Source organism: Rhinatrema bivittatum, chromosome 7 (assembly GCF_901001135.1).
Source record: "Rhinatrema bivittatum chromosome 7, aRhiBiv1.1, whole genome shotgun sequence".
Taxonomy (NCBI): Eukaryota; Metazoa; Chordata; class Amphibia; order Gymnophiona; family Rhinatrematidae; genus Rhinatrema; species Rhinatrema bivittatum.
The window spans coordinates 84,746,515-85,899,947 of NC_042621.1; the positions used below are offsets into that span (position 1 = coordinate 84,746,515).

The window sequence follows — 1,153,433 nt, forward strand, 5'->3', positions numbered from 1 at the left end:
CATGCTAGGAAATGGAGAAATTACTTACCTGATAATTTTGTTTTCCTTAGTGTAGACAGATGGACTCAGCACCCCAGCCACGGCTGCCCCAGAATCCGGGATCCTCGGGTGAGAAACCCCGAGAACAAGACAAGCACAGGTAAGCCTGGTATTACCCCTAGTTCAAGACATTCATAGTTGCCTGGTGTCGGCTTTATCCAGTTGAGTGCACTAGCGGTCTCCAATTGGAAATCAGTTGAACCAGTCCTAGTTAATCAAGTTATTAAAGCACACATATATCCACAATTGCTTTTCAAGGAGAATACTGAAGAGCTAAGCATGCTGCACAGGTATATGTAGGCTGACGTCAGCTTGAAATCTGACTCCGTCTCCCGTCTGCTATCAGGAGAGCACAATACTCATTGGTCCTGAGTCCATCTGTCTACACTAAGGAAAACGAAATTATCAGGTAAGTAATTTCTCCAATTGACTATGGGATGGAGTGGAGCAAGAAGGAAGCCACCGCTGCCCCCACCCTTCCCCAATCACACTCCCAACCCTCTTTTCTGCATCCATTCCTCCAAAACCCCTTTGATAGTTTATTTTAGTTCTTGATCACCTTTCTTTTTGCAAAATCAAAGCAATGTACATGCAAAGTAAACATAAAATATTTATTTAATAATATTTATGAATCACTTTCCAGAAAAAAAAACTTGCTCAAAGCGATTTACAAATCATAACATAAAATTACATTTCATAATTTACTCTCTGCTTCAACGGCAGGGGAGAAAGTCAGATACTTCACTTTCAATGCATATCCAGCATAACTCTCTGCTTCTATGGCAGGGGAGAAAGTCAGATACTTCACTTTCAATGCATATCCAGCATAACTCTCTGCTTCAACAGCAGGGGGAATGAAGAAAAGTAGATCTATATACAGACAACAACCAACAAGGTCTGAATTATTTAGTCTGGGTAAACAAATAAGCATGGGTATAGCTTGCTTATTGTGGCGGTTACTACCCCTAACTAATTAAGCTAGATATTTCACTTAGAGGCAGTTCCAACACTGCTCTCTACATTAATGGTGGGGGTGGAAGGGAAATAGAATCAAAAGGTTAATAAGAGCCAAGAGTAACAGATAAGAATGAGAAAAAAAAAAGTGCAAAACTTGCTGGGCAGACTGGATGGGCCATTTGGTCTTCTTCTGCCGTCATTTCTATGTTTCTATAAAATATACATTACAATTTCTTAAACATATACAACATGAAGTAACTAAAAAAAAACAAATGCAATTATCCAGACAAATTGTATTCTCATCACAAAACCATCAGAAACCAGAAAAACATAAGCTTCTTAAAATATAACAAAAATCTGGTAAGTTTCCTAAAAACATAAATAACTAACTAAAACCACATTAAGAAAAAAATATTTTTAAGATTAATACAAAACCCACACCTTTAAGACAAAGTTCTTGTGAAAAGCAAAGTCAATTTTTTTCTGAATTTCAAGTAATCCTTTTCTAATGTTAAGGGAAGTGAGTTCCATAAAGAGGGTGCCAGGTATGAAAAACTCATTTCCCTTGTTCTTGCTAATCATATTTCTGTAAGAGACGATCCTTTTTAAAGTTCTAACTGTGAAGAATGTAAAACTTGACCAGCCTGGTATGGGACAATAATATTATATAAATAGGGTGGCATTAATGATTATTGAGAAAATGACCTGTTCCTGGCATGAGAAGTTGGATAAATATAAACACATCTGGGGAAATTCTGGGAATATATTCATAAATAGCCTTGACCGCCTCTATTTTATTGTTAAGTTCTCTCATGTAGAAATTGGAAAATTCTGTCCTGTAATTGTGAGGATTATACACTGTCATCTTTCTGGTCTAGAATTTCCTGTGAAGTTTATATGTTTTAGAAGCTGTCAATGTATATAGTTTGTCAAATAAAAAGTTAAAAAAAAAATAAAGTGGCATACTTCTAAGCTTTAAACATCAAGCAAATAATCTTGAATTGTATCCACAAGGTAACTGGCAGCTAGTGCAACTCTCGTAATAGCGGGGTCACATGCTCAAATTTACTTTTGCCAAATATTAACCAGGCAGCTGTATTGTGGATTCATTGCACTTGGTGTTAGGATTCGTGTGTTTCGTGGACCCTTGGCCCGAGGTGAAGGTTGTTACAGCCTGAAGGGTGGAGCCCCACAGGTCCACACCGTTGGGAGGCGAGGTCAGCTGCAGCAGGGAACATGACTGTAGTTCAGTAGAGAGAATGTCCTGCGTCACAGCCGGTGATCGCAGACTAGCCCAGAGCTGTGCCGTGAGGCAGACCCCAGGGAGCGTAAGACAGGGTCTACTGTAGGCGAGAATCGGAGAATGTCCCGAGGGTCGGGGCAGCGTAGTAACAGAGTCTTTGGCAAGATGACGTAGGGGCTGCCCCGAGTAGCGGGGAAGCTCAGAGTCAGTCTCGGCAGTAGTGACGTAGACACTGCCCCGAGGAGTGGGGAAGTGTGGAGCAAGTTGCTGATGAAGAGCTGTAGCACTGCCCCAAGGAGTGGGGAAGTGTGGAGTCAAAGTCTCCGGTGGTAAGGCAGCTACAACCCCGGGGAGCGTAGAGCGGAAGTCTCTGCAAGGCAGTTCTTAAGGCAACCCTGAGGAGCGGGGAGGCCAGCAGGCAGGGCCTCTGGAGAAGTGTGATGAATAGAATAGACTGGTAATCCATGAAGCAAGGCTCTACAATAGTCCAGTCTATTTAGAACTGGTGTGTGGACTAGAGGTTTTAAATCTGCTGTATCTAACAACGGCTTGAGCTGTAGGATAAAATGCAGATAATTTATTTATTTATTGAGTTTTATATACCGCCATTCGTTTCGCCATCACAATGGTATATAATAAAAGTAACACTGCACAAGATAAGAAATATGCAGTACAAAGGTTAAGGAGAATCACCCCTAATATAGTTACACCTTTCTTTCATTCATTAAATTTTCTGTTTTCTCCAATAACTTGTTTATCTCTACAGTTATGAAAACTATAGTTAATTGTTCCTATTGTCTTCATGCCATTAATCTCCTTACCTCCCTTATTCTCCTACTATGTATTCCCCCTGCCCTAAAACTCTGTGAAGTTGTTTAAATCGTTAATATGTAACCTCCTTTCCATGCTTCATATTGTTTTACTGTAAACCAATGTGATGTGCAAATGAATGTCGGTATATAAAAGCGTTAAATAAATAAATAGTCATTCCTGCCATGGCCGGTGAAGGCAAGTCTGGATTTTTATTTCTACAGCACCAAATGGCCTCTGACGTGTCTGGGTTCACTTTTGAGTTTATGAGCTCAGAGCCAGTTAGCAACTTCAGATAAGCATGCATTAAAATCTGATTCAGTCTCTGGGCTTTTTTAATCGTAAAAAGTACAATCTGGATGTCATAGCATTCATAACCTAAACTCTGAATTAAAGTAGTTAACGGTGATAGAAATTAAAGTGGGCGGTAGAATGACCAGGTGATGAATAGTAAATAGCTCCGAATTCCAGTCAACTTGGAACATTCTCGGGGAAAGAAAAGACTTAAACCAGCTTAAAGCAGTATCACTTATGCCAATGCCATCTAAATGTCTAAGTAAAAGATGGGGATTGGCTGTATTTAAGGCGAGAATATATCAAGAAAATCAAGCAGCACACCTTTCCCTTTATCCTGATTTAGACAAATTTACAAGTAGAGCAGTAATACTATTCTTAAGCATCACTTCTTGTTCTTTGGTCTTAGTTTTCCACCATAATGTAACGATAGTGAATCCTTGTGCTGTGATTAATGCAGCCTAACAGGCGAACCTACTAGGCCTAGGCTGACAGCTGGTGGATGGCCCTGGGCTGGGACAGAGCCGGGCCCGTTCCCCACAGGTTGAGCCTATGGGTTATAAGGGCCAGCAGAACTTAGCCAACAGTCCCACAGAGCGGTCAGGAAGAGAGAGTCCAGGACCGGGCAGCAATTAGATGGTTACCAGATTCAGGCCAAGGGTCAGGGCAGACAGCGATCAAGGCGTGGTCGAGGTCCGAGACAGAGGTCAGTGACAGGTGTCAGGCAGGAGAATAGTCAGGGTCCGTAGCAGAGGACAATACCAGACAGACAATTAAAGGACCAGGACAGGGCAAGGATGAAAGTAAGGCAAGATGGCCCAGAAGAGGCAGGACAGGCTGGACAAGGCAAGGCAGGATCAGGAACGCTCCAGGAGAGCAACGCACACTGCTACAGCAGGAGGACCTGTTGGTGATGTGTTGCTGTGGAGCTAGTTCTTAAATAGCCCGGCAGGGCTGACGTCATCAGGAGGCGCTGATTCAGAGTTCCCACTGAATCAGGCTGCGCGATCACACGTGCCTAAGGGAGCCCTTGGGGCACGGCACAGTAGCCGTCGGCAGCGGCCTTGGAGGCCTGAGGACAAGTCGCAGTTGACAGCGTTCCTGCCATGCAGGGCCAGGCAAGGCATCCTGGGGTGTGCTGCCGGACACAGGCTGGTCCCATGACCAGCAAACATTACACATAGTCTCTCACAGCGCCTCGTTTATTGTTTTAAGAGGCAAAGGCCTGCAGGAAACCATCTTTAGTTTGCATAAATCAAATAGATTGATCCCCTCACTTCCAAATACCCACTCCAATCCTCTGATATTCTACACCCCCCCACCAATCTCCTTACTCCATGTGCACCCACAATGATCCCCTCATTCACTGTCCACATCTACTCCAATCTCCGCACTCCTCCATTTCCTCTTACTTTCACAATGGCACCCTCTCCCATCCCCGTGATCCCTCACTCTCCTCCACCCAGCCCCAAGATCCTTTCACTCACTGTCCCATACTTACTTTCACCCCACATACCCTCCATCCTGAAAGGCAGGTGAAGTCAGACATACCAGGCTAGATCTTCTCCATCCAAGCTGAGGAAAGATTCTGGTCAGGGTTGGAACATATTAAGTTTGCTGAATTTCTGCGGGTGTCAGACCAGCATGTGGCACAAATACAGAAACACAGTTCAGCAAGTCTCGAAGAGAACAGCTTTAGCTTGGATGGCCAACTCTGAAAGATCAGGGATTATTGTGTTTTCAGAGAGGAAGTAAGCCTCAGAATTTATTTATTTAAATGTTTTTATATTCCAGAGCTCACAGAGTTCTCATATGCAAGACGATGAGATGGTGGCAAAAATTCATGCTATCTTAGAGTAGAAGTCTGCCTCCACAAAGCCAGTGATGTCTTAATTTGGCCACAGTGGAACAGACAGGTAAAAGATGTGGTGCAGGATTGTGACACATGCAATACGTATCTGCCCAACCTGTGAAAGGAACCTCTCAGGGCCTCCCATAGCCCTGGTCTTATTTTCACTGGCAGGCCAGGACTGACTACTGCTCTGATTTCTGGGAGGTCAATCTGTCTGTAGACTATGCACAGAATATCGTGCGAACTTTAAAAGGCCTGCAGGCGTAAAATCTGGGGGTTTCGCGTGTGACTGGGACCTACGCGCGTGAGCGTACCTTTTCCAAAGAGCCTGGCCAAGCGCGTAATCCCCGATACGCACCGAAATGCCGAGCCAACTAAAAGGGGTGGGGGCCGGCCGGGACAGTGGCCATTAGGCCCTGTCCCGAGGAAGCGCACACCGGGAGCTGGCCAGTGTGCAGAAGATACTTCTCCTCCAGAGGAGCAGTAAGTATGAAAACAAAAAAATAGGGGAGAGTTAGGTTTAGTTTAGGGGTCGGAGAGAGGAAAAGGGAGGAAGGGTAGGTAGGGTTATAGGAATATTGTCTCCCAGTCCGCTCCTTAATTGGAGCGGACTGGGAGGGAACCGGGCAAAGGCCAGATCACGCGCTGACGTGCGCATGTCATAAAATGATCGTGTCCATAAGAGCGCACTGGGAACGGCGCACACACAGACACATGCGTGTTGATTTGAAAATCTACCTTTATATGCACAAAAGTACATGCACAATGGGATGCAGATTTAGGTGCACAAGAAGGCGTGCAGGCTCGTGCCAATGCCACACACAGAAACACGTACAGGAACCACTGTGGCCTACCACATGACCTGGGAAAGAAGCCTGAGAGGCTGCTCAACCTGCCGTGTCTGACCTGCCTCCACACCTCACAAAACTCTCCACGGAACTGAGCAGGAGACGCCGAACACTGAGGAGAAGGACCTGGTAGGAAGTAGCCTTTCTATTAATTTTTCAATTTATTTTTTCTTCTCTCTTTTTTTTTTTTTAAATAAAAACTTTTACCTGAGTTCAGCCTTCCCTGGCTGAGAGCAGGAATGGGTTTTCCCAGCTACGGAGGGGGAGGGGGGGGGGAAGCAAAAGTCTTCACCGCTGAGCCTCTCTCAGCCTGCAACTGCTAATTTTTCTTTTTTTTTTTTAAGTCCACACCAGAACAAGGCTACCGGACTAAAGGCTCTCAAATGAAGGAGGGATCCAATGGTATCACCTCAGGAGGCAAGCGGTGCTATATAATCGTCCCAGTAGGGAAATCTCTGCTGGAGATGTAGAATACTGGCGGGCTGATGTCGGGATAGGACTATATGTCCGTGATGTCAGCTTCTTACTCCGTCTCCATCTGCTGGCAGAGGGGCATAATCCACTGGTGGGGATTGGCCTGCCTGAATACAGAGGAATGCCAAGATCTTTTTTTGCAATCTGAGAGAGAAATCGGCAAGGTTTGAAAATATTACAGTAGACAAGGTAAAACATTCATGTTTATCATCGCTATATGTCTAAAACCAGGAGAGGTCCATTCCACCCCAAATCATGAAGGCTCTACAAATATTACCTCCCAATATTACACATGGTTTATCTGCCTCAACTGCAGATGGTCCCTTGCAATTTGAACACCCAAATATTAAAGCTTCCCCTTAGCCCACTGAAATGGGAAACTTCTCTTAACTGCCACAGTCTGTCCATTGAGATTAATATTAAGAATCTCCAATTTGGTCATATTAATTTTAAATTCCTATACCCCCCCATACCACTCCATCTCCTTAAACAGGTGGGCAAAGTCAACATGGGTTTACCTAATGTAAATATTATGTTTTCTGCGAACATCATTATTTTATGCTCTTCCTGGCCAATCGGCACCCGCACTATATCCATCGCCTCCTGTAACCTCGGGGCAAAAGGCTCCATAACTAATGTAACTGCAGCAGGGACACAGGACATCCCTGCTGAGTCCCTCTACCAAGCCAGAAGGCTTCAGAATAATCTCCATTGAGCCTAATACAGGCTTCAGGTTTTTTTCATATAACTTCTTCAACCACATGGAGAAGTTTCTGTTATGACCGTCGGTCGCAGACGGCTGCGACCACTCTTACTCACTTCATGTGCTGCCTCTCTCTCTTCCTTGGGTGAACTCGCGGCTGTGGCTAGGTGTTTCCGACGCACGTTGCCCTGTTCTGGGACCTCACATAGCGGCAGGGCCGCCGCTGACCACCATGCCTCTGGGCCTTCCTAGGCGCGCACTCGCACTCTATGGCCCTCCTTTAAGAACGCCAGTGCGGGAACCTCAGGGGCGTCTCCTCCTGATGACATCACGTTGCCCTGTTCTGGGACCTCACATGGCGGCAGGGCCGCCGCTGACTGCCATGCCTCCTCTGGGCCTTCCTAGGCGCGCGCTCGCACTCTATGGCCCTCCTTTAAGGACGCCAGTGCGGGAACCTCAGGGGCGTCTCCTCCTGATGACATCACTAGCACCAACGGGGCTCTTAAGCACCAACGGGGCCTGACTCTAATCAACTTGGCAACGAGTTCCTTCATTGCTGATTCCTGCTGATCGCTCCTCGGACCGTGGTTACTGTATCCTGCACCTCCTGGCATGAGACACTCTTCGGGTACCCGCTCCTCGGGGGCTCATTCCTGTCTCTGGCTATCCGCTCCTCGGAAGGCCCTGCGACCCGAAGGCTTTGCCTGCCAGCTTCCCCGCTCCTCGGGATCGCTTCTGGAACTACTCTGCTTCCTGGAGATTCAGGATGGTGTACCTTGCTCTGTGGGCCATTGCCTTTACTTCAGTGACTGTGCCGTGCTTCCCCGCTCCTCGGGGCAGCGCCTTGTGTACTTCAGTGACTGTGCCACGCTTCCCCGCTCCTCAGGGCAGCGCCTTGTGTACTTCAGTGACTACGCCATGCTCCCCGGGGCAGCGCCTTGTGTACGTCAGTGACTATGCTGCGCTTCCCCGCTCCTCGGGATCACTTCTGGGACTACTCTGCTTCCTGGAGATTCAGCGTTGGTATACCTCGTTCTGTGGGCTATTGCCTTTACTTCAGTGACTGTGCCACACTTCCTGCTCCTCGGGGCAGCGCCTTATGTACTTCAGTGACTGTGCCACGCTTCCCCGCTCCTCGGGATCACTTCTGGAACTACTCTGCTTCCTGGAGATTCAGCGTTGGTATACCTCGTTCTGCGGGCTATTGCCTTTACTTCAGTGGCTGTGCCACACTTCCTGCTCCTCGGGGCAGCGCCTTGTGTACTTCAGTGACTGTGCCGCGTTTCCCCGCTCCTCGGGGCAGCGCCTTGTGTACTTCAGTGACTGTGCCGCGTTTCCCCGCTCCTTGGGGCAGCGCCTTGTGTACTTCAGTGACTGTGCCGTGCTTCTCCACTCCTCGGGGTAGCGCCTTGTGTACTTCAGTGACTATGCTGCGCTTCTCCGCACCTTGGAGCTTCGCCTTGTGTACTGCAGTGACTGTGCCGTGCTTCCCCGCTCCTCGGGATCACTTCTGGAACTATTCTGCTTCCTGGAGATTCAGCATTGGTATACCTCGTTCTGCGGGCTATTGCCTTTACTTCAGTGACTGTGCCACACTTCCTGCTCCCCGGGGCAGCGCCTTGTGTACTTCAGTGACTGTGCCGCGCTTCCCCGCTCCTCGGGGTAGCGCCTTGTGTACTTCAGTGACTATGCTGCGCTTCTCCGCACCTTGGAGCTTCGCCTTGTGTACTGCAGTGACTGTGCCGCGCTTCCCCGCTCCTCGGGATCACTTCTGGAACTACTCTGCTTCCTGGAGATTCAGCATTGGTATACCTCGTTCTGCGGGCTATTGCCTTTACTTCAGTGACTGTGCCACACTTCCTGCTCCCCGGGGCAGCGCCTTGTGTACTTCAGTGACTGCCGCGTTTCCCCGCTCCTTGGGGCAGCGCCTTGTGTACTTCAGTGACTGCCGCGTTTCCCCGCTCCTTGGGGCAGCGCCTTGTGTACTTCAGTGACTGTGCCGCGTTTCCCCGCTCCTTGGGGCAGCGCCTTGTGTACTTCAGTGACTGTGCCGTGCTTCTCCACTCCTCGGGGCAGCGCCTTGTGTACTTCAGTGACTGCCGCGCTTCCCCGCTCCTCGGGGCAGCGCCTTGTGTACTTCAGTGACTACGCCATGCTCCCCGGGGCAGCGCCTTGTGTACTTCAGTGACTGTGCCGCGCTTCCCTGCTCCTCGGGGCAGCACCTTGTGTACTTCAGTGACTACGCCATGCTCCCCAGGGCAGCGCCTTGTTTACTTCAGTGACTGTGCCGCGCTTCCCCGCTCCTCGGGGCAGCGCCTTGTGTACTTCAGTGACTGTGCCGCGTTTCCCCGCTCCTCGGGGCAGAGCCTTGTGTACTTCAGTGACTGTGCCGCGCTTCCCCGCTCCTCGGGGCAGCGCCTTGTGTACTTCAGTGACTGTGCCGCGTTTCCCTGCTCCTCGGGGCAGCGCCTTGTGTACTTCAGTGACTGTGCCGCGCTTCCCCGCTCCTCGGGGCAGCGCCTTGTGTACTTCAGTGACTGTGCCGCGCTTCCCCGCTCCTCGGGGCAGCGCCTTGTGTACTTCAGTGACTGTGCCGCGTTTCCCCGCTCCTCGGGGCAGCGCCTTGTGTACTTCAGTGACTGTGCCGCGCTTCCCCGCTCCTCGGGGCAGCGCCTTGTGTACTTCAGTGACTGTGCCGCGCTTCCCCGCTCCTCGGGGCAGCGCCTTGTGTACTTCAGTGACTACGCCATGCTCCCCGGGGCAGCGCCTTGTGTACTTCAGTGACTGTGCCGCGCTTCCCTGCTCCTCGGGGCAGCACCTTGTGTACTTCAGTGACTACGCCATGCTCCCCGGGGCAGCGCCTTGTTTACTTCAGTGACTGTGCCGCGCTTCCCCGCTCCTCGGGGCAGCGCCTTGTGTACTTCAGTGACTGTGCCGCGTTTCCCCGCTCCTCGGGGCAGCGCCTTGTGTACTTCAGTGACTGTGCCGCGCTTCCCCGCTCCTCGGGGCAGCGCCTTGTGTACTTCAGTGACTGTGCCGCGCTTCCCCGCTCCTCGGGGCAGCGCCTTGTGTACTTCAGTGACTGTGCCGCGCTTCCCCGCTCCTCGGGGCAGCACCTTGGGTACTTCAGTGACTGTGCCGCGCTTCCCTGCTCCTCGGGGCAGCACATTGTGTACTTCAGTGACTGTGCCGCGCTTCCCCGCTCCTCGGGGCAGCGCCTTGTGTACTTCAGTGACTGTGCCGCGCTTCCCTGCTCCTCGGGGCAGCGCCTTGTTTACTTCAGTGACTGTGCCACGCTTCCCCGCTCCTCGGGGCAGCGCCTTGTGTACTTCAGTGACTGTGCCGCGTTTCCCCGCTCCTCGGGGCAGCGCCTTGTGTACTTCAGTGACTGTGCCGCGCTTCCCTGCTCCTCGGGGCAGCACCTTGTGTACTTCAGTGACTGTGCCGCGCTTCCCCGCTCCTAGGGGCAGCGCCTTGTGTACTTCAGTGACTACGCCATGCTCCCCGGGGCAGTGCCTTGTGTACTTCAGTGACTGCCGCGTTTCCCCGCTCCTTGGGGCAGCGCCTTGTGTACTTCAGTGACTGTGCCGCGCTTCCCCGCTCCTTGGGGCAGCGCCTTGTGTACTTCAGTGACTGCCGCGCTTCCCCGCTCCTTGGAGCAGCACCTTGTGTACTTCAGTGACTGTGCCGCGTTTCCCTGCTCCTCGGGGCAGCGCCTTGTGTACTTCAGTGACTGTGCCGTGCTTCTCCACTCCTCGAGGTAGCGCCTTGTGTACTCCAGTGACTGCCGCGCTTCCCCGCTCCTTGGGGCAGCGCCTTGTGTACTTCAGTGACTGCCGCGCTTCCCTGCTCCTCGGGGCAGCGCCTTGTGTACTTCAGTGACTACCGCGCTTCCCCGCTCCTTGGGGCAGCGCCTTGTGTACTTCAGTGACTGTGCCGTGCTTCTCCACTCCTCGGGGTAGCATTCTGCTTCAACTTCAGTGACTGTGCCGTGCTTCTCCACTCCTCGGGGTAGCGCCTTGTGTACTTCAGTGACTGCCGCGTTTCCCCGCTCCTTGGGGCAGCGCCTTGTGTACTTCAGTGACTGTGCCGTGTTTCCCCGCTCCTTGGGGCAGCGCCTTGTGTACTTCAGTGACTGCCGCGCTTCTCTGCACCTTGGAGCTTCGCCTTGTGTACTTCAGTGACTGTGCTGCGCTTCCCCGCTCCTCGAGGCAGCGCCTTGTGTACTTCAGTGACTGTGCCGCGTTTCCCCGCTCCTTGGGGCAGCGCCTTGTGTACTTCAGTGACTGCCGCGCTTCTCTGCACCTTGGAGCTTCGCCTTGTGTACTTCAGTGACTGTGCCATGCTCCCCCGCTCCTCGGGGCAGCACCTTGTGTACTTCAGTGACTGTACCGCGTTTCCCCGCTCCTCGGGGCAGCGCCTTGTGTGCTTCAGTGACTGTGCCGCATTTCCCCGCTCCTCGGGGCAGCGCCTTGTGTACTTCAGTGACTGTGCCGTGCTTCTCCACTCCTCGGGGTAGCATTCTGCTTCAACTTCAGAGACTGCGCTCACACTTCCCCGCTCCTCGGGGTAGTGCCCACAAGCATTGCCAGAGACCCCTGGGGCTTCCCCGCTCCTCTGGTAAGCCGTTGTCATTCCTCCCGTGCTGACTTACCCCGTGGCTCTGCCCCTTGCGGTTGTTCCCTCAACACTCCTCCATACCTTGCCTTGCACTCCCCGCCCCTCGGTGCCTGCCCTGCACTCCACCACAGGGAGTTCCTACTCTGACATCTGCATCCACACCCCAGTCTCCCGCTCTCTCTGTACTCCCTGGGCTGTGTCATCTGCTGCTACAGACCTCGCTTCCCGACGGTGAGGCCCAGTGGGGCTCCTCCCCAGGGGAGGTACCAATTCTCACCTCGGGCCAAGGGCCCACTAACTCACGGATTCTAATAGTTTCTCGCAAGTCCCATCTTCTCCAACACTTGAACATAAATTGCCAGTGCACCTGGTTGACTGCTTTTTCCCTGTACGTGCCCAGATCAGTCCAGACTCCTGGGTTTTGCCTCCCCACCAGCAGATGGACACAGAGAAGTATCGACTGACTCTGCCCTCTACCCTGAGGAGCCACCTACAGTCCGTCAGTATTACACTGTCTTTTAAAACCAACATAACCAATAAACTACTTTAATTTGAATTTTATCCCCTTCAACCACATGGAGAAGTTTCTCGTGAGGCCCATCTTCTCCAACACTTGGAATATAAATGGCCAGTGCACCTGGTCGAATGCTTTTTCAGTATCAGTGGCATGCAGCAACCCTGGAATTTGTTCTTTCCAGGCCACCAGCCTTATATTAGCTGCTGCTTGCCTACCCTGGATGAATCTCACCTGATCAGGGTTCACCAAATCCATGATAACTGACGCTAAACTGAACTGCCATTATTTTGGCTAATATATATATTTTTTTTAATAGACATGATTTAATGTGACACAGCCAGCATGGATCTACACAAGGGAAATATTGTCTTACCATTCTTCTACATTTTTCTTTTGTTTATAATATTTTATTAAACATGGATAACAGTCCAGATCATCAAAAGATAATTCTACTTTTTGGTTTCTCCATTGTATGTTTAACACATCCAGTGAAAAATAAGGACTCTCCATTATAACTGGTAAAGCTAAAAACCTTAGCAGTAATAACAACCACAATTTGCTAACTATGCATTATGACCGCCCTGATCATAATATTCCGTAAGAAAACCTCCTCATAGCTTTTTCAATATTCTCCCCCCTTCCTTCCTAACCTGCCTGAGAGTATAAGAAATTGTTTGACAATTTACAAATACAGTCGGGTGATTGGAAAGAGACATCTCAAAAGAATAGGTACAAAATAGGATAGATGCATTAAAACAAATACATTAACACAATAATAATAAAAATAATATAAAAGGCATCATATAATAACACATACTGTGTTCACAATAAGGAGATAGTTCATGGCACACTTCCATAACCTTGTGCTATCTCAAAGCTTCTACATTACTGGAAGCTTCCCCCTAGATCTAGCTGATAGCAGGTCCAGCTCCATCCTTTTACATAGTTCTGCCAGCCTCTCTTCAATCATGGGAGCCTGTGTTTTCCCCCATAAGCGCAGCATCGCTCGCCTCCCAACAGCTATTAATTTCATTTTCCTGGACAACAGAGTGAATACTCTGGAGTCATCCAGCACTTCAACCAAGCACTCTGCCTGGTCTGCTTCCCCCATCTCTTTCCAAAAACCAGCGAGCACAGGACAAAAGTATAAAGTGTGTGCTAAGGTACCTATCTGGCCACAAGCTCTCCTGTTGTGATCCTGCCCGCAAGGAGCGTGGGCAGGCTCTTACCTTCTCACAGACAGCCAGTCGGGCTGCTGACGCTGCTGCTTCCTTTCTCCCTGAATCAGCTGGGGCTGTCCCCGCAGCTGTTCCCATGCGGCCGGCTCCTCTGTTCCTGCCTTCCCCCGAAGTGCTGCTGCGATCCCGGGTCCTTCAGTCAGCAGGCCGTCTCTGCTGGTGCCTGCTACAGCCTGGGTCCTTGCCTGGCTGGGAAGCCGTCCCTGCCAGTGCCTGCAGCCTGCTACAGCTCTCTGCTCTGCCTGCAGTCTTACCTCTCCTCCTGGGGCTGTCTTCACGGCATGGAGCCGTTCCTGCAGTCAGCCCTTCTCCTGCTTCAGTCCTTGCAGCTCTCTGTTCTCTCTGCCGGTGCCTGCAGCCAGCCTTACCTCTCTCTGCTTCTTCCTGCGTCTGTCCTTGCAGCTGGGAGCTGCTCCACTGACCTGCCTTCACCCAGCTCCAGCCCAGGGCTGCTCCACTACTTCCCTGGCCTTCCACGTGGCTGAGGACGCCACCAGCTTCCAGCTCTTCTCTCCAGCTCCCTAGGGCGTGAGCGCGCGTCTCTCTGCTCCTCTTCAAGGGCCAGCCAGGTGTGGCCCCCTGCTGACCCTTCCCTGGGCGTTGTCCACCTCAGCCCTACTAAAGGGCTCAGCTTTCAGTCTGTCTTTGCCTTCGCAAGGAGTTGGTCACTCCTGAGATCCTTCGCTCCAGGAAGTCGTCCGTGTTCCAGCACTTCTGCAAGGTCCTATGTTTCTTGTTACCTGTCGGAGGTCCTCGTCCAGTCCTGATGTCTGCTTGCCGTTCCAGTCCCAAGGTCTGTCTCTTTGTCCAGTACTTGTGTTCCAGTTCTGATGTTCCTGCTGTTCCAGATGTCCATGTTCCAGCCCTGAGGTGTGTCTCCTGTTCCAGTATCCGTGTTCCAGTCCTGATGTTCCTGATGTCCTTGTTCCAGCCCTGAGGTCTGTCTTAATCCTTGTTCCTGATCCTGATGCTTTAACCTGCCTTGAGCTGCCGGGAGTGCAGCGTATCCTTGCCTTGAGATGCCGGAAGTGCAGCAACCTGCTTCTTCCCTGTGCTCTCCTGCTCTCTGCGTGGTCCGCGACCAGCCTTCCAGGGCTGAGTAGGGCGCGCATGGGAAAGGGTGGTCCGCGACTCAGTCCCGCGGGTGGTCTGAGTAGGGCGCCCTGAGGGACAGTGCCCATGTTTTCCTGCACCTCGTTCCTGAGTCCACGGCTTTGCCTGAGTCCACGTCTATGCATCCTGCACCTCGTTCCTGAGTCCACGTCTTTGCCTGAGTCCACGTCTATGCATCCTGCACCTCGTTCCTGAGTCCATGTCTTTGCCTGAGTCCACGTCTATGCATCCTGCACCTCGTTCCTGAGTCCACGTCTTTGCCTGAGTCCAGGTCTATGCATCCTGCACCTCATTCTTGAGTCCACGTCTATGCCTGAGTCTACGTCGTTCCTGAGTCTCGTCTGAATCCATGTTCCAGTCTTCGCTGCCCTGGCCTCCATCTGGCCTGCCGCTTCGTGCCGTACCCTGCGGCAGGTCCGAAAGGGCTGGGAACGGTCGGAGGACTGTTCACAAGACCAACATTGCGTTGTTGGGTCTTCCAAAGCGTGCAGGTCCGGAGGAGGGCCTGTCAGCCAGTCTTCACTCCAGCTTGCTTCCGTCCAGCCCATGCTCGGGCATGCCACTCCTCCCGCGGCAACTCTTCAGACCCCTCTGGCGTCGAGCCGCGGCCCAAGGGCACACACATTTCCCAGGAGTGGGATCGCTTTCCTAGCGCTCCACAACACTCTCCAACATAAATTGGACACATCCCTTCTGATCTTACTTAATCGAGCAGGGACCAAATATGTCCGTAACATAATTCTGTATTGTTGCTCTACGAGATCTAAGGACCAAGAGCATCTCCATAAGCTCAACCAAATTTGATCCCACTCTTCCAAGCCCCAAGCCAATAATCTATGTACATTTTTATCAGTACCGACCCTTTGTAATGCTTTATCTATTTATTTATTTTTAGTATTTATATACCATCATTCTGAAGTCAGTCACAACAGTTTACAAAATAAAGATAAATAACATAACAGGTACATAAATTTCATATAAAACAATATTAAATAATATTAAATATAAAAGAACAGACAAAACAGGAGTAAAATATAGTTAAAAAATACAAGAAAAGAAAATAAAAGAAAATACCTCGCTCAAAATCTAAAATCAGAAAAACATCCTGCAGACCAGATAAAATAAGAAAAACTTGCTACCCAACTTTTACTCTCTTTATTTAGAAAACTTGCTGTCTCTAATAATGCAGGGTCCTGGGATACATCTGGGCTACATGCTACATCGTGCAATTGCAGGAAGGCAAGGAAAGGACAAGCATCCAAATTAAACTTATCCTTAAATTTTGCCCAAGTATAGAAGACCCCCTGATCCAACAACTGACAGAAGAATCTCAATGGTGAGTCATGGATCGTAGCACATACTCTGAGAGGCCATAACTTCACTAACTCCCCTTACCCTAACATTGGAGTCACTCCCAAGATACGTTTTTTCCCTCTCATATTAAAGAACTCCCACCACCTCTTGGTAGCCACCCCCAACCCCAAATGAAAATCCCCCTTACACATGCCCCCCCCCCCCTCCCATGGAGAGCATCCCCCTCTCGGCCCTAACTCCCTAAAACCACTCTCTAACCAATGCTAACAAGGAGAAGGATTCTGCCACTGCGCCAGAACACTACATAGCGCTGCCTTGGAAATCAGGAAACCTAATCCCACCTTCAGACTCGTCACACTGTAAGCAAGCCAAGTTTACTCTCACTATCTGGTCTCTCCATATAAATCTACTAATGATCCTGTTCAGCTCTTGAAAAAAAAAAATACCAAGTAGAGAAATAGGCAACATAATGAATAAATACAGAATCCTAGGGAGCCAGTTCATATCCACATTATTAGCCCTACTTAACCAACTGATTTGCAGGTATCTCGATCTACAAGTATCCCCTTTTAATTTACCCAAAAGCAGCTTGCAATTAAGCATAAACACATCCTTTACATTAGCAGACTTCTCTCATTTCCCAGCGCCTCTTCAACGTAGAGGGGGACAAATCATTATAAAGCTCCAAAGGGTGAGACTCCCACTTTACTGTGTCCACCGCTCGGGCCTTGGACATAATTTTATCTTTGACTGAGAAGCCTCGAAAGCACACCACAGTATCTCTTGGCAAATCTGTCTCTGTGGACCAAGGGATCTATGTGTCCTCTCAATAGCAATGTTGACAGCACAACACTCTTCAACTTTCCCAGCGCATTAAATCGCCTGCACGATTCATTGGACCACCATGACGCAGTCAAATTACTCACTGCTCTCAGGGACGCCTCAGACCTGAATATTACTCCTCAGCAGCCATTTTTCCAAGTCTTCAACCTTATGTTGCAAGTCCACACCACTTTCTTGTAGGCCCTTAGCAATTTTGACAAGGCTAGACAATTGCTCGGCCTGTTCGTCTGACCTTTGTTCCATCTCATCAATGCGGCCTCCCACGTCAGCAAGCTTATTGCGCAGCTCAGCGATAGTAGCATGGTTAAAAGGGGAGGTGAAAGAAGCTATTTTAGCCAAAAGATCTTCATTCAAAAATTGGAAGAAGGATCCAACAGAAGAAAATAGGATAAAGCATAAACATTGGCAAGTTAAATGTAAGACATTGATAAGACAGGCTAAGAGAGAATTTGAAAAGAAGTTGGCTGTAGAGGCAAAAACTCACAGTAAAAACTTTTTTAAATATATCCGAAGCAGAAAGCCTGTGAGGGAGTCAGTTGGACCGTTAGATGATCGAGGGGTTAAAGGGGCACTTAGAGAAGATAAGGCCATCGCGGAAAGATTAAATGATTTCTTTGCTTCGGTGTTTACTGAAGAGGATGTTGGGGAGGGTACCCGTAATGGAGAAGGTTTTCATGGGTAATGATTCAGATGGACTGAATCAAATCACGGTGAACCTAGAAGATGTGGTAGGCCTGATTGACAAACTGAAGAGTAGTAAATCACCTGGACCGGATGGTATACACCCCAGAGTTCTGAAGGAACTAAAAAATGAAATTTCAGACCTATTAGTAAAAATTTGTAACTTATCATTAAAATCATCCATTGTACCTGAAGACTGGAGGATAGCAAATGTAACCCCAATATTTAAAAAGGGCTCCAGGGGCGATCCGGGAAACTACAGACCGGTTAGCCTGACTTCAGTGCCAGGAAAAATAGTGGAAAGTGTTATAAACATCAAAATCACAGAACATATAGAAAGACATGGTTAATGGAACAAAGTCAGCATGGCTTTACCCAGGGCAAGTCTTGCCTCACAAATCTGCTTCACTTTTTTGAAGGAGTTAATAAACATGTGGATAAAGGTGAACCGGTAGATATAGTATACTTGGATTTTCAGAAGGCGTTTGACAAAGTTCCTCATGAGAGGCTTCTAGGAAAAGTAAAAAGTCATGGGATAGGTGGCGATGTCCTTTCGTGGATTGCAAACTGGCTAAAAGACAGGAAACAGAGAGTAGGATTAAATGGGCAATTTTCTCAGTGGAAGGGAGTGGACAGTGGAGTACCTCAGGGTTCTGTGTTGGGACCCTTACTATTCAATATATTTATAAATGATCTGGAAAGAAATACGACGAGTGAGATAATCAAATTTGCAGATGACACAAAATTGTGCAGAGTAGTTAAATCACAAGCAGATTGTGATAAATTGCAGGAAGACCTTGTGAGACTGGAAAATTGGGCATCCAAATGGCAGATGAAATTTAATGTGGATAAGTGCAAGGTGATGCATATAGGGAAAAATAACCCATGCTATAATTACACGATGTTGGGTTCCATATTAGGTGCTACAACCCAAGAAAGAGATCTAGGTGTCATAGTGGATAACACATTGAAATCGTCGGTTCAGTGTGCTGCGGCAGTCAAAAAAGCAAACAGAATGTTGGGAATTATTAGAAAGGGAATGATGAATAAAACGGAAAATGTCATAATGCCTCTGTATCGCTCCATGGTGAGACCGCACCTTGAATACTGTGTACAATTCTGGTCGCCGCATCTCAAAAAAGATATAATTGCGATGGAGAAGGTACAGAGAAGGGCTACCAAAATGATAAGGGGAATGGAACAACTCCCCTATGAGGAAAGACTAAAGAGGTTAGGACTTTTCAGCTTCGAGAAGAGACGACTGAGGGGGGATATGATAGAGGTGTTTAAAATCATGAGAGGTCTAGAACGGGTAGATGTGAATCGGTTATTTACTCTTTCGGATAGTAGGAGGACTAGGGGACACTCCATGAAGTTAGCATGGGGCACATTTAAAACTAATCGGAGAAAGTTCTTTTTTACTCAACGCACAATTAAACTCTGGAATTTGTTGCCAGAGAATGTGGTTCGTGCAGTTAGTATAGCTGTGTTTAAAAAAGGATTGGATAAGTTCTTGGAGGAGAAGTCCATTACCTGCTATTAAGTTCACTTAGAGAATAGCCACTGCCATTAGCAATGGTTACATGGAATAGATTTAGTTTTTGGGTACTTGCCAGGTTCTTATGGCCTGGATTGGCCACTGTTGGAAACAGGATGCTGGGCTTGATGGACCCTTGGTCTGACCCAGTATGGCATTTTCTTATGTTCTTAAGTTCTTAGTAGTAAGAATTTCACTTTTGACTTCTGCTAAGCCTTTTTAAAGCTCCCAAAACCGGCTCGTATTCTCTGCACGAGCACTTGAGTGCCCCAGCCCTCCCTCTGCCTTGCTGTCACTGTCTCTGAATCCAAGATGTGTTCGCTTGACGCAACCGCTTGCATCGCGTGCTACAGGCCTGTTGCAGCAACTCCGAAGTATGATTTAATTTCACCAGTTTTCCTTCACATAGACATACTGAAAGGCCTCAGCCAGCGATTATCACCAGTAAGTGGTGCCAAGCGCAATGAAATCCCTGCTGAAAAGCTTATTTATCATCGCTTGGACTGGGTTTCACTTTTAAACAGCCATTAATTTAATTTAAAAACTTTTCTTTACCATCGTTAAGTTACATAACCATCACAACGGTTTACACAGAGGCACGATAGAGAAAGATATGAGTGGTATAGATTACAAATTGATGTCACTTCCTCCTCTTCAAAAGCCTATTTATTTATTTGTTTGTTTTTTGTATACCGATATTCAACAATAGCCATCACATCGGTTCACATATAACAATAATGAGAGAGAGTTACAATGTAAAGAATAGAATCAATGGTGTTAGACAAAGTAATGGAGGGAATTAAAGAAAAAAGAAAGGGAAAAAGAAAAATAATAGAATTAAATTTAGGATATAATTCTAATAATCATGTTGGAAAAGCTTTAAGAAAAAGTATAGTTTATATCTTGTGTGCTTGAAGGCCCTGGGTAGATGCGTATTCCAGTTTATGAAACATGTCTGATGGAAGACTCTGGAACCATGATCTTCACTATTTTTCAAGTGGCAAAAAACAAAACAAAACAACCTTTCCTGTGAGAGCCAGGGCTGTCAAGGACAAAGAGATCAGTGTCCTGGTCAAGGGGGGAGGTTCTCCTCAATGATGCACTCAAGGCAACTCGAGCAATGAAAACAAAGTCTGCTTCACCTCTCTCTCTCTCTCAGTTGTCCTCCCTTCTCAGACTCTCCCCCCACCTCATTTTTTCTCTCTCCATTCTCTGTCTCCTCCATCCCCTCTCCTAATACTCTCTCTCTCTCCAGTAATTCCCCCCCAACACACACACACTCTCATCCCAGCCAGCCTCAACCTCCTTCCACCTTTCTCATCAGTCAGCCTCAGATATCCAGCCTCCACCCCACCCTTCCAAGCCCGCTCTCTCCCCAGCTCGTCAATGCCCTCTCACCTTTCCTGAAGGCTTGCTGGCACTGCTAGGGGAGTGCAGCAGCTGTTCTGGTTGGTTCCAGCACTATTGTGATTATTAAGTGAATTTGAACAAATTCCTCTTTTTGTCAAAGTTATGCAGTTTAGCTATTGCCACTTCTTGTTTGTGAAATAATATTTGGTTGAAATTGAGAAGTAACAATCAATGGGGCTAAGTCCTATGCAAATCCATAGCCTGAAACTGACTTAGTAACTGCTATATCTCTGATCACCTTTTCAACCACATCGTGACTTGTCCAGGCTGCCTGAACTTCTGCACTGTTCTGACAGTCGCATGAGATTAGCGAGAGAGTTCAGACTCCACACAGCTCAAACTCACCAAGAGCCGTGCAAGAGCCAGAAAAAAACAGAACAACTGTTCCAAAGGCAGCGGCAGAGAAGAGGGGGAAACGAGTAAGGGCCCTTGCAGTTAGGAACACTGCTCTAGCAGGTGATCAGTTCTACAAAACCCCCTCTCCTGAGCTGGGGAGGAGAGCAGGCTGCCATTCAAAGGAACTGCAATAGAAAAGACAGCTCGGAAAAGTCACAAGGAAGTTGGAAAGGAGATCAGAGGTATAGTAGTTACTATGTTACTACGTCAGTTTCAGGCTATGGATTTGCATAGGACTTACCCACTTGATCCTTATTGCTCAATAACGACCAAATATTATCTCACAAACAAGAAGTGGCAAAATCTACACTGCAGAGCTTTGACAAAAAAAGAGGAATTTCTGTTGGTAATATATCAAAAGACAATTTTATTAACCAGACGGATCTTCAGTCCTTAAGGGTGGTTAAAAACCTTGGTAATCTGATTTTTAGAGCAGAAAAAAAGAACCAGACAGCATAAGAGAATATGTACTTTCTGTCCCCATGGGTCAGGTCTTACCCTTGTGGTTGGGGAATGATGGTTAGCAACAGGCTATGGATTTAGCTGTGCCATAGTCACTGAGAATTCAAATCCCTGAATAAAGTGTATTTATTTGGTTCTGTAAATATTTTCCCATCCCCTGAGACAAGGGATGGTAAAGTGACTTGCCCAAAGTCACAAGGAGCAAACCCTGGTTTCATAGTCCACTGTGCTAACCTCCAGGCTACTCCTCTACCCTTGAATAATCCCTGAGGCTAGTTAAGCCGTAAATCCTAGCAGCAAGGATGGAGCCTTGATATGTTGGCTGTGTAATGGTGGAGCTTCAGTCCAAGGGTTGTTCCAGCAGCTGATGGGGAAGTGGTGTTTACCCCCCCCAAAGAAGGCTGCTGGCCTAGTGACTGATTAGGAAGGGGAATCTGGTCCTCCAGGAGGGCCTCAGATCTAGTGGTTGATCAGGAGATGGTGTTTGGACCCATATTAGGGTGCTGACGCAGTGAATAATGGAGAGGTGATCCTGCAAAAAGATGTGGACCCCACAGTGGAGCACCGAACGAGGAGGACAGTTGGCTCAGCAGCAGTCTGGAGACAATAGATTTCCCCTTTCTCTTATGATTGCCTGCTGGCCCAATTGCATTCTTATATATGGGGGTGCCCTGGGGTACAGAGGGAAAAGGGGGAGGGTAACTGTAATGGACCAAAGGTACTTTCCTATATGATGATACTTTGTGGGGAGTAATATTCCCAAGTAGATAAATGTGCTATTGATATCCTGTAGAAATGTATAGTTATGTAATCTATAACTTGTACATACTTGTAAATACTGCCAGCCCTGTTTGCAGTCCTACCTGTTTTTCAGGGTTTCCTAGGGTGAAGGGAGGGAAATCTGACCCACTAATACCTTCTTCTCCCGGTGGAGACACCAGGCTGAAGCACTCAAAAACCGATGGAGCCCACCCAAGGAGGCCTCTTGCCAGTTTAGTCTTAGAACCAGGGGCAACCCTGCAAGGTAATTGGCACAGAGGCATTAGATCTACAAGTTAATATTGCAGGCCCTATGTTCTGTCGCATATGTTTTCATGTGTTAATTCTAATTCTGTCATCTACGGGCCCTGTTTGTCTCTGTTAGTGCGGAGCAGGTTGAAATAAAGGTTGTTGAAAGGCACGGCCGGCTAGAGCCTGGGACCTCCGATTGTTCTCATGTTACCGAGCCCTCCTCTCCCTCCGGCTGTGATGTGTGGCCAGGCCTGGCCGGAAGCAGCTTCCAGCCCCAAGGGATTACTTCATGAAAACAATCTCTTTTCCCAGACAGGAGGCAAGGAGCCTTTCCCACGCACCGGAAAGCCCTCGCTCCTGCACGAGTTGCAGCTGTGTTTCTGCTTGGCCTCAGACTCAGAAAAGCAAGGGCGGGCAGCTGGAGAAGCGAGTCTGTGCCATGGGGCTGGGGAGCGTTTGCACCTTATCGCTGCTTAATGTGTAACCTGAGAGCATGATGCAATCAGTGCATTTGCTCTTTGGTATGGATCCAAAGTAGCCTCCATTTTTTTTCCAATAGTATTCTCCCAGTGCAGGAGACTGCCCTTATCCCCAGCTCTTCACTGCAACTTACTGCCTGGTATCCCCAGCTGCTCACTGCAGGATTCAGATTCAGATAACTTTATTGGCATGACAATTCTATGCTGTTACCAAAGTATTAAAAAACATGATTAAAATAAAAGGAAGGGAAATATTAAGAGGTTTCCTCCCCTTTGTTGCAGAGTACTGGCTTCCCCATCCCCCTAGTTCCAAACTGCAGGTTTTTAATGCCCTTAAACCTGCTCCACAATGTTGGATTTCTGTTACTAAGATGTGCTTGTATGAATTTTCAGTTGTATTTATTTGTTTCATATTGCTGATATTTGTTTTGTTTTATTTTTTTTTTTTGCTGTTTTATCTGTGTATGTGCTGATGTAATCCGCTGAGAAATGTAGATTAGCGGAATATAAATTTATTAAATAAATACATCTCCCCAGTTCCTTTATCTCACCATGGAATAGCACTCCTCGCCGCAGAAGACCATCTCATATCTCTAACCTCTTAGTGCAGGAAAACATCCCTCACCTCCAGTTCCCCACTTCAGAACACCTTTCACCAAGTATGCTGCCCCCCATCCCAATCTCAGATCCTCAGTGAAGAAGTCTGCATTCTTGCCCAGTAGCGCTCCCACCCAATACATCCACACAGTTTCTTACTGCCAGAGACCACCCCTATAAAAGGAACAGAAAAATAAAAAATACAACTACCGGATAGCTGACCTTTAATTGTCCAGTGGCTCGGCATGGTTACTATATATGAAGTTATGGTCTGATGTGAGTCAATGCCAATTAATGATGTTTTAACAAATTATTTTTCAGTTATTTTTTTTAAACAAGAAAAAGTATCCAGCATAAGCAATGCAAGCAGCCTTGTTTTGTTTTCACTTTTATTCTCTGCTTTGTTTCCTTTGCATAAGTATCCATTAAAGGCACTTTCAATTAAGAGTGAATTGCACTATACTGCAGAGTCCAGCATTCTTCTGCTCTCACATCATGTGGAACTATGAACTGAAATATAACATTGCATGCTCTTTCCAGTTATTTTGTTACCCAAGTGTTGCCAAAAAGGAAATCTTTTCCAGAATAAATGGAAAAATTAATTTACTGTCCAAATTCACCATCCAGCAGAAAACAGATGAAACTCCTCTTGATTGAATCAGCAGTTACATTCATTCTGAAGTACACTGCCAGCATTTCACTAGGTACCGTGCAGTATGTGAGGGATCCCTGTTCTCCAAACACTTCAGCCATATCCGAGGCTCCCACACTCCCTGCTGTAATACCTCCTATTTTTCCAAACTACTGTATTAGGATTTGAACTTGCAATGACGCTAGTCTCTGAGTAGGCAGGTTATTTCCCACCATTTATTACCTCCAATTATAATACCAAAACTGTTTACATAGTCTTGGACTTGACGGAGATTTTTTCCATAAATTCCTGAAAAAATAATATCCTGCACTTTGGATGTAAATATATATATATTGCTTTTTTAACACACTTTGGAAGGGCATAAAAAAAACCATGGTGTGCGCTGAAGTGGAAGCAAACAAATTGACTATGCTCCTTTTTCTTTCTAGCATAGGCTTCCACAGACAAAGACGTCTGCTGCAGACAGAAAGAGGTCCAGTTGGACCTTTTTTTATCTGGGCCTGAGCATGAAGGAGGCTGGAGCAGCTTTGCTGTCTCCTTGACTCACTGGGCATGTATCTCAAATTCAGAGCTTCAGCTCTTCTGCAGTGGTACACATCTGCTCTCTCATACTGTAGAAAGCCCTGTCTGCACCCACAGAACAAAGGAAAGGATAAAGTCGTGCTCCTGCAGAAACCTCACTCCATGTTTTCTGGACATGGAGCTTACATGCTCCCAGCTTTAGCCCTTCCCAGAACCCCAGGACTCTGTTTCCTTATCTCAGGATTCCATTTAGCACATGCTTTGGAGCCAAATGGGTGGTGGGGGGTGATGACATTGAAAATCACATCTCGCACCGCAGTCACAATAATACTAGGAAAAAATAGTTAAAAAATACAGAAAAACAAGAAGGCACTTATTATACATGAATATGTGTTTGTAATCTAGTAAATTATGCCACGCTTCCTTGGAAAAGTACTAATTAAATGCAGGAAGCTTAAATATGTGAATTACAGCATTCTCTAATTAACACTATGAAGGAAACAGCAAAATGGTACCTCTGTCTTTTGCTCACGTGACTTTTTTTTAATTTCCTGAATGCTGTTTCAGGTCTCATAATGCCATTTGTTTTCAAGTTAATTATTGGTGTTTGGGCAAGAAATTTAGGCTGTTGATGCTGGAGGCCATTTCTGGGCAGTGCTCAGCTTTGAAAGAAAATGACCTTTGACTCCAACTCTTTCAACTGTCTGTGGTTCTTCTGAACTGCTTTTTTTCTCTCCTCAAATAATCCATCAGCAGGCTAATTTTTTAAAGATCTGTAGATGACTAGTAGTTTTTGCCATAATTAATGTTTTGAGGCTCCAGAGAACCGAAGCCATATTGTTCACTGGAAGGAGGCGTTTGATTTCCAGTCTCCTGTCTCACACAGAGCTGACATTGGTAGTGAATTGGTAGCAAGGAATTAACTCTGAATTTAATATGCAGTTACATTATGATTTTTTTTTAACTCTTTATTTTAACATTTTCCAGCACACAATCTTTCCAGAAAGAAGAGATACAAAATCTTAAATACATGTCATAATATAACCAATCTTGACTCAGCTGCATACAAATCACATATAAAGTAAAAGTAAAACATTCATACCCAACTAACCAACTATAAAGCTTTGCCAGCATAGTTCCATCTATGAAGTAATCAGAGCGTTTCTCATGTCAGGGTGAATTATAGAACCGATGATAAGGTTTCCATATCACATCGTACTTAAAGTTCTCCCCTTTAAGGTCATCTAACCAATATCAGATATATTTTTCATTTGGACTCACCAATATTCCAGATGAGGATTAGCCTTCCAAAAAGTTGCAATAGTAAAATGAGCATCTAGTAACAACAGCCCAGCAAGAGATCTAAACTTCACAGGCATCAGCAAACCCTCCCATCTCCCAGGGAGGCCCATGTTAAGAATGTCAGCTATATCTTGGTGATCAAAGACCAAAATTGTGCTTCTAGTCACTCCCACCAGATATGCATATATCTTCTAATCCCACCACATCCTCTCCAAAAATTAGTACTTGCATCTGTAAATTTTTTTTTTTTATAGAAAGTGGGCATGCGATAAATTCTATGTAATAATTTAACCATTAATTAAATTCAATGCACACATATGGAGAGGCAAAAGGCAGATGTCCACATAGTTTTACATGATTTAGAATCTAGATTTGTATCCAAATCGGAATTCCCAGTGTCAATGATGGATTGCAAGGCTATCACCCCAATGTTTGCAGCCAAAATACCTCTGTGTAAAATAGTAATACTTTTGGAAAGAGCATCTGTATCTATCAGGAAAGACTCTGTATCATTCAAAGGCCCAATTAGTTTAGTCAAAGCAGCCTTCCAGGTCTCTTCTCAGCTGCAAATATGATGTGGGAATTAGGACTGAGGTCGTATTCCAAGCTGAGCTATTGGAAAGACAGGAAACTATCTTCTTCCCACAACTGAGCAATAAAAATTAAACCCTTTTCTCTCCAGGCTTGAAAGTCAGAAGAGAAGGTACATCCAGGAATGGTAGGATTCTTGTATATAGGGGGCAAGGAGGGGGCAAGGAGAGTTAAAAACTCCTTTTTCCTTGTTTAGTAATTTCAGTACTTGTCTCCATATACATAAGATGTGAGGGATAATTAGACTTGTTCTGGAAATTTGTCAAGAATGTGGGGAGGCAATAACTGACTGACTTTTTCAACAATAATATCTAAGTGCGAGTCAAACTTGCTAGATATTATTTCTGTAAATTTCTCCATAAGGGCATGTATGTAATCAGTATGCTCACTGGGGTCAACTGCATCTGATATGTTGTCTTGTGAGGGTGAGTCCTCCACTGCAACCTGTGTTCCCGAGTCAGCCTGTTTTCCCACTTTTTTGACTCTGCAGGGCTGGCCTGCCTAGAGAGAGGGGAGCAAACTTTTAGCTGCGTCTGTGAGAGGTGCCATGATCAAAAACTTCAATGAATAGGCCACTTAAATACTGTATAATTTTTAAGTCACTTAGACAGGAGCTCAGCTAACATGCAGCCACCCTGCTCGGCACATAACCGGAAGTCCCCAGTTACATGGCAATTTATTAATTCCTACTATCTTTATCCTATATGAAAAAGACCATGGAAACACTGGAACAAGCACTAGAAATCAGCATACTAAAATACTGGTCTATGAAAACAGATGCAGACCTTTAGGTCTCACATTACTTGGTGCAGCTTCAAGGAGATCAGGAAAAAGAGATGTACTTTTTACGAGAGATGATGTTATGTGTTGCACTCCCTGGTATCTCTAAGAGGCATGTAAATGATATGTGAACCAGAATGAAACAACAGCCCCAGGGCCTGGCCTGAGGGCTCTGCTTCTGCATTTCTTTGTGCTTGTTTTAAGTGTCTGGGCAGGGTTCTAAGCCTAACTTAGGCCTTTGTTGTTTTTGCAGCTGCACCAAGGCTGAAAACAAAAGGTCAGGGTTGTGCTTTCCACTAGGCAGAGTGGGCACCTGCCAAGGAGCCATTGTGCTGTCAGTGTTCCAGGATCTAGTTCTTCCTACCAAGATTACCTGTGAGGTGGTGCTGTGCAGCGGATTTCCACTTCCCCCACTTTGAGGCTTGATGCCTGTAAGGCTGGCCATTTTCAAATTCTCATTTGACCAAACTCAGTGTAACTGTCAGTTATGCTCCTCTGTCTCATCTCATGCAGATCAGGTGCTGAAATTTTCCACCCAGAGGGGCGGTATACTTCTGAAGTAATGTAATTGTAAACGGTAGTAGGATCCTATTTAGATGAAAGTTCTCTGTAATTGTGCATTCTTTTATTTTTTTTATTATTACTATAAATGGCCGCATAAAGCTAGCTCAGAGTTTAGCCAAGTTTGGTTTCCAACTTCACAATAGCCCTAATTCTGTCCTGATGTTATGTTATTGTATGCAAAAATCACTGTGTAAGCTTCGAAAATTAAGTAGTGAGAACACATCCATCTCCCTAGAAGAGAAAAGGTATGTACAATATTAATGGCAAATATTTATTTATTTATTATTTTTTATATACCGACATTCGATCTGAGATATCGCATCGGTTTACATTCAAGTACTGTAGGTATTTCCCTATCCCCAGAGGGCTTACAATCTAAGTTTGTACCGGAGGCAATGGTACTATAATATAAAGTATATAACTTCATCAGAAGTCAGGAACTAGAAGCAAAAGGCTTCTGAAGAAGCTAATGTAATCCGCTTTGAAGTGCCGAAAAGCGGAATAGAAAAAATTAAAATTAAAATAATAACTAAAATGTGCCGGACTAATTCTGAGCTGATGTTTTCTGAAAGATTCAGAGTTTTGTTTGGCTCTAAGACAAGTCCTATGTATTACACAATGTTTAAGTAGGACCCGCGGTGGGAACCAAGCCGCAGCCCCAGATGATGGCGTCAGCGGAGCACCGGTACTTAAGGCCGGGCTCTGCTCCCTAGCTTTGCCTTTGCAATAGGTCTCCTCGCTAGTCGAGTACTCGTTGCCTCTTGAGAGATTCGTCTCTTTCCTGTGTTCCTGTTCCTCACTGATCCTGGATTGGATAAGTTCTTGGAGGAGAAGTCCATTACCTGCTATTAATTAAGTTGACTTAGAAAATAACCACTGTTATTACTAGCAACAGTAGCATGGAATAGACTTAGTTTTTGGGTACTTGCCAGTTTCTTATGGCCTGGATTGGCCATTGTTGGAAACAGGATGCTGGGCTTGATGGACCCTTGGTCTGACCCAGTATGACATGTTCTTATGTTTTTATGGTTCCTGACTCCTTGCTCCTACTTTCCTGCTCTTCACCGAAGCCTCGGATTACCTACACGGACTTTGACTTCGCTTCGCCTGACCACGCCATTGACTCTCTCCAAGTCCGGACCTCTGCTTCGCCTGACTACATTGTTGCCACTCTCCAGACCCTGACCTCTGCATTGCCTGACTACATTGTTGCCTCTCTCCAGACCCTGACCTCTGCATTGCCTATGTCATTGCCTCTCTCCACTCAGACCTCAGCATCGTTTGACTACGCTTGACTATCTCCATGATCAGACCTCAGCCTTGCTTGCCACTGCTTCCAGATTGCCGCCAGCCCTGACTCAAGCCTGTTCCTCGACGCCTCTTCAGCCTACTTCCTGGACTTGGTTTAATCAGGCGTCGGCCTGCACTTGCTCGGGTGCCCCGTCTGCCTTCGTTCCTTGGCGCCTGAGTCTCGAGGACACTACCTTGTCCAGTGTAAGACTGTACCATCTCTCACCTGCTGTCTCTGGGTTGATCTCGATCTCCTCATCGACTACATACAGAGGCCCACCTAAGTCCAGCCGGCCCCGGCACTCAAAGGCTCAACCCTCAGGGAACAAAGGCTGTCAGTCTCACCATCTTGACCAGGTGGATGGTAGTATACTCCTATCACTATAGTCTTCCCCGACACAGAAGGGATTTCTACCCATAAAGATTCAATTGTGCATTTAGTCTCATGCAGAATGTTTATCCTGTTGGACTCTATGCCATGCCAGACATAAAGCGCCACACCGCCTCCCGGGTGCTCCTCTCTGTCATTGTGATATGATTTGTACCCCATTAGAGCACTGTCCCATTGGTTGTCCTCCTTCCACCATGTCTCTGAGATGCCAATTAAGTCTATGTCATCATTCATTGCTATACATTCTAATTCTCCCATCTTACTTCTTAGACTTCTGGCATTAGCATACAAACATTTCAAAGTTTGTTTTTTGTTTGTATTTTCATTCTGCTTTTTAATTGATAGGGATAAGTTAGAATTTTTTTAGCTCAGGTGAGTTTTTAGTTACAGGCACTTGGACTACTTTTCTTATTATTGGAACCTCACTTGTTCAAGGCGACATATCCCTCTATCTTTTCATGTTTTGAAGGACGAGAGGGGTAAACAGGGAGCAAACAAAAGTTTATGGAATAGAAAAATGGATTGGAAGTAGGATGCTGGGCCTATCAATTGGTGTTTCCAGATTGTCCATAAATTCAGAGTGTGTCGGATAGTGGGAGCTATATTAGGACAATGTCGCCAGGAATGGCGAGGTTGACAAGAGGAGGCCTACAGGGCATATCTTGGACATAAAGTTGTTCCAGTTGAACCCATTGTTTTATTAATTTAGAATTATGCCAATCAAATATAGGGTGTAGCTGGACAGCTGTGTAGTACCATCGTAAATTAGGTACCCCTAGACCGCCTTCGGATTTAGGTTGATATAGAGTGGTGCATGCTACCCTAGGAGGTCTACATTTCCAAATAAACCTGAGAAGTTTCTTTTGCCAGATTCACAAGACTGTATTGGGTATCAATATTGGGAGGGTTTGGAATAAATAGAGAAATCTGGGTAAAACTGTTGCATCCGTCAGTCTCAGACAGCTTCGACCTTTGTGCCTCACCTTTCTTCCTTCTCTCTCCATACCCTGGTAAGGATGCATACATTTTGTCCTTCCATAAGTGATTAATGTTGGTGGGGCTGCCCTGTTCAAGGTACCTTCCTGCATATGTGGTGGGACTGCTCTCCTATCCAAACTCTATGGTGTCAGATATCTACTATTTTAACTCAGATTTCACAGAAAACAGTTGAGCTATCCAGAGAATCGGCATTACTGAATTTTCCACTTACCAATCATGATCCAAATAACCAGGCTTTGAGTCAACAATTTTGTATCGCCACCAGAAAGGAAATAGCCTTATTCTGGAGACCTGATCATCTACCGACGAGACAAGGAGAGATCTCCCGCATGGACAGGATATGTACTTTAAGTAAACTCACCGCCCTAAAAACATCAAAAGTTCAATCGCTTTCTTTCTGCGTGGGACCCTTATCTGAATTGGAGATAGTCTAACTCGTAATATTGTTTAGATGAATTCATGATCTCAGTTATTTCTCATGATTGTTGGATTTATATAATGCTTTGTCTGGTGCTATATATCTTAAGGATATTAATGTTTCACGATATCCCCAATCGAGAATGCTTGACAGGCAGCGGGGGGAGGAAGGGGAGTGTGGGAGGGACCTTATGTAAAACCTTGGTTGTAATAGAAACACTCCAATTGTTGTAATAATAGTTTATTTGTTAAACTTTCACTTATTGGATGCTTGTTTATTTGTGGTCATGCAAACACCAATAAAAATTTGAAATTGAAAAAAAAACAAAACACAAATAGAATGTTAGGAATGATCCGAAAAGCATGGAGAGTAAGACAGAAAATATTATTTTGCCTTTGTATCGATCCATGAAGCAACTGCACTTTGAGTACTGTATGGAGTTCTGGTTGTCTCATCTCAAGAAAGACAGAACAGAACTAGAATATGTGAGGAGGAGGGGTAAAAAATGATACGTTTATTTATTTATTTACATCATAAAGGGGATAAATAACTTTCCTATGTTGAGAGGCTATGCAGGCTAGGGCTCTTCAGATTGGAAAAGATATGGCTGAGAGGGGACCCGGTAGAAATTGATAAAATCATGAGCGGGGTAGAACAGATAAATAAAGGACAATTATTTACTCTTTCAAATAATACTAAAACAAAGGGAAACTCCAGGAAGCTAACAAAAAGAAAATTAGGTTCTTACCTTTGTTAATTTTCGTTCCTGTAGTACCACGGATCAGTCCAGACTCCTGGGTTTTGCCTCCCCTCTAGCAGATGGAGACAGAAGTTTACCAACCAAAACTCCGCCTATAACTAGGTTGGTGTCACCTACAGTCTGGCAGTATTACTTAATGTCAAAGCAGAACAAAACCACAACATCTTCAACTAACTGTATAACCAAATAACCTCGATACCGGTATACAACCCCCCAACTGGGAACAGAACCCGAGGTACCGAACATCCTCTCATTCTGAGAAATAGACACACAGACAACCCCGCCTCTCCCGGCATCACCGGGTGGGACTCTGGTCTGATCCGTGGTACTACAGGAACGAAAATTAACAAAGGTAAGAACCTAATTTTCTTTTCCCTGTACGTACCCGGATCAGTCCAGACTCCTGGGATGAACGAAGAAGAATAAGTACTATATACAAGGGAGGGAGGCAAGAGGCCTCCCTCCCTTGTATATAGTACTTATTAACATGGTGGATAGCAGCGTCGAGCTGGTCCGGGAACACCCGAGGACTTGCGGCAGAAGAATGCCGCGACAGCCAATCTTCCCATGGCCGGAGAGGGAGGCGCCAGAGAGGTAAGGAGGGCGGAGAGAGGGCGTTGGGCACCGACGGACACAACAGTACCCCCCTTTAAAGGGCGACTTCTTCTTCGGGTACCAGGCTTAGGTTTTGAAGGATGCGCGAGGTGGAACTGACGAAGCATCTCTTTGTCCAGGATATTGGTCTGAGGCTCCCAATAGTTTTCTTCGGGGCCGAAACCTTCCCATTTTAGAAGGTATTCAAAAGTCTTGCCTTTCTTACGAACATCCAGGACTTCTTCGACTTTGTATTCCAAGTCGTCTTCTGCATTGATGACAGGTGGATCTTGAGTCTTGGAAGAAATTTCACTGAGTATAAGTTGTTATCAGCAGCAATGGATGAACTGCTGGGGACGTCACTGAGATCTTCAGTGGAAGTGGTGAAGTTGGAGAATGTCCAAAGCCCACTTCAAAAGATGACACTGTAGTGGATCTTGAAGCTTGTTGAGAGGACTCCTCAGGTCTTCCACTAGACGTCTGAGAATGAAGTTGCCTCCTGCCCCTGAGTCCACTAGGGCAGGAGACTGAACCGTGATCGGTCCGTAGGTCAAAGAGACTGGGAGAGAGAGTGGAGGAGATGTTGTGGTATGGCCTAAGAACAGTCCTCCTGCAGGACTTAGGCCCGTCCGTTTTCCGGACGAATGGAGCATGTGGAGACATTGTGGCCGGGCTGACCACAGTACATGCAAAAGCTGTGCTTCTTCCGAAATCTTCTCTCTTTGGAGGTCAAGCGACCATGACCCAGTTGCACAGGTTCATCTGTATCAGCAGCAGAGGTTACTGGAACCATCCGAGGTGTAGAGACAGCACTGGCCTGTTTCAACTCGGGAACCACCCTAGGCCGGAGTTCCTTCACTTTGTCTCGGAGTCGTAGATCAATCCAAGTAGCTAAGGCTATTAATTCGTCCAGCAAGTCAGGAGTTTGGCGAGCGGCCAGCTCGTCCTTCAAACGGTTATCCAGGCCTCTGCAGAAGAGAGCCTTGATACATCTGGGGTCCCAGCAAAGTTCTGCCGCAAGAGTTGTAGGCAATAGAGACGACTGTAAGGCAAAGTGCATGCAGCACTGGTTCAAAATGTCCCGGGTCTTCTGGATTTCTCCGGAAAAGTGGATTGGAGCCGCCAGTGGTACAGCAGTCTTCACATTTACCTCCGGTGACTGACCTTCTTGGTTGGAGGTTGTGCCTTAAGCCTTCTGTGTGTGTAGTTGATGAAACGCTGAAGTAAGTTTCTCCAAAGCATCTTGCTGCTCCACAATGGGTTGGGCCAGGCCCGGTATAGCATGCAAAGCACTGAGTTGTGCCGGATCCATGGAGATAGTAATCTGTTCAGAGCTGAGTTGTTGAGGAGTTAGCAATCTGTTATTGTTTGGGATAGTTGTGGGTGGATCCTTGGGCCGGTGGCAGATGACTGTTGACTCAAGATCCACGCATGCCTACTCCTAACTTCCCAGTTCCTTTCTTCCTCTGTGACCTCTCCCCTCCCTCCTTCCCCTCCCCCCATCCCATCTTCCACCCCTCTCTAACCTAGCCCCTCCTATCACCCTAACCTCTCTCCCTCCCCCCCCGCCTTGTATATAGAATGTACATAATTCCACTATCTTGTAAATAGACCTCTTCCAATTCCTCCTCTGCTCTATGAATATACTTTAAATCCCTATTGTTTCCCTGCCCCCCCTTCCCTCCCCCTACCCAGTTATAATATCAGTTACAATGTAAAGCCCTGTTGGCTGAATTTTTCTGTTGTCTGTAAACCGATGTGATGCCTCGTGCGAATGTCGGTATAGAAAAACGTTAAATAAATAAATAAATAAAAATGACCATGCCCCCAGGGAAAGATCCCGAGAGGGATCAACGGTCAGGCTCAGAGTTTGGAGACAGACACACACTAGTTCTTTTATTAAACAGTATATTGAACCACCAGAGATGGCAGTAGTGAGCTGGAAAGCCCGGCTGGGCTGTAGTCCCTCAGATACTGGAACAGTGATCCCTGGAGGCTTATCTGTAGAGAAACTGAGATATAGTGAGTAGGCAGGGTATGCAGATGGTAACACTCACACAATGTCCCAAGAAAGCCCAGGAGCTGGAATGTATAGGCCCTCGAGGAGCGAGTACCTGGTTCCAGGGAAAGCTCAGAGAGAATGATGGTAACTCACTGATGTAGCTGATATAGTTGGTAGTGATGACTTCCAGGCAGAACAGTATATGAAGCAAGTCTGGGAACAAGGGCCCTCGAGGAGCGAGTACCGTTTCCAGAAGGAGAGAGCGAGGTTCCAAAGGAGAGAGCGAGGCCCCCAAGGAGCGGGTACCTCTGGTACGTCCAAGGAGGCAGAGTTGCTTAGAAAGACAAAGCGAGTACGTTGTCAATCCGATGTCAATCCTTGCTAACTCGATGTGTTAGCAAATACTGAGACCTTAAATATCCGTCGCGGGTAACGTCATCTTCGGGGGACGCCCCCGAGGTTCGCACCATTGCCAGTATTTTAGTCGGGGCTGCGCTGCGCGCGCGCGCCCCTAGGCCTCCAGAAACATGGCGGATAGCAGCGTCGAGCCGGTCCGGGAACGCCCGAGGACTTGCGGCAGAAGAACGCCGCGGCAGCCAATCTTCCCATGGCCGGAGAGGGAGGCACCAGAGAGGTAAGGAGGGTGGAGAGAGGGCGTTGGGCACCGATGGACACAACAGCTTCATGCACAGCCCAATGCCTTATGATTGAGTCTCCTTGGCTCTCTGCTCTGCCTTCTCCAGCCTTGGACTATTCTCTGGCCTCTGGGCCTAGTCTAACCTTATGGCTCCTCAGGCCCGCTATCTAGCCTACTGCCTCTGTGTATTTTTGTTCTTTGTTCTGTCTATCCTGTCCCGTTGTTGCATCCGTCGGTCTCAGACGGCTTCGACCCTTGTGTCTCACCTTTTTCTCAGTTCTCCCCGCTAGCCTTGGGAAGATGGCTACCGCTGCATCTGCAAGCCACGCTCTCCGGCGTCCCCGGAACGGCTATAGCGTTGCCTCCCACCATGTTCTCCCAAGGGCCTCCTAGGGTGCGCGCACGCCACCTATATCTTTATTTCAGCTATGGCGCGAACCTCAGGGGTGTTCCCCTCAAGTGACGTCACACCATCCGTGTATTTAGCCTATTCATGTTTTGCTAGCTGATTGAGTTAGCAAAGGATTGGTCTCGGCCGGTCTAAGCTACTCTGCCGCTTCCGTGCTGCCGCTGGAAGCTCTCTCTCTGCCCTTCGGGATATTGTGTAACCTGGGTACCCGCTCCTGGGGGGCCCTCTGCTTTATTTCAGGTGCCTTACTGGGATCAGGTACTCACTCCTCGAGGGCCTGCTCTCCCTTCCTCGGTGCCTGTACCATCTACTTCAGCCTGGTGGAATCGCCAGCCTACAGCTACCATCTAGTGAGTAATCTAACTCTCAGTCTGTCTCATCTACAGCATTGCCTTGCCTGGGAAACCTACACCGGAATCCCCTATACCAACGTGAGACGGGTTCCCTCTGCCGAGGGTCCCGGGACTGCTACCTCTGGATCACCTCACTAGTGCCACCTCTGGTGGTACACATCAAGCTGTACAATAAAAGTGCTAAATTCTGTGTTTGTGCATCCTGAGTCTAGCCCAGTATTGTGGCTTCCCACGGGGCTCCTCCCGTGGGCGTGGTCATCTGCCACAGTTCCCAAGAATCCACCCAAACACCGCTAAACCATAACACCCGTCTGTCCCAGCTCCACTCTTACCTGCATGCTGTTCCAGTTCCACAGTTACTTGTACCCTGTTCCAGTTCCACAGTTACTTGCACCCTGTTCCAGTTCCACATCTGCCTTTGATTCCAGCCTTGCCTTGCCTCGCTCTCCAGTCCTGCATCACCTGTACCTTTTCTTAGTCACAGCCTAAATCCTGCCAGACACCAGATATGTACCTGAACAGATCAATTGTGACTCACAGGCTGGGTGTTCAAATAATATTTTACTGGGAATTGTAATAATACAATCACAATATGTAGAAAAATTAAAATCCATTTGCTTCCAGGTTTGGTAGAAACTTTAGAATACAAGATATTTACAATTCTTCTCCTCTGTAAGTGTCCCTCAGTGTGGGGAGTTGAGATATTGGGTCCCTCTGTTTTGGAAGAGTATCACAATCTGGTTGGGGGGCATCCTAGCTGTTTGTAGGGTCCTTGTTGCCCATAGTACCTGAGGTCCACATCACCTGTTCAGAATTCCAGCCTCTCTGTGGTCCTGCATGCCGGAGTGGGGGGTGTCTCCAGGTGTTTCTTTGTTTCTCTAATCTGATTCTCGTGGGACTTTTCAGGGCGAAAGACCTACCCTGAAGGCAGATCTTAACTTCAAGTCTTGGGCAAGGAAGGGGGCAGAAAAATACTTCCTTCCCAATAGATGTTATAAGTTAACTCAAACAAGGACTCTTATGGTCTCTGCACCCTCCTCTTGGCTGGGTGATAAAAGTATGCCACTGCCATTAGCAATGGTTACATGGAATGGACTTAGTTTTTGGGTGCTTGCCAGGTTCTTGTGGCCTGGATTGGCCACTGTTGGAAACAGGATGCTGGGCTTGATGGACCCTTGGTCTGACCCAGTATGGCATTTTCTTATGTTCTTATGCAGATCCCTCCTGCATTCCTAGAGAAGGGATTTTTGCCTTCCAGAAGGAACAGGTCTGGACAATCCCAAAAATATCACAAAAGTAGGAAAAACAGTAAAAAAACCCTCTTCTCAGATCTTTCTTCCATTCACTCTTTATGGGCAGGGCTGTCTGTCACTTGCTATGGTAGGTTGGGGCCTAACTCAGAGAGCATGCAGAATCACTTCCTCCCTCACTGAAACTCAAATCATACTGCCCTCACTACTAGGCTCACCCTCCCTTACCAGAAAAGGAATGTACCACCTAGTCAAATCTCAGGGGGAGGTGCCTTAGGGAATGGTTTGTTCCTCCAAGCTGTTAACTAAGATAGGGACCTAGGGCCATCTGGTAGAGACCAGGATGTCTCTTCATAGTCAAAATCCCAAAAAATGCAAAATCATTAATTTAGGAGGCAAAAATCCAAGGACCAAATTTATTTTTGAAAATGAAGAGCTAGCAGTTACCAAACAGGAAAGAGACCTGAAGGTTATCATGTCTGATGATTTTAAGGTTTCCAGTCAATATGACAAAGTGGTTGTGAAAGCTAAGAGACATCACTAGTACAAAGAGGAAAGGAACACTCATAGTCAACCTCATTTAATTCACGCTTTTCTAACAAGCAGAGCTCCATGCATATTACAGCAGGTTAAGTTCTGCATCAGATTACATGCATTTAAAATATTACCTGTCGAGATTGCACCTTGAGAACTGTGTTCAATTCTGGTGACTTTATCAACATAAAGACATTGATTGAGAAGCTAGGGGAAATGCAAAGGAGGGCCATCAAAATGGTGCTTGTCCCAAACTGTAAACCATATATGGACAGACAGAAAAAAAGAAGGGAGAGGTAAAATATGGCACAAATTTGGTGTTTCATCTCTTTCCTTGAAGATTATACTGTTTTTCCTGCTCCTTCTTTTGTGAGGTCTTTCATTTCTACATCCTTTCTGAGAACTGTGGCTTTCTTCTATCTTTGTATTTTGCACAACACAGAAGAAAATGTTCTTTTTTTTTAATTATTATTATTTCTCCACTGTTGCTTTCCTTAGGGCTTTTTGGAGTTTCCAATTTGTGGTCACTTATTCTGTTTCTGCATGTATGAATTAGGTGAGATATTTCGCAAACGTGTAGTTTTTGTGTAGGGATCTAAAGGAGTCTAGCTTGTTCTGTTTTTTTGAAAATGTACCTTCTGATATATCTATTGATGTGCTAGGGCATATTGCTATACTTACAGTGCTGTCTTTTCATTAAGGTCTTATCGCTCTCTCTGTGAAAGTATTTTCTCACATTTCATTTAAAATTCCCATCCTTCATCCTTGTGCTTGAGCTTTTGCGTTTATGAAGAATGCTATCTTCCTGCAACTTTACTGAAGCCTGCTAGATATTTTAATTTATAGCAGCAAAACATGTTGCAGCCTAGTACCAGGCCACTATTTTTTCATTTTTTTTAAGAAACTGTCATTCTAATAAAGTTTCTTGAATTTGAATCCGAACCAAAGCCTTGAGCACTGCCTGCACAAGCACATTCTTTGCCAACTGTATACAACAATTGTTAACAGTTTCGAAAGAGCTAATCTTAACCAGTTACTTCATATATTTACTGCAATCGACCAATGGCTGAAAAAAACAATCCCGCCCGACGGAAACGTCATCAGACATAACAACAGGGGCCATCACTGACCAATCACAAAATTTTTCCGCCATCGAATCACCCCCGCGCCTAGCTGTGCCTTCTGCTTCTTGCATCATCACACCTAGCAACGGAACTTTCCCTAAGAAAGAGACCAATACTAGCAAGCGTCTCTCAATGCACTCGTTGAGCTACCAAAGCTCACCAATGGGAGCTCGTGGATTAGTTTCTTCCCCGCCCGCCTCCAACAGGCCACGCCCTCTCCGCTGGCAGGGGCTGTTTCCCGAGTCAAAGGCCGCCTGGAAACGGTTAGCGATGGAGCTGCGGGTGCGTGAGACCGATGCAAGCGCCAGGAGCGAGAGCCGCGTTGGGGCTCAGCCGAACCCAAAGCGCTGCTGAAGAGAAGAGAGTTCGTTTGCGCGCGCGGTCTCTCGGCGCGTGTGGGAGTGTGTGTATTTCTCTGTGCGCGAGCGCGCGCGGCGACGGTTCCCGCGCGCGACGCGTTCTGGGCCTCTCTCCGCCGAGAAGAGGATAGTTCGGTCCGGTCTGGTTCGGGCGGTTTCCTTCCCTCCCCACCGCCCCAGGGGGAGCGGGTCGCCGCCTCTATGTGGTGGTTGCTGTGCCAGGCCGTCTCCCCTGTTGGAATCACAGAGACTCCGCCGCAGGCCTCAGATGGGAAGCCGCAGCCTGGGACTGGCGTATAAGGACTGACGGAGGAGAGGGGACGCTCAGCGGCAGGGTAAGGCGGCCGTTTCCCCTCCCCACTTGTTGGGAAAAGGGGGGTTTCCTTCGTGATGTGAGGGCGCAGAGCTTGGACGACGGCGGCGGCGCCGCCGCATTGTTTTGGCCCCGTGCAGTCGGGCCCGACCCGACGTTGCTTCGGTTTGTTTTACTCTTACGTAAGGGGCGCTGCGGCACTTCCGCCCCGCGAGCGTGAGAGTGTGTGGCCCGGGGGTGGTGACGGGCTGCTTGGAAACGTTGGCTCCCTGGCCTCGTGTCCGTTTTAAAGCAATGATTGTTTGGATGGCGGAAGGAGGCGAATGCGTGAGAGCGCCGCTCGTGCACACGGCAGGCCCCGCTGCTTCTGCTCAAATGTGCGCACTTTAAGGATGATTGAGGCTCTCTTGCTGGGGGGCTTTCGTTATGTGTTAAGGTCTATCCATCAGGCGGACAGGCTTGGGCATTGTGTGTTTGGTTCGAGAGCTTGAATTATTTTGTGCAGTTTATCACTGGATATTTTTTTTTGGTGTAATTTGTTGTACCAGTTAAAACCCTTCAGACTTATACTCTATTTTTGTCATCATAATGTTGTTTACTTTTTCGTTTTATTGTCAGTACACATTAAGTAAAAAAAAAAAAAAAAGGTCCAAGGCTTATATGATATTCCACTTTATATGTTTGGACGTTTATACAAATCAGGTCAGAGATAAAATTAAAAACGTGTTCTTTAGGTGGGATATAAAATGGAGTAAGAACACTTTCTCATAAGGAGCCATATTCCAAGAAGACGTTTACCTATTATGAAGGTCCAAAGTGGAGTAATTTAATTTGAAATAGGTAATCTAGGAGAATGGAAAATTCGATGACATAAGCATTAAACTGGAGGAATTTGATGGATTAGGAATTCCCAAAATTCATGCAAAGAATTGAGCAGAGTATGAGACAAGATTGTAACAGATATTAAGTCATAGTTGAAAGGGACATATGGTAATCTAAGTGGAACAGTGCAACATTTAATCTTCTTTCTAAGTAGGACTCCATTTTAAAGCTTGAGAATTCATGGGACACCAGAGCCACCAAAACAAAATAGGTATCTACTCCTCCTTTTCTTTACCCTTCCCATTCTCCCACTCCTCCCATTCACTTTGCTCTCCCCTCTAAGAAAAATAGCAGTCAGCAAGGCTTGCCTGTCAGTGCAGTTCATAGGCTCAGGCCTTCTGCACAGATTTTAGGACTAATAAACAGTGTAGGAGGAGGGACCAGAGCCTGTGAGCATCTAAACATCAGGCCCTGTACTGACTACTGGTTGGAGAGGAAGTAAAGATCATTGTGAAAGAACAGCTCTGTTTTTTTTGTGACCCTGTTAGCTGATTTTGTGATCTTATCTGGGATCATGCTTTAATAGCTTTGGGAACCACTGGATGAGGAGGTTAAGATGAAGAAATATTAATGAAAATTGAATAAACAGTTGGCCCAACCCAGCCTGCCCAGTAGAGCAAGAAATAAAGGAAAGAGGGGATTGTGATTTTTCAGAATAAAATTTAAAGATTGTGCTCATTTTGACACAGTTGGTAGATTTGGTAAGGTAGAAAGAAAAATTTGAGAACCAACAAAATAGTAGGGTACAGATACCTTTTATCATTCTAAGAAATATTTTATGATGAGATTTTGGGATTTCGCAATCTCATCCTCTAGTAATGTACTGTATGTGGAGCTGAAGTTGCCTGCTTAGAGGAGTAGAGCACTTCACTTACATATTTGTTGATAATTTGAACAAAGACTGTAGGAAGGTGTTAAATTGGCTTTATTGAAAATGTGTTCAGGTTATAGTGTGCAATGCTTGGCATTAAAACAGATGTTCAAACTTTAGTTTGAATAGTTTATAGCTGAAATGCATTTTAATAATCAGACAATGGGGCATAAAATTTGTTGGTTTTGGTCCATGTCTAGAGCACAAAATATTTTTTGTGTTCTAGTTTCTATTATTTTTCCTTTTCTAAAATGGGGTTGAATTGAAAAATTTGCAGACTTGTCCATAAACTAGTATGCTCACCTTCTTTATTTTATATAATTGAGAACTTTAATTATTTTCCATTTTGCTGCATTTGTCTTGTTCTATTATCAAATGACTGGATTCTGAATATAATTTATGGCTGCAGATAGTGAATTTTTGTCCATTCAGACAATGTATTTATTTAGGATTTATAGGCCACCTATTCACAGCTCTAGGCAGCTTACATTGTATACATTCATAACAGTAGTCTGCAGAAAAAATCGGCAATGAGTTCCACAGTATGGGGATCTGAAATGAAAAAGTCTCTCGTACAACTTGGCTAAGTGAACCTGCCAAACTCAATGGTACGTTCAAAAAGCCCCTTTTGAGATAGACCGAGCTCCTGAGCAGGTTTATAAAATATGAAGCATTTGATTAATCCAAGGTAAAGAATTCATGTTTAACATGTTATGGATTAACAGCACTATTTTAAACTGGGTTCTTTCTATAGCTGGTAATCTGTGTGCTCTATATCTGAAATCAGAAATTAGCCTAGCAGCTGAGTTCTGAAGGACCTTTAAAGCCTGAATTGCATTCTTAGGAAGCCCAATCAATGAAGCATTGCAGTAATCTAAGGTTGGGAGTAACAAGGGTTGCACACAGACCAAACATCGTAATCTTTTAAAGGAGGTCGTAAAAGGCGTAATTTGTAATGGCCTGATTTTAAGATGAGTGGATATGTTCAGGTTGGAATCCAGCGTCAGCTCAACATGTTCAAAAATAGGCATGGTTATGTTTTGAATTGAAATTAAGTCTGTACTACCGGTATCTCTGACATCTGAAGCATCATCACCTATGTTTTTTCAAGTTTAATGCTAGCATGTTGGACATCAGCCAGAGCTTTACCACAGAGAGGAAGATGGAAGTCATTTCAAAAGTTTTGAACCAGATAGATGAGTGAGATAAAAAAAAAAATTGGATATCATTATCATAGAGATGGTATACTGAACAGATCCTGGAAAGGAGCTTACACAGAGGAGCCATGTAGATATTAAATAAAGGGGCATATAATGCCAAGCTCTGCAGGACTCCAGTGTCTAACACCTCCAAAGAGGAGTGTTCTGAAAACTGGCGCACCCTCTGGAACCTGTCAGAGAGGTAAGAAAAAAAACAATCAAGGACCATACCATCACCACATTCTCTTAAATGATGTAACAATTGCATGATTGGTATTGAACACTGAAACACATTAGCAACATTAGCACAAAACTGTCCAGTATTGAAACCACACCTGATTACATCAATTCATGACTACAAGAAGATTTCAGTATTCAAGCACTTTCTGAATCCAAACTAGAATAGATCTAAAATGATTCTCAAACAGAAAATAATCCAGTTGGTGCAAAACAGCTGAGTCAGTTTTTGAGAGAAAGTTCATGTCATTTGTGCTAACCTTTTTCAGCAGAGGACAAACAGTTACATTTAGAGAAAAATACATTTTTCCTTCAGATAGAGATTGACACTCAGTAATCGGTGCAATATCTCTGAACTCGGAGGTATGACATGGATTTAATGGACATGAAGCAGGGTTCATAGCACCAATGGTCTGTAAAATTTCAGTGAAGCCATAGATTGAAAAGTGGTCCACTTTGCATGTTCTAATCAGAGGAATGAAGGGTTATACTTGAAGATGGAAGAGAGGTACAGATATCTGAAATTTGTTTCTCTGAAGTGAGTCATAAATTGCTCACATAGGAAGAATGGAGAGCCATTATTTTGAAACGAGGCACCTATTTTAGGTAGAGTCACTAAATTCTTAATTTGAAATTGTTCCCTAGAGGTATTGTTTGCTGGCTTCAGTTGTAGAAAAAAAAGCCTTTTTTTGTGTTACAGGCCTTGCCACAGACAAAGGATTAAATTAGCACAAGCTTTGAAACTTGTGAGCAGTAGCACCAGTTGTCAAGGTTTCAACTCTATTGTCCACGCGTCTTTTGAATACATTCATAATTCAATCATCTTTTAAAAATACATAAAATAAATTCTAAAGTGGAGAGTTTAGCAAAACATTTATTTACCTCAAGCCTGGATCACAAATGGCTGTTCAACATGCAGGCTGGAACTCTTAAGGAATTGCCTTGGGAAATGTAAATATCAATAGGTGAACAGTTTGGGTGTGATTTTGTGGGGAAAGGCTGGGACAAAAGCACATTTGTTTTATTGTAGCTGAGATATAGTTTTATGGAATGGAACTAAAATAAAAAAATACAGCAAGACTCATACATTGTGGCAAGATCAGTGGCAATGTACGATTGTTGCTTTTTAAATTTTGTTTTGTGATATTAGTTCCATTCCATGGGACTGCATCTCAGCTACTTAAAATGTGATTTTCTTCTAGCTCCACCTCTCACACAGGCTTAAATACCAATGATGCTTCCTCCCTCGACACCTTGGCCCTCTGAGTGAGGATCTGCACCATCGATGCACTGAATCTCTGTGCTACTGATGCACTGAATCTCTGTGCTACTGATGCAACTTTTCATCAAATTACTAGTCCCTATGAAACACTCTACTCTTGTTTCAAGGTCGATTATCCTCATCAAAGTTGCTGGAGCAAGGCCTGTATCTGGACACTCTAGATCTCATCTGTTCCGTGGTGCCTATAATTTCTAACCAGCCCTTGGGACAAATTGTGCAACGTTCAGAGGGTTTAAAATAGGTCTCAGTCTTGGTCTCCCATGCCGAACGCAACAAGTAGGGTGAGAGCGGGCGGCGCAAAGAGGCAGTGCAGCAAGGTCGTCGGTCCGGCGTGAAGAGGCGTTTATATGAAATACATTAAACGAGGAATTTTCCAAACATCTGCAAAGAATATAGCATATATATGTGCATAAGTAGCTTATATTTATTACATATTTTATAAAAGTTGCAATTATGTGCCTATATTCCCTTTCACGGGTACTTATGCATGTGTAAAAGGTTTATTCTAGGGTGGAGCTAACAGTTGTGTGCATAAGTTACTATTTTAAAAGACATAGGTATACATTTTCCAATGTGTGTATATTTACATCTACCAATTCTCTTGCGTCAGTGATATTTAATGTGTTAATTGTGTAGTACTGACAGGATGGGAAATCTAGGTAAACTGGAGAGAGTTCAGGCTGAAGAATCAGGAGGGTCTAGATGACCTGGAGAAGGACTGGGGGAACTGGTTGACTAATTGGTAAACTGGTACTTGCCAGGTTCTTATGGCCTAGATTGGCCACTGTATGGCATGTTCTTATGTTCTTAAGGATGTTCCACCCCCAGCAACTGGCCAGAGAGCATGACAGAATCTGTGTAAAAAAAAAAAATATTCTTTTGCCTCTCTGGCGGCTAATAAAGGAGGGCATACTTCAACCTCTTCTCTCCAGAATATTGAATTTGCTCCTTTTACTTCTAACCCAAGGTTGGGTACTCCATCAGTACCCCCACTCCTTGCAGCAGATATTCTGAGGATGTTCATCATGAATATTCCCCTTTGAGGCAACCAAGGACCCTTTTTTTGTTGCCTACATCATCATCAGTGTCTTGTCTCTCTCCCCCCCCCCCCCCCCCCCCGTATTAGAGGAAAGATCGATGAGAATCCCCTCTTAACTCCCCCTTCCTGAGTCTTTGGAACCATTGTCTCCACCTAAGAACCTTATCTATTCCAGGTTTCTTAATAAGCTAGATAGAATACTAGGGGTTAATGTCCATAATCCATAACATCAGGAGGTGAGGGGAAGTGACTGAGATGTGTGACCACGCCCCCCCCCCCCACGTCACTGAGAGCTCTGGCAGTTGAAAAGCACCTCACCACCTTCGTGCAACCCTTTGTGCTTCATTTAAAATTCTTTCATTTATTTTTTCTGTTAATTAACTTTTTTTCCAAGTTCTTACCTTATGGCTTGTTAACAATTTTTTAATAAATGTTCATTGTATTTGACTATGGAAATATATTTCCTGCTTTTTCTGTTTTATGTAAACCGGTATGATTTGCATTTGATGTAAGAATGTCGGTATATAAAAAAAAATTAAAAAATAAAAAAATAATCACAAGAAAGTCTTCAGCCTTCTCCATATTCTAGACACTCCAACAGAACTGACAGCCATTTTGATCCTGAAAGGATTACAAACAAAAACATGGGAGAATCTGATTTCCTATGTCCCAATAACCAGGAAACTAGACCTATAGATTCAAGAATATTCCTGGTTTTGGGGTAGTACAAACTGCCTCACGAATCCCATTGTGGTGGAGTTGGCATTAAAGCAAGCAAGGAAAACAATATTCTCCAACCTACCACCAGGGGTAAATCCTAGGTAGCTGGACAATGTTTGGAAAATATGTTCCAGGGTACCATGCTTATTGCTCACATGTCTGTACACCACTTTTCACATGGTGCAATACTTATGCTTGTATTAAAAAAAACTGAAGATGTTCCTGGTGCCTGTTGATGGCACCTCTGCAGCTGTACATGGAGCAGAAGAATGTATATGCCATCTTATTTGGTCAGTGTTTGAAGCGTTTGAAACAATGGCCCGTTCCTCAAAATCCTTGATTGGAGCATGTCATATGGCTTGATTAAGAGCGAGTTGTTTGCCTGATGATGTCAGTGATAAGATAGCAGATGTATCCTGCCTGGGAGATTACCTCTGGAGGCAAACTCTGTGAAAGAGTTGCTCAGATCAAGTTGCAAAATGTAGCAATCCAGTGCCTCTTGACTGGCTCTGATCAACGGATGACTTCGAGGTGACCCGACTTCACTTTTGAGTGGTCATACTTTGAGGCGCACCTTCAGGCAATTCCAGCAGCACCATGCTGCTCTGCTCCTTCTGCATTTCTAGTGAAAGGCACCAAATAGTAACAGCAAGTTCAGCCAAAACTTGGACCAAGTATTTGACCAATCTCTGGTTCCAGCACTTAACATCTCCGGGGGGGGGGGGGAGGAATTCATATTTGTCTGGAGGAGTGATGCAAAATTACCAAGGGTTGCTGAGTACTTAAGATTGTGGTTATCACTTGCGTTTCTCCGACTTCCATGTGTCCCCATTGCTCAACCTTTAATCCAGACTCATCTCATTTGAAGGTGGAGTTGTTCCTCACACAACAGGCGCAGGTGATAGAATATGTCCCACCTGATAAACATGGCCAGGGGTTCTACTCCTGCTATTTTCTCATACCCAAAACAGTTTTAACAAAAGTCTTTTATGGGAGAAAATATTTTATTCGATATTCCGTTTTTTTTTTTAAATCAGGTATGGTCACAAAGCAGAGTGCAATACATTTAAATTAGGTTACAACAGTATTAGATCAACAAATATTGGTTGATCATCAATATATTTAAAGAGATTCATAGTTTGGTTAATTTGTTTTTGTAGAAATAGGAATACTTGTGTAGTAACTAGGTTGTTGGACAAGAAGTCTGTACTGAGAATGCCTTGCATATTTATCTTTTTTTTTTTTTCCCAAGAGGACCTCGTCTGACCTTCGGTACCTGACCCCTGCTTTACTGACCACTCCTCGGACTGACCTCTGGATCTTGACCTTTGCCTTCCTGACCTTGTCTCCAGATTCTGGCTCTGTGTGCTCTGCATATGAAGGATGCCTATGCCTGCATACCCATCCATTCATCCCTCCCACTTGCACTATCTATGCTTTGTGGTGGAAGTCTCATTACCAGTATTGGCTGCTCCGCTTTGGCTTCTCAGCACCATCAAGGGTCTTTACCAAATGCGTAGTTATGGTAGTAGTGCTGGTTTTGGTGACTTCTGAGGAAGGAGTGTTGACCACTTTGCAGAAAATTTGCCTCCTACAATCCCTAGGATTCCTGGTGAACTCTGTAAAATCAACCCTCATTCTGTCTCAGAATATCAAAATTGGGGCATGGATAGACATAAGAACATAAGAGATATGCTGTATTGGGTTAGACCAAAGGTCTTTCAAGTCCAGTATCCTGTCTCCAAATACCTGGCAAGTATCCAAACATTAAAATAGATCACATGCTACTAAGGCCAGCAACAAGCAGTGGCTATTCCCTATTGATTAATAGCAGTTTATGGACTTCTCCTCCAGGAATTTATCCAAACCTTTTTTAAACCCAGCTACACTAGTTGTAACCACATCCTCTGACAACGAATTCCAGAGCTTAATTGTGCGTTAAATGAAAAATTTTCTCCAGTTTGTTTTAAATATGCTACTTGCTAACTTCATGGAGTGCCCCCTGGTCTTTGTATTATCTGACAGAGTAAATAACCATTTCACATTTACCTGTTCAAGTCCTTTCATGATTTTGCAGACCTCTAACATATCCTCCCTCATTCGTCTCTTCTCCAAGCTGAACAGCCCTAAGCTCTTTAGCCTGCCTTTATAGGGGAGCTGTTACGTGCCTTCTATATTGGTTGCTCTGTTTTGTACTTTCTCTTTTACAACTATTTATTTATTTATTTATTTGAAGAGTTTTATATACCGTTATTCGGAAAGCCATCATAACTGTTTACAAAGTGAACAGAATTTTTTAACAAGGAGGTTTTGAGATATCGTAACATATTGTAATTACAGTAATAAACATAACCAAATAAGTCTCTGAAGAAATAAGGTTGAATGTGGAGGGAGGTAAGTTAGGTTGAGAATTAAGGTTATGAGTTCATTTGAGAGTTGGAAGGCGTAGATGATTGGGGGTCCATGAAGAATTTACGAAACAGTAAAGTTTTTAGGTCTTTTTTGAAGGTTTTTATACTGTGTTGAGATCTTAGGTCTTCAGGTAGAGTGCTCCAAAGATTAGGGGAGGTGATGGAGAAGGCTCTCTCTCTTGTTGTTGTTAGATGAGCATCCTTGATAGTGGGGATTAATAAGTAGTTTGAGTTGTTGGATCGTAGGTTTTTGAGATGAAGCGATCAGAATTGCACACAGCATTCAAGGTGCGGTCTAACCATGAAGCACTACAGAAACATTGACATCCTCTGTTTTATTTGCCATTTCTTTCCTAATAATTCCTAACATTGTTTGCTTTTTTGACCGCCGCAGCACCGTGAGCTGATGATTTCAATATATCAACTGATGCCCAGGTCTTTCTTCTGGGTGCTAATGCTCAATATGGAAACTATCATCATGTAACTACAGCATGGGTTATTTTTCCCAATATGCATCACCTTGTACTTGTTCACATTTATATTTCATCTGCAATATGGATGCCCAATATTACTCTTCAGTTTGTCTGATCTACTACATATTCCAGTTTAACCGTGATATCTCTAACTTTATTAAAATTTATGAATTGTTTAACATAAATCTGAATAATCAACCTTGAAAACAGTCTCTGGAAGAATATTTCCCCAAAATCCTCCTCAGTAAACACTGAAGCAAAGGATTTGTTTAGTCTTTATGCGATGGCCTTATCTTCCCTAAGTACCCCTTTAACCCCTTGATCATGTTAACGGCCAACTGATTCCCTCGCAGTTATCATATGGGCAGAATCTCTAACATATGACGGTATATTTGGTATGTGAGGGCACAAAAAATTGTCTACAAATATTGATATTGGTTCTAGGAGGGAACCATTGGCAGATAAGCAGGATTTATATATACACCATTTTTTACGATGCTTCCTATTTTTCAAACCGAGTAAATGCTATCTATATTATGATATTTCCCTTTTCATAGTGTGGTTTCAAGCAATAAGTATATTTCTCATACATAGTCCATATGTATGAAAAAAGTCAACATTCAGTACCTTGTAAACTTAAAAAATAGTGTGCTTGTGGAAGAGCCAACAAATGTGGCTGATAAGGTACTTGACATTTTATGTTTAGAAGTATTTAAGCATTTTATATGTATGTACGTTATGTTTTATACTTTACTATTTATGTATTTAATTCACAAGTTTATTTTTGTTCAATTTGATTTTACACATTTTTGTATATGTGTTTATAATTTTGTTATAAGTGTATTTTAGTTTAACAATTTGTTTTACACATATTTATGTATGTGTGTTTTATACTTGTTTACAATAGTCCCTGAGGCAGCTCCTAGAAGAGCGAAACTCAGCCAGAGTTGGGCAAGATTCAATAAAAGTCCTTTTTACCGATTCTTCTCTTCGTGTTTATTGCTGCTAGCCATCTTGGATCGGCTTCCGCTTTATTTCTTGGGACCATTCCTAATTTCTCACAGGAAAAGCAGGATGGTAGTCCTCACATATGGGTGACATCAGGATGGAACCCAATCACCGCTACTGGGTAAACTGGATGCGTTGATAGATGCCCTTCCTCCGCTGGAACCAAGGGCACCTGTATGCCCTCTTCCTTCACCGATACCTTTGTCGTCAGATGGTGAAGAAACACAGATACTCATACCGTCTGGAGTCTTGCCACTGTCTCATCCATCGATGCCGCCGATGTCCAGGCCTGGGCCTTTGGGAATAATGCCATTTCTTCCCTCAGGAGATCCTCAGGGAGCTGGTGATCACCCGTATGATCCTTGGACTGATTCATCGTCCCAGGATACAGATGATCTGCCTTCACAGCCTCTCCCTCTGAAGAGAGAAGGCGTTCTCTTCCAGAGGATCTCTTTTATTAACTTCATTAAAGAAATGTCCGAGAATTCCTTTTCAGCTTCAGACTGAAGGGGATTCAAGGCACAAGATGCTGGAAGTTTTCCAGTTCCTTGATGCCCCTAAGGAAATCATGTCTATTCCTATTCGTGAAATCTTAATTTATCTTCTAAAGAGAAACTGGGAACACCCATGTTTGGTGCCGCCTGTTAACCGTAAGACAGATGCCACCTATCTTCTGCAGTCAGCTCCTGGATTTCAGAGATTACAACTAGATCATCACTCAGTGGTTGTGGAATCAACCCGGAAAAAGGCATGGCGTTCCAAACCTCATTCCTCCATACCTCCCGGGGAAGGAGCAAAAGTCCTTGGATGCTTTTTGGCAGACGAATCTACCATGGCTCAATGCTTATATCTCGCATTGCTTCTTACCAGTTATACATGACTCAGTATAACAGAAACTTTTTAAAGAAGATCCAGGATTTCTGAGTCTTTACCTGATCAGTTCCAGGATGACCTGAATGCTCTGGCTCAGAAAGGCCTGGAAGCGGGCAGGCATGAGGTCCATGCTGCGTACAACATATTTGACACTGCCTCTAGGGTGTCCGCAGCGGGGATTAGTGCACGAAGGTGGGCCTGGTGGAAATCTTCAGACCTCAGACCAGAGGTACAGGACAGGTTGGCTGACCTGCCCTGCACTGGTGATAATCTCTTTGGAGACAAGATCCAGGAGACTGTGGCACAGCTAAAAGACCACCATAAAACGCGTCAACTTTCTTCAGTGCCTGCTGATTTCTCATCTACCTCTAAGAGGATATTCAGGCGAGATTCTGAGGCCGGCTTATAAGCCAAGAAGGTATTATCCTCCGGCTTCCCGAGGTTGCCCTTCCAAGCCTTATCAAAAAGGTCAGTCCAGGCAATCCCGACCTCAGAAGACCCAACCTGCTTCTCAGCCAGGACCAGCATCAGGGTTTTGTGACTCTCCCGAAGAGCAAAGGCCAACCTCCTTTACCATCTGTACCTGTTGGAGGCCGACTGTGCCACTTTACCAACATTTGGCACACGGTCACCACCAGTGGGTACTTGCAGTGATCACCGGTTACCATATCAATTTCCTGACTGTACCAGCGGACTCTCCACCTCAACTGATGTGGGGATCGTCCGACCACTCTCTCCTTCTGGAACAGGAGGTTTCAACCCTCCACTCACGGGCAATAGAACCAGTGCCCCTCTCCCAACAGGCGCAGAGATTCTATTCCCGGTACTTTCTAATCCCAAAAAAGTCAGGTGGCTTTCGTCCAATTCTGGACCTTCGCGCCCTAAACAAGTATCTACAAAGAGAAATTCAAGATGGGAACCTTGGGTTCGCTACTTCCTTTTATAGAAAAAGGAGATTGGCTATGTTCTCTAGATCTCCAGGACGCATACACACACACCTCAATTATTCCATCTCATTGCAAATTCCCGTGATTCTTGGTCGGCCCTAGTCACTTTCTGATCGTGTCCTACCATTCGGCCTAGCGTCTGCTCCATGAGTATTCACCAAGTGCCTCGTAGTAGTCGCCGCCTTTCTCAGGAGTCAGGGTGTCCATGTCTACCCTTACTCGACGATTGGTTGATAAGGGCTCCGACTCAACAGGCCGCGTTGGCGTCCTTGTGTCTCACTCTTCGCACCCTGATCTCCCTAGGGTTTCTAATCAACTATCCCAAATCCAAGATAGTTCCATCTCAAACCCTATCCTTTATAGGGACTGACTTAAACACAGTACAGGCGAAAGCCTTCCTACCTCAGGATCGGGTTTTCACCCTAGTCTTTTTGGTGCATCAGTTACAGACTCGAGTATCCTCAACTGCTCGTAACTTTCTCATACTGCTGGGTCACATGGCGTCTGCGGTGCATGTAACTCCGATGGCCCACCTAGCCATGAGAGTTATGCAATGGACCTTAAAATCCCATTGGCTTCAGGCTTGTCTACCAATGTCCAGCATTGTTCACGTTACCACACAGCTCCGACTATCGCTGGCCTGGTGGATGCAACACTCCAATTTACTTCAAAGCCTTCCATTTCAGGCTATGGAACCTCAAATTACCTTGATGACAAACTCCTCCAACCTAGGCTGGGGTGCTCATGTCGATGACCTGCAGACTCGGGGAATCTGGTCTCCAGAGTAAGCCAAACACCAGATAAATTTCCTGGAGCTTCGGGCAATCAGATATGCCCTCAGAGCCTTTCAGGATTGCCTTTCAAACAAGACCATCCTGATTCAAACCGACAATCAGGTGGCGATGTGGTACATCAACAAGCAAGGGGGAACAGGCTCTACCTTCTGTGTCAGGAAACTGCACAGATATGGTGTGGGCCCTTTCCCACCAGATGTGCCTCACAGCCACCTACTTACTGGGCATGGACAATGATTTGGCGGATAAGTTGAGCCGCACGTTTCTTCCGCACAAGTGGTCTCTCAACCCCACAGTAGCGGACACAATATTCCAATGTTGGGGCTACCCTCACATAGACTTCTTTGCATCAGTCCACAATTGCAAAGTAGAAAACTTCTACTCTATAACTCACAGCCACCAGTCGCAACCGAGAGATGCTTTCGCCCTCTCGTGGGCCAGCGGTCTCCTCTATGCATACCCTCCACTTCCACTAATATCGAAGACTCTTGTGAAGTTACGGAAGGACAAAGGTGTCATGATTCTGAAAGCCCCTCACTGGCTGCGCCAGGTGTGGTTTCCAATCCTCCAGTACACCGCCACATTCCTCTGGGGAAGGATCCGCTTCTGATAACTCAGAACAACGGATGCCTCCGCCACCCCAACCTCCAGGCCCTATCTCTGACTGCCTGGATGTTGAAAGGTTAATACTTCAACCTCTTAACCTTTCAGAGTCGGTGCCTCGAGTCCTGGTAGCTTCACGATAGCCTTCCACGAGAAGGTCTTACTGCTTTAAATGGAAGAGGTTTACAGTATGGTGCACCTCTATGTCCTTAGCCCCCTTCACTTGTTCCACAGTGAAGATTCTGGACTATCTCTGGCACCTGTTGGAGGCAGGCCTCAAAATGTCCTCTATCAGGGTGCATATCAGCGCGGTATCCGCATTTCATAAAGGTATAGGGGATGTTCTATTTCCACACCCTCCGACTTAATATCATAGTGATATTAAGTGGAGGCCCCCCAAAAAATTAAAAATTAAAGAAAATAAACTTAAAAATCTGCCCACGGGTTGGAAGACACTCTATTTTGCCGGCGTCCATTTTCCGAACCCGTGGCTGTCAGCGGGTTCGAGAATAGCCGCCAGTAAAATTGTGTCTATTGTCAAACCTGCTGACAGCCGCTGCTTCTGTCAAAAAGGAGCTGTTCCTAGCGCCTCCTTTTACCGTGGGCCCTCTTTTGCATGCGGGCAGATACTGAATTGCGCGTTCAGGACACTGGCCTGTGCGCGCGTCGGGAGAGTGGGCGCTCGCCTGTTCTCCCTCGCTTCTTTCTGTATCTGCCTGCATGTTGGTTGGGATTGCATTTTTTTTTTTTTTTTTTGCAAGTGCTCCCTTGCAACCCTTGACTTGCGACTCCCCATGGGTTACAGCTAATTGAGCCCTGCTTGTGGACTGAGAAAACAGGTTTGCTTACTGTAAATGGTGTTCTCTGTAGACAGCAGGATGAATTAGCCATGTTAAATACCCAGCCTGCATCCCTGGAGTGTCAGTTGCCTAGCTAGAATTAGCTCTAAAATCAACTGCAGGGCTCACAAGAGAATGCATGTGAGAAACTCCAGCACATGCTCAGAAAAGCAAAAGCTCTTTATACTGAGGGAAGGGGTCCATTTGGTACTGTTGGAATTAGTCATGGCTAATTCAGCTTGCCGTCTATGGAGAACACATTGAATTATAAGAGAACCTGCTATACAGTTGTAGGTAGAAGACACAGAAGGAAGAGATTGGAAGGAATTTGATAGATGATAGTCTAGGTTAGAAAAGTGATTTAGTTGCTTTGGAAGGGGGTTGGGATTAAGGGCATCTGTTGTGAAATAAAAAATTCCATAGTAACAACAGCAGATAACAACCAAATGGACCATCCAGTTTGCCCATCAAGTTGCTTATGATAGTAACTGCTGCTCTATGCAGTTCACCCCCATGTGTTCTGTTCTATGCAGGTTACCCCCATGTGGAAATGTTATATTGAGCTAGATGCACATATTTTCAAAGTGAAGCATCTGTTTCACATAGCTGATGCTCTGATAGAATAGTGACTGTCAGATGGTTCTCCTTTTTTTTTTTTTTAATCTGTTGGGAAGACTATAAAGATTTTGCTGTTTATTACACTCAGGCCGATACAGTACAGTGCGCTCCGACGGAGTGCACTGTTAGCCTGCTCTTGGACGCGCGTTTTCCCTTACCCCTTATTCAGTAAGGGGAGGAAAACGCGCGTCCAACCCGTGGCACCTAATAGCGCCCTCAACATGCAAATGCATGTTGATGGCCCTATTAGGTATGCGTGTGGGATACAGTAAGTAAAATGTGCAGCCAAGCCGCAAATTTTACTTTCGGAAATTAGCGCCGATCCAAAGGTCGGCGCTAATTTCTTCCGGCACCGGGAAAGTGCACAGAAAAGCAGTAAAAACTGCTTTTCTGTGCACCCTCCGACTTAATATCATGGCGATATTAAGTCGGAGGTCCCAAAGAGTAAAAAAAGTTAAAAAAAAAAAAAAAAAATTGAATTCGGCCCGCGGCTGTTGGGCCGAAAACCTGACGCTCAATTTTGCTGGTTTCCGAGCCTGTGGCTGTCAGCGGCCTCGAGAACTGACGCCGGCAAAATTGAGCGTCGGCTGTCAAACCCGCTGACAGCCGCTGCTCCTTTTGCCTGGATCTACCGCCGGACCTAATTTAAATACTGCATCGCGAGCACCGGCGAGTGGCTGGTGCGCGTGCCGGGAGAACAGGCGTTCGCCTGCTCTCCCGTGGACTTTACTATATTGGTCTGAATGTTTGCTGTATTTGCTAGGACAACGGATTGGATAGCTCATTTTTTTTGTCATCTTCAGTGTTACAAGTCCTTTCTGTATGTGGCTTCATGGCGTCGGTAGTTTTTTGGTGTGTGGGGGGGGGGGAGAACAGTGGGGTCTTATTTACATATCACCTTTTTCTGTTAGTAAGTTACTTTGCCCCACAGTTCCATGTTCAGTGTTTTGGGCACAGGGAGACAAAAACAAAGGTGCAGGTGTCCACTGAATGAAAGGAAGATGAAATCTGTTACGAAACCTTAATTAAGCACAGGAGTCCAGTTTAGGTATTGTGAGATTTTAGAGACTGACGTATGTATTTTGAGACAGTTTTTTCCTGCTGCTTTATTGATTTACACATTGCTAAACTGTCTAAACATGCAAATCGTGTAATGGTGCTTATGCTTCCAATGGGACCAGTTAACCCTTGACAATTTTAGTGAAGGTCTTGCAGGAAATGAAATGAGAGCTCCACTTGTGGCTAGATCCTTCCATGTTAACAGGAGGGTGCTTCTTTCTATCTACCTCCTTATGGACATTAGCAACAGACACTTTCACTAAGGAATAGGCAGCACACATGGGTCCCTTCTGAACCCAGGAGACTTGGTCAGCAGTGGAGAGATGGTTTCAAATTGGAACAAGGACTGGGATCTGGCACTATAAACCTTCCACTTGTAATTATCTGGGGATTTTCTCCCTTATTTTATATCTCCTTCCAATTTACTTTATCTCTAGGGTGGCTTCTGCCATGCTGCGATCATGGGCCCTAAATTTGGCCACTAAGTGGTGCCATTGTGTGATGACATAGATTCCCTGTCCTCCAGGGGCAGTGAATGTTGCCTCTGCAGCATCCCTGGATGATGTATTATTTTTATTGATTATATATGTCTGTCTTGGGTGGTAGGAAATTTTGTGGCCCTGAAAGGTACAGGATGGTCTGTGCAATGTTAGTATTATGTTGGGTACTAATATTTTGCATAGATGGGCCCTGAAATGTACAGCATTGATTTATTCAAAGTTGGGTTGTGTGTAAAATCTAGGTTAAAAAGGTGGATGTCCTGATAATTTGGATGAAGCTTTTGGGGTTCCTCTCTGGGCAATTGTGAACTGAATACAGAAGTTGTCTCTGCCTCAGATAACTCATTTATATATAAGCATGCAGTGATCTTCCTTGTGACTTGGGAACATGGGCTGAAAGTTAACTAGTTTCTAACACTAGAAAAAGTCGGTATTTTTAGGTCAGGGGGTGATGGGATGCATATTAATATCTAATTTCTGCCATATGAAGAGATGTACAACTTGTATTTATGGTGCCACTCCTAGCATTCATGTACTGAATTATTTATTCTGTCGTCTGTTGTCCATGGGGCTCGGTTAACTTAAAAGTGTCATGAAATGGAATTAATACTTTAGTGCAGTGGTTTTCAACCTCTTCTTCTGGGACATACCTAACAGATGGTTCTCACATGTGTGATGCACTGAATACATGACTGTCATGCGGGTAAATGGAAACATACACTCTTCATTCACAGGACTCTGACCCTCCTAACAATCGGTGCAGAACAGAACTAGGGCATTCCCTGTATAATTCAATATACAAAAAAGATATTTCTGGTGTCATCTCAGTAACAGCAGCATAAACTCTCCTACTACCAGGTGCAATAGCCCTACTTATGAAAAGACAGCAATTTACCACCAATGCATGTCCTAATAAGAAAACACAATAAGCGTGATACAATGTCTGCATGCTAGTACAAGACGATACCTAGGTCACACTCACAGAAGCTCAACAAGACAGAAAGACCACAAGTTACAAATCTGGAGACAGAAATTTGAATAGAAACCCCAAAAAGCCATTCTGCATGCATTGCAAAACTGGAGAAATGGAAACAGAAATATAGTACCTAACATAGTTCCAGGACCTGCAATAATGCAAACAAACTAATCTGCATAAAGCTATGGAATGTACTCAATCAGTAACAACCCTACCTATGAAAAGGCAAACTACAAATATTAAAACAGGCTCTAAACGCCCATACACCTCCTATTAGGAAAACAGAACAAACCAAACTGCTATAGAGACCTACACAGAAACTACAAGCTTGCAGAATACCCTTATCTGGGTCATGAATGCAGAACACGCAGCCCTTCAACAAATACAGAATAAAGTGACCTTAAAGTTAATGCTTTTTTTTTTTTCCCCATTGTTGCACTGCATACAGGTTATGGCTTCTTGCTTTTCCAGTTCAATATTTGTCTGCATATTCCTATTTATACATTCCTCAAGAAATATAAAATAGTTCTAAAACTATACTAATAAAAAGAATACTTCTAAAACAACTAAAAATAGAATAACAGCAATCATTAAAAATTTTCCAAGCACCAATGAAATATTTCAAACAGCAGACACATCACATAATACCCAATAATCAAAATGGCAGTCAATCATGAAAAATAAACTTAAAAAGCCACCTTTACTTATCTATTCCAGCAACTCTCCTACTCTTTTCCCTTGCAGGCCAGTAGCATACACCAGAAGCAGCAGTGGCTGCTGAAGCTTTGTCCTCGCAGTTCTCTTCCTTAAGACTCTCAGCCATTCTCTCACCCACAGGCCAGTCTCTCTCTCTCTCTCTCTCTCTCACACACACTGGCTCACTTTGTCTTACTCACCTGCCCTCCCCCCTCCGAGCACACATGGCAGCCTGCAGCAAGAGGCATCCTGGATCTGCACTGGGTGACTGAGAAGGGCAGCTAGTGTGCTGCTATTAAAGCTGAGTCATGACAGTCTGGGAACTGCAGCAAGAGTGACTCCCCCTGGCCTCGCAGCACTCAGCTGTTTTCCTGTGCTGTGATCATCACAGAATGGGGCAGTCAGCTGAGAATGCAGCTGTGGGGATTTCCTACCTCACAGCTGTCGGGGGAAATCAGCAATCAGCTGCCCTGGGTCTGCGGTGGTGAAAGGCTGCCTTAGAAAGAAGGAAGCGGAATCACAGGAGGTGGATGGAGCCTTGGGGCATTTGATTCTGCAGCAGCAGCATGGTCCTTTCTTCTTCCTGCATGCCCCACTAAACACTTCTTCCGGGCTGCAGAGGTGGGAAGAAGAAAAGGCCATGTTGCTGTTGCCGGCTTCCATGAACACTGCTGCCATTCTCCTCTGGGCTTTAATGTGCTGATAGCTAGGGCAGGAATTGTCTGCATCTCACTGGGGAGAGCAACGGGAGACCAGGAAATGTGTGACACACATACTGGTGCTTGGCGACACACTGGTTGGAATCACTGCTTTGATGAACCTAATTGTAAAGGAGACCAGTTAATTTATAATTTTTGTAAAAGGAGATCTTTTTTATAGTTCTATTACGTGTGACCTATATAAGTACTATTTTAAAATATCACATGAGATCATAGTGTGAAGAAACAGTGGGAATAAAGTGAGGTAGAAATAGCACGAATACGTGCCACAGGTTAAAATTTAATACAACAGTACATGTGACTTAATGGTAAATGGAAATATTTATATGTTAAGACTAATCTGAACATTAAATAGGTTAGAGAGGTCATCTTTGCTGTCGCTGTTCCCATTTGCCCCAAGCAAAAATTATTTAAGAAATTCCAAGCTTTTGGTGATGAAATGTTTTCCCCCTTTTTATGCTGTTGCATGTGCACACAGTGGTCTCACTGCTAAGTGATACTTCTAATGTGTTAACTTTTTCTTAGTGCTTACCTGTTAAGAACATAAGAAAATGCCATACTGTCAGACCAAGGGTCCATCAAGCCCAGCATCCTGTTTCCAACAATGACCAATCCAGGCCATAAGAACCTGGCAAGTACCCAAAAACTAAGTCTAATCCATGTTACCGTTGCTAATGGCAGTGGCTATTCTCTAAGTGAACTTAATAGCAGGTAATGGACTTCTCCTCCAAGAACTTATCCAATCCTTTTTTAAACACAGCTACACTAACTGCACTAACCACATCCTCTGGCAACAAATTCCAGAGCTTAATTGTGTGAGTGGAAAAAATAATTTTCTCCGATTAGTTTTAAATGTGCCCCATGCTAACTTCATGGAGTGCCCCCTAGTCTTTCTATTATCCGAAAGAGTAAATAACCGATTCACATCTACCTGTTCTAGACCTCTCATGATTTTAAACATCTCTATCATATCCCCCCTTAGCCGTTCTTTAAGTAGCATATATGTATGTTTTGAATAGGAAGATCAAGTTGTAAAGTAAAGGAGATGTTAAGAATGGTTATGGCAGAATAATGCTGAATTTGTCCTTCCCCAGTTGTAATATTTGTACCCTACGATCAGAAATGGGAAAGGTAATGATGACAATCACAAACACCCAAAATCACACAGTGTGTATTCCAGTAAACCTCTATTTGTAATACAAAAAACAATAAATGGTTCAACTGGCATATTTTTTTATGCTATATTACATAGCCATCAAATCTTGTAGAACCCTTAGTCACAGAGTCAGTATCAAAATCAAACTCTCATTTGGTATAGGGTCACTTTACTTTATTTCAAATCAATTCTGTTTTGTTCATTTTTTATAATATCTTTTTTGTTAACGTAAAACAAGTCTCTCAACGTGCTGATGAACTAAAGGATGTATAAACCATGGGAACAATATTCCGTTTATGAAGCAACAATGCAATTGTCAAGTCCCAATCCAATATATTTCAACAAAGAATACTCATCTCAAGATAGATAGAAGTCCCGAATCCCTAACCAGTCTCTCTCTCTCTCGCCAGTTGCTGTTTCAAACCTGTGGGGCGGATTTTCAGAGCCCTGCTCGCCGGTGCGCCTATGTTCAATAGGCCTACCGGCGCGCGCAGACCCCGGGACTTACGTAAGTCCCAGGGTTGCTGTTTCAAACCTGTGGGGCGGATTTTCAGAGCCCTGCTCGCCGGTGCGCCTATGTTCAATAGGCCTACCGGCGCACGCAGACCCCGGGACTTGCGTAAGTCCCGGGGTTTGGCGAGGGGGGCGTGTCGGGGGCGGGTCCGGTCGGCGCGGCGTTTTGGGGGCGTGTCGGCAGCATTTTGGGGGTGGGCACGGGGGCGTGGTTACGGTCCGGGGGCGTGGCCACACCCTCCGTACCGCCCCCAGGTTGCGTCCCGGCGCGCTAGTGGCCCGCTGGCGCGCGGGGATTTACGTCTCCCTCCGGGAGACGTAAATCCCCCCGACAAAGGTAAGGGGGGGGGGTTTAGACGGGCGGGTGGGTTAGGGAGGGGAAGGTGAGGGGAGGGCAAAAGAAAGTTCCCTCCGAGGCCGCTCCGATTTCGGAGCGGCCTCGGAGGGAACGGGGGTAGGCTGCGCGGCTCGGCGCGCGCCGGCTATACAGAATCGATAGCCTTGCGCGCGCCGATCCAGGATTTTAGCGGATACGCACGGCTACGCGCGTATCTACTAAAATCCCGCGTACTTTTGCTGGCGCCTGATGCGCCAGCAAAAGTACGCCAATTCGCACGGTTTGAAAATCTACCCCTTAGTGTGTTTGATGTGACCTTTGAAAACTTACTGAAAAATAGCCGAGTGGGTGATGACATTGTCTGCTATCTGCTGATTTGTTGGAACTCTGTTAATTCATTGTGTAGCAATTCATCTTTTCTTAATTTTTTGATCTATTTCCATCTCTGTGGATATTTTAGATTCTCCCTACCTCCATCCCATGAATGGCAAAGGGATCCACACATGCCTGAGGGCTGGAGGGGGCACCTCCTTAGAGGCAGCTCTCATTACTGCTTGTTGGCTGGTAGGGGCTGCCCTGAAGCAGCAGCTTCCCTCCCTCTGAAGGACAGAGGATATGGAGCCAGTCTCAGAACCTCTGTCCTTGTACTGCTGTGGAGTTTGTCCTTTAGTTTGTCAAGACTTGGTCTGGATAGCTCAGTAGACTGGTAAAGAGTTCGAAAGCCTTTCATTTCCAAGTCATTAATGTTTTTTGGCTTAGCCTGGTTGTGACCAGAAGTAATTTCTGTTTGAAAGGCTTTTTGTGGCGCTTGTGAAATAAGCTAGTCTTCTTGGTCTATTTTCTAGTGAACAAGTGTCCACATAGTGCCATATTATGATTCTGACTCTTGTTCCTTAAAAGGTAGGAGAGGAGGGCTAGGGTTGCTATCAAACTAACCATGTACCTGTTAATAACAGAAAACCAATCCTTATTGCGTACGCCGTAAAGGGTGTGTATGTTGTGTTCTTGCCTGCCATTTGGAATTGTCTTCAAAACTCTTGCTGACGACAAAAAGCAATACAAATTTTGGTGTGACTGTGCTTAAGGCTTTTGACTACTTGCATTAGCTTTGGCATTGACTTGTGTGAGAATTTTGTTCTTCCATTTAGTGTAAATGAGCAGTTTATATTGTGTGCCAGCTTAATTCAGATCCCTCCTCTAACAGTTGCTGTGTATGCTTTATATTTATTTATTTAAAATATTTATAACCAACTCATCACCAGCTCTGAGTGAATAATATTTATTTATAACAATTTGTCACCTGTTAAATGACCAAATCAGTGTACAGTCAAACAAAACACAGTTTTAAAATAATAAAATACATTTCTTCACCAATTTATAACTACCAACATCACACACCAATAGTAATTTCTGCTGGATCTTAACGCTACAATAGTTCACACTATGAGCACTTACCCCATGTTTGCAATCCGCAATATTTAATTAAAAGAAGTAAACATCATCCATGTGTGTTAGTTTTTTTCCAGAAAAGTTTTAAGTCTTTCTGCCTTCATATAAAATGAGACTGTTCCACAAAATTAGAGCAGATGCTGAAAATAATCTGTTAAATAGTCTCAAATGACAGAACTTTTTAGATGGTACTAGTTGCATTAGATGTTTTCCCGCAGAGCGCAGATGTCTTCTTGTCTCATGCCATTTTAAACTTTCAAATGTGTTGAACCATTCCTTCCCAAAATTTTAAAGGCCAGAGCTAGGCATTTAAATTTACATCTTGCCTCTGCCGGCAGCCAATGCATTTGCAACAACAAATGCAATGCTTGTGTCCTCCTTGTACTACCTGTCACAATCCTAGCTGCCACATTTTGAATTAGTTTTAGTTTTCTAGTTGTCAATAAACCCAAATAAATGACATTAGATTAATCTGTGATTCAAGATTAAGGCATACACCACAGTACGCAGGGCTTGTAGATCTAAATAAGGTTTCAATTGTTTTACCATTTTCAATTTCCAAAACATGCTTTTTGCAACCTTTGCTATCTGCTTCTCCAAATTCAATTTTTTACTCAATTCTACCTGAAGCTACTTAACCTCCTCATAAAACACCAACACTACATTAGCCAATTTGTCATTCCACAATTTGAAAAGTTCTGTCTTTGAGGTATTCAAGACCAGTCTATTCTCCATCAACCGTTCCATAACTCCCCCCCTCCCCATAGGCATTTGTTTACTTGCACCATAGCATCATTCTGCTTGCGGCCCTTGGAGGCCACAATCTGAATGTCATCTGAATATATGCATGAAATCCGAAGGATCAAACAATTTTTCCCAATGGCAATGGAAACACATTAAAATGGAAAGGAGAGAGGGAGGAACCTTGAGGTACCCCCAAATCTACAATTTCCCACATTGAATATTTTCCTTGAAAAAAAGATACTTGCTATCCTATCCCTAAAATAATCCTCCAACCATTTCAAAACTACACTTCATCTCTAATTCTTCACATCTTTTCAATAACATGGAATGGTTAATTAAATCAAAGTAAAATTATCATAACCATCTCCCCTTTATGAATAACTGGTAAAAGCTCAACTATCATGGATCTCATCAACATTCCCGTGATAAAACCCTTTTTAAAACCCTCCTGTGCTACATCAAAAAGGTCCTTTTGCTCCAAAAGTCATTGAAACTGGTCTATACTATATTCCTGTGGATATGCTGACTCATTTTTTAGGATAGGAAAATGGCTTTTTTTTTTTTTTTAAGCCTACTAGGTACACATCTTTTTTTCCGATGAACTATTCAGAAAAGTCAACAACCATTTCAAGACCCTATCCAACATCCCTTTAATTACCCAGGAGGGACAGGGGTCCAGAATAAATTTGATGGCTCTCTGTGCCATTGTTGATTTTAACTCACATACAGGTCGATACAGTAAGGTCGAGGTAGAAACAGTGAGGTAGTGTCAGGCGCACCCTTCCTCCCCGCACGCACAGTTCTCTTCACTAACTCCCCGATACTCTCCTCTAATCGCATGCAAATGCATGCCGCGGCTTTAAAGCGGTAGGGAAGGGTTATGCCCGCGTAACCCATTTTACTGTATAGGCGCTTAATACAGCGCCTATACAGTAACCTGGGTGCGCTGGTACCTGTCATTTCAAATGACATTTGAAATGACAGGCACCAGGAAGTGTAAAAATCAAAATTTTTAAATACCTGTCGGAGGGCCGCGTGGGTCCAGGCGGCCGGCGGGATCCGGGGGGCCGGTGGTCGCGTGTTAAATCTAGGCTGCGGGCGGGTGGGCGCCTGTTGCGGGGGGCGGGTGGACGCGCGTTAGTTTCAGACGGCCGCGTGGGTCCAGGCGGCCGGCGGTGGCGGGAGCCGGGTGGTCGCGTGTTAAATCTAGGCCGCGGGCGGGTGGGCGCCTGTTCCAGGCGGCAGTGGCGGCGGGGGGACACGCGTTAGTTCGAGACGGGCGGCGGGTGGTCGCGTGTTAAATCCTCCGGTGTTAAATCCTGCCGGTGGGGGCTGCCTCCAGCAGCCCCCACCGGCAGTGAATGAATGCGCGCCTGTGCGACCCCTGCGATTCGGCGCTCAAGGCGTGACGTCACGGCATGTGACTGCCTTGTGCGCCGAATCGCAGGGGTCGCACAGGCGCACATTCATTCATTCATCCAGGCGGAGGAGCCGGCTGCTTTCGCCACCGGCTCCTCCGCCTGGATGAATGAATGCGCGCGCCTGTGCGACCCCTGCGATTCGGCGCTCAAGGCGTGACGTCACGGCATGTGACTGCCTTGAGCGCCGAATCGCAGGGGTCGCACAGGCGCGCATTCATTCATCCAGGCGGAGGAGCCGGTGGCGAAAGCAGCCGGCTCCTCCGCCTGGATGAATGAATGAATGTGCGCCTGTGCGACCCCTGCGATTCGGCGCGCAAGGCAGTCACATGCCGTGACGTCACGCCTTGAGCGCCGAATCGCAGGGGGTCGCACAGGCGCGCATTCATTCACTGCCGGTGGGGGCTGCTGGAGGCAGCCCCCACCGGCAGTGAATGAATGCGCGCCTGTGCGGACCCGGCCTAGATTTAACACGCGACCACCCGCCGCCCGTCTCGAACTAACGCGTGTCCCCCCGGCTGCCGCTGCCGCCGCCGCCTGGAACAGGCGCCCACCCGCCCGCGGCCTAGATTTAACACGTGACCACCCGGCTCCCGCCGCCGCCGCCTGTACCCACGCGGCCCTCCGACAGGTATTTTAAAAATTTTTATTTTTTTTTCTGACAGGTTTTATGTGTCCCACATCATTACATTTTCTCGATCATCTCTGTATCGCTTTTTTTTAAATTGTGTTTTATTGTTTTTGAGTGTCTTAAGCGGTGTCGATGGATTTGTTACTAGACTCACAGTCCTAACTCCTACTAGGGGGAGGCGGTAAACTAACACGTTACGGCCTCGGCAAAACAGTGCGTTACTAATGAGAGAACCTGAGTGCCCGTTACGGTATCGGAGGGGAATAGCTAATTCCTTCATTATACAGCTAATTCGTTCATTTACATGCCGGGTGCGGGAAGGGTTACGCGTCTGTTTTAAGAAGCGCTACGGACGCGCAAAACTGGAGACTGTATCACTGGTTTGCCTTACGTGTCCGAATTGTGCGCAGCAAGCTCGTTACAGACGAGAAATCTTCAACTGAACTTTACTGTATCGAGCTGTTAGATTGGAGATTTTCAAGCAGGTTTAACTATCAACCTGGTCCTATTTACCCTGATGATCTTGTGACTCCTTATCCATCTTAAGTACTTGATTTCCCTCATCTTCCTTTCCCTGCTCCCTTTCCAAAACATTCACTAATAAACCAACCTTTTCTTTATAAAAAGCAGCTAGCCTCTCACTATCTGGAATATCCACACACTTTACATAACCTTTTTTCTCTTCTAATTAGAGACCTCACTACCTTAAATAGCACTTTGGGATTATGTTGTGAAAATTGCACTATTCCCTTATAATATTCCATTTTCCTTAATACAATCTGATTAAAGTACTCCATATTAATTTTTCTTTCACAGTACGTTTATCACCATAATTTCCTGTCTTCTGCCATCTCTCTAGAGCAGTGGTCCCCAACCCTGTCCTGGGGGCCCACCAGCCAGTCGGGTTTTCAGGATATCCACAATGAATATGCATGAGAGAAAATTTGCATGCACTGCCTCCATAACATGCAAATTTTCTCTCATGCATATTCATTGTGGATATCCTGAAAACCCGACTGGCTGGTGGGCCCCCAGGACAGGGTTGGGGACCACTGCTCTAGAGGACGGAAACTTCTATTCAATTCAGCCAGCTCTAAGGTATACCAAGGGGGTTGCACAGGTAGCTTCCTTACTTTTTTAATTCATTCTCAGCCCTATTTTAGTCTCCTCTTATTTCATACAGCCCTCAACAATACTTTAAACCAGCGGTTCTCAACTAGTATGTTGCGAAGCACCAGCAGAGGTGTCGCGCACCCGCTGCTCGCCCCCCCCCGCCCACCCCCTTTCACCGCAGCGAGACGAACACTGCTGTTGTTCCTGCCTGGGCTATCAGCACATTCAAGCCCCGAGGGGAATGGCAGCAGTGTTTGTGGAAGCCGACAACAGGAACATGATCTTTTCTTCTTCCTGCCCCATGGCCCGGAAGAGAAAGTGGTTTACCAGGCACGCGGGAAGAAGAAAAAGGCCATGTGTGCATGCTGCTGCTGTAGAAACCGCATCCCAAGGCTCTCCCCGGTACTGCTACACTCAGCAGTTTGCCTGTGCCGCGATGATCGCGGCACTGAGCAGTCAGCTGAGAATGTGGCCGCCCGGATTTCCTGCCATGCGGCTGTTGGGGAAATCTGTCCATCAGCTGCCCAGACCTGGAGCTGAAGATTGCTGGCTTTCCACTTTGCTAGGTGCTGCAGGAGTACTGTGCTGCTGTCCCCCCCCCCCCCCCCACCCTAGTTCTGACCTCCTCTTCTCTCGCCAGCGTGACACCAGCAAGAAAATATAAAAATAACCAAACTGCAAAAAAAATAAAGGCTGGGGTGGGAGAAGAAAAAGCATAGAATTGCATTCTCAGCTGACTGCTCTGTGCCATGATAGCAGTACAAGCAAACAGCTGAGTTCTGCCTTCTTGCTGCTGTAGGCAGGGGAGGTCACTCCTGCAGTTTCCAGCCTGTCAGGACTGTGCTTTTAATAGCATACCAGCTACCTTGTACTGTAGCTGCCATGTGTGCTGTGGGAGGGGGTGAGTGAGTGAGCCAGAGAGTGAGCCAGCATGTGTGTAAGTTGTATATGAGAATGTGTGTAAGTAAGAGAAAACATGAGAGAAAGAGACTGCTCAGGAAAGTCACTGGTGTATGTGTGTGAGAGAGATTGGTCAAGGAGGCGACGTGTGTGAGAAAGAGATTGGTCATGGGCCCTAAGGAGGAAGAGCATGAGGACAGAGCTTCAGCGGCTCTTGCTGCCTTGTGCTCACCTTTGATGCAACTCCAACATTATTCTCTGCATCAATGGCAGGAAATTTGAATCAAACAGTTACCAACAAGGGCCCTGAACTTGGTAGTTGGTGAAAAAGCTAAGAATGGGGAAAATAAGAGTGGGAGCTTGCTGGGCAGACTGGATGGGCCGATTGGTCTTTTTCTGCCGTCATTTCTATGTTTCTGGTATGTGCTATTGGCCTACAAGGGAAAGCAGTAGTAGAGTTACTGTAGAGCAGCGGTTCTCAACCTGTGGGTCGCGACCCCGGCGGGGGTCGAACGCCCAAAACACGGGTCGCCTAAAGCAGGGGTCCCCAACCACCGGTCCACGGACCGGGACCGGGCCGTGGGAGTTTTTTGCCGGTCCGCGGCGCCGCCAAGCACCGGCAGGTGTGTTGCGCGCTCCCGGTCTCTCCCGCTGCCATTGCCACCGGGCTGTCAGCACGTTCAAGCCCAGCGGGAACGGCAGCGGCGCTAGATGAAGCTCTGCACCCGCGGCTGGGCCTTTTCTTCTTCCTGCGCCTGCCCCCCCCTCCCGTGACCCGGAACAGGAAGTGAATCGCGGTGCGCGGGAAGGAGAGAGCCGCGCGAAAAAGTAGCAGCAGCAGCAGCAGCGGCTGCAGCATCGGTCCCCGAGCAATAGAAGCAGCCGGTAATGGAGAAAGGAGACAGCAGCATGAGCCTCCCGCGGCCGATGGGATTCTTCTTTCTTGGCCAGCGGAGGCTGCTGCAGCTCCCATTTGTGCTCGGGGGAGAAGAGGAAGTGAGTGAGAGAAAGAGAGAGAAGCAGCCAGCCTGTGTGTGATTGACTGGTCAGAGAGCTGATGTGTGTGTGTGTATGTGAGAGGCAATGAAAGTGATTGCTCAGGGAGATGACTGATGTGTATGTGAGAGTGTGAGACATTAGTCAGGGAGGTGACTGATGTGTGTGTGTGAGAGAGAGAAAAAGCATGGAAGTCAGAAGTCTGGGTATGTGAGAAAGCATGGGCGTAAGAAGCCTGGTGTTGTGGGGGTGAAAGAAAGCATGGGAGTGAGAAACCTGGGTGAGTGTGCATGCATGAGAGAGAGAGACTGCTTGGTAAGGTGATGGTGTGTGTGAGAGAAAAAGACTGGTGTGTGTGTGAATATGAGAGAATGTGATTCAGGGAATGAGAAGCCTGTGCACGTGGAGAGTGAGCATGGAAATGAGAGAGACTGGGAATGAGAAGCCTGTGCATGTGGAGAGAACAAGCATGGGAGTGAGAGACTGGTGAGTGAGTGTGTGTGGGTGTGTGTGTGTGTGTGTGAGAGAGAGAGACAGAGAAAGTGATTATGAGAGTGAGAAGCCCATATATGTAAGTAGAACACGGGAGTGGGAAGCCTGTGTGTGTGTGTGTGTATGGCATGAGAGAAACTGTTCAGGAAGGTGACTGGTGTGTGTGTGTGTGAGAAAGTGATTATGAGAGTGAGAAGCCCGTATATGTAAGTAGAACACGGGAGTGGGAAGCCTGTGTGTGTGTGTGTGTATGGCATGAGAGAAACTGTTCAGGAAGGTGACTGGTGTGTGTGTGCCAGACTGTTTGGGAGATGATTGGTGTGTGAGAGACAGAAACTCGTCATGGGGGCATGACTGGTATGGTGTGTGTGTGTGTGAGAGACATGGGCACTAAGGAAGAGGACCATAAGTATAGAGCTTAGCTTCTACTGCTGCTTCTGGTGAGTGCCACGGCCTGCAGGGAAGGGGAGTAGGAGAGCTGCTGGAGGGGGTAAGTAAAGGTGGCTTTTTAAGTTTATTTTTCTTGACTGCCATTTTAATTGTGTGATGTCTGCTTTTTTGAAATATTTTATTGGTGTTTGGAGAATGTTTAATAGTTTTTATGAGTTTTTAATTGTTGGATGTTCATAGCTGTTTTGAAACATTTATTCTGCTTATTAGTATAGTTTTACAATTATTTCTGTGTGGGGATCTATAGCTGCTTGCTAGTTCTGTTTTCCTAATAAGAGGTGTATTGGTGTTTAGGACCTGATTTAATATTTGTAGTGTTGCCTTTTCATAGATAGGGTTGCTCCTGTTTGAGTGTATTCCATAATACAGGTGTAACTGTGTGCGGATTAGTTTATGTGCATTACTACAGATCCTGGGAGTATGTTGGGTCGGTTCTGTGTCTGTTACCGAGATGAGATATTTTGCTAGCATGTAAGCGTTTGTATCGGTCTTATTTGTTGTGTTTTCTCAGAGGACATGCATTGGTGGTAAACTGCTGTCTTTTCATAAGTAGGGCTATTGAGCCTGGAAATAGAAGGAGTTTGAGTTGCTGTTACTGAGATGTCACTAGAACCAGAATATCTTTTTTGTAGGGTGAGTTGTATGGGGAATGTCATAATTCTGCTTTACATCCATTATTGTGGGTCAGGGGGGTTCCTGTGGATACAAACTGTACTTTTACATCTAGCCCCGTGACGATCATGGGTCAGTGTGCCATGCATGTGAGAACCTATGGTGAGTTGAGTTACATTCACATTATAAATGTCATAATTAAATGATAAGTGTGCACTAAAATCCAACCCCATCCATAACCCCGCCCCCATATGACCAAAGCCCCGCCCTCACCCCACCCTCACGGGGTGAGGACGGGGCGAGGGGTCACCGCAACATGAGGAACTGTATTGCGGGGTCACGGCATTAGAAAGGTTGAGAACCACTGCTGTAGAGGGTAAGTAAAGGTAGGTTTTTAAGCTTATCTTTCTTGATTGACTGCCATTTTAATTATTGGGTATTATGTCTGCTGTTAGAAATATTTAATTGGTGTTTGGAGATTTTTTTAATTTTGAAAATTTTTAATATTTGGATGTTACTCCATTATCAGTTGTTTTGAAACATTTATTATATTCTAGTTTTAGAATTATTTTATATTTCTTGAGGAATGTATAAATAGAAATGTGGTGATAAAAATTGAACTGAAAACAGCAAGAAGCCAAACTCTGTATGCAGTGCAGCAGTACAAAAACATTAGCTTTATGGTCATTTTATTCTGTATTTTCCCGTCGATAGCAGGGCTGAATCAGCCATGCGAACCCACCCACCTCCCTGGACAGACAGCCTCACGAACTATGTACATGCACCTGCTACTACATTACAGACTGAGGAGGATCTGCTTTTCCAGTGCGGGAACTCGTGCGCATTCGCGCACAGCCACACAGTGCTAAGCTCTGTGTAAGAGCTTTGAGAAGCTTCGCCTCCCGGGCCTGAACGGACAGCCCTAGACAGCATGGCCGATTTATCCTACTATCTATGGAAACACCGTTTACAGTAAGCAAACTTGCTTCAGTGAGGGTCTGTCTGTGTTCGATTTGTGTGGCCCAGCTAAGGGTGTTCTGCAAGCTTGTAGTTTCTTGGTAGGGATCTATAGCAGCTTGGCTTGTTCTGTTTTCCTAATAGGAGGTGTATTGGTGTTTAGGGCCTGGTGTAATTTTTGCAGTACTGCCTTTTCATAGGTAGGGTTATTACTGTTTGAGTTACATAATGCAGATGTAACTTTGTAAGCATTAGTTTGTGTACATTAATGCAGATCCTGGAAGTCTGTTAAGTGCTATATTTCTGTTTTGCACAGAATGCAGAGTGGCTTTTTTGGGTTTCCATTCCAGTTTCTGTTTCCATATTTGTAATTTGTGGTCTTTCTGTATTTGGTGAAGGTCAATTCTATGTATGTGACAGAGGTGAAGTATTTTACTAGCATGTAGGCATTTGTATCAATATTAATTGTTGTGTTTTCTCAACAGAACATGCATTGGTGGTAAATTACTATTTTTTCATAAGGAGGACTATTGCACCTGGTAGTACAAAGACAGAAGACATGCACATTCCCAAAACTGCACCCTGTCACTCCCCTTCCATGACTCTTGCACCTGGTAGGCGAGCGTGTTTATGTTGCTGTTACTGAGATGACACCAGAAATATCTTTTTTGTATGGTAAATTGAACGGGGAATGTCCTAGTTCTGTTGCCATTGTTAGGGGTCAGGGTAGATCCTGTAGATACAAAATATGTTTACATTTAGCCCCCATGACGATCATGTGTTCGGTGTGTCACGCATGTGAGAACCATCTGTCAGGTGTGTCCAGACAGAAAAAATGTTGAGAACCACTGTCCTAGACTAAGCAAAGTACAAAGACAGAAGAATGCACATTCCCAAAACTGGACCCTGTCACTCCCCTTCCATGACTCCATCATCCTTCACTTTTTCCAATTTTTTCATCTCACTTCTCAATTTTTTCATCAATTTTTTTTTCCAATTTTTTCATCTCACAATTTTTTCATCTTCACTTTTTCCAATTTTTTCATCTCCTTATAGCCCTAGACGATCTTATAGGTACCACCTTCCCTTTGGATACGCTCCTGGTTCTCACGTATCGCCTCCCCCTACATGTAAAGCCTGATTCAGCCCTTCTCTCCCAGTTTTCTACCCTTTCCCCCTACCGTTCCACTCCCTATCTTACCCTGTCTTACTAAAGTATTTTCTCCAATGTAGATATTTAAGCTACTCTTAAGTAATATCCTAAGTTGTTTCTCCTATTAATTACACTTTGCTACGCATATTTAACTAGCTTAACCAATGTTTGCCTCCCCAACTTTGAGATTTCTTTATAATAGTTTTACCATTATTAACTTGTTTAATGTATAATGTTTAGGCTTATAGTTAAACCTTACTATCTTATTTTATGTATAACGCTTAGGCGTATGTTATTATGTTCTCTGTACACAGACGTGATATCTTGATAAATGGCGGTATATAAAAACCATTAAATAAATAAATAAATTACTCCCTTTCAATCATCCCCTCACACTGCCCAGTATTCCTGACCCCTCACATCCTCTTCCCTGTGATCCCTCATCCCCTGCTTAACTCTCCCTACCCACCCAGCTAGCCTAACCGTTTCCCATCCCTTCCTGCTCAGCAGCACCCACATTCCCTCTCCATTCCACCAACATCCCCAACCTCCTTTCCCCCACCCTCCACAGGGTGAAGAGATCAGCAGCAGCATCTTTTCCAGACTCAATAGGGGAAGATAAAGTTTGTGTCCCATCAGGCCCAGAAGAGCAGGAGCTGGCAATGTCTCGCTCTGATTTGAGTGGAGGAAAGCCTCCCACTGGGCTGGAAATAAGGCAAGGAAGTTAAGAGTAGCCTCCCATCAGGCCCCAATGTAAGAGAAGTCAACCAACTCCTTCCTGGACTGATAAGGCAGCCATCTGCTGGCCCTGTGACACAACCCCTAGGACCTCCTGACACAACCAGTGTGTCCCGACACACCTGTTGAGAACCACTGCTGTAGTTAGTTCATTGGCAAGATCTCTGTGTATGAAAACTATAAGTGTTTGACTTTCAGACAATAGGCTATCAAGTTACAACAACAAAAAAAGTGATTTTGCTGTCTCAGTTCCCTCCTTCAAATATTTCCACAAGTACATTTGGAGAGTGTTGAAATAATTTCGAAGCAAGTTTGTAATTTTGCGATCTGACATAGGCAAGTTTGCTTACCGTAAACAGTGTTTCCGTAGATAGCAGGATGAATTAGCCATGCAGTCATGGGACTGTCAGTCAGGTGTCGGAGGCGGAGCTTTCTCAAAGCTAACACAGAGCTTAGCTCTGTGCGGCTGCGCGTGTGTTCTGCGCAGGAAGGCAGAATCTTCTCAGTCTGTATTTTAGCAGTAAGACAAGAGGCTGTCCAGGAGGAGGTGGGCAGGTCAGCATGGCTAATTCATCCTGCTATCTACGGAAACACCATTTACGGTAAGCAAACTTGCTTTTTCCCGTCGATAGCAGGGCTGAATTTGCCATGCTGTCATGGGAGTCCCAAGCTCCCAGTCATGCTAAATGATATAATCTCTTTTTTTTTTTTTGCGTGACGTGCGTGGTGTGGACAGCCAATTCTAGAGTTTAGAAGCTACGGTATCTAAGACTGCTTGTCCTAGTTTCGCATCTTGAGATGTTTGTTGGTCTAAGCAGTAATGTGATGTGAAAGTATGTAGAGATGACCAGGTGGCCGCTTTACAAATGTCAATCGGTGGAACCTGATGTACATGGGCCAAAGAGGTGGAGAGTACTCCCAGTTGATGAGCATTCGGTTTTCCCCGCAGTGCTATATCTCGTTTGTTGTAGCAAAACTGGATGCATTGTGCTATCCAGCTAGAAATTGTCCGTTTCGCCAGTGGCAGGCCAGGGACATTCGGGTTAAAGGAGAGGAATAGTTGGGATAGTCTTGAGTTTGAGTGCATTCTAGTTTTATAGTAGGCTAGCACCCTTTTACAGTGCAGGGTGTGGAGTAATTTCTCTCAGTCATTATGCTGAGGCTTTGGAAAAAACAGAGAGAGTTCTATGGACTGGTTGATGTGAAAAGCTGAGACCACCTTGGGGGAGGAAGGATGGATGAGTCCGTAGCACTACCTTGTGGTGGAAGACTTGACGATAAGGCTCGTAATGAACAAGTGCTCGAAGTTCACGGACTTGACGAGCTGAGGTTACAGCGAAGAGAACACTACTTTCCATGTTAGGTATTTCACGTGTGACGAGTCCAACGGTTCGAATGGAGGGAGCATTAGTTGCTCTAGGACAAAGTTGAGATTGCAGGCCACTGAAGGCTTGGATATTGGGGGTTGGAGATGATAGAGTTTCCTAATCTAGAAATGAGTGGGTGTTGGAATATTTGGTGGCCCTGGAGTGGCCTGAGGTAGGCTGCAATGGCACTGAGGTGCATTCGGACAGAGGTGGTCACTAGACCTGCCGAGTATAAGGTGAATAGGTAATCTAGTAGATCGCTCGGAGCGCAGTCAAAGGGGTCGTAGCGATTAGTGGTGCACCAGGACTCATAGCGCTTCCATTTCAGTTGGTACGCCTTCCTAGTGGGTGGTTTCCTGGCCGCTAGTAAAATGTTTTTGGTGTCTGCAGATAGTCCTTGATCCATCAGTAATGCCCATTCAATCTTCACGTTGGTGCAACAACCATTCGTGAGGGTGAAATATTCGACTTAATTTGTCCGCCCGCATATTGGCTATTCCTGGAAGATAGGTCGCTTGTAGATGGATTGCATGACAAGTCGCCCAATCCCATATGAGAAGTGCTTCCCTGCAAAGTATCCATGAACCTGACCCTCCTTGTTTGTTGATATAAAACATGGCTACCTGATTGTCTGTGTATATCATGACTCTTTTTCTGTGCAAGCTTGCATGAAAGGTTTTGAGGGCATAGCGAATTGCTCTGGGTTCGAGAAGGTTGATTTGATAAGACTGTTCGTGAAGGGTCCATAGGCCCTGTGTTTGTAGGTGGTCGAAGTGAGCTCCCCATCCTTTGTGGGAAGCGTCTGTTGTGAGAACAATGTTGAGGTGGCATTGTGAAAAAGTTTCCTCTATGAAGCACTTGCGGTCTTAACCACCAAGTCAAGTCCGTGATCATGCCTGGAGTCAAGTTGATTTTCTGAGATAGGTTAGGAGTGTTACAAACCACTGGCACTTTAGTCCCCATTGGAGTCAGCGAATGTGAAGGTGGGTTTTGGGAACCATGTGTATGACTGCCGCTATATGTCCCAATACCGACAGTATTTGGCGGGCTGTCTGTCGTGCAGTTGACTGTAGGCAATAACCTTTGGTCTTTGGGTAGAAAAGCTCTGTTTTTGGTCGTATCCAGCAATGCTCCTATAAATTGAAGTGTTTGGGAGGGTTGTAGGTTTGATTTTTCGTAATTGATTATGAGGCCTAGTTCTTGAAGACACGAAATAGTTTGTTGCAGGTGGGTTAGTAGGGTTATGCGATTGGACGTTACTATTAACCAATCGTCTAGATAGGGAAATATTTGGATTCCCTGCTTTTATAGGTGGGCCACCACAACTGCCATGCACTTTATGAATACATGAGGAGCTGCTGAGAAGCCGAAAGGCAGAACCTTGTACTGGTAATGACGTTTCTTGTAGTGGAAACAGAGGTATTGCCATGAAGAGGAGTGCATTGGAATATACGTGTAAGCATCCTTCAAGTCTAGTGAGTACATCCAATCGTTGGGTTGAAGAAGATGAAGGATTGTTTTCAGGGAGACCATTTTGAATTTTTCTGTGACCAGATGTTTGTTTAACTTGTGTAAGTCCAGAATTGGGCGGAGACCTCCAAATATTTTGGGAATTAAGTATGGGGAATAAAACCCCATATTGTGCAGTTTTGAGGGTAAGACTCGAATTGTTTGATGTTGAAGGGTTGAAATTTCTTTGGTCAACTGAAGGTGATTGGCGCACATGCCTGTGCTTAGGATGATATGTGGCAGGGAAGGTCTGTTTAGGAAGTGTAGTTGATAGCCCTGATGGTCTATTTCTAGAACCCAGCAATCGGTTATTATTTGTGACCAGACTTGACTGAATGCCATGATCCTTCCTCCCACCGCCATGGGGGATGGTGGCCTGGCTGGAGTTAAAGAGGGTGGATTCTTTGCAGTAGCAGCGGCTGGTTGATTTTGTGAAGGCTGCGTGCGTGGCCTCCCACAGCATTGCTGGTGTTGGGAGGATTGTCGAGGTGGTGGAGGATAAGGAGGCGGTCTATACAACGGGTAGTTTCTGAATGGTTGTTGGTGCTCCCCAAGCAGGTGCAAAATATCGGCGAGAGAAGGCTCCGTAGTTGTGAGACGATGTTAGGGTTTGAACTGCTACATTCTGTTCTTTTAATTGAGCTACTGTTTCCTGAAGATGATTGCCAAAAAAGTTATCTCCTCTGCATGGGAGATTTGCGGGTTTGTCATGGACATCTTCTCTTAAGGCACTAGCTCGTAGCCAAGCTAGGCATCTGGCTGCTATAGCTGATGCGGAGGCTCTTGAAGACATCTCGAATCCTTCATATAATGTTCTCAGAAGATGTTGAATGCCTTCCTCCATGTCCTGTAAGGGTTGTGCTGGTGGTGTCATGGTATCTGTATCTGGAAGGAGACCTTTCAGTTGTTGAATGACTCATACAAATATTGTACAATGTAAAATTGATGTTGGTGTATTCTCTCTCCCAACATAGATGACTGGAAGATCTTTTTGCCAAAATCATCTAGGTATTTATTACCTCTTCCTGGAGGTGTTATAGAATGTAATCTGGTTTTTTTGGCACGTTGCATGGCCGATTCCACTACTATGGATGTGTGAGGTAATTGAGTTGATGAATAGAATGTAGACTGCTGCATTCTGTATTTCATGCCCGTCTTTCTAGAGTACGGTGTTTCCCATGATTTTTCAACTACTGTGTCTAAGACTTGACGGGGTGGGAGCGCTGATGGGTCTGGGAGTTCAAAGATCTTTAAGAGTCCCATCGGTTTTGATCTCGGGTCGAGCATTTTGAGGACTTCCACATTGAGAAGTGATCCCACTTTGTCTATAAATTTGGGATACGACAGGTCTTCCGATGAAGACTAAGGTTCTTGGGGACCTTTTGGCGGGTCAGAGGAATACCCCCTAGAGGAGCCTGGAGATGATGGAATGGATTCCGGTTGTTTAGGTAATGGGGGTGAGTCGGTCGGCCCAGGTAACATAAGCTAGGGGGATTGTTGAGTTATCAATGAAGGTTCCTTTGCTCGAGATGGTTGTGGGAGTATTGGTGATATGTCTGGTGAAGGTTGTGGTAGTTGAAGTGATTGTCCACCAGGACTGACTGGGACCTGTGGAGGGTTGAGGTATCTCAACTGCAGGGAGGCTAAGAAGCCTGAAAACACTGATGATAATTGGGCGATGGCTTCTTGTGTACCTTCCGGTATTTGTGTGCAGATAGGTATTCTGGAGGAACCCTGGGAATGATGCAGAACTGCCACCAACAGTATATCAGTATCTGGTGGTGCTGGTTTGTGTTTATGTAGTTCCAGCGTAGTTTCAACTCTTACATTTCGCTAAGGGTTCTTGTAACTGAGGAGAAGCGCGTTTTGTCTGGAGATCGAAAAAAGGTTTGAGAAGACCTGCCATGAAGAGGATGATGAAGGGGAATACGAGGAAACCCCTATCCAGTCATCTTCTGAGTCCAGAGGGGATTCAGGATTGTGAGTGTCTGGAATATGAGAGGCTGCTCCTGAGCCTGAGGGTAGAGTATGTTCCTCTGGGCCTGATGGAATGGTTGGCATCTGAGAAGGGGTTTTGGTGATAACTCTCTGGGAAGAAGTCTGTGAAGCATAGACTTGTGCTTGTGTCGTATGTGTCGCAGGATGTTGCCTCAAATGAGGTGATGACACGGATATCCGTTTTGCTGGTTGCATGGATATGTGCTTCGAGGTTTTTGTCGAAGAATGAGTTTTGGGTCGCTGTATTATTTGCGTCTTGTGCGTCGACACCTGCAAACCGTGCGCCGGTCTCTGCGCCAGTGCTTGTGTTGAAGCATTCGCCGGTATTTCCGGCGCACCGTGTCAGGACTTGCATCGAGCGTTTATACAATGCTTTTTCCGAAGCATGCGTCAAAAGTTGCAATGATCGAGGCATGGGTGGCTGATCTGCTTGATACTTTGAGGGATGCTTCGAGTGCATCGATTGGTGCTTCAGGCAAGTGTGCGTCGACGGTGCAGCTTCGATTTAGTCAACGCTTTTTAATATTGTAGGCCCCGGTGTCGATGCAGACAGGGAGTCCTCCAAGTCCCTGTTGCGGTGTCTCGATTTTTTTTAGCTTTTCCTTGTTTTTCGGCTATTTTTGAAGAGCCTGGTTCTAGGGACATTGCCCTCTGAATCAAGGGGGCAGGCTGCAGCCTTGAAGAGTGAGCCTCAGAAAGGGACGCCTATGAGCCGGCTAGAGAAAGTTTTAATTTCTCTATTTTTGCCATTCTTTGGCACTGCGCTCGAGGCGACATCCACCCGCAGTGACAACATGTCAAGGTGTTGTGGTCCAGGCCTAGGCACAAGTAGCAGGCCTCAGGCCCGTCGGTAATAAGACATGATCTTACCGCATTTACATGGTTTAAAACCAGACGGCCGGGGCATCTTCGAGGTGCGGCTCCGCGTGTGTTCCCACTCGCAGAAAAGACATACTGAAAAGATTCTGCCTTCCTGCGTGGGAACACACGCACAGCAGTACAGAGCTAAGCTCTGTGTTAGCTTTGAGAAAGCTCCACCTCCGACACCTGACAGTTCCTTGACAGCATGGCTAATTCAGCCCTATTTACGGGAAATGCTCTTTCGTTGCTTCAGCAAGTGTGAAGAAATGTTGTTAAATCTGCATTTTACCAAGTTGAAGATGTTGCATCAAATTAAACCTTCCTACTGCTTTTTTTGCTTTTTTTTTTTTTAAGTAACGTCAACATTTGATTATTGCAATGCGTTATATATTTGGACTCCCTCAAAGTATGTAAAGGCTTTATAATTGGTTCAAAACACTGTGGCTTCTGAAGTGACTAGCTGTAAGATTTCTGACCATATCACTTCAGTGGTGTTTAAACTGCATTGGCTATCAATCAGCTAGCATACCAATTTTATTTTAATAAAATTTATAGACCACTTTTCTGATTTAAAATAAATCACCCAAAGCTGTGTACAATAGTAAAATTCAAATATAAAACAATGAAACAGAAGAAATCAACATTCAACTCAGACAATCACAGCTGCCAGAAGTTATGCAAATTGGACTTTTACCACCCCTCAATTCACAACATTAATCTTGAGCCAGATGTTTTATTTCAATTTTAAGGTTTTATTATTAGTCTATAAAATGGTTCATGGGATTATACCTCCTTGCATGCATGCTTTATTAAAGCTCTATCAGCCAGTTATGGCGCTGAGAATAAATTGCAGAATAAATTGCCAGCTGAATTTAGGACCAAAAGTACCCTTATCCAATTTTGAAAGTTGGAAAAGGTACGTTTTTAACACGCATTTGAAGATTTGCTTTGAGGGGTCATTTTTATCAATGACTGAAATGTTATACTGTTATGCTCTATAAAACAGATTTTTGAGCCCCTTTTGCCCAAGTGCTGACCAATGTTTTTGTGTTGCTATGTTTATGTTGGCTTTTTTTTTTTTTTTTTTTTTTTTAAATCAAGGGTTTCATTGAGCTTGCAGCTTCCTTGTTTTATCAAGGATCAAATGAAAAAGCAACTGTGTGAGGATTATAGATCGAAATAGGGGGCAGTAGATCTGGAATTGTTTAGGAATGAGGTGAAAATTTAGTGGACAAATATGGAAAAAGGGTAAAAGAAGGGTATGTTTAAAGCAATGGTTCTCAACATTTTTTTCTGGTCGGGACACACCTGACCAATGGTCACGCTGTACATGTGACATGTGACCGTCACGGGGCTAAATGTAGAGAGATACTCTGCGAGATATTTCATTTTTTAATTCCTTCAGAACCCTAGGTTGCATACCATCCAGTCCAGGTGATTTACTACTCTAGTTTGTCAATCTGGCCTACTACATCTTCCAGGTTCACAGTGACTTGGTTCAGTTCATCTGATTCATCACCCTTGAAAACCATCTCTGGAACTGGTATCTCCCCAACATCCTCATTAGTAAACACGGAAGCAAAGAACAATGACCTTATCTTCCCTAAGAGCCCCTTTAACCCCTCAATCATCTAATGGTCCAACTGACTCCCTCACAGGTTTCTTGCTTCGGATATATTAAAGTTTTTTATTATGAGTTTTTGCCTCTACTGCCAACTTCATTTCAAATTCTCTCTTTGCCTGTCTTATCAGTGTTTTACACTTGATAATGTTTATGCATTTTCCTATTTTTTTCAGGTGGTTATTCCAGTTTTTGAAGGATTTTATTTTTGGCTAAAATAGCCTCTTTCACCTCACTTTTTAACCATGACAGTAATCATTTACCTTTCTTAATGCATGGAATACATCTGGACTGCGCTTCTAGGATGGTATTTTTAAACAATGTCCATGCCTTTTGAACAGTTTTAATTAAATAAGAACATAAGAACATGCCATACTGGGTCAGACCAAGGGTCCATCAAGCCCAGCATCCTGTTTCCAACAGTGGCCAATCCAGGCCATAAGAACCTGGCAAGTACCCAAAAACTAAGTCTATTCCATGTTACCATTGCTAGTAATAGCTGTGGTTGTTATCTGTCAACTTAATTAATAGCAGGTCATGGACTTCTCCAAGAACTTATCCCAATCCTTTTTTAAACTCAGCTACACTAACTGCACTAACCACATCTTCTGGCAACAAATTCCAGAGTTTAATTGTGCGTTGAGTGGAAAAAGAACTTTCTCCGATTAGTTTTAAATGTGCCACATGCTAACTTCATGGAGTGCCCCCTAGTCTTTCTATTATCCCAGGACAAGCAGGATGCTAGTCCTCACATATGGGTGACGTCACCGAACAGAGCCCAGGCGGGAAAGCTTTCTGTCAAAGTTTCTAGAAACCTTTGACTGGCCCTGTGAGGCCACTGAGCATGCCCAGCATGCTATGATATTCTCTGCCACAGGTGTCTCTCTTCAGTCTTCACTTTTCCACGCTGCCGTTCGCATCGCGGACCGATAGCCCTACCGTTGGGAATCTCTTTTTTGACTGAAAAGTCATTTTTTCTAAATATTCTCTGTCACGGGAAGATCTCTGCCTCGCCGGCTGGTGAGTACACACCCCCTCCTCAACCTCCCCTCGCCATCCCAACTCCCCCTGCTCCCTTACCTTCCCAGCTCCCCCCTCTCCCTTACCATTCTAGCTCCCTCACCTTCCCAGCTCCCTCCCCCCCTGCTCCCTCCCCCCACCCTTCCCCAGCACCCTGCTGCCTCTCCCCTACCCCTCCCCTCTCTTCCTACAAACAGCCTTTCCTTGAACGTGCCATTGCCTTAACGTTCTCCTATGCCCCTGCATTTAATATTAATATTGTAAATAAGTTCATATGTTAAGTTCTTAAGTGTACATGCATCCTTAACATCCTGATGCATACCTATTCTTAACATGGATAATCATCATCCAGTTCGTTTTACAAAGTTGTATCCCTGCTCGTTGACTCTCTCTATCCTTGTTCCTAGTTCATTGTAATATCGTTGACTCTCTCTATCCTCGTTCATTGTAATTTCCTTTCTCAGTTAATTGTGAACCGACATGATGTGTCCTACGAATGCCGGTACATAAAAATTGTTAAATAAATAAATAAATAATACTGTCTGTTTAACAATTTTCGGCTGAACATTTTTCACACACACACACACACACACGTTCGTTTCATCGACAGCCGTCGATCGAAAATGGCGACCGGTTTCAAAAAATGCCAGGTCTGCAACCGAAATATGTCCATTACCGATCCCCATTCGGAGTGTGTAATGTGCCTTGGAGAAAAACATGATGTAAATTCCTGCGAGAAATGTGCAGAAATGACAGTCAAGGGACGAAAGGCCAGGCAAGAGAAAATGGAACACCTTTTTTCTCTTCAGCTAATTCCTTCTCCCTCAAAAGCACCGAGGTCGTCTCCGGCTGGAGCAACAAAGAAAGTTTTCCTTAAAAAACCGCGTCCGAATGGATCAGGAGACCGTTCATCCTCGCCATCTTCTGTACTCTCTACAAAGTCAACAGAACGATCGAAAACTAAACATCGCCATCGATCGTCCTCCGAAACTGTGTCCCAGGACGAGTCGATGCCGAAGTGGTCTAAAAACCAAGACACGCCGGTGATTGGGCCTTCGCCGTCACCGACACAGTCATCGATGGTCATTGCACTACCATCGCATACACCATCTGAGCCCTCGTTCACACCACAGCTTGAATTGTCTACAATGATTCGACAAGCTGTTTTCCAAGTTCTACAAGAGCAACAACTTCCGACAGGCCTGTCGATGCCGACCTCCGGGTTGATGCCGATACCCTCGATATCGATGCCGATGCCTCCAGCATCGATGCCGATGTCTTCAACATCGATGCCGATACCTTCACCGTCAGTATCGATGCCGATGCTTCTGCCTACAACATCGATGCCGGTGATAACACCGATGACAACAACGTCTTTTCCCTCAAGATCCTCGGCGGATACTATAACCACTACACCGAGGCTACTGACTCAATCTACATCGATGATTTTTCAAATTCCATCAACGAATCAAACGACTGCATCCCTGCAGCAACCTATTCCATCGGAGGAGGTGCACGATGAGGCATTTTATCATTGCCTCCTACAAAGATACCAAAACGTCATCGACAAATTACCACCTGTTACAAAAAGGCAGGTATCTGCTGATTTTTTTCCTCGATGACCCACAACCTGGACCTTCTGGGCTACAAGCCCCTCCAGTTCCAACAACTCAAACAACTTATAGAGAAGAATCAGAAGACTCCTGGGATGATGAGCCCTCTCAATTTTCCTCAGAGGAGTTCATGTCCAATCCTTCTTCTCCTGACCGAAGAAAGAAGTCACCTCCAGAAGATCTTTCCTTCTCATCCTTCATACAAACTATGTCTGATTCCATTCCATTTAAATTGGCTGCTGAGGAGGACACCAGAGCACAAACTCTCGAAGTATTACAGTTTGTGGATCCACCCAAACAGGTACTAGCAATACCTGTACATGAGGTGTTATTGGAACTTCAAAAAAGAATCTGGGAACACCCAGCTTCCATACCTGCAGTGAACAAAAGAGTAGAAACTGCTTACATTGTTCAACCAGCTCCTGGGTACCATAAACAACAATTGCCCCATCAATCTGTCGTTGTGGAATCAGCACACAAGAAATCTAAACGTGTGCGCCCACACTCCTCCATCCCACCAGGCAGGGAGCACAGGTTCCTGAACACATTGGGTAAGAAGATTTACCAGAGTTCCATGCTGAGTACTAAAATCTCTGCATATCAACTCTATATAACTCAACATCAAAGAAATCTCTGGAAAGAGATGGAACAATTCATCACTTCCTTACCAACTCAATTCAAAGAGCCTGCTCAAGCAATTATATCAAAAGGTCTTGAAGCAGGAAAACATGAAGTGAGAGCAGTTTATGATAACTTCGAAACTGCTTCAAGAACAGCAGCAGCAGGAATCACTGCTTGCCGGTGGGCCTGGCTCAAGGCATCTGACCTCAGACTTGAGGTTCAAGACAAGCTTGTTGACCTTCCCTGTCTTGGTGACAATCTCTTTGGAGATAAAATTCAAGAAGCGGTTCAACAGCTCAAGGATCACACGGAGACACTAAAACAACTGTCTCAGACCCCACAAGAACCTGTTGGTCAACCTTCTCGTCGTCCTCCACGAAGAGATGTAAGACGCTCTTACTACAGGCCACGCAAGTACTACCAACCAACAAATAGGGGTAGATCCACCAGGCCAACTCAGCGCTCTCAAGCCAGACAATCCAGGCCTGCCCGTCCACAACCGCCTGCACAAACAGGGCCTGCAACAGGCTTTTGAGGATTACACCAGAGAACAGATTCAACCTTGCAATCCCAAACCAAACCTTCCAGTTGGTGGCAGAATATCCCCTTTTCACGAAAATTGGCAAAACATAACCTCAGATCAATGGGTTCTCTCAATAGTTGCCCGAGGTTACAAACTAAATTTCACTTCAATTCCTCCAGAATTTCCACCAACATCATGCCAACAACAAAAATCTCAACTTCATCAATTACAAACAGAATTATCCACCCTTCTGAGATCCAAGGCCATTCAACCAGTGCCTCGGACGCAGAAGGGCAGGGGATTCTACTCCAAATATTTCCTCATTCCAAAGAAACCCGGAGGCCTACATCCCATCCTAGACCTCAGAAATCTCAACAAATTTCTAAAGAAAGAAAAGTTCAGGATGGTTTCTCTAGGCACCATGCTTCCACTTCTTCAGGCAAAGGATTGGCTTTGTTCTCTGGATCTTCAAGATGCTTATGCTCATATTCCAATATACCCTCCTCATCGCAAATACCTGCGCTTCACAGTGGGCCTTCAACATTACCAATACAGAGTTCTCCCATTTGGACTGGTATCTGCTCCCAGAGTCTTCACCAAATGTCTAGCGGTAATAGCAGGACACTTACACAAAGAAGGTGTCCATGTCTTCCCATATCTAGACGACTGGCTCATAAAGAGTCCATCTCAACAAGGAGCAATAACTTCTCTCAAACGAACAATTGCTCTGCTTCACTCCCTGGGATTTCTCATCAATTATCAAAAATCCCATCTCACTCCAACTCATCTGCTTCAATTCTTAGGAGCAGATTTGAACACAAATCAAGCAAAGGCCATTCTACCTATGGAACGGGCAGAAACCCTTATTCAGATAGCAAGGTCCATTTCCTTACGGACACAAACCACAGCTCATCAGTTTCTGATTCTGCTAGGTCACATGGCATCAACAGTTCATGTTACTCCTATGGCAAGGCTAGCCATGAGAGTAACTCAATGGACTCTAAGGTCACAATGGATCCAAGCAATTCAACCGTTACACTATCCAATTCAAGTGACCCACCAACTAAAATCATCTCTACTTTGGTGGACCAACATGGACAATCTGTGCAAGGGCCTACCTTTCCAACACACAGTACCACAGATTACTTTAACTACAGATGCATCCACCTTGGGATGGGGAGCTCATATAGACAATCTCCACACACAAGGGACTTGGACCAAACTCGAAGCAACATATCAAATCAATTTTCTGGAGCTTCGAGTGATACGTTATGCACTACATGCGTTCCAGAACTGCCTTTCACACAAGACTGTTCTCATTCAGACAGACAACACAGTAGCCATGTGGTACATCAACAAACAAGGAGGTACGGGCTCCTATCTCCTTTGTCAAGAAGCAGCACAGATTTGGGGCTGGGCCTTGCATCACTCAATGTCCCTACGAGCCACTTATCTGGCAGGCATTCACAATGTAGTGACGGACCGACTCAGCCGTCACTTCCAACCACACGAATGGTCCCTGGATCCTGCAATAGCAACCAGGATATTTCAACGCTGGGGTCAACCAACCATAGACCTCTTTGCATCACCTCTGAATCACAAAGTGGACAACTTCTGTTCTTTACACATACAGAAGAACCAACCAGCCAAGGACGCCTTTGCTCGCCCTTGGAACTCAGGCCTGCTATACGCGTATCCTCCAATACCGCTCATAACCAAAACTCTAGTGAAGCTACAACAGGACAGGGGGGCCATGATTCTCATAGCCCCGCATTGGCCTCGACAAGTATGGTTTCCCACACTGCTGGACCTCTCAGTCACAGATCCAATTCGTCTAGGAGTAGCTCCCACTCTCATTACTCAAGATCAGGGTCGGTTGAGACATCCCAACCTTCAGTCCCTGTCCCTGACAGCATGGATGTTGAAAGCTTGATTTTACAACCACTCAATCTTTCATCTCATATATCTCAAGTGCTTATAGCTTCACGTAAACCTTCCACACGAAAAAACGATTCTTCTAAATGGAAGAGATTCACTTTGTGGTGCTCAGCAAAGGATATAAATCCTTTCACTTGCTCCACAACTTCTCTACTAGACTACTTATACCATCTTTCGGAATCTGGTCTCCAGACTTCATCTGTAAGAGTACATTTAAGTGCAATCTCTGCTTACCATAACAAGATAGCAGATACACCTATATCCACACAACCTCTCATAAGTAGATTTATGAGAGGTTTAACTCACCTTAAACCACCAATTCGAAAACCCGTCCCAAGCTGGAACCTGAATTTGGTACTAACAAGACTCATGCGCTCCCCTTTCGAACCCATCGACTCTTGTAATCTAAAATTTCTCACCTGGAAAACTATCTTCCTCATAGCCATTACTTCAGCTAGAAGGGTTAGTGAGTTACAAGCACTTGTCACATACGAACCTTATACAAAGTTCTTACATGACAGAGTGGTTCTCCGTACACATCCAAAATTCTTTCCCAAAGTAGTTACGGAATTCCACTTGAACCAATCCATAAATTTACCCACATTCTTTCCAAGGCCTCATTCCCATCCAGGGGAGACAGCATTGCACACCCTGGACTGTAAGCGTACACTTGCTTTCTATCTAAACCGTACTGCAGTCCATAGGAAATCCACTCAACTTTTTGTTTCTTATGATCCAAACAAGCCAGGTAAGGCAGTGGGTAAACATACCTTATCCAATTGGATAGCGAATTGCATAGAGTTCTGCTATGAACAAGTAGGCCTTCCTCTTCAAGGGCGAGTAAAGGCACATTCAGTAAGAGCAATGTCAACTTCAGTAGCACATTTTTCGTTCAGTGCCAATCTTAGACATATGCAAAGCAGCAACATGGAGTTCTCTTCACACCTTTGCAGCTCACTACTGCTTAGACAAAGAAGGAAGACAAGATTCAGCCTACGGACAATCTGTCTTAAAGAACTTGTTTCCTGTTTAATCCCAACTCCTCCTACATCCAATGTTCTGGGATCTTCGGCTGACTCATTCAACAACAATACTTCACTGTTGCCTCAATACAACATGACTCAGCCTCTAGCTTGCTATTCACCCATATGTGAGGACTAGCATCCTGCTTGTCCTGGGATAAAGCAAAATTGCTTACCTTGTAATAGGTGTTATCCCAGGACAGCAGGATGTAGTCCTCACAGAACCCACCCGCCACCCCGCGGAGTTGGGTCTCATACCTTTTATTATTTTATTTTTTGCTATCACTTTATGCTATATACCAGACTGAAGAGAGACACCTGTGGCAGAGAATATCATAGCATGCTGGGCATGCTCAGTGGCCTCACAGGGCCAGTCAAAAGTTTCTAGAAACTTTGACAGAAAGCTTTCCCGCCTGGGCTCCGTTCGGTGACGTCACCCATATGTGAGGACTACATCCTGCTGTCCTGGGATAACACCTATTGCAAGGTAAGCAATTTTGCTTTATCCGAAAGAGTAACAAACCGATTCACTTCTACCCGTTCTAGACCTCTCTCATTTGTTCCATGAAGCAGTCGTTTATTACATGCAGGAACTTTGACTCTGGTATGTTCTGATGTTACATTTACTCAAGTCAATATTGGGGTATTACTGCACTGCCAAATAGGTTAGCTTCCCTGATTTCTCTTAGCATCTCATCTGTCTTACCATTTTGTTAAGGTGGGATGGTATTATACTCCTCTCACTATACTCTTACCCAACACACATGGGATTTCTACCCATATAGATTCTATTGAGCATTTAGTCTCTTGTATGATCTTTATCCTGTTGGACTCTTTATCCTCTCAGACATAAAGTGCACACCCCACCAAGTTGATCCTTCCTATCATTGTGATATAATTTGTACCCTGATATAGCACTGTCCCATTGGTTATCCTCCATCCACCAGGTCTCTGTGATGCCAGTTATGTCAATCTCATCATTTACTGCTACACACTCTAACTTTCCCATCTTATTTCTTAGACTTATGACATTGGTGTCCAGACATTTCAAAGTGTGTTTTCTGTTTGTATTAACAACCTGCTTTTCAGTTGATAAGGATAATTTGGAATTCTTTAGCTCAGGTGATTTTTTTTACATATAGGCACATGGACTATATTTGCTTTTATTGGAACCTCTCTGTTGGGATGACCTGACTCTCCTGTTTCATTAGTATCCTTCAAGGATACATTTCTCCGAACCATGCACTGCTGAGTGACTGTTGGCTTTCCGCCTTGTTCTAGATTTAAAAGCTGCTCTAACTCCTTCTTAAAAGGTAGTGCCAGCAGCTTGGTTCCACTCTAGTTAAGGTGGAGCCCATCCTTTCGGAAAAGTCTCCCCCTTCCCCAAAAGTTTCCCCAGTTCCTTACAAAACTGAATCCCTCTTCCTTGCACCATTGTCTCATCCATGCATTGAAACTCTGGAGCTCTGCCTGCCTCTGGGGCCTGCATGTGGAAGAGGAAGCATTTCAGAGAATGCCACCCCAGAGGTTCTGGATTTCTGCCTTCTATCTAAAATCCTAAATTTGGCTTTTAGAACCTCTCTCCCACCTGGTAGTAAGGGATTTTGTGTGTTTGTTTCTGTTACTGATAGCACAAGAATCAGAACATCTTTTTTTTATATAGCGAGTTGCATTTGAAATATCCTAGTTCAGCTCTGCATCCATTGTTTGCGGATGGGGGTGGTTAGGGTTCTTATGGATGCAGAGTATATGTTTACATTTAGCCCCGTGATGATCAAGTGTTCAGTGTGGCACACCTATAAGCTTTATCTGCCAGGTGTGTCCCAATAGAAAAAAGGTTGAGAACCACTGACTTACAGTACCTGAATGTAATTCACTTTGAAGTGCCCAAAAGCAGCATATAATCAGATTTTCAAAAAACTAATAACATGAATATAAACTAGATGTTGGGAAAAAATTGGTAAGAAACATCCAAATTTGCCAACAGTTGGCACAAAGAAAAATATTAGTATTTAAGAGGGTTGTGGATAAGGCTTAATCCTGAGGAACATCTGTACAAAATTTTTGAACAGCCTCCTAATTGAACACTTTGGTTCCTATCTAATAGATAAGTAAACCAATTTAAAACTTTTGAAGATATTCACAAACCTTTCAAGCGACTTAATAAAATTGAGTGGTCGAGTGTCAAAAGCAGATGAAATATCCATTAAAATTGAGAAAAAGTTTGTCCCACTATCAAAGCTTCAAAATATCTTGGAGCTTGACAGAAGCTGTCTCAATACTGTGTGAGGCTGTAAAGCCAAATTATAGGTAGTGAAGGAACTAACTTTTCCAGCTTATCTCAGCAATTACATATTAACATCTCAAGTTGTAGAAACTCTGGTTTTAAAAAATTTGGATTCTGTTTGGGGCTTGTTTGGTGTGTTTATCAACACCCAGATGCAGCATATTCTTATGTTGATTTACATCCTGTTAGTGGAGATGTAAAAATTTGCAGTTACATGTTCCTGTAAACTATTACAATTAATTTATTTGCACTGAATATTTTGTTAATATAAATCTGCTGTAGTCTTGGTGAATTATTTTGGGTATTTGCTTTTATGGAATATCAGGAAAAGGGAAAAATTGTTTAGTGGCTTTATTCATTATCCTATTCATGGTGCTATTTAATGAGCATAGTTCTGGTTTTCTGTATATGACAGGAATAATTAGAGTATTTTTCTATAATTCTCCTGTTTTTATTCCATAGTCTGAGCCTCTGCTGATGCTAGTAGCACAGTTGGGCATCTGATATATGTTGCTGATTTGTACTATTTTGGATGAAATACAGATTGTAGGGACATTGCGGTGTAGAAATATTACATTGAATCAGTGCTGTTAACATTTATCTAGATCTGCATTTAACAAAAATAACACTTTTCACTAAAGATTGTTTCAAGTGGAAAGCACATATGCAAAAACACTTATCTGTATATTTATATTTTTAGTCTAATAAATGGTAATTAAGATAGAAAAGTATTTGGAAAAAGTTAGATATCAACCAAGATGTTTAGGATCCTGGAAAATAAGTATTTCTTTGTTTGCACTTTTTTTCTTGGTGTCTGGCTTTTTTCTTTTTTTTTTTTTTACTCTGTTTATGATGGCAGGGGAGTGAGTATTCACATTATTATTATTTGATTTGCTTTGTTCCCAGACTCCCTCTCCACCTAACATTTCTAGCTCTGGCAGTCCAGAAGGATTGCTTCCTCCCTGAGCTCTGACATACGGTAATTACCACTCTCCTTCTTGCCTGATGACATCTTTCCCCTCTCTTTGCCAAGCCAACTGGTGCTGTGCTGACATCTCTCTCACATCCTTAAAGCAGTGTGGCTAGGGCTGCAGCATTTTCTTCTTTGGTTACCTCTGTAGATGCCAGGAATTAAATTTTAGTGGCCTGGTTGACTGGGCACCCAGAATTTTCACTAACATTCAAAGTATTGAGCAAGTTACAAAAAACTATATTTTTAGAAGAAAATAATTTGGTGTGTTTGGATCTTTGAAACTCTGCAAACACAATGGATTAAATAATTAGACTCAAATAGCTGAAGTTCCTGCTATGAAGAGAAGGGTAGTTAGTCTCTTCTTTCTAGGTTTTTTTCATATTTTCTTTTTTGTTAGTCTGTTCCTTTTCTCAGTTTTTTTTTGTCATGTTTTTGCCTTATGGCCTCTTTTTTTCTTCAGTCACTAGTTTGTTCATATACAGTATTTAATAATGCCTCTATTTAATATGTACATGACCTAAAGCATGCTAATATACCGGGATGGAAAATTGCTTAGAAAGCTGGGGTATCAGTCCAAAATTTTTAGGATCTAGAAAAAGTTTTTTTTTTTTCTTTTTTTGTTTTTGTGCTTATTTTACAGTTTTAGCCTGAAGCCCAAAAAGATGTTAAATGTTTTTTTTTAATCACAACTCCCCTACAGCAAATAGGTTTTTCTGATGTGACTTTTTCCATTCAGAGGAGTATGTGGAAAGATTCTAGTATGTAAACCAGACTGTGTATCATTTTGGACTGGACTGTTGATGGATAAAACAGGGGGGGGGGGTCATTAAAAAGATGCTGGCAATATACTAGAAATCGGAAAATATATTAGAATGAACAGCAGCAAATGAAAGGGAAAAGGCCTATAGCTTCAGAGGAGAAGAATATGCATGGCAGGATTTGAACTCCTGCATTGGAGCATCATGGAGTATTAATATAATATAGAGGTAGAACATGCACTTTGGAAATGACACTGTGAACATATTGGGCCTGATTTTATTACATGCGCATGGGCGTAGATTTGTTCGTGCAACCCGGTGCGAACAAATCTACGCCCGATTTTATAACATGCGCGCGCTGCCACACGCATGTTATAAAATCCAGGGTCAGCGCGTGCAGGGGGGGTGCACAATTATGCAACCTGTGTGTGCTGAGCCGAGCAGCCTGCCTCTGTTCCCTCCAAGGCTGCTCCGAAATCGGAGTGGCCTCGGAGGGAACTTTCCTTCTGCCCTAACTAAACCCCCCCCTGACCTTTATTGAAGAAGTTACGCCTGCCTCTGGGCAGGCGTAACTTGTGCGCACCGGCACTCCATCCCCCGGCCCGGTGGCTGTTCCGGGGGTCGGCGCCCCGCCCTGGAACGCCCATTTTTCAAGCGCCGGGGTTTGTGCGCGCTGCGAGCCTATGCAAGATAGGCTCGGTGCGTGCAGGGGGAGGCAGGGGTAGGTTTTCAGGGGCTGTGCACGTAACTTACGCTCGCAACCCTTTGAAAATCTACCCCATTGTGTATATAAGTTTTTGTGCAAATATTCAGTTGTAAATTGCATTTTTAAAGGCTATCTGTCTTATGTATTCAATGGAGAATGAAGTGAGCTGAAGGAAGGGAGCAAGTTATACATCTTTTTATATTTGTTGTGACTGCATTACATAGTTGTATAATTTCCCTTTGAAATCTTTTAGCATGATTTTTAAGAGTTGTGGAAATAAAACTTACAATTCATTGCTGAATGTATGCATTTCAAATTGTGCATATTTGTTATTAATGACTCTAGTTCCAGGCTATGTACAATGGGCTATTCTTATCCCTATATCTTTTTTTTTTTTTTTTGGGGGGGGGGGGGGGGCGGGGGAAATGCAGCTTGGTTTACTGTTGTGATGAGTTTTGCATATTGCTTCCCTATTGAGCTTGCTAGGTTTGCAGACTAGCCTGATCAGTAATGGCTGTATCCTGAACTGAAATTTTGTTCTTTGCCATACTTTAGAATTTCTAGGAAGTGTGGTATTAAAGTCTGTTGCATATACTCAGATGGCATTAACATGTTCTGAAGTTCGTTGCTTGATTTATATTTGGGGTAAGGATGTAAAATATTGAAGAGTTGATTAACAGATGATACCCTTACAACAGCAGGAACCAAGCCTCAGTTCCCCAGAGGAGTCTGCGATGGATGATGGTGTCATAGGTGCCGGCGCGTGAGCACCCCTAATATTGAGCAGAAGGGGTAATTTGTGTTGAATTTAGCCCCCCCCCCCCTTAATCATTTTAAAAAGTTGGCTCTCATTCATGGCTGGTGCTACCTGCTTTGGGGGTGAGATGGGCTTGCACTGGCAGGGTTACCATTCCTGACATTGTCTTAGTGCTGATGCTGCTCTTCCAGGCCTGACCATTTCCAGTGGCGGCTACTCCCCCCCCCCCCCCCCCCCCCGGGTGCCTTTTTCTGCTGTGCTCTGCTATGGAACTGCTCTCTCCTGTCTGTCTTTCCTTCATTCTTGTTAACAGATAAATGTTTTTAACACTTATACATTTAAATTCTTGTTTTGTAAGCCATATTTGTGGATAGGTGAACCAATAAATACATAAATGTTTGTATTGATACTGTGCTGCTTGATTGGTGCAGGGTCAGTCATATGCAATAACTGTATCTAGTTGTATACTTTTGTTTCAATTATTTTTGACTCCTTCTCTACTAGTTCCATGAACATGGTGTGCTTTTTCTGAAACTTTAATGCTGGTTGTTTCAGAAGATGTTCTCCCCCCACTTTTTTTTTTTTTTTTGGTTCCTTGATGAACTGATAAAATACAATTCCTCAAAGTTGTTGTTTTTGAAGTCAAAGAAACTTGGAAATGAATCCCCATCTGTGGGATGTGATGTACCAGAAATCATAGTTTTATCAAGAGCTTGCTTGAAAATGTTCTGGCAGTAAGATTTTGTTCTTGTTTTAAAGAACAATTTTAGTGCTGCATTGGTTTTGCTTTTGCTTTTTATTTTTTCTTTGTTACTATAGAAACTGGAGCTGATGTGGCATTGACTGCTAATCAAGTGCTAGGTTACCATCCTTTTATTATAGAGCTTAATTTTAATTGTTTTCAAATTGGCACACACAAAATGCCATGCTATGTCAGACAAAGATCACTCAAACCCAGTATCCTGACTCCAACAGTGGTCAGTCTCGGTTACAAGTACCTGTCAGATCTCAAATATTGAACTGTTTCATGTATCTCACTCCCAGGGATAAATGCTGGCTTTCCCAAGTCTACCTGGCTAATAACTCTTTATGGACTTTCCATCGGCAGCTTGTCCAACCTTTTGAACTCAATTATGTTTTCTGGATCACATCCTCTGGCTACAGAGTCCATAGCCTGATTGTGCGCTGAGTGAAAAAGTACTTCCTATGATTTGTTTTAAATAATGACAGTTGCTAGTTTTGTGGAATGTCCCTTAGTCCTAGTGTTTGAAAGGGTAAATAACACTTCTTTGTTTACCCCTTTCACACCACACGTGATTGTATAAATCTCAGTTATATCCCTTCTGTCACCTTTTCTAAACTAAAAAAGCCCTAATCTGTTTTGCCTTTCTCCTTAAGGGTGCCTTTCCATCATCTTTTTCATTTGTGTCACCCTCCTCTGTACCTTTTCTGAGAGGTTCTGGGCGCAGTTTCCTCTCCCGCCAGAAGGGGCTCTCAATGGGTTATATTCCCTACTGGTCAGATTCCAAGCCCTATAGTGGCAATGTGTCCTGCAGTGCCATAGCTTAAAAGCATGTTTGTCAGAGCTTCAGCTTGAGTGAGTCTGGTCCGTGTTGTGGCCCTCTATTCTAGCTGTAATCTTGTATTCTAACTTGTTTACTGTACCACTATATGGCGAAATTGATGTTAAATGTAAACCGGTTTGATTTGTATCTCTACAAGAATATCGGTATAGAAAAAAACAAAAATAAATAAATATTTGGCCTTCTGCTGGCCCTTGTTTTGTGGCCATTTGCATCTATATGCTCTGCTTTTGTTTGTATTGGACCTACCCTCTGGTTTTGTGTCTTGTGTTTATCAAGTTCTGGTTTTGTTCTGTCTTTTTTTTTGAGGGCACCCCTTCTTTTCCTGTCTCAGCAGCCCAGCCCTGCCCTTGGGACCACCTTTTTGTTCTCGTGTCAGCACATTCCTGCAAAGTCCTGTCGGCCACCAGAACCCGAGGGCTCAACCTGAGGGGGTGTTTGGTGTAAGCAGAGGACCCTAGTCTTAGCCAACTCTGTGTCCAGTCCAGCCCCGCTCCTGCTCTGAGGGTTATCAACCAGCAGTCCCGCAGTCACACTTTTTATGTCTGCTACAAGAACATAAGAAATGCCATACTGGATCAGACCAAGGGTCAATCAAGCCCAGTATCCTGTCTCCAACAGTGGCCGATTCAAGGCACAAGTATCTAGCAAGTACCCAAATAAATAGATCACATGCATTAAGGGAATTTGTTAAATGCCTTCTAAAAATGAAAAGGCACTATATCAACCAGCTCACCTTTATCTGCATGCTTATTTACACCTTCAAAAAAATATTTAATAACTTGGTAAGGCAAGACTTCCTTTCATTTGTATAAAGAAAAAAATACATTTTGATTATCTCCCATTAAACCATGTGTATCCATGTGGTCAGTAATTTTGTGTTTACAAATAGCTTCTACTATGTTGCCTGGTACAATTACCAGTCTATAATTTCCTGGATCACTCCAGAATTCTTTGTAAAAATTAGCATCACATTGGCCTCCCTCCAATCTTTAGGTACTGTGTCTTTTTTTAAATGATGGGTTGCTAATCACCAGAAACAGGTCTGCAATTTCATGTTTGTGTTTTTCTTCGGAATTCTGGGGTGCATACCATCCTGTCCCCATGATATGTTCTTTAGTCTGTAAATTTGATTAATTATATCCTCCAGTTTTACAGTGATATTTAGTTGCTCAGTCATCACCACCCAAATATGTTTCCGGTGTGGATATGATGCCAACTTACTCCTCAGTAAAGGCAAAGAATTTATTTAGTTTCTCAGAAAGCCACATATATTGTTAGTGGGAATGGTTTGTGATAAGGGGTGGACTGTTAAACTGGTCTGTCCCTTTTTGCATTTGGATCACATTATGGGTTTGTGTTTATTGCTGAATTAAACTGTTGAACTTGCATTCATGCAGCATGCAAAATTTTAAGCCAAATTGTGTACCTTGAAATAAAACATTTTATTATAGCCATATTTGTTTCAACTTTTTTTTTTTTTTAATATCAACAATTAAACAAATCCTCCAAGTACTAAGAACATAAGAACATGCCATACTGGGTCAGATCAAGGGTCCATCAAGCCCAGCATCCTGTTTCCAACAGTGGCCAATCCAGGCCATAAGATCCTGGCAAGTACCCAAACACTAAGAAGATCCCATGCTACTGATGCCAGTAATAGCAGGCCATTCCCTAAGTCAACTTGATTAATAGCAGTTAATGGACTTCTCCAAGAATTTATCCAAACCATTTTTAAATCCAGCTACACTAACAAATTCCAGAGCTTAATTGTGCGTTGCGTGAAAGAATTTTCTCTGATTACTCTTAAATGTGCTACTTGCTAACTTAATGGAGTGCCCCCTAGTCCTTCAATTATCTGAGAGTAAATAACCGATTCACATTTACCTGTTCTAGACCTCTCATGATTTTAAGCACCTCTATCATATCCCCCCTCAGCCGTCTCTTCTCCAAGCTGAACAGCCCTAACCTCTTCTGCTTTTTCTCAGAGTTGCTGTTCCAACCCCCTGTATCATTTTGGTCACCCTTCTCTGCACCTTCTCCATCACAACTACCGTATATCTTTTTTGAGATGCGGTGACCTGAATTGTACACAGTATTCAAGGTGCGGTCTCACCATGGAGCGATACAGAGGCATTATGACATTTTCCGTTTTATTCACCATTCCCCTTATAATAATTCCCAACATTGTTTGCTTTATTGACTGCTGCAGCATACTGAACTGACAATTTCAATGTGTTATCCATTATGACACCTAGATCTCTTTACTGGGTTGTAGCTCCTAATATGGAACCTAACATTGTGTAACTATAGCATGGGTTATTTTTCCCTATATGCATCACCTTGCACTTATCCACATTAAGAACATAAGAACATGCCATACTGGGTCCGACCAAGGGTCCATCAAGCCCAGCATCCTGTTTCCAACAGTGGCCAATCCAGGCCATGAAAATCTGGCAAGTACCCAAAAAACTAAGACTGTTCCATGCTACTGTTGCTAGTAAGAGCAGTGGCTATTCTCTAAGTCAACTTAATCAATGGAAGGTAATGGACTTCTCCTCCAAGAACTTATCCAATCCTTTTTTAAAAACAGCTACATTAACTGTACTAACCACATCCTCTGGCAAAAAATTCTAGAGTTTGTGTGTTGAGTGAAAAAGAACTTTCTCTGATAAGTTTTAAATGTGCCACATGCTAACTTCATGGAGTGCCCTCTAGTTTTTCTATTATCCGAAAGAGTAAATAACTGATTCACATTTGGGTGTCCAATTTTCCAGTCTCTCAAGGTCTTCTTTCAATTTATCACAATCCGCTTGTGATTTAACTACTCTGAATAATTTTGTATCATCTGCAAATTTGATTACCTCACTTGTATTCCTTTCCAGATCATTTATAAATATATTGAAAAGTATGGTTCCCAATACAGATCCCTGAGGCACTCCACTGCCCACTCCCTTAAACTGAGAAAATTGTCCATTTAATCCTACTCTCTGTTTCCTGTCTTTTAGCCAGTTTGTAATCCACGAAAGGACATCGTCACCTATCCCATGTCTTTTTTACTTTTCCTAGAAGCCTCTCATGAGGAACTTTGTCAAACGCCTTCTGAAAATCCAGATACACTGCATCTACTGGTTCACCTTTATCTATGTGTTTGTTAACTCCTTCCAAAAAAGTGAAGGCAGATTTTGCCTTGGGTAAAGACATGCTGATTTAGTTCCTTTAAAACAAGTCTTTCTATATGTTCTGTGATTTTGATATTTAGAACACTTTCCACTATTTTTCCTGGCACTGAAGTCATACTAACTGGTCTGTAGTTTCCTGGATCGTCCCTGGAGCTGTTTTTAAATATTGGGGTTACATTAGCCATTTTTACTAATAGATCTGAAATTTCATTTTTGAGTTCCTTCAGAACCTTGGGGTGTATACCATCTGGTCCAGGTAATTTACTATTCTTCAGTTTGTCAATCAGGCTTACCATATCTTCTAGGTTCACGGTGATTTGTTTCAGTCCATCTGAATCATTACCCATGAAAACCTTCTCCAGAACTGGTATCTCCCCAACATCCTCTTCAGTAAACACTGAAGCAAAGAAAATGTTTACTTTCCGCTATGACCTTATGTTCTCTAGGTGCCCCTTTAACCCCTCTATCATCTAACTATCCAACTGACTCCCTCACAGGCTTCCTGTTTCAGATATATTTAAAAAATTTTTACTGTGAGTTTTTGCCTCTTTGGCCAACTTCTTTTTAAATTCTCTCTTAGCCTGTCTTTAAATGTAACGGAATTGATAGAGACCTCTTTTAGTGCCCAGATAGAAAAGAGGGGAACACTTTTGGTAAAATGTTCCCTTTCTTCTGAAAGAGAAAAAATTTTGAAATTGTTTTTGGGTAAAAGAACCTCTTTATACCTGGGACAAAAGATATGGATATACCCCGATGTGGCCAAGGAAACTCAACTGAGATGTAAAAAATTTTTGGTTTTAGCTAATCAGGCAAGAACGTTTGGTATCCAAATAGCTGTAAGGTTTCCATGTAAGACGGTAATGTATGTAGAAGGTGCAAGATATGTATATTATGAACCCGAACATTTAGAGAGGTTTTTAGAGGAGTACCGGAGTCAAAGGGGGGGAAAGTCAGTCTCAAACCCAAATATAGTTGGAATGATATAATTAAATCTGCTTACCTTTAATTTGTGGTAAATTGTTATATTGGAAAACTTGCTTTAGTATAACCTCCCCCATTAACTTGTATTGTAAGATGGAAATAAGAGAATAATTATTTTTTCTTTGCTTCCTATATAGGTTAATAAGTATGTGGACCTTATTTCTTGTTTTAAAATTCAATGTAATGTTGAATCATGTAACTTGAAAAATTAAGAAAAATAAAATTAAAAAAAAAAAAAAGTTCTGACAAGTTCCTGGAGAAGTCCATAAATTACTATTAGTCAAGTTGACTTAGATAATAGCCACTACTTATTACCAGCATTAGTAGTATGGGGACTATTTAATGTGTTTGGATACTTGCCAGGTACTTGTATCGTGGATTGGCCACTGTTTGAAATAGGATGCTGGGCTTGATGGACCCTCGGTTTGACCCAGTTTGGCAACTTCTTTTGTTCTTATAGGTGTGTTCTACATGGTAATGGGAAAAGGAGAATATTGATCTTGAATTTCAGAATATTTTTTTCTTAGTGACAGCTTCTATCTGGCTTCCGGTGATGATGACATCTCGATAGGAAGCATTCTCCACTCACTCCCTTGAATCCGAAGATTCGTTGTTTTAGTTCATGTCTCTTGCTCTGGATAGAATTTTTTGATTGAAGGTGTAGTAGGATACATGGACAATTTTTGTTTTTCAGATACCAGAAGATATGTCTACTCAACCAAAGAGATGGGAGCAGAAAAAGTGGGTGCCGTGAGCGAAGAAAAATGGGCACCGGAGGCGAGCTCCAATGCAGAAGGCCTGACTGACACGTTAAAAATCTCGCCAAGGCTGTGACCCACCATGGTAACAGAGCAATTGAAAAAGCTTCAATCATCCTTGGATGAGCTTAAAGAAAAAATAGATGATACTGACAAGGCTGTGATGTCACTGACAGTCCAAAATAAAAGGCTGCCAGAGAAGGTTGACGACTTTGAGAATAGAAGGAGGAATAATCTTCAAATAGTTGGTATTTCAGTCTTCAGAATGATGGGCTGCAGAATTTCTGCAAATTGTGGCTTCCGGGCGTGTTGGGAGTAAATGCGCAAGATAGAAAGATATTAATAGAGCAAGCGCATAGAGTGGGCCTCATGGGTTAACCAACAGATCATCACAAGATATCTTAATCACATGGATAAAAAAAAAATTCTACTTGCATTTCGGAAGTATAAAGAACTTTTATATGACAATGCAAAGATTCTAATCTTCCCAGATTTTTCTGCAAAAGTTATGGCGGCCAGAAAAGAATGCTCGCCATACTGCTCTCAACTATATCAAAAGGGCATTAAATTCTCTTTACAATTTCCAATGAAATAGTTTTTCACAATGGAACATCAAAGGTGCTCACGACTGGGAAGGAAGCTCAACTTTTCTTGGTGCAGCTCGCCGTATAACAAGCAGCAGAGTGCAATTGAAATTAGCTGCATGTACACAGTTTGATATATCCCAAGTACAAATATTTTGTTACTTGAGTACATTTTGTCCCAAAACTATGGGGGTCTGGAAATAATATTCAAGGTGTCACATAAGAACATAAGAAATTGCCATGCTGGGTCAGACCAAGGGTCCATCAAGCCCAGCATCCTGTTTCCAACAGAGGCCAAACCAGGCCACAAGAACCTGGCAATTACCCAAACACCTAGAAGATCCCATGCTGCTGATGCAATTAATAGCAGTGACTATTCCCTAAGTAAACTTGATTAATAGCAGTTAATGGACTTCTCTTCCAAGAACTTATCCAAACCTTTTTTGAACCCAGCTACACTAACTGCACTAACCACATCCTCTGGCAACAAATTCCAGAGCTTTATTGTGCGTTGAGTGAAAAAGAATTATCTCCGATGAGTCTTAAATGTGCTACTTGCTAACTTCATGGAATGCCCCCTAGTCCTTCTATTATTCGAAAGTGTAAATAACCGAGTCACATCTACTCGTTCAAGACCTCTCATGATCTTAAAGACCTCTATGATATCCCCCCTCAGCCGTCTCTTCTCCAAGCTGAACAGCCCTAACCTAACCTAATGTTGTAGCATTAGTTCTTGTGATCACAGTTTCAAGTTATGAATTTTTGTTGGATTTGAGAGGTCTGCGGGATCCGCACAGCTAAAAAGTGATTATCAAGGCATATAAGTTAGAGAGACCTGTTGGTCCTGCCTGAGATGGAAACTGAAGAAATGGATTGTGGAGTGATACTCTTTCTTTTCATGTTTGTGTGAATGGATTAGTGTGTGAATGTGTTAATTCACATCTTAAACGGAGGCAGATTCTAAATGGGCTGTTTGTAGCTCAGTTTATTTTTGTGCAATTAAGTGGAGAGAATTTGAGGGTAGGGGACCTGGGCTTGGAGGGGATCCATTCACCTTTTAAAATGTTTTTATTTGGTGAAAATACAAAAAAAATGTTGAAGTAATGGTGTTAATCCGTTTCAGTTCATTAAATGTTCATGGTCTGCATTCACCAATTAACTGGAAAAAAGTCCTAGCAGGATTAAAAAAGCAGAAGACTGATATTGCATTTCTTCAGGAAATGCATTTAACTGGATACTGAACATGCAAAGTTCAGGAAGGAGTGGGTGGGTCAGTTGCTATTCATGTTCATCCAGGGAAAGAGGGATTGCAACCTTAATCCAATAAGAATTTACCTTTTCAGTTTGAGAAACAAATCATTGATAAAGAGAGGGTACTTTTAATGCTGGGCTCTTTATATGATGTTAAGCTGATGTTAGTTAATGTGTATGCACCCAAAAAATACGCAAATGCTCATTTTGCAAAACTCATTGCAAAATTGGTATGTTGGAAAGAGTACATGTGTAATGGAAGGGGAACTAACAATCCTCTAGTAGATTGCAAACCACAAAACAATATAAAAAGAATAAAAAAAGATAGGTGTTAAATCCAGTTCCTGAGATAATAAATTGATAGATGCCTGGTGCACTTGGCATATTGAGGACTCAGACTTTTCTTTTTATTCAAACGCCCATCATATGTACTCTAGGCTAGACTATTTTTTAGATAGATGAACGATAGTTTATTAAAATAGGTTCTTGTGCTATGCAAGAAGTGCCATACTCAGATCATTCCGTTCTGTTGCTCACTCAAAAGTGTGTAGAAATAAAAACTGGTAGAATGACTTGGAGAATGTCACCGACCTTATATTATGATAGGAAATTCAAGGACTTTTTGTCACTTAAATGGAAGGAATATTGAAATAATGTCGTACCAGAGGGGCCGATGCAAAAAAAAAAAAAAAGTGTGGAAAGTGGGTGCTGAAAAGTCAGTACCTGCTTTCTTAATGTGCATATGGTACCCACAAGGGGGGCACCATGCTATATTATAATTAGGGGGTAGCGTTAGCAAGGAGGCACAAGGGTCGCTTGCGTGACCCTCATGCCTCCTTGCTAACACGACCCTACGGTTACCGGCAGACTGCCGGTTATGAACACCAATGCAGTTATCGGCATCGGTTTTCGTAATGCAGCCGCCTGAGTTTTTTTTTTTTTTTTTTTTAAACTTTTAAAATAAGTACTTCTTTTCAATGCGCTCAGCTATTAACTCCTGCCTGGAGACGCACATTTATTTTTTTGCATTTGGAGTAAATGAGTAATAGCCTCATTCACATGCATTTGCATGTGATGAGCGCTATCCCATTCAGTCCGCGTTGGACGCACATTAAATAGGCGCTAATCCCCTTATTGCATTAGCTGAGCGCACTGTATTGCTTCGGCCCCAGAGATAGATGTTCTAACCTACTGGAAGGCTACAAAAGCGGTACTCCTGGACATGTTATAGTTTATCAAGTGGAAAAAAGAAAGGCGCAATATGGGAAGCTATAAGAACTCACGATAAAGGTAACAGTTAAAAAGAGTACATATTTGTGACTTTACTCCAGATATCAAGCAAACATTTAGTAAATGCTAGAAAGAGACTGAATGACTTATTGGAAATTAGAGCCAAAAACGGGTTGCTTTATTATAAATTCAGATTATTTCAGTGGTGCAACAAATCAGGGAAATTATTAGCAAATTTGTTAAAAGTATTTTCATCTGAAGAAACTAGTGACAACTTCTATCTATAATAGAGGAAAGATGCCCTTTTGGTATACAAATTGAGCTCTGCCCCTCCCTCTCCTTTCCAGCTCTGCTCCTCTTTCCCTGTACTCTCCAGCTCTGCCCATGTCTGGATAGTCAATCTATTCTCTACTACCACATTGTACACTCAAGCTCAATATGCACACATCTCAATTGTGCCAACACTCATAGTCACTGGGCCTAGATTGAAGTTATCCTATGTTGACTCTTTTTAGCTGGGATTAAAATAGAATATATTGTAAAAAAAATTGGTTAAACATAGCTATGTTTTGCTCTTCATTTGAAAATTAAAGTAGAATAATTTTTTAACTTAGCCCATTTTGTTTTCATTAATTTTTTTGTCCTGGTAGTTTCTGCTCTTTTACGCTTCCAACTTAATCAGAAACTGTTTCTATTGGATTAAACTAGGAGCCTTCAATCGCACCTATCCACGATTTTCCGTTTTAATTTATAGTTCTCCATCTAACAGGTCTATCCAGTAAAGTGCGGCCGCGTGTACCCCGCTCCTAACCCGCATTCTACTCACTTTCCGGCCGCGTTAGCCCTTCCTGCGATCCCGAATCCCCTTTAACCTACTCCTACCGCGTCCTAAAATCCCCGATCAACCCCTTCCGCACGCGGCATGTATATTGCATGCAAACGAGCGAATTAGCTATTCCCTAGCATCCCGTAACCCGCGCCCCGACTATCGCTATCTTTCCCTGCCGTTTTGTCGCACGTTTAACCTGCTAACTTACCGCCTACCCTTACCCCTGCGATAGAGGCAGGGGTAAGGGTAGGCGGCAAGCTTTCCCCCAGCCCCCGCTCACCTGCCCCGGCCGCGATCATGGGTGCCGGTCTCCGGGGCAGCCCCAGTCCTCTCCCCTCCTCCCGAAGCAAAAAAAAAAAGCGAAAAAAACCGTTGCAGCCCCCTCCGATGTCCGATGGGGGCTGCAAAAAGTAAGTTGCTTCGCCGCTTCACACTGTCAGTGTCTCTTCTTCCCTCCTCCCGAAGCAGGGCACGTAAAGCAGCCTTGCTCCGGGAGGAGGGAAGAAGAGACACTGACAGTGTGAAGGGGCGAAGCAACTTACTTTTTGCAGGCGTCCATCTTCACGAGCAGCTGGAGGCAGGAGAGGACCAATGTCCGGAGGGGGGTGCAAAAAGTAAGTCGCTTCGTACTGCCAGTCCCTTCTCCCCTCCTCCCGGAGCAAGGCTGCTTTTCGCGCCCTGCTTCGGGAGGAGGGGAGGGGGGACTGGCAGTCCCGACTTCCTGGTATCTGTCATTTCAAATGACATTTGAAATGACAGATACCAGCGTGGCATGAAGCGTTAGGCCGGCGCACCCAGGATACTGTATAGGCGCTCTATCCAGTAAAATGGGTCGCGTGGGCCTAACGCTTCACGGACCCTTCTTAGACGCGGTTTACATTTGCATGAAATTATAGTTCAGGATTGAGCGGTAGGTGAGCTGCACTGTGCTTGCGGCAACCGCGGGTGCGCCGGGCACTAACGCAGCTCTTCCTACCACTCGGTACTGGATAGACCTGTAACTCTGCCATTCCAGTGATTGCCTTTGGCCAAGGGCCGCAGAGCCTATTGGGAATATGCTGAGTGCAGCCAGGAGGTGTCACTGTTGAGCGATGGCTGAGATGTCCTCCCCTATTTTCTCCACAGTATCCCTAGCTGGCCTGATCAGAAGATTTGAGCTGGAAATTTAACCCAGGTTTTCCGCAAAGTTCACAGCTCTCTTACAGGCCGATACAGTAAAGTCTGCGGGAGAGCGGGCGCCCGCTCTCCCGGCGCGTGCACCGGCCACTCGCCGGTGTGCACTATTCAGTATTTAAATTAGGTCCAGCGGTAGATCCGGGTAAAAGGAGGCGCTAGGGACACTAGCGCGTCCCTAGCGCCTCCTTTTTGACAGGAGCGGCGGCTGTCAGCGGGTTTGACAGCCGATGCTCAATTTTGCCGGCGTTGGTTCTCGAGTCCATTGACAGCCATGGGCTTGGAAACCGGACGCCGGCAAAATTGAGCGTCCGGTTTTCGACCCGACAGACACGGGCCGAACTCAATTTTTTTTTTTTTTTTTTTACTTTTTTTACTCTTTGGGACCTCCGACTTAATATCGCTATGATATTAAGTCGGAGGGTGCACAGAAAAGCAGTTTTTACTGCTTTTCTGTGCACTTTCCCGGTGCCGGAAGAAATTAGCGCCGACCTTTGGGTCGGCACTAATTTCTGAAAATAAAATGTGCGGCTTGGCTGCACATTTTACTTTCTGTATCCTGCGCGCATACCTAATAGGGCCCTCAACATGCATTGCATGTTGAGGGCGCTATTAGGTGCCGTGGGTTGGACGCGTGTTTTCCTCCCCTTAGTGAATAAAGGGGTAAGGGAAAACGCGCGTCCAGTCCGTCGGAGCGCACTGTACTGTATTGGCCTGTTACTGAGCCGCCAGATAAGGTTTTTGCCGGTTTGTACTGCCTTCAAATTGGTTGACTGTGTATTTAGTTGTCTTGCATTGAGAAAATGGTTGTGGTTAGGTTTGTTTTCCTCAGCATGCTTTGTAAATCCCTGGAGAGTTGAGCTATTTAGAGAATGCTATAGGAAGAAGAATAGCTTATTGCCAGTCAAAACCTAGTGATGCACACCTAGTGGTGTGTTGCTAAGATTGTGTTAAGCAGGGATTTTTTTTTTTTTTTTAGCATAAAGAATGAGTCTGGAATATTTTCTTTCTGGTTAGTGTCTCCAGTTGGTTTGTTTTACGCATACCATGAGAAGAATTAACCTCACTCATGAGCCAGTGTATGTTGAATATGAACTAAGTGTCTCAAATTTTCTGCTAATGCTGTTCTTAATATTTGCATAAAGAGCTCTTCCTGGAACTCGTAAGTTGTAATATAAACAGGCACATATTTAAAAGATTTATGCTTGCTTTGTCATTTAATTCTTGCGTTTACACTACTATACGTAAATAAAATGTAACAAGAAATAAAATATAAAATAAAAATGAAACTGACAAAATCAAACAGGCAAAAATATTTAGCTGAGGTTGTGTATTTTTATTCAGGCTAGTGCTACCAAGGATAATTTGGACGTGTATCTCTTTGCCACATTTTCCTAGTCTCTGATAAAGTACCAAGTTATGGGTTTCTGTCTTTCCATATATAATACAGAATAGTTGCCTGGTACGGATGGCTTGTGTTAGCAATACTTTTTAAAGTGGTTTCCTTTCTAGCATGAGTGAAAGGGAGTCTTGCATCATGAAGATCTTGTAGAAGGAATTGCTGATGTTTGCACAAGGTCACTACAGAGCTTTTCAACTGTTTTTTGCCTGTTTGAGAAAAATTTGTTGCTATTTAAGTAGTAGCAAACATGGGATGCAGGTGTCCATTTTATGTGGTATTCCTTTTAAAAGTAGAAATATGAGAATTTTAATACTTATAAATGTAAAATTAGTACTTTTAATTCATTTAAGGTAAAGTACAAATACTCCCCTCTGTGCTGCCATACAGGTACAGTGCAAAGCAGTTCCTCTTTTCTGTCCTGAATAAGCATATTTCATTACATATTTTCTGCAATTTATTTAGTCCTGGGGGAATTCTGTGCAGAAAATGGCAGAGGAGACCCTGGCATGCCGCGAATGGAGTGCACAAAGATGAAGGCCCCCGCGCATCATTCGTGGCGAAAATATAAAGGCCCCCGTATGCTGCAGGATGCGCTCCACTTGCAGCGATGATGGAGGGGCCCCAGTGTGTCGCAAATGGAGTATGCTCCGCTTGTGGCAAAGATGAAGGCCCTGGTGAGAGTGAATGTGTGTGTGTGGGGGAGGGGGGAGAGGGGTGAGCAGGGAGGGTGTGAGAGCATGCGTGGGGGGGGGGGGGGATGCTTGAGTGAGTGTGGATACCAGAGAGAGGGAGCCTATATGAGGAGATTGTGAAGGAGTGTGTATGTGTGAGAGATTGGGAGCGCGTGTGTATGAAAAAGGGATTGTGTGTTTGTGAGGGTGCTAGCCTGTGTGAAGGGATTGTTTGTGTGAGACAGAGCCTGTGTGAAGGGGTGCATATAAGAGACATAGGTAGCCTGTGTGAGGATGTATGCATGAGAGAGAGAGGAATCTTTTGTGGATGTGTATGCAAGAGAGAGGGACCCTGTATGAGGGGATGTGTGTGTGTGTGCAAGAGAGTGAAGGAGCCTGTCTGAGGGTTTGTGTATATGTACTAGAGAGAGGGAGGGACAGAGGGAGCCTATTTGAGGGGCAGTACTGAGAACGGGGTCAAACTATCACCAGTCCCACTCTATCGAGTGGAAGGGATTGAGCCTAGAGGTGGAGGGGTGAGATACTGGCAGGTGGAGGAGTTGGGACCTGAGAGCGCAAAGTGGCCAGGGGAGTAGGGAGAGCGAGTTGAAGGGATGCTCTTACAGTGAATTTGTAGGGAAATTCTGCTGAAAATATTTAATTTAAAATTCTACATCTAATAACTCTTCTGTATTAATTTAAAATCTAATTACTTAGACTGCCATGTAAATTCTGTTGTTTTGACCAATGTAAAGTTTGCAGAATTTTAAGTTTTTGTGTGCAGAATCCCCCTAGGAGTAATTTATTGTATCTAATTATATTATAACTTACTATACAGTACTTAAGAAAAATGACAACTAAACAGCATTTGGAATTCATTTGTGTACACTACAGAATAGATGTGGGTAAGCTATGAGGTTGACCATGTCTGTATAACCCTGAGTACAGATAGGGCCAGTTTGGTGCATGACACATCTCTGTTCGTTTGATGCTATCCTTGGTGGCGATTGCAGTTGTCTTAACCTGCTAAAACATACTATGATGGATTGAAAAGAAACCCCGTTTATGGTTTAATCAGTTTCTTCTAGAAATTCCAGTTTCCTAGTGTGTAGGCAGATGGATTCAGGACCAATGGGTTTTGTGCTCTCCTGATAGCAGATGGGAGACTGAGTCAGATTTCAAAGCTGATGTCACCCTACATATACCCGTGCAGCAAGCTCAGCTCTTCAGTATTTCTCAGTCTCCATAGCAGATGCAGACACTATCCAAAAGAGAATAGTGTAACATTTACAACAAGAAAGAAGGAAAATTACCTGTAAGAGAGACCCGCTTCTCCTTCGGTGAAACCTAAGGGTCCCTCCCATAGTCAAGACTTTCCTGAGGTGATTCTTGATATTCCTCAGAGGTGAGCCTTGGTCTGGCAGCTGGCTCCCGGCGTGGACTTAGCCCCCCAGGGTGGCTGAAAGGAAGCGGGTGCAGATTCGACCGCGGCGGTGAAGGTATTCCCCTCTCCCCATGCAGCTGGAGACTGCCCGGCATGTGACCGGTAAGCGCCGAGACCAGGTAAGGTAGAAACTTTTACTTTTAAGTCTCCGGTCTCCAAGGCTCGAATAGCCGTATCGATCTTCCTCCCGCCGAGGTTTAAAATCGGGTTGAGCGGAGGAAGTGACGTCACTTCCCATGCCGGCTGCCTCTTAACGGAGCTCCCGTTCCCCGGAGCGATTTAGCCCCTTTTCGCCGCGATTGCCCACGCGAAACTGAGCGTTTTTACCCGATCCTGGCAGTGGAAGCAAGCGGGCACATGACGGGTAAAAAAAAACCGATTGACTTCCAGAAGTTTTCCTATACTAAAGGGGGAGAAGTGTCGGCACCGCAGGATCCCAAAATGGCGGACGCACGTGATTCGGCGAGCTCCGGGGGTGAAGAGGGGCCCTCGGACACCCTGGACTCATCGCTGCCATCTCGCTCCGAAATGCGTTCATGGTTCATGGAAATAAGGCAAGACATAAAATCTTTTAAAAAGGAAATTGCTGTCACCCTGCAAGAGATGAGGGAGGACCATGCGGACCTGTGCCGCAGGATAGATGAGGCGGACACCCGGTTGGATGACCATGAGGAGCGTTGGACTCACCAGCATAAGGAGGTGGCCGCTCTCAAATCCTCACAGGGGGAGCTCGAGGATAAACTGGAAGACCTGGAAAACAGGTCCCGGAGGTGCAATCTGCGCTTCAAGGGCATCCCTGACACTGCTGAATACTCTGACTGTCCTCTGATTATACAGCAAATTTGTACTCTGATTCTTGGCGAGGCTGGAGCAGCTGGCGGTACTGGCGGATCTTCTCCTCCGGACTCCCGGATTGACCGAGCTCATCGGACCTTGGGACCCCGGACTGGCAACCGGCCACGGGATATCGTTGTTTGCTTTCACTCCTTTACCTATAAAGAACAAATTGCTACTGCAGCAAGAAAACACCGCACCTGGTCCTGGAATGATCATGAAATTTCTGTCTATGCAGACCTGGCCTCCAGCACCTTACGGAAGCGCTTCGAGTTCCGGCCCATCACCTCAGCATTATCAGCAGCATCCATTCGTTACCGGTGGCTATTTCCTTTCAGCTTATGGTTCCAAGTTGAAGGCCGTTCCTTTAAAGTACGCACTCTGGAAGCCGCGGCACAGGCCTTGAAAGAGGCAGGCCTAACGGTGGACCTTTCTGGCTTAAAAACTGCTGTTGCCACGACCTCCAAGCCTGCAGCTCCTCGTTGGCAAAGGGTTGCTAAAGGTGGCCACAGACTGCGCAGAAACATCAGCGGAGACCTGCGGTCCGACTCTCTTACCTGAATTCCTGGACTGTGCTGTTCTTAGTGATGATCCAGTTTTGTTTTTGCACTATGGCAGGGACATGCGGGGGTACTTTAGCTCCTCGGGTTCCTTGGTTATATTGTTCCGTGGGTAATCTCTGTTACAGCCATGTTAGCACTTGTTTCTAACTTTCTTTTTCAGGCTCTGGGGAGGGGAGGATCCTTCACCCGGTATGGTGACTTCCTCCCATTATTTCCAGGAACGAGTAATTCCTTCCTGGGTGGCTTCGGGGATGATGGGGGAGGGGGGAGGGGTGTTTTGCCTCAATTATATGTGTCTTGCTATTAGGTCTGGTGGGGGGGGGGGGGGCGGATCTTTTTGGGGGCTCACTCCCTGGTTAGTAGGGGTTAGGTATATGTTCTGGTGGGTGGTAGGTTACACTAACCATGACTACAGTGACATTTGCCTCACTTAATGTGAAAGGATTAAATTCGGGGCGCAAGCGTCTGCTTCTGTTCCAGGAGATGGGGAGGTTATCAGCTGATGTGATTTTCCTGCAAGAAACTCATCTTAGGCAGCGCTATGAGGGTCTTTTACGCTCTACTGCTTTCCCTAACCAATATTGGGCCGCGGCAACGCCCGCTTCCAAATATGCTGGGGTGGGAATACTCATACGTGGCTCGGTACCTTTTGAGCTTCGTGGCTCATATTCGGATCCCCAAGGTCGTTATCTCCTGCTTAACGTGCTCCTAGGGGGGGAAGCTTTTGCCTTTTGCTCTGTATATGGCCCGACCTCTCACAAAGCAGAGTTTTATGACACACTATATTCAGTTTTGCAAGACAAAGCGGAGGGCAGTGTCATATTGGGGGGCGATTTCAATTTAACACTCAACCCGCAGGCAGATAATTCTACTGGAACTAGCTCTGATTCCACCCGGTCTCGGAAAGCTCTTAAACACATTCTCACCTTGATTGCGGGGGTGGATATTTGGCGTGCCCGCTTTCCCAATTCTCGCTGCTATTCTTATTACTGAACTCCACACAACACCTACTCCCGTATTGATATGTTTATAATCGATAAAGCGAGAATCACGGCTGTGCGGGAGGTGGATATTGAACCTATCGTGTGGTCTGACCATGCTCCTATTTGGTTCAGGTTGCGTTTGCAACAACATGATCCCGGTCATAAGTACTGGCGTCTTAATGACTCGCTTTTAGAAGATAGTGCATTTCACAAACAATTGGTGTCCGAGATACAGGAATATACCAGGCTCAATGATGTAGGGGACGTTACCCCGGGGACATTATGGGAATGTCTGAAATGTGTTCTTAGGGGATCCCTAATAGCCAGAGCGACTTATGTTAAAAAACAGAGGGAGGGGGAGCGCCAGACGCTACTGACTACCCTGCGGAAGCTAGAACGGACGCATATGCGTGGTACGGCTTCCTCTACCTTGAAAGGGTCTATTCAGGAGCTTAAAGATCGTATAATGGCTCTGGATTCGGCCAAAATCGCTCATCAGTTGGAGCTTGCTAAACAAAAATTTTTTGAAGGCGGAAATAAAGCCGGTAGATACCTTGCCCAAACACTTAAACGCAAATGCTCCCAGGCCTTTATCTCTAAACTCAAAACTCACACGGGGCAGATGCTTACCGATGACTCCTCCATTAGACAGCGCTTTCACCAGTTCTACTCTCAATTATATAGTCGTGATCCCACTATCCAGGCGGGTACCATTGCAGCCTATCTATCCCAAACTCCACTTCCTACTTTAACGTCTGCCCAAAGGCAGTTTCTGGATAAGGATATCACCGCCTTCGAGCTGGAGGAGGCTATTCATTCTCTTAAGCTGGGAAAATCTCCGGGGCTCGATGGCTATACCCCGAGGTTTTATAAGAAATTTGCCACGGCGTTGTCGCCCCTACTACTAAGGTATTTTAACTCTTTACGGGCAGGGGCTCCCTTATCCGCCTTAGCAAATACAGCGGGGATCACGCTCTTGGCGAAGCCCGGGCGTGACCCCACAGTTTGTGGGTCGTACGGACCAATCTCCCTTTTAAATATCGATGTTAAGTTACTAGCTAAAATCTTAGCTAACCGCCTGAATTGTTTTATTGCTCAACTGGTACATGTAGATCAGGTGGGGTTCATTCCCGGAAGAACCACTGCGGACAATGTCCATAGAATTTTAGATGCCATCTGGGCCGTACAGAGGCACCACATCCCAGCCTTAGCCTTATCCATCGACGCTGAGAAGGCGTTCGATATGGTACATTGGCCTTTTCTTTTTCAAACGCTAGAGGGCATGGGATTTGGTGCTTTCTTTTTGACCTGGCTCCGCCAACTGTATGATTCTCCCAGAGCCTGTTTGAAGGTTAATGGGGGTTATTCCGCGCCTTTCCCTGTCCAAAGGGGAACTAGGCAAGGATGTCCCTTATCCCCACTACTTTTTGCCCTTTTTCTTGAACCCTTTGCCATTAATGTCCGCCGCAACCCCAGTATCACTGGCGTCGAGTTGGGTGCTACCTCTATTAAGGTATCCCTTTATGCTGATGACATCTTATTCACACTCACAGATCCGGAAACTTCTTTGGAGGGGCTTATGGGCGACATGGATTATTTCAGTGGCGTCTCCGGCTTTAAGGTTAATTGGGACAAGTCTGAGATTCTTAACCTCTCCCTCTCCCCCAGGCTAGTCCGGCATTTACAGCACTTGTTTCCCTTTAAATGGGCTCCCTCCCAAATCAAATATTTGGGGATTCAGTTGAGCGTCACTAAGGATCTACTGGTCATTAATTATGCAACTTTATGGAAACAGCTAGACAAGGATCTGGAAGAATGGAGCAGATATCACATCTCCTGGCTGGGCAGAATGGCAGTTTTTAAAATGCATGTTCTGCCAAAGCTTCTCTATTTCTTTCAGACCCTCCCAGTTCTGGTCCCCCCCTCCTTGCTTCGGCAGTGGCAAACGAGATGCATGGCTTTCATATGGGCGGGCAGAAGACCGAGGGTTGCCAGAGAGGTGCTTATGCGCTCCAAATTGAGTGGGGGGCTTGGTGTGCCGGACCTTTCCCGCTATTTTCGGGCTGCTCAGTTCAAAAAGTTAGTGGACTTGCACATGACCCGACGCCCCAAATCGTGGGTTTTATTTGCTCAAGCATTGTTAGGGTCTACCCCTATCCAAAGCTTTCTCTGGCAACCTAAGTCTACTTGGTTAATTGACCCGGCTGGGCTCCTTCCCCCCACCACTTACATGTTACTACAATTATGGCATAGGTATCGCTCTACTTTGGTGGGTAACAGGGAATACCATTCCAGTACCAATTTATACGTTAACAAGGCTTTTCGCCCTGGTTTTGAGAGTTCTGCTTTTAGCGTTTGGCGGAGACGGGGTATTCATCATTGGGGGCACATTTGGGGTTCCACTTTTATACGTCCTTTCCCTGACTTACAGCAGGCTTACTCCCTGCCTGATTCTGCAATATATTCATATTTTCAATTAACCCATTTTGCGAAGACTCATATGCTGGCGGTGCATCTTAACTCTGAACAATCTGCCTTTGAAAAGCTCTGTGAAAGGGCGAATACTTGTTCACGGCCCCTGTCTCAGATCTACCACATGCTGTTGCCCCAATCCATACCTAACTACAAGTTCCAATTATTGTGGGAACGGGACCTGCAGGTAACATGGTCCCCACAGATTTGGAAAACTCTCTTTCAAACCATGGGTAAAGGCTACATAGCCGCCTCGCTCATAGAGAACTCTTATAAAGTACTGTATCGGTGGTATATGACTCCAGTACGATTACATAAGTTTACGCCTTTGTACCCAGATCTCTGTTGGCGGTTATGTTCCATTGTGGGTAGTTATTATCATATGTGGTGGGATTGTCCTAAATTACAGACGCTATGGCGCACCATATTCCACTGGCTGGGTGATATTCTGCCAGGGATGCCCATGCCCACGGCTGCGCAGGCGTTATTGGGTGCTAAACTCCAAGGGCTTTCTGCGGACCAAAATAAGCTGGCTCAGTTCGTATTCACTGCCAGCCGTTGTGAAATTGCGCGGCTGTGGAGATCCCCCACTGTTCCCACAAAAGCAGCCGTACAACATAGGGTGCATACCATTTTTTTAATCTCAAAAATCACAGCATTTAAGCACAATCAGACTTCATGATTTGATATGATCTGGCGCCCCTACCAACGGTGGCATTCGTCCATGACCTCTGCTTTACCGGGACCGTAGTGACCCCATTTCTGTTTAAGCATATTTATCTGTCCCTTTGTGATGTGATTCTCCCTACCTTTTCCTAAATTGCGCATCATTGAGGCATGGGGGGGGGGGGGGGGGGTGGGTATGTTAAACTATAGCATTGTCATTGTCTCAGGTTTCTATCTTTGCAGTGTAGACTATTGATTTGTTTATCTGGCGCAGTTTCTAATGTATGACAACGTATGTCTGTTTTTTTTTTATGACCATAGAGGACTGAGTTTTGCTGTTCTGTTGCTGTTCCATATGGTCTGTTAAACCTGGTCTTTCGTTTTAATAAAAATTTTACAAATTAAAAAAAAAAAAAATCGGGTTGAGCAGCCCTCCTTGGGCTAGGCCCCGATTCGGTGCGAGGGTCCACACAAGTGGAGACCCTCCGGGGGGGGCACCATCTTGTCAGCGGGGTCGTCTGCACCATTTTCCCCCCTCGATCGGCAGTACATGTGGGGCAGGCCAGAGGGCTGAGGCGCCTAACTTGAGCGCACTCATAAACGCACACGCTGAGCTGCGTGCACATCTGTGCTGTGCGCACAACAGCACGCACATTGGAGTCATACGCATAACTTCTGCGCGCACAACTAAGTGCATCCGCGCACATACCTTCACGCACAGACGAGGTTGAAGCTCTACATGCGCACAAACAATGGCACCGCCATCCAAAAAAGCCAAGGGACACCCCCTTTGTCCAGCCTGCCACTTAAGAGCCGCGCAACTTGAATTGGAATCCCTCCTATGCCAGCAGTGCGAGCAGTCTCTGGGAACCAAAGCAAGACCCTGCTACAGCTAGGAGAGGGATCCGGAACCACTGATGATGGTACTCTGGACCTATGTATTTCCAACTCTGCGCCCCCACAGGAAGGCACCTATGGGGCTTACACTACAACCCCTCCTGGGATCAACATGGACCCAGGAACCTTCTCCTGGGTGGAATTTAAGGGGCTGCAAACCTTTGTCCAGGCACAACCAGCCCCTGCGGCGCACCCGACTCAACCTCTGTGGGAAGCACAAGCCATTCCCGGCACCTCCCGGATTCCTCGAGACATGCCTCTCCTAACCATGAGCCCCCCTGATGGGGATCCAGACACCTCAGAGGACGAAACTGACTCCCTGAAAGAAGGAGAAATTTCCCCCAGGGATGGAGCCATACCGAACCATGCACCAATTCTTCCACAAGGACGAGTTACCAGCCCTTGTGTCCCAGACTCTAAAGACGCTGGGCCTTCCAGGCATGGACCCTGTAATGGAACCAAAGATGAACCCTATTTTGGTGTATCTCCATAAGGCCTCATGCTACTTTCCTATGTTGGAGCCCATCAAGGAACTGACCTGGAATGGAATGCTCCAGCGGCCAGCTTCAAAGGGGGGCGGGCCCTAGAAGCCCTATATTTGCTGGAACCCACGGCCAAGGAAGTCCTATGCTTCCCTAAAGTGGACGCTATGATCTGCACAGTCTCAAAGCGCACTATGATTTCCGTGGTGGGAGGAGTGTCACTGAAGGACACTCAGGACAGACGGAATCCATCCATAAGCAGTCCTTTGACGTATCAGCAATGCCGCTACAAATTGCTTCCTGCTGCGCATTGGTGGCACGCTCCTGTTTGCTCCTTTCCAGAGATGCAACTATGTCCGGAGAAACGATGAAGCCTGCGGTCTCCTTCCTCACCGATGCCACATCAGATCTCGTGCGCACTTCAGCCAGGGGTGTTGTTGCAGAAGTGGCAGCCAGAAGACAACTATAGCTCCGGAATTGGTCGGCTGACTCGACATCCAAAGCGAACCTGATGAGAATGCCTTTTAAAGGATCTCTTTTGTTCGGAAGTGAATTGGAGAAGTTAGCCAACAAATGGGGCGAATCTCCAGTACCCCGACTACCGGAAGACAGGAACAAAAGAACATTTCAGCGCTCCTCCTCCAAAAGAAGTAAGGGCAGAGGATTGCAGCGCTTTAGATCTTACAAGAACACACAGTCACAAGCACCTCCCCCCTCAGGAAGGTCTCATTCCTTTCGGAACAGACACATTAAGAGGGGAGCAGGCTCTGGCGGTACCCTACAATGAGAAGACACAGACCCATCCACAGGAAGAAGACACAGGGGGCAGACTTGCCCCCTTCTACCAAAGATGGGTCGAGATAACATCGGAGAAGTGGGTCCTAACTATCATTCGAGAAGGGTACTCTCTGGAATTCCAAAGCACCCCTCCAACAAATTTGAGATCACCCTGCCACTACCACTCCAAGAGGCTGGCAGTGGAAACCTCACTAGCAAGACTACTCAGCCTGAAGGCAATAGCCCCGGTGCCCACGCTCCAACAAAATACTGGCCACTATTCCATTTATTTTATCGTTCCCAAGAAAGGAGCATTCCGGCCCATCCTGGACCTCAAGGCCATCAACCGTTACCTGAGGGTACCACACTTCCACATGGAAACCCTATGCTCTGTTATAATGGTGGTACAACCGGGAGAATTCTTAACCTCCCTGGACCTATCTGAAGCCTACCTTCACATCCCGGTCCATCAGGACCACCGGCGATTCTTGTGGTTTGCGATACTGGGTCCCATTACCAGTTCCGGGCGCTACCCTTCGGCCTAGCTACCGCTCCTAGAACCTTCGCCAAAATTATGGTGGTTGTGGCGGCAACACTGAGGAAAGAAGGAGTCCTAGTACATCCTTACTTGGGCGATTGGCTGATCGGGGCAAAGTCTCCAGAGGAGAGTCACCATGCGACTACCAGAGTCAAGAATCTACTACAGTAACTTGGGTGGGTCGTGAACACAGCCAAGAGCTCCCTACAGCCCTCCCAGTCACTGGAGTACCTGGGAGTCCGGTTTGATACCAAACAGAACAAGGTCTTCCTCCCCCCTCCAAGGAGGAGGAAACTAATGGGCCAATTGTGAAAACTGTTGACCTCGGTTCGCCCCAAGGTATGGGACTACCTCAAAGTCCTCAGCCTCATGACGTCAACTCTGGAAGTCGTTCCGTGGGCAAGGGCCCATATGCGACCGCTACAACGTTCCCTACTGGCAAGATGGAATCCAGCACCCAGAACTACTCAATTCACCTCCAGCTACCGACAGGTTCGGGACCAGCTCCAATGGTGGCTACAGGAAGACCACCTAAGCAGAGGAGTAAACCTATCCCCACCGAACTGAATCGTACTCACCACGGATGCGAGCCTGTGAGGGTGGGGAGCCCAGGGACAGTGGAACAAGGAAGAGGCGAGATGGAACATAACCCGCCTGGAAGCTCGAGCGGTCAGACTAGCCTGCCTACGATTCAGCCATAGACCCCGAGGCGAGTCAGTCAGTCATGTCGGAAAACGTGACAACCATTGCCTATATCAACCACCAGGGAGGAACCAAGAGCCAGCAGAAATAAATCTGCAAGGGATTTCGGCCTCCCACATCACGGGAAAAGACAATGTCTCAGCGGACTACCTCAGCAGGGAGAGCCTAGACCCGGGGGAATGGTCGCTGGCAGATACGGCCTTCCAGCTGATAGTGAGACTGTGCAGATCAACATCAGCTACAGGAGCCATTCCAACAACAGTCTCCTTCTATGACCTTGACCCTGTCTCATCCACAGAAATTGCTTCAATCCTTAAAAAGATGAAACCTGCAACACACCCCTCAGATACTATCCCCACCAAAGCCCTCCTCACTATACCTGACACCATCTCCAAACACATTTTGGACATCATCAATTGCTGCTTCTCCTCAGGCATTGTCCCCGACTCGCTCAAGCATGCCAAGGTTAAACCACTACTCAAAAAAACCTTCATTAGATCCTAAGGACCCTGCTAACTTTCGTCCAATCTCCCATTCATCTCAAAAGTTATGGAGAAGGTCGTCAACTCGCAACTAACTGACTTCCTTGAAACCAACAACCTTGTCCACTCCTCCCAATTCGGATTCCGCAAATATCTTAATACTGAGACTCTTCTCCTTTCCTTAACCGACCACCTACTTAGGGGAATGGATCAAGGCCACAGCTACATCCTTGCTCTCCTGGACATTTCAGCGGCATTCGATACAATAAACCACAATCACCTCCTATCCCGCCTGGCTGACATTGGCCTCTCCGGCACGGCTCTCAAGTGGTTCTCATCCTATCTCGACAATAGGCAATTCACCGTGAAGATAGGCACTGCCGAGTCCACCTACCACGCTCTCTCCCGGGGAGTCCCTCAGTGCTCCTCCCTTTCCTCTACCCTCTCTAATATTTACCTTACCCCCCTTTGCAAACTCTTATCGGAACTCGGCCTCAAATTCTTTCTTTTTCTACGCAGATTTCGTGCAAATCATCATACCTATCCAAGGCTCAGCAACTGAACCTCAAAAAACATATCAATGCTATGCTCAAAGAGGGATTCTACAAATTAAATGTCTTAAAAAATCTGAAACCACTTCTTCATGCCACTGATTTCCGCACTGTTGTCCAGGCCACACTCACGTCCAAGATGGACTACTGCAATGCCCTCTTTCTTGGATTACCCTTTTCCTCCATAAAACATCTCCAAATGCTGCAGAGCGCAGTAGCCAGAACCCTCTCCAACGCACGCAAGTACGACCATATCTCTCCGATCCTTAAGGACCTGCACTGGCTCCCTATCCCTTCTCGTATCCTCTATAAGACCCTGACCATCATCCATAAAGCCATATATTCACACAATTCCAACTGGCTGGCTGACCCTTTCCACCTCACATGCCCGAAACGGCCCATGAGGACCTCAAACAAAGGGTCCCTCCATGTGCCCTCCTTAAAGAAGGCACACCTCACATCCACGAGGGATCAGACGCTCTCCATTGCTGGCCCCATGCACTGGAACTCTCTTCCAACCCACGTCAGGCTAGAACCATGCCCTTTAAAATTCAGATCCCAGCTAAAGACTTGGCTTTTCAAACAAGCCTTCCCCCGTAACCATTAATCTTCCCCCATGAATTGTAATGTTATGTTTTTTAATTCGACTCTGCTCTAGTCCTCTAGGTCCTAAAATTTCCTGTTGATTTGTTCCTGTGCCTTCCTCGCTCTACTATTGGTTTGTTGCTCCCCTCCCCTCTCCCCGGTATTTTGTAATTTCCTTCCTACAGTTCGATGTAAACAGATATGATGTCCTGACTAATATCGGTATAAAAGTTCTTTTAAAAAAATAAATAAATAGATAAATTGATGGGGTCTCCGGTCATGGACCTACTGGCAACTGATCTCAATGCCCAGGTTCTTCAGCCATAGACGAGAACTACAATTTCAGAGAATCTACGCTCTCATCCAGAACTGGCCAGAGGAAGACCTCCTGTACGCCTTCCCACCCTGGCCACTACTAGGCAGGATCATCCACAAGATAGAGCACCACAAGGGACTAGTTCTACTAGTCGCCCCGGACTGGTCAAGACGGCCATGGTACACGGACACGCAAAGACTACTTGCGGGGAACCCCCTGTGTCTACTCCCACACAGGGACCTTCTTCAGCAGGTACCGATCTCCCACGAAGACCCGGCTCGATTCTCTCTTATGGTATGGCCCTTGAGAGGACTAGCCTGAAGAAGCGCGGCTATTCAAAAGCAGTGATTGACACCCTGCTCCGGGCGTGCAAGTTCTCCACATCTGTCTTATATACGGATCTGGAGAGTATTCGAAGCCTGGTGTGAAGACTGTAGTCTCCTCCTGAGGACAGCGAAGATTCCCATGATCCTGGAATTCCTACAGGATGGCATGAAGAAGGGGTTGTCTTTCAACTCCCTCAAGGTCCAAGTTGCAGCACTGGCCTGCTTCAGTTCCAAAGTGGATGGCTCCAGACTATCAACTCATCTCTATGTATCTCGCTTCCTGAAAGAAGTTAAGCACCTCCGACCACCCCTAAAGTGGCCAGTGCCGCTATGGAACCTCAACCTAGTACTAGACTTCCTAGCAGGGGACTCCTTCAGACCAACACGCGGTCTGTCCCTACGTCTTCTGACCTTAAAGACAGCCTTTTTGGTCGCAATATGCTCAGCTCGGCGCATCTACGAACTTCAAGCACTATCCTGTCGGGAACCGTTCCTCAGGTTCACCCGGGTACCATACAGCTGCGTACTGTACCATCCTTCCTACCGAAAGTGGTTTCCCAGTTCCACATGAACCAAACCATATCCTTACCATCTCCAGATGAGCACAAAGACTCGGAAGACTCACGCCTCCTTTGCCACCTGAATGTCGGCAGAATCTTAGTCCGATACCTGAAAAGATCGAAACCCTTATGCAAAACAGATCACCTGTTCGTTCTTCACAGCGGGAAGAAACAAGGGGAAGCGGCATCGCGGGCGACCATAGCCCGCTGGATCAAAGAAGTAATCGAGGCCACCTACATAGAGGCAGGAAAGCCATTACCTCTACAGGTCAAGGCTCATTCCACAAGGGCCCAGGCAGTCTCCTGGGCTGAAACCAAGCTGCTGTCAGCAGTCGAGATCTGTCGGGTGGTGACATGGTCCTCCCTACACACCTTCTCCAGGTTCTACCGCCTGGATGTTCAGGCCAGGGAGGATACAGCCTTCGCAAGGGCAGTACTAAGTGGGCCATGGGCAGCTTCCCACCCTGTAGAAGAGTAGCTTTTGTACATCCCATTGGTCCTGAGTCCATTTGGCTACATGCTCGGAAATGGAGAAATTACTTACCTGATAATTTCGTTTTCCTTAGTGTAGACAGATGGATTCTGCATCCCACCCACGGCTGCTCCACAAATCGAGAACCTTGGATAACAAAAATCTTGAGACAAAGCAAATACAGGTAAGCCGTAAGGGAAGAGGAATAGCCTAGCTAGAGCAGTGGGCTGTGAACCAGGAGACCAGGGTTCGAGTCCCGCTGTTGCTCCTTGTGACCTTGGGCAAGTCACTTTACCCTCCATTGCATCAGGGACAAAACATAGATTGTAAGCCCTCTGGGGGTAGAGAAATACCTACAGTACCTGAATGTAAACCGATGTGATATCTCAGATCGAATGTCTGTACATAAAAAAAAATAATAAAATAAGCCACGGCCTACCTCTAATTCAAGAAACCTTCATTTTGTCTGGTGTCGGCGTTTATTGTTTGAGGGCACTGGCGGTCTCCAGTTTAAAAAAAAAATAAATAAAATTGATATATAATCTGTTGAGCAAGTTCAAGGGTAATCAAGTATTAAGCAACATATATATCCACTCTGGCTTTTCGAAGAGAATACTGAAGAGCTGAGCTTTCTGCAAGGGTATATGTAGGGTGACGTCTGTTTCGAAATCTGACTCCATCTGCTATCAGGAGAGCACAATACCCATTGGTCCTGAGTCAACACTAAGGAAAACGACTACACTAGGGACACTAAGGAAAAGGAAATTATCAGGTCAGTAATTTCTCCATTAGACTTGTATGTTGGGCTAGGCTACCAACATTTTTTTTTCTTCGAGGACAAGCAGGATGGTAGTCCTCACACATGGGGGACATCATCAGATGGAGCCCTGCCCGGAACTTTGATCTCAAGGATGCTAGAGGTTTCAAACATGCCTTACTGAGCATATGCAGCTGTAGTTATTACCCTGCCCCCTTGGCAGAACCCCTTAGTCTTTTTTTTTTTTTTTCCCCCCCCACAGAGCTGTGAGGTCACAGTATTCAGCTTTGCCTTCTCAGTTTTTGTTTTTCTGGAGCTGCAGCTGTTTTTCTTTTTTTTCCTTATGATAGTTTTTTTTTTTTTTTGTGGTTTCCCCCCCCCTTTCAACTTTTTGCCAGCCTCGTGGCGGGCCTTAATCACTGAGCTGCCTGGCAGTCTAATTCTATTCCTTAATAATTAAATACTGTATATGCAGTTTATTTCCGTGTCCTCTCCTTGCTCTGTCTGTTTTTGGTGCCTTTGTCTAGTGCTGACAGGACTGACAAAATGCACTTCATAGGTGATCAGTGTAGGCCACTGAGCCTGGGGACTCGCCTGAGTTTTACCTAGGCAAGAGTTCCATGTTTCACCAACTGATTGGCGTCAATTGAGGTGCCGACAGTGATGGGATGGAGGACTGCACCATTCCTATGGTGGAGGGCTTATCTCCTCACATTTTAAAGAACTAGCCTCCATGTGCAGGAGCCCTCAACAACATAGCCTTCCCTCCTAATTGCTGGTGATAGCAGTACAGTTTCCTTGTGAGAATATGTGAGCAGGAGCCTGGGCAATCAGTATTGTTGCACCTTTGGTGCCATTCCTGGTAACAGTTGCCTATGCACACCCGTGTCAGCATACCGATGGTCTGACCCATTAATGTCAGGACTGTGTTCTGGACCAGGATTGCTGTTGAAGGCCATTTTCACCCTTGACATCAAGGTTCCAGGGTGCCATCAGTGCCTTTGAACACCGTGCACACTGTTGATTGCCCTTACTGGGCCTCCTGTGCCATAGGCGTCGGCAGGCGCTGTAGACTTCATCATGCACCATGGGCTCTCAGTGCACCAGAGGAACGGCATTGACTGAAGTGTAATCGAGCGCCATGAGCATCAATACAGTGGAGTAGCTGCACAGACATCTAGAATCGTGGTCTGGACAGTGTCTGGGAACAGGACTGCCTCCTTGGTGCTATCGAGGGCTGCCTGGAGGCTATCTGGCGTGTTTGCCAGTAAAGCCATTTGTGGCTGCTCACCAGAGGGTGCCGGAATCACCATCAAGCGCCTGGTTGCCCTCGAGGCCATCGACCCCCTGGAGCATTGAACATGCAGACTCCATTAGGAGTTAGTGCAACAGTGGAGTGCCTCAATGAGCGGTTGGGTATGGTGGGAGTCGTCTAATCCTCCAAGCACCTTAAGTGCTGGTAGCCGGCACTCTATGCCATGCACAGCCATGCCAGAGGTAGCAAGACTGCCATCATCACATCAAGGTATCAGCTTCCTCGTCTGTTTTGCACCTTAGGGTGCAATGGGACACTAGCAAGGAGGGCGTCATTACACACACTTGGATTGCTTTTTGGCGGTGCGCAACTACAGACTCTTAGCTGCTCTGTCCCTGCTGTGCCGTGGGATCTACCCACGAGAGTGGTGAAAGGTGGTGTGTGCGCCGCCATCAGCAAGATGGGGTACGGCTGCTTGAGCACCAGTCATCGTGCTTTTAAAAGCAGAGGGCTCCAGTAGCCCTCTAGTGTATATTTGTGTGCAATCAGCAGTGAGTTTATTTATTTATTTGTTTTTATATACCGCCGATCATCAGAGATATCACGTCGGTGTACAGAGAACGAAACAGCATAAGCAATAGCGTTATACATAAAACAGTTGTTTAGTTGGGTTTGTTAAATACAGCCTAGAGGCTTTTTTCTTATCCTTGAAGCCCCAAGGTCTGCCTCTTTGTGTTTTTCACTCCTTCCAATTTCCAGTTGGAATGTTGGGGGTGGGGAGGGGGAAGCTAGGACTTTGTGGGATATTTTAAAGTATATCTGCGGGTATCGGTACACCACCTTTTCCCTGTTTCTTTGACCAAGTTCTGGCAAGTATTGCCTTTAAATTTTCATATTTCACTGTTTTGACCAAAGTGCCTTTTGCTCACCTGAGCTATCCTATGGACAGGATAGATAGGCCTACCCTTGACAGGGTGAGTGTGGGTGAGCTTCAGGCCTAGCTTAATTCCCTGCTTGGGAGGTTTTGGGCTAGCGTTCTCGTTTTAGGGATTGCCTTTCATCCCCTGACACTTCTGATGACTGTTCTGGGTAGTCAGATCTGTCTGGTACTTTGGTAGATAAGGTCTCCCACAGACCTAACTGCTGTTGCTGCTTCCAAATGTTGCTTGTTTTTCTGCCCATTGTGCCTTTCAGCTAATCATTGGATGCGCTTCTGCAAATACATTCTGTCCTTCAGATGCAAGTGGCCCGCAGTTCCTTTAGTGGAGGGTTTTCTGGCCTCAGTTGGTTTTTCGTTTTCTTGTGACACTGAAGGAAACTGTGCGGTCTTCGTCCACGAGTTCTTCTCTTGATTGATTCTCTAGGCCTTTTCCTGTATCCAGGAGGATCTAGATCTACTTTGCTTTTCAGGGTTCGCTGATCCAAAGCCCTGACTGTAATAGTCCTATGATGCAAAGAATGCTTCTCGCTGATGTCACCCATGTGTGTGGACCGATATCCTGCAGTCTTCAGAGAACACCTGTTACAGATAAGCAACTCTGCTTTCTGCAATACTTCAGTTTATTCTTTAACTGTTGCCAAATGTTATTGGCCTTAACTGGTGCAGAAAATGGCTTTGGAAAGGCAACAGTTCAGTACGCCTTGACCATTCAAGGTACAGTTCAAAATTTTAAGCAGCTGCATATCAGAATTTTGTTTTCTAGAAAAGTCAAACTCAGTTGTTGTCCAGTTTGTTTTTGTGAATAATAATGCTCCATTGTGTAGCGTGTATCTATAACAGCATTGGAGTGGAGGAGTAGCCTAGTGGTTAGAGCAGTGGGCTATGAACCAGGAGATTAGGGTTCAAGCCCCACTCTTGCTCCTTGTGACCTCGGGCAAGTCACTTTACACTTTGCCTCAGGTGCAATCAGATTGTAAGCTCTCTGGGGATAGGGAAATACCTACAGTACCTGAATGTAATCCGCTTTGAAATGCTCAAAAAAAGTGTGAAAAGCGGAATATAAAAAAATCTAAATAAATAAAATAACATTAAATGAGTTTGACCTTATTTTTTTACCTTAGACAAACAGACTTTTAAATATTCATTATTTTAATTTCCTGCCCTTGTCATCCCTCCCCCCTGCACGCACACAAGTTTTCAGGTAAAGTATTGCCAGTATATTGGGCTGATTGATTGTAATGTCTGGAAATCACAGTGAATGTGCTGAAAATAAGCAGGTTATAACTGTTGGGGAAAAATATCTGTTCCTTGATTTTAAACTGCTGTAGCCTATTTGCCTTTGTGCAGAAGGAGCTTAGCAATACAAGCAGACCAGTTATTTAAATTAGTGGTTCTCAACCTTTTTTCTGTTGGGTCACACCTGAGATAATGCTTACATGCATGACACACTGAATACTAGGGATGTGAATCGTGTCCTCGATCGTCTTAACGATCGATTTCGGCTGGGAGGGGGAGGGAATCGTATTGTTGCCGTTTGGGGGGGTAAAATACCGTGAAAAATCGTTAAAAATCGTTAAAAATCGAAAAATCGAAAAACCGGCACATTAAAACCCCCTAAAACCCACCCCCGACCCTTTAAATTAAATCCCCCACCAAATAACTTAAATAACCTGCGGGTCCAGCGGCGGTCCGGAACGGCAGCGGTCCGGAACGGGCTCCTGCTCTGAATCTTGTCGTCTTCAGCCGGCGCCATTTTCCAAAATGGCGCCGAAAAATGGCGGCGGCCATAGACGAAAAAGATTGGACGGCAGGAGGTCCTTCCGGACCCCCGCTGGACTTTTGGCAAGTCTCGTGGGGGTCAGGAGGCCCCCCACAAGCTGGCCAAAAGTTCCTGGAGGTCCAGCGGGGGTCAGGGAGCGATTTCCCGCCGCGAATCGTTTTCGTACGGAAAATGGCGCCGGCAGGAGATCGACTGCAGGAGGTCGTTCAGCGAGGCGCCGGAACCCTCGCTGAACGACCTCCTGCAGTCGATCTCCTGCCGGCGCCATTTTCCGTACGAAAACGATTCACGGCGGGAAATCGCTCCCTGACCCCCGCTGGACCTCCAGGAACTTTTGGCCAGCTTGTGGGGGGCCTCCTGACCCCCACGAGACTTGCCAAAAGTCCAGCGGGGGTCCGGAAGGACCTCCTGCCGTCCAATCTTTTTCGTCTATGGCCGCCGCCATTTTTCGGCGCCATTTTGGAAAATGGCGCCGGCTGAAGACGACAAGATTCAGAGCAGGAGCCCGTTCCGGACCGCTGCCGTTCCGGACCGCCGCTGGACCCGCAGGTTATTTAAGTTATTTGGGGGGGGGGGGGGTTCGGGAGGGTGGGGGATTTAATTTAAAGGGTCGGGGGTGGGTTTTAGGGGGTTTTAGTGTGCCGGCTCACGATTCTAACGATTTATAACGATAAATCGTTAGAATCTGTATTGTATTGTGTTCCATAACGGTTTAAGACGATATTAAAATTATCGGACGATAATTTTAATCGTCCTAAAACGATTCACATCCCTACTGAATACTTAACCATTATGGGGCTAAATGTAAACATATAATGCTGGATGCATAGGAGATTTCCCTATACAACTCATCATATAAAAAATATATTCTGATTCTGGTACTATCTCAGTGACAAACACAAAACTCCCTTGCTACCAGGCACATTGTAAAATGCAAAACCTGAAAAATTAAAAAAAAAAAACAGTACATGTGTAGCAAACCTGCCATACCATAGTAATACTAACTCCAAGAACTCAGACAGCAACATCCCTACCTATGAATAGGCAGCAGTGTAGCACCAGTGCATGTCCTATTGAGAAGGAGAAAATGCAACAAATAAGACTGATACAAATTCCTACATACTAGTAAAATACCTCACCTCACACAGAATAAAAGACCACAAGTTACAAATGTGGAGACAAAAACTGGAATGGAAACCTCAAAAACCTCTGCATGCAGTGCAAAATTGGAGAGCTAGAAACAGAAATACATTTCCTCCTACACTAAGCAAAGTACAAAGATAGAAGAAATGCATTTTCCCAAAACTGACATATTATGGTTCTTGTACACTTTGACACTCTCCCTCCATGTCTCATCATCCTTCACTTTTCCCAATTACTCCCTTTCAATCATTCATTCACACTCACATCCCTGCCCAGCCTTCTCAACCCCCCTCCCTGCCCAGTTACCCTGACCCCCTGTTTCTCATCCCTTCCTGCTCAGCAGCTCCCACACTCCCTCTCCCTTTCATCTGCCCAGAATTTCCAACCTCCTTTTCCCCACCCTTTACAGGGTGAAAAGCTCATCAGCAGCATCACTCCCAGACTCGGCATAGGAAGATAAACTTTGTCTCATCAGGGCCCAGAACAGTAGGAATTGGCAATGTCTCGCACTGATCTGGATGAGAGAGGAAACAGCATACCACTGGGCTAGAAAGAATAGAAGGAAGTGAAAGCAGCCTCCATTCATTCAGGCACAATATAAATGAAGTCGACCAACTCCCACCCAGGCTGATAAGGAGACAGCTGGCCCTGCGACATACCTCCTAGGACCTCGCGACACACTAGTGTGTCCCGACACACCTATTAAGAGCCACTGATTTAAGTTAATTGTTCCAATTGTGTGGAAAACCTTTTTAGTTCCAGAAACCTCCCTTCTTGCCTTATCTTGAAATTTTCTTTTATACCCCAAAACCTCTGGCACAGTCAGACTGATGCAATATTGGTGCGCGGAAAATGGGCGCTTATGATTGAGCACCCACTCTCCTAACCAGTGCCGTTTGACCTTTCCAGGGTGCCTGATTTTAATATTTAATTCGGCTGCTGCAGTAAAAAGGAGGTGCTAGAGGAAATTGTGCACCCATAGCACCACCTCGGCAGTGGGCGCCCAGGAAAAGTGGCTATCAGCGGGTTAAGAAAATGGCTGCTCTATTTTACGAACGTCCATTTTCCTAATCAGAGCACAGCCACATGTTACGAAAACGGATGCTCGCTAATTGAGCGTCCCGTTTCCTACCCGGACCCCGGCACACATTTAAAAAAAAAAACCAAAACATTTTTTTTTAATTAAAAGTTCTCCTTTTTGTTCCTCTAACTTAATGTCACTCGTCTGAGTGCACTGTATTGCATCGGCTTGAGTATGTATATCCTTCCTGTGCTGTGTATCTGCACACTACACATATATAAGTTGGCAGCATACAGGAAAGTCCTCTTGTAGAATTATTTGAACGGTATTTCTGGAAGAGGCAGGAAGAAAACTTCTCTGTAGAAGTGAGCAACCAGGCCCTTCTTATTCATTTTGCACATGCATCTCTGAAGTCAATTTAATCAGTAAATTGCGTATAATTTTGCATATGCCAGAAATAGTGAATTTTATACTTGGTTATTTGCAACCCAAAAATACATTTTCCCTCATTTTCTGAAAATGTAAGCATCCATGTGGTTTGTGACAGGAAGGTAATTCTCAAACATTTCTGAAATACATTTCCATTCTACTGAGAGAATGTTTTGTGGGAGTAGGGAAAAAAATTGTGAAGTGCATTAGAAAGAGAAACAGTACAAATATGTGGAATAGAGTAGTCTTCTGAATAGTGCTGATTTCCTTGCTACAAATACAATTAAAGTGATAGTTGTGTAGCTGTATTAGTTGTCAGTTTATTATCTATGTAATTTTTGTATCCTATCTAGAATTGTAGAATGGGTTAGAAATTTTTAAAATATATTTTATTTTTTATTATGCAGAAATATGTTCATAGACTAACTCAGATTTTTTTTTTTTCATTTTTTGGTTTTATGTAGCATGACTTTGAGAGACTTATTTGTGTAATATTGCATCTTTATATATTTGTTCATTTGATATTTTAAAATAAAACAAAGTTTAAATTGATCTGTGTTCATTTCCTACTAATTATTTCTCTCTGTGACCCTAAATAACAAAAAGTGAAAAAAAAAATCCAGTCTGTGGCGTCTTTCCCAAATAAGTTGGTACTAAAGGAGTTATTTATTTTATTTATTTCAGATCTTTTATATACCGACGTATAGCAATTAGCCTTCACTCCGGTTTACATTAAAAACAACTTGTTACATCGAATTGACATTGGAACAGTATAGAACAGTCATTTTACAATTTAACGAGAGATTACTTAATGATCAACTATAACATTTTAACAGAATAATTTCTAACAACAAGCTAATAGAACGGTGTGTTAGGACTGAGAGGAGAGGCTGAAATTCGGTAGGCGGGGTTGATCAGATCTTTAACTAAAAAGGGCGCGTTAGAAGGAGATCGGGAGGTAGAGAGATGTGGATAGGTGAGAGGTGTGAGAAGAACATTCGACAAGTTTAGAGTGTGCAGCCGGCATGGATATTGGGTGATGGTAGTAGTATGCCACTTAGCCCACGCCATCTCTGAACGTTTGGTAGAATATCCATGTTTTGAGTTCTTTTTTGAAGGATTTGATGTCGTTCAGTGAGCTTAGGTATTGTGGCAAGGAGTTCCATAAGTTTGGTCCTGCTATGGAGAAGGCTCTGTTCCTAGTGTTAGTAAGCTTCGCCAAAGGAAGAGAGGGTATGTTTAGGTGTAGTTGCAGGCAGTTCTGGTCGTTTGTTGAGGTTTGTGTTGCTGAATCATGTTGTTAAGTGCGGTGTTGTCTGCTTTGGGGTAGATTTTCAAATAGCGCGAATTGGCCTACTTTTGCTGGCGCATCAGGCGCAAGCAAAAGTAAGCTGGATTTTAGTAGATACGCCCGGAGCCGCGCGTATCTGCTAAAAACCTGGATCGGCGCGCGCAAGGCTATTGATTTTGTATAGCCGGCGCGTGCCGAGCCGCGCAGCCTACCCCCGTTCCCTCCGAGGCCGCTCCGAAATCGGAGCGGCCTCGGAGGGAACTTCCTTTTGCCCTCCCCTCACCTTCCCCTCCCTTCCCCTACCTAACCCACCCACCCGGCCCTGTCTAAGCCCCCCCCTTACCTTTGTCGGAGGATTTACGCCTCCCAGAGGGAGGCGTAAATCCCCGCACGCCAGCGGGCCTCTTGCGCGCAGGGGCGCGGCCACGCCCCCGGACCGCCCCGGGCCGTAGCCACGCCCCCGTACCCGCCCCCAAAACGCTGCCGACACGCCCCCTAAACGCTGCGACGACCGGGCCCCGCCCCCGACACGCCCCCCTCGGAGAACCCCGGGACTTACGCGAGTCCCGGGGCTCTGCGCGCGCCGGTAGGCCTATGTAAAATAGGCTCACCCGGCGCGCAGGGCCCTGCTCGCCTAAATCCACCCGGATTTGGGCGGATTTAGGCGAGCAGGGCTCTGAAAATCCGCCCCTTTGTATATAGCATTGTGAACTATTGTTAGGGTTTTGAATTCGATTCTCTGCTCGATTGGGAGCCAGTGAAGACTTCTCAGAACAGGGGTGATGTGTTCTGATTTCTTCTTGCCGGTTAGGATTCTGGCAGCGGTGTTTTGTAACAGTTGCAGTGGTTTTAATGTAGATTTAGGAAGGCCAATCAGGAGTGAGTTGCAGTAATCAAGGGTGTTGAAAATCAGCGATTGTAGCACTGATCAGAATTCATGATGGTGAAGAAGCAGTTTTAGATGTTTCAGGATGTGAAGTTAGTGAAACCCTTCTTTAGTTTTAGTTGCTATGTTCTTTTTTTAAGTTAAGTTCATTGTCGATCCAGATGCCGAGGTCCTTTGCAGAGTTTTTTAGTGGGATGTTCATGTTATCGATTTGTAGGGAGTGTGTAAGGGTAGTTTATTCTGAGTTGTTTCTTCCTATGAGGATGCATTCGGTTTTATTCATGTTGAGGCATAGCTTTAGTTGGTTCAGCATGTTTCTAATTGAGATTAGGTGATTGGCTGCAGTGCTTAGTGCCTCTTCTACGGGTCGATACTGTAAGGCCGCGGTAGAAACAGTGCAGCAGTGTCAGGCGCACCCTTCCTCCCCGCACGCACAGTTCTCTTGACCTAGCGCCTGATACTCTCTTCTAATTGCATGCAAATGCATGCCGCGGCTGTGAAGCGTTAGGGAAGGGTTATGCCCGCGCAACCCATTTTACTGTATAGGCGCTTAATACAGCGCCTATACAGTAACCTGGGTGTGCTGGTACCTGTCATTTCAAATGTCATTTCAAATGACATTTGAAATGACAGGCACCAGGAAGTGTAAAAAACAAAATTTTTAAATACCTGTCGGAGGGCCGCGTGGGTCCAGGCGGTCTGCGGGCGGGATCCGGGGGGCGGGTGGTCGCGTGTTAAATCTAGGCCGCGGGCGGGTGGGCGCCTGTTCCAGGCGGTGGCGACGGGGGCGGGTGGACGCGCGTTAGTTTCAGACGGCCGGCGGGCGGTGGCGGGAGCCGGGTGGTCGCGTGTTAAATCTAGGCTGGGTCGCACAGGCGCGCATTCATCCACTGTTCCAGGCGGCGGCGGGGGCGGGTGGACGCGCGTTAGTTTCAGACGGCCGGCGGGCGGCGGCGGGAGGCGGCGGGAGCCGGGTGGTCGCGTGTTAAATCTAGGCCGGGTCACACAGACGCGCATTCATCCACTGCCGGTGGGGGCTGCCTCCGGAAACCCCCACCGGCAGTGAATGAATGCGCGCCTGTGCGACCCCTGCGATTCGGTGCTCAAGGCAGTCACATGCCGTGACGTCGGGCGTCATGACGTCACGCCTTGAGCACCGAATCGCAGGGGTCGCACCGGCAGTGGATGAATGCGCGCCGGTGCGACCCGGCCTAGATTTAACACGCAACCACCCGGCTCCCGCCGCCGCCGGCCGCCTGGACCCACGCGGCCCTCCGACAGGTATTTAAAATTTTTTTTTTTTTTCTGACAGGTTTTATGTGTCCCACAGCATTACATTTTCTCGATCATCTCTGTATCGCTTTTTTTTTTATTGTGTTTTATTGTTTTTGAGTATCTTAAGCGGTGTCGATGGATTTGTTATTAGACTCACAGTCCTAACTCCTAGGGGGAGGCGGTAAACTAACACGTTAAGGCCGTGGCAAAACAGCGGGTTACTAAGGAGATAATATCAGCGCCCGTTACAGTATCGGTGGGGAATAGCTAATTCCTTCATTATACAGCTAATTCGTTCATTTACATGCTGCGTGCGGAAAGGGTTATGTGTCTATTTTACGAAGCGCTAAGGACGCGTGAAACTGGAGACTGTATCGCTGGATCGCCTTACTCGTCTGTATTGTGCGCTCCCAGCACGTTACAGACGGGAAATCTTCAACCGCACGTTACTGTATCGACCTGCTAGTGTGGTAATTACTGGGATGATGAGCTGGATGTCGTCGGCGTACATATAATATGTTATGCCGAGGCTTGAGATGAGGTGGCAGAGTGGGAGTAGGTATATGTTAAAGAGGGTGGCCGAGAGGGCGGACCCTTGTGGTACACTGGTTTCAAGCAGGAGGGGGTTTGAGGAGTTTGAGTTAAAGTAAACATGCTTAAGTGCTAGTGACTCTTTATTATTTTAGCTCAAGAATGACAGTATAGCATAGTAACATACTCAGTAGTCGTGTAGGCCAAAGACCAGGGGTCTCATTTGGGAGACACTGCAGTTAACTGGTTATCTCTTCTTATTTCGATGTAAGTAGTATCACTGGAAGAATACTTTCTTACAGGTCGATACTGTAAGACTGCGGGAGAGCGGACGAACGCCCGCTCTCCCGGCGCGCGCACCGGCCCTTCGCCGGTGCGAGCGATTCAGTATGCAAATTAGGCGACGCAGGAAAAACGGGGAAAAGGAGGCGCTAGGGACACTAGCGCATCCCTAGCGCCTCCTTTTTGTCAGGAGCGGCGGCTGTCAGCGGGTTTGACAGCCGACGCTCAATTTTGCCGGCGTCGGTTCTCGAGCCCGCTGACAGCCACGGGCTCGGAAACCGGACGCCGGCAAAATTGAGCGTCCGGTTTTCGGCCCGACAGCCGCGGGCCGAATTCAAATTTTTTTTTCTTCTTTTTTTTACTTTTGGGGACCTCCGACTTAATATCGCCATGATATTAAGTCGGAGGGTGCACAGAAAAGCAGTTTTTACTGCTTTTCTGTGCACTTTCCTGGCGCCGGAAGAAATTAGCGCCTACCTTTGGGTCGGCGCTAATTTCTTAGAGTAAAATGTGCGGCTTGGCTGCACATTTTACTTACTGGATCCCGCGCGCATACCTAATAGGGCCATCAACATGCATTTGCATGTTGAGGGCGCTATTAGGTGCCGCGGGTGGGCCGCGTGTTTTCCTCCCCTTACTGAATAAGGGGTAAGGGAAAACACGCGTCCAGAGCAGGCTGACAGTGCGCTCAGACGGAGCACACTTTACTGTATCGACCTGTTAGTAAGTTGAGAAAAATGTTTGTTTCAAAAAAGATGACGCAGTACAGTGTTTCAGTCTCTGACACAGTCAGCTTGATTGGATCATTCTATTTCAAACTTCCATTTGTTTCTGTAAAAAGAAATTTCCTTTAATGACAATAAAGGTAGTTTTCTACCCTGTTACACTGGGAAGTGGCACATCAATAAGTTGAGGCTTGCATAGTCAGAAAAAGCTTTTGAAGTATTCAGTATAGTATAGCTCATATCTTCAGTACACGTTTGAGCACGTTTTTGGTGGGGTGGTCCCAGTAAAAGGACTTGGCATGAGCCCCCTCTAATCGACGTGCACAGTGCAACTACCTTTTTTCATATTCATCAACCTACAGTTTTGCAATATAGAGAGAGATTATAATGCTGCTGATATTTATACTTTATGGTTTCGTGGCATTTAAAAAGTTTGTTTAAAAGGTTAGGTTGTAAATTAACACTGCCAGGAATATTAAAACTTTAACTTACATTTTTATAGTATTATGTGTGTTGTACAAATATACATAAGAGATGGCTTTGCTCTGTGAAGCTTACAATCTTGTTGAGAGACAGACACGATAAATAAGTTTTTCAGAAAAAGACTATAATTTGTCATGGAGTAAGATTTAAAAACAGCCTTAAGTGAGATTTTTGGTGGTACTTGAATATGGTCAGAGAGGGAACATGACGCACCAACTCAGTAAGGCTGTTCCAAGCATATGGTGCAGCAAGACAGAAAGCGTGGAGTCTGGAGTTGGTGATGGATGATAAGGGCATAGATAAGTGCTGTAGGTGAAATGAGGTAAGGTAGCTAGATAGTAAAGGCATTTATTGGAGAAGCTTGAAATGTATGTGAAAGCAAATGAGCCGTGTAGGTAGTGATTTGAGAAAAGGGAATACATGGTCATAATGACATTGGATTAAAATAAGATAAGCAGCTGAACTGGAATAGGCAATAGTGGGAGACCTGAGAGGGAGGAGTAGGTAGCAGTAGCTTAAGCGGTAAGGATGTATATGGAAAACTTGTTTCAGTTTTTTTCTTTCCATTTCATTTAGTTTGTATTTTTTTTGTTATTATTTGTGCATTTCATTTTTACTAAAATTCAGTGGGGGAAGCAATTCTTCCAGTAGCCCAATTGAAACCAGGCAACCTTCACCCTCCTCTTCCTTCACCACAGTAGTTTTCCTGTCTCCTGTTCTCTGCCATTCCCAGTCATAAGAACATGCCATACTGGGTCAGACCAAAGGTCCATTGAGCCCAGCATTCTGTTTCCAACAGTGGCCAATCCAGGCCGCAAGTACCCAAAAACTAAGAATATCCCATGCTTCTGATGCTAGTAATAGCAGTGGCTATTTTCTAAGTCAACTTGATGAACGTATCCAAACCTTTTTTTAAATCCAGCTACACTAACTACATCCCCTGGCAACAAATTCCAGAGTTTAATTGTGCATTGAGTGAAAATTTTCTCCCATTAGTTTTATGTTTAAACGGTTTTTATTGATTTTAATAATAACATCATAGGATAACCCTGAGGTGGGATGGTTTCTGAACCCTCCTCAGGCTAACTAGCAACGAAATACAACTTACTGGTTTAATCCCCATCCCCCCCCATCCTGCCCCATATACATGAGTAAACAGCATGTATTCTTAATATACTTCACAATCCGCATGTTTCACATTATAAACAAACCAAAGTTCTGATCACTCAGGCATTGAGAAGAAGACTGCGAATGTGATGTGGGAGAGTTTGAATGTATAGTTGCCACACAGAAAGGAATCGCCTCCTAGCGTTGGGAGATTTCCGAGACGCCATATTCTCCATGCTCATCATAGAGTGTAAACTGTTCCTCCTGGCCCAGTAGGACGGTTCGTCAGTTGTCCACCACCCAGATAAAATGCACCGCCTGGAGAAAAAGTCCCGCGAACCCTAACCTTTCCATGTGGGTAAAAATACCGCTATTCCACTCTATCAAAAGCCTTTTCGACATCAAAGCTAATAACTAGATGAGGTTCCCCATTTGACGACACATCGTAATAGCTGTCAGCACTCGTCGAATATTAGCTAAAGCATAGCGTTGCCGGACAAATCCTACTTGATGGTCACCAACAAGAGTAGGTATAATTGGGGCTAGGCGAACGGCCAGTATTTTTGCCAGAAGTTTATGGTCCAGATTTAAGAGAGATATCGGGCGATAGGACTCTGGCAAAAGAGGGTCCTTGCCGGACTTTGGTATAAGTGTAATTAGCGCCACGTTTTCATGAGGTGGAAAAGTACCTAGAGATATCAGTTCAGAAAAACCCGCAGCCAGAGAGTCAGATATCAGGTCCCCCATTACTTTGAAGAATTCTGCCGTGTACCCATCCGGTCCTGGCGCTTTGAAATTCCGCAATTGTTGTATTGCCAATAGCACTTCTTGTGCCCTTATAGGTTGATTAAGTGTTTCCTGCTGTAATTGTTAGCTCGGGTAGCGCCAGCCCAGAGCAAAAATGTTCAACCTTCTCTCCCCCCCCCCCCCCCCCCCCCCCGTCAGTTGATGTATACAAATTAGAATAGAAAGTACGAAACCCCTGAAGTATAGACTTAGTGTCTCGGGCTACCTCAGTGGGAGAGATCTTCAATGCAGGGACAAAATGACTCTGTCGAGCCGACCTGACCAAATTGGCCATCATTCTTCCCGTCTTGTCACTGTATTGATATAGCTGATATTGGTAATATATGTAACTCTTTTTAGCTCTTTGGTGTAAAAGAGAATTAAGTGTCATTTGAAGCGAACGAAATTCGAAGTGGGCTTCTCTGGTTTCTTTCTTTCTTTATTTATTTAGAATTTTTATATACCGACATTCTCGATACACATATCAAATCAGGTCGGTTTCCATTGAACAAAACAGTCACGGTTAAGGCGTTACATTAAACAGAGTTTCTGAACATAAGAACGTAAATATTAAACAGTTTCTGAACATTAGACCGTAAATATTAAATAGACATCAATAACATGTCAAACAGCGTTCAAAAGACGTAAAAAAAACAAAAATATCTGCAATAAATAGTAAAATAAATTGAGTGTAGCAGTGTACAATGTTGAAGGGCATGACCTGAGCATAATGAGAGCTAATGAGCTAGTGCATCTACAGTGGTGACTTTCATAACCTGTGGACTGTCCGGATAAGGCGTAAGCGAGCCCAGCGGGGTTTGGGGGTGTTCAAGAGATTTGTTGTGTTCTATTTTGCCCTTTGACCAGTATCTAAGTGTTCCTGCGATTCCGGGAAGGCTTGCCGGAAGAGCCATGTTTTTAGGTGTTTCTTAAAAGTTTGATGGCATGTTTCTAGGCGAAGTTCCGGAGGTAATGAGTTCCAGAGGGTGGGCCCGGCTGTAGAGAGTGCTCGTTTTCTTAATAAGGATTTGACCAGAGGAGCATATAATGATCCTTTGTAATTGTATCTGATAGGTCTTTGTGATGTGATGTATTGACTAAGGACAGGTCTGGCCTTACGCAATTGTCTATTAACTTAACAAGATCTGCTTGTCTATTGTCTTCCGGCGGTGTGATACGTAAGAAATAATTTCTCCTCGAAGAACCGCCTTTGCAGTGTACCAAAACAAGGAGGGCTGGGCAGTGTGCGCTTGGTTATGAGATGCATATTCCGTCCACTTATTTCTCAGGTATTCATGGAAACGTTTGTCATGGGCTAAAAAATAAGGATAGCGCCAAACAGCGGGTGAGTTCTGGCTGTCCGACAACTGTAGGTCAAGCCAAACTGGAGCGTGATCGGAAATGATTATATTATCAATACCCGTGGCCTGCACTCAAGAAAATGCGTGACCACTCACCAGAAAATAGTCCAGTCTCGAGAAGGAAGCATGGGCTCGTGACACATGGGTAAAATCCTTCTCCATAGGATGAAATACGCGCCATGCATCTAATAAGTGCAACACCTTTTCTAAAAATTGAGGACCTCTACCCATGGACCTTTCTGGCCTACGTGATGTGGAGGCATCCAACTCCGCATCTCGAATGGTGTTGAAGTCCCCTCCCAAAATCAAAATCATATTGCGATATGGAAGGAGATGAGTATACAAACCTCTGTAAAAATTAAAATTGCAGATATTAGGGGCATAAACATTGCAAAATACGACAGTCAGACCGTACAATTCAGTAACCAGAATGAGATATCGACCTTGTGCATCTGCTATTTCCTTAGTGATACTTATGGGGAGACTTTTATGAATTAGAATGGCCACCCCTGCTGATTTCGTAGAAGCTGCTGCACTTCGCACTTCCCCCACCCAGTCCCGGCGTAATTTAGTGTGCTCAGAGGGAGACAGGTGCATCTCTTGCAAATAAGCTACTAGTGTCGTTTTTTTTTTTTTCAAGCAACGTAAGTATTTTGGTGCGTTTAATTGGAGAGTGTATATCCCACACACATTCCATGTCACAAGTCTTGTTGGTTTACTCAACCCTTAGCATTACTATAATATTATCCAGATAAAAAGTAATCCTTCCCGAGAGAGAGTCCTCCCAGCTGAGAATCCCTCCCAGTCCATTTCCTAGAGTGCGGACCATAATGTGCAACATTAATACAGCCAAACATTGCCAATTACCATTCATGAAAAAACATCCCCTCTCCCTCCCTTGCCCCCTGCCCATTGTACCCGCTCTATCCCCCCTTGAACTACTAACTGTTCGTTACCCATACTATCCCCGAAGGGATACGAGTGCACGCTCTAATGCGCCCCTGATCCCACCCCCGTAAATATCCCCCTTAGCAAAGTTTACCGGTCCCACCCTGAGGAACCCTTACCCTTCCTTATAGAATTGTTATATCATACTAGTTACGTAAAATCCCACTCCCCCCATATCATCTCATGAGTCTTTAAATGCAGTGCATCCCACAAAGGAACCAGCAATAAAAATTTAAGAAAAACAAATACAGAACCCCTGCTGTAATATAAGACAGTCCAAACATTGGTGCAGCAACAGACACTGTACGAAGTATTATTAAAGTTTCTAAGCACAATGAAGTAAATAATAACAATAAAAATAATCCTCACTCATAGACCGGAGGGTTGGTAATCCCCACCCGGGCTAAAACCCCCCCCCCCCCCTATCACCAGTAATACTATGTAATCGGGGCTCAAATACTTGGACAGTTTCGTCTGGTGGGCGTGAACTCGTTATCACCGCCTGGTATTTATCAAATATTGAATGATTTAAACATTCTTCCCCCCCATATCATTCTTTATGGCTTTTAATGCCATAGATTCCGAGAATAAGCCTAAAGTAAAGCATCCTGAAAAAAGGAAGGGAGGAAGAAAAAAAACCATGCTGCAGTAGTAGGCCATCCAGAAAATAAGTTCAGCAATCATGTTTTACTAACGTGTAATATCGTTCCCAATCAAGGTTAAAAGCAATAAAAAGAAAAGGAAAAAAAAACGCGGTTTCGCACTCCATGACCAGAGACTTGGGAACCACTTTCCATGTCAAAAAAAAGTGTCCATCTCCATCACTAAGTATATTGTACAGACAGGGTTCAAAAGATTGGAACAGACATCCAGAAGCAGCGGGTTCTGTAATACCTCCTGCTGTTGATGTATTGATGAAGCTGACACCAAGTTCCTAAGGGACCCAAGAGTGCCCGTTATCACCACCGCCATGTCACCCAGCCCAAGCCCGTCCTCGGGCCAGTAGTTCAGATGCCAACAGCCTCTCAAAAAACCATATGGTCCACAAACTCTTTAGCTTGCAATGCCGATTCAAAAGTGTAGATTTGATCAGCCTGCCAGATCCGCAGGCGCGCGGGGAAAAGCAATGAGAATTTAACGCCGAGATTGTGCAGCGCCGTACAAATCGACGTAAAACCCAGTCTTGCTTCTGAAACGGTGGCCGAAAAATCTTGAAAGATCCGGATTCTGTGCGATTGATACTGCAGGTCCGACTTTGATTGGGAAGCGCGCCAGATCTCCACTTTATGCGCGAAGTTAAGGATTTTCGCTATGACTAGACATGGTCTCCTGGACGCCGAGCTCTTGATCCCCAGTTGGTGAGCTCTCTCAGCCACTAGTTTACCCTGTAGGTGTGGTAAGTTAAGAGCCTCTGGAAGCCAAGTCTCCAGAATTGAACACAGAGATTGCTTCTCAATTTGCTCTGGAAAGCCTAAAAATCTTAAATTATCGCGGCGGGCACAATTTTCGAGTTCGTCCACTTTGGCGTGCAAGGCCTGTATTGTTTTTTCCTCCACGGCCATCTTGGTGTTGGTAGCATGTGCAGCATCTTCTATTTCTGAGACCCGTATCTCAACCGAGTCTAACCGAGGGGGCAACGCGGATATAGAGTCTCGGACTTCGCCCAGCTGGGCCGTAAGTAGTGTCCATTTTTCATCTAGTGCTTCTTTTATCGCATCTTTAATATCCGCGAGGATGAGAGGCATGTTAAGAGGCAAAGACTCACCATCTGGTGCAGCCGCCATTTTAGCGTCCGGGGCCCGCGGTTTTTCTCTCTTTTTTTTTTAGTGGATTTAGTTGTCATCGGCGATAGTAATTTGCCCCTTAGATGAGCTGTGGACATAGGCAACTGTCCAGTAGTGCCGGCGCCCTAATTTTACCAAGTTATCGCGGGTAAATTTAACGCGGTGTACAAGGTGGATCAGGAGCTAGGAAGAGACACGTCCTCCCAGCTACCACATCACATGACCCCTCTCCGATTAGTTTTAAATGTGCTACATGCTAACTTCATGGAATGCCCCCCTAGTCCTTCTACTATCCGAAAGAGTAAATAACCGATTCACATTTACCTGTTCTAGACCTCTCATGATTTTAAACATCTGTAAGCTAAACAGTCCAATCTCTTTAGTCTTTCCTCATAGGGGAGCTGTTCCCCATTATCATTTTGGTCGCCCTTATCTGTACCTTCTCCATCGCAACTATATTTTTTTGAGATGCGGCGACCAGAATTGTACACAGTATTCAAGGTGCGGTCTCGCTATGTAGCAATACAGAGGCATTATGACATCTTCCGTTTTATTCACCATTCCCTTTCTAATAATTCCTAACATTTCTTAACATTCTGTTTGCTTTTTTGACTACCGCAGCACACTGAGCCGACAATTTCAATGTTTTATCCACTATGACACCTAGATCTTTCCTTGGTGGTAGCTTCTAATACGGAGCCCAACATTGTGTAACTATAGCATGGGTTATTTTTTCCTATATGCATCACCTTGCACTTATCCACATTAAATTTCATCTGCCATTTAGATGCCCAATTTTCCAGTTTCACAAGGTCTTCCTAAAATTTATCACAGTCCACTTGTGATTTAGCTATTCTGAAAATTTTGTATCATCTGCAAATTTGATTACCTCACTCATCGTATTCCTTTCCAGATCATTCATTAATATATTGAAAAACATGGGTCCCAATACAGATCCCTGAGGCACTCCACTGCCCATTCCCCTACACTGAGAAAATTGTCCATTTAATCCTACTCTTTTTGTTTCCTGTCTTTTAGCCAGTTTGTAATACTTTTCTTAGAAGCCTCTCATGAGGAACTTGTCAAACGCCTTCTGAAAATCCAAATACACTACATCTACCGATTCACCTTTATCTACATGTTTATTAACTCCTTCAAAAAAAAAAGTGAAGCAGATTTGTGAGGCAAGACTTGCCTTGGGTAAAGCCATGCTGACTTTGTTCCATTAAACCATGTCTTTCCATATGTTCTGTGATTTTGATATTTAGAGCACTTTCCACTATTTTTCTTGGCACTGAAGTCAGGCTCACTGGTTTGTAGTTTCCCAAATCGCCCCTGGAGCCCTTTTAAAATATTGGGGTTACATTAGCCCTCCTCCAGACTTCAGGTACAATGGATGATTTTAATGATAGGTTACAAATTTTTACCAATAACTCAAAAATGAAATTTAAGATCTTCTTGAGAACTCTGGGGTATATACCATCCGGTCCAGTTGATTTACTACTCTTCAGTTTGGCAATTAGGCTTACCACATCTTCTAGGTCAGTGATGGCAAACTCCAGTCCTCGAGTGCCACAAACAGGCCAGTTTTTTTCAGGATATCCACAATATATATGCATGAGGTAGATTTGCATACAATGGTAGCAGTGCATGCAAATGTTTCTCATGCATATTCATTATAGATATCCTGAAAACCTGGACTGTTTGTGGCACTCAAGGACTGGAGTTCGCCATCACTGTTCTAAGTTAACCATGATTTGATTCAGTCCATCTGTATCATTACCCATGAAAACCTTCTCCGGAAAGGTATCTCCCCAACATCCTCTTCAGTAAACACAGAAGCAAAGAAATCATTTAATCTTTCCACGATGGCCTTATCTTATTTAAGTGCCCCTTTAACCCCTCGATCATCTAAAGGTCCAACTGACTCCTGCACAGGCTTTCTGTTTCGGATATATTTTTAAAAAAGTTTTTACTGTGAGTTTTTGCCTCTACAGCCAACTTCTTTTCAAATTCTTTGGAAAAGTTCAAGATGACTTCCCTAACAACCATTTTGCCTCTGCAACACAACGACTGGATGTGCTCTTTGGATCTGAAGGGTGCCTACGCGCACATACCGATGCATCCCTTTTCCTGGTGCTACCTTTGTTTTCAAGTCAGCACCCAGCACTACCAGTAGTACAAGGGCCTGCCATTTGGCCTGTCTTCGACATCAAGGATCTTCATGAAATGTCTAGCAGTAGCTGTGGCCCACCTTCGCAAAGAAGCGATAAAGCTTTTTTCTTACCTGGATGATTGGCTACTCGGTGCGCCGATTCCACAAAAGATCCGTGCCCACCAAATTCGAACAATAACTTGTTTGGCAAGCTTGGGCTTCATTGTAAATGATGAAAAATCATCTCAGCCCCTCTGACTCTGCAGTTTTTAGGTGTGATCATAAACCCAAGCCTGTTCAAGGCTTTTCTTCCAGAGGACAGGATTCAAACCTTTTGGAATCTAGTCTCATCTCTAAAACGCCTTCCTCATTCCATGGCGTGTCAAGTTCTCACCGTCTTTGGTCATGTGGCTTCAGCAATGTACATGGTCTCTCACACATGCCTTCATATGCGCTGTTTACAGTGGGGTCTCAAATCCCAGTGGTCTCAACACTCACCCCATGTCGACACCACTAACATTAACTTAACCGATGTTACTGGACATAAATTGTTGGCTGACTACAGTTGTCCTCCAGTTGGGGGCACTCTTCCAGCTCCCCACACATCAGATAGCTCTAACAACGGTTGTCTCCACAAAGGGGTGGGGAGCACATGTCTTACATTTACACAAGGACTTTGGTCACCCACCGAAAGCCAATTCCAGATCAACCTGCTAGAGCTACGAAAAATACATTGTCATCCGCACTTTCTCAGCCCTTCTCCACCACTAGACAGTGATGGTATACACTGACAACCAAGTGGCCATTTCTACATAAACAAGGAAGGCGGATCAGGTTCCAAGATACTATGCAGGGAATTGGTTCTGACGTTAGAATGTGTGCTATCCCATTCAATACAGCTGTAGTCGACTTATTTGCCAAGAATACGGAACACAGAGGCTGACAGACTCAGCAGAATCTTTCACCCCCACAAGTGGGCGTTGCATCAGGAATTGACGTCCTCCATATTCCAAAGATGGGGAACGCCAACCACAGACCTCTTCGCCACTGAGTATAACACAAAACTTCTGGAGTTCTGCTCTCTGTATCCAAGCAATTGAAGACTGGCTCAGGATGCGTGTCTACTCAAGTGGACAGGGATAATTTTATACATGTTCTCTCCGAGCCCTCTCATATCTCAGGTGATCCAGGAATGCATCGCGGACGAGTTGGATCTCATCCTTATAGCACCAGCGTGGCCCAGGCAGCCCTGGTACGCCTACCTCTTTTATCTCTCTGTACAACAACCGGTCCTTCTTCCAAACAGACTAGACCTTCTAACGCAGGAGGAAGGGACACTCCTGCATCCCATGCAAAACTCCCTACATTGACGGCATGGAGATTGAAAGGGAAGTACAGAGCCATCTTCCCATCCCAGCAGAAATTCAGGACATTCTTGTTTCTTCATGAAGGCAGTCTACATGAAACAATTATGCAGCCAAATGGCATAGATACCACGGTTGGTGTATGTTGGTGGAACTCTACCCCTTTTATTCTTCACCAGAGCAATTACTTAAATACCTACCTTTATAATCTCTGGATTAACGATCTCTTCAATCAGAGTACACCTCATTGTTAAAGCGGATGATCATCCTTCTGTTCAAAGGGCTTCCATATCCATGCACCTCCTAGTCTATCGTTTCATGAGAGGTGCTTTATGGCTTCAAACACCGATCTCGCAACCCGCAGTACCTTGGTACTTGAACGTTGTTTTGGAAGCACTGATGCTCCCTCCATTTGAGCCAATGCAGACATTCTCATTAAAGTTTCTTACATGGAAAGTTTTTTGTTTTTTTTCTTAGCTATAACCTTGGCAAGGTGGGTGAGCGAGCTGCAAGCGCTGGTTCACTATTCTCCGTACCTCCAGTTCTTCCCTGACAGTCACCCTCAAACCCATCCTGCCGAAAGTAGTTTTGGTTTTTCATTTAAATCAAACTATAACATTGCCAGATTTCTTCCCTAAGCCTCATTCCTCTAGTCGGGAAGCTTTACTGCACACCCTGGATTGTAAAAGAGCATTAGCCTACTACAAGAAAAGAACTAGCACATTGAAAAGGCACTTCCAGCTCTTTCTTTCCTTCAACCTGAATGCTCCTGGATTACCAGTAACTAAACAGACACTAGCAAACTGGCTGACTCAGTGCATCTACTTCTGATATTCTACTAGCCCCGAATGTTTTTCAGGGATCAAGGCACATCAGTTGAGGGCTATTTCTGCTTCAGTCGCCCACCTTCGACAGGTGCCTATTCAGGACATTTGCTGAGCGACGATGTGGTCTTCGCTGCATACCTTCATCTCTCATTACTGCCTTCAGCACCATGCCAAATCTGATGTGGCCAAGGGACAGGAGATAACAGTGTTATGCCACTAATTCTTAAGGCTGGCCACCCGTTACAGGGGTATGCTGCAAAGATGTTCATTCATATGTCCAGATACATAAAAGCGTTTCTGACTGGAAATCCCTAGCTGGGGACTCCCAGACAGCATGGCTAATTCAGCCTGCTTATCTGGGGGGGGGAAAGCAAGTTTGCTTACTGCAAACTGTGCTTTCTGTAAATAGCAGGATGTATTAGCCATGTATCCCCACCCCCCTCCCTGGACAGTGTCAGTCTAAACTTTTCTGCCTGCTGCTGCTCTCTTGCTGTTTACATGCTTTCTAACAAACTGAGGCAATGCAGGCAGGTGCGTGCGCGGGAAGGCACGATAAAGACGTGCAGGAACAAAGCTCTGCACATTCTATGAAAAGTTCCCGCTCGGGGTCGCCCTAGAGGGACGTCCCAGACAGCATGGCTAGTTCATCCTGCTATCTATGGAAAACACCATTTATGGTAAGCAAACTTACTTTTTATGTTTTCACCTTGGTGGTTCTGATTAGAGTGAAGGAGTAGCCTAGAAGTTAGAGTAGCAGTTGCGAACCAGGGAAGCCAGGGTTCAAATCCCACTGCCCACTCTGTGTTCTTGGGAAAGTCACTTCACCCTCCAGTGCCTCATGTGCAAAAACAGATTATGAGCCGTCTGGGGACATGGAAATTCCTACAGTACCGGAATGTAATCCACTTTGACATGTTGAAAAGAGGAATATAAATACAATTTAAATTTGAAAAAATTGAAGTGTGGTTCCAAACGATTTGGGCAACCCTGATCTGGTTGCTTTAGTTATGGAAGTGTTTATGGAGGAGAAAGAGGGGTACTATGGATTGTATGGAAAGTTTGCTCCACTTCTTTTTTTCTTTTTTAATCTGAGTTGGGTATGTCTCATTGCCAATAATTTTTTGTATTGTGTTTTTTGTTTTTTTTTTACACTGAATGTCCCAAAGCATTTTATTAAATTTTTACTTTCTTTAAAGACAGTAATCCACTATTATAAGTATTATAAGTACCTTCATAACCTTATAATGAACCTTAGCATCTTATTTTTGTTGTAGAATGTTTTGTAAATTTGCAAATAAAAACAGTACTTCTCACACAATGCACAATTAAGCTGTGGAATTCATTACAAGAGGATGTGGTTAAAGCAGTTAGTATAGCTGGGTTTAAAAAGGTTTCGACAGATTCCTGGAGAAGTCAATAAAATGTATTAACCAAGTTGACTTAAAAGTAGCCACTATTTATTATTGTGTGATAGCATGCAATCTGTTCACTGTTTGGGATTCTGCCAGGTACTTGTGACATGGATTGGCTACCATTGGAAACAGGATGATGGGCTTGATGGACCTTTGGTCTGACCCAATATGACAATTTCTTATGTTCTTTTAAGATAGTGTTTTCAGAAGTGACTTTCTTTTTTGAACTGGTGTGTCATGCGCTCTCATGATGATTTAAATACATTTTTAATTTTAATAAGTGATCACTGCAGTCACACTCTGAGCTGGGAGAACAAGGTAGCAAGGAACACTTATTACCTTTGGCATACAGTGGAAGGTACTTTGGCAGATCAGATGGACCCTGCGGTTCTTATCTGCCATCATATTCTATTTCTCTGTTTAAATTCCTATGAAAATGAATGATATGTTCTCTAAGTGTCAGATTGTTTTTCTTTTCCTGCCATCTGTAGCCTAGTAATGACTAGGCATGCATCTGTTGGAGTTTTTGAGAAAAGGGAATGATTTCTGTAAAGGGCATGGTTTCCTTAGCATTTTTGGGCATTGTAATCTAGGCAGTGTGACTTAGCTACTAGAGAAAACATTTAAATGTGAATGCAAGTTGCGCTCTTGTTACTCCAGACCTGCTGCACAGGATCAAGTATACTATGAGTTACAGGTATTAAGACAGCTACTGATTGATAGAGAAGGGAGAATGGCTACTACAAGTCCTTTCTGTATGACGCACCTATAGGAGTCCCACAGGGATCCTCCTTATCACCCACCCTGTTCAACAGCTTCTAACGGAACTTAAACTCAAACACCTAATCTATGCAGATGATGTTCAGATAGTAATTCCCCTTAAAGAATCCCTCGTCAAAGCCCTCGAATATTGGGAATCCTGCAGATCAAAAATTAATGACCTACTCTCCAGCCTGAATCTCATTCTAAACTCCTCCAAAACCGAACTAATACTTATTGCTCCAGAAAACAACTACTCAAGCCACACACCAAACATCTCTCTATCTTCTCAAGTCAGAGACCTAGGAGCCATAATTGACAATAAAATGAACCTGAAAGCTTTTGTAAACCACACCACTAAGGACTGCTTTCACAAACTCCAAGTGTTGAAAAGGATAAAACCGCTCTTCCATTTTCAGGACTTTAGAACTTATACTACAAGCAATAATCGTCGCAAAATCAGATTACTGCAACGCCAGCCTTCTGGGCCTTCCATCTTCATACACCAAACACCTACAGATGGTACAAAACACAGCTGCAAGAATTCTCACAAATTCCAAAAGAAGAGACCACATTTCACCCATCTTGAAAAATCTTCACTGGCTCCCCATTCCCTTCAGAATCATCTACAAGTCCATCACCATCATATACAAGTCCATTCATCACCTTACAGCTCTGGACCTTCAATATCCGTTTAGCCTACATGTATCTCAAAGACCAACCAGAGAAACCTACAGAGGATCCCTCCAGGTACCGAACACAAAATCCACCCGGCATACAACTTCAAGAGACCGGGCTTTCTCGACTGCTGGACCTTCACTCTGGAACTCCATCCCTACGAATCTGCGCCAAGAACCTTGCCTACCAACGTTTCAAAAAAGATTGAAGACTTGGTTATTTAAACAAGCCTTCCCAGACAACTCTTAACCACCTCCATTTCCTCCCAAACAATGTAGTCACCTGGCACTGTAAATAATTAACTTATGTTAACCTATACTGCTCTTTTCTCCTTCTCCCAGTTCTATTACCTTGTTTCATTGTAATTGCAACCCTGATGCACCAGTTACAGTTTTATTGTTCTATGCACCCCTTGTTCTAATGTAAACCGGCATGATGTGATCTGCTCATGAATGCTGGTATAGAAAAACCCTAAATAAATAAAATAAATAAATGTCTTTTACATTCTCTGTGGATTTGATGTTTTTCAGTACGTCATTTATAGTCAGAGTTGAAAAAATGCCATGTTGCCTGGGCACCTAAAATTTGGGGCCTGGCAGCCGACATTCGTGGCTGGTGCCTAGGCCATGGAGACTGACGGCAACTGCTAGCCCCTAAAAGGAGACATCTCTGCCAGCCCAGAAGATACAGTACGCCTCCAGACCCCTTCCCCAATCTCAGGGAGGCTGATCCCAGCAGCACCTAAACAGTGACTTAAAATTTTATTTAATATAATTCCTTTTTTAAATTAAATAAGTTCTCTTTATAGATTGATAATACTTCAAAGGTGGGGGTTATAAAATTTTAGATTTACAACCTATTTAGGTAAATGTGACATCTGTTTTCATCTACTTTTGTTTTCTGTGTTTTACTGTTTCAGAATTGTCATTTCACTGGAACACCCCTCTGTTGGATTTAATATACATCCTGCTTGAGGCAACTTTCAGCTATGGAATCGGTAAGTAGAGGTTTTCAGTTGACTGATTTGATGCCAAATAACTTTTCTGGCTGTATATGGTAGCATAAATTTTCTATACAAACCAGAGAACAAATTCTGACACAAACCTAAAGGAGGATCCCTTTCTTCTCTGCAATAGAAATTGAACATGGGAGAATTGTTTTTTTTTTTTTTTTTTTTTAGTATGCAGAGTATATAATAACCAGGGAACATAAATTTTCTTAATGTTTCTGAGCTCTGCTTTCTGTTTTGTCTGACGCCTCTTTGGTGATTAGGAGTGACCTTTGAGTTGGGATTAGAAGGTTCTCCTTGTATGTTCATGATGGGTATTAGAGGATAAATATACTGATAGAACAGAACTTACTGTTGTGATCTCTGCTAACTGATGAATGGGATAGTGGGAGACTCATAGTAGTTGACCTTCAGGATGTATAGTGGTTTTTGAACAGCAATACAAAAAGAATTGGCCTCTAGTAAAATCATAGAAAACAAGTCCCTATAAAACAGCCATCTGCATCACAAGACTTATGCTGCAGTTATTGGATGAAAAAGATTTATGGGTTAGTCTGGTTTGGAGAAGTAGAAATTGTGTATTATCTACAACATGTAAATCATTTTGTGACTAGTTTTTGAGAGCGGTGATGCTTTTCATTAGGGGAAATTGTGCGAAGGATAATGATGCCCCAGATTTGTAATCCAAATCTACGGTTTACTAGTCACAAATGTATTAAGTTAGTTTAGTAAAATGGAGTCACCTTCAACTTGACCTTTATTCTAAATATAGGTTATGAGCTGGCTCAAGATGAAACATTTTTTTTTACTTCTGAACTTGGTTTTGTTTTTTGTAGTACCGAAAAAAAATTAATCAGTAGTAAGTTACCCTTTAGATATTGAAGTGAAACATTTTAATATACAGAACATAATTTTTCAGTTTTTTATTATATTCAAGAATGTAATTAATGAAGGAGCAGCTTTATTATTTGGTTAGTTTGGAGCAAGGTTCTTGGCTGATATTGTTTAGTACTAAATGGGATTATACTAGCATAGATGTCTTAGTAAATACAGCCTACACAATGTCCACTCCTGCCCTTTCTTATCTGAGTTTACCTAAGGATAATAGTGCCTTTTTATTTATGCATAGCTTCCTTTAGTATTCATTTTCAGAATTTCTGATTTGTGTTTATCTTAATATTTGCTTGCTATTTCAGTTGTAAAATTTGAATGTGCTTAAAAATCATTGACTTCTGTCTTCTATATTTTTCTTGCTAAAATCAAATTACTATTTTCATAAAATACTTCATTGTTAAGAGGTTTCTTTAATGAGACAAAAATGTGAAAACTTCTTTCAGAGCTTTAAAAACAGATAGCGTTCTGCGTGCCTTCTTTATTGGAAATCCTAGTTGATTTGATTGGAAAAGAAATTGTACATGCAGGCAGGCTAGTCATTGGACTCTCTCCCATGCCAAAAGCCTTTTATAAAAGCCCAGTAACTTCAGGGGGCCTTCTTGTGATTGGTGTATCTTGTCCATTCCTTCTCACTGATATGCGAGTAGGAGCTCTTTTCTACACCATCAAAATGCATGAATGAGCAGTATTAAGTTGTTTTACCAGAGGTAATTCAGGTATATTTCATTTGCTGTAGAAACTACAAGGCTTTCAGATGTTTTCTCTCTTTGCATCATGTTTCTGATAGTTGAAATTACTGGGAGTTGAAATTACTGGGAGTTGAAATTACTGGAAGTTTTTAGAGATTGTTATAGCCTTCCCTGCTTTGTAAGAGTGAATTCTCTTAATTTTCAAATGCTCAGACAGCTGCTTTGAGGAGACTGTGGTTATTGAAAGTAAACAGAACAATCACAACCTGAGAGATTAGAAGTGACAGAATATTTGTTCAGTCTTGCAATTATTTTCACCTGACTGTTTATTTAAAAAGCTTGTATTTTGCAATATCCATAGTTCTAGGTGGATAATTGAAGGCCTAGCAAGGCAACCAACTTTAATAAGGCCCAAAATGGTAAAAATAAAGTACAGATGTTGAATCTTTTGCACATGCGTATTCACTGTTTTCAATCTGTTAAAATTTGCAAGTAGTAATTTTGCATTAAAAATTACTGAAAGATGTCTTGTTAAACTTTGTATTATGTAAAGGTTATCCTGTTCTTGTTAAGATTCATTGAAACACAATTTGGCCAGGGATGCCTAAACCTTTGCACACAGCTGTATCAGATGACATAGGTTTTGCAGGCTACAACTGCTATGTATCATTTCTGTAGAGCTACTAGATGTATGTGGTAGTGGACAATTACACATGAGACAGTTCCCTGCTCAGAGCTTTCTGTTTATTCAAGACAATGGTGTAAAGCAGACAGTTGCTCAGAGCACAAAATGCTTTATATTTAAAGGATACTAACAAAATAGGCATGTTAGGGCAGCCTTAGAGAGAGGACGTAATGCTAAAATATCTCATGTTTCTTTAAATAGAGAGTAGAAAGCTTCCAAATCACCCCATCAGTTGATAAGCAGGTTGTTGGGTCAAACAGAATACATTAATATGTCTATACAAATGCTAGAAGCATAAAAAATAGGATGGAAGAGTTAGAATGCTTAACTCTGAATGAAGAGATAGTTATGATTGACATCTCAGACCTGGTGGAAAGAGGTTAATCAATGGGACACTGTGATACCACGGTACAAATAGAGGAATAGAGGAAGAGGAATAGAACAATGGTAGGGCTGTATTACCGTCCACTTGGCTAGAATGGCTAGATGATGAAATGCTAACAAAATTAGGGTAGCTAATAAAAATAGCAATGCAGTAGTAATGGGTGATTTATTTTTTGTTTAAGTATATTTATTGACAACAGTTAGTTAACGGATACACATTCCACACATTATTAAACATTTAACGAGTTAGGGCTTTCATCATGCCCACAAAATCCATTTGACCGTACAACAATGCAAACAGGACTTAACAGGTTAACTTAATAACAGTACACTTGATATGAACAGCTAGAGTTACCCAAAGTTCAGTTTGGCCTAGCCTCAAAGTTATGTAAAACAGTCCAAGAGTGGCTCTCGCCTCTTTTCGTTCAATGTTTTTCCATACTACTGTCTACTTTTTCAGATTTATTTCTTAACCCCTAAAGACCCTCCCGTTCCTAATCCTGGAAGTTCCTAAAATATTTTGCATATCCGGGCCAGTGATTGACTACTCCCAGTGGTCCCCCCGTTTACGTCCCCTCCCCCCCTTCCTTCTCCCCCCTCCCCCCCCCCCTTTTTAGTTCCCGATTACTTTGTGCAAATCTGGATTCTTGAGAAATCGTTCATCCGCTAGTCTCCATGGCAGCGGGAGCTTGCATCCATTTTGGGATCCCCTAAAAGCTCGTTCCCATATCCCTGCATAAAAGTGAAGTGCTTCAAGAATTATACAGTAGTACATCAAATGAGATCCATATAATCTACCTATAAGTGTGCATATACTTATAAAGGTGGGCCATGAATAAATGAGATTGTAAGTATGCATTCCAAAACAGGCAGTAGAGCAATTGCTGATTGAACAGAGTCTTATACCAATAGCGTCAGAAAGATTATAATATCTAAAATATACGTAATAATATCCATTAATGTCCAATAATTGTAGCCAGCATCGCGCCCGGCAATCTCAGTCACCAACATCCCAGGGTTGCCAGTCGGTACGTAAGCTGGCATCTCCCCCTGGAAAATTAGTCCTCCTCTCCTGGGCATTGAAGAAACGGTTCCATTTCCCTGGGCAGTAATTTCATATAGTCAGACCAGATTCTATTCGATTCATGTTGCGCTGAATCAGACTTCTGATGTGCTGTTAGCTGTTCCCATTGGATTAATTGGTGAAATTTAGTTTTCCACACTGATTGATAATGAGGCTGTGGTTCTAACCATTGTGCTAGAATAGTGTCAATGGCTATGAGAGTGAGTTTGCTGAAAAATTGAAATTGATATCGATCCTGAAAAACCGACTTAGTGGCAGCTGCTCCGAATAGCCATAACAAGGGATCCAATGGTACAGAAACAGCCCACAACTGGAGCGGTATCTTGTGGTAATGGGTGATTTAAATTACATTTAACATATACCCAGTGTCTGGGTGAATGTTATATCAGGACATGCTAAGGAGGTAAAGTTTCTAGATGAATAAATGACTGCTTCATGGCATAGCTGAGTACAAGAACAGGGGGGGGAGCTATTTTAGACCTAATCCTTAGTGGAACACATGATCTGGTATAGAGATAATGGTGTTAAGGCCACTTGGCAATAGCGATCATAATTTGACTTGATAACTGAAGGGAGGATGCTGAGAAAATCTACTGTGATAGCATTTAACTTTCAAAAAACGAGATTATGATAAAATGAGAAAAATGGTTAGGAAAACCTGATTGCAGCTGCAAAGGTCAAGAGTTTACATCAAGTATGGTCATTGTTTAAAAATACCATCTTGAAAGCCCAGGCCAGATGTATTCCATGCATTAAAAAAGGTGGAAGGAAGGACAAATTACTTCTGGCATGGCTAAAAGGTGAGATGAGAGAGACTATAATAGCCAAAAGAACATTCTTCAAAAATGGGAAAAGGGATCTGAATGAAGGAAACTGCATAAGCCACTGGCAAGTTGATGCAAAGCATTGATAAGGAAGGCAAAGACAGAATTTGAAAAGAAACTTGTGGAAGCAAAAACTCATAATAAAAAACTTTTTCAGGTACATTCAAAGCAAAAGGCCTGTGAGGGAGTCAGTTGGACAATTAGATAATCGCGGGGTAAAAGGGGCACTAAGGGAGGACAAGGCCATAGCAGAGAGATTGAATTAATTATGTTTTGATATTTACTGAGGAAGATGTAAGGCAGATACTCATACCAGAAGTAATGATTAAAGTGATGATTCAGATGAACTGAAACAAATCTCTGTGAACCTGGAAGATGTAATGGGGAAGATTGACAAGCTACAGAGTATCAAATCACCTGGACCAAATGGTACACATTCCCGAATGCTCAAAGAACTGAAAAATGAAATTGCAGACCTACTGTTGGTAATTTGTAAACTATCATTAAAATCAGTTACAGTACCTGAAAATTGGAGGGTAGCCAGTGTAATGCTGTTTTTTTAAAAGGATTCCACGGGTGATCCAGGAAGCTACCGATCAGTGAGCCTGATGCCAGTGCCAGGAAAAATGATGGGAAAGTACTCTTAAAAAAAAAAACAAACAAAAAAAACCCCAACAAAATTATTGAACATATAGGTAAACATAGCCTAATGGGACAAAGTCAATGTGGATTTAGGCAAGGGAAGTCTTGCCTCACTAATTTGCTACCTTTTTTTTAAGGCATGAATAAACGTGGATAAAAGTGAGCCGGGTGATAGTGTAGCTAGATTTTCAAAAAGTGATAGAGTACTTCATGAAAGACTCTTGAGGAAATTAAAAAGTTATGGGATAGGAGAGAATGTTCTGTTGTGGATTGAGAACTGGTTAAAAGATAGAAAACAGAGAGGGCTAAGTGGTCAATTTTCTCTATGAAGAAAGAATAGTGGAGTGCCTCAGATCTGTACTAGGACTGCTGCTTTTTTTTTTTTCATTTTTTCTTTATTGGAAATGTTTCAAAGTTTAACAAAGTAAACACTTTGTAATGGTAATTGAGAGAACAAAATAGCAACATTACAAATAGACATTATAGGATAATTATCCAGAAACAATCTCTCATCCATCATATAGAAACATAAAAGAAGGAGGGGCAAGTAAAGTAAAAGAGGAAAACTAAGGAAATATCATTCAGATCAATAATCACACATGAGACATCCCGGTATAATAACCATATCTATGACCCACTCTCATTAGTAGCAGGAACTAGCATTCTAGCATTCAAGAACTCACGTAATTGTTTAGGAACAAAAAATGCGTTGCTTTGAAATTGAATTATACATTTACATGGATAATGTAAAATGTAAACAGCTCCTAAGTTAAGAACTTCTGAGCGCAAATTCAAAAAAGCTTTCCTTCGCAATTGTGTAGGTCTAGCTAGGTCAGGGTATATATGAACTCTATCCCCCAAAAAGGGAATTTCTCTTGAAGTGGTTTCTCATTACCAGACTCAGGTCTTGTTCAGTAAAAAAAAAAAAAAAAAAAAAAGAACAAATAAGACAGATCTATCAACCAATTCAGCATCAGAACTTTCCAAGGATTCAGACAAATTAGAAATATTCCCCCTATCTGAAGGTATACTAGATTGAGATACTCTGCCTTCGAGAGAGAAAAATAATCTTCCTAACCAAAGGAATTGAAACAGAGGAAATCTTTTAACACAGGTTCTTGTGGCCTGGTTTGGCCTCTGTTGGAAACAGGATGCTGGGCTTGATGGACCCTTGGTCTGACCCAGCATGGCAATTTCTTATGTTCTTATGTTCTTAACACATCAGACATGTATTTCTTAAAGGTAATTCTCCAAGAACTTTAGGAAAGTTGAGCAACCTCAAGTTCAAATGTTTTAAAGAATTTTCTAACATTTCCAGTCCTTTCGATGTATATGTACAGTCACACATAATTGCTGATTTAGAGGATTGTAAATTTTCCACATCATCTCAAATAGTGTATAGATGAAACATGTTCTTGGAGGATTTGCTGGTGATCTTGAGCTACTGAATCAAGTTTACCAAACGCTGGGAATAATCATGTAAGATAGAAGACATTCCTGCAGTAAGTTCCCAAAGGAACTCCAGAGTTACAATCACCGGTTTTTTAACCTCTATTTTGGGCCAGGCATCACTGCAGTTTGCTGTCAATGAAACTGGGGGAGGGGCTTCAGAAACACCTGATCTCCCCAACGGCGAAGCCAGAGGAGTATTTCCAATCAAGACTCCCCTCTCCCTAGAGATCTCCTAAACCGGGGCTCCATCCAGACTTGACACCAACTCGGATGCTTCGTCAGTGACCCCATCTGGTGGAGGCAACAGAACTGCCTCCACGCAGAGTGCCCCAATGACACCGACATCAGAGAGAGAAGCCAGCGGCGGCTGACATGGGTCAGGAGGGGTCAAAGAGATTTCCCCCGGTGAGAGCAGAGCTCCTCTCGCTGCCTCGCCAGCGGGGATAGACTTCCTCAACTCCGATGTAGGAACCACGTAGTAACGGATGGTTCACTGGTCTGAAGGGGTAGTGGGTTCGGATGGGAAGACCCGTACATTACCCTTCCTCTTTTGAGGCATATCCGATTCAAAGTAAGAAAAAATGAAGGCAAAACCAGAGGAAACTTGGACAGCTTAAGACGTGGTATCCTCTCATGCTGCCATCTTAACTCCATCCCAGGGCTGCTGCTTTTCATCATATTCATAATTGATTTAGATATGGGAATGAGGTATGAGGTGATCAAATTTGCTGAAACAAATTTATTCAAAGTTGTTAAATCATAAGAGGATTGTGAGAAATTGCCAGAGGATCTTACAAGACTGGGAGACTGGGCATTCAAATGGCAGATGACATTTAATGTGGACAAGTGCAAAGTGATGCATGTAGGGAATAGCAACCCAAATTATAGCTACAATGGGAGTTAGAACTTAGGAAAAAGATTTAGGTGTTACTGTGGATATGTTGAAATCCTCTGCTCAGAGTGTGGCAGTGGAAATCTGCTTCCTGTTTCGCTGCAAAAATTTCTATTTGGTATGAGTAAGTTCCTGCCAGTTTGTCTGGTTTCCTGCGGCAGATGTCTCAAGATTCTATAGCAAGTTAGCAAATCCTATGGCAGATTTTTCAAAATTTTGTGATATTTGTGACAATATTAGCAAAATTAGAAATATTTGCATATTAGAAAAGCTATTTTTTTCTAAATAGTCATTTTCTGACATTTGTATCCAATGTATTTGGTTCTTTATTAGAGGTAAAGGGATCTTAATGATTTCTGCTGGGGAGGTAGAAAGGGATGGGATCTGGGGAAGGGGATAAGGGATCTCAGGCAGAAAGAGTAGAGAGATAAGGGGATAGAGGCACAGAGGAAGAGGGAACGGGGATGGTGAGAAAAAGAGGGAGATATGGGATCAGGAGAGGAAGGGATGATCCATGCACATCCATCCTCTTGCACTCCACACTCCCTTAAATCTCCTCCTTCACACCCCTCACTCCCTCCAGTCCTTTCTCACATAATCCACACTCATCCCTTTTATCACCACTCTCTATGAATTGAGGAACTGTTTGCTATGAAACATGATGGCAGAAAGACCGTATGGCCCATCTAGTCTGTCTGTCCATCCAATTAGCATTATAATTCCCATTACCTCCTTAGAGATCCCCTATATTTATCCTATGCTTTCTTGAATTCAGATGTTTTTGTCTCCACCACACATTTACATTTTACATTTACATTTATTAAAATGTATGAATTGCCTAATACTAACAATAGGTCTAGGCAATGTACAAAAGAAAATACATAAAATTAAACAAAATATAACAAATAACTTATAAAAATACAGAAAATAACATAAATATAGAAATAAAATGTGCAATAAAAATATGGTAGGTTAGCAGTATAAAATCATACTGAACACAAATCAGGTTATAAAAACTTAAAACTAGGCCAATTTAAACAAAAAAGTATTTAGAAGTCCTCTAAAAGTTTTGACTGACTCACACAGATGAAGTTCCATTGGGAAAGAGTTCCAGAGAACTGGACCGGCAACTGAAAAAGAACATTCCCAAGTGATATGCAGGCATGCAACTCTAGGGGGATGGAACATTTAAGAAGCCCTGCTAAGAGCATACATTTTTGGAGGGATGGTAAATTTTTAAAATGGTGTTGGCCACCACCACCGAGAGGCTATGCCATGTATCTACCACTCTCTCTGTAAAGAAATATTTCCTGAGTCTACCCACTTTCATCTTCATCACATGACCCCTTTCCTTCAAGGGTGTACATGTTTAGATCTTTGTCTATCCCCAAATTCTTTAGAATGAAGACCCCTGACCATTTTAGTAATCATCCTCTGGATCGACTCCATTCTGTTGATATACTTTTGAAGGTGCAGTCTCCAGAATTGTACACTGAATTCCAAGTGAGGTCTCACCAGGGTTCTATATAGGGGCAGTATCGCTTCTCTTTTTCTGCTGACAGTTCCTCTTTCTATACAGCCAAACATCTTTCTGGTTTTTACCATGGCTGTATCTACTTGTTTGGCAACCAGATACAATCACCACCAGTTCCTGCTCTTTTTTTGTGCTTAGAAGAATATCACTTCCAATACTGTACCTTTCCCTTGGATTTTTGGATCCTAAATGCATTACTCTGCATTTTTTTAGCATTCAATCTTAGCTGCCGGACCTTAGACCATTCCTTGAGCTTCACTAGATCCCTCCTCATGTTTTCCACTCTTTCCTAGCTGTCAACCCTGTTACAGATTTTGGTATCATAGGCAAAAAGACAAACCTTCACCAACAATCCCTCAGTTATGTTAAGATTGTTGGGAAAGGTTTGAATTAATTCCCTTATTCTCAAATCCTTCCAATTCGCTCACTACCTTTTCCACATCCCCTTTCAATCCCCTCACTCCTTCCACACTCACTCTTGCCCCTTGAAGCTCACTCACTGTAGGGGAGGAGATCCCAGAGGGAGATGGAGAAGGGTAAAGAGGATGAAGGAAGGGGGTTGAGAGGAATAGGGGAAAAGGGCTGCATAGAGGGGAGATCAGGAAATGGAGGGAAAAACCCTTCTCAATATCTAAGACATCAATATAGAAAATTAAAATATAAAGCAATGTACTGCCTGTTATGTTCCATGCCTACAACATTCTCTTGATTTATACATTCCCTGTAACACTGAAGTATACTATAGGCTTATGGCTAGTCTCATTCTCACTTCCCTAACATGTTCATGCTAGAAGCAAAAGGGATCAAGTTTTCTTTGCTCTGCAGCAATATTGCAGTAGTTTTTGATGGTGGTGTTTGGCATGCTGTTTCTTTGTGTTGATAATGAATAAGGTAGTGCTGCTGAAGAGAATTGTTTTTCAGAGCCAAGTCTTGCTTTATTGTGACCTCCCAGGAAGAATACAGTTGTGAAATGGGAGGGCTGCAGAGAGAGAGACTATTTGCATACTGATTTCCATAGTGATATTGTCTGTTATAGTGAAAGCTGTATTGTTTATATCAATGGTTCTCAACCGGTGTGTCTCGACACACCAGTGTGGCCATGCTTCCTGGTCCTCCGCTGGACCAGCTGCTCCCCTCTGCCCCAGCAAAATGGGAACTCTTCCTCCGCCTGGGCGGAATGCGGCAGGAGAGCTGAAAGAGGTGCTTACCTGTACTAGCAGCATGGTCTCTTTCCCTCCCCCCCCCCCCCAGCCTGGAAGAGGAAGTGGTGTGTAGCAGCCTTGCACGCGGGAAGAAGAGACCATGCTAGGTACAAGTGCATGTAGCACCAGCCTGAAGGAAAAGAGCAGTGCGACCCAGAGCAAAAAGAGGAGCAATGTCAACTCCTGTGATAGATGGGACTCCTTTCTCAAGGTTGTGAGGGCTGAAAGAGGAGGAGGCTGTTGCCGCCACTAGTTGTTCTTGGGTGGGGGGGAGGGAGAGATGAGTGAGTGAGCATACTTTTTTGAAATCCTGTGTGTCTGTGTGAGACAGAGCATATAAGTGAGAGAGCCAGTATATTTAAGTGTGTGAAAGTGAGCCTGTGTGTGACAGCATGAATGTAAATGTGTGATTGAGAACCTGTATGTGTATGTATGAGTAAGAGCCTGTGAGTATGAGAGAACATTTGTGTATATGTGTGATTGAGAACCTGCGTGAGAGAGTATGTGTATATGTATGTGATTGAGAGTTTGTGTGAGAGAGAGCTTGTGTGTGACAGAGGAGAAAGTTGCAAGTAACTCCCCTTCCTCCTCTTAATTCATAACAAACTCAGGGCACCTGGAAATCAAATGTTTCCACTATGGAGAGCAGAGCATTTTCTTTAATCCTTATTTTTAATTATTGGGTCTTTGTGTCTGCTGTTTTGAAATAATTTATTGTCTAGAAATTGTTTATATGAGTCTGATTAGTGGATATTCCATTTATCTGCTCTTTTGAAATCTGTTCTTATTAGTATAGTTTTACTGCTATATCAGGGTACAAATTATATCGCAATGATAGGTAAGATCAACTTGGTGGGGGTGTGGCACTTTATGTCCGGGAGTGTATAGAGTCCAACAGGATAAAGATCATACAAGAGACTAAATGCTCAGTAGAATCTATATGGGAAGAAATCCCATGTGTGCTGGGTAAGAGTATAGTGATAGGAGTATACTACTGTCCACCTGGACAAAATGGTCAGACAGATGATGAAATGCTAAGGGAAATCAGGGAAGCTAACCAATTTGGCAGTGCAATAATGGGAGATTTCAATTACCCCAATATTGACTGGGTAAATGTAACATAAGGACTTGCTAGAGACAGAAAGTTCCTGGATGTAATAAATGACTGCTTCATGGAGCAATTGGTTCAGGAACCAACAAGAGAGGGGGCTATTTTAGATTTAATTCTTAGTGGAACGCAGGATTTGGTGAGAGAGGTAACGGTGGTGGGGCCACTTGGCAACAGTGATCATAACATGATCAAATTTAAACTAATAACTGGAAGGGGGACAATAAGTAAATCTGCAGCTCTAACACTAAACATTCAAAAGGGAAACTTTGATAAAATGAGGAAAATAGTTAGAAAAAAACTGAAAGGTGCAGCTGCAAAGGTTAAGTGTTCAACAGGCATGGACATTGGTTAAAAGTACAATCCTAGAGGCGCAGTCCATATGTATTACACACGTTAAGAAAGGTGGAAGGAAGGCAAAATGATTAACATCATGGGGAAAAGGTGAGGTGAAGGAGGCTATTTTAGCCATAAAAACATCCTTCAAAAATTGGAAGAAGGATCCATCTGAAGAAAACAGGATAAAACATAAGCATTGCCAAGTTAAGTGTAAAACATTGATAACAGGCGAAGAGAGAATTTGAAATGAAGTTGACCATAGAGGCAAAAACTCATAATAAAAAACTTTTAAAAATATATCCAAAGCAAGAAAGCTGTGAGGGAGTCGGTTGGACCATTAGATGGTCATGGGGTTAAAGGGGCTCTTAGGGAAGATAAGGCCATTGCAGAAAGACTAAATGAATTCTTTGCTTCTGTGTTTACTTATGAGGATGTTGGGGAGATACCAGTTCCTGAGATGGTTTTCAGGGGTGATGAGTCAGACAAACTGGACAAAATCACTGTGAACCTGGAAGATGTAGTAGGCCAGATTGACAAACTAAAGAGTGGGAAATCACCTGGATCGGATGGTATGCATCCTAGGGTACTGAAGGAACTAAAAAATGAAATTTCTGATCTATTAGTTAAAATTTGTAACCTATCATTAAAATCATCCATTGTACCTGAAGACTGGAGGGTGGCCAATGTAACCCCAATATTTTAAAAAGGCACCAGGGGCGATCCAGGTAACTACAGACCAGTGAGCCTGACTTCAGTGCTGGGAAAAATAGTGGAAACTATTATCAAGATCAAAATCATAAGAGCATATAGAAGGACATGGTTTAATGGAACACAGTCAACATGGATTTACCCAAGGGAAGTCTTGCCGAACAAATCTGCTTCATTTTTCCTTTTTGAAGGAGTTAATAAACATGTGGATAAAGGTGAACTGGTAGATGTAGTGTATTTGGATTTTCAGAAGGTGTTTGACAAAGTCCCTCCTGAGAGGCTTCTAAGAAAACTAAAAAGTCATGAGATAGGAGGCGATGTCCTTTCGTGGATTACAAACTGGTTAAAAGACAGGAAACAGAGAGTTGGATTAAATGGTCAATTTTCTCAGTGGAAAAGGGTAAACAGTGGAGTCCCTCAGGGATCTGTACTTGGACCAGTGCTTTTCAATATATATATAAATGATCTGGAAAGGAATACGAGTGAGGTTATCAAATTTGCGGATGATACAAAATTATTCAGAGTAGTTAAATCAAAAGCGGATTGTGATACATTACAGGAGGACCTTGCAGGACTGGAAGATTGGGCATCCAAATGGCAGATGAAATTTAATGTGGACAAGTGCAAGGTGTTGCATATAGGGAAAAATAACCCTTGCTGTAGTTACACGATGTTAGGTACCATATTAGGAGCTACCATCCAGGAAAAAGATCTAGGCATCATAGTGGATAATACTTTAAAATCGTCGGCTCAGTGTGCTGCAGCAGTCAAAAAAGCAAACAGAATGTTAGGAATTATTAGGAAGAAATGGTTAATAAAACGGAAAATGTCATAATGCCTCTGTATTGCTCCATTGTGAGACTGCACCTTGAATACTATGTACAATTCTGGTCGCCGCATCTCAAAAAAGATATAGTTGCAATGGAGAAGGTACAGAGAAGGGCAACCAGAATGATAAAGGGGATGGAACAGCTCCCCTGTGAGGAAAGGCTGAAGAGGTTAGGGCTATTCAGCTTGGAGAAGAGATGGCTGAGGGGGGATATGATAGAGGTCTTTAAGATCATGAGAGGTCTTGAACGAGTAGATGTGAATCTGTTATTTACACGTTGGAATAATAGAAGGACTAGGGGGCATTCCTTGAAGTTAGCAAGTAACACATTTAAGACTAATCAGAGAAAATTCTTTTTCACTCAACGCACAATAAAGCTCTGGAATTTGTTGCCAGAGGATGTGGTTAGTGCAGTTAGTGTAGTTGGGTTCAAAAAAGGTTTGGATAAGTTCTTGGAGGAGAAGTCCATTAACTGCTATTAATAAAGGTTACTTAGGGAATAGCCAATGCATGGGATGATCTTAGTGTTTGGGTAATTGCCAGGTTCTTGTGGCCTGGTTTGGCTTCTGTTGGAAATAGGATGCTGGGCATGATGGACCCTTGGTCTGACCCAGCATGGCAATTTCTTACGTTCTTATTTTGAGGACTGGTGATTTCTCTTTTTCCTTTGTAATGTATACAGAGTCTCTGGCTGCTTGTGGTTTCAGTTCAGTTTTCATCTGCATGTTTCTATTTATGCTTTATGGTCTCTTTATTCTTTGGTAGGTGAGTGTCTGCACATGTGATTAAGGTGAGGTATGCTGCTGGCATGTAATTTCTAGGTAGGGTTCTATAGCAGCCTGGCTTGTTCCATTTTCCTAATAGGAGTACTGGAGTTTTAAGGCCTGGTGTAATATTTTCAGTGTTGCCTTTTCTTAGGTAAGATAGTTACTTTTTGAGTGCTGGAAGTTGGTGCTCCTCTGGTATGGGTGGTTTGTTTATTATTTATATAATTTCAGTTCAGAGAGAGTACTCTTCTTTTCCTTGTGTCATTCTTAAAAATAAAAGTTTGTTTTTTTTTTGTTTTTTTTTAAATTTCCGCCTTAGATTGTAATGAGCAGTGTGCTGCAAATGTGAGTGTTGTCCGTCAGGTGTGTCACGATGGGGAAAAGGTTGAGAACTACTGGTTTATATAACTGGGGCCTGATTTTAAGAAACTTCTAGCATTTTGTGTTCTCTAAGGAAATTCCTTATTTGATTTAGTTGTATTGAAATACTGCTTTTTCTAGGAGTGAAATGTTTAGAAAATTGACAATAGAAGAAGAAACTAAGGCTACTGTTCAAAACAATTTAATGCTGAAATCGATTAACCTTTGTTGTAGCATTTTCCTTAGCGCCAAAAACTTGCTGTAAAGCCTCAAGATCTACATACATTTAAAATTCCTTGTAGCCTTGACAGATAGGCTACAACCATAGAACATAAGAAATTGCCATGCTGGGTCAGATCAGGGGTCCATCAAGCCCAGCATCCTGTTTCCAACAGTGGCCAATCCAGGCCATAAGAACCTGGCAATTAAACCATCATCCATGTTAAAATCATTCATACTATATTCATACCAATCATACGTCATCCAACTTTAAGTCAACACTCCTATTATAACATCTGTTTTTTTCTGTACTTAACAATTCTCAATATTTATATTTCATATTATTAGAATTAAACATCATTAATTCTTCCTGTAAGTGTTTCTTATGAATACTCTTTCTCCTTTCCAGCATAGACCTAAGTTTCACTTAATGAAAGGCTTCATCAACCGAATGTTATTTAAAAAAAAAAATACATTCTAGCCATGTGACTGACTGGCAACACACTAAAACCTTTTGTTTATTTGATATACTTGTGTCCTTTTATGAAAAATTCAAGCTTCACTATTAAAGAGGAAACATATCCAACTTGGCTTGCTTTTGTTCAGAGGAATTTACTCTATCCCGGCGATCCCATCTTCTAAGATAATGTATGTCTTTTTCTGGCATATGATTGTGTGTTAGCATTTGTTTATTGTACTCACTCAGGGTGGTCAAAGATTGTAACACATGTTGCCTTTGTAATTCAAATCACAGCACACAGGAGCAAAGATCCGCAGGGAATAGAAATGGATTTTTATATTGAATTGTCTATCACCCCATGGTTTAAACAATGAGATTGAGTGGCAATTTTTTCTTTTCTTTTTTTCTTTAATTTTTAATTTTCTGTTTCTTTTTTTTTTCACTGTATAACTCTTTTCATTTTGATTGGTTAATGCTGCTCTGTGTTGTTGCGTTCTGATTGGCCATGTTTTTGGCGCCTAAACTTCAGTCCCTTTAAACGCTGGGGTTTGCTTTTACTGCCTGCTCTCCTTGCGATTTGACTTTGTAAATGTACAGCGTTTTCAAGGTATGTTTCATGTATTTAAATGTTTTATGGTATGCCATCTATATTTACTCGGTCCCCTATTTCATTTTTGTTAAAATTTCTTTTGTCTTTTAGTTAAAAGAATTCCATATTAAAATTTACTGTGCCTCCCGACGCAGCCCGTGTGGGGGACCCTTTTGAGAACTATGCTTTCTTGAGCAATGGAATTGCTGCCTTACTGTAAAATTAAAAAATTACTCTTTCACAGTTTCTTTAAAGTCTAGGACTGAATTTACTTTATTTGTATCTCCTTGGATGTTGGCCTCTGTAATTCAAACATAGCAGTATATCATCTTAGCTAACAGTAGCACTCACATTTCTTAGCATTGAAACGTGCCGTTAGTATACTGCCTTAATCAGATATCGGGGTATTAAAGCCTAACTTTGCAACTTTATTAAAACCCCTTCTGATATGAATACCCTAGCCATTGATTGCCTGGGATATGTACAAATATTCCTATACATCCCTATACTTTATTGAAACCCCTGCTGTCCTAAATGCAATAGCCACTATCTGCCTGAAATACATGTAAACATTCCTATATAGGAGACCTTGTTCTGACTCTCACTGGCACAGAGAACAGTTTCAAGTTAATTACTGATAGGAAGCTATTGAGCCTATTGAATTTTACAACTGTATTGAAGCCTCCTCTGTTCATCCCTATATTGAAAACCTTGTTCTATCTTTCTCTAACATAGAGGAACACTTTTAAGGAAATTTACGAATAGCCATATTGAGACCTTTAGGGGCTACTGCTTGCCAGTTAGATATAGAGAGATATCTCTTGCCTTACGACATCAAATATATCTACTGCTATCTCTATTACATCGCATCTTTATGTTCTTGATCTAACCAATGTTGTACTATTGGAGCTTGCTTTTTTATTTTTTTGCGGATGCAGTTTTTATGCTGTATAATTGTATATTGGTGTGACCAATATATAACTTGCAACACAAACAAGATAGCATATATAACCTGCAGTGAATTGCATGTGAAGTGACCTCTCAGTTGGTAATTGATAGGCAAATCAGGATGTTGAAAAATTTTATTTGTAAATTAATGCATACTGCACATTTACCATATGGATACTGTCCTCATTTCGATTAATCCTCGCTTTGTTTGAGTCCCTTAAATTCTGACCCCTAGTGTTTGCAAAAATGGGTTTTTCTTTAAAAGTATCATATAGGGATAACAGATGCTGATGTTTTAAATAATCCCTTGCACCTCTTTTGTGAGAGTTGAATATATGGAAGTACACATATCAATCTGTCTGGGGTGCTTTTAGTAGATAATTGAAGCAGCAGCTCTGTTTACATATAATGCTTGTTTAATTACAGACCGGGGTATCCTTGCTGCCTAAAGCGAGTTTCCATATGCTCTGCTTATTGATGAAAATCTTCCACAGTGGTGCACAACGCCTCAATCTAAGGAATTGCCCAACTGGAATATTCTCTTTAAGTGTTCGTGGTTGAGGGCTAGTGAATGCAAGCAAGGTGTTCCTATCAGTCTCTTTACAAAAAATAGGCGTTCAATCCTTGTGCATCCTCGTAGACTATTGTGTCCAAACGGTACCTTTATGGGATCACTATGAAAGGTAAAGTGAAGATTTTCATTTTTAGCATTCAACCATTTCTGAAACTTTACTAAGTTAGCAGCGGAGGACATCCAAATAAAGATATCAGTAACTCTTACCCACATTCTAATATGTTGTCAGAACTCAGAAGGGTAAACAAATGAAGCTACATATAAACAAGCTATTGAGGAGGCCATAGCTCCTCAATAGCTTGTTTCAAATATCAAATTAAAAGGTACATAGCTGTACCTTTTAATTTGATGGTAAATATTTTGTTGGAATATGAAAAAAGATGTTTTGGTTAGAGCTACATGTGATAGGTCTTTGAATTTTTGGTGTTCATTAGATATACTTAAGGCTTGCTCTATAATAGGCACCGCTGCTAGCTGAGGTAAATTGATATATAGTGTGGTGATGTCTGCTGTTGCCAATATCCAAGAATTTTGTACTTTGGAGACTGTTAAGAATCTGAAGTAAATGAGTGGAGACTGTAATATATGATTTACTTAGGGGAACAACTGGTCTTAAGAAAGAATCCACATATTTTGATAATGGTTAAAGGAGTGATCCTATGCCTGACACTATTGGGCGGCCGGGCAGGTTTTGCAAGGATTTATGGATCTTTGGAACCAAATAAATTAGGAATCACTGGATTTTTCTCCAAAATAAAATTATACTCCTTGTGTGAAATTAACCCTGCTTTCCTTATGGCCTACCTGCTAACAGGGGATGTGGTTGGTGCAGTTAGTGTAGCTGGGTTTAAAAAAGGATTGGAGGAGAAGTCCATTACATGCTATTAAGTTGACCTAGAAATTAGCCACTGCTATTACTAGCAAAGTAACATGGAATAGACTTAGTTTTTGGGTACTTGCCAGGTTCTTATGGCCTGATTGGCCACTGTTGGAAACAGGATGCTGGGCTTGATGGACCCTTGGTCTGACCCAGTATGGCATGTTCTTATGTTCTTAACACTTTGTTCTTGAGAATGGCGTGTTTGAATGCTAAGGGATGTGAGTGCTACTGTAAGGTAAGGTGATATATTTTAAATACAGGGGTGAAGTTGTATAATTTAATGTGAAACAATTCAGTACAGCTTTGACCACTTTATATTTGTATTTGAGAAGGGTGAAGCACTGAAGTAAAGTATCGCTTTAAATGTTTGTGAACAGTATGTCTGAATGTAAAACGATATGCGCGTCTCCTTAAGGTATGCTGCCACAAATCAATTATAGGGGTTAAAGGTGTTTAATAATCAAGTTAGTTTTCAGTAAGGAGTGAAATACTGCTATGTTTGAATTATAGAGGCAACAGGCATTACAATTTTGACCATCCCAAGTGAGTATAATAAACAACAGACAACATTGGTGAATGCCACAGTGTTAACATGCTATCTGAACCTTATGCCAGAAAAAGACATACATTAGCTTAGAAGATGGGATTGTCTGGATGGAGTAAATTCGTGGTAGCTTCACAACGGTTTACATCAAATGTACAGAGTATAACAAATAAAATTAAATATAAAAACATTCATAAAATAACCATTAACAACTAAATGAAATATCGAAACTAATCTTAAAATGGCATAAAAGAAAAAAAACAAAACAAAACATCGTAAAAAACATAAAATATAATTAAAACAAGTTAAAAACTAAACTAAAAAGAAACATAATGCCTTCATCGATACTGAACTAGTCACGTAAAAGCTTGCAGGAATAGCCACGTTTTAAATTTCTTTTTGAAAGTCTGTGAATTCACTTCTAGCCTTAATTCTAGTGGTAGTGCGTTCCTTAACCCTGGACCTGCAAGGGATAGTGCTTTCTCTTACTGTATTTAAATGTGCAAATTTGGGGGATTGGATCATTAAAAGTCCCTTGCCTGCGGAACACAAGTTTCGCTGTGGAGCATGAAAATGTAAAGCAGCATTAAACCATTTGATGTTTTCGTTAAATATTGTTTTGTGAATTAAAACTGTCTTAAATTTTATTCTAAAAGTAATCTGCAGCCAGTGCAATTCCTTTAAACTTGGAGTTATGGGATCGTATTTTCTAGTATTTGTTAGAAGTCGTACAGCAACGTTCTGGAGTAGTTGAAGCGGGCGGGTGGGAGGCCCAGTAACAGGGCATTGCAATAGTCTATTTTAGAAAAGTTAAATGCTTGTAAAACTATTCTAAAATCATTGGCATGAAGGAGAGGTTTCAATTTTTAAAAAATATGCAGCTTGGAAAAAACCATCTTTTATTAGAGTGCAGATAAAATTCTTCCAATTTACTTCGCTATCTAAAATTACTCCTAGGTCTCTCTCTACATTTACAATAGTATATTTGGGCTTTAAGGATTCAATTTCAAGGTAAGTGTTGTTTAATTATTACAAATTAGCAAAATCTTTATTTTTAATTGACTTAAAGAGAGGCTCATATGAGTTAAAAGTTGTTGTATGGATCCAAGATAAATTTCCCATAATTTGAGGGTGTTTTCAATAGTTTTGTTAATAGGAAGCAATTCATCTGAACAGAAGAAGCAAGCCAAGTCAGATATGTTTCTTCTTTAATAGTGAAGCTGGAATTTTTCATAAAAGGATACAAGTATATCAAATAAAAGGTTTTATTGTGTTACCAGTCAGTGTGCATCACACGGCTAGAACGAGTTTTTTTTATAACACTCCTCTAATGAAACCTTTCATTAGGTGAAATTTAGACCTATGTTGGGAAGGAGAAAAAGTGTTCATAAGGAAAACTTGCAGGAAAAATTTAATGACATAGTTTAATTCTAATAATATGAAATACAAATATTGAAAATTAAGTACAGCAAACTAGGAGTATTGATGTTATAGGGTGTGGGTGTGTTGATTTTAAAATTGGATGAAGTATGATTAGTATGAATGTTTAACATGGGTGATGGTCTAACAGCATGTGCAATATATTTATAAGGAATTAAAGCATTTTGATTTGATTTGAAAATTTGTTTGAAAGTATAAGTAATTTGGGGTTGTGCAATATATTTATAGTGTTTTACTGTTTAACCTTTTGTGCATATATTGAAATTTGATAGGTGCCAGTGTGGTTTGTTTTGTGTGTATATATATATATATATATATATATATATATAAAAACAAACCACATTGGCACCTATCAAATCTGATGGAGCCTGGCATGGAAAACTTATGACAAAATTTCTAGAACTTTGACACAAAAAAGGCCTGATGCCAACGAAAATATTTGTTGCTCCCCCTTTTTTTTGTTGCTTTTGTTCAGAGGAATTTACTTGTAGCTAAGGATTCACTCGTGAGGACTGCTTGTCCTTGTAGAAAGCAGAGTTGCTTACCTGTAACAAGTGTTCTGAGGACAATAGGATGTCAGTACCCATGAGATCCTTCTTCATCTCCATTGAATTGGTTCTCCACTTCATGGGTTTTTTCTTATACTTCTGTTTTATTAGCTGGAAGAGACCTCTCATAGATGTGTGGTATAGAGCATGCTCCGAGAGATTCAGTCAAAGTTCTAGAAATTTTGTCATAAGTTTTCCATGCCGGGCTCCATCTGATGTCACCAATGTGTGAGGACTGTCACCCTACTGTCCTCTGAGAACCCCACTTGTTACAGTTAAGCAACTCTTTCTCCAAGTTTAAGCTAAATTATGGACTGAAGAGGCCCGTGGCTGGATGAGTGATAATATAGCAGGCTGCATGTGCCCAGTAGGGCATAATCAAAGTTTTTAATAACTTAGACATCCATTTCTTTTTTTTTTTTTTTTTATTTTATTTTTATTAAACTTTTCATTTTTCAAAAGATATACACAGCTTTGTATCATTAATATATATAAAGAAACTTTCTAATAATCCTTAGCATCTTTATACATTCTGTGAAAATCTAGAAATACAATTCACTAGTAATTGCAGAAACCTGATGACAGAAAATGGAGCAAAATATATCAACAATAATAAAGTTTGAAAAGAAATGTGTCTGATCCATGTCTAATTCTGTCCCCCAACTTGTACTAAGGAGATATTAGGGGTTAGGAGTCAAGAAAGGTGCGTAGTTGGTCAACCTGCTTAAAAATATATCTATTGTTCTGATATAAAACACACCTGCAAGGGAAGCATAAGATAAACTTAGCTCCTCTTTGTATGACCTTTTCTCTTAAGGTTAGAAACTCTTTTCTTCTAATTTGAGTGTTTAAGGACACATCCGGAAAAATCCTAATTGGAAAATAATGAAAATTTAAATTCTGATGTTTAAAATATAATCTAAGAATAACATCTCTTTGTGAAATATCTGCTAGTTGAACAATTAGTGTAGCTCTTGATTTTATTTCAGTATCTGACAAGTTTATATCCTCTTTCAGCTCTTCTTGATTCTGTTCTCTTAAATCAATTTTACCTTTAGTTTGAGTGGCATAATATATCCTGGATATCACAGGCAATGTTATATCAGTATATTTCAGGATATTTATTAAATAACTTCTAAACAGTTCTCGAGGAGACAACAAATGAGTTTTAGGGAAGTTCAAAATTCTCAAATTAGTTCTTCTAATTTGATTTTCTAATTGTTCCAATTTTTCTATATGAATTTTCTCTGATTAAATTTAATTGAATTTTTTCCATCTCCTCAGTTTTTGTACCTAAACTATTCACTGAACTCTCTATCTTCTCTATTTTTGTTTGTAAGATTTTATTATTAGTCAATCCTTCTTGTACCATTTTGGCTAAGTCACTAATTGATTTCTGCATAGAGAGAAATACCACCAATCTCTTCCAATGTGAATTTTTTAGAAGTAATTACAGGGATCCCAGCCATTGCACCCCCTTGCCCCCCTTCCATCCCCTTCTCCTTAGGGATCGTCACGGTACACAGTTCCTCACTCTGATTTTCCAAACCCTGAAACCCAGAGGCTATGGGTGAGTGACATAAAACTCCTGCCACCCCTTGTTCATTAGATGGAAAAAATGCTCAAGTTCAGGTTTCGGGGATCCTCAAATAAAAATTCTCCTCCTTCTTTTCCCGTCAGAGGATCCGGTGTTAATGGGGCACCAGGGCTTAAGGATGTTTCATTAGTCAAGGTGTTTATCCCCTGCTCCTGGGGATCAACTCCAGCGACTCCGCCTTCTGGTAACAATACAGTGGATCTACCAAAAAGATCTTGAATGCGTGGTTGATTTAAACTAACTATTGGAGTAGAAGTAACTACTTTTCCTTTCCTTTTGGTATGTGGCATTACCAAAGGAAATTAACCACTTATGATATAGAAATTAACAGTACCTCAGTATTTCTGGTCCTTTGAGACACACTATTAATTCAGCCAGTTTCCGTTGGCCGCTGCTCCAAAATATGCTTATTTCTTTCCAGGAGTTCCGTCGAAGTCTGTCTAAGCCGCTTTGGCGACGCGCCGACGGCGGGCGCGTCGTAAAGACGCCGGTCTTTTTTTTTTTTTTTTTAAATTTATAATTTTATTGGTGACCAAAACAGAAAATACAGCAAAAAATCTGTAACTCCATATACAGAAGTATCACCATGGTTTTTCCATGAAGTACCCCTAGAAATCCCCTTTCCTCCCATACAGGCAATTTCTAATGTATGGCAGAAGATATCAACAAATTTCCAAGAAAAAGAAATCCTGAACAATAAAGTTTAGAAACTATAAATAAACTCAGAATCCATCGTGTGTGTGCATATGTGTGTAGAGTCCTTAGACCGGGAGAACCACTGAGCTATGCAGGCCAAGTCTGTCTCCAGCAAAGGTAAGAGTCCCAAGTCTGATGGTATTTCCCGAGCCTGTTATGCTTGGTAGCGGTGAGGCGATACATAGTGCAAAGATGATCAAGCCGGTGTAGCACTGATGCAAACGTCGGCCCCTTTCCATCCTTCCATGTCCTCGCGATTTCCATCCTGGTGGCTGTACACGCCTGTACCCGAAATTCCACTGTGGTAGAGGGGTCTCCATCCACATGAAAGTTCAACAGGGCTTCTGCCATGGAGAGACTCACGGACGTTTCCAGGACAGTCGAAATCCATTGCTCCAACTGATGCCACAGTGGTTGAATACAGACACCAGTCCACCACATATGCAGAAAAGTCCCTTGGGTATTACAGCTCCTCCAGCAAAGTCCCTCAGAGCCAGGTATCATTTTCCTTAATCGGACTGGCGTTATATACCAACGATACAGTAATTTATACCCATTCTCCACAACCGTGGAAGATACAGAAGCTTTGCTTATATTTAAATAAATCTGTTCCCATTCATTCTCATCCATCTGCCTACCAAGATCACCATGCCAAGCCTTAATATGGGAGGATATCTCCACCCTTTTAGTGTTTAATAATTTATAGATCTTGGAGAGCAGGCCGGTATGCTTATGCGGATCTGAACAGTAGCCCTCAAAAAGCGTCTTCCCACCCCTCAGATCCGCAGAAAGCGCATGGGCCTGACAAAAGTGGGAAAGCTGCTTGTAAGAGAGGAACTCTGTATCCGGTAGATGAAATCTCTCCCTAATTTGTGCAAACGTAAGAAATTCAGTGTCACCCCATAGGTGTTCCATATGCAGAATACCCCTCCGTTTCCAGGGCTGGAAAGCCAGCTCTGGAAGTCCGATCTGGAATGATGTATTGTGATAAAGACTGGTAAGATAATAATATGATTTAGCGCCCACTACGTTAAGTTTCCATTTCTTCCATAAGGACAATGTGTGCCTTGTGGTGGGTAACATGCCCGTACACTCCCTCCAAGTGTTAACCGGCTGCCACGGGAGGGCATCAAGAGCCATTCGCCCCACCTGCTGCTGCTCGATCAAAACCCAGTGTCTAGGAGCTCGACTGTCGTGCCAAGCAACTATCGGTCGCAGTTGCCCTGCTATGTAATACTGAAGAATGTTGGGAACCCCTAAACCCCCTTCCAGCTTGAATTGATACAACACTTGTCTGCTTATTCGGGGCGGCCTTCTGTGCCAAATAAACCCAAAGAACCGCCGCTGCCAGTATTTGATAGCCGCTTCAGGTATAGGAATGGGAAGGGACTGGAAGAGATATAATAGCCTAGGTAAAATATTCATCTTAATAGTTGCTATCCTACCTAGCCAAGATAGCGGTAACCGATGCCATTTATCCAAATCAAAAAATATTTTAGTAAGGAGTGGGGAATAGTTAGAAGAGTATAAATCCTTAGGGTGAGAGGTCAGGTAAACTCCAAGATATTTGAGTTTTTGGGTGGCCCATCTAAAGGGATGTAATGGCTTCAAAGCCTGTACCGACTCCTGGGAGCAGGAGACATTTAAAATTTCGGATTTATCCCAGTTGACTTTGTAGCCCGAGGCCGCACTAAACTGTCTAATTTCTTGTTCAATAGTCAATAAGGATTGATGAGGGTCCCGGGCTGTGAAAATAATGTCGTCCGCAAAAAGACATAGTTTATAACATTGCTTGCCCACCTCAAATCCCTTAATATCTACATTGTTACGAATTTGGATCGCCAAAGGCTCTAAGAAAATAGCAAAAAGCAGGGGAGAAAGGGGGCACCCTTGTCTCGTACCCCTTTCAACCTCGAAACTATCCGAGTACCCGCCATTTATTTTAAGACACGCTCTGGGATGGTCATATAATTTATGAATCCAGGCGCGGAAATAGGGACCAAACCCCATCTGCTTTAGGACCCCAAATAAAAAGGGCCAGTGGACCATATCGAACGCTTTCTCTGCGTCCATTGATAGGAGCAGAGATTCATCTTGTCTGTCATGCGCTATCCATAGTAAATTAACTAGTTTACGGATGTTGTCTCCGGCCATTCTGCCTGGCATAAATCCCGCTTGGTCTTGATGGATAATAGAAAGAATAAATTTGTTCATACGCCCCGCTAGTATTCTTGCTAGGATTTTAAGGTCCAAGTTAATTAAGGAAATCGGTCGATATGAACCACAATTTGCAGGATCGCGCCCCGGTTTAAGTAGAACCGTGATTCCTGCTAAATTTGCTTGGGCCCCCAGAGAGTCTCCACCCCTCAGGGAGTTGTATACCTTTTGCAAGTGGGCCACTACATAGGGGCCAAACTGTTTGTAAAATTTGGCTGTCAGCCCATCCGGGCCAGGCGATTTCCCTGACTTCATAGATCGGATGCTCTCCAAAATTTCGACCGTGGAAATTTCGGCCTCCAACTCCCTTTGCGCTTCAGGAGATAAGCAAGGTAGAGGCGTATTAGACAAATATTCATCTACGTATGTCTGATGTATGTCCCTGTTATGTCCATATAACTTGGAATAGAACTCCAGGAACCGCTTGCGAATTTCGGTGTTAGAGGTAAATATGGCATCAGTTTCGCTTTTAATCTTGGCAATATTATTTTGATACTGAAGTTTTTTCAATTTATTGGCCAATTGCTTCCCTGCTTTATTCCCACCCTCGAAATATTCTTGCCTCGTTAATAGCATATGATGATTGATTTTCTGGGTTTCTAATCTCAACAAATCTTCCCGCGCCTTAGTAAGTCTGGCTAAGACATTCCCTGCACCAGTGGCCTGATGTTGGTGAGTCAAAAGAGTTATAGTGTCTCTAAGCTCTTGTGCTGCCCTGTCGTCTCTTTTTTTAATATATGCCCCCCTTGAAATCAATAATTCTCTAAGATAGGCCTTAAAAGTTTCCCAGACCACTGGTGGTGAAGCCCCACCAGAGTCATTGATGATAAAGAAGGACTTAATCTGTGAGATGAGGCCCTTATTGAAGTCAGCATCCCCCAGCAAGGCCTCATTCAAACGCCAGAATTTGAGGCCAGCATCATACCCGCGGATTTCAACATCTAGACACACCGCAGCGTGGTCCGACCACACTACAGGATTAATTTCAGCCTTTTTTATATGATTGAAAAGCCCCTTATCCGACAAAAAGTAATCAATTCTAGTGTATAAGGCATGGGGTGATGAATAGAAGGTGTAGGAGCGTGACCTGGGAAAGAACGTTCTCCACACATCCAGTAGCAGCCATTGGTCCATCAATTCCTGTAGTTTTGCTCTATGAGCACTAGAAGCAGACACATAACCCCTAGAAGCATCCACCGAAGGGCACCGCACCAAATTAAAATCCCCACCCATCAGTGTGTAGCCTTGGCCATGAGTAGTGAGCAAAGAATGCATCTGATCAAAAAAGATCCCCTGGTCTCTATTCGGGGCATATATGTTGAAAAGGGTGTACAGAACTCCATTAATAGCAATAGTGAGGATAAGGTACCGCCCCAAGGGGTCTCGCACACATCCCTTAAGCTCAAATACCAAGGATCGCGCCAAGAGTATGCCCACCCCCGTGTACTTAGAGTGCCGAGTACAAGCTGAGTAGTATTGATATGGATAAGCATTGGATAACATTAGGGACTCATGCCTAGCCTTCAAATGAGTTTCCTGTATAAAGGCTACATCAGCCCTCAGCTGCCCCAATTCTTTATACAAATGACGCCGCTTATGTGGGGTATTTAATCCCTTCACATTAAGGGATATAATGCGGATTGTCGTCATTGTATCAGCTAGACACAATCACTCGCATTCCGCAGTATGGCTGAAGTAGCATATGCTTTTCGCGGCTCCCCCCCTCTACAAGACATTTCTATCATGAACACACACACATTCACACTTGAAACAGGATATAAATATACATGCTTCCCAAAGTTTGCCTGTCCCCTCATTCTGCCCACCCACCGCCCCTCCCCCCACCTCCCCTCCTCCCCCCCCCACCCACCCCACCCTCTGCTCGGATCTGCTTTCACTACTTGGCAGATCCATTTTACCACAACTTGAGGAGGAAAGTAATAACTAACAGTGCTCCCCCACCGTCCCTAGCTAAGGAAGAGAGAGAAGTAGCCGACCTTAGAGAATCATAGAACAACAGTATAACTTATATAACAAGAAACCATCCAACCTGAACATTAACTGCTTAATAATAGCGTCACCGCGCTCTTTCTAAGCATATTCAGTAAGTAAGTAGTGCCGAGATTTATGTGCCAGTCTTGGCCCTCAAGTTTTGCCTTGTGCTGGCTTGGCATTGTCAGAACTGCGCTTGAGCCTGCTGTTCCTGGAGGTGGCTCTCTGCCATCTGGGTGGTTGCTCCTTGAGAATAGGTGGACGCGAACTCCGCTCTAACCTGGCTTGCGGCAGGAACCCCTTATCTTTCAACAAACGTGCCGCTTCTTCCGCGGCACGTAGTTGTGTAGAAGCACCATCCCACGTATATATGAGTCCAAACGGATGTAGCCAGCGATATTTCACATTCTTTTCTCTAAGAAATTGAGTAACTTCTCGAAATTCATATCTGCTCTGCATGGTTGCTTGTGAGAGGTCAGCATAGATAGAGATTTCCTGCGTCTCCCAGAGCCATTTATTCTGTTGTCTCGCCGCGGTTGCAATGCTCTCTTTTTGCGTGTATTGGTGGAAACACACAGTCACATCTCTTGGTGCATTTGCGCGGGCCGCGCGTAGCGCACGATGTGCCCTATCAATTTTAATGTCCTCCGGTGTGACCGGAGCATCAGTGCTCCCAATAGACAAGAGATGGGCACAAAATCTAGCCACAAGGTTCGCACAGTCCGCATTCTCAGCCGTTTCCAGGAAGCCTCTGAAACGCAGATTTCCTCTCCTTGCCCGATTTTCGAGGTCAGCCATCTTGGCCCGCATGGCAGCGTTTTCATCCTGCAGCTCAGTGCAGACCTCCTGTAACTGTGCCGTCAGTGTAGATTGACCGTCCATTTTGCAATCCAGCTCATCTACACGCCTGCCAACCGACTGAAGTTCTTCGCGGAGGTCCTCCATCATTTCATGCATTTCCTTCTTATACGTTTTAAGGTCTTGTCGAATACTGCAAAACCAAGACCTGAACTCAGAGGGCGAGGGCGCTCCCTCAGCCCCGACATTAAAGTCGTCATCAGGTTCCTGCTGCTCCATTAGCGCTGCGGCCGCGCCTGACTCCCCGGGCCCGGGATCGGCATCGCCTGCTTTTTGATATGAAAAGCATTGGAAGTCCACAGTTTTTTTTTTCGCAGCCATGCCTGTGTGTTCCTGGTGTCCGCCGCAGTTGTTAGAGAAATTTGGGCGTCGGCTAACTTCGATTTAGTAGCTTTTTATGGGGTCGGTGTTGGGAGCTCGAGAGTCAGGCAGCCATCTAGTGGCTGACGTCACTTCCTCCTCAAGACGCCGGTCTTATGGGCGTCTGGGGGCTCCTCCCTCTGACGTCAGAGCCCGGAAGTCAATGAGGGAAACGGGGAATCAGCTGTGTGGCTTTGCCGTCCAAGAAGAAAAGTATCGCAGGTATTTTCAGCAAGCAAATTCCAGCAAGCAAACCCCAGCTTACCCCAACAGTTCACATTCAGCGGCCAGACATCCATTTCTGTGCCTGGTTCCTTTTGATTGTGTCACTCGTGTGTGAAGACTGATATCCTCCTATCCTTGGGGAACACCTGTTACAGATAAGCAACTTTGCTATATATCCTTGGCAGTGTGGACAGGTGTAACTGGGCAGACTGGATGGGTCAGACAACTTTTCTTTTTTCCCCCCCCCCTTGCTATCACCTACTAATGTTACTTTGTACATTTTTAAGAAACATGAATACTACAGGAAAATTTAGACCATAGAATGGAGTGCTTTTATTTTTGTTCAACTGCTCAGAATTATGAGTGTCTTTACAATTTTTTCTTGGTACTCTGAGATAGGTGGGTTCAATGAAAGGAACAGTTCCTTTCATTGAACCCACCTATCTCAGAAAATAGTCATGTGCAAGTAGGATTATCTTTGGCTTTTTCAATACATGGGATGGAGAGGGTATATGGAACATTGCTGTAGAGCCTACTTTAGCGACTGAGACTGCAGTCACTCTCTTTGGTTAAAAATATTTTTGTTATCTTAAATCTTCCCTGTTGTAATGCAAGTCCACTGCATCTTGTTCTTTTCTCATTGAGGTAGAAGAACAGATTGCTGACTTAATTATAACTCTTTTTTTGTTTTTGAAAACTTGATATAAAGTCCCATCTGTTCCCCCCCCCCCCCCCTCCCCCCCGGCTAAGTAAACACAACTCCTTGAACCTATTGTAGGTTACATCATCTGGACCTCTGACTAGTTCTCTATTCATTTTTATTGCTTCCCTCTGGGCGTTTTCCAGTTTCTCCAATTCATGGAACCTGCAACTGGAGCTGGTTGTTCAACAATTGCCTTAGCAGTGCGGCATAAAATTACATCCTCTTGTTACATTCCGGTATTGTGTTAGTTTTCTTTATAATAGTGCATTACTGGCTTCTCTTCAATGTATGGTCTGTTATAATCTCCTGGTTGGTACAGTACTGCCTAGAAAATAATTCCCCATATTATATTTATGCATTTGATTTACTTTTCCTTTGTTTACTGCCTTGCCTTTGTTCTTGTTGTATTTGTTTTTATTGCTTATCATTTCTACAGAATGCCAGGATGATTTTGAATTTTAATTTTAATCCTTGATACTTGAAACTCCTTCAAATTCAGTTTTGTGCACAAATGGTTTGTATTCCATCATCCATATAGTTAATAAAAAGATTGAATAGTACTTGACCCAGAATCATCCCCTGAGGAACCTTATTTAATGTATTCTCCCAGGGTGAAAAACACATTATGATGGTAGCTTTGAAACAGGCACGTGGGCGCACATGTACACACGTTTGCCAGCTCGCTTCCAGATCCATGTCCATTTTATAGCATGCACGTATATGCACGCATGTTATAACATAGCCTGGCTGTGCATACATGTGTGCACAGTTTTAAATGGATGTGTGCATATGCGTGCAAATGCCTCTTCTACCATGTAAGTAGGGGAATTTTATAAGAGATGTGCGCTGATGCCATAGATAGTTTTCCAAGTTGATAACTTGCTGGTGCAACAGTTCCTACCCTTAACGAATAATCCTGATACTTTTGATGCAATTTCAGCATTTGCTTTCTGCTTCAATGGCAAGAGATAACAGGGAATTGGATTCAGATAGTAACTGAGGGCCCTGACCTTTATGGTTTGGGAAACTGATAAGCATGGGGGTAACCTTCAGAGTGCAGCAGATACTACCATAAGCTTGCTGGGCAGACTGGATGGACCATTTGGCCCTTTTCTGCAGTCATTTCTATGTTTCTGTGTTCCCAGTTTGCCTAGTTAAGGGATAGGACTTCCCAACACCCCCCCCCCCCCCCCAGTTTAATAGTCTTTGTTTCCCTCTCTTGGCACCCACCCTTAAAACCCAGTTGACTAGTCTAGAGTTTTGTTACTTACATTCATAGCAGTAGTAAAATTACGCAGCATTGGAGCCTGGCGCGCGCCTGTTCGTGTAATTATTTACGCGCACATCTTAGCCTTCCCCCGACTCCTATGCCCCGCCCCTTTTTCAAAACTTTAGACTTGTACGCATAGCAGGAGGTATGCATGTACATGGGTGGCTGGCGCACATCCCTGTGATGTGCGCCAGCCCGACTTATGTGTGTATCTCCTAATTTTGGCATGTGCAGGGCTTTTAAAATCTAACTATTATTTGCTCTTTGAGTTTGCTTTTGAAAGCAATTGTACACATGTGCAGTAAACAGAACAATGTAAATAGTCTGTTTTCTCAGCGGAAAAGGGTAAACAGTGGAGTGCCTCAGGGATCTGTATTTATGCTTTTCAATATATTTATAAATGATCTGGAAAGGAATATGAAGAGTGAGGTTATCAAATTTGCAGATGATACAAAATTATTCAGAGTAGTTAAATCACAAGAGGATTGTGATAAATTGCAGGAGGACCTTGTGAGACTGGAAAATTGGGCATCCAAATGGCAGATGAAATTTAATGTGGACAAGTGCAAGGTGTTGCGGGAGTCTTTGCTTCCAGGAGTGGGGCGGCCGGGCTTGCATGCGGCAGCCGGGGACAGGTCTGGCCGATGAAGAGGGCCAGACAGTCACAACAGCAGCTATTTGACTTTTGAAAAACTTTAAAATACAGTACTAGAAAGTAATATGGCGTTTTGTTTCTTTTGTGTTTTTAAACTAAATGTATAGGTCAAATAAAATGCGAAATTGGTTTACAAATCTATTTAGGGCAATGGGAGACTTCACATTGTAAAGTTTCATGAAAAAAGTTATGCAGTTAAGAATTTTGCATGGGAAAATTCTCCAGTTCAGAGTTGCCTGGAAAACATATATGCCTGGGCAACTGTCTTATTGAAGACGAGATATATCATAGAGGAAAATGAGGTTGGTTTGATAAAATGTATTCTTCATGGACCATGATGGCTCTTTCTTCTTAGCACTCTTTTTCTATCAAGGTGCTTGCAAATTCATTGTAGCATAGATAATGACAGCAGATAAAGACTATAAAAATGGCCCATCCAGTCTGTCCAACAAGTTGCTTAGGGTAGTAATTGCCGCTCAATTTACGTTAACCCCATGCCATCTGTTAAGGGTGGTAAATGCTGTTCTGTGCAGGTAACCCTCCCGTATGTTTTTGCTAAGGGTAGTAACTGTTGCTCTCTGTAGGTACTCCCATGTAGAAATGTTAACTTTAGGTGTAACAGAGGTTACCTCGTTTCCGGTCTCTAGGTACTAGGAATCCTCTGTATTTATCTCTCATTCTTTTGAATTCATTATTCTTCTCTTCACCTCCTCTTCTAGGAAGGCATTCCATGTATCTACCACATTGTTACTGAGTCTTTCCTCTTGGAGTTTCATATGATGACCCCTAGTTTTACAACTTCCTTTCCATTTGAAAATGTTTAATTTTTTTGCCCCATTTATTGCTTTTTAGTATTTGAATGTCTTATCATATCTCCCCTGTCACTTCTTCAGGGTATACATATTTAGGTCCTCCAGTTTCTTCTCTTAAGTCTTCCTGTGCTGATCCCCCACATCATTTAGGTTGCCTTTTTCTGGACTGCTTCCATTCTGTCCTTATCCATTTTGAGATATGGTCTCCAGAACTGAACACAGTACTATCTTGCACTATACTTTTGGGTATTGAAGTTGACTTGGTTCTCTCTTGTTTTTTTTCCAAGAATCTATATGCATTGTTTGAATAACAGAACTTTCATCTACCCAGAGGTGGAAATATATTTAGAAAAATTAGATGCCAGCCAAATATTTTTCAAAGCCAGGGAAAAATTTTTCCTTTACTTCCTCGCCCCCCCCCCCCCCCCCCCCCATATTTTGTTTGACTTTTTTTCTCTCTGCCTTTTTTAGGTTAGTGAATTAAGGCTTTTAGTTTTGTTTTCTTTTTAGCTTTTCTAAATTTTAGGCATCAATGGGCTGATGCAATATCGGCGTGTGTTAAACAGGCCCTCTTAACTCATGCCAATCTACCTCTCCCGGCCGTCCGATTTAATATTTAAACCGGCTGCTGTGGTAAAAAGGAGGTACTAGGGAAAATTGTGTCCCTAGTGCCTCCTTGGCTTTGGGTGCCCAGGAGAGGTGGCTGTCAGTGGGTTAGGAAAACGGATGCTCAATTTTACGAGAGTCCATTTTCCTAACCTGTGTACAACTATAGGTTAGGGAAATGGACATTAGCTAATTTAGCATTCCTTTTCCTAACCTGACTGCTGGCACACTTTTTTTTTTAACTTTAAATTTTTTACTGTTTTCTATTTTACGGTTCCTCCGACTTAATATCACCACAATATTACGTTGGAGGAATTACAGAAAAGAAGTATTCTCTGCTTTTCCTTAAACTTTTTGAGAGTAAAAATGGCGGGAATGTGTGTTTTTATTTTTCATCGGGGTAATGGCTAATAGCACTCATCACATTTAAATTCATGTTGATGAGATTATTAGGTATGCGCTTGATTGGATGCACTTACCCTCATTTTTGCACCGGCGGTTAATGAAGTGCGCCCAAAATGCTTGTCCAATCGCATGTTGAAACATGTGCTGGCCGCAGCACACAATATTAACGATAGTAACCTAGCTCCCAGAATTTTCTAGCCCTGCTCCTGTTAACCATAAATATATATTTGAAAGTATAGAGATATTAGATCCCTTCCAGGTTATAAATAGTGCACAAGAAGCACACTCTGTTCAGTAGAAAGAAAATTCTAGAACAAGTGGTCAAGATATGAGATTGCAAGTGGGTAGACTATAGTAACATTTAAAAATATTTCTTCAGGTGGGCCTGGTGGTGAGGAGGTCCCTGGTTTGATTCTTGAATTATGCTTTCTGACTCAGGTTGATTGGGCCTGGGGATCCTGCAGACAGAATTCACTGAGGCTGTCAGGAATAGTGTCAGGGACTGCCCTCGGGAAAACTAATTAAATCTTCTCCCCCCCCCCCCCCGCCACTACAAGATACTTACCATGGGACCTCCTCGGTAGACCTCCCGGGTCGTCCGGGCTGGCGCTGATGAAGGATCAGGGGACAACGACAAAGAGGCAAAGAATGGCGCCAGTGAAAGATCCGAGGCAACCATAAAGTGGTGCCGACAACGTCGACGCACGGTTAGTTCACCACCGCAGAGGGCCAAGGCACTGACGCACTAGTCGAATTGACAATGCGCCCGCCAGCATGACGAGGCACTGAGGCGTTCACCAGTGCATTGACACGTTTCTGCCGTCCATTGCTGATGCACGGACACACCTTCTGGTCGGGTGATTGGGCCGCGGGGCAAGAGCAGGCCAGCATCCAAAGGATGTCCCTGCAGTGCTATGCCATCCTGGGAGCGTCAGTATGAGGTATCCACTCAATGCCGGGTGTTAGTGTCTTTTTCTTTTTTTACTCGTTGTCTCTGGGCACATTGGAGACCCACTGGTCCTTCCACCCCTCAAAAAAAAAAAAAAAAAAGGGAGGACCTTCTCTTCAGGCACTGACATGGGATTTTGCTCAGGAGCCCTCCCATGAAGGCCTGGTGTGACCTCTGGAGGATGTCCTATTTCCATCGGGCCGGGTCGGTAATGTGCCTCTGGCTTAGGTGTACCCGAGGGGCTCTGCGCCTCGGCTGCGATGTCACCTCGAGTGTGCAACACCTCCCCACGAGATGTCTCCAACCACCAGACGTCATGTCTTCTCCAGCCGCCATGGACACTCCTGTCCGCGAGAACTAGGTGCCCCTTGGACCCTGCTGAACCACTGGGTGACTGGTCTATCCATCAAGAAATCCATCTCAAGAACATCCTGAACAGCTGAGTGCACGTTCTCGAGGTGGGGACTCTGAAGATCCCTATTCACTCAACAGAGGTTTGAGATCCTTTAAAAAAAAAAAAAATTAAAAAAAAAAAAAATAAATAATTTTTTTTTTCCTTTCATAACTCCGGAGTCTACTCTGCGAAACAAGTCCTCAGAGCCCCTTCTGGAGGCCGGGCCCTCCTTTCACAGCGATCTCACATTACGTCCACGGATTTCGGGTGCACCAGAATATAATCCCCTCAAATATCGAGCATGAGCATTTAAAAAAAAAAAAAAAAAGCACAAAAATCTAGCCTCCATCCAATACACCACCCGACAAGGATGATATGTCTTTACGCCTTCATTTGGAGATAATCCAATCCGCAATATTGCACACTAGGTTCCAGCAACACATGATTTGTGTACCATAGACTTCCATGGATGTTCATTCTCCGGAGCCTCTGTTCCACAGCGCTCGGCCCCTATGGGCACTGGAGGGCATGGGGAGGCTTTACGATGCTTTCTTTGTTTTATCAATAGTCTTGGGCATTATGACAGAGATCACCGCCAATACCCTTACAGCTAGTCGCTGGGCTTCCTTTCAGGGACGTTATGACGTTGATTGAAGATAGGAAAAAAAAAAATAGTCTCGTCCACCTATGGAGGTGGAAAGTGAGACAGTCTTGTCAGCCCCCTCGGTGAGTTTTTCACCAGAGTCATATTCCCAGATGACCTTTTCCTTCCGGGTCGTCTTAAACGACCGTTTTTCAGTCTGCAGTTCCAACAGGGTCGTCTTCAACCTTCACATTTACAGAGCAGTGGCATCGCCTTCCTATCAGCACACGGATCTTTGTCTCTCCTCAGTGGCAGGTTAAAATAAATAAATATATGTATATATATTTCTGTAATTCAGGGTCTTTGCATCTACACCTCCTACTACATCCACACTGCCTGACACACTGGGACCACTGGGTATTTCTATCAGTGTGGTAGGATCAGGTCAGTTATCGACGGGCGTGTCAGATATTACCTCTGCGAAGTCCCACTCTCAAAGAGTGTCAAACTCCAAGTTTTCAAATAAACTTTTTTTCCACCTCAGATGAATGGTCACGATCCTCCCCAAGCCTCCTGAGGCCTCCCACGCTGACACTGGGGTACACTTTCTCAGCTTTCTTTGTTCCTGCAACTGATCCGTCTACACACCGCAATCTGCACTACAGCCTTCCCTGCAAATTACACCGCTGCATCGCACATACCGTGAACAAACTTTCCTAATTGTTATCTGTGGCCAACCGATACCCCTGTGAAGCAACCCACGTCTCCTCACCCAAGCAATGATCTCCTCTTCCACCCGCTTCACTCATCTCTGGATTGCACGAAGCTGATCCCAGGTCCGGGACATTTTTCTCCTCAGCATGGAATTCTTCTCATCTAATTCCAAGGCACACTCCTCCCGCATCAACTGCTAGCGGGGTAAGAGGTGCTGCACCTTCGAGTGCTCAACGTAGCGCAAACCCACTCCACCTGCCCTCCATGATGTCTCGGGGAATTCCTCAATCTCCTTTGTCAAAACCTTCTGGCCGGTTTCAGTTCTGGCATACCTCGGGACCATGCTCTACCAATCTCTTTCAATCTATAGCCAATCTCTGGACCCACTCATCTGAGCTCACGTCAAGAATCCTACTTGTCCGGGCCGAGAGAGAGAGAGAGAAATAAATAAAATAAAGTAATATAAATAATATATTTCCATGCTATATACACGAAGTGCTGGAGCAAATTCATGCTCCCCTCAGATGACCGGCTAGAGACTTGTCCTCTAATGTTTCTCGCCTGGAAGCTGCACGATTCGGTCACCCTCACCTCCTGCAGACGCACGGTTCAGCTGCGTATGCATCCCGCCTTGTCATACAAATACCTTTCAGCTTCCACACAGTCCACTCCATCACCTTCCTGTTTTTTTCCAAAAACCTCAAGCCTATCAAAACGAGCTTAAGATCCATATACTGACTGTAACCAAACTATCGCTTTGGAGACGTTGCACTCCTTCCGACTACGGAGTACTACAACTCTCTGTCTCCTTTGTCCGAATGCCCAGGACTCCCAATCTTCATTTTTTCACGCTTTTGTACTAAGTCCTCGAGCGGCATTCTTTTGCTACAGACAGTGTTCACAGACCCTGTCCATTCCCTGTGACATGCTCCACATCCGTACTGTGGCTGCTTCTCTGTATCATCTCCATGACAGAGCTATCCTGGCACTTGCAAAAAAACCCCCAAGGTCCTTGCTGTAGCTGCTCACCTCCCACTACTGCTTGCACCGACAGATGGCAGGTGAGCCACACATGAGAAACAAAATTCTTGGATACCACTTCTCTACACACAGTGACAGCACCATCATAAAACTGTCGGCCTATTGTCTGTCTTGAGCGCATTTTCTTTTTAACATGGACACATGATATCTGCTATCTGCGCTCAATACTTTAGCTAGTGACTCCCAGACAGCATTGCTAATTCATGCTGCTTATCTACGGGAAAAGAGCAAGTTTGCTCACTGTAAACGGTGTTTTCCATAGATAGCAGATGAATTAGCCATGCTGACCCTCCCACCTCCCCGGACAGTTTTTATCTTTGCATCTCGTCTTGCTTTGATATAGACTGAGGGGATTTGGGATAGAGCGGCATGATGCAAGTGTGGGTGCACCTCACTGGCAAAGATCTGTTTTTCAGCTTTGAGAGCTCCGCCATCTAGTGGCATGGAGGACGTTCCCAGACAGCATGGCTAATTCATCTGCTATCTATGCAGGCCGATACAGTAAGGAGCGGTAGGAAGAGCTGCGTTAGTGCTGGGCGCACCCGCGTTTGCCGCACGCACAGTCCGGTTCACCTACCGCTCGATACTGTATGTAAATAGCTTGCAAATGCAAGCTGCGTCCAAGAAGCGTCCGTGAAGCGTTAGGCCCACGCAACCCATTTTACTGTCTAGAGCACTATACAGTATCCTGGGTGCGCTGGCCTAACGCTTCACGGACACGCTGGTATCTGTCATTTCAAATGTCATTTCAAATGACATTTGAAATGACAGGTACCAGGAAGTGGATGGTTCTCCTACGCTCGGGATTGCCAGTCCTCTCTCCCCTCCTCCCGAAGCAAGGCGCAGGGAGGGGGGAGAGAGGACTGGTGAAACGACAAGTAAAGTGTAAAGCAACGAAGCGACTTACTTTTCTTGCATCCCTCCTCCGGAGACGGACCGCGGCTCCCCTGCCTCCCGGGGGGCAGCAGGTGAGAAAGTGGCCCCGCTGGCGAAAAGTTGAAAAATCGGAAAACAAAAAAAGTCTACAGCGATCACGGATCCTCCGGAGACGGACCGCGGCTCCCCTGCCTCCTGGAGGCAATTGCTGGCGAAGATGGATGCTTGCATGAGCGAAAGCAGCCCCTGTGCTGGCAATTGGCCGCTCAAGACGCGACGTCACATGCCGTGACGCCAAACGTCTTGACATCATGCCTTGAGCGGCCAAATTGCCAGCACAGGGGCCGCTTTCGCCCGTGCAGGCATCCATCTTCGCTGGCAGCTGCCTCCGGGAGGCAGGGGAGCCGCGGTCTGTCTCCGCCGCGGTCTGTCTCCGCCGCGGTCCGTCTCCGCCGCGGTCCGTCTCCGGAGGATCCGTGATCGCTGGAGACTCGGTTTTGTTTGTTTTTTATTTTTTGCTTTTTCGATTTTTCCGCTTGCGGGGAGACTCGATTTTTTTTTTCTTTCGACTTTTCGCTGGTGGGGCCGCTTTCGCCGCCGGCTGCCCCCCGGGAGGCAGGGGAGCCGCGGTCCGTCTCTGGAGGAGGGCTGCAAGAAATTAAGTCTCCGGAGGATCCGTGATCGCTGGAGACTCGATTTTTTTTTTTTTTTTTTTGCTTTTTCCGCTTTCGTTGCTTCGGGAGGAGGGGAGAGAGGACTGGGGCTGCCCCGGAGACAAGCACCCATGGACGCGACCAGGGCAGGTGAGCGGGGGCTGGGGGAAAGTTTGCTGCCTACCCTTACCCCTGCCTCTATCGCAGGGGTAAGGGTAGGCGGTAAGTTAGCAGGTTAAACGCGCGGCAAAACGGCAGGGTAAAAAAGCGATAGTTGGGGCGCGCGTTACTGTATGGGAGGGAATAGCTAATTCGATCGTTTACGTCTAATATACATGCCGCGGGCGGAAGGGGTTACCCGGTGAGTTAGAGGCGGTAAGAATGGGTTAAAGGGGATAGTGTATCGCGGGTTGGACTAACGCGGCCGAAAAGTGAGTAGAAAGCAGGTTAGGAGCAGGGTAACCGCGGCCGCACTTTACTGTATTGACCTGTATGGAAAACACTGTTTACGGTGGGATATTTGCTATATGTTGTAAAAATGTGCAGGCTAACTGAACTAATTCATTAAGCTTTATGTATTGGTATTTATAGGCTGCTGATAGAGGCCCACAGTGGCTTACAAGGCAACATACATAATAGAATGCAAAACATGTCATGAATGTGTGTTTCTCTCTCTGTGCGTATCTGTGTAAATGTATGTGTATATATAAAGAATTCTGTGAAGTGTTAGAACACCCTCCTGCTTTTCAGACAGTGTTTCATCTGTGTTTTTTGAGAGCTTTTCTTTTTATCAATGTAATTGAACCCATGTTAACTGTTGGCAAGCCTATCAATGCTGTCTTCTCAGAGCTGAGCCATGACTGAATAAGTAGAGCAGCAAGTCATGCTAATCCCCATGCTATGCACTGCTACTCAAATGTGGTTTGAGTTATCTTCATGCATACCTATGAGTGGATTATTGTGCTTAGAAAGCAGCTTTGTTCAACTTATCACTTGAGAGGTTCCAAGAGACAGGGGTAGAGCAGATGTAGTACTGCTCTACAAGGATGGGAACAAGAGGAAATAGAAAAGTACAGAACCATTAGCTTTACATCAGTAGTGACCAAGGTAATGGAAACACTAATGAAGGACAGAAATTACTCCTGGGGGAGTTCTGCATTACTCCTGAGTATAGAATTCCCCTCCTGTGTAGAACTTGCATTTTCTGCTCAGAATTTGAAGGAAGGCCCAATGGACCACAAACGGACCCCTATCCTGTTTGCGGCCAAGGAACAGCAAGGCCTTGTGGGCTGCAAGCAACCCCATCCCACTTGCAGTAAAGGTAGGCAGGCCTGGTGACAGAGATGGCCCAGCATGAGAGACAAGAAAGCAGTGCTAGTGAGCCTGTGTAAGAAAGAGAAAGTGTGCTGTGGGATGCTTGTATGTATGTGTGAGTATGAGAGAGAGGGGGGATCCTGTATGAGGGGAAAGGTTTTGTGAGTAAGAGATTGGGATCCTGTGTGTGAAAGTTAGCCTATGTGAAGGGATGTTTGTGTGTGCATGGTGAGAGAGAGTGAGAACCTATGTTCAAGTGGGTGTGGGTTGAGAGAGAGCCTGTGTGCCAGAGACAGGGAGCCTGGGTGAGGGGAGTATGTGAGTGTGCGCAAGAGAGAAAGGGGGACAGAGGGAGTCTGGTGAGGGGCTGTATGAAAGAGAGAGGTCAAACTATGGGAGTGGAGGACTAGAGGGGTGGAAATAGTGGAAGGTGTTGATCCTGGAGGGGGAGGATAGAGTTGGGGCCTAAGAGGGTAGAGTGAGAGAGTTCTGGCCAGGGGAGTGGGGAGTAAGGGTGGAAGGGACACTCCTAGGGGAATTCTACCCAACTATTTGACACTGCAACTTTGAATAATAACTTTTCTGTATTAGATTTGTAATTAATTACTCAAAAACTGTGATGCATATTATGTTATTTTAAACAATATAAAGTATGCAGAATTTTAAATTTTTGTGTGAAGAATTCCCTGAGGAGTAAGAAGTGCAGTTTATTGAAGCAACTTGGTTTCACAGAAAAAATGTTGCCAAACATACTTGGTTGATGAAATGACAGAGGGTGGGAATGGACAGTAGATGTGACCAGTCTAGACTTTAGTGAAGCTTTTGACACTGTTCCACATATTTATTTATTTATTTATTTATTTTATTTAGAGATTTCTATATACCGCAGTATGTAAGGATATACATCACCGCGGTTTACATTTAACAATAACTTAGCAACAGGCTTTACAATTGACCTTATTAATAAGTATTAATTAGAATTAATTACAAATAACGGGATTGACGGAAAAACAGGCTTCTAACAGACTTCTAAGCAAGCTAATTAGTCTAGGCTTTGGAAGAAATAAGCAACAGGAACAGAGGGAACTAGTCAATGGGGCCTGCTCTGGTGAAGGAAAAGTGACTAGTGGGATGCCGCAAGCATCCATGCTGGCCCTAGTAGTCTTCAAGTAAGGGACATTTTGGAAGGGCTAGAAGGTAAAGTTTGCCTGCTTGCAGATGATATGAACATTTACAATAGATTAGAGGATGCAGATACAAATTTGCTTTTAAAATGTTGTGAAAAATGGTCAAAGGTATGGCAAATACATTTTAATGCAAAATAAAATGCAAAAGTCCAAGAAACAAATACTTATTTGGAGGTAAAGAACTAGCAGATACCACACAGGAAACAGATCTATGGGTCATTGTCTGTTGACTTCAGGTTAGCCAGTCAGTGTGACAGTTGTAAAGTTAATATGTTTGGATGTATATAGAGAGATACCACTAATAGAAGGCAGCAATATTCCTTCTATAAAGGTTTCTACTGAAACCCCACTTTGAGAACTATGATTTTATGGAGAGCACATCTACAAAAGAGTATTGCCAAGATTGAGTCAATTCAAAGGATTACCAAAATGGTATATGGATTGTACTATGAACTAGAGACTGAGAAAGCTGAAGATGTATCTTCTAGAGCCGGAGTAGGGAACCTCCAGAACTTGAGGGTAGCAAATTTATCAAGTTTTCAAGAACATGTATATGAGAAAGCTGTATGCAGGCAGCTGGGATTCAATGCCAAGAAGTGCAAGGTGTGGGGTGTGGTAATCTGAAAGAACTGTATATGATGGAGAGTGAAACACAGAAGTGCATGGACCAAGAGAGAGACTTTGGGGGTAATAGTATCAGGCAATCTGAAGATAGCGAAGCAATGTGACAACGTGATTCTTCAAGTCAGAAGAATGCTCAGCTACATGGAGAGAGGAATAACCAGCAGGAAAAAAGACGTGATAATGCCCTTATACAGGTCCTTAGTAAAGTATCACCTAGAGTTCTGTGTTCAGTTCTGGAGACCGTATATCAAAAAGGATAGAGACAGGATGGAGGCGGTCCAGAGAAGGATAACCAAAATGGTGTAGGGTATGTATCGGAAGATTTGAGTCTCCTGAAGGATCTAAATATATATACCCTGGAAGAGAGGAGATGCAGGGGTGATATGATACAGCCCTATATGTATACCTGAAAGGTTTTAATGATGCGCAAACTTCGAGCATTTACTATCTGAATGGAAACAGAACTAGGGAGCCATGAAATGAAACTCCAGGGGGGATGACCCAGAACTTTCAATTTCTACTCCACTTCAAAGCTCTATAGACCAACATACAGTGATCTATTAGAACTCCATGTGATGTGAACTTGGAGCATTCTGGTTCTTCTGGTATATTGCTGAGTCCAGGCCCTAATCTGCCACCACTTTTCAGACCGATTCCATAAGGTCTGTGGGAAAACAGGCGCTCAGTTTTGAGTGCCCACTCTCCCAACATGTGCCTAACCACCTCTCCTGGGCGCACAATCCTGTATTTAAATGAGGGGTTGCGCTAAAAGGAGGCACTAGGGCTAATTATGTGCCCCTAGCGCTTCCTTGGCCCAGGAGAGGTGGCTGTCACTGACATTTTTACCACCAGAGGAAATATTATCTTCCGGCCTCTCATGCCTGTGCTTAACATGTGAGTTCTAGAGGCTGCCTCAGGCAGCAGCGGACCTCCAGCTGAGCTCCGCTACCGGGGTTTTGACTAGATGCGGGGGAGCATAAGACAATCAGCCATACTCTCAGTGCCAGGCGCTGCAGTTCTTTGTGGCCTGCTGGCTCAGTGTCACCTCGGACCAGTGGGTCCTATCCATTGTTTGTCGAGGTTACCATCTCAACTTTCTGGATTTTTCCATGGATACTCCCTTATGTCCCTCTTGGGGTTGGTCCTTGCATCAGGAAATACTCTTGACTGAGCAATCCGCCCTTGTAACGGCTGTAGCAGTTGATTCCGACCCATTGTGATAGCAAGGGAGGGGGGTTCTATTCTCACTATTTCCTGGTTTCAAAGAGAACAGGGGAACTTCGCCCTATTCTGGACCTGAGAGCTTTGAACCGGTTTCTAAAAAGAGAAAAGTACAAAATGGTCTCTCTGGGTACCCTGATTCTCCTCCTAAAAGGAGGGGACTGGCTTTGTTCCCTCGATCTCAAGGATGCATACACCCACATCAAAATCTTCCCCAGCCACAGGTTTGTCGTGGGCGAGAAGCATTTCCAATACAAGGTGTTGCTGTTTGGCCTTGCCTCGGGCCCCCGTGTATTCACCAAGTGCCTGGCTGCAGTGGGAGCACACCTCCGCCATCTAGGGGTGCAGGTGTTCCCCTAGTTGGATGACTGGCTGGTCAAGAGCGCCACCCAGGAGGGGGCGCTTCAGTCTCTGCGCTTGACCGTTCGGGTGTTGGAGTCCCTTGGGTTTGTCATATATTACCTGAAGTCCCATCTGACCCCGTTGTGGCAATTGAGCTTCATCGGCACATCTGGACACAGCTCAGGCCAGAGCCCATCTACCCCGTGATCTGGCGCTTACACTAGTATCCCTTGCTGATCTGGTTCGCCAGAGCTGGCAGGCCTCGGTCTGCCTCATGCTCCACCTTCTGAGTCACATGCCGGCCACTGGTCACGTTAGACCTTTGGCTCACTTGCATATGCGCAGGGCTTAATGGATCCTGTGGTCCCAGTGGCGGCAAGCCACCCAGGACCTCCACGTGTGTATCTGTGTTACTCTGCTGCTCCAGGCCTCCTTGTCTTAATGGGAGAGCCTGCCCAATTTGGGACAGGGGATTCCTTTCCAGTCTTACCCCTTTCCAGATTGTGCTCATCACGGATACGTCAACCCTAGGGTGGGGTACCCATGTGGAGGGCCTCCACACACAGGGCCTGTGATTTGCTTAGGAAGCTCAGTGCCAGATCAGATTCCTGGAGCTTCGAGTGATTCATTACATGCTCTGGGCATTCCGGGATCACTTGTCCAACAAAACTGTCGTGATCTAGACCGACAACCAGGTGGCAATGTGGTACATCAACAAACAGGGAGGTATGGGATTGTTCCTTCTGTGTCAGGAAGAGGTTCAGATTTGGTCATGGGCTCGGTCTCAGGGCATGCTGCCCAGAGCTGTGTACCTTGCGGGGACAGAGAATGTGATGGCGGACTGCCTCAGTCGGGCCTTCCGACCCCACGAGTGGTCCATTAATCTGGCAGTGGCGGACCAGATCGTCCGCCTATGGGGAACCCCAGACGTGGATCTTTGTCTGCCCCTGCAATAGCAAGTTGAAATAATGCTCCCTGTACAGGGAGGATGGCAAACCAGCCACAGACACCTTTGCCTGCTGTTGGGGCAGGGGCCCTTCTGTATGTGTATCCTCCACGTGCTCTGATGATGAAGACTCTGCTGAAGTTCCGGCAGGGCAAGGGAACCATGATATTCATAGCCCCTCATTGGCTGCAGCAGATTTGGTTCCCGCTTCTGTGGGATCTTTCTATCAGGGACATGATTGGTCTGGGGAACTTCCCAGACCTTGTCACGCAGGATCAGGGCAGCTTGTGCCATCTCAATCTCTGGATGTTATCCCTTAATGGCCTGGATGTTGAGAGACTAATTCTGCAGCCCCTTGACCTTTCGGATGATGTGTCTTGGGACCTTCCACCAGGAAGTCTTATGGCCTGAAGTGGAGGAGGTTTGCCATGTGGCGTGAGTCACGGGTTGGGTCCGTTCTCCTGCTCTACACCAAAACTGCTTGACCTGCTGCACCTGTCGGATGCTAGCTTGAAAACCAACACAGTCAGGGTACACTTGAGTGCCATCTGTGCCTATCACCAGGGGGTAGATGGTTTGGCCATCCCTGTGCAACCCATAATGGGGCGCTTTTTGCGAGGTCTGCTTCAATTAAAGCCGCCTCTGCATCCTCCTGATGTATCCTGGGACCTTAATGAGGTGGTGGCTCAACTCATTAAGGATCCTTTTGAACCACTGCACATCTGTAACCTGAAGTACCTGACGTGGAAGGTCAAGTTTTTGGTCGTGGTCACTTTGGTGTGCAGGGTTACTGAGCTTCAGGCGTTGGTGACATATCCACCATTCACTAAGTTCTTTCATGATAGGGTGGTTATCCGTATACACCCTAAATTCCTGCCTAAGGTGGTGACTGATTTCCATCTGAACCAGTCAGTTATCCTGTTCGCCTTCTTTCTCAGGCCTCATTCGCACCAGGACGAACGGGCACTGCATAGCTTGGTTTGCAAGAGAGTCTTGGCCTTCTACCTGGACTGGACAGCAGGCCACAGGCAGTCCACACAACTCTTCATCTCGTTTGATAAGGATAGATTGGGAGTTGCGGTTGCCAAGCAAACCCCCCTATCTAACTGGCTGGCAGATTGCATCTCCTGCTATGCACAAGCGGGACTGCAGCTTGGAGGCCATGTCTAGGCACATTCTATCAGAGCTATGGTGGTTTCGGTGGCCCACCTGAGGATGGTCCCCGTGTTTGAGATCTGCATGGTTGTGATATGGAGTTCCTTCCACACTTTCTCTGCTCACTACTGTTTGGACAAGGATGGCCGACTTGAAAGCAGCTTCAGCCAGTCTGTCTTCAGGAATCTCTTCCAGGTGTAGAACCCAACTCTTCCTGCCTAGGGCCCTTTGTTCGGGTTCAGGCTGTTTTCTGCTGTTACAAACAGCACCTGTGTTGTGCCTATTCGCACTTGGTTGGGTGCCTGTTTGGGATTCACCCATGTGTGAGGACTTACCATCCTGTTTGTTCTAGGAGAAAGAGTTGCTTACCTGTTAGTTCTCACGAAAGATCAAAGGTTTCTAGAAACTTTGACACAAGTTTTCTGTTCCGGGCTCCATCTGATGTCACCCATGTGACATCCTGCTGTCCTAGGAGAACACCTGTTACAGGTAAGCAACTCTTTCTGTTAACTCCCTGGACTGTTTTCCCCAAATATATTAACCATTTCACTGCCCTTTTACGTGCATGCAGTTCAGTGAAAGGCCTTGTTTATGTGCAGTGCATGTCAAGGCCAGAAATGATGGTGGCTCATTTGATGCAACAAAATAGAAAGCCAGTACTTTTCAGAGTTCTGGCTCAGCTGATTAGGCCATAAAAGAGCACAGAGCCAATAAAGCCAATGATTCCAGCTAGAAACAAGCTATTTTACTGCTGTTGGAAGGGGAAGGAAGGGCTGCTTGGTAGGAGTGAGACAAAGTGAAGTAAAAAGGATATAAGAAAAATAATCATACAAAAGGCACACATAAGAAATTAAGTAGCTGGGACAAAGTTTAATCAAGGAATGGAGGCAGGAATGAGATCTGCTGGAAAACGAAGGTCATGGATTTATTGATAGGATTTGAGATAAGAAGGTCAGTAAGTCTAGAGAGCTTTGGAGAGAGGTAATGGAGGTTGGAGGGGACAGGGGGCTGTTGAAGGGAAATATAAGGTTGGAGGAGGGAGGAGAGAATACTGTTAGGAATAAAAACCCAAGGAAAACAAGGATGGATAGTTTTTGGGTACTTGCCAGGTACTTGTAGCCTGGATTGGCCACTGTTGGAAGCAGGGTGCTGGGCTTGATGGACCCTTGGTCTGACCCAGTATGGCTATTTCTTATGTTCTTATGAGGGGAAAGTGGTAAAGGGGGAAGAATAAGGGAATGCAAGAGAAGAAAGGTGGGAGAAAAACATTCAGAAGGACCATAGAGCAGAAATTACAGGATTTTGGGGAAGTTCAGTTTTGATAGCACTGATAGTGTTTCCATGCAATTTTCCCATGAAATTGTATTAGTGGACTCTGACAAAATAGACTTTTTCTTGGAATTTTATTAATGTGGAAGTGGGCATCTCATTGTTTTGACACTTATTTGGCATGTGGCAGGAAGGAGTTGCATCAGATAGGAAAATTGCTGCTTGTTTTCCCTCAATGCGATCTTTCACTTGCTTAAAATGCAAAAAATCTGGTACCAGGCTCTCTGTAACAAGATTAGTGTAATCCTTCGTAGCTGGAGCAAATGTATGTACATTTTGTTACATTCTATAACACTCCAGTTCGAGGGAAGATAGGGACAGAGAAAGTTGTCATGTCAAGGCTGGTGTAGTATAACTGAGCTTAAAGGTTTGGATAAATTTGTGAAGGGCAATTCTAACTATTAGCCAGGTAAGTTTGGGGATCACTACCTCTTACTTCTGGGATCTGCTGGGCAATTCCAAATTATCAGGATTGGATGCTTGGAGACAGGATGCTAGGTTTAATGCATCATTGGTTTGTCCTAGCATGGCACTTCTTAGGCACTTGTGCTCAACCTTTTTATTCATTAAATATTACTTATAATTTATTGTTCATTCACAGTTTTCAAAAAGGATGGTAGAAATGGGCCTGGAATTTAAGGCAATGTGGGGCTCACCTCTTCCTTTTCTTCAGAAAATAGTATGTGAATAATAATTAAAAAAAAAAAAAAAAAAAAAAAATGCCGCAATTAATATTCTCCGAAATGACAGATATTGACTTTGAAAGATAAGAATTTTTAATATCTGCAAAATGTGTAGCTATAATTACCCTAGAACTGGAGGACTATTACTGAAAATCTCAATAGTTCCATACCTTTTCCAGTTGAAGAGGGGGTTATTAGTGAGAATTTCAAGACCAAAAATGTTTCGCATGTATCTGAAATCTTTACTTTGGGCCTGACACAGTTTTTTTTTTCATAGACACAGAAAGGGAAAAAAGCCTTACTGAATTAGGTCCTTCATGTAGTTTGTGAAAATGTTATACATGGAAATCATATTGTTCAGGCATTTAATTCAGAGACAAGGGAGAATGGGTAGTAGGTTGTATCAAGGCTATTTGATGTCCATTTCCAATTTTTATTTTGAAAACAATGTCTGAATAATATCTTATGAGAGTGTTTCCTGAAATTAAACAAAACGAGGGTTTTAGTTGATTGATCTCTCTCCTGCAATGTTACCTATAATCCTTCTTGAAGTGGAACATTATTACTTAAGTATGCTTTTCTTCCACAAATTCCCTATTTATTAGTATATATAACCTGTTTGCTGCATGAACTTTTTCATTACTCGAAAGCCCTTGCTGTGCTTAAAAAGAAACATGCATGATTTATTTAGACATGAATAAGTTATTGTATTTTGAACATTTTAAAGTACATTATTCTTTTGGGCAGGATAGTTATAAATACCTTGATAGAGAGAGAAATTAAATGGTAATTATTACATGAGCTTTAAAAAAAATGCTTTTGCTATTTACTCAATTTTATGTAATTTGTGATTATTGCAAATCATTTTATTAAATCAGTTTTTATATGAATAGAGTGGATATTTTTTACCATCTAATATAAGAATGTTTTTATTTTTTCATAGTCCAGGATTGCTGGACTATGTACCCTGATGTGAACATGAGAGCAGTAAGGAGAGAGGGGTTGTAGCAAGATATTGCAAGATGCAGAAGGGAGGAATAATTGGTCTTAAAGTTCTGACAAGATGACATAATCCATGGTCTAGACTGGTGTGAGAGTTAATAGAAAAGGAATTGGCAGGTAGACAAAAATTCCTTTTATTTGCTCTCTATATATGGTATTACAAATAGCCTAATCTGGAATGTGCAAGCTAGGGAAATGGCCTACTGCAGATGGGGCATGTGAGAGTGAAAATGGAGCCAAATTCATGTTGCTGAACTTATGTGTGAGAACAGGCAGGTTAAAATAATCAACCAACCACAACTCCCCTTCATTTCAACTCTCTGGTTAGAGGTCTGGCCAGAAAACTTTAAAAGGTAGAAGTGAAAGGGGGGTGATAATATTGATTGGCGACTTTAATCTGCTACATGTGGATTGGAGTATCCTGTCTGCAGAATCAGTTGGAAGCAAAGATTTATGGATGCCCTGGAAAGGGGCTATGCTCAAATGATGGAACCCATGAGGGAAGGAGTGATACTGGATCTAGTATAGGAAGTCCTTGTCATAAGGCATTTTGCGTTAAATGCTGTTCAAAATTAGTTTCTAAATTGATACCCATTATCCAATTTATAACACTTGAAGACGTCCAAGCATATTTTGGCTACGCTTTGATGTCCTGATGCTTGGAAAGGAACAGCACTGTAAAGATCCAGTGATTGTGATATGATTGATTCCTGCCTTTTCTAATCATTAGCCTCACCTTGCCATGTTAATGGCTTGCTCCATGTTGTACTAGACCGGGGAGAGGCAATTCCAATCTTGAGAATTGAAAAGCATGTTTTTCAAGAATAACCACAAACCAAAAAAGAACCGTATTGTGTCTTATTACTGTAAATACAAAATAACCAAAAAAGACAATCACTCCAATCTTTTAAAACTGTGTATACCCAATGTGCTACTACTGATTTAAATTAGATCATTATAATATATATTTTTATGTGATAGAAGCCGCATCAGCAAGCCAGACGACGGCAGTAGGGATCACTTGCCGTCCGGACTACTCGTCACTTGCGGCATGATTTTTTCAAGTTTGAAAAGTCAATATTTCAATAAATGCTTAAACTTTGATAATATCATCTGTTCTTGATGTAAGATGAAGAATATAGCCCGACAATGGCCGGTGTTTCGCGAAGAGAAATCGCTTCTTCCGGAGACTAATTTAATCAAATTTCAATAATTTCAGAACAGATGCTGTTTTTTAAAAAGAAAAAACATATGTCAAAAGTAGTATTAATAACATGTTATACTTAGCTTCGGGCATTGCCAGCAAACGCAAACCTTCATCCCGGACAGTGCAGTCTCTCAAGTGAATTTCTTTAGAACGGGACAGAACAAACCCTGAATCATTGACCCTTTAAAAAGCCCGCGTTTTTTGTGAACGTGGTGACGTGTAACGTTCCGTCTCGATGACGGTGTGTTACTATAGTAACGTATCAACAATGTTAGGCTGTCCTATCTTCTTTATTTTTGATTGGGTGAAGTAACAAAAAATATTTCTTTCTGATTGGTTGAAACAACAGCGTCAGGACAGCCTAACATTGTTGATACGTTACTATAGTAACACACCGTCGTCGAGACGGAACGTTACACGTCACCATGTTCACAAAAAACGCGGGCTTTTTAAAGGGTCAATGACTCAGGGTTTGTTCTGTCCTGTTCTAAAGAAATTCACTTGAGAGACTGCACTGTACGGGATGAAGGTTTGCGTTTGCTGGCAATGCCCGAAGCTAAGTATAACATGTTATTAATACTACTTTTGACATTTGTTTTTTCTTTTTAAAAAACAGCATCTGTTCTGAAATTATTGAAATTTGATTAAATTCGTCTCCTGAAGAAGCGATTTCTCTTCGCGAACACCGGCCGTTGTCGGGCTGTATTCTTCATCTTACATCAAGAACAGATGATATTATCAAAGTTTAAGCATTTATTGAAATATTGACTTTTCAAACTTGAAAAAATCACGCCGCAAGTGACGAGTAGTCCGGACGGCAAGTGATCCCTACTGCCGTCGTCTGGCTTGCTGATGCGGCTTCTATCACATAAAAATATATATTATAATGATCTAATTTAAATCAGTAGTAGCACTTTGGGTATACACAGTTTTAAAAGATTGGAGTGATTGTCTTTTTTGGTTATTTTGTATTTCAAGAATAACAAACATATTTATTTATTTAGAAAATTTATATACCGATGAACGTTGGGAACATCTCATCTGTTTACATTAAAACAAAATTATAGCTAACCGAGCTTTACATAGAAATTGGAACCAAATGTAAAGAGGAACAGATAATTAAAAAACAAGACAGAATCAACAGTTAACTTATGTAGGGCATTAACTGAAAAGGGAGCAATAAAATATAATATAGGGGAAAGAGGGGGGGGAGCTATTTACAGGAAAACTGGGGGGATTAGTAATAAAAATAAAATAATAATATTAAGGAATACGATTACAAGTAGTAAAGTGCCAAGTGAGGATGTTACGCGAATGCTTGCTTAAAGAGACAAGTTTTTAGATTGTGTTTAAATTTTTTTGGGCAGGTTTCCTGCCCCAGGAAGGTAGGGAGTTTGTTCCAAAGGACGGGCCCAGCTAAAGAAAGTGCCCGAGCTTTGGTGGAAACAAGTTTGGATTGCTTAGGTGAGGGAATAACCAGAGTAGCCCTGTGCTGTTGCCTTATTAGTCTGTTTGATTCGTGAAAGATGTGATCTGAGAACCAGTGCATGTCTTGGTTGTGTAGGGCCTTATGGATCAGTGTGAGGGTTTTATAAGATATTCTTTCGGCAACAGGTAGCCAATGTAAGTTTTTAAGAACAGGGGTGATGTGCATATAAGTATAAGTTGCATATAAGTTGTGTTTTTAGATCAAATATATGCAATTATTGCTGATAAATATTCAGTATGAATAGCCTGGAAGCCAGACCAGTTTCTCTTGAGGATTGGAGTTGCCTGCCCTTGTATTACACCATTCTGCTTATAACACTAATACTGCAAAAGCAAAAAAGCACATTGAAGTTGTATATTTCTTATTTATACATAAAAATATTTTTTGCATAACTTATGGTTTTCTAAAGTAGTAGCTATAAAGGGAAGGGAGAAAAGGTTAGCATTCATAAACTACTTGAGATCGCAAAAAGTGGAAGACAGGCAATATCTGGAAAAGCTAAGAGAAACTGAGAAAGTGGTCAGGAATGCAAAAATTCTAATGGAAAAAAAAAAGCAAATGTAAAATAGGGAGATGACTCATCTTAAAAAAAATAAAAGGAAATGCAAAAGATGGTATTGTGAGACTCAGAGGTGAAGGGAAGAATATGTAGAGGTTGAGGAGAAAGCAAAATTGCTTAACAAATCTCTGATCAGCATTCACTATGGAAGGACTTGGAGCAGGACCACACAAACAAACACAGGATTAGAAGTGAGGTAAACCTCGATCGAGTTTGAGCAGCTTGTTTGTGCAGAGCTAACTAAACTGAAAGGAGATAAGGTAGTGGTTCCAGATAGGATACAGCCAATGGTATTGAGGGAATTTAGAGATGTCCTGGAAGCTCCACTGGCTGACCTTTTCAATGTTTCTTTAGAACCTGGAGTAGTTCTGGAAGACTGGAGAGGGGCAGATATGGTTCTTATTCATAAAAATGGAAATAAGGAGAAGGCTGGGAACTATAGGCTGGTTAGTCCGCCTTCTGTGGTGAGCAAACTAATAGAATCATTGCTAAAACAGAGGATAGTGCAGTTTATGGGATCCAGTGGATTGCCTGATTCAAGGCAGCATGGTTTAAATAGATATAAATCTTGTCAGACGAATTTGATCAATTTTTTTTGATCGGGTGACCAGAGATTTGGATCAAGGAAGAACACTGGACATAGTTTACTCTGATTTCAGTAAGGCCTTTAACATGATTCCGCATAGAAGACTTATAAATAAATTGAGCACCCTTGGTATGGAACCTAGCTTGACTGGGTAAGAAACTAGCTAAGTAGGACAAAGGGCAGTAGTAAATGGAGTTTACTCTGAGGAGGGGGATGTTAGTGGTGTGCCTCCAGTATCACCCCAGGGACAGATTCTTTTCAGCATTTTTGTGAGCAACACAGCAAAAGGTTTGTCTTTTTGCTGCTGATACCAAAATCTGTAACAAGGTAGAGAGCCAGGAAGGTGAATTAATGAGGAGGGATCTGGTGAAACTCAATGGCCTAGAGGTTAGTAGTTAAGAGTTAATGTTAAAAAAAAAGAAACATACAGAGTAATGCATTTAGACTTTAGAAACCCAAAGGAGAGGTACAGTATCAGAGGTGACATTCTTCTAAGTACCAAAGTAGAGCAGGATCTGGGGATAATTATATCCAATGAACTTAAGATAGCTAAAAAGGTGGATAAAGCATAGGAAGAGGAATGGGCAGCAGGAACTTTACTTGTCTTGCATGTCCTGATGGAAAGCGGTTTATACATTTTATTAATAAATAAATGTTAAATTTACCCACTCAATATTAGGGTAATTTAAATTTCCTTTTATTGCTGTGCTGCTAAATTTGTTAGCTTCCCTAATATCTTAGAATTTCATTGTCCGTCTGATCAATATACACCTTTCACTATACTCTTTTTCCAACACAAATGGGATTTCTACCCATAAAGATTCTACTGTTTTTTGTCTCCTTCAAAATCTTTAACCTGTTGTATTTTATGCCATCTCGAATGTAAAGTGCCCCCCACCAAGTTGATCTACCCCATCTCTGTAATATAATTGAACCCTGGTATAGCACTGTCCCATTGGTTATCCTCCTTCCATCAGGTCTCTGAGATGCCAATAACATCTACGTCTTCATTCAGTGCTTTACATACTTTCTCCCATCTTACTACTTAGACTTCTGGCATTGGCATACAGACATTTCAAAGTATGTGTTTTGTTTGTATTAACAACCTACTTATCAGTTGACAAGGATAATTTGGAATCTTTTAACTCAGGTGGTTCTTTACTTACAGGTATATGGACTACTTTTGCTTTTAATGGAACCTGTCGGGATGCCCTGTTGTTCCTGTTCAATATCTTTTGAAGATATGTCCCTCTGAACCATGTGCTGCTGAGCAACTGTCTGCTTTCCCTCTTGTTTTAGTTTAAAAGCTCCTCTATCTCCATTTTAGAGGGTAACACCAGCAGCCTGGTTCCACCCTGGTTAAGGTGGAGTCCATCCTTTTAGAAAAGACTCTGCCGTCTCAAAGGTTGCCCGTTGCTTAAGAACATAAGAGCATTCCATACTGGGTCAGACCAAGGGTCCATCAAGCCCAGCATCCTGTTTCCAACAGTGGCCAATCCAGGCCCTAAGAACCTGGCAAATACCCCAAAACTAAGTCTGTTCCATGCTACTGTTGCTAGTAATAGCAGTGGCTATTTTATAAGTCAATAGCAGGTAATGGACTTCTCCTACAAGAACTTATCCAATCCTTTTTTTAAAAAGCTACACTAACTGCACTAATCACATCCTCTGGCAACAAATTCCAGAGTTTAATTGTGCGTTGAGTGAAAAAGAATTTTCTCCTATTAGTTTTAAATGTGCCACATGCTAACATCATGGACTGCCCCCTAGTCTTTCTATTCTCTGAAAGAGTAAACAACAGATTCACATTAACCCATTCTAGACCTCTCATGATTTTAAACACCTCTATCATATCCCCCCTCAGCCATCTCTTCTCCAAGCTGAAAAGTCCTAACCTCTTTAGTCTTTCCTCATAGGGGAGCTGTTCCATTCCTTTTTTCATTTTGGTCGCCCTTCTCTGTACCTTCTCCATCGCAACTATATCTTTTTAAAGATGCGGTGACCAGAATTGTACACAGTATTCAAGGCGTGGTCTCACCATGGAGCGATACAGAGGCATTAAGACATTTTCCGTTTTATTTACCATTCCCTTTCTAATAATTCCCAACATTGTTTGCTTTTTTGACTGCCACAGCACACTGAACCAATGATTTCAATGTGTTATCCACTATGACGCCTAGATCTTTCTTGGGTGGTAGCTTCTAATAATGGAACCTTACATTGTGTAACTATAGCAATAGCTATTTTTCCCTATATGCATCACCTTGCACTTATCCACATTAAATTTCATCTGCCATTTGAATGCCCAATTTTCCAGTCTCAGGTCTTCCTGCAATTTATCACAATCTGCTTGGGACTTAACTACCCCGAACAATTTTGTATCATCTGCAAATTTGATTACCTCACTGGTCGTATTTCTTTCCAGATCATTTATAAATATATTGAAAAGTACAGGTCCCAATACAGATCCCTGAGGCACTCTACTGCCCACTCCCTTCCACTGAGAAAATTGTCCATTTAATCCTACTGTTTCCTGTCTTTTAGCCAGTTTGTAATCCACGAATGGACATCGCCACCTATCCCATGACTTTTTACTTTTCCTAGAAGCCTCTCATGAGGAACTTTGTCAAACGCCTTCCAAAAATCCAAATATACTACATCTACCGGTTCACCTTTATCCACGTGTTTATTAACTCCATCAAAAAAGTGAAGCAGATTTGTGAGGCAAGACTTGCCTTGGGTAAAGCCATGCTGACTTTGTTCCATTAAACCATGTCTTTCTATATGTTCTGTGATTTTGATATTTAGAACACTTTTCACTATTTTTCCTGGCACTGAACTCAGGCTAACTGGTCTGTAGTTTCCCGGATCGCCCCTGGAACCTTTATTAAATATTGGGGTTATATTAGCCCTCCTCCAGTCTTCAGGTACAATGGATAATTTTAATGATAGGTTACAAATTTTTGCTAATAGGTCTTAAATTTCATTTTTTAGTTCTTTCAGAACCCTAGGGTGAATACCATCCGGTCCAGGTGATTTACTACTCTTTAGTTGTCAATCAGGCCTATCACATCTTCTAGGTTCACTGTGATATGGTTCAGTCCATCTGAATCATTACCCAAGAAAACCTTCTCCGGAACAGGTATCTCCACAACCAGTAAACACTGAAGCAAAAAAAAATCATTTAATCTTTCCGCAATGGCCTTATCTTCTCTAATTGCCCCTTTAACCCCTCGATCATCTAACGGTCCAACTGACTCCCTCACAGGCTTTCTGCTTCGGATATATTTAAAGTTTTCACTGTGAGTTTTTGCCTCTATGGCCAACTTCTTTTCAAATTCTCTCTTAGCATGTCTTATCAATGTCTTATATTTAACTTGCCAATGTTTATGCATTATCCTATTTTCTTCTGTTAGATCCTTCTTCCAATTTCTGAATGAAGATCTTTTGGCTAAAATAGCTTCTTTCACCTCCCCTTTTAACCATGCCGGTGATCGTTTTGCCTTTTTTCCACCTTTCTTAATGTGTGGAATACATCTGGACTGTGCTTCTAGGATGGTATTTTTTTAACAATGTCCATGCCTCTTGCACACTTTTTACCTTTGTAGCTGCTCCTTTCAGTTTTTTCCATTTTTCTCATTTTATCAAAGTTCCCTTTTGAAAGTTTAGCACAAGAGCCATGGATTTGCTTACTGTCCTCCTTCCAGTCATTAATTCAAATGTGATCATATTATGATCACTATTGCCAAGCAGCCCCACCACCGTTACCTCTCTCACCAAATCCTGTGCTCCACTGAGAATTAGATCTAAAATTGCTCCCTCTCTTGTCTGATCCTGAACCAATTGCTCCATGACAGCTAAGAATGACTGTTTGAATACTTGTGGTCCCTCCCGATGCAGCCGCCGCGAAACACGGGACCGTGTCGGGGGACTTTACACAAATGATTGTTGTTTGAATTGTGGAGTTGCCATTTTTATCTTCTTTGAATCTTCTACTTGAATAAAATAACCGTGCTAAGGACTTGTGGAATTGAAGATTTGTTCTTGCACCATTGTTGTTGGTTACTTGCTTATGTGCAAGGTTTTGCTTTGGTACTATTGTGGTAATTGAAATCTCCCATTATTTACCGCACTACCAATTTGGTTAGCTTCCCTAATTTCTCTTATCATTTCACTGTCAGTCTCACTATCTTGACCAGGTGGACGGTAGTATACTTCTATCACTATAGTCTTCCCCAACACACAAGGGATTTCTACCCATAAAGATTCGATTGTGCATTTAGTCTCATGTAGGATGTTTATCCTTTTGGACTCTATGCCATCCCGGACATAAAGCACCACACCACCTCCCGGGTGCTCCTCTGTCATTGCAATATAATTTGTACCCCTTTATAGCACTGTCCCATTGGTTATCCTCCTTCCACCATGTCTCTGAGATGCCAATTAAGTCTGTTGTCATTCACTGCTATACATTCTAATTCTCCCATCTTACTTCTTAGACTTCTGGCATTAGCATACAAGCATTTCAAAGTGTGTGTTTTGTTTGTATTTTCATTCTGTTTTTTAATTGATAGGGATAAGTTAGAATTGTTTTTTAGCTCAGGTAAGTTTTTAGTTACAGGCACTTGGACTGCTTTTCTTATTATTGGAACCTCACTGTCGGGATGCCCTAATTCTAATGCATCATTAGTATCCTTTGAAGATACCTCCCTCCGAACCATGCGCTGCTGAGCGACTGTCGGCTTTCCCCTTTGTTCTTGTTTAAAAGCTGCTCTATCTCCTTTTTAAAGGTTAGCGCCAGTAGTCTGGTTCCACCCTGGTTAAGGTGGAGCCCATCCCTTCGGAAGTGACTCCCCCATCCCCAAAAGGTTCCCCAGTTGCTTACAAAACTGAATCCCTCTTCCTTGCACCATCATCTCATCCACGCATTGAGCCTCTGGGGACCTGCGTGTGGAACAGGGAACATTTCAGAAAATGCTACCCTGGAGGTTCTGGATTTAAGCTTTCTACCTAAGAGCCTAAATTTGGCTTCCAGAACCTCCCTCCCACATTTTCCTATGTCTGTGCCCACATGTACCACGACAACCGGCTCCACACCAGCACTGTCTAAAATCCTATCTAGGTGACGCGTGAGGTCTGCCACCTTCGCACCAGGTAGGCAAGTTACCAGGTGATCCTCCCGCCCACCAGCCACCCAGCTGTCTACATTCCTAATAATCGAATCACCAACTATGATGGCCGACCTAACCCTTCCCTCCTGGGCAGTAGGCCTTGGAGACACATCCTTGGTGCGAAAGGACAATTGAATCCCTTTCTCTACACCATTATCTCATCTATGCATTGAGATCTAGAGCTCTACCAGCCTCAGGGGACCTGAGTATGGAACAGGGAGCATTTAAGAGAATCCTACCGTGAAGGTTCTGGATTACAGCTTTCTACCTAGAAGCCTAAATTTGGCTTCCAGGATCTCTCCCTCCTACATCAGGAGATGGGTGGGCAAAACCATAAGGTACATAAAACATTAAATGCTCATATAGATATAGGAAATATGGGATAAGGGCAATATTTGGAAAGCTCTGTACACTAATTCTTATAGTATGGGGAATAAAGTCCCAGATGTAGTGGCAGTCATAGAAGAAACTGATTTAGATATAATAACTGTCACATAGACCTGGTACATAGAAAACCATGACTGGGATACAATCTTCAGGAAGTACTAGGTAGGAAGGAAAAGAACTGTGGCATTATAGATAAAATCTGTATTAAAGCAATAGCATTGGGCTTGTGTGGTAAGGAGGGAGGCACTGTGGCTTAATCTGGAAAGAGGGAATGGAACAACTATATTGGTGTAATATGCATTATTCCAGGACAAGCAGGATGCTAGTCCTCACATATGGGGGTGACGTCACTGATGGAGCCCTATTGCGGGAAAACTTCTGTCAAAGTTTCTAGAAACTTTTGACTGGCACTGTGAGGTCACTGAGCATGCCCAGCATGCCATGATATTCTCTGCCACAGGGGTCTCTCTTCAGTCTTCGTTTTTCCACGCTGCTGTAAGCATCGCGGAGATAGGAGTCCTGTGAGTTTCCTCACAGATTTGTTGACTGAAAAGTCATTCATTTTCAAAATATCTCTCCCATACGGGTTTTCTCTCATATTTCCACTGGCCAGTGAGAAATTGTAGTCTCGGTTTTACTTTTGAGTAAAAAATCTCTCTCAAATTTTTTCCCTCTTTTCATCGACGGCTGTTGGTGAAAAGATGGCCTCAGGATTTAAAAAAAAGTCCGATGTGTAATCGGGCTATGTCCATAACAGACCCACACCTTGTGTGTTCTCTGTTTAGGGGACAAACATGATATTTCATCCTGCCCTCAATGTGCAGAGATGACTCTCAAAGGAAGAAAACTTAGACAGGAGAAAATGAAACACCTATTTCACCTTCAGCTTCTTCCTTCTCCTTCAAGATCGACGAAATCGTCCCCAGCAGGAGTTTCCAAAAAAACGTTTTGCTGAAAAAACGTCGTCTGGAAGGATCGGAAGATCAAGCATCGCCATCAACTTCGGTGTCGATAAGGTCGGTAGTCGAGCATAGGCCCAAACATAGGCACCGACATCGAACACACACCGCCAGCGTTAACCCTCTCCCCGGGAGAACCGACCGCTATACGGCAAAAGCATCAGGAAACTCCGCTACCACTGTCGGGGCCTTCATCATCCATCGAACCTACACAGTGATCAGAGGAGGTATTATCAACACCCACACCGCCACCGCATACGGTGGCTCCATCTACCCCAGCTGTATCGCAGGAATTGTCAATTTTTATAAGACAAGCGGTGATCCAGGCCTTGAAGGAACAGACACCTATTCCGGCGACCGTGCCGATGCTGGCGACATCGCCGATGCTGGCACTGATGCCGGGGACTTAGTCGACAACAACTATGGTGACTTCGAAGCGTCCACCGAGGACAACAATCCCATCTTCGGTTCCGAAGCCGTCACCATTGGGGCCACTCCTTCCTGGGGATTCAGGACACCCAGAGTCAGCACTTTATCAGATTTTAATGAAAAAATATCAGGATCTGATCGATTTTCTTCCCTCTAATCCACAGGAAGAGCATATTGAGGCGTCACCTATTGAAGATCCATTACCAGGACCTTCAGGAACTACTCCACCACCTAAGACTTCAACAATTTCTCCACAAGTCCAAGAATATGATACTTGGAGTGATACACAATCAGATACTTCATCTGAAGACTTTGTCGGATCCATCTCCACCAGATCCAAGGAAAAAAATCTCCTCCAGAAGATTTTTCATTCACATTATTTGTCCAGGAAATGGCTGACACCATACCATTCAAATTAGTCACAGAGCAAGATACCAAACCCTGGAGGTACTTCAATTTGTAGACCCTCCAAAGCAAGTGGTAGCTATACCAATGCATGATGTTCTCCTTGATTTACAACATTGTATTTGGGAACATCCCTGCTCAGTGCCAGCTGTCAAACGAATGGACAGTACATATTTAGTGCAGTCTGCTCCTGGCTATCAAAAGTCGTAACTCCCTCACCAATCAGTAGTGGTGGAGTCTGCACAGAAAAAATCCAAGAGAGTTGAAGGAGAATCAAAATGGCCACGGACAGAGAGGTTGTGTGCTGAGGAGCTCTCCTGTTTCTTTGATTACCTGATTTGGATATGCCTCACACGAAGCGAAAGGGTAAGCTCCGGGTGGATATCCTGACCACCCTGAACCATGTGCTGCTGAGCGACTGTCGGCTTTCCCCTTTGTTCTTGTTTAAAAGCTGACAACTTTTAACATTGAGAACTTTTTCCGCACCAACGGCAAATTCTACCCTGGAGGGGAGATCTGCTATGGCGTCTGGTGGAGAGCTGGGCCTAACGCCTTTGGATATGATGACATTGTTGAGCCCCGGGGCTCCCAAAATGCCTTCCTCGCCGCGAGCAGTCCCGATGCAGGATCCAGGACTGAACGCTTGACCAGAGTTGCCGAGTGATTTTCTGTACCTTGGGAGGGATCCTTCAGAGGTGGAACGACTCGCCATCGCAGCTGGATGTAAAAGTTTTTATTGCAGCATACGGAACAGCTGAAGCTGGAAACGAGTACAAAAAGAAATTGAATCCGACAGCTTCTTTACATCTGGCGGTGGAAGGTCTTTCGGCGGACCCAGAATTGGGGAAGGAACGCCGACAAGAAGGAGCGGTAAGAGCTATTTCTTCTTCTCTTACTACAACTGAGATAAATCCTCAAAATGTGACTTTAGAACTAGTGTGGAAGACTCTCACCTCCTTGGAATCTGCTATAGGGAATCTATCTAAGATTATGACGGACACACAACAACGAGTTTGTCAAATTGAACCTTTAGTAACATCTCAGTCAAGTAAGATACAAGTCTTGGAAAAACAAGTAGCACAGATACAAACTACTCAGAATACCCTAATACAAGGAGAACTGATCAACTCCAGGAATATTGAAAACCTGGAAAACGAAATGAGAGCAAGAAACTTAAGAATTTTAAATTTCCTACATATTGCTCTAATTTCGCCATTAGAGCAATTTAAGAAATATTTGTTAGAAACTTTGTTGTTGTCAAAAGAATTAATACCAACAATATTAAAAATCTATTTTATTAAAACAGAGAGAAAGGAAGGTCAGTGCAACCAACCTCCAAATTTAGAAGCTGGAAACTTAACAGAATTTCTTGAGCAACCATCAGAAGAACAGATTGACTATTGTGGGACATTGTTAGTAAGCTTTTCACTAGTCTCTGAGAGGGACATGATACTGAAACTTTTCTCAAGAAATAGAAAAAAGAAGCATTTGAGGTATAAGCTATGGGTGTTCCCAGACTTAACGAAAACGACTCAGCAGAGAAGAAAACTATTTTTGGCGATGTGTCAGGAGGCCAGGGGTATAGGTGTGCAGATTACCATACGCTATCCCTGTAAATGTGTTCTTAGATTAAATAACGTGAGATATATTTTCTTTGATCTATCACAGTTGAGAATATTCCTAGATACACATTCCTTGGGTAATCATAGCTCTACCTAAAACTTGTGGGATTTAAAATGTATTTGATTGCTGTACCTTGCTTTTTCTTCTTAAAGGTAAAATTTCCACATATTATTTCCAGCATTATATTGATTCTCCTCCTGGATTTCCTTATAAGGGGTTTGAAATTAAGGTTGTAAATTTTTCTTTGCATGTTTTAAAAAATTAAGTTAACAGATTTACTTGTGAAAATATATGGGTAATGTATTCCCTTTGATATTCCTATTAATCCAATCCTATTGATATGCATGTATTGCTATCAAGATTGTTTGAAAATGCAAAATTAAAAATTAAAAAAAAAAAAAAAATCCAAAAGAATTAGACCACATTCCTCAAATCCCCCAGGTAAAGATCATCGATTTTTAGATTCCCTGGGCCGAAAGATCTACCAAGGGGCCATGTTAAATTCGAGAATCTCTTCATATCAACTCTACATGACCCAATATCAAAGAGATTTGTGGAAACAAATGCAAGATTTCATTCCATCTCTTCCAGCACAATATCAAGAAGCAGCCCAAGCCATCGTCCACAAAGGGCTGGAGGCAGGCAAACATGAAGTCCGTGCAGCCTACGACAGGTTTGAGACAGCTTCCAGAGTGGCTGCATCGGGGATCAGTGCCAGGCGATGGGCATGACTTAAAGCATCGGACCTCAGGCCTGAGGGCCAGGATAAATTAGTAGATCTGCAGTGCTTATGAGATAACCTTTTTGGATCCAAAGTCCAGGATGCAGTTGCTCAATTAAAAGAACATACTGAAACACTGAGACAGCTTTCCTCAATTCCACAGGATCCCCCTACGACTCTGGGCATAGGCCTCAACGGAAAGAAACTAGAAGACCTTTTTATAGACAAAGGCGGTACTACCCTCCTACATCTAGGACCAGGCCTTCTAGAACACTACAAAGGCCTCAGCCCAGGCAACCCAGGGCAGCTAGGCCTCAACCTGCGCCACAGGCAGGACCTGCTGCTGGCTTTTGAAAACACTCCCAGGGAATAAAGCCACTTCTCCAATCCTCAGCCAGAACTCCCAGTAGGAGGTCGAGTATCCTCTTTTTACAACAATTGGGTTCAAATAACAACAGACCAATGGGTACTCGCAATTATATCTCGAGGTTATCAACTCATTTTCCTCTCAATTCCAACAGATTCTCCTCCGAGACCTATTTCTCTCAGCGAAAATCACATACTCCAATTACAAGTAGAATTATCCACCCTTCTGAAAGCCAGGGCAGAGGATTCTATTCCCGGTATTTCCTCATTCCAAAGAAAACGGGGCCTATGTCCCATCTTAGACCTCGGAAATCTCAACAAATTTCTAAAGAAAGAAAAGGCACCATGCTTCCACTTCTTCAAACAGGAGATTGGCTTTGTTCTCTGGATCTTCAAGACCCTTACGCTCACATTCTAATATTTATTTATTTATTTTATTTAACAGCTTTTAATATACCGGTGTTCGTGCGAGCACATCACGCCGGTTTACAATAAACTTGCGAAAGGAGGAAATTACAAAAAACAGGGAGTGGGGGATGGAGCAGGTTTGAGAGAAAGGGTGGGGGGGAGAGGGGGGAAAGTAAAGGAGGAAGAAGATAGCAGCTGAGAAATTAAAAGGAACGTAACATTATTTACATGAGAGGCAATAAATGAGGGATAAACATTGTTACAAAGTTACAGCGGATAATGAAAGGAAATATTGATTGTATGGAGTATATATATGGAGGCTTATTTACGGTAGTTATGGCAAGTTATGAGGAAACATATATATATGCTTATTTACAACAGTTATGGCAGGAGAAGAAAGACAGTTAGTTTTAACTTTTAACATGCAGATTGTACAGGTTGTAAGGTAGATGGGGTGCGGTAAAGTGTAAGGTGGGGGGGTATAGGGTGGGTGGGTGGTGGGCGGTACTGTGACTAGGGGGGATAAGGGGGGGGTTGGCTACGAGGGGTTGGGTTCGGGGTAGGCCTGTCTGAAGAGCCAGGTCTTAATGCCTTTTTTGAAGTTGGGTAGTGAGGGTTCAAGACGGAGGTGTGTGGGGAGGGAGTTCCAGAGGGCGGGGCCTGCAATGGTGAAGGCTCTTTCTCTGGTGGTGGAGAGGCGGGCTGTTTTGAGGGGGGGGGGTGTGGAGGGTGCCTGTAGATGTGGATCTTGTCTGGCGGGTTGAGAGGTGGAAGTGGGGCATTTCCTTAAGCCAGGGGGAGTTGTTTTTGTAGAGAGTGTTGTGTAGAATAGTTAGGGTCTTATATTGGGCGCGGAATTGGATGGGCAGCCAGTGCAGGTCAACTAGGATAGGTGTAATATGCTCTCTTCTACGTGTGTTTGTAAGGATTCGTGCCATGGCGTTCTGAAGGGTTTGGAGTGGTTTGATGGTGGAGTATGGAAGGCCTAGTAGAAGGGCATTGCAGTAGTCCACTTTGGAGAAAATAGTGGACTGTAGGACTAATCTGAAATCTGGAGTATGGAGTAAAGGCTTGAGCTTTTTAAGGATCTGGAGTTTGTAGAAGCCTGCTTTAAGAAGGGACTTGATGTATGGCTTGAAGTTCAGGTGTTGGTCGAGTGTGACTCCCAAGTCTCTTACGGAGAGGGGTAGTGTGGGAGAGATGAGGGGGGGTGGTGGCGTGGTGGAGGAGTCGTGTTCAGGTTGCTTGGATATAAAGAGGAGTTCGGTTTTGGTTGTATTGAGAGCAAGGTGAAGGTCGGTTAGTAGGGAGTTGATGCTGATTAGACAAGATTCCCAGAAAAGGATGGTTTCATTGAGTGTTTTCTGAATGGGTATGAGTACTTGTACATCATCAGCGTATAGGAAGAAGTCCAGGCCTAGGTTTGATAGTAAGTTGCAGAGGGGGAGGAGGTATATATTGAAGAGGGTGGAGGATAGGGAAGATCCCTGTGGGACACCTTGTCTGAGGGGAATGTGACAGGATTCATGGTAATCGAGTTTTATAAGGTATTCTCTGTTCGTAAGGTAAGAGGTGAGCCAGTCTAGTGCTGTGTCGGTAATGCCTATCTCTGTCAAGCGTGTGATAAGGATTTGATGATTGACAGTGTCAAAGGCTGCTGATATATCTAGTAGGGCCAGTAAGAAAGATTTTCCTTGGTCTAGTCCAATGAGTATGGTGTCGGTAATGGCTAAGAGGAGATTCTCGGTATTTCGGCCTTTCCGAAATCCGAATTGTGAGGGGTGCAGGAGGCTGTGGTCCTCGAGGTAGTCGGTGAGCTGGGAATTGACTACTTTCTCGAGGACTTTTGCAAGGAAGGGAAGGTTGGAGATGGGCCGATAGTTTGCCGGGTCAGAAGGGTCAAGGGAGGGTTTTTTTTAGGAGGGGTTTCACAACGGCAAGTTTGAGGGGATCTGGGACTTTGCCGAAAGTGAGGGAGCAGTTGATGATGTTAGCTAGAGGTTTGGCAATAGTGGTGGGAATGGATAGGAGGGTTTTGGAGGGGATTGCGTCAGAGAAATGCGTGGCCGGTTTCATTTTTTTGAGGATGGACTCAATTTCTAGGGTAGAGGTGGGGTCGAAAGATCTGATGCAGGTGCTAGTGTGCTTTGGGGAGGGGGAGGTGGTCGTGGGGTTGTGGGGGAAGCGTAGTAGGATATTGGAAATTTTGTGCTGGAAATGTTTGGCCAGATCCTCGCATCTTTCCTTGGAATTTTCTTCAATGATAACGGGGTGTGGGGTCTTGGTGAGTTCAGTGACGTAGGAGAAGAGGGCGTTGGCATTGAATTGTAGGTCGTGGATTTTTGATGCGTGAAAGTCCCTTTTGGCAATGATGGTGGCTTGCCGGTAGTTGTGCAGTGATTGTTTATATATTGCTTTGTGTTGGGGGGAGGGATGGCGGCGCCAGGTACGTTCTTTTGATCTGAGGTCCTGTTTCAGGATTTGGAGTTCGTTGGAGTACCATGGTTTTTTTTTGTTTTGTAAGGGGGGATCTCTTTATGTATCACGGGGCAAAGTTTGTTGGCTATTGATTTGGTAATATGATTCCAGGAGTGGAGGGCTGCGTCTGGATTTGAGAGGTCCAGGTTCTCTACAGCTTTGTCGAGTGCTGAAGTTATGCTTTCTGATGAGCAGGGTTTGTGGAAGGATATCGTTTTTTTTTGGGTTGAAGATATCTTGGTGGGGGAGGTGAGATGGATTTGGGTATTGATGATAAAGTGGTCGGACCAGGGTATGGGGGTTGTTGAGGGGGTGTAGGGTGCAGATAGATGGGAGTTGATAAATAGGAGGTCAAGGGTGTGCCCTGCCTTATGGGCGGGGGAAGTGATGAGCTGTTTGAAACCTAGGGCTTCGAGAGTGGTTAGGAGGGTTTCGCAGGCCGGGGTACGGCGAGTCGAGTCCACGTGGAGATTAAAGTCTCCGAGGATCACTGTGGGGGAGTCTGTCTTGAGGTTGTCTACAATAAATTCAATGAGGGGTGAGGGGTCGTGTTCGAGAAGGTTGGGAGGGGCATAAATGAGGCATATTTGAAGGGTGGGTGATTTGAAGAAACCGATTTCTAGCTTAGGGGGGGGGCAGACGGGTTGGATTCTGAGGTTCAGGTGCTTTTTTGCGGCCAGGAGTAAACCACCACCTCTCTTTTTTGGTCTCGGGATGGAGAAGATGTCGTATAGTTTTTCGGGGAGCTGATTGAGATAGACATGGTCTGATTCTTTGAGCCATGATTCAGTGATAGCAAGAAGATCAGGGTTATCATCCGTGAGCAGGTCATGGATGATGGGGGCTTTTTTGAGGATGGATTGTGCATTGAGGAGGGTTAGGGTGAGAGTGGCTAGTCCGAGGAATTGAGTGAAGGGTGAGGTCAAGATGGGAACTAGTGAGCTCCGAGGGATAGCAGTTTGAAGAGGGGGGGGGGGGTGCGCATGGTTTGCGCAGGTGAGGGAGAAATAGGGTGGGGATAGACTGGATGCACATGTCTGGTGCGATGAGGCAGGGAGGGTGGGGTGGGCCTCTTGTCGAAAGAGTCTCTGAGGTGTAGGGAAATTGGGCTGGTCTGAGCTTAGCGCAAGTATCTGCGCTTCATGGTAGGTCATCAACATTTCCAATACAGAGTACTGCCATTCGGACTTGCCTCTGCTCCCAGAGTATTCACCAAATGTCTGGCAGTAATAGCAGCACACTTGCACAAGGAAAGTGTCCATGTCTTTCCCTACTTAGACAGCTGGCTCATCAGAAGTCAATCTCAACAAGGAGCACTGACTTCTCTCAGTCAAACAATTACACTTCTTCACTCCATGGGTTTTCTCATCAATTATCAAGAGTCCCATCTTACTCCATCTCACCTGCTTCAATTCATTGGAGCAGAATTGAACACCATCCTCTCAAAGGCCTTTCTACCAGAGGATCGAGCAGAAACACTTTCCATACTGGCAAACTCAATTCACTCAAACAAGTAACAGCTCATCAGTTTCTAATTTTACTAGGCCACATGGCCTCCACAGTTCATGTCACTCCTATGGCACGACTCGCCATGAGAGTAACCCAATGGACTTTAAGATCACAATGGATCCAAGACATTCAACCACTACATTCACCAATTCAAGCAACCCACCAGCTACGTTCCTCTCTCCTTTGGGTGAACAAGGACAATTTGCGCAAGGGCCTACCCTTCCAACAACCAGTCCCACAGATAACTTTAATTACAGATGCATCCACCTTGGGTTGGGGAGCTCACATACACAACCTCCAAACCCAAGGTACTTGGACAAAACTTGAAGCAACATTTCAAATCAATTTTCTGGAACTTCGAGCTATACGTTATGCTCTGCATGCTTTCAAGGGCTGCGTTTCACACAAGACTGTTCTCATCCAAACGGACAACACAGTTGCCATGTAGTACATCAACAAACAGGGAGGTACGGGCTCGTATCTCCTTTGTCAAGAAGCTGCACAGATTTGGGTCTGAGCCCTGAACCACTCAATGTTCCTCCGGGCCACTTATCTGGCAGGCATTCACAATGTACTAGCAGATCGACTCAGTCGTCAGTTCCAACCACACGAGTGGTCCCTGGATCCCTCAGTAGTGACCAAGATATTTCAACGTTGGGGGCAACCAACAATAGATCTCTTTGCGTCACATCTGAATCACAAAGTGGACAAATTCTGTTCTCTACACAAACAGAAGATCCAGCCAGCCAAGGACGCCTTTGCTCGCCCTTGGAACTCGGGCCTTCTATACGCGTATCCTCCAATACCACTCATAACCAAAACTCTAGTGAAGCTACAGCAGGACAAGGGGTCCATGATACTCATAGCCCCATATTGGTCTCAACAAGTATGGTTTCCCACACTTCTAGACCTCTCAGTCAGGGATCCAATTCGTCTGGGAGTAGCCCCCACTCTCATAACTCAAAATCAGGGTCGGTTGCACCATCCCAACCTTCAGTCCCTATCCCTGACAGCATGGATGTTGAAAGCTTGATTTTACAACCACACAATCTTTCAACTAATGTATCTCAAATGCTTATGGCTTCACGTAAACCTTCCACACGAAAGAATTATTCTTCAAAATGGAAAAGATTCACTTTTTGGTGCAGGCAAGAGTATTTATCCTTTCTCCTGCCCCCACAACTTCTCTACTAGACTACTTATGGCATCTTTCAGAATCTGGTCTTCAGACATCATCTGTCAGAGTCCATTTAAGTGCAATCTCAGCTTACCATAGCAAGATGGGAGATGCACCAATATCCATACAACCTCTTGCCAGCAGATTTATGAGAGGTTTAACTCAACTTAAGCCACCAATTCGGCCACCAGTCACAGAATGGGACCTGAATCTGGTCTTAACAAGACTCATGTGTTCTCCTTTTGAACTCATGAATTCCTGTGATGTTAAATTTCTCACATGGAAGGCTATCTTCCTTATAGCCATTATTTTAGTTATTTTATTTAAAAACTTTTCTATACCATCGTTTAGTAGTATACCATCACAACGGTTTACATATAGGCACATAAGTTTGGTTAGGATTATAAATTAGCTAGTAGGTGCCAATAAAGTTTCGGTTACATGATTCAAATAATATACGCTATTTGGATTGTGGATTGGAAGTTCCATTTATATGAATAATAGGATATCCATATATGAGAATACTGTACTCTTAAATTAATCTATATGTATGAGAAAAAATAATAAAGGAGGGATAACTGCTATTTGTTGATTTTAACAGTATGCCGGAGTTCTCTTTCTTGTCCGCTAGTATTCCTTACTCCCCACTCTCATTGTGAAAAGCTTTTTTGAAGAGCCATGTTTTTAAACTTTTTTTGAAGAGTTTTAGATCTTTCATTAGTCTTATTTCGAGTGGTAATGTGTTCCATAATATTGGACCGGCTAGGGATAGAGCTCTCTCTCTCTTACTTGCGTCAGTTTTGCTGTCTTTACAGAGGGAATGGTTAGTAGAGCTTTATTGGCTGATCTTAGATTTCTCTGGGGGACATGTAGTCGTAGTGCAGTGTTTAGCCAGTCAGTATTTTCCTCATAGATTAGTTTGTGCATAGTGTTTTAAATTGCACTCTTTGTTAAATTGGCAGCCAGTGTAATTCAGCGAGTGTTTGAGTGATGTGATCTCTTGTTTTTTCCAGTTAGAATTCTGGCTGCAGAGTTCTGTAAGATCTGTAGTGGTCTTAGTGTTGTATATGGTAATCCAAGGAAGAGTGTGTTACAATAGTCTGTGCTCGCGAATATAAGTGCTTGAAGAACGGTTCTAAAGTTTGCTTGGGTTAATAGGGGTTTTAGCCTTCTAAGCACCATAAGTTTGGCATAACCTTCTCTAACTTTCACTGATATGTGTTGCTTAAGATTGAGTTCATTGTCAATTATTACACCTAGGTTTCTGGCTTTTTCGTTTAGTTCCACTATCTGATCCTTTTTAAGTTTGATGGGCTTCTGTATTAATTCAGTGGTTTTTCTTTCAAGGTGTATGAATTCTGTCTTATCAATATTAATTACCAGTTCAATTTGGTTTAATAGTTGTTTTATTATATCTAGGTACACCATTGCTAAGTTTAGTGTTTTTTCAATTGTTTCCTCTACTGGTAGGATTAGCTGAATGTCGTCAGCGTATATGTAATGTATGATACCTAGTCCTGCCAAGAGGTGGCATAGAGGCAGCATGTAGATATTAAATAGAGTTGCCGAAAGTACTGACCCTTGTGGGACCCCAGTCATTAGCTTGATTTTGTCTGATATTGTTTTTTATCTGTACCTGAAAAAATCTATTGTGTAGGTAGGAATGGAACCACTTAATTGTTTTGTTTTGTAGTCCTATTTCTTCAAGCCTTTTTATTAGTATGCTGTGATTTACTGTGTCAAATGCTGCTGACAGGTCTAGTAATATCATGATGTAGTGTTTCCCGCTGTCAAACCCCCGTAGTACATTATCTGTTAGTGAGATTAGTAATGTTTCAGTGCTGTAGTGTTTTCTGAAGCAGCGTTGTGAGGGGTAAAGTATATTATTGTTGTCTAGATGTTCTGCCAGTTGCTTTTGTACTGTTTTTTCTATTAATTTCGCAAGCATGGGTAAGTTTGAAACAGGTCTATAGTTGCTTAATACATTTGGGTCACTGTTCTTTTTCTTCAGTATTGGTTTAATTATTGCACCTTTACATCAGCTAGAAAGGTTACTGAGTTACAAGCACTTGTCACGTACTCACCCTATACAAAATTCCTACTTGACAGAATGGTTCTCCAAACTCCTCCAAAATTCCTTCCCAAGGTAGTTACGGAATTCCACTTGAACCAATCCATAGTTTTACCCACATTCTTTCCAATACCTCATTCTCACCAAGGAGAACGGGCCTTACATACCTTGGACTGTAAGAGTGCGTTAGCATTTTACTTAGACCTCACAGCAGTCCATAGAAAATCCACTCAGCTCTTTGTATCATGATCCAAACAAACCAGGTAAAGCAGTGGGTAAACATATTCTATCCAACTGGTTAGCAGATTGCATACAGTTTTTTTTTTAATGAAAAAGCTTCCTCTCCAAGGGCAAGTAAAAGCACATTCAGTAAGAGCAATGTCAGCCTCAGTAGCACACTATCATTCAGTGCCAGTTCTTGACATATGTAAAGCTGCAACATGGAGATCTCTTCACACTTTTGCCGCTCATTACTGTTTGGACAAAGAAGGACGACAAGATTCAGCCTATGGACAATCTGTCTTAAAGAACTTGTTTCAAGTGTAATCCCAACTCCTTCTACATCCAACCTGCTGTGATCTTGGGCTGTCTCATTTTCAACAACAATACTTCAGTGTTGCTTCACTACAAAATGACTCAGCTTCTAGCTTGCTAATCACCCATATGTGAGGACTAGCATCCTGCTTGTCCTGGGATAAAGCAAAATTGCTTACCTTGTAATAGTTATCCCAGGACAGCAGGATGTAGCCCTCAGGAAACCCACCCGCCACCCCGCGGAGTTGGGTCTCATATATTTTATTATTTTATTTTTGCTAAAGCTTATTGCTACATATGAAACTGAAGAGAGACCCCTGTGGCAGAGAATATCATGGCATGATGGGCATGCTCAGTGGCCTCACAGTGCCAGTCCACTACAAAGAAAGGAGATGGATAGAGATTTAATGGAGGATATTCACAGGATTGCCGTGAAAGAGGAGGTGCTATTTCTAGGAATTTCAATCAGCCAACAGTGGGTAGTGGTAAATGGAGTTTACTCTGAGGAAGGGGATGTTACTAGTGGTGAGCGTCAGGGATTGGACCGGTTCTTTTCAGCATTTTTGTGAGCTACATAATGGAAGGATTGTCAAGAGTGATTTGCCTTTGTAGTTAATACCAAAATATTTGTTTGAACATTTTATTAAAGTTTTGCAAAAACAGTATTACAACACTGAGTAGAGTGTGTTCCTTAACCCCACTCAGAGCTAAACAGCAACAAAAAACTTTCAGCTGTTCCTCCCCCGCCTGCCCCCATCCCCCCCAAGTGTGAGTGACATGCTATCAGAGCAGTTTAAGCCTGCTGGATTGAACATGCAAGAGAAACTACGTGGTTAATCGTTCACTACCAGACTACGTGCACGATGTGGAAGAGACTGAATGTAGGCTTGCCAAACCGCAAGAAATCGCCGCCATCTGCTTGGTGACGTCCGGGATGCTAGACCCTCCATGGTCGTCATGACATGTAGACAATTCCTCCAGGCCCAGAAGGATGGATTATCCGAAGAAAGCCAGACCGATAAGATAATCTTCTTACCTACAAGACACGCTTTGTGTAATAACGTGCGCGAGCCAGGATCTCTAATCCGAATCGGGGATATACACCCGAATAATAGCCAGTGAGAGGAGTAACAGGGAAAGCCGTGTCCAATATATCGGCCATATAATCTGCTATGCGGCACCAAAATCTCTGTATGGGAGGGCAAGCCCAGAATGCATGGGATAAGGTACCCAGAGCGTGGCCACAGCGGGAGCCGCCAGCTGATGTGGCTATAGTATAATGAAAGGCTACTTGTGGTGACACACATGCCCGACTCAGGAATTTAAATTGCATTTCTCTATAATACAAATTGGTCGAGATCCTGGCTACACGCCGAAAACATGCTCTCATATGGAGTGAGTAACAACAAAGTCGCCATCTCTGACCTATTAGTAAAAATTTGTAACTTATCATTAAAATCATCCATTGTACCTGAAGACCGGAGGATAGCAAATGTAACCCCAATATTTAAAAAGGGCTCCAGGGGCGATCCGGGAAACTACAGACCGGTTAGCCTGACTTCAGTGCCGGGAAAAATAGTGGAAAGTGTTCTAAACATCAAAATCACAGAACATATAGAAAGACATGGTTTAATGGAACAAAGTCAGCATGGCTTTACCCAGGGCAAGTCTTGCCTCACAAATCTGCTTCACTTTTTTGAAGGAGTTAATAAACATGTGGATAAAGGTGAACCGGTAGATATAGTATACTTGGATTTTCAGAAGGCGTTTGACAAAGTTCCTCATGAGAGGCTTCTAGGAAAAGTAAAAAGTCATGGGATAGGTGGCGATGTCCTTTCGTGGATTGCAAACTGGCTAAAAGACAGGAAACAGAGAGTAGGATTAAATGGGCAATTTTCTCAGTGGAAGGGAGTGGACAGTGGAGTGCCTCAGGGATCTGTATTGGGACCCTTACTGTTCAATATATTTATAAATGATCTGGAAAGAAATACGACGAGTGAGATAATCAAATTTGCAGATGACACAAAATTGTTCAGAGTAGTTAAATCACAAGCAGATTGTGATAAATTGCAGGAAGACCTTGTGAGACTGGAAAATTGGGCATCCAAATGGCAGATGAAATTTAATGTGGATAAGTGCAAGGTGATGCATATAGGGAAAAATAACCCATGCTATAATTACACGATGTTGGGTTCCATATTAGGTGCTACAACCCAAGAAAGAGATCTAGGTGTCATAGTGCATAACACATTGAAATCGTCGGTTCAGTGTGCTGCGGCAGTCAAAAAAGCAAACAGAATGTTGGGAATTATTAGAAAAGGAATGATGAATAAAACGGAAAATGTCATAATGCCTCTGTAACGCTCCATGGTGAGACCGCACCTTGAATACTGTGTAGTTAGTATAGCTGTGTTTAAAAAAGGATTGGATAAGTTCTTGGAGGAGAAGTCCATTACCTGCTATTAAGTTCACTTAGAGAATAGCCACTGCCATTAGCAATGGTTACATGCAATAGACTTAGTTTTTGGGTACTTGCCAGGTTCTTATGGCCTGGATTGGCCACTGTTGGAAACAGGATGCTGGGCTTGATGGACCCTTGGTCTGACCCAGTATGGCATTTTCTTATGTTCTTATGTTCTTAATTCTGGTCGCCGCATCTCAAAAAAGATATAATTGCGATGGAGAAGGTACAGAGAAGGGCTACCAAAATAAGGGGAATGGAACAACTCCCCTATGAGGAAAGACTAAAGAGGTTAGGACTTTTCAGCTTGGAGAAGAGACGACTGAGGGGGGATATGATAGAGGTGTTTAAAATTTTCAATGTCTACCTGCTACCACTCTGCCAACTACTTACAAAATTAAGCCTGAAACATTTCCTTTTTGCAGACGACGTACAGATCGTAATCCCTATAAAAGAATCAATCTCAAAAACAATGGAATACTGGGACAGTTGCCTATTAGAAATTAAACTTCTCCTCAACAGTCTAAACCTTGTACTCAATGCTTCGAAAACAGAATTCCTGCTCATATCACCGGAAAACAATAACAAACTTCCTAAACCACCCACACTCCTTCAAACAACCCACGTAAGAGACTTAGGAGCCATCCTAGACAATCGTCTCAACCTCAAAACATTCATTAACCAAACCACCAAAGATTGCTTCTACAAATTAAATATCCTGAAAAGAATAAAACCGCTGTTTCACACTCAGGACTTCAGAACAATCTTGCAAGCAGTAATCTTTTCCAAACTAGATTATTGCAACTCATTACTATTAGGCCTCCCAGCTTCTTACACCAAACCTTTACAAATGGTTCAGAACTCTGCAGCCAGAGTCCTTACAAATTCCAGGAAAATTGACCACATTTCACCTATTCTCAAAAACCTCCATTGGCTTCCGATCCACTATAGAATCATGTACAAAACCATTAGCATCATTTACAAAACTATCAACCAACACACGCAACTCGACCTACAAATACCACTTAAAAAATTCACCTCCGCCAGGCCTATCAGGGAACACTACAAAGAGTCACTCCAAATTCCAAAGGCCAAAACCTACCAACATAAATCCTTGAGTCTCAGAGCCTTCTCATCAGCAGGTCCAGCTCTCTGGAACTCGATCCCACCTGATTTGAGACAAGAGCCATGCTCTTTAACATTTAGGAAAAGACTAAAAACTTGGCTTTTCAAAAAAGCATTTCCAAGCCTTGAATAAAACCTCCTCTCACTAGCACTAACTCGTATGCAATAATGGAATGTAAACACGAATCAACCAACCTCAAACCCTCTCTCACTAATTTCTGCTGAATATTTATCATTAGAGATGTGAATCGGAACTGAAATCGGATCCGATTCTGGTTCCGATTCACATCTATAGAGATGTGAATCGGAACTGAAATCGGATCCGATTCTGGTTCCGATTCACATCTCTATTTATCATACTATTACCATTCACAACTGTGTCATATTTATTCATTTGATTACCTATGTACCGTTTCATAGTCTTATTTTTTCACTTGCTATTCTAATGTATCAATAGGCTGAAATGTAAATATTGTGCTGTTCAATTTCTCCCCTTCCATCCCAAGTTTATTTTCCTTGTTTTTTGTAACTTTCCCTCTCCCTTTTTCTGATTCACTGTATTTAAAGTTCAAGGTTCTTATTGAAAATATTGTTTTTTTACGTTACGTTATGCTTTACACTCCTTGTTATTTGTAAACCGGGTTGATGTGATGCCTATCATGAAACTCGGTATAACAAAAACAATAAATAAATAAATAAAATAAAATCATGAGAGGTCTAGAACGGGTAGATGTGAATCGGTTATTTACTCTTTCGGATAGTAGAAAGACTAGGGGACACTCCATGAAGTTAGCATGGGGCACATTTAAAACTAATCGGAGAAAGTTCTTTTTTACTCAATGCACAATTAAACTCTGGAATTTGTTGCCAGAGAATGTGGTTCGTGCAGTTAGTATAGCTGTTTAAAAAAGGATTGGATAAGTTCTTGGAGGAGAAGTCCATTACCTGCTATTAAGTTCACTTAGAGAATAGCCACTGCCATTAGCAATGGTAACATGGAATAGACTTAGTTTTTGGGTACTTGCCAGGTTCTTATGGCCTGGATTGGCCACTGTTGGAAACAGGATGCTGGGCTTGATGGACCCTTGGTCTGACCCAGTATGGCATTTTCCTATGTTCTTATGTTCTGTTCCAACGTGATTCTAAAGTGCTACAAATATCGACCTCCAAATGCTTCTGTATAGGCTTGTAATAAGCTGATAAAGATGAGGCTATTGTTTTCTCAAAATGGAATACCTGTGTGTGACCCCCAAACCATATAGCTCTCGGAACTCCCGGAAGGAGAGAAGCACCCCCTCCTTGGTCAACAAGTGCCCCAGTCTAAAGACCCCCCTGGACACCCAAATCGCAAAGCTAGAGGTCTGATACCCTGGTGTGAACTCAGCATTCCCCGCCACAGGTAAGAAATAAGCACATAGAGATGGTATCTTTAGCAGCTTGGTCAATCGTCTCCACGTCAGCCTGAGCGGGCGTTCTAGAGCTGTGTGTATGAGAAAAGATGGGAGATTGGCAGTGTTTGACTGTACCACATATGCAGGGCCCAAGGGAGCCATTAAAGCATTGTCGGCATATAATGGGGTGTACACAGGGGTTTCCATCAGCCAATCTCGAATAATCCTTAAATTACACGCCAAATTATAAGCACCCAAGTCTGGTACCCCCAGTCCACCCCTTCCCCAGTGCACCCTCAGCCAACTAAATGGGACTCAGGACTTACCCCCCCTCCAAAGAAACCTCCGTAAAGCACCATCTAATTTTTTTAGATCTGCCTGCTGTAATAATACTGGTAGGTTTTGAAGTAGGTATAGCCATTTAGGCAGGATAACCATCTACTACAGCGGTTCTCAACCTGTGGGTCGCGACCCCGGTGGGGGTCGAACGACCAAAACGCAGGGGTCGCCTAAACAGGGCCGGCGGAAGCACTAGGCGAACTAGGCGGTCGCCTAGGGCGCCAGCTTCCCGGGGGTGGCACTGCCCCGGTAAAATTAAGAGAGCCGCGCTTTCAAGCATGTGAGTCCTTTGCTGTCAGCCCGGGCGGAACGCGGCAGGACAGCTGGAGTCAGCGGCACCGGGCGTGCTCTCTTCTTCCCGCCCCCCCCGCGGTCCGGAAGAGGAAGTGGAGAGCATCGGGTGCCTGCGCGGGAAGAAGAGACCATGCTAGTGTGGTCTCTTCTTCCGCGCAGGCACCCGATGCTCTCCACTTCCTCTTCCGGGCCGCGGGGGGGGGGGGGGGGGAGGAGAAGAGAGCACGCCGGGCACGACTGGAGTCAGCCGGGTGCCAGCGCTGGAGTCATCGGGTGCCTGCGCGGGAGTCTTCCCGCGCAGGCACCCGATGCTCTCCACTTCCTCTTCCGGGCCGCGGGAAGAAGAGAGCACGCCGGTGCCGCTGAGTCAGCCGTCGATAAGACAAATCATCTCAATGGTTTACATGGCATAAAAATGTCAAATAAGTGTTCTGTTATAAATACAGACTTCGTTATTTTCATTAATGCTCAATGTAAGTTAATTGTGTGTGGAGGCGGGGGGGGGGGGGGGGGGCGGCGGCATAGCTGACGTTTCGCCTAGGGCGCCTAATACCCTTGCACCGGCCCTGCGCCTAAAGCAGGTCCCCAACCACCGGTCCGCAGACCAGTACCGGGCCGTTGGGGTTTTTTGCCGGTCCATGGCGCCACGGCTGCTGCGGGGAGGCGGGGCGAAGCTGGCGACCTGCCTCCTCCAACCCCAAAAGAGAAGAGACATGGCCCAAAAAGGTAGCGCGACCGAAAATCTTTTTTTAAATGTTGCCCGTTGTTACGGGCTTAATGGCTAGTTTTAAATAAATTGACTCGGCCATAGAGAGAGAGAGGAAAAACCCCCAAATTCCCAAATTAAAAGCATCAGTTGGGGCAAAGACGTCTGGGGGTCTGTCACAAAAACTAACAGATCATCCGCAAAGGCCACTCCTTTAAACAGTCGTGCGCCAAACTGAACTCCCCGGATCTCGCGACGGCCGTCATTAGCTAATAAGAGAGGTTCTAGTTGTAAACTAAACATTGGACAGCCCTGCCGAGTGCCCCTCTCAATCCCAAAAGGCTCCAACCTTGCACCATTTGCAAGCATAACCGCTTGAGGGTCTGAATATAGTAACCGCACCGCTTGTATAAAGAAACCATTAAACCCCATTTTGTCCAGTATATTAAATAAATAGCGCCACTCCACTCTATCAAAGGCCTTCTCAGCATCAAAGCTAATTACCAGATATGGGGTATCTAATTGTCGGCAAATTGTCATAGCCGTCAATACACGGCGTATATTGGCTAGCGCGTATCGCTGCCGGACAAAGCCGACCTGATGATCCCCCAATCAGAGAAGGTAAGAGTGAAGCCAACCGATCTGCTAATATTTTAGTCAATATTTTGTGATCGAGATTTAACAAGGAGATCGGACGATATGATTCAGGTGAGAGAGGGTCCCTACCTGCTTTAGGTATAAGGGTAATGAAAGCTAAATTATCATGCTTTTCATTAACGTGGCTTTTCAGGCAAGCCTTCCCGAACTCCACCTAACAAGATCCATCAATGACTCCTATGCTAAGTAGCTGTATATAGTGGACCCCATATTTATTTTGTTCTCTTGTATATACAGAGGACTCCTTATTTACATTGTACACTTGTATATAATTATCCTTCTCTATCTCTTTTATTTCTTATAATCCCAGTTCATGAACCCTTGTTAATTGTAACTGCTTCTCTTCTCCACGTTTATTTATGTTTTCGGTTATATTTTTGCACCCCTGTTTTCTGTAAACCGACATGATGAGAACGAGTTCTTGAATGCCGGTATAAAAAAAACCTTAAATAAATAAATAAATGCTCTGGGAAAGATCCACTAGTTATTAACTCCGAGAATCCCGCAGCCAGAGATGCCGATATCCGATTGACCAGAAGCTTAAAAAAATCCGCCGTATATCCGCCCGGGGCTTTAAAGTTTTTAAGCCGACGAATCACCGAATTTACCTCCTGCTTCGTTATGGGCTGGTTAAGCCTCTCTTGTTGCACCCCTGTCAGACACGGAAGTGACACCTGAGAGCAAAAACGTTCACTACTCTCCTCACTCCCGCCTTCCGAAGCATATAATTTAGAATAGAAATCTCTGAAGCTGCTTAAAATGGAGGGGGTATCCCGGACCACCCCGGAGGTCGAGGTCCGCAACGCTGGGATATATCTGTTCGACCTAGCTGGTCTAATCAAATTTGCCGTCATCCGACCTGTGTTGTTACTATATTGATAGAGATGGAACTGGTAATATAGAAAACTTTTTTTTGCTCGTTGGTGTAACAGGGAGTTAAGTGCCGCCTGCAACGACCGATAGACACCTCGCGTTTCTTCATTCTCAACCGCCGTCAAGTGCACTCTAGTCTTATTCAGTTGTACATTCAACGCTTTTATACGTTTATCTAGACACTTTCTATGGTATGAAATATAGGAAATGATGTCCCCTCGTAAAACTGCTTTCGCAGTATACCAAAACAAAGCAGGTTGGGAAACATGCTCTTTGTTCAGAGTCGCGTAATCGTCCCACTTAGCACGCAGATAGTCGTGAAATTTTGTGTCCGAGGCTAAAAAGTATGGGTATCGCCACTGCTTAACCAAAGACTGACTACTGGAAAATTGAACATCAACTCAAACAGGAGCGTGATCGGATATTACAATATTATCTAGTCCCGCGTCTTGGACAAGAGAGAGCGCGCGACAACTGATGAGAAAGTAGTCCAGCCGTGAGAACGAGGCATGCGCACGAGAAATATGAGTAAAGCCATGCTCTAGGGGATGTAAAATGCGCCATGCATCCAACAAATGTAACGTGGTTTCCAATATTTGCGGGCCCTGTTCCATACCACGTTCACAACTACGTGACTGAGAGGCATCTAGGTTAACATCCTGTATCGTATTGAAGTCACCGCCCAGCATCAGAGTATCGTTGATATACGGGAGCAAATGAGAGTAGAGACATCTGAAAAAGCAAGGGTTGTATATATTAGGGGCATATACATTACACAGCACGACAGTGTGGCCATAGAGCTTCGTAACCAAAATGAGAAAGCGGCCCTGTGGGTCCGCAATCTCCTTAGTAATTACAATGGGTAGACGCTTATGTAGCAGGATAGCAACCCCTGCTGATTTCGTAGAGCCAGAAGCAAACCGTACCTCCCCCACCCAGTCTCGACATAGTTTTGGCATGTTCCGCTTTGGAGAGATGTCTCCTGTAAATAAGCTACCTGGGTCGACTTTTTTTTTTCAACAGGGAAAGTATTTTAGAACGCTTGATCTGCGAGTGTATCCCACAGACATTTCAAGATACAAACCGTGTGGGATTACTCAGGGTCAACCAGGTGAAAAAGTGTGAGTGCTTGGCTTGCCAATAATTCCCTGAGAGGAGCCCTCCCAGCTAAGGCCCCCCCCCTCCCCGGCATGCGTCTCCTCCAAACAGGCTGGAGAAAGGGATAAAGAGAAACCAACCCGACATGACAACTCACTCCCTGCAGCGTACAATCCTCCCCCCCCTCTCCCCCCCTCTCCCCCCCTCCCCCCCCATGAACCCTCCTCTTCCAGTCCCAGAGTCCTTCCAGAAAGGAAGGAAAAAGGTCACGCTTATATGTGTGTTCCTGACCAAGCCTTAACGTCCCCGGGGAACCTATGAAATTGCCAACTACAAGTTGTGTATCAAGGGACTGAGCAGCTGATGATAAACCTTTAGAAAATACAAAGGGAGAATTCCACCCCCTTTAGGCAGGTAATTGTACATAGTCATTCCAAATAATAAACACAAAAACTTCCCTGCCCATTGTCTGTAGTCACTAGTGCTATCTCAGTCCAGGTATAAAAAAAAAACCTACCTCCTTCTTAGTCAAAAGAGAGAAAAGGACATTTTGAGATCTATGTGAGATAGGCATACAAAGTTGAAAACAATGTTTGGCTACATAGCCATGTTAACTCGCGACCCGTCAGAGGCCATTGTAGTCACGGTGGGTAAAAAAAAAAAAAAAAAAAAGAGAAAAACTCGCCACTGCCCAGACATTCCAGGGTGTTCTCCAAAGTATGCCACTGTGTACGCTGCAGGCCCCCGCAACATGTGGAGGATGTATATAAAACAAAAAAAACCCTGACACTGCAAAAAAAAACAACTTCCAAGATATGCAGTGGCCAATGAGACTAAACATGTCTCCCAACAAGAAGGGGATTACCCCAAAGGAACCAGTCAGCCAGATCCATTTAACTTGAGTCAGTAGTAGAAGTAGAGGGACAAATGGATGATAACAAATCCCCTTTCGGCTTCGCGTGCCGGGTAGACACAGGGCCTGTCCCACAAATCTGTCGCAATAAGAAAACAGCCGGCTATTGATCATCCAGCAGGGATAGGGTGCTGAGCTGATGTAGTGTTACCTGCCAGTGCAGCGATCATTGATTCAGGCAGCCAAAGAATCCACAAAAGTCTTAGCTAGGTCCGCCGAGTCAAAGTGGTGAACTTTGTCCGAGTGCCAGATCCTTAAACGCGCTGGATACATGAGAGTAAATTTTATGCCACGATTATGCAGCGTAGAGCAAATCGGAGAAAAGCCTTGCTGTGCTTCAGACACCGATGCAGAGAAGTCTTGAAAAATTCTTATGGAGTGTGACTGGTAGCACAGTTCATGTTTTGCCCGTGAAGCTCGCCATATCTCTCCCTTGTGGGCTGAATTGAGAATTTTAGCTATGACCAACCTCGGGTGCCCTGACTGCAATTTCCTCGCCCCTAGCCTGTGTGCGCGCTCCACAACCAGTTTCCCCTGCAAATGGGGCAGGGAGAGCACCTCCGGGAGCCATGCTTCCAGTAAAGAGCAAAGGGAGCGATCTTCAATGGTTTCAGGAAACCCCAAAAACCGCAGGTTGTCCCAGCGAGTCTGGTTTTCGAGTTCGTCAATCTTTACTTGCAGGGCCCGGAGCATACTGTCTTGGGCGGCCATTTTTGAGGTAGTATCCACCACGGCGTCTTCTAACTCTGATATCCTCGTCTCTGCAGTCACAAGCCGCGGCAGCAGAGCCGCTAGAGAATCCCGGACCTCCCCCAGCTGTGTTGTTAATACCGACCATTTTTCTTCTGAAGCCTCCCGGATTGCGTCTTTAATGTCCGCGAGAGTGAGAGGAACGGGAGGGGGGGCGGGAGACTCACATTCAGCTGCGGTCGCCATCTTAGATTCCACTTCCCGCGATTTCTCTGTCTTTTTTGCTAGTTTTAGTGGTCATTAGGTGTGGCGTCTTGCTCTGTACTCTAGCCGCGGACATAAGCTTCGTCCCCAATTCACAGTATCCGTGCAGAATAATAGGTTACGTGGTAGATGGCTCGCGATTGTGAAGGCTGGTCTGGAGCTAAGGAGAATCATGTGACCTCCCCACTACCACATCACGTGACCTCATACCAAAATATTTAATAGGTGGACACCCAGGAACGTGTGGAAAACATGAGAAGTGATCTAGTGAAGCTCAAGGAATAGTCTGTCTGGCAGCTAAGATTTAATGCTAAGAAATGCAGAGTAATGCATTTAGCATGCAAAAACTCCAGGGAATGGTACTATATTAAACATAGAAATGAGGGCAGAAGAAGACCAAACGGCCCCTTTTTGGTTCTAATTTCCTTCCACCCCCGCCATTGATGTAGAGAGCAGTGCTGGAGCTGCATCAAACTGAAGTATCAAGCCTAATTGGTTAGGGGTAATAACCGCCGCAATAAGCAAGCTACTCCCATGCTTATTTGTTTACCCAGCCTGTGCAATTTAGTCCTTGTTGGTTGTTGTCTGAATATAAATCCTTTTCTTCATTCCCCCTGCTGTTGAAACAGTGAGCTGCGCTGTATATGTATTCAAAGTGAAGTATCAGGCTTAATTGTTTCGAGGTAGTAACCGCCGCAACAAGCAAGCTACTCCCATGCTTATTTGTGAATGCAAATCCTTTTTCCCACATTTCCTCTTGCCGTTGAAGCTTTAGAGCAGAGCTTTTCAAAGTGTGTGTCGCGACACTTTAGTGTGCCGCTCGAGCCCGGTGCACGTGACACACAGGCAAGTGGGAGCCAATGCGGCCGCCGGTGGACCTCATCCCACTGGCGGCTTAGTACTGAAGTATCGCTGTGCTGTGTGCCGGAGACACGCAGCAGGAAGATCGGCAAGGGGCAAGGCCGTGGTGGAGCTCACGTCGCCACGGCCCGAAGAAAAGGTGACGTCTAAACGTGCAGGTGCTCTTCCTCCTTCCTGCCCATGCGGCCCCGGAAGAAAAATGTTGAAGGAGCCGCACGGGCAGGAAGGGGGAGGAGCGTCGGCCACGTGCAGAAGAGGAGCAGCGTTGTTGCTGCCAGCTGAGAAGAGGAGGTGGCCCGGTAGCAGGGTCCCCACCGCGGATCGGCCCGAAAAGATCAGGGCTGCCGCAGATCGGCCCGAGATGATCAGGGCGGCCGCTGCAGAGCCCATCCTGCAGCGACCCGTGAAGAGGAGGCCCAGAGGTAAGAGAGAAGCTGAGGGCCCGTAGAGTGCGTGTATGCGATGAGTTGAGAGATTGTGTGCGTGTATGCGATGAGTTGAGAGATTGTGTGTGGGAGTGAGGACCTGAATGTTTGCAGAGACAGCATGTGAGAGCCTGTGTGTGTGTGTGAGAGACAGCATGTGACAGTGAGAGCCTGTGCTTGAGCAAGACAGCATGTGGAAGTGAGAGAGAGCCTGGGTGTGTGAGTCTGACAGCATGTGCGAGAGAGAGACTGTTATGAATGATTGTATGAGAGAGAGCATGTGACAGTGAGAGCCTGTGTGTGAGAGAGAGAAAGCATGTGAGAGTGAAAACCTGACTGTATGTTTGAGGGAAGAAGATAGATGGAGAGAAAAGAAATAGAAAAAAAAGACAATATGAAAGGAATTGGCAAAAAAATAATAAAGGGGAGGTGGAACAAAAAAGCCTGGGACCAACCGATTAGAAAACTAAGATCAGACAGCAAAGGTAAAAAATAAAAATAATAAATTACTTTTTACTGATTGGCACAAGTAATCTTTGGTAATGTGCAAGAGTAGCACTTTCTCTATGCGGATCTCACAATGTACGAGATCAACATGGAGGAAGTGGAAACCCACGGGGCCTGCACAGAGGAGGCAGCAGAATGGCCTTCAGTGCCAATGGCAGCAATCAGTGCCACCCCAGTAGCCATGCGGCATCAGTGACAGTGGCAACAGAGGAATGAGAGAGGCTCCGAGGTTGCTGGCAAAAGAAAGAGAGGGGGTCTGCCTTTAAGTGTGCCTGTGTATGAATGGGAGTCTGCCTGGGGGTGTATGTGTGTGTGAATGCATGGGTGCCTGCCTGAGGGTGTGTCTGTGTATGAGAATGTATGGGTGTCTTCCTGGGGTTTGTATGTGTGAGAAGAGGTGCCTGCCTGTGTGTGGTGTATGTGTGTGTGAGAATGAATTGGTGCCTGCCTGGGGGTCTGTGTGTGTGTGAGAATGAATTGGTGCCTGCCTGGGGGTCTGTGTGAGAATGAATGTGTGCATCCCTGGGGGATGGTGAGGGAGTGGTATGAAAATGAATGGGAGCCTGCCTGGGGGTCAGTTTCAGTGTGTGAGAATGACTGGGAGCTTGCCTGGGTGTGTGTGTTCATATGAGAATGATTGGGAACTTGCCTGGGTATGTGTGTGTATGTGAGGGAGCCAGAGAGAGTGAGAGCATGAGTGTGTATGAGAAAATCCAGGGGAGTAAGAGTTTGTGTGGGGGGTGTGTGGAGGGGAAGAGAGTGTCTTAGAGCCTGAGAGTGTGTCAGTGTCTGTGAGAGCAAGAGGTTATGGTGGATATAAGAGCATGAATGTGTATGTATGTGACAGTGTATGTGTGAGAGAGAATGGACATGTGAGTGTGTGTGTGAGAGAGAGGGTAACCTCCTAATCCTTGACAATATCAGGGTGACTGGAAATCAAGTGTTCCAACGTATGGACAGCAGGGGCTTTTTAAAATCCTTATTAGTTTTAATTATTGGGTGTTATTTGATAAATGTGCTGTTTTGAAATATTTTATTGGTGTTTGGGAAATTGTAAAAAATGTATATGATTTTAATTAATATAAATTCTATTTATTAGTATTAAAATATTCTTTTATTAGTATGGTTTTACTATTATAACTGATGCTTTATGTTTCTTTATTTTTTTCTTGATTTTATTTGTTTATTTGTTCTGTTTTTCCATTGTTAATACACAGAGTCTGGCTTCTTGGGGTTTCCATTTCAGTTTTTGTCTAATTTGTGCTCCTTTATTTTGTAGTCTGTATTTGGTGAGGGTCTGTCTCTGCTCTGTATGTGTGACCATGATGTGAGATTCTGCTAGCATAGGGATCTATAGCAATCTGGTTTGTTTTGTTTCCTCAGTAGGTGGTATATTGGTATTCTAGGACCCAGTGTAATATTTACCCTTGCTTTTTCACAGGTTGGGTTATTGTTGTTTGAGTCATTGGTGTTGTGTCTTTTTTGCGGGGTTTTGTGTTCACAATGTGCCTGGCAGTGGAAGGTGTTTGTGCTGCTGTTACTGTGAGGTGACACCAGAATTTGAAAATATCTTTTAGTATGATGAGCTGTAAGGGAAACATCCAAGCTCCATTGTTTGGGGGAATTTCAGTGGATGCACAGAGTTACAGAACTGGAGGTGCAGGATTTATATTGACATTCTGCCCTTTCCTATATATTCCAGACTTCACTCTCATAGCCATATAGAATTAGTTGAATGAGGCTATCAAATAATTATATAGTGTGAAACTGGCCAGCTTTTTAAAATTACGCAGAAGACCTTTTGGACTTTTTTATTAACACCAAATATTCAAAAGCTGTGTCCATCAAGCTCATATATCTCATTAAAGAGGTAAATTGAATAACACAATAACTTTGTTTTATTATTGTTGTTCAAATTATAACAATAACATTAATCTTGGAATATTATATATATTTAATATAAACGAAAGGTTTTCACAAGAGAGGTTGTCGTGAAACATTTTATTATGTATATATTTAAGGAAACATACATAAATTGTCGAAATACATTTCGTTCATTTAACCTTTAACCTCTGGTTTGCTAGTAGATGAATTACTGTGTCCCGAAATTGTTTGTCTAAAAAGTGTGTCACCAACATGAAAAGTTTGGAAAGCTCTGCTTTAGAGCAATGTTGGAGTCGCATTAACAGTATGTATGTTTATTGAATAAAGGTATTAATCACCAGGTAGTAGCTGACATTCCCGCAAGCCTCCCCCATGCCTCTTCTCTTCATTCACATCCTCAAGACTTTATGGATCCATAATGTTTATCCCACACCCTTCTGAAATCCTTCACAGTTTTGGTCTTCATCACTTCCTCCGGAAGGGCGTTCCAAACATCCACCACCTTCTCCGTGAAGAAATACTTCCTGACATTTTGTTCTGAGTCTTCCTCCCTGGAGTTTTAAGTTGTGACCCCTGGTTCTGCTGATTTTTTTTTTTCCAATGGAAAAGGTTTGTCGTTGACTTTGGATCATTAAAACCTTTCAAGTATCTGAAAGTCTGTATCAATCACCACTGCTTTTCCTTTCCTCCAGGGTGTACATATTTAGGTTCTTCAATCTCTCCTCATAAGTCACAGAAGTGAAATTCTTATAAGCACAAAGGAACAAAGTGGGATCTGGGGTAATTGTATCTGATGATCTTAAGATGACCAAACAGGTAGATAAAGCAATGGTAAAAGCCAGAAAGATTCTTGGCCTCATAGGTAGAGGAATGATCAGCAGGAAAAGGGAGGTGATATTGCCCCTCTATAGGTCCCTGATGAGACCTCACTTTGAATGCTGTGTACAGTTCTGGAGACTGCACCTTCAAAAAGATATAAACAGAATGGAGTTGGTCCAGAGGGTGGCTACTAAAATTGTCAGTGATCTTTGTTCTAAAGCATATGGGGACAGATATAAATATCTAAACATGTACACCTGTGAGAGAGGTGATATACAGGAGATATGATAGAGACATTCAAATATCTTAAAAAGGTTTCAGTGCACAGGAGATGAGCCTCTTTCAATGAAAATGAGGCTCTAGAAAAAGGTGGTCATGTGATGAGATTGAAAGGGAATGTAATCAGGTGTAATCTTAGGAAATGACCAGCTATTATGCCCAACCTAACCCTTCCCTCCGGGGCACTAGCCCTGGGAAACTCATAGAAACATAGAAATGATGGCAGAAAAGGACCAGCCTCCAGTCTGCCCAGCAAGCTTATGGTAGTATCTGCTGTGCTGTGCAGGTTACCCCAGTGCTTAACAGGTTTCCAGACCATAAAAGTCAGACCCTTGTTGGTTGCTTTTTGAATCCAATTTCTCTTTACCCCTTGCTGTTGAAGCAGAGAACAAGTTGAGTTGCATCAAAAGTATCAGGCTCATTGGTTAAGGGTTGTAACTGTTGCATCAGCAAGTTATCTCCATGCTTGTTTCCCCAGATCCAAGAAGTCAGGGTCCTTGTTAGTTGCATTCTAAATCCAATTCCCCTTTTCCCCTGCTATTGAAGCAAAGAGTAATGATGGCGTTGCATGTATGAAGGCTTATTGGTTAAGGGTAGTAACTGCCACACTAGCAAGTTACCCCATGCACTCATTTTTTCATTTCCATCCTGTAGCCTTTAGGGATTCACAGTGTTTATTCCATGCCCCTTTGAATTCTTTCACTATTTTCATCTTCAGCACCACCTCCAGAAGGCATTCCAGGCATCCACCACCCTCTCCATGAAGAAATATTTCCTGAGTTTGGTTCTGAGTCATCCCTCCTGGAGTTTAATTTTGTGACCCCTAGTTCAACTGTTTCCTTTCAGTCATAAAAGGTTCGAAGTTTGTACATCATTAAAACCTTTCAGGTAACTGATGGTCTGTATTATGTCTCCTCTGCACCTCCTTGCTTCCAGGGTGCACATATTAAGATCCTTTAGCCTCTCTTCATGTGTCTTCCGATTCATATCCCACACCATTTTTGTAACCCTTGTCTGGACCACCCCCATCCTGTCTATATCCTTTTTGAGATACGAGCTCCAGAACTGAACACAGTACTGCAGGTGAGGCCTCACCAAGGACCTGTACAAGGGCATTATCACCACATCTTTCTTACTGGTTATTCCTCTCTATGCAACTCAGCATTCTTCTGGCTTTAGCTATTGCCTTGTCACATTGCTTCGCCCTCTTCAGATCTCCAGAAACTATTATCCCCTCTCTTGATTCATGCTCATTAGTCTTTCATGCAGCATCACATACTGCTCTTTTGGATTACTGCACCCTAGATGTATGACTGCACTTCTTATTTATTTATTTAGTGTTTTTCTATACCGGCATTCAAGATAGGAATCACATCATGCTGGTTTACATTTAACAGGGGGTGTAAAATGAAAATAAAATAAAACAGTAACTGGTGAAGAGAAACTATGAAGTTACAATAAAACAAGGATGTTCAAAACTGGGTGAAGGAAAGGCTAAAGGAATTTAACAGAGCAATTATTTACAATGTTCTAGGAATGTCTGACTATGGTTGTCGTTGATTTGAGATTCGGTTGGGGTCTGGAAAGGCTTGATTAAACGGCCACGTCTTGAGCCTTTTTCTGAATGTTAGAAGACACGGTTCCTGTCGAAGATGGCAATGAATCTGAGCTGCCAAGTCTTCTACCACTCTTCAAGTTTTCTTAAATCACTTTTCATTCTCTAGGCCTTCAGGCATGTCCAATCTATTGCAGATCTTACTATCATTCACAAATAGACACATTTTACCTTCTATTCCTTCTGAAATATCACAGATTCATCCTTGGTGCAAGATCATAATGCATCACCTGGAGAGCAGGTCCTTGCTACAGGATCGCTTCCTGCTACATCAGGGTTATGCTCTCGGACCAGGTGACTGTTCTCCTTCAAGGCAGTACCTTGGCACCTGGGCTCATTGAGGGTATTGCCGCAATACAACCCATTGCTGCTGGTTCTCATTGGAAAGAGGTTGGAGGAAGGGGAGGTACGAGAAGGAAAACCTCCCAAAAGAAGCAAACATAAATGAAAACAAATTGCCAAAGTAAAATACATAAATTATATAAGGGGGAAAATCCCTGATTGCTAAAAATTTTGCCTTGTTTATTTTTTTCAAAATAGTTTTCTAGCCTTGATCTAGTTATCAATCTGGAGTTCTTTGTTCAGAAAACATGCAGCTAAGTTTGATATCCATGTTCAGGGATGTACATCTGTGTTCCTGACCCTTAAAAAAGCCATAATTTTATGTATTCTTGAAGCACACAATATAAATTCATTTCCTGAATTCCAGCATGCACCAGATGTTTATATGTTTGATTTACTACTTCAAAAGATCTGACTATTTTATCTTTGTGGATACAGGCAGCTTTGTGCAGGGAAGAATTTTATGCTATTCCTTCTGTTTTTCATATTTACAAGATAACATGGGGCATTATTTTTTCACAAATGGAAGGATTTTTAACTATATAACTTAAGATAATGTTGAGTTGTATTGTAAAATGAAACTAGAATGTACTTTTTGCCATAATGGAGCAAGGATTGATTCATCTTTTAGTCAGAAGCCTTCATAACAACTGCTATGTGTATTCATGTAAACCTTTAAAGAATTTGAACACTTGTCTGTGGTCATGAAACCATTTCATCCTTTCACTAGGATTTGATCAAGTGGTCCAAGTTTGTATGCATCTTTGGTCCTTTCTATTCCCTTCAAGTAATGAAGCCTCCTCAACTCAGTCATAATTATACAGTAGTTAGTGCACATACACATTCCTGTAGAGATCAGACTTCATAAGCCCAACATCTGAAATTGTTAAACCCGGTCCGGATCCAGGTGCTATACAATTACTAGGTTTAAAGTATCAAGGTGCTGTCTGTTTAATTCTGTGTGCTTTGATTCAGTACAGCTGGAGAAATAGTATGAGTTCAGACGTGTAGAGAGCTTGCCTTTCATGCTTGGAATCATAATTTTGTTCTTCCCTTTCAAGATTCCATATATGAAAGATGTTTTTTAGTGTTGGTTATTAAAGGTATAGCCTAGTTTTAAAAATACAATATAATTTTGGTCTGTTTTCATTTTATGAAATGTTACAAAAATATAGTGTGCCAACGCATCTCCCGTGCATAGATGCATATTTTAGTTCCTAAATGTTTTGTGTTCCAGAGAAAGAGGCAAATCCATAAATGATTTAGGAAAGACATAAGTAGAGAAACAAAAAACGAATATAATACTAACACATCTACAGTCAGTGAGTTACAGCATGCAATATTTTTGTGTACTTTATAAACATTATCTAAATATTTAAATTAGGCATTGTTAGCATTCAGATTACCGTATTTTTTGCTCCATAAGACGCACCTGACCATAAGACGCACCTAGGATTCAGAGGGGGAAAATTAAAAAAAAAAAAAAATTGTGCTAAACCGGCTCTGCGTCTGGGCGTCTTATGGAGCAAATTAGGGGAGTGCATAGTTTTTTTTTTTCTCCCCATTTTGTTTTCGGGTCTGGGGAGGGCCATTTCGGTCCACTCCCCAGATCAGAAAATTTTTCTTTCTGTGGGAACCCCCAAAACCCCCCCCCCCCATCCCAACCCTTTAAATTAACAACCTCCACCCCCCTGACCCCCCCAAGACCTGCCGAATTAATTTCCTGCAACCCCCCACCCTCCTGACCCCCCCCAAGACCTGCCAAACGTCCCTGGTGGTCCAGCGGGGGTCCAGGAGCGGTCCGGGAACGATCTCCTGGGCGTGAGCCGTCGGCTGCCAGTAAACAAAATGGCGCCGACGGCCCTATGCCCTCACTATGTCACTGAGACCGACCGCTGCTATTGGTCGGTCTCAGTGACATAGTGAGGGCATAGGGCCGTCGGCGCCATTTTGTTTACTGGCAGCCGACGGCCCTATGCCCTCACTATGTCACTGAGACCGACCAATAGCAGCGATCGGTCTCAGTGACATGGTGAGGGCATAGGGCCGTCGGCTGCCAGTAAACAAAATGGCGCCGACGGCCCTATGCCCTCACTATGTCACTGAGACCGACCGCTGCTATTGGTCGGTCTCAGTGACATAGTGAGGGCATAGGGCCGTCGGCGCCATTTTGTTTACTGGCAGCCGACGGCCCACGCCCAGGAGATCATTCCCGGACCCCCGCTGGACCACCAGGGACGTTTGGCAGGTCTTGGGGGGTCAGGAGGGTGGGGGGTTGCAGGAAATTAATTTGTCAGGTCTTGGGGGGGGGTTGTAGGAAATTAAGTCGGCAGGTCTTGGGGGAGTCGGGGGGGGGGGGGGTGTTAGATTTTTGTTTGGTTTTTTTTTTATATTCGCTCCATAAGACGCACATACATTTTCCCCCCACCTTTGGGGGAAAAAAAGTGCGTCTTATGGAGCGAAAAATACGGTAGTTCCTTTCTCGAAACATATAAATAACATGACAAATAATTTTGCCTCTTTAAATATAGAATCATGCTCCACCAGCATGGCAGTTCTGTTGTACTCTGCCTCTTTCCTTCCTCCTGCCATTTAAATTGTAATCCTATTTCCTACCACCCTACTCTAGTTTTAGGATTTCCTTAATAAAGAGGCAAGCAATTATAGATTTGGAATCTCTGGATCTGTGTAGACTGGCTTTCTAATTAAAAAATCAGTCTATAATACAATTTACTCTACTCCAGTATATGTCATGGCAACTCTTGAGAATACTGCTTACTAAATGAAATAGCCTGTATGATTTTGTGAGGAAGGAAAGTGGTGTTGCTGAAACCTGACACCTATTGGTGTGGCCTAGTGCAGCCTCAGATTAAGAAATCCCATGGGCAGTACAAAGGAGGAGCCCAGCTCAGAGGTTGCAAGATCTGGGTCAGTTGAGGGGGGCAGACCTGCAGGTGGGGAGAGGGGAGGGATAGAGAGAGGAGATGAAGAAAGGCAGAAAAAAAATATATATACGCCTTCTAAATTTGTTATAAAAGAAAAAAAGAAAATCATATTTTCTATTTGATTCCTAAACATTTTGGCTAATGCTTATTGAAAATTTTACATGCCAAAGAAGAGGAGTATTACCTTAGAGCAATTAGTTAGGTATAATAAGATGATTTTTCTGGCTTTTTGCCAATTCAGCATGATCTGCCACGGGGAGGAATGAAACAAATTCAGATATACCCCTTATAAGCAAGTATGCAAGTCAACTTGCCTGTGTTACAAAATGGTTGAGCTGAAAGATATATACAGTGGACCCTCGAGTTACACCCGGCTTGACATACGAACAACTTGGGTTACAACCAAAATTTTAGTTTTGCGTTACAGCCTGAATGCTGGCCAAGACCATGTGTATCTGCTCGTGTGTGCGGCTGCTTCTAATTGGGTGTTTATTTTTCCTGTCAATTGTGTTTTTTTGGGCTTAGTAAGAAGGACTTATGCTCTGCTGCTGCAGTGATTGGCTGCTGCTGCTGCTGATGAGGCCTGTCCATCTCAGGCGCACCCAGAGCTGCAAATGTTCACAGGAGCACAAAGGCAGCAAGCAACAGTATCCCTGGTGACCAAGGAAGCTTCTGTGCAGTAGCAGAAAGGGAGTGTAACACTCAGCTGGCTACAGCAAGGTATCAGGAGGGAGGAAATGAGTATGCTGGGAGGGGGAAATGAGTGTTTGGGGGCCAGAGATGTGCTCTGAGGGAGTGGGGAGGGGGGGAATCCTCCCCTTCCTCCCTTCCTGCAAGTCAAAGATGTCAACTTGAATGGTGAGTACAGTATGAAATTGTTTCTGGTAGGCTAGGCTCATTTTATAACTTTTTGTTGAGTACACTAGGAAAATTATAGGTGTTTCTGGTAATTACGCACATTACACAACCCTTTTTTTTTATTATGAAAATGTTAGGTAACGGGTGCTTTGGGAGTTTGGAATGCATTATGGATATTTCCATTATTTCTTATGGAAAAAATAGTCTTGAGTTACAACCAGCCCTCTGGAATGAATTGAGTTTGTAAGTCAAGGGTCCACTGTATCAGATTTTTAGGTGTGTGTCAACTTGGAAAACTAAATGTTAGCCCGGGATAGGGATTTAGAAACAGGGTTGTAGGAGGAGCAGTGAGAAGTTGTACAAAGCAGGTGTTTTACATCAGGTACCCTACTGATCATTGAAAACAATTGCAAATTGCTTTATTGATGGTACCTAACGCCATACAGAATAAATAAATTCTATACGGGGAACCATAGGGGGTTGCTGGAGGGCATGTGAAGTTATAGGAACATGTCTGGTTAATTATCAGTTTTAAAAGTATTTTTATAAGGCAAAACAAATCGCAAGGTATCCTAAATTGTTTCTTTTGGCATTACTTATGGAGGAGAATTTCTCAGACAAGCAGGATAGCAATTCTTACACATGGGTGACATTATCAGATGGAGCCTGGCACATGTGAATCAGGTTCTAGAGCTTTCAGCATGTGCAGCTGTAGTCCTCTTCCTGCCCTCTAGGCAAAGCTCCTTAGCTTTTTTTCCCCCCCGCAGAGCTGTGTGGTCGTGGTATTCAACTTTGCACTCTCCCTTGCTGTGAATTTTCTGGAACTGCAGCTGTTTTGTCTAATAGCCTTTTTTTCTTTTCTCATCCTTTACCTTATGGTATTTGTTTTCTCCTACCCAAGCCTCTCTGCCGCATGGCAGACCTAGTGCGCTGTACAACCTGGCAGAGTATGTTTTCTTTTCCTAATAAATAATGCCGCATCTGCAGGTTATTTGTGTGTCTTCTCCTTAATCTGTCTGTTTTTTGTGCCTTTGTCAGTTGCTAGTGGGACTGGCAGTATGCAGTCTGTGTGTGGTCTGTGTAGGCCTATGATCCTGGAGATTCGTCTGAGCTCCTATCCAGCCAGGATTTCCAGGTGGTTGTTCCAAGTTGTCTTGGCAGTATGTTTTTCATACCTATGCCAGGTTTGTTGGCAGTTTATTCAGCTGCTTAGACTGAACCTGATCTGGTACCTTTGGGCAGCTTGCCATATCCAGATCTGCTGATGTACTGGTTGGGGGGAATCTTGCACTGGAGGCCCCACACACTTCTTGCAGTCACAAAGTGATTTTGTTTACTTTTTCACAGTACACACTACTTTAGGATAGGCTGTGCAGTTGGAACAGAGCTGGAGAGAGAGAAAGGTACCAAGACTGGTTACGCTTGAGTTGCAGCTCACTATCCAAGCTTGAGGTTTTAGCGTGGCGTTTCCCTTTGAGCGTAGCCTTGGCACGCTTGTTTCTGTGCCATGTGACCTGAGATGTCAGATCTTTTTTTTGTCTGGCGGGTAGGGTCTACCACCGACCCTGATGCTTTTTGCTGCTGTTTTCTATGCCTGTTATCCCTTTCAGCCAATTATCAAGCATATCTCTGTGCATGAAATCGGTTATTCCATCTTTAGATGCTGGTTATCCCCAGTTTTCTTTCTGGAGAGCTCTCTAGCTTCAGATTTGTTTTCGGTTGTCACCAAAGAAAAATTGTGCAGTTGCTGTCCAAGACGTACCCCCCCCTTGATTAGTGCTTTGTTTCCTTTTCTGTGCAGGAGGGCCAGGGCATACTGGTACTTGTCAGAGTTCTCTGTCCAGAAGTCCTGGTTACATTGTCTGTGTTGCAAACCACACTTATCCTGAGTTCACATCTCATCCTTGCTTTAGGTGCTATGCTGCACATCACTGTTTTTGTCTCTGTCCTCTGGGTCTCAGGTGTAGAACCCAACTCTTCTCCCTCCTAGACTCTATTGTAGGTCAACTGCCTCACAAACAAAAGGAAGAAAGGTGAAGCCTTTGGCACTATGGGGTTTTCCTTGTTTTTTTTTTCTTGCTCTGGCAGCTTGTAGCTTGGGATTCACCCATTTGTGAAAGCAGAGTTGCTTACCTGTAACAGGGTTTCTCTGAGGACAGCAGAATTCACTCCTGCCTCTCCTGGGAGTTGGTTTCTGCATGTATTAGTTATATCATGGACTGAGGAGCTCTGCCTAGGGGACAGGAAGATGACTACAGCTACACTTGCACATCTGGAAAATGTACCCATTGAGGCCATCTGCAAAGCAGCCACATGGTTCTCCATCCAAATACATACAACTTGCTACTGGCCACACAGACAAAATATCTATCCATCCTTCAGTTTGCAGCATTGATGGAAAAAAGCAAGTTTGCTTACCATAAAAGGTGTTTGCTGTTGATAGGATGAATTAGCGATGTGTTCTGGCCCTTCCTCCTGCCTTGGATATCTTTTTGCTTAGATATGAATGGAGGAGAATTCTGAAAGGCTCATTTGCATGAGAACTGTTGCGCATGCCTAGTAGGGCAAAAGCCTTAAGCTTTGAGAGACAGCTCTGTCTAGTGCTGCTCTGATGTTACCCATGCAGCATGGCTAATTCATCCTGCTGTCTATGGAAAATACCGTTTACAGTAAGCAATTACAGTTTGATGTGATATAAAAGCCTAAGTTTAGCAAAAAAGGCTCTAACTACTGCTCTCACTTGTGATTGCATGGATAACGTAGGATCCATGATAATGCCAAGGTTACGTGTTTACTTTATAAAATGTATGGTCTGATTACTGAAGGACAGTGATGTGGAACGGACTCCAGGATGCTTCGACCTAGTAGAATGATTTCAGTTTTTTTAATATTCAAAGAAAGTTTGTTGTGAGAGAAAGCCAGCTTCTGATCATACTCTGTCATAGTGAGATAAACCAATCAGTAGCTGTCCAAAATGAGTTAAGTGAGAGGGGAAAAGCCTGAATATCGTCTGCATAAATTCTATATGACAGACCTAGGATAGATAAGAGATGGCAGAGTGGAGTAACATAAACATTAAAGAGAACTGCAGAACAAGCGGAGCCCTGAGGACTCCAGTTGGAATTGTGTATTGAGCAGAGGTGGAGAAGGCTATTATGACTTCTTGAGGTCTATTGCAGAAATAGGATTGACAGAGTATATAAGTATGGAGGAAATTTAGCTACCATGCTGCAGCAAGTTAAAAATCTTTTAGTAGTTGTGACTAGGTTTCTGCTAAAATACCCCAGTGGTAGAATGGTGTTCTCAGCAGGGAACCAGACAAAAAAAAAAAAAGAGGCAATAGCATTGAAGAATGTGGGGAGCTATCTGGGAGAAGAGGGAAGGGGGAGGGAATGGGTTCTGCAGCAGACCAGTTGCTCTCTTTCCCACTCTAAAGACCTTGTAACTTTCTTGTTTAAGAAATTTTATTCTCAAAATTTTCTCACTAATGTACTAATTAATGCCTTAAATCATTTATGTGCATAAAACATGACTAGTGCACACGGCACATTTTCTATGTAGAAAACATGGTATTGCAGTTGAGATCCTATCATTTCACACAGTCCTGGTGTGTGTTTGATTTATTTTTTATTTGATTTTGATATTCAGGCACTTCAAAGCGGATTACACTCAAGTACTGTAGGCACTTATTTGCCTATCCCCAGAGGGCTTACAATCAGGCACGGTAACTTTCATACCGGCATGCGGGTGCACATTGGTGAATGTGCACTGGTGCATGCCCAGAGATGCGGCCATTTTATAGCTACGCATGTTATAAAATAGCCTGGTCACGTGCACATACGCTCCTAATTTTAAATAGGCATGCAAATCCCACTTCTACCTCATAAGTTAGGGAATTTTAAAAGTTGCACACGTCCACTCCATTGCCAGTTTCACCAGTTTGTCTGCCAGTTTGCCCAGTTAACAGCTAGGTTCTCCAAACCCCCCTGGTTGAATAGCTTACACTCTCCTCGCTTACCCCAGACCCTTAAAACCCCTTAGCTATGACTAGTTTTTTATTTTTATTTTTTTTTAAAGTTACACCTCATCCCTAGCAGACGTAAACTTACGTGGCAGGGGACCTGGCTGCATGTCCAAGCACATAAGTATTTACGTTTACGTCTCATGGCCTTGCCCCGAAATGTCCATGCCTCACCTAGACCATGCCCATGCTCCCTTTTTTTCAAACTTTTCAGATAGGCGCTCAGCAGGAGATACACACACATTTGGGCAGCTTTTAAAATTTGGTAGGTGCATGTGAGCCCGACTTGTGCACGTATCCTCCAATTGATACACATGCCGGGTTTTTAAAATTCACCTCTGTTTGTACCTGAGGCAATGAAGGGTGAATTGAGTTGCCCAAGGTCACAAGAAGTGGCAGTGGAATTTGAACCTGGTTTCCTTGGTTCAGTCTGCTGCTTTAACCAGTAGGCTAATCCAGATTAAATAAGAAAACCAATTATCTACGAGGTGACTTTTTCACTCGGATATTTTGCATATTGTACCACTTTCTGGTTTTTTGGTTTTTTTTTTGAAAAGAGTGGTAGACTGTTTTCTACTTAACTACATTATAAGTAGATAGCTAAATTGTATGAGACCAGCCACAGTAGCTTACACTGCATGTTCCTTCCATTTGTGGATTTGTTTTTTTATTTTATTTTTTTATATTTTGCTTTTCAGCACTTCAAACTGGATTACACTCAGGTACTATAGGTGTTTAATTTATTTACTTAGAGCATTTGTATTCCATCAGTCCACAAATTGGTGGATTGCATCATTACATACATAATTTAAAATTTTAACACAAACATTAAGACTTAATTAAACCTTATAAAACAACAAATAGCCTTTCCCATACTCATCACCCACTTTCCAGTTCCTTTATCCATTCTCTAATTCTAGCCCATAAATCAGATATAGACCCATCATTTCTCTATCCCCAGAGGGCTTACAATCTAAGACCCTAATTTTTTAAGGCTTTGCTCCCATTTTTTGCCCATGGGGAAAGTTAGTGAATCAGGTATTAAGTTTGTATCTGAGGCAATGGAGGGTAGAGTGATTTGTCCAAAGTGACAAGTGCTTTTCACCTGGCTGCACCATGTGCTTGGAATAGACTTCCTGAGCTGCTACGTCGTGCACCCTCTCACCTTGTTTAAATTCCATCTAAAAACCTACTTTTTTGAGGCTGCTTTTAAATCTTAACTTTCAGCCTCATTAACTAATTTTAACCATTCTTTCTATATGAAACTCCTCAAATCTCTTGATTTATATGTTTGTCTTGATTTATATTGTATGCCCTACCGAGAAGGGATTGTCTCTTACAGAAATGTTAAGTAAGCAGTAGTAGGATGTTCTGCTAGTTTGATTATTCAACTGTCATAAAGTTTTGATGGTTCTTCATAAGAAGATATAGATTGATTTAGCACCCAGGTTGTCAAGTTTATTCTTGATGGATGATGTAAGAATCTATTTTGGCTTCATGCTTGCGGATCTTATATTTGAATATAAAGTACAAGCTTCCTCACTACCCGGTATACGTGCCTTGTATATTTACCCCTTGTATATTCACCCCTTGTATTTTTATACTCCTTTAACAATAATAATATATTTTTCTCTTGAACCATAGTTAACCTTGTTACTTATATGTTTCTGTTCCTCTCATTTCTCTCCTCCTACTTGTTGGGGTCTCCTCCTGACCCCCAGTTACTCTTAGTATCCCATCTCCCCCCTCCCTGTTATTTGTAATTTCCACCTTTTTGTTATCATGTAAACCGACATGATGTGTATTTTAATGTCGGTATAGAAAAATTGTTAAATAAATAAATAAAAGTAGGATCTCTGCTGCTTATTGTTCCAGGAGCAAACTAGTGAAGAGATATATTACTTTAAACAATCTAGAAAGTCTGCTTAGATCAGGGCTTCCCAAACCTATCCTGGGGACCCCACAGCCAGTCGGGTTTTCAGGATATCCACAATGAATATGCAAATGTATCTCATGTATATTCATTGTGGATATTCTGAAAACCTGACTGGCTGTGGGGTCCCCAGGACAGGTTTGGGAAGCCCTAGCTTAGATGGATGTAATAGAAACCATTATCTTGTTAATGACTCTTTATACACAGGATTCAACTATACTATCACTCTCCGCTACAAAGATTGCTAACTTAAAGTAGAACTTTGAATTGTGTGTGCTTTGTCTGAAACTTTCAGAATTAGACTGGAACATGTTCCCTGAAAGTGGAAGGCTATAAGAAAAAAGTGCTGAAATATTCAGTGGTTTGTTTAAAAATGAAACAAAACTTGATGTTTTGCCTTCCCTCCCCCTTGCCTCTCCAGTTATTGACGTTTTCTACAGGACAGATGTTAGTGCACAAATGGAAAGAGCTCTATTTTTACAGTTATTGTATTTTGAAAGCATTTCTCTAGAAAGGCAATAAGTAAGCATGTAAAATCCAGAATTCTTACTCCCAATTTCCTTAACTAATTCCTAGCTGTATTATTATTTCAAAAATATGCTCTGCAGAGAGGTTCAGATACTTTGTTTTCTATGGTTTGGAAAATGTTAAGCTGGGATACAAATAAGTACTGATTTCATGGTTTTACAGAATTGATTTCCTTAAACATACACTTGCACTTCCTGTGTTTGTGAAAATTTTAAAAATCTGAATGACCTCTTAGGCAGTAAAATTTAAGAAATAAGCAATTTTTTGTTTTGAAATTGTCTGCCAGAAGTTATTTCTAAAAGAATCAATATGTGCTTTTTTCCTTCTTTGTGAGAGACTAATTAATAGTTTTGTTGGAGAAGGACCTTGCACCTGTCAGATGCTGTACAGCCTTCACTGTTACTTGTCTATCAGTAGGGACAATGCTCCCTTTTGTGTGCTGAGCTCTCTGCTGGGGAGGTGGAGGGGGAAGCACTGTGGCACCGGCTGTAGCCAAACACAAGCGTTGCCGCAGTGCTATGCATTCGGAGTTTTCCTGGCAAGTGACAAGCAACTGAAATGATGAATAGGACAGCAAAGCAGTCAGAACTGGTTTTATGTTTTGATGAGACAGGAAAACGGAAATGGAGCACAGCCTAAAACTTGCATTAAATCAATGAAACTGTTTTCTATGTATGTTGCTAAGTCTATATTTTGGAGATAATTTTTAAAAATTATTTAAAACTTAAAAAAAATGAATAGCATTGCTCTTTCACAACTGTATAATAGCATGTACTAGTTAGCTGGAAGCAGATCCTGCTGCTCCTTCTTTTGTAACCTTACCAGGGAACAGATGAACTGATACTTTTTTCTTTTGAGATTTATTTGCTGTTCCATAAATGTCTTTGTTTACAAAAATGCTTTTTGATATCATAAAGACACATTAGTGTGCATTTCAGCACCATGTACATTTTCTTGGCCTTTTATTTTCCATATATAGCTTGTGCTGTGGAGTAGTTCTGTTATAATTTTCAAATGGGTAAATGGGTGGGGGGTGGGGGTGAAGGGGAGGAGAAGGTGTGGGGAAAACAGAAACAAAACTTTTATAAATTACTTAAGTGTTTTATGTTTAGATTTAGTTTGTGTAATGCACATACTTGGTTATCAAGCATTATGGTATTGTAACATACAGCCAGATAACTTTTATGATCAGAGTGAAATGGTGTAGAAAGGACGAAAGCACATCAGTCAAATTAATACATTTGCAGCATATGTTGTCCCCAATAGTTTAGATTCTATTGTATTCTAGGACTCTGCATAAATAGGGTACAATGTTGTGGAATTGTAGTAGCTTTTATGTGCAGATACAGTGTGTGTGTGTGTGTTTGTATAAAGAATCATTTTTATAGGTAAATTAGTTCACTCATTTTACAATGAGTGACTAGCACCCCTGGAATTATAAATTAAGGAAACACTCCAGAAGATACTATGGCAGCTTGAAGGCAAGTTATGTAAGGAAAGCAAGGCCAGACGTATGTATAGTAGTGAGTTAAGGTTGCATGTGACTGTTAATTCATGAGCTCTTCCCCAGGAAAATGAGGGTTTATTTGCTTTGTATGTTTTCAAAGAACTGCATCTGCTTTGGCAACACTGTAAAGTGATTTACAACATTGCCCTCTTGCCCTCTAGGATATTCTGTAATAATTTGCATTACTGTGCTGTCTTTTGTCAATGTATGGATAGAATTGATCATTGGCACTCAGAACCCCTTACATTGGATGACCTAAGAACAGTAGCAGACTGAATGCTTTTCTTTTTCTTCCTTCCTTCCTTTGTAACATTTTCCTGAAACAAAGTCCGTTTTTTTTTCCCAGAGGTGATTGGATAGTAAGAGGCATATATATATTAGAGATGTGAATCGTGTGCCCGATCGTTTTAACGATCAGGTTCGGATGGAAGGAGAAAAAAATCGGATCGTTAGAGATCTGAATTGGAATCTGTTCCGATTCCAATTCACATGGTTAATTTTTTAGTGAGGCCTGAGCAGATAAAAAAAAAACCCCACCCCGGCCCTTTACAAATGACCCCTTTGCTCTCCCACCCTCCCGAACCCCCCCCCCCCCAAAATGTTAAATTACCTGGTGGTCCAGTGGGGGGGGGGTGTCCCGGCGCAATCTCCCGCTCTTGGGCCATCGGCGCCATTTTGGCTACCACTGATAAAAATGGCGCCGATGGCCCGATAAAAAAAAAATAAAATAAAACCCACCCCGACCCTTTACAAATTACCCCTTTGCTTCTCCCACCCTCCCGACCCCCCCCCCAAAACCTTTTACATGTACCTGGTGGTCTAGCGGGGGGTCCAGGAGCCATCCCTTCAATCATACCCTCAGTGCCGGTGCCGGACTGGTTTCAAAATGGCGCCGATCGCCTTTGCCCTCACTATGTCACAGGGAGCGACGGACGCTCCCTGTGACAAAGTGAGGGCAAAGGCGATCGGTGCCATTTTGAAACCAGTCCGGCACCGAGGGTATGATTGAAGGGATGGCTCCTGGACCCCCCGCTAGACCACCAGGTACATGTAAAAGGTTTTTTGGGGGGGGGGGGAAGGGTGGGAGAAGCAAAGGGGTAATTTGTAAAGGGTCGGGGTGGGGGTTTTTTTTATTGGGCCATCGGCGCCATTTTTATCAGTGGTAGCCAAAATGGCGCCGATGGCCCGAGAGCGGGAGATCGTGCCGGGACACCCCCCCCCCCCCCACTGGACCACCAGGTAATTTAACATTTTGGGGGGGGGTTCAGGAGGGTGGGGGAGGGTAAAGGATTGGTTTTAAAGGGTCGGGGTGGGTTTAGGGGTTGTTTTGGTGTGCCGGTTTTCCCGCCCTCCCCCCAAATAATTCCCGTACTCTATTTAACGATTTTTCACGATAAATCGAGGGAATTCCTATTGTATCGAGTCCCTTACCGATTAATGACTATTTTAAAATTATCGGACGATAATTTAAATCGTTAAAAAACGATTCACATCCCTAATATATATTCATCCATTATCCAGAACCTTTGGATACATAGTTCAGCTACACCACAGTGAAGAAATCTATTTTCTGTTCCTTATATGTGGTGGTTTATGAAAGAGAGCAATATTCACTGGTAATTGTTAGAATTAGAAATGGACGTCTGTTAACCCACTAAAATCTAAAAAAAATTTGAGAAGAGATATCTTTCACAGTTAATTTAACAAAGTTTTTCAGATGGCTGTAACAGAGGATTCGATGAGGGAAAACACTGTGTGTTTCAGTTAGTGCTGAACCGTTAATTTCTAAGATTGTATCCGTATATGGTGCGCAGGTTGCTGTCATTTGGGTTATGATTTGATGTACACTGCTTTGAGCAATTTCTGGACCTGGAAGGCAATATATACATAATTGTAGCTAAACACTGTAAATACTGTTTAATGTGTAAGGAATATTTACAATTAGATCCCTTTCTCAACTTATTGAGTGCTCTTGGAGATCTCTTTGTTCAATAGGAGTTTGTCTGCAGTATGGTATGTTATGGGGACTTCCACAAGCACTGGTAACCTTTAGCACAAAAAATTACAGCCTGTTCAAAGTTGCTTTGATATTAACCGGTGGATAAATAGATGGCAAGCATCTATTTTTTTTCTTATTATCTCTTTATTATTTTCAAAACTTTACAAATAAGGATATCACCGATGTGATATCTCTGATGAGCGGCGGTATATAAAAACCAATAATAAATAAATAAATAAATAAATAAATATCTTACCTGATAATTCAGGTATAGCATATTCAATACAAGAGCAAAGAAAATTTTCACAACTTAACCCCAAACCTTTACAATATGTTATAACCCTATATTAAACCATGAAAAAATGAGAACATAGTGAAGAAATAAAGGAGCATAATATCAATCACCAATTACATTTAACAAAAATTAGAAAGTGGTGAGGATAATACTACATTCCTAAGATTCCTCAGATTAAGGTTGACACATCTTTAGAATTCAGAAATATTTCTAACTGTTCTGGCTCCATGAATACATACCGTACATAATCTATTGTTAAAATACATTTACAGGGGAATTTTATTAATATTTGTGCACCTAAAGAGCGGGCTCTAGAACAAAGATTCAAAAATTTCTTTCTTCGTAATTGGGTTGATCTAACAATGTCTGGCTATATCCATATTCTTTCTCCCAGATACAATTTATTACGATTCCTAAGAAAAATTCTCAGGACGTTGACTCTTTCAGCTGGTATGGAGAATGTTACTAATAATATTCCCCTTCTTTTGATCTGCTCTTCCTGTGAGGTCTCTAAAAACCCCGAAAGATCTTCCAAATGGGATATTATCTCCAAGTTCTGCTTAGGGGATTCTCCATCCACTTTCCTATCTCCTCTTTTAACTTCTTCAGGTAAAAAATAAACTTTAGTAAGTGAGGGTAAATTAGCAGAGGAGAAAGACAAAACCTCCCGTAAATATTTGTTTAATTGTTCTTTGGGAAAAATAAGTTTGCATTTAGGAAAATTTATCATCTTCATATTGTTATATCTGAGACTATTTTCTAGATTTTCAGTTCTTTTATCTGTTCTAGAGTCCCCCTGTATTAGGCCAACCTGTATTTCCTTCATCTGTACTATTTGGGAATCTAATTCCTGTATCTTAATATAATTAGCTAATACTACCGGATTCACAATTGTAGTCTGATCTTGAAAACCTTGAAATGCATGAGTCAAAGAAATTATTGCTTTCTCAAATACAGATACTGCATTCCACAAAACATCTAAAGTCACTATGTCTGGTTTTTCCAACAATGTAATCTCTGGTATGTTTACCGGAGACCTCGGAGACAAATTTTCTCATCTACCCATATCTGTTGTACTTCTCCCTTCCGTGGACAGATGCAGAGAACTGCCTGTTCCACTCAAAGTCCCGATGTTAATTTCTTTCAAGGCGTATAAAACTCTCTCGCCTTGAGACTGTCCATGTATCATAGCAGCCGTACCTCCCTCGATCACTTCCCCAATCTGGGACAACGTCGGTCCCAGGGGCTCTGCAAGTCCAGCTGTTCTAACATGGGCAGGGGGGGAGGGAGTCTCAGGAGCTCCAGGGCTCAGAGATGTTTCATCGAAAGGTTCTGGATGCTGCTTCTGTTCCATCACCCCAACAGACTTTCCTGGAGCGATCCCCACCGCGGGGTAGAACGCTCTAATTGTCGCCTGTCCTGGGGAAGGTTGGCGTGGGGTCGAGGTTCCCTCCCTCACCTTCCCCTTTCTCTTCGTATGAGGCATTGAATTTTCCCAAGAAATATCCAAGATAGACGGATTATGAGAGTTCTCTTACCGTCTCCTTTCTAGCTTACCGAATGTTCTCTTACTGCGGGCTGACTGCTACAAGACACCAATCGTCCAAGGGAAATATCAATTTCAACAGCTTCCAGGAGAAATTTCAAATCGAAGCCGCGCGCCGGCGTCGGCTGTGTGCCGTTGCAGGCCTGTTCTTATTTGCAACGTCTTGGTGCAGGATGGAAGTGACGTCACGCCGCCTCCTCCTCGCCGGGATCAGCAAGTCAGATAGAAGAAACTCTTTTGCAGGGGGGAAAAGTCTCCTCAGGTTGGAAGGAACTCCCTTGCCTCCTCTCACACAGGTCAGCCCCCAGCATCTATTTATAAAATGTCCTATCCTAATTTTTCTCTGCCTTTCTCTACAGTCTTGTAAAGGCAATATATTTCCTCTTCTGGTAAAATGCTTGAAGAAAAACCAGCAAGAATGAATCCTCCCCGCCTCTCCTTTGCCATAACTTGTTGATTCTTTATTAGACAGGAAGCAAAAACCCATCTGTTGTGCAACAGCCTATGACAGGGGTGACCAATCTTTCACCACTGAGCCAGGAAATTGCGATGTATAGTACCAAAGAACCTCATGTTTTCAAAAGATGGAGAGTGGCGGAAGGGGAGGCAGGCCCCCTTTCCAACAGTATCTCTCCCTTTTCTCAATCCATTCACCTTGGCCCCAGTTTGTTCCATCCTTTCCCAGCAGTTTCTCTCAATCCTCCCACTGGTCTCTCTTTTTCAGTCTCCCAACCCTACCTCCATCAGATCCTTTCAATCCCATTCTGTTGTCACTAGCCTCTTATACCCTTTCTTTTGAACCCTCTTCTATCCCCATCCCTGGCTATCTCATGCCATCATTCTCCCCAAATAGGTCTCGTACAACACTCTATCCAGGCACTCCCTCTCTCTCCCTCCATTTCCTCCACCTAAGCTATAGTCCCTTCATACCTGTTGCAGAACACATGGCAGCATGGATCTTGTGGAGGAATAAGAATCTAGATGGTGCAATTTCATTGCTGACTTAAGGGAAATGGAGAGGGAAACAATATTTACCCCCATCCTTCCCTTAGCATAAGCTCCTAATTGTGGTGTTCCCCCAACTCTTGCAACATTCACCTCTTCTCATGTCCCTTCCTCAAAGCATTCACCACTTCTTGTGCAGCTTCTTCTTCAAGCATTCACTTCATGCACTGCTCCCCCAAGTATTAATCTACTACACTCACCTCTTCCTCTCTCACCATTTTCAGCATTCACCACTATTCCCTTGCAACAAATTATTCTGGCTTGACTGGAGCTTTGGGAAACTTCCTCCTCCCCTTCTGCTGTCAGCTGACTCCCAAGTCATAGGAGCACATTAAGCTACAGGGCCTGGGGCTGTGTACACTCCAGCCACTTCCTCTAGACAGTAGACCATAGAAGAGCTCTGCAGGCAGAAGATGGGGTTGGGGGGACGGAGAGCTAGAGCAAGGAGCTGACTGGCTGCTCTTTGCTTTCCTGTCAGCTCCAACATCACTCACTCCTGTCCTCAATTGTTGCTGGTTGAAGGTGGTGGTGGGGTGGAGAATGGGTGTGAGTAGCAGGGATAAGCAGAGAAAACTATCTGATATCTACTCTAGCCTCCCTTTTCTGTGTCTTCAGCAACCAGCAGCACTGTCATGTCAGAAGGGGAAGGGAGGCTGGAGCAGAATGGCTCTTCTCTGTTCTGTTCTGCTCTTTTGTATACATTCTGCTCCAGTTCTTCCCCTCTATTCTCTGCAGCAGTGCTTAGTTGCCATGTGGGCAAGAGCCACATTTTGCACATAAAAGAGCCATAGGTTGGCCACCCCTGGCCTATGGAGTCAACTGTTTAATGACTTTAATCAGCTGGAAAATGTTATCTGATTAGCTGATGTTGATCACATAGGAACATTTTAAATCTTGTCCAGCCTGCATCATGAATGGTACTGTTCAGCAGACAAATGCCTGCTTCTGAGAAAGAGCTTACAGCATGCTGCTTCTCGTCCCTCAGTCTTTGCATTGGCCTGCTGGTGTGCAGGACTTTATTTTGTTTGTGATGAGGGCAGAGTTCCCATAGCATAACTGAAACTTGACGCACTGTCAGTGAATTGTGCAGCATTTAAAAGAACCTGGACCAAACTAAACTGCTGCCATTTTGTAACTTTTTCTTTATTCAAGTATAGAACACAAATCTACCACATCAACATTAACATTCTACCTTTTAAACAAAGCAAGTGATTTTCGATACTCAAGGTGCCCCTTGTTTGCAGAACCAATTGAGAACACTAGAGGGCCATGTCCTGTATAAATTGTGGAGGAGTAGCCTAGTGGTTAGTGCAGCAGGCTGCAAGCCAGGGTTCAAATCCCACTGCCACTCTCTATAATCTTGGGAAAGTCATTTCACCTTTCTTGTGTAGAAACATGGTGCACAATCAAGCTGTGTGTGGAATGTGTTGCCAGAGGACATGATCAGCATAGCAGAGTTTAAGAGGTTTGGACAGTTTCCTGGAAGAAAGTCCATAATATATTAGCCAGGTAAATTAAAGAAAGCAAGTAACAGGAATTGGATCTTCTTTAGGGGATCTTCCAGGTACTTTGTGACCTGTACTAGCCATTGTCGGAGACTGGATGCTGTTAGATGGACCTTGGTCTGACTCAGAATGGCAATTCTTATGTTCCTGAATGTAATCCGCTTTGAAGTGTTATGAAAGTGGAATATAAATTAAAAAAATAAATAAAATAAAACTTAGTTACTCCTCTCCAGAATGCACATTGACTCTCCAGAGAAGGACTCTTGGTGTTCATGGGGGAATTGCTGTCTGAATCAGAGGAGACTGCTAAGTTGAGGAGTCTGATAATGTGGAGATATCTTTTACTTTAGGGGATGTGTGCAGGAAGACAGAAAACAAGCTGGACCCTGACTTGCAACAGCAAAGCACTTTTATTCTTCTTATAAACAGACAACAGCCTGCTTACCTTAGTAGGGTTACATCAAAAGTCAAGCATTCAAACGTATAAGGTTCTGATATCGTTCCTGGAGCTTCCTTCTCTTCTGAGCACGTTGGCTGCTTCTTGAGCCTTGGCTTTTATTCCTCTCTTGAGAAATGTCCTCTAGCTTGAATTCCCACTCTGGGTATTTAAGATGGATCGGGCCAGATGGCTCATCCCTATCTTTTAAGGTGTTCTGGGGTTTTTGTCTATACACCCCTTCACAGAGTCTGACAGATTTTTGCATTATTCTTCTCCAGCCTGGCCCAATAAAGTTCCCGAAATCCAGCAGGCTTTTGAGACCATCTCCGATGTCTTTATTCCATGTCTTCTGATGTTTTCCTATGTGCTCACTCATGTCCTCCACCATCTGCTCTCTCTTCAGTCTTAATCTTAGCACTGGCAATTTGAGACATATATTACATTAATCCTTTATATTTGACTATTCAAACAGTGGATAGTGATATTGGATATATTTCTCCTTAGCTTCTGCTTATTGTCGAGGAGACCCAGGATAGAAGATGAACCATGGTGGTTGGTTCCAGATAGATTTCTACCTGTGAGTTACGACTTGAGTTGAAAAAAAAATAACAAAAAACAATGAAAAGCCTGGATCCCAGAGCATGCTGTCTGGGTTGACTGTATATCAGAAGTTGTGTAGATAGGCTGAAAAAAGTGTTTCCAGAGATTGGAAATGCAGGCTTCAGTAGACATTGACTCTGGAAAAGAGGTAAAATGGATAATCTGTATATCCTGAACCTTACTCAAATTGAGACTGACTAAACACTTTAAAAAGCATACTTAAAACTAGGAGTAAGTCTCTTCCAGAGACTCTTAGGATTGAAAGTGTTTTCTGAAGGAGACTCAACAGATTCCTCTAACGGGTTGTCTTTGGACATAGAATCAAGGAAAAACTCACAAGACAAATTTTTCTGTGTGACTTCTCAGGCAGTGACTGAAAGCAGCTGACTGGGCCACAAGGAGGTTTTCTCTGCAAAAGAAACATTCCTCCCCATATGCTGCTTGGAGAGAAGGAGCTACAAACTGTTAATCCTGAGAACTAGTTGTGCACTGACAAAAGCAAATGGAGATTTTCTGTATGTGTGAGAAACTCCTTCCTTGATACTACTGCGAGACCAGCCAGCTGCAACCAGTGACAAAGCACAGGAAGATTTTGTTTTCTTACACGTGAGACTGATGCTGCTATGTGAGAAACACCAGGTGGAAAGATTTTAAACAGCTGGTTGCTACCCAGTAGGTGCTTAAATGATGTATAAATGTTTTGGATCATTACTGAAGGGACAGTAAATAAAGTTGATGCAGTTTTAAAAATGTGCTTATGAGCTTAAGGTACAAATATTACATTCTGCTATACTGCCACCTTATATTTATAAAACTATCAGGCGAATTCACTGAAGTGGGGATGCGTTGGAGCAACATAAGACTATTTTATTATGCTGGTGATGGCTTTTAATTTACTGGCTGATATTGCTTGTGACACTGTAACCTTGTCTGCTAGAGTCATGGTTTATTAGGTTGTTGCTAGGCAAGGCCTCTGGTAGCAACAGTGACCTGGATTTTTCTCTCAAGGTGTGCATGTAATGATTTTTTCCTATGAATGGATACATTTATTTGTTCATAGTCTGAATAAATTAGGGGTATAATAACAATGAAAGAAAAAAATGAGAAATTTGTGGATGACTTTAAAACGTCAAATCAAAATTTTTGTTGAAAGAACATCACACATTTTTGGCAGAATGCAGTTTTCATCAAGGTAATCCATTTCAGATTTCCAAAGGCTGCGGTAAATGTCATGCACTCCTTTGAGGTAGAATATTTGAATCACACTTAAACTTGTTCTAGTAATACATAAAAAGCGTGTTGCCACAACTATTTGGCATCACAATCATAAGAAGTTGGTCCTGGCCGCAGTGCAGAGTTATTTATTTACATTTATTAAATTTTTATACTGCCGTATGCAATCCTAAGCAGTTTCAAAAAAGTAAGCATAATACAAAGATCCATAAAACAGATAAGCACAATTAATAAGTCACATTACCTGCAAAACATAAGATGGATAAAATCATAAGAGTTCCTCTTGGGCTCCATGAATTGCCAAATTCAAATCTTTGAAGACCACAAGCCCTAGTTATGGTGCACTATTACAGTACTCCTAAGGGAATTGTGCACCAACACTTTAAAAATACTTGCTCTTTGAGAAAAATATTTTTCCTGTATTTAAATTCATTACTACTTAAACTATGATTATATTATGCTGTTTTGACAAATAAAACATGCAGAATTTTTGATTTTAGCACAGAATTAATTGCCCCAGGAATATCAGTGAGGTAGTGATGTTGGTAAAAAAGGTCCCATTTTAGAGGTCCTTCCAGATCTACAAAGTGTTTATATTTGCCATATGCTGGAAAAGAGATCATTAGAGAGGGAATTTGCTCAAAGTAAGGGGAACTTTCCAAACTTGTCAGGCTGCTGAGAGAAGAGCTAGACAGTGTGGTGTCAAGATTGTATTAGAGGGTATAGCATAGACGTATATAGACACAAGTTCAAAATGGAATTTTCAGATAAAGCAGGCATATTATAGGTTGTAGTTTCCTCAGCATTTATGTCCAGAGCTATTGTAAAATGGATTCAACAGCTGGAAATGGAGGTTCAGATAGTGGATAAGGGCAGGCATGAATCTAAATCAGGGGCGGCCAATTCTGGTCCTTGAGAGCCACAAACAGGCCAGGTTTTCAGGATATCCATAATGAATACGCATGAAGTAGATTTGCATGCACTGCCTCCATTATATGCATATCTCTCATGCATATTCATTATGGATATTTTGACATACTGGCTTGTTTGTGGTGAGGACAGGAGTTGGCCACCCCTGATCTAAGTCATCTGTGTCATTGACTGCACTGGTAGTCAAGTATGTGGTGGATACTGCCTATGACTCTATAGCTAAGTCTATGGAATGTGGGGGCTTAGAGGCCAGAAATGAGCATCTATCTAAAACTGTGGTCTGCTGAAATTTCCTCTAAGGTGTGTTTGAAGTTACTTTTAGAAGTTAGACATCTATTTGGATCTCATATGGATATGATTACAAAAGATTTGGTAGAGTGTAAATAAACATTCTTGTATCATGATACATGACAGTTTCCTTTCAGAGTTAAACCAAAAACAGGTTCTCTTTAAAGAACTGCTGAAATTTGGTATTACTGAGAACTGCCGCTAGTACGTTTTTATGCTACTATGTTTTAGGCTCCATAAAGAAAGCAAATGTTTTGGTGCACAAATTGATTCTCTGTATTAAGTAAAGACAATAATTCTGCATTTTGTCTGTTCAAAGTTTTAGTAGTACAGTTTGTGCAGCCACCAAAGATTGGCTAACACCCTAGAACAGCCACCTGAAAAAAACAGTGATTTTGTGTTAAATCCTTTATTTGAAAGAAAACATAAGAATTACTTACATTACAAATACAATTTTTTCACATTTTAAAGTTTTTATTTTTTTTTTTAACAGGTATTTGACATTTTTCACACTGAAAAAGTTTCACTAGAACTGCTGCAGGCACATTTTTATGCATTTCAGTAGTGTTAAACCTCACACAATCTGTGTACATGATCACAGCTGGTTGAAATACTGTGAATTTTCATCATTTGACAGTCAGTATTGTACATATCCACAATGTAATTAATTGGGACTAAATGCACAATATGGTATACAGTACAATATACGTAAATTGATCTAATCAGCTGCTTCTGTAAATGATTGCTCAAAAGTTCTCTTATAGGTAGATTTTATGACATGCACACAGGCATCCATGTGCATGCGGTTCCTAGCACATGCATGTGCTGATTTTCTAACATGCACGCGTCAATGCACACATGTTAGAAAATCCACTGCCTGCCCACACATGCATGCCTGATTTTATATCTACACGTGTATTTGCGCGCCAAATGCTGATAAGCACGTGGAAGGGGGTATTTTTGAAGTTGCAAGTGGTGACACGAACAGCTGGATTCTCACTTCCATCCCAATCTGCTCCAGTAAAGGAATGGACTTCCTAAACCCCCTAATTAACCTGCCTCCCTTTTCCCCAAATCACCCCCACCCCTAAAATCCTGCTGCCTATCCTAATTTTTTTTTTCTTTTTGCTACTTACCCAAGGTCTGGAGCAGCAACTTGTGTGGTTCTGTCGATGCTGGCGCGCGGTAATGGGAAAGTGCCTTAATGGCACTGACCCACCCAGGACCTGGCCCGGACCCGTCCCCTTTAATTCCCCCCCCCAAAAAAAAAACCCCTTTGCTCGCATACCAGGAGATGTGTGTGGCCGCGAGCATTTGAAAATGTGTGCGGCCCACCCACATGCATATCTCCCCGTTTCGGCACATGCTGGGCTTTAAAAATTTATGTTCGTGGGAAGCAAGTACTTCTTTCATAATACACTTAAGAAAATTCTAAAGATTGTTTGACTTGTTATCAGTCAGACTGAAGACAGATATATATAATCAATTTACAACTTTAGTTAAAGGCTAAAACCATCAAGAGCATCAGAAAACAAGAGATACATAAAAAAGCTTTTCAAACTTTTACAGACCTTTCTCACCTTTGTCTGATCACATTTTTCCCCTTCTCTCCTTTTAACATGCTTGCATATCTCATGAAATATACAAATACCTGCCTTTTATTCTCTCTACTATATTCACTACTTTCTACCCACTGCCTTGGGAAAGTGAACTCAGTCCCTTGCATGCCAATACTAATAATAATCTTACATGATGACCTCTTGATTTCTGAAAAATTACCCATAAATTATGACAAGCAGAAAAATAGAACATTCATGGCACGAAAACATGCCAGTGGTGGTTCTAGGATGTTAAGAACATAAGAACATGCCATACTGGGTCAGACCAAGGGTCCATCAAGCCCAGCATCCTGTTTCCAACAGAGGCCAAACCAGGCCACAAGAACCTGGCAAGTACCCAAAAACTAAGTCTATCCCATGCTACTGATGTTAGTAATAGCAGTGGCTATTTTCTACGTGAACTTGATTAATAGCAGGTAATGGACTTCTCCTTCAAGAACTTATCTAATCCTTTTCTAAACCCAGCTACACTAACTGCACTAACCACATCCCCTGGCAACAAATTCCAGAGTTTAATTGTGCATTGAGTGAAAACTTTCTCAGATTAGTTTTAAATGTGCCACATGCTAACTTCATGCAGTGCCCCCTAGACCTTCTATTATTCGAAAGAGTAAATAACATTCTCACAGGACAAGCAGGATGGTAGTCCTCATATATGGGTGACATCACAGGATGGAGCCCAATCACGGATCAGTTCTGTCAGTTTCCAGAACTTTGACTGGCCCCTACTGGGCATGCCCAGCATAGCACTAACCCTGCAGCCAGCAGGGGTCTCCCTTAAGTCTTCTTTTTTCCACGCAGCAGTAGCCAAGTGGTTAAGGAGCTCTGAAGAGATTCCTGACAGGAATTTTCCTCACGGAATTACTAAAAATTAATTTACCCCATAGGGGTCCCTCCTTCAACTTTTTCAAGCCGCAGTACTCCGGTAAGTTTTTTACCTGGTTTCCGTAGATTATCGTCGAGTTTGTCCCTCGCGGCCTACTGGCCATCGACCGTACCGTGGCTCAATTTTTTCATGGTCATGGCGTCTGGGTTCCGCTGGTGCCCGGACTGTAACCGCACCATGTCCATCACAGACCCTCACAAAGTCTGTGTGTAATGTGTCTCGGATGTGAGCACGATGCCCTAACCTGCACCAAATGTGCCCTAATGATACCAAAAGGTCGCAAGGCTAGAATGGAGAAGATGGAACTTCTCTTCCGTGCTCAAACCCCAACGCCGTCGATTGCATCGACGTTGTCAGAAATTGGCACAGTCAACTTCGCGCCATCATCGACCTTCGACCGGTGACTGTCCGGTATCGACGACTTCTCGGCCTTAAACACCCTCTACTCCCCCTCAGGATCATGGGGAACTGTAGAGATAAACATCGCCATCGGCGTCGACAGTCTCGGACCATCGAGGGAACGAAATCATCAACCTCACCATCATCCAAGCCGCCGTCAAAGAAACCCCATCCAGAAAAGGCACCGACCTTTTCGGCGACCGGGTCACCGAGGCAACCCTCACCCGACAGGGTATTGGGAGCCGCGACTCCACCTTTAAAGGTGGTCCCTTCGGCTATGCCTCTGCCTCCTTCTTCTGTTCCGGAGCCGGGGCTGCTTGCTCCAGGTCTCCGAGAAGAACTGGACCGGATGGTTCAGGAGGCCATCGACAAGGCGATGCATCGATTCCAGGGTCCTCCGGCACAGACACTGGTACCGATTGCGGAACCGACCACCGACCCAATTTCCAGCAGCGTTGGCACCGCTGCTCTCGAGGATGGAAGCGCTCATAGCCGCTTTTCCACCGATGGACCCCGGGTCACTGATGGCTCCAGTGCCCTCCCCGCTTGCTTTGTCATCGGGAGGAGAAACACCGTTCCGCATACCTCCATCGGGAGTTCTGCCGATGCCTCAGCCATCGATGCAGATACATCCCTCTGCCACCAATCCACCCATCGGTGCCAATACATCCGTCGGCGCCACCGAGCCATCCATCGATGCCCTCTGCCTGCGCCGGTGCCTTCGATGCCTTCATCGGTGCCTCCAGTCAGTCCTTTGGAGCCTAGACCAGGACCTTCAGGGATCCCACCGCCCCTTCCTCCTCTAGTCCCTAGAGGAGCAGCTGCTGATCCCTATGATACCTGGACTGATGATTCTTCACCAGACACCAATGACTTGCCTTCAACACATTCACCTTCTGAAAGTAGAAAGCGTTCTCCACCAGAGGACCTTTCCTTTGTAAATTTTGTGAAGGAGATGTCTGAATTGGTTCCCTTTCAATTACAGATGGAACAGGACGATAGGCATCAAATGATGGAGCTTTTACAATTCCTGGATGCTCCCAAGGAAATAACTTTTATCCCTGTTCACCAGGTTCTTCTGGATCTCCTCAAAAAGAACTGGGAACATCCTGGCTCTGTGGCTGCAGTCCACAGTAAAACTGACACCACTTATCTTGTTCAGTCAGCTCCAGGTTTTCACAAACCTCAATTGGATCACCAATCTGTGGTTGTAGAATCTGCCCAGAAAAGAACAAGGAGATCAAAACCTCAACTTCCTTTCCCCCAGGCAAGGAACAGAAATTTTTAGATGCCATTGGTTGCCGTGTCTTCCAGGGATCAATGCTCATCTCTAGAATTGCCTCTTATCAGCTCTATAGGACCCAATATAATAGGGTCTTATTTAAGCAGATACAAGACTTGACAGACTCCCTGCCTCAACAATTTCAAGATTAACTCCAAACCCTCGTAAACAAGGGTTTTGAGGCAGGCAAGCATGAGACCAGATCATCTTACGATATATTTAATACTTCTACCAGGGTATCTGCAGCTGCTATCTCGGCAAGACGATGGGCCTAGCTCAAGTCCTCCGATCTTCACCCTGAAGTATAAGACAGATTATCCAACCTGCCTTGTTTAGGTGATAATCTGTTTGGCGAGCAGATTCAGTGAACGGTGGCGGAACTCAAGGACCATCATGAGACCCTAAGACAGTTCTCTGATGCCTTCTGAGTACTCTTCAAAACAGCCCTTCCGGAAGGACTCTAAGATGTCATTCTTCCGCCCGAAGAAATCCTACCCGCCACCAACTAGACCCCGTTCTACGAGACCGTTTCAAAAAGCCCAGTCTCGTCAGACACGTAAACAAAACCGCAAGCAGCTCCTTAACCAGGTCCTGCTTTCGGTTTTTGACTCCAGCATAGAGAGCAGCAGCCAGCTCCCATTGCCCCACATACCAGTGGGAGGTCGATTGTGCCATTTCAACAACAGGTGGCACGCGATCACCTCAGGCCAGTGGATCCTGGCGATAATTGCTCAAGGTTATTATCTAAACTTTCTCTCCATTCCACCGGACTCCCCACCTCTACCGACGTGGAGAACATCCGATCACTCCATCCTTCTGGAACAGGAGGTCTCCCTCCTCCTCCAGTCCAAGGCGATTGAACCAGTGCCCTACTCTCAGCACGGCCTAGGGTTCTATTCCCGGTACTTTCTAATCCCCAAAAAATTGGGGGGTGTTCGTCCAATTCTGGACCTACATGCCCTCAAGTACCTTCAGCGAGAGAAGTTCAAAATGGTAACCTTGGGCTCTCTTCTTCCTCTTCTACAAAGAGGAGACTGGCTCTGCTGTCTAGACCTACAGGATGCATACACTCATATTTCGATAATTCCATCCCATCGCAAATACCTGAGATTTCTAGTAGGCCCAAGCACTACCAGTACAGTGTGTTTCCATTCGACCTCACATCTGAACCATGAGTCTTTACAAAATGCCTCATCGTAGCTGCAGCCTTCCTGAGGACTCAAGGTGTTCACGTCTACCCCTATCTGGACGATTGGTTAATCAGGGCTCCCACTCAGCAAGCTGCTCTGTTGTCCCTGCATCTTACCTTACACACTCTCTAATTTCGCTCTGATTTCTCGTCAACTACGACAAATCCTACTTAGACCCATCTCAAACCTTGTCGTTCATTGGGGCAGACTTGGACACCTTGCAGGCAAAGGCTTTTCTGCCTCAATAGCGAGCACTAACTCTTGTGTCTCTTGCACACCACCTACAGTCTCAGCACTCCACGACTGCACACCACTTTCTCATTCTCCTGGGACACATGGCATCCTCAGTTCAGGTCACTCCAATGGCCTGCTTGGCCATGAGAGTCATGCAGTGGAATCTAAGGTCACAATGGACTCAATCCATTCAGTCCCTGTCAACCATTGTCCACGTAACCGACTCACTCAGTCAGTCTCTCGCCTGGTGGAGCAATCAGGTCAATCTCCTCCAAGGCTTGCCCTTCCAGGCTCCAGATCCTCAAATAACTCACCACCGATGCTTCCAACCTCGGCTGGGGAACCCATGTGGCCGATCTGTAGACACAAGGATCTTGGTCTCCAGAGGAAGCCAAACACCAAATCAATTTCCTGGAGCTTCGAGCAATCATATATACTCTCAGGGTATTTCAGGATCGCCTCTCCAATCAAGTCAACCTGATCAAGATGGACAACCAGGTCGCCATGTGGTACATCAACAAACAGGGAGGAACGGGCTCCTACCTTCTGTGTCAGGAAGCTGCACAAATATGGGCGGAGGCCCTCTCCCACTTGATGTACTTCAGGGCCACCTACTTGCCGGGAGTGGACAATATGTTGGCAGACAAGCTGAGCTGCACCTTTCAACCACATGAGTGGTCTCTCAACCCCTCAGTAGCAAACTCCATTTTCCAACAATGGGGTTATCCTCAAATAGATCTCTTTGCGTCACCCCAAAATCGCAAAGTAGGCAACTTCTGCTCTCTCACGCACAGCCAACACTCTCAGCCAAGAGACGCGTTCTCCCCATCATGGGCAACCGGTCTTCTATATGCATTCCCTCCACTTTCACTTCTCTCGAAGACTCTTGTGAAGTTACGTCGGGACAAGGGAACCATGATCCTGATAGCACCTCTTTGGCTATGCCAAGTGTGGTTTCCAATACTTCAGGATCTCTCCATTCGCAGGCACATTCCCTTGGGAAAGGACCCGCTTCTAATCACTCAAAACGACGGGTGCCTACGCCACCCCAATCTTCAAGCTTTGTCCCTGACGGCTTGGATGTTGAAAGGTTAATCCTTCAGCCACTTAATCTTTCTGAACCAGTTTCCCGTGTCCTGATTGCTTCACGGAAGCCTTCTACGAGAAATTCTTATTCCTACAAATGGATCAGGTTTACGTCATGGTGCTCTTCTCAGTCCCTTGACCCCTTGTCCAATCACGAAGTTTCTGGACAATCTCTGGCACTTGTCAGAGTCAGGTCTAAAACCTCCATCAGGATGCATGTCAGTGCAGTAGCCGCCTTCCATAAAGGTGTTGGGGATGTTCCCATAACAGTACAACCCCTTGTAACACGTTTTTTTTGAAGGGCTTGCTTCACCTCAAGCCTCCTCTACGTCCTCGGGCCCCTTCTAGGGACCTCAACCTGGTTTTGGGTCGGCTCATGAAACCACCATTTGAGCCTCTTCAATCCTGTGACCTTTGATATCTCACATGGAAAGTGATTTTCCTTTTGGCGATCACTTTGGCTCGCAGAGTTAGTGAATTACAGGCTCTAGTTACCTATCCGCCTTACACTAAACTTCTGCACGCCCGGTCAGTACTTCGCACTCACCCTAAATTCTTGCCTAAGGTAGTTTCGGAGTTTCATCTCAATCAAGCCATTATACTACCTACCTTTTTTCCCAGGCCCCATTCCAATCAGGAGAGCAGGCTCTGCATACCCTTGACTGCAAATGGGCTCTAGCATTCTACCTAGACCGTACTGCTGCCCACAGGAAAAGCACTCAATTATTTGTCTGTCTTTCCTATCAAATTGGGGCAGCCTGTGGGTAAACAGACTCTCTCCTCCTGGTTGGCAGACTGCATATCCTTTTACTATCAGCAAGCGGGCATTCCACTTCAAGACCGTGTTAAAGCGCACACTGTGAGAGCCATGACGATTTCAGTAGCACACCTACGATTGGTGCCGCTTCCTGACATTTGCAGGGCTGCCACCTGGAGTTCTCTCCATACCTTTACAGCCCATTATTGCTTAGACAAAGCCGAAAGACAAGATTCCATCTTCGGCCAGTCTGTCTTGCGCAACCTATTTACATTGTGACGTACCAACACCCTTCCGCCTGCCCGGTGGGGCTCAGGATGCCCTCATCCAAATTTCATCCCAGGCCGAGTGCCTTGCACGCCTGCGTACATTTGGTGCATACTCTGACATCCTCAGCTCGGTACTCACCCATATGTGAGGACTACCATCCTGCTTCTCCTGTGAGAAAGCAAATGTTGCTTACCTGTAACAGGTGTTCTCACAGGGCAGCAGGATGTTATTCCTCACGAAACCCGCCCGCTGCCCCGCGGTGTTGGGTTCGTAACGTTTTCTTATTTTATTTTCGGCACTACCTGTAGCATTTTAATAAGACTGAAGGGGGACCCCTGCTGGCTGCAGGGTTAGTGCCATGCTGGGCATACCCAGTAGGGGCCAGTCAAAGTTCTGGAAACTTTGACAGAAGTGTTCCTGTGATGTCACCCATATGTGAGGACTAACATCCTGCTGTCCTGTGAGAACACCTGTTACAGGTAAGCAACATTTGTTGATTCACATTTTTTAGACCTCTCAAGATTTTAAACACCTCTATCGTATCCCCCCCCCCCCCCCCCCCCCCCCCCCCCCCCCCCCCCCCCCCCCATCAGCCGTCTCTTCTCCATGCTGAATAGTCCTAACCTCTTTTTAGTCTTTCCTCATAGGGGAGCTGTTCCATCCCCTTTATTATTTTAGTCGCCCTTCTGTGTACCTTCTCCATTGCAACTATATCTTTTTTGAGATGCGGCGACCAGAATTGTATACAGTATTCAAGGTGCGGTCTCACCATGGAGTGATAGAGGCATTATGACATTTTAGGCTTTATTCATCATTCCCTCCCTTATAATTCCCAACATTCTGTTTGCTTTTTTGACTGCTGTAGCACACTGAACCGATGATTTCAATGTGTTATCCACTATGACACCTAGATTTCTTTCTTGGGTGGTAGCTCCTAATATGGAACCTAACATTGTGTAACTACAGCATGGGTTATTTTTCCCTATATGCATCACCTTGTACTTATCCACATTAAATTTCCTCTGCCATTTGGATGTCCAATTTTCCAGTCTCACAAGGTCTTCCTGCAATTTCACAATTTGCTTGTGATTTAACTACTCTGAATAATTTTGTAACATCTACAAATTTGTTTACCTCACTCGTCATATTCCTTTCGAGATCATTTATAAATATATTAAGAAGTACGGGTCCCAATACAGATCCCTGAGGCACGCCACTGCTCACTGCCTTCCACTGAGAAAATTGTCCATTTAATCCTACTGTTTCTTGTCTCTTAGGCAGTTTGTAATCCATGAAAGGACATGGCCACCGATCTCATGACTTTTTACTTTTCCTAGAAGCCTCTCATGAGGAACTTTTCCAAACGCCTTCTGAAAATCCAAATACACTACTTCTATTGGTTCACCTTTATCTGCATGGTTATTAACTCCTTCAAAAAAGTGAAGCAGATTTGTGAGGCAAGACTTGCCTTGGGTAAAGCCATGTTGACTTTGTTCCATTAAACCTTGTCTTTCTATATGTTCTGTGATTTTGATATTTAGAACATTTTCCACTATTTTGCTTGGCACTGAAGCCAGGCTAACTGGTCTGTAGTTTCCCGGATCGCCCCTGGAGCCCTTTTTTAGTATTGGGGTTACATTAGCCACCCTCCAGTCTTCAGGTACAATGGATGATTTTAGTGATAGGTTACAAATTTTTACTAATAGGTCTGAAATTTCATTTTCTAGTTCCTTCAGAACCCTTGGGTGTATACCATCCTGCCAGGTGATTTACCACTCTTCAGTTTGCCAATCAGATCTACCATATCTTCTAGTTTCACTGTGATTTGATTGTCCATCTGAATCATTACCCATGAAAACCTTCTCCATTACGGGTACCTCCCCAACATCCTCTTCAGTAAACACCAAAGCAAAGAAATAGTTTAATCTTTCCGCAATGGCCTTATCTTCTCTAAATGCCCTTTTAAACCCTTGATTGTTTAACGGTCCAACTGACTCCCTCACAGACTTTCTGCTTCGGATATATTTTTAAAAGTTTTTACAGTGAGCTTTTGCCTCTACTGCCAACTTCTTTTCAAATTCTCTCTTAGCATTCTTATCAATGTCTTACATTTAACTTGCCAACGCTTATGCATTATCCTATTTCCTTCTGTTGGATCCTTCTTCCAATTTTTGAATGAAGATCTTTCGGCTAAAATAGCTTCTTTCACCTCACCTTTTACTAACTATTTTTCTCATTTTATCAAAGTTTTCATTTTGAAAGTTTAGCCTGAGAGTCGTGGATTTGCTTACTGTCCCCCTTCCAGTCATTAATTCAAATTTGATCATATTATGATCACTATTGCCAAGTGGACCCACCACCATTACCTCTCTCACCAAATCCTGTGTTCCACTGAGAATTAGATCTAAAATTGCTCCCTCTTGTCTGTTTCTGAACAACTTCCTCCTTAAAACTGTCATTTATTCCATCCAGGAACTTTATCTCTCTATCATGTCCCGATGATACTGAGAAGTATGCCTGAACAGAAAACAAACATGGAGAAGGAAATCCCCAGAAGCCTCTGCTTTTCTGTGGCCTGCCTAGGCTGAATGGACTCTGAGTGACTTTCTGAGCATGACTTACAGAATGTCCCTGGATAACTGTAGAGGCTGGCAAGCTGGCACCAGACAGGTGATGCCTGTTCATAGGGTCACAAAGAAAAAACCACAGGGGAGCTTCAGGCACTACTCTCAAGAGTTTGTAATCAACACAGCTACAGATGTGTTGATTGTCTTGACCAGTAAGAGTTTAACAGAACAAAGAACTATCTGAAAAGCCATGGGAAATGGGCTACAAGTCCTGGGTAAAACTAATCAGGGATAGTTAGGGATGATCTAATCATGCATTTGACATCACAACTTATGTAAATGATTCTTTGGGCAGTCACGCAAGTCTACAAGCTTCCACAATATTATCTATTTATTTTTATTTATTTATTTATAGATTTTTCTATACCGGCATTCGAGATTAGGAACCCCATCATGCCGGTTTACAAATAACAAGAGGGTGTGCACAAAAAACAGAACATAAACAAGTGCAAAGAAATATAAAATAAATATAAAAGTTACATTACAACAGGGTCATAAAACTGGGGAGAGAATTAGATTAAGATAGTTGAGTAGTAAATATGAATAATCTATAAAAAATATGAATAATCTATAAAAGAAGGATCACTTTCTGTATACGAGGAGATGCTGGTCAGTTCGTCAGACAAAAGGGCATCCAGTACCCAGCATCTCCCGAGAATACTTATTCTGATTAATAAAAAGAAATTATACTTTCTACTGAATCTAAGTGTTCTTGTGTCCCTGGCCATAAGCATAGAGTCTGCTTTACATTTTATTTACCCAGTCAATATTGGGGTAATTGAAATCTCCCATTATTACTGCACTACCAATTTGGTTAGCTTCCCTAATTTCTCGTAATATTTCATTGTCTGTCTTATCATCTTGGCCAGGTGGACGGTAGTATACTCCTATCACTATAGTCTTCCCCAATACACAGTGGATTTCTACCCATAAAGATTTGATTATGCATTTAGTCTCATGCAGGATGTTTATCCTGTTGGAATCTATGCCATCGTGGACATAAAGCGTTGCACCGCCTCCTGGGTGCTCCTCTCTGTCATTGCGATATAATTTGTACCCCGGACAGCACTGTCCCATTGGTTATCCTCCTTCCACCATGTCTCTGAGATGCCAATTAAGTCTGTCATCATTCACTGCTATACATTCTAATTCTCCCATTTTACTTCTTAGACTTCTGGCGTTAGCATACAAAGATCTTAAAGTTTGTTTTTGTTTGTATTTTCATTCTGTTTTTTAATTGATAGGGATAAGTTAGAATTTTTTAGGTTAGGTAAGTTTTTAGTTACAGGCACTTGGACTACTTTTCTTATTATTGGAACCTCACTGTTGGGATGCCCTAATTTTAATGTGTTGTCCGTATCCTTTGAAGATACCTCCCTCCGAACCATGCGCTGCTGAGCGACTGTCGGCTTTCCCCTTTGTTCTAGCTTAAATGCTGCTGTTCCACCTGTGGAGCAAACACTGAAGGGGGTAGGGGGGTAAAGTTTTCAGAAGTTGTAGATTTTTTTTTTTAATAAACTTTGAATTTACAGAATTTCAACCCACTGCTATCATGTAGACTGTGCAAGCTTTTAATTTTTACCAGCACGAAAATGTGCCAGCAGCAATTTTACTTCAGTGGAGCCTTCAGTCTCTATGCGCCTTTTGTTTCATAATTGAGGAAAGGAGAAGCAAGCCAAAGTGAAAACAAAGTGCTTATCGACAGTAATCCTGGCTCTGTTTGGAGTGGAAAAAGGTGTGAGGGGAGAGGGGACAGTGTTATTGGGTCCTTCCAGATCTACAAAGTGTTTATATTTGCCATCCACAGGGGCTTTGAAGGTGACAGGCTTGTAGGCAGTGGTTGCCCTGGTGCTACAAGTGCCATGCAAATTAATTCATGGTGCGAAAAGTATGGGATTTCTTGCTCAGTATTTGGACCTCAAGAGACTGAGTAAATTTGTAGTAAGATGTATAGAATGTGAAAGCAGATATGGACAGGAAGGCCCTTCTTGTCTGCCCATTGTAGCACAAGGAGCTATCAGTGATTTGCCTTCTGCAATTCCAGCAGGACATAAGGACCTTTGCTGACTGTAGATCTGCACGATACATAGCTCCATAAGAAATTGCCATACTGGGTCAGACCAAGGGTCCATCAAGCCCAGTATCCTGTTTCCAACAGTGACCAATCCAGGCTTCAAGTACCTACCAAGTACCCAAACACTAAGAAGATCCCATGCTACTGATGCAATTAATAGCAGAGGCTATTCCCTAAGTAAACTTGATTAATAGCAGTTAATGGACTTCTCCTCCAAGAACTTATCCAAACCTTTTTTAAACACAGCTACACTAACTGCACTAACCACATCTTCTGGCAACAAATTCCAAAGCTTAATTGTGCATTGAGTGAATTTTCTCTGATTGGTTTTAAATGTGCTATATATCATATATTTTTTCAGTATTAGTTAGACATTTAGGGGTAGATTTTTAAACCGCGCGATTTGGCGTACCTTTGCTGGCGCATCAGGCGCAAGCAAAAGTACACGGGATTTTAGTAGATACGCGCGTAGCCGCTAAAATCCTGGATCGGCGCGCGCAAGGCTATCAATTCCGTATAGCTGGCGCGCGCGGAGCCGCGCAGCCTACCCCCATTCCCTCCGAGGCCTCTCCGAAATCGGAGCGGCCTCGGAGGGAACTTTCTTTTGCCCTCCCCTCCCTTCCCCTACCTAACCCACCCGCCCGGCCCTGTCTAAACCCCCCCCCCCCCCCTTTACCTTTGTCGGGGGATTTACGCCTCCCGGAGGGAGACGTAAATCCCCGCGCGCCAACGGGCCGCTAGCGCGCAGGGACGCGACCTGGGGGCGGGTCCGGAGGGCGCGGCCACGCCCCCGGCCGTAGCCACGCCCCTGGCCCGCCCCCTGGCCCGCCCCCGACACGCCCCGAAAACGCCGCACGGTTTGGGCCCGCCCCCCGACACGCCCCCCCTCAGAAAACCCCGGGACTTACGCGAGTCCCGGGGCTCTGCGCGCGCCGGTAGGCCCATGATTTCATTTTTCTAGGTTGGTATGTTTTTATTTTGGGGTATGTTTATAGGTGGGTTATTGGGAATGGGATTGAATGAAAGGGGAGGGGCTGAGGGAAGAGAAGTATGGGTTTTTTTTAGAATTGGTAATTAGAAGAATTGGGGGGGGGGGGTTAGATGTTTATGAACTATTAATTTAAGGGGAGGATCTTAAGGGTGAGATTCAGTAGGTCATGAAGTAGTTTATATTCATGACTTTGTACAACAGAGCAGTTTGGATTCCTCTTCATCCAGTCAATCCAGTCCAAATGTATGGGTTGTGCCTACTGACCAGCAGATGGAGACACAACAGGCTTGCTGACATTACCCCTTATAGGCATCTGTGATGCCCTTAGCCTGCCAGTAGTCTGCTGATCAGGTCTGGTAGACTAGATGAAAAAGAAAATATTTCTGCTGGGCAGCTCCTGAGGTGAATGAATAGTCTCCCTTTGTTGAGCCCAGCCCCTGGTTAAATCTGTGGCTTCTGCTTGGCAGCAACAGAGGTGAAAGTGTTGACGGCCACCTCCAGTAGACCATGGTCTTCTGGAGGTGACCAGAGTGGCTACTGGTAGTGAGATACTCTGTTCTCTTACCTTCTTTCCACTTCCTCTTCCTCTCTCAATACATTTCCCATTCCCCTGGTCTGAGTCTCTGGTATCCCCTTTGCTTGCTTCTATTTCTTGCTAAGGCTACTGAGCTGTAGGTTTCAGGATAAATGTTTAAAAAACAAAACCCCTAAAAGCAAGGCATTTTGTACTAATTGGGAGGAGGATGTCTGGAGCTCTTTCTTGCAGAGAGGCTCTAGGGGAGGTGATGAGCTTGTGGCTAGTGTGGGTTAGTTTGTCAGGACTATTACTCTGGTAGCAGGGTTGCACCTTATGGGGTGGAGAAATGATTGCACAGTTCAAGCATAGGAAAAAGATAAATTTATGCAGTTGGTGTAATGTGAGAAAGCTGCTTCCGGGAGGTGCTTTCAAGCTGTGCCTTTTGGCTGTTTTGAGACAGAGGCAATGCAGGGAACTAGCAATTCCTCCTATCCCTGGGGTAAGTTAGATTCCGTGGAACTTGTGCTGAATTGACTCCCTTGGCAAGAACAGCTCCACCGCAGTCATTTTAGAGCCACAAGTGTCAGAAGCATTTGCAGGGACTTTTGTCACTAGTCCCATGGTACAAATATCCCTTGCGGGACTGTTTTCATTAGCAGCTTTGAGGGTACATGCAGAGGTTTCTCCAATAGAGGCTTCATGTGCTGCTATGTGCTGAGAAGTTTTGAAGTGCAAGAGGCAAAATTTTATTTCAGGACAGATATCAATCTCTACGTTCACTCTGTTTTGTTGCTCCCCTGATTCCAGCAGCTAAGAAGGGGGAGGAGGCTGAGGATTTGCTGGAGGATTTTCTGCAGTTTCATGAACCTGAGGCTCAGGAGGACTTGGAGAAGGAGGATAGCTCCTTCATGGTCAGTTTTTGTAGGTGCAAACTGCCCTTTTGATTTCTCAGATGATGAGAACACTGGGTGCAGCAGAGGAGAGAGGTCAGAGGAGGCTGCAGTCTTCAGAGGATCCTATTTTAATTAACCTCAAGAACCCTTCTTGGTCCTTCCTGCTGCATATGTCAGTGCAGGATTTGATTGATCTAGAGTGGATTTCCTAAAGTGAATTTCAAGGGTGGCTGCTCTTTGTCTAGATTGAACCCCTCAGCAGCAGGAAAAGTTTTGTTTCCCTTTGGTGTGTGCTGTTACCAAGCACACTACCATTCCTGAGGAAAGTGGTACAGTTCTCAAGGATGCAGAAAATAGAAATTGAGTCTTTTCTAAAATAAGCATTTGAAGTAGCAAGTATGGCGCTGTAGATGGTGGTGTGTAGAGGTCTCCTAGCCAAGTCTTTCGGCTTGTCAGGCAGGTGCAGGAGGAGTTTTCAAGTTCTAATGTGGATGGGGAGGCTGATATTCAATTGTAACTAGGTGCAGCATATTTGGCAGATGCTTCCTTTGATTCAATGCATATTACTGCAAGGTCTATGGCTTCCATTGTAGCTGCAAGCCAGCTGCTGTGGCTCTGAAACTGGTCAGCAGATAAGTTGAGGTGGTTTATAGTCATGATTTTGTACAACAGAACAGTTTTGATTTTTTTCTTTCTTTCAGAAACTTGGTTATGCCTGCAGAGTTAAGATTCGAAACAGAGTTTAAAAAATTTAAAAAAGATCTAAAGACCTGGCTTTTCAAGCGAGCCTATGCAGACAATCTAGAAAAAGGTCATTAACACACAGAGCCCTGAAAGGTTGTCTTTTTGTGTTTGATGTTTTTTTCCCTTTATGCTATTGTATCCTCCCTCTTTTAGATGAATAATGTATATTTTAAAATATTGATGTATACCCATTGTTTTGTTGTTCTCTGTAAACCGCTGTGATGTATATTCGAATGACGGTATACAAAATCTTTTTAAATAAAAATAAATAAATTATTAGAAATGACTGAGGTTTCTATTTGGTTTTGTATCAATAAGGGGGGAGTGGAGAGGTTGGTTGTTTTGGGAGGGTTGGTTAGTGGTACAGTTGCCATTTTTAGGCCTGCCTGATTGTGAATGTTTATTGCTAAAATTGAAGTTGGAAGTCCCTATTGGTATATTGGTGGTTTATCACCAGCATTGTGAGCATTTTTGGTTCAGGAATTGGAAATGATTGTTAAGGTGAGTTTAAGATTTTCTCAGTTATCGATTGTAGGAGATTTTAATCTCCATTATAAGAATGTACATTCTACAGAAGTGTTAAATTTTCAGGATTTATTATTTATCTGGTTGTGGCTTTATGCAGTTGGTTAATAGATCAACACATGAAGCAGATCTTGTTTTAGATCTGGTAATTGGCTCTGAACAACTGATTCTAGCACTTAATTTAAGATTACAAGAAATAGATTTAATACTGTGGACATTTTTCTTCTTTAGGTAAGGAGGAGGGATGGTAGAGAAGAGAGGGCAAGGAGTGTGGTTATTGGGGAAGGGAAAGACAGATGAGGTTTTCAATACTTGCTTATGAGAAAGATGGATTGGAAGGGGATATGGAAGCACAACTTCAGGACTGGATTAGTTTGATAACAGGTGTCTTAGATGACATTGCACCTAAGAAGTGTACTGTGGTTAATAATCAACCTTAAGAGAGTAAGATCTGAACCACCAAAACAGTGGAGAACAAGGGCACACCAAAAGGATAGATCCAATAAAATAGGGGTGCGTCAAGATGTGTATAGCATCTTACAGGCATGTGGGCCATACTTAGCGTAGCCAAAGTTGCTTATTATTAGATTAACAAAGGTTGTCCAGCAGACGGAGTCTTAAAAAGTTAAAGAAGGCAGAGTATTTACTGTTACAGCATTGTAGGTCCCCCCAACGCAGGCCGTGTTTCCACTGGTTGCATCGGGAGGGATGGAATTAGAGATCAGAAGAATCTTCAACAAAAGGAAAACAAATCTCCATATATATGGGGTAGACAATAACAAGAGGCTGCAAATCTTAAAAACAGTCTCAAACATCCGGTCAGGAGTAAGATCTGACAGTGTATTTATGGCATGGAAAAGTCTCATCAATTGTTACAGAGGGTTAGTGGTAGTGTGGGGGGGAAAAGGCCTTTTCCTGCCAGATTAAGTCAGCTAATACTTCCAGAGAGCTGTTTTGGGTATGAAAAATGTTTTGGAATAAAGTGAGTAAATTGAGGACATTGTTGAATGTTGCAAGGCTCCCAGGGAAAGAGGAAGTTGTTGAGAGTAGGCAATTCAGAGTAGACATATATGATTGAAGTCTACAAAATCATGAAAGAACTTGAACAATGTAAATCGATTATTTACTCTCTCAGATAAATCCATGAAGTTAGCAAGTAGCTCATTTAAAACAAATCGAAGAAATGTTTTTCACTCACTGCATAGTTAAGGTCTGGAATTCATTGCCAGAGGATGTGGTTACAGCAGTTAGTGTAACTGGGTTTAAAAAAATGTTTGGATATGTTCCTAGAGGATAAATCCATAAACTATTATGACTGATTTAATAAGCAATAGTAGCTTGTGAGTTTATTCCAATTACCCTAAAAGTTCAAAGTGTAGGGGTAATCTTGGACACAAACCTATCAATGCATTGTCAAATTTCCACAGTAGTCAAATCCTTTTTATAAACTGCATCTGTTAACACCATAAGCTTGCTGGGCAGACTGGATGGACCTTTTATGCCATCATTTTCTATGTTTCTATGTATCCATTGTCCTCTGGTGTTCCACTGGGTTCTGCTGTCAGTCATCTTGTTCAATAGTTATCTTGCTTCTCTCTGCCAACTACTCAAATGTCTGTGTAAATTTTTATATCTTTGCTGATATCTAATTTTTTTTGCCCTTTTCAACTCATCCTGGCCTGATACTTTACCCTTTGTCATCTTATGTATTAACTCAGTTAAATGCTGGCTTTCACATAACAAACTGAAACTGAATCTATCAGACTGAAGTAATCCTTTATCTGGCTGTAAAACAATACCTCCTGATTTTCCAACTTCCCTAAATTTTCAGGGTGAGATTATTCCAATTACCCTAAAAGTTCGAAATGTAGGGGTAATCTTGGACACAAACCTATCAATGCATTGTCAAATTTCCACAGTAGTCAAATCCTTTTTATAAACTGCATCTCTGAAAACATCTAAAGCCCTTACTTGAACAAGCACATGACGTTCGTACTGTAATACAAGCTCTGATTCTGAGCAACTTGGATTACTGTAACTCTTTATACTTGGGTATACCTACATATTCCATCCATCCTCTTCAACTTATCAAAAACACTGCATCTAGAATTTTAACTGGATCAAGACTGAGGGATCATATTTCACCGGTGTTGTACTCGTTACACTGGTTGCCAATCTCATTCAGAATCCAATATAAAATTTTAAACTTAATAAAGAATCTTCCATTTGCTTAAGTTCATCTCTATGTATTTATAAACTGACTAGACAACCTTGTTCACAAAATAAATATTTACTTGAAATTCAGATCTTTAAAATAGCAAGATTAGATGTCACTAGAGATCACGCTCACTCAGTTGCTGGACCCACAATGTGGAAAGAGATCACTAATTTACAACACTTCAAAAAGACTTCAAAGACCTGTCTTTTTAAAATGCATATGAGTAGGTGTGAATTCTCCTTATTAATCATCTCATAAGCATTTTCTTACCCAATCTGATGGGGTTTTTTGCTCTCTATTAAAAGAATTGAAGTCAGTTACCCTGTTTGTAATGGCAAAAAGCATTTGCTGATTGAGCGCCAGCATCGTGTTCTTCTTCTTCTTTTTTTTTTCTATTGATTTTTCAAAAAATTCACAAAACAATAATGTTTGGAAATTTGACATAAACCATAATGTAGGGGTATATATATTAACTATTATAACAAACCCTTATTACAACAAGAAATAATATTTTAACCACCCCTATCTTGTTCATATCTCAATAATAGGTAATAAGAGAGAGAAGATGTAATAAGAGCAGAAATACAAGGAAATAATGTAATAACATATATCATCCAAATGCTTCGGCGTTAACCAGCGCTCATATTCCTTTCACCAACTTCCCTTAAGCTTAGTTAGAATGAGTATAGATAAATACGTAAATGTTCCGGCTCTTTAAACAAATATCTACTATTTTCATGAATTATAAGGCATTGACACGGGAACCGAAGCAACAATTTTGCACCCCTTTTTTGAACCTTCCTTCTCATTTCCAAAAATGTTCTCCTTTTTATTTGAGTTAACTTGGTAATGTCAGGAAAAATCTTAATAGGATATCCATAAAACTTTTGTTCTCGATTTTGAAAAAACAGTTTAAGAATAAGATCTCTCTCAAGTGCTGTATCCAATTGTGCAAAAAGAGTGGCTCTTTCTTCAACTTCTAAATCACTAGATTTTTCCAGGATGGTGGTCAGGTCAAAGGAGGCTTCCATCTTTTCCTTCTGCTCACTAGGTTCTTTCTCTTTATCTGACTGTGGTAGATAGTACAATTTAATAATTCTAGGCAAATCTTTTTCTTCCAATTTCAAAATTTTAAGAAAATAACATTTAAGCTGTTCTCGGTGGGATAACAATCGCGTTTTAGGAAAATTTAATATCCTTATATTATTCCTCCTTATATAGTTCTCCAGATTTTTCATTTTGACCATTTGTAAATTCTCCGATTTTTATCAAATTCCCCTGAATTTTCTCCATTCCAGTAACCTTAGTTTCCAAGCCGAGGATTAATGATTCATTTTTTTCCACTCTTTTCTCTGATTGGTTTTTTTCGATACTCTTTCACAGTGAAAGTGAGGCAATCGCTTTCTCCATAGAAGAAATTGCTTTTAAAATTTCCTCTGAAGTTTCTTTAAAGGGGATAGATTGAGGGGCTCCACATAGTACTTGAATATGATCTTCTCCTCTCATTCCCAGCTTTAGGGGAGTGGATCCTTCCCCGGCTCGCTGTGTCGCTTCATTCTGATCTGAGGTGCCCATGTAGATGGGCTCAAACCCACGGGCTCTGGTCTGCTCAGGAACCTCTCTATCAAATCAGCATCCTGGAGCTTCGGTGATCAGGTACGTGCTGTGGGCTTTCAGAGATTGGCTGTCCAACAAATTTGTATTGCTCCATATAGATAACCAGGTGGTAATGTACTACATCAACAAGCAGGGATGTTACGTGTTTGTACCTCCTGTGTCAGGAGGCATTCCATATATGGTCATGGGCCCTCTCCCACTGGATGGTGGTCAGAGCTGCATATTTGGCTGCTTTGGAGAATAGGATAGTGTAGACTGAGCCAGTCCTTCAGATCCCATGAATGGTCTCTGCACCAGGGGATAGAAAAATGGATCTTCTGCAGCGGGGGAGCCCCAGAGGTGGATTTGTATGTGCCCCCTTGGAACAGGAAGATCCCTCTGTTCTTTCCATGTTCAGGGCACATGGCAAGCTAGCCTCAAATATCTTTGCTTTTCACTGGGGCCAGGGTCTCCTGTTCATGTATCCTCCAGCTCCGCTGGTTTTGAAGACTTTGATGAATCTCAAGGAGGACAAAGGAACTATGATTCTCATTGCCCCTCATTGACTAACAAAGGTCTGGTTTCCACTTCTTCAGTAGTTGTCCATCCAGAAAAAGATCAGACAGGGAACTTCCCCAGATCTCGTCACCTAGGATTGGGGCAGGTTGTGGCATCTCAAACTCCAGGCTCTGACTCTCAGCTTGGATGTTGAGAGGTTGATCCTGCAACCCCTCAACTTTCGGAAGATGTCTCGTGTCCTCATAGCTTCCAGAAAGTCCTATAGACTGAAGTGAGGTGGATTTCCGTGTGGTGTGAGCAAAAGGCCCTAGATCCCTTCTCCTGCTCAACACAAAAACTGCTTCACTACCTTCTACACTTCTCTGAAGCTGGTCTCAAGATCAACTCAGGGTTCATCTGTGTGTGATTGGTGTGTATCACCATGGTGTAGAGGGTAAACCCATCTCTGTACAGCCTATAGTTACACATTTCATGCGAGTCTACTTCAGTTGAAGCCTCCCTTAAGGCCTCTAGCTGTGTCCTGGGACCTCAGTGTTGTTTTAGCTCAGCTGATGAAAGCTCCTTTTGAGCTACAGTGCTCCTGTGATCTGAAGGAAGTTCATATTTTTGGTGGTAGTTACTTCAGCATGCAGAGTCAGTGAGTTCCAGGCCTTAGCGAGCTCCACCTTACATTACATTTTTTCACGATAGGGTAGTCTTGCATATGCACCTTAAGTTCTTGCTTAAGGAGGTATCGGATTTCCATTTTAACCAGTCCATTGTCCTACCATCATTCTTTCCCAGGCCTCATTTGCACCAAGGTGAATAAGTCTTGCAAGGTTTAGATTGTGAGAGCCTTGGCCTTCTATCTGGAGCGAAGCTCATAGACAGTCCACCCATCTTTTTGTTTCTTTTGGCCAGAAGAGGCTGGGATTTGCTGTTGGCAAACAAATGCTATCCAGTTGGCTAGCAGACTGTCCTTCTGTTATGCCCAGGCAGGATTGTATCTTGTGGGTCATGTCAAGGCTCACTGTCTCCGAGCCATGGCAGTATCAGTGGTCCACTTGTGAGCAGTCTCCATGGAGGAGATCTTCAGAGTTGCAACATTGAGGTCCATTCACTCATTCACATCACATTACTGTTCGGAGAGGGATGGCCGTCACGATAGCAGGTTTGGCCCATCTGTCCTTCGGAATTTGCTTGATATTTAGAACCCAACTCTGTTTCCACTTAGAGCCTATTGTTTTTGTTCAGGCTGCCCACCTTGTGTTACCAACAAAACATTGTTGTGCCTGTTGGCACCTGTTTTGTTGGTCCCTTTATTTTGTAGGGGGTCTGTTTGTAGCTAGGGATTCATCCTTGTTTGAGGACAGCTATCCTGCTTCTCCTCTGAGAAAGCAGAGTTACCTGTAATAGATATTCTCAGAGGTCAGCAGGATGTCAGTCTTCATGGGCTCTGCCTGTCTCCCCGTGGAGAGTCTCTACTTTGTGTGTTTTTTTTTTCTTCTTTAATTCTATATTATAAGACTGAGGAGTCACTGCATGGACACATGGTATAATGCAGGTCTGTACATATTCATAGAGGCTCAGTCAAATTTCTAGAAACTTTGACAAGTTTTCCATTCCAGTCTCCATCGGATGACACCCATGTATGAGGACTGTCATCCTTCTTTCCTCTGAGATCACCTGTTATAGGTAAGCAAGTCTACTTTCCTCTCTAGACTACCACTTCTTGGGTTTTTGCAACCAATATGTATGACTCCAAATTTTTAGCATTAAATCTTAGTTGCCAGACTCTGACTTCCTCAAGCTTTTCTAGATACCACCACACCTTCCTAGCTGTCAACCCTGTTGTAGATTTTGGTATCATCCTCTGAAAACAAACCTTTCCCACAGGCCGATACAGTAAAGCGCAGCCGCGGTTACCCTGTTTCTAACCTGCTTTGTACCCACAATTTGGTCACGCAAGTCTAACCCGCGATTCACTATCCGTTTTTTACCAATCCTTATCGCTTCTTTAAATCGACGCATATCCCTTTCCGCCCGCGGCATGTAAATGATATGTAAACGATCGGATTAGCTATTCCCTCCCATACAGTAATGTGCGGCCCGATTATCGCCTTTTTAACCAACTGTTTTGCCGCGTCTTTAACCCGCTAATTTACCGCCTACCCTGACCCTGGCGTTAGAGGGATGTGACAGCAATAGGCAGGCTCCGGTCAAATAAGTGGGTGGATTGGAGCAAGCGAGTAACATGGTGTGGTCTGGTTCTCCTATGCTCGGGCCTGGTTCTCCTACACTCGGGCATCGGGGATTGCCAATCCTCTCTCCCCCCCCCTCCCGAAGCAAGGCGCAGGGCGAAAATCAACTCGACATGTTATTAAAGCAAATAGAAATTGTAACAAAAGTAAACTTACTGCATGCTTCTAGCAGCCCCAGTCCTCTCTCCCCTCCTCCTGAGGCGGGCAGCTGGCGGCGAAAGCAGCTTCCAGCAGCCCTGCCGGCGAAGATGCATGAACACACGTCCAATTTGGGCGCTCAAGGCAGCGAAGACGCATGAGCGCATGCCGTGACCTGAGCGCCCAGATGGACGTCCGAGGTCACGGCTAGAAAGGTTAGTGAGTTACAAGTACTTGTCACATACTCACACTATACGAAGTTCCTACATAACAGAGTGGTTCTCCGTACACATCCAAAATTCCTTCCCAAGGTAGTTACAGAACTCCATTTGAACCAATCCATAGTTTTACCCACATTCTTCCCAAGGCCCCATTCTCAACAAGGAGAAAGAGCCTTACATACCTTGGACTGTAAGCGTGCGCTATCTTTCTACTTAAACTGCACTGTAGTCCACAGGAAATCCAATCAGCTTTTTGTTTCCTATGATCCAAACAAACCGGGTAAAGGAGTGGGTAAGCATACTCTCTCCAATTGGCTAGCAGATTGCATACAGTTTTGTTATGAAAAAGCAGGCCTTCCTCTCCAAGGGCGAGTAAAGGCACATTCAGTAAGAGCAATGTCAACTTCAGCAGCACACTATCGTTCAGTGCCAATCCTTGACATATGTAAAGCAGCAACATGGACTTCTCTTCATACCTTTGCGGCTCATTACTGTTGGGACAAAGAAGGACGACAAGATTCAGCCTGTGGACAATCTGTCTTAAAGAACTTGTTTCCAGTTTAATCCCAACTCCTTCTACATCCAACCTGCTGTAATCTTCGGCTGATTCATTTTCAACAACAATACATCACTGTTGCTTCACTACAAAATGTCTCAGCCTCTAGCTTGCTATTCACCCATATGTGAGGACTAGCATCTTGCTTGTCCTGGGATAAAGCAAAATTGCTTACCTTGTAATAGTTGTTATCCCAGGACAGCAGGATGTAGTCCTCACAGAACCCACCCGCACCCTGCGGAGTTGGGTATCATACCTTTTTATTTTATTTTTTGCTAAAGCTTACTGCTACAATACGAGACTAGAGTGAGACCCCTGTGGCAGAGAATATCATGGCATGCTGGGCATGCTCAGTGGCCTCACAGTGCCAGTCAAAAGTTTCTAGAAACTTTGACAAGTTTTTCCCGCAATAGGGCTCCGTCAGTGACGTCACCCATATGTGAGGACAACATACTGCTGTCCTGGGATAACACCTATTACAAGGTAAGCAATTTTGCTATCCCCGCATTCCCCTATATAAAAACCACACAATTTACCAACATACTCATACTCACTCATATCATACCAACCCCAGATATAAAAAAAATAAACAATAAAAAAGACAGAAAAAAACAGCAGAGAAGGAAAGCATATTAATTTTTTCAGGAACTCCACAAGGTCCTCATCAAATATATTCAATGAACAGTAATGATTCTATCATAACCTGTCAATCTTCACTACTTCTTTCTTCCTCATCATACTATACAAATATCTTCAATGAATAGTAACAATTTGATCATAACCCACAAATATTAAACATTTTTTCCTTCCTCCTCCTTATACTGTACAATCCGTTTTCTCTAACATTCCTAACAAAGAATTCTTCATTTCACCCTCCAAACATCAGGGCTTCTTCAGGGAAAACTTAAAACATACCTGAACTTTGAACGACACAATAAACCATCTAGCAATATATTGAAAACCAGAATCCTTCAATAATATCTAAAAAAAATAAATAAATAAATCATACATACCTTAGATGGTATAAATGTCTCAACTTAAACATTTTCATATGCTGTCATTTCTTTGACTAACATTATGGGTCCATTGCTGCTAAAACACTTCACTTTTCAGTGAAGAATTTCACACACTATAATAAAAATGGAAATGCAATCTAAATTCATTCCAAAAAACCAAACAACTAATATGAAAAATCCATGGAATGTCTACAACACGCATAGACAATTCCATCAAAAAAGCACATCAATGGTCCAACGACATATAACGTAAGCACAGAGGCAACATCTATTATATAGCTGCAAACACCCACTAATCACGCCATAATCAACAAATGCAATTGTCAGGAAATTCAATTATAAGAAAACTGACCACTGAATTTGATTGTTTCGATCAATCTGGGCACATAAAAATATATCGTTCTAATCTTAACAAGATCTGAGGTACATCACACCCATTGCATGGCTTAACTTGATGTATGCCAAAAAAATTTAAGTAGTCTATAATGTGAGACACCGGATCGCATGGAACCAAGCTGCAGCGTGACTGCAAATACCGGTATTCTTACAGTATTCTTACAAAGGTTTACCAGCTACAGTGGTCTTTCGGGAAGGTCCTTGGACTGATCTGCTAGAACTAAAGGAAATTAACTGACAAGTATAAATTTCACTTTCCTTTTCGCCCTGCAGACCAGTCCACACCTGCAGAATGTACCCGAGCAATAACTTATTTGGGTGGGCTGAGGCCGAGTCCAGAGGGAACACTGGAGAAAATGCTGGCAATGTCCTTGAGGCGGGAGGGCTTAAGGCGAAACAGAGGCTCCTGTTCCGAATTAGTCAGCGGGGACCACTGCTACCAACGGCAGGATTGTAGCCAGTTCAGGGATGGTTCGCTGCCGCGGAGGGGAACACACGCACTTCCCCTTGTGCTTAGGAGGCATGTCATCAGCAGGAAGAACAAAATCCAAATCGGAGCACTGGATGAGGTGAGCTGAAGATATGATTTGCCACCATCTTGACTCCTCCCCCATCTGACAATGTGTTTTTTATTTGAACTTGATAATATCTGTTACTTAGGTATGATCTGAACAGGCTTTAGTTTTTTCCTTTAATCCAATTTCATCGAGCCTATTTAGCAGTATGTCATGATTTATTGTATCAAAGGTAGAGGATAGGTCGAGCATTAGGATCATCATCATCATCATCATCATATGTTTGACACACATTTTATTTGTTGTCTCAAGTTTACATGTATGTGTGTGCTTTTATTTGTTTATACTAGCCCCTCTTTGAGCGAAACTCGGCCAGAGTCGGGCAAGCTTCAATAAAACTTGTTTTACACCGATCCATCTCCTTGTGTTTGTTGCTGACATCCATCTGGATCGATTACCGGTTTGTTTTCTTGGACCGCTCTACTAGACCTCGAACAAACTCATGGGTGGAGAGTAGTGATGCAGTGCCTTAGAATATTTGTAGGGCAGCCACATGGTCCTCCTGGGATACTTTCACAAACCATTACAGGCTAGACCTGCAGGTAGAAGAGGATCGGAAGTTTAGCAAAGTAGTGTTGGGGGCTTCTAAGGCCTCAATTAAAACAATGTCCACATCTGTTGTACTCTTAACTTTTGCAGCTGCACCTTTCAGTTTTTTTTCTAATTTTTCCTCATTTATCAAAGTTTCCCTTTTGAAAATTTAGTGTAATGGTGGTGGGGCTACTATTTAGTGTAATGGTGGTGGGGCTACTATTGCCAAGTAGCCCCACCACCATTACCTCTCACCAAATCCTGCGTTCCACTAAGAATTAAATCTAAAATTCTCCCTCTCTTGTTGGTTCCTGAACCAATTGCTCCATGATGCAGTCCTTTATTCCATCCAGGAATTTTGTTTCTAGCATGACCCGATGTTACATTTACCCAGTCAATACTTGTGTAATTGAAATCTCCCATTATTACTGCACTGCCAAATTGCTAACTTTTCTGATCTTTCTTAGCATTTCATCATCTGTCTGATCATATTGGCCAGGTGGATGATAGTATACTCCTGTCACTATACTCTTATCCAGCACACATGGGATTTCTACCCATATAGACTCTACTAAGCATGATCCCCCACTATCAGGTCGATACAGTAACGTTGAGTTAAAGATTCCCGGTCTGTAACGTGCTGGGAGCGCACAATACAGACGAGTAAGGCCATCCAGCGATACAGTCTCCAGTTTCACGCGTCCTTAGCGCTTCCTAAACCCTTTCCTAAACCCTTTCCGCACCCAGCATATAAATGAACGAAAAAGCTGTTTAATGAAGGAATTAGCTATTCCCCTGCGATACTGTAACGGGCGCTGATATTATCTCCTCCGTAACCCCCGCTGTTCTGCCGCGGCCTTAACCTGCTAGTTTACCGCCTCCCCCTAGTAGGAGTTAGTGTAGTGTAGTGTAAAAACATTGCTTACCCGCCCTGGTCCCGTCCGGTCCCCTGCAGCCCCGTCCGGTCCCCTCCTCCCGAAGCAAAAAAAACAAACAAATGAAAAAGTAGCAAGGCTCAGGCCTGCTATGGTAAGTGTAAAAAGTGTTAAAAACAAAACACCTGTGTGTTATATAAAAAAATAAAACAATTTTAAATACCTGTCGGAGGGCCGTGGGTCCAGGCGGCCGGTGGGCGGCGGGCAGCCATCAGCGGCATCCGGTAGTCCCTTCTCCCTTCCTCCCTCCCTCCCCTGCCTGGATGAGCGCCAAAATCGCACGGGGGGGCGGCAGCAGGATCCAGGAGCGGCGGGTAGGCAGCAGCGGGGTCCGGGGGGGCAGCGGCAGCAGGATCCAGGGGCGGCAGCGAGATCCGGGGAGCGAGTAGCGGCAGCGTGTTCGATCGGGCAGGCAGGTAGGTGGCAAAATAAAGATGGCCGCCTGCACGGGAAAATCGTGCAATTGGCCGCTGAAGACGTGACGTCACGACATTTGGCGTCATGGGGTGTGACGTCACGTCTTCAGCGGCCAATTGCACGATTTTCCCGTGCAGGCGGCCATCTTTATTTTGCCACCTACCTGCCTGCCCGATCGAACACGCTGCCGCTACTCGCTCCCCGGATCTCGCTGCCGCCCCTGGATCCTGCTGCCGCTGCCCCCCCTGGACCCCGCTGCCGCTGCCCCCCCGGACCCCCGCTGCTGCCTACCTGCCGCTCCCGGATCCTGCTGCCGCCCCCCCCCACTGCCGCTGCCGCCCCGCCCGTGCGATTTTGGCGCTCATCCAGGCAGGGGAAGGAGGGAGGAAGGGAGAAGGGACTACCGGATACCGCTGATGGCTGCCCACCGGCCGCCTGGACCCACGGCCCTCCGACAGGTATTTAAAATTGTTTTATTTTTTTTATATAACACACAGGTTTTTTACACTTTTTTACACTTCCTGGTGCCTGTCATTTCAAATGTCATTTGAAATGACAGGTACCAGCGCACCCAGGTTACTGTATAGGCACGGTTACAGCGCCTATACAGTAAAATGGGTTGCGCGGGCATAACCCTTCCCTAACGCTTCACAGCCGCGGCATGCATTTGCATGCGATTAGAGGAGAGTATCGGGGAGTTAGTGAAGAGAACTGTGCGTGCGGGGAGGAAGGGTGCGCCTGACACTGCCGCACTGTTTTTACCGTGGCCTTACTGTATCGAGCCGTATATTAGTTAACGTGACCATATTCTCTGACAAGATACCATAGCTTGATTGTGCACTGAGTGAAAAAATATTTCCTATGGTTTGTTTTAAATATGCTGATTGTTTTTCATGGAGTGTCCCCTAGTCCTAGTGTTTTGATAGAGTAAATAACCATTTCCCTTTTTACAATATATTGGCACACAAGCTTAGTAGGACACAGTTCAGTAAGCAGCTTTATACACATTACACCCTAAGCATGATTTTATGAATTTCATTTGTATTCCCTCTTGACTCTTTTCCAGGCTAAAGAGCCGTAATCTGTTCAATCTTTCTCCATAAAGGAGCTGTTTTATTTGTCACCCTTTTCAGGAGGCCATCGACAAGGCGATGCAACGACTCCAGGTCCCTCCGGCACTGACACCGGCACCGAGAGTGGAACTGGTTATCGACCAGATTCCAGCAGCGCTGGCACCGCTGCTATCCCGGATGGAGGCGCTCATGACAGCCCTTCCACCGGTGATTCCCAGGTCTCCGATGGCTCCGGTGCGCTCCCCCGATGACTGCTTCATCAGGAGGAGAAACACCGTTCCGCATTCCTCCTTCGTGGGTATTGCCTCAGCCATTGATGCCATGTCGTCCCTCGCCACCCATTCATTCATCGGGGGCGATACGCACATCGGTGCCATGGATGCCTTCGATGCCGGCACCGATGCCCCCGGTGATTCCTTCGATTTTCTCGGAGCCTCAACCGGGCCAGTCGGGTATCCAACCCCCTTCTCATCCTACAGGTCAGCCTGCTGATCCTTATGACACCTGGGGTGATACTTCTGCAGACACCGATGATTTACCTTCACCTCCTTCTCCTACTGAAAACATAGAAACATAGAAACATAGAAATGACGGCAGAAGAAGACCAAACGGCCCATCCAGTCTGCCCAGCAAGCTTCACACATTTTTTCTCTCATACTTATCTGTTTCTCTTAGCTCTTGGTTCTATTTCCCTTCCACCCCCACCATTAATGTAGAGAGCAGTGATGGAGCTGCATCCAAGTGAAATATCTAGCTTGATTAGTTAGGGGTAGTAGGGGTAGTAAGTGCCGCAATAAGCAAGCTACACCCATGCTTATTTGTTTTACCCAGACTATGTTATACAGCCCTTATTGGTTGTTTTTCTTCTCCCCTGCCGTTGGAGCAGGGAGCTATGCTGGATATGCGTGAAGTATCAGTTTTTTTTCTCCCCTGCCGTTGAAGCAGAGAGCTATGCTGGATATGCGTGAAGTATCAGTTTTTCTTCTCTCCTGCCGTTGAAGCAGAGAGCTATGCTGGATATGCGTGAAGTATCAGTTTTTCTCCCATGCCGTTGAAGCAGAGAGCCATGCTGGATATGCATCGAAAGTGAAGTATCAGGCACATTTGGTTTGGGGTAGTAACCGCCGTAACAAGCCAGCTACTCCCCGCTTTGTGAGTGCGAATCCTTTTTTCTTCTCCCCTGCTGTTGAAGCTATGCTGGATATGCGTGAAGCATCAGTTTTTCTTTTCCCCTGCTGTTACAGCAGAGAGCCATGCTGGATATGCATCGAAAGTGAAGTATCAGGCACATTTGGTTTGGGGTAGTAACCGCCGTAACAAGCCAGCTACTCCCCGCTTTGTGAGTGCGAATCCTTTTTTCTTCTCCCCTGCTGTTGAAGCTATGCTGGATATGCGTGAAGCATCAGTTTTTCTTTTCCCCTGCTGTTACAGCAGAGAGCCATGCTGGATATGCATCGAAAGTGAAGTATCAGGCACATTTGGTTTGGGGTAGTAACCGCCGTAACAAGCCAGCTACTCCCCTCTTTGTGAGTGCAAATCCTTTTTTTCCACATTTCCTCTTGCTGTTGAAGCTTAGAGCGATGTTGGAGTCACAGTAAGCATGTGTATGTTTATTGAATAAGGGTATTGTCTCCAGGCAGTAGCCATCATTATGGCGAGTCACCCACTCTTCATTGGCGGCCTCTTGACTTTATGGATCCCCAAGGTCTGAGTCACACCCAATTCAGTTAGATTACATCACTTCTGGACGGTTGTCTTTGCTTTTTGGTCAATTGTTTTAAAAAACAGTCTTTATGCCCCAATTTCCTCCAGAGGACCTCTCTTTCATTAACTTTGTGAAGGAAATGTTGGAATTGGTCCCTTTTCAGCTTCAGACAGAGCAAGATGATAGGCACCAGATGATGGAGCTTCTCCAATTCCTGGATGCCCCTAAAGTGATCACTTCTATTCCCATTCATCAAGTTCTTCTTGACCTCCTCAAAAAGAACTGGGAAAATCCTGGATCTATTGCCCCAGTATATAGAAAAGCTGACACTACTTATCTAGTGCAGTCAGCCCCGGGCTTTCAAAAATCTCAGCTTGACCACCACTCAGTTGTGGTAGAATCAGCTCAATAGAAAGCAATGAGTGCAGAGCAGATCTAGGGCATTACCCTGTACAACTCTCCATACAAAAAATATATTCTGGTTCTGATGACATCTCAGTAAAAACAATACAAACTCCCTTTGCTACCAGGCACAATAGCCTTCCTTATGAAAAGACAGTAATTTACCCTTAATGCATATCCTATTGAGAAAACACAACAAATAAGTTTGATACAAATGCCTACATGCTAGCAAAATACCTCACCACGGTCACACACCCAGAACTGACCTTCACCAAGTACAGAAAAACCACAGATTATAAATATGGAGACACAAACTGGAATGGAAAACCAAAAAAGCCACTCTGCATGCAGTGTGAACCTGGAGAAATGGAAAGAGAAATATAGTACCTAACAGACTCTCAGGATTTGCAATAATGCACACAAATTAATCTGTACAAAGTTACACCTGTATTATGGAACACACTCAACCAGTAACAACCCTATCTAAGAAATAAAACTATTAAACCAGGCCCTAAACACTAATACATTTCCTATTGGGAAAACAGAATAAGCCAAGCTGCTATAGAGCCCCACACAGAAATAAATTGTAAAGCTATACTAAAAATGTTACAAAACAGCTGCTGAACAGAATAATATCCAACAATTAAAAACTCATAAAAATTATTAAAACATGTCCAAATATCAATAAATTATTTCAAAACAGCAGACATCGCATAATACCCAATAATTAAAATGGCAATCAATCAAGAAAAATAAATTTAAAAAGCCACCTTTACTTACCCTCTCCAGCAACTCTCCTACTCCTTTCCCTTCTAGGCTAATAGCACTCACCAGAAGCAGCAAGGGCTGCTGAAGCTCTGTCCTCACAGTCCTCTTCCTTAGCGCCCACAACCAGTCACTCACACACATCCCCAATTAGATCCCATGACCAGTCTCGGTCTCTCTCTCTCACACAGAAACACATCACTTCCCTGACCAGTCTCTCTCTCAATCACACTCATTCTCTTTCATATACAAGCTGTCAATCACACAATTGCTCTCGCACCCCATGCACACCAGCTCTCACCCAGGCACCGATTCACACCCACAAACTCTCACCCAGGCTTCCATTCACACCCACAGACACAAGCTCTCACCCAGGCACCCATTCACACCCACAGACACAAGCTCTCACCCAGGCACCCATTCCACACCCACAGACACAAGCTCTCACCCAGGCACCCATTCCACACCCACAGACACAAGCTCCCACCAAAAACCTCTTCTTCCTTCACTGCAGGGATGGGCTCCAGTTCCGCCGCGGCTTTACTCCAGCGGGCCTTCTTTTTTCGCTGCCATGGGGATGGGCTCCGGTGGCGGCCTTGCTTCGTCGGGGTTCGACACTGCCATTCCTCCCACCCCACCCCCGGGCTATACGATGCCTGCCTCACTGGCCAATCAAAGACTTCCTCCCTTCTTCCTATGCCAGTCTTAAAATCGTTACACTGGCTACCATTGGAATACAGAATTAAACATAAAACCTTATGTATGATCTATAAAATCATACATGGAGACAAAACAGATTGGCTGAATACGACCATCAAATTACATGTACCCCAACGAGAATTGAGGTCAGCCAACAAAGGATTATTATCGGTTCCCACCGTTAAATCTCGGTGCACTTAAGCGAAGTGAGGGAAAGAGCTATATCAGTCGCAGGGCCAAAGCTTTGGAATAATTTACCATTAGAACTAAGAATGCAAGACAATCTAAAGAGATTCAAGAAAGACCTGAAAACCTGGTGCTTTCAACAAGCATTTGGAATCAAGGCTCAGGATGACTTCTTTTTTTTTAATTTTATTTTATTTTTATGATTTTCAACAATATCGAACATTATACAATATTCTCAGACATAAACAGAGATAAAAAAAAAAGGTAATTTAAATCATGTCAATGAACTTAACACCATATCTAAAAAAAAGTATTATTCATCTCTGAAAATCAAAGGAGAAAAGAGATCCAAAATGTAAAGAAGCAGATAACACAAGAATAAATATATAAATCAGAATGGCATAAGACTCCCGCTGCTATTTCTACTATTACCTATCCTCCCCTGGATATCTAATTAGAGTGAGAGTCCAGATATTCTTGGAGATGTGATGGTTCTGAGAAAACATATTTAGTATTTTGAAATAAGTATACACTTACATGGAAAACGTAAGTTAAACTTTGCTCCTCTAGCAACAACCTCATTTCTCATTAGAAGAAATTTTTTCCTTCTCTCCTGAGTTATTTTTACAATATCAGGAAAAACCCGAACTACCTGGCCATGAAATTGCTGGTTTGGATTTCGAAAAAAAAGCCTAAGTATGGAATCCCTTTCCGCTATAAAAGTAAAAGTCACCAATAGAGTTGCTCTAGATGTGATAGGAGTCTCTGATGATTTTCCCAATAATTCTGTTAAGTTTAAAGATGACTCCTCTTTGTTTCCTTGCTTCCCATCATCCTTTTGATCTTTAAACGATGGGAGATAATATGCCTTGGAAATAGTTGGAATGGCAGTCTCTTGAAACTTCAAAACTTTTATAAAATAGCTTTTAAGCAATTCCTTCGGCGGCAATATACGAGATTTAGGAAAATTTAGCAACCTCAAATTAGATCTCCTGATAGCATTCTCCAACATTCCATTTTGTTTGAATGTAGAACTTCTGATTTAATTAGATTAACTTGAATTTCTTTGACTTTCTTTATCTCTTGCTCCATTTCTGTCATAGAAGCTTCAATAAGATTTGTCTTATTCTCAAGACTTTGGACTTTTTTTTCCTGATCTCTTAACATTGATGTTATAGTTTTAATTGATTTGTCCATATCCAGCAGTAGCTTCCAAACCTCTTGCAAAGTTACTTTTTCTGATACAGTCCCCATACATATCTCTTATATCCGGCATTATCACTCCTACGTCCAAAGGGTCTCTCTCAGCCGCTTCTGGATTCCTCTCCCTCTGATTCTCGATACTTTGGCCGTTGGAGCCCTGCCCTGGGCTCACCGAGTCGGTTAACGTCCCGTTTCCGACTCTCTGGGCCAACGAGGTCAGGGGGGTATTTGGGTCAGATGTTCTCCCCAGATATTCCTCCGATCTTTTTGGAGGACCAGGCGGCGGACTGGGAGTTCTAGGTGCACCGGGGCTGAGGGATGTTTCTTTGGTCAATGCGGTCGGCGTCTGCTTCTCGTCGAACACGCATGCGGCCCCTCCCTCCGGTCTCTCAGCAGCGGGCCTCGCAAAAACCTCCTCTATCCGAGGTTGTCTTGCGTCAGATATCGGTGTGGAGGAAAGTACTTCACGGACCCGGGCTTTTCTTTTCATGTGCGGCATCTTAAGGTAATAATTTTAAATCAAACAGGATGAAAAAGACTTGGGCAGAAATTCTGCTGCGGAGCAGAGGCGTCTGCATGTGCTCATGCGATCGCCATCTTGGATTGGCTCAGGATGACTTCTAAGTCTGCAATATACTAGACAATTTTTATCTTTTTATCTTTCTTACACTTTCTTAATTTCATTTAATTTTTTATATTATAGTTGACTTTAGCCATCTTATTTTATTTTATTAAGTTTTTTGTTGTAATTATTCTGTTTCCAACTGTTATTTATTAGCTTGTACGATGTAAACCGTAAAGATAGAACCTTGTGTTCTGAACAACGGTATATAAGAATTGCATAAATAAATAAAATAAATAAATAAAATACTCCAGGAGGATTCCGATTGGCCTGTGCGGGGGCAGGCAGAATAAAGGAGGCTTCCCATTGGGCAGTGGGGGTAGGATGAAAGGAGGCTTCCAGTTGACCCATGGGGGCTGGAAAAAGGGAGAAGGAAAGTACAACAGGGCAGTGGGACACCGAGAGACACAACACACCTGCTGGTGTTTGGCGACACACTGGTTGAGAAGCGCTGCTCTAGGAACTTATCCAAATAGTTTTTTAAATCCATTTACACTAACTGCTGTAACCACATCCTCTGGCAATGAATTCCAGAGCTTAACTATGCGCTGAGTGAAAAATAATTTTCTTTGATTTGTTTTCAATGAGCTACTTGCTAATTTCATGGAGTGCCCCCTGTTCCTTCTATTATCTGAGAGAGTAAATAACTGATTTACATTAACTTGTTCAAGATCTTTCATGATTTTGTAGACTTCTATCATATCCCCCCCTCGGTCGTCTCTTCTCCAAACTGAACAGCCCTAACTTCTTTAGCCTTACCTCATAGGGCAACTATTCCATGACCCTTATTTTGGTCTCCCTTCTCTACAGATCCAGTGCAGCTATATCCTTTTTGAGATGCGGTGACCAGAACTGAACACAGTATTCAAGGTGCGGTCTCACCATGGAGCGATAGAGGCATTTTGACATTCTTTGTTTTATTTTCCATTCCCTTCTTAATTCCTAACATTCTGTTTGCTTTTTTGACTGCTGCAGCACACTGAGCTGATGATTTCAATGTGTTATCCACTATGACGCTAGATCTTTTTCCTGGGTGGTAGCTCCTAATATGGAACCTAACATTGTGTAACTACAGCAAGGGTTATTTTTCCCTATATGCATCACTTTGCACTTGTCCATGTTAAATTTAATCTGCCATTTGGAAGCCCAAACTTCCAGTCTCGCAAGATCCTCCTGCAAATCATCACAGTCCATTTGAGATTTAACTACTCTGCATAATTTTGTGTCATCTGCAAATTTGGTCATCTCACTCGTACCCTTTTCCAGATCATTTATAAATATATTAAAAAGTACCAGTCCAAGTACAGATCCCTGAGGCGCACTCCACTGTTTACCTTTTTCCACTGAGAAAATTGACCATTTAATCCTACCCTCTGTTTCCTGTCTTTTAACCAATTTGTAATCCACAAAAGGACATCACCTCCTATCCCGTGACTTTTTAGTTTTCTTAGAAGCCTCTCATGCGGGACTTTGCCAAATGCCTTCTGAAAATCCAAATACTCCATATCTACTGGTTCACCTTTGTCCACGTGAGTATTCACCCCTTCAAATAAAATGTAGCAGATTTGTGAGGCAAGACTTCTGCAGAGACATTCTGTCCTCTGGATGGTCAGTTTCTTTCTGGGGAGTTTTTCAGGCCTCAGCTGGGTCTTGACTATTTATTTATTTATTTAGCATTTTTATATACCGATATTCATGTAAAAAATTACATATCACTTTGGTTTACATTAGAAAGTGAACTGGCATGTAAGAATGCATTACATCACAACAAGGGATACATTAACTGGGATCAACCGGGCAATAGAAGATGGGCTCTTCAGGAGAGCCGGAGGATAAAGAGCTGAACAAACTGACTGTATCTAGGGTACCTAAAAACTGAAGAGTCTTGTGTCTAGGGAACCTGAGAAACTGAAAGGGTCTTGTACATAGATAGGGTACCTGAATATGGAACTAATCTTCTGAAGAGTGGAGCTGGAAGGAACTGATGAATTAAGGGAAAGCTTGCTCAAACAGCCAGGTTTTGAGTCTTTTTTTTTTTTTTAAGGTAATCGGGCATTGTTTGCGCTGAAGTTCCGGTGGGAGAGCATTCCATTGCTGCGGGCCAGTTGTGGAAAGGGCTTGTTTCCTTAATGTGCTTTTTGCGGGTGGGGGGGGGGGGGGGGGGGGCGACGAGGGTGTCTCTGTAGGCAGATCTTACCGGTCTGGAGGGTAAGTGCGGACGAAGTGGGATTGTCTTCTGACACCAAAGGAAACTGTGCAGTCTTCATCCAAGAGTCATTCTCTTGTTTATATCTCTAGGCTTTTCCTGTACCAGGAGATTCCAGACTTGCTTTCATTGTCAGGGTTTACAGATCCGAAACCCTACTTGCAATGTTTTCTGTGATGCAGAGTATGCTTCTGCTCTCATTCTCATCACTCCTCTGCGTTAGGCACCCATGCTACTACACATGAGGGTTTTGTCTGTCATTTATGTGGGTTTTCTTTGTAGAACCCAACTCTTTTCTAGCCTGGACCCCTTGTGGGTTGGCTGCCTCACAGGTGAAAGGGTGCATGGTAGTGCTTTCAGGTTTCCTGCTTGGACAGCCTATAGCTAGGGATTCACCCATGTGTGAGGACTAGCAGCCTGTTGTCCTTGGAGAACACCTGTTATAGGTAAGCAGCTCTGCTTTCTCCCTTGTTTCTTTTCTCCATTTTACCAATCAGAGTTGCTTTCTGTCAGTAAATTTACTGACAGTGTTAAAAAAAAAAAAAAAAAGTGGCATTAAATTTGTTGAGCAACAAGCCTTGGGCTTGCACTCTGCCATGCTGCAGTATTGGGTGTTAGAGACTGTCTTGGTGCATAAAGGGATGAATCTTGGTTTTAAGATGGGTTTCCAAACCTGTGCTGGTGAACTTAGTCAGTCTGGTTTTCAGACTATCTACATTTAATGTGCGTGAGATCAGTTTTAGTTTACTCTGTTTGCAATGCATGCAAATTGAACTAATACATATTTTTTGAGGATATCCTGAAAACCAGATTGGCTGTGGAGTCTCCGGGATAGTTTTGGGAAGACCTGGAATTAGGCATTCAGCTATACACACAATGGTGTTGATAAAACTTGTCAGCAAAGAAAAATAGGGTTGTCAGTAAAACTTTTCATAAGTTGTCAGCTCTGTTCCCACTTCTGTCATGTTTACTTCCTTTCACCTATCTTATCCAAACTCCCCCTTCCTTCTATTTTACTTCTGTCTGATCCCAGGGGGGACAGCACAAGACTCAGTGATCCCAGGCCCTGTGACTCCTTCCCCTTCCAAGCATGTGCTTCTTGTTTGGAAAGGAAGTGCATCATAAGAGAAGTAGGATTTTAAGTGGGGTCTCTGTGTCATCCATTGTGCATATTTTATGCCTGTGGCTTATATGGTGGGGGAAGTAAGTGGGGAGGAGACTATCATATGGCTGCAGTTGCTTTTTTATTTGAAAACAGTTTTTGTTTGAGAACTACATCAGCCAAAGACTCTCTTCTTACAGATCTGAAGGTGGGCAGAGAAGTTCCACAGTACGAGACTACACCAGGATGATGTTTTTAACCATCAAAATATTTGGTGATTGGTGTCTAGGGAATTTCCAGCCCTGGTTTGAAATACAATTTATTGTGAAAAATCTAGTGGTTCAGTAATCTGTGACTGCTCACTATTAATAGGGCAAAAATAACTTGGATTTCTTTAGCACTGCTCATCCAAGTGTTCTAGTTAGTAAAATTTAAAGCAATCTTAGAAATTGAAATTTTGCCTTTTGTGTGATTGAATGGTCTGGGATATTTTGCTGTTGTCTGGACTATGAAATTTTCTAAGGAAAATGAGAAAAGGAGTGATGATAGTGGATGGATGAAATTGAGGGAGAAGGGAGATAAAGCAGCTTGCTTACAGGCCGATACAGCACAGTGCGCTCCGGCGGAGCACACTGTTAACCCACGAATGGATGCGCGTTTTCGACGCGCTAGTGTTACCCCTTATTCAGTAAGGGGTCGAAAACGCGCGTCTAACCCCCCCCGAACCTAATAGCGCCCGCAACATGCAAATGCATGTTGATGGCCCTATTAGGTATTCCCGCGTGATTCAGAAAGGAAAATGTGCGGCCAAGCCGCACATTTTACTTTCAGAAATTAACGCCTACCCAAAGGTAGTCGCTAATTTCTCCGGGTACCGGGAAAGTGCACAGAAAAGCAGTAAAAACTGCTTTTCTGTGCATCCTCTGACTTAATATCATGGCGATATTAAGTCTGAGGTCCTGAAAGTTAGAAAAAGTTAAAAAAAAAAAAATTGAAGTCGGCCTGTGGGTTGAAAACTGGACACTCAATTTTGCCAGCGTCCGTTTCCGAACCCGTGGCTGTCAGCGGGTTTGAGAACCGCCGCCGGAAAAATTGAACGTGGCTGTCAAACCCGCTGACAGCCGCAGCTCCTGTCCAAAAAGAGGCGCTAGGGACACGCTAGTGTCCCTAGCGCCTCTTTTTACCTATTTTTACCGCCGACCCTAATTTGAATACTGAACCGTGTGCACAGGACAGTCCCGCGGACTTTACTGTACTGGCCCATTAGTCTTTGTGGTAAAGAGGAATTTGAAATTGTATCCCTCTCTGGACTTTTTAGCTTAATGCTGTAACAAACTACACCTCCCACATATGTTCATTAAACATTTGCCCCCTGGTTTTGCGAAAGGCAGCTTGTTTTAAATAACTAATGTAGGTATGCTTTTATTCAGAGTGAGATCAAGGGATGGAGGAAGAAACAATGATCCCAGAGCATGTCTCTTCTGATGCTTTCTGTGGTACATTTAAAGAGATTCAGCAGTGGTTGGTCAGTGTACTAATGTGAAACCACATCACTGCATTACTGTAATGTAAGTGCAGGAAAACTTTGGCAAATTCTGATTGCTTACCCAATTTTCTCTTCAGCTCCAGAATACTTTCCACACACTGTATTACTGTCCATGCAGAACATTGGCATGAAGTCCCGACAGTAGTCTTCTGCTTTTATTACAGATTGTCTATAGAAAATGTGCTGCTTGAGAGGAAAAATTCTATATATAAAATTAGCAGAAATTGAAAGTTGCATCATAAATAAGTGAAGGGAAAGGTTAGTAGTTCTGTTTGTGCTTTGTTCACAGAAAATGAGGCTCATGTTTTTCCATTCTGTGAAAAGCATATCTGAGGACAGAGTAGGAAACCTGTAAAATAACTTTGATTGTGGAAGAAATGTGGCAGTGCACAACACACAGTTCTGGGGCTTCAAACACTACTTGATCAAATCATTTTGCCATAAAACCTGGTTTAGAGGCACGGTAATTTAGGCTGCTGAGGAAAATGACTCCCTTGCTGCTTCTTATTACTCAGGATGTCTAATGCAGCTTTTACTTAACTGCATTTGTGAGTTTCTGCTGTTCAGTTGCTCTATGTTGTACACTTCTCATTCAGTTGGGGTTATCTCTAAAATAGGCTCTTTTTTTTCTTTTCCAATGGCTAATTAACATCTTTGGGGCTTGAGTTAGCTGCTTCAGGCATTTATAAATAAATTAAAAAGAGAGAGTAGGAAACGAAGGCTGTATTCATGTCATTGTCTGATCTGTTTTTAGAAGGCTCTTTTCAGACAGAGGTAAAATGGAGCCTAGAATGCTAAATCTGATGCTGTTTCCCTTCCATTTCCGGCTGCCCCAAGAGTAGGCAGAGTGTGCAGTTTAGTATTTCTGGTTTGACTTGGCTCTTTGTGCTACCTGCTGCCTTTTTCTTAACAGAGTGTTTGTGAATGAGCCAAGATACGGGGACATTTTTTTTTTTTTGACTATGATGGAAAGTACTTCTCTGTTTTCCTCTAGAGACGTTTTTTGTGTTTGTATTTCCATTACTGTTTTTAAAACAGACCAGTATTGAAGAATGAGAGGGCAAATTGCAGTGTAATGCTTTGAAAAGACTTGCTATTGCTGTTCTGTTAGATTTAGTGGTGATTTTTATTGCTCTAATGTCTTTAATTCCTTTTAACAAGGGCTTCAGAATGAAAATATGACCAATTTCATTCCAGCTTTGTTACTTCAGGGTTATATTCAGCAATCCAACTAATTTAAAGCAGAAGTGTTCGATTGCTCAAATTATACTTTGCACATTACCGTTTTTGCTGCTACTTGTAGTTGTCTTCCCTTTTTTCCATAGGTAATGATGGCAGAAAAGGACCAAATGGTCTATTCACTCTGCCCAGCAAGCTTCTTATGGTAGTAACTGCCTCGCCATGCAGGTTACCGCCATGTTTCTCTTAAGGGTAGTAGTTGCCACTTTGTGCAGTTATCCCCAAGCCTTATGATAGCCCATAAAAAAAATTACTGCTAGCAACATTATTACTGGATGATGAACATTCTTGAAAATTCAGACAGTGCTACTTGACTTGCTTTGCTTATGGACTTGGCTGTAGAAGCAGTCTTGTGCTTTTTCTCTTATGTGTGCATATCAGTACCCCAGACTGTAAAAGTCAGGGTCTATGATGGTTGTCATCTGAATCCAATCCCCCCCCCCCCCCCCCCCCCCCCCCCCCCCCGCCGTCCAAGGGGAGAATGATGTTGCATTTGTGTCAAAGCATCAAGGCATTTGGTTAAGGGTAGTAATCCCTATGCTGTCTATTAAAAGTAGTAATTGCTGCTCCGTGCAGGTTACCCCCATGGTTATCAGTACCCCTGACAGTAAAAGTTGGGGCCGTCATTGGTGGTTGTTTGAATCCAATTCCCATTTCCCCTCTGCCGTTGAAGTAGAGAGCAATTTTGCAGTTGCATTAAAAGCATCAAGGCTAAGTGGTTAAGGGTAGTAATTTCCATGCCTTTTGCTAAGAGTAACTGGTATACCAGCAAGTTACCCCCATGTACACTTTTCTTGATTTCTGTCCTCTAGCCTTTAGGGGATGCACAGTGTTTATACCATGCCTCTTTGAATTCTTTGACTATTTTTATATTCACCACCTTCTCCGGAAGGGCATTCCAGGAATCCACCACCTTCTCCGCAAATAAATATTTCCTGAGTTTGGTTTTGAGTTGTCCCCCTTGAAGTTTAATTTCGTGACCCTTAGTTCTACTGATTCCTTTAATAAGCGATTAAAAAGTATTAAAATCTTTTTATTTTGACTACCCTTTGAAGCAGGTTGATAACTTGTTCATCACAGTATATGCAGCAATAAACAAAATCACATGATACAATAACTAAATCAGCTGAAGACCTAGCTAACAATATAACAGTAGTAGCAAATGATATTTGTATGGATAATATAGCGGCATTATACTGTTGGATAGAAATAGGCGAAGAGCTGAAAAATGGGCTAGAGTTAAAACAAGCAACTATCAGGTCGATACAGTAACATGCGGTTAAAGATTCCCCGTCTGTAACGTGCTGGGAGCGCACAATACAGACGAGTAAGGCGATCCAGCGATCCAGTCTCCAGTTTCACGCGTCCTTAGCGCTTCGTAAAATAGACACATAACCCTTTCCGCACCCAGCATGTATATGATGTGTAAATGAATGAATTAGCTGTATAATGAAGGAATTAGCTATTCCCCTCCGATACTGTAACGGGCGCTGATATTATCTCCTTAGTAACCCGCTGTTTTGCCGCGGCCTTAACGTGTTAGTTTACCGCCTCCCCCTAGTAGGTGTTAGGACTGTGAGTCTAGTAACAAATCCATCGACACCGCTTAAGATACTCAAAAACAATAAAACACAATAAAAAAAAAAAGCGATACAGAGATGATCGAGAAAATGTAATGCTGTGGGACACATAAAACCTGTCAGAAAAAAACCCAAACATTTTTAAATACCTGTCGGAGGGCCGCGTGGGTCCAGGCGGCGGGGGGCGGGTGGTCGCGTGTTAAATCTAGGCCGCGGGCGGGTGGGCGCCTGTTCCAGGCGGCGGCAGCGGGGGCGGGTGGACGCGCGTTAGTTTCAGACGGCCGGCGGGCGGCGGCGGGAGCCGGGGGGCGGGTGGTCGCGTGTTAAATCTAGGCCGGGTCGCACAGACGCGCATTCATCCAGGCGGAGGAGCCGGCGGCTCCTCTGCCTGGATGGATGAATGAATGGGTGAATGAATTCATTCATCCAGGCGGAGGAGCCGGCTGCTTTCGCCGCCGGCTCCTCCGCCTGGATGAATGCGCGTCTGTGCAACCGGCCTAGATTTAACACGCGTCCACCCACCGCTGCCGCCTGGAACAGGCGCCCACCCGCCCGCGGCCTAGATTTAACATGCGACCACCCGCCCCCCGGATCCCGCCGGCTGCCTGGACCCACGCGGCCCTCCGACAGGTATTTAAAAATTTTGTTTTTTACACTTCCTGGTGCCTGTCATTTCAAATGTCATTTGAAATGACAGGTACCAGCGCACCCAGGTTACTGTATAGGCGCTGTATTAAGCGCCTATACAGTAAAATGGGTTGCGCGGGCATAACCCTTCCCTAACGCTTCACAGCCGCGGCATGCATTTGCATGCAATTAGAAGAGAGTATCAGGCGCTAGGTCAAGAGAACTGTGCGTGCGGGGAGGAAGGGTGCGCCTGACACTGCCGCACTGTTTCTACCGCGGCCTTACAGTATCAAGCTGTATGTAAGGGCAAGAAAAGGAAACCTGGGAATAAAATCAAAAGAAGAAAGGAGCCAAGAAACTGGCATGTTGATAGCTCAAAGAATCTAACTACTTCTGCCTTGAGAGCCTTTTTTCAATTGTATTCCCTTACATTACTAGAGCTGTATATCCTCAGACACAGTTATGGAAAAATGGAAAAAAAATCAGTGAGCTCGGAGGGGAGAGGGCAGTAACAGTGCCTCGGCTTTTCTGTTGGAATACCTGCTGACCCGTATTGCAAACAGGGCTTTCACCTCCAATGTTAATATTGACTTCAACCTTTTCTGAAAATTCCATTTAACTTTTTCTTCACAAAAATTAGTTACATGTTCGATTCAGATTGAAAGTTGATTTAGTTTTGCTATTGTGGATTAATTTTATTTAAATCAAATCACTTTGTGGAGCTACAGGTATTACACACAGAAGCTTGACTGTGCTTTTTTCTTTCTTGCTCTATTACATTCTTAGGATATAGACTGCTAGAGGTTTTTCCATAGGATGAAACACTTTGATTATTGTTGATTTTTGCTCTTTTCTATATTCTGACAAAAAAGCTTTTTCTTTATCATTGGCTATGAATTCAGGGCTTTGTTTAAAGAAACAGCAATATAGTGAATGATGGCGGATAGACCAAATTGACCCTTCCATTCTATCCAGTTGTCCCGTCTCTCCCCCCCCCCCCGATCTCTGCCATTCTGGATAGATGTGCAGAGTTGGAAAATATTTAGAAAACTTAAGCCAAGTGACCAGAGAAATTTTCACTTTTCTTGGGATTTTTTTTTTTTTTTTTTGCTATTTGTCATCTTTTGCTTTTTCTTTATTCTTTTTCTCTTTTATAAATGCCAAGCTAAGCATTTACAATTTCTGCCTCTTGCTGGTGGACCTTTGCATATTTCTTTTCTCACCCTTTATCTTATTTGCTCTTTGATTTTCACTTCTCCCTGCATAAATAGAGAAGGATTTATCTCTCTTTATTCACTGGACAGTTTTGCCTGTGTTCTGTATGTGTGATCAAGATGAAGGATTCTGCTAGTTTATAGTTTCTAGGGGTCTATAGCAGTCTGTCTTGTTCTGTTTTCAGTAGGAGGTGTATTGGTCTTCTAGGGCCTGATGTAATATTTTCAATGCTGCTCTTTCCTGGGTAGGGTTGTTGCTGTTGTGTCCTGGGAGTTATTGTTGTGTTGAAATGGCAGATTTGTCTCTTGGAGTAAATTGTATTCTTGGCAGGTTGTGATAGCTTTTATTGGAGTTATGTAAGTGTTATCCAGAAATACTGTACATGAGTTACTGAGACATTTTTAGATGTGAATTTATTTTATTTATTTTATTTGCTTGCTTTTTATATACCGACGTTCGTCAGGAACATCATATCGATTTACAATGTAATATATGAGAGACAAAAGACAAACAATCAACATCAAGAATTAAGAAAACATTCAATTAAAATATACGTCTCTGATCTGACATCTGAAGAAGGGACTTGTGTAGTTTTAAAAGCTTTTGTACAATATTTTTAGGTACATGTATTTTTTATTTTACAGGTATTTTAGGCAGCATGGCTTGTTTTGCTTTCTAAATAGATACATTTGTGTGTTAGAGCCTCATGTAATATTTGCAGTGTTGCTTTTTCAAAGGTAAGGTTTTAGTTTGAGTGCTGGCATTTAGCGTTTTTAGTATGGGATGTTTACTATATTGTAACTATTTGTTTATGGCTTTCTGAGGGCCAAGCCCACACCCATTACATGTTAAAACAGGCCTAATGCCATATGAGCTCCATGTGTCTCTTGAATCTAGGGAAGAGGAGGTTGAGGGAGTGAGACTGCTGTAGACCAGGGGGGAGGGAGGGCAGATGGACCAGCATGTGGGAGGATAAAGGGGACTGAGGGAGGGAGACTGAATCCCCTGCTATAAATGTCACTGCAAGCCACTGAGGTAAATTTCCTGGAAGAATATCATGTGTTAGATAAGGAACTCTTTGGCTTTAGGAGGTTTTGTGGAACTGAAACCTTGTTGTTTTCTCTTTTTGATATCTTTTGAAGTTTAGACAGACATTGAACAGGAGTTTTAATACAATTAGATGTTGCTGCAGCCTTTGATACTGTCTCGTATATAATGCTAGGGAGATTAAAAGCGATTGGGATGGGGGAAAAGTACTGGAGTGGTTTACCTTTTTTTTGGTAAGAAGCAGAAGTCAAAAAGTTGTTTTTGGTGATCAGAATCTGATTGGTATGAATTGCTGATAGAAGTGCTGCAGGAGTCAGCCCTGTTGGCTACCCTTTTTAATGTGTTTTTTACAATCTTTGGAAACAATGAGAAGTCTGTCTAGTATACAAAATATACACAATTTTTTATTCCTTGTGCACAACCGGGTGTATTTCCTCAGCAAAGTTTTTCAAATTGTTTGATTGTAGTCAATTACTCCTAAACAAAAGTAAGACTAATATACTGTGGCTGGGGCAAAGCAGGGCATCCCAAGGATTCTATTTCAGGTCTACAGAATATTTGTATTCTAGATGAAATAAAAAAAACAAAACAACCCCCCCCCCAAATCTAGGGGTGGCAATTGATGGGGAGCTATCTTTTAGGAGTCATATTAAGAATGTCTCAAAATTGGCGTTTTATAAATTACACATGGTAAAGCTGTAATGTAATTATTTTACTCCAGTGGATTTTTTACTTGTAGTCTGGGCTCTGGTTTTGAGATCTGTAGATTACTATAATTCATTGTAAATAGGTTTGTCAAAGTACTTTTTGAAAGCCCTTCAACTGGTGCAGAATGCAGCAGTTAGAATATTTCAGCTACAATAGGGGATACATGAGAAACACCAGATGAAAGAATTACATGGGCTTCCCATTATACAAAGGTCAGAATTCAAACTGCTTTCTATGGTTCATAAAGCAGTATATGATGAAAGTTATTGCTCATCAGGGAGAGTGTTTGGACTATGCATCCAAGTGTGTGTTCCATCTAATAGGGAGTTTGTTACAGCATACTTGTTTGAATGAATTTTCAGTTATGGGGCCAGTATCATGGTATAAGATACCAGTAGAGCTGAGGTAAGAAGTAGATCACAAAGTATGTTGCAAGAAGTTAAAAACATACTTGTTTGTACAGATGTATTCAAGTTGATGCCTCTGGTAAAACGTAGTGTAGGACAGATTAAGTGAAGGTGCATTGTATTATATGGTAAAGATATGAATGTTTTTATTTTTTTGTGTGTGGTATGCGATATGTTTTATTGTTTTAATATGGATACAAAGGAATGTTACCCGTGTTGAACAAAAGAATTTGTGGACTACAAGATAACATTGCAACCCACCCTACAAAGAACTAAATAGCTTGGACCCTGTTCTACATCTATCATTTTAAATTACTCTTAAATGATATTAACCAAGTTTTATGCCCTTTTCTAAATCCCAAAAGGTTGCTGAATTTTCTTAGCAGGCCCCAAGTTGTGGAACTCCATGCCAGATTCATTACGCCAGATAACAGAAAAAAGAATTTCAAACGTGAACTGAAAACATGGCTCTTTAGAGAAGCTTACAATTTAACATAAAACACCAATATACTGAAAACCTCACTGTCAATACAAGAGACAATGGTAGTGAAGTGAGCAAGAAGTAATGATCGATGTAAAATTTATAGGTAGTTGAATTAGAATCTGCATTTGCTGTAATACCAACTTTGAAAATTTATGAATATGAAGTCTGCAAATCCAACTGACCAAGAATATGTACAAACATGAATAAGAACATATATCTGCTGTGGTTTTGACCTAGGTTATGAATGCTGGCACAGAATGTGATTGTTAAACAAGAATATGAACAATGATTTTGTAAACCATTGTGATCTTATTCTGGAACTGTGGTATATATATCTCACTGTAATCAATTTCCCATAACATTATATGACATAAAACAGACTATAACATCTCAATAAGAACTGTGATAGTGGGTCAGACTGAGGGTCCATCGAGCCCAATGTCTTGTTTCCAGCAATGGTTAATCCAAGTCACAAATACTTACCGTATTTTTCGCTCCATAAGACGCACCTGACCATAAGACGCACCTAGGATTCAGAGGGGGAAAATTAAAAAAAAAAAAAATTGTGCTAAACCGGCTCTGCGTCTGGGCGTCTTATGGAGCAAATTAGGGGAGTGCATAGCTTTTTTTTTTCTCCCCATTTTGTTTTCGGGTCTGGGGAGGGCCATTTCGGTCCACTCCCCAGATCAGAAAACTTTTCTTTCTCTGGGAACCCCCAAACCCCCCCATCCCAACCCTTTAAATTAACAACCTCCACCCCCCTGACCCCCAAGACCTGCCGAATTAATTTCCTGCAACCCCCCACCCTCCTGACCCCCCCAAGACCTGCCGAATTAATTTCCTGCAACCCCCCACCCTCCTGACCCCCCCAAGACCTGCCAAACATCCCTGGTGGTCCAGCGGGGGTCCAGGAGCGGTCCGGGAACGATCTCCTGGGCGTGAGCCGTTGGCTGCCAGTAAACAAAATGGCGCCGACGGCCCTATGCCCTCACTATGTCACTGAGACCGACCGCTGCTATTGGTCGGTCTCAGTGACATAGTGAGGGCATAGGGCCGTCGGCGCCATTTTGTTTACAGGCAGCCGACGGCCCTATGCCCTCACTATGTCACTGAGACCGACCAATAGCAGCGGTCGGTCTCAGTGACATAGTGAGGGCATAGGGCCGTCGGCTGCCAGTAAACAAAATGGCGTCGACGGCCCTATGCCCTCACTATGTCACTGAGACCGACCAATAGCAGCGGTCGGTCTCAGTGACATAGTGAGGGCATAGGGCCGTCGGCGCCATTTTGTTTACTGGCAGCCGACGGCCCACACCCAGGAGATCATTCCCGGACCCCCGCTGGACCACCAGGGACGTTTGGCAGGTCTTGGGGGGGGGGTCAGGAGGGTGGGGGGTTGCAGGAAATTAATTTGTCAGGTCAGGAGGGTGGGGGGTTGTAGGAAATTAAGTCGGCAGGTCTTGGGGGGGGGGGGGGGGTTTTGTTAGATTTTTGTTTGGTTTTTTTTTTATATTCGCTCCATAAGACGCACATACATTTTCCCCCCACCTTTGGGGGAAAAAAAGTGCGTCTTATGGAGCGAAAAATACGGTATTTATTTTATTATTTATTTATAATTTTTCTATACCGAAATTCCTGTATGAGATACAAATCACTCCGGTTTACAAATAACGGTAACTCGCCTGGGGCTTGAATAGCCAGGGCTTTTTACATTAAACAGATAAACATGGCTTAATTACGGCTTAAAATACATTAATTACGGCTTTAAATAAATAATTACGGCTTAAATACATTAAAACAGTTAATTACAATAACATAAACAGTAAGATAAAATAAAATAAACGTTAAACAGATAAATAGTTAATAGGCAGCATACTGTTGAACAGTGATAAAGTACTGTGATAAAGATACTTGTCAGGATCCCAAAAGGTCAACAGATTCCATGCTGCTTAAAGTAAGCAGTGCCTTTCCCCAAGTTTTCTTGATTAATGGTTTTTGAACTTTTCCTCCAGGAATTTGGCCAAACCCTTTCTAAATCCAGCTATGCTCTGTGAACCTCCTCCCCCCCCCCCCCCCCCCAAAAGTACACAACTAAAAAGCAACATAATGTAAGTGGTCATCCTCACAGGGCATACTAGTTACTAAACCCATCTAAAGCTATATATGCAGTGTCTTGCAAAAGTATTTGACCCCCTAAAAACTCAGCAGATTTGTGTGGGATTACAAATGACATTTAAACAGATTGCTCTAGACAATGTTTATTGCAAACCAGAATGCTCTTAAAATACATTTTCAAAATTTCTATTCATTATTTCTCTGCATTTTCTGTAAAATAAACTAAACTGAAAAATGCTGCTTGCATAAGTATTCTATTCCTTCAGACTAATACTTGGAAGAACAATCTTATGCTGCAATAACAGCTTTCTGTTGGGGTAAGTTTCTACCAGCTTTGCACACTGTTTGGGAGTGAGTTTTGCCCATTCTTCCTGGCAGATTTGCTCCAGGTTGTTCAGGTTGTTGGATGAAACTTATGGGCTGCAATTTTTAAATAGTGGGACAGATTCTCGATTGGATTGTGATTTGGGCTTTCTTGGCCATTGTTGAACATTCACTTTTTTGTTTTTTAACCACTCCTATGTTGCTTTGGCCTTGTGCTTGAGATCATTGTCCTGCTAAAAGGTGAACTTCTGCGAAGCTTAATTTTTTTTTTTAGCAGGTTATCTTGCAGTATGTCCCTGTATGTTGCACCATCCATCCATCTTTCAATTTTAACAAGATGCCCAGTCCCTGCTGAGGAAAAGCATCTCCACAACATGCCACCTATCTACTTTATTGTGGGGATGGTGTTTGCTTTGGAATGGGCGGTGTTAGGTTTGCACCACACATAGTGTGTTGAATTTTTGCCAAAAAGCTCCAATTTTGTCTCATCTGACCACAAAACATTATCTCTCATTTTAGCTGGTTCACTCTGATGCTTTCTGGCAGTCTCCAGACATGCTTTGATATGGTTTTATTTCAGTAATGGCTTCTTTTAGCCACCCTTCCATGCAGGTTGGATATTGTTTTGTAGTCCTTTCCTATCTTGTGCATGTCTATAACTTTCTTTAATTTCCTTATAATGCTCCTTGGTCTTCATTTTTACAGCTTTCCTTCAGATTCACAATCTGATCAATGTTACTGGAATTAGGGAATCTTTTATCTAGAAAAGCTGATGATTTATTATTTCATAGGTAGATGCCAATTGTAAACCAATTGTTAGGGCAATATCTTACATCTGTGTAAATTTAGAGCTTCCACAGCACAGTGGTTGAATACTTATGCAAGCAGCATTTTTCAGTTTTTAATTTTATTGTACAAAAAATGCAGAGAAATGAATTGTGACTAAAAATTACTTTAAGAGCATGGTGGTTTGCAATAAACATACTGTCTGGGACAATATGTTTGTGTCATTTGTAATCCACACAAATCTCCTGACTTTTTAGGGGATCGAATATTTTTGCAAGCCACTATATCTGAAAAATGTATTGTCACTTTGTTTTACTTCTTGCAATCCTTTCTTCCACTTGAGTTTTTGCTGTCCTGATTTCATTCCTCCTCTTTTTCCTTCGGATATTCTTCTCAGTGTTCTTTTTGAGTTCTTTTGTACCTTTTGAAAGCAGTTTTCTGCCTTTATTTTTTCAGCCACCTTTTTGGGGAACCATACCAGTTTTTTCCTCTTGTATTTATTTACATAAAGATTTGTTGCCTTTATTGTAGCTCCTTTTACTTTTGTCCACTTCACACATCTTCTCCCAGTCTTCTTTCTCAAGGTACTTCCCATTTTTACCAAAGTCAGTATTTTTGAAATCCAGGTCTTTGAACTTTGTGCGACTTATTTCTGCATCTGCAGTTTATCAAACCATACCATCTGATGATCACTGGTGCTTAAATGGGCACTTACGCAGATATGAGATACTGTCTCTATTTGTGAATACTTGGTCCAGTATTACCCCCTTCCCTCATGAGTTCCATCACCATTTGTTTGAGCACAGTACCTGGAAGGATCCCCACAATCTCTCCATTTCTTACAGATTCTGCAGAAGTAATACGCCAATCCACATCTGACAGATTAAAATCTACAATCATTGCCTCTCCCTTCCTTCCCACTTTTTGGATATCTTTGGCCAGATCTCTGTTCAGTTCCTCCATATGAATAAGGAGGTCTGTAGACCACACTAGTGTGTATGGGATTACCTTTACTTCCAAAACTGCCCACAGTGCTGCTTCCTTTTCCCTACTTTCCATGCATTTCAGTTGCCACCTCTCCCTTTCCTAAACAGAAGCTTTGGTCTACTGTCTCCAGAGCCTTTACTCTCTTATCTTGACTGACTCTGCTTGTCTGTGTATGATCTGTTGCATTATTTCTGTCCATCTGGTTACTGTTCATTTTTTTCTCTTTCCCCCAAATATGCTTGCTCTGTGAACCTCAAAATAACTTGTCTGTCCTGCTTTAATGTGATGTGAGGGATATGGCAATTCATAAAATACATTTCAGAATATTTTCCTATCTCTAGGATTGTGTTCCTTACAGTAAAAGTTACATAGAAGAAATTTTTTGTATGGTGCGTCAATCAGTCTCAGAAGGCTTCGACCTTTGTGCCTCACCTTTTTCTCTGCTCTTCCCGCTAGCCTTGGGAAGATGGCCACCGCCGCGTCTGCATGCTGCTCTCTCCGTCGTCCCCGGAACGGCTATGGCAAAGCCTCACGCCATGTTTCTCTTAAGGGCCTCCTAGGGTGCGTGTACGCGCACACCACCCACGTCTTTATCCACGTCATGGCGGGAACCTCGGGGGCATCCCCTTCGAGTGATGTCGCGCCATTCGGGTATTTAGCCTGCCCTTGTTTGCTAGCTCATCGACAGGTCTATCCAGTACCGAGCGGTAGGAAGAGCTGCGTTAGTGCCCGGCGCACCCGAGGTTGCCGCACGCACAATGCAGTTCACCTACCGCTCGATCCTGAACTACAATTTCATGCAAATGTAAACCGCGTCTAAGAAGGGTCCGTGAAGCGTTAGGCCCGCGCAACCCATTTTACTGGATAGAGCGCCTATACAGTATCCTGGGTGCGCGGGCCTAACGCTTCACGCCACGCTGGTATCTGTCATTTCAAATGTCATTTGAAATGACAGATACCAGGAAGTCGGGACTGCCAGTCCTCCCTCCCCTCCTCCCGAAGCAGGGCGCGAAAAGCAGCCTTGCTCCGGGAGGAGGGGAGAAGGGACTGGCAGTACGAAGCGGCGAAGCGACTTACTTTTTGCACCCCCCTCCGGACATCGGATGACCTCTCCTGCCTCCAGCTGCTCGCGAAGATGGACGCCTGCAAAAAGTAAGTCGCTTCGCCGCTTCACACTGTCAGTGTCTCTTCTTCCCTCCTCCCGGAGCAAGGCTGCTTTTCGCGCCCTGCTTCGGGAGGAGGGAAGAAGAGACACTGACAGTGTGAAGTGGCGAAGCAACTTACTTTTTGCAGCCCCCATCGGACCTCTCCTGCTGCGCGACTTACTTTTTTTTGCAGCCCTCCGGCCATCAGCAGGAACGGATCGTGGCTCCCCTGCCTCCCGGCGAAGATGGACGCCTGCACGGGGGAAAGCGGCCCCTGTGCGTGCAATTGGCCGCTCAAGACGTGACGTCACGACGTTTGGCGTCACGGCATGTGACGTCACGTCTTGAGCGGCCAATTGCACGCACAGGGGCCACTTTCCCCCGTGCAGGCGTCCATCTTCGCCGGGAGGCAGGGGAGCCACGATCCGTTCCTGCTGATGGCTGGAGGGCTGCAAAAAAAAGTAAGTCGCGCAGCAGGAGAGGTCCGATGGGGGCTGCAAAAAGTAAGTTGCTTCGCCGCTTCACACTGTCAGTGTCTCCTCTTCCCTCCTCCCGAAGCAGGGCGCGAAAAGCAGCCTTGCTCCGGGAGGAGGGAAGAAGGGGCTGGCAGTACGAAGCGGCGAAGCGACTTACTTTTTGCATCTCCGGACATCGGAGGGGGCTGCAACGTTTTTTTTTGCTTTTTTTTTTTTCTTCGGGAGGAGGGGAGAGGACTGGGGCTGCCCCGGAGACCGGCACCCATGATCGCGGCCGGGGCAGGTGAGCGGGGGCTGGGGGAAAGCTTGCCGCCTACCCTTACCCCTGCCTCTACCGCAGGGGTAAGGGTAGGCGGTAAGTTAGCAGGTTAAAAGCGCGACAAAACGGCAGGGAAAGATAGCGATAGTCGGGGCGCGGGTTACGGGATGCTAGGGAATAGCTAATTCGCTCGTTTGCATGCAATATACATGCCGCGTGCGGAAGGGGTTGCCCGGGGATTTTAGGACGCGGTAGGAGTAGGTTAAAGGGGATTCGGGATCGCAGGAAGGGCTAACGCGGCCGGAAAGTGAGTAGAATGCGGGTTAGGAGCGGGGTAAACGCGGCCGCACTTTACTGGATAGACCTGCGAGTTAGCAAGGATCGTGATACGTATCGTGAATGGATGGAAAGCCTCTGGTCTGAGCTACTCTGCCACTTCCTTGCTGCCGCTGGAAGCTCTCTCTGCCCTTTCGTGTATTTCACTAACCTTGGGTAACCGCTCCTCGGGGGCCCTTTGCTCTCTTTCAGGTGCCTATCTGGGATCAGATACTCGTTCCTCGAGGGCCTGCTCTCCCTGATACAGTGCCTGTATTCAACTACTTTTGCCTGCTGGAATCTTCACCCATACAGCCACCGACTTAGTGTGTAATCTAACTTCTCAGTCTGTCTCATCTACAGCTCTGCTGTGCTGGGAACCTACACCTGGATTTCCCTATACCATCTCGGTGAGACGGGTTCCCTCTGCCGAGGGTCCCTGGACTGCTACCTCTGGATCACCTCACTACTGTCGCCTCTGGTGGTATACATCAGCTGTTTAATAAGACAGAACTCTGTGTTTGTGCGTCTCGAGTATTGCCTAGTACTGTGGCTCCTCACAGGGCTCCTCCCTGTGGGCATGGTCATCCCCACTGTATCCAAGAATCCACTCAAACACCTCAAAACCATAACATATGTATATACATTTTTCTGTATTTACATCTGGCTCCTTGCTGCTGTTTTCAGCTCGTCTTCTGACTAGCACATAACTATTTATAGAATAGCTGTGTGTGCTGCTGAGATTCCTGTGCTGCTAGTATGTGGGTGATGAGAACATTTTAGCTATATTAAACCAAAATACTGCATTACAAATTCTCACAAATCCTAGATCTCTAAGAAGGAGAGGTGAAATCACTGTAAGATACCAGTGTTAAAATATTTGTTTTGTAGTTTGCTAAACAATCTGCCTGTTATTTGAAAATCTTATATGACTACCTCAGGTACCAAGTGTCTCCTCCCCCTCCCCGCTTTGTGATTTATTTAAAAAAACAAAGCATTTTTTGGGTTAAATTATCAACATTGTCAGAACTGGAAGAAACCTGGATGCAGGTTGCCCTGATTCCTAAAACTCTTATATTAATTTTGTTTACAATTTTTTATTTGGACAATTATCTGCTTTGCTGTTCTAATTAAAAAGCAGAAAATTGAGCTTGAATAAATAAGACAGGAGTGCTCAAATCAGTCCTGGAAGGGGTTTTGGGGGGGGGGGGGGGGGGCAGCCAGTCAGGTTTTTAGGATATCTTTAATGAATATGCATGAGATTTGCATGCACTACCTCCTATGTATGCAAATATTTACCATGCATATTCATTAGGTGCATCCTGAAAAACCTGACTTGGGGGGGGGGGGGGGGGGGGGGTGTGCGCTGAGGACCAGTTTGAGCACCCTGTAAGAGATACTGAAAGGGCCCAGGCTGTTGAGAAAGTTGCTTCAGCTTCCTCTGGCAGAACCTAGACTGGTGAGGAGATGATTACAAGAGTTGGTGGGACCCAGGCCAGTGAGAGAATTGTGACAGGTGGGGTTGGGGAGGAGAGAGTCTTAAAGTAGCTACCACCAATACATCCCAAGAGTGGTGCAGTAGCTGCCATTGCAGAGAGAAGGAGACTGGAGGAAAGGGAACAAGCTGTGGAGAGTGAGTAAGCCAGGAGGGGAGGGAGCGGAGGTTGGGGGGGGAGGGGAGGGGTGAGTGTGCTTGGAAGAAGGAAAGCAAAATAAAGGGGGGGGGGGGGGGGAGAGAATGATTTCCCTGCCTCCTAAAAAAAATAAATGGGGCCTAGATTTTCTTAAGTGTTACTTTCTGAAGGTCACAACTCCCCATCTATTCTTTTGTTTTGCTTGGATGAATTTTTAGCTCTTTCTCCCAGGACAAGCAGGATGGTAGTCCTCACAGATTTGGTGGTGGGGGGGGGGGGGGGGGGGTGTGACATCATCAGATGGAGCCCTGTCACAGAATACTTTTGTCAATGTTTCTAGAACTTTGACTGGCACACTGAGCATGCCCAGCATGTCACCAACCCTGTGGCCACACGGGGTCCCCCTTCAGTCTCTCTTTTTTTTTTTTTTCTGCGCAGCGTTTGCCTCGCAGTTCTTGGAGCTCTGTGTGAGTTTTTCATGGAAATTTTTGAAGTTTATCTTTACATTCTACCCTGTTCCGGGGTCCCCCATCGCACATTGACTCCTCTGACATTCAGTGAGTTAATTTCATGCTTTTGCTGTCGGTCCACTGTTATTCACCTCACGGTGACCGACTGCACGCCACCTTTTTTTCACCATGGCGACTGGTTTTCGGAAGTACCCAGAGTGCCCACGGACTATATCCATAACAGACTTGCATGAGGTGTGCATCCTCTGCCTCGGGCCTTCCCATGAAGTCCATTGATGTCCGAGCTGTGCCTAGACGACCCCAAAGGCCGGTGTGCCCACCTGGAGAAGATGGAGCACCTGTTTGGGCCCAAACAGTCTGCTCCATTGACTCTGGTGCTGAGTGCATCGGGTCGAGGGGGGGGACCATGTGTCTCGGTACCTCCTCTGACAAAGCCCTGCCAAGAGGACAGAGGAGCAGGAAACCGACCTTCACCTGTATCGACCCATTCCAAGGCTTCTACATCGTCATCCTCTGTGCCAGAGAAGGATCGGGCCGCGCACCGTGGGAAGCATCGACACAGGCACCGACGTGCATCTCCATCCGGTGCCATCCTCAGAGGAGGAAGATGTGCCTCCCGGCCCATTGTACGGATGGGACCGCCGATGCTGGATCCCATACCTGGACAGTTGGATCTCCCGGTGCCCCGGCATCCCTCCCAGGTCTCGGTGCCCTCTGTGCCGGCACCACCATCATCTGTGCTGCCTCACTGCCCATCGGTGTCCGTGCCCCGAACTCTAGGGTTGACGCTCTCTCCTCAACCCAGGCACCTCCCTGGTGAGGAAGGGGCCCCCTATGACCCGATGGGGACCCTCCTCTGAACATTCCTTGGAGGCTTCCGAGGAACTTCTTTCAGAGTCTTCTCACCTGGAAGAGAGACTGCGCTCACCCCAAGAAGATCTCTCCTTTGCTAGCTTTGTCAGGGAGATGGCGGAGTCAATACCCTTCCAACTTGCAACAGAGGAAGACGCCCGCCACAAAATGGAGGTCCTATAATTTGTGGACGCTCCAAAAGAGGTCATGACTATCCCAGTCCATGAGGTTCTTCTCTACCTCCTGCACAGTCTTTGGGAACATCCGGGTACTGTGCCCCTGGTCAATAAAGACCGATGCCACTTACCTAGTGCAATAGGCCCTAGGTTTCCAAAAATCCAGTTGCCCCACCAGTCAGTGGGGGTAGTCAGCCCAGAAGAAGGCCAAGAAGACCCGCCCTCATTTCTCTGCCCTTCTGGGAAAATACCAAAGAGCCCTAGATGCCCTTGGTCGACGGGTTTTCCAGGGTTCTATGCTGGTTGCTCGCATAGCAGCATACGAGCTCTATATGACCCAGTATAAACGAAACCTCTGGAATCAAGTCCAGGAGTTCTCAGAAACCCTACCACAGCAGTTTCAGGAGGGCCTGGACTCCATACTTCAAAAGGGGTAGGAGGCCGGAAAGCATGAGGTCAGGGCAGCTTTATGACTCCTTTGAAACGGCCTCAAGAATTTCAGCAGCAAGCATTAATGCCAGATGCTGGGCCTGGCTTAAGGCCTCAGACCTTCATCCAGAGGTACAAGAGAAATTAGTGGACCTCCCCTGTATAGGAGAAAACCTGTTTGGGGACAAAATCCGGGATGCAGTGGCCCAACTCAAGGATCACCATGAGACCCCCTGCGTCAGCTGTCCACTACCACTGATGTCCCCTCAGCGACCTGTCGAGGTCCACGTAGAGACACCAGAAAACAATTCTACAAGCCACAGAGATACTATCCCCCAGCATCCCGTGCTCATACAGCCCGGCCCTCCTAAAGAGGCTATCCTCGCCAACAAAGGGCACAGCAAGCCCCCCAGCCTAGCCCTGCAGCAGGGTTTTGACTCACATCCAGAGAGCAGAAGCCAATCCCTCCTGTCCGCACCAGCCAGCCCACCTGTAGGAGGTCTTCTGTGCCGCGTCACCAGAAATTGGTTTCTAATCACCACCGACCGCTGGGCATTATCCGTCATAGCCTATTGTTATCACCTAAATCTCCTCGCGGTGCCACCAGACTCTCCACCTTCTCCAGCGTGGAGTCTGGTCAATCACACAGCGACCCTCAGGTTAAAACTCTCGGCCCTCCTACAGTCCAGAACCGTAGAACCGGTTCTCTGGGTCCAGTGGGGCCAAGGGTTCTACTCCCGCTATTTCTCATCCCAAAAAAGATAGGTGGCCTCTGTCCCATCCTCGACCTTCGGGCCTTAAACAAGTTCCTGTGCAGAGAGCGGTTCAGAATGGTGTCCTTGGGCACCCTACTCCCCCTGCTGCAGCAGGGGGGAATGGCTCTTCTCCCTGGATCTACAAGACGCTTACGCACATGTTGTGATTTTTCTGCCTCATCACAAATATCTGCGGTTCGTCGTGGGTCACCGTCATTTCCAGTGTTCTCCCCTTTGGGCTCGCCTCTGCGCCCCGGGTATTCACAAAGTGCCTGGCAGTTGTCAGAGCACAGTTGCACTGAAATGGCATAAATGTATTCCCATATCTGGACGACTGGCTCATCAAAAGCTCGACCAAGGAGGGAGCCCTTCGTTCCCTTCACTTAACCTTGCAACTCCTTCAGTCACTGGTTTCCTAGTTAACTACCTGAAATCCCACTTGACTCTGTATCAACACCTATTATTTATCGAGGCAGACCTGGACATGCCTGTGGCCAAGGCATTCCTCCACAACGAGCGCATAGCCACCCTGGCCGCCTCCATCTGCTGCCAGCGGACGACCTCTGCCCACCTGTTCCTCAGGTTGCTCGGACACATAGCATCGTCTGTCCACGTCACTCCAATGGCCCGCTTAGCCATGAGAGTCACGCAGTGGACCCTGCTATCCCAATGGTGCCAAGCCCCTCAGAAGCTCTCGGCACGGATCCACATAACCACTCTACTCTGGCTGTCCCTTGCCTAGTGGATGCAGAAATCCAACTTGAGCAAATGGCTTCCCTTTCAGCCCAGGGCTGTTCAAATAACTTTGACCACCGACTCCTCCAATGTAGGATGGGGCACTCATGTCAACGGCCTCCACACACAAGGCATGCGGTCGAGAGCTGAGGCGGCCTGCCAGATCAACTTCCTGGAACTCCGGGCGATGTGGTACGCCCTCTACGCATTCCAGGACTGCCTATCCAACAGTCATCCTGATCCAGACGGACAACCAGGTAGCCATGTGGTACCTGAACAAACAAGGGGGCACAGGCTCTTACTTGCTCTGCTAAGAGGTGGCACAGATTTGGGCCTGGGCCCTATAGCGTTCCATGCTCCTGCGAGCCGCCTACCTGGCAGGCACACAGAATGTAGTGGCAGACCGCCTCAGCCGGATCTTCCAGCCCCCGAGTGGTCCCTGAATCCTTGTGTAGCGGACAGGATCTTCCGCCGGTGGGTCAGCCGGACGTCTATCTCTTTGTGTCTTCGCAGAACCACAAGGTGGACCGATTCTGCTCCCTTCAGGGGGACCGAAGGAGACCAGCCATGGATGCCTTTGCCCACTCCTGCAGTGCGGGCCTACTATATGTGTATCCTCCAATTCCGCTAATAGCCAACAGGGTCGAGGCTCCATGATTCTCATAGCCCTGCATTGGCCATGTCAAGTCTGCTTCCCCATCCTCTGCGACCTCTCTATCCAGGAACCCATTTGCCTGGGCACCTCGCCCGACCTCATCGCACAGGATCAGGGCACGCTACACCACCCAAACCTCCAATCCCTTCCCTGACAGCCTGGGTGTTGAAAACCTGATACTCCAGTCCCTCAACTTTTCTGCCAGTGTTTCACAGGTCCTAGTAGCTTCGCAAAAGCCTTCCATACGGAAGTCATATCGGGCAAAGTGGAAAAAGTTCTCCTCATGGTGCATGCAAGAAGGACTTGACACCTTCTCTTGCCCCACGCTGAGACTTTTGGGCTACCTCTAGTGCCTTTCAGAGTCCAGTCTACAGAATATCCCATTTCAGGTACATCTGAGTGCCATTAGCGCCTACCACAGAGGGGTGGACGATACTCCAATCTCAGTACAGCCCTTAGTGGGGCGCTTACTACAGCTAAAGCCTCCACTGCGTCGTCCTGTTGTGGCCTGGGACCTCAATATCGTGTTGACATGGCTCATGCGGCCTCCGTTTGAGCCCCTGCGCTCCAGCAAGTTCAAGCACCTCACTTGGAAAATTTTCTTACTTGTGGCGGTTACTTCTGCTCACAGAGTCAGTGAGCTGCAGGCCCTAGTGACCTAGCCACCTTACATGAGGTTCTTCCACGTTAGGATGGTACTGCGCACTCACCCTAAATTCCTGCCTGAGGTAGTGACTGACTTTCACCTAAATCAGTCCATTGTGTTGCCCACTTTTTTTTCGAGGCCACACTCACACCCAGGTGAGCACGCTCTGCATACCTTGGACTGCAAGCGTGCTCTCGCCTTTTATTTAGAGCCCACAGGCAGTCCACCCAACTCTTTGTCTCCTTTGACAAGAATAGACTGGGAGTTGCGGTGGGCAAGCAGACCCTCTCTAATTGGTTGGCAGACTGTATTGCTTTCTGCTACCAGCAAGCAGGCCTTCTGCTCGAGGGCCGAGTGAAAGCACAGTGAGGGCCATGGCAGCATTAGTAGCGCACTTCATGGCAATCCCTATTTCCGAAATCTGTAAGGCTGCGACGTGGAGTTCCCTACACACCTTCGCAGCCCATTACTGCCTGGATAAAGATGGTAGACAACATAGCGTCTTTGGCCAATCTGTCCTCTGCAATCTGTTTCCAGTATAATAACCCAACTCTTCCTACCTAGGGCCCAGTCTGAGGTTCAGGCTGCCCTGTTGTTGCCAGTAGCACCCCTGTTGTTGTGCCTGTTGCACATTATTGGGTGTCTGTTGGCTTGGGGTGTTCCAGGAGCAGCCTGCAGCTTGCTGTTCACCCATCTGTGAGGACTACCATCCTGCTTGTCCTGAGAGAAAACAGAGTTGCTTACCTGTAACAGGTGTTTATTTGTTTATTTGCTTGCTTTTATATACCGACTTTCATCAGGAACATCACATCGGTTTACAATGTAATACATCTCCCAGGACAGCAGGATGTTAGTCCTCATAAAACCCGTCCGCCACCCTGCGGAGTTGGGTTCACTTACATTTTGTTTTATTTTACACTCGTGCTTTTTGCGATAAAACGAGACTGAAGAGGGGCGCCATGTGGCCACAGTGTTGGTGGCATGCTGGGCATGCTCAGTGTGCCAGTCAAAGTTCTAGAAACTTTGACAAAAGTATTCTGTGACAGGGCTCCATCTGATGATGTCACCCTCATCTATGAGGACTAACATCCTGCTTGTCCTGGGAGAACACCTGTTACAGGTAAGCAACTCTGCTTTCTAGCTGTCTGTATCTGAGAATTGTGGATTAGCGGGCTACACATTTTATAAATAAATTTAGATGTTGATATGAAAACTGAATTAGAATACTGTCTCTAGGTATGAAAGATCTGGACTTGCATCTTGAACTTCAACTATAGAATGGAAGCTTCTCTGTAGAACCACTGTCACCTATGGTACTGATGATGTAGTTATAGTGGATGGGTGTCTAAAGTTTACTCTGTTCCTCATTACCTCAACTCTTTTCTCTCCCTACACTCCTGGTCACCTCTGTTCATAAGACAAACCTCACTCATCTGTACCCTTCTCAGTTACCAGATACTGATTCTGCGTGTTCTTCTTTGCTTGTAGCATACACCTGGAACGACTTTTCTAGGTTTGTGCATCATATGTCTTCTCTGGCCATATTCAAGTCCTAACTAATCTTAATAAACTAAACCAAACCTAAAATACCACCTTTTTGTGGCTGCTTTTAAATCTTAAAGCCTGCGTCTACTTGATCATAACTTTGTTGATTTTAACCTTGTTTCCTCTGAACTCAGGCAGGCCAATCCATATGAGTGGGTTATGCACCTCTACCAGCAGATGGTGATGGTGTAAAGCTGATGTCATGGACTTATAGCCCTACCCTGAAATAAGCCCGTCAGTATTCTCCATCTCCAGCAGATGGTGGAAATGCATCTGCCTACTGGGGATTACTTGCTGAAAAAAAACCAACCCAACAAAAAACAAAGGAAAAATAAGAAGAAAAGTTTGGAAGCACCGCTTCAGCTCTTGAGGTGACACCAGTGGGTCCATCCCTCAGTTGAATGTCTTGAGTCTGGCAGACTAGACAGGTGTGGACTTATTTTAAAAAACAAAAACAAAAAGAAGCAGTTGGAGGATGAGGAAAGCTTGGTTGTGAAGGCTTTCGCCTTCTCCCCTTGTAGTCTGACATACTCTCAGCCAGGTGGTCTTCCCTCTGTGTTGGACGGCGTCTTTTCTCCTTCTTCCCTCTCACTTCTCTGGGGAATTTAGTGAGATGTGGAGGTGGCACAGACTCAGCGGTTGAGTTGCCTTTGGCTAGGCCCTGCTCCCTGACTTGGTTTCTCAAGCTGCATGGTAGGCCGTAGCGGCATTTCTTTCCTGAGTGTGCATTCTTGCCATGCGGTGGTGTGGTGATGTAGGCACATATAACGCCATGGTCCTGTATTTATGTGCGTAGGTACACACCAGGGTTTCCTATGTGAGTACTTCTAAGGTCTTCTGGTCACCATGTTTTTGTGTACCTTATTTTAGGCATGCAAGTAGTCGATACAGCTAAGTGTGGGGAAGTATGGCGCCAGTGACAAAGAAGTCTAAGTACCTTGCGATCTCTGTGGCTTGCCATATAAGGGCAATACAGCCAGAGTTTTCTGCGCGTCTGTGTCTGCGCTGTCTGATGCTCTAGGTGATTTGCCGCCTCCTGATTTTGTTGATGCAACAATGGGGTTGTCTCTTCCTTCTCAATGACAGAGACATCTACAAGGGCTATTCTGTTGGAGAATGTCCTAGTGGGGCCTGGTGTGGACCTATCCTCCTTTTCCTGGGTGAAATTTTTCCAGGGTCTACAGACTTTTCTGCAAGATTGCCCAATGGAGGCAGCAATACCTCCTAAATTGGGTTCACATATGTTGAGTTCCACTGCATGCAAGCATGCAGAGAGACATTTCCTGGTGGTGATCAGGAAGATGTAGATAAGGGTACGTCAGATGACACCAGGGGTTTGGATTTCTCCCCTCTGGAAGAGGGGGAAATTCCCTCAGATATAGAGCCACATAAGACACTGTTCCATTTCATTCGTAGAGGTGAGTTGCTGGGTCTTTTGTCTCAGACTCTGAAGATTCTTGGTGTGAATGGGGTTGACTCTATGGGTGTGCAAAAGGAGGATCCCATATTGGTCTCCCCGCACAAAGCAGCATGTTCCTTTCCCTTTCTAGAAGCAATTTGAGTTGATTGACCTTGAATGGAGCGCTCCAGAGGCAAACTTCAAAGGGGGGGAGGGAGGCATGCTTTAGCGCATATCTACCTCTTGGATCTGAAGGCAAGGGAACAATCATGTTTCCCAAAAGTGGATGTGCTAGTGTGTTCTGTTACCAAGTGGACCACCATTCCAGTGGAAGGAGGAGCTCTAAGCGATGCTAAGGACAGGAGAATTGAGGCTATCCATAAGCAGGCTTTTGAGACCATGGCGACGAGATTGCAAATTGCTTCTTGTTGCTCCCTGGTGGCTTGGGCTAGTCTGTATCTCTCTTAGGAGGCTGAAGGATTGGGGTTGGTTGACGGAATGGTTATGGAACCTGGAGCCACTGCCTTAGCTGATGCAGGCTGTGACTTTGTTCGAACATCAGCCAGAGGGGTGGCTTCCGTGAAGGCTGCCCTTAACACCCTGAAAATTCAAGTAGCAGCTCTCAATTGTTATAGGGGGCAAGTCAATAGTGAGCCCCTTTGTCTTCTCATCCAGATGTGTTCTGGTTCTTGAAGGGCGTAAAGCATCTCTATCCTTCCTTGCGGCTACTGATGGCTCTGTGGGATCTTAATCTGGTTTGAATTTCTTGGTGGGTTCTCCTTTCAACTGCTACTTGGTTTCTCCTTGGGCTGCTTACCTTGAAGACCGTTTTTCTCATGGCAGTATGTTCAGCTCGTCTGGATTCTGAGCTGCAGGCTCTATTTTGCTGTGAGCTGTTTCTGCGCGTGACTCCGGGGGTGGTACAGCTTCGGACTGTATTATCCTTTTTGCTGAAAGTGGTTTTGGAGTTTCATTTGAATCAGTCTATTTTCTTGCCCATGCTGGACAGGGCTAGAGATGAAAGAGTATTGTCTTTTGCATGTCTTGGATGTCAAGCAGCCTCTGATGCGGTAATTGAAGATTACTAAATCCGTCAGGAAGTCTGATTGTTTGTGCTCCATGGTGGAAGTAAACAGGGTGAACTAGCGATGCAAGCAACTATAGCCTGTTGAGTTTAAGAAATCATCACGGCCGCTTGTGTGGAGGCAGAGATTCCTTTGCCTAAACATTCCACTTGTGTGGATTGGCTTGTCTGAGTGCAGAGGAAAGAGAAATGACTACTTTCCTGGTATTTCCTTTCCTCTAAGGAAGGAAGGCCAATCTACAATCTGCCCTCAGCTGCCGACTTGCCTTTAGTTTATTTATTTATTTATTCCTCACAAAATATCGTCGGTTAACAGTACAGCAAATACTTCTCAGTACCTCCAATACAACTCATATGGTTTACAATAAAATGGACTTAAACATACATAAAATAAAATAAAACAAAACACATAGACAAAACTGGGTCTAAAATTGCTATCTCACCCCATTTCTCACATCTGAACATTAGTTCTTCAAAGAGTTATATCCTAATAAATCATTATTAAACCCATTTCCCCAAATGAACCCTATTTTTCCTAACCACCATGACTGTTGAATTATACCCTCTAACTAGTTCTTATGAGTGGTTAAGGAAGAGTGGTGGTGTTTTTGTTGAGGACTGGTAAGTGTCATAACCAGTCCCGTTTTTCCCTACACAGGTCTCCCTTCGCATACATTTAATCGACGCTTGGTGAGTACTATACCGTTTTTCGGTCGGTTCCTGTTACCTCACTATTTCCCCAGCCTACCAACTGAATTGCGGCCTCCCCTCTCCCTATGTTTTTATCCTCAGCCCCACAAAGCCTGCACGTGTCCTCCTGCGATCCTCCACCTGGTTATTAGGGCTAAAGGGGTAGGGACATCCATGGTTACCATTGCCGCCAGGGCCGCTGTCGAATCCATGCCTCCATCGATTCCCTCGGTACCTTCGTTGCGGTCGATGCCCCCATCGATACCGTCTGTGCCTCCATCCATGCCATCCAGCCGCCATCAATGCCCCCTTCGGTTCCATCAATGCTAGCATTGATTCTCAGTGCCATCGATGTTTAAATCCATGACACTGATCCATCCATGAATTCCATCGATGCCCACGTCGATGCCATCCCTCGTTGATTGTGTCTGTGCCGCCTTCGATTCCGTCGATACCAGTATCGATTCCGTCAATGCCATTGATGACTCTTCGATTAATTGATGTCACATAGATTCCAACAATACCTACGCCGATGTCATTGGTGCTTTCGTCGATGTTATTGGTGCTCCGCCCGTGCCATTGACACTTCCATAGATGCCTTCGATGCCGCCTTCAATGCCGCCATCGACTAAACAAAATGCTCCATACTTCGGGTTCTTAACCAAAGCCCTATATCATCCTAGGGCACTAAACAGTGCCAGGAGCAGTACAGGCATGCTTGACAGTCCGTCACTACTTGCCATCCGAAACAGCGAGGGCATCCACCTCGGCGTTGGGGAAAGACCGGGCCAAGCACCGTGGCAATCATTGTCACCGGCACGGTGACCGTCCGCCACGACGCAATCCAGGACATCTGTGGTATCTTACTCTGTGCTGGTGAATGACCGGGCCGAGTGCCAAGGGAGACATCGCCACTGCCACCCCCACTGTTCCGCACATCGGTGGCAGTTCCTCGGTCCTGGAGAATGACAGGGCCGAGCTCAGAGGGATACTTATTCTGCACCGGCGTCAATGTCCATTAAGCCAGTTGTGAAGCGGGCCCAGGTTCATGAGTCCTGTGCTCCTCTGCACCCAAGGCGCTGAGGCATTCCCCATGGACACCGGTGCCGGGTTCTGAGCCACCACAAAATAATGTGGAAGCGCCAGAAATGCCTACCCTGTCTCCTCTGTAGCTGTGCTACCATACCAGCTTACAGAGTTAAGCTGGACGTTTACGTCCCTCAGGCTGTCCTTAATGCCTCCCGAAATCCATGGAGCCATCAATATTCACTGACTCGTCATTCTGCGATCCACCATGAAGGACGGTAAATACTCTAATCCCGCTTCAGCAACAATCCCATCAAGACCTGGTCGCTAAATCGGGCCACATGGTTTCGGAAGGTTCTAGGTCATGTTATCTTCCAAGAACCATATTAGTGTCACGTATCGCTATTGCTAGCTATGTTTGACACAACACCAAGAGAACCTCTCTACCAATAATTTGAGATTGCATTGTCAGCAACGGGACTCCGTCCTTGATATTACTCTGGCTTCTGATTCCTAATTAAGGCCTGTAGTCCCAGATAGATTAGTTGATCTGCTAGACCCAAGATCCAGCAGACACTGCCTCAATTGCAATCCCACCTCTAGACCTGGTGACAGCTATCGACGTTTTCTTGCACAGCAGACAGAGGGTAAGACTTTACCGCTCACACTCCTGCAGGAGACCAGTTGATATCCAGATTACATCAGCTCCACCAGTTGGACACCTCCTGGTCTCTCAACCTTACCGGATATCAGAGCGGCCATCCCACTTAGTACCAGGGCTTTGGGTACAGTCCCCCGGATGCTACAAGGGGAGGGGAGTTTTTAATCCCACTCGTCCTTCTTTCAACAGAAAGCAGATGCTGTCTGCCCATCCTGGACCTCAGAAATGTCAACTTTCTTCAGAGGGGACAGGTAAAATGGTGTCTCTCATCACCGTGCTTCCCTTACCACAGTAAGTGGGTTGCCTCTTTCCTCTGGTCTTTCTATGTGCTTCATAGTAAGTCAAGAATATTCCAACGCCAAGTTCTGCTGGTCGTACTAGCTTCGACAACTTGTGTATTTCATCAAATGCCTAGCAGTGACTGCTGTTTCTCTATGGAGTAAAACATCATTCACGCTTTTCCTTTCATGGACAACTGCCTAACAGGAGTCAATCCAAGCAAGGAGCTCTAAATTCTCCACATCTCACTATAAATCTACTACCTGAAATTGCTGTTTAACTACCATTAATCCCATATGGAGCAGTTCTGGACACTACAGTCACAACGAACTTCCTTCCCAGCAACCGCGCAGACATATTGTCAAATTCCTATACATCTCTGCGCGCATGCAACATAGCCTCAGCCCCTCAATTCTTTCATTGATGGGCCACGGTGTTTTTTCACTGTCCACTTTACTCATATGCCCAGATTGGCTATGAGTAAGCTTCAGTGGATTTTCAATTATCAGTGGCTCTAAGCTGTTCAGCTGCTTTCGTCCCTGATACATGTTACTGGTCTAGACCCAAATCCTCAGATGGTCCTGGTCACGATCGCATTTACTTAGGGTTGAAGAGTTCGAAACTACATCTTCCCAACCCAATATGCGTCTATTCCGCTCCAGACAGAGTTTCACATCAACTTCCTGCAGCTTCAAGCCATGAGTTATGCCTTTTATGCCTTAAAATACTGCCTCTGCAACAAACCTTTGTGCACACAGACAGCATAGTGGCAATGTGGTATTCCAACACACAACCAGGCACAACTTCTGAGCTGCTCTGCCAGGAAGCTGCGCAGCTCTAGCCTGCGGCCCTTGCACACTCCAAGCATTCCCGGGCCACTTATCTAACAGACTTACCAAATGCACTGGCAGACCTTCTCCACAGATGGAGGGCTGAGGTCAACAGACCTTGCCCTCTGCGTCTGAATCGAACCATATTGTGGACAGATTCTACTCCCTACACCTGTATCAGAATGCGTTCCCATGGACGCCTTTGATTGCTCTGCAACAAAGGCCTCTTATGTGTGTCTCTTTCGACGCTTCTGATAGCCAAAACTCTCATTATGCTACAACAGGACGGGGTTCACTGATTCTCAGACCCACGTCCTGACCGCGACAAGTATGCTTTCCCATACTTCTCAACCTATCACACCAGTAACCAATTCACCTACTCACAGGTCAGTCTCATATCACTGATGCTCTCAGGTACTGGTAGCGTCACCCCAGCCTTCCACATGTAAATCTTACTATTCGAAATGGCATGATTTTACCACAGGGCACATTCAAAAGGGTATTAGCTCCTTTTTTCTACACCATCCCTTTTCTCTTACTCCCTCGGATTCTGCTCCCCAGACATCCTCCGCATGGGTCCTCCTTGGTTCCAATTCGGTGTAGCACTTGGGAGTGGGGATGACCGAGTCAGCTTACCATGGGTTATCCACTGATTAAGCCGCCTCTATTTTCACTGGTTACGGAATGGGGCCTACATTTAGTGCTTACAAGACTCGTACGTTCCCCGTTCGAGCCTTTACATTCCTATCACTTAATAGTCTGGCATGGGAACGTCTTTCCCTTGTAGTCATCACTTCTGCTAACAGGGTCAGTGAGTTACACACCTTGTTACATACTCACCCGACCCTGTGTTCCTCCATGACAGAGTGGTCCTTCGTTACTCACCCTCATATCCTTCTTAAGGTAGACGCAGCCTCTCACCTTACTCAGAATATACTCTGCTCACTTTTTCCCAACACCTCTCTCTCACCAGGACAAGAGGGTTTTCCACTCCTTGGACTGTAAAAGTGCACTTGCATTCTATCTAGACCACACTACACTTCATAGGAATTATACCTAACTCTTTCCTTCTTTGGCAAAAGACAAGCTGAGAGTTCCAGTGGGCAAACAGACTCTCTCTGACTAGCAGACTGTATCAAATTCTGCTATGAAATGCAGGCCTTCCTCTCCAGGGGTGAATGAAGGCACATTCTAAAACGAACATGACAACATCGGTACCACGCTATCGTTCAGTACCAGTTGCCGACAGACTGTGACTTGTAACTCTCTTCACACATTCGCAGTCCCCTAATGTTTACATATAGAAGTCTATCAAGACTCTGCCTTGGCCAATCTGTCTTGGAATGCTTCCTTCCACTATGCTTCCCAACTCCTTCTACAACCACCTGCTGTAATGTCAGGCTGCTTCATCATTGCCAATAGCTCCCCAATTATTGTGCCTCTGCACAGGTTATCTGCTATTGGCCTGGTGTAATATGAGTTAGCCTGTAGCTTGCTAATCACCCACATGTGAGGACTACCATCCTGCTTGTCCTGGGATAAAGCAGAGTTGCTTACCTGTAACAGGTGTTCTCCCAGGACAGCAGGATGTTAGTCCTCACAGAACCCATCCGCCACCCCTCGGAGTTGGGTCCACATACGTTTTATTATTTTATTTTTCGCTCACACTTTTTGCTGCACACGAGCCTGAAGGGAGACTCCTGTGGACATAGGGATAATGGCATGCTGGGCATGCTCAGTGCACTCAGTCTGCTAGTGTCAGTCAAAGCTTTCTAGAAACTTTGACAGAAAAGTTTTCCTTGACAGGGTTCCGTCCACTGACTTCACCCACATGTGAGGACTAACATCCTGCTGTCCTGGGAGAACACCTGTTTACAGGTAAGCAACTCTGCTTTATCCCAGGACAAGCAGGATGCTAGTCCTCACATATGGGTGACATCACTGACGGAGCCCTATTCTGGGAAATCTTTCTGTCAAAGTTTCTAGAAACTTTTGATTGGCATCCTGAGCCTACTGAGCATGCCCAGCATGCCATGATCTCTCGAGCCACAGGGGTCTCCCTTCAGTCTTCTTTTTTCCGCGAAGCAGTTACCCTCGCAGTTCTAGGAGTCCTATGTGGTGAATTTTCACCTTACAAAAAAGTAAAAAAAAAAAAAAGGGAAAAAACTTCAGACAATTTTTTCCGTCTGTTCCGAAACCGTATAATAGTGCCTGAAAGTCGTTGACGGCTGTCCGAATCTCAAAATGGCTACAGGGTTCAAAAAATACCCGATTTGTTGCCGCACCATGTCCATTATGGACCCACACTTAGAGTGTGTACTTTGCCTCGGCCAGGGACACGATGTCTCGACGAGGCCAAGATGCACCGAGATGATGCCGAAAGGCAGAAGGCATTTGTTCCATCTCCAATTAATGCCTTCGACATCGACGTTCACGCAGTCGTCTCCGGCTGGAGCGATTAGGAAGGTTGTCCTCAAAAAATGAAGACCGGATGAAGCGGGGGATCGGCCGTCACCAACCCCTTCAAAGTCTTCGATAAAATAGACGTCGGTCATCAAGAAAGGCATCGAGCAGAAGCATCGGAGGCCTTACGATCCCGAAAGTGATCATATAACCGGTGTTCCATCGACGAATCCCGAATCAGCGCCGAAGAAACCTCGGAGAGAGGACACTCCACCGAGGCCTTCTACTCCAAGGCGATCCCACCGATATTGGTGCTGGGAACCGTATCTCCACAGGGCCCTGCGGAGGTACCGGTATTGCCTTCACTGCCTCCTCCCATAGCTGCTCTGGTCTCACCAGCTATGTGGGCGGAACTGGACGGTTACATCCGCCAGGCAGTTAGGGATGCGCTCCTCGATATTCCTCCAATGCCAGCACCGAGTCTGCCATCAAAGCCAGCACCATCGCCGGTACCGGTTCCACTTCCATCACCGGTGCTCATACTGTTGCCAGTACCGACTCCATCGTCTGTTCCACCGATACCAGATGTATCCTTTTTTTGTGCCGATTTTAGCAAAATTGGACTCACTCCTCTGTGCCTTCCCGGTAAAATCTCCAGAGTTACCGATGCCAGCACAGAGGGAAGAGGATATAGCAAAGGAAATTCCGATGCCTGAACCACTCCCAGGCCCATCGGGAATTACACGTCCACATCCAGCGTTTTCTCCACTGTCCCTGACGAAACCCATGGAAAAACAGTCGATGCCAACGGTACCCATGCCATCTACATCTCCTCACCCACATACACCGGATACCTGGGATGATCCCAATACTGATACCTCTTCAGAGGAAGTCCTCTCAGAACCCTCTCCTCCAGAGGAAAGAAGAAAATCCCCTGCAGAGGACCTTTTCTTTTCAAATTTTATCAAAGATATGGCTGACACCATCCCCTTTCAACTTGAATCTGAGGAGGACACCAGACAAAAGACCCTGGAAGTGTTGCAGTTCGTGGACCCATCTAAAGAGGTGTTAGCAATTCCAGTTCACGAAGTCCTTGTTGATTTGCAACACAGGCTGTGGGAGCATCCCTGCACCATACCACCGTTAAATAAAAGGACTGATGCCACATATCTAGTCCAACACATACCAGGCTTCCAAAAGACTCAATTACCTCATCAATCAGTAGTAGTTGAGTCAGCTCAAAAGAAATCCAAATGAATAAAGCCTCATCCATCTAATCCACTGGGTAAGAACAATAGATTCTTGGATAACATAAGCAGGAAAATGTTTCAGGGTTCCATGCTTGGCTCCTGAATTGCATCCTACCAGTTATATATGACGCAATATCAGCGTAACTTATGGTTCGTAACGTTTTCTTATTTTATTTTTCGGCACTACCTGTAGCTTTTAAACAGGACTGGGGGGGCCCTGCTGGCTGCAGGGTTGGTGCCGTGCTGGGCATGCCCACTGGGGGCCAGTCAAAGTTCTGGAAACTGACAAAAGTGTTCCGTGATTGGGCTCCATCCTGTGATGTCATCCATATGTGAGGACTACCATCCTGCTGTCCTGTGAGAACACCTGTTACAGGTAAGCAACATTTGCTTTACTACTATATGGCTTTAAGTAGGTAACTTTTATGATTTCATTGATTTTTAAATACAAGTGTCTTGAAGCATCTACTTTGGGTAAAAAGCACTAACAGGTCGATCCAGTATCGTCCGCTCGAGGATTGCCCGTCTGTAACGTGCTCGTAGCGCACAATTCGGGCGCGCAAGGCAATTCGGCGATACAGTCTCCAGTTTCACGCGTCCGTATCGCTTCTGAAAACAGACGCATAACCCTTTCCGCACCCGGCATGTAAATGAACGAAAAAGCTGTATAATGAAGGAATTAGCTATTCCCCTGCGATACTGTAACGGGCGCTGATATTATCTCCTCCGTAACCCGCTGTTCTGCCGCGGCCTTAACCTGCTAGTTTACCGCCTCCCCCTAGTAGGAGTTAGTGTAGTGTAGGGTAAAAACATTGCGTACCCGCCCTGGTCCCGTCCGGTCTCCTGCAGCCCCGTCCGGACCGGACGGGGCTGCAGGAGACCGGACGGGACCAGGGCAAAAAAAAACAAACGAAAAAGTAGCAAGGCTCGGGCCTGCTATGGTAAGTTTAAAAAGTGTAAAAAACAAAAAACCTGTGTGTTATATAAAAAAATAAAACAATTTTAAATACCTGTCGGAGGGCCGTGGGTCCAGGCGGCCGGTGGGCGGCGGGCAGCCATCAGCGGCATCCGGTAGTCCCTTCTCCCTTCCTCCCTCCCTCCCCTGCCTGGATGAGCGCCAAAATCGCACGGGCGGGTCGGCAGCGGGGGGGGGGGGGCAGCAGGATCCGGGAGCGGCGGGTAGGCAGCAGCGGGGTCCGGGGGGGTAGCGACAGCGGGGTCCGGGGGGGGGGGGGGGGGGCGGCGGCAGCGGGGTCCGGGGGGGTGGCAGCGAGATCCGGGGAGCCAGCAGCGGCAGCATGTTCGATCGGGCAGGCAGGTAGGTGGCAAAGTAAAGATGGCCGCCTGCACGGGAAAATCGTGCAATTGGCCGCTGAAGACGTGACGTCATGACGTTTGGCGTCACGGGGTGTGACGTCACGTCTTCAGCGGCCAATTGCACGATTTTCCCGTGCAGGCGGCCATCTTTACTTTGCCACCTACCTGCCTGCCCGATCGAACATGCTGCCGCTGCTGGCTCCCCGGATCTCGCTGCCACCCCTGGACCCCGCTGCCCCCCCCGGCCCCCGCTGCCGCTGCCCCCCCGGCCCCCGCTGCTGCCTACCCGCCGCTCCCGGATCCTGCTGCCGCCCCCCCGCTGCCGACCCGCCCGTGCGATTTTGGCGCTCATCCAGGCAGGGGAGGGAGGGAGGAAGGGAGAAGGGACTACCGGATGCCGCTGATGGCTGCCCGCCGCCCACCGGCCGCCTGGACCCACGGCCCTCCGACAGGTATTTAAAATTGTTTTATTTTTTTATATAACACACAGGTTTTTTGTTTTTTACACTTTTTAAACTTTTTTACACTTCCTCGTGCCTGTCATTTAAAATGTCATTTGAAATGACAGGTACCAGCGCACCCAGGTTACTGTATAGGCGCTGTTACAGCGCCTATACAGTAAAATGGGTTGCGCGGGCATAACCCTTCCCTAACGCTTCACAGCCGCGGCATGCATTTGCATGCGATTAGAGGAGAGTATCGGGGAGTTAGTGAAGAGAACTGTGCGTGCGGGGAGGAAGGGTGCGCCTGACACTACCTCACTGTTTTTACCGCGGCCTTACTGGATCGACCTGTAAATAAATTAAATACCTTCCTTGTAATCTCTGCTCCTTAACCTAAGGTTCCAAGCCCTGTTGTAAAGCAAGTTAGAACAAATATAGAAGGTTTAATTACACTTCACACTTGTGTAACACCATCTGGGAAAGGGAGAGAGTGAGGTGAGGGCAAAATTGCCTTGAATACTGAGAAGGTATTTTAAAGGGTGATATTGAGGTGCCAGCATAGATTACTAAAGTTCTGTGTTGCAGTAAAGCAGATTTGAGGGTCTGATTCAATAGGAGAAGCAGTTAGAAAAAAAATCCTTGCAATGATATAACATTTTATGATCCAGCCTGAACCAGTTTACTTGTTTGTGTCCTCTCACTTCCCAACCCCCACTACATCTCTTTACACCTGCACTTCAAACAGGAAGCTATTTACTAAAGATTTGTGGCCTCCTTTGGATCTTCTGTTGCGTTCCCACAAGATGGAGATTTTTTTTTTTTTCTCCCAGTAGTTTACAGGTCATAATCAGATCCACGTTTCCTTTTTCTTGGCCTGTCCGGCCAGACCTTGGAGGGAGAAGGGGTGTTCAGCAACCTGAAGAGGGGGGATTCTGCTTTTGTTTTTTTTTTTTTTAAAGCACAGGTTGACATGCAGTTTAGCATGCTTTTTTATACATGGTTTATTTACAAATAAATCATTAGCTTGCTGTATTCCATGGGGACCAACAATTTTAATGTGTGTAAAATAAAACTTGTGCTGAAGTCTAACTGATGTTAGCGCTGGTTTTATTACATCGTCCCCTCAGTGTGTATGAAAGGGAGCAGTGTTCTTTTTAAACTGCTCTCACTGAATGGGAAAGCACTATTCTTTGCATTTCTCTTTTCTGAGAGATTATTTCTGATTGAGTTTGTGCTGTATTTAGAAATGTTCTATGTTCTGCAATTCCCTCCATCCCAGAAATACCAGAACATGTTTACATAGAATGATGAAGTAGGTCATGCTAACACATAAGCAATGATGACCTTGATTAGAGGGCAGTTATTAGTTATGTGTGTTTGGTTGTTTTAGCGTTTAGTGATGCAGTAAAATTTTCCAAAATGAAAATATAATTTTAGGGAAAAATGGCTAGATAAATTGCTACAGATTGACAAGAAAATTCACTTATGTTGTATTTAACTTTGTATAGATTTTCTCTGGATTAAAGTTACATACAGGTCGATCCAGTAAGGCCGCGGTAAAAACAGTGAGGTAGTGTCAGGCGCACCCTTCCTCCCCGCACGCACAGTTCTCTTCACTAACTCCCCGATACTCTCCTCTAATCGCATGCAAATGCATGCCGCGGCTGTGAAGCGTTAGGGAAGGGTTATGCCCGCGCAACCCATTTTACTGTATAGGCGCTGTAACAGCGCCTATACAGTAACCTGGGTGCGCTGGTACCTGTCATTTCAAATGACATTTGAAATGACAGGCACCAGGAAGTGTAAAAAAGTTTAAAAAGTGTAAAAAACAAAAAACCTGTGTGTTATATAAAAAAATAAAACAATTTTAAATACCTGTCGGAGGGCCGTGGGTCCCGGTGGGCGGCGGGCAGCCATCAGCGGCATCCGGTAGTCCCTTCTCCCTTCCTCCCTCCCTCCCCTGCCTGGATGAGCGCCAAAATCGCACGGGCAGGTCGGCAGCGGGGGGGCGGCAGCAGGATCCGGGAGCGGCGGGTAGGCGGCAGCGGGGTCCGGGGGGGCAGTGGCAGCGGGGTCCAGGGGTGGCAGCGAGATCCGGGGAGCCAGCAGCGGCAGCATGTTCGATCGGGCAGGCAGCTAGGTGGCAAAGTAAAGATGGCCGCCTGCACGGGAAAATCGTGCAATTGGCCGCTGAAGACGTGACGTCACACCCCGTGACGCCAAACGTCGTGACGTCACGTCTTCAGCGGCCAATTGCACGATTTTCCCGTGCAGGCGGCCATCTTTACTTTGCCACCTAGCTGCCTACCCGATCGAACATGCTGCCGCTGCTGGCTCCCCGGATCTCGCTGCCACCCCCGGACCCGCTGCCGCTGCCCCCCCGGACCCCGCTGCTGCCTACCCGCCGCTCCCGGATCCTGCTGCCGCCGCTGCCGCGCCCCCCCCCCCCGCTGCCGACCCGCCCGTGCGATTTTGGCGCTCATCCAGGCAGGGGAGGGAGGGAGGAAGGGAGAAGGGACTACCGGATGCCGCTGATGGCTGCCCGCCGCCCACCGGGACCCACGGCCATCCGACAGGTATTTAAAATTGTTTTATTTTTTTATATAACACACAGGTTTTTTGTTTTTTACACTTTTTAAACTTACCATAGCAGGCCCGAGCCTTGCTACTTTTTCGTTTGTTTTTTTTGCCCTGGTCCCGTCCGGTCTCCTGCAGCCCCGTCCGGTCCGGACGGGGCTGCAGGAGACCGGACGGGACCAGGGCGGGTAAGCAATGTTTTTACCCTACACTACACTACACTAACTCCTACTAGGGGGAGGCGGTAAACTAGCAGGTTAAGGCCGCGGCAGAACAGCGGGTTACGGAGGAGATAATATCAGCGCCCGTTACAGTATCGCAGGGGAATAGCTAATTCCTTCATTATACAGCTTTTTCGTTCATTTACATGCCGGGTGCGGAAAGGGTTATGCGTCTGTTTTCAGAAGCGATACGGACGCGTGAAACTGGAGACTGTATCGCCGAATTGCCTTGCGCGCCCGAATTGTGCGCTACGAGCACATTACAGACGGGCAATCCTCGAGCGGACGATACTGGATCGACCTGATAATGTGGGAAGAGACTTGAACAAGGATTTGATATACTATTATCCTGCATTTAACAGTTTTAATAACCAAACTTAATCTCGCCATTGCTTTGGAATTTTGTTTCATGGTGCAAGATTACATGTTTGAGAATTTTTACTGACATGCTTTTTCATACTGGTTTCTTGGGTCCATGATTGCTGAATACAGGACATAAGCATACCTGGGAACTCTCCGGATTTGACACGGAGTCTCAGGGTTTAGCGACCCATCTCTGGGTCTTAAATGTCCTCCCTGTTCTGTGTATCTTTTTATGTAGCAAGGTTAAAGAGATGGCAAGCACTGGAATACAGGGGAAGCAGGCAGGAAGCCAGCGGGGAGAAGCCTCTCAGCCTGCAGCTACTTCTCTGCCTCTCCCTTCTGATTGGCTCTGGGTAGCATAAGGAGCCAATAAGCAGTGAAAGAAGGGAAAACAAGGGCAGTGCTCAGGAAAGGCTTCTGTGCCCTTCATTGGTCTGCTTCAGTCCTCACAGTAACTGTGCTGGCCCACTGGGTAAAGAAGAGAGAGTGACTGACTGTGTGAGTGCAGTGAGAGGAGAGAGCAAGAGAAGGAGGGGATAAGTGTATATGTGTGTGAGAGAGGGGCAATGAAGAGTTTGGGGGGGGGGGGTAAAGAGGATGAAAAGAAGTATGTTGAAAGTAAGGAGAGATGAGGGGAGGAGGAAGATAAAGGGGAAAAACAGAAACAAGAGTGGCAGGAGGAGAGGACCCTGGATTGATTGGGGGGGGGGGGGGGGAATCCAGGAAGATAAGAGGATGGAAGAGTGAGCATGGAAGAAAGAGGAGGCAAAACAGTGAAAGGAGAGAAGGTGGGAAGAACAGGAAGAAGAAAAGGGGAAAAACAGGAGGAGAGGCTAGAGAAAGGAAGAGAGTATTAAAATACCTGCAGCTGAAGGAAAGAGAAAACTCAGAATAGAAAAGGAGTGAGGACACCAGAGAGAGAAAATAGAAATAGACAGACAGGGGCAGAGAATGAGAAGAGGGAGGCTGAGCCAGAAACACCAAGATTGAAAACTATTTTATCTGCTAGGGAATATTATTTTAGTTTATTTGATTTATATTCTGCTTTTCAACACTTCAGAGCAGATTATATTCAAGAAAGAAGTTCCCTAAGGGGTGGAGGAAGAAACCATAAAGTGTTTAGTGCAAATACCATTCTTAACACCCCCTCCACTTGCTAATCTCAGGGTGAGCCTAACTCAAAAGTTGCCCGGTATGGATATAAGGTGCACCTGCAAGGATCATTTGCTAGTCCAGCTTTCTTATTGCAAAATCATTTCTAGGAGGATGTATACCTAAAAGCCAGAAAGATTTTGTTCCCTAGAACAGTTATAGCTAAATTTTATTTGTCTACACTCTGATTGGCTTTGCAGAACTATGTGCTAAGATGGCCAGAGATGGGAAAAAAAAGTTCTTAATGAATAAATTTTTCGATCTCCATGCTGTGATGTGTAGGGTCAAAATAGTATAGAGAGAGTATGGGGAGCAGCATTGGCTGTTGTAGCAGGAACTGGAATAAGAGGCTTTTGTGCCATTAATAACAATTTTGGCTAGCAGCCAGGGCTCAGAGTGTAGGATTAGCCTGAACAATCAAGACTGCAGGATCAAAACAAGGAGGCAGGAACAGCGAGGTCACACTGCTGCCATCTGCGTTGCCGCAGTGTAGGGAGGGGAATGGAAAAAGAGAGAAGTGGGGGTTGGGCTGAATATGAAATTGCTGCTGTTCATTGCAGACTTAAAACTCCTGTGTCTCTTTGGAAAATCAGTCCAGCTATTCCGGTGTGAAGATTATATTTAAAGATTTTGTTGAAACCTGTTTCCCATTGTAAAGCTGATGTAAGCTGCAACAGGAGCACAAAATAAATTGTAAGAGCATTACTTTAATAGTATCTGTATATATAAGTATTTTAAAATATTACCTCAACCTTAATTTTTACTTTTCGATGGCGGTGTCTGTTTTTCTCGATCTTTCTCCTGAGGAGGAACAGAGGGGGTCGACACCCGCGGAGTCTAAGCTGGTCGGACAGCAGCGGTTTCCTGGTTCTGGCGCGAAGTATACAGTACTGGTTCAGACTATGTCTAAGCTATCTATGGAGTTGAGGTTTTTGGCCAAAAGAGAAGTCCCATCTTCTCCAGCCTAGCCTTGCAACCCTTTGGTGTCATTTGGGCACATTTGGTGCAAGTAAGGACATCATGGTCGGACCCCAAACACATTACACAGATCATGTGAGGGTCAGTGATGGACATCGTTCTAGTGCAGTCAGGGCATCGACGGAAACCCAATGCCATGGCCTCGACAAAATTTAGCCGTGGTGCGGTCGATGGCTGGTAGGCTGCGAGGGAAAACCTCGACAGGAATCGACCGCAAGCAGGTAAAAAACTTAGTCGGCCATAGGGCAAAGGTATCAATAAGGGGGGACCCTTGTGGGGTAAAATTTTTTTGAAAATTTTGATGAAGTTCCATGAGGACAAATTCCTGTCAGGAATCTCTAAAGAGCTCCTCAACCCACGTGGCTACTGCTGCGTGGGAAAAAAAGAAGACTGTAGGGGGACCTCTGCTGGCTGCAGGGTTGGTGCTATGCTGGGCATGCCCAGTAGGTGCCAGTCAAAGTTCTGGAAACTTTGACAAAAGTGTTCCGTGATTGGGCTCCAACCTGATTATTTCACCCGTATGCGAGGACTACCATCCTGCTTGTCCTGTGAAAATGGGAGATTTCAATTAACTGGGTAAATGTAACATCAGGACATGCTAGAGAGAAGTTCCTGGATGGAAAAAAAGGTCAGTGTTATGGAGCAATTTATTCAGGAACAGATAAGAGGTAGTGATTTTAGATCTAATTCTCAGTGGAGACCAAGATCTGGTGAGAGGTAACTGTGGTGGGGCAACTTTCAAAAGGGAAAGTATGACAAAATGAAGAAAATAGTAAAAAAAAAAAAAAAAAAGAAAGCTGCAGCCACAAAGGTAAACAAGTGTAGATATTGTTTTAAAATACCATCATAGAAGCACAATCCAGATATATTCCAAGCATTAAGAAAAATGGAAGGAAGGCCAAACAATTGCCGGCAGGATAAAAAATGAGGTGAAAGAGGCTATTTTAGCCAAAAGACCTTCATTCAAAAATTGGAAGAAGGATCCAGAGGAAAATAGGAGTTAAATGTGAGACATTGATAAGACAGGCTAAGAGAGAATTTTAAAAGAAGTTGGCTGTAGAGGCAAAAACCCATAATAGAAACTTTTTTTTTTAATAGATCCAAAGCAGAAAGCCTGCGAGGGAGTTGGCTGGACCGATAGATCAGTGGTTCTCAACAGGTGTGTCGGAACACACTACTTTGTTGCGAGGTCCTGGGAGATGTGTCACAGAGCCAGCTATCATCATCAGCCTGGGTGGCAGTTGGTTGACTTCTCTCATATTGGGCCTGATGGTAGGCTACTCTGACTTCCTTCTCTTTTTTCTGGCCCAGTGGTAGGCTTTTTCCTCATTCACCCAGTTCAAAGCGAGACATTCCTACCACGGAAGGTTTGAAGAAGTCGGAAGAAGGTCGAATACTATGCCATCTCGATATCGGCAGGCTGCTGTCCAGATACCTGGAAATGTCAGAAGCAGTACGAAAGACGGACCACCTGTTCTTCCTTCACTGCGGGAAGAAGCAAGGGGAAGCGGCCTCACGGGCAACCATCGCCCGCTGGATCAAAGAAGTTATCAAGGCAGCCTACATAGAAGCGGGAAAACCACCACCTCTACGGGTCAAGGCTCACTCTACCAGAGCTCAAGCGGCCTCTTGGGCAGAAACTAGGATGCTGTCGCCTGCAGAGATATGTAAAGCGGCGACGTGGTCCTCCTTCCATACCTTCTCCAGATTCTACCGTCTGGACGTCCAGGCCAGGGAGGACACAGCATTTGCGAGGGCAATCCTGAACGGACCTCGGGCAGCCTTCCACCCAGTCCGGGAGTAGCTTTTGTACATCCCACTTGTTTTGAGTCCATCTGCTACACGCTAGGAAATGTAGAGATTACTTACCTGATAATCTCGTTTTCCTTAGTGTAGGCAGATGGACTCAGCATCCCGCCCGGCTGTCGATATATATGGGGATTCACCGTTTCAAGGTAAGCCATGTTTCCTTACATAGGGCATCCACCCTGCCGGGTGTCGACGCCTTCCGGTTGAGAACACTGGCGGTCTCCAACTACTGTCAATCGGTCAGGGTAATCCTGTTAATTTAATCGATCGGTCAGTTACACATATATCCATAAAGCTTTTGCAAGGAAGATTACTGAATTGCTGCACTTCCTGCTGGGGTATATGTACCCGTGCTGACGTCAGATTCGTCTCCAACTGCTAGCACGAGCACACTATACCCACTTGTTTTGAGTCCATCTGCCTACACTAAGGAAAACGAGATTATCAGGTAAGTAATCTCTACATTATCTTTCATAGCTATCAAGATGCTACAAACCACCTCCGTTGCAAATGTTACTAGCACATCCTAAAAATATGGTCCCAATTTTTTTTTTTAATTTTGCATTTTCAGATATATAACATATTTTAAAGAAGAATAGAGATTTTTCTTTATGCATCTTTTTCCTTAAAGTAAAAATAATACAGTGAGACTCAGCTCACTATAAACTCCCCCACCTCCAGCAACCATCCTCAAAATAACTCCTCCCCCTTCAGAAAATCCTGCCCCTCTGAGGAGCTTACCTCTGCACTTACCGAATCCCTAACCAAACTAGACTGCTCTTCCCCCGAAGCCACCCTCAGCTCGTGGAGCAACCTCACCCTCGACATAGCCAATAAACTCTGTCCTCTCATCACTCGCAAGCAACACCCTACACCCTCAAACAAAAAACCATGGTACACCGCAGAATTGCACCAAATGAAACACAACCTCAGACCGAAAGAGAGAATCTGGAGTAAAGACTGAACCCAGCAGCACGCCACCTCTTACAAATCCTCCCTACACACCTACTGCATCTCAATTAAAAAAAACAAACGTGACCACTACGCCGCCAAAATACATCATTACATGTACAATCCCAAAGCCCTTTTCTCATATGTTGCTTCCCTCACCAAATCTACCCCCCTCCCATCGCTGACATGCCAACACAAAATGTGAGGAACTCGCCCTCTTTTTCCATAACAAAATAACAAACATCCTCCTCTGATTCACCCTCACACCCCCCTATGTCTCCTAACACCACACTAGACTCTATCGACCTCACATCCTCCAAGAAAATAGTCTATCCTCAAAAACATCAAGCCAGCTTCATACCTCTCTGATACTATCCCCACTAAAACCCTTCTAACCATTCCCAACACCATTGCCAAATCCCTAGCAGACATCATTAACTCCTCCCTCTCCACTGGTACAGTCCCTGATTCCTTAAAACATGCAGTTGTCAAACCCCTGATCAAAAAACCTTTACTAGGCCCCAAAGATCTGGCCAACTACCGACCCGTTTCAAATCTCCCCCTGATCGCCAAAATCATGGAAAAGGTGGTGAACTCCAACTCATGGACTACCTCGAAGACAACAACATCCTTCACCCCTCTCAATTTGGCTTTCACAGGAACTTGAGCACTGAAACACTACAACTCTCCCTCACTGACGCCCTCCTCACGGGCCTTGAACAAAGTCATAGCTTCATTATTGCCTTCCTTGACATATCCGCAGCCTTCGACACGATTAGCCACAACCTGCTCATCTCCCGTCTAATCAACATTGGCATCTCTGGCACAGCTCTCCTCTGGTTCAAATCCTACCTGGCTAACAGACACTTCAGTCAAACTAGGCAACTCAGAATCCATACACTTCCCCCTCACACAAGGAGTCCCCCAAGGCTCCTCCCTCTCCTCCACACTATTTAATATTTACCTAGTGCCACTCTGCCAGTTACTATTGGAACTCTGCCTCAAATTCTACCTTTATGCAGATGATGTTCAAATCATCATACCAATACAAGAATCCCTATCCACCATGCTAAAATATTGGGAGAAATGCCTCACATCCATCCAACTCCCTACTCACCAATTTACACCTTGCCCTTAATTCATCAAAAACTGAACTCCTCCTCATCCACAACCACCAAACTCACAAACTCCCATCTCCCAACGACCCTGCTGCCAGTACCTTCGCCTCACAGCTTCCAGTACGAAACCTAGGTGTGCTAATTGATCCACACTTAAACCTAAAAAAACACATCAACTCCGTCCTAAAAGAAGGCGTCTATAAGCTCAACGTCTCAAAAAAGCTCAAACCCGTACTCACGACCTCAAAACAGTCATCCAAGCCACCCTAGTTTCCAAACTGGACTACTGCAACTCCCTGTACCTAGGCCTCCCCTACTCCTCTTTCAAACCCCTTCAGATGTTACAGAACGCCACTGCCAGATTAATCATGACCACACGCAAATCAGACCACTTAACCCCCCTCCTAAAAGACCTCCACTGGCTCCCCATCCCATCATGCATCCTATTCAAGACCCTCACCATCATACACAAATCCATCCACAAAAGCAACTCCTCCTGGCTCAGTGAACCCTTCAGATTTACACACTCCTCCCGCCCAACCAGAACAAACCGTAAAGGTACACTACCCATCCCACCCCTCAAAAAAGCCCGCCACACATCAACAAGGGACCGTGCCCTATCAATAGCAGGCCTCACTCACTGGAATGCTCTACCGACAAACCTCCCCCTCGAGCCCTGCCCATACAAATTCAGGAAAATGCTGAAAACTTGGCTTTTCCACCAGGCATTTCCTGACTAGTTCCTTTTAACCACTGCCACCTTCATCTCCTCACCTTGCAATTAACCCTCACCGCCCTAAGCACTATGTTAATATGTAAATATCTTTAACCCTTTAGTTTCAATTTTTCAGGCTCACATATAGAGCCTCCTTCTAGCTGCAGCACCTTTGTTGCAACTTGTTACTCTTGTTGTTCCCCTTTCCCCCCTCCCTGTTTTTTGTATTTTCCACCTTTTTTGTTCAGATATAAACCGATATGATGTGCCCTCTAATGTCGGTATAAAAAAGCTGTTAAATAAAAATAAATAAATAAAACAGAATGTTCTATCACATTCTAATACAGAAAATTTCTCTAATACAAACAGAAATTTAGGAGTCAAGAGAACTGAGGAAAATTGGAGCCCACATTATTATCAAATAAACATAGAAAACCTCCCATAAGATGAGTCTCCCTTATCCCAATTACACATTTCCAGAGTTCCCATCTAGAAAGCTCCTAAGATGTTCCGGCTCTAGAAATACATAAGTTTCTCCTTGATATTTCAATACACATTTACATGGGTATTTCAAAGTCATAGTAGCCCCCCGATTACCACCTCCCCTCTCATCAGCAGAAACTTTTCTGCGTTCTTGGGTGGGGCATACTAAGTCTGGAAAAATCCAGACATTTTGCCCATAACATTTGATTGTTCTAGTCCTAAAGAAAAATTTTAATGCCATATTTCTATCATGTTCAAAAGTGAATGATATCAGCATCGTTCCTCTTGTAGTGATCTCAGACTGGATAGATAGTTCAAGAAGTTTGGTAATATTCATAGACAGTTGATCCCTTGCTTCAATACCTTCGTTGTTTAAGGGTTTACGTGAAATAAAGAAAGCTTTAGTTATCATCGGAGTCACCTCCTTTGGAATCTTAAGGCATTCCGCCATATATGATTTAAATGTTTCCAGCGGTGACAACTTTTTCAAAATTGGAAAATTTACTACACTCAGATTTAAAAGTCTGAGAGAATTTTCAGTTTTCTCAAATTTGACTCCATTGAGTTAACCCTTTTTTCCACATTTTCTATCTTTTCTTGATGTTGCAAAACAATTGTATTTACTCCCTTTTTATTTATTTCAAGAAATGCAGTAGTTAGAGATGTTATTGCTGACTCTATAGAAACTAGAGCATTCCAAACAGTGTCTAGTGTCACTACTGAAGGCTTCCTTAATGTGAAAACAGGCCCTGGTATTATATTCACCAATTCTGTCGATGTGGTTTTGATGTTATTTACCAGTGGAGCCTCTACAGGGAGTCTAGGAGAGAGAGCTATATCTCTGACCGGAGTTCTCTCACCTTTTTCCAACGCACTTTCCCCGCCTTCACTTCCCAGATCTGGGGTTGCTGTCTCTGTCCCTCTTTCTCTTGAGGAACTCGGCTGCTCTTCAAATCCCTCTCTCCTCAGTCCTCTGGGCAGGGATGGCGTTGTCAGGGCTCACAGGCTCAGCGTAATCGTCTCAGCCATGGAGAGAGACCCGAGCTCCAGGATCTCTCCCACCACAGCCCTCGCTTCCGGTGCCTTTGGGGTTGACGCGAAGTAGCTCTCAATTTTCACCTGCTGGGCGCCTTCTTCTTTCTCAGGTACAATGTTCTTAAGTTTAGCTTTATGCTTAGTATGCGGCATCCTGGAGGTATTTTAATATAAGAAAAATTTACCAAAAGGTACGAAGTCAGAAGAGAGAGCTGCTCCGTAGCATCTTATGGGTTGGCCGTCTTGACTCCCAACAACATGGTGCCAATTTATTGACTTTTCTTTTTGTCTTTTTTCATAGATCTTCTTTCTTGGGGATCCTTATAGGTATTATTTCTTATATTTTAGTTTATTGGTGTACAAGATGTAACTTTTTTTATTGTGTTCACATGGTCATATAAAATTTCTTATCCTGCATATGCTACTCCTGAGGGAATTCTTCACTACTGTGGAATGCAGGATTTGCTCAAATTCCCCTCCTGTACAGAATTGTCTTTTTTTTTTTGTGCAGAATTTGGAGGTGCTAGGTGGGCTACCAGCAGAGCCTATCCCACTCGCAGTTGAAGACGATGGAGGCCCCCAGTGGGCTGCGAGTGGAGCCCATCCTGCTTGTGGCCAAAGTTGAGTGAGGCCCAGTCCATTCATGGCTGGAGACAATGGAGGTCCAGTGTATATGTGTGTGTGTGTCTGTGATTTGGAGCCTGTGTGCCTGAGTGAGGGGGGTGTGTGAGAGAGGGATTTTGTGAGGGTGCATGTTTGTGTGTGAGAGGGAGCCCATGTGAAGGGGTGTAAGTGAGAAAGAGAGCCCATGTGCAGGGATGTATGTGTGCAAGAGAGAAGAAGCCTGTATGAGGGGATGTATGTGCAAGAGAGAGAGAGGGAGCCTGCAAGAGCGGGTCTGTGTGTGAGTCCAGAAGAAGGGTGTGTGTGCATAAGTGCGAGAGAGAGCCTGTATGAAGGGGGATGTGTGAGAGAGAAGGACAGAGGGGAGGCAATGTGAAGGGCTGTATGAGAGTGTCAAACTCTGGGAGTGGAGGGTTAGGGGATGAAGACAGTGGAAGGGATTGAGCTTGGAGGGGGAGGGGAAAGATGGGAGAGAGCAGAGAAGTTAGAGCCTGAGGGCAGAGTGAAAGGGATCTTGCCAGGGGAATAGGGAAAAAGGGTAGAAGGGATATTGCTACAGTGTACTTCTAGGGTAATTCTGCTCAAAATATTTAAAACTCTGCATCTTTGAGAAATAACTTTTCTGTATTACATTTTAAGTTAAATACTCAGATTGATGTACATTGTCTTTTTTTGACCAATATAAAGTATGCAGAATTTTGCCAGATTTTAAAATTTTGTGCACAAAATTCCCCCAGGAGTAATACGTTCTTAAATTCATGCATAGGATCTGCCCAGGCATATCCTAATTAGTGTAGACACATAATGGCAAACTAGGTGGAGCCTTCAGAAATTGTAAACACTAGTAGGGTTGGGATGAAATGAGATCTTAAATGTGTTATTTGCCAGCCATATTATTTAAAACTGTATGCTATTTTAAGGACTTTGCTGAACTTTATAACTTTGGAAATTGTATTGTTCTACCAGGTGCAATCAGTGCTTTACATACACACAAATACAGTCAAAGCTGCTAGGTTAAATCAGTTGAAATATTCAGTAAAGAAATTTAGCAGGATTTCACATACCTTTTTAAAGTTTTGCATAAAAAAATCTCAAGGTTGAAATGAAACTGTTGTAGCAAGTAGATTTTTCTTTGTAACTGTAGACCTGAAAAAGGGTAGAATTTGCACAAGTCTGAAACTTGAGTGGTATTTTAAAATTTGCTGTGGAACAAAATCAGTTTACTCTTCGATCTGGCTTTATCACCTATACTAGTGATGCATTAGGTTTTGATTCTTTTGTTCCAGTTCTAAATTTGACTTTCACTGAAAATTTATTTAGATCACATGATTAGAAAAAGTCATCAGTGAAAAGGAAATTATTTCTACAGTGGAAAACTAAGCAATTCCAACTGTTTTGATTCTCTGTTGTGAGGGGATAGAATGTTTTTGGTTATTTAATTGCCAGATGTCCTGCACACCTATGCTGTATTTTCTTGTCAGATTCTTTGTGAAACCCCTCCACAAAAGTTTCTACATTATGTTGTGACTGCAGAAATGCATTCGTTTTACAAAGTTTCACAGATTATTCCAGAGCTTCTTTCCAAGTTCTCTATACATGTAATATCATCTAATATTCAGGGCCGGTGCAAGGGTATTACGCACCCTAGGCAAACCTTACAGTCTGGTGCCCCCTCCCCATACACAATTTTAAATTATGCATTTATAACATTTTACATGTAAAATGACATTCTAAGGTAAAATAATATACAAGTTGTTGTATATTAATTGTTGTGATAATTTCATGCACTGTTGTGATGCCAACAAGAAAACGTTGCATCTTGGAATTCATATGGCATCATACCTATTATGATGTATTTCGGCATGGTCCATCCGTATCAACACTCAAAGAATAACAACCCTACCTATGAAAAAGAATACCAAAAATATTACACCAGAATCTAAAATATCAATACACCTCCTATCAGGAAAACAGAACAGGCTAAGCTACTACAAATCCCTACAGAGAAACCACATGCTAAAAGAATGCTTCATCTCAGTCTTTGCATGCAGAACACAAACCCTCACCGAATACAGAATAAAGCCACATAAAGTATAAATAGAAATGTGCAGACAAAAACTGAACTGTAAAACGCATCACGCAGACTCTATACAGTGTACCAATGGAAAAACAAAAATTTCACCATACCTCGTGAAACAAATCAATAAAATAGATATATAAATCATTAATCATAATTATAATATCACACACATAAAATAATTTCAAAACAGCTGGTGAATAGAATATCCAATAATTAAAGACTCATGCAAATTTTGAAAGCTTTACCAAACACCAATAAAATATTTCAAACAGCAGACACATCACATACTACCCAATAATTAAAATGATAGTCAATCAAGAAAAATGAACTTAAAAAGCCACCTTTACTTACCCTCTCCAGCAGTTCTCCTACTCCTTTCCCTTGCAGGCCATACCAGAAGCAGCAGTAGCTGCTGAAGCTGTCCTCACAGACCTCTTCCTTAGGGATCACAACCAGTCTCTTCTCTCTCTCTCTCCCACACACACACACACACACACACACACACACACACACACACACACACACACACCAGTCACACCCTCAGGACCAGTTTCTGTCTCTCACACACCAATCATCTCCTCAACCAGTCTCTCTCTCTCTCTCTGTCTCGCACACACACACCAGTCATCTCCCTGATCAGCCTTTCTCACACATACACACGTCACCTCTCTGGCCAGTCTCTCTCAATCACACATGCTCTCGCTCTCTCTTACTTACAAACAGGCTCAATCACACACATGCCCTCTCTCACAGCCACAAGCAAGCCAAAAACATGCTCCATCTCTCTCGCGCACACACACATTGACGCACAGAAGCACCCTCCCTGACTCACATATACACTACACACATACAAAAGCACCCTCCCTGTCTCACATACATATTACACTCTCACAGAAGCACCTTGCTTTCAGACTTGCAGCATTTTTCACTTTTACTAAAAGTGAAAGTGATGCTCCCAACCGTTAAATAAGAAAACCACATTCCTATCAAAATGCGAAATGACACCCTTCCTTCAGGTTCTGTCCTCCTAAGGGACAGCCACCCACACAGTACAGCTTCTCTTGTTTTACGCTTCCAGGCAATAAAGCAAGTGTCTTTCTTCAAACTATCAGTTGTATGATTATTCATGTGGGAGATATGGAACAGAAAGACGTCCTTAGTCAGCTTCCCTTTTAAATGGGAAGATTCCAGTCTTAGTCATTTAAAAATATACATTTTATAAAGGCTTAAAAAAAAAAAAAAAAAAAAAAAAAAAGGCAAAACCATTTCAGGTTCTGTTCTAGTCTTCATGCTTAAATTATGCTTAAACCCCCCCCCCCCCCCAAAAAAACCCCACCTGGCATCAGTATCTTAATTTGTGATTTTGCTGAGATGGACATTTTAAATTACTTTAATTTTTTTGCTTTATATTTGGGTCTACCGACTTTAAGTTAATTTTTATTTTCCAGAAGAGGGATGCTTAAAATTCAGTAATTTTATCTTTCGTTTAGGTATATGTATTATCATATTCATTTTTTAAACTGGCAGATTCCTTTCTCACATAACACACATACTCATAGAAGAAGATCGGCACCGAGACTTAAGGGGCGCCGCGGCAGGCAGGCAGCCAGCTCCCAGACTCGCCCTACCTCCCCCCCCCCCCCCCCGAGTGCCACCCTCCTGACACCCCGCTACTGGTCCAGCAGAGGTCCCGGGAGCGATCTGCCGCTCCCAGGGCCTCGGCTGCCACTAAGCAAAATGGCGCCGGTGGTCTTCAGCTCCTACCATGTGACAGGGGCTAACGGTGCCATTGGTTGACCCCTGTCACATGGTAGGGGCTGAAGGTAACCGGCGCCATTTTGCTTAGTGGCAGCTGAGGCCCCGGGAGCGGCAGATCGCTCCCGGGACCTCCTCTGGACCACTAGGGGGGTGTCGGGAGGGTGGCACTGGCGGGGAGGCAGGGCGAGTCGGGAGCTGGCTGCCTGCTGCGGCGCCCCCTAAATCTCGGCACTTGGTCTCCATCTAGGCGAGTCGAAGGCTGGCAGAATTTTGAAAGGGCACTTTTTGCCCTTTCAAAATTCTGCTGCCTGCCGCGGCGCCCCCTAAGTCTCTGCGCCCTAGGCACAGGCCTAGCTCGCCTAGTGGTTCCGCCAGCCCTGCTAATATTTCAAACATTCAGAATGAGAAGCAATTCAAGCTTAAATTTCTCAATATCTGCAAATTCATTTGTGGAAATAGCAGCAAGCAAAACTGTGTTTACCTATATTTATTTGGATTTCTTTGTTTAAAGCAGCAAAATTTTATTTCATTCAGTTAATATTTAAAGCAGTCAAAATTGGGTCCCCCTTTCATGTTTTTATTTAACTCCCAAGGAAATGCTGCTGATAAAATCTCAATCTGGTTAGCTACCCTGACCATTATGAATTTTGATGCCAATTGGGAGCTATTGTACTGGTCCTCGTCAGAGAGCTATGTAGGGTATACAGGAAAACTCATAAAAAAGAGCTCGAGAATTCCATCAGAAAATACGCTAGTCTTAGGAAAAGAAGGAATTATTACTTTAATTTGAAAAATTGCTCCAATGAACTAATTTTATAATCTAATTTTTATTTGTATTTTTTATAATTTATATTTGATTTTTTGTTTTTTAATTTTTTAATTTTTAATTGTTTAATGAAGACAATAAAAGTACTTAAATATTGTTGTGAGAGTGAACTGCATCAGCAAGCCAGTCGGCGTCAAACCAAGAATTTTTTATGGTGAGCGCCCGGTCTTCTCAATCATTTGCAGTCACTTGTATAACTTCATTCCATCATTATATTCAAAGTAATAAAGTTTCAAACTGATGCATACACTTCTAAAAGATGACAGTGAATGTCTATGAGTATCTTTGAGAACGGATACGTTTCCTCCGCTCCGTGTTAAGATAAGTATAAGAGTAATTCTTTATTTTGACATACTTTTATCTTTTCATTTAGTGATGATATTGAAGTCATGGATATAAAAGTGCAGTAAAAGAGACCTCGCGGTCCTTATATTTATACATTTTTTCGTGAAGACGTAACATCAGCTGTTCTTTTAAGAGACGGAACCTGTGAAAAGTTGCGTTTAAACTTGGCTCCTGATGAAGCTGTTTTCACAGCGAAACTTCGGCCGCAGTTTTTTAATTATGAGCCGTTCTCAAAGATACTCATAGACATTCACTGTCGTCTTTTAGAAGTGTATGCATCAGTTTGAAACTTTATTACTTTGAATATAATGATGGAATGAAGTTATACAAGTGACTGCAAATGATTGAGAAGACCGGGCGCTCACCATAAAAAATTCTTGGTTTGACGCCGACTGGCTTGCTGATGCAGTTCACTCTCACAACAATATTTAAGTACTTTTATTGTCTTCATTAAACAATTAAAAATTAAAAAATTAAAAAACAAAAAATCAAATATAAATTATAAAAAATACAAATAAAAATTAGTTCATTGGAGCAATTTTTCAAATTAAAGTAATAATTCCTTCTTTTCCTAAGACTAGGGTATACAGGAAATACATGAAGATCCAGCAAAGCGAGAACAGTTGTTAGCTCATGAAATTATGTATTGCCTAGTCTTTCAGATTTGTTCTCATAGCCTTTTTCACACATACTTATAACCATGGTCATTTTGTGCAAAGCTGCAATTAGTATGCCATGATTCCCTCCTTTATGCACCAAGGCCATGGTCCTTGACTCCCAAGTCTTGCCATCCATGATACTAGAGAGGTAGGTTGAACCAAGAGAAAGAGTTGATATGTTGAGGGCTATAGCTAATGTGCTGTAGGCAGAATTACTTACCTTGCATAACCATAATATAACTGATAGGATTATCGTTATTGGCTGTAAAGAAAGTAAATAAGGGAGTGGAAAGAATGGTTTTACTATAGTTTTATGAAATAAAGATCAATAAACATCTTTTTATTAGTGTAACTTAATACATTAGTGGCAGAAAGTGGAATGTGATTTTATGTATGATCTTTTCAGTATATCATTCCATGGTTTAGCAGCAGCAAGACTGAGAGCTTTTTCAGGATTAGCTGCAGAGTGATGGCTGGGGGATGGTCTTGGCTGTGTACAGGCTGCTGCTAGCCTTCCCATCCTCCACTCACGTAAACAGATCTGTTGGAACTTCCTGTTCAGGCTGCTGCTACTTCACTTCTGCACCAGAGTAAACAGGCTCAATCTAAGATCCACCAACCTTAGCAGTAGTGCTGCTTTCAAGTTGATGTACACTGTTTGTTGTACCTGTACATATTTTTTTAAATATTTTTGTGAAGGCTGCTATAGGAAATGCTGAATATGAATCTAACAAAATAATAAACATTCAGCTATAACAAGAACTCAATGTGAGATAGTTTCTAGCAACCGTCATATATAGCCACAGTAGGCTTATGGCTTATAATATCAAGCCCGTGAAGCACTGGGCTTGTCTAAATCATAGGTTGCTGAGAATAGCAGGTGCAAACTCTGTGCGAATACTACTAATGTTTGCACTTATCTTATTCCACCAGAAAAAAGAGTGGTACTTCCAGTCCTGAAGTGCATACTCCAACACAGCGGTGTTTCGGAGTGTCTGACTCCTTCCTCAGAGAACTTCAGGTGGTGATATACTGATGTAATAAATTAGGAGGTGAAATGTGGTCAGTCAACATGCTGGAAAACGCTTGTTTCAATCGGTGCACAATTTGGTATGCAGCCTTACCGCGATTCATACCGCTGAACTGACAGGGGAGCGCTGGCCAAGACGTACATATTTATGTATTTATCACCACTGACAGGGGAGTGCGGGCCAAGAGTACATATTTATGTATTTATCACCACTGTTTATGATGTTCTTTATTACTGAAGTCAAATAGGCTGATTCAGTAAACATTGCAGGAGAACGGGTGCTCCATGTTGAGTGTCTGCTCTCCAGACACACGCCCAGCCACCTCTCCTGGGCGCACGATCCTATTTTTAAATGAGGGGCTAAAAGGCGCTAGGGACAATTGCGCGCCCTGGTGCCTCCTTGGCCTAGGAGAGGTGGCTCTGTTAGCGGGTTCAGGAAACTGACGCTCAATTTTACGAATGTCTGTTTTCCGAGCCTGCTGTCAGGGATCGGTTAGGGAAACGGACGCTGATAAAATTGAGCATCCGTTCTCCTAACCGGACCGGCTGGCAAATATTTTTTTTTTTTTTTTTTTTTTTTACAATTTTGGGTCCTCAGATTTAATATCACTAGGATTTTAAGTCTGAGGGTGTCCAGAAAAGCAGTATTTTCTGCTTTTCTTTACACTTTTCTGGGCTGCTCATAAATGAATGCCTGCCCTTGGGCAGGCATTTATTTATGAGCATAAAATGTGCAGATTGGCTGCACATTTTACTTACAGAATGCCGGGTTAATGACTAATAGGCTCATCAACATGCATTTGCATGTGATGATTGCTGTCAGTTTTCAGGGAGTTTGGCCAAGCATTTTCGAGGCGCTAAACGCCTTACAGTATAGTAATACACCCCTCGAAAACACGTGGCCAAACACGTGTTGAACAGTGCGCATGGCTGAACGCACTTTACAGAATCGGCCTGAAAATTAATTTAAATCAGTATTAATTGTACTTTAGTAAGTTTGGTTTCAGAGCTGGGATGGCAAAGGGCTCATGCCTGTCTGGCAAGTTTGTATTTTTCCTATGTCCAACACTTGCTATAGATTTTCTGCTAGATTCTTGGAAAAAGGGTTGGTGAGAGATGCTTTCTTGCAGCGGACTAGGGAAAGCCATTGCTATCTACTTTATAGGATCTGCTGGGTACTTGTGACCCAGACTGGCTGCTGTCAAGCCCAGGATGCTGGGCTTGATGGACCTAGGCCTGTCCCAGCATGGCATTTCTTATGTTATATTCACACTTAGTTAACTGTTGCATTGCCAAGTAGGATTAATGATCAGTCACCTGTCTTGACCAAAATAGGATGCACATTTTACCAAAATTCTGGAAAATAAAAGTATCCAGAATACTATTTTATTTATTTATTTATTTATTTATTTATTTATTTATTTATTTAACATTTTTATATACCCACAATTGTTTTGAACATCTTATCGGTTTACAGAAAAAGTAATGCAGCAACAGGCTTTACAGTAAACATGGAACATTGAATTAAAATACATGATGGAGTAATCAAAAAAGGGGGGGAACTAACTATGGGATGCAGAAATGTAGATTAAATTATAGGTGCAAAAATATGTAAAATATAGGTGCAAAATATATGTACATAGGTGGGAGGCGACATTGAAATATATTTACAATTACAGGGAGTGAGGTTGTGAAGGGAGGTGAGAAGGGGAAGGGGGAGCAGAAAGAAGGAATGGGGGGGCAAAGGCTAAAGGAAAGGAAGACTGTGGCAGGTGGAAAGGAAAGGAATTATCAGGGCAGGTGAACATTTCTAAAAATAATCTGGATATTATGGTTTTACTACAATAATGCATGAAGTACAGGGGACTTTGTTGTGGTGGGTTTTGTGAAAATTCGGTTTCTAATTTGGCCTCAGTAAAAAGAATCACCTTTCTCAGCTTCGTTCATCATGACCACCTTTATGCTGTTTAACAGATGACCCTCTTTTAAGGCAGTGCTGTACTTTCTCCAATAAAATGAGAGAGAAAAATGTGGTCCATCAGTTTCCTTGTACAGTAATCACAATGTTTTAAAAATCCTCCTAAATTGGGGAAAGTTCTGCCTCATTGAATTATGGGTAGGCCATCTCGCCTCATTCTCACTCTAGAAGTAATGTTTTGGGGTCTCTTAACACAGCATTTGGAGTGCAGTGTTTATAGAAACTGCCTGAAACTTTCCACTACATTTAAATACAGGGAAGCATTTCAGTATAGCTAACATTTTGAACAGAGTTGAAATGCTGCTTTAAGTAAACAAGATCTTAATTCTGAGAAGTCCTTGAGTACTAGCCAATATTTCCAGCAGTGTTCAAGCAGCAGATGACTGGTCTGTAAAGAATAGAACTGAAAGCCAAAGCCTGCTACTATCAAATGAGTATGATTAGAGCTGTAGCCAGACCATGTGGCACCTATGGCCAAGTGAAAGTGCGCCCTCACCCTGATCACCACATACATGATGAGGTGGGAACCTCTATTAAATGTAGGGGACTTTAAATTTTTATTTTGACTCAACCGTTTCCTCCTGCTCTTTTAGGAACATTCAAAATACAATCTTCTGAAATAAAAATCATCAATAGCATGTATATCAAATTTATATGCTGTGCTGTGGTGCCAACCGAAAAGCAAAAAGATGCTTGGAACCCATATGGTATTATGCTTATGGTAACGGATGCTGGGTGTGGGCTTGCCCCTGAGAAAGCCATGAGTAAACTGAATTACAATTACAATATAGTAAATCTCCTATACCAGAATAGAACAAAAAGCACAAACTGTAACTATCTTACCTATGAAAAGACAACACTGTAAATATTACACCAGGTCCTAGAACACCAATAGGAAAATGGAATAAACCAGGTTTATTTTATTTGCTTGCTTTTTATATACCTACGTTCGTCAGGAACATCACAACGGTTTACAATGTAATACATAAGAGAGACAGTTAAAAGACAATCAGTTACATTAGATACCTACACAGAAACTACAAAGTAGCAGAATCCTTCACCTTAGTCACAGTCTGTATTTGATGGTCATGTAGAGCACAGACAGACCCTCAAATACAGAATAGAGATCAAAAAGTATAAATATAAACAAGCTGACAGAAAATGAACTGGAAACTGCACCAAGCCAGTCTCTGTATGCAATACAACAATGAAAAACCAAACATTACCATTCCTCATAAAGCATCAAATAAAATCAAGAAAAATAAACATTGATCATAATAGTAAAACCATACTAATAAAAAGAATAAATATTTCAAAATTGCTGCAGAAGATCCAATTTAAAAACTCATAAAACTTTTCCAAACGTCAATAAGATATTTCAAAACAGCATACAAATCAAATAACACCCAATAATAAAAACTAAGGATTTTAAAAAATCCCTTGCTTTTCATACCTGGTAACCTTTTCAGATGCCCTGAGATTGTCGTGGATTAGCAGAGGAAGAGTAGGGTGGTTATTGTGCAAAAACTTTCTCCTCCCTCTGTCCCATACTCAGTCACACGCACACTGTCTGCCATTATCGGTCATACCCACACTTGCTCTCTGCCATGTTTAAATCTCACCCACACACTCGCTCTCTGCCATGTTAAATCTCACCCGCACCCTCGCACTCTGCCATGTTAAACACCCATATGCACTCTTTGCCATGCTCAGTCTTACTCATTCCCAAACACAGGCATATACATACTCACTTATATAGAAACATAGAAATGATGGCAGAAAAGGACCAAGTGATCCATCCAGTCTGCCCAGCAAACTTATGGTAGTATCAGTCGCGTCATACAAGTCTCCCCCATAATGGTAGCATCTGCTGCGCCATACAAGTCACCCCAATACTCAGTTTCCCAAACCGTCAAAGTCAGGGCCCTTGTTGGTTGCTATCTGCGTCCATCTATCTGAGACCATTGCGGAAAGATTAAATGATTTCTTTGCTTCGGTGTTTACTGAAGAGGATGTTGGGGAGGTACCCGTACTGGAGAAGGTTTTCATGGGTAATGATTCAGATGGACTGAATCAAATCACGGTGAACCTAGAAGATGTGGTAGACCTGATTGACAAACTGAAGAGTAGTGAATTACCTGGACCGGATGGCATACACCCTAGAGTTCTGAAGGAACTCAAAAATGAAATTTCAGACCTATTAGTAAAAATTTGTAACTTATCATTAAAATCAACCATTGTACCTGAAGACTGGAGGGTGGCTAATGTAACCCCAATATTTAAAAAGGGCTCCAGGGACGATCCGGGAAACCACAGACCGGTTAGCCTGACTTCAGTGCCAGGAAAAATAGTGGAAAGTGTTCTAAACATCAGAATCACAGAACATATAGAAAGACATGGTTTAATGGAACAAAGTCAGCATGGCTTTACCCAGGGCAAGTCTTGCCTCACAAATTTTCACTTTTTTGAAGGAGTTAATAAACATGTGGATAAAGGTGAACCGGTAGATGTAGTGTACTTGGATTTTCAGAAGGCGATTGACAAGGTTCCTCATGAGAGGCTTCTAGGAAAACTAAAAAGTCATGGGATAGGCAGCGATGTTGTTTCGTGGATTACAAATTGGCTAAAAGACAGGAAACAGGATTAAATGGACAATTTTCTCAGTGGAAGAGAGTGGGCAGTGGAGTACCTCAGGGATCTGTATTGGGACCCTTATTTTTCAATATATTTATAAATGATCTGGAAAGAAATACGACGAGTGAGGTAATCAAAATTGCAGATGATACAAAATTGTTCAGAGTAGTTAAATCACAAGCAAAATTGTGATAAATTGCAGGAAGATCTTGTGAGACTGGAAAATTGGGATTGAAATGGCAGGTGAAATTTAATGTGGATAAGTGCAAGATGATGCATATAGGGAAAAATAACCCATGCTATAGTTACACAATGTTAGGTTCCATATTAGGTGTTACCACCCAAGAAAGAGATCTAGGCGTCATAGTGGATAACACATTGAAATTGTCGGTTCACTGTGCTGCAGCAGTCAAAAAAGCAAACAGAATGTTGGGAATTATTAGAAAGGGAATGGTGAATAAAACGGAAAATGTCATAATGCCTCTGTATTGCTCCATGGTGAGACCGCACCTTGAATACTGTGTACAATTCTGCGCCGCATCTCAAAAAAGATATAATTGCGATGGAGAAGATACAGAGAAGGGCGACCAAAATGATAAAGGGAATGGAACAACTCCCCTATGAGGAAAGACTAAAGAGGTTAGGACTTCTCAGCTTGGAGAAGAGACGGCTGAGGGAGATATGATAGTGGTGTTTAAAATCATGAGAGGTCTAGAACGGGTAGATGTGAATCGGTTATTTACTCTTTTATAGATAATAGACTAGGGGGGCACTCCATGAAGTTAACATGTGGCACATTTAAACAAATCGGAGAAAGTTCTTTTTCACTCAACACACAATTAAACTCTGGAATTTGTTGCCAGATGATGTGGTTAGTGCAGTTAGTATAGCTATGTTTAAAAAAGGATTGGATAAATTCTTGGAGGAGAAGTCCATTACCTGCTATTAATTAAGTTGACTTAGAAAATAGCCACTGTTATTACTAGCAAAGGTAACATGGAATAGACTTAGTTTTTGGGTACCTTGCCAGGTTCTTGTGGCCTGGTTTGGCCTCTGTTGGAAACAGGATGCTGGGCTTGATGGACACTTGGTCTGATCTAGCATGGCATGTTATTAGGGTTGGAGGAACGTAATGCACATTTCTCCAAGGATATGCAGGGTGATATCAGAAGGAGCCCAGCACAGAAATTTACATAGTTTCTAGAAACTTTGAGCATGCCCACCTAGGCATATGCAACCTGATATACTACTACATGTTCACATAGGAGCCACTTCAAGACATAATGTAGCTTAGATTTGGAGAAGCCAATTGTAAGGGGAGGTAGGTGGGGTTTGTGTGAACTAATGATAATCCTGCTGTCCTCTGAGAACACCTGTTACAGGTAAGCAACTCAGCTTTCTTCAAGGACACCAGTGCTTTTTGCGCATGTGTAGCCTGCTATACGATCCCACTTGACATCAGGACCAGACAAGACAGAGAAGACTGACCATCATCTGACTCCTCATACCTAAAAAGAGAAAAAGTTTCAGCTTCTTTTGGTTACAGCGAGAATTACCACATATGGACAGTGACAGGCTTTTAAACTTTTCAGAAAGCTCTGGAAGTATCTGTGTAGTGCTCAGCATGATTATGTAATATGTGTGACTGGTGAAAAGCTGTCTTCAGACAATACCTGTTACAGGAAAACAATTCAACTTTTTCTCCCAGGACAAACAGGATGGTAGTCCTCACATATGGGTGATGTCACTGGAGGGAGCCCTATCACGGAAAACTTTCTGTCAAAGTTTCTAGAAAGCTTTGATTGGTGCACTGAGAATGCCCAGCATGCCATTATCCCTGTGTCCACAGTCATCACTTCTGCCAACCGAGTCAGTGAGTTACACACCCTTGTTGCATACCTACCCGATCCTGCATTCCTCCGTGACCGAGTGGTCCTACGTACTCATCTTCATATTTTTCTTAAGGTAGACGCAGCCTCTCACCTTACTCAGAATGTACTCTGCCCACTTTTTCCCAATGCCTCTCTCTCACCAGGGTGAGAGGGTTTTCCACTCCTTGGACTGTAAGAGTGCACTTGCATGCTATCTAAACCGCATTACACTCCTTAGGAATTACACCTAACTCTTTCCTTCTTTGACAAAAGACAAGCTGCGAGTTCAAGTGGGCAAACAGACTCTCTCCAATTGACTAGCAGACTGTGTCGAATTCTGCTATGACGCACCAGGCCTTCCTCTCTAGGTGTGAGTACAGGCACATTCTATAATGGCCATGACAACATTGGTTCCACATTATCGTTCAGTACCAATGGCCGCTATTTCCTAGGCTGTGACTTGAGCTATCTTCACACATTCACTGCCCCCCTTCTACTTATCACTGAAAGTCTGTCAAGACTGCCTTTGCCCAACCAGTCTTGAAAGCTTTCCTCCACAATAATCCCCAACTCCTTCCACAACCACCTGCTGTGATGTCAGGCTGCCTCATCATTGCCAATAGCACACCAATTATTGTGCCTCCACACGAGTTGTCTGCTATTGCCCTGTTATAATCACCCATATGTGAGGACTACCATCCTGCTTGTCCTGGGAGAAAACAGAGTTGCTTATCTGTAACAGTTGGTTTCCCAGGACAGCAGGATGTAGCCCTCACGGAACCCACCCACCACCCCTCGGAGTTGAATCCGCTAACATTTATTTATTTTATTTTTCGCTCCCACTTTTTGCTGCAAATGAGACTGAAAGGGAGCCCCTGTGGACACAGGGATAATGGCATGCTGGGCATGCTCAGTGCATTCAGTGTGCCAGTCAAAGCTTTCTAGAAACTTTGATAGAAAGTTTTCCTTGTCAGGGCTCCGTCCTGTGATGTCACCCATATGTAAGGACTACATCCTGCTGTCCTGGGAGAACACCTGTTACAGGTAAGCAACTCTGCTATTTTGTCATATGTAAAATGAATTTGTGTAGCTGCACACCCTTGTAGACGTCAGTGAGCACTGGAGGATTTTGGGTCCCAATGAATTGTAGTATTAAATAGCAGTAAAATTACATTGCTGCTAGATGAAATCCAGTCATGTAATGGGTGCTGTACATTAGATTGCTGGGTTGAATGATTGGACCAATGAATTCTTTATAGCTGCCTGGCACAGCATTGAAAACTGGTGTTATCACCATTGTTCCCATTCTCCAGCACAGCTGTCTTTTCTTTTATAGCTGGCAAGGATGTATGTGAGAGGGTGTAGCTTCATTTGGTTTTATAATGTAATGCCTGAAGATTTTGATTACAAATTTCCAGTTACTTTTTGGTGCTTGTAAATATTTTGATAGAGCACAGCTAATCTGTCTTTATAATAAAGTATTTATAATGGTTGTGTAAGTATTTGTATATTTCTTCTTTTGATGCACCTTTTCCTTTACAGTTTCACAATTTAATTCAATTTGACATGAATGAAACTAGTTAAAATATGACCAGAGTGTAGTAACAGTATGTTTTGTTATGCTAAAATATTGCAAGCTTAGGCTCTGCAGAGACTGTGAAGGAGTTTGATGCATATTGTTATTTATATCTCATGGCGGTTGGATAATGTGCATCATTTTACATTTAATTAGTGAAACAGATGCATACAATGGCATTGGAAGGAGAGGCTGATGTGAATGTTATTTTCTCTTACCATAGAAATCATGGTAAATTTGTAAAAACAAAAAAATGTTAACAGGAAACTAAACTTTGATGATGAACTGGAAACATTTTGGTTTTCTTTTAAAAAAAATAAAAAAATAAAAAAATTTGTAGTTTTAGTAGGGGTGGGAGGCAGAATTTCAGGTCTCATTAAGTGTTCCACCTCCGAATTCTGAGATGCTATTCCAGATCCCTACTGCTCATAGGTTCTCTGAAGTAAAAGGAATATAAACTTTATTTACACATTATCAACCGAATCCATATTTACTTTATTGTAACTTACTAATAATAAATAACTTTTTTCTTTCTTTTTTGTAAGAGAATTTCCTCCTGTTCTGTTGGGCTTCCAGTTCAGTGGGAGCCAGGCTTGGGATTTGGCCCCATGAGCCTTCATTTTCAACATTCAAGCATGTTTCCTCATTTTATATTCCCTTCCCAATTTATTCCATTCATTGGACAATCCTCAGCTGGGGGCCATACAGGGCTTGCTCAGAATCCTGCTGCTATGGGCCCTAAATCCAGCCATTAGGTGTTACTGGTTGCCTGTGAACACTGCTCTGCAGCCCCAGAGCTGGGAATCCAACCGAGGTCTACCACTGGGCCAGCCCTTAGGGCAGCTAAATCGTCTAACCCTCATTACCAAGTTTGATTTTCTGATTTGAAAGTAGTAATGAAGTAATTGTCTCAACCATTTGGCCATGGTTTACTTATTTCTTGAAAACAAAACAGTTTTCCTGCTGTTAATTTGGTGAATAGTCATTGTTTTGTCTTGCCTTCCTTATTTTTCTGAATTCTTTAATTAAAAGGTAGTTTTTAAGGACTGTTTCCATCTTCTTTTCTTTTACTTGACTTGAAAGGCAATACTAATTCTCTGAGGACAAGCAGAATGGTAGTTCTCACACATGGAGTCCCGATGTGGAAAACATATTTCAAAGTTTCTATAACTTTGACTCTGCATACTGAGCATGCCCAGCATGCCCTATACCATGTGTCCATGCGAAGTCCCCCTCCAGTCTCTTTCCATGGAAATCTAAGCCTCGTGGTGTGAGCGAGCTCACTCTGGCTGTTTTTTGGCCTTGTGGAAAACTTTTTTTTCTTTCAGGTTTTTCGCAGGTTTTTACTTGTCCCATTGCCGGCTCCCTCTTGGTGCCCTCCGTAGTGTCCCCAGTCAGGGTTTTTGGCGATTCAGGTAAGTTTCCTTTTGCGGTCAATTCCCTGTGGTGGTGGTGCATTGGTACCTGCTGGCCATAGACGCCTCGCTACCATAGTTTTCGGTTTGTGCTCCTTTTGTTTCGTCCGACATGGCCATGTCTTGTTTTCGGTGATGCCCCTGATGCCCGAGGACCATGTCCATCTCTGATCCGCATGAGATGTGTGTCCTCTGCCTGGAGGATTGCATGATGTCTAGGGTTGCTGCTTATGCAATGAGAAGATCCTGTAGGGACGACTGCTTTGACTCGATAAGATGAAACAGCTCTTCAGGTCAAAGAATTCTCAGCCATCTGCATCGAAGGACAAAGAAACCATACTGATGGACAGCCATCGGCATCATCAGGACCATTGGTTCCATCAATGCTGTTAGTGGCACTTGTTGAGGCTGTTGGGCTATATGGCCGCAACCATCCATGTCACTCCCTTGGTACATTTACACATGCGCAGAGCTCAATGGACCCTGAAGTCGCAGTGGCATTAGGCCACTCAGAGCCTCTAGGATTACATCCAAGTCACCCCATCTCTCCAGGATTCATTGTCCTGGTGGCCGGTACTTTCAAATCTGGAACGGGAGATCTCGTTTCAAAGTCCGCCCTACCCAAATTGTCCTAACCATAGATGCGTCCACCCTGTGGTAGGGACTCGGGCTCAGCAGTCAGGGTCTCTGATCCACTCAGGAACGCTGTTGTCAAATCAACTTCCTAGAGCTTCAAAGTTGTCCTGACCCACACCGACAACTAAGTAGCTATGTGGTATGTCAACAAGCAGGGAGGCACGGGATCGTACCTCCTGTGTCAGGAAGTGATCCATATCTGGTCGTGGGCCACGGGATTATGCTCAAGGCCATGTCCCTGGCCTGGAAGGAGAACATGGTAGTGGACATGTTGACTTGAGCCTTCAGACTACACGAGTGGTCCCTGCACCAGGGGCTACCAAATCGGATATTCCACCTCTAAGGGAGCTCGGATGTAGCGTAGGTCTGCTCGCATCCCCCTGCAACAGGAAGGTAATTTGGTTCTGCTTCCTGTACAGGTCAGATGGCAAACCAGCTTTGGATTCCCTCGCTCGTCATAAGAACATAAGAAATTGCCATGCTGGCTCAGACCAAGGATCCATCAAGCCCAGCATCCTGTCTCTAACAGAGACCAAACCAGGCTACCAGAACCTGGCAAGTATCCAAACACTAAGAAGATCTCATGCTACTGATGCCAGTAATAGCAGAGGCCATTCCCTTAGTCAACTTGATTAACAGCAGTTAATGGACGTCTCTACCAAGAACTTATCCAAACCTTTTTTTAAACCCAGCTTCACTTGCACTAACCACATCCTCTGGCAATAAATCTCAGAGCTTAAATGTGCGTTCCCAGTTCCCCAGTTAAGAACTTGCACCACCTCGGCATGTGCTGGGGCACGTAAGTATTTACAAGCATATCTCTGGTTCATGCTTCAAAATACCTATGCCCCACTCCTTTTTGAAAACCTTTGAGATGTGGGAGATACGCAGGCTTTTAAAATCCCTCGGCATGCATGAGGCAGACTTATTCACACATTCATTAATGCGTGCGCTGGGCTTTTAAAATTCACCTTTATATGCGCGGGAAGCCTCTGAGCAGTGCCTCCTGATGACATTGGCCTCCTGCCTTGTATAAGCTCATACCCCACAGCATTTCCTTGCCTTAGCAACAGGACTCCTGTTGTGCTTTGCTCATCAGTGCTTGTTACCTTCTGTATTTTTATCTTGCTCCATGTTCCTGTATTCCTCGTTGCAGTCCTGTTCCAGTCTCCTGCCTTGTTCCTGTGTCCCTGCTTTGCCCTCTCCTTGCCATTGTTCTGTCTTGCCTTGTTTGTCTGTCCTCTGTCGGCCTTATTTTCTGGATTCTGACCTTGGTTCTGGGCCCTGACCATTCTCGTTTTCTGCCTAGACCTGACCCTTTGATTTGGATCTGATCTCATAAGAACATGCCATACTAGGTCAGACCAAGGGTCCATCAAGCCCAGCATCCTGTTTCCAAAGTGGCCAATCCAGGCTACAAGTACCTGGCAAGTTCTCAAAAACTAAGTATATCCCATGCTACTGATGCTAGTTATAGCAGTGGTTATTTTCTAAGTCAACTTGATTAATAGCAGTTAATGGACTTCTCCACCAAGAACTTATCCAAACCTTTTTTAAACGCAGCTACACTAACTGTACTAACTACATCCCCTGGCAACAAATTCCAGAGTTTAATTGTGCGTTGAGTGAAAAAGAACTTTCTTCGATTGGTTTTAATTGTGCTATTTGCTAACTTTATGGAGTGCCCCCTAGTCCTAATATCCAAAAGAGTAAATAATTCACATTTACCCATTCTAGACCTCTCATGATTTTAAACCCCTCTATCATATCCCCCCTCAGCCATCTATTCTCCAAGCTGAATAGCCCTAACCTCTCTAGTCTTTCCTCATAGGGGAGCTGTTCCATTCCCTTTATCATTTTGGTCACCCTTCTCTGTACTTTCTCCATCGCAACTATATTTTTTTGAGATGCAGCGACCAGAATTGTACACAGTATTCAAGGTGCGGTCTCACCATGGAGCGATACAGAGGCATTATGACATTTTCCGTTTTATTCACCATTCCCTTCCTAATAATTCCTAACATTGTTTGCTTTTTTAGACTGCCGCAGCACGCTGAGCTGACAATTTCAATGTATTATCCACTATGATGCCTAGATCTTTCCTGGGTTGTAGCTCCTAATATGGAACCTAACATTGTGTAAGTATAGCATCGGTTATTTTTCCCTATATGCATCACCTTGCATTTTTCAACATTAAATTTCATCTGCCTTTTGGATGCCCTATTTTCTAGTCTCACAAGGTCCTCCTGCAATTTATCACAATCTGCTTGTGATTTAACTATTCTGAATAATTTTGTATCATCTGCAGATTTGATTACTTCTCTCGTATTTTTTTTTTCCAGATCATTTATAAATATACAAGCCGTTAAGCCCGTTAAAACGGGCTACATCCCTCTGTCTCTCACCTCCCCTCATTCTCTCTCCCCTCCACCCCCTACCTCCCTCCCTCTCACCCACTCCTCCCACTCCTCCCTCTCCTCCCACTCAGTCCCTCCCTCCCACTCAGTCTCACTCCCTCCCTCCCCCCCCTCTCTCCCTCCCTCTCACTCTCCCTCAGTCCCACTCCCTCCCTCCCCGTCCCTCAGTCCCCCCTCCCTCCCTCCTTCTCTCAGTCCCACTCCCTCCCTCTCCCTCAGTCCCACTCCCTCCCCCTCTCCCTCAGTCCCACTCCTTCCCTCTGTCCCACTCCCTCCCTCTCTCTCCCTCCCCCTCTCCCTCAGTCCCACTCCTCCCTGTCCCACTCCCTCCCCCCTCTCCCTCTATCTCCCTCCCCCCTCACTCAGTCCCCCCCTCTCCTCTCCGTCCACTCCCCTCCCTCCCACTCACTCCCCTCCCTCTCCCTCTCACTCAGTCCCACTCCCTCTCTCTCCTCCCCTCACTCAGTCCCTCACTCTCTCTGTCAGTCCCTCCCTCTCTCTCTCCTCCCTCGCTGCCACCGCCGTTAAGCCGTTAAAAAGGGCTACATCCCTCTGTCTCTCACCTCCCCCTCATTCTCTCTCCCCTCCACCCCCTACCTCCCACCCACTCCTCCCTCTCCTCTCACTCAGTCCCTCCCTCCCACTCAGTCTCACTCCCTCCCCCCACTCCTCTCCCTCCCTCTCTCCCTCAGTCCCACTCCCTCCCTCCCTCTCACTCTCCCTCAGTCCCACTCCCTCCCCCTCTCACTCTGTCCCATTCCCTCCCTCCCACTCACTCTGTCCCACTCCTTCCCTCTCTCTCCCTCAGTCCCACTCTCCCTCAGTCCCACTCCTTCCCTCTGTCCCACTCCCTCCCTCTATCTCCCTCCCCCCTCTCCCTCTATGTCCCACTCCCTCCCTCAGTCCCACTCCCTCTCTATCTCCCTCCCCCCCTCACTCAGTCCCCCCCTCTCCCTCCGTCCCACTCCCTCCCTCCCACTCACTCAGTCCCACTCCCTCTCTCCCTCTCACTCAGTCCCACTCCCTCTCTCTCCTCCCCTCTCACTCAGTCCCTCCCTCTCTCTGTCAGTCCCTCCTTCTCTCTCTCCTCCCTCGCTGCCGCCGCTGCCACCCGCCGCCACCGGACGCCACCGCCACCCAACGCCGCCGCCGCTGGACGCCGCCATGCCGCTGCCACCCGACGCCGCCGCTACCACCGGACGCCGCCGCCGCCACCCAATGCCGCTGCCTCCCGCCGCCGCCGCTACCACCGGACGCCGCCGCCGCTGGATGCCGCCATGCCGCTGCCACCCGCCGCCGCTACCACCGGACGCCGCCACCCAACGCCGCTGCCGCTGCCGCTGGACGCCGCCATTGTTTTTTCTTTTTTTCTGACGCTGGCTCAGACCGACGTGCTCGCCCGCACATGCGCGGTAGAGCTGGTCTCTACTGCGCATTTGCGGCACGTCGGTCAAGCTTCGTTTATTAGTATAGATTGAGAAGCATGGGTCCCAATACAGATCCCTGAGGCACTCCACTGCCCACCCTCCTCCACTGAGAAAATTGTCCATTTAATCCTGTTCTGTTTCTTGTCTTTTAACCAGTTTGTAATCCACGAAAGGACGTTGCCACCTATCCCATGATTTTTTTTTACTTTTCCTAGAAGCCTCTCATGAAGAACTTTGTCAAATGCCTTTTGAAAATCCAAATACACTCTTACCAGTTCTCCTTTATCTACATGTTTATTAACCCATCAAAAAAGTGAAGCAGATTTGTGAAGTAAGACTTGCTTTGGGTAAAGCCGTGCTGACTTTCTTCCATTAAGCCATGTCTCTATATGTTCTGTGATTTTGATGTTTAGAACACTTTCCACTATTTTTCCTGGCACTGAATTCAGGCTAACTGGTCTGTAGTTTCCTGGATCGCCCCTGGAACCCGTTTTAAATATTGGGGTTACATTAGCCACCCTCCAGTCTTCAGGTACAATGAATGATAGGTTACAAATGTTTTCTAATAGATCTAAAATTTCATTTTTTAGTTCCTTCAGAACCCTGGGTGTATATCCAATCAAGGTGATTTACTACTCTTCAGTTTGTCAATCAGGCCTACCACATATTCTAGGTTTACCGTGATGTGGTTCAGTTCATCTGAATCATTACCAATGAAAAAGCATCTCCAGATCGGGTATCTCCCCAACATCCTTTTCAGTAAACACCGAAGCAAAGAAATCATTTAATCTTTCCGCGATGACCTTATATTCTCTAAGTGACCTTTTAATCCCTTGATCATCTAACGTTCTAACTGACTCCCTCGCAGGCTTTCTGCTTAGGATATATTTTAAAAAGTTTTTAATGTGAGTTTTTGCTTCTATAGCCAACTTCTTTTCAAATTCTCTCTTAGCCTGTCTTATCATTTTTACATTTAACTTGCCGACGCTTATGCTTTATCCTATATTCTTCCAATTTTTGAATGAAGATCTTTTGGCTATAATAGCCTCTTTCACCTCACTTTTTAATCATGCCAGTAATCGTTTTGCCTTCCTTTCCCTTTCTTAATGTGTGGAATACATTTGGACTGTGCCTCTTACACACTTTTTACCTTTGTAGCTGCTCCTTTGTTTTTTTTTTCTAACTATTTTTCTCATTTTATCAAAATTTCCCTTTTGAAAGTTTAGCACTAGAGCCGTGAATTTGTTTGCTGTATTGCCATTCCAGTCAATAATGCAAATTTGTTCATATTATGATCACTATTGCTAAGTGGCTCCACCACCGTTACCTCTCTCACCAAATCCTGTGCTCCACTGAGAATTAGATCTAAAATTTTTCCCTCTTGTCTGTTTCTCAACCAGTTGCAACCTAAAACTGTCATGTATTCCATCCAGGAACTTTATCTGTCTAGCATGTCCCGATGTTAATTTACCCAGTCAATTATGGGGTAATTGAAATCTCCCTTTATTACTGCACTACCAATTTAGTTAGCTTCCCAAATTTCTCTTAGTATTTCACTGTCTGTCTCACCATCTTGGGAAGGTGGATGGTAGTATACTCCTATCACTCTGCTTTTCCCCAACACACCAGTTAAGAAACTGGAGGGGAGTGGAATGGATGAAACTCCGTTTACGGAAGAGAATGTATGGGAAGAGCTAGGAAAACTGAAGGTGGAGAAAGCCATGGGGCCTGATGAGGTTCATCCCAGGATACTGAGAGAGCTCAGAGATGTGCTGGCAGCTCCGCTGTGTGACCTGTTCAATAGTTCCTTTGAAACGGGAGTGGTGCCGAGTGATTGGAGAAGAGCGACTGTGGTCCCACTTCACAAGAGTAGGAGCAGAGAGGAGGCTGGAAACTACAGGCCAGTTAGCCTCACCTCGGTAGTTGGAAAAGTATTGGAGTCGCTGCTGAAGGAAAGAATAGTGAACTATCTACAAGCAGCAGAATTGATGGACCAGAGGCAGCATAGTTTCCACCAAGGGAAGGTCCTGTCAGACAAATCTGATCGACTTTTTTGATTGGGTGACTAAGGAACTGGATTGAGGAAGAGCGCTCGATGTCATCTACTTGGATTTTAGCAAAGCTTTTGACACAGTCCCGCACAGGAGGCTTGTGAATAAAATGAGAAGCTTGGGTGTGAGTGCCAAGGTAGTGGCCTGGATAGCAAACTGGTTGAAGGACAGAGGATAATGTGTGATGGTAAATGGAACTCTCTCTAAAGAGAGATCTGTGATGAGTGGAGTGCCGCAAGGGTCGGTGTTGGAACCGGTCTTGTTCAATATCTTTGTGAGCGAAATTGCGGATGGGATAGTAGGTAAGGTTTGTCTATTTGCGTATGATACTAAGATCTGCAACAGAGTAGACACGCTGGAATGAGTGGAGAGAATGAGTTGGGATTTAAGGAAGCTCGAAGACTGGTCGAAGTTATGGCAGCTGAGATTCAATGTCAGGAAGTGCAGATTCATGCATATGGGCTGTGGAAATCCGAAGGAATTGTATTTGATGGGGGTGAAGGGCTGATGAACATGGAGCAGGAGAGAGACCTTGGGGTGATAGTGTCTAATGATCTGAAGTCAGCGAAACAGTGTAACAAGGCGATAGCTAAAGCCAGAAGAATGCTGGGCTGCATAGAGAGAGGAATATCGAGTAAGAAAAGAGAAGTAATTATCCCCTTATACAGGTCCTTGGTGAGGCCTCACCTGGAGTACTGTGCTCAGTTCTGGAGTCTGTATCTCCGAATGGACAGAAATAGGATGGAGGCGGTCCAGAGAAGGGTGACCAAAAAGGTGGATGGTCTTCATGGAATGACTTATGAGGAGAGATTGAAGAATCTAAATATGTATACCCTGGAGGAATGGAGGAGCAGGGCTGATATGAATCAGACTTTCAGATACTTGAAAGGTTTTAATGATCCAAAGTCAACGACAAACCTTTTCCGTTTGAAAAAAATCAGCAGAACCACGGGTCACGATTTAAAACTCCAGGGAGAAAGACTCAGAACCATGTCAGGAAGTATTTCTTCATGGAGAGGGTGGTGGATGCCTGGAACGATGAAGACCAAAACTGTGAAGGATGTCAAAGGGGCGTGGGATAAACACTGTGGATCCATTAAGCTTGGAGGATGGGAATGAAGAGAAGAGGTATGGGGGTGGATTGCGGGAATGACGGCTACTACCTGGTGATTAATACCCTTATGCAATAAACATTCACACAGTTAATGCGACTACAACATTGCTCTATGCTTCAACGGCAAGAGGAAATGTGGAAAAGAGGATTTACATTCAGACAGCAACCAGCAAGGACTGAATTGCACAGTCTGGGTAAACAAATAAGCGCGGGAGTAGCTTGCTTATTGCGGTGGTTACTACCCCTAACAAATTAAGCATGATACTTCACTTTGAATGCATATCCAGCGCAGCTCACTGCTTCAACGGCAGGGGGGAATGAAGAAATAGGATTTACATCCAGACATCTAACATGGCATTGATCTGAGCAGTATGAGTATGCAAACATCAGGTTAACTTGCTCGATATGACGGTTACTACCCCCAAACATTAAGCCTTATACTTCACTTTGATGCAGCTCCAATACTGCTCTTTGCATCAATGGCAGGGGTGGAAGTAAATTAGAATAAAAAACTTACCAATAAGGGCCCCGAACTCAGGGGTCGGAGTAACAGATAAATATGAGAAAATAAGTGTGAAAACTTGCTGGGCAGACTGGATGGGCCTATTGGTCTTCTTCTGCCGTCATTTCTATGTTTCTATGTATTTCTTATTATTGGACCCTCACTATATGCATATCCTTCAATTCCCTTAGTGACTCTCTTGTAGCTTCGTGAGGACAGGGGGACTGTGATCCTCATAGCCCCTCATTGACCAAGACAGGTCTGGTTTCCACTGCTACGGGAGTTGTCCATCCAGAGACTGATCAGCCTGGGGACTTCCCCAGATCTCATCTTGCAAGATCAAGGCAGGCTGCGGTATTCCACCCTTCAGGTCCTGTCGTTCACAGCTTGGATGTTGAGAGGTTAATCTTGCAGCTGCTTAATCTTTCCTAGGGTGCATCTCGGGTCCTGGTGGGTTCTAGAAAGCCGTCCACTACAAAGTCCTGTGCACTGAAGTAGAGTAGGTTTTTCGTGTTTTGAGCAGTAGGCCCTAGATCTATTCTCCTGCCCCACACAAAAACTGCTTGACTACTTCCTACACCTATGAGAAGCTGGCTTAAAGACCAACTCTTAGTGTTCATCTCAGTGCAATTGGTGCATACCACCAAGACATAGATGGTACACCCATCTTTGTACAGCCTATAGTTGTATTTTGTATGCTAGGCCTGCTTCAGTTTATTTTAGATTTTTTTTTTAAATTTGTATATTGCACTTTTTGGCACTTCAAAGCAGATTATATTCAGGTACTGATTTTTCTATCCCCAGAGGGCTTACAATCTAATTTTGTACCTGAGACAAGGGTGGGTAAAGTGACTTGCCCAAGATCTCAAGGAGCGACAGTGGGATTTGAATCCTGGTTTATTTGGGTCGTAGCCCGCTGCTCTTCCACCCGAACTGAAGCCTCCCCTAAGGCCTGCTGCTGTGTCTTGGGTCCTCAATATGGTGTTAGCTCAGCTGATGAACGGTCCTTTTGAGCCGCTGTGATCCTGTGACTTGAAATACCTGACCTGGAAGGTCATATTTTTGGCTACCGTCACTTCAGCACAGGGTCAGCGAGCTCCAGGCCTTAGTGACTTATCCACCTTTTACTAAGTCTTGTCTTATGTCAGAGTGGTCTTGCATGTGCACCCTAAGTACCTGCCGAAGGTGATGACTAACTTCCATCTTAACCAGTCAGTCGTCCTGCCAGTATTCTTTCATAGGTCCCATTCGCACCAAGGCGAACGAGCATTAGCCTTCTGTATGGAGCAGACAGAAGCCCATAGACAGTCCACCCAACTATTTATTTCTTTTGACAAGGATAGGTTGGGCATTGCCATAGAAACATAGAAATGACGGCAGAAAAAGACCAATTGGCCCATCTAGTCTGCCCAGCAAGCTCCCACAATTATTTTCCCATACTTATCTGTTTCATCAACCACCAAGTTCAGGGCCCTTGTTGGTAACTGATTCAAATTTCCTGCCATCCCCTGTCATTGATACAGAGAGTAATGCTGGAGTTGCATCAAAGGTGAGCATAAGGCTTAATGGTTAAAGGTAGTAACCACCACATCAAGGAAGTTACCCCGATGCTTGTGTACGCTGACTGCACAGATCAAAGCTTTGCTGGATGTTGTCTGAATGTAAATCTTGTTTTTCACATTTTCCCCTGCTGTAGAAGCAGAGAGCAACACTAGCAGATTGCATCTCCTCCTGTTATACCCCAGCGGGACTGCATCTTCAGTGGTCATTTATTTATCTATTTTTTATATACCGACATTCTATCTGAGGTATCACATCGGTTTACATTCAGGTACTGGAGGTATTTCCCTATCCCCAGAGGGCTTACAATCTAAGTTTGTACCTGAGGCAATGGAGGGTAAAGTGCCTTGCCCAAGTTCAGAAGGAGCGACAGCAGGACTCAAACCCTGGTTCGTAGTCCACTGCTCTAACCACTAGGCTATTCCTCCTCCCATCAACAGAATGGAGTTGATCCAGAGGATGACTACTAAAATGGTCAGGAGTCTTCATTCTAAAGCATTTGGGGATAGACAAAGATCTAAACAAGTACACCCTTGAAGGAAAGGGGTCATGTGATAAAGATGAAAGTGGGTAGACTCAGGAAATATTTCTTTACAGAGAAGGGTGGTGGATACATGGCATAGTCTCTCGGTGGTGGTGGTCAACACCATTTTAAAACTTTACCATCCCTCCAAAAATGTATGCTCTTAGCAGGGCTTCTTAAATGTTCCATCCCCTAGAGTTGCATGCCTGCATATCACTTGGGAATGTTCTTTTTCAGTTGCTGGTCCAGTTCTCTGGAACTCTTTCCCAATGGAACTTCATCTGTGTGATTCAGTCAAAACTTTTAGAGCACTTCTAAAAACGTTTTTGTTTAAATTTGCCTAGTTTTAAGTTTTTATAACCTGGTTTGTGTTTAGCCTTCACTGCTGTTTTCAATTACCTGCTACCTACCAATTTAAGGGAGATTCAGTTTAAAATTTTACATTGCATTAATATCACTAGAACCAAGGGTGTCAAGATGCATTTGTAGGAGTCAGACAAATGTTTAAAATGTAATTATCTCAGTGAGAATGTCATCTATTTACAGAATGTCATAAACTGCAAGGTTTTTGAATTCAAATATGTGCTTTATTGGAAAGATTAAGGAGATTGGTCCCTTGGGATGGAAAAATTTTGTACTTTCATCTGTTTGATAAAAGTATTACCTAGTGGAGGGAAACAGTTTATAGCTGTTTAGCTTACACTGGCTAAGAAGGTAATTCTTTTCCACTGGCATAATGATGAGCTGCTTTCCTTTAGGGCTTGGCAGCTGACAAAATTCTTTGCTGTATTTACAATAATATTTCTGTTTATGGGATTAAAGTGTCAAAGCTGGGATAATGTTTTGTCTATCTAGAGGGGCATATTCTTTGAAGGGTTTGGAATAACTGCTGTGTCTTGTATACGGTCGGTTGTGGTATGTCAGGTGTGAAAGATATGTATGTTGTATCGGTGAGGGAATACATTGGGGTTTTGATAAAAAAAAATAGTGAGAGATGTTAATTCTAAGGGAAGTGATGTTCTTTGCTATTGTGGTGGATTTATGCAAGATGTATGTTATAATATGTTATATCTGGTTCTCATTTCAAAAAAATGTTTAAAAAATATTTCTGTAAATCAAAACAGTAGGTGTTTTTTATTGTTTGGGCCTACAAGGAGTTACCAAAATGACCATTGCTAGAAGGAAAAAAATGTAGCTTTCAGAGAATTTTACGAGAGCCTCACACAACAAGAGCTATGGCCACTTCACAGGCAGAAAGAGATTTGTAAGACTGCTGCTTGGAAGTTTCTATAATTATCATATTGACTGAAAATCAGTCAAAGTGGTATTCCAAAGAAGTTCTACAAACTGTATTTAACCCACTCAATTAGGGCACTGCTGAGCTTGACAGATATGACATGAGTTTCCTGCTAAATCTTTGTGGTCCACACTAACAAAGTCACCTTGGCTGAGGTAATTATGGGGCTTGGTATGAGTAATGTGAGTTTATGCTCATTTTCTAATTCGACTCAGCTTTTCTTATGCCTGCAGGATTGCTGGGGAAAGCTCAGACAAAGGAGATCATCATCCTGGGAGGAAGGAGAACTCTTCTCCTTCCTCCCAGAGTTAGTCTGCTAAGCCAATAGAGGTGACTCTACATCTTACCTGGTCCAGACCAACAAAGGCTAACAAATTCCTATTTTTAAAACCTTTTGCTGGAGCTTACACTGCAGCGGAAGTAGCATCCCTACTCCCATGAAAAGTGGCATGAGATTTTGATGTTCAGCGATTACTGACCTTGTGAAGCCACTCCTTGCTGCTATTAAGAAAATATCAAAAGATTTGTCATAACTAGTTTTCCCAGCTATTTACAGGTGGTGGTAATATAGGAAAGCTCAAATGAGAGAGAAATCACTTGGAAATTTCTTGATAAAGATTTATTTTTGATAATTTCTCAACCCTCTGGATGCCTGATCACCATTGCTGCTGCTTTCATTTGTCCCAGAAAGCAAAAGCTTGAATGGCAATTGCTTAAAAACATCATGCAGGTTTCATTTACAAAATGGATATTTTACTAAAATAGGGCTAAATTTCCTATTATAGCCTTTGTGATTTTTTTTTTCTTCAACGTGAAAACTTTTATTGGGATAGTAAACAACTATAATATGCTTTTATTTTCCATTAGGTGTGTAATTATACAGATATAAAGAGCAAAAAGAAGTGTGCAAACATTGAATTATAAGCAGTGTTTTAATAGTATGCTTTTCATTTTTTCCTCTTGGTTGGGAGCCAGTTTTTCCCCATGCTATTATCCTTTATTCGCAGTACTCAGAAATCAGCTGATGTCACTGCACATATGTTTAGAGCAGTTGCTAAGGTGATTAGCTTCAGAATTCATCGCCTACACAATTTTGTTGAAAGGCTGAGAAAACTGCTTAGTAGCGTCTGTTTATAGCACTGTATTGTTGGATTTGACCTGTTAAGCATGAACCAAATTTTAAAAATGTTTGGAGGTAATACTTCAGCTGTGCAGCAGTGATCAGATATTGCAGTTTGTCTTCATCAGGTAGTACTGCTAGGTAGTTTTATGAACTTGAATTTAAAAGTATTCTGTAACTGGAAAATCACCTCCCATTTTATTCTGGAGTGTTCTAGATTGCAGGGTTTGACCATACAGTGATGATTCATCAATGCTCCCTCAGTAGAGAATATGTTTAAAGGCTTGCTTAGAAGAATTTGTATCATTTTATACTCTGTACATACACATTTGTAGTTGTGTGTGTGAGTGTATCTATCTATAAAATGTTTTATCTCGTAAGCCGCCACAATTATAGGAGTGTGGAGTCTTGAAAAGTTTTACATTTATATATTATATATATAATGCATATCCCTGAGGGAAACAGTGCTATAAAAATAGTTATAAAAACAAAGCTTTATCTTTATTAAATATATAGAATGACATACTACTGCAAAATATGTACAAATGAAACTAAATACATGCAATCAAGAAAAATGTTGACATTTTTTAAATGTGTTGACAAAATTCACACAAGTATACACAAATCATTTCATGAAATATGCACACATACAACACTCATACTATAGCAACCATATAAAAGGTATACATCAATTTAATAAATCAACTACCACAGTGTAAATGAAGTAGAATTACCTTTCATTACAAAGGTTATTCATTCTGAAATCACGAAACCAATGTTGAAATTCAGACTTGAACCCAGACAAGGCGTTTTATGTATTGGCTTCTTAAAATTTGACTGACATTAGATAAATCTATAAAATTGGAGCCAATACTGTCTATCTAGAAAAACTCTATATGAAGACACTGAAGAAATGAATGAAAGAAATGTATTTTTTTAATCATGTGCGGTATATGTGCTAACAATAAAGGAAATCTCCTCTGCCAAAAGCAACTTCACTAAACATGTGTACATATCCATCACCCAAAGGCAAATACATCTGAAAGTTCTTCACTAAAAAAGCTTTTTAATGAAGAAGTTTCAGAGCACTTTGTTTGCCTGTTGGGAAGATGTTGTTCAAGCTGTGTTAACTAAGCTTGGTGGATTCTTGCTGTATTAAGCACAATAGCGTTTGCCTAGGCATTCAGACGTATTTGCCTTTGGGTGACGGATATGTACACACGTATAGTGAAGTTGCTTTTGGCAGAGGAGATTTTCTTTATTGTTAGCACATATACTGCATATGATTAAAAATAGATTTATTTCGTTCATTTCTTCAGTGGCTTCATATAAAGAGAGATTTTCAAAATAAGGTAGTATTTGGTTTCAGTTTTATAGATTTATCTTATGTCAGTCAAAGTTTAAATTCTCCCTGAAGAAGCCAGTAGGTGAAACGAGGATCCTTGTTTGTCTTGGTTTTTCAAGTCTGAATTTCAACATTGGTTTCGTGATTTTATGATGAATAACCTTTGTAAAGAAACTTAATTCTACTTCATATACACTGTGGTAGTTGATTTATTAAATTAATGTATACCTTTCATATGGTTGCTATAGTATGAGTGGTATGTGTGCAAATTTCATGAAATGATTTGTGTATAATTGTACTTGGTGGAATTTTGTCAACATTTAAAAAATGTCAACATTTTTCTTGATTATGTATTTAGTTTCATTTGTATATGTTTTGCAATAGTATATTCTATATATTTCTTTAATAAAGATAAAGCTTTGTTTTTATAACTATTTTTATCATTTTTGTAGCACTGTTTTCCTTCAGAGATTTGCACTACACAGTGTTAGTGAATTTGTCTATTTCTACTATATATGTACGCATTAGTGTGCTTTCCTTTTCACATACTACATTCATATCCACGTTAACACAGTATAAAGCAACTTTTTTTTCTAAATGTGTGCATTGCATTGTCATAAGTCTGCACATATGGCATTTGTTAAAGTGCAAAACCTCAGACCATCTGTTTTTTCCTCAAAACCTGCCTTGATCTTCCTTTCACCTTTGAAGTGAAGCATCATGGGACAGTGAGTCTGCTTCTACTTTTCTTTATTTGGTCTTTGAGGGATTCAGACATGCTACCCTTTGTTGTGTGAAAAATTTTATCTCAGTTTGTGCGCTTGGTATGACTTGAAGAGAGACTTGAGTTTTGGCAGCACCAGCAGAATATTTTTTTCATAACTGTTGGAACAGTACATTGCAGTTCTAGCAGTAGTGCTGTTGGCAAGTCAGCATGAGATTTTATCTGTGACTCTTATGCAGTTAGTAATTTATTACAGTTATTTGGGAAACTGCTGCATAAATTGTCAGCGTTTAAGTTGGCTTACAGGTACCAGGTTGGTCACGAAGTTAATGCTAGAGTTTAACTTTTGATTAAAGTCCTTTAAAAAAAAAAAAAAAAAAGTTTAAAAAGAAATATGGCAAGAGGTTTTCGGTAGGCAGAAAAACTTTAGTTTGTAGTTCATTTTTTATATATATTACTTGTTTCTCTTTTTATGATTTACAACTTTTATGTATGTTTTATTTGTTGCCCGCCCCAAACCATAGGAAGGTTGCTGGTTTCAAATTATTTTAAATAAATAAGAGTAAGGGAATCCAAAGTATAGCACAGTTTGTATAATATCCTCTTGTGGTGTCTCTTTGGACCTGGGTTGTCTGTTGCACAGGAGACTGAGCTCTCATAGACTTGTAGCTATTATGATGTCTGTCTCCTGTTAAGGAGCCTATGAAATGACAGATTTATTATAAGGGAATGCATCAGTAGTGCCCAATATCTGAAAAACTATTCTCTGGCGATACATTGTCTATAGTGAACCGCACTGATCAGTCATGTGACCTGCATTGTATGGTGCCTCATACAGCTTTTCTAGAACTTTCCTAGAAAGTTTTGAGCATGTGTAGGAAGCTTCCCACATACCACAGGACCTTTTTTGTCCAGATGAGGACAAAGATATTCCACTAGACCACTTCTGCTGCCATTTTAGACTTTCAGGTAGTTTTTGGTTACTTTGGTGTTCTGCCCAAATAATTTTTCAGTCAGTCTTAACTTCCCCTCTTAGTGTTAATTGTTAGGTATTTTTAAACTTTAGAAGCTTTGTTTATTTTATTTTATTTTTTTGCAACTGGATTTATGATTGCAACTTAAGCTTTGCGGCCCAGTCACTGTTCTTTCCCTCCCCCTCAACATGTCTTTATTTTTTCCTCTTGAAATATTGCATTTTATTTTATGCCTGCTATTTTTGAGATCATAGTAGAGAAACCAAACCAGCATCTTAAGAGGGTACCTAAACTGTCTTCAGCAAATGTCTCTTATGGATAATTACAAGTGCTAGGGTGGAGGCAACAGCATTGTTGCAAGTGGTTCAAGCTCACAAAGGGCAGTGACCCTTCCTGCTGAGTACAAGTGAGCCTAGCTTGAAGCTGGTCTCAGAGCCCAGTAAAAAGGCCCAAGGAGCTGACCATGGTTGTACTGGTGGCCATTACTTATTTACACAGTTATTAGCTGCTTTAATTTCTTGTTCGATAGGCAGTGAAAAAGGGACAAGTCCTACATCCCCCTATTTGAGTTGCCATCATAAGAGTTGAAAGGATTCAGCTTGTGAGTTGGTGCCAAATTGAGTTTCATTATCTTGTGCTTTCTGTCAGTGTACATCTCCAGAGGTTCAGATATGGTTAAGATGTACTGTGATCACTAGTGAATTTTTTTTTTTTTTTTTTTTAGAAAACTTGAGCGACAGCCAAAACTTTTAGAAGCTCAATACAAATTTTGTTTCTTAACTAAATGTTTTTGCTTATTTTACTTTTGACATATTTTGCTTTCCCCTTCCACTTTCCCTTCCCCTCCCTTTTTTCCCTCCCTGTCAGCCTTGCTTTCTCTCTTCTCTGCTTGGCCTGGGTCCAATGCCAACAGCAGCTCTTCTGTGGGGCTGAATTCTGTGTGACTGGGCCCCCATGCTGTTCCAACTATGGTCATGATCCAAACATAACTATGCCTATAGGATCACCAGATGGCTTGGTCAGAAGCCAATCTGTCAGTCTCTCAAGGGCCATCCCCCCAAGCTTCAAGTAATACATTAACAGGCCTTTGTGGACTTTGTCTTCTATAAGGCTAACCTCTATTTTATCATTGGAGGCATTCTGTTGAGAATTGAACAGGTGAGGTGGGGAAGTGTTCAGGCAATCCCCAAAAGATGTGTGTGTTGGGTAATTTGCTCATGGACATATTGCACTGTTTATTCCTGGCAAGTTAATTATGGGCATTAACACAGACCATATTGAAGATCAGTTTAGTCACCTTAGTGCAATAAGTCACAATTACTATCGCCACCTTGTTCCTGAACAGGTCAGGTCCCTCGGGGGTAATGTCTTCAAATGGGTTAATTTTGTGCTTTCCTTGACGGGAATGAACCTGATTCATAAACCCAGGGTATATTGAGTATGATCTCAATCTCTCAAATTTACTGTTAATGCCCTTATTTATTTATTTAACACTTTTTTATACCGACCTTCATAGTAAAAAACCATATCGGATCGGTTTACATAAAACAAGGGTATAACTGAAGCAATAAATAAAAGTAATTAACAAGAGAAGTGAATAAGGTAAAGTTACATTTAACAAGGAGTAAAAAACTTGGGAAGCTTAAGAGCTGGAAGAAAGTTAAAGGCAAAAGGTAATTAAAGAAGCATAATACAAAAAGGAATTTGGATTAGAGCAAAAGATGCTTTAATCAGTGAGTGCCAGAGTCCTTCATTTGAATGGTTGGAGGACTTTAATCTTCTACGTCCAAGTGAGGAAAAAGAAGACTAAGGATTGTCTGGAGGATCATCGAAGGCTTGGTGGAATAGCCACGTCTTAAGTTTTTTTCTGAACGTAATGAGACAGGGTTCTAATCAGAGGCTTGAAGGAATGTTGTTCCAAAGTTACATTAAACAGGACATAAGCGAACTTAGGCTGTACAGGAAAAATAGTAAAGTGTTACGGTACCATAGAGCTAGGTTTTAAAAGTGGGTGAGACTTTCTTTATTGAAGCTAATTCAGCTTTAACTTCAGCCAGCAACTTTTTCAAGGGAGAGAGTTCCGAACAGATGGGGCAATCCCTAAGGTTCCAGATTTCCCTCAGAATAAAGGCTCCACAATAGTTACATTGATAACCATCAAATAAAATACCAAAATGAGGACTAACACCTAAGGAAATACCAATTTACTAATTCTAGCATTGTGCCAAAGAGGGAATTCATGGAGTGCTATTTGCACAGGCAACATGTCTAGATGTACCTGGAAGTTCCATTTTAAACAGGCCAGTTACACCCAATACAAGTGGAACAATTTCGGTATAAATTTTCCACATTTTCTTGGTCTCTGCATCATTTGGTACTTAAGGATCTTCTCTTTCTGTTATGTATATTTTATTGTTCACTGTCTAGGGCCATGGTACTATGTGGTATACACATATAAATAAATAAATAAAAATATGATCCCCCAGAATAGTCACTTGGTATTGACACTAGCTTTTTTTTTTTCTGCTGAAATAGGAATGTCCCTGGTGATCATAACTTCTTCATTCTCTAAAATTCTCTCAGGGTCTTGATCCCAATTCTTTTCTAGTGCAGTGATGTTATAGTGGTTTCACAATTTCCAGTGAATGAGCCACCTTATTATGTCTCTCTGTATACAGGCCTTTTGACATCAACACTTGACATCCAACAATGAGGAGTGTAACCGTTTTTATGCATTTAGCTGTTTTACCAACTTTTTTCTATGCTGGCTGCAAACCATCTCGTCTGTAAATCCACTATTCTGTGCTGTAATTATCAATCCCTCATCTTCAGGTCCCTGTTTGGCACCAGTGGTTCCCTGACTAGATTTCTCTTAGGACCCCCCCCCTCCATTTCTTTTTCTTTTTTCTAGTTGAGTCATTCTGAGCAATGCATTCACTCCAATATTGATAATCCGTGGAGCGTGGTCATGGAGAAGACTACTGCCTTGGAGCCCTCTCAGCAGTCCAGGAAATTGCTTCTATCCAGAGAACAATTCCTGTACTACCGTATTAACATTGGCAGCTTGCACCTTCGTGTCAGCCCCACCCCCCAAGCCCTTTGTCCAAACCACATAAAATACCACATATACTCCAAGTTTGGTGAAAAACAGGCTGCAGCTTTTATTAACTATTAACATAAACAGATTACTGGTACCCGAGTCGTTGGTGCGTCTTACCATATTATAGTCCTGGGCTTCGTGCTGACGTCTGCCATGTTAAGCCAGTCCGCCAAAACATCTTCCTGGCCCCCCACTATGTCCAAGCCATGGGGCCATTCCCCCGGGCAGCCCACGCCCACCTATATGCACACGTCCGTCCCCTAGGACCTCTGGTTTGTCCACACTGTGTCCTCCAGGTCCCTATTTATCTACCAACTCGGGTACCCCCGCCACCAGCCTGGGATAGTATCTTACTTGTCCCAGGCCCCCCACCACAACTACTGCGGCCTCACTTCACTAAATATCCGCTCCAGTGCTTCCTTATGGCATTGTTAAACTATATCCCACTCCCGATAGGTGTATCAAATCTGGCCAGTACAGGCCTAAACATGGCTCCTCCGCCCACTCATGTCTGATTTGCTGCACGCCCATCCTCTGCACCCATAAACCGATCTGTCTGCTTACCTTTTTTCAGCCCTTGCACCATAATTTGTTGCCCTGCCATTTCATCCGAGGTATAATATCCGACCATATTATAGTTGTCCCCGGGGTCATATCCCTTATTGTTTCCAGATCTCTTTTTATCCTATCAATTGTTTGCACGAGTTCTCACCCAAATCGTTACCCCCTAAATGTATGACTATAACGTCTGGCCCCTGCAGTGTGCTCACCTACTTTGCAAATCAGGTAGCAGTTGCCCCCATCTCATTCCTTGTTTTCCCATCCATCTCAGGTTGACACCCCACTGTGCCTAGCCCAAGTGTGCACCGTATGATCTCTCCTGTGCCCTCTTGGCAGCCCAGTGTACGAAGGAATGTCCTATAACCATACTATCTTCCTTTGTATCCACGGACCTGTGGGTAAAATTAATTTTCTGGTTAGTTACCAATCTGTACGAATCCCTGCCTTACATCCCGATTGGCTACTGCTGACTGTCATCTGCCTATCTTACGGATGGTTTCCATGGGCAGGCCTGCTTGAGCTGCGCTTGTAGCAGCCCCAATCCTGAAAGAATGCATTCCGTATTCCCTGTACGTACCCGGATCAGTCCAGACTCCTGGGTTTTGCCCCCCCCCTCTAGCAGATGGAGACAGAAGTTTACCAAACAAAACTCCGCCTTATATAGGATGGTGCCACCTACAGTCTGGCAGTATTCTTCTGTCTCCAGCAGGTGGAGGAGGTGCAAAACCTACAGTTTGTGCTAGGGCCTAGTTTGTATATTGAGACAGGGTAGTTAGGTAATTGAAAGGTCAACACCATTTCTATATAGAGCAGGATTGCTAGGGACCACAGTGTTCACCTGCAGGTCACAGCCTTAGCCTCCCAGGGGGTTGTGAGGTCCTGAGGGGACCATCCCCCCTGGTTTCAGAGGCAGCTGTGGTACTGGGTGGACAACCCCGATTGCCAGCTTGTGGAGGTCACTGGAGGTGATACCGGGGAGCCCGGCTCACTCCCCCCAGCTTGATCCAGGACCCAGAAGCTATTGGTCAGGCATTTAAATAAATAAATAAAACAAAGTTTTGTAACTTCGGGGCTTGACTCTCCTTTCTCTCCAATTGTGTTGGGGGCTCTTTGCGCCCCATTTCGCAGTTTCCTGTAGGTATAGTGGTTGTTAGTCGCAGCATGCCGCGCCAGGCCATGTGTAGAGCCTGCGACGCCCTCAGCAATTCCCATTTGGTATCATTCCAATCCGCCATGATTGGTCTGGTATTGGGACTCCTTCCTCGTCTGTCTCTGGTACCTGTTGACGAAAGAGATCCCACTTAGCCCTGGAGAGTGAATCTGCTACTTGGTTATGGATACCAGGTACGTGCTTGGCCCTTATGGTCATGTTTAACCGCAAACTCTGAATTACCACCTCCCTCAATACCTCCGCCACTTGGGAGCAACGTGCAGCCTGCTTATTGATGACCATCACCACTGCTTGATTGTCGCACCAGAAAACAATCCTTTTGTTGTGTAACTTATGGGCCCAGACTGTAATAGCCACCAATATTGGGAATAATTCTAGAAAAGTTATGTTTTTTACCAATCTACTTTTCATCCATTCCTTTGGCCATGGGGCCGCGCACCAGGTACCTTGACAATATGCCCCGAATCCTCACACTCCCGACGGTTCTGTGTATATGTTTAGGTCCTGATTTGAAACGACCTCATCTTGCCAAATTGATACACCATTAAAACTGTCTAAAAATTCCAACCACATCAATATGTCTTTTTTCATTGGGCGGGATATTCTAATATGATGGTGTGGGCATTTCACTCCCCTTGTCGCATTCGCAAACCGCCTCAAAAATGCCCTCCCCATGGGAATTACTCGGCATGCAAAATTTAAACTTCCAATTATTGATTGTATGGTAACCAACATAACCTTTTTGCTTATTAATTGTCTGCCTGAGTATGTTTCGCAACTTGTGCAGTTTTTCGAGCAGTAATCTCGAAGTTATTGCCTGCGTATCCAGTTCTATTCCCAAAAAGGACAGGATAGTCGCTGGGCCTTCTGTTTTTTCTTGCTCTAATGGAACCCTGAACTCCTCTGCCATCTTTTGGAATGTAGCCAAGGTTCATGCACAAGTGTCCTTGTTGGCCGGTCCCACAAATAGAAAATCATCAAGGTAATGGGCCACATTACTGTTCCCAGCCCTTTTCTGTAAGACCCAATGCAGGAATATGCTAAACATCTCAAAATATGCCCAAGATACGGAACATCCCATTGGAATACACTTGTCGAAGTAATATGAACCTCTAAAATGGAAACCTAAAATGGGGAAACTGTCGGGGTGTACCCGGAGCAATCTGAATGCTGATTTGATGTTGGCCTTCGCCATTAACGCCCCTTTACCGCAGCGTCTCACCAATGTGACTGCAGTGTCGAAAGAAGCGTATTGCACTGCACATGCCTCCTCCGGCAGTCTGTCATTTACAGATTCCCCTGGCGGATAGGACAAGTTTTGTATTAACCTAAACTCCCCCTGTTCCTTCTTTGGCACTACTGCCAATGGTGACAGCATCATTTTCTTGAATGGAGGGTCTGCGAAAGGACCTGCCATTCTACCCATTTCAGTTTCTTTGTTGACCTTTTGTTGCATTATATCTGCATGTTGAACTGTAGAAAAGGAGTTCCTTGAACTTATGTACTTAATTTTTCCCTGGAAGGGTATGATAAAACCATGTTGGAAACCTTCCTTTAATTTGCCTGCCTCCTTCCGTCTAGGGTATATTGCCAGCCATCTATCGATAGCTGTCAATTGAACCGGTGAGGGTACTTTTGCCAAATGGGCTATTGTTTTCCTTTTCCATTACTCCCCCCGTCTGTCCCTGACCTCTCCTTGTATATTTAGTTGCTGGGTGTGGTGTGGCACATACGGAACAGATGTGTCTAAATTTACATTCCTGGAATGTGCAGCCCGACTTATTAAATCACCAGCACACCTTGTTTCCATTTTTCCCCCATTGGTTACTCCCCAGCATTGCCTGACCGCTAAATGCCCTCCCCGCTTTGTGTGTTGCCCCAGGATCCATAGCCTTGCTAGTCATTTACCGCAACCATAATCCCACTTCCTGCGTTCCCCAAGACCTGTTTCTATTTTCTTCCATCTTGTCCCTAAACTTTTCATCATAGTTTAGCCAGCACCATCCTTGGTACTCTTTATATGCTTCTATTATCGTGTCTGCATAACTAAGCATGGGGGCTACTGGGATGGATCCTCCCTCCCCAAAACACTAATCATTATCAAAAAGGCTCTAGTCCAGTTGGTTATATTTTTGGGCACTTTTATCTCTACCCCTTTGGCAGCCTCCTTCCTCCCTTTCATTTTCTCTGCTACCCCTTTCCTGCCCTCTAATATTGGGAAAATGTCAATATACACTCTCTTCCTTATCTTGCTTCTCAATGCCTTGGGCATGCTCTCCCATAGCTCGGCTAAATTGGGGAGCGCTGCTGCCGGTGCATTGCTTGTCTCTATTTCTTGGGTGGGCTTAGCCAGAGTAACTGCCGATGCCTCACTCCCGTCGGAGTCCTCATCCAAGGAGCCCACACTGGAACCATTTGTATTTCTTTTCCTTTTCATGCCCTTGCCTTTTGCTTCTCTCAGTGCTCTTAATTCCCTTCCACAAGTTCCAGCTGTCGCCTCTCACTCTGCCCTTGTTCCTGCTGGGCCTCCTGAAGTCCCCGCCTCGATGTCCTCATTGCTTGGCCCTCCTATGCATGTTTCCATTTCCTGTGTTGCTTGCACGCTCCCCATCTCCTCCGCATCAACTTGTCTTCTGGGTTGCAGAACATTTGATATTTCCCTCCCTTCCTCCGCGCCTGTCACCTTGCCGCCTCCTGTAGCTGTGCTCCATGCCACTGATGTATACCACGGTGGCGGTACCTGCCACCACGGGGGGTACATTTGCTGGTATGGCTGCGACATTGCTGTTTGTCATGGAGCGGCACTGTAAAGATTTCCTTCGTTCGCGGCTTGACCTGGTGTTCCTGTTCCGGTCGGTCCCATCGTGGCCACATGGGCCAACTCCACTGTGGCGGACCGTACCACCCAGCATCTGGCTGCATTCGTGGTTGCCCACAGTTGCTGCCTTGCTCCATCTCACTTCCTTTGCCTGCTGCCGGTTTTTGCCTGCTCCTGCTCATTCCCATCGGTTCCTTCTGTCCCCTTGTGGCCTGTCCTTCTTGAATTCGTCCCTTTGCACTCATTCCCTCTGGTCTGCGTCCCCTTCCAGATCCTCCTCCTCCCTCCCCCGTACTCGGGGATCATTCCACCTGTGCTTCTCGGGGTTTGGCCTCCTTAAACTTGTGGTTCTGTCCCTTGGTCTGCCTTGCTCTCCCCCTTGCACCTCCTCTTCCCCCAGCCATGTCCTCACATCTATGTCAGATTGTGGGGGGAAAAAGTTTTTTTTTCATACTTACAGTTTGCAGATTGTGGGGAGGGAGTGCTGGAAGGTCCCTTCAACAGTCCTTGTCCTCTCTGACCTCTCCTAGCCTGCCTTATGTTCGGCACCACATGGGCCCCGTCTCCGGCCTGCCTGTCCTGCAGCCCACTCGCGGCGAACGGCAGTCCCCTGCCGCTTTAAATTTTCTTCTTTTTTTTTTTTTGTTGTCCTCGGGCTTGCCTATCCCGGCTTCTCACTTCTCCCCTTGACTTCCAGAGAGCCCTCTTGCGACTCGAAATCGAGGGCCACCCCCCGCGAGCTCCAGTCACGACTCCAGATGTGCAACCGCGAGCGCTGGCCGTGCAAAGAGGCCTAGCCCGGCGCTCACCGTGGTTTTGATTACCTCAGCCTCGCAATAAATGCTAGGCTGACGTCACCTCGTGCTGGCGCATCGACGTGGTGACGTCACTGCGTCGCGCGCATTTCTCCTCCCTGGGTCCTCCCCCTGGGAAAACAGCCTGACGCTGCGGGAAACAAGCCGACGCGGCTAAGGATAAGTTGGGGGGGGCTCCCCTACGGCAAGTGCCATGTTAAGGGGGGGGGGGAGCCCTTCCCGCATGGCGCTCGTCGGTCCTTTTGTATAGAGAATGACTGACGCAACTGCAACCGCTTCGACAACGGGGGAGGGAAAAAAAAGGGAATTGGATTTAGACAATATCCAATTCTGGGTACTGACTTTTACAGTCTGGAGTATTAATATGCAGGCATTAGGGAAAAAGCGCAGGACTACTTCTATGGCCAAGTCCAAAAAGGAAAGCATGTTCAAACAGCATTGTTTGAATTATCAAGAAGGCTGCTCACCCTGTAAAAATGTTGCTAACAGTAATTTTGTTATGGGTTTAACAGTTGCTTGGTTTTGATTGTTAATATTTGTACCCTTAAAGGCATGGGAGTAACTTGCATGGAGTGGCAGATTGGATGGACCAGATGGTCTTTTTCTGTTGTCATTACTGTGTTACTATGACTAAGTTCATTCATTTTGATTTACAGGTCTCAGGAGAGCCCACTGTTCTTCCTCTGTCTTGTGCAGTATGTACCTAGATGCACCTAAGGAGTTGGTATCAGCATGTGATCACCTTCTCATACAAGACACCAAAAAAAATGATGTGAGAACACCTATATTTGGTGTTTCCTGTCTGTAATTTATCCCGTATTGCAATTTCAATTGACCCTTTATCTGTTGTAAGGCATGCTAATCAAGCTGTCATACAGAATCCGTAATGTATGTGTAAGGGAAACACCAATCCCTTACTAGTAAGTTTTTCCATATTTTGTTAAACCCTATTTTGAGCATCTTTTGATGATATTGTCTCTAGTCTGAGTTAATGTGTGTATGGTAAATAGTTAAAAATACTATTTCCCTCTCTAGAGTTACCACTTTTGTTGTGAGAGAACAAATTTGTTCCAGGTTGGTTGGATGACGCTTATGGACTGTAATTTTCAAATAGTGCCACAGATTCTTGATGGAATTGTGATCTTGACTTTGACTTGGCCATTATAGAACTTTCAACTTTTTGTTCATCCACTCCTGTGTTGTTTTGGCCTTGTGCTTGGGACCATTGTCCTGCTGAAAGATGAACTTTCTTCCAAGTTTTAGTTTTTTAGAAGACTGAAGCAGGTTGTCTTGCAGTTTCTCCCTGTATATTGTGCCATCCACCCGTCCTTCAATTTTAACAAGATGTCCAGTCCCTGCTGAGAAAACATGATGCTGCCACCCCCATTCTTTACTGTTGGGATGGTGTTTGCCGATGAATGGGCGGTGTTACGTTTGTGCCACACGTAGCATTTTGAATTTTGGCCAGAAAGCTCCATTTTAGTCTCATTTGACCACAATACCTTATCCCACATTTTATCTGGGTAACTGATGCTTTCTGGCAAACTGCAGACATGTTTTGATGTGGTTTTTCTCAGTAATGGCTTCCTTCTAGTCACCCTCCCATGAAGGCCAGTTGTATGCAGAGCTCTTGATATATGTTGAATGGTGCATCTCCACTCCAGTCTCAGCCATTGAACTATGTAGCTCCTTTAAAGTGATTGTTGGCCTCTCTGTGGCTTCCCTCACAAATCATCTCCTTGCTCTGATGCTGAGTTTTGAGGGACGGCATCCTGGCTCCATTGCTCCAGTCCACAGAAAAGCTGACACTACCTATTTGGTGCAGTCAGCTCCGGGCTTTCAGAAACCACAATTGGATCACCAATCTGTAGTGGTAGAATCTGCTAAGAAGAGAGCAAAGAGGTCAAAGCCTCATACTTCTTTTCCCCCTGGCATGGAACAGAAGTTTCTAGATGCCATTGGCCGCCAGGTCTACCAAGGCTCAGTGCTCATTTCCCGAATTGCCGCTTATCAGCTCTATATGACCCAATATGATAGGGTCATTTTCAAGCAGATTCAAGACCTGACAGACTCCCTGCCTCAGCTCCAAACCCTAGTAAACAAAGGTTTTGAGGCAGGAAAGCATGAGATCAGATCATCTTATGATATCTGTGATACTGCTGCAAGGGTATCTGCAGCTGCTATTTCGGCGAGAAGGTGGGCCTGGCTTAAGTCTTCTGACCTTCGCCCTGAGGTACAAGACAGGTTATCTGACCTGCCTTATGTAGGAGATAATCTGTTTGGCAAACAGATTCAATAGACTGTGGTGGAACTTAAGGACCATCATGAGACCCTAAGACAACAGCTCTCTCTGATGCCTTCTGACTATTCTTCTAAACAGCCCTTCAGAAAGGACTCTAAAAAAGTCATTCTTCCGCCCGAAGAAGTCCTACCCGCCACCAACCAGATCCCGTGCCTCGAGACCCTTTCAAAAAGCACAGTCTTGTCAAACACGTAAACCGCAAACAGCTCCTCAGCAAGGGTCTGCTTCAGGTTTTTGACTTCCACCTAGAGAGCAGCAGCCAGCTTCCATTGCCTCACATACCAGTGGGAGGTCGATTGTGCCACTTCCACAACATATGGCACTCAATCACCTCAGACCAATGGGTACTGGCGACAATTGCTCAGGGTTACCATCTGAACTTTCTCTCGCTGCCACCGGACTCCCCACCTCTATCGACGTGGGGAACATCCGACCACTCCATCCATCTGGATCAAGAGGTCTCCCTCCTTCTCCAGTCCAAGGCAATAGAACCCGTACCCTACTCTCAGCAAGGCCTAGGATTCTATTTCCGGTACTTTCTAATCCCCAAAAAATCGGGAGGCGTTCGTCCTATTCTGGACCTACGGGCCCTCAACAAGTACCTCCAGCGAGAGAGATTCAAAATGGTAACCTTAGGCTCATTTCTTCCTCTTCTACAAAGAGGAGACTGGCTCTGCTCCCTGGACCTCCAGGACGCATACACTCATATTGCAATAACTCCATCTCATCGCAAATACCTGAGGTTTCTAGAAGGCCCCAAGCACTATCAATACCGAGTGCTTCCATTCGGCCTAGCATCTGCATCATGAGATTTCACAAAATGCCTCGTAGTAGTTGCAGCCTTCCTCAGGACCCAAGGTGTTCACGTCTACCCCTATCTAGACATTAATCAGGGCTCCCACTCAGCAAGTTGCTCTGTCGTCCCTCAATCTAACCTTACACACTCTAATTTCATTAGGATTTCTAGTCAACTACAACAAATCCTACTTCGTCCCATCTCAAACCTTGTCGTTCATTGGGGCAGACTTGGACCCCTTGCAGGCAAAGGCTTTCCTGCCTCAACAGCGAGCCCTCCTTCTCGTGTCTTTTGCACACCAGCTGCAGTCTCAGCACTCCGCGACTGCACACCACTTTCTCATCCTCCTAGGACACATGGCGTCCTCAGTTCAGGTCACACAAATGGCCCGTTTGGCCATGAGAGTCATGCAGTGGACTCTACAGTCTCAATGGACTCAAAGCATTCAGCCCCTGTCGACCATTGTCCACGTAACCAACTCTCTCCGTCAGTCTCTAGCCTGGTGGAAAAATCAGATCAATCTCATCTGGGGCTTGCCCTTTCAGGCTCCAGACCATCAATTAATTCTCACCACCGATGCTTCCAACCTCGGATGGGGAGCCCATGTGGCCAATCTGCAGACACAAGGCTCTTGGTCTCCAGAGGAAGCCAAACACCAAATAAATTTCCTGGAGCTTCGAGCAATCAGATATGCTCTCAGGGCATTTCAGGATCGCTTCTCAAATCAAGTTATCCTGATCCAGATGGACAACCAGGTGGCCATGTGGTACATCAACAAACAGGGAGGCATGAGCTCCTTCCTTCTGTGTCAGGAAGCTGCACAGATTTGGGCGGCCATCTACTTGCTGGGAGTGGACAATGTGTTGGCAGACAAACTGAGTCGCATCTTTCAACCACACGAGTGGTCTCTCAACCCCTCGGTAGTGAACTCCATCTTCTAACAATGGGAATATCCTCAGATAGACTTCTTTGTGTCTCCTCAAAATCGCAAAGTAGAGAACTTCTGCGCTCTCATTCACAGCAAACACTCTCAGCCCAGAGATGCATTCTCCCTCTCATGGGCAACCGGTCTACTCTATGCATTCCCTCCACTTCCTCTTCTCTCGAAGACTCTCGTGAAGTTACGTCAGGACAAGGGAACCATGATCCTGATAGCACTTCACTGGCCACGCCAAGTGTGGTTTCCAATACTGCAGGATCTCTCCATTTGCAGGCACATTCCCTTGGGAAAGGACCTGCTTCTGATCACTCAAAACGACGGGTGCCTACGCCACCCCAATCTTCAAGCTTTGTCCCTGACAGCATGGATGTTGAAAGGTTAATCCTTCAGCAACTTAACCTTTCTGAACCAGTTTCCCATGTCTTGATTGCATCAAGGAAGCCTTCCACGAGAAAAGCTTATTCTTACAAATGGAAAAGGTTCACGTCATGGTGCTCTTCTCAGTCCCTTGACCCCTTTACCTGTCCAATCCCGAAGTTTTTGGAATATCTCTGGCATTTATCAGAGTCAGGTCTAAAAACCTCTTCCATCAGAATGCATGTCAGTGCGGTAGCCGCCTTCCATAAAGGTGTCGGGGATGTTCCTATATGAGTACAACCCCTTGTAACATGTTTTCTGAAAGGCTTGCTTCACCTCAAGCCTCCACTGCGTCCTCCGGCCCCTTCTTGGGACCTTAACCTAGTTTTGGCTCGGCTCATGAAACCACCATTCGAGCCTCTTCACTCCTGTGAACTTCAATATCTTACATGGAAAGTGATTTTCCTTTTGGCAATCACTTCCGCTTGCAGAGTTAGTGAATTACAGGCCCTACTTACCTATCCGCCTTACACTAAACTTCTGCAGGACCGGGCAGTACTCCACACTCACCCTAAATTCTTACCCAAGGTAGTTTCGGATTTTCATCTAAATCAATCCATCATACTACCTACCTTTTTTCCCAGGCCCCATTCCAACCCAGGAGAGCAGGCTCTGCATACCCTTGACTGTAAACGGGCTCTAGCGTTCTACCTAGACCGTACAGCTGCCCACAGGAAAACCCTCAATTGTTCGTCTCTTTCCATCGTAACAAATTAGGGCAGCCTGTGGGTAAGCAGACTCTCTCCTCCTGGTTAGCGGACTGCATATCCTTTTGCTATCAGCAAGCGGGCATTCCATTTCAAGACAGTGTTAAAGCACACTCTGTGAGGGCCATGGCGACTTCAGTAGCACACCTACGATCGGTGCCGCTTCCTGACATTTGCAGGGCTGCCACCTGGAGTTCTCTCCACACCTTTGCAGTCACTATTGCTTGGACAAAGCTGGAAGACAAGATTCCATCTTTGGCCAGTCTGTCCTTCGTAACCTATTTACAACGTGACATACCAACATCCTTCTGCCTGCCCGTTAGGGTTCAGGATGCCCTCGGCCAAATTTTATCCCAGCACACCTGAGTACATTTGCATTTCTCAGACATCCTCACCTCGGTACTCACCCATATGTGAGGACTACCATCCTGCTTGTCCTGTGAGAAAGCAAATGTTGCTTACCTGTAACAGGTGTTCTCACAGGACAGCAGTATGTTAGTCCTCACGAAACCTGCTCGCCGCCCCGCAGTATTGGGTTCGTTACGTTTCTTATTTTATTTTATTTTTCGGCACTGCCTGTAGTTTTTAAACAAGACTGAAGGGGGACCCCTGCTGGCTGCAGGGTTAGTGCCATGTTGGGCATGCCCAGTAGGGGCCAGTCAAAGTTCTGGAAACTTTGACAGAAGTTTTCCGTGATTGGGCTCCATCCTGTGATGTTACCCATATGTGAGGACTAACATCCTGCTGTCCTGTGAGAACACCTGTTACAGGTAAGCAACATTTGCTAATTGTTACTTTAAAAATCTATTTTTAGAGCATAAACATACTGTCTGGAACAGTCTGTCACTTGTAATCCATATAAATCTGCAGACATTTTATGCAGTCGAATACTTCTGCAAGCCACTGTATATACTGTGCACATGACTCTTTGCTGTTTTTCCTTGAGGTCTGTTGATGTAGTATATGTACTGTTTGCAGCTTTTTATTTTCCTTTGGGTAGGTTGATATGAGTAATTAAGATTTATCTCTTGTTTATTCACTTCTGTATTCTAGGCAAGGTATAATGTTTTTGCTGGGGTCAAGTTGGTATGAGTATGTGTACTGTATATGTGTTATTAAGAGTATATTAATTTATTTAAAATAAATATAGCCTACAATATCCAAAGTTCTGTGCAAGGAACAAAAGACATAAAACCAAGTCAACTTGGAAACAAACTATATACATGACTCTTTGTTTTTGTTAGTAGCACAATAAATTGATAAATCGGATTGGGGTGCTTTGGAGTAGCTTGTTACTTCTTAATGCAGCAATTTGGTTACCTTGATTTGGAGCATGTTTCAGGGCAGTTTTATTGTGTTTTACAGTTTCCTCACTGAGTAAGAATCATTCTTTTTTACTTAACTAAAAATCCTGAACACTAAATTGTGCCACATGTAGTTTGTTGTATCATGACAACACTGTTTCTTGTTTAGGTTTTCTTCCTAGGTTTCAGTTTGTTTTATTTTCTGATACTTTCTTAAATAGCACAGAAATAAAGTGCATTCAAGTGGGTTAACATGCCAGCCATGCTACATTTTTAAATAGAAAATTCATTGTTCAGCTGTTCATGCTATATTTACTTTGCAGGATGTCAGTGTGACTTTTTTCTTGTATTCAGGATACCAGTACAGTAAGTAAATCATGCGCTGCACAGGAGGGGTTTTAACTTTAGATTAGTGTTCAGTGTTTCTCAACCATTGTACCATGTTACACTGGTGTGCCTTCAGACCCTGAAAAGTCACCACTGCCTGATGCTCATATTGAGACCAGTACCTGGGCTCTATTCTCAGCACCTCACAGCAACAGTAATCACCAGTGGTGGCTCTTAAACATCTAGAAGCTCCTTTCTGAGAACCTGTAATCATGCATAATGTTGCCTCCTAGCTACACAGCACGAGCCCTGGAGTTTGGTAATGTGTAGCATGCAGGGCGTGGATAGCCAGGTCCCACTTCGTTTAGCACACACAGTAGTTTCCTTATCTTCCCCCTCCTGAACTTCTGCCTTTAAGTCCTTCCAGAATCTGTCTTATCCCCAGGCTGAGTACTGAGCACTGGATGTGACTCATTCAGAGTGTTGGAAACAAAAGCAGTGAAGACAGGCCGATTCAGTAAAGTCTGCGGGAGAGCGCGCACACAGGCCTCTCGCCTGTGCATGTGATGCAGTATTTAAATTAGGTCCGGTGGTAGAAACGGGCAAAAGGAGGCGCTAGGGACACTAGTGTGTCCCTAGCGCCTCCTTTTGGCCCGGAGCGGCAGCTGTCAGCGGGTTTGACAGCCGACACTCAATTTTGCCGGCGTCAGGTTTCCGAGCTCGCTATGAGCTCGGAAACCTGATGCCGGCAAAATTGAGCGTCCAGTTTTCGACCCGACAGCCGCCAGCCGACTTCCAATCTTTTTTCTTTTTTTTTTTTTTTTACCCTTCGGGACCTCTGACTTAATATCGCCATGATATTAAGTCGGAGGGTGCACAGAAAAGCAGTTTTTACTGCTTTTCTGTGCACTTTCCCGGTGCCCGAAGAAATTAGCACCTTTGGGTAGGCGCTAATTTCTGAAAGTAAAATGTGCGGCTTGGCTGCACATTTTACTTACTGAATCACGCGGGCATATCTAATAGGGCCATTAACATGCATTTGCATGTTGAGGGCACTATTAGGTTCGGCGGGTTGGACGCGCGTTTTCCGCCCCTTACTGAATAAGGGGTAAGGGAAAACGCGCGTCCAATGACAGGTTAACAGTGCGCTTCGGAGCGCATTGTACTGTATCGGCCTGTGAGATAGCTGCCTACCTCATACGGACATCTACCATTCACATGTATATAGAGGGAACTGTCCCATTATGATGAGTTCATGTGTGTGTCTGCTCTCTTTTTCCCTTTGTTTTAAAATTTGAAAGAGACTGATGTGACTTTCAGTGCTTCCATAGCTGCTCTTTTAACCATATGAGTCTTGTTATTGACCACATTGCCTGCCCTGTGGAGACTAGTGTGCCATTTTTGTTAATGTAGATGTGCCTTAGACTTGAAAAGTGTAGGAAATGCTGCTATAATCTCCTCAGGGATGATGCAAAAATTGAAATTAGATTTTAATGATTTTGTTTGTCAACAAAAACTAAACAGTGTTGATAGGATTGCTGATTTAATTTCAGTCAACTGAAAGCACATTTTAAGGCAATCAAAAATGAAGACATGGAAAGCAGTCCTGAATTTCTCTGACAAGCAGGGCTGAATTAGCCAGGATACATGGGTGACAACATTCAATGGCGCCGAATGGACTCTTCTCTCCTAGCTCATAAAGCTTTTGCTCTACTGAGTATGCATGGGAGTTGCCTTATGGAGCCTCTTTTTTTTGTTGAGCTCCTGTACGGATGTGTACTCTTTAAGTTCTTTGTAACTCCTAGTTTTTAAATTCTTATCTCTTGAATTGCATTGCAGCCTTGGCAGCTCCTCAACAGCACTTTTCAGTGCTACAAAAGAACCCCAAAAAACCCCAAAGATAAAAGTTGTCATGTCAAACATTTTCTCTAATGTGGTATAACATGTTTCCTGTATACTTTAAAATACTTCATGTATTAGAAAAAGTGATAAAGAATTAAAAAAAAAAAAAAAAAGTTATGTCTGGTTTTAAGAAGGTTGCATCCAGCGGCTTCAAAGACTGAATATATGTCTGAAAGATGTCTATAACCGACAGCTACAATATTTATTATTACTGTCTGGGGCTAGACTACTACACAGCTAATTGTTAGGATTGTGGCTGGATGTTACTGAGGTCTCAGAGGGAACAGGGCCTGGAAAATGGAGGATCCTCCACAGGTTGGTAAAAAGCCTGTGTCATTCTTCCTCTCAGAACGGAACCTCTTCAGTCTCTCTCTGTGCTGTGTTGAGCAGGAGCAATTTGAGCAAAGCTCCCAAAGGGCATATCTAGGCCCCCACCGTTCCTCACTGCAGAGTCTAGCCAGTCTGAGGGGGGAGCTCGAAACACCACTATCTGGAGCATGTCTCATGAACATTCCTCTCTGAGATGATGAAGGACCTAGCCACAATCGCCTTCATCATCATTGAGGTCCTCGGTTAGTGTTCCCTCACCTCTGGGGTCTGAAGAAGGATCTATGGATACTCCCTCTGACAGCATACTTGATCCACTGGAGCACCATTCACCAGCAGGAAAGACCTCTTGTATTCTAAATTCTTGGATAACCTGGGTAAGGCATTGGATTCAATGTCTGCAAGCAAAAAGAGCCCCAAGCCAAGGTATTTGGTTTGCTCTGTCTGAGCCTGCAGCAATCCTGGTGCATAGGATGATACAGGGTCTACAAACATAGTAGGAGAATCTAGCATCCTGTCGTGTCTCTTCTTCCCCCCCCCCCCCCCCCCCCCCCCCCCCCGTAGCCAGAAAACTGGACCTTAAGTATAGAGTTCAGCAAACCCCAGGGTCTGAGGTAGTCCAGATACCACACCAATCAATGCTGAAGTGGGCAGAGACTAGGATTTTCTCTAATACCCTACTAGGCAAGGACCCTAGACTGTTGGATAATTTGAAAGAAATGTATTCAGAGCTCAATGCTTGATGGCTGCATCGTGTCCACCAATTCTACATGGTTCAGTACTTACACAGTTGTGTCAAGAAGCTGAAACCCTGGCAAGAGTCACTGGACAAAGAACAGGTGGACTTTTGGCAGGCTTTTCAAGGCACAGAATGCAAGCATTTTTATATCTGCTTTGTATACAAATCATTTGATACTGCTGCCAGATCTTCAGCAGCAGCCATTGGAGCATGCCAAATGGCTTATTTGAGAGCCTGCTGTTTGCATAAGGACATTCATGACAAGTTAGCCAGCGTGCCCTAGTCTGGTGAGAACCTCTTCGGATACAAGCTCAAAGAAACAATCACCTAAATAAGGGGACTAGCACGTTGCTGTCCAGTTCCTTTTAGTGGGATCTGATCAACTCCAATCTTCTTGGCGTCCTTTCTTCGCTCTTAAGCGCTCCTACTTCCAGAGACAGTCCTTCCGGCAATTTTAGTGGTATTGTGCACCACCTGCGCTTCCACAACAGTATCTTCTGGCTTAGACATCAGCATGAGACACATCAGCTGAAGATGTCACAAGTAGCCCAGCCCAAGCATGGACCTAGTTTCTGACCAAACTCAAGCTTCAACCCCTTCCTGTCGGGAGGAGGATTCACTTTTACCTGGAGGAGAGGCAGACCAAGGACCATTAAGTTCTCAGAATTGTGGAGTCTGGTGGTTATTTGCACTTTTGATCTCCAATGCACCGTTCCACCTTCAATCTTTTCCTTTCTCAACTTGATGGCATTGATGTTACACTAGCTAATCTCATCGCTGTCTGTATCTATAGAAGTTGGGTATATTGGAGATACTGGAATCTCTGCCAGGAATCTTTCAACAAGAAGAACTTACAGCTTTAAATAGAAATGATTCTCTTCTTTGTTTCAAGCAAGTTCTTTGGACTCATTTATTTGTGAGCCAAAGGAGTTGCTTCAGTACTTATTCTGTCTCCTCCTCTGGTCTCTGTATTTCATTAAAGTGCATCTCTGTACCATTGTGGCTTACCATGTTCAAGTGAATGGCAAACCAATCTCATACATCCTTTAGTGCTGAAGTTCACGAAAAGCTTATGGCATACAAGACCTTTTGTTGCCAAATTACTGGTGCTATGGGATCTCAATGTGGTATTGGCACACCATATGAACTGTCAGCTTACTTAGTTCCTCACCTGAAAAGCAGCATATCTAGTTGCCATTAGGGATGTGAATCGTTTTAGGACGATTAAAATTATCGTCCGATAATTTTAATATCGTCTTAAACCGTTATGGAACACAATACAATACAGATTCTAACGATTTATCGTTATAAATCGTTAGAATCGTGAGCCGGCACACTAAAACCCCCTAAAACCCACCCCCGACCCTTTAAATTAAATCCCCCACCCTCCCCCAATAACTTAAATAACCTGCGGGTCCAGCGGCAGTCCGGAACGGCAGCGGTCCGGAACGGGCTCCTGCTCCTGAATCTTGTCGTCTTCAGCCGGCGCCATTTTCCAAAATGGCGCCGAAAAATGGCGGCGGCCATAGACGAAAAAGATTGGACGGCAGGAGGTCCTTCCGGACCCCCGCTGGACTTTTGGCAAGTCTCGTGGGGGTCAGGAGGCCCCCCACAAGCTGGCCAAAAGTTCCTGGAGGTCCAGCGGGGGTCAGGGAGCGATTTCCCGCCGCGAATCGTTTTCGTACGGAAAATGGCGCCGGCAGGAGATCGACTGCAGGAGGTCGTTCAGCGAACCCTCGCTGAACGACCTCCTGCAGTCGATCTCCTGCCGGCGCCATTTTCCGTACGAAAACGATTCGCGGCGGGAAATCGCTCCCTGACCCCCGCTGGACCTCCAGGAACTTTTGGCCAGCTTGTGGGGGGCCTCCTGACCCCCACGAGACTTGCCAAAAGTCCAGCGGGGGTCCGGAAGGACCTCCTGCCGTCCAATCTTTTTCGTCTATGGCCGCCGCCATTTTTCGGCGCCATTTTGGAAAATGGCGCCGGCTGAAGACGACAAGATTCAGGAGCAGGAGCCCGTTCCGGACCGCTGCCGTTCCGGACCGCCGCTGGACCCGCAGGTTATTTAAGTTATTTGGGGGGGGTTCGGGAGGGTGGGGGATTTAATTTAAAGGGTCGGGGGTGGGTTTTAGGGGGTTTTTAATGTGCCGGTTTTTCGATTTTTTCGATTTTTAACGATTTTTAACGATTTTTCACGATATTTTACCCCCCCAAACGGCAACAATACGATTCCCTCCCCCTCCCAGCCGAAATCGATCGTTAAGACGATCGAGGACACGATTCACATCCCTAGTTGCCATCACATCAGTTCAAGGAGTCTTTGAGCTTCAGGCATTGGTTCATTACTTACTGTACATGCAGTTTCTCCACAACAGAGTGGTGCTCTGCTCTCACCCAAGTTTTTGCTAAAAAGTGTTTTTTGCTTTTCATCCGAATCAAAACCGCATGTGCTGGCCACTTCCATAGACTTCGTGCATGAAGGGGAGATAGCCCTTCATTCACTGGTTTACAAAAGGCTTTATCTTATTTAAAGAGAACACAACCAAATCATCAGTTTCTCTTCACCTCTTACGATGGTAACAGACAAGGAATAGCTGGTTTCACAATAATACTGGAATATTGAGAAGAGAAGACTTTGCTGCTAGTTGAAGAAGATCAATGAGTATTGCTTTGGGAAATTTTAGGACTTAAAAATTATGGGGAGCGGTGAAATAGTGCGATATATTCTTTAGTGTGTATGCTTGAAAAAAAAGCTAACATAGGATAGGTAATTTTAGTGTCTGTTTTTCCGCCCTCCCATCTCTAGCTCATTCTTTGATTTATAGGCAAGAGATATTGCATAGGATTCCCCCAGCCCTTATCAAAAGTTTAATTATCCCCTTACAGGTCACTACTAGATTAAGTGAAAACACCAAATAAATTTAAAGGACTCTAATTTATTTATCCCTACTCCCTTAGCAATCTAAACCTAACTAAGAACTCAATATTAAGATAAAGGCAACAGTCTAGCAGTGAGATGGGGGGGGGGGGGCCTTACAGTCTCTTGCACTGAGTGTCACGTATGATCTTTTTTTTTTAACATTTAGTGAGAGGCTGTATGATTGCACCCAGTTCAAAGAGCTCCTGGCTCTGAGTGGCAGACCTGGAGTTGATGAGGCAGACAGAGGTATGTAGAGGGAACTTCAGGGATGGAGTAGCCAAGTCTCAATTTCGATCTGACAGTCCCAGTACTGCCTTGAAGGAGGAAGGTACAGAGAAGGGCTACCAAAATGATAAAGGGGATGGAACAGCTCCCTTATAAGGAAAGACTAAAGAAGTTAGGACTTTTCAGCTTGGAGAAGAGACGGCTGAGGGGGGATATGATAGAGGTGTTTAAAATCATGAGAGGTCTAGAACCGGTAAATGTGAATCAGTACTCTTTCAGATAATAGGATGACTAGGGGGCACTTCATGAAGTTAGCATGTGGTACATTTAAAACTAATCAGAGAAAGTTCTTTTTCACTCAGTGCACAATTAAACTCTGGAATTTGTTGCCAGAGGATGTGGTTAGTGCAGTTAGTGTAGCTGGGTTTAAAAAAGGATTGAATAAGTTCTTGGAGAAGTCCATTACCTGCTATTAATTAAGTTGACTTAGAAAATAGCCACTGCTATTACTCACAACAGTAATATGGGATAGACTTAGTTTTTGGGAAATTGCCAGGTTCTTATGGCCTGGATTGGCTACTCTTGGAGACAGGATGCTGGGCTTGATGGACCCTTGGTCTGACCCAGTGTGGCATGTTCTTATGTTCTTAAGGTTACCTAATCAGAGAGAATTACCCTGGTATAGCAGGAAGTAATCCTGCAGCAAGGATCTCCAGGTGATGCATTATCCTCGCACTGAGGATGTGTCCCAGAATTACTGCCCAAGAGGAGAAGGGTAAAGTGGGCTGGCCATCATAGTTGGTGATTCAATTATTAGGAAAGTAGATAGCTGGGTGGTTGGTGGACATGAGAAGCACTTGGTAACTTGTCTGCCTGATACAAAGGTGGCAGATCTCATGTATCACCTAAATAGAATTTTAGATATTTCTGGGAGGAGCTGGCTATTGTGGTACATGTGGGCACCAACAATGTAAGACAGTATGGGAGGGAGGTTCTGGAAGCCAAATTTAGACTTTTAGGTAGAAATTTGAAATCTAGAATCTCTGAAATGCTTCCTTTTCCACTTTCAGGACCCCAGAAGCGGGCAGAGCTTTGGAGTCTCGATGCGCAGATGAGACAATGGTGCAGGGAAGAGGGATTTAGTTTTATAAAGAACTGGGCAATCTTTTTGGGATGGGAGAGTCTTTTCTGAAAAGATGGGATCCATCGTAACCAGAGTGGAACCAGGCTATTGCTGGTAAATTTTAAAAATAAGATAGAGAAGTTTTTAAATTAGAACAAAGGGGAAAGCAGAGAGTTGCTCTGAAGCACATAGTTTGCAGGGAGATATATTTGAAGGATACTGATGAAACTGGAGAAATAGGGCATCCCGACAGGTTCCAATAAAAGCAAAATTAGTCTATATACCTTTAAGTAAAGAACCACCTAAGATTCCAAATTATCGCTGTTAACTGATAAGCAGGTAGTTAATACAAACAAAAAAAACACATTTTGAAATGTCTGCCAATGCTGGAAGTCTAAAATGATGGGAGCATTAGTGTATAGCATTGAATGAAGAGGTAGAAATAATTGGCATCTCAGAGACCTGGTGGAAGGATGAGAACCAATGGGGACAGTGCTATACCAGGTTACAAATTATATTGCAGGGATAGGGTGGATTAATTTGGGGAAAAGGGGGGGGGTGAGTAGTTTATGTTCAGGATGGCATAGAGTCCTACAGGATAAATATCTTGCAGGAGACTAAATGTACAGTAGAAGTTTTTTGGATAGAAATCCCATGTGCATTGGGAAGGAGCGAAAGAAAGATACTACTGTCCAACTTGCCAGAATGATCAGAGACACGATGAAATACTAAGAGGGAAGCTAATAAATTTGGCAGAGCAGTAAGTAATAATGGGAGATTTCAGTTACCCTAATTTTGATTGGGTAAATGTAACTTCAGAATATGCAAAAGAGGTAAAATTCCTGGATGGAATAAGTGACTACTTCATGGAGCAATTGGTTCAGGAACTGACAAGAGGGAGCCATTTTAGATCTAATTCTTAACGGCATGCAGGATTTAGTGCAAGAGTTAACAGTGGTAGGGCCACTTGGCAATAGTGATCATAACATGATCAAATTTGAATTAATGACTAGAAGGGGAACAATAAGTATTTCTACAGCAATAGCCCTAAACTTTCAAAAGGGAAACTTTGATAAAATTAGGAAAATAGAAAAAAACCCTGAAAGGTGCAGCTACAAAGGTTGAGTGTACAATTGGTGTGGACATTTTTTAAAAATACCATCTTAGAAGTGCAGTCCAGATGTATTTCTCGCCTTTAAAATAAATAAATAAATAAATAAAAAAGGGGGGGGGGGGGGGGGCGCGGAAGAAGGCCAAATGACTACTGGAATGGTTAAAAGGCAAAGTGATAGAGGTTATTTTAGCCAAAAGAACTGCCTTCAAAAATTGGAAGAAGGATCTATCTGAAGAAAATAGGGAAAAGCATAAGCATTGGCAAGTTAAATTTAAAGCAATAAAACAGGTTGAGAGACTTTGAAAAGAAGCTGGCTGTTGAAGCAAAAAATTACAATAAAAACTTAAAAAAAAATACTATATATCTAAAGCTGGAATCCTGTGAGAGTGTCAGTTGAACTGTAGATGATCAAGGGATTAAAGCAGTGGTTCTCAACCCTGTCCTGGGGACCCCACCAGCCAGTTGGGTTTTCAGGATACCCACAATGAATATGCATGAGAGAACATTTGCATGTTATGGAGGCAGTGCATGCAAATGTTCTCTCATGCATATTCATTGTGGATATCTTGAAAACCCGACTGGCTGGTGGGGTCCCCAGGACAGGGTTGAGAACCACTGGATTAAAGGGACATTTAGGGAAGATAAGGCCATCATGGAAAGTCTAAAATTCTTTGCTTTATTATTTACCAATGAGGATGTTGGGGAGATACCAGTTCTAGAAACAGTTTTCTGGGATGATGATTCTGATGAATTGAACCAAAACATGGTATGGTGAACCTTAAGAACATAAGAAAATGCCATACTGGGTCAGACCAAGGGTCCATCAAGCCCAGCATCCTGTTTCCAACAGTGACCAATCCAGGCCATAAGAACCTGGCAAGTACCCAAAAACTAAGTCTATTCCATGTTACCATTGCTAATGGCAGTGGCTATTCTCTAAGTGAACTTAATAGCAGGTAGTGGACTTCTCCTCCAAGAACTTATCCAATCTTTTTTAAACACCACTATACTAACTGCACTAACCACATCCTCTGGCAACAAATTGTAGAGTTTAATTGTGCATTGAGTAAAAAAGAATTTTCTCCGATTAGTTTTAAATGTGCCCAATGCTAACTTCATGGAGTGCCCCCTAGTCTTTCTACTATCCGAAAGAGTAAATAACCGATTCACATCTACCCGTTCTAGAATTCTCATAATTTTAAATATCTCTATCATATCCCCCCTCAGCCATCTCTTCTCCAAGCTGAAAAGTCCTAACCTCTTTAGTCTTTCCTCATAGGGGAGCTGTTCCATTCCCCTTATCATTTTGGTAGCCCTACTCTGTACCTTCTCCATCGCAATTATATCTTTTTTAAGATGCGGCGACCAGAATTGTACACAGTATTCAAGGTGCGGTCTCACCGTGGAGCGATACAGAGGCATTATGACATTTTCTGTTTTATTCTCCATTCCCTTTCTAATAATTCCCAATATTCTGTTTGCTTTTTTGACTGCCGCAGCACACTGAACCGACGATTTCAATGTGTTATCTACTATGATGCCTAGATCTCTTTCTTGGGTTGTAGCACCTAATATGGAACCCAACATTGTGTAATTATAGAATGGGTTATTTTTCCCTATATGGATCACCTTGCACTTATCCACATTAAATTTCATCTGCCATTTGGATGCCCAATTTTCCGGTCTCACAAGGTCTGCCTGCAATTTATCACAATCTGCTTGTGATTTAACTACTCTGAACAATTTTGTGTCATCTGCAAATTTGATTATCTCACTCGTATTTCTTTCCAGATCATTTATAAATATATTGAAAAGTAAGGGTCCCAATACAGATCCCTGAGGCACTCCACTGTCCACTCCCTTCCACTGAGAATATTGTCCATTTAATCCTACTCTCTGTTTCCTGTCTTTTAGCCAGTTTGCAATCCACGAAAGGACATCGCCACCTATCCCATGATTTTTTACTTTTCCTAGAAGCCTCTCATGAGGAACTTTGTCAAATGCCTTCTGAAAATCCAAGTATACTACATCTACCGGTTCACCTTTATCCACGTGTTTATTAACTCCTTCAAAAAAGTGAAGCAGATTTGTGAGGCAAGACTTCCCTTGGGTGAAGCCATGCTGACTTTGTTCCATTAAACCATGTCTTTCTATATGTTCTGTGATTTTGATGTTTAGAACACTTTCCACTATTTTTCCTGGCACTGAAGTCAGGCTAACCGGTCTGTAGTTTCCCGGATTGCCCCTGGAGCCCTTCTTAAATATTGGGGTTACATTTGCTATCCTCCAGTCTTCAGGTACAATGGATGATTTTAATGATAGGTTACAAATTTTTACTAATAGGTCTGAAATTTCATTTTTGAGTTCCTTCAGAACTCTGGGGTGTATTCCATCCGGTACTACTTTTCAGTTTGTCAATCAGGGGTGTATTCCATCCGGTACTACTTTTCAGTTTGTCAATCAGGCCTACCACATCTTCTAGGTTCACTGTGATTTGATTCAGTCCATCTGAATCATTTCCCATGAAAACCTTCTCCATTACGGGTACCTCCCCAAACATCCTCTTCAGTAAACACCGAAGCAAAGAATCATTTAATCTTTCAGCGATGGCCTTATCTTCTCTAGGTGCCCCTTTAAGATGTAGTAGGCCAGGTTAACAAACTGAAGAGTAGCAAATCGCTGGACCAGATGGTATACACGCCAGGGTTCTGAAAGAACTAAAAAATGAAATTTCAGATCTATTACTAGTAATTTGTAACTCATCATTAAAATTGTCCATTGTACCTGAAGTCTGTAGGGTGATCAATGTAATCCCAATATTTAAGAAGGACTCCAGGGTGATCTGAGAAACTATAGACTAGTGAATTTGATTTCAGTGCTGGGAAAATTTGAGGAAACTATTCTAAAGAACAAAACCAGAGAACACATAGATATGGTTTAATGGGACACAGCCAGAATGGATTTACCCAAGGGAAGTCTTGCCTCATAGATTTACTATATTTTTTTGAAGGGATTAATAAATGTGGATAATTGTGAACCAGTAAATTGTATATTTGGATTTTCAGAATGCATTTGACAAAACCCCCCCATGAGACTCCTAAGAAAACTAAAAAGTTATGGGATAGGAAGCAATGTCATTTTGTGGTTTGCAAACTGCCTAATTATAAATGGTCACTTTTCTCAATTGAGAGGTAAACAATGGAGAATCTCAGGGATCTGTACTTGGACCCGTGCTTTTAACATATTTATAAATGATCTGGAAATGGGAACAAGGAGTGAAGTGATACAATTTGCAGATGAGACAATTATTTAGTTATTAAAATCACGATCGGAATATGATAAATTGCTGGAGTACCTTGAGAGATTGAAATACTGGGCATCCAAATGGCAGATGAAATTTGTGGACAGTTGCAAAATGGTACTCATATAGATTAAGTAACTTGTTTTGTAGTTACATGTTGTTGTTAGCTTCCACATTGAGTTACCACTCAGGAACAAGATTTGGGCTTCATAGTGAACAATACATTGAAATCATCAGCTCAGTATGCTACAGCAGTCAATAAAGCAATTCCTATGAGGAATGACTAAAAAGGTTAGGGCTGTTCAGCTTGGAGAAGAGATGGCTGAGAAGGGGGGGGGGGGGGGGGATATGATATAGGTCTTTAAAATCATTAGAAGTCTAGAATGGGTAAATGTGAATCTGTTATTTACTCTTTCGGATAATAGAAGGCCTAGGGATCACACCATGAAGTTAGCAAGTAACAGATTTAAAACTAATCGGAGAACATTTTTTCTCTCAATGCACAATTAAGCTCTGGAATTTGTTGCCAGCGGATGTGGTTAGTGTAGCTAGGTTTAAAAAAGGTTTTGATACGTTCTTGGGAATAGCCAATACTATTATTGGCATCAGTAGCATGGGATCTACTTAGTGTTTGGGCACTTACCAGGTACTGTAGCCTGGATTGGCCACTGATGAAAACAGCTTGCTGGGCTTGATGGACCCTTGGTTTGACCCAGTATGGCAATTTCTCATGTTCTTAATGTTCGGAAAGGAATGGTGAATAAAACTGAGAATGTCATAGTATATCTGTATCACTCCATGGTAAGACTGGACCTTGAGTACTGTGTGCAATTCTGGTCGCTGCATCTCAAAAAAGATATAGTTGTACTGAAAAAGGTTCGACCAAAATAATAAAGGGGATGGAACAGTTCCCCTATGAGGAAAGGCTAAAGAGGTTAGGGCTGTTTAGCTTGGAGAAAAGAGGGCTGAGGTAGATATGATAGAGGTCTATAAAATCATGAGAGGATTAAACAGGTAAATGTGAATCTCTTTCATATAATGCAAGGACTAAAGGGGTACCCCATGAAGTTAGCAAGTAGCACATTCAAAACCGGAGAACATTTTTTCACTCAACGAATAATTAAGCTCTGGAATTCATTGCCAGAGAATGTGATTAAGGTAGTTAGCGTAGCTGGGCTTTAAGAAGGTTTAGACAAGATCCTGGAGGAGAAATTCATAAACTGCTATTAAATTGACTTAGGAAATAGCCATTGCTTATTACTGGCATTAATAGCATGGAATTTATTTACTGTTTGTGGCCAGGTACGTGTATCTTGGATTGGCCATTGTTGGAAACAGATTGCTGGGTTTGATGGACCCTCGATCTGACCTAATGGCAACTTCTTATGTTATTAGCTGTTACCAAGCGGACTTTTTCACACACAGCTATTCTGTAGCTGGTCTCTAGATCATACACCCGGTCAAAGCTAATAAAATTAGAGCCATGGCTATCTCAGTGGCTCATCTTCAATCTGAACCTATTGAAATAATTTGCAAAGATGCAGCCTAGCCGTGAGTTCACACCTTCACATCCCAGTACTGTCTGGACAGTCTTTCAAGACGGGGCTATAACTTTTAGATGAACAGTTATGCACAGCCTATTCATCTAGTAGTCTACTCTCCATCATATGGGGAAGGGGTTCGGGTTGCTTTTCAATAAGTGTTCTGCAACACTTATTGCAACCCTCAGCTTGGAACTCCCCATGTGTCAAGGCTAGCTCATCCCTGATTATAGAGGGAGAAAGCAAGTGTGCTTATCTGTAAACAGGGTTCTGCATAGATGGCAGAATACATTAGCCATGCTTAATACCTACCCACCTCCCTGGAGAGTAGACTGTGAGTTAAAGCTAACTCTGTATCCAACTGTGGGACTCATGAGACAGTGCCCATGCGGGAACTCCTGTTCATGGTCAGTAGAGCAAAAACTATTTGAGCTAGCAGAGAAGGGTTCATTTGGAGCTGTTGGATATCATAAAGGTAACGCATAAGTTCCTGCAAATTTTGTTTAAATGTAAACCGATGTGATATGTAAAATCGAACACCGGTATATAAAAGTAAATAAATAAATAAATCATCACCCGTGTGTCATAGCTAATTCATCCTGCTGTATATGAAGAATCCCATTCATGGTAAGCAAATTTGCTTTTTGCCTTTTGTTCCTTAAAATTTCAATTATATGGCAGTTCAGGTTCTGCAGATTTCAAGGTCTGATGTTTTAGACCAGGGGTCGGGAACCTTTTTGGCTGAGAGAGCCATGAATGCCACATATTTTAAAATGTAATTCCGTGAGAGCCATACTAACTACAACCCCCCACCGTCCTGACCCCCCCTCAAGACCTACCAAATTAATTTACTACAACCCCCCACCCTCCTGACCCCCCCAAGACCTGCCAAAAGTCCTTGGTGGTCCAGCGGGGGTCCAGGGCTCGCAGACAAAGCTTTAATAAAAAAGTAAAAATCTAACAACCCCCCCACCCTCTTGACCCCCCCAAGACCTCCAAAATTAATTTACTACAACCCCCACCCTCCTGACGCACCCCAAGACCTGCCAAAAGTCCCTGGTGGTCCAGCGGAGGTCCAGGAGCGGTCCGGGAGCGATCTCCTGGACTTGGGCTGTCGGCTGCCAATAGTCAAAATGGCGTCGACGGCCCTTTGCCCTCACTATGTCACTGGGGTCGACCAATGGCGGCGGTAGCCCCTGTGACATAGTAAGGGCAAAGGGCCATCGATGCCATTTTGATTACTGGCAGCTGACGGTCCTTTGCCCTTACTATGTCACAGGGGCTACCGCTGCCATTGGTCGACCCCAGTGACATAGTGAGGGCAAAGGGCCGTCGGCGCCATTTTGACTATTGGCAGCTGACAGCCCAAGTCCAGGAGATCGCTCCCGGACCGCTCCTGGACCCCCGCTGGACCACCAGGGACTTTTGGCAGGTCTTGGGGGGGTCAGGAGGGTGGGGGGTTGTAGTAAATTAATTTTGGAGGTCTTGGGGGGCGTCAAGAGGGTGGGGGGGGGGAGGTTGTTAGATTTTTACTTTTTTTTTATTAAAGATTTGTCTGTGAGCCAGATGCAGCCATCAAAAGAGCCATATCTGGCTCGTGAGCCATAGGTTCCCGACCCCTGTTTTAGACTCTGAGGAACTAATATAAGACCCACAGTAAAATCAGCGCTAGTTGAATGCGCACATTTTTTTTTTTTTAGTGTGCGCAGCAAAAGCAGGCACCTCTGCAGGATGTAATAAGGGGATGGCATGCAAATGTGATATGTGCAGAAAATCCGTGCAAAACAAATGCCTGCACAGATATGCATGCTAAAACATGCACTGACGTCCCTATGCAATAAACCACGAATAAACCCTCAATGTGGTGACCCCTGATTGAGTCTCAGTTGAAAGCTTTTAAAACAATAGTGAGTGAGTGGTCCAAGAGTGGGACTGAAATTGGGTAGAACAATGTCTAACCCCTTCATGATCCATCAACAACCACGTGGGAGCTATAATGCAGGTGTCAATGAGTAGGGGAAATGCAGCAGAAAATTGAAAGGGACTACAAAGTTTTTAGCATTTGTGACAATTGCCTGTTCCCTCTCCGACCTCTTGTCTGGCTTCTGCTGCTTAATTTTTTTTTATCTCCAGACAAGTGCTTACACTTAACTCCTGCTCTGATCCAGGTGCTAAAATACCTGCTTAAAAAAAAAAATCACACTATCACTAGTGTGGCTCTCTGCATTGCCTATGAATAGTTAATTGCCTCCTTTGTGTATGGCATTAGCATGGACTAATGCTAAACCAGCCGCAGCTTTTTGAGTGGTTTTGTGCGCACATTTTTCCTGTGCTAACCACACTGTTACACAGATGATTTCCCGTGCTAATCTTACACAGGCGTAATACCTTGCACAAAAACCCACGGCAGATCTATCGCAGTTTGCTACATTGACCTCCTGAGTTTGGGTAGGTGAATGACTGCTCTGGAATTTGTTCTCCCTTTAATTTCTGTGTTTGGTGTCAAAAATTTGAGTTCCCTCCATCCCAAAATTTGTCATATGCTGTGCTAGAATTTGTCATATGCTGTGCTGGAGATAAAAAAAAATTAAGCAGCAGAAGCCAGACAAGAGGTCGGAGAGGGAACAGGCAATTGTCACAAATGCTAAAAACTTTTGTAGTCCCTTTCAATTTTCTGCTGCATTTCCCCTACTCATTGACACCTGCATTATAGCTCCCACGTGGTTGTTGATGGATCATGAAGGGGTTAGACATTGTTCTACCCAATTTCAGTCCCACTCTTGGACCACTCACTCACTATTGTTTTAAAAGCTTTCAACTGAGACTCAATCAGGGGTCACCACATTGAAGACTTCCTTCCTAATTCTTTTTAGTTATGGTATATAGTATGTCATTCCTTCATATTATGTATTGTGTACATTTTTTTAATTCTTTATTTTCAAATTTTTTTAAATTCTTTATTTTCCATTTTTTGAAACATACCCAAGAATATCTCTTGTACAGAAAAAGTAGATGTTGGTACAGATAACATAACCTGATTAATCTAGTAATAAATTGTCACAAAAATCTTTACCATACACAACATCAAAAATTATAAGTATTACCGGGGCAGCATAGGAGCATATTATATAGAAATAATCATTAAATGAAAAAAGAAAAGGCTAAATCGTCTAGCATTGCTACAGCTATTAATTTACTTGAGCCTATACTATAGTATGAGCTTCTTGGGAGTGTGACCGCAAGAAGGCTCTGAGCTGTTCAGGCTCATAATATACATATTGAACATTTAAATACTTAACAAAACATTTGCATGGGTATTTTAAAATATATGGGGCCCCTAACTGAAGAATCTCCGAGCGCATCGTAAGAAATTCTTTACGTCTTAACTGCGTTACTTTAATTACATCAGGGTATATCCATACTGACGTCCAAAGAAAAGTAATTTCCTATTTCTAAGAAATAGCCCAAGAAAGTGGTTATGTTCAGAGGGAAAAGGTTTTCTTTGAGTTATTTCTGTCCCAATAGAAGGTTCTAAGAGGTTTGATAAATCCAGGTTAGACTGAGATCCCGTTTGCACTGGTTCCTTAGCTTGGGTGTTTTGTTGAAGATAGCTTTAACTATAACAGGAATGGCAGACTCTGGAATTTTTTTAAATTTTTTTTTAAATTTAAATTTTGAATTTTTCAGCATATTACAACCAAAATATCATAGGCATTCACTGAAGTATGAATACATGAAAAAAAAAAAAAAAAACGTAATTACAAATTATACATCCGTTAAAGAATCCTCTAGAATCCATAGTTCAGTGCAATTTCTACAGGTAAAATGAAAGGCCGTTGCATATTAATAAGTGAGCGAAAACAAGGTATTAAGAAGCTTGAACTCTTATTTTACAAAGAACCACAGGGATACAACAAAATTTTTCCTTTAGCTCTCAACCTGTCGCTGCATCTTGGGGGTGGGTGTCCAAAAATAATTGTAAAGCATTAATATCATAAAAAACGTATTTCTGATCTTTATACCATATTTCACACTTGCAAGGGTAACGTAAGAAGAATTTAGCCCCTCTAACAAGAGCATCTGATTTTAACTTAAGAAATTGTTGTTTTCTTAACTGAGTCATCCTAGCAAGATCCAGATACATCCAAATCTGCTGACCATGAAATTTTTGTAATCTGTTACGAAGAAACAAACGGAATATTATATCTCTTTCACAAGAAAAAACAAATGAAACAAATAGAGTTGCTCTTGTTAGTATATCTGTATCAATAGTTATATCCAAGAGATCTGTTATATTCATGGACTGTTCCGGTTGCGATTCCCCTAAACGAATTCTCTGTAATACATAATATATCTTAGATAAGAGCGGAATCGACTGACTAGGCATTTTCAATACCTGCTTTAACTATTCTCTAAACATTTCCCTAGGAGAAATCTTTTTTAAATACGGGAAATTTAATATCCTCAAATTAGTGTACTTTAAACTATTTTCCATATCTTCCAGTTTTGCCAAATTAGATCCATTTTAATTGAATTATTCTGTATTGTCTCTACTTTAACTAGGCGCTCCTCATGTACTTCTAGTCTACTTTTATGATGAATAATAGTTTTTTCTACTTCTGAAACTGTGAGGATTCTGAGTTAATACTAGTCAGTTTTATTATTGCCTTCTCTAGAGATTTAATCGCTTCCCAAAGTGTATCCATAGTTATTTCAGATGTCTTAACAGGTATAATAACATTTACTTTGGACATTTCCCTCCTTCCCCCTGTAGCTAAGTTCTCCGTCCCTCTCTCGCCATTAGATATAACATTTAGATCTGGAGAATCCTTTGCAAATAAAGAATCTCCAAATACTTCTTTAATAGCAGCTGGGGGGGGTGGGGGTGGGGGGTAGGAGTGTCGGGAGCACAGGGGCTAAGAGAGATGACTTCGGCCAGTGGGTCAGATACTCGCTCAATATCCGTATCCACAGTGGCCACTACCTCTGGTAACTTATTTGTTGTTGATACAAAAAATGATGAAATTTGAGGTTGGGTTTGACCCGGTAAGGGAGACGAAGCCATAGCCTCCCTTAATCGGGCTTTCCGCTTTGTGTGAGACATGAATATAAGGAAAATTAAATTTATCACTTTTTATAAAACTCCATGTTAAATCCTATCAAGTGCCTTTCAATATGGAGGAGAAAAAAAGAAATTTTTTTTTTTTATAGGTACTTAACTTGCATATTCAAAGAATTAATTACATAATAGTCCCATACTAGAAATAATTCAACTTTTCAAACAAAGGCGCGCACCGGCGTCTACTGCGCGCCGCAGGGGGCTCCGGTTAAGACCTTACGGTCCCTCCCCAATGATGTCAACAGTGTGCCGGTCTGGATCCTGGGCGGGGGCTCCCCTCGTCCTCCGGAGTAGCGAAAAGCAAGATAAAGTGAAGAAATTGGGGCCGGGACTTCTCCTGACCCTAACGATAGTCTCTCTTCCTCCTCCAGACTCTGGAATTTTTAAGACTTGATACAAATATATTTTAATTAATTCTAGGGGGGGAAATCTGACGAATCACTGGAAAATTGAGCACTCTCAAATTGTGGGCTCTCATCACGTTTTCCACCTCTTCTAACCTTTTGTTCATAATCTTCTCTGATACTATCAATTTGTTGTCTATTTTCAGTAGATTTTACTCTTTTGTCCAATTCTTCCAATTGCTTATTATAGTAATAAGATTATAATTCGTTACAGTCTGGTCCAAAGTTTGTATCCAAAGTTACCTTTCTAGCGTCTTTATAGATTTCTCAATAGATTTTAAGGCAGTCCAAATACCTTCCAGAGTTCCATCCTTTAACGCTGAAATTTGTAGGCCTGTAGTCAGAGCCCTCAATTGGCTCCCTCCCGCTTCAAAACTATCGCACATGACAGTACCTTGTCGTGAAGATGTTAGCTCCTGTTGGTTCTTAAAAGAAAGATCCTGGCTTGTTTCCTCCACAGATGTTCCTAATAATAAGCCTCTCGCTCCCTCCAGCTCTCGGACCTCTCCAGGGCTTTCTTCTTGTACAGTGGCTCCCGCTCCACTCTGAAACACCTTCAGAGGAGTCTCCGCCACCTCCAGGTCACTAGAGGCTGTTCCGATGTTACCCGGGTGAGCAGGCCTTCTTGGCTCCCTGGGGCTCAATGAGATGTTGTAGGTCAGGGAGGAGGATGCTTGCTCCCGCGTCACCACTCCAGTGACCTGACTCTCTGGCATCGAAGCTGTTGCCTATGTGAAGAATCCCTCAATTCGAGGCTGGGAAGGATCGACCAGGGGTGAGTTTTCCCCCACCCCTCTCAGCCTTCCTTTTCTTTTAGTATGGGCATTGTACAAAAGAAGAAATTAATAATAGGAAAGAGCCTCTCCTCAAGCTTCTTCACGTTCCTGCTAGATGGCAGCCTTTTTGCCCCTTGTGTAATTTTTTTTAAAGGTTTTGTCAGGTTCTGCATGGTTGAAAAAGGAAGGAATTATGCAGGTAGATTGGCTGAATATGAATGTAGGCATTTTCAGCCACTTAAATGTATGCGTAGACTTTTAGCCATATTAAAAAAAGGTGTTTGAGGTGTACTTAAACTCTGTATGTACATTTTATTTTCAGAAATGTGAATGCGTAGTTGACCTCATCCTCAAATTATTCAGGTGCTTTTATATTTGAAAGTCAGGTTGTTTTTCCAGGCTAAAAGAGTTTATAGGTGAGTGGAAAATTCTCCAATGCCATCTCCTTGACAGCATTGAAGAGAGGGCTGGAAAGGAGAAGGAAAAAAAATTTCAAAACACAAAAAAATATAAAAGCAAGCAAGACGAGAAAAAAAATAAAACAAAAAAAATATATAATAGAGAAAACAAAAGAGCAAAACCCCCACAAAATGTTACAAAGAAAACAGGAGTTAACAAAAATTTTCAAAAACCACACATTTTAACTGGTGTCCAAGTTTTCTAAATATTCTTCACCCTATTATTGAAAACAGAGAAGCTTAGAAATAGAATATTGCTGTAGATAAAACGTATAAAAGCCATCTCATCTGATTGCTTTCATACCTGCTGCAGACCCTGCTTCATCTGACTTTACTCTCACTTCCCATGTCTTAATGACAGGTTTGCTCTAAACTTCCTATTACTATTACTATTTTTGCCCTGCTGCCATCATTGTGACGCTAGTTTCTTGGCTAACTCTACTTGATGATATGACTCCTACTTCTACAACTTAGTTTCTGTGGAAAGATACTTGCTTATTTGAATGTCAGTCATATTCCCTCTCTTCTTATCTGCTGGTACAGACTAAAAGAAAGAACAGAAGGAGCCGTTCTAGCCAATATTCCTTTGAACCCTTTCCCTTAAGAAATTTTCTCTGTTATATACTGTGTTCTTATGAGATCTTGCAAAAAAACACATCACAAAATCTTGAAGTTGACTGTATTTAAGAGTTAATAATCAGCTTTGTTCTCCTCAAAATACAAATAAAAAAAAAACTTCCATTGTTTGAATTCCTATGTTGTGAGTCAGTTGAGCACTTGTGTTTTTAGGAGTTCAGAAAGAAAAGAGGGTGTAGAGGCAGTACGGAAGGGGAAATGGGTCACCACAGTATGTCATCAATTTGTCCAAATCTTATTCTAAATGCTACAGCTGTCTTGAACCTACCATATTCTCTTCCTATCATGAACAACAAAGATATTCCCATGGTTAGAGACCTTGAATAGAGATTGCACAACTGGCCTTTTATGCCGAGGCTTGAAGAGACAAAAACAAAACACAGATTAGGGATTCTCAGTTGGGGGAGGGGTGAAAAACCTATTTATATGCACATTTGCTTCAGTTTTTAAAGCTCTAGAATAGGTTTGCATCTAACCAGCCACACAGTGTCTATGCAGGCTAGTTTTGATGTAGATATGTCAAATGGTTTCTCATTGTTTCTACTCCTGTACTGCCATTCAGCACAATTAGAAAGCAGATCATTCTTGTCCTGCTGCATTGGAATATGTGCATGTGACACTGTTAGAAATGAATGGGATTGTGATGCTCTCAAGTCTCTTGGATTAAGTATCACTGTCATAAGAATGAAATCCAAGCAAAAAGCCAAATCTTACCATATAGTAAAGCTTGCCAGGGATTTTGCCTCCAGTTTTACCCTCATCTGCACCATTATATCACTTTAACTTGATTTCAGATTTTGTTCTGCAGCTTGTCAATTCAGGAAGTACATTAAATGTTTTTACACATTTTCACCAGGCTTTTTAATTTCTTTTGTTGCTTTTAATAAGAACATTCTCTGTTCTTAGTAATCAGCCTTGCAAGTAGAGGATAACATTAATGGTGCTGAGATGGAAAAGCTTTCTGAGCTCAGAGAATCCAAGAAGGTTTCTCTGAGCAAGCATTAGGGTTCCCACACAGCCGCTGTCACATGAGACTCCTTGGTAGTTCCTTTAGCTAGCATGAAAGGATGTGTTTTTGTTCTCTTTACTAGCTGCTGGTTGAAAGTTTAACAGGTAATTTCTTTTTCTTTGCTAAGTTTTGTGGTTTTGTTTCACGTCCTTTAAAAAAAAAAAAAAAAAAAAGTCTCTCAAAAGGATAAAAATTGTTGGACTATTCAACTTTTTTTTTTTCTTGCCATGGTGGACAAAAAACAAGCTTCAAAAGATGCTCCAGAAGTTTCTACAATGTCTCTAGCTGATCTCCATGATTGCTGCCTTAGATGTTTGGGACTGACACATGATTTTCCCTACTGCATTGCCAGTGCCTGAATATCATCACAGGGCCTTGAAATTAAGGAGTCTTACAATTAAAGAATATTTGAGTTTTCTTCAACCTTCTGTGGCAGTGAAGAAGAAATCACTGAGGCAACAGTACCTAAAGCAAAAAGGCCAGAGTTGTTTCATGCTAAAATCTAATAACTTGGCAAGTCCATGCACAGGCATCATTCTTCCTCTGCCAAAAAGGGAGAGAAGTTACACACTTCTGCACTGAAACAGGTGGATGCTGAGGCAGGCCTTGTCTATGCCAGTGATGCCTTGGTGCACTAAATGAAAACGCCCATGCTTCTCTGTGTTGAAGCCACACCAGCGCCATTAGTATGCAAAGGAATCATATCCTTGTCAGTGCCATCAACTTCAGTCGAAGGATCAAAAATCGTAATTTCATTAAACATATGCCAAATGTAATTCTGAAATGCAATATATTATTCTGCCATATCAAGCCAAGCAAATGTCAGTCACCGAGATCCACATTTTAGGTCTCAAGGTTCTCCCTTCTCAAAGGATAGGACAACATCAGAACACTAACTAGAATAGTGTTGTAATCTTAGGAAGGATCACAATCATCATATGATTTTTCATACCATTCTGATGAGGAGTCCACTGGCCTTCTATCAGACCCCTCTCCTCAACCTCTCAGAAGTACATCTCCACCAGAGAACTTACTAAATCCAGCTTTTCTCCAAAAGGTGGCCAAGGCTATTTCATTTACTATACAGAGAGAATAGGGGTTGTAAAGTATATCCAGTAGTGACATAGAAACATAGAAATGATGGCAGAAGAAGACCAAACGGCCCATCCAGTCTGCCCAGCAAGTTTCGCACCTTTTTTTTTTCTCATGACAGTTCCAGGAGTTCCAAACTCGAATATGGCAAACATTATCTGCACTATCTGTAGCAAGGAAGTTATATCTTAAGCATAAAGTTCAACCGTATCCTGCTCATCAAAGTCAGTTCCCACTTGAATCAGTTTTGAAGAAAGCAAAGTGTATGAACATAACATTAAGACCATGCCATACTGGGTCAGACCAAGGGTCCATCAAGCCCAGCATCCTGTTTCTAAGAGTAGCCAATCCAAGTCACAAGTACCTGGCAAGTACCCAAACATTAAATAGATCCCAAGCTACTTTCCTTATTGATTGATAGTTTATGGACTTCTCTAGGAACTTAGCAAAACTTTTATAAACCCAGTTAATTTAACTGCCATAACTACATCCCCTGGCAGTGAATTCCAGAGCTTAACTATGTGTTGAGTGAAAACGTTTTCTCTTGTTTCTTTTAAATGAGCTAATTGCTAACTTCCTGGAGTGACCCTTAGTCCTTTCTGAGAGAGTAAATAACCAATTTACATTTACCTATTTAAGTCCTTTCATGATTTTGTTGACTTCTGTCATACCCCCCCTCAGCCGTTTCTTCTCCAAGCTGAATAGTCCTAAACTCTTTAGCCTTTGCTCATAGGGGAGCTGTTCCATGCCCTTTATCATTTTGGTTGCCCTTCTTCTCAGTACTATCTCCTGTGCAACTATATCTTTTTTGAGATGCAGTGACCAGAGGTATTATGACATCCACTGTTTTAGTCACCATTCTCTTTCTAATACTTCATAACATTTCTTTTTGACCACCACAGGACACTGAGCCGAAGATTTCAATGTAATATCCATTAAAATGCCTGGATTTCTTTTCATGGGTGGCAACTCCTAATATGGAACATAACATCCTGTAACTATAGCAAGAGTTATTTTTCCCTATATGCAACCCCTTGCACTTGTCCACATTACCACGTTGGGGGGTGGAGGCTGGGAGGGAAATATATGCACCAAACCTCTCCACATCTCTCTCATAGTGATGTGGGCCTGACTCAAATATTCCATACCAACCAGTCCCCCTCTTTTTCCCTCCACCAGTCCATCTCCTACAGTCATTCTTTCTCTCACCCTCCAATAGTCCAACCCCACCAGTTGCTCTGTCTATTTCCACCAGTCCATCCCCGCTAGTTTCTCTCTTGCTCCACTAGTCCATCTCTATTACAACTTTCTAGTCACTTTCTCCCCCTATCCTCCAGCTCCAGTCCATTTCCCCAGTCATTCCATATCCAGCTCTATGGGTACCTGTAGTTACTACATAATTTACTGAATATGAGTACATTCTTCCATATTTACTGCTGTGCTTTGCAATTATATGTATTCTGTTTGTATTGGTAGACATTATTTAATAAGTTGTATATATTTATGAATGAATCTGGTGTGCATATAATTATTTTTGTTCTGTATGCGATACATAACTTGCAGGTAAAAATGAAAGAGAAGCATATGGGAGTCCACAAACATTTTGGACCTTGAAAAGGGGTCCACTCTCCCAAAAAAGTTGGGACCCCCCTGTACTAGAGCAAGTTTTTATTGTTTTTTCCCTTACTGACTAGCTTTTTTTCAAAATCTATCTTGGCCTATTTACATTTAACTTTCTAGTGCTTATTCTCCTGCCTATTTTCATCCTTTGGGTCTGCTTTCCATTTTTTTTTAGAACGATGCCCTTTTAGCTTTAACTGCCTCACCATTAAACCATGCTGGTAATTATTTGGTCTTCGTTTGACCTTTTTTAATGCACAGAATACCTTTTATCTGGGCTTCCAAAATAGTATTTTTAAACAATGTCCATGCCTCATGTGAACTTTTAACCTTTGCAGCTGCTCCTTTTGTGTTTTTCTTTCTATTATAGTCTCCCTTTATAAAATAATATGCTACTATAGAAGTTTTACTGCTGCTGCTGCTGCTGCTGCTGCTGCTACTACTACTACTACTTAATGTATCTGTAGCGCTAAATGACATACACAGCGCTTAATGTCCTCCCTGTAATGATTGTCATATTTGATTTCATTTTGATCACTATTGCTTATCAGCCTCACCACAGTAATCCCTTGCACCGGGTCATGCATTCCACTGAGTACTATATCTAAAATAGCTGTCCCTCTCATCAGTTCTAGGACCAGCTGCTCCTTGAAGCAGTCATTATTTGTGGCATTTGAAAACCTAACCTCTCTAACATGTCCTGATGAGACATTGACCAAGTCAGTACTGGGGTAATTGAAATTTCTCATTATTATTGTGATGCCAAATTTATTTGCTTTTATAAATTTTGGCCAGCATTTCACACATTCATTTTTCCATGGTCTAGTTTAAAAACCTCTGTATCTCCTTTTTAAATGTTAGTGCCAGCAGCCTGGTTCCACTCCAATTAAGGTGGAGCTCATACCTCTGTATTAGTCACCCCCTTCCACAGAATGTTCCCCAGTTCCTAACAAATTTAAGCCCTCTTACCTGCACTATTGTCTCATCCATGCATTGAAACTCTAGATATCAGCCTGCCTCTGGGGTCCTCTGTGTGGAATGAGAAGCATTTCTGGATTTCAGTTTCCTACCTAAGAGCATAAATTTAGTTTCAGATCCTCCCTCTTTTATCTTCCTATGTCAGTGGTACCGACATACACCACAAAAGGCATCTTCTCACTAGCACTCTCAAATCTTATCTAGTTAGTGTGTGAGGTCCACTTCCTTTCCACTAGTCTGCCAGGTTATCAAGCCACCTTCTGCCCACCAGCTACATTCTTAATGATCGAGTCACTAACTACAGCGACTGTCCTACTGTAATGTTTGACCGGTTGCATGACAGCCCCGTAATGGCTGCAGTTACTCCCAAGCCATATAGCCTAGGACCCACTATGCTGCTCTCCCTGTGGGCCTTTCTAGGCATACTGCCACAAAGGTCCCACAGCGCACTTGTTCCTGTCTTGCCTTGTCCCTCTTTTGCCTTGCCATTGTCCTGTCCTATCCTGCCTTGCCTTGCTTGTCTTTGCTTTGCCTTGTGTCTTATTCCTGGCTTTCTTTCTCATTCCCATGTTGTACGTTTGTGCCTGACTTCCAGTTTTGACCTGAGCCTTGGATGCTGATTAGGCTTCTGGATCTCCGCATGCCCTGACCTCTGCCTGGATCTCGATGATACTTGCTGCTCGACCTGCTACCTGACTTCATCTGACTGCTCCTTACAGGACCCTCACCTAAGCCCTGCTGGCTCCTGGAACTCAAGGGCTCAACCTGCAGGAAATGGGGCTGGAATAGGTGAAGCACCAAGCCTTGTCCTAGTAAGAGTGTGTTCACCTGCTATTGCATGGGCATAGTAGGTTTGCCTGCTAGGCTGTGTCAACCATGCCACAGCCAAAGGGCTCACACTCAGTGACAGATTGCACAGCTTATGAGTATTTTTTAAGTTACCTACCCTGAACTTTGGAGGGTGCAGGATAAAATAATTTTAAATAAAATAAACCAAGTGACGGGCTTACTATAGGCCTTGACTGTGTACTTAGACAACATAGGCCCAATTCTCCAAGGAGAAGCAGGTTGGCAGTCCTCTCCATGGGTGACATCAGATGAAGCCCAGGCACGTAGAACTTTGACTTGGCACACTGAGCATGCCCACATGCCCTATAGCATGCATCAATGCGGGAGTCTCTCTTCTTCCGTGGAGCTGCATCATCATGGTTTGTGAACCTCTCTCTTTTTTGGACCTTTTGGCCTATTTCTGGAAAACTTCCAGTTTTTGCTGTAACACGTTTTTTCGTGTTGCCGATCACCTGCATTTGATGCCTGGTCCCTCTTGGTCTTCCTCGTAGCATTCCTAATTAAAAGTTTTCAAAGTTTATTGATAAGTTTTTCCTTTTGTGGTAGATTCCCCGCGGCAGCTGTGCTTCAGTGCCTGCCAGCCATCGACGCCTCTCTCCATCGATTTTAATCTTGCCTTCCGTTTGTGTCCTGTCATGGCCACATCTGGGTTTAAGTGATGCCCTCAGTGGCGGAGGACCATATTCATTACGGATCCTCATGATGAATGTGTCCTCTGCCTGGGGACATTGCATGACACCCGGGGTTACCACAAATGTGCCCAGATGATCCCAAAGGGATGTAGTCTTCGATTAGACAAGATGGAGCGCCTCTTTGGGTTGAAGAAATCCGAGACATCAGCATCGAAGGACCACAGAGCTGCACTGATGGACACTGAACCATCGACATCGGCGGGGACTATCTGTTCTGTCGGTGCCATCAGTAGATAGGAGCGCCGGTGTCAGACCATAGTCAGGCTTGCCCAGGCCAAGGATGTCTAGATCCTCATTGGTCTTGACACCGGGGAAAGACCTTGTCGAGCACCAAGGGAAGCCAAAGAAGCATCGGTCTCCGTCGGTGCACAGTGCTGGGAATGGGGATGTGCTAGTTCTTGCTGTGATGCTCTTGAAGCGACCCTGTGGTGAGGAATGCCAATCCTCCATTGGTGCCGGGAGTCCCCGATGGTCTCCATTGGTCCAGGTGCCAGGGGAGGCAGAGGAGGGACATTTAAAGTATTTTTAGTGGGGAGAAGGGGGAGGCCTGAGCTAGAGGCCATTATCTTATGAAAGTTGTAAATTTTCCAATTTATAAAGGTTTTAGCTGGCTTGTGGGGACAGCAAAGTGATGGGGGAATAGGTCTCCGAGAAGAACTGGACCAGATGGTTCAGGAGGCCATCAACAAGGCAATGCATCGATTCCAGGTTCCTCCGGCACCGACACCGGTACTGATTGCGGAACCAACCACCGACCTGATTCCAACAGCGTTGGCACCGCTGCTCTCCAGGATGGAAGCGCTCATAGCCGCTTTTCCACCGATGGACCCCGGGTCACCGATGGCTCCGGTGCCCTCCCCACTTGCTTTGTCATTGGGAGGAGAAACACCGTTCCGCATCTCTCCATCGGGAGTTCTGCCGATGCCTCAGCCATCGATGCAGACACGTCTGGGAATATCAGCCATCGGTGCTGATACGTCCGTCGGCCCCACCGAGCCATCCATCGATGCCCTCGATGCCTGCGCCGGTGCCTTCGATGCCTTCATCGGTGCCTCCAGTTATTCCTTTGAGTCCTTCGGAGCCTAGACCAGGACCTTCAGGGATCCCACCCATCGTCCCCTAGTCCCTAGTGGAGAAGGTGCTGATCCCTACGTTACCTGGACTGATGATTCTTCACCAGACACCGATGACTTGCCTTCACCACCTTCACCTTCTGAAAGTAGAAAGCGTTCTCCTCCAGAGGACCTTTCCTTTATAAATTTTGTGAAGGAGATGTCTGAATTGGTTCCCTTCCAATTAGAGATGGAACAGGACGATAGGCATCAAATGAGGAGTTGCTACAATTCCTGGTTCTTCTGGATCACCTAAAAAAGAACTGGGAACATCCTGGCTCTATTGCTCCGGTCCACAGGAAAGCTGACACCACCTGTCTTGTTCAGTCAGCTCCTGGATTTCACAAACCTCAAATGGATCACCAATCTGTGGTTGTAGAATCTGCCCAGAAAAGAGCAAGGAGATCAAAACCTCACACTTCCTTTCCCCCAGGCAAGGAACAGAAATTTCTAGATGCCATTGGTCGTCATGGTCTTCCAGGCATCAATGCTCATCTCCAGAATTGCCTCTTATCAGCTCTATATGATCCAATATAATAGGGTTTTATTTAAGCAGATACAAGACTTGACAGACTCCCTGCCTCAGCAATTTCAAGATCAACTCCAAACCCTAGTAAATAAGGGTTTTGAGGCAGGAAAGCATGAGATCAGATCATCTTACGATATCTTTGACATTGGTACCAGGGTATCTGCAGCTGCTATCTCAGCAAGACGATGGGCCTGGCTCAAGTCTTCCGACCTTCGCCCTGAACTACAAGACAGATTATCCGACCTGCCTTGTGTAGGAGATAATCTGTTTGGCGAGCAGATTCAACGAACAGTGGCGGAACTCAAGGACCATCATGAGACTCTGAGACAGCTCTCTCTGATGCCTTCTGAGTACTCTTCAAAACAGCCCTTCCGGAAGGACTCTAAGATGTCATTCTTCCGCCCGAAGAAATCCTATCCGCCACCAACTAGAACCCGTTCTACGAGACCGTTTCAAATAACCCAGTCTAGTCAAATGTGAAAACAAAAACTGCAAGCAGCTCCTCAGCCAGGCCCTGCTTCCAGTTTTTGACTCCTGCATAGAAAGCAGCAGCCAGCTTCCATAACCCCACATACCAGTGGGAGGTCGATTGTGCCATTTCAACAACAGGTGGCACTCGATCACCTCAGACCAGTGGATCCTGGCGATAATTGCTCCGGGTTATCTTCTGAACTTTCTCTCCATTCCACCGGACTCCCCACCTCTACCGACGTGGAGAACATCCGATCACTCCATCCTTCTGGAACAGGAGGTCTCCCTCCTCCTCCAGTCCAAGGCGATTGAACCAGTGCCCTACTCTCAGCACGGCTTAGGGGTTCTATTCCCGGTACTTTCTAATCCCCCCAAAATTGGGGGGTGTTCGTCCAATTCTGGACCTACGTGCCCTCAACAAGTACCTCCCCTGCTGTTAAAGCTCTCTGCTTTAACAGCAGGGGAAAAGAAAAACTGATGCTTCACGCATATCCAGCATAGCTTCAACGGCAGGGGAGAAGAAAAAAGGATTCGCACTCACAAAGCGGGGAGTAGCTGGCTTGTTACGGCGGTTACTACCCCAAACCAAATGTGCCTGATACTTCACTTTCGATGCATATCCAGCATGGCTCTCTGCTTCAACGGCATGGGAGAAAAACTGATACTTCACGCATATCCAGCATAGCTCTCTGCTTCAACGGCAGGAGAGAAGAAAAACTGATACTTCACGCATATCCAGCATAGCTCTCTGCTTCAACGGCAGGGGGAAAAAAAAAACTGATACTTCACGCATATCCAGCATAGCTCCCTGCTTCAACGGCAGGGGAGAAGAAAAACAACCAATAAGGGCTGTATAACATAGTCTGGGTAAAACAAATAGGCATGGGTGTAGCTTGCTTATTGCGGCGGTTACTACCCCTAAATAATCAAGCTAGATATTTCACTTGGATGCAGCTCCATCACTGCTCTCTACATTAATGGTGGGGGTGGAAGGGAAATAGAACCAAGAGCTAAGAGAAACAGATAAGTATGAGAGAAAAAATGTGTGAAGCTTGCTGGGCAGACTGGATGGGCCGTTTGGTCGTCTTCTGCCGTCATTTCTATGTTTCTATGTTTCTTGGGCTCTCTTCTTCCTTTTCTACAAAGGGGAGACTGGCTCTGCTCTCTAGACCTTCAGGACGTATACACTCATATTGCAATAATTCCATCTCATCGCAAATACTTGAGGTTTCTAGTAGGCCCCATGCACTATCAGTACCGAGTGCTTCCATTCGGCTTCGAGTCTGCACCACAGTCTTCCTCAGGACTCAAGGTGTTCACGTCTACCCCTATCTAGATGATTTGTTAATCAGGGCTCCCACTCAGCAAGCTGCTCTGTCGTCCCTACATCTTACCTTACACATTCTAATTTCACTAGGATTTCTCGTCAACTTCGACAAATCCTACTTAGTCCCAACTCAAACCTGATCGTTCATTGGGGCAGACTTGGACACCTTGCAGGCAAAGGCTTTTCTGTCTCAACAGTGAGCTCTCTTTCGTGTCTCTTGCACACCAGCTGCAGTCTCAACAGTCCACGACTGCACACCAATTTCTCATCCTCCTGGGACACATGGTGTCCTCAGTTCACGTCACCCCAATGACCCGCATGGCCATGAGTCATGCAGTGGACTCTAAGGTCACAGTGGACTCAATCCATTCAGCCCCTGTTGACCATTGTCCACGTAACCGACTCACTCAGTCAGTCTCTCGCCTGGTGGAGAAATCAGGTCAGTCTCCTCCAAGGCTTATCCTTCTAGGCTCCAGACCCTCAAATAGATCTCACCACCGATGCTTCCAACCTCGGCTGGGGAGCCCACATGGACGATCTGCAGACACAAGGATCTTGGTCTCCAGAGGAAGCCAAACACCAATTACATTTCCTGGAGCTTCAAGCAATCAGATATGCTCTCAGGGTATTTCAGGATCGCCTCTCCAATCAAGTCATCCTGATCCAGACTGACAACCAGGTGGCCATGTGGTACATCAACAAACAGGGAGGGATGGGCCGTTTTGGGCCATGTGGTACATCAACAAACAGGGAGGGATGCTCCGGAAGGGCATTCCAGGCATCACTGGTGGATGCCTGGAATGCCCTTCTGGAGGAAGTGGTGAAGTCTAAAACTGTGAAGGACTTCAAAGGGGCGTGGGATAAACACACTGGATCCATCAAGTCTAGAGGGCGTGAATAAAGAGGAGGCAGCAAAACACTGCACGGAGCGGCAGTAGCCACAGAGGCATTCACGGAGCGGGATGCCAGTGGTTGGTGTTCCACCTTCACGGAGCGGAAGGATGGAGGGCTGCCATCTAAAAAAAAAAAAAAACCCAAAACAAAAAAACAACAAAAAAAAACCAGGGGTGGGTAAGAGTATGGGGCAGGGGTGTGGCCTGCTTGTTACAGCGGTTGCTACCCCTAATTGAGCTGGATGTTCACTTGGATGCAGATACGGCGCTGCTCTCTACATTGGTGGTGGGGTGGAGGGGAATTAGGGCTGGAGGGTACTGGAAGCCAATAGTAACAGGTGGGAGAGAGAAAATGGGAAATAAAAAAAATGGATAAAGTGCGTAGCTTGCTGGGCAGACTGGATGGGCCGTTTGGTCTTCTTCTGCCGTCATTTCTGTTTCTATGTTTCTACCTTCTGTGTCAGGAAGCTGTACAGATATGGGCGGAGGCCCTCTCCCACTCGATGTACATCAGGGCCACTTACTTGCCAGGAGTGGACAATGTGTTGGCAGACAAGCTGAGTCGCACCTTTCAATCGCACGAGTGGTCTCTCAACCCCACAGTAGCGGACTCGATATTCCAGTGTTGGGGTTACCCTCACATAGACCTCTTTGTGTCACCTCAAAACCACAAAGTAGAGAACCATTGCTCTCTCACTCGCAGCCAACACTCACAGCCAATAGACGTGTTATCCCTATCATGGGCAACCGGTCTCCTATATGCATTCCCTCCACTTCTACTTCTCTTGAAGACTCTCATGAAGTTATATCGGGACAAGGGAACCATGAGCCTGATAGCACCTCACTGTCCGCACCAAGTGTGGTTTCCAATACTTCAGGATCTCTCCATTCGCAGGCATATTCCCTTGGGAAAGGACCCACTTCTAATCACTCAAAACGATCGGTGCCTACGCCACCCCAACCTTCAAGCCTTGTCCCTGATGTCATGAAAGTTGAAAGGTTAATCGTTCAGCCACTTAACCTTTCTGAACCAGTTTCCCGTGTCTTGATTGCTTCACGGAAGCCTTCCACGAGAAAATCTTATTCTTACAAATGGACCAGGTTTACGTCATAGTGCTCTTCTCAGTCCCTTGACCCCTTTACCTGTCCAATCACAAAATTTCTGGACTATCTCTGGCACTTGTCAGTCAGGTCTAAAAACTTCCTCCATCAGGATGCATGTCAGTGCGGTAGCCGCCTTCCATAAAGTGTCGGGGATGTTCCCATATCAGTACAACACCTCTTAAAACGCTTCTTGAAGGGCTTGCTTCACCTCAAGTCTCCTTTGTGTCGTCCGGCCCCTTCTTGGGATCTTAACCTAGTTTTGGCTCGACTTATGAAACCACCATTCGAGCCTCTTCAATCCTGTGACCTTCGGTATCTCACATGGAAAGTGATTTTCCTTTTGGCAATCACTTCCGCTCGCAGTGATAGTGAATTCCAGGCTCTAGTTACCTATCCGCCTTACACTAAACTTCTGCAGGACTGGGCAGTACTCCGCACTCACCCTAAATTCTTGCCTAAGGTAGTTTCGGAGTTTCATCTCAATCAATCCATTGCACTACCTACCTTTTTTCCCAGGCCTCGTTCCAATCCAGGAGAGCAGGCTCTGCATACCCTTGACTGCAAACGGGCTCTAGCATTCTACCTAGACCGTACAGCTGCCCACAGGAAAAGCACTCAATTGTTTGTCTCTTTCCATTCCATCAAATTGGGGCAGCCTGTGGGTAAGCAGACTCTCTCCTCCTTGTTGGCGGACTGCATATCCTTTTGCTATCAGTAAACGGGCATTCCACTTCAAGACCGTGTTAAAGCACACTTTGTGAGGGCCATGGCGACTTCAGTAGCACACCTACGATCGGTGCCGCTTCCTGACATTTGCAGGGCTGCCACCTGGAATTCGCTCCATACTTTTACAGCCTATTATTGTTTAGACAAAGCCGGAAGGCAAGATTCCATCTTCGGCCAGTCTGTCTTGCGCAACCTATTTACAACGTGACGTAATAACACCCTTCCGCCTGCCCGGTGGGGTTCAGGATGCCCTCTGCCAAATTTCATCCCAGGCCTAGTGCCTTGCACGCTTGCGTACATTTGGTGCATACTCTGACATCCTCAGCTCGGTACTCACCCATGTGTGAGGACTACCATACTGCTTGTCCTGTGAGAAAGCAAATGTTGCTTACCTGTAACAGATGTTCACACAGGACAGTAGAATGTTAGTCCTCACGAAACCCGCCCGCTGTCCCATGGTGTTGGGTTCGCAACATTTTCTTATTTTATTTTCGGCACTACCTGTAGCATTTTAACAAAACTGAAGGGGGACCCCTGCTGGCTGCAGGGTTAGTGCCATGCTGGGCATGCCCAGTAGGGGCCAGTCAAAGTTCTGGAAACTGACAGAAGTGTTCCGTGATTGGGCTCCATCCTGTGATGTCACCCATATGTGAGGACTAACATCCTGCTGTCCAGTGAGAACACCTGTTACAGGTAAGCAACATTTGCTTTTCTATTAATTTACTTATTCTGTTTTCTGTTCTTTTTCCACTCACCCTGATCACTGCGCTCTGGATCTGTACCAAGCAAACTTTAATTCACTTACTCTTGTGGTTAGTGCCACCTCTGCTTGTAGATTATTCTAGGAATCAAATACCCACTAGGTGAAGTAGTATTTTTCATGTTTTTCAATTTCATCTCATATTCCCCTGTCCTTGAGCTGCTTTTTTTCTGTTGAAAATGCTCTTTCCTTGTACTTTGAGTGTGAAGCCTGCTAGATGTTTGAAGGTTTCTCTCATCTTCCATTTCACTTTTCTTCTATAGATTACATTTTGAGATTCTTAGGGTTCTCTGCAGGCTGTGTACTATTTTGGCAGCTGCCTTCTATATTGTTTTTTGTCCCTGCAATGACCTTACAAAAATGTGGACTTCAGAACTACAAATGCAAATGTTCGTTTATCAATATACTAAGGGCTACACTCCTGCCCATATTGCTTGCCAATGAACTGGGTAGTTTGGAGGGATGATGGTTAATGGAGGTAAGGTACCATGTGGGGTGTGTGTGTGCATATGCTCTTTTCTCTTCTTGGTTTTCCGATTGGTCAGTAGCCATAATGAACAGAAAATCTTAAAAAAAAAAACAAAAACCCCCCAACAGTGTTGTAATAAACTGAATTGTGTAAATCCTATATTACAAACGTTGAAGATTTCCAGATTAGTGTAATCTCAATAATCTTTTCCAGAGAGATGTAATATAAAGCACTTTTTTTGGGGGGGGGGGAACCTAGCAGTTTCTCCTGTTTCTTTGGGTTTCCATTTTATTTTGGAACTAGAGCTGGGATCTAATGCCATGCACTAGGGGAGATTTTTCTTCCTATTTTCTCTCTACCAAACTCAGTTTAGTCATTGCAGTAGAAGTCCTTGCCCAGGGTCCATACACCAGATCTCCTTCCAGAACCCTTTGAACATGGACTCTAAATCTGTCCACTAGCTGTTGTATGGTGACTGGTATTACCTCTCCCCAGGAGCTGTGAATACTACCTCTGCAGCATCCCTAGCTGGCCCAGAGAGTACCTTAACCAGAAATCAAATCCAAGTCCTTGGCATATGGAGCCACCAGACTGGCCCTAAAATTGCACATTTTATTTATCATCCTATGACAGATTGGAGCTTGGAAACAAGTTTCATGTGCTGTTAGCCTGTGAAATCCTCCATTCAAATTTTTCTGTTCCATTAAGGCAGTTGTTTGTCTTCTGATCTGGAAGACCAATAGATGAATCCATAATAGAAATGTTTTTTTGTATAGAGAATTTCCTTTTTTTTGTGCCAAGATACATTACAGGATTATAAAGCTTGTGCAAGTGGATTAAATTCATTTCCAGAGGTCTCTGATAATGGTATCTGGCCTTGTAAGTTTAACATGCTTGCCATTCTCCATAATGTGTATTAAACAAAGAATTCACTTATGCTTATAGTATGTATTTTGTAGCCGTAACATTTCTGCTCTTGCTGTTGCAACTTTTGGAACTAGAAAGTTTATTTGCTGATTGCAAAATCAGCAGGCAGTGAAGTGATTTGCTGCTCTGAAGAAACATTACAGAAAATAGGTCATATATGATGTCATCTTTAGAGCCATTAGTAAAGATGCATAATCTGAGGAAAAGATTAGTTAGTGTGTGTCATCTTTCGGCCCCTGGCACACACATTTTCTCAAGCTTTGCAGAAAATTGAGAGATTCCTCCAGGCGTGCACGGTAATTCCTGTGCTTGAAGCCATGAAGTGTACTTCAGTTCTTTGTTTTCCACATTGAACATCAAATGTTTCACCCCAGTAGTTGCTCTTTTTCCTGTGATTAACTTGAGAGCTGTTTTTTCTTCTGGATTTTTTATTTTACTGTGTCCTGGTTTTTTTTTTTCTTTTTCCTTTATTATATTACAGTCTCATAAGGAGATGAAGAAAAAGTCTGGGTACATCAAGCCAGTGCCAAAGAATCAGCTGAATTAATAGCATCTTGAGGTCCTGCTGTGTTATGGGACCTCAAGATGGTATTAACATATCAGATGAAAGCCTTGCTTTGAATGTCTGAGCTCTTGTGGGCTGAAGTACCTGACCTGGTAGGTGTTTTTTTGGGGGGTTTTTTTGTTTTTTTTTTTGTGGTAGTAACTTCTATACACAGAATTGAACACAGAATTATCGCACTTCAGGTCCTCATAACTTATTCACCTTATAATAAATTTCACTGTAATAGAATGAAATTGTGTATGCATTCCAAGGTGGTGTTGGATTTCCACCGTAACCAGTTGATGTTCCTTCTAACAGTTTTCCCAAAGCCTTGTGCCAGCAGTGACAAGCCCCTCACTGGGGTTTAACATCCCAGGTACCAGGTTGCCATAGAACTGAGGATGTTGGTGCCTCGCTCTTGCTGTATCTGCCACTGCAGCTGCCTTTGCCACTAGGATTACTGACCCCTTCCTGCAGTACCATGTGACTCTTGGTGAGTTTGAATCTCATAGTACCTGAACTACATCGCTGGACTCATGAGACAGTGAGACCAGCACTAGTGTTCAGGCATGGCATGCGTCAAACTCTGAGAACTGTGTGATTCCTGTGGGAAGGTAACTGATTCTATTGCAGCCAACAAGGTGAGGCAGTGTGGTGGCTGGGTGATTGCACAGTAACTGGAACTGATTTGCTGAGGGAGATGACTAGCTTGCTTGGAGGAATGGAGGCTGGAATTGGTGTTCTTGGAGGTGATTGGCTGGGGGATTAGGGAAATGGATAGCAGGGGATGACTGATGGGTGAGAGAGAGAGAATTGTTGGGGATGAGGGGGGTTGAGAGAACCTGGTTGAGAACAGGGTGGGTGTTTGAGAGATTGGTGGGAACTTGGGCCATGGTGATAGTTGAAGCAGTCCCCTCTAGTGCAACTGTCAGGGAAGGAGGGCACCAGCATATTGTTGACAGCATGGTTTAGGTGGTGGTGGAGGGGGGAGGTCCTTTTACTAACTTTTCTTCACCAAAGAAATGTGATGGGAAAATAGCCTTAGTAAATCAGGGCCCAGAGGCGCTGTGGCTAACCTTGGAGAGGAATGCCAAAATTTTGGAGCCAGTGGCTGAAAGCACTCGACAGTTTTCATCTGCTGCCTTATCCGCCAAGATTCTTCAGATTTAGATTCGTGGGGAAGTTGAGTGCCCTCAGCCACTAGCTTCTAGGTCAATAGAAAATTTGTCAAGGCCTGCTCTACACATTTCAGATTGCAAGAGTATGGTCACTTTTAACTGGAGCAGACTAAAGAACATAGAAAATCCTTCAAACTTTGTTTTTGTCTCAATAAGCCTGGGATTGCGGCATCAGAGCAAAGTCTAATTGTGTCTTACTTCTAGTGAAGTGTGTGTGATCTTAGAAGGAGTGTCAAGGTCTTTGTCAGGTCCATGGCTGTGTGTATGTCCAGCAAAGGTCATCCTTTGAAGGCTGGAGTACAGTACACATTCACATCCGATTGCTGTTTAGATTTTGACAGTCCATTCTTCAGGGTCATTTTGAGGATTAGAGGTCAACTCCAGAACCCCTATAATACATCCTTTTTGTCTAAGCTTGTCTTCCTTTAAAAAAAAAAAAAAAAAAAAAAAAAAAAAGTTCAAACCTACCCAATAAAATTGTGCTGCCCTGTTGGCAATAGTTTTGTGTCCCCCCCCCCCCCCTTTTTTTTTTGTTATTGATGATGACCTTCTGCTAAGGAGACCCATTATGTGCGATTAGTGAAGTTTGCTTATCTGTAACACATTCTCTGAAGGCAGTTCACCAGTTATAAAAATCGTCCTTTCTCCCATTTTGGAAGTCAGCTCAGTTTATTTACAGAGATGTGGGTATTACCACGCATGCCTGAAAAGCTCTGGAAAACATGTTCATGTCGATGCTGTCATAACATCACATGTTAAACTGGATTACTTGATTTTGTTTGATTACATACAATTTCTGCTTATCATAGCTTGTGTTTTTAATAAAATGTGTTTCTTGTAGCCAGGCAACACTGCAGTTTGGGATATGTGCAGTGTAATTGTGATGAGGCAGGTGGTTACTGACTTTCAGGTGGCAGTAGATTTCTCTGTAGCTTGGAAGGTAGCTTTATTTTGCAGAGCTAGTTGTAGGTCAGGTTTGTTTGGCTTCCCTTTGGAACATGTCTAAATAAAGGGAGAGAAGAAAGGTGTAGTAGCTTCTGGCTAGAGCCTGGGGTTAGGAGAGTTCCTGACAGTTGTGTGATCTGTGCCCAGCTAGTGCATATACAAGTGTTTTCTCCCTGTGCAGCCTGACATAGCTATCTTCTGTTATGCAGTGTGAAGACCAGTCCATCTTTGAGACAGATGCATGTGCATTTCTGAAGTACAATGCCTGTAATTTATAAACCTTGCTGGCATTCTGAAATATAAGTGTATACTTTCCTGAAAGCCCTTTCTACGCTTTGAGTTGTGCTGCATTCGGGGAGGTGTCACTGGTGACCTCTTAATATTTTTCTAATGTTTCCCATTATATAGGCAAGATGTTGCAGAGATTGTTATGGATGAGAGTAGGATATAGTTCTCTCAGATGTACCTTCAGTACATTAATGGATTCAATAATGGTTCTTGCTGTAAGAACAGTTTTTCTCAGTTATTTCCAGATACTCAGATTTGCCACTTCCTCCTTGTCCCCAGATCAATCCAGACAAGTGGGTTTTGCTCCCCTACCAGTAGATGGAGACAGAGAAGAAAAGCTTTGTTGTGCTGCTGGCATATAAGTCAGTGTGCCACCTTCAGTCGCACAGTTTTCTTTCTCCAGCAGATGGTAGAGGTGTGTAACTTGCAATTGGATTGAAAATCCAATTTGCTCCCAGCGGTGTTAGGCCCTGGATTGGGACCCATCCCTCTGGTAAAGTAGGAGAAAGCAGGGGGTCGGTGTTCTTTATTTAGCTGGAGCCCTTGTCCTGAGGGGGAGGGGGTTTGAAAGCCAGTGATTCTAGCTTCCTCATCCTCTACCCCATCTCCCCTCTGACTTCTCCCTCTCGGCTTGTTGACTCCTGATGTATGTTCAAGGAAGTACAAACTTTTCGTTCTTTTGGGCCTTTAAGAGAAGTTTAAAAAAACATTCTTCTAGGACAAGCAGGATGGTAGTCTTCACACATAGGTAACATCAGTGGATGGAGCCCAGCATGGAAAACTTATGTCAAAGTTTCTGGAACTTTGACTGTGCACACTAACCATGACCAGCATGCCCTAAACCACTTGTGCACATGGGGTTCCTCTTCAGTCTCTCTTTTTCCGCAGAGCTTTCGCCTCACGTTTAAGTGAGCTCTTGGCTTTTCTTCAGGAAATTGCCTTGGAAAACATTTTCAATGATTATTACTCATTTTTTTGCGCATTTCATTAATGCCGGGTCCCTCTCAATTCCCCTTAGACGACAAACTCAGTTTTTTCGGTGGTTTGGTAAGTTTATCTTCTCTTCTCTCCTCCTGTGGCGGCAGTACCTTGATACCCACTGGCGTGTCAGTCTCTCATTTTTCCCCCCTTCTTTTCATTCAACATGGCCTCATCTGGTTTCCGTCAATGGCCCCAGTGTCCGAGGACCACGTCCATCACGGATCCCCATAAGAACATAAGAAATTGCCATGCTGGGTCAGACCAAGGGTCCATCAAGCCCAGCATCCTGTTTCCAACAAAGGCCAAAACCAGGCCACAAGAACCTGGCAATTACCCAAGCACTAAGAAGATCCCATGCTACTGATGCAATTAATAGCAGTGGCTATTCCGTAAGTAAAATTGATTAATAGCCATTAATGGACTTCTCCAAGAACTTATCCAAACCTTTTTTGAACCCAGTTACATTAACTGCACTAACCACATCCTCTGGCAACAAATTCCAGAGCTTTATTGTGCATTGAATGAAAAAGAATTTTCTCCGATTAGTCTTAAATGTGCTACTTGCTAACTTCATGGAATGCCCCCTAGTCCTTCTATTATTCGAAAGTGGAAATAACCGAGTCACATCTACTCGTTCAAGACCTCTCACTAACCTTTAGAAAAAGGCTCAAGACCTGGCTATTTAGACAAGCCTTTCCCGAGTCTAATAGCCAGGGGGAGATCCTACGGCAGGGAGAGAACCTACGGTAATACCCATGGAGAGACCTTACTGCACAATTGAGAGACACTTCTGCACAATGTAAATAATTTCCATTAAGGGACACCACGGCACAATGTAAATAAGCGACCTCTGTTAAGATTATATAATTCTTGTCTTTCCCTGTCTCCTTCCTTCCCAGTTTCAACAACCTTGTTATATTGTATCTTTTTTACTTCCTCGACACTGGTTAAAAGAAAGTTATTGCACCCCTTGTTATATGTAAACCGGCATGATATGATTGTATCATGAATGCCGGTATAGAAAAGCTTTAAATAAAATAAAATAAATAAAATCATATCCCCCCTCAGCCATCTCTTCTCCAAGCTGAACAGCCCTAACCTCTTCAGCCTTTCCTCATAGGGCAGCTGTTCCATCCCCTTTATCATTTTGGTTGCCCTTTTCTGTACCTTCTCCATCGCAACTATATCTTTTTTGAGATGTGGCGACCAGAATTGTACACAGTATTCAAGGTGTGGTCTCACCATGGAGTGATATAGAGGCATTATTACATTTTCCGTTCTATTAACCATTCCCATCCTAATAATTCCTAACAGGTATGTGTCCTCTGCCTGGTGGCATCGCACGATGTCCGTGATTGCCACTTGTGTGCCCAGATGACTCTTAAGGGATGTCATGATTTATTCGATAAGATGGAGAAAGTCTTTGGGTTGAGGAAGTCCATGCCATTGGCATCAGCGGGAACTGCACCTATGGACACTGAGCCATTGACATTGCCGGGGCCATCGATGCTGCCGGCAAATAGGGGTGTCAGGGACCAGCCCCTGTCGGTCTCTTCCAGGTTGAGGATGTTGGTTTCATTGTCATCGACCTCTGCACTGGGGAAAGACCGGGCCAAGGGAAGCTGAGGAAGCATTAGCACCGGTCACCTTTGCACGATGCTGAGCTCGGAAAGGCACTGGCTCATGTCGTGATGCCCCTGAAGCGAACCCGGGGCGAGGAGTGATTATCTTCCTTCGATTCCGGGGGTCCATGCCGGTCACCACTGCTCCTGATTCCATTTGTCGATCCGAAAAAGATCTGGCCCCTTCTCTTGCCTCCCAGTAGGTTTTGACATCTGCAGCTTTCGAGGAGGAGTTAGAGCGCAGAGTCCAGCTGGCAGTGGAGTGGGCGTTGCAGGGCAGCGAGCCTGCAGCACAAACTGTGCCGATGCCTGCACTTTCCATGCTAGAAAAGGTGCAAGGTTCTTCACTGGCCTTACCCCAGATGTAGTGAGGTTTTTCAAGGGAATACAGCATTTAGGTTCTCTGATCTGGCAGATGGTCCCACTCTAGAATCTAAACTTGGTTTTGATAATCTTTTGAGTCAGTGAGAAGGGTGTCTCTTTGAAAGGCCTTACTCTGAAGACTGTCTTATTGGTGGCTATTTGCTCAGCACGATGCATTCCAGTATTGCAGGCCTTGTCATCCCTTCCTTCAGGTTTCAGAGGATGGGGGTTTCCATTTGAATAGTTCCATGTTTTCCGCCAAAGGTGGGTTCTGCATTTCATTTGGGTCAGTTAATGGAGTTGTTTGTGTCTAGGCACTTGAAATTGTCCTCTGCCCATGCTATGGAACTTTGTTTTGGATGTGCATGAGATGTTGCTGCGATATTTAAAGGTGAAAAACTGTTTCCATAGGCCTGATCACCTGTTTAGGTTGTTCAGTAGGCCCAACAAAGGGAAAAAGGCATCGAATGCCAGATGGATTAAGGATGTGATTGCTTCTGCTTACTTTAGCAAGGGATTACAGGTTGCAATACAGCTTTGGGCTTACTTTGCCAGGGAGCAGGCTGTGTCAGTTGTTTTCACTGCAAGAGATTTGCAAGGTGGCGACTGTCTTCTGTGCACATGTTCACCAAACATTCAGGTCGATACAGTAACGTGCGGTTGAAGATTTCCCGTCTGTAAAGTGCTGGAAGCGCACAATACAGACGAGTAAGGCGATCCAGCGATACAGTCTCCAGTTTCACGCGTCCTTAGCGCTTCGTAAAATAGACACATAACCCTTTCCGCACGCAGCAAGTAAATGAACGAATTAGCTGTATAATGAAGGAATTAGCTATTCCCCTCCGATACTGTAACGGGCGCTGATATTATCTCCTTAGTAACCCGCTGTTTTGCCGCGGCCTTAACGTGTTAGTTTACCGCCTCCCCCTAGTAGGAGTTAGGACTGTGAGTCTAGTAACAAATCCATCGACACCGCTTAAGATACTCAAAAACAATAAAACACAATAAAAAAAAAAAGCGATACAGAGATGATCGAGAAATGTAATACTGTGGGACACATAAAACCTGTCAGAAAAAAAAATAAAAATTTTTAAATACCTGTCGGAGGGCCGCGTGGGTCCAGGCGGCCGGCGGGCGGGCAGCGGCGGGAGCCAGGTGGTCGCGTGTTAAATCTAGGCTGGGTCGCACAGGTGCGCATTCATCCACTGTTCCAGGCGGCGGCGGCGGGGGCGGGTGGACGCGCGTTAGTTTCAGACGGCCGGCCGGCGGCGGCGGGAGCCGGGTGGTCGCGTGTTAAATCTAGGCCGGGGTCGCACAGGCACGCATTCATCCCAGGCGGCGGGGGCGGGTGGACGCGCGTTAGTTTCAGGCGGGCGGCGGCAGGAGCCGGGTGGTCGCGTGTTAAATCTAGGCCTGTGCGACCCCTGCGATTCGGTGCTGAAGGCGTGACGTCACGACGCCCGACGTCACGGCATGTGACTGCCTTGAGCACCGAATCGCAGGGGTCGCACAGGCGCGCATTCATTCACTGCCGGTGGGGGTTTTCGGAGGCAGCCCCCACCGGCAGTGGATGAATGCGCGTCTGTGCGACCCGGCCTAGATTTAACACGCGACCACCCGGCTCCAGCCGCCGCCCGCCGGCCGTCTGAAACTAACGCGCGTCCACCCGCCCCCGCCGCCGCCGCCTGGAACAGTGGATGAATACGCGCCTATGCGACCCCGGCCTAGATTTAACACGCGACCACCCGGCTCCCGCCGCCTGCCGGCCGTCTGAAACTAACGCGCGTCCCCCCGCCGCCTGCCGGCCGTCTGAAACTAACGCGCGTCCCCCCGCCGCCGCCACCTGGAACAGGCGCCCACCCGCCCGCGGCCTAGATTTAACACGCGACCACCGGCCCCCCGGATCCCGCCGGCCGCCTGGACCCACACGGCCCTCCGACAGGTATTTAAAAATGTTGTTTTTTTACACTTCCTGGTGCCTGTCATTTCAAATGTCATTTGAAATGACATTTGAAATGACAGGTACCAGCGCACCCAGGTTACTGTATAGGCGCTGTATTAAGCGCCTATACAGTAAAATGGGTTGCGCGGGCATAACCCTTCCCTAACGCTTCACAGCCGCGGCATGCATTTGCATGCAATTAGAAGAGAGTATCAGGCGCTAGGTCAAGAGAACTGTGCGTGCGGGGAGGAAGGGTGCTCCTGACACTGCCGCACTGTTTCTACCGCGGCCTTACAGTATCGACCCGATTATAGGTTAGATATGCGGGCTTCTGATGCAGCAGTGTTTTGTAAGAATGTAGTATGAGCAGGTCTTTTCGGGTTCCCATCCAGTGTAGGAAAGCTTTGGTATATCCCACTTGTCTGGACTGATCTGGAGGCAGTAGGGAAGGGAAAATTAGTTCTTACGTGCCAATTTTCTGTCACAGTCCAGAGTCCTACCCTACGTTTCTGAAAACCACTCTGGTGTCTGTGTGTATATATATATATTTTTTAAATTTTTATTTATCAATTTTATCAATTTACACAATCAAGAACATTTTGATATGTCATAGATTACATGGCATAATAAGAAATAACAGCTCTAATTATAACTAACTATGGATATAGAATCCTTAGCCATATTTGTCAAAGTCCTCAAAATGGGGGTTTCCTTTAACATAAGGCTACGAATTAACATATTAAATAATATGAGGAAATACTAACAATCCTAACTGATTAGGGTTACATTACTCCAAATTAGAGAACATCATAACATTCTAAAGGATTGCTACACTGTCATTCATCAATACTTCTATCCATAATAAATTTAGTAAGATGCGATGGCTGAAAAAAACAATATTTAACATTTCTGGTATGTAATGCAATATTTACAGGGGAACCTTAGTTTAAACAAGGCTCCCATTTGTAATAGTTTTGGTCTCATGATCAAAAATTGTTTCCTTCTCTTTTGAGTGTCTTTAGTAACATCAGGAAACGTCTGAACATTCAATTGACAGAAATTTCTTTGCAGTTGCTAAAATATAACCTTAATACCCACTCCTTATCAGTATTCAACAAGAAGGATATAATCATAGTAGCTGGTTGGGCCGATATCGAATCCGAAGATTCTAATATCTCAGACACATTTAAACGAGATATAGCCTGAAAATCATGATCTTTACCAGGACTTATCTTCCATGATGGTAGGTAATAAATTTGAGTTAATGGAGGAAGAGCTTGCTGGGGAATTTTTAAAACTTCAGCAGCATATTTGTTCCACATCTCTTTTGCTGAGATTGGTAAACTTTCCAAAATTGCCAGCAATCTCAAATTCTTACCACAAATCTGATTTTCAAGATTTTCCATTTTTCTTGTTAAATACTGATTTTCCTTTATCATCATTTCATTCTGCTCACTTAATTTCTTTAAATCAGATCTAGTAGACTCTAATACCTGGTCTTTCTTTATCTTCATTTATTATCTTATTAACTTTGGTTTCCATATTCACCAATTTTATAGCCAAGGGCTTCAACTGGGTTGTAAAATTATTATTAAGTACTACCAATGTCTCCCAGATTGCTTCTAATGAGAATACTGGTGGTCTGACTATAGGTAATATTCCTAACTCATACCCCAATGAATCACCAGAAATATTAACAGTGGAATGGGGTAGGACTGTCCCTCTGTTATAATTCCTTTGGAGATGCCAACTAAATTGGCCTCTACTGCAGATGGTATCGTAGTTGTTCCTGGGTTTCCTCCTACTTCACTAATCTCATTGAGAAGTAGTGGGGTAGCCAACATTGATACAGTTCTAATTACCGCAGGGTTCTCCGGAGGTGTTCTCTGGTCCGGGGACAATGAGATCACAGAGTCACGAAGGGATAACGTGCCTTCCTGATTCCCTTCTAGCGACACCTCACCTAGATTAGTAACACCTCTCCTGATGTGGGCATCCATCTGGCCCAACACTGGCCTTGCTAAAGGCCTTGTATAATTGGCCTCTCATGGGCTTTACGTTTCCGGCCTGAGTGAGGCATTAGATATGTATAAGGAAGCCAAGTCAAAAGGGAGAAAGCAAAAGAATGCACTTAGCTCAATAGGATCATGTTCGTTTCTGGTTTCATCTGTGTCTGAGTATATAGCTTAGCTAGCATTCAGTCTCCTATAATTGAAGGAGGTTCTCCAGTTGGAAGTTTGGTTACAGTTCAACCTTCCCCTTGCTTGGAGTTATAGGGGGTGATTTGTTTGTTCTTAGCTTGGTTACAGAGTGTACTGAGTGACTTCAGGTGGTACACTGACTTATTTATCAGCAGTAGAGCAAAGCTTTTCTTCTGTCTCCATCTGCTGGTAGGGGAGAAAATCAGACTTGTCTGGGCTGATCTGTGGTGCTAAAGGAAAGAAAATTAGCTTGTAAGAACTTGCCAACCTTTTTTTTTAAATGCAGCTACAACAAACAGCTTTCACCACATCCTGTGATGATAAATTCTAGAGCTTAATTATGCATTGAGTAAAAAAAAAAAAATGTTCTTATTAGTTTTAAATGTATTATCTAGCAACTTAATTGTATGTCCCCTAGTCATCTTTGAAAGAGTATAAAGATTAGGGAACTAGTCAGCAGCAATGCTAGTTACAACTAGCCCCAAAAGCAGGAATTTCATCTGAGAACTGGAACCGGTTTAGCTTCAGTGCTAGTCACTTTAGTTGCATGGTCATTGCTGTAAAATTATTTCACTATGATTTAATTTGCTGTGTGCTCTTGTTTATGTTCTGTATATAAATGGAACTGGATTTTATCAAAATTCTGTTGTGAATCTGACTGCAGAGACAGTATATAAGACTGCATTGAATAATATATACTACTTTAGTGGATCATGAATAGGGTTCCATCTTGCTCCTCCTCTAATTCAGTGTTTCTCAAACCTTTCTTAGACACCCATCTAATCAGTTAGGTTTTCAGGATATGTGTAATGAATATGCATGAAAGAGATGTGCATAGAGTGGGTCTAATTGTATGTAACTCTCACATATTCATTGTGGCAATCATGAAACCTGACTTGGGTAAGTATGCCTCCAGGAGAAGGTTGGGAAGCATTGCTCTAATTTAAATATTCTGTGCAGAAAATGTGAAGAGGGCTGTTACATTGGCAAAACAGACCAGAAAATAAAGCAACAATAAACTTACATAGACAGAAAATCACACAACAGAAAGAAGAGTAAGGCAAAACCTCTGTGGAGAACATTTTTCAGCACTAGACCATCAACTTCAAAGACCACTGCATTAAAATACTAAACAGGAAATTAGAAACTGTCCAAAAATAGATACTGAAAATTAAAATGAGACATTTCAAAACAAATATAAAAGGACTTAATAGGGAGAAGGTTTTCCTCACCCATTATCACACACAATTCTCTTTCTGTCTTTTCCCCACTATAAAACATCACCTTTCTGTTCCTTTCAAACCCACTGTTGTAATCTGTGAATCACTTGTGTATTCAGGCAATTCATCCTTTGCCTTTTTCTGCTTATTGGGGCTAATTCAATAAATCTGTGCAGAAAACGGGCTCTGTGTTGTGCACCTGCTTTCCTAACATGAGCCCAGCCCACCCTTCTTGGGCGTGCAATCAAATATATAAATGAGGGGTCGCACTGCCAAGGAGGCTCTAGGGTCCAATGTGCACCCCTAGTGCCTCCTTGGCAGCGGGCGTCCAGGAGAGGTGGCTGTCAGTTTAGGAAAACGGATGCTGAATATTATGAGCATCCGTTTTCCGAACCCGTGCACAGACGCTCAATTTTATGAGCGCTCATTTTCATAACCTGTGCACAGCCACGGGTTAGGAAAATGGATACTCGTTAATTGAGCTTCCCTTTTCCTAACTTGACTGCTTGCAAACTTTATTTAAAAAAAAATTTTTTTTTAAACATTCTGGTCCTTTTGTTTTCTCCGACTTAATATTGCCATGATATTGAGTTGGAGGAAGTACAGAAAAGCAGTATTTTCTGCTTTTCTGTACACTTTTTGGGCTGTTCAGAAATTAACGCCTGATCTGGGCAGGCGTTAATTTCTGAGGGTAAAAATGTGCACGTTTTGACTTAATGAAGCTCCTGAAAGCTAGTCAGAAAATGTTTTCAGTTATTTCAGTAAAGTGTCACCTTAAATGGTCTCTTTTGTTGACCTTTATTTCTGCACATTCGAGTGTACTTACACAAAACCACTGCTTTATCCAAAGTGTCTCCCTTCACTGTCCAGAATGAAGGTTTTATTTATGGACAGGGTTAATGATTACCATAATGTACTTCTATGCAGGTTATTTGCCTTTCCTTCATGGTGTGGAAAAGCAGGTAATAAAATTAATTTGCAAGGGTTTCTAAAGCTGACTTTTGCCATGTTGCCAGGAGACTGAACTAGAACAGGCAAACCAACCGTATCTGTATACTGACCAAACTTGTATGTCACAATTTGTATCTGCAGTAGAAATGCAAGTTAAAATAAAAATAGAAGTGAATTGTTGAGACTGGCAGAAATATTTTTCTAACTAATAATTCTTATAGATTTATTTTAATGCTATTAGCTTCATATATTCTGATACTTAATTGATCACATTCTTAAGGGCTGATGCAATAAGACACGTTAAAATGGGCGCTCGTATTGAGTGCTCATTTTCCTAATACAGAGCCACATCTCCTGGATGCCCGATGCTATAAATGAGCTGCTGTGTTAAAAAGGGCAGGCTAGGGAAGAATTATGCATTCCTAGTGCTCAAATGCATCAGGTGCCCAGGAGACATGACTCTGCTCCCACAATTGCAACAGGCGCATAACACGAGCATCCATTTTACCCTGATTCAGGTCGATTTCTGGATGCCCAATATATAGGCACAATAGCAAGGGACAAAATTGGCCTGGAGTGTGTATTGTGCGTTACGGGTGTGCATTCGTTTTGAACTTATATGAATATCTAGAAAACAACAATATACTACACCCAGCCCAATACGGCTTCCGTAAGTACCTCAACACCGAAACACTCCTGCTCTCCCTCACTGACCACTTGCTCATAGGCATGGACCAAGGCAACTGTTACCTCCTCGCCCTTCTCGATATCTCAGCTGCCTTTGACACCATCAATCACAACCTCCTCATCAACCGTTTGACCGAAATAGGCATCTCAGGCCTAGCCCTGCTATGGTTTAAATCCTATTTATCCAACAGAAAGTTTTCTGTCAAGATAGGAAACGCCAATTCCACACTCTACCCCCTGGCTCAAGGTGTCCCCCAAGGTTCCTCCCTCTCCTCTACCCTTTTCAATATATATCTTACACCCCTATGCCAGCTCCTCACCGAACTCGGTCTCAAATTCTACCTCTATGCAGATGACGTGCAAATCATCATTCCCATTCACAACTCTCTCTCAGACGCCCTCGCTTTCTGGAACACATGTCTTGCCAACATAAACGATTTCCTCACCAACATCCACCTCGCCCTAAACTCCGCTAAAACAGAGCTGCTCCTTATCTCTCCCCACCTCCCCCCTAAACCCTTGATCTCCAATGACCCAGCTTTCAATACTATAGCATCCCAACCTACTGTAAGAGACCTTGGGGTAATTCTCGATCAACAACTCAACCTAAAAAAACAGATCAACTCCATCCTCAAAGCAGGTTTCTTCAAGCTCAATATCCTGAAGAAGCTCAGACCCCTCCTCCACTATCATGATTTCCGTACTGTCGTCCAAGCTACCCTTTCCTCAAAGCTTGACTACTGTAATGCCCTCCTCCTCGGTCTACCCTCCTCCACTACCAAACCCTTACAATTGCTCCAAAATGCAATTGCCAGGGTTATCACCAACACTCGGAAAACCGATCATATCACCCCCATACTCAAAGAACTCCACTGGCTCCCCATCGCATCTCGTACTCTCTTTAAAGTCTTAACTATATTACACAAATCTATCCACTCTCACAACTCTAACTGGCTGGATGAACCCTTCTGCCCCATACGTTCTGACCGACCTATTCGTTCTGTCAACATAGGTACCCTCTCCATTCCCCCTTTGAAAAAAGCCCACCTCTCCGCCACCAGAGATCGCGCACTATCCATTGCAGGCCCTAAACAATGGAACGCCCTCCCTACCACGCTCAGGCTTGAGCCATGTTACTCCAAGTTCAGAAAAAAACTTAAAACATGGCTCTTCCAACAAGCCTACCCTGTCTAATCTCCACCCTCCCTCATTGAACCTTTTGTATATAGACCCTTGGGCCCTTGTAAGTATATAGACCCTGTAAGCAACACGTTTAAGCCTGTATATCCAGACCTGTAAATAGCCTGTATATCCAGACCTGTAAATAGCCTGTTACAATTTTAATGCTTCTTTTTCATTGTCTCCTGCACTATGTATATTCCTCCCTGCTTCCCCTCCCTGTTGATTGTAATTTCAGCCTTTCAGTTACAATGTGAACCGGTATGATGTATGCTTACTAATGCCGGTATATAAAAGTTTTTAAATAAAATAAATAAATAAAACACTACTTATTTTTTTTTTTTAACTTAAAAAAGTGATGAGGCGAAAACGATCGGATTTCCAACTTATTCAACATAGCTATGTTGAATACGTTGGAAATCGCGATCGTTGATCCTAAATAAAAATTTAAACCCCTCACCCTCCTTAATCCCCCCCAAGACTTACCAAAATTCCCTGGTGGTCCAGCGGGAAGTCAGGAAGCCATTCCTCTATTCCTTTGAGAGGACCACGTGACGGCCGCATCACTCCGACGTGACGCGGCCGTCACGTGGTCCACCGCGGTTCCGCTCCCGGACCCCTCGTTGGACACAAACGGAACTTTTGGCCAGCTTGGGGAGGTCAGGAGGCCCCCCCAAGCTGGCCAAAAGTTCCGTTTGTGTCCAACGAGGGGTCCGGGAGCGAAACCGCGGTGGACCACGTGACGGCCGCGTCACGTCGATGACGCGGCCGTCACGTGGTCCACCCGGTTCCGCTCCCGGACCCCTCGTTGGACACAAACGGAACTTTTGGCCAGCTTGGGGAGGTCAGGAGGCCCCCCCAAGCTAGCCAAAAGTTCTGTTTGTGTCCAACGAGGGGTCCGGGAGCGGAACCGCGGTGGACCACGTGACGGCCGCGTCACTCCGACGTGACGCGGACGTCACGTGCTCCTCGCAAAGGAATAGAGGAATGGCTTCCTGACTCCCCGCTGGACCACCAGGGAATTTTGGTAAGTCTTGGGGGGGGGGGGGGGGATTAAGGAGGGTGAGGGGTTTAAATTTTTATTTAGGGAACCGGTGCACGTATGGACATAGACTCAACTTATGGAATTCTCCATATGTCCATATTGACCGAAATTGACCCCCCTTTTCGACTTATGGACTTATGAACTTAAACTTTTTGTCTGCACATCCCTAATTGTGCGTATATATTATTCGTCCAGAATATTTGTTGTCATCAAGCCATTACATTATACCGTATTTTTTGCTCCATAAGATGCACTTGACCATAAGACGCACTTAGGATTCAGAGCTGGAAAATTAAAAAAAAAAAAAAATTAAAAAAAAAATGGTGTACTAAACTGGCTCCGTTCCTGGGCATCTGTACATCTTATGGAGCAAATTAGGGGTGGGCATAAAATGTTTTTTTTTTTTGTTTTTTTTGTCCCCATTCCCCATCCCAACCCTTTAAATTTAATTAACTACAACCCCCCACCATCCTGACCTCCCCAAGACTTGCCAAAAGTCCCTGGTGGTCCAGCTGCCAGTATTCAAAATGGCACAGATAGCCTTTGCCCTTACTGTGTCACAAGGGCTACCGGTGCCATTGGTCGGCACCTGTCACATGGTAGGAGCACAAGATGGCACCGGCAGTCCATTGCTCCTACCATGATCAAAAAAATCACCCAAGGTTTCAAGCAACGACTTTGCAGATTTCTTTAATGAAAAAATAAAAAACCTCATAAACAACAACCTCAATAACAACACGCAAGACCTGAAAATACAAATCAATCAACCAACAAGCTGGCCCAACTTTGACCCAGCATCATCACTGGAAATCCAAAATACCATCAAAAAAATGAACCCAGCCAAGCACCTGATCGACAGTATACTCGTACAGATGATCAAAGCCATCGAACCACCAGTAACCAAAACATTAACAGACATTGTGAACCTATCCCTCACAGAAGGAAACTACCCCGAATGCTTAAAATCAGCAGTTATCAAACCCATACTGAAAAAGACCAACCTGGATCCAGAAAACCCACTAAACTACCGACCCATATCAAACCTACCATTCATTGCCAAAATTATTGAAAAAATCATCCACTCCCAACTCAGTGACCACCTGGAAAGGAACAACATCCTACTTCCCACGCAATTCGGCTTCAGGAAACAACTAAACACTGAATCCCTACTCCTGTCACTTAACGACACCGTGCTCAAAGGATTTGACAATGGACACAGCTACCTTCTAGTCCTACTAGACCTATCAGCAGCCTTCAACTAGGTAAACCATTCAATACTGTTTTTCTTTTTCAATTATTTCTTTATTAATTTTCCAAAATATTACATAAAACACAAAATATGTTTAATTCACATTTCTATATATAATCTTAACTTGGGAAGACAAAATTATTTCAAATAATAACATTACATAAATATTCAGAAAACTTTCCCAAGTTAAAAATAATAATAATGAGGGGGGTCCTATATATCACAAATAACCTTCCATAATTACTCATTTTGTGAAGGGACATCATCTATCTTAACTTCTATTGCTTCTCCAAGTGTCGATTCTTGGTTACCATTAGAACTTGACTTATCTTTCAAGAAATTCTCTAGCTGTAATGGTTCATTGAAACTGAATTTTTTGCCCTGAAAATTTAAAAAATATCTAGAAGGATATCTCAAATAAAACGTTGCTCCAATTTCCAGGACTTTACTTTTCAGTGCCAAGAACTGTTTCCTGCAGACCTGCGTAGATCTAGAAACATCTGGGAACATATAAAAGAGCAACTCTCTTTGTGTCCTTTATGGCTGAGAGAGATAAGGAATGTGTATTGGAGAAATTTTTTAGAAATAAAGACCTGCAATTTTGTGGTTAAAAAAACCCAAAAAAACCCAAAACCATTCAATACTGTTTGACCGTCTCTCCGAAATCGGTATAAATGAAAAAAACCCTACAATGGTTCTCAACCTATCTATCTCAAAGGACCTACCAGGTATCAATCAACGACACCCTCTCAAAGAAAATAAACCTTGACACTGCAGTTCCCCAAGGCTCCGCATTATCGGCGAGACTATTTAACATTTATCTTCTCCCGATATGCCACTTCCTCGCAAACCTTAAACTGACTCACTTCTTATATGCTGACAACATCCAAATACTTATCCCAATACAAAACTCTCTGGAAGACACCTACAAAAAAACAGCCAACTACCTCACCAAAATAAAGCAACTACTAATCAACATGAGACTTATCCTAAACATTGATAAGACAGAAATAATCATGCTGGATAGAAAGAACAACCCTACGCACATACCATCACTCAACATAATGAAACAAAATACAATCATCCCCCTGTCACCCATGCCCGCAACCTAGGAGTCATAATTGACCAGGAACTATCCTTCAAGAACCACATCTCCGCAAAAATCAAAGACTTATATCACAAACTCCTAACCCTACGACACCTAAAACCTTTCCTTTCCCCCAACGACTTTAGAACAGTCCTCAGTCTTCTCCAACCTCTCCATCTTTTGGATTACTTCTTTGGATTACTGCAACTCCCTGCTATTCAACTTACCTCTCATCACATCCGACCTCCCCAAATCCTTCAAAATACAGCCGCCAGAATACTCACAGGAACGAAAAAATACGATCACATTACCCCAACTCTCTACCAATAAAATACAGGATAGACTACAAAATACTATCATAATACACAAAATATATGAAAAACAAACAAATTGGCTAAGTGCATCCATAAAACTCCACTCACCAAACCGAAATCTCCGTTCAGCGAGCAAAGGTTTATTAAAAACTCCTCCTGCTCGTCATAAACGTACCTCAACTCGGAAGAGAGCCCATATCCCTAGGAAGCCCCGAACTATGGAACTCCCTCCCAACCAAACTGAGAACACAACAAAATTTAAAAATCTTCAAAAAAGAACTAAAAACTTGGATGTTCACCAAAGCCTACCAAAACACCCTGTGACTCTATGCTACAACTTCCCTCCTTACCGGCCCATACAAACATGCAGAATTAATCCAAAGCAAGTAATTTAACTGTACAATTTAACAACTAAACTGTCTTAATGAATAAGATAACTTTATTAACAAGAATATGAATTATTTGTACACTTTGTTAAACATCGAAACTTTGTAAATCGTTTTGATGGCGAAACCGAATGACGGTATATAAAACTCGATAAATAAAATAAATACATGATAAAATCTCACAACCAGCAAAAGAAATCATCAATGTACAAATTAAAACATGAAACATAATATATCCAAAATGAGCAGCATCCACCAGAGCATGCATTAACAGACCAAAAGCTAGGGATGAAAATAATGGGTAGAATTATAGTCCTGATTAGAATAGCTTATAGAGGCACTCTTCCTTTTCCCGTCTCCTCCTTTGTATTGAATTGCATCATTCATTATGAAACCACTATTCTGATATGCAGTGAAAATACAGTTTCAATAATAAAAACATTACAAAATGGTTGCTAATTTGTTTGTTGGTGTACTCCTCTAGTGACTATTAGTTTGCATGGTTTTAGACTTGTCTTTCTCATAAATATTAGTATTTTCCACGGTGTGCTGTTGCTGGTTAAGCTGGGCCCTAGAATGATATATGATTTTAAATTTTAGTTTCAGTAGGGCATGATGTGACATCTGTTCAAGTGCATGCATATCAAAAGAGAAAGCATTAAGACTGTTTGTTAAACTGTGAGAAAATACCAAATAATTCAGTAATGTACTAAAAGGCCAAAAGCATTCAGTTCTGGAGACCGTACCTTCAAAAAGACAAAGACAAGATGGAGGCGGTACAGAGAAGGGCGACCAGGAAGGTGGAGGATCTTCATCGGATGACGTACGAGGAGAGATTGAAGAATCTAAATATGTACACCCTGGAGGAAAGAAGGAGCAGAGGTGACATGATACAGACTTTCAGATACTTGAAAGGTGTTAATGATCAAAAGACAACGACAAACCTTTTCCGAAGGAAAAAAATCAGCAGAACCAGGGGTCACGATTTGAAGCTCCAGGGAGGAAGATTCAGAACCAATGTCAGGAAGTATTTCTTCACGGAGAGGGTGGTGGATGCCTGGAATGCCCTTCCGGAGGATGTGGTGAAGACCAGAACTGTGAAGGACTTCAAAGGGGCGTGGGATAAACACTGTGGATCCATAAAGTCAAGAGGCTGCCAATGAAGAGTGGGTGACTCGCCAGAATGATGGATACTGCCTGGAGTCAATACCCTTATTAAATAAACATACACAGGCTTACGGTGACTCCAACATCGCTCTAAGCTTCAACAGCAAGAGGAAATGTGGAAAAAAGGATTCACACTCACAAAGAGGGGAGTAGCTGGCTTGTTACGGCGGTTACTACCCCAAATCAAATAAGCCTGATAGTTCACTTTCAATGCATATACAGCAAAGTTCTCTGATTCAACGGCAGGGGAGAAGAAAAACTGATACTTCACACATCCAGCAGAGCTCTCTGCTTCAACGGCAGGGGAGAAGAAAAGAGGGTTCGCACTCACAAAGCGGGGAGTAGCTGGCTTGTTACGGCGGTTACTACCCCAAGCCAAATGTGCCTGATACTTCAATTTCGATGCACATCCAGCATGGCTCTCTGCTTCAACGGCATGGGAGAAGACTTATACGTCACGCATATCCAGCATAGCTCCCTGCTTCAACGGCAGGGGAGAAGAAAAACAACCAATAAGGGCTAATAACATAGTCTGGGTAAAACAAATAAGCATGGGTGCAGCTTGCTTATTGCGGCGGCTACTACCCCTAACGAATCAAGCTAGATATTTCACTTGGATGCAGCTCCATCACTGCTCTCTACATTAAAGGTGGGGGTGGAAGGGAAATAGAACCAAGAGCTAAGAGAAACAGATAAGTATGAGAGAAAATGTGTGAAGCTTGCTGGGCAGACTAGATGGGCCATTTGGTCTTCTTCTGCCGTCATTTATATGTTTCTATGTTTCTATGCTTTTGTTCAGTATAATCATCGGAAAGTTATATAGTATTGTTATTCTCACAAAAGGCAGATATAACAACTCAAAGCAAATCTATATCTTACACTTAGGGATGAACTATCTTTTTTAAATTCCAGGGTTTCATTAGATTGTTTCAGAGGGATATGTGTGCCATTTTACCTTCTGAAGTAATATAAAAGGCGATTTGATGTTAATATGAGCTGTATACATTTTCAGCTGGGGTTCAGTCTGCTCAGATTGGTGTCATGAAAGTGGGGACATGATCTATTCCTAGTGCAGAAACTGCAGGCAGCTTTTCCTGAATATAGAATTCTGAAAGTGGGGGATGGGAGAAATACAGATTTGCTATTCTGTATGATTGGATTGTGATTCATGAATAATTGATATCTTTATTCTAAACATGGACACCTCATTAGGACGAAATCTGAATCTTTTGTCCCCTTCCTAATATTGAAAGTTGATTAAATGAAAACCATAGTATAGCCTGACAGATCTGAGTAGAGTCATGGTAAAAGTGGATGTGCTGTAAAGTAATTTAAGCTCTGTTGTCCATTTCAATGGAGAAAGATGCAGAGAAGGAAGAAATGTATTGGGATCTTAAGAGTGTGTTTTGGGTTAAACATGCAGGGACATACTTAAAGGAACACATCTGCTTAGTAAATGTCATTGTGTCATTGTCAGGTACATACTTTCATGTGATGCATATGATAGTACAGTGCCAGGCCTTTTCTGCTTTCTTACTCTTATCAGTAAATCTTAGAACCATTTATTAGCATCTGGATTATAAACAGCTTTACAAAATGACTTGCATAATTACAAGATCCCTACCCTAAAATAATGTATCATCTGAACTTTAGAACAGATAGCTTAAATGACTTGCTGAAAATCAGTTAATGGATGAAGGAAATATGATTTGAATCTGGATTGTTAGTTATTTTAGATTCATGCTGTAGCCACCTGTCAGTACTACTAGCATAATCACACTTTATACACGCCTACTGTTGGAGATCAAGTATTTGTTTAAAACTGAGTCAATTGCATCTTTTTTAAACATACAACATGGTGCTTTCCCAAGAAAATGAGGATATCCAGATTTGGAGACAGTGGAAAATGACCAGCACTAACTCAAATTGCCAGTATACCAGAACAACTTTTTAGGGCTTTGTGGAAAACGAGATTTTGGGGTAAAATTCTGCTTCTGTGTGGACATTTTTTTATTTTAAATTTTTGGTTACTGTATTGAAAACTGTTGCCTAAAAGCAAGATCGTTGGCTGATAGAATCTTTTTGCCTGAAACCATAAAGGTTTGCTTGTGACATCACAATCTGTGGCTGTGAAAATCATACAGGAGTATGATTTCTTAATGAGAATTGGTAATTGGAGCATTCTGTTTGAGGAAAGATCCTGATTTTATGACTTAATTTATCTTGTTCTTAAGTATTGATGCAAATTGAGAAAGTGGCATTATCTAATCTGTTTTACAATTTTGTATCCTACTTTAGCAATCCCAATCCCCTACTCAAATATAAAGACATCCCCAAGCCCAAAGTTTATTCCCCGACTTTTAATTTCTCAATCTCTTTAACACTATGCAAAGTGACAAAAAAAACTATCCCTTACAAGCTCTACCAACTCCTGTATTCCCATAGCTTTAAGCCTTTAAAATGTGTAGCACTGCCAGAAATTCAAAAAGTCATGGTCTTCTAAACAAAGGAAATGGCAAACAGAGGACATTCAGCACCCTCTGTACAATCATGTAATTGCAAAAAGATGCTTGAAATCATGCAGGAACTTCCTTATGAGAAGCAAGGTAGTTAGCACTACACCTATGGCCCTTCACAAGGAGACGTGGCATGTACAATTTAGAGATCTTGCTACTGGAATTACCATGTGTGTCAGAACGACTGAGCAGCTACCTGTAAAGCAGAGGTGAAGCAGTGGATTACCTAGAAAGTTGTGAATTGCCTATCACTTGTGTATCTAAGTTGGCAGGTCAAGACCTAATAAGGAAAAAATATGGCTACATTACCAGGTCTGACATCTGTAATTGTGGCAAGAGGCAGATCATGCAGCACCTTTTAGTTTGTCCTTTGCTTGGGAACAACCCCTGTGGTGCAGGATCTTGCTGAAGTATTGAAAAGTGTTCATCACTGGAAATATGACTTTGATGGATACCCGAGAAGAAGTACAGTTCTGTGTTCGTAAAGCAAGGTTAACCATGCAGAAAGTCTGCCAAAGATGATTACAACAGGGAGAAATGTGTTAGGAGTAAAACAATTTCAAACAAAAAAGAAATGTGAACCCAGGAATGAGAAACAGTTTATTTTATGTCCAGCCACCAAAGTCCTATTTCTTTCCACTGATGAGCACATTCCAAAGCATTTGAATTGGCCTCCACAAGATGTACACTGTAATGGGCAGTTTAAAAGGAATTAACATGGTCTGGTATTATGTCCTCATTTTGCATATTGGCTCTTGACCTGCAGACTTGAATATGGAGGTGATTTAGAGTCTTCCCCATGGGCCATTCCTCTTCAACCCCCTATGGGAATGTGCTTGGTCTCTTCGACACCCATGCTTATCTCAATAGCAAGATATCCAAGTTGTGTCTACCTCATCCTCAAGAGTTGTCACAGGTGTGGTATAAATTAATTTATTTAAAATATTTCTTGTCCACTTATAGCAAATATATTATATACTAAGTGGATTACAATATGAACATAAAATATATCATAAAACACAAATTAATACACAAAATAAAACAGATCAAATACAATATAAAATGCAGAAAAATATAAAAAAATAAAATGCAATAGTTCAACCATGAGATTCTAGAATAGTTGATCATGGAGACATTCTGGAATACATTCTGGAAAAACTTCTTAAAAAAAAAGTTGTGTTCGAAAAGAGGCAAGGAATTCCAAAAACTGAGTCCAATAATGCCTTCTATTGCATAATAAATAACAGATAAGATCAAAATGGTTCATCCAATCTGCTTAGCAAGGTGTTTAGGGTTGTAATTTCTGCCACATTGTGCAGGTTTATCCCCACGCAGAAAAGTTACCACAGGCTACCCTAGCTCTTTATTTTCATGCTCTTGCCACTAGGGACCCTCTGTTAGTCCTACACCCTTTTGCAACATTGTTTAACTTTTATCAGCTCTTCTGAGAGGACATTCCTGTCATCCACCCTCCTTTCCATAAAAATATTTCCTGAAAGCATAACTAGGGGCTTCATATATTGGCCCCTAGTTCTATAGCTTCCTTTCCATTGGAAAATGTTTTTTGTCCCTTTTTAATACTTTTCAAGTTTTTAAAAGTCTGTATTATGTCTTTCCCATATCTTTTATTTATTTAAAAGCTTCCAATTCACTTCAATAAACGTATTCAACATTGATTACAATAATAAAAGCATTCATAAAATATAAAACAATACAAAAACAATAAAATCATATTATATGCTGTGCCCCGGCTCACTGTTTTTCCCCAACCCCTTCAGTGGCCTCTCTACTCTAGACCCCATGGTTGCGTCTACTTGGAAAAATGCAAGGAGCAGGGCAAATGACTAATGAAAAGAAGAGTGAGGAGAAAGCAATAACATTTTTTCTTTCTCCTCCTTTTTTTCCCCTTGACTGAGTATGTGTGGGTGTTAAGGGAACCCCCCCAAAACCAAAATGTGATAATTTCATAGCAACATCAAAAAATGGGTTTTATGACTCCATCAGCTGGATATGTATATTATTGGTGTCTTGTACATTCTGTGATGGGGGTTGAGGAGTAGGTGTTTATGGGGGGAGGCTGTAGGTCACAAGGCTTGCAGAGGGTATATGAAAGTGGTGGTGGGATATATGGTGATGAGTAGGATGTATGTATGATTATGATTTTATTTCAAAATACCATCATATAATACCGAAGATAGCTCTAGCCTGGGATGTGTTGGAGACAATGAGACCTCATATATTATGGCAGGGCTTTTGACGTGTTTGCCCTTAACGCCAAAGACAATATTATGCGGTGATAAAATCTCTGTTACACCGTATCACACTGTTATAATCATTGGTCTCTTTGTCAGGGTTTGGTAATAATTCCTTGTATCAAGGTTACAATGTTATGAAAGGCAGTGAGAAAGGTAAACACTTATCGTAGCGAGATAGGCAGATGTGCAGCAGGGATGAAATTCTGGCGTTGGCCCGACACGGCTCGTGTTTCTGGGAACCTTCTTCAGGGGCCGCCGATTGCCAGTACTGTAATATAATATAACAACGTTAGAACTTTAAAAACATTCTATGCATGACTGCAAACTGCTATGTACCTACTTATTCCCGGGTCTGCCGTCTAATTCTGCTACTGGGCTGCAGCGATATTCGGGCAGCAGGATCCGCCATTTTGGACCACTGGTTTTGTACCTACCGCTGGGGGCGGAAACAATTAATGTTGACGTCAAACCACTTAGTTGGATTAATTGATTTTGCTAAATGAGCGAAGACCATTCCACAGACTCATTAAGACCAGACGGTGATTGCGATGTTAACGTAAAAATCCACCATTGTTCACGGAGGTTCAACAATTGATTAGCGTCTCCACCGCGGGAACTTGGCCATATTTGTTCAAGGATTGTCCATCGAAGTTGGTCAAAAGTGTGTCCAGATGTGATACAGTGATTTACCATGGGTGCCTCCATGTTTACAGTATTGAGGCGGCTGCGGTGTTCTGCGAGCCGCGTTTTGATTTTTCTACTTGTGCGTCCGACGTATATTAATTGGCACGGACACTGTATCAGGTAGACCACAAATGTAGAATTACACGGTTTCAGATCTTTTGTAATAAATCTGGCCTGTGCAAGGATGCTGCCAAAAAGATCCCTCCATGGTGGAAGAACACATTCCACAGTTACCACATTTGAGGTGGTTACCTTGCTGTCTGACTGCTTTCTGTACAGAAAGTGCTGTGTGCACTACAAAATCTGGTGGGACCCAGGAAACCCTCACCAGCCCTTCTGCTGCTGTTCCTCTGTTGCACTGGTGGAGCCGGGAAACTCCACCAGCCTTTCCAGTGCCAGTACTACTGCTATATTTGCTGTCCCTGTGATGCAAACGTTGACATTCCTCCCTTACTGGCTCTAGCCCCTCCCCCCAGCTCTTGGTGAGGTCATTATGTCACACATATGCAGATGCGATGTAATGATCATCTGGAACTACTAATATTTTTATAATAGAGCTAATATTTAATAGTACATACCATTAATAACAAATTACTTATGTCTGTACATATTTAGATCATCAAATCTCATCTGTCTTTTGGTACAGGCTCCCATACCATTTTGGTTGCCTTTCGACCACTTCTATCCTCGTTTGTTTTTTTTATACAGCCTCCAGAACTGAACACAATACTCCAGAAGAGATCTCGCCAATAACCTGTATAGAATTATTGCCTTCTTTTTCCTACTAGTTATGCCTTTATGCAACCTAGCTTTTCTCTGCCCTAGTCACTAATTTGTCATGCTGCTTTGCTACCTTCAGATCATCAGATATTATCACCTCAAGGTCTCTCTCCCATGCACATCAGTGTCTTAGCCCCCCATCATATATAGCTCCTTTGGACTTCTGTATCCTAAATGTATGAATGCACTTCTTGGCATTCAGTCTTAATAATCAGGCTTTTAACCTCTCCTCAATCTTTCTTAGATCACTTCTCATTTTCTCTACTCCTTCAAGGGTGTCCACTCTGTTACAGATCTTAGTGTTGTCCGCAAAATGGAAAACTTTTCTTTCTAACCCCTCTGCAATATTGCTGTCAGATATACTTCAGTTCAGTGTTCACCAGAAATGACTACAGAGGAACACTGCTGGTTAAGCAAGGATACAAAATAGAGTAGAGTAGATGCCATACCGTTTATGAAAGAGCATGTTTGTATGGACAAAGCGAAGTAGACAAATGAGATACAGCCTAGGATATTAAGGGAGCTCAGGGAGGTTCTGGGAGTGGTTCTGCAAGACTGGAAGGTGACAGTTGTTCCACTTCACAAAAGTGGTAGCAGACAGGAGGTTGGAAACTACAGGCCAGTTAGCCTTACCTTGGTTATGGGAAAATTAATGGACACTGCTGCTGAAGGAAAGTACAACTATACAATCCAGTAGTGAAAGGAACCAAGGCAGCTTGTGTCAAATGAATCTGACTTTTTTTTTTTATTGGGTGACTAGAGAATTAGATCAAAGGCAGGCATTGGATCTGGTTTACTTTAGATTTAGCAAAACTTTTGATACTGCCACACATAGGAGGCTCATGAATAAAACGAGCAGCTGGGAGTGGTTGCCAAGGTAGTTGAGTGATAAGACAGTGAGTAGTGGTAAATGGAATTCTCTCCAAGGAGAAAAGTGTGATTAGTGGAATGCCTCAGAGATTGGTTCTGTTCAATTTGTTTAGCATGTCTATCACCTTTTCTTACAGTTCTATTTCTGGCCTTCCTTCTTCCTCTGACATACCTGAAAAATGTTTTGGCATCTTTCTTAACCTCTTTTGCAATCAATTTCAACTTTTGCCATCTTGATTTCTTTCCTTGTCTTTCTGAGCTTTACCAGATATTCTCTTTGTTTCTCTTTTAGATTCTTTACTTCTTGAATAGTGATATTTTGCCTTTATTTTCCAGCCACCTCTTTGAAGAACCATATCGGTTTCCTCTTATTTTATTTTTTTTAGCTAAAGATTTGCTGTTACTGCTGCTTTTAATTTGCCCTACTACTCTTCCACTTCACCTATTTTCCTAGCCTGCCAGCAACTCCTCAAGGTACTTCCCTGTTTTTACCAGTGTCACTATTTTTGAAGGCCAGGACTTAGACTGTATGGATGTTGAAAACCAACTAGTATCTTCTGTGCAGTTGCCTGCTGAAGTGAATAATGTTGTTCTACCATCAAGAAGAATTTCTTCTAGAATATCTTACATAGAAATGACGACAGAAAAAGACCAATCGGCCCATCCAGTCTGCCCAGCAAGCTCCCACAATTATTTTCCCATATGTATCTGTTTCACCAACCACCAATTTCAGGGCCCTTGTTGGTAATTGTTTGATTCAAGTTTCCTGCCATTGATGCAGATAGTAATGTTGGAGTTACATCAAAGTTGAGCATAAGGCTTAATGGTTAAGGGCAGATTTTAAAAGCCCTGCGTGCCGGCTTGGGGGGGGGGGCGTGCATGTCGGGGGCAGTGCGGCATTCGGGGGCGGGGCCGTGGGCTTAGTGCCAGTCCGGGGGCATGGTGAGGCCTCCGAACCAGCCCCTGGGCCGGGGAATGGCGCGCCGGCAGCCCGCCGGTATGCGCAAGTTACGCCTACCTTAGGCAGGCGTAACTTTCTTAACCAAGGTGGGGGGGGGGGGGGATTTAGTTGGGGGTGGGTTAGGTAGGGGAAGGGGGGGGGGGGGCAGAAAAAAGTTCCCTCCGAGGTCGCTCCGATTTTGGAGCAGCCTCGGAGGGAACGGAGGGCAGACTGCTTGGCTCGGCGTGCGCAGGTTGCACAATTGTGCACCCCCTGCATGCGCCGACCCTGGATTTTATAACATGCGTGCGGCAGTGCGAGCATATTATAAAATCGGGCGTAGATTTGTTCTCGCAACCCAGCGTGAACAAATCTACACCTGCGTATAACTTTAAAAAATCTAGCCCTAAGGATAGTAACTGCCGCATCAAGCAATTTACTCCGATGCTTGTTTACCTAGACTGCACAGATCATTGCCTTGTTGGATGTTGACCGAATGTAAATCCTGTTTTCCACATTTCCCCCTGCCGTTGAAGCAGAGAGCAACACTATATATCCATTCAAAGTGATGTATCAGGCACAATTGGTTTAGGGTAGTAACCGCCGTATTAAGCAAGCTACCCCCACGCTTATTTGTTTATCCAGATTGTGAAGTTCAGTCCTTGTTGGTTGTTGTCTGATTGCAAATCCTCTTTTCCACATTTCTCCTTGCCGTAGAAGAGAACAATGTTGGAGTTGCTTTAATCTTGTGAAGGCTTATTGAGTGTAAGGGTAGTATTCTTCACTCACTTCACTTCACATGTACCTCAATTATTGACGTTCTCTCATCCCTAGGCCTTAGTCAATCATCAATGGCCCAACGTACAAGCAGGTCACACACTAGACCTAGTCTTCATCAATACTGATATATGGGCTAACCACCAAACAAGTATCACGAATATACTCTGGTCGGACCACTCTATAATCCAATCCAATCTGAATTCAAACTAAATTTACTACAATAAAAAACCCACCTAAATCCTTCTCATACCGACCACCGTTTTGCATGGAAACACTTCAAGAAAAGTTACAAACAGAACTAACATAGCCCTTTCTAATGCAGGGAACGCAACTTCGTCCAGGCTCACCATCACTAAAACATTAGCAGACAAGATAAAACCCCATGATAAAGAAAAACTATAAAAAACCCCAAAACACCAGAACCAATGGTACAACGACAACATCAGATCAGCCAAACATGAACTCAGAAAAAAGAGAAAACATGGAGGAACAACAAAACAACCACACAACTTAACGCATACCGAACACACCTAGCAGAATACAAAAAGCGTATTCACAAAGCAAAAAAGATTTCTAGTCAAAATTAACAAATACCAACATAACCCAAGGATGCTTTTTAATATCATAAAAAGCCTAACCAGATCCTCCAATGATGACCAGTTACCATCAACATCCAAGATCACAAGTAACAATTTCGCAGATTTCTTTAACGAAAAAAACCAAAAACCTCATAAATAACCTCAATAACTCGCAGGACCAGAAAATACAGAACATTCAAACATCAAATTGGCCCAACTTTGATACAGCATCGTCACTGGAAATCCAAAAGATCATCAAAAAAACGAACCCAGCTAAACACCCTATTGACTGAATACCCAAATGACGATCAAAGCCATCGAACCATCAATAACCAAAATGCTAACTGACATCGTAAATCTATTCCTCACTGAAGGAAACTACCCAGAATGCCTAAAATCAGCAATTATCAAACCCATACTGAAAAGGACCAACCTTGATCCCGAAAACCCCACTGAACTACCGACCCATATCAAACCTACCCTTCATTGCCAAAATCATCGAGAAAATCGTCCATTCCCGACTCAGCGATCACCTTGAAGAAAACATCCTACTACCCATGCAATTTGGCTTCAGGAAACAACTGAACACAGACACACTACTCCTATCATTAAACGACACCATGCTCAAAGGTTTCGAAAACGGCCACAGCTACCTTTTAGTCCTACTTGACCTATCAGCAGCCTTTGACACGGTAAACCACTCTATCATGATTAACAGTCTATCCGAAATTGGTTGCAAAGAAAAAAACCCTATAATGGTTCACATCCTCTCTATCACAAAGAACCTACCAGGTGTTGATCAACGACACCCTCTTAAAAAATAAATCTAGACATCGGAGTTTCCAAGTCTCCGCTCTATCGGCGACACTCTTCAACATTTATCTGCTTTCAATATGCCACTTCCTCTCAAACCTTAAACTGACCCACTTCATATATGCAGATGATATACAATATTAATCCCAATACACAGCTCTCTTGAATAAACCTACAAAAAAACAGCCACTTACATCAACAAAATAAAGCAACTACTAACCAACATGAAACTCATACTAAACTTCGATAAGTCTGAAATAATCATACTGGATAGAAAGAACAACGCTCCTCAACTACCACCACTCAACCTAATGAACCAAAAGCAGCAATCTCACCGGTCAATCATGCCTGCAACCTTGGAGTCATAATTGACAAGAAACTTTCCTTCAAGAACCACATCACAACTAAAATCAAAGATGGATATCACAAACGCCTAACCCTACGTCATTTAAAACCTTTCCTCTCCCCCAACCACTTCAGAACAGTCCTTCAACTACTCATCTTCTCCAATCTGGACTACTGTAACTCCCTGCTATTCAACTTACCTCTTAACACCATCCGACCACTCCAAGTCTTCCAAAGCGCAGCTGCAAGAATACTCACTGGATCTAAAAAACATGATCACATTACTCCTATACTTATATCACTACACTGGCTCCCAATAAAATTTAGGATACAATACAAAATACTATCCATAGTACACAAAATAATATATGAAAAACAAACAAACTGGCTAAGTACATTCATAAAATTGCACTCTCCAAACAGAAATCTCAGATCAGCTAATAAGACTATTAAAGATTCCACCTGCTCGTTCCAAACAACTCACCTCAACTCAAAAGAGAGCAATTTCACTAGGAAGCCCGAAATTCTGGAACACCCTCCCAATTGAACTCAGAACACAGCAAAACTTAAAAACTTTCAAAAAAGATCTAAAAACCTGGATGTTTACCAAAGCCTACCAACTCACCCAATGACTCTAAAGCACCACTTCCCTCCTAATGACACTATGCAAACATGGAACCAATGCAAGAAAGTAACATAACACATAACCGAAATCTGTATAGCTTGACCTACGAACTACGTTTATAAAACCGACAATATCTATGTTAACAATCACATGAACCTTTTGGAAACTCTGTTAAACATCGAAACTTTGTAAACGGTTGTGATGGCGAAACCGAACGACGGTATATAAAACTTGATAAATTAAATAAATAAATATTCGCCATGTAGTAGCCTTCACTCCAGTAATCCACCCCCATAGCTCATCACTTCATTCCCATCCTCTAGCCTTTATGGATCCACAGTGTTTATCCCATGCCCTTTTGATATCCTTCACAGTTATAGTCTTCACCACTTCCTCCAGAAAGGCATTCCAGGCATCCACCACCCTCTCCATGAAGAAGTACTTCCTGACATTGGTTCTGAGTTTACCTCCCTGGAGCTTCAAGTCATGGCCCCTAGTTCTACTGATTTTTTTTCCAATGGAAAAGGTTTGTTGTTGACCATGGATCATTAAATCCTTTCAAGTAACTGAAAGTCTGTATCATATCACCCCTGCTCCTCCTCTCTTCCAGGGTATACATATTTAGGTTCTTCAGTCTCTACTCATAAGTCATTCCATGAAGACCATCCACCTTTTTGGTCGCCCATCTCTGGACTGCTTCCCAGCATTCTTCTTTTTCAGCCACCTCTTTGAAGAACCATATCAGTTTCCTCTTATTTTTTATTTTTTTTAGCTAAAGTTTTGCTTTTACTGCTGCTTTTAATTTGCCCTACTGCTCTTCCATTTCACCTATTTTCCTAGCCTGCCAGGAACTCCTCAAGGTGCTTCCCTGTTTTTACCAGTGTCACTATTTTCGAAGGCCAGCATTCTTCTGGCTTTGGATATCGCCTTGTCACATTGTTTCGCTGACTTTATATCGTTAGATCACCCCATGGTCTCTCTCCGTGCACATCAGCCCTTCACCCCCTACCAAATACAGTTCTTTCGGATTTCCACACCCCATATGCATGACTCTGCACTTCTTGGCATTGAATCTCAGCTGCCATATCTTCGACCACTCTTCCAGCTTCCTTAAATCCCGTCTCATGCTCTCCACTCCTTCCGGCATGTCTACTCTGTTGCAGATCTTAGTATCATCTGCAAAAAGACAAACCTTACCTTCTATTCTGTCTGCAATGTCGCTCACAAAGATATTGAACAGGACCGGTCCCAACACCGATCCTTGCGGCACTCCGCTTAACACCGCTCTCTCTTAAGAGTAAGTTCCATTTACCATCACACATTGTCTTCTGTCGGCAACCAGTTTGCAATCCAGGCCACCACGTTGGCACTCACTCCTAAGCTTCTCATTTTATTCACAAGCCTCCTGTCAGGTACTGTATCAAAAGCTTTGCTGAAATCCACGTAGATGACATCGAGCGCTCTTCCTCGATCTAATTCCCTAGTCACTCAGTCAAAAAGTCAATCAGATTTGTCTGACATGACCTTCTCCTGGTGAATCCATGCTGCCTCTGATCCAGCAATTCTTCCGACTGTAGATAGTTCACTATTCTTTCTTTCAGCATTGACTCCATTACTTTTCCCACCACCGAGGTGAGGCTAACTGGCCTGTAGTTTCCAGCCTCCTCTCTGCTCCCCACTCTTGAGAAGCGGGACCACCACCGCTCTTCTCCAATCACTTGGCACCACTCCCATTTCTAGGGATTTATTAAACAGGTCACGCAGCAGACCCGCCAGCACATCTCTGAGCTTCCTCAGTATCCTGGGATGAACCTCATCAGGCCCCATGTATTTGTCCACTTTGTTTACCTAGCTCTTCCCATATATTCTCTTCTGTAAATGGAGTTACATCTACTCCACTCCCCTCCAGTTTTTTAACTAGCGACAGTCCTTCTCCAGGGTCCTCTTTAGTGAACACTGAACTGAAGTATTTGTTTATTTCTGCCATTTCTTCGTCTCTCTCCATATTGATCCTTTTCACCTTTCAATTTCACTATATCACTTTGGACTTTTCTGCTTTCTCTGATGTATCTGAAAAATGTTTTGTCACCTCGCTTTACCTCTTTGGCAATCCTTTCTTCTGCTTGACTTTTTGCTGTCTTGATTACTTTCTTTGTCTCCCTCAGTTCCACCAGATATTCTTCCTTGTGCTCTTCCCTCTGGGATCCTTTATATTTCTTAAACACTGTTCTTTTAGCTTTTATTTTATTAGCCACCTCCTTTGAGAACCAGATAGGTTTCATTTTTCTCTTGCTTTTCTTTACTTTTATAACATATAGATTAGTTGCCTTAGTAATTGCTCCTTTTAGTTTGGTCCATTTTTGTTCCAAATCTCTTGTTCTCCCAGCCTTCTAGTTCTTCCTCCAGGTACTTCCCCATTTCATCAAAGTCCGTGTTTTTGAACTGCAAAACTCTGATCTTCGTGCTAATTCTCTGTATCCTATTTGTGATATGAAACCATACCATTTGATCACTGGTGCTGAGGTGGGCACCTACCTGGACATTAGAGACATTATCTCCATTAGTGAGCACTAAATTGAGTATAGCTCATTCTCGCAGGACAAGCAGGATGGTAGTCCTCACATATGGGTGACATCATCAGGATGGAGCCCAATCACGGAAAACTTCTGTCAAAGTTTCCAGAACTTTGACTGGCCCCTACTGGGCATGCCCAGCATGGCACTAACCCTGCAGCCAGCAGGGGTCCCCCTTCAGTCTTTTTTTTTCCCCGCAGCAGTAGCCTCGCGGTTTAGGAGCTCTGAAGAGATTCCTGACAGGAATTTTCCTCACGGACTTAATTAAAATTACTTCGCCCCACAGGGGTCCCTCCTCTAACTTTTCTCAAGCCGCGGTACTCCGGTAAGTTTTTCACCGTTTTTCGTCGATTACCGTCGTTTGGCCCTCGTGGCCTACTGGCCATAGACCGTACCGCAGCTCGATTTTTCTATGGCCATGGCGTCGGGTTTTCTTCGGTGCCCGGACTGTACTCGTACCATGTCTATCACAGACCCTCATGGAGTCTGTGTAATGTGTTTAGGTCGTGAGCATGATGTCCTGACTTGCACCAAATGTGCCCTTATGACACCGAAAGATCGCAAGGCCAGAATGGAGAAGATGGGACTCCTTTTCCGTGCTCACACCCCGACGCCGTCCATCGCATCGACGTCATCGGAACTAGCACCGTCGAAGTCGCACCAGCATCGAAAACCGTCCGGTGACCACCCTCCATCAACGTCTTCATGGCCATCGACTCCCGTTTCTCCCCCTCAGGATCGAGGGGATCGTAGGGAGAAGCATCACCATCGGCATCGTAAGTCTTGGACCGTCGAGGAAGCGAAAGCATCGACCGAGCCACCATCCGAGCCACCGTCGAAGAAGCCCCGTCCAGGAGCGGCACCGACCACTTCTACGACTGGGACATCGAGGCCACCCTCACCCGATCGGGGTTTGGGAGTCACGATTCTGCCTGTAAAGGTGGTCCCTCCGACTGTGCCTCAGCCTCCCTCTTCCGCCACGGAGCCGGAGCTGATTGCCCCAGGTCTCCGGGAAGAACTGGACCGGCTGGTCCAGGAGGCCATCGACAAGGCAATGCAACAACTTCAGGTCCCACCGGAACCATTCATCGACCCGATTCCAGCAGCGCTGGCACCGCTGCTATCCTGGATGGAGACGCTCATGACTGCCCTTCCACCGGTGATTCCCGGGTCTCCGATGGCTCCGGTGCGCTCCCCGATGACTGCTTCATCGGGAGGAGAAACACCGTTCCGCATTCCTCCTTCGGGGGTATTGCCTCAGCCATCGATGCCATGTCGTCCCTCGCCACCGATTCATTCATCGGGGGCGATACGCACATCGGCGCCTTCGATACCGGCAACGATGCCCCCCAGGGCGTCCGCGGTGCCCCCGGCGATTCCTTCGATTTTCTCGGAGCCTCAGCCGGGCCCTTCGGGTATCCAACCCCCTTCTCGTCCTACAGGTCAGCCTGCTGATCCTTATGACACCTGGGGTGATGATAAATCCACGGACACCGATGATTTAACTTCACCTCCTTCTCCTACTGAAAGTAGAAAGCGTTCTCCTCCAAAGGGCCTCTTTCATTAATTTTGTGAAGGAAATGTCGGAATTGGTCCCTTTTCAGCTTCAGACAGAGCAAGATTATAGGCACCAGATGATGGAGCTTCTCCAATTCCTGGATGCCCCTAAAGTAATTACTTCTATTCCCATTCATCAAGTTCTTCTTGACCTCCTCAAAAAGAACTGGGAAAATCCTGGATCCATTGCCCCAGTACACAGAAAAGCTGACACTACTTATCTAGTACAGTCAGCCCCGGCTTTCAAAAATCTCAGCTTGACCACCACTCAGTTGTGGTAGAATCAGCTCAAAAGAAGCGAAAAGGACGAAGCCACACTCCTCTACCCCTACTGTCAAGGAACACAAGTTCTTAGACAATATTGGTCGATGAGTGTTCCAAGGGGTCATGCTCATCTTCAGGATTACTTCTTACCAGCTGCACATGACCCAATACAATAGGGTCATTTTCAAGCAAATACAGGACTTCTCTGAACCCTGCCTGACCAATTCCAAGAACATCTTCAAACCCTCGTCAACAAGGGCTTTGAGGCAGGGAAGCATGAGATACGAACAGCTTTACGATATCTTCGACACCTCCACTAGAGTGTCTGCAACTGCCATTTCGTCAAGATGCTGGGCCTGGCTCAAGTCTTCTGACCTTCGCCCAGAAGTACAAGACAGGCTCTCTAACCTGCCCTGCATAGGAGATAATCTATTCAGTGAACAGATTCAGCAAATAGTGGCTGAGTTAAAGGACCATCATGAGACCCTCAAACAGCTCTCATCGATACCTTCTGACTTCCCCTTCTAGACAGCTCTTCAAGAAGGACTCCAAGAAGTCATTCTTCCGTCCAAGGAAGTACTATCCCCCACCAACAAGGTCCCGAGTTACGAGGCCTTATCAAAAATCTCAGCCTCGCCAGCCCCGGAAGCAAAAGCCACAAGCAGCTCCCCAGCCGGGGCCTGCTTCAGGTTTTGACTTTCATTTGGAGAGCAGCAGCCTGATCCCTCTGCCAAGCATACCAGTGGGAGGCCGATTATTGCCACTTTAATGGAATATGGCAATCAATCACAACCGACCAATGGGTGTTGGCAATCATTGCTCAGGGTTACCATCTGAATTTTCTTGCTGTTCCACCGGACTCCCCACCTCTACAAGCGTGGAGAGTAAACCGACTACTCTGTCCTTCTGGAGCAGGAGGTTTCCCCCTTCTCCAGTTAAGAGCAATAGAAAACGGTTCCTCTTTTGCAACAAGGCCTAGGGTTCTACTCCCGGTACTTTTTGATCCCCAAAAAATCCAGGGGGCTTCGTGCAATTCTGGACCTACGTGCCCTCAACAAGTACCTCCAGCGGGAAAAGTTCAAAATGGTAACCTTGGGCTCGCTTCTACCTCTTCTACAAAGAGGAGACTGGCTCTGCTCTCTGGACCTCCAGGACGCATACACCTACATCGCGATAGCTACAGCTTATCGCAAGTACCTCCGGTTTTTAGTAGGCCCAAGGCACTATCAATACCGGGTGCTTCCATTCGGCCTAGCATCGGCACCACGAGTCTTTACCAAAGTCTCGTAGTTGTTGCAGCTTTTCTCAGGAAAGAAGGTGTTCATGTCTACCCCTATTTAGACGACTGGTTAATCAGGGCCCCAACCCAGCAAGCCACTCGGTCGTCCCTGGATTTCACCCTACACACTCTAATCTCTCTAGGATTTCTCGTCAATTACGAGAAATCCTATTTAGCCCCATCTCAAACCTTGTCGTTCATTGGGGCAGACTTGGACACCTTACAGGCAAAAGCCTTTCTACCTCAACAATGAGTGCAAACCCTCGTCTCTCACTCACCAGTTGCAGTCTCAGTATACAGCAACGGCTCAGCAATTCCTTGTCCTTGTCGGACACATGGCGTCCTCAGTCCATCTCTCTCCAATGGCCTACCTGGCCATGAGAGTCATGTTTTGGACTCTGAGGTCACAATGGATTCAAGCGACTCAGCCTCTATCAACCATTGTCCACATCACCAATGCACTCAGTCTGTCTCTCGCCTGGTGGAAAGATCAGAACAATCTCCTCCAGGGACTGCCCTTTCATCTACCAGATCCTCAACTCATTCTCACCACCGATGCTTCCAACCTCGGCTGGGGAGCTCATGTGAACGATCTACAGACACAAGGATCTTGGTCTGCAGAGGAAGCCAAACACCAGATAATTTCCTGGAGCTTCGAGCAATGCGATATACTCTCAGAGCTTTTCAGGATTACCTATCAAATCACGTCATCCTAATTCAGACGGACAATCAGGTGGCCATGTGGTACATCAACAAACAGATAGGCACAGGCTCCTTCCTTCTGTGTCAGGAAGCTGCGCAGATTTGGGCGAAAGCGCTCTCCCCACTCGATGTACCTCAGGGCCACCTACTTGCCGGGAGTGCACACAATGTCTTGGCAGACAAAACTGAGTCGTGTCTTCCAACCGCATGAGTGGTCGCTCAATCCCTCGGGTAGCGACCTCTCTCTTCCAGCAATGGGGTTATCCCCAAATTAGACCTCTTTGCGTCCCCTCAGAACCACAAAGTAGACAATTACTGCACCCTCATTCGGAGCGAGCGCTCTCAGCCCAGAGATGCATTCTCCCTCTCGTGGACAGCCGGTCTGCTCTATGCATTCCCTCCCACTTCCTCTTCTCTCGAAGACTCTCGTGAAGCTCCGTCAGGACAAGGGAACCATGATCCTGATAGCACCTCACTGGCCACGCCAAGTGTGGTTTCCAATACTCCAGGATCTCTCCATCCACAGGCACATTCCCTTGGGAAAGGACCCGCTTCTGATCACTCAGAACAACGGATGTCTACGCCATCCCAACCTTCAGGCCTTGTCCCTGACAGCATGGATGTTGAAAGGCTAATCCTTCAGCCACTTAACCTTTCAGATTCGGTTTCTTGTGTCCTGATTGCTTCGTGAAAACCTTCCACAAGGAAATCTTACTCCTATAAATGGAAAAGGTACACATCATGGTGCACTTCGCAGTCCATTGATCCCTTTTCCTGTCCAATCCCAAGGTTTTTGGACTATCTCTGGCATTTGTCAGAATCAGGTTTAAGACCTCTTCAATCAGAATGCATGTCAGTGCGGTAGCTGCCTTCCATAAAGGTGTCGGGGATGTCCCTATATCGGTCCAACCCCTCGTAACACGTTTCTTAAAGGTTTGCTCCATATCAAGCCACCTTTACGTCCTCCAGCCCCCGTCTTGGGACTTAAATCTCGTTCTCAGTCGGCTCATGAAACCTCCATTCGAGCCTCTTCACTCCTGTGACCTAAAATATCCTTTTAGCTATCACTTCAGCTCGCAGGGTTAGTGAGTTACAGGCCCTAGTTACCTATCTGCCTTACACTAAACTCCTGCAGAACCGGGCGGTACTCCGCACTCACCCTAAGTTTTTGCCTAAGGTAGTTTCGGAGTTTCACATTAATCAATCCATCATACTACCTACCTTCTTCCCAGGGCCCCACTCCAACCCAGGGGAACAGGCTCTGCGTACCCTTGACTGTAAACGGGCTCTAGCTTTTCTACCTAGACCGTACAGTTTGCCCACAGGAAGAGCACTCAGTTATTCATATCTTTCCATCCCCACAAATTAGGGCAACCTGTGGGTTAGCAGACTCTCTCCTCCTGGTTGGCGGACTGCATATCTTTTTGCTATCAGCAAGCAGGAATTCCTTTCCAAGACCGTGTTAAAGCACACTCTGTGAGGGCCATGGCGTCTTCAGTAGCACACCTACGATTGGTGCCGCTTCCTGACATTTGCAGGGCTGCTACCTGGAGCTCACTCCACACTTTCGCAGCCCACTATTGCTTGGACAAAGCCGGAAGACAGGATTCCATCTTCGGCCAATCTGTCCTGCGTAACCTATTTCCAACGTGACGTACCAACACCCTTCCTCCTGCCCGGTGGGGTTCAGGATGCCCTCTACCAAATTCCACCCCAGTTGTTGTGCCTGTTGCACGCCGTTGGGTACATTTGGTGCATGTTTGGACATCCTCAGCTCGGTACTTACCCATATGTGAAGACTACCATCCTGCTTGTCCTGTGAGAAAAGCAAATGTTGCTTATCTGTAACAGGTGTTCTCACAGCACAGCAAGATGTTAGTCCTCACGAAACCTGTCCGCCGCCCCACGGGTTGGGTTCGTAACGTTTTGTTGTTTTTATTTTTTCTGCACTGCCTTAGCTATCAAATAAGACTGAAGGGGGACCCCTGCTGGCTGCAGGGTTAGTGCCATGCTGGACATGCCTAGTAGGGGCCAGTCAAAGGTCTGGAAGCTTGACAGAAGTTTTCCGTGATTGGGCTCTATCCTGATGATGTCACCCATATGTGAGGACTAACATCCTGCTGTCCTGTGAGAACACCTGTTACAGGTAAGCAACATTTGCTCTCCCTCGTGGGTTTCCATTACCATTTGTTTGAACAGAGCCCCTTGCCGGGGCATCCACTATCTCTCTACTATTATTAGATTCTGCAGAAGGGATTCTCCAGTCTACATCCGGCAGATTAAAATCTCCAACAATCATCATTTCTCCCTTCTTTCCCATCTTTGAAGTCTCAACCAGATCTCTGTCAAATTCTTCCATTTGATTTGGAGGCCTGTAAACCACTCCAATAAAAATGGATACCCCATCTTTTTTTAGGTCGGCCCATAGTGCTTCTTCTCTTTGCCCCATCTTCCTTGCAGCTCAGATGCTTGGATATTGTTTCTGGCATAAAGAGCCAATTCCTCCTCCTCCTCTTTCTGTCCTCTCTGTCTTTCCTTTACAAGTTATAGCCTGGTATGGCCGTATCCCAATCATGAGATTCCGTGAACCACTTCTCTGACACAAGAACGTTTGAAGTCTGCCTCCACCATTAGGGCTTGCAGATCTACAATTTTATTGTCCAAACTATGAGCATTTGTCCTCATAGCTTTCCAGCTTTTCTCATTCAGGTTTACTGCTTTTCTTGGACTCCTTTTGTGCCTTATTTAGTAGAGTTTTGTTATCCACTTCAGCCTTTTCCATTGCATTTGTATTTGGGGGTGACATTCTAATTTCCTTCTGCCACCCCCGGCATCTAGTTTAAATGACTTATGACATAGGATTTGAATTTATCTCTTAGGATCCTTTTTCCTGCCACAGACAGATGTAAGCCATCTTGACAAAGAGCTTTTTACTGTTCATACGCGGCCCCAGCCCCCAATTGCATCCCTTATATCAAGTGTCCTGCATACTCTTTCTTCACCTTCTAGGCATTTGTTGGAGGTTCTGTCTCTCAAGCCTTGTTAACTGTAGAGAGCAGATTTTAGCATAGCTGATCCCATCCTATAAAATCTACCTGAGGAGATCAGGGCCAAGATAGATTTACTTTGCTTTAGGGAAGCGTCTTAAGACTCATTTATCTCTTTCTTTTACTGTCTGACACCCTTCTGAATGCTTTGGTTTGAGTTTCTTGATACTATGCGAATGGAAAATGAATGCTGATGTCCTATTGTTTAGTTATAATTGTTTTGTTTTATTGTTTAATTTTTGGGGTTTATTAATTGTATATTTCTCTTTTTATCTTGTATTTTTTTTAAATATGTTTATCTACTGAGATTTTTGGATCAGTGGAATACAAATTTTAAAAAATAAGAGCAGGAAAAACTGAATTGCAGATGTCTGTGGGGAGTTGATGCTCTCTTAAGGTGAATTTTAAAAGCCCAGTGCAGGCAAAACTGGGAGATGTGCGCCCAAGTGGTTTTTAAAAGCCGCCAGAGGGGATGCGCATATCTACTGCTGCATGCAAAGTAAAAGGTTTGCAATAAGGGAAAGGGAGTTGACGTGGTTTTGAGCATGGATGTGTCAGGGCCAGGGCGAAGAAATGTGTGTGTAAATACGTGCACAGGCATGCACCATGGTCCCCTGCCATGTAACTTTACTTCTGCTGTGAATGGTGTGTAAATCATAAAGCAGAAAATATCTAGAATAGCAGGGTTTTAAGGTTCAGGGCTAACAGGGGAAAGGGAGGCTATTAACTAGGGGGGTTTGGAAGTCCTATCCCTGAACTGGGAAAACTATGGCATTGGCACACGTCCCTTGCTAAATTCCCCCACTTATGCGATAGACCTGAGATTTGCGTGCAAGTGCATGAGCCCATTTTAAAGTTGTGCACACATGTATGTGTGTCCAGGCTATTTTATAAAAATGCGCATGTTATAAAATGAACTTGTGCCTGCACGCCTGTTTAATAGTCAAGTTAAAAAAAAAAAATTAGTGCGTAATGATTTGCTCTTCGGTGGGTGGAATGTAGTATTAACACGCTTTGGCTGCTTGCCATATGGAAACAGTTTCTTTGCTGCTCTGGAAAAGTGTTGAACATGATTGATATGACTTTGGTTTAGTACTCACTTATTACAGAGTAGATTAATAGCCAACTCTTGCAGACAGCTTGTTTAATTTACTAAATATAAATTTTGATGCGCTGATTTTTGGTAAGAACTTGGCCCATTGAAATGTGATAGTAATGGTGACTTGTCCAGTAATTAGATTGAATGGTGGTTGTAAGATATCTTCTTTGCCAGTTCTTAAGTGCCACAAACAGGCTTGGTTTTCTGTACTACTAAAATATGTAACTTAACCTTATAACCTGCAACCATTGTACAAACATCTCATGCATATTCATTCTGGATATTTATAAAAGCAAATCTGTTTCTGGCACATGAGAAGTAGTTTTACATGTTGATATTAGGGCCATCCCTTGAACATTTTTTTTTTCACTTAAAACAGTTATGTTGAAACTCTCAAAGCATGTATCTAGCATAATGATCAAACTTGAGCTCTTCCAGATTATAAAATGCATTCAAATTTTGAAATGAACTTAGGAAAAAAATATTTGTGACTCTATTTGTGTTTTTCCTAAGAGCAGTAACTGCAGGATGTTCTGAAGTGTTCTTTCTTTCTAGAAACTCAGTCCTTGTCACTGCCTCCTACACTCAGTACTAGTGTTAGATGAATGGTTACAGCTGTTAAATAATATCTTCTTAAATTATTTACAAATACCAAATCCAGAGATGCACAAAAAAAGCTCACAAAAATATCAACAGGTTTAAAAAAACTTTTAGCACCAAAACTTCTAAAAAGGAGAAGACTAATAGTATCCTATATTTGATGGAAGAGCAATCAATGAGTAATACAATCAGCCCAAGAAACTTTAGATTTATAGGGGCTGGTATAATCAGTCAGTGCGGGAAAACGGTTGCTCAGTCTTGAGCACATGCTTTTCCTAACGCGCGCCCAACACCAATCGAATATTTAAATGAAGTTGTGCCGCCAAAGAGGCCTAGGGACAAATGTGCGCACCTAGCGCCTCCTTGGTAGTGGGCGCCCAGAAGAGTTGGCTGCCAGTGGGTTAGGAAAATGGACGCTCAATTTTACGAGCATCTGATTTTCCTAATCTGGGTTAGGAAAATGTACATTTATTAATTGAGGAGTTCAACCGAACCACATCATTTTTAAATTCTGCAGAGAAAAGATTAGAGGATTAAAAAATATTTGAATTGTATATAGCTAACCCCCTACAATCAAGAGGGATACAAGAAAGAATTTACTTCACTATTGTCGGCAGACTGATACTGCTCTGAAAGTGCGACCAAATCGAAAACTGAAGCCAAGACCAGCTATGTCTTTCTTTTGATAAAAAAAAAGAAAACAGAATACCAGAAACACCAGAAAATTGCTCATTAAAAATTGAGAAAACTAGCCTACCAAGGTTTTGCTCACACTCAAAGCTTATTTAAACTTCACATTTACTTCAAATAGAAATAACAAAGTACTTTTGACCGTGAGAAGTGCCAGAAGCAGTGTTGGCTTAAGCAACCTGGGGACACCCTGAAAAGATTACTTAAACACAAATATATTATTCATAGTAAGAAAGCTCTCAAGAGCTTTAATCACAATAATATATCAACACACTGGAAGCCTGAAGAATTAAATAAGCTATTTCAAAGAAAGAAACTTAACTAACTTACCTGAGACTTCAGAAGTAGCTGTACAGATGGACCCACGCAGGAAACCAAAGCAGAAACGCTGTGCATGCTCTGAAGTGGTTATATCATTGACTGACATATAAATCCCCTTAATGATGACGTCTTACATCATGAATCAGTTCGGAGCCAATATAAGATGATGTAAGAGGCTAACAATTATAAAGATGTCCATTCAGGGTCTTGACTTGAGGCCATAATATTAATGCCTGACTAATATTCCTATCTCGTTGAAAAGTGATACTACAGATCACAAAGAATTGTAAGTCTTCAAGGCTGTTGGAACATACAGTATTCTACTAATGGGGCTTGAATCTTTTAAGTGCGAATTCAGCTCTTATGTTCCATGATCCAAGTGCAGATGTTCTGTGTAGTTTGTCCAACGTACAATAAGTTACAGGGACATAAAATTGCATGCACTTCTTTACTTGTGTAGCAATCAAAAGTACCTAATATGATACGGTTTGTGCAAATTAGTGCTGAAATACTGAAATAAAGCATGGGGACAAATACTACAGGACCCACATGGAGAGTGTTGACCTGTAGGGGTAGCATATTTACAGTAGGAAGCAACAGATATTTTCAAGTACAAATCAAAGATGTAATGTCAGAAAAGATTAACCTTCAAACAGGAGTACCACAGGGTTCAGCCCTATCGGCCACACTCTTCAACATATATGTCACCTACTGGCTGGTCTGGGCATCACACATTATATTTACGCTGACGATATCCAATTAATACTTACCATTGATGACACAATTGAAAAAACATTAAAAACAGCAAACATGTATCTAGATATCATCAAACTACTAAACCAAATGGACCTAGTAATTAATATTGAGAAAACAGAATTCATACATTTAGAACGAAAAAAGACTGGGATCGTTCAAACCCTATTACACTCAAAAGCAACCAAAAAATAGACAGGTCTATCCAGTAACGAGCGGTAGGAAGAGCTGCGTTAGTGCCCGGCGCACCCGCGGTTGCCGCACGCACAGTGCAGCTCACCTACCGCTCGATCCTGTATGTAAATAGCTTGCAAATGCAAGCTGCGTCTAAGAAGCGTCCGTGAAGTGTTAGGCCCGCGCAACCCATTTTTACTGTATAGAGCGCCTATACAGTATCCTGGGTGTGCGGGCCTAACGCTTCACAGCCACGCTGGTATCTGTCATTTCAAATGTCATTTGAAATGACAGATACCAGGAAGTCGGGATTGCCAGTCCCCTCTCTCCTCCTCCCGAAGCAGTGCGCGAAAAGCAGCCTTGCTCCGGGAGGAGGGAAGAAGGGACTGGCAGTACGAAGCGACTTACTTTTTGCAGCCCCCTCCGGACATCGGACGACCTCTCCTGCCTCCAGCTGCTCGCAAGATGGACGCCTGCATGGCCGCTGAAGACATGACATCACGACGTTTGGCATCACGGCATGTGACGTCACGTCTTCAGCGGCCGTGCAGGCGGCCATCTTCGCGAGCAGCTTGGAGGCAGGAGAGGTCGTCTGATGTCCGGAGGGGGGCTGCAAAAGGTAAGTCGCTTTACGCTGCCAGTCCCTTCTTCCCTCCTCCCGAAGCAGGGCGCGAAAAGCAGCCTTGCTCCGGGAGGAGGGAAGAAGGGACTGGCAGTGTAAAGCGGCGAAGCGACTTACTTTTTGCAGCCCCCTCCGGACATCGGACGACCTCTCCTGCCTCCAGCTGCTCGCAAGATGGACGTCTGCACGGCCGCTGAAGACGTGACGTCACGACGTTTGGCATCACGGCATCTCCAACCTGGACTACTGTAATTCTCTATTATTCAGCTTACCACTGGATCTAAAAAATATGATCACATAACTCCCACACTTATATCTATATACTGGCTCCCAATAAAATTTAGGATCGAATACAAAATTTTATCCATACTACATAAAATAATATATGAAAAACAAACTGGCTTAGTTCATCCATAAAATTGCATGCTCCAAAGTGAAACCTCAGATCAGCAAATAAAGGACTATCAAAGATTCTATTAAAGATTCCTCCTTCTCGATCGAAACAACTCACTTCAACTCAAAAGAGAGCAATTTCACTTGGAAGCCCCAAACTCTGGAACACCTGCCCAATAGAAGTCAGAATACAAGAAAACTCAAAAACTTTCAAAAAAGAGCTAAAAACATGGATGTTTACCAAAGCCTACCAACTCACCCACTGACTCAAAACTCCGCTCCCATCCTTTAACACTAGGAAAGCAGATGGACCCAAGAAACTTATGATTATTACTCAGTTCTGTTATATGTTTTGATTAATCTATAAACCTAGTTCATAAATTATATCTTCTATATTAGCAACCATATGAACCGTTTGGAAACACTGTTAAACATTGTAACTTTGTAAACTGTTGTGATGGCGAAACCGAACGACGGTATATAAAAGTCGATAAATATATAAAATAAATATTGGGCTCGATAGAACATTGGAAGGCAACATAGTTGAAATTCCCCTTTCACCACAAGTTTGTTTTCTTGCATTAATAATAAACTTGTGAAACTCCAAATTCTTTTTGGTATTTGACACCTTTTGTTCTATGGTAATTCTAGTACACTTGCATTGGCGCTGCCTTTTTGTGAATCTCTGGCACCAAAATATCCTTTCAAAATTAGTAGTTAATGCTTCTTCCCAGTGTTCTTGCTTCAAATGTAATGTGGTAGACACAAATTCCAGTTTTTCTGTGGTCTGGTATCCAAATGTTTACTACTTCCAGCTGTGGCCATTTTGCAGCATGCTCACAAAAACATGTTTGTGCTTGTTCATTTTCATTAGATCAACTTCTTGCTTTTTTTCATGCACGTACCATTTTTTTCTTTTGCAGAGGACTAAAATATCTTTCAGCTGTTCTGTTTTCATGCTCCTTTGCATTTATCACCTCTAACAGGGTGCAAAATTCCTGAGTGCCTTGTTTGGGCAGCTAAAATTTTATTTCTGACAACTGACCACACAGGTTCTGTAGCTGGGCAGCTGGTTGAGGAGAACTAGCCTGTGTGGGCTGCCAGGGAGAGCTTGCCAGCATAGGCCATTTAGGTAAGAGCTTGTCAGTACAGCCCCTGCTGAGGCTGCTACTGGACATGCTGCTGCTAGTTCAGACCTTGGTGGGCTGGCAAAGTTAAAGATATGGTACTAGAGATGGGAGAAGTCTTCAGAGACTAAGAGAGGAAAGGATAGGAAGAGGTTACAGTAGAGGGAGGAAGAAATAAGAAAATACTTAAATCAATCCTCCAAAAATGAACAAAAAATAGAGCAAGTGAGCTGCAAGTTTTTATGGTGCTTAGCTTTTCTAAATAATTTTCCACTTCTGACTTTGAATTAAATCCTGTGGTCTAGGGAAACCTCTTCTGTTCTGTACCCATTGTATTTCCACCACAAGTTTGTGAGAACACACCACAAACTGGTTATGGGTGTCCCATTCTGGAACAGGAGATACTAAAATCAGAATGAATGACGTGATGTCAGTGGGGAGAAACTCTGCACAGGGGTGACGCCTATGGACAGGGCTGCAGTAGTCTTGGTAGTGTGGTAACTGTCTGACCATTGGACACATACATTGTAATTTAGGACCATTTTTTAAAATGTGCCTTATTAGTCTAATGAATGAGTTAAACCTACATATTCCTGTACATGTATCCTTCTGGGTCTTGACAAAGGGCTTTCATACCTACTGGTCCCTCCTAGATATCTCAGCGGCTTTCGATACGGTAAACCATGCCATTCTTCTAAAACCGTTTATCTGACATTGGAATTGCTGGACTCCGCCCTTAGCTGGTTCAACTCTTTCCTCAAAAATAGAAGCTACAAGGTTAGAGTCAACAACAGAGAATCACCTACTTATAAAGCAACACTAGGCGTTCCACAAGGCTCCTCTCTATCCCCTACCCTCTTCAATATCTACTTACTGCCCCTCTGCCAGCTGCTCACAAACCTAAAACTACACATTACCTCTATGCAGATGATGTGCAGATACTGATCCCCATAAAAGATTCGCTGCAAAAAACGCTCGACTACTGGGAAAATTGCCTGAAGTCCATAAAAAGCCTCCTCTCTAGCCTGAACCTGGTTCTTAACGCATCCAAGACGGAAATCCTTCTTATATCCCCCGAACACTCGGCCAACACCGACATTACGGCTCTGGACCCACAGATCTCTCAAACTAGAGATTTAGGAATTATACTAGACAATCATCTGAATCTAAAGAAATCAATTAATAATATCACCAAGGACTGTTTCTATAAGCTTCAAGTTTTAAAAAGAATCAAACCCCTTTTCCACTTCCAGGACTTTAGAACCATCCTTCAATCCACGTTATTTTCGAAAACAGACTACTGCAACGCCTTACTCCTGGGACTCCCCATTTCAGCCACAAAACCTATACAAATGCTCCAGAACGCAGCAGCTAGAATCCTAACCAATACCAACCGCCGTGCTCACATTACCCCCATCCTTCGAAACCTGCATTGGCTGCCAATAAAATATAGAATTCTATATAAAGTTCTCACGATAATCCACAAATCTATTCACCAACAGCTCACACTAGACCTTCAGAACCCTCTCAAACACCGCTCGTCCGAAAGACCCCATCAGAGAAGCCTATAAAGGGACCCTTCAAGTCCCACCTTCAAAATACACCCGTCTAAAACCACCAAAGAACGTTCCTTCTCCACAGCAGGCCCTGTCCTCTGGAACAGACTTCCGACTGACCTAAGACTGGAACCTTGCCTTCATACCTTTCGAAGACAACTGAAGACGTGGCGCTTCCTCCAAGCCTTCCCCTAGTCAAAATGACACTTCGGACTCAGCTTAAGGAATGAGATAATTTCTAATCTCATAACCAGTTATATATTATTTATTTGTTGCTAATTTCCGCTCTACCTTTCTTCCTGGCTACTTTAGCCCCCAAGTTCTATGCCCTTGTTTTATGTAACTTTGCTTGATTCAGCCTTCTTGTTTTTTTGGTTACTCTTGTTTTTTTTTCCCCTAAGTTCCATGTAAACGGGCCTGATGTGAATTCTATTCGTGAAGTCCGGTATAGAAATATATATTAAATAAATAAATAAATATAGGATGTAAAGGTAACTTAATTTTAATGTTTACCAATGCCATCTCATGCCCAGTTCTGAGTACAGTCATTCGGGGAGTGTGATCAAAGAGCATTCCTCAGAGCATAGGACTCTGTTGGAGAAATATAGTGGTGAATGGACACCACCACTGCCCAGAATTAAGCTTTTTCTTTGCCTCCCACCCCTTTTGACTTAACATGGTTGGTCGAGCACAGTGCTTTCCCCTTTGTCATAGAAGCCACAGTTGTCCCTCTGGCAACAGTAGCTCTAACAAAACACCCTCCTCTCTCCCTTTCTGCTCAGCATCCCTCCCCCTCTCATGTCTTTTCTGCCACAACTTTCCCTGCATTCCCTGTTTCTCCCACTTCATGCTTTGCATCGCTCTTTCTCCTTGCTCAGCAGCATCCTTCCTCTCTTCTCTTCAACCTGCTCAGCAGCAGCCACCCCGCTCAGTAACCCCCATCTCTCCCTATCCTAACTACCTGTCCAGGAGCAGAATCCTCCTCTCTACCCCCAACATATTGCCCAGCAATAGTCCTTTTGGCTTTCCTCTTCACCCCTGCCCTGCAGAAACCCCCTCCAGTCTCCCCCTTTTTCCCATCTCCCTTCTCCCTCTCATGTTCCTTGGGCCATAATGCTGTAGATCTTTGTGCAGCTGCAGTGGCAGTAGCTGTTGAAACATGAAATAAAATCAGCATTGGGATCTGTGAGCCAGCACATACTCTCAGGCCTTGAGGCAACCCCAGACCTTTCTCTCTCACATGCTTGTCCTGCTGCTACTACTTAACACGTCTATAGCACTACTTGACATACTCAATAGAGTTTACAATGACAAACATAAAGGGCAAAAGAGACTTTGGAAATTTCATTTATTAAGACAATGGTTACAAAATAATGAGGGTGGGCAGGACAATCGGGTTAAGCTTTAAAGCAGCCCCAAAAAGTAGGGGTTAGATGGGATTTAAATAAGGCAAGAGCAGGGAGCGTGATGCACCAGAAAGCACAGAGTCTGGAGTTGGCAGTTAGAAGAGAAGGACATAGGAGTGACTTGCCCGATGAGCAGAGTATACAAGGAAAGGTGTAGAGAGAGAAGAGAGGAGTGGTAGTGAAGAGTTACAGAATGAAGGCTCTTGTAGGTGAGTAAGAGGAATTTAAACTATGTATGAGAATAGATAAGCCAATATAGTGATTTTGATAAAAGGAATAGTCTAGTGGTTAGAGCAGTGGACTGTCGCTCCTTGTGACCTTGGGCAAGTCACTTTACCCTCCATTGCCTCAATTACAAAACTTAGATTGTAAGTCCGCTGGGGATAGGGAAATACCTACAGTACCTGAATGTAAACTGATGTGATATCTCAGATCGAATGTCGGTATATAAAAATAATAAATAAATAATGACCTTTAGTGAAGATAAATCGCCACAGCTGAATCTTGGATAGATTGTAGTGGAGAGAGCTGGCTCAATGAGAGATTTGTAGTGAGCAGGTTGCAATAGTTTAAACGGAAAGTGACAAGTGTGTGGATAAGGTTTCTGGTAGTGTATGCAGAATGGAAAGGGTGAATTTTGTTAGTGATATAGAGAAAGAAACTGCACATTTTAGCTGTTTTGGATATATGTAGAGAAGGAGAGAGGTGTTGAAGATGACTCCAAGGTTATGGGATGAGGGGACTAAGACAGGTTACAGTGTTAGCCCTGCCAAATTACCCCCCCCCCCTCCTATTTTGGGGCCCAACAGCACATCAGAAGATTCTACTAATGGAGCTCTCCTCCATCTTAATGGCCAGCGCAGTCAAACTCATGCCACCAGGGCAAAGAGGGTGGGGATTTTACTTCTGGTACTTCCTGATATCAAAGAAAACTGTAGGACTCCGTCCCATCCTAGACCTAAGGACCTTAAACAAATTCTTCAAAAAAAAAAGTTTGAGATGGTTTTCCTGGACACGTTGATTCCACTTTTGCAAAAAGGGGACTGGCAATGCTCCCTCTATCTGAAGGAAGCATACACTCATATCAAGATCTTCCCACGTCAATGGAAGTATCTCAGGTTCATGGTGGGGGGGAAAAGCACTTCCAATATCACGTGTTGCTGTTTGGGCTCGCTTCAGCTCTGTGTCTTTACAAAATTCCTGGCTTTGGTGGTGGCACCCCTTTGCACACTGGGAGTTAATGGTTTCTCATATCTGGACAATTGACTGGTCAAGAGTACCTCTCAGGCGGGGGCCAACAATTCCATGCACTCAACCATCCAGGTGTTGGAGACAGTAGGGTTCGTTGTCAACTACCCCGAGTCCCATCTCAGCCTGTCTCCTCAATTGGACTTTATTGGAGCCCTACTAGACATGGCTCAGGCCAAGCCTTCTTGCCTTGACAAAGGGCCATCAACCTGATGACCATCGCAGTAGAGATTCAATAGAGCCAACAGGTGTCAACTTGGCACATGTTGATGTTAGGCCATATGGCTACAACAGTTGGTCACTCCCTTGGCATGTTTATACATGTGAAAGGCCCAATGGACCCTGAGGTCACAGTGGCATCAGGCCACGCAGAACCTCCAGTATCACATTTGAGTCACAGTCGCTCTGGGAATCTTTGTCCTGGTGGTGAGTGATTTCAAATCTGGAACAGGGGATCTCCTTTCAGAGTCGTCCTACCCAAATTGTCCTAAACATGAATACATCCACCCTGCGTTGGGGCGCTCATGTTAATGGGCTCAGCACTCAGAGTCTCTGGTCTGCCCAGGAATGTCTCTATTAAATGAATTTCCTGGAGCTCCAGGCAATCAGGTACGCTCCATGTTCTCATCTAAACTGAAAACCAAGTGGCAATGTGGTATGTCAACAAGCAGGGAGGTACAGATTTGTATGTCCTGTGCCAGGAAGCAGTTCAGATGTGATCATGGGCCCTGACCCATGGGATGGTGCTTAGGACTATGGACTTGCTAGAACAGAAAATGTGATAGTGGACAGACTGAGTCGTTCCTTCAGACCTTACAAGTGGTCTCTGGATCAAGGTATCACGAATCAGATCTTCTGCCTTTGGGGAAGCATGGATATGGATCTCTTCACAGCATCTTGGAACAGGAAGTTTCTGCTCCCTGTACAGAACATGTGGCAAACCAGCCTCAGATGCCCTCACTGAGCATTGGGGCGAGGGTCTTCTGTATGCGTATCCTCCAGCTCTATTGGTAGCAAAGAATCTCTTGAAGCTTCGCGAGGACAAAGGAACTATGATCCTCATAGCCCCTTACAGGCTTGAGAGTCTGACTTCCACTCCTGCGGAGTTCTCCATCCACAAACCAATTGGTCTGCTAACTTCCCCATATCTCATCACAGGATCGAGGCAGGTTGCAACATCCCAACCTCCAGGCCCTGTTGCCACCGCTCAACTTGGTGTTAGCTCAGCTGATAAAAGCTCTGTTTTCGCTACTGCACTCCTGTAACCTGACTTGGAACATGGCGGTCACTTCAGTACGCAGGGACAGCAAGCTCCAGGCCTTAGTGACTTATCCAACTTACACTAAGTTTTTCTATGACAGGATGGTTTTTATGTATGCATCCCTGAGTACTAAGGTGGTGATGGACTTTCATTTTAATCAGTCCTGCCAACATTGTTTCCCAGGCCCCATTCGCATCAAGGCAAGCAAGCCCTGCCACAGTTTGAACTTCAAAAGAGCCTTTGCTTTTCTATCTGGAGGGGACAAAAGCCCATACAGTCCACCAAACTTTTTATTTTGTTTTGATAGGAATAAGTTGGCATGCCAAGCAGATGTTCCATTTGACTAGCAGTCTGCATCTCCTTCTGTTATATCTAGGCAGGACTGCATTTTGGGGGTGCCATGTCAGGTTCCCTCTGATCGAGCCATGGCCAGCCATTAGTGGCCCACTTGCGAGCAGTTCCCATGGAGGAGATCTGCAGAGCTGTGACTTGGAATTCTCGCCACCCATTTAAATCACATTGTTGGCTAGGGATAGCCGATGCCATTGTAGATTTGGCCTATCTGTCCTTCGGAACTTGTTTGAGGTATAGAATCCAACTCTGTTCCCACCTAAGGCCTGTTGTTTGTGTTCAGGCTGCCCCCCCCCCCCCCCCCCCCCCCCCCCTCATTGTTACCAAGAAAACCTGTTGTGCCCATTGGCACAACACCCTAGTTTGTTTTTTTTATTGGTCCCTTTTTTGTTGGGCGCAGCCGTAGCTAGGGATTCACCCATTTGTGAGGACTACCATCCTGCTTGTCCTCGGGAGAAAGCAGAATTGCTTACCTGTAATGGGGTGTTCTCTGAGGACAGCAGTCTTAGTACTCATGAACCTGCCCGCCACACCTGCAGAATCTGGTTTGCACTACATGGGTTTCTTCTTTTTTATTTTTATCCTTTTATTATCCCAGGACAAGCAGGATGGTAGTCCTCACATATGAGTGACATCATCGATGGAGCCTTATCACGGAAAACTTCTGTCAAAGTTTCTAGAAACTTTTGACTGGCAATTGAGCCCACTGACCATGCCCAGCGTGCCATGATCCCTGCAGCCACAGGGGTCTCCCTTCAGTCTCCTTTTTTTTTCCACGTTGCTATAGCCTCACATTTTAAGGAGCTCTGTGAGTTTTCTCACAAACTTTTCCTCACGGAAAAAATTAATATTTCTGTAAAACAACAAAAAAAAAGAAAACCCTACACGGGTCTCCCTTCGACATCCCCTTCGGTGAGTACCGGTTTTTTGGTCATTTTTTTGTCTCTCCCCTATACCTCACTTTAGTATCCGCAGGCCACCCGACCTTATTTTTTACCATGGCAACGGGTTTTAAAAAATGTCCAAGTTGCCCCTGAACGATGTCAATAACACTCACACGACATCTGTGTACTTTGCCTGGGATCAGGCCTCGATGTCCGTGCATGTTCCACCTGCGCTCAGATGACTCCGAAGGGCATGCGTGCCTGGCTGGACAAAATGGAGGAACTTTTTAAAAAGACTACTCCATCGACATCTTTCGCAGTTGTCACCGAAGAAATTCCTTCCTCTACTGAAAAACATCGAGGAAAGAAAAGTCCGGTGACCGTCCATCTCTGTCCCAGTCAGGATCTTCAATCGCATCATCCTCGATATCTACCAAGGAGCATCAGGAGAAACAACACCATCATCATTGTCCATCAGGAGAATCTGTTTCCGCATCGGCATTGATGGCCATCGAGCCGATGGCGAAGCGGATCTGGGTACTAGAGCTGTTATGCCCCTCTGTACCTGAGACACTGAGGCGCTCTCCACCGGGATCGGTGTTGGAGTCTGTGCCACCACATCCAAATGTGGAAGAGCCGCTAGCGCCAGTCTTGCCTTCTTCTGTGACAGTGGACCCAGTCCCAGTCTCCAGGGAAGAAGTGACTTCCATGATCCAATAGGCAGTTATCAAGGTTTTTCAAAAATTGCAGCCTCCACTGACGCTGATGCCAAACCCAGCACAGACACCAGAGCCGTTAGTACCGACACCTCTGCTCAGCAGATTTGATGCCTTAATCGGTGCCCTCCCACAGCCTGTACTGCCACCGGTCGATGGATCCTCTGACTCCATCCATACCATCCATGCCGATGGATCCTCCGATGACTCCATCTATACCTATTCCGGGTTCTTCGGAAAGAAGATGAAGGGGGACTGATCTTTTACAAGGTCCATCGGATTTACAAAAGCCCCACAGGCCATTGATGCCTTCGATACCGCTTCCTGGTCCATCGGGCGATGCGGGCCGTCGATTCCCATTGGTGCCATCGATGGGGAATCAAATGGCCTTTTTTTTTTTTTTTTACCTCCATCGATGCCAAAGCATATTTCTGGGAAACCATCCAAAACTATTTATTTTATTTATTTATTTATTTCTTTTATATACCGACATTCGATCAAGATATCACATCGGTTTCCAGGTAACAGATTGAATAGGCGAGATCTGCCCTATTTTACATTGTAACATGATAACAATTAAAAACAATTAAAATAAAACATGGTAACAGTTGAATACAAATAAATGAGAAAATAAACTTGTAGCATATAACCTATATACAATATGACTTGTTAATGAATAGATTGGAACTACATCGATGCTAAAGCGTCCTTTTCCAAAGGACACTCTAGGTCCAATGGGGTCCCATTTTCCACCTCATTACAGTCCTTAGAAAGACATTGATACAGACACAGATACAGAAGACCTTGTATCTGAACCTTCTCCACCAGAAGAAAGAAGGAAGTCCCCACCAGAGGACCTTTCTTTTGCAAAATTTCATTAAGGAGATGGCTGATACTATTCCTTTCGAGCTGGTCACAGAAGAGGACACCAGACATAAGACACTGGAGGTCCTCCAGTTTGTAGATGCACCCAAGGAAGTTATGGCTATACCAATCTATGAAGTGCTCCTAGATCTCCAGCACCGCCTCTGGGAGCATCCCTGTTCTGTACCACCTCTTAACAGATGGACGGACGCAACATACCTGGTCCAACATATATCAGGTTTTCAGAAACTACAACTGCCCCACCAGTCAGTTGTGGTGGAATCGGCACAGAAAAAAGCAAGAAAACAAAAGCCTCACTCATCTGCCCCTCCAGGAAAAGAGCAAAAATTTCTGGATGGGTTAGGAAGAAAAGTCTTCCAAGGGTCTATGCTCGTGTCCCATATTGTGGCATATCAATTATATATGATGCAATATCAAAGAAATTTGTGGAAGCCAGTACAGGACAGCTGATAATCTTCCTCAGCAGCAGCAAGGAACACTCAATGTCCTTATTCAAAAAGGTCAAGAGTTAGGCAAGCACGAAGTATGAGCAGCATATGACTCTTTTGAAACATCTTCCCGTATGTCAGCTGCTGGGATCAGCGCACGAAGATGGGCTTGGTTAAAGGCTTCGGATTTAAGGTCAGAAGTACAGGAAAGACTAGCAGATCTCCCACGCACTGGAGACAATCTCTTTGGAGAAAAGATTCAAGATACTGTCTCCCAATTGAAAGTACACCATGAGACACTCCGCCAGCTTCCCAAGTTGCCATCTGACCAACCATCCTCGGCGCAAAAGCCCGCAAGAAGGGATACCAGAATCTATCTGCCTCGTAGTTACTATCCACCTGCATCCAGTGCACGTCCTTTCCGACCACCTCAAAGAGGACGTCCACATCAGCCGAAACAGACAAAAACTCAGCCACCCCCGCAAACAGGACCAGCATCCGTTTTTTTTTTTTTTTAATTTCCAGAGAGCAGAAGCTTCTCCATCAATCCCAGACCCGACTTGCCTGTGAGAGGTCGGCTCCATTACTTCATACACCACTGGAGCCTCATTACCACAGATCATGGGTGTTAGCCATCCTGAACCGGGGATACCGTTTCAAATTCACCACAATACCCCTGGATTCCCCACCCATTCCACTGTGGGCAGCCAATGTCGTAACATCTCAACTTCGTCTAGAACTCTCCATCCTGCTGATTACCAGGGCTGTCAAACCCGCTCCCCGGTCTCAACAAGGCAAAGGGTTCTACTCCCGCTATTTCCTAATTCCAAAGAATACAGGAGGTCTCCACCCCATACTAGACCTCCGCGATCTCAACAGATTTCTTCAAAAAGAAAAATTCAGGATGATCTCCCTTGGGACCATCCTTCCCTTACTACACCGAGGAGATTGGCTCTGTTTTCTCTGGATCTTCAAGACGCCTATGCTCACATACCCATTTCCTCACAACATCGAAAATATCTAAGATTTGTAGTGGGACAAAAACATTTCCAATACAGAGTCCTACCATTCGGACTAGCCTCAGCACCTCGGGTGTTCACAAAATGCCTAGCAGTAGATGCTGCACATCTAAGAAAAAACAGCATTCATGTTTTTCCCTACTTAGACGATTGGCTCATCAGGAGTCCATCCAGTCAGGGAACTCTCGCTGCCTTGGAAAGCACCATAAGCCTGTTGCATTCCCTCTGATTCCTGATCAACTATCAGAAATCACATATAAACCCGTCTCAGCTCCTCACTTTCGTCGGAGCAAACCTCGACACCACAGTCACAAAAGCTTTTTCTTCCAAGCGACTGTGCAAACAATCTAGCAAATTTGGCAAACTCTCTAATCAGCTGCAAGTTTGCCTCTGCCCATCAATTTCTTACACTTCTGGGCCACATGGCGTCTACAGTCCACGTGACCCCTATGGCGAAGTTAGCCATGAGAAGGACTCTATGGACTTTGAAATCCTCAGTGGATCCAAGCTATTCAGCCACTTTCGTCTCTGATAGGGGTCACCCACCGGTTACGTCTCTCACTCTGCTGGTGGACAAACCAGCCTGCCTTACGGACTGGTCTACTGTTCCAGCAACTGACTCCTCAAGTCACCTTGACCAAGGATGCATCCAACTTGGGATGGGGGAGCTCACGTCAACAACTTCAAACACAAGGTACGTGGATACCGCTCGAAAAAACTTGGGAAATCAACTTTTTGTAACTTCGAGCGATAAGATATGCCCTTTATGCCTTCAAAGACTGCCTCTCACACAAGATTGTGCTGATACAAACGGACAACACAATAGCAATGTGGTACATCAACAAACAGGGAGGCACAGGCTCCTATCTGCTATGTCAAGAAACAGTGAAGATTTGGGCCTGGGCCCTGACTCACTCCATGCATCTCAGGGCCACTTACCTAGCAGGCATACAAAATGTCCTAGTGGACAATCTCAGTCTGTGTTTCCATCTCCACGAATTGTCTCTGGATCCCTGTGTAGCAAGAAAAATCTTTCAACGCTGGGGTCGCCCCACCATTGACCTCTTTGCATCCAAAATGAACCACAAAGTGGAAAGGTTCTGCTCCCTCCACAGCCGATGGCAAACATTCCCCAGGGACGCCTTTGCTTGCCCCTGGAACAAAGGACTACTATATGCACATCCTCCAATTCCTCTCATAGCCAAAACTCTCGTGACGCTACAGCAGGACAGAGGGTCCATGATTCTCATAGCCCCGTATTTGCCTCGGCAAGTATGGTTCCCCATACTTCTAGATATCTCGATCAGAGAACCAATTCGCCTGGGCACAGCGCCCACTCTCATAACTCAGAACCAAGGCAGGTTGTGCCATTCGAACCTACAAACCCTTGCCTTGATGGCTTGGATGTTGAAAGCTTGATCCTATGACTGCTCAATCTTTCAGCTCAAGACTCTCAGGTTCTCGTAGCTTCACGAAAGCCTTTCACATGTAAATCTTACCATTCCAAGTGGAGTAGTTTTACTACGTGGTGCACTCAAAGTATTGACTCTTTCTCCTGCTCCACTCCATCTCTGTTAGACTATCTATGACACCTCTCAGACTCTGGTCTCCAGACTTCTTCTGTACGTGTACACCTGAGTGCCATTGCAGCATTCCACAAAGGAATAGGGGATGCCCCAATAACAGTGCAACCCCTAGTGAGTTGATTTGAGGGGCTTACTCCAACTTAAGCCTCCCATTCAACCACCGGTTACAGAATGGGACCTAAATGTAGTGCTTGCGCGGCTCATGCGATCTCCGTTTGAGCCTTTGCATTCCTGTGATGTAAAACTTCTTACATGGAAAGTCCTCTTCCTAGTAGCCATTACTTCTGCTAGGAGGGTCAGTGAGTTACAAGACCTTGTCACATACTTACCCTACTCAAGGTTTTTGTATGACCGAGTGGTCCTTCACACTCACCCCAAATTCTTACCTAAGGTGGTAACGGATTTTCACCTTAACCAATCCATAGTCTTGCCCAATTTTTTCCCAAGCCCTCACTCTTACCAGGGTGAAAGAGTTTTACACACCTTGGACTGTAAACATGCACTTGCATTTTATCTAGAACGCACTGCAGTCCATAGAAAGTCCACCCAACTCTTCGTTTCTTTTGACAAAAACAAGCCAGGACAAACTAACTCTCTCCAACTGGCTAGCAGACTGTATCAAATACTGATTTGAGAAAGCAGGCCTTCCTCTCCAGGGGCGAGTAAGGGCTATGTCAACATCCATAACACACTACCGTTCACTACCTATTGCTGACATCTGCAAAGCTGTGACTTGTAGTTCTCTACATACATTTGTAGCTCATTACTGCTTGGATAAGGAAGGAAGACAGGACTCTGCCTTTGGACAATCTGTCTTGAAAACCTATTTCCACTTTAATACCCAACTCCTTCCACAATTTCCTGCTGTGATTCAGGCTGCCTCAGTCAGACACCCCAGTTGTTGTGCCTGTTGCACTTGTTGGGTGCCATTGACCTATTAAAGCGTGAGTCAGCCTGTAGCTTGCTAATCACCCATATGTGAGGACTATCATCCTGCTTGTCCTGGGATAAAGCAGAGTTGCTTACCTGTAACAGGTGTTATCCCAGGACAGCAGGATGTAGTCCTCAAAAACCAACCCGCCCACCCCGCAGAGTTGGGTCCGTTGCCTTTTTTATTTTATTTTTTTGCTTGCACTTATTGCTACAAACGAGACTGAAGGGAGACCCCTGTGGCTGCAGGGATCATGGCATGCTGGGCTTGCTCAGTGGGCTTGCTCAGTGGGCTCTGTGTGCCAGTCAAAAGTTTCTAGAAACTTTGACAGAAGTTTTCCATGATAGGGCTCCATCGATGATGTCACCCATATGTGAGAGCTACATCCTGCTGTCCTGGGATAACACCTTTTACAGGTAAGCAACTCTGCTTTCTATATTATAAGACTGAAGATGACACCGCGTGGACGTGTGATATGCATGCTGAGCATGTTCAGTGAGGTTCAGTCAAAGTTCTAGAAACTTTGACCTAAGTTTTCCGTGCCGGGCTCCATCCGATGTTGTCGTATATGTGTGTGGACTAACATCATGCTGTCTTCAGAGAACACCTGTTATAGGTAAGCAACTCTGCTTATATTATTGTTCTAGATATGTTTTACCTTGAGCCAGTTGGAAGAGCCACTTCATGGAGGCGTTATTCTTCAGGGAAAGGTGTGCTATAAGGGTTGCACAAGTATTTTTGAGGTGGTTGTGGGATGGATGGGTACAGAGGGGGGGTTGAGTGAGGCGGGGAATGGACTTAGGTATGGGTGAACTGGATTTTATGGTGAACTTTTTTACTTATGTACAATGGCTGATATAAAAGTTGTTACAATGAATATAAAAGCTGTTTTTGAAGAAGGTGCAATCTTGTCGAACCTCTATCTTTTTTTATTCAGGAGACCCATGTTCAGAAGGACTAGCATTTATTTAAGAGCAAATGCTTCCCAAACATCCAAAAGAAACGTGGGGTGGGTATCATGTTTTCAGATGCTTTAGGACAGTGATTTTCAACCAGTGTGCCGCGACACATGGTCGGGTGTGCCGCGGGGAAAGTTCCCCAAACTATAGTGCCCCCTGTGTTTTGTTCCCTACGATGCGCAGTCACGCTTCCTACAGTGTAGGAGCCGTGTACAATAACACATGCGCGAGCTTTGAACGCTCGCGCGACTTAATGACATCACCGAGCTGGTACTTGTACTCTGGCCTCATGACCATAGTATTTCTCATTGTACCCCTTTATATTGCAGTATATGCTTGGCAGAGGTCCTTTAAGTGTGGCAGATAATGTAATACTCTTCTATTTTAGTGTGTGGCTGCGCACACTATCTCAGCAGTGATGGAGAAGTATTTGAGAATGGAAAAGGCAAATGCCGAACAGGACCCTGGACACAATTCTGACCTAGATGAAGGCCCTAGTATGAGAGGGTCGACAAAAGAAAAAAGACAAGACGGTGAGCTCAAGGCAATACAGTGAAAGCTATCTTTCATTTGGATTTACTTTCACTGGGGATGCGACAGCACCAACACCACTGTGCTTGGTGTGTGGTGAGAAGCTATCCAATAGCGCCATGGTGCCAAGCAAGCTTAAACGCCATCTCCAAACGAAACACTCTTCCGTTCAAAACAAGCCGATGGAGTATTTTGTACGCTTACGTACAAACAATGAGAAAGAAGCAACTTTTTTGAGAAAAAGCACACAGGTAAATGAGAGAGCCCTCAAAGCTAGCTACCTTGTTGCTGAACTCATAGCTAAATCAAAAAAGTCTCACACTGTGGCAGAAACATTAATACTACCAGCTTGTAAAGCTATTGTAAATGAGATGCTTGGCCCTGACGCAGCCAAAGAGATAGCTAAAGTGCCTCTCTCTGATAACACAATTTCCAGACGGATTGATGACATGTCTGCTGACATTGAAACAGTTGTTTTGGAAAAGGTGCGCATCAGTAAGAAATTTGCCTTGCAACTTGATGAGTCGACGGATATCAGTGGACATTGTCAGCTGTTGGCCAATGTGCGTTTTGTGGATGGAGAAGCCATTAGAGAAAACTTCCTATTTTGCAAGGCACTGCCAGAAAAATCAACAGGAGAGGTAATATTCCAGGTCACATCGGAATATCTTGATAAAAGTGGGCTTACATGGGAAAACTGCACAGGTGTCTGCACTGATGGAAGCCGCAGCCATGGTCGGGCGCATCAAAGGCTTTGTAAGTAGGGTTAAAGAAAGAAACCCAGATGTTCTTGTTACCCACTGTTTCTTGCACCGTGAGGCCCTCGTTGCAAAGACCTTACCAGCAGATCTAGTTCCTGTGTTGGATGATGTTGTGCGCATAGTGAACTTTGTGAAGATGCGACCTTTGCGATGTCGCTTATTTGCGTCTTTGTGTACAGAAATGGAAGCGGAACATAAAATCTTATTGCTCCACACGGAGGTCCGGTGGCTGTCACGCGGCAAAGTGCTGGCCCGTGTGTATGAGTTGCGAGAGGAACTTAAAATATTTCTGACAAACGAGAGGTCCGATTTTTCAAAGCTGCTTGCAAGTGATGAGTGGTGTACAAAGCTGGCATACCTGGCTGATATATTTCAATATCTGAATGAACTGAACACACGGATGCAAGGCCGAAATGAAAAACCTGCTTACAAGCACTGATAAAATGAACGGATTCCGTTTAAAGGTGCAGCTCTGGCAACAACATGTTCAGGGTGGCAACCTTCAGATGTTCCCGCTCACCGAGAAACTGCATGATGGCAACACTGCTGCAATGTGCGAGGTGATTGGCAGACATTTGAAAACTCTTGAGGAGAAATTGTCGTTTATTTCTCTTCAGCCTTCACAGAATGCCTTGACTGGGTTAGGGACCCATACAGTTCATTATCCGTTGCTGGAAAGGACATGACTTTAAAGGAGCAAGAGGAACTCATTGAACTGAAGCAAGATCGCGGTTTAAAGCTAAAGTTTGCTGATCTTCCTTTAGACAGTTTTTGGTTATCTGTTGCCAAGGAGTTCCCCATTCTGGCCAACAAAGCTATTTTGACATTGCTCCCATTTTCAACCACATATCTATGTGAGCTGGGCTTCTCAAGCTTGACTGCCATAAAAACTAAAAACAGGGAGAGACTGAGAACTGTTGAGGAAGAGCTTCGTGTGTGTCTTTCCACCATTCCTGCCAGGATATATCCCTTTTGTGTTCATCGAAACAGGCCCAGGTTTCACACTGAATGAGTATAGATACATTTAGAATCTATATTTTTAAACATATGTATAATATGTACTGTTTTAGTGTCATTTTGTGCCATTTTGGTTGGTGGTGTGCCCCGGGATTTTTTAAGTGTAAAAAGTGTGCCGCGACTCAAAAAAGGTTGAAAATCACTGCTTTAGGATATGAGGTGTTAGATTGTAAGAGGGATAGATAAGGTAGATATTTTGCATTGAAAATAAAATTAGATAGTGAAAAGCTTACTTTAGTGAATATCATGAAAGGGCTTGCATAGGTTAATGTAAATTGGTTATTTACTCAGATAATAGGATGACTAGGGGGCACTCCATGAAGTTAGCAAGTAGCTCATTTAAGACAAATGGAAGAACTTAGCGCATAGTTTGCTCTGGAATTCATTGCTGGAGGATGTGGTTATGGCAGTTAGTATAAATGAGTTTAAAAAAGGTTTGGATAAGTTCTTAGAGAAAAAAATCTATAAACTGCTATTAATAGTAGCTTGAGATCTATTTAATATTGGGTACATGCTTTGTACTTGTGACTTGGATTGGCCACTATTGGAAACAGAATGCTGGGTTTGATAGACCCTTGGTCTGACTCAGTGTGGCATATCTTTTGCTCTTAAATATAGGGCAAGAACATTTTTATACTAAGATGGGTGAACACTTGAATGGCATAGTAGAGGGTTATGTTATATTGGGGGGGGCGGCTTCAACTTCATTATTAATCTGGCTATAGATAATAGCACTGGGAATTGTGCTTATATAAAGTGTCATTAAACTAAATTAAAATTCTTGTCATCCTGGGGCCTCCTAGATACATGGCGGCTACTGAATCCATTGTCGTGAGACTATACATACTACTCGAGTTCATAAGTCATACTCTCGAATAAATCTGTTATTAATGAGCAAACTAGCGATGTCAGCATTTACAAAAATGACTATGGGGTCAATCATGTGGTCTGTGTACCAGTTGTCTTTGACTTGGTGTTCACGCATACAAAATCTTCACGGCAGTACTGGAAAATGAATGATACTTTATTAAGAAATGAACAGGTTTCTGCAGGCATTAGAGATATAAAAGAATATCTACATTTCAATAATTCGGGTGATATTTCTGTGCAGAATCTATGGGGTTGCCTTATGGCGGTTCTTAGTGCCAAACTGATAGCCAAAGCAGCGGTCCTGAAGAAAGAGGTAAAAATATGGGAAGTCTGTTATATGACAGTAACTAGCAGCTCTTTATGGGAGTAACCTGCACAGAGTGGTAGTTACTACCTTAAGAAACTTGCTGGGCAGACTCTGCTGCATTCCAGCGCTTGCTGGCATTCGCCGATACAGCTGCCACACGGTCGGAAGTGGAATATAAAAGGATTAGACATTGCTCTACCCACCTTCAGTTCCATTCCTGGGCCACTAACTTCTTCACTGTTTTATAAACAGGGAAGTCTTTCACCCTGAGAATCATTTGTAGGTCACCACATTAATGCGGCTTTCAGAATAGGTTTCTGTGTGGCTTATTCTATAGGGCTATAAGTGTGCATTTTTGTGCAGGTTTTACTTTTTTACGGATTTTTTGGATGCATCTCATTTGCATACCGTCTCTTTATTACATCCCATAGAGGTGCCTGCTTTTGTTGCACATGCTTAAAAAAAAAAGTGCTGACAACTACCGCCTATTTCTCCACAATTTGTATTTAAATCGGCCCCTATGTTTCTGTAATCATGTCAGTGTCTTCTGTGATATCTGGGAATAGACTGCAAAAACCCATACCCAAATTTATCAATGAAAATAAAATTCATATTACATTGGTTGAAGATAATCTCTAAAATGGCTGGTTGGGCTGAACTGGGTTGTTTCCCATAGGAAACAACCCAGTTGTTTCACCATAGGAAAAAAAAAATCTAATTATGTTGTTACTTCAGTAATAGTGACTGAGAGTCTCTCCATTACCAGGCACTTAGTGAAGTACCACAAAACCTTGCAAAAAAAGTTAATTCCAATCAATATAAAAACCTTCCATACTAAAACAGCACAAACTCCAGAACGCAAACAGCAACAACTCTGTATGAACAGGAAACACTGCAAATGGTCTACCAGGCCCTAAAACACCAGTGCACCTATTGAGAAAACAGAACAAGCTGGACTATTATGCTCGCAGAATAACTCACCTTGATCACATACACAGAACACACACCCTCATCAAATACAGAATAAGAGATCACAAATAAATAAATGGAAATTTTCAGTTTTTGTCTGTCTACTTCAACTTCAAATCCCTTTTGGTGGGGGGGTAAGGGGGCTGGAGAGAACTGGAGAGGGGTGGATGGATTAGGGAGCAGCTGGCTATTTGCCCACTGTGCTCTGCTCCAGGCTCACCTGTACCTTGCAATATGCTACCTGGGAGGAGAGGGGCTGTTCTCTGCTGCCAGAGATTAGGTGTGATGTGCCCCCTGCTATAGCCATAGGTAAAAGTAACCCTGCTGATTATGAACTAACCCATCCCCGGTTTGGCAGGGAAAGAATTAAACTGCTAAACTAAGGGGCCCGATGCCTTGGCATAGCACAGATTAACCCTTGGTTGTGCGCAAATTTTATTGCTAATGCAGCTAGGAAATTCTGCACGCAATAAATGTGCCTTCTATGGAAATTCTGTTTTAATGCTGGCATTAGCTCCCAGTGCAGAGGTACACTGGTTTACCTCATGTTTTCTTAGCACTGGAGTGTTAACTTCTTGTCTAAGGTGGAGTAAAGTTTCCAGGACTTGTATTAGTGTACAGGCAGAAGCTGGAGTTCTGGTGCTAGGACTTGTACTCGGTATTTTATGTGCTAAAATCATTTTGTGTGCACAACTCATATTTTATGGCAGAAAATATAATTTAAGTGCACAAATCATAATATGTATAATGATTTATGAACATAAAGCACTTTGTGTGCATAAATCATACTTTGTGTAGAAAACATGGTTTGTGCATATAAACCACTTTTTCCGCATAAAATGAATTACGTGCATCAGTCGTTTTGCTGTGCACTTTGTGCACATTTTTCAATTTGTGTGTATACTAATATCTTACTGCACCAGGAGTTAAAAATAAAATAGCCTGAGCATTAAGAAACTGCTGAATTTCAGCACATGTTTTTAGTGCTCAACTTTTTGCATCAGCCCCTAAAATAGCAAGTATAAGGTTTGTGCTTGCTGCAGGAAGATTCCAGTTGTTTCCAGGTAAGGACAAGGAGTGAGAAGGGTGGGTGGGGTCTCTGAAATATAAACCAGCAGTCAGAGAGGCATGGCAGTGTGACCTGGAGACATGCTCCTGAACAGGTTTTAGTTTTATGTAATATTGATAATTGCAACAACCTGGAGGAGCTGTCTCTGCATAAGGAAGTAAAGCTTCCGCTTTGCAATGTACTAGGGAATATACATACCTGGAAATTTGAGTTTCCCGTCTATAGCAGGGCTGAATTAGCCATGCTGTTATGGGAACTGCCAATCAGGGCCCGGGAGGCGGAGCTTAAGTAGCAGAGTGTAGATTTTTTCAGTCTCTGTGGCTGCGCGTATGTTCCCGCGCAGGAAAGTAACAGATTCTCCTCAGTCTGTTTTTTCCATGTGCGGGAGCGCACGCGGAGCTTCATTCTCCTCACACATTGTTTTGGTTTTGTGAAAATGTCAAAAAAGCCGTTCGGCTTCAAACCGTGTCACTGCGGTAAGATTATGTCCGGCACCGGACATGATCGATGCTACTGCTGCCTGGGACCGGAACACAATCAGTCTGATTGTGATTTTTGTTGACGAATGTCTCCGCGAGCCCGGCGTCACCGGGCCTATAGGATACTGGAGCTCAAACTCACCAACAGGCCATTGACTTTTCACTCTTCGGGGACGGTGGCACGGACAACACCCCAAAAAAGAAGATCTTTGTCGTGGGACCAGCAAACCTACGGGACTTGGAGGTAAGCCCAAGGCGCAGGAAAAGACCCAGAGATCTGGGTCACACCACGACGAAACACGGGGCCAACGACCTATTCATCAAATAACAGCGGACCATGATTCAAGGGCTCATTCCCGGTTGGAAACCAAGGCCCACTCGAGACGTCGCATCGATGCGACACCGCTCGACGGGCCTAAAAAAGCCGGAGCTGTCGCTAAGAGCTTCAACTCAGGCGCCGAGAACACAGAGCATGGCGCCCTGGACATCGGAGCCAGCGCCGAGGACAGCGCATTCGGCGTCAATGAGAACAGAGCCGAAACGACCGGCACTGTCGGGGGCGGGAGCTGGAGCCAAAACTACTGGTGCCGTCGAGACCGGAACCGGGGCAGAAACAGTGCGCTCCAGGTGGGAAGACTGATGCTCAGTTTAGCCAGCGTCCGTTTTCCGAACCCATGACTGTCAGTGGGTTCGAGAACAGATGCCGGTAAAATTGAGCGTCGGCTGTCAAACCCGCTGACAGCCACCGCTTCTGTCAAAAAGGAGGCGCTAGGGACGCGCTAGTGTCCCTAGCGCCTCCTTTTATCGTGGGCCCTCATTTGCATGCGGGCTGATACTAAATCGCGCACCCAGGACACTGGCCTGTGCGTGCATCGGGAGAGCGGGTGCTTGCCGGCTCTCCTGCGCTTCTTTCTGTATCGGCCCGTTACTAATTCACAGATGCACACACTTTTTCTCGTGTCTCTCCTCTTCCTTTCTTTTACCAGGATATTGCAAGACTGGAGAAGACAAGTGTTCCCTCCCTTGCTTTGCTGATTAGTTCTGCCCATCAGAATGAACCAAGTGGAGGTTAAGAACATAAGAAATTGCCATGCTGGCTCAGACCAAGGGTCCATCAAGCCCAGCATCCTGTTTCTAACAGAGGCTAAACTAGGCCACAAAAGCCTGGCAATTACTCTTATGCCTCTCTTAGTGCCAGTAATCTACTCAGCACAGACAAGCAGCTAAACTGAGTGGGGGAGACTATTTCTAGGACTAGGAGAAAGGGTTCTAAACCCAGAGTTTCCAGGTCAGATCCAGAGGTTTCCCAGGTATGGGCAAACTGGCTGAGAATAGAGCCCACAGTCAAAATCTGAAAATACTTTGCACTCAAGCCTGAAGTGCATCCTTGAAGTAAGGGCTTCGATTGATAGACTGCTAAACCTTGCCAGTGTGAGAATAGAAAGGATGTATTTGCGGCCTGTTCTATGCCTTCATCATACAGTGAACCTCGTAATCTACCGTGTGTTGTGTCTTGTGTCTGATCAGCTTCTCATAGAAATGGGATAGACCCATGTAGTGTGTTTGGTTTAAGTCTAAGTGCAAGACCATTGAACCAGTTCATCCCTCACACTTTGTCACAAGAAATTCTTTCCCAGGCTTTCTTGAAGTGTGTTGCTCTTTTTTGTCTGCACCACCACCTCTGGGAGGCTATCCCATGCACCTGCTGCCATTGATGTGAAGACACATTTGCTGGTGATATCCCCTTCATAGGCAGCTTAAACTTTTGAAATTAAATTGACCTAAAAGAGGATTACATTAATGCTTTGCTTTGAAGAAACTTGCTTTGAATGTTGAAAGATCAATGCAGAGAAACTTATCAGCTATGTAATGGTGGGATCCACAATAAATAAATGCTGAAGAGAAAATATCTGAAATTGCTACTATTTTTTTTAAACTTTGTTCATATGCATTTTTCCACTTTTTATATTCACCAGGGAATTCCACTGATCGAATTCCTGAGATTGCTGTTATAGTTTCCCAGTGGTCTCTGGTCACCAAAATTGACAGAACCAAACATAGAATGCAAATGTGTCCAAGTTCAAGCTCACTGTTTTCGCTGCTAGACTGGTTAAGTGTTTCCATAAAATCATTTTTGTCACTATATTTTTTTTTTTAATTGCTGGATGACATTCAGCTATATTTCTATTAAAGCTATGCTGTTGTAAAATCTATAATCCTACCTTGGGCCTTAGGGAAAGGCAGTTTATAAATATGAAAAAAGTCTATATATTTTGGATAATGATTAACGGAGATGCTGCAAGTTTTGAAACTGCAGCTCAAGTCCTGTAAGCTAATGTGTTATCTGTTAGGAGGCCAGCAAATTGTGTGTTTATGGTGAGTCAGTTAAACTTTGATGTGCAAACGAATCAGGGTGAGTAGACAGCCTGCTGAATTGGTTTCCATCTTGTGATCTTTCCACAGCTAAAGAGGTTTTTCCCACCTAATTACAAACAGCTAGTCCAATCCTGCAGTGCATGGTCTTTGTGTTCATATACAGCTATAAAATACATGTTGTGGATATGTGAAATCTTTACAACTTCCAAAAGAGAGGGAATACAAAATTGAAGAATCTTAAAAAAAAAAAGCCAAATAAGGGAAGCAGTATCAGAAAAGCAGGTGTATCAGATGTAATTCACTGTCTCTCACCCGAAATGGGTCCTAGGCAGTATCAGCTCAATTTACACCACAGATTTCAATCATATACTGCAAACTTCAAATTTAAATGAACTAAAAAAAAATCTTTATTTTTGTTATTTTAAAACAAAATCTAACTTATATTCTAAAGGTTAACCATATTAGAAAAATATTTTTCTTAAACAATAGCAGCCCACGGAATACTTAGTTTAATATCCGGTCACAATTTAATGTTAAGAAAACCCAACATGGTCCATGTTTCGGCAAATGAAGCCTTCCTTAGGGGTTTATATTTTCTACAAATAAAAATAATTGGAGTCAAATCTTTCTTATACAAAATTAAAAATCAAAAAACAAAACCACACATACCCTTGTTCAACTGGATACTTATGCTGAAAATGGCGTACGCGTTTATAGTGAAGGGAAATCCCTTCCTATTTGAAGAGGTAATACCACTCCACTAACCAATGAAAGGAAATGACATCATATGATGAAAAAATCAATCACCAAAAGAAGCACTTAAGGATACCATATCAATTTTGAAAAACCGACCAATCAGCTTTCTTATTTAATCCTTTTGGTTCCTCAGTCCCAAAATAACGTCCACTTTTGCACCTCCTGCAATAAAACTCTTATCAAAGTCCCCCCCTCATAGGGAAGGTTTGGGTTGCTCAATTACTGCAAACACAAGATCAGAAAAACCGTGTCATTGCATCAAGCAATGTTCTATTAATGGAGCTTCCATGCGTTCACACTTTATAGCACTACAATGCTCTATCATATGTACACGCAAACCCAGTCTGGTTTTGCCTATATACAAGAGATTGCAAGGACACCAAACACACGGGCCGATACAGTAAATCCCACGGGAGAGCTGGCGCTCCGAGGCGAGCACCCAGGCCACTCTCCTCAGCGAGTGATCCAGTATTTAAATGAGAGCCCGTGGTAAAAAGAGGTGCTAGGGACACTAGCACGTCCCTAGCACCTCCTTTTTGACAGGCGCGGCGGCTGTCAACAGGTTTGACAGCCGATGCGCAGTTTTTCCGGCGTCAGATCTCGAGCCCGCTGACAGCCACGGGTTCGGAAAACGGATGCCGGCATAATTGAGCGCCCGTCTTCTGACCCGCGGGCCACGGGTATATTTTAATTTTTTTTTATTTTTGGGGCCTCCGACTTAATATCGCTATGATATTAAGTCGGAGGGTGTACAGAAAAGCTGTTTTTTCTGCTTTTCTGTACACTTTGCTGGTGCCTGCAGAAATTAAAATGTGCGGCTTGGCTGCACAATTTACTTTCTGTATCACGTGGGAATAACTAATAGGGCCATCAACATGCATTTGCATGTTGTGGGCGAAATTAGTTTGGGGGGGGGGGGGGGGTTGGCTGCATGTTTTCGACACGCTATTACCCCTTACTATATAAGGGATAAAAATAGCATGTCAAACACATGGCGGAGCGCACTGTACTGTATCGGCCCTACAGTAAATAACCACAATAGAAGCACAGTCAGTTGAGGAAAGTGAGCTAAAAATTCCCTTTACAACTTCATCAGTTTGGAAATTGAGACTTTCTCCTGCATACTATAATCTTCCAGCCTCGCTTAAATTTTCTAGTTCTTAATGAAGTTAGTTTGTTTGCTTTAACTAATGCTACTGTATTTCTTTTCCTAGACACCTTGTGAGTTTAACTTTCACTGGGCCCAGCTTGTGGGTGGTTTTTTCTATAGGGATACAATGAGTTTTCATATTCTTTTAAATAAATGCACAATCAAATAGGTCTAAATGTGTGATAATCCTAATGCACTCAGTTTTTGACAGTGTACGTTTTGGAGGAAAAACTTAATACAAACAAAAGTATGAGTGATTGCCAGTATCCTTGGGGAAGTCGCCCTACAACTCAGAACAGAAGGTGGCAGCAGCAGCAAAGAAGGGCTTGTTTATTTGCTGAAACAGCAATAGTCTTGATATTGGATGCAAAGGCTTAAAGCAGGACAGGAATGCAGATCCCATTCTGGGAAGTCTTTTAGAACCAAGATGTCATCTTATTCTCCTTAAAATAGGAGATTATAAAGAAGAAATGGGCTCTTTGGGTCCACAAGAGAGCTTTACCTAAGCATCTCTCCAAGCTGATTTAGCCTTCCTAAGGAAGAGATGAACCTGTAGAGCTTAGCCCTTAATATGGATAGTACTATACCAGTTCTATCAAAGGTCCTGGCTGTTTTGTAGCGGGAGCAGTATTCCTGAAGGATAATATGGAGAGGCACATGGAAACATATATATTTTAAAAAATTACAAGCAAAGGTGTTTTGTAGTGTCTCAGTAGTTTTATTTCATTCTGTAAGTGGAGGACTTGGGTTTGATTCCCAGATCAGGTTTTTGCTACAGAGACAGGAAGGGAGGGCATCTTCTCATTGTGCAACAGTGACACCTAGTGATTAGCCAGGTTCTAGGAGGAACAACAGTTTTGTGGTCTTTAGCCAAGGACTGTACTTCTGATTGGGTTAAACTGGAAGATTTAAAATAGGGGAATAAACCCTGGACAGTTGTAAATGAAAGTTGTGACAATGTAGCTGAATAGAGGCAAGTTGTGATTGAGTTAGAAGCCAAAAGAACTAGGAGAGCCAAAGTGATACTTCTAACTCTCCCTTGTTCCCCCTCCCCCCCCTCCAAAAAAAAGCTGCAGCGTCCTCAGCATATATGCACAGAGCTGTCATGAAATTGGCTCAGCTGCTGGAAAAAGTGGCACAGAAAAATTAACAATAGCCTGTTCTTGAGAATCAAATGGTTTACCAACAAGAGGAATCTGCAAACTTGCAGGTTCTCTTCCATTTTTTTTCAAAATCTTTAGTGATGAAAAGGTAATTTTATTTTTTGGTTTTTTCTTTGATCCAGTAATTTCCTCCCTTTCCTTTGTTCTCTGCAGGTTAGTTTTAGTTCAGCCACTGCAACTCAATCTTTGGCCCGGGGCTATGCATCAGGACTGCTTCTGAGACCCTGCAATTGCTACCTAAATCTAGTCAGGTGGTGTCTCCACTGATGAATGACTGCCTCCCTCAGACATAGCCTCTATTGGGCTATGGTGCCATGAGCCTTCATTTGCAATAATTTGGGAAGTTTTTCCCCTATTGTATTTTTCTCCCAACTTTTTATATTTCTATCCCCTGCCTTCGCAGCGATAGTCCTTGGCTCAGGGCCATAAACCATGGCTCCTTCTAGAGTCTGGCTAAATTGGACCCTAAGTCTGGTTGCAGTGACTGAGACATATACTCCCTGTCAGTCTGGATTTAGTATTGAATATGAACATATGCTCACTTTCAAGTTATTAGCATGCAGGCCAGCATATGAAGTGCGCCACTTACCAAGCAGCCTGTCTCCAGCTCGGTTGCAGCTTTGAGTTCCATAGTACTAAATTTCAGTATGAGGTTCTTGCGAGCTAACTGGACTAGTTTAATTGCAGGTAAGTTAACCAGGTACAATGGAAGAGAGACTGAAGTGTGTATCCAGCTGTGTGCAATTGCTGCAGATTAACAGATTAAACTCCTTATTGGAGGACTGGATTTGAGTTAGTAGTCCTGAGAAATAGCATGCATAGTCTCTGGCCTCAGAAGAGAGGTTTTTTTTTTTGTTTTGTTTTGTTTTTAAAGTTAACCTAAAACTATATTTCAGGTCTTGTAACATTGTGTTTGTCAGAAGTCAGTCATCTTCTCACTCCAGTAACCAGGCAACATGGCATAGGGAAGAGCTTTTGTTCTGCTCCTATATTGTATGATACACTTTACCTTGGCCAAATAATAGCATTACTGCGATTAAAGATAGTGAGATGTTCTGAGAACAATGGGCCTTATATGGGGCTCTGGGTGCCTAACCCAATTTTGTGTATATTCTTATATGCACTGCAATAGGTGTTTCGGGGGACAGAGTGGTGATTTGTTTGCATATTGTTTTATTTTCCAAAATCCATGCATATGTTAACCTACACAGGTTACATTCTGCAAAAAGCAGGTGAACTTTCTGAGTGCTATTGTGTTGTGGTGAAGGGCACTTACCTAAACATTTTCAATGCAAACATGTTTGTTTTGAAAATGTGCAGAAAAGTTGGTGTATAAAAGTTGCATGCAAGCAGACTTTACCTCTTCATTCTCCCTATGGCAAATGTTTTGGTTCTTTGGGCCATGCCAGAGCAACCCTTTAACTTAAAACAGAGGTAGTGGGAAAATATTTCTAGCTAAGATCATTGGCTCTTAAAACATGCAGAATCATTAAGATCACCTGATTTCATCATGATTTAGTTTCTGAGAATATTAGCCATTCCTACCATTTTAAATTTCAGTAAATTACTGTGCTGATCTTCATCAGAATCCTATGGGGGCATTACTTTGATAACGTAGCATAGGAACATAGCATGAACTCTGGGAAGGACATTGGAGGGGAAAATGTAGGGTAGTTTGACCATAAGAAAAGGTGCACACCTTTTATGCCCAAAACAAGGTAAAACAAACAAAAAATATATATTTGAAAAGAAAAGAGACTTAAGAATAAACCCAGAAAAAGAGAAATAAGGAAACAGGCAAATTGAGACGTGATGAGATCTCTCTACTGTTTGGAATCTTGCCAGGTACTTGTTACCTGGATTAACCACTGCTGGAAACAGGATGATGAACTCTCGGTCTGACCCAGTATGGCAATTTTTATGAACCACAACCAGTACTATCCCTCTTTATCCCAGGACAAGCAGGATGCTAGTCCTCACATATGGGTGACGTCACCGACGGAGCCCTAGCACGGGAAATCTTTCTGTCAAAGTTTCTAGAAACTTTTGACTGGCCCTGTGAGGCCACTGAGCATGCCCAGCATGCCATGATATTCTCTGCCACAGGTGTCTCTCTTCAGTCTTCACTTTTCCGCGCTGCTACCGGCATCACGGGACAGGAACTGTTGCGAGTTCTTCACAACATTCTCTGACTGAAAAGTCATAGTTTTTTTTCGAATATTCTCTCTCATAGAGGTCTCTGGGAGTTCCCTTTCACCGGCTGGTGAGTACCTCGGTCTCGATTTCTCATCTTTGGAAATTTTTTCTCACGAATTCCCATTCTCTTTCGACGGCCGTCGATAAAATGGCTACGGGCTTCAAAAAATGCCCTATGGGTAACAGAACCATGTCGATCACTGACCCACATCTTGAATGTGTTCTCTGTCTCGGTGAAAAACACAACGTGAATACTTGTCCTAAATGCGCTGAGATGATGGCGAAAGGCTAGGCAGGAAAAAATGGAACATTTGTTCCAGCTGCAGCTGATTGCTTCTCCTTCAAAATCATCGAAGTCGTCTCCGGCCGGAGTGACTAAATGAGCCTTACTTAAAAAACCTCGCCAGGATGGATCCGGTGATCGTCCGTCCTCGCCATCGTCCACAGCATCGACGAAGTCGACCGGCCAACTTAAGTTAAAGCATCGTCATTGGCATCATCGACCGTCCTCATCTGCATCGACGTCCCAGGAGGAATCGACAGCAAAGCGGCCACGGACCCAAGAAATAGTGGTCTCCTCAATGCCTGGGCCTTTGCCTCCATCGATGCTAGATCCTCCGCAGACTTCTGCACAGGATCCATCATCGTAGCCTCCGCCACCACTTACAACTGCTCTGATTCCATCAGTTGTAGTGCCAGAATTGTCTGATCTCATCAGACAAGCGGTCATTCAGGCTTTAAAAGATCAAGCACCTCCGGCGATTCCGCCAATGCCACCAGCATCGATGCCGGTTGTATTACCCTGGTGCCCTTGTTGGCACCGAGGACAACGATGGACTCGATCACTATGACACAGAGACTCATCACATCATCGACGTCCATCTTCGCTCAGATACCATCGGGTTCTTCGATGCCGATCTAGATTCCGACGACGTCGAAGTCTTCCAGAACATTTCTACCGACGACTACATCGATGACAACCACTGCATCATCGAGGCAACCATCATCTGAGCCTCCTGAAGTACAGGATCTCGCATTCTATCGACGTCTTTTACAAAGATATCAAAATGTCATCGATAACCTGCCAACAACAAAGCCTCAGGACACTTCACATTTGTTTTCCTCCGATGATCCACAACCAGGCCCTTCAGGCCTTCTTTACCCTCCCAGATCTCCTCCAAGGTCTCCTTATAGGGATGACCCAGACGACTCTTGGGATGACCAGCAGTCTGTAACGTCTTCTGAGGGATTCATGTCTGAACCTTCACCCCCAGACCAGAGAAAAAAAATCACCTCCAGAAGATTTATCTTTCTCAACATTCATACAGGACATGGCTGACTCCATTCCCTTCAAACTAACAGCAGAAGAAGATACCAGGCAACAAACTCTAGAAGTTCTACAGTTTGTAGACCCACCTAAACAAGTGTTGGCTATTCCAATCCATGAGGTTCTCTTGGATCTTCAACGCCGCATCTGGGAGCATCCATCTTCTGTCCCCGCAGTGAATAAGTGTGTGGACACAACCTATTTAATGCAGACAGCTCCAGGATATCAGAAACAACAGTTACCACACCAGTTTGTGGTAGTTGAGTCTGCACAGAAAAAGTCAAAACGTGTGCGCCTACACTCATCAGCTCCACCTAGTAAAGACCATAGCTTTCTCGATTCATTGGGCAGAAAAGTGTATCAAAGTGCCATCTTGAACACAAAAATCTCTGCTTACCAATTGTATATAACCCAATATCAGAGGAACCTATGGAAGCAAATGGAAGAATGTATTACTTCTTTGCCTTCGCAATTCCAGGAACCAGCACAGGCCATAGTCAACAAAGGCCTAGAAGCTGGAAAGCATGAGGTGAGGGCGCTATGACAACTTTGAGACGGCTTCCAGAGCAGCAGCAGCTGGAATCACTGCCCGTAGATGGGCATGGCTTAAGGCCTCGGACCTCAGGCCTGAGGTCCAAGAAAAACTTGTGGACCTACCATGTATCGGTGATAATTTATTTGGAGAAAAGGTCCAAGAAGCAGTACAACAGCTTAAAGACCATACAGAGACTTTACGTCAACTGTCTCAAATACCACAAGATCCCTCTACACAATCTTCTCGTCGCTTTCCTCGAAGTGAAACCAGACGTTCTTACTATAGGCCAAGAAGATACTACCCCCAAACTTCTAGGGGTAGGTCAACTAGACCACAACAACGGTCCCAGGCCAGACAGCCCAGGCCTACCCGCCCATAACCCCCTGCACAGACAGGCCCAGCATCGGGCTTTTGAAACACAGGCCAGAGAACAAGTCCATCCCCTAAATCCTCGACCAGATCTGCCAATGGGAGGAAGAGTATCCTATTTTCACACACATTGGCTAAACATAACATCAGACCAATGGGTACTCTCCATAGTGTCTCAGGGTTACAAACTAAATTTCCTCTCAATTCCTCCAGAATTTCCACCACATTTCTTCCCACAACAAAATTCCCAACTACTTCATTTACAAGTAGAATTATCCATCCTGAGAGCCAGGGATGTACAGCCAGTGCCCCGGACTCAGCAGGGCAGAGGATTCTACTCCCGGTATTTCCTCATTCCAAAGAAAACCGGAGGCCTACGTCCCATCCTAGACCTCAGAAACCTCAACAAATTTCTGAAGAAAGAAAAGTTCAGGATTGTTTCTCTAGGCACCATGCTTCCACTTCTTCAAACAGGAGACTGGCTTTGTTCTCTGGATCTTCAAGACGCTTACGCTCACATTCCAATATTCCCTCCTCATCGCAAGTACCTGCGCTTCATGGTGGGCCATTAACATTTCCAGTACAGAGTTCTGCCATTCGGCCTAGCCTCTGCCCCCAGAGTATTCACAAAATGTCTGGCAGTAATAGCAGGACACTTGCACAAGGAAAGTGTCCATGTTTTCCCATATCTGGACAACTGGCTCATCAGGAGTCAATCTCAGCAAGGAGCTCTCACTTTTCTGACTCGAACAATTACCCTACTTCACTCCATGGGTTTTCTCATCAAGTATCAAAAATCCCATCTTACTCCAACTCACCTGCTTCAATTCATAGGAGCAGAATTGAACACCAATCTAGCAAAGGCCATTCTACCCGTAGATCGGGCAAGGACACTTACTCTACTAGCCAGATCCATTTACTTTCAGAAACAAACGACAGCTCATCAGTTTCTCACTTTACTAGGCCATATGGCTTCCACAGTTTGTCACTCCTATGGCACGGCTCGCAATGAGAGTTACTCAATGGACTTTAAGATCACAATGGATCCAGGCCATTCAACCACTACATTATCCAATTCAAGTGACCCACCAACTAAGATCATCTCTACTTTGGTGGACAAACATGGATAACTTACGCAAAGGCCTACCCTTTCAGCAACCAGCCCCACAGATAACGTTAACTACAGATGTATCCACCTTGGGTTGGGGAGCTCACATAGACCATCTCCAAACACAAGGGACTTGGACAACACTCGAAGCAACATTTCAAATAAATTTCCTAGAGCTTCGAGCTATACGTTATGCACTACATGCGTTCAAGGACTGCCTTTCACACAAGACTGTTCTGATCCAAACGGACAACACAGTAGCTATGTGGTACATCAACAAACAGGGAGGTACGGGCTCGTATCTCCTTTGTCAAGAAGCTGCACAGATTTGGGCCTGGGCCCTATCACACTCACTGATCCATCAATAGCGGCCAGGATCTTTCAGCGTTGGGGTCAACCGACAATAGACCTTTTTGCGTCACATCTGAATCACAAAGTGGACATATTCTGTTCTCTACACAAACAGAAGAATCAGCCTGCCAAGGATGCCTTTGCTCGTCCTTGGAACTCAGGCCAACTATACGCGTATCCTCCAATACCGCTCATAACCAAAACTCTAGTGAAGCTTCAACAGGACAAGGGGTCCATGATACTCATAGCCCCATATTGGCCTCCATCCACAAGTATGGTTTCTCACACTTCTAGACCTCTCGATCAGGGATCCAATTTGTCTGGGAGTAGCTCCCACTCTCATAACTCAGGATCAGGGTCGGTTGCGCCATCCCAACCTTCAATCCCTATCCCTGACAGCATGGATGTTGAAAGCTTGATGTTACAGCCACTCAATCTTTCCACCAGCGTATCTCAAGTGCTTCTAGCTTCTTGTAAACCTTCCACATGTAAGAACTATTCTCTGAAATGGAAACCATTTACTCTGTGGTGTAGGCAGAAAAATATTGACCCTTTTACTTGCCCCACTACTTCTCTACTAGAGTACTTATACCACCTTTCAGACTCTGGTATCCAGACTTCATCTGTAAGAGTACATTTAAGTGCAACCTCAGCCTACCATAAAAAGGTAGGAGATGCGCCTATTTCCACACAACTCCTAGTCAGTAGGTTTATGAGAGGTTTAACACATCTAAAACCGCCAATTCGGCCACCAGTCATAGAATGGGACCTCAATCTGGTTTTAACAAGACTCATGCGTTACCCTTTTGAACCCATAGATTCATGTGATTTTAAATATCTCACATGGAAGACTATCTTCCTCATTGCCATTACATCAGCTAGAAGGGTTAGTGTTACAAGCACTTGTCACGTACGCACCCTATACAAAGTTCCTACATGACAGAGTGGTTCTCCGTACACATGCAAAATTCCTCCCCAAGATAGTTACGGAATTCCACCTGAACCAATCCATACTTTTACCCACATTCTTTCCAAGGCCCCATTCCCATCCAGGAGAAACAGCCTTACATACCTTGGACTGTAAGCGTGCACTAGCATTTTATATAAACTGCACTGCAGACCACAGAAAATCCACTCAACGTTTTGTATCTTATGATCCAAACAAACCAGGAAAGGCAATGGGTAAACATACCTTATCCAATTGGCTAGCAGATTGCATACAGTTTTGCTATGAAAAAGCAGGCCTTCCTCTCCAAGGGCGAGTAAAGGCGCATTCAGTAAGGGCAATGTCAACTTCAGTAGCACACTATTGTTCAATGCCAATCCTTGACATATGTAAAGCAGCAACATGGAGTTCTCTTCACATTTTTGCAGCTCATTACTGTTTAGACAAGCAAGGATGACAAGATTCAGCCTATGGACAATCTGTCTTAAAGAACTTGTTTCCAGTTTAATCCCAACTCCTTCTACATCCAATCTGCTGTGATCTTCGGCTGACTCATTTTCAACAACAATACTTCAGTGCTACTTCACTATAAAATGACTCAGCCTCTAGCCATATGTGAGGACTAGCATCCTGCTTGTCCTGGGATAAAGCAAAATTGTGCTTACCTTGTAATAGGTGTTATCCCAGGACAGCAGGATGTAGTCCTCACGAAACCCGCCCGCCACCCAGCGGAGTTGGGTCTCATTCCTTTTATTATTTTATTTTTTGCTAAAGCTTATTGCTACATACGAGACTGAAGAGAGACCCCTGTGGCAGAGAATATCATGGCATGCTCTGTGGCCTCACAGGGCCAGTCAAAAGTTTCTAGAAACTTTGACAGATTTCCCGCATTAGGGCTCCGTCGGTGAAGTCACCCATATGTGAGGACTACATCCTGCTGTCCTGGGATAACACCTATTACAAGGTAAGCAATTTTGCTATTTCTCAGGAGTGTGGGATTCTTGTGTTCTGTCTTTTTGGGGAAATCCCAAACATCATTATTTTCTGCTTCTCTTGGGTTCAGCTCTCTTCTGGAGTTGCTCTGTGGGGCTGATGTAATAAGGTCTGCTTGTATTAGCAGTAAAATGTGAGTGTGTATGTTCCCTTTTATATAAATCCCATACTAATGATGGCGTTAGCTATTACTCCACAGTGCAGAGAGGTGCACTGGCTTACCTCATATTTTCTTAGCATTGGAATCTTAGTTTCTAGTTTAAGGTGGAGTAAAGTTTTCAGGGCTAATGTTAGCCTTTGGACGAAAGCAGGAGTTCCAGTGCCAGGAACTGTAGTCTGTATTTTATGTGCAGAAAAAATGATGTGTACACATAACCAAATCTTTTCATTCTGGCTCTATCCAGTATTATGCACCCAAGAATCATTATCGTGTAACCATTTGCTTTTCTTGAGCTTTAAAAAAAAAATAAAAATAAACTTTTGAAAAATTAGTGTTGCATTAAAGAGATCTGTGTCCCGTTACATTAAGTAGGGTTTAAAATATCTGGTAGAGCTTTATAGGGAAAAGAGAATGAGTGGGAAGGAAAGCTGGTTATGACTAATGTTTGAGTTTGCATCCTTATGACAGATTTAAGATTTCATGATTACTTTAATGATCATATTTGAGTGTCTATTAATCACTCAGTGCCTTTCTTCCTTTATTTTTGTTAGTATTAATTTTGCATGGAATCTCCCTTTTTTGTGGTCTTATTTATGAAGATGTACTTATATGGCTAGAGATCTGTTAATGATTATTTGTTGTGTACAAATTTCCATTTCTATCTAAAAATTTGTAAATATTTTCATGATTTTTGTGTAAAAAGGGACTATGCATTATAGTGAATGCTAAGATTGTAGTTTTGCAAATTTCAATAAAAGATAAATACTAAAAAGGATAAAAGTCTGCTTAATGCAATTAGAAGTAAAAAGACTGGCCCTAAGCAAGATACTAGATACTAGAGCCTCTTATCTGAGTGCTATATTATAGCCAAGTTTGCCTCTCATATCTGAGTGCCCTATTTTTTTTCTTAGTCTGATTCTTTATACTTTTCAGTACTGCAGTTCATGATTGTTATGTGGAATCCCTGATTTAGCTACTATTCTCTATCTCAACATTTTTATCGAATTTCAATTGAGAAAATTGGTTTTATATTAAACAGTACTGTTCTAATTCTGGGCAGTAATAAAGCTAAGGCATTGATGAAAGATCTGTGGATCACGGTAAGAAGCTACATAGTTTTATAAGTTTTAGACGCAGAAGGAACATAACCAAAGACATTTTCTTCTTTGTACAGCAGAACTTGGACAAGTGTTTGAGTGTGTCTTTTGCCTAATATTGAGCTCCTTTAGAGCTTGTCTTGTTGATTTTTGCTCATATTCATGTGCTCATATTCCAGGCTTATTGTGCTAGAAAATTTCCTATGAAATCAGAAGGTCAAAGCTAGGAGAAAGTGCATGGAAATCTTAAGATTGTTAATTAAAAATATGATAAAAACCAAGATTATATAGCTTCTTTGCATTTTGAAAGTTGTCATACTGCCAAGCCTGGCTGTACACACCCCAGACAGAACAGTTATGTGTATGTTGTGCTCTAGAGTAGTGACATAACGTGGCATACTTTTCTAAGGGATTAGAGGAGTAGCCTAGTGGTTGGCGGAGCAGCCTATGAACCAGGGTTCAAATCCCACTGCCGTTCCTTGTGACCTTGGGCAAGTCACTTTACCCTCTACTGCCTCAGGTACAAACTTAGGGCCAGATTCCTTGAGGCTGTTCTCCCCTTTTGAGTCTATAGAAAAAAAACCCTTTAGTGAATCGGGTCCTTCGATTGTAAGCCCTCTGTGGATAGGGAAATACCAATGTAATCCGCTTTGAAGTTCCAAAAAGCAAAAAATAAATAGGGTAAGGGGCTATATACATGGTCAGCCCAATGGTTCGGTGACAGTGCAGTACAGGAGACCTGCATTCAGTTTCTAGATCTGACTTCTGCTGTAACTGATATTAAAGATTCTGCAGAGAAAGGAAGTTCTAGCCATCACATAATGGTGATAGCTAGTGGCTAAAATGCTAAGTGTTCATATACTGGGTTCCAGAGAGCTCCGTTTTTTGGCTCTTGTCTGATTGCTTATGCTGAAATGACTGGACTAGAGGGAAGAGGAGAGTTAGTAAAATGGGGCTGAAACCTAAGTAGTTAATAATCTCATTACTGTAGCTCCAGTAGAGGCTGGTTCCAATTGAGCTGGAAGCCCAAAGAAGCTGGAGGAAACTGCAGTGCCAGAAGACAAAGGAGAGAGAGAGCTAAACACATTCAGATAATGAATGATAAAATAACCCCTTCTAGCAAGCAGGTGTAACACCTATACAATTGAAACATGCTTTGGTTGGTTTATTTTAATGTTTCTCTCCATTCTCTTTGTCTTTTTTTCTCTTATGAAAGACAGTTGATGACGAAGCAATGGCAGCATAAATGAAGATCAAGTAAGGAAGGCAGAACGATGCCCAAGGCTGGGTGTTCTAAAACACCACAGTCAGAGGCTTTCTCACTCCGCAACGACATGGTGGAGAAACAAACTGGGAAAAAGGTATTGCTGCTTTTATTTCTCTTTACTACTGGGGATCTGAGAGGTTGCTACTCTTAAAGTATTGTACTGTCATACACTAAACCCAGTGAAATCCAAGCCCACCATTTGCATCCCTGAGAGCATGGTTATGACAGATGCATCCCTCAGATATGCATATTGACTCAAAAGGAGAAGTAAAATAAAAGATTAAAGGAAAGCATACATATGTTCTTAACAACATATCTGCAATTTATACCCAGTGCACTCACTTTCTTATTTCTACGTGATGTAGCCTACTTCTAATCTAAGTACTTGCAATCTGCCTCATATCCCTATATCATAGCTGCATGTTTCCATTTCTTATGTACTCAAGGCTCTGCTACTTTTTGTAATCTGTCTTGGGCCTTCCTTTAAGAAAAGGCAGAATATCAAATACTTATAAATAAAATCTATCTGATCTGATCATTTTCCCTTCTTGCTGCAATACTGCAAACCTCATGTGAAGAAATTTAAAAAAAAATGTGAAAAGCATTTGTACGGTCTTCCATTATTAATTAATTTTACAGAGTTGTGCTCATAAGTTTACATACCCCTGGCAGAATTTGTAAGATGTGTAGCATTTTAAGAAAACATGAGTGATCAGACAAAACACGTCTATTATTTTTAATTGTTTCAAATTAAACTATTTTTATGCATCACAAAATAGCACAAACAAACCAGAGCAATAACGGAAATAATAAAATGGTCCTGTTCAAATTTTATATATCCTTAGTTCTTAAGATTGTGTATTGCCTCCTTTTGCATCAATACCGGCTTGAAGTCTTTCGTGATAGTTGTGAATGAGACCTTTATTTTCTTGTGTGGTAAAGCTGCCCATTCCTCGAGGCAAAAAGCCTCCAGTTCCTGTAAATTCTTTGGTTGTCTTGCATGAACTGCATGTTTGAGTTCTTCCCAAAATGGCTCAATGATCTTGGGGTCAGGATGGCCATTCCAGAACCTTCATTTTCTTCTGCTGCAGCTATTGAAGGGTCAGCTTGGCCTTATGTTTCAGATTGTCATGTTGGAAATTCCAAGTGTGCTCCATGCACAGCTTCCTGGCTGATGAATGCAAATTTTCCTCCAATATTTTCTGATAAGATGCATTTATCCTGCCATCAATTTTGACTAAATTCCCTATGCTGCTGTAGTTTACACCCCCCCCCCAAAAAAAAACAACCCAACAAAACAACCCAGCAGAGATCTACTTCCATGCTTTACGGTAGGGATGGTATTCTTCTCTTCATAGTGTTTGTTTGAGACGATAAAGTTCAGTTTTGGTCTCATCACTCCAAATTATTTTGCTCCAGAAATTTTGAGGCTTCTCTAGGTGATGTTTGGCATATTGTAAGCGGGCTGTTTTGTGGTGGTGTTGCAGCAATGGCTCTTTGCTGGCAACTTTACCATACGGCCCGTTTTTGTTCAAGTATCTCCTTATTGTGCATGCTGAAACGCCCATATAACTTTTATTTCAGAGAAGCCTGTATTTCAGTAGAAATTGCTTGTGGGTTTTTCTTTGCATCCTGACAAATTTTGCTGGCAGTTGTCTGAAATTTTCTTGGTCTACCTTGGTATTAACAAAACCCATAATTTTCCACTTCTTGATCAGATTTTGAGCAGCTCTGATTGGCATTTTCAAATCTTTGGATATCTTTTTATATCCTTTTCCTGATTTATATAGTTGAACTACTTTTGCTCGCAGATCCTTTGATCGTTCTTTTGATTTCCTCGTGCTTCAGTAAGCATCAGTCAGTGCAGCCCTGGATGAAGTACACAAGGGTTTTTCAAGAGCTAAGAAACTCATTGACTATTTATACACAGACACTAATTACACTCAAACAACGCACAAGTGTAGATACCTACCCTTCATGAACATCTCAACCTGTGTGTGTCAACTTAGCGTAAATATTCAAGGGTATGCAAACTTTTGAACAGGACCCTTTTATTTCCTTTCTTGTTATGGTTTGTTTAATGATTGTGCTAATCTGTGTAATATGGGCATCCAGGACCTCACTTACTCACATCCGCCCCTTTTACAAATCAAGACCACATAAGCCAAGGTTTGGGTTAACAGGGCTGCAGCTTTAATAAACATCAGGGAGTCCTTAGCCTTACAAATAACATGCATAATTTCCAAATGACATAACCCCCTGACCGTCTGCCACTTCCCCAGCAAGACGGTCTGCACCAGCCACCCAGCTCTTCCCTCCAGCCCTTACACAGAGTTTAGACCCCTGCCACCTCCCAGCAAGAAGCCAACCCGGTGGACCCCCGCCGCCTCCCAGCAAGGATCCCGTATCCGACAACTGCCCCAGTTGTCAACCATCACAAATTTTAGCAGCTAACCATCTTAACAAATAATTATAATCTGTAGTGGCTCAGGCCATCCACCATAGACACGGGTAAAATAACCCGTGACCCCCAAAGATGCGGCCCTGGTTACAGAGGAAAAATTTCCTCTGAAGCCTCCTGAATCAAATTGAGGAAAAGATCCATGCTGATAAATGACAGATGAACCCCATCCTTGCCAAACAGCCCCGTGACCTTTCCCCAAGGCCACTCATACCAGATATGTCTGCTCCCCAAAAGCACCTGCCAGGAACCAATCTGCTGGTTAGCCTTGGCCCTGCTCCGTCGCCAGATCACCCTCTCCGATTCAGCAGGCCTTAATATGATATCCGACCAATAAATGACAGTGGTAGGCAACGGGATAGATACCAGCATCAAGTCCTTCCGGACCATGCTGATGAACTGCCGCCCTGACAGTGTTCCCCAATCATTGCCCCCCAGGTGTATCACCACCGCCTGCAGCTGCCCCAGCCACTCTTGACTCTGCCGCACGCAGGCAATCAACTCGTCCCACACCATCCCCCGCCACCCCAACCAATGCACCCTCACCCCCCCTGCGCTGCAAGTCCAAATGGGGCCCATAGTGTCGTCCACAAGCGTGTTTAAGAGCCCAATAGGTGTATGAATGCTCAATGAACCAAACGGACTTTCCAGCTGGCTCTGCACTTGTAAAGAAAAGAGTTAGGTACTGTTCACATTTTCTTAGGCCCGGGACGGACGTATCCCTCGTACGCATCAGACCGCCATCTGCCAATCCTGCGGATCACACTCTCGGATAAACTGGCCGTCGCCGCTGAAGTCGCCGCCCCAATCCTGAAGGAGTGGATTCCGAAGCGCCGAACGTCCAGCCCCACGGCTGCTAACACCAAACGAAGAACCATCTCAAACTGGTACTTCGTCAAGGGCCGCATGTCCACGTGCACCAAAAAATGAGCATATCCCGAAACGCAACACTGACAATAACGCACCGCGTTATCAACCAGACAAGAACGCAAACCAGGAACCGACTGCAACACTACTAACATCCCCTTGCCCTGTTATCAGTCTTGGACCGCGGAATGCATATAGTAACCGACTTGCTAGTAACCACCACGTGCTTAGCCAGGATCCCGGGGAACTCCACACTGGAAGCCGACTGGGCAACAGGTTCGCTGACCCGGAATGCACTAAAAAAGGCAAAAACAAACGCCGCCCGAAACAACACAGTTTCATAATGCGAAGAGCAAATACTCAGCAGCGAGTCCCAGAGCAGTAACAAAATATCATGCGTGATTGGCAGGTGCTTGTCCACACCCCGCCCCACCTCTCTGGCTCAACCGACTAACAGCCTCCTGACCATGAACCTCCCCATCAGAAAACCCCACCCGTGGGCATGCATGAAGAAAGAGAACCCGAAAAGCTGCCTACTCACCGCTGCCTTAGAGCGACCTTCCATCCTGGCATGCTCAATAAAACGCAATAGCAAAACATCCGAAATGGGACCCCCCCCACCCACCACGCTGAAGACAAGAATTCTATCACCTTACGGGCCCCGCCCCCATAACGTCCACGTGGAGGGGGCTAATGATGCCCGCAGCAGTTTCCAGGCTTCGGGGAACCAAATCTCCAAAGGAAAGACGGCACTGAAGCTCCGCAGGGTTCCGCATTCGGGGCCAGCTCTCGGAATAAGTCCCACTTGAAACGAGAAAGAGTCGGCCACGCCATTAGCAACGCCTGGCACATGCCGGGCCCATATGGTCGCATTCAACGACATACAATGTATAACCAGCTCCCTCAACAGTTCAGATACCAAAAGGCACCTCGAAGCCCATGTTGTTGCACCAAAACACGACCCTCTTACCCCGCAACCGTGGACCCCAGATATATAAGGCTACCACGATTGGAAACAGTTCCAAAAACGTGATGTTCTTTGTGACCCCAGACACCACCCACTCTTCCGGCCAACCCGCTGCACACCATGATCCCTGAAAATAAGCCCCAAACCCCACTGCCCCAGCCGCATCCGTGAACAAGTCCAAGTCATGATTGGACATGGGATCGGATTGCCAAAATGCCGACCCATTAAAATCTACTAAGAACCTGTCCAGGACACGCAAATCCTCACGAAGCGGTGCAGTCACCTGGACCCTGTGATGTCACCTCAGGACACCGGACATGGCAAACGACAACCTCCGCAGAAATACGCGACCCATGGGGATTACCCGGCATGCAAAATTAAAACTGCCCACCAATGATTGCAACTCCAGAAGAGACTGCTTCGACCGACCCAACGCCCTCTGCACCAATTCCCGCAACCGATGCACCTTGTCTGCTGGTAAGCACGACACCATTGTGACTGAATCTATCTCAATACCCCGGAAAACCAGCTTCGTACACGGACCTTCTGTCTTACCGGACGCCAGTGGAATTCCAAATTCACTGGAGACCTCCTGGAAACAATGCAGCAGATTCCTGCAATCGCTAGCGCCCGCTTTAGTGATGAACAAAAAATCATCCAAGTAATGCACAATGTTCGGTGACCCAGAAAGGCTCCCCACTACCCAGTGTAGGAACAAACTAAATGCCTCGAAATACGCGCACGCAATAGAACAACCCATCAGCATGCATTTGTCAAAATAAAATGCCTGGTTGAATTTGAAAACCCAGTAGGCGAAAACTCTCCGGGTGCACTGGCAACAACCGAAACGCTGACTCTGTCTGCCTTGGCCATCAAAGCACCCGGACCACAGCGCTTGACCATGCGCCCGGCCAAATCAAAAGAGGCATAACAGACGACACATCAGCTCCTTGGGGATGCAATCATTCACTGAAACGCCCTCCGGGAATGAAAGGTTATGGATCAGCTGGTACTTACCCGCCTCTCTTTTTGGAACAAATGCCAACGGGGACAACACCAGATCCGGCAGCAGAGGAGATGCAAACGGACCTGCAATCCGACCCAAATCGATCTCTGACTGCAACTTGTTGCCCACCACCTTGAGTAACCGCTTTACCAATGGACAATTTACCCCACCCCCCACTGGACCCGGGCCCGAACACAGAATAGAAAAACCCACCATAAACCCCTCCGATAGTATCGAAGCCGCCCCTCCCACCAGGTAAATCCGCAACCAAGGAAGCAACGCACCAATCCTGATGGGAGTAGCCGCCCTAACTGTAACCTCACTTACCCGGTCCTTTGGGACCGGGGGTAGCCCCAGTTCCATCGCCCTGATGCTTGACACATCGAGAAGGCGGGGTGTCCCACGCCGCAAGTAGCAAACGCATGCCGAAACTTGCAGTCGGGGAAGATACACGAAGATCTATTGAATCGCCAGCAGACAGCACTAACCCCGGCCCCGACTTGCCTGTGCTGCTCGCGGGGAGCCCCTGCCGAAAAGGCAGACTAGGCCCAGTCCCCTGAGAGGCTGCAGATCCAAGACCGCTCGCATGCGCTTTGGGTGACATCTGAGTCAACCAAAGCCCCACATCCTGGGTACCCCAGGACATAAACTTATTTTCCTCCATGCGGTCCTGAAAACACTCATCATAGTTCAACCATGACCATCCCTCGTAAGACTTGCTCGCGGCCAGAATCTTGTCCGCATACGCTAACAAGGGCCCATATTGTGTCGGGTCCCAATGCCCGATGACACTGGCTAGAGCGTGAAAAGGACCGTATCCAATTGTGGACGTTCCGAGCCACCTTCATCTGGGTTCCAGGAAAGCGGTCACTTTTCTTATGCTGCTTCTTCTCGCGTCTCTTCCCTCTGCGTCCCTCCAAAAGCTGAAAAATATCGATGAATTTCCGGCGACGGATCTTCTTCTGAAGGGATCGCGGCACCTCCTCCCAGAGTTCAGTTAAAGCAATCAAAGCCGCAATATTCCTGTCGGCCTCCTTGATCTTGGCACCAGGGACCATCGACACCACCGAGTCAGACGAAGTAGAAGATGAGGATGATGAGGAGGTAGACTCCGAACTGGACCGCGCGCGCTTCTTTTTGGACTTAGCCTTCTTGCATGCTGCTGTCTTGGCCTTGTCAGTCGAAGCATCCGTGCCCCCCGCTTCCCCTACCCCCCGGTCCGGCACATCACCCGTGTTAGTTCCCCCCCACATCCATCACGATGTAGGGAACTCCAAACTCCCCCCTTTCATCAGCCCTAGGAAACAAGACAAACTCACCCTGCAGGGGCATTTCCGCCGCCGCCAATCCAGGAACCTCCGCTTGAGCCGCCGGCGCCCGCAGCTCAGCCGTTGCCGCTGCATTCCTCCACTCCTCCTGACGCGATGTGCCCGGCTCCTCCCAGGACCCCACCACCCACTCAGCCTTGGGGGAGACAAAAGCAGGCGGAGAAGGAGGCACCTCCCCTGGAGAATAGCCCCTCACCCCAGCTGCTCCCAAACCCAGTCCCCTCTTCCAGGCCCACACCAGTCACCCGCAACAGGACCCTCCGCCTCCTGCTCGCGACTATCCTGACCCCACGACCCAACCGGGTATCGACACGTACCCACTCCCCTGCCCACCGAAGGAAACCTTCCCGGAGCTGGAAAGACTGAGCCAACCCCAGACAAGGCCCGAGAAGGCCGGACAGCCTCTCCCCATCTGTGCCCTCCCCCCGGGGCCCCCGCGCTCAGATACCGAAGCCTCATGAGCCGGGGAATGCCACCCCTCTTGCCAAAATGGTGGAGACAGACTGCCGAGGCCCTGCGGAGGAACGCTCCCCGACCAGCCTCACTGAATCTCCTGCCTCAAACCCCCCCCCCCCCCCCCCCCCGCGATAGCACTGCTGGGAAAAGCGCCTCCAGGCCCGACCTCCGCGAGACCAGAGGACCCTGCTGAGCCGCCCCCAATGGGTAAAACACCACCCCCCACCCCTCCACCAGCCACCTCCCCCCCGCTGACACCACAGCCCTGCACCCCGCTCCCCCACCTCTTCCTAGACCCTTCTCGAAGTCACTTAGCATCGCCCCCCCTACCTCTCCCACCAAGCGCACGTGACCTTGAACGAGAGACCCTCGGGACCCTCCCCGCGCCATGTGCCATCGCGGTAAACCCTAGAACCTCTCGCCCCTCCGCCCCCCTCCCTCCCCCGTGGAGGACCTAGACTGCCCTCGCAGCCCAAACCGCACTCACCCGCTCAGCCCCGAGCTCCGAAGCGCCCCGCGCCAGAACCAGCTCCGCTCCTGCCGCCTCGCCAGCGTCCCCGGGGACCCAAGCTGCTGCTTCTGACGCCATCTGCTCCCGTCACGCACCCACTCTCAGGTGACCGCCACGCCTCCGCTGCACGAACACGCGCTCCACCTCCGAACGACTCCTCCGTACCGCCGCCCTCGCCGCCGCTTATCAAACACCCTCAGGGAGCAAGGCGAACGAAAGACCCGCAAAGAACCGCCGGCTGCCCAGATGCCAACGAGCGACTGAGCTGGCGAACCCTGCTAAAGCCCCCACCTAACTGTTGCAGACCGCATGCTGGCTGCCCAATCCCGGCCAGCCAGCACATCGACAGGCAATCCCGGCCCTTTAACCAGGAATCAAACCATGCCTACTCTTCGCCTCGCCTCGCCTCGCCTCCCCCCCCCCCCCCCCACCCGCACCACCTCGCTCTGCTCCTTGACCTGCTGCTGACTCTCCTGGCCGAAACCCTCCACCTCCCTCCCCCCCCCCCCCCCTCCCTTAGCCATCGCAGGCCTGGGCTTGCTCCCATCGTGAGCCTGGGCCCATATTACCGTGGCCGACCGGACATTAGATCCGGTCGACCTTCCAATATATAAAAGTATAATTTGAAACACATTAAAAATAACAGAAGTGCTTTGTCTGATCACTCATGTTAAAGTGATACACATCTTACAAATTCTGCTAGGGTTATGTAAACTTATGAGCACAACTGTATATAATTCATTAATAGTGGAACACGGTACAATTGCTTTTCACTTTTTTTTTTTTTTTTTTTTAAATTCTTCACATGATGGGGTTTGCAGTATTGCAGCAGGAAGGGAAAATGATCAGATCAGATGGACTTTATAAGCATTTGATATTTGGCTTTTTCCTAAAGATAGGCCCAAGGCAGATTACATAAAGTAGCAGGGCCTTGAGTACATAAGTAATGGTTACATGCAGATATGATATAGGGATATGAGACAGATTGCAAGTACTTAGATTAGAAGTAGGGTACATTAGGTAGGAATAAGGAACTGGGTGTATTTGGTTATAAGTTGCAGATATATAATTAAGAATGAAGTCATACACCAGCAGTGTCTGCCAAAAACTTCCTTACGACTACTACAAATAGTCCAGAATTCTGCAGCGTGGCTGTTGACCAACACCTGACGAAGGGAACATATTACTCCTGTTTTGTCCTCACTCTACTGGTTGCCAATTTTACAATGAATAAGGTTTACTGATGCTGGTTCATAAGGCACTAAGGGGCCGATTCAATATCGAGTGCTGAGCTCAGCGCACTGGTAAATGCGCAGTTGGACATGCGTTTTGGATGTGCTAGACCAGTGGTTCTCAACCTTTTTTCTGTTGGGACACACCTAACAGATGGTTCTCACATGCATGACACACTGACCCATGATCGTCACGGGGCTAGATGTAAAAGTACAGTTTGCATCCACGGGAACCCCCCTGATCCACAATAATGGATGTAAAGCAGAATTATGACATTCCCCATACAGCTCACCCTACAGAAAAGATATTCTGGTTCTGGTGTCATCTCAGTAACAGCAACACGAACTCCTTCTACTTCCAGGCTCAATAGCCCTACTTATGAAAAGACAGCAGTTTACCACCAATGCATGTCCTCTTGAGAAAACACAACAAATAAGACTGATACAAACACTTACATGCTAGTAAAATATCTCATCTCGGTAACAGACACAGAACCGCCCTAACATACTCCCAAGATCTGTAGTAATGCACATAAACTAATCCGCACACAGTTACACCTGTATTATGGAACACACTCAAACTGGAGCAACCCTATCTATGAAAAGGCAACACTACAAATATTAAATCAGGCCCTAAAAACCAATACACCTCTTACTAGGAAAACAGAACTAGCAAGCAGCTATAGATCCCCACACAGAAATAATTGTAAAACTATACTAATAAGCAGAATATGTTACAAAACAGCTATGAACAGAATAACATCCAACAATTAAAAGCTCATAAAAACTATTAAACATTCTCCAAACACCAATAAAATATTTCAAAAAAGCAGACACATCACATAATATTAAATAATTAAATGGCAGTCAATCAAGAAAAATAAACTTAAAAAGCCACCTTTACTTACCCCCTCCAGCATCTCTCCTACTCCTCTTCCATGCAGGCCGTAGCACACACCAGAAGCAGCAGTAGTGGCTAAGCTCTATTCTCATGGTCCTCTTCCTTAGGGCCCATGTCTCTCTCACACACACACACCATACCAGTCATGCTTCCACACACCAGTCACCTTCCTGAACAGTTTCTCTCATGCCATACACACACACAGGCTTCCCACTCCCGTGTTCTACTTACATATACGGGCTTACTCTCATAATCACTTTCTCTGTCTCACACACACTCACCAGTCTCTCACTCCCATGCTTGTTCTCTCCACAAGCACAGGCTTCTCATTCCCATAATCACTTTTTCTCTCTCACACACACACCAGTCACTTGATCTCTCTCATGCATACACACACACACACACCCACCCAGGCTTCCCACTCCCATGTTCTCTTTCAGATATACAGGTTTCTCACTCCCATGCTTTTTCTCTGTCTCACACACACATCATTTATTTATTTATTTTATTTAAAGATTTTTATATACCGGCATTCGTAGGACACATCATGTCGGTTTACAGGTAACTGTGAAAGAAAATTACAATGAACGATGATAAAAGGTTAGCTAGATAACACACGAAAGTACATTTTTATAGAAGGTCAATGAGCATAACAAAACTTGGTTGAACTATTTGGATTTTTAGATAATCAAAATTAAACATTAAACATATGAATTTATGTACAGTTAAAGGCAAAGGCAAAAGGGGGCTGAGAGGGAGGGGGCAGGGGAGGGAACTAGAGCGGGGGTGGGGATGTGGGGCGGGGAGGGATGTGGGGTGGGGAGGGATCTAGAGTGATTCAGAGGAAATCACTGACTGGAAGGGAAGGAGCAGGGGAGGGGGCGCTAGGGGTGGAAGTGGGGCACTGGGAATGGGGCAGGGAGGGAACTAGTGTGGTTCGGAGGAAATCACTCACCTCCCTGACCAATGTGTCACACACTCACATACACATCAGTCATCTCCCTGAGCAGTCACTTTCACTGTCTCTCACATATACACGCACATGAGCTCTCTGACCAGTTTCTCTCAATCACAGACATGCTCTCAATCAAATACATTCTCTCACTTACACACAGGCTGGGTGGCTGGCTGCTTCTCTCTCTTTCTCTCACTCGCTTCCTCTCCCCCCCCCCCCACCCCGAGCACAAATGGTAGCTGCAGCAGCCTCCTGCAGCCCCCGCAGGCCAAGAAAGAAGAATCCCATCGGCCGCGGGAGGCTCATGTGCTGTCTCCTTTCCCGATTACCGACTGCTTCGATTGCACGGGGGCCGATACTGCTGCCGCCGCTGCTATTTGTCCACGCGGCACGGCTCTTTCTCCTTCCCGCGCACCGCACTGTATATCACTTCCTGTTCCGTGTTACGGGGGGAGAGGGGGTAGGCGCAGGAAGGCCAGCCGCAGGTGCCACAGCTTCTTCTAGCACCGCTGCCATTCCCACTGGGCTTGAACGTGCTAATAGCCCGGCGGAAACGGCAGCAGGGAAGGAAGAGCAGCGAGAGAGACCGGGAGCACGCGACACACTTGCGACACACTGGTTGAGAAGCGCTGTGCTAGACATACGCCCAATTCAATATTGGGATTAGCGTGTCCGAAACGCCCATCCATACTGGCGTGTAGCTAATAGCGCTCATCACATTGAAATGCCATGTTGATGAGGCTATTAGCTAGTACCTCTGATTTAAAAAAAAAAAAAAAAAAGTGCATCCAGCTCGCGCACATTTTCATGTTCAAACATTAACACCAGCCCAGAGCTGGTGTTAAGTTTGAGGCACCCCAAGCCATGCTCAGAAAAGCAAAAAATAGTTTTCTTGTGTTTCCTCCTACTTAATATTGTTGCAGTACTAAGCAGGAGGAACAACAGGAAAGCTGCAACAAAAATACAAACAAAAAAAACAAAAACTTGACAGCGGGGAGGTTAGGAAAAGGGATGTTCAGAAAATTGAGTGTCCGTTTTTCTTACCAGCGCACAGCCACTTCTCCTGGAAGCTAGATGGCATGGACATGCGAGGGATGTGCAAACTATCCATTGTATATCCCTTTTAGTGCGCCAGCTCATTAGACTATTAGATCAAGTGCCCAAGAGAGGGGATGTGCGGGTGATTAAAAAGCATCCATCCAAGTTGGATGCATGTTTTTTGTGTGCATGATGTTGCATCAGCCCCTAAGTCATTATATTTTGTTTTGTATTAGTAAGCTGTTAAATATGTCAGTCTCCCTGATCACTTATATCATTGGGCTGCAGTGGATGTCCCATACCGAAGATTTTTTTTTTTTTTTTTTTTATGAAACACGGGTACAGACATTCTCAGTTGTTGATCCAGTAAAGTATAATTCTCTCCCAGGTATACGAAATGAGCATTCTCTTCACACACTTAAAAAAAAAACCCAAAAAAACCCCTCAAGACCTTTTTTTATTTAAACAGGCTTGAAAATAGTCTTTGGCTTGCATGACCTGCAGTTTTGTGTGATATTATCTTAATTTTTCTCTTTTCGTTGAGCTAATTTTGCAGGACAGTATTCAGTTTTATCATTTTGTCAGTTTGTGGGTTAGAGATGATATTTTGTTAGAAGTACAATATCTGTATTTTTGTATGTCCTTACTTTTGGACTGTGCAAGTAATAATTATTTAAGAATCAGTCGGATAGAGAGAGTTCGGAAGTGATCAAACCTTGTGGGATTCATGGTAAGGCAGACTTCCAGTAGGCAGGTACTAAAGGGTGAGTCCCTGCTGTGGAATCTAGGGGAGGTTCTGGTTAAAAGGCCAAACTTTGGCTTTTACCAAAAGGTGAAGTGGTAAATTTCTTGGTTCAACATTAGATGTAACTTGTGCCATACTGGGGGCAGAGCATCTGAATGTGTGAAGTCTCGTGAATATTAGTCTAGCTGAAGCCAGTAGAGAGGGAGGATGGAAGGACCTGCTGGGACAATCAGAGTTCTCTCGTGGGAGTGTAGGAGAGCAGAAGTTGGGAAAGATATTTAGAAGCCTGTTAATTCATGCATTTTTAGACAAAGCAGTGTGTTCAATTTTATCTGCCATCAGATTCTTAGTTTTTGTTAATATATGTGTATCCTATTATGTTATAGGTTCCATATAAGGTTTCCTTGTTTTTTTAATTCGTTGTCATGATGGTATTTTGTGTCTATGTATTGGTTATGCAAAGTCTGACCATTTGCCTAGAACTTTTGCAGTCTCATCTAATTCATAGGTAATGGCTAAAGCTGCTATATGTCCCATGTTAGCCCCATTTCTTGTATTCTTGAACAAGTGAGTTGCTTTTTAAGAATGAGACTTTTGATATATATTTTATACTATGTCTTTTTTCTGGTTTCCAGTTATAATTACTGCCAGGACAAAGATTACGCGGTCTTTGCTAATGCTTGTGGGATAATCTGTTGCTGCTTAATTGGTCAGAATTATTAGAAGCAATAGTAGTTTTGTAAGTCTCAATCACTATCAGGCCGATACAGTACAGTGCTCCGGTGGAGCGCACTGTTAACCGGCATTTGGACGCGCGTTTTCGATGCGCTAGCTTTACCCCTTGTTCAGTAAGGGTAATAGCGCTTCGAAAACGCGCTATTACCTCACCCACTATATATATGCGGATGACATGCAGATACTAATCCCCATCTCCACTACACTAAACTTTTGGAACAATTGCCTGCACTCCATCAACCTCCTTCTCTCGAGTCTCAATCTAGTTCTCAATACATCCAAAACAGAACTCCTTGTCACCTCCCCTATCGATAATAACCCCGTCGCCAACAACGCAACCATACCACTAGCAAGCCAGGTGAGAGACCTTGGAGCCACCCTAGACTCAAGATTGAACTTCAAAAAGTTCATTAATACAACAACTAAAGAATGCTTCTTCAAGCTACAGGTCCTAAAACAGCTAAGACCACTCCTACACTTCCATGATTTCCGTTCAGTTCAAGCCATACTATTTTCAAAAATTGACTACTGCAACGCACTACTACTCGGTCTCCCTGCCTCTTCTACTAAACCTCTTCAGATGCTGCAAAACGCAGCAGCCAGGATTCTTACAAACTCACGTCATAAGGACCACATCACACCAGTCCTAAAAATTCTACACTGGCTACCCATCCACTATAGAATACTCTTCAAGACTCTTTACTATTATTCACAAATCGGTCTACCAGCAATCCTCACTCCAACTCTCCATCCCTCTTGAGCTTCATGCCTCCACAAGGCCGATCAGATCCGCATACAAAGGTTCTCTCCAGGCTCCCCCAAGCAAATCCTTGGTCCACAACTCCATTCATAAACGAGCACTTTCGACAGCGGGTCCGCTCCATTGGAATTCTCTTCTCCCAGATATACGCCAGGAACAATGCCATCTATCCTTCAGAAAGAAACTGAAAACCTGGCTGTTCACCCAAGCTTACAGTTGAAGGAGCCTCTTTCAACCAATATTGACTCTCTCACCTACCTACCCATTCTCTATTTCCTTCCCCCCCCCCCCCCCCCCCCCCCCGTTTACCTCCCCTGTTCTTCCTTCCTCAGGAAATGTTATGCTAACAACTGCCTAAGATAAATCTCCAGCCGAATTCAGCAACCTTATGTTAACCTTTATATGTCTCGCTACTTAATTGTTTTTCGCTGACTATTTTCAGTACTCTCCAGTTGTATTAGTTTGAAATCTTTCCTTTCTTCCAAAGCCCATGTTTATGCTCCCTGTTTAATGTAACTTTACCTTCTATATAGTTGTTAATTGGTTTCCCCTAGTTCCATTGTAAACCGGTACGATAAGACTTCGTCTTGAGCATCGATATATTAAAAGAATTTAAAATAAATAAAATAAGTATGTAGTAAGTGTGCTGAAAAGCTGATGTATACCATATGACCAATGGGAATCTGACAGACTTGTATCACTAGGGGATGCTGCCATTAAAACAGAATATAGTTCGCCCTTTTTTTTTTTTAAGAAAGAAGCTGCTTTTCAGTTGGTAAAGCATGGTGATAGCTTCTATCAGAAAGCATTTTAATAATATATTTCTAGCATTCAGACAGGTTAATCCACACCAGTGGGTTATGCACCTCTAACAGATGGAGCAAAGCTGATGTCACGGTATATATACTCCTGCACTGACATCAGCCCACCAATATTCTCCATCTCCAGCAGATGGTGGACATGCATTTCCCTAGAGCAGTGGTTCTCAACCCTGTCCTGGGGACCCCCCCAGCCAGTCGGGTTTTCAGGATATCCACAATGAATATGCATGAGAGAAAATTTTGCATACACTGCCTCCATAACATGCAAATTTTCTCTCATGCATATTCATTGTGGATATCCTAAAAACCCGACTGGCTTGGGGGGTCCCCAGGACAGGGTTGAGAACCACTGCCCTAGAGGGTATAGTTAAGAAAAGAAAAAGGGGAAAGGAGGAAGTTAATTAAACACTGGTTCTCCCGCGGTGATTACCTTATGGTCCTTCCCTCAGTCGAGTTTCTCCTGAGGTGATATCGCATGTTCTCATAGGACAAGCAGGATGGTAGTCCTCACATATGGGTGACGTCAGTGGACGGAGCCCTGCTACGGGAAAACCTTTCTGTCAAAGTTTCTATAAAGCTTTGACTGACGCTGGCATACTGAGTGCACTGAACATGCTCAGCCTGCAGTTATCCCTGTGACCACAGGTGTCTCCCCTCAGTCTTCTTTTTTCTGCTCTGCAGTAAGCATAGCGGTTAGGAGCTCTGTGAGAAATTCTTACAACTTTTCCTTATGGAAACACTTAAACTTTTACTTCACAAATGCTTTTTCCCTGTGCAGGTCTCCCCTCGTGTACGTTTAACCGACACTCGGAGAGTACTATGCCCTGTTTTTCGGTCGGTTCCTGTCACCTCACTACGGTTTCCCCGGCCTATCAACTGAATTGCGTTTTCACAGTTAGCCCCACATAGCCTGCGAGTGTCCTCCTGTGACTCTCTGCCTGGTTATTAGCGCTAGTGGAATAGGGACTTCCATGGTTACCATTGCCGCCAGGGCCCCCTGTCGAATTCATACCTTGGTACCTTCTTGCAGTCGATGCCCCATTGCTACAGTTGGTACCCCTTTCCAGGCCGTCCTGCCTTTTTCGACACCCCTCCCCCAGCGGTCCTTCGATGCCATCGATCCCCGCATCGATTCTTTCAGTGCCATCAAGGTTTTCATCCATGGTGCTGATTTTTCCATCGGTGTCATTGATGCCTGGGCGCATGCCATCGATGCACACCTTAGGTGCCATCGGTGCCCAGGCCGGTTCCATCGATGCCATCTTCGATTCCATCGAGGCCCAGGTCGATTCCATCCATGCCATCGATGCCCGGATCGACGCCCATGGCCATGCCGCCGATGCTGTCGGCGCCCGTCTCCATCCATAGATGCTGTCGGCGCCCACGTCGTTTTCATCGGTGTCCTAGTCATTCCTATCGATGCAGCCATCGATATCGTCGATGCCAACATCAATTTTCAGATGCTGTTGGTGCCTCCATCACTGTTATCGTTGCTCTGCCCGACCATCGACATTTTTTCATACTTTTTATTTTTGACGATACCCTCGAGGCTGCCCCATGCCGCCATCGATAGTCAATACTGACATAGCACCTACACGCAATGCCCTCGCCTAAACACAGTACTCAATGCTTTGGGGTTTTTACTACAGCCCCGTATCAGCCTACGATACTACATAGTGCCAGGAGCAGTGCAGGCATGCTGACAGTCCGTCATCATTCGCCATCCAGGACAGTGAGGGCATCCACCTTGGCGCTGGGGAAAGACCGGGCCGAGCACCGTGGCACTGTCACCAGCACGGTGATCGTCCGCCATCGACGCCATCCAGCACATTGGTGCTATCCTGCTCAGTGCTGGAGAATGCCCGGGCCGAGCAACATCGCTACTGCCATCGCCGCTGTTCCACACAATGCTGGCAGTCCTCCGTGCTCCAGAATGACCGGACCGAGTTCTGAGAAATTCTGCACTGGCGTCACGATACATCGAGCCACTGCAAAGAGGGCTGGGTTCATGAGTCATAATTGCTCCCCTGTACCCGAGGCATTCCCTACTGACACCGGTATGTGGTTCTGTACCTCCACAAATTAATGTGGTAGCGACAGACATGCTCAGCCTGGACTCCTCTGTACCTGTGCCACCATACAAGGTTACAGAGTTGAGTCGGACGTCTACTTCCACCAGGCTATCCCTCGATGACTCCTGAAATCCATGGAGCCATCCATCTTCGCTGGCTCATCCTTCTGCAATCCACGACGGATGGTAAGTACTCTACTTTAATCCTGATGTACCAGCCTCAATAACTCACCTTCAGCCGGTGCCACTTGTACGTATTTGTAAATCTGCGACCTGGAACTCTCTCCATCCCTTCGCAGCCCATTATCCCTTAGATAAAACTGGCTGGCATGCTTCCATGTTTGGCCAGTCCGTCTACTCCTCTTCTGTTTGGTTTAACTACCCAACATCCTTCCACCAATCCATTAAGGGTTTCAGGATGCCTTGCTTACCAAATTCCACCCCCAACGTTGCGCCTTTTGCACATCTTGGGTGCATTGGGTACACTCTCAGGCATCCTCAGCTCGGTACTCACCCATCTGTGAGGACTACCATCCTGCTTGTCCTGTGAGAAAGCAAGTGTTGCTTACCTGTAACAGGTGTTCTTAAAGGACAGCAGGATGGTAGTCCTCACGAAACCCACCCGCCACCCCGCGGAGTTGGGTCTACATACGTTTTATTATTTTAGTTTCGCTTGCGCTTTTTGCTATAAGACGAGACTGAGGGGAGACACCTATGGTCATAGGGATAATTGCAGGCTGAGCATGCTCAGTGCACTTAGTGTGCCAGCATCAGTCAAAGCTTTATAGAAACTTTGACAGAAAAGTTTTCCTTGATTGGGCTCCGTCCACTGACGTCACCCATATGTGAGGACTAACATCCTGCTGTCCTGTGAGAACACCTGTTACAGGTAAGTAACACTTGCTATCCCTCCCTCAGTTGAGTGCCTTGGTCCAGTAGCTGGTTTTTCGGCGTGGACTTAGCTACCAGGAGAGAACAGCTGAAAGACTAGCGGATATAGGAAGCCGAGTATGGCAGCGAAGACATTATCTCCTCCCCCACAAAAGCCAGAGACGGACTCTGTACTAGGCCGGGACAGGCTGAGTACAAGTAAGAGACTAAAAAAAAGGAAGTGAGAGAGATGATGTTAGGAATTCCTCTCACCCATTCTGGTCTCCAAGCCTCAGTGGGCCGATCCGACATTTAACTCCGTGGGGGGGGGGCGGGAAGTCACAGCAGTTTTGGCGGGTTGAGCGGTTTTTTGGGCTAGGCCCCACTCTCAGGCTTTCTGAGTTGCTGCATGGTAGGCCATGGTGGCGTTTGCGCACATTTTTCTGCACAGGTCTGCTACGAAATAGTGCCTGATGTCGGTTCGTTCCTGTGCATCCAGGCTGGGTGTCCATCTGGGCTGTGTGGTTAGGCATACAGGTTTCAAACGTCTGAAGTATGTGCTTATACATGTAAACGACCCGTACGTGGGAGTCCTAAATTTGGGCATACTGTATGGATTCCCCTTGTACAGTCCGGTTGGACGCACAGTTGTCAGTTACTACTTGTAAACATGCTGCTAGTGGACATTGTTATCCATGGTGCCGGTAGTAAATAAGTCTAAGCACCTTGTGATTTACACTACTGCCACATATATATATATATCTATATATATAGATATATATACACACACACACACACACACACCAATAAACCCTATGTAAAGGTAAGTACCACTGGTATCTTAATTAGTATGAAAAATTCTTGTTGCAAACTTTATTACACAGTATCAAAAAATATCGAAGGGTAAAAATAGAAGAGCCAAGATGGACACACGTTAATGAGATGCGCTCAGACACTCCTCGTACTCCACTTTTTCCTGGCGATTATCTCAAGAAATTTACCTCCTTTGATGGGAAAGAGGAAAACAAGACCCAGAGTGTTCGCCGAGGCTGCGGCGGGAACTTCTCAGCAGGGTCCGATGGTCCAGCAAATGGTGTGGAGCCAAGAATCCCTGCAAGACTCCGTGAGTGTATCCTTGGGGCTCCAGCAGAGAGGTGTTCCATTGCCAGTGACCCAGGATTTAGATTAATCTTTATCTCCGGAGCAGAGTCTGGTGCCTCCAAAACCTGGCGCCCCCCCCCCCCCCCCCCCCCCCGCGGAAGGTGCTGACGTGTTTAGCACTTTCCCTTTGCATTCCATTGTTGGAGTGCGGCTGGCGGTGTCAGCATCAGGTAGAGCCAGTATGGGGGATCAAACGAAAAGAGCTGTAAGCTGGCAGGTTAAGGAGACTGAATCCCTGCTGATTTCTCCTGTAACCACTAAAGCGACAGATTTTTCTCCAAAGGACACACCAGAGGTAATTTCTGTTTCTTTGATTAAACCTCCAAATATAACTCTGGACAGTATATGGGAAACTATTGCTATTTTATCAAACAAAGTTTCACTGGCTCTCTCTCAGTATCAAGATTTTTCAAATTCATTAAATAATGCTCAGTTGCAAATGGTGGAAATAAAATCTCAAGTAGACTCAGTACAGGCTAAGGAGATAATGCAATAGTCAGTGGATACAATATCAGTGGGCCATCTCTATCTACAAAACAAAATGGAAAATTTGGAAAATGTCATGAGACGTAATTTGAGAATCTTAAATTTTCCAAAGAAAAGATTTGTTATACCAGTGGAAATGCTATGAAGATATTTAATGGAAGTCTTTGCAATTAAAGAAAATTTTCTACCTCCCATCTCTAAAGCTTATTACCTGCCAGGAGTTAAAGTTCCAAACTTGAATATTACATCAACAGAAGCAGGTCCCATCGACTTGTCTCATCTTTCTTCCTTTTTGGAAAGTTCCACTGAAGAGATTGTTTCTTCTTCTACTTTGATAGTAACGTTAGCTCTGGATTCAGATCAAGATTTTGTTCTAAAAATGTTTTTTTGTAAAAAAAGATGAATTATTTCTAGGTTTAAAATAGGGATGTACCCTGATGTGTCTAAGGTAATGCAATCTAAGAGAAAACATTTCCTATTAATGCGTCCTGCTGTTCTGAGTTTGGGAGCTTCTTTATGGTTATATTTCCCCTGTAAATGTGTCGTCAAATATAATGGGGTCAAATATGTTTACTTTGACCCTAGTCATAGTCAGTTAAATACTTTTATAAATGATAAAGTTCAGCAGGCTCCGTCTGTCCTTACGTACAGCCCTTAGTAATCTACTATTGGAATATATTGGGTTTGAATCTCTCTATAGTGCGTTTTTTTCTTTTATTTTATTGTATAAATTTCTTTGCATAATAACTCAGGCTTCTCCTTTAAATTGTGGTCTGACATGCAATATATTGAGATTTATACGTTTCTATAATTTTCTTCTTTCTTTTTTTGAATATGTATTCTCAATATTCTATTTCTCATCAAGTTGTATTGACTTGTTAATTTTATTTAAATAATGATAAAGAATATTTTTTAAAAAGGGTAAAAATAACACAATTATACATACATGTATTAATCACATACCATGCCCTAATCAATCATTTCTCATTCACACCACATTTAAAACCACTTTTTAATCGGAGGTGGGTTAGGTTCACATCAGACCAGGGAGTACTGGAATGATAAAGGAAGGCTATGCTCTGAATCTTTCTCTACATTCCTAGGGACATCTTCATGGCATATCTCTGCATCTCTTTACAGAAGTAACACAGTGGAGTTTGTTGTCAGGGCTCCTGAACTGATGGGCCGTGGTTCTATTGCCCAAGTTAGAAAAAGATACAAGCCTTCTTTCATTATTTCCTCTCGCCTCATCCTTGGTCAGAAAGGGGATCTATCATCATTGGCGAGTGACTTCTGTATGGAAACCTTAAGCTCAGTGATAATGGCAATACAGTCAGTGGAATTTCTGACATTTCTAGATCTATCAAAGGTGTATCTGCTTATGCCCATTCGACTAGAGCATCACTGGTTTTTCGCAGTTTGCCATTTTGGCGTAACGTTATCAGTTTTGAGTGCTACTTTTTGGTCTAGCTTCCGCCTATAGAACCTTAACTAGGTCGGGGTGATTGCTAGGGGTGTGCATTCGTTTTGAACTTAAATGTAAAACGCAACTTTTTTTTTTTTTAACTTAAAAAAGTGATGAGGCGAAAACGATCGGATTTCCAACTTATTCAACATAGCTATGTTGAATAAGTTGGAAATCGCGATTGTTGATCCTAAATAAAAATTTAAACCCCTCACCCTTTTGGCCAGCTTGGGGGGGTCAGGAGGCCCCCCCAAGCTGGCCAAAAGTTCCTTTTGGGTGCAACGAGGGTCCCGGAGCGATCGCGCGGGGAATCACGTGACGCCGCGTCACTCCGACGTGACGCCGACGTCACGTGCTCCTCGCAAAGGAGTTCAGAAATGGCGTCCTGACTCCCTGCTGTACCACCAGGGAGTTTTGGTAAGTCTTGGGGGGGGGGGGGGGGGGGGATTAAGGAGGGTGAGGGGTTTAAATTTTTATTTGCACGTATGGACATAGACTCAACTTATGGAATTCTCCATATGTCCATATTGACCAAAATTGACCCCCCCTTTCGACTTATGGACTTATGAACATAAACTTTTGCTCTGCACATCCCTAGTGATTGCCATCTTTTCTCAACCCTGCTGCTTTCTGGTTCTCCCATACCTAGCTTGGTTAATTCGGGTCAAAAGCCTGGAGGAGAGTCTTCAGGCCTCGTGTAATATGATGATCTGGCCAAGAGCAGTTTACAGCTGTCTGATGTTGCACTATTTTGGTGTTTGTTTCAACACAAAGCAAGGCACAACTGCTGGTTTTGATGGTAGCCATCTTGGAGGTGGTTCCATGGGGGACATTCCATGTCAAGTAGATCAGTTTAGAAAATCATCCACGCTCGACCTTCTTCAAATTGAATAAAATTTTGTGTGGATGTTCGCTAGAGTCTCAAACAAAACTATGCCAAATGTTTCAGCTGGATCTCTATTGGTTCAAGAGCTAGAGATAGCTGAATATAGGTCACTCTGAGTGCTGTGCTCCGTGCAACACAAAACTGCCACTTCGTCCGGGCACTGCAGCCAAACTCCTGTTAGGGGCTTGAAATTTTGTGGATTATTATAACCTCTGGTGGTAAATTAAGGTACAAAGTTGGGAACCTAACATGAGCTTGCCACCCATTTTACGGGCCAGCAAACTACATGAAAAATTTGATAAAAGGAATTTAAGGCCTACTTTGAATCCTTATTGCTCCTGATGTATACTTTGATTCAGGCCATAACTGGATCAGTAGTCATGGCCCATGACGTATATCTAGGATTTTCACTAGGAGGCTTTGCAACCAACTGGAAGCAAATATATAGTTACATAGACGTTACGCAAATTTTTGCCATCTTTTGGGTACAGATATCTCTACTGTGTAGCTTTTAATTTTTTTTCTTTCTAATGTCATTTGTCAGAGCATCTTTTTTGTTACAAAAGTAAACCTATTTTTTCTTTGACCCATCCTTGCTTTGGTCAGAATTGAGTCCCAAAGACAAGCATCATTTGCATGCATTAATGCACTATGTTAAGAACCATTTTGGCACTCAGTTGTGAAACATGCAAATGAGCTAGAGATGTGAAATTGCACAGGGCAACACAGTTCACTGTGCTTTCCACACTTTTAGCTTTTGACACATTTGTTTAGACATCAACCTAATAAACGAAGCTTGACCGACGTGCCGCAAATGCGCAGTAGAGAGCAGTTCTACTGCGCATGTGCGGGCAAGCACGTCGGTCTCAGCGAGCATCGGCTGAATTTACCAACATGGCGGAAAGCACGTCGGTCTCAGCGAGTGTCAGCTGAATTTACCAACATGGCGGCGGCGTCGTGGAGCGGCAGCGGCGGCAGCGAGGGAGGAGTGAGTGAGAGGGAGGGAGGAGAGAGGGAGGGAGGGACTGAGTGAGAGGGAGGGAGGGACTGAGTGAGAGGGAGGGAGGGGGAGAGGGAGGAGAGAGTGTGAGGGAGGGACTGAGTGAGGAGGAGGGAGAGACTGAGTAGGAGGGAGGGAGGGGGAGAGGGAGAGTGTGTGGGAGGGAGGAGTGGGTGAGTGTGTGGGAGGTAGGGGGTGGGGAAGAGTGAGGGGAGAGAGAGAATGAGGGGGAGGTGAGAGACAGAGGGATGTGAGTAAGTGCAAGGGTAAGAAGTTGTGGAGCATAGAAAAAGGGAGTGGAGGAGGGCTGAGGGAGAGGGGATGGGATTGAGAGAGGGTAGGGAGTGACTGAGGGAAGGGGAGAGAGGTGGGAGTGACTGAGGGGAGGGAGGTGAGAGTGAGGGGAAGGAGGCAGTTGGAGACAGAGAGTGAGTAAGACTGAGTGGAGGGAAGGGGGTGAGTGACCGAGGGGAAGGGGGAGTGAGGGAGAAAAAGTGTAGAAAGGTGCTGTGTTCGAAAATGGACTTAAAAAAAATTTAATGTAGCCCGTTTTAACGGGCTTAACGGCTTGTATTTTCATAAATTAGTCATCAGTTGGGCAAAACTTTGTATGCTTAGTTACCTTGCATTGGTCAGTGGTGGCTGAGCAAAATTGATAACCCCATTCCTATGGCCACTCTAGACAGCCAGACAAGGTAATAGCCACAGGTTTCCAAGCTTTTATTTAAGCATAAAACAAGAAAAGGCAAGACACTACATTGAAGAATTGCTTAAACAGCAAGTTTTACAAAAATTCACTTAGCCTTTTTTCCTGCCTTGCATATGCTTTTGAATGTTCCATCAATGTGTGATAAAGTGGTTTGTGAATAAATGTACTGCCTGCCTGATGACGTTATGGATGCATCAAGGGTAGCAATAATGTGCTCTTCTGGAATCCAACAGGTGTCTCTTCAGGGAGGCCAGTAAAATGACCTGGCAGGATCTTGGGAGTGCAAGAAATTGACCAAGACATCACATTTCTCAATTGAGACTTCACATATATAGCCAATCCACAAGGAATTATCATAGATGCAAGCTAAATACTGACCAGGTTATAAGCTGGATACTTGAAGGACAAGAAAATATTCACGTTCATGTTCTAGAACACTTGTAATGAATGAGGTGACATCATTTGAAATTTTGCTAATGCAAATTTTAGTTGCATCAATGGGCTTGAATTGATTTTACCTTGTGCCAGCAACTGTATGACCTTTGCTAAACCTCTCATCTTTAACAGATCTGATTGCTTCAGTGTCTTCCTTTGATACCACAAAGAGCACATTTCCTGGCGTGTAGCCAGATGGACTCAGAACAAATGGGTATAGTATCCGCGTGCTAGCAGTTGGAGACGGATCTGATGTCAGCACGGGTGTATATATACCCCCACAGGAAGCGTAGCAACTTAGTAATTTCCGTCTCCAAAGCAGTTTGGAGAGCCTGCACGCTCGCTGAGCATGTTTTCCAAATCTACTTTCTATTTTTCTTCTTTCTACTTTTTTTCAACTACAACATCGAGCCCCGCACTCCTGCGGTGATACCCTAAGGTCCCTCCCCCAGTAGAGTTTCCCAGGGTGATTTCTGTGATCCCCCGGAGGTCTAAGTCCTCGGTCCGGTGGCCGAATCGTGGCAGGGACATAGCCCCCGGGCGAGGTTCGGGTGAGGCATACGAGGCGCCTCGGTCCCGGCGTGGACGAGGCAGTGGGTGCATATCCTCAAACGCGGCGGTGAAGGTACTTGCCCTCTCCCCCCGCAGCCGGAGACCGCCCGGGTTCCACCGGGAAGCGCCGAGGATCAGGTACGGCGTACATCTCTTATTTCTGGTCTCCGAGGAACAGAGGATCGGCGGCGTGGCACGCCGTGGAGGGCGCCATTTTGTGGGCCTTGTTCCGGTATTGAGCGCCCGTAATAGGCGCGGCTCTATTCCTCCTTGTGCGTATATTGCCTTATTGCTGAGAGCATATTGAATGCCACTGAGAGTGTATTGCTAACCGCCTATTGCTGAGAGCCTATTGAAGGCCATTGAGCGTGTATTGCTGAACGCTTATTGCTGAGAGCCTATTGCATGCCATTTAGAGTGTATTGCTAACCACTTCTTGCTGAGAGCATATTGAATGCCATTGAGCGTGTATTGCTAACCGCATATTGCTGAGTGCATATTGAATGCCATTGAGCGTGTATTGCTAACCGCATATTGCTGAGTGCATATTGAATGCCATTGAGCGTGTATTGCTAACCGCATATTGCTGAGTGCATATTGAATGCCATTGAGCGTGTATTGCTAACCGCATATTGCTGAGCGCCTATTGACTGCCATTAAGCGTGTATTGCTAACCGCATATTGCTGAGAGCATATTGACTGCCATTGAGCGTGTATTGCTCACCGCTTATTGCTGAGAGCAAATTGCATATAGTTGAGCTGCTTTTATGGCTGCCTATTGCTGAGAACATAGGGCATATTATTATGGTTAAGCGCCTGTTGTATTAAGTGCATATTGCTGCCGAATATTATTATTATTGTGCGCCTGTTGTATTAAGCGCATATTGCCGCCGCATACTATTATTGTGCGCCTTTTGTATTAAGCGCATATTGCTGCCGCATACTATTATTGTGCGCCTGTTGTATTAAGCGCATATTGCTGCCGCATACTATTATTGTGCGCCTGTTGTATTAAGCGCATATTGCTGCTGCATATTGTTATTGTGCGCCTGTTGTATTAAGCATATATTATTGCCGCTTCTCATTCAGCGCATACTTTTCCATGGAACAGAATGCCTCAGCGTCTTCAGCAGCGGCGCCGCCTGCCTCAGGCATTAAAGCCCTTGGCCTCTGCTCTGCATGCCAGCTTAGAGCCACGCACAGTGAAGAGCCAGACTCCCTATGTGCCCAATGTGAGGAGGCCGTGGGACCCTCGGGCCAGGACCAGTCTCAGCCACGATTTGCGGACAGTTCCCCAGGGGCTACCCCGGATTTAGCGGGCAGTCTCGACCAATTGGGAATCCCGGGGGATCTTGTACCCTGGCGATTAGAGGCGGCTTCCATTTCCTGGGTGGATCTCTTTAAGGGGATTCATGCCTTTGTACAGATGCAAACGGCTTCTCGTCCAGGCCCTGCGGTTCCTGCTGTTCCTGTTGTTGCTGTGGTTCCTGCGGTGGCTGCGACTGCGGCTCCTGCGGATCCTGTTCCAGGACCCTCACGCCCTTATCGTGAGCGGGTCCTCCTGCCGCTGGACAGTCCAGATCAGTCAGACGAGGAGGTTTCACCGGATGAGTCCGAACTCCCAGACGAGGGGGAACTTCCCCCAGGGATTGAGCCATATAGAACCATGAGGCGGTTCTTCCCTAAGGAGGATCTCTCCGACCTGGTGTCTCAGTGTCTGGCGGAGTTGGATATTACAGGTCCCAGCGCTACGGTACCCTCTGCGCAGAACCCCCTGCTGGAAGGTCTTCGTCCTACAGCCCGCCATTTTCCATTCTTCAAGCAGCACAACAACTGATAGATTTAGAATGGGCGGCACCAGCGGCTTCCTTCAAAGGGAGCCGGGCCCTGACGGGCATGTACCCATTGGCACCGGCTATACAGGACCTGCTGGCGTGCCCTCAGGTGGATGCCTTGATTAGCGCTGTGGTCAAGCGCACTACCATTCCAGTCGAGGGGGGGACGGCCCTCAAGGCTCATGACCGGCAACTGGACGCCATTCTGAAGCAGACCTTTGAGGTGGCAGCTCTATCTTTGCGGATTGCGACTTGCTGCACAGTGGTGACGCGTGCCTGTTTGTCACAGGTTAGGAACAACGCTCCTGCAGCTGACATGGAGTCAGCTCTTTCGTTCCTCACGGATGCTGCATCAGACCTAGTCCGGACAACAGCTAAGGGGATCTCATCCTCCGTAGCCGCCAGGAGGCAGCTCTGGATCCGGAGATGGTCGGCTGATGCACCTTCAAAGACACGCCTCACCAGATTGCCCTTTAAGGGCTCGTTCCTATTTGGCAGCGACCTTGATAAACTGGCCAGTACATGGGGTGCCTCTCCAGTGCCTAGACTGCCGGAAGATCGGTTCAGAAGGGGCCAGCGCGCCTTTCCAAGGCCCTCCAGGGGCAGGAGTTCACAGCGCTTTGTTCCTTACAGGAGTCGCTACCAGGCACCACGTCCTCAGGCCAGGAATCAGTCCTTTCGGACTAAGCAGCGCAAGAGGGGAGCAGGCCCGGGCTCAGGTCCCGGCTGCGCCTCCCAATGAGAATCTTCTCCCACTCTGTCACCTGCTCACCAACCTCAAGCTTAACCATTTCATATACGCGGATGACATTCAAATCATCATCCCCATAACGGACACCTTACACAAGACCATGTCCTACTGGAATAAATGCCTCTCCACCATAAAGAGCTTCTGACCAGCCTCAACCTGGTTCTGAATACTAACAAAACGGAAATCCTGATAATAGCACCGGAAAAATCTACCCTGCTGACCACAAGCAACTCTCCAGTCACCTTAGGATACACCACCTCACCGCAAGTCAGAGATCTGGGTGTAATACTAGACGACAGATTCAGCCTCAATAATTTCATCAACAACACCACCAAAGAATGCTTCTTTAAATTACAAGTTTTAAAGAAACTAAAGCCACTTCTACGCTACAGAGATTTCCGCACAGTACTCCAAGCCATCATTCTCCCGAAACTGGACTATTGCAACTCTCTTTTGCTGGGACTCCCCGCCTGCTCCACCAAACCCCTCCAGATGGTACTAAACTCCACAGCAAGAATACTCACCAACGCCAAAAAAAAGACCACATCACCCCGATCCTCCAGCACCTCCACTGGCTCCCCATTAAATACAGAATACAGTTCAAAAGCAGCATGATGATGCATAAGGCACTTCACAGCTTATCCCCACTCAACTTAACCTTCAAACTGCAACTACATACTTCAGATAAGCCGACTAGAAGAGCATATCAAAATAGAATGATTACCCAGCCCGCAAAATCCTCCCTAAGAAAACGCGCTCTATCAACTGCGGGCCCGTCCCTCTGGAATTCCCTACCACCAGACCTCCGCCTTGAGCCGTGCCACACTACTTTTAAGGCGAAACTAAAGACGTGGCTCTTCCTGCAAGCTTTCCCAGAGAGCTAAGAACTAGAAGATATAACAATCCCTGCCCTTTGGTTCTAATGTACTGCCTTATTTATCCAAGATTATAAATTGCCTTATTTATATGTTTAAAGTTGAGACTAATTAGTTCCTGTCTTCTTATTACTTAGATCGAGTATTCTGATTTGTTCCATGTAAATGGCCATGTTAACTGTTCCATGTAAACTGCCACCCGGCAGTAATTATTACTGTTCTCTGTGAACCGGAGCGATATGTATTGTATACAGGAGCTCCGGTATATAAAAACCATAAATAAATAAATAAATCTGGGGGACGGAGCCATAGGGGGCAGGTTAACCCTCTTCTACCCCAGATGGGTCGAGATCACGTCGGACCAGTGGGTCCTCGCCATTATCCGGGAGGGATATTATCTGGACTTTCATCATCTCCCTCCGGACAAGTTTGTGGAATCGTCATGTCCCATACACAAGAAGGCAGCATTGGAAGCTACTCTGGCGAGGCTCCTGTCCTTGAAAGCCATCATCCCAGTACCTGCCTGGGAAGTGAATTCTGGACACTATTCCATTTATTTCCCAAGAAAGGGGGCACCTTTCGGCCTGTACTGGACCTCAAGTCAGTCAACCGATACTTACGGGTCCTGAGGTTTCGCATGGAGACTCTGCGCTCCGTCAAGGCCGCAGTACAGCCAGGAGAATTCCTCACGGCATTAGACCTGTCAGAGGCATACCTGCACATCCCGATCCATCCGGATCATCAGCGCTACCTACGCTTCAAGGTTCTGGGTCGCCACTTCCAATTCCGGGCTCTGCCCTTCGGATTGGCCACGTCACCGCGGACCTTCACCAAGGTGTGGTTGTCGTGGTAGCAGCGGCCCTCAGGCGGGAAGGAATTCTGGTCCATCCCTACCTAGACGATTGGCTGATCAGGGCGAAATCACGAGAGGAGAGTCATCGGACAACCGACAGAGTGATCGCCCTTCTGGAAAGCTTGGGCTGGGTAATCAACCTCAGCAAGAGTTGCCTACAGCCTTCCCAGTCACTGGAATACCTGGGAGTACAGTTCGACACGCAGGCAGACACAGTCAGTCTCACTGCCAAGAGAAGGTTGAAACTTCAGACGGGTATCCAGTACTTGATGGGAGCCAGTCGGCCCATAGCTTGGGATTATCTGCAGGTTCTTGGTCTCATGGCATTCACCCTGGAAGTGGTACCTTGGGCAAGGGCCCATATGAGACCTCTACAAAACTCCATGCTCTCTCGCTGGAGCCCTCGTCTACGGAACTATTCCACGCACCTACCTCTGCCTGCCAGAGTCCGGACACAGTTACGGTGGTGGCTGCAGTACGACCACATGAGCAAGGGGTCGAGGATGTCCTCTCCCACGTGGACTCTGCTCACCACAGATGCCAGCCTGAGCGGCTGGGGAGCACACTGCGAAGGACTCACCGCACAAGGGCGGTGGCGCGGAGAAGAGTCAGCGTGGAACATCAACCGTCTAGAGGCTCGGGCAGTCCAATTGGCATGCCTTCGATTTGCTCACACACTGAAGAACAGAGCAGTCAGAGTGATGGCAGACAACGCCACCACGGTGGCATACATCAACCGTCAAGGCGGAACCAGAAGCCGACAAGTATCTCTGGAGATCGCCCCACTGATGGCTTGGGCAGAGGCGAATCTTCAGGACATCTCCACCGCCACATTGCTGGGAAGGACAACACCACGGCAGACTTCCTCAGCAGAGAACGCCTAAATCCGGGAGAGTGGCAGCTGTCACCCACAGCCTTCCAGATGATTGTGGATCACTGGGGGATTCCGGACATGGATTTACTGACGGACAAGTCCAATGCTCAAGTACCCAGATACTTCAGCCGCAAGCGCGACCCGTTCTCACACGGAATCGATGCCCTGGTTCAGCCATGGCCTCCAGGGACTCTGCTATACGCCTTTCCTCTGTGGCCTCTGCTGGGCGCCATCATCCACAAGATTCAGAAACACCGGGGCCTAGTTCTTCTAGTGGCACCAGACTGGCCAAGAAGACCCTGGTATGCGGACATGAGAAGACTACTGGCAGGGGAGCCCCTTCCCCTGCCTACTCTCCGGGACCTTCTACGTCAAGGTCCCATACTCCACGAGGATCCAGCTCAATTCTGTCTGGCCATTGAGAGGGCTAGACTGAAGAAAAGAGGTTACTCGGAGCCTGTGATAGATACACTCCTCCGAGCTCGCAAGTTTTCCACATCCCTCACCTATGTAAGGATCTGGAGAGTATTTAAAGCATGGTGCGACACTCATGGCACCAATCCACATGTGACCACGATCCCTATTGTGTTGGATTTCCTGCAAGATGGGCTTCAGAAGGGTCTCTCCCTCAGCTCCATCAAGGTTCAGGTGGCTGCGCTGTCTTGCTATGGTCCCAGGAGGGATGGCAAGACCATTGCCAAGCACCCAGATGTTTCTCGCTTCCTGCAAGGAGTCAAGCATATTCGTCCACCACTGAAGTGGCCTGTGCCCTTATGGAACCTCAACCTTGTTTTGGATTTCCTCGCGGGATCCACCTTCAGACCCCTTCGGGGACTGTCTCTCCGTTCTCTAACCTTGAAGATGGTGTTTTTGCTGGCTGTATGTTCAGCACGCCGCATATCAGAGCTACAGGCACTGTCCTGTCGGGATCCGTTTCTCCGAATCACTCCTGAGGCTATCCATCTTCGCACGGTTTCCTCCTTTCTACCGAAAGTGGTTTCACAGTTTCATCTGAACCAAACCATATCCTTGCCTACCACGGCGGGTTTGAAGAAATCTGAAGAAGGGCGTTTATTGCGCCATCTCGACATTGGCAGATTACTGCCCAGATATCTGGAAGTGACACAAGAACTACGAAAGACGGACCATCTGTTCGTCCTGCACAGCGGGAAGAAGCAAGGTGAAGCGGCCTCGCGGCCCACCATCGCCCGCTGGATTAAAGAAGTTATCAGAGCAGCTTATGTGGAGGCTGGGAAGTCTCCGCATCTACGAGTCGAGGCTCATTCTACCAGAGCACAAGCGGCATCCTGGGCGGAATCCAGGATGCTGTCGCCTGCAGAAATATGTAAAGCGGCGACATGGTCCTCCCTCCATACCTTCTCCAGGTTCTACCGTCTGGATGTCCAGGCTAGGGAGGACTCAGCATTTGCGAGGGCGGTACTACATGGTCCTCAGGCAGCCTCCCACCCAGGCTGGGAGTAAAGCTTTTGTACATCCCATTTGTTCTGAGTCCATCTGGCTACACGCCAGGAAATGTTGAGATTACTTACCTGATAATCTCCTTTTCCTTAGTGTAGACAGATGGACTCAGCATCCCGCCCAGCTGCCTGTGTACATGGGTTTCACCGAGTCCAGGTAAGCCATGTCATCTATTTCCATAAGAGCGTACACTCTACCAGGTGTCAACGCCTTCCGGTTGGGAATGCTGGCGGTCTCCAGCTACTATCAATCGGTCAGGGGAATCCTGTTTCACTTTTCACTGAGCGTCAGTACACACATCCATAACAGCTTTTGCAAGGAAGATTACTAAGTTGCTATGCTTCCTGTGGGGGTATATATACAGTAGAGATGTGAATCGGAACTGAAATCCGAACCGATTCTGGTTCCGATTCACATCTCTAATATACACCCGTGCTGATGTCAGATCCGTCTCCAACTGCTAGCACGTGGATACTATACCCATTTGTTCTGAGTCCATCTGTCTACACTAAGGAAAAGGAGATTATCAGGTAAGTAATCTCAACAATGGTGTCACAGGCCAGGGCATGTTCCCAAAATCTCTGCCACAGCACACTGCTAACATATTACCATAGTTCCTTGTGAAGGTGATACTTTTGCATGTTCAGGCTTGCATGCAGTAAATAACTCAGCACAATAAAATGTCCATTTTGAGGAGTCATTTATAAAAGTATGTCGAAGCAAGATTTCATAAGCTACAAGCATGGTAAACACAACAAGCTTTACTGCTCTGTGAAATTTCACATCTATAACTTGTTTGCGTGTTACACAACAGGATACCAAAGATGCCTCTATTTAACATAGCTTGCCCTCGCATGCAAATGATGCATATCATTGGGGCCTTAATTCTGACCAAAGCAAGATCAGGTCCAAAGTGAAACACTGTGACTTTTGTAGAAAAGAAAATGCTCTTTCAAATGACATAAAAATGAAAAAATTTAAGAACTAGAATGTAGCAATATTTGCACCTGAAAATTGGCAAAAATCTGCATAAAAAAGTGATGTCTCTTTATGTAATTATATCTTTGCTTCCAGTTGCCTGTAAAGCTTCTTAGTGCAAATCTTATATGCCAGGGCCATGACTACTGATCTAGTCAGAGTCTGAATTAAAGGAATAATGAGGAGTCAAAGCAGGCCATATGTTTCTTTTGCAAAATTTTTCACATACTTTGCTGGCCAATAATAAGGGAGGCAATCTCATGTTGTATTGGGACTTACCACCAGGGATTGTACTAATACACAAAATTTCAGGCTCCTGAGAAGTGTTGGGCTGCAGCACTTTGACAAAATGGTCATTTTAGGTTGCGCAGAGCATGGTACTCAGAGGTGACCGCCATTCAACTGCCTCTAGCTCTCCAGCCAATGGAGATCCAGGTGAAAAATTTAGTATGGTTTTGTTTGAGACCCTAGAGAACATCTGTGCAAAGTTCTGTTCAATTTGAAGGTGGTTTGAGCGTGGACCCCATGTCTACTTGATATGGAATGACCCATGGGCAAGGACGAATATGTTCCTCTTCAGTGCATCCTGTTTGCACGATGTCTCAAGACTACTTAATGCGGCTTCAGTTACTGGTGTAGATCGGCATCCAACTACAGTAGTGGTTGAAAGCAAATGATCTAAGGAAGGGCATTCCCTACAGATTCCGGGCTGGCACGTACACACGGCAGTTGATATCGCAGGGGATCTGCAGTGCAGAGGACTCTCTGGGACATCTCTTGTCTGAAAGTGCGTGCCGTTCAGCTGGCATGCTTGCAGTTCATCGACCATTTGCAGAGTCAAATGGGCCGAGTAATGTCAGACTATACGACAACAGTGGTTTATGTCAATTGCTAAAGAGACGCCAAAAGCCCAGCAAGTGTCATAGGACATTGCCTAGCTCAGAGACTAGGTGGAGGGTATATCTTCAGGAGATCTCCGCCTTCCACATTGCGGGAGAGGGCAATGTAAGAGCCAATTTTCTAAGCAGGCAGAGTCTGGATCGAGAGACTGGTAGATGTCAAATGAGGCATGCCAGCTCATAGTGTCCCTCTGGACTACTGTTTTTCCCTTAGATAAGCAGCATGAATTAGCCATGCAGTCTGGGACGTCCTCCGTTGTATACTTTTCCAGGTATGTCTGCCTGGATGTGCAGATCTGGGAGGATATGACCTTTCAGCATGTGGTGTGGTTTGGACCGAGGGCAGCTACCCGCACTATTAGGGAATAGCTTTGGTACATCCCACTGGTGTGGATTAATGCTAAGAAATGAGAAATTACTTCCTACCTGATAATTTCCTTTTCTTTAGTGAAGACAGGTTAATTCACCTTCTTGTCCTTGGCTGTCGGGCTGAGGTTCGAGTGTCCCCCTGAGTGGCTGCATTTCCGGGGATGATTGTGTCATTTTCAGTCCCTAGATTAGTGATGTTACACTCTTTCTCCCAGGACAAGCAGGATGGTAGTCCTCACATATGGATTACGTCGTCAGATGGAGCCCTGTCACGGAATACTTTTGTCAAAGTTTCTAGAACTTTGACTGGCACACTGAGCATGCCCAGCATGCCATAATCCCTGTAGCCACAGGGGTCTCCCTTCAGTCTCTTTTTTTCCGTGCTGCAGTTTGCCTCTTAGTTTAGGAGCTCTGTGCAATTTCTCTCAACTTTTTTCCTCATGGAAAAATTTAAAGTTTTCTTCTTTAAAAGTTCCCTAACAGGGGTCTCCCATAGCACTCTGTTCCCTCCAACGCTCGGTGAGTACTTTATTTATTTATTTATTAACTTTTATTTACCGACATTCGTGAAGCACATCATGCCGGTTTACAAAGAACTCAGGTGGGAGATACAGTGAAACAATATAACAATATAATATAATATAACAATGAAACATAACAAAGTGAACAAATAAAACAGTACAAAAAAGAAGCCATGGGAGCCGAATTGAGAGGGGGAGAGGAGGGGGAGGGTAGGCTAGGGGTAGGGCGGGGGAGGGAGGGTGGGCAAGGGGTAGGAGGGGAAGGGGAAAGCATAGTTAGAAGGAGGTATGGGGAGAATATAAAAGAGTAGGGGGAGACTATGTACAGGAGAACTGTATAGGTGTCATTTAACTACGTAGAATTACGGAGGCGTCGAAAGTTGAAGAAGGCGGTAGAAAACTGGGAAAAAGTTACTTCAGAGGGTATAAAAAAGGGGGGGTGGAAGGGGGGGGAAATTAGGGAAGGGTGGCGGCCGGGTGACGCGGAAACGAAAGGGTGACAGGGGGCAGGGAGGAGAAAGGGATAAGACAGGCGAGAGGAGGGTGAGGGATGGCCGGGCCGAGCGGAAACTGAAAGGGGGGGGGGCAGGGGGGAGCTGGGGGGAGATATTACGTTTGGTTTGCGTCAGGGTTTGCGTCGGGGTTTGCGTCAGGGTAGGCCTGTCGGAAAAGCCATGTCTTGACTCCTTTCTTGAAGTTGTGAAAGGATGTCTCTTGGCGTAGGAGGGTGGGGAGGGAGTTCCAGAGGGTAGGGCCAGCGACGGAGAAGGCTCTCCCTCTGGTGTGAGCTGAATGAGCTGTTTTTAGGGATGGGGTGTGGAGGGTGCCTGAATGGGTAGTTCTTGTGGGGCGATCGGAGGAGCGGTAATGAGGCATTTCATCGAGCCAGGTGTGATTGTGTTTATGTAGGGAGTTGTGAAGGATGGTGAGGGTTTTGTATTGTGAGCGAAAGGAGATGGGCAACCAATGAAGGTCCTTTAGTATGGGGGTGATGTGGTCCCTTTTACGCGTACCGGTTATGATTCTAGCCATGGAATTTTGTAGAATCTGAAGGGGTTTGATGGTGGAGGCAGGGAGTCCTAGTAACAGGGAGTTACAATAGTCTAGTTTCGTGAGCATGGTGGTCTGAACGACTGTGCGGAAATCGTGGGTGTGGAGGAGGGGTTTGAGTTTTTTTAGGATGTTAAGTTTATAGAAACCCCCTTTTAGGAGAGCTTTGATGTGGGGTTTAAAACTTAGGTTCTGATCTATAAAGACGCCCAGGTCTCTTACAAACTGGGTCTGAGAGAGGGCAGTGGTAGTATTTTGGGGGGTGTTCTGTCGCATGGGGAGGGTGACACGTTCAGGGTGATTCGAGATGTCTTTACTCATGTCTCTGGTCAGTTCCTGCCGCCTTACCAGTCGGTTCCTGCAGGTCACCGACCGTTTCGCACCCTTTTTTCGGCGACCTGGTTCAGAAAGTTCCCAGAGTGTCCGTGAACAATGTCCATCACGGACCCTCACACTGTGGGTGTCCTGTGCCTGGGCTCATCGCAGGATGTCCGCCGGTGTCCCGACTGCACCCAAATGACTCCAAAAGGCAGACGAGCTCGTCTTGACAAAATGGAGCCTCTTTTTAAATTAAAACTAACTCCATAGACTTCTGCCCAGTCATCACCGATGAGTAAACGTCCATCCACCGACAAACCTCGCCGGGAGCAGCAGGGGGATGGTGACCGACCGTCACAGATGCCATCCAGGATATCGATAGCATCATCCTTGGTGCTGGGGAAAGACCGGACTGAGCACTGAGGGAAACATCACCACCGGCACTGATGTGAGTCCACACCCAGTGCCAGCACCGACATCGAAGCAGCATCGATGGCCATCGAGCCGCTTTCGAAGAGGGCCCGGGAGAGGAGCCCCCATCCTCCTCTGACCCCAAGGCGTTCCCCACCGACATAGGTGCCAGGTACTGAGCCTCCACAAACTCCTGTGGAAGGGCCAGTAAAGCCTAGCCTGCCTTCCCCTGTAGCTGTGCTATCCACACCAACTTTCAGGGAGGGACTGGATGTCCTTGTATGCCAGACAGTCCTCGATGCCTTCTGAAGCCTGCAACCACCATTGGTGCCGGCCTTCATACCGGCACCGATCACGGAACCATCGATGTTTGCACCGTTGCTGGACTGACTCAATACCCTCTTCAGTGCTTTTCCGACTCAGCCCATTCCCTCGGCGCCGAGTCGGCCATCAAGACCTCCGCAGCTCCCGATACCCTCGGAGAAAGCTCCCTATATCCTCGGAGAAAGACTACACAACCTCTATTCCAACTACAGCTCCAGGTCCATAGATGCCGGAACCTCTTTCGAGGCCTATGTGTCTTCCATTGCCACAGATTCCATTGAAGCCTCCATCGATGCCAGTACACCCTCCATCGATGCTGTTTTTATTTAGGAGAGTTGTGGGTGGATCCTTGGGCCGGTGGCAGATGACCACGCTTCCAGGGGAAGATCCCGAGAGGGACCACCGGTCAGGCTCAGAGTTAGGAGACAGACACACACTAGTTCTTTTATTAGACAGTATACTGAACCACGAGAGGTGGCAGTAGTGAGCTGGAATGCCCTGCTGGGCTGTAGTCGCTCGGATACTGGAACAGCGATCCCTGGAGGCTGAGCTGTAGAGAAACTGAAATATAGTGAGTAGGCAGGGTATGCAGAGTTCATGGACTGAACCTGATGGTAACACTCACACAATGTCTCATAGAAGCCCAGGAGCTGGAATGAAGTAGGCCCTCAAGGAGAGAGTACCTGGTTCCAGGGAAAGCTTTGAGAGAGCGATGGTAACTCACAAATGTAGTAGGCAGCGATGACTTCCAGGCAGAAGTAAATTCTGAAGAAGTCCGGGAACGAGGGCCCTCAAGGAGCGAGTACTAGTTCCAGACTGCAACCTACAAAGTAAGAGAGAACGAGGCCCCCGAGGATCGGGTACCCCTGGTTAGTCCGAGGAGGCAGAGTAGCGTAGATAGAACAAATCTTTATCCTTGCTAACTCGAGTTGTTAGCAATTCAGAGACCTTTAAATATCTGAAGCGGATGACGTCATCTCAGGGGGATGCCCCTGAGGTTCGCGCCACTTCTGGAACTTGAGGCGGGGCCACGCGCACGCCCCTAGGCATCAGATCAACATGGAGGATTGCAGTGTCGGGCTGGTCCGGGGACGCCGGACGAAGATGGCTGAAAGACGCCACGGCAGCCAGCCTTCCATCAACCCCGGAGGGAGTCACCAATGCGGTAAGGTGGATGGAGTGGAGACGTCGGGCAGCGATGGTTGCAACAGATGCCTATCCGCCCTGGAATGTTAGACATTCTCCCTCCTTCAGGAACTCCCTATGATCAATGGGAGGATGTGGGCACAGATACATCCACAGATACATCCACATCTTTCATCTTTGTATTTATACTTTACTCACACTCCATTTACTCTATCTCTTTTATATTTTTTTTCTATATAATATTTATTACTACATTACTATGTTTAATTGGTTATCTATTCTATTTGTTCCATAATTTATTGTTAGTTCTATTGTTACCTGTTTTATTGTTCAACTGTTCTATGTAAAGCCCACTACTCTTTTTGGGCATTTAAAAGTTGTATGTAAACCGGATTGATTTGTAGTTCCTACAAGAACTTCGGTCTATAAAAATTAAAAATAAATAAATAAATAAATAAATCAGAGGACTTACTCTCAGAGCCTTCTCCTCCAGAAGAGAGACAGCGGTCTCCTCCTGAAGACCTTTCCTTTGCCAACTTTATCAAGTAAATGTCTGAAACCATTCCCCTCAACCTGGTGACAGAAGAGGATACCCAGTCACAAGACCTTGGATGGAGGTTTTACAGTTTGTCGATGCCCCCAAGGAAATTATGGCCATTCTAGTGCATGAAGTCCTGTTGGATCTCCTTCACCATCTATGGGAGCATCCTGGCACTGTCCCACCAGTCAACAGGAAGACAGATTCAACATACCTGGTGCAACATGCCCCAGGTTTTCAAAAACCACCACCACAGTGGCAGCAGTCTTTTCTGCCTTTATGATGCAGCTAGTCTCAACCTTCCCCAACAAACGGGTGTACCTGCTATGTCAAAATGCTGCAGCCTAAGCCACAGAGCCAGCCCAGAACTATTTTTATAGTTTAGACACCCTTAAGTGCTGAGTTGTAAGGTATGCTTTAAAGGGATACATTTTCCCACTTTGTGACACATGTTCTAGGCACTATCCCTTTTATATCTGTTTTTCTCTGTCCTCTCTTCACCTCTCCACACAGATAATGTTTGCATTGCATGAATAAATGATAAAGACCCATCAAGTGAGCTGTTAGCTGAAGGGTATTAAAAGCTAAATAGTTCCATAAATATCTCTTGGGCATTTATTTCAGAGTTTCACTGCAGGACTCAACAGCTTTTCTCTGACCTGCTTTCACTCATATATTGAATTTGAAACCCCTTGTTCACTTGCAAGTGATGATTCACTTGTTGCCCGCAAATGAATATGAATTGGGCATGCCCCTTTGTGTTATCTAACAACTTTTAGCTATGTATTATATGTTATTAGGCCTCCCCAAATCCATCTTAAAACCACTGCAGTTACTGCAGAATGCCGCTGCAAGAGTACTGACCGAAAATAAAAAATCGGATCACATCACCCCAATACTAAAAAGCCTACACTGGCTACCAATCATTCAGATAATTGAATACAAAACCCTGACGATCATCCACGACGCATTACACAATTCAGTTAACTCCGCAGTCAGTAAAATGTTCCACCCCCACAAACCTCAACGGAACACCAGAACTTCTGAAAAACGTCTACTCGAAATACCCACATATCCCATGGCTAAGCTTACTAACACCAGAAATAGAGCTCTCTCCATAGCGGGGCCTAAACTCTGGAACGCCCTACCATGCTACCTCACCACTATCATCGAAAATAAATCATTCAAAAAAGAACTGAAAACCTGGATCTTCAGCCAGACTTTCAATGATGATTTAAGCAATCCACAATTGTGATGCCTTAAGCTTCTCATCCTTCTCCCCTCTTCTCTTCTCCTCATACCTACCCCTTCCTCCTTCCTTTACCTACCCCATCCCCCCCTCATTTCCTTCTTTTCCCATTCAGACTTTCTTGTATTCAGAGCACGAGTTTGTATATACCTTCCTCGTTTTTCGTTTCTATTTTCATTTTCGTTATTTGAATTAAATTATTTTTAGTTATTTCCTGTTACATCCTTCTCCATATGCTAGTTGCATATACTTTTGTTTCTCAAATTGTTCTATGTATCATTGTTTCGTTCCAATGTAAACCGGGGTGAAGGCTTGTGCTAAACCTCGGTATATAAAAGCTTCAAATAAATAAATAAATAAATGTAGAGCTGGACTGGGGGCTTAGTGGCAGTGCTGCACAATATCATATGGAAGACTTGGGTGAATTCTCAGGCCAGGTTTCTTTGCAGGTTTCCACCCACCCCAGTCATGCTTATGTTCTTATGTTCTTATGTTCTTATGTTCCCCACAGTATGAGTCTGAGATTGACATCAATGTTTGTTTAACTCTGATTTTAGTAATTAAATTATTTAGTCCTATTGACAAGTTGATCTAAAATGCAACTAAATTTTATTAAACATAACCAATCCGTAAACTGTTTTAAATAACTTTAACAATTCAACAACATTAAGATGCAGACTGAGGTCCAGCAGTGAGATGGAAGCTGTTCAGTTGTTTGCACCAGGTGCCACATGTATGATTATCCACCTGTTGGTGGGAGTTGGTATGTTTGCATCTGGTATAAAGAGCTCCTGGCTGTGAAAATAAGTCTGATCTCTGAAGGCAAGAGTACCAGATCTGGATGAGCTGAGGCAGAAAAAGGAGACCTTCAGGGATATAGTAGAGCCGTCTCAACTTCAGTCTCTCCCTGCCTGTGCTGTTTTGGAGGAGCAAGGTCACCTGAAAAGAGACATCACCTTGGTGTAGCAGAAAGTGATTCTGTTGCTAGGACCTGTCCTCCAGGTGGCACGTTGTCCTCTATCTAGACGAGTGGTTCTCAACCTTTTTTCGGCCGGGACACACCTGACAGATGGTTCTCACATGTGTGACACACTGTGTGTGCGTGCGCCCACTTTGATGGAGCAGCAAGAACTGCAGTAAGGAAATCCTGATAGATAATTCAAGATGTTTATCTGTTTTTACCCACTTAAGATAGGCTATGAAAAAATTCATAAGAAACACAAAGAGGAAGAAAGCTTATTTATCCCAGGACAAGCAGGATGATAGTCCTCACATATAAGTGACATCGGTAATGGAGCCCTATGTACGGAAAAACTTCTTTAAAAGTTTCCATGAAACTTTTGAATGGCACCGGAGTGCCTACTGAGCATGCCCAGCATGCCATGATATTCCCTGCCACAGGGGTCTCCCTTCAGTCTTCTTTTTTCCGCGAAGCCGTTAGCATCGCGGGTTTAATTGGAGTCCTGAGGTGATTTTCACCTATTTCAAATTTTCGGAAAAAATTACTTCCACCGCAGGGGTTTCCCACAGTATCACCAGCGGTAACTTTTTCCGTTGTCGGTTTCCGGCTGGGACCGATATTTTTGGGTTTCGCCGTCAACGGCTGTCCGGCGCCATGGCCTCCGGCTTTAAAAAGTGCCCAAATTGTGTGAGGACAATGTCGATCACTTTGAATGTGTTCTTTGCTTAGGCAAAGATCACAATATCCAAACATGTAAATCATGTACGGAAATGACAGCTAAAGGTTGTCGTCTTCGGGCCGAAAAGATGGAGCAGTTATTCAATATTCAATTGCTTCCAAGGCCTTCGACCTCAGCGCAATCTTCTCCATTCGCTTCAGTTCGTCAACTCATGCTGAAGCAGAAATGTCCGGAAGCGGGAGATGCCTCAACGCCATCCCCTTTGGTTTCATCAAAAGCATCGACCTCGGGGAGCGAAAAGCAAAAAAGAAAAACACCGCCACCGGCATCGAAGACGCCAGGTAACGATGACCGAGGATCCATCGTCAGGCACGGCCTCGCCTGCAAAGAAACCCCGGACGGGGACTGAGGCTCTGAGGCCTAGTGATCCAGGGCGATCCCCACCGATATCAGTGCTGGGCTCCGTACCTCCTCAGGGCTCTGAGGAGGTATCTGCATCGCCAACACCGCCTCCCTCCATAGCTGCTCTGTTATCACCAGCTGTGAGAGTGGAACTTGACTCTTTTATTCGTCAAGCGGTGCAACAGGCTCTGCGCGATGCGACACCTCCACCGAGGGAGCCAGCACCATCGATGCCGCAGACACCGACGAGGCCACCGGAACCGGTCCCGATGCCTACTCCGGTACATTCACCGGTGCCACAGGTACCTCCATCGATACCTTCACCGGTGCCACCAATTCCTACACCGGTGCCCACACCGATACCACCGATGCCAGCACCGGTGCCCAAGGAAGATGTCTCCATGCTACATCCAGTTTTTACTAAGCTGGACACACTCCTAGACATCCTAACTAATAAATTACCAGGGGAACCGATTCCACGCCCATCTGGAGTGCCAAGACCCCCAAGGCCTCGTTCTCCTGTCTTACCACCACAACCTATGCAGCCAATCACTCACCACACACCACGTGAGATGCCTGAAGACACCGGTTCTGATTATTCTTCGGATGAAGAGATATTTTCAGAGCCTTCTCCACCTGATGACCACAGGAAGTCGCCTCCTGAGGACCTCTCCTTCACAAATTTTGTTAGATGGCTGACACCATCCCCTTTCCCATTCAAACAGAGGTGGATGCACGTCAAAAGACCTTGGAAGTCCTCCAGTTTGTGGACCCTCCCAAGGAAATGCTGGCAGTCCCTGTCCATGAAGTTTTCCAGGAGCTGCAATATAGGATTTGGGAGCATCCAGGATCGGTGTCCGCAGTAAACAGGAGAGCAGAGGCAACTTACCTAGTGCAACCTATCCCAGGGTTCCAGAAAACACAGTTGCCTCACCAGTCAGTGGTCGTCTAATCCGCCCAGAAGAAGGCGAAGCGGCAAAAGTCACACTCCTCTGTACCACCTAGGAAAGAGAGCAGATTTCTGGATAACCTGGGAAGGAAAATCTTTCAAGGTTCAATGCTGGTTTCAAAGATATCATCCTATCAACTATATATGAACCAGTACCAAAGGAACCTTTGGAAGCAGGTTCAAGAACTCTCTCTCTCTCTTCCTGAACAATATCAGGAATCCTTACAGGACATCATTCATAAAGGCCTCGAATCAGGTAAACATGAGGTCCGAGCCACCTATGACTGTTTCGAGACTGCTGCACGACTATCAGCATCTGGTATTGCTGCAAGGAGGGGTGGGCATGGCTCAAGGCCTCTGATCTGCGCCCAGAGGTCCAAGAACATTTAGCAGATCTGCCTTGCGTGGGGGATAATCTTTTTGGAGAGAAGATAAAAGAAGCTGTGGCAACCCTAAAGGACCACACTGAAACATGAAAACAGTTATCTTCTCAACCACAAGAGACTCAGCCTTCTACCAGGAAGTTTCCAAGGCATGACACTCGACGGCCTTATTATCGCCCACGTCGATATTACCCCCCAGCAAGTAGGCCCAGAACTGGCCGGCCAACACAACGCCAGCAGCCTAGACAAAGGCCTGCAAGGGCTCAACCACCTCCACAAACTGCCACTACATCTGGTTTTTGAAAAGCCCCAGAGAGCAGCAGCCAGATCAACCCATTCCCAAATACACCAGTAGGAGGTCGAATACAATACTTCCACAGCAATTGGACCTCCATCACCACCGACCAGTGGGTGTTATCCATCACAACTCACGGTTACAGATTGGATTTCCTTACTGTCCCAAAAGAAAACCCACCACTTCCATCTTGGACAGTAAATCAACATTCCATAATTCTTCAAACAGAATTATCCACCCTTCTGAGAGCCAGGGCCATAGAACCAGTCCCTGGACCTCAAAAGGGCAGAGGATTCTACTCCAGATATTTCCTCATTCCAAAGAAAACAGGAGGCCTTCGTCCCATTCTAGACCTCAGACAACTCAACAAATTTCTCAAAAAAGAAAAATTCATAATGGTGTCCCTAGGCACCATTCTACCTCTTCTTCAAAGGGGAGATTGGCTCTGCTCTCTGGATCTTCAAGATGCATACGCTCACATCCCCATCTTTCCTCCTCATCGCCAATACCTACGCTTTCGGGTACTGGATCAGCACTTTCAATACAGAGTGCTGCCATTCGGCCTTGCATCAGCACCACGAGTATTCACAAAGTGCATGGCTGCAGCAGTGGCACACCTCCACAAAGAAAGAGTGCACGTGTTCCCTTATCTGGACGATTGGCTCATCAAAAGTCAATCAAAAGAAGGAGCTCTCACTTCTCTCAAGCTCACCATCCAAGTGCTTCACTCCTTGGGATTTCTCATCAACTACCAGAAATCCCATCTGTCACCAACTCATCTTATACAGTTCATAGGTGCAGACCTAAACACGACGATAGCAAAAGCTTTTCTTCCAAGAGACCGTGCCCAAACACTTGTCCTCTTGACTCATACTCTGCGAAACCAACTTCAAGTAACAGCTCACCAGTGCCTCATTCTTCTAGGGCACATGGCTTCCACAGTTCATGTAACTCCCATGGCCAGATTGACCATGCGACTACTGCAATGGACACTCAAAGCACAGTGGATACAAGCCACTCAACCAATGTCCACTCCCATTCATATCCCACCAGAGCTCAAATCTGCACTCATCTGGTGGACATCAATGAACAACCTGCTCAAAGGCCTACCTTTCCAGCAACCAGTTCCACAAGTGACTTTGACTACAGATGCATCCACCTTAGGGTGGGGAGCACACATTGGTCATCTAAAGACACAGGGCAAGTGGACACAGCTCGAAGCCTCTTTTCAAATAAACTTCCTGGAGCTTCGAGCTATACGCTATGCGCTACATGCGTTCAAGGACTGCCTTTCACACAAGACTGTTCTGATCCAAACGGACAACACAGTAACCATGTGGTACATCAACAAACAAGGTTGGACTGGTTCCTACCTCCTTTGTCAAGAAGCAGCACAGATTTGGGACTGGGCCCTGACACACTCAATTCTTCTACGGGCCACTTATCTAGCAGGCATCCACAACGTAGTAGCAGATCGCCTCAGTCGTCAGTTCCAACCGCACGAATGGTCCTTGGATCCAGCAATAGCATCCAAGATCTTCCAATGCTGGGGTCAACCGACGATAGATCTCTTTGCATCCCAGCTCAACTACAAAGTAAGCAATTACTGCTCTCTACTCCATCAACAGAGCAGTCTACCAAGGGACGCATTTGCTCGCCATTGGAACTCAGGCCTGTTATACGCGTATCCACCGATACCACTCATAACCAAAACGCTAGTGAAGCTACAACAGGACAAAGGGACCATGATTCTCATAGCCCCATATTGGCCTCGACAAGTATGGTTCCCCACACTGCTAGATCTCTCAGTCAGGGATCCAATTCGCCTGGGAGTAGCTCCCAATCTCATAACTCAGGAACAGGGTCAGTTGCGGCATCCCAACCTTCAATCCCTGTCCCTGACAGCATGGATGTTGAAAGCTTGATCTTACAGCCTCTTAACCTTCCATCCGCTATATTTCAAGTACTTATATCTGCACGTAAACCTTCCACTAGAAAGAATTATTCCTACAAATGGAAACGGTTTACTCTGTGGTGCACTCAGAAAGAGTTAGATCCTTTCACTTGCCCCACTACCTCGCTTCTAGATTACCTTTACTATCTCTCAGACTCTGGTCTTAAGACGTCATCTGTAAGGGTTCACTTAAGTGCAATCTCAGCTTATCACAACAAGCTGGGAGATGTATCTATTTCATCACAGCCTCTCGTCAGTAAATTCATGAGAGGCCTAACTCACATTAAACCTCCACTTCATTCCCCAAGTATACAATGGGACCTGAACGTAGTATTAACTAGACTTATGCGTTCTCCTTTTGAACCCATAAATTCTTGTGACCTTAAATACCTTACTTGGAAAACGGTATTTCTCATAGCCATTACATCAGCCAGAAGGGTCAGTGAACTACAAGCAATAGTCACATACGAACCTTTTACAAAGTTCCTCCATGACAGGGTAGTCCTCCGGACACATCCAAAATTCCTTCCTAAGGTAGTCACGGAATTTCACTTGAACCAATCAATAGTTTTACCTACATTCTTTCCTAGGCCTCACTCTCACCAAGGAGAAAGAGCCTTACACACTTTGGACTGTAAGCGTGCATTGTCCTTCTATTTAAACCACACTACAGCCCAAAGAAAATCCAGTCAGCTGTTTGTATCCTATGATCCAAACAAACCAGGTAAAGCAGTGGGTAAGCATACTCTGTCAAACTGGTTAGCAGATTGCATACTATTTTGTTATGAAAAAGCAGGCTTTACTCTTCAAGGGCGAGTAAAAGCACACTCAGTAAGAGCGATGTCAACTTCAGTAGCACACCTTCGCTCTGTACCTATTCTGGATATTTGCAAAGCAGCAACATGGAGTTCTGTTCATACCTTTGCAGCTCACTACTGCTTAGACAAAGAAGGAAGACAAGATTCAGCCTATGGACAATCCATCTTAAAGAACTTGTTTCCAGTGTAATCCCAACTCCTTCTACATCCAACCTGCTGTGATTTCGGCTGATTCATTTCGACAACAATACTTCACTGTTACTCACCTCAAAATGACTCAGCCTCTAGCTTGCTAATCACCCATATGTGAGGACTAGCATCCTGCTTGTCCTGGGATAAAGCAAAATTGCTTACCTTGTAATAGGTGTTATCCCAGGACAGCAGGATGTAGTCCTCATGAAACCCACCCGCCACCCCGAGGAGTTGGGTCCGATACGTTTTATTATTTTATTTTTGGCTAACGCTTATTGCTACAAAACAAGACTGAAGGGAGACCCCTGTGGCAGGGAATATCATGGCATGCTGGGCATGCTCAGTAGGCACTCCGGTGCCATTCAAAAGTTTCATGGAAACTTTTAAAGAAGTTTTTCCGTACATAGGGCTCCATTACCGATGTCACCCATATGTGAGGACTACATCCTGCTGTCCTGGGATAACACCTATTACAAGGTAAGCAATTTTGCTTTATCCCAGGACAAGCAGGATGATAGTCCTCACATATGGGCGATGTCACTGGACGGAGCCCTATCACAGAAAACTTTCTGTCAAAGTTTCTAGAAACTTTTGACTGGCACACTGAGCATGCCCAGCATGCCATGATCCCTTGAGTCACAGGGGTCTCCCTTCAGTCTTCGTTTTTCCGTGCTGCAGTTAGCATTGCGGTGAAGGAGCCCTGTGTAAGTTTTCTCTCACAATATTCTAAGAGAAAAAGTTTAAAATTTCTCATTTCCTAGCGTGTAGCAGATGGACTCAAAACAAGTGGGGTATAGTGTGCTCGTGCTAGCAGTTGGAGATGGATCCTGACGTCAGCACGGGTACATATACCCCCGCAGGAAGTGCAGCAATTCTGTAATTTCCGTCTCCAAAGCAGTTTGGAGCTACCTCACGCTCGTTGAGCGTTTTTCCAAATTCTAACGACTAAATTCATAGAAGAAACCTACCTGAAGACGAGCCTCGCACTCCTGCGGTGATACCATTCGGTCCCTCCCCCAGCTGAGTTTCCTGAGGCGATTTCCATGGTCCCTCGGAGATAAGAGCCTCGGTCCAGTGGCCGACTCGCGGCAGGGACCTAGCCCCGAGTGAGAAGGAGTCGGGCGCGGCATAGAAGCACCCTCGGTCCCGGCGTGGACTTGGCCCTCGAGCGAGACGAGTTCGGGCGCGGCCTAGAGGCAGCGGGTGCACCTCCTCGAGCGCGGCAGTGACGGTAATCACCCTCTCCCCCCGCAGCCGGAGACCGCCTGGGTCGCAGCCGGGAAGCGCCGAAGACAAGGTAAGGCGTACATCTTTACTTGTTGGTCTCCGAGGAAGCGAGGAGTAGCAGAGTCTGCCTACGTGGCAACCCGCCAAGGGGGTCGCCATTTTGCCTGCCTGCTCGCCGTCGCCTTCTGACCTGGTTCGTCACTGCGCAATAGGCGCCTGTTGCTACGCGCACATTGATAGGCGCAGGTTGCAACGCGTGCGTTGATAAGCGCGCGTTCATAGGCGCCCGTTGCTAGGCGCCCACTGATAGGCGCCCGTCCTTAGGCGCCCGCTCATAGACGCACGTTAATAAGCGCACGTGGACAGGCGCACGTGGATAAGCGCATATTGACAGGCGAACATCTTTCGCGCATATTACAAAGCGCAGACTCCAGCTGAGTTAACAGACGAGATGGAGCGTAAGAGAGCCCATGCGTCAGCGGAGCCAGCACCTCCAAAATCAGGCATAAGCCTCTGCTCTGCATGCAACCTCAGAGCCACACAGAGCGAGGAAGCAGACTCCCTATGTGCCCAATGGGAAGAGGCCCTGGGAGGTCCAGGCCAGGACCGGTCACGGCCCAGCGTACTTGCCGGTTCATCAGGGAACACCCCGGACCTAGCAGGCAGCGGTGAGCAGCCAGGGAACCCGAGAGACCTGGTGCCCCTAAGGCCAGATCCTGCTTCGCTCTCCTGGGTGGAATTATTCAAGGGGATTCATGCCTTTGTCACAATGCAGTCTGCTCCCCGAACAGGTCCATACATACCGGATGACCTGGCCCCTGGACCCTCAAGGCCTAGGCATGGCCACTCGCCACCCGGAACCCCCACTTATGGGGATTCAGATTGCCCTGAGGAAGACGACGAGCCCCCCGAGGAGGGAGAACTTCCCTCGGGGATTGAACCATATCAGACCATGAGGCGCTTCTTTCTGAAAGAGGATCTCCCAGGCCTGATCGCTCAATGCCTGTCGGAACTGGCTCTCCCGGGCCATGACACCCCAGGGGAGCCTAGAATGAATCCCCTGTTAGAGGGCCTGGGCCAAACGACTCACCATTTTCCCCTCCTACAAGCAGCACAACAGCTAATCGATCTGGAATGGAATACGCCGGAGGCCTCATTCAAAGGGGGTCGGGCCTTGGCTGGCATGTACCCCTTAGACCCGGCAACCAAGGAGATGCTGGCGTGCCCCCAGGTAGACGCCATAGTTAGCGCAATTGTGAAGCGCACCACCATTCCGGTGGAAGGGGGGATGGCCCTCAAGGATACACATGACTGGCGCATGGGCGCCATTCTGAAACAAGTCTTTGAGGTGGCAGCCATGTCCCTACAAATTGCGACCTGCTGCACCGTGGTGACGCGTTCCTGTTTATCACAGGCTAGGAACAACACCCCGGGAGAAGAAATGGAATCAGCTCTCTCGTTCCTCACTGACGCAGCCTCCGACCTAGTCTGTACGGCAGCCAAGGGAGTGTCATCCTCAGTGGTAGCCAGGAGACAGCTCTGGCTACGTAATTGGTCGGCCGACTCCTCCTCCAAGACATGTCTCACGAGAATGCCCTTTAAGGGATCCCTCCTGTTCGGCAGCGACCTCGAGAAACTGGCCAATAAATGGGGCGCCTCTCCATTGCCCCGTCTACCAGAAGACAGGTCAAGGAGGAGCCAGCGCCCTTTTCCTAGACCATCCAGAGGTAGAAACTCTCAGCGCTTTAACCCTTACAGGACTCGCTACGAAGCACCTCGTCCACAGGCCAGGAACCAGTCCTTTCGGACTAAGCACAAGAGGGCAACCGGCTCGGGTTCAGGTCCCGGCCGTACCCCGCAATGACAATCAGCCGACCCATCCGGGGGTAGCAGCCATAGGGGGCAGGCTAACCCTCTTCTACCGCAGGTGGGTCGAGATCACCTCGGACCAGTGGGTCCTAGCCATCATCCGAGAAGGGTATTACCTGGACTTTCTTCGACTCCCGCCGGACAAGTTTGTGGAATCTCCTTGTTCACCTCTCAAGAGGACGGCACTAGAAGTTACCTTGCGGAGGCTTCTGTCCCTAAAAGCCATAATCCCAGTGCCTGCAGAGGAGATAAATTCTGGGCATTATTCCATTTATTTCATAGTGCCCAAGAAGGAGGGCACTTTCAGGCCCGTCCTGGACCTCAAGTCAGTCAACCGACACCTACGGGTCCCCAGCTTTCGCATGGAAACTCTGCGGTCTGTCAAAAATTCAGTACAGCCAGGGGAGTTTCTCACATCCCTAGATCTGTCGGAAGCCTACTTGCATATCCCAATCCATCGGGATCACCAGCGCTATCTACGCTTCAAAGTCCTGAACCAACACTTCCAGTTCTGAGCTTTACCCTTTGGGTTAGCCACCGTGCCGCGGACCTTTACCAAGGTCATAGTAGTAGTGGCGGCGTCCCTCAGGAAGGAAGGAATCCTCGTCCATCCCTACCTGGACGATTGGCTGATCAGGGCAAAGTCACCGGAGGAGAGCCACCAGGCAACCAACAGAGTTATAGCTCTTCTGGAAAGCCTAGGATGGGTAGTAAACTTGAACAAGAGTTCCCTACAGCCTTCTCAGTCGCTGGAATACCTAGGAGACCGATTCGACACCCAGGAAGACAAGGTCAGTCTGACCGCCAAGAGGAGAGCAAAGCTCCGGAATCATCTGCAGGCCCTGCTGAGCGCCACCCGGCTCACAGCTTGGGATTACCTACAAGTCCTCGGCCTTATGGCATCCACTCTGGAGGTGATGCCATGGGCGCGAGCTCATATGAGACCAAGCCTACACAGAATAGATCCTCCCTTCCCTCTATTGCTCATACCCCCCAGGTGACCGCCCTTTTCCTTATATTAAGGAATTTAATCACATTGTACATTGTTGTCTTCTTGTTATGACCTCTTGTTGATTTCTTGTTGTTTAATCTATTTTCCCTACTGCCCTAGGTTAACCCCCTGCCCAGTTCGCCTACCTTGTTGAAATGTACTTCTAAACCTTTTGTTAATATGTGAACCGGTATGATGTCCCCACTAATACCGGTATATAAAAGTTTCTAAATAAATAAATAAATAAATTCCATTACAATGCGCCCTCCTATCTCGGTGGAGCCCACGATCACAGAACTCCACCGTACACCTACCTCTACCAGCCAGAGTGCGGAGTCAGATACGGTGGTGGTTGCAGCCCGGCCACATGAGCCGGGGGTCAAGAATGTCCTCCCCAACCTGGACCCTGCTCACGACAGATGCCAGCCTGAACGGATGGGGAACACACTGCGAAGAACTCACAGCCCAAGGGCGGTGGAACAGAGAAGAGTCTGGGTGGAACATCAACCGACTAGAGGCACGGGCAGTCAGGATAGCATGCCTGCGATTTGCCCACAGACTCCGAAACAGAGCGGTCAGAGTGATGTCGGACAACGCCACCACAGGTGGCATACATCAACCGACAGGGTGGAACCAGAAGCCGACAGGTATCCCTAGAAATAGCCTCCCTGATGACTTGGGCGGAAGCAAATCTCCAGGACATCTCCGCCGTCCACATCGCCGGGAAGGATAACACCACGGCAGACTTCCTCAGCAGAGAAAGCCTAAGTCCGGGGGAATGGCAGCTGTCGCCCACAGCTTTTCAGATAATTGTGGATCAGTGGGGGACTCTGGGCATGGACCTACTAGCGGACAGGTCCAACGCTCAAGTGCCCAGATATTTCAGCTGCAGGCGGGATCCTCTATCCCAGGGGATTGATTCCCTGGTACAGCCATGGCCTCAGGGGATCCTGCTATATGCCTTTCCTCCATGGCCCCTGCTGGGCGCCATTATACACAAGATTCAGCGGCATAGAGGCCTAGTTCTTCTAGTGGCCCCGGACTGGCCAAGAAGACCCTGGTACGCAGACATGAGAAGGCTACTGGCAGGGAATCCATTACCCCTGCCTCCTGCTGCGGCAAGGTCCCATTCTCCACGAGGATCCAGCTCAATTCTCTCTTACGGTCTGGCCATTGAGAGGGCTAGACTGAAGAAAAGGGGATACTCGGGGCCGGTAATAGATACACTCCTCCGAGCACGCAAGTTCTCCACATCACTAACATATATTTATTTTATTTATTTACTTTTATATACTGGTGTTCGATTTTACATATCACATCGGTTTACATTTAAACAAAATTTGCAGGAACTTATGCGTTACCTTTGTCAAATACATTAAACATTTAAATATGGGGATTTAAATATTTAAACACAGCTATACTAACTGGAGTGAGAGTTTAAACATTTAAATATAAGGATCTGGAGAGTATTTGAAGCCTGGTGCGAAACTCACAGCACCAATCCACATGCCGCTAAGATCCCTATCATTTTGGATTTCCTGCAAGATGGACTTCAGAAGGGTCTGTCCCTCAATTCCATCAAGGTTCAAGTGGCAGCGCTATCCTGCTACCGTACCCGGAGTGACGGCAACAGCGTCGCCACACACCCCAGACGTTTCACGTTTCCTGAAAGGAGTCAAACACATTCACCCACCACTGAAGTGGCCCGTGCCCCTGTGGAACCTCAACCTAGTTTTGGAGTTTCTAGCGGGACCCGCCTTCAGACCACTTAGAGGCCTGTCCCTCCGTTTGTTAACCTTGAAGATGGTGTTCCTGCTGGCTGTATGCTCAGCACGCCGCATCTCAGAGCTACAAGCGCTGTCCTGCCGTGATCAGTCTCTGACTCACCTCAGAGGCTATCCATCTTCGCACGGTTCTTCCTTCTTACCCAAAGTAGTCTCACACTTCCACCTCAACCAAATCATATCCTTGCCTACCACGGAAGGTTTGAAGAAGTCGGAAGAAGGTCGAATACTACGCCATCTCGACATTGGCAGGCTGCTGTCCAGATACCTGGACATGTCGGAAGCAGTACGAAAGACGGACCACCTGTTCGTCCTCCACAGCGGGAAGAAGCAAGGGGAAGCGGCCTCACAGGCAACCATCGCCCGCTGGATCAAAGAAGTTATCAAGGCAACCTACGTAGAAGCGGGAAAACCACCACCTCTACGGGTCAAGGCTCACTCTACCAGAGCGCAAGCGGCCTCTTCGGCAGAAACTAGGATGCTGTCGCCTGCCGAGATATGTAAAGCGGCAACGTGGTCCTCCCTTCATACCTTCTCCAGATTCTACCGTCTGGACGTCCAGGCCAGGGAGGACACAGCATTTGCGAGGGCAATCCTAAACGGACCTCGGGCAGCCTCCCACCCAGTCCGGGAGTAGCTTTTGTACATCCACTTGTTTTGAGTCCATCTGCTACATGCTAGGAAATGTAGAGATTACTTACCTGATAATCTCGTTTTCCTTAGTGTATGCAGATGGACTCAGCATCCCGCCCGGCTGCCAGCATACATGGGGATTCACCGACTCACGGTAAGCCATGTTTTCTTATGATAGGGCATCCACCCTGCCGGGTGTCGACGCCTTCCGGTTGAGAACACTGGCGGTCTCCAGCTACTATCAATCGGTCAGGGTAATCCTGTTCATTTAATCGATCGGTCAGTTACACATAGATCCATAAAGCTTTTGCAAGGAAGATTACTGAATTGCTGCACTTCCTGCGGGGGTATATGTACCCGTGCTGACGTCAGATCAGTCTCCAACTGCTAGCACGAGCACACTATACCCCACTTGTTTTGAGTCCATCTGCATACACTAAGGAAAACGAGATTATCAGGTAATAATCTCTACAATTCATCCCCTTCATAGAGGGTCTCCCTGTCTCCACCGGCCGGTGAGTACTTGTTTTTCCCCAGTTGATTCCTGTTAAACAGAATTTTTCAGTCAGAAGGTCGTTGGCGGCTGTCTGGCCTTCATAATGGCTACGGGTTTCAAAAAATGCCCGAACTGCCCTCGCACTATGTCTATCATCGACCCGCATGTCGAGTGTGTGCTGTGCTTAGGTGAATCTCATAATGTTTCCTCCTGTCCACAATGTGCCGAAATGACGGCCAAGGGCAGGCGAGCCTGTCAGGAGAAGATGGAACATCTCTTTCATATCCAGCTAATACCATCGACGTCGACAACAACTCAGTCGTCTCCGGCTGGAGTGGCTAAAAAGTTAGTCGTCCAAAAACGTCACCCTGACGGCTCCGGGGACCGATTATCACCGACTCCATCCCGGTCATTGGTAAAATCTACATTGGTGCTTGAGAAGAAAAGCACCGAACATCGGGAGAAGCATCACCATAGTCATCAACGGAAATTGACACTTGATGTCGCATCAATCCCAGGAGCTCTGTCGATGCCAGTGGAACCATCACTGAAAAAGTCTTGAGTGGAAGAGCCATCGATACCCTCGACGTCTCTCACTCCAGTTAGTATAGCTGTGTTTAAAAAAGGATTGGATAAGTTCTTGGAGGAGAAGTCCATTACCTGCTATTAAGTTCACTTAGAGAATAGCCACTGCCATTAGCAATGGTAACATGGAATAGACTTAGTTTTTGGGTACTTGCCAGGTTCTTATGGCCTGGATTGGCCACTGTTGGAAACAGGATGCTGGGCTTGATGGACCCTTGGTCTGACCCAGTATGGCATTTTCTTATGTTCTTATGTTCCCCACCGATAACTGTGCCGGGTACCGAGCCACCACAGGGCCCTATGGAAGAGCCGGTTCCGCATTCTCTGCCACCCCCTATAACTGCTCTGACCTCACCAACTATTCGGGAGGAACTGGACGGTTTCATCCGCCAGGCTGTCAAGCTCTCTGAGACCTTCAACTCTCGGTGCCGCTGCCTGCACTGACGCCATCTCAGCCACCGATACCACTGCCAATGCCAGTGTCTGACCTTTCAGTCTTTTCTCCACTACTATCGAAGCTTGATGCCATCATTGGAGCTCTCCTAATACAACCAGCGACACTGAAAATGCCGATTCCCGTGAGTGAAGACACCTCCGGAGTTTCTCCGATGCCCGAACCCGTTCCAGGGCTGTCTGGAATTCCTTGGCGCAGAATTCAGGTGTCTCCATCGATGCCTTTTTCTCCTCTATCGATGCCGCTGCAAAAGCCATCGATGTCGTCTATGCCTTTGTTCATACCTCGCTCTGCTCCTCCACGACACCCTTCATCAGATACCTGGGAGGAGGGAGACACCGATTCCTCATCAGAAGACATACTGTCTGAGCCATCCTCGCCTGAAGAAAGGAGGAAATCGCCACCAGAGGACCTCTCCTTTTCGAATTTTGTAAAGGAGATTTACGATCGTGGACCCTTGGGCCAGCTGAGACGGTAGAAGGAATATTGTGGGAACCCACAGGAAGCGTCACAGCTGGGAGGCGGTGCTGAAGAGACTCTGGAGAAGACTTCACCACTGGAAGCCCGAGGTCCCCCCCAGGAGGAGCCCATAGGAACCCGGGCCTCTTGGACTTAGGCGGGACCCTATGCGACCAAGGATCCGGGCAGCGTTCTGAGAGGTGGACAGAGAGGACGGCTGGGCCCAGGAGGCTGGAAGAGTCTTCACCCTTGGAAGCCCGCAGCTTCCCTGGGAGGAGCCCGTGAGAGCCCGAGCCGCTGGGACTTAGGAGAATCATCTGGGCCAGCAAGTACCAGATACCTGAAGTGGTAGAAGGAGCCGAAGTCTGAGTCCAAGAGCGAAGCTGGGTCAGAAGCCAGAAGTCAGAGATCCAAACCAAAGCCAGGGACGAAAGCTGAATACGTAGTCAAGGAACGGAGCCAAATCAGAAGCCAGGAGTCAGCAGAAGAACCAGAGTCCAAAGCAGCAACTAGAGACACAGAGGAACTGTGCGAATCTCATTGCAAGGCGAGGTACTGCTGCAGCTGCTGGGTTTAAATAACCCGGCAGCGTCTGACGTCATCAGGAGGGCTGTCCAATGTTTCCCGCGCTGGCTCCTTTAAATCAGCAGCCCCGGCGCACACGCGCCTAGGGGGCAGGGCCAGCCGTGGATCGGCGACGCCATCTCCCTCGCAGGGAGAACACCGCGGAGGGCCACGTCTCGGGCCTGGGAGGCCGGAAGGAAGGCGTTCCTGCGGCCGGACCAGCTGAGTGGTAGGTGCAGGTCCTGGGGCATGGCCCGCGACCGTAACAGAGATGGCTGACACCATTCCTTTTCAGCTAGTGGCAGAAGAGTACACCAGGCTAAAGACCCTAGAGGTTTTGCAATTTGTGGATCCTCCTAAAGAAGTTTTAGCAATACTGGTCCATGAAGTCGTGGTTGACCTACAACATAGGCTGTGGGAGCACCCCTGTTCAATCCCACCGGTGAACAAGAGGATGGATGCCACCTACCTAGTACAACATATCCCAGGTTTCCAAAAAGCCCAACTCCCACACCAATCGGTGGTGGTAGAATCCGACCAAAAGAAATCGAAAGAGGATACGTCCACACTCCTCGACATCTCCTGGCAAGGAACAAAAGTTCTTAGATACTCTTGGCAGGAAGGTTTTTCAAGGTTCAATGCTTGTCTCCAGGATAGCGTCATATCAACTATATATGACTCAGTATCAACGCAGCCTCTGGAAGCAGATGCAGCAACTGTCTGAGCCCTTACCTCAACAGTATCAAGACTCGGTGAATAACGTCATACACAAGGTCCTAGAAGCAGGCAAGCATGAAGTCCATGCAGCCTATGATAGTTTTGAAACCTTGTCCAGTATGGCTGCAACGGGGATTAATGCCCTTAGGTGGACCTGGCTGAAGGCCTCTGATTTCAGGCCTGAGGTTCAGGAAAAGTTAGCAGATCTGCCTTGTGCTGGTGACAGTCTTTTTGAGGGCAAGGTTCAAGATGCAGTGGCACAGTTAAAAGAACACTCTGAAATTCTGTGCCAGCTCTCTGCTGTTCCAACAGAAACACCATCTTCTGCACGTAGAATAGTAGGAAAGGACACCAGGAAACCCTATTACCAACCACGGAGGTATTATCCACCAGCATCCCGTGGTAGGGCATCCAGACCACCACAGAGAAGTCAGCCTAGGCAACCAAGGGCACCTAGGCCTCAACCTCTGCCTCAGACGGGCCCAGCATCAGGATTTTGAGAACCTGCCAGAGGACAGCAGCCACTCTACCAACCCGATCCCAGATCTACCAGTGGGAGGTCGGGTCTCTTTTTTTCAACCCATCACAACAGATCAATGGGGTACTATCCATTATAACACATGGTTACCAACTGGATTTTCTCACAGTACCAAAAGACTCTCCACCAAAGTCTCTTTGGGTACACAAAGATCATATCACTCTCCTGAACACTGAATTATCCACCCTTCTGAGAGCCAGGGCCATGGAACCAGTTCCCCGACCTCAGCAGGGCAGAGGATTCTACTCCCGTTATTTCCTCATTCCAAAGAAAACAGGAGGCCTACGTCTCATCTTAGACTTCCGCAATCTCAACAAATTTCTATGGAAAGAAACATTCAGAAGGGTCTCCTTAGGCACCATGCTTCCCCTTCTTCAAGCAGGAGACTGGCTCTGTTCTCTGGATCTGCAAGACACTTACATTCCAATATTCCCTCCTCATCGCAAGTTTCTGCGTTTCCTGGTGGGTCATAAGCATTTCCAGTACTGGGTTCTGCCATTCAAACTTGCCTCAGCACCCCGAGTATTCACAAAGTGCCTAGCAGTAGCAGCTGCTCATTTGTACAAGGAAAGCATACACGTTTTTCCTTACCTGGCCGACTGGCTCATCAGAGGCCAGTCAAAGCAAGGAACTCTCACCTCTCTCAGGTTCACAATCAATCTACTCCACTTGTTGGGATTCCTAATCCCACCTCATACCATCTCACCTACTGCAATTCATCGGAGCAGAGTTGAACACCATAATATCAAGAGCCTTCCTCCCAGAGGACCGTGCAGAGACACTCTCCTCATTAGCGAAATCTCTGCGCTCAAAGAACCAGGCGACAGCACAACAGTTTCTAACTCTGCTCCGACACATGGCCTCCACAGTTCATGTTACTCCTATGGCCAGATTAACCATGAGAATAACCCAATGGACATTAAGATCACAGTGGATACAAGCCATTCAACCACTGCCGTCTCCAGTTCAAATAACCCACCACGCAAAGAACACATAACTCCCATATTACAACACCTGCATTGGCTTCCCATAACCCACCGCATTAGATATAAAATCCTGTCTACCATTCATAACTTACTCTACAATCCTAATTCAGTATGGCTTTGTTCTATGTTGCGTATATATAAACCATCAAGACAACTCTGATCCATGGACAAATGTTTGCTAGAAATTCCGTCAATCAGAATCGTTAGCTTAGCCTTAATACGAAAAAGAACCTTTTCTGTAGCAGGTCCGACATTATGGAACGCTGTCCCTGAAAATATCAGTCTATTATCAAATCATAAAGAATTCAAAAAAATGTTAAAAACTTATGTTTAATGACGCTTACAGAATACAATAAACCCAGTAACTCCTTTGTCGGATCACTCTGTGGCCAACCTCCTTGTATGAACTTATTTTATACTGTATTATTTTTGTCTTTTAAACTATGTATGTGCGCCTGTAAACCACCTAGATGGACATGTAAATGTCTTAATGTGCGGTATATAAAAACTTTTAAATAAAATATATAAATCTCTCCTCTGGTGGGCGAACAAGAACAACTTGCGCACAGACCTACCCTTCCAACAACCAGTTCCGCAAGTAACTTTAACTACAGATGCATCCGCCTTAGGTTGGGGAGCACATATAGGCAATCTCCAAACTCAAGGTACTTGGACAAAACTCGAAGCAACATTTCAAATCAATTTCCTGGAGCTTCAATCTATACGTTATGCTCTACATGCGTGCAAGGACTGCCTTTCACACAAGACTGTTCTTATACAGACAGACAACATGGTAGCCATGTGGTACCTGAACAAACAGGGAGGTACGGGCTTGAATCTCCTTTGTCAAGAAGTGGCACAGATTTGGGCCTGGGCCATCATGCATTCCATATTTCTCCGGGCCACTTAATCTAGCAGGCATCCACAACGTAGTTGCAGATCGCTTCAGTCGTCAGTTCCATCCCCACGAGTGGTCCCTGGATCCTTTGGTAACGACCAGAATATTCCAACGCTGGGGCCAACCAACCATAGACCTCTTTGCATCCGAACTGAATCGCAAAGTGGACAAATTCTGCTCCCTATACAAGCGGACCAGCAAGTGCGCCAGGGATGCCTTTGCTCGCCCCTGGAATTCAGGCCTTCTATACGCGTATCCCCAGATACCACTAATAACCAAAACTCTAGCAAAGCTACAACAGGACAAAGGTTTAATGATACTCATAGCCCCATATTGGCCTCGACAAGTGTGGTTTCCCATATTTCTCGACCTCTCAATCAGAGAGCCAATTCGCCTGGGTACAGCTCCCACTCTCATAACTCAGGATCAGGGTAGGTTGCGCCATCCCAACCTTCAATCCCTATCTCTAACAGCCTGGATGTTGAAAGCTTGATCATGCAACTACTCAATTTTTCAACTAATGTGTCTCAAATGCTGGTAGCTTCACGTAAACCTTCCACACGAAAAACCTATCGGTCTAAGTGGAAACAATTCACCACGTGGTTTACACAGAAAAGTATTGATCCCTTTTCCTGCCCCACATCATCTTTATTAGACTATCTCTGGCACCTCCAGACCACGTCAGTAACAGTACATTTAAGTGCTATCTCAGCTTACCATCATACAATAGGGGATGCACTGATATCAGCGCAACCCCTTGTCAGTAGGTTTATGAGAGGTTTAATTCACCTTAAACCCCTGTTACGGCCACCAGTCATAGAATGGGACCTTAATGTAGTACTAACAAGACTCATGCGTTCTCCCTTTGAACCCATGGATTCCTGCGATATTAAATTTCTTACATGGAAAGTTCTCTTCTTAGTAGCTATAACATCTGCTAGAAGGATTAGTGAGTTACAAGCACTTGTCACATACTCACCCTACAAGGTTCTTACATGACCGAGCGGTACTCCGTATTCACCCTAAATTCCTTCCCAAGGTAGTTAACGGAATTCCACTTGAATCAGTCCATAATCTTGCCCACATTCTTCCCAAGATCTCACTCTCACCAAGGTGAAAGGGTTTTGCACACCTTAGACTGTAAATGTGCACTTGCATATTAACTAGACCGCACTAGGGTCCATAGGAAATCCAATCAACTCTTTGTTTCTTTTGATAAAAGCAAACACTCTCTAACTGGCTTGCAGATTGTATAGAGTTCTGCTATGACAAAGCAGGCCTTCCCCTCCAGGGACAAGTAAAGGCACACTCAGTAAGAGCAATGTCAACCTCAGTAGCACACTATCATTCAGTACCAATAGCTGACATATATGTAAAGCTGCAACATGGAGTTCTCTTCACACCTTTGCAGCTCATTATTGTTTGGACAAGGAAGGACAAAAAGATTCAGCCTATGGACAATCTATCTTAAAGAACTTGTTTCCAGCGTAATCCAAACTCCTTCTGCATCCAACCTGCCGTGATTTCAGGCTGCCTCATTTTTTCCAGCAGTACACCAGTTGTTGTGCCCGTTGCACAAGTTGTTTGCTGTTGGTCCAATACAAGAATGACTCGGCTTGTAGCTTGCTAATCACCCATATGTGAGGACTACCATCCTGCTTGTCCTGGGATAAAGCAAAATTGCTTACCTGTAATAGGTGTTATCCCAGGACAGCAGGATGTAGTCATCGCGAAACCCACCCGCCACCCTGCAGAGTTGGGTCCGAAACGTTGTATTTTATTTTTTGCCTAAAGCTTATTGCTACACATGAGACTGAAGGGAGACCCCTGTGGCTCGAGGGATCATGGCATGCTGGGCATGCTCAGTGCACTCAGTGTGCCAGTCAAAAGTTTCTAGAAACTTTGACAGAAAGTTTTCCGTGATAGGGCTCCGTCCAGTGACGTCACCCATATGTGAGGACTACATCCTGCTGTGCTGGGATAACACCTATTACAGGTAAGCAATTTTGCTGTTTTCAACTTCAATACAAACTGTTGCTTTAATTTCTAAGCCCAGAGTTGCTGCATGCGGAGTACAGTTATAGAAATTGTGCTTCTCTCTCTGTTCTTGGTCCTGGGTCACCAGTGTAAGCTAATCCCTGACCTTGTTAATATGAAGGTCTTTTTTAAAGTAGAATTAAAGTTGTTATCTCCGTTCTTGCAACATTTTTTTCAAAATGCTGAAAGCAGACTTGCTATAGAATGGTGCCTGTTTTGAAAGCATTCTGCTGGTTTGTCCTCTGTTTTCCATGAAGAGGATAAACTATCTTTTTTTTTTTTTTTTTTAAAGGGCCATTTGAATCATGAATTTATCAAGTAATATATAAATGGTTTTCCTCTGCAAACTTCTTTTGATTATCTGGAATAACAATGAGGAGGATGCATGGGCAAGTGTTGGTGTGAGAATTGAACAGTTTTGATTATCAAACATAAGCAAAATTGCAGTCTTACTACTGAGTTACTCTCGCCCTTCCAAGAGCATAGATGATGAAGTGTGGCTGCCATGTTAGTCCACTGGAATGTACAGAAATAAATATATCGGGTGATGCTTTTTGACTGGAATAATTTAATGCATTTCTTGACTATCAACTAGCTTTCTAGAGCTAAGATTATCTTCCTTAAAACAGAATAAAATGAGCATTGATGAACATTTAGATTAATTTGACAAAAACAAAATGTTAAATGCAACTTGGAGAGGAGCAGCAGAACATTGAACTGTGAGGCAGGTGAATCTAGGGTTGGGAGTTTGGCATACCACGGACTCTCTGATCTTCAGCAAATCTCCACTCGGTGTTTCCAGGCTCAGTTGGAAGGAAGTAATTTGTCTTCATCTGACTTTCCTCATAAGCATATTTTTTAAAAACATTTCAAAGAATAATGTTATATATACTACTTAATTTTGTATATTTTATTAAAAAGTGCTTTGAAGAAAGTTTCATCAGCTTTGCTTAGAGAAATGTGATCATTTGCCTGGATGTGCCAGAGAAGTCCAGAATTCCAGTTGCCTTGTTTTGTTTTTTTAACCCAATAATTTCCTCAAGTTCCGCTAAGCTTCAGCTCAATTGGAACAAACCTCTAATGGGCTAGGCCATTGGAGGTTTCTTCCCTCCTATTTTCATATTGGCTGCATGCCCTGTCCTGCCTTCTCAGCACAAACTCTTTCCTTCCAGAATCCCACCTCTAGGTGTCGCTGTTGAAAGATGGTTGAGACTGCCTTCCGTAAGGGCTATGAATGCTGCCACCACAGCATTTCCAGCTCTGGATGACCTGAGAATCGAACCAATGTCTCCTGTATGACAGTGAGTCCCTAGACTGGCTTTTAGTTGTCCTGCTATAATCAGTATAGAGCAGTGGTTCTCAACCTTTTTTCTGTCGGGACATACCTGACAGATGGTTCTCACATGCGTGACACACTGACCCATGATCGTCACGGGGCTAGATGTAAAAGTACAGTTTGCATCCACGGGAACCCCCCTGACCCACAATAATGGATGTAAAGCAGAATTATGACATTCCCCATACAATTCACCCTACAAAAAATGTTCTGTTGTCATCTCAGTAACAGCAACTCAAACTCCTTCTACTTCCAGGCTCAATAGCCCTACTTATGAAAAGACAGCAGCTTACCACCAATGCATGTCCTCTTGAGAAAACATAACAAATAAGACTGATAAAATTCTTACATGCTAGTAAAATATCTCATCTCGGTAACAGACACAGAACCGACCTAACATACTCCCAGGATCTGTAGTAATGCACATAAACTAATCCGCACACAGTTACACCTGTATTATGGAATACACTCAAACAGGAGCAACCCTATCTATGAAATGGCAACACTATAAATATTAAATCAGGCCCTAAAAACCAATACACTTCTTATTAGGAAAACAGAACTAGCAAGCAGCTATAGATCCCCACACAGAAATAATTGTAAAACTATACTAATAAGCAGAATAAATGTTTCTAAACAGCTATGAACAGAATAACATCCAACAATTAAAAACTCATAAAAACTATTAAAAATTCTCCAAACACCAATAAAATATTTCAAAAAAAGCAGACACATCACATAATAAATAATTAAAATGGCAGTCAATCAAGAAAAATAAACTTAAAAAGCCACCTTTACTTACCCCCCTCCAGCAGCTCTCCTATTCCTCTTCCATGCAGGCCGTAGCACACAGCAGAAGCAGCAGTAGAGGCTAAGCTCTATACTCATGGTCCTCTTCCTTAATGCCCATGTCTCTCACACACACACACCATACCAGTCATGCCCCCATGACCAGTTTCTGTCTCTCACACACCAATCATCTCCCAAACAGTCTTTGACACACACACACCAGTCACCTTCCTGAACAGTTTCTCTCATGCCATACACACACACAGGCTTCCCACTCCCTTGTTCTACTTACATATACGGGCTTCTCACTCTCATAATCACTTTCTCTGTCTCACACACACTCACCAGTCTCTCACTCCCATGCTTGTTCTCTCCACATGCACAGGCTTCTCATTCCCATAATCACTTTTTCTCTCACACACACACAAACACACACCAGTCACCTGATCTCTCTCATGCATACACACACTCAGGCTTCCCACTCCCATGTTCTTTCAGATATACAGGCTTCTCACTCCCATGCTGTGTCTCACACACACCCAGGTTTCTCACTCCCATGCTCACTCTTCACATGCACAGGTTTCTCATTCCCATAATCACTTTCTCTCTCTCTCTCTCACACACACACACACACACACACCAGTCACCTGATCTCTCTCATGCATACACACAAGGCTTCCCACTTCCATGTTCTGTCTTACATATACAGGCTTCTCCCTCCCATGCTGTGTCTCACACACACCCAGGTTCTCACTCCCATCCTCACTCTCTTCACATGCACAGGCTTCTTATTCCCATAATCACTTTCTCTCTGTTACACACACATACATACACACACACACACCAGTCTCTCTCTCATTTCCATGCTCGCTCTCCAGTGCACAGGCTTCTCATTTCCTGAATCACATTCTTTCTCTCATATTCACACACACCAGTCTTTCTCTCATACGCACCGGCACCTTACCAACTAGTCTCTCGCTCTCATGCATGCACACACACACACAGGCTTCCCACTCCCACGCTCTCTCTCACATAATCAGGCTTCTCCCTCCCATGCTGTGTCTCACACACACCCAGATTTCTCACTCCCATGCTCACTCTCTTCACATGCACAGGCTTCTCATTCCCATAATCACTTTCTCTGTTACACACACACACCAGTCTCTCTCTCTCATTTCCATGCTCGCTCTCCACGTGCACAGGCTTCTCATTCCCTGAATCACATTCTTTCTCTTACATTCACACACACACCGTCACCTTACCAACCAGTCTCTCTCTCTCTCATGCATGCACACACACACAGACTTCCCACTCCAATGCTCTCTCGCATAATCAGGCTTCTCACTCCCATGCTTTCTTTCACACACATCCCCCCCCCCCCCAACAGCAGGCTTCTTACGCCCATGCTTTCTCACTTCAATGCTTTTTCTCTCTCTCACACACACATCAGTCACCTCCCTGACTAATGTCTCACACTCTCACATACACATCAGTCATCTCCTTGAGCAGTCACTTTCATTGTCTCCCACATATACACACACACTACAGCTCTCTGACCAGTTTCTCTCATTCACACACATGCTCTCAATCACACGCAGGCTGGCTGCTTCTTTCTCTCACTCACTTCCTCTTCTCCCCCCCCCCCCCAGCACAAATGGTAGCTGCAGCAGCAGCCTCCTCCTCCAGCCCCCGCAAGCCAAGAAAGAAGAATCCCATCGGCCGCGGGAGGCTCATGCTGCTCTCTCCTTTCCCGATTACCGTCTGCTTCAATTGCTCGGGGGCTGATGCTGCAGCCCCCGCTGCTACTTTATCACGCGGCACGGCTCTTTCTCCTTCCCGCGCACTGCGTTTCACTTCCTGTTCCGGGTCACGGGGGTCGGGGAGCAGGTGCGGGAAGAAGAAAAGGCCCAGCCACAAGTGCCACAGCTTTTTTTAGCACTGCTGCCGTTCCCACTGGGCTTGAACGTGTTGATAGCCCAGCGGCAACGGCAGCAGGGAAGAAAGAGCAGCGGGAGAGACCCCAAGGACGCGACACAGCAGCCGGTGCTTGGCGACACACTAGGGTGTCGCGACACACCGGTTGAGAACCGCTGGTATAGAGTACCATATGATGTGAACAAATGGAATTCTTGGGCTGAGCCAAAATAGTACTCTGGAAATTTTTTTTTTTTTAAGTCTTTGGCTGCTAAATTTGGTTAATAGAGCCAGGGCTTTTAGGGGAAAAATATTGCTTTTCATAAATTTTTTTTTTACACTGTTCTAAAAATAGTACTTGGGCATAAATAAGGGGTAGCAATATATATGCAGTATCAATCCCTAGGCATCAATAGCCTGATACTAACTAGTGTACCTGAATGAGTCTCTGTAGTCTACCACCAGAATGCTACAGATGCTTCAGAATGCCGCCGCAAGGATTCTAACCAACACTAATCGAGGAGACCATATCACACCCATTCTAAGGAATCTACACTGGCTTCCCATTAACTTCAGAATCCTTCACAAAGCCCTCACCCTTATACACAAGAGCATCTACAAGCAGTCCTCACTTTTTTATTTATTTTATTTATTTAAGGTTTTTATATACTGGCATTCATGATACAATCACATCATGCCGGTTTACAGTTGAACAGGGGGTGTAAGATACAATAAAACTGGAACTGGTGCAGATGAAAAGAGCAGCTTTTAAACTAGAACAAAGGGGAAAGCCGACAGTCGCTCAGCAGCGCATGGTTCGGAGAGAGGTATCTTCAAAGGATACTAATGATGCATTAGAATTAGGGCATCCCGATAGATGAGGTTCCAATAATTAGAAAAATAGTCCAAGTGCCTGTAACTAAAAACTCACCTGAGCTAAAATATTCTAACTTATCCCTATCAATTAAAAAGCAGAATGAAAATACAAACAAAAAACAAACTTTGAAATGTCTGTATGCTAATGCCAGAAGTCTAAGAAGTAAGATGGGAGAATTAGAATGTATAGCAGTGAATGATATAGACTTAATTGGCATCTCAGAGACATGGAGGAAAGAGGATAACCAATGGGATAGTGCTATACCGGGGTACAAATTATATCGCAATGACAGAGAGGAGCACCCGGGAGGAGGTGTGGCGCTTTATGTCCGGGATGGCATAGAGTCCAACAGGATAAACATCCTGCATGAGACTAAATACAAAATTGAATCTTTATGGTTAGAAATCCCTTGTGTGTTGGGGAAGACTATAGTGATAGGGGTATACTACCGTCCACCTGGTCAAGATGGTGAGACGGACAGTGAAATGGTAAGAGAAATTAGGGAAGCTAACCAAATTGGTAGTGCAGTAATAATAGGAGACTTCAATTACCCCAATATTGACTGGGTAAATGTATCATCGGGACACGCTAGAGAGATAATGTTCCTGAATGGAATAAATGGAATAAATTGGTTCAGGAACCGACGAGAGAGGGAGCAATTTTAGATCTAATTCTCAGTGGAGCACAGGACTTGGTGAGAGAGGTAACAGTGGTGGGGCCGCTTGGCAATAGTGATCATAATATGATCAAATTTGATTTAATGACTAGAAGAGGAACAGTATGCAAATTCAAGGCTCTCGTGCTAAACTTTCAAAAGGGAAACTTTGATAAAATGAGAAAAATTGTTAGAAAAAAACTGAAAGGAACAGCTACAAAAGTAAAAAGATGTCCAAGAGGCGTGGTCATTGTTAAAAAATACCATTCTAGAAGCACAGACTAGATGTATTCCACACATTAAGAAAGGTGGAAAGAATGCAAAACGATTACCGGCATGGTTAAAAGGGGAGGTGAAAGAAGCTTTTTTAGCCAAAAGATCTTCATTCAAAAATTGGAAGAAAGAACCAACAGAAGAAAATAGGATAACGCATAAACGTTGGCAAGTTAAATGTAAGACATTGATAAGACAGGCTAAGAGAGAATTTGAAAAGAAGTTGGCTGTAGAGGCAAAAACTCACAGTAAAAACGTTTTAAAATATATCCGAAGCAGAAAGCCTGTGAGGGAGTCAGTTAGACCGTTAGATGATCGAGGGGTTAAAGGGGCACTTAGAGAAGATAAGGCCATCACGGAAAGATTAAATTATTTCTTTGCTTCGGTGTTTACTGAAGAGGATGTTGGGGAGGTACCCGTAATGGAGAAGGTTTTCATGGGTAATGATTCAGATGGACTGAATCAAATCACGGTGAACCTAGATGTGGTAGGCCTGATTGACAAACTGAAGAGTAGTAAATCACCTGGACCGGATGGTATACACCCCAGAGTTCTGAAGGAACTAAAAAAATGAAATTTCAGACCTATTAGTAAAAATTTGTAACCTATCATTAAAATCATCCATTGTACCTGAAGACTGGAGGATAGCAAATGTAACCCCAATATTTAAAAAGGGCTCCAGGGGCGATCCGGGAAACTACAAACCGGTTAGCCTGACTTCAGTGCCAGGAAAAATAGTGGAAAGTGTTCTAAACATTAAAATCACAGAACATATAGAAAGACATGGTTTAATGGAACAAAGTCAGTATAGCTTTACTCAAGGCAAGTCTTGCATCACAAATCTGCTTCACTTTTTTGAAGGAGTTAATAAACATGTGGATAAAGTTGAACCGGTAGATGTAGTGTACTTGGATTTTCAGAAGGCGTTGACAAAATTCCTCATGAGAGGCTTCTAGGAAAAGTAAAAAGTCATGGGATAGGTGGCGATGTCCTTTCATGGATTGCAAACTGGCTAAAAGACAGGAAACAGAGAGTAGGATTAAATGGACAATTTTCTCAGTGGAAGGGAGTGGACAGTGGAGTGCCTCAGGGATCTGTATTGGGACCCTTACTTTTCAATATATTTATAAATGATCTGGAAAGAAATACGACGAGTGAGATAATCAGATTTGCAGATGACACAAAATTGTTCAGAGTAGTTAAATCACAAGCAGATTGTGATAAATTGCATGAAGACCTTGTGAGACTGGAAAATTGGGCATCCAAATGGCAGATGAAATTTAATGTGGATAAGTGCAAGGTGATGCATATAGGGAAAAATAACCCATGCTATAAATACACAATGTTGGGTTCCATATTAGGTGCAACAACCCAAGAAAGAGATCTAGGCATCATAGTGGATAACACATTGAAATCGTCGGTTCAGTGTGCTGTGGCAGTCAAAAAAAGCAAACAGAATGCTGGGAATTATTAGAAAGGGAATGGTGAATAAAATGGAAAATGTCATAATGCCTCTGTATCGCTCCATGGTGAGACCGCACCTTGAATACTGTGTACAATTCTGGTCGCTGCATCTCAAAAAAGATATAATTGTGATGGAGAAGGTACTGGGAAGGGCTACCAAAATGATAAGGGGAATGGAACCGCTCCCCTATGAGGAAAGACTAAAGAGGTTAGGACTTTTCAGCTTGGAGAAGAGACGGCTGAGGGGGGGATATGATAGAGATGTTTAAAATTATGAGAGGTCTAGAACGGGTAGATGTGAATCGGTTATTTACTCTTTCGGATAATAGACAAGGGGGCACTCCATGAAGTTAGCATGGGGCACATTTAAAACTAATCTGAGAAAGTTCTTTTTTACTCAACGCACAATTAAACTCTGGAATTTGTTGCCAGAGGATGTGGTTAGTGCAGTTAGTATAGCTGTGTTTAAAAAAGGATTGGATAAGTTCTTGGAGGAGAAGTCCATGACCTGCTATTAAGTTCACTTAGGGGCGGATTTTAAGAGCCCTGCTCGCCGGGAAGCCTATTTTACATAGGCCTACCGGCGCGCGCAGAGCCCCGGGACTCGCGTAAGTCCCGGGGTTCTCCGAGGGGGGCGTGTCGGGGGCGGGCCCGGTCGGCGCGGCGTTTTGGGGGCGTGTCGGCAGCGTTTTGGGGGCGGGTACGGGGGCGTGGCTACGGCCTGGGGCGGTCCGGGGGCGTGGCCGTGCCCTCCGTACCCGCCCCCAGGTCGCTGCCCGGCGCGCAGGAGGCCCGCTCACGCGCGGGGATTTACGCCTCCCTCCGGGAGGCGTAAATCCCCGGAGAAAGGTAAGGGGGAGGTGTAGACAGGGCCGGGCGGGTGGGTTAGGTAGAGGAAGGGAGGGGAAGGTGAGGGGAGGGCGTTAGAGGATTCCCTCCAAGGCCGCTCCGATTTCGGAGCGGCCTTGGAGGGAATGGGGGTAGGCTGCGCGGCTCGGCGCGCGCCGGCTATACAAAATCCATAGCCTTGCGCGCCGATCCAGGTTTTTAGCAGATACGCGCGGCTCCACGCGTATCTACTAAAATCCAGCGTACTTTTGTTTGCGCCTGGAGCGCAAACAAAAGTAGGCTATTCGCGCTCCTTTTAAAATCCGCCCCTTAGAGAATAGCCACTACCATTAGCAATGGTAACATGGAATAGACTTAGTTTTTGGGTACTTGCCAGGTTCTTGTGGCCTGGATTGGCCACTGTTGGAAACAGGATGCTGGGCTTGATGGATCCTTGGTCTGACCCAGTATGGCATTTTCTTATGTTCTTATGTTCTTATGAAGTGGGAGAATAGAGAAATACAGTAGAAATTTAACCTCATATAGAGTTATTTACAGATAACTGGTGTGGCTGCATTCTTGAAGTTGATGAGGTGGAATTTGAGGGGTCCGGAAAAGCTTGTTTAAACAGCCACGTCTTAAGTCTTTTTCGGAATGGTGGGAGGCAAGGCTCCTGCCGGAGATTCGGTGGGATGGAGTTCCAGAGTGATGGTCCAGCTGTCGAGAAGGCCCGTTCCCTTAAAGTTATATGCCGAGTGGATTTGGTATGAGGTACTTGGAGGGATCCTCTGTATGCTTCTCTGGTCGGTCTTGAGGCGTTATGTTGGCTGAGCGGGAATTGTAGGTCAAGTGTTGTAAGGTGGTGGATGGTTTTATATATGATGGTGATGGACTTGAAGATGATTCTGAAGTGAATAGGGAGTCAATGTAGGTTTTTTAGGATGGGGGATATGTGATCTCTTCTCCTGGTGTTGGTGAGAATTCTTGCAGCTGCATTTTGGACCATCTGTAGAGGTTTGTGCACAAAGATGGGAGACCTAGTAGGATAGCGTTGCAATTATCTATTTTTGAGAAGATTATTGCTTGTAGTATTGTTCTGAAATCATGGAAGTGGAAAAGAGATTTTATCCTTTGTCCAGGCACAACCAGCCCCTTCTACCCACCTATTTCAAACCCTGCCGGAAGCTTAAGCACTTCCCGGCCCTTCCCGGGTTTCTCGAGACATGCTTCTCCTAACCAAGAGCATCCCTGATGAGGATCCAGACACCTCAGAAGAGGAAACTGACTCCCTGGAAGAAGGAGAAATTCCCCCAGGGATGGAGCCATACCGGACCATGCTCTGATTCTTCCACAAGGACAAATTACCAGCTCTCGTGTTCCAGACTATGAAGATACTGGGTCTTCCAGGCACGGAACCTACATCTGAACCAAAGAAGAATCGCATGTTGGTGTACCTCCGTAAGGCCTCATGCTATTTTCCTATGTTGCAGCCCATCAAGAAACTGATTGACCTGGAATGGAATGCTCCAGAGGCCACTTTGAAAGGGGGGGGGGAGGGGCGGGCTGGCTCTAGAAACCCTATATCCACTGGAACCCACAGTCAAGGAACTTCTACGTTTCCCCAAAGTGGATGCTATGATTTGTGCAGTCTCAAAACGCACTATGATCCCAGGGGAGGGGGGAGCTGCACTGAAGGTATGCCCAGGATAGAAGGCTGGAAGCGATCCTTAAGGCAGTCCTTTGATGTTTCAGCAATGATGCTACAAATTGATTCCTGCTTCGCATTTGTGGCACGTTCCCGTTTGATCCTCGCCAGAGACGCAACCACGCCTGGAGAAGCGATGGAGCCTGCGGTCTCCTTCCTCACCGATGCTACAGCAGACCTCGTGCACACCTCATCCAGGGGTGTCGCCGCCGCAGTGGCATCAAGAAGACAATTATGGCTCCAGAATTGGTCGGCTGACGTGACTTCCAAAGCCAACCTCACAAAAATGCCTTTTAAAGGATCCCTCCTGTTCGGGAGCGAACTTGAGAAATTAGCCAAGAAATGGGGTGAATCTCCAGTACCCCAATTACCTGAGGACAGGAACAAAACATATCAGCGCTCCTCCCCCAGAAGAACCAAGGATAGAGGATTGCAGCACTTTAAGCCTTACAAGAATACACAGTCTCAAGCACCTCGTCCTTTCAAAACAGGCACATTAAAAGAGGAGCAAGCTCAGGGGCAGGCCCTGGCCATACCCCACAATGAGAAGACGCAGACCCATCCACAGGAAGAAGACACAGGGGGCAGACTTACCTTCTTCTATCAAAGATGGGTCGAGATAACTTCAGACAAGTGGGTCCTAACTATCATTCGAGAGAGGTACTCGCTGGAATTCCAAAGCATTCCCCCAGACAAATTTATGAAATCGCCGTGCCACTCCCACTCCAAGAGACTGGCAGTGGAAGCCATGCTAGCAAGACTACTCAGCCTGAAGGCAATAGCTCCAGTGCCCACGCTTCAACAAAATACTGGCCATAAACTAGTAGTGAGATGAAGCATCAACAATATCTCCTCAATGTCAATGTAACTTTATTTAACTGCTCCGTTTGAATGAGATCTGCAATGTCTCTATTTTCCTTGCAATATGAATAGAGGATATGTGAGAAGTACAATATTGTTTTTCTTGTAAACTTGTTTGATTAAGGCAATGTTTTTCTTTGTACATCTTATCCTAAAAATTATTGAAAAGTTCAATAAAATTAAATTAAAAAAAAACAAAAACAAATTACTTTATTTTCCAAACATAAACAACCGTGGTACAATGCCGAACTTACATAGTTAAAAAGGGAATTGCGCCGTCTAGAGCGTCATTGACGCAAACACCACAACGCATCTTCTCTGGCCCGATATAGAGCCACACTATCTAAATATAGAATGAAAATTAATGTAGCTAAACGAGATTTTTATGCCACAAAAATACACAAGTTCCAATATAATCCTAAAATGCTTTTTTCTTATGTGTCAGAGTTGACTAATACTCAAAACTTTGCTGAAGACATAGGAAAATGTAATAATGAAGCCAATGACTTTGCTAACTATTTTAATCAGAAAATCTTAAACTTACTTAAAGGACTAGTCAGCCCAAACCCCTTGCAGATTTCTCTCCCAAATAATGTCTCTGCAAGATGGACAAATTTTGATACTGTGTCATCCTTAGAAGTGGTTAGTTTATTAAAAAAGATGAATCCAGTTGCTCATCCATTGGATCCAGTCCCTATTAAGGCACTACAATTAGTGCCAGATATTTTAGCAGGCTTCTTATCTAATATTATTAATTTATCACTAGAAGAAGGCCTATTTCCTGACCAGTTAAGAGGTGCAGTGCTTAAGCCAATTTTAAAAAACCCACAGTTAGACCCTAAGGTGTTAGCTAGTTAGAGACCTATTTCTACACTTCCTTTTTTGGCTAAAATGATTGAGAAAATAGTCAACAAGCAGCTAATGGAACACTTGGAAACGAATCAATTATTGTATTCCCCACAATTTGGATTCTGTAAATCTTGTAGTATGTAAACACTATTGACTTGTCTTTCAGACACAGTACTAAGAGGCTTAGATAGCGGTAAACGCTATATGTTGATCCTATTAGATAATTCTTCAGCTTTTGATAGGATCAACCATGACTCAATGCTGAAAAGATTAGAAGAGATTGGTCTTACCACTTTGAAAGTTAGTGCCAGCAGCTTGGTTCCACTCTGGTTAAGGTGGAGCCCATCCTTTCGGAAAAGTCTCCCCCTTCCCCAAACATTTCCCCAGTTTTTTACAAAACTGAATCCCTTTTCCCTGCACCATCGTCTCATCCACGCATTGAAACTCTGGAGCTCTGCCTGCCTCTGGGGACCTGCACGTGGAACAGGAAGCATTTCAGAGAATGCCACCCGGGAGGTTCTGGATTTCAGCTTCCTACCTAAAATCCTAAATTTGGCTTCCAGAACCTCTCTCCCACATTTTCCTATGTTGTTGGTGCCCACATGTACCACGACAGCCGGCTCCTCCCCAGCACTGTCTATAATCCTATCTAGGTGACGCGTGAGGTCTGCCACCTTCGCACCAGGCAGGCAAGTTGCCATGCAGTCCTCATGTCCATCAGCCACCCTGCTATCTACATTTCTAATAATCGAATCACCAACTATGATGGCCGGCCTAACCCTTCCCTCCTGGGCAGTAGCCCTGGGAGACTTGTCCTCAGTGCGAGAGGACAATACATCACCTGGAGAGCAGGTCCTTGCTACAGGATCACTTCCTGCTACATCAGGGTGATGTTCTCCTACTGGGAGACCTTTCTGATCCAAGGCAGCACTAGGGCTGCCAGAATGGATTTGGGACTTAGCTACTATGTCCCTGAAGGTCTCATCAATGTACCTCTCTGTCTGCTTCAGCTCCTTCAAGTCTGCTACTCTAGCCTTCAGAGATCGGACTCGTTCCCTGAGAGCCAGGAGCTCTTTGCACCGAGTGCACACATACAATCTCTCACCATCAGGTAAAAAATCATACATTGATATTCAGTGCAAAAGACTGGAAAGCCCCCTTTTTGCTGCTGGACTGTTGTCTTCATCTTAGTTATATTGTGTTCCTAGTTAAGTTTAGGATACATGGAGAGTTGGAATGAGTACTTTAAATTTACAGGTGAATTTACTAATTAATCAGCTAGTGTCTTACAAGGGGATGAGTAAACTTTTAATAAGGACAGGTACAGTAGTATGATTTAAATAAGACCCTGATTGATTTTTAATGAGAAAGTGTCTTGTGCCTAAAAATGAAGGGTTGAGTGGGTGGGAGAGACAGACACTAGAATTAACTATCTCTTGCTTGCTTATTACCTCAAGCACACACAAACTCTATAGAATATATCCCTCTATTTCACCTTTCACCAAACGTTTATAAGTCCAAAGATTTACAAAAACTATACTTACTAAGCCTCTTTAACCACTTTTAAATTAATCTTCACTCAGTTAATTGAAGGGTTTGAGATTTGCGCACCTTTAGGCGCGTGCTTCCGGTTGGTTAGATCAGTGGTTCTCAACCTTTTTTCTGTCGGGACACACCTGACAAATGGTTCTCACATGCATGACACACTGACCCATGATCGTCACGGGGCTAGATGTAAAAGTACAGTTTGCATCCACGGGAACCCCCCTGACCCACAATAATAGATGTAAAGCAGAATTATGACATTCCCCATACAACTGACCCTACAAAAAAGATATTCTGGTTCTGGTGTCATCTCAGTAACAGCAACTCAAACTCCTTCTACTTCCAGGCTCAATAGCCCTACTTATGAAAAGACAGCAGTTTACCACCAATGCATGTCCTCTTGAGAAAACATAACAAATAAGACTGATACAAACGCTTACATGCTAGTAAAATATCTCATCTCGGTAACAGACACAGAACCGACCTAACATTTTCCCAGGATCTGTAGTAATGCACATAAACTAATCCGCACACAGTTACACCTGTATTATGGAATACACTCAAACAGGAGCAACCCTATCTATGAAAAGGCAACACTACAAATATTAAATCAGGCCCTAAAAACCAATACACCTCTTATTAAGAAAACAGAACTAGCAAGCAGCCATAGATCCCCACACAGAAATAATTGTAAAACTATGCTAATAAGCAGAATAAATGTTTCAAAACAGCTATGAACAGAATAACATCCAACAATTAAAAACTCATAAAAACTATTAAACATTCTCCAAACACCAATAAAATATTTCAAAAAAGCAGACATCACATAATAAATAATTAAAATGGCAGTCAATCAAGAAAAATAAACTTAAAAAGCCACCTTTACTTACCCCCTCCAGCAGCTCTCCTACTCCTCTTCCATGCAGGCCGTGGCACACACCAGAAGCAGCAGTAGAAGCTAAACTCTATACTCATGGTCCTCTTCCTTGGTGCCCATGTCTCTCACACACAGACATGGGCACACACAGAATTGCGCGCACAGGCCACTCGCCTGTGCGCGCAATTCTGTATTTAAATTAGGTAGAAACGGGCAAAAGGAGGCGCTAGGGACACTAGTGCGCCCCTAGCGCCTCCTTTTGACCCGGAGTGGCGGCTGTCAGCGGGTTTGACAGCTGACGCTCAATTTGCCGGCGTCTGTTCTCGAGCCCGCTGACAGCCACAGGCTCAGAAACCGGATGCCGGCAAAATTGAGCTTCCGGTTTTCGGCCCGACAGCCGCCGGCCCATTAAAAATTTTTCTTTTCTTTTTTTTTTACCCTTCGGGACCTCCTACTTAATATTGCCATGATATTAAGTCAGAGGGTGCATAGAAAAGCAGTTTTTACTGCTTTTCTGTGCACTTTCCCGGTGCCGGCAGAAACTAGCGCCTACCTTTGGGTAGTCACTAATTTCTTAAAGTAAAATGTGCGGCTTGGCTGCACATTTTACTTTCTGTATCGCGCGGGCATACCTAATAGGGCCATCAACATGCATTTGCATGTTGAGGGCGCTATTAGGTGCCCCGGGCTGGACGCGCGTTTTCTGCCCCTTATTGAATAAGGGGTAAGGGAAAACGCACGTCCAAGGGCAGGTTAACAGTGCGCTCAGTCCGGAGCGCACTGTACTGTATCGGCCTGAAAATCAGGCTTCTCACTCCCATGCTTTCTTTAACACACCCCTTCCACAACACCAGGCTTCTTACGCCCATGCTTTCTCACATACCCAGATTTCTCACTTCCATGCTTTTTCTCTCTCTCACACACACACATCAGTCACCTCCCTGACTAATGTCTCTCACTCACATACACATCAGTCATCTCCCTGAGCAGTCACTTTCATTGTCTCTCACATATACACACACATCAGCTCTCTGACCAGTTTCCCTCAATCACACACATGCTCTCAATCACACACAGGCTTGCTGGCTGCTTCTCTCTCTTTCTCTCACTCACTTCCTCTCCTCCCCCCCCCCCCCCCCCCCCCCCAGCACAAATGGTAGCTGCAGCAGCCGCCTCCTCCAGCCCTCGCAGGCCAAGAAAGAAGAATCCCATCAGCCGTGGGAGGCTCATGCTGCTGTCTCCTTTCCCGATTACCGGCTGCTTCGATTGCTCGGGGGCCGATGCTGCTGCCACCGCTGCTATTTTTCCACGCAGCATGGCTCTTTCTCCTTCCCGCTCACTGCGTATCACTTCCTGTTCCGGGTCACGGGGGGGGGGGGGGGGGGCACGGGAAGAAGAAAAGGCCAGCCAAAGGTGCCACTGCTTTTTCTACCATCGCTGCCGTTACCATTGGGCTTCAACGTACTGATAGCCCGATTGCAACGGCAGCAGGGAAGGAAGAGCAGCGGGAGAGACCGGGAGCACGCGACACACCTGCCGGTGCTTGGCGACACACTGGTTGAGAAGCGCTGGGTTAGTTGAACCTAGTGTTTTGGGTTTTACCCCAGGATTTTTGGCAGTAGCCAGTCATCTGCTTTTTATGTTCTGCTTTGAGATGAACTGCTCATCCCTTAACCTATTTATATGTAGGTGGTGGTACATAAAGTAAAGAAAAGAATGCCTTATAGGGAGATCGTGTCCACTTATCTGTCTTTGTGACCTAGTTTCACTGGCAAATGTTTGGGTGGTAGTGTCTTGTGTTTTGGTGTGATTTACCAGTGTAGTATCCCAGTTACAATTGCTGAGTTCGTTTGTGTCAACTTTGCTAGCTGGACTTTGGAGGGGGGCAAACCACGGCAGAGAGTTGCTGTTTGCTGGCGATGGATGGAAATGCCAACGAAACAGTGAAAGAGACCCCACTGGATATGAAAGCACATATTGCTGACATTGCAGTGGTACAGACAACCATAACAGGGATGTATGTGAATGGACAGACCATGCCAGGCAAACAAGAGCAAAAGAATGCCACTCCCACATCTGTATACTTAGTGGAAGGTATACCTTTTATTGCTGTTTTAGGATAATTAGTTCCAGAGTGAGCATTTGATGGATTTGTAACTTTCTAAGCAAATTATATACCACCAAATATATATCCACTTCCCCTATGTAGTTTGTCAGGATATCACTTTTTGTGTGTTCATTAGTCATTACATATGCATGTTGATCTTCCCACAGACTACTAAAAATAAATTTCCTGCATTGAAAGTTTTGAACATTTAAGGAATTCTCTGAGGCATGCAGGTAGGAGGTAGTTGAAAGGGGGGAGGGGACCTATATATCACTCCAGTTCATCTTTTAATAAAATTGTAGCCTCTTGCGTTGTATTGTTGCTTGTTTTAATTCTCAAAAAAAGCCACCTCACAATTAAAGTGCGAATTACCAGAATGCATTAATTTAGGAGTTTATATTTTTTGACCCGGCAGTTATTCCTGCACCTTTTTTCTTCCTGGGCTGGTATCTGGCACCATGAGCCTTAATTTGCAACAGCTTCAGAATTTTTTTCCCCATATTTTATATCTCCTCCTCTTGTACATTTAGTCCAACAGTTAGTCGGATGGTCATGGGCCAGGACCTGCACCTAGACTCCTTCTGGAACCCTGCAGTCCTGGGTAATGATCATCCTTAAGCAATTACCATGACACTCTCTCCAACCCCAGAAGGCTGTATCTGCAGCATCACTAGCCCCACCTGATCCTGGGAATTGAATTGGGGACCTTCCAAACAGTGCACAGCAATTACTTCCTGGGCCACAAGGCCAGCCAGAAGTCTGTTTTAAAAACTTGTTCCATGTCATACATATTAAATGATGGCAGATGAAGACCAAAATGGATGTTCAGTCTGCCCAGCAAGATGTTTAGGGTTATAATTGCCACCAGATGTGTTAGTTTCTGCTATCCTGCCAGCAGATGGAGACAGACAAAACATTTAGTGACATCACTGCTATACGTAATGGTAAATCACAGCACTCTGCCATAATTTTCCGTTTTTAGCAGATGGAGGCATGTGCTAGTCTGACGTAGCAGAATTCCTTGTTTCCAGGTTTTATGCTCCAGGCCTTTTCTGGTAGAGCTGATTTTACAGTTTTTGCTCCCAGGACAACAGGATTGATTTCTCTGGTATAACTTGTCCTTCTTCTAGGGCAACAATGTTTGTGATTGTTCCTCTCATAGCCCAGACCATCCTGACTTCCAGAGGCTCTCTGTTTGGTTGACCAGGTCTGGGTAGGTGGCTCCCAGGTTCCATTGAACCCAAGATAGGGGAAATGGGGTTGGAAGCATCAAGCAAAGGGTTCCTTGGGTAGTTGTCTCTTCTTTGGTGTCTTTTCTTGCCTCCTGAGCTCCTTCCTCCCATCCACTCCTCAGGACTTATCCATCAGGAATCCAGTTCAGTTGGAAAATTCTCCCCCACTCATCACAATCACACAGAATCAGGGAACATTTCTGCATCCCAACATCAGGTCCCCTAGCCCTCAGAGCATGGATGTTGAGAGGGCGGTACTTGATCCCCTGAATCTGCCAGATGAGGTGTCTCGAATCTTTCTGGCTTCTAGAAGAGACTGTATTAGAAGATCATATAAGTGGAAGTGGTTTGCATTCTGGTGTGAGGGAAAGGCCCTAGATCAGGACTTCCCAAACTTGTCCTGGGGACCCCAAAGCCAGTCGTGTTTTCAGGATAACCACAATGAATATGCATGAGATACATTTGCATACCATGGAGACTCAGTTTGGGAAGCCCTGGCCTAGATCCTTTCTTCAGCATACAAAAACTGGGGGGTTTTTTATCTTCTACATCTGTCTCTGGTCTCAAGACTAACTCTGTTATGGTTCACCTCAGTGCAGTTAGTGCTTATCAACACCATATAGAAGATAAACACATCTCTGTACAGCCTCTAGTTCATGCAAAGTTTACTTTTATTAAAGCTGCCCATAAAACCTTCAATCATCTCTTGAGATCACAGTCAGACCGATATACAGTACAGTGCGCTCTGGCGTTTTCAACGCGCTATTACCCCTTACTGAATAAGGGTTAAAGCTAGCGTGTTGAAAACGCGCGCCCAACCCCCCCCCCCCCCCCCCCCCCCCCCCCCCCCCGAACCTAATAGCGCCCGCAACATGCAAATGCATGTTGATGGCCCTATTAGGTATTCCCGCGCGATTCAGTAAGTAAAATGTGCAGCCAAGCCGCATATTTTACTTTAAGAAATTAGCGCCTACCCAAAGGTAGGCGTTAATTTCTGCCGGCGCCAGGGAAGTGCACAGAAAAGCAGTAAAAACTCCGAATTAATATGTGCACAGAAAAGCAGTAAAAACTCCGAATTAATATCATGGAGATATTAAGTCGGAGGTCCCGAAAGTTAAAAAAAAAAAAAAATTGAAATAGGCTCGCGCGTTGAAAACAGGATGCCCAATTTTGCCGGCGTCCGGTTTCCGAACCCGTGGCTGTCAACGGGCTCGTGAACCGACGCCGGCAAAATTGAGCGTCGGCTGTCAAACCCGCTGACAGCCACCGTTCCTGTCCGAAAAAAGGTTCTAGGGACGCGCTAGTGTCCCTAGTGCCTCTTTTTACCACCAGCCCTAATTTAAATAAATTACTGTATTGCGAGCACAGGAGAGTGTCCTGTGCGCGCGCCGGGAGAGCAGGCGCTTGCCCGCTGTCCCATGATTTTTACTGTATCGGCCCAAGTGTGATTTGAGGCTAGCTGATGAAAACTCTTTAAATCATTAGACTTCTATGAACTGAAGTACCTAACCTATTTTTAGTGGCAGTTACTTCAATACATGGAGCTTTACACCCTAGTGACTTTATCCATCTTATACAAAGATTTTTCATGATAAAGTGGTTCTGTGCACATATCCCAAGTTCTTTCCTTAAGGTAGTGTTGAACTTCTACCGTAACCAGTCAATCATCCTTCAAGTATTTTTTTTCCAAGCCACACGTCCACAAAGGTGACCAGGTCTTACACAGTTTAGACTGCAAGACAGCTTTAGCCTGGCGTTTTATTTCTTTTGACTAAAATAGACCTGAAATTGTCATAGCCCAACACCACACTTTCTAACTGGATAGAGATTGCATCTTTCGGTTATACCTAGATAGGCTGGACTCTAGAAGGTCATATTAAGTAAGGCTCACAGTTTTAGAGCCATGGTAGCATCGGTAGCTCATCTGAGGCCAGTCTTTATAGAAGAGATCTGAAAAACTGCAACATGGAGTTCAATCCACACATTCACATCTCATTACTATTTGGATGGGGACTCTTGACATAATGATGTGTTTAGTCAGTCTGTACTAAAAAGTTTATTTGAGGCTTAGAATCCACCTCGATCCTGTCATTTATAATTTCCAGTTTGCCTTCTATAAAAAGAACAAAAATATTCAAAATGGCCTTGCCACCAAAAACACTTTCTTGCCCAATGGTTTTTAGTTTAATCCTTTTTTTGGTTTAGGGTACCCTGTAGCTAAGGATTCTCCATCTGCGAGGATTCAAACATCCTGCTTTTCGTCTGAGAAAGCAAAAGTTATATATCTGTAGCAAGTGTTCTTAGGACAGTAGGATGCAAATCCTCACAGAACTTTCTCAATTAAAGCACCAAGCTTTAGAGAAATGAGAAGGTCCCCATGTGAAGCCCATGATGTGAGACAATCACGCACATGGTCAGCACAGCTTCTGAAGTCTGCTTCAACGGCATGGGAGAAAAACTGATACTTCACGCATATCCAGCATAGCTCTCTGCTTCAACGGCAGGAGAGAAGAAAAACTGATACTTCACGCATATCCAGCATAGCTCTCTGCTTCAACGGCAGGGGGAAAAAAAAAACTGATACTTCACGCATATCCAGCATAGCTCCCTGCTTCAACGGCAGGGGAGAAGAAAAACAACCAATAAGGGCTGTATAACATAGTCTGGGTAAAACAAATAGGCATGGGTGTAGCTTGCTTATTGCGGCGGTTACTACCCCTAAATAATCAAGCTAGATATTTCACTTGGATGCAGCTCCATCACTGCTCTCTACATTAATGGTGGGGGTGGAAGGGAAATAGAACCAAGAGCTAAGAGAAACAGATAAGTATGAGAGAAAAAATGTGTGAAGCTTGCTGGGCAGACTGGATGGGCCGTTTGGTCTTCTTCTGCCGTCATTTCTATGTTTCTATGTTTAGAAGCTCTGATGTCAAAGCTTCTGATTGGGGCTCTTTCCTGTAACAACATCCCACATGTGAGGACTTACATCCTGCTGTCCTCTGAGATCACCTGTTTACAGGAAAGTAACTTTTGCTTTCTCCACATTTGTGAACCATGTACTACTACCTATACAATTTTGCATCTTTCAATTTTCAGTTTGTTTTTTGTCTCCTCTTCCCCCCCCCCCCCCTTCCTAAACACATGTACTGCAGTTCACATCTTTGTAAACTGCCTCGTGCCTTTCCTAGGAAAGGGCAGCATTTAAAATGAGGGTGCTAAAATCCAAGGGCCAACCAGCAGTATCAAACAGGAAAAAATCCTGGTTTGGGGGAGGGGGGGGGGGGTCATTATGTCTGATCTCAGTTTAGTCGATGTGACAAAGCAGTTGGAAAAGCTATTATATTTGGGTTCATAAAGAGAAGTATCCATAGTAGAAAGAAGGATGTAATTTTAACCTCTATACAGATTTTTTTTAAATCTTTTTATTGGGTCAGCAGAGGAACATCAACAGGCAGTTGTATATAACAAACACTGTTTTAAAGTAATGATCAATAATCACTGTCCGTGATAACCTTCCGGATCCTCTTATCTTTATATAAACTCAAGAAAACAAGTAGTTCCAGTATCAAACACACACAACACATCCATTTTCACACTCGCACCAGTTTGCTAATTCACTCCTGACCGATCCCACATTTAAGGTCCTCAGCTGCTCCCTTGTTTCTCATTGTGCGAGCTTGTGAAGCACTCTTTCCCACAAACTAAAGTATCCTTTCATCCACCTTAATTGCTTGGGAGACAAGGATTCTTTTTTCCAAAGAAGTTCCAGTTGCGCAGCTTGTCTTAGCCAAGCCATCCATTCTATCATGTGAGGTAGTGTTTACATTCAGTAGGCCAAAATTTGTTTTTTTGCCAGTGTTAGAGACACAATAAGGAAAGGTTTCCCTCCCACTGGCAGATGAACACTTTTGTCAAAAATATGCAAAAGCAAAATTGCTCCTGACCATGGGGGGTCTAACAATCTAAAATATTGTCTAAAAACCCACTCACTTCTCTCCAGTAGTTTTGCATTTTTACACAGCCAGTGATCATGTGACATAATGTTCCAGACTGTACATTACATTTTATCCGAAGGTCGGACTCCCAAAGGTTCATATTCTGCCCCAAACTGCATGTTAGATATATTCTATGCATAAAGTTGAACTGTATTTCATGTAAGTTGGCCGGGCGAAGATGCCTGTACAGATTTATAAAGGCGAGACCAAGCAAGATGTCCTTTAGCCAAAGTTTTGCAGAGGTACATGGCCCATATAGCAATTTTGTTGAATTTGGTAGTGGTATGAAAGAACGCATCCTCTTCATTGGTTAATGTGATTAATCCAAAATCCCCCCTGGCCAGCTGATAACGGTAGTGGCGAGCCTGAAGGTAAGCATAGAACTATTCACGAGGGAGGCCCCACTCCTCTTTCAGTTGAGGAAAGGAAAATAAAGTTTTAGAATCCTTTTCAATCAGCTGGTGAATGGCCCAGAGACCATGGACTTCCCAATCAGAAAAGACTAGTCTAGCCCAAGGGGAAAATCAGGGTTCGCCACCATGGGTAGAAAGGGTGATGTTGCAGAAGAGCAGCTTAAACTTCCCTGCCACCATCCCCAGGCCCTGTGCAGAGCTTTAAATCTGGGAAAGGGTAGTATCGATGCCAGCCTATGACCCAATATATGTATTAAGTTAATAGGATAGTATGGTGCAAAAATGTCTTTCATTAGGTCCTCTGTATCAAACTTATGATTGCCCGCCACCCAATCCTCTCGATGTCTCATCAAACAAGCAACTTTATATACGTGCAAGTCTGGTATCCCCAGCCCTCCTTCCAGCTTGCCTAATTGGAGTGTGTCCAGTTTAATGGGAGCCCTTTTTTCCTCCCAGATAAAAGACCAGAATAGAGTGAAAGATGCGCAGGTCTTTATCTTTGATCCAAATGGGCAACATTTGTATACAATATAACACTTTAGGGAGTATGACCATTTTTATTAAGGTGCAACGTCCCATCAGTGAAAGCGGGAGTCCCTTTCACCTGCGTAAGAATGCTTTGATTTTGTCTAATATCCCAAGAAAATTACATGCATATATGTCCTCATTCCGCCCTGCCAACTTAATACCCAAGTATGTCAGTCCAGTTGGGGCCCAAGAAAAGGGAAATGGTCCCTGCCAGGTATTCGTTAACGTGGGATCCAATGGAAAAGCCAAGGATTTGTGGGATCCAATGGAAAAGCCAGGGATTTGTGGGATCCAATGGAAAAGCCTGGGATTTGTCATAGTTAAACTTAAGGCCAGCAAAAGATCCAAACTCCTCAAAAATATCTAATATAGTTGGCAGGCAATCAGTGGGATTATGTACAAAGAGCATCATGTCAGCAAAAAGTGCAAGTTTCACTCTTTTTTGTTTCGAATGGCTAGGCCTTGAAAGGTGTCTAACTGATGTAGTCGTATGGCCAGGGGCTCCAAAGATAAGATGAAAAGTAATGGGGACAATGAGCATCCCTGTCTGGTCCCACGCTTCTAGGGGAATGGGAGTGACAACGATCTGTTTACCAGGAGTTGTGCGTGAGGCTGGTGGTATAATAGCTGAACCCACTGAAGGAACACTTGGCCAAACCCATACTGCCATAAAACCCAAAATAGAATTGGCCATTCCACACGATCAAAAGCTTTGGCAGCATCTAGACTGATCATCATCCGCTCCAGCCCCAAAACTCTTGAAGTTTGTAGAGCCATGATGGCCTTAAGTAGGTTATTGTTGGCTAATTTGCCCCTAACAAATCCAGTTTGAGCTGGGGAAATTAAATATTGAATCACTTTGTTTAATCTTGTGGCAAGTGCCATGGCAAGGATTTTTGCATCCTGGTTCAAGTGCAAGATTGGACGATAAGCGTCTGGTGATGTCATGTCCTTGCCAGGCTTAAGTATTAAGATTATTGTGGCCAAGATTTGACCCTCCTCAAAGGAGCCACTTGTCTGTGCTACATGAAACATGGACCGCATGGGGTGGTACAACTTTGTCTCCCAAAAGTTTATAGAACTCTGGCCCCAGCCCATCAGGACCGGGTGCCTAGCTAAAAGGCGTTGTATGATGACACTGATCTCCGCATCAGACAGCGGAGAGTCCATCATCTCCCTGAGGTTGTTGGGTAACTGTGGAAGAGGCAGACCCTCAAAAAAACCCAAAAAAACCCCTTGTCTACATTGTGGGGAGGGGTCTCCGGCTTTAAGGACCTCTTGGAAGTATTGTGTTAAGGCCCCTAAGATTCCCTCAGTTTCAGAAAATTGACATGCCTTATGCACCAATCTTGTTATCAAAGCATGAGGGCCTCTGGCAGTCCTAACAAATCTGGCTAATAATTTACCCGGTTTATTCCCCCATTGATATAGCTGATATTTATAATAAATTCTGTTGGGCTTTTTGAGTTAAGAGCTCATTTAGTTCTCTCCGAACCACCAACAACTCTTCTCTGGCTGAGGGGGATAGGTTATGTAATGCTGCCACTTCAAAAACTGTAGGTGTTTCGTAAGCTCTAGTAAGGCTCTTATGTTGAGCCCTGTCCCCAGTGGAGTAAGCGATAATGTGACCCTTCATAACTGCTTTGGCTGCATCCCAGAGAGTGATTTCACTGACGCCCGGGTTGGCATTGAGTTCTAAGTATTCATCCCATTTCTGCTGTATAAAATGTTTGAAACATTGATCGTTATACAACCAAGGAGCCATTTTCCAATGTGGCCTTCTCTGCAATACTTGGACACCACAGAGTGATGTTATTTCCGTATCATGATCAGAAAAGGACACCGGCGCTATGGTACTATCTCTCTTAATCTGGAAAATAAAGATTCCGACATCAAGATATAATCGAGTCTGTGTACAAATTATGGACATGCAAGAAATGAGTAAATTCCTCGCTGCCCGGGTTCTTTATGCACCAAGTATCTATTAGTTGTAGTTCTTGACATAGGAAAGCAACTCCCATACTGTCTTTGTTGCGCCTCCATGTCTTGGCAGGTCAACACTCAACTGGGGTTGTCAGTAATGTTGGTCACCACCCAGCAAGATGGCATATTCCTCCCATATAGCAGCCGAGACACCAGATTTGTAAAGACGTAGTGGGAGTATTTATTGGGAGCATAAACTTCACCAGTAACATCTTGGTATTATTTAACACTCCCCTCACTATCACATAGCATCCCTCTGGGTCACAGGTCACCCCTTCGCATTGAAGAGTAACTGATTTGTTTATCAAAATCGCCACCCCCTTTTGATTGGTAGTAAAGAATGAGAAATAACATGCCCAAACCCATTCCCGCTGCAATTTCTGATGTTCAGTGTCGTTTAGGTGCATTTCTTGCAGGAAGGCCACAGAGGTATGTTTGCGTTTTAGCTCCGTCAGTAGTTTTTCCTCTTTGTAGGGGAATGGATTCCCACTACATTGAGTGTACAATATGCAATAGTAGTCATATTTGCATTGGAATTATAGCATATAACAAAAGCATAAACAAAACTTCAGCATTTGGAGGCGAGATCTCCCTGCAACATTGGTAGGAAGCAGCAAATGATGTTCTGATCCTCCCACGAATCAAGTATGGGATCGGTCACACATACACATACACACTCACACGAACCAAACACACTCAACATAAAAACAGAACAATAACTTTCCAACCCATAGTCTCGTTTTGCTCCAAATCTGTCTGGATCTTCCAAGTCTGCCATGTCTTCAGCTTCCTGTACTTCCCGGAGCTAGAAATGAGACCCAGGGGCTCCAGAGACCCGCTGCATTTCAGGTTGATTGGTTGATGATACATTTGTTGAAGCCACAGTGAGATTACATAAGATGTACTCGATTGCGCCAAGATCTTGTAGGTTCTTCTGAGAACTGCTATCACAGATGAGGTATCAGTGTGCAGTTTTAGGGGCTATGTCTCGGACTAGCAAAGAAAAGGGCTACATCTGCGCTATGAGAAAATGACAACCCCTAGACCCCCTGAAGAAAAGATTCCAATTCATCTTTAGTCGTGAAGGTGTGACTCGTGCCCTGATGCGTGACTCGTACCTTAGTGGGATGTTGGAGAGCAAAGCAAATACCTTTATTGTAAAGTTGCGTGCAGTAGGGAGACATTACTTTTCTGGCTGCCACTACACGAGCTGAGAAGTCAGGAAATAGTAGGATTTTTTTCCCTTCATAAAGCAGGTCCTTCCGTTGCTTGTATTTTTCCATTATTCTGGTTTTATCGAGAAAGTTCAGATATCTTGCGATGGCTTGCCTCAGCCTCTGATTATCTAGCGTTGGGCCTACTCTGTGCGCGCTCTCTAACAGTGTTCGGCCTATCAGTGTTTGCCACTTCTAAGGCTTCAGGCAGCCACGTCGAGAACAAGTGAGCAGCGCCTCTTGTTGCAGAGACTCGGGGAGTCCACTACCCATATGTTTCTATGGCTCCTGTTTTCGAGCTCATTGTGCTTAGCTTCGAGGTCGATATTCTGTTTTTTTTGGCGCTGCTAGCATGGCCTCAGTGCCATCCTGTCGCGCCTCCTGCTGCGCTATTCTGGCTTCCATGGCTGCTTGTGATGCATGATGCTGTTCCATTTTTTCATGAAGCTCATCTAGGGAGGATTGCAGGTTTTTGCAATTGGTCGTTCAGAGCCACAGTGACCGCTTTGGAGATGCTTCTGAAAGACAATCGGATGGGGTGGTGTTTCCCGCCAGCTTCTCTGCCATGGGCTTCCATGCTCTGTTTGCCATGAACGGCCTAAAAGGCAGTAAAGTACAGTCACGATCAGTAAGTGGGATGATAATATATTCATATTGCGGCAATTTGGTCATGAAAATCTAGAAAAATATAGTATCTTGGCGCAGGTCTCCGAGGAGCCGAAAGGTCTGACCTCCATTCAGCAGTGCGTCATCACCAGAAGTCTTTTGCTGTACGGATTTCTGATGAGACCCCCACCTTACAAATTGTGTGCAGTTCTAGAGAACACATCTACAACAAAGACCTTACTAAAGTATGGCACAAAAGATGTGTCCAAAACACGTCCAACCGAGCACGCAGCTAATAGCGCTCATCACATGTAAATTCTTGTTGATGAGGCTATTAGTTTTTTCCCCTGATGCAAAAAAATAAAATAAAAATGTGTGGCCAACGTTCACATTTTAACCCTCGAAAATTAATGCTTGCCCTGGAGCAGACATTAATTCTTGAATCCCAAAAAGTTTACAGAAAAGCTGAAAATATGGCAATATTAAGTCAGAGGAACTGAAAAAGGAGAACCTTTATTAAAAAAAAAAAAAAAAAAAAAGTGTTCTGGCAGTCAGGTTAGGAAAACATACGCTCAATTAATGAGCGTCCATTTTCCTAACCCGTAACTTTGTACAGGTTAGGAAAACGGACACTCGTATAATTGAGCGTATGTTTTCCTAGCCCACTGACAACCACCTCTCCTCGGCATCCGAGGAGGCACTAGAGATGCAAAATTTTCCCTAGTGTCTCCTTTTTACTGCAGCAGCCTGTGTAAATATTCAATAGGGAGCCCGGGTAAGGTGAATCAGCGCTCCTTAAGAGAGCAGGCGCTCAATCATGAGATAGCGAATTGCTAGGCTGATGCATTCTTTCTCTCTCTCACACACTGATGTCGCACAAACCTAGCAAGTGCTCCGCAACTGCTGTCACCTCTTGGTCTTTCACATTTTGAAAATGGTGCCCTCATGTGCCCCAATGGCCCCCGTCCATTGGCACCACCCTGGGAGACTGACTGGTTGCGCCGGCCCTGAGAATAATTTGAAATTAGAAATAGAAATATGCAGGCAAAACTGAATTCTTTGTTTTGGTGTCTACTCCAGCTTCACCCTCTCCCTTTCTGTTTCCTGCAGAAAGGAGCTGTGGCTGGGGAAGAACAGGAGAAGAGGGCTAGATTAGAAAGTAGAAGGCTGCTCTTTGTTTTGCACTGTTCACTGTCTGCTCCAGGCTGACTCCTCCTCTTTCTTGCATGCTGCCTTGGGAGGAGAGGTGCTAGAGCAGGTAGCAGAGTACTATTCTCTTCTTTCTGAGATTAGGGGCACTTGCCTGTAGAGTTGTTGGAGCAGTGCTTTGTGTTCTCATACAGTGTGCCACCTCCTATGCCCTTCGCTAAAGCAGCCCTGCTGATGATCCCTTCTTGGCCCTGATGCCTGGAGAAACAGTCCCTCTTACAATGTTGCCTCTGAATTTTGGCAGGCTATTCTTTAATGTAATTTTTTATAAGCTGAGTTCAAATTTGTGCACTATGAGCCAAGTGTGCCTGAGCAAGAATAGTTCAAATATTATTGAATTTCAAAATTTCTATTTAACTGCTTCAGTTGAGTCACTGTATTCTATTTTCTCCTAGGATAAGCAGGATGGCAGTCCTCACACATAGGTGATATCAGTGGAGCCCATTATGAAACTTTGATCTCAAAGAACCTAGAGCTTTCAGCATGCTCTACTGAGCATGTGCAGCTATAGCCATTTCCCTGTCACTTAGGCAGTCCTTCAGTCCTTTTTCCATAGAGCAGTGTGGTTGAAGATTCAGCTTTTCTCTCTTCGCAGCTAAGGCTGTGTCAGTTCTGGAGCTGCAAGCTACTGTTTTTTCGGGCAGAGCCTTGGAGGTGTGTTTTTGTTTTTGTTGTTTAATTTTCCTTCACTTCTCTTCCAGTAGTTTAGGTCTAATTTATTTTTCTCTCTTCCTAGCACCTTTTTGTCATTCACATGACAGGCCTAGTGTACTATATGACTGACTGACTGAGGTTTTCCCCTTAATAAATAATGCTGCACATTCAGTATATTTCTGCACATTCAGTATATTTCCTTAACGCGTCTGTTTTTTCCTTTGTCAGCACTTGTTTGGACTGTCAGTGTGCAGTCTGTGTGGTCCATGTAGGCCTCTGGCCTGGGGACATGCCTGAGTTCCTACACAGGCAAGAGTTCCAGGAAATTCTGTCTAGCTGCTAGGTATCGACAGAGGCTCAGACCATGGAGGAAATCAAGACCAGATGTTCCCATGGGAGGAGAGCTCATCCTCCCCACATTCCGAGGAAGTGGTCTCCTTGGCTGGTACCCTGGATGAGTGGCTTCCCCTCCTGCATGTCAGATTGATCTGGCAATGCATCTCCTTTGGAGAGGATGAGCATGAGCCTGGGCGATCAGCTTCGCTAATGCACCATTGGTGCCATGCCCACTATCTGTTGCTCATTATCATGTGTGCCAGAGCACAAATGATCCCAGCAGCATGTCAAGTACCAGGGGCGCTGCAGTCGCCATTGAGCGCCGGGGGCACCATTGAGGGTTTGCCGCCGAGCACCATGGACACCATGGCTACCAGTTGGCATCCTGGATCAAGGGCCATGATGCCATTGTGCGCCAGTGGCGCCATCAAGCATCATGGAGGCCATCTTATGCCAAAGGGGCCTTCAGAGTTAGCCAGCACCACGGGCATTATCAAACATAGTGGGCGCCACAAATGCCTTTGATGCATCAAGCGGCATGGGTGCTGTCGAGTGCCAAGACATTGCGGTTGTCGAGCTCCATGGCAACATCTATGCTGTCGAGCACTGTGTCATGTTGATTGTAAGTGCCATCTGTACCATGACTGCTAGTAGGCACTGTGTGCACAATCGATGCCAGCGAGCACCACGGACACTATCAAGTAACTTGCATTCCACTGAAGCCATCGATGCCATTGAGCAGCATTGGTGTCACAGAAAACTGTGGCATGGTGGCCATGGACGCCATCAATGCCTTCAGATTTAGTACTGTGGGCACCACTTAGCACTGCGAGTGCTGTCCACTGCCATCAGAGGTGCAAATGAACACTGTCAAGAGAGGTGCTATGGGCACCATTGAGTGCTGAAGACACCATCGAAGAGCAGGTTGTCACCAATCCCATTGAGTGCCATTGACACCATTGAATGCGATATGCCATCAAGCACCATGGGGGCCCTCAACATCAGACACCAAGGTTGCCCTCAATGCTATTGGGCACCTCAGTATGGCATGCCGTGGACACTGTCAAGTGCCATGGACATCATCAAGCGACATGGGCATCTTGGATGCTGTGGCTTCCATTGGTGCCATTGTGCCTATTGTGCACATAGAGAGCCATGTTTGCATCAAGCACATAGACGCCAAGCACCATGGTTGCCATCATATGCTGTGGACACAGTCTACCACTACGGTCACCATTACTTGCCAGGCGTGTTGATGGGTTCCGGGATCATCTTCCACATCGTTTAACGCCATGAGCGGCCTCACCATTAGGCAGGTAGGCGTTGGAAGCCATTGATGTCAGCAAGTGCTGGGGGTGCTGCCACCAAAGGGTGCCCCCAAGTGACAAAGGCGATGCATTCAGCTCTGTTGCCATCACTTGAGCATGGCAAGTGCTGCACCCATCATAATGTATCATTGGAAGTACTGACAATGGGGTTGCCTTTGGCGAAGGTCATCTATGCCTCTATTTATTTATTTTTATTTATTTATTTAAAAAGCTTTTATATACCGCTATTTGGATATAACCATCATAACAGTTTACAATATTTGTCAATATCTAATAAGTAACAAATACAAAATTCAAAAGCATCATTCTTTCATTCTTAAAATTAAGCAAAATTACAGTTTAAAAACAAATATAACTCTGTCATCTAATCATTCATATCATAAGCTGTCTCAACAAAACTAGCGCTGCATGGTGAATTCGTTACTATTCTCAAGGCGCACTGCCAGGGCACTACCATCACTGTCGGCACTGTTGAGTGCCGTCAGTGGTGACACTACCACACTGCTGTGGATACAGTCACAGTCATTCCTATTGTGGGTGGCGCCTGGGTGCTTTAGACTCCCTGGGCACCATTCCTTCCATCGCATGTGGTAGGTACCACACAGGGCGTACCCGGTATTGTCCACCACCACTATATGTACCAAGATATACTTCCACGTGGGGCTGCCTGTGTGTAGTGTATCATGGCAATGGCTCTTGATCACGATCAAGGTGGCACAGAGATGCTTTTTAGTGTCTTCATGTGTCTGGCACATGGGAGTGGTCTTGGACTCCAATGGTCCACCATTAGAGTGGACCACCATTACAGTTTTTGTGCCCATCTAGGCCATGGCATGGACTGCTAGGCCTGCGGGTACTGTCTTTCCATACATGCATGTCACTGTCGGCTCGACAGAGTACCACAGCATGGGTACACAGTGCTGCTGTTGCAGGACACAGATTCACTCCATTTTGGGCTTGATACCAGGATACCTCCCCCTTTCAGGATGGGATGGGGCCCTTACGGGCATCCTCCCTCATTGGCTTACGCTCTGGATCCCCTTTAGGAGGGAGCTCCAAATAGCATTCCCTCTCTGGTGCATAACTCTTATTAGGGTGACGATACAGCCCTTGATTCACATAAATCGGTGCAGCAACATGGCCAGCTGGGTCATTTTTGCAGTTTTTTCCTGCCATGTTGGCTTTAGTGTCCAACTAGGCACCCACCAGCAGCTGTTTTGGTAAGTGATTGTGCCCCACTCTCATCCGGAGAGTGTAAGGATTTCCAGAATCGAACAGATCCGGTGGAACAGTGTGCTTCCTCCCCACCTTGGGGGTAAGAGGTCTGACCTTTGGCTTTCGAGAGGTGCCTTCAGTAAGTTCTTTCTCGGTGCCTTGTTTCTGCTCAGAGAAGGGGTTGTTTTTCACATCCCATCCTCCAGATTGGCTTACCCTCTGAATGGTAGCAACCCTCTGTTTTCGCATGGGATCCTAAAGTTGCCCATCAGGAACTTTAGCTTCTCCATTGCTCTATTGCTTAGTGGGGATGCTTTGTGTTGGGCGATGAGCTTCCCGGATCAGGATTCCTCGTAGTGTTGGGAATTCCTTCTCCTGGAAATCTGCTCCCCAGAAGGATTCCTCTCACGTGAGTGGAGTGCCTTTTCGGATTCCTGCTGAGCGCAACGGGCATAGTTTAACTTCATGCTGCTCCTACCCATTGGTGTTGAGTTGGTTAAGAACATAAGAAATTGCCATGCTGGGTCAGACCAAAGGTCCATCAAGCCCAGTATCCTGTTTCCAACAGAGGCCAAATCAGGCCAATTACCCAAACACTAAGAAGATCCCATGCTACTGATGCAATTAATAGCAGTAGCTATTCCCTAAGTAAACTTGATTAATAGCCGTTAATGGACTTCTCCTCCAAGAACTTATCCAAACCTTTTTTGAACCCAGCTACACTAACTGCACTAACCACATCCTCTGGCAACAAATTCCAGAGCTTTATTGTGCGTTGAGTGAAAAAAGAATTTTCTCCGATTAGTCTTAAATGTGCTACTTGCTAACTTCGTGGAATGCCCCCTAGTCCTTCTATTATTCGAAAGTGTAAATAACTGATTCACATCTACTCGTTCAAGAACTCTCATGATCTTAAAGACCTCTATCATATCCCCCCTCAGCCGTCTCTTCTCCAAGCTGAACAGCCCTAACCTCTTCAGCCTTTCCTTACAGGGGAGCTGTTCCATCCCCTTTATCATTTTGGTTGCCCTTCTCTGTACCTTCTCCATCGCAACTATATCTTTTTTGAGATGCAGCAACCAGAATTGTACACAGTATTCAAGGTGCGGTCTCACCATGGAGCGATACAGAGGCATTATGACATTTTCCATTTTATTCACCATTCCCTTCCTAATAATTCCTAACATTCTGTTTGCTTTTTTGTCTGCTGCAGCACACAGAGCCAACGATTATAAAGTATTATCCACTATGATGCCTAGATCTTTTTCCTGGGTGGTAGCTCCTAATATGGAACCTAACATCGTGTAACTACAGCAAGGGTTATTTTTCCTTATATGCAACACTTTGCACTTGTCCACATTATTTTTATTTTTTATTTATTTAGAGATTCTTATATACCGTGGTACGTATAGATATACATCACCTCGGTTTACAGTAAACATTAATATTAGCAACAGGCTTTACATAAAACGGGTTAAACAGTAAGTGATCAATACGTTAACAATAAGGAATTAACAATACGTTAACAATAAGGAATTAGCAACATTAAATTTCATCTGCCATTTGGATGCCCAATCTTCCAGTCTTGGAAGGTCATCTTGTAATGTATCACAGTCTGCTTGTGATTTAACTACTCTGAATAATTTTGTATCATCCGCAAATTTGATAACCTCACTCATTGTATTTCTTTCCAGATCATTTATAAATATATTGAAAAGCACCGGTCCAAATACAGATCCCTGAGGCACTCCACTGTTTACCCGTTTCCACTGAGGAAATTGACCATTTAATCCTACTCTGTTTCTTGTTTTTCAACCAGTTTGTAATCCATGAAAGGACATTGCCTCTTATCCCATGACTTTTTAGTTTTCGAAGAAGCCTCTCATGAGGGACTTTGTCAAACGCCTTCTGAACATCCAAATACACTACATCTACCAGTTCACCTTTATCCACATGTTTATTAACCCCTTCAAAAAAATGAAGCAGATTTCTTAGGCAAGACTTCTCTTGGGTAAATCCATGTTGACTTCCATTAAATCATGTCTTTCTATATGCTCTATGATTTTGATCTTGAGAATAGTTTCCACTATTTTTCCCGGCACTGAAGTCAGGCTCACTGGTCTATAGTTACCCGGATCACCCCTGGAGCCTTTTTTAAATATTGGGGTTACATTGACCACCCTCCAGTCTTCAGGTTTAATGGATGATTTTAATGATAGGTTACAAATTTTAACTAATAGATCAGAAATTTCATTTTTGAGTTGCTTCAGTACCCTGGGATGTAGACCATCCGGTCCAGGTGATTTGCTACTCTTTTAGTTTGTCAATCTGGCCTACTACATCTTCCAGGTGTACAGTGATTTCGTTCAGTTCGTCTGACTCATCACGGCTGAAAACCATCTCTGGAACTGGTATCTCCCCAACATCCTCATTAGTAAACACGGAAGCAAAGAATTAATTTAGTCTTTCTGCAATGACCTTATCTTCCCTAAGAGCCCCTTTAACCCCACGGTCATTTAATGGTCCAACCGACTCCTTCACAGGTTTCTTGCTTTGGATATATTTTTTAAAGTTTTTATTATGAGTTTTTGCCTCCATGGCCAACTTAATTTCAAATTCTCTCTTCGCCTTACTTATCAATGTTTTACACTTAACTTGACAAGGCTTATGTTTTATCCTATTTTCTTCAGATGGATCCTTCTTCCAATTTTTGAAGGATTTTTTTTTGGCTAAAATAGCCTCTCTCACCTCACCTTTTAACCATGGCGGTAATCGTTTTGCCTTCCTTCCACCTTTCTTAATGCGTGGAATACATATGGACTGCACCTCTAGGATTGCATTTTTAAACAATGTCCAAGCCTGCTGAGCACTTTTAACCTTTGCAGCTGCACCTTTCAGTTTTTTTCTAACTATTTTCCTCATTTTATCAAAGTTTTCCTTTTGAAAGTGTAGTGTTAGAGCTGCAGATTTACTTATTGTCCCCCTTCCAGTTATTAGTTTAAATTTAATCATGTTATGATCACTGTTGCCAAGTGGCCCCACCACAGTTACCTCTCTCACCAAATCCTGCGTTCCACTAAGAATTAAATCTAAAATAGCTTCCTCTCTTGTTGGTTCCTGAACCAATTGCTCCATGAAGCAATCATTTATTACAATCAGGAACTTTGTCTCTAGCAAGTCCTGATGTTAACATTTATCCAGTCGATATTGGGGTAATTGAAATCTCCCATTATTATTGCACTGCCAAATTGGTTTGCTTTCCTGTTTTCTCTTAGCATTTCATAATCTGTCTGACCATTTTGTCCAGGTGGACAGTAGTATACTCCTATCACTATACTCTTACCCAACACACGGGCCGATACAGTAAAAATCGCGGGAGAGCGGGCAAGCACACAGACCACTCTCCTGTGCACGCGATTCAGTAAGTTAATTTATTTAAATCAGGGCCCATGGTAAAAAGAGGCACTAGGGACACTAGTGCGTCCCTAGCACCTGTTTTTGGACAGGAGCGACGGCTGTCAGTGAGTTTGACAGCCGACCCCCAGTTTTGCTGGCGTCTTTTCTCAAACCCGCTGACAGCCATGGGTTCGGAAACCGGACACCGGCAAAATTGAGCGTCTGGTTTTCAAGCCGCGGGCCCATTTAAAATATTTTTTTTTAAATTTTTAACTTTTTTTTAACTTTTGGGACCTCCGACAATATCGCCATGATATTAAGTCAGAGGGTGCACAGAAAAGCAGTTTTTACTGCTTTTCTGTGCACTTCCCCAGCGCCGGCAGAAATTAACACCTACCTTTTGGGTAGGCACTAATTTCTTAAAGTAAAATGTGCGGCTTGGCTGCACATTTTACTTACTATATCGCGCGGGAATGACTAATAGGGCCATTAACATGCATTTGCATGTTGCAGGTGGTATTAGTCTCGGGGGGGGGGGGGGGTTGGATGCACGTTTTCAACGCACTATTACCCCTTACTGAATAAGGGGTGAAACTAGAGCGTCGAAAGCGCGCGTCCAAATGCCGGTTAACAGTGCGCTCCACCGGAGCACACAGTACAGTGTGCTCCACCGGAGCACACTGTACTGTATCGGCCTGACACATGGGATTTCTACCCATATAGATTCTGCTGAGCATTTAGTCTCTTGTATGATCTTTATCCTGTTGGACTCTATACCCTCCCAGACATAAAGTGCCACACCCCCACCAAGTTGATCCTCCCTATCATTGCGATATAATTTGTACCCTGATATAGTACTGTCCCATTGGTTATCTTCCTTCCACCAAGTCTCTGTGATGCCAATTATATCAATCTTATCATTTACTGCTACACACTCTAACTCTCCCATCTTACTTTTTAGACTTCTGGCATTGGCATACAGACATTTCAAAGTGTGTTTTTTGTTTAACAACCTGCTTTTCAGTTGTTTGGGATAATTCAGAAATCATTAGCTTTGGTGATTTTTTGCATATAGGCATATGGACTATGTTTGCTTTTAATAGAAACCACTCCGTTGGATGCCCTAACTCTCCTGTTTCATTAGTATCCCTTCAAGGATACATTTCTCCGAACCATGCACTGCTGAGTGACTGTCTGCTTTCCCCCTTGTTCTAGTTTAAAAGCTGCTCTATCTCCTTTTTAAAGGTTAGCGCCAGCAGCTTGGTTCCACTCTGGTTAAGGTGGAGCCCATCTTTTCCCTCTGAGGGAAAGTCTCTATTTCTTCACTGGCAGGTTTGTCTTCTGACAGCACGCTGTATCTAGGGCTGAGGGTGGAGAATCACGTGAAAGCGACTCCCCAACCATATTGCAGTCATGGGTTCTTTTCTTCTCCTTTTCATTGGCGGACACGGCAGTCCCTATTCATTCAAACATTTCCGCTTGCGTGCTGCGACGTTATCAGGTGGAGCAAGGGGGATATCTTGAGCCACAGGTTTGATACCTAGGCTTGGTTGGTGAGCAGTATGCTGATCAGCCTGTTCCTCCTCTAGTACCCTCAGGATTCATAGATCAGTGAGGAAGTCCTCTGCCACAGGGGCTACCTATTGCAGCATTCCTGTTGCTTTCAGCAGAGAGATTTGTGGACTCATTCCTTAGGTTCTTCTCATCCTGCTGAAGTCTAGGACTCTCAGTATCGTTACTGAGGAGAGATGGGCCCTGTGTGTGCTGTACCTGCCTCAGCAGCAACTCCCTGCTGGGATTGTCAGGGAGTTTGGTTGGGAAGTCTCCTTTGGCCTGCAGCCCATGGGTCTTCCTCCTTGTGGTGTTCACCTTTTCTGACTTTGTCAGATGCATGGGAATGATCACTGCATCTGCCTTCATGGAAGGGTAAACTATCATTCCCCTGCTTTGGCCAGTTCCCTGGCTGAGATGCTTCCCTTTCACCTGGCTTCCCCTGATGGTGAAGTACATCATTCAGGTGAGTTCCCTGGGGAGAAGTAGCTCTTCATGATCTTGTATTTGTAGTAGCTCGGTAGGTGGTGTCTGCCGCAGACCCGGATACTTCTTGCAGCTGCTTCTCTGGGCAGTCATTTGACTTCCATGTCCGCTGTTCATTTTGGACATATTTTGGGCGTTGCTTTGTGTGCCCAATCAGTCTTGTTACTTGAATGATGATAAACCGCAGTTTTTCTTCTGGGATCTCTAACCCCAGCTGATTTTCAGTTGTCTTGTGCCTTTGACTACTGGTGCTAGTCTAAGTTCACTGATCAGAAGCTCTGAATGTTGGGTTTTGTGTGGCTCAGTGGGTTTCTTGCCCCTTGCTAACATTACATCCCTGCCTTCGGATGCCTTGCTACATAATGGAGTTTCTGTCTCTTTGTCTGTCATACCAGCTCTTTCTTCCTAGCTACAGCTTGAGCCCCAGAGTATGGCAATTTATGGACAGCATGCAAGGCATAGATAGCGAGGCCCCATTTTGTGCAGCGCGCACACTGTACACAGTACCTCATCTTCCTCCTCTTGCGCTCCCTTCTTGGACTCCTTCCAGCCTCTGACTTATCCCCAGTCTGAGTGAGATGGGGACAGCATTCACTTGAACACTGGATGTGATTCACTGAGTATTGGGCAACAATAGAGGAGCTCTGACAGCCACATGCAGCAGCCAAAATAACCAAACGGGCTACCTGCACCATATCAACTACTTCATTCTCCTGTATTTTAATGTAAAGGGAGCTGGTCCACTATGATGAGTTCATGTGTGTCTCTACCCTCTGTAACCCTGTGTTTTAAAATGATTCCATAGCTCTTTTTTGGCCATATGGGTCCTCTTCATAGCCCCACTGCCTTGGAGGGTGTTGTGTCACACAACATATTTGATAATATAGATGTGCCTTGGGCTTGGACAGGTTGGGAATCACAGAAGTAGGGCACTGTTGAGGTAACTATCTGATACAGACTGGCAAAGATAAGAAGAATTTCTTGTTAATCCTTTCTGTTCATCTCTCGCTTGTCTAGATCAAAACCGTACTGTAAATGTAAGCATGTGAGAGGCTGTGGGATTTGGCATGAGTAATGTGGGTTTATGTTCATTTTAATCTGTTTCAGGGGGAGGGGGGGGGTGTTCCAATCAGTATTTATTTATATATCAGCTATCATCAATTCTTGGTAGAATTTATTTATTTATTGTAAAATTTTGTATTCCGCAACTTCCAAAAAAAATACTTACTGTCCAGGGCGGATTACAAAGATCCATCTATAAACGCGTTAACAGACATGTAATTTAAATCATATACAAGAAAACATTAAAAAAAAAAAAATTATTTTGAAACTGAGACTTCAGCTCACATACACCTCTATAAAAAATGTTTTAAGCTGCTTTCTAAAGACCTTCAGATCATTTTCTTTCCTTCGAGCTATTGGTAGGGAATTCCTCAATACTGGAGCAGTGTGAAATGGCTCTTAAATGCATGGTGGTCAATTTATAATCCCTCGTGCCAGGCACCTGCAGTATTACTCGGGAAGTACTTGGACTAAAGGAGGCGGAGCAGCAGAAGGGATTCTGGTAAGAAGAAAGCGTTTGATGGGAGCTCTTCCTAGAAAGATTGATATTGATCTGCTGAGCCAGCAGGTGTCTTTGTACCTTGCATGGTCCAGACTGGTAAGAGACTAACAGAATTTTAGCAGGTGAGAGAAATTCCTCTTTTTTTGTAATGGTGACACAAATTGGCTGTCAAAGAGCTCTGGCAGAAAGGTTTTACAGAATTGAATTAAAGAAAAGATTCCTCTCTTCTCATCTCATTTTTATTTAATTCCTGCAAAAATATTGGTGCTTAACATTTTTAGAAGCTCCTCTCTAGTCTACTCCCACAATTATGAATTGAAGTAAGTTTGTGTTCTGCTCAAGACCCCTCAGCAGGCAGAGTATTCATACGTTTAAAATGTGAATATATGAGCTTAAGGTGCCTAATGAGTGCAATCATTTTTTATTACAAGATGGAAAAATGAGAAATTGGTTGTATTAAGACATGTACAAAGCATTGCTGCGGCTAAGCCTTAAAAGAACCAGAATCGACAAGACTGCTGCTTTAAGGTGTGGCTTTTGCACAAGGGTCTCCTTCCCCACATTCCTCATAGTGCCTTGAAAGCTTCCTATCTCTGACCAAACTTTTTACATTTTTGTTTCTATTGATCCCAGTGTTTCTGGCATATCAGGTGCATAATGCAGACAGTACCTTGTGCATACTGGAGCAATTCCTATTTTAAGGGGAAAATCTATATACTCCAGCACCCTTTTGGAAATAATAGTCTTTCCTTATGTTTGTTTCAGGATAAAGATAAAGTTTCTGTAAACAAAACTCCCAAGTTGGATCGAAATGATGGAGGGAAGGAGGTGAAAGAGAAAGCTACAAAGAGGAAGCTGCCTTTCACTGTGGGAACAAATGGAGATCAGAAAGACTCCGATACTGGTAAGAGAAATGCCAAACCTTTTCTTGGGGTTACCCTGCCAGAAGTTTGTTTTAAGCATTGGGTTCTGCATCATACTATTTGCTTCCTACTTTGGTCCAGTCTGAATAAGCTCTGTTTCCTTGCTTGATTTTTATGTTCATTTAGGTAGGTAAGGTGAGCAATTTTCAAAAAGTCCACCTGGATGTGGCAAAGGCTATGAATATTCTACGTAATTTTCAAAGGGAAAGTGCATGTGCACTATCCTTCTGAAAATTGCCCACAGATACACGACCTATGGACTTTGCACTTTGTTTTTCTATGGGCAAAATTTTGCTGGAAAAGAATGCACATAACTTTTGAAAATCTAATCATGTTGTTTTCAAGCCCCGTCCTAAACATGCCTTTGAACATTTCCCCTCAGTCCAGCCTGTGTACCCCTGCATAAACCTTTAGACTGATTGAATGAGGGCAGTTTTCCCAAGTACATGACTTTGAAATTTGTCATTTTAATTGGATTTGTGTTCTGTATATTGTCAGCTTTCTGCAGTGGTGATATGGATGCCAAGACAGTGGTGACCTGAGACTGAAAGCTTTCATTTTAAAATGATTTTTTTCCTGAAACATAAAAATTCAGACTCGAAAAGAGTAAACGAATTATGACCTTATTTTCCTGCTGTTTGATGCCCAGGAGAAAGAGATTTCTTGCGGATTGTCACTAATGAAAGAATTGTGGATATGAAATAATGTGGATTTGTGGATGAAGCAGTGGGGGAAGAGGGGTTGAAGATATAGGGAAGGGAAATTGGTTGGGTGGTTTGGAAAGCACCATCCCAGAACAAAAATTGGAGTACTTTTTATGTTTGGTAGTAAATATTTAATTTGAATGCATTGTAATGGATTTATATTTAAAGACCCAAGTTTAATCTCCGTTGATGTGCTTGTTCAAGTTGCAGCTAGTAACCAGTCATTTTCTGCAAATGAAATCCATTGAACTTGGTGAAATAAAGCCTAATGCAACTGATTTTAGTACCTGTAGTTTAAACTGCTTCCTCTATGAATCAGATTTGCAGATGATACAAAATTATTCAGAGTAGTTAAATAACAAGCGAATTGTGATAAATTGCAGCAGGACCTTGCAAGATTGAAAGATTGGGCATCCAAATGGCAAATGAAATTTAATGTGGACAAGTGCAAGGTGATGCATATAGGGAAAAATAACCCATGCTGTACTTACACAATGTTAGGTTCCATATTAGGAGCTATCATCCAGGAAAAAGATCTAGGCATCATAGTGGATAATACATTGAAATCATCGGCTCAGTGTGCTGCAGCAGTCAAGAAAACAAACAGAATGTTAGGAATTATTAGGAAGGGAATGGTTAATATAACGGAAAATGTCATAATGCCTCTGTATCGCATCATGGTGAGACCACACCTTGAGTACTGTGTACAGTTCTGGTCGCCGCATCTCACAGATATAGTTGCACTAGAGAAGCCACAGAGAAGAGCGACCAAAATGATAAAGGGGATGATACAGCTCCCCTGTGAGGAAAGACTAAAGAGGTTAGGGCTATTCAGCTTGGAGAAGAGACAGCTGAGGGGGGATATGATAGAGATCTTTAAAATCATGTGAAGTCTAGAACAGGTAAATGTGAATCTGTTGTTTTCTCTTTTGGATAATAGGACTAGGGGCACTCCATGAAGTTAGCATGAAGGACATTTAAAACTAATTGGAGAAAATTGTTTTTCACAACGCACAATTAAGCTCTAGAATTTGTTGCCAGAGGATATGGTTAATGTAGCTGGGTTTAAAAAAGTTTTGGATAAGTTCTTGGAGGAGAAGTCCATTAACTGATATTAATCAAGTTGACTTAGGGAATAGCCACTGCTATTACTGGCATCAGTAGCATGGGATCTACTTAGTGTTTGGGTACTTGCCATGCACGTGTAACCTGGATTGGCCACTGTTGGAAACAGGAAGCTGGGCTTGGTCTGACCCAATAAGGCTTTTTCTTATGTTCTTATGAATTTTGTGTGCACTTTTAGATAGCACAGGTGTCTGATGCATTCCATGGGCATGTGAATTTATGGGTGATGTAATGTGCTGTTTGTGGGTTTGTGATGAAATGACACATTTGTTGTGCTGCTGTTTCTAGTTCTGAATGTTCTCCTTTTAAAATGCTTGTGTTGTCTGTAGAATGTGTGCGCATTTTTTAGACACCTTTTCACAGAGGTACAAGTAGCAGTGCTTCCCCCTTCTTAGTCAGCTTCCTCTACAAAATATTCTTCTTGTCCCAGGTCTCAGGCAATAGTCCTACAAAGTTTCTGACTAAAAAGGTGTTTGGAATCTTTAAAACAATTTGCAGCTTTTTCCTCTTCCTTCTTGAATAAAGTAAAGGGGGTTGCCCCATTAATCCATTTTGGTGCACAGAAATTTCCACATTGTGAAGTGGACAAACATGACAACCACACTACTTTGTCCAGGATGGCGGGGGTGGAAGGAAATTAGAACCAAAAAGTTTCCAATAAGGGCCCTGAACTCAGCAGTCAGAGTAACAGATAAGTATGAGAAAAATAAGTGTGAAAGCTTGCTGGGCAGACTGGATGGGGCCGTTTGGTCTTCTTCTGCCGTCATTTCATTTCTATGTTTCTATGTTACTGCAGGCTCACTTTTTCAGCCTGATGAAGGGGAGTGTTAGCTTCCAAAATCTAGTCAAGAAATATGTTATGCTAGTTCAATAAAACGGTCTCACCTTTAAATATTTGTGTTTATTGACCTTTGTCACTCTTCCCTGACAATCAAGCTTGCAGTCCCTGAACCTTTACCAGCAGCCAGCGTTGCATCATCCCTGAAGAAAGGGGAATGTGATCTGCACAGGGGACACTGTCTGTGCCACTTCATCAGCTGATGTTTTAAGGATGGTGAGATGTACGTCAGAGGAGTCATGCAATTCGCTCTTTGTGCTGTTCTCACATTTCAATCAAAAATTGAAAAGAATTTAAATTGCTAGTTTTTGGACTGAAAACAGCTATTCAGTTACACACATGGGTCACATGACTGCATGGCATTGCATGGTTGGATTTAATGCTTTCTGGAAAGGCATTAAAACCTTTCAGTGCACATGCCCAGTAGTTCCCATGCTGCCACTGCTACCCTCAGTTCATTTTTGTCTACCAAGAAGATCTGATGTGCATGTTCTTCTCTGGCCCTGCAGAGCTCAAGAAGCTGTTTTTCTTCAGGCAATTAACCTGAAATCTCCCTAGATCACCAAAATTTGTTTTTTCAAACTTTTAGCATATATTTTTCGTTTTCATTCCACTAAATTAGCCTGTAGTTTTTGATTCAGTGCAGTAGCATCCGTAGGCTGCCAAGATGCATCATTTTGTCTCTTCAGATGGTCAATGTGAAGAAACTTTTTTTTTGTTTGATAATTGCCTTATCAATTTTCCTTATGTCTAAGAAGCAGACCAGTGACTTCAAGTTTATTTATTTATTTTTATATACCGATGACCGTTTGCACATTGTATCGGTTTACATGGAACTAAGAGAGAGTCACCAATTGCAAACAGTTTTCTACACATGCTTAGAATAAGGCCATAATGCCTCCAGTTGTGACTTCTGTGTGAAGATGTCACCCAGAGTAGTTCAAAACTGAAAGGAAAGTCTCCCTTTCAGTAAGCTAAGTCTTGCTGTTGAAGCAGTCATAAGTTTGAACCAAGTGCCATAGAGCTATACCAACCATTATTGATCAGGCTGTGCCACAAAGCCTCTTAAGCTTCAGCGCCTGGATAAGTCCAGGAGTTGTGAAAAATCCCACTGGCCCCACTTGAGCCAACAAGGACTTGGCATAGAAGCAAGGAGCCAAAGAGTTGACACTGAGCTTTGAGCAGTGTGAACTCTGGCTCATACAATGCCACATTGATCTCCAGAGGTCTTGTCCGGAGCCTTCAACACTATCCTCCAGAAACCATGGAGGACATATTCATCTCTTTGGGGCTGATCCTGGTGCTGCTGAAAGCACTGTGAGGCAAAGTTCCATAGGAGTATCGCCAAGATGTTCACTCGGCAGCCGAGTGTGTCAGGATCCTGTCATTGAACACGTCTAGTTGCATCAAAATGATCTCCCCTTGGCATCTCCTTGTTTGAATGCTTTCTACATCTTTCACAGTCTGGCCTAAATACCAACTCTGCTGTGGTTTATGTAAGCACACCCTGATGGCTTTTCACCATTGTGTAGAAGGAAACGCCATTTCTGTAGAATTTCTATTTGTCAGTCATTTTTGACTTGATCCAGTTGAAGCCTGTCACAGAGTATCCATTGTGGTTCTCATCCAGCTAATAAAAATCCCCTTCAATTCTCTCTACTCTTGTGAGATCAAGTATCTGACGTACAAGACCTCATTTGTAGTGACAGTAATTTCAGCCTGCAGAGTAGGAGAGTTCCAGACCCTCTAGTGACTTATCCACTATATACCAGATTTCATCATTATGTAGTGGTGTTCAGCACTCATCCCAAATTCCTGTCCAAAGTATTGTCAGATTTCGGCCTTAGTTGTCTATCATCATTCCAACATTTTCCATAGCCCACACTTCCACAAAGGTGAAAGTCCTTTCCCTAGATTGAATTATCACCTGGACTCAAACCCATAGAAAATCCACCAAACATTTTGTTTGTTTTTACATGCCAGTAAACCTGTGTGTGTAGTGACAAAAGTATACCATTTCAAATTGGACAGTATCCATTTTTTTTATAATGTTAGGTTACCTTCCCTATGTTAAATTTAATTTTTAATCAGACAAAAATATTTCCCACCAAGTGATGGTAGTATTTGTTCCCTTTTTTATTGAAGACAACCCTTAACTAGGGAGTCCCATGCGTGTTACTCTTGAACTGCTTTTCTTCAGAGAGAGCAAAGTTGCTTACCCTGTATCCGGCTGTTCTTGAAGGCGACAGTTCACCATCCTTCCTCTTCAGAGCTGTTTTTGCCTTGATCAATGTTTTTATATGGAACTAATGAGTCAAAGGGTGTACACATTTATCCTTTCCAGAGAACTGTGGAAGAATCCAAAGTTTTATCAAAGAACCGTTAGTAGCCCCAGAGGAAGATAATAAATACTGCTATTCCATCTCTAAAATCCAAGATAAAGCACCACAAAATCCTTTCTGCTGCTCCTTTCTCAGTCTTAGCATTAGTTTGCTTGCATGCAAAAGCAGGATCTGTATGCTACAGGTATATGTTCTATATATGGATGGACCGGAGTTTCCCATGGTGCAGCTGAGGCCTTTCTAATCGTGATGATTCTTTTCTGGCAACGGAGACTGTATCAGTCCTTGAAAGTATGGTCCTTGGCACAAAGTCTGACCACAGTTGCTTTCATCTCTGGGTCTTCTGCAGTTGCCTGAAATATATGGCGTTACCAGTTGGGTCATCATGGATCATTCTCCTAAGGGAAATCACTTTCTGGCAGTAGGAAGGAACATGTATTAAGTGGCAACAAGCCACAAGGTTGAGCAAAGCTAAGATCTGATTTTTAAGAGAACTCTTTTTCTTCTTGACAAAGAACTCGGTGGGGAAAAAGAGGCTTAAGGGTCATCTCTGGGGAATGGATAGTGCTAGATCAATAATCAGAGGGAGAAGTGAGATCCCTTCATTCCAGTGGTCAGGAGCCGATGGATCCCCAGCGGTTGAGGAGCAATCCTGAATCCCTTTATTGTGGCTTGATTAAGGGAGTATTTCTGTGCAAATCCTGATGATTTCAATCAAGCTCTAACTTTTATTGGGGAGGGGACAGGGGAAAGCTCATGTAAGGCTGAGTCCAATTGAGTCAGAAGCCCAAAGGAAAAGAAGAAAACTGGGCCAAAAAAATCATGAAGTAGATATTTTATCCCTGTTTACTATTGTGAGGTGCTAATGAAATGTACTGGCTGGAATCTCAGTATCAGATTTAAGTAGCACTGCTTTCCTGTTGTACTTAACTATCACAAGAAAGTTACACATGAACTGTTCCAAACAATAATTATGGTAGTATAAGTTTACAGACTTTCTTTTTATGTTACAAATTCCCCTTAATGTCATACTGCAGCCCAGCTGGTTAGTTCAGGTTGGTGAGCTGTATTGAGTTTTCACTTCTAGCAAGGCTCTTTGTGAGTCTGGAAGGGAATGAGTTTCTGAAGCCTTTCTTTATTCCCACCCACTGTGTGTCAGAGAGAGACCTGACCCCCACCTAATCTTTCTCTCAGAATTCCAAGCCACTCTCATGTTTTCTTTAACTCTCTCCTTTTCAGCAGGAGAATCCCTCTCTCTCTCTCCACTGAGTTAGTCTTCTGTTCCCTGTAATCCACTGACACACCATTCAGCTTAATTGAGAGAATGACTGTTAAGTGGTAATCAAGTTTTAAAAAAAACCCTAAGGTAAATTCATAGAACATCATAGCCTTCACTTGGATCCTCCCTATATCTGCTTCATCTACTATCTTTTCTTTTGGCAGTTTTGTACTTCCCTGTCTCCTTTTGTTTTTGATTGTCCTGCATCCTTGCATGTATCTGCATACCAAATTCCTTCCTCTCCTCACTGTTCCATTGTGACTGCCTTTCATCTTGGCTTTATTCCCATTTTCCTGCTTTCTCCTCTTGGTCTGGCCATATGTTCTTTGTTTTGTTTTTTAATTCTTTGTGCTGTGATACTTTTGCCCTTTGCATCCTGCTGGTGTTCTATTCTGAAATCCTTGTATTTCTCTTTTTATTATTCATGCAAACACATTCACACACACAGTCTCCCTGTCTCTTTTCCTCCGCAGAATATTCTCTCTTCATGAAAATGTTATCCCTTTTCTCTTTCCTTTACCAAAAATTTCCCTTCTCCAGTTTGCACATTCCCTTCAGATTCTGACCCAGGCCTGTTCTCAGAAGCTTGGGACTGGCTGTCTGCTGCTGTTCCCCTCTCAGTTCATTGCCCTTACTCATGTAAACTTTTCTTTCTTTCTTTTCTTTTGTACTTGGTGCTTCTTTTCAGTCTGGTAAGTATTGTATGTGCAAGGGTGAAAAAGTCCCAGGTGCTAAGTTTCATTTGTGCTGCTGCTTCAGCAGGCCCAGTTCCACAAGGAGCCACTATAGCTGTGAAGTGGGACTGATCCTTGTTAGCACAAAAGTGGCTGCAGGGAAGATGGGAAGGAATTAAAAAAAAAAATCAAATGTTAGTCAAAATAAAAATGACAAAGAAACAAAAAACTTAAAGAACAAAAAAGCAAGAAAGTCTGAAAAATAAAAAATAATCAAAAATAAAGATGGCAAGAAACTTTTTTTTTATTCTTAAAAGATTTTTATCTGGCATCCAAGTTTTGTAAATCTGTTTGCACCACATCCTTGCTTGAGTACAGATCACCTGTTCCATGATTCCACAAGACCAAACACAACACAAACAGCCCCAATCTACTAGCAACCGTGAGTAGCAATACCAACACAAATGAGGTTTCCGGATCAGTCATACAATTTATAAACGCCAAATATTATGTAGAACAATTTTTATATATGTAGGACCACTACTGACTGGATCTGCCAATCAGTCAGACCCAATATAGGAGAAGTCACATTACTTTATTTAATCTATCTTTCGAGTCCCGAATCATATTTCAAAAAATATTGCCATGGGGAATACCAAAGCCACAAAAGGCTAATTTTAAATCCAAAACTCGCAACAAAATAATAGCAGTACTTAGCTTCGAAAAATGCAGTCCCGGACCCTCAGGTCCTGCTTCAGGGGTAGTAAACTTCTAAATCCTCAGTATTCGAGTCACGATGTAGTTCCCAAACGGCAAGCAAAACGGCGTTTTCCTGTTTCATCATTCAATGGCGGTCCTGCTTTGGGACCGCCATTGAATGATGAATGATGAAACAGGAAAATGTCGTTTTGCTTGCCGTTTGGGAACTACATCGCGACTCGAATACTGAGGATTTAGAAGTTTACTACCCCTGAAGCAGGACCTGAGGGTCCGGGACTGCATTTTTCGAAGCTAAGTACTGCTATTATTTTGTTGCGAGTTTTGGATTTAAAATTAGCCTTTTGTGGCTTTGGTATTCCCCATGGCAATATTTTTTGAAATATGATTCGGGACTCGAAAGATAGATTAAATAAAGTAATGTGACTTCTCCTATATTGGGTCTGACTGATTGGCAGATCCAGTCAGTAGTGGTCCTACATATATAAAAATTGTTCTACATAATATTTGGCGTTTATAAATTGTATGACTGATCTGGAAACCTCATTTGTGTTGGTAATCCACAAGACCAAAGACATCCAACCATTTCAAGCATGAATTTCACTTACCGTATTTTTCGCTCCATAAGACGCACTTTTTTTCCCCCAAAGGTGGGGGGAAAATGTATGTGCGTCTTATGGAGCGAATATAAAAAAAAAACCAAACAAAAATCTAACAAACACCCCGCCCCCCCCGACTCCCCCAAGACCTGCCGACTTAATTTCCTACCACCCCCCCCCCCCCCAAGACCTGACAAATTAATTTCCTGCAACCCCCCACCCTCCTGCCCCCCCCAAGACCTGCCAAACGTCCCTGGTGGTCCAGCGGGGGTCCGGGAATGATTTCCTGGGCGTGGGCCGTTGGCTGCCAGTAAACAAAATGGCGCCGACGGCCCTATGCCCTCACTATGTCACTGAGACCGACCGCTGCTATTGGTCGGTCTCAGTGACATAGTGAGGGCATAGGGCCGTCGGCGCCATTTTGTTTACTGGCAGCCGACGGCCCTATGCCCTCACTATGTCACTGAGACCGATCGCTGCTATTGGTCGGTCTCAGTGACATAGTGAGGGCATAGGGCCGTCGGCTGCCAGTAAACAAAATGGCGCCGACGGCCCTATGCCCTCACTATGTCACTGAGACCGACCAATAGCAGCGGTCGGTCTCAGTGACATAGTGAGGGCATAGGGCCGTCGGCGCCATTTTGTTTACTGGCAGCCGACGGCTCACGCCCAGGAGATCGTTCCCGGACCCCCGCTGGACCACCAGGGACGTTTGGCAGGTCTTGGGGGGGTCAGGAGGGTGGGGGGTTGCAGGAAATTAATTCGGCAGGTCTTGGGGGGGTCAGGAGGGTGGGGGGTTGCAGGAAATTAATTCGGCAGGTCTTGGGAGGGTCAGGGGGGTGGAGGTTGTTAATTTAAAGGGTTGGGATGGGGGGGGGGGGGTTTGGGGGTTCCCACAGAAAGAAAAATTTTCTGATCTGGGGAGTGGACCGAAATGGCCCTCCCCAGACCCGAAAACAAAATGGGGAGAAAAAAAAAAAACTATGCACTCCCCTAATTTGCTCCATAAGACGCCCAGACGCAGAGCCGGTTTAGCACAATTTTTTTTTTTTTAATTTTCCCCCTCTGAATCCTAGGTGCGTCTTATGGTCAGGTGCGTCTTATGGAGCGAAAAATACGGTAGATACCAACGGAAAAGTAGTAGGAAGTTTAAAATCATACAATCAATAAGTGAATTAGGATCTGTACCCCTTTGCTTTGATCACCACTTCCTGTTTGGGAGCTGGCCTTTAAAGGGTTTTCTATAGAACACAAATGTTGCCAGTTAGCAAAAGTATGCATTTTTCATACTGCTGCACTCTCTCCCTCTGCATGTGATATATTTTTTTTTATACCACATTTCTTCTGTTAAGAAGCCTGTGTTACTAGGAGCTCATATTGTGTGAGTGGGAATGTACAAGGAGAAGCGGCTGAGTCATGACAGTGTAGAATCCCTTGAATTTAGTAATGTAGGCTATTCTGAATTTTAAAAAGTGATCTGTTAAAATTTTGGCCTCCTTTAACAGCTTGTGGTTTGGGTCTTTTGGATTGAAGGGCTTTGGCTGAATGAATGTTCATATAATAGCTGAATCTTAAGCTCCTCGCATGAGCTGAAAGTGCTGTGTGAGCTCTGTGGAGAACAGTTTAAATGAATGCAGCATGTGTGCAGGAGTCTAGTCTTAGCACAGAAGAGAATATGAGGGAACAAGAAAGTCCTTATTTGCTGAGAACTGTACTAATTGAGTTTTTTTCTTAAGCAGTCTAAAGTTACTGATGTAGTTTTTACTTTCTGTGGCAAAGCTATAGTAATCCTGTTCTGCTTTACCTCTGCAGACCACAATAAATGGATCTCAAACTCAGCTGTACCTAAGCCTCAATATGTTCAAATTTGATTACTACTAACCAGATTGTTTTGAAATGAACAAGACATTTTAGAAGGAGTAATTCAGTATATATTCCTTATATAACACACACATGCACATTAACACAGTATTCAGGGGTTCTTCAAAATCTTAGGATCCATGCATGCATACACAGTAATATATTTGCCAGGCTATGATTGTGTGAAAAACTTTCTTCATAGAAATATAAAAAAGGTTTGGTTTTTTGTTGTTGTAGACTTTGCCATATAAAGGCTCACCAAATATTGTGACTAGCAAATAATTAGCTATCTCCCCATATAAATGCATACTAGTCATTCCCCCAGCACACACTCATCAAGCAATAGTACACATCAGATTAAAGCAGTGAACTCACTCTGTCTTCTCTCCCTTCACTCATACACATACTGACTCTAAATTAGCTTTGACAGGCAGAAAAGCTTGTGTTTGGAGCCTATCTCCTAAATCACTAGGACTTCTACAGTGCTTCAAGCATAGTAGCATCCACTGAGAAAAGGGGTGCCAGTACTATGAAACAAGCTAAACAACCAAGATGTGGCTCTGATGAAGAGCTCTACTTAGCACTGGACCTTCCTTTCTCTTATTTATGAGTGTCACAGAGAGATAGACATGGTAACTATCTAACACACTATAGCAGTCTACTGAGCTAGTTAGGTTTTCAGGATATCCAAAACGAATATGCATGAGATAAATGTACATTCCCTGCCTCCTTTGTATGCAAATCTATTTATTGTGGATATCCTGAAAACCTGATTAGATTGATGTAAACAGAGGATTGGGTTGAGAACACCAACACTATAGTGCTAATTCTATTGACTGAATAGACCAGCTACCTAAACTTTGGTTTTGATGGGTCTGCTAGTTAAATGGTGACCTCAGCTGATGGGCCACTGAATTTTGAACTCTTCTGTGATGAGGCTATCTATAATGAGATGGGTTGATGAGTTATCTCTGCCTTTTACCTCATTATCTATCACTATCTGAACTTACTGTAGGCATGGTTTCATAGTAACCTAATGTGCTAAATTTAAATTACAAGATCAGCTAAAGTAGTGAACATCAAGACCCACAGGTCAGTCTAACTATTCAGGCTAATAATACCAGTATTAGATGAGTGAAAGATTTCTAAATGGCAAATATATGGCTGCTCTAGGTTCAGATTAACTGGTTGCTCAATTAATATTAGTTTATATAACTTGTCCCATCATATCCTGAAAACTGGTCTTTCCTTCAGCATTATAGCAATGAAAGAATTTTACCTTTTCCAGACTGGTCTGGCTGGTTGGCAGCAAGCATGATCATTTGGTCCATATGTGCAAATAGTAAGCTGCTGTCTTTAGAGAACTTCTGTTTTCCGTCGATAAGCAGGCTTATTTAGCCATGCTGTCTGGGTAAGGTCTTCTGGTCAGCAAAGGGCGGAGCGGTCTCTCTAAGCTCAAGTAGTCTTTTCGTCTGTGGTTGTACGACTACCTCCTACTCATATCAAGCGTTCTCAGTTTTGTGTTTTTCACGCTCTGCACGGATGTGTGGGGCCCTACTCTCTACTTCGTCCTCAGTAAAAAAAAAAAACAAAAAAACAAAACACAGAGACTTCATCAATTAAAATGTCCAAATCGGAGTTTAAATTCTGTGAATGTGGAAAAATCATGTCTGTGACTGATGGGCACAAATACTATTATTTGTGCCTTGGTCCCGATCATGATCAAGTGCTCTATGAGCAATGCAGGAGAATATTTCCCAGAGCTCAGCACAACCAAGCGGCAAAGATCCTTTGACTAAGAAAAGAAAAGTCTATATCTTATGCTCAGACTCCAGCAGATAGATCAATACAGTAATCCCCAGGACCAAAGACCTCACATCTAGATTGAGCAAGATGCTCTTCCTTACTCGGATCCAAATCTAACACGCACAGCGATGCGCTGAAGACATTGGCGCACATGAAGGTGCTGAAAACCATGAATGCGCTAGAGCATCGCTGCACAGAGATGCGCCGAAGACAGCGGCACATAGGAAGGCACCTACGGAGCACATCGCTCCGAACACATTGACACAATCAGGGCACCGAAGACAGAGGTCCAAAAAGCTGACTCGGCAAACAGTCGGAGAAATCTAACTTACTAGTGCCAATTCGATCTTCCAAACACACAAAGATTTCATTCAAAATTTATTGTACAACCAGATCTGTCACCATCGGGATATTCAGTGAAGTCACCATCTCTCATTCCCTTCTTACAGTTGTTTGATCAGGAAATGGAAGATGAATCACCAGTGGAGCTATCTCCTCGCCAGAATCTAGTCAATCCGAAGGGGAGCTCTCACTGATCCAACGTCACCATTGCCTTTCTTTACAAGAACCCTTATTGGACAAGCCAGAAATACAACTTTCAGAACCTCCAGCGCCTAGACTTGCTGCACCAAGAGAAAACATCTTAAAAGCAGCAATAACTTTCTTGGCAACACAGATCTGCATCTTATCGATCTACTAGCTCTGTATCCTCGTTGGAAAGGTCTCAGCCGCCTGTAAACTCTCATGATCATAAATACAGATCAGCAGCGGATGAAAAACTGACACACATAACTTAAAATGAAGTCATTTTTTCATAATCTACATACTCAGCAGGAGACAGGGACCTCTCATTCCCCACTTCAATCAGAAGCAGGTCATTCTTATCTCTCTGACCACACTCCTTCACCTTCAAAGCTGAGCATTAGCCCACAGGACTCAGACAGCTCTCCAGTCTCTCCAGTATTGTCTCACCACCCTGATGAGTCCCCACCTTCCTCCCCAGGGGACTCAACAGACATTACTTCAGATCCTCCAAATGAACTGGCTCAACCATCATTTATTTATTTGTTTTTATATACAGATATTCGATCTGAAATATCATATCGGTTTACAGTGCAACTGAGATTCTAAGAAGACATTGGCTTCTTTTTTACAATGTAACTTCATATTATTTCGTACAGTATAACTTAGGATGAAACAAGGAGCAACATTGTTTTTAACTGTCTAACTTAGAATAACTTAGAATAGAACATGCCTATGTTCATGTTAAACATGCTAATCTATGCTCATGTTAAACATTTCCTGCGCCTTCAGCAAAGACTTAGTACTTTGCGAGGGAGTCAGTCTATGTTTGAAAATGTTTGTGTCTAAGCCGACACCATCCATGGCCAAATGTCTAAAATATATATATATGCTCCTTAATGGCCTGGTGTCAGATTCTTTTTTTCACATAAAGTGGGATATAAATCTTGGGGCATCTCTCTTGAGAACCTAACTTATTCTAAGTTTTTAGAAAAAGTGGGAATTCTATTAAAAATTGAAACTAGGAAGGTGCCCAATCCTAGGGCTGAGATGATGGGTATCTTGAAGATTTTAGAGGTGCCATTGGAGCCTACTGCTCTTCCTTCTCATTCATACCATGCTCTATCATTCAGTCATGGATAGAGCATGGGAATCCCCTAACTCCTCTGGTCATAACGTCCATGAAGTTGGATCGCAAATATAAAATGCAAAAATCCACCCACTACAATATGGTTCAAATTCTGCAAGCCTCGGTTATGGTAGAATCTGCAGTGAAAAATGCAACCTCGCTTTCTTTGCCTTCCAATACACCACCTGGAAAAGACAGCAAGTTGCTAGATGAATTAGGCAGGAGGAATTTTCAAAATTTCATGTTCAATGCTCGAACTCACCAACATCAATTTTATATAATGCAATATTAGTATGAATGTGTTCAAAACCTGACACCCTTTATCTCACAACAACAAGGAGATACGGGAACACCTCAGCTACTCGCTTACAAGAGGGCTTAAGTCACCTTCTCAGAGCAACCTATGAGGGGTTCAATACTTCAGCCAGATCCTCACCAGCTTCTGTAGCAGCCAGATGTCTAGCATGGCTTCATGCTAGTGCAATAAGAGAGGATGTGCATGATAAATTAGCAAACTTACCGTGTAAGGAAGACGACATCTTTGGTGAGAGGTTTTAAGGAAACAGTCTCTCAAATCAAAGAGCAAAATGTAGCAATACAATCTTTAACATCTCCAACTGAAACACCATCTTCTAATAGAAAATATTTTTCAAACTACAGGAAAAACGTCTACTCATGTAGATCATACAGGGGTTACCAAAATTATTACCAACCCTACCAACCTCCCGCCTATCAGCAGCGACAGAGGAACCGCCCAAAGGAGTCAACAACCCAGAAAGTACAACAATCTCAGTCCTAGAAGCAACAGAGTTTTTACGGGACTGTCAGCCACAGCACCCCTGGCGTGTCGGGGGCAGAATTTCATCCTTCCATGCTTGGTCTAAGCTAACAACGGATCATTCGTTTCTGGAGATAATTTCCCACGGTTACAGGCTACAGTTCACTCAGGTACCCACATTACCACACTTAGTAGCCCGCACCAGCAGACAATCTCACATACCATTACTTCATCAGTAATTAAGAACTCTGTTGGACCAACAAGCGATCCGCCCTCTTCCATCTTCCCAGATACACAAGGTTACTACTCCCAGTACTTCCTCATTCCCAAGAAATCAGGAGGTCTCCATCCAATCCTAGACTTATGTTCTCTCAACAAGTTTGTCAAGAGACAAAAATTCAAGATGACCTCTTTGAAGTCAATTCTCCCTTTCCTGCAACCCAACAACTGGATGTGCTCTTTGGATCTAAAAGATGCCTACATTCCCATTCCCATCCACAGAGCCTATTGGCAGAACATTTGCTTCCAAATTGGAGACCACCATTCAGTACAAGGTGCTCCCCTTTGGATTCTTCATCTGCCTTGAGAGTATTCACAAAATGTCTTGCATTAGTTGTGGCTCACTTATGGAAAAAAGGGATCCATATATTCCCATACCTCGATGACTGGCTGATTGTGTCTCCAAATCCGGACACACTACAGGATCACCTAACGAAGACAACTCAATGCTTAGAACAGTGGTTCTCAACCTTTTTTCTGTCAGGACACACCTGACAGATGGTTCTGACATGTGACACACTGAACACATGACTGTCATGAGGCTAAATGTAAACATACGCTCTATATCCACAAGAACCCCCTAGACTCCCAACAATGGTTGCAAAGCCAGAAGTAGGGCATTACCCTGTACAACTCACCATACAAAAAAGATATTCTGGTTCTGGTGACATCTCAATAAAAGCAAAACAAACTCCCTCTACTACCTGGCACAATAGCCCTTCTTATGAAAAGACAGTAATTTACCACCAATGCCTGTCCTATTGGGAAAACACAACAAATAGGATTGATACAAATGCCTATGTTCTAGTAAAATACCTCACCTCGGTCACACGCACAAAACAGACCTTCAACTATAGAAAGACCACAAATTATAAATATGGAGACAAACTGGAATGGAAATCCAAAACCACTCTGCATGCAGTGCAAACCTGGAGAAATGGGAAGAGAAATATAGCACCTAACATAGTCCCAGGATCTGCAATACTGCGCACAAACTAATCCATACAGATTTACACCTGCATTATGGAACACACGCAAACAGTAACAATCCTTTATGAAAAGGCAACCATACAAATATTAAACCAGGCCCTAAACACTAATATACCTCCTGTTAGGAAAACAGAATAAGCCAAGCTACTATAGATCTCTACACAGAAATAATTGTAAAACTATACTAATAAATGTTTCAAAACAGCTGATGAACAGAATAACATCCAACAATTAAAAACTCATAAAAATTATTAAAAATTGTCCAAATACCAATAGCATATTTCAAAACAGACACATCATATAATACCCAATAATTAAAATAGCAGTGAATCAAGAAAAATAAACAAGTCGCCTTTACTTACCCTCTCCAGCAACTCTCCTACTCCTTTCCCTTGCAGGCCAAAAACGCATACCAGAAGCAGCAGTGGCTGCTGAAGCTCTGTCCTCACAGTCCTCTTCCTTAGGGCCCACAACCAGTCACACACATGCACACACCAATTGGACCCCACGACCAGTCTCTGTCTCTTACACACCAGTGACCGCCCAACCAGTCTTTCTTCCTCACACACCAGTCACCTCCCTGACCAGTCTCTCTCTCAAACATGCACATGCTCTCTCACTCATGACCCCCCACCAGCACAAATGGCAGCTGCAATAGCCTCCTCCCGCCCCTGCAGCCCAAGAATGAAGAATCCCATCAGCTATGGGGGCTAACTCTGTTCTTTCTCCCATCGCTGATCACTGAAGCGCTTCATTTTGGTATGGGTCCACTCTGCTGCCGTTATTTTATGCAGCATGGTCTTCTCTTCTAGTTCCCAATACGGGTGAACTCCTCTGTTGGAGGCAGAAGGTGATTAAGTTTCCAGGTTATACAAGGCCTGCTAAGGGAAAGCTTTTCCCTCAGCACCTTCCTTCCCTCTCAGAAGGGGATGTTTTTTTTACTCTTATCCTGCGGAGGTTACTTCTGAGTTGCTGCTTTCTACCTGAGCCACCTGTCCTTTTGGGACAGCATCCTATGCTGGATTCAGAAAAGGAGATAAGGAAGCCTTGCACCAGATTCAGACATTCCTTACTCTTTGTGGTGCCACTTGAAGTGCCCGACCAGGCTGAGTACTTGCACTGTTAGCTTGCGCAGCTGCTCTTGCCAGGTGTTGCAAGACATGTGAGGTTCTGCCATGTATTTAAGGCAGCACACAGTGTTGAGAATGGGTTCCTCTACTAGAAATCTACTCCCTGGGAGCCTGAAAGATCATTCTTCTGTTTAAGATGATTGTATATCACATACGAACTGTCCATTCAAGACAGGTCATCATCACAGTCAAGATGTACACTGACCCCTAAAATGCTAGTGGGTTCGTCTACTCCACGTCTCCGACATCCCTAGCACTCAACCACAAGAGAGAATCTGTCCTGGTTGTTGATTCATTCCAGAGTTTTCCTGTCTATGGATGCATCCAACCTTGGTTTGGGAGCTCACTTTAGGGGCTCTGCACCCAGGTTCTTGGGGTTCCTTAGGAAATTTCATTGTCCTCCTTCAACGTAGAACAGTAAGTGTTAACCTAATGTCCTTGAGGGTTTGTTTGTCTGCTGGATTGCTCCTTGTTCAAAGAGACATTAATTCTACCTAGTGTAAGAGGAGGCTGTTATGTAGCCCTATGCCAGGTGGACTTAGACTTTGTCCTGATGGTCAAACCGTACCTCAGGAACTCTGTGGTTCCTGGTCAGCAGTAAAGTCCAGATATTCCACAGGTGCAAAATCCTGCAGTACTGCTATTTCCATCTCTTTAACAGTGAGGTTCCTGGATGTCTGTTTCAGCACATCTTTACCCTAGACTAGAGTCTTGGGTTTTGATAAGTTTCTCTTCAAATTACTCAGTTTACAAGTCCCTATGTATATTGAGAAGAACCTAGACAGCTAGGTTCTTCCAAGCTCCTTATTGGCTGAGACAGATTCAGTGGAGCTTCCTTTGGCTCTGTTTCCTTTTTGTTTGAGACATCCTTTAGCTTGGGATTCTCCATATGTGAAGACTGCCATCCTGCTAGTCCTCGGAGAAAGTGATTACTTACCTGTGATTTTGGTTCTCTGAAGGACAGCAAGATACCAGTCCTCACAAAACCTCTCCCACCTCCCCTTGGAGTGGTTTCTCCAAGTTTTAGCTTTATCATGGACTAAGGGACCTTGTCTAGGAGGCAGGGAGTCATACTCAAAGAATCTAGGTTTGAAATCAATTTTGTGCAGGGCTCCATGATATCACACACATATGAGGACTGGTATCCTGCTGTTCATCATACAATTAATATTACAGGTAAGTAAGTTTGGTTTTTAAACCAAAACCTTTGAGATACCCTGTTAAACATATTTCATATTTATCTCTATACATCATGAAGTCTTAGAAAACATGTCCTACCTGTTCATTGTCATTTTTCAGCTTTGTTTTAATATGTAGGACATTTGTTAAATGTATTTGTAAGATGCATATTTTATACTAGTAGTAAAAGCCTGGCCAAGGACAGGGAAATACTGTTGACGTGTAGGACATGCATAATTGAGATCTGTGGTAGTGTAGAGAGTGCAAGCAGAGCTTGGATGTACTATGTGGTAAAAGAGAGGGGGGGGGCAGAGCTGAAGAGTAGAGCTAGAGAAAGAGGTGGAGCTCAATTTTTATATGTGGTTGTAAACAATGGATTGGACAATACAGAGCGGGGTGGAGTTCAATGTGCATTCTGATGATGCAGGTGTGGGGCAACTTTCCTTTTTATTATAGTTAGAATGCTTTTAATTCTCCGCTGATAATTGTGGATCAGCAAATGTTGAGTTTTTTAAGTAAATAAGAGCAGGTATTTTAGGATTGGTGGACTGTAAAACTACAATAGCATGTTCTTACAACAAAAACCTAAATAAAAGCAAAGCAAAATTTAAAAAGCACGAATAAAAAAGAAATGACCCCTTTAGATTGTAAACCCTCTGGGGATAGGGAAATTCCTATAGAACCTGAATGTCATCCACTGTGAAATATCATGAAAGATGGAATATAAATCAAAGTAATCAGGGCTCCAGGGGGTGATTGCTATTTTAACTTCCTACTAGAGTTTTAACATTAAAATATAACTAGGCAAATTGTTATTGTAACTTTAAAATTGTTAGAATGAAAATTGTTTGCTTCAGAAATCCTTGACAATGAGCTAGTGGCCTTAAAGTAATCATAGGCAGAAACCAATCGGAATTCAAGAAATGAAATATACCCAGCAATTTGGGCCCATCCTGTGAGGTTTTTAATTAAGGATATACCATATCTTCCATCTCCTAGCTCACCCTGCTGTGCTTTCTGGTGTTACACTAATGCCAAATTTAGTTAACCATCTTAAACTGCAGCAATCTTACTCTCACTGAACAGCAGAGACAGAAAATACTAGGAAAGAAGAAGAAACTCTTTCTGCTTTGCTCTGACCTTCAGCTTCATTCCTTTTCTGCTGCCTCTTCTCAACTCCTTGAACTGATTTCCTTGTGACATCTTCCTCAAATGTAATGCTACATTTTAACTTCCCATATTCCCATGCCAACCACAGCATTATTGCAACCAGACTTAAGAATTTTCTCTGCTTCTTTTCCAAAACCACCTCTGTAATCACAGTGCTTAGACCTGTAGGCTTCCGCACAATTTGATGACCCTCACATTGTTGTGAAAATCAATTTAAATCTGAAAACAAAATTGATGCCAGCACCTGCTTTTTTAAAAGAAACAAATTACCATATCATGATTGTTATAGGTTTAATACACAAAAAACTGCAGAAAAACGAGCCATGAGCTTATGAGCTGTTTAACAATTAAGAATATAACCATTGCCATTCTGGATCAGACAAAAGTGTGTTCTTATCCTGCATCCTATGTATGGCAGTGACGACGGAGTGCGTAAAGGGAAGTGTATGAGAACCAGGCATGCATAGTTCTCCATTTCTGTCACACCTATTCTTTAAACTCATGGTGTCATCTATGACTGTGTTTAATAGCCTGCCATTGATCTGTCTTCCATGAATTTGTCTAATGCCTTTTGAACCTAATTATACTCTTTTGTCTTCACAATGGCCTGTGACAGTGAATTCCAGAAAACAATTCTGTGTAACATGAAGAATAATGATAGTTTGTTCTCTCTAAGGAAAGAAGGCTGTCTAGTGAAGTGCCTAAGGGATTGGTCCTGCACCTGTGCCAGCATGGATTCACCAGGGGAAGGTCCTATCAGACAAATCTGATTAATTTTTTTTGTTTGGGTGACTAGAGAATTGGATCGAGGAAGAGCACTCAATGTGGATTTCAGTATACTTTTGATGCGGTCCCGTACAGGAGGCTTGTGAATAAAATGAGAAGCTTTCAAGTGAGCACCAAGATGGTGGTGTGGATTACAAACTGCTTGACTGATAGCATGTAATGGTAAATGGAACCTACTCTGCAACATTGCAGAAGGGATGGCAGGTAAAGTTTGTCTATTTGCGAATGATAGTAAAACCTGCAACAGAGTGGATATGCCTGAAGGAGTAGAGAGAATGAAAAGTGATTTAAGAAAACTTGGAGTGGTCAGAGATTTGGCAGCTGGGATTCAAAGTCAAGAAGTGCAGAGTTATACATCTGGGATGCAGTAATCCAAAAGAGCTGTATATGATGGGGGAGGGGGTGAAAGACTGATGTGCATGGACCAAGAGAGGGATTTTGGGGAAATAGTGTCTGGTGATCTGAAGATGGTGAAGAAATGTGACAAGGCAATAGATAAAGCTAGAAAAATGCTGGGCTGCATAGAGAGAGGAATAACCAGGAAGAAAAAGATAATGCCCTTCTACAAGTCCTTGGTGAGGCCTCACCTGGAGTACTGTGTTCAGTTCTCTAGCCTGTATCTCAAAAAGGATAGGGACAGGATGAAGGCAGTCGAGAGACTGGTGATCAAAATGGTGTAGGGTCTGTATCAGAATACCTATGAGGAGAAGCTGAAGGATTTGAATATGTATACCGTGGAAGAGAAGGAGGCTCAGGGAAAAGTATGATTTAGATCTTCAGATACCTAAAAGGTTTTAATGATGCATGAACTTTGAACCTTTTCAGTTGGAAAGAACATAATAGAACTAGGAGACTCGAAATGGAACTCCAGGGGGGACGACTCAGAACCAGTGGCAGGAAATATTTCTTCACATAGAGAGTGGTAGATGCCTGGAATGCCCTTCCGGAGGAGGTGGTGAAGACACAAACAGTCAAAGAATTCAAAGGGTCATGGGATAAACACTGTGGATCTCTAAAGGCTAGACGACGGAAATGAGAAAAGCATGCAGGGGGGGGGGGGGGGGGAACTTGCTGGTGCAATGGTTACTACCCTTAGTTAAGAGTAGTAATCTCCATGCCTTCTGCTAATATGCCTTGATGCTTTTAATGCAATTGCAACATTGCTCCTCACTTAGACGGAAGGGGGGAAAGAGAGCAGTTAGATTCAGATGACAAACGAGGGCCCTGACTTCTCCAGTCAAGGGTACTGATATGCAGACATAAGGGAAAAAATTCAAGACTGCTTCTGTGGCCAAGTACATAAGCAAAGCATGTCGAGCAGCACTGTCTGAAAGCTCAACACCCAGTAAAAAATGTTACTAGCTGCAATTTTTGTGGGTTATCATAAGGCTTTGGCATAACTGCATACACCAGCAAGTTACTATGCTTAAGAGAAACATAGGCATAACCTGCAGAGTGGCAGTTACAACCTTAAACTTGCTGGGCAGACTGGATGAACCATTTGGTCCTTTTCTGTTGTCATTTCTGTTTCTATGTAAACTTTGTGAGCGAAATTGTGATGGATTGAAAGGAAAGGTTTGCCTTTTTTTGCCAATAGCACTAAGATCCATAACAGAATGGACATCCCTGAGGGAGTAGATAGAACGAAACATGATTTAAGAAAGCTTAAGGAGTGGTTGAATGCTTGCCATTTAAGATTCAGTACAAAAAACACAGAGTAAGCATTTAGGATACAGAAATCCAAGGAAGCAATACACGATGGGAGGTGAGAAACTGATATGCATGAACCAGGAGAGAGACCTCCAGGTGCTCATGTCCAGTGACCTCAAGGTAGTAAAACAATATAATAAGGTAGTAGTCAGATTCAGAGGGATGCTGGGGTCTATTGGGAGAGTTATAACCAGGAGAAGAAATAAGGTATTAATGCCTCTGTACAGGTTGAATATTGGTCATTATCTAGAATATTGTATCATATTTTAAAGGCCATATCTCCAAAATCGTATAGGCAGGCCGATGAAAGGCTAACAGAATGGTGCGAGGTCTGCATCAAAAGCCTGATGAAATGATACTTGAAGACCTAAATTTGTGTATCTGAGAGGAGAGCTGAGGGGATATGATATATATTCAGATATTTATTTTCTCTGAGGACAAGCAAAATGGCAGTCCTCACACATGGGTGACATTATCCGAAGGAGCCTGGCATGGAAAACTTATGTCAAAGTTTCTAGAACTTTGACCCTCTCTGAGCATGCTCACATATGCAATAAACCACACATCTAAGTGAGGTCCCCCCTCAGGCTCTTCTTTTCCGAGTCTTTTGTGTTGCAGTAGTTTGTCTTTATATTCTAAACTTTTTGCTTTTCATTGGTTTTTCACAGTTTTTTTTGAAGTGGGATTGTACAGTGGGGATCCTCCTGGTTCTTCCCTTAATCTCCCTTTATTTGTCAGTTTTTTTTTTTGTTTGTTTGTTTGTTTTTGGGTCACTTTCATTTCATAGTTGATCCCTGAGTCGGTGGTGCACTCTGTGTCCATCATCCATCGAGAGGCACCACCATCAATTTTGACATTGCGTCCCTCTTATTTTGTGACATGTCCAGGTTTTTAAGCATGTCCTCGGTGCACAAAGACCATGTCTATCAGATTCCCTTGATATTTGTCCTCTGCCTGGGAGTATCACATAACGTCCAGAGTTGCAGCAAGTGCATCCAGATGACCCCAAAACGGCATAAAATCTGGCTTGACAAAATAGAACAGCTCTTCGGGCCAGCCAAGAGCGATGCATCAGAATTGAGGGACCTCAGAGCTGCACCAATGAACACCAAGCCATCGACATTGGCGGGGCCATCAGTTCTATTAACTGTCGACAGCTTCCTCAGACACTGGAGATAGACCATCGTCTGCTTCTTCCAGGTCAAAGACATCAGGTTTTTCATCTTCAGCTCGGCACTGGGGAAAGACCAATCCAAGCATAAAAAGAAGCTGAAGAAGCATTAACATCGGTCCCTGTCAGTGCACGATGCCAGCCACGGGGATGCACCAGCTTTAGCTGCGATGCCCCCAAAGCAGCCCTGTGGTGAGGAGCACCAGTCCTCCATCGATACCAGGGGTTTGTCATGTTCTCCACCAGTCCCAAGGTTCACCACTGATCCTTCTTTCAGTTCTGAAAAGGATCTGGTCACACTTCCTGAGTCCCAGTCGATCTTGGCATCTGTGCTCTTCAAGAAGAAGCTGGAGAGATGCGTGCAGCTGACTGTAGAGAAGGCTATGCGGAGCCTCAGCATCAGAGTGCACTGACACCAGGGGCCAGCACCATCCTTCCTCAAGCCACTGCTGGAATCCCTGTATGTGCTCATCAGCATTTTACCGACTCCGTCACCAGTATCGGTACCTGAGGGTGGCATCAACACCCGGTGGGGCAATAGGGCAGTCACAGACTGATCCAGTGCTCATCCCCAGTCCCTTGGAGGAAGAAGTTCCCCCAGTGATGGAGCAACACCAGGGCCTGAGCCCCCATGGTCAATTGAGTCAGTTCCTATACCACTGGCTGAGAGTTGAGCGCCTAGGGCTCCATCCCCTGTGTATGACAGTGAAGACAAAGGCCCTTATGATCCCTAGGGTGATGATTTCTCTGATGATTCTGTTGATGCATCAGATTGTCTCCCCTCAGCCCAGTCTCCTCCCAAAAATAGAAGGAAGTCTCCACTGGAAGACCTCTTTTGCAGGTTTTGCAAGGTGATGGCGGAAGCCATCATAAGAACTTTAGAAAATAAGAAATTGCCATGCTTGGTCAGACAAAGAGTCCATCAAGCCCAGCATCCTGTTTCCAAAAGAGGCCAAACCAGGCCACAAGAACCTGGCAAGTACCCAAACACCAAGAAGATCCCATGTTACTGATGCAATAAATAGCAGTGGCTATTCCCTAAGTAAACTTGATTAACAGCAGTTAATGGACTTCTCCAAGAACTTATCCAAACCTTTTTTGAACCTAGCAACACTAATGGCACTAACCACATCTTCTGGCAACAAATTACAGAGCTTAATTGTGCGTTGAGTGAAAAAGAATTTTCTCCAGTTAGTCTTAAATGTGCTACTTGCTAACTTCATAGAATGCCCCCTTAGTCTTTCTATTATCTGAATGTGTAAATAACCGATTCACATCTACTCGTTCAAGACCTCTCATGATTTTAAAGACCTCTATCATATCCCCCCTCAGCCATCTCTTCTCCAAGCTGAACAGCCCTACCTCTTCAGCCTTTCCTCATAGGGGAGCTGTTCCATCTCCTTTATCATTTTGGTCGCCCTTCTCTGTACTTCTCCATCGCAACTATTTCTTTTCTGAGATGCGGTGACCAGAATTGTACACAATATTCAAGGTGCAGTCTCGCCATGGAGTGATTCAGAGGCATTATGACATTTTCCATTTTATTAACCATTCCCTTCCTAACTTTCTGTTTGCTATTTTGACTGCTGCAGCACACTCAGCCGATGATTTTAAAGTATTATCCACTATGATGCCTAGATCTTTTCCTGGGTGGTAGCTCCTAATATGGACCCTAACATCATGTAACTACAGCAAGGGTTATTTTTTCCTATATGCAATAGGGATGTAAATCGTTTTTGAACGATTAAAATTATCGTCAGATAATTTTAAAATCGTCCAAAATCGTTAGATACGCGATACAATACAAATGCCCCCGATTTATCGTCAGGGGCATTTGTATTGTTATCGTTAAATAGGGCGCGGGAAAACCGGCACACCAAAAAAACCCTAAAACCCACCCGAACCTTTAAAACAAATCCCCCACCCTCCCGAACCCCCCCCAAAATGTTTTAAATTACCTGGGGTCTAGTGGGGGGGGGGGGGGTCCCGACGCGATCTCCTCCCGCTCTCTGGCCACCGCTGCGTTGAGAAATGGCGCCGGTGGCCCTTTGCCCTTATCATGTGACAGGGCAAAGGTAGCGCCGGCGCCATTTTGTTTCCTGGCTCCTGACATCACGCGTGCGGGAGATCGCCCCCGGACCCCTGCTGGACGCCCACGCCGGCGCCATTTTGAAGATTGGCAATACGGCCCGCTTGCAGGAGGTCGCTCCCGGACCCCCGCTGGACTTTTGTCAAGTCTTGCGGGGGTCAGGAGGCCCCCCCAAGCTGGCCAAAAGTCCCTGGGGGTCCAGGGGCGATCTCTCGCACGCGTGACGTCGGGAGCCAGGAAACAAAATGGCGCCGGCGCAACCTTTGCCCTGACACATAAGGGCAAAGGGCCACCGGCGCCATTTCTCAACGCAGCGGTGGCCAGAGAGCGGGAGGAGATCACGTTGGGACCCCCCCACTGGACCCCAGGTAATTTAAAACATTTTGGGGGGGTTCAGGAGGGTGGGGGATTTGTTTTAAAGGTTCGGGTGGGTTTTAGGGTTTTTTTGGTGTGCCGGTTTTCCCGCCCTCCCCCGATTTACGATTTTTAACAATTTTTAGAAAAAAAAAACTCGACGATCAGATTTCCCTCCCCCCCAGCCAAAATCGATCGTTAAGACGATCGATTACACGATTCACACCTCTAATATGCAACACCTTCCACTTGTCCATATTAAATTTCATCTGCCATTTGGATGCCCAATCTTCCAGTCTTGCAAGGCCCTCCTGTAATATATCACAATCCGCTTGTGATTTAACTACTCTGAATAATTTTGTATCATCCGCAAATTTGATTATCTCACTCGTTGTATTCCTTTCCCAGATCATTTATAAATATACTAGCCGTTAAGCCCGTAACAACGGGCTACATTTAAAAAAAATTTTTTGGTCCATTTCCTTGCCACTCCCTCCCCCTCATTCTCCCTCCCTCCAGTCTCCTTCCCCCCTCCCTTCCCCTCACTCTCTCCTCCCTCCCTCCCTCCCTCTCCCCTCTATTCTCCCTCCCTCTCACCTTCCCCCTCTATTCTCCCTCCCTCTCACCTTCCCCACTCCCCTCAGCTCACTCTCTCCTCCCTCCCCTCCTCCCCTCACTCTATCCTCCCCTCACTCTCTCCTCCCTCCCCTCACTCTCTCCTCCCCTCCCCTCACTCACTCCTCCCCTCCCCTCACTCACTCCCCCTCTCTCATTCCCCTCCCCTTTCAGCTCATCCACAACTGATCCCTAAGGCACCCCACTGTTTACCCTTTTTCCACTGAGAAAATTGACCATTTAATCCTACTCTCTGTTTCTTGTTTTCTAACCAGTTTATAATCCATGAAAGGACATCGCCTCCTATCCCATGACTTTTTAGTTTTCGTAGAAGCCTCTCTTAAGGGACTTTGTCAAACGCCTTTGAAAATCCAAATACACTACATCTACCGGTTCACCTTTATCCACATGTTTATTAACCCCTTCAAAAAAATGCAGATTTGTTAGGCAAGACTTCCCTTGGGTAAATCCATGTTGACTGTGTTCCATTAAACCATGTCTTTCTATATGCTCTACGATTTTGATCTTTAGAATAACTGCCACTATTTTTCCAGGCACTGAAGTCAGGCACACTGGTCTAAAGTTTCCCGGATCGCCCCTGGAGCCCTTTTTAAATATTGGGGTTACATTAGCCACCCTCCAGTCTTCAGGTACAATGGATGATTTTAATGATAGGTTACAAATTTTAACTAATAGGTCAAATTTCATTTTTTATTTCCTTCAGAACCCTAGGATGCATACCATCTGGTCCAGGTGATTTGCTACTCTTTAGTTTGTCAATCTGGCCTACTACATCTTACAGGTTCACAGTGATTTGGTTCAGTTCATCTGACTCATCACCCTTGAAAACTATCTCCAGAACTGGTATCTCCCCAACATCCTCATTAGTAAACACGGAAGCAAAGAATTCATTTAGCCTTTCTGCAATGGCCTTATCTTCCTTAAGAGCCCCTTTAACCCCTCGGTCATCTAACGGTCCAGCCGACTCCCTCACAGGTTTCTTGATTTGGATATATTTAAAAAAAATATTTATTATGAGTTTTTGCCTCTACGGCCAACTTCATTTCAAATTCTCTCTTCACCTGTCTTATCAATGTTTTACACTTAACTTGACAATGCTTATGCTTTATCCTCTTTTCTTAAGATGGATCCTTCTTCCAATTTTTGAAAGATGTTTTTTTTGGCTAAAATAGCCTCTCTCGCCATCACATTTCAGTTGCAGGCGGAGGAGGATACCCGGCACAAGATGCTGGGTATTCTCCAATACATGGAGCCTCCTAAGGAGATCATAACAGTCCCAGTACATGAAATCCTTGTGGAGGTACTGATAAGGATGTGGGAACTCAGTGCGTGCCTCCTGTTAATAGGAAGGCAGACATGATTGATCTCATCCAGAAGACTCTTGAATTCGACAAGTGTCAGCTGCCAAGCCAATCAATGGTAGTTGATTCTGCTCTTAAGGAGGCCAAGCACACTGAGATCCATTACTTGGTGCCCCCGGAGAAGGATAAGAGGGCCATGGATGTTCTTGGGAGGTGTTTAAGAGTGCTATGCTTATTCCCCACATAGCAGTCTGCCAGCATATGCAGGACATCCTGAAGCAGGTGACTGAGCAGCTGCTCCAACAGCAACAGGACACTCTCCAGTTGCTGGTGCATAAGGCTCTGGTCAGCCTATAATGTTTTCAAGATGGCATCAAGGGTCTCTGTTGCAGGTGTAGACTCTCATGGCTGCAGGCTTCAAATCTCTTATCAAGAATTGCAGGAGCAATGCGCTGATGTATTGTGCACAGGAGAATACCTTTTCTGAGATAAAGTAAGCGACATCGTGGTACAAATGCAGGACCACCATTCAGCTCTCTGATGGTAGCCAGGACCTGTCGTCCTCTGCTAGGTGGTCCTCAAGATCTGGTCACAGGAAGTCTTTCTTCCTCCTGAGGAGATATCTTTCACCTCCTTGACCCCCGTAAGCAACAGCAGGATTTTGTAGTTGTACTAGGCAACAGAGGGCCCCAAAGCACCAGCCAGTGCCTCAGTTAACTCCAGGGACAGGGCTTTGACTGGATTGCAGGGAGCATAGCCACATTTGATGTACCTACAGCAAAAGATCTTCTGGTTAAGGGAAAGCTGTGGTTCTAGATGAACCAGTTGTACCTCAGACCAGTGGGTTCTTTCCATTGTCCACAGAGATTACAATTAAACCTATTGAGTACCCTGCTAAATTGCCCTCCCCGAGTCCTTTTTGGGAACTGATAGTGCATCAGGAGTTACGTCACGGAGCTCTCCTCCCTCTTAACGGCCAGAGCAGTCGAGCCCATTCCACTGGGGCAAAGAGGACAGGGATTCTACTTCCTGTATTTCCTGATTTCCCCCCCCCCCCCCCAAAAAAAAAACCAAAATGAGGGACTCCGTCCCATCTTAGACCTAAGGACCTTGAACAAGTTTCTAAGAAAAGAAAAGTTCAAGATAGTTTTTCTGGGCACCTTGATCTCCTTCTTGCAAAAAGGGGACTGGCTTATGCTCACTTGATCTGAAGGACATGTACACTTATTTCAAGATCTTCTCCGACAACCATAAATACCTCTGATTCATGGTGGGAAAACAGCACTTTCAGTTCTGTGTTCTGCCATTTGGGCTAGCGTCCACCCCACGTGTCTTCACAAAATGCTTAGCCGTAGTGGTGGTGCACCTTTGCAAGCTGAGAGTTCATGTTTTCCCTATCTGAATGATTTGCTGTTCAAGAGCACCTCTCAGGCAGGAGCTAAAGACTCCATACACTCAACCATCCAGGTGCTGGAATTGCTAGGGTTTATCTTCAACTACCCCAAGTCCTATCTCACTCTGTCACTACAGTTCGAAGACTTTGGAGCCCTGCTAGACATGGTTCAGGCCAAGGCCTTCCTGTCCTGGCAGCGGGCCATTCATTTGATGACCCTCGTGGCAGAGATTCAAGCAAGCCAACAGGTTTCATTGTGGCATATATTGAGGCTGTTGGATCACATGGCTGCAACAGTACATGTCACACCCTTGGCAAGTTTACACATGTGAAGAGTCCAGTGGACCCTAAAGTCCCAGTGGCAGCAAGTCACATAAGATCTATGGGATTGCATCTGAGTCTCCCCATACCTCTGGAACTCTTTGTCCTGGTAGTTGATAAATTCCAATCTGGAACGGAGGTTATTCTTCCAGAGTCCTCGGTCCAAATTATGCTAACGATTGATGCGTCCACCTAGGCTGGGGGACTCATGTCAGTGGACTCCAAAACCAGGGTCAATGGTCTGCCCAGGAACAATTGAGTCAAATCTATTTCCTGGTGTTTCAGGCAATCAGGTACACTCTGTGGGCTTTCAAAGATTGGCTGTCCAACAAAATTGTGCTAATACAAATCGACAACCAAGTGGCAATGTGGTATATCAACAAGCAGGAAGGTTGGAATCCTACTTCCTGTGTCAGGAAGCAGTCCAGATATGATCATGGGCATTCTTCATGGGATGGTGCTCAGGGCCATGTATCTGTCCAGAACAGAGAATTAAATTGCAGACAGACTGAGTCTCTCCTTTAGACCCCATAAATAGTCTCTGGATGAAGGGGTTACGAATCATATCTTCTGCCTATGGGGAAGCTCAGAGGTGGCTATATTTGCTGTGCCTTGGAACAGGAAAGTTTCTCAGTTCTGTTTCCTGTACAGGGCACACATTAGATCAGTCTCAGATGCCTTCGAACACCATTGGGGCACAGATCTATTGTATGCGTATCCTCCAGCTGCACTGGTGGTGAAGAATTTGTTGACGCTTTGCGAGGACACTATGATCCTCATAGCCCTTCTTTGGCCGAGACAGGTTTGGTTTTCACTCCTCTGGGATATGTCCATCCTGAAACAGATCATACTGGTGACTTTTCCAGATCTCATCACCTAGGATCGAGATGGGGTTTGCGCAGTCCCAGTCTTCAGGCCATATCGCTCACAGCCTGGATGTTCAGAGGCTGATCCTGCAATCTTGCGATTTCTCGGAAGGTGTGTTTTGGGTCCTTGTAGATTCGAGAGAGGTTTCTACTAGACAGTCCTACAGACTGAATTGGAGGAGGCTATCCATGTGTTGTGAGCAAAGGGCCCTCTATCCTTTCTCCTGCTCACCATAAAAACTGTTTGACTACCTTCTGCACCTATCGAAGGCTGGCTTGAAAACCAACTCTTTTAGAGTTCATCTGAGTGTAATTGGCACATACCACCATGGGGTAGATGGTACACCTATCTCTGTACAGCCTATAGTTGTAAGTTTCATGCAAGGTGTGTTTCAATTGAAGCCTCCCCTAAGGCCTCACTATGTGTCTTGGGACCTTAACGTGGTGTTGCCTCAGCTGATGAAAGCTCCTTTTGAGCTGCTGTGCTCCTGTGACCTGAAGTACGTTCATATTTTTGGTGGCGGTCACCTCAGCACTCAGGGTCAGTGAGCTCCAGGCCTTAGTCACTTATCCATCATACACTAAGTTTTATCATGACAGGGTGGTCGTGCGTATGCTGGTCCTAGGAGAAAGCAGAGTTGCTTACCTGTAACAGGTGTTCTCCTAGGACAGCAGGATTTTAGTCCTCACAAAACCCACCCGCCATCTCGTTGAATTCGGTTTCTCCTTATTTTTTCATTCCTTTGCAGTAGAGGAGGACCGGAAGGCTCATCTGCATATTGCTCCCAGCATCCCCTGGGAGAGGAGTCCAGAAGTCACCGCAAGCGATCCAGGGATTGACGTCCATAGCCCAGCTTCCAGAGGCCCCACATTCCTTTGCAGTAGAGGAGGACCGGAAGGCTCATCTGCATACTGCTCCCAGCATCCCCCGGGAGAGGAGTTCAGAAGTCACCGCAAGCGATCCAGGGATTGATGTCCATAGCCCAGCTTCCAGAGGCCCCGCATTCCTTTGCAGTAGAGGAGGACTGGAAGGCTCATCTGCATACTGCTCCCAGCATCTCCCGGGAGAGGAGTTCAGAAGTCACCGCAAGCGATCCAGGGATTGACGTCCATAGCCCAGCTTCCAGAGGCCCTGCATTCCTTTGCAGTAGAGGAGGACCGGAAGGCTCATCTGCATACTGCTCCCAGCATCCCCCGGGAGAGGCGTCCAGAAGTCACCGCAAGCGATCCAGGGATTGACGTCCATAGCCCAGCTTCCAGAGGCCCCGCATTCCTTTGCAGTAGAGGAGGACCGGAAGGCTCATCTGCATACTGCTCCCAGCATCCCCTGGGAGAGGAGTTCAGAAGTCACCGCAAGTGATACAGGGATTGATGTCCATAGCCCAGCTTCCAGAGGCCCCGCATTCCTTTGCAGTAGAGGAGGACCGGAAGCGCGCCATTAGGCGCGCGAATCTCAAAACCTTCCATTAACTGACTGAAGATTAATTTAACGGTGATTAAAGAGGGTTGGTAAGTATAGCTTTCAGAAATGTTTGGGCTTATAAAAGTTTGGTGAAAGGTGAAATTAAGGGATATATTCTTTAGAGTTTGTGTGTGTGAGGTAATAAGCAAGCCAGAGATAGTTAATTCTAGTGCCTGGTTTTCCCACCCACTCAACCCTTGATTTTTAGGCATGAGACACTTTCTCATTAAAAATCAATCAGGGTCTTATCTAAATCATATTATTTTGCCAGCCCTTACTGAAAGTTTAATCATCCCCTTGTAGGACACTAGCTGATTAATTAGTAAATTCACCTGTAAATTTAAACCACTCATTCCAACTCCCTTACTATCCTAAACTTAACTAGGAACTTAATAAAACTAAGATGAAGGCAGCAGCAGTCCAGCAGCAAGAGGGGGGCTTTCCAGTCTTTTGCATTGAGTGTCACATGTATGATTTTTTACTCGCCGTGAGGGATTGCATGTGTGCACTCGGTGCAAAGAGCTCCTGGCTCTCAGGGAACGAGTCCGATCTCTGGAGGCTAGAGCAGCAGACTTGGAGGAGCTGAGGGAGACAGAAAGGTACATTACGAGACCTTCAGGGACATAGTAGCCAAGTCCCAAATCCAGTCTGGCAGCCCTAGTGCTGCCTTGGATCAGAAAGGTCTCCCAGTAGGAGAACATCACCCTGGTGTAGCAGGAAGTGATCCTGTAGCAAGGACCTGCTCTCCAGGTGATGTATTGTCCTCTCGCACCGAGGACAAGTCTCCCAGGGCTACTGCCCAGGAGGGAAGGGTTAGGCCAGCCATCATAGTTGGAGATTCGATTATTAGAAATGTAGATAGCAGGATGGCTGGTGGACGTGAGGACTGCCTGGTAACTTGCCTGCCTGGTGCGAAGGTGGCAGACCTCACGCGTCACCTAGCTAGGATTATAGACCGTGCTGGGGAGGAGCCGGCTGTCGTGGTACATGTGGGCACCAACGACATAGGAAAATGTGGGAGAGAGGTTCTGGAAGCCAAATTTAGGATTTTAGGTAGGAAGCTAAAATCCAGAACCTCCAGGGTGGCATTCTCTGAAATGCTTCCTGTTCCAGGTGCAGGTCCCTAGAGGCAGGCAGAGCTCCAGAATTTCAATGCGTGGATGAGACTATGGTGCAGGGACGAGGGATTCAGCTTTGTAAGGAACTGGGGAAACTTTTGGGGAAAGGGGAGACTTTTCCGAAAGGATGGGCTCCACCTTAACCAGAGTGGAACCAAGCTGCTGGCACTAACTTTCAAAAGGAGATAGAGCAGCTTTTAAACTAGAACAAGGGGGAAAGCCGACAGTCACTCAGCAGTGCATGGTTCAGAGCAATGTATCCTTGAAGGGATACTAATGAAACAGGAGAGTTAGGGCATCCCAACAGAGAGGTTCCAATAAAAGCAAACATAGTCCATGTGCCTATATGTAAAAAATCACCAAAGCTAATGATTTCCGAATTATCCCAAACAACTGAAAAGCAGGTTGTTAAAACAAACAAACAACACACTTTGAAATGTCTGTATGCCAATGCCAGAAGTCTGAGAAGTAAGATGGGAGAGTTAGAGTGTATAGCAGCAAATGATGAGATTGACATAATTGGCATCACAGAAACTTGGTGGAAGGAGGATAACCAATGGGACAGTGCTATATCAGGGTACAAATTATATCGCAATGATAGGGAGGATCAACTTGGCGGGGGTGTGGCACTTTATCTCCGGGAGGGTATAGAGTCCAACAGGATAAAGATCATACAAGAGACTAAATACTCAGAATCTATATGGGTAGAAATCCCATGTGTGTTGGGTAAGAGTATTGTGATAGGAGTATACTACCATCCACCTGGACGAAATGGTCAGACAGATGATGAAATGCTAAGAGAAATCAGGGAAGCAAACCAATTTGGCAGTGCAATAATAATGGGCGATTACAATTACCCCAATATTAACTGGGTAAATGTAACATCAGGACTTGCTAGAGATATAAAGTTCCTGGATGTAATAAATGATTGTTTCATGGAGCAATTGGCTCAGGAACGACCAAGAGAGGGAGCTATTTTAGATTTAATTCTTAGTGGAACGCAGGATTTGGTGAGAGAGGTAACTGTGGTGGGGCCACTTGGCAACAGTGATCATAACATGATCAAATTTAAACTAATAACTGGAAGGGGGACAATAAGTAAATCTGCAGCTCTAACACTAAACTTAGAAAAGGGAAACTTTGATAAAATGAGGGAAAATAGAAAAAAACTAAAAGGTGCAGCTGCAAAGGTTAAAAGTGTTCAACAGGCTTGGACACTGTTTAAAAATACAATCCTAGAGGCACAGTCCATATGTATTCCACGCATTAAGAAAGGTGGAAGGAAGGCAAAACAATCACCATCATGGTTAAAAGGTGAGGTGAAAGAGGCTATTTTAGCCAAAAAATCATCCTTCAAAAATTGGAAGAAGGATCCATCTGAAGAAAATAGGATAAAACATAAGCATTGTCAGGTTAAGTGTAAAACATTGATAAGGCAGGTGAAGAGAGAATTTGAAATGAAGTTGACCATAGAGGCAAAAACTCATAATAAAAACTTTTAAAAATATATCCAAAGCAAGAAACCTGCGAGGGAGTCGGTTGGACCATTAGATGACCGAGGGGTTAAAGGGGCTCTTAGGGAAGATAAGGCCATTGCAGAAAGACTAAATGAATTCTTTGCGTCCGTGTTTACTAATGAGGATGTTGGGGGGATACCAGTTCCGGAGATGATTTTCAGGGGTGATGAGTCAGACAAACTGAACGAAATCACTGGAAGATGTAGTAGGCCAGATTGACAAACTAAAGAGTAGCAAATCACCTGGACCGGATGGTATGCATCCTAGGGTTCTGAAGGAACTCAAAAATGAAATTTCTGATCTATTAGTTAAAATTTGTAACCTATCATTAAAATCATCCATTGTACCTGAAGACTGGAGGGTGGCCAATGTAACCCCAATATTTTAAAAAGGCACCAGGGGCGATCAGGGTAACTATAGACCAGTGAGCCTAACTTCAGGGCCGGGAAAAATAGTGGAAACTATTCTCAAGATCAAAATCATAGAGCATATAGAAAGACATGATTTAATGGAACACAGTCAACACAGATTTACCCAAGGGAAGTCCTGCCTAACAAATCTGCTTCACTTTTTTGAAAGGGTTAATAAACATGTGGATAAAGGTGAACCGGTAGATGTAGTGTATTTGGATTTTCAGAAGGCGTTTGACAAAATCCCTCATGAGAGGCTTCTACGAAAACTAAAAAGTCATGGTATAGGAGGCGATGTCCTTTCGTGGATTACAAACTGGTTAAAAGACAGGAAACAGAGAGTAGGAATAAATGGTCAATTTTCTCAGTGGAAAAGGGTAAACAGTGGAGTGCCTCAGGGATCTGTATTTGGACCGGTGCTTTTCAATATATATATAAATGATCTGGAAAGGAATACGATGAGTGACGTTTTCAAATTTGCAGATGACACAAAATTATTCAGAGTAGTTAAATCAGAAGCAGACCGTGATACATTACAGGAGGACCTTGCAAGACTGGAAGATTGGGCATCCAAATGGCAGATGAAATTTAATGTGGACAAGTGCAAGGTGTTGCATATAGGGAAAAATAACCCTTGCTGTAGTTACATGATGTTAGGTTCCATATTAGGAGCTAGCACCCAGGAAAAGGATCTAGGCATCATAGTGGATAATACTTTAAAATTGTCGGCTCAGTGTGCTGCAGCAGTCAAAAAAGCAAACAGAATATTAGGAATTATTAGGAAGGGAATGGTTAATAAAACAGAAAATGTCATAATGCCTCTATATCGCTCCATGGTGAGACCACACCTTGAATACTGTGTACAATTCTGGTCGCCGCATCTCAAAAAAGATATAGTTGTGATGGAAAAGGTACAGAGAAGGGCAACGAAAATGATAACGGGGATGGAACAGCTCCCCTATGAGGAAAGGCTGAAAAGATTAGGGCTGTTCAGCTTGGAGAAGAGACGGCTGAGGGGGGGATATGATAGAGGTCTTTAAGATCATGAGAGGTCTTGAACGAGTAGATGTGACTCGGTTATTTACACTTTCGAATAATAGGAGGACTAGGGGGCATTTATTTATTTATTTAGAAACTTTTATATACCGGTATTAGTGGGGACATCATACCGGTTTACATTTGAACAAAAGAGGCTTGAAAATACATGTTAACAGGGAGAGTGGACTGGGAGGGGGAGAACAAGGAGCAGTGAGGAAAGACAGAATAACGTAACAGTAACAAGCATAAGTTAACAGTGTAATTAGTTCCTTAATATAAGGAAGGTGCGATCACCAGGAGGCGGAGGGTAGGCCTGTTTGAATAGTAGCGTTTTTAGTTTCTTTTTAAATTTGAATAAACATGGTTCGAGGCGCAAGTGAACATGGAGGGAGTTCCAGAGAGAGGGGCCTGCTATGGAGAGAGCACGATCGCGAGTGGAGGAGAGGTGGGCTGTTTTCAGAGAGGGAACATGTAGTGTGCCCATGTTGGTGGATCTGATGGGGCGAGTGGACTGTGGGGTATTGAAGGGGATGTCGAGCCAATTGGAGTTGTGGGTGTGGATGGATTTGTGTATAATGGTCAAGGTTTTGTAATGAATGCGAGAGAGAATGGGGAGCCAGTGTAGGTCTTTGAGGATGGGAGTAATGTTTTCGTATTTGCGTGTGTTAGTGATAAGTCTTGCAGATGCGTTTTGCAGCATTTGTAGGGGTTTTATTGTGGAAAAGGGGAGCCCTAGGAGGAGTGCGTTGCAATAGTCTAATTTGGAAGTTATGGTAGCTTGAATTACTGTGCGGAAGTCCTGGGTGTACAGTTGGGGTCTGAGCTTTTTAAGTACGTTAAGCTTGAAAAATCCTGTTTTGAGAATGGAGTTGATGTACGGTTTCATACTTAGTTGGTGGTCGAGGAAGACACCGAGGTCCCTAACAAAGGGTTGTGCCTTGAAGAGATTAGATTTGGTGTTGTTGTGCTGAGGGTGGGTGGGGGATGTTTGCGAGGAGATGAGAAGGAGTTCAGTTTTGTTAGTATTAAGGGCAAGGTGTTGGTCAGTGAGTTGATGGTTGCAAGACAATTTTGCCAGTGATCTAAGGCATCAGAAATGGAGGTGTGGATGGGGATAATGATCTGAACATCATCAGCGTAGAGGTAGAACTTGAGCTTAAGTTCAGAGAGGAGATGGCAGAGTGGGGTGAGGTAAATGTTAAAGAGGGTGGAGGAGAGAGATGAGCCTTGCGGTACTCCTTGGTGTAGAGGGTGTGGTGTGGAAATGTTGTTTCCTATTTTAACAGAGAACTTTCTGTTAGAGAGATATGATTTGAACCAGGCTAGGACTAGTCCAGAAATGCCAATACTTTCTAGACGTGTTAGGAGGTGATGGTGGCTGATGGTGTCAAAGGCGGCCGAGATATCGAGGAGGGCAAGGAGGAAGCTGCGGCCTTGGCCTAGGCCTCTGAGGAGATGATCGGATAGGGATAGGAGTAGAGATTCGGTGTTAAAGTGTTTCCGGAAGCCGAATTCGGAAACATGGAGGATAGCATGATTTTCGAGGTGGTCCATAAGTTGAGAGTTGACAACCTTTTCCATCAGCTTGGAGATGAGAGGGAGGTTGGATATAGGGCGGAAGTTGGAGGGGTCTTTAGGGTCTAAGGTGGATTTCTTCAGGAGGGGTTTGACTACTGCATGCTTGAGTGAGTCAGGGACCGTCCCATGTGCTAAGGAGCAGTTGATGACATCTGCTAGGGCTCTGGCTATGGTGTTTGGTATGGCTATTAGGGCTTTAGTTGGGATGGTATCAATGAGATGTGAGGCGGGCTTGAGTTTTTGAAGGATGTTGACGATCTCTTTAGAGGAGGTGAGGTCGAGTGTGGCCATTGCGGGTTGGGAGGATGAGGGGGGGGATGGGTATGTTGTTGGGGGGCATCTATTGGAGGGGGGAATCTAGCAAGGATGTTAGAGATTTTATTTTGAAAGTAGTTGGCAAGTTCTTCACATTTGGCTGCTGCTTCATTGTCTGGAATGGAGGGGGGGGGATAGGTGGTGAGACTTGTGACGTATGAGAAGAGCACTTTGGGATTGAATCTGTGGGCATGGATTCTAGTGGCGTAAAAATCTCGCTTATGTTTGAGGGTGGAAAGTCTGTAGCTGTGTAGAGCTGTTTTGAAGCTGGCGGCGTGTTGTGGAGTAGGATTCTTGCGCCATTTTCTTTCTTTTTGTCTAAGGTTGTTTTTTAGGGATTTTAGCTCTGAAGAGTACCATGGCTTTGCGGGTTTCGAGGAGGCATCAATGACACGTTTGGAGAGGGGGCAGAGCTTATTGGCAATGTCTTCGGTGAGGCTGTTCCAGGATGTTATTGCTGAGTCAGGGTCTGAACAGATTAGCCTTGGTAGGGAAGACGATAGGGAGTCTGCTAGTTCGTCGCTGGGGCAGATTTTCCTGTATATTATAGTGGTGCAATGGGTGTTACTGGGGCGGGGGGGGGGGGCTTTGATGGACAGTAGGCTTTCTATGAGGCAGTGGACGGACCATGGCACAGGAGTGCAGGTGGGTGGGTTGGTGGTGAGGATGTCAGAGTTGATGAACATCAGGTCCAGGTTGTGTCCGGCTTTGTGTGTAGGAGATGTTATGATTTGCCTGAAGCCTATGGCAAGGAGGGATTGGAGGGGAGGGACTTGCAGGAAGCGGAGAGGGGAACTGAATCTACGTGGAGATTAAAATCTCCAAGGATAATGGAGGGTATGTCTGTTTTTATCCATTCCGCAATGAATTCAATTAGGGGGGAAGGGTTGGACTCGAGGATGGTAGGGGGGGGGGGCGTAGACTAGACAGATTTGTAATGTAGCTGCTCTAAAGAGGCCTATTTCAAGGTTGGGTGGGTTGGGAGTGCTAATGGGTTTGAGGTTTAAGTATTTTTTGGCTGCCAGTAGGAGTCCTCCTCCTCTTTTCTTGGGTCGGTGGATTGGGAAAATGTCATAGGAGGTCGTGGGGAGTTGATTAATGAGTATAGTGTCTGAGTCTTTGAGCCATGTTTCAGTGACTGCACAGATATCAGGTTTGCAGTCAATGAGAAGGTCGTCAAGGATGGGTGTCTCTTTGGATAGGGATTGGGCGTTGAAGAGAATTATAGAGAGTGTTGTGAGGCCTAGGAGTTGTCAAGGAAGAGATAAGGATGGGGATTAGGGATTTGCGAGGGGGGGGTGGAGGCGAAAAGGGGGGGGAAGTCTGGAGAGAGGATAGTGGATGCGGGGGGATTGGGTAGGAGGCCATTTGGGATGGCTGGTGGTCGAGGGAGGTGGGGGAGGGGGGCTGCGAGAGAGGGACTGAATCAGTACAGCATGTGATAAACCGTAAATCAAGTGAGAGAAGTATCATAGATCAGTGAGGCAATCAGGGTTCTTTGTGTTGTTCACCAGGGGGTGAGAGTCAGGGTTAAGTACTGAAAGTATCCGCCATTGCGGGTTGGGAGGAGAGGCATTCCATGAAGTTAGCAAGTAGCACATTTAAGACTAATCGGAGAAAATTCTTTTTCACTCACCGCAAACTTTGACATAAAGTTTCCATGCTGGGCTCAATCCGATGATGTCACCCATGTGTGAGGACTAACATCCTGCTGTCCTAGGAGAACACCTAGTACAGGTAAGCAACTTTGCTATAATATGTGTGTGTGTGTATGTATGTATAAACACAAGGTAATTTTATATACCATATAAAAAAATTAATTAACTACAACCCCCCCCAAGACTTCCCAAAAGTGCCTGGTGGTCCAGCAGGGGTCCTGGGAGCGATCTCCTGCTCTTGGGCCGTCAGCTGCCAGTAATCAAAATGTGTGACAGGGGCCGACCAATGGCACCGTAGCCCCCGTCACATAGTAAGTGCAAAGGGCCACCGGTGCCATTTTGATTACTGGCAGTCGATGGCCCAAGAGTAGGAGATCGCTCCCGGGACCCCTGCTGGACCACCAGGGACTTTTGGCAAGTCTTGGGGGGGGGGGTCAGGAGGGGGGGTTGTTAATTAAATTTGAAGGGTTGGGGTGGAGTTTTGTTTAAAAAAATTTTTTTTTTTTTCCCCACGAAAGAGAACGATGAAAGTTTTCTGATCCAGGGAGTGGGCCGAAATGGCCCTCCCCAGACCCAAAAACGAAAAGGGGACAAAACAAAAATTGTATGCACGCCCCTAATTTGCTCCATAGGATGCACAGACACCCGGGAACAGAGCCGGTTTAGCACACCATTTATTTATTTATTTATTTATTTATTTATTTATTTATTTTCATTTTCCCCCTCTGAATCCTAGGTGCTTCTTATGGTCGGGTGCATCTTATGGAGCGAAAAATACAGTATATATTTAGTTTTTTATTGGATTAACTTAATACATTTCTTGACCAGCTTTCAAGAGCTAAGACCTTTTTAGTTCTGAATGCAATGACATTAACAGGAAATGTAAATTTGTGTGGCTGCCATATGTGAATCATAAAAAGCATTCCAGTGATAAGGGGAAGGGGGTGGAGGGAGTTTGGGTGCTCAGAATGTGACAAGCAGTATAAATTTATAGCTCATAATGTGATAGAAAACCTTGGTCTCTTACTCTTTTTTGTCAGTATCACAGTGTCTGATCATTTTAACTTCAAAAGTCTTGCGTTCCTGGATTAAATTTTCCTTTGATTTTCCTGATCTTAAGGTCATTGATGCAGTTATGTAGTTTCAAAAATTGCTTCCCTCATTGGGCTGTTAGGGATGTTTGACTTGTGTAAATTGACTTTTGACTTTAATGTTTAGCCTGTCTCAGCAGTGTAATATGCTTCTTCACATTTTCTGCATTGAATAATGTATACTACATTAGAGGAGGAGAATGAGTAGAATCCCCCTTGTGTTGAATGTTTTTCCTATGTGGGTGATTATGGAGTCCTGTGATATATGTTGGCATGGTTTACAGTGTAATACATCACAGGGATATATACCATTCTCTCCTTTTTTGTTAGAAGCTTTCTTTTTACTGATTTTTGTTTTAGATTAGGTGGTTGCCTGATGACCAGTATCAGTGTAGCAGGAAATATTTCTTTCAGTGCTTCATCCTCCAGGAGCAGTGGCTATAGGTCTTCTATTAGTTTTTCCAGCTTTGTGATTTTCCTTTGTTTGTATTGCAGTGATTTGTCCTGGGTGTGTTAAATGAACAAGTAATCTTCTTGGAGATGATTTTGAGGTTGCAGTCCTTTTGTTTGAAGGATTTTGTCCAGTCTTTGAGGTGTTCATCTTTTAGATCAGAACATATATGGTGATTCCTTGTTGGCTTCACTGTGTTTAATGGATTTTTTCTATATGAAGGGTAGAAGCTGCAACAGTGAAGATAACTATATCTATCAGTCAGTTTCCTGTATACAGGCCATTGTTGTTAGAAACTGTGTTATCCAAAAAGTTAACTTTCTTTGCGGAGTAGTCCATTTTGAATCTGATTGAAGGATGAAATACATTAAAGGAATTGTAAAACTGTTTTGAGTCTCTCTTCTCCCTGTGTCCAAATCATAAAAATGTCATTAACATATCAGAGATATCAAAAAGGGAATGTTTTTTCCAAAAAGGCCTTTTCCAGATGTGCCATAAAAAGGTTGGCATATTATACCATCCTGGTGCCCATGGCAATGCCCATGATTTGTAAGTAGATGTTGTCATTAAAGCTGAAGTAGTTGTAAGGATGAATTTGATTAATTTTGTAATAGTTTCCTGTGTATATTGATTGTCCAGGGGGGCTGGAGGTGTCTTCACTCAACGCACAATTTTTTGCCAGAGGATGTGGTTAGTGCATTTAGTGTAGCTGGGTTTAAAAAAGGTTTGGATAAGAATAAAAACTTTACATTACAAACAAAAAAAAAAAAAAAAGGTTTGGATAAGTTCATGGAAGAGAAGTCCATTAACTGCTATTAATCAAGTTGTTTTAGAGAGTAGCCTCTGCTATTACTGGCATCAGTAGCATGGGATCTACTTAGTGTTTGGGTACTTGCCAGGTACTTGTAGCCTGGTTTGGCCACTGTTGGAAACAGGATGCTGGGCTTGATGGACCCTTGGTTTGACCCAATATGGAATTTCTTATGTTCTTATGTCTTTAGAAATTTGTCACATGCGGTTATGCCATCTGCTGCTGTATAGCGATTCTACATTTATGATTATTAGGAGAGTGTAATTTGGTAGCTGTTAATGTTCTTTTCTTAGCATCCAGTCAGATGAATCCAGTGGATTATGCACCTCTACCAGCAGATGGAGACGGAGCAAACTAACATCACAGTATATTTACCCCTGCCGTGACATCAGCCTGCCGGTATTCTCCATCTCCAGCAGATGGTGAATGTGCATCTCTACACTGGGGATTGCTTAATTTTAAAGAAAACGAGAATTAAGGAAATAAATTTGCCCCACTCTCCTGCGGTGATACTAAATAGTCTCTCCCACAGTTGAGAATTACTGAGGTGATTTCCGTGGTCCTTCAGATGCGAGTGCCTTGGTCCATTAGCTGATTTTTCAGCCAGTGTGGACTTAGTTGCTTTTGAGCAGCTGAAAGACAGCGGATGCAGGAAGCAGAGCATGGCAGTGACAGTACATGTCCTCTCCCCTCTCAGCTGGAGACAGCCTCTGTACTCAGCCAGGTAAGGCTGAGCTCCGGTAAACTTAAAAAAAAAAAAAAAATTTCCTAGCGTGTAGACAGATGGACTCAGGACCCAGTGGGTTATGCTCCCCTGCCAGCAGATTGAGAAGGTGCAAGCTGACTTCACAATATATATACTCCTGCAGTGACCCCAGCCTGCCAGTATTGTCCATCTCCAGGAGATGGTGGACATGCATCTCCCTATGGGGATTGCTGTGAATTTTGAAAGGAGAAATTTAAATTGAGAAATGAAATCCACGCTCTACTGTGGTGACACCTAAAAGTTCCTTCTCCAGTTGAGAATTCCTGAGGTGATTTCCATGGTCCCTCAGAGGTGTGCCTTGGTCCAGTAACTGGTTCCCAGCGTGGACTTAGCTGCTTGTACAGCTGAAAGGCAGCAGGTGCAGGAGGCCGAGCACGGCAGTGACAGCAGATGCCCTTTTCCCATGCAGCCAGAGACCATTTCTGTGCTCAGCTAGTAAGTGCTGAACTCTGGTAAATAAATAAACTCCTCCTTTCTTTTTTTTTTTTTTTTAACTACAGAGACAGAGGGTTTTTAGACCTTCCTTCAGTCTCCGTGCTCTGCGCCCTGTTGACACTCCCGCTCCTGTTGGGGTTAAGGGAACTGGACAGCCTGGTGGGTTGAGAGGCACCAGTGGGCTAGGCACCATGATAGACTTTTTTCCTGATTACCTCGTTGTAGGCTGCAGCGATGTTTTTGCGGGCTGTTGTGCTTTACTGCCCTCTTCAGGATGACGGTATGCACAGTATGTCGGCTCTGCACATGCATTTTGTGCGCTGCTTTGGGCACGACTTTCGCGTGCACATAAGTTTTTTTGAGTATGGTAATACACTCTAGAGGGTGTGCACTGGTAGTGTGCGCCTTACCGCGCTTATTGCTGAGGGGCCTATGATTTGTGCACGTAACTTTTAGTGTGAGCTAAACACAGTTATCGCCCCTCATGACGCTGGTAAACAAATCTTACGTGCCTGTCATATTAGGGCTTCTCAGCCTGACCTGTCTTCCAACATGTCAGCGCTGTTCAGATACTCAGGGAGAGTTGTCTTCCTCGGATTTTGCCAAGCCTGGATCCTCTTATTCTGATGATGAACTGGTTACAGTTTTGACTGGAACTGCGCCAGATCTTGGTACTCCCATGACTGGGGTCCTCTACAGGAGATGGCAGTTCAGTTGGGCCCACTCAGTACCTTCTGGGCTTGGTCTGGATCTGGCTGCTTTTTCTTGGGTGGAGTTTTTTCAAGGTTTACAAGCCTTTGTCAGGCGCAGTCCTCCACTTTGCGCACTCTGGTCAGGTCAGACCCTCAGCCGGTGGCCCCTCCCTCTTCCATTCCTATGTGCCTTGGTTCGTCACTGGGTGTCCCCGGTAAGAACCTGGATGACACGGATGATGAGGCAGATCCTGATTCCTTGGAAGATGGTGAAATTCTGCCTGGTTTGGAACCGTATCGAACTATGTTACAGTTCTTTCATAGAGATGAACTACCAGTTCTGATTTCCCAGACATTGAAGATGCTGGGAGTGCCTGAGGCAGATTCTATTTCTGAGCCGAGGAAGAATCCCATTTTCGTCTCCTTGTGTAAAGCCTCTTGCTTTTTTCCTGCTATGGATGCCATTTAAGAATTGATTGATCTTGAATGGGATGCCCCGGAGGAAAATTTCAAAGGGGGTCAGGCATTAGAAGTCCTATACCCTCTAGATCCAGCTGTGAGAGAGCGTTTGCTTTTCCCAAGGTGGATGCACTTGTCTGCGCCATATCTTAGCGGACAACTATCCCCGTGGAGGGAGGAGCGGCTTTGAATATGTAGGATAGGTGGATTGAATCTATCCTTAAACGGGCCTTTGACACAGTAGTGATGACCTTGCAGAATGCCTCCTGATACATCCATACTTGGAGAGCCATCTGGTGACCACCAAGGTGATTTCTTTGCTGCAGAAGCTTGGTTGGGTGGTGAACCTGGCCAAGTTCAGTCTCCAGCCTTCTCAGTCATGGGAATACCTGGGATTTCGTTTTGACCCGAGGCTGGGCAAGGTTTTTCTACTGGACGCACGGATCCAAAAGTTGATGTCTGAGGTGCGTCAGTTGGTGAACACGATCTGTAAGACGGTGTGGAGCTATCTACAGGTGCTCGGTTTGATGGTGGCAACCCTGGAAGAGGTGCCATGGGTGAGGTGCATTCAGCGCTCACTGCTGTCCCGATGAAACTGGCAGTATCGGGAGTATTCAGTTTGGCTCCACTTGCCGATGGAAATCTGCTCTCTTCCAGTGGTAGTAGCAGGAGGATCATCTGAGAAAGGGAATTTCCTTGTCCTCCCTGAAATGATTGATGCTCTTATGTTCTTATGATGTGAATCTCCAGAGTTGGGAGCTCACTGTTAGGAACTGATGGCCCAGGGGCATGGTTGGCCGAAGAGGCTCTCTGGAACATCAATGGCCTGGAAGCTCAGGCGGTCAGGTTGGTGTGCTTGCAGTTCAGCCACAGACTACTGGGTCGAGTGGTCCACGTGATGTCGGACAATGCAATGGCAGGGAGGAACCAAGAGCCAGCATATGTCATAGAAAGTAGACCAACTTATGGAATGAGCGGAAGGACATCTTCAGATGATCTCTGCCTCTCACATCACAGGAAAAGACAATTGGTGGATATGTTCTACATGTTGCATTTCCAAGTTGCAGGCCTTGTCTTACCAGGAACCATTCCTTCAGGTGACTCCAAAACCGTTGCAGTTGCGTTTTCTTACATCATAAGAACACGCCATACTGTGTCAGACCAAGGGTCCATCAAGCCCAGCATCCTGTTTCCAACAGTGGCCAATCCAGGCCATAAGTACCTGGCAAGTACCCAAAAACTAAGTCTATTCCATGCTACTGTTGCTAGTAATAGCAGTGACTATTTTCTTAGTCAACTTAATTAATAGCAGGTAATGGACTTCTCCTCCAAGAACTTATCCATCCTTCTTGCCTTAGGTGGTTTTGGAGTTTGATTTGAATCAGTCCATCTCCTTGCTATCCCTGGATAAGGTCAGGGACATGGAGGAGTATCGCTCCTGCATTCCTTGGATGTAAGAGACTTGTGCAGTATCTGGAAGTTTCTGAACTTTTCCAAAAGATGGATGATCTGTAGTCCTTCATGGAGAAAGGAAGCAGGGCAAACCAACTTCACGGGCTACGATAGCTCGCTGGATTAAGGAGGTGTTCACGGCCACATATGTGGATGCTGAGAAGCTGTTGCCTATTCAGGTTAGGGCCCATTCCACTAGAGCTCATGCAATGTCATGGACAGAGGTTGGGTTGTTTTCTCCTGTCGACATTTGCCAAGCTGTGACGTGGTCCTCCTTACACACCTTTCCCAGGTATTATCGTCTGGATGTACAGGCCCGGGAGGATGCAGCCTTTGCACGTACGGTGTTGATTGGACTGCAGGCAGCCTCATACCTTGTTCAGGAGTAGCTTTGTTACACTCCACTGATCCAGAGTCCATCTGTCTACACACGCTAGGTAGGGAATGGAATAATTACTTACCGGATAATTTTGTTTTCCTTAGTGTAGAGAGATGGACTCAGCTTCCCGCCCTTGGCTGCCAAATTATTGTATCAGTAGTTCTCCTATGGAGATACGGATCCCAAGGGATTACTGGTAAGTGTTTATCCAGTCCCTAGCTTGGGGTACCTGTGTTTTTACTTGAGTTCAGTGTTTGTTGTTGACTGAGTATAGTTATGATTGCCTGTTTGTTAATCAAGTTTTCTCCCAGGACAAGCAGGATGGTAGTCCTCATAGATGGGTGACATCATCAGATGGAGCCCTGTCACGGAATACTTTTGTCATCGTTTCTAGAACTTTGACTAGCACACTGAGCATGCCACTAACCCTGTGATCACACAGGGTCCCCCTTCAGTCTCTTTTTTTTTCCATGCAGCAGTTGCCTTGCAGTTTAGGAGCTCTGTGAGAAATTTCCTTATGGAAAAATTCGAAGTCCATCTTTGTTATTTCACCTTCATCGGGGTCCCCCATCGCGCTCCGTTCCCACCGACGCTCGGTAAGTGTTTTTCCTGCGATTTGCGGTCTCTTCCCAGCAGCATACCTCTGTGTCCAGTGGTCACCGACCGTCACCACTTTTTTTTGGCATGGCGACCGGGTTTAGAAAATGCCCCGAGTGTCCATAACGGACCCGCACAATGTCTGTGTTTTGTGCCTAGAGCCATCATATGACATCCGTTGCTACCTTAGTTGTGCACAAATGACCCCCAAAGGCCGGCGTGCTCAACTGGAAAAGATGGAGCATTTGTTTGCTCCAAAACACTCTGCTCCATCGACTCCAGAACAAGGTACACCGACTGGAGAGGGTCCTTCTACTTCGGAGATGCCCGGCCAGGAATACCATGGAGCGGAGAAGAACTGGACCTAGCACTGTGGGAAACACTGCCACCGGCACCGACGTGCATCCCGCCCGGTACCGACATCGACTTCCACTGAGCGGCCTGCAAAGAGGGCCCGGGGAGAGGAAGCCCCCATCCTCCTCTGGACCCGGGACCCCGAAGAGTTCTCCATGATATCTGTGCCGGGTTATGAGCCTCCACAGACTCTTGTGGAGGCTCCAGTAACGCCTAGCCTGCCTCCTACCCCAGGCGCATTGTTGTCCACACCAGCCTTCAGGGAGGAATTGGACAGACTGGTCCAACAAACAGTGCTGAATGCCCTTTGGGGCTTCCAAATGCCACCGGCGCCGGCCCCCATACCGGCACCAGAACCGGCACCCACGATGTTCACACTGCTCCTCGAGCGCTTGGACACCCTTAACCCGTGCCATCGGACACGCTCAGCCCGTTCCATCGGACTTGCTGGCACCGAGTGTACCATCGAGGCCTCCACAGATCCCAATTCCCATTCTGCGTTCCTCGGAGGAGGAAGAGGCGACTTTCGGCCCGAATCCTGCATGGGACCCACCAATGCCGGAACCTGTTCCAGGACCATCGGGGCTGTCTGTGCTTGTGCTCCTCATCTACCTTGGTGCCATTGATGCCAGCACCACCTCCTTCAATGCCAGTGCCGCCTCCATCGATGCCATGTCGCCATCCATAGATGCCTTCCCGATCTCTCGGCTTTGGCACCCTTCCTCCCTCAGGAAGCCCAGCGGGAGAAGGAGAAACTTCCTATGATCCATGGGAGGATGCATCCTCGGACCATTGCTCACAAACTTCCGATGAATTGCTCTCAGAGCCTTCACCCCTGGAAGAAAGGCATCGTTCTCCTCCGGAAGACCTCTCCTTTGCCAGTTTTGTCAAGATGTCTGAAACTATCCCATTTCCACCGGTAACGGAGGAAGACGCTCACCACAAAATGCTCGAGGTGTTAAAATTTGTAGATGCTCCAAAAGAGGTAATGGCGATACCAGTGCACGAAGTTCTTCTTGACCTTATGCACCACCTGTGGGACCATCCAGGTACTGTACCTCCAGTCAACAGAAAGACAGATGCTACATACCTTGTCCAACAAGCCCCAGGATTTCAGAAAAGCCAATTGCCCCACCACCCAGTAGTGGTGGAATCAGCCCAAAAGAAAGCTAAAAGATCCTGTCCACACTCCTCTGCTCCTCCTGGAAAGGAACAGAAGGCATTGGATGCATTGGGGCGCAGAGTCTTTCAAGGGTCCATGTTAATAGCGTGAACAGCAGCATACCAATTATAATTATACATGACCCAATATAATAGGAATCTCTGGAAACAAGTCCAGGAATTCGCAGAGACCCTACCACAGCAACATCAAGAGACCTTGTCTTCCATTCTGCAAAACGGATTGGAATCAGGTAAACACGAGGTCAGAGCTGCTTACGACTCTTTTGAAACAGCATCCAGAGTCTCAGCAGCAGGCATCAGTGCTAGACGCTGGGCCTGGCTCAAGGCCTCGGACCTACGCCCGGAGGTGCAGGACAAACTAGCAGATCTCCCCTGCACAGGAGAAAACCTGTTCAGGGACAAGATCCAGGATGCAGTGGCCCAGTTAAAAGACCATCATGAGACTCTGCGTCAGCTGTCAACTGTCACCTCAGATACACTCTCCGTAGCCCAGCAGGTTTGACAAATGAAAACCACCGCTTCTGCCAATAAGGAGGTGCTAGGGACCCGCTAGTGTCCCTAGTGTCTCCTTATTAGCGTGGGCCCTCTTTTGCATACAGAATCGCGCGCCCAGGAGATGGCCTGGGCGCGCGTTGGGAGAGCGGGTGCTCACCTCGGAGGGCTGGCTCTCACGCACATTTTACTGAATCGACCTGAATATGATCAAATTTGAATTAATAACTGGAAGGGGAAAATAAGCAAATCCACGGCTCTCGTGCTAAACTTTCAAAAGAGAAACTTTGATAAAATGAGTAAATAGTTGGAAAAACTGAAAGGAGCAGCTACAAAGGTAAAAAGTGTGCAAGAGGCGTGGTCACTGTTAAAATACCATCCTAGAAGCACAGTCCAGATGTATTCCACACATTAAGAAAGGTGGAAAGAAGGCAAAATGATTACCGGCATGGTTAAAAGGGGAGGTGAAAGAAGCTATTTTAGCCAAAAGATCTTCATTCAAAAATTGGAAGAAGGATCCAACAGAAGAAAATAGGATAATGCATAAGTGATGGCAAGTTAAATGTAAGACATTGATAAGACAGGCTAAGAGAGAATTTGAAAAGAAGTTGACAGTAGAGGCAAAAATTGACAGTAAAAACTTTAAATATATCTGAAGCAGAAAGCATTTTGAGGGAGCCAGTTGGACCGTTAGATGATCGAGGAGTTAAAGGAGCACTTAGAGAAGATAAGGCCATCGCGGAAAGATTAAATAATTTCTTTGCTTCGGTGTTTACTGAAGAGGATGTTGGGGAGGTACCCGTACTGGAGAAGGTTTTCATGGGTAATGATTCAGATGGACTGAACGAAATCAAGGTGGAACTAGAAGATGTGGTAGGCCTGATTGACAAACTGAATTGTAAATCACCTGGACCCGGATGGTATACACCCCAGAGTTCTGAAGGATCTAAAAAATGAAATTTCAGACCTAATAGTAAAAATTTGTAACTTATCATTAAAATCATCCATTTTACCTGAAGACTGGAGGATAGCTAATATAACCCCAATATTTAAAAAGGGCTACAGGGGCGATCCGGGAAACTACAGAACGGTTAGCCTGACTTCAGTGCCAGGAAAAATAGTGGAAAGTGTTCTAAATATCAAAATCACAGAGCATATAGAAAGACATGGTTTAATGGAACAAAGTCAGCATGGCTTTACCCAAGGCAAGTTTTGCCTCACAAAATTGGCTTCACCTTTTTGAAGGAATAATAAACATGTGGATAAAGGTGAACCGGTATATGTGTACTTGGATTTTCAGAAGGCATTTGACAAAGTTCCTCATGAGAGGCTTCTAGAAAAAGTAAAAAGTAATGGGATAGGTGGCGATGTCCTTTTGTGGATTTCAAACTGGCTAAAAGACAGGAAACAGAGAGTAGGATTAAATGGACAATTTTCTCAGTGGAAGGGAGTGGGCAGTGGAGTGCCTCAGGGATCTGTATTGGGACCCTTACTTTTCAATATATTTATAAATGATCTGGAAAGAAATACGATGAGTGAGATAATCAAATTTGCAGATGATAAAAAATTGTTCAGAGCAGTTAAATCACAAGCAGATTGTGATAAATTGCAGGAAAACCTTGTGAGACTGGAAAATTGGGCATCCAAATGGCAGATGAAATTTAATGTGGATAAGTGCAAGGTGATGCATATTGGGAAAAATAACCTATGCTATATTTCACAATCAGGCCGATACAGTACAGTGCGCTCCAGCGGAGCGCACTGTTTGCCCGCGTTTTCGACGCGCTAGCTTTACCCCTATCGAAAATACGCGTCCAACCCCACCGAACCTAATAGCGCCCGAAACATGCAAATGCATGTTGATGGCCCTATTAGTTATTCCCGCGTAATTCAGAAAGCAAAATGTGCAGCCCAGCCGCACATTTTACTTTCAGAAACTAGCGCCTACCCAAAGGTAGGCGTTAATTTCTCCGGGCACCGGGAAAGTGCACAGAAAAGCAGTAAAAACTGCTTTTCTGTGCACCCTCTGACTTAATATCATGGCGATATTAAGTTGGAGGTCCCGAAAGTTTAAAAAAAAAAAAACTTGAAATAGGCTCCCGGGTTGAAAACCGGACGCTCAATTTTGCCAGCGTCCGGTTTCTGAGCCCGTGGCTGTCAGCGGGCTCGAGAACAGACGCCGGCAAAATTGAGCGTCGGCTGTCAAACCTGCTGGCAGCCGCCGCTCCTGTCCGAAAAGAGGCGCTAGGGACGCGCTAGTGTCCCTAGCGCCTCTTTTTGCTGCCGGCCCTAATTTAAATAAATTAATTTACTGTATCGCACGCACAAGAGAATGTCCTGTGCGCTCGCCCGCTCTCCCGTGATTTTTACTGTATCGGCCCGAATGTTAGGTTCCATATTAGGTGCTACCACCCAAGAAAGAGATCTAGGCATCAAAGTGGATAACACATTGAAATCGTCGGTTCAGTGTGCTGCGGCAGTCAAAAGCAAACAATGTTGGGAATTATTAGAAAGGGAATGGTGACTAAAACAGAGAATGTCATAATGCCTCTGTATCGCTCCAAGGTGAGACCGCACCTTGAATAATGTGTACAGTTCTGGTCGCCGCATCTCAAAAAAGATATAGCTGCGATGGAGAAGGTACAGAGAAGGGCGACCGAAATGATAAGGGGAATGGAACAGCTCCCCTATGAGGAAAGACTAAAGAGGTTAGGACTTTTCAGCTTGGAAAAGAGACTGCTGAGGGGGGATATGATAGAGGTGTTTAAAATCATGAGAGGTCTAGAACAGGTAATCGGAGAAAGTTCTTTTTCACTCAACGCACAATTAAACTCTGGAATTTGTTGCCAGAGGATGTGGTTAGTGCAGTTAGTGTTGCTGTGTTTAAAAAAGGATTGGATAAGTTCTTGGAGGAGAAGTCCATTACCTGCTATTAATTAAGTTGACTTACAGGCCGATACAGTAAAAATCAAGGGAGAGCGGGCGAGCGCAGGCCACTCTCCTGTGCGCGAGATTCCGTAACTTAATTTATTTAAATTAGGGCCCGCGCCACTTTTTGGACAGGAGCTGTGGCTGTCAGTGAGTTTGACAGCCGATGCTCAATTTTGCCGGCGTCTGTTCTCAAACCCGCTGACAGCCACGTGTTCGGAAACCGGATGCCGGCAAAATTGAGCGTCCGGTTTTCAACCCGCGAGCCGCGGACCCATTTAAAATTTTTTTTTAACTTTTGGGACCTTAATATCATGGCGATATTAAGTCGGAGGGTGCACAGAAAAGCAGTTTTTACTGCTTTTCTGTGCACTTCCCCGGCGCTGGCAGAAATTAACGCCTATCTTTGGGTAGGCGCTAATTTCTTAAAGTAAAATGTGTGGCTTGGCTGCACATTTTACTTACTGTAGCACGCGGGAATGACTAATAGGGCCATCAACATACATTTGCATGTTACGGGCGTTATTAGTCTCGGGGGGGTTGGACGCGCGTTTTCGACGCGCTATTTGCCCCTTACTGAATAAGGGGTAAAGCTAGTGCGTCAAACACGCATCCAAATGCAGGTTAAAAGTGTGCTCCACCGGAGCGCACTGTACTGTATCGGCCTGTTAGAAAATAGCCACTGCTATTACTAGCAACAGTAATATGGTATATACTTAGTTTTTTGGTACTTGCCAGGTTCTTTTGGCCTGGATTGGCCACTGTTGGAAACAGGATGCTGGGCTTGATGGACCTTTGGTCTGAGCCAGTATGGCATGTTCTTATGTACAAATATAAATTACAACATATGGGAAATGTACAGGTATTGTTCATACATGAATAATTATACAATATATACCTGTTTCTATTTCCAACAATATTTATTCCTTTATTACAAACATATCATTAAAAACAATAACAATACAGTAGAATAATACTTATTGCACATATCCCTACAATCTAAAAATAGTATATTTCATTTTTATTTAATAACCAACAATTTCCTACTATCTAACCTGATTATTTTCTTATAAACACTCACATGTTTTGTCAAAATCTTCCCTACTGCTGTACAAAATTTACCTTGTTTTTCGAAATTTACCCTGTTTTTCAAAGTTTCCCCCAGATTATTTCCTTATACTTGAGGGGGAACTTTGAAAAACAGGGTAAATTTTGAAAAACAAGGTAAATTTTGTACAGCTATAGGGAAGATTTTGACAAAACATGGGAGTGTTTATAAGAAAATAATCAGGTTAGAAAGTAGGAAATTGGTTATTAAAAATGAAATACTATTTTTAGATTGTAGGGATACGTGCAATAAGTATTGTTTTGTTATTGGTGGATGAATGTGATATGAGTAGATGTGAAACTATGTAAATGTTTTTAATGATATGTTTGTAATAAAGGAATAAATATTGTTAGAAATAGAAACAGGTATATATTGTAGAATTATTCATGTTCTTATGTACACCAGATAAAGAGCAGGAGTAAATAAATGCAAGTAAAAGACTTAACACAAATCACTTTTGCAGGTTTTAAAATAGCAACATATGCGCTAAATGTTGGCCCCCTCCTCAAAACGCCCCTTTCCCGTCCCTTTTTTACATAAGCAGAGTTACCAGCAGACCCCGAGTGCTATTTTTTTGCACGCACATCATTTGAAATGTCACCTTTAAGATTGACAGGGTCTTAGTCAAAAAGGACTTTTCATGCTGTGCATATTGAAAAAGTCTTAATTGAATAAGGCCCAAAGAATGAAGCAAGTGAGGAAGTGGATAGGATGAATGTAGCAGCTGGGGCAGTGAGAGCAATGATAAGATAATGAGGCACTTAGTATGAACCTGGTGTACCTGAAGAATTAATTTGTTTTATTGATTTCATAAACCACATTTTTCAAACCAATGATCCGTATAAAATTGTGCACAATAATACTCGCTGAACAGTTTCTAAGCAGTGAAAAGACATTCTAAAACAGAAATGAATATAGTTTAGCATTGTATGAAGCTAGTGATTGTGGGAAGTTTTTACCAGGTCTCTTGTACTGTATACAAGATTGGATGGAGTTCTAGAGAATCTCAGGCTGTGGAAGAGCTTGGCCTAACCTACACCAGAATAATGGATACAAGGATTCTGTTGCTTAAGATAAAATTCTAAAGTGATGGAAAAACCCACCCAGGAAGGCAGAGCCAAGAAAGCTGAAAATGGAGAGCTCCCAGAACCTGGCCATTAAAAAATGCAGAATTAAATACAAAGTCTATGTTTAATGATGATGGATTAATGGACCACAGTTTTAGTATTAAGAGGTTAAAAGGGAGAGCAAATCAAATATGAAAATGGTCAGAGGGAGAAGGCAAAGCATGAATTAACCAGTTTTGTGTTACGATTAGAACAAGATAAATAAATAAAGATAGTGTTGTGTCAATAGAATGAAGTTTGAAATCAAAAGCCTCAAACACATTGAAGAGATTCTGAAAACAGTTTGGGAGTGAGATGAATTCACTAAATTGAGCATTAGCTGAGAGAGGCAGTGTAGGACAACTATGGTAAGAGGAAAGTGGACAAGCAGTGATAGAAAAGAATGCAAAGGAAGATGGAATATTTGATTAGTGTGAGGGATGAGATTTAAAGTGTTGATGATATGGGATGCTTACCTTACCTGGTGTGGGGCAAGCAAAAAAATAGAAGATGATTATGACAGGAATGTACTGGTTGAAAGACAGGAAACAGAGAGTAGGATTAAATGGTCTGTTTCACAGTGGAAAAAGGTAAACAGTGGAGTCCCTCAGGGATCTGTACTTGGACTGGTACTTTTTAATATATTTATAAATGATCTGAAAAGAGGTAAGACAAATGAGGTGATCAGAATTTCAGATGACTCAAAACCATTCAGAGCAATTAAATCATAAGCGGATTGTGATAAATTGCAAGACGACCTTGTGAGACTGGAAGATTGTGCATCCATATGGCAAATTAAATTTAATGTGGACAAGTGCAAGGTGATGCATATAGGAAAAAATAACCCATGCTGTAGTTACATGATTTTAGATTCCATATTTGGAGTTATCACCCAGGAAAAAGATTTGGGCATCATAATTGATAATACATTGAAGTTATCAGTTCAGTGTGTTGTGGCGGTCAAGAAAGCAAACATACAGGTCTATCCTGTAAAGTGCGGCCGCGTTTACCCTGCTCCTAAGCCGCGTTTTACTCACTTTCCGGCCGCGTTATCCCTTCCTGCGATCCCGAATCCACTATAACCTACTCCTACCGCGTCCTAAAATCCCCAGCCAACCCCTTCCGCACGCGGCATGGATATTGCATGCAAACGAGCGAATTAGCTATTCCCTAGCATCCCGTAACCCGCGCCCCGACTATCGCTATCTTTCCCTGCCGTTTTGTCGCGCGTTTAACCTGCAAACTTACCGCCTACCCTGACCCTGCGGTAGAGGCAGGGGTAAGGGTAGGTGGCAAGCTTTCCCCCAGCCCCGGCCGCGATCGTGGGTGCCGGTCTCTGTGGCAGCCCCAGTCCTCTCCCCTCCTCCCGAAGCAAAAAAAAAAAAAAAAAGCGAAAAAAACGTTGCAGCCCCCCTCCGATGTCCGGAGGGGGCTGCAAAAAGTAAGTTGCTTCGCCGCTGTCAGTTCTTCCTCCTCCCGGAGCTGCTTTTTCAGCCTTGCTCCGGGAGGAGGGGAGAATAGACACTGACAGCGGCGAAGCGAAAAAAAACCAAAAGCAATTTTGGTTTTTTTTTCAAAATTTTGGTTTTTTTCCAAAAGCGACAATTTTGGTTTTTTTCCAAAAGCGACTTACTTTTGGGATCTGTCAAGATCCCAAAAGTAAGTCGCTTTTTGACGCCTGCACAACTTACTTTTTTTTGCAGCCATCAGCAGGAACACATGGCGATCGTGGCTCCCGTAGCTCCTCCCGACGAAGATGGCCGCCTGCACGGGGGAAAGCGTGCAATTGGCCGCTGAAGATGTGACGCCACGTCTTGAGTGGCCAATTGCACGCTTTCCCCCGTGCAGGCGGCCATCTTCGGGAGGAGCTACCGGAGCCACGATCGCCATGTGTTCCTGCTGATGGCTGCAAAAAAAAGTAAGTTGTGCAGGCGTCAAAAAGCGACTTACTTTTGGGATCTTGACAGATCCCAAAAGTAAGTCGCTTTTGGAAAAAAACCAAAATTGTCGCTTTTGGAAAAAAAACCAAAATTTTGAAAAAAAAACCAAAATTGCTTTTGGTTTTTTTTCGCTTCGCTGCTGTCAGTGTCTATTCTTTGCTCCTCCCGGAGCAAGGCTGCTTTTCGCGCCCTGCTCCGGGAGGAGGGGAGAAGAGACACTGACAGCAGCGAAGCAACTTACTTTTAGCTTTTGGTTCTTTCGCTTTTTTTTTTTTTTTTTTTTTTTGCTTTGCCGCTGTCAGTGTCCCTTCTCCCCTCCTCCCGAAGCAGGGCTGCTTTTCGCGCCCTGCTTCGGGAGGAGGGGAGGGGGGACTGGCAGTCCCGACTTCCTGGTATCTGTCATTTCAAATGACATTTGAAATGACAGATACCAGCGTGGCGTGAAGCGTTAGGCCCGCGCACCCAGGATACTGTATAGGCGCTCTATCCAGTAAAATGGGTTGCGCGGGCCTAAGGCTTCACGGTCGCGGTTTACATTTACATAAAATTAATGTTCAGGATCGAGCGGTAGGTGTGCTGCACTGTGCGTGCGGCAACCGCGGGTGCCGCAGGCACTAACGCAGCTCTTCCTACCGCTCGGTACAGGATAGGACCCGAATGTTAGGAATTATTAGGAAGGGAATGGCAAATAAAACAGAGAATGTCATCATGCCTCTGTATCGCTTCATGGTAAGACTGCACCTTGAATACTTTGTTCAATTCTGGTCGTCACATCTCAAAAAAGATAAAGTCGTGATGGAGAAGGTACATAGAAGGGCGACCAAAATGAGAGAGGTCATGAAATGGCTTCCCTGTGAGGAAAGGCTAAAGAGGTTAGTGTTGTTCAGCTTGAAGAAGTGATGGCTGAGGGAGGGATAGGATAGAGGTCTACAAAACTCATGAAAGGACTTGAATGGGTAAATGTGAATCAGTTATTTACTCTTTCAGATAATTCAAGGACTAGGGGACATTCCATGAAGTTGGAAAATAGCACATTTAAAACAAATTAAGAGAAAATTCTCTCACTCAACACATTAATTAAGCCCTGGAATTCATTTCCAGAGGATGTGGTTAAGGCAGTTAGTGCAACTGGGTTTAAAAAAAAGGTTTAGATAAGTTCTTGATGGAGAAGTCCATAAACTGCTATTAATCAATAGAGAATAGCCACTGCTTGTTGCCAGTATTAGTAGCATGGGATCTATTTAATGTTTGGGCACTTGCCAGGTATTTGTGACTTGGATTGACCACGGTTGGAAACAGGATACTGGGTTTGGACCCTTGGTTTGACCTCATATGGCATATGTTATAGTCTTATATTCTTATGTGATCATAACATGATCAGATTTAAACTAATGATTGGAAGGGGGACAATAAGTAAATCTAGAGCTCTAACACTAAATTTTCAAAAGAGAAACTTTGATAAAATGAGGAAAATATTTAGAAAAAGACTGAAAGGTGCAGCTGCAAAGGTTAAAAATGTTCAACAGGCGTTGACATTGTTTAAAAATACCATCCTAAACGCGCAATCCAGATATATTCCATGCGTTAAGAAAAGTGGAAGGAAGGAAAACGATTACCGGCATGGTTAAAAGGTGAGGTGAAAGAGGCTATATTAGCCAAAAGAAAATCCTTCAAAAAGTGGAAGAAAAATCTGAAGAAAATAGGAAAAAGCATAAACATTATCAAGTTAAGTGTAAAACACTGATAAGACAGGCAAAGAGAGAATTTGAAATGAAGTTAGCCGTAGAGGCAAAAACTGATAATAAAAACTTTTTAAATATTTCCGAAGCAAGAAACCTGTGAGGGAGTCGGTTGGACCGTTAGATGATCGAGGGGTTAAAGGGGCTCTTTGGGAAGATAAGGGCTTTGCAGAAAGACTAAATGAATACTTTGCTTCTGTGTTTATTAATGAGGATGTTGGGGAGATACCAGTTTCAGAGATGGTTTTCAAGGGGAATGAGTCAGATGAACTGAACCAAATCACTGTGAACCTGGAAGATGTGGTAGGCCAGATTGAGAAACTAAAGAGTAGTAAATCACCTGGACTGAATGGTATGCATCCTAGGGTTCTGAAGGAACTCAAAAATGAAATTTCATATCTATTAGTTAAAATTTGTAACCTATCATTAAAATTATCCATTGTACCTGAAGTTTGGAGGGTGGCCAATGTAACCCCAATATTTGAAAAGGGCTTCAAGGGCAATCCAGGAAACTATAGACCAGTGAGCCTGGCTTCAGTGCCGGGAAAAATAGTGGAAACTATTCTAAAGATCAAAATCACAGAGCATATAGAAAGACATGGTTTAGTGGAACACAGTCAACATGGATATACCCAAGGGAAGTCTTGCCTCACAAATCTACTTCATTTTTGTGAAGGAGTTAATAAACATGTGGATAAAGGTGAAACGGTAAATGTAGTGTATTTGGATTTTCAGATGGCATTTGATATAGTCCCTCTTGAGAGACTTCTAAGAAAACTAAAAAAAAAAAAAAAAAGTCATGGGAAAGGAGGTGATGTCCTTTCGTGGATTACAAACTGGTTAAAGAACAGGAAACAGAGTAGGATTAAATGGTCACTTTTCTCAGTGGGAAAAGGGTAATTTCCTAGTGTGTAGATGGACTCAGGACCAATGGGTATAGTGTACTCCTGATAGCAGATGGGAGACGGAGTCAGATTTCAATCTGACGTCAGCCTACATATACCCATGCAGGAAGCTCTGCTCGTCAGTATTTCTCCATCTCCTTAGCAGTTTGGGACACTACACACGCTTGCACAGCGTTAGAAAATCCAAACCAAAGAAGAAAGAAAATCTTACCTCTACAAGACGAGCCCCGCTCTCCTGTGGTGATACCTAAGGGTCCCTCCCCCAGTTGAGAATTCCTGAGGTGATTTCCGAGATCCCTCAGAGGTAAGCCTCGGTCGGGTAGCCGGTTCCTGGCATGGTCTTAGCCCCCAGAGTGGCTGAGAGGCAGCGGGTGCAATATTGAGTGCGGCGGTGAAGGTATTTTCCTTCTCCCCCCGCAGTTGGAGACTACCCGGCATGAGACTTGGAAGCGCCGGGACAAGATAAGGTAGAAAACTTTCTTAAAGTCTCCGGTCTCCAAGGCTCGAATAGCCGCACAGATCGTCCTTCCGGCATCTGTTCTTTCGGGTTGAGTAGCCCCATCCGGGCTAGACCCCGATCCGGTGCGAGGGTCCTCCCATGTGGAGACCCTCGGGGAGGGGGGGGTTTGCCATCTTGCCCACATGGTCGTCTGCGCCATTCCCCCCTTGATCGCCGTATTGGCCGCACAACTGAGCCGTGCACACAAATAACTTGTGCTGACAGTGGTGCGCGCATCTGTGCCGGGTGCACAGCGACATGCACATCTACTGACCTGCACGCGCATCTTCTAAATCTTGCACGCACAGCGTTGGAGCACCCAGAGCGCACAACTAAGCCTCCCGGTGCACGCACCTATGCACACAGATGAGGTTTTCAGGCTCTCCAAATGCACAAACCATGGCACCGCCGGCCAAGAAAACCAAGGGACAAGCCCTCTGCCCAGCCTGCCACCTGAGAGCTACGCAACCTGAAGTGGCCGCTGCCCTGTGTCTACAGTGCGAAGAGGCTCAAGGGGGAACCAAGGCAAGGCCCCCCTCTGCCAGTAGAGGAATCCAGCTCCACCAATGATAGTACCCCGGACCTCTCTATCTCCGGCTCGGCCCCTAGGGGAACGCCGCTGGACTCAATTTAGACCCAGGAACCTTTTCCTGGGTGGAATTCTTCAAAGGACTGCAAACCTTTGTCCAGGCACAATAGGTGCCACCGGTGACACAGCCACAGTCTCCCCCAGAAGACCAAAACCTTCCAGGTCCCTTGCAGCCTCCCCGAGACGTGCCTCCTCCGGACAAAAGCCTCCCCTTACGGGACACAGACATCTTGGAGGAAGAGCCAGACTCCCTGGAGGAAGGGGAAATCCCTCCAGGAATGGAACCATACCGAACCATGAGGCGTTTCTTCTCCAAAGATGAGTTATCAGATCTTGTGTCTCTGAGCCTGAAGACACTGGCCATCCCAGGCATAAGCACCGCAGCGGAGCCAAAGACTAACCCTGTTTTGGTCAAGCTCCGTCAGGCTTCATGCCATTTCCCAATGCTGCAGGCCATACAACAACTGATTGACCTGGAATGGAATGCCCCAGATGCCAGCTTCAAAGGAGGACGGGCCCTAGAAGCCCTATACCCCCTGGAACCCTCAGCCAAAGAACTCCGGGGTTTTCCCTAAAGTGGATGCCATGGTCTGCGCTGTTTCAAAGCGCACTACCTTTCCATTCGGAGGAGCTCCACTCAAGGATGCCCAGGACAGATGTCAGGAATCCATCCTTAAACAGTCATTTGATGTTGCAGCTATGTCCCTGCAGATCACTGCCTGCTGCACCATGGTGACATGTGCCTGCTTGTTGCTGTTCAGGGATGCAACCACATCCGTCGAAACATTAGAACCGGTGATATCTTTCCTCACGGATGTGACCTCCTACCTGGTGCACACCTCAGTCAGTGGCGTCTCATCCATAGTGGCAGCCAGAAGGCAACTCTGGCTCCAAAGTTGGTCAGCCAACGCAACTTCCAAGACGAAACTCACGAGAATTCCCTTTAAAGGAGCCCTCCTGTTCAGAAGCGAACTGGAGAAGTTAGCTGACAAATGGGGCGAATCCCCAGTACCTCGGTTACCGGAGGACATGAACAAAAGAATCCAACACCCCTCTCCCTGAAGATCCAAGGGCAGAGGATCACAGCGTTTTAGACTGTACAAAAACACAAACCAAGCACCTCGTCCCGCAGGCAGGGGCCAGCCCCTTCAGAACAGACGACAAGAAGGGAGCCGGCTCAGGTCCAGGGCCCAGCCTCACCCCACAATGAGAATCAACAGACCCATGCACAGGAAGAAGCCATAGGGGGCAGGCTTGCCCTATTCTACCAAAGATGGGTCAAGATAACATCGAACAAGTGGGTCCTAACCATCATTCGAGAGGGATACTACCTGGACTTCCACAGTATCCCTCCAGACAAAATGGTGAAATCACCATGTCACTCCTCCAAGACGACGGCAGTGGAAACCACACTGACAAAACTACTCGCCCTAAGGGCGATAACACCTGTGCCCACGCACCAACAAAATACTGGGCACTATTCAATCTATTTTATCGTCCCCAAGAAAGAGGGATCGTTCCGGCCTATCCTGGATCTCAAGTCCGTCAATAGCTACCTGAGGGTACCACACATCCGCATGGAAACCCTACGCTCAGTCATAAGGGCAGTACAGCTGGGAAAATTTCTTACCTCTGGATCTGTCAGAAGCCTATTTCCACATCCCGGTCCATCACGACCATCAGCGCTTTCTACGGTTTGTGATACTGGACCATCACTACCAGTTCCGGGCGCTACCCTTCGGCTAGCTACTGCCCCTCGTTCACCAAAATCATAATTGTAGTGGCGGCAACAATGAGGAAAGAAGGAATCCTCGTAATCCATATCTGGACAATTGGCTGATCAGGGCAAAATCTCCAGAGGAATGTCACCAGGCGACCACCAGAGTCAAGAATTACTGCAGAATCTCGGGTAGGTCGTCAACACAACCAAGAGCTGCCTGCAGCCCTCCCAATCATTAGAATACCTGGGAGTCCGGTTCGACACCAAACAAGACAAGGTTGTTCTTCCCCCTACAAGGAGAAGGAAACTGGACCAGTTGTGAAACCTGTTGACCTGTTTTCGCCCCAAGATATGGGACTACCTCCAAGTCCTCGGCCTCATGACATCAACACTAGAAGTCGTCCCATGGGCAAGGGCCCACATGCAACCACTACAACGTTCCCTACTGTTGTGATGGAACCCGATGTCCCAGAACTACTCTGTTCGCCTCCAGCTAACGGCAGAGGTGCGGACCAAGCTCCAATGGTGGCTTCAAGAAACCATTTGAGCAAGGGAGTAAGGCTATCCCCACCGATCTGGGTCTTGCTCACCATGGATGCGAGCCTATGAGGGTGGGGAGCCCACTGCCAGGAACTGAAGGCCCAGGGGCAATGGGACAAGGAAGAGTCGGGAATGAACATCAACAGACTGGAAGCCCGGGCAGTCAGACTAGCCTGCCTTCGATTCAGTCACAGACTCTGGAGCAGATCTGTCAGTCATGTCTGACAACGCCACAACAGCTGCCTACATCAACCGCCAGGGAGAAACCAGAGGCCAACAGGTGTCCCTGGAAATAGACCCCCCCTTATGGCGTGGGCGGAAGCAAACCTACAAGGAATCTCAGCCACCCATATTGCGGGAAAAGACAACGTCACTGCGGATTACCTCAGCAGAGAGAGTCTAGACCCAGGGGAATGGATGCTGTCGACTACAGCCCTCCAGTTGATAGTAAACCGCTGGGGAACACCAGCAATGGATCTTCTGGCAACCTGGTCCAACACCCAAGTTCCCAAGTTCTTCAGCTGCAGTAGAGAACCACAATCCCAAGGAATCGATGCCCTCATCCCAGACCTGGCCACAGGAAGACCTGCTGTATGCCTTTCCCCCATGACCACTACTGGGCAGGATCATCTGCAGGATAGAACAACACAGGGGGCTAGTACTTCTAGTGGCCCCGGACTGGCCAAGAAGGCCATGGTATGCAGACATGCGAAGACTTCTGGTGGGGAACCCTCTGTGTCTACCCCCACACAGGGACCTGCTCCAGCAAGGACCAATCCTCCACGAAGAACCAACTCTATTCTCTCTTACAGTCTGGACATTGAGAGGACTCGCCTGAAGAAGAGCGGATACTCAGGGGCAGTGATTTACACCTTGCTCCGAGCACGCAAGTTTTCCACGTCTCTAGCTTACATACAAATGTGGAGAATATTCGAAGCCTCGTGTGAGGACAGTCAGAATCCCCATGATCCTGGAATTTGTGCAGGATGGCTTTAAGAAAGGGGTTGTCTCTCAACTCCATCAAGGTTGAGGTGGCCGTGCTGGCCTGCTTCAGAGCCAAAGTGGATGGCATCAGTCTATGATCCCATCCAGACATTTCCCGTTTCCTGGGAGGGGTCAAGCAAATCAGACCACCACTAAAGTGGCCGGTGTCCCTATGGAATCTCAATCTTGTACTTGACTTCCTGATGGGAACTTCCTTCAGACCTACACGCGGTCTGTCCCTACGGCTCCTGACCTTGAAGACTGCATTTCTCGTGGCAATATGTTCAGCCCGTCGCATCTCCGAACTTCAAGCGCTATCCCGTCGGGAACCGTTCTTTAGATTCACACCGGGATCCATACAGCACCGCACTGTCCCCTCCTTCCTTCCAAAACTGTTTCTCATTTCCATCTGAACCAAACTATCTCGCTGCCATCTCCAGATGAGCATAAGGACTCAGAAGACTCATGCCTTCTTCGCCATCTTAAAGTCGGCAGACTCCTAGTCTGATACCTGGAAAGATCGAAATTCGTACGGAAGACGGACCACCTATTTGTCATTCACAGCGGGAAGAAACAAGGGGAAGAGGCCTCGCGGGCAATCATAGCCCGCTGGATCAAAGAAGTAAACAAGGCGGCCTACTTATAGGCAGGAAAGCCTCCACCTCTACAAGTCAAGGCCCATTCCACAAGGGCCCAGGCAGTATCCTGGGCAGAAACCAAGATGCTGTCACCCGCCGAGATCTGTCGGGCGGCGACGTGGTCCTCCAGTCACACCTTCTCAAGGTTCTACTGCCTGGATGTTCAGGCCCGGGAGGACACAGCATTTGCAAGGGTAGTACTAAGTGGGCTACGGGCAGCCTCCCACCCGGTTCGGAAGGAGCTTTTGTACATCCCATTGGTCCTGAGTCCATCTGCTACACACTAGGAAATGGAGAAATTACTTACCTGATAATTTCGTTTTCCTTAGTGTAGACAGATGGACTCAGCATCCTGCCCACGGCTGCCCCAAATTCCGGAAACCCCGAGAGCAAGACAAGCACGGGTAAGCCAGGCTATACCTCTAGTTTAAGACACCCATAGTTGCCGGGTGTTGGCATTTTTCGGTTGAGTGCACTGGTGGTCTCCAGTTGGAAATAAGTTCAACCAGTCCAAGTTATTCAAGTTAGCCAAATTAATCAAGTTATTAAAGCACATTTATTTTATTTAGTAATTTTTATATACCGACATTAGAAAGGCACATCATGCCGGTTCACATATTAACAAAAGCAAAGAAAATACATTGTAACAGGGGAAGGGAAGAAGGTTGAATATAATAACTAAGGCAGAGGCAAGAAAAATAGGAATGTAAACAAGAAAGTAAAACATGAAAGCTAAGAAAGCTCGGATGAGCGCGGAGACTCCGAGGCCTACGGTACCAGGGCGATCCCCACCGATACCGGTGCAGGGCACCATACCTCCTTAGGGCCCTGAGGAGGTATCTGTATTGCCATCACTGCCTCCCCCTATAGCTGCTCTGATACCATCAGCTATGTGGGTGGAACTTGATGGATATATCCGTCAAGCGGTTCGACAAGCGCTCCTTGATACGGTGCCAGTCCAGCCATAGACACCGATGTCGCCATCGACACCAGCTCCGATGCCATCGGATCCGTCACCATCGATGCCGATACCTCCATCGATTCCGCCACCGATGCCATCGGTACCGCGTCCGATTCCGGCATCGATTCCACCGATGACTCCATCGGTGCCACACTCAGAGTTTTCTATTTTTCAACTTCTGATGAATAAATTGGACACGTTACTCGATGCCATATCGAAAAAACCACAAGACATCGATGAAGAACCTATTCCAGGACCCTCTGGAGTTCCTAGGCCTCATCAGCCACGGTCTCCTTTACTTCCACCAATACCAAAGGTGACACCGTTGATACCTACTAGGCCACAACCAGTGAGGTCCCCAAGAGATACAGGCACAGATACCGATACAGATTTCTCTTCAGAAGAGGACATGCTGTCTGAACCATCATCTCCTGAGGACCGTAGGAAATCTCCTCCGGAAGACTTATCCTTTTCCAACTTTGTAAAGGAAATGGCGGAAACTATTCCTTTCCAGTTGCAGTCAGAGATGGATTCCAGGCAAAAAACACAGTTTCTTCAATTTGTAGATCCTCCAAAAGAGATTTTGGCGGTGCCAGTGCATGAGGTACTACAAGAACTCATGTACCGAATATGGGAACATCCTGGATCACTTGCATCGGTAAAAGATCAGATGCAGCCTACTTAGTCCAACCAATTCCTGGATTCCAAAAGACCCAACTACCTCACCAATTTGTGGTAGTGGAGTCGGCCCAGAAAAAGGCAAAAAGGTTAAAAACTCACTCCTCAACACCGCCAGGAAGGGACAACAGATTCCTGGATAATTTAGGACGTAACGTTTTCCAGGGATCTATGTTGGTATCTCGGATTGCAGCTTATCAACTTTTTATGAACCAGTACCAACGAAATCTTTGGAAACAAGTCCAAGAGCTCGTTCACACACTTACTGATCAATATCAGGAACCCTTTCATCAAGTGGTACATAAAGGCCTAGAGGCAGGCAAGCATGAGGTTAGGGCAACCTACGACAGTTTTGAAACTGCATTTCGTCTCTTGGCTTCAGGAATAACTGCTCGTAGATGGGCCTGGCTTAAAGCGTCCGATCTACGACCAGAGGTACAGGAGAGACTGGCCGACCTTCCTCGTTTGGGAGATAACCTGTTTGGAGACAAGGTTAAGGAAGCAGTTGTCACGATAAAAGACCACACTGAGACTCTCAAACAACTCTCATTACTACCTCAAGAGTCACAACCCCCTGCCAGGAGACTTCCTAGAAGGGATACAAGGCGTCCTTACTACCGCCAACGACGCTACTATCCCCCAACCACCCGGGCAAGACCATCGCGCCCAGCTCAGCGTCCCCAGTCTAGGCAAAGGCCTGCCAGGCCTCAACCTCCTCCTCAGACTGCATCAATGTCGGGGTTTTGAAAGACAATCAGAGAGCAGCAGCCCATCCGACAATCCACTCCCACACCTGCCAGTAGGAGGTCGTATAGCCTTTTTCCATCACACCTGGACCTCCATAACCACAGACCAATGGGTACTTTCCATTACAGCTCAAGGGTACCGATTGGATTTTCTCACTGTACCAAAAGAAACTCCACCAATCTCCTCTTGGACAGTGAACCACCATTCCAAAATTCTAAAAACAGAATTATCCACCCTTCTGAGAGCCAGGGCCATAGAACCAGTTCCCAGGCCTCAGCAGGGCAGAGGATTCTACTCCCGCTATTTCCTCATTCCAAAGAAAACCGGAGGCCTACGTCCTATCCTAAACCTCAGAAATCTCAACAAATTTCTCAAAAAGAAAAATTCAGGATGGTATCGTTAGGCACCATGCTACCTCTTCTTCAAAAAGGGGATTGGCTCTGCTCTCTGGATGTTCAAGGCGCCTATGCTCACATTCCCATTTTTCCTCCTCATTTGCCAGTACCTGCGATTTCTGGTCGAAGGACAACATTTTCAATACCGAGTGCTCCCATTCGGCCTAGCCTCAGCACCTTGAGTGTTCACAAAGTGTGTGGCAGTGGCACACCTCCACAAACAAAAGGTGCATGTATTCCCTTATCTAGACGATTGGCTCATCAGGAGTCAGACACAAGAAGGAGCTCTCAATTCCCTCAAGCTCACAGTCAACTTTCTTCACTCCTTGGGGTTTCTCATCAATTACCAGAAATCCCATTTCACACCATCTCACCTACTACAATTCATCGGTGTAGATTTAAACACCATCATAGCAAAAAGCTTTTCTTCCAAGAGACCGTGCACAAACACTCGCTCTCCTGGCTCACTCTCTCCGAAATCAATCTCAAGTTACAGCTCATCAGTGCCTCACCCTACTTGGTCACATGGCCTCCACAGTTCACGTCACTCCCATGGCCAGATTGACCATGCGACTAATGCAATGGACACTCAGAGCACAGTGGATTCAAGCCATTCAATCATTGTCCACTCACGTTCAGATAACGCAGGAACTGCGTTCCTCCCTCCTCTGATGGACATCAATGAACAATTTGCTCAAAGGTCTGCCTTTCCAGCATCCAGTTCCACAAGTGACATTAACTACAGATGCGTCCACTTTAGGTTGGGGAGCACACATTGGTCATCTGAAGACCCAAGGGACGTGGACAAAAACCGAATCCTCTTTTCGGATAAACTTCCTAGAGCTTCGAGCGATACATTATGCGCTACATGCGTTCAAGGACTGCCTTTCACACAAGACTGTTCTGATCCAAACAGACAACACAGTAGCCATGTGGTACATCAACAAACAAGGGGGAACAGGTTCCTACCTCCTTTGCCAAGAAGCAGCACAGATTTGGGACTGGGTCCTAGCACATTCAGTTCTTCTACGGGCCACTTACCTAGCAGGCATCCACAACATAATAGCAGATCGCCTCAGTCGTCAGTTTCAACCACATGAGTGGGCCTTGGATCCAGCGATAGCAACCAAGATCTTTCAACGTTGGGATCAACCTACAATAGATCTCTTTGCGTCCCATTTGAATTACAAGGTGAACAATTATTGCTCCCTCCTACGACAGGAGGACAGCCACCCGAAGGACGCATTTGCTCGCCATTGGAACTCAGGCCTGTTATACGCGTATCCACCGATACCACTCATAACCAAAACTCTAGTGAAGCTTCAACAGGACAAGGGGACCATGATACTCATAGCCCCATACTGGCCTCGACAGGTATGGTTTCCCACACTGCTAGACCTCTGTCAGGGATCCCATTCACCTGGGAGTAGCTCCCAGTCTCATAACTCAGGAACAGGGTCGGTTGCGACATCACAACCTTCAATCCCTATTCCTGACAGCATGGATGTTGAAAGCTTGATCTTACAACCACTCAACCTTCCAACCACTATATCTCAAGTGTTGATAGCTTCACGTAAACCTTCCACTAGAAAGAATTATTCCTACAAATGGAAACGGTTTACTTTGTGGTGCACTCAGAAATCTATAGATCCTTTCACTTGCCCCACTACCTCACTACTAGATTACCTATACCATCTTTCAGACTCTGGTCTTCAGACTTCATCTGTAAGAGTACATTTGAGTGCAGTCTCAGCTTACCATAACAAGCTGGGAGACGCACCTATCTCTACACAACCTCTCGTTAGTAGATTTATGAAAGGTTTAACGCACCTTAAACCTCCATTTCATCCCCCATGCATACGATGGGACCTAAACGTAGTATTAACCAGGCTCATGCGTTCCCCATTCGAACCCATAGACACCTGTGACATTAAATTTCTTACATGGAAAACTGTCTTCCTCAGAGCTCCCAGAACCTGGCCATTAAAAAATGCAGAATTAAAGACAAGTCTATGTTTAATGATGATGGATTAATGGACCACAGTTTTAGTATTAAGAGGTTAAAAGGGAGAGCAAATTAAATATGAAAATGGTCAGAGGGAGAAGGCAAAGCATGAATTAACCCGTTTTGTGTTACGATTAGAACAAGATAGTGTTGTGTCAATAGAATGAAGTTTTTACAAAGTTCCTACATGGCAGGGTGGTCCTCCGTACTCATCCCAAATTCCTTCCAAAAGTAGTTACGGAATTCCACTTGAACCAATCTATAGTTTTACCAATATTCTTTCCAAGGCCTCACTCTCACCAGGGAGAAAGAGCCTTACATACCTTGGACTGTAAACGTGTGCTATCCTTCTACTTAAACCGCAATTCAGTCCAAAGAAAGTCCAGTCAACTATTTGTATCTTATGATCCAAACAAACCAGGTAAAGCAGTGGGCAAACATACTTTGTCAAACTGGCTAGCAGATTGCATACAGTTTTGTTATGAAAAAGCAGGCCTTACTCTTCAAGGGCGAGTAAAAGCACATTCGGTCAGAGCAATGTCAACCTCAGTAGCACACCTTCGCTCTGTACCTATTCTGGACATTTGTAAAGCAGCAACATGGAGTTCTCTTCACACCTTTGCAGCTCACTATTGTTTAGACAAAGAAGGAAGACAAGATTCAGCCTATGGACAATCTGTCTTAAAGAACTTGTTTCCAGTGTAATTCCAACTCCTTCTACATCCAACCTGCTGTGATCTTCTGCTGATTCATTTCAACAACAATACTTCACTGTTGCCTCAATCCCAAATGACTCAGCCTCTAGCTTGCTAATCACCCATATGTGAGGACTAGCATCCTGCTTGTCCTGGGATAAAGCAAAATTGCTTACCTTGTAATAGGTGTTATCCCAGGACAGCAGGATGTAGTCCTCACGAAACCCACCTGCCACCCCGCGGAGTTGGGTCTCAGATTTTTTCTTAATTGGTCCAATACGTTTTATTATTTTATTTTTGGCTAACGCTAATTGCTACAAAACAGACTGAAGGGAGACCCCTGTGGCAGGGAATATCATGGCATGCTGGGCATGCTCAATAGGCACTCTGGTGCCAGTCAAAGGTTTCATAGAAACTTTGATAGAAGTTTTTCCGTATAGGGCTCCATTACTGATGTCACCCATATGTGAGAGCTACATCCTGCTGTCCTGGGATAACACCTATTACAAGGTAAGCAATTTTGCTTTGTCTGAGCTCAATGTTGCCTTGCCTGTTGGTTGAGATTTGAAACTGTTATCTGTTTTTAATCAAGTTTTTGCTACTCTGTCCACAGTTGTTTTTGAAGTAAATACTGGCAGGCTGATGTTACTAGAGGGGGTTATATATTGTGACGTCAGTTTGCTCCTTCTCCATCTGCTGGTAGAGGTGCATAACCCACTTGTTCTGGATTCATTTGACTATCCTAAAGAAAATGAAATTATCAGGTAAGTAGAAATTTCTCAATAACTTGTTCAGAAAGTCTGTGGTGGTTGTGTTGTGCATCAAGGGTTTGAAAATCACTTCTGTTAAGTCCAGATATTTATTTTGTGAGTGTGCCAATACACCAGATATGATTGGTCTTCCCTGCATTTTTTAGCATTATATTTTAGCTGCTAGACTCTAGACTATTTCTCAAGCTTCACTAGATCCCTTCTCATGTTTTTCATATTTTCCAGGGTGTCTACCCTGTTACACATTTTAGCATCTGCAAAAGGGCAAAGCTTTCCCAATAGCCCTTCCGCATTATTGCTTATGAAAATGTTGAACTGAACTGGACCAAGGATAGATCCCGCAACACCTGGCCTCCCTTTTCTTAGAGTGAACTCTGTTTACCAGTAGCCTTTATTGCCTCCCACTCAAACAGTTTCTAACCCACTCACTCATTTTATGATCTGTACCTAGGGCGCTCAGTTTATAAGTCACGTATGTGGAACATCTGTATTCTCCCCTGATAACTCTGTCACCAAGTCGTAGAATTTAAAGTAGTGTGGCTGCCAAGTTACTCTACTTATTTCTGTATCTCTTATGCTAGGCTGGTTTCACATACTTTATTTCTTATTAATGGGGCTGCAATCTCAGTGCATACTTGTTTGTAGCTATTTGAAATAAATAGCATTATTTTACCATAAACTGTATATGTACTCCACAAAGATGTACAGCAGCACAACCCTGGGAATATAAAGGATGCCAGGCTACCACTAATTTATATGGAACACACAATGTAGTCTGTCTTATTGTCCCGTTGTAGACCTGGTATTATCTGTATTTATCTGATATTTTTTCAGAATTCACTTCGAAAGCTGTTACTTAGCAACTGATTTTGCTGCGCGGAAAATGTGCATTGCCTTAACGCTATGCGTGAGTACTATTGCTGAGCATTCAGTAGTCCTTGCTGCCAAATGTCTTGTCAGCAGGGTTTAACTTACACGTAGTGACTACAGTAGCTTGCAATAGGCAAATATTGCACAGCTGGTCCAAAAATCAGATTATAAATTTAATGGCCTCAGCCAATTACATCTAAAGCCATTATGCTGGTTGTGCGAATTATGTTACTGCCTTGTCTGTAGTTCAGCCCTCTTTACGATTCTGCTTTGTCACTCCTACAAGCAGATAGCAGCAGATCCTGTGTCAATTCTTATGGGCTCCCTCCAAACTCGTCCCTGACTGGATTAGTTCTGTGTCAAGATTCTGTTTCCACTACTGAAGTCTGCAGTAGAGAGCACTATTAACCCTTTGATAGCCAAAGGGGTTTATTTTCCAGATTAAGGGCTTGACTCGCTAAGCTTTTTTCCCCATAGACACAGCATACAAGAAAAGCTTAAGTTAATCAAGCCCTATGAGTGAGGCTTTTTTTTTTTTTTTTTCAAAGCTAGCCTGAGTGATGGATATTTTAGGCCCAGCAGCACCATCTGAGCATGCTATTGTTTGGAGCTTAGTGATTTAAACAGCTGAAGAAAACCAAAATACCTGAGTTTTCTGGGAATACAGAAAAATGACAGTCAAGCCCACAGTGCCATTCCCATTTTCTCTGCAGCTGATTCTCTGGGATATATGTGACAGTTTCTCTAGGTTGAGCAGGTAGTGGGATTTTCAGGTCATTTCATTCTGTTGTAGCAGCCCTTCTGTTTGTCTTCCTACAGGAAGAGTAGGGTGGTGAGTCACCCACTCCCAGTGGAGATTTGTACTGGCATAAACACTGTCCTTCACCACCTTCTTATATAACTGTGTGCAAGAGATGTGCCCTGCAGCCTACTTCTGCTATTTTTTGGGATTCTCTGAGGACAAGCAGGATGGTAGTCTTCACACATGTGACATCATCAGATGGAGCCCCGATGCAGAAAACTTATGTCAAAATTTCTAGAACTTTGACTAGGCACACTGAGCATGCCCAGCATGCCCTATACCACTCGTCCATGTGGGGTCTCCCTTCAGTCTCTTTTTTTTTCGCAGAGCTGTAAGCCTCACAGTGTGATTGAACTCACTTTAGCTGGTTTTAGCCTTGCAGAAAACTTTCTGTTCTTTGCGAATTTTTCCTTTTGATGCCTTCCCGAAATGACCCTAATCAGCGTTTTCAGCATTTCAGGTAAGTTTCCTTTTGCAGTCTATTTCCCCCCACCCCCGGTGGTGGCAGTGCCTCTGTGCCAGTCGGCCATCGACACCCGCTGTCATTGTTTTTGACTTGCAGCCCCTTTTGTTTTGCCCCTTCATGGCCACGTCCAGTTTTCGCCAATACCCCCAGTGCTCGAGGACCATGTCTATCCACTGATCCCCATGAGGTGTGCATCCTCTGCCTGGGGGCATCGTATGACATCCAGGGTTGCTGCTTGTGTACCCAGATGATCCCAGAGGGATGTCTGCTTTGACTCGATAAGATGGGTTGAGGAAGTCCGAGCCATCAGTGGCATCAACATCGAAGGACCTCTGAGCAGCACCAGTGGACACCACGCCATCAACATCAGCAGGACCATTGGTTCTGTCGATGCTGCCGGTGGATAGTGGCACCAGAGACAGACCATTGTCGATCTCCTCTGGGCCGAGGATGCTGGGTTCATCGTCTTCGACCTTGGCACTGTTTTAAGACCAGGCCATATATCAAGGGGAAGCCTAAGAAGCATAGTCACCAGTCCCCTTCGATGCATAGTGCTGGGTGCAAGGATGTACCAGATTTTGCCACAGTGTCCCCGAAGCCGCCCCATCGTGAGCAAGAGCCCATCCTCTATCGATACCCAGGGTCCGCAGCGGTCTCTACTGGTCCTGGTGACCTTCACAGGTCTGAAGATCTGGTGACCTCTCCTTCCTCCCAGTCATTGTTGGCATAGGCAACATTTGAGGAGGAGCTGGAGCACAGATTTCAGCTGACGGTGGAGCAGGTGCTTCAGGGCTTTGGTCCTGTGGTACCGACGGCACTGGTGTTGGTGCTGCCTGTACTCATTCATACCACTTCTGGAAAAGCTCAATGTGCTCATTAGTGCATTACCAACCCAGCTGGCATTGATTCTTGGGACAGCATCGGTGCCCGGCAGGGCACTGAGTTCTCCCCATACCGATACAGTGGTAATTGCCAATTCCTCTGAGGAGGAAACTCCACCATGGCTGGCAGAGACAGAGAAGCCTGTAGCCCGCCCCCCCCCCCCCCCCCCCCCCAATCCAGTTCTACCGGTGCCTGCACCTCTGAACGTCGGCTTAGCACCTAGGATCACCTCCCCTGTAGCATATTGTGAGGATGAGGTTCCCTATGACCCCTGGGGAGATGATCTGATGGCGTCCTCCAAGGACTCTGATGGTCTCCCATCAGACCCTTCTCCAGATGAATGAAGGAAGTCTGCACCTGAGGACTTAACCTTTGCAGGGTTTGTGAGGGTGATGGCAGAGGCCATCACTTTTCAACTTTTAACAGTGGAACATAAGAACATAAGAAATTGCCATGCTGGGTCAGACCAAGGGTCCATCCAGCCCAGCATCCTGTTTCCAACAGAGGCCAAAACAGGCCACAAGATCCTGGCAATTAACCAAACACTAAGAAGGTCCCATGCTACTGATGCAATTAATAGCAGTGGCTATTCCCTAAGTAAGCTTGATTAATAGCCGTTAATGGACTTCTCTTCCAAGAACTTATCCAAACCTTTTTTGAACCCAGCTACACTAACTGCACTAACCACATCATCTGACAACAAATTCCAGAGCTTTATTGTGCGTTGAGTGAAAAAGAATTTTCTATGATTAGTCTTAAATGTGCTACTTGCTAACTTCATGGAATGCCCCCTAGTTCTTCTATTATTCAAAAGTGTAAATAACCGAGTCACATCTACTCGTTCAAGACCTCTCATGATCTTAAAGACCTCTATCATATCCCCCCTCTGCCGTCTCTTCTCCAAGCTGAACAGCCCTAACCTCTTCAGCCTTTCCTCATAGGGGAGCTGTTCCATCCCCTTTATCATTTTCGTTGCCCTTCTCTGTACCTTTTCCATCACAAATGTATCTTTTTTTGAGATGTGGCGACCAGAATAGTACACAGAATTCAAGGTGCGGTCTTACCATGGAGCGATATAGAGGCATTATGACATTTTCCGTTTTATTAACCATTCCCTTCCTAATAATTCCTAACATTCTGTTTGCTTTTATGACTGCTGCAGCACACGGAGCCGACAATTTTAAAGTATTATCCACTATGATGCCTAGATCTTTTTCCTGGGTGGTAGCTCCTAATATGGAACCTAACATCGTGTAACTAAAGCAAGGGTTATTTTTCCCTATATGCAACACCTTGCACTTGTCTCCATTAAATTTCATCTGCCATTTGGATGCCCAATCTTCCAGTCTTGCAAGGTCCTCCTGTAATATATCACAATCCACTTGTGATTTAACTCTGAATAATTTTGTATCATCCTCAAATTTGATAACCTCACTCTTTGTATTCCTTTCCAGATCATTTATATATATATTGAAAAGCACTGGTCCAAGTAGAGATCCCTGAAGCACTCCACTGTTTACCCTTTTCCACTGAAAAAATTAACCATTTAATCCTACACTCTATTTCCTGTCTTTTAACCAGTTTGTATTCCATGAAAGGACATCGTCTCCTATCCCATGACTTTTTAGTTTTCTTAGAAGCCTCTCATGAAGGACTTTGTCAAACGCCTTCTGAAAATCCAAATACACTACATCTACCGGTTAGGCAAATACACTACATCTACCGGTTAGGCAAGACTTGCCTTGGGTAAATCCATGTTGACTGTGTTCCATTAAACCATGTCTTTCTATATGCTCTACGATTTTGATCTTGAGAATAGTTTCCACTATTTTTCCTGGCACTGAAAGACTCACTGGTCTAAAGTTACCCGGATCGCCCGTGGAGCCTTTTTTAAATATTGGGGGTTATATTGGCCGCCCTCCAGTCTTCAGGAACAAAGGATGATTTTAATGATAGGTTACAAATTTTAACTAATAGATCAGAAATTTCATTTTTTAGTTCCTTTGGTACCCTAGGATGCATACCATCTGGTCCAGGTGATTTGCTACTCTTTAGTTTGTCAATCTGGCCTACTACATCTTCCAGGTTCACAGTGATTTCGTTCAGTTCGTCTGACTCATCACCCCTGAAAACCATCTCCGGAACTGGTATCTCCCCAACATCCTCATTAGTAAACACGGAAGCAAAGAATTCATTTAGTGTTTCTGCAATGGCCTTATCTTCCCTAAGAGCCCCTTTTTAACCCCTCTGTCATCTAATGTTCCAACCGACTCCCTCACAGGTTTCTTGCTTCGGTTATATTTAAAAAAGTTTTTATTATGAGTTTTTGCCTCTATGGCCATGCACAAAATACTTGAGATCCTCCAGTTCATAGAGCCTCCTAAGGAAATTGTGTCATTCTGGTACACGAGATCCTTAAGGAGTTGCTGCTGAGGATATGGGAATACCTCCTCATAGTGCCTCCTGTTAACAAGAAAGTGGACAGGGTCTACCTCGTCCAGAAGGCTGCCCAATTTGATAAGCATCAGCTGCCTCACCAGTCAGTGGTGGTGGAATCCGCTCTCAAGAGGGCCAAACACGCTGACCCATTCCTTGGTGCACCCCGCGGACGAATTACAGAGCGATGGACGCTCTTGGGAGAAAGGTATGCCAAGGTGCCATGCTTATTGCCCGCATCGCTGCTTGCCTGCTGTACATAAGACAGTACTCGCAGGACATGTGGAAGCAGGTGCAGGAGGTGGCTGAGCAGCTTCTTCAACTTCAGCAAGATACCCTCATGTCACTGGTGCACAAGGGTCTGGAGTACGGAAAACACAAAGTCCATGCGATCTACGATGTTTTTGAGACTGCATCGAGAGTCTCTGCAGTGGGAATCTGTGCCTGCAAAATGAAGTGGCTGTGGGCCTTGGTTCTCTGACCAGAGATACAGGAAAAGACTCGCTGATGTGCTGGACAAAATCTCTTCAGAAAAAGGGTGAGGGATGCTGTGGCCCAACTTTGGGATTACCATGAAACCCTCCAAGAGCTCTCTACTAGTACTCTGGCCTCATCCTCCTCCTGCAGGAGACCCATCGAGACCGGGCCCAAGGAAGTCTTTCTTTTGCCAGAAGTACTGCTATGTTTTGCCTCCTCGATCCTGTCAACACCATCAGAGCTCCTATAGCCATTCCAGGCAGCAGAGAGCCCCTAAACCCCAGTCATCTCAGTCAACTTCGAAAACGGGGTTTTGACTGAGCTGTAGGAGCATTATCCAGTTGCACATACCTGGAACGATGGACCCTCTGATAGGGGGCAGGCTGCTGTTTGCAGATCAGTGGCCCAATGTAAGCTCAGACCAGTGGGTTCTGTCCATCAGGAATACCAATTAAATCTATTGTGTGTCATGCCAAATTGCCCTCTATGCCCGCAGTGGGGGCTGGTAGTGCATCAGGAGGTACTGCAAGCAGAGCTCTCCTCCCTCTTAACAGCCAGAGCGGTCGAGCCATACCAGCAGGTCAAAGAGGGCAGGGATTCTACTCCAGGTACTTCCTGATTCCAACGAGAACAGGAGGACTCCGTCCCATCCTAGATCTTAGGGCCTTGAACAAATTTCTAAAAAAAAAAAAAAAAAAAAGTTCAAGAGAGTTTCCCTGGGCATCATGATCCCTTCCCCTTTTGCAAAAAGGGGATTGGCTGGAGTCCAAGATGGCTGCCGATTAGAGTGGACGCACACAACCTCGCTCCGCAAAAAATTCTACTAGTTGCCGTATTGCCTCTGAAACTTTACCTGAAATGCCTCAGACAAAAAAGAAGGCAAAAGGAAGATCATCTTTTACCTCAATGCCAAACCCGTATACAAGACAACTGCAAATCGAGTCTATGTTCGTCAGACCTGTGCAACAGTTACCGGAGGGAGGAGCCGCGGGAGACGCCAATGCTGAGCAGACGCCGAGCTCCATGGCAGAAGGAATATCCCTCAGCCCCGGTGCGCCGACTACCCAGGAACCACCGTCTAGGATTCTTGGAGAAGTAACAGCTGAATGGAGGGAAGAGCAAACGGCTTCATTAAGAACTGAGCCCCGAGAAGAGATGTGGATATATCACTCTCTTCGGTGAGTCCTATTTTACAGTGCTCCACAGGCTTTGAAGCTGGAGCTAGATAACAAGACGAGGAAGACGGGGGACCCTGTGGAATCACGAAAAAGTGAACCAGAGGTACATATTGTATGTAATCTGTCCTTGGTTAAACTTTCAATAATAACCTTAGATACAATATTGAACGTATTAGTTTCAATGGATAATGCTATAAATACTTTAACTGGTATGTTAAAAGAGAACTTACAAAACACTAAGAAGCTAGATTCCAAGGTAACAACATTGGAAAATACTATGAAAGAGATGGAACAGAAAATTTAAAAGGTGGAAGAAGTTCGAAATAATCTCATTAAATCAGAGGGTATTTGTTTCAACAGAATGGAAAAATTGGAAAATGAAAGTAGAAGAGCTAACCTGAGAGTACTAAACTTCCCAAGGCTGAAAGCGGTATCCCCACGAGAACTGTTTAAAAGCTATCTTATAATTGCTTTGAATTTTCCAGAAGAAGGGATTTCCGCTATATCCAAGATATATTATATACCTAGGATTAAAGATAAAAAGGAAGATTCACAATGACAAGAAGGACAAGAAATACTTTTAAATGTTACTACATTGTTAGACCTAACTCTAGAGATGGTCATAGAGACTAGAGACACTTTGCTAGTCTCATTTGTGTTCAACAGAGAGAGAGATTCAGTTTTAAGATTTTTCCTTCAGAATCAAGAATATAATTTTCATGGCCATAGAGTTTGGATATATCCTGATGTGACAAAGAATACTCAGGAAAAAAGAAAAAAATTTCTACTGATGAGGAATGAAGTTACATCAAGGGGGCAAAATCCATTCTTCGTTTCCCATGTAAATGTATTGTAATTTATCTGGATTCTAGCTATATTTTCTTTGACCCTTTACAATTAAGAATATATCTGGACTCACATTCCTGAGATAGTTTCACAGGGGTTCAGCGCTTAGAAGTGTAATAACATGGGCCACACTCTAAAGTGCTAGCTTTTTATTGGAATATTACTTCTTTATAACTGCTCTATGTGTCTTGGACTCCCAAATTTCTTATTATTTTTCAGATAAGTGATTATATGTTATGACCTAAGATGTATTAATTTCCTTTTTGAATAAGAGATATATTGAACTATCTGATATTCTTAGAACAATTGTGTTCTGTAAGAAATGTTGAAATTTCAGTAAAAATAAAATTAAAAAAAAAAAAGGGTGGGGATTGGCTATGCTCCCTTGGCCTAAAGGACGCATACACTCACATCGAGGTCTTCCCCAGTCACAGCAAGTATCTCTGATTTGTGGTGGAAAGACAGCACTTCCAGTACCGGATGTTGCCATTCGGGCTCGTGTCTGCCCCCATCGGTCTTCACAAGCATGCCTGGCTGTGGTGGCGACACACCTCCGCAAACTGGAAATGCATTTCTTCCCATATCTGGACAATTGGCTGGTGAAGAACACATCTCAGGCAGGGGCCATCAGGTCCATGTGCTTGACCATTCGGGTGTTGGAGTTACTAGGGTTTGTTCTCAACTACCCAAAATCCCATCTCAGCCCTTCACCTCATGTGGACTTCATAGGAGCCCTGCTTGACACAGCTCAGGCCAAGGCTTTTCTGCCTTGCCAGAGGGCCATCGCCATGGTGACTATTACAGCAGAGATTCAACAGAGCCAGGAGTTATCGGCCTGGCACATGTTGAGGCTGTTGGGCTATATGGCTGCAACCGTCCATATTACTCCCTTGGCAATTTAACACATGCGCAGAGCCCATGAACCCTGAGGTCTCAGTGGCATCAGGCCACTCAGAGCCTCCAGGATTGCATCCGAGTCACCCCATGTCTCTGAGACTCATTGTCCTGTTGGAGGATACTTTCATTCTGGAACCAGGGGATCACTTTTTGGAGTCTCCCCACTCAAATTGTTCTAACCATGGATGCATCTGCCCTGGGGTGGAGAGCTCATGTATATGGGCTCGGTACCCAGGGTCTTTGGTCCGCTCAGGAACATTCTTGTCAAATCAACTTCCTGGAGCGTTCAGAGATCAGCTTTCCAACAAAGCTGTCCTGATCCAGACCAATAACCAGGTAGCCATGTGGTATGTCAACAAGCAGGGAGGCACATTTATTTATTTATTTTATTTGTTTTAATGAGTTTTATATACTGTCATTCGGAAACGTCAAAATAAGGTTACAGGGATAAGGGGGGTTAAAGAAGGGATGCAAAGTACAAACTGTTATTAAGTATAGGGGATAACGTGTAAGGATTTAGTTCAGTTTTTTGTTTCATTTCTTAATTATGAAAACCTAGATGTGATGAATTTCATTTATTTATACATGAGGTTGGTTTGGAGGGCGATGATGTTGTTGTGTTCATTGGGTGAGTTGGTATGCTGCTTTGAGTAACCACGTTTTTAACTCCTTTTTTAAGGTTTTTAGGTTTTCTTCTGGACTTAGTCAATAGGGAGTTCCAAAGTTTTGGGCTACCAAAGGAGATTGCTCTTTTTTGGGTTGAGGTGAGTTGATTTGAGTGCGTTGGTGGTGTTTTTAGGAGTCCCTTATTTGCTGATCTAAGGTTTCTGCTTGGGGTATGTAGTTGTATGTAGGAGCTTAGCCAATTTTCTTGTTCTTCATATATAATTTTATGTAGGATGGATAGGACTTTGTATTCAATCCTGCATCTTATTGGTAGCCAATGAAGTGAATTGTACCTCCTGTTTCAGGAAGCGTTCCTGATCTGGTTATGGGCCTTGTCCCACATTATGGTGCTCAGGGCCATGTACCTGGCCAGGACAGAGAACGTTGTCCTGATCCAGACCAACAACCAGGTAGCCATGTGGTATGTCAGCAAACAGGGAGGCACATGATTGTACCTCCTGTGTCAGGAAGCTGTCCCGATCTAGTTGTGGGCCTTGTCGCACATTATGGTGCTCAGGGCCATGTACCTGGCCGGGACAGAGAACGTGGAAGTGGACAGGCTGAGTCAAACCTTCAGACCCCATAAGTGGCCCCTGGACCCAGGGGGTATTGAATCAGATATTCTACCTCTGGGGGAGCCCAGATGTAGATCTGTTCACATCCCCCTGCAACAGGAAGATGCCTCAGTTCTGCTCTCTGTACGGGTCAGACGGCAAACCAGCCTCGGACGCCCTTGCCTATCATTGAGGCAGGGGTCTTCTGTATGTGTATCCTCCGATTCCCTTAGTGGTGAAGACTCTCTTGAAGCTTGGTGAGGACAGGATCCTCATATCCCATCATTGGCCGAGACATGTCTGGTTTCCACTCCTGCGGGAGTTGTCCATCCAGAAACCTGATCAGTCTGGGGACTTCCCCAGATCTCATCACGCAAGATCAGAGTAGGCTGGGACATTCATACCTACAGGCCCTGTCGCTCACAGCCTGGATGTTGAGAGGTTGATTCTGCAGCTGTTTGATCTTTCAGAAGATGTGTCTCAGGTCCTGATGGCTTCTAGAAAAGTCCTATGGACTGAAGTGGAGGAGGTTTTTCGTGTGGTGTGAACAGAAGGCCTTAGATCTGTTCTCCTACTCCACACAAAAGCTGCTTGATTACCTTCTACACCTATCGGAGGCTGGCTTGAAAATCAACTCCATTAGAGTTTATCTGTGTGCAATTGGCACATATCACCATAGGGTATTTGGTACGTCCATCTCTGTACAGCCTATAGTTGTATATTTCATGTGGGGCCTGCTTCAGTTGAAGCCGCCTGCTGTGTCCTGGGACCTCAACATGGTGTTGGCTCAGCTGATGAAAGCTCCTTTTGAGCCTCTGTGCACCTGTGACCTGAAGTACCTACCTGAAAGCTCATATTTTTGGTGGCGGTCACTTCATCGCGCATGGTCAGTGAACTGCAGTGACTTATCCCACCCTATGCTTCCTGTAACAGGTGTTCTCTAAGGACAGCAGGATGTTGGTCCACATGAAACCTGTCCGCCACCCCGCAAAATTGGGTTTTTCCAATTTTTTATTTGAATCATAATTTTATATTATGAGATTGACGAGGGACCCCAGCATGGATGCTAGTATAGGGATTGTGGGCATGCTCAGTTCTAGAAACTTTGACATGTTTTCCACATCGGGGCTCCATCTGATGATCTCACCCAGGTGTAAGGACTAACATCCTGCTGTCCTCGGAGAACACCTGTTAAGGTAAACAGCTCTGCTTTATATCTCTGATTAATGACCTTGCTCAGAGCAAGTTACAACCCAAAAACCTTGCAGGGCACACTAGATGGGCCATTTTAGCCTTTTTCTGCTGTCATTTACTATGTTTTTTTTCATGCTCTAGTTCATTGATGGTAGCTCCTTGGGCACTGTGACCTTGTGTTTATGGGAAGCTATGATATAGCCATGATGGTTCCAGACGAGAGAATGCAAGGATGCTACCATATTCTGTAAGTGGAGAGAGAGCAGCTACTGTGTCATTTTGGCAGCAGAAGGCATAAGGAGAAGAGAGGGGGTGTTGTGAAGTAGCTAGTATGCTCTGACGACATCTACTGTAAGAGCTTTGAGTGATTTATGTTGTTCTGCTAGCAGCAGTAACACTACACTGCCTTTTTCCCTGGAAGCCACATCCTATTGTGAATATCATTCAGTTTTCATTTCACACTTGTTTTTCTCTTACTGAAGGGAGAAATATGAATCAACAGATGTGGATTTGGGAGCTGAGTTTTCCAGGCTGTTGTAAATCCCTCACTCTCTTGCAGCAGCTTAGGAGTAGATTCTGCAATAATTCTGTAGTACACATGCATAAAGTGAAGTATATCAGCTAAAATGGAAGTGTCGAAAAAAAATGTCCACACTGTAAACTATCATGCATATGTCTTGTCAAATCTCAAGTGTTGTCTTATATAATAGCTTCCCTTATTACACCCCTCTTCCCCATCTCGTTTTTAGCTATGCCTCGGGCTCTCAGTTAGAGCCCTTTCTAATTCTTGTTTTGCTGGTTGTCCACTCCCATTCCCCGTTCAATGTATTTTCCACCTGCTGTTATAATGTAAACAGATATGATGTGTATTTTAATGTCGGTATAAAAAAACTGTTAAATAAATAAATATTGGAAGGATTGAATATCATTTAAGTTCCCTGTACGTACCAGGATCAGTCCAGACGGTGGGTTATGTCCCCCGTCCAGCAGATGGAGTCAGACCAGAGCTTGAGGGCGTCACTACATAGACCAGTTCACCCTCTGCTGGAGCTCAGTATCTTTCTGACTCCAGCAGATGAGAGTTGGGGGACCCAGTAGCTCCCCCAGGGTGACAGGGTTTTTACATTTCTTTCTTTCTTCTATTTCTTCCTGTCATCTGTTAGTTTGAGCATTTTGGATCAGTAAAGTTCAATTTAAAAAAAAAAAAAAAGTTCCAATATTTTGAGGAGGCGTGTTTGTTACTTGTGCTGCCTCTTGCTACCTTTCTCTTCCCGCTTGTGGTTGGAGGTAAGTGTGAGTTTCCTTTCTTTTCCTCACAGGTTTTTTTCTCTCCGGACGTTCGAGGACTCCCGTGGATGCCGGTGGCGCCGGCCTCTCCACGTGGTTGCTGAGAGTCCCGCGGCCCGGCAGCTGGTTTCGCGGGCTCGCTCCGGTGGGAGGGGGCTCCTTCCCCCGACGTCTAGGGACCTCCTCCGGCAGGTCGTGCAGGCCTTCCAGGCCCCCCCGCGGCACTCCTCCGCCCCTTCAGCCCCCCCCCCCCCCCCCCCCCCCCCGAGGCGGCTCTCTCCCGGCATTTTTCTGCCGCGGCTGTCAGCGTGTCCGGCCTGCGGCGAACCGGGGGTGCTCCTTTCGCGGGAGGGAGTGTGCGAGACGGGCTCCTACCTACTGTGTCAGGAAGCTGCGCAGATATGGGCGGAGGCCCTCTCCTACTCGATGTACCTCAGGGCCACCTATTTCCCGGGAGTGGACAATGTGTTGGCAGACAACCTAAGTCGCACTTTCCATCTGCACAAGTGGTCCCTCAACCCCACAGTAGTGGATGCAGTATTCCAACGTTGGGGTCATCCTCGCATAGACCTCTTTGCCTCACCTCAAAACCGCAAGGTAGAGAACCTTTGCTCTCTCACTCGCAGCCAACACTCACAGCCAAGAGATGCGTTCTCCCTCTCATGGGCAACCAGTCTCCTATATGCATTTCCTCCACTTCCACTTCTCTCGAAGACTCTCGTGAAGTTACGTCAGGACAAAGGATGCATGATCCTGATAGCACCTCACTGGCCTCGCCAAGTGTGGTATCCAATACTTCAGGATCTCTCCATTCGCAGGCACATTCCCTTGGGAATGGACCCGCTTCTGATCACTCAGAACAGCGGGTGCCTACGCCACCCCAATCTTCAAGCTTTGTCACGACCTGGATGTTGAAAGGTTAATTCTTCAGCCATTTAACCTTTCGGAGCCAGTTTCCCGTGTCCTGATTGCTTCACGGAAGCCTTCCACGAGAAAGTCTTACCTATACCTATACATTCAGAAAAAAACTTAAGACCTGGCTCTTTCAACAAGCCTTCCCCTAACCCAGACCTACATCAGCTATGCCACAGATCATGTACTAAGGCCTTCTATTTAATGCAAGCCATTTCAGACATTGTAACTGATCAATGCACGCCATCTCAAACATTGTAAATGATTTGCTATAGTTTACCGTGTTTCCTATCTACTACAGCTTCTTCATCTTCCAAGTTCCATTACCTTTGTTTTATTGTAACTTTTGCCTCTTCGTTATGGTTAATGTTAAATCCCCCTGTTACTTGTAAATCGATATGATATGATATGATCTGTATCATGAATGTCGGTATAAAAAAGTACTAAATAAATTAAATAAATACAAATGGAACAGGTTTAAGTCATGGTGTTCTTCTCAGTCCCTTGATCCCTTTACCTGTTCCACCACGAAGTTTCTAGACTATCTCTGGCACTTGTCAGAATCAGGTCTAAAAACTTCCTCCATCAGAATGCATGTCAGTGCGGTGGTTGCCTTCCGTAAAGGTGTCGGGGATGTTCCTATTTCAGTACAACATTTTCTGAAAGGCTTGTTTCACCTCAAGCCTCCACTATGCCCTCTGGCCCCTTCTTGGGAGCTCAGTCTGGTTTTGGGTCGGCTCATGAAACCACCATTCGAGCCTCTCCAATCCTGTGATCTTCGCTATCTCACATGGAAAGTGATTTTTCTTTTGGCAATCACATCTGCTCACAGAGTTAGTGAGTTACCGGCCCTAGTTACCTATCTGCCTTACACTAAACTTTTGCAGGACCGGGCAGTACTCCGCACTCACCGTTACGTTCTTACCTAAGGTAGTATCGGAGTTTCACATTAATCAATCCATTATACTACCTACCTTCTTTCCCAGGCCCCACTCCAAGCCAGGAGAACAGGCTCTGCATACCCTTGACTGCAAATGGGCTCTAGCCTTCTATCTAGACCGTATAGCTACCCACAGGAAAAGCACTCAAATTTTTGTCTCTTTCCATTCCATCAAATTGGGGCAGCCTGTGGGTAAGCAGACTCTCTCTCCTCCTGGTTAGCGGACTGCACATCCTTTTGCTATCAGTAAGCAGGCATTCCACTTCAAGACCGTGTTAAAGCACACTCTGTGAGGGCCATGGTGACTTCAGTAGCACACCTATGCTCTGTGCTGTTTCCGGACATTTGCAGGGCTCCTACCTGGAGTTCTCGCGATACCTTTACAGCCCATTATTGCTTAGACAAGATTCCATCTTCGGCCAGTCTGTCTTGCGCAACCTTTTTACAACTTGATGTACCAACACCCTTCCGCCTGCCCGTTAGGGTTCAGGATGCCCTCTACCAAATTCCACCCCAGTCTTTGTGCCTATTGCACGTCTTGGGTACATTTGGTGCATTTCTCGGACATCCTCAGCTCGGTACTCGCCCATATGTGAGGACTACCATCCTGCTTGTCCTGTGGGAAAGCAAATGTTGCTTACCTGTAACAGGTGTTCTCACAGGACAGCAGGATGTTAGTCCTCACGAAACCCGCCCACCGCCCCGCGGTGTTGGGTTCGTTACGTTTTCTTATTTTATTTGTCAGCACTTCTTGTAGCTTTAAACAAGACTGAAGAGGGACCCCTGCTGGCTGCAGGTTTAGTGCCATGCTGGGCATGCCCAGTAGGTGGCAGTCAAAGTTCTAGAAACTTTATCAAAAGTGTTCCGTGATTGGGCTCCATCCTGTGATGTCACCCATATGTGAGGACTAACATCCTGCTGTCCTATGAGAACACCTATTACAGGTAAGCAACATTTGCTTTCTCAAATGTTTCCAAACAGCAACAAAGTCCCAAAAGTTTTAAAATAGCTGTTTTAAAGTCCAAGACATCACTATTCACACCCCGCATTTTGAGCCCCACAGTGGGCACCGTTTTAGGTAACCACCCTGGTGTGCAAGTCCAGCATGGGTGGGTACATAATTTTTGTCTGCTCTATGGGGCAGGGACCCTGGCTAACTTCTCTGACTCTTCCCTTCCCAAGGTGCAGGGCCTTTTGACTAGGGGGTTGAAAGAAGTCATCTCAGGTCCCAGTGTGGGGTGGCTATCTTCATGTGCTGAATTTTCTGGGCTAGGTGAATTTTTACACTTGGTTCTGGGTGCTGAGGTCCAAGAATACACAGGGACCACTGAGAGAGTGTCCAAAAGTAATACTTTACTGCAAACATCGTGGTTGAATAGCACAAATAAATAAGTTTCTAGCTCCACAGTTCTCTTTCTCTTGGCTTACATTTCTTGTGCCCCTCTTATTTGTGCAAGAGTCTATTATTAGGGCCAAGAATCCTGCTGTTACCTGGATTAGGTAGAGCAGTAGACACCCCCTTTGGTGGGTGGGAACCACTCCCAGATGGCAAAAATCTAATCTTGGCACAGAGAGTTAATGTCTTTAGCTCCCCATGTTGACTGAAGACGCCGGGTAGGTGTCCTCCCCTATCTCAGATGATTTTATTACTCATAGTTAGTTGTCCTTGTGTGTGTTGAGGATCCCGGGTGGAAGGTATCCAGGTTGGAACATCACGTCCATCCATGGATAGGAAAAGGGGCAGAAAAATCACTTCCTCCCAGATCTTGCAAAAAAAGGAAAAAAAACCTACTACTTTGTTTCCCTAAAATAGATAGATTACAGCACAGAAACATTGCTATTAGCTCTATCAGATAATATCTTGAGGATTTGATATGATACAGGAACACACTACATCCTGGTTCTATTAGATCTCTCTGCAGCATTTGACACCGTGAATCACAGAATTCTAATCAATAGACTAAAGGAAATAGGACTCACTAATAAAACAATGAAATGGTTTCAGTCATACCTAAACAATAGATGTTTCCAGGTACAAATCAAAAATGCACTCTCAGAAAAGTCACACTGCAAACCGGTGTCCCACAGGGATCAGCCCTATCGGCAACACTCTTTAACATTTATCTCCTCCCAGTCTGCCACCTACTAGCAGGACTCGGAATCATTCACTACGCTGACGATATACAACTATTATTACCCATTGTAAACACCATTGAAGAAACAATGAAACTAGCCAATATGTATCTTGAAATAATCAGACAACTCCTAAACCAGATGGAACTGGTAATTAACATTGACAAAACAGAGTTCTTACACCTGGAACGAAAAAACACTCACCATATACAACCAACACTCATAACCAAAAAAATTCAAGACATTGAGTTTGCAATAAAAACAAGAATTCTAGGAGTAATAGTTGACCCTGAACTAAACATGAAACACATCTCACAGAAAATAAAGGAAGGATACGCAAAACTTATGAACCTGAGGAGACTAAAACTTCTTTTAACGGCAAACAATTTTCGCACTGTTCTACAAGCAATGATATTTGCAAGCACAGATTACTGTAACTCCCTGCTATTAGGACTACCTCAATCTACAATACGGCCACTGCAAATACTGCAAAATTCCGCTGTTAGAATTTTGACTGGCAAAAAAAGAAATGACCACATTACAGGAACACTTGCTGAACTTCATTGGCTTCCAATAGAACAAAGAATACAATATAAGGCATTATGTATAATCCATAAACTAATCCACGATGAAAAAGCCGACTGGCTTAACACAGCACTACGCGTCCATGTTCCACAGAGAAACCTGAGATCTGCCAATAAGGCTCTTCTAACCATCCCCTCTGTCAAATCAGCACGTCTCACGCAAGTAAGGGAAAGAGCACTGGCCCTGGCTGGTCCCGTACTATGGAACACCATGCCACTTGAAATAAGACTGCAGAGAAATTTGAAAATTTTCAAAACCAATCTGAAAGCCTGGCTTTTTAAACAAGATTTTTATAAAGATAAAGAGAAGGAGAAAAACAGATGAGGAATAAAGACGCACCAAATTTAGAAGCTGTTATTTTAACCTAACAATGCATTGTAATGGTAAAACCAGTCCGCCTAAATGTTCACAACAAACAAGCTTAACATACACACTTAGTTTATAATTATTTATTTATTTATTTAACATTTTTATATACTGGGATTCATGCAGAATTTGCATATCATCTCGGTTTACATTGTAACTGAAAACGACAAGCATGAAGGAATGCAAGTTACATAGAACAGGGTAATAAACTTGGAAAGCAGATTACAAGGGTAAAATAACTTAGTACATGGGTAAATTAACATGGGTATAATAACTTAGGGAAAATTAACATGGGTATAATAACTTAGTGCGTAAAGGAGGATGGAGAAAAAACTGAAAATTATCTTATAGTAATATTTTATATTTTAAGCTTGGTTTGAGGGGCTTTAGGTAGACTATTTGCTAGTCAGTAGGTGTTGATGTATTTTATTGTCCTGATAGGAACGCTTGTTCGAATAGCCAGGTTTTTAGTCTCTTTTTGAAGTTGATTGGGCAATGTTCTGAACGGAGCAGTGAAGGTAGGGAGTTCCAAATTGATGGTCCTGCGTAAGACAGTGCACGTTTGCTTGGCGAAGTTTTGACGTGTGTTGTTCTGAGTGTGTTTTTGTAAGCTGTTCTTGTCGGTCTAGTTGGGAGATGAAATTGAAGTGGAGAGTTGAGTTCAAGAGGAATGCCCTTGTGAAGGCTTTTGTGAATGATTGATAGTGTTTTGAATAAGATTCTGTGCTTTATTGGGAGCCAGTGTAGGTCCTTCAAAATGGGGGTGATATGATCTCTCCTGTTAGTCTTGGTCAGTATCCTGGCTGCGGCGTTCTGCAGCATTTGAAGGGGTTTGAGGGTGATAGCTGGAATGCCGATTAGCAATGAATTGCAATAATCGATTTTAGCGAAGATGATTGCTTGGAGTACTGATCGGTAGTCTTGGAAGTGCAGTAGTGGTCTGAGACGTTTAAGGACTTGTAATTTAAAAAAGCCCTCCTTAGCAGTGTTGTTGACGAATCTCTTTAGGTTTAGTTGATCGTCCATGATGACTCCTAGGTTTCTCACTTGGGCAGACAAGGATGGTTGATTTATTTGGTTTGCGTTTGGCCTGGCGTAGTTACCGTCTTGAGAGATAAGGAGTATTTCTGTTTTATTGGGATTGAGAATTAGATTAAGGCTTGAGAGCAATTTGTTAATGGAAGATAGGCAGGAGTTCCAGAATTCTAGTGTTTTTTGAAGGGATTCTTCAATTGGAATAAAAATTTGAACGTCGTCTGCGTAAATATAATGTTTAAGGTTAAGTTTGGATAGAAGCTGGCATAACGGTAACATGTAAATGTTGAGCAGAGTAGGGGATAATGAGGAGCCTTGAGGGACTCCCATAGAGGAGTCGACGGGGTGGGATTCATTGTTGTTGATTCTAACTTTGTATGATCTGTTTTGTAGAAATGACTTAAACCAGTTTAGTGCGGTGTCTTTGATTCCAATGTTGGCTAGACATTCCAAGAGAAGGGAGTGTTTCACCTTGTCGAATGCGGCTGATAGATCGAGGAGTATGAGTAAGCAGGGTTGTTTTTTTTCTAGGTTCATGAGTATTGTGTCCGTTAAGGAGATTAAGAGAGTTTCAGTGCTCCGTTCTTTGCGAAAACCAAATTGAGATGATGCTAGAATTTTGTTGTCGTCAAGGTATTCCGTCAGTTGTCTGTTTACTATTTTTTCCAGGATTTTAGCGATGAAGGGGAGATTTGCAATAGGACGGAAGTTGGCTGGGTCATCTGGAGAGAGGTTAGGTTTTTTCAGGAGTGGTTTGAGGATTGCGAGTTTCAGCGGGTCTGGAACAGAGCCTTGAATTAGAGAACAATTGATAATGTCTGCGATGGGTTTGGCCACTGTTTTAGGGATGGCTCTAAGTACATTGGAAGGGATCGCATCATTGGGGTGTGAGGAGGGTTTAAGTTTTTTTTTAGGACTGATTCAATCTCTAGGGAGGAGATAAGATCAAATTTGGTCAGAGTTGTGTTCTGTTGGAGATGTACTGGATAGAGAGGGGTCAATTGTGAGCCCTTATTGACATTTAACGGTGTTACAAGGTCTGTGATTTTTTTCTTGAAGTAAGTTGCTAGTTCAGCAGCTTTTTTGGCAGATTGATCGTCCGGGATGGATGGAGGAGAGGATTTAGTGAGCGACGAGACGAGGGAGAAGAGAACTTTGGGATCAAAGATGAAGTGGTGAATTTTCTGGGAGTAGAAATCCCTTTTAGTTTGTATAATGGCTGTCCGGTAGTGGTGCATGAGGGCCTTGTAAGTGTCTCTGTTAGCTTGTGATGGGTTTTTCCGCCATAGAAGTTCTTTACTTCTCAGTTCTTGTTTGAGGGTTTTCAGTTGTGGGGTGTACCAGGGTTTTCTGTTCTGGTTAGGAATAGAGCTTTTTGTGATTAAAGGGCAAGTGAGGTCTGCAATGTTCTTTATCTTGAACCATGAGGATGTGGCTGAATCTGCGTCGGTGAGGTCAAGGTTGTTTAATGCTGCTGAAAGATGAGTGTTGATGGTGTCGGGGTTACATATTTTCCTGTATTGGATCGTGGATCTTTGAGTAGGTTTGGGGGGGGTTGGGAATTCTTCAGGGTAATGGATATCATCTTGTGGTCTGACCAGGGTACCGGTGAGTAGATCATGGATGAGGCGGGGGTGATGTATTCGTTAATGAAGATTAAGTCCAGGGTGTGACTTGTTACCGTACAATGATGGCACATAACCAATTTGTAATCTATACCACCCATATGTTTCATTGTTGTGCCCTTATGTAAACCGTTGTGATGGTTAGCTAACTTAACGACGGTATAGAAAAGTTTTTAAATAAATAAATAAACTTCGGAGGTCCTCTGCAACAGGTCACCACCATTTCAGGGGCAGGTCTTCCCTAAACCTGGGCATCTTCGACTCAGGGTTCCTCAATCCCTGAGTCTCGGAAAGGCCAGGCCTTCAGCAGAGCTCCTTTATTCTGTACCTCGGTTAGAGAGTATAGCAGTGTAGTCCAAACCCTTGCTGGAGGGTCTTAGAGGGTTTCCAAGGCTCCAGGTAGTCCAAAAAAACTTAGGAAAAAACTCCAACTTCTTTCTCTGACTTCCAATTAGACTAAGAATTAGATTGTTCCCAGAGCCCTTTGCGGAGTTCTGCTATAAAATCTTCTGCAGGGGATATCCACTACAGCCCCACCACTGGGGAGATCTATCACAGAATGGATACTCCCCCTAATTCCTTTGTCTAACTGCACTACAAGTCTATTACCAGGGCTTAATGGTAACTTGAAAAGGTGAGATGATGAACACTGAATGTTCTTGCTTAGGTCCTCTTCCTAAGAGAAAGCATTCAATGCACATCAGTGCAAACCATGTATGTCATGGAGGATCTGGTATTTTATAGTAGTCTGCTTTCAGCCTGCAGGAGTTAAGCTGCTGCTCTGTGATCGGCTTCGACAGAAGAGTCAAAATCATTTGAAATATTGTCACCTGCTATTTTATGCAGTGTTTCCCAACCAGTGTACCATGGAAAAGTTACTACTGCTTGATGCTCAGATGTAGTTCAGCACCTGGACCCTCAAGAGACATCAGCAATGGCTCTTAAACATGTAGGAGCAATCCTTTGTTAGCGCAAGTGTAGTCATGCACACCTTCTCTTCCTATTTACCACTTGAGCCCCAGAATGTGAGAATTAATGGGCAGTTTTCAGGCCAGTTTTCAGCCAGGCTTTGCTTTTTCAGCACACTTAGCACCCAGCGCCTCCTCCTTTGAGTCCTTCAAGCTGAGTGAGAGAAGGGAGCATGCACTGAGCACTGGATGTGGTGCGTAGCTCTGGCTGCCTATACCACACTGAATTCCCTCTTCTGTATTTGTATAAAGAAGAAGTTGATTCATTGTGATGAGTGGGTCTCTGCCCCCTCTCTCTGTTTTAAAAGTTGGAAAAGACTGGTAAGGCTTTCACTGCTTCCCTAACTCTTCTTCTGGCTATATATGAGTTCTCTCTGTGTCGGTACTGCCTGCTTTGGTGGAGTTTGGTTTGCCACACATTTTTGTTAAACATAGGTTTACCTTGGCCTTGAAAGATTGGGAAACACTGTTATAGCAATGAGATCAGAAAGGCATTCTCTGCTTTTTTTAGGCACTTGTTGCAACAAGCAAGCTCGCCTATTGTTAAGGCTTTGTCCATTCTTCCATCCATACACACCCAGGTGCAAGTATGCATGGGTGACTGCATGCCCATAATCAAGTGGCTGCCCTGCACTTCAGGCGTTAACATACAATGGACGAGCAGCAGCAATTACTGCTACTACTGTTCCCTTTCTCAACTGCACAGAAGTTTGAGTGGGAGAGCTGCCACCAGTGTTTTCTTCCCCACATATTTGGAGAGAGGAGGCGCAGAAGAGGTACCTGAAGTGAATGACTGTGCTGTGCACTGCCTCAAGCAGGCATGTTTCAACTTGTACTTGCATTCCTTTGATGGCAGCATTAAATCTATTTTAGTAGAAAAGTTACAAAACCAGTATTGTGCTGTAACTTGATAGCTGCTAGTTTTAGTGTTGAGTTTTCTATGTAGTCTATTTCTAGTAGTTCGGTATCTGTATCAATATGTGGTGCATCTGTGTGTATCATCTGAATGCACCAAAACAAAGCACGTTTCCAGAGCTTTCTAGGAAAATCTTGAAGGTCTAGTTGGGTATGCATGGTAATTCCTACATCCCTGCACTCACGCAGCATGCCTGTTTGTCATTTTCAGCCACGAGCAAAAGGTACATTATTTTATTTCATTTAAAACATATAGTCCGCCTATATTGAAGTCATTCTAGGCAGATAGTTTAAAGCACACACAACAAAACGTTAAAACAGTAGACGAACACACAAGTTAAAAAAGCCAATATAAATCTACTATCTACTTAATTTTCTCACAGGACAAGCAGGATGGTAGTCCTCAAATATGGGTGACATCATCAGGATGGAGCCCAATCACGAAACACTTTTGTCAAAGTTTCTAGAACTTTGACTGGCACCCACTGGGCATGCCCAGCATAGCACCAACCCTGCATCCCCCTTCAGTCTTCTTTTTTTCCACGCAGCAGTAGCCACGCGGATTAAGGAGCTCTCTTGAGATTCCTGACAGGCATTTTCCTCACGGAACTTCTTCAAAAATTTTCAAATCGTTTTACCCCATAGGGGTCTCCCTATCGATATCTATACTCCGCAGTCGAAAGGTAAGATTTTACCCTTGCTGAGGTTGATTCCAGTCAAGTTTTTCCTTCGGGGCCTACTGGCCATCGACTGCACTGCGGCTAAATTTTTGTCGGAGTCATGGCGTCGGGTTTTCATCGGTACCCCAACTGTACTCGAACAGTGTCCATCACTGACCCACACGGGGTCTGTGTTATGTGTCTGGGGTCCTACCACGATGTCCTAACTTGCACCAAATGTGCCCAAATGACAACGAAGGGTCGTAAGGCTCGTTTAGGGAAAATGGAGTTTCTCTTTCAATTAAAAACCCGATTCCATCGATAGCTTCGACGTCGTCTGAGCCAGTACCATCGACCTCTCGCCAGCACCAGGACACCGTTGCTGTCCGACCGGCATAGACTATTCCAAAGGTGTCGATTCCCTCCTTGCCCCCTCAAGAAAAAGACCGAGGGGATCACCGTGAAAAGCATCGACACCGCCATCGGAAGGCTCAATCCATCAATCCAGGCAAGTCCTCAGCATCGGCGTCGATAGAGCCACTGATAAAGAAGCCCCATACGGAAAAGGCCCCATCCTCTTCTGTGACCGGGTCATCGAGGCATTCCCCCACCTTCAGTGGTGCAGGGATCTGCGATTCCACCTTCACCGGTGGACCCTCCGCTATGCCAGGGCTGCCTCCTACTCCGAAGCCAGGGTTCCACGCCCCAGGCTTCCGTGAGGAATTGGATCGGATGATTCAAGAGGCCATCAGTAAAGCACTTCAGGGCTTCCAGCCTCCGTCAACGCCAGTACCGGTCCCCAAGCCGGTCACCGATCCGATTCCCATAGCCCTCGCACTGCTACTGGGAAAACTGGATGTGTTGATCGGTGCCCTGCCATTGATGGAACCGAGAGCACCGGTACCTCAGGTGTCTTCTACTCAGATTCCATTATCATCGGATGATGAGGAATCACAGATACCCATTCCACCATCTGGGATCTTACCACTGACTCGTCCATCGATATCACGGGTCCCTTCTGTGCCTCCATCAATGCCATTGGTTCCTCCATTGATGCCGTCGGTGCCTCCTTTGATGCCTCCATCGAGGCCATCTGTGCCTCCATCGATGCTCTTGGTGCCACCTCCGATGCCCAGGCCTGATCCTTCAGGATTAGCACCTTTTCTCCCTGCTGGAGATCAACCTTATGATCCCTGGACAGATGATACTTCCCAGGATACAGATGATCTACCATCAGAGCCCTCTCCCCCGCATGAAAAACGACCCTCTCCACTAGAGGATCTGTCTTTTATTAATTTCATCAAGGAAATGTCTAAAACCATTCCTTTCCAACTTCAGACAGAAGAGGACTCTAGGCACAAGATGCTTGAAGTACTCCAGATTCTTGATGCCCCCAAGGAAATCATGTCTATTCCTATTAATGAAATCCTGCTTGATCTCCTGAAGAGAAACTGGGAACACCCAGGTTCCGTTCCACCTGTCAACCGCAGGACAAATGCCACCTACCTTGTGCAATCAGCTCCTGCGTTCCAAAAGCCTCAGTTGGATCATCACTCTGTGGTTGTTGAATCAGCCCAGAAGAAGGCACGACGTTCAAAACCCCATTCCTCCATACCTCCAGGGAAGGAACAGAAATCCCTGGATGCTTTTGGCAGGCGAGTTTTCCATGGCTCAATGCTCATATCCCGCATTGCCTCTTACCAGTTATACATAACACAGTATAACAGAGACCTTTTTAAGAGAATCCAGGATTTCTCAGACTCTTTACCAGAGCAACTCAAGACTCAACTTAATGCTCTGGCTCAAAAAGGTCTGGATGCTGGAAAGCACGAAGTCTGCACTGCATATGATATCTTCAACACAGCCTCCAGAGTATCTGCAGCGGGGATCAGTGCAAGAAGATGGGCCTGACCTGGCTAAAATCCTCAGACTTAAGACCAGAAGTCCAAGACAGGCTAGCAGATCTACCCTGTGTGGGAGATAATCTCTTCGGAGAAAAGATATGAGAGACCGTGGCGCAGTTGAAAGACCACTATGAGACACTGCGCCAGCTTTCCTCTTTGCCATCTGAGTTCCCTTCCGTCCCTAAGAGAACTTTCAGACGTGACTCGAAGCGGCCTACCTACAAGCCAAGAAAGTTTTATCCTCCGGCTTCTAGAGGACGCCCTTCCAGACCTTACCAAAAAGGTCAATCCAAGCAGTCTCAGCCAGCTTCTCAGCCTGGACCAGTGTCAGGATTTTCACTCCTTCCTAGAGAGTGTAAGCCATCCTCCTCTTCCATCCATACCGGTCGGCGGTCGACTATGCCACTTCAACAGCGCTTGGCAGGCAGTCACCAAGACCAGTGGGTATGCGCAGTAGTCACTCAAGGTTACCACCTAAATTTCCTGACTGTTCCAGCAGACTCTTCACCTCGGCTGACGTGGAAGACGTCCGACCACTCTCCCTTACTCGAACAGGAGGTCTCATCCCTCCTCAAATCACGAGCAATAGAGCCAGTGCCCCTTTCTCACCATGGACAGGGGGTGTATTCCCAGTACTTTCTAATACAAAAAAGTCAGGTGGCATATGCCTGATACTGGACCTCCGCGCCCTAAACAAATTCTTGCAGAGAGAAAAATTCAAAATGGTAACTTTGGGCTCTCTACTTCCTCTGCTATTAAGAGGAGATTGGCTATGCTCTCTAGATCTCCAAGACGCTTACACACACACATCAATTACTCCATCTCATCGCAAGTACCTGCAATTCCTGGTCAGCCCTCATCATTTCCAGTACCGTGTACTACCATTCGGCCTGGCGTCCATTCCATGAATGTTCACCAAGTGCCTGGTGGTGGTCGCAGCCTTCCTCAGGAATCAGGGTGTGCATGTCTACCCTTATCTCGACGATTGGTTGATAAGGGCTCCAGCTCAGCAGGGTGCATTAAACCTCCCTGTATCTTACTATGCACACCCTGATCTCCTTAGGGTTTCTGATCAACTATCCCAAATCCAAGATAGTTCCATCCCAAACCCTATCCTTTATAGGGGCCGAACTAAACACTGTACAGGCGAAAGCCTTCCTCCCCCAGGATCGAGCTTTCACCATAGTATCTCTGGCGTATCACCTACAGACTCGAGTGTCTTCAACTGCTCGTCACTTCCTCATACTGCTGGGTCACATGGAGGCTTCGGTGCATGTCACACCGATGGCTCGCCTAGCTATGAGGGTGATGCAGTGGACCTTAAATGGCCAGTGGATTCAAGCTTGTCAGCCAGTGTCCAGCATTATCCAGGTTACCAAACAGCTCCGTCTGTCACTAGCCTGGTGGATGCACCACTCCAACCTCATTCAAGGCCTTCCATTTCAGGCTCCAGGTCCTCAAATTAACTTAACAGATGCATCCAACCTCGGGTGGGGTGCACATGTAGACGACCTGCAGACTCAGGGAACCTGGTCTCTACAGGAAGCCAAACACCAGATACATTTCCTGGAGCTACGGGCGATCAGATATGCCCTCAAGGCTTTTCAGGGATTGCCTATCAAACAAAGTCAACCTGATTCAAACCGACAATCAGGTTGCGATGTGGTACGTCAACAAACAAGGGGGAATGAGCTCCTACCTTCTTTGTCAGGAAGCTGCACAGATATAGGCATGGGCCCTTTCCCACTCGATGTACTTCAAAGCAGCCTACTAGCCGGGAGTGGACAATATTTTGGCGGACAAGCTGAGTCACAATTTCCATCCGCACGAGTGGTCTCTCAACCCCATGATAGCGGACACCATATTCCAATGCTGGGGTTACCCTTACATAGACCTCTTTGCGTCGGTCCACAATCACAAAGTGGACAACTTCTGCTCCCTCGTTCGCAGTCACCACTTGCGACCAAGAGATGCCTTCGCCCTCTCCTGGGCCAGCGGTCTTCTTTATGCATACCCTCCACTTCCTCTCTTTTCAAATACTCTCGTTAAGCTCCGGCAGGACAAGGGATTAATGATCCTGATAGCTCCCCACTGGCCACGCCAGGTGTGGTTTCCAATCCTCTAGGACCTATCAGTAGGCCGGCACATTCCTCTGGGGAAGAATCCCCTTCTAATAACTCAGAACGAAAGGTACCTGCGTCACCCCAACCTTCAGGCTCTGTCCCTGATGGCCTGGATGTTGAAAGGTTAATACTCCAACCTCTTAACCTTTCAGAGTCGGTATCCCGAGTCCAGGTGGCTTCATGAAAGCCTTCAATGAGAAGGTCTTATCGTTCTAAATGGAAGAGGTTTACAATCTGGTGCACTTCCATTTCCATAGACCCTGTCACTTGTTCCACTGCAGGGTTCCTGGACTATTTATGGCACCTGTCAGAATTAGGCCTAAAAACCTCTTCTCTCAGGGTGCATGTTAGTGCAGTGTCTGCGTCCATAAGGGTATAGGAGATGTCTCCATCTCAACACAACCCTTGGTATCATGTTTCATGAGAGGCTTGCTCCATTTAAAACCTCCAATCCACCTCCTGCCCCTGCTTGGGGCCTTAATGTGGTTTTGGGACAGCTCATGAAACCTCCATTTGAGCCTCTCCACTCTTGTGATCTATGCTATCTTACCTGGAAGGTAATTTTTCTCCTTGCAATCATGTCCGCTCGCAGGGTTAGTGAGTTGCAGGCGCTAGTTACCTACCCACCTTACACAAAAATTCTGCATGACAGGGTAGTGCTCCGCACTCACCCTAAATTTTTACCAAAGGTAGTGTCGAACTTTTATATCAACCAATCTATTATCCTACCTACCTTTTTTCCCAAGCCCCATACCAACCCAGAAGAACAGGCATTGCATTCCTTGGATTGTAAGCGTGCCCTAGCTTTCTATCTAGAGTGCACATCATCTCACAGGAAGTCCAATCAGTTGTTCGTTTCTTTTGATCCTATCAAACTTGGAAATCCTGTGGGAAAGCAAACCCCTCTCCTCCTGGTTGGCGGACTGCATTTCTTTTTGCTATGAGCAAGCAGGCATTCCGTTACAAGACCGTGTGAAAGCACACACTATCAGGGCCATGGCGAAGTCAGTAGCAAACCTCCATTCACTGCCGCTTGCTGACATTTGTAAGGCTGCGACCTGGAGTTCCCTCCATACATTCGCAGCCCATTATTGCTTAGATAAGGCTGTCAGAAAGGATTCCATCTTTGGCCAGTCTGTTTTACGCAACTTGTTTTCAGTTTAATTAGCCAACAGCTTTCCACCGACCCATTCAGGGTTCAGGATGCCCTCCTAACCAAAATGCCACCCCTGTTGTTGTGCCTGTTGCACATCTTTGGGTGCATTTGGTGCATTGCTCGGGCATCCTCAGCTCGGTACTCACCCATATGTGAGGACTACCATCCTGCTTGTCCTGTGAGAAAGCAAAGTTGCTTACCTGTAACAGGTGTTTTCACAGGACAGCAGGATGGTAGTCCTCACGAAACCCACCCACCACCCCGCGGTGTAGGGTTAATTTACATTTTCTTATTTTATTTTTCAAATGTACTGTTTGCTATAATACGAGACTGAAGGGGACCCCTGCTGGGTGCAGGGTTGGTGCTATGCTGGGCATGCCCAGTAGGTGGCAGTCAAAGTTCTAGAAACTTTGACAAAAGTGTTCCGTGATAGGGCTCCATCCTGATGACCTCACCCATATGTGAGGACTAACATCCTGCTGTTCTGAGAGAACACCTGTTATAGGTATGCAACTCTGCTTTCCTCTAACTTCTGCAGTTAAGATATTCAGAGGGATAGCTGTCTTAGTCTGGCATAGCAAAAATGACATGAAGTGTGTGGCAACTTATAGACTAATGTTTTGAGGTACGAGCTTTCAAGGACAGAGTCCACTTGGTCAGATGCATGTCCTCGAAAGCTCATGCCTCAATAAATTAGTCTATAAGTTGCCACCTGCATCATGACATTTTTTTCTGAAGTTAGTTTCTGTGCTGTTGGCTTTAGTAGTCTTTGTCTTCATATTGTGCATCTGTATTCAGGGAAAGTTTTCTTAATAATGCAGATGTTTTGCATCTTAAGTATATTTATTCAGTCTGGCAGCATAGTAGGGTAGAGACCACAAAATGTCCTTGAATTGTTTATCGCAGTTGAAGCTCTGTTCCTTATTTTCATTTGTGGCCTATACAGCCCAGGATTCTGGACAGTGTGTAGGAGCAGGGTAGGAAAGAAGGAGAGCCATAGTGCAATTGTACCTTGAGTACTGTCTGCAGTTCTGTTTGTCCTATCTCTAAAAGACATAGCAGAACTAGAAAAGGTGCCAGAGGAGGGGACAAAAATGATAAAGGGGATGGAATGCTCTCCTTTGACAGGATGCACAGGCTAGGGCTCTTCAGCTTCGAAAAGAAGGCTGAGAGGAGGCATGATTGAAGTTTATAAAATCATGAGTGGAGTGGAATGAGAAAATAAAGGATGTTTATTTACCCTTACAGAAAATAATAAAAGAAGGGGATATTCCCTGAAACTATCAACCAACAGTTTTAAAATAGGAGAAAGTACTTTTTCACAGCGCACAATTAAGCTGTGGAATCTGTTGCTAGAGGACATGGTGAAGGCGATTATCATAGCAGGGTTTGTTTAAACTATTTATTAACAGGCCGATACAGAACAGTGCACTCAGCTGAGCGCACCATTTAGCCCCCATTTGACCAAGTGTTTTACACGTGCTATTATTACCCCATACTGTAAGGAGTAATAGCGCGTGGGAAACGTGCAGCCAACCCCCCTGAAACTAATAGCGCTCATCACATGCAAATGCATGTTGAAGAGCCTATTAGTTATCCCCGTGGGATACTGAAAGTAAAATGGGCGGTAAGAAAAAATTGCTTTTCTGTACACCCTTCGACTTAATATCATAGCGATATTAAGTCGGAGGTCCCAAAAAAAAAACAAAAAACTGTCCGCCGGCCCACGGGTTGGAAATCGGATGCTCAATTTTGCCGGTGTCCGTTTTCCGAACACGTGGCTGTCAGCGGGTTCGACAACCAACGCCAGTAAAATTAAGCGGTTGTCCGACCCGCTGACAACCACCGCTTCTGCTAATAAGGAGGAGCTAGGGACGTGCTAGTATCCCTACGCCTCCTTATTAGCGCGGGCCCTAATTTAAATAAAGAATCGTGTGCCCAAGAGAGGTGCCTGGGCGCACATTGGGAGAGCGGGCGCTCAACACGGAGCGCCGGCTCTTCCGTGGAGTTTTTTGAATCGACCTGTAAAAGAAGCAAATAACAAACATCTGACACACATTGATTCCTTATGCTCATCAGACAGAACATGAGGTTTAGACAGGTTCCTGGAGGAAAAGTCCATAACATAACACGTTATTAGCCAGGTAGACTAAGGAAAGCTATTGCTATCCCTGAGATGAATAACAGAAATGAGATCTACTTAATGGGATCTGCCAGGTACTTGCAAACTTGGACTCTGTCAGAGACCGAATGCGGGGTCTGAGTCAGCTTGGCACTTACATTCTTATGAAGAGAGACAAAGGGGGAGTAGGGAGGGCGGCAGTGATGTACCTGTTGCTGTACTTTTTAAAATAATGATGCGCAGCTATAGAAAATAATTATGCAGTGGAATTTCCAAAAAAATTGGCACCATTGACAGAGTTTTGAAAGGGGGTATTTCAGCAGAATGATATCCTCTGACTTATTCTTTTTTTTTTTTCAAATTTAACAAATCAAAAATAAGACATCCAGAATATAGCAGATAAACAAGAAAAGGAAGGCACAATAACAAATTAATCTAGTTATATAAAACAAATTACATTGCAACATTAGGTATGAACAGGGAGGGGCCCTACTCTGTTTTGAAGAAAACTTTCCAAATGATCAGGATCAAAGAAAATATATTTGTTAGTACCTATTTTTTATAATACACTTATAGGGAAATTGCAAAAGAAAAGATGCACTCATATTAAGTACTTGTTGCTTTTTAGCCAAGAAAAGCTTCCTTCTAAGTTGGGTCACCTTGGCTTCATCAGGAAATAAAGCAAGTTGTTGATCTAAGAAGAATTTGTTAGCAGAACGAAAAACATTTTCATAGTCCATATACGATCATGTTCCAAAGCAAATACAACAAGCAAAGTGGCAATACCCTGTATTTCTATCTGAGATTCTTGCAAAAAAAAGTTGTAAAATTTTCTAATGCATTATGTATGTTTGTTGTGAACCGTTTTGATTAATTCTTTTGAATTGTAAAGGCGGTATATAAACATTTTTAAATAAATAAAATAAATAAATGTGGTGAGACATGACTAATAGCATTCCCACTCTGTCTAAAAGATAAATAAAATCAGGAGGAACTTTAAGTAATTTTACTCTATGTAAAATTTCCTTAATAATTCAATTGGAGAAATACTCAGATTTAGGAAAATTAAGAATTCGCAAATGTAATTTCCTCGAATTATTCTCCAACACCTCTAATCTACGTTGGATACATTTCTAACTTTTAATCAGACAGATCACATTTCCCTAAAGAATCAGACTGTTTTTCTAAAGAGAAAATGCGATCAGTATTGCTTTTAAGAACTTGATCATGGGCAATTACTTGAGTTTTAACTTGTACGACTGCTGAATGAACGTTATCAAATTTGGACACCAAACAGTTCTAAACCCTTGATTGCAATCCAGAGAGACTCTAGTGTTATCTGTGCAGGAGTCTCAAGAATTGAAACTGTAGGAGTAACTCCCGCAGTCGGATATGCCAAGGATTCAATAATACTCTTTGCTGGATTTTGAGATTCAGCCAAAGCAAGTTCTCCCACCTCACGGAGGGAATCTTGGTCACATTGTGGTCACAGAAGAGTCTCCATAGAACTTTCTGAGAGCACTGACCTCAAAAGAGGTGGTACATGATAGTCAGGGCTGAGGGAGATGGAGTTCCCTAGACAAGAAGCGGCATGGAAACCCATGCCTAGCTGAGCAGGCCCTATGGGAGTACTCATGCCAGAAGGCTGCATATAACCCTCAATGGTTGGTTGAGAGAGAGGGGGGGAACTACTGCAGGCATAGGTGGGGGAAGGCGAACAGCTCCTTTTCTCTTTTTTCCCCATTCAACCTGAGGGAAGTGCAATAAAGCAAACAGCAGGAGAGAGTAAGTCTTACTTTGAAGTGAATCCAAGTCTGTCCATTGATGAAGATATGGTGGAAGAAAAAAAATTGAAGCCGCGCGGCTTCGGTGGTGACGGTGCACCGCTGCATAAGATCTTTTATGGTGCCAGGAAGATGATGTCAGATGCTGGGCGGGAACCTGGAATATACCAGCGCTGCGAGCCAAGAGGAGTCAGAGCCCCAAGATGATCCAAGGTCTCTCCCTGCTCCAAAGACAACTCTCTTCTCTCTGCCATTCCCCACCCTCTGACTTATTCAAGATGAAATCTAGCAGGTCATAGTTCTGAAAATTTTGAAAGTTGTGTGCTAGAAGCAGCAATCACATTGTTGATGTCAAAATTATACTTTTTCTTCAAGGATAAACAGGATGGCAGTCCTCACACATGAGTGATATCATCCGATGGAGCCTGGCACAGAACTTTTATCTCAAAGATTCTAGAGCTTTCAGCATGCTTTTACTGAGCATGTGCAGCTGTAGCCCCCCCCCCCCCCTGTTTCTCAGGCAGATTCCCTCAGTCTATCTTTTTCTGCGAAGCTGTGTGGTCGTAGGTCCAGCTTTGCTCTCCTCACAGCTAAGGCTGACAGTTCTAGATCTGCAAGCATCTGTTTCTTCAGGCAGAACCTTGGGGTGTCCGTCCCCTGTCAGTCATCTCCCCCCCCCCCCCCCCCCCCCCCCCCCCACATTCCTTGTGATAGTTTAAGTTTAATTTGTGTTTTGTATCTCTTTCTAGCACCTCTCTGTTGGCCCTATGCAGGCCTCGTACACAGTGCAGCCAGCAGAGGCTTTTCCCCTTAATAAATAATACTGCATCTGCAGCTTATTTCCTGCCTCTCCTTAACTTGTCTGTTTTTTGCCTTTTGTCAAGTGCTTATTCGGGCTGGCAGTGTGCAGTCTGTTGAGGTCTGAGTAGGCCTCTGGCCTGGGAACTTGCCGGAGTTCCTACCCAGGCAGGAGTTCTAGGAAATTCTGTCCCACTGCTGGGCATTGACAGAGACTCAGACTTAGGAGGAATTCAGGACCAGATATTCCCGTGGGTAGGAGAGCTGGTGCCCTGAATGACATGGCCTCCCCTCCTGCATGTCTGATCAGTCTGGCAATGCATATCCTTCAGAGAGAGGGTGAACATGAGCCTGGGCGATGAACTTCGCCAATGCACTATCGGTGCTATGCCCAGAATCGGTTGCCCATGCAGATGCATGTCAGAGCTTCAATAACACCAGGAGCGTGTCAATTGCTAGGGGCGCCATTGGGGCTGTGGATGTCATCTAGCTTAATGGACACTTAAGCACCAGGGACACCATCGAATGTCCATGGCCCTCAATCCAGGACGCCAACTGGCATCCATGGCACCCGGAGTTCCATGGACACCATCATGCATCTGTGGATCCTTGTCCATGGATGCCCCTTCTGCCAGCGCCCTCTAAATGCATGCATCACTCTCTACCCCATCAGAATCACATTTCTGTTTGATCCCTCTGCAGAAAGTTGCTGTAATTGAAGCAGCTATATTTGCCTTATTCATTGTACATGGTTTTCTGATGTAATAATAGTTACTACAGGAAAAACAAATTGGTCCTAGTAATAAAAGCATAAAAGGTAGTGTTCTTAAAAAAGAAAAAAGCTGGAATGAGAGAGAATTGTATTTTGAAATACTTGTTTGAGGGATCTGGATTCCAGTCCAAATTCACATCCTCCTCAAGTGAAAGCTGTTTATTTTGCCTTTGTCCAACTTTCTGCTGCTTAATATGACAGGTATCAATTAGGATAGGATGTTCATAGAGATAATGTCTTTACTGTGTCCTTATGCAAGCAAAATTGATTAAATCTGTTTGTCAAATGTATCTGCCCAGCTGTACTAAGTGAATCATGTTCATTCTCATCATCTAGTTTCCATTATTAAAACAGATATTTTAAAATTATAAGAAGTTTTGTCAGGAATGTTTACAGATTAATATAGCCATTGCTGTTGTGGAGTGTGTCAGATGAAATGTTGCCACTTAACTTCTAATGTTCTAACTTCTAATGTTCTAACTTTAACCTTTAACAAGAGGGGTTTAACAGCATCTTTTTTTTTTTTTTTTTCTTAACCCCTTTATGTCACAGAGAAGCAGGGTCCAGAGCGGAAGCGCATTAAGAAAGAACCTGCCACAAGGAAGCCTAGTTTGCTTTTTGGAATGGGGCTGCCCGGAATCCGGGCAGGCTGTCCACTGTCTGAACGTCAGCAGGTTGCTCTGCTCATGCAGATGACAGCTGAGGAATCAGCAAACAGTCCAGGTGAGTGCAGCAGTGTGTCGTCATGCTTTTTGTATTTTTTGTTTTGTAATAACCAATTTTTGGTTCAACTGACTCTAAATCATACAGCTACAATTTAAAGAGCAACAGAAAGCAATGTAGATACTAGAGTGTGTCCTTGTCTGAGGTTCCATCTGTTATTGAAATAGTTGACAAAAGATGTTTCCCATACTCCTGGCTGCATGTGCATCTCTACATCATCATCTTAGGAGGTGGGGAGGTGTATGTTTAATATATGGACAAGGAGACTACGTAGTGTGATGCAAGAGTGAAGACATGACTCTTCACGACTCTCAGCCCCATTCCCTGATCTAAACGTATTTGGCTCCTAAAACCTCATTGGAAAGGCATCTGTGTACATTATTGGAAATCTTAATTTTCAGAGAGTCTGCTTTTGGGGTTAATTCTAATTACAGCCACAAGATAATTTGGAATGAATCTGTGAAAGAAGGAGAAGCTGATGGCTGGCAAAATGGCGGACTCTGCCAGTAATCCTCAGTCCCCCAGCTCCCCGAATAAAGGGGTAAGTGAGATTGCGGCACAAGTCCTGCGGCTCTCGACAGCAAACTTGAAAAAGTCTATGAGAAATTTGCTGAGATAAAACTTTATTTGCCAGTAATGTTAAGTGGGTTCAAGAGGTAGAAGAGCAACTCACGGGTGTCGATGATTGAGTTCAAATCCTGGAAACAGAATTAAAAGAACTGAAGGCGGTGATGCTGAAAGCATTGACTATCTCGAAACCAGATCCTGCCAGAGAAATATAAGAATTGGTCTTCCAGAATCGATCAAGGATAGAGCGTTGCCAGATTTCCTAGAAACATGGCTCAACACGGCCCTAAGTGTGGCTGAGGCCTACGGCAAGATGAGAATTGAAAGAGCCCATCATTTGGGAGCCAAATCAGCAACTCTGTCACGGCCCCATCCGGTTATTGCCAAGTTTTTAAACTACTGACATAAAGAGGAAGTGATCCAGCAGTTTAGGCAATCGAAGAAATTAGATTATGAAGGGTGTTCAATTCTTATATTACCGGATTATTCAACGATCTTCTCAGCAAAATGGAAAGCATTTTCTCAAGTCTGTGCCAAGGTGGTGGAGCGGCAGATTCCCGCGAAACTAAAAATAATGCACTACAATAAAACTTATGTTTGATACAGCGAAAGAGGCAAAAGACTTTGTCCAGGCCCTGTTGGAGGAGAAGTGATGTTGGCTGGGAAGGTAAAGGAAAGCTGCAAATGGTAGCGATAAATGATATATTACCTTTAGTATTTTCGCTCTTTAATTCTTTTGAATTGGAACCACAAGGATTATTTAACTGTTCTTCCTTGAAGAGTGATCGTAATGCTTTCTACTCAGTTGATTCCAAGCTAGAGCTGAACTCTGTGTTGCATGCTGTTTGCATTTACAGAAACTATATGCTTTTATAGTTTGGTTTTTGTGCAAATTAGTATGTTGGGATATGTGTGTTCATAGGTATATATATCTTGGAGAGTGCTTGTATAGAGATGTCAGTATGTAATACCATGGGATCCATATATAAGAAAATGTGAAACTGATTGATAATAGGTAGATATATCTGTGCATCATCTTGGATTTTTTCTTTCTTGGCCAAGATGGGAATAGGCTATGCAGCAAATTGAGAGGGGATGGGATAGTGGGATGAGATGCATGTAAATTGTGGGAGTGGGGCCCTATATATGCTACACGGGTTGTTTGCCTCTGGTGGGGCAATGAGACTCATAGAACTTTGATTACTTGGAAGGAGTTCACATAAAGGGAAGGGGCTGGGGAGGTGGGGAGGGAGGGAAGGTTCTCAATGCTAAAAGTATATAGCGCGAAAATGGTTGGAGATCTTCACTAGTTGATAGAAGTAGACACACAAGCTGATGGGAAGGTTCAGCCTAGGCTTAGGCTGGGAGGCCCGGGCTGGTAGGTAAAACAGATTACAGCATTACATGTCAGATATAGGATGCTGAAATGACAACAGCTACCATGCAATGTCACATGAAATGTAGGGGGCGTTAGTTCAGTTATCAAAAGGTATAAGGTACTGGAGGCAAAAGGCACAGATTGTAGTGCTGCAGGAGACACGTCTTACAGAGGCAGAACACCTGAAATTGCATCAACAATGGGTGGGACAGGTTTTTTCAGCTCAAGCTGATACACAGAAAGCAGGAATAGCAATACTGATTGGAAAAGGGACACCCAAGTAACAAATCAAATTGCAGATATAGAAGGAAGACATCTAATATTGGAGGGTAATCTGTACGGTAAATCTATAGTGTTTTGTTTGATTTATGCCCCCGGTGTTTACGATCATGTGTTTTTTTCAGAAAATAATCTGTCTGCTAATACCATATGCTCAGACAATAGTGATAATTGGTGAGGATTTTAATTTACCTCACATGGATAAATTACCACCAGCCACAAAGGCTAGCTCATCCAAATGAAGGGAATTGCTTATTTGTGCAGATGCTTAGATATGATTGATACATAGAGGACCCAGTTAGTGTAGCTGGGTTCAAAAAAGGTTTGGATAAGTTCTTGGAGTAGAAGTCCATTAACTGCTATTAATCAAGTTCACTTAGGGAATAGCCACTGCTATTAATTGCATCACTAGCATGGGATCTTCTTAGTGTTTGGGTAATTGCCAGATTCTTGTGGCCTGGTTTGGCCTCTGTTGGAAACAGGATGCTGGGCTTGAAGGACCCTTGGTCTGACCCAGCATGGCAAGTTCTTATGATTCTTCTTATCCTTGTGAGAAGAAATACACCCACATTTCTCGAGCGCATAACACACAGTCTCATCTTGACTACTTACTAACTAGACAAGAAGACTTCATTAGGGTCATAAATACTCAAATTTGGCCCTCTGGCAGTTTCTGACCACGCGCCAGTGTGGCTGGACTAGCAGGGTATCAACCTCTAGATCTGATAACAATTTGGAAATTTCCCATATATTTATATAAATTTTTGAATTTTAGAGAATACATTGTAAAAAGATGGGAGGACTATTTAGTGCATAATGAGCAACATCAAGAATCCCTAATTTTATTCTGAGAAACAGCCAAAACCGTTCTTCAGGGTGACACATATGTTATTGCCAGAAGGAAGAAAATGAATGTAGCTATATTGGCGCTAGAAAAACAGCTGCATCAAGGTAAGCAACACCATGAAAGATTCCCAATGGGTCTGGATAAAGGCAGTTTCTTGGCCATGCAAAGTGTGCTTAACACAGTTTTGCATAAGAGGGCTCAGAAAGGGCACTTATATTATAAATGTAAATTTTTTCAACATGGTAATAACATTAGTAAAACACTGGCAAATATAGCAAATAATTGAACAGGGTCTAAATATATCCAGCCATAAAACAAAGATCAGGTAAAGTGATTAACTCTGGCAAAGAAATATCTAAGTTATTTTGTGAATATTATCAACAACTTTATTCAGGCACATCTGTAGAACTTCTAGTGAAACTTCCAGTGCTCTCATCAATACAGTTGGAGAGTTTGAATAGGTAGAAAGCTGAAATCCAGTACCTCCAGGGTAGCATTCTGTGAAATGCTTCCTGTTCCACATGCAGGTCCCCAGAGGCAGGCACAGCTACAGAGTTTCAATGCATGGGTGAGGCGATGGTGCAGGGAAGAGGGATTCAGTTTTGTAAGGAACTGGGGAAACTTTTGGGGAAGGGGGAAGCTTTTCAGAAAGGATGGGCTCCACCTTAACCAGAGTGGAATCAAGCTGCTGGCACTAACTTTTAAAAAGGAGATAGAGCAGCTTTTAAACTAGAACAAGGGGGAAAGCTGACAGTCACTCAGCAGTACATGATTCGGAGGTATGTATCCTTGAAGGATACTAATGAAACAGGAGAGTTAGGGCATCCCAACAGAGAGGTTCCAATAAAAGCAAATGTAGTCCATGTTCCTATATGTAAAAAAATCACCTGAGCTAAAGATTTCCAAATTATCACTATCAACTGGAAAGCAAGTTGTTAATACAAACAAAACACACACTTTGAAATGTCTGTATGCCAGTGTCATAAGTCTAAGAAATAAGTTAGTGTGTAGCAGTAAATGATGAGATTGACATAACTGGCATCACAGAGACTTGGTGGAAGCAGGGTAACCAATGGGACAGTGCTATAATCAGGGTACAAATTATATCGCAATGATAGGAAGGATCAACTTGGTGGGAGTGTAGCACTTTATGTCCGGGAGGGTATGGAGTCCAACAGACTAAATGCTCAGTATATGGGTAGAAATCCCATGTGTGTTGGGTAAGAGTATAGTGATAGGAGTATACTGCTGTCTACCTGGCCAAAATGGTCAGACAGATGATGAAATGCTAAGAGAAATCAGGGAAGCTAACCAATCTGGCAGTGCAGTAATAATGGGAGATTTAAATTATCCATACATCCAGCGTGCAAGGAAATAGTGAAGCAAGTCCACCTTCAAAATTATAATAAATTTTTATTGATTAGCTGAAATTCTTCAATATTAATAGTGGCAACTCCATACGTCTTCAATAACAAATATTAAAGTCCTTGCACGCTGGATGTATGGATATTTATTGATGTGCAAGGCTTTTGCTTCTTGCTTTTGCTTGGTAGATTTAAATTATCCCAATATTGACTGGGAAAATGTAACATCAGGACTTGCTAGAGACACAAAGTTCCTGGATGTAATAAACAGCTGCTTTATGGAGCAATTGGTTCAGGAACTAATGAGAGAGGGAGCTATTTTAGATTTATTTCTTAGTGGGAATGCAGGATTTGGTGAGAGAAGTAACGGTGGTGGGGCCACTTGGCAATAGTGATCATAACATAAAATTTAAACTAATAACTGGAAGGGGGACAATAAGTAAATCTACAGCTCTAAGGCTAAATTTTCAAAAGGGAAACTTTGATAAAATGAGGAAAATAGAAAAAAAATAGGTGCAGCTGCAAAGGTTAAGTGTGTTCAACAGGTATGGACATTGTTTAAAAATACAATCCTAGAGCGCAGTCCAGATGTATTCCACTCATTAAGAAAGGTGGAAGGAAGGCAAAATAATTACTGGCATGGTTAAAAAAAAAGCATCCTTCAAAAATTGGAAGAAGGACCATCTGAAGAAAATAGGAAAAAGCATAAGCATTGTCAAGTGTAAAACATTGATTAGACAGGCAAAGAGGGAATTTGAAATGAAGTTGGCCATATAGGCAAAAACTCATAACAAAAACTTTTAAAATATATCCGAAGCAAGAAACCTGTGAGGGAGTCGGTTGGACCGTTAGATGACCGAGGGGTTAAAAGGGGCACTTAGGGAAGATAAGGCCATAGCAGAAAGACTAAATTAATTCTTTGCTTCCATGTTTAATCGGAGACTCTAATATAAAAATAAATAAATAAATAAATAAAAATTAAAAAATTAAAAAAATAGTCTTTTCCCTCTATTCTAGAGGTAACACCGAGTCAGCCTGACATATACGCCAGAAGCCGACCCTAGTCAGTTCCTCCTCAGTCCAAATACTCTCCAATTACCACCGACATATTCCCCAGCACCCAGCTCAACCCTCCGAGCAACCACTACTCTTCACCCCAGACTCCAATTTCAACCAAATTTCATCCACAAAGACAACATGTGACAAACCTTCCCTATTCTTATTATCCCACACTCACTCCTCCGCAGAGTCAACTTTCCCATACTCAATTTTCACCGCTCCAAGAGATCACTGATCTCCATCATGATCTCCCCTCTAACCCAATTCCTAGGCTTGTCTTTAATCACCCTAACTCTTCTTAACTCCCAATCACTGACAAAAAAATCTCACCTGCTCAGTGACCTCCTACTGGACACCCAACCAGACATATGTGCAATTACTGAAACCTGGCTGAAAAACGCTGATATAGCCCTAATCAACCAACTACCGACACAACTGTATGACTTCTTCTCTATCCCCAGAGCAAAAAAAAGAGGGGGAGGATTACTGCTAGCCGCAAAAAAAGAACTGAGTCTATCACAGCAAGCCATCAACTCGGCTTCCAAACTTGAAATCGGATTATTCAAATCCACCCAGCTTCAAATCGGTCTTTTCTACGCCCCACCTGGGCTCCTAGAATCAGACCCATCCCCCCTTATAGAAATGGTAGCCAAACACATCAATACAAACTCACCAGCTATCCTGTTAGGAGATTTCAATATCCATTTCGATTCCCCTTCTCCCTCCTCCAACTGCGAAGCCCTCCTTTCCTCACTGCAAGCCATGGGTTTCAAACAAATTATAAATAAACCTACACACAAAGCTGGTCACACTTCAGACCTTATATTCATAAATGAATACATCTCACCATCTTTTACCCCTAATTGTACCCCCATCCCTTGGTCTGATCATTCTTTGATAACAACAGAGCTATCTATAAAGAAAAAACCGTCGCCCACCATACCTAAATCATCATTCCAATTCAGAAAACCTTGCTCCATGGACGCCCTCAGCAACAGCCTCGCCAAGGACCTAACCAACTTGGACCTCACTAATGCTGATACTGCTATGAACTCATGGCTAAATATCACACGCTCAGTAGCTGATAAAATTTGCCCCATGTCCTCCAAAGTTATAAATCCAGCTCGTACTAACAAAAAACCCTGGTTCACAACAGAATTAAGGAAACTCAAACAAGAACTGCAACAGAGAGAACAACGCTGGCGGAAGGATCCATCCCCTACCACACAGGCCTCTTACAAAACGGCAATGAGTCTCTACAGGACCTCCATTCATCGCACAAAAAGGGATTTCTACGCCAAAAAAATACATGGCCTCCTATAAGACCCTAAAACACTTTTTTCCTATGTTACAGCCCTTACCACACCTGTTCCCCCAATCATCCCTGAAGACGAAGCACTAAACAGATCCACAGAGCTGGCAACCTTCTTTGACAACAAAATAAAAAACCTTCTTACGCGTCTGACTTCTTCCAACGCCACATCTAACACCCAGCCTCCTAATAACCAAAACTACTCTCCTACAATCTGCAATCAATTCCTAGAATCTTTTGATCTCACATCGTCCTTGGAAATTGTCTACCATCAAGAAAATGAAGCCATCATCACACCCTATAGACCAAATACCAACCAAACTCCTACTCACAATCCCGAACACCATTGCCAAACATCTGGCTGACATCATAAACTGCTCCCTCATTCAAGGATCGGTCCCGGACACATTAAAAACCGCTTCTCTAAAACCCTTACTGAAAAAAACAAACTTGGACCCGGCTAACCCTATAAATTTCCGACCCATCGCCAACTTACCTTTCATAGCCAAGCTAATGGAAAAACTAGTAAACACTCGACTCACAGACTACCTCGACACCCACGACATTCTTTATCCTTCCCAATTCGGATTCAAAAAATGACGAAACACGGAATCCCTCCTACTCTCGTTAACCGACAACATCCTGATGGGACTTGACAAAGGAAAATCATACCTGCTAGTTCTGCTCGACATCTCCGCGGCCTTCGACACAGTTAACCACACTATCCTCATCAAACTCCTGATGGAAATAGGCATCTCAGGCTCTGCACTCCTCTGGCTAAAATCCTTCCTAAGCAACAGGCACTGCAAAGTAAAAATATCAAATAAAGAATCCCCCCCCCCGTACCATCTAAACAAGGAGTACCCCAAGGTTCCTCACTTTCCCCAACCTTATTTAACATCTATCTACTCCCCCTTTGCCAATTACTCAATAACCTCAACCTTACCCACTTTATATACGCCGACGACGTGCAGATCCTAATCCCCATCAAGGACTCCATCTCCAACACCCTAAATTTTTGGAACAGCTGCCTTCACGCTATCAATCTCCTTCTCATCAGTCTCGATCTGATTCTCAATACGTCCAAAACCGAACTCCTGGTCTTATCCCCTAACGATTATAACCCAGTCACCAGCACAGCTACTATACCACTAACAAACCAGGTGAGAGACCTAGGGACCACTCTGGACTCTAGATTGAACTTCAAAAAATTCATCAACGCCACCACTAAAGAAGGCTTCTTCAAGCTACAGGTTCTAAAACAGATCAGACCTCTCCTACACTTTCATGATTACTGCGCAATCCTTCAAGCCATATTGTTCTCAGATCGATTACTGTAACGCACTACTACTCTGTCTCCCTGCCTCCCACACTAAACCACTTCAGATGCTGCAAAACGCGGCAGCCAGGATCCTCACAAATACCCGTCGCAGAGACCACATCACTCCGATTTTAAAATCTCTACACTGGCTACCCATCCACTATAGAATTATCTTCAAGACACTGATCATTATTCACAAAACCATATATCAGCAATCATCTCTACAACTTACCATTCCTTTCGTTCTCCATTCTTCATCAAGGCCAATCATATCCGCTTACAGAGACTCCCTCTAGATGCCCCCGAGCACATCCTCTATACACAACTCAAAAAACGAGCGCACTCCACAGCCGGACCACATCACTGGAACTCACTCCCCCCTGATCTACGCCAGGAAAAATGCCAGCTCTCCTTCAGAAAAAAACTGAAAACATGGCTATTCATTCAAGCATATCGCTGAAGATAGCCTCTTCTTCCTGCTCCGCCCATCTCCCCCCCCCCCAGTATCTGCCTCCCTGTCCCCCCCTCCCCCCCCCACCTGACTTCCCAGTTTACCCCGTCCCCCCCTCTATGGAACTGCCTTGCCAGAATCTGCTCATTCAACTATCCTCTTTGCCAGTAACTGATCATTTTGATATCTGAACCACGATATAAATGTACATACTCTGTTATCTAATCAACGGCTTTCTGCTCTCTGTCACTGTTTTTACCTATCCCTCTTTTCCAATGACCAAGTTCTTCATTCCCTGTTTTATTGTAACTTTTTTACGCCTACTGTGTTAATTGGTTCTCCCCTAGTTCATTGTAAACCGGTACGATAAGACCTGTCTTGAGCATCAGTATATTAAAAGAAATTAAATAAATAATTAAATAAATAAAATAAATGTTTACTAATGAGGATGTTGGGGAGATACCAGTTCCGGAGATGGTTTTCAAGGGTGATGAGTCAGATGAACTGAACCAAATCACTGTGAACCGGGAAGTTGTAGTAGGCCAGATTTACAAACTAAAGAGTAGCAAATCACCTGGACCGGATGGTATGCATCCTAGGGTACTGAAGGAACTCAAAAATGAAATTTCTGATCTATTAGTTAACATATGTAACCTATCATTAAAATCATCCATTGTACCTGAAGACTGGAGGGTGTCCAATGTAACCCCAATATTTAAAAAGGGTTCCAGGGGCAATCCGGAAAACTATAGACCAGTGAGCCTGTCTTCAGTTCCGGGAAAAATAGTAGAAACTATTCTAAAGACAAAAATCATAGAGCATATATAGAACGACATGGTTTAATGGAACACAGTCAACATGGATTTACCCAAGGGGAAGTCTTGTTTCACAAATCTGCTTCGTTTTGTTTTTTTTTTTTTTAATTCTTTATTTATTGCTTTCATATTATTACAATAAACATTTTTACAAGAAACAATCATAATGACAGCTATAAAGTAATCAATTTTTCCATCAAAATACCTTTATCTCAACAATCAACTGTCACAAATGATTTTAAAAGGTAATATAAGCAAAATCCTTAAATTTGAACGGGAAAAAAAGGAAATAAAAAATAACATTAAGGCAATTTTACATTTTTATAGGGCCCATACTTATTTAATACCGGTCTAGATCTTTAAGACCCTCTGGATCTAGAAAGGAATATGTTTTACCCTCTAATTTTACAATACATTTATGGGTTTTTTTTAAGAGGTTAATAAACATGTGGATAAATGTGAACTGGTAGATATAGTATATTTGGATTTTCATAAGGCGTTTAACAAAGTCCCTCATGAGAGGCTTCTAAGAAAACTAAAAAGTCATGGGATAGGAGGCGATGTCCTTTCATGGATTACAAACTGGTTAAAAGACAGGAAACAGAGAATAGGATTAAATGGTCAATTTTATCAGTGGAAAAGGGTAAACAGTGGAGTGCTTCAGGGATCTGTACTTGGACCGGTGCTTTTCAATATATAAATAAATGATCTGGAAAGGAATACGACGAGTGAGGTTATCAAATTTGCGGATGATAGAAAATTATTCAGAGTAGTTAAATCACAAGCGGATTGTGATACATTACAGGAGGACCTTGCAAGACTGGAAGATTGTGTTTAAAGATATTCTTGACTACCATCTTATGTATTTCCTTAATACAATGCATATAAAAATTGTATTTGAAAATTATAAATAAAGTATTAAAAAAAAAAAAAAAGACAGGAAACAGAGAGTAGGATTAAATGGTCAATTTTCTCAGTGGAAACGGGTAAACAGTGGAGTGCCTCAGGGATCTGTACTTGGACCGGTGCTTTTCAATATATTTATAAATGATCTGGAAAGGAATAGAATGAGTGAGGTTATCAAATTTGCGGATGATAGAAAATTATTCAGAGTAGTTAAATCACAAGCGGATTGTGATACATTACAGGAGGACCTTGTGAGACTGGAAGTTTGGGCATCCAAATGGCAGATGAAATTTAATGTGGACAAGTGCAAGGTGTTGTATATAGGGAAAAATAACCCTTGCTGTAGTTACATGATGTTAGGTTCCATATTAGGAGCTACCACCCAGGAAAAAGATCTAGGCATCATAGTGGATAATACTTGAAATCATCAGCTCTGTGTGCTGCAGCAGTCAAAAAAGCAAACAGAATATTAGGAATTATTCGGAAGGGAATGGTTAATAAAACGGAAAATGTCATAATACCTCTATATCGCTCCATAGTGAGACCGCACCTTGAATACTGTGTACAATTCTGGTCGCCGCATCTCAAAAAAGATCTAGTTGCGATGGAGAAGGTACAGAGAAAAAGGGCAACCAAAATGATAAAGGGGATGGAACAGCTCCCCTATGAGGAAAGGCTGAAGAGGTTAGGCCTGTTCAGCTTGAAGAAGAAACGGCTGAGGAGGGGAATATGATAGAGGTCTTTAAAATCATGAGAGGTCTGAACGAGTTAAAGTGAATTGGTTATTTACACTTTCGGATAATAGAAGGACTAGGGGGCACTCCATGAAGTTAGCAAGAAGCACATTTAAGACTAAGCGGAGAAAATTCTTTTTCACTCAATGCACAGTTATGCTCTGGAATTTGTTGCCAGAGGATGTGGTTAGTGCAGTTAGTGTAGCTGGGTTTAAAAAAGGTTTGGATAAGTTCTTGGAGGAGAAGTCCATTATCTGCTATTAATCAAGTTGACTTAGGGAATGGCCTCTGCTATTATTGGCATCAGTAGCATGGATCTTCTTGGTGTTTGGGTACTTGCCAGGTTCTTGTGGCCTGGTTTGGCCTCTGTTGGAAACAGGATGCTGGGCTTGATGGATCCTTGGTCTGACCCAGCATCGCAATTTCTTATGTTTATTTATTCACTTAAAATCTTTTCTATACCGTCGTTAAGATGGATACAGTCACAACGGTTTACAGTAAGACATGAAAATAATGATGCTAAAAATGTTCTTATGTTCTCAAATTTTGGAAATTCAAAAGGGGATAAAAGCAGCTAAATTAATAAAGGCCCCAGGGCCTGATGAGTTTTCTGCAGGGTTTTACAAATTGTTGGCTACAAAAATGTCTCCCACTGGCTGAAGTTTACCAATATCTAGGTAATGTGGGACAATTCCCAAATCTCATTACTGAATTTTGATGTTAAGCTGATGGCCAAAATCAAGACAGACAGATTAGCAATAGTTCTTCCCCAGTTGATTGGGGGAGAGTAGGTGGGATTTGTAAGAAACCGGTGCACGGCAATTAATATGAGGTACATTAACCTCAATTGCTAGCCAGTAGAAAGATATGCCATCAGTGTTGCTAAATTTCGATGCTGAAAAGGCATTTGACAGGCTGAGTGGGATTTCATGTTTGAAACTCTCAAGGTCTTTGGAATAGAGTGGTTTTTCACACAGGTGGTCAAAACCCTTTATAATGCTCTGAAAGCTGCAGTCTTGGTTAATGTTTTTTTGTTTACTGACATCAATCTCAGTAGGGGAACTAGACAGGGATGTCCTCTGTCATCTCTACTGTATGTATTATCTCTGGAACCTTTTTACAGCAAATAAGAGATAACTCGGCTATTAAACGAGTTCCCATTGGGGCCTCTGGGCTGCAAATCTTTAAGCTAGCAAATGATATTCTGGCTCATTATTACTGTCAAATTTTTTTGGAGGCTTTTTAAAAGAATTTGCTGCTTATGGGCAGTTGGTGGGGCATAAATTGAATTTGGATAAGTCTGAGACCTTACCAATCAAGACCAGATTCCGTAGTCTCTGGGGGTCTAATTTTCCTATGACACGGGCTGTGCATTCTTTTACATACCTAGGGACCATTCTTCATAAGGGTCTCCATCAGCTGTAACCATCTAACTTTTTGAGAATATGTGGTCCAGGCAAAATTTTATTGAAGTCCTGGGCGAATTTTCCCTTATCACTAGAGTAGGGCTATTCCAAATGATAATCTTACCCAAATGCTTATATGCATTTCAAACTATTTCCTGCTATATGCCAAGGAGGGATGTGAACCAACTAGGGGACATTTTGAGGAAGTATCTTTTGAAGGCATCCAAAGCTAGACTAGTCTTGAAGAAGATGATGGGTAATTGGGAAAATGGAGGGATTGGTTTGGCTAATGTGTAATTTAACAACATGGCTTTCAGCCTTAGGCATATAGGAGACTGATTCAAGAGTCTGGATATTATATGCCAATGGATATGGAACATACATATCTTTACCCTTTACATCCTAGTTACATTTTACATGTATTTTTATTGGTCTTGCGCTCACATATTGGAAACAGTTCTCTTATCCATCCTTTGGTTAAGACATGGAGATGTTTTTCCACTTTGTTGAAGCTAATGAATACAGTATTGCAATTTCTGCCGCTTAGAGGTAATAGGGCTTTTTCACCGGGGATGCATTCATTGTTCTTTTTCACAGTGGACTGCTAAGGGATTGAAAAATATTTCGCAGTTTTTCTAATGTTACAAGAGGAATATCAGAGCAGAAGCATTTTTGGGCATATTTGCAGACCAGACATTATATACAGTCATTGAAATTAAATGATTAGGAGCAGGAGAACAGATTGCTGCTTTCAAATGTATTTGATGTTTCCCGCAGATAAGCAGGCTGAATTAGCCATGCTGTCTGGGACATCCCTCCGGAGTGGCCGAGGCGGAGATGGGACAGAGTTGTGTTCTGTGTGCATCTGCGCATTCTTTCCCATACTGCTCCATTTTCTCCTCAGTCCATTTTTTTATTCGTTGCTGGCCACATGCGGAGCTTCGCATATCCTCAGATCACCTTTCGTTTCTACAATGATTGCTTCATGGGACTTCAAGTTGCCTCCCAGACTGCCTGGCTTTAAATTCTGCCACTGTGGAAAAATTGTGTCCATCACCGATGGATATAATTACTGTTATCTTTGCCTGGGCCTGGATCATGACCAGGCCTCCTGCAGTGACTGCGGCCGCATATCCCCCTGGGCCCAACGCCAACAGGCCACAAAAATAGCTCAGCTTCGAGAGGAGGAATCTGGGTCCTATTCCCTAGCACGGAGCATCTGCCCATTTCTTCCCCAGGGCCACATCAGGATCGCCCCAAGAAATCAAAGATAGCCTCCTCGTTAGGACTTCTGGGCAAGAGGCCTATGCAGGCCTCCATGCCTCGGTGCCCCACAACTTCAAGGTGCAAGGAGAGTCAGGTGATGTGCTGCTGCCCGCAAAGAAGTCTGCGGCATTGAGTGTCAAGGTTTCGATGCAGCTGACGCAGTCACTGACCCCAGCCAACGCAGAGGCCGAAGCACTGTGCACAGGATGCACCGTCGATGCACCTCTCGAAGCCGAAGCCTCCACGCAAGGAGGAGTCAGGGCCCAACGCGTCGATGCGCCATCACCCTGCATCGTCCAGCTCGATGCAAGTTCTCGCCTTTGCAAAAACCAATGCAAGGAAAGAGGATGCCAACGCACTCAGCGCAAAAGACATCAAGGAGTCACCAGCATCAGTTGACCACCTCCTCGAAGAAATCCACTAAGAAAATAGACCCACAAGTGGTCTTTACCCCTGACAAATTGATCAAGCTGGGATTTTCTGATGTGGAACAGGTATCGGAGTCCCCATCAGGCTCCTCTGAGTCCTTGGAGAGCGTATTCTCGTATATTTCATCTGTGTCCAGGAGGAAACATCCTTTGCCTCAACTCCAGGAACCCCTCCACAAGAGGCAGAAAGTCTCGGCCAGGACAGAGTGGTCCCAACTTCTTTCCAGGGGCCCGGAATCATTAATGGCCGTGCCCTTGAGGACTTCTACAGAATCAACACCTCGTCAGGGGCAGAATCACCTCACAGGCAGTGTCTCAAATATCTCGGATCCTATCTCAGTTCTTCACCTCAGTGGAGGATCAAAGAGTTGACCAGCCTCACCGTACTTGGCGAGAGGTGCCTCTTCACCTTTACGTGAACACAGCAGTCCGGAGCGCAGGCCCAACAGTCCCGACCACACAGCCTTCTCTGCAGCCAGACATTTCCTCAGAGTTTTTGCCGCCTACTTCACCAGGCTCCTCCATGGGATTCCCATTTGACCCACCTGAAGTACAGCCAGAGCCACCACCCTCATCAGAGGACCCTCTCCTATTCAAAATTTGTGGAGAATGTGGCCACTGGCCTTAATATTGAGACACGGAAAGTACCAGACCCGCGGGAAGAGGTCATGAGAATCCTGAAGATCTTTGAGGCACCAGCTGAACCGACAGCCTTGCCGGTGTGGTACATGACTCGGTCATGATGAAAGCTTGGGAGTCCCTTTTTTTGTCAATGGACCTCAAATTTCAAATGCGCCAGTCTCCATATTTCAGCACATTCCAGCTCCCGCATGCCTCAGTAGTGGTCGATTCAGCCATTAGGAGGGCCAAAAAGTCCCGCCTTTACTCCAACACCCTCCTGGCTATGACTGTGAATATCTCAACAAATTTGGCAAGCAAGCGTTTCAGGCTGGGATACTAAATGCAAAAATACAGCACCACCAGTTCTAAATCACGCAGTACCTGTATGAGTGCTCACAATCATTGAATCTATTTCTAACTTCTACGGCCCCGAGTGAAGCCCCACCTCGGCAGTTCCACATCCTCGAGGAGGGGCTGAGACATCTGTTACGGACAATATATGAGGCCTTCGAGACGTCTGCCCGGACACCAGGGGTGCCATAGCGGCCCGAAGGATGGCATGGCTCTGAGCCAGCATCATTCCGGAGGATGTTCATGAGAAATTGGCGGACCTCCCTTATCTCCCAGACAGCTTGTTTGGAGACAAATTGTGGGAAATAGTGGCGCAATTGAAGGAGCAAAACATCATGGTCCTATCCCTGGCATCTCCAATGGACCAACAGTTTTTGGGCAGGAAGTGTATTACCCTAATTTTAGGAAAGCTTATTACCAGCGATGCCCATACAGTCCATATCCAGCCTATCAACCGCCGGCTTACCTGCAAACCTGGCTGCAATCTCAGCAGCAGCAAAGTCACAGCAGGCAAGGTAATAAACGCCAGCAACACCCACCCTAAAATAGCAATAGCAAGCCCCAGCAGAGTTTTTAGAAACTCCTGGGCCACTGCTACCACTGTGGGTAGGGGGCAGACTGTCGTACTTCTACTGCTCTTGGGCGGCGATCGCATCAGATCGTTGGGTGCTCAGTATCATCAAGAACTTCAGAACCATTCCCAATATTCCACGCCTGGTGCAGCCTCATCAACCAACCGTGGAGAGCCAACACTTGCTACAGGAGAAAGTCACCAACCTACTCCTCCAATGATCCATTCAGTGGATCCCTCACCAAAAGCTGAACCAGGGACTCTATTCCCAATACTTTCTCATCCCCAAGAAATCGGGAAGGCTCCACATGACCCTAGACTTGCGGGCTCTCAACAAATGCATAGTGAGGGAGAAGTTCAAGATGACAACTCAAATCCATTCTCCCCTTCTTGCAACCCGATTGGATGTGTCGCTGAACCTCCAGGATGCATACTTGCACATCCCGATGCATCGCTCCTCTTGGCACTACCTGTGTTTTCAAGTCAGCAAGCGCCATTATCAATAAAAGGTTTTGCCCTTTGTCCTCTCATCTGCCTCAAGAGTCTTCACAAAATGTCTAGTGGTAGCAATGGCCCACCTCCGAAGATGGGGAATCCAACTCTTTCCCTATATGGACGACTGGTTGATAGTGGCACTGCAACCGGGTACTCTTCAGTGCAGTATGGAGACAACGATCCACTGCATAGAAGACCTAGGTTTCATTATCAACTATGAGAAGTCCAAACTACAAACCACTCAGTACCTGCAGTTCTTTGGGGCTCGTATGAATACAGTGCTGGGGAGGGCGTTCCTGCCAGAGGGCAGGGCTCAGGCACTATGTGCCCTGGCAGTTCAACTGTGCAGCAGTCTTCATACATCAGCCTGCCAGATCTTAACATTATGGAGTCATATGGTATAGTACCGCATACTTGCTTACACATGCAGCGCCTTCAATGGGGGCTGAAGACACAATGGACTCAGTTTGCTTAACCACTCTCGGGTTGAGTGCATGTGACCCAAGTCATGAAAACGGAGTTGGAGTGGTGGTTGCGCCCCACAGTTTTATCATGGGAATGCCGCCCCCTTCCCCCCCGGCTTACCAGCTAATCCTCATCATGGATGCCTCGAACAAGGGCTGGGGGGTTCAATTGGATCAGGTTCAGACACACGACCTTTGGTCCAGCTGGGAGAGGAATCAACAGATAAACCTCCTAGAGCTCCGAGCAATTGGAAATGCCACATGCACATTCAAGAGATTCCTGTGGGGACCCTCAGTCATGATCCATATGGACAATCAAGTCATGATGTTCTTCATAAACAAAGAAGGAGGGTCAGGTTCCTGGAGGCTGTGCAGGGAAGCGGTATGCATCCTGGAATGGGCTGAGGAGCGATCTATCGCCCTGTAGGCAACTTATCTTCCAGGCTTGGAAAAAGCCACAGCCGATAAACTAAGCAGAATCTTCCACCCGCACGAGTGGGAACTCTACCAAAGAGTGGCGAATGACCTCTTTGTAAAATGGGGACTTCCGTGCATAAACCTCTTCGCGACAGAGCAAAGAAGGTGAGGGCATTCTGTTCCGTCTATCCCAGCAGGGAGCAGTTCACTCAGAATGCATTCCTCGTCTCGTGGACAGAAGAACTCCTTTATGCCTACCCCTCCAATTCCACTCATTTTCAGAACAATTCAGAAGTGTATCTCGGACCTCATTCTGATAGCTCTAGCTTGGTCCAGACAGCCATGGCACGCCTATCTAGTGAGACTCTCCATTGCCCTGTCTATCTCGCTAGGCCATGAGACGGGCCTCCTGACGCAGGATGACGGCACTCTGCTTCACCCCATGTACTCCTTGCTACAGCTCACAGCGTGGAGATGAAAAGGACGATATTGAGCCACTTATATTTGCTGACAGAGATCAAGGAGGTCCTGTCTTCCAGGAAGTCTTCCACAAGGAAAAATTATCAGGCCAAGTGGCTCCGTTATTCAACCTGGTGTGACCGCAGGGGAGTGGACCCCTTGTCCTGCTCGCCAGAGCTCTTGCTCAAATATCTCCATTCCTTATACTTAAAGGGGCTGGTGACAGCTTCAGTGCAGGCTCATGTCAGTGCCATTGCAGCCTACCATTATCCATGCAATGATCTGCCAGTATCTAATCACTCGCTAGTCTCCCAGTTCATGAAGGGCATTTTGCGCTTAAGACCACCAGTACTAAAACCACGTGTACCGTGGGACCTCAATGTGGTACTGGAGCAGCTCATGCTTCCCCCCTTAGAGCCTTTGGAGAGTAGCCATAAGAGAGATCTGACATGAAAAGTGCTGTTCTTACTAGCCCTAACCTCAGCAAGGAGAGTCAGCGAGCTGCAAGCTTTAGTTCATTATTCTCCTTACCTACAGTTCCACCATGACAAAGTGACTTTACGAACCCACCCCTCCTCCTTACCCAAGGTGGTTTTGGTGTTCCACATTAATCAGACCATCACATTTTTTCCAAAACCTCACAAGGATGAAGGTGAGCTTCAGCTCCACATGCTAGACTGCAAGAGAGCCTTGGCATACTATAAACGTAGAATGCATTCAGAGGCTAGAGCTTCATAGCTTTTTGTTTCCTTCAACCCAAATGCCCTAGGACTTCCAGTATCCAAAAGAACTCTCTCAATTGGATTTCTCAGTGCATTCACTTTTGCTACAGTAAAAAATCAGAGACCCTGACTAGTTCACCAAAGGCACAACAAGTGAGGGCAATGGCAGCTTTGGTGCTTCACCTCTGCCAGGTCCTTTTGTTGGACATCTATAAAGCGGCCACTTGATCCTCCCTGCATACCTTTACATCGCACTGCTGTCTTGACCAGCAAGCCACATCAAATGCAGCAATGGGTAGGGCCATATTCCAGTCAGTTAACCATTCATGAGACTGTCCACCTGTAGCAGGGATTAAGTTGCGTGCAGGCAGTGTACCCAATCTTGATGATAACACTACATTCCTGTAATGAATTCTCAGACTGCGCTCTCAACCTTCTGCTGGGGACTCCCAGACAGCATGGCCTAATTCATCCTGCTTATCTGCGGGGGAAAAAGCAAGTTTGTTTACCATAAATGGTGTTCGCCGTAGATAGCAGGATGAATTAGCCATGCTGACCCACCCACCTCCCCGGACAGTCTCCACTTACGGCTTCGTTGATATGCTTTAAAATAGACTGAAGAGAAAATGAAGCCTTGCGGAAGATCTGTTATCTTTGGACACTGCACCTCAGCCGCCCCGGAGGGATGTCCCAGACAGCATTGCTAATTCATCCTGCTATCTACGGAAAACACCGTTTATGGAAAGCAAACTTGCTTTTTCAGATCCATCTAGACATACAATATCTTTTTGGTATCGTATGCTAAGGAGCAAAGTGAACCTAGCACTTATGAAACCATTTTGAATTTATTTTATTTATTTATTTTTAACTTTTTTATACCGACATTCCTGTAAAAAATACAAATCACACCGGTTTACCCTGAAACTGAAAGATTCGCACTAGAGCAATACAAGGATTTGGGAGTCATTTTTAGACAAGAAGAGTATAGGAAATTGTTTAAAAGAATACAGTCACTTAGATGTAATGTTAATCTTCGAGAATTGCAATATAAATTCTTAATGCAATTTTATATTTCCGAACATAGGGCATTTATTATGCATATGACAGATTCAGAGCAAGATAAAAAATGTTGTACAGCAATAGGAACCTCGGTTCATTGTTTTTGGAACTGCCTTAAGGTCCTTTTATACTGGTGACGCGTTGTGGGATATATTTCCTCATCTACAGGAATTATACTGCTGTATGCTGCTAAAGTACTTTTTTGATATCTCTGATAATGTTGAATTTGTGACTGTTATAAGAAGTTGTGGGTGCGAAAATAATTTTACTTGCAAAGCAATGTATCCTACAATGTTGTCTTGCCACAGAACCTCCAACAATAATGCTTTATTTATTTATTTGTTTGTTTGAGTTTTATATACCGTCATTTGGTAGAGCCAACATAACGGTTTACAAAAATATACATTTTTCTTAGCAGTTGTGTAACAGAAAAAACAATGTGAACGTTATATATTTTCTTAGCACTTGTGCAACAATAAAAAACAATTTGAACAATATCAGAAATAAGCATATCAAGTCCAGAGAGCATTATTGGGTTGGAAGAGGAGGGAATGCAGTTCCTTTAGAGCAGGGGTCAGGAACCTTTTTGGCTGAGAGCCATGAACGCCACATATTTTAAAATGTAATTCCATGAGAGCCATACAATATGTTTAAAACTAAATACAAGTAAATGTGAGCATTTTATGTAAGATCACACTTTTAAAGTACAATAAGTCTCTGAAAATATTACACCAGGCCTTAAGACACCAATACATCTCCTATTAGGAAAACGGACCAAGTCAGGCTGCTGTAGAGTCCTACACAGAAACTACACGCCAGCAGAAAACCTCACCTGAATCACGTGCTGTCCCTCACCTAACATAGAATAAAGAGACCAAAACGTATAACAAGAAGCATGCAGAAAAAACTGAATTGGAAACTGCAACAAGCCAGAGTCTCTGTATGCAGTGTAACAAAGGCAAAAAGAAACATCACCCATCCTTATAAAACAAATCAAGAAATATAAAATCATCAGCAGTAAAACTGTACTAACAAAAAGAACATATTTCGAAACAGCTGATGAGTGGAATATCCAATAATTAAAAACTCATATAAAACATTTCCAGATACCAACAAAATATTTCAAAATAGCAGACACAAAGACCCAGTAATGAAAAATAATAAGGATACAAAAAGTTTTTTGCTCTGCATACCTGGGAACGTTTGATATCCAGGTGTCCTGAGATTGTTCTGAATTAGCAGGAGGCGGGATGGTTTGCTTGGAACTTTCTCCTCTCTCAGTCACATACCAGCGCTCTCTCTCACACTGGCTCTCAATGACACACCTATACACACATGCTCTCAGTACTCACATATACACATGTTTTTTCTCTCTCACTTATATAGGCATGCTGTCTATCTTTTCACCCTTACACACACACACACAGGCTTTCAATCACATAAATACATGCTGTCTTTTTCTCTCACACACAGACTCTTTCACATGCTTACAAACATGTCCTCTCTTTCTCTCATTTACACACAGGCTCTCAATCACATACTCACATGCTCCCTCACCTAAATCAGCTCTCAATCACACACAGACACACATGGTCTCTCTCTCTCATTTAAACACAGGCTCTCAATCACATACTCACATGCTCCATCACCTAAACCAGCTCTCAATCACACAGACACACATGATCTCTCTCTTACTTATACACACAGGCTCTTAATCATACATACACATGATTTCTCTCACACACAAAGGATCTCAATCATACATACATACTCTTTCACACAAACAGGTTTTCAATCACAAACTTACACATACAGGTTCCCAATGGTAAACTTACATTCATGCTCTCAATCACAGACATACTCTCTTTCACATATACAGGCTCTCAATCATTCACATACATGCAATCTCTCACTCACACACACAGGATCTCAAACACACATGCTTGCTCGCTCATTCACTCTCTCTCTCCCCCACCCCCACCCCGGGAACTCGCAGCAGCAGCCTCCTCCCAACGCTAACCTCCTTCATTTTCAGCCCTCGCGGAGGAGGAGTCCCATCGGCCGCGGTTGAAGCTCTTCATTTTCCTCCGAGCCGCGCTGCAGTCTTCTTTTCGTCGGACCGACGCAGACCACACTAGCGTGGCCTCTTCTTGCCGCGCACGCACCCGATGCTCTCCACTTCCTCTTCCGGGCCGCGGGGGGGGGGGGAGGCAGGAAGAAGAGAGCACGCCGGTGCCGCCGACTCCAGCTATTCTGCCGCGTTCTGCCCGGGCTGACAGCATTTTAAGCCCGGGCGGAGGAGGACCGGGGAGCAGCTGGGTCAGCGGGGGACTGGAAAGTGTGGCGACACTTGTCTGCGAGCCAGATGCAGCCCTCAAAAGAGCCATATCTGGCTCGCGAGCCATGGGTTCCCGACCCCTGCTTTAGAGGAATCAGGTTCATCAGCTGTGTGTTTGAAAAATATCTGGAAAAACGGATGTCTTCAAGAAAAAGAAAGGTGTTCTGCACATATGGGACCTATGCATAAGAACATGCCATACTGGGTCAGACCAAGGGTCTATCAAGCCCAGCATCCTGTTTCCAACAGTGGCCAATCCAGGCTTATAAGTACCTGGCAAGTACCTAAACACTAAGTCTATCCCATGCTACTGTTGCTAATAATAGCAGTGGCTGTTCTCTAAGTCAACTTAATTAATAGCAGGTAATGGACTTCTCCTCCAAGAACTTATCCAATCCTAGACTGACTAACTGCACTAACCACTAGGGATGTGAATCGTTTTTTGACTATTTAAAACATTCGTCAGATATATTTTAAATCGTCAAAAATCGTTAGAGCCGCGATACAATAGCAATTCCCCCAATTTATCGTCAAAAAATCGTAAATCGGGGGAGGGGGGAGGGCGGGAAAACCGGCACACCAAAACAACCCCAAAACCCACCCCGACACTTTAAAACAAATCCCCCACCCTCCCGAACCCCTCCAAAATGTTTTAAATTACCTGGGGTCCAGTGAGGGGGTCCCGGCGCGATCTCCCGCTCTCGTGCCACGGCTGTGTTAATAGAAATGGCGCCGGTGGCCCTTTGCCCTTACCATATGACAGGGCAAAGGTAGCGCCGGCACCATTTTGGTTCCTGTCACCCGACGTCACTAGTGCAGGAGATCGCTCCCGGACCCCCGCTGGACCCCCAGGGACTTTTGGCCAGCTTGGGGGGGCCTCCTGACCCCCACAAGACTTGCCAAAAGTCCAGTCATAGTGAGGGCAAAAGTAGCGCCGGCGCCATTTTGAATATTGGCAATACGGCCCGAGTGCAGGAGGTCGCTCCCGGACCCCCGCTGGACTTTTGGCAAGTCTTGTGGGGGTCAGGAGACCCCCCCAAGGTGGCCAAAAGTCCCTGGGGGTCCAGTGGGGGGCCAGGAGCGATCTCCTGCACTCGTGACGTCGGGTGACAGGAACCAAAATGGCGCCGGCACTACCTTTGCCCTGTCATATGGTAAGGGCAAAGGGCCACCGGCGCCATTTCTATTAACACAGCCGTGGCACGAGAGCGGGAGATCGTGCCGGGACACCCCCCCCCTCCCACTGGACCCCAGGTAATTTAAAACATTTTGGGGGGGTTCGGGAGGGTGGGGGATTTGTTTTAAAGGGTCGGGGTGGGGTTTTAGGGTTGTTTTGGTGTGCCGGTTTTCCCGCCCTCCCCCGATTTATGATTTTTTAACAAAAAAAACCATGACGATCAGATTTCCCTCCCCCCCCCAGCCAAAATCGATCGTTAAGACGATCGATCACACGATTCACATCCCTACTAACCACATCCTCTGGCAACAAATTCCAAAGTTTGTGCAATGAGTGAAAAAGAACTTTCTACGATTAGTTTTAAATGTGCCACATGCTAACTTCAAGGAGTGCCCCCTAGTCTTTCTGTTATCCGAAAGAGTAAATAATTGATTCACAATAACTCGTTCAGACCTCTCATGATTTTAAAGACCTCTATCATATCCCCCCTCCAAGCTGAACAGGCCTAACCTCTTCAGCCTTTCCTCATAGGGGAGCTGTTCCATCCCCTTTATCATTTTAGTTGCTCTTCTCTGTACCTTCTCCATCGCAACTATATCGCAACTACCCCAAACCAATTAGCTAGATACTTCACTTAGATGCAGCTCCAGCACTGCTGTCTGCTTCTATGGTGGGGGTGGAAGGGAATTGGAACCAAATAGTTACCTCTAAGGGCCCTGACCTCAGCGGTCAGAGTAACAGATTATGAAAACAAATAGGTGTGAAAGCTTGCTGGGCAGACTGGATGGGCCATTTGGTGGTCTTCTGCCGTCACTTCTCTGTTTCTATGTTTCTATATATCTTTTTTGAGATGCAGCAACCAGAATTGTACACAGTATTCAAGGTGCGGTCTCACCATGGAGCGATACAGAGGCATTATGACATTTTCCATTTTAGTCACCATTCCCTTTCTAATAATTCCCAACATTCTGTTTGCTTTTTTGACTGCCGCAGCACACTGAACCGACGATTTCAATGTGCTATCCACTATGACGCCTAGCTCTTTCTTGGGTGGTAGTTCCTAATATGCACACAAGCTATGTCCCCACAAGCACAAAGTATGCTTCTGAATGACTTTTGATTTCTTGAACTTCTATGCCTTGTGGACAGTAGATTTCTAACTGCCATAAGCTGAATGAGAAGAAAAAAGGGAGGGGGGGGGGTGGAGATTGGGATGGAGGTTCTTGTATTGTTCAGATGTTGTGTAAGCGGGACACTACACAAAAATCATCAGTGTTCCAGTGATATGTAGTTTATTTGAAAATTAATAAAAATTATTTTTATTATTTATTTGACAGTTTTTATATACCGGTATTCGAATATACATCATATCTGTTTACAAGTAACATAACAGAAGAAATTACATGGAACAGGGAGTAGGAAACTTGGAGGGGGGAGTTAACAGTATTAAGACAACTTCAAGATTTAACTATAATATATGGACAAATCTGTTAATCCCAGTTTTGCACATTTTACACTCCAAACCTTATTCCCATATGCTAACATTAAGCCCATACTATACATAGGGGCCTTCATTTCCAGTTTATATTTTATTTTGCCTGGGAATTTCAATGTTGTGATTTAAACACATAAATCGGTTGGAAAAATTGCCTATGTTGCAATCTAAGGATGTCTCTAGGTTGGTCCGGATGTGTTCTCAATTTTTATTGAGAGGAAGAAAATCTAGGGTCCATTTGTGCCGATTTATGCTTTCAATTTTGGAGAGTAGTTAAATTTTTCCAATTTTAAGTTTTATAATATATCTGCTTTACTTGGCCCATTATCAGATTGGCTGACTGGAGCAAATTGTTTTGTAGATATGGAGGTGGAGAGGGAGATCTTTCCATTAATAGATTTGAAATGTGTTGCATATAATGTTGTTTCACATCTTATAGCTGTATGTAGCAGCATGGAAATTTTTGAGACAAACTGCTGAAGTGTCAGCAGCTGTGACCCTTTTTGCCTATTCTTGGGAACCCTTCATTCCCAGCAGCCTCCTTATTATCCATATTATGTTAAATTGAGTCAGAAAGGTATTCTGACCTGATGCTTCCAAATTCACTTGTTATGGTTTCTTTTGCCTTAGTTTGATAAGAGAATTTATGTATCTGCAGATATGGCATGATTTCACATCCACCTTTGCATCCTCCTCTTCTGCATATCATTATATTAAATTTATATCTTTTTTTTTTTTTTTTTTGCAATTTTTGGCCCAAGAGAGTTTGTCTCTTCTTTTTATGGATGACTGAATTCGGTTCATAGATTTTGGTTTTGACAGCATTGGCTGATGTGTGAAAAAGGCACTGTGGCATATATCTTATGGCAGAAACCCTGGTGGCCTTTCTTAACTCTATTAAAGTAGCTTCAATTATTTAACTAGTTAAGGATGTACAGCCTTCTTTTGCATGATCTACATACATTTTCGTATTGTCGTTGCTAGAACTATCAAAGATTATGCCGTTTTCCAAAGAATTAGGACTCCTTTTATTGATAAATTGCCGTTACAGTTGCAAACTCCTTGAAACTCACAAGACCTTTTGTGTTTTGTTTCCGATATATAGTCAGAGAGGGTTGGATCTGTATTTTACTGCTTATTCTAGAGTTGACTGGATTAAGAGAAGTGAGTTTGAGATGGAAGATAAGATGTGTGTGTGGGGATAAATATAAAAATTAATGGTGGTGTCGGTATTACTGCGTTGTTCTTTCTATTTGAAATAAGCCAGTAAAAATATTTAACCATAAAAATGACTTTGATATAACACACAGGGAAAAAAATCAGTGGAAAAGTCATTTTTCCACTAATTTTTTATTACATTGAAATCTCCAGGAAAAATAAAATAAAAACTGAAAACAAAGGTCCCTAACTATGTAGAATGGATAGAACTCCAACAGAAATCCTACACCTTCAGTTCTGCAAATACATCCACAGACACACCTCCTAATAATAGAGCAGAATTAGGATGCTTCCACTTACTACTCGCTATATAAAAATGAATATTTACATTTTGGTGCCATCTTAACAGCAAACAAATTCTGTCTACTGCTCTATCAGGGAATCTCTGAGAGAGTGGTATGAATTATAGAGCTGTGTGGATGGGCAGACTGGATGGGCCATGTGATCTTTTCCTGCCAGGCCCGGTATGACCAGGTGTGCATATGTGCAGGCCGGCAGCAGCAGGGGAGGCCACGGGCCACCAGCGGAGCCTAACAACTGGCAGCCAAAGTAGGAGAGCACCGGCAATGGAAGAGGCCTGATTTTCGGGTATGGGCATGCATGCACGCACGACTGCGCACAGCTTCCACTCCCTTCCCCCACCCCTTAAGCAGGAAGATCGGTGGGCCGTACGGCCCAAAGATAGCAAGAGGCCTGTGGCAGCGTGGTGGAGCTCATCCCACCACAGCCCAAAGACAGCACAGCAGGCCCACGGGACCACGGTCCAATGATAGCAGGAGATCAAGGGGTAGATTTTCAAAGGGGTACGCGTGTAAATTTTTTATTAGGCACGTTACAAGTAAACAACATATAACAGGTATTGGAGATCTAACATCAATTGACAATTGTCAAATCATTAAAACATGAACATTGCAATGAGTAATCAAATAAACAAACTTCTGTATATTGGTACTTGAATCAGTTATGTCTAAGCATCTTTATTAACGCCTTCAAAAAAGTGAAGCAGATTTGTGAGGCAACACTTGCCTTGGGAAAAGCTATGCTGACTTTATTCCATTAAACCATGTCTTTCTATATGTTCTGTGATTTTGATATTTAGAACACTTTCCACTATTTTTCCTGGCACTGAAATTAGGCTAACTGGTCTGTAGTTTACCGGATCATCCCTGGAGCCCTTTTTAAATATTGGGGTTACATTAGCCACCCTCCAGTCTTCAGGTACAATGGATGATTTTAATGATAGGTTACAAATTTTTACTAATAGATCTGAAATTTCATTTTTGTGTTCCTTCAGAACAATGGGGTGTATGCCACCCGGTCTAGGTGATTTGCTACTCTTCAATTTGTTAGTCAAGCCTACCACATCTTCTAGGTTCACCGTGATTTGGTTCAGTCCATCTGAATCATTACCCATGAAAACCTTCTCTGGAATGGGTATCTCCCCAACATACTCTTTAGTAAACACCGAAGCAAAGAAATCATTTAATCTTTCCACGATGGCCTTATCTTCTCTAAGTGTCCTTTTAAACCCCTCTATCAACTAACGGTCCAACCGACTCCCTCACAGGCTTTCTGCTTCGGATATATTTTTTAAAGTTTTTACTATGAGTTTTTGCCTCTACAGCCAACTTCTTTTCAAATTCTCTCTTAGCTTGTCTTATCAATGTCTTACATTTAACTTGCCAACGCTTTTTCTTTATCCTATTTTCTTCTGTTGGATCCTTATTCCAATTTTTGAATGAAGATCTTTTGGCTAAAATAGCCTTTTTCACCTCATCTTTTAATTATGCCAGTAATCATTTTGCCTTCCTTCCACCTTTCTTAATGTGTGGAATACATCTGGACTGTACTTCTAGGATGGTATTTTTTTAACAATGTCCACACCTCTTGTACACCTTTTACCTTTGTAGCTGCTCCTTTCAATTTTTTTCTAACTATTTTTATCATTTTATCAAAGTTTCCCTTTTGAAAGTTTAGCACTAGAGCCGTGGATTTGCTTGCTGACCCCCTTCCAGTCATTAATTCAAAATTGATCATACTATGATCACTATTGCCAAGTGGCCCCTCCACCGTTACATCTCTCACCAAATCCTGTGCTCCACTGAAAATTAGATCTAAAATTGCTCCCTCTCTCGTTGGTTCTTGAACCAGTTGCTCCATAAAACTGTCATTTATTCCATCCAGGAACTTTCTTTCTCTAGCATATCCCGATGATACATTTACCCAGTCAATATTGGGGTAATTGAAATCTCCCATTATTACCGCACTACCAATTTGCTTAGCCTCCCTAATTTCTCTTAGCATTTCATTGTCTGTCTCACCATCTTGGCCAGGTGGACAGTTGTATACTCCTATCGCTATACTCTTCCCCAACACACAAGGGATTTCTACCCACAAAGATTCGATTATGCATTTAGTCTCAAGCAAGATGTTTATCCTGTTGGACTCTATGCCATCCCGGACATAAAGCGCCACACCGCCTCCCAGGTGCTTCTCTCTGTCATTGCAATATAATTTGTACCCCGGTGTAGCACTGTCCCATTGGTTATCCTCCTTCCACCCTCTCTCTGAGATGCCAATTAAGTCTGTCATCATTCACTGCTATACACTCTAATTCTCCCATCTTACTTCTTAGACATCTGGCATTAGCATACAAACATTTCAAAGTGTGTTTTTGGTTTGTATTTTCATTCTGCTTTTTAATTGATAGGGATAAATTGTACTCTTTTAGCTCAGGTGAGTTTTTATTACAGGCACTTGGACTACTTTTCTTATTATTGGAACCTCACTGTTGGGATGCTCTAATTCTAATGCATCATTTAGTTTCCTTTGAAGATACCTCCCTCCGAACCATGCGCTGCTGAGCACCTGTCGGTTTTCCCATTTGTTCTAGTTTAAAAGCTGCTCTATCTCCTTTTTAAAGGTTAGCTCCAGCAGTCTGGTTCCACCCTGGTTAAGGTGGAGCCCATCCCTTCAGAAGAGTCTTCCCCTTCCTTAAAAGGTTCCCCAGTTCCTTACAAAACTGAATCCATCTTCCTTGCACCATCGTCTCATCCACGCATTGAGACTCTGGGACTCTGCTTGACTCTGGGGACCTGCGCGTGGAACAGGGAGCATTTCAGAGAATGCTACCCTGGAGGTTTTGGATTTAAGCTTTCTACCTAAGAGCCTAAATTTGGCTTCCAGAACCTCCCTCCCACATTTTCCTATGTCATTGGTGCCTACATGTACCATGACAGCTGGCTCCTCTCCAGCACTGTCTAAAATCCTATCTAGGTGACGCGTGAGGTCCACCACCTTTGCACCAGATAGGCATGTTACCAGGTGATCCTCACACCCACCAGCCACCTGGCTGTCTACATTTCTAATAATTGAATCACCATCTATGACAGCTAACCTAACCCTTCACTCCTGGGCAGTAGCCCTTGGAGACACATCCTCAGTGCGAAAGGACAATGCACCACCTGGAGAGCAGGTCCTTGCTACAGGATCCTTTCCTGCTGCACTAGGTTGATATTATCCGATCATGAGACCTTCTTCCTCCAAGGCACCACTAGGGCTGCTAGTCTGAAGTTGGTACTTGACTACTGTGTCTCTGAAGGTCTCATCTATATTACCTCTCTGTCTGCCTCAGCTCCTCCAGATCTGCCACTCTAGCCTCCAGAGATTGGACTCGTTTTCTGAGAGACAGGAGCTCTTTGCATTGGATGCACACGCACAACTTCTCACTGGCGGGTAAAAAATCATACATGTGACACTTGATGCAAAAGACTGGGAGGCCCCCCTCTTGCTGCTGAACTGCTGCCTTCATCTCAAATTTGTTCAGTTCCTAGTTAAGTTTTAGGTTGCTGTGGGAGTAGGAATGTTTCTAATTAGCATCCTTTAAATGTATTAGTGAATTCACTAAATATCTGGTAGTGGGCCTACAGGGGAATGATCAAACTCTCAGTAAGGTGTGGGGAATTCGTGAAGTGAAGTTAAAAGGTTGATTTGAATTTTTTTTTTTTTTTTTAGTGTGAAAGTGGCACCTGCCTATAAATTAAAGGATGAGCTAGGGGAGGGTTGAAAAATAGAAACACTCTAACTCAGGGGTCAGGAACCTTTTTGGCTGAGAGAGCCATGAACACCACATATTTTAAAATGTAATTCCATGAGAGCCATACAATATGTTTAAAACTAAATACAAGTAAATGTGTGCATTTTATGTAAGATCACACTTTTAAAGTACAATAAGTCTCTGAAAATATTACACCAGGCCTTAAGACACCAATACATCTCCTATTAGGAAAACGGACCAAGTCAGGCTGCTATAGAGTCCTACACAGAAACTACACTCCAGCAGAAAACCTCACCTGAATCACGTGCTGTCCCTCACCTAACATAGAATAAAGAGACCAAAATGCATAACAAGAAGCATGCAGAAAAAAACTGAATTGGAAACTGCAACAAGCCAGAGTCTCTGTATGCAGTGTAACAAAGGAAAAAAGAAACATCACCCATCCTTATAAAACAAATCAAGAAATATAAAATCATCAGTAAAACTGTATAACAAAAAGAACATATTTTGAAATAGCTGATGAATGGAATATCCAATAATTAAAAACTCATATAAAACATTTCCAGATACCAACAAAATATTTCAAAATAGCAGACACAAAAGACGCAGTAATGAAAAATAATAAGGATACAAAAGTTTTTTTGCTCTGCATACCTGGGAACGTTTGATATCCAGGTGTCCTGAGATTGTTCTGAATTAGCAGGAGGCGGGGTGGTTTGCTTGGAACTTTCTCCTCTCTGTCACATACCAGCGCTCGCTCTCACACTGGCTCTCAATGACACACCTATACACACATGCTCTCAGTACTCACATATACACATGTTTTTTCTCTCTCACTTATATAGGCTCTTAATTACACATTTACACACATGCTGTCTATCTTTTCACGCTTACACACACACACAGAGGCTTTCAATCACATAAATACTTGCTGTCTTTTTCTCTCACACACAGACTCTCATTCACATGCTTACAAACATGTCCTCTCTTTCTCTCATTTACACACAGGCTCTCAATCACATACTCACATACTCCCTCACCTAAATCAGCTCCCAATCACACACAGACACACATGGTCTCTCTCTCTCATTTAAACACAGGCTCTCAATCACATACTCACATGCTCCATCACCTAAACCAGCTCTCAATCACACACAGACATAATTGATCTCTCTCTTACTTATACACACAGGCTCTTAATCATACTTACACATGATTTCTCTCACACACAAAGGATCTCAATCATACACACATACTCTTTCACACAAACAGGTTTTCAATCACAAACTTACACATACAGGTTCCCAATGGTAAACTTACATTCATGCTCTCTGTCTCACAGGCAGGCTCTCAATCACAGACATACTCTCTTTCACATATACAGGCTCTCAATCATTCACATACTCTCTTTCACAATTACAGGCTCTCAATCATTCACATACATGCAATCTCTCACTCAAACACACATGCTTGCTTGCTCGCTCATTCACTCTCTCTCCCCCACCCCCACCCCGGGAACTCGCGGCAGCAGCAGCCTCCTCCCAACGCTAACCTCCTTCATTTTCAGCCCTCGCGGAGGAGGAGTCCCATCGGCCGCGGTTGAAGCTCTTCATTTTCCTCCGAGCCGTGCTGCAGTCTTCTTTTCGTCGGACCGACGCAGACCACACTAGCGTGGCCTCTTCTTGCCGCGCACGCACCCGATGCTCTCCACTTCCTCTTCCGGGCCGCGGGGGGGGGGGGGGCGGGAAGAAGAGACCACACTAGCGTGGTCTCTTCTTCCCGCGCACGCACCCGATGCTCACCACTTCCTCTTCCGGGCCGGGGGGGGGGGGGGGGGCGGGAAGAAGAGAGCATGCCGGTGCCACCGACTCCAGCTATTCTGCCGCATTCCGCCCGGGCTGACAGCATTTTAAGCCCGGGCGGAGGAGGACCGGGGAGCAGCTGGGTCAGCGGGGGACTGGAAAGTGTGGCGACACTTGTCTGCGAGTTAGATGCAGCCCTCAAAAGAGCCATATCTGGCTCGCGAGCCATGGGTTCCCGACCCCTGCTCTAACTTCTGTTTATTAGCTGCCTTACTGACTATTAAAATCACAAACACACTAAATACCCCAATATTTATTTATTTATTTATTTATTTATAGATTCTTTTATACCGCGGTACGTATAGACATACATCACCTCGGTTTACAGTGAAACAATAAATTAGCAACAGGCTTTACATGTAACAGTTTAAAAAACAGTAAAACATTTAACAGCAACAGGCTTTACAGAAACAAGGGTTTTAAAGATAATATGCATACATCATTAAATATCAAACAAAATATAAATAACCATGTATTCGCAGGAGCAAATTAACTGTCAGCAGCGAGACCAATGTCACATTGAATACAATAGCCTAAATTGAGTAACAGTGGGGGGGGTATGGAATAGCAGAATGTAAATACAAAATGCAAGGAAAAGAACTTGGAGCCAGTGAGGAATAATAAGGGATAACTGATTTTTTAGGTTAGATGAGATTCATAGAGTGAATGCTTGTTCAAACAACCATGTTTTAAGGTTTTGTTTGAAGGTTTTGTGACAGGATTCAAGACGCAGGTCCAACGGCATGTTGTTCCAGATTTTGATACCCGCTATGGAGAATGATCGGTCTATGGTGGAAACGTGTTTGATGTGTTTTAGTGGATGGACAGCTAATTTCGCTTGGTGAATATTTCTAATTGGTCTGTTGGAGGTGCGAAAAATGAGCTGATCAGAGAACCATTGCATCTCTTGGTTGTGAATTGATTTGTGGATGAGTGAGAGAACTTTAAAAGTAATTCTGAAGGATACGGGTAGCCAATGTAGGAACATGAGTGCTGGAGAAATATGTTCATGCCGTCGAGTATTAGTAATTAAACGAGCAGCGGCATTCTGCAACATCTGAAGAGGTTGAATTGTGCTTTTAGGGAGACCCAGTAGTAGTGCATTACAATAGTCAATCTTTGGTAGAATTGTGGCTTGTAACACAGTCCGGAAGTCCTGAGGATGTAATAACGGTTTAATTCTCCCCAATACTTTAAAAAAAAAAAAATCCCAAGCAAAACTTACTGATTCCTTTCAGCCACCAGCAAGGTGATCCTCTCATCTCAGTGCTCCCTGGAAGTTTAGGGACCAAAGTTTTGAGTCTGACGGGATACTTATCAGGAGATCCTCTTTTCCCTTCCCCCCCCCCCCCCCTCACCAATACTAGTCCCAGTCAGTGCAGGTACAGATGCTATAAGCAGTCTTCTCAAACAGTTCTCTTTTTCTTGGGGAGTAGTCAAGGAAAACCCTGCTTGCTACCCTCCAAGGCTGGGAGTGAATACCTCTGTCTTATGTGAGAATACATAGGGGCATTCCCCCTTACTTCTTCCAGAAGTTACTACAAGATATTTCTCAGATGTGGTATCCTGGATCTCTTACTGACAGATATTGGTTTTTCCCCTTGTGATAACCATGACCTTGTGTACCTGCTGGTCAAGGGATAGTAAATTCCTCCCTATGTAGGGAGGGACTCTGTTCCTCCTTTAGTCAGACATCGACTATTCAGGGTCAAGTCAGAGTAGGAGAGCCATTCAGTCACAACTAGGTTTATGCAAGTGTGGAACCTGATATGTGCCTGAGCTTGAGACCAACATGGAGACGGCAACTGACCCAGAATCCTCTGCTATCTTAGCCTTTCTGGCTATGTGAACTTTAAATGCCCTACTGAGCCTAACCTGGAGGAATTCCAAGGACACCTGGACAGCAGTTGACGCTGGCGACACTATGTGATGCCTAATTATAGGGTCACAAGAGCAGACGGCAATGGTTAGAACCTCAGGTTAGAATGTTGGTTACAGGGGCATCTGTAAACACAGCCCACAGCACACAGCCCACAGCACACAGCTGCTCAGGGAAATATAACAATTTCCCTGAGCAGCAAGATTTTAACAGAACAAAGGATTATCTAAAGAGTGATGGTAAATGGGCCCCAACTTGGAGAACTGGTCAGGGTAGTTTATTGATGCTCTATCATGCTGTTGACATGGCAACCTATGTAAATGATACTCCGAGCGGTCATGCAAATTAAGATTTTCTGACCTAGTACTGTATTGTATCTACCTTATAAATGGCCTGTGACCGACGGCCCGCAAATGCGCAGTAGAGCGCAGCTCTACTGCGCATGTGCGGGCAAGGATGTCGATCAGAAAAAAAAAATGGCGGTGGGGCCGCAGGAGCGGGAGGAGAAGCAGCGGCGCCGCGCGCGCGCGCGGTGCCGCTGCTTCTCCTCCCCAGATCTGCCGGCAGATCTCGGGGGGGGGGGGGGGTGTCACTCCCGCGCCCCCCCCACCGAGATCTGCCGGCAGATCTCGGGGGGGGGGGTGTCACTCCCGCGCCCCCCCCCCCCGAGATCTGCCGGCAGGAGCGGGAGGAGTTAATGGAGCCGGGTGAGGGTTGCGGGAAGTCGCGCTTACGGCGCCGGGAGGAAATGGAGGTGGGTGAAGGGAGGGAGAGGGGGACTGAGTGAGTGGGAGGGAGGGAGGGAGAGGGGGACTGAGTGAGTGGGAGGGAGGGAGAGGGGGGACTGAGTGGGAGGGAGTGAGGGAGAGGGAGGGTGGAGAGGAGTGGGGAGGGGGGTGGTGAAGAGTGAGGGGAGAGAGAATGAGGGGGAGGTGAGAGACAGAGGGATGTAGCCCGTTTTAACGGGCTTTACGGCTTGTTTTACTATAAAAGAAGGATCAGTTCATGTATACAACGAGATGCTGGTGGTCAGTTTGTCAGAGAAAAGGTATCCAGCATCTCCCAAGAATGCTTATATTGCTCAATAAAAAATTATGGTTTCTGAAATCTAAGTGTTCTTGTATCCATGGAGAAGCGTCATAAGCGTGTTTACCCCTAGGCTGACTGATGATTATCTTGAGCAGCAGTTATTTTTTTCCCAGTCTCTGGAGTATGGGGAAGCCAGAGAAGAAAGTGATCTTATGGCCTTGGACATCAGGGACTCAAGGCCTTACTCCTGGTGTCCAGATTTCCTGTTTACACATCCACTCTGAAGATAGACTGTTCTCTTAGTATTGGGCTTTTCTCATGACTGTGAAAAAGTTGAGCAATGTAGGGCCAGGAAACAGAGATTCTTAAGTCTCTGTGTAGGTCACTATAGTAATCGGTTCCTTCTGAATTTCAGATAGGTCTTTGGTCTATTGATGTTTCCTGTTAAAACACTGGTTTCTAAGGCATCGATTTCAGGAGGAATCAACAAGATGAGCACTTTGGCCTTCTCCAGCAAGAGTTTGCAGGTCCCACAGGTCTGGCAAAGATCACTCATTGATGGTGCAGAAGTCCTCATTGACAGACTCAGAATCTGTCTTTCTAGAGGATAATGGCAAGGCAGAATCCTTGTTTCTCCTAGGACAAGCAGGATGGTAGTCCTCACATGTGGGTGACATCATCCGATGGAGCCCGGCACGGAAAACGTATGTCAAAGTTTCTAGAAACTTTGGCACACTGAGCATGCTCAGCAGGCCACTATCCACGCATCCACGCAGGGTCTCTCTTCAGTCCTTTCTTTTCCGCGGAGGTGGAGCTCATGCTCTTTTCTCGGGGAAACTTAAAAAAAAAAAAAAAAAGTTTTCTCGCTTTTTCTTCCTTCTTTCTCAGTCTGTATTATTTTTTTCATGCTTCTCCTGTACCCACTGGTCATTGAGCCTTTTGCGGTCCCTGGTGAGCCTCATGGCAGACTCAGGCTTCCATCTGTGCACCTGGACTATGTCCCTGACTGATCCACATGAGGTGTGAATCCTGGGGGTACCGCACGATGTTCGAGGCTGCAAATTGTACACTCAAATGACCCCAAAAGGATGCCGGCCCAGGTTGAATAAGATGGAGAAGGTTTTTGGCTCGGATAAATCCTAGCCCTCCACTTCAGCATCGATGTCATCGATGCCTAAAGACCGAGGGGAACAGTTCGTCCTTGATCCCTCAGTGACCACTCTTCCCTCGAGGCTTCTGGGGAGAAAGGCTTCAGGGATCTCCCAGTCTCTGTCTCCTCCAAGTTGCAGACTTCAGGATAGTCTTCCTTGTCCTCGGCACTGGGGAAGGACCGGGCCGAGTACCATGGGAGGTCCCAAAAGCACTGTCACTGGCCCCGTCTGTACATGAGGCTGAGCTCAGGCTGGCTCCGGTGCTTGACACCTTACCCCCAAAGCGGCCACGGCAAAAGGAGGCTCCATTCTCCCTCAATGCCGGAGGCCGTCCACACTGGATTCAGTGCCGGATGTTGATCATCCTCCGGGCTTCGAGGAGGAGTTGACCTCTTCCCTCTCCTTTCAGTCTGCCCTTTCATCGGAGGCTTCTGAGTCAAAGTTGGAACGTCTGGTGCGCCTGGTGGGGGAACATGCTTTGAGCAACAGGAAGCTGGTGCTCCCGTCACTTGGACTGTTGCCTTCCCTGACACCCTTGAGGCTGGTGCCTGCGCCGATGTCACCCATGGTATCAGGGCTGGAGCCGTTGTTGGACCGTTCTGATGCCGTTCTCTGTGTCCTCCTGACCCAGTTACTGCCAGCGACCCAAGATTTCTCAGTGGGTGTCTGGCACCGAAACACAAAGCATCTAGAGCTTGTCCTCGTGGGGGATTTGTCCGAGGAAGAGGGCCCATCAATGCCCTCCACTCCACAGAGCTCTCGTGCCCCTTGTCCGGCACTGCCGGGTTTCGTGTCCCAACCTTCGGATCCCTCAAGCCCTCTAGTTACTCAGAGCCTTCGCCTACGGATATGCCCAGTGCTCCCCGGCTCTCATCTTCGGGTAGCCAAGATGAGCCTGTCGACCCATACAACCCCTGGGGGGAGGGCGCCTCTGACACTTCATTGGTGATTTCCGATGATCTTCCGTCAGATCCTTCCCCCTCGGTGGAGTGCTGCTGTTCTCTGCCGGAGGACTTACCTTTGCGGGGTTCATCCAGGCAATGGCTGAAGCCATTCCCTTTTAACTTATAACTGGGGAAGATCCCCGCCATAAGATGCTAGAGATCCTCCAGTTTGTGGATGCCCCAAAGGAGGTTGTAGCAGTGCCTGTTCACAAGATTTTCAGAGAACTGCTGCTTCGGCTCTGGGAGCAGCCCCTCTCCGTGGCCCTGGTGAACCGGAAGGCTGCTGGGGTGTACCTTGTACAGCAGGCTGTGGTGTTTGAGAAGCGCCAACTCCCCCACCAATCAGTGGTAGTGGAATTTGCCCTGAAAAAAAGCAGAGGTCAAAAACCCATGCCTCAGACCCTCTGGCAAGGACAACAGGGCATGAGATGTTATGGGGAGGAGTGTGTTTCAAGGCTCCATTTAGTGGCCCATTTCGCCTCCTACCTTTTCTATATGACTAATATACCCATAATCTGTGGAAACAAATCCAGAAGGTTGCAGATGGTCTGGTGCAGCAACCTCAGGAAGCTCTTATGGCACTTGTCCAGCAGGGCCTGTAGTGTGGTAAGCACAAAATACGTGCTATCTATGATGTTTTTGAGACGGTGGGACGAGTTGCAGCAGTCGACATTTCTGCATGGCATCTCGTCTGTCTTCATGCCTCGGACCTCTGTCCAGAGGTGCAGGATCAGCTAGCTGACTTCCCTTGCACCGGGGACAACCTGTTCAGTGACGAGGTCAAGGAGGCGGTTGCACAGCTGAAGGACCAACATGAGACCATCCAGCAGTTGTCGGCTGGTGCCTCAGCTTCGCTAGTGTCTTCTAAGAGATCTTCCCAGCCAGGGCCACAGAAGCTAAATGCGTCCCACCTGGGCTGAGGAGCCCATTATAGGGGCCCTGCTCCCAAGGTCTTTGAACTGCTCAGTGTCTTTGGACTGCTCAGTGTCAGATAAACGTCTTGGAGCTGAGGGCGAACTGATACGCACTGTGGGCCTTCCGAGATTGGCTGTCCAGCAAGGTGATCCTCATTCGGACAGACAACCAGGTGGCAATGTGGTACATAAACAAGCAGGGGGCACCAGGTCCTTCCTCGTTTGTCAGGAAGCAGTACAGATCTGGAGTTGGGCCCTGTCTCAGGGGATGTCACTCTGGGCAGTGTACTTGACCGGTGCAGAAAACACCCTGGCAGATACTTCCGACTCCACGAGCAGTCCCTGAATCAGGAGATAGCGGACTGGATCTTGCATCTCTGGGGAACCCCGGATGTGGATCTGTATGTCTCCCCCTGCAACAGGAAAGTTCCTGGGTACTGTTCCCTGTCCAGGCCTGTCGGCCAGACAGCCATGGACACCTATGCTCTCCATTAGGGAGAGGGTCTCCTGTATGCGTACCCTCCACTTCCATTGGTGATAAAGACTCTCTTGAAACTTCGTCAGGACCAGGGGACCATGAACCTCATAGCTCCCCATTGGCTGAGGCAAGTCTAGTTCCCGCTTCTGCGGGATCTCTCCTGGCGGGACCTGATCCATCTGGGTACTGCCCCAGACCACCTCACACAGCATCAGGGCAGATTACGCCACGCCAACCTCCGGGCCCTGTCCCTCACAGCCTGGATGTTAAAAGGTTGATCCTGCAGCCGTTTGATCTCTGAGGAAGTGTCTCAGGTCCTCGTAGGCTCAAGAAGGCCTTCCACCAGGAAGTCTTATGCTTTGAAGTGGAAGATGTTTACAATCTGGTGTGAGCAGAAGGGCCTCGACCCTCTTCTCCTGTCTGATCCAAGAACTCCTAAATTACCTGCTGCACCTTTCGGAGACTGTGCTTAAGACCAACTCCGGGTGCACTTGAGTGCCATAGGCTCGTATGACCAAGTGGTGTATGGATCGCCCATCTCAGTACAGCCCCTTGTAGGGCGGTTTATTCATGGTTTGCTTCAACTGCGGCCTCCTCTAAGGGACCTTGCAGTGTCCCGAGACCTACATGTGGTGTTGGCCCAGTTGATGAATCTGCCGTTCGAGCCCCTGCACTCCTTTGCTCTCAAGCATTTGACCTGAAAGGTCATATTCCTGATTGTGATCACGTCAGCATGCAGGGTCAGTGAGCTGCATGTCTTGGTGACTTATCCGCCCTACACACGGTTCTTCCATGACCGGGAGGTCCTGCACACGCACCCTAGGTTCCTGTCGAAGGTGGTTACTGAATTTCCCCTTAACCAGTCCATTGTCCTGCCCACTTTTTCCCCTAGGCCTCATTCCAACACAGCAGAAAGGGTGCTGCACACACTGGATTGTAAGAGGGCCTTAGCCTTCTACCTGGACTGGACAGCAGGCCATAGGCAATCCGCCCAGCTGTTAGTCTCTTATGACTCCAGCTGGCTGGGTAGGGCTGTGGCTAAACAGACTCTCTCCACCTGGCTAGCCGAATGCATCGTCTTATGCTATGACCAAGAGGAATTGCAATTGGGGGCGGCCACATCATGGCTCATTCTGTTAGGCCCATTGCCGCTACTGTGGCCCACCTGTATACAGTTCCTCTGGGGGAGATCTGCATGCTGCGATTTGGAGTTCTCTCCACACCTTCACAGCTCACTATTGTCTAGACAAGGACAGCCGTCGTGATGATATTTTCGGCCAGTCTGTCCTCAGAAATCTTTTTCAGCTGTGAATCCAACTCTTCCTACTTATGGCCCTATTTTCAGTTCAGGCTGTTTCTGATGTTAAAACAGCACCTCTGTTGTTGTGCCCGTTGGCACCTAGTTTGGTGTCTGTTGGTCCCATTGGTCTCCGGTCTAGCCTTTAGCTTGGAATTCACTAATATATGAGGACTACCATCCTGCTTGTCCTAGGAGAAAGTGAAGTTGCTTACCTGTAACAGATGTGTTCCCAGGACAGCAAGGTTGTAGTCCTCAGGAAACCCGCCCACCACCCAGCAAAGCTGGATTCTCCTGGATTTTTGGGTTTTTTTCGTGATCTACTTAAGAGACTGAAAAGAGACCCCGTGTGGATAGTGGTACACTGAGCATGCTAAGTGTGCCAGTCAAAGTTTCTAGAAACTGACATAAGTTTTCCATGCCGGATTCTATCGGATGATGTCACTCACATGTGAGGACTAACATCCTGCTGTTCTAGGAGAACACCTGTTACAAGTAAGCAACTTTGCTTTCCATTGCATCTGTGCTCTAAGCACCTCAGTGTGGGTGTGCAGGCTGAGAGAGGCTACATCTTGGACACGGGAGACCTGAGAATTGTGGTTTCCTCCTGCTTGTTATGGATGGAGTTTGGTTACGTTCCATTTGTCTGAACTGGTCTGGCATGGGCAGTAAGGAAGGAGAAATTGAACTTTCCCTTTAATTTCCTTTCATTTAGTCCTGCCAAACCAGCCCAGAACCCACTCAGGGAAGCTATAGCAATCAAGTGCTCTGTCTGATAAGTTCAGAAAACAATAGCAAATATGTTACCCACTCTGAAGGTAATTGGTCTAATTATGATCTTGATGTTGAGATTGTTATTCCTGGGTTAATAACTATGGAATTAAGTTTTTTGGCTACATCAGGTTTTGGTGATTTGGAAATAAAAAAACTCTTAAGGTTTTTTTTTCCTGGTCTGGCAGGAAATTAGCAGTAGTTTGTTTCATCATAAATTACCACAGTCTAAAATTAGAATTAGGCAGACAAAAATTGAACTGGAAATCCCAAGAAACCCAGACTCTGTATGCAGTGAAATACTGGAGAAATAGAAACAGAAATGCATTTCCTCCTGATCGGAGATGCACAATTCCCAAAGCCGAGAGAAGATCATATTCGCCTTACAGAAGAATGAGCCTGAAAAACTCTGTATAGTCTGGGGAAACAGTTATATCAGCAAAATGTCTCTTACTACTAGGCCAGAAATGCAATTTGACCAGGGACAATATAGACCAGCAGCAAAATCCGGGAATTGTCCTTGTTGTCCTTTCTACAACCTGTAATTTTATCTGTCTTTACTATTTTGTAATTTTTTCTCTTTGTATTTTAATTATTATATGTATTACTTATGTATTACTTTAGCAACACATGTAAAATTGTCATGCTAACATTATCTGACATTCTACTAGGACAAGCAGGATGGTAGTCCTCCCATATGGGTGACATCATCCGGTGGAGCCCAGCATGGAAAATTTTTGTCAAAATTTGTAGAAGCTTTGATCAGCACACTGCTTATCCGCATGTTCACATGAGGTCCCCGTTCAATCTCTTCTTTTCCACTGTGCAGTTGCCACACAGTAGGTGCAGCGCCTCAATTTTTTGTTTTTCTCGATAATTTTCAAGTGTTTTTCCTGGATTTCTCATCAGATCCCCTTTCACAGTCTGTGCCTCCTCGGTACGGTAGGTTGTTTCCCTGTCCTTTTTTAGAACTTTGCGGTCAATTCCCGACTTCTTGCCTCACAGTGACCGCCATTATCCACTGCACGCCAGGTGTTTTGTTTTGTTTTTTTTTCTTCAACCGGTTTTCTTTGGTGCTTTTGGACAGTGTTCATCCCGGACCCGCATATGGTGTATATCCTCTGCCTGGGGGCCTCACACAATGTCCGCGGGTGCCGTCTGTGCAACCAGATGACACCCAAAGGGCGTCGGGCGTGCCTCGAGAAGATGGAGAAACCTTTCGGGGCCCCAAAGTCTACTCCTTCTACTCCTGCGTCTGTTCCATCAGTGCTTCCAGAGATCAAGGGGACAGGGATTGATCCTTTATCTCCCCGCTCTCCAGGACATCAGAATCGTTGGCCTCCTCATTACCGGGGAAAGATCAGGCCAAGCACCGAAGAAGATCTCACAATCGACGCATGGTTCCGGAAAGGCATCGAAGCAGCACCGACCATCGGGAGGCCCATCCTCCGATGCCCCCGGTAGCCCTAGGCATTCCCCACTGACACCGGTGCTGAGCACCGTGCCACCTCGGAGAACCGAGGAAGAGCCAATGATGCCTCTCCCCCCCCCCCCCCCCCCCTTTCATCAGTCCTGGCCACGCTCGATTTTCAGGAGCAGTTGGACTGCAGGGTGCACAAAAGTGCTCCAAAGCGTTTTGCTGCTGGTGCCACCGGTCCCCATACCAGTGCCTGAGCCTCCAGCATCAATGTTAGTACCACTGCTAGAGCGTCTGGATGTCCTCTTGGGCGCCCTTTAGATGTGGCCGGTGCCCAAGGGACCTTCGGTATCCCAATGGCCACAGATGCCCTCCACCGGAGCAATACCGGTTCTTGGGTCCTCCAAGGAGAAAGATGCAGCTGGTATGTTTCCTTGCCCACAGTTCCCTGAGCCTTTGCTGGGTCCCTCCAGCCTACTGCGGCCTCCAGTCCCCTCGATGCCTATGGTGCTCTCGAGGCCTCCGAAGCTGTCGGAGCCCAGGGTTGATACCCCTCAGGGTCCCGCCCACAGCATGCTGGTCCCAGTGAGGAGTACGGCCCTTACGACCCTTGGGGTGTCGACTTCATGGACTCGTACTAGGACGACCCTCTCTCGGAGCCTTCTCCACTGGGGGAACGGCGCCGATCGCCACCCAAGGACTTGTCCTTTGCGGGGTTTGTCAGGGCCATGGCTGAAGCCATTCCCTGTCAACTGCTTACGGAGGAGAATGCGCAACATAAGATGCTGGAAGTACTCCAGTTCTTCGACGCTCCTAAGGAAATCGTGGCAGTCCCTATCCACGATATTTTTAAGGTCCTCTTCCTCCTCCCCATGTGGGATTACTCCATTTCCATCTCCCCTGTTAACAGAAAGGCCAACATCAACTACTTGGTGCAACAGGCCATGGGGTTAGAGAAAAGTCACCCCCCACCACCACCACCAATTGGTGGTCATGGAGTCTGCTCTGAAAAAGGCCCGGCACTCATGCCTCCACCCCGCTGGACCGTGATCCCAAGGAGCTTGATGCCCTGGGCAGAAAAGTATTCCAGGGTGCCATGCTGGTGGCCCACCTTGCTGCCTACCAGCTTTGTATGACCCAATATAACCACAGTCTCTGGAAACGGGTCCATGACTTCGCAGAAGGCCTGCCTCATCAACAGCGAGGCCCTCTCAGCCATTGCCTTGCTGGGTCTCGAAGCAAGGAAGCACAAGGTGCGATCCACCTACAATGTCTTTGAGACAGTGACCTGCATAGCGAAAGGTAGCATTGGCGCCAGGAGAATGGCGTGGCTTTGGGTCTCTGACCTCCAGCCGGAGGTGCCGAATAGGCTGGCCGACCTCTCCTGTACAGGTGAAAAACTCTTTGGGGACAAGATCTGGGATACAGTAGCGCAATTGAAGGACAATCATGATACCCTTCAACAGCTATCCACTAGTGCCTCAAAGGCCCATCCTCGGCCAGGAAATCCTCTAGACCAGGTTCCTGGAAGCCCTTTTACCGGCAAAGGAAGTAGTATCCTCCCGCGCTCGTGCACCGGATCCGGAGGCCGCTCTCTCCAGCTGCGGGTGCCCAGGCCCTAGCCAGCCCCCCCAGCAAGCCCTGGCCACATGGGCTTTTGAGTGGCGGCGCAGGAGCGGAAGTCAGTCACCGGACCCCCCAGTGGGAGGCAGGCTCCTTGCCTTTGACCATCACTGGGAAAAGATCATGTCTGACTGCTGGGTCCTTACCATTATTCGCTATGGGTACCGTCTAAACTTCAGCCAGCTCCCAGAGACCTCTCCCCCATGTCCATCGTGAGGTTCGTCCATCCATCAGGTCATACTTCGGACAGAGCTCAATGCTCTCCTTGCGGCGGGCGAGGTGGAACAGGTCCCTCACCATCAGCAGGGTCGAGGCTCTATTCAAGGTATTTCCCCGTTTCAAAAAGAAATGGCAGCTTGCACCCCATCCTTGACCTCCGAGCATTGAACAAGTTTCTTGTAAGAGAAAAATTCAAGATGCTCTCTCTGGGCACGCTGATCCTGCTCCTCGGAGGAGACTGGCTTTGCTCCCTCGATCTCAAGGAAGCTTATGCACACATTGAGTTGTCCTCAGCCACCGCAAGTACTTCCACTTTGTGGTGCGGAAAGCACATTACCAGTACACAGCGCTGCCCTTTGGCCTGGCATTGGCACCCCGCGTTTTCACCAAATGCTTAGCAGTGGTGGCCGCCTACCTCAGGCGTTACTTGGTGCACGTGTTCCCCTACCTGGACAACTGGTTGGTGAAGAGTGACTCCCATTCCGGAGCCTTGCATGCTCTGACCTTGCCGGTGCAGACGCTATAGATGGTGGGGTTCGTCATAAACTTCCCCAAGTGTCTCTTTCCGTCTCCCCAAAGACTTCATAGACGCCAGGCTGGACACTGTGCAAGCGAAAGCTTTCTTGCCCCGAGACCGGGCAGTCGCCTTTACCTTGGTGGCCACCCTTGCCCGGAACAGTCTGAGGGTGACAGCTCGCCTTCTGCTCTGCCTGATGGGCCACATGGCGGCCTCCGTCCATGTGACCCCCTCTGGCTTCCCTCCTCAGGAGGAATTTACAATGGACCCAGTGGCGGCAGGCTTCCCAGGATCTCGTGGCATCCTTCTTGGTCACGGATCCTCTCAGAGCATTTCTTTCTTGGTGGGAGGATCGATCGAACCTGGAGAGAGGGGGCTTCCCTTCCAGCCCTCTTCGCCTCAGGTAGTTCTCATTACCGATGCCTCCCCTCAAGGTTAGGGAGCCCATGTGAAACGGTATCCACACACAAGGTCTCTGGACTGCCTCCGAAACCTGCTTCCTGGAGCTTCGGGCAATCCAATATGCCCTGTGGGCATTCAGGGACTGGTTGTCGTCCAAGGAAGTCTTTATTCGGACAGACAACCAAGTGGCAATGTGCTATATCAACAAGCAGGGGGGCACAGGCTCGTTCCTCCTCTGTCACGAGGTGGTGCAGGTGTGGACATGGGCCCTGTCGCAGGGCATGTCGCTCTCAGAGACTTACCTGCCGGGCCATCTCAATGTGCTGCCGGACCGCCTGAGCCTTTCCTTCCAACCCCATGAGTGGTCCCTCAACCCGGAGGTAGCAGCCGAACTCTTTCACCGGTGGGGTACACCAGATGTGGATCTCTTTGCCTCCCCACTCAACCACAAGGTGAGCAAATTCTGCTCCCTGGTGCCGGAGGACGGCCTTACCCCTCCACTGGGGGAGAGGCCTGTTGTATGCATACCCCATTCTGCCAGTCCTCTCAAGAACTCTGCTGAAGCTTCAGCAAAACAAGGGGACCATGATATTCATGGCACCTTCGTGGCCCCGACAAGTTTGGTACCCACTCCTGCGTGACCTGTTAGTGTGGGTGCCCATGCAGCTGGGGACGGTTCCCGACCTCATCTCACAGAATCAGGGCACCCAGTGCCAGCCCAACCTCCAGGCGCTGGCCCTTACGGTTTGTCATCTCTACCCTCTTGTCATCAGACAAGAGGGTAGAGATAACAGGGCTAACTTCGTATGAACTTATAATAAAGCAGCGAACAACTTAAAATAAAATAAAATTATTATAAATATAAGTATAAATATACAAAATATAAATAAACATAAACATTCAACAAACTTGGATTTACAGCAGAATTGAAAAGCATGAATGCATTATAACATACAGCTTGTGGGGAAATAATGAGATTAAATTATAAGATTAAATGGTTATGGCGTCGGACATCTCGCATCATCGTGAATCTGACCCTGAGGGAGAGACCTTTAAGTGAAGGCTTTTGTGAAAAGTCAAGTTTTGAGCTTCTTTTTGAACGTCCGACTACAAGTTTCTAGCCGAAGGCCTGTGGGAAGGGCATTCCAGTGAGAGGGGCTGGCGGTCGAGAATGCACGTTTCTTGAGTGATGACTTGGCTGAAGGTGCATATAAGGTGCCTAAGTAGCTGGATCTGATTGGTCTCGATGATGCGTGGGGACGAAGTGGGTCACTTAGATTTAGCGAAGTTTGGGAATGAATGGTCTTGTGGGTTATGGTTAGTACTTTGAATATGATTCTAAATTTAATAGGGAGCCAGTGTAGGTTCTTTAGAATAGGTGTGATGTGTTCTCCTCTACTAGAGTTGGTTAGGATCCTGGCAGCCGAGTTCTGCAGCATTTGTAATGGTTTGGTGGTGATAGCTGGGAGGCCAATTAGCAGAGAGTTGCAAAAGTCAATTTTTGAAAATAGAATAGTTTGGAGGACTGTTCTAAAGTCCTGAAAGTGGAGGAGAGGTTTTAGCTTTTTCAATATGTGTAGCTTGTGAAAACATTCTTTCGTAGTGTTTGTGACAAATTTTTTGAGATTCAGCCTATTGTCAATAGTAACGCCAAGGTCTCTTACGTGAGTGGGGGAGATCATTAGCGGTGTGATTAGATTGTTGGCAGCCTGACAGTTGTCATCCAGGGTGATCAGCATAAGTTCTGTTTTTGCAGTATTGAGAACTAAGTTAAGGCTAGTGAGGAGGGAATTTATGGACTGTAGACAGTTGTTCCAGAAATTGATGGTGTTTGAGATAGATTCAGTGATAGGCAACAGGATCTGGACGTCGTCGGCGTATATGAAGTGTGTGATCTTTAGACTTGAAAGCAGATGACATAGTGGGAGAAGATAAATGTTAAACAGGGTTGGGGAGAGGGAGGTTCCTTGTGGGACTCCAAGAGTGGACTTGACCGGGTGTGATTCCTTGTTGCTTATTCTGACCTTGTTTGTCCTATTGTTAAGGAATGATCTGAACCATTCAAGGGCTGATCCTGAGATGCTTATGTCTGAGAGCCGGTTGATGAGGATAGAATGCTTTACAGTGTCGAAAGCTACAGATATATCGAGAAGTGCCAGGAGGTAGGGGGTCTTTTTCTCCAAGCCGGAGAAGACTCTGTCCATCAATGAGATTAAGAGGGATTCCATGCTGAGGGATTTGCGGAATCCGAATTGGGCTGTTGTGAGAATCTTGTGGTCTTCTAGGAATTCCGACAACTGTTTAACTATTCTCTCCATGAGTTTGGCAACAAACGGTAGGTTAGCGATGGGGCGGAAATTGGCTGGGTCTGCAGGGTTCAGGTTGGGTTTCTTGAGGAGAGGTTTGAGAGTGGCTAGTTTCAGCGTGTCTGGTACAAGTCCTTGTGTTAGCGAGCGGTTGATGATCTCTGCTAAGGGCTTCGCAATGATGTTTGGGATGGTGAGTAGTAATTTAGATGGAATGGCGTCTATCGGATGAGTGGAAGGTTTCATCTTTTTGAGAATCGATTCAATTTCGAGTGAGGAAGTGAGTTTGAAGGATTCTAGGTTTGCTTTCTGGCTGAAGGGGGGAGGAGTAGAGAGGGGGCGGTTCTGTATTACATGTAGCCAGAGGTGCTATTAGCTTGAGGATTTTGTTTTCGAAGAATTGTGCAAGTTCAGAGCATCTGGATTGAGCTTGGTCGTCAGGGATAACTGGTGAAGTGGGTTTTGTGAGCTCTGATACATATGAAAACAGTGCTTTGGCATCGAAGGCAAAACTGTGAATTTTGTGTGCATAATAATCTCTCTTTGTGCGAAGGATGTTGTTTCTGTAGCTGTGCATGCAGGTTTTGTACTCATTTAGAGTAATGTTAGATGGTCTCTTTCGCCATGCTTGTTCTTTTTTTCTCAGTTCTAGTTTGATGATTTTTAGTTCTTGAGTGAACCATGGTTTTTTGTTTTTACAGGATGGGTCGAGCTCTTTAGTTTTTAAGAGGCATAGTTTTTCTGCCACCTTGTTTGTGATGCTCTGCCATGTAGAGATGGCTGTTTCTGCGTCGGAAAGGTCGAGGTTAGTGAGTTCCGATGAAAGATGGGGAGATAAGGTCTATCATGGAGCAAGAGTTCCTGTAATGAATTGTGGTTTTGGTGATTGGTGACACAGGGTTGTCATTGATACAGAAATCTGCTGTGATCATTAGATGGTCTGACCATGGGATAGGGGAGCAAAGAGGCGGGGAAGATAGTGTAAGGCCGGAATTTATGAATATAAGGTCCAGTGTGTGCCCCGCTTTATGTGTGGGACTTTTAACGATTTGTGAGAATCCCATAGCCTTGAAGGAGGATAGTAGCATTTCGCAGTTGGAGGATAGGGGGATCGCATCAGTGTGAAGGTTAAAGTCTCCCAAGATGACTGCTGGGGTGTCATTTTTGATGTGTTTGGCAATGAGCTCAATGAATGGAGATGGATCCGAATCTAGGATGCCGGGCGGAGCGTAGATTAGACAAATTTGGAGCTGTTTTGAGCTAAAGAGGGCAACCTCCAGATGGGAGGTATGTATCGAGATCTGTAGGGATAGTCTCAGCTCTTTTTTTGCAGCTAAGCAGAGTCCCCCCTCCTCTTTTTTTAGGTCTAGGTATTGAATAGATATCATAGAGGTGGAGTGGTAGTTGATTTATAAGAGCTAGGTCTGTGGGTTTCAACCAGGTTTCTGTGATAGTACATATATCCGGTTGTGAGTCCAGGAGATAGTCGTTGATTAAGTGTGTTTTTTTCGACATTGATTGGGCGTTAAAGAGTGTTAGTGAGAATAAGGAGAGCCCAAGGAATTGAGTGAAAGGGGATGTCATAATTGGTATCAGACGCTTAAGTTGGGGGAGTGTAGGGTCAGGACGTTTTTTTCGGTTATTGTACAGATTTTTGATGATGGGGATAGGGAACATGATCATAGTTGAGGCCCCAAAGAATAAAGACGAAGGAGAGTCGATGATGGCTGGATGAGGCTAGTCTCTGCGGGAAGTGTTAGCTGAGAGGGATGGAGCACTTAATAGAGAATTAACTGAGCGGGAAAAGTGATTGAGTGTGAAGGAGTCCTTAGGGGCTGTAATGAGGGGCGCGCGAAGGTCGTTGCGTGGCGTGTGGTCTGCGGTCTGCCAGTCGGAAGAAAGCTGGATGAGTGCTAGACGTGAATGGAAGAGGCTGGCTGAGTGCTAGATGGCTGGACGTGGATGGATGAGAGCTGGATGAGTGCTGGAAGTAGATGGATGAAATCAGGATCTGGATGAGAGCTGGACTTAAATGGATGAGACGTAGAAGGATGTAAGTTGGACAAATGCAGGCCGAGGCGGGAGGAGTACGAGCATGTTGGTTGCGAGTTGCGAGTTGCGTGTAGCACTGCTGTGGCGAGGAAGTGTAGCGAAAGGTGGGCCTTTTGTCTGAATCCTCACAAAGGCTCACATGAGGACTAACATCCTGCTATCCTAGGAGAATACCTGTTACAGGTAAGCAACTGCGCTTTCTGACAATATTATGGAAGATATTTATGGACTTAGTATACCTTGAGACTAAAACCTGCAGGACTTCTAACACTTAGCTCAGGGTTTCCCCAACATTTAGCTAATGTGACCATATATTAGGACTTGAAAATTCACATGATCCCAGAAGATGACCAAAACAAATTAGTAGAAATGCCGTCCCCCTCCAACAATCACTAGTCCTATCTTCACCACACTCCAGCTGATTCCCTCTGTCAACAATGCAGGACTACCTTTAGGATAGGTTTCAGTAACTACTTTTACTTTTTATTTGATGGGGGTGGGGGGGATGTTCTGTTTAGTGCATTGATCTGTGATTCTTATACTGCATGTGTGAACTTATACAAGTTAAGCTGATCTAAGTATTTATAAGCAGATGCTTATGGATTTCTTCTTCTTTAGAAACCATGAGCCTGGCAAAGTGCCTCATAGGTGAGGCAAGAGCTCCCTCTAAGGGTCCCTGCCTTGTTGAATGACTTACACAATCTTTGTTTTGCTTCTTTACATGCAGTAGATACAACACCAAAGCATCCTCCTCAGTCTACAGTCGGTCAGAAGGGAACGCCTAACTCTGCCTCCAAAACCAAAGATAAAGTAAACAAAAGAAATGAGCGTGGAGAAACTCGTCTGCATCGAGCCGCTATTCGAGGGGACACACGGCGAATTAAAGAGCTAATAAATGAGGGAGCTGATGTCAACGTTAAAGATTTTGCAGGTAGGATTATCCTGAGTTTGCAGTCACTTTTAGGAAGAAACTTTTGTAATCAGAACACAGTTGTTTATTATAGAGAGCCATGAGAGTTCTAGATTAAATGTTGCATTTTCCATTTTATTTTTTCCTTCCTCTCATCACCTACTTCAGCCATTAAATTTTGAGGGTTCATGATCTCCACTGGCACTGCCATTCATTTGGACCCTTAGAGGACATTCTTCAGACATTTACCTGGATAGAATGCTCCAGCTGAAAATGGTCTGAGTGGGCAAAAGTATGCACAGGCTTTCACAATGCATATACCTTAGCCATTCTGAAAAATGTGATCCAGGAAGAGAGGTCAAGGGAACAAGCACGTATACATTTGGATTTTCAAATGTACACATGCTGTTTTTTCCTAATTGGCCACTCAGAGAAATATATGCAAATGTACGTGAGCATGTTGTACATGCCTATGTTGTAGGCAGTTTGAAAATCAGATACAAAGGACACGTATACCTTCCAACAGCACAGGCTACTGAAATTTGGCCTCTTAATGAACCTGAAGAATCCTCCCCTGTTGCCTTTGCTCTTTTTGCCTTTATCATGATTCCACAAAATACATTAAAATAAAATGAAATAAAAACATTAAAACAATCATAGTCACTTATTCTTTAGGAAATGCTTTACAGAATAGAATAGTCTTCAACTGCTTTCTAAGTACTTTAAAATCCTGCACAAGTCACAAATTCTCAGGAAGCATATTCCAAAGAGAAGGGCCAATAATTGATAGAGCTTATGTGTAGATTAACAGTACCTTACACTTTACTTACATTTATTATTTATGGCCAGAACGTACAATAGAAAAAAAGTGTTAATTGACCATGTTAAGTAATTTGCATTTCGTGAAGCACAATAATGCAGGAGCAACCTTTATTACAAAAAATTGGATTGCTGAAAAATTAGGTTGAAACAAAAGCTGGATTCAGAGGACATGTGGCAAAACTACTGAGTATTTTATGAAATTTGATGACTGCCAAAATTCTCAAGAAAGCAAAATAATTATTGAAAATTCCAGCAACAAGCAGAAAAAAAAGCTGTTACCAGGTGGCATGAACGATTTTGGATGAGAGGAGGAAAAAGGTTGATAGAGGAACAGTTTATCGTTATCGAGTCAGTCTGGTATCCAGGTGTTTAATGTCATTTCAAAATCATTGAAAACCAAAACCCATCTTTGGCTGGCGAATTGGTTACAAAATTGGGATGAAGAGGATTTCCTTCATTTAGCGCCTTCCAACAGATTTTTCATTTGGGCAATTCGAAAACCAAATTTTCAAAATGATTGATTTTGATAAAAGAAACTTTGAATGAAATTAGTGACAAGGAACACTATTGCCAAATTGTCAGAAACCGTGCTTTTATTTATTTTTTGTCATGTTCACAGCAAATAAAATTTTGTGGGTAATCAAAGAACGTGGGGAATTTTGGGATGGCGCCTATTTTTGAAATACGATTTTAGCTAAAAATGTTGTTCCATTTTTGAGTGATCCGGAAATTGTTTTTGTAGTAGGCGAAGCTACCTTTTGTCCATGGTAAGGTGCTTTGCATGCGAGCCAATGCCACACAACTGCTGCTTAAAGAAACTGGCATTGATTTTTGCGGTAAGATGTTTGGACAGGAAACGCTCCAGACTCGAACACTGCCGAAAATATAGGTGCCATTATTAAAGATAATGTGGAGTTTAATGTTGAAGGAAAGTGGTCTGTGTTGATATTCCACCGAAACTTTGCGTCAAAATTTGGAATTGGTCTTATTAAATTTGGAAAATTATTCCAATTTATTTCAAAATTTGTTGCATTGATACCCTGCTTGTTTTAAAGCTGTTTTGCAAACTTAATGATGGGCACACCAACTATTAATTATATGTTTAATTCTATTTTGAATGCTGATTAAAAGGGTATATTGCATGTTTCTATCAGATTTCTGGTTGCTGCTGCAATAAGGAAGGCAAAGGGTTATGCACATGTTAACAGAAACCTTCAGTGCTGTCATACAAGCATAACACAGGCTGGCACTGCCTAATACAAAATAAGAGCCTACAAATTAGAAACAGAAACATGCAGACAAAAACCGAAATGGAAACCACAGGAAGCCCTACTCTTTATGAGCAGTGCACCATGGGAGAAATAGAAATGCAACATACAAAGATGTAAGAAATGCACATTCCCAAAACTGATATATTCCTCTTTCTTTAAACTGAAAATAAACTGTTTTCTTTTCTACCTTTGTGTGAGCAGTTAATTTAATCCTGGTCTCTCTTTGGTCGTCGTTCTTTTACAGGATTCATTTTCCATTTCTCCTCTCTCCTTCTGTCGTCTTAATTATATATTTGTTTATTTCTATTCCGCCTATTTACCAATATCTCTTTTCTGGGTAATTCACAAGATGAGTAACACAAGCTACTCATCTTGTGTTCCTACATCTATCTCTGATATTAATCTTTGCCGGGTAAAGTCGGACAATGCAACGACTGTGGCATATATCAATTGGCAGGGAGGAACCAAGAGCCAGCAAGTGTTGCAAGAAATAGATCAGCTTATGGAATGGCAGAAGTGCATCTCCAGATGATCTTGGCCTCACACACATGAGGAAAAGACAATGTAAGAGCAGACTTTATCCCAGGACAAGTAGGATGCTAGTCCTCACATATGGGTGACGTCACTGATGGAGCCCTATTCCGGAAAACCTTCTGTCAAAGTTTCTAGAAACTTTTGACTGGCACAGTGTGCCCACTGAGCATGCTCGACATGCTATGATATTCTCAGCCACAGGGGTCTCCCTTCAGTCTTCTTTTTTCCGCGAAGCCATCAGCTTCGCGGTTATTAGGATTCCTGTGTGGTGATTTTCAGCATATTAAAAAAGTTTGTTAAAAACCCGAAAAACTTTGACACCGTAGGGGTCTCCCGTTTTTTACCATCGCGATAAGTTTTTCTCTTTTTTTCTGTCTGTTCCGTATCGTATATATATCAGCTTAGAAGTTGTCGATGGCTGTCTGACTTTTACAATGGCTTCGGGTTTTAAAAAATGCCCGATTTGTTACCGTACCATGTCCATTACGGACCCACACTTAGAGTGTGTTCTTTGTCTTGGTGAAAGACACGACGTTTTGACGTCCCCGAAGTGCGCCGAGATGACGCCGAAAGGCAGACGACTCTGGATGGAGAAAATGGAGCACCTGTTCCATTTACAACTAATGCCATCGACGTCCATGCAGTCATCTCCGGCTGGAGTGATACGTAAGGTCGTCCTCAAAAAACGAAGACTGGATGAAGCGGGAGATCGGCCGTCGCCAACCCCGTCGAAGTCTTCGATAAAATAGACGATCATCGAAAAGGGCACCGAGCACAAGCAGAAGCATCGACATCGGAGGCCTCATGATCCCGAGACCGATCCGATAACCAGTGGTCCATCGACGGATCCTGAATCAGCATCAAAGAAACCTTGGAGAGACCATGCGATGCCGACACCTTCCACCCCGAGGCGATCCCCACTGATATCGGTGCCAGGAACCGTACCTTCACAGGGCCCTGTGGAGGTACCGATATCGCCTTCGCTGCCTCCCCCCATAGCTGCTCTGGCGGAATTGGATGGATATATCCGCCAGGAAGTTAGGGATGTGTTACTCGACATGCCTTAGAGAAGATAAGGCCATCGCGGAAAGATTACATGATTTCTTTGCTTCGGTGTTTACTGAAGAGGATGTTGGGGAGGTACCCGTAATGGAGAAGGTTTTCATGGGTAATGATTCAGATGGACTGAATCAAATCACGGTGAACCTAGAAGATGTGGTAGGCCTGATTGACAAACTGAAGAGTAGTAAATCACCTGGACCGGATGGTATACACCCCAGAGTTCTGAAGTAACTAAAAAATGAAATTTCAGACCTATTAGTAAAAATTTGTAACTTATCATTAAAATCATCCATTGTACCTGAAGACTGGAGGATAGCAAATGTAACCCCAATATTTAAAAAGGGCTCCAGGGGCGATCCGGGAAACTACAGACCGGTTAGCCTGACTTCAGTGCCAGGAAAAATAGTGGAAAGTGTTCTAAACATCAGAATCACAGAACATATAGAAAGACATGGTTTAATGGAACAAAATCAGCATGGCTTTACCCAGGGCAAGTCTTGCCTCACAAATCTGCTTCACTTTTTTGAAGGAGTTAATAAACATGTGGATAAAGGTGAACCGGTAGATATAGTATACTTGGATTTTCAGAAGGCGTTTGACAAAGTTCCTCATGAGAGGCTTCTAGGAAAAGTAAAAAGTCATGGGATAGGTGGCGATGTCCTTTCGTGAATTGCAAACTGGCTAAAAGACAGGAAACAGAGTAGGATTAAATGGGCAATTTTCTCAGTGGAAGGGAGTGGACAGTGGAGTGCCTCAGGGATCTTACTTTTCAATATATTTATAAATGATCTGGAAAGAAATACGACGAGTGAGATAATCAAATTTGCAGATGACACAAAATTGTTCAGAGTAGTTAAATCACAAGCAGATTGTGATAAATTGCAGGAAGACCTTGTGAGACTGGAAAATTGGGCATCCAAATGGCAGATGAAATTTAATGTGGATAAGTGCAAGGTGATGCATATAGGGAAAAATAACCCATGCTATAATTACACAATGTTGGGTTCCATATTAGGTGCTACAGCCCAAGAAAGAGATCTAGGTGTCATAGTGGATAACACATTGAAATCGTCGATACAGTGTGCTGCGGCAGTCAAAAAAGCAAACAGAATGTTGGGAATTATTAGAATGGGAATGGTGAATAAAATGGAAAATGTCATAATGCCTCTGTATCGCTCCATGGTGAGACCGCACCTTGAATACTGTGTACAATTCTGGTCGTCGCATCTCAAAAAAGATATAATTGCGATGGAGAAGGTACAGAGAAGGGCTACCAAAATAAGGGGAATGGAATAACTCCCCTATGAAGAAAGACTAAAGTGGTTAGGACTTTTCAGCTTGGAGAAGAGACGACTGAGGGGGGGATATGATAGAGGTTTTTAAAATCATGAGAGGTCTAGAACAGGTAGATGTGAATCGGTTATTTACTCTTTCGGATAGTAGAAAGACTAGGGGGCACTCCATGAAGTTAGCATGGGGCACATTTAAAACTAATCGGAGAAAGTTCTTTTTTACTCAACGCACAATTAAACTCTGGAATTTGTTGCCAGAGGATGTGGTTAGTGCAGTTAATATAGCTGTGTTTAAAAAAGGATTGGATAAGTTCTTGGAGGAGAAGTCCATTACCTGCTATTAAGTTCACTTAGAGAATAGCCACTGCCATTAGCAATGGTTACATGGAATAGACTTAGATTTTGGGTACTTGCCAGGTTCTTATGGCCTGGATTGGCCACTGTTGGAAACAGGATGCTGGGCTTGATGGACCCTTGGTCTGACCCAGTATGGCATTTTCTTATGTTCTTATGCCTCCAATGCCAGCACCGAATCTGCCATCGAGGCCATCGCCAGTATCAGTTCCATCACTGGTTCCATCGATGCCAATACCGATACCACCGACTCCATCGATGCCGATGCCCGATATATCTTTTTTTGCGCCGATTTTAGCAAAATTAGATACTTTCATTGGTGCCATCCCGGTGAAACCTCAAGAAGTGCCGATGCCAACACCGAGGGGAGAGGATATTGTAGGAGGGTCTCCGATTCCAGATCCACTTCCAGGTCCATCGGGGGTTCCACGTCCATTTCCACCACTTTCCCCATTGTTCCCGTCGAAACCTAGGGAACAACCATCGATGCCATCGATACCAAAGGAGCCTATGCCATCTATGCCTCTTTGACCGCATACTCCTGATACATGGGATGATCCTGGCACTGATACCTCTTCAGAGGAAGTCCTCTCGGAACCATCTCCTCCAGAGGAAAGAAGAAAATCCCCTCCTGAGAATCTATCCTTCTCCAACTTTATCAAGGATATGGCTGACACCATTCCCTTTCAGCTACATTCTGAGGAAAAAACCAGACAAAAGACCCTGGAAGTGCTGCAGTTCGTGGACCCACCTAAGGAGGTGTTAGCAATACCAGTTCATGAAGTCCTCGTGGAATTGTTACACAGATTATGGGAGCATCCCTGCTCCATACCTCCAGTAAATAAGAGGTCCGACGCAACATACCTGGTCCAACACATCCCAGGCTTCCAGAAGACTCAACTACCTCACCAGTCAGTAGTAGTTGAGTCAGCACAAAAGAAATCAAAAAGAATAGACTCATTCTTCGACTCCACCAGGAAAGACAATAAGTTCTTGGACAACATAGGCAGGAAGATGTTTCAGGGATCTATGTTATTTTCCAGGATTGTGTCTTACCAATTATATATGACGCAATATCAGCGTAACTTATGGAAACAGATGCAAGAACTCTCTGAAACTCTCCCTCTGCAGGTCCAAGATTCTTTCTCTTCTATAATACATAAATGCCTAGAGGCGGGCAAACACGAAGTTCGTGCAACATACGACAGTTTTGAGACTGCATCAAGATTATCGGCCACAGGTATAAGTGCTAGGAGATGGGCCTGGCTCAAGGCCTCAGACCGGAAATACAAGAGAAACTGGCTGATCTCCCTTGCGTAGGAGACAATCTCTTCAGAGATAAGGTTAAGGAAGCGGTTTCTCTGCTAAAAGAGCATTCAGAAACTCTAAAACAATTATCCTCTGTTCCTCAGGAGTCTCAAGCACCATCAAGAAGACTCCCAAGAAAAGATTCTAAACGTCCATACTACAGGCCGAGGCGTTATTATCCACCTCCTGCCCGTGGACGCTCATCCAGACCAACAAAGAGCACAGTCTAGACAACCATGAGCGCCTAGAGCTCAACCCCCTCCGCAAACAGGAGCAACATCGGGGTTTTGAAGTACTACCAGGGAACAGCAGCCTCTCTACCAATCTGACCCCAAATTTGCCAGTAGGAGGTCGGATTACTTTCTTCCAACACAATTGGTCTCGCATTACCACAGACCAATGGGTACTCTCCAAAACAATTCAAGGGTACCACTTGGACTTTCTCACTGTACCAAACGATACTCCACCCACCTTGTCTTAGACAGTAAACAACCAATCCACACTCTTTCAAACAGAATTATCCACCCTTCTGAGAGCCAGGACTGTGGAACCAGTTCCCCAGCCTCAGCAGGGCAGAGGATTCTACTCCCGTTATTTCCTCTTTCCAAAGAAAACAGGAGGCCTACGTCCCATATTGGACCTCCGGAAGCTCAACAAATACCTACGAAAGGAAAAATTCAGGATGGTATCATTGGGCACCATGTTACCTCTACTTCAAAAAGGAGATTGGCTCTGTTCTCTGGATCTTCAAGACGCTTTCGCTCACATTCCTATATTTCCTCCTCATCGCAAATATCTGCGATTCCTAGTAGGAGCTCAACACTTCCAGTACAGGGTGCTACCATTCAGTCTTGCCTCAGCACCTTGAGTATTCACAAAGTGCCTAGCAGTGGCAGCTGCCCACTTACACAAGGAAGGCGTGCATGTGTTTCCTTACCTGGACGATTGGCTCATCAGAAGCCAAACTAGACAAGGAGCTCTCAACTCTCTCAAGCTCACAATAACTCTACTCCATTCCTTGGGATTCCTCATCAACTACCAGAAATCCCACTTTACACCATCTCACCTGTAACAATTCATCGGAGCAGAATTAAACACCATAACAGCAAAAGCTTTCCTTCCAAAAGACCATGCACAAAAACTCGCCTCGTTAGCAGGCTCTCTCCGCGCACGCACACATTCTGTTGGGTCACATGGCCTCCACAGTTCACGTCACTCCTATGGCCAGATTAGCCATGAGACTCACTCAAAGGACACTCAGAAGCCAATGGATACAAGCCATTCAACCACTGTCTTATCCAGCTCAAGTAACTCAGAAACTACAGTCCTCGCTCCTGTGGTGGACAAACATGGACAACTTCTTCACAGGCCTACCTTTCCAACAACCAATTACGCAAGTGACATTAACTACAGATGCATCCACCTTTGGGTGGGGAGCACACATTGGCCATATGCAGACCCAAGGTACTTGGGCAAAACTCGAAGCTACGTTTCAGATAAACTACCTAGAGCTTCGAGCTATACGTTATGCGCTGCATGCGTTCAAGAATTGCCTTTCCCACAAGACTGTTCTGATACAAACAGACAACACAGTAGCCATGTGGTACATCAACAAACAGGGAGGTACAGGCTCGTATCTCCTTTGTCAAGAAGCAGCACAGATTTGGGACTGAGCCCGAACACACTCATTGTTTTTACGGGCCACTTATCTAGCAGGAATTCACAATGTAGTGGCGGATCACCTCAGTCGTCAATTCCAATTTCACGAGTGGTCTCTAGATCCAGAAGTGGTGACCAAGATCTTTCAACGTTGGGGCCACCCAACAGTAGACCTCTTTGCATCACAAGTGAATTACAAAGTGGACAATTATTGCTCCCTGTTCAAGCAGAGAAGCCTCTTACCCAGGGACGCCTTTGCTCGCCACTGAAACTCAGGCCTTCTATATGCGTATCCCCCGATACCGCTAATAACCAAAACTCTAGTGAAGCTCCAACAGAACAAGGGGTCCATGATGCTCATAGCCCCATATTGGCCTCGACAAGTGTGGTTTCCCATACTTCTAGACCTCTTGATCAGAAAACCAATTCGCCTGGGCACAGCACCCACTCTCTTAACTCAGGATCAGGACAGGTTGCGCCATCCCAACCTTCAATCCCTATCCCTCACAGCGTGGATGTTGAAAGCTTAATCCTACAACCACTCAATCTTTCAACTAATGTCTCTCAAGTGCTTCTAGCTTCACGAAAACCCTCCACATGGAAGAACTATCATGCTAAATGGAAAAGATTTACCACATGGTGCACACAAAACAGTGTGGACCCTTTTTCCTGCACTACATCATCTTTGTTAAACTATCTCTGGCATCTCTCAGACTTTGGTCTACAGACCTCATCTGTAAGAGTGCATTTGAGTGCAGTCTCAGCTTATCACAACACTGTAGGAGATGCACCAATATCAGTGCAACCCCTTGTTAGATTTATGAGAGGTTTAATTCAACTTAAACCCCCACACCGGCCACTGGTCACAGAATGGGACTTAATGTGGTCTTAACGAGACTCATGCGTTCTCCTTTTGAACCCATGGATTCTTGCGATGTTAAATTTCTCACTTGGAAGACTATTTTCTTAATAGCCATCACATCTGCGAGAAGGGTTAGCGAGTTACAAGCACTTGTCACATACTCACCCTACACAAAATTCTTATATGATCGAGTGGTACTCTGTACACACCCAAAATTTCTTCCCAAAGTAGTTACGGAATTCCACTTGAATCAATCCAACATCTTGCCTACTTTCTTCCCAAAGCCGCACTCTCATCAAGGAGAGAGGGCTTTACACACCTTGCCCTGTAAGCGTGCACTTGCTTACTACTTAGATCGCACCAAGACCCATAGGAAATCAAACCAGCTTTTTGTTTCTTTTGATCCAAACAAACATGGAAAAGCAGTGGGCAAGCAAACTCTATCTAATTGGCTTGCTGATTGTATACAATTTTGTTATGAAAAAGTAGGCCTTCATCTCCAGGGGCGAGTAAAGACTCACTCAGTAAGAGCAATATCAACCTCAGTAGCACACTATCATTCAGTGCAAATGCTTGACATATGTAAAGCAGCAACATGGAGTTCTCTTCACACCTTTGCAGCTCATTACTGTTTGGACAAAGAAGGATGACAAGATTCAGCCTACGGACAATCTGTCTTAAAGAACTTGTTTCCGGTATAATCCAACTCCTTCCACATCCAGCCTTTAGTGATTTCAGGCTACCTCATTTTTACCAACAGTACACCAGTTGTTGTGCCTGTTGCACAAGTTGTACACTGTTGGTCCAATACAAGGATGACTCAGCCTGTAGCTTGCTAATCACCCATATGTGAGGACTAGCATCCTGCTTGTCCTGGGATAAAGCAAAATTGCTTACCTTGAAATAGGTGTTATCCCAGAACAGCAGGATGTAGTCCTCACGAAACCCACCCGCCACCCCGCGGAGTTGGGTCAGATACGTTTTATTATTTTATTTTTGGCTAATGCTCATTGCTACAAACGAGACTGAAGGGAGACCCCTGTGGCTGAGAATATCATAGCATGTTGAGCATGCTCAGTGGGCACACTGTGCCAGTCAAAAGTTTCTAGAAACTTTGACAGAAGTTTTTCCGGAATAGGGCTCCATCAGTGACGTCACCCATATGTGAGGACTCCATCCTGCTGTCCTGGGATAACACCTATTACAAGGTAAGCAATTTTGCTTTCTCAGCAGGGAGAGTCTGAACCCAGGAGATTGGGCTTTGTTAAGCGAGGTATTTCGGCTGATTCTGGATCGCTGGGGTCCCCCGTTCCTAGACCTCCTGGCGACATATCGCAATGCGAAAGTTCTGCGATTCTTCAGTTGTAAGAGAGATCACTTTGTCTTACAGTATGGCCCTTGAGAGGGCTCGATTACTAAAACGTGGATACTCTGTGGCAGTGCTTTCCACCTTGCTTAGAGCTAGAAAGTTCTTCACTTACTTGGCCTATGGATGAGTTTGGCAAGTGTTTGAGGCCTGGAGTGAAGATTGAGGTACTCTTCCTTATTCGGCCAAGATCCCACTCATTTTGGAATTTTTGCAGAATGGCTTGAATAAAGGTTTGTCCTTTAATTCCTTAAAGGTACAAGTAGTGGCTCTTGCCTGTTTCAGGGGCCAGGTGAATGGTGGGTTTTTTTTATGGCTCATCCTGAAAGGAATGAAACATCTTCGTCCTCCCTTGTAGTTTCCAGTACCTTTATGGAGTCTAAATTTGGTCTTGGATTTCTTAGCGGTTCCTACGTTTAGACCGATGCGGAACCTGTCCTTGTGGTTACTGACCTTGGAAACTGTGTTTCTTGTGGCAATTTGTTCTGTGTGGAGGGTTTCCGAGCTGCAGACCTTGTCTTGCTGGGAGCCCTTGCTCCAGGGGCGATACAGCTGTGTACTGTTCCTTCCTTTTTACCAAAGATGGTCACTGAATTTCACTGGAATCAGTCCATCTCCCTACCATCTCTGGACAGAGAGAGAGAGAGAGAGACATAGGGGAGCATTATCTGTTACAATTCTTTGATGCCAAGAGACATATCATCTGGAGGTTACTGAGCCTTTACGGAAAACAGATCGCCTGTTTGTTCTTCATGGCAGTACTAAATAAGGAGAGCTGGTCACAACAGCATACGTTGATACTGGCAAGCCGTTACTAGGGCTCAGACAATTTATTGGGCGGAAGTTAGGTTGCTGTCTCCTTTGACATTTGCCCAGTGGCAACTTGGTCCTCCATACACACCTTTTCCAAGTTTTATTGTCTGGATGTGCAAGTCCGGGAGGAGGCAGTCGTTGCACGTGTGGTTTTGACAGGTCTGTGGACAGCCTCCCGCCCTATTCAGGAGTAAGAACATAAGAAATTGCCATAGCTTGAGTACAACCCACTTGTTCTGTATTCATCTGACTGGACGCTAAGAAATGAGAAATTACTACTTACCTAATAATTTCCTTTTCTTTAGGCCAGTCAGATGAATCCAGCTTCCCTCCCTTGGCTGTAGAATGATTGTACTATGGTCCTCTTGTGTGGCTATGTGTTTCAGGGATTACTGGTAAGTGTTAGTCCAGTCCCTAGCTGTTAATACATTTCTTGTCCAAGCTCAGTGCTTCTTGTTGGCTGAATATTGACATGGTTATCTGCTTTTAATCTTTTTTTGCTAGTCTGTCCACAGTTTGTTTTTGAAGAAAATACTGCAGGCTGTGAACAGACTAGCAAAAAAAAAGATTAAAAGCAGATAACTATGTCAATTCTCAGCCAACAGGAAGCACTGAACTCAGATAAGAAACATCAGTTTGCTCCGTCTCCATCTGCTGTTAGAGGTGCATAACCCACTTGTTCTGGATTATCAGGTTAAGTAGTAATTTCTCATTCTTCCCCACTCTCCCATCACCCAGTCCCTGTTCTTTTCCTGCTCTCTCAACCCCCAGTGTATTCTTCTGCCAACTTCCAATACCCCAGTCCCCATCTGAACTCTCCCCTAGTCCCCATTCTTGCCCTGCTCTCCTCCAGTCCCCATTCTTCCCTTGCTTTCCCGTCCCCACCTAATCTGTCCCCCAGACCCCATTTTTCTGATCTCTCACTCCCCAGTGACCCAGGCCCCATTCTTTCCTTGTTCTCCCACACCCCAGTACCCTTGTGATAGTGCCCATTCTTCTTCTGCTCTCCCCTCCAGTCTCCTTTCTATACCTTATCTCCCTTCAAATCCCCATTCTTCTCTGCAGCACCAGTCCTATAGAGCAGCCTACCTAAGGAGTAAGATGTCTCTAAGAAATAACTTTCTTTAAAAAAGCCCTAAAAACTTTCCTCTTCAAGAAAACATTCCCCAATCTAAATGACAATGGACTACCCCAAACAAATGAACTACCCCCAACATGTCCCCCCTCAGAGGGTGCTACTTGGAATTCTGCTCCCCTCACCTCTAGCCCCAATCACGAATTAACTTACTCCCTAGGTGCCTGTTTGTTTTTCTCCCCCTTCTCCTAAGATTTATGCATTGTCCTGTTCCTTCCTTTCATTTTGTCTGTGTATGTTTATATTGTACCCTGCTCTGAATGTAGGAGGGCAGGAAATGTTTTTAAATAAATAATTTGTACATTTCATGCAGAGCTTGCATCAATTGAAGCCTCCCCTACGGCTTTCCACTGTGTCCTGGGACTTCAGCATGGTATTGGCTCAGCTGATGAAAGCTCCTTTTGAGCCACTGTGCACCTGTGACCTGAATTATCTAACATGGAATGTCAAATTTTTGATGGCGGTCAGCAAGCTCCAGGCCTTAGTGACTTATCCACCTTATACCAAGTTCTATCATGACGGGGGTGGTCTTATGTACGCACCCTAAGTTCCTGCCTAAGGTGTTGACGGATTTCCATCTTAACCAGTCAATCGTCTCCAATTTTGGTTCCCAGGCCCCAATCGCACCAAGGCAAACGAGCACAGAACAGTTTGGACTGCAAGCAAGCCTTAGCCTTCTACCTGGAGTGGCCAGAAGCCTGTAGACAGTCCACCCAACTTTTTATTTCTTTTGATAGGAATGGGTTGGGCATTGCCATTACCAAGCAGACTATATCCAGTTGGCTAGCAGATTGCATCTCCTTCAATAATGCCTAAACCAGTCTGCATCTTGGGGGTCTTCTTGCTTTTGGTTTTTTCGCTTTTTTTTTTTTTTTGCTTCGCCGCTGTCAGTGTCTCCCCTCCTCCCGGAGCAGGGTGCGAAAAGCAGCCTTGCTCCGGGAGGAGGGGAGACACTGACAGCGGCGAAGCAAAAAAAAACCAAAAGCAATTTTGGTTTTTTTTTTTTCCAAAAGCGACAATTTTGGTTTTTTTCCAAAAGCGACTTACTTTTGGGATCTGTCAAGATCCCAAAAGTAAGTCGCTTTTGGACGCCTGCACAACTTACTTTTGCAGCCATCAGCAGGAACACGATCGTAGTTCCTCCCGATGAAGACGAAGATGGCCGCCTGCACGGGGGAAAGCGTACAATTGGCCGCTCAAGACGTGGCGTCACATCCCGTGACGCCAAACGTCGTGACGTCACGTCTTCAGCGGCCAATTGCACGCTTTCCCCCGTGCAGGCGGCCGTCTTCGTCGGGAGGAGCTACGATCGTGTTCCTGCTGATGGCTGCAAAAAAGTAAGTTGTGCAGGCATCCAAAAGCGACTTACTTTTGGGGTCGTGACAGATCCCAAAAGTAAGTCGCTTTTGGAAAAAAACCAAAATTGTCGCTTTTGGGGAAAAAAAAAACCAAAATTGCTTTTGGTTTTTTTTTGCTTCGCCGTTGCTTCGCCGTTATTTTTGCTTCGCCGTTGCAGTCTCCGTGGCAGCCCCAGTCCGGACATTGGAGGGGGGCTGCAACGTTTTTTTCGCTTTTTTTTTTTTGGCTTCGGGAGCAGGGGAGAGGACTGGGTCTGCCACGGAGACCGGCACCCGTGAGCGGGGGCTGGGGGAAAGCTTGCCACCTACCCTGACCCCTGCCTCTACCGCAGGGGTCAGGGTAGGCGGTAAGTTTGCAGGTTAAACGCGCGACAAAACGGCAGGGAAAACTAGCGATAGTCGGGGCGCGGGTTACGGGATGCTAGGGAATAGCTAATTCGCTCGTTTGCATGCAATATACATGCCGCGTGCGGAAGGGGTTGCCCGGGGAATTTAGGACGCGGTAGGAGTAGGTTAAAGGGGATTCGGGATCGCAGGAAGGGCTAACGCGGCTGGAAAGTGAGTAAAAAGCGGCTTAGGAGCAGGGTAAACGCGGCCGCACTTTACAGGATAGACCCGAATGTGAATCATATATATATCTTTTCTTTGGATTCTTGTTGTTCCATTGTCCTGTGTTGGGGGTCACAGACGAGTGATTGTTTGGGGGGGGTGGAGGTAAAGGGAAGCGTTATTTTGGGGGGGTGAATATCTATGTGTGTGTGTGTGTGTGTGTGTGTGAAGGTTTGTGTTTCTCAGCAACTGTGGACATGCATTTCTGTTGTGGAAGTGTTTCCCAGTGTTGGGGGAGTTTAGGCTGGGAGACTTCCTCCATTTTGAGAGAGTTCTTTTTGCACATTGGCCTTTTTCAGACATGTCATGACTGAGCTGGTTTCCTCTTCTTTGAATATTGATGGCTTTCACTCACCTGTGAAAAAGAAAATGCTATCCACTCTAAATGCAAACTAAATATTGCCTTTATTCAAGAAACTCATTTAGATGACCAAGAACATAAAAAACTTCAGAGGGGGTGGGTGGTGCAATGTTTTTATGCCTCTTACAGTTCCCGACAGCAAAGGGTGGCTATGCTGATACACAAGAGCACCCCCTTCCAGGTATATCACTCTTTTGTGGACCCACTCTTTTGTCATAGTCTTGGGATCTATCCTTGGTAAAAAGTTTATACTCACTAGTATATACGCCCCGAATATTCACAATCTTTTTTTCTCTAGTGGGAAGGTTGGTCATGTGGATGGATATTCTTTGGTGGTTAGTGGTGATTTCAGTATATCTGATAATCCTCTTATTGACCATCTTCTTGCTAAGACTCCCAAGAAAAACCATAACATTGTGGGAATAGGTTTTCTGATTAAAGAATTACTCTTCATTGATTCCTGGCGGGTACAGCATTTAGAGAACCGTGAATTTTCTTTCTTTTCTCATGTGCACAATGTTTATTATTGACTTCACCTCCTCTTTGCATTGGAGCATTTCTTTTAATGCTGTTACTGGGAATGAAATGCTGGAGTTAGCTTTCTCTGATCACTCTTTAGTGATTACTCAGATTTGCCTTGATCCAGAAGTATAAAAGTCATTTATATGGAAATGGCACCATGATTATATGAGGATAAAAAGTTTTAGTTTCATGAGAGAGAAATGGATGGAATACACGCAGTTTAATAAATGCCTAGATATAAGACCAATAGTATTTTGGAATGCTTCCAAAGCTGTTATGCAGGGACAGATCATTTCTTCCACACGAAGCTACTATAGGATCTCATGAAAACTCTGTGAACTTGTGCAGATCTCATATTAAGGATCTTTCGCCGGAGCTCAAAAGACAATTATCAGAAATTTGTTTATAACTGGATGCCCTTATTTCCCAGCAAGCACAACATAATTTTCTGTATTACATTATAGGTTATATCATTGGGGCAATAAACCAGGTAAGCTTATGGCTAATTAAATTCAGAATGCTAAATCTAGAACTTTAATCACCAAATAGTTTCATGGGAGAGACAATCATACATTTAATTCCCATCATCAGCCATCAACAATCACCATCAACTACCATCAGACAATCAGCCATTTACTCCCACCACTCCAACTGGCTCGATCTACCCTTCACATCTGCACACACGAATCGGCCTACCAGAACAATCAACAAAGGAACTCTGCACGTGCCCTCTCTCAAAACAGCACACCTCTCATCCACAAGGGAGCGTGCCCTCACAATCGCAGGCCCCTCACAGTGGAACTCCCTCCCACCTAATCTCCGTCTCGAACCTTGTTACCTCAAATTTAGAAAGAAACTAAAAACATGGTTGTTTAAACAGGCCTTCCCCGATTAGCAGTCCTTTCCCCCTCCCTCCTGTAACCAAAACTGATTCCTTTCCATACTCCAGGAATTGATTCCTTTACCATGTACTCTTATGTCTATGCATCCTTGTATATGCATCCTTGTGTGTGTATATATGTGTATATATATATATATAACCCTTTCCCTTAGCCTTTACCTATTCCCCTTGAACCCTTTTACTCTCTAATACTTTTAATTCAGCTCCGTTAAGTTACAACTAAATGATAGTTCTTTTTTAAAAGTTTCTAATTGTTTTATGTTCAAATATTTATATACTTACCTTTGTTAATTGTATAACGCTTATATAACTCTGTTAATTGTATAACGCTCCGGCGTAAGTTCCTGTTCACTGTACACCGACGTGAAATCTTTGATGAGCGTCGGTATATAAAAATTTATTATAAATAAATAAAATAAATATACACCTAGCAATTGTGACATTCCCCATCTAGATATGTTTTATAGTTCTCTTATGTTAATTTCTCTCACCCTAAGAATTTCTTTACGATTACACTATCTTTCCAACTTGACTTCTTTGTGTTCCCGCCCCCAGTTTAGTTTCCCTTGTATTTTCAAGCATTTCTGTTATACTGTAAACCGGTATGATGTTCATACGAATGCCGGTATAGAAAAAGTTTTAAATAAAAACAGCCACTGCAGCTGTTTTAGCTGCATTTAAGGATTTTTATAAGTCTATATGCAGAAGGTACAGTGTCTGATGAGGCTTAGGATAATTTTTTCTAAAGAATTCCCCAAATAAAACTGGGATGCTGCTGTTTGTGTTTGGATGCAGAGAAAGTATTCCAGTTGAATGGTCCTATCTCTTTTGGGTATTGCAGCAATACAATGTAGATGATACTTTTCTTTCTTACCATTTAATTTATCACAAACCCCTCACACAACTCAGCATCAATGGCACCCTTTCTCAGCATTTTGAGCTCCAATGAGGCATAAGCTAAGAGTGAGCTCTTTCCTCCCTTCTCTATATCTTCTCTTTAACCTTTGGTGGTTAAATTACAGGGTATGCCTGCTTTTTCGGGGATACCTGTGGGAAGGAAGGAGGTTCAACTGACGATATGTTGCTATTTTTGAGAGATCCTAAAACCAGCTTGTCCCCTATTATGTCAATTATTGATTCTTTTGGTTTGTTTTTGGGATTAAAGATTAATTACTCAAAATCCCAAGCGTTTACTGTAGAGTAATACCTTATGGTAAAATTGACACGAGACATTCCCATTACAGTGGGTTGATAATAAAATGCACTATTGGGGATTCAATTGGCATTTAATGTAGCACAGTTGTATTATTTTAATTTTATTCCCTTGTGGGAAAATCTTTAAAAATTTCTTTCCCGTTGGCAGGATTTACCATTGTCTCTCTCAGGTCATTGTGCACTGATAAAGAGGGTTACTCTTCCCAAAATCTTTTATACTATGCAGCTATATTACCTCTCTGGATCAAACAATCTGACATTCAATACATTCACTTACTCGTGTCTCCATTTGTGTGCGGGGGAGAAGAGCCCACATAAGTTTTTCATTCGCTATGCAATTTTAAGGGTAGAAGGGAATTGATCTTCCTAATATATGTGTGTATAATGTGCCCTGCTTGTTAAAATGTATTCAGGATTGGGTTTCCTTAGGAAATATGACTTGGAGCATCTCTTATCGAATCATTTTACTTCATATGTCATGGGAGTGAATAACATCTTTACACTGCAGTGCCTTTTGGTTGTTTTCTCTATGTAAGACATAAAAGTGGTGGAGAATATCAGCAGACAGGGTTGCAGACAAGTCACTCTTTTTATTTTTCTTGGAGAACCTGAACATGCCGGCTGGCCTGTCATCTACATTTTAGGATTGGAAAGATCAAGTCTTTGACAGCATTGGTCAGCTCATTGATCCTGACTCGCATCACATCTATTCTCTATCGCAACTTAGAGAATAATGGTCTCTTTCCTCTTTGCACTACTTTGCATACTATCAAATTAGGCACTATTGCCAATCATTGGGCAAGAACTCACCGGTGAAATCTACATTTTTCAGATGAGGATGACACTTTTTTTTGGTGCTACAAGTTAATATCTTGAGTGGTATTGCTCCGAGGCCTGGTTCGGAGTCAGCATCTTCAAAAATTGGCTGAGGATTTGGGCAAAGTCTTGGGGATCGTTCTTGATGAAGATGATATTGCTAGGGCCTTTTTGTTGGTGTATAAGTATTTTTACAATGATAATCCGAGAGAAACTCAATTTAAATTCTTAGATTTTATCTTACCAGGTCTAAGGGAGCAAGACTTAAACTGTGGGATAGTAATTTATGCTTAAAGTGCAATAATTAGGAAGGCACATTATCTCATATGTTCACTGAATGCCATAAATTACAAACATTTTGGTCTTGGGTTTGTGCCTATCTGGAAAAATATAGGCCACTTCTATTACATGGTTAGGTAGTATGATTTATTTACATCTGCTTGATAGGAATCTTTCACTACCAAAGAGGGGCTGTAAATTTTTGGCTAGCTCACTATTAGCAAAGACGACAATATTATAACGTTGGAACTCTGATGACCTACCACTGTCCATTTTCTTTTATTTTAATTTTTGATATGTACAACAGGGGTTTGAATGTGCTGTGATTGGGTGTGTATGATTCTGTGTGAATGATGGAGTAAAATGCTTATGATTAAGCTTCTTGGGGAAAAGTTATTGAGTCTGTATATTTTTTCTACCTGATTACCATGACCATTTATTGATTTATTCTGAGTGGTAATATTAAGTTCTCCTGCTTATGATGGTAATATTTACACAGATTCTCAATAAACAGATAATTCTAAAAAAAATAATAGTAATTTTCTTTCATGTCCAGCAAAAAGCTATTCAAATTGTGCAGGAGATGCAACCATAAAATGGCTTCACTGGACTTGCATAAATTATGCCTCAAAAGCTAAGCCCATCTCAAGCACAGCAAACTATGAAGCCTGTGCAAAAATGTCTCTGAAGGAAATAAGTAGGCAACTAAAACTTCTCCTAGAGATATCTTCTCCAGAATGAAAACTTCAGTAATGGCTGCACCAGTATCTCACAAAAACAAGAAGTCAGAGTCGCCACAATGCTGTACTCAGTCGTCTTCATCCCTGTTTCATTCTTTAAAAACGTCATCTTCACTGGAGTAGTGTCATGCATCAGAGAAAAATAGCTAAGCTCTCTGAAAACAAATCCATAACACCGAAATGTTCCCCATCATCACTGGCGAGTTGATCAGTGCCGAACAGCATGGCAGTGGGTTCACTGGCGCTAAGAGGCGCTGTCACAGTCGGCACCAATAATAGCGCATTGGCTGAAGCCAACATCAGCACACCCTCCATTGGAAAAACTAAAATCCCAAATGGTAAAATCAAAAGAGCAGTGCATACATAACCCACGTGGGTCTTGCAGGCATTGGTGCTCACCGATAATCCTCATTTTGGATATGCATCTGCCATAGGATCAATCTATTTCAATCTTAGAGAAATTGTCTCAGAGATTGGAATCTCAGATATAAAAATATAAGAATTTGCCATACTAGGTCAGACTGAGGGTCCAGAAAGCCCAGTATCCTGTTTCCAGCAGTGGCCAATCCAGGTCACATGTATCTTGCAAGTTCCCAAACAGCAAATAGGGCCTATGCCGCTATTGCACTGTGATATGTAGTGGCTGTTTCTTGTCTGCTTGGTTAATAAGTTTGACTTTTCTTCCAGGAACTTGTCAAAAACTTTTTAAAGCAAGTGATACCAACACACCTAGAACAGTATGTAATCTAAGACCTATTATAATATTTAATATTATCTCATAAAAATGTGAAATTTTATCTTTAAATCTGTTATATCATAACTTACTAGATTATCTCACAATTTACTCTATTTCAGCAAAAAATCTATTAAATTCAAAATACTACATAAAGTTTAAAGAACCCAAAACTCATACAAATCATTCACACAATCCCCAGTAGCATAAAATAAGTAACAATCCTTATAATAAAGATCGTTGAAAAAGGCATTGCTCTCTAGAAGTTGGAAATATGTACTTAACTTATATCAGCTGAAAAAGGATCAGCATAATCAAATGTCATCAAGATTGTAATCAAGAGAGACAGAAAAATGTTGAAACGAACATCCAAATTGTCAAAATGTTCAAAAACTGCCAGTGATCACTTTTCCTTCTAAACATGGTGTTATTACAAAGACTATAAATTCGTTGCATAGAGATTATAATTTTCAAAAGTTACTTGTCAACCATGGAGGAATAATAGCTTCTTTGCTCTCTGTATTATCTCTGCTCAGGATGTAGGTGTACAATAAAAAGCGGTATTCCTCTTGTCTGTGCTCCGCCAACTCACTGGTGTCACAACGTACACTTCCCGGTTACTTAGAAAACAATAATTCCCTTGAAGTGTCGTGCCTTCTAGTCACTCGTTAAGCACATATGAAAGTGCCTCCCAATCTGTCCATGTCTCTTGTATTTCCCTTGGAGAGTCGTGCCTTATAGTCACTTGTACCTACAAATACTTTAGTAGATTTTATTACTATTGCCATGAAGGAAAACGTTTTGCAGTTTGAGCGCTCATTTTTCCAACAAATTAAGGGTGTGGCTAATGGGTCTTCAATGGCCCCAGACATTACTAATTTATATGTAGGTGTTTTTGAAGAACTGGCCCTATCCAACTACCCCTTTAAGAATAACATTGTATTTTGGAAACAATACATTGATGACATTTTCTCCTTTCAGTTACATTGTAAACCGGCATGATGTACCACGAATGTCGATATATAAAAGCTAATAAATAAATAAATAAAATAAATTTTGTTATGGTCAGGTGAAAGGAACATTTTAGAGTCCTTCCTATATTGGTTGAATCAGCAGGATCGTAATTTACAGTTTTCTTCTAATGTTAGCAATTCAGGTTCAATTTCTAGATATAGCTATTGACTATCAGGATAATGTGTTTCAATTCTCAGTTTTTAGAAAGCCAACAGATAGAATACCCTGCTCCAGTATACCAGTTGTCATCCTAAGAAGCTTAAACAGAACCTCCTAGTAGGACAGTTCCTTAGATTGAGAATGTTATGTTCAACTCCAGAAGAATATGGAGAAGTATCAGTGTTTAGGGAGAGAGGGTATCCTAAGATTTTGAAAAAATAATTTGAGGGCTTTGGACCAATAGGTAATTATTATTGCAGTTTACCATGTGATAGGAGACATCTAAATTAGTGTGTGTGCTTCCTTTTTCACCAGAAACTTGACAAGTACAACAGAGCATATGAGCACACTGGGATGTTTTGCAATTACATTCAGTTTTTAATGATGGTCGTATCTGTGTTTTGAAGCGGGCGCAGAATCTTAGAGATAGATTGGTCTGTTCTGCTTACAGATGTCCCAAGGAAGCTGATATCAACCCACAGGGACATTTCGCTTGTGGCCACTGCAATGTATGTCTGCTCACTTTTAATGGTGAGATTTTTAATTTAGCTGATTGTCGCCCCATTAAATTGTTGTCGCATATATCCTTTGAATCCTCAGGTGTGATTTATTTGATATAGTGCCCTTGTGATCTTGCCTACATTGGGAAAACTGTCAGACCCATTAAAGTTAGAATACAGGAACATATGAGCTGTATTAGATGCGGTAGGATGGAGGCTCCTTTAGTTGCGCACTGGAACACTTTGGGCCATTGTGTAGATGACTTGCGTTTTGTAGTTTTAGAGAAAGTACAAACATACAATACTAGAGGGGTGATTTAAACAAAGTACTGATATGAAAAGAACAATTATACATTTTTAAATGAGATAATGTAGCCCCTAAGGGTCTCAGTAAGGAAGTTGAGTGGGATTTAAAAAAAAAAAATGTTTAATTAAAAATCGTAGATTCTTTTCCTTGCCAGTACTTTGCTTATTTGAGAGCTGTACTTAGAGTTCGGAGTATGGTTCCATTTCAGGGCCACAGCTTCTAATAACATGGACACCGGAAAAAGAAATGTCATCTGACTAGTCCTCTATCACAGGGGTCCCCAACCACCGGCGCCACCGCAGACCAGCACTAAACACTGACAGTGTGCTCTACTCTGCAGCGGCTCAGAGCACACTTTGTGGGGTGGATGCTGCCCGCTGCCCCGCCCCATCAAGCCCCGCATAATGCAGGTGCTCCTCCTCCCTGCCTGCACAGTCCTGAAAGGAGGAGGAGCATCAGCCACTGCAGGTGCTCCTCCTCCTTCCTGCCCACATGGCCCCAGAAGAAAAATGTTGCCGGAGCCATGCGGGCAGGAAGGAGGAGGAGCATCAGCCGGGTGCAGAAGAGGAGCAGCGCAGCCCGAGAAGACCTTGTCCGCTGCAGAGCCCATCCTGTGGTGACCCGTAAAGAAGATGCCCAGAGGTGAGAGAGAGGCTGAGGACCTATAGAGTGTGTATGTGTGCATGTGTGAGAGTGAGTTGAGAGACTGTGTGGGAGTGAAGACCTGAATGTTTGCAGAGACAGCATGTGAGAGCCTCTGTGTGTGTGAGAGAGACAGCATGTGACAGTGCCTGTGCTTGAGCAAGACAGCATGTGGGAGAGAGAGAGCCTGTGTGTGTGAGACTCAGATAGCATGTGCCAGTGAGAGACTGTGTGTATGAATGATTGTATGAGAGAGAGCATGTGAGAGTGAGAGCCTGTGTGTGTGTGTGTATGAGAGAGAGAGAGAAAGCATGTGAGAATGAGAAACAGTAGGAAGTAGTCAAAAGATGGTTCATGGTAGAGGTATGTCAGTAATTGGTCAGTTATATATTTTATGTGAGGGAGGCAACATATACGTTTTTAGGGAGGGTTAGGGTTATGGATTTGAAAGTTTTAATGTTGAAATTATTCGTATATTTTTATCTGTTGTGAACTGCCTTGATCTGTTTTGTAAATTTGGTATGTGCAGTATATAAATATTAAATGAAATGAAATGAAAAATAGTAACATTTTTAAAACTGCCCTGCCATTGGTTGACAATGATCATTTTTAAAGTTCCTTTCCATTAATTAGTGCCTGTGATCATCAGCTGACTAGTTTTTTTGTTCAGTTTCCTATAGGGAAAAAGTCTCTAATGTATAATAATGTACTTTTTACACAGAAATTAACAACATAAATATGGTCATAACATGTACAAAGTTTTATACCAATGAAGGAAACTAGACCTCATGAAGGGTTCACATACCTCCTTGTTTTGAATATAATTCATAGGAGAATGTAAGGAGTCTTATATATCAGGAGAGTCAAATTGATTTAACTTCTTTGTTGATCTGATTTTAAATTACTTTTTACATATTCCAGTGGGGTGGAAAATATTTAGAAAACTTGGGTGCTAGTAAAAAATGTTTAGGGACCAGGGAAATTTTATTTTTCCTTAACTTTTTTTTGTCTTGCTGGTGGGAGTTGGTTATGTTTGCTTTAATTTTCTTTTTTTGGCTTTTTGCTTTTCTTCATGCTCTCCTGTCATTTTCTCCTGCTTCTTCTTCCAGCTTTTCTCCTTTTATATAGAGCAAGAGGCAATCCTGAGCTACAGTATCTCTTCCAGGGTCTGACTGTATTGAGTATGTCTTCTTGGAACTGGGCTCAATATCAGGGGCTGAATTTGAGGCAGCTTGGCACCCAGGATTTTTTCAGCCCAGTATTCCAGGGATTCCTTTTGTGAATTGATGACTAAATCAGCAAGTGCCTCTCATTTCACACTATAGTAAGAGTAGGTTTTATTGGTAAAACACATGCAGAATGTTTTCTTTGATGACAAAAAATTAATCTAGCATCCCGTTCTATGACATGCTAATTCATCAAACTTTAAACTGCCTTTGTTCATAGGTACTTCATTTTTCTCACAGGGGGTAGAGAGAGTATTTGGAATTTCTTAATTGTTTAAGACTACTTATTACTAAGCCATTTATTTTGCTCAGAAGATTCCTGGACAGACTCTACTGTTCACACTTACATAGGGGTCAGTGCAATACAGTGCGCTCACATGAACACACTGTTTAACCCGCTCACAGATGCGGGTTAAATAAGTGCTAATCCACCCCATAATGCAAATGCATGTGAATGAGGCTATTACTCATTCACTCCACATTCAAAAAAATAAATGTGCATCTCAGACATGCTTGGTGTACATAAAAGATGATTTGTGCAAAATGCAGTTTCTCTGTGTATAAAACCTGTAGGCATAAATACCAAGTACAGGACCCTCCATAGATTTACACTAGACCCAGAAAAGTTATTCAGTCTCTAAGATTTAAATTTCCAGCATTGAGTCTGTGCACCTCTCTCCATTGTGGAGTAATAGCCAATAACTTCATTAATGTGGTATTTGCATGTCTAACAATTGTATTGACATTTTTGAACACAGTTATGTGCACTAAATTTCTTGTTGCACAAAAATGTGTGCAGATCTGAGCACATCTTCTATCAGCCTGTGAGTTAGAATGACATTGGGCCTTATATTTGAAAGAGGATCCTTCAGCTTCGTTCAGAGTACAGTGTTTCCAAAGTGAAATGGAGTGGGGTTCTTCTACGACTCTATAGAACAGAGATATCAAACTTGTCAGGTTTTCAGGGTAACCCACATGAATATGCATGAGATAATTCTACATGCATACAGTATGCAATAGTTAAATCTACATGCTCAATTATATTTTATTTATTTAACATTTTTATATACCGAAATTCATGTACAAAGTTACATATCACTTCGGTTTACATTAGAACATTAACAAGCATGTAAGAATGCGATTACATTGAACAAGGGAGCAAAACTTGGATCAAAAGGAACTGGGGAATAACATACAACGAATAAATAAAGTAATAATATTCTTATGTGGCGCAAAGACTAACCTGGCTAAAGATCTAGGTGCGTACTGGAATAATTAAAGTCCCGGTACATGGAGCACATATTTGGATTGGTTGACTGCAGACTTGTAACGCTAAACTGAAATATAATCTGATGGAATCTGATAGAATAGCTTGTAGGAAAGTAAGGTGAGGTAAGAGGGAATTATTGGCATAAATTATATGCATGTTCATTAGGGGTATCCTGAAAACCAGAATGGTTTGTTGCACTCAAGGACCAGAGTTGGACACCCCTGCTTTCTAGATCCTGAGAAAAATACAGATCAGTATTTTCCAAGACAACTATGTGTAATATGGCATATGTGAGTCTGTGTGATATTTATTGTGCTTTTCCAGGCTGGACTGCATTACATGAGGCATGTAACCGAGGTTACTATGATGTTGCAAAGCAGTTATTGGCTGCAGGAGCGGAAGTGAACACCAAGGGACTGGACGATGATACACCTTTGCATGATGCATCCAACAATGGCCACTACAAAGTATGCATTTCTGGCTCTTTTTCTCAGGTTTAACAAATATTATGGTAACACAGTAGTCCCTGATAGTTATGAATGTGATCCCTCTTCTGTGCTGAGCCAGAAGTTCAGTTTTCTGGTCATTCTGTCAAAAATGGATCTTTAGTTTATGAATTTTGGCAAGGAAGTTCTTGGCCCGCCAAACTTTTGAATTCGAAATGGAATTTGCAGATTTTGAAATGGCTGGGGAAAATGATAGTGTTTTAAAACTAAATTTGGTACCTCATTGGAAGTTCAGCCAATTCAGAAACCTTTGGCAATTTTGAAACTAAGATATTTGGCGTTTTGGATAAACCTGGCTTAAAAATGTTGTTTGCCTATCTGTACTCAGCACCTTTGGTAAAGTACATTTTTATTCATTAGTAAAGAAAGCATGTGACAAATTTTCATGTGCACACCTGGAAACTGATTAAAACTAAGTTACATAGGAATGAGCAGGAAGGACAAATCAGCTGATAAACAGTGGTGCTTTTGTTTAGTAATCTCCAGACTACATAATTAGTTGAACAACTTGGGAAGAATTTTGGAAAATGCTGACATCTGACCCTTTTTGAGTTCTCCAGATTCTAGCCATTATCATGAGAGAAATTGATTTCTGGAGTCAGCCCAGTGTTGTGCACTGCCATGCAGAGGGACCCCAGTTCATTTCCCAGCCAAAGTCTTGCTAGGAATGCTGGGGAGAGAGTCATAGTGCGCAAGGGTGAAGCTCTAACGGCTGCAGTTAGACCCCATGAAGGAGCCCTTGTGCACAACCCCAGCCAAGGATTGTTATTGCTAAGTTAGTTGGAAGATGATATAAAATAGGGAAAAAAAACATCTTGGATAGTTGCTAAAGAAGGCTTATGACACCTGATTCTGGCCCTGCTTCCAATTGAACTGGAAGCCTAAAGGAGCTGGTAGAAAGTGCTGAATGGAAAAAAAAATAAAATTCTACAGCAACTGAAGTCAATGAAGATCAGAAAGAGCCTTGTCAAAATGGAAATCTTAAATTAATTTATTTTTAAACTCTCAGCTATCTTATTTAAGCATTTTTGGCAGTGCTGCTCCTTTAAGCTCAATTTTTTATCACTTATGAACTCCTGAACATGTTCCCAAGGGAACTGAGATTAGAAACAAACTACATAGTGTGTCAAATAAAAATTTTGGCTAATTCCATTCCATTGAATTAAAGGTAAGGAAACTGCTGGTTAGTAGAACACAGAGCTTTGATGAAGGGCAGGTGAGGCAGAGAGAGTGATCAGTTGCCAACTTTAGTCCACAAGAGCCACATATCCATAATGAATATGCATGAGATGTATTTGTATACAATGGATGTGGTGCATGGAAATCTCTCATGCACAATAATTGTGGATTTCCTGAAAAGCAGACCTATTTGTGACTTTTGAGGACTGGAGTTGGTCACCCTGGTATAGATATGAGAAAGATGACATAGGCAGGGAGAAGCTGGAGAGCTGATAAGTGTGAAAATAGGACAGTGGTACAGAAATATGATTCTTTTGGGGACATTGGTATTAAGTAGTGTTTAAAATGGGAATAGGCATGGGGGGGTCTGGCTAGTTTGGTGGGCTGAGAGATTGGAACTTGGGCAGGCTAAATGAGGAATCTAGATGAGTTCAGATGTTGGGAGAAGACAAGATTATATGCTTGTTACATCTTCACTTAATAGATGTAACATTCATGTATGTATTTGTAAATGATTATATGCTACTTTGGAGGAGTTGCAAGATTCATAATGGTGATATATGTATTGAAATAAATGATAAAACATTGATTCCATTTTATGTTGGTATAAGTTTTTTTGCTTTGTATTTGAATTGTAGCATATTCCTAGAATTCTTTTGCATTTGTGAATTTAACCTCAGATGTAGGTATTTCAGATTTCTTTTTATTTTTGCCAGGTGGTCAAGTTGTTACTCCGATATGGTGGGAACCCCCATCAGAGTAACAGGAAGGGGGAAACACCGCTAAAAGTAGCCAACTCTCCCACAATGGTGAATCTCTTGCTGGGAAAGGGCACCTACACCTCTAGTGAAGAGAGTTCTACAGGTAAGGCCTTTGGTACTTCCGTTTTGAAGAATAATATACTGTATAAGAATCAGTATATTTACTGAGCAACTTTTCAAAAGTTCCCACATAGGATACGTTTCATTGACATTTTCTTTTATTCTACCATTTCCTTCAGTACCCCTGGATCTGTCTGACTTGCATACACTGCATTCTGTTCCATTTTACCAATTATGGCACCAGTTATTCTAACCCATTAAGCATACATCTTTGATATATTATGGAGAGTAGGATAGCTGTCAATTTAATATAAAAAAAAATATTTGCAAAACAGATGTTCTAGTTCATGTAACATTTATTATAAATTTGAAATATATTATTTAACCATGTAGAAGACCTGGATTTGATTAATAAGCCAGGTCTCTGCTCCCCAAACTAGGACTACTGTGGAGGTAGTGGTGTGCAGAAGAGGAGTAACCTAGTGTTTATAGCAACAGGCTGCAAACCAGGAAAGCCAGAGTTCAAATCCCACGGACACTTCATGTGATTTTGGACAAATTACTTAACTCTCAATAGCGTTAGGTACAGACTCACATTGTAAACCCTGTGTGGACAGGAAAATACCTATGGTGCCTGAATGTAATCCATTTTGAAATGGCTGACCATTCATGAAAGGCAGAATATAAAAATTATATTATATTGTTCTAGAGCACAAAGGGAAGAATATTCTAGCCATCATTTAATAGCAACACTTATGTTCAGAGTCCGCAGTCGAGTACCAGATTAACTACCTGTCTTGTGGGAGTGCTGAGAGAGAGGGTAAGGTCTACATTTGAACATCACTGCTTTCCAGCTTGCTTGCAGGTTGTAGGAGCCACAAACTTTTTGGGCCACACAAACCCCTCCCCCAAACATTGGACGCTGCCATCCAGACCCCACCTATTCTGACAACATTGACCAGGGCTTGAAATCACAGAGAAGAGCTGGGTCCAAGAGGCTTGCCTCTTTGGGACCCTCTTCAGGAGATCGAGGGAATGCCTGAGGAGAAAACTGAATCTGGAATTTCCGTTGTATGAGGGTGGGGTAATTATTAGATAGAGAGGGAATGATTTAAAGATGATTCAGGATTGAATGAGAGGTGGTTAATAACCCCAGGTAAGATACCATTTCGTGGGAGGGTAACTAAGGGGCAAAAGGGTGATTTGAAGTATTAATTAATGTAAGATCATTATCCAAAAAATGGTTGCATGTTCATGATTTAATTGTTACAGATATGGATTTGGTTTGTGTAACAGAAACTTGGTTGAAGGGTAATTTATCCACTGTGATTTTTCAAGTATGCCCTAAGAGTTACACTTCACATGTGTAATAGATCTGGTAGGAAGAAAGGAGGAGGTGTAGCTGTTGTTCTCACAGGACAAGCAGGATGGTTGTCCTCACAAATGGGTGACATCGAGGATGGAGCCCACCACGGAAAACTTCTGTCAAAGTTTAATAGAACTTTGACTGGCCCCTACTGGGCATGCCCAGCAAGGCACTGACCCTGCAGCCAGCAGGGGTCTCCCTTCAGTCTTCTTTTTTCCGCGCAGCAGTTGCCACGCGGTGAAAGGAGCTCTCTAACCACGTTCCTGACAGGAATTTGGAAATTAATTTCCTAAGAAAATTTGCCCCTCAGGGGTCTCCCTTCGACAAATTTTTTAGTCATCTTACGGAACCCGGTAAGTTTTTTGCCTTCTTCCATCGACTGCCGTCGAATTTGGCCCTCGAGGCCTGTTGGCACTTACCGATCCCCAGCCTAAATTTTGGCTTCCAGCCATGGCAACGGGGTTCCGTCGTTGTCCGGATTGTACCCGGACTATGTCCATCACAGACCCCCACAGGGTTTGTGTAATGTGTTTGGGTAGTGAGCATGATGTCCTGACTTGCACCAAATGTGCCTTAATGACACCCAAGGGTCGCAAAGCCAGGATTTATTTATTTATTTATTTATTTAGCGTTTTTCTATACCGGCATTCATGATTAGAAACCACATCATGCCGGTTTACATAAAACAAGGGGTGAGAACAAGAAACGAAAAACAAGTGCAAGGAGAACAAAAGTTACATTACAACAGGGTCTTAAAACTGGGAAGAGAAATTAGAATAAGAGAGACGAACGGAAGAGATTAAAATATTTACATTATTTACATTATGATATGAAATCTGTTGTATAGTTTGCTGTCTCTTGTAAAATTACTATCATTTAGATCGGGTCTGGGAAGGCTTGTTTAAATAGCCAAGTCTTAAGCCTTTTTCTAAAAGACGGTAGGCATGGTTCTTGTCTCAGCTCCGGAGGGATAGAGTTCCATAATGAAGGGCCGGCTGTGGAAAAGGCTCGGTCTCTGAAAGTTAGGTAGTGAGTGGTTTTGGTTTGGGGGACATGGAGTGATCCTTTGTAGGCTTCTCTGATGGGCCTGGTGGAAGTGTGTTGTCTGAGAGGAATTTGTAAATCGAGCGTTGTTTGGTGATGTATGGCCTTGTGGATAATAGTGATGGATTTGTGGATGATTCTGAAGTGTATAGGCAACCAGTGCAGGTTCTTGAGAATGGGTGAGATGTGATCTCTTCTCCTGGTGTTGGTCAGAATTCTCGCAGCTGTGTTCTGGAGCATCTGAAGGGGTTTGATGGAAGCAGAGGGAAGACCAAGTAAGATAGAGTTGCAGTAGTCTATCTTAGAAAAGATAACTGCTTGAAGTACCGTTCTGAAGTCTCTAACGTGCAGGAGCGGTTTGATTCTTTTAAGTACTTGGAGTTTGTAGAATCCATCTTTAGTAGTTTGTTTGATGAACGATTTTAAGTTGAGATGGTTGTCGATAATTATTCCTAAGTCCCTTGTTTGGGTGCTAGGTGGGTTGGTTGGAAGACTCAGAAGTGGGTTACTATTGTCAGGTGAGATGATCAGAAGTTCCGTCTTAGCCGAATTTAATATCAAGTTTAAATTCGATAAGAGGAGATTGATTTCTTTTAGACAGAGTTCCCAGAATTCAAGAGTTTTGGCAATGGTTTCATTGATAGGGATCAGGATCTGCACGTCGTCCGCGTATAGGAAGTGGATTAGTTTCAGGCGGGTTAGTAGTTGACAGAGCGGAAGGAGGTAAATATTAAAGAGTGTGGGTGAGAGGGAGGAGCCCTGAGGAACTCCTAAAGATGAGGAATGTCGGGAAGATTCCTTGTTGTGGATCTTTACCTTATATCCTCTGTTGCTGAGGAATGAGTTGAACCATGATAGGGCAGTTCCTGATATTCCTATGTTCGACAGTTGGTTGAGGAGGGTCGAATGGTTGACAGTATCAAACGCAGCCGAAAGGTCTAGAAGGATGAGTAAGAAGGATTGGCCTTTGTCTAGTCCCATGATGATGTTGTCAGTCAGGGATATGAGTAGAGTTTCCGTGCTTGATGCTTTACGGAATCCATATTGAGAGGGGTAAAGTATTTTGTGGTCTTCAATGTAGTTGGAGAGTTGAGTATTGACCAGCTTTTCCATTATCTTGGCAATAAAAGGAAGGTTTGAAATTGGGCGAAAGTTGTTGGGGTCTTTATGGTCAAGATTGGGTTTCTTTAAGAGTGGTTTTAGAGAAGCTAGTTTAAGTTCTTCTGGGAAAATTCCCTGGGATAATGAGCAGTTTATGATATCTGCCAGGGTTTTGGAGATTGTTTCCGGTATAAGAAGGAGGAGCTTTGTAGGTAAGTGATCGAAGGGGTGGGAGGAGGGTTTCATTTTCTTAAGTAACAGAAGGATGTCAGAGGCTGTGATGGGTTCGAAAGATTCCAAGGAGGTTCCTTTGTTTAGTATCTGTAGGTCAGCGGTGATAGGATTGTTACTAGGGGTCAATCGCTTTAGTAGGTTAGATATTTTATCTTGGAAGAAAGTAGCTAATTCCTCGGCTTTGGATTGAGCTAGGTCTATGGGTATATCTGGAGTGTTGATGTGAGTCAGGTTGGATACGTAAGCGAAAAGAGCTTTTGCATCAAATACAAGGTCATGTATTTTGCTCGCATAGTAATCCCTTTTTGATTTTAGTGTGGAGTTCTTGTAGTGATGTAAAGCGAGTTTGTAAGCGGCTAAGGTGCTGGGGCTTGGGGCCTTGCGCCATTTGTTTTCTTTGTGTCTAAGGCTCTGCTTAAGCGTATGGAGGTTGTTTGAGAACCATGGTTGTCTTTTTGTTGAGTTTGTGTTTAGTTTTTTTGCTGAAAGAGGACATAGTTTGTTTGCTACTGTCTCGGTGATGTTGTTCCAGGATAGGATGGCTGAGTTAGGGTCAGAGAGGTTAAGATGGGGAAGCTCTGAGGTGAGCTGGTTGTTGAGGTCGTTAGAAGAACAGGATTTTCTGTAGAGAAATGAGGATTTCGGTGGGGGATTTTTTCTGAATTGTGTCAGGGAGAAAGTAGCGGTGATTAGTGAGTGATCTGACCATGGGACCGGAGTGCAAGAAGGAGGGGAAGTGTATTTGATTCCTGCATTCACGAAAATGAGGTCCAGGGTGTGGCCGGCTTTATGGGTAGGCTTGTTGACAATCTGATTAAAGCCCATAGCTGAGAGGGCCATGAGTAGAGCCTCGCAATTGTTGGTAAGAGTAGGGTTGTCCACATGTAAATTGAAATCTCCTAAAACAATAGTCGGGGAGTCTAAATTCAAGTGTGTTGTTATGATTTCTATCAAAGGGGAGGCATCTGAGTCCAGGAGACCCGGAGGGGCATAGGTGAGTAGGACTTGGAGATCGGCTGTTTTGAAAAGTCCTACTTCAAGTTTAGAATCTGACTTGACTGGAAGCTGGGTGAATTTCAGCTCTTTTTTAGCTGCCAAAAGGATGCCCCCTCCCCTTTTTTTGAGACGGGGAAGGGAGAAGAAGTCGTAGAGATCGGTTGGGAGTTGGTTTATTATTGCTATGTCTGTTGGTTTGAGCCAGGTTTCTGTTATGGTACATATGTCTGGGTTGGAGTCCAAGAGATAGTCATTGAGGATCAGGGATTTTTTGGTGAGAGATTGAGCGTTGAATAGCGTAAGGGAAAATAGTGTTAGACCTAATAGTTGTGTGAGAGGAGAAATCATAATAGGGATGAGGGCTGTGTAGTTGCGAGATCTTTGTGTCATTGTGGTTTTTCCTGTGTGGAGGGGATTGTGTTGTAGAACTGGGATAGGAAGTTTCAAGGTCATTCTGACCTGAAGGAGAAGATGGGGCTCCTCTTCCATGCACCCACCCCAACGCCATCGATAGCATCGACGTCATCGGAACCGGCACCGTCGAAGTTGTACCATCATCGTCAACCCTCCGGTGACCGTCCGCCATCGATCGCTTCTCGGCCGTCGACTCCCGTCCCTTCCCCGGATGGGCGAGGGGATCGGAAGGAAAAGCACCGCCATCGACGGCACAAGTCTCGGCCTGTCGAGGATCCACAGCCATCGACCTCTGCTCAAGCCGAGCCACCGACGAAGAAGCCGCGAACAGACCGGACGCCCTCCACGTCTCGTTCGCCGGCATCGAGGAAACCCTCACCCTCTCGGGGTGTGGGGGCCGTGATCCCACCAGTTACAGTGGTCCCTCCGGCCCTGCCTCAGCCTCCCTCTCCCGTCGAGCCGGGTATGGTTACCCCTGGTCTCCGGGCAGAACTGGACCGGCTGGTCCAGGAGGCCATCGAGAAAGCGATGAAGAAATTACAACCTCCATCGGTACCGTCTCCGGCACCGGTTCCAGTGCCGCCCCCGGCACCGACGCGGGCACCGGCTTCGCCACCGAGGAGAGAACCGACCACCGAGCCGTTGATACAAGCGCTAGCACCGCTACTGAGCCGCATGGAGGCACTCATGACGGCCCTTCCATCGGTGATTCCAGTGCCATCGACAACACCACCGTCTCCGACTGGTTTCTCATCGGCAGGAGAAACACCGTTTCGAATTCCCCCTTCCGGGGTAGTTCCATCGGTACCTTCTGGTATATCTCCACCGATTTATCCTTCGGCTCCATCGATTCGGCGCCAGGCACCGATTCCATCGGCAGCACCGAAGCCATCGATGCCATTTCTGGTTCCACCTACCGCACCGATTCCACCTCGGTTTCCATCGATGCCTTCAGAGCCTCAGCCAGGTCCATCAGGACTACAAGCCCCACATGATCCCTACGATACCTGGGGTGATGATGATGATACCTCTTCTGACACAGATTTGCCTTCGCCACCATCTCCTACAGAGAGTAGAAAAAGATCTCCTCCTGAGGATCTATCTTTCATTAATTTTGTGAAAGAGATGTCAGAAGTTGTACCTTTTCAACTACAATCTGAAGCTGATGACAGACACCAGATGATGGAACTACTTCAATTTCTGGATGCTCCAAAAATCATCGCTTCCATCCCTATACACCAGGTGTTTTTGGATCTGCTCAAGAAAAACTGGGAATCTCCTTCATCGGTGTCACCAGTTAACAAGAAAGCTGACTCCACATACCTTGTCCAGTCAGCACCAGGTTTCCAAAAACCTCAACTGGATCATCGCTCTGTTGTGGTTGAGTCCGCGCAGAAGAAGGCCAAGCGTCTTAAGCCGCACTCTTCTACCCCACCTACCAGGGACAACAAATTCCTGGATAGTGTGGGACGGAAAGTGTATCATGGAGCTATGTTGATTTCACGCATAGCTTCATATCAACTTTACATGACTCAATACAACAGAGCCATCCTTAAGCAGATGCAAGACTATGCTGACACGTTGCCGGACCAATACCAACCGCAGCTTCAAGCCCTTCTTCACAAGGGATTTGAGGCAGGGAAGCACGAGATTAGGACTGCCTACGACATTTTCGATGCTTCCACGAAGGTTTCAGCCACAGCCATCTCAGCCAGACGTTGGGCTTGGTTAAAGTCATCCAACCTTCGCCCAGAGGTCCAAGATCGTCTTGCTGATTTGCCCTGCTTAGGCGACAATTTGTTTGGAGAGCAAATTCAACAGATTGTGGCGGAGTTAAAAGACCACCATGAGACGTTGAAACAACTCTCATCTGTCCCACCTGAGGTGACCTCCAAGCAACCGCAAAAGAAGGACTCTAAGAAGTCGTTCTTTCGACCACGCCGCTATTACCCTCCGTCAACTAGGGCTCGTCCTGCACGGTCCTCTAACAGGCCTCAGCCTCGTCAGCCGAGAAAGCAAAGACCTACTGTAGCCCCACCTCCTGGGCCTGCGGCGGGCCTTTGACTTATTTATTTATTTATTTAGAAACTTTTATATACGGTATTTGTGGGGACATCATACCGGTTCACATAATAACTGCAAGGTTGGAAAGTACATTTCAACAGGGATAGTAACTGGGCGCGGGGATAACCAATAGGCAGAATGAAGGATAGAAAACAAGAAGGTCATAACGAGAGAATAACAATTAACAATTTACAATTTACATTGAATATCTCCTTAATATAAGGAGAGGGCGGTCACCTAGAGGGGGGGGGGCTGCGGAGGGGGAGGGAAAGCTATTCTGTGTAGGCATGGTTGAACAGAAGTGTTTTTAGTTTCTTTTTTAATTTGATTGCACAGGGTTCAAGGCGCATGTGGACAGGTAGGGAGTTCCAGAGGGCTGGACCGGCAATTGAGATGGCACGGTCGCGGGTGGAGGAGAGATGAGCTGTTTTCAAGGATTGAACATGTAGGGTGCCTTTGTTGGTGGATCTGTACTTCCCTGTATTGAGCACATGCCAACTCCCTCTTCCACACATCCCTGTGGGAGGTCGGCTGTACCACTTCTTACCCCGTTGGAAACAGATTACCTCAGATCAGTGGGTGCTAGCAATTATCGCACAGGGTTACCACCTCAACTTCATAACACTTCCGCCAGACTCCCCGCCCCTTCAGGCATGGAGTCTAACCAGCCATTTGACTCAATTACATCAAGAAGTATCCCTTCTTCTACAATCAAATGCTATTGAACCCGTCCCTCCTTGTCAACAAGGGAAAGGATTCTATTCCAGATACTTCCTAATACCAAAGTAATCAGGGGGGTTACGTCCAATTCTGGACCTTCGGGCCCTCAACAAGTATCTGCAAAAAGAGAAGTTCAAGATGGTAACCCTGGGCGCCTTGCTCCCTCTGTTGCAAAAGGGGGATTGGCTGTGCTCTCTCGACCTCAAGGACGCTTATACCCACATTGCTATCACACAATCCCATCGCAAATATCTGCGGTTTCTAGTAGGCCACGACCATTATCAATACCGTGTCCTACCTTTCGGTCTGGCTTCTGCCCCACGAGTCTTTACCAAATGTCTCGTAGTGGTAGCAGCATTCCTAAGGAAGGAAGGTGTCCACGTCTACCCCTATCTGGACGATTGGCTAATCAGGGCCTCCACCCAACAGATAGCTCAATCCTCCCTAAAATTGACAATTCAAACACTCCTTTCCTTAGGGTTTCTTGTCAATTACGAGAAATCTTGCTTAGTCCCGTCTCAAACCTTATCCTTCATTGGGGCAGACTTGGACACCTTACAGGCAAAGGCTTACCTTCCTCTTCAGAGGGTCCACACCCTAATATCCCTGGCTCGCCAGCTCCAGTCTCAGAACACTGCCACGGCTCGCCAGTTCCTCATTCTCCTAGGACACATGGCATCCTCGGTTCAAGTCACTCCCATGACCCGACTAGCCATGAGAGTAACACAATGGACTCTACGACACCAATGGATTCAAGCTTTTCAGCCTCTGTCCTCCATAGTCACACAAGCGCTGCGCCTATCCTTAACCTGGTGGACGACTCAGGTCAACCTCCTTCAGGGCTTACCTTTTCTTCCACCGGATCCGCAAGTAATCCTAACCACCGACGCTTCTCACATCGGTTGGGGAGCCCATGTGGACGACTTCCAAACCCAAGGGTTATGGTCCAAAGAGGAAGCCGAACACCAGATCAATTTCCTGGAACTTCGAGCAATCCGCTATGCGCTCCGAACTTTCAAAGATCATCTATTTCATCAGATAATCTTAATCCAGACGGACAACCAAGTGGCCATGTGGTACATAAACAAGCAGGGAGGCACAGGCTCCTTCCTTCTGTGTCAGGAAGCTGCGCAGATCTGGGCGGAAGCCCTCTCCCACTCTATGTACCTCAGGGCCACTTACCTGCCGGGAGTAGACAATGTATTGGCAGACCAGCTGAGCCGTGTCTTCCAACCACACGAGTGGTCACTCCACCCTCTCGTAGCGACCTCTCTGTTTCGAAAGTGGGGTTTTCCCCGCATAGACCTCTTTGCGTCCCCTCAGAACCACAAAGTGGACGATTACTGCTCTCTCATTCAGAGCCAGCACTCTCGGCCGAGGGATGCATTCTCCCTCAAGTGGACAACCGGTCTGCTCTATGCATTCCCTCCACTTCCTCTTGTGTCAAAGACTCTCGTGAAGCTACGCCAGGACGGAGGAACCATGATCCTGATAGCACCTTACTGGCCACGCCAAGTATGGTTTCCAATACTCCAGGATCTCTCCATCCACAGGCACATTCCTCTGGGAAGGGACCCGCATCTGCTCACTCAAAACGACGGATGCCTCCTCCATCCCAACCTCCAAGCCTTGTCCCTGACGGCATGGATGTTGAAAGGTTAGTCCTTCAACCATTTAACCTTTCAGATTCCGTTTCTCGGGTCCTGATAGCTTCACGAAAGCCTTCCACAAGAAAGTCTTATTCATACAAATGGAAAAGGTACACATCATGGTGCACTTCTCAGTCCCTTGATCCCCTTTCCTGTCCAATCTCCAAATTCTTGGACTATTTATGGCATCTCTCTGAATCCGGTCTTAAAACCTCTTCTATCAGAATGCATGTCAGTGCGGTAGCCGCCTTCCATAAGGGTATTGGGGGTAATCCTATTTCAGTACAACCCCTGGTAACACGCTTTCTTAAAGGCTTGCTCCATTTGAAGCCACCTTTACACCCTCCTGCCCCATCCTGGGACCTTAACCTGGTTCTTGGTCGTCTAATGAAACCTCCTTTCGAACCTCTCCACTCCTGTGACTTTAAATATCTCACTTGGAAAGTGTTATTCCTTTTGGCTGTTACTTCAGCTCGCAGGATTAGTGAATTACAGGCCCTAGTTACCTATCCGCCTTACACTAAGCTCCTGCAGGACCGGGCGGTACTCCGCACTCACCCTAAATTTTTACCTAAGGTAGTTTCGGAGTTTCATATCAATCAATCTATCGTACTACCTATCTTTTTTCCCAGGCCCCACTCCAACTCTGGAGAGCAGACCCTGCATACCCTAGACTGTAAACGGGCTCTAGCTTTTTACCTAGACCGTACAGTTTCTCACAGGAAGAGCACTCAATTATTCGTCTCTTTCCATCCTAACAAGTTAGGACAACCTGTGGGTAAGCAGGCTCTTTCCTCCTGGTTGGCGGACTGCATTTCTTTTTGCTATCAGCAAGCTGGCATTCCTTTTCAAGACCGTGTAAAAGCACACTCTGTGAGGGCCATGGCGACTTCAGTAGCACACCTTCGATCGGTGCCGCTTCCTGACATCTGCAGGGCTGCAACCTGGAGTTCTCTCCATACCTTTGCAGCCCACTATTGTTTGGACAAAGCTGGAAGACAGGACTCCATCTTCGGCCAATCTGTCTTGCGTAACCTTTTTCCAACATGATGTACCAACACCCTTCCACCTTCCCAGTAGGGTGCGGATGCCCTTTCCCAAATTTCACCCCAGTTGTTGTGCCTGTTGCACGTCGTTGGGTGCATTTGGTGCAAGCCAGGACATCCTCAGCTCGGTACTCACCCATTTGTGAGGACAACCATCCTGCTTGTCCTGTGAGAAAGCAAATGTTGCTTACCTGATGTAACAGGTGTTCTCACAGGACAGCAGGATGTTAGTCCTCACGAAACCCGCCCGCCACCCCGCGGTGTTGGGTTCGTTTTAGTTTTTACTTTTTTAGGCACTGCCTGTAGCTTTGAAAATCAGACTGAAGGGAGACCCCTGCTGGCTGCAGGGTCAGTGCCTTGCTGGGCATGCCCAGTAGGGGCCAGTCAAAGTTCTATTAAACTTTGACAGAAGTTTTCCGTGGTGGGCTCCATCCTCGATGTCACCCATTTGTGAGGACTAACATCCTGCTGTCCTGTGAGAACACCTGTTACATCAGGTAAGCAACATTTGCTTTTTTAGAGATTCTCTTCCTTTAAAGAGAATATTTGTAGGTCAAGTTACAGGATGCAAAAGTATGTTAGGTAAGTTAGGTTTTCAGGACTCTATCTATGTTTCCTTGTGATACTGCCTGCCCAGGTTAACCCAACCTCAAATTGATGCTACCTTGAAGGTAGTTTTAGGCCTTAATTTAAGATACTCTTATCTAGTAGTAATGGGATACTTCAATTTGCTTTTGAAAGTTATGATTCTTCTAAAGTACATCATTGTCTAAGTAGTTTGGCCAGTGATGGCCTTTCCCAGATGATTCAAGGAGAGACGCATGAAGAGGGACATATGTTAGATCTGTTTGCCTCAGGGAAGGCAAGCCAGATGGTAGGTTTAATAATTGATGGGGTTGAAAAGTTGACTGGATAGACCATTTTTTGATGTGTAGTAACTATTTTGGTAAACTAAAGCTCTCTAGGAAAAACAGGCCTGGAAAGAGAAAATCAGTGATGAAAAAAGTAGATTGCAGGAAACGAATTTGGTACAGGATTGTTGGTGGAAAAAGAGGAGAATGGCTCTAAGTATTGGGTTGTTTCCTGATATTCTCTGTTAGGGGGGGGAGGTATGGACCGGGTTCAGTTAAGTAATATGGAATCAGCTGGAAACAATTCTAAAGAGGAGTAGGGTGGCATGTGCCAAGCACAAGATGGCGCCGGCCATCCATTGCTCCTACCATGTGACAGGGGCCAACCAATGGCACCAGTAGCCCCTGTGACATAGTAAGGGCAAAGGCTATTGGCGCCATTTTGAATACTGGCAGCCGACGGCCCGAGTGCAGGAGATCGCTCCGGACCCCCACTGGACCACCAGGGACTTTTGCCAAGTCTTGGGGGGGGGGGGGCAGGAGGGTGGGGGGTTGTAGTAAATTACATTTAAAGGATTGGGATGGGAAATGGGGACAAAAAAAAACATTGGTTGTAGTTAGTTTTGTTTTTTTTTTAAATATTCACTCCATAAGACGCACAGACATTTTCCCCCCACTTTTGGAGGGGGAAAGTGCATCTTATGGAATGAAAAATACGGTAATTATGCCTCTAGAATCATCTTTAAGGTGGTGGGTTCACTTATAAGGGAGGATATAAAGTGAAACTTGGTCTATGAGGATATGTCTAGTTGCAAGTCCTTAAGTTTTTTCTTCGAGGATGAAGTCCACAATTTAAGAGACCCATTTGCCAAAGCAAAGGCAGAGAGCGCTCTAATTAATGGGGTTTCTGGGGATTGTTTAATCTTGGAAGCTGCTGAGGGAGAGTAGATGGAGAAAGTATCTCCACAGTAAAATTAATGTGGTAGCTACCGGTGTTGATAAAGGATGATTTAATAGAGGTAGAATATTTTAGATCATTTGAGACCATTTCTTTAGTGGAAATTAAATATGTGGTGGGTCGTGTAAAGAAATCCAAAATGTTTTGATCCTTGTCCCTCCTATCTTATTGATTTTTTACCAGACCAAATCTTAAAGGGGTTAAGAATTTTGGTCAGTGCTTCTTTGGTAGCGAAGTTAGTTCCCAAATCATTGAAAAATGTGTAGTGACACCTATCTTGAAAAAGGCAGAGTTGGACCCAAGATTGTGCTCTAATTATAGAATAGTTCCTAATCTCCCTTTTGTGGCTAAAGTATTGAAAAGGGTAGTGACCACTCAGTTGACAGATTTTATAGAGAGGACATGGAAATCGGACCCAGCTCGTCGGTTTCCGTAAAGTTTGCAGCATGGAGACAGTCATGGTGGATCATGGTGGATCGGGTTGACTTGGTTTTACCTCACTTAGGGGGGGGCTTCTGTGTTGGTAATTTTTTTTTTAACCTCTCCAGTGCATTAGATTTGGTAGACAATGACATTTTAATTTCTCACTGCCAGTCCTTGGGAGTAAGAGGCTTGGTTTTGAAGTGGATTAGTAGTTTTTTAGCGGATAGAAGTCGTGGTGTTTTTCCAGGGGAGTTCCTCAGGGTTCTTCTTTATCCCCCCCTTTTGTTCAGTGTTTATATGTATCTCCATTGGGTGCACTAGTTGCTCTTTTGGGTTTATCTTATTCATCTATGCCAACGATGTGCAAATTGTTTCCCCGTTGGGAATAGACCCACAACGGACTCGTTCTATTCTCAATGACTGTTGAAACAGTGGGCAAATGGTTGGATGAAAATTTTTCAGTATTGAATGCAAGTAAGACCGAGATACTCCAGGTAGGTTCGGGACAGGGTAAGTTTCAAGTTGAGTTTGAAGGGCAGTTGATTACTGTCAGTACCGATATAAAATCTATTGGAGTTAGGCTGAACTCAGATTGGTCTATGGATAGCAAAATCAATGCAGTACTCCATTCTGCTCATAGTAGACTGAGAATGATACAGCAATTGAAACATTTCTTAAATCTAAAGGCGTTGAAGTCTGGTTTATGCACTAATGATAGCAGTCATTGATTACTGTAATCTTTTATATTTGGGCTACCAGGCAACTTAATTCAGAAGCTGCAAGTAGTCCAAAATATGACTGCTAGGCTGGTTTTCGGATGGTCTAGGTGAGAATTAGTGGCAACACTACTAGTGAAACTACATTGGTTGCTGATCAAATTGAGATGCAAATTTAAAGTCCTGGTCCTAGCATTTAAGATCTTGAGAGGACAGGGCCCTTCTCATTTGTGCAACAAGATCCTTTGGAAACACCCACTGAGAGAGAGTTACTCTCAGTATGGTTCACAGCTGTAACGTCCCTCGGTTAAGAGTTTCTGTCATGTAAGACTTCAAAATTGGTCTTTTTTTCAAGACTGTTCTGAAATTACGGAATAGTCTTCCATTGGTATATACATAACTTGAAACAGATGAAACAGCTTAGAAAGCTTGAAAAAAGTTGGCGCAAAGATCCATCACCTACACTCCTCGCTAAATATAAAACATCCCTCCATAACTACCGTAACATGCTAAATAAAACTAAGAGAGATTTTTACGCCCACAAGATTCACCACCTCCAGTACAATGCCCATGCCCTCTTTGAATTTGTGGCCTCCCTTACTAAACCACCTCATGCCCACATCCCAGACTATGAAGCTATTACCAAATGCGAGGACCTTGCACTTTATTTCCAGGATAAAATCAATACTCTGTTGTTACGTTTCCCCTCTACCACTCTACCTAGCACAACTCCCCCTAACAACCTCACCATGAAACTAAATTCATTTGAAACCATAGCCACATCAGAAGTTGAAGCCATCCTCAAGAGATTAAGACCATCATCTCATCCTACAGACACTACCCCACCAAATATCTCCCCTCCATTCCTAACATAATCGCCCAGCCCATAGCTAACATCATAAACATTTCCATCTCCACTGGCTCAGTACCTAACCCCTCAAACAAGCGATTAAACCCATACTAAAAAAAAACCTAAACTTGACCCCTCAGATCCATCTAACTACCGTCCGATCTCTAATTTACCCTTCATATCTAAAATCCTTGAAAAAGCAATTAACTGCCAACTCACAGACTGCCTTGACAGTCAGCTTCTATTATCCGCCTCACAATATGGATTCCGAAAGTTTCACAGCACTGAAACCTTTATTTTATTTATTTATTTATAGTTTTTTATATACCGCGGCACGTAATGCACATTACCTCGGTTTACAGCAAACAGTAATTCAGCCAAAGGCTTTACAATAAACATAAGTGGAAAAGCAAAGTGCTTATTTAACAGAAAAAACTAGGAGTATACATATCAAATACATATGCGTAACAGTATTAACTAAAGTCTGTCTTGAAGGGAGTTATTTCTAAGGAAAAGGAGGGTAAGGGAAAGGGGGAATCATAGTGGGGGGGGAAGGGAGTCAGACCCGCACTGTTGGTCTGACTCTCTTATCCCCCCCCCCCCCCCATGTCAGAGAGGGAGGGGAGTCAGAGGGGAAAGGCAAGGTAAAATAGAGGAATCAGGAATAGGTTGAGCAGCGAAGTATGTAATTGCATGATTACCATCCTTCAAAGGAAGGCTTTTCTAAACAGCCATGTTTTTAGGTTATGTTTAAATTTTCGGTGGCAGGGTTCTTGGCGCAGATCCGCGGGCATACTGTTCCACATTTTGGTTCCTGCTATGATGAGCGAACGTTCTTTAGTGGATGTAAGTTTAGTTAGTTTAGGAGAAGGGATTGGCAGTCTGGCCTGATGTTGGGATCTAATTGGACGGTTTGTTTTTTTGAAATACAGGTGCTCAGGAAACCATTGCATGTTTTGGTTATAGATGGCCTTATGAATCAGCGTAATCGATTTGTATATGATCCTGGATGCTACGGGTAGCCAGTGAAGTGATTGAAGCACAGGAGTGATGTGATCATGGCGGTGCGTGTTGGTGAATGTGCTCGCCGCTGCATTTTGAAGCATTTGTAATGGCTGCAACATGTTTTTTGGTAGGCCTAATAGCAAAGTGTTGCAGTAGTCAAGTTTTGATAGAATTGTAGCTTGTAGTACTGTGCGGAAGTCGTGTGGGTGTAATAGATGTCTGATACGCTTTAGTGTGTGTAGCTTAAAAAATCCATTTTTTACAGTGTCAGCGATGAATTTTATAAAGGTAAAATTGTTGTCTAAGATAACGCCAAGGCTGCGGACTTGTTGTGCAGTCGGAGGGTAGCCTTGGGGTAGGACTGTTGTATTCAGTGTGGAGTTGTTTGCAGGTGATATGAAGAGAAGTTCAGTCTTGTTAGTATTGATAGCTAGAAAGTTGTCGGTGAGAAGTTTTTTTATTTCAGTGAGGGCTACAATCCAAGTGTTCAGAGCATTTGAGACAGAGTTTTATAGGTATCAGAATCTGCACATCATCTGCGTAAATGAAGTGTTGGAAACCCAGTTTTGATAGTAAGCAGCATAGTGGAGTGAGATAAATATTAAACAGCGTTGACGAGAGTGCAGATCCTTGGGGTGTGAGGCTTCTAGATTTAGATTCACATCGTCCACTTTTAACACTGTAAGTCCTGTTGCTCAGGTAGGATTGGAACCAGAGTAGTGCAGTGCCGGAAATACCTATTTCAGAAAGGCGTGTGATAAGTGTGTTGTGATTAACAGTGTCAAAGGCAGCAGATATATCCAGAAGGGCAAGTATATATGCGTGGCCAGAGTCTAGGGCTTTTAGGAGTGATTCTGATAGTGATAGGAGGAGAGTTTCCGTGCTGTGGTGCTTTCTGAATGCATATTGTGATGGGAAGAGTAATTGATGTTCGTCAAGGTATTCGGAGAGTTGTTTATTGATGATTATTTCCATAATTTTGGATAGGAAGGGGAGGTTCGAAACTGGCCGATAGTTCGCTGGGTCCGAGGTGTCTAGGTTTGATTTTTTAAGAGTCGGTTTTATGATGGCATGTTTAAGTTGAGAAGGAACTGTGCCCAGTGTGATCGATTTGTTGAGTATCTTTGCTATGGGTTTCGCTATGGTGGTGCGGAAAGATATAAGTGTTTTAGTGGGCATAGTGTCTGCGGGGTGTAGAGCTGGTTTAATTTTCTTTAGTATTGATTCTACTTCTATCTGAGATGTATTTTCAAGAATGGTAAGCCTTGCTTCAATATTTCTTTCGCTATGTGTGGTTGGTGATGGTTGTATGGTGGAGGTAGATAGAGTAGTTGGAGATTGTTTGTTGCGGGTGCAGTTAGTCATTGCTGATGAATTGGGTAGAATTTGTGAATTAAAGCGAGACATAATAGATTGTATTTTGTTGCTGAAGTAAGCGGCAAGTTCCTTACATTTTGATTCGTCCTTGTTATTTGAGTTTGTATTGACTGGAGCAATAACGAGGCTTTTTACGTATTGGAATAGTGCGCATGGATTAAATTGATATTGGTGGATTTTCGCTGCATATTAGTCCTTCTTTACTTTGTCAGTGGTTTGGCGGTAGCGGTAGAGTAAAGCCTTCAATTTTTGAAGAGTTGTTGTATTTTGGTTTCTGCGCCACTCCTTTTCAGATTTGCGGATCTCCATTTTTATTGACTTTAATTCCGGTGTGTACCATGGTTTTTTGTTAATCTGTTCTGTGTTGATGTCTTTGGTTTGTATGGGCAGAGCTTATCTGCTATATTGCTTGTAATTTGGAACCAAGATGAGGAGGCGGTGTCTGCATCAGTGAGGTCTAATTCTTTTAGGTCTTCAGATAGTGCATTCATAATGTCTTCCATTTGCCCCTGTTTTCGGGAGGAGATCATTTTCTTGCCGAGAGATGTAGGTGGAGGGTGTTTAATAGTGCAACATGTATCGATTCGGTAGTGGTCTGACCAAGGTATCTGGGTACAGCGGGGCAGGTTTGAATGATCAAATTGGTAAATATAACATCAAGTGTATGGCCAGCTTTGTGTGTGGGACTTGTCACTGCTTGTTGAAATCCTAGTGCATTTAGTGAAGTCATGAATGCTTCGCAGGCTGGAGATAGTGGGATGCGGTCGATGTGCAGGTTCAGGTCCCCCAGGATAATGGCTGGTACATGGATTTCGAAGTGTTTGGCAATGAATTCTGTGAGAAGAGATGGATTATTTTCAAGAATGTTTGGGGGAGCATAGATTAGGCAGATTTGAAGCGTCTTGGATTTAAATAGGCCAATCTCGAGTTTGTGAGGGAGAGGAATGGCTTGTAAAGAGAGGTTACATTTCTTTTTGGCAGCAAGGAGGAGGCCTTCACCTTTTTTTTTTGTTCCTTGGTATGGAAAAAACGTATGCATCAGTGGGTAGTTGGTTTAATATAGCTGTGTCAGTGTCCTTCAGCCATGATTCTGTGATCGCACAAATGTCCGGAGCTTCTTCTGTGAGTATATCACTCAGTAGTGTGGCCTTTTTTAGCAGTGATTGAGTGTTTAATAGTAGTACTGAGAATGTTAACAGACCTAACATTTGTGTAATGGGAGCTACCATAATGGGAGTTAGTGTTCTATGAAATGAAAAGTTTTGGTTGTGTGTCTCAGGTTTGTGAGCAGAGTTGAAGTGTTTAATGGTGGGTATGTTTTGAGTTGTCATCTTGGTATGGGGTGAAATTCTGTTAGACTCTTGGGTAATGGGCTGGGAGGGTGTTCCTAATCTCTTTTTTCTATTTCTTCTCCCTGCTTTGTTTTCTTAAGTTTCTTTTTGCAGTTTGCTTACCGGAGTGATCTGACGAACTTCTTAGTAGAATATAGATCAGACAGGTTTTTTTTTTGTTTTGTTTTTTTATATAGTTAGCCTGTAGGGCTACACTTTGGGGCTGCATGAAGGGGCGCACAAAGGGGCCTGCCCCTTTGTTGCACTCCTTCGGCGCGCGGCGCCAGGCAGATTTTAATTTTAAAGTTCCTCGGAGCCTCTCTGGATTGGTTGATAGGAGCGGCTGCTCCTATTGGCTGGTCCAAGCAGGGCTGCTTCGTGGGCGGGATTTGAGGACGGCAAGACTGCGATTGATGGCCTGCAATCGGCGCTGGAGCCCCCAAGGGTAATGGTGAGTTTAAAGGGCCTTACCCCGTAACCTTGTTACTCTCCATGGCAGATCACCTCATTAAAGGCCTTGACAAAGGTAAATCTTACATCTTAGCCTTCCTCGGCCTTTGACACTATCAACCACAGTATCCTCATTCAGAGACTCAGTGAAATTGGAATAACTGGTGCTGCCCTCAGCTGGATTACTTCATATCTCAGCAATAGGCAATACAAAATCAAAATTGGAAACCATGAATCCAAGGCCATCCCTCTTAATCAGGATGTCCCGCAAGGCTCCTCCTTATCTTCTACTCTTTTCAACATTTATCTTCTGCCCCTCTGCCACCTACTGTCTGAACTTAGTCTCCCACACTTCATATATGCAGATGATGTGCAGATCCTCATACCAGTTAACAACTCCCTACCCAAAGCTATTAACACTTGGGAATCCACACTATCTGCAGTTAACAATCTCCTATCCAATATACATCTTGCCCTCAACACTGCCAAAACAGAACTTATGCTTATCACATCACATAACACTGACTTCTCCCTCCTCCACATGTCCTCCACAACAATCGCTTTCAACCAACATGTTAGAGACCTCAGTGTCACCCTAGATAACCATATGAACTTCAAAAAATTCATCAATTCCACAGACGATTTCAGACTGCTTTTTTAAATTACATACCATGAAAAAACTTAAACCCTACCTTCATCTTTCCAATTTCCATACAGTACTACAGGCAACCATCTTGAAAATTGACTACTGCAACTCCCTCCTACTAGGTCTCCCCAAGAACACCATCCACCCACTCCAAATCCTCCAATATGCCACCGCCCGCATCCTCACCAATACCCGCAGAAACGAACACATATCTCCCGTCCTCAAAGACTTACACTGGCTCCCCATCGAATACTGCATCCAATACAAAACTCTCTCCATCATCCACAAAGCCCTCCACAACCCCGACATGAACTGGTTCAAAGAATCATTAACATTCTACACCTTCATAAGACCGACCAGAAATCAATACTTTCCCACCCTACGCACACCCTCACCCAAATTCTACAACCTTGCTTCAACAAAAGCTCAAACGCTTTCTTTAGCCGGTCCCGCCCTATGGAACTCTATGCCAGTTAACCTACGCCAGGATTTCTGCCCAAAGAAATTCAAGCAGAAACTTAAGACCTGGCTGTTTAGACAGGCATATACTGACACTGGCTAAATACCTCCCTGAACCCCTATCTAGCTCTCACCCTCCCACCTCTCCTACTCTCCCCCCCGTACCCCCCCTTTTTCAACCTGATCTTAGCTTCATCTCCCTACCCCTTTCAAGTCGTTCTTTTTATAAATCCTCTGTAAATACTGTAATTCAAGCTCACGTTAATCGCTTTAAGCTGTTTCTGTGTTCGTATTTATTCTTTTGCAAGTTACCTGTTTATATGACTAGTTCCCTGTAAAGCACTACTATGCCAAGTTCATGTTTTATGTAAACCGATGTGATACTCAGTGTATGTCGGTATATAAAAATCTTTAAATAAATAATAAATAAATTGGACATCAGGGAAAAAATGGACCTGAATAGATTTCGATGTAAAATAAAAACATGGTTGATGTCAGAACTTCCGAATTAAACATGGGAATGATCTTTAAGTAGATGAGGTCTGAATTGTAGGGTATTTTTATGGTTGCTATAGAGGGATGGTAACATGATGTGCTATTGTTTTAATGGATGTATGTTGTTTTATTGTTTGTATTATTTTATGTGATAACTAAACATGTACATCACTTTGGAAATTATTACAATAAAATTGTAAAGTGACTAATACATTTTTATAAATAAATACAGAGTTATGCTTGTGTTTAAGTTGCTGAATTACAATATTCCACCTTGGGCCAACACAAACTTAAGCTTTTACATTCACAATTAGTCTTTATGATCATCGAGCTTGGGCTTGCTGGAAGCCCCATCCTTCTGATTAATCCACTTAGATGAGGCTCGCGAGCAGGCATTCTCAGTAGCAGATCTTAAGCTATGAAATAAGCTTCCAAGCCAGGTTAGATTTTTAATGTGGGCCACAACATTTAGGAAAGCAGTGAAAACATTTCTTTCTAGTCAAGCATATGGGAGAACATAGGTCTGGGAAACTGTCATCTATGCTCAAATTACCATCCCTGTGTAGCTATATTTTATTTTGAGTTGGGCAAGGTAGAACTATTTGATCCATACTTTTATTTCTGTTTTTATGTCCTATTATCTTGATGGTTTGTGCTAGATTTCATCTCTGCTGTAATGTCATATTTGTTTTTATTTTTTAATTTTTTTTGTTTTGTGGTTTTATTTTTATTATGTGTTAAAGTATTTGATCTTTTGTTTTTCTAGTTTTACTTACATGTTATGACTAATCTTGTATGTATTTATTCATTGTGTATGTTTTATTGTGATCAGCCTGAAATTTTGGACAAGTGTGGAATAGAAATTTGTTAAATAAGTCACATGTTCATGAGGAAGCTGTGATGTGACAGCCGAGCTGAAAACTATTTCTGCAATGGCTAGACTAAATTGAAAGGGAGCAAATAAAAGAAAATGTATTGTTTGTTTATATTAGCTCATATCTTTTCAAAATGTTATATTCTGGTACTGTAGGTATTTTACTCCTGGGGAAATTTGGCAAAAAGTAAATTCTGTGCCAAAATATTAAAAATTCTGTGCACAAATTCTGTAAGTTCAGCAAACATGCACATTTATTTGGCAAAATAAAACTATTTTTGCCAATCATCCTGCATTTCAATGCAATGCAGTAAATTAATTTAAAGTACAGTAAATGAGCCTTTAAATTTTTCTCACTTACTGGGTCATTCATGAAGGCACGTTAGTGCCTTATGGCATGAGAAATGGGGTCAAACGCGTGTTAGAGGCGTGTTTTTTTTTGCACGCTAGCATGCAAATATGAGTATGCAAAAGTTAGAAAATTATGCAAATGAGGGACTCTTACCACATTTCATGGTAAAATAATGAAAAATAATGTGGGATTTAACATGGGAAATAACCTTTGGTTTTGTTTTGTTTTGTTTTTTTTCCAGTACAGGGGGGAAAAAATTATCATGCCATAGCAGCTGTTATGCTGATAATCAAGAGTGATAAAATGAGGCCTTCCCTCAAAAACCTACACAGCCTTGCAGGGCCAATAAAAACAGGTTTTCTTATCTGCCCTGACTTCATAAAGCTACAGTGTTAGGGGGAAGTATACTAGTAGTAGGATACTGGCTTCTTCAGGCTGTTCAACAACAAGATCTACTACTATAATAGGCAAGGAAGGTTCAAACGCCACCTAGTAAAGTTAGGAGAATATCCCAAACCTCTTTTTCCCACTGTCCAGGCCAGGTCATAACAGCTGTACATGGCCACTTTAATTGTTACATAAGATTCCCTCATGAAGGCAAGGCTTAGTGGACTTGAAGAGAGGTTTTTATGCCATTGCCAGCTTTCCAAATGTTCTGGGAGTTATTGACTGCACCCACGTAGCCATCATCCCACCCCGTCACAAGGAGGGGGTCTACCGCAACAATAAGCTCTTCCACTCGATCAATGTTCAAGTGGTTTGCAATGCTCAATTGCACAACCTTGACATGGTTGCCAAGTACCCAAGAGCTGCTCATGATTCTCACAGGACAAGCAGGATGGTAGTCCTCACATATGGGCGACGTCAGTGGACAGAGCCCTGACATGAAAAACCTTTCTGTCAAAGTTTCTAGAAAGCTTTCACTGACACTGGTTCACTGAGTGCACTGAGCATGCTCAGCATGCCATTATCCCTATGACCACAAGTGTCTCCCTTCAGTCTTCTTTTTTCCGTGCTGCAGTTAGCATCACTGTCAGGAGCTCTGTGAGAAACTCACAACTTTTCTCACGGAAACAATTGGAAGTTTTACTTCACAAATAATTTTTCCCTACATGGGTCTCCCTTTGCGTACATTTATTCGACGCTCGGTGATATACTTTGCCCTGTTTTTTCAGTCAGTTCCTGTCACCTCACTAACAGTTTCCCAGGCCTACAAACTGAACTGCGGCCTTCCCTCTCCCTATGTTTTTACCCCCACAAAGCCTGCGAGTGTCCTCCTGCGATCCTCCTCCTTGTTATTAGGGCTAGTGGGATAGGGACGTCTACGGTTACCGTTGCAGCCAGGGCCGCTGTCGAATCCAGGCCTCCATCGATACTCTCGGTACCTTAGTAGCAGTCAATGCCCCCATCAATACCATTGGTGCCTCCGTCCATGCCGTCCTGCCTCCATCGATTGCCCCCCCCCCCCCCCGGTCCATCGATGCCGTCGATCCCCACATCGATTCTCAGTGCCATTGATGTTTACATCCATGACACTGATCTCTCCATGAATTCCAACAATGCCCACGTCTGTGCCATTGATGCCATCGATGCCTGGGTCCATGCCGGTGCCATCGATGTCCATCCCAGTGCCATCAATGCCTGGGTCGACACACATGCCGGTGCTATCAATGCCCATGTCGAAGCCATTGAGGGCAGTATTGATTTTATCCATGCTGTCGACGCCCATGGCCATTCCATCGACGCCTGGGGCCATGCCATCGACGCCCACATCGTTTCCATCAGTGCCGTCTATGCCCTCAGCGAATCATCGATGCTGCCATCGATTCCAACGATGCCAGTATCGATTTCGCCAATGCCATCGATGTCTCTTCGAGTTTTCGATGCCACATCGATTCCATCGATACCTACGCAGATGCCATCGGTGCTTCCGTCAATGTTATCGGTGCTCTGCCCATGCCATCGACGCTTTCATCAATGCTTTTGACGTTACTCTCGAGGCTGCCTTCAATGCCACCATCAATACCATCAATACTACCATAGCACCTAACGCAATGCCCTCGACTAAACGTAATGCTCCATGCTTTGGGTTCTTAACCAAAGCCCCGTATCATCCTAGGGCACTAGACAGTGCCAGGAGCAGTGCAGGCTTGCTGACAGTCTGTCACCACTCACCATCCAAGACAGCGAGGGCATCCACCTCGGCACTGGAGAAAGACCAGGCCGAGCACCGTGGCAATCATCGTCACCAGCACAGTGACCGTCCACCACCGACGCAATCCAGAACATCAGTGCTATCTTACTCAGTGCTGGAGAATGACCAGGCCGAGCGCTGAGACAGACATCGCCACTGCCACCGCCTCTGTTACGCAGACCGGTGGCAGTTCCTTGGTGCTAGAGAATGACCGGGCCGAGCTCCCGAGGTATACCTATTCCGCACTGGCATCATTGTAGAAGGGACAGGTAAAATGGTGTCTCTCATCTCCGTGCTTCCCTTACTGTAGTAAGTGGGTTGCCTCTCTCTTCTAGTCTTTCTCTGTGTTTCATAGTGAGTCGTCAACATTCCAATCCTAAGTTTTGCCGGGTGCACTAGCTTCGGCAACTTGTGTATTTCACCAAACTCACTAGCAGTGACTGCTGTTTCTCTACAGAGTAAAACATCATTCACGCTTTCCTTGCAGGCATAACTGTCTAACAGCAGTCAATCCAAACAAGGGGCTCTATCTTCTCCACCACTCACTATAAATCTACTACCTGGGATTGCGGTTTAACTACCATAAATCCCATATGGAACAGTTCTGAGCACTACAGTCGCAACGAACTTCCTGCCCAACAACCACACAGACATATTGACAATTTCCAACACATCTCTGCCTGCATGCAACATAATCTCAGCCCCTCATTCTTTCATGGATGGGCCACAGGGTGTTTTCACTAACCACTTTACTCATCTGCCCAGAATGGCTATGAGTCAAATTTAGTGGAAACTTCAATTCTCAGTTGCTCTAAGCTGTTCAGCCGCTTTCGTCCCTGATCCGTATTACCGTTCTAGAACCAAATCTTCAGATGGTTCTGGTCACGGTCGCATTTACTTAGGGTTGAAGAGTTCGAATTCACATCGTCCTAACCAAATATGCGTCTATTACGTTCCATACAGAGTTTCACATCAACTTCCTGGAGCTTCCAGCCATGCGTTATGCCTTTTATGCTTAAAATACTGCCTCTGCAACAAACCTTTGTGCATACAGACAGATAGCATAGTGGCAATGTGGTATTCCAATACACAAGCACGCACAACCTCTTAGCTGCTCTGTCAGGAAGCTGCGCAGCTTTAGCCTTTGGCCCTTGCACACTCCATGCATTCCCAGGCCACTTAACTAACAGACTTGCTGAACGCACTAACAGACCTAACAGAAGGGTTTTCATAGATGTTTCCATCCTCTCGAATGGTCTCAGACTTAAATGTGTGCGAGCAAAATCTTTTAGCGCTAAGGTCAACTGACCTTGCCCTCTGTATCCAAACCGAACCATACGGGGGACAGATTCTACTCCCTACACATGTCTCAGAATGTGTTCCCATGGACGCCTTTGCTCGTTCTACAACAAAGGCCTCTTATGTGTGTCTCTTCAACGCCTCTCATAGCCAAAACTCTCATTAGGCTGCAACAGGACGCAGTTCACTTTCTCAGACCCGCGTCCTGTCCACGACAAGTATGCTTCCCATACTTCTCTACCTATCACACCAGTATCCAGTTAGCCTTCTCACAGGTCAGTCTCATATCACGGACTCACTGATGTTCTCAGGTACTGGTAGCGTCACAGCAGCCTTCCACACATAAATCTTCCCATTCCAAATGGCATGATTTACCACATGGCGCATACAACAGGGTATTACCCCCTTTTTCTGCACCACTCTTTCTTTTACCACTCGGATTCTGCTCTCCAAACATCATCCGCATAGGTACACCTCAGTTCCAATTTGGCGTACCACTTGGGAGTAGGGATGCCCAATTAACAGTTCATCCCCTTCTGAGTCAGCTTACCATGGGTTATCCACTGATTAAGCCGCCTCTATTTTCACTGGTTACGAAATGGAGCCTACATTTAGTGCTTACAAGACTCCTACGTACCCTGTTCAAGCCTTTACATTCTTCTCACTTACCACTCTGGCATAGGAACTTCTTCCCTCGTAGTCATCACTTCTGCCAACAGGATCAGTGAGTTACACACTTTGTAACATACTCACCCATCCCTATGTTCCTCCATGACCAAGTGGTCCTACGTAAACACCCTCATGTCCTTCTTAAGGTAGACGCAGCCTCTCACTTTATTCAGCATATACTCTGCCCACTTTTTCCCAACACCTCTCTCTCACCAGGGCGAGAGGGTTTTCCACTCCTTGGACTGTAAGAGTGCACTTGCATTCTATCTAGACCGCACTATACGCCATGGGAATTACACCTGACTTTTTCCTTCTTGGCAAAAGACAGGCTGTGAGTTCCAGTGGGCAAACATACCTTTTCCTCCTGCTTGGAGGGCTCTCTCTTTTGCTACCGGCAAGCAGGCAGTCCACTACCACACCGTGTGAAGGCGCACTCTTTTAGGGCCGTGGCAACCTCAGTGGCTCACCTTCAGTCTGTGCCACTTGTTGATATTTGTAAAGGCTGCAACCTGGAGCGCTCTCCATACCTTCGCAGCCCATTATTGCTTAGATATAGCTGGTAGACAAGATTTCTTCTTTGGCCAATCTGTTCTACGCAACTTCTTTTCAGTTTACCTACCCAACATCCTTCTACCAACCCGTTCAGGGTTTCAGGATGCCCTCCTTACCAAATTCCACCCCTGTTGTTCTGCCTGCTGCACAGCTCGGTACATTTGGTGCATTGTTTGGGCATCCTCAGCTCGGTACTCACCCATATGTGAGGACTACCATCCTGCTTGTCCTGTGAGAAAGCAGAGTTGCTTACCTGTAATGGGTGTTCTCACAGGACAGCAGGATGTTAGTCCTCATGAAATCTGCCCGCCACCCCGCAGAGTTGGGTGTACGTAGGTTTTATTATTTTATTTTTCGCTCACACTTTTGCTGCACACAAGACTGAAGGGAGACTCCTGTGGTCACAGGGATAATGGCATGCTGAGCATGCTCAGTGCACTCAGTGTGCCAGTGTCAGTCAAAGCTTTCCAGAAACTTTGACAGAAGGGTTTTCCATGTCAGGGCTCCATCCACTGACGTTGCCCATATGTGAGGACTAACCTCCTGCTGTCCTGTGAGAACACCTGTTACAGGTAAGCATCTCTGCTTTCCTTTATACTTAATTCAAAAAAATGGCAATTATATAAAGAATATATCACACACTCTAGCACAACATATCATATATAGTGACATATAAGTTCATTAGAAAAAATTGTTGTTGTATACAAAACATTCTATCAAAAATCTTCAAAAACATTTAATTTCTATTCATCGTTGGATACATAGAGTATTTAGCAAATTCACCATAAAAACACATTCATGCACACAATCATACTATTAAAAAATGTTTCTTGTAGAAAATCTGTATAATACAGTTGTTCCACTCCCTCTTTACAGCATTGTATTTCTTCCGTAGTTCAATTTCACAAATTCATGCTCCCAACATGTTTCGCCGTGCAATCGGCTTCTTCAGGGGAGCATAATACACAGATCTTCAAATGTTTCCTCCACGAAATCACCCAAATGTATCCACACTACAAGAGATATTCCAATAACAACATCTTCGCATCAGTGGCTGCCTGTTGATCAAGGTAGTAGTGAGATGTGAAGGTATGAAGCAATGACCATGTAGCTGCCTTACAAATGTCTATGGGTTGCACATTCCTTAGGTGTGCCAATGAGGCTGCTACTGCTCTGACTTGGTGAGCTTTAGGCTCTGAATGTAGTTGTAGTTTGTTTGTCGTAACAGAATCTGATGCACTGCGCTATCCATCTGGAGATGGTGCGTATAGCTACTGGTAATTCAGGTGCCTTTGGATCAAAGGAGACAAAGAGTTGAGAAACTCCGGAGTCCGAGTTTGTCCTTTCTTTACAGTATGCTAATGCTCTTTTACAATCTAATGTATGCAGTAGTTTTTCCCTATCATTTGCATGAGGTTTAGGGAAAAAGGTGGGTAATTCCATGGTCTGGTTGAGATGGAATTGAGTAACCACTTTTGGTAGGAAGGATGGGTGAGTTCGGAGAACTACCTTTTGGTGATGAAATTGTAAATATGGAGAATAATGGACCAAGCCCTGTAATTCACTAACTCTTCGTGCCGATGTTACTGCAACCAGGAATACAACTTTCCATGTGAGGTATTTAATATGTGCCGAGCCCATGGGTTCAAACGGGAAAAGCATGAGCTGTTCCAGAACTATGTTGAGGTTCCACAGAACTGGAGGCTTAGAGATCAGAGGACGAAGGTGAGTTAACTCCTTGATGAAATGAGATAGTAAGGGGTGATTGGAAATAGGAATATTGTTAAGTGGTCTGTGATATGCCGCTATGGCACTGAGATGAACTCTAATGGATGAGGTTGCAAGACCAGCTGTGTACAGTGTATGTAGATAATCAATGAGTAACTCAGGTGAACAGTCTAATGGTGGTACACCGTTAGAAGTGTGCACCAGGTCGAGTATCGTTTCCATTTATAGCTATAGTTTTTCCTCGTTGAGAGTTTCCTGGATTCTAGCAAAATAAATTGTGCCAAAGTGGAAACTCCCTGTTTTGTTAAAAGGAGGCTCTCAATCTCCACGCTGTCAAATGGAGAGATGAGTGCAGCGGGTGTAGAAATGTCCCTTGATCTTGGCAGAGAAGATCTTGTCGATTCGGTAATCAAATTGGATCCATGATGGATAGTCGGAGAAGGAAACTGTACCATGGTTGCCTCGGCCAGGCCGGGGTGATGAGTATCAGTTGAGCTTTGACTGCTATGCACTTTTGAATTGTCCTTGTTATGAGTGGTATGGGAGGAAAGGCGTATAGGAGGGCCTGTCTTCCACAGAATGAGGAAGGCATCTTGAGCGATCCTGAATTGGCTTGGTCTTATCGAGCAGAATTTGGGAACTTGAGCATTGATCTCCGTTGCAAAGAGATCTATCGAAGGTGTCTCCCACTGCCTGAATATGTCTTGGGCTATTTCTGTATTGAGTGCCCATTCATGAGGATGAAAGATGCGGCTTAACCTGTCTGCTCTTGTATTTGCTACGCTTGGTAGGTAAGTTGCTTGCAGATGTATGCAATTTCTGTGAGCGTGTTCGAAGATTGTCAGGGTCTCCTTGCAGAGGAACCATGAACCGGACCCTCCTTGTTTGTTGATGTAAAACATTGCCACTTGATTGTCCATGTAGATCATGACCCTGCGGCCCTTTAAGTGGTCTTGGAACACATGTAATGCATTCCGAATTGCTCTGAGTTCCAATAAATTTATTTGCAGGTTCTGTTCCGAGATTGTCCATAACCCTTGTGTTTCGTAAATCTCGAGGTGTGCACCCCAGCCCTTACAAGACGCATCTGTGGTTAAGACTGCGTTGTGAGGAGGGGAACTGAACAATGCTCCCTTGGACAGGGTGGAGTCCAGGAGCCACCATGTTATGTCCTTTTTCATCTCAGAGGTCAACAATACTTTCTGTGTCAATGGTTGTGAGTTTTGTTTCCACTGACATTTCAAGCCCCATTGCAGGCATCTCATGTGTAGCCTGGTGTTGGGAACCATGAAAATAGCCGCCGCCATGTGGCCTAGGTCTCTGAGTATGGTTCAATCCATGTAGAAGATGACGGAAGTTTGATATTCTGTCGTTTGGTAGGAATGCCCGGTTGCAAGTGGTGTCCAGGCATGCTACTATGAATTGTAGCTGTTGTGTCGGTTGTAGGTGTGATTTCTGAAAATTGATCACCAATCCTAATTCCTGCAAGCATTGTATCACCCGATGGAGGTGATAGAGTAAGATGTTTGGAGCTGGGGCGATTATGAGCCAATCGTCCAAATATGGAAAGATGGTTATACCTTATTATCTGAGATGAGCCACCAACACAACCATGCATTTGGTGAAAACCCTGGGTGCAGCCGATAGTCCAAAGGGGAGAACTTTGTACTGGTAGTGTTGATTCTTGTAGCGGAAGCATAGGTAATGCCATGAGGATGGGTGGATTGGAATGTGTGTGTAAGCATCCTTCAAATCAATGGAACACATCCAATCGTTGGTTTGAATCAGAGGAAGGATTGATTTCAACGATACCATTTTGAATTTCTCTTTGGTGAGAAATTTGTTTAATTCCCTTAGGTCTAGTATGGGACGAAGGCCACCCGACTTCTTGGGTATGAGGAAGTGTGGGGAATAAAATCCTACTGATTGGATCCCTGGGGAAATTTGTCGAATTGCTTGTTGTTTGCGAAGCAAAGCAATTTCCTCCCCTAGTTGTGGTTGGAAACTGTGAATCTTGAGAGTGGAAAGATGAGGTAATATGGGTTTTGTGACAGATTGGAGGTGGTAACCGTGCCGTACTATCTCCAAAACCCATTGATCAGATGTTATCCTCTGCCAGGCAAGAATGAATCCTGCCGAGTGGTGCTTGATGCTGTGATGGCGGCTGGGTAACTAAAAAGATGGAGTAGCCGGCTATTGTGCCTGCTGTCTCTGGTTACGTGCTTTACCTCTACGTTGGTTGGAGGTATTCTGTTGTGGAGCAGGACGCTGTCTGGTATGTCTGTGTACGAAAGGACTGGTAAGACCTGTAAGGTCTCCTGGCATATGATTGCCGATGAGTAGATCCCATATAACGACGCGTGGTCGAATAGTGGAGTTGTGATGTTAAGGATTGTACTGCTAGAGCTTCCTCCTTCAATTTACTGTATCCTGAAATCGTTCTCCGAACAGGTTATCTCCTGTACATGGGAGGTTTGTTAGTTTCTCGTGTAAATCTTCACGTATCGAACTTGAGCGTAAGCATGCTAGTCTTCGGGCTGCAATGGCTGTTGCAGTTGCCCTGGAAGACGTTTCATATGCTTCATAGATCAACCTCAAAAGATGTCGAGAACACTCTTCCATGTTATGAAGAGGCGGAGGTATCTGATCCGCAGTTAAAGACAACATAACTTTTATAGCTTGTATGCACTCATATAGGTATTGTACTATGTAGAATTGATGGTGCATAATTCGGGCATTCAACATTGAGTTATGGTATATTTTTCTGCCAAACTCATCCAAATATTTGTTACCTTTGCCTGGTGGGTATGAGGAATGTGATTTCGTTTTCTTAAATCTTTGCATCGCCGACTCTACTACAATTGATGCATGAGGTAATTGTGGTATAGAGTATGGTGATGTTTTCCTCTTATGGAATTTTATATTCGTCTTTCTGGAAACCGCTGAGATTGCATTAGGTGTTTCCCAGGATTTCTGTAAGACGGAATGCAGAAATTCTTGTGGTGGAAGAGATGGTTCTCCGGGAGTATCAAAAATCTTTAGGAGACCAAGGATTTCTGATCTAAGGTCTGTCTCTTTTTGGACCTCTAGATGCAGTATTGTACCCAATTTTTCCAGAAATTTTGGGTATGTAAGGTCTTCCGGAGGGGAATACGGTTCCTGAGGTTGTTCCTGTGGATCCGATGGGAATCCCGTAGATGATGATGATGGGGATGTTTGTGGTGAAGGATAATCAAAAGATGTATCCTGTTTATAATTCGGTGAAGTTGGTCGGTTCACTATGGGAGATTTTGGAGGCTCCACTGACTGTTCTCTAGCAGTCTGTCTCTTATGTTCCGGAGAACTGACAGAGGCAAGATTAGACATTTTGAATGATGACTGAAGTGTTTCATAAAATCCTGCTAAGGATTGGGACAATTGATAGAATGCCTCTTTTGTACGAGGGGGCATTATTGTACGATCATCTGGTTCTTGTAACTCACATGCTGTAGGTTGCATTGGAGTGGTCTGAGGTAAAGTACTAGATACTTCATGGTCTTTCTGTTTCTTTTCACATATTATGTCCATCAAATCCTCTGAAGCTGTAGAAGCATTAGAGGAAGCAACTTGTATTACCTCTCTGTGGGAAAAGGTATTTGCAGGTGGTACATGAGATGATTTAGAAGTCAAAGGGCTTACTTCCCATGTTGCACTCCTTTTTGCCGACTTTTTGTGGCGGGAGTGCCGTGAGTGCTTATGATAAGTGTGACGATGAGTCTGTCTGACTTCTACGTGAAGATGGTGATCGCTTTCTACGTTTTATGGTAAACTCTGTCGAAGTAGCTCTCGAAGAAAGGGAAGTACCCGAACGAGGTGGGGTTATCGATGGAGAGGTGTAGGAAGACCTCTGTGAGTATCCACGTCATTTTAACCCATGTTGTATTATCTGAGATGGGTGTTCCAATGTTTTGTGCGCCAATTTGGATTTGTGCGCCAATCTAGACTTGTGCACATATCTTTTTGGCTCCATGCGCACAATAGTTATCGGCGCCGATGTCTCGGCACCATGCGCACAGATGTCAACGGCACCATGCGCGTAAGTGTCCTCTGCGCCGTGTGCGCAGGGTCCTTCGGCGCCAAGTTCGTAGTAGTCTTGTGCGCCGATACTTCTTCAGGCGCGTAAGGCATCTTAGGCGCATAAGTTTTAGACGCCGAGTTTTTTGGCGTTCGTGTCTGTTGCACTGGCGATTCTGGCTCTATGGATTGTTTAAAATCCGATGGCCTTTGTCGGCTCGCCAAGTCCTTACCTCAGGATTGGAGGACTGAGGATCCCATGATGATGCCCTCTTTTTTGAGGGAGCCGGTAAGATAGCGGGGCCAGGTGACAAGTGAGCCTCCAAAGGTTCCGGTGAGGCAAAAAGTTCCTGAAGCCTGTAGGCCCGTTGTTTCAGGGCTCTCGGAGACATCCTTGAACAGAATTCACAATCCTCACGATTGTGATCTGGCCCCAGGCATCGGTAACATCAGTCATGACCATCTGTGACTGACATTACCTTGCCGCAAGTTCAGGGTTTAAACCCCGATTTTGACATGTTTAATTTTTTTTTTTTTTTTATATTGCTGAGGAGAACAGCTCCACGTGCAATCCCGAAAGAACAGACTGAGGAGATTCCGTTACTTTCCTAGGTGGGAACACGCGCAGCCGCAGAGAGCAAAACTCTAATCTCTGCTTTGACAAGCTCCGCCTCCTGGACCTGATTGACAGATCCCATGACAGCATGGCTAATTCAGCCCTGCTATCGACGGGAAATGCCCTCTGTATTGCTCCATGGTGAGACCATACCTTGAATACTGTGTACAATTCTGGTCACCTCATCTTAAAAAAGATATAGTTGCGATGGAGAAGGTACAGAGAAGGGCGACCAAACTGATAAAGGGGATGGAACAGCTCCCCTATGAGGATAGACTAAAGAGATTACAGCTGTTCAGCTTGGAGAAGAGACTGCTGAGGGGGGATATGATAGAAGTCTTTAAAATCATTAGATGTCTAGAAACGGGTAAATGTGAATCTGTTATTTACTCTTTTGGATAATAGACTAGGGGGCACTCCATGAAGTTAGCATGTAGCACATTTAAAACTAATCAGAGAAAGTTATTGTTCACTCAATGCACAATTAAGCTCTAGAATTTGTTGCCAGGGAATGTGGTTAGTGCAGTTAGTGTAGCTGGGTTTAAAATAGGTTTGGATAAATTCTTGGAGGAGAAGTGCATTACCTGTTTTTAATCAAGTTGACTTAGAAAATAGCCACTGCTATTACTAGCATCAGTAGCATGGGATGTACTTAGTTTTTGGGTACTTGCCAGGTACTTGTAGCCTGGATTGGCCACTGTTGGAAACAGGATGCTGGGTTTGATGGACCCTTGGTCTGACCCACTATGGCAATTTCTTATGTTCTTATGTTCTTGCGATAAATGGTATATAGGTAAAACTATTAGACCGCTTAATAGAAGATTGATTGAACATAGAAGTGCAATTAATGGAAAAGTCGAGGGCAAATCTATGGTGGAACATTCATTTCAAGCTAAACATAGTTTTGAAGACTATAGGTTTTGCATGATATAGAAACCTGAATTGAATTAGAGAGGTAGTGATCTAGACAGTTTATTGCTGAGATTGGAGCAGAATTATATTTATAGATTTAACACTGACATCCCCTCCGGTCTTAACCAAGAAATTGATTGTTCCATGTTTTTTTTTTTTATAAAGTATCGCTTAGCATTTTCAGCCCTGTTGTCAAGTTCCCCTATCTCTTCTTTTTTTTTTTTCTTATTTCTCTTTTTTTCTTTATATTATTCACTCATCATTGATTTTCTGTGATATGACAATCGGTTCATATGTTTTATAATTCCTTATTTTAATTTATTTTACTTACATTATAAAGGTTTGCTTTTCAACACTGCCTATCATTTTTCATTTTTTTCTTTATTTTATCCACTATTGATATTTTATTTTATAGTAGTTCATTTATTTTATAATAGTTCATTTAATTTATTTTTATTAGTTTAATTTATTTCATTTTTCTTTTTATTTTATTCATCTTTTTATTTTTTTATATTTTTTTAATATCACTTCATTTTAATTAGTTTTGCTTTTTATTTTTGTCTATCAGGTTTTTTGCTTTCCTTTTGGTTGAATTTTAATACTTATTTTTTATTTTTTTACTATTTTATTCATTTTAGTTTTTAATTTTAATCTTTTTTACTTCATATACACCATTTTTATTTAATATTTTTTGGTTTTTATTTTTACATACAACATTCCTTGTCATTGGTTTATCACAAGCATTGCACTCCATCACACATGACAATCGTTGAATGACAACAGAATGATGTCATTGCTGTTTTGGCGCCTTTTTGTACCTTTTAAATTGCCTTTTGGCATTTTAACTCTAAGCAGACTCCCGATGAATGAGATTAGTGTTTTTGATTAAATATGGCATTCTCTTCCGCTCTATTTTATTGAAATGTGTTTTAGAGCAAACTTCTTGATTTTCTTATTTTTTAGCTGAAATTGTGCATGCTGTGCCGCTGAAAGAAACCTCTAACTGATTTTCGCAGGACATTACAGTCAAGCCCCTAAGATTGCATGTGTACCCTAATGTACTTTACACAGTGATCGGAATAGTTTCACGCTGGCTGTTTTTGTGCATTTAAATTTATTGTGTTTATAATATTATCCTGATGCTTCCTTTCGGCAATTTGTTTTTAAGAAGCAAAGATGGAAAGAACAGTGTTTGGCTGTCGGCAATAGTGCTGTATAATAACCCGTTACAATAAGCTGCCACTGGCATTTTTTGAAATTAATTGATGTTGATTTCTTGACCAGTCTTTTAAGGTGCTATCATTTTCTTTTTTTCGTGCTATTGTTTTTTGTACTTTAAAGTCAGTAGATGAGAAGGAATCGGAAGTCATTAAATTTTATCGTTGAACCTTCTTACCTTTCATTTAGATTATATTATAAAAGGAGTATACAGCATATTAAGAGGCAGCGAGTGTCATTTAGGGAATACCAACGTGTTATTAAAGATATTCTTGTTGAATTATTATTAAACGTCACTTTAGCTGGCTATGTCCTGTAGATAACACACATGTTATTGTTGGCAAGTTGTAATCGCAATAAAAATACATATATGATTGCTCACATCTCCACTACCTATATGGTTAAGGTGGTGCAATAGCTCCGGTCTCACAAAAAAAATTTTTGTACACTGACAACAACAAGATTGAGTATCTCAATGTTTCATTGGGAGTTACAATGATTTGATGGAAAATAATTTCTCCAAATTTAATATTAAGGTAATTGATTACAGAATTTTTTTTTCTTCTTACTATTCCCCTCTGACATCTATGATAACATACTCTCTTGTACCGACACTTACTGTGTATAACAATGTAAATTATTCTTAGAGAGTTATAAATCAGTGGTATATCAATAATTCCATATTTTTTTTTAATTTTCAATATTTTTTATAAATATTTATGTATGACTTACTTTTTGATTATTTAATGTTTTCATAACCCCTGACGCAGCCCGTGATTGGGTGAAACGCTGCCTGAGTCAGGCAGTAATTTGTTAATTTTGGAGATTTATCTGTAATTTCAATAAAGGAATCCTGCAACTAAGGCAACTGGTCATCCACCTTTTTCGTCTGCCATCTGGTTATACTTGACCATCTTCCATATTGTTTCTTTGGACCTTCCAGGAACTGCACCACCATTCCAAACCCTGCTGTTGAGAAGTTTCCTCACAAGCAGGTATTCACTCTTGGACAGTGGGATAGTGGCACCTGCGACTGTCTTCACCCATGTCTGAAAAAAGAAGATAGATCATTCTTGAATGCCTTGATCCAAGGTGACTTGAACTGAATTATAAAAATCACATGGAAGTGAAAAAGTGGAGAGAGTCGTCTTTAAATTTCAATATTTTCTTAGATTTTTTATTGCATCCATGTTTTCTTCTCCTGCGTTACGGTTTTTCAGTGTACTCGTGATGGTCTTCTGGCATTGATTCCACCATTCTGTTTAAACACATCTTCCTTCAGTTTGTTTTTCGGATGCAAAGTGATCCAAAACTGTAGATCAGTGTTTGTGATTGAGAGCAGTATTGCAGGATGTGCAAAATAATTTGTCACTATAAAGACACACTTTCCCACACCGTGAATTAATCTTTTATGCTATCATAATAGACACTTTTGGTGCTTTGACCTTCATTGTCTTATAAATAATCATCTGGCATGTTGTAATTTTTATAAAGTTTTTTTTTAGGTGCATTTGAACTTATTGTAGTGAATTCATCCCATTCTGACAAGGTCCGCGTTTTGAAACTGTTTCTGCATCAGGGGGTAGCATCATATCTTTTAATGCTGGAAAAATCAATAGTGATATTACTAAAAGAATATCATGCAATCACATAGATAAAAAGCTTAACGTCTTTACTCACATCGACCAACAGCGTTAGCTCTAAATGGTGCCTTTTTTTTTTTTTTTTTTTTTACCAGAAATGATAGTGTCATGATTGACACATAAATAGGAAAACGTCCTTACTCGTCAAAGCAATGACGTAAGGGCAGCAGCCCTTATAAAGATCAAATGGCAATACATTAAATGATGGAATACCAATTAATTTCTAAATTCAGACCATGGGGGGCTACAGTGTTCAAATAAAAAAAAATCCAAAATTGTTCTCAAGTTTTTTTAAATCCAATCTTCACCTCTTGGAGAACTATTAATTTGTTCAAGGATTCCCCAGCATAAATCAATGAATGTGTTGACAGTCCTCACAATGCAACATCATTGGGGCTTGTTCCTTCTTCGTAGTTAAGCAATTTTGATGCTCTGTGAGGTGAATTTTAACCATTCTCTTAGTTCTGCCGATGTGTATCTTGGAGCAAGGACAAACTGTGAAATATACTACAAAATTTGATCTACAATTGGTAGTTGCTGTGAAATGAGTTGTCCCTATCTGCATGTGGTTTTGCAGGAAATTCTTGAACACAAGATCCTGGAGTAGACATTTTTGATGCCTGATGTGAAGACCATTCACGATATTGTACAAAAGAACAAATGTCTCTTGGCAACTTAATCTCTTGTTTCCACCTTCTACATATTATTAATCTCTCTCTAGGTTACCCTGACCACTTTCTCCTCTCACCCGTTCCTTCAATATCCCTGTTATATGTAACTTTTATTTTCCATTCTCGCTGTTAATGTTATTCCACCCCCCCAGTTATTTGTAAACTGATGTGATATCCATTTGAATGTCGGTATATAAAAGTTTTAAATAAATAAATAAAACTTCATCTGGACCCAGCTGGCTACATTGAGAAGTACTTGGTCCTGACATTTTTCTCAACTGATTTGTAAATGATCTGTCGTGACTAACTTCATATTACTACAATGTTTTTACTCATAACCCACTGAAAGAAAAATACTTATCCCTCTCCATTCAACTCAAGCCTATCCTCTCCAGTTCTGCGTGGAGACAGCAGAGCAGGGATAGTTTTGGTCAAGTAAAGGACTCCCATGGATGTTAATGAATTTGAGTTTTAGATTTACTCAGGTTTCCAAATCCAAGCTTAAAACAAGTTACAGTCAGGTCAGTAGGTATCTTCCTACACAAGAGGGCTTGCAGTTTGTACCTGAAGCAATGAAGGATGAAGTGACTTGCCCGGGTTCATAAGGAATGTCGATGGGAAAAACTGTATATATTTGAACCATGGATTTCTGACAATGCCAGCACTGTTTGTGACAAAAGTGGCTTTTGTTGTGGCTAGTAGAGGGAAGGACCTGCTGCTTCAGTACTTCTTTTTTCACTTCAGCAGAGTCATCCTGACACCTGCTCTGCCTCTCAAGCCTTGAAGCCAGCCCGAGTCACTATAAAAAGCCTTCACAGAACACTCATGGATATATCAATGTACCGTAGGCAGGTCTCTTTCACAGGAAACAAGATGTATGGGGATAGACTTGGGAGAAACCTAAGAAAATATTTCTTTACATAGAGGATGGCGGATGCATGGAACAGTCTCCCAATGGAGGTGGTAGAGACAAAAATAGTATGTAATAGTATGTGGTATAAGCACAGAGGATTTCTGAGGGCATGGTAGGCATTGAAGAATTGAGTAGTTTGTGTGAATGGGCAAGACTAGATGGGCCATATTGTCTTTTTCTGCCATCATTTTGAGTGGAATAGAGAAAAAGGGTTCAGGAAGGAGGGTGGAAAGAAGGAAGTAAATGCAAGGTGGCATCAGCAAGAGACCTGAAAGAGGAGACAAACTGGGGATTATGGGAGGTGGGGGGAGTAGGAGAGGGCATGGCCAGACCAAGACATGTGAGCATCTCAGAGCAGTACCCTGAGGGGAAAGATATACCTAGCCTCCCACCCACCATGGCCTCGGCAAAAGGACAGACCTCTGGCCAGCATCACTCCAGCACTATTTGCCCTCTATTTGGCTAGTATGCTCCTGACCAGCAGCAGCTGCTACCACCCCTCCACCTAAGGACTGATGTTGAATAGTGGTCCCCAGTGACTTGGCTCCAACTCCAGTGCCAGAATAACTAGGAGAAGGAACTGCTAGCCTGTGCCAGGACTATTTCCACCTGAGCTGCAGGTCCATCCTTGACTATGGGCAGAAGGATCTAGGGCCCAGGCAGCAGTCACCAGTTGTGCAGCTGTGAGCTCCCAGTGCCCCCCAATAGGCAAGGGTCCTGAGCAGCTGCCCGGCAGGCCTGTCCTTAATCCAGCCTTGGGAAAGGAAAGAAGATATGGGATCGAGGGGGTGACAGGTATTAGGAGGAGAGAGAGGACTCAAGATTGGAGAAGGTTAGATTGAGGAAAACAAGATGGGTTGGAAAACAAAGGGAAGGAAAAGTGTTTTACATATGTCTCTCTCTCCCCCCCCCCCCCCCCCCCCAAAATGAAAATGCTTACCTGTCCAGATTCAAGGGCCAGGGCAGGATGCCAGCGGAGGGGACAGTGCAATAAAATGTGCATTAAAATGGGTGCTCGTATTGAGCGCAGCATTTTCCTAACACACTACAGTTACCTCTCCAGGGTGCCCAATGCAATATCAAAATGTTAAAAAGGATGCGCTAGAGAAAAATTGTGTCCCTAGCACGTAAATTCATCAAGCGCCCAGGAGATGTGGCTGTGCCCCCTCAATTGCATCGGCCCCTTAATGAAGTTCTGAAGAAATGCAGCACCGACAGAGACACTTGACACCGGAACACGAGGACAGCTAGGTCCAAAATGCTCATTTCTGAATTAAACAATCTGCATTGGCAGCAATGGAATTTTTTCAAGCTCATGTCCTGTTTGAATTGCCCTAGCTAATAATCAAATTCTAGTAGTGTTTATAAATCATACCATCAGTATCTACTTTAAAATAAGTTGTTGCTGTGAGCCCTTGACGCGCGGAATGGCTTAATGCCAGCTCCAGGGCTGGAGAAGTTTGCCGTGTTGTGGGGACTGAGGGATTTTCTGCATCGGGGTAATAGCTAATAGCCTCATCTACATGTGATAGGCGCTATCAGCTAGCTAAGCGGTTGTGTGGGTATGTGTTTTGGATGCGTTGATCCCCTTATTGCATCGGGTACTAATCTAGCGTGTCCAGCCGCGTGTAAACCTGTGCGCTAGGCTGGGCATACTTTATTGCATCGGCCTTAGAAATAGCAGGCAGCTCCTGGTTGCTGTGGGTTACAGATTAGGTTGTCTGGTTGAGGACCCAATCTAGCCTCCTGGTCTTTGGTTTAGCTTCTCCTCTTCCTCCTGCGTGCTCAGCCTGGAATCAGTTCTTCTGCTCTGTGATAGTCTCTATCAGTCACTGCAGGATGATTGCAGACCCTGCGCTCCTTCAGCTGCCTGCGAGTGACACCTCAGGGCTCCTGCTCCAGTGCTTTGTGCTCTTCAGAAGCCCTCCAACTCTTCTGGCAGGCTCACAGAACCTGGCTGTTTACACTACCGCACTCCCACAAGCCTGCTCTGCGCTGCAGCCCTTAATCAGTCAGTATGGTCTGATATTGCGAATAACATATGAAGAAGTCACGGGGGACTTCTGGTGATGCCGTAACAGGATCGGAAGCCTGGGGTAAGAGCTCCATGGCCCCTCTCCATATAATCATTAATTAGCGCGCCCCAATTCTACAACCCAGTCCGTGGGCGCATGCTCTGTGGTGGGCTGCTGCACTAAGCGGCCAAAATCCCGAGCCGCAGGGGTGGAGAGTACGCTATAGAAACACCCATTGCGTGGTGAACCAATGGGGCAGCACACCTAAAATGGCGGCCAAGCCTAACAATACTAAAATGCTGGCAGCAGTTTCTACTGAGGTGCTCCAACAGATCTCTAACAGCGTTTCGGCGACCCTTGATGAAAGGCTAATTAAAATACAAACGTTCATGGACGACATTAAAGCTACTCTGGAGGGGCAATCCAAGCGTTTAGATCAGGCGGAACAGCAACTCTCTGATCATGGGGACTGGATCAGGACATCGGAGCAGGAATTAAGCGAGCTGCGTGCCAGCAAATAACGCTATTAGAGAGACTTGAGGACCAGGAAAATAGATGCCGCCGCAACAACATCAAGATTATAGGCCTGCCTGAATCCTTAACGGAAGATGAACTTTATGATTTTATTGAACGCTGGCTTCCTGAACACATAGGCCTAACACTGCCTGATGACCAGCTGCGCTGTGAACACATACATCAGGTGGGCCCGCCATGTGACAACTCTGGTAGGCCGCGTCCAGTGATGGCCCCTATTCCATTACAACGCGCCCTCCTATCTCGGTGGAGCCCGCGATCACAGAACTACACCGTACACCTACCTCTTTCAGCCAGAGTGCGGAATCAGCTACTGTGGTGGTTGCAGCCCGGCCACATGAGCCAGGGGTCGAGAATGTCCTCCCCAACCTGGACCCTGCTCACTACAGATGCCAGCCTGAACGGATGGGGAGCACACTGCGAAGAACTCACCGCCCAAGGGCAGTGGAACAGAGAAGAGTCAAGGTGGAACATCAACCAACTAGAGGTGCGGGCAGTCAGGCTAGCGTGCCTGAGATTTGCCCACAGACTTCGCCACAGAGCAGTCAGAGTGATGTCAGACAACGCCACCATGGTGGCATACATCAACCGACAGGGCGGAACCAGAAGCCAACAGGTATCCCTAGAAATAGCCCCCCTGATGTCTTGGGCGGAAGCGAATCTCCAGGACATCTCCGCCGTTCACATCGCCGGGAAGGACAACACCACGGCAGACTTTCTCAGCAGAGAAAGCCTAAATCCAGGGGAATGGCAGCTGTTGCCCACAGCTTTCCAGATGATTGTGGATCAGTGGGGGACGCCGGGCATGGACCTATTAGCAGACAGGTCCAACGCTCAAGTACCCAGATATTTCAGCCGTAGGCGGGATCCGCTATCCCAGGGGATCGATGCCCTGGTACAGCCGTGGCCTCAGGGAATCCTGCTATATGCCTTTCCTCCGTGGCCCCTGCTGGGCGCCATTATGCGCAAGATTCAGCGACACAGAGGCCTAGTTCTTCTAGTGGCCCCGGACTGGCCAAGAAGACCCTGGTACGCAGACATGAGAAGACTACTGGCAGGGAATCCTCTACGCCTGCCTCCACACAGGGACCTGCTGCGGCAAGGTCCCATCCTCCACGAGGATCCAGCTCAATTCTCTCTTACGGTCTGGCCTTTGAGAGGGCTAGACTGAAGAAAAGAGGATACTCGGAGCTGGTAATAGATACACTCCTCCGAGCACGCAAGTTCTCCACATCACTGACGTATATCAGGATCTGGAGAGTGTTTGAAGCCTGGTGCGACTCTCACAGCACCAATTCACATGCCGCTAAGATTCCTATCATTTTGGACTTTCTACAAGATGGACTTCAGAAGGGTCTGTCCCTCAGCTCCATCAAGGTTCAGGTAGCAGCGCTGTCTTGCTACGGTCCCAGGAGTGACGGCAACACCATTGCCAAACACCCAGACGTTTCACGTTTCCTGAAAGGAGTCAAACACATTTGCCCGCCACTGAAGTGGCCAGTGCCCTTGTGGAACCTCAACCTAGTGTTGGAATTTCTAGCGGGATCCGCCTTCAGGCCCCTTCGAGGCCTGTCTCTCCGTTTATTAACCTTGAAGATGGTGTTCTTGCTGGCTGTGTGTTCAGCACGCCGCATCTCAGAGCTACAAGCACTGTCCTGTCGTGATCCGTTTCTCAGAATCACTCCAGAAGCTATCCATCTTCGCACGGTTCCTTCCTTCTTACCCAAAGTGGTCTCACACTTTCACCTCAACCAAACCATATCCTTGCCATCTACGGAAGGTTTGAAGAAGTCAGAAGAAGGTTGAATACTGCGTCATCTCGACATCGGCAGAATACTGGCCAGATACTTGGAAATGTCAGAAGCAGTGCGAAAGACGGACCATCTGTTCGTCCTTCACAGCGGGAAGAAGCAAGGGAAAGCGGCCTCACGGCCAACCATCGCCCGCTGGATCAAAGAAGTTATCAAGGCAGCCTACGTTGAGGCGGGAAAACCACCGCCTCTACAGGTCAAGGCTCACTCTACCAGAGCGCAAGCGGCCTCTTGGGCAGAAACTAGGATGCTGTCGCCGGCAGAGATATGTAAAGCGGCGACGTGGTCCTCCCTCCATACCTTCTCCAGATTCTACAGTCTGGACGTCCAGGCCAGGGAGGACACAGCATTTGCGAGGGCAATCCTACACGGTCCTCGGGCAGCCTCCCGCCCAGTCCGGGAGTAGCTTTTGTACATCCCACTTGTTTTGAGTCCATCTGCTACACACTAGGAAATGTAGAGATTACTTACCTGATAATTTCCTTTTCCTTAGTGTATGCAGATGGACTCAGCATCCCGCTCGGCTGCCGGTATACATGGGGATTCGCCAACTCACGGTAAGCCATGTTTCCTTGTATAGGGCTTCCACCCTGCCGGGTGTCGACGCCTTCCAGTTGAGAACACTGGCGGTCTCCAGCTACCATCAATTGGTCAAGGTAATCCTGTTTATTTAATCGATCAGTCAGTCACACATATATCCATAAAGCTTTTGCAAGGAAGATTACTGATTTGATACACTTCCTGTGGGGGTATATGTACCCGTGCTGACGTCAGATCCGTCTCCAACTGCTAGCACGAGCACACTATACCCTCTTGTTTTGAGTCCATCTGCATACACTAAGGAAAAGGAGATTATCAGGTAAGTAATCTCTACATTGTCTGAGAGATTATCATAATTTGTATCTAAGATAAACAAAAGACCGACACTTGGGGGTTAATTTTATAACTCATGAGCTGAACTTGTTAGATGTTTGGCAGGTGCTGCCCCCTGGGAACAAAATTTTACTTTCTGTTCTCACCCACACTAATCATACTCTAGATTGGACTATCTATTGATCTCGAACAATCTTGTCCCCAAGGGTGCTATCTGCCACCATTGGTGCTATCTCTATTTCAGATCATGCACCCATTTCTGTTATTTTGGTGATAGGCTGCTTTCAACATGCTCCGTTTTCATGGTGCATGCACCCAGACCTTTTTTTTTTTTATATAAATCCTTTCATACTTATCTGATTACCTGCTAGGAGGATTACATAAAATTTAATGCCACCTCTGAGGTCACGTCGGCTACCTTGTGGGAAGCCGGAAAGGCAGTATTGCGTGGCCACATTATCGCCTGTGTGGCTAAATTGAATAGAAAACGCAACAGTGAAATTCTACACCTTACGAGTGTGTTGAAATCACTGCAACTGCAACATATGCTTCGCATGACTGATTCTGCATGACTACAAGCAGATCAAGCTCCCGAAGCTTTGAATTACTTGTTACATCAAAGGGCCTCCAAATCATTGAGATGCAATCAATATCAGCTATATAAACATGGCAATCAGCCAAGTAGACTATTGGCTAATTTTGTGTGGGTTCGCAGTCAAAAATCTACTATAGGCGTCATAGTGGATAACACATTGAAATCGTCGGTTCAGTGTGCTGCAGCAATCAAAAAAGCAAACAGAATGTTGGGAATTGTTAGAGAATGGTGAATAAAACGGAAAATGTCATCATGCCTCTGTATCGCTCCATGGTGAGACCGCACCTGTGTACAATTCTGGTCGCCGAATCTCAAAAAAGATATAATTGCAATGGAGAAGGTACAGAGAAGGGCGCCCAAATGATAAAGGGAATGGAACAGCTCCCCTATGAGGAAAGATTAAAGAGGTTAGGACTTTTCAGCTAGGAGAAGACACGGCTGAGGGGCGATATGATAGAGGTGTTTAAAATCATGAGAGATCTAGAACAGGTAGATGTGAATCGGTTTTTTACTCTTTCGGATAATAGACTAGGGGGCACTCCATGAAGTTAGCATGTGGCACATTTAAAACTAATCGGAGAAAGTTCTTTTTCACTCAACGCACAATTAAACTCTGGAATTTGTTGCCAGAAGATGTGGTTAGTGCAGTTAGTATAGCTGTGTTTAAAAAAGGATTGGATAAGTTCTTGGAGGAGAAGTCCATTACCTGCTATTAATTAAGTTGACTTAGAAAATAGCCACTGCTATTACTAGCAACGGTAACATGGAATAGACTTAGTTTTTGGGTACTTGCCAGGTTCTTATGGCCTGGATTGGCCACTGTTGGAAACAGGATGCTGGGCTTGATGGACCCTTGGTCTGACGCAGTATGGCATGTTCTTGTGGCACTCATAAAGTTACTCAAGAAGATATTTCCTCCCGATTCTTGGAATACTATAGTGTCCTATACAATAACCATGATAAAAATGTTGAGACCTCTGCATCCTTTTTCCATGACTTTCCATGGCCAAAGTTATCTCCCGACCAAGTAGCTCTCTTAAATGCACCCATCAGGGATGGTGAAATTTACTCGGTAATACAGGGGCTAACCTTAGGGAAAGCAGCAGGGCAAGATGGCCTGGAGCCCAAATTTTATAGAATACTAAAGTTCCCCTCTTCTTCCCACATTGTCCTCTTTTTATAATGATCTTATTTCTGTTAAATCACTAGCCCCTTCCATGAACCAATCGATTATAGTGATACTGGCCAAAAAGGGTAAGGATCCCTTGGAGGTAGGATCGTACCGACATATTTTGTTAATCAATATAGGTATAAAAATTTTAGCAAGCGGCGTGAACGGCCGCAAGGGAAGCCACTCTCTGTGAGTTTCCTTACTTTGAAGAGATGCCTGCGAAAAGGAAAGGCAAAGTGCGGGTATTTCCCCCTGAACCTGCTGTGCCTAATGTCCAAAAGCGGATTACTGACTTTGCAACCGCGATGATGGGTAAACGGGGGATGAACACCCCGCTTCAGTTTCTGGAGAGGGAGCTCCAACACTGCAAGGAGAAACCACCCTCAGTCCCCCGGATTGCTTACCTCCACTGGTACCTGTGACCCGCAAGAAGTGCATAGTGATGACATCATCCACCCAACGGGAGGGGGATGCCGAGATGGAGCACAAGCACTGCCTTTGAGATTCTCCTCCAGCTTGCTGGGAGCAGCAGCCTCGACTGCGTTGGAAGATCCAGAGCCTTTTTTTGTCTCCTGTTGACCCGGTAGAGGAAGGAAGAAGGATAATGAAGGTTCAGACAGTGGAGATCCCAGGATCATCGATTGACCGGGAAAGGGGTGAGTTCCAAATCCCCCCTAAACCAGCCATAATGACTTTAGACAAACTATGGAACCTTGTGGCTAGCTTTGGCCAGCTAGTTAAAGACTGTGAGAGCAAATATAAGAAAGTTGAAGTTGATTTGCAGTCTTTGAATCTTAAAGTGGGTAGACAGATTAAAGAACTCGGAAATAGAGTGTCTGAAATGGAGCAGAAATCAGCACAAGCTCAGATGGTTAATATTAAATTGATAAAAGATGTTGGATCCCAGTCCAAAAGACTGGAATCATTGGAAAAATACACCAGACATTTGAACTTGAGATTTTTAAATTTTCCACTTGCTTTGGAGGAAGATAGTCAAAGCGAATTAAAAAAAAAAATTTCCTTGAGAATTTAAAATTTGAAGAATCCAAGTTACCTATTATAAACAAAGCCTATTTCCTGACAAAATTTGATAGGAAGATCAGAGGGAGTCAATTGGAAGTATTGGAGGATCTCACACAGTTTATAGAGAGCTCGGCAGTAGAGATTTTGGACAGGGGAACATTATTGGTTTTCTTTGTGGTAGAAAAAGATATTAGTAATGTGATGAGGGCGTATTTACAAAATAATACAGAAATTTTCTATGGCAAATTGGTCAAGATTTTCCCGGATTTAGCCAGATCCACTCAATTAAGAAGAAAGGAGTTTATTAATTTAAGACCACAAGTATTATCCCTTGGCTATTCATTTGTATTATGATACCCTTGTAGGTGCTTAATCCAAGGTAAAGAGGAAAGTTTTGCTTTCACAGTAGTAGAACAACTAAAATCCTTCCTGAATGCCAGGAACGTTAACATCATATCTAAATAGGGTACCCATGACAATCATTAAAGTATATACCACTATAATTGTTAAGCCAGTTACTTTGTTGATAATTTACTGTTATTGTACTCCCTTTTAATTCTAGACCCCCTTTGTTTCTAATTATTTCCTCGTTGTAAAGCATGAGAATTTGAAATTGCCTTTTTGATTATTGTAAAAATAAATTACCTTAGCTGTCTTTTTCTTTTTCCTGTAAAGTATGATGTATGAATACTTTTTGAAAAAACTAATAAAATGTGAATTAAAAATTTTTTTAGCAGCAGTCCTTGCAGCCAGATTGAATACCATACTCCCCTGCATGATCGACCCGGATCAAACCGGGTTTGTTAAAGGCAGGCAGGGGGTAAGAGATGTCCGCCGGCTTATAGCGGCCCTTAGTTATCAACCCCCGTTAGAAGCGATGATTTTGAGTCTCGATGCGGAAAAAGCTTTTGACTATCTTGGGACTACCTGTTTTGGACCTTGCAGCAATATAGTTTTTTTGGCGCCTTTGTGACATGGCTGGAAGTCTTATACAATGCCCCCAGCGCACGCATCCTATTCAATGGAGCACTTTCTGATTCTTTCCTCCTCCACTGTGGGGTGCGGCAGGGGTGTCCACTTTCGCTGCTTATGTTTGTTCTGGCGATTGAATCCCTACACCACGATAGAAATGTTTGGGGCCTTAGTGTTGGGAGTCACCCTTTGAAAATGGCCATTTGCGGACGACGTTCTCCTGTTTGTGGGGCGTCCTCGCAGCAGTATCCCTGTCATAATACATCTTTTTTCCCAATTTCAAGACATTGCGGGGTTGACAATCAACTTCTCAGTCTGAGGCATTAGCCCTGGATCCACAACTCCGCCACACCTGGGTGGGTGCCTTCCCTTTCTCCTGGGCATCAGACAAAATCAAGTACTTGGGAGTTTGTGTCCCTAGGGACTTAAAATGTCTATTATTAAGGAGACACTGGTGGCCATACAGTCACAATTGGCAGCGTGGCGACCACACCCACTGTCCTTTTTGGCCGTTGTGCCCTTTTGAAAATGATGATTGTTCCTAAACTACTCGATAAGCTGCATATGCTACCTTGCTGGCTCACAGCTAGCGATATCCAGAAACTTAGATCCTCCTTTTCGCAGTTTATTTGGGCTGGAAAGAAAGCGAGGATAAAATATACCACTCTCGAATGTACACGGGAGAATGGTGGCCTTAGGTCTTCCTGATTTTCGGCTTTATAATGTTGCTTGCCAATTGCGATTTGTGGCAGAGTGGCTCATTGACTCTTATTCTTATTGTGAAGCAAAGTTAATCAATAATATGTCAGCTTCATAGTCGCCGCTGTTTCTTTTACAGGCGAGCCCGGCAGTGCTACAAACTTTGGAGGTCCCTAGGGAGTTGCTTTATCTGTGCATCCATGCCTGGTGGTGGATGCGTTCTACCCGAGGCCTGAGCGGCCAGACATCCTTGTGCTCCCTTTGGGTAATGCTGATTTTCCTCCAGGACAGGACTGCAGTGCAATTTTTAAGCAATGGGAATGGAAAGGTATCGCTTTCATCTTCCATCCATACATGGACTCACCGGTAGTGCAGATGTTTCAATCAATAAATCAGACCTTTCAAATTTCTTCACGACACTTCTTTGCTCATCTGTAAGCCCGGCACTACTTACAGTCTCTTCAGTGTACAGCGGAAACATTTATATCAGAACTCTCATTTGCAACAGTGCTCTGTGACACGTCCTGTGTATCTAATTCGATTGCTGCCTGGAGTAAGCTGGGAAAAGGTTTTCAGCGAAACGGTCACTTGGACACATTATAGCCACACATTGGTCTACCTCTCTGGGAGAACCTCTGACGGTAACATTTTTATTGAATTGCTTCAAAACGTATTCTCACATTTTGGACCAAGGCCTATGAGAACTACAGTTTAGAATCCTACATCACACCATATGTGATGATGATCAGAGGTTCCACTTGGTCCGCTTAAATTCTCCAGTGTGCATCAAATGCGGTAGGACGGAGGGCACTTTACTGCATCGGCTTATAGAATGCATGACACTGGATGGGTTTTGGTCAGAAATATTCAATGCTATTCACAAATGTACTGGAGTGTTAGCTAAAAGATCGGGCCTGTCGCTACTATGCAGCTAGCTTAACGTTAAGCAGCAGCATAGTACCTCCACGGGGCATTTTGCTGCTGTTCTGGCTTGCCACACCATTTTATCCACTTGGATTGAGCCCTTATCACCCTCATTAAGGCGTGGCATCAGTGGATGGCGTCGGCCATGCAAATGGAATGGATGGACATCGCAGTGGGAAATCGCAAATCGGATAAAGTATACTGCAAATGCTGGGCTACCTACTTCACTTTGTTGCCTTTGGACATACAGAACAGCCTGCTCGCTACTGGATATACTGCTCAATGGCCCTAGGGCCCACGAGCTGACTTGCCCCTAGACATTGTTTATTTAGTCCACAGCATCACTCTGTTATCGCTTTTCTCAGCAGCATCACCTTGTATAGTGAGACGGGTTATTCTAGGTACCAATGTGCATTATTGGAATGGTTTATGTACATGTCTAGCTCTAATGTGGTCTCCTGGTGGGGGGGGGGAGGTGGGGTAAAATCATGAAGTGGTTGAGTGTATGTGTGAGTGAGGATTGTTTATATGTATGCCATGTTGGTTTGAGAGATGTGTAGCTGGTGGTCAGATCATCGGGGTTCTGCCCCAGTGCAGTGGGTGTTTGTGAATGTTCTCATAATTGCAGGGATTTGCAGTTCAGATTCTGAACATATAATGGGTACTGATAAATTGTTTCAGTCCAGTTACCTCCTGTGTTTTGTAACTTACTGCATTTGTTGTGTCATATCACAGGTAGTTCTGTGATCTGACCCGGTAGTATTTTGTTCGGTTTATATGATATAAACATCTATTTAAGAATTGTAATAAAATCTATTTTGAAAAAAAAAGTCGCACAAAGACCCGAGTTTTGAATTTCAAATATACGGACTTTGACAAAATGGGATGTACCTGGAAGAAAAACTAAAAGACTGGGAGAAAATGGGTGAGGTGGAACAGTGAGCTAAATTAAAAGGAACTATTACAAAGGCAACAAATCTGTATGTTAGAAAAGTAAACAAAAGCTCAAGGACAAAGAAACCAATTTGGTTCTCAAAAGAGGTGGCTGCAAAAATAAAGGCAAAAAGATCAGCATTCAGGAAGTTTAAAGGATCCCAAAAAGAAGAACACAGGAAACAGTACCTGGTGAAAATGAGAGAGAAATCAGAAAAGCAAAAGGTCAAGTGGAAGAAAGGATTGCCCAAGTGGTGAGAGAATGTTTTTCGTGCATCCCCTAGTTTTAATATTCCCCTTGTTATCTTTATTCCCTTGTTAACAATTTCTACTTTATAATTGTTTTACATTTCTGACAAAGGTAATGTATGCTTTTAATATAATTTGTTGATTGTTCTATGTAACGCTCACAGGCGAAGTTATGTTTTTATTGTAAACCGGTGTGATTTGTATTTTATACAGGAATGTCTGTATATAAAAGTTAAAAATAAATAAATATATATATATATATATATATATATATATATAAGAGAAAGAAGGAAAGCCTGAAGTGGTATAGTGAAATTGAAAGGTGACAAGGAGCAATGTGTCGAGACAGACAAGGAAATGGCAAAAATATTAAATACTTCAGTTTGGTGTTCACCAAAAAAAGACCCTGGAGAAGGACCGTTGGTGGTTGATAAGACTGTAGAAGGGAATGGGCTAGACCCAACTCCTTTTACAGAATATATGGGAAGAGCTAGGAAAACTGAATGTGGATAAATGCATGGGGCCGGATGAGGTACACCCCAGGATACTATGAGAAATCATAGATGTCCTGGTGATTCCGCTAAATGACCTGTTCAATAGATCCCTGGAAATGGGAGTGGTGCCTCAAGTTTGGAGAAGAGCAGTTGTAGTCCCCCTTCATAAGAGTGGTAGCAGATCGGAGACTGGAAACTATAAGCTGGTTAGCCTCCTCAACCAATTATCAGACATAGGAATAACAGGAACTGCACTTTCCTGGTTCAAAACATTCCTCAACAACAGAGGCTACAAGGTTAAAATCTACAATAAAGAATCCCTCCACTACACCTCATCCTTAGGAGTTCCACAGGGTTCCTCCCTATCCCCCACACTTTTCAACATATACCTTCTCCCGCTATGCCAACTCCTAACCCGTTTGAAGCTAACACACTTCCTATACGCTGACGATGTGCAAATCCTGATCCCCATTAAAGAATCCATCATTAAAACACTGGAATTTTGGGAAAACTGCCTCCGAGAGATCAATCTCCTTCTCGCTAGTTTAAATTTGATATTTCCTAGCGTGTAGCAGATGCACTCAGAACAAGTGGGTATAGTGTGCTCGTGCTAGCAGTTGGAGACAGATCTGACGTCAGCACGGGTACGTATACCCCCACAGGAAGTGAAGCAACTTAGTAATTTCCGTCTCTAAAGCAGTTTGGAGCGCCTGCACGCTCGCTGAGCGTGTTTTCCAATACTACTTTCTACTTTTTAAATTTCTAAGACGACGACGAACCCCACACTCCTGCGGTGATACCCTCGGGTCCCTCCCCCAGTTGAGTTTCCCGAGGTGATTTCCACAATCCCTCGGAGGTCTACACCTCGGTCCGGTGGCCGAACCACGGCAGGGATCTAGCCCCCGAGCGAGAAGGGCTCCGGCGTGCTGAGAGGCGCCTCGGTCCCTGCGAGGACTTAGCCTCGAGCGAGACAAGTTCGGTGGCTTAGAGGCAGCGGGTGCACTTCCTTGAGCGCGGCGGCGAAGGTATTTCCCCTCTCCCTCCGCAGCCGGAGACCGCCCGGGTTACAGCCGGGAAGCGCCGAAGATCAGGTAAGGCGTACATCTCTTACTTTTGGTCTCCGAGGTACGAGGATCGGCGGCGTTGCCTGCATGCGGCACGCCGTGGAGGTTGCCATTGTCTGCCTGGTTCAGGTATTGTGCGCACAAGGATAGGCGCCTGTTGATAGGCGCACAACGCAGCTTTGCTAAGCGTACGCTATTGAGCTATTGTTAAGCGCATAGTCTTCAGCGTCCTCTTATTGAGCGCATATTGCGGGGCGCATATTGCATATTATTGAGCGCATATTGCATATTATTGAGCGCATATTGCTGAACGCATATTGCATATTATTGAGCGTGTATTATTGAGCGCATATTGCTGAACGCGTATTATTGAGCGCATATTGCATATTATTGAGCACATATTATTGGCAGCGTATTGCATAAGCGCCGGCGCCCTGCATTCGCAAGACGCGATGGAACACTTAAACGCCCCGGCGTCTCCAGAGGCGGCACCTGATTCCGGCGTAAAAGCTCTTGGCCTGTGCTCAGCATGCCATCTTAGAGCCACACAGAGCGAGGAGGCAGACTCCCTTTGTGCCCAATGTGAGGAGGCCATGGGAGCCTCGGGCCAGGACCAGTATCAACCGAGGTTTACCGCCAGTTCCCCAGGGGCCACCCCGGATCTAGCGGGCCGGCTCGAACAGCCAGGAATCCCGGGGGACCTGGTACCCCGACGGCTAGAGACCGCTTCCATTTCCTGGGTGGACTTATGTAAGGGGATCCACGCCTTTGTACAGATGCAGTCGGCTTCCCGTCCAGGCCCTGCTGCCCCGGCTGACCCTGCCCCCGGACCCTCTCGCCCTTACCGCGGGCACCCGCCTCCGGGCAGTCCGGCTCAGGCGGATCCTGATGTCTCGGAGGACGAGTCCGGACTCCCAGAGGAGGGGGAACTTCCCTCGGGGATAGAGCCATATCGAACTATGAGGCAGTTCTTCCCCAAGGAAGATCTCTCTGACCTGGTTTCTCAGTGCCTGACGGAGTTGGCTATTCCAGGCCCTAGTACCATGGAGGCATCCAATCAGAACCCCCTGCTTGGAGGGTCTTCGTCCGATGGCCCGCCATTTCCCCTTCCTGCAAGCGGCACAACAGCTGATCGATTTGGAGTGGAATGCGCCGGAGGCCTCATTCAAAGGGGGTCAGGCCCTGTCTGGCATGTACCCCCTGGATCCGGCAATCAAGGATATGCTGGCGTGCCCCAAGGTGGACGCCATAGTTAGCGCTGTGGTCAAGCGCAGTACCATTCCAGTGGAGGGGGGGGCGGCCCTCAAGGAGGCTCATGACCGACGCCTGGACGCCATCCTGAAACAAACCTTTGAGGTGGCAGCTCTGTCTCTGCAGATCGCAACCTGCTGCACAGTGGTGACGCGTTCCTGTTTGTCACAGGTAAGGAACAATGCCCCGGCAGCAGACATGGAGTCAGCTCTCTCGTTCCTCATGGATGCCGCCTCCGACCTAGTCAGTACGACAGCCAAGGGGGTATCATCCTCAGTAGCAGCCAGGAGGCAGCTCTGGATACGGAACTGGTCAGCCGACGCTCCTTCTAAGACACGCCTCACTAGAATGCCGTTCAAGGGTTCTCTTCTGTTCGGCAGCGATCTAGATAAACTGGCCAGCACATGGGGCGCCTCTCCAGTACCTTGACTGCCGGAAGATAGGTCCAAGAGGAACCAGCGCACCTTTCCGAGGCCTTCCAGAGGTAGAAGCTCCCAACGCTTCACTCCCTATAGAAGTCGCTACCAGGCACTTGTCCTCAGGCCAGGACCCAGTCCTTTCGGACCAAGCAGCACAAGAGGGGAGCTGGCTCGGGTTCAGGTCCCGGCCGCACCTCACAATGAGAGTCAGCCGATCCATCCGGGGGACGAAGCCATAGGGGGCAGGTTAACCCTCTTCTACCCCAGATGGGTCGAGATTACGTCGGACCAGTGGGTCCTCGCCATCATCCGAGAGGGGTATTATCTGGACTTCCATCACATCCCTCCGGACAGGTTTGTGGAATCTCCGTGTCCAATCCACAAGAAGGCGGCATTGGAAGCTACCCTGGCGAGGCTCATGTCCTTGAAAGCCATAATCCCAGTACCTGCCTGGGAAATGGATTCTGGGCACTATTCCATTTATTTCATGGTACCCAAGAAAGAGGGCACTTTCCGACCCGTCTTGGACCTCAAGTCAGTCAACTGATACTTAAAGGTCCCTAGGTTTCGCATGGAAATTCTGCACTTAGTCAAGACCGCAGTACAGCCAGGGGAATTCCTCACGGCCTTAGACTTGTCAGAAGCCTACCTGCATATCCCGATCCATCGGGATCATCAGCGCTACCTACGCTTCAAGGTTCTGGGACGACACTTCCAATTCCGGGCTTTGCCCTTCGGGTTAGCCACGGCACCGCGGACCTTCACCAAGGTGATCGTAGTGGTAGCAGCGCCGCTCAGATGGGAAGGAATCCTTGTCCATCCCTACCTAGACGATTGGCTGATCAGGGTGAAATCACGAGAGGAGAGCCATCGGGCAACCAACAGAGTGATCTCCCTTCTGGAAAGCCTGGGAGGGGTAGTCAACCTAAACAAGAGTTGCCTACAGCCTTCCCAATCACTGGAATACCTGGGAGTCCGGTTCGACACCCAGGCAGACAAAGTCAGCCTAACCACCAAGAGAAGGTTAAGGCTCCAGACTCGTCTACGGTCCTTGATACCCATGACACACAATAGTCGACAGAACTTCCTTTAGGAGCAATGGTTTTCCATTTTACCCCTAAGCCCAGAATAAGAGCCTCCTGACTGCTCTGTTTATACTATTAATTTCTCCGCTATCTCTAGCCTTTCCTTCCTTCCAGCAGCCTATGCCTCCAAGTTTAATTTCCCTGTTAAATGTAACTTTGCTTTTTCATGTTTCAACCTTTTGTTTTTGGTTACTGTTCTTGGTTCAGTTCCCCTATTCGATGTGAACCGACCTGATATGGTCTCTACCATGAAGGTTGGTATAGAAAAGTGTTAAATAAAATAAATAAATAAATTGATGGGAAAAAGCCGGCCCATAGCTTGGGATTACCTGCAGGTTCTCGGTCTCATGGCATCCACCCTGGAAGTGGTACCATGGGCGCGGGCCCATATGAGACCACTGCAACGCTCTCTCCTCTCTCGATGGAGCCCACGCTTCCGGAATTACTCCGTGCATCTACCTCTACCCGCTAGAGTGCGGACCCAGCTACGGTGGTGGTTGCAGTCCGACCACACGAGCAGGGGGTCGAAGATGTCCTCCCCCACGTGGATCCTGCTCACCACAGATGCCAGCCTGAGCGGATGGGGAGCACACTGCGAAGAGCTCACCGCCCAAGGGCAGTGGAACAGAGAAGAGTTGGGGTGGAACATCAACCGCCTAGAGGCACGGGTAGTCCGGTTAGCCTGCCTGCGATTTGCTCTCAGACTGCGGAACAGAGCAGTCAGAGTGATGTCCGACAACACCACCATGGTGGCATACATCAACCGACAGGGCGGAACCAGAAGCCGACAGGTGTCCCTAGAGATAGCCCCGCTGATGGCTTGGGCAGAGGCGAATCTCCAGGACATCTCCGCCGTCCACATTGCCGGAAGGGACAACACCACGGCAGACTTCCTCAGCAGGGAAAGCCTAAATCCGGGAGAATGGCAGCTGTCCCCCACAGCCTTCCAGATGATTGTGGATCAGTGGGGGACTCTGGACATGGACCTACTAGCGGACAGGTCCAATGCTCAAGTACCCAGATACTTCAGCCGCAAGCGAGATCCGTTCTCTCACGGGATCGACGCCCTGGTTCAGCCATGGCCTCCAGGGACCCTGCTATACGCCTTTCCTCCGTGGCCCCTGCTGGGGCGCCCTTATACACAAGATTCAGAGGCACAGAGGCCTAGTTCTTCTAGTGGCACCAGACTGGCCAAGAAGACCCTGGTACGCGGACATGAGAAGACGACTGACAGGGGAGCCCCTTCCCCTGCCTCCTCTCAGGGACCTGCTACATCAAGGTCCCATCCTCCACGAGGATCCAGCTCAATTCTCTCTTACGGTCTGGCCATTGAGAGGGCTAGACTGAAGAAAAGAGGTTACTCGGAGCCGGTGATAGATACACTCCTCCGAGCCCGCAAGTTTTCCACATCCCTCACCTACATAAGGATCTGGAGAGTATTTGAAGCCTGGTGCGACATTCATGGCACCAATCCACATGCAACCACAATCCCTATTGTTCTGGATTTCCTGCAGGATGGGCTTCAGAAGGGTCTCTCCCTAAGCTCCATCAAGGTTCAGGTGGCTGCGCTGTCTTGCTACGGTCCCAGGAGGGATGGCAAGACCATTGCCACGCACCCAGATGTTTCCCGCTTCCTGAAAGGAGTCAAGCACATTCGTCCGCCACTGAAGTGGCCAGTGCCCCTGTGGAACCTCAACATAGTTTTGGATTTCCTCGCGGGATCCACCTTCAGACCCCTCCGGGGCCTGTCTCTCCGTTCACTAACTTTGAAGATGGTGTTCTTGCTGGCTGTGTGTTCAGCACGCCGCATCTCGGAGCTACAAGCGTTGTCCTGCCGTGATCCCTTTCTCAGGCTCACTCCAGAGGCTATCCATCTTCGCACGGTTCCCTCCTTCTTACCTAAAGTAGTCTCACAATTTCACCTCAACCAAACCATATCCTTGCCAACCACGGCGGGTTTGAAGAAGTCGGAAGAAGGGCGTTTGCTACACCATCTCGACATCGGCAGATTGCTGCCCAGATACCTGGAAATGACAGAAGCAGTACGAAAGACGGACCATCTGTTCGTCCTTCACAGCGGGAAGAAACAAGGGGAAGCAGCCTCACGGCCCACCATCGCCCGCTGGATCAAAGAAGTTATCAGAGCGGCCTACATAGAGTCCGGGAAGTCAACGCCTCTGCAGGTCAAGGCTCATTCCACCAGAGCGCAGGCGGCCTCTTGGACAGAATCTAGTATGCTGTCGCCCGCGGAGATATGTAAGGCGGCGATGTGGTCCTCCCTCCATACCTTCTCCAGATTTTACCGTCTGGACGTCCGGGCCAGGGAGGACACAGCATTTGCGAGGGCAGTCCTACGCGGTCCTCAGGCAGCCTCCCACCCAGTTCGGGAGTAGCTTTTGTACATCCCACTTGTTCTGAGTCCATCTGCTACACGCTAGGAAATGTAGAGATTACTTACCTGATAATCTCCTTTTCCTTAGTGTATGCAGATGGACTCACCATCCCGCCCAGCTGCCGGTATACATGGGTTTCATCAATTCCAGGTAAGGCATGTCATTTCTTACACGAGAGCGTCCACTCTACCAGGTGTCGACGCCTTCCGGTTGGGAACGCTGGCGGTCTCCAGCTAATATCAATCGGTCAGGAGAATCCTGTTTCATTAATTACTTGATCGGTCAGTACACATATATCCATAACAGCTTTTGCAAGGAAGATTACTGAGTTGCTTCACTTCCTGTGGGGGTATATGTACCCGTGCTGACGTCAGATCCGTCTCCAACTGCTAGCACGAGCACACTATACCCACTTGTTCTGAGTCCATCTGCTTACACTAAGGAAAAGGAGATTATCAGGTAAGTAATCTCTACATTAAATACAGCTAAAACGGAACTCCTTCTCATCTCCCCAGGAAATAGTAACCTCTCTTTATATCCACCAACCAACATACCCACTACTCAAACAAGGGACTTAGGAGTAATAATCGACAACCATCTCAACTTAAAAACCTTCATCAAACAAACGACAAAAGACGGCTTTTATAAACTTGAGATCCTGAAAAGAATCAAACCTCTCCTTCATGGGCGAGACTTCAGAACGGTCCTTCAAGCAGTAATCTTCTCTAAGATAGACTACTGTAACTCTATCTTACTTGGTCTCCCTTCTGCTTCCATTAAACCTCTTCAAATGCTCCAAAACTCAGCTGCGAGAATACTGACAAACACCAGGAGAAGAGATCACATCTCCCCCATCCTCAAAAACCTACACTGGCTGCCAATACACTTCAGAGTTATTCACAAGTCCATCACCATCATCTATAAAGCAATCCATCACCATGCTCCACTTGATCTACAAATTCCTCTCAGACGACATTCCTCCACCAGACCCATCAGAGAAGCTTACAGAGGATCACTAATCGTTCCCCAAACCAAATCCACACACCATCTAACTTTTAGAGACCGGGCTTTCTCCACAGCCGGACCCTCGATATGTAATTCTATTCACTCGGATCTGAGACAAGAACCTTGCCTACTAACTTTCAGAAAAAGGCTTAAGACTTGGCTGTTTAAACAAGCCTTCCCAGATCCTAACTGAAGTACAGCAACAACTCCAATGAGACACTACAATATAATTTAAATAATTAATCCCATTATTGCACAGTTCATCTAACTCTTTCTTCCCCCAGTTAGATAAACCCTGTTTTAATGTAACTTTACGGTTTCTATGCACATGTTCAATGTTTCTGGTTTTTACACCCCCTGTTATCTGTAAACCGGCATGATGTGATTGTATCACGAATGCCGGTATAGAAAAACTTTAAATAAATAAATCTTGGTGGTGGGAAAATTAATGGAGACACTGAAAGAAAGGGTACAGAACTATCTACAATCCAGTAAGTTGCTGGTCTCAAGGCAACATGGATTCACCAGAGGAAGGTCCTGTTAGACAAATCTGATTTATTTTTTTGATTAGGTGACTAGAATTGGATCGAGGAAGAGCACTCGACATCATCTACTTGGAATTCAGCAAGGCTTTTGATACCGTCCCACATAGGAGGCTTGTGAACCAAATGAGAAGCTTTGGAGTGAGTGCCAAGGTGATGGCGTGGATTACAAACTAGTTGACTGACAGGTGACGGTGTGTAATAGTAAATGAAATCCACTCTGAAGAGAGAGCTGTGTTAAATGGAGTGCCACAGGGATTGGCATTGGGACCGGTCCTGTTCAATATCTTTGTGAGCGACATTGCGAAAGGGATAGAAGGTAAAGGTTGTCTATCTGTGGATGATACTAAGATCTGCAACACAATGGACACACCTGAAGGAGTAGAGAGAATGAAAAGTGATTTACAAAAGCTTAAAAAGTATTCGAAGATTTGTCAGCTGGGATTCAATGCCAGGAAGTGCAGAGTCCATCATCTGGGATGCAGTAATCCGAAAGAGCTAATGTGATTTGGGGGGGGGGGGGAGGCTGATGTGCACAGACCAAGAGCAGGCTCTTGGGATGATAGTCTCTGGCAATCTGAAGATGGAAAATTAATGTGACAAGGCAATAGCTAAAGCCAGAAGAATGCTGGTCTGCATAGAGAGAGGAATAACTAGTAAGAAAATGGAGGAGGTGGTGACGCCCTTATACAGTTCTGTGTTCATTTCTGGAGCCCTTATTTCAAAGGGGATAGAGACAGGATGGTGGAAGTCCAGAGATGGGCTACCAAACTGGTGTGGTGTCAGTATCAGAAAACCTATGAAGAGAGACTGAAGGATATGAATATGTATACCCTGGTGGAGAGGAGGCGCAGGGCTGATACAATACAGATCTTCAGATACCTGAAAGGTTTTATTGATGTACAAAAGTCAAATCTTTTCCATTGAAAAGTAATCAGCAGAACTAAGGATCATGAAATAAAACTCCAGGAAGGATGTCTCAGAACCAATGTCAGAAAATATTTCTTCACGGAGAGGTTGGTGGATCCCTGGAATCACCTTCCAGAGGAGGTGGTGAAAACCAAAACAGTGAAAGAATTCAAAAGAGCATGGGATAAACACTGAGGATCTCTAAAGGCTAAAGGATGGAAATGAAGAAAAGAGTGCATGAATTAACTTGCTGGTGCGGCGGTTACTGCCCTTAACCAATAAGCCTTGATGCTGTTGATGCATCTCCATCATTGCTCTGTGCTTCAATTGCAGGGAGGGAAGGGGAATTGGATTCGTACAATGACCAACAAGGGCCCTGACTTTTGCGTTCTGGGGAAACAAGAATGGGGGTAACTTGCTGATGCAATGGTTACCTCCCTTAACCAATAAGACTGATACTTTGATGCAACTCAAACATTGCTCTCTGCTTCAACGACAAGGTATAACAGGGAATTGGTTTCAAACAGCAACCAACGAGGGCCCTGACTTTTACGGTGTGGGAAACTGATAAGTATAGGGTAACCTTCACGGCGCAGTAGATATTACCATAAGTTTGCTGGGCAGACTGGATGGACCATTTGGTCATTTTCTACCATCATTTCTATGTTTTTCTATGTTCTTCGGAGATCCCTTTTCCAGCAGTCCTGCAGAAGCTTGAGCCCTCAACATTGCATCTCTGTGAATCAGCACACTTTCAAAAGACCATATTGAGAGCTGATTTTTGGGGATTCTGTCAGTAAAAGGTAAAATCTGCACTGGGGAGAATTCTGCACAAATTCTGAATTGTGCAGTTTTGCAGAATTCCTCCGAGTAGTAATTCCCTGATTCCAGATGGCTTAGATTCTAAGTTTGTACTTAGGCGACAAAGAGTGAAGTGACTTGCCCATGGTAAGGTCAGTGGAATTTGAACCCCTACTTCCCTGGTTCACAGTCTGCTGCTCTAATCACTAGGTTACTCCTGCATTCCAAAATTAAGTAAACACTCTGGATCTTTGTAAATCAAGGCCCTTGGTGTTTTTTCCCCACCTTTATCCATTTAAGCTGGCAGTAAAAAGGAGCAGAAGGTATCTACGAGGCAGAAAAAAATAAATTTTTAATAGTGCTCAGTGCAAGTGAAGTTAATCACCCTATTTTTAAGTCACAAATATCAATATTTATAAATGTGTATACTCTCACAAAGAAGAGCGCACACACAGAAACAAGTGGAGTTGTTTCTAGATATATATTTGCTCTTTCTAACTGCATAGAAGCAAGACTTTTGAATACTCCTCCCCCCACTCTAATACATATATACACATTGTAGCTGAGAGCAAATGATTTGAATACCATGGTTCTCCTTTTAGAAGCTAATGATTGTATTAGAGAATTTATTTTACCCATGATACTCTGTTTTCTCATGTAATTGTGATGCAGAACCCATTTTTGCCTCTTGCTTTTATTAGCTACAATGTATAATGCTGTATACATGCAATTAGAGCTGCAATTACTGAGGCAATGTTACTGTGATATTGATGCAGAAGATCTATGGTTTCTGCGAAATACATAAATTGATCCTTAATAGAAAGATCAATGTGGATTCTCCACTTGTGCTAACGTGTCCTGTTTTCTTTTTTTTTTAACAGACAGTTCAGAGGAAGAGGATGCCCCTTCATTTGCACCTTCTAGTTCTGTTGATGGCAATAATACAGATTCTGAGTTTGAAAAAGGCTCAAAACACAAGAACAAGAACCAGGATACACCAAAAACAATCACACCTGTGAAGGATGAATATGAATTTGATGAAGATGATGAAGAAGACAGAGTGCCACCAGTTGATGACAAGCATTTGTTAAAAAAGGACTTCAGGAAAGAGACTAAATCAAATAGTTTTATTTCTATACCCAAAATGGAAGTAAAAACTTATTCTAAAAATTCAGTTGCACCAAAGAAAGCTGCCCGTCGCATCTTGTCTGACACTTCAGATGAGGACAACACAAGCATAGTTGTGGGAGCTGGGGAGAAACTTCGGCTGTCAGCACACTCAGTTTTGCCCAGCAGTAAGACTCGTGAGCCTACTATTGGGAAGCAGCAAAAAGAAAAAAACAAAGTGAAAAAGAAACGGAAGAAAGATGCAAAAAGCAAAGAGGTTCGGTTTGGGAAAAAGAATGACATATTTTGTTCTTCTGAGTCAGAAAGTGAGAACATCGAAAGTGAGGAGGAGGACAGACTTTCTCTGGAAAGTGCTAACTGTGTAAAGGACTCTACATTAGTACTAAAAGAATCCTCCTTTTTCAATTCCCTCTCTGCATCTTCCACTTCATCTCATGGAAGCTCAGTATCACAGAAACATAACACTTCTCTCCAGGAGCAGCACTCCAAACACTGGAGAACGGACAATTGGAAAACCATATCTTCTCCGGCTTGGTCTGATGTTAGCTCATTATCAGACTCTACAAGGACCAGACTGACCAGTGATTCAGACTACACATCTGAGGATTCAAGCTTAGAGTCCGTGAAGCAAGTACGAAAGAAACAGGAACCACCTAAAAAAAGAAACACACACAACAATGGCTTTGAGAAAAGAAATTCATTTCATACAAACATGGATGGAGCAATCCCAAAATTGGACAAAGAGGGGAAAGTTGTTAAAAAGCATAAAGCAAAACATAAACACAAAAATAAAGAAAAGGGGCAGATGAGCCAAGACATTAAGATGATAAAAAACTTTACTTTTGAAAATGATGACTCTAAACAAAAGGGTGACAAGGCATTAATTATAGAGACAGAAAATGCAGTTGAAACTAAATTAAAAGTATTAAGACATGAGAGAGAACATTTAAAGAAAGAAGATAAGCTGCTTAAAGGGAAAGCAGAAGAGAAGGACTGGTCCTTTAAAGAAGATTCTGGTAAGGTTTCAAAAGATGAAAAATTCTTAAAGAAAGTACGAGAGGGGAATAAAGAAGCCAGTAAAGTTTTGAAAGAGGAGAAGGAGCGATTGAGTAAATTAGAGAGAGAGAAAGCAGCCAAGGAGAAATCGCCCAAGGAAGAAAAACCAAAAATTCATAAAGAAGAGAAAAAGAAAAAATCAAAAGAAAAAAAATCTGAAAAGAAAAATGATGAGAAAATTTCCAAAAACGAAAAGGAGAAAATATGTAAAGAAGAGAGAGAAAAATCAAAAAAAGAAAAATCTTACAAAGAAGATCCTGCGTTTGAGGACTTTAATAATAAAAACCAATTTTTGGACAGTGAAGACACAAAGTTCAGTGTTTCAGATGATCAGCAGGAAAGATGGTTCTCTGATTTGTCATCTGATTCTTCCTTTGACTTTAAAGAAGAAGACAGCTGGGATTCTCCAGCGGTAGAGTACAAAGAGAGTAAAAGTGATGCTATTGCCAAATTGATCATTGAGACTGTAAAAGAAGAAGGTAAAGACAAGAAAAAGGACAAAGGTAAAGAAAAAAGAGAACACTTTGAGAAGCGGAATGAAAAGGATCCTTTAAAGAAGAGAGAGAGAGACTATTCAGAAAAAATATCTGAAAAAAAGAAGGACCAAATGGATAAGCATAAATATATATCAGGTTATCTGCCAGAAAAGGATAAGAAAAAGAAAGATTTTGCAGAAATCGTTAAAGAACGGAAGGAGAAAGATCCAGGTGAAACTGGCAAAGAGAGAAAAGATTCTTTGGATGGTTCTAAAGAACGCAAAGAGATTAAAGTTAAGCAAGAGGAACCATACAAAGAAGACTTGTATGTCTGTGAAACATTTGTCAAGGATAAATCTGACCCTGAATTCAGTGGAAAGAGTGTGGAAACCCGTGAGAGGCACCATTCAGGAAAGGAGAAAGAGAAAAAAGATACCTCAGAAAAGGATAAGAAAGAGAAACTGAAATCAGAAAAACATAGAGAGAAGTCCAAAGATGCTGACAAAGAAAAAACAGAAAAGACCATCCTTGAAAAAAACCCAAAAGACAAAGAAATGGATAAAAGCTCCCGGGAGAAAAAAGAAGCAAAGGAAAAATGTAAGGATTTGCATAACAAAGAGAAAAAGTCTTTTGATCAAAATAAAGAAAAGAAAGACAAAAATTTCTCTAATGATAGAGAGAAAGAGTTTGAGAAAAAGGAGGAAAAAAAGGGAAGAGAGAAAAGCTGGTACAGCATTGCTGATATTTTTACTGATGAAAGTGAGGATGAGGGTGATGACTACAACTCATGTGGATTCAAATTTAGTGATGCATTTGGAAGTGATATACACAGACAGGACAATTACCAGGAGAAAGATGATGTCACAGTTGTAGAAAGAGAGCTTTATCCAGCAGACAAGCACAGAAAATGCTCTTCTGATAAGCAACATTCAGTAGAAAAGTCAAAAGATAAAGAGACTAAAGAAAAGAGGAAGGACAAGGGAGTAATTGAAGGCAGTAAAGAGAAAAAAGATAAAAATTTGATAGAGAGACATAAAGAAAAAAAAGATAAGGATTCACTGGAAAAATACAAGGATCGGAAGGACAGAATATCAGTGGATACAACCCAAGAGAAGAAAAACAAACAAAAATTTCCAGAAAAGGTTGAAAAAAGGCATCCCAGTGATGACAAGTTAAAAAATAAACATAAGGAAAAGGCAGAGAAGGAGTACTCGAAGGAGAGAAAGTCTTCCAAAACGGGTGATAATGAGAAAAGCCTCTTGGAGAAATTGGAAGAAGAAGCTCTCAATGAATACAGAGATGATTCAAATGATAAAATCAGTGAGATCTCATCAGACAGTTTCACAGACAGAGGACTGGATCCAGGATTGAATAATCTCTTAGAGCAATCTACCCTTTCTCTCACAGACACATCAGAAGAGAAATGTAAAGATTCTCTTCCTTTGCAGTGCTTATCCGAGAAACTCAAAGAACGAGAGCGACATCGACATTCATCATCATCATCCAAAAAAAGTCACGAAAAAGAAAAAGCCAGAAAGGAAAAGACAGACAAGAAAGAGAAACCTGATGATGTAAAAGATTCCAGTAGCAGAAAGGATTCTACACAGTATGAAAAAGATGTATCTGCTCTGGATGGCGATACGTTTGGAATTTCATGCAGCATAAAAACAGAGACAGAAGAAGAACTGGACAAAAGCATGGACTGCTTATTTTCTTCTGAAAAAAAGGATAGACATGAAACTGAGAGAGAACCTTCCAAGAAGTTAGAAAAAGAAAAGGGTTACAGTGTTAGTACCATTAACACCATGAAAGAGAAGAAAAGGAAAGACAAGTATCGGGAGAAAAGCAAAGATGAAAAAGAAAAGCATAGAGACAAACACATTGATGGATTTTTTAAGCATCACAAGGAGGAACAAAAATCCTTAAGCAAAGATAAAGAAAGTCCTCAAATCATTACTTTCAAGGAAAAATCAAAGGATGAATGTGTCAAGTTTAGTGAAATAAAACTAAAAGACAGAGTCAAGGAAAATCAGGAGAAAGACAAGGGTGACACAAAGATAAGTAATGGAAATGATAAATTAACCTTGTCAAAAGATGGAAATAAGAAAGAAAAACCAAGAGAAAAGCTTTTAGGAGATGGGGATCTTATGATGACCAGCTTTGAGAGGATGCTGAGCCAAAAGGATTTAGAAGTTGAAGAGAAACATAAGAGACATAAAGAAAGAATGAAGCAAATGGAAAAGATGAGACACAGGTCAGGAGATCCCAAATCGAAGGAGAAAATGAAAAACTTTGAAGAGATACGTAAGAAGAGCTTAGATTTGAATGTTAAGAAACCATTAGTGTTAGAATCACAGCAGAAGGACAAAAAGCTCAAGGACCCAAGCTCATTGAATCCCATGCTATCACCAGATAATAAAGTACAACCTCCTGTGGGAACTGATACAAAAGACTGGCTGAATGGTCCTCAGATGAAAGAAATATTACCTGCTTCTCCAAGACCAGACCAGAACAGACCCACTGGGGTCCCAACACCCACATCTATTGTCTCTTGTCCAAGTTATGAAGAAGTAATGCAAACACCAAGGACACCTTCATGTAGCAATGAGGACTATCCAGATCTGTTTGATTGTGCTGATTCTCAGCATTCGCTGCCAGTGTCAGCCATGTCTATGAATGCATGCTCTCCATCTTTCTTTGACAGATATGCAACTGCTTCTGGTGGGTTTCTTGAAAATCCAAGTCAGACTCCAACTAGGACAGCTTCCTCCATTAATCTTTATCGCTCTATTTCTGTTGACATACGAAGAGTCCCTGAAGAAGAGTTTAGTGTGGGAGACAAGTTTTTAAGGCAACAAAGCGTTCCAGCTACATCAAACTATAACTCTCCAGTGCAGCATTTACCAGAAGACAAGGCTTCCCTTCCTTCTGTTCCTGTTGAAAAGTTCTCATGTTTGTCTCCAGGCTATTATTCACCAGACTATAGTGCGCCATCCCCCAAAGTGGAAGCTTTACATTGTGCAACTGAAGTTGGTGGTAATATTCCTCAGTCTCCTGAAAGTGTTTATTCCAGTTTACAAGCAAATTCTTCCCCTTCTCATAGAGATGATGCTTTGGCATCTGCAATGAATAGTGCTGTTCCCCCTGATCTTGGCATGCCTTTGGATTCCACAGAAGACCAGCAAGCTACGGCTTCTATTTTGCCTCCAGAACCCAGCTTTTTGCCTCCAGAATCTAATTTCATATCACCAGAGCCTGGCTTTTTGCCTCCAGAATCTAGCTTTATACCACCAGAGGCTGGCTTTTTGCCTCCAGAATCTAACTTTGTACCACCAGAGCCTGGCTTTTTGCCTCCAGAACCATTCATGCCTCCAGAGCCCAATTTTTTGCCTTCAGAACCAAGTTTTATTCCTCAGGATCCCAACTTTTTGCCATCAGAGACTAGCTTTTTACCACGTGTTGAAGAGAATCCATTTACTTCAACTATTTCAGAGCAGAACAGTATGGATTGGTCCAGCCCTTCCCCAAGAAATGAGTCTGCCATCCTCCCAAATTTGATTGGTAATTCCTCCAACCATCCTGTAAGCTGGTCAGTTGAATCTGATCTTTTACTCAAGTCTCCACAGAGATTTCAGGAATCTCCTAAACCATTTTGTCAAGCTGACCAAACACATCCCACATCTGTGCCCTTCACATCTGCAGATTCTTCATTCCCAGTTTCTTCCATTCCATATCCAATTTCCGTATCTGAACCAGGGCTTGAGGAAATTAAGGAAGAGGAGGCAATTCAAAGAGAAACAACCTCGGGCCAGCAAACACTATACATGTCTCCTACCCCATTAGATTCTTTTTTCAGTAATTGCAAATCTCTTCCTGAAGAGTCATCTGAGATGCCTTCAGAGCCTTCTTGCTTAGTAACAAAAACTCAAGCAGACTCCATCTGTGCTCTAGAAAATAACTACCTGGGATCCAGTAACATTGCACCTGTCAATCCAGAAGAACCGTTGACATGGTCTGATCCATTCACCAGTTCTGGGGATGAATTAGATCTTGGGCCTTTCTCATTACCAGAGCTGCCACTTCCTGTAAAAGAGGGTCCAGATACTGAACTAGCTGAAGCAGACCAGATGGAAGAAGGTCTTGTGGCTGTTCCAGAAGTTGTCAATGGTGGGGTAATAAACATGGGCATTGTGACTGAAGCTACAGATAACCTAGGGCCTTCACCTAGTCTAGGTCAATCTGTCCACACACCTACTATGGAAGCAGAGTCACAGTCTGAAAAACAGAAAGCACAAACCATTTCACCAGAGACTACACTACACTCTTTGCATATACCAGAAGAGAAGTCATTAAAAGATTCAGAGTCCCATAGTTTCGCCTCAAGTGTTACTGCAGACCACCAAGAAAGGGATATAAATTCTGCAGAGTTAACCTCAAACAGTACCTCAGAGTGTTTGATACAAGCTGAATCTGATGAGTGTACAATCGAACAAGAGGGCATTGATCTAGGTAGCATCAGTCAAGTTACTTCTACGCAGGCAAACATCTCCCAGGCTAATGTCCAAACGGAAATGACAGAATCGCCTCAAAAAACAGTCATAGAAGTTCAGAAACTGCCCAAAATAGAAGAGATTCCTCAGCGAATCACAAGAAATCGGGCTCAGATGCTTGCCAATCAGAATAAACAGAACTCAGCACCTGTTGAAAAAGAGCTAGTCTCTGTTACCGCATCATCCACACGTGCCAAGGGACGGGTTCCAGAGGAAGAGGATCCTCAGGCTCAACACCCACGTAAACGCAAATTTCCACGATCCAATCAACAGCTTCAGCAGCAGATTCATACCAGCAATCAGCAGACGAGAGAGGTGATTCAGCAGACACTGGCAGCTATTGTGGATGCTATAAAGTTAGATGACATTGAGCCTTACCATAGTGACAGATCAAATCCATACTTTGAGTATCTTCAGATTCGAAAAAAGATAGAAGAGAAACGGAAAATTCTCTGCTACATTACTCCTCAGGCCCCCCAGTGTTATGCAGAGTATGTCACATACACCGGTTCTTATCTCCTGGATGGCAAACCCCTTAGCAAGCTGCACATTCCAGTGGTGAGTTGTCATCGCACCTCCTGTAAGAACACAATTATCCCTACCCCTTAGGATATTTACAGTAGAATCCTTGGAAATGTGTAACATAAAGGAATACACACCTGGTAAAAGAATAAACAGACTGGGGTTATTTATAGTCTCTAGTTTTACATTTGAACCAGTTTTTAAAAAGGTTTTCCCATAGGCATAGGATAGAACTTAAGTGTTTATAAACCTGGCCCTGTCTCGTATGAACTCAGCACCTTCAAAAGCCATTGTGCAACTCTACAGAACCACAGTGCTCAAAGAGTAATGAGCACGCAAAGCCTGCTCTAGTAATAAAGTAGTTTGCATTGCACACTGTCTTTTATTGTTTTAGAATTAAACTTGTGGCTTCTGTTCCTGTGTATTTTGCTGCCATCTGTGGAAGAACAGGCCATTCAGTGACATCCACATTTTGTGTCTTGTCTTATGAACCAAGCTAACGCAGAGCTGATATATGACAATATGGCTTCCTGGATAAGTTTTGTGCAAACATATTCTATGACTGTTACATTGGGATTTGGTAGGGCATGTTTATGTTTAGAACCAAAATAAAATACAACTGTTGGAGACTGGGAGTAGTCAGAAATGTTTAGAGTAATAAGCCCAATGTTACTCCTTTACGTGTGTCTACAGAAGGAAAGTGGGAGCATGCACCAGTAGAACTTACAACTTAGTTATGAATTAACTAGAAGTAAAAGCCCATTGAAGGACAGGGAAATATGAAATGTAGAAAGTAGTAGAATCACATCCCCATCCTCTTTTCCTTATTTATTATTTATATTCTGCTTATCCCCACTTCCAAAGCCCCTTTGATCCCCTCACTCTCCCTCTTTCACTTCCTCCCCCAATCCAGTCCCTTCACTCATCCTATTTACCCCCTGTGTCCCCCCTCCCAAACCCCCTCACTCTGGTTCACTACCCCCTCCTCCCACAAAACCTTCATTCACCCTAGTTCACTTCCTCCACCCACCCCACCCACCCCTCATTTATCCTGGTTCACTTCCCTGTCCCCCATACTCAATTCATTTACTCCACCCCTTCCCCCTCCCAAATCACTCTCCCTCTTTCAATTCCTCCCCTCATCCTATCCCCTCACTCACCCTTGTTCCCCCCATAAAACCCAGAGGTTTCCCTGGTTAGTGCCCCTCCCAAACCCCTCATTCACACTATTTCACTCTCCCCATGAACCCCTCACTCCAGTTCTCTCCCCATCACTGGTTCACTCCCCACCTTGTTCATTCACACTCCAGGTTGGTTCATTCTCACCCCACAATCCCCAGTTCATTATCTTCCTGCCCCAACCCCCTCAATCACTGGCTTCTATGAGCCAAACAGTAGGAGGAGGATAAAAGCTTTGCAGTGTTTTCGATGCGTCCTCCCCTGCTGGGGCCTGAGCATCATGGTTTGAATCCTGTGGTTCAAAATGTGCCATTCAGGCCCCAGCAGGGGAGGAAGGAAGATGCACCAGAAGCACCGCAAGGCCACCACCCTCTTCATGTTTGGCTGATAAGACAGTGAGTGAGGGGGTTGGGGGCTGGTTCGCACTGTCTACTGCTAGCAGTATCTCTCTTCCAGGGCAGGTAAGAGAGTAAATACACCATCCACTACCACCAATGTTTCTGTTCGAGTGAGCTCAAATTCCATACAGAGAGAGAGAAAAGGGTGAAACTGGAGAGTATAAGAAGGGATGGGGTGGAGCTCAATTTGCATACTGGCAATACAAGTTACGGGCAACTTTATTTATTTATTTTTTTAGTTAGAAACCAGCTTTTTATAAACAGTTATTCATAAACAGATTTTGGGATTGGTGCTAAATATGTTTGCAGGGTAGAAATAGGAATTTGCATATGTGTATGTTAGGTAGAGCAAATTACTTTTTAGGTCAGATCACCATAGTTTGACTGCCTTATCTCTAAAAGATGACCCATATCATTCAGTCCACTCTCATCACAAAGTTGATAACTTATTTGCTACCATAGAATACAATAACATATTAAAAAGGTACAAACTCACCTGGCAAGTTGACAGGCATAGATGGACTAATGTGAATAATCCAGGATAGGCCACATATATTAGTGAGAAACTATAAAGATGGCAGAAGGGTGATCTAGTTCAGTGTTCTGAATGCTATATGGTGAAAGGAGAACTGAGTCATACATATAGTGCATTGATCTGTCTTAGACACCAATAACTAGTTGAGGTTGACATTGAAATAAACACAATTTCGAATGCTGTTTGAACCCTTGTTTATGTCTAGTCAGTGTGCTTTGTAGCTCAGCTGCAGGAAACTCTGGATTGGTTTAGAGCTTGAAATTTTTGACTATATGGGAGGAGAGGTAGATGGTTCATACAGCTTGTGTGCCTCCCTCTTCCCCTTCCCACCGCATTTACTGACCACAAACACTTCCATTTTAGACTTCAGATGCAGGAAATAATCAGGAGGAGAATTTTATAAGTATAAGCATAGAAAAGAGTACAAATTTTTGCATTGTTTCGGAGAGAATCCTGAGAAATGAGTAGGCCTTGTGTTTAGAGGAAGATTGTTCAGGTTAAATTGTAGGAGAAAGCAAATTTAAAAGGATATAAACCAGTTGGAGTTGGTCCTGAGGGTGGCTTCTAAAAATGTTCAGTCTTTGTTGTAAACTATATGGGGACAGACTTAAAAGCTAAATATGTATACGCTATAAGTAAGGTGTGATGGGGAGTTATGATAGACATTTAAATACGTCCAAGATATCAGCGCACAGGATGGGGGTCTCTTTCAGTGGAAAGGAGGCTCTGAAATCAGGAGTAATTTAAAATGAAAGGGGGGAAAATCAGGAGCAATCTAAGAAAATGTTTCTTTACAGAGGGTGGTAGATGTATGTAATATTCTCTGAGGACAAGCAGGATGGTAGTACTCACACATGGGTGACATCATCAGATGGAGCCCATTTCGGAAAACTTACATCAAAGTTTCTAGAACTTTGACTAGGCCACCGAGCACACCCAGCATACCATATACCCTGCGTCCATGCGGGATCCCTCTTCAGTCGTCTTTTTTTTTTCTTCCATGGAACTATGAGCCTCATAATTTGATCGAGCTTAAAACTTGGCTTTTTACTTTGTGGAAAATTTGTTTTTTGCATTTGGATTTTTGGGTTTTTTTGCTAATTTTTTTCTCTTTGATCAATCTTTAGGTCCCCCTGTGCCTTCCCATAGTGTCCCCAGTCAGGGTTTTTGGCATTTCGTTAAGTTTTCTTTCACGATCAATTCCCCCCATGGTAGCAGTGCCTAGGTGCCCACCTGCCATAGATGCTTACCGCCATTGTTGGACGTTTGGCCCTTTTGTTTCACCCCGACATTGCCACATTCGGTTTTCGCCAATGCCTGAGGACCATGTCTGTCACTGATCATGATGAGGTATGCATCGCATGATATACGGGGTTGCCGGTTGGGTGCCCAGATGACCCTGAAAGGACATTGGCTTCAATTCGACAAAATGGATCTTGCCTTCGGGTCAAGGAAGTCCAAGCTATTGGCATTGGTGGCATCGGCATCAAAGGACCTCAGAGCCGCACCAGTGGACATCACGCCATTCACATCGGTGGGATCGTTAGTTCCGTCTAGGCCACTAGTGGATAGGGGTGCCGGAGACCGGCCATTATTGATCTCTGGGCAAAGGACACCAGGTTCGTTATCTTCAACATCGGTACCAGGTAAGGACTGGGCCAAGCATCAAGGGAAGCCGAAGAAGCATTGGCACCGGTCCCCATTGATGCACGGGGATGCACCAGCTTTTGCAGCGATGCCCCCAAAGCAGCCCCGTGGAAGAGAGTACTTATACTCTATCGATGCCTGGGGTCCACATCTGTCTCCACCAGTCCTGATACCATACGCCGATCCCCCTCGCAGATCTGAGGAAGATCTCCTCCTTCCTCCCAGTCAGTGTTGGCATCAGCAACATTTGAGGAGGAGCTGGAACACTAAGTCCAGCTGACAGTAGAGCAGGCGATGCAGAGATTTGGTCCTGTGGCACTGATGGCACCGGAGTCGGTACTGCTCGTCCTCGTACCACTTCTGATACAGTGGCCATCACCGGTTACTCCAAGGAGGAAGCTCCGGCAGAGGTGCCAAGGTCTGTAGTCTCCTATCCAATTCCACCGGTGCTTGCACCTTTGGATGTAGGCAAAGCACCTAGGGTCGCATCCCCTGTGACATTCAATGAGGATGAGGGTACCAATGACTATCGAGGGGATGATCAGATCGAGTCCTTCTCTGAGGATTCAGATGGTATCCCATCAGACTCTTCTCCAGCTGAGCAAAGAAAGTCTCCGCCTGAGGACTTAACTTTCGTAGGGTTTGAGAGGTTGATGGTGGAGGCCATCCCATTCCAGCTTTTGACAGGAAATGCCAGACACAAAATGCTTGAGATCCTTCAGTTTGTGGAGCTTCCTAAGGAGAGGTCCAATAAAACAAATCGGAAGGCGGTCCCACGTAGCCAAGGCAAAAACAAAAATGAGACAACCTTATACCGTGGAAAGATTTTTTATTGTTTCACAAAGCCCGACTCCGGCCGAGTTTCGCCAATTTAGGCTGCATCAGGGGCTTAGTCGTGCATATAATTATCTCTGCTTCTCAGTCTATCAACGTGTCACTCTCAAAATCGTACTGAACAAATCAGACGGTATATTGATGTATCCAGATATTTTGTATCAAAGAACATCGGGACAAGTCCTCATTTCGCGAAATGAGGACTTGTCCCGATGTTCTTTGATACAAAATATCTGGATACATCAATATACCGTCTGATTTGTTCAGTACGATTTTGAGAGTGACACGTTGATAGACTGAGAAGCAGAGATAATTATATGCACGACTAAGCCCCTGATGCAGCCTAAATTGGCGAAACTCGGCCGGAGTCGGGCTTTGTGAAACAATAAAAAATCTTTCCACGGTATAAGGTTGTCTCATTTTTGTTTTTGGCTTCCTAAGGAGATCCTTAAGGAGTTGCTGATGATGATTTGGGAACACCCCCTTACAGTTCCTACCATTAATAAGGTGGGCAAGGTTTTCCTCGTCCAGAGGGCTGACAGATTTGATGAGCGTCAGCTGCCTCACCACTCAGTGGTGGTCGAATCCGCCCTCAAGAAGGCCAAGCACTCTCGGACCCATACCTCAGCATCTCCGGGAAGGACCACAGAGCGATGGCCGCTCTTGGAAGGAAGGTGTTCCAAGGCATCATGCTTATTGCCTGCATTGCTGCCTACCAGCTCTACATGAGCCAGTAATCGCAGGACTCTGGAAGCAGGAGCAGGTGATGGCTGAGCAGCCGCCTCAACAGCAACAAGAGACAGTCATGTTGCTAGTGCACAAGTGTCTAGAGTGTGGGAAACACGAGGTACATGTGACCTACTATGTTATCGAGATGGCATCGAGCATCTACAGCGGGAATCGGCACCCACAGAATGGCATGGCTGTGGGCCTCAAATCTCCAACCAGAGGTACAGGAACAACTCGCTGACGTGCCATGTACAGGAGAGAATGTCTTCGGAGATAGGGTGAGGGATGCTGTGGCCCAACTCCGGAAACATCATGAAAAACCCTCCAGCAACTCTCCACCAGTATTCTGGACCCGTCGTCCTCTTCTAGGAGACCGTCAAGACAGGGTCCAAGGAAGTCTTTTTGTCAAAGGAAGTACTATCCTCCGCCTACTCACTCAGGCCAAGGACTTTCTGCCTCACCATGTTATGATAACGTGTGTTTTGTGGATCTTTGGGTGCAGTGGAGATGACCACACCCACGGGGAGGAGCTCCGTGAGGAGCTACAGCACTGGGCTAGACTCGTACAAACAAAACACAGGATAGTTCTTTATTGTACAGCTTGAAAATCTCCACCAGAGGTGGCAGTAGTGAGGCAGTCTGTGGTTGTATTCTCAGGGCCCTCTGCAGAGGGAGCCCTTCTCTCCTTGATGACGTCAAGAGGTTCCGGAGCAGGTCTCCCAGCGAGGAGATACTGTGGATGAGAGAGGCTGAGAGTTAGAGTACTCACTAGATGTAGTGTTGGTATGCGATTCCACTAGGTATGTTGAGAATGTACAGGCACCGAGGCAGGGAGAGCAGGCCCTCGAGCGAGTACCTGTTCCCTGTAAGGCACCTGAAATAAAGCAGAGGGCCCCCAAGGAGCGGGTACCCAGATTAGCGATTACCCCAAAGAGCAGAGAGAGAGCTTCCTGCGGCAGCACAGAAGCGGCAGAGTAGCGTAGACAGGAACAGATTTGAGTCCTTGCTAACTCAACGAGATAGCAAATCTGTGGAGGTAATATACCCGGATGGCGTGACATCAGCATGAGGGAATGCCCTCAAGGTTCGCGCCGAGGGTGGTACAAAGACGTGGGTTGCACACACACACATACCCTAGTAGGTACCTGGGAGGAGCAATGGCGGGAGGCTGCACCATAGCCGTTCTGGGACGCCAGAGAGGTCGGCTTGTCGACGCTGCGGTAGCCATCTTTCCCAGGTAAGCAGGAGGAGCCGCGAATAAGGTGAGGAAACGAGATGAAGCCGTCGAGGACCGATGGACACAACAGTTAACCCCCTTCAAAGGGCGTACAGGCTGCTTCCTACCAGGTCTAGGTTTTTGAGGATGCAAGTGATGGAAGTCCTGTAGCATCTCTTTATCCAGGATATTAGACATTGTTGTCCAAGAGTTTTCTTCAGGGCCATACCCTTCCCATGACAGGAGGTATTCCCATACTCTGCCTCATCTTCTCACATCGAGAACTGCATCTACTTTGTATTCGATGTTTTCTTCTGCATCTACAGGTGTAGTTTCTGGTATCTTGTTGGAGAACTCACTAAGGATCAATGGCTTCAATAGTGAGACATGGAATGCATTGTGGATCTTTAAAGCAGATGTTAGCTTCAGACTGTAAGTGAGATTGCCCAGTCGGAGAATGGGAAATGTTCCAACGAAGCGAGGAACGAAGCAAGCTGAAGGCAGTTTGTCTTAATTTCCTAGCGTGTAGCAGATGGACTCAGGACCAATGGGTATAGCGTGCTCCTGATAGCAGTTGGAAATGGAGTCAGATTTCAATCTGACATCAGCACTACATATACCTGTGCACGAGGCTCTGATCCTCCGTTTTTTCCATCTCCATAGCAGTTCGGGATTTCTCACACGGGATTTTTGCACAGCGTTAGAAAACCAACCTCCAAAGTCAAAGAAGAAAGAAAGAATCTTACCTACGGATGAGCCCCGCTCTCCTGCGGTGATACCTAAGGGTCCCTTCCCCAGTCGAGAATTCCTGAGGTGATTTCCGAGATCCCTCAGAGGTAAGCCTCGGTCCCGGCGTGGACTTAGCCCCCGGTGAATGGAGCGGCTGAGAGGCAGCCTCGGTCCGATTGCTGACCCGGCATGGACTTAGCCCACTGAAAAGGGAGCGGCTGAGAGACTGCTGCGGTGAAGGTATTCCCCTCTCCCCCCGCAGCCGGACACCGCCCTACAAGAGACCGGGAAGCGCCGAGACAAGGTAAGGTAGAAAATTTTTCTCTGTCTCTGGTCTCCGAGGCTCGGATAACCGCTCAAATCGTCCCTTCGGCGTCTGTCTAATCGGGTTGAGCAGCCCCATCAGGGCTTGAGGGTCCTCCCAGATGGAGACCTTCCAGGGGGGGCCTCCATCTTGCCCTCGTGGTCGCCGGCACCATTTCCCCCCCTTAGTCGCCGCTTGTCCGCACATCTGAGCCATGCACATAAAATACGTGTGCGCACAGTGCCGCACACAGCAACAAGCACAAAAGGAGACTGAGTGCACAACTAGGCCCATGCGCACAGCCATTCCTAGGCGCACAACGTAGGCACACCCGGAACACATAACCAGGTCTCTCGGAACACGCATCTGTACAAGATACACGCGCAAATCATGGCACCACCGTCCAAGACAGCTAATGGCCCAGTCCTCTGTCCGGTATGCCACCTGAGAGCGGTACAGCCCGAGGTGACCTCCACCCTGTGCCTGTTGTGCAAAGAAGCCCGGGGGAACCGAGACAAAGTCCCCCTCAGCCTGTAGAGGACTCCGGATCTACCAGCGAGACTACCCTGGACCTCTCTATTCCCGACTCAGCCCCCCCCCCCCTCAGTGGGGGCCCTCGGGGAACGCCACCGGACCCAATTCGGTCTCAGGCAACTTCACCTGGGCGGGATTCTCCGCACTACAATCCTACATCCACGCACAGACAGGACCACCAGCGGCACAACCACAACCCCCACCAGTGGCCCAGAACCTCAGGGCCCTCGTGGACTCCACCAGATGGGCCGCCCCTGGACAAATACCTCCCCTTAGGGGACACACATGATTCGGAGGAGGAACCAGAATCCCTGGAAGAAGGGGAACTCCCTCCAAGAACGGAACCGCATCGCACCATGACGTCTTCTTCCCAAAAGACGAATTATCAGATCTCATAGCCACGAGTCTGAAGGCATTGGCCATTCCGGACACATGCAACACAGCAGAGTCCAAGGCGAGCCCCTTCTTGGCCGGGCACTGCCAAACCTCATGCCATTTCCCTACGCTACAGGCCGTACAACAACTGATCGACCTGGAATGGGACGCCCCAGAGGCCACCTTCAAGGGGGGTCAAGCCCTAGAAGCTCTCTACCCCTTGGACCCCCACGACTAAGGAACTCCTGAGGTTCCCCAAGGTCGACGCCTTGGTCTGCGCCACCACAAAGCGCACCACCATACCAGTCGAGGGTGGAACTTCCCTCAAGGATGCCAATGACAGATGGCAGGAATCCATCCTCAAGCAGTCTTATGATGTATCAGCTATGACCCTACAGATCGCTGCTTGCTGAGCATTAGTATCATGCGCCTGCCTGGCGATGGCCAGGGACGCAACTACGCCAATTGAGGCATTAGACCCGGCAATATCATTCCTCATGGATGTGACCTCAGACCTGGTGCGCACCTCAGCCAGGAGCCTCTCGTCCACAGTGGCAGCCAGAAGACAGCTCTGACTCCGAAGCTGGTCAGCAGACGCGTCCTCTAAGACGAGACTCACGAGAATGCCTTTTAGAGGATCACTCTTCTTCGGAAGCGACCTAGACAAACTAGCCGACAAATGGGGCAAGTCCCCAGTACCCTGTCTACCGGAGGACAGGAACAAGAGGAACCAACATCCCTCTTCCCAGGCAACCAAGGGCAGAGGATCCCAGCGTTATAGACCATACAAAAACACTTACCAAGCCCCCCGCCCCACCGGCAAGGGGCAGTCCTTTCGGAACAGACGACAAGAGGAGCTGGCTCAGGACCAGGCCCCAGCCACAAAACGCAATGAGAATCAGCAGACCCATCTACAGGAGGAGATCATAGGGGCAGGCTTGCCCTTTTCTACCAAAGATGGGTCGAGATAATGTCGGACAATTGGGTCCTATCCATCATCTGAGAGGGATACTATCTGGACTTCCACAGCATCCCTCCGGACAGGCTTGTGATTTCTCCGTGCCACGACCTCTCTGAGAGGAAGGCAGTGGAAACCACACTATCAAAACTACTTGCCCTAAAGGCAATAACACCGGTGCCTCCGCACCAACAAAATTTGGGGCACTATTCCATCTACTTCATCGTGCCCAAGAAAGAGGGAACATTTCGGCCCATATTGGACCTCAAGACCGTCAATCGCTCCCTGAAGGTACCCCGCTTCTGCATGGAAACCCTGCGTGCGGTCATAAAGCCGGTACAACCGGGAGAATTCCTGACCTCCCTGGATCCGTCGGAAACCTATCTCCGCATACCGATCCATCGCACCCATCGTTTCCTGCACTTCGCGATATTGGGCCATTACTACCAGTTCCAGGCCCTACTGTTCGGGCTGGCTACGGCTCCCCGAACATTCACCAAAATCATGGTGGTAGTAGCGGCAGCACTGAGGAAAGTGGGAATCCTTGTGCACCCATACCTGGACAATTGGCTGATCAGAGCGAAATCGCCAGAGGAAAGCCAGCAGGCAACCACCAGAGTCAAGGAACTACTGCAGAACCTCAGGTGGGTCGTCAACACACCCAATAGCCACCTGAAGCCCTCCCAATGCCTGGAATACCTGGGAGCCCAGTTCGACACCAAGGGGAACAAAGTCACCCTTCCCCCTACAAGGAGAAGGAGATTGATGGAACAACTACGAACATTGTTGAATTCCACTCTCCCCACGGCATGGGCTATCTCCAAGTCCTCTGACTCATGGCATCAACCATAGAAGTCGTCCTGTGGGCAAGGGCCTACATCCAGCCCCTAAAACACTCCCTACTGTCTCGATGAAACCCGTTGTCTCAAAACTACTCCGCCCCCCCCCCTCCGGCTACTGGTGAAGGTTCGGAACCAACTACAATGGTGGCTACAAGACCACCACCTGAGCGAGGGAACAAGCCTATCCCCACCGGAATGGACCTTGCTCACCACGAACGCAAGCCTGCGGGGATGGGGAGCCCATTGCCAGGAGCTAACGGCTCAAAGGCAATGGAACAAAGAAGAGTCAGCATGGAACATAAACCGACTGGAAGCCTGAGCAGTCAGACTAGCCTGCCTACGGTTCAGCCACAGACTCCAGGGCAAATCAGTCAGTCATGTCGGACAACGCCACAACAGTGGCCTACATCAACTGCCAGGGGGGAACCAGGAGCCAGCAGGTGTCCCTGGAAATAGAACCCCTAATGACGTGGGCAGAATCAAACCTACAAGGGATATCAGCTGCCCACATCGTGGGAAAAGACAGTATCACGGCAGACTACCTCAGCAGAGAGAGTCTGGATCCAGGGGAATGGACACAGTCGACAATAGCCTTCCAGCAGATAGTAAACCATTGGGGAAAACCAGCCATGGATCTTCTGGCAACCGGGTCCAATGCCCGGGTTCCCAAATTCTTCAGCTGAAGACGGGAACCGATGTCCCAGGGAATCGAAGCCCTCGTCCAGACCTGGCCTCAGGAGGATCTACTATACGCCTTCCCTCCATGACCACTACTGGGCGGAATCATCCGCAAGATAGAACACCACAGAGGACTGGTACTTCTAGTGGCCCCAGACTGGCCAAGAAGGCCGTGGTACGCAGATATGCGAAGACTTCTGGCGGGAAACTCTCTACGCCTACCTCCACACAAGGATCTACTCCAGCAAGGACCGATCCTCCACGAAGACCCAGCGAGATTCTCACTTACGGTCTGGCCATTGAGAGGTCTCACCTGATAAAGAGGGGATACTCAGGGCCAGTGATTGACACACTGCTCCGAGCGCGCAAGTTCTCCACCTCCTTAACATACATACGAGTATGGAGAATATTCGAAGCCTGGTACGAGGACCACGACATCCTTCCACGGACAGTCAAAATCCCCATGATCCTGGAATTTCTGCAGGGCGGCATGAAAAAAGGGTTGTCTCTCAACTCCATCAAGGTACAACTGGCCACTTCTTAAAAGGGGTCAAGCACATTCGACCACCTCTAAAGTGGCCGATGCCCCTATGGAATCTCAATCTCTAGTATTAGACTTCCTAGCAGGATCCTCGTTCAGAACAACTCGCGGTCTGTCCCTACAGCTCCTGTCCTTGAAGATGGCGTTCCTCATGGCAATTTGCTCAGCCTGTCGAATCTCCGAACTTCAAGCACTATCATGCCAGGAGCCGTTCCTCAGATTCAGGCCGGGATCCATATAGCTGCGTACTGTACCCTCCTTCCTACCAAAGGTGGTTTCTCACTTCCATTTAAACCAAACCATCTTGCTGCCATCTCCAGACGAGCATAAGGACTCAGAAGACTCATGCCTTCTTCACCATCTGAATGTCGGCAGACTTCTAGTCCGATACCTGGAAAGATCGGAGCCTGTACAAAACACGGACCATCTGTTCGTTCTTCACAGCGGAAAGAGGCAAGGAGAAGCGGCCTCGTGGGCAACCATCGCCTGCTGGATCAAAGAGGTAATCAAGGCGGCCTACGTAGAGGCAGGCAAGCCCCCGCCTCTACAAGTCAAGGACCATTCCACAAGGGCCCAGGCAGTGTCCTGAACAGAAACCAAGATGCTGTCACCTGCAGAGATCTGTCGGGCGGCAATGTGGTCCTCCATCCACACCTTCTCGAGATTCTATCGCCTGGATGTTCAAACCAAGGAGGAAACAGCATTCGCAAAGGCAGTACTAAATGGGCCACTGGCAACATCCCACCTGGTTCGGGAGTAGCTTTTGTACATCCCATTGGTCCTGAGTCCATCTGCTACATGCTAGGAAATGGAGAAATTACTTACCTGCTAATTTCATTTTCCTTAGTTTAGACAGATGGACTCAGCACCCCGCCCATGGCTGCCTCTCAATCAAGAAGCCCCAGGGGAACCTCTCCCCGAGTGCAACACAAGCACGGGTAAGCCAACCCTTATTTCTACTTCATATTACCAGGTGTCTGCGCTTCTCGGTTGAATGCTCTAGCAGTCTCCAGCTAGGAAACTTGTCATCCAATCCGAGTAATCAAGTTTCAAGTTAATCAAGTTAACCAAATTAATCAAAATTATCCAAACACACATATATCCATAATTGCTTTTCGAGGAGAAAAGTGAGGATCAGAGCCTCGTGCATGACGTCAGATTGAAATCTGACTCCGTCTCCAACTGCTATCAGGAGCACACTATACCCATTGATCCTGAGTCCATCTGTCTACACTAAGGAAAATGAAATTATCAGGTAAGTAATTTCTCCAGTGCTTCGTGGAAAGCCAGACTTTATCACCAGGCTTGAAGTCTGGAGCCTTGCAGTGATGAGCATTGCGAATGCTGCCTTTGCTCGAAGTCCTGCTTTAGTAAACATCTCTTTTGTCTGAGTCCAAAGTTGTTGGATATCTTTGGCAGTAGATTGAGCTTCCAGGGACGACACTGATAACGGAAGTGGCAGTGGTGGTCATCCGTAGACCACTTCGAATGGTGTTGATCCAGTGGATGTTGCTGGATGAGAATTAATGGCAAATTCTGCCCAGGGCAACAGTTCACTCCAGTCATTCTGGCGAGTGTTCATGAGGGCACGAATGAACTGCTTAAGAGTCCTGTTCATCCTCTCTGTTTGTCCATTGGATTGAGGATGGTATGCGGAGGTGAAGTCGAGAGAAATATCAAACTTCTTACATAGTGCCTTCCAGAAGTTAGCTGTGAATTGGGCTCCTCGATCGGAGACTATGTGCTTAGACAAGCCATGCAGGCGAATGTGCGTAATGAATAGCTTGGCGAGCTCCATGGTGGTGGGTAAGCTTGGGAGAGCCACAAAATGAGCCATCTTCGAGAACCGATCTACGGTTACCCAAATGGTGGTGTTTCCTCTTGATGATGGCAAATCTACCACGAAGTCTGTGGCAATATGTGTCCATGGTTCTTCTGGCACTAGCAAGGGTTGGAGTAGACCCCTATGGACAACCCGGCGGTGTCTTCTGTTTAGCGCAGTTTGCGCAAGAAGCGACATAAGAGAAAGTGTCTTCCTTCATGGTGGGCCACCAGTAATAAGTTTGAAGTTTAGACAGGGTTCTACGTTGACCAGGATGGTCCTGAAAGTTTAGAGTCGTGGGCCCAAGTCAATAACTTCTTTCTGAGGTTCTTGGATACGCTAGTCTTTCCTGCAGGTAGCTGCCAATATGACCTTCTCTAGGTCAATGATGTGTTGCGGTTCTTCAGGTATGTCCTCAGAGAGGAATGAGCGAGATAGAGCGTCAGCTCTGATATTCTTATCTCCAGGGCGGTACTTGAGCACAAAGTTGAATCTGTTGAAAAACAGAGACCATCTCGCTTGTCTATGATTCAGGCGCTGTGCGTGGCGGAGGTACTCCAGATTCTTATAGTCTGTGAAGACCATTACTTGATGTTGCGTTCCTTCGAGCCAAGGGCGCCATTCTTCGAATGCCATCTTTATAGCCAGGAGCTCCTTATCTCCTATTCCGTAATTTTTCTCTGCAGGAGAGAAGCAGCAGGAGAAGAATGAGCATGGTTGTGGAACTTTTGAATCACCAGCCTGGCTTAATATGGCCCCTACACCAACGTCTGAGGCATCGACCTCCACGATGAAAGGCTTGGAGGGGTCTGGGTGTCGAAGACACGGCTTGCTGGAAAAGGCATCTTTTAGTTTCTGGAATGCAGCTATAGCCTCTGGAGACCAATTAGCAACATTGGCACCTTTCTTTGTCATAGCTGTAAGCGGTACTGTAAGAGAAGAGTAATTCTTGATGAAGGTCCTGTAATAGTTGGTGAAACCTAAGAAGCGTCTGAGAGCTTTTAACCTGGTGGGTTGCACCCATTTCTTGATACTCTCCAGCTTCTGTGGGTCCATTTGGAAGCCTTGATTGGAAACGATGTAGCCTAAGAAAGGCACTGACTCCTTCTGAAATTCACATTTGGATAGCTTGGCATAGAGATGGTTCTCCCGGAGTCTCTGTAGTACTCTTAACATCCTCTTGATGGGTGGTCATGTCTTGCGAGAATATCAGTATGTCGTCCAACCCCGGAAAACTTAGTTCATTAAATTTTGAAAGACAGCTGGGGCGTTGCACAGGCTGAAGGGCATCACTAGATACTCAGAGTGACCGTCCTGAGTGTTGAAGGCCGTCTTCCACTCATCGCCATCTCAAATGTGAAGTAAATTGTAGGCTCCTTTCAGATCCAGTTTGGAAAAGATTTGAGCTCCTTGTAGTCTGTCGAATAGCTCTGAAATCAGAGGCAGGAGGTAACGATCCTTTATTGGTATTTCATTGAGGCCCCTGCATTCTATACATGGACATAATGTACCGTCCTTTTTGCCCACAAAGAAAAGGCCTTCGCCTGCAGGGGACTTGGATGGTCTTATGAAGCCTTTTTGGAGATTCTCCTGAATATATTCGGACTTTAGGCTTTAGGCTTTAGATTAATAGTGCAGTCATAGGGTCTGTGAGGTGGCAGTACATCTGCAGCTTCTTTTGAAAAGACATCTTGGAAAGATGCATATTGAGGCGGCAAACCCGGCATCACTGGGGTAGTAGGCATACAAGGTATCGGAGCTACTCCATCAGGCATTTATCATGATAGTCTGGACCCCATCTAGACCGTTCCAATGTAGCCCAATTGAATTGAGGAATATGCTGCTGCAGCCAAGGTAATCCCAGTACTATAGGGTGCATGGCCTTCTCTAAAACAAAGAAGGTCTCAGAATGGAGGGCACCGGTCCGTAGACACACTGGTTCAGTACATAGTGTTACTTCACCCAGTAAGGGCTCTCCATGGATGGACGAAAGAAGTAATGGAGGCTTCATAGTGGAAGGTGGGGATCCGTAGGTGCTCCACTAATCGTTGAAGAATGAAATTGCCTCCTGCCCCAGAGTTCACTAGGGCAAGAGTCTGGTACTCTAAAGGTCCGCAGATCAAGCATACAGGAAGAGAGAGCGGAGGAAGAGTGGTAAGACCTAAGAAGAATCCTCCCACAGGACTTAAGTCTGCCAGTTTCCCGGACATATAGGGCAATTTTAGACAGCATGACCAGCTTGTCCACAGTACATACACAGCCCCAATTTCTTCCGCGTTCTTATTTATTTATTTTATTTAACAGTTTTTTATACCGACCTTCATAGTAAATTACCATATCGGATCGGTTTACAGTTTAACAAAGGGAAAAACTAGAGTAACAAATTCAAGTAAACGAAAGATAACAACAAGTAGGAATAAGTCAAAGTTACAATCAACAGGGGGAGAGAACTTGGAAGCTTGCAACAAGCTGGAAAGAAGATAGGCCGGTAAAAGAGATTTTACCATAGAGTGTACAAGTTAAAAACTTAAGGATGGTGCTTTAACCTGAATGTCTCAGAGTCCATTTATTTTCTTTGAGAAACGGAGTGCCAGACTGGGTGGAATGAAGGCCAACTAGTGATTGTCTGGTGGTTCAGGGAAGGCTTATTGAAAGAGCCAGGTTTTAAGTCTTTTTCTGAAAGATAAAAGGCATGGCTCCAGTCTGAGGTTTGATGGGATACTGTTCCAGATCGATGGGCCTGCTATCGAAAAGGCTCTGTCTTTGGTCATAGCAAGGCGTGTGGCTTTAGTGGGGGGAACATTAAGAGTGCCTTTGTAAATGTCTCTAGTTGGTCTGATAGAAGAGTAGAGTTTGAAAGGTATTTCCAGGTCAAGTTGAAGTTGATGATGGATGGTTTTATGGATTAAGGTAATTGATTTGTATAGAATTCTGTAATTTACTGGTAACCAGTGTAGATTCCTGAGAATTGGTGATATGTGATCGTAGCGGCTGGTTCTTCTGTCTTCTTCTGTTCTTCTGTCTTCTGTCTTCTTCTGTTCTTCTGTCTTTTGAAGTCAGATGGCTGTGGCCTAACTGCATAGGTTCTTCTTTGCTGGCTGCTGGGACCGGAGGAGCAGGCCTGGGTGTAGACTTAACTTGAGCATCCCTCAGGAAGTGTCTTCTGGGAGTCTTGGTCTCTTGAACCTTATCGGGAAGTCGGCGATCGTTCCTTGTTGCCAATTTCACTAGTTCAGCCAAGGTCTCAGGCATCTCACGAGCGGCGAGTTCATCTTTCAGACGAGGGTTCAGTCCTTCAAAGAAGAGGGTCTTCAGGCATCTCAGGTCCCAGGATAATTCAGACGCCAGTGTCTTGAATTCGATAGCGAAGTGAGCAAGTGGTTTGTTCCCTTGCTTCAGGTGACCCAAAGAAGATCCTGCAATGGTATACCGGGCAGGATCATTGAAAGATTGGATCCTCGTGCTCCCACAGCAAAGAGGCCCAAGACAATGCTCGTCCATCTAGATATGACAGAATGTAGGTAGTCTTGGCATAGGCTGTGGGAAAGTGTCCAGGTTGTAATGCAAGTGCATGCAGCACTGGTTAATGAAGTCTCTGCATCTCCATACGTCTGAGAAGCGGGTGGGAGCTGCTAGTGGCACGGTAGTCTTGACCATCACCTCAGACGGTTTAGCTTCTTTACCTGAGGTGGAAGGCGAGTTCATCTGTGTGTGCAGTAGATTAAATGCAGCGGTCAGTCCTTCCAGCGCAGTCTGCTGTTCGGAGATCTGCTGAGGCAGGCCTGGAATGGCCTGCAACGCAGTGAGCTGAGCCGGATCCATGGAGTTAGCAATCTGTTATGATAACGTGTGTTTTGTGGATCGTTGGGTGCTGTGGAGATGACCATGCCCACGGGGAGGAGCCACAGCACTGGGCTAGACTCATACACACAAAACAGGATAGTTCTTTATTGTACAGCTTGAAAATCTCCACCAGAGGTGGCAGTAGTGAGGCAGTCTGTATTCTCAGGGACCTCGGCAGAAGGGAAGCCCTTCTCTCCTTGATGTCAGGAGGTTCCGCAGCAGGTCTCCCAGTGAGGAGATACTGTGGATGAGATAGACTGAGAGTACTCACTAGAGTGGATCCATCAAGCCTAGAGGGCGTGAATAAAGTGGAGGCATTCAAACACTGCACGGAGCGGCAGTAGCCACAGCGGCATTCAAACACTGCACGGAGCGGCAGTAGCCACAGCGGCATTCAAACACTGCACGGAGCGGCAGTAGCCACAGCGGCATTCACGGAGCGGGATGCCAGTGGCCAGTAGTTGGTGTTCCACCTTCACAGAGCAGAAGGATGGAGGGCTGCTATTTCCAAAAAAAAAAATAAAACAAAACAAAAAATAAAAACAGGGGTGGGTAAGAGTATGGGGCAAGGGGGTGGCCTGCTTGTTACAGTGGTCGCTTCCCCTAATTGAGCTGGATGTCACTTGGATGCAGATACAGAGCTACTCTCTAAATTGGGTGGAGGGGAATTAGGGCTGGAGGGTACTGGAAGCCAATAGTAACAGGTGGGAGAGAGAAAAAGGGAAAAAAAAATGGATAAAGTGCGTAGCTTGCTGGGCAGACTCGATGGGCCGTTTGGTCTTCTTCTGCCGTCATTTCTATGTTTCTATGTTAGATGTAGCTGTTGGTATGCGATTCCACCAGGTTTGTTGTAGAATGTACAGGCACAGAGGCAGGGAAAGCAGGCCCTCGAGGAGCAAGTACCTGTTCCCTGTAAGACACCTGAAATAAAGCAGAGGGCCCCCGAGGAGCGGATACCCAGGTTAGCGATTACCCCGAAGGGCAGAGAGAGAGCTTCCTGCGGCAGAGTAGTGTAGACAGGAACGGATTCGAGTGCTTGCTAACTCAACGAGCTAGCAAATCTGTGGAGGTAATATACCTGGATGGCATGACAGCATGAGGGAACACCCTCTAGGTTCGCGCCAAGGGTGGTACAAAGACATGGGTTGCACGCGCGCATCCTAGTAGGTACCTGGGAGGAGCAATGACGGGAGGCTGCACTATAGCCGTTCTGGGGGCGCTAGAGAGGTTGGCTTGTCGACGCTGCGGTAGCCATCTTTCCCAGGTAAGCTAGAGGAACGGTGAATAAGGTGAGGCAAACAGGGCGAAGCCATCGAGGTCCGACGGATGCAACACACCAGAAGGCCGTTGCCTTCGCTGCAGAGGTTCAACTGAGCCAGCAGGTGTCAGTCTGGTACATGCTGAAGCTATTGGACCACATGGCCACAAATGTTCATGTTACTCCCTTGGCACGTTTGTATACTTGCGCAGAACCCAGTGGACCCTGAGGTCACAGCAGTGCCAAGCCACTCAGAGCCTCCAGGATTGCATCCAAGTCACCCCGTCTCTCAGGGACTCATTGTCCTGGTGTCGGGTATTTTCCAATCTGGAACAGGGAATCTCCTTTCGGAGTCTCCCTACTCAAATTGTGCTAATCCAAGGATGCATCTACCCTGAGGTGGGGAGCTAATGTAGAAGGGCTCAGCATCCTGGGTCAGTGGTCTGCTCGGGAACATTCTTGTTAAATCAACTTCCTGGAGCTCAGGGCAATCAGTACACTCTATGAGCTTTCAGAGATCGGCTGTCCAAAGTTGTCCTAATCCAGACCAACAACCAAGTGGCCATGTGGTTTGTCAACAATCCCAGGGAGGCACAAATTGAAACTCCTGTGTCAGGAAGCAGTCCAGATCTGAACCACAGGATGGTGCTCAGGCCATGCACCTGGCCAGGATGGAGAATGTGGTAGCAGGCAGGCTGAGTCGAGCCTTCAGACCCCAAGAGTGTTCTCTGGACCAGGGGGTAATGAATCAGATATTCTGCCTGTGGGGGAGCCCGGGTGTAGATTTGTTCACGTTCCCCTGCAACAGGAAGATGCCTGTACAGGTCAGATGGCAAACCAGCCTTGGATGCCCTTGCCCGTCATTGGGGCAAGGGACTTCTGTACTCATATCCTCAGATTCCCTTAGTGGTGAAAAATCTCTTGAAGCTTTGTGAGGACAGAGGGACCAGTGGTCTGGTTTCCGCTCCTGAGGGAGTTGTCCATCCAGAAACAGATCAGTCTGGAGACTTTCCCAGATCTCATCATGCAAAATCAGGACAGGCTGTGGGATCCCAACCTCCAGGCCCTGTTGCTCTCAGCCTGGATGTTGATAGGTTAATCCTGAAGCCGCTTGATCTTTTTGAGGATTTGTCTCTGGTCCTGGTGGCTTCTAGAAAGCATTCCATTAGAAAGTCCTATAGACTGAAGTGAAGGAGGTTTCCCATGAGCTGTGAGCAGAAGGTTCTATATCAGTTCTCCTGCCCCACACAAACTAAGAACATAAGAAAATGCCATACTGGGTCAGACAAAGGGTCCATCAAGCCCAGCATCCTGTTTCCAACAGTGGCCAATCCAGGCCATAAGAACTTGGCAAGTACCCAAAAACTAAGTCTATTCCATGTTACCATTGCTAATGGCAGTGGCTATTCTCTAAGTGAACTTAATAGCAGATAATGGACTTCTCCTCCAAGAACTTATCCAATCCTTTTTTAAACACAGCTATACTAACTGCACTAACCACATCCTTTGGCAACAAATTCCAGAGTTTAATTGTGCGTTGAGTAAAAAAGAACTTTCTCCGATTAGTTTTAAATGTGCCCCATGCTAACTTCATGGAGTGCCCCCTAGTCTTTCTATTATCCGAAAGAGTAAATAACCGATTCTCATCTACCTGTTCTAGACCTCTCATTATTTTAAACATCTCTATCATATCCCCCGCCAGCCGTCTCTTCTCCAAGTTGAAAAGTCCTAACCTCTTTAGTCTTTCCTCATAGGGGAGCTGTTCCATTCCCCTTATCATTTTGGTAGCCCATCTCTGTACCTTCTCCATCGCAATTATATCTTTTTTGAGATGCGGCGACCAGAATTGTACACAGTATTCAAGGTGCAGTCTCACCATGGAGCGATACAGAGGCATTATGATATTTTCCGTTTTATTCACCATTCCCTTTCTAATAATTCCCAACATTCTGTTTGCTTTTTTGACTGCCGCAGCACACTGAACTGACGATTTCAATGTGTTATCCACTATGACGCCTAGATCTCTTTCTTGGGTTGTAGCACCTAATATGGAACCCAACATTGTGTAATTATAGCATAGGTTATTTTTCCCTATATGCATCACCTTGCACTTATCCACATTAAATTTCATCTGCCATTTGGATGCCCAATTTTCCAGTCTCACAAGGTCTTCCTGCAATTTATCACAATCTGCTTGTAATTTAACTACTCTGAACAATTTTGTGTCATCTGCAAATTTGATTATCTCACTCGTATTTCTTTCCAGATCATTTATAAATATATTGAAAAGTAAGGGTCCCAATACATATCCCTGAGGCACTCCACTGCCCACTCCCTTCCACTGAGAAAATTGTCCATTTAATCCTACTCTCTGTTTCCTGTCTTTTAGCCAGTTTGCAGTCCATGAAAGGACATTGCCACCTATCACATGACTTTTTACTTCTCCTAGAAGCCTCTCATGAGGAACTTTGTCAAACGCCTTCTGAAAATCCAAGTATACTACATCTACCGGTTCACCTTTATCCACATGTTTATTAACTCCTTCAAAAAAGTGAAGCAGATTTGTGAGGCAAGACTTGCCTTGGGTAAAGCCATGCTGACTTTGTTCCATTAAACCATGCCTTTCTATATGTTCTGTGATTTTGATGTTTAGAACACTTTCCACTATTTTTCCTGGCACTGATTACCTTCTGATTACCTTATACACCTATCAGAGTCTGGCTTAAAAACCAACTCCATTAGAGTTCATTTTAGTGCAATTGGCACATACCACCAAGGTGTAGATGGTACACCCATCTCTGTACAGCCTATAGTTGTATGTTTTATATGCGGCCTGCTTCAATTGAAACCTCCCTAAGGCCTCCCGCTGTGTCTTGGTACCTCAACATGGTGTTAGCCCAGCTGATGAGAGCTCCTTTTGAGCCGCTATACACTTGGGACCTGAAATATCTGACCTGGAAGGTTATATTTTTGGTGGCAATCACTTCAGCGTGCAGAGTCAGCGAGCTCCAGGCCTTGGTGACTTATCCACCTTATACTAAGTTATATCATGACAGGATGGTCTTGCATATGCACCCTAAGTTCCTGCCTAAGGTGGTGACTGGTTTCCAACTTAATCAGTCAATCATCCTGCCAGTTTTCTTTTCCAGGCCCCATTCGCACCAAGGCAAATGAGCACTGGACAGTTTGGACTGCAAGCGAGCTTTAGCCTTCTATCTAGAGCGGACAGAAACCCATAGATAATCCACCCAAGAATAAGTTGGGCGTTGCCATTGCCAAACAGACACTATCCAGTTGGCTAGCAGACTGCATCTCCTTCTGGTATGCTGAGGCAGACTTCATCTTGGGGGTCATGTCAAGGCTCAATATGTCAAAGCCATGGCAGCATCGGTGGCCCTCTTGTGAGCAGTTCCCTTGGAGAGGAGATCTGCAAGGCTGCAGAGTTCTCTCCACACATTCACATCACATTACTGTCTGGATAGGGATAGCCGACGCGACAGTAGGTTCGGCCAGGCTGTCCTCCGGAACCTGTTTGAGGTGTATACCCCAACTCTCCCAACCTATGGCCCGTTGTTTAAGTTCAGGATGTTTCCCTCTGTGTTACCAACTACACTGGTGTTGTGCCCATTGGCACCTGGTTAGGTGTCAGTTGGTCCCCTTTTGTGTTGGGGAGGACCACCATTCTGCTTGTCTTCTGAGAAAACAGAGTTGCTTCTTGTAACAGGTGTTCTTCGAGGACAGCAGGATGTTAGTCCTCACGAAACCTGCCCGCTACCCCATGGAGTTGGGTTTCTCCTGGTTTATTTTAATCATAATTCTATGTTATGAGACTGAAGAGGGACCCTGAGTGGATGCGAAGTATAGGGCATGCTGGGTATTCTCAGTGTGTCTAGTCAGTGTGTCTAGAAATTTTGACACAATTTTTCTATATCGGGCTTCATCTGATGTCACCCATGCTTGAAGGCTAATATCCTGCTGGTAAGCAACTCTACTGTCTCTCAGTAATGATGGTGGAGCAAGGACAGTATCTGAATTAAAGCATGGGGCAAGCACAGGAGTCTCTGTAGGAGTGCAAGGTATTGCAGAGATGGGCAGACTAAAGAGGCTATATGGTCTGTAATGACAGTCATATTTTTGTGTTTCTGCTTCTAGAAAATACGTAAGCATTTTGTAATGTAATCTTTGTTTTTCATTTGTTGAGAAGCTGATATTGATTGCTGAGTTTGATAACTGGTGATATACACAAATACCAAACTTATCTATAGTGGGTCATCTTCTGCCAATGGGAATCCCAGGCACCTAAAACAAAGATTATTCTGGTGTTTGTCTTTTGTGCTCTGTTCTTTTCTAGTATTGAGGCTATTGCCTGGATGACAGAACTATGTTCAGCTATGTACTATGTCTTTCTTCTTTCAACTGTTGTGACAGTACTCCAATATTTTTTCTCCTAGGACAAGCAAGATGGTAGTCCTCACACATAGGTGATATCATCAGATGGAGCTGGGCACAGAAAACTTTTGTCAAAGTTTCTAGAAACTTTGTCTGGCACACAGAGCATACCCAGCATGCCCCTATCCCTATGTCCACGCAGGGTCTCTCTCCAGTCCTTTCTTTTCCACAGAGGTGGAGCTCTTGATATTTTTGTTGGAAAATGTGAGTGTTTTCTTTGCGATCTTTTCGCATACTTTTTCTAGCGCTGGGTCTCTCTTCAGTTCTCCTCAGGTTCTTCTCAGTCAGTGAGTGTTTTCGCTCCTCCCATATCTGCTGGTTGTCATGCCCTTGCGATCTCTGTGCACCTCATGGCTGCCTCGGGCTTTTGCCAGTGCCCCCAGACTATGTCCCTAATGGATCCACATGAAGTGTGTATCCTCTGCCTGGGGTCATCGCACAATGTCCGCGGCTGTGACTTGTGTGCTCAAATGACCCGAGGGGCCGTCAGGCCAGGCTGGACAAAATAGAGAAAGCGTTTGGGTCGGACAAGTCCAAGCCTTCTACTCTAGTGTCAGCACCGTCGACTCCTAGGAACTGAGGGGAAACGATTACCCTCAATCCCTCGGTCACCAGTCCTCCCCTGAAGCTCTCAGGGCAAGGGGGCTCCAAGGATCGGCCAGTCTTGGTTTCCTTAAAGTCCCAGACCAGGATAGTTTTCCTCATCCTCTGCGCCGTGGAAGGACCAGGCCGAGCACTGTGGGAGATCCTGCAAAGATCGGCACTGGTCCTTGTCTGTGCACGGAACTGAGCATGTGAGGATCAAGGCGCTTGTCACCCTGCCACCTAAGTGGTCTTGACACGAGGAGGCCACATCCTCCCTCGATGTTGGTGGCCCAGGGCCATCCACACAGATTCCTGTGCCAGACATCGACCCTCCTCGGGGTTCCGAGAAGGAGTTGGGCCCAACCCTCCCCTCTCAGCCTGCCCTCGAGGCGGAGTTGGAGCATCGGGTGTCCCTGGCAGTGGATCGCACTTTATGCGAACGGGAGCCAGCACCCTCACCACCAATACTTGGGCCCTCGCCGACGCCTTCGAGCCCCCCGCCGATGCCGACTAGGTTGGAAACATTGTTGAATCGCCTTGTCATCCTTGATGTTCTCCCAACGCAGTTGATGCCGGCGCCTTGCGATCCCTCAGTGACTTATCAGGTAACAAATTGCAAGGCATCCAAGTTGGTCCTCAGAGGGGATTTCTAGGGAGATGAGGGCCCGTTGGTGCCATCTGCACCTCGAGGTCCCTTGATGCCACATCCAGCGCTTCCTGGGGCAGGGCCCAGCCCTTTGGGGCCCATGGTCCCCGCCCCCCCCCCCCCCCCCCCCCCCCCCGGGCCTCCCAGCGCCTGCGCGTAAGGATATGCCTGGGAGCTCCACGACCCTGCTCTCTGGGTGATCTCGAAGTGCCGAGGGCTCTTACGAATCCTGGGATCAGGATACCTCAGACACTTTGTCGATGGACTCCAATGAACTTCCATCAAATCCTTCCTCTTCGGAGGAATGCCGGCATTCTTCACCGTAGGACTTGACCTTTGCTGGGTTCATCAGTGTGATGGCTGAGGCTATTCCCTTCCAGCTCATGACAGAAGAGGATGCCCGCCATAAATGCTCGAGATCCTCCAGTTCATCGACGCCCTGAAGGAGGTCGTGGCGGTGCCGGTGCATGAGACTTTTGGGAACTGCTTCTCCAGCTATGGGAACACCCCCTCTCTGTCGCCTCAGTGGGGTGGGCTTCAAAAAGCGCCAGCTTCTCCACCAGTTAGTGGTGGTTGAGTCAGCGTTTAAGAAGGCGAAGCAATCAAAAACCCATGCGTCAGCCCCAGAGCATGGGATGCCATGGGAAAGAAGGTGTATCAGGGCTTTATGTTGGTGGCCCCTATTGCCTCCTACCTCTTACACATGACCCAGTATACCTGCAACTTCTAGAAGCAAGTCCAAGAGGTGGCGGATGGCCTGGTGCAGCAGCCCCAGGAGGCCTTTATGGCGTTCGTCCGGCAGGGCCTTGAATGTGGTAAACACAAGGTGCATGCTACCTATGACGTCTTCGAGATGTCGGGGCATGTAACCGGCGGGTATTTCTGCCAACCATCTGGCCTGGCTTAGGCTAGATGGTTGGCAGAAATACCTTGAGGTTCAGGACTGGCTGGCTGACTTGCCTTGCACCAACGATAATCTTTTCAGTGACAAGGTCAAGGAAGCGATCAGGCAGCTGAAGGACCACCATGAGACCCTCCAGCACTTGTCTGCCGACTCCTCGGCCTCACCAGCCTCTTCCAAAAGATCATTCTGGACAGGGCCGAGGAGACCTTTCTATAGACTAAGGAAGTACTTCCTGCTGGCCCCCTGTTCCAGGCCGCAGCAGGTGAGCGCCAGAGGTAGATCCCGTCAGCAGTGGGGTCCCCACCCACAGCCAGCCCCCCATGCCAGTCCCGCTACAGGGTTTTGACTGGCAGCGAGGGGGCGAATGCCAGTTGTCTCTTCCTGTGCCTGGAAACTCGCCGATCTGAGGCTGGCTCCACCAGTGGCTGGTCGTGACGTCAGATCGATGGGTCCTGTCCATCATCCAGCGTGGCTACGGGCTGAATCTCGTGGAAACTCCACCAGATTTTCCCCCGAGCCCACAGTGGAGTTCCATCTCTCAACCAGAACTGCTTCAAAGCCCTTCTGCAAGCCAGAGCAGTGGAACCTGTTCCTCAGGGGCAGCAGGGTCGAGGGTTTTACTCCCATTTCTTTCTGATTCCAAAGAAAACAGGAGGCCTGCATCCCATTCCGGATTTGCGGGCCTTGAACAGATTCCTAAAAAAAGGAAAAGTTCAAGATGGTATCCTTGGGAACCATAATCCCCCTGTTGAACCAAGGGGAACTGGCTTTGCTCCCTCAACCTAAAGGATGTGTATGCCTACATCGTGATCCTCCCAAGTCACAGGAGGTATTTTCGCTTTGTGGTGGGGCTCCAGCATTTTCAGTACCATGTGCTCCCTTTTAGCCTCGCTTCTGCACCATGGGTCTTCACAAAATGTCTAGTCATGGTGTAGGGGCTTGCCTGCACCAGCTAGGAGTCCAGGTGTTTCCACACCTGGACGACTGGCTGGTTCAGAGCGACACACGGGCCGGGGCACCGTGGGTGCTGCGCAGTACCATTCAGGTCCTGGAGCATCTAGGGTTTTTAATCAACTACACAAAGTCAAATCTTCGCCCTTCATTGTGGCTGACTTTCATCAGGGCCGTCCTGGATTCGACATAGGCCAAGGCCTTCCTGCCACACGTAGGACCGTGTGCCCTGGTTTCCCTGGCGAGGGAGATTCAACTGAGCCAGCTAGTTTTGGCACGGCGTATGCTGCAGCTTCTGGGACACATGGCCGTGACCGTGCATGTCACTCTTTTTGCCCATCTCCATATGCACCGAGCCCAGTGGACCCTGCATTCACAGTGGTGACAGGCCACCCAGAGCCTTCAGGTCAACATCCAAGTGTCCCCCTTACTCAGGACTTCCCTGACTTGGTAGACATCTCCACTCAACCTGGAGCAGGGTATTCCCTTTTGAGCAGCCTTGCCTCAGATTGTGCTGACCACGGACGCGTCCCACTTGGGTTGTGGAGCCTATGGCAATTGCCTCCATACCCAGGGTTTCTGGACCGTGCAGGAATCGCAGTTTCAGATAAACCTCTTGGAACTGAGGGCGATCTGGTATGCCCTACGGCCCTTCTGGTATCGCTTAGCCAACAAGGTCATCTTTGTTCGAACAGACAATCAGGTGGCCATGTGGTATATCAATAAGCAGGGGGGTACCAGGTCGGTCCTTCCTTTATCAGGAAGCAGTGCAAATCTGGAGCTGGGCCCTGGCACAAGGGATGTTTCTCTGGGCTGTGTACTTGGTGGGCACAGAGAACACCCTAGCAGACCGGCTGAGTTGCACCTTCCAGCCCCACGAGTGGTCCCTGAAACAGGAGGTAACAGATTGACTCTTCCATCTCTGGGGGACTTTGGACATGGACCAGTTTGCCTGCCCCAGCAGCCCCAGTACTGGTCTCTTTCCAGTTCGGATGGTGTGCCACCCACGGATGCCTTTGCCGTCTATTGTGGGATGGGCCTGCTGTATGCCTATCCGCCTCTTCCATTAGTGTTGAAGACTCTTCTGAAGCTTCGCCAGGACCAGGGGTCCATGATCCTTGTTGCCCTGCATTGGCCATGGCAGGTATGGTTCTCACTTCTGCAGCAACTGTTCAGACAGAACCTGATCCGTTTGGGATGGCTCCAGACCTCCTCTCCCAGGATCAGGACAGGCTGTGCTATCCCAGCCTCCGTGCTCTGTCTCTCACGGCATGGATGTTAAAAGGTTGATCCCTGCAGCCTCTGGACCTTTCAGAGGATGTGGCTCTGGTCCTGGTGGCTTCCAGGAAACCATCCACGAGGAAGTCTTATACCTTGAAGTGGTGGAGGTTCACCATATGGTGCAAGCAGGAGGGTCTTGATCCCTTCTCTTGCCCTGTCCGACAACTCCAGGACTATCTACTGCATCTCTTGGAGGTGGGACTTAAAACCAACTCCATTTGGGTGAACCTCAGTGCCATAGATGCATACCACCAGTAGGTGGATGGTTTGCCCATCTCTGTGCAGCCTGTCATAGATGTGTTCATGCAGGGGCTGCTTCAGCTGCTGCCTCCACTGCAGCCCCCTGCGGTTTCATGGGACCTGAACGGGTGCTGGCCCAGTTGATAAAGACACCGTTTGAGCCGCTGCACTCATGCGCACTCGAGCATTTGACATGGTAGGTCGTCTTGATGGTCACGTCAGCGTGCAGGGTCAGTGAGTTGCACGCTTTAGTGACTTATCCACCCCACACGAGGTTCTACCACGACAAGGGGGTTCTGAGCATGCACCCTACGTTCCTGCCAAAGGTGGTTACAGACTTCCATCTTAACCAGTCTGTTGTCCTACGTACCTTCTTTCCCCGACTTCAAACCAGCCCGCGAGAGAGGGCTATGCACACGCTGCATTGTAAGAGGACCCTGGCCTCCAACCTGGGCCGAATGGCGAGCCACAGGCTGTCCACCCAGCTGTTTATCTCGTTTGACCTGAATCGGCTGGGCAGGGCCGTTACTAAGCAGACTCTTTCCACCTGGCTAGTGGACTGTATCTTTGTACTATGACCAGATAGGACTGCACCTGGAGGGCCGTGCCATGGCGCACTGTAAGGGCCGTGGCGGCTTCTGTGGTGCACTGCATGTAGTTCCATTGGGAGAGATCTGAAGAGCTGCGACTTGGAATTCTCTCCACACTTTTACTGTGCACTATTGTCTGGACAGGGATGGCTGGCAGGATAGCAGATTCAGCCAGTCTATCCTGAGAAACCTCTTTCAGCTGTGAACCCAATTCTTCCACCGTGGGCCCCTGGTTTTTAATTCAGGCTGTCCCTGCTGTTACCAACAGCACCTCTGTTGTACCCATCAGCACCTGTTTTGGTGTCTGTTGGTCCCGCCTGTAGCTAGGGATTTACCCATGTGTGAAGACTACCATCCTGCTTGTCCTAGGAGAAAGCACAGTTGCTTACCTGTAACAGGTGTTCTCCTAGGACAGCAGAATGTTGTCCCGCAGAGTTGGGTTCTCCTGGTTGGTTTGTCCTTTTATCGTATCTACATACAGAACTGAAGAGAGACCCCACGTGGACGCAGGAATAGTGGCATGCTCATGTGCCAGCCAAAGTTTCTAGAAACTTTGACAGATGTTTTCCGTACCGTGCTCCATCTGATGATGTCACCCATGTGTGAGGACTAACATCCTGCTGTCCTAGGAGAACATCTGTTACAGGTAAGCAGTTGCGCTTTCTATCTTGTCATGGATGTTCTGCCTTTCTAAGACAATGTTGGTTTGGCAAGACACCTGGCTTCCCAATTCCCTTTGTCACAACAAAAGCTATTGACAGCTGCCTGGATGCTGTAATACTATATCAGTGGTTGAAAGTGTTAGATAAAGAAAAGGTCTCTAAACTGCACATGTACCTGTGTCAGTGCAATAAAAGGGCATAATTCTCCTAAATGGTGCTATGTTGTTTCTGTAGATTGCACCTCCTCCATCACTGTCCGAGCCATTGAAAGACTTGTTCAGACAGCAGGAAGCAGTGAGAGGGAAGCTACGGCTCCAGCACAGCATAGAGCGGGTATGTCTTCACCTCTGCCATTTTCATCAATATAGATAAATGAGCTCTGACCGACGTGCCACACATGCACAGAAGAGAACAGCTCTGACTGACGTGCCGCGCATGTGTGGAACAGAGAACTCTGACCGACGTGCTGCGCATGCGCAGACCAGAGAGCTCTGATGGACATGCCACAAACATCTCGCCCGTTTTACGGGCCCAACAGCTTGTTTGCTTATAATTGAAGGACAGCAGTTTGCTTTGCTCATGTTTCTGCTTTGATATTACTGCATCAGAATTTTTGAAGGTGCACTACAGAAGTGTACGTTTCTAGTTACTTTACATGCATTCTCTTTCCAGGAGAAGCTTATTGTTTCATGTGAACAGGAAATCCTGCGTGTTCACTGTCGGGCAGCAAGAACAATCGCTAACCAGGCTGTGCCTTTCAGTGCCTGCACAATGCTGCTGGATTCAGAAGTCTACAATATGCCTTTAGAAAATCAGGTTTGGGCACATTTGTATTCTTTAACACCAGAAAGCTGAGTTACTCAGCAGGGTCCATAATGCTAAAGCGGGAATGCCTTCCTTAAATCGCATTATCTGTTGTGGGAATCATCAATAATTCATGCATTGACCTTGACAGCAAGGGCACATATTCTTGTATCCAGACTGATGTGACCATGTAGCTTAGAAAGTTGGCCTTTGCCCTTTTTGTGTTTTTTCCAAGACCAAGCTAACTACTGCGCAGGTCTCATAGAATTACACTGACCAGAACTCAGTGAACTACAGTGACCAGAATTGTTACAAATTAGAATTTGCTTACTGTCAGCAGTAAAATGTTTAGAAAAATAGACTGTAAGAAGGCAGAAATTATTATTCATGAGATACAGAATCAGCTGCAAATATAAACTAATACAGATTTTACTGGTCAGAAGCTGAATTTTACCTTATATGGAAATGTCATATTGTGAGTAAGTAACCAAAATAGGAGGTGGAGGCTAGCAAACACAGCAATATGCTGAGAGGAGAGTTTTAATGAGGAAGGCTCACCTCAAACTAGGAATCCATCAAAGTAGAATGTTTTAATAATTTTTAGGCAACAGCATCAAAAGACGATTACATTCAAGTTATCAACTGATAACTTACCTTCTTTGATGGATTCCTAGTTTGAGGTGAGCCTTCCTCCTTATGCAACTCACCACCTCCTCTCAGCATGTTGTAAGACCACCCAAAAGTGCAGAGTTCCAATTAGTAACTGCATATTAAATAATTAGCTACTGTTTAATATTGAGTAACTGAAATAATATATTGGTCTGATTTCTTCTGATTAGCATAGGGTTATGCTGTCTCCTTACATGCATATACACCTTGCTAAATAAAAAAAGGTGATTACCGGAATCACTAGATTTGGTTATTGTCTGAATGCACCTAGTCAGGTAGAGTGCATGTTCAACAGTTTGGTGCATTGATAAACTGTGGAAGCTGATTGGAGGTCAGGTGAGCAGTTATGGCCTTTTTCTCATGCCAGCTGATTTACTGTCCTCTCCCCTGCATCCTGACTCCCTTTTCTCCCTCTGGTAGTCTTTCTGGTTCTGCATTTTTTTTTCTCTTACATACTAACATAGTAATGATGGCAGAAAAGGACCACATGGTCCATCCAGTTTGCCCATTAAGCTTCTTAAGGTAGTAACTGCCACTTTGTGCAGGTTACTTCCATGTTTCTCTTAAGGGTAGTAAATGCCACGCCATGCAATTATCCCCAAACCTTAAGATAACCCATAAAAACTGCAGCTAGCAACAATTTTTACAGGGTGATAAGCTTTCTTGAAAATTCAGACAGTGCTGCTTGATATGTTTTGCTTATGGGCTTAGCCGTAGAAGCAGTCTTGTACTTTTTCTCTTATGACTACGCGTCAGTACCCCAGACCGTAGAAGTCTGGGCCCTTGGTTGTTGTCTGAATCCAATTCATCTTTTTCCCTGTTGTCAAAGTGGGGAGCAATGTTGCAGTTGCATTAAAAGCATCAAAGCTTATTGGTTAAGAGTAATGGTCTCCATGCCTTCTGCTAAGGATAGTAACTGCCACACCAGCAAGGTATCCCCATGCACATTTTCTTCATTTCCTTTAGGACTTGGACGTAGAAGCAGTCCTGTGCTTTTTCCCTTGTCTGCATATCAGTATCCCCAGACCCTAGAAGTCGGGGCCCTCTGTTCATACTACAGTATTTCTCCTTTCTGCATTCCTCATGACTGTCTTTTCTTTCTGTTTTGTTTCCGTGCTCATCATGTTCCTTCTGTGGATTCCTTTTCCTCTGCATCTTCTCTGACTGATTTGATGCTGCATGCCCCGTGCAAGTACAGGAGGTAGTTGGAGATGGTCTTGGCCATTACTCTGTATCTCCCTCAGTTACTCTTAGCTCCCGATGACATCAAGGAGCACTTCTTAGTGGTGTCTAGGAGTAACTAGAAGTAAATCCCCTGGCATGTTGATATTTGAGGCACCTCCTGGTGGTGAACAGGAGTACCTTTTGTTGGTATATAAAAATAAATCCACTGGCGTGTGGATGTTTGACCATTGGTATACGTTATCATGTTGTGAAAATTTTAGAACCATCGGCGCATGGTTCATATACTACTTCCTTAAGTGTCTTTACTTAACCTGCATCACCTCTACCTGCTTGGCCACAAGCTTTCTAGCTACACCCTTCTCCCATGATTCACTGGAAAGCCCATTGCTATGCTTCTGACTCACAGTCTGTTTAGATTTATTAGCTTGGCAGTATATATTGGCAAGTGTCTTAAGTATGTCTCACAAGTATTATCTCAATTGATAATGTGGCTATATATCAGAGGAACCCAAGCATTTTAATCCTGGCTACTAGTTAATGTAGTCATTAATCCTCTCTGAAGAAAGGTTATGCCAGTAAGGGTTGCAAGCTGGGTTGCTCACTCATGAAAACGTTTTTCACTGAAGGTCCACTAGGTCTCAAAGGACAAGCAGGATGCTAATCCTCATATATGGGTGACATCATCAGGATGGAGCCCAATCACAGAAAACTTTTGTCAAAGTTTCTAGAACTTTGACTGGCACCTACTGGGCATGCCCAGCATAGCACCAACCCTGCATCCAGCAGGGGTCCCCCTTCAGTCTTCTTTTTTCCGCTCAGCAGTAGCCACGCAGGTTAAGCAGTTCTTCAGATATTCTCCTCATGGAACCTCAAGAAAATTTCAAAATTTTTACCCCACAGAGGTCCCCCTATCGATAACTTTACTCTGCGGTTGAACGGTAAGTTTATCTGCTTGCGATCGATTCCCATTGAGTTTTTCCCTCGCGGCCTACTGGCCATCGACCCCACCGCAGCTAAATTTTGTTGAGGCCATGACGTCAGGTTTCCGTCAGTGCCCCAACTGCACTCGAACAATGTCTATCACTGACCCTCATACGGTCTGCGTGATGTGTTTGGGGTCCGACCATAATGTCCTAACTTGAACCAAATGTGCCCAAATGACACCAAAAGATCGCAAGGCTCGACTGGAGAACATTGAACTTCTCTTTCAGTCTAAAACCCCGACTCCATCGATAGCTTCGACGTCGTCTGAACCAGTGCCGTCTACGCACCAGCACCGTGAAATCGCTGCTGTGTGACTGGCTTCGACGACTCCGCGGTTGTCGACTCCTGTCTCTCCGCGGGAAAAGGATCGGGAGAACACTGTGAAAAACGTCGACACCGCCATCGAAAAGCTCAGGCCACCAATACAGGCAAGCCCTTGGCATCGACGTCGTCTGAGCCACTGACAAAGAAATCCCGTCCAGAAAAGATCCCATCCTCTTCTGTGTCTGGATCACCAAGGCATTCCCCCACCGCGACTCCACTTTCACCGGTGGACCCTCCAGCTACACCAGTGCTGCCTCCTACTCCGGAACCGGGGCTGCACGCTCCAGGTTTCCACGAGGAATTGGATCAGATGATCCAAGAGGCCATCGGAAAAGCACTCCAGGGGTTCAAACTTCCATCGGTGCCGGTTCCGGAGCCGGTCACTGACCCAGTACCCATGGCTCTTGCACCGCTATTGGCTAGAATGGATGCATTAATCGGTGCCCTTCCACCGGTGGATCCGAGGGAGCCGGTGGCCCCAATTCCTTTCACACTGATACCCTTATCGTCAGATGAATAAGAAACACCGATCTTCATTCCGCCCTCTGGAGTGCTGCCACCGACTCGACCATCGATGTCACCGATTCCATCAGTGCTCCCGTCGATGCCTACGATGCCTCCATCTATGCCTTTGGTCCCATCTCAGATTCCATCAATGCCTTCGGTGCCACCTCCGATTCCATTGATGCCTAGGCCTGGACCTTCAGGATTAGCACCGATTCTCCCATCTGATGATCCCATGGGAGCTGGTGACTAGCCTTATGATCCCTGGACCGTTGACACGTCCCAGGACACTGATGATCTACCTTCACAGCCCTCTCCTCCTGATAAAAGAAGATGTTCTCCTCCATAGGATTTGTCTTTCATTAATTTTATAAAGGATATGTCTGAAACAATTCCATTTCAGCTTCAGACAGAAGAGGACTCCAGGCACAAGATGCTAGAAGTACTCCAGTTCATTGATGCTCCTAAGGAAATCGTGTCTATTCCAGTACATGAGATCCTTATTGATCTATTGAAAAGAAATTGGGAGCATCCAGGTTCTGTACCTCCTGTCAATCGCAAAACAGATGCTACTTACTTAGTACAGTCAGCTCCTGGTTTTCAACGATCACAGCTAGATCATCACTCAGTGGTTGTGGAGTCAGCCCAGAAAAGAGCAAGACGGTCCAAGCCTCATTCTTCTATACCTCCAGGAAAAGAACAAAAGTTCCTGGATGCATTGGGAAGATGTGTATTTCATGGTTCAATGCTAATTTCTCGCATTGCTTCCTACCAGTTATACATGACATAGTATAATAGGGACCTGTTCAAAAAGATCCAAGATTTTTCTGAATCTCTACCAGAAGAGTTTCAAGACCAGCTTCATACCCTTGCTCTAAAAGGTCTGGATGCTGGCAAGCATGAGGTCTGTGCTGCATATGACATCTTCAACACTGCCTCTAGAGTCTCTGTAGCAGGAATAAGTGCAAGAAGATGGGCCTGGCTCAAGACTTCAGACCTCAGACCAGAAGTACAGGATAGGTTAGCTGACTTACCCTGTACTGGTGATAATCTTTTTGGGGAAAAGATTCAAGAGACAGTGGCGCAGCTCAAGGGCCACCATGAGAGACTCTGCCAACTCTCCTTAGTACCTTCTGATTACTCTTCCTCTTCCAAGAGGTCTTTCAGAAGAGACTCCAAGAGGCCTGCGTATAAACCAAGGAGATATTACCCTCCGGCTTCCAGAGGTCATCCCTCTAGGCCTTACCAAAAAGGCCAATCCAGACAACCTCGGACCCAAAAGACACAGCCAGCCCCTCAGCCGGGCCCAGCGTCCAGCTTTTGACTCCTTCCTGGAGAGCAGTGCCCAGCCTCCTCTTCTTCTGTACCCGTAGGAGGTTGATTGTGCCACTTCACCAGCATGTGGCACACGATCACGACAGATCAGTGGGCACTAGCTGTAGTGACTCAAGGTTACCACTTCAACTTCCTTACTATTCCACCGGATTCCCCACCTCGGCCGACGTGGGGAACATCCAACCACTCTCACCTTCTCGATCAGGAAGTTTCCATCCTCCTCGAGTCCCGGGCAATAGAACCAGTACCCTTCTCCTGGCAGGGCCAGGGATTCTATTCCCGGTATTTTCTAATCCCAAAAAAGTCAGGTGGCGTTCGCCCAATTCTGGACCTTCGCACCTTAAACAAATACCTACAAAGAGAGAAGTTCAAGATGGTGACCTTGGGTTCTCTACTTCCACTTCTGCAAAGAGAAAACTGGCTCTGCTCTCTAGACCTCCAAGACGCTTACACGCACATCTCAATCCTCCGTCACATCGCAGATTCCTGTGGTTCCTAGTAGGCCCAAAGCACTTCCAGTATCGAGTGTTGCCATTCGGCCTAGCATCTGCCCCACGAGTCTTCACCAAGTGTCTCGTCGTGGTAGCAGCCTATCTCAGGACTCAGTGTCCACGTCTACCCCTATCTCGACGATTGGTTGATCAGGGCTCCCAATCATCAAACTGCACTCCCTATCATTCATAGGGACCGACTTGGACGCTTTAAAAGTGAAAGCCTTCCTACCCCGGGATTGGGCTCTCACTCTCGCTTCTCTGGCCCATCAACTGAAGTCTCGACAACACTCAACCGCATGTCACTTTCTGATCTTACTGGGTCATATGGCCTCCTCGGTGCATGTCACTCCGATGGCCCGTCTTGCCATGAGCGTAATGCAGCGGACTCTAAAATCGCAGTGGATTCAGTCTTCTCAGCCAGGGTCCACCATTGTCCATATCACCAACCAGCTCCGCTTATCACTGGCTTGGTGGATAAACCAATCCAATCTTCTTCAAGGCCTTCCATTTTAGGTTGCAGAACCTCAAATAACCTTGACAACAGATGCCTCCAGCCTCGGCTGGGAAGCACATGTTGCAAACTTGCAAACTCAGGGTATCTGGTCTCCAGAGGAAGCCAAACACCAGATACATTTCCTAGAGCTTCGTGCAATCAGATATGCTCTCAGGGTCTTTCAGGATTACCTCACCAACAAGGTCATCCTGATTCAAACAGACAACCAGGTGGCCATGTGGTACATCAACAAACAAGGGGGAACGGGCTCCTTCCTCCTATGTCAGGAAGCTGCACAGATATGGGCGGAGGCTTTTTCCCACTCGATGTGCTTTAGGGCCACCTACTTGCCGGGAGTGGACAATGTGTTGGCAGACAAGCTGAGTCGCACTTTTCAACCGCACGAGTGGTCCCTCAACTTCACAGTAGCGGACTCAATATTACAACGCTGGGGTTACCCTCACATAGACCTCTTTGCATCAATTCACAACCGCAAAGAAGGAAACTTCTGTTCCCTCACTCGCAGCCAACAATTGCAGCCAAGAGACGCTTTCTCCTCCCTCTCGTGGACTAGCGGTCTCCTTTTTGCATACCTTCCACTTCCACTCATTTCGAAGACTCTCATGAAGTTGTGAAAGGACAGAGGATTGATGATTCTGATAGCCCCTCACTGGCCACGCCAGGTGTGGTTTCCAATACTTCAGGACCTATCAATTCGCCAGCACATTCCTCTGGGGAAGGACCCGCTTCTGATCACTCAGAACGACGGATGCCTACATCACCCCAACCTCCAGGCCTTATCTCTGACTGCCTGGATGTTGAAAGGTTAATACTTCAGCCTCTTAACCTTTCAGAGCTGGTTTCCCATGTCCTGGTAGCTTCACGAAAGCTTTCCACAAGTATTATCGCTATAAATGGAACAGGTTTACAGTATGGTGTACTTCCATGTCCATCGACCCCTTCACTTGTTCCACAGTAAAGTTTCTTGACTATCTCTGGCACCTGTCAGTCAGGCCTGAAACCTTCCTCTATCAGGGTACACGTCAGTGCGGTGGCCGCCTTCCATAAAGGTGTCGGGGATGTCTCCATATCGGTACAACCCCTGGTAACACACTTTTTGAGGGGCTTGCTGCATCTAAAACCTCCATTGCGCCCTCCAGCCCCTTCTTGGGACCTTAACGTGGTTTTGGGGCGGCTCATGAAACCGCCGTTTGAGCCTCTCCAATCCTGTGATCTCCACTATCTCACCTGGAAGGTGATTTTTCTTCTGGCGATCACATCCACTTGCAGAGTTAGTGAGTTGCAGGCCTTAGTCACCTACCTGCCTTACACTAAACTTCTGCATGACAGGGTACTACTCTGCACTCACCCTACGTTTTTACCTAAGGTAGTATCGGAGTTTCATATTAATCAATCAATCCATTATACTACCCGCTTTCTTTCCCAGGCCCCATTCAAGTCCTGGAGAACAGACTCTGCATACTCTCGACTGTAAACGTACTCTAGCTTTCTACCTAGACCGTACAACCGCCCACAGAAAGTCCACTCAATTGTTTGTCTCTTTTGATACCATCAAATTGGGTAAACCTGTGGGAAAGCAGACCCTCTCCTCCTGGTTAGCAGACTGTATTTCCTTTTGCTATCAACAGGCAGGCACACTCTTATCAGGACCATGGCGACCTCAGTAGCGCACCTCTCCTCGGTGCCACTTACTGACATTTGTAAAGCTGCTACCTGGAGCTCTCTCCATACCTTTGCAGCCCATTATTGCTTAGACAAGGCTGGCAGACAAGATTCCATCTTCGGCCAGTCTGTTCTACGCAACTTATTTGCCAATTAATGTACCAACATCCTTCCACCGACCCATTAGGGTTCAGGATGCCCTTTTAACCAAATTTCCACCCCAGTTGTTGTGCCTGTTGCACATCTTTGGGTACATTTGGTGCATTGCTCGGGCATCCTCAGCTCAGTACTCACCCATTTGTGAGGACCACCATCCTGCTTGTCCTGTGAGAAAGCATTGTTGCTTACCTGTAACAGGTGTTCTAACAGGACAGCAGGATGTTAGTCCTCACGAAACCCGCCCGCCACCCCACGGTGTTGGGTTCATTACATTTTCTTATTTTTCGCATGTACTTTTACTATAAGACGAGACTGAAGAGGGACCCCTGCTGGATGCAGGGTTGGTGCTCTGCTGGGCATGCCCAGTAGATGCCAGTCAAAGTTCTAGAAACTTTGACAAAAGTTTTTCGTGATTGGGCTTCATCCTGATGATGTCACCCATATGTGAGGACTAACATCCTGCTGTCCTGTGAGAACACCTGTTACAGGTAAGCAACTCTGCTATTTTTATTGCCATCTTAACTTTAAGGATGTATGTTTTACTATTGCCAATTTGTGCACAGCTGGTCTTGCTATGGTGAGATTCACCCCTCTATGTACCAAGATATAGCCACCACCCAAGTACTACAGCCTTGCAGAACCTGAGCCCACAGCACCAGAGATATATCAGGTTCCATCATATATTACATTTTTTCTTATATGAAATTGTTTTTACAGACATGGTTTTTTTTTCTCTGACAAGCAAGCACGAATTAGTCATAATGCGTAGCTGACATCTGATGACACTGACATGGACCCAGCTGTCAGAGCACAATAAAGACTTTACTGAATATGCGCAGGAGTCCCTGTGCATGCACTGCCTCATGAACCCCTCAGTCTTACTTTGTCCATGTTACCACATGGATGTTTCCCAGTCTTTCTACAATCAGTTTTCTGGCCCAGGTTTTTTGCCTCATTACATTATTTGTCTTTTCCAAGATGCTACCTTGACAGCCCCTCAACAGAACTTTTAAATTCTACAAAAAAAAATGTGTGAAATGGAGAAGTTCAAGGCCAAGAAGACTGCAGGTCTGATATACATCATAGATTCTCATTCAGTTTCCTATTACGTCCTGGGGCTGAATGATATCTGCCAGCTGTTGTGATAGAATGTCCCCCACGGGTGCAACAACACCACGCTTGGTAAATAGTGGCCTTGCGGAAGCTTCAGCAGAGCTCTTCATCCCAATGTGAGTTTTTGATGAACACTCAACATAAGCAGGATGCTTCTCCCTTCTGCCTCCCAGAAGTTAGGAATTGCTCCCTTCATCCTTGTGGTGCAGTTTTCAGAACTGTCTCAGGTCAGGAGTTGAGCATGGAGCATAGGAGCAAGGTGCCAACTGTGGCACAGAGAAAAGCGCCTAAGAGGTGCAAGGCATCTTCTCTGAGGCCGTCTGTCTTGGTGCTGAACAAGCCTGCGTCATCAATACAGTCCTCCACTTGAGCAGCACCATCCTCTACCCTGAGGCAAGCTAGGACCTGCCTAGTGCAAGTACCATCCTTGTACATGAAACGGATGTTCTCACAGGACAAGCAGGATGGTAGTCCTCACATATGGGTGACATCATCAGGATGGAGCCCAATCATGGAACACTTTTGTCAAAGTTTCTAGAACTTTGACTGGCACCACTGAGCATGCCCAGCATGGTACCAACCCTGTATCCAGCAGGGGCCCCCCAGTCTCTCTTTTTCCACGCAGCTTTTGCCACGTGGAGTGAGGAGCTCTTCCACGGTTTCCTGACAGGAAAATTTTCTTCAGGAAATAGTCTCAAGTTTTCAAACATTTTCACCTCGGCTGGGGTCCCCCTTGTGTACCGTCGATGCCCATGTCCATCCAGTAAGTTTTACTAACTTTTCGGTCGGTTACCGACAGTTCCGATTTTTAGGCCCGGAGGTCACCGACCGCGCCGCGGCCTAAATTTTCGATGATAACGATGGTGACGGGTTTTCGTAGTTGCCCGGACTATCCTAGGATGATATCCATCACCGACCCCCACCAGGTTTGTGTGTTGTGCTTGGGCCCTTTGCACGATGTAGATACATGTTCCAACTGTGCCCAAATGACCCTTAAGGGGCGTCGGGCTCATTTGGAAAAGATGGCTTTACTATTTCATTCCAAACCACTTACTTCAGCAAAAGCTTCAAAGTCATCGACACAGTCGCCAGCCAAGTCCCGTCACCGGTCGGATACCGATGACTTTCGATCGACATCAAAGACTTCGGCTTCTACTTCTTCGGCACCGGACATCAGTAAAGGCGACCATCGGGAAAAGCATCGCCATCTGCATCGAAAGACCTTGCATTCTGATCCAGGTGCACCAGTGGCCTCGATTTCTCCAAAGTCCATCGAGCCACCGAGAAAGTACCGTGCCAGGTACTTTGAGGTGTTCCCCGCCTTCGGCGGGAGCAGCAGCCGATGCTCCACTGAAACCGTTGGTTATTCCGGTAGCACCCATCCAGCCTCTCACTCCAGACCTGGTCTTGACAATTCCAGCGTTCCGTGAGGAATTGAACCGGATGGTTCAAGAGGCGGTGGTGCAGGCTGTCCATGGACGTCCACTTCCATCGGCACTGATATAGACTCCAATTCCGACACCAGACCCATTGCCGTCGATGCTTGCACCGCTGCTTGACAGGATCGATGCCCTCATCGGTGCTCTGCCTTCGGCACCGAGGAAAACACCGATACTGCCTGGTCCATCAACGCCCATCCATCTCTCTTCTGAAGAAGGGGAATCACAGATGCCGGACCTGATGCCAGGCCCTTCTGGAGTGTTGCCACTGAGGCGTCCACCAAGGCCACCGAGCCCTTTGGCACTGCTTCTGCCATCGATGCCGCATCATCCTTTCTTGATGCCAATACCGTTGCTGCCGGTTCGCCACCGATACCTTCGGTGCCCCAACCTCCTCCAGCTGGAGGGGGTCCATTTTTACCCTCTGGAGAACCTTTGGGTGCTGGGATCAGCCCTATCATCCTTGGTCTGATGACTCATCTGATTCCTAGGATACCGGTGATATCCTATCTGAGCCTTCCCCTCCTGAAGAGAGAAGGAAGTCTCTACCAGAGGACCTCTCTTTTATAAGTTTCATTAAAGAGATGTCAGAGTCCAGACTGAAGAGGACTCCAGGCACAAAATGTTAGAAGTCCTGTAGTTTGTCGATGCACCTAAGAAGGTAATGTCCATACATGTCCATGAGGTCCTCCTTGACCTTCTTCAACGCAATTGGGAGCATCCAGTGACAGTCCCACCGGTTAACCATAAGACTGATGCTACGTATCTAGTCCAAGCAGCAACCGGCTTCCAAAAAACTCAGCTATCCCACCACTCAGTAGTGGTCGAGTCCGCCCAGAAGTAGGCCAGAAGGCCACGGCCTCATGCATCCACACCTCCTGGAAAAGATCAGAAGTTCCTCGACGCTTTTGGTTGTAGGGTCTTCCATGGGGCCATGCTATTCTCCTGTATTGCAATTTACCAACTTTACATCTCGCAATACAACAGGAACCTGTTCAAGCAGCTTCAGGATCTTTCTCATTCTCTTCCTGACCAGTTCCAGGACCAGCTCAATGTCATTCTTAAAAAAGATCTGTATGCTGGTAAGTAAGAGGTGCACACGGCTTATGACATTTTCAACACTACCACCAGGGTTTCAGCAGCTGGAATAAGTGCTAGGAGGTGGGCCTGGCTCAAGTCTTTGGATCTGCGTTCAGAGGATCAGGAGAGGTTAGTGGACCTCCCCTGTACAGGGAATAACCTCTTCGGTGAGAAGATTCAGGAGACTGTAGCTCAGCTTAAAGACCATAACGAGTCATTGCAACAACTCTCGGCTGGGCATATGGAGTTCTCCACCTCTTCTAAACACCCATTCAGAAGAGAGGCTAAGCGAACCACCTTTAAGGCATGCAGATACTACCCACCTCAGACTCTGTCTCGCCCATCTAGACCGTATCAAATGTCTCAACCTCGCCAGCCTAGGCCTCAGAAGGCGCAGCCCCCTCCACAGACTGGGCCTTCTTCCGGTTTTTGACTGTCCACTAGAGAGCAATTGTCCACCACTGCCACATCTACCAGTGGGCGGCTGTCTCAGCCACTTCATCAGCATGTGGCACACTCTCACCACAGACCAGTGGGTCATTTCGGTGATAACTCAAGGTTACCATCTCAACTTTCTTTCAATCCTGTCAGACTCTCCACCTCATCAGACATGGAGTTCCACCGATCACTCTCCTCTTCTAAAACAGGAAGTAACTTCCCTTCTACTAGCCAATGCCATAGAACAAGTTCCCCCTCTGCATAGAGGAAAGGGTTTCTACTCCCGATACCAAAAAAGTCGGGAGGCATTCAGCCGATATTAGATCCGTGCCCTAAACAAACATCTTCAAAAGGAAAAGTTCAGAATGGTAACCTTGGGCTCTCTACTTCCTCTGATCCAACAGGGAGATTGGCTTTGCTCTCTAGATCTAAAAGACGCACACATGCACATAGCAATTACCCCCGTCTCACAGGAAATACCTCTGATTCCTCGTCGGAAACAAGTACTTCCAGTACCAAGTGCTTCTGTTCGGCCTAGCTTCAGCCCCTCGTGTGTTTCCGAAATGCCTGGCAGTAGTAGCCGCATACTTAAGGCGACTGGGCACTCACGTCTATCCTTACCTAGACGACTGGTTACTGAGGGCTCAGTCTGCGGAGGCGGTTCTTCAGTCCCTCCACCTCACCTTGCGTCTACTTCTGTCCCTGGGATTTCTGGTAAATTATCAGAAATCCAATCTGACTCCGTCTCAATCCCTCTCCTTCATTGGAGTGGATCTCGACACTATTCAAGCAAAGGCTTTTCTTCCCAGGAAACGAGCTTATACGCTTGCAGTTCCTGCACGCACTATACGGCCTCACCGAACCACAACTGCTCATCGTGTTCTCGTCTTGTTAGGCCACATGGCGTCCTTGGTCCATGTTACACCGAAGGCTCGACTTGTCATGCGAGTAACACAGTGGACATTAAAATCCCAGTGGTCTCAGGCCCACCATCCAATGTTCAACATTGTCCATGTCACCAGGCAGCTTCGTCTCTCCCTGGCTTGGTGGAGCCAAGAGTCCAACCTGCTTTTAGGACTACCTTTCCAAGCTCCAGAACCTCAAATAATTCTAACTACAGACACTTCCACTCTAGGTTGGGGTGCACATGTCAACAACCTGCAGACTCAGGGAACCTGGTCTGCAGCAGAAGCACAACATCAGATAAATTTTCTGGAGCTCAGGGCAATCAGATATGCCCTTTTAGCCTTCAAAGATTGCTTAACCAACAAAGCAATCTTGATCCAAACAGACAATCAGGTAGCGATGTGGTACATCAACAAGCAGGGTGGAACTGGCTCCTACCTACTGTGTCAGGAGGTAGCGCAAATCTGGGCTCTAGCTCTATATCATTCCATGCTACTAAGAGCAACTTACCTGGCAGGTGTGAACAATGTACTAGGGGACAAATTCGGTCGCGAATTTCAACCCCAGGAGTGGTCTCTGGACCCTACGGTGGCGGAACGCATATTCCGGAAGTGGGGATATCCAACGATAGATCTCTTTGCGTCGATCCACAATCACAAGGTGAACAACTTCTCCGTATGTCGCAGTCCCAGGACTCCACCGAGGGATGCTTTTGCCCTCTCTTGGGCAACAGGTCTCCTGTATGCCTATCCCCCGCTTCCACTCATAAGCAAGACTCTTGTGAAGCTACGTCAGGACAAGGGTCTCATGATTCTCATAGCCTCATACTGGCCGCGTCAGGTGTGGTTTCCCATCCTTCACGACCTCTCAGTCCACCCACACATTCGCCTGGGTGCAAGTCTGTCCCTGATCTCTCAGAAAGCCGGGCATCTGCGACATCCAACCTTCCAGGCTCTGGCATTGACAGCTTGGATGTTGAAAGGCTAATTTTGCGGCCTCTCAACCTCTCTCAGACTCTGTATCCCAAGTCCTAGTAGCTTCATGAAAACCTTCTTCTACTAGTAGAAAACCTTCTCTACTAGTAGAGATCTTTCAGGCGAGATGTAAGTTATGGCAAATCTGGTAAAGAGGCAGAAATAATTCCAATGAAATCTCTCTCCTCTCCAGACCACAGTGGTTTGTTCAGCCATGACCTGATGATGGAAACCAGGGAGAAAAACTTTACTGCTCTGAAGGGGAAGCTTCTGGGAGAAACAGAGATCATTGATGCCACTTCTTCCCCATCTGATCCATGAAGTCAGTCCCCTGGAGGAGACAAATCTACATGGGACTTATTCTCACTGTTGGAAGCTCCTGGGGGATTTCTAGCAGCACCCCTAAGTGGGAAGATTTCTTCCCTTTTGAACAAGAGACTCCAACCTTCCTCTTTGGTTTCAGAGTCTAAAGAGGTGAATAAATACTTCACAGGCTCTGACAACTGGGCTCCCACTGGCTGAGGGACCCTCTGTCCTGGAGGAGATGCATCCTCTTCAGAGACTCAGATTGGATCCTCTTCACTAAGGCCCTTCTGATGCTGACGGTGCCGAGTGGGAGCTTGGTACTACAGTGGTAGCTCTAGCCGGAGCTGGTTCCAGAGCACTCTGACTGACAGATGGCACCAGAGATATCTCCTTCTGCACCAGAGCAGGACTTTTGCACTTCAGCATCAAGGTACTCTGCCCCAACCTGGATGGGGCCTTAGCACAGTGCACTGTGGAGGAGCTCCACACTGAAAAGATGAGACTGTGCCCTGAACTGTGCTGGATCTAGATAGAAAAGGTGGCTCAAACACCATGGGGATAGCAGAGTTGCTTACCTGTAACAGGTGTTCTCACAGGACAGCAGGATGTTAGTCCTCACATATGGGTAACATCAACAGGATGGAGCCCAATCACGGAACACTTTTGTCAAAGTTTCTAGAACTTTGGCACCACTGAGCATGCCCAGCATGGTACCAACCCTGCATCCAGCAGGGTCTCCTCCAGTCTCGTGTATAGTAAAAAGTACGTGCAAAAAATAAAATAACAAATCGCAAGCGCACCCAACTTCTTGGGGTGGCGGGTGGGTTTCGTGAGGACTACCATCCTGCTGTCCTGTGAGAACACCTGTTACAGGTAAGCAGGTCTGTTACAGGTCTGCTTTCTCACAGGACAAGCAGGATGGTAGTCCTCGCATATGGGTGAATAGCGAGCAGAGGATGCCCGTGCCATGTACCAAAAGCACCCAAAGACATGCAACAGGCACAACAACAGGGGTGGCTTTGGATAAGTGGGCAGCCTGAAAATTCCAGCGGGCCGTTGGAAGGAAGTTGGGTATTAGGCTGAGAATAAATTGCGCAGAACAAACTGGCCAAATAATAGAATCTTGTGTGCCAGCCTTGTCCAGGCAATAATGAGCTGCAAAGGTATGGAGGAACTCCATGTAGCAGCCCTGCAGATGTCAGCAAGAGGTACAGAACGAAGGTGTGCCACCGATGTTGCCATTGTTCTAATTATGTGCGCTTTAACGCGGCCCTGGAGCGGAAGGCCTGCTTGCTGGTAGCATAAAGAAATACAGTCTGCCAGCTAGGAGGATAGCGTTTGCGTGCCCACTGGGATCCCCAGCTTAAGTTTAGCAAAGGAGACAAATAGCTAGGTGGACTTCCTATGGCCTGCAGTTCGTTCCATATAAAAAGCTAATGCACGCTTGCAGTCCAAGGAATGTAGAGCCTGCACACCTGGATGTGAATGGGGTTTTGTAAAGAAAGTAGGCAAAACCATGGATTGATTTAAATGGAACTCAGAGACTACTTTTGGTAAAAAGTTTGGATGAGTGTGAAGGACCACCCTGTCATGAAGGAATTTTGTGTAGAGGGGATAAGTAACCAGCACCTGTAGCTCACTGATCCTGCGAGTGAACGTCAAAGCAAGAAAGAAGAGTACCTTCCAAGTGAGATGTCGTAGCTCGCAGGAGTGCAGAGGCTCAAATGGAGGTTTCATGAGTCGTGCTAATACTACATTAAGGTCCCAAGCAGGAGCCGGGGGACGGAGAGGAGGCTTGAGGTGAAGCAAGCCCTTCATAAAGCGCACTACTAAAGGTTGTGTTGAAATAGAGGCATCCCCTGTACCCTTATGGAAGGCGGCCACCGCACTGACATGTATTCTAATCGAGGAAGTTTGTAGACCCGACTCCGAGAGGTGCCATAGGCAGTCTAGAAACTTCATGGTGGGGCAGGTAAATGGATCTAACTCATTTGAAGTGCACCATAATGAAAACCTTTTCCATTTAGAATGATAAGATCTTCTAGTAGAAGAAGCTTCCCCTTCAGAGCAGTGAAGGTTTTCTCCCTGGTTTCCATCAACAGGTCATGGCTGAACAAACCACTGTGGTCTGGAGAGGAGAGAGATTTCATTGGAATTATTTCTGCCTCTTTATCAGATTTGCCATAACTTATATCTCGCATGAAAGATCTCTACTAGTAGAGAAGGTTTTCTACTATTCACATTTCCTGGATAAAGAAGCAAAGATACTTTCTATCAGTGTCTGGAAAGAAATAGACTTTAAGGTGGATGTTTTCTGCCTGCTTCAGCTTCTGGCAGATGCATTTATTTTGGTACTTATATTCCTCAAAGTTCTACAGATGAGGATGTTGAAGACACCAATAATATGCCTTCTGGGGACCCAAAAGCTGAATTTGATATATAGGATACAGGCCTCCCCAGGTTTTGAGATGCTTTAGCTACTGCATCATTTAGTGGTATTTGAGTTGGCATTGAAGCATGCTAAATGCACTCGTGATCACTCTAACACATTTCCTGGCAAGGACCCAAAAATGTTCCACATTTGGGAAGAAGGTCTTCCAGGAGTCCGTGCCTAGTGCCCGGACTGTGGCTCATCACCTGTATGTAGTACAATATTTGAATGAATGTCAGTGGGATTGAGACCTATTCTGGACTTGTGAAAGCTGAACAAACTGTCATTTTGGGAGACATTCAAAATGAACTCCCTCCAGACAATTCTTCCTTTCATTCAACCAGGGCATTGGATATGCACTCTGGATCTGAAAGATGCTTATGTGCACATCTCTATTCATACCTCCCACTGGAAGTTCTTTAGGTTTGTTGTGAAGAATGTGCACTACCACTAAGAGCTACTTCATTTCAGCCTCTTAGCGGTACCAAGAGTGTTCACAGAATGCCTTTCAGTAGTGACTGTACATCTGCTTTGGCAAGGAGTCTGCAAATTCCTTTACCTTCACAATTGGTTGGTGACTGGTCCACCTTTGGCAGACATTCTGGAATCCCTTGGAGTGACCATTCAACTTTTCCAATCACTGGAGTTTCTGGTAAATTTCTCTGAGTTCAAATTGACTGCTATCTGAAAGGTTTCAGTTCATAGGAGCCTAGATTTGTTTTTTTATTATTTAAAAGATGTACTCTTCAAAGTTCGAGGCAGGGTACAGTACAACATACATAAGATTCGAAGAGAAAGCATTTCTTCCATTTGGAAGAGCTACATTACTGATGTGCCAAGTGAGCTCTCTTCTGCGCAGAACTAGCGAGATCAGCCCTGGTTCTTCTAGAACACATGGCTGCAGCAGTATATATAGTATCATATTTTGCCTGCATATGTGATTTATTCAGTGGACCCTCTGAAGCCTGTGGGATCAGCTCTGTCAACCATTATCCCACTAAATTGTTGTAGTCCCCAAGCATTACACAGAATGGAGGAGTAGCCTAGTGGTTAGAACAGCAGATTGTAAATAGCTTCTCCCATTGATGCTTCTTGTGACCTTGAGCAAGTCCCTTCACACTCTGTTGCTTCAGGTACAGACTTAGATTGTAAGCTCTCTGGGGACAGATAAATACTTAAAGTACCTGAATGTAATCCTCTTTGAAGTGGTTGACTAGTCAGGAAAGGCAGATTATAACAATTTGCTATGTTTAATTTGTTTGTTTAATTTTCATTTTAATATCCAAGTAAACTTGGTTTCAAATAATAGCAGATAATCTGAAATTACCTAGTAAATATAAAGAAAATACAAATTTAGAAAAAGATAGTTCAGGAAACTGCAGAGCATAAACCACAATTTGGAGAGAGAGAAAAAACATAGTTAATTAAAATAAAGCCAATATTTCTAATTGGCTTTATTTTAATTAAATCAACTGTGGAATAGTACTGATATCAGGGGGGACTGACCTATTAGCCAGAAAATAAATCCAGCTGAGCTACATCATAGAAAACATTACCTTGAAATTTAAGTATACCCTTATATGGAAATTTCTACTGAAAAACTCCCCCCCCCCCCTCCCCCCATCCAAAACGTTTTGCTTTCTTGCCAAAAGTAGCTTTTGGCAGCATTGTGTATCTCAACATCAGGAAAGATGGACTTTTTTTTACCATAAAAAATACATTCTTTAGGTGAAAGAAAAGCTTCAATACTGTTTATCATATTCTTTAAGAAATTCTACCAAAAGAGTATCCATATCTTTAATAAGAAAATCTGAATTATCTAGGAAACTAGCAAGATCAAAAGGGTCCTCTCTCTTGTTACTATCTCCCATATCAAAGTTTGTAAGGGGTAAATAGTAAGTTTTAAAACTTGAAGGAATAGTTTCTTTGGAGAAGCCTAGGAGATCTACAAGAAATTTCCCAGGCATCTCCAAAGAAGAAATAATAGAATATCTAGGAAAGCTTAACACCCTTAAAATATTTCTTTTAAAAAAAAATAGCCCAGATTTTCCAACTTTCTTTGTAAATTTTAATTCTCTCTCATAATAGTATTATGTTCAGTCACTGCTGAGATCTTATTATCTGAAGAGCCCAATTTCTCAGTTTGCTCTTGTATTTTCTGGGATTGCTCATTAAGCTGAACAGACATATTACCAGTGGAACTCAACATAGAGTCAATTCTAGAAGATAGGGTAGTCTCTAACCTGGAAATGACAATCCATAAAGCATCCTGCATTATTGTCCAGATAACTCAAGGGCATAGAGGAATTCAACCCACCAGATTGGGATGATCCATTCAAGGGCAAAAGAAAAAAACCTTCTCTCCATCCTGCAATCCCATCTGAGTTGAATTCCAAGCTCTTGAAGGATTCAGTCCATCAGGGCTGAGTAAGGTCGTAGCCTTATATTGAATGGGCATCTGCTCCAAGTTCAGCAGAGCCCAACATTTGGCTTATAAATTGGAAAGCCTCAAACGTTGGCTGGGAAGAAGTGGGAGCACAAGAGCAACTGGGTGGGTAGGATCTCACCTACCTTTTCTCATCTTCCCCATCGAGTGAGTCTTCCAAAAAAAAAAAATGCTGAAGGTCAAAATGCAAAAACATGCAAAGGAGCACGCCGCATTTAGTAGGCACTGGGTTGATCACAACAGAGAAGAATCCCTCAGCACAGCTTGCCTTGATGTTATAGATTTATTTAATTTATTTTATATAATACTTTTCTATACCGACCTTCATGAATAGGTTCATATCAAATCGGTTTACATAGAACAAGGGGGTTAACAGAATAAATTATTTAACAAAGAAGCAAAAGTTACATCAAACAAGGAAATATAAACTTGGGGGCTAGGGTAGCCAGAAGCAAAGGACAGTGGAACTAAATAAATGAGAAATATAGAGACTGCCAAATTAGGCGTGTTGTCTGGTCAGGAAGTAGAGTCTGAATATGTAGTATATTGACGGTTTTAGGGAGTTAGGGGAAGGCTTGACGGAAAAGCCAAATGTAGATGCAGTAAAGGACGCAAGGAGCCCTCAGACTCTCTCCCACCTCCGTTGGCATATGCCGCGTTTTAATAGGTGCTGGGTTGATGACATCAGAGGAATCCCTCAGCACAGTTTGCATCAATGTTACAGTGACCATAAAGGACGCACATAGCTGGTAAAGTGCAAGGAGCCCATTAAAATCATCCATTGTACCTGAAGAATAGAGGGTGGCTAATGTAACCCCAATATTTAAAAAGGGCTCCACGGGTGATCTGGGAAACTACAGACCACTTAGCCTGACTTCAGTGCCAGGAAAAATAGTGGAAAGTGTTCTAAACATCAAAATCACAGAACATATAGAAAGACATGGTTTAATGGAACAAAGTCAGCATGGCTTTACCCAAGGCAAGTCTTGCCTCTCAAATATGCTTCACTTTTTTGAAGGAGTTAATAAACATGTAGTTAAAGGTGAACTGGTAGATGTAGTATATTTGGATTTTCAGAAGGCGTTTGACAAAGTTCCTCATGAGAGGCTTTGAAGAAAAGTAAAATGTCATGGTATAGGTGGCGATGTCCTTTCGTGGATTACAAACTGGCTAAAAGACAGGAAACAGAGAGTAGGATTAAATGGACAATTTTCTCAGTGGAAGGGAGTGGGCAGTGGAGTGCCTCAGGGATCTGTATTGGGACCCTTACTTTTCAATATATTTATAAATGATCTGGAAAGAAATACGACAAGTGAGGTAATCAAATTTGCAGATGATACAAAATTGTTCAGAGTAGTTAAATCACAAGCAGATTGTGATAAATTGCAGGAAGACCTTCTGGGACTGGAAAATTGGGCATCTAAATGGCAGATGAAATTTAATGTGGATAAGTACAAGGTGATGCATATAGAGAAAAATAACCCATGCTATAGTTACACAATGTTAGGTTCCATATTAGGCGCTACCACCCAAGAAAGCGATCTAGGCGTCATAGTGGATAACACATTGAAATCATCGATTCAGTGTGCTGCGGCAGTCAAAAAAGCAAACAATGTTGGGAATTATTAGAAAGGGAATGGTGAATAAAACGGAAAATGTCATAATGCCTCTGTATCGCTCCATGGTGAGACCGCACCTTGAATATTGTGTACAATTCTGGTCGCCGCATCTCAAAAATGATATAGTTGCGATGGAGAAGGTACAGAGAAGGGGACCAAAATGATAAAGGGAATGGAAGCAGCTCCCCTATGAGAAAAGACTAAAGAGGTTAGGACTTTTCAGCTTGGAGAAGAGATTGCTGAAGGGGGATATGATGGAGGTGTTTAAAATCATGAGAGGGCTAGAATGTGTAAATGTGAATCAGTTATTTACTCTTTCGGGTAATAAAAGGACTAGGGGAACTCAATGAAGTTAGCATGTGGCACATTTAAAACTAATCGGAGAAAGTTCTTTTTCACTCAATGCACAATTAAACTCTGGAATTTGTTGCCAGAGGATGTGGTTAGTGCAGTTAGTGTAGCTGTGTTTAAAAAAAGGATTGGACTGAGCGAGTTGGCGCTTTTGGACCTGTTTGGAGTGGAGAACTATACAGTAGCACTCGAGTAGCGCGCATCATGGACTAGAGTTTGGGTAGATTTGAGTCATAGTATTAGGAGTATGGGTTGCGGGGGGGAGATGGGGTACCTGCGGGAAGGGGGAGGGATGGGAGTGGGAGGGAGGCTATAGCAATTGCTGCACTATGCACAGTTTCTCTGTATCTGTTGTAACTGGGGGTGTATAAGAAATGTTTCACCTCAGGTTATGTTTTGTTTCTATCAAACTGAATCTGTTTAATAAAGCGTTGTTTTTGGAGGAGAAGTCCATTACTTGCTATTAATTAAGTTGACTTGGAAAATAGCCACTGCTATTACTAGCAACAGTAGTGTGGAATAGACTTAGTTTTTGGGTACTTGCCGGGTTCTTATGGCCTGGATTGGCCACTGTTAGAAACAGGATGCTGGGCTTGATGGACCCTTGGTCTGACCCAGTATGGCATGTACTTTTGTTCTATCTCCAAAGAGATTCTCCCTGGTACACAACACGTCAGCAAGTCGTTCCTGTAACTCCAGTCAGAGATCCGACGCCTGCAGCCATGCCATTCTCCAAGGACAAGCAGGCTGGTAGTCTTCACACATAGGGTGACAACATCAGATGGAACCCCAATGCGGAAAACTTAGGTTAAAATTTCTAGAACTTTGACTAGGCACACTGAGCGGGGCCCTTCTCCAATCTCGTTTTCCATGGAACTGGAAGCCTCGCAGTGTGAGTGAGCTCACTTTTGGCTCTTTGTCCTTATGGAAAATGTTCCTTTTTCTCGCGTTTTTGTATTTTTTTTCCATGCTTTTCTGTCGCCGGGACCCTCTCGGTGCCAATCCCATAGGGGTGGTGCTGCATCGGTTCCCGCCAGCCATCGCTGCCATTGTTTTCGGTTTGCGCCACTTTTCTTTTGTCCGACATGGCCGTGTCCGTTTTCTGCAATGCACCTGATGCCCGAGGCCCATGTCCATCACTGATCCACATGAGATATGTGTCCTCTGCTTGGGGGGCATCATATGACATCCAGGATTTCACTTATGCACCCAGATGACTCCGAAGGGACGTCGCCTTCGACTCAACAAGATGGAACAGCTCTTCAGGTTGAAGAAGTCCAAACCATCGGCATTGAAGAACCAAAGATGCGTACCGATGGACACCAAGCCATCAACATTGGCAGAACAGACAGTTCCATCGATGCCATCAGTGGGCAGGGGCTCCACAGACTGGCCATAGTCTATGTTCTCCAGGCCAAGGACATCATCACCTCAGCACTTGGAAAAGACTGGACTGAGCATCGAGGGAAGCCGAAGAAACATCAGCACCGGTCCCCGTTGATGAACAGTGCTGGGCACGGGTTTGCACCAGCTTTTGCTGTGTTGCCTCCAAAACGACCCAGCAGTGAAGAGTGCCAATCCTCCATCGATGCTGGGAGTCCGTGATGGTCTCCACTGGTCCTGTCAGTCACTGAGCCACCTCGTGGGTCCAAAGAGGATCTAGCCATCCCCTCCTTCCTCCCAGTTGGTTTCGGCATAGGCAACATTTGAGGAGGATCTGAGTGCCGAGTCCAGCTGGCAGTCGCTGCAGGGCTTTGGGTCCTATGTCACCAGAACCGATGCCAACCTTTCTCGTACCGCTTCTGGAGAAGTTCATTGTGCTCAATGATTGTTACCGACCCAGCTGGCGCTGGTTCCCTGGACAGCATCGGTGCCTGCTGGGGCACCGAGGCCTGCCATCCCCAATCCAGTTCTACCGGTGCCTGCACCCCTGGACGAAGGCCAAGCACCTAGGGACCCATCCCCTGTGGCTTACAGTGAAGATGAGGGAACCCTATGACTCCTGGGGGGGATGATGCATCAGAGTTCTCAGAAGGCTCCAAATGTCTTCCTTCAGAACCTTCTCCTCCAGAGGAACAAAGGAAGTCTCCGCCTGAGGATTTGACCTTCACAGGTTTTGTAAGGGTCATGGCAGAAGCCATCTTGTTTCAATTATTGACAGAGGAGGATGCCAGGCACAAAATGCTTGAGATCCTCCAGTTTGTGGAGCTTCCTAAGGAGATTGTGCTGGTCCCAGTACATAAGATCCTTAAGGAGTTGCTGCTGAGGATATGGAAACACCCCCTCACCCCTCACAGTGCCTCCCATTAATAAGAAGGAAGACAGGGTTTACCTAGACCAGAAGGCTACCGGATTCGATAAACATCAGCTGCCCCACATCATTGGTGGTCGAATCTGCCCTCAAGAGGGCTAAGCACTCTTGGACTTATTCCTCAGCACCCTCTGGGAAGGACCATAGAGCGACGGATACTTTTGGGAGGAAGGTGTTTTAAGGCACCATGCTCATTGCCCGCATTGCTGCCTATCAGCTCTACATGAGCCAGTACTCACGGAACATCTGGAAACAGGTGCAGGATGTGGCTGAGCAGCTGCTTCAACAGAAGCAGGACACCTGTTGTCACTAGTGCATAATAGCCTGGAATGCAGAAAACATGAGGTCCATGCAACCTACGGTGTTTTTGAGATGACGTCAAGAATCTCTGCAGCGGGAATTGGTGCCCACAGAATGGCATGGTTGTGGGCCCCGAATCTCCGACCAGAGGTACAGGAAGGAATGACTAACTGACATGCCGTGTACTGGAGAGAATCCCTTCAGAGATAGGGTGAGAGATGCTATGACCCAACTTCAGGACCACCATGAAACCCTCTAACATCTCTCCACCAGTTCTCTGGACCTATCCTCTTCTAGGAGGCTGGCAAGACTGGGGTCAAGGAAGTCTTTCTTTTCCCAAAGGAAGTACTATCCTCCACATCCTCGCTATGTTCAACAACATCAACTCCGGGGAGGGGGTTTTGAATGAGTTGTAGGGAGTGTACACCAGTTGCTCATACCTGGGATGATGGACCCTCGGATCAGGGGAAGGCTGCAGTTCTTTGTGAATGAGTGGCCCAATATAACCTCGGACCAGTGGGTTCTGTCCATCAGGGGTACCAATTGAACCTGTTGGGTGTCCTGCCAAATTGCTCTCTGTGCCTGTTTTGGGGTCCGGTAGTGCATCAAGAGATACTACTAGCGGAGCTGTCCTCCCTCTTAATGGCCAGAGCGGTCAAGTCCGTACCACCAGAGCAAAGAGGGCAGGGATTCTAATCCAGGTACTTTCTGATTCCAGAGAGATCAGGAGGACTCTGTCTCATCCTATACCTAAGGGCCTTGAACAAGTTTCTAAGAAAAAAGTTCAAGATGGTTTCCCTGAGCACATTGATCCCTTTTATACAACATGGAGACTGGCTATGCTCCCTCTGCCTAAAGGATGCATACACTCATTTCGAAATCTTCCCCAGTCACAGAAAGTATCTCCAATTTCTCATTGGAAAACAGCACTTGCAGTACCGGGTGTTGCTGTTGAGGCTTGTCAGCCCCACAGGTCTTCACAAAATGTCTGGCCATGGTGGCGGCACACCTCCGCAGGCTTGGAGTGCAAAATTTTCTGTATCTGGGCGATTGGCTAATCAAGTACATTTCTCAGGCATGGGTCAACAGGTCCATGTGCTTGACCATCCGGGTGTTGGAGTCACTAGGGTTTGTTCTCAATAACCCAAAGTCCCATCTCAGCATGCACTTCATTTGGACTTCATAGGAACCCTGCTAGACACAGCTGAGGCCAAGGCCTTCCCGCTTTGCCAAAAGGCTGTCACATTTGACAACCATCAAGGCAGAGATACAACAGAGCCAGCAGTTGTCAACCTGGTGCATGTTGAGGTTGTTAGGCCATATGGCCGCAACCATCCATGTCACTCCCTTAGCATGTTTACACATGCGCAGAGCCTAATGGACCCTGAGGTCACAGTGGTGGCAGGCCACTCAGAGCCTCCAGGATTGCATCCGAGTTACCCCGTCTGTCTGGGACTCATGTTCTAAGTGGCGGGTACTTTCAAATCTGGAATGGGGGATCTTGTTTCAAAATCCCCCTATCACATTGTCCTAACCATGGATTCATCTACCCTGGGGTGGGGAGTTCATGTAGATTTGCTCACCTAGTGACACTCTTGTCAAATTAAATACCTGGAACTTCGGGCGATGGGCACTATGGGCTTTCAGAGATCGGCTATCCAACAAAGTGTCCTGATCCACACTGACAACCAAGTAGCTATGTTTTATGTCAGCAAGCAGGGAGGCACGGGATCGCACCTCCTGTGTCAGGAAGAGGTCCAGATCTGGTCATGGGCCCTGTTCCATGGGATAGTGCTCAGGGCCATGTACCTGGCCGGGATGGAGAATGTTGTAGTGGATAGGCCAAGTCGTGCCTTCAGACCACACGAGTGGTCCATGGACTAGGGGATAGTGAATCAGATATTCTGCCTCTGTGGGAGCCCAGACATAGATCTGTTTGCGTCCCCCTGCAACAGGAAGGTTCTTCAGTTCTGCTCCCTGTACAGGTCAGACTGCAAACCAGCCTCTGATGCCCTCACCCGACATTAAGAACATAAGAAATTGCCATACTGGGTCACACTAAGGGTCCATAAAGCCCAGCATCCTGTTTCCAACAGTGGCCGAACCTGGCAAGTACCCAAAAACTAAGTCTATTCCATGTTACCGTTGCTAGTAATAGCAGTGGCTAATTTCTAAGTCAACTTAATTAATAGCAGGTAATGGACTTCGCCTCCAAGAACTTGTCCAATCCTTTTTTAAACACAGCTATACTAACTGCACTAACCACATCCTTTGGCAGCAAATTCCAGAGCTTAATTGTGTGTTGAGTGAAGAAGAACTTTCTCTGATTAGTTTTAAATGTGCCACATGCTAACTTCATAGAGTGCCCCCTAGTCTTTCTATTATCCGAAAGCGTAAATAACCGATTCATATCTACCCATTCTAGACCTCTCATGATTTTAAACACCTCTATCATATCCCCCCTCAGCCGTCTCTTCTCCTAGCTGAAAAGTCCTAACCTATTTAGTCTTTCCTCATAGGGGAGCTGTTCCATTCCCATTATCATTTTGGTAGCCCTTCTCTGTACCTTCTCCATCGCAATTATATCTTTTTTGAGATGCGGCGACCAGAATTGTACACAGTATTCAAGGTGCGGTCTCACCATGGAGCGATACAGAGGCATTATGACATTTTCCGTTTTATTCACCATTCCCTTTCTAATAATTCCCAACATTCTGTTTGCTTTTTTGACTGCTGCAGCATACTGAACCGACAATTTCAATGTGTTCTCCACTATGACGCCTAGATCTCTTTCTTGGGTAGTAGCACCTAATATGGAACCTAACATTGTGTAACTATGGCATGGGTTATTTTTGCCTATATGCATCACCTTGCACTTATACACATTAAATTTCATCTGCCATTTTGATGCCCAATTTTCCAGTCTCACAAGGTCTTCCTGCAATTTATCACAATCTGCTTGTGATTTAAGTACTCTGAACAATTTTGTATCATCTGCAAATTTGATTACCTCACTCTTCGTATTTCTTTCCAGATCATTTATAAATATATTGAAAAGTAAGGGTCCCAATACAGATCCCTGAGGCACTCCACTGCCCACTCCCTTCCACTGAGAAAATTGTCCATTTAATCCTACTCTCTGTTTCCTGTCTTTTAGCCAGTTTGTAATCCATGAAATGACATCGCCACCTATCCCATGACTTTTTACTTTTCCTAGAAGCCTCTCATGAGGAACTTTGTCAAAGGCTTCTGAAAATCCAAGTATACTACATCTACCGGTTCACCTTTATCCACATGTTTATTAACGCCTTCAAAAAAGTGAAGCAGATTTGTGAGGCAAGACTTGCCTTGGGTAAAGCCATGCTGACTTTGTTCCATTGTTAGTGTTCGTGGTAGTTGTGGGTGGATCCTTGGGCTGGTGACAGATGACCACACCCCCGGGGGAAGATCCCGAGAGGGACCACCGGTCAGGCTCAGAGTATGGAGACAGTCACACACTAGTTCTTTTATTAAACAGTATATGGAACCACCAGAGGTGGCAGTAGTGAGCTGGAAGTGCCTGGCTGGGCTGTAGTCCCTCAGATACTGGAACATCGATCCTGGATAGCTGAACTGTAGAGAAACTGAATATAGTGAGTAGGCAGAGTATGCAGAGTTCAGGAGCAAAACCTTGATGCTAATACTCACACAATAGTCTCTTAGAAGCAGCCCAGGAGCTGGAATGAAATAGGCCCTCAAGGAGCGAGTACCTGGTTCCAGGGAACGCTCTGAGAGAACAATGGTAACTCACTGGTGTTGTAGGCAGCGATGACTTCCTGGCAGATGTGGTATTCAGTAGCAAGTCCAGGAACGAGGGCCCTCGAGGAGCGAGTACCGATTCCAGACTGATCTGAAAAGCAAAGAGAAAGCGAGGCCCCCGAGAATCGGGTATCCCTGGTAAGTCCGAGGAGGCAGAGTAGCAAGGTATGTGGAGAGCGAATCCCATCCGCCGATACCTGGAGGAAAGCCCTTGCTAACTCGATTTGTTAGCGATTTCAGAGACCTTAAATATCCGGTGAGGATGACGTCACCTTAGGGGGACGCCCATGAGGTTCGCATCACTGCTGGTACTTGAGTCGGGGGCCGCACAGCGCGTGCGCCCTTAGGCTGCTGGGAAAAATGGCGGCGTCCAGCCGGTCTGGGGATGCCGGAGGGGAACGGTAAGATGACGCCGCGGCAGCCAAACTTCCAACAGGCAAAGAGGGAGTCGCCAAAGAGGAAAGGTGGGCATAGTCGAGACGGGCAGTTACAGTCACAACATCCATTAAACCATGTCTTTCTATATGTTCTGAGATTTTGATGTTTAGAACAATTTCCATTATTTTTCCTGGCACTGAAGTCAGGCTAACCGGTCTGTAGTTTCCCGGATCGCCCCTGGAGCCCTTTTTAAATATTGGGGTTACATTAGCTATCCTCCAGTCTTCAGGTACAATGGATGATTTTAATGATAGGTTACAAATTTTTACTAATAGGTCTGAAATTTCATTTTTTTAGTTCCTTCAGAACTCTGGGGTGTATACCATCCGGTCCAGGTGATTTACTACTCTTCAGTTTATCAATCAGGTCTATCATATCTTCTAGGTTCACCGTGATTTGGTTCAATCCATCTGAATCTTTATCCATGAAAACCTTTTCCAGTATGGGTACCTCCCCAACATCCTCTTCAGTAAACACCGAAGCAAAGAAATCATTTAATCTTTCCGCAATGGCCTTATCTTCTCTAAGTGCCCCTTTAACCCCTCGATCATCTTACTGTCCAACTGACTCCCTCACAGGCTTTGTGCTTCGGATATATTTTTAAAAAAATTTTACTGTGAGATTTTGCCTCTAAGGCCAACTTCTTTTCAAATTCTTTCTTAGCCTGTCTTATCAATGTCTTACATTTAACTTGCCAACATTTGTGCATTATCCTATTTTCTTCTTTTGGATCCTTCTTCCAATTTTTGAATGAAGATCTTTTGGCTAAAATAGCTTTTTTCACATCCCCTTTTAACCATGCCCGTAATCGTTTTGCCTTCTTTCCACCTTTCTTAATTTTATTTTATTTATTTATTTAGAAACGTTTATATACCGATGAACGTTGGGAACATCTCATCGGTTCACAATAAACACAATGCAGCTGAAAGAGCTTTACAGTAAACAGAGAACAGTGCGCATAAGGTTAAATAGGTTAAATAACAGAGAACTAAGGGCCATAAGGTACAAGGATAAAACGGAACGAATACAAAACATGCGGTCGAAAAATATAACTAATTACAGGAGGAATGTCATAAAAGTCAGAGGTAACTAGGCGTTAGGGGGGGAAGAGGGCTGTTAGGAGTATGCCTGTTTGAAGAGGCAGGTTTTCAGGTTCTGTTTAAATTTTTTTGGGCATGTTTCTTGCCGTAGGGAGGATGGGAGCTTGTTCCATAGGGCGGGCCCCGCTAAGGATAGTGTCCGAGCTTTGGTGGAGCAGAGCTTAGACTGTTTGGGTGAGGGAATGCGTAGTGTTGCTCTGTGTTGCAGTCTAGAGGGTCTGTTTGAATTGTGAAAGCTGAGGTGTTCGTTGAACCAGTGCATATTTTGGTTGTGGAGGGCTTTGTGGATGAGGGTGAGTGATTTGTAAGTTATCCTAGCAGTGACTGGTAACCAATGAAGATGTTTTAGTACAGGAGTTATGTGATCACTTCTGTGTGCGTTAGTGAGTATCCGGGCAGCCGCATTTTGTAGTAATTGAAGCGGTTGCAACGTGCTATTGGGTAAGCCTAGGAGCAGGGCGTTACAGTAGTCAATTTTAGATAGAATGAAGGCTTGTAGAATGGTGCGAAAGTCGCTGAGGTGTAAGAGGGTTTTAAGTTTTTTGAGGGAGTGTAGTTTGAAATAACAGGCTTTAAGGGTGTTTATCGATAGTGATGCCAAGGCTGCGTACATGTTGGTTGGCGGCATTGGAGGTGTGGGGAGTATTGTTTAGCTGAATGGGTGTGGATATGTTTTGTGGTGCAATATAGAGTAACTCTGTTTTGGCAGTGTTGAGTGCAAGGAAGTTGTTTGTCAGGAGTGTATTAATGACCGCAAGGGTGGAGTTCCAGGTCTCAGTTGCTTTGTGAAGTGTGTCATTTACAGGTATAAGGATTTGCACATCATCGACATAGATGAAGTGCGGGAGGCCTAGGTTGGATAGTAGGTTGCAGAGTGGAAGGAGATAAATATTGAATAATGTAGAAGATAGGGAGGAACCTTGAGGAACACCTTGTGCAAGGGAGATGGGTTTGGAGGTACAGTTGCCTATTTGGACACTATATTGCCTGTCCTGCAGGTAGGAATGGAACCATTGAAGGCCTGATCCTGTAATGCCAATATTGGTGAGGCGCTCTGTTAAGATTTTATGGTTGACAGTGTCAAAAGCTGATGAAATGTCAAGGAGTACCAGGATATGAGAGAGACCTTTGTCGAGGCTTTTGAGGATGTAATCAGACATAGAGATAAGTAAAGTCTCAGTGCTGTGATGTCGTCTGAAGCCGAATTGTGATTGTGAGAGAATGTTGTGATCGTCTAGATAATCAGTTAATTGCCGATTGACAGACTTCTCAAGGATTTTAGCTATGAGGGGCAGGTTCGATAAAGGGCGAAAATTGGTGAGGTCAGATGGATCAAGTGTAGGTTTTTTTAAAATGGGTTTGATAATGGCATGTTTAAGATGTTTGGGAACGATGCAGAGAGTGATGGATCTGTTAATGATATTCGAAATAGGTTTGGCGATGATGTTTGGGATGTTGAGGAGGGTTTTAGAAGGTATGGTGTCAGATGGGTGAGTGCAAGGCCTCTTTTTTTTTTTTAAGATGGATTCAATTTCCATTGAGGATATGGTTTCGAGAGCGGGGAGCCTTGCAGTGTTGTTTTCCAAATGGAAGTCAGTGGAGGCGAATCGAGACATAATGTTTACTATTTTCATGTGGGAAAAAAGTAGCTAGGTCTTCGCATTTGCCCTGTTCATCTGTATCTTGTGTGAAGTTTGGGTTGGATTTAGTTAAACTGTTTACCAATTCGAATAAAGCTCAAGGATTGAATTGGAGGTGGTGGATTCTGCGAGCGTAGAAGTCTCTTTGTTTTATCTATGGTTGTTCTGTATGTAAAGAGGTAAGATCTGAAAGTAGTAAGTTGCGCAGGGGTGGGGTTTTTGCGCCAGTTTCTCAAGTTTTCTAAGGTGGCGTTTCATGGATTTTAGCTCAGTGGAATACCAGGGTTGTTTTTTCCTTTTAGCTGGGTCGATCACGTGCGACTGCATTGGGCAAAGCTTAAGAACACAAGAACATAAGAAAATGCCATACTGGGTCAGACTAAGGGTCCATCAAGCCCAGCATCCTGTTTCCAACAGTGGCCAATCCAGGCCATAAGAACCTGGCAAGTACCCAAAAACTGTCTATTCCATGTTACCATTGCTAATGGCAGTGGCTATTCTCTAAGTGAACTTAATAGCAGGTAATGGACTTCTCCTCCAAGAACTTATCCAATCCTTTTTTAAACACAGCTATACTAACTGCACTAACCACATCCTCTGGCAACAAATTCCAGAGATTAATTGTGAGTTGAGTAAAAAAGAACTTTCTCCGATTATTTTAAATGTGCCCTATGCTAACTTCATGGAGTGCCCCCTAGTCTTTCTACTATCCGAAAGAGTAAATAACCGATTCACATCTACCAGTTCTAGACCTCTCATGATTTTAAACACCTCTATCATATCCCCCCTCAGCCGTCTCTTCTCCAAGCTGAAAAGTCCTAACCTTTTTAGTCTTTCCTCATAGGGGAGCTGTTCCATTCCCCTTATCATTTTGGTAGCCCTTCTCTGTACCTTCTCCATCGCAATTATATCTTTTTTGAGATGCGGCGACCAGAATTGTACACAGTATTCAAGGTGCGGTCTCACCATGGAGCGATACAGAGGCATTATGACATTTTCCGTTGTATTCACCATTCCCTTTCTAATAATTCCCAACATTCTGTTTGCTTTTTTGACTGCCGCAGCACACTGAACCGACGATTTCAATGTGCTATCCACTATGACGCCTAGATCTCTTTCTTGGGTTGTAGCACCTAATATGGAACCCAACATTGTGTAATTATAGCATGGGTTATTTTTCCCTATATGCATCACCTTGCACTTATCCACATTAAATTTCATCTGCCATTTGGATGCCCAATTTCCCAGTCTCACAAGGTCTTCCTGAAATTTATCACAATCTGCTTGTGATTTAACTACTCTGAACAATTTTGTGTCATCTGCAAATTTGATTATCTCACTCGTCATATTTCTTTCCAAGAGTTAAGTGCAGATTCAGCGTCAGTTAATGTGTGGAATACATCTGGACTGTGCTTCTAGGATGGTATTTGTTAACAATGACCACGCCTCTTGCACACTTTTTACTTTTGTAGCTGCTCCTTTCAGTTTTTTTCTAACTATTTTTCTCATTTTATCAAAGTTTCCCGTTTGAAAGTTTAGCACGAGAGCCGGGGATTTGCTTACTGTCCCCCTTCCAGTCATTAATTCAAATTTGATCATATTATGATCACTATTGCCAAGCGACCCCACCACCGTTACCTCTATCACCAAATCCTGTGCTCCACTGAGTATTAGATCTAAAATTGCTCCCTCTCTCTTCGGTTCCTGAACCAATTGCTCCATAAAGCTATCATTTATTCCATCTAGGAACTGTATCTCTCTAGCGTGTCCCGATGATACACTTACCCAGTCAATATTGGGGTAATTGAAGTCTCCCATTATTATCGCAGTACCAGTTTGGTTAGCTTCCCTAATTTCTCTTAGCATGTCACTGTCAGTCTCACCATCTTGACCAGATGGATGGTAGTATATTCCTATCACTATAGTCTTCCCCGACACACAAGGGATTTCTACCCATAAAGATTCAATTGTGCATTTAGTCTCATGCAGGATGTTTATCCTGTTGGACTCTATGCCATCCCGGACATAAAGCGCCACACCGCCTCCCGGGTGCTCCTCTCTGTCATTGCGATATAATTTGTACCCCGGTATAGCACTGTCCCATTGGTTGTCCTCCTTCCACCCTGTCTCTGAGATGCCAATTAAGTCTGTCATCATTCACTGCTATACATTCTAATTCTCCCATCTTACTTCTTAGACTTCTGATGTTAGCATACAAACATTTCAAAGTTTGTTTTTTGTTTGTATTTTCATTCTGCTTTTTAATTGATAGGGATAAGTTAGAATTTTTTAGCTCAGGTGAGTTTTTAGTTACAGGCACTTGGGCTACTTTTCTTATTATTGGAACCTCACTGTCGGGATGCCCTAATTCTAATGCATCATTAGTATCCTTTGAAAATACCTCTCTCCGAATCTTGCGCTGCTGAGCGACTGTCTGCTTTCCCCTTTGTTCTAGTTTAAAAGCTGCTCTATCTCCTTTTTGAAGGTTAGCGCCAGCAGTATGGTTCCACCCTGGTTATGGTGGATCCCATCCCTTCGGAAGAGACTCCCCCTTCCCCAAAAGGTTCCCCAGTTCCTTACAAAACTGAATCCCTCTTCCTTGCACCATCGTCACATCCACGCATTGAGACTTCGGAGCTCTACCTGCCTCTGGTAACCTGCACGTGGAACAGGAAGCATTTCAGAGAATGCTACCCTGGAGGTTCTGGATTTAAGCTTTCTACCTAAGAGCCTAAATTTGGCTTCCAGAACCTACCTCCCACATTTTTCTATGTCCTTTGGTGCCCACATGTACCATGACAGCTGGCTCCTCCCCAGCACTGTCTAAAATCCTATCTAGGTGATGCGTGAGGTCCGCCACCTTCGCACCAGGTAGGCATGTTACCAGGCGATCCTCACGACCACCAGCCACCCAGCTGTCTACATTCCTAATAATCGAATCACCAACTATGATGGCCAACCTAACTCTTCCCTCCTGGGCTGTAGGCCTTGGGGAGATATCCTCGGTGCTAAAGGACAATGTATCACCTGGAGAGCAGGTCCTTGCTACAGGATCCTTTCCTGCTGCACCAGGTTGATGCTCTCCAATCATGAGACCTTTTTCCTCCAAGGCAGCACCAGGGCCGCCAGTCTGAAGTTGGGACTTGGCTACTATGTCCCTGAAGGTCTCATCTATATACCTCTCTGTCTGCCTCAGCTCCTCCAGGTCTGCCACTCTAGCCTCTAGAGATCGTACTCATTCTCTGAGAGCCAGGAGCTCTTTGCATCGCATGCACATGTACAACTTGTACGCATGTACAAGTTGTACACTTGTACAAGACTTGGCTGTTTATGCAAGCTTTCCCGGACTTAAATTAATGCACCTCGCCATCAACATATCCAGCACAGCAGCTATACCTCTTCTCCTTGTATATAATTTAGTCTCTGCTAAACTATCTTTATTTCCTCTGATCCCAGTTCAATAGTCCTTGTTAATTGTAACTGCTTTCTTCGACACGTTATTTCTGTTTTTGATGTATTTATTGCACCCCTGTTTATTTGTAAACCAGCATGATGTGATCATTTCATGAATGCCGGTATATAAAAACCTTAAATAAATAAATAAAATAAACTTCTCACTGGTGGGTAAAAAATCATACATGTGACACTCGATGCAAAAGACTGGAAAGCCCCCCTCTTGCTGCTGGACTGCTGCCTTCATCTCAATTTTGTTCAGTTCCTAGTTAAGTTTTAGGTTGCTATAGGAGTAGGAATGTGTCTAATTAACGTCCTTTAAATGTATTAGTGAATTTACTATACGTCTGGTAGTGGCCTACAGGGGACTGATCAAACTCTCAATAAAGTTTTTTTTTTTTTGTGAAAGTGGCACCTGCCTATAAATTAAAGGATGAGCTAGGGGTGGGAGGGTTGGGAAATACAAACAGTCTAACTTGTTTATTCGCTATCTTACTGACTATTAAAAGCACAAACACACTAACACACTAAATAATATTCCCAAATAGTTAACTTTGCCCCAATACTTTTAAAAAAGACAATGCCCCAAGCAAAAACTTACTGATTCCTTTCAGCCATCAGCAAGGTGATCCTCTCCTCTCAGTGCTCCCACTCTTTCTTCCTGCATGTTTCTTAAAACCATTACAATTATAAAATGCCGCAGCAAGACTTTAGTTAGGAACTAGGAAATTTGATAACATTATAGTCTCGCTGATTTCACTGCACTGGCTATCAGTACAATCCCAAATATTTTATAAAGTATTAATGATAATATTCAAAATCATTCATTCCAGTAACACTGGAATGATTGGCATGACATTACAGCAATACAAAATCAGTAAACACTAAGATCTCGAAATAAAGGACTATTGACTGTTCCTACAATATGGATCACATATCCACACAAGTAAGAGATTGTGTGTTTTACATAGCGGGTCCAAAGTTTTGGAAAACTCTACCTGAGATATTACACTAGAGCACACTAGATAACAGAGATCTCAAATTTATGTTCCTTTTTAGCTATCGGAGGGGGGAAGGGGGTTTTACAGGTATTAGAACAGGTTTTATTGTAAGCATACGGGGTATACGCAGAAACAAAATTCTGTACAAGACCGGTTTACGTTATATACTCTATTTGACATGTTTCAGAGTCGTGTGTCAAATGTTGGCAAATGTTTTCTTAATAAACTGTTTCTAAATAAATGTGAGCTGAAAACATGGCTATTCAAAAATGCATATAATCTAAATTAAAAACATCAGAATGTTGAGAGCAACAAAAAGAAGAAGTTCAAGAGGTACTAATTGAAGCATGAAGAATAAATTCAATGGGAGAATGTAAGAATCTCAACATGATGTACTGACTAATATGTGAAATATGTAAATTTATTTTATTTGATGACCTAGTTCTTTAGTTAATGTTCTGGAACATTTCATTTGAAAGTCGTTAATGCCTGTTTATGAATACTACCGTTGTAATCCGTCATTATTTGCTGATTTATAACTATGAATGTTACTTTTGTAAACTGTTGTGATCTTTACATGAAACAACACTATATAAAATGCCTAAATAAATAAATTGAAGCCTCCTGCTGTGTCTTGGTACCACAACGTAAAGTTAGCTTAGCTGGCAAAAGCTCCTTTTGAGCCACTGCACACCTGTGACCTGAAGTACCTGACCTGGAAGATCATATTTTTGGTGATGGTCACTTCGGCGCGTAGGATCAGTGAGCTCCAGGCCTTAGTGACTTATCCACCTTATACTAAGTTTTATCATGACAAAGTGTTCTTGCGTACGAACCCTAAGTTCCTGCCTAAGATGATGACAAGTCAGTCATCCTGCCAGTATTCTTTCCCAGACCCCAATGCCAATGAGCACTGCACAGTTTGGACTCTGGAGCAGACAGAAGCCCATAGACAGTCCATCTTTTTATCTCTTTTGACAAGAATAGATTGGGCATTGCGTTGCCAGACAGACACTATCCAATTACAGATTGCATCTCCTTCTGTTATGCCCAGGTGGGACTGCATCTTGGGACTCATGTCAAGACTCATTCTGTCAGAGCCATGGCAGCGTCAAAGGTCCTTTTGTGAGCAGTTCCTATGGAGGAGATCTGCAAGACTGCAATGTAGAGTTCTCTCCATATATTCATATCTCATTCCTGTCTGGATAGGTATGGCCGACGCTACAGAAGGTTCAGTTCTTCGGAGATGTAGAACCCAATTCTCCCCCAACTAGGGCTTGTTGTTTTGTGTTCAGGCTGTCTCCCCCACCCCCCGTAATTAATAGCACTGTTGTGCCCATTGGCCCCTGGTTGGGTGTCTTTTGGTCCCTTTTTATGTTGGGGATCAGCCATGGGATTCACCCAAATGTGAGGACTACCATCCTGCTTGTCCTTGGAGAAAGCATTTGCTTACCTGTAACAGGTGTTCTCCAAAGACAGCAGGATGTTAGTCCTTGCAAAACCCGCACGCCAGCCTGCAAAGTTGGGTTTCTCCTATTTTTTATTTTAATTATAATTCCTATGATACAAGACTGGAGAGGAGACCCCCCCGTGGATGCGCGGTATAGGGAGTGTTGGGCATGCTCAGTGTGCCTAGTCAAAGTTCTAGAATCTTTGACATACATTTTCCACATCGGGGCTCCATCTGATGATGTCACCCCATGTGTGAGGACTGCTGTCCTCGGAGAATACATGTTACAGGTAAGCAACTCTGCTTTCTGCAGATGCCAGTTCCCACTGTAGGGACCTTCAGTGCTATCTCAGAAACATTAAATCGTTTGGACCTCGTGGTTTTCCGCACTCCAGGCACTTATGCACCAGTGACATGAGGGTATCCTGCTGCTGCTGAGGCATCTGCTCAGCCACCACCTACACTTGCTTTCAGAAGTCCTGCAAGTACTGGCGAGTACAGAGCTGATAGGAAGCAATGCAGGCAATGAGCATGGCTTCCGGAAACACCTTTCACCCAAGAGCATCCATCACTCTGTGTTCCTTACTCAAGGGCGCCAAGGAATGGGTCTGAGAGTGCTTAGCTCTCTTGAGAGCGGATTCGACCACCACCAATTGGTGGGGCAGCTGATGCTTATTGAATCTGGCAGCCTTCTGGGCAAGGTAGACCCCGTTAGCCTTCTTGCTTATGGGAGGCAGCACATCCTTAAGGATATCATATATCGGGACCACCATGATCTCCTTGGGAGGCTCCACGAACTGTAGGATCTCAAGCATTTTGTGCCTGGCATCCTACATCAGTAACTGAAATGAGAGAGTTTCTGCCATCACCCTCACAAACCCTGCAAAGGTTAAGTCCTCATGTGGAGACTTCCTTCGCTCTTCTGGAGAGGAAGGGTCAGAGGGGAGACCCTCAGAGCCATTAGAAGAGATTCCCTCCCAGGGGTCATAGAAACCCTCATCCTCATTGTATCCAACAGGAGATGGGGCCCTAGTTGCCCGGCCTTTATTCAGAGGTGCAGGCACCAGTAGGGCTGGATGTGGGGCTACAGGCCTCAGCTTCTCTGTCGGCCTGGGCAGAGCTTTCTCCTCCAAGGAACCAGCAACGACTGTATTGATTGGGGGAGGCTGAGGGTGCCAATTGACACAGGTCCAGGAACCAATGCCAACTGGGTCAGTAACACTCTGATGAGCATATTGAGTTTCTTCAGCAGAGGTTCCAGGACAGAAAGTACTGGATCAATGCCACAGGACTGATGCCCTGCTGCGCTTCTTCCATCGCTAGCTGGACTTGCCGCTCCAGCTGCTCCTTGAAAACTGCCAATGCCAACACCACTGGGAGGAAAAAGGAGTGACCAGATCCTCTTCAGACCTGCAAGGGGGATCGGTGACTGGCATCAGGATCGGTGGAGACTGTCACAGACTTCTGGCAGTGATGGAGGACTGGTGCTCCTCACTGTGGGGTCTCTGCAGGGGCACAACAGCATGCACCGGTGCATCCCCATGCCTGGCACCGTGCATCAACGGGGACCAATGCCGATGCTTCTTCAGCTTCCCTCGATACTTGGCCCAGTCCTTCGCTGAGACCAATGACGAAGAACCAATGTCCTCGGCTGGAGGAGGTCAATGCTAGTTGGTCTCCAGCGCCCCAATCCGCCGATGGAACCAATGTTCCCGTTGATGTCAATGGAGAGGTGTCCATTGGTGCGGCTCCAATGTCGTTTGATGCCAATGGCTCAGTCTTCCTCAACCCGAAAAGTTGCTCCATCTTGTCGAGCTGAAGGCGACATCCCTTCGGGGTCATCTGTGCACATTGGTGGCAACCCCGGATGTCATGAGATGCCCCCTCACAGAGGGCACATCTCAAGGGGGTTCATAATGGACATGTCCTCAGGAACCAAGGGCATAGCCAGAAATCAGATCTGGCCATAAGAACATGCCATACTGGGTCAGACCAAGTCCAGATCAAGCCCAGCATCCTGTTTCCAACAGTGGCCAATTCAGGCCATAAGAACCTGGCAAGTACCCAAAAATTAAGTCTATTTCATGTTACCGTTGCTAGTAATAGCAGTGGCTATTTTCTAAGTCAGCTTAATTAATAGCAGGTAATGGACTTCTCCTCCAAGAACTTATCCAATCCTTTTTTAAACACAGCTATACTAACTGAACTAATCACATTCTCTGGCAACAAATTCCAGGGTTTAATTGTGCGTTGAGTGAAAAAGAACTTTCTCCGATTAGTTTTAAATGTGCCACATGCTAACTTCATGGGGTGCCCCCTAGTCTTTCTATTATCTGAAAGAGTAAATAACCGATTCACATCTACTCGTTCTAGACCTCTCATGATTTTAAACACCTCTATCATATCCCCCCCCCTCAGCCGTCTCTTCTCCAAGCTGAAAAGTCCTAACCTCTTTTGTCTTTCCTCATAGGGGAGCTATTCCATTCCCCTTATCATTTTGGTCACCCTTCGCTGTACCTTCTCCATCGCAATTATATCTCTTTTGAGATGCGGCGACCAGAATTGTACACAGTATTCAAGATGGGGTCTCACCATGGAGCAATTCAGAGGCATTATGACATTTTCCTGATAATTCCCAACATTCTGTTTGCTTTTTTGCCGCAGCACACTGAACCGACGATTTCAATGTGTTATCCACTATGATGCCTAGATCTCTGTCTTGGGTGGTAGCACCTAATATGGAATCTAACATTGTGTAACTATAGCATGGGTTATTTTTCCCTATATGCACCACCTTGCACTTGTACACATTAAATTTCATCTGACATTTTGATGCCCAATTTTCCAGTCTCACAAGGTCTTCCTGCAATTTATCACAATCTGCTTGTGATTTAACTACTCCGAACAATTTTGTATCATCTACAAATTTGATTACCTCACTCATCGTATTTCTTTCCAGATCATTTATAAATATATTGAAAAGTAAGGGTCCCAATACAGATCCCTGAGGCACTCCACTGCCCACTCCCTTCCACTGAGAAAATTGTCCATTTAATCCTACTCTCTGTTTCCTGTCTTTTAGCCAGTTTGTAATCCACGAAAGGACATCGCCACCTATACCATGACTTTGTATTTTTCCTAGAAGCCTCTCATGAGGAACTTTATCAAACACCTTCTGAAAATCCAAGTACACTACATCTATCGGTTCACCTTTATCCACATGTTTATTAACTCCTTCAAAAAAGTGAAGCAAATTTGTGAGGCAAGACTTGCCTTGGGTAAAGCCATGCTGACTTTGTTCCATTAAACCATGTCTTTCTATATGTTCTGTGATTTTGATGCTTAGAACACTTTCCACTATTTTTCGTGGCTCCGAAGTCAGGCTAACCGGTCTGTAGTTTCCCGGATCGCCCCTGGAGCCCTTTTTAAATATTGGGGTTACATTAGCTATCCTCCAGTCTTCAGGTACAATGGATGATTTTAATGATAGGTTACAAATTTTTACTAATAGATCCGAAATTTCATTTTTGAGTTCATTTAGAACCCTGGGGTGTATACCATCTGGTCCAGGTGATTTATTACTCTTCAGTTTATCAATCAGGCCTACCACATCTTCTAGGTTTACCGTGATTTGGTTCAGTCCATCGGAATCATTACCCATGAAAAGCTTCTCTGGATCGGGTATCTCCCCAACATACTCTTTAGTAAACACCGAAGCAAAGAAATCATTTAATCTTTCCGCGATGGCCTTATCTTCTCTAAGTGCCCCTTTAACCCCTCGATCATCTAACGGTCCAACTGACTCCCTCACAGGCTTTCTGCTTCGGAAATATTTTTTAAAGTTTTTATTGTGAATTTTTGCCTCTACGGCCAACTTCTTTTCAAATTCTCTCTTAGCCTGTCTTATCAATGTCTTACATTTAACTTGCCAACGCTTATGCATTATCCTATTTTCTTCTGTTGGATACTTCTTCCAATTTTTGAATGAAGATCTTTTAGCTAAAATAGCTTCTTTCACCTCCCCTTTTAACCATGCTGGTAATCATTTTGCCTTCTTTCCATCTTTTTTTAATGTGTGGAATACATCTGGACTGTGCTTCTAGGATGGTATTGTTTAACAATGACCACACCTCTTGCACACTTTTTACCTTTGTAGCTGCTCCTTTCAGTTTTTTCCTAACTATTTTTCTCATTTTATCAAAGTTTCCCTTTTGAAAGTTTAGCACCAGAGCCGTGGATTTGCTTACTGTCCCCCTTCCAGTCATTAATTCAAATTTGATCATATTATGATCACTATTGCCAAGCAGCCCCCCCACCATTACCCCTCTCACCAAATCCTGTCCTCCACTGAGAATTAGATTTAAAATTGCTCCCTTTCTTGTCTGTTCCTGGACCAATTGCTCCATACAAATGTCATTTATTTCATCCAGGAGCTTTATATCTCTAGCAGGTACCGATGATACATTTACCCAGTCAATATTGGGGTAATTGAAGTCTACCATTATTACCACACTACCAATTTGGTTATCTTCCTTAATTTCTCTTAGCATTTCACAGTCTCCCCATCTTGACCAGATGGACGGTAATATACTCCTATCACTATAGTCTTCCCCGACACACAAGGGATTTCTACCCATAAAGATTCAATTGTGCATTTAGTCTCATGCAGGATGTTTATCCTGTTGGACTCTATGCCAGTCTAACTTCACTTAGTGAGCTAGAGTGACTCACTGCTCTCTTGATTAACAAATGTTGGTACCTAATCAAACCAAATCACACTACCTCAGCACTTTTCCAAGGTGAGTAACTGAACTGAACTTTTCAACCTTTTTATTTAGGTATACACTGCTCCTAGCTTGTTTGTAGCTTCTGGCTACTTTTTTTTTTTTGTTTTGTTTAGTATACAAACACTCTAACTTCTGCTTACTAGCTGCCTTACCGACTGACTATTTAAAAATACAAACAGCCTAACTTCTGTTTATTTGCTGCCTTACTGACTATTAAAAGCACAAACACACTAAATAATATTACGAAATAGTTAACTTTGCCCCAATACTTTTAAAAAAGACAGTGTCCCAAGCAAAACCTTACTGATTCCTTTCAGCCACCAGCAAGGTGATCCTCTCCTTTCAGTCCTCCTCTCAGTGCTCCCACTGTCCCTTGACGGGACAAAATGAAAAGGACGCAAAATCAAAATCAATGGTGGGTGTTGATGGCAGCAGGCACCGAAGCACCCCTGCTGCAGGGGAATCAACCACAAAAGGAAACTTACCAATAAAAGATAAAACCCTGATTAGGAACGCTATTTATTTATTTATTTATTTATTTATTTATTTATTTAAAAGTGTTTGTATACCGTCTTTACAAACAGTGTTTAATCAAAACGGTTTACATAACTAAATAAAAAACAAATGTAAATAAAGATTTAAATTTAAAAGAACATAAAGATTATCAAATTATGAAAGCTCAAAATTACAAAAATATATAATAAAAATAAAAATCTAAAACAATGAATAGTTTACATAAAAAATAAATCAATATATAATAATGTTGTGCCCTGTGTGATGGAGAAGTAGTTATGTTATTTAGTGTGTGATATATGGAAAGCAGATTGAAATAAATGTGTTTTTAGGGATTTTTTTAAGTGTTTGGAGTTGGATATGGATCTTAAAGAGTCTGGTAATGCGTTCCATAAGATTGGTCCAGTGACAGAGAATGATCTTTTTCTGGTGATGTCAAGACGGGCCTGTCGTGGTGATGGGATGTCTAAGAGGTTTTTGTCCAGTGATCTTAGATGTCTGGTGGGTTTGTAAATCCGGAGAATGGAACATAAGGTAATTGAATTAGGAGTGTAGATGACAGGATCTTGAATTGTATTCTGTATTTAATTGGTAACCAATGTAATGATTGAAGTATCGGAGTGATGTGATTTTTTATGGAAGAGTTTGTTAAGATACGTGCTGCTGCGTTTTGGATCAGTTGAAGTGAGTGAAGTGTGTTATCTGGGAGACCTATATAAAGAGAATTACAGTAGTCAAGCCCAGAAAAGATGAGTGATTGAAGTATAGTCCGAAAATCGTGAAAGAAAAGTAGAGGACGAAGCCGCTATTGGGGATGGATGGACTGAGAGAGGGACCTGGCATCGAAAAACCACAAAAAGAAGTGATTAAGAAAACGTTTTCCAAAATAGGCCGACAAGGCCAAGAAAGGCTCACCAGCTGTGATGCTGCAGCTCTGTGGAAAAAGAGAGATTGGATAGAGATCATGCATGGCTATGCTCAGTGTGCCAAGTCCAAGTTATAGAAACTTTGACATAGGTTTTCTGTGTCAGACTCCATCTGATGTCACCCATGCATGAGGACTACCATCCTGCTTGTCCTCAGAGAACATACTAGCTTCAAGGTACTGCATTTAACTAAGAACAGAATTCTGTTTCCCACAGGGGAACTGTGCACGCTGCTGTCCAAAAGTCCTAATTTTAAAAGGCTTTTCCTATAAGTATCCTATCTTAAGCTATTGCCTGCTTTTCCTATCCTCCAATATGGCTAGTGAGCTCAGTCTGGATGAGCCCCTCTCCTTACACGAAAGTCCCTTCTGAATTGTACCATTCCTTCCTTCAGTCATACTAAGGAGGTTTAAGTAGGACAGCAAACTGAAAAGTCTAACCAAGACTAATGCTGTTTGTTGAATTGCACCTATTGAATTGGTAATTTCAGTTGGGGCAGTGTGTTGTTGGGCTCATGTTTGTCACTTTGTGTTAGTGGGGTTGATTCTTGGATCTATCGGTATCACTCCATGGTGAAGATCACACCTTGAATACAGTGTACAATTCTGGTCACCGCATCTCAAAAAAGATATCTTTGTGATGGAGAATGTACAGAGAAGGTTGACCAAAATGATAAAGGGGATGGAACAGCTCCCCTATGAGGAAAGACTAAAGAGGTTAGGACTGTTCAGCTTGGAGAAGAGATGGCTGAGGGGGGATATGATAGAGGTGTTTAAAATCATGAGAGGTCTAGAATGGGTAGATGTGAATCAGTTATTTACTCTTTCGGATGGTATATAAAGTTGAATAAAAAATAAATAAAACAGGACTAGGGGGCAATGCATGAAGTTAGCATGAGCACATTTAAAACTAATCTGAGAAAGTTCTTTTTCACTCAACATGCTACTTGCTACTGCAAATTCCATGATTGTTAACCACCTTGATATTAAATTGAAAGTTGGTATATAAAGTTGAATAAAAAATAAATAAAACATACAATTAAACCCTGGAATTTGTTGCCAGGGGATGTGGTTAGTGCAGTTAGTGTAGCTGGGTTTAAAAAAGGTTTGGATAAGTTATTGGAGGAGAAGTCCATTACCTGCTATTAATCAAATTGACTTAGAAAATAGCATCAGTAGCATGGGATATACTTTGTTTTTGGGTACTTGCCAGGTACTTGTAGCCTGGATTGGCCACTATTGGAAACAGGATGCTGGGTTTGATGGATCCTTGTTCTGACCCAGTATGGCATGTTCTTATGTTCTAATCTGGAAAAGGTCTTCTGAAGTCCCTGCAAATAATCTAACTTGTAGGTCAGGGTCAACAATGTTTTGTCAAAGAATCAAAAAAGACACGTCTCTCTAGGAGATGTTAACTTGCCTGACCCTTATGTCGTTGCTTGAGGGGAAGAGGAGATACCAGCAAAACCTTGTCTCTTCCAGCCACCCAGCATGCTTGCCTACATAGCACACTGCTGCTTTTGTAATGCTGGCACCATGTTTTCAAAACTTGGACACCATGGATTATTAGAACTGTCTATCAAATTTTCAAAAATTAACATATTAACAATATTACAGAGGAAGTGGTATTCAAGGAGGGAGGACTTTGCATGCTACATGGTACCAGGGTCTGCTGACCCTTGATTTAAAATGTTTGATGTGGGGGCGCTGTTGCGCAGCAAATGGCAGCAGTCGTATGATAGAGCTCCAATCCCCGTAGCATATAAACTCTTCTAAAACAGCCGTTTCAGCTTTTAAACTGCCTCAGTTTGCAGCGGGGGACTACTGCTAACCCTCCGATTCCTAACTATGGCTGCGAAACGCAGGACGACAGACTTGAAGCAGTTTTCTTATGAAAACCTTCCACCGGAGCTGGGCCTAGCAGACCACGAGCAGACCAAGCTAAATTTAGAGCCGGAGGTCTCTCCTGATGACTCGTCCAGCAGCTGTACCACACTGGAATCGAGCTCGGACCCCAAACTACTTACCAAAGCGGAACGCTCGCAATTGGTTCATCGCCTTAAGGTCAGACATGAAACAATTCAGAACTGACATGCTGGCCGCCGTGACAGAATTAAAAGAAGATATTGCAGCCATGGGATCCCAGGTTGACGACATTGATATCCGGGTGGAGGGGCATGGAGAGGCCATTAATCACCTGACCTCTCAGCACACAACTACCGTTTCAGAATTAACCTCCATAGCAGAAAAATTCGAGAACTTAGAAAATAGGAGCCACCGCTGCAACCTCCAAATACGTGGGATCCCAGACACTTCAGATTACGCGGAAGTGTCCCAGGTCGTTCAACAAAACTGTTCTCAAATCATATCTACTAATAAAGGCACGCTTGAGGACACAGTAACCACACCAGCAATGATCCGACGGAACGGGCGCACCGCACACTAGGGCCTCGCCGTGAGCAACGCCCCAGAGACATTGTGATCTGTTTTCATAGTTTTCAACAGAAGACCCTGGTCTGCGAGGCAGCGCGGCAAATCAAGGAGGTGCGCTGGCACAATCATGTACTGGCTATATTTCAGATCTCGCACCCACCACCTTAAAGAAGCGATATGAGTTAAGAGAAGTCACTTGTAACCTGCGTGCCTACTCAATACACTACAGATGGACATACCCTTTTGGTCTGCAATTCCAACACCAGGGGGTAACCCACCGAGTGAAGATGCTGGCAGAAACCATCAAGGCCTTCAAGCAAGCTCAACTTACCGCTAACTTCCAAGTTCCTAAGATGGCGACGACTTCCGCGAAATATGACAGAGCTTCAAGATGGCAGCATGCCGAAAAAGGTGGCAGGCGTCTACGGCATCAGCCGGATACTCTTCCATCGTCCTTGTCATAGCAAGGCTGAGAGACTTTTGCATGACCATCTACAATAATGGTCTGCTGAACCTTCAGGTTCTAATTATCATTACAGAAAGTTCTTTTTCACTGGCGTTTTCTTGCCATGCTCTTTAAACGTGGCTGTTTATATGGTTTTTTCCTTTTTTTTTTTTTCTTTTTTTTTTCTGTTCTCTTTGACTATCAAGTTGGGTTTACCTTAATTAACTACATTGCTTATGACTTGGCGGATAAGAGGTGACATCTGTACGCATGTCGGCTGCTCCAGTTCGGATGTGTGAGTCCCCCAGGAATATGGTTTTCCGCAGGATACTGGCGGAATACAATTGGACCACTGGGCAGAGCAACGAGACTTATTTATCGGTTTGTTGGGTATATACTGTATATACTGTACTTCTGCTGTACTGTCACTATATTGGGTGTATGGGCGGTAATATGATCACTCTGTTTTTGCTAAGCTATACAGGGACTTCATTTCTGCCATATGCATTGACCTTGTTTCACCCGCCTTGTGATGGCTTCACGTATTATTTCCCTTAATGTTAAGGGACTGAACACTCCACGCAAACGCCAGCTCCTAAAAAAGGAATTGCAAACACAACACGCTACAATTGCTTTTATACAAGAGACACATGTGCGCAAACACCATGAGCAGCGCCTCTTAGTGATTCCTTCTTATACCAGCTCCCACTGGGCAGCAAGTACAAAAACATCGTGTTACACGGGTGTGGACATACTTATATCTAACACTTTTGTTCATGATTTAATATTTTGCCTATCAGATCCTTGGGGGTGCTGTATTCTTCTTAAACTGAAAGTGGGTACTCGTATCTTCACTCTACTGAATGTATACTTTCCTAACACCAATCAAAACCCATTTTTAGAGGACATTGATCGGTTGCTGTCCTCCCATGGTGAGGGTGAGCTCATTGTTGGAGGGGATTTTAACACCACAAGGGAGCCCAACTTAGATAGCTCCTCACGAGCTGCTCCCGCTTCTGGTGTCTGGAAGGAATGGCAACTTTCTGGACAGATGGTGTCTGGTGGACATTTGGTGACAAAGGTTCCCCCATTCACGCTCCTACACCTTTTACTCAGCTCCACATAGCACATACTCCCGCATAGATTATTTATTTGTGTCCACCCATCTCCAAAACCGTGTTGCACAAGCTGATATAGATCCTCTGACATGGTCTGACCACGCTCCCATATGGCTAGAGGTGCATCTCGGCGATTGGGACAAGGGCTATTGACCGTGGAGACTTAATGATAGCTTGTTAAAAGACAAGGTTTTCACGAATAGCATTAATACGCAACTCCAAGAGTACTTCCGACATAATCAGACTGATGACGTTCTGCCTTCCACCATTTGGGAATGCTCTAAAGTAGTAGCCAGGGGGCTGTTTATAGCCAGGGCGGCACATTGTAACAAAGAGAGGGATAAGACACAATCCTCGCTAATAGCTGAAATCACACAGCTAACTAAGCAACATATGTCTAAACTCCCCTACTACTTACCAGAAATTATTGAAAGCAAAGGACGGATTACGATCCCTTGATGATGCCGCTATCAGTCATAACCTTACTATGTTGAAACAACAGTTTTTTGAGGGTGGTAATAAGGCAGGGCGATATCTTTCCCATAAATTGAGGGAAGCGCGATTCCAGACCCTGGTCTCTAAGGTACATAATTCCATGGGGACCTTAGTGACAGCCTCTGAGGACATCAAACAATCTTTCACAGACTTTTATGCTCAGCTGTATAAGGGTGCCGCTCACATCCAGGAAGCTGACATCCATGCCTACTCAGCTTCAGTGACTTTGCCTACCTTGACACCAGATCAGCAGACATTTTTGGATAAGCCCATAGAACACACTGAGGTGCTTGAGGCCATTAAAACGTTAAAACCAGGAAAGGCACCAGGACTCGACGGCTTCACTGGAGCTTATTACCGCAGTTTTGCTCCCATTCTTGTTGGCCACCTTACCGCCCTGTTTAACTCCTTAAGGGGGGATGACCAGATAGCTTTGCATGCTAATACGGCAGGGATTTCGGTTATAGCTAAGCCTGGCCGTGATCCTATTCAGTTCGGGTCCTATCTACCCATATCGCTTATAAATTTAGACTTGAAAATTTTAGCCCGTGTCCTTGCCGCTCATCTTAATGGAGTCCTGCCCTTGTTAGTTCACTCAGACCAGGTGGGCTTTGTGCCGAGGAGGTTAGCGGCCAATAACGTCCGGCGCATAATTGGTATTATTGATCTTGTCCAGTATACTGGCGCACCTGCAATTCTACTATCCCTCGACGCTGAAAAAGCATTTGACTTAGTCCACTGGCCATTCCTATTTCAAACACTAGCACACATCTCCTTTGGCCCTCAATTTCTCAACTGGATTATAAAGTTATATCGTATGCCACAGGCACGAGTCAAGACTAATGGTAGTTATTGGGGTACCCTTTGCAGTTGAACGAGGTACAAGGCAGGGTTGCCCGCTGTTGCCTTTATTTGCTTTATTTTTAGAACCTTTCACAACTTGTGTGCAGGAGGCGAATGATGATATAGGCATTCGTAGCGGTGGCCATCATTTCAAAATATCCCTGTTTGCTGACGATGTTATGTTCACTCTGTCAGACCCCTCTATCTCCTTACCTGAAGTCATGCAAGAGCTCCAGTGCTTCACTATAGTGTCGGGTCTTAAAGTTAATTATGACAAGTCGGAGATTCTTAATCTCACTCTCTCCCCCAAAGCTGTGCAGTCCCTGAAACCGCAATACCCTTTCAAGTGGGCAATTAAGGCTCTCAAATATCTGGGAGTCCGCATAGGAGGTCACTCCCAGCACTTATTTCAATTGAACTATGTCCCACTTATACAATCTATTAAAGATAATTTAGATACCTGATCTCGCAATACACATTCTTGGTTAGGCCGTATAGCCATTATTAAAATGAATGTCTTACCTCGTTTGCTATACTTCTTCACTACCATTCCCATTTACCTTACCAACTCTATATTAAAACGGCAGCAAATGATTTTTGGGTTCATTTGGCGCAAACGGCCTCCTAGGATAGCCAGATCTATTTTGTATCTCCCGAAAATCAGGGGCGGCCTCAGTGTTCCCAATCTGTGCTGGTACTTCTGTGTGGCGCAACTTTGCGCACTTGTGGTCCTGCACAGGTCATATGCGGTATCACAATAGGTTTTGTTGGAGCAAGCCTTAATTGGAACCATGCCTTTATCAGCCCTGCCATGGCAGCCTTGCTCCACTTGGGGACTGTTTCCGTATTTCCCACGAACACTACATGTCACTATGAAGGTCTGGACTCAATGGAACATAGGAACATAAGAAAATGCCATACTGGGTGGCTATTCTCTAAGTGAACTTAATAGCAGGTAATGGACTTCTCCTCCAAGAACTTATCCAATCCTTTTTTAAACACAGCTATATTAACTGCATTAACCACATCCTCCGGCAACAAATTCCAGAGTCTAATTGTGCGTTGAGTAAAAAAGAACTTTCTCCGATTAGTTTTAAATGTGCCCATGCTAACTTCATGGAGTGCCCCCTAGTCTTTCTACTATCCGAAAGAGTAAATAACCGATTCACATCTACCCGTTCTAGACCTCTCATGATTTTAAACACCTCTATCATATCCCCCCTCAGTCGTCTCTTCTCCAAGCTGAAAAGTCCTAACCTCTTTAGTCTTTCTTCATAGGGGAGTTGTTCCATTCCCCTTATCATTTTGGTAGCCCTTCTCTGTACCTTCTCCATCGCAATTATATCTTTTTTGAGATGCGGCGACCAGAATTGTACACAGTATTCAAGGTGCGGTCTCACCATGGAGCGATACAGAGGCATTATGACATTTTCCGTTTTATTCACCATTCCCTTTCTAATAATTCCCAACATTCTGTTTGCTTTTTTGACTGCCGCAGCACACTGTACCGACGATTTCAATGTGTTATCCACTATGACACCTAGATCTCTTTCTTGGGTTGTAGCACCTAATATGGAACCCAACATTGTGTAATTATAGCATGGGTTATTTTTCCCTATATGCATCACCTTGCACTTATCCCCATTAAATTTCATCTGCCATTTGGATGCCCAATTTTCCAGTCTCACAAGGTCTTCCTGCAATTTATCACAATCTGCTTGTGATTTAACTACTCTGAACAATTTTGTGTCATCTGCAAATTTGATTATCTCACTCGTCATATTTCTTTCCAGATCATTTATAAATATATTGAAAAGTAAGGGTCCCAATACAGATCCCTGAGGCACTCCACTGTCCACTCCCTTCCACTGAGAAAATTGCCCATTTAATCCTACTCTCTGTTTCCTGTCTTTTAGCCAGTTTGCAATCCACGAAAGGACATCGCCACCTATCCCATGACTTTTTACTTTTCCTAGAAGCCTCTCTTGAGGAACTTTGTAAAACGCCTTCTGAAAATCCAAGTATACTATATCTACCGGTTCACCTTTATCCACATGTTTATTAACTCCTTCAAAAAAGTGAAGCAGATTTGTGAGGCAAGACTTGCCTTGGGTAAAGCCATGCTGACTTTGTTCCATTAAACCATGTCTTTCTATATGTTCTGTGATTTTGATGTTTAGTCAGGGAGGGCACCTATACTCTATTGACCCACCTCTTCACTAATTCAATATTACCTTCTGTTCCTTGACAGAAGCCTCCCACATATGGTTTAACACTGGCATCTTTCGCTTAGAGCATGTTTTGTCACAGGGAGTGATGATGTCTCAGGATGACCTTAGGTCTCATTATCATTTACCAGTAGTGGACTTCTTACTCTCTGCCAAAATTTTTCATTTCCTGTTCTGGGCAACCAGAGCTGGCCCTGCACGCCTTACAGGCTCTTTATTTGAAAATTATTGCATGGATGCTCATACAAGGTGTTATTTCTAAAATTTATACACTCTTAAATAGCAGGAAGCAGAGCCCATTCCGACAGCAGGTAGCCTGGGCTACTGATTTCGAACGCGACCTTGAGGACAAGGAATGGGACTCTATATTTTTCAATGCCTATAAATGTTCCATTTCATCTGGGTTACAGGAAAACTGTTACAATATGATCTATCGCTGGCACTACCCCCCTATTAGATTACATTGCTTTGCCCCATCTATCTCTGATCATTGCTGGAGAGGCTGTGGATTGGTTGGCACCTGCTATCATATTTGGTGGCAATGCCCTTGTCTTACTCAATATTGGCCCTTACTTGTAGACTGGATTACGGATGTCCTTAAGACCACTATACATGTCAAACCCTGGCATGCTCTATTGAATCTAGCTATAGCTGAGTTGAATAAAGATCAGCAACGGTTTGTACAACAAGTCTTTATTGCTGCTCTCTCTGAGCTTGCTAGGTTCTGGAACAAGAGTAACCCTCCCAGTATAGCTCAAGTACAATCTCGTCTCCACACTTATTACCAATTGAGTCGTCTTACAGCTGTCCACCACGATTGATTAAGTGCCTTTTACAAGATATGGGCTCCATATAGTCAATGGCTAGAAGCACTTTAATGCCATTTGTTTCAAGTTGAGGTTTTGCTTTTGAATATCTTCTTGTAGCACCTGTACTGGCACATCATGTGGATAATTCTATCGCTTACCACCCATCACAGCAGCACACACTACCCTAACCAGCACCTCACAGTTCAGTATTCTATTACTTTGATTATTGAGTGTATTGGATATGTTACCCTTTTATCTTTATACACACATTCTCGTTGCCGGGGGGTGGTTCTGTACTTTGTAAAATGGTAACCAGACGGTTGGTACACAATGTTATCTATTTGCTTCTTTGTACGCCAATTACAAGTTCTGTTTATCTGGTTGTTATGTAATTCTGAGGCTAACTGTCTGAGTCAATAAAAATCTTAAAAAGAAAAAAAATGTTTGATGTGTAAACTTGCTAAATTCCCATAGCAGCAGGATGAACTAGAAAATATTCTTGCCATTCTTGGGATCTTCCATAAGGGATCTAATAAAGCACATAGCAATTTGAAAATTATCAATTCTTTAATAGAGATGTGCCAGCACAGTAAAGATAATTTGTAGCTTTTAAGATTTATACATTGAGCATTCCAGAATGTTGCTGTCTCCTGACTTTTCTGTGATTTGAAACAAATTCTCAAGCCGGAATCCAATAATTGATAACCATAATCTATAATGATACTTGGCAGTGTAGGATATGTAACCACCCAAGAATTAAGCAGTTTCCCACTTCTGGAATAAAACAGGAAAAAATGTGAACTTTTATTGAACATAGCATTTTAGGGTGTTCTGACCATTCTGGAATGTCTTAAACTTCCTGCCCAATATCAGCAGCTCTAGTTTCCATTTATTATTGGGGTTAGGGAAGGTGAATCTTCATTCTCAGTCTCGAGAATATTTTTTTCTCAAATTGTGTTCCCTTCTCCTACCTCTGACCCCACCAGCAGTCCTACCCATCCTTAGCTGCAGAACACACTGTGGCTCCCATTTTGCTCTCATTAGGTTCTGCCATTGCACAGTGACTGGAATGCCTTCCTCTAGAGAGCTGGGCTCCTTGCCTCTAGCAGTGTACCCTGACTCCAGTTGTCCTCTCACAACAGCATTGCCTGGTCCTAAAATGACAAATTTAACAATGTTTCTTAGAAAGTGATTGAGCAAATTTATTTAAATTTTACCTTTTTCTGTTTTGCAGGGAGATGAAAATAAATCAGTCAGAGATCGTTTTAACGCTCGCCAGTTTATTTCCTGGTTGCAAGATGTGGATGACAAGTATGACAGAATGAAGGTTAGAGCAGTTTAATCTCTGGCGTTTTCATACAATATTTCAGCTGGCACTTTGTTTTTGGCCGCCTTGTATGGTAACGAAAGTGATAAAGTGCAGATCCTTTATCTCCCAGACAGTTCTGCCATTGTGCCATACTCCTGCCCTGTAGCACACCCTGCTTTTTCAGTACTGAGATTCATAAACACAGCTCTGCCAGTGCACTTCACTCCTGCCCTGCAGCACCTACTGCTGTTCCAATATTGAGATCTCATACACAACTCTGCCAGTTTTCTTTCTTATATATGCATTTGATATTGCTTCTTTTCCTAGGGTATGACATAAATTGTATTACATAAAATAGAGAGATTGAGAACAGTAACAATGAATAGGTTGTAAAATACTTAGATCAGGATAAGGTAAAACACATTGAGCGACAGCAGGAGTAGAGGTGAACCTCGAGGTACTGATAGTTACAACAGTTAGGGGCAGACCTAGTCAATAGACTAGGGCAGGGGTCGGGAACCCATGGCTCGCGAGCCAGATATGGCTCTTTTGAGGGCTGCATCTGGCTCGCAGACAAGTGTCGCCATACTTCGCGGTTCCCCGCTGACCCAGCTGCTCCCCGGTCCTCCGCCGCCCGGGCTTAAAATGCTGTCAGCCCGGGCGGAACGCGGCAGGACAGCTGGAGTCAGCGGCACCGGCGTGCTCTCTTCTCCTCCCCCCCGCGGCCCGGAAGAGGAAGTGGAGAGCATCGGGTGCCTGCGCGGGAAGAAGAGACCACACTAGCGTGGTCTCTTCTTCCGTGCAGGCACCCGATGCTCACCACTTCCTCTTCCGGGCCGCGGGGGGGAGGAGAAGAGAGCACGCCGACTGGAGTCATCCGGGTGCCTGCGCGGGAGTCATCGGGTGTCAGCCGGGTGCCAGCGCTGGAGTCATCGGGTGCCTGCGCGGGTCTTCCCGCACAGGCACCCGATGCTCTCCACTTCCTCTTCCGGGCCGCGGGAAGAAGAGAGCACGCCGGTGCTCTCTTCTTCCCGCGGCCCGGAAGAGGAAGTGGAGAGCATCGGGTGCCTGCGCGGGAAGACCCGCACAGGCACGCTAGTGTCCGACGGGAAGAAGACTGCAGCGCGGCTCGGAGGAAAATGAAAATCTTCAACCGCGGCCGATGGGACTCCGCCTTCGCCTCCGCGAGGGCTGAAAATGAAGGAGGTTAGCGTTGGGAGGTGGCTGCTGCTGCCGCGAGTTCCCGGGGGGGGGGGGGGGGGGGGGAGAGAGAGAGTGAATGAGCGAGCAAGCATGTGTGTTTGAGATCCTGTGTGTGTGAGTGAGAGATTGCATGTATGTGAATGATTGAGAGCCTGTATATGTGAAAGAGAGTATGTCTGTGATTGAGATCCTGCCTGTGAGAGAGAGAGCATGAATGTAAGTTTACCATTGGGAACCTGTATGTGTAAGTTTGTAATTGAAAACCTGTTTGTTTGAAAGAGTATGTGTGTATGATTGAGATCCTTTGTGTGTGAGAGAGATCATGTGTATGTATGATTAAGAGCCTGTGTGTATAAGTAAGAGAGAGATCATGTGTGTCTGTGTCTGATTGACAGCTGGTTTAGGTGATGGAGCATGTGAGTATGTGATTGAGAGCCTGTGTTTAAATGAGAGAGAGAGACCATGTGTGTCTGTGTGATTGAGAGCTGATTTAGGTGAGGGAGCATGTGAGTATGTGATTGAGAGCCTGTGTTTAAATGAGAGAGAGAGACCATGTGTGTCTGTGTGTGATTGAGAGCTGATTTAGGTGAGGGAGCATGTGAGTATGTGATTGAGAGCCTGTGTGTAAATGAGAGAAAGAGAGGACATGTTTGTAAGCATGTGAATGAGAGTCTGTGTGTGAGAGAAAAAGACAGCATGTATTTATGTGATTGAAAGCCTGTGTGTGTGTAAGCGTGAAAAGATAGACAGCATGTGTGTAAATGTGTAATTAAGAGCCTATATAAGTGAGAGAGAAAAAACATTTGTATATGTGAGTGACTGAGAGCATGTGTGTATAGGTGTGTCATTGAGAGCCAGTGTGAGAGAGAGCGCTGGTATGTGACTGAGAGAGGAGAAAGTTCCAAGCAAACCACCCCACCTCCTGCTAATTCAGAACAATCTCAGGACACCTGGATATCAAACGTTCCCAGGTATGCAGAGCAAAAAAATTTTTGTATCCTTATTATTTTTCATTACTGGATCTTTGTGTCTGCTATTTTGAAATATTTTGTTGGTATCTGGAAATGTTTTATATGAGTTTTTAATTATTGGATATTCCACTCATCAGCTGTTTCGAAATATGTTCTTTTTGTTAGTACAGTTTTACTGCTGATGATTTTATATTTCTTGATTTGTTTTATAAGGATGTGTGATGTTTCTTTTTTCCTTTGTTACACTGCATACAGAGACTCTGGCTTGTTGCAGTTTCCAATTCAGTTTTTGTCTGCATGCTTCTTGTTATGCGTTTTGGTCTCTTTATTCTATGTTAGGTGAGGGACAGCACGTGATTCAGGTGAGGTTTTCTGCTGGCGTGTAGTTTCTGTGTAGGACTCTATAGCAGCCTGACTTGGTCCGTTTTCCTAATAGGAGATGTATTGGTGTCTTAAGGCCTGGTGTAATATTTTCAGAGACTTATTGTACTTTAAAAGTGTGATCTTACATAAAATGCACACATTTACTTGTATTTAGTTTTAAACATATTGTATGGCTCTCATGGAATTACATTTTAAAATATGTGGCGTTTATGGCTCTCTCAGCCAAAAAGGTTCCTGACCCCTGGACTAGGGGGAGACCTGAAAGCAGCCAAGTGCAGAGTTGGTTTATGTATTTACTTATTTATTTGTTTGTTTTTTCTTTAACAGAAGGTAAGGTATTTTTAGAGAACCGGAACATCTACGAGTATATCTTGACTGTACTCCAATTAGTCCCTGAGGGGGGTGTTATTAGATATGAATAACACTGGTTAATTCCAAAGCTATCAAGTATATTTCAAATATTGGATTTGATTTTTTTTTCTTTTCCCCTAATTACTGCTAAATGTACATCTTGTATTCCAGATTGCCTATAATGTAGAACAGTATAGCTGGAAGTTAATTCTTTTGGATGTTTCTTTTATGGTGTTTGTATAAATGTAAACCAATTTTATGCTGTTATAATATTTTCCAATTTATGTTCTGTAAATTTATGAAAAAAAATAAATAATTTAAAAAAACCAGAAGGTAATGTATGCAATTTCTATGCATTGTTTGAGGTCTTCTGTTTCACATCTTGGGTACAAAGGAGCTGAATATACAAAACCTTATATTTATATTGCTAATGCTGGTGGTGAGGGGAGAAAGGAATATTGGCAGGACCAGTGTTTCTTTATGGGAGTGTTGGTGAGCAGCAGTTGGAAAGGCACTCAGGAGACGCATGAACCTAAGTGTCACTAAAGCAGATTGATCCTCACAGCTTGATTGACTTCCTCTCTTGCTCTGTTTTCTGCTGCAGACATGTCTGCTAATGCGACAGCAACATGAAGCGGCTGCCCTGAATGCGGTGCAGAGGATGGAGTGGCAGCTGAAGGTGCAGGAGCTCGACCCAACGGGACACAAATCCTTGTGTGTGAGCGAGGTGCCGTCCTTCTATGTGCCAATGGTGGACGTCAATGATGACTTTGTGCTTTTGCCGGCATGACACTTAGAAAAGAGAGAATTTTTCGCAGCTGAATCTGGCAAGGGCAGGACCCCTTGGTGGAGGAATGTTCTGTTTTCACATTCATCCCTAGTGCTTGCTGATGAATCCACTGGTTAAAGAGGAGGAAGCATCTATAAACTTTTGAAAAACAGAGGAGAAATCAATGAGAAACTGCACTTTGTTCAGAGTGCATCTATGCCTTCCGGACTGACCAGGGGTGCAGGAGTCAGGGGATGCATCGATCTAAAGCAGTCGCTGTGTCAGGATAGGCCTGCACACAGTAGCCAGTGCGAGGCAAACAGATGTAAGGAATTGGATCAGGGATACTGTGTGTATATATATGTGTGTGTATGTGTATATATATATACACACACACACGCACATATATACATACAGAAAGAGCGAGGTTTGTGCGTGTCATGGTAACAGCAAATACGCCATTCATGTGCGTACAAGAAATGGCAAGGCTTTTTCTTCCTTTTATTCCCAGGTCCTTGGGATTTTATTTTATCAGCTGCAGATTCAATACCTTGATAAAGGCACAGTTTAAAAATTCAGTTTTTGTTCACTAGCTCCATCTTTGATTAGTTGGATGCAGCTGCCAAAGACTAACAGCGGACATGGAGGTGTTCTTCTCATCAGCTGATTTATGTTATCTGTAGCCCTTCCCCCATCCCTCCAGTTACTTCACTGATTTTGCCTCCTATTCACTCAAGTCCAGGTAAATTTGTCACTGCCTTGCACCAAGTAGCTGCAGAACAGTTGGAGGGAGATCAGGTAGCCTGAAGCAAGGACCTCGCCAACTGGATTTTAAGAGTGTAAAATTCATGTGGATTATTGTTTGTTTTTAATCTTGGGCATTTGGTTTCTCTTTCTGAGGACATAACTTGAAACACTACAGAGCCAATAATCATAGAAAAAGAAAAAAAAAAAGTACCCGTAAATGCTGTACAGTTTTTATATACATTAACCAATGTACTTTTGCTGCCCTCTAGATAATTTATTTTGCCAGACATTACTGCACAGTTGTAAATATGTATGGTAACCTCAGCCTCAGTTCTGTGTAAAGGAATAAATAAATTCTTATGAACTTTATAATGTATATTTCACCATAGGCAGGACATTCCCTTTTTCCATAAGGGTGGGGTGAAGGAGGGAAACTAAAAGGGCCAAAACCTTGTGCAGTGTTCAGTATTTAAAAAAAAAAAAAAAAAAAGCAGGTCTCCAGAACATGCCTGGGAAGGCCGCAGGTTAGTCACCAAAATGGACCTTAATATAGACATTTCCTTCAATACATCCCAGCTTTCAACCCTCTTTAGGTTTCCTGTACAATGGTGAATGCTGTCACTCAGGCACTAAACCCCTCAGGAAAAGGCTTGGGGGTTTATAATCTACCTCCCTCCAGTGAAACGTAAGGCAATGTGTACTTGTGGGACTCTGAGTGTGGTTAACAGGTTTGGAAAGATCTATGTACCCCTTTTTGGAGTACATAGAAACTCCAAATGTGTTTTGTGCTTCATGTGTTCCTCGGTCTGCACTGCTGTTTAGCATGCAGACAGATGGAGAGCCACTCATACACCAGGTCTGATGGATGGATGCACATGAGCTCCCTATGACACATTCTTTCACTTTTACAAAGAGCACATGACAATATCCAAATACACAGGAAACAAGGTGGCACCAGTTCTGAACTGGTAAACTCTAACAAAAAGGAGACCACAAATGATTACATGTGCCAGGTTAGCACAGGTGTGTACATGTCAAAGCCTGGCTGAGCCATTTATTAAATTCTTCTGTTTATCAATATATTTAATACCAAGTGCAACTAATCTTTTGAATAATGAGGTGGTATCATCATCTTTTGATCGAGTGGAGGAGTGAATTGTAGTGCCAGAGAGTTCTAATTATTCCTTATACTCCATTATTCTTTTCAAGCAATGTAAGAATTTAAACTTTTTAACTTTTGATTTTTTCACTGTAATTCATGATGGCAAAAATGACTTGTGGAGTCTAGATGTCAGGTGGCTAATTCTTTTGCTTTGTTAATTGGTCCCCAGGGCACTGGTGGTTGGATATACCTTCTTTATTGGATGTTATTGCAGAAGTAAACTCAATGTAGTTCTGGCTTGTAATAAAGGAAAATAGCTGACTGGTTCCAGGAAGGCAGAGAAGAAACCCCAGGCTGAAAATGTGGAAGTATGCCCAGCAATCATAAGTAATGGCACCCTGCCCCTCTACTGTGATTTCTGCTGTGCAGCATAATGCCCCGTAGAATTCCCAGAGCATTGTAAACAGCTAGAAAAAAAAGCTAGGGGACACGGCTCACTGTTGTGGATCTTTGCAGCATATCCTGACTTTTGGAGCCTGCTTTGCCCACAGTTACTCCTATCACTTTTTCTCTGTCCTCTGAACAATATTGTGTATATTTGAGTATTTACTTTAGTGGCAATATTGGTGTTTAACAAAGATGTTAATCGTGCAAGGAATGGTTAATTTTACATTCTGGGAGTTTCACTATTCCTTCCTACACTTTGTTAGAATTTCACATGTTTTCTGGAGGAAGGGTGAGCCTTCAAACTGAAAATGCATCTTTCAAGTATATGAAGCATTGCTGGTTAGCTTGTGCCTAAATGTGATTACATGAGCTTTATGCCTGCACTGGCCAGAACACCATTACTAGCCAAATTCACACACACACAAGCATTTCTATGATCATCTGTTCACATGTAGAGGATTCTAACTAATGGGCTCTGCCTTATTGAGGTCAGGGCTCTATAATCAGTAAACTGCTTTCTAAAAACCATGTTTCCCTGCATTGAGAATGGATAGTGTCTGTTGGAAATATTGCACCTGGGCCCTTGTCCTTAGTGTTGTCAGATATGCAAAGCTTTCTACTCCTCACTTCTCTGTGCCTTGATGTCAAGGTTCATGCAGCAGCAGCTCAGATTGAAAAATAGGGAAGTTTATTTCTAAAAGAGTTCCCTTAATGTTCAGCTTTAAAAGTACTCCATGTAGCTCCTACTGAATTCCCATTGGTCTCTTCATTGATATAATCCTACTCCAGTAGCAGTGCTACTGATTTGGTTTTCTGGCATTATTCCTTGCCTTACTATTTGGGATTTAGTTTTCTGAATGTGGATTTAGGAGAGTGCCATATGACATTGTACCATCCTTGAGGTTCATAATTTTCCCTGAAACATTCTGCATTAATATGGCAGAGGCTCTCTTCTGTGTTTACAGGAATTGATTGGCTTGAAATACAGCAGGACTTTAGCAGGTCATTAACCAGGTTTAATCTTTTGTACTCTCTTGCAAAAGTTCTCTGTTGTGGCTGGCTGCGATGTTAAATTTTACTGTCTAGTACAGTTCAGCTGCTGAGATTTTGCTTCTGAAAAAATAAGGGTCAGTACTTAAGCAGCCTGATTAACCCATATAATTTCATTTGGGTTAATAGTGCTTCTCAAGTCTTCAGTCTGCAACAAACAACTTTTCTCATGGAGTCAGCATATGAGTTTTGTTAGTCATTTGAAGGTAGCGAAAGAAGATTTCATTGATTAAATGTTACTAAAAGCATATTTAGCCAGGGGTTTCTCTGACAGAATACTGAGACATGAGCTCTGTTTTGCACTTTGGTGAGTGCTGTTTTTCAAATATGAATAAACAGCATTTTTTTCAAATTCTGCATAGAGAAATTGTCCTCCAGCACCCTTTCTTCAAGGCAGGAGGCAGCCTGCTTCTCTGGCCTCATCCACCCAGCATCTCATTTTATGAGCAGTCTGGTCTGGGGTTTTGAGTTTGCAGTGTAGCTTGTGAGTCTTCTCCATTGGCAATAAAATAAAGCCTTGGTCTTGCTTTAGCTTTTGGACACTTGTTTTCACATGTTTGCAAACAGAATGAGAGTTGTGGAAATAGTGACTTGAACTGTATCCAGACTCCTCTCCTTTGCAACAGTCTGCTGCTGCAGTTGCTGGAGTACCCACTGCACTACCCTTCTCTTGCAAATGAAAGAATATTGTGCTGCCCTATGCAAGTATTTTTACTACTTGTGGCTAGATCAAGAATCCGTTTGAATTTACTGGGGCTTTTTATTTTGGGGTAGTTCATCACTTGAGTTCTGGTAAGTTCTGATGCCTTTTCTGGGTGTGGTCTCATGCCCAGGCTGCCTTTCCCCACAGCCACCCTAAAGTGCAGCCTCAGGTTTCACATGAAGAGGTGGAGACCAACGTTTCAATCACTTTTTTTGTGCTCTGAGTTGGAAATGCTGCGGTTATTTTTTTATTTTTATTTTTTTTTAATTAAAACACAGTATGGCCACAAGTGACACTTTCAGATTCTGCCTTTTTTATTCCACTTTTTTGTTTAAATAACCACAAATTAACCTGTATTAGCATGGAGACCTTTTAATCAACAGTTTAAAGCAACAATATTGAAAATAATCTATTTATTATCTTTGACACCTGTGGTATGTGGATTCAAGTCTCAAAGTGTAAATTTCCCTCCTTGTAATGCTTATATATGAGAGAATGTAAATAAATGTAAATATGTCACAGGTCAGAATTTCCCACTCTTCTATTTGTAATAGTCCACTTCCGTAGACTGTGGGGTGAGCCAGCGGCGAGATTGCGTTGTGAGTAATGTAACAATGTAATTGTTTTTTTTACACTTGTAGTCTGTGTACATATTGTTGGGCAGTGCCGCTGCAGTACTGTCATTTACCTGTACAACTTCCTGCAGAAAACCAGACACACAGAAGAAAAAAATGTTATTTTCTACAAATTGCATGTACAGAGAAACACCAGCGATGCTGTTGTCCCTCAGAGATAATGTTTGTAAATAAATTTTAAAAAATATATTTGTTTTGAGGAGTCTTGAATTTTCGGAAACCTTTCAGCTTAGAAGGCTTTGCTTCTCTGGGCCTTGAAACCGGGCAGAGTCCTGCAGGGAAAGCAGTCAAGCCTTACTGTGGCATGTTGAAGCCCTTGGGTATCAGCCCTATGTCTACTAGGGCTAGCTCAACTCCTAAAGCTTGTTCACAGACCATTTTTATGCTGTAGTAAACAAGATAGTAAATGTAGCACAAATTTTCATCAATCGTAATCATTCCACTTCATTTGCACTAAAAACTGGAGTTCCCCAAGGTTCTGCCCTTTTAGCCGCATTATTCAACATCTATCTCACCCCAATTTGTTAACTACTAGCTACACTCGGTCTAACTTACAGAATCTATGCAGACTATATACAGTTCTTCCCCACCAAACACACCTGGCAAGACACATTAACATTCCTCTCCTTATGCCTCACAACAATCAAAAGCTGGTTAACGTAAAATAAATTAAGTCTAAATCTCAATAAAACAGAAATACTTAGGAAATCCTCGTTTTGAAAGCATTCCCTCTTTCATCCAACATAACAACTGTACAATAAATATAGTCAATCAGGTACGCAATTTAGGAATCATCCACACCAAAACTTTCTTTAGAAATTCTGTCTTGAAAATAAAGCTATTGAGACATGTTAAACCTCTATTTGATCTGGTTCATTTCCACACAACTGTTCAATCACTAATTCTCTCTGGCATTGATTATTGCAATTCTTTGTTATTAGGCCTATTGCAAATCACTACCCGTCCATTACAGTTACTACAAAACTCAGCGGCACGACTTATACATAATACCAAATTCCGGGAGCACATTTCCCCAGTCCTTCACAAATTTCACTGGCTTCCTGTTAAGTGGCATATACAATTTAAAACTCTGATTCTTCACACAATTGTCTATAGTAATAATACCTCTTGGCTCTCTGCTTCTCTTTACATATACACCCCATGCAAGAATCTTCACTCAAAAAACAAACTCCTACTTCAAGTCCCGTCACCGAAAATTACTAGACTAGTTTCCACCAGAGAACGTGCATTCTCAATCACTGGACCCATACTCTGGAACTCAATTCCAACAGAAATCTGTTTAATCTCAGATAAAAAACTGTTCAAGAAAGCCATCAAACACTATCTCTTTATTCAGGCTTTTCCTGGTCTATGCAAAACCTTACAAGCAAATTAGTCATATTTTTAGTTTATTTTTCACTTATTTATTGTTTTGAAGACTTGCCTGTATTTTATTTCTTTTAAAGATGTCTGTATATTATTTTAGTTATGTTATTTAAAAGATTTATGTATGTTACATTGTAACCCACCCTGATCTTGGGAGGGGCGGTATATAAATACTTTTAAATAAAATAAATAAATCCAGTCTGCCCAGCAAGCTCCCATATTTATCAGTTCCCCAAGGCCAAGTTCCGGACCAACTCAAGTTAGCATTGCTCAAACCTCTCCTCAAAAAACCCAACCTTCCCACCACAGACCCGGCTAACTACAGACCTATAGCTAACCTCCCCATGCTAGCTAAAATCATGGAGAAAATTGTCAACAGACAACTTTCTGAATTCCTTGACGACAACAATATCCTCACCACTAACCAATATGGATTCCGGAAGAAAAAGAGCACCGAATCCTTATTATCCACACTAACGGACACCATTATCTTCAATCTCGAAAAAGGCCAACCTTGTCTCCTCGCGCTTCTGGATCTTTCCTCAGCGTTCGACACCGTGAACCACTCTAGCCTACTACAACGTCTTACAGACATCGGCATCACAGGAACAGCTTTCAATTGGTTTAAGTCCTTCCTAGAGAACAGAACATACAAAGTTAAGATAAACAACAAGGAATCTCACCCCATCCAAGCCAAGATGGGGGTACCACAAGGATCATCACTCTCCCCCACCCTCTTCAACATTTACCTTCTCCCACTCTGTCATCTACTTACTAACCTCAAGCTCACCCATTTCTTATACGCGGATGATATACAAATTCTCATCCCTATCACGGAGACCATACACAAAACCATGGACTACTGGAAAAAATGTGTCTCATCCATCAACGATCTTCTAACCAGCCTCAACCTGGTTCTAAACACCAACAAAACGGAAATACTCATAATAGCACCGGATCAACCTGCCCCGCCAACATCCAGCAACTCTCCAGACACCTCAGGATATGCCACCGCACCTCAAGTCAGAGATCTGGGAGTACTACTAGACAACAGACTCAGCCTCAATAAATTCATAAATAACACTACAAAAGAATGCTTCTTTAAATTACAAGTGCTAAAGAAACTAAAGCCTCTTCTACTCTATAGGGATTTCCGCACAGTACTCCAAGCCATCATTCTCCCTAAACTAGATTACTGCAATTCACTCCTGCAGGGCCTTCCAGCATGCACCACCAAACCACTCCAGATGGTACTGAATGCCACTGCAAGGATACTTACAAACGCCAAAAAAAGAGACCATATCACCCCGATCCTCCAGCATCTCCATTGGCTGCCCATCAAATATAGGATTCAGTTCAAAACCTGCATGATGATTCATAAGGCCCTACATAACATCTCTCCACTCAACTTAACCTTCCAGCTTCAACTACACTCCTCTAAAAAACCAACCAGAAGGGCATACCAGAACAGAATGATCACCCAACCTGCAAAATCTACCCTGAGGAAACGTGCTCTATCTACAGCGGGCCCGTCTCTCTGGAACTCCCTACCACCGGATCTCCGCATTGAGCCGTGCCATACTACTTTTAAAGTGAAACTCAAGACTTGGCTCTTCCGTCAAGCTTTCCCAGAGAGCTAAAAGCAAGAAGAACAACAACCATCCTTGCCTTACAGCAATAATCTAATGTTTATATTACTTCAGTTATATGTTTCCAAGGTGTGTTCTAAGTTGATCTTAGTTGTTTTTCCCAATAGATTGTACTTTATTATATATTATCCGTTCATTAATTCGATATGTTCCATGTAAACCGCCTCCCCGGCGATAGTTATTTCTGTTAAATGTGAACCGGAGTGATATGTATTGTATACAGGAACTTCCGGTATATAAAAACCAAAAATAAATAAATAAATAAATAAACTTATCAGTTTCACAGAGTGCCAAGGTCAGGGCCCTTGGTGGTTACTGTTTGAGTCCAATTTCCTGCCACCCCCTGCCATTGATGCAGAGAGTAATGTTGGAGTTTCATTAAAAGTGAAGTATCAGGCTTATTGGTTAAGGGTAGTAACCACCGCATCAAGCAAGTAACTCCCATGCTTGTTTATCCAGGCTCTGTATAGTTCAATGCCATGTTGGGTGTTGTCCAAATCTTATTCCTCTATTCCACATTTAGGGTAGTAATCACCGCATCAAGCAAGTTACCCCCATGCCTATTTGTTTTCCCAGACTGTACAGTTCAATGTCCTTGTTAGATGTTGTCTGAATGTAAATCCTCTTTTTCATATTTCTCCTTGCCGTTGAAGCAAAGAACAATGTTGGAGTTGCATTAACTGTATGAAGGCTTATTGGATAAGGGTAGTAACCACCATTCCAGCAAGCTACCCACCCCCATGTCTCTCTTCTTCAATCCCATCCTCTAGCCTTTAAGGATCCACAGTGTTTATCCCATGCCCCTTTGAAATCCTTCACAGTTTTAATCTTCACCACTTCCTCCGGAAGGGCATTTCAAGCATCCACCACCGTGAAGAAATATTTCCTGACACTGACTCTGAGTCTTCCTCCCTGGAATTTCAAATCGTGACCCTAGTTCTGATTTCTTTCCAACGGAAAAGTTTTGTTTTGACTATGGATCATTAAAACCTTTCAAGTATCTGAAGGTTTGTATCACATCACCCCTGCTCCTCCTTTCCTCATAAGTCATTTAATGGAGACCACCCACTATTTTGGTCGCCCTTCTTTGGACTGTCTCTGTCCCTTTTGAGATATGGTCTCCAGAACTGAACATGGTACTCCAGGTGTGGCCTCACCAAGGACCTGTACAAGGGGAATTATCACTTCCTTTTTCTTACTAGATCTTCCTCTATGCAGCCCAACATTCTTCTGGCTTTAGCTATCACCTTGTCACATTGCTTTGTTGACTTCAGATCATTATTTATTTATTTAAAAACATTTCTATACCGTCTTTCAAAAGTGAAAACGCTCACCAAAACGGTTTACAAAATAAGCAAATATTAAAGTAGAAATTAAATAAAAATAAAATTAAATAATAACTAAATTAAGTAAATAAGGTAAAATAAAATAAAAATAATATAGTAGAAGAAGGAAAAAGCAATAATAATGAAAAACAGAAAATACAATTAATTCAAATAAACCCTACCTCTAATAAACATCTCTCAGTAATTAAAATTAACTATACTAAATTAATTAAATTATGTTACGAAGATAGGAAAAAAAGTGATTAGAATAAAGATAAAAAATAAAACTGACACTATCACCCCAAAGTGTCTCTCCTGCTCCATGCACATCAGCCCTTCACCCCCCCATCACATCACCCTCCCATCACATATAGTTCTTTCAGATTGCCACCCCAGATGTGTGACTCTGCATTTCTTGGCATTAAATACCAGCTGCCACATCTTCAAACACTCTTCCAACTTCCTTAAATCCCATCTCATTTTCTCTACTCCTTCCGGCATATTTACTCTGTTGCAGATCTTAGCATCATCTGCAAATAGACAAACTTTACCTTCTATCCCTTCCACAATGTCGCCGACAAAGAAGTTGAACAGAACTGGTCCCAACATCGATCCCTCTGGCACTCCACGTAACACCATTCTGTCTTCAGAGTAGATTCCATTTACCATCACACGCTGTCTTCTATCCGTCAACCAGTTTGTAATCCACACCACCACCTTGGCGCTCACTCCCAAGCTTCTCATTTTGTTCATGAGACTTCTGTGAGAGACCGTATCAAAAGCTTTACTAACATCCAAGTAAATCAGAGTGCTCTTCCCTGATCAAATTCTCTAGTCACCCAATCAATCAGATTCATCTGACAGGACCTTCCCCTGGTGAATCCATGCTGCCTCTGATCGAGCACACCACCAGATTGTAGATAGTTAACTATCCTTTCCTCCAGCAGTGTCTCCATTAATTTTCCCATCACCGAGGTGAAGCTAACAAGCCTTGAGTTTCCAGCCTCTTCTCTGCTCCCACTCTTGTGAAGCGGAGCCACCACTGCTCTTCTCCTGTCACTTGGCACCACATCCTTTTCCAGGGATCTATTGAATAGGTCACACTGTGGACCTGCCAGCACATCTCTGAACTTCCTCGGGATCCTGGGATGAACCTCATCAGGCCCCATGACTTTGTCCACTTTCAGTTTTCCTAGCTCTTCCCATACATTCTCTTCCGTAAATGGAGTTTCGTCTACTCTACCGCCTTCCTTGTTAACTAGCGACGGTTCTTCTCCAAGGTCTTCCTTAGTGAACACCAAACTGAAGTATTTCTTTAATATTTCCGCCATTTCTTCATCTCTCTGCACACCTTGATCCTTGTCACCTTTTAGTTTCACTATACATCTTCGGACCTTTCTCTGCTGTATCTGAAAAATGTTTTGTCACCTTGATTTACCACCTCCGCAATCCTTTCCTCTGCCTGACGTTTTGTTTTCTTGATTACTTTTTTGTCTCCCTCAGCTTCGCCAGTTATTCTTCCCTGTGTTCCACTTTTGGGGATCCTTTATATTTCTTGAACGCTGCTTTTGCTCTTGCTTTTATTACGTCAGCCACCTCCTTTGTGAACAAGATTGGTTTCTTATTTCTCTTACTTTTGTTTACTTTTCTAACATAGATTTGTTGCTTTTGTAATTGCTTCTTTTAGTTTGGCCCACTGTTGTTCCACCTCTCCCATTTTCTCCCAGTCTTCAAGTTCCTCCTCATGGTTCATCCCCATTTCAGCAAAGTCTGTATTTTCAAACTGCAAAACTCGGGTCTTCATGTGTCATCTCCATGTCCTAGTTGCGATGTCAGACCATCGCAAATAGGACCACAGTTTGATCACTGGTGGTGAGGTGAGCACCCACCCAGACATTAGAGACATTCTCCTTATTAGGTCGAGTATAACTCCCTCCCTCGAGGGTTCCATTATCATTTGTTTGACATCCAGCAGATTAACGTCACCAACAATCAACACTTCCTCTTTCTTTCCCACCTTTTTAATGTCTTTGTTCAGATCTCTGTCTTGTTCTCCTAGGGCAAGTAGGATGGTAGTCCTCACATGAGGGTGACATCATTCGATGGAGTCCAGCACGGAAAACTTTTGTCAAAGTTTCTAGAAGCTTTGACCAGCACACTGAGTATGCCCAGCATACCAATATCCACACGTCCACGAGAGGTCCCTTTTCGGGCTCTTCTTTTCCGCGGTGCAGTTGCCTCATGGTTTGTGGAACTCCACTCTTTTTCTTATTTTTCTTGAAAGTATTGTGTTTTCCCATTTTTCCATCATCTGGGCCCCCTTCACGATCGGTGCCTCCTCAGCGTGGTAGGTTAAATTACTGTTTTTTTACTTTTGCGATTGATTCCAGACTCCTCACCTCGCGGTGCCTGCCAGTCATCGACCGCACGCCAGGTAGCTTTTATGGCGTTGTCCGGTTTTCTTCATACCCCCAGTGTTCACGGACTATGTCCATCATGGATCCGAATGAGATTTGCATCCTTTGCCTGGGGGCCTCGCACGACGTCCATGGATGTTGTCTGTGTGACCAGATGACCCCCAAAGGCCGTCGGGCACGTCTTGATAAGTTTGAGAAATGTTTCAGTTCGTCCAAGTCTGCTCCATCCACTCCCGTGTGGGACATCGAGAGATCACAAGGAGCCCATTGGTATACTCCCTCTTGCTGTTCCTCTCTCCACTTCTAAGGATCGCGATGATAGTGACAGATCCTCCATGATCTCACCAGTATCCTGGACATGGGAGTCCTCCGCCTCCTTGGCACCGGTGAAAGACCTGGTCGAGCATCACCACCAGTCACCGTCGGCGCATGATTCCAGTTCCGGCGCAGTACTGGTGGTGGCTTTACCGCCACCAAAGTGACCCTGGCCATCGGAGGTCCCATCCTCCGATGCCCAGGGGAGTCCCAGGCGTTCCCCACCAATGTCTGTGCAGGGCACCATGCCACCTTGGAAACCCGAGGAGGAACCAGTGATGCCTCGTCCCCCTCCCTCAGTCCTGGCCTCACCTGACTTTCAGGAGGAGCTGGACCACAGGGTTCAGACAGCTATGCTCAGGACACTTCAGAGCGTTGAGCTGCCTGTGCCACCGGCCCCCATGCCAGTGCCCAAGCCTCCGCCGTCGATCCTAGCACCCCTGCTGGAATGTCTGGATGTCCTTTTAGGCACCCGACCAGCCCAAGGGGGCCTTTGATCCCCCAACAGCCACTAATGTTCGGGATCGCTCCTGGTGGTCATCAGGTCATCCGAGGAGGAAGATACAGCCAGTGCAGTATTCCTGAGGCCTCTGTTCCCCGAGCCCTTACTGGGATCCTCCGGCCCCTTTAATGCCAGGGGAGCCGTCGATTCTCGCAGTGCCCTCAAGGCCTCTGAGGCTGTCTGAGCCAAGGGCTGATATCCCTCACAGGCCTCGCCCCCGTCGCACTAGCCCTAGTGAAGAGGAAGGGCCTTATGACCCTTGGGGGGATGATTCCACAGAGTCTTCCTCCAACTACTCGGACAACCCCCTCTGAGCCCTCTCCGCCCGAAGGAAAGGCGTCTGTCATGCCCCAAGGATCTGTCCTTCGCAGGGTTTGTCAGGGCCATTGCTGAGGCTATCACCTTCCAATTGCTCATGGAGAAGGATGCACCACACAAGATGCTGGAAGTACTCCAGTTTGTCGACACTTCTAAGGAAATCATGGCGGTTCCCATCCAAGATATCTTCAAGGACCATCTCCTTTGGATGTGGGAGCATTCAATCTCTATCTCCCCTATTTGGTGCAGCAAGCAGTGGGGTTCGAGAAGTGGCACCTCCCCCACCAGTCGGTGGTCATAGTCTGCCTTAAAGAAAGCCAGGCACTCCTGTACCCATGCTTCTGCCCCCCCCCCCCCCCCCCCCGGAAGCGTGAACATAGGGAGCTTGATGCCTTGGGCAGAAAGGTCTTCCAGGGCACTATGCTGGCCGCTCATATTGCCACCTACCAGTTATACATGACTTAGTACAACTGGAACCTCTGGAAGCGAGTCCAGGACCTCGTAGAGAGTCTACCTCAGCAGCAACAGGAGGCGCTCTCGACCATCGATCTGCTGGGTTTGGAGGCTGGTGAGCATGAAGTGCAATCCACCTACAATGTCTTTGAAATGGCGGCCCGCGTAGTGCGCTGGGCATCGGCACCCTTAGGATGGCCTGGCTCAGAGCTTCTGATTTCCGCCCAGAGGTACAGGAGAAACTGGATGACCTCCCTTGCACAGGTGACAACCTCTTTGGGGATAAGGTCTGGATGCGGTAACACAATGACACCATGACACTCTTCAACAGCTCTTTGCTAGTGCTTCCGACGCCCTGTCCTCCAGGCTGGGGCCCCAGAAGCCCTTCTATAGGCATAGGAAGTATTATCCTCCGGCCTCCCGGGCTCGCACTAGCTCCAGGGGTCGCCCTCACCTGCAGCATGCGCCTAGTCCCCATCCGGTGCCACAGCAAGCCCCGGCTACGGGCTTGTGGCAAGGGGGCACGAATCAGTCGAGCGCACCCCTGATGCCAGATCCCCCAGTGGGAGGCAGACTCATTGGCTTCACCCATTGCTGGGAAGTCATCACTTCGGACCTCACCATTATCCATCAGAGGTACAGTCAGCTCCCAGGGACCTCTCCCCCATGTCCATCATGGGGTTCGTCCGCCCAGCAAGTCAAATGGAACTCTCCACCCTTCTAGCAGCAGGTGTGGTAGAGCCAGTCCCTCACCCCCAGGAGGGCCAAGGGTTCTATTCAAGGTATTTCCTGATTCTGAAAAGGAATGGCGGCTTGTGCCCCATCCTGAACCTCAGGGCGTTGAACAAGTTTCTCTCAAGAAAAATTCAGGATGGTCTCTCTTGGTATGCTGATTCCCCTCCTCAAAAGAGTAGACTGGCTCTGCTCCCTCAATCTCAAGGAAGCTTACGCTCACACAGTCATTTTCCCCAGCCACAGAAAATACCTCTGCTTCATGGTAGGGAAGGCTCACTTTCAGTACAAGGTGCTACCTTTTGGGTTGGCCTCAGCCCCTCACGTATTCACCAAATGCCTGGCAGTGGTGGCTGCATATCTCAGGCGTCAGGCAGTGCATGTCTTCCCGTACCTAGACAACTGGTTAGTCGAGCAAGTCCTGCGCAGGAGCACTAAGTGCTTTAGCCCTGGCGGTGCGGACTCGACAGGCCTTGGGGTTCGTGATTAACTATCCAAAGTCTCACTTCTGTCCGTCTCTTCAGCTGCACTTCATAGGAGCCAGACTAGACACAGCACAGGCAAAAACATTTCTGCCCCGCGATTGGGCTCTTGCCCTCGCCTCACTGGCGACCTTCGCAGCAGCCAGCAAGTGACTGCCTGCCTTCTGTTCCATTTGTTGGGCCACATGGCAGCTTCTGTCCATGTCACCCCTCTCGCCCATTTGTACATGCGGAGAGCTCAATGGACCTTGTGGTCAAAGTGGCGACAGGCATTTCAAGACATCGAGACTTGCGTTGCAGTCATGGAACCTCTGCAGGCATCTCTGTTCTCCAATTTGGAGCAAGGGGTTCCCTTCCAAACTGCTCCGCCTCAAGTGATTCTCACCACAGACGCCTCTCCTCAGGGCTGGGGAGCCCATGTAGATGGCATCCACATGCAGGATCTCTGGGCCCGCACGAAGTCCGCTGTCAGATAAACTTTCTGGAGCTTCGGGTGATCCGTTATGCCTTATGGGCGTTCAGAGACTGGTTGTCGTGCAAGGAAGTCCTAATGCGGACAGACAACCAGGTGGCGATGTGGTATATCAACAAACAGGGAGGCATGGACTCGTTCCTCCTCTATCATGAGGCACTGCATCTGTATGTTGGGCCCTATCGTAGGGAATGTCGCTGTGAGCTACTTATCTGTCTGGGACTTTGAACATTCTGGCGGACCAGCTGAGTCACTCCTTCCAGCCACATGAGTGGTCCCTCAACCCAGAGATAGCAACCGAGCTGTTCCACCGGTGAGGTAGACCAAGTGTGGACTTCTTCACCTCCCCACACAATCACAAGATGAGCAGGTTCTGCTCCTTGTCTTCTGGGGGCGGATATCTGACCTACGATGCGTTCTCCCTCCACTGGGGGAGAGGTCTGCTGTATGCATTCCCTCCTATCCCACTCCATTTGAAAACTCTGCTGAAGCTTCAACAGGACAGAGGGACCATGATCCTCATGGCATCCTTTTGTCACTGACAGGTCTGGTTCCTTCTCCTGCAGGACCTGTTGGTCTGCTCCCGATTTGATTTCTCAGAATCAGGGCACCCTGCGCCATCCGAACCTCCGGGCGTTGGCCCTAACGGCTTGGATGTTGAGCTCTTAGTCCTTCAGCTCTTGGCTCTCTTGGACAGTGTTTTCCAGGTGCTGGTGGCTTCCAGGAAATCTTCCACCAAGAAGTCCTACAGTTTGAAGTGATGGCTTGGATCCATTCACATGCCCCCCTTCCCCAGCTACTGGACTACCTGTGGCATCTTTCTGAGTTTGGGCTCCAAACCAGCTCAGTCAGGGTCCATCTCAGCGCTGTGAGTGCGTATCATTGAGGTGTCACTGGTACACCTGTATCGGTGGAGCCTTTAGTAGGTCGCTTTATGAGAGGACTGCTCCAGCTGAAGCCCCCTGTTCGATCTGTTGCGTCCTGGGACCTCAACATTGTCCTAGCACAGCTCATGCATCCTCCTTTTGAGCCGCTGTGCTCCTGCTACCCAAAGTTCCTCACCTGGAAAGTTATATTCCTGGTGGCGATTACGTCAGCTCGTAGATTCTCCCAGGGCAAGCAGGATGGTAGTCCTCATATGGGTGACATCATCAGATGGAGCCCTGTCACGGAATACTTTTTTCAAAGTTTCTAGAACTTTGACTGGCACACTGAGCATGCCCAGCATGCTACCAACCCTGTAGCCACCAGGGGTCCCCCTTCAGTCTCTTTTTTTTTTTTTTTTTTCCACGCAGCAGTTGCCTCGCGGTTTAGGAGCTCTGAGAAATTTCTCACAACTTTCCTCACGGAACATTTGAAGTTTAACTTCTTAGAAAAATCCCTCAGCCAGGGTCCCCCATTGAATACCGTTCCTCTGACGCTCAGTAAGTTGTCCTCGTTGTTTGCAGTTGATTCCTGGCAGCATTTTCTATCGGTGCCCGACAGTCATCGACCGCATGCCTGCCCTTTTTTACAATGGCGACCGGGTTCAGAAAATGTCCGAGGACCATGTCCATTATGTACCCGCATACCATTTGCATTTTGTGCTTGGGCCCCTCGCACGACGTCTGTCGATGCCCTAGTTGCACACAAATGACTCCAAAAGGCCGTCACACTCGAATTTGGTTCAAAATGTTAAGCTCCATCGACACCAGTTCCAGCGCAATCGATCACACAGGGTACATCGACCTCTGCGACACCCCGCCAGGAACATCGTGGAGCGGGAGACCGTCCGTCACAGACACCATCAAAAGCATCGGCATTCTCAGTGCCTGGGAAACACTGGCACCGACTGGCATCTCTGACCGGTACCGGCACTGATACCACAACGGCATCGACTTCCATCGAGCTGCCTGCGAAGAGGGACCCCCCATCCTCCTCTTGACCCGGGACACCTAGGCGTTCCCCCACCGGTGCCAGGCACCGAGCCTCCATGGGCCCCCGTGGAACCTCCGGTGACGCCTAGCCTGCCTCTTACCCCGATTGCCGTACCATCCATGCTGGCCTTTCTGAAGGAATTGGACCACATAGTCCAAGAGTCAGTGCTGAATGCCCTAAGAGGCTTCCAGTCGCCACCACTGCCAACCCCCATACTGGTACCGGAACCGGCTCCCTCGATGTTCGCACCACTCCTTGAGCGCTTCGATACTCTCATCGGTGCCTTACCAACTCAACCAGTGCCACCGGACACACTGGCACAGTCATCCATCGAGACCTCCGCAAGCCCCGATATCAATACCAGTTCCTCGGAGAAGGAAGAATCGGTTCCCAGCCAGATCCCTCCATGGGAACCACCAATGCCGGAACCCATATTAGGGCTATCTGTGCTAAAGTGCACACCACTTGTCCCTGTGCCCTCTATGCCGGCACCGATTTCCTTGGTGCCGATGCCACATCCATCGATGTGTTCCTGCCCTTTTGGATTTGTCATATTTCCTCGATCAGGAAGTCCTCCAGGGGCTGGGGAAAGCCCCTGTGATCCATGGCAAGACGCATCTATGGATGATTCTTCACAAGCTTTCGAGGAGTTGCTCTCAGAGCCTTCACCCCCGGAAGACCTCTCCTTTGCCAATTTTGTCAGAGATATCTGAGACTATCCCTTTTCTACTGGTGACAAGAAGATTCTCGTCACAAGATGTTGGAGGTCTTACAATTTGTAGACGCTCCTAAGGAGATAATGGCGATTCCAGTGCACGAAGTCCTTCTTGACCTCTTGCACCGCCTGTGGGAACATCCAGGTACTGTACCTCCAGTCAACAGAAAGACAGATGCTATATACCTGGTCTAACAAGCCCCAGGTTTTCAGAAAAGTCAGCTGCGACACCATTCTGTGGTTGTGGAATCAGCTCAGAAAAAAGCTAAACGCTCACATCCACATTCCTCTGCTCCTCCTGGCAAGGAACAAAAGGCATTAGATGCATTGGGACGAAGAGTTTTCCAAGGGTCCATGTTGATAGCGCGACTAGCAGCATATCAACTATACATGACCCAATATAATCGAAATCTCTAGAAACAAGTCCAGGAGCTTGCGGAAACATTGCCACAGCAACAACAAGAAGCCTTGTCCTCCATTCTACAAAAAGTATTGGAAGCAGGCAAACATGAAGTCAGAGCTGCCTACTATTCTTTTGAAACCATCCAGAGTCTTGGCAGCAGGTATCAGTGCTAGGCGCTGGGCCTAGCTCAAGGCTCGTACTTTTGCTACAAATGAGACTGAAGGGGGGGACCCCTGGAAGCTAGAGGGTTGGTGACATGCTGGGCATGCTCAGTGTGCCAGTCAAAGTTCTAGAAACTTTGACAAAAGTGTTCCATGACAGGGCTCCATCTGATGATGTCACCCATATGTGAGGACTAACATCCTGCTGTCCTGGGAGAACACCTGTTACAGGTAAGAAACTCTGCTTTCTCCTTCCCCCGGTCTCCCTGCTCAGCACTCCATTCCAACATTCGTTCCACTCCATAGGAGGTCGAGGGAAGTAGGCAGCCTGGCGGGTTGAGCAGCCTCCTTAGGCTAGGCCCCGCTCAGAGGCCTTTTTGCTGCGCGCCGAGTGGTAGGCCGCAATAGCATTTCGCGTGCTTCCTCAGGCTGCCCTCTATAAGACTCGGTTTAGTGTGTGCACCTAGCTGTGCATCCAGGTTGTCCGCCCAGTTTTTGGATGCACAGTTGAGCCTTATAGCCTTTGCATCCAAGTTGTACTGTGCACTTAAGTTTTTTGGGGTGTTTATCTTTGGGACACCTATGACTTAGACATCTAGTTAGGTGCCCGGATGTGGGTCGCATAAGTATTGGACGCCTAATTTGGGGCACCTAAGTTGAAGTGTATATATATATAGATATATATAAAAACAGCTAGATGCACACCTCCAGCCGCTGCTCAGCACACTGTCTGTCATAATGGCACCTAAGAAGCCTAAGTGCCTTTCTCTTTGCACTGCCTGTCATATTAGGGCATCTCAGGCAGGAATGCCTACTAACTTGTGCCAGCGCTGTTTGAGGCTCAGGGAGAATTAGCTTCCTCTGATTTCACTAAACCTGGTTCTTCCCAGCTGGATGTAGGTCTGGGTAAAGACTCAGGTGGAGCGCCTAAATTTGGATATCCCCTAACTGGTTTTTCAACAGGGGACAGTAGCTCAGTGAGGTATGCCCAAGGTGCCTCCTGGTTTGGATACTTCTTCTTTTTCATGGGTAAACTTTTTCCAGTGGTTGCAATCTTTTCTTCAGGTGCAGTCTTCAACCCTGTCCAATGCTCCCAGAGCAGAGGCGCAGGTAGGTACCTTGCCTGGACCTTCTGTTAGTGCTGGAGTACTCCTAGAGCGGCAGCAGGACTTCCTGATAGAGATCCGGATAGCATGGTTGATGATGCCGATCCTGACTCTCTGGAGGATGGTGAAATTCCTCCAGAATTAGAATCATATAGAACTATGCTATGGTTCTTTCATAGAGATGAACTGCCAGCTCTGATCTCCCAGACCTTGGAAATACTAGGGATTCTTGAGGCAGATTCCAGGTCTAAGCTGAAAATAAATCCCATCTTGGTTTCCTTACGTAAAGCCTCTTGTCCCCCCCCTCCCCCCCCCCATGATGGAGGCCATTCAAGAATTGATTGATCTTCAATGGGGTGCCCCAGAGGCTAATTTCAAAGGGGGTTGGGTTTTGGAAGGCTGTACCCTCTGGATCCAGTGGTAAGAGAGCGCTTACATTTTCCAAAGGTAGATGCACTTGTATGGGCAGTCTCCAAGTGGACCGCTATTCCCGTGAAAGGAGGAGCAGCCCTGAAGGATACTCGTGATAAAAAGATTTGAGTCTAACCTTAAGCAAGCATTTGAAACAGTGACAATGACCTTGCAGATAGCTTCTTATTTTACTTGGTGGCTCACTCTTGTTTGCTTCTCTCCTAGATGGTTGATGACTCTAGGATAAGCTCCAGGGCAGTTATGGAACCAGCTGCTGCCTTCTTGGCAGATGCAGGCTGTGATTTGATATGCACTTCAGCCAGAGGGGTGGCTTCTATAGTAGCGACCAGTTGTCAGTTATGATTCACTTGCATGGTTGAGAAATTGATCGGCCGATGCAACCTCCAAGGCTAACCTCACCAAATTGCCCTTTAACGGCTCACTTTATTTAAGAGCGAGTTGGAGGAACTGGCCAGTAAGTAGGGTGAATCTCTGATTCCTCGTTTGATGAAGGATAAGAAGCAGAGACCTCGCCCATTTAAAATGAGAGGTGCTTGAGGATCCAGGCTTTTTCGATCCTATAGCAGGGCGATTTTTCAGAGGATGTGACTTTTCAGTAGGTTTCATTCCTTTCGTCCCAGACAACCCAGAAGGGGTGCAGGCTCGGGGTTTGGCACTTCCCGAACCTCCCAATGAAGGTTTGCCGACCCACCCCTGGGAACAGGAGATAGGGGGACATCTCTCTCTCTCTCTCTTTTATCAGAGTTGGGTCAAAATCAGATCACTGGGTCCTGGAAGTGATATGAAAAGGATGTGCGATGGAGTTTCGCAGTTTTCCTCAGGACATGTTCATGGAGTTTCCCTGCTACTCCCTGCAGAAGAAGCGGGCAGTGAAGAGTGCATTGGCAGGGCTCCTCAGTATGAGGGCTGTGGTCCCAATGCCCCATCTCAAAAATATGGGGCGATATTCCATTTATTTTACCAATCCAAAGGAGGAGGGCTCCTTTCCTCCCATCCTGGATCTCAAAGGTGTCAACAGTCTTCTCACAGGACAAGCAGGATGGTAGTCCTCACATATGGGTGACATCATCAGGATGGAGCCCAATCACAGAAAACTTCTGTCAAAGTTTCCAGAACTTTGACTGGCCCCTCCTGGGTATGCCCAGCATGGCACTAACCCTGCAGCCAGCAGGGGACCCCCTTCAGTCTTCTTTTTTCCGCGCAGCAGTAGCCTCGCGGTTTAGGAGCTCTGAAGAGATTCCTGACAGGAATTTTCCTCACGGAGTTAATTAAACTTAAATTGCCCCACAGGGGTCCCTCCTCTAACTTTTCTCAGGCCGCGGTACTCCGGTAAGCTTTTCACCGTTTTTCGTCTATTACCATCGAGTTTGGCCCTTGTGGCCTACTGGCCGTCGACCGTACCGCGGCTCGATTTTTCTATGGCCATGGCATCGGGGTTTCGTCGGTGCCCGGACTGTACTCGCACCATGTCCATCACAGACCCTCATGGAGTCTGTGTAATGTGTTTAGGCCGTGAGCATGATGTCCTGACTTGCACCAAATGTGTCCTCATGACACCAAAAGGTCGCAAAGCCAGAATGGAGAAGATGGGACTCCTTTTCCGTGCTCACACCCGACGTCGTCCATTGCATCGACGTCATCGGAACTGGCACAGTCGAAGTCGCACCAGCATCGACAACCGTCCGGTGACCGCCCACCATTGACGTCGTCACAGCCATCGACTCCCGTTTCTCCCCCTCAAGATCGAGGGGATCGTAGGGAGAAACATCGCCACCGGCACCGTAAGTCTCGGACCGTCGAGGGAGCGAAATCATCGACCTCGCCACCGTCCGAGCCACCATCGAAGAAGCCCCGTCCAGGAACGGCACCAACCACTCCTGCGACCGGGACATCGAGGCAACCCTCACCCGATCGGGATTTGGGAGTCGCGATTCCGCCTGTGAAGGTGGTCCCTCCGACTGTACCTCAGCCTCCCTCTTCCGTCTCTGAGCCGGGGCTGATTGCCCCAGGTCTCCGGGAAGAACTGGACCAGCTGGTCCAGGAGGCCATCAAAAAGGTGATGCAACGACTCCAGGTTCCTCAGACACCGGCACCGAGAGTGGAACCGGTCACAGACCCGATTCCAGCAGCGCTGGCACCACTGCTATCCCGGATGGAGGCGCTCATGACCGCCCTTCCACCGGTGATTCCCGGGTCTCCGATGGCTCTGGTGCTCTCCCCGATGACAGCTTCATCGGGAGGAGAAACACCGTTCCGCATTCCTCCTTCGGGGGTATTGCCTCAGCCATCGATGCCATGTCGTCCCTCGCCATCGACTCATTCATCGGGGGCGATACGCACATCGGCACCTTCAATGCCGGCACCGATACCCCCCAGGGTGTCCACGGTGCCCCCGGTGGTTCCTTCCATTTTCTCGGAGCCTCGGCCGGGCCCTTCGGGTATCCAACCCCCTTCTCGTCCTACAGGTCAGCCTGCTGATCCTTATGACACCTGGGGTGATGATACTTCCACAGACACCGATGACTTACCTTCACCTCCCTCTCCTACTGAAAGTAGAAAGCGTTCTCCTCCAGAGGGCCTTTCTTTCATTAATTTTGTGAAGGAAATGTCAGAGTTGGTCCCTTTTCAGCTTCAGACGGAGCAAGATGATAGGCACCAGATGATGGAGCTTCTCCAGTTCCTGGATGCCCCTAAAGTGATCACTTCTATTTCCATTCATCAAGTTCTTCTTGACCTCTTCAAAAAGAACTGGGAAAACCCTGGATCCATTGCCCCAGAAAGGCTGACACTACCTATCTAGTACAGTCAGCCCCTGGCTTTCAAAAATCTCAGCTCGACCACCACTCAGTTGTGGTAGAATCAGCTCAAAAGAAAGCAAAAAGGACGAAGCCTCACTCCTCTACCCCTCCTGTCAAGGAACACAAGTTCCTAGACAATATTGGTCGACGAGTGTTCCAAGGGGCCATGCTCATCTCCAGAATTGCTTCTTACCAGCTGTACATGACCCAATACAACAGGGTCATTTTCAAGCAAATACAGGACTTCTCTGAAACCCTGCCTGACCAAGTCCAAGAACATCTTCAAATCCTTTGAGGCAGGAAAGCATGAGATAAGAACAGCTTACGATATCTTCGACACCTCCACTAGAGTGTCTGCAACTGCCATTTCAGCAAGAAGCTGGGCCTGGCTCAAGTCTTCTGACCTTTGCCCAGAAGTACAAGACAGGCTCTCTGACCTGCCCTGTATAGGAGATAATCTGTTCGGTGAACAGATTCAGCAAATAGTGGCTGAATTAAAGGACCATCATGAGACCCTCGAACAGCTCTCATCGATACCTTCTGACTTCCCTTCAAGACAGCCCTTCAAGAAGGACTCTAAGAAGTCATTCTTCCGCCCAAGGAAGTACTATCCTCTACCAACAATGCCCCGAGTTACGAGGCCTTATCAAAAATCCTAGCCTCGCCAGCCCCGGAAGCAAAAGCCACAAGCAGCTCCCCAGCCGGGGCCTGCTTCAGGTTTTTTACTTTCCCTTGGAGAGCAGCAGCCTGATTCCTCTGCCAGGCATACCAGTGGGAGGTCGATTGTGCCACTTTCACGGCATGTGGCAATCAATCATAACCGACCAATGGGTGCTAGCAATCATTGCTCAGGGTTACCACCTGAACCTTCTTGCTCTTCCACCGGAATCACCACCTCTACAAGTGTGGGGAGTAACCGACCACTCCGTCCTTCTGGAGCAAGAGGTTTCCCTTCTTCTCCAGTTAAGGGCAATAGAACCCGTTCCTCTTTCGCAAAAAGGCCTAGGGTTCTATTCCCGGTACTTTTTGATCCCCAAAAAATCCGAGGGGCTTCGTCCAATTCTGGACCTACGTGCCCTCAATAAGTAGCTCCAGCGAAAAAAGTTCAAGATGGTAACCTTGGGCTCACTTCTACCTCTTCTACAAAGAGGAGACTGGCTCTGCTCTCTGGACCTCCAGGACGCATACACCCACATTGCGATAGCTCCAGCTCATCGCAAGTACCTCAGGTTTTTAGTAGGCCCAAGGCACTATCAATACCGAGTGCTTCCATTCGGCCTAGCATCAGCACCACGAGTCTTTACCAAATGTCTCGTAGTTGTCGCAGCCTTTCTCAGGAAAGAAGGTGTTCATGTCTACCCCTATCTAGACGACTGGGTAATCAGGGCCCCAACCCAGCAAGCCACTCGATCGTCCCTGGAGTTGACCCTACACACTCTAATTTCTCTAGGATTTCTTGTCAATTATGAGAAATCCTATTTAGTCCCATCTCAAACCTTGTCGTTCATTGCGGCAGACTTGGACACCTTACAAGCAAAAGCCTTTCTACCTCAACAACGAGTGCAAACCCTCGTGTCCCTCGCTCACCAGTTGCAGTCTCAGTATACAGCAACAGCTCGGCAATTCCTTGTCCTTCTCTGACATATGGCATTCTCAGTCCATCTCACACCAATGGCCCGCCTGGCCATGAGAGTCATGTATTGGACTCTGAGGTCACAATGGATTCAAGCGACTCAGCCTGTGTCAACCATTGTCCACATCACTGACGCCACTCCATCTGTCTCTCGCCTGGTGGAAAGATCAAAACAATCTCCTCCAGGGACACCTACCAGATCCTCAACTCATTCTCACCACCGCATCCAACCTCGGGTGGGGAGCTCATGTGAACGATCTACAATCACAAGGATTTTGGTCTCCAAACACCAGATAAATTTCCTGGAGCTTTGAGCAATGCGATATGCTCTCAGAGCATTTCAGGATTGCCTATCGAATCACGTCATCCTGATTCAGACGGACAACCAGGTGGCCATGTGGTACATCAACAAGCAGGGAGGCACAGGATCCTTCCTTCTGTGTCAGGAAGCTGCGCAGATTTTGGGCGGAAGTGCTCTCCCACTCGATGTACCTCAGGGCCACCTATTTGCCAGGAGTGCACAATGTCTTGGCAGACAAACTGAGTCATGTCTTCCAACCGCACGAGTGGTCTCTCAATCCCTCGGTAGCGGCCTCTCTCTTCCAGCAATGGGGTCATCCCCAAATAGACCTCTTTGCATCCCCTCAGAACCACAAAGTGGACAGTTACTGCTCCCTCATTCGGAGCGAACACTCTCAGCCCAGAGATGCATTCTCCCTCTCGTGGGCAACCGGTCTGCTTTATGCATTCCCTCCACTTCCTCTTCTCTCGAAAACTCTCATGAAACTCCGTCAGGACAAGGGAACCATGATCCTGATAGCACCTCACTGGCCACGCCAAGTGTGGTTTCCCATACTTCAGGATCTTTCCATCTGCAGGCACATTCCCTTGGGAACGCACCCGCTTCTGATCACTCAGAACAATGGATGTCTACGCCATCCCAATCTTCAGGCCTTGTCCCTGACGGCATGGATGTTGAAAGCTTAATCCTTCAACTATTTAACCTTTCAGATTCAGTTTCTCGTGTCCTGATCGCTTCACGGAAGCCTTCCACAAGAAAGTCTTATTCCTATAAATGGAAAAGGTATACATCATGGTGTTCTTCGCAATCCCTTGATCCCTTTTCCTGTCCAATCCCAAGGTTTTTGGACTATCTCTGGCACTTATCGGAATCAGGTCTAAAGACCTCTTCCATCAGAATGCATGTCAGTGCGGTAGCCGCCTTCCATAAAGGTGTCGGGGATGTCCCTATATCGGTACAACCCCTCGTAACACGTTTCTTAAAGGCTTGCTCCATATCAAGCCACCTTTACGTCCTCCGGCCCCTTCTTGGGACCTTATTCTCGGGCGGCTCATGAAACCACCATTCGAACCTGTGACCTAAAGTATCTCACATGGAAAGTGATTTTCCTTTTGGCTATCACTTCAGCTCGCAGGGTTAGTGAGTTACAGGCCCTAGTTACCTATCCTCCTTACACTAAACTCCTGCAGGACCGGGCAGTACTCAGCACTCGCCCTAAGTCTTTGCCTAAGGTAGTTTCGGAATTTCACATTAATCAATCCATCATACTACCTATCTTCTTTCCCAGGCCCCACTCCAACCCAGGGGAACAGGCTCTGCATATCCTTGACTGTAAACGGGCTCTAGCGTTCTACCTAGACCGTACAGTTGCCCACAGGAAGAGCACTCAGTTATTTGTCTCTTTCCATCTTAACAAATTAGGGCAACCTGTGGGTAAGCATACTCTCTCCTCCTGGTTAGCGGACTGCATATCTTTTTGCTATCAGCAAGCAGGCATTCCTTTCCAAGACCGTGTTAAAGCACACTCTGTAAGGGCCATGGCGACTTCAGTAGCATACCTACGATCGGTGCTGCTTCCTGATATTTGCAGGGCTGCCACCTGGAGTTCTCTCCACACTTTCGCAGCCCACTATTGCTTGGACAAAGCTGAAAGACAAGATTCCATCTTCGGCCAGTCTGTCCTGCGTAACCTATTTCCAACGTGACGTACCAACACCCTTCCGCCTGCCCGGTGGGGTTCAGGATGCCCTCTACCAAATTCCACCCCAGTTGTTGTGCCTGATGCACGCCGTTGGGTATCTTTGGTACATGTTCGGACATCCTCAGCTTGGTACTCAACCATATGTGAGGACTACCATCCTGCTTGTCCTGTAAGAAAGCAAGTGTTGTTTATCTGTAACAGGTGTTCTCACAGGACAGCAGGATGTTAGTCCTCACGAAACCCGCCCGCCGCCCCACGGTGTTGGATTCGTAACGTTTTGTTGTTTTATTTTTTCGGCACTGCCTGTAGCTATCAAATAAGACTGAAGGGGGACCCCTGCTGGCTGCAGGGTTAGTGCCATGCTGAGCATGCCCAGTAGGGGCCAGTCAAAGTTCTGGAAACTTTGACAAGTTTTCCGTGATTGGGCTCCATCCTGATGATGTCACCCACATGTGAGGACTAACATCCTGCTGTCCTGTGAGAACACCTGTTACAGGAAAGCAACACTTGCTATCTGTAGGTGAAACATTTTCGCATGAAAACCTTGCACTCAGTTATAATGGCCGTGCAGGACATTCCTTGCCTATGTCCAGTATTCCTGGTGGAAGGTGGGCCATTTCAACATGCCATCAAAATAAACCACTCCTGTTAGTCATCACAAGGTACTGGAAGACGGCTGGAGCCAATGCGATTTCAAAGGTTGTTTAGCAAACTGATATGTGCTTTTGCGTGTGTCCACTGCCAGGAGGCACTGTGTCTCTGGCTTAAATGGAATCTGTTGATAGGCCTATGTTCCCCTATGAGGAAAGACTAAAGAGGTTAGGATTTTTCAGCTTGGAGAAGAGATGTGAATTGTGTTATTTACTCTTTCGGATAATAGAAGGCCTAGGGGGCACTCCATGAAGTTAGTATGTGGCACATTTAAAACTAATCAGAGAAAATCTTTTTTCACTCAATGCACAATTAAACTCTGGAATTTGTTGCCAGAGGATGTGGTTAGTGCAGTTAGTGTAGCTGGGTTTAAAAAAGTATTGGAAAAGTTCTTGGAAGAGAAGTCCATTACCTGCTATAAATTAAGTTGACTTAGAAAATAGCCACTGCTATTACTAGTAACAGTAACATGGGATAGTCTTAGTTTTTGGGTACTTGCCAGGTTCTTATGGCCTGGATTGGCCACTGTTGGAAAAAGGATGCTGGGCTTGATGGCCCTTGGTCTGACCCAGTATGGCATGTTCTTATGCCTGTCTCAGATCCATCTTTGAGTACAGGATTCCTCCCTATAACTGTGTAAACAAGTCAAGAAAATTAAGAAGAGGGTATCCCTCTTAATGGATAGGCTTAAGGTACAGATCTTCTTTTGCAAAGCCTGGGCGAGACCACCTTCTTTAGCATAACATCAGCTGCATAAACTTTGAGTTCCCTTTAAAGACAGTAGTGAAGTCTAACAATAATTCAGTCCCTTTGGTAGTGCTCGTGCAAAACTAGCCAGCTGAGCTCTAATGCTGTCATTTAAGAGTGTCCCATGAACAGATCTTGACCCTGATCTATTAAAAACCTAAGCTGTATTTGCCTTGGACTTTAGCATAGCAGAATGGGTTTACACACACATCAATTTGCTTTTGCTGACTGCATATTCTCTGGTTTCCCCCACCAGCAGAACACCGTTGCAGGTAATATTATGATGGCTGCTCCTTTATCCAGATGCATCTGAACCTGCAACCAGTTGATCCAGACTTCCACACACTAAGGCAGTTCAGCCAGAGCAGTTTTTTTCTTTGCTTTCCTTGCACCCAGTGAACAATCCCAAATCCCTTGGGTACAATAATAAATTCTCTGGTTCTCGTAAACCTGGTTTCAAGGCATGGAGGCAACGGACAATGAAATGATGAGGATTGTTATCCTCAGTGGGACAGCCCTCATCTCACCTGCATGGTGCTCTCTCTCCAGCTCTGGAGAGGTGATTACACATATGAATTAGCTGCATCCTTTACTTGCATTTTTGGCACACAAACTCTAATGCCCTCCACCCTTGTGAAAGCAATAAGACCCCTGCAGCACTAGCTGAGCTTCCTCCTTGTCACTGAGAATGCCTTGTCTGGATACCACTTAGGGCCAATCACATACAACCAGCCATCTCTCAACTCCTGCCTGGGTGTGCACATACTCAACCTGCCTAATTTTGCAAGAAAGGAGCTCGCCAATTTCTGCAGGCAGGAACATTTTAAGGGGTCTATTGTCCTGCTGGCAGAGGAACTGCAAACAATTTTATTAGTGGCTAAACTGGCCATTAACTGCTCCCATAACCACTCCTTGAAGGTAGTGCCAAATTTGCAAAGTCAAGCCAAGTTTTCCAAAGCAGCTATAAAATCCAATACTGTCTTAGGCCCCTTTTTTTTTTGTCTGAAACCATGACAATAAGACAATTTTTCTTCAATGCAGAAATATAGAGATAGTCATCTCTAGTCATGGAGCCTGAGGAGATGGGTGCAGGGATATAGATCCTGTCACCTCTAGGACTGGAGGGCTCAGGGGATGGGTGCAGGGATATAGTTCCTGTCACCTCTAGGACTGGAGGGCTCAGGGGATGGGCAGGGATACAGAGCCTGTCACCTCTAGGTCTGGAGGGCTCAGGGGATGGGGCAGGGATACAGAGCCTGTCACCTCTAGGACTGGAGGGCTCAGGGGATGGGCGCAGGGATACAGAGCCTGTCACCTCTAGGACTGGAGGGCTCAGGGGATGGGCGCAGGGATACAGAGCCTGTCACCTCTAGGTCTGGAGGGGCTCAGGGGATGGGCGCAGGGATACAGAGCCTGTCACCTCTAGGTCTGGAGGGCTCAGGGGATGGGCGCAGGGATACAGAGCCTGTCACCTCTAGGTCTGGAGGGCTCAGAGGATGGGGCAGGGATACAGAGCCTGTCACCTCTAGGACTGGAGGGCTCAGCGGATGTGGGTGCAGGGATACAGAGCCTGTCACCTCTAGGACTGGAGGGCTCAGGGGATGGAGTAGGGATACAGAGCCTGTCACCTCTAGTACTGGAGAGCTCAGGGGATGGGTGCAGGGATACAGAGCCTGTCACCTCTAGGACTGGATGGCTCGGGATGGGTGCAGGGATGCAGAGCCTGTCGCCTCTAGGACTGGAGGGCTCAGGGGATGGGTGAGGGATACAGAGCCTGTTAGCTCTAGGACTAGAGGGCTCAGGGGATGGGGCCAGGGATACAGAGCCTGCAACCTCAGGGACTGGAGGACTCAGGGGATGGGTGCAGGGATACAGAGCCTGTCACCTCAGGGACTGGAGGACTCAGGGGATGTTTGCAGAGATGCAGAGCCTGTCACTTTGGGAACGGTCTCAGTTTAGGTTTGCCGGGACAGTGGCCACAGGTTATATTTTAAAAAAAAATGCCACATTTGCTTTTCTGCTCCTGTCCTAGTTTATGTAATGTAGATACTGTGCACTTTACAAATTCCAGATCAAGCTATATTTAATTCTCCTATCCAGAACCTCTGTTTACCATCTCAACTATGCAGTTAGTGAATTTTGGCAAGCATTTTCCATTTTCTTGCCCTTCCCTGGGGTCACATCTGCAGGAATTTGGTTTCTTGAGTCAGTCTCAGCTCTACCAGAAGAGAAATTTGTAATTTGGAAGTGTGAAAAGTCCCTACAATATTTTGTACAAAAAGAAAAAAAAATGGTTTCCACGAGTGGGAAAGGGGCGCAGAGGGAGTACGGGCGCCGGAAGTCTGGGTTTGCTCGCTTAGGACTATTCTTCAAATTGTCAGCAAAATGCTTTACCACTAGTAGGAGACCGAGCTGCTTTGAGTCACGTGAGGGGGGTCATCAGGCGCTCCTACTTCAGGAGGATGGGGGTCAAGGCAAGGTAACATAGAAGCTGATGCACTATTTGTTTCCCTAAATATCGCCCGGCCACGCGACGCAATATTTAAATGAGGGGTCGTGCTAAAAAGGAGGCGCTAGGGACGCACGGGAGAGGTGGCTGTCAGTGCGGGCTGGGACAATGGACGCTCAGAATGAGTGCTTTCCCCTGCTACCGGCACGAGATACACGCATGAGATACACGGCCTGGACGTCTATCTTGCGCCACCCCCAAATTTTCTTCCCCCCCCCCCCCCCCCCCCCCCCCCAAGACACTTTTTTTTAACCTGAATCCGCTTTCTATGGTTTCTCCTACTTAATATTGCAACGCTACTAACAGGAGGAATCACAGAAAGCAGCATTTTTTTATTTTTTTTTTAATCAATGAGCCCTTGAGCACGGTCGACCTTTATGCCAGCCCCGGGCAGTCGTAGCATTTGCCGCAATGCAATGGGCACCTTGCCCGTGCGGGACATTTTTTGAATGGCAGGTATTTATTTCTTTTAGTTAGTTATTTTAGATACCGTCGTTCCAAACAAAGATCACAACGGTTTACAACGTAACACACATATTATGGCATGACTTATACACCGACTTCATGTAATCACAAAACGTACATACTGTACATCAGCATGAGCACTGACAATGAAATCAAGTCAGATGCAGATCTACGGGGTGTCCTAGTGCTTTAACTAAGCTGCTGGGAAAAGGGGTTAGTGGTTTATAGGATATGTTTCAGATTTTTTATTTTGGCGGCGTCGGGGTGTGATGGGCTCTTTAGTTCTATTGTTAGTTTGTTAGTGTCTTTGACCTTGTTGGTGCTTGTTCTGAGCACAGGTAGTTTTAAGTTGTCCTTATTGGTGTTTGCTCTGATCTCAGGTAAGTTTTAAGGTAGGTTATAACTATTTTGAAATAACCATGTTTTCAGGTCACTTTTGAATCTCTTTCTTTCTGGGGTCAGTCGTAGTGCCTCGGGTAGTGAGTCCCATAGTATTGGGCCAGCAATGGAGAACTCCCGGTCTCTTATTTTTGTTACATGAGTATTCAGTAATGTTGACACAGCTAATAATCCTTTATTCTGAGATCTGTGGTTTGTATGGTTGTAGTCCTATGGCTAAATCCAAAAGAACAAAATAGCAAATCTGCACTCTAACACGATATGTTCATAACAAAGAGTGTAGAAGAATATATCACTTAGTCCGTAGATATCTTCAAAAAGCTTTTATTGTGAGAATGTATATATCTTTATAGTGAGCGGCAGCTCCATACATTTACACAAATCACGTCTTAAGTCCCCCGACGCGGACCCGCGTTTCGCGGTAGCTGCTTTGGGAGGGACGTAACCATTCAAAGAACCATCTGTTAACACAAAATTTTTAAAAGAGGACTAAGTGCAATGAAGCCAAACATACCGATGAACAATTGTGATACATCCAAAATCTTTAAAATGAAAGAGAACATACCTGTAAATATTTTAAACAGCATTTACTTCCAATCTTTTAGCAACAACAGGAGCACAAGTTAAAATGGAGTATTGGGGCTTTAAAGCTGTCAAAAAAGGCGCCAAACTGTTCCACCAATCAGATGTCCGAGAACCTGAGCCAATCAAAGCGCATATACGATTATGTAAATAAATTCCACTCGATTTCCTTATTCAATCCCCGAGGGGAAATAGTATCCAAAATGTGTATCCATCTCTGCTCTTTACGCAAAAGAAATTCAGAATAATTTCCTCCGCGAGACGGAGGGGCCGCGTCGGGGGACTTAAGACGTGATTTGTGTAAATGTATGGAGCTGCCGCTCCCTATAAAGATATATAAATTCTCACAATAAAAGCTTTTTGAAGATATCTACGGACTAAGTGATATATTCTTCTACACTCTTTGTAGTCCTATGGCTGCCAGACCTGGGTTATTAGAATGGATGTTTGTTTGTATTAGTGTTAATACTTTGTAGTGAATTTGGGATGGTACAGGTAGCCAATGCAGAGCTAGCAGTGAGTGTGTGGAATGTATACGTGATGAGCGCTATTAGCTACGTGGTGCTTTGGACGCGCTAATGCTTGTATTGCATCGGGGGTTATGGGCGCCCGTCCAAAACACACGTCCGATCATGTGTTAACTAACCACTGTGCACGGTACAGCATCGGCCTGATAGCAGGGTTCAAAAGAGGGTTGGACAAGTTCCTGAAGGAGAAGCCCATAACCAGTTACTGGCCAGGTAGCCTTGGGAAAGCCAGCGCTGATCCCTGGGAGTGAGATACACGACTATTGGGGATCTGACAGGTACTTCGGACCCAGATTGGCTGGGCTGGGTGGACCTGTGACCCAGCATGGCCCTTCTTATGTGGATTCATCCATACAAACCTGTTCCAAACAGCGCTTCCAGGACCTGCAGGAGACTTGGCTGTTCCTGTGTATATACAGTGTCTTGGCAGGACGGCCTCAGAAAGGATCCATCAGTGGTTTAGATTGAGCATGATTGTCCGCTAGAGGCTGAATCTTGGCGTAGGCTTACACGGACAATGGGAGGACAGGGACCAGAAGGCTGCTGGCACACAGGGTTCGGGTGCCCCTTTCCTAAGAGGAATAGGTGAGAGAAGGTGGGCACTGGTTTGTAAGGGTGATAAATTCATTCTCCTGCCTTTTATTCCTCATATTGAACGTAAGATATGCCATACTGGGTCAGACCAAGGGCCACTTCCAACAGGGGCCAATCCAAGTCATAAGTACCTGGCAAGTACCCAAACATTAAATAAATCTCAAGCTACTATTGCTTCATAATTAATTGCAGTTTATGGATTTTTCCTCTAGGAGCTTATCCAAACCTTCCTTAAACCCAGCTACACTAACTGCTGTAACCACATCCTCTTGCAATGAATTCTAGGGCTTAACTATGCGCTGAGTGAAAAAGAATTTTCTTCAATTTGTTTTAAATGAGCTACTTGCAAACTTCATGGAGTGCCCCCTGCTCCTTCTATTATCTGAGAGAGTAAATAACTGATTTACATTAATTTGTTCAATTCCTTTCATGATTTTGTAGACTTCTAGAAAATCCCCCCTTAGCCGTCTCTTCTCCAAACTGAACAGCCCTAACTTCCTTAGCATTTCCTCATAAGGCAGCTGTTCCATACCTCTTATCATTTTGGTCGCCCTTCTCTGTACCTTCTCCATTGCAACTATATCTTTTTTGAGAGGTGGCAACCAGAATTGCACACAGTATTCAAGGTGCGGTCTCACCATGGAGCGATACAGAGACATTATGACATTTTCCATTTCATTCACCATTCTCTTCCTAATAATTCCCAACATTGTGTTTGCTTTTTTGATCGCCACAGCACACTGAGCCGACAATTTCAATGTATTATCCACTATGATGCCTAGATCTCTTTCCTGGGTGATAACTCCTAAGATAGAACCTAACATTGTGTAACTATAGCATGGGTTATTTTTCCCTATATGCACTTTGCACTTGTCCACAGTAAATTTCATCTGTCATTTGGAAGCCCAATCTTCTGATCTCGCAGGGTCCTCCTGCAATTTATCACAATCCACCTGAAATTTAACTACTTTGCATAATTTTGTGTCATCCACAAATTTAATTACCTCACTTGTCGTACCCCTTTCCAGATCATTTATAAATATATTATAAAGCACCAGTCCCTGAGGCACTCCACTGTTTACATTTTTCCTCTGTGAAAACAGACCATTTAATCCTATTCTCTGTTTCCTGTTTTTTAACCAATTTGCAATTCACAAAAGGACATCACCTCCTATCTCAGCCTCTCATGCAGAACTTTGTCGAACACCTTCTGAAAATCCAAATACACCACATCTACCAGTTCACCTTTGTCCACATGTTTATTAACCCCCTTCAAAAACAGTAGGAGATTTGTGAGGCAAGACTTCCCTTGGGTAAATCCATGTTGGCTGTGTCCCATCAAACCACGTCTATCTAAATGTTTGTGATTTTATTCTTTATAACAGTTTCCACAATTTTTTCCAGCACTGAAGTCAAGCTCACCGGTCTATCGTTTCCCAGATCTCTCCCAGAGCCCTTTTTAAATATCAAGGTTACATTGGCCATCTTCCAATCTTCAGGTACAACAGATGATTTTAATGATAGGTTACAAATTAACTGAAATAGGTCTGAAATTTTATTTTTTAATTCTTATTTATTTATTTATGTAGTGCTTTTTTATACCGGCATTCATGATAGTATCATATCATATCGGTTTACAGCTGGGGATACAATAACCATAAAAATTAACATAGTAAAGAGAAGCAAAAGTTACAATAAAACAGGGGTGATAAAACTAGGAAGAATACAGAGCATAGGAAACTCAAATATAAATATAAAGACAACTATTTGCAGTGTGGCGAGTGTTCCATAATATTCATTGTGGTAATCCATGACCTTAGCTATGGCGAAACAGTGAATTTAGGGAAAGGCTTGTTTAAATAACCAAGTCTCAAGCCTTTATCTAAATGTCAACAGGCAGGGTTCTTGTCTAAGTTCAGGGGGAATAGTATTCCAAATGTTTGGTCCCGCTATAGAGAAGGCCCATTCTCTAGTGGTTAGATGATGAGTTGATTTGATTGGAGGGGCGTGCAGGGATCCTCTGTAGGCTTCTCTGATAGGTCTAGACGAGGTGTGTAGTCTGGGATTTGAAGGTTGAGAGGTGCTTGGTTGTGAATGGTTTTGTGGATAATGGTGAGGGACTTGTGTAGAATTCTGAAACGTATTGGCAGCCAGTGTAGATTTTTTAGGATGGGGGAGATGTGGTCCCTTCTGCCAGAGTTTGTCAATATTCTGGCCGCCGCGTTCTTCAGAACCCTGGAGTACATGCCATCTGGTCCAGGTGATTTACTACTCTTCAGTTTGTCAATCTGGCCTACCACTTCTAGGTTTACCGTGATTTGGTTCAGTTGATCTGAATCATCACCCATGAAAACCTTCTCCAGAACTGGTATCTCCCCAACATCCTCTTCAGTAAACACTGAAGCAAAGAAATTGTTTAATCTTTCCGCAATGGCCTTATCTTCTCTAAGTGCCCCTTTAACCCCTTGATCATCCAACGGTCCAACCAACTCCCTCGCAGGCTTTATTTATTTATTTACTTATTTATTTAAAATCTTTTATATACCGTCGTTTAGTAATGCACCATCACAATGGTTTACATATGGGCACATATATTTGGTTTGGTTACAAATGAAATTTACAAAAGTGCCATTACAATGTCGGTACATGCTCATATTAAAAGAAATGTATAAGAAATGTGGCATGGATCTAGTCCATATATTTGATTAATATGGTAATCATACAAGGGTTATGCTTAAGCTGGAGTTCTCTAACTTAATTATTGAGTATAAAATAACATAAAGGTTGTGGGACCACTCATCTAGGTAACCTTGTCCTGAGTTTTTTCATTCTCTGTTCTCACTCTGAAATGCTTTTCTGAATAGCCAGGTTTTTAGACCTTTTTTGGACATTTTTGGGTCACTCTGTAATCTTGTCACTAGTGGCAGTGTGTTCCATAATGTTGGCCCGGCCAAGGATAGTGCTCTTTCTCTAACTTGTGATAGTTTCGCTGTTTTTACGGATGGGATTGTTAGTAGTGCTTTGTTTGCTGATCTCAGATTTCTTTGTGGTACGTGTAAGCGTAGCGCTGTGTTTAACCAGTCAGCATTATCTTCATTGATTAATTGATTAATATATCCAAAGCTTTCTGCTTTGGATATATTTTAAAGTTTTTACTGTGAGTTTTTGCCTCTAGAGCCAACTTCTTTTCAAAGTCTCTCTTAGCCTGTCTTATCAATGTCTTACATTTAACTTATCAATGCTTATACATTATGCTATTTTCTTCTGTTGGATCCTTCTTCCAATTTTTGAATGAAGATCTTTTGGCTAAAATAGCTTCTTTCACCTCCCCTTTTAACCATGCCGGTAATCGTTTTGCCTTCCTTCCACTTTTCTTAATGCGAGGAATACATATGGATTGTGCTTGTCCATGCCTGTTGCACATTTTTTACCTTTGTAACTGCTCCTTTCAGGTTTTTTTCTATTTTTCTCATTTTATCACAGTTTCGCTTTTAAAAGTTTAGTATTACAGTCGTGGATTTACTTACTATCCCTCTTCCAGTTCTCAATTCAAATTTGATCATATTATGATCACCATTGCCAAGCAGGCCCACCACCGTTATCTCTCTCACCAAATCCTGTGTTCCACTAAGAATTAGATCTAAAATTGCACCCTCTCTCGTCAGTTCCAGAAGCATTTGCTCCATAAAACTGACATTTATTCCATCCAGGACCTTTCTCTAATTTCTCTTAGCATTTCACTGTCCGTTTCACCATCTTGACCAGGTGGACGGTAGTATACTCCTATCACTATAGTCTTCCCCGACACACAAGGGATTTCTACCCTCATGCAGGATGTTTATCCTGTTGGACTCTATGCCATCCCGGACATAAAGCGCCACACCGCCTCCTGGATACTCCTCTCTGTAATATGATATAATTTGTACCCCGGTACAGCACTATCCCATTGGTTATCCTCTTTCCACCATGTCTCTGAGATGCCAATTAAGTCTATGTCATCATTCACTGCTATACATTCTAATTCTCCTATCTAACTTCTTAGACTTCTGGCATTAGCATACAAACATTTCAAAGTTTGTTTCTTGTTTGGATTAACATTCTGCTTTTTAGTTGACAGGGATAAATTGGAATCTTTTAGCTCAGGTGAGTTTTAATTACAGGCACTTGGATTACTTTTCTTATTATTGGAACCTCACTGTCGGGATGCCCTAACTCTAATGCATCATTAGTATCCTTTGAAGATACCTCTCTCCGAATCATGCGCTGCTGAGCGACTGTCGGCTTTCCCCCTTGTTCTAGTTTAAAAGCTGCTCTATCTCCTTTTTAAAGGTTAGCGCCGGCAGCCTAGTTCCACCCTGGTTAAGGTAAAGTCCATCTCTTCGGAAAAGACTCCCCCTTCCCCAAAAGGTTCCCCAGTTCCTTACAAAACTGAATCCGTCTTCCTTGCACCATCGTCTCATCCACACATTGAGACTCTGGAGCTCTGCCTGCGTCTGGGGACCTACACGTGGAACAGGAAGCATTTCAGAGAATCCTACCCTAGAGGTTCTGGATTTCAGCTTTCTACCTTAGAGCCTAAATTTGGTTTCCAGAACCTCCCTCCCACATTGTCCTATGTCATCGGTACCCACATGTACCATGACAGCCGGCTCCTCCCCAGCACTGTCTAAACTCTTATCTAGGTGACGCGTGAGGTCCGCCACCTTCGCACCAGGTAGGAATGTTACCAGGCGATCCTCACGCCCACCAGCCACCCAGCTATCTATATTCCTAATAATCGAATCACCAACTATGATGGCCGCCCTAACCCTTCCCTCCTGGGCAGTAGCCCTGGGAGCGACATCCTCAGTACGAGAGGACAATGCACCACCTGGAGAGAGGTTCTTGTTATAAGATCATTTCCTGCTGCACCAGGTTGATGCTCTCTCCTCATGAGAACTTCCTCCTCCAAGGCAGCACCAGGGCTGCCAGACTAGAGTTGGGACTTGGCTACTATGTCCCTGAAGGTCTCATCTATATACCTCTCTGTCTGCCTCAGCTCCTCCAGGTCTGCCACTCTAGCTTCCAGAGATCGGACTTGTTCTCTGAGAGACAGGAGCTTTTTACATCGCATGCACACGTACAACTTCTCACCGGTGGGTAAAAAATCATACATGTGACACTCAATGCAAAAAGAGTGGGAGACCCCCTCTTGCTGCTGGACTGCTGCCTTCATCTCTAATTTGTTCAGTTCCCAGTTAAGTTTTAGGTTTCTATGGGGGAGTAGGAATGCATATAATTAGGGTCCTTAAAATTTATTAGTGTATTCACTATATATATGGTAGTGACCTACAAGGGAATGATCAAACTCTTGATAAGGTGTGGGGAATTTCTGAATGTAAGTTAAAAGGCATCTCAAAAAAGATTTCAGCTTTCTACCTTAGAGCCTAAATTTGGTTTCCAGAACTTCCCTCCCACATTGTCCTATGTCATTGGGTACCCACATGTACCATGACAGCCCGCTCCTCCCCAGCACTGTCTAAACTCTTATCTAGGTGACGCGTGAGGTCTGCCTCGCGTCACCTAGATATAGTTGCGATGGAGAAGGTACAGAGAAGGGCGACCAAAATGATAAAGGGGATGGAACAGCTCCCCTATGAGGAAAGGCTGAAGAGGTTAGGGCTGTTCAGCTTGGAGAAGAGACGGCTGAGGGGGGGGATATGATAGAGGTCTTTAAGATCATGAGAGGTCTTGAACGAGTAGATGTGAATCGGTTATTTACACTTTCGAATACTAGAAGGACTAGGGGGCATTCCATGAAGTTAGCAAGTAGCACATTTAAGACTAATTGGAGAAAATTCTTTTTCACTCAACGCACAATAAAGCTCTGGAATTTGTTGCCAGAGGATGTGGTTAGTGCAGTTAGTGTAGCTGGGTTCAAAAAAGGTTTGAGTAAGTTCTTGGAGGAGTCCATTAACTGCTATTAATGAAGTTTATTTAGGGAATAGCCACTGCTATTACCTGCATCAGCAGCATGGGATCTACTTAGTGTTTGGGTACTTGCCCAGGTTCTTGTGGTCTGATTTGGCCTCTGTTGGAAACAGGATGCTGGGCTTGATGGACCCTTGGTCTGACCCAGCATGGCAATTTCTTATGTTCTTAAGGCTGATTAATTTTTACATTTTTTTTTTTTAGTGTGAAAGTGGCACCTGCCTATAAATTAAAGGATGAGCTAGGGGTGGGTGGGAGGGTTGGGAAATACAAACACACTAACTTCAGTTTTTTTGCCTGCCTTTCTGACAACCTCAACTTCAACAATTTCCCCTTCTGGTTTCCTTCCCCCAGCCTTCGTTTATTTAAAGGTAAAATCTCTCTCGTGCATGGTGGTACATTCTAGCTTTTAATTAGGTTATTTAATTGTTATTCACTGGAACGTATGTCCTGCGAGTGCTCCTGCCATGGCCTCGCTTCCGATCATGTCCTACCAGCAGAGCTACCTCTCATCTCTTAATATAAGTGCGAGGATAGGATGTAAGGGAGTACGCAACCTTTCCTAAGGTGCTCTTTATATTCAGCACGCCTTGATCACTGGGGCGCCTCCTAGGACTGGTGCCTTTGTGGCCCCAACCTCGCAGTTCTGGCCGGCATGGAGCCTTGTGGTTCCCTCCATTTCTCCAGCGGGGACTTACTTTGCCTCTCTAATGTTGTGGCCCCACCGTGTCTGCGGCATACCAGGACCACAGCTCAAAACCTGCTGCCTACTGGAAGGCGATTAATGTAGTAGTAATAATATAGGACCCTACTGCCGCTCCACTGCCACGACCCTGTGCAGTCATGTTGGTGACATCTGCTGAGGGCCTGTGCTAGCTTTGTTGCTGTGCGAACAATTACTGTGCTGTTGTGTCGTCCCCCCCCCCCCCCCCCCCCCCAATTCATTCAGTCTCTGTCCCAGGCCCTTAAAACTAAAGCCCAGCTCCCTCCTGTAATCTATATTCAAAAATACTGACACCCATCCACTCCTCCACAGAACCCATGGTCAAGGGAAGGGTTTTAAAACAAAAATTCAAAAACTTGAGGAAAACTGCAAAAAAGCAGATTTTATATTTACAATTGTTTCTCAAAAAAACCGTTCAAAAAAACAACCAACAGAGAGTGGTATCAGAAAGAGTAGTGCTTCCAATCTCATGGGCTCTTGCCCTTACAGGGCTGCAGCCCCTCTCTTGTATAAACACTGTTTGATCACGTCACTTACCAACTCTCATATGGCGTTTTTTATTTTATTATTTTTTATGATTGCATTTTTCTCTTCTATTTTTATGTGCAAAAACCTCCCTTAAAATTCCCCATTTAAAACACACACCTCTCACCTTCCCATTTAAACCATATTATTACTTATCTCTTAGAATGTGAAAACCTCTCTTATTTTTACTTAGACTTAAACTTATCTCTTGTGTTAAGTCACAATCGCTTTTCACGTTGGTATTTTCTGATTCGCCCGCCCGACACTGACAATGTTTCGGCGCACTCCTTGCGCCTGCTTCAGGGACTCTCAACTGTTCTCAACTATTCTCAACTATTTTCCTACAAAGAAAAACAATTTTAGTGATCCTTTTCTTGATTCAATTAATTTTTTCGAGTCCGAACCCCCCGAGGAGGGGGAACTTCCCTCGGGGATAGAGCCATATCGAACTATGAGGCGGTTCTTTCCCAAGGAGGGTCTCTCCGACCTGGTCTCTCAGTGCCTGACGGAGTTGGCTATTCCAGGCCCCAGCATCATGGAGGCATCTACGCAGAACCCCCTGCTGGAGGGTCTTCATCCCACAGCCCGCCATTTCCCCTTCCTGCAAGCGGCACAACAGCTGATCGATTTGGAGTGGAATGCGCCAGAGGCCTCATTCAAAGGGGGTCGGGCCCTGTCTGGCATGTACCCCCTGGACCCGGCAATCAAGGATATGCTGGCGTGCCCTAAGGTGGATGCCTTGGTTAGCGCTGTGGTCAAGCGCACTACCATTCCAGTGGAGGGGGGGGGCGCGGACCTCAAGGAGGCTCATGACCGACGCCTGGACGCCATCCTGAAACAAACCTTTGAGGTGGCAGCTCTGTCTCTGCGAATCGCAACCTGCTGCACAGTGGTAACGCGTTCCTGTTTGTCACAAGTCAGGAACAATGCTCAGGCAGCAGACATGGAGTCAGCTCTCTCGTTCCTTACGGATGCCGCCTCCGACCTAGTCCGTACGACAGCCAAGGGGGTCTCATCCTCAGTAGCAGCCAGGAGGCAGCTCTGGATACGGAACTGGTCAGCCGACGCTCCCTCTAAGACACGTCTCACTAGAATGCCGTTCAAGGGTTCTCTTCTGTTCGGCAGCGACCTAGATAAACTGGCCAGCACATGGGGTGCCTCTCCAGTACCTCGACTGCTGGAAGACAGGTCCAAGAGGAATCAGCGCACCTTTCCGAGGTCCTCCAGAGGTAGAAACTCCCAACGCTTCACTCCCTATAGGGGTCGTTACCAGGCACCTCGTCCTCAGGCCAGGAATCAGTCCTTTCGGACCAAGCAGCACAAGCGGGGAGCCGGCTCGGGTTCGGGTCCCGGCCGTACCCCACAATGAGAATCAGCCGATCCATCCGGGGGACAGAGCCATAGGGGGCAGGTTAACCCTCTTCTACCCCAGATGGGTCGAGATTACGTCGGACCAGTGGGTCCTCGCCATCATCCGAGAGGGGTATTATCTGGACTTCCATCACATCCCTCCGGACAGGTTTGTGGAATCTCCGTGTCCACTCCACAAGACGGCAGCATTGGAAGCTACCCTAGCGAGGCTCCTGTCCTTGAAAGCCATAATCCCAGTACCTGCATGGGAAATGGATTCTGGGCACTATTCCATTTATTTCATGGTACCCAAGAAAGAGGGCACTTTCCGGCCCGTATTGGACCTCAAGTCAGTCAACCGATACTTAAGGGTCCTGAGGTTTCGCATGGAAACTCTGCGCTCAGTCAAGGCCGCAGTACAGCCAGGGGAGTTCCTCATGGCCTTAGACTTGTCGGAAGCCTATCTGCATATCCTGATCCATCGGGATCATCAGCGCTACCTACGCTTCAAGGTTCTGGGACGGCACTTCCAATTCCGGGCTTTGCCCTTCGGGTTAGCCAAGGCGCCGCGGACCTTCACCAAGGTGATCGTAGTGGTAGCAGCGGCGCTCAGAAGGGAAGGAATCCTTGTCCATCCCTACCTAGACGATTGGCTGATCAGGGCGAAATCCCGAGAGGAGAGCCATCGAGCAACCAACAGAGTGATCGCCCTTCTGGAAAGCCTGGGATAGGTAGTCAATCTAAGCAAGAGTTGCCTACAGCCTTCCCAATCACTGGAATACCTGGGAGTCCAGTTCGACACCCAGGCAGACAAGGTCAGCCTCACCACCAAGAGAAGGTTAAAACTCCAGACGCGTCTACGGTCCTTGATGGGAGCCAGCCGGCCCATAGCTTGGGATTATCTGCAGGTTCTCGGTCTCATGGCATCCACCCTGGATGTGGTACCCTGGGCGCGGGCCCATATGAGACCACTACAACGCTCCCTCCTCTCTCGATGGAGCCCCCACTTCCGGAATTACTTCGTGCATCTACCTCTACCAGCCAGACTGCAGACCCAGCTACGGTGGTGGTTGCAGTCCAACCACATGAGCAGGGGGTCGAAGATGTCCTCCCCAACGTGGACTCTGCTCACCACAGATGCCAGCCTGAGCGGATGGGGAGCACACTGCGAAGAGCTCACCGCCCAAGGGCGGTGGAACATCAACCGTCTAGAGGCACGGGCAGTCCGATTAGCCTGCCTGCGATTTGCTCACAGACTGCGGAACAGAGCAGTCAGAGTGATGTCCGACAACGCCACCACGGTGGCATACATCAACCGACAGGGCGGAACCAGAAGCCAACAGGTGTCCCTAGAGATAGCCCCGCTGATGGCTTGGGCAGAGGCGAATCTCCAGGACATCTCCGCCGCCCACATTGCCGGAAGGGACAACACCGCGGCAGACTTCCTCAGCAGGGAAAGCCTAAATCCGGGAGAATGGCAGCTGTCCCCCACAGCCTTCCAGATGATTGTGGATCAGTGGGGGACTCCGGACATGGACCTATTAGCGGACAGGTCCAATGCTCAAGTACCCAGATACTTCAGCTGCAAGCGAGATCCGTTCTCGCACGGGATCGACGCCCTGGTTCAAACATGGCCTCCGGGGACTCTGCTATACGCTTTTCCGCCGTGGCCCCTGCTGGGCGCCCTTATACACAAGATTCAGAGGCACAGGGGCCTAGTTCTTCTAGTGGCACCAGACTGGCCAAGAAGACCCTGGTACGCGGACATGAGAAGACTACTGTCAGGGGAGCCTCTTCCCCTGCCTCCTCTCAGGGACCTGCTTCGTCAAGGTCCCATCCTCCACGAGGATCCGACTCAATTCTCTCTTACGGTCTGGCCATTGAGAGGGCTAGACTGAAGAAAAGAGGTTACTCGGAGCCGGTGATAGATACACTCCTCCGAGCTCGCAAGTTTTCCACATCCCTCACCTACATAAGGATCTGGAGAGTATTTGAAGCCTGGTGCGACACTCATGGCACCAATCCACATGCGACCACAATCCCTATTGTTCTGGATTTCCTGCAGGATGGGCTTCAGAAGGGTCTCTCCCTAAGCTCCATCAAGGTTCAGGTGGCTGCGCTGTCTTGCTACGGTCCCAGGAGTGATGGCAAGAGCATTGCCACGCACCCAGATGTTTCCCGCTTCCTGAAAGGAGTCAAGCACATTCGTCCGCCACTGAAGTGGCCTGTGCCCCTGTGGAACCTCAACCTAGTTTTAGATTTCCTCGCGGGATCCACCTTCAGACCCCTTCGAGGCCTGTCTCTCCGTTCGCTAACTTTGAAGATGGTATTCTTGCTGGCAGTGTGTTCAGCCCGCCGCATCTCAGAGCTACAAGCGCTGTCCTGCCGTGATCCCTTTCTGAGAATCACTCCAGAGGCTATCCATCTTCGCACGGTTCCCTCTTTCTTGCCTAAAGTAGTCTCACAATTTCACCTCAACCAAACCATATCTTTGCCAACTACGGCGGGTTTGAAGAAATCAGAAGAAGGGCGTTTGCTACGCCATCTCAACATCGGCAGATTGCTGCCCAGATACCTGGAAAAGACAGAAGCAGTACGACAGACAGACCATCTGTTCGTCCTCCACAGCGGGAAGAAGCAAGGGGAAGCGGCCTCTCGGCCCACCATCGCCCGCTGGATTAAAGAAGTTATCAGAGCGGCCTACGTAGAGGCCGGGAAGTCTCCACCTCTGCAGGTCAAGGCTCATTCCACCAGAGCGCAGGCGGCCTCTTGGGCAGAATCTAGGATGCTGTCGCCCGCAGAAATATGTAAGGCGGCGACATGGTCCTCCCTCCATACTTTTTCCAGATTTTACCGTCTGGATGTTCAGGCCAGGGAGGACACAGCATTTGCGAGGGCAGTCCTGAATGGACCTCGGGCAGCCTCCCGCCCAGTCCGGGAGTAGCTTTTGTACATCCCACTTGTTCTGAGTCCATCTGGCTACACGCTAGGAAATGTTGAGATTACTTACCTGATAATCTCCTTTTCCTTAGTGTAGACAGATGGACTCAGCATCCCGCCCAGCTGCCGGTATACATGGGTTTCACCGAATCAAGGTAAGACATGTCATTTCTTACATAAGAGCATCCACCCTACCGGGTGTCGACGCCTTCCAGTTGGGAACGCTGGCGGTCTCCAGCTACTATCAATCGGTCAGGGGAATCCTGTTTCACTAATTCATTGATCGGTCAGTACACATGTATCCATAACAGCTTTTGCAAGGAAGATTACTGATTTGCGGCACTTCCTGTGGGGGTATATGTACCCGTGCTGACGTCAGATCCGTCTCCAACTCTTAGCACGAGCACACTATACCCACTTGTTCTGAGTCCATCTGTCTACACTAAGGAAAAGGAGATTATCAGGTAAGTAATCTCAACATTTTTGCAGTTTTCCTCAAGTTTCTGAATATTTGTTTTAATATTAATTTGAGGAAGTGAGCCAGTACTTTAGCAAATTTCAAGGGAAGGGTATTACATACACTAGGGAAAACTTACAGCCTTGCACACACACACCATCCCCCACACTCCCACACCCTCTATAGCCACATAAAATGTAATTATGCACTTGTAACAAATTTTACATGAAAAAGAACATTCACAAGTACAGTCTTATGAGGCAAAATATCACTTTCATTACATGCACTGCTGTGTTGCAACCAGAAAGCTCTGCAAAAAAGACACTTGGAACTCCTATGGAATTTAAAATGGCACCTCAGAAAACCATGAATAAACATAATTACCATTACAATATAGTAAACCTCATATACCAAAACAATCCTAACTACAAGCACTCAAACAGTAGCAACCTTATCTATGAAAAGGCAACTCTGCAAATATTACACCAGGCCCTAGAACACCAATATACTTCCCATTGGGAAAACAGAACAAGCCAGACTGCTATAGATTCCTACACAGAAGCTACATGCCAGCAAGATAGCTTACCTTGGACACATATGCAAAATACACACCGACCCTGACCAAATACAGAATAATGAGTCCAGAAAGTAGGTAATCCACGATTTCTCCCAGGGACAGTGAACAAGAGATTCTCTGTTTCGCAAAGCAAAGGAATTGCAATATTATGACCTCTTATTAATTTTACAATCAGGGGAAATTCTTTTGTTTTTTTTGTTGTCAAAATTTAGTTTCAAAAGTCTGATTTCCTTACATATTCACAGTTACACAGTTACATTGCATCTTTGAAACCCTTAGATGATGGAAGATGATGGCTCTTTTCAATCTCTTCTACAGATGTTTGAGAAAAACAGAATATGTATAAGTATCTTCATAACAACACTAAATATCATGTATTGTAATCTCCAGCAGATGTATGGTCTCATGATTTCAAATGTATAATTACAGACGATCATATATGCTTGTAGTTCTTTGGTAGGGAGAGTTGCAAACAGTCTAATATTTTGAGAACTACATTTCCGTATTAGCAACAGAATAATCTTTTGGCAAAACTCACAGATTTGGCCAAATGTCTCAACTGTTCTCATGCTTCTGCATCATTTGTGTACTGCCTGTAAAGTGGTGCAAGCTTTTTGGATAGAGCTGCTTGAATTTTTCACGCAAGTTCTTAAAGATAAGTTCCCATAGTCTGCTGCATTTGATTCGAAATGTGTATTACAAAATTCTTCCAAGCTCTTCCTGATTAAAGGATGTCTAGTTGCTTTGAAGCTTATCCTAGCAAAAGGGCTAGATATATCGAGTCCGGCTTTTGCCACATGGATGTCGTCCATGTTGGAATTATACTTGCTGGAATGCAAATTGATAGTTGATGAATCGGACGAGAAGAAATATTTTCAACAGCAAATACGGCGGGGCTTCATGTCCATGCTACCTATGGAAATACGTGTCAAGATAACTCAAGTTAAGAGTTGTCCATCATCACTGGGACGTACTAATATAACTCTCATCATCATTATTATTCTGCTGTGTGGAGCTATGCTATATTGTGATTATATATAATCTCAAGATAAGGGTGAAACTTGAAATTTCATTTCCATAACTAAACATTGTTAGGAGTAGTTATATACTGAATTGGAACTGAAATCCAGGTAACTCGGAGCAACAGTAAGGATGGGGTGGGGTTAAGGGAAATATGTTTCTTCTTGTATTTTACAAGCATATCTGTACCACGTTTCAGCTCTGTTATTGCAATTTTTCCAATTACAATAACAAAAATATTATACAAAAAAAAAGTCTAGAAAGTATAAACAGAAGATAAGGCCATCGCGGAAAGATTAAATGATTTCTTTGCTTCGGTGTTTACTGAAGAGGATGTTGGGGAGGTACCCATACCGGAGAAGGTTTTCATGGGTAATGATTCAGATGGACTGAACCAAATCACGGTGAAACTATAAGATGTGGTAGGCCTGAATGACAAACTGAAGAGTAGTAAATCACTTGGACCAGATGGTATACACCCCAGGGTTCTGAAGGAACTAAAAAATGAAATTTCAGACCTATTAGTAAAAATTTGTAACCTTTCATTAAAAGTCACCCTCCAGTCTTCAGTACCTGAAGACTGGAGGGTGGCTAATGTAACCCCAATATTTAAAAAGGGCTCCAGGGGAGATCCGGGAAACTACAGACCGGTTAGCCTGACTTCAGTGCCAGGAAAAACAGTAGAAAGTGTTCTAAACATCAAAATCACAGAACATATAGAAAGACATGGTTTAATGAAACAAAGTCAGCATGGCTTTACCCAAGGCAAGTCTTGCCTCACAAATCTGCTTCACTTTTTTGAAGGAGTTAATAAACATGTAGATAAAGGTGAACCGGTAGATGTAGTGTACTTGGATTTTCAGAAGGCATTTGACAAAGTTCCTCATGAGAGGCTTCTAGGAAAAGTAAAAAGTAATGGGATAGGTGGCGATGTCATTTCATGGATTACAAACTGGTTAAAAGACAGGCAACAGAGAGTAGGATTAAATGGACAATTTTCTCAGTGGAAGGGAGTGGGCAGTGGAGTGCATCAGGGATCTGTATTGGGACCCTTACTTTTCAATATTTTTATAAATGATCTGGAAAGAAATACGACGAATGAGGTAATCAAATTTGCAGATGATACAAAATTGTTCAGAGTAGTTAAATCACAAGCAGATTGTGATAAATTGCAGGAAGACCTTGTGAGACTGGAAAATTGGGCATCGAAATGGCAGATGAAATTTAATGTGGATAAGTGTAAGGTGATGCATATAGGGAAAAATAATCCATGCTATAGTTACACAATGTTAGGTTCCATATTAGGTGCTACCACCCAAGAAAGAGATCTAGGTGTCATAAGAGGATAACACATTGAAATCGTCGGTTCAGTGTGCTGCGGCAGTCAAAAAAGCAAACAGAATGTTGGGAATTATTAGAAAGGGAACGGTGAAAAAAATGGAAAATGTCATAATGCCTCTATCGCTCCATGGTGAGACCACACCTTGAATACTGTGTACAATTCTGGTAGCCGCATCTCAAAAAAGATATAATTGTGATGGAGAAAGTACAGAGAAGGGCGACCAAAATGATAAGGGGAATGGAACAGCTCCCCTATGAGGAAAGACTAAAGAGGTTAGGACTTTTCAGCTTGGAGAAGAGACGGCGGAGGGGGGATATGATAGAGGTGTTTAAAATCATGAGAGGTCTAGAACGGGTAGATGTGAATCGGTTATTTACTCTTTTGGATAACAGAAAGACTAGGGGGCACTCCATGAAGTTAGCATGTGGCACATTTAAAAATAATCGGAGAAAGTTCTTTTTCATTCAATGCACAATTAAACTCTGGAATTTGTTGCCAGAGGATGTGGTTACTGCAGTTAGTATAGCTATGTTTAAAAAAGGATTGGATAAGTTCTTAGAGGAGAAGTCCATTACCTGCTATTAATTAAGTTGACGTCGAAAATAGCCACTGCTATTACTAGCAACAGTAACATGGAATAGACTTAGTTTTGGGGTACTTGCCAGGTTCTTATGGCCTGAATTGTTGGAAACAGGATGCTGGGCTTGATGGACCCTTGGTCTGACCCAGTATGGCATGTTCTTATGTTCTTAGAAACGTGCTGTGAACAACTGATGTGGAAACCACAACAAGCCAGCCTCTACCTGCAGAGCAACAATGGAAAAACAGAAACATTAGTAAGATACCAACAATAAATTTATAAATTGTCCTGTGATCGAGAAGTTAAACTGATGCATTGAACTTATTAATACTTGATATAACGTGTTTTCTACAAAACAGAACCATTACCATTCTTCATAAAAGCATTTAATAATAAAATCAAGAAATATAAATCATAATAGTAAAATCATATTCATAAAAAGAATACATATTTCAAATAGAAACATAGAAATGACAGCAGAAGAAGACCAATCGGTCCATCCAGTCTGCCCAGCAAGCTTCACACTTCTTTTTTTTCTCCTACTTATCTGTTACTCTTGGCTCTTAGTAACCTTAGGTTCTATTTCCCTTTCACCCCCACTATTAATGTAGAGAGCAGTGATGGAGCTGCTTCTAAGTGAAATATTAAGTTTGATTAGTTGGGTAAGCGGCAGCATGGCTCTCTGCCGTTGAAGCAGGGAGCTATGCTGGATGTGTGTGAAGTATCAGTCTTTCTCCCTTGCCGTTGAAGCAGGGAGCTATGCTGGATATGCATTGAAAGTGAAGTATGCCTTGAAAGTCACATTAACTATCATCAAATATTGAAAAGCCTAATAATTGGTAATACCTTTATCCCATGAACCCATCCCTGGTTTTTTTTTTCTTTTTTTAATTGGGAGATGGTAGCCCTCCATCCTTCTGCTCCGTGAAGGTGGAACACCAACCACTGGCATCACACTCCGTGAATGCCTCTGTGGCTACTGCCGCTCCATGCAGTGTTTTGCTGCCCGCTCTTTATACGCGTCCTCTAGACCTGATGGACCCACAGTGTTTATCCCATGCCCCTTTGAAGTGCTTCACAGTTTTGGACTTCACCACTTCCTCTGGAAGGGCATTCCAGGCATCCACCACTCTCTCCGTGAAGAAATACTTCCGGACATTGGTTCTTAGTCTTCCTCCTTGGAGCCTCAGCTCGTGACCTCTGATTATGCTGATTTTTTTCTGATGGCAATAAATTCATTAACAATTTATTCAAATGTTAATGAATAAATTATCCAAAATAATACATTTTAAAAAATCCAATTAAAAAATGTTCTAATGTTCCAAAAAAACAATAAAATATTTCAAAGCAGCAAAAAAACAAAAAATATAAAAATTACACAATAATTAAAACAAATAGGGATTTAACAAATCTCCTGCTGTCTATACCTTTTGATTTCCAGTCATTCTGAGATTTTTGTGATTTTGGGGTGATAGGGCTGCACAAACTTTTATCAACACACACATACATATTCTTTCCCATAGTCCCTGGAAGGATTCCAAAGTTTTTGTACTGCGCACATACTGTAAAGTATGCCAAAAAAGTGTGGGTGGTGATCTCAATGTTAAGAGTTCAGGATTTTCAGAACCACATGCAATGACCCCATCTTCAACTGTGGCAACCTAGGCAAGTGTGAAATCCAGGATTCAAAAAGCAGCACTATGCTGCAATTATTTCTCGGTCCATTACTCTGAGCCTAAACTTGTAACCCTCTTCAGATTTGCATTACAAGTTTATAAAAGCACCCTACTCTTCCCACATCCCCCTTCTTCCTCCCCTGTAAGATTGAGGAATGCTAAAGGAATTCTGAGAGGCAACAAAAAGAAAAAAAATTAAGTAAATTCAACCTGAAATACCTGTTGTGCCACACTGCACTATCCGTCTGACTTTCTTAAAAGGGCAATGCCAAGCACCCAGCCATGACTGCTGCTAGGAGACACCATAAGGTCCCAAAGCCTGCGAGATGATCCCAGCCTGAGACCTGGGCCCACACGCAGCATCAATTCCTGCTGAGAACAGGGGCGGTAGAACTGTGAGAAGCGATCATGAGAGCAGGGGGAGGGTAAGGGGCAGCTTCCTGATGCAGCAGAGGAACAAAGGGATGAGGCTTGAGCTCACGAGGCTCCTTCACCTAACACCAAATACCAAGTCAAATGATTCACTTGGAGTCCCTCTTGCCAGAGCCATAAGGCAAATCAGGTCCGCCCTGGTGCGCAGGAACATTGCTAGGTGTAGGGAGGAGGATAAAAGGGAATATTTCTTTACAGAAAGGCCGGGACAAATATACTTTCAGAATTCGAGATCTGTCTGGGAGCCGCGGTCGTTCTCTGTTTCTGTGAGGTCTGCAGGCCTCGACTGGCGCTGGATGTTGTTGGCATCAGGGGTGAATGAGCCCTGCCCTCCCTCCATGCCACGGGGCGAGCGGGCTGTGGTGGCCATTAGTGGGCTCCAGGCGTGACTGCGGGATGGGGAGCTAAGCTTCTCCCCCGCCGCGCTCGCCCCGTTTAAGCGGGGGGCGGAGCCTCTGCCTGCTCCTGGTTCTCCTCCAGCGCCGGGAAGCTCCGCCCAGCCGGATCCCGGGACAGAAGAGCTCCGGCGCCTCGCAGGTCCCAGCGCCTCCTCTGCCTCCCCCCCACCCCGGCTCGATGGACTTTGACGGGCGAGTGCTGCCTCGGGTAGGGGGCTTCGGCCGCTTTTCGCGGCTCCTGGCCGCCGCTCTCTGGTTGCCCAACGTGGCGCTGGCTCTGGGCTTCTTCTCGGAGCTGCTGTATACGGAGGTGCCGGAGCACCACTGCCGGCCCGACCCGGCACTGCTTCCCGAGCCCCTCCGCAACCTGTCGGGCCCGCAGCTGCTGGAGGCCGCACTGCCCCCCCTGCCCCCGCCCGCCGCCGGCTGGAGCCGCTGCCAACTCTACCGCTACCCGCAGCCCGGAGAGGGACGGAGCAACCAGACCGAACCCGAGCCATGCACTCGCGGCTGGGAGTACGGGCCAAGTGCGGGGCTACAGCGCAACATTATCAGCCAGGTGAGGGGAGGAGAAAGTGCTATCATCGATCAAATAAGGGGAGCGGGCAGGAGAAAGTGGCAGCATCAGCCAGGGGAGGGGGCAGGAGAACGTGGCATCATCAGCCGGGGGGCAGGAGAAAGTGCCATCATCAACCAGGGGGAGGGGGCAGGAGAAAGTGGCAGCATCAGCCAGGGGAGGGGGCAGGAGAACGTGGCATCATCAGCCGGGGGGCAGGAGAAAGTGCCATCATCAACCAGGGGAGGGGGCAGGAGAACGTGGCATCATCAGCTGGGGGGGGGGGCAGGAGAAAGTGACATCATCAACCAGGGGGAGGGGACAGGAGAAAGTGGCAGCAGTGGCCGGGGAGGGGTTAGGAGAAAGTGGCATCAGTGGCTGGGGGGGGGGCAGGAGAAAGCGGCATCAGCGGCCGGGGGGGGGGGGGGGGAGCAGGGTGATATCAGCCAGGTGAGGATGGCAATGGGATGGATGGAAGGAAGAGTAATATCCTCTAGGTGTGATGGTAGAGGGGCAGCTGCAGCAGCTCTGGTGAGGAGGCAGAATGGATGGGCAGGCAGGTCTGGTACCTGTCTGCCCATAGTAATATGGTGCCAGGGGTGGTGGGGACTGGATCTCCAGTCAGACTAGTAATAGTGGTTTACATTCAAACCACTGGGAAGCAGGGAACGGATTGGGTTCCTGCATACTGGGGTAGTGGGTTGAGTTTGGCTTATTTGGGCGGGCACAGTAGTGCAAGTGACACTTGCCTGCTGTAGCTGCTGCCGCTGCATCCCACTCGCCCGTCCCTATTTTTACTTGTTGTGTTTGGGTATGGCTTGTATTGTTGCAGCGGGGGGGGGGGGGGAGGGGCAGGTAGCCCGAGCCAACTGGGGTTCTGCCTGGTGTTGAACGTCTGGCTGACTTGATGATGGTCATGTCAGGGATTCCTGGGAGAATAACTGGGTGCAGTTGTTCCATGCACGGCTCCTTTCTGGGTGGTAGCGGGGGTCGTAGATATGTTTATTGTTAACGATATTAATCTTCAGGCTGGGTAGCCTGGTGGTGTCCATCTTGCTGGTCGGTGGCAGATGGATGCTGTGGGTTGATTGTTATTTCACTGCTGGCTCGAGCTCCTGGTAGTTACTGGTAATAAAGCTGCGGCCTGTTTGACCCCACTCAGTTGTAGGTATGTTTTTGTGAAGGGATGGGCTTGGGAGAAGCATAAGTCCTGGCTAACCATATTAAGGTGGCTGCAGCAGCTCAGTTAAGGAGGCAGAGGGGCAGCTGCAGCAGCTCAGGTGAGAGTAGAGGAGGAGCAGCAGCTCAGGTGAGGTGGCAGAGGGGCAGCTGCAGCAGCTCTGGTGAGGTGGCAGAGGGGCAGCTGCAGCAGCTCTGGTGCGAGTAGAGGATCAGCAGCTCAGGTGAGGTGGCAGAGGGGCAGCTGCAGCAGCTCAGGTGAGGTGACAGAGGGGCAGCTGCAGCAGCTCAGGTGAGAGTAGAGGAGCAGCAGCTCAGGTGAGGTGGCAGAGGAGCAGCTGCAGCAGCTCAGGTGAGGTGGCAGAGGGGCAGCTGCAGCAGCTCAGGTGCGAGTAGAGGATCAGCAGCTCAGGTGAGGTGGCAGAGGGGCAGCTGCAGCAGCTCAGGTGAGAGTAGAGGAGCAGCAGCAGCTCAGGTGAGGTGGCAGAGGGGCAGCTGCAGCAGCTCAGGTGAGGTGGCAGAGGGGCAGCTGCAGCAGCTCAGGTGAGAGTAGAGGAGCAGCAGCTCAGGTGAGGTGGCAGAGGGGCAGCTGCAGCAGCTCTGGTGCGAGTAGAGGATCAGCAGCTCAGGTGAGGTGGCAGAGGGGCAGCTGCAGCAGCTCAGGTGCGAGTAGAGGATCAGCAGCTCAGGTGAGGTGGCAGAGGGGCAGCTGCAGCAGCTCTGGTGCGAGTAGAGGATCAGCAGCTCAGGTGAGGTGGCAGAGGGGCAGCTGCAGCAGCTCAGGTGCGAGTAGAGGATCAGCAGCTCAGGTGAGGTGGCAGAGGGGCAGCTGCAGCAGCTCAGGTGCGAGTAGAGGATCAGCAGCTCAGGTGAGGTGGCAGAGGGGCAGCTGCAGCAGCTCTGGTGCGAGTAGAGGATCAGCAGCTCAGGTGAGGTGGCAGAGGGGCAGCTGCAGCAGCTCAGGTGCGAGTAGAGGATCAGCAGCTCAGGTGAGGTGGCAGAGGGGCAGCTGCAGCAGCTCAGGTGAGAGTAGAGGAGCAGCAGCAGCTCAGGTGAGGTGGCAGAGGGGCAGCTGCAGCAGCTCAGGTGAGAGTAGAGGAGCAGCAGCTCAGGTGAGGTGGCAGAGGGGCAGCTGCAGCAGCTCAGGTGCGAGTAGAGGATCAGCAGCTCAGGTGAGGTGGCAGAGGGGCAGCTGCAGCAGCTCAGGTGCGAGTAGAGGATCAGCAGCTCAGGTGAGGTGGCAGAGGGGCAGCTGCAGCAGCTCAGGTGAGGTGACAGAGGGGCAGCTGCAGCAGCACAGGTGAGAGTAGAGGAGCAGCAGCTCAGGTGAGGTGGCAGAGGAGCAGCTGCAGCAGCTCAGGTGAGGTGGCAGAGGGGCAGCTGCAGCAGCTCAGGTGAGGTGACAGAGGGGCAGCTGCAGCAGCTCAGGTGAGAGTAGAGGAGCAGCAGCTCAGGTGAGGTGGCAGAGGAGCAGCTGCAGCAGCTCAGGTGAGGTGGCAGAGGGGCAGCTGCAGCAGCTCAGGTGCGAGTAGAGGATCAGCAGCTCAGGTGAGGTGGCAGAGGGGCAGCTGCAGCAGCTCAGGTGAGAGTAGAGGAGCAGCAGCAGCTCAGGTGAGGTGGCAGAGGGGCAGCTGCAGCAGCTCAGGTGAGGTGGCAGAGGGGCAGCTGCAGCAGCTCAGGTGAGAGTAGAGGAGCAGCAGCTCAGGTGAGGTGGCAGAGGGGCAGCTGCAGCAGCTCTGGTGCGAGTAGAGGATCAGCAGCTCAGGTGAGGTGGCAGAGGGGCAGCTGCAGCAGCTCTGGTGCGAGTAGAGGATCAGCAGCTCAGGTGAGGTGGCAGAGGGGCAGCTGCAGCAGCTCAGGTGCGAGTAGAGGATCAGCAGCTCAGGTGAGGTGGCAGAGGGGCAGCTGCAGCAGCTCTGGTGCGAGTAGGAGGAGCAGCAGCTCAGGTGAGGGGGCAGAGGGGCAGCTGCAGCAGCTCAGGTGCGAGTAGAGGATCAGCAGCTCAGGTGAGGTGGCAGAGGGGCAGCTGCAGCAGCTCAGGTGAGAGTAGAGGAGCAGCAGCAGCTCAGGTGAGGTGGCAGAGGGGCAGCTGCAGCAGCTCAGGTGAGAGTAGAGGAGCAGCAGCTCAGGTGAGGTGGCAGAGGGGCAGCTGCAGCAGCTCAGGTGCGAGGAGAGGATCAAGCAGCTCAGGTGAGGTGGCAGAGGGGCAGCTTGCAGCAGCTCAGGTGCGAGTAGAGGATCAGCAGCTCAGGTGAGGTGGCAGAGGGGCAGCTGCAGCAGCTCAGGTGAGGTGACAGAGGGGCAGCTGCAGCAGCACAGGTGAGAGTAGAGGAGCAGCAGCTCAGGTGAGGTGGCAGAGGAGCAGCTGCAGCAGCTCAGGTGAGGTGGCAGAGGGGCAGCTGCAGCAGCTCAGGTGAGGTGACAGAGGGGCAGCTGCAGCAGCTCAGGTGAGAGTAGAGGAGCAGCAGCTCAGGTGAGGTGGCAGAGGAGCAGCTGCAGCAGCTCAGGTGAGGTGGCAGAGGGGCAGCTGCAGCAGCTCAGGTGCGAGTAGAGGATCAGCAGCTCAGGTGAGGTGGCAGAGGGGCAGCTGCAGCAGCTCAGGTGAGAGTAGAGGAGCAGCAGCAGCTCAGGTGAGGTGGCAGAGGGGCAGCTGCAGCAGCTCAGGTGAGGTGGCAGAGGGGCAGCTGCAGCAGCTCAGGTGAGAGTAGAGGAGCAGCAGCTCAGGTGAGGTGGCAGAGGGGCAGCTGCAGCAGCTCTGGTGCGAGTAGAGGATCAGCAGCTCAGGTGAGGTGGCAGAGGGGCAGCTGCAGCAGCTCAGGTGCGAGTAGAGGATCAGCAGCTCAGGTGAGGTGGCAGAGGGGCAGCTGCAGCAGCTCTGGTGCGAGTAGAGGATCAGCAGCTCAGGTGAGGTGGCAGAGGGGCAGCTGCAGCAGCTCAGGTGCGAGTAGAGGATCAGCAGCTCAGGTGAGGTGGCAGAGGGGCAGCTGCAGCAGCTCAGGTGCGAGTAGAGGATCAGCAGCTCAGGTGAGGTGGCAGAGGGGCAGCTGCAGCAGCTCTGGTGCGAGTAGAGGATCAGCAGCTCAGGTGAGGTGGCAGAGGGGCAGCTGCAGCAGCTCAGGTGAGAGTAGAGGAGCAGCAGCAGCTCAGGTGAGGTGGCAGAGGGGCAGCTGCAGCAGCTCAGGTGAGAGTAGAGGAGCAGCAGCTCAGGTGAGGTGGCAGAGGGGCAGCTGCAGCAGCTCAGGTGCGAGTAGAGGATCAGCAGCTCAGGTGAGGTGGCAGAGGGGCAGCTGCAGCAGCTCAGGTGCGAGTAGAGGATCAGCAGCTCAGGTGAGTGGCAGAGGGGCAGCTGCAGCAGCTCAGGTGAGGTGACAGAGGGGCAGCTGCAGCAGCACAGGTGAGAGTAGAGGAGCAGCAGCTCAGGTGAGGTGGCAGAGAGGAGCAGCTGCAGCAGCTCAGGTGAGGTGGCAGAGGGGCAGCTGCAGCAGCTCAGGTGAGGGGACAGAGGGGCAGCTGCAGCAGCTCAGGTGAGAGTAGAGGAGCAGCAGCTCAGGTGAGGTGGCAGAGGAGCAGCTGCAGCAGCTCAGGTGAGGGTGGCAGAGGGGGCAGCTGCAGCAGCTCAGGTGCGAGTAGAGGATCAGCAGCTCAGGTGAGGTGGCAGAGGGGCAGCTGCAGCAGCTCAGGTGAGAGTAGAGGAGCAGCAGCAGCTCAGGTGAGGTGGCAGAGGGGCAGCTGCAGCAGCTCAGGTGAGGTGGCAGAGGAGCAGCTGCAGCAGCTCAGGTGAGGTGGCAGAGGGGCAGCTGCAGCAGCTCAGCTGCGAGTAGAGGATCAGCAGCTCAGGTGAGGTGGTAGAGGGGCAGCTGCAGCAGCTCAGGTGAGAGTAGAGGAGCAGCAGCAGCTCAGGTGAGGTGGCAGAGGGGCAGCTGCAGCAGCTCAGGTGAGTGACAGAGGGCAGCTGCAGCAGCTCAGGTGAGAGTAGAGGAGCAGCAGCTCAGGTGAGGTGGCAAGAGGAGCAGCTGCAGCAGCTCAGGTGAGGTGGCAGAGGGCAGCTGCAGCAGCTCAGTGCGAGTAGAGGATCAGCAGCTCCAGGTGAGGGTGGCAGAGGGGCAGCTGCAGCAGCTCAGGTGAGAGTAGAGGAGCAGCAGCAGCTCAGGTGAGGTGGCAGAGGGGCAGCTGCAGCAGCTCAGGTGAGGTGGCAGAGGGGCAGCTGCAGCAGCTCAGGTGCGAGTAGAGGATCAGCAGCTCAGGTGAGGTGACAGAGGGGCAGCTCAGGTGAGGTGACAGAGGGGCAGCTGCAGCACCTCGGGTAAAGGTTTTCACAGGCCTGTCTCTTTGTCCTTTAGCTGTGACTGAGGAGGATTTTGGGGGCTGGCACTCGGCAGCGGTGACATGGTCAGGGCAGTATTGGTAGCTGCTAGCTGGAGAAGGGAGCTGAGAGGATGCCCCTGATCCCACTGTTGTTAGGATTGTGTGGAGCTGCATTTACCCTTTGGTTTTGCAGTCTTCTCTTCCTAAGTCCCATTGAAACCTTCCTTTGCCTGGGCCAGGTGTATCAGCCGTTCCCTTCTGCAAGCATCGCTTAATGAGTGAATGTCGGCAGGGTACTTCTTCCAGTGTAGCAGGAGGGGTTAGTTAGGGCTAATCTTATTCCTCATTCTCCGTCCCATCTTCACTTAGCACTGCTGGTGGTCGCGTCTGGTTTTCAGCAGCAGTCTTTCCATTTTGATTTTTTGCTAGCTTCCGAGGAGGGGTGGGTTGGGGGGGCTGGAAGTTGAGGTTTATATCAGTCTTTATCGCAGTTGTATACACATCAGGATTCCAGACTCTTCCAGTCTTTGGTCCATTATTCTGAACAAGATTTAATTTAACTCTAATTAAATAGGGGTCAAAATTTTCCCCCTCTCCCAGCTGCTATCCAGGTGTGTATTGGGGGGCACGATGTCAGCGGCTGGGCCCCCACTCACTTGAGAGGGATGGGAGAGCTAAGCAGAGTTCAAGTGCTGGGTATCTCCACTTCTCCCTTGAGGGGGGTGGGTGGGGGTCAAGGTGTTTTACCCGCTCATGTTTTGGGGGAAGACGAGCCAAGGACTGGGAGTCGATCCCTTCTCATGTGGCAGAGGAGGGAGGTCGGGTGTAGAGTCTCCTGGGGGGGGGAGCGGAGCATGTCGGTCTCCTTTCTTATTTGGGGAGGGTCAGGCACTGGTTCTCATCCCCTGTCACTTTGCGGAGAAGGAAGGTCAAGGGCCATTTCCTCCTTCTCTCAGTTGCTGATCAGTTCCTGTCCTGTTCCCTTACTGCATTCTCCACTCAGAGCCAGCTCTTCCATTGAGCAGACTTGGCAATTGCCTGGAGTGCAGCAGTTTTGTGGGTGGCACCAGTGGCTTCTATGCATAGACCCCCCCTCCCTCTCCCCCTCTCCCCCCTCTACTTTCAGCAGCCCTCTCTTTCCTGATGCAGTCTCATCCCTTCCAGGCAGCTGCAGTGAACAGGATGGGAGGCGGGAGGCTTGAAGTGAACAGAGCAGGGCAAACATGGAAGAGCCACTCTGCTCCCTAATCCAGTGCCTCCCTTCCTGTCCAGCAAGGAACAGGAGGGGAGGGGAGGAAGCCAGAGTGGACGAGAGTTCAGGTTTTTGCCCGTATATTTTTTGTATATTGCTAATTTCTGTGTAGTTCAGTTTATCCAGTTTTGCCAATAGGAGATGTATTGCTACTAATTTTGGATTTTTAGCCTGCTGAGGGCAGCATCCAGCATTTTTTAGAATTCAGGTACAATAAGTTCCTTCCTCAAAGATCTTAACAATCTAACAGGCCAATGCAGTAATCTCAGCGTTAAGAAACCAGCACGGCTTTCAGTGCACATATTTTCTTTTTTTTTTACTCCCAGTGCAGTAAACTGATGCCATGCAAATGCATCGGGAGGTTAAAAGCGTGCATTACCTGTAAAACGTGTGTTTGCTATAGGCAGAACATACATTTTAACTCAGGAAAGTGGGGGAAGGCGTCCCTGGCAGATTGCAGCAACTGCCACCACTTGTCTGGATAACTCGGGATTTATCTGGCTGGCTGCTGTGGTAAGCCACTAATTAGCCAGATACATATTTATCCCGCTAACTAGTGATGAACTGCGCCAGATAAGTACTGACTTTTCTACCTAAGAGGCAGCTGCCGCCCGCTTACCCAGATAAGTCAGTACTTCTCCAGCAAAGTGTTCCAGATTTTTATTTTTTTTTCACTTTTTTAAAGGTTTAAAGTGCCAGTGCAGTAGAGCTGAGTTGAGTTGGCCAAATGCAGTCTCTCTGTATTGGGGAGAACTGCTTAATGTCCTAATTTGCACAGGATTTTCATGTGAGGAAGCTAAGCAGTACTCTCGTTGAGGAACGCACGTTTTCTGGGCGCAAAGCTCCTTGCTTCATCGGCCACAAGCTTTGCGCACAGAAAATGCACTTTCAAATGCAGTTAGGAAGGTGCGTTCGGCTGAACTTGCCTTTTAGCATCGGCCAGTAAGTGGATACCTGAGACAGAATGACTTGTCCAAGGTCACAAGGAGTGTGGCTGGGATTTAAGTTTCAGGGCATGTTTTATGAGTGTATTTTGTTATCCGAACTGAACAGATACACAAATGTGAGCCCCGGTTTAATCACTCGGCCTCTCCTTTTTCCTGCTGGGAAGAGTAGTAATGCTGTTCTAAGGCCTGGTGGAATAGTTGGGGTGATGCATTTTGCGAGGACGTGTTGTTGCTGTTTGAGTTCTGGGAGGTAGTGCTGTTTTGTTGGCTCTTCCATTAGAACAATCCTTTAAAGGCACATTATTGGACACATGGCATACTTTCCCTTTGAACCGTGCGTAGTTTTCGGTGCTTTTAAGGTGGGCAGGTAAATCAGAATTTATGCTCATTTAATGGATTTTGAAAATGTTCTCCCTATGTCTGTTTTTTTTTTTTGTTTTTACGGGATTGTTCTGGGAGGGGCAGGAGTCGTCATGATTGTTTAATTATCACAGTCTCAAGTGAGGCTGGTGGCCTAGAGGCCTCTAGGTTAGTTGGTGGGTCAGTATTGGGCGCAGCGCTGAAGGTTCACCTAGAGTGCAAAATACCCTTGCAGTCGGCGCCAGATTTAAGCAGAGGCAACACAGGCAAGCGCCAATTGTGCCAAAAGCTGCTGCTTTTTTTTTTATTTTGGGGGGGGGGGGGGGGGAAACCTTCCCATTTCTAATCCTCTGCCTATGGGCACCATAATCTGAAATCCTGGCCCTGCTTGCAGCAGCTCTGTTTCCGGATCGGCCACAGAATCCTCTCCGTGACCTTCAGGGCAGGCTTTACCGAGGCTGGCGTGAGCCCCTGGAGAGAGCCTTCTAAGGGATGGGCACAGCTTCCTGCCCCCAGGCTGTCTGACTGCTTTGGTGCTCCTCACTCACAGCTGACCGGGGTTGGGATTATTACAAAACTTGGCAAGAAGGCATAGAAGGGGTGCCTGGCTTTTGGCCTGCTGGTGGAGGGGGTGGGGATTTGGGGTATGATGGGGACAGATGCAGAGGGTAAAGGGTTGAAGAATCGGGCTTAAAACGTGGTGAGGGGTGGTTGCTGGTATTGGGTGACCTGGAGGAGGAATCTCATGTGGGAAGACTGGGAGAGCCATTTAGATCTTTATCTGCCCTCATGTACTGTGTTACTGTCTGCTGGCACAGCTGAGGGTGCGGGGACTCTCTCTTCCTCCAGTGCCTGCTCCCTCACACCCAGAGACCAAGTGCGGAAGCTGAAAGGCAGCTTGCCCAGGTCTCTACAGAGTGTGCAGCACTGCAGGGAAGAGCTGCACCCCTGGGCTCTAACGCAGGAAGCGTGGGCGTGATGGGCAGCGTCGCCTGTTTTGACAGCTTCTTCAGACTGAGCCTGAATGTCGCCTTCTCTGCACCTGCTCGGCCGTTTGGGGGTTTAAGGTTCCTCCCCTATTCTGCAGCTGATGGGTGAGCAGACGCTATAAAGGGTGCGTGAGGTGTGGTGGGGGGAGGGCGGGGCTTGTATGCCAGGACTTCAGAACCTGCGGACACCTTGCCACCCCCTGTGACATTCTCCCCCCTCATCTCTTTCCTTGGCAGTGGGACCTGGTGTGCCAGGATCGCTGGAGGATCCCTCTGGAGAAGGTCAGCTACATGATTGGCTGGCTAGGCGGCTCCATCGTCTCTGGCTGTGCCTGCGACAGGTAAACCCCCTCATCCTGCAGGAGTGTCTCACCCCATCTCCGCTGATAGCTGATGCTTCTCCCCTCCTCCCCGTCCAGTGTGCCTGCGTGCTGAAGCCCTCTGCTTGGTGTGCTGGCTGAGCACAGGGTCCCTTCTCGGACTCCGGCAATCTCCCTGGGAGCGATGCTGCATTTTTAAAGAGGGCCGTGCAGGCCACCTCTCTCTCTCTGCGTTTAGTTGGCATGCGATTCTGCCGCAGACTTTGCCAGTTGCCATGACATAGTGGCAAAGCAGGGCTTGCAGCCGCTCCCTCCTGCCCTTGCGGGTGCAGGCCCCCTACCTCTCCCCCTTGACTGTGCTCTTTCCTCCTCCCTCTGTGCGCCACACTTCACCATCTGACCTCCCCCCCCCCATTCCCTCTTTCTCCAGATGCCTTTAGAGCACACCTTGCCTGGCACGCCACGAGAGAAGGGGCACCCTGGGCGCCTGGCGCCTGCTGGACTGAAGCTGCCTCTAGCCCACCCCCTGCCATGTGCTCGGCTGGCTGCACCTGGCAGAGGAAGCTGGCATGCTCTTGAGCGCCACTCCTCCTGCCAGCCAGTGATAGGCCCAGAGAAGCACTGGGGGCAGTGGTTACCGGGAAAGGAGGAGAAGGTTGCAAATACCAGGACTTGGGAGGAGACCTAACACGTTTTTTGACTTTTACCTTTTTTTTTTTTTTTTTTTACATTTGACATTTAGGGATGGTGGGGTAGGAGGAGGGAGACTTCTAGGAGTGGTGGATAACGGAGAGACTTATCTGGCACGATGAAGGGGCAGGGATAGGTAGACTTGTATGAGGGGATGGGAGTGGTGGGGCTCGGGGAGCAGAAGGCCTACATGAGGTGGTGGTGGGGGAACAGGGAAAGGGACTCACATCATATGGAGTGGTGGTGGCCTGGAGGGGGAGACTATAGAGGTGTGGAGGGGGCATGGAGAGAGACTGGGGTGGTGGAAGGAACAGGGAGAGGCAGGACCTACATGGAGCAGTGACCTGAGGGATAGGGAGAGGATTAGAGGACTTGGGGTGGGGAGAGAAGAGGATGCAGGATGGGGGAAGGGAGAAGGAGAGGGCGCCCTGGATCAGCTGGGGCAGGGAATGCTGCAGAGGCAGCACTCACAGCCCTAAGGGGAGGGACTCGCAGCCAGCGGTCACGATTGCAGGATTCTGGAAGGAACGCGGGTAGGTGGCCCCCAGGCGAGGACCAGATGGGAGGGGAAAGTGCCCAGATAGCTGTGAATGAAGGCTCATGGCCCAGATCCCAGTCCTGGTTCTGACTGAGCAGAAGGAAACTGTTGGGTCAGAAGGAGAGAAACAGCAGTGCCTTGATACTTTGCAAGATTAAAAAAATTGCCCATGCTTTGGGCAGTAAAAGCTTCCCTAGGCTGCCCCGGTCTGCATGGCTGTAAGCCCCCTGATGCTCTGCTTTTCTCCCCTAGGTTCGGCCGTCGTGCTACCTTCATCTTCTCCCTCCTGCTGGCCATCCTTCTGGGTGTGGGAGTGGCGGTCTCGCTGGACTACGTCATGTTTCTGCTGATGAGGATGTTCTATGGCGCTGCCCTGGCAGGGTCCTTCCTGTCCCTCTACATCGCCCGTGAGTGCCACGTTCACCGCTGGTGCCGGGAGCTCTGGATCCTGCAGGGCTTCCAAGCTGAATTCTTTCCTGAAACCAATGAGCAACAGCAGCCGGCGGTTTGACCGTATTTTACATAATCGCCCCGTGCTGTCTGCCGACAGGGAGCCATGGTTACAGGAGGTCTGCTCTGCTACCACAGAGGTTACCAAATAGTTGACCTCTGGTGATCTTTGTCCCTCACCATGACCATGCTGTCCCCATTCTTGACTTCTGTCAGGGTGCTGGCCTCCACCACACGCGGTGAAGAAATATTTCCTTTCTTCCAGTTTGATGGCCAATCTCTTTATCTATGGAAAACCTTGCCTTCTGGAAGCGACTAGAAATTCGAGTGCTTCCATCCTACCCCCACCCTTGCTTTCCTGTCCTTGTAGGGTTCATTTGAACAGCGCTTCCATCCTCTCGGTGGCCTGCACTGAACTCGCTACTCCAGATGGGGGGTCACCAATGGCCAATACAAGGGCAGTGTTGCCTCCTTTTTTCCTGTTGGTGATACCTCTTTCTGTGCACCCAAGTGTGCTGCTGGCGTTCCCTGCTGCTTTCGCACACCGACCCAGCTCTCTTCAGGCCGTCTGAGATGATTAATTTCCAAGTTGACGCACTATGTAGGGTGCAAGGCGCCTCTGAGCACGCAGAGATGAATTCCTCAGCATTGCATAAGCGAGCACTTGCCTCCTAAGACGCATGTTGCACAAGACATAACACCTTTCACTTGGGTACTTTATAAAACGCAACAAGTGGGAGAGGCGATTCCTCTGCCTGCCACAGTGCGATTCGCCCTTTCCCAGTACTGGCACTGGGCATATTTACTGCCAAGCCTTCCTGAGACGGGAGCACTGAGGTGCCAGGAGACGTGAGAACGTGCCAGCACACCCCTTCATTCCCCATGTGCCCTGATCTGCAGTGATGCGGATCTAGGGGTTGGGTCTGTGCCCGAGTGCTTGCATCTCGCTGCTTCACCCTAGAGAGCTGAAGTGTTTCTGGGTTGGAATGCCCCAGTGTTTGCTTAGTGACACTTAATATTAGTTTTGGCAAAGGCATTCCTGTAGTCCTTTTGTGAACAGTTGGGGTGGCTGGCAGCGCAGCTCTGCAGGGCTCACGTGGCCCCTGGAGATCCGTGGGCTGCACAAAGGAACCTCAGGCTCATCTCTTCTCTCCCCGCAGGGCTGGAAATCTGCGACCCTGCACATAGGCTGATGGTCACCATGCTTGCAGGCTTCCTCTGGGTAGCAGGAGAGCTGCTGCTGCCAGGACTGGCCGTGCTGTGTAAGGACTGGCGTGTCCTGCAGGGTGTGATCGCTGCCTCATTAGCCCTGCTGCTTGTGTACTGGGGGTAAGTATCCCAAGCCCACATCTGCTGCCCTCCCTCTGTCTCTTGGGGAGCTTACATCTAACCCTCTTCTGGAGGAACACCTAACCGGTTGGGTTTTCAGGATATCCGTAATGAATATGCATGAGAGACATTTTGCATGCACTGGAGACCTAGGATCTGCAAATCTCTCTCATGCATATTCATTTTGGCAATCCTGAAAAGCTGACTGGCCTCAGGAAAGGGTTGGGAACCACTTCTTTTATATTCATTGAGCAAGTATCATATATAATTCAGTCTGGTTTTCCTTTCTCAGTACAGACGTCTCTCTGACCTTATGGCAGCCCTAGTACCTGTGGGAGCAGGGCTGCTTCAGTATTATAGGCTGGGAATGGTTTGATCTTCTTGTGCTCCCAAGTAATGGACCAGAGCATCATTTTCTTTATTTCTTTATTTGCTTTTTTTTTATACCGAAATTCGTGGGTACATCATGCCAGTTTACAATATAACTGAAGGAGGAAAATACAAAAAACCAGGGAGGGGAGAGGGGAGCAGCTGGGAAGAGAGAAGGAGCGAGCAAAGAGAGGGAAAAAACAGGAAAAAAGAGAGGGTATAGGAACAGTACCTGATGGGAAACAACCAAAGAACATAATATGTAACATTGCAAATTATATACTCAAAAAAGGCACTATATATAAAATCGTATACACTATATACATGGGAAGTGGTTCTCTGAAGATGTCACCCAGAGCTGTGACTCTGGCTCCAGACACCACCTAGATAGAAGCAGAGAAGCTGCCTCAGGACTTTAAGATAATATTGAAAGTAACATCTTCCTTTTTTAGGCTATTCACCTTGTTCTCCAAGCTCCCCCTTGCTAAGCACAGCGTGGTCCAGATGTGGCTGAAGATAGCCCTTACTGGACTGATGGGTAGTCATTGTGCAGGTGTCAGGAGCTGTGAGAAGAGTAATCAGGAGTGCTCCAGGGCCTTCTTCACGGGATGATCTCTCAGCATTTCTGAACATGATACTTCATCTCTTATGACTTGTGATTCAGGCAAGCCTCACAGGACAACGTTCTTATAAGGTCTCCTGGTCTGAGAGCATCAACCTGGTGCAGCAGGAAATGATCCTGTGGCAAGGACCTGCTCTCCAGGTGGTGCATTGTCCTCTCACACCAAGGATGTCTCCTAGAGCTACTGCCCAGGAGGGAAGGGTTAGGTCGGCCATCATAGTTGGTGATTCGATTATTAAGAATGTAGATAGCTGGGTGGCTGGTGGGCATGAGGATCGCCTGGTAACATGCCTACCTGGTGAGAAGGTGGCAGACCTCACGCGTCACCTAGAAAGGATTTTAGACAGTGCTGGGGAGGAGCCGGCTGTCGTGGTACATGTGATATAGGAAAATGTGGGAGGGAGGTTCTGGAAGCCAAATTTAGGCTCTTAGGTAGAAAGCTTAAATCCAGAACCTGCAGGGTAGCATTCTCTGAAATGATCCCTGTTCCACGCGCAGGTCCCCAGAGGCAGGCAGAGCTCCGGAGTCTCAATGCGTGGATGAGACGATGGTGCAAGGAAGAGGGATTCAGTTTTGTAAGGAACTGGGGAACCTTTTGGGGAAGGGGGAGTCTCTTCCGAAGGGATGGGCTCCACCTTAACCAGGGTGGAACCAGACTGCTGGCGCTAACCTTTAAAAAGGAGCTAGAGCAGCTTTTAAACTAGAACAAAGGGGAAAGCCGACAGTCGCTCAGCAGCGCATGGTTCGGAGAGAGGTATCTTCAAAGGATACTAATGATGCATTAGAATTAGGGCATCCCGACAGTGAGGTTCCAATAATAAGAAAAGTAGTCCAAGTGCCTGTAACTAAAAACTCACCTGAGCTAAAAGAGTACAATTTATCCCTATCAATTAAAAAGCAGAATGAAAATACAAACAAAAAACAAACTTTGAAATGTTTGTATGCTAATGCCAGAAGTCTAAGAAGTAAGATGGGAGAATTAGAATGTATAGCAGTGAATGATGACATAGACTTAATTGGCATCTCAGAGACATGATGGAAAGAGGATAACCAGTGGGACAGTGCTATACCGGGGTACAAATTATATTGCAATGACATGGATGAGCAAATTAGATTGTACACTCCGCAGCGAAACTTAAGGTCTGCAAATAAAGGCTTGCTTTCAATTCCTTCAGTTACCTCTGCACAACTCACCCTTGTTAGAGAGAGCGATTTCACTTGCGGGACCTAAATTATGGGACGCTTTACCAGTAGAATTAAGATTACAGGCAGAACTCAAAACATTTAAAAAAGGTGCTTAAAACCTGGCTATTTGAGCAGGCTTACACGATAGGTAATGGTTAATTTTTTAGCTTCCAGATATCACATTTTTTACACATTATTTTATATTTCCATATTTTTATTGATTTATAAACTGTATGTGACTATGAAACTATGTATTATTTTTATTTTTTTCCATCTCTTATTACCTTGTTTTATGATTATATTTCATCTTATGTTTGTTTATATTTTTATTGGATGTTTTCCGTTTGTTTGTTTGAAATGTTTGTAAACCGTTGTGACAGCTAGTCTAAACGACGGTATACAAAAACCTAATAAATAAATAAACTGGGGAGGGGCGGGCGGGCTTTATGTCCAGGATGGCATAGAATCCAAAAGGATAAGGATCCTGCAAGAAACTAAATGCACAATTGAATCTGGGTACAAATACCATGTGTATCGCTCCATGGTGAGACCGCACCTTGAATACTGTGTACAATTCTGGTCGCTGCATCTCAAAAAAGATATAGTTGCGATGGAGAAGGTACAGAGAAGGGCAACCAAAATGATAAAGGGGATGGAACAGCTCCCCTGTAAGGAAAGGCTGAAGAGGTTAGGGCTGTTCAGCTTGGAGAAGAGACAGCTGAGGGGGGATATGATAGAGGTCTTTAAGATCATGAGAGGTCTTGAACGAGTAGATGTGAATCGGTTATTTACACTTTCGAATAATAGAAGGACTAGGGGGCATTCCACGAAGTTAGCAGGTAGCACATTTAAGACTAATCGGAGAAAATTCTTTTTCACTCAACGCACAATAAAGCTCTGGAATTTGTTGCCAGAGGATGTGGTTAGTGTAGCTGGGTTTAAAAAGGATTGGATAAGTTTCTGGAGGAGAAGTCCATTAAACTGCCATTAATCAATAGGGAATATATACTGATTGTTACTGGCATTAGTAGCATGGGATCTATTTATTTATTATTTTTATATACCGACATTTGATCTGAGGTATCACATCGGTTTACATTCAGGTACTGTAGGTAATTCTCTGTCCCCAGAGGGCTTACAATCTAAGTTTTTGTACCTGAGGCAATGGAGGGTAAAGTGACTTGCCCAAGGTCACAAGGAGCGACAGCAGGACTTGAATCCTGGTCTCCTGGTTCATATCCCACTGCTCTAACCACTAGGCTATTCCTCCTCCCTATTTAATGTTTGGAATCCTGCCAGGTTCTTATGGCCTGGATTGGCCATTGTTGGAAACAGGATGCTGGGCTTGATGGACCCTTGGTCTGACCCAGTATGGCGTGTTCTTAGGTTCTTATAAAGAAAAGAGCTCCCTCATAGCACTGAAATAATTCAGCTCAAGATGGAGTGACAGGCTGAGATCAGAGCCTCAAAGCTACACCAGGGCTTTATATTGCAGAGAACAGAGCTCCCTAATCACCTGTGCTACAGTGAGCCTTGCAGTGCAGCAAGGCAGATTAATGACAGAGCTCCTAATGCAAAGCAGACCATGGGAGAAATTGAGTTACCAAGGGCATGTGGTGTCCTCCTGACCCCAGAGATCAGTCCCCAGAGCACCCGCCCAAGTGAAGGTGACTCAGTCTGAGTACAAGCAGACTCTGCAGAAGAGCACAGGAGCCTGGCTGCAGTCTCATCCCCTGAACCCCACTCCCCATCATCATAGAGAAGCCCCTGGCACAGATGCCTGATTCCTATCCTGCTGTGATGTTACAGTGAGGAAAGTCCCCATGTCGGTGCACTGAACATCTGGGGGACAGCTGCCACAGGACAGCACATACTGGCTCCTGGAGATGACGTTCTACCATATTGCTTGTAATGTTCTACCTCTTTTTTTGTTCTCTGACCCTTCTGCCTCCATCACTTCCTCTCCAGCTGTCAGTCCCTCTTCCCGGAGTCGCCCCGTTGGCTGCTGGCCACACAACAGCTGGACCAGGGCAAGAAGGAGCTGCGACTGTTTGCAGAGGCTAACGGAGTGAATCTGGATAATGAGTTGTACAGTGAAGACAGTGTGTTTACAGGTGACCGAGAAACCCCAGGAGTGGTGAGGAGGTGGGGGAGGGGGCAGAGACAGGCACAGCAGGTACCACTGGTGTGTGCTGGGGATGGGTGGAGGTCAGGGACCCCAGGAACAGGACCCAGTGCAGTAGGTACTTGTGTGGGTGCCAGAGAGGAGGGAGGCAGGGGGCATAATTGGTGCTCGTGTATTTGCTGGAGAAGTGGGACACAGACGCCAGGAATAGGACATGGTATGGCTGGGGGGAAGGGAGAGCAGGAACCCCAGGCAGGGTACAGAAGATACTGGGGTGGGGGGGAGGGACATGGACACCAGGTGTAGGACATAGCGCCGCAGGTACTGATGTGAGTGCTGGGGAGGGCGCGCAGGACACTAGAATAGGACACAGAATATGATAATTCACACTGCTTCTTCCAGTACTTTAAGGTTGTGCTAGGCGTCATGATGGGGGTGAGGGGGGTAGATCCTGAGCTGAATGCATCTGACCTCATGGTACAGAATGTGATAACTTGACGTCCCATCCCCTTGAAAATGCCATTGTTTTGGTGTTTGCAGTGTTTCTCTGCTCTTTCTTTCCCCGCAGAGATAGACTCGCTGGCTGAGGGTCCTGTGCTGGCCAGATACCACTCAATCTGTGACATCTTCCGTACCCGTGTCATTTGGAAGAACAGCCTCATCCTGGGCTTCACTGCGTAAGTACATCCCTCCTCCTCACAATTTCCCGGTCGCATTTTGTCTGCTCTGCTGATCTCTTTTCTACCTCCTGTCCACAGGTTTATTGGCACAGGCATCCGGCACTGCTATCTCCAGAGCATGCTGGACTACGGCCCTCCCTTCTATTTTATGTACTTTCTGCTGGCAGCCACCGAGGCAGTCTCGTGTCTGTTCCTGTGTGTCACCGTCAACAGGTTTGGCCGGCGCGGCATCCTCCTTCTCTGTACCATCCTGACAGGAATCTCCTCCCTGCTGCTGCTGGCTCTGACAGAGTGTAAGCCTGGCATTACCTCCTCCTTCACAGGATGCCCCCTTCCCTGGCACTGATAGTGTGAGCATGGGGTTACCTTCCCCCCAGCCTTCTCACAGGATGCCCCCCTTCCCTGGCACTGATAGTGTGAGCATGGGGTTACCTTCCCCCAGCCTTCTCACAGGATGCCCCCCTTCCCTGGCACTGATAGTGTGAGCATGGGGTTACCTTCCCCCCAGCCTTCTCACAGGATGCCCCCCTTCCCTGGCACTGATAGAGTGTGAGCATGGGGTTACCTTCCCCCCAGCCTTCTCACAGGACGTCCCCCTTCCCTGGCACTGATAGTGTGAGCATGGGGTTACCTTCCCCCCAGCCTTCTCACAGGACGTCCCCCTTCCCTGGCACTGATAGTGTGAGCATGGGGTTACCTTCCCCCCAGCCTTCTCACAGGATGCCCCCCTTCCCTGGCACTGATAGTGTGAGCATGGGGTTACCTTCCCCCCAGCCTTCTCACAGGACGTCCCCCTTCCCTGGCACTGATAGTGTGAGCATGGGGTTACCTTCCCCCCAGCCTTCTCACAGGACGTCCCCCTTCCCTGGTACTGATAGTGTGAGCATGGGGTTACCTTCACCCCAGCCTTCTCACAGGATGCCCCCCTTCCCTGGCACTGATAGTGTGAGCATGGGGTTACCTTCCCCCCAGCCTTCTCACAGGACGTCCCCCTTCCCTGGCACTGATAGTGTGAGCATGGGGTTACCTTCCCCCCAGCCTTCTCACAGGACGCCCCCCTTCCCTGGCACTGATAGTGTGAGCATGGGGTTACCTTCCCCCCAGCCTTCTCACAGGATGCCCCCCTTCCCTGGCACTGATAGTGTGAGCATGGGGTTACCTTCCCCCCAGCCTTCTCACAGGATGCCCCCCTTCCCTGGCACTGATAGTGTGAGCATGGGGTTACCTTCCCCCCAGCCTTCTCACAGGACGTCCCCCTTCCCTGGCACTGATAGTGTGAGCATGGGGTTACCTTCCCCCCAGCCTTCTCACAGGACGTCCCCCTTCCCTGGCACTGATAGTGTGAGCATGGGGTTACCTTCCCCCCAGCCTTCTCACAGGACGTCCCCCTTCCCTGGCACTGATAGTGTGAGCATGGGGTTACCTTCCCCCCAGCCTTCTCACAGGACGTCCCCCTTCCCTGGCACTGATAGTGTGAGCATGGGGTTACCTTCCCCCCAGCCTTCTCACAGGACGTCCCCCTTCCCTGGCACTGATAGTGTGAGCATGGGGTTACCTTCCCCCCAGCCTTCTCACAGGATGCCCCCCTTCCCTGGCACTGATAGAGTGTGAGCATGGGGTTACCTTCCCCCTCTCAGAGGCCGCCCTCTCCCCTGCATTGGCAGGATTATTTCCTGATATTTTTACCTTTCCAGCAGTGATGTTATAAAAGTTCTCTTCTTCTCATGGAAATGACGTCCTTGTGCTTTGCTGACCCAGAATTGCAATTCTTCTGTTTCTGATGCTGTTCCTACCCTGGCACAAACTTCTGCCTTAGTGTTTGAGCCTTTTTTAAATGCCAGTTTCTCTCCTTCTCTTGCAGACCTTGTCGAAGGCATTGCACTGGCCATTTCCATTCTGGGCGCTCTGGCGTCACATGCTGTGGTTATGCTAAGCATCTTCTTTGCCAGTGAGGTACTTCCCACGGTGATCAGGTGAGGCTGCCCCTTCCTGTAACCCCCAGTACTGCCCTCCCACTCAGAGAATAGGGAAGAGCAAAGAGGTTAACTTTCCAATAATAGGCAGGCGGAATTATCGGCCTAAACTCCGGGTGGGTAGATGAGCTAAGGAGAAAATTACCCAGTTAATACGTGCAGGAAAAAAACAGCATTAGCTACATGAGGGAGATGCACAAAACTGGAGGGGGAATAATAAAGATAAAAGGAGCAAGTGCGTTTAGCGAGGATGATGACAAAGAAAAGGCAGAAATTGTAAACCAGTTATTTCACTGAATGCATCCAGAAGGGAAGATGAGGCGCCTACGCTAGGACAGAGGTGGAAGAGCTTGAAGTAGTTATGCAGCTGAGTGGCTAAGGCCCTGGTGGGATACCCTGGTACTAGCCTCACCCCAGCAGTTCTGTTCAGTTCGTCTTTGGAGATGGCACGTTCCAATGACTGAAAAAAAGATACGTCCCCTGCCACAGCTGCTCGGGGCCGGGCTGAGGCATGCAGGGTGCAGCTGCCATGAAGGGAGCCGGCAGGAAGGTTGCACTGAGTGTGGCTCCCCGTGGAAGCCGCACCGCCGTCTCCCTTCTCAGACAGGACAGTCAGACTGTACCACCGTCAGGGCATTGAGAGGATGGAAGCAGTACAGTGAAGGGCGAGGGGAGATATGATAGAAGCTTTCAAGTATTTGGTCACGATTTGATGCTGGAGTGAGGAAAGAGGAAAGATTTCTTTACTGAGAGGACGGATGCCTGGCGTGTTCACCAGCAGAGGGCGTAGTACCTGGCACTGAGACAGCGTGCAATGGGGTGAGGAAGGGGGGCCTCAGTGTTGGTTGAGAAGGGAGGCGCTGCGTGAGGTGGGGGGAGGGTATTGAGTTCCTGAATGTGCTTCGCCTCTAATGCTCCCCTGAATGAAAAGTTTATGCAGACTTCCCATGTCCCAGGAGACAGAAAAGTAACAGTCCTCACCGTGCTCCTACTTCTGAAAAAATATGCAGAAAAGCTGAGGAGAGACCCACAGGCACCGACTGAGAGAGAAATGAATCCCTCCCCGCGCAGAGGCTCAGATCCTCCTCCTGGGGCGACAGGTGCAGTGCACCCGGTCAGCTCCCCCTGATCTTGCCTCTGCATGCTGTTTGCTAGGGCCAGAGAAGCAGAGAGAGCCTGAAGGATGGAGACAGCGCAGCTTGTTCGATCAGAGATGCAGAGCAGTCACCGGTACTGGGAGGGAATCCGACTCGATCCATAATGACAGTCGGTACTGTGGTCACAGAGGGGTGGGTGCTAGAGGGATCCCTCTGATTATTAGCTGGGGATTGCCACTGTCTCAGCTCGGTGCCACAGTCCCAGTGAAGTAGAAAGCTTTCTGGATTTTGTGTTTCTACTTCTCCCGCCCCTGGAATTTCCGCTGGCGGCAGTTGCATTGTATTTCTCCCTCACAGGGAGGAAAATGCAGCCATGCAGATGTAACAGGTTTAGCCTTTTCATGTTTGTTCCACAACGCTGGTGACAGTGCGCTTATTACTTTTATTCTTCACCTGCAAATCAAAATAATGCGACAGCATAAAAAAAAAATCACTTTTACGGGAAATCTGCCTCCTCCAGTGCGGAGGGCAGAGTCTGCACCAGGAGCCCTGGTCGTTCCCCCTTGTAACAGGCTCCTTCTTCGGTCACAAACCCATCGGTGAGGGAGGGGATTAGCAGGAGGGAGAGAGTGCAGCCTGCCATGGGCATCGCAGACGTTAGATCCCTCTGTAGGGAGGAGAGAAGGCAGACAGGGGCTACAGCCATTCAGAGACCTCCAAGGATAAAGTGGGTACAAGAGGCAAATCTTCCATAAAGGTGGTGGAGGCATGGTGTGGCCTCCTCGGGGAAATAGTAGGAGAATGTGGGGGTCTGCAGCATTGCAAGAGGGAGGGGAGAGCAGAGCAGTTTCAAGCAAGCGTCCATCTGTCTCGTGCCTTTCCCTCTGCTGCAGGGGTTCGGGTGTGGGTCTGATCCTGGCTGCCAGCTTCCTGGGGAGGGCAGCCGCTCCTCTCATGGACCTGCACAACCAGAAGGGCTTCTTCCTGCACCACGTGATCTTCTCCTCCTTCGCCATCCTCTCTGTGCTCAGCATCATGCTTCTTCCGGAGAGCAAACGCAAGAGCCTGCCCGAGTCGCTGAGGGACGGCGAGAGCCTGCGGCGGCCGCCGCTCTTCCTCTCTCACGCCAAGGATGACCTGCCGCTGCTGTCCTCGGCCAGGACCCCACACGGCGACTACAACCCCGAGAACTACTCCCGCCTAGTGACAGCCACCAAGAAGATGCTGAGCCGAGACCCTGCTCCCTACCAAGCCGGCCGCCGGCTTTCAGGGCAGCTGCAGGGTGAGGACAACCAGGCCTTGACCCAAGACGCTTAGGGCCTGATTTACTAAGGCACTTTTTTTTTTCCCCATTTACTGTCTATGGGGACAAAAAAATAAAATAAAAGCTTAGCAAATCAGGCCTTAGCTGTCGCTTCAACATCTCTACTACAGCCTTATTTATAATGCAACGAGCACCTTTCTAAGATCTTACTACTGGCGCTGTTGATTGTCCAGGGGAGCAGGAGGTGCACCAGTACGCTGAGGACAGTACCTCGGTGCCTGTTGGGGGGAGAAGAGGTGCACTGATGGCTGATGCTAGTACCACGCTCTTCCTAGCTGCCAGGAGAGGGGGTGTTCAGGGCCACTCCATGCCTATCCGCAGAAAGGGTGTGTGCATAGCCCCATGCCGAGGTCAGTGCCAAATTCAATGCTTGGGGGGGGGGGGGGGAAGTACCACTGTGCCTCTTAGGATATAATACCACTGTGCCTATGTGTGGGGATAAGAGGGGAAATACAAACGCCCAGACTGGACAGTCTTTAGTGTGCTCTTTCTGCATGCAGCCGATAACTGGAGCTAGGCTCAGGTTAGAGAGGTAGAGGTTGCTCTAGGCTTATGTTCCCTCCCCCGCCGCTCATGTGCTCAGGGTGGGGGCCAGGGAGTTCTTTGACTCTGTGGTGTATTTACCTTCAGCCCCTGTGGAACGGACTTCCAGGCAAGTCTTGCTCCCGCCTCATTGGGCACTGTATATGAGCACGCTCTGATCCCTTCTGGCTGCCCTTTCGCAGCAGCTTAATTCTGATTATTCTGCTGGCCGCAAAGTTTCTCCTTTCCTTGGTACGGATGTACTAAACCTGTGTTCTTCCTAGCTCCGTACGAATGCTCGCCGAGAAGTTTAGGGTGGCTGGGTACTGCCCAGCTCCCTGAAGCCCTTGCAGCCAGTGGGCAAAGCTGGGCCCGAGCTGCTCCATCCAGGCCACACTCCCCTTCATGGAGGCTGTAGCACTCGTATTTTACAAGAGGAGGACCTTATTGTGAGAGAATGACACTTTTTTTCTCCTAGCACAGCCCCCATCTGCACCAGCACACCCAATAAAGTGGCTGGCTTAACCCTAGATAACCTGCATTTGTACTTCAGCTGGTGCGATGGAAACCTGTACTGAGCCTAGTCTATTGTGCATCAGTGCCTGGGTCCTGGATTCCCTGCTGGAAGGGCTGGCGCATGTTGGCAATAAACTTTAGTAAAGATAAATATTTTTAAAACCGTGTTCTGAGAGGAAGCAAACCCCAGGCCCCTCATGGCCCTCACCTCCCAGACAGATTGGGGTAGTGCTCTGGGGCTGGAATGCAGAATTCTGCATCCATTTGTTTCTAGAAATAGCTGTTCTCCACCTCACTCCCTTGTTGAGGGTAAAATCCGGTGCTAATGAAGTAATCACAGAACTGTACCCCACCACCTTCTGCTGCTAGCACTGTGGGAGTCTGCTCCTCCCCTCTTGTGCCAGGTAACACAGGATGGGTGCATTGGGGTAGCTATGGGCTTAGAGGGAGCAGGCAGGGGCTTGTCAAAAAGTGGGAGAAGAGCAAGGCTAGGGCTGGTTGCCGATTTCTGCAAACCAGGCTTAGCTGTGCTTCAGGAAGCAGATCCTGGCAAGGGGGAGAGGCCTTCTTGTCCAGTGCTGTGTTTTCCGCTTGAAAGATGAGAGAGTGTGGCGCAGCCAGGCTCCTGCCGTGCTGATTGCGCAAGGCACGGACATGCATCGTATGGGGCTGAGGACGAGCAGCTACTCTGCCAACCGTTTTATTTTGCTTTTATGTCCTTTATAATAACGGTCATTAAGTTCCCCTAGTTCTTATGTCCCTCTCTCTGTCACATCTACTAAAGGCTTTGGTCTCCTTACAACCCAGAGAGGGCAAGGTGACCCAGTTCAGAAAGGGAGACTTTAGGTCAGGCCTGGATTCTGGAAGCAGCCGCTCCTGCACCAGTGATCTGTAACCTATCCCTCCCGCCTGATGCCAGTGTTTAAAAAGTGCACCCGGGTGATCCAAGACGCTGTGGGCTGGTGAGCCTGACAGCCGAACCCAGAAAAAGAATAGAAGCCAGTCTTAAAAACAAAATCATGGCCCACCGCTCTAGATATGGCTTGATAGGGAGCAGGCAGCCTGCTTTTAGCAAAGGGATATCTTACCTTACCAATCACTTAGATTTTTTTCAAAGGAGTGGATAAAAAAGCCTCTCTCCTCTGAGACTCCTGCCCCAGTTAAAATGTCATGGGATGGGAAGCATTGTCCCTTTCTGGCTTGCTAACTGATTATAAGACAGAAAACAGAGAGTAGGGGGAAATGGTCAGCTTCCCTACTAGCGAAAGAGCAGCAGCGGAGTGACCCAGGGACTTGCACTGGGATCTGTACTGTTTAACATATTCATTCATGATCTGCAAACGGGAGCAAGGAGACAAATTTATTGAAAGTTGTTACATTAAAAGTGGAGTGGGAGAAACTGCAGGAGGACCTTACAAGACTGAGTATCCATATGGCAGATGAAAGTTAATGGGGACAAATGCAAAGTGTTGCACATGGGGAAAAAGTGACTCACACTGTAGTTACACAATGTTAGCTTTCATATTAGGAGTCACTTCCTAGGAAAAGGATCTGGGTGTGGACAATACATTGAAAGCCCCAGCGCAGTGTGCAGCAGCAGCAGCAGCAGCCAAGAAAGCAAACAGAATGCTGGGGATTATTAGGAAAGGAATGGAGAATAAAACAGAGAATATCATAATGCATCTGTATCACTCCATGGTGCGACCTCATCTTGAGTATTGTGTGCAGTTCTGGTCACCACATCTCAAGAAAGATATAGCAGAATTAGAGAAGTGCAACCAAAATGATAAAGGGGATAGAACGAGTCCCCTATGAGGAAAGGCTGAAGAGATTAGGACTCAGACTCAGCTGAGGGGGGATATGTTTTATAAAAGCATGATTAGGGTGGAACAGGTCAATAGGAAGCAGTTATTTATCCTTGTAAATACTAAAACAAGGGAACACAACATGAAACTAACAACCAGCTAATTTAAAACAAATCAAAGCAAGTACTTTTTTACGCAGTGCACAATTAAGCTGCAGAATCTGTTGCCAGAGGACATGGTGAAGGCAATTAACATAGCAGGATTTAAAGGAGGTTTGAACAGGTTCCTGGAGGAAAAGTCTGTAAATCATTATTAGACAGGTAGACTAGGGAGTCTTCGCGATCCCTGGGAGTGAGTACCAAGAACAAGATCTGCTTTGGGATTGGCCAGGTACTTGAGCAGAGGCTGGGTTTGATGCACCTTGGTCTAAGCTAGCTCACCATCTTATTTGTGTTAGCATGTAAGTTCCTAACAAGTCTTCTCCTGCTTCCCCTCTCTGAGATATACAAACTAGAGCTGGGAATTTTTGTGTTTATTTCTTCTGTTACTCTGTTAAGAAAGTAAGAACATGCCATACTGGGTTAGAGCAAGGATCCATCAAGCCCAGCATCCTGTTTCCAACAGTGGCCAATCCAGGCCATAAGTACCTGGCAAGTACCCAAAAATTAAGTCTATTCCATGTTACTGTTGCTAGTAATAGCAGTGGCTATTTTCTTAGTCAACTTAATTAATAGCAGGTAATGGACTTCTCCAAGAACTTATCCAATCCCTTTTTAAACACAGCTATAATAATTGCACTAACCACATCCCCTGGCAACAAATTCCAGAGCTTAATTGTGCGTTGAGTGAAGAAGAAATTTCTCTGATTAGTTTTAAATGTGCCACATGCTAACTTCAAGGAGTACCCCCTAGTCCTTCTGTTAGCCGAAAGAGAAAATAACCGATTCACATTTACCCGTTCTAGACCTCATGATTTTAAACACCTCCATCATATCCCCCCTTCAGCCGTCTCTTCTCCAAGCTGAAAAGTCCTAACCGCTTTAGTCTTTCCTCATAGGGGAGCTGTTCCATTCCCCTTATCATTTTGGTCACCCTTCTCTGTACCTTCTCCATCGCAATTATATCTTTTTTGAGATGCGGTGACCAGAATTGTACACAGTATTCAAGGTGCGGTCTCACCGTGGAGCGATACAGAGGCATTATGACATTTTCCGTTTTATTCACCATCCCCTTTCTAATAATTCCCAACATTCTGTTTGCTTTTTTGACTGCTGCAGCACACTGAACCGATGATTTCAATGTGTTATCCACTATGCTGCCTAGATCTTTTTCCTGGGTGGTAGCTCCTAATATGGAACCTAACATCGTGTAACTATAGCATGGGTTATTTTTCCCTATATGCATCACCTTGCACGTATCCACATTAAATTTCATCTGCCATTTGGATGCCCAATTTTCCAGTCTCACAAGGTCTTCCTGCAATTTATCACAATCTGCTTGTGATCTAACTATTCTGAATAATTTTGTATCATCTGTAAATTTGATTACCTCACTCATCATATTTTGTTCCAGTTCATTTAAAAATATAATGAAAAGTAAGGGTCCCAATACAGATCCCTGAGGCACTCCACTGCCCACTCCCTTCCACTGAGAAAATTGTCCATTTAATCCTTCTCTCTGTTTACTGTCCTTTAGCCAGTTTGTAATCCACAAAAGGACATCACCACCTATCCCATGACTTTTTACTTTTCCTAGAAGCCTCTCATGAGGGACTTTGTCAAATGCCTTCTGAAAATCCAAGTATACTACATCTACTGGTTCACCTTTATCCACATGTTTATTAACTCCTTCAAAAAAGTGAAGCAGATGTGTGAGGCAAGACTTGCCCTGGGTAAAGCTTTTTGGTTTGGTTTTTGCTTTTATGTTATGTTATCTGGGGATTTTTTTTATACACTTGCTGGGGTCTTAGTAAAGGCAAATAATAAATGTGGGCAGCTGTTGGGTGTTAGAAAGTCTCGCAACCCTTACAAAATCAGGGCCAACCATCCAGAAGAATAAACTGTTGTAGGCTCTGAAGAGGTTAAAAGGAAGTAGAGCACTCCTATGGGAGTCAGAGAGGAAATTGCAAAGGTCCCGTGCTGCTTGTGTCTCATGTGGCTCTAAGAAAGCCAGCGTTTCCATTCTGATTAACCAAGCACTGCCACTGCGTCCACCTAAAGTCATTAAAAAGACAAGGTCGTTATATTATCATAATGGCAGCACTAGGTGGAGAAAAGCTGATCATGAGTGTATATGACTCAAATACATGTAACTACAATTTTTTACAACTCTTGACATAAACCTACTTATGTATGTATTTGCTGTAAGCTGCCTGGAGCTGTGGTTGTAGGCAGCCTATAAATGATTTTAAATAAAACAGGTAAACCATTTTGTATGTGGCTCTGTCAATGGTGTTTTTAAGGGAAAAACTAAGAAATGGGAACATTCTGTAATATTTAATCAGAAATATGAACAGGACCCAGTCCTGTACTGGGACGCTGCAAAAGCAGTCTTTCAAGACTAGCGCACACAGGCAGGATGTCAATCAACCACTCCTGAATCCAGGCAAGCAGCGAGAGAAGAACATTTACTAAGATGCAGGAAGCATTTAGAGCCATGTAAACTGCCCAGCACTATACTGTACAGCACAAAGCAGGGTCATCCTGTTTGGGAATACAGTGGTTAGGCTGCTTGCCAGGATCATTCAAGCATAAGATGATACAATTTATTCCAGTGGTAAAGGATGAGGAAAGTATGAGACATCACTACTTCAGTTATAAACCTAATTTTCAGGCAGTTTTTCAAAAAGCTATATATACTAGGGAAGAGAAGAATTAAGGAAACGGGGGGATTGCATCTTTGAGGGGATAGTCTTGCTGCAAATATCACAGAATAACCTGGACTCAGATTAGGGTGGAGGAGAATAGTTTCACCATGTGGCACCTTCAGAACTCTAATACACCTGGTCCAGATGGTTTTCCAGTGTGATTTTATAAGTTTGCATCAAGTGTTGTGATTTCTGTTACATCTATTATATAATATTAGGAGCATGGGATCTAATTAATGTTTGGGTATTGTAATCTGGATTGGCTTCTGTTGGAAACAGGATGCTGGGCTTGATGGACCCTCGCCCTGACCTACTATGGTAACTTCTTATGTTCTTAAATCGCTAGTGGTAAGCTTGTAAAAACCTCAACTGAAAATGTCCCACCCACCTCTGGCACAGGTGAGGGTATGTTTGCACCTACTACAAAGCAGAAGCAGGGGTGGCAATGCCAGTCCTCAAAAACCACAACCAGGGCTGGTTTTCAGGATCTCCACCACAGACATGCAGGAGAGAGATTTGTATGCAATGGAAGCAGTAAGATCGTTAGGAGATCCTGAAAATCAGGCTTGGTTGTGGCTCCTAAGGACTGCAGTTGGCCAAATTCTCTTGGGCGAGAAACTTCAGCTGAATTCCAGCTAAAACAAGGTAGGAGGCAGGGTTGGCCCTTATGGCTCCTCGTTACTCTTAGTTTAGAATCGGTAGAGCTCAAACTGTTGACACCTGAGGAACATACAGCTTTATTTTGTAATCTAGATTCTCTTCTATAAAGACACTGTAATTTTATCTTTAAATTATTATAAACTGTAAGACTAGAACTTTGCAAATTGGATTAAATTTCCAGTGGACAGGAAGTACTCAGATTAAGCCTTCATGCACATGATAAGCTTTTGATGCTGTCACTGGCCACACACTGAGCCTCAGAAATTATTCAGTGGCCTCCGAGATAAATCAGACAGACACAGACGTGAAGTGTGATAAGGAGGGCAGTGACATTACCGTTCCAATGGGCTCATGGACATGTAATCCCAAATTGAATCTTCTTCTTGCACGAAATACCGCTGAAAAACTATTAGCTGGAGGACTCTAACTTCTCTTTTGAAAGGGAAGGTGCAACTGATAGTCCCAAGATGGTTTTGAGTGTGTTCAACTGCTCCCACCACAGCAAAGACCCTACAGAAACAAAGTAACTGCCTCTTCGTCATAGAAAAGTAAAAAAAAAAAAAACCCAATTAAAAAAACCCCCAACTTCCAGGATTGCAACACCAAAACTATCATCCAGTGCAAGACGAGGCTGCTTAGGCCTGGCTTATGAACACGTCACAGCCTACGACATTCACTTTCCTACATGCAGCCCTGGTAAAAAAAGAAAGAAACCTACTCCAAGAGTGCACTTAAAGGCGCTTTATTCCCCACATCTGTAAAAATGAGAGCTGAAAACACAGCCAGGCCACTTTATACAACCGTGACCTCAGCCTTACCCTCCTAGCATTCCCGTTTTATTATAAGATGGAGGTGAAAGCCAGAACCAATATAAAAAAACCAGGCCAGAGTTGTTCTGAGTCAGGAGGAGGAGCCAGGAATGCTGCTTCACCTGGACCTACTCTATGCCTGCAGGGAAGCCTGCGCCCTAGCTCCTGCCACAAGCTCTGGCAAAATATCCTCCCAGGGAACTGACGCACTAGACTTGTGCGGAGGCTGCTGAACGATAGAGGACAGAATCCAGACAACCGTACGCCATCTGCACCAGGCCTTTCCTATCCGTTACAGGGTGGGGAGGGGGAGATAGGAGGCCTCCTCTGGCTAGGTGCACTGACAGCAGCCACACTGCTGCAGGCCAGGGACTCTCACCGTCTGCGGCGTTCACTTCTGCCTCAGTAGCAAAGTCTCCAGGACCAGAGATGTGTCCCATCTACGTAAAAGCACAAACTCTAGTCTGCCTATACAGCCGGCAGCCCTTCTCTGCCACCACCTCGTACCCGTCGGTAGATGCTTGGACCGCATGCACAGTTTCCCTGCGGCTGTACAGAATCTGTACCTGTAAGGGTTTCCCTTCCAGTCCTGCCCCAGTCCCTCGCCTTCTGCAGAGGAGCTGCTGGTCGTCCCCCCCCCACCCCCACCCCCACCCCTGCCCCTCTCCTCCTCCCTCAGGGCTGGCTGTACAGGTCCGCCAGTCTCCTGAAGCGAGGGCCCCACTCGCTGAGGTAATCGTAGTCTTGGTCGGAATCCGCCAGGCTGGATGCGATGGAGCTCAAAGTTCCTGCCAGCGAGCCCTGCCCCTCATGGTCGTAGATGAGGGCCGTATCGTAAGGGGGCACGCTGGGATCATTGTCTGCTGCCTCCAGGCCCTGAGGGGGGAAACACCGCACACATTAGGGGGCTGAGGTCTCCTGGGAAGCAGGATTAAGCCAAGCAAAACAGCAGCTTTACTGCATCTTTAAAAAGGAGCTTGGACTGGTACGTATGGAACAGACTCTCCTGTACTCAGCTCCCTAGTGACATCATAATTCACTGCATTGTGTAATTATATACACACACCACACTGTGACATCACTAAAAGATCAGTCAGGGGGAGATAGCACTGTATTGGAGAGTTTGTTTCACACACACAGAGTGAGCTATGATAGTACATGAGAGAGTGTGTGTTACACTCTCTCACACACACTCACACACTCTCACGTTCTACCTCTCTCTAGAGATCAAGCAGGAGGAGATGGCTGTGGCTGTGCTGCATGGCAGCATTTTCTGTATTGCACTGTTACCTAAGTCGGGGTGAGCAAACTGGGGGCCAGCCTCCGGGGGGGGCGGCGGGGGGCACACTGGCTCTGCTCTCGAGTCTCTGTAGCAGCTCAGGCGGGAGGGAGTTGCCAGAACATAGCGATATCATTGTGAGCAGCCCAGGGTTCTCCTTTGATAGACCAGGGGCCAGGAGAAGAGCCATTTCTGCGGTGGTGGGGCCCAAGTGGGGAGCTGCTTACTCTGCGGTAAAACCGGACATGGGAACAGCCAGAGTGGCACTGCACAATCCAGGAAGAGCTGCCACCTTCAGGCCTCAGCCCAGGAGGCCTTCCTACTGCTTCCGGGCCCCAACCAATTGCCTGAATGAAAGGCGGGGGGGGGGGGGGGCGCACAGTTCGAAGGTTTTGCTCACCCCTGACCTAAGTCATCCACCAGGCCTGCTTCCTCAGCACATCCCCAGCACAACTTACTTCACTGATAAAGTCTTCGATATCACAAGGACTGCTGGGGGGTTTCCTGGGGTACTGTGGGGTTGCGTGGTTGTAGGGAGTGTCTCTTCGGATTGGCTGTTTGCTTCGGGGAGATGAGGGTGGGATCAGTGCATCAGGATTTCGCAGCTGGTTGATATCGTAGGCCTCCTGCAAGAAAGAGCAGAGTCAGTGTCCCCACACTATAGTATAGCACCCCAAAACTCCCCCGCTTTTAACAAGTGAAAACACGGTGATTTTATTTAAATTTGGGATTCATCTAGTCTTTCCAAGGTTAATAACCTGCTCAGCACAGAATACAAAAAAGAAATACACAAGACAGCGTTACACACAATAAACCAACAAATAAAAATGAATTCAACAAAATACACAAAAATGCAAAACAATAAAAACAACATAATCCAATATTTTCTATCACAGTGCTCCCCAGCCTTTTCAAGTGCAAGGCTCACCTGCATGAACAGAAATGTTTAGTGGCCCAGCAACCTCCACGGGGCAGGCGGTGCAGACGCAGAGGGGACTCACATGGCCAAAAGAGCTAGGGAGGCACTTAAAGCCTCACCAGCCGAAGAGGTGAGTAGCAACGCGTATTGAGCCCTGCTAATGGCCCCCTCTTTATACAGGTGCAGGAGACGGACGCCCGTATGGCGCGGGCAGCCGACTCAGTTCCCTTGGCTGCTGCACGTGGCTGCCAGAGCTTCTCCACTGCTGCAGCTCGCAGTCACATCCAGGGCGCGATGGATGCACGACCTCCCCATCTCATTCAGCCTGGGGGACAAGACAGAGCCTGGGAAGGACTTGAAGGAGGCAGCTCAGGATGGGGATGAGGAGGGGGCTGTAGCTGTGTGCCCCACCCACTGGGGCGCTGCCCGTTAATCCCCACGGCGGGCCCAGGCTGTAGCTAGGAAGAAGAGGCCTGCATCACCACAAAAGTGCTCAAATAGGAGCTCCTGCATGTTTAAGAGCCACTACCGCTGGACTCTCTCTGCTTTCAGGCGCTAAGTGCAGAACCCAGGCCTGGATCTGAGCATCAGGCAGTGGTGACTTTTCTGTGGCACGCCTGATCAGGTCTGAGGGCACTCTGGTTGGGAAACCCTGTTCTAGCATCTAAAATATCCAAGCCATGTACTGTCATAACAGATAACACAGTGTCCCCAGCCCTGAAAAATAAACAGCGATCCAAAAATGAAGAAACATTGCATAAGCAAAAACCTTAACACAAATCTCTGCTCAGAATTGCTTACTCACACAAATTTAAGAAACTGGAGTCAATTTCCAGACCTTAGGACAGGTCTGGCAAATCACTTCAGAGCTTAACTCAAAAGTAAGAGCATTGCACGCCTGTAGGAGTCTCTCAGAAAATGCACTGTTTCTACTTTTGGCCAGTCAGCCCTCACTTTCTCTCAGAATTTGCAGGCAAGCCCCCTGATTAGATAGCAGTTGGCGTGGCGGGAAGCATCCACGTAAGACATTCTGCTACGGAATCAGGCCTTATAGACTCCTAATTGCCTTAAAGGCATAGCCGAGGACTTTACACAAACAAGGATCCACTCTAACATGTACTGAATGATGATAATTTGGTTATGGGCTAGACCATCATAACATGGCGGGGTGCTGACCATCCATTCTATCACAAGAAGCTGATACTTAGAGTGCATATCCAATTCTTTTATGCAAAGAAAAGTGCTGAGAAAATTATTTCGCGTTAATCAATATCGCTGTTATGAGTCAGCACTGAAGTAATCCAAACGAACAGCGTCCTAGTGATGAGGACTTTACACAACAGCCGTAACCTCGCTGGAAGTCAGTGCATTTCAGGCTGGGCAACTGGTAAGAACTCCCTTCTAAACCCAGGTGATTTTTATTTTATTTTATTTTTTATTTATTTTAGATTTATATTCCACTTTTTTTTCAGCGCTTTCAATCTAAGTTTGTACCTGAGGCAATGGAGGGTAAAGTGACTTGCCCAAGGTCACAAGGAGCGACAGCGGGACTCGAACCCTGGTCTCCTGGTTCATAGCCCCCTGCTCTAACCACTAAGCATCCACTGTTCCTGGATGAGCGGCCTGCACCAATAAGACCTGGATAGCTGCTAGGCTCAGCATTCTCTGGGATGAGGCCCTCACTGAGCTTACTCTGCTGCAGCCTTCAGTGCATTTCACAAGGGGTGGCAGTTCGGTATTCAAAAGATTTACGCAGTTAGAACAGGCTTTTAACTGTATAAATGTAGCCAGTTAAAAATCCCTCCCCCCCCCCAGCTAAAATATCTGCACAAAGTCACTTTTCCCACAGATTTAGCAGGACATAAAAGGGGCATGGAACACTCGAGGCAGGGTTTGTAATTTAGCTGATTAATGTGATATTCAGGACTTGCCGACTAAAATTTGTGCCTTTTATTTATTTAAAAGAATGTATCAACCGCACCAGTCCAATGGGTGTGACGGCTTACAACTATAACGTGCAATGCCAAAATTACCATGGTCAACTTCAAACATCAAGACAGCGAGCATAAAAATCAAGAGGCGAATAAATGACTTTTACAGCCATACTCTATAAAATTATTTAAAACATATATAAAAATCAAATAACCACAATTGCTGTCCGAAGCCTGTTTAAAAAGCCAAGTTTTGAGAGACTTCCTGAATGCAGTGGGCATAGTACAAAGTTGTTTAGGTACAGAGTTCCATAACATGTGAAAAAGCACGATCTCTAGTTTCTATGAGATGGGACTTCAAGCAGAGCAGCAAAGCAGGGTGAAACCACATTAACAACTAGATTATGTATAAGCAACAAGACCTTGTATCTAACCGAACTGGTAGCCAGCGGAGAGAATGCAAACTCGGCGTTACGTGGTCTAGAGAGCCTATACCAGTTAATATTCGAGCAGCTGAGCGCTGTAGGATTTGGAATGATCTTAGTGGATCATCAGGAAGATCAAGCAATAAAGAATTGCAATAATCAATTCCAGAAAAAAATTCAGGCTTAGAGCACTGCTAGGACATCACCAGGACCTACCAATGGTTTTAAATGGTGTAACATTCGGAATTTGTAGAAATCTGATTCAAAGAGACCCTCAATACAAATTTCCACTGATAAATCAGTATCAAGAATGACTCCTAAATTCCAAACAAGAGACCTTCAAACTCAAATGTAGATAAAGCTTCAGAGAGAGGATACCTACTCAATATAAACATTTCTGTCTTAGAAATTATACCATTAATCTGTTATGAAGTAAACATTTTTTGATGGATGTTAAGCAGACAGACACATGCTTAAACGAAATAGACCAAGAGCTACCAACAGGGATAAGAAACTGGATATCATCTGTGTATAGGATTAAATTTAATCCTAAACCGGAAAGTAATTTACATAATGGGACTAAATAATGTTAAAGGGTGTATCCAAAAGGCCGAGCCGGTGGGACCCAGTATTCATCAAGCAGATAAATATGGTTTAAATCAGTTTAAGATCACTCCAGTAAATGAGATAGCAAGATCTCATGAATTAGGGTGTCAAGCACAGCCGAGATATCGAGAAGTACTATAATGTAGTTCTGGTCACTATGAGAACTGCATCTAACAGTATCAAATAGTGATAATAGCACTAAAAAACTGTCCTAAAAACAAATTGGTTTGGATCAAGCCTAATCCGATACTTGTAATAAAGCAGTATTCCCAATAATTTTAGCAAGTAATGTCAATAATGAAATGGGGCGATAATTAAATAATATCAAAGGATCTGATATTTGACTTGAGAGCTTGTTTCAAAGAATCAGGAAGTAAACCCCCTCAGTAAGGGACAAATTTACAATATTAGCAATAAATATTGTTCTGCAGGAGGGAATTGAGTTTAGTAGACAAGATGAGGATTTCAGTTTACTAATCTGAGAAACTTCAAGAGTAGATACAGATTCAAAAGATTCTCATTTCAAGGTATCATTAGAGCGATTTGAAATAGAATTGATCGATTCATAAATCTGTAATTTTAATAATGAAAAAGCAAGCACAATCTTCACATCAATCGGGTTTTACGATCCAGAATAACCATATTTTTGAGGAAAATCTTGCCTTTTTGCATCATTCGTCATAATCCTGTATTTTGACAATTGTGCTCTGTAGTCCTTGAGGTTGATGGGAGCAGAATGCATTCTCTGTTTGTATTCAGACCTCGGTAAAAGGCATTTTGCTTCTCTCAGTAAAGGTGTAAACCATTGGACTTTTTTTTTTTTTTTATCTGGTGCTTACTAAATACACAAAGAGGGGCCAAATCATACACCACCCAACTTAATGTAGAAAGCCATCCATTCACCACATATTTGATGGCTTCAAGCTAGGAAGGCAAACTACTCCTAAGGTCATTGATGTTAATACAACTTCCTCTTGATATTATATGACTTGCCTTCAAAACCATCTTCACAAACAGCTGTCCTAAATGTATCCACACAAGACATTCACTCGCAACGTTAGCCAGGTAGCTGCAACAGACTATCTGGACAAAATTAAATGGTTAGCTTCACCACTTAGTGGCACTTTGAACATCCATCTCAAGAAGAACGAGTTTGCACACGTGAAGCCTTCTACAATATTCATTAATTTCCCGCTTAGACTACTGTTATTCAAACTTAAGCGATGCCTACAACTCAGCCAAAATGCAGCAGCACCATGATGGAAATTCACCAGCATCACTGCAGTCCTGAAATCTCTACACTGGCTCCCTACTCTCTATCACGCCAAGAAGGCTGAGCTCCAGCTTACCTCAACAGATGCCTCAAGCCATATATACCCTCCCGCCCCCTCTACACCCACTGGAACAAGTCTTCCTCATTGCGCCTTCCCACAAGGAAATGCACCTCACCAGCACCAGGAACAAAACAATCTCTGGTTCAGTTCCAACTCTCTGGAATACTGATTAGCCCCTGACCTCCCAGCATTCAGAAAAGCACTAAAAACCTGGCTTTCTGAAGCAGCCCTATGGACTTGAAGAATGAACATCTTAAAAGTCAAAACCTAAAAACTTAGCTCAGAGCTTCCCAAACCAGCCCTGGGGACCTCCCAGAAGTCAGGTTTTCAGGATATCCACTCAGTATATGCAAATTACCTTTATGTTATAGACCGCAAGGGATACTTCATGTATCTCACTAAATCACAATGGCAAAATTACTACTTACCTGATAATTTCCTTTCTTCTAAGGAAGGCAAGCCAATCCACACTAATGGGTTATGCATTGCTTCCAGCAGATGGAGACAGAGTAAAGCTGACTTGCTGAAATCACTAACATATAGCAATGCCCAACATCAGCCCATCAGTATCTCTAGAAAAGCCAAACTGTGGACAAACTGATTATACTTGAACATGACCATTAACAGTCAACCACTCATGCTTCCAACCAACTTGGAAACACTGAGCTCAGCAAAAAGAGTTAACAAATCTTAGGGGCTGGTTATGTCACTTATCAGTCCTTCAAACAAATAATCAGAAATAACATATTTCTGATTATATAGGACAAACTAAAAGCAAGTAGGCAGCCTAGGGTAGGTTGTGGATTGGCCTGCCTTCCTTAGAGGAGAAGAAATTATAATTTCTCCTTTCTCTGCACTCAAGCAGGCCAATCCACACCAGTGGGATGTACCAAAGCTACTCCCGAAAAGGGTGAGAGGCTGCCCACAGTCCCATCAACACTGCACGCGTGAAAGCCGCATCCTGAGCCCTAATGTCCAAGCGGTAATGCTTGGAGAAAGTGTGTAAGGAGGACCACACCGCTGCTTAGCAAATCTCGACAGGAGACAATTGAAGTTCCGTCCACTAAACCAAAATAGACTGATTCAAATGAAACTCCAAAACCAATTTCGGCAAAAAGAAAGGTAAAGTCTTAAGCCATACCATCCTCGAAGTCATTCAAAGAAATGGTTCTTGGCAAGAAAGCTTGCAGCTTGGAAATCCACCGTGCTGAACAGATTGCTACCAGAAAAGCTGTTTTCAAGATGAGCGGCTGCAAACAGACCACACAGTGGCTGAAACACAGGACCCACCAAAACACAAAAAAACAGATTAAGGTCCCAAAGAGGCACTGGTAGCCGCAAGGGAAGATGTAGATGCTCAATTCCCTTCAAAAATCTGGACACATCTGGATGGGAAGACAAAGGTCTACTATTGACCCTCTCCCTATAGCAAGCGAGAGCTGCTACCTGCACTTTCAGAGTGTTTAAGGCCAAGCCTTTAGCCAAACCTTCCTGCAAAAAATTCCAATATCACTGGAATTTCAACTTTAAGAGGGTGAGAACCTCACTCTTCACACCAGCTCTTGAACACTCTCCAAACTAACATAAGCTGGAGATGTAGAAAACTTCCTGGCTTGGAGTAAGTGGAAATCTCTGCAGAAGAATAACCATGCTTCAGCAACTGAGCCCACTCAAGGGTCCAACCATAAGACAAAACTGACCCAGATCGTCGTGCAGTATGGGCCCTTTGATGCAACAGATCCTTCCTGAGTGGCAGTCTGAGAGGACTGTCTATCAGTAGCCTCTGAAGATCGGCATATCATGGCCTCTGGGGCTAATCCAGAGCCATCAGAAGTACGATTTTGATCTGACTCGCAATCTTCCAAATGATCCTGCCTATCATTGGCTCTGGTGGGAATTGATATTCTTGTTCAGGTTTGGCCATGGAACAAGAATATCAATTCCCAGTGTTCTCAGATCTCTTCTGCTACTGAAGACCTGTGGTACCTTCATGTTGCTGGAGCTCACCAGTAAATCCAGGTACGGCCGACCCCATTGCGTCATTATGAGTTGAAAGGCCTCATCTACCATCTCCCACTCTCCTGGGTCCAAGACCTGTCTGCTGAGGAAGTCGGCCCTTATATTATCCCTTCCTGGAAATGTGAGAAGTGGATATGATCTAGAGATGTTCTGCCCACACCATGAGTGCATCTACCTCCATCAACACCTGTTAGCTTCTGGTTCCACCTTGATAATTGATGTAGACCACTGTCGCTGCATTGTCTGACATTATCCAGCCACTCGGTGAAGCGCAAGCAAGCCAGTCGAACTGCATGCACTTCCAATTGATTAATGGTCCACTGCCGCTCCTCGGCATTCCACCACCCTTGCGCCACCAACTCTTGAGAGTGAGTCCCCCAACCCAGAAGGCTTGCATCTGTCATGAGCACTAACCAGTCCGATGTCTGCAAATAACTCCCCTTCCTGAGATGATCGACTTGTGAATACCTCTCATCTCCAATGGCAAGTGGAGTCTCACTGAGTACTCCTGCGAATGCAGATTCCACTGGGAGAGCAATTCTTGCTGAAGGGGCCAAATGTGCGCCCTTGCCCAGGGGACCTCGTTCAATGTGGCTGCCATCGATCCCCAGGACCTATAGGTAAGACCACACCCATCGGGCAAATAGTTCATCTCAGGGCCTGAATTTGAGAAAGTAACTTTTGAATGCGACTCTCCGGTAGAAACACCCTGCCCTGCTTTATATCACATTGCACTCTAGTGTCTGAGATGGCTGAAAACTGCTCTTGGCTGAGTTCACCATCTAGTCTTGCTCCTGAAGCAAGGAGATTACCTTGCAAGTTGCCAAGTGACTCTCTTCTGCACTTTTGGCATGAATCAATCAGTCATCCAGATACAGATGGGCCAGAATGCTGTCCTTGCACAGAGATGCAGCTACCACCAGGTACCCAGGACCCAGCTACCCTAGCTACTGTACCCAGGACCACCGCCATGACCATGGCGGTGGTCCTGGGTACAGTAGCTAGCCCGAAGATCAGGGCCTGAAATTGATAAAAACATCCAGAAAGGTGAAGCATAGGAAACAATATTCTTAGCGAATGGGAATATGTAAATAGGCCTCCGTCAGGTCAGGAGACATGAGAAAGGCCCCTGTTTGTACTACCATTATTATGGAATGTAGTTTCCAACATGAAATGAGTCATAAGCAAATGTCAATTGACTTCTTTCAGATCCAGGATGGGCTGAAAGGATCCTTCTTCCTTCTTGGGAACTACAAAATAAATTGAATAGTGCCCTATTTTCTTGTGATCTGGGAACCGGAGTTACGGCCTTCAAATCTAACGGCATCCTTAATGTAGTCTCTACTGCCACTCTCTTCTGTACAGAGTTGCATGGACAGACCATAAATGCATCTGGAGGAATTTGGAGAAATTTTAGAGCATAGCTGTCCTTTACCACCTCCAGGATCCACTGGTCTTTCATAATCTGGGCCCACCTTTGATAAAAGTGAGATAGATGCCCACCTTTCTCCTGATCCAGTAGGAGATCTTGCACACCTTCATTGTGAAGATCAGGGATGCTCTGGCCCTGGAGCTTGCATCCTTACAAGGCTTCTTAGGCTGAAAGGACTGATATCTTCCAAAGGGATGAGACTTGAGTAGTTGCTCCGCTGTGGGAATCCCTGGAGCAGCCCTTCACACCAAAAGAACATGGCACCGCTTTCTTGTCCTCTGGCAATCAAGGAACCTTGGATTTGCCCCAGCTATTTGCCATCTTCTCCAACTGACTCCCAAATAAAAGAGAACCCTTAACAGGTAACCTTGTGAGGCTGAACCTGGAAATAATGTCTGCCAACCAATTTCGCAGCCACAACTGGTGCCGAGCTACTATCACGGAAGCCACCCTTCTAGCAGCTGTTCAAACCAAGTCACAGCCCACATCGGCTAAGAATGCATCTCCTGGATCCATCACGATCCACCATTGGATCCTGCTCCTTGTGTCTCCTGAAAGACGCAAACCAGCCAGAGCAAAAAACAATTTGCAAATTCATTGCCATGCCTTCTAAGGATAGCCTCAATCCTACTATCCTGATCATCTTTTAGAGCTGCCCCATCTTCCTCTAGGATGGTGGTTCACTTGGTAACAGTGCATAGCAAGGCATTCGCCTTTGAGAAATCGCAACTGTTCCCTTGCCTTCGGGTCCAAGGGGTACAAACCTGCCAAAGTGCGCCTTCTTTAAAACTTGCCTCCGGGGTGTTCCACTCATGGTCAATTAACTCTTGAATTGGGTCCAGGAGGGGAAAGAAACAGAATGCTTTGCCTAAAGTGACCAATATGAGAGCTTTCTTTTGTAAGCCCGCAGCATCACTCCCGTCTACACCAAGCATCTTCTGGGTCTGAGTCAACAGTCAACTCATCTTTGTAAAAAAAAAAAAAAAAGGGGGAAGAGCGCCCAATGTTGCTCCAAATCAGGTGGAATTTCTCCCTCTTCCAGATGTGAGATAGCCAAGTCCCCATCAGAATCATCCGACATATGATCCACATCCCCCTGAACATCTCCAGTCACAGCCTCGCTGCAGCATTTTCCTGCAATAGCTGACAAGTGGGAGGCCTGAGCATGCAATCCCTTCTTAGTAGATTGCTTTCCTCTGCTGGGCGCCCTGCAGAAAGACCTGCAGTCCCTGGAAAAATTCCAGCCGGGAGGAGGATGGATCCATACTGGGACCCACAGGCCCAAACCTGACACTCTCCGACCCCTCTCTCAGGGATGCCTCTGCCGTTGGGAAACAAGGGGTGGGAGGAACTGTCTGCTGTGTTGCCTCCCGTAACCATGTGCAAGGGGATGTCCCAACGTCGGCAAAATCTGTAGTAGCCAAATTGCCTTGAGCATCTAAACAGCACTGACAAAGGCAGAGAGGGTGCGATGGCTGCCCTTTTTCATCCCCAACACTATAGTTTTCCTGAACTTGGTTCTAGGCAGCCTCCTGCGTGCACCCCCAACAGCGCCTGGGTGTACCTGCGCAAGTACGCGCTCAAATTTAGGCTGCGGCCTTACGTGCACAAGAACCCGCACGTGTGCGCGCCCACGTCACCGCCATGTGGCGAGAATGCACGCACACGCCTGAGCAAGCAGGGGAAAAAAAATTGCTGCTGCAGCCTCCCATGTGGCTGACTGAACGGAGCCTGAGAGGTGGGGCCTAGCCCAAAGCTGCTCAACCCACTGAACCTGAGCCTCCTCCACTCTACACTACCTCTCCAGAGAAGTGAGAGGGAAAGGGGGTAAGAGACGCAGAGGAAAAATGCCGAGGGAAGGAGGACCCAGTAAGGGAAAAAGAGGGGGCTTAAAACTTCCCTACTCTTTGGTTTTTTTCAACCTTAGCTCAGCCCTTCCTGGCTGAGAGAATGATCGGGTCATCGGCTATGGGGAGAGGAAGGGCACAAGCATTCACCGCTGAGCACGCCCTCGTCCTTTTTTTTTAAGTCTACACCTGGTCAGGCTTCCAGACTTAAAGCACTCAAATAAGGGAGGGACCATCTGAATCTTCTCCTAGTCTTCTATCTTCAGTTTTTTTTTTCTTTAACCACAAGCAATGCCCACAAGGAAGATGCATGTTCATCATCTGCTGGAGACGGAGAATACTGGCAGGCTGATGTTGGGGCAGGGGTATACATTAGGGACATCGAGTCAGCTTTACTCCGTCTCCATCTGCTGGTAAGTGTGCATAACCCACTGGTGTGGATTGGCCTGCCTGCAGACAGGGGTGCGCAAACTGGGGAGTGCCGGGAACGAGCTTCCAGGGAGCCACCAACAGCCAGGACGAAAAGACAAGAGTGCCTGCCTCTGCTGTCTGGAACCTAGTGGAATGTCGTACCATGGGGGAAGGTTCATGTGATTGCCAGTGGACCCGATCCCACCAGTGGCCGAAAAACAGAGAGAAAGGCCATGCAGCCACCAGTGGACCTCATCCCACCAGCAGCTAAGCAGAGAAAGACACCTTTCCCATCTGTGCAGGCCTGCGGTATTAGAACTTGTGAGAGTAGCACGAGATCAGCAAGGAGGAAGTGCTAGTCCCGCCAATTTTTTAATATTGCGGGGCCTACACAGAAGAGGAAGAGGCAGAACAGGCTTAATTGCCAGAAGCAGCAATAAACGATCGACTCCTCCCCAATAGCCACGCAGCTGCGGTGACAGCAGCAGCAGGAGTGAAAGAGGCTCCAAGGCTGCCAACAAAACAAAGGGGAACTGCCTTCCTGCCTTCAGTGTGTGCATGTATATGAATGGAAGCTTGTGTGAGAAAATGAGTGCCTGCTTGGGGGTCAGTCTGTGTGCGTGCGCGAGAGAGAAGAGAAAGTGTGAGAGAGGGAAAGTGTGTGCGCGTGAGAGAGGGAAAGTGTGTGTGTGCAAGACAGAGAGAGAGAATTGGTGCCTTTCTGGGGTCCGTGTGTGTGAGAGAATTGGTTCACACATACTGCTTTTGACATTAAATACTCGTTGTATGTATACAACAGTCACCTTGTAACCAAACTTGTGGTAACATTGTAAAGCCAAGTGTAAGCAAACCTGCATAGTCACTCAGTAAACTTAACTTGTAGTAACACACTTTCATCTCTCTGTTTGGAAAGAAATGATATAAATAAATGAGGAGGAGGATGAATGTTTATCAGCCACCACCGCAGTCACCAGAAGTTTCATGGCAGAAGTGAGGTGCAATGGTGTGTGTGTGTGAGGGGTGTGTGTGTGGGTGTGTATGCTGAGGAGAACTGTCTCTGTACAGGGATAGTCAGTGGCTAACACTTCTGTAGAGTTCCTCCTGTCTTACCTGATCCTGTTCTCCTCCCCCTTGTTCATCATAGTTGATGACATTATCTCGTACATCGTCCTCGGAGCTGGCCAGGAGCCCCCCATGAAAGCGCTGCCGTCGTAAACGTTCGATGATGGCTACCAGTAAGACCAGCACTGCCGAGCAAGAGCAGAACAGAGCAGTGAGGAGCTGGGGTGGGCTTCGCTTCAGCCAATCACAGCGACATTGCGAGGACCAGTCAGTCTGCACAGACCTTCTGGTTCCCTACCACCGTCTGTGGAAACCAGTTTTCTCCTCACCTCCCATCCAGCTTCCCAACTCTTAAAACTGCTCCCACTCTCTCTGGGCCAGCATGTTTTAAGCTGTGCTACAGTGCTAGTCTCCAGCGGCTCTGCAGACATTTTGTATTCATGCTGGCGCCTCTACTGTATCACCTGTTAACTTGTTGGTACTGCATACAGTTGGATGACTGTCAAGAACCTTCCAATGAAAAGAACTTATTAAAAAAATAAATAAAAGGAGGGGGAATCTTTTTGAATTTCTTGTTTGAGCTGCTAGCTACTTTATTTAAAAAAAAAAATTACTGTTCCTGGTTCTGCTGCTTGAACGAAGACACCCCCTAAGTGAAGGAGGCTGTACAGAGGGGCAGATAACACACAGTCCTCCTCTGGATTGCAGTGAGACAAACTCTGAGTCATCCTGCCAGCCCCAGATGCCAGCATTTCAATGTAGTTTGGTGAAAATGAAGCTACATCTATATGGAGGTTGCCCCGAACAGTACAGGTGAGCTTCAGTAAAAGAACCCTGTTGCAACGAACAACCTCAAAGCAGTGTAAGAAAGCTGAAAATGATTCCCCATCTCACCAAATCCAGGCTGTGTTTGGACCCATTAGAATAGAGAATGAGTCTGCCGTGACCTCTGTCAGACTGCTGGATGTCTCTCCGTTTTGCTTGACTTCTGCTTTTATTTATTTCATTAAATAATAAAGAGAAATTGTAGAGGCAGTCTTGACAATTACATTACTGAACTGAGAAAGGAAAATTGCTTCTCACCTGCTAATTCTCATTCATACCCCTGATCAGTCCAGACTCCTGGGATGTACCCCTCGCTTCCCTTTACTGGCTGGGAACGTGATAGACCTGCTCACAATACACTCTCTTCAATATACCGAGTCTGGAACTTGGACAATCATCCGGGAATGCCTGGAGAAAGTGCATAACGACTTCCAAGTAACCGCCTGATGTTTATAGTGAAGAAACCAGCTGACTCAGTCCATGAGGTTGCCTGCACCAAAGTCAAGTGAGCCCTTAGACCCTCCATCACTATCGCATCCTTCAGCTATCTTGCAATAGTAGCCTTAGAAGCCTTGCACCCTTTTCTTGGCCCATTCCAAAACACTAAAATATGATCCAATCTCCGGAAACTATTAGTCACCTAGCACCTTAGCGCCCCCCCCCCCTGCATATCCAACACAAAGTTCCTTCATGTGCGGCAGAGACGAATCTAACTTCGGAAAGGCAGTAAGTTCCACTGTTTGACTTAGATAAAAGGCCGAAACAATCTTTGGCAGAAATGAGGGCACCGTTAGAAAGGACACCCCATTCTCCATAAACTGAAGAAAGAGATCTCTATAAAACAACGTCTGAAGATCTGAAATTCTTCTGGCCGAACAAATTGCCTCCAAAAAATCCCTTTCAGTATTAAATTCTTTAGAGTCATCCTCTGCAATGACTCGAACAGAGCCTCACAAATCGTCATCACCTAATTAAGATTTCATGAGAGCACACCTTCCGCATTGGGGGCCACAAATGTTTTGCCCCTCAAAGATAATGAATCATAGCTTGAAGTAAGGTCAGGGATACACCCTGCACCTTACCCCGAAGACAGCCTAAAACTGCCACCTATACCCGAAGGGAATTATAGACCAGACCCCTCACTAGACCTTTTTGCAAAAAATTCAAGGTATGGGAAATCGAAGCCCGAATAGGCTGCACACCGTGTTCAACACACCAAACCTCAAAAATCCACCACACCCTAACATAAGCCAAGGTTGAGGATGGCCGTCTGGCCTGTAGTAAGGTGGCAATGACATCTTCAGAATACCCCTTCCATCTCAAGCATTTCCTCTCAAAAACCTGATCCACAAATATAGGATCTTGGCGCAATCATCTCAGAAGGTGACCAAACTTTAACAGAATGTCCACCATCAAATTTATTAGGTAGGCGAACCACAGATGACATGGCCATTCTGGAGCCACGAGAATCACTTCACCAGGTGTCCCTCTATGCACCGTACCATCCTGCCAAAGGAGAAAGACAAAGAAGAATTCCGGTGGCCACAGTAGCACCAGCGCATCAATTCCTTCTGCTCCATGTTCTTGCTTGTGACTGTAAAAACATGCTGCCTTGATGTTTTGTCTCAACACCTTCAAGTCCATGCAAGGTGTTCCCCACCTGGCCCGAATGAGAAGCATTGCTTCCTCAGACAGTTCTCATCCTCCTGGGTCCAACTTTTGCCTGCTGAGAAAATCCACCTTCACGTGTCCCCTCAGCTATGTGAGATGTTGCCAGAACTTCCAGGGGCTTCTCTGCCCATGAACCAACTGAGCCTCCTGAGAAACCATCTGATGTTTGGTCTCTCCCTGTTGCTTGATATAAGCCACCGTTGCATTGTCCAATGGAACTCACACTGTCTGAGCTTGTAACCATGACAGAAAGGAAGCGTGCACCACTCTCGTCTCTAACTGATAGACTACAATGCCTCCTCCTATGCTCATTGATCCTATGCGGTCTGGCCCTGACACACAGGTCCCCAACCAGAGAGGCTGCGATCGGTGGTCCCTCTCACCCAATCTGGGATTTCCAATTCCATCCCCCACTCCAGATTGATCCGACCAACTCATCAGGAAAGACTGAACCTGGACTCCCCCCTGAGGGGAAGAGGAATTTCAACTCCTCTGACTAACAGGATCCAACAGGAGGAGAGTGCTAATTGAAGGGGCCTCATATGCACAAACACCCAGGTATTTGGATCTGGCGTCTATGCCACAGACCCCTGGACCTGCAAACAATCCCAAACTTTGAGTCACAACAGTCAGCGAACCTGACTCTGCAGCTTCACCATTCTGTCCTCTTGTGAGAAACACCTTGCCAATATGAGTGTTGAATCGATCCCCTAGTTACTCCAAGGATTGGGATGGCATTAGATGGCGCTTCGCTAGGTTTGCCACCCAGCCCATAGCCCTCAACCTTTCTAGGACACACTCTACCGCCAGCTGACAGAAGTCCGACTTTGCCCAAATGAGCCAGTCAATCATATATAGGAGTAACAGGACTCCTTTCTTTCGAAAGGCTACTGCCACCATCACCAACACTTTGGTGAATGTATGTGGCACTGTCGCCAAACTGAAAGAAAGGGCGCAAAAGTGAAAATGGTCTCCCAGAATACTAAACTGCAGGAACTTTTGGTGCTCCTGCCTGATTGGGAAGTGGAGGTATGTCTCTGTGAGGGCTAGTGACTCCAGGAACTCTCCCTTGCAAACTGCTAAGATCGAAATAGTCCTCCATGCAAAACTGTGGTACATTAAGGGTTGCATTGACTTTCTTTAAATCCAAAATTGGTCAGAATGTCCCTTCCTTTTTCGGTACCACAAAATAAATGGAATACCAACCTTTTCCCCCACTGTTCTTGGGGAACCCGCACCATCACTCTTAGCTGTCACAAATGATCCACTATACTGCAAACCACTACCTGTTTGGTGTGAGTTGCACAAGGAGAGATGATGAAGGCTTCCCACACCGCACCCAGCCAGAAGAGAAGTCCAGACTAGCCTCATTTCACTGTGAAGCTTAAGCTCCTCCAGTTCCTTGACCAGGGGTATCTTGGGTCAGCTTTCTCCCATCTCGAAAGGACAGGTCCTGCTCGAGCTTTGCCTCTGTATTGCCGATATCTTCTATAGTTTCTAAAATGCAAATGGGTGGGAAAGGATTTCTTTCTTCTCTTTGGTTTGTCCTCCAGCAATATATGTCCCTTGGACTCTCCCTAGATACTTCACCAGTTGCATTAAATCTTCCCCAAATAGCTTCCCTTTGATAGGGAAGGCCCCTAGCTGAGACTTTGACCAACACCTGCAGACCAGTTTGTTAACCAGAGTAGTCAGCTGGCTGAAAATACCGACATTATAACTCTGGAGGACGTCCTAAACAAGTCATACAGGGCATCCACCACATAGGACACCGCTGCCTCCAAACGCTCTGCCTGATTCGTGGAGGATGATGACAACGTCTCCATCACCTGCAACTGCTGAACGCAGTGCAAACACGTTCTCTACTGTATACCGCAGCCAGGATACCCCAAGCAGAAACCTAAAAAAATCCTCTTGAGGTAAACTTCCACCTTTCAGTCCTGCACATCTTTCAGCGTGGCAGCCCCTGTCACTGGAATGGTGGTTTTCTTGGTCACCGCCAAGAAAGCATCAAAAGCTTGAGCGTCTCCTCTGGTCACAGATACGATTTTGCCATTGCTCTTCCATCCTTCAGTCTGGGTTTCAGAATATCCCACTCTATGACCACCAACTTCTTCAATGACTTATGGAAAAGGAAAGGCCTTTGCCAGACCTCTCAAGCCAACCATGACAGGATCTACCACTTCCTGGTTAGCCTCTTCCTTAAGCACATGTGGAATCAAAGGCCATAATTCATCTTTGCGAAATAGCTGGACCACCTCAGGGTCATCCCTCTCAGTCACTGGCACTTTTTTTTTTAATCAGACAACGCCTCAGCGAACTCTGCTCCCTTGGGAATCCACTGCCAGGTCTTCCGAATCCTCTGAGCTCTCCTCCTCGCCTGTGGGACTGCGTGGCTGCCCAGCCAAGCCAAGAACCCTCTGCTTCTGCCGAGATGCTTTTTTTCTCAGCCATCTTAGGCCTCTTTGCAGGCCAAGGGCAACTCTGTGGCTGACTCTGGAAACGAGGCCGCTTCTCCCCTGCTGCCTTTCTGGCCAGGTATGCCTGATGCATAAGCCAGAGATAAGGGAGAAGGGGAATCCCCCACCTTCCCGGGAGCTGCTCTCAATTCTGCCAAGATGGCTGCTGTTCCTGTGCTGACAGGTCTCTGATGTGCCCATCAACTTTATCATTGCCGACCCTGAGCCAGCCCCGCCTGAACAGCCCCCTCCCCCAGAGACGCAGCGAGTGCATAAGTGATCACTAGAGAGCCGTGCACACGGCCCGGCAGCTTTTAGTGTGACCCTTCACCAGCACCATGGTCTGCCTTGCCAGGATCCCCCCCCCAGCCATCGCGCTGCCTCTCTCGGTGAGCAATCCCCCAGATCCCCTGCAGTCACAGCTGTTGAACTTTTTTTTTTTTTTTAAACAAGCTTTACCACCACAAACAAAGAAGATAAAGAATATTTGGGTAATTGCCAGGTTATTGTGGCCTGGTTTTGGCCTCTGTTGGAAACAGGATGCTGGGCTTGGTCTGACCCAGCATGGCAATTTCTTATGTTTTTATTCCCCTGAAAGTGGCAGAGCTGACTGCTTGATCCACAGGGCTCTCAGGGGAACTGGATCACCAGTTGTCCGAAATCCCCACAGTATTTGGGTTCAAGCCTTAGCCAAGGGTCACCAAACCCTTGCTCACCCACCTCAACCAGAGGGGATGGTCCCCACCAGGACAACTCCAAAACTATCTTTTCCTTCCTTCTTTCTTTCTTTTTTTAAATATACTCCAGACTGCAGGTTTTACACCTCTACCATCTGCTGGAGACAAGAGAAATACTGAGGGACTGCAGGTGGCACTCTTGGTTAAGTAGCAGTGCTGGTAACACTTTTCTTCTCTGTCTCCATCTGCTGGCAGGGAGGCAAAACTCAAATGTCTGGACTGATCTGGGTTATGAACAGGAATATAGATTTAATAGGAGGGGCTAGCAGAAGAAGGCGTGAGCACAGAATTCAGAACCTGGACATCCTGGCTCCTCTATGCTGTACTTAAGTAACAAAGTTTCCAGTTCCCCTCATGCTATAAGCTCTTCAGGGCAGGGATACTGTAGCCTTGCAGTCACTGAGCTCGCTTACTTACACAGCAGAAGGATAACACTAGCCAGAATGATCATCAGAGCGCTGAAGCTAATGCCCGCTCCTGCCCTGAAGACGGCCGCCAGGCCCGGCCTGCAGCTCTCAGTGTGGTCACAGCGGCACACAGACACGTTCAGGAACTGCTCCCGCTCCAGCTGGGGCTCCCCAGAATCGCGGACCAGGAGACGAAGGATGTGGACCCCTTCCTCCACCTCAGTTAGCAGCTTCACCTCGGCATGGGTATCTGAGGAGGAGACGAGGGATGCAATTGTGTGTTCTTGTACATACGTTTTACTATGAAATTCTGTATGGCTTTTTTTGGAGTTGCATACTGCTTATCACAAAAAATATCTAGGGGGTTTATCAAGTTTAACAATCATTAATAAATCTAACAGCTCCTGCTGTGCAGAGTAATTTCAGCAGCAGCCCGAGCCCGCAGCACATCAGAGAGTACATTTTCACAGGCCTGGAGCCGTGTCCGGGACTTTAAGCTAGGCTCTGATGACTTTTGGCCGACACTGAATGCTGTTGAATAATTTGGGGATGGAGGGTGGAAGAGGGGGGCCATGACCAAAGCAGGAAGATTAAATCTCCTGCTCTACACCCCCCCTCCTACCCCCAGCAAACAGCAGGCGGCCGATGCAGTAAAGGGCACCCAGCCCAGCGTGCAGGCTCACACGCGGCTGGACGCGTGTTTTGGATGCACTAGACCCAGCATGGCCAGAACGCGCACCCAAAGAAACGCTCATCATGTAAAGTCCATGGAGATGAGGCTATCAGCTATTGCCCCCCCCGATGCAGAAAATCGCTGGGCACCCATCATACACTTTTTTAACGCGGCAGATTTAACTCCAGTCCCGGAGGTGGCGCACAGGCAATTCACGAGTCAAGGGCTTATGAGAAATTTAAAAATATGGTCTTCTGTGGTTTCTCCTACTTAGTATCTTTGTAAGGTTTAAATTTTCTGCTTGGGGTGTTGAAAAATAAGTGTATATTGGCTTGATTTAAAAAAAAAAAAATGTAAAATTCTTCTGGATGCAAGGGAGCGCTTAGCTGTGGGCGTCTTCAGCAACCTCAGCAAAATTGGGCAGAAGCAGCAGGATAAAGACTGGCGCTCGATGCATTTAAGCGCTAGGGACGCACTATTCTCCCCTAGCGCCTCCTTTTTTTATGCAGCCCCTCATTTAAATACTGCATCAGGTGCCCAGGGGAGGTGGCTGCGTGTGCGTTAGGAAGACGGGCGCACAATACGAGCGCCCGTTGATGCAGGCAGACAAACCTTTGGCCGTATCCAGGCATCCGGCATGTCGGAGGGCTGCTGCAGAAGTGCCCACCTGGACTATTTGCAGGCTTTCCAGGGGAATGGCACAGTCCCAGTGTACTATTTACCCACATAACCCCCCCCCCATCCTCCCACACTAGATTAGGCTGCAGATGGTGTTTGCACACATCGTCTTGTTTGCCAGGTCATTGAAAACTGACCCCCATCGTGCAGACGGAGCACTTTGCACCCTGGTACGTTACACCTTGTCCATCCATGCACACAGTGCATGCAGCAGCATACAGAATCCACGTAGACTGCAACATCTGCACTCCAAGTCCATGCACGCTCTACGCCATAAACCTACACGCGGCACCCGCCTGTGTCTGCTGCTCACCATTAATCCTGCCGATGGCCCAGCTGAGAGAGAGCTCTGGGTTCCCAGGATGCAGCTGGAAGAGAAAGGGCTCAGCCTGAGGCTTCAGGTCCTGGTCCGTGGCACTCAGAATGATGTTGCTGCCTCTGCCAGGCTGGCTGCACAGGAAGTCATTGAGGGGGAACAGAAGGGGGGCATAATCATTCACCTCCACGATCTCAATGGACAGGGTACCGGTGGCAGAGAGCCTGGGCTCAGCTGTGGAGGAGCAGAACACCACACTTTAAAATGGAAAGTCCTCAGCTAACGTAAAAAAAAAAAAAAAAAAGCTGATTGCGCACAAAAATTCTCATTCCAAAAATAATCCAGAACCTCAGTATTACATTATCAGCTCTAATAAAGCAACAATCCACATCCTCAAACACCTCAAAAAGCAGCTATCACTAATTAGATTCATTATTTGACAACATATATTAACCTTTAAATTCATTAATTCCTCTATAATACCCTAATTAAACACTTAACATTTTATCCATTTAAATTCATAGCAAGAACCTTTTACAAAGAAGCTAAACAAAATATTTGAGATCTGATACCTTATTTAATGCAGCCAGCGACAGGTTACTCAGAGATAAGACTCTGCAAACCTGAGGCAAACATGTAAACCCATGGCGCTCAGCATGGGAATGTGGATACAACAGTGGCTGAGACACAGCATTGTAAACCCTTGGCCCTCTGTGTGGGAACGTGGATACAGCAGTGGCTGAGACACAGCATTGTAAACCCTTGGCCCTCTGTGTGGGAATGTGGATACAGCAGTGGCTGAGACACAGCATTGTAAACCCTTGGCCCTCTGTGTGGGAATGTGGATACAGCAGTGGCTGAGACACAGCATTGTAAACCCTTGGCCCTCTGTGTGGGAATGTGGATACAACAGTGGCTGAGACACAGCATGTAAACCCTTGGCCCTCAGCATGGGAATGTGGATACAGCAGTGGCTGAGGCACAGCACGTAAACCCGTGACCCTCTGTGTGGGAACGTGGATACAGCAGTGGCTGAGACACAGCATTGTAAACCCTTGGCCCTCTGTGTGGGAATGTGGATACAGCAGTGGCTGAGGCACAGCACGTAAACCCGTGACTCTCTGTGTGGGAACGTGGATACAGCAGTGGCTGAGACACAGCATTGTAAACCCTTGGCCCTCTGTGTGGGAATGTGGATACAACAGTGGCTGAGACACAGCACGTAAACCCTTGGCCCTCAGCATGGGAATGTGGATACAGCAGTGGCTGAGGCACAGCACGTAAACCCGTGACCCTCTGTGTGGGAACGTGGATACAGCAGTGGCTGAGACACAGCATTGTAAACCCTCGGCCCTCTGTGTGGGAACGTGGATACAGCAGTGGCTGAGACACAGCATTGTAAACCCTTGGCCCTCCGTGTGGGAACGTGGATACAGCAGTGGCTGAGGCACAGCACGTAAACCCATGGCCCTCCGTGTGGGGACGTGGATACAGCAGTGGCTGAGGCACAACACGTAAACCCTTGGCCCTCCGTGTGGGAACGTGGATAGGGCAGTGGCTGAGGCACAGCAAATAAATCCTTGGCCCTCCATGTGGGAACGTGGATACAGCAGTGGCTGAGGCACAGCATTGTAAACCCGTGGCCCTCTGTGTGGGAACGTGGATACAGCAGTGGCCGAGGCACAGCACGTAAAGCCTGTGGGACTGTGGCTGTGGCAGTGGCGAGCAGGCATACCTACAGACGGTGGGAATGTTTTTCATTCTGTGAGCTCAAACACTGAGCCCTTTGGCTAAGCTCATCCCACCCAATGCATTCCCCATTTAAAAATCCCTAAGGGGGGAACCTGAAGTCACTTCACTTATCAGCAACTGAGTCTGCAGTGGAACCTACCTGGGAAAGCAATTTCCAATGCTAGTTCCCTGGGAAAATTCCAATTTGCTTGGATAAAGTGACTCAGCTACAAACTGCTCTCAGCTGCCCAGCTAGAGGTGGCCATGGGCTTAGCCGGATGGGAAGAGAAAAGGCGTTGTCAGGTCATGTTTGGGTCTGGGCTGCAGCACAGCTCACATCCAGTCCATTTCCAAAATGTTTGCTCGCTGTTCCCCCTCTGCTCGGTCGGCTGCACAAGCGTCAGTGCCTTGCTTACACGAGCACTTTACACTGGCAAACTGGGGAAAAAAGCAGCCACAGGCCTGCAGGGCAAGGGGAGCCGCACGCTTTGCAAGCAGACAGCTACTTTGCAAAGTGCTCCCATTCTGGGCAGTTTAGTTGGACAAATTACTCACTCAAACACTTCATACTTTGGAAGTCCCCGGGAGCAGGAAGAAAAACAGAAAATGCGATGTCCAACCTGGCTACGTCGCTTTTATTGAGCGAATGAGCGATACCTGTTTCAGCATAAATATGGAAAAATCTCTTATTGGCTGTTACTTGGTCCCTCCCCACTTTCTGAAATATTTTATCCACTCGGACAAGCCATAAGAGTGAGAAAGACCTGCGAGCATCCCTGATCTGGACACCCCAGGCGGCAGGAGGCTTTTACCGTCGTCGCTGGCCACGATCACAGCCCTGTACCACCCGCCTCGCCGGACAGCCGACCTCCCAGGGATGTCCTGCTTGGCCAGGACCCGACCGGTAACCGAATCCACCAGCAGCCAGCCCTCGGGATCAGACTCGGCCACGTAGCTGTAATTAAGAAGTGAGAAACCTTTTTCTGCCAAGGTGGAAAGCGATGCCTTCTACAACGGCCCGGACGGATCGTTTGTCAGCAAATCCTCTTACGGTAAAACTTCCCCTTATTAATGCACGAAGCAGGAAACAGCGCGCAAGAGTAAGAAGCTGGAAACATCAACTCTTCAGCACCTGCAGCAAAGCATTTTTTGTTTTCTCCCCACCCCTCTCCCATACAAACCCTCCCCCCCCCCTTGGTCAATACTAGGAGAAAGCAACTTTTTTTTTTTTAAAACAAATACTAGAACAAAGCCGAGGCAAAGTTGTATATAATGCACCCAGGCAGTAAATCCTCTCATGAATTCATACCCCACCCCCCTGGAGAGCATCCAAAGTGGTTAGCAAGTAGCGACAAACACGATATTTGTAAGTACAGATAAGTGCACCCCGGCGTGGTTTCTCTCTTCCCTGTAGACGCTATTGAAGCCCGGGATTTTTCTGCCCCAGCTCTCTCACCTGAGCACCTGTGGCTGCCTGGTGTCGGGATCGGTGGCTGTGTACACAGCAATCTCACTGCCCGCCGACGTCCCCTCTCTCACGCTCACTACCTTGGGGTTCTCGTGGAAGACGGGTGGCTCGTTCACGTCCCACACTCTCACGGTGACCTTGGCCACGGCCCGGTGCGTCTTGGGGGCGGCAGTGTCCAGCTCTGCCTCATTGCGGACAGAGATGGTCAGCTGCACACGATCCTGAGTTTCATAATCCAAAGGCTGATGGAAAGAGAGAGAAGTATTGGTAGGGTCAGTGCAATCAGAGAAAATCCTGGTGTGGGACGGGGATAAAAGCTGTGCCGGGGGGTTTTCTGGGAGGTGGAGTGGGGAACAGGGGTGTACAGGAGCTGTGTGGGGGTGCCAGGCAGGGAGATGGGGCAATGGCTCTTGGGAAACTGGATGGTGCTGGATTGCAGGAGGCATACAACGGCAGTAGGTCACGTGGCTTCTCCAGCTCCCCTCGCCCTACATTGAGTTGGCGACATTACACCCTTTAGCAAAGGGGCCCAGGCTTGTTTGAAAAGGCAATGCCTCTGCTTTCTCCGAGCCCTGGCAATACTGGTGTCAGATGGAGCCTGGAGCTGTGTTAGAAGCAGAGACGTCCATGGTAACAACAAGAGAGAGAGAGAGACACACAAACTGACCTGCCAGGTGGCATATGAGACACAGAAAGCAGAGTTCGACCCTGGGTTTTTGGCATTTGCAAAAACTGTGCAAGGACATCCCAGAGCTGAAGCCTCCAAGCAGGTTCCAGTCGTGTTTCTCTACGACCACCCAATAAAGTGAAGGCAAGGGGCGCGAGGACGGAGCGACGTGAGGCTCTTAACAGCATTTTCTGGAAGGAGCTGGAGGCCTTTCACCAGAGTCTGATTGGGTCAGTGAATCTATTCAGGGGCTGGATCAGAAGAATTTACTAGCAAAATGCAGACTGGAGATGTAACCAGAGTTCAGGGCTACGTCCAACAAAGAGGTAAACAGCTAGAAGTTGTGGCATCCACATAAACTGAGACAATCCTGCATACACTGAGCAGACTGCAGGCAGGGCAATCGCTGGCCACAAACAGTGCCCTGGGTCAAGGGTTGCTTTTTTCACCTTTCCCTCCCCCCCTCCTTGGTCTCACAGATTAACTCACTTCCCACCACCCCTCCTAACTTGGCACAGAGAGCAGTCGGCTGCTTGCAATGACTCTGAAGTCAAGAATGTCAAGCTTAGCCTAGATTCACCCTTACGTGGACAGGGATTCCCAGAAATGCATGAGCCGAGCAGGGTTACGAAAACGAGGGGAAAAGGTAAGAGAACAGGGCTCCAGGAGCTGCTGAAAAGCCACGGAGCTGTTTCTGTCCCTGGCCCAGCCAGCAAAGGGATTCAGCGCCTGTTCAAGAAAGCAGCGGGACTGCAGACAGGAAAGGGAGCGGCGAGATTCCAGCAACCCAGTGATGTGCGCCGTGTGTCCAGGCCTGGGAGCGCCGTGCAGCATGACCCTGAGAGGACCGGACGAGGCCCAGGCGTGCTGGAAGCAGCTTCCGTTTCCTTAACATCTTGGCCTATGTTCAGAGTCGGAGCCACAGCCTGACCGAGGTCGTAATTCAAATGAAGTGAAACGGGGTCCAGGCAGCACTGGGCATATGGAATATGCATCTGTATACCGAGACGGTGGCATCGAAATGAGAGCACAACGGGCCACTTCTTACTCTTAATCTGCTTTGATTACATAGTTAAATGGCTGAAGATCTGGTTAACAGTCTTCAGCTTCGGTCGCCTTGTGGACGTCGTCAGGGAGCACTGAGCAGTACTCAAAGGCAGAGCCATCGCTCTCAGTGTCAGTGCCATCCTGGACTGCTGGAATTGTGTGACTAAATGGCTTTGTACTGCTGAGCTAGCGCAAGCCACATTTATTAGCCCATTAATGTTTGCCTTAAGCCCGGTTACTTAATGGTCCGTACCTCTCAGAAACCACTGCGTGCATGTTACCTCTCTCCCTCCTTCCCAGCGGGGGGGGGGGGGGGGGCTGTCATATTCTCCTCCCTCTCCACAACAGCCCCAAGCAGCAGAGGAAAAAAGCGCCTGACCTTTATCACAGAGAGGACGCCATCGTTGGTGTGAGGATCGGTGCGGATGGAGAAGGCTTCCTGCAGATCAGAGCCGATGAGAGAGTACTTGGCCAGCCAGTTGGGGGAGCCCGGAAGGTCCTTATCCTGCACGCTCACCCTTCCGACGTCGACCCCAGCGCTGTGCTCCCTCACCTCCATGGAGTACTGCAGACAGAGAGAAAGCGCTTTCAAGCCATCCCCGCAGCCCCCTCTCCCCTCCCCCAGCAGCAGCGACCTGACCTGTCCTAGTCCTGCAGGACTGGCCGGATCACTCGTCCACACCCTACGCCCGGGCGAATAAGCCCTCCTGGAGTATTTAAAGGCTGTTCTCATGGGCTCACTCTGGAATAATAAGGTGGCGAATGTGGAAGGGAAAAGCGGACGGCGAGAAGTTTCCGAACTATGCAAGGGGTCAAAACATGACCATGTCGAAGATTTTTTGAAAACAATTAGTCCAATGACAAACATTTCTTTGAAAAAAGCTCTTGAGGTGTAATTAAAGGGTCAGAGATAAAGAAAAATCTTAGATCACCACCAATGTAACAAAGCCATAGACACTAGAGGTGTGAATCGTGTGATCGATCGTCTTAACAATCGATTTTGGCTGGGGGGGAGGGAAATGTGATCGTCGAGTTTGTTTTTTTCTAAAAATCGTTAAAAATCGTAAATCGGGGGAGGGTGGGAAAACCGGCACACCAAAAAACCCCTAAAACCCACCCCGAAACTTTAAAACAAATCCCCCACCCTCCCGAACCCCCCCCCCCCAAATGTTTTAAATTGCCTGGGGTCCAATGGGGGGGTCCCGACGCTAAGGATCCTCTGTGCTTATCCCAGGCTTTACCCCTCACTCCCCCACAGCTGAGGATCCTCTGTGCTTATCCCAGGCTTTACCCCTCACTCCCCCAGCTAAGGATCCTCTGTGCTTATCCCAGGCTTTACCCCTCACTCCCCCACAGCTGAGGATCCTCTGTGCTTATCCCAGGCTTTACCCCTCACTCCCCCAGCTAAGGATCCTCTGTGCTTATCCCAGGCTTTACCCCTCACTCCCCCAGCTAAGGATCCTCTGTGCTTATCCCAGGCTTTACCCCTCACTCCCCCACAGCTAAGGATCCTCTGTGCTTATCCCAGGCTTTACCCCTCACTCCCCCCCAGCTGAGGATCCTCTGTGCTTATCCCAGGTTTTACCCCTCACTCCCCCACAGCTAAGGATCCTCTGTGCTTATCCCAGGCTTTACCCCTCACTCCCCCAGCTAAGGATCCTCTGTGCTTATCCCAGGTTTTACCCCTCACTCCCCCACAGCTGAGGATCCTCTGTGCTTATCCCAGGCTTTACCCCTCACTCCCCCAGCTAAGGATCCTCTGTGCTTATCCCTGGCTTTACCCCTCACTCCCCCCCCAGCTGAGGATCCTCTGTGCTTATCCCTGGCTTTACCCCTCACTCCCCCCCCCCAGCTGAGGATCCTCTGTGCTTATCCCAGGCTTTACCCCTCACTCCCCCACAGCTAAGGATCATCTGTGCTTATCCCAGGTTTTACCCCTCACTCCCCCACAGCTAAGGATCCTCTGTGCTTATCCCAGGCTTTACCCCTCACTCTCCCACAACTAAGGATCCTCTGTGCTTATCCCAGGTTTTACCCCTCACTCCCCCACAGCTAAGGATCCTCTGTGCTTATCCCAGGCTTTACCCCTCACTCTCCCACAGCTAAGGATCCCTCTGTGCTTATCTCAGGCTTTACCCCTCACTCCCCCACAGCTAAGGATCCCTCTGTACTTATCCCAGGCTTTACCCCTCACTCCTCCCACAGCTAAGGATCCCTCTGTGCTTATCCCAGGCTTTACCCCTCACAGCCAAGGATCCTCTGTGCTTATCCCAGGCTTTACCCCTCACTCCCCCACAGCTAAGGATCCTCTGTGCTTATCCCAGGCTTTACCCCTCACTCCCCCACAGCTAAGGATCATCTGTGCTTATCTCAGGCTTTACCCCTCACTCCCCCACAGCTAAGGATCCCTCTGTGCTTATCCCAGACATTACCCCTCACTCCTCCACAGCTAAGGATCCCTCTGTGCTTATCCCAGACATTACCCCTCACTCCTCCACAGCTAAGGATCCCTCTGTGCTTATCCCAGACATTACCCCTCACTCCTCCACAGCTAAGGATCCTCTGTGCTTATCCCAGGCTTTACCCCTCACTCCCCCACAGCTAAAGATCCTCTGTGCTTATCCCAGACATTACCCCTCACCCCCCCACAGCTAAGGATCCTCTGTGCTTATCTCAGGCTTTACCCCTCACTCCCCCACAGCTAAGGATCCTCTGTGCTTATCTCAGGCTTTACCCCTCACTCCCCCACAGCTAAGGATCCTCTGTGCTTATCTCAGGCTTTACCCCTCACTCCCCCACAGCTAAGGATCTCTCTGTGCTTATCCCAGGCTTTACCCCTCACTCTCCCAGCTAAGGATCCTCTCTGCTTATCCCGGCTCTCTCACTGTTTTAACTCCAGCAATTCCTACTGCGAGACCTTGCTGTATATCCATCACCCTTTATGTGAAGAAGTGTCTCCAAGTGCTGCTCCAAAGTCTTCTCCCCCTTTGAGCCTTAGATGGTGATTCCTTGTCCCAGAAGTTTTCTTACACTGAAAGCCATTTGCCTTTTCTGCATTATCGATACCTCTGAGATATATGAATACCTTCATCCCACTCCTTACTTATCTCCTTTTCTCCATCTTTGTTGCCCTTATTTCCTTGAATGTGCAGCAGTGCAACAACATTTCTGTTTGGTTACAGCTGGTGCCACAGTGCTTCCCCTCCCTCTATCCATCCCCTACTCACATACCCATGACCATTAGGAAAGCAAGAAGGAAACTAAACAGAGGAAGACAAAATAGGAAAAAGGAGGAAGAAAAGGGGCAGCAAGGCCTGAGAGGCGGGCTACTCGTTACCTCGTCTTCCGTGAACTCTGGTGGATTGTCGTTGACATCGTCAATGTATATGACTGCTGTCGCAGTGTTGGTGAGTCCATCGCCAGACATGTCGGCCACTTGGAGAGTGAGGTTGTACAAGCTGAGGGTCTGAGGACAGAAGGCAGAGAAGTCCAGATGCATTTCAGCAAATTCTCACACCTACACAAGTGAAGGAAGCTCTTTATGGTTGCAATGTCCTAACTTTGGGGATACCTCATACCCTACAGAGTGTCGCACACGTTTTTGCCTCTTCTCGTAGCATTATATATTAGTGTCCTAGTGAATTTTTTCCACGTATAAGATACAAAGTTCCTCAATAGTGCTCTCAAGAGTAAGGGACGCAAACTGACAAGGAGTCCCACCTGTGAGGAGAGAAGTTCTCTAAATCCAGATCATGTCAATGGGAGACTGATATAGACCAGTGATGAAGAAATTTTTAACCAAGAAGGAAAAAAAAAACAAAACAAAAGACTTCAGATGCCAAATTTCCAGCCAAGCAGCTTTTAAGCTGGACATATCAAACCAGAGAAGAGTTTACATCTGTGCATACCAGACCTTCTTTCCACTTTTCACTTGGTGGATATTTGGAGACACCATCACCCTGGGGACCGAGATTACACTTACTTTTCATCACAACATAACACATAGTCGTCTTGACTTTTTAATGCTCCCCTTTCCTGGTTCCTTTTACGCGTGACAGCGTTATATTGTCTAGTAGAAACTCTGATCATCACCCAGTTCAACTGAAGTTTGTATTTTCACCTAATATCTCTCGTTCCTTCTCATAGCACCTAAACACCGCTCTATTGGGACATAAACAGTTTCGATGTATGGTTCGTGATGAAATAAAAGACTGATGAACATAATCAAGTGCCGATTATGATCCTGCTTTACACTGAGAAGCCCTTAAAGCTTATCTTTGGGATCGCACAATAGACTTTGCCAGTTTCTTTTGTAAAGAAAGGAGGAAACAATCTGACCTCTTGATAGCTAAGATCAAAGATCTGGAAAGATTGCATAAACAGAATTGTTCACCTCGATCGGTTAGGCTCTGGAGGCTAACCACTGGGAGCTTCAATCTTTGGAAGTAGTTAAAATTGGCAAAGCTCTTAAATATGCAAAGCTCAAATTTTACGAGCATGGTGACAAGCCAGGTGCATTTCTTGCCTGGGCAGTTAGAAAAAAAAAAAAAAAGAGCTGGCAAAGCCTACATTTCTAAGGTTCGGAAGCCTAATGGTTCCCTTACCTCCTGTTATAAAGAGGTGGAGGACTTGTTTGTGAAATCTTTTTACTGAGCTATATAAAGATCCTGTCACAGCCTCTATGGTAGATATCCACAAATTTCCAGCAGGCCTGGATATGCCTAAGCTTCAGCCAGATCAGATTGACCGGTTAGTGGCACCCATCACTTTGTTGGAAATACAGGTGGCCATGGCATCCTTACCCGGGGGCAAATGTCATGGTTCTGATGGATATCCCATTGAATTTTATAAAAAACATTTTATCAGATCTTGTGCCCTCCTTGTTTTCAATTTGGAACATGGCTGATGCTATGGTTATTCTCCTTCCTAAACCAGGTAAAGCTGCAGTCGAATGTAGTTCCCTATTGCCCCCATCTCGTTCTTAAATTCGGATATTAAAATTCTTGCTAAAGGTTTGTAGCTTGGCTTGGAACATATTTCCCTGCTTGATTCATGTGGATCAAACGGGCTTCAGCAAGGGCAGGCAATCTACCTGTAATACAAAGCGTTTATTTAATATTCTGCATCTGGCGAAGCAGAGGGGCATTTCAGGGCTTTTGCTATCTTTAGACGCGGCCAAAGCACTTGATGGAGTGTCATGGCCATGGTGGGTATTCCTGCACAGTTCACAGAGTGTGTTAAGACAATGTAGGCCTGACCTAGGGTGCGTTTGCTGGCAAATTGGCGATCTTGAGAAAGGGAGATAAATGCCCGAGACACATGGCAGGGTTACCCCCTGTTGCCTTTGTTGTTCAATTTGGTTATAGAGCCCCAGGCTTGGGCCATACGTCAACACCCTAAAATTACAGGAGTGAATCTTGGTGGTCGGGAGCATGTTATATCCTTATATGCTGATGACGTTCTTTTATATCTAACTAACCCTCGTGAGTCAGGACCTGTGCTAACTGATCTTCTTTGGAACTTTGGGGATCTTTCAGGATATTAAATAAACTTAAACCAATTTGAGCTTTTCTCTCACCGGTTGTATACCCCTTCCAGATTGTCTTTCTGGCTTCCGTCGAGTCACCGATGGTTTCAAGCTCTTAGGGATTTTTGATACTAACTTAACAAAAAGATGGTGCACTGGGTGTACATTTCGTGTCCTCCTTAAAAAGCTTCTCTTGTTTGATATGTCCATCTTGAAAGCTGCTTGGCTGGAAATTTGGCATCTGTGGTCTTTTTTCATTCCTGGTTAAAAATTTCTACATAGAGATAGCAATTGTTCATGCTTTTAGACTTTTCACTGGGTGTTCACACAGGCTATTTAAATGGCGCCTAGAGATCTCTTTTTTGTTCAAATGGGTGATGGAGAAAGTGACCTGCCTCTGCTCCTCCCCCACTCCCCCATCTCTTCTCTGCACCTACAGCCTGGCCCTTCTTCCTGCAATCTAACTTTTTGGGCTTTTCAGTTGTCATCATGTGTTCTGGAAGCACAGGTCAACCCTGTGCGCTTAATCGCCTTTCACCCCGCCCCCCGGTCTGTACCTCTCGATCCAGGCCTACTTCCACCATCCGTATCTCCCCTGTGTCGCCGTCAATGCTAAACAGCTGGGGTGTGCCCTGCACCAGGATGGAGTACCTCAGCGCCGCGTTGTCTGTGCCGGGCTCGTCAGCGTCGGTGGCCTCCACCTTCATCACAGAAGTACCTGGGGGCCCAAAAGAGAAAAGGGAAAACGGTGGACCCGGCTGCGAGAAGAGGGTGGGGCATGCCCTCAGCTGGGCAACGTTCTGCGTGGGATGCAAGCTAGCGGTGCTTCTGAGGCAGGAAGCACGGGCACTACAGGAACCCGGCATCAATACGGGGAAGAAACCATCAACCCCCCCCCCCCCCCCCCCCCCGTGCTCCTGCGCCAACCCGTCCCCAAGCATCGGAGCGGCAGGTCTGTGCGGAGCACTGCTTGATGCTAAACATGAAAAGCGAGGTGTAGTCCCAGTAGGGGGCGCTGTAGGAGATATTGCAGGAGCGCTCACAGCCCCATTCCCAACACATCAGCCACCTTCAGTGTGGAAGTGACCGACTTTTTTTTTTTTTTTTGGTAAACCAAAAAGTTAGTCACTTCAAACAAGAGGGGGGTGGGGGGGGGGGGAAGGAACGGACCATTAAAAAATAAATTCTTTTGTCTTCTACCATGGGGGTGGGAATCAGATCAATTTTTTTTTGACTCCTAAGAACTTCCAAACTTGAAAATCTGGAATTTTCTGACTTTCAGAAGACAAAATATGTCCCAGTCCTTGCTGCCAGAGAAGGGAGAGCCCCTGGGGGAGGGGACAGGAGTGCAGGGCAGTCTGCTCCTGAGTGTAACTTTTTATTATTATCTTTACCATCACACAGTGCTCTGCATCCACTGCCTGTGTGCTCTGGGCCAAGAAACCCCACAGCGGCCCTAAATCTGGTGTGAAGTAAGAACGAAAGGAAAGAATTTGTAACGGTTCACAGAGGTGAGTCAGAAAGTGGAAAGGTTACATGCCCAACCACTCCGTGCCGGCGGATTCATCCTGGTGTGTGTGTTTAAAAGGATGTGGCTGTGATGTCTCTCTCCGAGAGCACGCTGCCACGCTATAGCGACTTTCCCAGTCTCTGTCTCTCTCTCTCTCTCTCACCTGGAATGGATCCTTCCAGCACATGGCCAATGAAAACATCCCTCTGGAACAGGGGTCGATTGTCATTTTGATCCACCACCACAATCTCCAGATCTGTGGGATCTTCCAGGGTAAGGCCCTCAAGGTCCACAGCAAAGGCCTTTAGCTAAACAAACATCAGGAAGAAAAAGCTGATGCAGGAGATAGATCACTGCCTGGCAGGTGGGAGAAAGACATCCAGAACAGGCCGGCTCTGAAGACGTTATCACAGAATGTATCTAGAGCATTACAGTACCTGCATTTCCTCCCAGCAGGAGGCGCTGTGGGGCATGGGTGCAGGAGTGCTGGCTGTAGGCAAGCTCCAGCTCCTGCAGTTCCCGTCTCCCTCAGCAGGAGGCACTGTGGGGAATGGCACAGATGTTTTGCCCTAGCCATGTTCTCATTATGAGAGTGTGTGTGTGTGTGGATACCTCGCCACTGGTTGCTCTGTGCGTGTACTGAGTAAATCACTAATCAATTCACTCTGAGCAGAGCTTCAGAGCCAAGAGAGAACCACTATAGCCAATCACTGTATAAAAGGATGAGGAGAGGGCACAGGGTAATTGGCGGCACAAACTAGAAGACACATACAGGTGATGTCCCAGCATGGGATGTGAGGAGGCAGAGCACCTCTGAAAGGCACATTACCTTGAAGTGATCATTCTTCTCTCGGTCCAGCATGGCATTCAGAGACACCACGCCCGAGGTCTTATTAATGGAGAAGATACCCCGCGGAGCCTCATCTACCCCTGGTCCTTTGATACTGTAGATGATGTTTCCGTGCTTCATTTTATCAGATTTTATCTGACAGAAGGAGAGAGAGAGAAAGAGGGGGGAAAATTTTGCATACGACCCTGAGAAGATACAGGAGAGAGGAAGGGACGAGGAAAACCTGTATCAGTGTCAGTGCCAAGGTAAAGTCAGCGGGAGGAGAGTGAGCACAGGAACTGAGCTAAAGCCAGTGGGCCAGATTCTGGGGGACAGTACCTGCGCCAACATCAGCGCGAGGAAATTTACCGGGAAGGGCACTGCCTGCCCTAATGGCAGCGGGAGGAGCCGTTACCTGCACCAATGCCTTTGGGATCTTCTTGTAGTTTTCAGAGACACTGATAGGAGGAATCACCCAGGCCCTTTTGACCCTTTTCAGTCCATCTGCCTGTGGGTCCTGCTGTGGCCATGAATACAGGACAGGGCCCTCATCCATCACAAAGAGGCTGAGGACCTAAGAGAAGAGTGGAGGAGAGCTGGAGTCAGAGCAAACACTAGAGAGGCAGGAGAAAAATCAGAATGGTTTATTGTCCTTATAAGCAATGGGGTAAATTTCCAAAAGGCTTCAACTGATCTCAGATAAAATCAGGGCCAACTTAGTTACCTGAAGGAGAGTGAGTACTCACAGAGAGAAAGCTCTCATGGATGGTACGGGGCACACTGGGCAATGTCTGAGGCTATTCTTTACCTGCAGACTCTGCCCCGTGGAAGTCCATGGACACATTCGCTACAGAACTCGGTCGGGTACAGAGTGCGTACAGTCATTTCCAGCTGGTTCTCCCCCACGCCCCCCCCCCCCCCCCCGAGTAGATTTTAGCTGGAGAAGTACCCCCAGATTGGAAAATGGATCCTACTCATGCACTTTCCTTCCCCTGAGTAAAGAGCCCTGGGAACGCCGCCTCTCGGCGTGGCTAATCACCACGCGCAGTCATCGGGGCAGGCCATTCCCAGGAGCCCGATGTAATAAAGTGCACCCAGCTTAACGAGGGGCTGGACGCGCGTCCTTAACCCCTGATGCAACAAGGGCATGAGTGCATCCAAAACGTGCGTCCAAACTCGCGCCTAGCCAATAGCGCTCATCGCTTGTAAACTCCATGTAGATGAGGCAATTAGCGATTATTACCTCTCGCCCAACGCGCCCTTGTTAACACGGCAAATTTAATGTCAGCCCCCGAGCTGGCGTTAAGCCTTGCTGTGCGCATCAAGGGCTCACAAAAAAAAAAAAAAAATTCTGCTTTCCGTGGTGCCTCCTACTTAGTATTGTGACAATGCTAAGTCGGAGGAAGCGCAGAAAGCTGTATCGTGACAAAATGAAAAGGGGAAAACAAAAGAAATCCAGAGCATACAATATACATGCACTACGTACACGCTCCAGGCCGGTAGCAGGATAAATCCGACGCTTGTCTTGAGCGTCCATTTTCCTAATCCGCACACAGCCACGTTTACCGGGCACCCGATGCCAGGGACGCACAATTTTACCTAGCACGTCCTTTTTACCGCGGCAGCTCGTTTGCCCATTGCATCGGGCGCCCAGGGGCAGTGGATGTGCGCACATTTGGAAAACGGGCGCTCCACACGAGCGCCCGTTTTACCGTGCACTTTTATCGCATCGGCCCCCCTCAGATAACCGATGCACGCAGGTTAACGCATTTTCAAAATCGTCCTCCTAACAAGCAACAAGCTCTGCCCGCTGCCAGCACGCATGCAGCTGCTTTTTTCTCCACCCAACCACCCCACCCTTCAGCAGTGACTGCGGGCACCTTGTTATTCCATATCGGATTGGTTAATGTAGGCTAAGTGCTACCTGTGCACAGTGCCAGCGCGGCGTCTTATTAGGAACCGAACCCAATGTATGCGTAGAAGTGCAATGGACACGCCCATTCACATAGCCACCGCTTTATTGAAAACGTGGCAGAAGCGTCTATTTGCATTCATTTGGAAGCGGAGACCTCCCCGGGTAGGGCAGGCAGTACTATACAGACATAAATAAGGAGGTGGGATGGGGTCCCTAAGTTACAGTGGTATTATGCAGCTGCACAACTTACTGCTGTATTATCCTGGCATAGGCAAAGGGAGACCCCCAGATGGGTAGACATTGAGCAAGATTACTGGGTCAGATTCCAATTAGAGCCCTTACCTGGCAACCTAGAGCGCCATGGAAATTGGGAGGTGTGATCTCTCTACCGCTACAAACTACACTCTATATATATAATTGGGCTAAGTGGAAACACCTGATTATAGGGGACAAGGAAATATTTCTCTAACACGCATTTATTTTACAACACTAAATTCTCCTCTCTCTTCCAAGCCTGGAGGACAAGGGGAGTGTACGCTCTGGGTCAGGTATGGGGGGTAAGGATGGTATGTTGACCTTCGGACCGTCTCCAGGAAATTTACCAGCTTCCACCCACTGCTGGGTGTTCCTACATACAGATCCATCAATTTATGAAACAGGAGGATATACAGGGAGAACTTCAAAAGGGAAACTCTCAATTTGAAGGGTGGTGTGACCATGCGGATCGCATTACGGGCAGTCTCGCCAAGATCTAGAATGTGTTACAAGGTTCCTTAGTGGGAAGACCCTACCTATGTTCACAAGTGGGAGGAGGAACTGGGCCAATCCTTCACCGATGAGGAATGGGATCAGATATTTTATTGCACCAAACGATGCTCTGTTTCCACGTCACTCACTGAAAATGGATATGAAATACTGTTTCGATGGCACCTCACGCCCTACAGACTATACAGAGCCAAACTATGCGCAGATGCTTTGTTGGAAAGGCTGCGGACAGATAGGGTCTTTTAGCCATCTCTGGTGGGAATGTCCTAAGGTGAGGAGACTATGGCAGGACGTAACTGATCTCATACACTGTATTTTTCAAAGAAACGTAGAACTGTCTCCAGTCCAAGGACTTTTGAATGTGCCCAATGGTTCTAAGTATGAAAGCCTGCTGATAAATCAACTCTGTATAGGGGCCAGGTGTTTAATGGCGGCAACCTGGAAGCAATCGCCGATTCCAACGAAAGACACTTTACTTCAGAAACTGGATAATGTGTGTACCCTGTATAAGATTACCCCCCAAAAGCATCAACATCTCCCTGGATTTCACCAGATTTGGAGGCCATGCACTCAATGGCGGAGTGGAGTGCATTTCGCCATACAAGTGACTTATATGATAGTTATTTAATACACTGAGATATCAGCCAAAGAAGACATGACACCACCTCTTGTAGGGCTTCGTTTATCTATTTGCTTTTATTTCACAGCTGCTTGCTTTCCATGTTCCATTATGCTACATATCATGATGTATTGATAGATGTATGACAATGCTTATCTGTACACATATGCACATTGTTATAAAGTTTGAAAATGGTTAATAAACATTACATTAAAAAAAAAAAAAGAAGTACAATGGATACTACATGCAAGACAGATCCGCACGCGCGCCTTGGGCCAGTCTCTCGCACCTCTGTGAGCCAGGATGTCTTAGCCCATCTGGCTCATAGCCGGTCCCTTCCCCACAGCACCTGCCTGTCCTTGCTAGGAAAACTGCAACTGGATTTATATCACAGGCATCGTCCTTCTTCAGATCAAGACACCTGGTGGCCACCCTGAGGCATGAATGTGAACGGCTAACCCCTAGATTGATACAACGCCCCTCGAAATAAGCAATAGAGTGGCATTTGAACTGCAGACTTATCCTAAACGGCTTTCTTCAGGAGCAAAGGGAGAACTGTTGGCTGTGATGTAGCGATGCAGGTTGCACTGATTCAGCAAAGCTCGAAATACCAAAGCTAGGCACTGACCAATTTCTCTGCACACTGGTCTCACGTGCAGATGGTGACAGATTTCTCTTTCTCTACGTGCGATCTAGTGCTAGATGGCACGATCCGTTGCTGTCACTGCAGGTGCACCAGCTTCTGCCATTATTGGGGACGATACAATGCCAAGCACGAAAACAAAACATGCATCCAAACTGGGCACGTTTTCTTCAACGTGCACATATCTCCCTCTCCTGAGTGCCCCATGCAACAGGCAAATGAGCTGCCGCGCTAGGGATAAATTGTGCGTCCCTAGCACGTCCATGGCATCGGATGCTCAATCAACCTGCATCCGTTTTCCTAACCAACGCACAGCCACAGGTTAGCAAAATGGACTCTCGTAAATTGACCGCCGTCAAGATTTTTTTCCGTCGCTTTCCACAGAAAAAGCAGTATTTTTGGCTTTTTTTGTGACGGCTTTGAGCACATAAAGACTTAACTGCAGCTCTGGGGCTGCTAAAGTGAATAGGAAGTTTAATTACATAAATATTTCTCTGTTGCTTCTAATTTCAGCCCCTACATCTGCCTTGCTATTTTCGGTTTGAACATTACTGAGTTTTCTGAGGTTGCACTAGGTCCTACAGTTAGGGACAGAAACTTCAAAGTCCTGACTGAATCCATCCGCCCAAAGGGCTGCAACCCTAAACTCCTCTGCAGGAAGACTGCATCCTCTCTTACTCACTCAGGATAAAGCAAGAAACAAACATAAAATCCAGAGCTGGAGAAACTGAGATAAGGCCTAAAAGCCTCTTCCAGCTTCAGCTCTCCAGCAAGCCCTGAATCCAAAGCAGAAAGCGGGCAGAGGCAAGCTTGAGACAGGAATCCCAAAGAAGAAAGGACACAGGCCCTGCAAGGCAGGGCCGCACAGGTGCGCACGCAGGAAAGGCGCTCGGCACCAGCCAGCTCCTCCTCTGTGAAGAGCGATGCTACGTGGGCAGAAGAGGACAGAAAATAAAGACAAGAGAAAACCTGTGTGGACAGAAGGCCACACAACAGAAAGAAGAGCAAGGGAAACATTTTTCACCTTCAAAGCCCACTGGATCAGGGAAATTCAGAACGGTCCAGAAACAGATATTGGAAGTTAAAACGATCAGACATTTCTAAACAAATAGAAAAGAACTTAACAGAGAAATCGGCTTCTGCCTCACGACCCGACATAACCACTAGTCCAAGAATGTAATACCTTACTCCAGTACAAAGCTTTGCTCCTATATATGTTTTAAAACCCTATCTATGTGGGCACAGGCACGGAATATCACAATCTTGCACTTTCGTTGCCTTTTCGCTGAGGCTGCACTGACATCCAGTGGCTCCTTCGTGCCTTCTGCAGTGACCCGGGGCGGCGGACGTGCAGGCCTCCATGGGCAGCTCCCGGTCTTACCCCAGCCTAGGGAGGGCAGCCTCCGAAAACCAGGGAAGATGCAGAGTCGTGAACATCATATTGTTATTTTGGGATGGAGGCTGGAATTTCATTTCATTTCTGGGATTTATATTCCACCTTTATAGTAAAAGGATAAACAAGGTGGATTACAATAAGCAAAAACAAAGCCTTGATAAAATAAATACAGATACTGCAACACAACCAACAGTACAAACCACAAAAAAGGGCAGACAAGTCACCATAAATCCTTTACCGAAATCCATCCCCCCCCCCCGATATCTGAATCAATTACTTTCCCAGATAAAGCGTGGGTATAAACTCCGGATCTAGAATGGGGTCTAAGTAAACCCATCTACAGAAGTCTAAAGCTGTCATGTCCGAGCTGGGCCAGCTACAGAATCCTCTGTCCCCGTGCGCTGCAGGAATGCACGGGCCATGTTGTGTTAAAACCTCTGCACTATGATTCCTACGACGGTCTGATTTTTTTTAAATAAATGCTGCTCCCCAAATTGTTCGTACATTTTCAAAGCTAGGCAAAATCATAGAGGTGGGGGCCTTGCTTTATTTTCTCAAAAGACGCTTGAGCTTTTACAGAATATAAGATTACTGTGCCAGTACAATACGAAATGCTATGTTTAAAATCTGACTTCATTAATGTTTGCCTGACCTATTGTCCTCCCGGACTTCTATCTTATAACCCGTCACCCCTTATAAAGGCATTCATCAATCTTGATTTAGACTTGAGTAAAACAACAATTCTGGGAGATTTCAGTCTTCATACTGATACGCTCTCTCTCACCCATGCAGGACAAGTTTTCTTACAAACTCTTTCCTCTAGTGGATGGCGGCAGATTATTTGGTCACACCCTCGATTTGGTCTTTATCAGCAGTGATAACTTTTCATCGTCAAATGCCTCTGCCCTGGTGAAAGAAATCCCTGGAGCGATCATTTCTTAAGATCCTTTCCCCTAATTCCTCTACATAACAAATGACCTTTTGCTCATCCACTTGCCGTAATTTTGAAACGGGGCTGCACTGACCTGCAAGATCCGGCCTCCGAAATTGTACCATTCCTTGGAAATAATATACAGTTACTACACCTAACGATCTCTTACAACTCTGGAATCTTGCACTTACAACTACCGTAGATAAAGTGATACCACTGAAAGAATTCAAACAGAAAAGGCAAAGTAATGTCCCCCGGCTTACTAATCTTACAACAAAAATATGTGAAGTGAGAAAACTGGAAGGAAGATGGCGGCATTGTCCTGGCTCACAAAACAAATCTACTTATCAAAACTGTTTAGTAAGTTACGAGACCAGCATTACAGAGGCCAAAAAAGCACATATCTATTATAAATTGGCAGTGTCATTTAACAACCCTAGAGACCTATACCATTCTATTCCTCAGATTATTTGGCCCATTTTCCGCTCATCAGTTAGGCTGTCTCCTTTTCCTAGAAAAGATATTGCTGGAACTTTCACAGTATACTTTTCGGAAAAAATAGCTAATCTCAGGAATTTAATCAACATTCCAGACCAAAGCATTGATGATGAATTCTTCCCAGATAACACAGCGTGGAAATAGTTCATAGCTACAACTGAACTAGACGTTATAGAAATTATTAGCAATATGAATTCTTCATCCAGTTTTCTCAATCCCTGCTCTACCATCCTGCTGAAATCCATTAAGGTAGAAACTGCTGAATTTATTACACAGTTTATTAACTCATCTCTAGAATTTGGTTGTATCCCAGACCTGCTAAAACAAGCATCAGTATGGCCTACACTGAAAAAAGTAAATTGATGACCTGACTTCCCTATCCAATTACCATCCTATATCCTCTTCAGCATACTTTGCAAAAATTCTCACATCTACAGTTTTATACCAACTTACTGCATTTATCGACTCAAAACTACGTCCTTGATCAATACCAATGTGGATTTCGTAAGTTCCATAGCACCAAAACCCTTTTACTATCCAGCTTTGACACAATCAGGCAAGGTTTTGATCGTGGAACATCATTTGTGCTTGTACTCTTGGATAGCTCTGCAGCATTTGATACAATTGATCACACCATTCTGCTGTCAAAGTTAAAATCCTTGGGAATATCTATTTTTATTTTATTTATTAAAATTTATTAATCACTTAACACAAAATAGGCCTAAGCTATTTACAATAAAATAGGCATAAAATTGACAGATCAAACAGCAAAAAATAAATAAATAAATAAAAAAAAAATTTATATATATATATATATATATATATATATATAAAATATAGGACCAATCAACATCAGCACAAATTAACCATAGGCCTGGCACTGTACTATCCTGGTTTACTTCTTTTTTTATTAAACAGTGTGGGTTCACACACATCTTGGGTTTCCCTTAACTCTGGTGTATCCCAAGGCTCTGCATTGTCTGCTGCCTTATTTAATATCTATTAAACTCCTTTATGCCGCCTATTAGCTGGCCATGGTGTACAAACTCTATGCTAACGATATCCAGTTTTTCTTTCCTTGTAAAATGTCTTGCAATTTATCCGAAGAAGTTCTCACACACTGCCTGTCTTCCATTCAAAACTGGCTCAATCATAATAAACTTGCACTAAATTTAAATAAAACCGAAATGATGAGTCTATCCCAATTTCCAGTGGTGGATACACCTGAAGAAAGGACCTTAAAAAATCATAAAATTAGAATATCCAGGGGTACATGTAACCTTGGGGTTCTAATTGACCAGTCACTTAACTGCCGTAACACAATACTAATTTTCCAAACTTAGATGATTACGTCACCTGAAATTGTTACTTGATTTCAATGACTTTCGCGCCATTCTGCAATCTCTTCTTTTTTTCCAGTATCGATTATTGCAGTTCTCGTCTGATAGGTCTTCCTATCAGGTACAGAGAAGGGCAACCAAAATGATAAAGGGGATGGAACAGCCCCCCTATGAGGAAAGGCTGAAGAGATTAGGACTGTTCAGCTTGGAGAAGAGACAGCTGAGGGGGGATATGATAGAGGTCTTTAAGATCATGAGAGGTCTTGAACGAGTAGATGTGACTCGGTTATTTACACTTTCGAATAATAGAAGGACTAGGGGGCGTTCCATGAAGTTAGCAAGTAGCACATTTAAGACTAATCGGAGAAAATTCTTTTTCGCTCAATGCACAATAAAGCTCTGGAATTTGTTGCCAGAGGATGTGGTTAGTGCAGTTAGTGTAGCTGGGTTCAAAAAAGGTTTGGATAAGTTCTTGGAGGAGAAGTCCATTAATGGCTATTAATCAAGTTTACTTAGGGAATAGCCACTGCTATTAATTACATCAGTAGCATGGGATCTTCTTAGTGTTTGGGTAATTGCCAGGTTCTTGTGGCCTGGTTTGGCCTCTGTTGGAAACAGGATGCTGGGCTTGATGGACCCTTGGTCTGACCCAGCATGGAAATTTCTTATGTTCTTATGTTCCATACGTCCCCTTCAAATCATTCAAAATACTGCTGCACTGCCACTAACAGGAGAACCCCCTTTCACCACCACATTACTCCAGTTTTACAATCTCTGCACTGGCGTCCAATTCCCTTCCTCATTCAATACAAACTGATAATCATTATGCACTCACTGATTAACGATGAACACTCACCATGCTTTGCGGCAACTATGAAAATTCAGACTCCCTCTAGAGCTCTTCGATCCTCTGGTCAAAATTTGCTTGACATCCTATCCTCTAGACCAGTGGTTCTCACCTTTTTTCGGCTGGGACACACCTCACATGGTTCTCGCATGCGTGACACACTGAACATGTGACCATCACAGGGTTAAATGTAAACATGCACTCTGCATCCACAGGAATCCCCTCAACCCCCAGCAATGAGTGCAGACCAGATCTAGGGCATTACCCTGTACAACTCGCCATACAAAAAAGATATTCTGGTTCTGATGACATCCCAGTAAAAGCAAAACAAACTCCCTTTACAACCAGGCACAATACCCCTCCTTATGAAAAGACAGTAATTTACCACTAATACATGTCCTATTGAGAAAACACAACAAATAATATTGATACAAATGCTTACATGCTAGTAAAATACCTCACCTCGGTCACACACCCTTCACCAAGTATAGAAAAACCACAAATTATAAATAAGGAGACAGAAACTGGAATGGAAAACCAAAAAAGCCACTCTGCATGCAGTGCGAACCTGGAGAAATGGAAACAAATATAGCACCTAACATAGTCCTAGCATCTGCAGTAATGCACACAAACTAACCCGCACAAAGTTACACCTGCATTATGGAACACACTCAAACATTAACAACCCAACTTATGAAATGGCAATACTACAAATATTAAACCAGGCCCTAAACACTAATACACCTCCTATTAGGAAAACAGAACAAGTCAAGCTGCTCTAGATCCCCACTCAGAAATAATTGTAAAACTAGACTAATAAATGTTACAAAACAGCTGATGAACAGAATAACATCCAACAATTAAAAACTCATAAAATTATTTAAAATTGTCCAAATATCAATAAAATATTTCAAAACAGCAGACACATCACATAACACCCAATAATTAAAATGACAGTCAGTCAAGAAAAATAAACTTAAAAAGACGCCTTTACTTACCCTCTCCAGCAACTCTCCTACTCCTTTCCCTTGCAGGCCAATACACACATCAGAAGCAGCAGTGACTGCTGAAGCTCTGTCCTCACAGTCCTCTTCCCTAGGGCCCACAACCAGTCACTCACACACAGTCTCTGTCTCACACACACAGCAGTCACCTCCCTGACCAGTCTGACTCTCTCTCTCTCACACACACACATACCAGTCATCTTCCTGACCAGTCTGTCTCTCTCTCACAGAAATACATCACCTCTGACCAGTTTCTCTCTCAATCACACACATGCTCTGTCACTTACATACAAGCTCTCACACACAAATGCTCTTGCTCCCATTCTACCACAACCCACAAAGCTAACACTCACACCCAGGCACCCATTCTACCACACACACACACACACACAAAGCTGCCACTCTTGCACCCAGGCACCCATTCTACCACAGGCACACAAAGCTGCCACTCACACACACATGCAAGCTCACATGGAGCCTCTTCTCATTGTTTCGCCCAATAAGCCTGGCCTCAGTTTATCAGCTGCTGCTGGCCCGACCTCCTGTGGTGTGCAACGTCTCTACAGCTGCTGCCGGCCTGGCCTCCGGCAGTACTCAGTGTCTCTCCGCTCTTCGGCCCCGCCCCTGGGGAGAAGAGAAGCACAAGTTGGGCAGTGGGACTCTGGGAGCCGCGACACACCGGTTGAGAATTGCTGACCTAGAGCAGTGCACCTCGATAAAACCAGAGAATGTGCCTTTTCACTAGCAGGCCCTTCTCTCTGGAATTCCCTTCCTAAGGAAATAAGACCTGTGAGAGAGAGTCCAAATTTTTTAAGAAAACTCTAAAGACCTATTTGTTCACAAAAATCATATGAACACTGAAACAGCCTGCCTTACCTCTAGAGGCATGTCCTATATCTGCGACTTGATATGAATCCTTTATTTTTGTTTTAATTTTTGTTGTGTATTATACACATTGTGAATGTGCGATTGTACCACGCCCTGAACGTAGGAAGGTCGGATAATAAATGTTTTAAAATAAATTGCCAGCAAGCTGGCTGCATAGGAGTCACTTCTGCATGGTGCAGCTTTTAACCCACAGCTCACTTTAGCTGGATCTCCTGAAGCAAGATCAAGAGAGAAAATGAGAACTAACAAACTGAATCAGACCAAGAGTGATGAGCAGGGGGTGCTTAGGATGAGAGTATAAGAACGAGGCATCCTCCATCACCCCCATGATTTTAACTCCTGGTGACGTCCCTGACAGAGATTGATCTATAGAACTTGAGGATAGCTAAGGACCATGATGGCCCAACCAGCCCTGGTGCAATGGAAGGGTTAGGTCGGCCATCATAGTTGGCGATTTGATTATTAGAAACGTAGATAGCTGAGTGGCTGGTGGACGTGAGGACCATCTGGTAACTTGCCTGCCTGGTGCGAAGGTGGCGGACCTCATGCATCACCTAGATGAGATTATAGACAGTGCTGGTAGGAGCCGGCTGTCGTGATACATGTGGGCACCAATGACTAAGGAAAATGTGGGAGAGAGGTTCTGGAAGCCAAATTTAGGCTCTTAGGTAGAAAGCTGAAATCCGGAACTTCCAGGTTAGCATTCTCTGAAATGCTCCCTGTTCCACATGCAGGTCCCCAGAGGCAGGCAGAGCTCTGGAGTCTCAATGCGTGGATGAGACGATGGTGCAAGGAAGAGGGATTCAGCTTTGTAAGGAACTGAGGAAACTTTTGGGGAAAGGGGAGACTTTTCTGAAAGGATGGGCTCCACCATAACCAGAGTGGAACTAGGCTGCTGACGCTAACTTTTAAAAAGACGATAGAGCAGCTTTTAAACTAGAACAAGGGGGGAAAGCTGACAGTAGCTCAGCGGTGCATGGTTCGGAGAAATGTATCCTTGAAGGATACTAATGAAACAGGAGAGTTAGAGCATCCCAACAGAGAGGTTCCAATAAAAGCAAACGTAGTCCATGTGCCTATAAGCAAAGAATCACCAGAGTTAAAAAATTCAAAATTACCACAAACAACTGAAAAGCAGGTTGTTAATACAAACCTGTATGCCAATGCCACAAGTCTAAGAAGTAAGCTGGGAAAGTTAGAGTATAAAGCAGCAAATGATGAGATTGACATAATTGGCATCTCAGAGACCTGGTAGAAAGAGGATAATCAATGGGACAGTGCTATATCAGGGTACAAATTATATCACAATGATAGGGAGGATCAACTTGGTGGGGGTGTGGCACTTTATGTCTGGGAGGGTATATAGTACATAGGATAAACTAAGCTCATACAAGAGACTAAATACTCAGTAGAATCTATATGGGTAGAAATCCCATGTGTGTTGGGTAAGAGTATAGTGATAGGAGTATACTGCCGTCCACCTGGCCAAAATGGTCAGACAGATGATGAATGCTAAGAGAAATCAGGGAAGCAAACCAATTTGGCAGTGCAGTATTAATGGGAGATTTCAATTACCCCAATATTGAATGGGTAAATGTAACATCAGGACATGCTAGAGACAAAGTTCCTGAATGGAATCAATGACTGCTTCATGGAGCAATTGGTTCAGGAACCAAACGAGAGAGGGAGCTATTTTAGATTTCATTCTTAATGGAAAGCAGGATTTGGTGAGAGAGGTAACAATGGTGGGACCACTTGGTAACAGTGATCATAACATGATCAAATTTGAACTAATGACTGGAAGGGGGACAATATGTAAATCTACAGCTCTAACATTAAATTTTCAAAAGGAAAACTTTGATAAAATGAGGAAAATAGAAAAAAAACTGAAAGGTGTGGCAGCAAAGGTTAAAAGTGTACAACAGGCATGGACATTGTTTAAAAATACAATCTTAGAAGCGCAGTCCATATGTATTCCACACATTAAGAAAAGATGGAAGGAAGGCAAAATGATTACCAGCATGGTTAAAAGGTGAGGTGAAAGAGGATATTTTAGCCAAAAAAAATCCTTCAAAAATTGGAAGAAGGATCCATCTGAAGAAAATAGGAAAAAGCATAAGCATTGTCAAGTTAAGTGTAAAACATTGATAAGGTAGGCTAAGAGAGAATTTGAAATGAAGTTGGCTTTAGAGGCAAAAAACTCATAATAAAAACTTTAAAAATATATCTGAAGCAAGAAACCTGTGAGGGAGTTGGTTGGGAAGATAAAGCCATTGCAGAAAGACTAAATGAATTCTTTGCTTCTGTATTTACTAATGAAGGATGTTCTGGATATACCAGTTCTGGTGATGGTTTTCAAGGGTGATGAGTCAGTTGAACTGAACCAAATCACTGTGAACCTGGAAGATGTGATAGGCCAGATTGACAAACTAAAGAGTAGCAATTCACCAGGACCGGATGGTATACACACCAGGGTTCTGAAGGAACTAAAAAATTAAATTTCAGATCTATTAGTTAAAATTTGTAACCTATCATTAAAATCAACCATCGTATCTGAAGATTTGAGAGTGGCCAATATAACACCAATAGTTAAAAAGGGCTACAAGGGCAATCTGGGAAACTATAGACCAGTGAGCCTGACTTCAGTGCCGGGAAAAATAGCGGAAACTATTCTAAAGATCAAAATCATAGAGCATATAGAAAGACATGGTTTAATGGAACACAGTCAGCATGGATTTACCCAAGACAAGTCTTGCCTAACAAATCTGCTTCTTTTTTTGAAGGGGTTAATGAACATGTGGATAAAGGTGAACCGGTAGATGTAGTGTATTTGGATTTTTAGAAGGCGTTTGACAAAGTCCCTCATGAGAGGCTTCTACAAAAACTAAAAAATCATGGGATAGGAGGCGATGTTCTTTCGAGGACTACAAACTGGTTAAAAGACAGGAAACAAAGTAGGATTATTTATTTATTTAAGGTTGTTTTTTTTTGTATGCCGACATTCGTGCAAAACATCATGAAAAACAATGAAAAACAGTAAACGAAAGTTACATAGAACAGGGCAGGGGCCTCTGGGGAGCTATGGAAAAGATAGGCTTTATAAAGGTATATCAAATTTATAATACAGACATTTACAAGGTAAATACATATAATATATACAGCGATTAAATATTCAGCATATACAGTATATAGCGTATACAGCATTTAACAATAACGAGTTAATCTCAAATGCAAAGTTAATGACTAACGAATGTTAAATGGAGCCGTGCAGGTGACTGTGCACGAGTTAAAAGGGATGGTGGGCTTACAAAATCTGCGAAAGACGTGGCAGGGTAACACGGAGGAGTTATGTGGAAAAGTCTTGTTAACAGGAAATGGTAATCACATGAACAAGGGGGTCCATGATGAAAATTGGGGAAGGGGCTACGTGATAAATGGTGGAAGCGGTAGTTATCAATAAAGGGTAGAGCAGGTTTGCATTGCTAACAGGGATCGAAGATGACAAAGCAAGGATTAAATGGTCAATTTTCTCAATGGAAAAGGGTAAACAGTGGAGTGCCTCCAGGGATCTGCACTTGGACCAGTGTTTTTCAATATATTTATAAATGATCTGGAAAGGAATACGACGAGTGAAATAATCAGAATGCAGACGATACAAAATTATTCAGAGTAGTTAAATCACAAACATAAGAACCTAAGAAATTGCCATGCTGGGTCAGACCAAGGGTCCATCAAGCCCAGCATCCTGTTTCCAACAGAGGCCAAACTAGTCCACAAGAACCTGGCAATTACCCAAACACCAAGAAGATCCCATGCTACTGATGCAATTAATAGCAGTGGCTATACCCTAAGTAAACTTGATTAATAGCCATTAATGGACATTTCCTCCAAGAACTTATCCAAATCTTGGCAACAATTTCCAGAGCTTAATTGTGCATTGAGTGAAAAAGAATTTTCTCCAATTAGTCTTAAATGTGCTACTTGCTGACTTCATGGAATGCCCCCTGGTCCTTCTATTATCCGAAAGTGTAAATAACAGATTCACATCTACTCATTCTAGACCTCTTATGATTTTAAACACCTCTATCATATCCCCCCTCAGCCATCTCTTCTCCAAGCTGAACAGCCCTACCCTCTTCAGCCTTTCCTCATAGGGGAGCTGTTCCATTCCCTTTATCATTTTGGTCGCCCTTCTCTGTACCTTCTCCATCGCAACTATATCTTTTTTGAGATGCAGCGACCAGAATTGTATACAGTATTCCAGGTGCGGTCTCACCATGGAGCGATACAGAGGCATTATGACATTTTCCGTTTTATTCACCATTCCCTTTCTAATAATTCCTAACATTGTTTGCTTTTTTGACTGCTGCGGCACACTGAGCCGACGATTTCAAAGTATTATCCACTATGATACCTAGATCTCTTTCCTGGGTGCTAGCTCCTAATATGGAACCTAACATTGTGTAACTACAGCAACGGTTATTTTTCCCTATATGCATCACCTTGCACTTGTCCACATTATATGGCTGCGGCCTAACTGCATTGGCTCATCCTCCTCGCTAGGAGGCAATTGTGGGGTAGGAGATGTGTGCAAAGGCTTAGGACGGGTACCTCCCGAGACGTGCTTCTTGGGACTCTTAGCCTCCTGGGTACGATCTCAAATGCGACAATCAATTCTCCCAGCTAAATCGATGAGAGATTCCAGGGTATCAGGCAATTCATGAGTCACTAATTCATCCTTCAGTCGAGAGTTGAGACCTTCTAAGAAAATGGCACGCAAGCACCCCAGGTCCCAATGGAATTCAGATGCTAAAGTCTTAAATGCAATCACATAGTCCGGTAGAGGCTTGTTCCCTTGCTGAAGATGTAGCAGATTAGATCCTGCAATGGACTGACGAGCGGAATCATCAAATACTGACTTGAAAAGGGTTAGAAAGCCAGTCAAAATCGTTCAAAATAGGGTCACCGCGTGCCCAGAGTGGTGAAGCCCAGGCCAGGGCTCTTCCTTTGAGTAACAAAAGGATGTAGGTGGTCTTGGCGATAGCAGTCAAGAAGTAGTTGGGTTGCAGGAAAAAATGCATACTACATTGGTTAATGAAGCCCCTACACATCCATGTATCCCCAGAAAATCGTGTAGGAGTTGATAGAGGTACGATAGTCTTGACAGAAACTACCTGAGATGAGGCGCCTTCAGCTGGAACCGTCAAGGTATTCAATCGGGCGTTCAACTGGTTGAAGGTGATGGTTAATGACTCCAGAGTCTTTTGTTGCTCGGTGATCCATTGGGCCAGGCCAGGAATGGCCTGTAAGGCTGAGAGCGGAGCCGGGTCCATGGAGTTAGCAACCTGTTGTAAGTTTGACATGTTTGTGGACCCCTGGTTGCTGTATTTATGACTCCTCTCACGGGGAGGGGCCCCATGGGGAAAATACAGCAATAGGCTGACTCTTCAGTAATGATCACAGAGAGAATAGAAACTTTATTATACAGCAGTTGGCAAGGCCTGAGGAGCGGGCTGCATTCCTCAGCCAGTGGAGTAGGTCTCTGATTGTTGTTCAGCCCAGGCACTGAGTTGTATCAAGTGCAGAGAAGGTCTCACCAGAAGCTGGAAGTGAAGGGTCCGGTAGTGGTCCGCGGAGCGGAGTACGCCGAGAATCTATTCTGTGGTGAGACAAGGAAGAGAGACTGAAGAGAGAAGGTATTCACGAAGGCTGGTAGCTGCTGGAGAGATGGCCTCCGCAGAACGGAGGAAGAGATGATGCAAGGCCCAGAGCGCCGGAGCCAAGATATCCACTGTAGATGCAGGTTAACCCAGGAGGAAGGCAGGCGAGTGCAAGGCCCGGGGAGCAAGTACCTAGGATCCTGATGAGCTGGGAAACCTGGAGAGTAGATATGAGCGAAGCAAGACCCCCGAGGAGTGGGTGCCTTAAGCGTTCTTGCTGGAACAGCGAAACCCTGGAGGGTAGGTAGGCGCGAATAAGGCCCCTGAGGAGCGGATACTTAGAACGCCCTAATGCAGCCAGCGTAACCCTGGAGGGTTAGTAGGAGCAAGTACTCAGAGCGGGAGTCTCTGAAGGAAGTCTAAATTAGTGGAACAGAATCCTTGCTAACTTGTAGCTGGATTGGAGATCGGAGGCTAAGTACCCAGAGGTAGTGACGTCATGCGGTGCGGATGCCCCCAAGGTTCCCGCCATGACGTATTCAAAAGAGAGGGCGGCACGCGCTTGCCCTAAGTGACCTCAGTGTAAGAATGGTGAACGCAATCACCCATGCCAGTCCGGGGATGCCGGAGAGGTTGGCGGAGAGAGGTGGAGGCAGCCATCTTGCCCAGAGGAGAGGAAAGAGAAAGAAAAGAGTTGAGAGAGAGGGCGTAGCCGTCTGCGACCGACGAGTGCAACATTAACTCTAGCTAATATAATTAACCTAGCTAGCATTAGCTAATCATTTATCAGAAAGCATTTATTTTATAAAAAAAGACTTTAGTAGATATTTATCTAATTGTTATAATTGCAGTAACTATTGTCATCATACTTATAGCTCTGTACTGTTTGATTAAGATAAGATTTGAGAAGTATAACGCTTCATAAGCTAATAAGATAACTTATCTGAAGAGACTTATTTTATACATCTACTCTGGTTTATTTCTCTAAACAACTCTATTTGGGGAACCTTCATCTCTAAAAAATAAACTCCTTCCGTAAAGGCTGGAGGGTCTTATGAAAAGGTAGGATAGGAGCAGAGCATATCCTGACTTTCACTGACAGGCATACAACTGGATGAGAAGCTCACAATGAAGAAACATCAATAAGGTAATCACATCTGCCTACAACTAGTTAAGGATTCTACAACGTCTGAAGCCTTTGCTAACCTTCGAAGACTTCCAGACTGTATTGCAAACCTTAATTTTCTCAAACCTAGACTATTGCAACTCCCTATTTCTAGGTCTGCCTGAATACCCCTTAAAACCATTACAACTTCTGCAAAATGCACTGCAAGACTCTTACTAGGAGCCAAAAAATGTGATCCCATTTCTCCGGCACTAATTTCGTTACACTGGTACTAACTAGTTCACTTCCAAATCCAATTTAAAGTACTAACTTTAATATTTAACATCATTCACTCAAACAACACTGATATGAGTGGCATAGCATTACAACCTTACAATCCTCAAATAAGGATTTACTGTCTGTCCCCAACACACGAAGCACACACCTGACACAGATAAGAGACCGTGCCTTTTCTATTTATTGCTGGACCAAATCTGAGGAACTCCCTCCCTGGAAGGCAACGACTGATCCCAGACAAAAGGAAATTTAAAAAGGAGCTAAAAACATGGCTCTTCAAAAACGCATACAACCTCACCCAACTCAATCAGAAGAAAGGAGACTCTAAATTGATACTTAATGAACTAAACAATTACATTCTCAAATAATTCCCACTGAGATACACTCAACTTAAAGTGAAGAACAATTATTTAGGCATACTCTTCGTCATGAACTATGCCTTTTAAATACCATGACATCTACTATTCCTCTAGTATTGACTGAGCTATGAATGTATTGATCTGACCCTATGAATGTATAGACCCATATTATGAATGTCTCATCAAACTATCAAATAGCCATGATCTATGAATGTCTCTTGTGAAATTTATTAGGAATGACAGTGTATATAAAATGCTTAAATAAAGAGGGGGTGAAGATGAGAATGGGAATATTTAACTTATTTTTATTTAAAAACATTTATAGCCTGCTTATAACAAATCAGTTAGGCTAACCAGGTTACGAAGTAGTAAAATCACAAAGACTACTAGCCCTTAACAGAAGACTTGGGGGATAGCCTGCATGGAGCAGCAGTTGTTATACTAAAAAACAAACAAAAAAAAACTTGCTAGGCAGATTAGATGGAGCGGCTTGGTCTTTATCTGCTGTCATTCACTGTTGCTATTTGAGTCCTCCCTATCCTGAGCGGGGGCACAGCTGGCTTCTGCTCCTCTGCATTTAGAGAATGTGATAGGCAAGGCACAGCTGTTCTGGGTGGGGAGGGGGTAGCATTCTTCTCCTGTGGCAGAGTGCAAGCAATAGTGTAGAAATACGCATCAGGAAAGCAAATAATAACTTTGTACTCTTGGGGGTGAAACATTTTATACAGAAATACATACATTTGAAACAAATAGAATCACCAGCATTTTCAGTTCTTACACTGTGCTATCTCTGCTAAACTTTGATCCTCACATTCTGCCTCTGGCAGCCAAAACTCACCTTCTGTCTGCCAAAACATCTGAAAGTCACTGGAAGGTACACAGAGGGGCTCTGGAGAAAGCAGAGGATCCTTGGCAATATGGAAAGGCTGCAGAAGGTGCAGGAAGGGGCTCTGCCTCGAGAGAGAGCACAGAGGGGCTCTGGCATGAGCAAGGAGGTTGCATGGAGAGGCTATGGAGAGAGTACATGGAGGGGTGCAGGGAGCACAGGGAGGATCTGACATGAGTTTGAAGGGGCATATGGAGTTGCTTGGAGGGTGCACAGAGGAGCTCTTGAGAGACCACGTAAGGGCATACAGAGAGGCTCTGGGCGGAGTTGAGGGGCTGTGTAGAATGCATGGAAGGTTGTACGAAGAGGCTATGGAGGGAGCTCGGAGAGGGGCATATACAGGTTGGGCTCTGGAGGGAGCAGAGAGGGTCTCTGCAGGGAGGAAGGAGCTTGGAAGTTTTCTGGAGGAACTTCGATGGGCTCTGAAGGGGCATACAGGGTGAGCTCTGGAGAGTCTCTGGAGAAAGCTCAGAGGGGCACACCGGGCAGCCTTGGGAGGAAGTTTGGAGGGGTATACGTGATGAGCTCTGGAGGGAGCATGGAGGGTCTGTGGAAGGAACTCAGGGATATGGAGGGAGCTCCAAGGGGTATTCATGTATAGCTGTGCTGGGTGCATGAAGGGCCTCCGGAGGAGAGTGGGCTATGGAAGAAGCATGGAGGGGCATATAGAGAGGGCTCTAGAGGAAGTTCGGAAGGGCATATGGGGTGGGCTCTGGAGGGAGCTTAGAGAGACATTCAAGTGTAGCTCTGGAGGGAGCATGGAGGGCCTCTGGAGGGACTTCAGAGGAGCATATTAAGTGGGCTATGGAAGAAGTATGAAGGGGCATGGGGTGAGCTCTGAAAGGAGGATGGAGGGGCATACAAAGTGGGCTGCAGAGAGAGCATGGAGGGTCTGTGGAGGGAGCTCAGAGGAGCATATTGGGTGGGCTATGGAAGAAGCATGGAGGGGGCGTACAGAATGGGCGCTGAAGGGAGCAAGGAGGGGCATATGGGGTGGACTCTGGAGGGAGATTGGCGGGTCTGTGATTGGAGCTCTGAGGAGTATATGCAACGATCTCTGGTGGGAGCTTGGAAAGTCTGTGGAGGGGGCACCGTGAGAAATATGGGGTGGACTCCAGTGGGAGCTTGGAGAGTCTGTGATGGGAGCTAGGAGGCACATATTGGGTGGGCTCTGGGGGGAGTCTATGGCAGGAGCTCAGAGGGACACATGAGGTGGGCTTTGGAAGGAATTGGAGGACCTGTAGAGGGAGTCCGGAGGGGAAGATGGGGTGGGATTTTCAGAGAGTTTGGAGAGTCTGTGGAGGGAGTCCGCAGGGGCAGATAAGGTGAGATTTTCAGGGAGCTTGGAGAGTCTGTTGCGGGAGTTCGGAGGGGCAGATAGGGTGGGATTTTCAGAGAGCTTGGAGAGTCTGTGGAGGGAGTCCGGGGGGGCATATGGGGTGGGATTTTCAGAAAGCTTGGAGAGTCTGTGGAGGGAGTTTGGAGGGGCAGATGGGGTAGGATTTTCAGAGAGCTTGGAGAGTCTGTGGAGGGAGTCCGGAGGGGCAGATATGGTGGGATTTTCCGAGAGCTTGGAGAGTCTGTGGAGGGAGTTCGGAGGGGCAGATGGGGTGGGATTTTCAGAGAGCTTGGACAGCCTGTGGAGGGAGTCCGGAGGGGCAGATGGGATGGGTTTTTCAGAGAGCTTGGAGAGTCTGTGGAGGGAGTTCGAAGGGGCATATGGGGTGGGATTTTCAGAGAGCTTGGACAGTCTGTGGAGGGAGTTCGGAGGGGTACATGGGGTGGGTTTCTCAGAGAGCTTGGAGAGTCTGTGGGAGTTTGGAGGGGTAGATGGGTTGGGATTTTCAGAGAGCTTGGACAGTCTGTGGAGGAAGTTCGAAGGGGCATATGGGGTGGGATTTTCAGAGAGCTTGGACAGTCTGTGGAGGGAGTTCGGAGGGGTACATGGGGTGGGTTTTTCAGAGAGCTTGGAGAGTCTGTGGGAGTTTGGAGGGGCAGATGGGTTGGGATTTTCAGAGAGTTTGGAGAGTCTGTGGAGGGAGTTCGGAGGGGCATATGGGGTGGGATTTTCAGAGAGCTTGGACAGTCTGTGGAGGGAGTTCGGAGGGGTACATGGGGTGGGTTTTTCAGAGAGCTTGGAGAGTCTGTGGGAGTTTGGAGGGGCAGATGGGTTGGGATTTTCAGAGAGCTTGGAGAGTCTGTGGAGGGAATTCGGAGGGGCATATGGGATGGGATTTTCAGAGAGCTTGGACAGTCTGTGGAGGGAATTCGGAGGGGCATATGGGATGGGATTTTCAGAGAGGTTGGACAGTCTGTGGAGGGAGTTAGAAGGGGCATATGGGGTGGGATTTTCAGAGAGCTTGGACAGTCTGTGGAGGGAGTTTGAAGGGGCATATGGGGTGGGATTTTCAGAGAGCTTGGACAGTCTGTGGAGGGAGTTTGAAGGGGCATATGGGGTGGGACTTTCAGAGAGCTTGGACAGTCTGTGGAGGGAGTTCGAAGGGGCATATGGGGTAGGATTTTCAGAGAGCTTGGACAGTCTGTGGTGGGAGTCCAAAGGGGCAGATGGGTTGGGATTTTCAGAGAGCTTGGAGAGTCTGTGGAGGGAATTCGGAGGGGCAGATTGGGTAGGATTTTCAGAGAGCTTGGACAGTCTGTGGAGGGAGTTCGAAGGGGCATATGGGGTGGGATTTTCAGAGAGCTTGGACAGTCTGTGGAGGGAGTTCGAAGGGGCATATGGGGTGGGATTTTCAGAGAGCTTGGACAGTCTGTGGAGGGAGTTCGAAAGGGCATATGGGGTGGGATTTTCAGAGAGCCTGGAGAGTCTGTGGAGGGAGTTCAGAGAGGCAGATGGGGTGGGCTCTTCAGAGAGCTTGGAGAGTCTGTGGAGGGAGTTCAGAGGGGCAGACGGGGTGGGCTCTTCAGAGAGCTCAAACAGTCCGTGGAGGGAGTTCGGAGGAGCAGAAGGGGTGGGTTTTTCAGAGAACTTGGAGAGTCTGTGGAAGGCGTTCGGAAGGGCAGATGGGACAGATCTGGAGGCAGTTTGGAAAGGCACACGGGGTGGTCTCTGGAAGGTTAGGGAGTCTGTAGACGGAACTTGAAAAGGAAGATAGTAACCGGGATGGGAGAAAGCACGCAAAAGAAATACGAAAAGATTCAGCAGGAGCAAGGAAACGCCTCAATAACTTCTTAAGAGGATGGAGGGCGTGATTCACGGGCCAAACGCTGCCAGTGGAGCCCCGCCCCCGACGTCTGAGGTCACCGGACCGCTCTGAGCCTGGGATTGGAGCACGAGCTCCCGCGCCCTCGGGAGTTCCGGTTTCCCGTGCGTGGTCCCTCTCTCTCGCATCCGTCCGCGGTCCGGCGTGGCCGCTTTCCTGCAGCGAGCAGCAACGAGGAGAACCGTCGTGCAATACAGGAGCGTCCGCACTCCTCCTGCTCGTCCCATCCCGTGCATCAGCTGCAGCCCAGCCTACGTAAAGGCGAAAGCGGAAACATTGCAGCTGCCAGAGTACCAGTACATCTCCTGCTGGGCAGTGGAGTGCAAATGGGAAAACAGGAAAAGCTGTAAAGAAACTGCAGGCCGAGTTTAGGAGAGTACTAGGCCTAGGGCAAATTAATCGCACCAGAACCCTGTAGCGTTGAGATTATAGTGCTGGGATTTAGGCTACCATGACAGTGGGCAGCCCAGCGAAACTCCTATTGTTACCTCCCCCAGCGATGACTGTGAGCATAGAATACCAGATCTCGATCACAAATGCAAAAAAATAAAAAAATAAATAAAAATTAAAAAAACCCCATAAACTTTAATCAAAATTTAATCAAATATTGAATAAGGAATTACAGGCTTGAAAGATGCAGACAAAAACTGATCTGGAAACCCCAAGAAGTCAGATTCTGTATGAACTACAACACCTGAAGAGTAGAACCAGAAATGCATTTCCTCCGGTACTGCGCACAATGCAAAGAGATTGGAGAATTTCATTTCCCAAAGCTAACCGAGAAAATCCAACACTTACCACAAAAGAATGAGCAGGACAATCTTATCGAATTCTGGGATAAACAGGAGAAACAGCAGCAAAATATGTTGTAACCTGTGACCAGGGACAAAGTTGACCAGCACTTGAGACATGCCATCCAGAAGCTGATAATGGGCAGAGGTAGGCAAGTGCAATCCTGGAGTGCCACAACAGGCCTGTTTTTCACAATATCCACAATGAATATGCATAAGGTATATTTGCATGCACTGCCTCTGTTGTTTGCAGATATATCATACATATTCATTGTGGATATCCTGAAAACCAGGCCTATTGTAGCACTCCAGGACTGGTGTTGCCTACCTCTGCACTAGTGCAAAGCAAGAATGGCCTGTGCAGAGAGCACAGCTTCCCCTCTACCTGCTACAATCCATGTGGCAATCAGTAAAAGGGGTGGGGGGAGCAGGGAGGAATGTCTTTTATGCATCTTGCATCCAGTTGCAGTTGGGTGAACTTGGGCAGAGGTGGGTAAAGTATGACCAGGGTCAAACAGCCAGTGGCAGAGCTGGGATTAGAGCTCAGGTAAAAGGACAAAGTGTCAAGAGACTACAGTGGGAGCTGATGAGAAGGATGATTGTTCTGGAAAGAGGGTGGGGAGTCACCACATTAGTTGGGTTTCAGCCTCCAGGCAGGGGCTTCCTTAGGTGTACAGCTAATTCCTGTGCAGGACAAGCATTAATGCTTCATGCACCCCAGATAGCCTCATTGCAAAGGTGGCCTTGTGCTCACAGAGCAGTTGCCTACACGTCTCCTTCCTGCTGCCATGAAACTCTCCCATTACTCACTAGCGTCACTGCTCCTCCTGCTACAGCAGAATCGGGGCTCTTTTGGGAGCTTGGACTGCTGCCAGCAGGAAAGACATGCTGAGATCAAGTGTGTGACCCCAGCTGAACTGAGATCTATCCCATAGTCTGGGGGTAGAAGATATTATTACTGCTGCAGACACCAGCTGGGTCCTGTCAAGGGTGCCTTTACGAGAGGTGGATGGGGACATTCTTCGCAGAGAAGGGGGGGGGGAGGAAAGAATTATTGGTGGAAGTTTGGTTTGGAATTCCTCAGGAATGTGACAGCTGTTGCCCCTGCCCCCACCTAAAGGCTTCATGACTGTGATTGGTGCATGCCAGATGGGAGAAGCTGTTACATTTTTCAGTGGGGGTGAGTCCCCATCATTCAAGCCTACTGCAAGAAAGCAAAATCAGGATTAGGCTAAGTCCAGACACAGAAAGAAAACAGAATAGGAAAATGCCAAATTGGCTGGAGTCACCCTGAGTGCTCATCTGACTCCATCAGACATCACCATGCCCAGAATTGCCACCTCACCCCCATCATCGTCCTGAGATACTAGGTCAGTCCTTACTTTACATCTCCCAACCCATTGCTTAATGCAGGACAAAGAGATGATGGTATGTGTGTGATCTATAAAATTATGACTGGAAAGGAATGGGTTAAATGTGAATCAATTATTCACTTTTTCAAAAAAATACAAAGAATGAAGTTAGCACATTTAAAACAAATCTGAGAAAATTATTTTTCACTGAATGTACATTTAAGCTCTGGCATTCATTGCCAGAGGATATGGTAAAGGCATAGATTGGTTTAAAAAGGTTTGGACAAGTTCTTGGAGGAGAAGTCCATAAACTGTTATTAACCAGATAGACTTGGGAAAAGCTATTACTTATCCCTGGGCATTAGCAGCCTGGGAACTATCTACTGTTTGGGATCCTGCCAGGTACTTGTGACTTGGATTGGCCATTGTTGGAAGCAGGATGCTGGGCTTGATGGGCCCTTGGTCTGACCCAGTATGGGTATGTTCTTCTGTCCCTACAGTACCTGAATGCAGTGTGCTTTGAAGTGCCGATAGGCGGAATATAAAATAAATAAGAACTGGATGGTGCTGGACACACAGCAAAAATTTTAAGTGAAAAACGGTGTCCGATCACTGCCAGCCCGCCTTTCATGGGATTGACTACAACTCACGACCGTTTCCATCTCACCCTATGCAGCCTCGGGGAGGAGGCCCGCTCTAGGCCTGGTGTGCACATAGTGACTGTTGCTAATCAATCATCCCTGGAGATTTTGCCCTGGGGAGGAGGAAGTGCAGCTGCTGGCATCAGTAAGATCCAGAGCCTGGGAGAGGAGGAGGGAGCATGAGTCTCGTAAGGGACGAGCCAAAGAGAAGAAGGGTAAAGGCAATTTTACTCTACAGACTGCAGGGCACTTTTAAAATCCTGCTGTTTAAAAACAAACTAGTTTAAGGGTCAGACATACAACGTTTCCTTTGGCTGAATTTAGGTATGTGATGATTTATTGCTGTTTTCGAAACTTTAAATAAACTCAGTGCTTAAAATTAGCACGAAAAAAAAAAAAAAAAGATACAGGCACTCCTTCAATAATGATTTTTTCCAAAGGCACAGAATGGGGGGGAAAAAAAAATCCTTTTGGAATATGAGCCAAAAAGTTTCTTTTCCCATGGTATTTTTATGCCGCGGCGGACGTTGCTGATCAGTCACAAGTCTGGGACCATCCCAGGCACCGCGCAGAGGAAACCCGAACGCCTGGGATACTGCTCCACTTGTTGCGTGCCTTGCAGCTACCGCTGTCGGGTACATGGGGTGTAACCAGGCTGCACGCAGACCCCTCCCGGTCAGCAGACCGGTTTTCAAGCTTAGGCCTGGCGGGTGAAATGGTGCTGTGTATGGTCTCGCGCCAATGCTTCTACACTGGGATTGGGGCCCTTAGTCGGGGAGCCTTGAGTAAAGGTGTATCGTATTCATATGGTGTGATGCACCGCCCCTAAGAGTTTAAAATGGGGGGGGGGGGGGAGATACCGCCAGCAGAGCATAAAGTGAACTGCCCAAGGCCACGGTTGGTGTCGGTACCAGGAGCAGCACGTGAGGTTGGGCCACCTCCGCCCAGTGCTCTGACCAGATAGCATTGGTTAAGTTGGGATGAGGTGGAAATCTTTGGTTTTTGGTGTCCTAATTAAGTGGCGACGAGGGGGGGGATCTCTAGATATCTTTGATTATAGCCCACACTCGATGTCTCACGTTTGAGGTCTGACAGATCTTCCTGGGTAATCATAGGGTGCAGCCTCCTGCTCCCTACCCCTATACCCAGGTTTCTTGCTGCACCGCAGTGTATTAAAGTCAGCAGGGCTCGGCAGTGCCAGGATAAGCTGCTGCTAGGCTGACTAAGGCCACGGCTGCTGCAAAGAGAGGTGGAGGGATCTAATGTCCTTCGTATTTGCCAAGTGGACCTGAGCTTAAGTTCTCAGTTGCAGTTATCTTGGCGCAGTATCCACGAGAGCTCCGACGCTGCCTAGATTTACCCCCCATTGTTCCATAGCCCTTATAGACCACTTCTTGGGGTATCCTTGTGCCCTATGGCGATAGCCTGTACGCCCTGCCTCTTTTACCCTTATAGAGCAGGGATTAGCTGACTTCCTGGTAGTCTCTGTGTCCTGGATTGCAAGGAGGAGCTCCCAGGATAAGCACGTCCACAAAGTCTCATAGCTAGGTAACTGTTCAGAGGGGCTCCTCCCACATCCAGCAGCGGCACGTGTGCTCACAGGTTCCTGCCAGGTGTTCCTTAATGCAATCTGGGTCAGGTGCTCAATGAATTGTTTTGACTGGGGAACTGGAAGCAGTCCAGCTGCGTCTGCCTGCAACCTTAGAGAGATTCATGTGGGATTTGCAGGGAGGGCCTGCCTTACCCTCTTAGCTTCAGAATATACCAGGATGGTATATTCTGTGTACAGACATAAAAGAAACTGATCTGAGGGAAAGGCCTTAAAACAAGAACAGTTTTCCTACCTATCCAAACCTCGTATCCTCACTCTTGCCTTGCTGAGTCACTGAGTGATCCTAAGTTCTCCCTCTGATAAATCGCTGAGATCCCACACCTCTTCCCCCTGTTAAGCCACTGAGTGATTCCATGCCTCACCCTCCTGAGTTATTAATGAGTGAGGTCCCACACCTCTCCTGCTGCTGAGCCACTGAGAGATCCCATGCCTCTGCCCCTGCTGAGTCAGAGAGCTCGCACATCTCTGCTCTTACTGAGTCACTAATGAGAGAGATTCCACATCTCTGCCCATGCTGAGTCACTGAGAGAGATCCCATGCCTCTGCTCCTGCTGAATTACTAATGAGAGAAATTCCATGCCTCTGCCCTACTGAATCAGAGAGATAAGAACATAAGAAATTGCCATGCTGGGTCAGACCAAGGGTCCATCAAGCCCAGCATCCTGTTTCCAACAGAGGCCAAAACCAGGCCACAAGAACCTGGCAATTACTCAAACACTAAGAAGATCCCATGCTACTGATGCAATTAATAGCAGTGGCTATTCCTTAAGTAAACTTGATTAATAGCAGTTAATGGACTTCTCCAAGAACTTATCCAAACCTTTTTTGAACCCAGCTACACTAACAGCACTAACCACATCCTCTGGCAACAAATTCCAGAGCTTAATTGTGCGTTGAGTGAAAAAAAAATTTCTCCGATTAGTCTTAGATGTGCTACTTGCTAACTTCATGAAATGCCCCCTAGTCCTTCTATTATCCGAAAGTAAATAACTGATTCACAGCTACTGTATATGCAAGGGTCGCTTTAGGCGACCCTTGCATATACAGTATTTTACTTGTTAAACTTACAATTGTTTAAACTTCTGCTGTCTTCGCTTTCAGTTTCCCAAGTTACCATAACACATTGTTATATGTAATTTCTCTCTTCTCGTTACCGTTATTGTTATATTACCCCAGTTCCCTCTAAACCGATGTGATATGATAATTTATCATGAATGTCGGTATATAAAAGAGTTAAATAAATAAATAGATACTCGTTCAAGACCTCTCATGATTTTAAACACCTCTATCATATCCCCCTCAGCCGTCTCTTCTCCAAGCTGAAAAGTCCTAACCTCTTTAGTCTTTCCTCATAGGGGAGCTGTTCCATCCCCTTATTTTGGTCGCCCTTCTCTGTACCTTCTCCATCGCAACTATATCTTTTTTGAGATGCGGTGACCAGAATTGTACACAGTATTCAAGGTGCGGTCTCACCATGGAGCAATACAGAGGCATTATGACATTTTCTGTTTTATTCACCATTCCCTTCCTAATAATTCCTAACATTCTGTTTGCTTTTTTGACTGCAGCAGCACACTGAACCGATGATTTCAATGTATTATCCACTATGACGCCTAGATCTCTTTCCTGGGTGGTAGCTCCTAATATGGAACCTAACATCGTGTAACTACAGCAAGGATTATTTTTCCCTATATGCATCACCTTGCACTTGTCCACATTAAATTTCATCTGCCATTTGGATGCCCAATCTTCCAGTCCTGCAAAGTCCTCCTGTAATGTATCACAGTCTGCTTGTGATTTAACTACTCTAAATAATTTTGTATCATCTGCAAATTTGATAACCTCACTCATCATATTCCTTTCCAGATCATTTATAAATATATTAAAAAGCACTGGTCCAAGTACAGATCCCTGAGGCACTCCACTGTTTACCCTTTTCCACTGAGAAAACTGACCATTTAATCCTACTCTCTGCTCCTGCTAAGTCAGTAATGAGAGAGATTCCACACCTCTGCCCCTGCCGAGTCACTGAGAGATCTCACATCTCTGCCCCTGTTGAGTCACTAACGAGGAATCCCTCATCTCTCCTGCTGCTGAATTACAGATGAGGGATCCAATATCTCTCTCCTTGCTGAATCACTAATGAAAAATCTTATACTACCTACTCACCCTGCTGAGGCACTGAGAGATTTGACACCTCTTCCCCTGAGTTATTAAGGACAGAGAGAGTGAGTTGTAACTTTATGTAGTGATAGGTTTCTCATATTAAAGAAGCTTTTTGGAGATCCATGACATGATTGAGGGGGTGACTGTCACTCAGTCTGAAGCCTGGGCTTAATGGAGATCCTGGATCTACCTCACTTCCTAAGGATACTTTTGGGAGTCTTGGCTCTGTAGGTGTGGACTACAGACTCATGGAATTAATTCCCAGCGCGGTGTATCCTGTGAGCATGGACTCCAGATACATGCATTAATATAAGACCACAGGAAAAACAGTCTTCTGGTTAAAATGGCTGAGGACTGGGGTTTCTTCTTAATTGACCACCTCCATCTTTCACTCCCTCGCTCACAGATCTGGGGATCTTCCAGACACAGAAAACCCCTGCATTACCTTCCTGGGCCAGACCAAACAGTAAAGGACGCTGCCGCACCTTTCTGGGTGTTACGACACAGTGAAAGAACCAGCGCAAGCATCCTGGATGAGCTCTCCAGGACAGGACAGATAGTGGAAGACCCTGTGGCACCTTCCTTCGGTTCCCCCTTCCCTCGCCAGGAGAGACCGCACCGCACAAGAACCATGTGGCATCTCCCTGGGACGGAACACGGTGCAGGAACCCCGCAGCGCCTTCCCTAGTGCAGACCACACAGCGCGACACTCCCCTGGGACAGTGCACACCACGCAAGAACCCTTCTGCACCTCCTCAGGCCAGACTACATAGAGAAACACCCTCCAGCACCTAACCCGGCTCTCCCGCACGGCTCCAGGCCCCACTTACGCCACCAGGGCCCGGCCTCGTCACACAAGACCCTGCAACGCCTTCCTGGGAAGAAAGACCTTTCTGCTCTCCAACATCAAGGGGGTCACATGAGAAGAAGACCATGTTTTCTCCTGACCTTAGCCAAGTTCTTCCTTTTTTTGCATCGTTTGTTTCTATTTTAAAAACATTTTAGGCAAGTGCCAAGATTCAGAAATGCACACAACCCTTCCTGAAACAAGAGAATTCCCCCCCCCCCAGCAGTCCGTGGCGTTCTCTTACCTGGCTGAAGAGGGGTCCCAGGAGACAAAGGGTGAGAAGGACTTTGATTCCCATCTTGAAGGTGTTGCCTGGCAGAGGCAGGGTGTTGACGGGTGCTGGTGCGGCAGCGAGCAAGGCAGAACTCCTGAAAGGTTTGAGTCTCTCTCTTACTCTGCTCGCTCTCTGCCTGGGAACTGGCTGAGTGACAGCACATGTGCGGGCAGGACGGGGAGGGCTGAAATATTAGGCCAGGGCTGGAAGGGGGATTAGCGGCACATCCCCAGGGTGGGGGGGTGGAGAGAGATGGCAGAAGACAGCTGTCCTCATTACACAGTGCTCTCTCTATAGCAGATCACACATGACTGGGGGTGAGGCACTTTTAACTGTTTGTGTATCACGTTAGAGCTGCTTGCTGTGCTTTGGGGGGGGGGGGGGCGGGGGGGGGGGGGGGGTCCAGGGATTTATTGAGGGCTATCTCATGGAAAGATGCTTACATTTGGTATAAACAGAGCCTAACTACCACTAGAGTTCACCCTCCGCCAAAATCCTCAAAACTACCATGAACAGTGCTAATATTGCAAATATGTTTATTATAAAGTCAATAATTCATTATAAATACTTTTAATGCATAATCAATATAATTTCTTGTTCAGAAAAACACTTTCCTTATACAATATTGTTTCTTTATGGAAAATTTATAAAACATGGTACACATTACTCTTATCTAAAACACCTTAGGGATACCCCCTAAGCACAGCACGGCACATACATACTACACACTGAATTTCAAATACAGTCTAACTTTATATAGATCACCCGGGAAAAAATGTTATCATAAAGAGAAGCTGTACTTAACTTGCTACATCTGTCAGATTGGTACATGAAGAAATAAACAACTCCGACCTCGGAGGGTACAGTCTTAGAAAAAATTATTTTCAAGTTCCAAAAACCTCAGGTCCCAGTGCCTGACTTATGGTCTCTTCAACGGCCACAAGACACTTCACTGTCCACCAACTCCCCAACAGGTGTCTTTAATCAAGTAAATATCCCCGACGCGACACAGGAAAACTGCACTCCTTCAGCTCATTGTTCAGTCCTCCTCAGCGTCGCATATGGCAACGCGCATTTATTTTAGGTTAAATTGCGCCTCTTTGCTTAGTCCCCAGGAAACTTTCTCCATTAAATTCACTGTTCCAAATGTCGCTAAGTTCTGCTGGGAGTGCTCTAATGCTTTCTACCGGTGTCCCTCACCAGGAATTACCCTGACGCTGCAGCGTTTCGGCACACCTCTGCACTGAGGGTATAAAACAGAGTCAGCACAGGAGTGGGGGGACTGGCTCTCCTCGGGAAATATGTTTTCATGGAAAGAGTGTTGGATGCCTTGAATGCCCTCCCAGAAGAACATGAACAATGGCAGACTTGAGAAGGATGTGAGATCAAACACAGAGGCTCCCTAGGGGCTAGCGGAAGTGAATGAAGAACAGAGGTAACCGGTGTAACATTTCTGCATGGGGGTAACCTGCACGGAGCAGCAGCTATAACCCTAAACATTAGGCATGGGGACAACCTGCATGAAGTGGCAGTTACACCCGAAACACTTTGCTGGGCAGACTATTATGTTATCCGTCTACATGGCTTTTGAATTTGGACCCCAGAGTGTCTCTTAGTCCTACCTCTATTTGAAAGGGTAAATAACCATTCCCTGCTTACCTGTAGCATCTCACTTATGAGTTTATAGACCTCTAGCATATCTCCACTTGGCCATCTCTTCTCCAAGCTGAAGAGTGCCAATCTCTTTAGCCTTTCCTCATAGGAGAGCCGTTCCATTTCCTTTATTATTTTTTGCCCTTCTCTGAGTGCAGTTCTCCGGGGCAACCATTACTGCATACAATGCTGCTCTTCCCCTACATTTTTTAACAACTTCTGTATTACACTGATTCCATTTCTTGCTAGGTCATTGGTCTACAAATGGAATATCAACTCAGACTTCTTTTTTTTTTGCTTCTATAATACTGAGAATGTATTTTACCTTCCTGCTTGCTGAGGATCCTGATAGGCATTTGACCTTTTTGTTCTTTCTAAATGTCTCCCTTAGTTAATGCTTTGACAAGAGTCCCCAGGAGAAGGAACTTCTGTTCTTAAGGCATCTTTTGACCATGTCTTTCAGTTTTTCTGTACAGTGGCGTGGGCGTCACTCTTCAGCTCTGTATGTGTATCTTTGGGGTGTCTCTTGTGTCACAGGTGTTATCCTACCAAACTCACCAGAATCCTGTGCTGTCCACCAACCAATCATACCTTCTCCTGGTCATTAACAACACCCTACTCTTGTTCCATCTACCAACCAATCAATCACACCCCTGTCTTATTCACAAACTAATCACAACCTTCTCCTGTTCCATCTAGAGATGTGAATCGGAACCAGAATCGGTTCGGATTTCAGTTCCGATTCACATCTCTAGTTCCATCCATCAACCAACTAGATACACTCCTCACCTGGTTGGTTCACCACCCAACAATCACACTCTTACTCCTTTCTACCTACTACATATCACTTCTATAGCACAGTACAAAAACACATAAGAGACAGTCCCTGATTAGTATAGCTTACAATATAATGAAGACATAAGAGACAGTCCCTGATTAGTACATGGCATGGCCACTATATCCCCCATAGTATTAGGAGACTTCAGTTACCACATGGAAACCCCTCCCAGAGGTAACATACCTACCATCTGACACAACATGGATGATCTCGGCCTCACCCAGTTAATCAAGGTATCAAAATACATGCATGGTCTTTTGACCTAATTTTTCACTCCACAAACATTAATCTAGACCCTAACACAATAACAATGGACCCAATTTCCTGGTCCAGTACATAGTCCAGATTACCATGCCAGTCCTACAATGTACTCATCTCACCACCACCCTCAACTCAAACCTCCCACTGGGACCCTGTCCTCCATTACAAGTGAAAGTATAAATAAAATATTCTGAACATTCTGAAAAATCTAACACAGATTCACCTAAACTCCTAGTTCAACAATTCACTTCAGTTATCAGTACCCTAGAACCTCTCAAACCTAACCCCACTAGACTCTCTAGAAATGCCCCACGTTTCTTCTCTTCGAACAGCAATCCCGTCAACGCGAATGAGCATGGTGAAACACAAAGCAGACACCAACCTCCATATCTGCAAGGAGTATGCAACAAAAATATAAAACAGCCATTCAACAGGCTAAAATGACTACAACTGTAAGCAATTAGAGTAATCTATGAGCCATCCAGGTAAAATTTTCAAACTAGTATGGAAACTCTCCAATCCAGAATCCAGACCACCTACTGACACTACAGGGGACCACACAGAAGGTGAAATTCTTCATGGATAAAATCCAAACTATATGCTCCTCCTTTGAATCTTCTCCCTTCACCTCACCTAACATAAGTATCCCCTCAAGATTATCTCAAATCCCTGACTTCAGAACAATCACTCCCCAGGAGGTGGAGAAGATCCTCCAAAGATCCACGAGCCCTTTAGACCGTGTCCTCCCTAGATTCATCTGCAATCTGAACCACAGGCTTAACAACTAAACCCCTTTAAATTTGAACTACTCTGGCTAAGCCATCAAGATCATCCCCAGTTTTCTTTACCTTCGCTGTCAGGAACCCCTGTTCATCTCAAGGAATCATTATGAAGCCTCGGGTTTCAACTTGACCAAAATCTCACAATGGAATCCCACATCTGAAAGGTAGTAAGAGCTTCCTTCATGTTTCTACACCGGATCCACCAATTATGCAACTACCTTGATTAACATAACCTAGGTACCCTAATTCATGCACTAACCCCCAGCCGAATTGATTATATAACTCTCTGCTGAATGGCATTTCCCACTGCAGTATGAAATACCTCCACGTCTTGAAAAATGCCGCAGCCAGAATCTTGGTAGGTGCCAAAGCAATGGACCACATAAGTCCTATTTTATACAATCTGGACTGGCTCCCAGTAGAAACTAGAATAAAATTCTAAACCTTTGCTTCTTCTTTAAATGTGTGAATAAGCAGATCACCTCTCCCTTCTTCTTGCCTTCTATATCCCCGGCAGAGAACTCTGATCCTTCCAAATGGCCCCCCCCCCCCCCGACTTCCATAAAGCTGACCTGTACAAGATTTTGGGCTTTCAGTTGCTACACACCTAAAATCTGGAATGAGGGCGCCACTACCCCTTTGCCTTGAACTGTGCTATCTCACTTTTGGGGAAAAAAAGCAAAGGCACGGTTATTCAATCAGGCCATCCTCCAGACTGTACATTTATTAGGAAAATATTGATTCAGTGATAACTGCACATCACCCTTCAACAAATGTACCTGTTACTTTATTCTAATTTGATTGTAATCCACTTTGAAGCTATTTTTGTAAAAAGGAATATCAAATGTTTGGAAATAAATAAATTATGTAGCCATCAGGCTAAATTTCGTGCACAAAAACACGTTACATAAGGAGAAATTACTACTCACCTGGGGGGGGGCGCTCTAGCCGCGGAAGAAAATGGCCGCTTGAGCCGGAGCTCCCGCCTTCCCCGGACCATAACTTGCAAAAAAAACCTTGTCTTCCAGGAAGCCAGTGTGGCGCGAAAGTTGGCGAACCGAATGCAGCATCGAGCACCATGGCTCAGAAGAAAAAAGGTCCCAATTTTCGCCAATTGTCCTACGTGAAAACCGCGTTCATGGACGACGGGCCTGCAGACGACGAGGAAGCCCTGACCTCGGGTGAGCCCGAAGCCCCAGAACGCGGTGATTCAGGGGGAACTGTGGCCCAGATCGATACCATGCCGACCCGAGTTGAATTTCGCCAATGGTTTGGTGAAATCGGAAAGGAGATGAAAGAAAATAAAATGGAACTCCTTAATCACATGGATGCTTTGCAGGAAGAAATGGCTGAAATAGGTAGGAGGGTCAATGAATGTGATGTGTGTCTGGATGCACAGGCAGGGAAGATTGAAACCCTTCAAAAATCAGCCACTCACAAAAAAAACTGTTAATGAAGAGTTATTAGCTAAATTAGAAGACCTTAAAACTAGGAGCAGGCGCAACAACTTGAGAGTCCGTGGGATCCCAGAAACTGATGATTACACAGACTGTAAAGAGACCATTAAAAAAGTGTGCAGTTTTCTTTTACAGCACAATAACACTTCGGGGGCAGATGTGGAAATTCCTGCAGTGGACCTGGAACGTGCCCACCGATCTCTGGGGCCTAAGATACCTGGAAAACCAAGAGATATCATAGTCTAAATACTCTGTAAAAGAGCAAGTTTATCTGGCAGCCAGGAAACAGCAAACTTGGGACTGGGAATCACACAATATTATGATTTTTGCGGATATTTCTCCTCTCACATTAACAAGGAGACTGGAGTTTAAAGACATCACACTGGTCCTGAGAAAGGAAAATATTAGATACAGGTGGCTTTTTCCGTTTGGCATTGCCGTGACCATCCAAAGAACCACTTCGAAGGCACAAACTATAGAAGAAGCAGTGGCCATCTTGAAGGAGGCAGGCCATGTGGTGCGAGTTGCAAGAGAAAAGAAGGCTACCCCAGTACACAGCGCCAGTGGACACCCTGAGATGGCAATGGGTCAACAAGGGAGGAAAATGGCTTCGTAGATATTCAGGGGTCACTAGAATGGATCAGGATAAAGGTCCAGGATGAGAGACTCCATCGAGAGCATTAATAAGACAGTCTGGCTCAAATGTGGGTAAAGCAACACTGCTCGGCAGTTTCTATAAGGGGACATTTTTCACTATACACAAAGTTATATACATGTTTTTCACATTTGATGTTATTGTTGGTCCGGGGGTAGATTCCGTGGCAGGACCCACCTTCATTAAGCAGGCATGGTTTGGAAACTAGGCTGCGGGGCTACTCAAGTATTCAGGGTGGCGGGACAGGGGTGAAAGTTGACATGGCATACTATATAATAAGCAGCAACAACACAAAGAGCAACAAAATCGCGACCCTGTCGAAACTAAATAACACACACAAAAGGTATCGCCACACCTATAACCCAATCACACCGTCAATTATATTTTTGGAAAAAATTATTTAGAAAACAGGACTGCATCAGCAAGCCTTTGTCAACGTGCACAATATAACCATATTGAGCCGTCCGGTCTTTTCAATCATTTGCAGCCTGTCATGTGAGTTCAAAAGTGTTCAAAAGCCCACTGTAAATCTCATACTTGGGGCAGTTTTCACAGTGTACGGAATTCTGATAATTGTTCCACAAAAATACCAAAGTCCTCTTTCGGCAGTTTCCCTGTGCAACAGCTGCTTGAATAGGATGAGATAGCCTTAATAATACTTTGGAATACACAGTATTCCTATGAATCATTTATGTTGGTCGCTAATTATATACATGTTTTTGAGATTATTTCTTCTCGCTTGACGATTGAGTACGTCCATGGTGACGTCATCACGTCCGCTAAAGCGCGGGCTATTTAATCAGTCATTTTCGCGGGATGCGGTCTCTAGCTCGGCGTTCGCTGCAAAGGATGTTTTGAGACTTCGGTCCTACTTTCAAGAGGTGATCGCACCGTTGTCAGTTAAGTGCAAGTTTCCCATTCAGAATTATATGCTGATTGTTTGTTATCCACATTTCTCTCGTAGAACTCTTGGACTCCTGAAGAAGCAGCCGGCCGCTGTCGAGTCGGCACCTCTGACACTGATGTTAATAATGAGTTGTTATAATGTTACCTGCAAGAATGAATTTTACAGTGTGTATGAGGTTTGAACTCTTGGCTATCTCATCCTATTCAAGCAGCTGTTGCACAGGGAAACTGCCGAAAGAGGACTTTGGTATTTTTGTGGAACAATTATCAGAATTCCGTACACTGTGAAAACTGCCCCAAGTATGAGATTTACAGTGGGCTTTTGAACACTTTTGAACTCACATGACAGGCTGCAAATGATTGAAAAGACCGGACGGCTCAATATGGTTATATTGTGCACGTTGACAAAGGCTTGCTGATGCAGTCCTGTTTTCTAAATAATTTTTTCCAAAAATATAATTGACGGTGTGATTGGGTTATAGGTGTGGCGATACCTTTTGTGTGTGTTATATACTATATAATAATACAGGTTAACAATTTACTTGGAAGTCAGTCATGGCGTTTCAAAAGCAGGGCAAACCAACAAAAAGGGAGTACGGTTGGTAGGGGCATTAGCCCTCTATGTTTTGGAGCTCGCGTCATGGCATTTCTAATAACAGACAGATTAATATATGTATTTGAGAAATGATGTCTCTCAAAATATTGTCCCTTAATGTTAAGGGACTTAATAGTCCACAGAAAAGACATTTACTGAAAACTGAGGCCCAAACTTCAAGGGCAGATATTTTGTTCTTAGAGGAAACTCACTTGAAGCGTGGGTATGAACGGCTACTTTATTGGCCTTTTTTTCTCGTCAATATCATGCTGCGTCCTCCAACAAGACGCGATGCTCTGGAGTAAGCATTCTAATAAACAAAGATTTACAATGCCAAGTTTTAAATCCATGGGTGATCCTAATGGACAGTTTCTATTATTACAGCTCGAATTGAACCAATATACTTTGTTGAATATCTATGCACCCAACTCTGAACATCTGTTTTTTTTTTAATAGTTTGCGACGCCTATTGAACGGGGTGGATGTGGGACATCTGATTGTAGCCGGGGATTTTAACATTACCAATCAGCCCCGCATTGATAACTCATCTGGAGGTGGGATCCAAAGTGGGGCGCCTTAGTCTCAAAAGGTTTATCAAGGACAGGGGGGTTACAGGACATTTGGCGGCATAGAAACCCTGAGGCCAGGGATTACACCTTCTTTTCCCACCCACACTATTCTTATTCTAGAACTGACTTCTTTTTAATAGACAGCGCCCTCAGTTTAAAGGTATGTGAGACAGATATCGGCAAAATTACCTGGTCAGACCATGCACCGATCTGGTTGAGATTTAATTTACAAGATAAGCCAGCAGGTATTCGATACTGGAGGCTAAATGACACCTTACTAGGGGATGCATCTTTCTGCCAGTCAATTCATACAGCCATTGCAGAATACCAGAGGTTTAAGGGGGAATCCACTGTGTCCAAAATTTATGCTGGGAAAGCTTAAAGGCTGTTCTTAGGGGCAATTTTATAGCTCAGGCCTCTCATCAGAAAAAAGTGAAATTAGAGAAGATCAAAAAATTGACTGGTGAGATAGCTCTATTGGAAAAACAGCACAAAGAGTCCCTTTCTATTAGTACCTATGCCCAATTACAAAAAACTAGAACTTCCTTAAGGGAAATACATGCTAAAGAACTTGCTTTTAAATTGCAGCATGTTAAACAGGAAACTTTGAGTGGGGAAATAAAGCTGGAAGACTACTAGCGCGTAAGCTAAAACAGCAAGTAGAGCAGCACCTCATTACAAGTATTAAGGATGAGGATGGCACCATTAAGACTACGCCCCTAGAAATTCAACAGCATTTTCAACAATTTTATGGTGCATTGTATGCTTCGGATTCTAGCATTCATGGGGATAATATCGCATCGTACCTCACCTCTGTTCAGTTGCCCCAGCTTACAGAGGAGGAAAAGCAGTTCTTTGAAGCGGGAATATCACCCCTGGAAATTCAACAAGCCATAAGCGAACTTAAACCCAATAAGGCCCCAGGACTTGATGGCTACACGGGTTCTTTTTATAAAAAGCACCATGACCAAATAGCTCCCCATCTTATGGAGGCATATAATGCTCTATGGGAGGGTGATTCACTCGCAGTTGCTGCAAATGTGGCAGGAATCACAATACTAGCAAAGCCGGGCCAAAATCCTTTGGAGTGCGGGTCATACCGGCCCATCTCCTTAATTAACATCTACCTTAAAATTCTAGCAAACATTCTGGCAAACCGCTTTAATAGGGTGATGGCAAAGCTGACCCACCCTGATCAGGCGGGCAAGCTGCGGATAACGTCCAGAAAATCATAGATCTATTGTGGGCTAGGCAACATCAAACTCCAGCAGTCTTACTGGCTGTTGATGCAGAAAAGGCCTTTGACATGGTCCACTGGCCTTTTCTTTTCCGGACTTTAGAAAAAATGAACTTTGGACCAAAATTTTGCAGTTGGTTGGCTAAATTATATGAAAGACCGAAGGCTCGCGTTAAGGTGAATGGGGCATATTTGGAACCATTTCCCATCTGTAGGGGCACAAGACAAAGTTGTCCATTGTCCCCTTTGTGGTTCGTGCTATTCTTAGAACAGTTTACAACAAGTATTGGAAGTGATCCATCTGTTACAGGGAATTCAGGTAGGAGACGTAGATTATAAAATGTCTCTGTTTGCAGATTGCATGCTATTTACGTTATCGGAGCCGCAAACATCATTAGCCAGGGTAGTTGAGATGCTGACAGCCTTTAGTTCGGTGTCTGGTTTCAAGCTGAATATCGATAAATCAGAAGTACTAAATATCTCCCTCCCCCCTGATCAGGCTGACTCCTTGAAAACTAGATTCCAATTTAAATGGGCTAAGAAATATATTAAATAGTTGGGCATTTTCCTCAACAGTCAATTAGAAGAGTTATTCAAATTGAATTATATCCCGCTCTCGGCTAAGATCTTCAAGGACCTAGATAACTGGATGAATTATTCTATTGCTTGGACAGGGCTCATCACCATGATTAAAATGAATGTTCTCCCCAAGTTCAATTATTTATTTCAGTCTCTACCGATTCATATCCCTACAAAGATTTTGAAATGCTGGCAGAAAAGACTATTCGCCTTTATTTGGAAAAGACGACCCCCCCAAGGGTGGCTCAAACTGTGCTCTATCAACATAAATTAAAGGGTGGTATGGGGGTCCTAAGACGCCAGGGATATTATGCTGTGGCGCAGCTTAGTGCAATTATCGCATGGCACTAAAGGGGGGAATTGTCACACTGGGTAGCCATTGATCAAACGGCGTTGGGGAATATTCCAATTAGAGCCCTCATTTGGCAACCACGTGAGACATGGAGGGTTCAAGGGACACCAACTTTGTCCTTACAAACCACATTGCGGGTCTGGTCACAGTGGAAGCATGTCATCACTGGAGCAAGAAATTACTTTCATAATACTCATCTGTTTTACAACAAGAACTTCTCCCCGGGTTGGGACACCTCATCTTTCAGGGAGTGGAAACATAAGGCTATTACTACCCTGGTTCAGATATGGGGCCAAGAAGGACTATTGCCCTATGCTCAAATTAAGGATGCGTGTCAGCTCCAAAAATCACATCTTTACCCTTACTACCAAATATGCCATTTCATCCCACAGGAAGATATAGCGGGGGAGTTGTCACAGGGCAAGTTGCAATTTGAAGGCTGGTGCGAGGCAGCGGACAGGATTAAGGGTGGCCTATCCAAGGTATATGGTCTCTTACAGACCACCAACATTGATTGTATGAAGTATATGAAAGCATGGGAGCAGGATTTACATAAGTCTTTCTCCAGGGAGGAATGGGACCAGATATTCTTCCATACTAAGGGATGCTCTGTCTCCGCTTCCCTCACGGAGAATGGTTATAAAGTACTGCTTCGTTGGCATTTTACACCGTACAGGCTATATCGCGCAAAACTCAGCCCCAATGATCTGTGTTGGAAGGGATGTGGTTTATCGGGAACTTTTTTCCACATGTGGTGGGAATGTCCTCAAGTAAGCAGATTGTGGAGGGACGTGTCCAATATTCTACAATGTATTTTGGGAAAACCTATTATTTTGACTTCTAAATGTGTGTTATTATATGCTCCTTTTGAGGGAAATAGGAATTCTAGTATGTTAGTAACCCAAATATGTTTGGGTACCAGATGTGTCTTAGCGGCCATGTGGAAACAGGCACTAGTACCCTCAGTGGATGTGATACTATACAAACTGGCAATATGAGTATTCTTTTCCAGATGACTGTTGCGACCATCACTGCCCGACGTCTCCACTCCGCCCACCTTACCTCTTTGGTGACTCCCTCTATGGTTGATGGAAGTTTGGCTGCCGCGTCCCCGGACTGGCTAGAAGCTGCCTCCCGCCATGTTCTCCTGAAGCCTAAGGGCGCGCGCAGTGCGGCCCCAACTTAAGTACCAGCTGTGGCGCGAACCTCAGGGGCGTTCCCCTGAGATGATGTCATCCTCACCGGATACTTAAGGTCTTCGTTTTCGCTAGCTATTCGAGTTAGCAAGGGGATTCTTCCAGGTATCGCTGCGGATGGGATTCGCTCTCTGCATACCTTGCTACTCTGCTTCCTCGGACTTTAGCAGGGGTATCCGCTCCTTGGGGGCCTCGCTCTCTCTCTTGCTTTTCAGGTCACAGTCTGGAACCGGTACTCGCTCCTCGAGGGCCCATGTTCCCGGAACTGCTACCAAATACTACTTCTGCCAGGAAGTCACTGCTGCCTACAACACCAGTGAGTTACCATCTCTCTCTCAGAGCTTTCCCTGGAACCAGGTACTCGCTCCTCGAGGGCCTACTCCATTCCAGCCTCTGGGCTGCTTCAAGAGACTATTGTGTGAGTGTTGCCATCAAGATTCTGTTCCTGAACTCTGCATATTCTGCCTACTCACTATATTCAGTTTCTCTACAGCTCAGCCATTCTGGGATCACTGTTCCAGTGCCTGAGGGACTACATCCCAGGCGGGCTCTTCCAGCTCACTACTGCCACCTCTGGTGGTTCACTATACAGTTTAATAAAAGATCTAGTGTGTGTCTATCTCCCAACTCTGAGCCTGACTGGTGGCCCCTCTCGGGATCTTCCCCCGGGGGCGTGGTCATCACAGTTATCACAAATAATAACAATGACAGCACAAAACACCATAACATGCCTCGATTTCACCAGGTCTGGACCCCATATCTAAACTGGAGAAGAAGCAATCTGGATGCGCAGCAGATATCTCCAAAGATGGATAATAAAGACAATTAGACATATTCGTTTTCTGTACTATTGCTTTACTGTTTATTTGCTCACAATTATCATAATCAAGTTACATGCTGTGATGACTGTCAACCGTGGTTGGATCTCAATACCTGTTACACATTAATGTTTTTTATTTATAATATGCTTAATAAAAAATGTCAATTCAAAAGAAATGACTACTTACCTGGTAATTTCCTTTTCTTTAATGAGGAAAAGTTAATCCATACCAGAGGGTTATTCACCTCTACCAGCAGATGGAGACAGAGCAAAGCTCTGCCAGTATTCTGTTCAAAAGCCAACTAAAAAATGCATGAACATAACTATTAACAGATACCATTCAAGTACTCAGTTAACAGGAAAACACTGAGCTCAGACAAGGAGTATAATATCACTAACCTAGGAACCGGATCTGACACTTACCAGTAATCCCAGGAAATGCAGCCACTCAGGAGGACAATATCATCACCATCTGGCAGCCAAGAGCAGGAAGGTGGATTAACCTGTCTTCAATAAAGAAAAGGAAATTATCATGTAAGTAGTAATTTCTTCTTTCTTAGCATTCAGACAGGTTAATTCACACCAGTGGGATGTACAAAAGCTACTCTTGAACAGGGTGGAAGGTTGCCTGCGGTCCAATCAACACTGCACGTGAACAGGTTGTGTTCTCCTGGGCCTGCACATCCAGGCAGTAATGTCTGGAAAAGGTGTGCAAGAAGGACCACATTGCAGCTTGGCAAATCTCAACAGGAGACAACAATATAATCTCCGCCCATGATATTGCCTGAGCCCTAGTGGAATGAGCCCTAACCTGACTAGGCAACGGCTGCTCAGCATCCACATATACGGCCATGACTTCCTCCTTAATCCAGCAGACTGTCGTAGCCCATGACACTGGCTCACCCTGTTTATTCCCACCATGGAGTATAAACAGCTGGTCTGTCTTCCTGAGAGGTTTAGAAACCTCCAAATATCTTAAGATATGCCTCTTGACATCCAAGGTCCGGAATAAGCGAAATTCATCTGCATCTCTCTCCCTGTCCAGAGTTAGCAGAGAAATTGATTTATTCAAGTGAAAATCCGAGACCATCTTTGGCAAAAAAAGATGGAACAGTATGCAGTTGTAACTCCCCCAGAGTCACTCGCAGAAACGGTTCTCAGCCAAGAAAAGGCCTGCAGTTTGGAGACTCTTCGCGCTGAACAAACTGCCACAAGAAACACAGTCTTCAAAGTAAGTAGCCTCAAGGAGAGGCTATGCAGTGGTCGAAAGGTGGGACCCACCAAATAATCGAAAACCAGATTAAGACTCCACAAGGGCACCCATAACTGCATGGGAGAATGATGATGTTTCACCCCTTTTAAGAATCGGGCCACATCTGGATAGGCCGACAAGGGTCCACCATCCTCCTGACCTTGGAAACAGGCAAGAGCTGCCACCTGTACCTTCAATGAATTAAGGGCCAACCACTTAATCAATCCATCCTACAAAAAATCCAAAATGAGTGGAATCTTAACCAAATGAGGATGAACCCCTCGATGCTCAAACCAAGCCTCAAACACTAACCAGGCCCGAACATAGGCTAAGGAAGTGGAGAACTTTCTTGCTCTCAGCAAAATGGCAATCACAGCAGTGGAATAGCCATGCTTCAGCAATCGAGCCCTCTCAAGGGCCATGCTGTAAGACAAAATTGAGTCGGATCTTCATGGAGAACAGGCCCCTGCTATAACAGATCCCTGTGGACAGGTAATCGAATAGGAGAGTCTACCAGGAGCTTTCACAGATCTGCATACATGGCCTCCTGGGCCAATCTGGTGCCACCAGAAGAACCATCCCCTTATGACTCTCAAATCTTCGAATCATTCTGCCCAACATGGGCCATGGGGGGAAAGGCATATAGAAGCTTGCCTTCTGGCCACTACTACATGAGGTCATTAATGCTCAAGGAATTTAGATCTCTTCTACGACTGAAGAAGCGAAGAACCTTCACATTATGAGATGTCACCAGTAAATCTAGAAATGGGAAGTCCCAGTGGTCCACTATGAACTGAAATGCCTCCTTTGACAATTCCTATTCTCCTGGATCCAGTCTCTGTCTGCTGAGAAAGTCTGCTCTTACATTGTCTTTTCCTGCAATGTGTGAGGCTGAGATCTCCTGAAGATGTACTTCCACCTATTCCATGAGTTGAGCTATTTCCTGTGACACTTGCTAGCTCATGGTTCCTCCCTGGTGATTGATGTAAGCCACTCGTCACATTGTCTGACATTATCTGGACCACTTGACCCTGCAAGCGGTCGATGAATCGCAAGCATGCCAACTGAACGGCACGGGCTTCCAGCCAATTGATGCTTCAGAGAGACACTTCTGTACTCCAGCACCTCTGCGCTGTCAACTCCTCACAGTGAGCTCCCAATCCTGGAGGCTGCCATCCTTCACGAGTACTAGCCATTCCAGTGTTCATAGGGAAACTCCCTTCCTTAGATGATCCGCTTGCAACCACCACTGTAGCTGGGTGCTGATTTCCACCAGTAAGTGAAGCCATATCGAGTAGTCCTGAGACTGTGGACTCCAACAAGCAAGCAGTGTGCGCTGAAGAGGATGCATATGCGCCCTTTCCCATGGAACCACCTCTAAGGTGGCTGCCATCAACCCGAGCACCTATAGAGAAGACCATACCGTCGGGCATGTTGTTTCTGTCAATAGTCGCACCTGCGCCATCGGCTTCTGAATGCAGATCTCCAGCAAGAACACCCTGCCTTGCCTCATGTTGAAATGAACACCAAGATACTCCAGTGTCTGGGATGGCTGTAGTTTGCTCTTGGTCAAGTTCACCACCTAACCTAATTCCTGCAGCAAGAAGATCACTTTGCATAAAAGACCTGAAGGCTCTCTTTCATACTCTTGGCCCATGTGGACCAAAGTGCCATCTTCTCTCAACACTGCCGCTACCATCACAATGACCATGACCTTGGAAAAGGTTCTGGGCATGGTGACCAAACCGAAGGGCAGTGCTTGAAACTGATAATATCGCCCCAAAACAGCAAACGCAGAAACCATTGATGCTCCAGCCAGATGGGAATATGTAGGTACACCTCTGATACATTCAGGAACGTAAGAAACACCCCCGATTGTACTGCCATTATCACTGAGCATAAGGTTTCCATGTGGAAACGAGTCACCCACAAATGATGGTTGACTTCCTTGAGATCTAGGATGGGGCGAAAGGAACCCTCCTTCTTGGGCACAACGAAATAAATGAAATATCAGCCCGTATATTCTTGTGATATGGGCACTGGGACTAGAACCCGCAGGCTGTATACTCCACTGCCTGTCTCTTCTGCGGAGAGCTGCAGGGAGACAACATGAAAACGTCCCAAGGAACACTGAGAAACTCCAGAGCACAGCCATGTCCTATCACCTCCAGAACCCACCGGTCTGACGGGATCGACCCACCTCCAATAAAAAAGAGAGAGGTGACTCCCTATCTCCTGTTCCCAAGGGGGGGTCGGCATATTTTCATGGGGGGGGGGGGGGGGCGGTCAAGGGACACCGCCACTCATGCCTGTGCATATGCGTCAGGGCTGGCCAGGACGAAAGGACTGAGACCTACCCAAAGGCCAAGACCTCTAAGAAGCTGCACCTCTGTATGGTCAAAAGCATTTGATAGCCCTAGCACAACCTCTCGCGCCGAAGAAGCGCAGTGCCTGCTTCTTTTTTTTGAAAATCTGTTTATTGAATGCAGAAAAACACATAACATCTGTCAAATCCAACCAAGGGGGAGGACATTCCCAGCTCGAAAAAAGAGAACCCATATCCATCAATGCCAGAATAATAAGGTCATATAGCAATATAGCAAGGAGGCGTTTTCCATAAAAATGCAAACACCCACAACCCTCCCCCCTCCCCCCAGTAACCCTAAGATCGGCCAACATTTAGGGGAAGATTTTCAAGGATTTACGTGCGTGGGGGGGGGGGGGTTATGTGCGCCGGACCTATTTTCAAAAGGCCCGGCAGCACACGTAAAGCCCTGGGAAGCGTGTAAGTCCCGGGGCTTGAAAAAAGGGGCGGGGTGGTCCGGGGGTGGGGCCGGAACCTCCAGGCACAGCGGCCATTTGCCGCTGTGCCCGGGATCACAGGCCGGCCTTCGGCTGCTGCGTGCAACTTGCGCCTGCCGTTGGCAGGCGCAAGTTGGTAAGATACATTTTTTAGGGGGGTTTAGCTTAGGGCTGGGGGGCGGGAGAGTTAGGGGAAGGGAAGGTGGGGTGGTGGGGTAGGGAAGTTGCGTCCAAGGTCGCTCCGATTTCGGAGCGGCCCGGGAGGGAACGGAGGAAGGCAGCGCGGCTCGGCACGCGCAAGGGGGTGCACAATTGTGCACCTTGCGCGCGCCGACCCCTGATTTTATAACGTGTGTGGCTGTGGGCGCATGTTATAAAATCGGGCCTACATTGGTGCACATACCAATGCACGCCCGCGCGTATGTTTTAAAATCTGCCCCTTATTGTATTTTTAATGTAGCAACAATAGAGCTGCGGATTTGACTTGATACTGAGTCCAGATACGGCTTCCAGATTTGCAAAAATAGTTTTTGTCTACTGCAAGTTTTCTTAAGAACGGACAATTTTTCCATCCGCACTAAATTATGCATCTGATTACGGCATTCCGACAATGAGGGGCTATCAGGAGATTTCCAATGTCTTAGAATCCACTTTTTAATCAGACAGCAAGCTTTACGAATGAACAGTAACAAAGCTTTCTCTGCTATTTCATATTCATCATAGATATCTAGAAGACCCAGGGATACATCCAATGCTACCTCCCTACCCGCCCACGAAGGTATCTGCTGAAATACCTCTTCCCAGAATTTCTAGATGTTCATGCAAGACCAGAGACAATGACAAAGCTTGTCTTCTACTACCCCACATTTTCAACAAGTTGGGGTTTGTATAATACCCGATTTATATGCTCGCCTGCTTCTTATCCTCTGGTAACAGGAATCTAGGACTCACCCCACTTATTGGCTATTGTTTTTCAGCTCGCTACCACATAAGAGTGATCCTTTAAATGGCAATTTTGTAAGATTAGACTTTGAAATTGTATCAGCCGACCAATTTCTAAGCCATAGCTGGCGCCTGGCCGCTATTATCGAGGCCACCCCTCTGACAGATGTGCGGACCAGGTCGCAGCCCGCATCCGCCAAAAAGGCGGCTGCCGGTTCCATCACTGCCCTGGAATTCACACCAGATTCTCATCGACTTCCTGAGACATAAGTAAATAAGAGTGAGCCAGCAGGGAGCAGCGAGAGGCTAACTGGAAATCCATGTGCCTGCTTATGGGTGGCCTCCATTCTCCTACCTTGCGCATTCTTCAGTGCTGCTCCCCTTTCTACGGGGATAGTCGTCCGCTTGGTGACGGCACACACCAGCGCATCCACTTTCGGAAGGCGCAACTGGTCTCTCGCAGCTGGATTCCGGGTGGGGGGGGGGGGGGGTATAGCCCTTCCAAGGCTCGTCTCCCTCTAAAATTAGCTTCCGGGGCACCCCATTCAAGATCAATCAGTTCCTGAATGGCCTCCACATTGGGGAAGAAACATGAGGCTTTATGCAAAGGAATTAAAATGGGATTTTTCTTTGGCTCAGACACGGAATCAGCACCCGGCACCTCCCAGCATCTTCAACGTCTGGGAAACCAGGGCCGGCCAATTCATCCCTATGAAAGAAATGCAACCTAGTTCTATACGGCTCAGATCCCAGAGGAATTTCCCCATCCTCCGGGGAGTAAGGATCAGCATCATCATCCGTGCCATCTGGGTCTCCATCAGCGTGACCCGCAGCAGGTCTAGGCGTACTCTGAGGCTTACCTGAGGCATCAGGCGTGCGGGAAGCCACAGCCTGCGATCCTGAGCTGTTAGGCTGCGGCCCTTGGAAAAAATTCCACCCAAGAAAAGGCAGAGAGGGTCCAGGCCAAAACCTGGGGGCATCGGTCCTGCACCCGCTGAACTACCCTTCCCCCGCTGATGAACCAGTTAGGGGAGCCTCAAACCAGGCAAAACCTCTGGTAGTTTCTCTCCTTTTCCATTCCCACATCTTGCAGGAAGGACTGGGCTTAGCAAAATCAGCCGGAGATAAATCTCCCTGAGCCTCCAAGCAACGCTGACGCAAGTTAGAGGGGACGCCAGGCTGTGATGCCTGAATAAGGCACCAGCACAAAGGGTAAGGGCATTTAGGTTTTTTTTACTACCAGCGCCATGGATAAACATCCACTATCAGTATAACCGTGTGCTCAGCTGTACTCGCAATAAGCACTTAACACAGATGCCCAAAATGTAGGCACCCAATACACGGTTCAGGTAGGCGCTCACCCAAGCGCCCCTCTGAGTGCCCCTAAACGCATACCTGCGTACCCACTTAAGCGCCCTTTTGCACCCACCTAAATGCACACCCGGGCACGCAAGCATGAACCGTTGGACACTGTTTCGCGGCAGCCTTGTGCACAGAAAGCGCGCGAACGCTGCTGCGGCCTACCTCGCAGCAACCAAGCACAGCCTGAGAGTGGGACCTTGCCAAAAATGCCGCTCAGCCTGCCACGACTCCCCAAGCTCCCCCAGAGATGGGAATGATGTCGGATTGGTGTGCCGAGCTCAGAGACTAGCAGGGGGATAGAATCCCTAAAATTAACTCCACTTTTTCTTCTTTTTTTATTACTCTTTACCTGAGATCAGCCCAATGTTCATGTTATGAATGTATTATATGTTATTGTTCAATGTTCTTTGTAAAAAAAACCCCGGTCTGACCTCCCAGACCAGGGCAATCTTTTCGTTCCATGTAAACCGGACTGATTTGTATTGTATACAGGAATTCCGGTATATAAAAATTAAAAAAAAAAAATAATAAATAAATAAATAAATCCTGGCTGAGTACAGAATCATTCTCTGGCTGCGAGGGGAGAGAGCAAAGGCCTTCACCGCCATGCTCGGCTTCCTGCACCCGCTAGCCTCTCAGCTGTTTGGCTGTCTACAGCTAAGTCCATGCTGGAAAACCAGCTACCAGACCATGGCACTTATCTGAGGGAGGGATCTGCAGATATCACCTCAGGAAAACTTGACTGAAAGAGGGACCATAAGATATCACCTCAATGGAGTGGTGAAAATTAACTTCATTCTTTTCTCTTTCTACAATTTTTTTTTTAAGCAATCCCCAGTAGGGAGATGCACGTCCACCATCTGCTGGAGACAGAGAATACTGGCAGGCTGATGTCAGTGCAGGGGTGTATATATACTGTGATGTCAGCTTTGCTCCATCTCCATCTGCTGGTAGAGGTGCTTAACCCACTGCTGTAGATTAACCTGTCTGAATGCTAAGAAATGACAATTTTTCTAATGAAAAGAAGTTATCTTACTGCCATGTACACCAATTCAGCTTTTCTATGCCTTTTATCCAATAATGGAGGTTCCCTCTTCAAACAGGAGGCAGGATATGTGCTGTGAACCTGGTTACTTAAGGAATAAATGAACCCACTGATTGAGTCATCAAGGCATAGATCGATTAAACCAACCACCAACTGATGACATCACTCATGGATCAGCTTCTCAAGTCATCAGTTCAGTCATCTATTGATCTGCCTGCCAATGGGTGGGAGTCTCCCACCATCGCTCAGTGGTGACACCTAGTGCTGGAACTAGAACGCACACATACGTGGAAGGTGGCCTATGGCTTCTGGCCAAGGACCATTGCTGCAATGATTGGGCTAAGAGAGGTTATAAAAAATGCGGGAAATACCTTGGGCAGATGTGAATGAAAACTTGTGGCACCTTAGTGCCATTAAGTGCCACGAAGCGGCATTAGAGGCCACTTTCAATTGTTCTGGAGGCCCACAGTAACAGGAGGAAGGCACCCAGCCGAAAAATATAACAATAAAAAAAGAAGAAATAGCATGCAAATACGTGTACTTAATTCCTAATTGCAGCTGAGGCCCTTCCTCCTCCTTTCCACCCTGCTCTGCCCTCACCATAGGTTGCAGCTGTAGCTCCCTCTCCGTCGGGTGCCTGCTGTCTTTTCAGCCAGGCTTCTTCAGTAATTAATGGCTGGGCTTCTGCGGAGCAGGGCCACGGAGGGATGCTTTTTTTTTTTTCAGTGGAAGAGGTCCTAGGCCTCAAGGAAGATTGGGATATGCGAGCAACCGATGCCAGGGGTGGGAACAGAGGCTCCAGTGGTAAAACTCCAGGGTGCAGATTAAGCAGCTCTCACCCCCACCCCCCCTCCTGTCCGAGACACCCTAACATCAGGAACAGATGAAGACCGACCTGGAGAATCCTTCCCTGTGCCAGGGGCATCAGCTGGATATGGAGGAGCTGGGAAAGGCACTCGATCTCGGGAGAGAGCAGCCTGCGCGTCTCAGAAAAGAGAGTAGAAGCTTCGTTCTCTCTGCTCACAACTCACAAAGCAGCAGAGCCAAGAATTCACTGCCCGGGCTCCTAAGGTCCCTCCAAGCAGCGCACATTTCCAAGCAGACTTCAGGCTGCGACATCGGCTGCCCTTCTCAGCTGCGGCCTCCTATCTTGACTCTGTTGCTTCCTGTTTGGATCTTATGTCCACTTCCTCCTTTATTTTATTTTTTTTTTGCCATGCCATATTTTATTTCAGGGACAGGGATGCTGTTGGCATCCTCATGGCCACTGCTTACCCCCAATGTTTGAACTGGTTATTTTTTTTTTTTTTTTAGTAAAAGTCCGAAGCTAGTGTCAGGAATTTCCTATGGGCCATGAAGCGGTGCTGCCACGGTCCGCTGTTAAGGTCTAGGTGAAAGCAGGGTCCTGTGGAGGCATCCCTGCCTCTTGTCGGTGCCCCTCCGAGGCCAGGACTGCACAGTAATACTTTTTCTTACTAGCCTGATCATTTTTTTGGCTCTCTAACCAGTGTTGTGTAATTCTCCAGATTGTGGGGCTGGTGCACAGGTGCTGGGACCATCTGTGCTCTCGCTGGGTGCTGGAAAGTGTCCAATGCCCCAGTGCTGACTGTCAGAAGCGCAGAGCACAGACTGTAGCAAGCACGCTCCAGTGAGCAGCGGCTCCAGGGGAGGGAGCAGAGAGAGAGAGAGTGAGAGAAACCCTGCTGCCAGCCATCAGGAGAGTCGGCTCCAGTACTGCAATTCAGCAAGCAGTAGTGGGACGGGAGTTGGATGGCAGGTGCCAGAACTGGACTGGCATCTCGTGCTGCCAGGGAGCGAGGCTGGTGACACTTTCAGTGTGTGTGTGTGTGTGTGTGACACTACAAGGCATCCCAAGGCCACGAGGAGGACCACAGGCACGGGAATAGGGTAGGCCACTGGCGCTATTACCCCTACCAACCTTTTGACCCACATGGCATCAGCAATTAGGGCACTTGAGGGGGGGGGGGGCAGGGAAAGTCATTGGTTTATTCCCCCCCCCCAAACCAGAAATAGTGTTTTGCTGCCCCTGAGGAGGATAGAAATCGACAGGTGGGAGCACCTCCTCTCAGCCAAGGCAGGCTTATGGAAGGAGAAAAAGTGCGAGCTCCTCCATCCTGAGCCCAAAGGGATGAATCCGACTCTGAACATGGGATGATTTCAACTTTCCCTCTCTCCACTTCACGACTTATCTCTTACTTAGCCTGATCTGCGCAGGGCAGCTATTCAGGGCCTTGCCTAAACGTTCATCTCATCTCCCCGATACCTTCAAAAGAGCCTGCGGAAGGTCAGAAAGCACAGCTAGAGACAACGGCGACAGGCATCCCCCGCAGGCACGCGGATTGTTACAGTGGTGTTAGGGTGTGGGAAGAACACAGTTTCCGTCTTCTGCCGTAGTCCTTGTAGGTTGTGAGACTTTTAGGGAGTCAGCGCAAAAAATAATGTCCTAACAGAGGTGATTTCAAGAACCCTCTGCTCCCTCTCAGGAGAGGTGACACTGTGTACTGGGATCAAGAGGAACACGAGGGTAATCAATAGTTTACAGATTTCTGGGGAGTTTATCTGCGATTTGTTTTTGTACTAGGTGAGTGTGTTTTGAAAGCTTTTATCTTTGTAGAAAGGCAAAAAGGTGAAATTCAGAGCAGTCTCAATTGAGGTGGGAGACTTCACACAGGTGCACACGCATGCAGACGAACATATAAATATATACAGCATGGATGCACACGCATGCAGACGGACACATAAATATATACAGCATGGGTGCACACGCATGCAGACTGACACATAAATATATACAGCATGGGTGCACACGCATGCAAACGGACATATAAATATATACAGCATGGGTGCACACACATGCAGACGGACACATAAATATATACAGCATGGATGCACACGCATGCAGATGGACATATAAATATATACAGCATGGATGCACACACATGCAGACGGACATATAAATATATACAGCATGGATGCACACACATGCAGACGGACATATAAAAATATACAGCATGGATACACACATGCAGACGGACATATAAATATATACAGCATGTCTACACACACATGCAGACGGACATATAAATATATACAGCGTGGATGCACACGCATGCAGACGGACATATAAATATATACAGCATGGATGCACACGCATGCAGACGGACATATAAATATATACAGCATAGATACACACATTTATTTATAAATGTTTGATATTCCTCTTAGTCCTATAAGTAAGCAGAAGGTGAATTATAAGAAATTAAAAAGAACAGAAAAAAAGTGCACACAAGTAATCAGTTTAAACTGATTTTCACCCTAATTCTAGACCGATTCAAGAGCGGCTCACAGTGTCTCAAGGCCTCCAGCGACTGCTGGAAGCCAGTGTGGGCCAAACCAGCGGCAGCGTTTCAAGTCCTGCCCCCACCAGCGAAAGCCCTCGCTCTCCAGTGCCTGCTGAGATGGCGTTTCAAGTCTTACCTCTCCCCCGCCCGCAGCCAAAGTGCCCACGGCTTTCTGCCACCACTGCAGCACTTGAAGCAGCACTGGAAGTGCCTGGAGCCACCACTAGTAAGGAGGACTGATGTTACCAAGGGGGGGGGGGGGGGGGGGGAGAGGGAGATTCGCAGGGGGGAGGGGAGAGAAAACAAGCAAGGCAGGGGATGGGGAGGCTGAGTGGGAGAATCTGCTCAATATTGTTTTATTGTCCTGGCTTCTGTCCACCAAAATAAACTCTGATAGTTACACAGAAAAATATTGGGTCACACTTTACCAGTGATTTTCTTCTGTTTTTGTTCTTATCATAATAAATCTTAATAAATTCCCAGGAAAAATTTAAAAAAGAAAAACCAAAAATGAAGGTCCCTAGGTGTGAGAAATGCATATGAGTAGATAAAGAGTGGGGTACTTTTGACAGCGCACACACACACACACACACGTACACACATGTACACACACATGTACATATAGAGGCAGGCAATATATTGAAGAATGTTCTCATCTGCGATCTCACTCCTGGAATAAATAATAACCTGAAAACAAAGCCTGTTCTCTCTCCTTTCTCTTAAACACTAATTAACCATGAAAAATTTAGCACCAATCAACACCTCAGACCCAGAATCGGAAGAGGTTAAAGAAGGCCTCTGCTAATAAGGGCGCTGAGTTTTTGGGGTGTCTGGTGCCTGTGCAAACGCCCGTCCTGAAGTAGTTACACCGTTTGGCCAGTAGGTGGCAGTACTGCACTTCAGCTGGATTTCTCTGAAGCCCCCCCTTCCCTGATATTCCGGGTTTTCAGCCTCTTCCAATCAATGAATCACTTGTGTAAAGCTCTCGCCTGCCTAGATTAGGTGCTGTGCACACACGGGCACGCTGCCTCCTCCTTCTCAATCCAGTTATCAGGGTCATAGGTGCCGGCCTTCATTACACACAGGAGCCAAAAAGGGAAGCCCCACGAGCCAGGGTCGCTGGCTATAGACATGCTGGCCACGTGGGAACTCGTTACTGAAACGTACTGGGAGGAGAATGGGCAGACTACAAAGTCCACGGCTTTTGTTTAAAAAAAAAAAAAGTGCAAACGCGCCCTACTGCTATTTGAAATAAAAGTATTTCGGGCAAAAAGAAACGAAACCTAGGAACGAGACCCGAAAAAGGAAGAGCGAGCCAAGAAGCCGAGCGTGGATGCTTTGAGGACCTCTGCTTAGCCAAGGTGCTTTCTGGTTGGAGCGCTGTGAGGTAGGGCCTCGGCCTGGGCCCTGTCTGCACCGAGTCTTTAGTTAGACTGAACAGGCACAAGGAGAGGGAACGGGTACTTTTAACTCCAGCTTTGAGATGGCCTGGGGAAGGGGTGCGCCATTCATGGTCCTTGGTTGCTCCTCTGCTGCTGGGGAGCTCTTCCAGCTGTGCTGTCGGGAGGAGGCGCTGGATCTATGAAGAGAGGGGGCAGGCTCCCATTCGGCATTAAGAAACTTTTCTGGCCTGACCGTCTGTACATGCCTAGCCACAGAAATACAGACAGTAAGGGTTCCTAATGTCTGTGGTCTGATTATGTTTCTGGCCTGCTGGCTGCATACAGAAAAGGAAAACGGTCTGTGATGTAGACACAGACGGACGGAACTTATCTAGGTGGTGCCAAAACACTGCAGAAGTAGTCCCGAAATATTCCCAAGACATTGCAGCAAAAGGAAAGTCAGCCAGCACTCCAGTCCTTACAAAAAAAAAAAAAAAAGTCCTTTATTTTAGACCTCAGTCTAGCAGGACTACATTTATCATGGGTATCTGAAGGTGAGTTACAGTCAGGTACTGGAGGGAATGCAGGGAAAGGGACTTGCCCGAGAGCACAAGAAGGGTCAGTAGGGTTTGAACGCTGCCTTCCCTGGCTCTCAGCCACCAGCCCACTCCTCCAGCCACAGCGAGATCCGAGCCAGTGAAAAAGTGCGCGCACAGCTCCAGCGCCGACATCAGGCTTCCAAAACCATCCACTTCCCCTCGGCATCAGAAGTGGAGGAGGAGAAAGCGATGGCACAAAAGTACCAGCGATATGAAAGCAAAAGCGTGCAGAAAGGGGACGATAGGAGATGCAACAAAAACCCATTGGAAAGAGAAGAAAAATTCACATCTTATACACAAAAATTAATGAACGATCAAGTTAAGCAAAGAAATTGGCAAATAACAAATAGCGCATGACAGGTAGCACACAGGAATCATGTTATGAAAGGTGCCGTGCTGTGATCAGCGTCAATGGGCAGGCTCCTGCATTCATTCAAGTCTTTCTTAACGTCTAGAGATTAAAGAGCTCAGAAATGGCTTGATAGTACAAACTTGTCAAGTGTAGCTGATGCCACAGGGCATGTCCAACACAGAAAACATGAAACAGCCAAACACACAGAGGGCCAGCCTAGCTGTATTGTACACAATAGGCGGTCAAAGCATTTTTTTGGTTTTGATGATTTAGGATTTTGAGAAATTTGGGCTTAACACTGCACCTGTGCCCGTACGGGGAAATAATATTGCCACGGAGAGAGACTCATTCATCATGGAAGGCCAGCCCTACGTTTTCCCTTGCTACTCCCTAAATGTCTCCATTATAACCCAGTCTCTCCTCTCCTCTCGGACAGACATATTAAAGTCCTTAAGTTTCATCTCGTATGGTTTTTGATGTATACCCCTTTGGTAACACATCTCTGGACTGCCTTCAGCCTCACTTCTTTTGGAGGGATGGCCTCCAGCTCTGGACACGATACTCCCACTGCGGTCTCACTACTGACCTGGCCAGAAGGATTAACAGCTCATTTTTTTCTGCTGGTTATACTTCCCTCTCTCGCACCCCAGTGTCCTCCACCTTACCTTAAACATTTCTCCATCAGACCCTGATCGCCCCAACGTCTCTCTCTTGATCAGGTCATATCACTGTCTTCCCCCATCATTCACAGCTCCCTTGGTTTCTTACATTCCAAATGCAGGACTCTGCAGAACTCACCCACTCCTCAAGCTTTCTTAGATGACTTCTTATTCTATCTATTCCCACACCGATATCCACTCTAATGCACATCTTAGCAGCAGCCAGAAAAAGACAAATATTTTCATTTAACCCCACCACAATTTCACTCACTAAGATATGAAATAGAACTGCTGCCGGATTAGTCCCTGAGGCACTCCACTCATCACCTTTCTTACCTCAGAGGGAATTCCATTTACCATCATTCTCTGTTGTCCATCAGTCACTGTGGGGTGTTTAGTCTCTATATGAGTCACCTATGCTGAAATCAAAGTACATCACATCCAGTGCACACTCTGATCTAGCTCTCTGTCATCCAATCAAAGCAATTAATCAGATTTGTCTGCCATGATGTCCTTTGCTAAAACCATGCTGCCTCAATTCTGCCTCTCATTGGATTCAAAATATTTCACTGTCCTTTCAGTGAATAGTGTCTCTATTAATTTATCCATCACCGAGGACAGACTAATTGGCCTATAATTTTCCACCACCTCCCTATTAATAAACATACAGATAAATGTGAACTGGTAGGTGTAGTGTATTTGGATTTTCAGAAGGCATTTGACAAAGTCCCTCATGGGAGGCTTGTAAGAAAACTAATCATGGGATAGGAGGTGATGTTGTTTTGTGGGTTACAAATTGGTTAAAAGATAGGAAATGAAGAGTAGGATTCAATGGTCAATTTTCTCAGTGGAGGAGGGTAAACAGTGGAGTGCCTCAGGGATCTGTACTTGGACCGGTGCTTTTCAATATATTTATAAATGATTTGGAAAGGAATATGACGAGTGAGGTAATCACATTTTCAGATGACACAAAATTATTCATTCAGAGAAGTTAAATCACATGTGGATTGTGATAAATTGCAGGAGGACCTTGCGAGACTGGAAGACTGGGCATATAAATGGCAGATGAAATTTAATGTGGACAAGTGCAAGGTGTTGCATATAGGGAAAAATAACCCATGCTATAATTACACAATGTTAGGTTCCATATTAGGAGCTACCACCCAGGAAAAAGATCTAGGCGTTATAGTGGATAATACATTGAAATTGTCAGCTCAGTGTGCTGCGGCAGTCAAAAAAGCAAACAACGTTAGGAATTATTAGGAAAGGAATAATGAATGAAATGGAAAATGTCATAATGCCTCTGTATCACTCCATGGTGAGACCGCACCTTGAGTACTGTGTGCAATTCTGGTCACCGCATCTCAAAAAAGATATAGTTGCAATGGAGAAGGTACAGAGAAGGGCAACCAAAATGATAAAGGGGATGGAACAGCTCCCCTATGAGGAAAGGCTAAAGATGTTAGGGCTGTTCAGCTTGGAGAACAGACGGCTGAGGGGAGGATATGTTAGAGGTCTATAAAATCATGAGATGATTAGAACAGGTAAATGTGAATAAGTTATTTACTCTTTCAGATAATAGAATGACCAGGGGGCACTCCATGAAGTTAGCAAGTAGCTCATTTAAAACAAATCAGAAAAAATTCTTTTTTTTTCACTCAACTCACAATTAAGCTCTGGAATTCATTGCTGGAGGATGTGGTTAGGGCAGTTAGTGTTCCTGGGTTTAAAAAAGGTTTGGATAAGAATCTGGAGAAGTCCATAAACTACTATTAATCAATAGGGAATAGCCACTGCTTGTTGCCAGCATCAGTAGCATGGGATCTTCTTGGTGTTTGGGGAACCTGCCAGGTATTTGTAACCTGGATTGGCCACTGTTGGAAACAGGATGCTGGGCTTGATGGACCCTTGGTCTGACCCAGAATGGCAACTTCTTGTGTTCTAACACTCTTATGAAGAGGGACAACATCTGGCCTTCTCCAGCCCTGTGGAAGATTGCAAAGGTCTATTGAACATGCCCTTAATATGCTAAGGTGGAAGCTATCTATCTAGTCCTATAGCTTTGTCCATTTAGTTTTGCTGGTTCCATGCTTACACTCTGTTCTGTGAATGGTATGATATCTACACCACTTCTAACTGTCGCTGCTTCCTCTTCATCCCTTCCTCAGCAAACACTGAACACTGCTTTTTCCTTCTCCTCCTCCACCCATTCTTCCTTTTCCCCCTCTCATTTGTAATGTTAGGAAAAGGGCTGAGTTTCCCCATTCTTCTGCCTTTATGTGAGCTCTGGATACTGTCATGCATGTTGTAATGATTCCTTCACTTCCAGGTTACCCTGGTTTACTGCGGGGGCTTTTTCCTCCCACGTCCTTGGAAAAGCAGTATAGAAATCTAAATAAATCAGGGTTTGGGCTTTCACCTCAGTCAGAAGCAAGCTGGGATCGGGTGGCACTATGAGTCTTCATTCCTGGGGATTTCTCTGTCCTTGCAGAATCAGTGGTGGGGGACCCTGCCCCCGAGCACTTTCCAAAACCTTGCAAGCAGGGGACCTAAATTAGGCACCAGCTTGTTTGATTGGGACTCCCTCCCTCCGCGGCTGTGAGCACTGCCTCTGCAGCATCCTCAATCCTGCCAACCCAGGCCCTAGAAGAAATGAGCCGGGATTGAAATCCAAATCTCTCCATATGCCGTGGAACTCCTGTTCCAGGCCTGGGATACTGCATGGAAGAACGGAAGATCCTGAGCCCAGGGATGCCTGAGATGGAAATCCAGACCCGAGCTGGAGAAGAGCAGTGGTGATCCCGCTTCACATGAGAGGTAGCAAAGAGGAGGCTGGAAACTACAGGCCTGTTAGCCTCACCTCGGTGGGGGGAAAATTAATGGAGACACCGCTGAAGGAAAGGATAGTGAACTATTTACACTCAGGGGATTGCTGGACCAGAGGAAGCATGGATTCACCGGGGGAAGGTCCTATCAGATGAATCTGAATTTTTTGATTGGGTGACTAAAGAATTGGATCAGGGAAGAGCGCTTGATGTGATTTACTTGGATTTCAGCAAAACCTTTGATAACAGCCCCGCATAGGAGGCTCATGAATAAAATGAGAAGCTTGGGAGTGAGTGCCTGGTTGACTGATAGGAAACAGTAGGAAATGGTAAATGGAACCTCCTCTGAAGAGAGAGCAGTGTTAAGTGGAGTGCCACAGGGATCTGTGCAGGGACCAATTCTATTCAATATCTTTGTGAGCGATATTACAGAAGGGATAGACAGTAAAGTTTGTTTATTTGCAGATGATACTAAGATCTGCAACAGAGTGGACATGCCAGAAGGAGTAGAGAGAATGAAAAGTGATTTAAGAAAGCTTGAAAACAGGTTAAAGATTTGGCAGCTGGGATTCAATGCCCAGAAGTGCAGAGTCATGCACCTGGGGTGCAGTAATCCAAAAGAGATGAATGTGATGGCGGGTGAAGGACTGATGCACACGGACTGGGAGAGGGATCTTGGGGTGATAGTATCTGATGATCTGAAGGCGATGAGGGAATGTGACAAGGCGATAGCTAAAACCAGAAGAATGCTGGGCTGTATAGAGAGAGGAATAACCAGTAAGAAAAAGGAGGTGATAATCCCCCTGTACAGGTCCTTGGTGAGGCCTCACCTGCAGTACTGTGTTCAGTTCTGGTGCCCGTATCTCAGGTGGTCCAGAGAAGGACAACCAGGATGGTGTGCAGTCAGCATCAGAAAACTTATGAAGAGAGACCGAAGGATGGGAATATGTACAGCCTGGAAGAGAGGAGGCACAGGGGAGATACGATAAAACCTTTCAGGTATCTGAAGGTCTGTAATGATGAACAAACATCAAACCTTTTCCTTTGTAAACAAATCAGTAGAATTAGGGTTCAGGAAATGAAACTCCAGGGAGGACGACTCAGAACCAAGGTCAGGAAATATTTCTTCACGGGGAGGGTGGTGGATGCCTGGAATGCCTTTCTGTGGATCCCTAATGGATAAAGGATGGAAATAAAGAAAAGAGTGCATGGGGGTAACTTGCTGATGCGGCTGTTACTACCCTTAACCAATAAACCTGATACTTTTGATGCAACCCCAAGATTGCTCTCTGCTTCAGCAGCAAGGCATAAAGGGGAATTGGATTCAAACGGCAACCAACAAGGGCCCGGTTTTTATGGTCTGGGGAAACTAAGCTTGGCGGTAGCCTGCATGGCGTGGCAGATACTATCAGAGGAAGCTTGCTGTGCAGACTGGATGGACCGTTTGGTCCTTTTCTGCCGTCATTTCTATGTTGCTATGTGCACAGGCGGTGGAGACCCTGGCTCTCTCGTTATTTTGTGCCTGAGGAGTGATCCTTTCCTGGAGAGTCCACAGAAAGGCCGTGGAGCTGATGTCACTGCAAGGAATATTTTCTCTCTGGGGACACTGCTGATTTATTCTTTCTGGAGACAGAACCTGCAGCTCCTCAGGGAGGATCTGGTGTGAAACAGCGCCTGCAAACCCCCCCCCCCCCCCAAAGAGGAACAATAAAACCCACCGGAGCCTGGAATTTTATACAACATAAAAAGTAATATCAGCTGCAAAACCTGCAAGGAGATCCCTGCACAGTCCTGGTGACTGATTTATAACCTGTTCCCAAGGGCAGGGGGCGGAGAAAAGCTTCTACATTTCAGGCAGCAAGTGCTCCCTGGCCCCTGCAGTCCCCTAGTCACAGGCCTGTGTCCTCAGGCCCCCGAGAGAGAGGAGCAGGGCTGGGGGGAGGGCACTGTAAGAGGGGATTCGTCAGAAGGCATTGCTAAGGGTATTAAGAGAAGAGGTTTGGGGAAGGGAGTAGCTAGAGGTTTGTGGGAGATGTGTTTCCGAGGAGGGGGATTGCTAGCAAAGTTGCTTACCTGTAACAGTGGTTCTCTGAGGAATATAGGGGTGATGTCATTAATGGTGCAGACACTAGCTGCTTCTGGAAACCTATGGAAAAGCCTGAGAAAACCTTGTGGGCACGTGCGGGAAAAGCCCTAGCTAAGGATTGCTTCCAAAAACCAAAAGGGCTAAGAATGCAGTAAGGACTCTGCCAGCGGGTGACAGATTCCTTTTGTACAGTAGCAGTCCGAGTCACCTAAAGCACAGAATTAGTCCCTGTTCCCATGTGCTTTCTGCCATTTTGGTTTTTTTTAACAATTGTTATTGAGGATGAATAGAAAAGGGATTTTCAGAGTTTGATAGCTGAGGTTTCTGCCTTGTACATGGCCTGGGAGCCTGCCACTTCCCACACAACCCTGCTAATGTGCCTGTCTCCAGTGCTTGCGGCTTCTTTCTTGATTTAGGCATCTCGTGCTTCCTAGTGCAAAGCCCATCTCTACAGTGAGGGTTTCCTTTGCTAACCTTTTTATTTCAAGAACCACTTCTTCCAACTTACATGCACCAGCTTCACTGGCCAGGACGGATAATAAATCTAAGTGAACCGGTTCAGTCATCCCTCCAGGGACCTGGAGTGACAGGGAGCCAAAGCCATGTGCTCCTCAGAAAACAGTGCAAACACCTCTGTGCCATGACAAAAGGAATGGGACCTTCTTGATGCTCTTGCACTGAGGATTATATCACGCCCGGAAATAAAAGAAGTCATAGACAAGTTATTATAGGAGCCTATGAAGTTCTAGTTCCCAACTGGCACCCGGGCGGACTTTTTTTTTGTAGAATGAATTTTGATAGCATTAATGCACACATGCAGATTTGGCAAGAGAGAGCACACAACCATACGCGCGCGCGCACACACAGACTTAGCATGGGTACACATGCAGATACAACACGGGAGCGCACAAACAGACTCAGCCTGGGAGCACAGGTGCACACATGCACACAGATTCAGCATGGGGGGGCACAAACACACTCAGGAAGGAAGCACATGCATGCATACACACACACACACACACACACACACACACAGAATCAGCACAGGAGTACACATACACACAGACTGAGGAAGGGAGCGCTCGCACACACACAGACTCAGCACAGGAGTACACATACACACACAGACTGAGGAAGGGAGTGCTCGCACACACACAAGACTCAGCACAGGAGTACACATACACACACAGACTGAGGAAGGGAGTGCTCGCACACACACAGACTCAGTACACACACACACACAGAATCAGCACAGGAGTACACATACACACAGACTGAGGAAGGGAGCGCTCGCACACACACAGACTCAGTACACACACACACACACATTCAAACAGCATGGAAGCACAGACTTAGCATGGGCACATGAACAAATAGACTCAGCATAGGGGAGCACAGGTGCTTACACACACAGACAGTGTGGGAACACAGCACAGGCGGACACTCAGACCCAGCACAAGAGCACACACAGACTCAATAGCACATGCATGCACAGACTCAAGAAGGCAGCAAATGGACACACACACAGCACAGGAGCACACGCACAGACTCAGCACAGGAATATATACACACAGACACAGCAGTACACGCACACACCCAGACTCAGCATGGAAGCATACAGACAACATGGGCACAGGCACACAGACTCAGCACATAAGCACATGCACACATAGATTCACACACTCACTCTCAGCATGGGTGCACAGACTCAGCACAGGAGGACACTCAAGACCCAGCACAGAAGCAAGCACGCACACAGACTCAACAGCACGAGCATACATAGATTCAGCAAGGGGGCACATACACAGACTCAGGAAGGGAGCACATGGACACCTGCACACAGAGACTTAGCACAGACACATAAAGACACAGCAGCACATGCACACACACAGACTCAGGATGGAAGCATACAGATTTAACATGGGCACAGGCGCACACACACACAGACTCAGCACAGAAGCACATGCACACTAAGACTCAACATGGTCACACGCACACACACACAGACTCAGGATGGAAACACACAGACAGAATTAGCACTGGCACACACACACCCACACATATAAACAACACAGAAGCACATGCACACAGACTCAGCATGGGCACATGAACACTCAGACTCAGTATAGGAGCACACAGCCACTCAGGAGCACACACACTGACTCAGCATGGGAGCACAGACTTAGCATGCCAGCACACACACTGACTCAGCATGGGCACATGCACACACAGACTCAGCATGGGAGCACAGTCCACACAGAAGAACACACACAGACTGCTTGATCACATACACACAGACTTAGCACGAGAGCGCACACACAGACTCAGCTCGGTCTTGTACGGGAACCCCCACACACAGAGATTCAGCATGGAAGCACACATACACAGAGATTCAGCATGGAAGAACACACAAACTCAGCATGGGAGCACACACAGACTCAGCATGGGAGCACACACATAGACTCAGCATGGGAGCACACACATAGACTTAGCTCGGTCTCGGATATACACACATACAGGAACCCACATACACAGAGATTCAGCATGGGAGCACACACATAGACTCAGCTCAGTCTCAGATATACACACATACAGGAACCCACATACACAGAGATTCAGCATGGAAGGACACACAAACTCAGCATGGGAGCACACACAGACTCAGCATGGGAGCACACACATAGACTCAGCTCGGTCTCAGATATACACACATACAGGAACCCACATACACAGAGATTGAGCATGGAAGCACACACACAAACTCAGCATGGGAGTACACACATAGACTCAGCTCGGTCTCAGATATACACACATACAGGAACCCACATACACAGAGATTCAGCATGGGAGCACACACATAGACTCAGCTCGGTCTCAGATATACACACATACAGGAACCCACATACACAGAGATTCAGCATGGGAGCACACACATAGACTCAGCTCGGTCTCAGATATACACACATACAGGAACCCACATACACAGAGATTGAGCATGGAAGCACACACAGACTCAGGACGGTCACACACACAGACTCAGCATGGGAGCACACACATAGACTGAGCATGGGAGCACACACATAGACTCAGCTCAGTCTCAGATATACACACATACAGGAACCCACATACACAGAGATTCAGCATGGGAGCACACACATAGACTCAGGACGGTCACACACACACACACACACACTCAGCATAGGAGCACACTCAGCATGGGAGCACACACACAGACTCAGAATGGGAGCACACACAGACTCAGGATGGTCACACACACACACACACACACACACAGACTCAGCATGGGATCACAAACACAGACTCAGCATGGGAGCACACACATAGACTCAGCTCGGTCTCAGATATACACACATACAGGAACCCACATACACAGAGATTCAGCATGGAAGCACACACACAAACTCAGCATGGGAGCACACACAGATTCAGCATGGGAGCACACACATAGACTCAGCTCGGTCTCAGATATAAACACATACAAGAACCCACATACACAGAGATTAAGCATGGAAGCACTCACAGACTCAGGACGGTCACACACACACACACACACAGACTCCGCATGGGAGCACACGCAGACTCAGCTCGGGAGCACACACATAGACTCAGCTCGGTCTCAGATATACACACATACAAGAACCCACATACACAGAGATTAAGCATGGAAGCACACACAGACTCAGGACGGTCACACACACAGACTCAGCATGGGAGCACACGCAGACTCAGCTCGGGAGCACACACACAGACTCAGCATGGGAGCACACACATAGATTCAGCTCGGTCTCAGATGTACACACATACAGGAACCAACATACACACAGACTCAGCATGGGAGCACACACACAGACTCAGCATGGGAGCACACACATAGACTCAGCTCAGTCTCAGATATACACACATACAGGAACCCACATACACACAGACTCAGCATGGGAGCACACACATAGATTCAGCTCGGTCTCAGATGTACACACATACAGGAACCAACATACACACAGACTCAGCATGGGAGCACACACACAGACTCAGCATGGGAGCACACACATAGACTCAGCTCAGTCTCAGATATACACACATACAGGAACCCACATACACACAGACTCAGCATGGGAGCACACACATAGATTCAGCTCGGTCTCAGATGTACACACATACAGGAACCAACATACACACAGACTCAGCATGGGAGCACACACACAGACTCAGCATGGGAGCACACACATAGACTCAGCTCAGTCTCAGATATACACACATACAGGAACCCACATACACACAGACTCAGCATGGGAGCACACACATAGATTCAGCTCGGTCTCAGATGTACACACATACAGGAACCAACATACACACAGACTCAGCATGGGAGCACACACAGACTCAGCTCGGTTTCAGATATACACACATGCAGGAACCCACATACACAGAGATTCAGCATGGAAGCACACTCACAAACTCAGTGTGGTCACACACACTCAGACTCAGCATGGGAGCACACACAGACTCGGCTCGGTCTCAGATATACACACATACAGGAACCCACAGAGATTCAGCATGGAAGCACACACACAAACTCAGGACGGTCACACACACACACACACACACACACACACAGCATGGGAGCACATACACACATCTCCATTATTTTTGTGTGGATGAACTTGCTTTAAAATGAGACACAGCTGATAGCTGGTTGGGTATTTTTTGTCATTGGGAAGCAAATTTGAGCTATTAAGTAGGAGAATTAAAGGAAATGTTGCTGATGCGTTAAGATGAAAGTTTTTTCTTTTGTTTGTGCTGGTTTTGATTCTGGCAGGCTGTAATGAAGCAGACTGATGACTTGATAGCCTGTAGCCATTACAAGGTAATTGAATGGTTGTGAATGTACGTTCTGACTGCCAATGCACAACACGGAGTGCAAGTGAAATCAGAGACACCAAGAAGATGGGAGAGAGAGGAAGAATAGAAAGGGGATAGTGTGAGGGAAGTGCTGTACGCAGATTGTCAGAAAGGGAGGGAGAAGAGCAGGAGTTTCTCATTCCAGGCTCTGACAGTTCAAAACCAGGGAATGGGACTGAACTCATTCTCTCTATCTACACCACCCTGGTAAACGCCCACTATGACTTCAGGCACTCGTCTTCACATATGAGCCTTCTCAAGAGTTGAAGTGGCCACTGCTGGATTTTGAGCCAGTGACTCTTCCACTCAGCTGCCAGTCATCAGAGAATCAGAAGCAGGATGAAGGAGAGCAAGGAACTGGGCAGCTTGATGGTTTGGCATTGTGGCACTGCAGCAGTAATCCAGCCACTAGAACACAAGAAGCGTCATTCTGGGTCAGACCAAGGTCCATCGAGCCCAGCATCCAGTCTCTGACAGTGGTCAAATCCAGGCAACATGTACCTGGGAGTGAGCAATAGCTTTCCTTAGTCTATCTGGCTAATAATGTGTTCTGGACTTTCCCAAACCTCTTTGAAACCCCTCTATGCTCGTCGCCTTCATCACGTCCTCTGGCAGCAGATTCCCCAGCTTCAGCGTGCACTGAGTGAAAAAGCACTTTCTACAATCTGTTGTAAATCTGCAGGTTGTTAGCAACATGGAGTGTCCGTTGTTTTATTATTATTTGAAAGGGTAAATAACCATCCTTTATTTACCCGTCCCACCCCGCTCATGATTTTATAAACTTCTATCCTGCCCCCCTCTCAGCCGTCTCTTTTCCAACTGAAGATCCCTCGCCTGCGGAGCCTCCCATCACGGGAGAGACGTTCCTGCCCCTTGATCATTTTAGCTGCCTTTTTCTTACCTTTTCTACTTCTGCTGTGTCTTTCTTCACATAATACTCAAGGGGGGTAATTTTCAAAAGGAGTTATGCGCATAAATGTAACTACTATTGTAGCAATTTTCAAACGCTATTTACTCACGTAAAGTGCATTTATGTGAGTAAATCCTATGGACAATTCAATGGCATATATTGTAGCAATTTTCAAAAACCCACTTGCTCGAGTACAGTGCATTTACATGCGTAAAACCCAGATTTACGCATGTAAATGCTTTTTAAAATCCGCCCCAAGGTGTGGTCATACCATGGCTTGATACAGAGGCAACAGGATATTTTCCATTTTAATCTCCATTCCTTGTTGGATCATTCCTAACATTCTGTTTGCTTTTTTGACCGCTGCCACATGCTGAGCCGAGGATTTCAACGTATCATTCACCAGGACTCCCCAATACAGATGTCCCATCTCCTTCTCTGGCAAGGTGCTTCTGCAGGTCCTCACACTCCGCTGCTGTTTGAACAATTTAGAATCCTTTTGTGCCGCCTGCAGATTTGCTGACTTTACTCGTCATTCCCTTTCCAAGAGCTTTAATGAATATGTTAAACAGAACCTGCATGGGGGCAGACCTGCACGGAGCAGCAGTTGCAGTTCGAAACACCTGCCGGGCAGGCTCCATGGCCCTTTTTGGTCTTAATCTGCCGTCATTTACGACGTTGCTACATTAAAAAGTTTGCTACTGCTGGACGTCAATCCCACTCATCACCATGTACGCCAGGCAGGTATTTTCCAGCTTGCGAGAGCACTGATCATCCATCACCCAGATCAATAAAGCCCCTGTGGCGATTTATTAATGATCTTGTCACTGGTGTGCGCCGTGCGTGCCTGGGGCCATCCACAATGATAGATCATCGGGCGCCGAGAGCGCTTCGTTATTCCTCGCTGACCTTGGCTCTCCTGATTGTTGCTTGCTTAAGAGTTATGAATGGGAGACATGATAATTTGATATTGATCTATTTGGCGAGTTAAAGAGTTACCACGTGGCTATTATAAGAGAGGGGGGTGTAGGTGTTTTTCCTTGATGCAGAGCACTTAAGGTGATCCATCCTCGCCCCCCCCCTCTCTGAAAATCAAGATAACATCAAGTCCATTTGCTGAGAAGGTGATACTCAAGATACTGACACAAATGAACGCAAGCAAGGCCTGGAAGCTGATGTGGGAACACAGCCTACATTACTGAAGGAAGGAAGGAAGGAAGGAAGGAGTCTATTTACTACAGGTTTGTGTCTACGGAGAAAAATGCTCCGTAAACAGGGCCCACATCAGGTACTGACTATACCCCTCACTACCATGGCCTGGGGACGTTTGTGGTCACCCTGAGATTGCTGCTGATTAGCAGGGATGAGGGGGGGAGGGAGGGAGTAATAATGCATATCAGCTTTCTCCAACATCCCTATCTACCAGCAGGGGTGACCTCATCATCCTTCCCTCCCTGACCCCAGCACCCTCTTTTCTCCCAGCTTCCTATAAATCACAGCTCCCTGTGCCTTCGTCCGCTGCAGGGATGAGCTGTGTCTGCTTCTCTCCCTCTCCAGTTTTTCTCCCACACGCTGCCTGCAATGTCTGCTGCGGGTTCCCTTCTCTTCTCTTGTTCTCTGCAGGCTTCCTGAAAGGGGAAGGGCTGGAGCACTAACCAGAGGGGCCCAGAGCTTCCTATTGTTTCCCTGGAGGCCTGGCAATTGATCCAAATTCCTGGAGCAAATCCTGAGAGCTCCTAGATTATACTCGCAGCTCTGTTACTTATCAGGAGAGATTACAGGAGACTGAAGGAGAGCAGATGTAGTGCTGCTCCGAACAGTGCAATGCCTTGAAGCCCGTGAGCTGTGGGATCATGGATCATGGGCCTGCAAGGGAGAGGTCTTTGCCAAGCAAACTTGATTGAATTCTCAGATGATCGGAGCAGTAGGCCAGGGCGTGTGCTACATGCGACCTTATCTGGATTTCAGTAAAGCTGTCGACAGTATTCCACATGGAAGACTGGTGATTGGGATTTGGAAGAAAAATTATAAAAGTGGATGGGAAGTGAACTGAGCAACAGGACTCAGACAGTGGTGGTCAATGAGGTCCATTCTGGTGAAAGTAAAGTGACCAGAAGGCACAATGCTAAGCCCCATCCTCTTTAGTGCCTTGTTATGCGACATTGAGTTAGGATTAGGAAGATAGGAACATCTGCATCAGGGATGTTTCTGTGCAGTAGACATGCCTGGAGGAATGATAAGATGATAGATGACAGAGCCTTGGGGCTATGTTTTAATCCAAAAAGGACACAATCCTGCATTTTGGAGAGGAAGACTAGAAGTCACCATGCAGGAAAGCGACCTGGGGAGAAGAGGGGTCATCATCGCCACTAACTTCAAAGGGACCTGTTAGTGGCAAAAGCAGTTGGGAAAGTGAATGCTATAATTAGCGGCATAAACAGAGGTGTTACTAGTGGGAAGAGGACAGTAGTACCCGCAGAGAGCACTGGGAGGATGTGGAGTATATACGTTACTTCTGTAGAGGTCACTAATAAGACCCTGCCTGGAGTGCTGTGCCACATCTACAAAAGGGCAGATCACAGGAAGGCCACCACAATTGTGCATGGCTTGCACTAGAAACCCTCTGCTGAGAAAGTGATGGAGCTAAAGATGCAGGGATGGGGAAAATACGAGAAACATTCTTCTCTAAAGTAGCAGGAGGAAGCGTTTCATAGATGTTGCCTATCTGGACTTCTTAAGGCTTTTGAAACTGTTCTGCAGAGAAGACTCCTAAGCAAATTGGACAGGATGGAAGTGGATCAGAGAGTTGTAAATTGGGTGAAGCACTGGCGTAACTTAAGTATGTGGCACTCGGGGCGGACACTACCTTTGGCACCCCCTCCTCCCCTCTGTCTCATCTGGATCTCCTCACTCAAAACTAGTAAAATCATACTAATAAGAACATTTTCAATGAGCTGATGAATAGAATAACATCCAATAATTAAGAGCTCATACAAAATTTTAAAAATTTTCTAAACAGCAATAAAATATTTCAAAATGGCAGACACATCAGACACCCAATAATTAAAACTAATAAGGACAGAAAAATTTCCCACTCTCCATACCTGAAATATTTTGATTTCCAGTCACCCTGACCTTGTCTTGGATTAGTGGGGCATCACAAAATTTCTTCACACACCCACACACATAATTCAGATAGAATCCCATTGACAAATACACACACACACAAAACCCAGGGGGAAAGAGGCGAGATGCTCCTCTGGGGAGTAGAGGAGCCCTATATAGAAAACATCCCATACCAAAACAGCACCAACTGTCAGCACTGACTCTACCGTTAAAAAGGCAACACTGCAAATATTACACCGGGCCCTAAAACACCAATGCACCTCCTATTAGGAAAACTGAAGAAGCCAGGCTGCTATAGATCCCCATACAGAAACTACATGCTAGCAGAATATCTCACCTCTGCCACACATGCGGAACACACACAGACCCTCACCAGATATACAATAAAGAGACCATAAATTACAAATAAAAATATGCAGACAAAAATTGAACTGGAGACTGCTACCAGCCAGACTCTGTATGCAGTGCAATAATGGAAAAATAAAATCACAATTCCTCATAAAACAAACAATAAATCATGCTCTCTCTCTCTCTCTCTCACATACACGCATTCAATCATACATGCTCTGTCTTTCTCTCTCTCACACACACTCTCTCATACATGCTCTCGCTTTCTCGTACACATTCACTCTTGCTCTTTTACACATACTCACACACACAACTCACATGCTGTATTTCATACATGGTCTCACTGTCTCATACCACCTACATTCTCACTCTCTCTCACATGCCCTCGCTCTTACATATTCTATTACTCACACACACTCTCTGACTCATGTCGCTCCTTCTTATCTTTGACTGTTGACAGAAGCCCTGAGGGCCTATTCCACTCTTCAGCTGCTAGTGGGATGGACCTTAGAGGGGTGGGAGAAGTCCAGGGTGATTCAGCCAGAAAGGGGTCCCTTACCCATGACTAAAGGACAGGATTGAGAATTTACTCTGCACTCCCCCAAAAGGCTCCATGACGCCCTTTCGCCTTCTCCCAAGACACCTCATGCAGCCCTCCCCACCATGACTCCCACAAGTCTCCACATTCTATGCGCCCCCCCCCAAAAAAAATAGCCCACAAAGCCCTTTCCCTTCCAACCAAGTTTCTATCAGCAAGCACTCTCCCCTTCTCCCAGGCACCAAGACCCCAGGAAACACACACACACACTTGCATATTCACTCTCATACTCACACACATGCCTCTCATTCAGACTCTCACTCACATACTCAATTCTCCTCCTCTTCCACACACACACACACACACACACTCATCTCAGTAACTGCAAACCCTTCACGGCCAAACACTTTGAGAACACAAACCCTTGCAAAAGAAAAAAAAAAAAACGACACCTAGAACCTTGCCATACCATACTAGCACTATCTCAGGACTCAAACAGCAGCAGCATTATCTATGACATGGCAGCAACGCAAATATTATACCATGCCCTAGAACACTAATATACCTCCTATAGGGGTTAAGAGAACAAGCCATAATGCTACAAAGCCCTACAGAAACACTACATGTCAGCAGAAATACTGCACCTCAGTTACATATGCAGAACATAGACAGACCCTTACCTAATACAAAATAAGGGACTACAAATGAGAAACAGAAACATGGAGACAAAAATAAAATGGAAAACCTGAAAAAAGAAAATACAAATATGTAATACACGTTCCCACAGATATCATGGCAATCACTAAAATCACTAAAAATTCAAAAACAATTTTATTTACCTTTGCTGTCTGATCTTAGTTTTCTTTTTAAATTGTAATCTTTATTGAGAGTATGAAGGTACAAAATTCAAAATCACAGTTGAAGAATGTCATACATAATCATGTTGCTAAGCACAGGATCGCCTGGTCTCATGTAACATCATGTATAAGCACGCTTGTAATAATCATACATTCAATAAACACTGAAAGATAAACCATAAACATGCCGTAATGTATTACTCTCTTATTTTCACCCCCCCCCCCCTTACCCCCCTCTTGCTCTGGATAGTGTATATAGTTGATCTAGGTTTAATAGATCTCGATGCATTTCCTGAAGGATATCCCAGTGGAAGAAGCAAATATCAGGAATCCTCCAACAAGTAGGCTCTGCCAGCGCCCACTGGCACAAAACCCAAGTAAGTGAATAATAGAAAATAGAAAATATAACTAGGAAGTACAAACTATCCACCGACTCATCCGGACTTTTGCCAAGATTCAAATGGATCCCAAATCTTCATGAACAAGTGTACAGACTGATTTTTACAAGCAGTGATCTTGCTTAATCTATAAATAGTTGAGACTGCGTTGCACCTCAGACAATTGTGGGAGGGTAGACGTCCGCCAATATTTGGCAAGAACACATTTAGCAGCCACAAAAATATAATAATCCAATTTCTTTACTGGTTGTACCTCTAAAGTTTCTGATATATTTAGCAGTACTTGACTAGCTATATAACCAGAGCTCGAATGACACATCCCTGACATCCATTGAAAAATCTGTTGCCAGTATTGTTGGATGTAAGGGCAAGCCCACCATAAGTGAAAATAAGTACCATCTTGATGGCATCCCTTCCAACATTTCCCCGATTTCGAAGGGTAAATTTTTTGTAAATACATTGGGCTATAATGCCATCGATACAATAGTTTGTAACAGTTCCCTTATTAGGAAGGGAATGGTGAACAAAACGGAAAATGTCATAATGCCTCTATATCGCTCCATGGTGAGACCACACCTTGAATACTGTGTACAATTCTGGTCCCCGCATCTCAAAAAAGATATAGTTGCGATGGAGAAGATACAGAGACGGGCAACCAAAATGATAAAGGGGATGGAACAGCTCCCCTATGAGGAAAGGCTGAAGAGGTTAGGGCTGTTCAGCTTGGAGAAGAGACGGCTGAGGGGGGATATGATAGAGGTGTTTAAAATCATGAGAGATCTTGAACGAGTAGATGTGACTTGGTTATTTACTCTTTCAGATAATACAAAGAATAGGGGGCACTCCATGAAGTTAGTAAGTAGCACATTTAAGACTAATCGGAGAAAATTCTTTTTCACTCAATGCACAATAAAGCTCTGGAATTTGTTGCCAGAGGATGTGGTTAGTGCAGTTAGTGTAGCTGGGTTCAAAAAAGGTTTGGATAAGTTCTTGGAGGAGAAGTCCATTAACGGCTATTAATCAAGTTTACTTAGGGGTAGATTTTTTAAAAAAGCGCGTTCACGTACTTTTGTTTGCGCACCTGTCTCCGTTCCCTCCGAGGCCGCTCTGAAATCGGAGCGGCCTCGGATGGAACTCTCTTTCGCCCTCCCCTCACCTTCCTTTCCCTTCCTCTACCTAATCCACCCCCCAGGCCCTATCTAAACCCCCCCTTACCTTTGTCCGAGAAGCAGACGTAAATCTACGCGCGCCAGCAGAGTGCTGGCGCACCGTGCTCCGACCCGGGGGCTGGTCCGAAGGCCTGGACCACGCCCCCGGGCCGGCACCACGCCCCCAGTCCCGCCCCCAAAACACCACACTCGCCCCCGAAACACCGCGTCATCGGGTCCCGCCCCCGACATGCCCCCGACATGCCCCCTTCCGAAAACCCCGGGACCTACGCGCGTCCCGGGGTTCAGCGCGCGCCGGCGGCCTATGGAAAATAGGCGCGCCAGCGTGCAACGCCCTGCTCGCATAAATCCGGGCAGATTTACGCGAGCAGGGCTTTGAAAATCCGCCCGTTAGGGAATAGCCACCGCTATTAATTGCATCAGTAGCATGGGATCTTCTTAGTGTTTGGGTAATTGCCAGGTTCTTGTGGCCTGGTTTTGGCCTCTGGCTTGATGGACCCTTGGTCTGACCCAGCATGGCAATTTCTTATGTCCATGAGAGTGGAAGCTATCAACCCCCTGCCCATTCCTTTATAGATTTCTCGCCAACCATTGCTATCAATAACCCCCCCCCCCAAGTCCCCTTCCCAAGCCTTAGAAAAGTATGGTTTATCTGGCATTTCTGAATTCAAAAACCCATATAGTTTAGAGATAATTTTAGTGATCTTATTTGCCCCTCGACATAAGCCTTCAAAAAAGTTCCCCTGTCTGCAAAGTATCCGAGATCTGGGGCGAGTTCAACCAATGTCGATTCTGAATATATTGATACTGAACAGAATTAGGTAAACCAAACTTGGTGCATATCTCTTCAAAAGCAAGAATCCCCTGAGAACCCCAGACTTGATCTAAGGTCTATATACCACACATCTGCCATGCAAGAAAAGCTCTGGCCAGAGTTCCTATCGCAAATACTGTATTATAGAAAAGATAAGATTGTGTGGAATACATTTCTGCTCCCATTATCTTTTTCCTCCACTTTTCCCAAATCTGAAGGGTAGCCTGCAGCGGAGAAGAAGTCATTTGCAGTTTGGGCCATGTCTTATTTGGCTGCCATATGAGAGCTTGTAGAGGCATCGCTCCCAACAATGCTTGCTCCAGTTTGATCCACATCTGGACCACAGGGGTCTTAAGTATGTGAGCAGCTGCATGGTACCAATGTAAATTGGGTACTCCCAGACCTTCCTGCCCTTTCGTCTTAAAAAGTATTTTTCTGGAGACACGGGGAGATTTGCCACCCCATATAAAACGCATCAGATGGCGTTGCCATCGTTCCAGCACTGCCTGAGGTATATTAATAGGAAGTGTCTGAAATAAATATATAAGACGTGGTAACACATTCATTTTTAGCACTGCAATCCTGCCCATCCACGATATATACCTATTCCACTCCTCCATTTCTTGAAAAACTTTGGTTAATAGAGGGGTGTAATTCATGTGGAATAGGTCATCCAGTCTACCCAAATATACCCCAAGATATTTTATCTTCTGTGAAGGCCATTTGAATGCATATTCAAATGGCCTTCAGTCTCGGTTCCACCCAGACTGTCTGTCTGGGTGGAACCGAGATATTAAAAATCTCCGATTTATCCCAGTTTATTTTGAATCCAGAGACTGAGCTAAACTGAGATATTTTACGCTACGATTTCCGGTAGTGAAGTATCCGGCTCTGAAACTGAAAACAGGATGTCGTCCACGAAAAGGGCAAGTTTGGAAGAGAAACCCTCTAAATCAGTGGTTCTCAACCCTGTCCTGGGGACCCTCCCAGCCAGTCGGGTTTTCAGGATATCCACAATGAATATGCATGAGAGAAAATTTGCATACACTGCCTCCATAACATGCAAATTTTCTCTCATGCATATTCATTGTGGATATCCTGAAAACCCGACTGGCTGGGGGGGGTCCCCAGGACAGGGTTGAGAACCACTGCTCTAAATCTATACCTTTTATCTGGGAGTTACCACTGATGCGGATGGCAAAAAGCTCCAAAAAAAAGTGCAAACAAGAGTGGTACCTTAAAAACATCTGAATATCCCCCATTTATTTTAAGACAAGCCAAAGGGGAATCATATAATTTAGTGATCCATTGACTGTACAAGGGTCCAAATTTCTTGCGCTCTAGTAATTTAAATAAACAGGGCCAGTGTACTAAGTCAAACGCTTTTTCAGCGTCTCTGTTAATTATATTATGAAATAATGTATTCACTTCTTTCTTCTTTGGAAATGCAAATAATTGTAAATGATTAATTGCTAACTACTGTAAACCGATTTGATATGCTTGCATGAAAAGTTGGTGCATAAAAATCATTAAATAAATAAATAAATACATTTTTAAAAAAGCAATTTCTGCAGACTTGCGCCTCATCAGGAGCAGCAGTAAATATACGCAGGCAACAAGCTGTCGCGTGCTGTGGCCGCTGGATTTAACATACGCGCGTAACTGGTGGGCCCACACCTGCCACTCCCTAGCCGCACCCCCCCCTTTTTTTTTTTTTAAACTTGCGCATGTACACGCCTAATTTACGGCTTTTAAAATACACGCTGCTCGCGCAGCCCAGATACTCGCACATATGGGCCCTCTAGCACGAACAATGCTTTTAAAATTTACCCCTAAATGCTTGGAGAACCAGAGGAAGAATTTCAGCTGGGCAGACTGGATGGGCTGCTTGATTTTTATCTGCCATCATTTACTAGGTTACCATGCAGAAACCACCTTCGCCCTGGAAATTGTAACCCTCTGCCCAGGGAAAATGAAATACAGAACGCAAGACAGCATTTTTTTATTATTATTTTTTTAAAGTACCAGGGTTTAAAAGGGATTTGGACACATTTTCTGCGGGGAAAGTCCATAAACCATTATTAACGAAGTAGACCTGGGGAAAGCCACTGATAACCCAAGGAGTGAGCAACAAGGACTGGATCTACCCTTTGGGATGTGGCAGGTAACGCGTGTCCCAGACTTTGGCCACTGTCTGGGCTCGATGGACCTTGGTCTGACCCAGCATGGCGCTTCTTATGTCCTCGTACTGATGTCACAGGTCAGTCTCAGTCCAGTGATGCTGTCTCTTGCTGAAGGAGTGCACTTTGTGAATTCCCTTTGGACACTGAGGTCTGAGCTGGAAGCCGCAGGGAGAGCCATGAGCCCAGGCCCCTGCGTAACTCCAGTAGAATGATCTGCACAGGTGATCGTCACGCATGTACGGGCTCACTGTATCAGGATTTCCATTTTTCAGGATTTTCTTCCTGGACTCCGATCCTGCCTTGTTCTCGCGCACGTCAAACCGTCTCCTCCTCGCCCCGCTTCTGCACTTGATTAAATTCCAGATGATGATCTGGCTCTAGGGGCACCTAAAGTACTTCATCATTTCCCTCAGCATGGGGGCATAATCCTCACTGCCCCTAGCTCTGCCCCTAGCGCCCCGAGGTGCCACTTCTGTCCCCGAACCCCATCCATCCTCCTCCTCCTGCTTCTGCCCTTGCAAAGATAAATGTGTCCAGTCAGTAATGGAGGCCCCATGGGGTAGGAAATGGTGCTGTGCAGCCGGCTGCTTACAGGCTGTTACCTTTCCTCTCCCCTTCCACCTTTTTACCTCTTAGGGCTTTCTTTACATCCTCCCCCCTAACGAGATTTCATCCCCGAGCACAATTTTTGTTATTGATTTCTCGCCTTCCTGTTCTGATATTCTCGCTGTCTGCGCTTGCCGGAGCTCGTGTTTAAAGGATGCAGCCCATCGCTCGCCTTCCCTCCCCTGGGCCTGATCTTGCTGTAATGTATGCGCACAGACTGCAGGAGCCTGCCCCTACCACCAGTTTATGCAATGCTTGGTTTGCGACCCACAGAAAACACATTTTACACATGTTGCTCGTTTGTTGGGAAAACGTGTTCAACGAGAAGATTTGGATTCACCACCAAGTGGCAGCATGAAAAGGTCACTAGCCCATCTGGTTGTATACTAGCCAATAGCCAAAGAGCAGCTTTCAGAAGAAGAAGAAAGGATGGATGCCTCAGAGTGAGCTGTAATTACCATTAAACCTGGGCAGATATGTATTTACATTTGATTATTCGCTTTTTTCTTGCAGTTTTAAGGCAAATTACAAGTATACACAATAAAAAAAAACAACCCCAAAACCCAATATAACAACATCTATGTCACAGTAAAAGATCTCCCCCTCCCCTTCTGGATCCGGAGGAAAGTGCTTCTCAGACAAATATTGCCTCCACCCTAGACCGAGGGTATGTGTTTCTGTGAGTAGAGATTTCTTCCTCCCCGACTGAGGAAGTGGGCTTCCCTGAGATGATTTCTCTTCCCATTCCACCTGGGTGGGGGGGATGTACTTTCCCAGGCAGGGGGGAGGGGGAAATGTCTGCAGGAGGCATGAACAGCAGCTTGGAAGCCCAGATAAAGCAGAGTTGCTTACCTGTTACAGGTGTTCTCCAAGGACAAGCAGGATGGTAGTCCTCACACACAGGTGAATCCCTAGCTACAGGCTGCTCCCCAACACAAAAAGGGGACCATCAGACACCCAACCAGGTGCCATCAGGCACAAGAATATCGAATCTGGCAGCCTTATGGATGAGGTAAACCCTGTCTGCCGTCTTATTCATGGGAGACATTGTGAAGGGATGTTCCCAAATTCCCAGCAGCAACTCCTTAATGATCTCATGCACTGGAACCACCAAGATCTCCTTAGGAGGCTCCACGAACTGAAGAACCTCAAGCATTTTGTACCTGGCACCTCTGTGCCCCACTGGGCACCAGTGCCATCCTGGGAACCAATGCCAGCTGGGTCAGTAAGGCACCGATGAGCACATTGAGCTTCTCCAGAAGCAGTATGAGGTTGGGTGGTACCAGCTTTGGTGCCATCAGTGCCACAGGGCCAAAGCCCTGCAGAGCCCACTCCACCGCTAACTGGATTTGATGCTTTAGCTCCTCCATAAACGCTGCCGATGCCAACACTGACTTGGACCCATGAGGGGGATTGGTGACTGGCACCAGGACCAGCGGAGACAGTTGCGGATGCCGGGCATCGATGGGGAATGAGCGCTCCTTGCCACGGGGTTCCTTCGGGGGCATCATGGAAAAAGCCAGTGTATCCCTGTGCCCAGCAGCATGCATCGACTGGGACTGGTGCTGATGTTTCTTGGTGTTCCCACAATGCCGAGGACGATGAAACCAGCAGCCTTGGCCTGGAGATCCACAATGGTCGGTCTCTGGTGCCCCTATCCACCGGCGACCTTGACAGAACCAATGGTCCTGCTGATGTCAATGGTGTGGCGTCCATTGGTGCGGCTCCGAGGTCCTTCGATGCCGATGCCTCGGACTTCTTCGACCCCAAGAGGTGGTCCATTTTGTCGAGTTGAAGCAGACTTCCCTTTGGGGTCATCTAGGCACACAAGAGCCAACCCTGGACATCATGCGATGCCCCCAAGCAGAGGATGCAAACAACATGAGGATCGGTGATCGACATAGTCCTCGGGCACTGGGGGCATCGGTGGAAACCAGACGCAGCCATGATGGGGTGAAACTAAAGGGAAAAAAATGGAATGATTGCGGCGGGTGTCGATGGTCAACGGGCACTGCCAGCATGGGGGAAACTGACCGTGAAAGAAAACTTATCTGAATGCCAAGGAGGCACAGGGAGCGACCCAGCGGCAGACCAAAGAAAAAAAAAGATAGTGAAAAAATGCAAAAATCAAAGTTTTCCACAAGGCAAAAGTCAAACTTTTTTGAGCTCAATCAAACCGCGAGGCTCACTACTCCGCAGGAAAAAAAAAAAAGACACTGAAGAGGGACCTCGTGAGGACGCGTGGTATAGGGCTTAATGGGCATGCTCAGTGGGCTCCATCTGATGATCTCACTCATTTTATTTATTTATTTTATTTATTTATTATTTTTATATACCGACATTCGATCTCAATCGAGATATCACACCGGTTTACATTCAGGTACTGTAGGTATTTCTCTATCCCCAGAGGGCTTACAATCTAAGTTTTTTGTACCTTGTGTGAGAACTAACACCCTGCTGTCCTCGGAGAAAATTCCACAAATTAAAAGGTCAAAAGAAGAACAAGCTTCCAGCATGGCTAAATGATGCTGTGAGAGAGACCATCAATGCCAGAAAATCTTCTTTAAAAAAATGGAAACCAAAACCTTAGGAATAAAATAGGAAGGCACATAAGTATTGCCAAATTCGATGTAAAACATGAATAAAGCAGGCCAAGAGAAGGAACAGCTAATAATAAAATCTTTTTCAGGTACATTAAAAGTGTCCAATTCTTCTGGATATAGGTCATGATTTGGGAATAGGTGATTTAGCCTTGCACTGGATTATGACCTTTTTATCAGGAAGACGTGCTAAAGGATGTGTAAATGATAAATTTACAAACCTGACAGAGCTCAATTATCTCTGTTTTATTTAACATCTTTCTGCGTCCTTTGGGAAAGCTTTTTTGTATTTTGGGCTTAAAGGAATATTTTCGCACAAATGATACTCAAATTGTAGTTCCAATTGGTGAAGATCAATCAAAGGCTGTTTCTAAAGTGAATATGAGTTTGATGGAAATTTCTAACTGGCTCCTGAAGAACAAGTTAGTATTAAAATACTAGGAAGAACGGATAAAAAATTGGAGATGCTCAGTTAGATCTTGCTTTACCAACAACTAAGAGAGGTCTAGAAATTATTCAGCCAGTGGTATCTGTGAAAGACTTAGGAATCCACGTTGATTTTGAATTTTATTTAGACTATCGTGTGTCTTAGGTAGCTCGTGTTGCTTTCTGGAAGCTTAAATTGATTAAGAGAATTGGTCCTTTTTTAGGACGTGCATGCTTTTAAGACCGTCAGTCAAGCTATGGTTACCTCCCACCTAGCCTATTGTCGGGCCGATACAGTACGGTGCGCTCAGGCCGAGCGCACCATTAGCCCCCATCTGGACACGCGTTTTTGACGCGCTATTATTACCCCTTATACAGTAAGGGGTAATGGCGCGAGGAAAACGTGTGTCCAACCCCCCAAAAACTAATAGCGCCCACATGTAAATGCATGTTGATGGCTCCATTAGTCATTCCCATGCCATACAGAAAGTAAAATGTGCACCCAAGCCGCATATTTTACTCTCAGAAATTAACGCCTGCCCAAAGGTAGGCGTTAATTTCGGCCGGCACTGGGAAAGTGTACAGAAAAAGCAGAAAAAACTGCTTTTCTGTACACCCTCCGACTTAATATCATAGCGATATTAAGTCGGAGGCCCCAAAAATAAAAAAAATAAAAAATTGTAAAAAAAAAAAAAAAAAATCAGCCCACGGCTCGTGGGTTGAAGATGAAACTCTCAATTTTGCTGGCGTCCGTTTTCCGAACATGTGGCTGTCAGCAGGTTCGACAACCTACGCCGGTAAAATTAATCGTCGGCTATCAAACCCACTGACAGCCGCCGCTTCTGTCAATAAGGAGGCGCTAGGGACGCACTAGTATCCCTAGCACCTCCTTATTACCACGGGCCCCTCATTTGAATACAAAATCGCGCGCCCAGGAGAGTGGCCTGGGTGCGTGCCGGGAGAGCCGGCGCTCGCCTCGGAGCACCGGCTCTCCCGCGTATTTTACTGTATTGGCCCGTGTAATAGGCTTTGCGTTAGGAAGGATCACACACAGGCTACAAGTAGTTCAGAGCACAGCAGCTAGGATGGCGTCAGGGGTTTCTTGTACAACTCCAATTTCTCCTGCACTGGCTGCATTACATTGGTTACAATTAAGGCGCAATTGCAATGTAAGATTCTTGTTCTGACTGTGTGTGCCTTATTTGGGGTGGGACCCAAGTATTTGGGCTGGTAAGTTAAATTAATTGGTATTCACTAGATGCTGCTTACGATCAAGTCAGAGGCGGGGGGGGGTTTTTTTTTTTTTTTTTCCTAGTAGCACCATCTTTCACGGAGATGAAGAGGATTCAGTGGCAAGCTAGGGTGTTTTCAGCGGTGGCAACTTCACTCTGGAACTTGTTGCCAGATGATATTAGGAAGGCGAGCAATTATTTGGCTTTCTGATAAAAGGCTGTTTTCTGGAAGAAATTGATCCGAGGTTTATCAGACTAATTTCTTCTTTTGTGAGGCATATGGCACAGAAGTTGATTCTGTAGCTTTGGAGATGGTAGTTTATTATTCCTGGGATAAAGCAATGTCCTCGAGGTTTTTTTTTGGTTGTGCTAAATATATAATGAATATTTTGTGTGGTTTTTGTCATTTGCTGGGGGGGTTGGGGGTTGGTGTTACATTGGTCTGTCTAGGGCACAAGCCCACCCTGAGTTGAAAGTGCCCCTCTTATAGTGGGAGATATATAGAGTGTTATTGTCTCTTTAACAGAGGCTCACGCTCTCCCCCCCTCCCCCCAAATATGGTCACATGTGCAAGCATGCGCATAAAGGCTGCACACGTAAGCGTGGCAGGGATATTTTAAATTATATGCGTGTACTTGCAGGCACGATATAAAATTAAGCCTCTCTTTGCTCGCATGCCCAATACGTGCGTTTATGGGTGTAAGCACGCTCCTTTTAAAATTTACCTGTAAATGAATTCTTTGTAAATAACAGCAAACCATCAGGTGATGGGAGTCACCCCTGAGCTGTAAAGGAAGTCAGATATGAAACTGCAGACCGGCTACTTCTATTCTGCAAGCTATCTCTCAATTCTGCCTCTACATTTGAGGACTGCAGAGTAGCAAATGTAACACCAGTTTTCAAGAAGGGCTCCAGGGGTCAGCCAAGTAAGAAGTGCCAAGCTAGGTCAGACCAAAGGTCCATTGAGCCTTGCATCCTTCTGGTTCATCTCAAAAAGTAGATCCAATTTCTTATTGCTCACTCCTTGGAAGAAGTAATAGATTTCCTGGAGTTACCACCACTGAGGGAGCAAGAGCAAGGTGGCCATGCTGGTGAGAGACCACAGCCAGTGGGCACGCGCCAGGCCCTGACCCCCAGCTCTTCCACCGGAGCTGAGAAGCACCAGCGGGGCCGGTGTTAGAGGAGCACTCCCTCCCCTCCTCCGGAGATAGCAGGAAGAGGACACCGGCGCCAGCAAGCTTGGGTCCACCCACCAACCGGCCCACCAACACTGAGGGAGCAAGAGCAAGATGGCCACGCCAGTGGCGCTTGCATCTGTGGGCGGGCACGCGCACATAGCTTCCTTGTCGCACTTCTTTGTGTGCGCCTTCCTGCGCGTCCAATGTGAGTATTTCATCTCGTTTAATCGCATTCTAACCACTCAACTTTAATAATGGGAGTCAACTCACCTGATCAAAACCATCCTAGGACGGGGCATATACAGAAATCTAAGGGGAATCACTAATCACAATCAAGGAAAGAATGCAAAGCTGATCTTCCCCATGGTAAGTAACAACTCTCCTATAACCTCCTCCTGCTTAATGTTTCCACTCCTATTATTAAAATGTTCAATCACTGTCAAAAAAAAAAAATCCCACTAATAAATGATCTGTTATAAGATTTAAATCCTAATATCTTCTGCATCTGCGAAACCTGCTGAATGATAAAGATAATGTGCTCCTAGATCAAACTGATCAACCCAACTATGTCGTCTTTCACTTCCCTAGACCTAAACGGAAAGGCGGGGGTGGGGGGGTGTAGTTTAATAATCTGTAAAAAAGAACTCAAATTTAAACCTTACAAAGTAGAGCTTAACCCTCCCTGCAAGGTGGCAATACTAAAATCATCACAACTAATCACAGGAATGGTCTATTGCCCCACAGGAAGACTTCAAAAAGACTGCACACCCCTAATCAAATTATTCACTAAAGTGTTTCCATCACCTGACTCTACACTAAGGAGACTTTAACCTACAGGTAGACACTTTCGAATAATAGAAGGACTAGGGGGCATTCCATGAAGTTAGCATGTGGCACATTTAAAACTAATCGGAGAAAATTCTTTTTCACTCAATGCACAATAAAGCTCTGGAATTTGTTGCCAGAGGATGTGGTTAGTGCAGTTAGTGTAGCTGGGTTCAAAAAAGGTTTGGATAAGTTCTTGGAGGAGAAGTCGATTAACGGCTATTAATCAAGTTTACTTAGGGAATAGCCACTGCTATTAATTGCATCAGTAGCATGGGATCTTCTTAGTGTTTGGATAATTGCCAGGTTCTTGTGGCCTGGTTTGGCCTCTGTTGGAGACAGGATGCTGGGCTTGATGGACCCGTGGTCTGACCCAGCATGGCAATTTCTTATGAACACCAAAAACCACAGTGTGTGAAATCTTTTTAGATTCAATGGAAGCAATGGGATGGTCAGAATTTGTAACCAACCCCACTCATAAAGCAGGACATATCCTTGACCTAATATTTGCCAATTACAATAATTGTTTAATCAATACATCCCACAATATATTGACCTGGTCCGCCCATCAATTAATTAAAGTGGATATAACCCTCCTCAATGCAAAGCAAACAAATTTAAAGAATAATCAAACTTCCACTTTCAGAAAAAAAGACAGAACCGGAAGTACTTGAGGAATCAATTAAAAATAAGCTAATTGATTTTGATCAAGCTAATGCCTCCTCAGCTTTTGACTCCTGGGATAAAATAGTCATTGAGATAGCAGATACCCTAAGCCCAGTCCAGACAAAATGTTCCAAAAAGAAAGGAATACCTCTAAACCAAAGAAACCTAGTTACAGCGAAGAGCTAAGATACACTGAGAAAACGGAGAAACTATGGTGGATATGCCCATCTGCAGAATCTCTAGGAAAATACAGATCCCGCCCAACAAAATACCAAGCACAAATCAAGAAAGCAAAAAAAGAATACCATGCAAAACAGATTCACGGTGTAAGATTTAATTCCAAATTACGCTTTGAAACCGTCAAAAATGTAATCAAGGACCCAACTTCCTCCATCTCGAGTAACCACTACTTTTCAAAGAATACCTGCAATGAATACGCCATTTCTTTGTTAGATAAAATCAATAGGTTAAAAACACAATGCTCCACTTGCTCACCAACAAAAGAAAACATGGGCAAGCCAAATGGACCACATTCGACAGAGTAACTACACTCGAAATTAACCAAACAATTACCAAATTTAAGTCTGCTATCCATCCACTAGACCCAATCCCTGCGAGTTCCCTGAAAACAGTACACAGCGTACTCACTCCGACAATCAGAAGAGTTGGTCCCTGCTGGGGCAAAACAAGCTATGATCAAACCAACACTAAAAAATAAAGGACTTTGAAAGGTCGGGGCAAGATGGCGTCCTGACTGGTTTTTAGGATCAAGGTCTGCTCCTTTTTTCTACCTAGAATATCTTCAAATTTGCAACAATGCCACCGAAACTAAAGGAGAAGGTGAGGGTTTTTCCCTCTATACCTACCCAGCTTTCAGAGCAAGCCCTTATAACAAACTTCCTAGCCCAGGGAGCTGCAAATATCAGGACGGTAAATCCCGTTGTGGACATACCTGGAGGAGAGGTAATTTCGCTAGGGACTGAGGTTTCCCTCAGCCCCCCCCCCCCCCCCCCAATGTTCGACCACCGGTAGCTCGAGGAACATTGACTCCAGATACTCAGCAGATGGCGCAGACCGATGAGGTCAGAGATGCGGGTGTGCTGGGAGAAGTGTCGAAGAGTCATGCAATACCAGGAAGCAGAGAGGTTTCAACGCGGGAAGAAAACATAACCCACGTTGATTCAACGGGACCATCTACCTCCGAAACGACCCCTCGTACATCGGGTGTTCAATCTGAGGCATTGGTAAGACCAGCAGTGTTACGCTTAAAAACTTGTGGGAGTTATCTGCAGGTCTAACAATGGCTGTTCGGGACTATAATACTAAATTAGATTCCTTCGCATTACAAATTAACCAAAATATTTTGGCTCAAGAAAACACACTAACTCAAGTTCAGTCCACTGTCGCGAAGGTGGAGGTGGACATAACACAGTTAAAAAATTTCAACACTGTTACAATAAAGGATAGAGCAGCCTTATCTCGTCGTTTGGAGCTACTGGAGAACTGGAAGCTGCGTCTTAACCTGAGACTAATAAATTTTCCTAGAATAATGGGGGAAATGCCTTTAACTACTTTCAGAAGATACCTAGCAGAAATTCTACATGTACCTGAGTCCCAATTTCCTCCAATAAATAAGGTATATTTTCTTCCACCTAATGATCAGAATCATACAAATGAACAGGTGGCTCCCCCTATTGACTTTCAAAACTTAACGAGTTTTTTGGATTGGTCTGCAGTAGAGATTATTGATTTTTCTACATTGTTAGTCTCTCTGATCATGGAACAAGATATTAGTAAGTTGACGGCTTGTTATTTTAAAAATTGAAATTCTATGTTCCATGGCGGAAAGGTGCGCATGTTTCCCGATATATCAAAGATTACGCAGGAGAGACGTAAGGGATTTCTTAAATTGAGACAGGAGGTGATATCATTAGGAGCCACCTTCATGTTACGCTTTCCTTGTAGGTGTGTTATAAAGAAAGAAATGGATACATTTTTTTTTCTTCTCCTGAGCAGTTGAGATTATATTTGGATTCTTTTTCCCCTAATAATCCCTAAGTTTTTCAAGGTATGGTTAAATAAAAGCAGCATCCATTATTAGGTTAAGCCGTGAATGAGATATTATTTTCCTTTATATCCTCGAGTATAGTCCCCCTACTGGTAATTTATAATGTGAGTTGGTTACAACATTAGAATTACATTTCTTTATATAACCATTGATAAAGAGGATATATTTTGTTTCTATCTAATGAAATGTAACATGTTTCTTGTAATATTTTAAATACAGTGTGTATTTGAAAAGCAAGAAATAAAGAATTAAAAAAAATAAAATAAAAAAAATAAAGCTGGCAGAATTGATGATTGGGACAATTATCGACCAATATCCAACTTGCTTTTTATCGCAAAAGTCCTAGAAAAAGCAGTGCTATCTCAATTAGATAACCACTTAGAAGACAATAATATTCTATATCCTAACCAATTTGGATTCAGAAAATATCGATCAACAGAAACTTTACTCATTTCCTTAATGGACCCTGTACTATAGGGCTTTGACAATAATGAATCTTATATCCTAGAACTAATTGACTTAACAGCAGCCTTCGACACTGTGGTTCATACCATGCTAAGCCATCAGTTGAAAAAAATTGGAATATACAGAAATGTGCTCAAATGGTCCTCTTCCTTCCTAGCCGATAGGACATTCCAAGTCAAACTGGGCAACCACATTTCTGACACCTTCCCAATTGATACAAGTGTCCCCCAGGGTTCAGCACCCTCGGCAACACTATTCAACATTTATAAGCTTCCTCTGTGTGTACTACTAGTGGAACTAGGAATCAACTTCTTCTTCTACTTAATGACATACAATTCTACATTCCATTCACAAATCATTTGAAAAAACTGCATTGATACTCTCAACATACATGAAGGCAATACAACAGGAACTCTTTCAGCTGAAACTAACACTAAACACAAAAAAACCAAATATTGTGGTTAAGTAGAAACTCCTCTATAGCCAAACCGCCACCCCCAGACATGGGTATAGGAATACAGATTGAGGAGAACCTTACAATGAAAAAGCACATAAGCAAATTAATTAAATCAGGATACTCCAAGCTAAGAATATTACATTGGCTGAAACTATCACTAACATTACAAGACTTCCGCATTGTTTTACAAACACCAATATTTTCAAACATAGATTACTACAACTCCCTATTACTAGGCCTACCTTCAGGACGATTAAAACCACTACAGTTACTACAAAATGCCGCTGCTAGACTTATTAGGGACAAGGAAATTTGACCACATCATGCCCTCACCGATAGCACTGCACTGGCTATCTGTTCAATTCAGAATTCATTATAAAGTACTAACACTAATTTTTAATATCATCAACAACAGTAAACCCTGCCTAATAGGAGTGACACTCCAACCACACACAACGCAAAACAAAGGACTATTAGCTGTGCCTACAACGCGGGGTACACATCTAACAAAAATAAGAGACTGAATGTTTTCCCATAGAGTTTCAAACATGAACTGAAAACCTGGCTCACAAAAATGCATATGGTCTAATTTAAAATATCAACATGCAGAGAACTTCACTATCAAAACACAGAAAATGTTTAAAGATTGAGCTACAAGTAATATGAGATGTAAAGCGGATTAAGAAACTTACTGACTAATGCATGAAGGTTATTGAAATGGAACTTATGTATCACAAACTACTGTCTTAGCCCCTAATTAACATGTTTTAGGTGTTGTGTTGATCTAGAACACGAATGCTGATTTTGTAAACCGTTGTGATCTTCCATTGGGACGAAGGTTATATAAAATGCCTAGATAAATAAATAAATTACAACTGTTTATGGACTTTTCCTCCAGGAACCTGTCCAAACCCTTTTTAAACCCCGCTATGCCCTGACCGCATCCTCTGGCAAAAAAAAAAAAAAAAAAAAAAAAGCGATTGTGCCATTGAGTGAAAAAAATACTCTTGCCAATTTGTTTTATATCTGCATCCTATTAGTTTCCAAGAGAGTAGCCTAGTCCTAGTGTTATCTGAAAGCAAAAATAACGGTTCCCTCTCCTGATGTTATAAACCCCTGCCACATCCTCTCTCACCTCTTCTCCAGGCTGAAGAGCTCTAATCCCTTTTAGCATTTCTTCACAGGGGACTTGCTCCTTCCCCCTTTTCTAATCCTGTCACGTCCTTCTTGAGACGGGTTAACCAGAACTGCGCATAATACCCCTCCTTAGAAACACCCCTAACACCGGGTGCGGAGCAGAGCTAAGCCGTTTCCCCGTAATACTCACCATATAAAAAGGAAATATGCAAATTCTGGTGTCACCTCAGTAACAGGGGCACAAACGCCCTTCGCCGGGCACTTTGTGTAATAACACAAACCCTGCCACAAAGATGCACAGTACCTACGTAGCAGACCTGTCGCACAAATCCAGCACCAACTCCCAGGACAGAAACAGCAACAATCCTGCCTAGGAAAAGGCAGCGCTGCACCTAGTGCAGCGGGCCCTTGAAGACAGTGTTTCTCACGCCGGTCCCCTCGCTAGTTTGGTTTTCAGTATATCCACAAAGAATATGCATGACATAGATTTGCATACAATGGAGGTGGGGAGAGGGGCAATGATGACCCTTCCTGCAGGAATGGCAAACTCCATGGGGAGTGTCCTGTAATAACCTCGCTGGTGCATACATTGTGGGTACAAAGTACACTACACATGGAGATTTAAAAATACAATCTTCTCACATACTTTGCCTCTCGTCTCCACCCACTTTTTGTAAAGGCAAAAGTCTGCGCATGTGGAGGAGGATAACGATGCAATAATCAGATGATGGGTTTACTTGCATAAAAGCAGCTATTGCCACCTGCATGCAAATCTATTTCATGCACTTTCATGTGTGAATATCCTGAAAACCAGACTGCCTAGACTACCCTAGGACTGGCTTGAGAAGCATTGCCCTAGAATACCAATACATCTGCTACAGATCCCTATGCTAGAAGCATCACAGGAAGGGGAGGAGGTAGTGTATGTTATATTATGCACTGACATCTCTGCTGTATTCAAGAGACTAAGAAAACAGAGGATCCTGCCTACGTGCTGGAAGGCAGCCAGCCAACACCCCAGACCCATTAGCTGATTGGTCTAAAACATTCTCAAATGAAATGCACTGCACTTATCTAGAATCAACACCTTACATATGCTCTGATTGGTCAGTATGAAAGATATAAAAGACTATGCACCTCATTGGAATTTTGGGGTGGCTGGGTGATTGTACAGTTGTATGGACCTGTCGCCCCCCAGAACAAACTATTTCCTCGTACTTTGTTCTGTTTCCTCTCCCTATTCCCTTTGTTTCTGTCTTTCCCTAATAAAGTCTTAAGTTACCTATTGCAGCTGTGTTTCCGTTAGAATTAACAGTAGAGAATATCCAAAGATGCAGCCTCTTCTCTGATGAAATATTTACAGCTGGCCCCTGAGCCTCTGCTGCTTTGTTCACCAAATACAGGATAAGGGACCACAGATTAGAAACAGAAATATGCAGAGAAAAAAGTGAAATGGAAACCCCCAAGAAGCCACTCTGCCTTCAGTGCAGCACCAGAGAAACAGAACTTCATTTCCCCCGTGCTGGGTAAAATTCACAAATATCAGAAACACACGCCTCCCAAAAACGAGAGAAAACCCAAGCCCTTCCACAAAAGAATGAGCAAGAAAGCCTCTTTATAATCCTGGGAGAAAGAGGAGAAACAGCGGCAAAATACTTGGGTAAATAGCTAGGGCTTTACCCTCTTCCGAAATGACAGATAATCAAGCCCCACGCGCATTCCACAGCTTAAGGCCAAAAAGGGAAAAGGCCTTTCCCTACTCAGAGGGGTGGCCTGGGAGGGCCTCACTGCGGCACAAATTGTTGCAACAACTGCGCCAGGTGACCTGCCGCTCCCTTACGGAGGCACTTACATTCACCCTTTGCCCCCAATTTATGAAGATTTGCCCTAGCATGCTCCGAGGTCCTTTTCCTCCCAGGCGGATGGGCCGCCGTATTCAGAAGTAAACCCACCCTCCTTCCTCTCACCGCTGGAAACCCCCCCGATAGAGGGCGTTGCAGTAATCAAGTTTATGGGTGCACGCACCACTGTAAGCTCCTGACAAATGGAGCTCAGGGCCATGAGAGGAGCTTTGTTGGCAGCACAGGTACAAACTGCCCTAACCAATAAAATCAGAATAGGTAAGCGCTGTACACGCAGCATCCCATGCTGGCTGGCTGTCCTGCACGTCATCTGGCTACTTTCACTGCACAGTAACTGCTTTTCCTAGAAGAGGAAATGTCACTTAAAGGAACATTTCCAACACGCTGTCTTTCCTCCTCTTCACCCTTGCCAAGTTTTCTTTTGTCCTGCTAAATGAGAAAGGGCATGGCAAGAGATGAGAAGCAATCCCTTGACACAATAGCTGGGGGGGGGGGGGGGGCTTTGTCTCCCCCCTGCCTGCTGGGCTGTGCATCCTTTTGAGCGCTGCTTAAAGAGCCCGTCAGTGTCAGAGTACACAAAGGAGCCGGCTTATCAGGGCTCAGCAGATGGCACGTGAGCTTCCAGTGCTGGCATCACCCGATTTCCACTGCGCCGGGTACACACAGGCAGCCTTCTCTGCAGTGATCGCAAAATGTCAGCAACAATGTGCATCGAATCTGAAGATCAGAAATGACAAAGCCCCTTGCAACGTGAAGTTGGCATTAAAACATGTCAGGGAGCACCTGTGCCCTTTTACTCCTGGTGCAGCCAGTCAGTCACTGCTATCAGAACAGGGACCGCCAGCCTTGCCCCGCCACTGGTCACTGCAGCCTGGCTCTGATGTCAGCCCAAGCAGATGCCAGACCTGGGCATCTGCTCTCTGTCTGCCAGGTCACAGGTCACTAGTGTACACACTGCAGTGACTGACCTCAGGCTATTAGCATGCTGCTGCGGGTCAGCTCTGGACAGGCCCTGCTGTTGTGTGGGTTTGGGATGCGGAGTCTATGGGGAGGGGGGGTTGACTGACAGAATTTCTTACAGGCCAGTACAATACAGCGTGCTCAGCTCACATTGCACTGTTTAACCTGTGGTTGGACGCGCATCCACAACCCCTTATTATAATAAGGGGATTAAGCGGGTCCAAAACGTGCATTCCCCCCCCCCCCCCCCCCCCCGAAACTAATAGCGTTCATCACATGCAAAACGCATGTTGATGAGGCTATTAGCTATTCTCTCTAGATAAAAAAAACCAAAAACCCATGTGCGCCCGACCCTTCCTTTTTTACGCTCAGAAAAGTGTACAGTAAAGCAGAAAATACTGCTTTTCTGTACATCCTCTGACTTAATATCGTGGCGATGTTAAGACGGAGGAACAAAAAGGTTTAAAAAAAATTTTATTATTATTTTTTTTAAAGTGTGCCATGGTCAGGTTAGGGAAAGGGACGCTCAGTTGAGGAGCATCCACTTTCCTAACCTGTCGCTGTGCACAGATTAGGGAAAGGGACCCTCGTAAAATTGAGCCTCCGTTTTCCTAACCCCCGCCGACAGCCGCCTCTCCTGGGCGCCCGCGGTCAAGGAGGTGCTAGGGCCGCACATTTGTCCCTAGCGCCTCCTTGGCAGCGCGACCCTTCATTTAAATATTCGACTGAGTGCCCAGCAGAGGAGGCTGGGCGCGCGTTAGGAGGTAAATTCGAATGGGGATGGGTTCTGTTTTGCATTGATTTGGGCAGGTAGAAAGAAAAGCCCAGCTCCGTGGATGCAGCTGAATGACCTGCCACAAAATGGGGGAGGGGGTGGTGGTGGAAGGGAGGAGTCCTTGGAAGTTGCAAACCTTGCTACAGGGGTATCACGCCACAGTCACATGACCTGCCACAAAAATGGGGTCTCCTATGCACTGGGAGGCCCTTGACCCCTGCTGAGCTTTTTCTGTACCTGTCCAGCTCGTGGTGGCTTCGGAGGGGCTCTAGGGAAGAGAAATTTCAGCTTCCTCCTGGGTTTTCCCCATCTGTGAGGAGACAGGAGGAGGGATGCGACCAAGCATGCAAACACTCCAATAACCATTCTCACAGGGCTATTCCCACAAAGATTAAACTCATCAAAATTACCCACCGTTTTAACTGCAGCAGTAAAAAAGAGAGAGAAAACAGGGAGGAGAGAACACTGGTGAGAAATTAAAGAAATTAACAGGCACCGCTGCTGATGGCTGGAGAGCAGATTCATGCATTCAGGATGAGCTGAACATAGCCTGAGGCTGCAGGAGACAAACCAAATTGTGGGAGAAAAATTCATGCATGGAGGGAGAGCGAAAGAGTGGGGAGGGGGAGGGAGAGAGAAGGAGAGGAGAGGGTGCGAGCAAGCAGGCAGAGGGCTACAGGGAAGGAGGAGGTTCAGATAGAGAAGACGTGAGAGAGGAGAGGAGTGAGGCAGAAGAAGGAGAGAGGAAGAAAGGAAATCCCAAGAGGGAAGGACCTCAGCTGTAATTAAATCCATCCCTCAGCTGTAAGGAGCAGCAGCAGCGGGGGCTGAGAACCAGGGAAGCTGAGGGTTCAAATCCTGCTGCCACTCCCTGTGCAAAGTCACTTCCTCCTCCAGTGCCTCAGGTACAAACTGAGTCCGGTTTATAAAGCATTTTCCCCATAGACACCTCCTTAGATTGTAAAGCCCTGAGAACAGGGAAATACCTCTTGTACCTGAATGTAACTCACCTTAAGCAACCAATGAAAAGGCCTGAGCCACATCTAACAAATGAATAAAATGACGCACAAGCAACCTGCAGACAGCTTCAGGTAAGAGTGGGAAATGAGACAGGGCTGTAAGCCGAGGCCCATCCACGATCCTCCCATAATACTCCAGAGGTCCCCCAGCCTCCGGCCAGAAAATAAATGGCAATGACCTGATGTAATGAGACATGAGTGAAAAACATTTGCTGTATTCACGTGCTAAAAAAAAAAAAAAGGGTTAAATAAAGCACGCTAACAGGAAAATGCTTACTGTGTGGAAGACATGATATTGCAGGTTTACTGCGCATAAAATCCAAGGACAGGACCAGCACACTAACATTACTTCGCTGCTGACCAGAAGTCACATTTCCAGCGTTATAACCTGAGCTAAGCCTCCGCACCCCTCTGCATTGAGCTGCAACAGCCAAGACACCTTCGATTAATATTTATTTATTTATTTATTTTAAATCTTTTCTATGCCGTCGTTTGGAGGAGACCGTCACAACGGTTTACATCAAGGCACATAAAATTAATGACACTGTGATTTGCACATTTACAAGAGTGCCATAAGGTTCGGTAACATAGTTAGTGATCAATAATGTTAAATGTAATTAATCATGTCCATGTCTCTATCTCAGTTTTTGTTACAGAATTAGCTTTAACTTTAAAATTGTGACTTTAAAGACTACACACTTAGTGAATATGGCAGTGTGTGTGGATGTTATATTGATCGTGCTTTGCCTGTCCCTGGGTTTTTATTCTCCCTTCTCTTTCTGAAAAGCTTGTTTAAAGAGCCAGGTTTTTAAACTTTTTCTAAAGGTTTTGCTGTCTCTTTGAAGTCTTAAATCTAGGGGCATGGAGTTCCATAGTATGGAAAGGGACTTGGCTTGGAGGAGCACTGATTTGTGCACTATTTTACTTAGCACTTGTGTGTGCTAAACTCCTTGTTAAATGGGCAATAATGTTGTTCACACAGAACGAGCACACACCTATCAAAAGGTAAATGCCTGCTGTAAGAACAGGATCTGATCATTTTATCCCCTACCCCTGAGGGTTTATATCAGAGCCTGTACCTGCTGCAAATCATGGGCCCTACAGAGGAACCTGGAAAAAAAAAATATATAAACACACATACATAGTAACACAGGAATGACGGCAGAAAAGGACCAAAATGGCCCAGTCAGTCTGCCCAGCAAGCTTATGGTACTCCTGGGTGAATTCTGCGCAAACAAATTTAAAATTCTGCGCACAAAACAAAATTCTGCAAACTTTATATTGGTCAAAATAACACAATTTACATGACAGTCTTTAAGTAATTACATTTTAAACTAATACAGAAAAAAGTTATTACTTAAAAATGCAGAATTTTAAATATTTTGAGCAGATTTTCCCTAGAAATTAAGAACATAAGAAAATGCCATACTGGGTCAGACCAAGGGTCCATCAAGCCCAGCATCCTGTTTCCAACAGAGGCCAATCCAAGCCATAAGAACCTGGCAAGTACCCAAAAACTAAGTCTATTCCATGTAACCATTGCTAATGGCAGTGGCTATTCTCTAAGTGAACTTAATAGCAGGTAATGGACTTCTCCTCCAAGAACTTATCCAATCCTGAGTCCAATTCACTGAGTGTCCCTTCCACTCGCTCTCCCTACTCCCCTGGCCACTTGGCCATCTCAGGCCCCAACTCCTCCACCTGCCAGTATCTCTCCCCTCCACCTCTAGGCTCAGCCCCTTCCACTCTATTGCCAGTCCCAGAGTTTGACCCCGTTCTCAGTTCTGCCCCTCACACAGGCTCCCTCTGTCCCTCCCTCTCTCACACACATGCTCCCTCTCTCTAATACACATACACACATCCCCTCATACAGGCTCCCTCACTCTCTCGCGCACACATCCCCTCATAAAGGCTCCCTCACTCTCTCCCGCACACATCCCCTCATACAGAGTCCCTCTCTCTTGCATACACACCCACAAAAGATTCCTCTCTCTCTCACGCATACATCCTCACACAGGCTACCTATGTCCCTCTCATATGCACCCCTTCACACAGGATGTCTCACACATACACAATCCCTTCACACAGGCTCTGTCTCATACATACACACGATCCTTTTTTCATACACATGAGCTCCCAGTCTCTCATACATACACACTCCTTCACAATCTCCTCATACAGGTTCCCTCTCTGGCACCCCCCTTGCTCTCACCCCTCCCCCACTCTCTCAACCCTACTCTCTCCCACACCCCCTCCCAACTCCCTACTCTCTCCCACACCCCTCCCCCTGCTCTCTCCCCCTCCCCTCCCACATCCCTACCCCTGCTCACCCCTGTCCCCCCGCTCTCACCCTCCCCTCCCCTCTCTCACACACACACATTCACTCTCACCGGGGCCTTTATCTTCGCCACAAGCAGAGCGTCCCGTGGCACGAGGGGGCCTTCGTATTCGCCGCAAATGGCACGCTAGAGCCTTCATCTTCACCACGAGCGGAGTTGGCACACGGGAGCGATTCTGCGTAGGAAGGGAATTCTGCACAAATTCTGCGCTCCACAGAAGCGCAGAAGTCCCCCAGGACTAGCTTATGGTAGTAACGGCTGCTCTGTGTAGGCCACACCCATGTTTCTCTTAAGAGTAGTAACTGCTGCTCCATGCAGTTATCCCCAAGCCTTATGATAACCCATGAAAATTTTATTGCTAGTAACATTTTTACTGGGTGAGGAGCCTCCTTGAAAATTCAGACAGAGCTGCTTGATGTGCTTTGCTTATGGAATTGGCCGAAGAAGCAGTCCTGTGCTTTTTCCTTTATGTCTGCATATCAGTTCCCCCAGACCACAGAAGTTGGGGACCGTGTTGTTTGTTGTCTGAATCCAAATTCCTCTTTTCCCCCTGCTGTTGAAGCAAAAAGCCTTGTTGGAGTTGCATCAACAGTATTCAAGACTTACTGGTTAAGGATAGTATCCGCCGCACCAGCAAATTACCCCATGCCTTATAATTTTCCAGAAAAAATAAACCTCCAGCACAAATTCATATTTTACCTAAATGATCAAACATAACAGCATATCAACCAAGTCCTCGGAACGCATCTAACCAGTCAGGTTTTCAGATCTGTCTCGTACATATCCAAAATGAATATGCAGGAGATAGATTTGCATACAATAGAGGCAATGCATGCACATCTCTCTCATGCATGTTCATTGTGGAAGTCCTGCAAACCTGACTGGCTAGGTGTGTCCCAAGAGCTGAGTATACTGTGGAACAGTTGTTTCTCAGCCCTCTCCTTAAGGCAGTAGGGTTTTCAGGAATGCAAGAATGAATATGAATGAAATAGGTTTGCATACGCTGGCTCTCCAATGTATGCAAATCTATGTCATGCATATTTACTATAGATACTCTGAAAACCAGACCTGTTAAGTACGCCTCCAGGAAAGAGCTGGGAAACAATGACTTACAATATCAGCTGTACATTGATTTTAAGAATCCCACGGCTACTTTCTCATTCCCTTTGGAACTGTCCTACTCAAGTGCTTGAAGCTGAGGGCAGCCACAGCTGTGACTGACACTCAAATAGGCTCTGCTATGTTTTCAAGCAGCTTAAAAATCAATTTGTTGCTTACATGTATTAGTTATTATTGGGCACCACCCACCTGCACAATAATAACTGAGAAACCATATTCAGATAGCATATTTGTGAAATAGGTATATCATTTTGAAATATTTAAAGCTTTGCTGTCCTTCCCCAGTGGAAGAGTCCGAATGCAAGAATTAAGAAGATAAGAAATGCCATACAGGGTCAGACTAAACTTCCATCAAAACTAGAATCCTGTCTCCAACCGTGGCCGATCCAGGTCATAAATACCTGGGCAGATCCCAAAGAATGGGTTCATTACACCTTGCTCATAATCAGGGATAAGCAGTGGCTTTCCTCAGTCTGCATGGCTAATGGTGCTTTATGGACTTTTCCTCCAGGAACTTGCCTAACCCCTTTTTAAACTCATAAATGCTGACAGTTTCCACCACATCCTCTGGCAACAAATTCTACAGTGAACCAATATTTGCTCTGATTTCTTTTACATGTGTTGGCTATTATCTTCATGGAGTGCTGCTAGTCTTAGTACCATTTGAAAGGGCAAGTAACCGTTCCACCCCACTCCCCATTTTATAAACCTCTTCTCCAAGCTGAAAAGCCCTCAGCTTTCCTCATAGGGGAGCTGTTCTGTCCCCTTTATCATTTTGGTTGCCCTTTTCTAGTTCTGCTCTATCCTTTTTTGAGATGAGGTGATCAGGACTGTACACAGTACTCAAGGAGGTCAGAGCAAGGATTGCTACAGAGGCGCTAGGAAATCCAGGACCAGGGCAAGGGTATTCGGGGCTCTAGGCTTATGCCTCCCCCCATCCCAACCTCTCCACATAAAAACCATGCATTTACAATAGATTTTACATGAAAAATGGCATTCTGAGGTAAAAATAGCACATGCAACACCTGTGTATTAAATTTGCATGCATTACATGGTGCAAAAAGGACATCTGCAATCAATATGGTATTAGTCCTATTTTAAAATCTAACTTTTATGGGTGTTAGTGATATGGAGGACCATAAACGAACCATGAACAATTTTTTCGTGATTAGGCTGGTTTTAACATGTGTTGGGTTTGGGCTTAACCCTCGGAAAGCCATGAGTAAACAATTACAATATAGCAAACCTCCCATACCAAAACAACACTAACTGCCAGCATTCAAACAATAAGAATCCTACCCATGAAAACACAAGACTGCAAATATTACACCGGGCCTCAAAACCCCAATACACCTTCTACTAGGAAAACAGAACAAGCCAGGCTGCCATAGAACCCCTGCACAGAAACTACACGCCAGCAGAATAACTCACCTTGATTACACATGCAGAATACAGACAGACAAGCACCAAATACAGAATAAAGAGACCAGAAAGTATAAAAAGACATGTGCAGACTAAACTGAACTGAACTGGAAACTGCAAGACAGACTGACTCTGTATGCAGTGCGACAATGGAATAACAAACATCAAACAATAAAATCAAGAAATATAAAGCACCAATCATAATAATAAAACCATACTAATCAAAATAATAAATATTTCAAAACAGCTGATGAATAGAATATTCAATAATTAAAAACATGTACATTTTTTTAAATTTCCCAAACCCCAATAGAATCCTTCAAAACAGCAGACACATCAAACACCACCCAATAATTAAAACTAAGGATAGAAATATCCCCCACTCTCCATATCTGGGAACTTCTGATTTTCAGTCACCCCGAGATTGTCACGAATTAGTGTTGTGGGGGGTGGGAGGCCATACACTTTCTTCTCGCTTTTTCATACACACACACTTTCTAATACTCCCACATATGTGCTTGCTCGCACGCTCTTACACACACACACACATATATATACACGCTTATTCAATCACACAGTCGTCCTCTCTCCTATCACAGCAATCGTCATCTGCCACAGCAGCCTCCTCCTTGGGCACCCTCCGCCATCAGGACACCTCCTGATGGCGGAGGGTGGCCCTTGTGGGGGCCAATGCAGTTCTTGCCTACTGCCGTATGGCCCAGCTGACAACTCTCAACCTCTTGAATCCTATTTGCTTCTAGCTCCGTGGGCTCAATTGATGCTGCTGTTTCTTCTTCAGGCCACTTGGGCCCGGCGGATGCTGCTCTGTCTTACTGCCTTCCTGAGTTCTTTTTTTTCCAGCTGAAACTCCTACTGCTTCTTCAAGCCATTTGGCCATCAATGCTGCTCCACCTCCTTTCTTCCAGCCTTGCCAATTCCGTCATTGGTGCTTCTCAGTTGCAAGACTCAGCCAATGCTGCAGATTCTGTTCCTTCAAGGCCACATTGGCCGGGCCTCCGCTGTTCTGCCTCCAGTCCTTTTTTTGTGGCAGAGCAGTGGAGGCCTGGCTGGTGCAGCCCAAAGGAGCAGAAGTAGCAGCAGAGCCAACGGAAGCACTAAGTAGCTGCCCCCTAACCTGTGGCACTTTAAGCAGCTGCCTAAAGCTTCTACTGGCTCCAATGATATCTTACATTTTATTTTCCATTCCTTTCCTTACAATACCTAACATTCTGTTTGCTTTTCTGACTGCCGCTGCACACTGAACCAAGGATTTCAGTGGCTCCAAGATCCTTTTCCTGGATGTTGACGCCTAATATAGAAACCCAGCATCGTGTACTTAATAGCTTTGGATTATTTTTCCCTATTTGCATCATCTTGCACTTGCCCACATTAAATTTCATCTGCCATTTAGATGCCCAATCTTACAGTTTCAAAAAGTCCTCTTGTAATTCTTCACAATCAACTTGTGATTTAACTACTCTGAATAATTTTGTGTCATCGGCAAGTTTGATCTCCTCACTTCCTTTTCCAGGTCATTTATATTAAAAGCATCAATCCCAGTACAGGTCCCTGGGGCACACCACTATTTACCCTTCTCCACTGACAAAAATGACCATTCAATCCTACTCTCTTCTTCCTATTCTTTAGCCAGTTACCAATCCACAATTGGACACTGCCTCCTATCCCATGAATCTTTTTTAATTTTTTGATGAGCCTCTCATGAGGGACTTTGTCAAAGGCCTTTTTGAAAAGCCAGATACAATATATCAAGCGACTTGCTTATAATACAGAAAGAATGAGACATTTCTACACGTGACTGGCTAGTTTTTCCTATTTATTTATGTGATTTCCTTCTGCTTTTCAGGCACTTCAAACCAGATTACATTTAGATCCTGTAGGGATGAGATTTATAATTGCACTTTCTTATAAACATGAAATTCATCCAGTTCATTATTTGCCCTATAACAGCAGCAAGAAGGAAAGGTCATATTACTCCCACATATCCACAGAATGTCTAAGAGGGTAAAGGAATCAGGAAATTTACTACTGTTAAATAATTAGTATCATTATTTCAATTACAAAACCTCATTCAGTACAATCTCCTGAAATATCATGTTAGTGCTGTTATGTGAATGAGCCTGCAATTCAGCTTGGGTAGGTGTGCACCGTTCCTTCCCAACCACGTGGATTACTATGGGAAGAAGTGCTTGAGAAGCTCTTTCTTGTTGATCTTCCCCATCTGATTTCGAGGGATTTCCTCCACCAGGATTAGCTCTGCTGGAATTGTATATGGTGCCATGGACCCTCTGCAAAGGAGGAACATACAGAGCACTGTCATTCTGTATAAAGAGCTAGACATTCAACAAAGTTATCCATCCCCCAAAGTTCTTCAGCCGTCCATGTGCCTCTATCCATCCGTTCACCAGCTATCCATCAATCTCTATCCACTCATCCATCAAAGTTATCCATGCATACATCTCTATTTATTCATCCAAAGCTTGCCATCCAATCATTCACCAACTATACATCCATCTATGCACCTCGATTTGTCCGTTGACCAGCTATCTATCCATTATCTATTCATCCACCAAAGCTTGCCATCCATCAGCTATCCATCCATCCATTCACCTCTATCCTCTGACCATTCGTTCACCAGCTATCCACCCATTTCTCCACCAAAGCTTGCCATTCCATCCAGCCATCTATTTAGCCCCTATTGGTTTGATTTTGGCTGACCTCTGTGAGGGGATTTCGAATCTATGCAGATGATATTCAGTTTTACATACCAATGACTGGGACTTGGTCGGAAATGCAAACCAGGATTTCTGCCATTATGGCCACAATTAATTCTTGGCTAATTTCAAATAAACTAGCTTTGAATTTATCAAAGACCGAGACCATGCTTCTACAGCAGGGGGCAGGAACCTATGGCTCGCGAGCCAGATATGGCTCTTTTGATGGCTGTATCTGGCTCGCAGACAAATCAATAAAAAAGTAAAAATCTAACAAAAACCTCCATCCTCCTGATGCCCCCCAAGACCTCCAAAATTAATTTACTACAACCCCCTACCCTCCTGACCCCCCTAAGACCTGCCAAAAGTCCCTGGTGATCCAGGAGCGGTCCGGGAGCTATCTCCTGGACTTGGGCTGTTGGCTGCCAGTAGTCAAAATGGCACCGACGGCCCTTTGCCCTCACTATGTCACTGGGGTCGACCAATGGCAGCGGTAACCCCTGTGACATAGTAAGGGCAAAGGGCCGTCGACACCATTTTGATTACTGGCAGCGCCCTTTGCCCTTACTATGTCACAGGGGCTACCGCTGCCATTGGTCGACCCCAGTGACATAGTGAGGGCAAAGGGCCGTTGGCGCCATTTTGATTACTGGCAGCCAACAGCCCAAGTCCAGGAGATCGCTCCCGGACCCCCGCTGGACCACCAGGGACTTTTGGTAGGTCTTGGGGGAGTCAGGAGGGTGGGGGGTTGTAGTAAATTAATTTTGGAAGTCTTGGGGGGCATCAGGAGGGTGGGGGGAGTTTTGTTAGATTTTTACTTTTTTATTAAAGATTTGTCTGCAAGCCCTGGACCCCCACTGGACCACCAGGGACTTTTGGCATGTCTTTGGGGGGTCAGGAGGGGGGGGGGTTGTAGTAAATTAATTTGGCAGGTCTTGGGGGTGTCAGGAGAGTAGGGGGTTGTAGTAAATTAATTTGGTAGGTCTTGGGGGGGTCAGGAGGATGGGGGGTTGTAGTTAGTATGGCTCTCACAGATTTACATTTTAAAATATGTGGCGTTCATGGCTCTCAGCCAAAAAGGTTCCCGACGCCTGTGCTAGAGCGAGGCTCTGTACCTTTCCCCGAAAACTACCAAGGGCTGCCACCTGAACTCAGAGGGAATTGAAGGCTAGACCTTTTATTAGACCTGCCTGCAGAAAGGCCAGAACATCCGGAATAGTAGCCCTGGAAAGCTCCACCATGTGGTTCAGGCACCAGTCCTCGAAAATACCCAAACTCTGACATAGGCTATAGAGGTAGACGTTTTTCGGGACTGCAAAAGCGTAGTAATCACCTCCTCCGAGTAACCCTTATTTCTCAACCTCCGCCTTTCAAAAGTCATGCCGCTAGACAAAAACGATCTACCTCTGTGAAATAAACAGGACCTTGTCGCAGCAGACTTGGGGACGGATGAAATTTCAGCGGGCCGTCTACCGCCAGATTGAGAAGGTCCGCAAACCACGGATGCTTCGGCCACTCTGGCGCGACGAGTATCACCTTGCCCGAATGAGTCTCAATGCAGCGTAGAAACTTGCCGACCAATGGCCATGTCAGAAAGACGTACAACAGAATGTCCTTTGGCCCGGGAAGCACCAGAGCGTCTACACCTTCCGTTCCTGGCTCTTTTCGACGACTGAAAAATAGAGGAGCTTTGGCATTGCGATACGTCACCATCAGGTCCATCGCGGGCCTGGACCATCGGTTGCACAGGAGACTGAAATCCTTGGAGAGTTCCCACTCTCCCAGATTTAACTGGTGGAGGCTGAGAAAATCAGCCTGCACACTGTCCACTCCGGCAATGTGAGAGGCTGCTATCCTGTACAGGTGCTGTTCCACCCAGCTGATTAGAAGTTGAGCCTCTGACGTCACTGGACGACTCCAAGTTCTGCCCTGATGATTGTCGGAGAGAATCCGCACTGATCTCCCCTCTACTAAGGGAAGGAGGGCCTGTAGCGCCAACCGAACCACTCTGGTCTCCAACAGATTGATCGACCAAGACGACTCCGACCTCATCCACTGACCTTGCACTGCCGTTCCTCGACAAACCGCTCCCCATATGGAGAGGCTGGCATCGGTCGTTATCACTATCCAGGAGGGAATTTCCAAATCCACACCCCGTCGTAAATTGTCTGGACACAGTCACCAAAGAAGACTGGACCGTGCCGAATCAGTCAGTGGGAGGAGAAGAGGAAACTGTTCGGAGAGCGGATTCCACCGGGAGAGCAAGGCTGACTGAAGAGGACGATTATGCGCAAAGGCCTAGGGCCCCAGTTCGAGAGTGGAAGCCATCGAACCAAGGACCTGCAAATAATCTCAGACCCTGGGACGAGGCATGGATCGCAAGGACGCCACCTGAGTGAGAAGCTTGGACAATCTTTCCTCGGTAAAAAAAACCTTTCCCAAGATCGTGTTGAACCGAGCACCCAAAAACTCCAAGGACTGGGAGGGAACCAGGTGACTCTTGTCGGGGTTGACCACCCAACCCAATGAGCTCAACATCTGTAGCACCCTCTGCACCGCTGCCCTGCAAAGGTGTTCTGACTTTACTCGAATCAGCCAATCATCCAGATAGGGGTGTACCAAAATCCCCTCCTTTTGCAGGGTCGCTGCCACAACCACCATCACCTTGGTGAAGACTCTGGGCGCTGTCGCCAGACCGAACGGTAGCGCACAAAATTGAAAATGATGCCCCAGGATTGCAAACCGCAGATATTTCTGATGATCCAGGCGTATAGGAATGTGCAAGTAAGCTTCTGTCAGATCTAGAGATGCTAGGAATTCCCCTTTGTGTACATACGCTATCTCCGAGTGAAGAGTTTCCATCCAAAAACGAGGCACTTTTAGAGTCCGATTGACTCTCATTAAGTCTAGGATGGGACGGAAGGTGCCCTCCCTTCTTGGGCACCACGAAGTAGATGGAGTAGCGCCCTTGCTTGAGCTCTCCTGCAGGTACCGGAACTATGGCGCCTAGGTCCTGTAACCGCCGCAGAGTGTCGTGTACCACCCGGCGTTTTTGGTGGTACCCGCATTCTACTATATTGAGGATCCACTGATCTGAGGTTAAGATGGTCCACTCTTCTAGAAAAAGGGATAACCTCCCCCTATTCTTGGGACGGAAGAGTGGACCGGCCTTGTTTCATTGCGTTGACTTGGGACCCTCATGATATTTGGGTCTCCATTTCTGGCAGGCTGGCGCCCTCGAAAGGACTTATTCCAAGAAGACTGGTGGCCAGGACCCTTTCAAAAGGATGAACCGGCGGAATGTGAAGAATGAAACTGGCAATTTCCCCGAAATCTCGCCCGTTGAGGAAAGGATCCTCTCATCCTGGGTCTATCCTCCGGCAACCTATGGACTTTATTCTCTCCCAGAGATTTTACTATGTCCTCCAACTGTTGCCTGAAAAGCAGCTTACCCTTGAAGGGTAAGGAACTCAGTTGAGCCTTAGAGGAAACATCCACAGCTCAGTGTCTAAGCCAGAGGAGCCTGCGGGCTATCATGGCCGAGACCATAGTCCAGCCAGGTCATAAAGCACGTCAGCACTGTAAGCTACTGCCGCCTCCAGGCGCCCTGCTTGCACCGCCTCACTTGCAGAAAGGGATGCTGCGGCTTGCAAATCCTGAACCCAGCGGAGACTGGCTTGCAGCGCGAAACTGCTGCACATAGATGCCCGGACTCCTAGGGCCGAAACCTCAAAAATATTTTTAAGCTGAGACTCCAATTTGCGATCCTGCAAATCCTTCAGGGCAGTGGTTCCTGTTACCGGGATGGTGGTTTTCTTGGTCACTGTCAAAACTGCGGCGTCCACCTTAGGGACCTTAAGGAGGTCCAGTGCTTCTTCCGGAAGCGGTTATAACTTGTCCATAGCCCGAATTACCTTTAAACCAAGGTCCGGAGTGTCCCACTCCTTAAACAAAAGATCCGTAACTGACATATGAAATGGAAAGGATCAAGCTGGACCCCTGAGGCCCACCATCACTGGATCCATTGCCCCAAACCGTGAGTCCTCCGGAGGAACCTCAATGCCCAACTCCTCCAGAATGGCCAGGATAAGTGGACCTAGCTCATCCCTTCTGAACAGGCGGACCACTTTGGGATAATCGCCCTCCACTAAAGGTGCGTCTACTGGCTTGGCTGGCTGGAGCTGGTGATCCTGATCCGCATCTGGTCCCTCACTAGGGGCTTGCGGAGGAGACTCGCCTCATCCACCCCATCCATATCTGAACAGTCCACCTGACAGGAAAAGGACCGGAGAGGGCGTTTGGCCTTGGGGGCTTCTATGCCACTGTGTGACTTGGTACGCTTGTGGAGTGATGAAGCTCCTGCCCCAGCCCCCAGCGACAGCGGGACCTCACGGAGGTACCTTAGTACCCCTGGCTCTTTGCTGCTTTTTATGCTTTGAAGGCTTTATGCAGCAACAAAACAAAATCGGAGGAGAACGAGGAAGAAGACTCATCCGAGTCCTTCCCCCGTTCCTCCTCCGAGGAAGAGATCTGCGCTGCCTGCAAGTCGCCCCCCAGGGGCAGCAGGACGCGGCGAAAGAGATGGCGTAGAGCTCCCCTCCCCCAGGGCAGCCTTCACCTGCTCCCTGAACGTTCGCAGTAAGGCTTCAGTACCTGCGCTGAAAAGAAAAGGGTCCTGAGGCTGCCACAGCAATTTTGCTCTCCCAGGGTCCCTGCGTGCTCTAGAGCTGCTGCGATGTGATTTCGCTGGAATCGGTTTCCCCGAAGAGTCTTCCCCTACAGACAAGCACCTGGTACAAACTCCGGCCTGCAGGTCGCATCATTAGGATCGGGGCCCGAAAAAAGAACCAGCGCGACCAAGACAAACCCCTGGGAGCTCATAGGAACTGAAAAGGACAGCAAAAACAGCGTCGGAAGGAAGGAGGGCCGAAAGAGACCGCTAGGCCGGCTCAGAAATTAAATAAATCACCTCAACGTTGTTTTGTCCTGTGTGCAGATCTTCAGAGGGAGAGTGAACCAGGCTCCCCGGTATCACCCTCAGCCATGGGCAGTTACAGGGCTCCCAACCCTCTGGCTCTAGAGCCTTTGTTACCGGTAGGGATGGTCCCACCAGGTCCTAACAACTCCCTGGGAGGCTTAAAGAGAAATCTTCTCTCTCTTTTTTTTTTTTTTTTCCAATCCCTAAGGAACGAATACCAACAAAACTAAAAACCTAAGACTAAACCCAGACTAAAGGTTTTGCACCTCCACCATCTGCTGGAGACAGAGAAATACTGATAGGTGGCACCTCAGGGGTATAGGACGGAGTCTGTTAAAACTTCTCTGTCTCCATCTGCTGGAGGGGAGGCAAAACCCAGGAGTCTGGACGGATCCGGGTACGTACAGGGAACCATCCATCTCTATCCATTCATTCACCAAAGCTTGCCATCCATCCATTCACTTCTATCCTCTGCATCAGTTCACCTGCTATCCATCCATCTATCAAAGTTTGCCATCCATCCATTCACTTCTATCTTCTATCCGTCCATTCACCAGATATCCATCCAGCTCTATCCCTTCATCCACCAAAGTTTGCCATCCATCCACCTCTATCCATCCACTCACCAGCTATCAATCCATCTCCATCCATTCATCCAAAGCTTGCATCCATCCCTTCACCAGCTATCCATCCATCTCTATCTATTCATTCACCAAAGCTTGCCATCCATCCAGTCACCTCTGTTCTCTATCCGTCTGTTCACCAGCTACCCTTCCATCCGTCCTCAAAAGCTATCCATCCATTTATGTCTACCTCTATCCACCTACTTATATTACACATAGTCTCCCCTTCTATGATGTCTGTATTGTTCTAGTTGATTTTAGAATCTCTCAAAATGTATGATATTCATCTCCGACTACAGACTCTCATAGGCACTGTTATAAGATTAACCCTTGTAAAAGTAAAAAAAAAACCTAAAGCACACAAAAGAACTAAAAGGAAGAAAACAGATATTACAGAGAAAGCAGGCCTAGAAAGAGATTTAGGGCTATTGCCACGACCAGTGAGCACTATGCTAATGATTGACAAGGCAAGCCCTGGTTTTAGTGCAGCAGGAGGTGGAGATAGGAAGCGTTGGAGAGTAAATGAGAACCTTCCCCATTTGACTGTTGGGTTTGACATTCCCTATTCTGAAAGACAAATCGCAGGTGGTTTGATGGTGAGAGCCTGGGAACCCCCATGAATTGAATGAGTGACCAGGACAAACTTTTTTTTTTTTTTTTTTTATTATTATTATTATTATTATTATTATTATTACTGTCTGGAAAATGTTCTGCTTTGCCATGAAGTACTGTCTATTCCAGAAGATAAGGGGTTATCAGAGTCTATGTGCACGTTATAAAATCGGTTACCCACGAGCACACGGTTTTCTATCGACGCTCGCACGTGCACACGAATCCCACCTCGATCGCGTAAGGTGAGGGGATTTTAGTAGGTAGGCGTGGTTACGCGATAGGTCCACTTCCAGTTCGCCCCTATAAAGGAGAGGACTTCCTAAACCCTCTTACCTAACCTGCCTCCCTTTTATCCTACCAGCCCCAACCTCTAAAACCCCGCTGACTACCCTAGATTTTGTTTTTGCTTTAATACTTACCTGCAGTCTGAAGCAGCAGGTTACGTGGTCGTCCAATCCCTGCGCGCGCTTCCACGCGACACTGACTTGCTGGCACTGGCCCGACCCGCCCATGGCCCACCCCTTTTTCGCAAAACCTTCAATATTCGCGTGCCGGGAGAGATGTGTGTTGCTGCGGGCCTCTTA

General features: G+C 45.1%; 4 protein-coding genes across 11 annotated transcripts in view; 2 read left to right on the plus strand and 2 right to left on the minus strand.

Moving 5' to 3' along the window:
- The first annotated feature begins 38,834 nt into the window (after positions 1-38,834).
- ANKRD11 (ankyrin repeat domain 11) lies at positions 38,835-938,085 on the plus strand. 6 transcript variants are annotated; one of them, XM_029608601.1, is made up of 14 exons: positions 38,835-39,304; positions 145,454-145,531; positions 274,626-274,769; positions 501,757-501,901; positions 600,122-600,260; positions 703,136-703,306; positions 752,472-752,675; positions 778,109-778,251; positions 780,186-780,333; positions 840,823-847,709; positions 876,638-876,736; positions 877,076-877,219; positions 929,462-929,554; positions 933,050-938,085. In XM_029608601.1, the coding sequence occupies exons 4-14, from the start codon at positions 501,815-501,817 to the stop codon at positions 933,233-933,235; spliced, it is 8,301 nt and encodes a 2,766-aa protein (XP_029464461.1). In that variant the 5' UTR covers positions 38,835-39,304; positions 145,454-145,531; positions 274,626-274,769; positions 501,757-501,814; the 3' UTR covers positions 933,236-938,085. The 6 variants fall into 6 exon arrangements, with proteins under 6 accessions (XP_029464461.1, XP_029464462.1, XP_029464460.1 ...); XM_029608602.1 differs by having other exon boundaries at positions 501,761-501,901; XM_029608600.1 differs by lacking the exon at positions 274,626-274,769.
- Positions 938,086-983,603: 45,518 nt separating this feature from the next.
- On the plus strand, positions 983,604-1,006,942 carry SLC22A31 (solute carrier family 22 member 31). The gene is made up of 9 exons (XM_029608606.1): positions 983,604-984,141; positions 993,408-993,511; positions 994,971-995,125; positions 996,329-996,497; positions 1,000,642-1,000,787; positions 1,001,367-1,001,475; positions 1,001,557-1,001,771; positions 1,003,340-1,003,451; positions 1,005,442-1,006,942. The coding sequence occupies exons 1-9, from the start codon at positions 983,761-983,763 to the stop codon at positions 1,005,863-1,005,865; spliced, it is 1,815 nt and encodes a 604-aa protein (XP_029464466.1). The 5' UTR covers positions 983,604-983,760; the 3' UTR covers positions 1,005,866-1,006,942.
- Positions 1,006,943-1,013,714: 6,772 nt separating this feature from the next.
- Positions 1,013,715-1,077,056, minus strand: CDH15 (cadherin 15). 2 transcript variants are annotated; one of them, XM_029608608.1, is made up of 14 exons: positions 1,076,888-1,077,056; positions 1,047,276-1,047,434; positions 1,046,861-1,047,016; positions 1,046,195-1,046,339; positions 1,045,079-1,045,239; positions 1,042,332-1,042,460; positions 1,039,374-1,039,559; positions 1,037,269-1,037,522; positions 1,036,625-1,036,767; positions 1,034,079-1,034,315; positions 1,032,425-1,032,664; positions 1,026,364-1,026,500; positions 1,014,788-1,014,955; positions 1,013,715-1,013,926 (listed from the first exon to the last, which is right to left on the minus strand). In XM_029608608.1, the coding sequence occupies exons 1-14, from the start codon at positions 1,076,939-1,076,941 to the stop codon at positions 1,013,726-1,013,728; spliced, it is 2,370 nt and encodes a 789-aa protein (XP_029464468.1). In that variant the 5' UTR covers positions 1,076,942-1,077,056; the 3' UTR covers positions 1,013,715-1,013,725. The 2 variants fall into 2 exon arrangements, with proteins under 2 accessions (XP_029464468.1, XP_029464467.1); XM_029608607.1 differs by lacking the exon at positions 1,076,888-1,077,056 and adding an exon at positions 1,065,966-1,067,178.
- A 68,661-nt stretch (positions 1,077,057-1,145,717) lies between these two features.
- Positions 1,145,718-1,153,433, minus strand: part of ACSF3 (acyl-CoA synthetase family member 3) — a 162,029-nt gene continuing 154,313 nt past the window's right edge. For both annotated transcript variants that reach the window (XM_029608610.1, XM_029608609.1), the window contains one exon: positions 1,145,718-1,146,210. In XM_029608610.1, coding sequence (XP_029464470.1) covers positions 1,146,096-1,146,210 — 115 coding nt within the window. In that variant the 3' untranslated portion in view covers positions 1,145,718-1,146,095. The remainder of the gene's footprint in view (positions 1,146,211-1,153,433) is intronic.

Bases quoted from the DNA above. Each gene is read 5' to 3' on its own strand.
- ANKRD11 (XM_029608601.1), top strand. From the start codon at position 501,815: ATGCCCAAGGCTGGGTGTTCTAAAACACCACAGTCAGAGGCTTTCTCA. The intron at 780,334-840,822 runs GTAAGGCCTTTG...TTTTTTTAACAG, and splicing joins TAGTGAAGAGAGTTCTACAG to ACAGTTCAGAGGAAGAGGAT. The intron at 847,710-876,637 runs GTGAGTTGTCAT...TTGTTTCTGTAG, and splicing joins GCAAGCTGCACATTCCAGTG to ATTGCACCTCCTCCATCACT.
- CDH15 (XM_029608607.1), bottom strand. From the start codon at position 1,066,112: ATGCCAGAGCCCCTCTGTGCTCTCTCTCGAGGCAGAGCCCCTTCCTGC. The intron at 1,045,240-1,046,194 runs GTGAGAGAGAGA...TTGGGCCCCCAG, and splicing joins GCTGGAAGGATCCATTCCAG to GTACTTCTGTGATGAAGGTG. The intron at 1,039,560-1,042,331 runs GTAACGAGTAGC...CTCTGTCTGCAG, and splicing joins CAGAGTTCACGGAAGACGAG to TACTCCATGGAGGTGAGGGA.
- SLC22A31 (XM_029608606.1), top strand. From the start codon at position 983,761: ATGGACTTTGACGGGCGAGTGCTGCCTCGGGTAGGGGGCTTCGGCCGC. The intron at 993,512-994,970 runs GTAAACCCCCTC...TTTCTCCCCTAG, and splicing joins TCTGGCTGTGCCTGCGACAG to GTTCGGCCGTCGTGCTACCT. The intron at 1,001,476-1,001,556 runs GTAAGTACATCC...TCCTGTCCACAG, and splicing joins CTCATCCTGGGCTTCACTGC to GTTTATTGGCACAGGCATCC.